Genomic DNA, 1,079,212 nt, shown 5'->3' with positions numbered 1-1,079,212 from the left:
ACTCCGGACGGGTGAGTACCATGTCTGTCTGGGCTATTTGAGGCAGAAGGCAGCGTTAGCCTTTGAGCCCCCACCCCGCATCTTGCTGTTGTTACTGCAGAGGGCATCTGTCATACGCTGGGTGGGCAAATGGGTACTGACAATGCTTACATCAGCCTTAGTGGTTGAGGAGAAGAAGGGCTTTCCCCGCAGCATATGTTGGTTTCTGTGGCATTTGAGTAGTTTGGGGGCAAGCTGCAGGGGAGGCTGGTAGACACATACTCAGAACTCCAACACATGTCATATTGATGGTAATGACATGGTCCAAGGGGTGCCTCAATGTCTTTAGGGCAAGTCCCATCTGCTGGCATTGGTCCGCGCCTATTTGATTCTCCTTTCCATGGGCGCTAGGACCAGTGTGCTATTCAATGTGATGGATGCCGAATGTGTCCAAGGGGACCATTGGAGGAGGGGGTTGGGACCAGCTGTACTATCTTCTGGGGACTCATCGCTAGTAGTATGGACAGGAGCCACTGGTGGCCTCAGATGTCTCACTGTGATTGGGGTGCAGCATGTGCATGCAGAGTACATGAGTGACCTGCCCCAGTAAATCCTCTTATGTGTTTTGCAAGCAAAAAGTAACCACAATGCCCGGGAGCAACCGAGGACTGGAGGTGGGCGCGCCCTCCTCCAGCGCCTCACTCTATTCGAGAACCAGGCCATGGAGCTGGGCAGGAGGCAGGAGGCCAGGGCGGCCGGGGTCAGTGAGACTGGGGTCCGGTGGGCAGGTATCTGAAGTCCACAGTCCCATCCACTCTGTCTGCCCACCATCCAAACCACTGATGGTTGCTGCAATCGTTAATGCTGCAGCAATGCTCATTCACAGACTGAGACATTCTGACGTGTGGGTCATACAGGAGGGACCCTCGTCCCCTTGAGGAATAGTCTCTCCACCGCCTTCCAAAGTCACCTTATCCTATTTGTGACCACTGTCACTGTGGTCTCACATGCCATTTGTTCGCTGCTGCACACCCAAAGACTCGTTCCATTTTTGGCAGTTTGGGACCTCTTGCACCCATTCAGCCACATTACTTTGTCCAGAAGGTCCTTAGCACCTCAGTTGTGAACCTCATGGCACTTAACTTAGATGAATGTCACCACGTTATTCATCCCTGCGCCAAGGGGAAATGTTGCCTTCTGGCCACCCAGTCTATGCCCCTCCTTACAGAATGAAGGACAATAATATGACTTCTCAACCTCCTGCGTTTGGTGGAAAATGATACAATTGTTTGAAATGTTTCCTCGCAACTATCCAGGCCACAATGCATCCAGGTCAGGTGCCTCTGCACTCTCCCCACTCCTATGGTTTTTTACAAGCCATGTGCCATTCTTGAGGCCATCTAACCAGCCTGTTTGCATGTGTGTTTAACGGTTGGGGCCTATCTTGACTCAATTCCACCTCACCAATGTTCTTCTTTTAAGGGTCTTTAAGAGTGAGCTACTTATGAGGCTCGGGGGGAAAGGCATGAAAGATTGAGGTGAATGTACGCTAAAAGATGCACTGTCCTTGTTGTTAATTTCAGCATCAACACCAGAGTGACCCGCACCTCAACCCCTCAGCACCCCCCTCCACACCTGAGGGCCAACAAGTGCAACTTGCAGCACTTTATTTCAGCCAGCCAGGCACCAACGCAGACACACACACCTCGGTGGGGACTTTACCGTTGGCTAGTGTCCCGGGTCACAGTGGAGAAGGCACATCACGATTGCTGGAGGAGATGGCAGGGACAGAGAGTGCCGATGGCTCCAGCAGCCAGAAGGCTGCAGGGGACGAGGCACATGCTGAGTCCAGCACTGATGACGTGCCTCTGGAGTTGTCCCCATTGCAGCAGCTGCAGGACAGGCGGCAGGAAGTGCGTTTGCATCTGGCAGGGTTACATGAGGGAATGGTTCAGTTGCTCTCTGCAACGGAGGAGTCTAGGCAGAGTGCATGTGAAGATTCCACTCTCAGGGCAGAGCATCAGGATTCCTTCAATGAGAGATTGGCGACTCTCATAGAGAGGGGCTTCCACCAAATGAATCAAAATATGATTCGGATGCGCTCTGACCTGCAAGCCCTCACAGCGGTTCTGGCCACAGGTGGTGTTTTCCATTGTGGGAGACGTTGTGGACACCAAGCGCCGGCACTTGGTGCCCATGCATCTGTGGTGAGCAGGGAGGTAGATTTGGACCTCACGTCGGCGCAGCAGCTGCCTGTCATCGCTGTGAGCTCCTCTCAGGGCGCTCCAGATGAAGGCAGTAGCTCCTCTGCCCCTCTGCCAGTGACCGTTGCTTCCGTTGAGGCTGCAACAACTGTGGAGGTGTCAGTTCAGGAACTGGTCACTCCTTCCCAGGTGGAGCCATCACAGGCTCCATTGGCCAGAGGACGCCCACCAAGGTCATCGAGGCCAATAGGACAGCAGAGTCAGCAGGCTGTCTCACAAGCCACTCCAAGCGATGGGATGGCACCTAGACATAGCACCTAGAAACGTAAGTGTAAGGCACGTTAGGCTCTCCACAGGTATGTCACTGGTGATTTTGTGTTGGCCTTAAAATAGGGACCCCTTTTTGTAACATTGTCGAATAATCATGTGGACTTTAATTGTGGACACAATAAAGTGCACCTTTGTTACCATGGCTGAGCATCTTTTCATTGTGGTGCTTTTTTCATTTTCACATAATTATCATGAATTTTAGAATGGAGATTGATGTTTCTGTACTAAGGCCTTATTTGCAGCTGATCAGGTGGAAGATGTAGCACTTAAGTGCCATGTGTGGAAGTTCCAGGCAATGCTGCTCCTGCTGATCCATGTGTGTGGAGTTAGCTGAAGGTTCTTTGGATTAAATTGTCCCGGGTGTCCCTGCCTCCTTGGTGTAAACGTGGGTCGTCGTTCTGCCTCTCATCATCGTTCTGTGTTTCCTCATCCTCTGAGGCACTGCTGGATTCATCATGTGCAGCCTCATCCAGGGCATCAAGGTCTTCATCATCAACTGCATCCCCCCTTTCCAGCGCATGATTGTGCAGAGCGCAGCAGACTACCACGATCAGAGAGATGCAACCTGGGGGGTACTGGAGTGCGCCCCCTGAGTGGTCCAGGCAACGGAAGCGCATCTTGAGAAGACCGATGGCTCTCTCCACCACAGCCCTTGTGGTGCCATGGCTCCTATTGTAGCACTGCTCAGCTTCTGTTCTTGGATGGCATACTGGCGTCATGAGCTACCTTCACAGGGGATACCCCCTTGCACCTTGGACAACTTCTTGGCCCTGCGGCCCTTGTGCCTGCGTCTGGACACCCAAAGATGCCTCCCTTGGAGGTTGATTGTCCAGTCCTGGCCTCCTCTTGATTCTATCCCTCCCTTCCTCCTCAGGGGAGCTGCCTCCCACTGGAGAGGTCAGAACCCATAGCCCCAGGTTAAATGGAGGCTTCCGGAAAGCTGCAAGACCAAAAAGAATGCTGTCTGCAGAATCCTTTCACTTTACACAAAAACCTCTTGGACATCGATGAGAACTGCTAACAATCACACAGGCGAGTTTTAAACACTTTCATCAATTATAACTTCATGTAAAACATGAACAACCCCTCTGAGTCCACATATTCCAACATTGCAAAAGTTTTCTTAAATAATCTCCTACCCGCCTTCCCGTTGGGCCGTGTGCCGACCCGAAGTTCGCACAGGCCCCCCAAAATTATACATAATTGGCAAGTTAAGGGGCTTAACGAGCCCTTCAATTAATGGCGGGTGAACTGATTGTGCCCACCCACCAAAATATTGTGATGGCACGCACTGGCGTCAGCAAGCTCACACGATGTCAGCGTGCGTTAATTTACGCACTGACATGCGGGCTACGCCATCCACACATCAGCCGGAAAATTCTGGCCTGTGTGTGTGTGAGAGAGAGAGAGAGAAATTATGTATGTATGTGTGAGAGGGAGAGAGTGTGTGTGTGAGAGAGATTGTGTGCGTGTGTATGTGAGAGAGATTGTGTGAGCATGTGTGAGAGATAGAGATTGTGTGTGTGAGAGAGAGATTGTGTGTTTGAGAGAGATTGTGGGTGTGTGTGTGTGTGTGAGAGAGAGAGATTGTGTGTGTGAGAGATTGTGTGTGTGAGAGATTGTGTGTGTAAGAGAGAGAGATTGTGTTTGAGTGTGAGAGAGAGTGAGAGGGTCAGAGAGAAATTGTGTGTGTGAGGGAGAGAGGGGCGCAGAGAGAGATTGTGTGTGTGTGTTTGTGTGTGTGTGAGAGAGAGAGGGACAGAGAGAGAGAGGGAGGGACAGAGAGAGATTGTGTGTGTGTGTTTGTGTGTGTGTGAGAGAGAGAGGGACAGAGAGAGAGAGGGAGGGACAGAGAGAGATTGTGCATGTATGAGAGAGAGAGATTGTGGCTTGGATTTTTCCTGTGGCCAATGGGCGGGAGCGGACAGTGGCGAGCGCGGAGCCGATCGCTGCCCGTGATTGGCTGCGCCCTGCCAATTTACGCGGGTAGGCCAATTGAGGCCTGCCCAGTGTAATGCTCTGCCGGTAGCACGGGCTACCTGTGCAGGCTTGGAGGGGGGGTGGGGGGGGGGGAGTGGGGGAGTGGGGTGATGAGAGTCGGGGCCTGTGCTCTTTTGCACATGTGCACGAAAGATCGCAGCAATCTCCCTGAGGCATGGAGCTGCCTCGGGGAGATTGAATAGATAATAAAAGAGTTTAATAAATGATGTAAAAATTTATTTAAACATGTCCCCTCATGTGATAGTGTCACATGAGTTGGGACATGTTTGTAAAGGTGGGAAAATTAATTTTTTGATTTTACAAAAGCTTCAGGAAACCTCATCCTGCCCATGGATGAGGTTTCCTGAAAAGCGCGAAGGACCTTAAGGTTAGATGGACAGCATTCTTAACAAGTTTAACTACTTTCTTAATGGCCTTAAAAGGCCATTGACGCAGTCGACTCTGGTGCATGACCACCGAACAAAATATTGTGATGGCGCGCGATGACATCAGGATGCACGCCCGACATCATCTCGCATCATTTTATGTGTCGGTGTTTCGGGCCTGCCCCATGTGTGTGTGTGAGAGAGAGAGAGGAATAGGGAGAGATTGTGTGTGTGTGTGTGTGTGTGTGTGTGTGTGTGTGTGTCTGTGTGTGAGAGAGAGGGACAGAGAGAGATTGTGTGTGTGTCTGTGAGAGAGGTGGGGAGAGAGACATTGTGGGCAGAATTTTTCCCTGATCAGGCGGGTGAGCATCCCGACATCATCCTGCACCTTCATGATCTTTCGCCCAGCAGGTGCGGACGGGTGTCAGAGCGGCGCCCACTCTTAATTAACAGGCCACTTAAGACCCTTAACAATACAATTCTGAGATTTTTCATTGCCTGTGTGATTTTCTACTTGTCACACAGGCAAAACGGGCGGCCAGCCGACATTTCCTAAACCTCAACTGAGGCTGGATAAAAAGGGTCAGCAGCATTGCCCGTGTGAGTAGTGCGGAGTTGTGGAGATGTTTTTCTGCTGGTGACTTATTGGTACTTGGCAGCTTCATCTCTGTTCAGGGCTTCATTCTTAGCATTTCCAGGCCTCATTTCAGGGCTCATTGGTGTCTGCAAGGGCCCTGGAGGATTCAAACTGTGTGGACCCTTCCAGGTATCTGACAACCTTCCCTTACCCTGGTAATGGGGATTGTGGTCTCTGCTGAAGGCACCTCCTCTGAGGAGGAAGAAAGGGGAGAAGGGAAAGAAGAACAGGTGTCCTCATGCAGCTTCCAGGGGAGAGACCTGTGGGAAGAGAGGCGCAGGCAAAAGGGGCACAGAGCCAGCAGGTAGCCCAAGGTGGAAGGGGCCACAGAAGACACCACTAGCCTGCTGCCAGAGTTTACAGGCGGTGATAAAGCTACCTCAATATGTCCAAGGTGCAATGCCGAAGGAGGCTCCAACTCTCAAGGGAGAGCATGAACTCTATTTGCCAGATGATCAGGCCTGAATTCAGCTCTGATTGTGTGGGTAGACACTCCATTCCAGTGGCTCTGAAGGTCACAGTGGCCCTCAACTTCTGTGCCTCTCGTTCTTTCTAGGGTTCAGTGCGGGATCTGTGTAGAGCCTCCCAATCAGCTGTCCACAGTTGTGTCAAGATGGTGACAGAAGCTCTGTTCAGGCAGGTACTGACTTTTATTATAAACCATACAGACAAGGCCAACCAGGCTGAGTAAGCCAGAGGCTTTGTGCCATTGCTGGCTTCCTCTGCATCCAGGGTGCAATAAGCCGCACACATGTGGCCATCAAGGCGCCAGCAGGTGAGCCCGGTGCCTTCGTCAACAGGAAGGGCTTCCACCCGATGAACGTGCAGATAGTGTGTGATCACAGGCTGCTGATTCTACAAGCCTATGCAAGGTACCCAGGCAGCTCCCATGACGCCTACATCCTGAGACACTCCCAGGTGCCGAGGCTTTTCAGTGCTCCAGCCTGACTGGATGGATGGCTGCTGGGTGACAAGGGCTATCCATTGAAAAGGTGGCTTATGGTCCCTCTCCACCACCCAAGAACAGGGGCAGAGAAGCGTTACAATATGTCATGCCTACACAAGGGCAGTGGGAGAGAAGACCACTTTTCAAGATGCGCTTCTGATGCCTGGACCATTCAGTGAGAGCACTACAAGACCCCCCAGAGTGGGTGTCACTGATTGTGGTTGCCTGCTGCACTCTCTATAATCTGGCACTGGCAAGGGGGGCCCAATGGAGGAAGGGGATCTTGACGCAGCTCCACAGGCTATAGAGGATGAGTCCAGTAGTGAAGCAGAAGAGGAGCATGGTGAGGAGAATGCTGAGTGGGTGGAGGCAGACCTCAGTAACCTCCAGGGAGGCAAAGACACCAGGGATGCCTTGATCCAACGCTTCTGCAGCTAGGTTACCTAAGATCAGCTTCAAACGCATGCAAGGGCTGCCGCCTGCATCCCGAATGTCTGAAAGGGCCCTTTCATTTGAACAAAAAGAACACTCAGTGCCTGTGCAATAAAGTTCAGTACTACCTATGTCCAGTATTACATACTGGAGTTCAAGAGTACTCTGTACCAATAAAATAAAAAGGCAAAGGGTACTCAGGCCATGATGACAAAACGAAAATTTATCTAATTTCGACAAGTACAGACTATTTACGTCAACCTCCCTGGTCTTAAACCAGTATACATTAACTAAACATAAATTAACATAAAATCACCCGTGGCCGGTCCCTCTTGTGCTCATGTTGCCTTTAGCTGCATTTGGTGCTATGTCTAGGTGCTCCCCCCTCATTGGCAGCGGTATTGGAGACAGCTGCTGACTCTGCTGTCTTGTTGGCCCTGATGACTTTGGAGGGTATCCACTGGACAGTGAAGCCTGTGCTGTCCCCGCCTGGGAGGGAGTGGCCAGTGCCACGGCTGGCATCTCTCCAGTCATCGCAGCCTCATCAGATGCCACATTCACTGGCAGAGGGGCGGAGGAGCTGTTGCCATCATCCAGAGTACCCTGAGAGGAGCCGTAGGGATGAAAAGCAGCTTATATGCCAACGTGAGGTCACTGAATCTCCGTGTATGCCATTGATAGACGGGCGCCTAGCTGGGATACTGGGTGCCCCATCCATCTCATACATGTGGGCTTGCAGGTCCAAGCACAACCCCAGGAACCCCTCATTCTGACCCTGGAGCTGCCCCTCCATGAGAGTTGCCACTCTCTCAAAGGAGGAGGCAGTGCATTTGCCCATGGTGGTCAACTCAGTGCTAAGGCTCTGCATGGACTCCTCCATCACGGAAACCATGGGCATGCATACTCTCATGGATCTCCGCCAGATCCTCCCGCACAACTCGCTGGACATCCAGCATCTGCTGCCTAATGAACAACTCCAGAGGCTCATCATTGCCTTTGACTGAGCAATGCCCTGGTCCCCAGCATTCCTCCAACTGCCAGTGCACTCTGCCTCTGCATGCCCCTCAAGCAAGTGTGAAGTGACCTCACCAATGTGAACCAAGATACTAGCCACCAAACTAATGCCCACCTACATGCTGGTATCTGCGCTGGTGCCTGCTTCAGATAGTGGGTGTGACACAGGTAACAGTGATGGCTGGTGGTCCTCTGGCATCAGGGGTGGCCCTTTGGGGTCTGTGGATGGGACGCCTGCTGGTGAACCTAAGAGGGAGAAGAAGGACATATCGTTTGTTAAAGTCATTACACTGTCACTGCGCATGCAAGGTAAGACAATGGAGACCTGCATCAGGGTGCCATTGTGTTCCAACAATCAATGTGGATAAAAACAAAAAAACTGCGGATGCTGGAAATCCAAAACAAAAACAGAATTACCTGGAAAAACTCAGCAGTCTGGCAGCATCGGCAGAGAAGAAAAGATGCCAGGTTCAAGGCTCACATCACTGAGGAGACTACACTGGAATGGTTCCACAATCCGAGAGTTTCACCTCTGCGCAGTGCACTCTTACCTTCGTCTGGAACCCCCCGCTTTTCCACACCCAGTTGCACGGGGAGCATGCTGGCTCTCCAGCTCAAGGGTATCCTGTTTGAACCTGCAGCAGGTTGGGTAGGCCTCCACATGCTCTCTCAACTTGGTTAAGGCTTGTCTTCTCCTGAAAGGACAGAAGAGCAGCGCCATTGCAGCCTGGCCAACCTCACCTGAGGAACACCTAACAAGGCACATCTGCATCATGGCCCTCAGGCACTCAGTTCAAGCAAGCGGAGCTCACCCCCTTGGCCAACTCCAGCGTCATTGACATTGGCACTCAGGCTCTAGTACCCCTGTGGTCCATTGGGTGGTGTGGGGGGAGCGGGGTGGGGGGGGTGGGGGTGGGAGGTTAGAGGGGGCCACACCTTAACACTTCTCCACCCTGCCAACACGGTGCTCACCCTTCCTGAGAGCAGCAGGTCATTGAACATGTTCGGGCACTGCACCCAGGTGCACCGCACCACATCATGGCTGCTCACCTGGGCTGCCACCTCCTTTCATACCCACTTGGTGAGGTATGGTGGCCTCCTCCTCCCATCTCTAGGAACAAGGGTGTCCCTTCTGGCAACCACCTCCTCCAGCAGGATGGCAAGGCACTCATCGAAAAAGCTGAGGGCCGAGTGCCCACCCGACCTGTCGTCCTGCCTGGCGTTTGCTGCCATATTCTAGTGCATTGTTCGAACGGTAGCAAGACATCCTTCCATGGCAGCCTTTCTGGGCATTCTTTATACCGGCTGCCAGGTCGCCATTGGACCAGGAAGCTAACAGACCCCATCCCCCGCTCAGCCCTTCCTGGCCTGTGACAAGCCACGATTCATGCTTGGCAGGCCTTAATTGGCCCACCAGCATGAAATCGCAGTCGGGGCCCGATCGCAGGTGGCAGTCAGTTTTGCACCCTCTCCCAGGCTCACCCACCCAACAAGGGTAAAATTCAGCCATGTTGCGTGTGTCTGTGTGTGTGAGTGAGGGACAAAGGGAGATTGTGTGTGTGTCTGTGTGTGTGTGAGAGAGAGAGAGAGGGACATAGAGAGATTATGTGTGTGTGTGTGTGTGTGTGAGAGAGAGAGAGGGACAGAGAGAAATTGTGTGTGTGTGTGTGTGAGAGAGAGAGAGAGGGACAGAGAGAGATTGTGTGCGTCTGTGAGAGAGAGAGAGAGGGACAGAGAGAGATTGTGTTTGTGTGTGTGAGAGAGAGAGGGGGACAGAGAGAGATGTGTGTGTGTGTGTATGTGTGAGAGAGAGACAGAGAGAGATTCTGTGTTGTGTGTGTGAGAGAGAGAGAGGGACAGAGAGAGAGATTGTGTGTGTGTATGGGAGAGAGAGGACAGAGAGAGATTGTGTGTGTGTGTGTGTATTTGTATGTGTGGGGGTGTGTGAGAGAGAGAGAGGGAAGGATAGAGAGAGATTTTGTGGGTCTGTGTGTGAGAGAGAAAGGGACAGAATGAGATTGTGTGTGTGACAAAGAGGGAGGGACAGAGATTGTGTGTGTGTGCGTGTGTGAGAGAGAGAGTGGGACAGAGAGATTTTGTGTGTGTGAGAGAGAGAGGGACAGAGAGAGATTGTGTTTGTGTGTGTGAGAGAGAGAAGGGGACAGAATGAGATTGTGTGTGTGTGAGAAAGAGACGAAGGGACAGAAATTGTCTGTGTGTGTTTGCGTGTGTGTGAGAGAGAGAGACAGAGAGATTGTGTGTGTGTGCGAGGGAGAGAGGGGCAGGGAGGGAGAGGGGCAGAGAGAGATTGTACATGTGTGCGAGAGAGAGGGAGGGACAGAGAGAGATTTTGTGCGTGTGTGCATGTGTGTGTGTGTGTGTGAGAGGGAGAGAGGGACAGAGAAAGATTGTGTGAGAGAGACAGAGATTGTGTGTGTGTGTGTGAGAGGGAGAGAGGGACAGAGAAAGATTGTGTGAGAGAGACAGAGATTGTGTGTGTGTGTGTGAGAGAGAGAGATTGTGTGTGTGTGTGTGAGAGGGAGAGAGAGATTGTGTGTGTGTGAGAGGGAGAGAGAGATTGTGTGTGTGTGTGTGAGAGGGAGAGAGAGATTGTGTGTGTGTGTGTGAGAGGGAGAGAGAGGTTGTGTGTGTGTGTGTGAGAGGGAGAGAGGGACAGAGAAAGATTGTGTGAGAGAGACAGAGATTGTGTGTGTGTGAGAGAGAGAGAGAGATTGTGTGTGTGTGTGAGAAAGAGAAAAGGACAGAGAGAGATTGTGTGTGTGTGTGCAAGGGAGAGAGGGGCAGGGAGGGAGAGGGGCATAGATAGATTGATCATGTGTGCGAGATAGAGGGAGGGACAGAGAGAGATTTTGTGTGTGTGTCTGCATGTGTGTGTGAGAGGGAGAGAGGGACAGAGAAAGATTGTGTGAGAGAGACAGAGATTGTGTGTTTTTGTGTGAGAGAGAGAGAGATTGTGTGTGTATGTGTGTGAGAGAGAGAAAGGGACAGAATGAGGTTGTGCATGTGAGAGAAAGAGAGAGGGACAGAGATTGTGATGTGTGTATGAGAGAGAGGGACAGAGAGAAATTGTGTGTGTGAGAAAGAGAGAGCAGGACAGAGATTGTGTGTGTGTATGTGTGTGTGTGTGAGAGAGGGAGAAGGACAGAGAGAGCTTGTGTGTGTGTGTGTGAGAGGGAGAGGGACAGAGAGAGATTGTGTGTGTCTGTGTGTGTGTGAGAGAGAGAGAGAGAGAGATTGTGTGTGAGAGAGAGACAGATATTGTGTGTGTGTGTGAGAGAGGACAGAGAGAGATTGTATGTGTATGTGTGTGAGAGAGAGAGAGAGAGGGACAACGAGATTGTGTGCGTGTGCATGAGTCAGAGGTCAGACAGAGAAACAGAGCAATTGTGTGTGTGTGAGGGAGGGGGACAGAAATTCTGTGCAAGTGTTTGTGTGTGAGTGAGGAGAGGACAGAGAGGTTGTGTGTGTGTGTGTGTGTGAGAGAGGCAGAGAAATTGTCGGTGGAATAGTCCTAGATTTGCATTAAGTTCAGTAGGGGTCAGGTAAAACAACGTTTTACCCGTCGGCTGCAATGGCACCTTCTCACGACATACCATCCCAAACCCGCTGCATTAATTATGTATCCCCGGGAAACACACAGGGTAGGGTTTTACGTCCCATGGATGAGCATGCACCCACTCCAATTGGGCGCAAAATAGTGCGCGATGTCTTCGGGCGAGCATCCCGATGTCATCACATACTTGCATGATATTTTGGTTGGTGGGCACATGCGAGAATCGGCAGCGCGGCCGCCGACAATTAAAAGGCCTATTAAGGCCCTTAGTCAATTAATTGAAACATATTTTTTGCTGCCCGTCCATCCTTACGGTTGGCGGATTGGCCAGGCGACCTTTTAATTTTTCAGCAAACCCCATCCACACGCAGGATGAGGTTTCTACAATTAAATAAAGGATAAATATAAATTTTGGGGTGAAATTTTTATCCTGCTCCTCTTATTGTGAATAAGTCGAATGTCAGGGCACTTTTTTCAGATTTTAAAAACCTTTATTTTGGATTTTATAATTGTTAGCTCCCTGCCTTCAGGGAGCTTTCAGTGTGCGCTCCCCCACACATGCGCAGACTTTTACACTCACACTCCTCCCAGCCCCATCCCAGCAGTGCTGAGGTTTTCAGCGCACTTTTCACATTGGCTGTTAATTGGCCAACCAGCATGAAATCACTGTTGGGGGCCAATTGCGGGCAGCAGACCGTTTCACGGATGCTCCTGGGTCTGCCCACCGTGCCAGTCCGAAAACCCTGCCCGCAGTTTCCCTAGTGGGTGGGCTGTCATTCGCCCACCACGCTTCATCACACTGGGCGTCACACTTATACTGCAGCCATGTGAACACCTCTCTGTGCTTCCAACCCAGGACTGCTGCATGGAAGATAGGATGGCCCCGAAAGGCAAAAAGACCGCAGCTCCAACTTCAGTAACATGGCTCATGAGTGCCATGTGAGCCTGCCATGATGTTCTTTACCCCACTCTGGCCACTAGAGGGGCAGCTGCATCATTAATCTAGCATGGGAGGCGGTGGCAGTGGTGGTCAGCGCCAATGCCCTGCAAAAGAGGACAGCCACCCAGTGACGCCACGGGATGAATAGACTCATCCGTTAAGCCAGGGTAACTCACTCTTCTCATCACTCGACTCACACACTCACAAACCCATCATACATCCACAGGGATCTCAAACCTCAACGGACAACACCACTAACTCTCACACTCATCCTCACATCTCCGTGAGGCTCATATCTTCTGGAGCTCACATCCTCATCCTGTCCTTGGCTCCGCTCACCACACAAACATTCCACACCGCACCATGTGTCCTACTCACACACACTGTCCATCTGATTCCATGCAGGAAAAGCCAACTCACATCAGCAGGGAGAAGTCCCAGACCTGGGGTGGCCCACGTTAGGTCCCTCACTCACTTTGAGGAGTGTGCCATCGCACTTACTGTTGAGGACTTGGACCGTGCCTGCGGCGATGGTGAGGTCAGCAGCGAACATCCTCGTAAGGATCCGGAACCACGTCATCCCTCTCTCAATGCAATTGTGAGTGCTCTCTCTCCTGCTTTTGACTCTACTAATTATCTCTACTTTGGTTCACAGGGAGCTCTGACAAGTGACAGACACCCTCAGCCAGTCAGTCGCTCAGCTCTATCCAGGTCCTTAGTTCCAGTCAAGAGGACACCTCTTCCATTGAAGAGCTGGAAACAAACAACCTGGAAGACCCATCACAGCGCTTACCCACACACTCCACCAGTGCAAGATACACATCTCGCTGGGATCTACATCTAGAGCAGGATCGGGTTCACAATCTATTGGTCACTGCATGGACATATGTCCGCAGCAGGAGGAGGCAGGTTAGGCCAAGCTCCCTAGCACTCAGAGGACAGCTGAGGAAGAGGCACCTGTGAGGTCTGAGTCAGGTGATGAGCCTTTGGATTTGGTCTTCCAACTCATCCTGGAGAGTCAACAGAAGGTGGGGGAACATCACGCAGAGCTATTGGAAGCCTTCAACAGAGTGACAAGTGAGTTGGAGGAGTGCGTTCATCTGCTCACTGATGAAGTGGTGCCCTTATGTGTGTATTTGGAGGTCTCCATGGGGAGGATGGCAAACACCATGTAGACCCTGGCCCAGCAGAACACAGAGATGTGTGCAGATCTGCACTCCATCGCGGGAGCCATTGGGTAAGTTCCTGCAGTGTCAATGTGAGAGCAAAATGAGGCACCTTGACGTCCCTCCAGTGCTCCTTCCCCTCAAGGAGTCAGGCTGGGGCCCCCGGGCACCCGAATGGAGGAGAAGCGGCAGCTAGACACCCCTGTGTCATCCACTCAAGAATCTCAGAGAGGATTCCCTCCAAGTCTCCTTTGCCTGTGAGCCCCTCAACCTCATCTTCTGTCACCGCGGAGGGAGCAGCTGGCCAATGAGTGATTCTGGAAGCAGAAGTGTGTGTAGCAGTGTCCTTCGGAACCTCATGCAAACACTCTCCCACGCATGCAGATCCTTCATGTATCACACTCACCTCAATGTCCTGAGCATTTTGAATGCTGCCTGCTGGGGTTTGCTTTCAGTTGTCCTTCTGAGCTGATCTGCATCTCCGCCCACCCAATGATCGCACTCCCATGCAGCACCTGATCTCACCGACCACGACTGTTGTTTCACTTTCGATTTCGATGGTATGGCCTTTATTCGGTTTTCCTTGTGCTGCCCCATCTTTTTCCCTCCTCCAGTCACCCATTTCCTTTCCCCCATCACTGTTGATCCCCCTGGTATCATATTCCACCTCCACTCTGTGACCTACCAGCCGCAACCCTTTTCCTTCAGGGAAGTCTAGTTGAATGTGCACGCTCCCTTCCTTCCCAAAAATCCCACCTCCATCCACATTCACCTCCCCGACCTCCTCCTTCCCACCCCCAATGTCCATGCCTATGTCCAAGCCCCCACCCACCACCCTCGCCGTCCCTTCTACTGCTAGCGTTGAACCCTTACTCTCCCATCCTGAGATTGTGTGTAGGTGTGTGAGAGAGGGTGAGTGAGTGAGAGACATAGGTTGTACGGTCTGTATTTTCACTGAGTCAGGTTGATTTGGGAGCCCTTTAAAGATGGTGGGCGGGCCCTGATTCTGGGATTCCTGACCCTATTCACAGGCTGTGATTTTCGAGTGTGCATTTAGATGGTGTGGCCTGGTTCTTGCAAAGGTCACATCTGGCACACCCAGCCTGGCTGGCTCCATTGCCAAGATCGGCATGTCCTACTCCACAATTTTCATTGCATTGGGCAAGGTTTTTAAATAGTCAAGGGTCATGGTCCCTCAGACCAGTTGTGAACCCTAGTCTGCATGTGAATTCAGAAGGCCCTCCTCATGCCCTCTATGCCAAGGTATGACGTCCACAGATCCTTTGTGCCCCCTCATGCCCCCAATGCTAACCTGTTCCCCCCCACACCCCCACCCCAACCCATGGCCTCTCATACCCCCATACCATGCTATGGCATTTCCATGCCTATTAACCACGATACACTCTATTGAACCAATGAACCCTGGAGCGACAGTAGGAACTTTTTAAAAAAAGCTTTTAAAATAGTGATTCATTCATAACTTTCCACTATGTTAAGATAAGTCATTTCAGTACAAGCCAATAATAGTGCCAATCATTCAAACCTTTGAAAGATTTTATTAACACAAAACACAAACCCATGGAACCACTTAACCTTGTGTCAATAAACATTCGGAAATTTACCACAGAGTTCAGAAAACCTGAGCTGTCAGTCAAGCAATATTTTCCCTGGGGCACAGGCATTTCAACAAGAGTAATGGTTGTCTGGGCTCCCAGCCAAGCATACATAATGAGATTGTGTTTGTGTGTGTGTGTAGCAGAGAAGGACAGAGTGATTGTGTTTGTGTGCAAGAGAGAGGGACAGAGAGGTTATGTGTTCATGTGTGTGCGTTTCTGCATGAGTGAGTGAGAGAAGGGAACAGAGATTTTGACATTTGGATGTCAAATGATCACTGATCATTTTTGAGCACATTTGAACACAAAATGATGTTAACATTTTCCAGTGATTAGCTGACCTGCCAGACTGCCTTCTCTAACAGTCAAGGAGGAATTTATCAGAGGGTATTGTGCAGTTCTTGCACTCCCCACAGTCTTTGCTCTATCTCTGTGTTGTCCTGCAGACACAGCAGCTCTGCCACTGCTGCCCCACAACCTGTTGCAGTCTTTGCATGGACTGGTCACCTATTCCTCTGCTCTCCCTATGAGGATGCAGCTAAATGGCACCAAGTAGCCATAGCAAAATTTAAGGCAACAAAAATGCTCTAGTGGCTGGAGTGCTATCTAATGCATAGGACGATGGTCAAGGCTGTCAGAGGACAATCATCACAGCCCCAGGATATAAATGCAGGGAAAGATTTTCAACCCAAGCACCTTCATGTTTATTTATTAATGACTGTCTCTCCATCAGAAAGACAGGTGTATTAATGCCTGCTGACTATTCCTCAGTTTTCAGTTCCATTCACAACTCCTCCAATAATGAAGGAGCTCACACCTGTCTACAGCAGGACCTGAATAACATCCAAACCTCAAGTGGCAAGTAACATTTGCGCTACATAGGTATTAGGTAATGGCCATTCTGAATAACAGAAAACCTAGCTGTTCCCCTATGACTCCAAAGGTATCACCAATTCCAAGTCCTGCAGGGAAGGGTTGTGAGATCATCACTGATCAGAGGCTGAACTGGATCAGCCATATCAATAGTCTAGATACAATGGAAGGAGAGAGTCTGTATGTAAGCATAGCAATATGGTTTTACATTACTTTCATTTCTAACAAAAGTCAGAACAGTAGTGCAGACAGAATTGTTTAAATCATTTCTCAAAAAGGTTCTCTTTTTCCACTCAATGATGCTGATAACATGGATGGATTTTTAAAGCATATACTTTTCATCACAGCATGCTGTAAGTGTATGGACAGGAGATTACTGCAATATAAAAGGCAATTTGTTACTGGAAAGCATGCAGCAAAGGTTGTTTGCTAACAAAGCTATGATTCTGGAAAAAGTAATGAAAGGAAATGTAGTATGATATGAGGTTTTGTGGCACAATGGGTAGCGTCCCTGCCTCTGTGTGCATGTGTGTGTGTATGTATGTGTGTGTGTGAGACAGGGTTATGTGTTCATGGTCATGAACAGAGGAATAGGTGACCGGTCCATGCAAAGACTACAACAGGTTGCAGGACAAAAGTGACAGAGCTGCTGTGTCTGCAGAACAACAGAGGAATAGAGCAGAGACTGTGGGGAATGCAAGAACTGCACATTACCCTCTGGCAAATTCTTCCTTGACTGCTAGAGGAGGCAGACTGGCAGGTCAGCTAATTACTAGAAAATGTTAACATCATTTTGTGTTCAATTGTGCTCAAAAATGACCAGTGATCATTTGACATCGAAAGGTGTCAAAATCTCTGTTCCCTTCTCTCACTCACTCACACACACACAAATGCACACACATGAACACATAACCTCTCTGTCCCTCTCTCATAAACACACACACAATCTCTCTGTCTATCTCTCTCTCTTGTACACATGCCAGAATCTCTGGGTTCAAGTCCCACCCCAGGACTTGTTGGCCAAGGAAGTTGCATTCATAAGCAGCTAAGAGGTTGAGTGCCAACTTGTGAATCTTTCCAAGAAATGCCAATGGCAGCAGTAAGAATGGGAGTGATTCCTTGTCAGCCATGTGATGGTCAGCCATTTGGCAGGTCAGCTCCAGGCTAGAACATGCATGTAAAAGTATGGCAATGTATCTTGGGGGGGGGCTGCTTGGCTCAGCTGGCTGGATAGCCAACATGGAGCTGGTTGGTGCCAACAGCATGGGGATCAATCCAGTTCCAGCTGGGGTGGATTTGGGACCTGCCTCCTTACTCTACTCATAGTGGAGTTTGTGGCGCTGTGGGTTGGACCTGCCTCAGCCAGAGAAATCAAGAAGAAGAACAGTATGGTGTGAAAAGACTTGGAGCTTCTCATCTCCATTTGACAATCAGTTTGATCAACTGGGTGGCCATAAAACACAAAATAGTATGCATCCAACAAGAAGAGGACCATAAGAGAAAATGGCATAAAAAGAAGCCATGTTTTTATTTAGTAACAAAGAAAGAGACTGTTTAAGATCTGATGTGATGAATAGGCCTGGAGAAACCATCTTCAAGGGTCCTCATTAAGATCAATGCCTGTGGATTTTGGACATTGAACTGATGTTGGCTACTCCATAGGGTTAGTCTGGGTTTTTAAGATTAATGTTTTGTTAATAACAAATTAAGTGGATTTTCAAACATTTTGCTGCCTCTATATTTTTGAATTTATTGGAAGGGCAAATGATTTATCCAACATTTTGGTGAGGTAGCCTGGAAGTAACAGAGGACATGAATACTTTTCTCACTAATGACAATTGGTGGGACAATATTTATCTGGCAAAATGTTAGTCCCAAAAAATTTCAATTCTTCAAATTTCTGGCAGTGACATGAAGGCAAATAAATTATTGCTCAGCAATTACTATAAGTGAATTGCAAACTAATGTGAAAGAAAAAGTACAAGATCTCATTGTAACAAAAATAAATTGGGCCAGGAAGAATTAACACAATGTTTGAGGCAAGGAGAAAGACCATGGATTGATAGTGATTTTAAATTCAGAAATGTTCCCACTCTGTTAAATTTTCCTTTTGTATCTTTACATTCTGACTTATTGTGTGTAAAACTGAATTATACATTGCTAAGAGAAGTCTGTTGTTGTAGAAGTTCAGCCATGATCTTATTGAATGGTGGAACGTGGTAAAAGAGCCAAATGACCCAAGCCTGTTCTCATCTGTTCTCATGTTCTATGATCAGGATTTCACTGTGCAGAACTCAGGAAGAAAATCAGGTGAACTAAATGGGGCCAATGATAAAACAATGCACAAGTAATTAATGGTGCGGTTTACAGGCAATTTTATTTCAGAACAGCAAACACTACTAGGAACAACTAATCTCAAGAGTAATATGTATAGAGGGTATTCCTCCTTAAATAAAACCTCAAAAAGGGTTAAGTTAGGAAACAACTGGATACCAAATGTAATATTTGGACTAACAAGTGACAATCGAGAAAATAAATAGGAATATAGTTGGTGTAACCTGCAGAGATTCCTATTGGTGCACTATACCAGGAAACCTGCAAGCAAAGTGATAATATTTGATGCTGATTCCTGTGATAATAGCTACAGCTTACTTAGAAACATAACAAATAGGAGCAGGAGTAGGTCACCTGGCCCTTTCAGCCTGGTCCGCCATTCAATATGATCACGGCTGATCCTTTATCTTAATGCTGTACTCCTGTTCTCTCCCCATTCTCCTTGACAACTTTGGAGTCCAGAAATCTATCTATTTCCTTCTTAAATATAATCAGTGACTTGGCTTCCACAGCCTTCTATGGTAGGGAATTCCATAGGTTCACCACCCTATCAGTGAAGGAGTTTCTCCTCATCTCAGCCCTAAATGGCCTACCCTGTATTCTGAGATTGTGACCCTTTGTTCTAGACTCCTGAGCCAGAGAAAATAACATCCCTGCATCCAGTCTGTCCATCTCTATCAGAATTTTATATGTTTCCATGTGATCCCCTCTCGTTCTTCTAAACTCCAGTGAATACAGGTCTAGTTGGCCCAATCTCTCCTCATATGACAATCCTGCCATCCCAGGAATTAGCCTTCATTGCACTCCCTCTATAGCAAGTATATCCTTTCTCAGGTAAGGAGACCAAAACTGCACACAATATTCCAGATGTGGTCTCACCAAGGCCCTGTACAGCTGCATTAAGACAACCTTGCCAATATACTCAAGTCATCTTGCAACAAAGGCCATTATTATGACACAGCTTTTCAAATCCCAGAGGTAAACTTGAAATAACCCATTTTGCAATTTGTATGTTTCGAGATACAGGCTTTGAATTCAGTAGTAATAAGACCAAGGAGTCTCAAGAGGTTTTTATAAAACTGAATTAAACATTTATTAATGCAAGAAAGATTGTAAGCACATAGATATGTCTACAAAATTGCTACTATAATAACAACAAAAATCCCCTCATTAATCTGACTCCTAGTTACACCTCCATTAAGGCAACAGTAAAACACACATTTCAACAGAGTCCTGGCAAAGCACACTCTGGACAGTCACATTCAAAATGAGTTTCTTTCAGCTCTGGGTCCTTGCAGACAGTGTCTTGAGGCTTACAGGCTGGAGGCTTTAGATCTTAGAATCCCTTTCCTTTTTACCAAAAGCCTTCTGTTCCTTTATACATATTTTCCTCTTGAACCAAATTTTCAGTGTTTCACTATGTCTTCTGAACTTTACGTCTTCTAATTACAAGACACTTTCATAATACCCATTTTATTAGTAATCCTTGGGAAAAGTACACAAACACACTGTTTGGGTGTAATATTCAACTGGTTGGGTGTAATATTTCATTCCCTCCCTTTGAATCCAAGCTACACTAGTTTGTTTAAAGAAAAAATGCAAATTGCCCCCATGTTCACCTAATTAAAATTTCAAACCCACTTCTATACACCAAAGCCTCTAGACCAATTAATCCAATTAACACACACACATACATACACACACATAGACACAGACACCACTAAACTTTATTTTAAAATAATTTATAATAACATTATAGGCATTATTATATATTGTTGACAGCCAGCATACCATTTGCATCATAACTATTTATTGCACCTGCATGCTTGCTTTCAGTGATTGGTGTGCAAGGGCACCGAAGTCCCTTTGTACATCAACATTTCCCAATCTATTACTATTTAAATAATACTCTGCTGTTCTGTTTTTCCAACCAAAGTGGATAACTTCACACTTATCCACATTATACTGCAACTGCCATGTATTTTCCCACTCACTCAACCTGTCTAAATCGCCTTAAAGCCTCTGAACACCGCTCACATTCCCACCTAGTTTCATGTCATCAGCTAACTTGGAAATATTATATTTAGTCCCCTCATCCAAATTATTGATATATGTTGTAAATAGCTGGGGCCCAAGTACTGATCTCTGCGGTACCCCACTAGTCACCACCTGCCACTATAAAAAAGACCCATTTATTCCTACTCTGTTTCCTGTCTGCTAACCAATTCTCAGTCCATGACAATATATTACCCCCAATCCCACGTGATTTGATTTTACACTATAACTTCTTATGTGGGACTTTATCTTTCAGAAACTCCAAATACACCACATCCACTGGTTCTCCCTTATATATTATGTTAGTTTTGTCCTCAAAAAGCTCCAGTAGGTTTGTCAAACATGATTTTCCTTTCATAAATCTGTGTTGATTTTGTTTAATCTTTTTGTTTTTACATACTTATAGAAGGTTTTACAATCTGCTTTTAAGTTCCTTGCAAGTTTACTCTCATACTCTATTTTTCTAATCTTAATAAATCTCTTGACCCTCCTTTGCTGAATTCTAAACTGCTCCCAATCCTCAGGCTTGCTACTTTTTCTAGCAAGCCTCATACCTTCATAGTTTCCTTTGTTTAAATTTATGACCCTAGTTTCAGATCAGGCTACTTCACTTTCCATCCTAAAGAAGAATTATATCATGTTATGGTCATTTTTCCCTAAAGGACCCCACAAAACAAGATTATTTATTAGCCTCTTCTCATTGCACAATACCAAACCTAGGATTTCCTGTTCCCTAGTCTGTTCTTCAGCTTACAGGTCTAAAAAAAAACTCTGTACACAATCCAGGAATTCATCTGCCACGGTATTATTGCAAATTTGGTTTGCCCATTCTATATATAGGTTAAAGTCACTCATGATTACTGTCGTACCCTTGTTAGATGCATCTCTAATTTCCTGTTTAACGTCGCCCCCTATCTTAGCACTACTGTTTGGAGGCCCCGAGACAACTCCAACTATTTTTTCCGCTCCTTGTTGCTTCTTAACTCCATCCAGACTGATTCTATATCTAGAATTTCTGAGCCAATATCCCCTCTCACTCATTTCATCCTTAACTAACAACACCACACTGCCTCCTTTTCCTTTTTCCCTGTCTGTCCTAAATATCGAGTACTCGTAGATATTCAGTTCCCAGACTTGGTCACCTTACAGCCATGTCTCCATTATCACAATCATATCGCACCCATTTAGAACGATTTACAGAGTTAATTTGTATACCTTATCAAAAATGCTCTGTGCATTCAGATACAGTGCCTTTAGACTTGTCTTTTTAACATTTTGCACTTTGTTTTTGTACTATGGCCCTATTTGCTGCTAGCCCTTGTTTACGCTGCCTTTCACTTTTGCTTTCTACTTCTCTGACTTTCATTCCTATCTTTATTTCCCTCTCTTGCATCTCCCCGCTCAGGTTCCCACCCCTCTGGCAGTCTAATTTAAACTCTCCCCCACAGTACTAGCAAATACCCCTGCAAGGATATTGGTCCTGGCCCTGCTGAGGTGAAACCTGTCCAGCTTGTACAGATCCCATCTTCCCCAGAATGGGTCCCAATGCCTCAGGAATCTAAATCCCTTCCTCCTGCATCATTTCTCCAGCTACACATTCCATTCTCCTATTCCTGATCTCGCTAGCACATGGCACAGACAACAATCTTGAGATTGCTGCCGTTGAGGTCCTGTTTTTTAATTTATTTCCTAGCTCCCTATATTCTGATTTCAGGACCTCATTCCTCTTTTTACCTATGTCATTGGTGCCAATATGGATGACTACCTCTGGCTGTTCACCCTCCCCCTTCAGAATGTCCTGCAGCTGCTCAGTGGCAACATGGACCTGGCAACAGGGAGGCAACATACCATCCTGGTGTCATGTTTGCAACTGGAGCAACATCTATCTGTTCCTCTTGTGATAGAATCCCCTAGCACTATTGCTCTCTCCTCTTTTATCTCTCCCTTATGCAGCTGAGCCACTCATGGTGCCATGCACTTGGCTCTTGCAGCATTTCCTGAAAAACCATCTCTCCCAGCAGTATCTGAAACAGAAAATCTGTTAAAGAGGGAGATGGACTCAGGGGACTCCTGCAGTACCTGCCTACTGCTTTTACTCTCTCTGGTAGTCACCAATTTCCTTTCTGCCTGTACACTCTTTACCTGTGGTGTGATTACATCACCACTGTACATGCTATCCACGAAGATCTCATCTTTGCAAGTGCTCCATGGTGACTCCAGCTGCAGCTCCAGCTCTGAAATGTGGATTTTGAGTGCAGCTGGAGACATTTCCTGCACAGCTGGTCATCCTGGACACTGAGAGTGCCTCTGACTTCCCACATCGCAAAGGAGGAGCACTCCTTGGCCCAGCTTCCCTGCCATGACCTACCCTTAAATTGCTCCTTTTACTTTTACTTCCTCTGGTTTAGAGAATATTAAGCACAGAAGAAATACTCACCTACTTACCAAGGCCACCACTCTCCTTACTGAAGAAAGGTAGGAAATGAAATGATCCCTCCTTCCTTCTTCAGCGAACTCCCTCTCCCACCAAACTCCAACTGAATCACTCTAATGCAGCCCAAAGCAGCACTGTAGATGGCTTGCTTTTAAGCTGTCTGAATCTAGCTTCTGAAAATCTGTTTTAGCCAGTTAACTAATAAACTAGCTGCAGCCTGTATAACCCCTGTTTAAAAACTGAACTAAAACTCATCATCTCCCAACTCACATAGTAACTTGTAGTTAGTTGCTAAATTTAAGAAAGTTTAGATTTAAAATAGAAATTAACCTTTAAAAGTCCCTCTCTCACCCAATTCCAGCTGAAGCACTCTAATGCAGCCCAGGGCAGCACTCTTAATGTAGAACAATGGAAACAATTAAAGTGGACTTTATAGACTTGGAATACGATATATGTCGGGAGTTTGTAAATTATTCACAGGTAATAGGAGACTAGAAAGCCCAAGACATCTAGATATTGAAGCAGCCTATGTTAAAATGCAGCAAGACCTAGACAATATTTAGACTTGGGCTGACAGGTGACAAGTAACACTTGCGCCAAACAAGTGCCAGCTAATGACCATCTGTCACAAAATTATCATATTTTTCATAATAGTATTGTGGGATGTTGTAAGGTAGGCTTATGTGTGGTTCTGTGGGTGGCTGATTTAATTGTATTAGAGTTAGATAGACTGCAAAGTTGAAATTATCAAAAGAGTTAGGTGTAAAAAGGATACTTCAAATGCTAATCAGTGAGTTAGAGTATAAGAGTTAGTAGATGAGGTGTGAATGAAACTTGCATTTTAAGACAAGTGGGGAGTTGTTTGATTTTCAAAGGGATGGTAGGATGTTACAACTAACAAGATAAATAGGACAAGGTTATTACATTTTTTCCCCAAAAAGAAAACTGCTACATTGACAACATGAAAAATGTTTATATTAGGGGAAAAGTAAATTTCCTAAGACCTGTAGAACAATGGTATTATACACATTAAAGAGAGAGAAACATATATAAAGAAGGATGGAAGGCTATGTTGGGGTGGCCATGTAAAATCTTGAAAGGTACACCATGTGAAATAGCCTTAGAGAAAAGTCTCTAGCTACTTTTGCAGAAGCATGCTGTGTCCCGTAACTAAAGTTGTATTAAAAAGCCTTTGGAATTCCTCTGCCAAGTGGATGGGTGTGGTAACGTTGCTGGATTGTCTATTTAAAGTTAAAATCTATTTTTGACTGTTGCCTTAACGGGGGTGTGTAGCTGGGAGTCAGGTTAATTAGCAATTTTGCGATTTGCTATAATATCAAGTAACCAATCATATATATGTGTTTAAATTATGTTCTTTTGTTAATAAATGTTTTAATTTAATTTTTAAAACCTCTAAAGGTGTGGGTGGACTCATACTTCTGAATTCAGTGTACAAATCTTCTTATAATAAATACAAATTGCAAAATCATTGTAACAGCGTGGCCAAGTTTCTCTTGTGGATTTGGTCTGCTTGGCACACAGCACCTGCCATGTTGTAACACATCACCAACAAGGAAGAATCTAACCATCGTCACTTGACATTGAATGGCATTACCATTGCTGATCCCCCACTATCAACATCCTGGGGATTACCATGATCAGAAACTGAACTGGACTAGCCATATAAATACTGTGGCTGCAAGAGGAGATCAGAGGCTAGGAATTTTGCACTGAGTAACTCATCTCCTGACTCCCCAAAGCTTGTCCATCATCTACAAGACACAAGTCAGGAGTGTGCTGGAATACTCTCCACTTGCCTGGATGAGTGCAGTTCCAACAACACTCAAGAAGCTTGACACCATCCAGGACAAAGCAGCCTACTTGATTGGCACCACATTCACAAACATTCACTCCCTCCACCACCAACACATAGTGGCAGCCGTATGTACCATCTACAAGATACACTACAGGAACTCTCCAAGCCTCCTTAGACAGCACCTTCCAAACCCACAACTACTACCATCTATAAGGACAAGGGCAACAGACACATGGGAACAGCACCACCTGGAAGTTCCTCTCCAAGCCACGCACCATCCTGACTTGGAAATATATCGACCGTTCCTTCACTGTTGCTGAACTCCCTCCTTAACAGCACTGTGGGTGTACCTAAACCACAGGGACTGCAGCGGTTCAAGAAGGCAGCTCACCACCACCTCCTCAAGGGCTATTAGGGATGGGCAATAAATGCTGGCTTAGCCAGCGATGCCCACATCCCATGAACAAATAAAATATACCTATTTCTGTTCCAGGATAAATGGCGTCTGCCTATGCTGCTCTGATGTGGTGCAGATTTCATCATTAGTATACGGCACTATTTTGGATGAAGAATCTCCAAACTTTATTATACAGGTTGATTCTTGGAAATAAAGGAAAACTAATGTTGGGAGGGAGGAAGTTATTGTGTTATACATCATATGCATAGCCTGGTGAGCAACATTTTGCCTTACACCAACAAAAAAAAACTACATTTCAAAATAAAATATTGGTGACTGCAAGGACCCAGAATGTTACAGAAATTAGCCTTAGGCCTTATGAGCAGTTGTACATTTTGGCGATCAAATTCTGCCCTCTCTTGAATTTCATTGTTACGCAGAAGCAAAATGAAGATGGCAAACAATTGCCATGCTGGGTGATCATGAATGGCATAAAGCCTTACAAAGCACTTCTGGATAAAGAACAACCTCCTCATTTCTGATGGTACCACAATTTTTTGTGCTGATTGCCTTTGCAGTAATGGTTTGCCTGATTTTTTTTTAATTGACGGATTTTGAAATAATGAATCTCGAAGATGAAACATAATATGATGGAAATATTAGTTTTACAGGAAAATATGTTTGTGTTTGTGAGCAGTGTTTTTTAGCCTTGAAGCGGGGAATGTACGAGTGTTGATGCCTTTACTTTGTGTTTATTACAAAGACTGATCAGTAATGTAGATAGAATTGGTTTAAATCATATCTTCAATAAGACTGTCTTTTTCTCTCAATTAGGTAGAGAGCTAAATTTGATAGTCCAGAAAAGCATGTGCGCAGATCGGTATTTGTGATTAACCTGCACCTATTGACTGTGATGCAGGCAGCATGATTTCATGCTGTCTGCTCATTTCAATATTTTCAGCATCCAGCCAGCAAGATGTGTTGATCATTGGCTGGACACATCGGCAGTGGGCCAAAATCATGAGTGACTACCACCACTTAAAGCTAGCCTGTACAGTTATAAGATATTTTGCACTTCATAAAAAACAAAGTGTATTATGGCTGGAGCAGGTTGCGGGCAGTCACGAGAGAAATGATTGTGGCTTGAAAAAGATTGAAGAATGACACAATATGGGAAAGAATGATCTCCAAAGATTTATGATGCTGCACTGGAGGCCTTGGTGAAGGAGGTATAATGTAGGAGAGACATTTTGTATCTGCAGGGAGCCAAGAGACCCTCCAGACACATGTTCCAAAGGCAGAGGGAGCAGAGTGAGATCAATGTCAAGAGTCAAGCCCCAAGGACCAGAATGCAGTGCCACAAGAAGTTCAATGACCTCGCACAACTGTGTTATCAGTACTTGCAAATTGTTAAAAGAAGCTTTGTTTTAAAATAAATTAATCATTCTAAGTTTTTGAAAGAAGCCTGGTCAAAGTCTCTTTTCTTCTGGGTACTAGAAGTATAGGTACACAAATGGCCATTTTGGTGAGAAAATTAAACATTTAAATTAATGGTATGGCCGTGGAGTAGTGGGGCTTGATAATACGCAAAGTCCTCCCATTCTGGCTGCAAGAGCACATTGAGCTGTAAAGGACTCAGATGAAGAATTCTATTGGCAAGGTTACAGAAGAAGGTGGATGAATATGTGCAACAAAAAGTTTGGAGCCCTAGAAAGCCTGTGGTCAATGTCAAGCATCATGGAGGAGTCTAGCATCAACTTGCGCAGAACTTGGAGCCTTTCCTTTCCAGAGTGGAAGTGGTGACCAGTTCCATTCATAAAGTTGTGGACTCAACCATGATGCAACATGGCACAGCTTCCATTTCAGCATAAGCAGCAGGCACTCAGTATCTGAGTGCTGCCATGCAAGCTCAGTGGGCTCTCATAATGGCTGTGGATTATTGTGTGCAAAAGGATTTGCAGCATGTCACAGCAGTCCAGCAATGTGTCAACCAACATGTTGCTAGGACTGAAAAGGCACTGCCCAGAGGAGTGGCAGTGGCTCCATGGTACTTGAGCTTGCTGTCACCTCCCAGGGTAGCAACATTCATCCTCCCACCACTGTCACTCCACTGCTGCCCTTGTTATTGTCTGTCAGTCAGCCAGCCAGCCCAGACTGCTGCCAGCCAGCCAAGATGGTGCACTCCATAGCCAGGCCTTCTAGGCCCAGAGCAGCTCAAGATCATACTCCATGGCTATCTGCAGACTCCTTCAATGAACCTTCCCCCAGCCATGATGCAACCATTGAGGCAGCAATGAGGAGGAGAACTAGGATAGGCAAATTCACACAGAAGACAGGCACTAATTGAATGAAAGAAGATGATTAGTTTTACATTTGTATGCAACATGATATGATTTGATTTATAAATTTATTTTGGAATGTTTATTTTGTGTTGGCTTTTAGTTTTGCATTGTGGCCAGGTGGCTGTAATGATATTCAGTAACCGAGGGAGTCTAAGGTGTGAGACTATTGGTGAAAGGGGAATTGGGTTTGTGGTTACTGCTATCGCACTCCGATGAGCTCTTCACAGCCAACCTGGCTAGAAAGGGACTGTCTAGTTTGTCTCCCCTCTTCCTCTCCCACATCCTCATGCTGCTTCTCCTGAGCTGCTTGCAGTTTGGCTGGTGGCAAGGACTGTTCTCTCATGGCTGTGAGGTTCTGCAGCATGCAGCAGATGATAAACAACCTTGACCTTTGTTCTGCTAAGTACTGTGGGATTCCTGCAAAGTGGGCCAGGCTGTGGAAACATTGTTCCATGCCAATGGTGTGCTGTACTACATTCTGTGCGGCAGCATGGCTTTCATTGTGCACATGCATGTGTTTTTTGCACTTTATCATGGAGAATGGGCATTGCACACCAGACTCATCAGTCATGTAATCAGCAAGTACTCCTTATTGCCAAGCAGTCACCCTTTGACTTCCATGGTGGTTCAAATATAGCTGGCACAGTAGACTGCCACACAATTAAACCATAATGTCTGTTGCCAGAATATTGTGATTTGACCTGCATGATTCTCTGTGAATAGTCACATGGCCTTTGAAAATTGATAGAGAGGAATTCCGTTTGGTTGTGTCATACAGCAGAGTTAAAATGCCGCACTTTCAAAGTGATGTTTACAATGTATGATACCCTGGGGAAGCCACATGCTCAGTCCACCTACTTGTCTGTGGCAAAAGAGGATGCAATGTAATTAGCCCTCAGTGAGAGAGAGGCTCAGTGACCTCACTTATGCAATTGTGAACAGCAAAATGTGAGATTTTCCAAATATCTTGAGCTCCAGCCTGGAAAGAATAAGATTCACACACGTTTAGTGCTGCAGTCTCTTCCACAGTTACTGGAAATCCTGTCATTGCCCTGTTCTGAGGTTGCAGTTGTGGCTGCAGCAGGCAGCAGATTTTGGTGAGGACATCCTTAACAATACGCTATTGTCCCACATGTTGTTCCTCGCTGATGTTCAGGTAGGAGAATTGCTCCATAAACATCCTGGTGGATGTGATCTCCTGCTGAGGGCTCATCCCCCTCTCCATCTCCTCTGTTTTCCAGCTCTGTCACTCCATCACTCCAGCTCTGTATGATCCTGTTCATTCCCCAATGCATGCTGTATACCAAGGGGACTGTCTACTAGGGCACCCTTGTCTGGGAGTAACAGGTTTGTGCAGAAGCTTTCAAGTCAGGAAAAGTTTCTTCAGCAACTGTCACACCAATCCTTGTAGACTTTTGCAATGTGAACTAATTATCAAAAGCACCAAGTTCTTGTAAAATTGAAGCAACGGCCTGAACAAATCAACCAACAGCTAGCCAGTAAGTAGTTGACGATCCCTTTAAATTATGCTGGTGGGGGGATCCTTCCTGCTTCTGAGCTCCTGTTCAGCTGTGTAAGAATTGGCTAGGGGCTTAGCTAGAGCATTGAGGCACAAAATGGCCACAATGACATCATAATAAATTAAGTGAATATCAAACATATTGCTGACATTTTAGTTATATAGATAGATTGCAGAAGTTGCTGTCAATGTATTGTCAATTACATTGTTAAAGTTTGTTAATGTCAATACATTGTTAAGGGAAACAGGTACTTAAACACATAGAAATAGTTTATAGTTGCGTCAATAGATGTGGGTGAGGAGTTTCGACACTGGACAAAGTCAGTAAACTCTTTCAGCAAGGAGAGGCTCTATGTCTTAGTTTTGACTTCACCAACCACCTTGAATCCTGTTAAACAGTTGGGACTGTTTTCCATGGAGAAGAGAAGATTGAGAGGAGATTTGATAGAGACATTCAAAATCATGGGAGGTTTGGAAGGAGTAGATAGGGAAAGACTGTTTCCATGGAAGGAAGGATCGAGTAGCAGAGGGCACCAAATTAAGGTAATTGATAAAAGAAGCAAAAGCAACATGAGGAAAATCTTTTCAACACAGTGAGTGGTTAGGATCCGGAATGCACCGGCTGAGACAGTGGTGGAAGCAATTTCAATCAAGGCATTTAGGGCATTCAGGAGGGAATTGGATTATTATCTGAAAAGGAAGAATGTGCAGGACTATAGGGAGAAATTGGGGGAATGGACAAGGTGAATCGCTCTGTCAGAAAGCCATACAGGCACAACATACCAAATGGCCTCCTTCTGTGTTGAAACTGTTCTGTGGTTTTGTGTTTATTCCTTTATGAATCTGTTTTAAGGGTAATTAACTTCTCTGATACAGGATACTTTCTGAGTGGTTTATGTCTGACACCTCACAAATTCTCCACGGTCTGTATTGTTCACATCTGTAATGTGATGAAACATTCATTAATTGTTTTGATGGGTGCAACCACAGCAACACTCAAGAAGCTCAAAACTACCCATGACAGATCTTTGTTTCATTGTTGCCCATGCTACTGGACTAAGTATTCATTCCTTCCATCAATAATCTGGAGACATAAATACAAATCCCACATAAGTTTGTGAATTTGAATTGAGTTATTTAAATAAAACTGAAAAAAAACTAGTATCAATAATAGTGACCACGAAGCTATTGGATTATCGTCAAAAACCCATCAAACTCCATTAAGGCCCTAACAGAAGGAATCCTGTTGTCCTTACCCAGTCTGCCCTACATGTGATTCCAGACCCACAGCAACTGCTCAGCGAAATAGCCTAGCATGTTGTTCAGCTGCATCAAACCACTACAGAAAAGTATAATAAGAATGGAGGCATCTGATTTGGATACAACAAAGGCACACCAACCTAGTTGAGCCTGCAAAGGTCCTCCTCACTAACTTTGGGGACTGGTGCCAAACTTGAGTCAGTTGTCCCACAGATCATCTTTCATGCATCAACCAATATCCAAAAGTCCGCCATCATCAGCCCTGTGGATACTTTGTCCTCTGGACAGTGTCTGAGGTTGAAACATCTTCTACAGCATCTTCCAAATGCATGACCTGCACCTAGATTGACAAGGGCAGTGGGAGCATGGAAATATACAAGTACGCATTTGCCAGCATGTCACACACCATTCTGACTGAGAAAAATATGACAGTTCCTTCATCATTGCTGGGCCAAAATCCCTACCTAACAGCACCTTCATTGTGCAGATTGTAGAGGTTCAAGAAAGCAGCTCACCACCATCTTCTCAAGGTCAATTAAAGAAGGGCAATAAGTGCTTGTCCTGCCATCCTGTGAATGAATACATTGAAAAATTGTAAGATATACTGCATTGCCTCACCAGGGTCAATTCAACAGCACCTCATTCCCAACTTCTACTATGAAGAAGAATGATTCCAGTAACATTTTACGAATGCCATCACCCCCAAGTTCTCCTCCATGTCACTCACCAATGACACGTGGACATTCATTACTGTTCCTTCATCATTGTGAGATCGAGTCTATGAATTCTTGAGCTGTGGGAGAACTAGCATCACTAAGGCTGCAGTGGTTAAAGAATAAAACCCACTACCTCCTCGTCAAGGCAATGGACTCTTGCTTACATCCCAAGAAAAAGTTGTGTGGATTAGAATGGTGACCAAATGCTTGATTAAATATTTGGGTTTTGGAAAGGTTTTTAAAGGGAAGAGAGAAGTGGAAAGATAAAGATATTTACAAAGTCTAGAGAATAAAACTGAGGCAGCACCTCCAGTGCAGGAGCAAATGAAGGAGGGATTTACAACAAGCCAGAATTAGCGGACCAGAAAATGCAGAATTGTGTTGGAGGACATTGCAGAGATAGGATAGAGACAAAGCTGAGTGATAATTTGAAGAGGAATACAAGAAGTTTAAATTTCAGGAGACAGGAGTATTTCAGGGAACAGGAAGACATTGTAAACCAGAGGAGATGAGGATAATGAGCCTCTGGGAATTAGAGTGAAACAAGAGATAGGGAGGCTTAAATATAAATTAAATATAACTTTTATAAAAATAGGAATAAACATTTAAATTTCACAAATGAAAATAATTTCTAATTTTATTCTAAAATTCCCATCTGTACATTCTAAACATTCTAAATTTCTCTGTGTTATATGTTTTACTAATTTCAGACCATTTCACAATTGCCTTTCATTAGTTTTTCTTCCAATAGATGGATAAACGTTACAGGGGACAACTTTCTCCTCAATTATCATACTCATGCACCAGTGAAATGGCTTCAGGTGGGAGGTATTAATCAAATTACCGGGTGAACAGCAACAGTTTGTTCTGTTATGTATTAAACAGTGAATTATATGGCTGTTGAGTGTTTTTGTTAATATCTCCCGTCTGGAACATTCTCACTAGTACACAGTATAACAACCAAACAGACCTGCAACATTAACTAGGCTATTTGAGAAAGTTGAAACAAATCAGGGTAAATGCCAAATCGTTTGAAAATAGACAAAAAAATGGATGATAAATGAAGCATGTATGGTGCCCAGGAGATTAGTAAGCAGCTTAATTCTCCTTCGTTAATTTTTGGCTACATACTGAAGGAGTGCATGTACTAAGATAGATGTAATGCCTATGAAATGTTTTCAGAGTTGACAATATGATATGACCAGGACAGTGCCTGTATGACCAGCTTCCTGAACTTCAACAAGTTGTTTCCTCTTTGTCCTTGATTTGTGTTCCATTTGGAAAAGATCACTCTGATTTATTTTGTGTTTTGAACATTAGAGATCTGGATACAGTGTTAGCTTTGTGGGTTTTGAATAAGTTAAGGCCATCCTCATAATTTTGCAAATTTGTAATCCTGTGATCTGGAGCTTTTTTCTGACTAGTGTGCATTTTAGGAATTCTTGCAAGAACCCTCCTTGATTTTCTGATAAATGTTTTGGTGAGGCAATTATGGATGTAACAGCCAGTCTTAAAGCATATGTGAAGTGCTTTAAAGGTTTCACTGCGGCCATAACAACAGAGCCACTGTGAATGTGAATGTCTTCTTCGAGGATCTATTCTTGTCTGCTTTGATGATCTGTTTAGTTCTATTCTAATTGCATCAGTGTCACAAACAAAATGGATGGTATTTAATGGAGGCCTGCAAGAGCCCCGCATTGCCCCTTTTAGGGAAGGCCCACTGAATTAAGTGCCATTCAGACACTAAACTGGATAGGGGCAGCCATTCTCTAGGATCAAGGATCCCAGGGGCAGGAGAGTCACCTGTCGAGAACTGCCAGCCAACCAAAGACAATTAGGAAGGCCCTTGGGAAGGAGTTGGCGCAAGGGTGGTCATTATCACACAGTGATCACCTGGCGATCACCCCCACATCATAGAGGGCCCATCTGCCACTGGTAAAATGCCATCAGCGGGTGATAAAGCCCTTAATTGACAACATATGTGGCTCAATTGACTTCTGGGTGGGAGGTCTGTACTCCACCTTCCACACCATTGTTAAAATGCCACATGGCAGTGTAGTTATTATAGTTTTGATAAACATAGAACTGTAGTTTTTAGAATAATACTGTTGTAAGATCACATGATCTGTGTAAACCAATCAGTTTGTAGCACGGGGAACATCCAGGAGGAGAGTTCTTCTTTAGTTATACAACTTGATGTACACATGTAGCTGCTGCTGCTGCCTTGTAAATAAAGTTCAATGTCTCCATCAAGAAATGTTGCCTAGAAAATCAACTCTATAACAAAATGGCAATGAGGATAAATCAGATCCGGCACTGTCCCTCACCCAGCAATTGTGAATATCTAAGACAATTAAAAGAAAGGAAGATATACTCATCCGAGATGCCACAGTTTGTCAGAATCAACCTCTTGGAGCCATCCAAAAAAGATTGGTGTCAATATGATAAATGCCTTGGGTTCTACCTTCAAGCCAACAAAATCATGGGGGAGGAAAAGAGGAGAGCAATTCTTCTAAGTATTTGTTGGGGCAAGTCCTACAATCTAATTCAAAGCTCAGTGCCCCCAATTCAAAGACCTTTAGTGAATTGGTAGACCTCATTAAGGGACATTTTCAACCCAACCCCTCAGTCACAATGCCCCGGGGAGACCATTGCTACATATGTGGCTAAATTAAAGCAACTAATGGAATATTTTGATTTTGGTGAAACTCTAAATGATATTTTCAGGGATTGTTTTGTCTGTGGTGTACAAGGTGATGCTATTCAGCAAAGATTGTTGGCTGAAGTGGATCTTGATTTTAAGAAAGTGTTGGAAATAGCACTTGTGATGGAAAGTGCTGTAAGGGATTTACAGGCTATTCAAGGTGCTCAAGATGGTGCCATTTTCTAAGTGGGGCGGGAATGGTCAGTCAAGACTGGTACGAAAAGCCAGGAGTCTGCTGCAAAGCAGGAACAATCCCTGCTACCCAAAGATTTAGAGGAAACAGCTCAGCAGCAAATTCAAAACTAATTGTTATCAATGTGGGAACAATCATACTCTTAAAGATTGCCAATTTAAAGATATGGAGTGCTATCTTTGCTATAAATTAGGGCACATATTGAAATATTACAAAGCAAGATTATAATAGGCTTCCAGGTACAAAGTCAAATTAAATATATAATGTGGAAGAACCAGAAACAACCAATTCTGATATTTATTCCTTATTTAATGTAAAAGTAAGGAAGACAGAGCCAATCACTGTCACTTTACAGGTAAGTGGGAAACCCTTATGGGAAGTAGACACTGGTGCTTCTACCAATGTAGCAGGAGGCACACCTTCAAGTATTTAAATAAAGGTGCTCAACAATTAAAATTGGAACAAACTGCCAACAAATTGAAAATGTATACAAGTGAAGCAATCCAAGTGAAGGGTATTACCATTGTACCTGTTTATTATAAACACCAAACAGCAGAACTTCCAGTGATGGTATTAGAAGGTGAAGGGCCAAGCCTTCTAGGTCGTAATTGGTTGAGGGAAATTAACCTTGATGGGCCAGTGAGATTTCAAAGGAAGCAGGAAGAGATCCTGAGTTGGAAAAGGAACAAGGTAAGGTACTTCAGGAAGAGCATGGAGAGTCAAAAGACCTTAACAAGATGGAAAAGGAGTGTGTGGTCATTCAACAACCTGAGAAAATGAAGTCTGTCGTAAACAGTGGCATGGAAGAAACTCAAGGAGACTCTGCTGAATTACAGAATTCAAGATGAAGCAAGTGAGCTTCACAAAGAAAAGGAAAACATGTTGAATGACCTTCACACACTACAAGAGCCCCTCAGGTCAAAATTTGTTCATCTGGAAAATTACGAAGAGAAACAGGAAGAATTTAAAGTCACTCTGAACAAACTGAAGGACCAGTTGGTAGAGAGGACGCATCAATGTTCAAGCTTCCAGGAGGAAGCCAACAGAACAAGAAGGAGACAGAAGAGCTAAAGAATCAGCTGAATGAAGCTAAAGAGGCTTTGAAAGGAAAAGTCATGGAACTTCCCAAGATGTGAGTAGATAATGAAGTCATTGGCAGCTCAATCATCAAACTAATAAAAGTTGAGATTTGACCTGAAAGGGACCTGGCCAACTGTGAAGTCAAAATGAAGGACAAGACTAAACTCTGTGGCAGAAAGAAAAATGGTTCTAAACATAGAAAATGAACAACACCACCCCCCCCACCCTCCCCGCCATTATTACGACAGGTGCAACAGCTGCAGAGTTACAGATGAGGCATCATCTTCGAACAAGACTAAGCTTGATACTTCCCAGTTTGAAGCGAAGGTGGAGAAGGGTCAAGGGAGCCAAAAAGCGAGAATTTACTGTTGGTGAAGTAGTGTATGTAAGGAATTTTGGTCGAGGACCGAAGTAGTTACCTGGTAAAGTAAGCTCTTTGACCAGACCCTTGTTGTACCATGTTAAAGTGGAGGGCCGGATCACCCATAAGTACGTGGATCATTTAAGAAGGGAGATACCCCAGCAAAATGATGTTCCACCTGTAACCATTGTTGAACCTGTGGTTCCTGTTGAAGTTGTTCAACCAAGGATAGACATGCCCAATGTCTCTATCGGAGTGATTGACACTGAAATGCCTGTACCTAATGAGGTACCTGAAGTTAATGCAGTTCCAGAGACTGTGGCTCCTGCAAAAGTTTCGGAAGCCATGGAGCTATGATGTTCCACATGGATCAGGAAACCACCTGAAAGACCAAACTTATAATTTCATGACCTATGTGAATATTGTAAAGACATGAGATAAATATCCTTGTAAATACAGAAAAGTTAAAGGGGGAGGAATGTAGTAATTATAGTTTTGATAAACGTAGGAATGTAGCTTTAAGAATAATTCTATGCTGTAAGATCACATGATCTGTGTAAACTAATCAGTTTGTAGCACGGGGAACTTCTAGGAGGAGAGTTCTACTTTAGTTACAGAGCTTGATGTACACACCTAGCTGCTGCTGCCCTATAAATAAAATTCAATGTTTTCACCAAGAAAGATTGCCTGGAAAATCAACTCTATGAAAAGCAGGAAGACAACAGATACACTGCCTACGCACAGCTTCCCTCAGCATTTCACAGGACCTCTCCACCCTCAACTCCAAGCCTATCTCTAGAGGGCTGGTAAAATCCAGCCCATGTTGTGTGCAGATTGCTTTATTTTAAAATAAAGATGGATAACTAAAATGATGCATAAGATTATTTGTGCAGTGAAGAAGAATAGACTGTTCAGTTGTAATTTTGAGGAAAGAGATGCTCAGTTGTTTTAATATGTACTTGATACATGCTAAACTTTTGTGAGAAACTAAAGAAATAAAATTGTAAGCTACTTGGAAGTATAGCATTACATATTAACCAGAGCGTATGAAAAAATAGAATCAAAGGAGTCCATCAGCTGCAATATTTAAGCTCTTACTTTTTCCGCAATGCAGCAGCATGTGGTTGAGAAGATAAAAAAACATAAATTGTGTTTATGAGGAAATGAATGACTTTTATTTTATTTTAAATTAGGCTGAGTTCCACTGAAAGGAGTCAGCTGTGCTCTGTGTCCCATATGGCTTGAGGACAATATAATAAAAATTAGAATGAGTATTATATGTTTAAATGTGCAATCAAAATCTATCCATTCACCACCTGGATTCATACTCAGCCCAGGATGAGCCAACCAGACTCTCCTCCTACTGGTACTATGCACTAGGAGGGATTTGGCAACCATGGGCTTCCATCAGATTGGTCCATGATTATGCTTGGTAAAGTACTGCAGTGGTTCAACGTTACCTTCTACAGCATGACTGACCAGGAAACTCTCCAGATCTTACCCTCTGCCATCAGGCATATTGGAAGGATTTACAGGCTGATAATCAGCTTGTTTGACCACGTTAAAATCACATCTTCCATGGCCATCAAGTCCTCAAGTGGGACTTGAACCCAGAGGCAAGGTTGCTACCACTGTGTCACAAGATCTACAGCCCAAGAACCCTAAGTGTTGTAACATTGATTTGGGCAGTTACAATGGAGTTCCTAGAAAGTGGGAAACCTCAACGCAAAACTGCTAAAACCCAGATGCAATTGGCATTGATTTCACTGCTGTAGAATGTAGACAATGTGTAGTTTCAGAAAGATACATGTTTTGGAAGTTTATTTTGTAAATGATGTTGAAAACTCAGAGATTTTGTACAAAGTTAAACAACCTGGCAAAAAAACTGAAGCATTTAATTGTAAACAACAAGCCCTGGGTTTAAATCCCAGTAAGAGTTTTTTCTTCAGAATTTAGAGTTAGCTCTATTTGTAGAGAGATACACACACAGACACACACACACACACACACACACACACACACACAAACACACACAGATACACGCATACAATAACATATTTGTAATGATGGTTGGTACAGCCTCTCTACCCAACTCAGTAAGAATGATAGGCACAGTTGAATAAAAGAAAAACAGTATATTAAGACACAAGAAACCAGGTTATCAATCAATACAACCAACCCTCCTTCTATACTGAAAGCTGTCTTAACAATACACACAATTAGGTCTGTTTCAGTAGACTGCACTTTGCAGACAGCTGAACAAGACAACATGAATCAAATAAACATTTTTTGTAAACAGTAGCAATGTAAAAGGGAAAGGGAAGTGCTGGAAGTGAGTACTTTGCACTTAAAAATCCTTTTCCTTTTGTCATGCAGTCGGTGCATGGTAAGTGGAATATCGTAAATAATAGTAAATTGGTGTTGGAAGCAACTGTCAGGTACAACTAATGGCACCAATATGCAATTTGGAAACATCAGTCCCTATGACTATAACGTTTTCCAGACTTTTGTTTTGCCAGTTATGACTATCAAGAGGAGATCTACACTGGCACATGAGTACTGTGACAATGGATTTATGACCTAGTTTAAAAAGCAGTTAATCTGGTGTACTTCAACCATGACTACTGTGTGGAAGGCAGTCATACGCAGGTGGTTGTTTCATAAGACAAACGTAGACGCCCAGTGTTGTAGGGTGGCCAAGTTGTACTATTAATGATAGAGTTGATCAGCAGACACTTCTTGGTGGAAACTTAAAGTTTATTTACAATATACTCAACAGCAACTACACGTGTGTTTTCAACTCCAGCCCTATCTCTACATTGACTCTGAGGTAACCCCTGCTACTCTCCTATTGATTATTGTTAAGGGTATATTACACAATAAAACCATAAATACTAAATTCCTCCCCCTTTAACTCGGCTATACATATTATATTTACAAGTACATATTTTTCAAGACAACATAATATTTATCCTGGGTAAGGAATTTACAAGTTCAGTCTTTCAGGTGGATTCCTGGTACCTTTGAAGCATCACAGTTCTACAACTTCAGATTCTTTCTCGGGAACCTCCTTTTCCGGAGTTGCCTGAACATCAGGTGCTTCGGTGGGCACTTGCAGTTCTGTATCTTCAACTCTTACACTAACAAGAGACATCCTGGGTTGAGTATCCTCAACAGGAAACACAGACCCATTCATGATCAATGGTGGAAACAAATCTTTGATTTGTCTCTCTCATCCTTAAATGGTCCAGATGTTTATGGATGATCCGGCTTTCCACCTCCACGTGGTAAGATAGAGGTCCAGTCACCACACTTATTTCACCCACTAACCACTTGGGTCCTTCCCCAACATTCTTCATGCATACATGCTCTCCCACTGTAAATTTCCATTCACAACTATGCCAGTCGTGCCTAGTTTTCTGGCTTCCCTGACTCCTTTCCACCTTCCCCTCTAAATTCGGCATTATTAAACACGATCTTGTCCTGAGACGGTGCTTCAACAATAACTCTGCAGGGGTGACACCTGTTGTGTGAAGAGTAGTCCTATAATGAAAAAGAAAGCATGCTAGCTTGATTGCCAAGGAATCACCAGTTAGCATTTTCATGCCTGTCTTGAACGCTTGAACCGCCCTTTCAGATGATCTGTTTGAGGAGGTGTGGTATGGTGCAATTTTCACATGAGTGATACCTTTGAGGCTGACAAAACATTGAAGCTCAGCACTTGTAAATGCTGCGCCATCATTGGAAACAGCTACTTTTGGTATTCTGTGAATGGCAAAACTCTGATGTAGTTTCTCAACTGTAGCGGTTGACGTTGGTGACTTCACCTCATGTACGTCCAACCATTTTGAATGGGCATTGACAATGAGCAGAAAAATTGTTCCCAGGAAAAGTCCAACATAGTCAATGTGTAACCGCACCCAGGGTCTACCTGGCCACTCCCATGGGCGTAATGGGGCTGTAACTGGCAACTTTTGCAGTTGCTGACATTGCACACAGTGCTTTACTAAACTCTCTATTTTGCCATCCATCCCAGGCCACTATAGACAGCTGCGTGCTATTGTCTTCATTTGGGAAATTTCTGGATGGGCACTGTGTATTCAATTAAAAGTGACTCCCTTCCCTTTTGAGGAACTATCACTCGTGCTCCCTAAATTAGGATGCCATCCTGGCTGGTTATTTCATGTCAGATACAGGCACCTGTGACCAATAATGTAGCACTTGTTCTTGCACTTGAGATAGGATTGGGTGCCGACTTGTTCAGTCTCTGATCTGTCGAGCACATACCTGTGAGGGATCTGAGAAATTTAACAGTAAAACAAGTTCCTTTGGAACTGGGACATGCTCATCATTTTCATGTAAAGGCAAATGACTAAGGGTATCAGCGTTTGCAATTTGATTGTCAAGCTTATGTACGAAAGTGTATTTGTATGTTTCCCGAATTAAAGCCCTTCATTATATTCTTGCTGAGGTTATGGGTGGTACAGCCTTGTCCTCACTAAACAATCCTAACAATGGTTTGTGGTCTGAAATAATTATAAAATGACGGCCGTGTACATACCGGTGCAATTTCTTGACACCAAAGATGATGGGCAGGGCTTCTTTTTCTATCTGTGAGTATCCCTTTTCCATTGTGGTGAGGGTCCTTGATACGTAGCTTGCTGACCGCTCCGTGCCATCATCCATCCAATGAGAGAGCACTGCTCCCATTCCATAGGAAGATGTGTCACATGTCAGGACTAATTCTCTCGTCTGGTCATAATACACTAATAGATTGGACAAGTGCAACAATTGCCTCACCTTAATTAAAGCATCTTTCTGGGGTGCCTCCCAAGACCAATGTTGATTTTTTTTTTAAGTAGGGAATGCAGGGGGGCCAGCGCTGTAGACAAATTGGGTAAGAACTGCACATAATAGTTGATCATCCCCAGGAATGATCTGAGCTCTGAGATGTTCTTTGGCGCAGGTGCCAGTCTTATGGCTCTCACTTTCTCCTCGACCAGGTGGAGGCCCTGCGAATCTACCCAGTGATATAAATAGATTACCTCCCTCACTTGGAACGTATACTTTCCTTTTTTCTAGCGCAGACTTTAATCTCGGCTTTCTGACTTCACTGTTGGCCAGACTTCTCTCAGATGCAAACTCAACTTGTCTGAGCTCAGTGGCTGAGTCTCCCAAAATTTCATTATCTGTCTGCTTCTTGGGAAATTCTGCAACTCTTATTTTCAAAGTCTCTTTGACTTCATTTAGTTGATTCTTCAGCACTTCTGTCTATTATTTGCTCCTCCTGGAAAAGTAAACATTGTTGTGTCTTCTCTGCCAACTCATTTTTCAGTTTGTTCAGAGAAGAGCTGAATTTATTCTGTTTTTCTTCATGCTTTTCCAGAGGTACAAACTTTGACCTGAGGGAATCTTGTAGTGTGTGAAAGTATTTCAACAGGTTTTCTTTTTCCCTACGAAGGTTGCTCACCTCATCTCAAACTCTGTCATCAAGCAGGGTCCCTTCAAGTTCCTTCTGCTGTTCTTCCAAGTTTTGGCTTAAGACAGCCTGCATTTCTTAAGGTTGTTGAGTCCTTACACACTCCTTTTTCAAAATAGGAAAGCTTCCAGCTTCCTTTTGGAATCTCAGGGTGAGTTCCATTAGCCAATTTCACCCGAGAAGGCTTGGTCCTCTGCCTCTCAATACTAACGCTTGTAGCTTTGCCAATTGGGTTTCACAATGGACACTTTTCTTATGACTTTGACTTGAATGTCTTCACCCGTATATGTGTTTAGTTTGGTGGTTGTTTATTCTAAACTTAATTGACGTTCACCATCATGCAAATACCTGAAGGTATATTCCCCAATTACTGTAGTGGAAGCTCCCATGTCCATTTCCATTCTAACAGGTTTGCCATTTACTTCCACTGAGACAAATATTGGTTCTGTCTTTCCAATTTTCAGATTAAACAAGTAAATGCCTGACTTTGTTGTTTCAGGCTCTTCTACGTTGTAGATTTCATTGGGCTTCTTCTTTTGTTTGCAAGCCTGCTTGAATCTTTCCTTGCATTGCCTCATCATTTGTCCATTTCTGTAACAAGAGTAGCATTCGATTTTTTTAAACTGTCAATTGCTAAAAGATTGATTGTTTCTGCCTCTATTAAAATTATTCTTTGATTTCACTGCTAAGTTGTTTTTTTCTTTATTTTCGGCTTGCAGGTCTGTTTCCCACTTCTCGGCAGAGTCTGGCTTTTTCATGCCTCTTTTGGCTGAGGTTTCTTGCCCTATGTGGAGGACGTCACCATTTTGTACACCTCGTATTGCTTTTGAATCTCTTATTGTGCTTCCCATGGCCAACACTATCTCTAGCACCTTCTTGAAATGCAGATTCACTTCGGACATTAATCTTTTCTGAATAATGTCCTCTTTTACACCACACACTAAACAATCTCTGAGCATGTCGCTCAGAGTCGTACCGAACTCACAATGTTCCATTAGCTGCTTCAAATTTGCCATGTATCATGCAATTGTCTCACCCAGGGCTCTAATTCACAAATTAAACCTGAACCTCTGCATCATGACTGAGGGCTTGGGTTGAAAGTGACCCTTCATGAGAAGCACCAATTCATCAAAATTCCTCAAATCTGGGGCACTGTGCCATCAAACTTCACATCAGTCTTTAGGTTTTGCCCCCACAAGTACCCAAGAGGATCGCTCGCCTCTTCTTTTCCCGCATAATCTTGTTTGCTTGAAAAAAGAATATGAGGCATTCTATGTATTGAGACCAATCGTCTGTGGCTGGTTCAAAAGGATCAATTCTCCCAAATTGTGGCATTTTGAGAGGGGATAACTTCTTCAATTCTAACCAAGCTTACGACTTACAATCACTGAGCGAAGTACAGTGCGATTTCTTTCTAACTTGATTTCTTCTCTTCAATCCTGTTTTATGCTTGTTGCCAGTTTGTTGTAGGGTGGCCAAGTTGTGCTATTATTGATAGGGTTGATCAGCAGACACTTCTTGGGTGGAAACTTAAAGTTTATTTACAATATAGTCAGCTGCAACTACACGTGTGCTTTCAACTCCAACTCTATCTCTACACTGACTTTGAGGTAACCCCTGCTACTCTCTTATTGGTTACTACAGATCTTGTGATCTAGCATAACAAATATTATTCTTAAAGGTACATTACAAGCTAAATAAAACCATAATTACTACACCCAGCATGTCAAGATGCCATGTATACTCCTTGGTATCTCCCCGCAACTGAAACCTTTGCCTTCTAGGTGGTAGAGGCCATGAGTTCATAGGGAGCCCTAAGTGTCTTAGCAGCAATGCATATTACAAATGTCACACAATGGATACACACTTTCGTCATCCACTGGATGAGGAATGATTCGACAGACTGGGCTTGTTTCCACTGGAGATTAGCAGAGTGAGGGGTGACTTGATTGAAGTATATAAGACCCTGAATGGTATTGGCGAGGTGGACATGGAAAGGATGTTTCCTCTTGTGGGTTAGTCCAGAACTAGGGGACACTATTTAAAATTAGGGGTTGTCCTTTTAGGACAGAGATGAGGTGAATTTTTTTTCTCTCATAGGGTTGTGCGACTTTGGAACTCTGCCTCAGAAGGTGGTGGAGGTGAGATCATTGAATATTTTTAAGGCAGAGGTGGATAGATTCTTGTTAGGTAAGTGAATCAAAGATTATCAAGGGTAGATGGGAATGTGGAGTTCAAAACACAAACAGATCAGGCGTAATCTTAATCAATGGCGGAGCAGGCTCGATGGGCCAAATGGCCTGCATCTGCCCCTATTTTGGATGTTCATAAGTTTGTATGCTGTTGGTGGATGGACAATGTGGAAGATTGCTGAAGATGTGGTGACTACACATGTGGCATCACCCTGCACAATGTGTAGTCACTGCAGTTGGCACATACAATCATATCTACAATTCAGTATCTTAAGTCATACATACTTCCTCACTGGCACTCTTTGCAAAGTGGGCATGGTTTGGCGAGACACAAGGTGAAGTTTTCTATAGTTCTTTGACAACTCAAGCATAAATGTATATAGTCCAGATTGGAAAGGATTTCTCAAGGTGTATCTCCATATTGAAGCTAAGGGTGATGATGGTGATGGCTTCAGCCATGCTGTTGACACTGTCTTTCAGTATGTGCTGTTGATTTTCTCTCTTGCTGGGATGGGCATTTCTCTGGAGATGTGAGGATTCCACGTAGAGGGTCAATTATGTGGGAGTTGCTCACCAGGGGCTGGCTGATGCACTTGCTTTGCAATCATAATTCGTGGCTAGGTGAATCTTCACTGTATTAAGAGGTTTCTGGTGATTAGCTCCTCCCTTAATGAATTGGCCTTGGGTACTTGAGCCTGCCCCTCAGGTGGTCTCTAATTGCCACCCTCCTCCTCCTCTGTGCCATCTCCATTGTCTTAGATGGAGGTCTCCTCCTGCACCACCTCCTTCTCATCTTTCTCATCATCCTCCTCAGATGAGCTAACTCAGTGCTGGCTTCTGTCCTCTGTTTATAGGCCTCTCTGCTGTGCCAAATTGTGGAGCATACAGCAAGCCACCAATATTCTTGAGACCCTTTCAGGCAAATACTAGAGTGCTCTTCTAGAGCAGTCAAGGTATCTGAAGCACATCTTCAAAATGCCAATGGCCTGCTCATGCTGTTCACTGGTTTGCATGTGACTGCTATTGCATTGTCTTTTGGTCTCTGTCTGCAGCTGCCTGAATGGAGTCATCAGCCACTTCCTTAAGGGGTACAGCTTAAACCTAAAAAGCCAATCACTGACCTATGTTGGGGACTGGAAAAACATAGGCAGTTGTGAGATCCTTAGTATAAATATGTCATGGCAGCTTCCTGGAAAATGTGCACATACGCAAAGGAACACTTGGTTGTGGTCACACACCAACTGAGTATTCAGCAAGTGAAAGGATTTTCTGTTCATGAAGGTATCTGGCTGATGAACAGGTGCTCTTAAAATGACGTGTGTGCAGTCTACAACTCCCCGTGTTTGCGGGAAGCCTGCTATGTCTGCAAAGCCCATGGCTGACACATGTGTCTGTGCCAACACATCTGTGGGAAAATTTATGTGCTCCCCCACCTGAGCAAAGAGTGCATCTGTGATGGCTGATATGCACCTGTGAGTGGTTGATTGGGAAATGCCGCGGAGGTCTGCAGCAGAACAACACAGCTGAATAAAATTGAGAGCCACTGTCACTTTCAGTGCAACTGGAGGGTATGAGGATCTTTTAACTGTGGTGCCAGACCTTGCTGCACCATGGCACCTATCTCTACAACCATTTCTCGGGAGACTGTTAGCCTTCATCTACACTGAATCTCAGTAATATCAAGATATGTCCTTGTGATTCAGTAGACCCTTACTTTGAGGTAATACCTAATGGTCCTTCTCCTCCTCCTTCCAGCTGCACTCTGCCAACTCCTGGCTTTGTCTCCTGCCTCTGGCCACACATTCCTCCCACTGTCATGCCTCTATGGTCTGTATATGAGATGGTGTAATCCCAATTTTAGCAAATTATTCAGTTCTTTGCTTACTAATCTCCTCAGCGAGCCTGGCACTCTAACCTTCCTCCCACCTGAATGCCCAAGTCAGGGAATTACTTTGACAGGCTGAAGAGATAAGCACTTCCAAGGCCACGGACTTCCTTGGGCATCAGCTACAAATCTCTATTTGTGCTGGTGGACCTTCTGTGATGCTTCTTTGAAGTTTTTGCATTCTTCAAAATGAAAACACACATTTTCTGAAACCTTCCAAGAAGTTTACAACTTTTCCACAAAATTGTAAGTCCCATAAAATGGGGTCTATCACTGTCACTGACAAAATACACTTCTGCTTCATCTCAGCTGTAGATTTAAATGTCTTGCCTGAGTCGAGAACAAAGCTTGTGTGAAACATCTTCCACCCTTATTCCCCTCCCCCGCCCTGGTTGAAAATGATTTCTGCCGGATATGGAGGCGGGAATTCTGCATCTGGGATCCATTCATCATTTTGTAGTCATTGTGCAGGTCTCTGTGAAAATCCAGGCTATAGTGATCAAAAAAACTCCAAGAAATGCACTGCAGATACTTCCTCCTCTCTTCCCCTTACACGATTACTATCCCAGTCTCTATGAGAACATTTAAAGCTCCCCAATTTCAAGGCTCTAGCATTTTTGCAACCCTAAGTTAGCTGCAAATGTTCTCTTGCATCTTTCTATTTGATGGCCTATAGAATAGCCCCAGTAATCTATTGTAGCTTACCTCTAACCAAATAGATCCTGTTCTCAATCCCTCCAGAACATCCTTTCTTTCCAGCACTATCATTATTCAATATTGCCATCCATTCTTCTTTATTTCCTTCCCTATCTTTCCTGAACACCTTTTATCCAGGATATTTCATACCCATTGTGTCCTTTCTTGAGCCAGGTCACCTTTTTGCCACATCATATTCCCACATGGTATAGCAGTGCCTGTTGCTCAGTAATTTCATTTACCATGCTTTGTATGTTTACAACATGCACTGTAAACCTAGTTTAGACCTTATTGCTTTCTCTGTTAATCTAATTCTACCTAATAACTTACTATTGCTTACTCTACTGCTATCTGTTTTCCCAAATCCTTCATATCCTTCATACACATTGCTTTTCTTTTCTAATTTTACATCCTGGTTTCCACCCCATGACAAGTTGGTTTAAGCACTCTCCAACAGCACTTGCAAACCACCCCACAAGGACATTAATCCCAACTCTGCTGAAGTACAAATAGATCCCACCTCTCCCAAAACAGGTTCCAATGTCCCAGGATCTAAAACCTTCCCTTCTGCATCATCTCTCTAATCACACATTCTTCTGTTTTATCCTTTGTTCCACTTGGAGTAATCCATGGATTACTACCTTTGAGGTCCTGCTTGCTGGTTTTCTTTCTATCTCCCTAGAACCTGCTTTGAAGACCTCATTCCTCTTTCTACTTGTCATTGGTAAGAAACGGACCATGGTCTCTCTGGCTGGTCACTCTCACCCCTCAGTGTTCCCTGCAGACAGATTTTTCCTCTGTGCCACAAGTATGGTGAAATCATAATTACATTTATTGAAAAGGTATACTATTTTGTTGTAACTGATGAACAGAGAAAATCTTAATTCTCGGTTATGCGTATTGCACTGCCATTAGTTGTAAAGATGAGCTATAATTTGCAGATGACTGCTGTATTGTTGTCGACACTGCTCCAGATTTTGAAGCCTGTCTCGATCTCTTCAATTCTGCATACAAAAAGCTTGGCTTGCCCTTTGTTTCTGCCAGAATAAAACTAATATATGAACCCAGACCTGGTCAGCCAAATATTCCACTTTCCATATATTTTGAAGGAGAGACTCTGGAGTATTTCAGCACTTCCTATACCTTGACAATCAACTCTCTCAATGGCCCCCCTTGACCAGGAGATCCAATACCAGATCAATACTCAAATCAGTTCTTCAGCCTTCTACAAATTACAGCAACATGTGTTTGACAACAAAGATCTCTGCAAGTCAATAACAATCTTAGTGTACAGACCAGTTGTTGTCACCAGCCCTGTACTCCAGCAATATATAAGAGCACTAAAGAAATTCTATACTTCTGCCTTATCCTCCAGAGTCAATGGGAAGATCATAAAACAAGTGGTAGTGACCTTCTTGAAACCAGGTCCACAAGCATTCAGGCAAACTCCTACAAAATCAACTCTGATGGACTAGCTGCTGTGCCTACATGGTTGAAAATTCTCACCCTCACCAGGTCTTGTTCTGTCAACTCTTGAACGGCTAACATTCCAGGGTAGGATGAATAAAAAGCTTCAAAGGCATTCTGGAGCTCTCCTTGAAGTGTGGCAACATTGACCATAATGACTGGGAGGAGCTTGGTATGAATCGCTCAGCATGGTGACAATTTGTCCATTGAGCCGTATCACACTTCAAGTGTCAACACCTTAATGCTGAGGCAGAGTGGCGACAGAGAAAGTAAGAAAAGGAAGCTAATTCTGTACTCTGTAACCCACTGCATCAAAGGAATTGCTGTCCCATGTGCCCAAAGGTCTGCACATCGATAATCGGCCTGCTTAATCACATGAAAACAGCTGGCAGAAACTCGCAACCCTGAGTAAACGTCATCCTTGAATCAAGGAACAGCTGAGAATGATGACAACAGTGGCTGTAAAGATTACAACCAACCTGAATTTTTATGTTCTGGATTCAATTCTGGCCCCACAATGGTACAACATTAATATGCTTTGTGTTGGATGGTATTGAACTTCTTGAGTATAGAAGCAGGTGCACCCATGCAAACAGATGGTGAATATTCCATCTCATGGCTGACTTGAGCTTTGTAGATGGTGGAAAATCTTCCATGAGTTGAGCCACTCATTGCAGGTTAGCCAGCCTCTGCTTTATCCTTGCAGCTACAGTGTGATACGGATGTTTGAGTTACATCTGGTCTCAAACGACAGTAATTTTCACCTTCCTCATTTGGGTGGGAAACAACTTATCACCCGCTTGTTATAGATATGCTATCATTTTTATTCCATTGATTTCAGTGGAATTGAAAACCCACTGGTTTCTACAAGCAGAAGACCTGCCCTACCAGTTTACCAGCCAGATAATGAGGACAAAAGTTAGCCTCATAGGTTCGCTGGTGCACTGAGCATTCACAGAAGAAGGTCAGGCTAACTGGCATTTGCTGAAACATGTTGCAGACCCTTCATTCTCAACTTTTCTCTGCAAAATGACGGTTAAAGACAGCTTGGCTGGAGCCAAGATTGTCAGCCATTTGACATCAATGATTCAACTGACAGCAAGAGCAAAACAACCCTATGCTTATAAATTAAACTTTAAGATGACACAGGCAGATATCTAATTTAGTTTGGATAGGGCTTCTGCTCTTGATCAATCATTTCCATTTGCAATAGGGCAGGTGACAGGCAAAATCCAGTTATTTCAACAATTTAGATTATCAAGTCCACATAGTCAAGTAGGACTGAACAGAAAATGTTGCAAATGTCAGATCTAGAAATATTTAATATGGAAAAGAATCCCTTATTTCATATAAGAATGGAAATTTAACATTGACATTATAAGTTATTGATTTCCCTTTTTGAGACAGAATAAATAGCTTGGCAGGATGAAATGCAATTTTCAGACAGACAACAAGTGATACATACCATATACATCTTGTTGAACAGCACGACAATCATTGACACAGCTGATTTCCCAGAAGAGCAATGATCCACAAACAGAATAGTTGCAGCATACAAAGACATAAAGCTCTTTTATGCTGCTAAAATTTTGCTGTCGACAAAAGAAAAGCATGCTCAGAACAAGTCCTAATGTCCATATCATAAAAAATGTATTTTAGTGAAAAGATTTCTCATTGTTAATGCAAATTAAGTAATCAAACTTTATTTACAATTTCAGACCAACACAAAATACAATCACATTTTGGTTTATAGTGGCACCTCCATTTTCCATTTAACTGGAGGGAACTCCCTGGTGAGTAATGGAAAATGACCGTTAATCAAGACTCCATGAACTTTGGTCTTACACATATGGTACAGTAATACCCTAGGCAGGTAATGAAATCAAGTACAGTACAAATAACCAAAGCAGTGTTATACCATTTTATTCACAAGGAAAAGATAAAATATATACTATAATGAGACAATGCATTGCGGAAGGTTCCACCCTGTTAAAATTCAGGTGGATAATAGGAATACCGGTGAAGTAGACCTTATCAGAATTTTGAACTATATCCTTTCATAAAATGATAATGATTTAATTATCAGCATTATTTGCCATTTTTAACCAACAAAGTCAACACATAACCTGGATTGGCTTTCAATGCAAGATGCAGGAAATGCTGCACTGTTGGATAAGCCAACAATGATTTTGTTCAGATACTAAACTGGCATCTTGTCTGCCCAATCAGGTAGATGTTAACAATCTCATGACATTATTCAAAGGATGAGGGTATCCCAGTGTCCTGGACAATATTCATTCCTTAATCAGCACCACTGATTAATTGTCATTCAATCATTTGCTGTTCATGGGATCGTGATGTGGGTAATTGATTGGTTATTGCCTTTAGCTATGCAGCAACAGTATTTAAAAAGTAATCTATTGGCCATAAAGCACTTCAAAATTCCTGAGGCCATGAAAAGGCTCTATATAAATATAAGTTCATTCTTGCCCTTTTTAACAATTCATTGAGACAATCTGGAAGTTTAAAGTGAAACTTAATCTTAATTACTGCTTTTTCCACGATTACTGCCTACCAGAGCTAATCCTAACTATTGTTATTGGAAAATGGAAATAAATTGCATGCTACACTGTAAGTACAATTCACTTCTTGCTTGACACACTAATGTATTCTTATTAGTGGAAAACTTCAAGCTTCATTTTCTGGCATAACAACACCAAAATCACTACCGAAAATGATCAAAACAAATTCATTACCCTGAATCATTCTTGCTGCCAAATGATGCATGTTTTGTAGAATATAATTTTACGTTTTGCTGCTAACAATTACAAAGTGCACTTTTTAACATGTTTATGAAGCAGTGCTATTCCTGGAGCCTCCAGCTTGCATGTTTGAGACTATGTTACATTTTGCATTTTAAAAAAGTTGTAGAGACAAGTTGCTAATTTAAAATTAAAATAAAATGTGCATAGCAGCAATTACATATTTGGCCATTTTGCATTTAATTCTCTGCCGATTTTCTCATTATCAAATTTTTCAAACTATAACAATGCCCTGCAGTATTGCTATCTTTACAATGAACTTTAATGAATTTTTTACACAATAGAGGTGCTGTTGACAGCTGCCATATCTTTGGGGAAAAATGAATTTGTGTTAGGGGAAGTATTTGCGCTTATGTACCGTCAGGGATTTGACATAGTTCTGCACAAGAGTTCATTAAAAAAAATGAGAGCCCATGGAACTGGCGGTTACATGACTTGGGTCGATAGTTGCTTGGGTGGTAGGAAACAGAAACTAGTATTAAAGAGTTCAGCCTCAGATTTGCAGGATGTGACAAGTGGTATTCCCCAGCAATGATCACATTTTGACTGTATGTATTAATGGTTTCGATCAACAAAAAGAGAGTTGTCCATCAAAGTTGCAGATGACACTAATTTGAGAAGTACAATAAGTTGTGTGGATGGTAGCAGGCAGTTGCAAAGGATAATAGACAAACTGAGTGCAGGACTATGGTAGGTGGAGTTCAATCTGGGGAAGTGTGGATTCAACCACTTGATGTACAGATCAGCCATGATTTAACTAAATGTCAGAACAGAGATACTGAATGGTCTCCCCTGTTTCTGTGTTATGTTCCTGTCATAAACTCAGAATCTCAGAAAGATCTTCACAGCAAATTAAATCTTTTGAAGTGAATTCACTGTTGTAATGTAGGGAAGTATGTCAGCCAATTTGCATGCAGCATAACAGGAATAACATAAATAGTCTGGTCATTGATGTTGGTTGAGGGATAAATGTTAGCCAGGACATCAGGAGAACTCCCCTCTCTTCTTGAAAAGGTATCATGGGATCTTGTATGTGCGCCTGAGAGAATGGATGGTTTCCAGGTTCCTGGCCCTGATGGTCTCCTTTTCACCATGCATGTCCAATCTCTCTACACCTCAATTCCTTACCTGGATAGACTGAGGGCTTTCCAATTTTTCGTTGAATGAAGGCCCAACCAGTTCCCACCCTCCTCCATCTGGCTGAACTTGTTCTCACATTGAACAACTTCTTCCTGAATCCACACACTTTCTTCAAATAAAAAAGGTGTTGCTAAGAGAACCCATAAGGGTTCTGCCAGGGCCTGCCTTTCTGTGTGATATGGGGAACATTTTGTATTCCAGTCAAAGTGTGGTCTCCTCTACATCAGGAAGACTAAATGCACAATGGTTGATTGCTTTGGGGAGCACCTCTGTTCAGTTTGCAAGCATATTCTCGAGGGTTCAGTTGCCTGGTATTTTAATTATCCAATAATAAGTAAAAACAGAAAATGCTGGACATACTCAGCAGGTCTGGAGGCATCTGTGCAGAGAGAAATGGAGTTGACGTTTCAGTTCATTTTTTCATCAGAACTGGGAAGAGAAGTTAGAAATGTCATAGCTTGTAATAGTTTTATTTTAATTCTGCACTCCACTCCCATTTTGATCATTCTGTCCTTGGCTTCCTGCAGTGTTCTCCGGAAGCTCAGTGCAAGCATAAGGAATAGAACCTTATCTTTTGATTAGATGCTTTACAGTCTTCTGGGCTTAAAAATGAGTTCCACAATTTCAGCTCATAACCTCTAATTCCATTCAGTTTTGGCTGTTTTTTAATGACAGCTGCTGACGATGATTCAGCGTTATCTCATTAATACCATTCCTAGAGAAATCTTTTGTTTCTTTGCTTGTCCAAAAACAACCACTCCACCCCCTGGCTCCCCTTTGCATCCTTGTGCTCTCTCTCCTCCTGCTTCTTTCTGGTCAGTGTGAAGACAATGCAGGGTCTCTGTGACGTTCATGATGCTGTGATGGACAGCAAACTGTGAGATATTGCTGAAGTCACCTTTTACCCCTGGAAGGATCAATTGATGTAGAAATTTTGGGTGGCCATTGGCAGTGCCCTCCTTGCCCTGCTGTGTGGCTGCAAACCACACTGCAGTTTAATGGCTACCACTTTGATGGCTCGCACACTGTTCTTGACTGTGGTGAAGGTGGGAGAAGTGTTCTTGAAAGTTCCTTGATAGGTAAGGTCTTCTATTGAGAGTCCTCTTTCTCCTTCTTCTACAATACTTCCCCTCTCTGCTGCCTGAGCTCCATTTCTATATAATGCTGTAGCGGAGGCATGTTTTCTCTTAACTGGGCAAATAACTCCTCTATTTGCCTTGTTGGGATGCAGCATGATTCCCTTGAAAATTCAAAAGGATAGCAAAAGTCCTCCAAAAACACAATACAGTACTTCTGCTAACTTTACACTAGAAAAAGTCAAAAGCGCCTTATCTGGATGTTATAATACATTTCTATCTTTGTTCAGTTCTGATGAAAGATCATCTCAACCTGAAACATTAACTGTTTCTCTCCACTGATGCTGTCTGACCTGCATTTCCAGCATTTTCTTCTTTCAGGTTTCCAGCGTCCACAGTATTTTGCTTTTGTGTTGTTGTTACCTGGATTTTAGATGGTATCCCTTTATATAACAGTAGTGGGGGTGTCTCTCATGTGTTTGAATGCATGTTCAGCTGGGAACGGCTATGAGAGAGTGTCAGTTGGACCTGTGTGGTCCAGCTCAACAGATTATGCATCAAATCAGCATTAGAGGCTGTTTGGCCTCACAATCTATGCACTATGCATGCTTCCAGCACATGCACAACTCACCTACGATAGTGCATTGTCAGTCAGACCATGCCACATGGGCTGTGCCGAGGTGACCGGAAACATTCTGGCCACCATAATTTCCTTTTATGAATTCAGTAATGCTGGTACCAGCAGCACTATGGAGTCCAATTTTGCAGCCCAAGTCTCTGGAATAGGGTTTGCCCCTACAACTTTCTGATTCTGAGGCAAGAGGGCGAGTGCTGAGCCAAGGCTGACACATGATTGAAATACTTGTGGAATTAGGCTAGAAATGGTTGTGGTGTGGTGAAACGACCAGAGCTGAATAGAATTTGCCCAGTCTTTTAAAAGTACTTTCATCTCTAGAAAGTGAGTTGAGACATAAAATGACCTTTTGAGCTTGTAACTAACAGAATAGATAAGGGGAACCAGTCAATGTGATGCATTTGGATTTTCAGAAGGGTTTTAGTAAGGTCCCACACAGGAGATTTGTAAACAAAATTGGAACACATGGGATTGGGGATGGTATACTGGCATGGAGAATCAGTTCATGTACAGAAAAGAGAGGGTAGGAATAAATAGGTCATTCTTAAATAATAAATAAGTTGGCAGGCTGTGACTAGTGGGATACAGCAAGGATCAGTGCGGGGGCTGCAGCTATTCACAATCTATATCAATGATTTGGATGCAAGGCCCATTTGTAATATTTTCAAGTTTGCTGATGACGCAAAGCTAGGTAGGAATGTGGAGGATGCAGAAGCTTCAAAGGGATTTAGACAGGCTAAGTGAGTGGGCAAGAACATGGCAGATGGGATACAATGTGGAAAAATGTTAAGTTATCCACTTTGATAGGAAAAACAGAAATGCGGAGTATTTCTTAAATGGTGAGAGATTGGGAAAGGTTGGTGTCCAAAGGGACCTGGGTGTTCTTGTTCAACACTGAAAGTTAATATGTAGGTGCAGCAAGCAATTAGGAAGACAAATAGTATGTTGGCCTTTACTGCAAGGGGATTTGAGATTTTTTTTAATTCATTCACAGGATGTGGACTTCGCTGGCTGGGCCAGCATTCATTGCCCATCCCTAGTTGCCCTTGAGAAGGTGGTGTTGAGCTGCCTTCTTGAATTGCTGCAATCCATGTGGTGTACCCACAGTGCTGTTAGGAAGGGAGTTCCAGGATTTTGACCCAGCGACAGTGAAGGAACGGCGATACATTTCCAAGTCAGGCTGGTGTGTGACTTGGAGGGGGTGTTCCCATCTATCTGCTGCCCTTGTCCTTCTAGATGGTAGTGGTTGTGGGTTTCGAAGGTGCTGTTGAAGGAGCCTTGTGAATTCCTTCAGTGCTTCCTGGAGATGGTGCTTCCTGCTACCGTGCGTTGGTGGTGGGGAAAGCAAATGTTTGTGGATGTGGTGCTAGTCAAGCGGGCTGCTTTGCCCTGGATGGTGTCAAGCTTCTTGAGTGTTGTGGGGGCTACACTCATCCAGGCAAGTGGGGAGTATTTCAACACAATCCTGACTTGGGTCTTGTCAATAGGCTTTGGGAGTCAGGAGGTGAGTTACTCATCGCATGATTCCTAGCCTCTGACCTGCTCTTGTAACCATAGTATTTATACGGCTAGTCCAGTTCAGTTTCTGGTCAATGGTAACCTCCAGGATGTTGATAGTGGGGGATTCAGTGATGGTAATGCCATTGAAGTTTAAGGGGCGCTGGTTGGATTTCCTCTTGTTGGAGATGATCATTGCCTGACTTGTGTGGCACAAATGTTACTTGCCACTTGTCAGCCCAAGCCTGGATATTGTCCAGGTATTGCTGCATTTGGACATGGACTACTTCAGTATCTGAGGAGTCTGAATGGTGCTGAACATTGTGCAATGCAGGAGCAAAAAATCTATACAATACACAATACATTGTGCAGTACAGGAACAAAGAAATGTTGCTTCAATTGTATTGGTCCTTGTTGAGACCACACCAGGAGTATTATATGCAGTTTTGGTCTCCTTACCTAAGGAAGGATATACTTGCCATAGAGAGAGTGCAAGGAAAGTTAATGAGATTCATTCCTGGGATGGCGAGATTGTCCTGTGAGGAGATACAGAGACTGGGCCAGTGGTAGATTTAGAGTTAATGGGGTCCTGTGCACAGCTTCATTTTTGGGGCCCCTTGTCATTTGGGCGGCTGAGTGTGCACTTTGTGAACAGGTTAACAAGCACAACTGTTCGTACAAGACTGGGTCAGATCTCAAGTGTGGTTATTTATTTTGCTTTACTGACTGTAATTGTGATTTTTATTCAGATGTGACTCTGCAAAGTTTTCAATAAAACTGAGCATGCTGCGAAACGAAAGATAGGGTTCTTGAACTGTACATTGCATCAAATATATTTAATAAATGAACTCAATACAAACACATTTGTTTTTAAAATAAAAATTTTAGTTACATTAAAATAAATTATTTTAAATTCTATTGAAACATAGGTACCTGGCGGCCACAACAATGTTCTACTTTTTCCAGAGTGGAATAATTTTAGAAAGTGACTCTCTATCTAAGGGTGGAAGTTTTCCCTCATTGGGCGAGCACGCATCCAACCCAAATGGGAGTAAAATAGTGTAAAAGTGTCGGGCAAGCATCCCAACGTCATTACTCACTCACGCGATATTTCGGTCGGTGGGTGCACACGTGAGTCAGCAGCATGCCCGCCGACAATTAAGAGGGCTCTTGAGTGCATTAATTAATTTAATTTAGTTCTTCCCTGCCTGTCCAACCTTACAGTTGCTGGGCGGGCAAATAGGCCAAGGGGCCTTTGAATTTTTTTGCGAAACCTCATCCATGGGCGGGATGAGGTTTCAACCAGTGATTTAAAAAATACTTATAAAACTCATTTTTAACATGCCCCTGCTCATGTGACAGAGTCATATGAGGGGATATGTTTTCCTTATTTTTCAATTCTTTATTTTTCATGTTAGAAATCTTTAGCTTCCTGAGGCAACTCTGTGCCTTCAGGGAGTTTTCAGTGAGTGCACCTGTGCACGTGCGTTGACTTCCATGCTCGCCCTCCTCCCTGCCCCCCACCCCACCCCCACCACCTAGGCAGCACTGAGCATTTCAGCGCTTGATTCAGCTGGCTCGGTGTTAATTGGCCAACCAGCGTGAACTCGTGGTCAGGGCCCGATCATGGGCAGCGGCCAGTTTCATGGCTGCTCCCAGGCCCGCCTGCCACACCCACCCGATGAGGTAAAAATGCCTCCACAAGGTAATGGCCTGAATCTTACGTTCACTGAGCGCACGCATTTGGCGGGCCTGAAAGTGGACATGAAATGTGCATCCAGCCGTGATCGTTGGCTGGCCAATTAACAGGCAGCCAGCATGAAACACGTGCTGAGAAAGGTTCAGCGCTGCCAGTGGGTGGTGGGAAGAGGGCGGGTGCCAAGAAAAGTAAGGGTGTGGGTGGGCGCTTCAAATGAGCTCCCTGAAGGCAGACAGCTGCTGCGGAGCTGCCACAGGGAGCTGCAGACCTGTACAAATCAAATGAGAAGAAAAAACGCAGCAAACTGTGTCTATGCAGCACATTCAAGCACCTGACAGGAGAACTCACAAAACCTCAGTCACCAGGTATCTTTTTTTTATCATATTTCACTTGTGTCATTCAATCCCGTCCTAGATTGAGGTTGTTGCAAAAACGTGAAGCACTTCAGGCCGATTGGCCCGTCCGCCAACAATAAGAGTGGATGGGTAATGTGAAATCACAGTCAATAGGCATTTTAATGATGTTAATTGGCCCTTTAATCGTCAGTGGACATGGCTCCAACTCCTGCATGCTCCCACTAACCTCAATATTGCACGTCTGTGCGATGACATTGGGACAAATGCCCAACGTCATTTTGCGCAGTTTTACGTGCATTCGGGTGGGGTGTGCACCCAACCTCAGAATGCAAAATTCAGGCCAGTGTTTCCATTTGAAAGTTTTTCATGTCAACTCCTGCCACCATATTTGATTCAAGTGCGCTCACTGTACTCTTCCTCCAACAGAAACTCTTTGAAACATAATAAGTAAGAAAGCTCATATTCAGCTAGTCAGATACTCAGGGAATATCTGTTTTATAAACTGATTTAATTTGGTCATGGTATCATTGACAAAAGGCAGTTGGATACTAACTGCAAGATCAAGTTCTCAGGAAGATCTCTGCTTCCTGTTAAATACACGAACCTGAGACTGCATACAGGATTTAAAACAGGGGCACTCAGGTTATTAGTCGGATTTATACAACTGAGGATGAAACTAAATTCCATCCCATAATGTTTCAGCCTTTTAACTATTTTTGGCAGATGGGATGTGGGTACTGTTCACCATGTGTAGCAACTTTCTAAGCTCCTCCTCTGACCAGATGTAATTTCATTAGAAATAATCAGCACTGGAAATCTCCGTGAACTTAATTATCATCTGGCTACACATAGGGACCAACACAATTCTTCCTGAACAATGAGAAAGTTATTTGTTTCCTGTACTAGTTTGGGAAAGATTGGAAATAGAATATGTGGGTTATTGATCATCATTAAGACACTGAGAGAAGCATTTAAGTGACTGTTCATCTATTGAGGAAATGAGTTGGCAGACATATTGGAATAATGAGCCTAAAGTCTGGTACCTCTCTCTAACAGTATCACTGCTTTTAACATTAAGGCATGAATTGGGTCAATCAATCGCTAATTCTTTTCATCACCTTATTATGGTGTCACCCAGTGCACCCCCAGCCTCCCGCCCCGCCCCCACCACCACCACCACCCCCGCGCCCCCCACCACCCCCCCCCCACCCCCGGCCATTGACTTTAGCTTTTACTGTACCTGCTGTGAAAATCTGCACGGATCTGAAAGTATTAGATAACCAAATAACAAGTCACTTCACCCTTGCCAGTTTAAGCTCATTCTTTTATGCAAAAAAAAGCGGTTTAGTTAGTACTTCAAACAGTGAGAAATCTTAAAATATTCACGCTAAACAAATAAAGATAAACTTCTAAATTTTGAAACTAATTACTAACGACAATGAGAAACCAAAAACAAATAGGACCTAAGGCATTGAGGATGTCCAGATTCAAGAGTGGCGGGCCATCTGTCCAGGCAATCAGGTGCAGCAAGCAGACAGGCATCAGACTAAAACTAATCTTTTAATGGAATGGGCACCGTTTGTATTTAAAATACACTAATATCCTTCGCTGGAAGTCAATATGATATATTTTTTGCAAAAGGAAAATCAAAGTGTAAAGATTGAATTAAGTGACAATGAATTTCACCCAAATCATCCACTTGGTGCAATATTTAGAATATAAAAGAATTGCTTTTGATAGACAAGTCTTTACCTTCAAGAACAATGATCGCGGTTCTGTTTTAAAAGTTGAAGAAAGAGACAAAGCTTTACATCAGTTGAGAATCCAGAAATAAGTCACTCTTGACACTTTATACAACTTTTATGATGTTTTGTATTGTGCAGTTAAAGGTTCTCGTGAGGCAATGGATTTTTTGATTTTTTTTTGTGAGGCAATGGGTCTTTTGTTAGTGTCTGCAGTGCGTCATCTTTCCAAGCTGTTAATCGGGCTAAATCGGACATGATTTGTTTCACGGTAAATCTGCCACTGAACTGGGCCTATATCTCCTGGAGTTTCAAAGCATGAGAAGTGATATCATTAAAGCACGCATGATTCTTACAGGGCTTGGCAGGGTAGATGCAGGACGGATGTTTCCCCTGCTTGGGGGAGTTTAGAGCCAGGGGACACAGCCAATTAGGACTGAGATAAGGAGGAATTTCTTCACTCAGAGGATGGTGACTCTTTGGAATTGACTATATTCAAGACAAAGGTGGATAGATTTCTAGATATTAAAGATATCCAGGGATATGGCACAGTGTGGGAAAATGACGTTGAGGTAGAAGATCAGTGATGATCTAGTTGAATGGTGGAGCAGGCTCGAGGGGCCAAATGGCCTACTCGTGCTTCTATTTCCTATGTTCCGATGTTACTGTTCACAAACATAACTGAATTAAGGAGACATTAGTAAATATTGAATTAAGGTGAGACTTATGCTGAAGACATCTGTAATTACAATATATGTTTCTCACTCACCAAATTTGCATCCTTAATTTGGTTATTAAGTAGACTTCGAATGGCATGTTTGAAAAAGACAATAAATTCTAATTAAAATAGGAAACAAAAAGACATATAGGTGAAACACAGCTAAGTTTGGTTATCTGTACTAGATGAATCAATTCTATAATCTTATAAGGACTGGTTTAATCCAGCCCATCCTGTGGTTACATAGTGAGCAAGGAGGGTTAGAATCATCACTGGGGGCTCCATTCTCCATTCCCCTCTGCCACCATTTTAACTTGACAGTTTTTGACTTTCTATTAGGTACTTGATTCAAAGATAAAAGTCGCCTTCTGTTGAGGCCATACCTGCTCTTGCTATATTTTATTCTCAAATCACGGATACTCCTCCCTGTGCCATACTTACCAACAAAACAGAATGGTATCCATCAGTTCCAAAAACAGTTCAAAGTGAAGCTCTCACCTGCAATTCAGTGGATCATAGGATCTTTTGCTCTCTGATTTGCCAAGAGAATGTCTGACTTCCGAAAGCTACTTCTACTCTTTTGTTGCCTTCTAACCCTTCAGTCAACTTTCTCGGCTTACAGTGGGACCTTTTCTTATTTCTTTGATGGAGATGGAGCAAAGATTGGAGAAGGAGGAGCAGCCTCCTTTGCCATTGGAGGAGCCAATGGCAGGTGCTCACTGATCTCTGCAGACTTCTGTAGTGGTATTTGCTGTTTACTGGACCAGGAGGCATGTCATAACTACGGGCTTGAATTTTTCTGTCCCTGGACCTTTCTGTCTGCTACAGAAAACATTTGCTACATCTTCCAGGCTGCAGATGACAAACACCATCTTTGCCAGGCCTGATCAGTATATCACCTTACCTAGTGAGCTCAGCAACCAGAGAGAGAGAAATCGCAGCTTTGCAGCAGTGGTTGGCTTCCCTATTTTGCAGGGTGTGAATGATTGTATGGCTGTGATCATTAGGGGACACAAAATGAACCAGCAGCATTTATCAAAAGAAAATGATACCCTCTTCAATGAGCATCTGCTGGCCTATCACATGGAAAGTGTCTTGCAGATCTGTGCCAGCTACCCAGAGAGCTACCTCGATGATTCAAGCACTCACCACTATTTGACTATTTGTGGAATATGACTGGGGAAAAGAAAACACCCCTTTGTAGAAGGGGCTGATAACACCCCTGCACAATATTGTACCGACCACTCCCAAGCAGCACAGATACGATCAAAATAAAAGCAAAATACTGCGGGTGCTGGAAATCTGAAATAAAAACAAAAATAGCTGGAAAAGCTTAGGAGGTCTGACAGCATCTGTGGAGAGGAAGACAGAGTTAACGTTTTGAGTCTGTATGACTCTTCATCAGAACTAAAGAAAAACAAAAATGAGGTGAAATATAAGCTGTTTGAGGAGGGTGAGACAGGTAGAGCTGGATAGAGGACCAGTGATAGGTGGAGGCAATGAAGAGGACAAAGGACAAAGGGGTGTTGACGGTGGTGATATTAGCTAAAGGATGTGCTAATGGTGACATTAAGAGTAGAAAGCACGACGAGCAAGTGACAGGTAGCCCTAATAGGGGTGGGGTATGGGGAAGGGATCAAAATGGGCTAAAAGGTTGAGATAAAACAATGGATGGAAATAAATTTAAAAATAATAATAGAAATAGGTGGGAAAAGAAAATTATATTTAAAAAAAATATATATAAATTATTAGACAAAAGGGGGATCAGAAAGGGGGTGGGGATGGAGGAGAGAGTTCATGATCTGAAGTTATTGAACTCAATGTTACGTCCGGAAGGCTGTAAAGTGCCTGGTCGGAAGGTGAGTTGCTGTTCCTCCAGTTTGCGTTGAGCTTCACTGGAACATTACAGCAGGCCAAGGATGCACATGTGGAACATGTGGGCATGAGAGCAGGGTGGTGTGTTGAAATGGCAAGCAACAGGGAGGTCTGGGTCATGCTTGTGGACAGACTGAAGTTGTTCCGCAAAGCGGCCCCCCAGTCTGTGTTTGGACTCTCCAAAGTAGAGGAGACCACATTGGGAGCAGCGAATGCAGTAGAGTAAATTGAGGGAATGAAGTGCTGCTTCACTTGAAAGGAATGTTTGAGCTCTTGGACAGTGAGGAGAAGGGAAGTAAAGGGGCAGGTGTTGCACCTTCTGCGGTTGCAAGGGAAGGTGCAGTGGGAGGGGGTTGAGGTGTAGCGGGTGATGGAGGAGTGGACCAGGGAATGGTCCCTATGGAATGCTGACAGGGGGATTGAAGGGAAGAGGTGTTTGGTGGTGGCATCATGCTGGAGTTGGCAGAAATGGCGGAGGATGATCCTTTGAATGCGGAGGCTGGTGCGGTGATAAGTGAGGACAAGGGGGATCCTATCATAGTTCTGGGAGGGAGAGCAAGGTGTGAGGGCGGATGCACAGGAGATAGGCTGGTCACGGTTGCGGGACCTGTCAACCACCATGGGTGGAAAGCCTCAGTTAAGGAAGAAGGAAGACATGTCAGAAGAACTGTTTTGGAAAGTGGCATCATCAGAACAGATGCAACGGAAGCAAAGGAACTGAGAGAATGGGATGGAGTCCTTACAGGAAGCAGGGTGTGAGGAGCTGTAGTCGAGGTAGCTGTGGGAGTTGGTAGGCTTGTAATGAATATTGGTGGACAGCCTATCACCAGAAATTGAGGCAGAGAGTTCAAGGAAGGGAAGGGAAGTGTCAGAGATGGACCATGTGAAAATGATGGAGGAGTGTAGATTGGAAGCAAAATTAATAAATTTTTCCAAGTCCCGATGAGAGCATGAAGCAGCACCGAAGTAATCATCGATGTACCGGAGAAAGAGTTGTGGGAGGGGACCTGAGTAGGACTGGAACAAGGAATGTTCCACATACCCCATAAAGAGACAGGCATAACTGGGGCCCATGTGGGTACCCATAGTCACACCTTTTATTTGGAGGAAGAGAGATGAGTTTAAGGAATTGTTCAGTGAGAGAACAAGTTCAGCCAGACGGAAGAGGGTGGTGGTGATGGGGATTGTTCAGGCCTCTGTTCAAGGAAGAAGCGGAGAGCCCTCAGACCATCCTGGTGGGGGATGGAGGTATAGAGGGATTGGACGTCCATGGTGAAGAGGAGGCGGTTGGGGCCAGGGAACTGGAAATTGTTGATATGATGTAGGGCATCAGAGGAATCATGGATGTAGGTGGGAAGAGATTGGACAAGGGGAGAGAGAATAGAGTCAAGATAGCAAGAAATGAGTTCCATGGGGCAGGAACAGGCTGACATGATCGGTCTGCCGAGACAGTTCTGTTTGTGGATTTTGGGTAGGAGGTAGAAGTAGTCATCCGAGGTTGGGAGACTATGAGGTTTGAAGCTGTGGAAGGAAGATCTACAGAGGAGATGAGGTCAGTGACAGTCCTGGAAACAATGGCTTTTTATTCAGTGGTGGGGTCATGGTCCAGGGGGAGGTAGGAGGAAGTGTCTGCGAGTTGGCGCTCAGCCTCTATGAGGTAGAGGTCAGTGCCCCAGACAACAACAGCACCGCCCTTGTCAGCAGGTTTGATGACAAAGTCAGGGTTGAACCTGAGAGAACGGATTGCAGCAAGTTCAGAAAGGGACAGGTTAGAGTGGGTGAGAGGAGCAGAGAAATTGAGACGACTGATGTCACACTGACAGTTCTCAATGAAAAGATCAAGAGCAGGTAAGAATGCAGAGGGAGGGGTCCAGATGGAGGTAGAATATTGGAGGCAGGTGAAAGGATCCGTTGAACAGTGGTGGTGGGGGCGGGGTGGGGGGGGGTACTCCTACCCAAAGAAGTGAGTGTGGAGACAAAGGAGGCGGAAGAAGAGTTCAGCATCGTGCCAAGCCCAGAATTCAATGAGGTGAGGGCACAAGGGTATGAAACTGAGTCCCTTGCTGAACTCTGAACATTCAGCATCAGAGAAGGGAAGGTCAGTGGGTATGGTGGGAGTGGAAGACGGGATGGGGTCAGAGGGATGAACAGGGGTGGAGGGTCCTGGATGGGCTTTGGTGTTGATGAATTGTTGGAGTTTGCGTTCGTTTGCACCTGAAAGAAAGAGACAAAGTTTCTTGTTAAATCATAGGATGAGATGAAGAATGATAGAATCAAAATCAGGATGCAGCTAGGATCCTTACAGAGCACATGATAAGACTGTTTGGCCAGGGATTTAGGTATTTGGACCACTTGGAGGGCTCCTTGCAATATACCTCAAGGAGATTGTCACATTGTGATCTCCTGTACATTGCACAACATGGCATTACCGATATTTGGAGGAAGGAAAACAGCAGTAGCTGCAGTAACTGTCATACTTCATGGGAAGGAGCACCTTGCAGCCAGAGGTATGAGGGATTAGATGGGTCCTTATGAGCTAAGACAGACACAGAAAGACCTCTACAACTTGCATTCTTATTGTGCCTTTACAGGAAAAAAAGCATCCTTAAGTTAGGCACTTTACAGCCTTCTGGACTGAATATTGAGCTCAACAATTTTAGATCATGAACTCTCTCCTCCATCCCCACCCCCTTTCCGATCCCCCTTTTTTCCAATAATTTATATAGATTTTTCTTTTCCCACCTATTTCCATTATTTTTAAATGTATTTCCATCCATTGTTTTATCTCTACCTTTTAGCCTATTTCGATCCCCTTTCCCCCCACCCCACCCCCACTAGGGCTATCTTTACCTTGCTCGTCCTGCTTTCTACCCTTAATGTCACTAATTATCACATTCCTTAGATAATATCACCACCTTCAACACCTCTTTGTCCTTTTGTCTATGACATCTTTTGGTTATCTCCACCTATCACTGGCCCTCTATCCAGCCTATCCCACCCCCACCCCCACCCCCCTTAAACCAGCTTATATTTAATCTCTTTTCTATTTTTCCTTAGTTCTGTTGAAGAGTCATACAGACTCAAAATGTTAACTGCTCCTCTCCACAGATGCTGTCAGATCTGCTGAGTTTTTCCAGGTATTTTTGTTTTTGTTTTGCATTTCAAGCATCTGCAGTTTTTTGCTTTTATCTTTTTTGCTTTTATCCTTAAGTTCTTCATAATTGTGCAATTAAAAATAAGTGCTGAGTCAAAGAAGGAAGCATTAGGTGGAGTGACCAAAAGATTACACAGAGGTCAGTTTTAAGGAAGGTCTTAAAAGGAGGAGAGCAAGGTGGCGAGGCACAGATATTTAGAAGAGGAATTTCAGCATGATTCTTGAGTACGACTGAAATCACAGAAAAAGAAGAATTATTTTCTAAACTATAAAGGCCACCAGTTTCCTCTTGAGATTACTAATGCTTAAATAAATGTCCTTCCATCCAAAAACATCACCACTGCCTGCATAACTCAGATATATCTGATGGAAAATAAGTGTCCCTCGATAGGTTATGATTTGTTAGATCTTTAAAAATAGCTCTTTCATTCTGTGGTTTCAGGCATATACATCAATTATGCTTTCAACACCTGCTATTAAAATACAAAAACATACAGTGAGATACAGAGAAAGGAAGTGTCATGGGAAAATGTATTCACCTGAAATGAGGAAAAAACTGGCATTTGTAAATTCAAATATGCCTCGTCTGAATTACTTTTAAAAGGTGCTGTGCTGAGATAGGGTTCCACAGAAACTAATTTCTTTCCAGTGCCTCAACGAAGCTGAGGACTTTTGTGTGCACGCCAAGGTGGTGAATATTATTCAACTATGGTGTGCATCACAGATAGGTCAAATCCTGAACTCAGGCAATATCAATAGATGTGTTTTCCAACAGAACATGAGTAGCAATGTGAACCTTAGAAATGTTGTCCGCACCCTTACCCAGGCAAACTGTAACACTCCCAGAATCTCCCTGGTTGAAATTAACAAGCTCAGTCTGCTCTGGTCAATGCAGTTCTCAATCATGCTATTGACGAAACTCTTTACTGTCTTGACATTGACTTTGCTTGCAGCTTATCGAAATAATATGTGACTTCAACTTGAATAAAATGGGCAGAAATATATTGGGGCCAAATTGAGTGGGAGTTGAAGATCACAATTAGCTACTGATGCAACTTTGGTACAAGATGTTCTACAAATTTCATTTTAATCCAGTGCAAGGGGGCAATTTCCTCCCAGGTAGTTTAGGCTCAGGTGAAGGGAGATTTAGAAATCAAAAGCAAAAGAGCATCTGAAGTGGCCAAGTGGGGTCTTAAGCTGGAACACTGGTTTTAGATGGTTTAAGACAAGAGACGAAGTTGGTAAAGGAATTGAAGCTTGCACTAGGAATGGTTGCCCAGAGAATTTTTAAACAGCTGATTGCCACTTTAAATTCCAGCTAGTACTTACTAAGGATGCTGCATGACATTTTGGTGGCTAGAACCTCAATTAACACCCTCCCCTAATAGAGAACAACTGTTTGGGATTAAACATATTGTAGCTGAGGATTTTGAGTGTGTCTTAAACTTTACACCTATTTACTGTTCATATACTGCTGGAGGGTTGAAGAGGGCTTTTAAAACAAATTGGGAGACTTTCTGGAAATTTTTGTCACGATTTCAATCTATCAACATTTGTTCTGGAAATCCTATGAGGACTTCACCAAGAAGAGTAAGTGCTGTACTACTCCACCTTATTGGACACCTTAAAGGAGAAAGGGACTGCTTGATGATGGTTTTTTGGTAGGGATCCCCCTCGGTCTGGAGGAAGACTGGGAGAAGGATACGAGGCCACGCTGAACAGCACAAACTGACGTAGGAAAGGGACAAGAAGGCAAAGGAGGCAATATGCCTTTAAGGGATACCCTCACGAGAAGAGAAGTATGTTAAGTGATCTAGTCTAAGTTTCACTTTGGCCTGTGAGCAGAAAACAGCAGACACAGCCCGGCTGCTGATGTCTTCAAGCTTTCTATCCAAGTTTATACGTTGTCATGCACCTAGTCTTAATAAATGAACTCACAATGTCTTTACCTTATCTCTTATAAGTGATTGGTGCCTTTACATCATTATAAAGATATGATGTGGTGTTCAGCAGTGGTCAAACACCATGGCAGCTAGATTAAATCTAGGTATAACATGATGAACAGCTTTAGGTCGTGCAACATGGCATGAGATGACACTTGACATTTTGGTCAGACAATGGTGCAACATTGGACAGTTCTGAAATCGCAGCAAGGTGACTGCACAGAAAAGCATTGAAGACTCTGATCGAAATAGTGCTTTAGAGCTGGTAAGCAGACAGATCTCTCATGGTGAGATTGCAGCACATAGCCTGTCAGTTCCATAAGGGGGAGAGTGTGTCAAGAGAGCCAGCACCAGGTTAGCTCAGTCAGGAGAGACGAGTGACCAGGGTGTGGGCCAGATCAATAGTGAGTGAAGGAGGCTCAAGCAAAAAAAAATAAACAAAAAAAGCTGTCATAAATGTCAAGCCAGAGAAGGCTCTGATTATAATGGGTGGCTTCAGGAGTTGCTTGATAATAAAGTGAATAAAATAAGGAGGAAAGTCTAAAGGTTATTGTCAAAATATCCACAAAATTCCCCAGTTTGAATTGAGATGCAGCTGACCTAGTACCCAAATTCAAAATGTTTAAACAGCGTACAGAGCTACGGACAGGGCTTTAAACTGGCAGAGGTAGGAGGAGGGCTCAGGTGAAGGGAGATTTAAAAACCCAAAGCAAAACATTGAGGCATCAGAACAGTATAGTAATGTGGGTAAAGTTAAACAGAGTGGGCCAAGTCGGGACAGAGAGTTTAACAACATTTGTACAGCAGAAAATAAGGGCATTTTAGGGACTAGAAGTAAAAAAATGAAATTCAAAATTCTTTATTTGAATGTGCAAAGCATCCACAATAAGATGGATGAACCAATGGCATAAATAGAGGTAAATGATTTATATTTAATCACCATTACAGAGACATGGTTACAAGGTGATAAAGGATGGAAAATAAATATTCCAGGGCACACAATATTTAGGAAAGAGAGTGGTAAAGGAGGAAGGGTGGCCCTGATAGTAAAGTATGACATGAGGACAATAGTGAGAAAGGACCTGGTCTCAGAAGGTCATGAAGTAGAATCAGTATGGGCGGAAATAAGGAATAGCAAGAGTCAGAAAACACTGAGCAGTTTCTAGCCCACATAACAGTTGTTATACTGTTGGGCAGGGCATTAAACAAGGAATTATTGAAGCTTGTAACAAAGACAATATAATAATTGTGGGAGATTTTACTCTTCATTTAGGCTGAAACAATCAAATTGGAAAGAGAGGTCTAGAAGGTGAGTTTGTAGAATGTTTTCATTACAGTTTCTTGGGTCAATACATTGTGGCACTGACTAGGAATAAAGCTATCCCAGATCGAGTATTGTATAATGAAGCAGGATTAGTTAGGCATGTCATGGTAAAAGATCATCTGGGAAATGGTGATCATAATACCACTGAATTTCATGTTAACTTTGAAAGTGACATATTCCAATCACAACAAGAATCTTAAACTTAAACAAAGCCAATTACATAGGTATGGAACTGGCAAAGGTTAATTGGGTAAATCGAATAAAAGGGATGGGGGTAAATGAACAGTTGGAAACATTTAAAGAAATAATCCAAAATCTTCAACAAAAATACATTCTATTGAAAAACAAAAACTCAATGCGAAAGACCCATCCATGGCTCACTCAGACAAGTCTCTGGGTCCCAATGGACTACACCCTAGGGTCTTAAAATAAGTGGCTAATGAGATAGTCAATGCACTGGTGTTAATTTTCTAAAATTCACTAGATTCTGGAAAGGTTCCATCAGATTGAAAAGCAGCAAATATAACCCCTCTATTCAAGAAGGGAGGGAGGCAGAAAGTAGGAAATTATAGGCCAGTTGGCTTGACGTCTGTGGTGGGGAAGTTATTAGAATCAATCATTAAGGAGGTTATAGCTAGGCACTTAATAGAGCTCAAGGCAGTTGGGAAGAGTCAGTCTGTTTTTGTGAAAGGAAAGTTATGTTTAACCAATTTCTTGGAGTTTTTTGAAGGAGTAACATGCACAGTGGATAAAGGGGAGTCTGTAGATGTACTGTATTTGGATTTCCAGAAGGCATTTGATAAGATGCATATTAAAGATTATTACGGAAAATAAAAGTGGGTGGTGTAGGGGGTAACATATTAGCATGGATAGAGGATTGACTGGTTGGCAGAAAGCAGAGAGTATGCATAAATGGGTCTTTTTCTGATTGCCAGAAAGTGATCAGTGGTGTCGCACATGGGTCTGTACTGGGGCCGCAACTTTTTACGATTTATATCAGTGAGTTAGATGAGGGGAGTGAAGACATGGTAGCTAAATTTGCAGATGTCACAAAATTAGGTAGGAAAGTATGTTGTGAAGTGGACATGAGGGGGTTGCAGATGGGTATAGATAGGTCGAGTGAATGGGCAAGGATCTGGCATATGAAGTTTAATGTGGGAAAATGTGAAGTTGTTCACTTTGGCAGGAAGAACAAAAGAGCAGAGTACTATTTAAATGGAGAACGGCTGCATAATTCTGAGGTGCAGTGGGATCTAGGTGTTCTAGTACATGAGTCACAAAAGGTTAGTATGCAGGTATAGCAAGCAATTAAGAAGGCTAATGGAATGCTGTCCTTTATTATGAAAGGGATTTAACATAAAAATAAGGATGTTATGCTTCAGTTATACAGGGCACTGGTGAGACCACACCTTGAATACTGTGTGCAGTTTTGATCTCCTTATTTAAGGAAGGATGTACATGCATTGGAGGCGGTTCAAAGGAGGTTTACTAGACTGATACCTGGAATGAGTGGGTTGTCTTATGAGGAAAGGTTGGACAGACTGGGCTTGTTTCCACTGGAGTTTAGAAGAGTGAGGGGTGATTTGATTGAGTATGCAAGATCCTGAACAGCCTTGACAAGGATATTTCCTCTTGTGGGTGAGTCCAGAACTAGACGGCACTGTTTTAAAATTAGGAGTCGCCCTTTTAGGTCACAGATAAGGAGATTTTTTTTCTCTCTGAGGGTTGTGCAACTTTGGAACTCTCTGCCTCAGAAGATGGTGGAGGTGGGGTCATTGAATATTTTTAAGGCAGAAGTGGATTGGTTCTTGTTAGGCAAGGTAATTAAAGGTTATTGGGGTTAGATTGACATGTGGAAGTTGAAACACAAGAAGATCAGCAATGGTCTTATTGAATGGAGGAGTAGGCTCGAGGGGCCAAATGATCTACTTCTGTTCCTATTTCTTACATTCTCATGTTCTTATGAAGTTAAGGGTGGTATGAGATTAAAAGAAGAGGTTTACAAAGTTGCAAAAACAGTAGGAAGTCTGAGGACTGGGAGTGTTTTAGAAACCAAAAAGTTGATAAAAAGGGAAATAGTAGAATATGACAGTAAACTAGCCAGGAATATAAAAACATATTGTAAGAGGTTTTATAAGTATACAAAGAGGAAGAGAGTAGCTTAATAAATGTTGGCCCCTCAGAAGTAGAGACAGGAGTCCTGTCTCTGGGGAATGAGGAAATAGCAGAGGCATTGAACAAATATTTTGTGTCCATCTTCACAGTCGAAGACACAAATTTCATACCAGAAATAGACAGTAACCTAGGGACTAAAAAGAGTGATGAAATTAAAGAAATTAATATCAGCAGCGAAAAAGTATTGGCAAAACTTGAGGGACAAAAATCCAACAAATCTCTAGGACCTGATGGCCTACCTCCTAGGGTTCTAAAAGAGATAACTGCAGATATAATGGATGTGCAGGCTATGGTTTTACAAAATTCCTTTGAGTCAGGAACAGTCCCATTAGATTGGAAGTTAGCAAATGTTACACCATTTTTCAAGAAAGGAAGGAGAGAGAAAGCAATATATAACTATAAGCTGGTTAGCCTAACATCAGTTATTGGAAAAATACTGGAATCTATTAATTAGAAAGTTTTAGTACTGCATTTAGAAAAGTATAGAATAATTAGGAAAAGTCAACATGGTTTAACTAAAGGGAAATTCTGTTTGACAAATTTATTAGTGTTTTGAGGACATAGGGATATATAAAGGGAACCAATCGATGTAGTATACCTGGATTTCCAAAAGGCATTTGATAATGTGCCACACAGAAGGTTAATAGGCAAGATAAGGTCTCATGGAGTTGAGGGTAGTTTTTTAGCATGGATAGAGGATTGGTTAACATATAGAAAGCAGAGAGTGGGCATGGCAGTGATTAATGGAGCGCTGCAAGGATCAGTGCTGGGGCCTCAGCTATTTACAATCTATGTCAATGACTTTTATGAATAGGCAGAGAGTAATGTAACAAAGTTTGCTGATGATACCAAGCTAGGTAGGAAGGTAAGCTATGGGCAGGACACAGAGAGGCTGCAATTCCACAAATGAGTGTCCACAGTTGGCTGTCATCATGCAAGTTTAAATCTTGTACTTTTTTAAATGGTGACTGATGTAACAGACTGAATTTGGATGCAGGGGGAATGTCAGGTTATGTAGAGTTTCCAACTCTCCAGAATTCCCCTGGAGTCTCCAGGATTTGAAATTTCCTGGACAATGCTTTAGCCCAGGAGAGAAGTCATAGGGACACATTTTCTTAAATAATGTGCTTTTTTTTATTTGCTTTGAACACTTGTTTATTATTCCTAAAAACATTGAAGATGGGAAAAAAATGGCTGTTTGACTGGATAGAGCAGCTGAAGATAGGAGATCATGCGATGAGACCTCTAGGAATGTCTTCAACCAGAGTTGTGTAAAGAACATATCTTTTTATTTTTGTTGGACTGTGGACTAAAATTACAATGGCTGCAGTTTGAAGGGCATGTCTAGTGCGAATGATATATACAGTGCTGCTGTGCTGGAACAGAGTTTGCCATGAAAGATGGGATGGTGCTGAGGAGGAGTCTAGTTTAATGGGGAACTGCCTGCCAACAACATTTTAATTGGCTCCTGACCAGGTGACCAGGGTTGTGTGAAAGCAGTGCAGCAGAATAGCTCCTAGTCTGAAAGGAAAAAGATCTAAAACCTCTCTCTCCTGTGTGTGTAAGATTCCAGAAACTTTACAATAACAGCTAGCTGGCTTTTTCTCCTCATATCTCCATAACCTGCTCTATCTGAAAACCCCTGTCAAGAGGCATCGGGGAAAATCACTGTTAGAGACATTGAAAGGCAAGTGCTCAAACAGTGAACTAAAGACTGAAAATGCTGGAAGACCACCTCGTGTCATCAACAAAGAACTGAAAGGAAATTGGAAGATGTCAATTAAAATCAACCCATCGAATCCTGTACTCTGGAATTGGTACTATTGAACTGTTTTATCCCACCCTTAAAATTCATGGGCTGAATTTTCCTGTCAGCAATTTGGGGGCGGGGCCCGCTTACCAATGGGAAAATGACATTGGGAGGAACCCCTGACATCATCCTGGTCCCTTTAAATTTTTTGGAAGGTGGGCGAACAGCGAAATCAGCTGTCCACCCATCGACCTGTCAATGGCCAATTAAGGCCATTGATAGGCTAATTAATATAATTAAAGACCTGCCCGTCCAACCTTAAGGCTGGCGGGCAGGCCAGGAGCCCCAGTGGGCTCCTGATAAAGCATAAAACCTCATCCACTGGCAGGATGAGGTTTCATGTTCATTTTTAATAAAGTTTATGACATTTTTATTAACATGTCCCATCTCGGGTGACATTGTCACATGAGGGGGACATGTTAATAATTTTTTAATTTTTCTATTTTTAGATTTTTCTTACCTGTCACTAATCTCTCTGTCACTGCCTCGGGGAGCAGTGCGCTCTTTTGCGCGCATGCATGAAAGAGTGCACTTTGACAGATGGGGAATCTCTTTCCCCCCCCCCACCACCTTCACACAGGAAGTGCATAGTGCTTCCTGTCAGGCAGGCTGCTGGGCGGGTTTTAATTGGCCTGCCTACTCAAAATGGCGGCAGGCCCCGTTTTGGTGGCGGGAGTCAGCTGTCTGCCCGCCGCCGAGCCGGTTGGGCCTGCATGCCATCCAAGGGCAAAATTCTGCTCCATGTTTTTGTATGCCTTATGTGCCTTGTATGTGTGTGTGTATAGGGATTTTAGAAGGGGTGGAGTTTCGGTTATAGAGCTTAAAATTAGCAGTTCATATTTCTTTCTTTTGCCACTGGTTAAAGGCAATTTGTTCAATAAGCAATTATTTACTTACTAAGTTTACAAACCTGATGTTCGTAGTCTGTTAACCTAAAGTAAACAATTAGGTGGGTTGATCAAACATTTTCACATTTGTCGCGGCTCAGGGAGCAGTAGGGCTTGATATTGCAGTGCACTATCCCCAGTGAGTCAGGACAGTTGGCAACGCTAGTTATAAAGGATTGGAACAGGTTTTTTTAGCTGTATGCACTTGACTTTGTAGTATATCTGTGCTGTGAACAGTTGCGGTTCAGCATGGAGGTGGTGGGTGCTTCTATTTGCTTCTATTTCTCTTCTAACACATCACACTAATAAAGTTGAAGAGAATTTTATTTTGAAGAGAATTTCAGTTTGTGAGAAGGCAACAATATAATTTGTTTGGTGGTATTAAACTTGAGTGTTGCTGAATAAAGAGACATACTATCAAAGCTTTTAGCCTTATGCTTGTTGGGACACACGCAGGAATGTGACATTTCAAAGGGAGCAACAATTTTTACACAGAAGTGTGGGGACAGTAGTTCCCTGGTGTATTCTGCATGGTAACACCTTGATCAATCAGAGTCAACTTGCCAACCTTTCAGCACCCTTTCCTCTCATGCCGTGGGGATTGTTGCTCCCTTTGCAATTTGGCATTTTTACAGCTGTCCTGATGAGTACAGGATGAGAAGCTTTGACGGCATGTCTCTTTTTACAGCAATATTCAAGTAATGTCGTTTGCAGCTCAGGGCACTTCATCATGATACAAACCTAAAGACTGATTCTGTCATCCTTTTCCTGCCCACCCTCAGCCCCCAGGGAAGCAAAGTAACTATGGGATCTGTATTGATCCAGCATCAAGATATCATCATTTGGTTATCTGCAGCACTTAAGATGATATCCCTGTCAATGACTGCCATGTTTTTTCATACTCCATGAACGCTTTGGCACAACATCTGTAAATGTATTCATTATTTTAATTGGGTGTTAAAAAATGACTATCCTGGAGGCTCAGTGCATATGTCAATATGCTGCCTGACCTCCTTTAAAGGCAACCCATTTTTCAGAGCAAGCAAAGCAGAAATTTCCATGTGGGCATATGGGCGACACTTTGCATCCATGCAGGACAGTCAGGAGACATTTATGTAGTAAACGTTCTACATAGATCAGGTCACATAAAAGCAACGGCTGAAAATTGATCCTTTTGGCTGAGGTGCCCGTTCGGTGACACAATAAACTGAATCTCCATCTGCTCTCTCAGGTGGATGTTAAACATCCCACGCCATTATTTCAAAAAAGAACAGGGAAGTTCTCCCCAGCAAACTGAACAATGTTATCCCCCAACCAACTTCAAATATAAACAGATGATCTGGTTACTATCACTTGGCCTTTGTGGAGCTTGCTGTGTACAAATTGGGTGCTACAGTTCCTAAATTACAAAAGTACTTAATTGGCTGTTAAGCATTTTGGGACATCTTGAGGTCATGAAAGGCAGGAGATAAATGCAAGTTTCCTTTAAATTTTTTCTTTCTATTTCACTCGCTTGCCTTCTGCAAAAAAAACACAGCTTGGAGAAAAGAAGGCTAAGAGGAGATCCTGAGGGGTATGGGCAGGGTAAATAGTGAGAAACTGTTCTCACTCAAGAGAACAACAGCAACTAGAGGGCAAAGATTCAAAGTAATTGGCAAAAGGAATAAATGTGATGTGAGGACTTTTTTTTCACCCAGAAGTTGGTTGGAGTCTGGAACAAACTTCCTGAAAGGGTGATGGAGGCCAGGTTCACTTGAGGTATTCAAAAGGGAGTTGGATTGCTATCTGAAAAGATGGCATGTGCAAGTTATGGGGATAAGGCAGGCGAGTGGAACCAGGTGGAACGTTCTTTCAGAGAACCAGTGCAGACTCAATGGGCCAAATGACCTCCTTCTGCACTGTAAAGATACTGTGAAGAGATATAGACAGATTATGCAAGCGGGCAACAAGATGGCAGGTGAAGTAGAATGTAGGGAAGTAAGAAGTTGTTCACTTCGGCTGTAATAATAGAAAAGCTGAATATTTTTTTAAGAAGTGAGTAACTTGTAAGTGTTGATGTTCAAAGAGACTTTGGTATGCAGAAAGTTAGCATGCAGGTGCAGCAAGCAATTAGGAAGGCAAATGGCATGTTGGCCTTTATTGCAAGGGGATTTGATACAAGAATAAAGAAGTCTTGCTGCAGTTGTACAGGGTTTTGGTGACACCACATCTGGAATACTGTATGCTGTTTTGGTCTCCACATTTACAAAAGGATATATTTGCATTGGAGGTGGTACAGTGAACGTTCACTAGATTCATCCCTGGGATGAGATGTTATCCTAAGATGAAAGGCTAAATAAATTAGGCTTATGTTCTCTGCAGTTTAGATGAATTAGAGGCAATCTCATTGAAACTTACAAAATTCTGAGGGGCTTTGATAGGGCAGAGGCTGAGAAATTGTTTCTGCTGGTCGGAGGATCTAAAACACAGGTGCACAGTCTCAGGATAAGGGCCAGTCAGTTAGGATTGAGATGAGGAGATATTACTTCACTGAAAAGTTTATGAATTTTTGGAATTCTCTACCCCAGAAGGTTGTGGATGCTCCATCTTTGGACACATTTAAGGCTAGGGCAGATAGATGATTGGTCTCACAGGGAATTAAGGAATATGAGGAATTGGTGGGAAAATGGAGTTGAAGCCCAGGATCAGCCATGATTATATTGAATGGCAGAGCAGTCTCAATAGGCTACATGGTCTATTTCTGCTCCTACTTCTTGTGTTTCTTGATTCAGTTGTGTCTGAACTAGACAAGCAAGCAACAAAATTTGCCTAGCAATTGAGAACAAAGGTCTACACATGCTGAAGACATCAGGATTAACAGAAGAAGAGCTAAAGAATCCCAAAAGATATGGACCTCATTGGAAGACCGGTTCAGTATCAGGGTAAACTTCTCAACTAGAGTTCATGTCATTTCAACAACAGCCTACAGGAATCATAGGCACTTCATCGGCAGATGCAGAGAAAAGGGTAAGTACTGTGATGTTTCAAATGCAGAGCTAGCAGACAGAATTGTTGAGTAGGTGATTGCATCCACTCCCATGGAAGCACTCCAGAAAGATCTGCTAGATAAGCCCAAAATGTATAGTATTGAAGAGTTATTCAAGGATGGACATAAGCATGAAGTGATCCTCGCAGGTTGATGAATCTTACAGGTCCTAAGTACACTTCCAATTGTTGACGCACTCACTAGAGCAACCAAACCCAGTAAGATGTATGGAAGGTATGGCTTTCTGCATGCACCAAGGAAATGCCCAGCTTTCTATCAATTCTGCAAAGGCATGTGGTAGAAAGGGCAATTTGGTAGTTGCAATGCCCTAGAGCAAAGATTGATGCAGCTACAAAGAGCTGTGCACTGAGCCAAACAGACCACAATGGGCACCTTCAAGCAATAAGAATGACCATCTGGTATCCCATCAGAAACATATGCATGAGGTAATCGACAAACCTGAAAATGACAATAATGTGCATGATGAGACAAAGAGCTGTGAACATAGCTTTCACACAGTCAATCTCATGGAAAATATAGATACCGTCACATCACCTGAAGTGTTTGACAAGATACAAATTATCTGGCCTGAGAAAGTTGGTAACTATTCAATATTGGCTAAGATTGACATATGGCAAGTGCCGACATACTACCTCTGCGAACTCTAAAAGACATATATCCACAGACATGGAAGGTCATGGCGAAACCTACTACTGTGCAACTTGCAGTGTACAGCAGTTCACTAATTCCATGCGCAGAATCCATAGTCCTGGAGTGCAAGTACAATCAATTCTCCTGGGTGTCACAGGTGTTCTACATCATGGAGACTAAAGGCCAGTGATTGTTGGTCTACCGGAATGTCATGACTTTGCACTAGCAACAATCCATGGAATTAGGCCTCACAAGGCAGATCAACCTCAGAAACTACTCCTATCACCTCAGTTCACAACCCTAACATTGAAATATCCAGAATGTTTCAACAAAATTTGCAGTTTTAAGGGAGTTGCACTGTTACACTTGCAGGAAACTGCAAGTCCATCAACTGACATGGTACATTTTGCGCAATGCAAATGCCAGCAGCTACAAGGAGAAATGGTGAAAGATTCTACAGCACAGAGGCTGTGGGAAGCCATCATTGAATGGTGCCCTGATTCAATTCAGCATGTCCACAAACACTTGAGACCATTTTGGCCTTGCTGGGACAGGCTAGGCATCTCCCAGGGAGTCATTTTTAAAAGCAGGCAGGTCATCATACCAGAATCTTTGTGACCGGGTATTCTTCAATAACTTCCTCACTCACGCATGGGCATAGATCGGACGAGAGGACTCACAAGAGAGACAGTCTATAGGCCAGGTATGAAAAATGACATTGAAGTCATTGTCGAGAAGTGCGAGGCATATCAAGAGCACCTGCCAAGTTAGCGCAAAGAACCACTCATTCAATGTGAAGTTCCTACCCATCCTTGATCCGAAATCGCATCCAACCTCTTTAATGTCCATGACATTGGTTTCATCGTCATCGTCGACTACTTTACCAAGTACCCCATCATTCAACAATTGCATAACTATTAATCATACTCTTAAGTGCTATTTTCAGTTTATTTGGTGTACCTAGAGAGACCATTACGGATAACAGTCCGCAATTTATTGGTAAGCCATTTCAGGATATGTGTGCATAGTGGATTATCAATCACACTACTTCTTTTCACATGACCTTAGATCTAACAGCCTAGCCAAATTAATGCTTTGCATGGCGAAATCCCAAATTCTTAAATGTAGATAGACCAAAAAAGATCAACATATTCCATGTTACATCTGAGAGTGACATGTTTAAGTGCAACTATTGCATATCAGCAGAGCTCATGTTCGACAAAACGGTGCCTAACAATTTACCTATTCATACCGATTCTACTCTCTCAGAAACTAGAAAGGAACTTTTAGAACTGCAAGATAAGATGCCCAATGTGCACAATACAAATGCGGGTACAGAATTGCCAAGTTTACAGTTGGGACAATAAGTTCACATCTGGGATCCCACAGAAGGTACATGACAACCAACCAAGGTAACAAGGATTTGTTCAGAACCAAGGTCCTATGAAGTCATTACACATAAAGGTGCCAATGGTGATGCATAACTGAGGACAAATCAGGTCTATTCCAGCTCCCCAGCTATCGTGCAGTCCTATTGCATTTAGAACAAGATCCCAAATGCAACCAGGAATAACATCCAAGAATGACAACCCCGAAGATCACTGTGAGCCATTAAAGAAACATCCAAAGAAAATTATCATTACAAGATCTGGGTATACCAGCAGATTATCATGTATTATAAATAGTTAAACTTTGGAAAGGGGGAAAATATCTTTAAAAAGAAAGGGGGATGTTGTAATATGTATTTATGAGATAGCAGCATGCTATCACAAGAAGGGAAGTGTGTCATGTGATCCAGTCTCAGTTTCACTTTGGCCTGTGAGCAGAAAATAGTGCAGAGCTGTTGATGTCTTCAAGCTTTCTATCCATGTATACATATTCTCATGTACCTAGTCTTAAAAAATGAACTCACAATGTGTTTACCCAATCCCTTATGAATAATTGGTGCCTTTATAAAAACATGACAGTGGACTCCTTCTTCCCTGTTGTGGGTACAAGACAGCACTACTCCTCTGGAAATTGTCCACCAGGACCTTCAGTGCAACATTCTAGAAGCTCTCATTCAGTCCCTGAGCCATACTCAAAGATGCTACTGTGTGTCAGCTAACATAGTCCACAATTCAAAGCAAGTGGATGAATGGAACCCACGTGTACTGTTCCATGAAAATTGTATCTCATCAGGATTTGAGTAGTAAATCTGCAGGAGTCCCTATTTTAACACTTCCATGCAAGTTCTATTTTTTGTAATCAGCAGTTAGGCTCAAAATTGAGTATTGAAACCAGACTTTCAAACAGGTGTGTCTTATTCACATAGCACTCATTTAGCACCAAAGTAACACCCGCCCACCACCTCTCTTCTCCCTCTTCATATGCAACAGGAGCATTTGAGGCTTGTATCAAATGTTACTGTAAAGTTGTGGAAGAATTCTCAATGGAATTAGTATCAGTTGGACAGAAAATTAAGAATTAATTTTAACAGTAAAAAAAAGGTGGGTTGGGTTGAATGGAATGTCAAAAAATTTAAAAATCTCAAACCCAAACTCAATGCCCTCACGTTTGGATTTAACAGAGGTAGAATGTGAGCTGGGCCACACCATCACATTCCTAGGAGGTGGGTTATTTATTTGAATATTTTAATGCGGCTGCATGCTTTTGCTTTTATCTCTCTCCTACATTTAACTCTGACCAGTTGGTTTCCTCAGGAAACCCAGTAGCTAAAGGGAAGCAAAGACAATTTCAAGGCAAAGGTAAGTACCTTTACAAGCATTTTGTGGGTCAGGAGAAACAGCAATGTTTGATTCTCACCTCCACCAAAGCCATCTTGTTCCCTGTCATCTCACTCCAGCATCCTCCCCACCAATCGGCACCTCGATCTCCAGATCACCTCCCATCCAAAAGCAGCTCATGTGGTCAAAAATCAGACCATCTAGGGATCAGGATTGGAACTCCCACCACCACCACCAGATTGGGGATTGGATCTCCGCCCCACATTCCCACTAGCAACTGTGGGAAGAGTTTTCTCCCCGTCGGGGGTAAGTGCAGGAGCGGGCGGGGGCAGGCAAGCCTCCGATCGGTGCCCCTGAATGGGGGCACGTCGCAACTTTATGTGGGCTGACCAATTAAGGGCAGGAGCTATGCGCTCCCTGTGCTGGTGGGAAGGGATTCCCTCAGCCGAAAGTGTGGTCTTGTGATCTTTCACGCAAGTGCGCGAAAGAGCACACTCATCTCCCTGAGGCTAAATGCTGCCTCAGGGAGATCAGCACCAAATTTAAGAATGGTAAAGGTGCAAAAACAAAATTTCCCTGACATGTCCCTTCATGTGACACTGTCACATGAGTTGGGACATGTCCATCACTTTAAATTATACATTTATTAAATTTTTTAAAACCCTCATGAAACTTCATCCCGCCCAAGGATGAGGTTCATGTTTTTTCTGAAGCCCGCCAGGGCTCCCAGCCTGCCCGCCAGCCCTAAGGTTGGATGGGCAGGTCCATTACTGAGGCTAATGACTTTGTCAAAGGCCTCAATAGGCCATTGACAGGTCAGCGGGCACACAGCTGACTGGGCTGTGCACCCCCCAACTTCCCTCCCCGACCTGAAAATTGAAATGATGCGGGATGACGTCGGGAGTTCCGCCCGATGTCATCCTGCGTCATTTTACGCATTGGCGAGCGGGCCCTGTACCCCCGCTTGCCAACCTAAGGATCCTGCCCTATATGCTCCTTACCTGCAGTTTACAGCCTGCTGCAGAATGCTCCTCACCTGACTGGAAGTCAAGCCTGTCAATCAAGCTGACTTGCAGGCAGGGTTTCGCTAAAAAAACAGTACACTGACCAAAACCCCACACCTCTTCCTCCATGCCCTCACCAAATATATTGCTTTCAATCTTGGGCAGAACCTTTCAGTTTGAAGGATTGAGACTACCCAAAGCATATTTTAAATCCTGTCATACCAGTTCAATCTCCTGACCTTCTGAATTCATTCTTTATGTGCAACTTCAAAATGTAACAGACTGCATAATCAACAGGAATGCAATTGTCTGAGTCAGATCACTTGGCTACTTTGTAGCCTCCGCTTCTAATTCAAGTATTAGGCTAGGAAACTACATTCATCACACACAAACCCATAACCTAGTACAGAAGCCTATAATACAGACTGATCTCTCTATGTTATAATGGTGTTTCTGTTGAACAATTTGTTATTGGGAATCAAAGGTCACTGAGTGCATTAAAAAGATTGAAATTGAGAAATCAGGATTTTCAGAGAAAAATAATTGAGAAATATATATACATATATAGGGATACAAATATATTATTTCCATACCTTCAACAGAACATTAATTTTAAAACAAATTAAAGTTACACGTGGAAGCTTCAGTTTGCCTTATATACAAAATGTAATATAAAATGAAAAATGGTCATTTTGCTGTCACACTTGTTTTTTCCCAACAGGCCATTCATGATTTGCGCTGTCAAGGACTCTTCCCCACCTGATTAATCTTCTGAAGGAGGTGAATCACCATAGGTGAAATGTTCAAGAAGATTAAACCCTGAAATTTCTCTGAGAGCTGTTATACTGCAGATTTTTCATTACTTCAAAACAGTTTTATCATCATTGACTGTAAAGCATTTTGGGATGTCCTGAGGTTATGAAAGACACTGAATAAATATATAAATATATAATAAATGTAAGTTCTTTCTTTCTAGCACAGCCAACAAACTACGCTCTATATTGCATTTGATTTCAGCTAAATCTGTGAAACCTGGTGCAAATTCAAGTTTATTAAACACTCAGGCAGTCTCCTAGACTGTCAGTGGCCTTGGAAATGATGCCATGGGATGGTAACATACAAGCAATGAACATATTTCTATGCAATTTCTTCCTGTGGTATTTAGATAGAGGAATTTATATATTCACTTGCAATGAGTTAATACCAATGCTAAAATAGCAGAGGAAGAAGTTCTACCTGAACACATTAAGTACTCTCACACTAGTGTATCACAATGTAATTTTGAGGCCAGTGACAGAAAGTGCTGACAAGACAAGCAAAGATTTCAAAGTGGACAGACCTCTGTGCATTTTCCAGATTTGCAAGTATTGTATTTGGCCAGTGTGCTGTCTATTTGTCTAATGTAACTGTAAATTAAACAGTTATGTGGTCTCAAGTTCATATGGGTGAAAAATGGATAGGTACAGTATGCCAAGTGACCCAAAGGAAATCAAATGTAATCTATTATTACTCTATATTTATAATTGAACTCTGGTTGCATTCTACAGATAACATTTTCATAGCTCCTTCAGGACTGTGATCAATAGTATTCCATAGAACACTCAATACTGTGTTCATACTTACTTTTGTTTTAACTTTTGGATCTGGTTTTATAAAAGGGACTCAACCAGTTATTTTATTAAAAAAGGTTAATTGACATATTACTGGCTTTTGTTTGGAGCATATTCCTCTTGTAAAATACTGGAGATGAAACAAAAAGGATCAAGGTTTAACTTGTTCACCTTTGATCAACCTAGCAGTCACAAGATGCAACGATAATGGAGTTTTCGATGAATCCTAACAGTCAATTAGTCTATAAAGGACTCAAAAATAACATGAGGAAAGCCCCAATGGTACAGAACTTTACAACCCTTGATCCAAAATCTCCTCTTCACTCTCAAGCATTTACCATGTCATGACTCAAATGACTCATATACTGTATCCCAAATGCTATTTTCCAAAAGAAATCTATTTTGCATTTCAACAAATCAATAATAATTGGTTCCACCATCAACTTAAGGAATCTGTCCCATAAAGTGATGACTCACTCATTGACTTATTGGCCTTGATCCAACTCGGAGGCGTTGAGGGAGTAAAGCAGTTGTTTTGTAGTTGGGAATACCCAAAGAACACATTACCTACAGGCTCAGCCAAATTTAATGACAGGACCTAATTAACATGTTTTGTCTCAATTTCCTGGCCACAGCCAGCTACAAAGGGAGGATGGTTGGCTGTCAGGTGGGTAAACTTACGTCACCAGGCCACAGCCAGAAAGCAAGAAGAGGGAGGGATGAATTAGATGGTGATTGGATGCCTTGAGTGAGCTTTCAGAAGCTGCAAGGGTAAGATCAGAGGCTTTGGAGTGGACATCAGAAGAGTCGGCAGAGGCAAGGAGATGGGAAGAGTTCGCCAGGATGGGGAGAAGATTGGAAGGGTCAGCTAGGATCAGTCCAAAGGATCAGCATGGGGGAGACCAGAGGCCCCGGTTGGCTATGGGATTGGGGGTGTGGGGGTGCTGCTGGGGAGGGGATGTGGCTGGCGGCTGCAGGCTAGAGATCGGATAGGTCGGTGGTGGAGAAGTTTGCAAGTGTCACATTGAGGTAGATTAGAAGAGATGGTGGGGGAGATTGGGGTGGAAATTGGAGGCCACAGCTGAGAGTCACAGAAAATGGATCAGAACGACCATGGGGGAGGTCAGAAATCTTCACTTCCAATTTAGCTGCTGGGTTTCCCCAAGGCTCCGGAAACCAGCCAGAAAGAGAGATTAAATCTGAGGCATGCATCTTCATTATAATATTTCAATGACCAACCTGCCTCTTGAGAACAGATTAGTTGTTTGCCTCATTCCCTGTCACCATTACAAGCAGAATGGGCAAGTTGGAGGCATTGGGTTCAGGTTTGAGATTTTTAACATCTCACTTGACTCAAAACTACCCATTCCAGGGGATTAATATTTTCCTCATTGCAACCACAAATTCACTTTGAATTACTTCCTCTCAATTTGAGCCTTGTTCTTAGTTTCTATAGTTCTGGAGAAGATGAAATAGCTTGCTACCGTCTACATTATCTAATCCCTCTAGAATCCTACAAAAACAGCAATCATGTCACTGCTCAATCTTCTCTTTTCTAGAGGACATGCCCTATTTTCATAATAAGAAAGAAGAGGAATTTTTGCGAGCACTAGTTTTACTCATACCTGTCAACTTTTCTTCATCTTCAGCGCATCAATACTTTTTTGAAGTTGGCTGCTCAAAATTATTCAGTGTCCCAAATGTAGTTTGCTCAATAGGTTATCGGGGGATATGAAAACGCTTTTCCATTTATATTTGTTCAGATGCATTCCAGCATTTATTTGATTGGACATATTTTGCAATGGGAAATATCAGGAAGAGAACTAAAAAACAAAGTTGCATTTTGCTAAAGCTTGCCTGCACGTGTCTCACCCTATGTGTAAAATGAAAGATCCCAAATGCTTTGAGTGCAAAATCAAAGTTTTCTATGACAAGAAAACAATCCCTTGATCCTTACAGGTTTTGTGTATAATTAGAATGTAATTTCACTAGTGAGGGCATCATTAAACCACACCTGAGGAAAGTCTTTCTACTTCCCTGCTCACACACACAGAATTTCACAGAACTTTTTTGTCAATCACCCTGTACAATCTCAGAAACTCAGTGTTATTTTGAATATGATCCAGAAATGTACCTGTATTCCTGAAGAGAACAAGCAGTGAAGAATCATTTGATTCTTTCTTGTGAGTGGCCACCATATGCCAATGAGGTTGCAATAAATTGATTGCTGAGGGGTTAAACTTGAAGCCTAGGGTTTCTTTTAGTTGGTCGGAGGCATTTTCCTTCTTGAAAATGTGCAGCTGATTTATTTTCAGGAACTGGAAGATAGACGTCTGAGGTTATTGATTATTTGCATGCTGCTTTTCTGGTTCCACTGAAGGGGATAATTTTTCCAAGACCCAAAGCAAAAGGGAGAACAACACAAGCTCATTTTTATATACTAAGTTAAGGGTGAATTTAATGTAAGTTGAGAAGTAAGAAAAAAAATAAATTATGTATTTTTACGAAAAAAATCAGAACTGGGTATAAAGCCATAGAAATATATAAATTTTGGGAGACAAAGGGTATTAACAAAGGGTAGGTATAATATCCAGTTCATTCACCGACTGACTAAGACCTTGTTATTTGCAAACAATAGTCACCAGCTAGTTATTGTATCCTCCACATTTATGGAATATTTTAATTTTCAAGTAATATGTTCTGTTTATGTGGCACTAGAAAATATTTGCTAGTATTTCATAAAAAACAGTTTCCTACTTCTGTAAATCAGTGACACTAACTCCTCTTAAAGGATGCCTTTTGATTTGTCCCTTTGATCAAACAAATAGCCTCTGCAGGAGATTTGTCTCATTCATTCAGATCAATGTGAATGAAACTCGGGGAGTGGCTGTCATTAAAATCACCAATCAGGCTAATTCACCATGAAAGAGTGAGGATCCAGAGTTCCCATGTTACAAAAGATAGCTTTAACTTTTCTAGAATTGTATCTGGCATCTGTTTTAAGAGGTGAAAGCACGGGAAAAAAATATACTGTGAATATAATTGCGAAGCTGCATTTGTCATGGGTAACTGGCTTAAAAGATAAAAATACACCAAATTATTAATAGCTACAGGCAGAGAATTATGATGGTTGGAAATCTGACAGGAAACAATTAGGCTGGTGAGGAAGTGTGGATAGCGTTACAAGAAAGAAAACTGTTAATGTCTGAAAAACAACTTTAAACTAATTATCAACTTAAATGTTCCTCAGCAGATTGATGCATAGTATCAAGCTTAAAAGAACTTTTCCCTGACACAGGAAAGAAGATTTCTATATCATTGAAGCAAATATGAAGTAGACATGCTTCACAGCCTTCAGGCATAATAATTCCTTAACCTGCCTGTGAACCTCAAGATCCACATGGTTATACATACGATGATCAGGCACTATAACCTGATTTTAAGTCACTTCCCATAAATAAATTTTAACATATTCTTGGTAATTCAAAACATATTTCAGTGGACACAGCTCAAACCTGCAAAGATGTCTCCCAAATGGCTTCTAGTGAGCTTGAGCTAGGTGCAGTTGAAATAACATTAGTTAACCAATATGCAAGGATCCCTCTGTCTGGTTCAATTTTATGCAACAAGTGAATGTATATTGGTCACAAATTAGTAAAATGCAAATTTTTTCCCATCTTGTAATACAAACACACAGGCCAGAATTTTCCAGCCCCGTTGGCATCGGGCGTCGTGGCAGGCAGGGTGGCACAACATGGCAAGGCGGCCCAAAAATCGGTTTTACACCGTTGTGAAACCAGTTTGCGATTGTCTGCTCCAGCTGTCAATGTTGGGACACATTTCCCGCCACTGCATGTTGGGAACATCAGTTTAATACATTTACATCCAATGATAAGCCCTGCTCGCTGGAATCATCCCCCCACATCAATTTACCACTTGCGGCAGCATGACTTTAGAATGGTGTGCTTCAAGACTGCCTTTAAAAGGAATGCACCTGGTGAGCTGAACTTCGAGGGGAACTCAGAAGTCAGTGCACACAACCTTGCACAGCGGTCACGAGCGGTGCCCGTAGGACATCAAGGAAGAGGCGCCGCACATTCCTGGGGGGCACAGACAGGCAAGTCGCCTTTTCCTGGCTGGCTTTCAGTGCGGTACCGGGTCAAGGGTTCCAGTGCAGGTCAGGCTGGTGGGCCAGGGTGGGGGGTGGGATGGGAGTGGTGAGGGGCAAGACAGCACAAACTGAAAGAAATACTCAAGCGCATGCAGGGCGGATGGGGGATGGGAGAAGGGAAGTGGTCATGCACTTGGAAAAGCTGGTCAAAAGTGAGCATTTTTCCACAGCTGAGACTGTTCAGCTGCAGCTCCACTGATGGGCCTCTGTAGCTTTCCTGCCCACTCAAACAAATGCTTGAGGACTTTTCACCCTTTGTGTGTAGACTGCAAGTTAATGTGCATTTTAAGGGGCAGCAGAGCAATTAGCCAACTAGGCAAGATGTACAATCCCTTTGCGAAAGGTGACTATGGTACAGTCACAGGTGGAGGTGCTCACAGCCCTTTGCAATGTTTTTATTAAGGTTTGGACCAGTATCTATTACAGTTCAAGCTAACACCACAGCCTTGCAGTGCGGGTTAGGAGAATGCTTGCACCTGAGCTGAGAGCACAGCATGCAGTCCAGTGGGCAAAGCTGTCACCAATCGGTCAAGTGGAATGAGATGAAATGGGTGGGGTTTTGGACAGCTAATGAGCGCAATATACACTGGCCATCCAAGTGGTGGCCAGCACTTTCCCTCATGTGTGAAGCGGCCTTCAGACTTAACCAAGAGAGGTTCTTAGTACATCTATGCTAATCCATGCATCTCTCTCCATCTATGCTAATCCATGCATCTCTCTCTTTGATCCTGCAGGAAGGGAACATCAGGATCATGGAGCCTGGTGATTTAGTGATTTAGTGGTTTGCTTCATGGCTTACAGAGACAGAAGAGAAGAAGAGTATTGCAGAGGCGCCTGGCTCAGCAAAGGGAAGAGCATCTACCTCAGGATGAAAGGGCAGCAGGGCCATATGCGCATGCAGCTGAAAATCTACAGCAAGCCGTCTCTCTAGACCCAGGGTCTATAGATGGCGCCCGTCATTCCTGCAGATGACCTAGAACCAGTTCACCGAAGACTGCGCATGTCTAGGACACATATCCACCTGCTGCAGGATTTGACACCACGGGGACATGGCATCCGCTGCCAGTGGCCATGAAGGTGACCACAGCGTTCAATCTTTACGCCAATGGCTCCTTCCAGGGCTCCACAGGTGACTTGTGTGGGATCTCGCAAGCCTCCACACACAAGCGTATCTAGGAGGTCATGGATGCCATCTTCACGAAGGCGCAGAAATTTGTGCATTTTGCCCTGGATCAGGAAAGCCAAGAAGCAAGTATGCTGAGATTTGCAAAGATCTTTGGTTTTCAACTGCTGCAGGGTGCCATTGACTGCACTCATATAGCGTTTAGATCTCTGTGGCAACAGTCAACTACGTCAACCACAAGGGCTTCCATTCACTGAATGTTCAGCTGTGGAGGCCAAGTCACTGAACATATTTAAGAAGGAAATAGATTTCTGGACTCTAAAGGCATCAAGGGGTATAGGAAGAGCACAGGAGTATGGCATTGAGATAGAGGGTCAGCCATAATCATATTGAATGGCGGAGCAGGCTCAAAGGGCCGAATGACCTACTCCTAATCCTATTTTCTATGTTCCTATGGTGTGCGACAACCACAAACACATCCTACAGTTCTGCACATTATTCCCAGGGAGCATCCATAACTCCTACTTCCTTAGCAGGTCTCAGATCCCTGATGTCTTCCAGGGTCCAGAGAGGATGCAGGGTTGGCTCCTTGGGATCAAGAGCCAGCCACAGAGGACATGGCTGATGATGCCTGTGCGGTGGCCTCAGACTGCAGCAGAGCAACGGTATAATGAGGCTCATACTGCAACCCAGACTTGGTAGAACAAACGATAGGCATTTGGAAAATGAGGCTCCGGTGCCTTGACAGGTCTGGTGGAGCACAGCAATACAGCCCCCAGAGGGTGTTGCTTATCATTGTCGCTTGCTGTGCACTAAACACCTGGTGCTACAACAGGGGGAGGACCTGGCTGAGGAGGAGATGGAGGCAATGCATGTTGCCTCCAATGAGGAGGACGTCAAAGGGGATAATGATAATGAAGTCCTTGAAGGCAAGAATGCTGGTGATGAGGCCATCGCACTGACCAGTTGAGGCAAGCGTGCACAGGAGGCCCTCAGAACTGTAAGATTTGTGGAGGATGATAACAAGATGCAATGAGAATGGTCCTAACATCCTCACCTTGTGCCTGTGAATGTTTGATTCCTGTGTGGCTGATGGCAGCCCACATACCCTCAGTGCTCAGGCTCATGTTATGGAGACGCAGTGGAGGCCCTAATAGTCGCTAGATTCCAGGAGGATTATGATGACACGCAGTGAGGACACTCTATAGATCTTAACATTGCCTATGTGAATGTTTGACTCCTGTCTGGCTGAGGGGAACTCACTTTCACTCGGTGATAAAGGTCATATCATGGAGATGCAGCTATGAAACTTTAAAAGCACATGATCCTTTGTCCGCCTTCAGCACCTGACCCCTTCAGGAGCACAGCGTCACTGGTCACAGATGCTGAAGAGTTGGGGGCCAGCCCCACCTCAAAGGTGCTGAGAGCACACAGAGAGAATGATGGAACTCTGTGATGCCTGCCTACAACATTCTGGCAGCAATGACCAGCACCGCCGGGGTGCGGGCATCAGTAAAGTGTCCAGGGAGTGTGAAGCTGGACAAACACTTTGGTCTGAAGACTACACACTGCACAGGGAGGAGGCCCTAGACTGAGACATCTGCCTTTATCTTGTGCAGGAACTATGTTTCATATCTGAGTGACACAAAAACTGCTCATCAGAACAACCATAGGCAAGGAGATATTCTTGGGAGTTTATTTACAATAGTGAACACATCCATTTCCAGACTGTGCAATGATATTTTCTTAACATTCCTAACATTGCTGCTATGTCTTGGTGCTCCCCCGACATCCACAGCGGAGATGGAGGCAGCCTGACGACTGCTACACCCTGTCTGTGATGACCTTGATGGGCGTGCCCTGGAGAGCTGAGACCTGGAGGGCCCCTGCTGATTTCAGGGTGCTGCAGTGTGACAGTGACACCCTCCTTGGCCTGTGGAGCTGTAGGTGCTGGGATCACAGGAAGAAGGGATTGGAATGGGCCAGACACTCCCAGAGTCACCTGGGTGGACAGCCCGAGAGTGTGCACCTGCTGAGCCTCCTCCCTATGGGTACCCGAGGTTCCCAGTCTGAGGCCTTGAGGAGAAGGGGAAATTGAAGTGAGATCGAGCCGCCCCGCATCCCTCTTGCATTCACACTGTTGGACGCTAACGATGGCGTCAGCGATGGAGTTCAGCCTGTGCAGCAGTGCAGGACTGATGTCCTGGACCAAGGTCTCCATGGCAGTTGCCATCCTACCATCCTACCTCAGTAGATTGGCTTGCCAGCACTTTCACTTCAGTCTGAAGGCAGACAGACTCCTCCATCATGCCTTGCAATCTAAGGAGTGCAGCTGACCATCCCTTCCTTGTGTTCCCGAGCCTTTCTTTGCAGCTCCAGCAACTGAGGTACGGCCGAGTCCAGAGGCTCATCACCTGACTTGGACACAGCAGATTTCTGGCCTCCAGCAATCCTCCGAGTGCCTGGGACGCCCCTGCCGCTGACTGCTGTGGATCAGTCAGCACGGTGTGCTCACCAGGTTGTGACCCCAAAGCTACTCTGGAAGTAAGTCCCATTGAGGTGTGTGTCTCTGCACTGGTGGAGGATGTAGATGAGTGCTTTGATGGGTCTTCAGTCAGGGTGCCATCAGATTTTTCTTCCAAGGTGTCTTCAGGGCTGGAGTCAAGGACCTGGCTCATGGACTCCCTCGGTTGCTTCCTAGATATACCTGCAAAAGCAAAGAGAGATAATTAGTGCCGGGCAATGGACTGAGGACCAGAGGAACTCACTCACAACATGGTTGTCTGATGGATGTTGAACTGCCGGACCCTCACTTGGTTAAGCACAGCCAGCCTCACTGTCAACACAGGGACTGTCCAGAGTGTCGTCAGCCAGCTGGATGACTCTCATTTCAAAGTCTGTGAGGACCTTAATGTCAGGCATTCTTCCACCAGTCTGTGCCCTCTCCCTTTTGTTGTCTGCCAGCTTGTCCTGCATGAAGATAGATGGAGAGAGTGTAAGTAGGGCATCTGCCAGGCCAGATGAGAAGGATGCCTGGCATGTGTGGGTGGTAAGTAATGCCATGGACAGGATGAGGGCATGATCAACAAGGCAGATTAAGGTGAGCGTGAGAGAGTGAATAGTGATGTCCTTTGAATTTGCAGTGAGTGATATATCTGTGGATGTGTGATGGGTTTGTGAGAGTTTGAGTTGAGAGTGATGAGAAGAGTGACTTACCTGGGCAGAACAAAAGAGATAATTCATCCTCCTTTGGCACTGGGTGGCTGTCCTCTTTTGCAGGCATTGGCGCTGACCACTACTGCCACCGATTCCCAAGCCGGATTGGTGACCTTGCTTACTGGTCTTCGCCCAGAGTAGGAATAGCAGACTTCACAGCAGTGCTCCACTGTGTTCAATAGGTGCCCAAGGAAGGCATCACTAAATTTGGGGACAGCATGTTTCCTCCCTTTGCAGGCCATGCCTTTGCAACAGCTTCTAATCCCTTAGAAAGTGCTAGCTCTGTGCAGGGACACCCTTTAAATATAGGGTTACTGACAACCTGAGGTAACAGCAAGGCAGATGAATCAGAGGCCACCCTGTCAGCGATCTGGCGTGTTTCCCGGGAATTCATTATTGATGAGGCTGGGAATGGGACAATACCGCGCAAAAGCCTGCCATTGTAAACAGTGAGTAAAACGTCCTTTTTCCTACCCACTATTGCACTTTGTGCAAATCTGGGGTGATTCTGCCTCCTGTTTTTGTTGTATCATAAGAATATGGCCCATGATTTGTAAACCATAGTATTTACATAACTTCAGTTAAGTATGTTATTGGCTGATTAGATTTAAATAATAACGTTGTCAGAAGCAATATAGCTCCTTGAAAATTGATATTGGTGATATTGTCAAAGGAAATAGGGAAATGGTGGACATGTTTAATAAGCACTTTGCCTCAGCATTTACAGTTGAGGAAGAGATTAGCATGCCGAACTTCCCAAGCAAATTAATAATGACAGGAACACAACTAAGTAAACATGTAAGCAAAGGAACTGTAATGAAGAAAACAATAGCACCAAAGAGTGACAAACAACCAGGACCAGCTTGTTTGCACCCAGGCTTTTAAAGGAAGTAAATGAGAATAATGCAGATGTCCTAACTATAATCTTCAAAAATTCTCTCAGATCAGGAACTATTCTGTAAGATTGGAAAATGACTGCAGCCTTTGTGGTGAATGATTGCTGGATGCTCGGTGGAGGAGACTGCAGAATGGCCATGAAAAATCACCTCAAGCAGCTCTGAACTAGAAGGCTTGGCTTCATCTTGCACCATTGCAGCTCGGAATGCAGCTGGTTGTCTGATAGGCAATAGCAAGGGGACTGGCAAAGTGGCAGATGTAGGATGAATGCTATCACCCTAAGAGAGGACAGCTGGTTAAAAACTTTGTAGACCCTGCCAATTTCCTAGGTTAGCACCTCAGTAAGCCTCATTGAACACTGGTATCCAGTTGTTTGTCCACTGAAATTAAAGCAACTGATTATGTTGCAGCATGACCCTCTCCCTGTGATCCCAAGGCTTAAGTGGTCACCCTTATATTGTTGGATTTTTGAATCTGATGACAGCAGCTCAAACTTGCACTGAATCAGCTAGACCTTTGGTGGAAACTGCTTGTGCTGCAAAGCAAGCTGAGACATTAGCCATTAGACTCTGGATCAGATTAGTTCCTCATTCATGGCTGTAGCTGACCATCTGTTTTTTTTAAAAGATAGAGTTCAAGTTCTGTGCAAAGCCCGTGTCAAGTTTGTACTAGACTCCTTTGTGCACCATGACATTGTGTCTCGGCTTTCTGACATACCTTCCAGTGCACTAAGCATTCTGCTGTGTACACCCATCAGTGTACTGCTGTAGGCTGACCCATTGAAGTGTTTATCTGAGTTAACTGTGACAGAGTTAGAGTGCAGCATCACCCTCTGGCAAGCTGATACCTGTGCTATCCTTTCCCCATACTCTGGCTGTGGCATACTTGTGCTAATATCTCACCAAGTGTAAATCCTTCTACTATCTCAGCCTATAAAATACATACAGCATCAGAATCTGAACTACTGCTGTGATAGTAAGATTGGTGACGGTGTCTCTGCAACTTCAGTTTCTTGTTCCTCTTTCTCCACTTACTGCTCGGGTTCCAGTCCTTGAGTATTTGAAATGAAAGAAAACAAGGTTTGGGTTGTGGTGAGGCAAGAGGAGAAAATACGAAAAACGTGCTTACACCCTCTATAGCCTTTCAGTCAGAAGAGATTGAAGGACAAGGTAGAAGTGGAATGAGGGAAGGAACGCCAGGTATGTGGATACCTTCAACATGAATCACTTCAGTGCTGCCAGTTCGAGAGCTTGCCTGCCACCCTGAATTGGACAGGAAACCTGACTCTATGTCATTTAAGGGCTTATCCACTAGAAAATCTTAACTTTAATTAGTTTCTCCTTGGAGGTGGGTTTCTCACCTGAAAACAAACGTGCCTCTGGCCTCTGAAATTCAGCCCCTTATTCATGTGAGCAGAAACAGTTTTGCTGGGAACCAGAGGAAGAGAACTATTTCCGTAGGATTCAACTGATTTCTTGAGATTTAATATAGGCTATTAGACAACCATTCCTTATAAAGGGCACTTATCCTGCTCCAGTTCTTTGCTGTTGCCTGTTGTTATCTATCATCTTCTCCTGCGAGAAAGAGGGAAGTGTGTTAGTGAGTGTTGTGCAATATGTTTGGGTGATGTGACTGCCATGGCTGATTGTATGCATGCTGTGAATTGTGTGTGTCAGGTTTGCAATATTATTAAATGTGTGAGAGTAAGGTAAAGCATATGGATGTTAGATTGAGTTATGATTAATAGAGATTGTTTGTGAGTGAGTAATGGGATGTAGCGAATTGAGCAGTGGACGAGACTGTTGGTGCATTTAACTACAAAAAAAAATTAGAAAATCTAAGTATTATATAAAAATAGGATAACAAATATGACCTTAAAAAAGTGGCTGAATTACATTGACATGTTTCGGTCCATTTATTTCCTGTCCTCTAACTGAACTTCACTTAAGTACCAAACTTGGTCTTGACAATCTGTGTGCAATGCCACGGAAGATTGACGAATTTTATTTTTAAAATATAAGATATTTCGTACAGATTGAAACTGGAGAATTCCTTTTAAAATAAATTTTTCATGTCCTTTAACAAGTTATAATGGCATCAACTTTGTAAGGCACCTGCTAAGGAGAAATATAAATTGTGGTTTCTTTGCTATGCGACATTCTGAACTTAACTGACAAATAAATAAGTGATAAGTGATACCTAACTGTGCTGGAAATAAATCTTCATGGAGTAAAGATTGACCTATAACATGCTGACACTAACATCAAGTGATTTGTGACCCAGTGAGTACTGACACGTGACCAAATGATACTGAACTCAATTGATACATAATGTGTGATTCTGTGATACTAATGGTAAGTGATGTGTGACCAAGTGAAGACTGACATGTGTCTGAGTGAGATGGGACTCAAGTGATGCATGACTTCACTCTAATAACTTAACCTGCCAATTGAGGTGCAAACAATGTAATGTGACAATTAGAACATAACAAAGGCCGGAAAGTATGATTGACCATTAAAAGGATTCCATCGTTCAGGTACCGTAGCTTTTTTCAAGTACCTTTTCATCTCTCATCCATCGCATGACTTATTGCGAACGATAAGAGGTTACAGACGTTTTACACACATATACTCACTGACAAATTGATGCAAGACAAATATAACTAAAAGGTAGAAAAGTGAGAAATAACAGCTAAATGTAAGTCAAGCATTTTGGAGCTGAATGAGCGGTTACTTGCACTTCAGTAAAACTTACCTCAAGACACATAGAAACAAATATAGGACTAATAACCAAATTAAATGCATTACCATGCCTCTATGTTTTCTCACTTGTTGTGCTTTTGGAAATATCAACTTAGTTCTGGAGCATTTGAAATTGACATTTTTCAAAATATGTGTAGTTCTTCATTCTGTCAGGCAACACTAAATTGTGCCAAGCAAACCATGGAGGCAATTTTCACTAACCAATTCAGATGGTAACAATCCTTAATGTGAACAAAATGGGATCCTGAGCTGAAATGTTGGTTTAGCCCATGTTTATCACAAGTCACCACTTTGATCAAGAGTTGAAGGCTGCACTAGGGACAGCTGCCCAGAGGCTTGATCAGGGACCAATTGTTTCTTAAAAAGCTTGGATTAAGGAGTATTATGGTATTTTGGTGGCTAATGCTTGTCCTAATACCTTTTTCTAACAGCAGCCAGCTGTTTAAGAGTAAACAGGTGCTGATGTGAATTTCAAGTGCTATTTAAAGGGATACTTGCCACCTCATGTACACTGGAACTGTGAATGTGAAGAGGATATCTGAAACACATTGGCAATGTGTCTCAGAAAGTCTCCCAATCTAGCAACTATTATTCTGCAAGTTCTCTGAGAACTTCACCCAAAAGGTGGGGGCTGGGTGCAGTTAAGCATGCAATTTTCACTGAATACTTTAGACACCATAGAGATGAAAAGGTAGCCAAGATGAGGTCTTAAGCTTAAATAAAAACAGAATTACCTGGAAAAACTCAGCAGGTCTGGCAGCATCGGCGGAGAAGAAAAGAGTTGACGTTTCGAGTCCTCATGACCCTTCGACAGAACTAGGTGAATCCAAGGATGGGGTGAAATGTAAGAGGAGTTGAAGGAGAAATTGTTCAGTGTGAGAACAAGTTCAGCCAGACGGAGGAGAGTAGTGGTGGATGGGGATTGTTCGGGCCTCTGTTCGAGGAAGAAGCTAAGGGCCCTCAGACCATCCTGGTGGGGGTTGGAGGTGTAGAGGGATTGGACGTCCATGGTGAAGAGGAAGCGGTTGGGGCCAGGGAACTAGAAATTATTGATGTGACGTAAGGTGTCAGAGGAATCACGGATGTAGGCGGGAAGCAACTGGACAAGGGGAGAGAGAAGGGAGTCAAGATAATGAGAAATGAGTTCTGTGGGGCAGGAGCAAGCTGACACAATCGGTCTACCGGGACAGTTCTGTTTGTAGATTTTGGGTAGGAGGTAGAAGCGGGCCGTCCGAGGTTGGGCGACTATCAGGTTGGAAGCTGTGGGAGGAAGATTCCCAGAGGAGATGAGGTGAGTGACAGTCCTGGAAAGAATGGCTTGATGTTCAGTGGTGGGGTCATGGTCCAGGGAGAGGTAGGAGCAAGTGTCTGCGAGTTGACGTTCAGCCTCCGCGAGGTAGAGGTCAGTGCGCCAGACAACAACAGCACCACCCTTGTTAGCGGGTTTGATGATGATGTCAGGGTTGGACCTGAGAGAATGGACTGCAGTAAGTTCAGAGAGAGAGAGATTAGAATGGGTGAGAGGAGCAGAGAAATTGAGACGACTAATGTCGCACCGACAGTTCTCAATGAAAAGATCAAGAGAAGGTAAGAATCCAGAGGGAGGGGTCCAGGTGGAGGGAGAATTTTGGAGGTGGGTGAAAGGATCCGTTGAACGGGGAGAGGACACCTGCCCAAAGAAGTGAGCCTGGAGATGAAGATGGCGGAAGAAGAGTTCAGCATCGTGCCGAGCCCAAAATTCATTAAGGTGTGGGCGTAGGGGTATGAAACTAAGTCCTTTGCTGAGCACTGAATGTTCAGCATCGGAGAGGGGAAGGTCAGGGGGTATAGTGAATACACGGCTGGGGTTGGGATTGGAAGATGGGGTGGGGACGGAGGGACAGGCAGGGGTGGAGGGTCCTAGATGGGTGTTGGTGTCGATGAGTTGTTGGAGCTTGCGTTCCTTAGCTCTTGAGAGAAAGAGAAAAAGTTTCTTGTTGAGGCGTCGGATGAGACGAGGAATAAAATGAAACTGAGGGCACGCGCAGCTTTGAAAAAGGGTACGGCGGCGCTGCTGAGGGAGAGGTCGAGTGTGTTCACATGGCACCGCATGACACTGAGTGTGGATCTCAGGATGCGACGGGAACAGCAGTCCGAGAAATGTTTTATATCCCGGAAATACCTGTAATCCTGGGTGGGTTCGAAACATGAGGGGTGGAATTTCAGTTGAAATCCACGTGGGATAAGTCGGAGACGGAGACAGTCACTGAGAAAGGAGATATGGCTGTGAAAGCAGGTTTTAGTAAACACCTTGTCAAGTACCAGGAAAGAAATGGAAAGCAATGAAGGTGAACAAGGCAAAAGAGAGATACGGAAATCTTGTCGCAGAGACGAACAGAACTTCTTCAAGGAGGTAGGCATTTCTTGAACAGCAGTGGCAGTCAATTAAACACAGAGATAAAAACAAAAAACTGCGGATGCTGGAAATCCAAAACAAAAACTGAATTACCTGGAAAAACTCAGCAGGTCTGGCAGCATCGTCGGAGAAGAAAAGAGTTGACGTTTCGAGTCCTCATGACCCTTCGACAGAACTAGGTGAATCCAAGGAAGGGTGAAATATAAGTTTTTATCTTAAGCTTAAATGCTAGTTTAGTCTATGGTTAGTGTAAGACACCATCTCAGTAAAGGAATTGAAGACAGTACGTCCTGCAGACTAATTAAGCAATTAAGTGCCTGCTGGTGCTTATTAAGGAGGCTGCACTTAGTGGCATTTTGGTGGCATGTGTTTCATAGAATCATAGAAAATAGGAGCAGGAGCAGGAGTAGGCCATTCGGCCCTTTGAGCCTGCTCCATCATTCATTATGCTCATGGCTGATCATCCAACTCAATAGCCTGCTCCCGCTTTCTCCCCATATCCTTTGACCCCTTTCGCCCCAAGAGCTATATCTAACCCCTTCTTGAAAACATACAATGTTTTGGCCTCAACTACTTTCTGTGGTAGTGAATTCCACAGGCTCACCACTCTCTGTGTGAAGAAATTTCTCCTCATCTCAGTCCTAAATGGTTTACCCCATATCCTCAGACTGTGACCCCTGGTTCTGGACTCCCCCACCATCGGGAACATCCTTCCTGCATCTACCCTGTCTAGTCCTGTTAGAATTTTATAGGTTTTGATGAGATTCCCCCCTCATTCTTCTGAACTCCAGCGAATATAATCCTAACTGACTCAATCTCTCCTCATCCCAGGAATCAGTCTGGTAAACCTTCACTGAACTCCCTCTATAGCAAGAACACCCTTCCTTCGATAAGGAGACCAAAACTGCACACAATATTCTAGGTGTGGTTCCACCAAGGCCCTGTATAATTGTAGCAAGACATCCTTGCACCCGTTTCAAATAATGGTCTTTTCTATTGGCTATCAGCTATTTGGGAATAAATATTGCTGATTTCAAGTGTTATGTAAATGGATAGGCATCATTTAAAGGGATACTCACCATTCCAGGGTCTGTTGGAGCTAAGGGGGATGTTTGAAATACATCAGGAGACTTTCTGGGACACTTATTCAAGACTTCATCAGAGCTCTAGCAACATTTATTCCAGAAATTCTCTGAGGACTTCACCTGATGTGAACAGTAGTGTTGTGCAACCACACTTTTTAGGAGTCACCAGGGAAAATGCAATGCTTGATCATGGGCATCTTACCAGGAGTCACTCGCTTGGGCTGGATGAGGGATGGGAGGAAGACAAGAGGCCAGGTTGAGCAGCACCAACTACTGCAACACAGAGGACCAGGAGGGAAAGATGGACTCCTTCTCCCCTGTGGCCGCGAGACATGTGTCATCCCCCAGAATTCCTCCTCTAGGACTTCCAGGGCCACATCTGATAACGTGTGCGCTCTATCCCTCTGTCCTCGAGCTATCCTGAAACCTGCTGTCGTGTGCCAGGAAGAACACTCACACCTTCAGTGAAGTGAGTGTAAGGAACCCATATATATTGCTACATGGAAGCTGTGTTTATCAGTGCTTAAGTGTTAAACCTGTAAATGACTGTTTAGCACCTGCTAGCAAGTTCAAATTATGGTAATCAGCAAGTGGGACAAAATGTTGTGCCAAATTCATATTTTCAAACAGCCTAATCTTGATAGGACTGCACCCATTTAGTGCCTATTTTCATCATTTGGCCAACATAACCCTCTAGGTGCTGTATTGCTCCACCTATTGGATACCTTATAGGCAAAAGGAAGTGCTTAGTCATCAGCAGAATGCTAGTGGTACCCCTTGTTCTGGATGAGGGGTGAGTGAAGTTCGTGAGCCCAGCAGAGCAGCACCAATTGCTGCCGGCAAGAGGGATAGGGCTGGGACAGGGGAGTGCAACCTGGATGAGCTGCATTCCATCCCAGCTCTAGATACAGGATAGCAGTCCTCTTCTGGATCGTCAGTGTTGAACCTGAGAACCAGCACTTGCTCACCCTTGGTCTCTGAACTATCTGCAATAAGCTGCAATATGCTAGTCAAGCCATTCCACACCTGTGGAGTGAAAAGTGAGAACAACAAATCAGCATTGACTGCTCCATGAAAACAGCATCAAATCAGCACTTGAGTGCTAAACCTGCAGGTTTGCTGTTTACTTCCTACAGGCAAACTCAAATTATGCTAATCATTAATTAGGGCTAAAATTCCATGCTAGATTAAGACTTTCATGGATGTTAAATTAGAATCACCAACCCACCCCCACGCCCCCAACCGTGGACCCTTCTCCCTGGCCCCAAAAATGCCATTACAGAGCTGTCTGCTAATTATCATAATTTCTCTGTGCAACCAGCTCCAATTCTACTTTACATTGGTTGCAGGCATCGGCAGAGGGCCAATGTAGTTCTTTACCAGCACTACTTAAAGGTAACCTGTACCTCTTAAAGGAAATATACATTGTGACTGCTGGTAAATGAATTCAGAATAGTGCTGTGTGTTGGTGGTGGGTTATAGTTCACTCAGAGTCTGAATTGCAGTGGCAACATGCACAGTTGTTGTTTGGAGCTATGGGTAGTGATGGTAGAGGCTCTAACTTTCCTTCCATCACATGGCTGACAAGAATTCTCTTATCACCTGCCATTGGCACACATTGGAAAGATTTGCAGGTTGATACTCAACTGTTTGGCCACATTATGAATGCACCTTTTTGGCCATCAAATCCTGGAGCTTCTAGCTCAGAGCCAAGGCGCTGCCCACTACACCACAAGTTCTCCTCATAGTGCCGAGTAACAAAGAACAATAGCTTACCATGAGAGAGAGCAGATACCAACGATTTCTGACAGCAGGCTCTCTAGATAAATGCTTGGAAGGCAGTGGCAACAGATAGCATGGAGCTCACTGCCAGGAGTTAACTTCTGAAAACCTGGGTGCAGGCCTGCCAGAGATTCAGTGGCCTCACATAAGTGAACCGTGTCTTGAGATGCGTATTCTACCAATAGCACCAGTAGTCTCAGACAGGGCTCAACTCACCACACTTCCATCTCTATAATTAGGGCTCATACATAACACTCCTGAGCTACAGTGGACCCTCACACACTTGGCACTGCTGCAAGCCTCACACACACATCTCACAGGTTGCACACATTGCCAATTATTCACCCATGTCAGTCACATTGGCCAAACAGATTGCATAACACTTATTAACACATTTTCCTCTCATTTGCTGGAGAAGGTAGTTATCAACTGGAGGCAGCAGGAACTTTCAGCTGGGTTTGCATATTTAGCCCCCATGGGGGAAACAGTGTTGGCTGCAACCAGAAGTGCCATTTCTGAGGCTGTGATGAGTGGCGAGGCCCTAAGATGACGGTATTCTTGTTCCTTATCCTTCTTCTCACCTGCCATTTCCTTTTCATCCCACAACCTCTTCTGACGTATGAGCTGCCAATGTTGTAAGTATGCACCTATTACTTTCCCTTCTCCTCTCACCACAACATTGCCTTGGACCTTTTCTTTTCAGATGCCCAAGATGTGCAACCTGGCCAGACAGTAGAGACTGACCTGGAAGACGATGATGACGAAGACACATGTTCACTTAATTTCTCACTCACCGGTACCAACTCAGATACTGAGTTAGAGATAGCATGATGGCTATATCAGTCCATCTTGAGATACTGGACACAGTGGGCTGCAGCCAGGGCAGGTGGCAAGGATAGTTCAGGTGTCAGCTTGCTGGAGGGCAAGATTGTGCATGAGGACTGCACAAGGGCAAATATGACTTCAATGGGCCAGGCTACTGAAGAATGCTGATGGTCAGCATCGGGAAGCCTGCTGGAAAGCTGACAGTCAGTGTCAAGGAGTGTGGATGAGCACCAACTTGGCACAGGGCTTTGTGCAGGGCTTGGAGTCCATCCATTCATCATTGAACTCCTGTTAACTCCATCAGCATGCTTTGTGGGCCCAAGAATGATGGTGCATCTGATGGCTGATGTCCCAGCTTCCAATGCAGTACATAAGGCATCCATCAAAAGTGTAAGTGCTGCAGTGGAAACTCAGATTGCTGATATTATAGCTGTGAATATCATTGCTCAAAGTAACTTCCAGTTTTTTCACAGTGGTCCAACAATCTGTCCTCGAGTAGATTACTAGGATTACTGAGACCTTGACGCAAGGGGGACTGGGGACTGACAGTGGCGCCATGGACTATTAACCTGCTATCTTCTCTCAGGATAACAGCATTCATGATCCCACCCCTGCCATTCCAACAGTGTCCTTGCTGATGCCTTTCAGCAAGCCGACCCAGATTGCTGCCACACATGCCAAGATGACACAATCTGAAGCCACAGGCTTTCAAATTTCAGTTTCATGTGTAACCTGCTGAAGTATGGGTATGCATGAGATCACAAGCTAGCTACAGATGAGGAAGGCTAGTAAATCTATTTTAATTCATTCACCTCTGATCACCCTTTTAATATATTTCCGTCTGTTCCTATGTACATCACTATCTTATATAACCAGGGCTTAAGATATTTATTCTAACACTCAAAAGGTTATCTTGCTCAGTGAATTAAAAGCTCTGAATTCTGATGAGAGAAGGCTGCAAAGTATTTAATGGTGAAGAACAGCATTATGTCAAATTAATAAAGGAGAAAATTCATGTGTTTGCCAATGAATAACCACTGCTGAAAATTTAATTTTTGTGTTTTAAAAACATTAAGCATAATTTGGGCGCAACTCTTTTTACACTTGAATGTTAAATTATCCCTTGAAGGGAAATTGAGTGGAGAGCTTCAGACACATGTAACTGATTGGAAAATCAGTTGTCCTCATTGCAGGCATGCAATCCTCCCCACATGATTTATGTTATGTTATTTAAGGAGAAGCGCAGTCCTATTATCTGTCCAGTGAAGCATAGAACACTCACAAAGAAGCATACTGACCTTTCAAGCTTTACTCAGTTATTAAGAGATCAAAATGTAAGAATGCATTCCAATATTTAAAACTCACCTTGTTATATGCTTGGACATTTAAAAAGTTCCACTTCTTTTAAATATAAATCTCATTTCTACCTAAGATCTACCTTCCACACATCTGAGCATGAGCCATTTGATGGAGCTACAGCTATCCTTTCTGAATAATGGATAGTTTAGACCTAAAGTCAAATATATTAATTATTTGGAGTTTCGTTACTCACTGAAGAAAGACAACACATTAAAACAATATTGCACAGTCGTTGGAGGTAGTCAAGACTCACTAATTTAGTATGAGACCCAAGAAGGATTAACTGTCTTTTGCAATGGTATAGTTATTTTACGAATGGCTGTTGGTATTTGAAAACCAGAATTAACAATGATAAGTAAACTAAACCAATCTCATAATCCATTAATTCAGAAATACTTTACTCAGTTATTATTGTTTTTATACTGTAACTGCTATGACATTATACTAATGTACCCAGGTTCATATGGTACCTGTCCCCAGAGTGAAATTGATGTAAGGTACAGGAAAATGTCTTTAGGGCTGATAAGCTATTCACTAACAAGCAACCAATCAAAAATCATATTGTGCGCTATCTCAAATTTTGCACATAGTTTTTAAAAACCACACACCAAAAAAATCTGTTAAAAAGAATTATTTATGTTTCTTCATATTTTTTCCAGTCACTAAAAAAGCAACAATGAGCAACCACCAAAAAAACAATCAATTAAATACCTGAAAAGGAATCAATATCCTTTCCATTGCCAGGTTGAATCCTCTGCTGTACATGCCTAAGATTAAAAATTACAACATAAATTCTGCAAAAACCCAAGACATTTATACATCTCTCCAACTGCCTTTCTTCACAAAAACTTTTTTTCTGCTAAAATGTTTTTTTCTGAGGTTGAATTTTTTTACATGTACCATCCTGCTCTAGCATTCACTATTCCTTTCATGCAAGAGGTGTGAATGACCCTCTTCCTCCCACATGTGCCCCTCAGCAGCTGTGGACTGTAATACCTTGTCCTGGTGAAGGCAACATTGGCATCCAATCCTTGTGGTTTAGCTGGCTCCTGATTACCAGAAATGGTTAAACCCTCTCCTTTCAGCACCTCCACATTTTTCCCCTGGTGGTTCAGGTGTGCTCAGGTGCCCTCTCTAGTGTTTCAAAAGTTGTCACCCCAGTACTGCCAAACCTCAACCAAGGGCTACCAATATCCCTCCCAAACTCCAATGCCTGTAGACTTGCATTCCACTTAATCTGACTCCATTTTCTCTCATAAAAATGGTTGTTGTAGCATGCCGGACAGCCTGCAATCCATCTGAATGTAGAACGCACATTCAAACAAAACTATGATTTTCTGGTATATCCTGGACTTAAAAAAAACACATTATACAACCATTACCAAAACATAGGCATAGAAGAGTAAATGTCAGGAAGGAGAGGAAAGACAAGGAGAAAAATAAATGATGCAGCATGAAGGATGAAAGAAAGGGGCATTTATATAGCACTTTTCATAACCTCAGAATGTCCCAAAGTGTTTTATTACAGTCAATGAAGTACTTTGAAGTACGTGGGAAACAGCAGCCAATTTGTACTCCCACAAACAGCAATCTCAGATGTTTTAATGAGGGCTAAATATTGGCCAGGGCATTGGGAATACTCCCCTGCTCTTCAAAATAATGCCACGGGAGATTTGACACCACCTGAGATGAGGCTTGAGTTTGACTTCCCAATTGAAAGACAGGAATCTGGAAGAATGAGAAGCAAATGTGGTAGAGAAAGTTATTTGATACAATCTAGGTAAGCAGTCACAATTAAAGGATTAACTAATATCATTTTAATACTTGGAGGGGGCAATCTGTTGCAATGTAGCTTCCGGAAACTTGACTGTGGCACTGAATTCATTCAGTGTACAAGGTGAAGCCTCACGATGGCAGCGCAGCTGTAGGGAAGGAATGAATTTCAGCTTCTTCTGCATTTGACAAATAGGATTCCTGGTTTAAAGAGATAATTCTCTACACAGATTACTTTGAAAGGCACAGATTAGAACGTTGGCATAGTTAGTAATTTACATACATAACTATAATGTATATTTACTTACGTATACAAATGCACGAACTGAATACCGTAGGTAGTAAGGCGGATTTTGGTTTCAATTATCTTGCGCCTGTATCCTAAAATGTAACATGCTGTGATTTCCCATTGTGTCATTCGGTAGAATGGTTCAGCTTTCAATAATTTTCGTACTCATGCGTTTGGCTTTATGGCGATTTATGCATTCGTTATAATCATCAAATTACAGAGCTATAAATATTTTAAGGCTATATATAGTTGGATCTACTCAAGCAGTGTGTATTTGTTACACTTGTACTGTCCAGTGCAAACTGTACTACAAGCCTAGCCACGCTCTCCAATTTCGTCCGGAGAGTTTAATTAGCACATTTCAAACTTCTTCCCATAATATTTTCATACTTAACTAGGCACGTTATTCCAAAAGATAGCAATGTAAAAGTTTTACTGGGATAATAGAATGTAATTGTAAATACTAATAATAATGACAATCAGTGTTGCGTTTAATTGCTACAGCAGCCTTTGCTTTGCTGATTAAAAATGCTGCAAAGAATTGTGTGCCAATAAATGCAGTACTGCATCTGCCACGCGACCAACATACTCAGGTTCGCCACATTCAGATTTGACTCCGCAAAAGCAGAAGGGAGAAAATAGGGAGGTGCCTGATGTTTAAGGGGCAGTGAGAATGTCAGTGTTGGTGCAATGATGGAGAGTGAGCTGAGACATCATTAAGTGTAAAATATATGTTGCACAGCTCATCTTCCTTAATATTTATGCTGTACCTCCTGGTATTGACTTTTAGGTCACAGAATTTGTGTATATACAGAATTTAGGTAGATACTCAGAACTGATTTGGTGATTAATATAATTAAAACAAATTGCCTGAGAGAGAAATCAATTGTCCAAAAAGCTGTTTTGGTCAGCGTTATTGTTATTTTTCTCGATCAGCTGGAATTTTAAAAATAGAGCAAAACACACGCTCTTTGCAGAGCTCTTAGAACCTTTCACCAAATGAGAAATGATTCCTCTGTTGGTCCAATAAAAGATGGCACTCCGCTCAATCCAATGCAATTTATCACCAGCAATGCTCGGCTTGTCCTCATTGGAAACAAGGTTAACGGAGGAGTCCGTTATTTTACATGCTGTAGTAGAGTAATGGGGAAAAGAGGAAAATAATAGTTCTTGCTTTCGCGAGTCTCCTTGGTTGAATGAAAGGAAACTGGTTTTCAAAGTTTGTCCTATCATTACAGTGGCAATGAATCAATACTTAAGGAAAGCTTTTACATATCGCTGCGTCCCTAGAAGGAGAACGGTGCCCATTTAATAAGATGGTGACCAAGATTTCAACTCAAAGCTTCCTTGTTTTCTGGGGTTTTTTGGGGTGGGGGGGGTGGTGGGTAACGGTAAGTTTGTTTTGGGTTCTGAAAGAATCCCGCGCACATTCATTTGTCTGGTTCTTAAAATTAAAATGTCCAAAGATTGTCAGCTAGACTCTGGGATTGTACAACGTGACCTGTCGGGGCGGGGGCACATGGGTGCTGTCCGTCGCAGACATCACACACTTTTGTTGAGGTGATGCAGTCGGTTGCAGAAGGTGAACAGCGGCGATGTCGACATCAGCTGGCTGCTCAAAACACTTCCGGACGGTGTTGGAATTTGTCTTTAAAAAAATAACCCTCGCCCTCTCTTTCCCCGAAAGCCCTCGGCAACTCCAAACTCAAGACTTTAGGGGAGGCTGCTAAAAGGAAGATCGAGGCTCGAACCCTCAGCCCCCGCACTCAAGAGAGTCTCAGTCACCTGCACACACATTCTCGCTCTCTCTCTTCATCCCTCGCTAATGAGGTGGATCGCACCCTCCAACCTCGGTCACCTTGTGGTGGCGAGGCTCAGTCATTCTGCGGGCTGATTTTTGAAGCTCTGATTGTGGAGACAGTGAGAGGGGGATTTCTCTCTCTATGCCTCTCATCTTGAGGGGAGATGATGAGGGGGGCGAGCCACGCATTCCGAGAGCTTGTGACGCACGGCGTAACGAGGCAAAGCTGCTCCGTTTGATAAGGGTTTTATTTATTCTCTCTCTCCCCCCCCCCCCCCCCCCCCCCCGCCCCCAAGGCAGATATACACACACAAAATAAAGTGGAGGTGGGCACTTGGTGCTGAGGCGGGGAGGGACATCATTGCGCAGCCCACGGTGCTGAGGGGACAACTCGGAGCAGCGGGCTGGAGCCGAGCTGGAGTGGAGTGAGGGGTAAGACTCCACACCTCCTGACTCTGCGAACCGAAACGCCAATAACCGCTGTCTTGATTTTTTATTTTGCAATTAGATTCTGGTTAGTTGTTTAAACGGGCGACTGGGCTTCAGCACACGGAAAGTAAGCTATTGTCACCTTGTCTTGGGGGGTATGTTTTTTTTGTTGGTGTTATTTTTATTTGGGAGGAGGGTGGATTGAAGGGATGTGAAGTGAGCCACTTCATGATGGAAAAGTGTTCCTGCCCGGGTCTGCCCGCCACTCACTTGAGGGACGGCCGGGGGTGGGGAGGCGGGAGAGAGGAGCTGATCTGCTCCCGCGTCGCTGTTGCTGCCAAGGAGCTGCCTGAATCCTGACTTGATATATATATATTTTTTGGTGGTGGTGGGGCAGTGGGGCAGGGGTTTCCGTGGCTGGAGTCGGGCGTTTATAAAGTTTCCGAAGCCTGTCCGTGTGAAAAACCGGGCGTTGGGTGCTGGGGTTAGATGGTTCTGTGTGTTGACACTTTGACGAGCGGCCCCCGCTTGTCTGTGAACGTTTGGCTGAAACATGTTTTCTGTGCGTGAGGATTGTTGACATGGTTTTGATTTGTGGGTGTATTTATTGTACAATATGTGCCTGTGTTTTAAAAAAAAATCCGGGCTATTATTCCGATTCGACGTGGTGTGTTGGCTGATGGTTGAAGCCGATCCAGCAGTGTGTTAACCTTGTTTCATTGTATCGGGTCTTAGTGTTTAGTAACTGTTCAGAAGTAAAAGGAGATTCATTTCTGAGATGTTCCCATTTCATGGTCCCATTGCCTTCACGCTTGGTCTTTTTGCGCTCCGGAAGCAAGGCTCGCAAGTGTCGAAGTTCGTTTTTTTTTCTGGTTGCTATTGGGGGCCGCACTGGCATTTTTGGTCCTGTCAAAATGATTCGAAGCATCATTATAAATCAGACGTGTGCACATTTCAATTGTTTTCTGTAATTCTTATTTTAATGCCATAACATATTTTTGAAAAATCTCAAGGCAGGAAAGTGAATGCTTGTGCGTGTGTCCTGAAGACGGGGTGACATAGAAAGTCTCTTCAAACAACCTTTCTAAATCTCCTTTCCGGGACTGGATGGAGGTTAGCGGCTCTAGTTTCTGCAGCAGAGTCCTGACCAATATTTGACTCGGCAATGTCCAGGGATGAATACAAAATCATTCTGGCCTTTATAGCATAGGTCCATGCAAAAATGGTGCACGCGCTCTGGATCTCTCGTCATCCTTTTATATTTTCTGGAACCTCGAATAGTCAGAATGCAGGCCAGATTGTCCTAATGGATAGACTACTTCCCCTTAATATTGTGGCCCCACATGTTGGCTTCTCCACAGCGCTGACAGACCACTCACCATTCCCTCGCTTAGACAAGTGACACGATCGTTACTTCCAATTCTCTCTCACTCGGAAAAATGACCAATCTCCACCCACTGCCTATCGTCATTGGAGGTGCACCTTCTCTCTTAACCTTCAGTGATATAACTGTTAATCGACTAATATCTTCGGAGGAATGGTTGGATAGGTTGGGCCTGTATCCGTGGGAGTTTACAAGAATGAGAGGTGATTTTGAAACGTATAAAGACCCTGAGGGGACTTCACAACCTAGATCTTGAAAGGATTCTCCCCTTGTGGGAGAGTCTAGAACTAGGGGGGTCAGTTTAAAAACAAGACAGAGGTGAGGATAATTTTTTTTCTGAGGGCTATTAGTATAGAATTCTTTTCTCCAGAGAGCAGGGCCATTGAATGTTTTTATGGGTGAATTAGATTGACAGGGGAGTCAAAGGCTATAGGGGGTAGACAGGAAAGTAGAGTTGAAGCCACAGTCAGATCAGCCATGACCTTATCAAATGGTGGAGCAAGATTGAGGGGCCAAATGGCCTCCTCCTAATTTATACGTTCACGATATCCCATTGAAGTGGACTACACATGAAGACCTGGCTCAGAAGTTGTTGACTTTCGCAGAGTTGTCTTTTGCTTAAATTATTTTTGCTTTCAGATTTCAACATGGCCACTGTTCATTCAGGGCAATAATAAATGCAACAGCAATTTATATCCAGCAATTTTAAATATAGAAAAAAAATCTCAAAATGCCTCACTGAAAAGTAATTGGAAAAAATGGACACCAGGCCATCAAGGTAATATGAGGAAAGGCAAACAGAAACTTGGTTGAAGAAATGGTTTTAAGGAGGATGTTAAAAGAGAGGAAAGTGGGGAGACATGGATCCCGAGCCTAGGTGACTAAAGGCTTGGCTGACAATGGTCTGAAGGGGAACAGGATTTTCAAGAGAACAGAGTTCTGGGTGTGGGGAAAGGCTGCTGGAGGAGGTTGCAGTGAAAGAAAGAGGAGAGGACATGAAGGATTTTAAACAACAATTATAAGTTGGAGGCTTTTGAGAACTAGGGGCCAGTATGTGTCAGCAAGAACATGAATGATGATTGAAGAGGACCTAGTGTGGATTGGGATATGAGCAGCAGTGGTTTGCTGGAGGAAATTGAGGTTCATTTGGATGTTGGATAAGTTGTCAGAGGCATTGGAGGGATTTAGAGAAATAGTGAAGAGATAGTTGGATGTTGTCGGTCCAAAACATGTTTAAGCCTACATTTCACAATTATTAGATTGCTATTTTGTTTATTTTAAAAAAAAAACCTCACATTTGGAGATAGAATTTTTCAGCTTATTCCATGAAGACAGCATAATAAATAACTATGTGTAGTACTTTAACAATATCCTTTATAACCATCAAAATAGCATTATGCTAGAAATAAAAGATCTCACCTTCCAACATTTTGATCAGAATGTTGTACCTGACAAATAAGATTGTAGTTTTTATATACAATGAGATTGAATATAAATCCAAGAAATTGATGTTGAACTTGTACAAAACACTGGTTTGGTCATTTTTAGAATAATGCATGCATGTCTGAGCACCCTGTTATCAGAAACAAATTAGAGTATGGACAAGGAACAGTGAAACTTTGATATAAAATGTGTTAAATTAATAAGTGTGAAGATATTTTTTTTAATGTACTTTACAAACTAGAACAGGGCAGATTAGAGGGAATCGAATAGAAGTCTCCAAGTAGTGAGTAATTGTTCCCCTGGTTAACAAATCAATAATAAATCAGGGCATTGGCTCAGGATTATCACTAGAAAGCCCAAGGATGAAGTTCAAAGATGATTTTTATTGAGTGTTATTTGACATTATTGGCTAAAATATGATATAAAATGAAATTGTTTAGGTATTTGATAAAGATATGTGCAAAAGGAGGGAATACTGAATTGGAGTTGATGCCTTCAGTTGAAAAGCAAGTACCAGCAAATGTGTGATGGGATAAGTGGCCTCTTTCCATGCTATAATTTCTATGATGTCAGGCATTGAAATTGTTCTTCAAAAGAATATTAGACCTATGGCAGCTAAAACATTTGAAGATCATTCAGAGGCCAGTCCAGTGCTACTTTAGGTTACATGTGGAGGGTGCTTTCTCACCAATGTCTGATGTGAAGAGACCAAATCGCTAACCTTAATTAGATTTAGAAAATCACCAAAGAATTGCAGTGATTGTGGATTGGGAGGAGGGGCCTGATGATGAAAAGGCATGCCTGAATGCAGTGAGGGAAGTAGGTTAGATTTGTGGACTAGGAGGAAGCTGTTTTTCTGCTACTGGCCCACAAAAAGTGCTGGAAAAACGTTTACCTCTTCCACACAGAAGTTTTCATCAACCTTTAGCTGCAGGGTTTGCTGAGGCCCTGGAAACATGGATTAAAGCTGAAGAGAGATAAAATTTGAGACATGCAGCCTCATTAAAATATTAAAATAAGTAGCCTTCCTTCTGGGAATGGCTTTGTAGCGTGACGTCCACCATGTTCCTCAGCTTCAGACTCTTCTGCAGCATTCTTTATCTTACTGGGAGCCTAGGCTGTCAGCAGGCTGGCCTCTGGACAGATAGCATGCTGGGGATAAAAAAAAACAGGCATTCAAAGTGTTTCCCTAGAGTTCCCCCAACTCTGGTTGGAAATCCCACCCCTGCAAAGAGCAATGCCATTATTTCTGACTACCATAGTTGGTCAAAATTATCTTCATTCTGGTCAGTTTTCCTTGGTTATCATGTTTTCATTACTGTTCACCTAATCAGTCAAAAGTCTTACTGCTAACCCTAATCAAGCAAAAAACTTGTTTCACTTCCAGCCTCACTCTGTCATTTAATGTTTCACCACCCAGCACAACTAATGACCGAAACACCGCCAGCAATATTACCAGTCTCAGTTAGTCAATCAAATACCAAGCAGTCCCACAAACAGTCTCGTAAGCCCATCAGTCAAACTCTTACTGGCTATATTATTGGTACATTTAGTCACTTAAACATGAACATACCACAAATCCTAGTCATGCTGAAATAAACTGCCAGCAATAGTATTAGTCTCTCAGTCAAACATCTTTGCCAGTACTGGTCACGTTATAGTACTATAAATTACATATTGTTATGTTGAAATTGATTATTTGGATTTTTAAAAACTGATTTGAATTACTCATGTCAAAAGTCATTTTTATAAAGGAAGTCATGTATTTTCTGTCTAACAGTTGATTAAATTGTGTTTTTGAGACTTGTCAAATAGCCTCCCTTTAAAGCAAATTATTTTTGCTTCAAGAGGTAGATAGGGGAGAGCAGGGAGGGAGTGGTGTTGAGTTGTTTCTAGTTTTTTCCAAAATCAATCGAACCAATGCAAAAGATAAAAAAGTTCAAGCAAAAATTATGTCCAGCATGCATTGAAATTGTAGGGGTTTTTGTTTGCACTTAAAAATAATTCTGCTGGGAGGCAGCCTCACCACATCACGGCTCTAGATTGAACTAATCACTATGTTGAGTTTCTGCTCATGTGTCCATTTGTAGACCTTTCAGGAGGCTCTTAAAATGAAATTCTTTTTTGGCATCAAGGGCACTTTTAGGCATCTTTTAAAAGCTTTTAAATATAAATATCTAATTTACTGAGAAACTGAAGAGTGTACACCAGTGAAACGAGTGATGAACATGGTTCTGTCTAGTTTTTTTTAAAGTTGTTTTCAGTTCTTTAAGATCGGATCGCATAAAACTTCCATAATTTTATGCCCAGATTGCTGATCATATCCAAAGTAGAAACTCTACCTCTGTAAGATCCTTAACAATGTTCCAGAGAATTCTTTTGATGTCTGGAATTTTACAACATATTTATGGCAATTACACACATACCTGTGAAGTATGAAACTGTGTAATCTATGACTGTCATCTAAAAATACATTTCCCAATCGCAGAAACAGCGTTACACAGGTTGAAACAAAAGAATGACTGGTAACCTGATAGTTTAGTGAGTTTATCGAATGTGTAGTTGAGACATAAACTAGAAAGATCCAAGGTTCAATTTCCAGTGGCTGTTGCAAGTGGTTTCAGTGCCTTGAAGTAGGAAGGGAGAAATCAACCTGTGTTCTGCCATTGAGTTACTGTATTGCAGTGTGGATGTCGACTGTGGACAGGGTTGGCTTTGTCCGTAAAAGGCTCTGCAATCGAACAGCTGACAGGCTTTTATTTGCCGAGACTAAGCAATTAATAATGGGATGCAAGGGGATATCCAACACCTGTGGAATTACAGCATGCAATGAGTCCACACATTCAAGAGAAGAGAAAATCAATACCACCAGAGTAGGGTGGGACTGTGTGGAATCAGAAAAGGATGGACTTCCATTTTCAGCACTTTGGCAATGATCAGGCAGGGTAGATCATCCACTTGAAAAAATCCCGCCTGCCATTCACTCCATAACGGAATGAATAGCAAGCAGGTTCAAATAATGGCAGGAGATATGCTTAGCGAAATTATTGCCCAGGTGTTGGAAGGTGAAAATTTACCTCAAGGTGCTCTTTGCTGATCTGTTGCAATTAAGCATACAACCTGCTCTTAGCTTCCTAGCCCCCAGTGTAAAATAATGCTTTAGTCAGAAGTTGAAATTTTGTAACTAATTCAACGTGGATATATTCAGTGTTTACCTTGGATCCAGGCTTTACTTATTCCTGCCAATCTGCTGTATTAGTACCTGATTCCACAAATGTATTTGTCTTGCCCTTGTATCCTACTTGGTGATCACCAGATGTTTTCAAAATGTATTAAGCTAATACCACAAGGCAATAAACTACCTTCATTTGATTTGCAGATAGCTTTAATCTTCTAACTGGTGTAAATGTTTATTAAATTGAAAGAAAATGTACTGTGAAGGGCATTAACTAGCATTTATTTCCACAGGTACTGTTTTTTGCTCAGTCGATAAAATGTTCCATCTGTACTGCATTTACTTAATAGAATTTAATTACCACAACCTCTTTGCTAATCCATTTAGATGGCTTGAATCATTTTAAGGGCATAGGCTGTGGGAGGGTAAGGGAGGCTACAAACTGACATAAGTTAAATGAATGGGCAAAGATCTGGCAAATGGAATATAATGTGGGCAAATGTGAAATTGTCCATTTTGGCAGGAAGGATAAAAATGAAGCATATTATCTAAATGGTGACAGATTGCAGAGCCCTGAAATTCGGAGGAATCTGAGTGTCTGAGTTCATGAATCACAAAAGGCTAGTCTGCAGTTATAGCAAGTAATTAGGAAAGCTAAGGGAATGTTATAATTTATTGTGTGGGAAATGGATTACAGAAGTAGGGAGGCTATGTTTCAGGCACTGGTGAGACCATATCTGGAGTACTGTGTAGAGTATTGGTCTCCTTATTTAAGGAAAGATGTAAATGCATTAGAAGCAGAGCAGAGAAGGTTTACTAGACTAATACCAGGAATGGGTGGGTTGTCTTATGAGGAAAGGTTGGACAGGTTAGGCTTTTATTTGCTGGAGTTCAGAAGAGTAGAAGGCAACTTGACTGAAAGCTTTAAGATCTTGATGGGCCTTGACAGGGTGGATGTGGAAAGGATGTTTCCTCTTGTGGGGGAATCTAGAACTAAGGGCCACTGTTTAAAAATAAGAGGTCGCTCACTTAAGACAGATGGGGAGAAATATTTTCTCTCGGAGGGTTGTGAGTCTTTGGAACTCTCCCTCAAAAGACAGTGGAAGCAGAGTCTTTGAATATTTTTAAGGCAGAGCTAGATAGATTCTTGATTAACAAGGGGGTGAAAGGTTATCGGGGGGCAGGCAGGAATATTTAGTGGCGGTTACAATCCGATCAGCTGTGATCTCATTGAATGGCAGAGCAGGCTCAAAGGGCTGAGTGGCCTACTGCTCATAATTCATATGTTCATATGACAATTCTTTGGCAATTTTTGCAAACTTGTAAAGAGAGTTATCTAATTTTTAAGGCACAAAGTTAAACAAAACTTTAATGAGCTGTTAACATTAAACAGTCAATGAATAAGCTCTATTGATCAGAAATAACATAATTAACTTAATGCCACATTTTATCAGGACTGTTTTATGTATTTTGAGAATGATCATAGTGAGAGACTTAACAGACATATTTCCTTGGCTTTCCTAACCTCTGCTGCCAATTCTGTGATTTTGCGCTAGACATGACAGCTGAGGTTACATGTTTCGGCAGTTGTATGCAAATGATATTTTACAGGAATATGTCATTGCTCAGTGTATTTGTCATGAATCTCTTCACAATGCTGGACATCAGGAGTACCATCAGATTTCTGGTACCCAGCAATGTGAAAGCAACAGAGGGGGCATTAAAATTTCAGGAACAACTTTTATTGAAGTTGATCATACTAGACAAGGCATGTTTTTAAAGATTTTTATGTATCTGCCCTGAGAGTTGTTGACCATGTTAGGTTGTGGTAGGAACCACATCTATCTCCCTCCTTGCCCATTCCCTTCATCTGAGGAAGCGACCTCATGGTGCTGGATGTGCCAGAGATGACCACATAAATTCAAATTAACCTAATCCATGAGGATCTGCCCAGAACCAAAGTGCAAAGAGATTTGCAGGTGCAAAGTTTGCATTGCCACAAATCTAATGGGGTTCTGTTGCATCATAACATTTAGGCTGGAGAGTTCTCTGCAGACAATTTTCAAAAAAAAATTGGTTTCAATAATTACCAGTAAACTATTTTAAGAAAAAATAAAAGAACTTGACCATAAAAAAGTATTTATTTATGAGCAGCAATGGCATAAATTAGCCTAATTTGTTTTGAGAAGATTTGATTTTTATCATCTTTCTCATCTTCTTTGTTGCCGTAGGGAAGGTAGACTAATCTCATTGGGTAATTCTTTTTGGCTGTGCCTACTCTTTGTAACTGCTATGTTTTGCATTCCATATCTGCCTCTAACTGAATGGTGTTTACTTCAATAATTGCTTACAAGAATTAAAGTGAGGGCATTGGAAATAGATTGACAAAGGGTATAAATTTGTTGGTACCCAGTTTCAAGAGCGGAGGCAGTGAAGCAGTCAAATACAAACCTGAATCAGAGTCCCAATTTGCCCAGAACTGGGCCTCAGATTTCATAGCTATTGATTATACGATCTGCTGGTCCCTGTTACAAGCAACTCGCCCCATTTGGATAAATACGTTTTGTGCTGGCCTGAAGTTAAGTCCCAAGATTGGGCAGGCAGGGCAAGACTGCTTTATCTGACATACAGTACTGGATGAGCAGAAATTTCCTCTAATTAAAACTGAGAGTAAAATTAAAGTGATCAGATTGGGCTTAATTGTGAAAATATTCTGGGAAGGCCAATAGGTTAATCGTGCCTAGTTGAAACCTAAACTTAATGAGACTTCAACCTTTCAGTATTTGTCTGCATTTAGTGCTGCAACAGTAAGTTGTATTTATATAGTGTCTTTAACATAATAAAATGACCCAGCTGTTTCCCAAGAGTGTTTGAAAAAAAAGAAAATTTGTCAATGAGCCTCATAAGGATGTGTTCGGGCAGATAGAATGCCTGCCAGGCCAGATGATCAGTATGCCTTGCATGTGTGGATGGTGAGTGGTCCCATGGATGGGATGAAGATAATAAAGGTGTGTGTGAGAGAGTGAATAATAATGTCCCTTGAGCTGGCAGTAAGTGCGATCCCTATGGATGTGTGATCGGTTTGTGAGTGTGTGAGTTGAGAATGTTGAGAAGAGTGACTTACCCTGCAGAATGGTGGGGATCATTCATCCTGTTGTGGCAATGGGTGGCTTTCCCCTTTTGCAGGGCTATGGCATTGACAACCGCCTCCCAAGCTGGATTAGTGATGTTGCTGCCAATCTTGTGGCCAGAGTGGTGAGCTTCCACTGCATCCAAAAGGCATTCGAGGGATGCTTCATTAGGTCTGGGGACTACAGTCTTCTTGCCTTTTGGGGCCATGTCTTCCAAGCAGAAGTTGTGAGCTGGAAGCACAGAGAGGCTGCACTATAAATATGGCATCCAGCATGATGAAGCGGCGAGGTGGGTGAACGAAAGCCTGCCTGCTATGGAAAAGCCATGTTTCCTGGGAATGCATAATTAGTGTGGCAGATTTGGGACAATCTGGCACGAAAAGCCACCATTACAGCTGACGGGTAAAACATCGTTTTACCCGCCCGCTACCATAATTAGTGCAAACCTGGGATGATTTCGCCTTTGTTGTGAGCAATGGACACAAGAGACAGAATTTTGGATAACCTCAAGTTTATAGAGGGCAGAATATTGCTGTTGGCGTGCGGGGATAGGCCTGACATGCCAGTGCGTAAAATGGATGATGATGTTGGGCATGCGACCCAATGTCATTGCGCATCATTTCAATGTGTCATTCGACGGGTGCACATCAGAGGTGTCTGCGTGCCTGCTGAACTGTCAACAGCCTATTAAGGCCATTAAAAAAAACATTTAAAGTTGTGAGAAGCACTGCTGTCAGGAAGCTTCATCCACGGGCAGGATGAGGTTTCCTGAAGGAAAACAATTAATTTAAATTTTGCAAAATACACAAACGTGTCCCAGCTCGTGACACTGTCACATGATAGGACATGTTTAAATCATTTTTTAATTCCGTTATTAAAATTTTATTATCAACTTAATCTCCTGAGTCAGCTCCGTTCCTCAGGGAGATTGCTGCACTCTTTCGCGCACATGCGTGAAAGAACACAGGCCCCGACTCTCCCTCCTTCCTCCGCCTGCACAGGTAACGCTGAGCGCTACCGGCTGCGTGTTATGCTAGGTGGGCCTTAATTGGCCCACCCATGTAAAATGGTGGTGTGCAGCTGATCACGGGCAGCGATTGGCTCCACGTCCATTCCCGCCCAGCCCGCCTAACATAGGTAAGATTCTACCCACAGGGTAGAATGAGAGAGGCCAGTCAGAAGTGTCTGGAATGGTCGAGCCTAGAGGTATCAAAAGCTTGGATGATGGTTTCAGCAGCAGATGTGCTGAGGCAGGGGAGGAGTCAAAGAAAATAGGAACAGAAGTAGGTCATTTGGCACCTTGCCGTTCAGTATGATCATGGGTGATCCTCTATTTTAACACCATCTCCTGCGCTCTTCCCATACCCCTTGACACCTTTAGAGTCCAGAAATCTATCTACTTGCTCCTTAAATATATTGTGTTTGGCCTCCACAGCTTTCTGTGGTAGAGAATTCAACACCCTCTGAGTAAAGAAGTTTCTCCTGATCTCAGTCCTAAATGGTCTACTCTGTAAACTGAGACTGTGACCCATTGTTCTATACCCCCAGCCAGAGGAAATATCATCCCTGCAACCAGTCTGTCCATCTGTGTCAAAATTTTATATGTTTCAATGAGTTCTCCTCTCATTCTTTTAAACTCCAGTGAATACAGGCCTAATCAGCCCAATCTCTCCTCATATGACAATCCTGCCATCCCGGGAATCAGTCTGGTGTACCTTCGCTGCACTCCCTCTGTGGCATTTCTTGGGTAAGGAGACCAAAACTGCACACAATACTCCAGGTGTGGTCTCACCAAGGTCCTGTTAAAGCTGCAGTAAGACATCCTTGCTCTTGAATTAGCCCTCTCGCAATGAAGGCCAACATACCATTTGCCGCCTTAACTGCTTGCTGCACCTGCATTCTTGCTTTCAGTGATTGGTGTACAAGGACACCCAGCCCCCTTTACCAATTTATCACCTTGTAAATAATACTCTGCCATTCTGCTTTTCCTACCAAAGTGGATAACTTCACACTTACCTACATTATACTGCATCTGCCATGTATCTCCCCACTCACTCACCCTATCCAAATCACCCTGAAGCCTCTTAACACGCTCCTCATCGCTCACATTCCCACCAAGTTTTGAGTTGTCAGCAAATTTGGAAATGGTACATTTGGTTCCCTCATCCAAATCATTGATATATATTGTGAATAGCTGGGGCTGAAGCACTGACCCCTGTGGAAGCCACTAGTCATCGCTTGCCACTCTGAAAAAGACCCAATTGTTCCTACTCTGTTTCCTGTCTGCCAACCAATTCTCAATGCATGCCAATATATTACCCCCAATCCCATGTGCTTTAATTTTACACACTCCCCTCTTATGTGGGACTTTATCAAAAGCTTTCTGAAAATCCAAATACACCACATCCACTGGTTCTCCCTTATCTATTGTGTTAGTTACATTGAAGACAATTGCTTCCCAATGCCTTGAGGAAATTTATGCTCATTCAGTACTGCATTATTAAGGTTATAAATATAAGGGCCACCTTATCATCAGCAGAGTCAGAAGTTCGCCTAAGATATAATTGCTAGTCACAGTGAAGTTGTGCACAACATGTACAAGCAGTGACTGAAAATAAACAAATATTGAAATATGTACCTTGGTGGCAAGAGGCCAAAGTGGAGTTTGAGGAAACTTGGTGTAAAAATATGTTTAAATGCAAGACTCCATTCTAATGTAGGTGCATTGTTGCGCTGGTTTATCTTTGCCAAAGACAACAATTTTTGGTAATTATATGACATCTGTATAGAAAAATGCATACTGAGAACACATTAATAAAGAGCACACAATTAGGCTGCTGTTGTTTTGATGCTATCTCATTACAAGAAAGCAAAATGTCAAATAGAATTATGCTACTTTCTTAATTTTATGGACAACAGTCGGATTTTAGTGTGCCAAATAACAAATCCAAAAGGGATAAAAACAAAAAAACTGCGGATGCTGGAAATGCAAAACAAAAACAGAATTACCTGGAAAAACTCAGCAGGTCTGGCAGCATCGGCGGAGAAGAAAAGAGTTGACGTTTCGAGTCCTCATGACCCTTCGACAGAACTTGCGTTCGAGTCCAAGAAAGAGTTGAAATATAAGCATATAAATCCAAAAGGGAAGTGGGTCTAAGGAGGAAATTAATAAAAATCCATCAATCGTAGTTAGAGGAAACCATTTTTAAGTATTGAATTGATGCCATGAAGCTTTATTGTTGTAGGGATATCTCCGGCGAATATGTTATGGATGTTGTGAAGAAACAATCAGAATGTTGAAGTGACTTGAAGGATTCTGGAATGCAAAAGAATATTCAATAATTGAACATTTGTGCAACAGAAATACGACTGCTGCAGCATAAATTGAAACAAACTGAATAACAGGTGTACAATAATATGTTACCATGCATGGATAGAAAAATAATATTTCATAATTGTCATTTAGGGCAACCAAGAAGCTCAATTCTCTTTGCCTATTCTAAGAATTATCTTAGTGTATAATGGCACAGTGTCTGAATTCTGACTGAAGCAGTATTCAGTTCTATATGCAACTCCTCAGATAAGCAGTCCATGCAGCAAGGCTTAGATAACATTCAAGCTTGGGCTGGTAATTGGCAAGAAACATTTGTGCCAGACAAGTGTCAGGCAATGACTGTTCAAACAAGACAGAGCCAAACCATCTCCCCTTAACATTCAACTGACCAGCCACACACAATGGCTGCAACAGCAGGTGAAAGGTGGATATTGTGCAGCAAGTGACTCACCTTCTGACTCCCCAAAGCCTTTCTAACATCTACAAGGCACAAGTCAGGAGCGTGATGAAATAATGTCCACTTGCAATGGATGAGTGCAGCTTAACACCATCCAGGACTAAAAGCTCACTTGATTGGCACCCCACCCACCATCTCAAACATTCACTCTGTCCATCACTGGTGAACCATGGCTGCAGGTGTACCATCCATAAGGTACACTACAGTAACTTGCCACTTTTCTTTGACAGCTCCTCCCAAACCTGTGACGTCTACCACTGAGCAGAACAAGGGCAGCAGGTGCAAGAGAGGTCTATCATCTCCAAGTTCCCCTCCAAATTCCATAGCATACTAACTTAAAAATTTGCCGCCATTCATTCATTGTTGCTGGGTCAAAATTTGGGAACTGCCTCCCTAACAGCACAGTGGAAGTACCTTCATATGACAGCAGCAGTTCAAGAAGGTGGCTCACCACCACCTTCTCGAGGGCAGTTTGGGATGAACAATAAATGTTTACCTTGCCAGCAATGTCCACATCCCATAAATGGATAAAAAAAGGGTTTCTGACTGAGTTGAATTCAATGGCTTCCAGTATGTGATAGCAAACTGTTGAGTGAATGCGGAACTCCAGTGATTTTTAACAATCAAGAAAAGGTTTGGTTCAGAGAAATTGTCTGAACTTTAGTTGATACATGTATAAGGAAAAATGATGTTTGTTGCAATTTGTCTGATGATCAAGATGAGTTAGCGAGATGCACATGTTCCCCATAAGGAAATTAGTTGGATACAACTTCTGCTGAAAGGCAGACCAGAATAGGTTTCAGCTTGGCTTAGTAATGACATTTTCATCTTTCAGTCAAAGAATCTAAGATTGACAATACAATGAAGTACTCAGGGAATTGTCCATTGTCAACAGTGCTGGCATTCAGTTGAGGTCTTAAATTGAGACAAAATAATGCAGATTTTAAAAAATTCATTCATCGATGTAGGCATTGCTGGCTAGGCCAGCATTCATTGCCCATCCCTAATCGCCCTTGAGAAGGTGGTGGTGAGCTGCCTCCTTGAACTGCTGCAGTCCATGTGGTGTAGGTACACCCACAGTGCTGTTAGGGAAGGAGTTCCAGGATTTTCACCCAGCAACAGTGAGGAACGGTGATATATTTCCAAGTCAGGATGATGAGTGGCTTGGATGGGAACTTCCAAGCGGTAGTGTTCCAATGTGTCTGTTGCCCTCATCTTCTAGATGGTAGTAGTTGTGGGTTTGGAAGGTGCTGTCTGGATGCTGGAAATCTGAAAAGAAACAGAAACTGGAGGCTCGCCTGCTGAGCATTTCCAGCATTTCCTGTTTATATATTTGAGGTCCGGCCTATCTCTTTAAATAATAGATAATTTACTTATGTCCTCAACAAGATGTTTCTTTTAATCAACATAGGCAAAAAAAAGCATTTTTGCTCATTCTTTGTCTAATTTATCCTGGAATCTTGCTTTTACAAAGTAGTTATGGCAGTTTCTGCACTAAAAGATGCTCTTTTTAACTCAATTGAAGTGTTCTTGGAAAATGGTCAGGTACAATATAAACTAAGGTTGTGTGGTGGTATTGTCACTGGACTAGTATTCCAGAGACTATTGCAATGCTCTGGGGACCTGGGTTCAAATCTCACCCGACAGTGAAATTTGAATTCAATAAAAATTTGTGATTGAAACACTGACTATATGAAACAATTGCTGATTGTTGTGAAGACTCATCATCCCTAATATCTTTTAGGGAAGGAAATCTGCCAATCTTGCCTGGTCTGGTCTACATGTGACTCCAGACCCACAGCAATATAGCTGATTCTTAACGGCTTCTTGCCATTAGGAATGGTCAATAAATGCTGGCTTAGCCAGTGACGTCCACACCCCATGAACAAATAAAAAGCCTTTTTTTCTTTGGTGAAAGACTTGTGGCTGAGAGTCTTTCAGCAGTGACTGATGGTGAGAAAAAGTTAATAGTTGAGAAAGGACATGGAAATAGTGCAAGGGAGTAAAGTGTGGTTTTAATTAAAGGGATTGGAAGAGTTGTTTACTGGTGCTCATTTAAGATAGAAGTTTGCTGGATGTTCCTTTGCCTGTTATAGGAGCTGACTTGAGGGCTGACTTCAGTATGGAGTTGAGTTTAGAAGAAGTAACAAACAGAGATAATCACTGAAGCTTCAGAAAATGGTAAACGCTTGTGAGTATTAAAATAAATAAATAGTCAGTTTTGTTTAGCCATTATAATTCTTGATAAGAGAGGGGAAGAAATGTTTCTAAATCCAGTTTCTGTACTTGTTTGACAGTAATATATATGGCTATATTGATCCATCACAACTTTACATATCTTGGACCAATCTATTAATCTTGTCAGAATCGCAATACTAATTGTTGACCACAAACAAATTTACTGCTAAAGTAGCAAAGATCTAAGCAGGGCAGTGACCCCTTTCTAGCTTGATTTGTGTCACTCCTTTTGCTTTGACAATAAACAGTATTACACTGGTATTTTCAAAGCGGTGTACTATACAGAAAGTGCAACATTGGAGAGGGATACAGATTATCCGATATCGTTCAGCTTCAGGATCTCTGTATCCAGGTGAACTGGGTGCACTCAATAGATTAAAAACAAAAACAGAATTACCTGGAAAAACTCAGAAGGTCTGGCAGCATCGATGGAGAAGAAAAGAGTTGACGTTTCGAGTCCTCATGACCCTTCAACATAACTGATCTTTCTTTACAAGGAGAGGGAAATATAAGCTGGTTTAAGGGGTGGGGTGGGGGGGTGGGGAGGTGGGTGGGGAGAGAAGTGGAGGGGGGGATGTTAGGATAGGAGCAGATCATCAAAAGGTGTCACAGACAAAAGAACACAGAGGTGTTGAAGTTGGTGATACTATCCAAACGAATGTGCTAATTAAGAATGGATGGTAGGGCACTCAAGGTATAGCTCTAGTGGGGTTGGGGGGGCATAAAAGATTTAAAAATAATGGAAATAGGTGGGAAAAGAAAAATCTATATAAATTATTGGGAAAAAAAAACAAAAGGAAGGGGGAAGAAACAGAAAGGGGGTGGGGATGAAGGAGGGAGTCCAAGATCTAAAGTTGTTGAATTCAATATTCAGTCCAGAAGGCTTTAAAGTGCCTAGTTAGAAGATGAGGTGCTGTTCCTCCAGTTTGCGTTGGGCTTCAATGGAGCAATGCAGCAGGCCAAGGGCAGACATGTGGACAAGAGAGCAGGGTGGAGTGTTAAAATGGCAAGCGACAGGAAGGTTTGGGTCATTCTTGTGGACAGACCGCAGGTGTTCTGCAAAGCGGTCGCCCAGTTTACGTTTGGCCTCTCCAATGTAGAGGAGACCACATTGGGAGCAACGAATACAGTAGACTAAGTTGGGGGAAATACAAGTGAAATGCTGCTTCATTTGAAAGGAGTGATTGGGGCCTTGGATGGTGAGGAGAGAGGAAGTGAAGGGGCAGGTGTTACATCTTTTGCGTGGGCATGGGGAGGTGCTATAGGTGGGGGTTGAGGAGTAGGGGGTGATGGAGGAGTGGACCAGGGTGTCCTGGAGAGAATGATCCCTACAGAATGCCGATGGGGGGGTGAAGGGAAGATGTGTTTGGTGGTGGCATCATGCTGGAGTTGGCGGAAATGGCGGAGGATGATCCTTTGAATGCAGAGGCTGGTGGGGTGATAAGTGAGGACAAGGGGGACCCTATCATTTTTCTGGGAGGGTGGAGATGGCATGAGGGCGGATGCGCGGGAGATGTGCCGGACACGGTTGAGGGCTCTGTCAATGACTGTGGGTGGAAAACCTCGGTTAAGGAAGAAGGAGGACATGTCAGAGGAACTGTTTTTGAATGTAGCATCATCGGAACAGATGCGACGGAGGCGAAGGAACTGAGAGAACGGGATGGAGTCCTTACAGGAAGCGGGGTGTGAGGAGCTATAGTCAAGGTAGCTGTGGGAGTCGGTAGGCTTGTAATGGATATTGGTGGATAGTCTATCACCAGAGATTGAGACAGAGAGGTCAAGGAAGGGAAGAGAAGTGTCAGAGATGGGGGAAATACAAGTGAAATGCTGCTTCATTTGAAAGGAGTGATTGGGGCCTTGGATGGTGAGGAGAGAGGAAGTGAAGGGGCAGGTGTTACATCTTTTGCGTGGGCATGGGGAGGTGCTATAGGTGGGGGTTGAGGAGTAGGGGGTGATGGAGGAGTGGACCAACGTGAAAATGATGGAGGGGTGGAGATTGGAAGCAAAATTAATAAATTTTTCCAAGTCCCGACGAGAGCATGAAGCAGCACCGAAATAATCATCGATGTACCGGAGAAAGAATTGTGGAAGGGGGCCGGAGTAGGACTGGAACAAGGAATGTTCCACATACCCCATAAAGAGACAGGCATAGCTGGGGGCCATGTGGGTACCCATAGCCACACCTTTTATTTGGAGGAAGTGAGGAGAATTGAAGGAGAAATTGTTCAGTGTGAGAACAAGTTCAGCCAGACGGAGGAGTGTAGTGGTGGATGGGGATTGTTCGGGCCTCTGTTGGAGGAAGAAGCTAAGGGCCCTCAGACCATCCTGGTGGGGAATGGAGGTGTAGAGGGATTGGACGTCCATGGTGAAGAGGAAGCAGTTGGGGCCAGGGAACTGGAAATTGTTGATGTGACATAAGGTGTCAGAGGAATCACGCATGTAGGTGGGAAGGGACTGGACAAGGGGAGAGAGAAGGGAGTCAAGATAACAAGAAATGAGTTCCGTGAGGCAGGAGCAAGCTGACACGACCAGTCTACCAGGACAGTTCTGTTTATGGATTTTGGGTAGGAGGTAGAAGCGGGCCGTCCGAGGTTGGGCGACTGTCAGGTTGGAAGCTGTGGGAGGAAGATCCCCAGAGGAGATGAGGTGAGTGACAGCCCTGGAAACAATGGCTTGATGTTCAGTGGTGGGGTCATGGTCCAGGGAGAGGTAGGAGGAAGTGTCTGTGAATTGACGCTCAGCTTCCGTGAGGTAGAGGTCAGTGCGCCAGACAACAACAGCACCACCTTTGTCAGCGGGTTTGATGACAATGTCAGGGTTGGACCTGAGAGAACGGAGTGCAGTAAGTTCAGAGAGAGAGAGATTAGAATGGGTGAGAGGAGCAGAGAAATTGAGATGACTAATGTCAAGCCGACAGTTCTCAATGAAAAGATCAAGAGAAGGTAAGAATCCAGAGGGAGGGGTCCTGGTGGAGGGAGAATATTGGAGGTGGGTAAAAGGATCCGTTGAATGGGGAGAGGACTCCTGCCCAAAGAAGTGAGCCCGGAGACGAAGATGGCGGAAGAAAAGTTCAGCATTGTGCCGAGCCTGAAATTCATTGAGATGAGGGCGGAAAGGTATGAAACTAAGTCCTTTGCTGAGCACTGAACGTTCAGCGTTGGAGAGGGGAGGGTCAGGGGGTATAGTGAATACACGGCTGGGGCTGGGATTGGAAGACTGGGTGGGGATGGAGGGACAGGCAGGGGTGGAGGGTCCTAGGTGGGTGTTGGTGTCGATGAGTTGCTGGAGCTTGCGCTCCTTAGTGCTTGAGAAAAAGAGAAAAAGTTTCTTGTTTAGGCATCGGATGAGACGAAGAATAAAATGAAACTGGGGGCACGCGCAGCTTTGGAAAAGGGTACGGCGGTGCTGCTGGAGGGAGAGGTCGAGTGTGTTCATATGGCGGTGCATGGCACTGAGTGTGGATCTCAGAATGTGACGGGAACAGCAGTCCGAGAAACGTTTTATCTCCTGGAGATACCTGTAATCCTGGGTGGGTTCGAAACATGAAGGGTGGAATTTCAGTTGAAATCCACGTGGGGTAAGTCGGAGACGGAGACAGTCACTGAGAAAGGAGATATGGCTGTGAAAGCGGGTTTTAGTAAACACCTTGTCAAACACCAGGAGAGAAATGGAAAGCAATGAGGGTGAACAAGGCAAAAGAGAGATACGGAAATTTTGTCGCAGAGACGAACAATAATAGATTCAATAATAGATTCAATTCTCAGTAGATTCATGGTTAAATGCATTGTGTGGCTTGGTGCTTAGCCAAGGCACACCCTGAAGGTCTCTGGGCAAATCTGTGGTCTGTGTTGATTTGGCTGATTTAAACTAGAGCAGCAGTAAGACACCACAAGTACCCTTAGCAACCCATAAGGAGCCATAACATAACTCAGTGTTCCTGTCATCTATCTCTGGGCAAACACTGTAAATTCCATGCATCTGGATATCGGACAAATTTAGGCCCAGTTGTGATGCTAGCTAGTGTGAAGTTGATGCTCACAATGTTGCCTTTGATATGAAGAGAGACCACTTGAATGAGTCACTGCAGGGTTGCAAGTGTTTGTAAAGCTATAGCATTCAGGAGTGGAGGAGAATTGTATTAAGTTTTCACTGATTTGCTTAAGGTTTGTTGCAATGCATTTTCATAGCTGGAATTCTATATCAGTGAAGACCAGATTCTGAGGCATTATTGGGGCCTCCCAGTGACCATGGAGACCTCCAATTAAATCCTTAAGAGAACATGACAGCCTAAAACAAAAATAAAACTCAGCAGGTCTGACAGCATCTGCGGAGAGGAACACAGTTAATGTTTCAAGTCTGTATGACTCTTCGACAGAACTAAGGAAAAATAGAAATGAGGTGAAATTTAAACTGGTTTAAGGGGGGGTGGGACAGGTAGAGCTGGATAGAGGGCCAGTGGTAGGTGGAGATAGCCAAAAGATGTCATAGACAAAAGGACAAAGATGTGTTGAAGGTACCTCTTTGTCCTTTTGTCCATGACGTTAAGATTATGTGAACTTAGATGGCATTACTTGGGGTTGAAATCAGCTTGCATTGTTGCAGAACTATTAAAAATTATATCAATTGGCTTTAATTTCTATAGCAAAGATCATTGAAACAATTTTGCAAAAACCTTTTATTAAACTAAAACATCTTAAAAAGCCTGTATAACCCTATATCAGTTTTGCTTAAACGTTCAGCAAAAACATGCTTGTTCCTTTGGTTCCTTTCTTTTGCCACTGGTTTTTTGACTGAATCTTTTTGAGGATTCAACTGTCCCACAAAAAACATTTTTCCTATTGACTTCAACTGAATTTGAACTAACATTTACTTCCTAAATAACTATACTTTCCCATCATGTGTATTACTCTTGGTTTCCATTCCAATATACAGGAAGTCCCCATTTTAAGCCACCCCACTTTAAGTTGTTTCATTTTAAAGTCATTTTTTGTTCTGGGTCTCTTATCCCCGATTTAAATTATGATTTCTGCTTCAGAGTTGTGTGGCGTCATCGTCTTCCTTGTCTCATTGTCATCAGTTTTCATTGCGTGGATGTGATCGCGGGTCACCACCGCCCATCTTCATTGGCGTGTGTGTTATTGCTGCCTGTTCTCATCACACAGTATGCATCATCATGCATTGGCTCCCTTCGTATAACATCGGATCACGTTGGCATCATTGTTAAGAAGGCTGTTTTTTCTGTAGTATTCAAGGCAACATAGACTAAAAAAAACCCAGAGGCATCCAAAGCCAGAGTTGTTTTTCTCATACAAAAAACTGGATCTAAATTTTGGAGTTTCATGAGTGCCTGCTGTGGGTGAGACTTTTAAATTACTTTTAAACATGAGCCAGAAACACCCAGTAAGTGTTGGTAGTGTGCCTGCTGCTGCAAAGAAAGCAAGAAAGGCCATCAGCCTAGCATTGAAATTGGATATTTTAAAATGCCTTGAGGCTGCTGAGTGTTTTCTGATTTGAAATTATACAGGATTTCTTTTATATTTAGTTATTTATTTTATTTTGCATGTTATTTCAGTGAGGAATGCACAGACCTGCACTTGCATGGTATGATATTTCAACTTGTAGATTTATTTTCCTGGGCAAGAAATGTCCGACGGAACCTAACTTCAGCTCTAACATTGATTCTTATGGGAAACTATGATTCACAGAAAGTTGTTCCACTTAAAGTTGTGATTTCCAGGAAAACAGCCACAACTTAAAACAAGGACTTACTGTACAGTACTAAGTGCTGTTTTGTAGGTTAACACCGTATAAAGAAACTTTATGGAGGATAATACAAGGCACTTATAAATTTTATTCCCATCAAATTAGCTCTTACAACAGGTAGATCTTATCAATAAGTTGAATGATAAATGGAAGTGGAAGATGAAAGCTGAAACTTGAAACAAGCAAGTGCAGTAGTTGCAGTTTGTTCATTTGAGGAATGACAGAAAAAAGTAGAATACATGTTATTATAGTAAAAACCATACTGATGGGTCTTAAGTATTTGCCTGTGATCCCCATCCGAAAAAGGGCTTAAAATTGTGTTTGATGAACTACAGCAAAAATGCAATGTCTTTGTCATATAGCAAGGATTTTCAAAATGCGGCAGTTCTAATTTCTTAATATCACAGATGTTTCAATCTCTACAACAAATAATATTTATGTTGTAACCAGTATCTTTAATATTTTAATCCTTCATTCTGGTAGAAATGAATTAGAAAGAAGTTATGGTATATTTTCTCTCTGCTCCTGAATATCATCATTGTCATATCAATAATTTAACACTTCAACGGATTTAAAACTTCTAAGTGTCATATCCCTTATCAAATGCAAGAGCCGCTTTCAAAAACGGTCATGCTTGAAACTATTTGCATGTCTGCATGAAGCCACATGTCATTTCAATTAGTTCATCTTAAGAAAAATAATGATTCACATGAACTTGACAAATTTGATGTCCTTGATGTCCTTTTCTGGCCAGAGCTGAACTGGTAGAAACTCAGTTCATGGAAATATGTGTGCATTTTTTTTTCAAGATTCACCTGCTAAAGTTTTTGGTGTTAGTGAACCAGATGTGCATTTATAACAATCCGGTAATTTTATGGTCCTCTTTGCTGATACAAACATTTTACTCCACATTTATTTAATACATTGAATTTTAATTCAAATGGGATTTGAACTCTTCTCTGGATCATTAGTTCAGTAACATAATCGCGATACAATGCTAAAACTGTATTATACAGACTTTAGCTACAATGCAGCAGTGATGGAGGTGCTAGATATTAAGTCCATTTTCAGAGTGCTAATCACGTGTCTCCTGCTTTCTCCTCAATGATGTTGAGTTTCTTGAGTGTTCTTGCATCTGCACTAAACCAAGTGATTCGATTCATGATTTAATCTGGTAGATGATGGAAGTTTGTAAGGAGTCCGGAAGTAAGTCACACCCAAGAGTTCCCAGTTTCTCCTCCCTGCCCTTGGCCACAGCATTGATATTACTGTTCCGGTTGAACTGCTGGTCATTAAGGAACCCCCAAAATGTTCATTTTGGGGAATATGGTGATATTGGTGTTGCTCATAGTCTAACAGCGATAGCTGGCATTCCTCTTATTCATGATGTTCATTGTCCTGCACTTGTATGACACAAATGTTCCTAAATTTGGGTGTTGCCTTGCTGTAGGTAAGCATGATCAGAGAAGTCTTGAATAGGTCTGGATACTGTGGAAGTGTCAGCAAGTAATCCTTGCTTTTAACCCTATCGTGAAGGGAAGATCATTGACAAAGCAGCTGGTAGGGCCAAAGGAACTTTCCTGAGGAACTGCTGCAGTGACATCCTGGAGCTGGGATGATTGTCCTGCAACAACCATGATAATGTCCCTTTTGTGTCAGCAGAACGAAAAAACAGTAAAAACTGGAAAACAAGGATACTGATCCAAACTGGTCTTGTATACCTTAAAATGGAACGCCAGTAAAAACTGGGAAATAAGAGTCCTGGTCCGAACTGTTGTTTCCTATTGGGACAGTATGGCTGCAGTTAGTGAAGGGTTTTCCTTTTGACTCCCATTGACTTTGGTCTTGTGAGAGCTCTGTGGTTACTTTCTCATGTCTTATCACTAGACACTTAGGGTTGAGGAATGTCATCAATTTATCCAGACAGATTCTGAAGTACACCCATTATGGTATATAATGTTACTTTAATATTTGTAAAGTTTTCATCCACGCTGCTCTCTCTGGAAAGCTATGCCTTTGACATTATTTCTATGAAGAATAGTTTTATGACCTGAATCCTAACTTTATAGTTTATTAGTTTGAGCCTGTGTCTCTTGTCACAGAATCACAGAATTGTTAGGCTGCAGAAGGAGGCCATTTGGCCCATTGGCTTGCACCAGCTCTCCGAGTGAGCATTATGACTTGGTGCCATTCTCCTGCCTTTCCCCCATAACCCTGCACACTGTTTCTATTTAAATAATTATCTCATGCCCTCTTGAATGCCTCGATTGAACCTGCCTCCACCACACTTCCAGGCAGTGCATTCCAGGCCCAAACCACTCGCAAGTCTCTGCAAAGTGCCTAAGCAGCTGTTGTAATGCTGTTACCCTCTTGCATTCAAACATCTCCCCAATATTTGATCCTTCTAGAAAAATGGAGAGGATGACTGTTTCAAATGTGACTCATGTCACTGCTCCATAGAAAAATCTCCTCCGATGTTTCATTGCAGTGTATTCAGACAGAAATTGATACAGAACCAAACAAGGACATAGGACAGAAAATTAAAGCCTTTTTAGAGGTAGATTTTAAGGAGCATCTCAAAGATGGAGATGTTTAAGGATGGAACTTCAGAGCTTAAGGCCTGGACGCTGAAGCATGGCCACTAATGGTGGGACGAAGGAATTAGGGAATGCACAAGGGACCAGAGTTGGTGGAAAGTCAAGCTCTTGGAATATTATAGAGTTGCAGGAGTTTACAAAGTAGGGAGTGATGATTTGTGAAGGGATTTGAACAGGAGTGAAAAAGTTTAAATCGAAGTACTGGTGGACAATGAGCCAGTGCAGCTATTGAGTACAGAGGAGAAGGATGATCACTTGCTTATGTAATTTAGGATATGGGCAGCAGAGTTTTGAATGTGTTCAAGAAGGTGGAAGTTGGGAAGCTGCCTATAGACCATTGAAATAGTCAGGTCTGGATATCACCAAAGCATGGATGAAGGCTTCAGCAGCGGATAAGCTGAGGTAGTGGTGGATATGGGTGATTATTGATTCTTTATGATGGAGATGATATGGAGTCAGAAGCCCCGCTCGGGGTCACATAGGATACAAAGGTTGCAATGGTCTGCTACTAAATTGTGCTTACCTACCGTCCTCGGCTAAGTGGGTGGAAGGCAGTTGTTCCTTGTGTTGGGATTCTTGAGATGTATTTGGCTGATAACTCTTGGGTCTTGAACCTGTAACAGCCAAGTTGCAGACTGTGGCATCTTGACCACTTCTAGGGAAATCTGCAACCATGTTGGCGACCACAAGCTCCAAAGCAGACTGCAGACTGCTGATGACATGCAAGATGACACTACAAAGGCTGGAAGTGGATTTCTCCATATGTTAAGCCATAGTTTAACAATACCCAGGCCAGAATTAAATGTTCGGTGTGCGGTTGCACATCTGCCACGCAGGAGCGTAATATGACGCGCAATGACTTTGGGCATGTGTCCTGACAGCGCCAGAGTTGGCTGTGCGCCTGCCGATAATTGAATGGCCTTTTTAGGCTATTAACAAGCTAATTAACTTGAAATTTATGCTGCCCATCCGTCCAACCTAAGGGTTAATGGGGAGGTGAAAAGGCCAAGTGGCCTTTACGTTTCTTAGGAAACCTCATCCGCGAGTGGAGGCTGCTCCATGCCTCAGGGAGATTGCGCGAGGCCTGGCTGTCCCTCCTCCCTCTGCCCGCACGGGCAGCACTGAGCGAGCCACTCACAATCCACACAGCGTGGGCCATAATCGGCCTACCCGTGTGAAATTGCGATATGGAGCTGATCGTGGGCGACAGTCGGCTCCCCGACTGCCCGCTCCCGCCGAGTCTGCCCAACGAGGGAAAAATTTTAGCCCTGGTATAGCTGCTTTTGGGAAGCCAGTGGATTTCTTCTTGGGGCTCTGAAGTCATCAGCTCTGTCTTGAGGCAGCTTTTTAATTATAGTTTGTATCTCACTTCTTTATTGGTCCATGACATCCTGAAAATAAGTGGTCTTCTTTTTGTATTTTACTCTGCCACATTGCAATCTTTTAAAAAGTATCCCTTTATCTACAGTTCATGTGCCGATTTCTGTTCTTCTCACCTCAGCTTAGTCTTTATCTTTAAAAATCTAGTCTAACCCCATCAATTCCTTTGCAAATAGGCAATGGATAATATGGAAATATTAGAATTGCCATATACAGGAAATAGAACTTGCTAAATTGGCTAACCCACAAATCATGACTTCAAATCTCAATTTAAGGGGAAATGTGAGGCATCAATAATGGAATATATGCATAGTAAGTAAAAAAAGAAAGATCTTGAACTTGTAAAATCTTGAGCAAGTGTTATAAAACAGCTGAACAAATGCATTGAAAGGCACATTGGCCCAGATTTTGCAGTGAAAATAATAATAGGCTATCGCTATTCACCATTATTAAGGAGTGAATCAGGTAGTAACCTCTGGTGACTGCACATGGTGCATCAAGCGACAGAAGTCAGATCAGTTGCTGTCCAAGTTGCTCTGCCCGCCACAAGCTTCATTCTAACAGTACCTTGCCAAGAGACTTGGCATAATAATGGAGGGCTTGAAATTGGGCACTAAACAGCCAGAAAAAGCTAGGGCTTGTACATAGAAATGCTAAGTAAATTTTTAATGATGTGATAAAGGGGAACCAGTAGTTATAATATATTTGGATTCCCAACATGGTAAGGTACCACACATAAGGCTACTTAATAAGTGCCCATGGTGTTGGCTGTAGTATATTAGTATGGATAGAGGATTGGCTAACTAATAGAAGACAGAGAGTTGGGATATTGGGGGCATTTTCAGGATGGCAACATGTAACTAGTGGAGTGTCACAGGGATCAGTGCTGGGGCCACAATTATTTACAATATATATTAATGACTTGGATGAGGGAAATGAATGTACTATGGCCAAGTTTGCGGACGACACAAAAGTAGGTGGGGAGGCAAGTGTGAGGATGAGACAAAGACTCTACAGAGAGATATAGACAAGTTAAATGAGTAGGCAAAAACTTGGCAGATGGAATATAATGTGGGAAAATATAATGTTATGCACTTTGGCAGGAAGAATAGAGGAGCTAAATATTACTTAAATGGAGAAAGACTGAAGAAAGCTGCAGCATAGAGGGATGTGGGGGCCCTCGAGCATGAATCCCAAAAAGCTAGTATACAAGTTCAGCAGGTAATAAAAAAGGCAAATGGAATGTCGGCTTTTATTTCAAAGGGAATGGAGTATAAAAATAGATAAGTCTTGCTAAAACTATACAAGGCACTAATTAGACCACAGCTAGGATACTATGAATGGTTTTGGTCCCCTTATCTAAGGAAAGATGTACTGGCATTGGAGGCAGTCCAGCGAAGGTTCACTAGGTTGACCCCGGGTTTGGAGGGATTTTCTTATGGAGAGTTTGAGGAGTTTAGAAGAATGAGAGGAGACCTTATTGGTACATATAAGATTCTTAAGGGGGCTTGACAGGGTAGATGCTGAGAAGTTGTTTCCCCTTGTGAGAGAGTATCGGACCAGAGTGCATAATCTCAGAGTAAGGGGTCACTCATTTAACTCAAAGGTGAGGAGGAATTTCTTTTCTCAGAGGGTAGTGAATCTGTGAAATTCTTTACCACAGAGGGCTATAGAGACTGGGTCGTTAAGTATATTCAAGGCTGATATAGACAAATTTTTAGTCAGTAAGAGAATCAAAGGTTATGGGGAAAAGGCAGGAAAATGTTGTTGAGGATTAGCAAATCAGCCATGATCTCATTGAGGTGGAGCAGACTCGATGGGCTGATTGGCCTACTTCTGCTCCTACGTCTTATGGATAAGTCTTACTTACTACCAGCCACTAACACTGGCACTCTGACTCTGAAAGATAACTTTTGCAAGTATGGAGGCTAGAGCTCTACAGATCTTACTTGTTGGTGATTTAAAAAACATAATTTTTTGCTTTTTTTTCATCTCTTATCTTTCTCTTCAATCCCATCTTCTTTTCCCCTTTATTTTGGTTTCTGTACATATTTTACATTGAATAAAATATTCTAACTTCCACTTGGTTTTGACTGAGAAGGGAATTTTTACGCACAAAAATAGATAGCTTTGCATCGGGTGGGATGCAAAAAATTTAAAAACCTCAATTGCAAACCCAAACCACCTAGAATCAGCACTCTTCTGGTTTTAATGGAGTCAGGTTGGCACTAAGGCAACCAATTATAAGCTCCCAGGAGTTGGGTGACTCATTTTAAGTATTTTACTGAAATGCATGCCTCAGGTTTAACCAATTTTCCAAGTTTAACCCTGGTCAGCTGAATTTTCTGGACAACTAAAAGGAGATGAGGACTGCTGCAAAAAGTGTTACATGCTTTTCCAGCAGAGCTTATGAGCCAGCAGCAGAAGTGCTTCTCTTCCATTCTGCCCCCATGCCCTGACCCACCAAGCTAACCTGAGCCAGTCACTGCGGTTGGACATCTCATCCCATGACCATCACCCCATGACCACCACTCCTGTGATCCCCCTCCTCACAATCACTAACCTCATCCCCGTGATCACTGGCTTTGTCCTTATGATCACTCACCTCCCCATCTGTGCTCCCGATCTGTCTTTGACTCTTCAGTTATTACCCAACCCTTCAAACCATGCTGTACACCCACCGCCTCTGATCTCTACCCAGTAGTAGGATAACTACGGGTTTTGTAGTGTTCCCCCATCCAACATGGAGCCAAGCCTGTAGTTAGACCTCTACAATTCACAGCATTTGTCAAAACCAGACTCCTGATTGAACAGAGCTCATTCGTTTGCTGCTGACTGCAAAACCCAGACCATTCAGATTTTTTGAGTCAGATTGTAAAATTGTAAGCAAAGTTGTTAAAACAAGAAATGTGTAGTGGGAAGATGATCAGTGTTGACAAAATAATATGGGTTCACTCATTTTATTTTACATGAGATGATTTTACAAAATCTTGGCTAAATAGGGAAACTGTCACTAATATATCACTTCTCATTGCATGGTTTTCATTACTTTGAAAGGCACTGTCTGTTCAGCCTTTGTCTCAGGCTATAAGCCTCGAGGCCGATATATTGAACAGCGAAAAGATAAATGAACAGTAGCAAAGAACAAAGAGTGGATTTTCAGTAATTGCAGATATCACTATTCATCCTTTGGACATAGAAGACAACAGAAGTTTTCCTCCTGCACTAAATGCTAGTAAAACTCGGTTCTGAAATATGGACCATGACTAATCATGTGTGGCTGTTTGCTGCTAAACTGATAAAGTCTTTGGCCTTTACCTATCTCTGATGGCTTAAGAATAATTGCAGACTTGAAACAAATCAGCCCAAGGTAAACTTCCTGAAACCTTGCTGACAATAGTCTGGGACAATTTTTTTGAAAAAAATCTCTCAAGGGAACTGCAATCAAATTTCTCTTTAATCTACCTGATATTCGAATTGAGTGGATTGGCCCCTCTTTGTGAACACACATCTGTCCCAAAATAATTTAGACATCCTATGAGATGTGTTCATATCCAAGAACAATCACAGCAGTAGAACTTTGCATATCAAGGCACTTGCCTGAATTGCATCTTCATCTGTGCTGTTGCACTGTATTTTTGTAAATTAGTATTGTAATAAGAAAGAGACAAGTAATTTAATCCACAATTGACACAAATATTTGCCACTCAATTCATCAGAATCATTTTGTATTTTATTTCTCAGGATGCACCTATCACTGGTAAGGTCATATTTTTTGCCCATCTATATTTGTACAACAAAATGGCTTGTGAGCTTACTTTAAAAGGCTGTTAAAAGTGCACCACGTTGGTGCAGGACTGGAGTCAGGCCAGGTTAGGCAGGCAGCTAGCTATGCTTTTTGAAAGGACATTGATGAAGCTGTTGCATTTTTAGGACAGTTGACAGCTTCAAGGTGACTTTTACTGATATCTGCTTTTTATTTGAAGATTTTTAAAAACTGAATTCAAATTCTCAGAACTGCCATGTAGGGATTTGAATTCATATTTTCTGGAAATATCTGGTTTTCAAATATTTGGTTTACTCATTCAGTGTCATAACCACTCCCTACCATACCATGGTATTTACCGTTTTAATTTTTAAGATTGATGTGTGTAGTAATTATGGTTTTATTTAGTGTGTAATGTACCTTTAAGAATAATACTTGTTAAGGAAGATCACATGATCTGTAGCTACCAATAGGAGAGTAGTGTGTGCTATCTCGGGGTCAGTGTAGAAATGGAATTGGAGTTGAAAGTGCACATGTAGTTGCTGCTGAATACATTGTAAATAAACTTAATGTTTCCACCCAAGACATGTCTGCAGATCAACTTCATCAATAGTAGCAACTCGGCCACCCTCTCAACAATATGTTAGACGGTGTGACTTTTTTTTTGAGAAAAATATTTTTAAAATTTTAAAACTGTGACAGTAAGTGCTGATTGTCCTGGAACTTGATGTGCTTTTCTGCAGCAAACTTCAGTAACCATACATTTAAATTGTCCCTACTATAAAACAATCTCTGAAACAGGAACATGTTACTAAGTGTATTTTTTTTTCTAGAAGTGAGTAAACTTGAGGTAATTATCCCAAAAGTTCAAATGAGACATGTATGAGAATATGACCCTTTTTTTGCAACCAATGACGAAAAGCATGGGTATAAATGAAATGAAATGAGCAGAAATCTTGAAATGTATGTATATCCCTTACTGCTTTTTTCCTTTTTCTGCCAATTTTCTCCCCTCCACATTTCCTAAGTGTGTTAACTCCTTGTTAGAGTATGACTCCACAGAGAGCTGGCCATTCTTCATGTGGCAATGTAGATGCTGAATGTTGGTAGATTATTTGTTGGAAGCTTGCATCAAATAGAATCTGACCTTGTCCTCACTCAGACCTCACGTTCATTTCCAGGAGTAATAGCAGGATGATGGTCATGGCCAGAAAATTTATCAGGTCATGTGCCTCTCCCTTCTTAGCTCAGGCTAACTGTAGGGTTATTTGCAGTACAGTGTCTACTATCAGCTAACACAACACAAACTGTGGATTGAACATGAGACCTTTGTGGTTTATGGAGCGCATCCATTCACTAATTTAATCAGCTAAGCAATTGGTGGAATCCCAATATTAATTACTACTGGCTCAACTCTGTATTGCATCTTGCCATCTGTGTTTCTTGTTGCCCAATGTTATAGTCCATTAGAGATGAGTAATAGTTTACAATAGCAGTGATTTATTTACATATCTGAAGAACAGACGGTGACCTCCGTAACTCCTTCCTGAATCATTTAGTGATGAGTGCTATTACCTCATTTTACAAGTATCAAATCATATGAGATCTAAGGCTGCCCTGAGGGATATTCAAATTGCTTAACAATCAATAGAGTACAGTCTCAGATGTTTTTGCAACCATCTGTAATCATATTATTCAATGTATCTGTACCGCTGTCAACATATTCCACTAAATCAAGCAATGGTTATGTAAAAAAAAATTGTGCTTGTTTATTTTCACCCCTGAACTCTCAATAATTGTATCCATTTTAATATCCCTGACAACCTTATGAATTAATTTGAAATACATTTTTGTGTGTAGTAGATATATGATGTGTTGTCTTCCAGTTCAAAGAATTTTTGGGCGGTGGGTGTAATGCTGACATGTTGGGGTTTAATCAAGTGGTTGTGGGGCTGGGTGGGTGGGGCTGGATTGGGTGTGGACTTTCATTCAAAATGGATAAAGTCAGAGGAGTAGCTGGATGCCTATCTGAAACTGATATTTGGGAAACCTGTGCTCTTTTTGGGCCTAGGCCTGATTTGAATGTAGTTAGAAAGCCATGGCACCAAATAGTCCTGAGAGGAGGGAGACAATCTTGGAGGGATGGTAGTGTGAGCTGGGAGTAAACTGCAATATTTTTAGTTCAGCCAGAAAGAATCGGAGACTATACTTTAATCAACTGCCTCTGGTCCAACATAAATTCCATCCAAAAAACTTTTTGGCCTTTAGACCTGCCACTAGCAGTTCCTTTTGAGGAGCACTGGTTAGATTGTTCACTGCCAGACACACAAGCCCAGTTGTATCGGAAAATTAATTATCAAGATATTACAACTCCAATAAGATCTCAGTTTGCATTTGGAGCAGCCTCCTATCTGAGACAATGGCATGCAGCTTTCCTGTTTACAGGTAATTGCATCGAGTGGGCCTTGGGTGTTAAATTCCAGAAAGCTACTTGGTGAAGGATAGAACTGGAGCCAATCTTCACATATTTCTATAAGCATTTGTCTTCAGAGTTGTACATTACAAGCATACACCTCCTAACCCAACAAACACAATTTCCATGTGTGGCCACTTATAGGGCATAAGTGACTCTGCAGTTAAAGCCTGCCATCTGCATACAATTAAACACAATTAATATGCAGTTAGCATTGGGAATCCTTGGGCAACCTAGGTGGCCCCTGATTTCCAACTGTTTGCCACCTGTTTTCCAGGTGAGAAGTAGGTAGCCAGCAGTTGAAAATAGCCTTTGTGTTCAGTGTGTTGATATGCATAACTATGATAATTGCAGCATGTCTAAAAGTAATTCATATGAAGTGCTTATTAATCAATTCAGATTGTTAGTTACCCGGTAGGGCGAGCAGCCTCTGTATCCAAATCTATCAATACCATCTAGTTTATGACTTGTGTGGCATCAGATTTTAGCATTATTTCTGATTTTTTTTTTTACAGCAGTGTGTTGGTGATGTGAGTTGAAAACATTCATGCTGATGGAAGTAGATTGATATTCTAGATGTAAACCCTTCATCAGAACACAGTTCTAGTGAGAGGTCTGCACCTGTTCTGTTGGTCTTTTTGGGACTGATTTTGGGACTTGAAATTCTAACATTTTCAGTTTCCATTTCAGACCACCTTACATTTTCAAGCTTTCTACTCCTTTCCTTCTTTATTTTTCCTTGGGTGTCACCCTTGCCTTACTTAGCAGCACTCTTATATCTGAGTCAGAAGGTTGTGGGGCTGTAGAACCCCTCCAGAAACTTGAGCATGTAATCAAAACTCCAAGTTTTGAAAGAGTGCTTCACTGTCAGAGTTTCGTCCTTCACTAGAGATGATAAATGAAACCCATCCTCTCAGGTGGATGTGAACAAATCCATGGCATTATTTTGAAAAAGAGCAGGGGAGTTCTTCTAATAATTGTCCCTCCATCAGATGATCTGCTTATTGGCTCAGTGCTATTCTTGTAACCATGCTGGGTAAAATTGGCTGTTTTGTTTCTTTACATTATAACAGTGACTACACTTCAAATACACTTCATTGGATGTAAAGAGCTTTGGAATACCATGAGGTTGTGAAGGCACTTTATGAATGCAAGTTCCTTCTTCATTCTCTTTCTCTACTCTCCTATGTTTATTACATTTTTTCCTTGTGTGAACCTGCCATTTTCTAAGTTAATTCTTTTGTTCCTTTGATGTCTTTTCATCATTTCAATGGGAAGATATTTATATCATCTCTTATTGTCCTACTTTTCTTTAAGGGAGCTGTAGGTCATTTAATCTGTTAATTGGTTTCTGTGATTGGATTATCTGTTGCTTCATCACTCTCTTTTCCTTTCAATTATACCAAAATGTATGCCATTCTGCACTATTATAAAAACCTTATGAGTGTATTACCTCAGATGTAAACTAACTTGCTAGGAGCAAAACAGGATGGCAGCACTCCAGTTGCACTCCACGCACTTCAAGCAGGGGAGAAAGGAGATGGACGTGTGCAATTTGGAACATACATCTGTGATACACTCTGCTGTTCGGTTCTTTTTTTTTTCCTGATCAACCAGTTGTCTAAAATGCATTGAAGCCTATCCCTCGCTTAAGATTTTCGAATCCAAACTCTTGAGAAATCTTTTTAAATTCCTTCTTCCTGATAAGGTGTGCAGTCACCCATAAGGATATATCCTTCTTATCTCAGCATGGTGAATTTGGATACAGGCTAGTGAGAACCAATGCTTATGGATACTGGCGATGTTCAGTCAAATAAAACTTTTCACACAGCACTTAATCTGCTTGCTCCATATCTAGTTAGGACTAGCCTAATCTTTAAGATACTTGTTTACAAGATTATCTGCAGCTGCGTGGAAAGAATTTGTGTGACGAGTATACTTCTGAGTTCTATTCATGGGCTTCACTTGAAACCATAACCTTTATCCCCTCGAAGGACTAGGGCAGGAGTCGCACACTACTTTGGCTTGGAATTATATTTCTTGTTCATCATCATTGCTGGGACAAAATCTCACACTCTCTCCCCAATAATACTGTGGGAGTACTTATACCACACAGACTGCAGCGATTTAAGAAGGCAGCTCACCACCATCTTCTCAAGGGCATTTAGGAATAGGCAATAAATGCTGGCCTTGCCAGTGAAGCCAAAATCCCGTGAAAGATTTTTTTTAAAAAAAAACCATTGCCCTGGAGAAATCAAGGTCAATCTCAGTAATGGAGCTACCATTCATATATTTTTGATCAGATCATTTTCAAAATCTATTTTCTTTGACAGTTTGCACTTAAATGCTGAGAATGCTTCTTCCTTTGGTTGAGACCAAATTGACTCCGATCTCTAACATCTCATAAATTTTCCTTCCGTGTTGATTGCATAACTTCAATTTTAATCATCTTAGACCCCTGAGCATTTTGGACTTGTGTCTGTCCCAGTCACTGTCAAAACAATGTGAAATTCTACTCCTATGGTACTGAATTCATGGGTCACTGAGGACTCTGCTGCAATCACTGCACTGGATAATGTTCCCTGCGTTGTGGTCTCCACTGCAGCCAATTGTGATCTAAGACACAATGTATTTTTGTTGCTGAGCATTTTCAAGCATCATGTTGATACCAAAAATTGGCAGCTGCATGCCTTGCTGTGGGCTTCTCAACAACCATCAAGTCCATTGTCTACTCAAACAATATTGAATTTCATTGTTTTCAGTTGAAGTGGGCTATTTTCTCATCTGTCTGGACTGCTAGGTGTTTATATATTGAGTGAAAGTGATCTCCTATGTAGTTTGCTTGCTTTCCTAATTCTAAATTTTTGCTCAGTTTTATCTTTTACATTGCCACAAATTTTCCCCTAATTGATAGCCCAAAATTGTACCAGTTGCCTTTTTTAAAAGCCCCTACCATTCAGGCCCTCTGAGGACTCTGTCATCTTGGCTTCAATAATTACAGAATTGGATAATGGAATTTGACTCTTGAATTTGTTTCCAACCATTATCTGCCTAATTGAAGTATCAGTGACAATTTGTTACAAGTTGGACAGCACCAATGATGAAGCCAAATTCCCTTTGGCATAAATTTTATTTGCCTGCTGATGATGGATTTTGAGGGAGGCTGAGTGGGACAAACAACGATTTTTGTCTTTTAAATGTTCCTGAATAAGCCACTAATCTATGCAAATGATTCAAGTGGGATGAATAAAGCTTTGGACTGTAGAAAGTTGCTATCATTGAAAAGCACAACTTGCTCTCGGATCTTGTTTTGACTTAAATATCTGCAAGTTGTGAAAGTACAGTTATTTTTTATGCCTGATTTTAGCCATTTTTAACTTGTATTCTGCGGTATTATTATCCTGACTGCATGAATGGAATGGTCTAAGGTAATATTACAGAGCCCTTTACTGGTATTTTAAAAAAATTCTTGCTTACACTATGCATGGATTAAAAAGTTAATTTCTCGCCTTGAGCATCAGTTACAGATTGATTGGATTTCTGAATGATCTTCAGACTCGGGATGCAGAATTACTGCAGAGTAGGATGAATTGCTTTGATCTGAGATACTTTTTTTCTGGTTTCTGTGGTATGCTAAATTTGATAGGATTAAAGGTCATTTGATTACATAATTTTGTAACAATGGTCATTTACTCTGCACCCTAAATGAATTTGCAATTCAATGTGGATCTGCAAATGGAATCTTTTTTTTACTGTTTAGATTTATAAGATTCATAAGTGTTTAAGCACCTGGGGAGGTATTATAAATGGAGGAAATGTACTGCTGTGACAGCAAATTGCTGATTTTAAACTTGTGAGAAAATGCATTCAAATTATTATTTTCATAGGTGAGGCATTGCAGGAAGTACCAGATGGAAACATTATGGTGGAATCTTATGTTCTAGCTAGCAAATGGGATCACAGTAAAAGCCTACCTATACCTGACATCCCAAGATTGTACCTGTCATTTTTAAAGCATCCCTAAAGCTCAGCCCACCTGAGGACTTTATCTTTTCTCCAGTGCTTACAGAACCCTTGATAAAAATTGGCCCTTTTCTCGATCGTAGAGGCGGCAAGAGTCTCACCTGTCGGCTAGAGAGCTGGCAAGAGACTCTTGCATTGCCTCTTCTTTGGAAGGCCTGCTGGAACTTAATCCAATCCAGAGACACCAGCATTTCCTCCAGAATTAAGACCCCAGAGGCAGATGGCCTGCCCGCCAAGAGTTGCTGGCAGATCAGAGGCTGGTAGCCCTTGTGATTGACAACACCATGGAGGAGGCTGTGGCTGCTGTTGGAACAGCAGCCCCTGGAGTCCCCAGCACCCAGGAGAAAGGTAAGTAATAGGGGGTGGCAGTTGGGAGGCTGGGGGTCCCAAGCAAGAGCAGCAGAGTGGCTGTCAGCAGCCACTCCCCTGTCCCATGCTCATGCCTTTGATCGTGCACAGATTATTGCAGATTAAGGGAGCCAACCCAGCTCCAGCTGACATTCCGCCCACACAGTTTGTCCCAGTCATGCAGGTCGTATGTCGTGCAGGTGCTGCAGAAATTTCAGCAGAGGCAGGAGGAACCCCTAAGTGGTTGTTATTTGGCCTCCAGTGGAGGTGGGTGGGAAAGTAGACCATGGGCCTTCCCATCCAGAACTAATTTATGGTGGAGGCAGGAAGACGTAGGGTATCGGCTGCGATGCTAACCCACCAAATTTTCAGGCACTGCCACCTCCTTCTCACTTCCTGTGGCGGCAGAAAATTCTGCCTCTTATCTGGACTGCTGGCATTCATTACTTTAAGCAGTAGAGATGTAATATTTCTTCAGCTGTGTTTCCTGCCAACGACATACATATTCAGTGCATGAGTAGGTTGAGCGTGAAGTTCTGTGATGTCATTTGGAGTGACAGAGTAGACAGTGATCAGGACCAAAGATGGCGCTGCTCAAATCATCACAGCTGGGTGACTGTATCCTTTTAATGTGCACTTGGAGCAGAATTGTGAAACTTTATGAATTTGTATTCATCCAAAATCAATTTGAAAAACCAAATGCATACTATAATGGGCATTTTGTGCAGCACACTCCTCCAGCTTGGAGGCAATCACAGAGCAGTCTGGGCAGATCTCTGCCTCAGACAACTTCCACCCACTTTAGCACTTCCTCTACAGGAAAGAAGCACTGGGGCTGCAAATGGAATTGTGGCCATCAGGTGGATCAGATGTCTCCACTTCCCATCCCAACCCCCAGAAACTGCGATTAGGCTGCACCCCAACCGTCTAACCACCACGGGGCTCAGAAGCTTGGTGAATGGCTTCAGGATCTGAATAAGATTCAACCAGCACTGTCTCCTCCAAATGATGTCATTGGACTCTGCGTATATGGACAAATGCGCATGTGCTGTCAAACCATAAGACATAGGAGCAGAAATTAAGCCATTCGGCCCATTGAGTCTGCTCCACCATTCAATCGTGGCTGATAAGTTTCTCAACCCCATTCTCCCGCCTTCTCCCCGTAACCTTTGATCCCCAGGTGTCGGCAGCCATCTTGTGTTGGCAGGAAATGGTGCATTTCTCCTCCTCTTAGCCCTAAAAAGAAAATTTTCTAAAAACATTAAAAATGACTTTTTGGGGCCTCTTTTGTTCCAATCTGTTACTAAGCTGGGAACCAAGCAAGAATTCCAATGATGCCATCAAGCCTCAGCTACATATGGTAAACTGCATCCCTTTGGCCTTGGGCAGATGCGTTTGCTGCTTGTCCAGTGGGTAAAATCACAAAAGGTCAGCTCCTGGTGGATTTATGTTGGGTAAATGATCTGGGCGATTTTAATGTCTTACTGGCTCAATTTCTGCTAGTTTGTGTTGGGAAAAGTAGACGAAAACTGTGCCAACGATAGTTAGTGCCTTGCCTAATGCAGGCATGAAGATATTACAAATTTTAAAGCTACACTTAAAATGTGGACACCAAAAGCTATTTAATGTGGCTGTGCCATATCATACGACTTGGCTGTTTCCAACTCCAGACAGCCCTGAAACTCAAATAAATACCTAACTGAAATATGGGCAATCGCAGCCACTTGTGAAATTCAGACATCCCTTTGTTAAGGATGCATGGTCAACAGAAAATACTATAATATACCAGCTGACTCGTTTTTCTGCTTGCCCATGGGCAATAGAGACATCAATGGGTTTTAGTCAAATATGAAATTGATTTCCTCAACCTTTCATTGTATTGTGATGGCTCCTCATCCCAAACACAAAGATCTTGGCTATCTGAACCTCTTAGGGTGAGAAAAGCCACAATACAGGATGTTTAGTGACCTGACACACTGCCTTCTTAGGAAAAGGACTTTGGACTTGTCATAGGCCACATGGGTAAAACAACCATATTTGTTACCAGCTTTTGAAAATATAACAGCAGAAGCTTTTTTGAAACAGATACTATCAGAAAAGCTATCAGACCAGTTGCAAGACACCTACACAAACAAGGTAACATACAGCTATACATTGAGTTCCAACTTCGTGTTCACTTGAGAGCCAATGACTTGGCAATTCAACTACAAGAAGCTTCACAGCTAACTGAGAATTCTCGACTTTTACAAGACCTCCATTCAAACCAAAGTATCAATCCATCTAAGAATTTTTTTTTCCTTCATCTGTACCCAGTGTTGTGTGTTTGTGTGTGTGCGTGTGAAAGAGAGTGCAAGAGAGAGAGACATTGCATTTAAAAGTCCGGGGCAAGTATGTAATAATAAATATCTTTATTTTTAAATTCATGAAAGCTTGCTGCTGGAATCATTTAAATTGGGACAAACCACTCTGAGGTAAGGATTTAGGATTGTAATCCTCATATGGAATGGTCAGACTGCTTGAAGTAATATTTTAGCATCTCAATGAAGGAATAGTGCCTTACCTTTCTCAGGAATGCTCGAGTATTTCAGGTCAAATGAATTGCTTCAGGGTGCATTTACTTTTATGTAGCTGAATGTAGCAGTCACTTTGTGCACAACAGCATCACTTTGTGCACAACAGCAATGAGAGGAATGACACGTTAATCTAATTTTAGTGTTATTGGCTGAGGACTGCAGGAGAAACTGGTGTTCCTGAGGAGTATCATGGAAACTTGCACATGCCCTGAGCAACGAAAGAACAAATGCTTGGGCAGGACTCATACCTGACCTGGAAGAAATATGACTTTATGAAAAATTAATTCCAGCAAATTGAATCACAAGATGATTAAACGAGATGTATCAGTTGCTTTGGAATCCAATCAGAGTTCATATGCCTTTTGTACTGACAATCCAAGTTAGGCTTATTACTAGAAGCATGTGATTGTTTTAATTTATCTTGTTATGCAAATTACAATGGCGATTGAAACTAAATGCTTGCAAATTGATTTTTTTTTCTCTGATGTGAAATGGATCCCATCTTAAATAGCGCTAGTATAATTTATGTTTATTGTGTTTGATAAAGCTGGTAATTGTACTCCTTTCACATTTGAAGAAGCAGTGGAATATTTTAGATTAGGACATTGGACTTTGTTCCTTTAGGTACTTGATATCTCCGAGCGAGACTAAGCACTATAGGATATGACTATCAGGACTTTATTTGAAATGCTGGTCCATTAAATGGCATTCTTTTTTTTGCAGGCTAACGGCAGAGCTAAATTAAGTACCACAGTATCCCATAGAAACAAACTTATATCCTGATCAATTTATCCTTCAAGGTGAACATTTCACATGTTGAATCTAAATATGCTTTTTTTCATTTTCAGTCATTCTGTATAATTAATTGCAGTCTTTAAATGATATGACATAAAACATATCAAGGTGACTAGATGGGGGGGTCAGGCAGTTAACACTTTTGAGAAATTTATAATCCTCATCAGAACCTCAGCACTTGGTCACAGTTTACACCATATTATTTGTGGACTTCAGGCAAATATAAAACTCAGAAAAAGATATGTGATTAGTTTTTTTCCGTGAACTTCATGGGATGAGGGAGGTGGTGGTGTAATGGACTGGTAATGCAGAGACCCAGGGGTAATGCTCTGGTAACCCAAGTTCAAATCCCACTATGGAATTTAATTCAATAAAAATCTGGAATTAAAATTTTAATGGTGACCATGAAACCAGTGTCAATTGTCATACTAATGTCATTTAGGGAAGAAAATCTGCCATCCTCACCTGGTCTGGCCTACATGTGATTCCAGATCATAGAAATGTGGTTGATTATTAAATGCCCTGTGAACAAGGACAATTAGGGATCTCATGAATGAATTAAAGAAAGCTCTTAAATGCCCTCACACGGCATTTATCAAACCGCTAAAAAGTCAACAAAAAGGAATGAAACCAGATGGACCACCTGGCATCAACGTAGGCACTGGAAATGACAATGGCAAACCCAGCCCTGTCGACCCTGCAAGACCCTCCTTGCTAACATCTGGGGGCTTGTGTCAAAATTGGGGGAGCTATCTCACAGATTAGTCAAGTAACAGCCTGACATAGTCATACTCACGGAATCACACCTTACAGATCATGTCCCAGACACGACCACCATCATCCCTGTGTATGCCCTGTCCCACTGGCAGGACAGACCCAGCAGAGGTGGCAGCACAGTGGCATTCAGCCAGGAGGGAGTTGTCCTGAGAGTCCTCAACACCAACTCCTGTCCCCATGAAGCCTCAGGTCAAACATGGGCAAGGAAACTGCTAATTACCCTGTACCGCCCTCCCCCTCAGCTGATGAATCCGCCCTCCTCCATGATGAACACCACTTGGTGGAAACAGTGAGGGTGTTAAGGGCACAGAATGTACTCCAGGTGGGGAATCATTCTGAGATCCATACTCAGTGCCATGCGCTGCCATATGAACACACTCGACCTCTCCCTCCAGCAGCACTGCCGTACCCTTTTTCAAAGCTGCGCGTGCCCACAGTTTCATTTTATTCTTCGTCTCATCCGACACCTCAACAAGAAACTTTTTCTCTTTCTCTCAAGTGTTAAGGAACGCAAGCTCCAACAACTCATCGACACCAACACCCATCTAGGACCCTCCACCCCTGCCTGTCCCTCCGTCCCCACCCCATCTTCCAATCCCAGCACCAGCTGTGTATTCACTATACCCCCTGACCTTCCCCTCTCCAACGCTGAACGTTCAGTGCTCAGCAAAGGACTTAGTTTCATATCTTTACGCCCTCATCTCAATGAATTTCGGGCTCGGCACAATGCTGAACTCTTCTTCCTCCGTCTTCGTCTCCGGGCTCACTTCTTTGTGAGGAGTCCTCTCCCCGTTCAACGGATCCTTTTACCCACCTCCAATATTCTCCCTCCACCAGGACCCCTCCCTCTGGATTCTTACCTTCTCTTGATCTTTTCATTGAGAACTGTCGGCGCAACATCAGTCATCTCAATTTTTCTGCTCCTCTCACCCATTCTAATCTCTCTCTCTCTGAACTTACTGCACTCCGTTCTCTCAGGTCCAACCCCAACAGTGTCATCAAATCCGCTCACAAGGGTGGTGCTGTTGTTGTCTGGCGCACTGACCTCTACCTCGCGGAGGCTGAGCGTCAACTCGCAGACAGTTCCTCCTACCTCTCCCTGGACCATGACCCCACCACTGAACATCAAGCCATTGTTTCCAGGACTGTCACTGATCTCATCTCCTCTGGAGGTCTTCCTCCCACAGCTTCCAACCTGATAGTCGCCCAACCTCGGACGGCCCGCTTCTACCTCCTACCCAAAATCCACAAACAGAACTGTCTAGGTAGACCAATCGTGTCAGCTTGCTCCTGCCCCACTGAACTCATTTCTTGTTATCTTGACTCCCTTCTCTCTCCCCTCGTCCAGTCCCTTCCCACCTGTGATTCCTCTGACACCTTACGTCACATCAACAATTTCCAGTTCCTTGGCCCCAACCGCTTCCTCCTCACCATGGATGTCCAAGCCCTCTACACCTCCATCCCCCACCAGGATGGTCTGAGGGCCCTTAGCTTCTTCCTCCAACAGAGGCCCGAACAATCCCCATGCACCACTACTCTCCTCCGTCTGGCTGAACTTGTTCTCACACTGAACAATTTCTCCTTCAACTCTTCTCTCTTCCATAGGTGTGGCTATGGGTACCCGCATGGCCCCCAGCTATGCCTGTCTCTTTATGGAGTATGTGGAACATTCCTTGTTCCAGTCCTACTCCGGCCCCCTTCCACAACTCTTTCTCCGGTACATCGATGATTACTTCAGTGCTGCTTCATGCTCTCGTTGGGACTTAGAAAAATTTATTAATTTTGCTTCCAATCTCCACCCCTCCATCATTTTCACGTGGTCCATCTCTGACACTTCTCTTCCCTTCCTTGACCTCTCTGTCTCAATCTCTGGTGATAGACTGTCCACCAATATCCAGTACAAGCCTACCGACTCCCACAGCTACCTCGAATACAGCTCCTCACACCCCGCTTCCTGTAAGGATTCCATCCCGTTCTCTCAGATCCTTTGCCTCCGTTGCATCTGTTCTGAACAGCACTTCATCTTCCGACTAGGCACTTTACAGCCTTCCGGACTGAATATTGAATTCAACAACTTTAGATCTTGAACTCCCTCCTCCATCCCCACCCCCTTTCTGTTTCTTCCCCCTTCCTTTTGTTTTTTCCAATAATTTGTATAGATTTTTCTTTTCCTACCTATTTCCATTATTTTTAAATCTTTTATGCCCCCCCACCCCCTACCATCCATTCTTAATTAGCACATTCGTTTAGATAATATCACCAACTTCAACACCTCTGTGTTCTTTTGTCTGTGACATCTTTTGATTATCTGCTCCTATCACTGCTTGCTTGTCCCTACAACCGCACCACCCCCTTCCACTTCTCTCCCCCCACCTTAAACCAGCTTATATTTCACCCCTCTCCTTGGATTCACCCAGTTCTGCTGAAGGGTCATGAGGACTTGAAACGTCAACTCTTCTTCTCCGCCGATGCTGCCAGATCTGTTGAGTTTTTCCAGGTAATTCTGTTTTTGTTGTGGGGAATTTCAATGTCCATCAACAAGAGTGGCTCGGTAGAACCACCACAGACTGAGCTGGCCAAGTCCTAAAGGACATAGCTGCTATACTGGGCATGCGGCAAGTGGTGAGGGAACCAACAAGAGGGAAAAATATACTTGACCTCACACTTCTCAACCTGCCTGCCACAGATGCATCTGCCCATGACAGTATCAGTATGAGTGACCACAGTATGAGTGACCACCGCACAGTCCTTGTGGGGACCAAATCCCATCTTCATGTTAAGGGTACCCATTGTGTTGTGTTGCACTAATACCGTGCTAACTGAGATAGATTTCAACTGGAGACTGGGCATCCATTAGGTGCTGAGGGCCATCAGCCTCATCAGAATTGTACTCAACCTCATGGCTTGGCATATTTCCCACTCTACCATTGCCACCAAGCCCGGTGATCAACCCTGGTTCAATGAAGAGTGCAGGAGGGCATGCCAGGAGCAGCACCAGGCATACCTAAAAATTAGGTGTCAACCTGGTGAAGCCAAAACAGGACTACTTGCGTGCCAAACAGCAGAAGCAGCAAGAGTGGAACAAAGTGGAGTGATTCTGCAACCAATGGATCAGATCTAAGCTCTGTAGTCCTGTCACATCCAGTTGTGAATGGTGGTGGTCATTTAAACAACTTGTTGGAGGAGGCAGCTCCACAAACATCTCCATCCTCAATGATGGAGGACCTCAGTACATCAGTGCAAAAGATAAGGCTGAAGTATATGCAACAATCTTTAGCCAGCAATGCTGAGTGGAAAATTCACCTTGGCTTCCTTTGAAGCTCCTCAGCATCAGAGATGCCAGCCTTCAGCCAATTCAAATCACTCCACATGATATCAAGAAATGGCTGAAGGCACTGGATACTGCAAAGTCTATGGGCCTGACAATATTTTGGCAATAATACTGAAGACTTGTGCTTCAGAACTTGCTGCACCCCTAGCCAAGCTGTTCCAGTATAGCTACAACATTGGCACCTACCTGGCATGTGGAAAAATGCCCAGGTATGTCCTGTACACCAAAAGCAGGACAAATTCAACCTGGCCGCTTCCTGCCCCATCGGTTTACTCTCAATCAGCAGCAAAGTGATTGAAAGGGTCACCAGCAGTGCTATCAAGCGGCACTTGCTTAATTTGGGTTCTGGCAGGGCCACTCAGCTTCTGACCTTATTGCAGCCTTGGTTCAAACACGGACAAAAGAGCTGAACTCCTGAGCTAAGGTGAAAGTGACTGCCTTTGACATCAAGGCAGTGTTTGACTGAATGTGACCTCAAGGGGCCCTAGCAAAACTGGAGTTAATGGGAATCAGGGGGAAGATTCACTGCAGGTTGGAGTCATATCTAGCACAAAGGAAGATGGTTCTGATTGTTGGAGGTCAGTCATCTCAGCTGCAGGACATCACTGTGGGAGTTCCTCAGTGTAGTTCTCTAGACCCATTCATCTTCAGCTGCTTCATCAATGACATTCCCTCATTAGGTTAGGAGTGGGGGTGTTCGTTGATGATTGCACAATGTTCAGCACCATTCACAACTCCTCAGATAAAGAAGCAGCCCATGTCCAAATGCAGCAAGACCTGGACAATATCCAGGCTTGGTATGACAAGTGGCATGTAATATTCACGCCACACATTCACGACACCATGTCCGTCAAGAGAGAATCTAGCCATTGCCCCTTGACATTCAATAGCATTACCATCACTGAATCCCCCACTATCAACATCTTGGGGGTTACCATTAACCAGAAACTGAACTGGACTATCCATATAAATACTGTGGCTACAAGAGCATGTCAGAGGCTTGGAATCATGTGCTAAGTAACTCACCTCCTGACTACCCACTTGCCTGGATGAGTGCAGCTCCAGCAACGCTCAAGAAGCTTGACACCATCCAGGACAAAGCAGCCCACTTGACTGACACCCCATCCCCAAAAATTCACTCTCTCCATCACTGTAGTACAGTGGCAGCAGTGTGTATCATCCACAAGATGCACTGCAGGAACTCACCAAGACTCCTTAGGCAGCACCTTCTAAACACACCACCGCTACCATCTAGAAGGGAAAGTGCAGCAGTTAATGGGAACACCATCACTGGAAATTCCCCCCTAAGCTCCTCACATCCTCCCTTGGAAATATTTCTCCGTTCCTTCACTGTCACTGGGTCAAAATCCTGGAGCTCTTTCCTTAACAGCATTATAGATGTACCTACACCAGAGGGACTACAGTGGTTCAAGAAGATAGCTTGCCACCACCTTCTCAAGGACAATTAGGGATGGGTAATAAATGCTGGCCTAGGCAGCAATGCCCACATCCTGTAAATGAATTTTTTAAAAAATGTAGTTGCACTTTACAGTATATTTTGACTGACAGTGTGCTTTGGGTAAACCAGCTTTTCTTCATGGAGTCTTTGCCATTGAAGGCTGGCACAGATCCTATTATCTTATTCTGTTAAAATAACTTGTAGAAATGAAGTATTGCTGAATGCAAAATGCCACTTCAATGTTCCCTCACTGTCCACTGACACCCTCTCCCCTCCCACGATTAGGAATTGCTAAATCAGCACTTAAACCTTTATGAGGTTTGTAATATGGGCCCTGATTGCCATCTGCACTGTTTCTATCCTAGAAGTACCCTTGTGTGAATTTTGTTCCATTTTAGGCTTAGTCCACGTTCTTAGTATATTGAATTCTTAGGATGGGTGACATCATTCCAACCTACATTCCTGAACTTCCTCCTTGTGATTGTGTGCCATTAATTTAATGGTGCTGATTGCTAGGACCTGTTCATTAACATGGAAACAACTGACGGCTGCACAGTTTTGTTAGTGCTCAGCTTATGGCTAGTGGCCCCAAACAGATGAACAAGAGTGTCATGGCATTTTTCGGAATGACCAGATTACCCACGGTTGTGGAAACTATTGATTGTGCCCATGTGGCAATATAGTACCTCAAATATTATATCCCAATATTTATATGAACTGCAGAGGCTCCATTTTCTAAATGTTCAAGTTATTGAATGCCTTGTGCTTGTACTCATGAAATGACAGCGCCACAACAACAGCTCCCAGCATATTTTGTTAATGTGGTATTGATTCTTCATTTATACTGAGCTGCAACCCCCCACATGTACATACAACATGGCATGATGATATTGGGTTGGCAATCCAACATCACAGAAGGCGAGCGGGTGTCGAAATTGGAAGCCTGCCCACCATTTTGAAATAGCCAATTAACAAATGATTAAGCTTGTCAATAACCCAAATGTACATAATTTTTCATTGCCTGCTGGATTTTTTGGGCATCAGATGGGAAAAGGTTTGGGAGTGCTTTACGTCAGGTATGAGGAGGCGGTACAAGGGCAGAAGAAAAGTCCTCCCAATGGCTCCATGGCTGCATGTAGCAGCAGAGTATGTTGGTGAAGGTGGCCATGTCTTTTTTTTACTTTGTTTATTCACTGTTTTGAGCCTACCGTAAGAAATAAGGAGTGGCTGAGAGGGCAGGGGACCTTTAAATTGGTGGTCATAGCTAACTTCCTGTTTACGGCATAACCCCATCTCCAGCTTGACGTCTTAGTCTAGAATTTCTTTTGAGCACGGAAGTACCCCCACCCTCGCAACTTGATACTGCTACTTGGCTACATTCACTGGGCGGCCGGCGATTGGCCATTGGATGCTTGATTCATCAAGCTGAGAGGGCGGGAGTGAATGGACTACTCACTTTCCATTACTCTTTTCCTCATCCTGCTGTAAACAGTAAAATCCAACCCACTACCTGCACTGCCTTCATGCAGAATATTATATCCTGTCAAGTGTATCTGGCCTACAACAGGTAGGACTCCAACTCTTGGGAGTTAGATGAACCGGTGATTCTTGACTAGATCAGCCTTTTATTTGTTTTTGTTTTTAGGAGTCCTTAGGCTGAGAATAAAACAAAACTAGAATTATTAATTTAATATTTAACTTAAAGGTGTTATGTTCATTCTTTTTTGGCTAATTGAACCATCACGTTCAGAAATTCCTCTGGACCAGTTTCTCAGTTATGGTTGCATGTAGATTAAACAAAAATATCTTTTAATACACCTGTCATTTGACCCCAGACACTTGGGTAGTGTGTAGAAAATATTTTGACCATTAGCTGTTGCTCATCTGTATATGTGAGTAAACGCCACTTGTATGAATACGTTTGATACCATACTCCTATCTTCTGTGATTGACCACCTTCAAAGATTACCACTTTGAGCAAGAAATGGCAGCAGGGTGATTCCATCTCTATTGTTTTGCAAAGCTGTTCTTACCTGTACACTGGCAATAAACTGCCTTGACAAGGTAGAGGATATTTGACATATCCAACCCAAGTATGGCATTCTGTGAGAACAGAACACTTCTCTTCCATGCCTGTTCTGGAGGAATAGAGTAACTATTTGACATTGGGAGGATCAGAACCACAGAGAGAGAGAGAGCAGGTAAGATCCTTTCAAACGTTGAGTCCTTGGGTTGTGCATCCAGGTGCTGGTAGTATGTGAACTTTGCCAAAGCCTTTTCTTTAGCCAGATACATAAAAGTTGCTAGTTTTCTGATCTTTTCTAGGATACCTCCATCCTGTACTGTGCTGTGCAATGCAGCTGAGGTTCAGAACTTGAACTTGAGCTTCACTGATCTTTTGATTCCTTAACACATTGTTCTTCTCTTCATGAACATCTGTTTGTCAATGGGGATTATGCAATGAAACTATATTCAAGTGCAGTCTTGGCAGCATTTTCAGAACTTGTTTAGCAAAGTAGTGTGCAGGATTTGTTGAGATGTGCTCAGTGAACATTTGTCTTCTACTTGGTTTGGCTTCAGGGATTACATAGATATCATTACTTAGCTACTTATTTGTGAAATTGAGTATTCATTAATTTCCAGATGTGTAAATATGAGGCTGATAATAGATTGGACAGTTTGATCGAAATGATTTGCTGCGCTGTCAGTAGAAAAGTGCCACTGAAGAAATTTTCAGATGAGATGGACAGATTGAAACTGCGTCATTATATATATATCCATTCAAACATTTATTCAAAGATTGTTCATTCAATGGCTAAATATTATTTTGTTCTAAAATTGTCTTTTAATTGTTTTAGTGAATGCACATGTATCATTAAGGAATAACAAATGTCTTAAAGTCTTTCCAAAGGTGGATCAACACTATTATTAAACACTCCTTTTAGTTCACTGGCAGGAAGAATTAAGGACGGGAAGCTCAACTGTGTGTACTCTCTGGATAGAATGCTTTTAATAAATGTCTATTTCAAATGTTTTAAGTAATACGTGTTCCAATTGGCTGGTGCAAAATGAAGGGGAAATATTAAATTGTAATTGTTCGTGAAGTAAGTAAAACATTATAACAGTAATACAGAAGACTGAATTACTCAGCTGGTCAGACAACATGCATTTCAAAAGCATGAACCAGCTGAAATTCCTGATACAAACATGTTAATAAATGTTTCTACTTATAAGTAACTCTTAATTTCTTGGTCAAATAAGAATCAGAAAATGATGGAAATACTTTGCAGATCAGGCAGCCTCTGAAGAGAGAAAAACTGAGTTAACATTTCAGGTTGATGCCCTTCTGAGTATCTGCAGCATTTTGCTTTATGTTTAATTTCCAACAGTAGCAGTATTTTGCTTTTTATTATTGAAAATCTAAGGTTTTTTTTAACGGGTACATTTATGATAAATTAAGTACAATGATGTGCAAGGTTCATTTAGGTAGGATGAATAAGGCTGGCACTTAATGCTTTAAAGGTAAGAAACTAAATGGGGTGGAGGAGCAAAGGGATCTGGGAACACAGATATGTGCATCACTAAAAGCAGCGTTGCAAGCTGATAGGGCCATGCAGAGTGCTTGAGTTCATATTGAGATGAATAGAATATAAAAGGGAGATCATGTTAAATATATATACAAAACCTTGGTTAGACCTTGCATACAGTTTTCTATGCAGCCCTGGCCTATCCTACAAAAAAAGCATATTGAAGCACTTAAAAAATGTATAGAAAAAAATTCTAAGGCTGTTGACCAGAATTGAATGGATGCAACTATCTGGAAAGACTGAGCAGGTTGGGTTTATTACCCTCTGGAAAAGAGTGGACATGATGAAGATCTTCAAAATTATAAAGGGATTCAACACAGTGGCAGATAAATCGTTTTCTCTTGTGGGTGAATCCAAATAAAGTCATCATAAATATAAGATATCCACTGATGTATATGGAATAGATGTATATGGAATAGAGGAGGTATTTCATTATATAGCAGTTGGTGAGATTGTGAAACTTACTGCCACATGGAGTGGTTGAAGCTCATATCATTGATGCATTTAAGGGAAGGCTTGATTCATGACATGAGGATAAGGGAATACAGGGATACAAGGGTAGGAAGAGGCAATTAAAGTGAGAAGAGGTTGTCATGACCACTGACATAGATTTGTTGGGGCTGAAGAGCCTGTTTCTGTGCTATAGATTCCATCCTTATTCTTAAATTAATGCTTTCAGAAATTGACTGAGATTTTAAATTTTGACTTGATACTTGGAATTTTTCGTCTCCTTGTTTGGAATCATTCTTGTCAATCCTAATATCGGAAAAAAATTGAGTTCTCATGGTTGGGTCTGACGCATCTTATATGCTTATTATTCTTGTAATATTTAGAACTGTTGCCAATAAATATTTTATGTACAGTTGGAAAAATTGGACTGACCAATCTTGTTGAGATATTATAAAACAAGCAGGTAGGATGATTTATTAGTAATTGAGACGGAGCACCCTTCATATTAAAGATCTAATCGTGATGATGACCGCACAGGTGTGATACTTGGGCGAAGACCCAAAAGCTGATATTGTGCCCCAGAACCTGAATCTGAGTTGCCACTATTATGAAGAGAATAATTTGGAAGGGTGGAAGGTACCCACTTAAAACCTTGTCTAGAAAATATAAAACATTAGTTTCTGTTAGCATATTCATGGAAACTAGTTTCAGGCACAAGGTTCTGTGCCTAGAAAAATGCACAAATTTGGAGCAGAGTGATTGTTAATTACCTTCCTATAATTCCTTGTTGCTTTTCAAGTTTTCACCTTCCATTATAGAGAGCTGAATTTAAAAAGAAGGCATCATTTGTAATAGTTTTTAAAGAGAATTATGTGAGGTATTATGCTCTGGCTTCATGTTTCAAAGTCTCAGTGTGAGCCATTTCATCATTTATGTCTGGAGACCTTTTCGCATTTGACAGTAATTATATTGGGGCTCTCAATTCAACAAAATTAAATGACTGCTTATGAAATGAATATTTAAAACCTGCAGGTTCTGGTGACATGCTGACGTGTACATCATTTATAATTTGACAATGCATAGAATAGCATGTCAAAGTCTGTTTATAAAAAGCATTTTGGAGATATTCATCAATGCTACCTCATTTCGACTGGCAAGACCAAGTAACGGCAGTAATTGCAATTGTGCCCTAAAATTCCCATTTCTCATTACCCAGAATAAGTACGTTTTACATATGTGACAGGGTGAAAACTTGCTGTAATCTTGAAAACAGAGCAACCACTTCATAGATATTATTAGATACAGCAGTTTGGGAGTATCAGTGCCAATATTAATATGTAAAAAATATTGCATCCCTGAGGTCATAATTTTGTGTTAGTACAATTTCAGAAAAAAATTGTACAGAGTCAAAGGGTAGAATGCTTAATGTGTCACAATACATTTTTTCACTTTCCCTTCCCCTGAGAAAGTCCGATTGGAACAATTAAGCCTTGTGTAAGTATTTGCATTAGACATATGAAGAAATATGTGCTCAACATCTTAAGAAGCAATAAAAATGCAATAGTTAATTGTTTCCTACGATCTAGATAATCTGTATGTTTTCCATCAAATTTGCTCTGTTTGTTCCATATGAGAATAAGTGTTGGTACGTAGAGATGGGAAATTTAATTGAATGATACTATATACTATTTACTAGATATAGAGATTAAATTACTTGAGTTCTGCACATAATTTTATGAAGTGACAAGAACATTGTGGAATGGAACAGTAGTAATTGGGATGTCCTCTGCAATGAATTGCAACAACCTTCTAAATGTATGCAATGATTTTCTAAATATAACATCATCATGTCTCAGCAAAACATCAAATACTCTAACTACTTTAGATGTTCTTATTACTTGGTTTTGGTGTGTTCAGTGATTTGTGCACATGGAAACTTAATTGGACTTATCTTCTGTGGGCAAGAAAGAATATGAATATTGGAAATATAATATACATAGTTGTGATTCATCAAATGGATTTTTACAAGAAGCAATGATGAATAGTATCAAAGATAAATTATTAGCCATCCTTGTTAATGTTATTGTTCCAAAGATAGATGTTCTGACCATCCTGAATTTAAAGATATATATGAAGTATGTAAATGTGAGAGCACATGATAATGATAATTCCTTTGGGATCCGTCAGTTTTCTTCCATTACTATAACAGGAAACCGGAAGAAGTGGTGGAGACCCAATTACTCTGGGCCTCTCTGATAAACGGAAAATACTACAGATGCTTGAAACCTGAAACATAAACAGAAAATGTTGGAAAAACTCAGCAGGTCTAACAGCATCTGTGGAGACTGAAGAATAGTCATAAAGGCTTGAAACGTTAACTCTGTTTTTCTCCCCACAGATGCTGTTATGCCTGCTGAGTTTTTCCAGCATTTTCTGTTCTTGTCACTCTAGGCCTCAGTTGTTTCCTGGAATTGTCTGTATGCTTTGTAATGGAAGCACTATTTGTTATGGAAATGATGTGATGGAGGGATTGGGGTAGGGACTCTTTATGCCTGGAATTCCCACTCCCCTTGCTCACTTGGTAATGGATTGTTGCAGAGATTCGTAGGCTGAGTGCTTGAGAGGTGTTGATGTTCAAAAGAGAGAATATGGGCCCTAAAGAAAAGTTTTTTGTTGTTGAAAACTTTTGCCGCCTCAGATTGTAAGGATTGTGGAAACACCTCCCGACCCTGCTGTCTTTCCAGGTGGATGCTTATTCAAAAACGTACCAGGATTGAGATCTGTGGATTTTCGGCTCTGATGGCTCCACTTTGGAATGTGTGCTTTGTGGGATGACCTAAATGTAAATTTTAATACCACTTCAACCTACATTTAAAAAAGGGACTGAAAAGCATGCCCAGAAGATGATTTTATAGGCATTGGCAGCTGTCAGATACTTCAGCTAAACCATTCTTAAAATTAGCTCATACAACACTGATGGACTGTGGGGCATCACATTTGAGGCCAAACCTGACTTTGCCTGATGCTGATGTGTGCATTTTCCTCTCCAAAAGAATATGCAGGTGACTCTGACCATTGTTTGTTGCTCTTTCATCTCGATTGAGTTCTGCCATGTTGGTATTCTCGCTAGGGAATTTGTACACAATAAGCAGAATATTAATTAATCTATAAATGTTATTTATGGGGTTACTGCACCCCGCCTCTTCTTTTGGGGAGATGTGGGGGGAGGGGGGAGGCGTAGCAAAAATAGAGAAGACCTGCAAATATTTATGGAAAAAGTCTGCAAAACTCCTCCCTGACTCCGTCGCTACAACAATCTGGCAAACTCAAGGAGACCATAATTACTGAGGATGAATCATTTGATATTTGATTATGAATTGGTGTAACAAAAGAAAATTTACTTCTTAAATCATTGATCCAAACTGATGGTTCATAAACAATTTGCAGAGTTACTATGCTGAAACTATCTCCATTTTAGAATGCAAGAACGACAGTTGGGAGTAAAAACAAAATACTATGGATGCTGGAAATCCGAAGTGATAAGAATAGAAGTTGTTGGAAAACCTCAGCAGCCCTGGCAGTATCTGTGGGGAGAGAAACCGAGTTAATGTTTCAAGTCTATATGACTCTTCTTCAGAGACTGTTAGGCGTTTCTGATCATGTGCTACAATATCAATGACAAACTTTGTAAAATCAGCACCTACTTCGCTGGCATTAAAATAATAGTGACTAGTCCTAGAAAATGGATAGCCAGGCAGTGAAGGATAGAACACCAGAGCCTAGGGCAGAATCATCCCAGATTTGGACTAAGTGCAGTAGCGGGTGGGAAAAAGAATGTTTTACCCACTGGCTACAGTGGTGGTTTTCCACACCGTATTGTCCCAATCCCGCCTCATTAATTATGGATTCCTGGGAAACACAATGTTTTGCTGGCGGGTGACCACTGATTCACACACCACGCCATCACCTCACTGCTTCCTCATGCTGGGCACCATATTTAATGTGCAGCCGCATGACACATCTGTGCTTCCAGCCCAGGGTTGCTGCACAGAACACATGGCCCCGGAAGGCGAGAAGACTGCAGCTCATTGATTCAGTGATATGCCCCTAGCATTCCTGCTGTTTGCCGTGGAGGCCCACCGTGATGTCCTCAGCCCCAGCCTTGGCCGCTGGAGGTTCAGTAACATCACCAAACTGGCTTGGGAAGCGGCGGCAGTGGTGAACAGTGCCAACGCCCTGCTAAAGAAAACAGCCACCCAGTGCTGAAAGGGAATAGATGTTCTCCTCTGTTCCACCAGGATAAGTCACTCTTCTCATCACTCTCAACTCACACGGTCTGAAACTCATCACGCATCCACATCACTGCCAGTTCAAGGGACATCACCGTTCACTGCCTCACACACACTTTCATTGTCCTCATCCCATCCATGGGACCATTCGCCACCCACACATGCCAGGCATACTTATCACCTGGCAGGTGTCCTGCTAATACTTTCTCCATCTCTATTCATGCAGAACAAGCTGGCACACAACAAAAGGGAGGGCTTGCAGACTGGTGGAGGAAGGCCTGAAATCAGGGTTCTCATGGACTTTGAGAACAGAGTCATCAAGATGGCCAGCGAAGATCTGGACCATTCCTGTGCTGACGGTGGTATCGGACGTGCTCAACCAAGTTAGGAACCAGCAATACAACATCTATCAGACGACCATGCTGTCAGTGATGTATCCTGCTTCACAGGCCACTGCCATGCATTAATTATCTCTCCTTGTCTTTGCAGGCACTTCTGGGAAATGGCCAAGGGAGCCCATGACCCAGGTCCTTGACTCAAGCCCTGAAGGCATCTCAGAAGAGGAATCTGCTGAAACCCTCATTGAAGACCCGGCAGAGTGCTGACCCACACCCTCCACCAGTGCAGAGAGACACACCTTGGTGGGACCAAGCGTTAGAGTAGGCTCAGAGTCACAATTTGGTGATCACATCACACTTTCTGATCCACAGCAGGCAGCAGCAGGAACTTGCCAAGTTTTCGGGACTCTGGGGACTGCTGGAGACCGGAAATCTGCTGAGTCCAAGTCAGATGACTGGGCCCTGGACTCAGCCATACCCAAGCTGGAGATGCAAAGGCAAGCTCGAGAATATCAGGAAGGGATGTCTGCTGCACTCCTCAAATTGCAAGGCATGATGGAGGAGCCCATCTGAGGTGATAGCGCAGGCATGCCAATGCACCAAAGTCAACAATGGTAGGATGGCAGCTGCCATGGAGACCTTGGTCTGGGACATTGGTCCTGCATTGCTGCTTGAGCTGAACTCTGTCACTGATGGCACAGTTGGCCTCCAACAGTGTCAACGTGAGAGGGGTACAGGGCAGCTCAATCTCACTCCAGCTTCTCTTTCTCAAGGAGTCAACCTGAGGCCCTCGGGCACCTGTTGGGAGGAGGATCCGTAGGTGCACACTCCGGGCCTATCCATCCAGGTGACTCTGGGAGTGTCTAGCCTATCCAAATCCCCTCTTCCTGTGACCCCAGCAACTACAGCTCTACAGGCCGAGGAGGGTGCCTCTGCCACACAGCAGGAACCTGAAAGCAGGCTGGGCCCTCCAGTTCTCGACCCTCTAGAGGACGCCCATCGAGGTCATCACAGGCAGAGTGTAGCAGTAAAAAAGCGGCCTCCATCTCTGCTGTGGATGTTGGGTGAGCACCAAGACAGGGGTAGAAAGATTAAGAAGATGTAGTTGCGCAGCCTGGGCACAGATGTTCATCACTTGTACATAATGTTCACTATTGTCAATAAACTCCCAAGAATGTCTCCTTCCTATGGCTCCTTGTGCTGATGAGCAGTGTTCATGTCACTCAGATGTGAAACCTTGGTCCCTGCAGGTGTCTCAGTTCAGGGCCTCTTCCCTGTCATTTGTGCAACCTTCCCAGCACACTTGATGGTGTGCCTTCACTGTTACTGGTCACATCAGTCATGCCTGCAGCTTGATGGGGCTTATTGCTGCCAGAGCGTCCTGGGCCGGCGACACAGAGTTCCATTGTTCTGTGTGCTCCCTGCACCTTTGAGGTGTGGCTGGCCCCCCCATCTCATCAGCATCTATGTTCAGTGATAGTGTGGTCCTGAAGGGTTCAGCTCACGAAGGATGTCATAGGATCAGGAGAAGTTGAAGTTTCCCCGCTCATCTCCATGATATGACCCTGTTGTAAAGAGCCTATTTTTAAATTTTTCTTGGACTCTGGCTTTAAAAATTGGAATGTGGCTTTAAAAACTACCATGGCTGCAGTTGAAAGACGTGTTCGCTGGAACAGGATGAGGAATATCTACAGTGTTGCTATCCTGGAACATAGAGTGCCATAAGAGAATAGGATGGTGCTGGAAAGGAGTTCAGGACAAGGGGGAACTGCCTAATGACAGCATTTTAATTGGCTTCTGACCAGGTGACCAGGGTTTTGTGTGGTAACACTACAGGCAGAACAGCTCCTAGCCTGCAAAGAGTAAAGACCTGAAACCTCCCTCTCCTGTGTTTGTAAGATTCCAGCAATTCTGCCATAATAGCTGGCTGGCTATCCTTCTGCTTTCTCTGAAAGCCCCTGTCAAGAGGAAAAGGGTAAAAATCACCAGTAGAGACATTGAAAAGCAAGTTTTTTTCAACTAATGAGCCACAGACTTATAGTGCTGGGAGACCACCTTGTGTCATCAACAACAAACTGCAAGGAATTTGGGAGATATCAATCAAAATCAACCCATCGAATCCTATACTCTGGATTGGTACTATTAAAATGTTTTACCTCATCCTTAAAATCCTGTGTGTGTGTGGAATTAAGAAGGGGTTGAGTTAGAAGTTAGCAGCTCATATTTCTTTCTTTTGCCTCTAGTTAAAGACAATTTGTTCAATAAACAGTTATTTACTTATTAAGTTCACAAACCTGGTGCTTGTATTCTGTTAAATTAAACAGAATTGGGAAAATCTGATGGTTTGGTCAAACTTTTCACATTGGTCATGACTCAGGGAATAGCGGGGCTTGATGTTACAATGCAATAACTCCAGTGAGCAGTGACACTGTTCACAAAGCACAAGTGATCTGCCATCAGCCAGACAGGAGTCAGACGTTCACATAAGCTATGTGAGGATCTAATGGAGTGTCCCCACTGCATGTCATCGTCACCCTCCTAGAATGTAGGGACTATGGGCATCCGTTGTGTCTCCATGACAGGAACATTATCACAGAGGGTTTGTGTGCTGCCATCAGCCAGACAGGTGTCAAATATTCACAGATGTAATGTGAGAATCAATGGTGTCTCCTCACTGCATGACGTCATCATCCTGCACAAATCTAGCAGCTGTGAGGCCTTCCGAGCTGCCTGCTTTGTCTGGTCAATGCAATGGCCTCAGTGCCATCATACTCATCTTCAGGGAACTCCTCGACTTCATCCCTATCGACATCCTCCTCATTGGAGGAGAGGTGCAGCTCCTCCATCTCCTCAGCCAGCTCCTCTTCCCGTTGCTGTGCCAGGTTGTGAAGGGCACAGCAGGTGACAACTGTGCGCGACACCCTCTGTGGACTTTATTGTAGGGCTTCACCAGACTGGTCCAGTCACTAGAATCTCATTTTCAGCATTCTGATAGTTTGCTCCACCAAAGTGTGATTTGCAATTTGAGTCTTGTACCTTCTCTCTGCTGCACTCCAAGGCCACCGCACAGCTGGCATCACCCACATCCTCTGCTGGTAGCCCTTGTACCCGAGGAGCCAACCCTGCAGCCTTTCTGGATCCTGGAAGTCATCAGGGATCTTAGACCTACTGAGAATGTAGGAGCCGTGGGAACTGTGCACAGACCTGCAGGATGTGTTTGTAGTGGTCGCACAACAGCTGAACATTGAGCATGTGGAAGCCCTTGTGGTTGACTGTTTGTTGTCATGGAGATCTGAGTGCGACGTGAATGCAGTCCTCTGGGAAACCTGAGGTGTTGGCAAATCCCAGCGTTCTTGCATCCTGGCTTTCCTGATCCTGGGCATAATGCACAAAGTTGTGTGCCTTGCGAAGATGGTGCCCGTGACCTCATGGATGCATTTGTGCATGAAGGCTTGCGATATCCTGCAGAGGTCAGCTGTGGAGCCCTCAAAGGAGCCACTGGCATAGAAATTGAGTGCCATGGTTACTTTGACAGTCGCTGGCACCAAGTCATACAGCAAGTGGCAGATGTGACTGACCAGTTCCCTGGACATGAATAGTCTTTGGTGACACTGGTTCTTGGTTATCTGTGAGAAAGACATGTGCCTTTTATAGACCTTGGGTCTAGGCGCTGACCAGCCCATTGTGGCACTTCAGTGGCGTGTGTGGGAGCCACATCTGCCCCTCCTTCCTGAGGTTGCTGCTCCTCCCTCTGCCCAGCGAGGCGCCTCCATCACTCTCTTCCCCTTGGTCTCCGCTTTAAGTAAGCCATAGGCATACAGCTAGATCACCAGGCCCCATGTTCCTGGTGTTGTAATCCTGCAGGATTAAAGAGAGAGATGCATGGGTTAGCTTGGGTACTAAGAACCTCTTGTAGTTAAGTCTGAAGGCCCCTTAAGGCATCCCAGAGAGTGCTGGCTACCACTTGGATGTCCAGAGTTTAGTGCACTTCATGGAATCCCACCCACCTCGGCCCCACTTCACTTGACCGATTGATGGCAACTTTGCCCAATGGACAGCATACCGTGCTCTCAGCTCAGGCGCAGGCATTCTCCTAACCCTCACTGCAAGGCTGCACTGTTAGCTTGAACCATGGGGGAGGCTGGTCCAAACCTGAACAATGACATTGCAAGGGGCTGTGAGCACCTCCACCAGTGACTGCTCCATGACCAACTTCAGCAAGGAGATTGTACAAGGTGCCCAGTCATCCAACTGTTCTGCATTCCACTAAAATGCTCATTAGTTTGCAGTCTGTGCCCAAGACATGAAAAACCCTGGAGCTCTTGGTGGCAATTTCATGCTTCTGCATTTATTGAGCGGGCAGATAAGCTAGAAGTCCGACTCCAAGCATGTGAATGTGGCTGTGCCTGAACTATCTCAGCTGTGGAGGAATGGTGACATTTTACAAGATTTCTCCAATGCATGGCCACTTCCCTCTCCCCTCACCCACCTCTGCATGTTCTTGTGCACTAGTTTCAATCGCCGGGCAGCCCTCACTTCCCCCCCACCCCCCCCCTCAATTCGCCTCAACTGTAGGGCAGCCCTGGCACTGCACTCTCAGCTAACTGGGAATAAGCGACTTGCCTGTGCCCTCGCCTGAGTGTGTGACGCCTCAACCCTACAGGTGAGCCTGGTGAGCGCTGTGCAATGTTACTGTGGACTCACCTTTGAGCTCCCCTCGAAGTGCAGCTCGCCAGGTGCATGCCTTAGAAATGCTGTTGTGAAACATGTCAGTGTGCCTTGATGATCCAGCCTGGTGGGCAATTCAGGCAAACAGGGCTTATAGTATGCAGATGTATTAAAATGAAGTTCCTGATTTGCGGCGGCAGGAAATGTGGTCGGCCATTGACGGGTGGTGTGGACGATTGCAAATGGGTTTCACAACGATTTTTGGTGGTCCTACCACATTGTCCGCTCACGCCCAGCATGTCCCCGACACCAATGGGCATGAAAGATTCCTTGCCTATATATGTTTGTGTGTGTGTGTGTGTGTGTATTAGACTTAATGCAAACAAACAACTTTCTGAAAAAAACGTGAAAGGCTTCCAAACTCCTGTAAAAAGCATTCCATTTTGCGACAATCTTCTTCCAAGACCCCTAACAATTTCTTTGCACGTGCACTTGCAATATCAGACAATCAAGAGTCTGCGACTAATGCATTCATCACAGGATTAAAACTGCTTGTGACCGGTATAATTTGTTAGTATTCATCTTTATCTTCATCCTCTTGCTCAGAACTATTTTCTTCATGCATTATTTCAAAGACCCTGCCTCTATGCTCTGGACAATTTGCTGCATAATGATATTTAGAGTCACACCTAAAGCACCGATTAGCTTTTTCTTGGGCATTTCTGGAATTCACTTGCCCGTTATTACTGTTCCAATTTCCTTTATTGACATAACTAATTTGCTATCCCTATTTCATCACCATTCTGTCAATCTTTAGTTCTTCTGTTCCATTGGCTTTTGCGTTCGGTATCTTGAATATTTAAAAATCTGGTAACCATCGAGTCTTTGATTCTTTGTGTCACAGTGGAATATCCTATTTGCTCCATGAAAGCTGAAGGGAGTATTTGTTTCCCCAGGAATTTTATTAAGACAGCAGACATCTAATCCAACATAGTCTCCAAGGGCTGAATGCCATTCGAGACCAGTTGCCTGTCCATGAGACACTGCAGCAAATTCTAGTAGTTTAAAAAATAGTGCTGATCCAGGGATCCCTGAATTAAACTTTGACACATTGTATGAAAAGTTGGCAAACCCCAAATATTCTTCCATGGAATGTTTGTCCATTTTCTACAATGTTCAATTCTGACCAGGCCATCTTTCTTGTACACTTCACAGTGTCCAAACCACTACCCAGCTGAGAGGTGTGCATCTCAGGAAATGCCTTACTTCTGATTTTACTTTGGAAAGTGACAATACCAAGGCCATGCCCCATTTCTTTTTGGTAGAAGTAATAACCCATGTCTACATATCAACCTCATTCTTTAACAGATCATATAGTTCAGACTCCAAAAATGTTGTACCCTGAAACTTACTTTCTGCCATTTTTCACAATGGCCACTAGTAGTTTTGTTTTATGTCTGAGAAAATTAATATAATTGATTCCAACCTTCACTTTTAGGTACCCATGCTCTGCTGCCATGTAAAAATTTGGAAAGCCAGGTAGTGAAAGATAGAATATTGGAGCCTAGTCTTTATATAGATATAAATATATGTTATTTACAGAGGGACATATTGTATATCACACACCTCCAAATAACAATTCCTCCTTCAGCACATAGGTGTGAGCACAGGTGCACCCCTAATTAGTGCCCTAGCCTGACTACACTTAAAACCCAATTGGTACACAATTAACAAGTGTTATTGGGATGTTCGTCAGTTGGTGGGACAGGAAAAGATCAAGGATGTGGTACGAGATCTTACCGGGTCTCTGCATTATGTCTGGTTGCCTGACGGTGCCCGGACTCGCTACCATCTACCTTCACAGGTGGACGAACGGCGGCAAGGAAAAGCGGATTGCTTGTTTACCGTATCATTGGACCGTGCTGATCGAGACAGAAGAGTGTCTGGTTGCAAAACCTATTACAAATCAAGGGGATTAGAAAACATCCACTAATGGGCTTTTCACCTCAAACTATGGGACCCATGAACCTGCAGGAGAATGGTCGCTAAAACCTGAACTTTAATCTTTGTTTCATAAAATAATTTAGAATAAAATTGAAAATAAAAATTTGAAAAAAATAAAGTATATTTTTGTCTTTAAATGCATGTTCTTCTTTATGATGTAGTCATGATTTTTTTTTAGCAAGAGCCTGTTACAGTTTAATGTGCAATTCTAAAGGAATGTTTCCCCAGGAACTTCTTTAAGAGAGCAGATATTTAACCGAGTCCTTCTTCCAAGAACTCAAGGTCAGCATTCCTTTAGTATTAAAGAGGATGTATTAAATTCAACCAAGTATTTATTTCAGTTGCGGTATTAACAGAAGTGATTTAATTTCCTTAATGTTTATGTGAATGGCTATATTTTGCCATAATGCTAAAAGCTGAGAAAACTAATTTCTTGAAGTAATTCCTTCTGAAAAATAGGAATGAAATGAACTACCATACATATGCATGCTAACACAATTTCAATGAAAGATAAATTCCCAAGTATTGATCCCTGAGGGTGCTCAGTCTCAAACAACACACTGGATAAAATATGAGCTCTATCTGTTATGTAAGATGTAAGTCATTGCACTTAAGAACTCCTGAACCTGTGATAACTGGCTTGATGAATGAATGACCTAAATAACTGTGTCAGAGGACATATTATCAAGGCCATTCTTGTGTTACTCTGTACTGAGTGGGTGAATTGGCCAATGTGATGACATTAAACATCAACATCATTCCTTACTACAGGTCCTTGCTTGCAGCTTTGCAGGTGGTGTCAAGAACTATATCATTGGAAATATGATGAATGCACGTGGCCGTTGAGAACATACATACTTGGGTGATCCCTAGAACTGATGTTCAAAAGAAACGCACTGTGAAAATAATTATTTTGTAACATCTTATCAAGCCCATTTTCATTTGAATGATTCAATTGGCATGGCAGTGGCATTGAGGTGTATTTGCTAATGCCTAGAAGCTTGTAAATATCTAATTCTTAAGTAAAAGTGCTGCTTCAACTGAGCAGTCATTTTTCAAATCGCAAATGTTACCATTCTCGATGACTTTTGCAGTTTTGCAAGTTATGAAGGAAATAAAAAGAGTTGAAGTAAAATAATGCTTTTGCAACCTGAGGGCAAAATTTGTTTTAAAATCCATCCTTGTCTATACTGAGTACTGAATAAATACTTTTGCATTTTGAAATATTTAGATAAGGATAAATTTTTAGATATTTTGAAGAAAAGAGAAATCAGGCTTTTGAGTAGTCATGAAGTAGGAAGTTCTCTACTTGAATTAGTTATATTGGATATTCAATAATTTCAGCACCTTTTGGAAGAAATAGGCTATCTAATATTGGGGACTTGTGGTGTTCCAAGTTTTCATTTCAACACAGTTAATCTGAAATTAGAAAGTACTTTGTTGTATCTTAAATAAAAGTGGTTTATGTATTGTCAGTAAATGTATAGTGCAACAGGGCTTTTAAAATATGTTTTAGTCATCATATGATTCAAGTTGTTGTGCAAGACTAATGACTATATGCTTATTGAATAGGAGATATTTAAAAATTAAGACAGAATTTTTTTTGTTGTAATTGCCCTTTTGGCTATAACATGTTGACTTGAATTGCCTTCATTCCTCATAGGACGCTTATAGCATACAGAGTAGTGAGCCAGTTTTATTGATTAGCTGTGCTGTTGGTAATCAAGGGAACTGAGTCCATGTTCAGTAGATATGGTCTGTAAAACTGCGTGGACTTGCTATGTCAGTGCCTGAAGGGTTTGGGGGTGGAGGGGAGGTGGGTGGGTGGAGCTGTGGGTGAAGGGTCCTCTTGCAGTCATTTCTGTCCAATATATAAAAGGTCTGCCGTGATATAGAAATCCAGGAATTGCCCATTTTACTATCCAAGGATCAAACAGTGGAGAAGGAGGATGCAGCATGCCATGAGTTTTCCAACAAATTGCTTATGGTTTTATACTTATCACTTTTTGTCTATAGAGCTTGATCCTTGGATGTCACTTGTGTGTTCCACATAACAACAACTCGAACACCCTGCTCAGCTCCAGGTTGTACCTGTGCAGGTGGCCATGCACGTGGTATGCCTTGAAGTGAATGTTAATTTGTGCTTTTCAATTTATTGCCATTTGAGCCCACGTTCACTGTTTAGTAAATTGAATCCTAATTGTTAATCTGGACACAGGGAAGGAATTTGAGTTAAAATTGCTCAAAAATAATTGTGGGGAATATGTTGTGATTGAATTTTTCCCTGGCACACAGTTCCTTTTCATAAAGCTTCGTCTTCAACAGTCCAACTTTCTTTGTTTGAAACAAAGGGCAGAATAGTCCCAGATTTGCACTAAGTGTGGTGGTGGGTGGGTAAAATGGCGCCTTGGCCACGATGTCGGGTTTCCATGCCATATCGTCCCAAACCCGCCACATTACTTATGCATTCCTGGGAAACAAGCCGTTTCCATGGCAGGCGGGCTCCCATTCATCCACCATGTCATCACCTCATCACTTCATCATGCCAGGTACCACATTTAAAGTACAGCTGCACCCAGTGCTTCCAGCCCAGGACTGCAGCAAAGAAGATATGGCCCTGAAAGGCAAGAAAACTGCAGCCCTTGAGTGCCCTTTGGACACCGTGAAGGCCTGCAGTGATAACCTCTACCCTTGCTGTGGCCGCAGGAGGGACAGCTACGTTACCACTCCGGCTTTGTAGGCGATGACAGCGGTGGTCAGTGCCAATGTTGCATGTTTTCCCACCAACATGGGCAGACGATTCAGGGGGAAGATGAGCCCAGTGGGCTGGCCTTATAATGATATGCTGATGAGGTTCCTGACATCTGATGGTGGGAAATGCGGCCTGCTGTCTGCGGACTGGCAGACGATCACAAACTGGTTTCACTTCATTGTGAAACCGATGGCACCATGTTGTCCACTCATGCACCAAACACTCCAGTGGGCATGGAAAATCCTGGCCAAAACCTTTTGAGAGTTGGGCAAATCAGAGCCATCACATGGGTAAGTTTTTTTTCCAGATGCTCTCTCTGCTGCAGTGATAAACTTCAAGGAGCTACAGCCGGTTTTCTTATTTGGCACAGTTGACTTCAACACCTCCAACTTCTTTAAAGTAGTTCCCAACTCTGGAGGTCTGAAAGGAGATGCTCCTTGACTAGTAGATTTTGACCAGTCAGGAATACCTTTACCAGTTTTTCAAATTTGGCAATTTTGAAGAATTTCACTGTTCTCTCAATCCCTATTCTGCTTTTGTGGCTTGAAGTTACGTTATTTGTGCAGAAGATACAAACTAAGCTTGCCACAGAAAGTTAAGTTCTGCGATTAAAAACAGAAGTGCCCTTTTATTGATGTGATAACTGTAAATTATCAACCTGCTAATCGACCTCTGCTGCCGAAAATTAAACTGGTAAAACCTACTGAACGGATCTCATTTTTTAGGTATTAATTGTAGCTGAAGATTTAAAAAATGTTAAAACTTAATTTTTGTTTTAATCTTTCTTTCTATTCTCTTTCTCTTAATGCAATCTTTCTCTTAATCCAAGCTTTCTTTACTTCTCCATTTCTCTTACTGTACCCTATTTGACACTTAATACACCCACTAACCTTCTCTGTTGTCCCTCTATTATTTCACAAACCTTCAATCCAGTTGGTACAAATCTTACACAGCTGCTTGCTCTGTTCACTCAGAACCCAGATACCCTGTTCGCCTTGTGCCATTATCAGCTGTCATTTTCAGCAATTGAAAATTGAAATCTTTAGAAACTTCAACTACCAAGGGCAAGTCAAACTTACGGCAAGCACTGTTAGATGTTCTGCTGCAGAAAAATCTGGGTACTGCATTAAAAGGTGAATGCGAAGAGAGAGATGAAGAGAGCACGGAGAGGGCCAAAAGAGAGGGGGTGAGAAGATGAGGAAAGAGAAGGGCCAAACAACTAGATTCTGGAAATGGGGAGAGAAAGATGAGAGAAAAAAGAGGATGGATGCACCTTGCACAACCTAACATTTTGTATGTTCGGGGGTTTTGGGGTGGGGGAGAGTGGGATGTCATGTTTTATATATGGAACTTGCATTTTTGAGGATGAGTCTTGCATTATTGCATAATCATATGTTGCCTGCTCACTGTTTTTGGCACACGTATCTGATTCATGGCTCTAAATGTTTGGCAGTCATTTTGATTTTGTACTTCCTCAAACATTTGCCAGTCTTTTGTCAAAGGAAAACCTTCTTCAGTACCATGTAAATTGGCTCATCCTTAGTTCACTCATGTTCTCAAGTGCTTTCCTCTTTTTATGAAATTTTGTGCAGTTTGAGCTTTATTGCTTTATTTGGTTCCACAATGATTTTAGTTGGGTGTTGCACTTTATCCTTTAATTGATGCAGGTTTTCAACTGAGACAATTTAAGCAGATACCACTGTTGCATCACAATTGAACCTGGTTACTGTCAACATCTGGTTTAAAGAACTGGATATTTGTTGCAGCTTTCTATGAATTGATGGTTCCAATATGTGTTGTGATGTTTAAACTTTTCTCATGATCTTCAGAAATTTGCAGCCAACTCCTAAGAGTTCAACAAACTTTGGCCTGATCTGGTTGACATGCTGGAAGTGATTTTGGGACAGGGGACAGTGCTACGATTTCAAAAAAAAAACTTTTTTTTTAAGTAGAAGAGATTCAAAGTTCCAGTTATCTATGAAAAGAATAAAGGCACACAATTCCATGGTTTAAAAACGAAAGATTTTTAGTATACAAGAATCAAGCAGAGCAAATACTATCTTAGCTAAACACCAGTACCCCACAACCCAGAACTGCCATAAGTTTAACATGAATTAACAGGCAAATTGTGGTTGATTATGAACTTTGAATTATACATTCAATAATGATACAATGAAGACAGATCTTACTACAAGGACTGCTGAGCCAATTTGTGTGTAGGTCATCAAACTCATTCAAAAAAGTCCTACAAAACTGCCTTACGAAGAATTACAGCTTCTCCCAGGGAAGTGCCTGATCTCCAGCCAACAGCAGCTTACCCAAGTTCCATAGGCATGGTCTTCACAAAAAATGGCACATGCTTGCAGAAACTCCTTAACTTGGTCTGGATGGTATAGGCCTACCAATGTTATCTTCAAGTACCAGAAACAGCTCTAGCCAGGATCTGGCCACTGTCTTCTTCAGCTTGCCTGTAACTAAGGTTACCAACTGTGATGAAACCTTCAGGAGTACATTTACTCGCAGTTGGCAATCCTAATCAACCCTGTGATTTAAATGTATTCCTGGAGGTTTCACCACATGACTTGTGGAGGTTTCACCACATGACTTGTTCCCACTCTGCAGCCATTAGTTGGCCAAAACAGCCATTTATCCATTCCTGCGACATACTGCCTTCCTACATGAATTGGAAAGCAAAAGGGTGCATTATCCAGTTGGATAATGCTTGATTGTTAACATTGTTAACATCCTCCTCCACTACCCCCCCCCCCCCCCCACCCCCAACACCACCACCACCCCATTTTCATTTTTTTTATATCTGGTAAAGAGAAATGTTCAAATAAAATTATGAAAGAATCTTTTTTAATGTCCAGGTAATTTTTCTCCAGGGTTGCATACGGCAGCGTCCTGGAGATTGATCTTCAGTTCCTGGAGCTCCATGCCAAGCCTGCAGTGTTAGCAACCCAACCTGTAATGTGCCACTGGTCCCATCAATTAGAACTACTGAGCTTGGGGATGGCTTTGAATCCCTTTATACAGTCTCAGCCAGTTTCAGTTTGCCCAGAAGGTTTGGTTTCCTTAGAAACTGGTAGGTTTTGTTTCCCTTCTCTGTTTCTATTATAGAGTCGATCTTCAGACAACTTTTCTTAGTGAAAACATTGAACTTTATTTACAAGACAGCAGCAGCAACGACACATGTGCATCAAACTCCAAAACTAAAGTAGAACTCTGACTGTACAGGTTTCCTGCACTGCTAACACATTGGTTTACACCGATCATGTGATCTTAAAACACAGGATTATTCTTAAAGCTATAGTCCTACGTTTCCCCAAACTATAATTACTACATTCCTCCCCCTTTAACTCTTCTGCACATTTTGTATTTACAAGAATATTTATCTCATGACATTACAATATTTACACAGGTCATGAAATTACAAGTTCAGTCTTTCATGTGGTCTCCTGATCTGTGTGGAATGTCGAAGCTCCACGACTTTAGATTCTTTTGTAGGAAACACACTCTCTGGCACCGCATTAACATCAGGTACCTCATGAGGCACATGCAGTTCACTGTCTTCCACTCAGACAGACATAGGGCATGTCTGTCTTTGGTTGAGTAACTTCAACAGAAACCAAGGGTTCAGCAATGGTTACAGGCGGAACGTCATTTTGTTGGGTGATTACTCTTTTTCTTAAAAGGTCCACATGCTTAACGGGTGATCCAACATTCCATTGTGGTACGACAATGGTCCGGTCACAGAACTCACTTTACCAGGTAACTGCTTTAGTCCTCCACCGAAATTCTTTTCATATGCGGCTTCTCCAACAGTAAATTGTCACTCGTGACTATGCAAATTATGAGTCCTTTTTTGTTCCCTTGACTTTTCTCTACCTTCTCCTCCAAATTGGGAAGTATTAGGCTTAGTCTCGTCCAAAGACAGCGCATCATCAGTAATTCTGCATCCTCATTCTATGAGTCATCTTTTTATCACAGAATTTACTCGTGGCTTTCTTTTTGACTTCACTGTCAGCCAAACTTCTCTCAGGTAAAATCTCAACTTGTCTTGGTTCAGTATTTGACCTACCCGTGACTTCATTACCTGCTCGCATCTTGGAAAATTCTATGACTTTTCCTTTCAATGCTTCTTTAGCTTCATTCAGCTGATTCTTCAGCTCTTTGGTTGGACAGCTAGCTCCACTGAGCTGGCATTGCTTTGGAGTTTCTCCGAACTCCTGTCTCCTCGCCTTATCCAGCTATATACGACTCCCAGGGCTTCCTGTGAGCACTCACCAATTGCCAGTGCTTCCCCTGAGCCCTTTCCGATCACCAGGGCTTCCTCTGAGCCCTCTCCAATCACTAAGGCTTCCCCTGAGCCTTTTAGAAGTTTCTTCTGCTGAACTTCCATTCTACTGTTTAAGACAATCTTAATTTCTTCATGTTGCTAAATGGTGACACGTTCCTTTTGCATTTGATCTTGAAGGGCAATCAACTGTACTTTCAATTGTTTAATTTATTGTTGCCCTCCCTCTGGGGTCTTTTGTTGACTTCCTCAGAGTTGCCCCCTCTCTGGGGTCTCTTGTTTCCTTCAGCAGAGTTGCCCTCTCTCAGGGGTCTCTTGTTTCCTTCAGCAGAGTTGCCCTCTCTCTGGGGTCTCTTGTTTCCTTCAGCAGAGTTGCCCCTTCTCTGGGGTCTCTTGTTGTCTTCCTCAGAGTTGCCCCCTCTCTGGGGTCTCTTGTTTCCTTCAGCAGAGTTGCCCTCTCTCTGGGGTCTCTTCTAATTTTCCATCCATAGCCAGCTTTCTTGTATTTACCACTTTAGATATATTGCTGCTTTAAGAGCAGTCACTGATTTTTAACTTGGGCTGTCTCTGTAGTTGTTGGCTTTTCTGTGCTGTGTTTCCTGTGCTTTTTGAGCTTTGGCCGGATCCCTGCTATCATGGGTCTTCCCTTTTAACTTAGTAAAACTTTGTCCCTGTTTAGGGAAAGAGAAAAGTGATTTCTTCTCCCTTTCTGGGCGATTCTGTGGAATTTTTTTTTTCTTTTTTTTAACTCAGTAGGCTCTTTTGATGTTGGACTTCAGAAGTCCCCGCAGCCTTGTGGTCCAATTTTTTTTTGTTTAAATTTAAAACTGCAGCGCTGCTATCTGCTCTGCTCTTTTTTTAAACTTGCAAGCTGTGTGGCAGCTTCTCTAACCTACTGAGCCTATGCGGCTGCTGCCTATTTTATAATGTAAGCACAGGTTTTCTTTTAATGTTTTGCTCACCCATCTTGTGGATTCTCACTTGGGGGGGTCTTGCAATTTCTGTATTTTTTTTTAAATGTCGGGAGTGGTCTGGGAGATTTCTTAGCCATTTGGATCGGGACTTATTTTCTCTTTAACTTTAAGCGACAGCATACCTGGAGTTTATATTCCTTTCTATTTAATTATCTTAAACACTCACAATCGCTGGGCAAGGGACAGCACCAGACCTGATCCCATCCTCATCGCCAGTTTGTTATAGAGTCAGTCTTCAGACAGGCTTTCTTAGTGGAAACATTTAACTTTATTTACAAGACAGCAGCAGCAACTACACATGTGCATCAAACTCCATAACTAAAGAAGAACTTTGTAGAGGTTTCCCACACTGCCAACATAGTGGTTTACTCAGATCATGTGATCTTATAATACAGGATTATTCTTAAAGCTACAGTCCTATGTTTGCCCAGTTTCCCTTCTCAAAAATTACAAGTTTGCAAGCACAGATTCCATCACAACAGCATTAATCATATATGCCACACATTAAAGAAACCTTGGAGTTGCACTTCTGAAGAAATCCAGAAGCTCATACTTAAGGACAGACAGTTGAGAGTGGATTGAAGAAAAAGTAATGGTCAGAAACAATAAATTACTCAAACTGTATTGATTTATGGTCAGGAATGTTGGAAACCTCCAGGATGCTTTAAAACTTAAATGCTCAGTGACGTAGGCAATTACACCAACATTGGCTAGATTCTGTTTGAACTAACCTTGCATTAAAGATGGGAAGACTGAAGCCATTGTTTTCAGTTCCTACTCTAAACTCTGTTCTGTAGCTACTGACTCCAATTCAGGACTTGTGCACATTATCCAAACACCATTTTAGTGCAGTGGCTAAATGAGGAAATGCTGTAATTGGAAATGCTATCCTGAGTCGAGAAGGTAAACTGGGACCCCCCATTCGGGTGAATGTAAAGCATACAACAGCATAGAAATATACAGGAATTGCAACATGGAAAGTGCCTGTTTGACTCAACCAGTCAGCACTGTTGTTATACTAATTGTTTCTCCCTGCCTTGTTCCCTGTAATATAAGGGGTTAACATGGTGTCCCAATACATGCAAGATTGGATCCAGGCACCAGTTGACCTCGAACACAAGACGTTGCTAAGAGACTTCCTGTTATCTACTGAAGGGAGTCGGAGCCGAAACCGCATGGGAACAATGCCCAGTACTAAACAATGTGTTGGACGAGTGCCCAACGCGGACTCAGTGAACTCGGCAAGTAGCGCATATATAAGCCTGGAAAGTCCCCAGTTCGGGGAGTCTGCTCCGGGTTAAGCTAATCGCTGAGCGTGGGTCACAGGCGGCACCTCCGCAGAACTGACGGCTCCCAGTTCCAGTAATTCGTGGAGTAAGTATATAGCCAATTATGCCAGACCCGTTGTGAGTATCGGACCTGGTTTCTATCCTATGTAGGCTAGGTAGGAAACAAGCAAAATAAAATAATATTATCCTAGCAAGCTAGTCTCCTGTTCTTTGTTTCCGCATCAAACTACCCGCCTGCGAACCTGATCCTCATAATTTCTTAGAACATTTTGGCGTAGTCGGCAGGATCAATCGCAATTGAGGAGGGATTTTGATGCGAAACAATGTTTGGGAAAAGGAATAAGAAACCAGAAGGGCAGGCCGAGGCGGGTTGCGGTCCCAGGATGGCAAGGGCCGTGGCATAGTGTAGCGGCCTGTTTGCGGAAGGGTGGGGGGCGACCGGAAAACTGGGAGGCCGAAGGCGTAGGAACCACCCCAGGGTCGCTGCTGTCCACCCTTGAGAAAATCCCGGTCCCCTCAAGGAACCCCTTGCCAGGGATCCAGAGGCGGATGTGGGCTTGTGCGGCGGCTTGTAAGCAGCAGTCTGACAGGCGTCAGAAGTTGGAGGCTGAAATAGCAACCCTTAAGCATGAGCAGGGGCTCAGTAGCGGGGATGCCTCCGTGTTAAGACAAGAAATTATAAAACTAAAGGCAGAAATAACAGCACTAACGGAATTAGCAGGGCGGGCGATCACACATTTGTCGTCTAGTAAGCGGAAGAGTGAGCGAAAGCGCCCGCGATCCGTGAACCCCACTCAAATAAGGGCGTTTGTGGCGCAGCTAAATAATGGGGACGGCTGGGATATTGACCACTGGGACGGGAATATATGGGGGGATTCGGATGATCAATACGAAGATGAGCTGCCACCCCAGGTGCGAGCGAATCCGGTCGTCCGGAGAAAACAGGTTCAGAGACGGCCTAGGCTTTTGGAAGAAGGAGGACAGCAAGTCCAGGTAGATTTTCAAGATGCGCCCAAATTCGGGGGATTGGCCAAAGATGCGGCAATAGACCTGGCATATAGACGACAGGCCAAAGATATGGTAGGGGAAAGGGGTACGGGGACTCTATTCGGGATGTACGCCCGAGCGGTAGCAGAACAATACCCGTTCCCGTCTGACTGGCCACCCTTGGAAGGAATGTGGACCACGATTAAGGAAGGGATACAGAGATTGACCCGACTATGTGTACGAGATGCCTTGTTGTTAGAAGTCTTGGATGAGATAGAAAATGTCAATGTGAGCAAACAAGCCAGGGATCACCTGGTAAAGACGGCTCCCCCACATTATAAGCCGTTGCTACTTACCATAATGCTGAGTGGCAAGGGAGAAACGTTGGGGGAGGCTCGGAGTATGATGCGGGAGATGGGAGGATTGGGAGACTGGGGGGTGCAAGGCCGGGGTAATAATGGGACTAGGGAGGGACGTCGCTCGGAAACTCGGGGTGACTCTAGATTCAACCCCAATCAAGGAGGCAACCCCGGACCCTCCCGCCGAGCCCTATGGCAAGCGCTGATGCAAGCACAAGTCCCGGTTGCGGACATTGATGGGAGGCCCACGAGAGAGCTGCAAGAAATGTGTAAACGAAAGGGACTTAAAGTGTCCAGGGTAGAAACCGAGGCCCGTGAACCACGGGTAACGGCAGAGGAATTGGTAGAACTATTAATACAGAAATGTCAGTTCAGGGAGACGGGGAACGTTACCTCAGATAGAGGGAGGACTCCCACTCGACCGCAATGGGAGTCCTCCGAGGAGGAGGAAGGAGAGGTGACAACCCCTTACAGAGAATGTTGCAAGGTGGACCAGCGCACTCGCAATGCGAATAAGAAGGGGAAGAATAAGAGAGGAAGAGGTGCTAAACGCCTGTACCCGGCGTTGTCAGAAGAGGATGAGTGGGAGGACCAATAGGGATTGGGCCAAGCCCCGAAGATTTGCCCACAAACGAGCCAATGGTCGGCCGATGACATCAGACCACATGTGGCGGTGACCATTTATTGGCGCAAATCTGTTCAGACGGTTATGGCTCTAGTGGACACGGGGGCGGAGGCCACCCTAATCCATGGAACTCCCCATAAGTTTAAAGGAACCCCAGTCACATTAGTGGGATTGGGAGGAAATTTGATAGAAGGAAAAATGGTGCAATTACCCTTAAGAATAGGGGCAATGCCGATTAGGACCCATTCTGTAATCATAACACCGGTCCGCGAGTGGATCCTAGGAATGGACGTGCTGGCAGGGCTAACCCTATACCTGCGACACGGTAAATTTGAATTTGGAACCTTAATACATTGTCGCACGGTATTGGTGGGAAAGGTGAAAATGGACCCCTTTCCCATCCCAATAGCCGAAAAGGTGATCAGCCTACGACAGTATAGAATTCCCGGTGGACACAAAGAGATCTCCGCCACCATTAAGGATTACTTAGAAGCGGGGGTATTAAAAACGTGTACGACTGCTTGGAATAACCCGTTGTGGCCGGTCCATAAGGCTAATGGATCCTGGCGGATGACGGTGGACTATCGGCAATTGAACCGCCACACCCCTGCCCTGACGGCGGCGGTACCTGACGCCGTTACCATTATAGGACGAATACAACATCACCCTGGTACTTGGTACGGGGTGATCGATTTAGCTAATGCCTTTTTTACTATCCCAATCCCCGAAGATAGACAGGAACAGTTTGCCTTCACGTGGGAAGGTAGACAGTTCACATTCACACGGTTGCCTCAAGGCTATCTGCACAGCCCCACTATATGTCATAGGATAGTGGCGGAACATTTGGCAAGGTTCGAAGTGCCGGACCACGTAATGGTCTCCCACTACATTGACGATATAATGATACAAGGTAGTGGGCAGGCCCAGATACAAACACTGTTGGACGCATTAGTCCAACACATGAAGGGGTACGGATGGGAAATCAACCCGGCAAAGATACAAGGGCCTTCCCAGACTGTGAAGTTCCTGGGGATAATTTGGAATAAAGGGGAACGAGAAGTTACCGAGAAGGCCAGGGATAAAATTCAGGCCTTCGCAGTTCCTCACACGCAAAAGGACGTACAGCAATTTATTGGACTATTTGGCTTTTGGAGGCAACATATACCACATTTGGGACAGATACTGAGACCATTATACCAAATTACCAGGAAGAAGGCAGAGTTTGAATGGACTAACAACCATCAACTCGCCTTCGAGATGGCCAAACAAGCGATACAGCAGGCTGTATCCCTAGGAAAAATACAGTCAGGACCGGTCGAATTGCAGGTTTCGGCACAGGGAGACTATGCAAATTGGAGTCTATGGCAAAAACAAGGACGCGTAAGGAAGCCGTTGGGGTTTTGGTCTCGTAAACTACCCCCGGCGGGGGAGAGGTACACCCCCTTTGAGAAACAACTGTTGTCCTGCTACTGGAGCTTGGTGGAAACCGAGGCCCTGACAGCAGGGCACGAAGTAATTATGAGAACGGCTATACCCATTCTCCCGTGGGTAATGAGTGATCCCACTACACATAGGATAGGGACGGCCCAAGAAAGTAGTATCATCAAATGGAAATGGTATGTGTCAGAAAGGGTGAAGACTGGGCAGAAGGGGGTGTCAGTCTTACATGAGCAAGTGGCGGAGGCCCCTGAGGGAGGGGAAGTGAGATTCGAGGTGATTGAATACACAGAATCACCTGTGAAACTTGGGAAAAGGTACGATGAGCTGACGCCGGAAGAGCAAGCCACTGCTTGGTTCGTGGACGGCTCAGCTCAATGGAAGTCAGGACGGCGTAGGTGGAAGGCCGCTGCGTATAATCCAAAGCAAGGGATTACATTGGAAGAATTGGGAGAGGGTAAGAGCAGCCAGTGGGCCGAGCTCAAGGCGGTGCATATGGTAATCATGCAGGCCGGAATTATTGGGGTACACCTATTTTCCGATTCATGGTCAGTAGTTAACGGGATGACTCAGTGGATGCCCACATGGCAGGCCAATCAGTGGATGATCCAAAGTCGGGAAGTATGGGGTAGGCCGCTGTGGGAGGAAATTTGGGAGAAGGCCCAGCATTTAAGGATATTTATCACACACGTGGACGCCCACACGTCCCGAAATGACGCAGAAGCCCTCCATAACCGATATGTTGACGGCATAGTTCGAGCTATGGTAATACAGAGGGACACCTCGGTGGATCTAGCCAGATGGGCACACCAAAAGGCTGGGCATTGGGGGGTACAAGGGACTCTACAATGGGCCCGGGATCGGGGTATAGACCTGCTGGTAGACGATGTAAAAACCGCAGTGAATCAGTGTGAGCAATGCCAACACCAAAGACACGGAGTGCCCCAGCATATGATGGGGCACATTCACCGAGGAGAAGGCCCCGGCCAAAGCTGGCAGATGGACTTCGTGGGCCCATTGCCCACGTCCCAGGGATGCAGGCACATTTGCACAGCGGTGGACACCATGTCTGGGGTCCTGGTGACCCATCCTTGTCGCCATAATAATCAGCAGGCAACCCTGCGATGTTTAGATATGATAGAACAATTCTACGGGATGCCTATGCAAGTCCAGAGCGACAATGGTTCGCACTTTACGGGAGGGCGGATAAAGCAATGGTGCAACGATAATCATGTCGAATGGATATACCATGTGCCGTATCATCCGCAAGCAGCAGGACTGATTGAACGGATGAATGGGATCTTGAAGTCCTCTCTTCGGAAGGCGGGGGGGGCGAATGATTTGACAAATTGGAAAAAGAACCTCATCCGAGTTGTAAAACAAATTAACAATCGTCCATTGGGGAATGGAGTTACACCCTTAAATAGGATGATAAAGGTATGTGACACGCCCGAGGCGCGTCCCATTAAAATGTGGAAATTCGATGCGGAAGCGGAACTGCCAGTCCGGGCCACCCCGGCATCAGCGGGGCTTGATTTGCGGGCCTTGACTACCCGGACGTTGGTGCCCCAAGTGCCAACGGCAGTTAAAACCGGCTTGGGATTAGTTTGCCCTTCCGGGACTTATGGACACATTCTCCCACGATCTGGGTTATCACTGAAAGGGATCGATGTCATGGGTGGAGTTATTGACGCAGACTATCAGGGAGAGATTGGGGTTATCCTAGTCAACATCACCACCGAGCCCTACGTGGTTAATAAGGGGGATAAGATCGCCCAATTGGTAATTAAACCTTGTGACATGTCCACTGTGGAGGAGACGGGGGCCCCTACGAAAATAACCGAACGGGGAACGGGAGGTTTCGGATCCACTGATGTAAAGGGGGCTAAAGTTTGGGTACGCCAGCCAAATGGCCCTCCAAAACCGGCAGAAATAATCGCCCAAGGGAAGGATAGTTTGGTGACAATAATGTATCCAGGGGACTCAGCCTGGCATAATGTGCCGGCAAACCAATGCTACCTCCGAGAAACATGAGCCCACGTCTTCTCGTCACCATAGATCCGGATCATGGCATGGTGGTGGGCCCTGAATGTGCTATGGACTGTTGGAATCCTGGGTCGGAGTATGTCAAGACCCGGGTCGGAAGAAACGAAACACAATGCTGGTGCTCTGGGACAGATCGTCAGCTGGGAAGCCAGTGACCAAGAGCGAAGGCAGGACAATTTTACGTGCCCCTCCGGACAACGATGTGACATTATGACTATCACCAGCAATTGCACGTTGTATCGATGCAAGGGCAGCTTTGAGGATGCAAACACAACAGTGGCCCCGGGCTGCGCACTGACCATTCACACCCAGGTGAATATGTGTTCCGAAGGACAGTGTCATGAGGGTGGTATTGAATGGACTATTATTACCGCCAACGACGAAATGAGGATTACCAATGGGACGCCAATCACTGGCAGAGGCCCAATGGACTGGTTAATCAGGGGAGAGTCTGGCATCCCAAAACATCAACCACCTTCGATGACGTCGTCATTTGATGTTAAACTATGTGTCGGTGATAGCACTAACTGTAGTGTATGTGATGTTGTAACAACTGTGCCTAAAGTACACCACACGCATTTGGCCCCCATAGCATCGACTTGTCAGACAATGGCCAGCACCGCCGCACAAACCAATGTACATTGGCAAGTCCGACTGCCAGTCATACCCGAATGTAACCCTAAACGGCGACGACGGGCATGGTACGATACCTTGTTAGGAGGGGCAGGGACAGTAATGGGGATATCCAATGCTATAGACTCTGAAGTGACCCGTACTAAATTATCCAGTACGGGGCAAGCAACTGCACAAGGCCTGTACACTATTGGCCGATGGATGCCGTCGGCCATGATGACGCAGGAAGAGACTGCACGAATTTTGCTGCATTCCTTAAAATGGGAATTGGACGTGTGGGATTCGACTCAACGGCTGTTCCAAAATTTTACTGTACAGATGAACTGGACAATTTGCGGTATCCAAATGCTGCATGCACATTTGCAAAAAGAACGATTTTTACGAATAGTCACTTCGCCTAATGTTCAGGCCTGGCGAGGGGTGTGGAACGTATCTGAGAAATTATGGATGAACACCTATCCGGACAAAACATGGTGTAATGCAACGCTGTGTAAAGGACATTTTGTAACCTTGAATGTAACTGATTTTGTGACGGTGTGCCGAGATTACGTATTGCCGGTCATTACATCTGATGGATATTACTTTCTCAAAACAAAAGGGAATTGGTTCAGTCCGGACACCAATCTTACCTATGACTTGTCCGCGTGTGAGCAGGCGGATCAAGGAAAGGCCTGTCTGTTGATGGATCGATATCGAGACCCGTGCCTTACAGAAGACACGGCTTTGTGTGAATGGATGATTGAGGCACCCCGAGATATGATGTGGCAGATTGGTCCCCATACGCTCTGTGTGGCCACTAGTCATGCCCATACCTTACTCCCGACGACCCCTTTTTCAGGTTGCCTTACTGGCATCTATCGATGGCGGTGGCAGAACCATACTTACCTATTGACCAATTACAGCGGAACGCAACACCTCACCACTATGCAGTGGCAGGTATGGCTGCACCCTTGGAGTATCTCGCTAGAGCGTTTTAAACAGGCCCTCGATCGCTCGGAAGAGCTAAAGCAGATATTGCGACAACATCAAATCAATGTTACCCGGGTGACTGTGTCCACCTTTATACATGGCCAAAAGGTAGTACACGCTGCTCATGTAGTAGAGGTGGAATCCGCCCATCACTGGTGGGATCTGTTCAATGGGCTGTCAACTACGGCACGACGTTCCCTATTTCCTCCGTTGTTCATTTTAATCGGAGTTTTAGTGATTCTGACCTATTGTAATATACTGACCTGTACGTATGTTTGCCGTGTGCGGCAGCAACTGGAACAAAACATGTACATGTTATAACAATGTATTGCTTATTATTATGTATTTGTATAATCGTTACATGTATTGGGCCAATCAGTGGAATGTAATATAAGGGGTTAACATGGTGTCCCAATACATGCAAGATTGGATCCAGGCACCAGTTGACCTCGAACACAAGACGTTGCTAAGAGACTTCCTGTTATCTACTGAAGGGAGTCGGAGCCGAAACCGCATGGGAACAATGCCCAGTACTAAACAATGTGTTGGACGAGTGCCCAACGCGGACTCAGTGAACTCGGCAAGTAGCGCATATATAAGCCTGGAAAGTCCCCAGTTCGGGGAGTCTGCTCCGGGTTAAGCTAATCGCTGAGCGTGGGTCACAGGCGGCACCTCCGCAGAACTGACGGCTCCCAGTTCCAGTAATTCGTGGAGTAAGTATATAGCCAATTATGCCAGACCCGTTGTGAGTATCGGACCTGGTTTCTATCCTATGTAGGCTAGGTAGGAAACAAGCAAAATAAAATAATATTATCCTAGCAAGCTAGTCTCCTGTTCTTTGTTTCCGCATCAAACTACCCGCCTGCGAACCTGATCCTCATAATTTCTTAGAACATTCCCATATCCCTTTATCCTTTATTTTTCTTCAACAACCTGTCCTCAGGGCTAGGAGATAGAACAGGGAAATGGAACTGCCTAGATTGCTCAACAGAGAACAGGCGTGGACTTGATGGACCAAACGACCTCATTTTGTGCTATAGTGATGCTATGATTCTGACATGTGATTTTCTTAGTAATTTCAAACAGTCCCAGACTTTGTCAGTGAAGTTTCTGACATGTAGCTGCAACAGGAAATTATCAATAAGGTTAATCTCCCCTCACCTGTCAGGATGTTCTCTACCTATTACGAAAGTTGCCCGGAACAAGTGGTTCTTGTAATACAGTAACCTGAATCTATTTCTAAAAAAAAAATTAATTTCATTCAGGACACATCTGCAAATCACTTCATTATTTTGACAAGTTTGGGGAGATTTATCGAAATATTTGTGAGAGTTTAGAAGAACTATGCAAGGAAGTATCATTTTTATTGGCTTTATTGTACAAAACATTATTGTTTTCTACAGAGGAACCAATTCAAATATTTAACAAAAGTAAAGTTGACTCATGTCAAGCCTAACAAGAATTATAAAAGACAGATTACAATAAAACAATGTATTGAATGGTTTTGAGGATCTAACTAGTTGGATATATTATATCTCGACTTGCATAAGAGATTTGATGAAGTACCTTACAAGAGCTCTGTGACTGGTGGGAACTGATGGGGTAAAAAAAAATACAGTAAACTTGATAATTAGCTAAATAAAAAGAAATAAAAAAAGTGTGAGCAAGTTGTTCTTTTGCCCTTAATTTTCTCAACTTGCTTCTCATCCTGCATATCCTCTCCTAAATTCTGGGACTCATATTTCAAAACTACTTATGATCTTACAGTATCGTGTACTTGTTGATATGGAAATATGGAGGCAGTGCAACAGAAAGATATCTGCTATATATGATATCAACTTGTATAGTTTTAACAGGTTTTAGCCCTGGAACACCATAGCCAATTAAAGCCATTTTGTGTAGCTGTGGCTCAGTTGGTAGCAATCTTGCCTGAGTCACAAAGTTCCAGGTTTGAGTCCCACTCCAGGGCTTGAGTACAAAAACCAGTGCAGTATGTAGGGAATGCAGCATTATCACAGATGCTGTTTTGGATGAAATATTAAATCAAGGACCTTTCTACCCGTTGCACTATCTTGAAAAAGAACAGTGGAGTTATCCCTGTTGTCCTGGCCAATATTTATTCCCCAGTCAACATTTAAAAAAAAAACAAATCGGCATTGCATTGATACGGTGTACATGGGCTTCCAAAAGGTGGTTAAGTGCTGCACAACAGACTTCTGAGAAAAGTTAGACCTCATGGTAAAAAAGGGAGTCACAACACGTATACAAAATTGGTTGAGTGACAAGAAACAGCGGTGTATGGTTGTTTTTCAGACTGGAGGAAGGTTTATAGTGGCATTCCCCTGCTCTTCCTGACAGACACTAATGACCTACACCTTGATATACAGGGCACAATTTCAACGTTTGCAGGCCATATAAAACTTAAGTACTGTGAAGTGAGAAAGATAGTATAGAACTTCAAAAGGACAAAGAGAGGTTGGTGGAATGGGTGGACAACTGACAGATGAAATTTAATGTAGAGAAGTGTGAAGTGATTCATTTTGGTAGGAAGAACACAGACAATATTAAATAAAAGGCCCAATTCGAAAGGGATTGAAGGAACAGAGGGTCCTGGGTGTTTCTGTGCATAAATCATTGAAAGTGGCAAGAGAGGTTGAAAGAGCTGTTAATTAAGCATTTGGCACCCTGGGCTTCCTCAACAGAGGCATAGGGTACAAAAGCAAGGAAGTTATTGGAAACCTGTATAAACACTGGTTTGGCCTTAACTTGAGTATTGTGTCCAGTTTAGAAAGGATATGAAGGTATTGGAGAGGGTGCAGAATAGATTCAGGATAAATGGTTCCAGGGATGAGTAACTTCAGTTATGTAGACTGGAGAAGTTGGAACTGTTCTCTTTGGAGAAAAGAATGTGAGAGGAGGTTTGATAGTTTTTCAAAATCAAGCCTGGACAGAGCAGGTAGGGAAAAACTGTTCCCATTGGTGGGAGAATTGAACTGGAAGGCTCAGATTTAAGATAATTGCAAAAGAAGCAATGGCAACATAAGGAAAAGGTTTTTCAAGCAGAGTGGCTAGGATCTGGAATGCACAGCCTGAGACTGTGGTGAAGGCAGGTTCAATCCAGGCATTCAAGACGGAATTGGATTACAACCTGAAAAGGAATATGCAGGGTTACAGGACGAAGGTGAATTGCTCTTTCAGAGAGCCAGTACAGCCACAACAGGCTGAATGGCTTCCTTCCCTGCTGTGATTCTATGATTATGTAATACACATATTGGCTGTTGTGCTTCCTACATTACACTAGAAAGTAATTCATTATGTCCTATGTCATGAAAAGCACTCTATAGATCCAAATCTGCATGTCGGTCATTCATTATCTCTTTTTTAATATTTATTTAGCATTTATTGCCCATCCCTAATTGCCCTTGTTCAGAAACATGCTAGGTCTAAATACTCATGAGATGCTGTGGAGTGCAGCACAAAGGAAACACCCTCAGCCATGGTCAGAAAAGTCCAACATAAAACAGAAACGTCTCTATGACAAACATAAGTATTTGTTCCCTAATCTAAGGCCAACACAAAATCACCAGGGACATACCCGTGGAGTGCCTATCATGCCTTATGCTTTTGTTTGCGGGTGCTAGGTCTAGGTGCCGCCCCATCGCTTGGAGTGGCTTGTGAGACAGCCTGCTGACTCTGCTGTCCTGTTGGCCTCGATGACCTTTGTGCGCGTCCTCTGGCCCGTGGAGCCTGTGATGGCCCTGCCTGGGACGGAGTGGCCAGTTCCAGAACTGGCACCTCCCCAGTTGTCACAGCCTCAATGGACGCAACATTGACTGGCAGAGGGCTGGAGGAGCTGCTGCCCTCATCCGGAGCGCCCTGAGAGGAGCTCATGACGACAGGCAGCTGCTGCGCCGACGGGAGGTCACATTGGACCTCCCTGCTCACCGCAGATGCATGGGCACCGAGCGCCGACACTTGGTGCCCAGAACATCTACCACATTGGGAATGACCACCCATGGCGATTACCACAGTCGGGGCTTGCAGGTCAGAACGTAACCCAATCAGAAGAGTCTCCACCTGATCGAAGCCACTCTCCATGAGAGTCGCCTCTGTGGAGGAAGCGCGAAGCTCTGTCCTGAGGTTCATGCCTTCACTTGCATTCTGCCTGGACTCCTCCATCACAGAGACCAACTGAAGCACACCCTCATGCAACCCTGCCAGATGCAAATGTGATTCCTGCCGCTTGTCTTGCAGCAGCTGCATTGGTGATAACTCCAGAGGCACGTCACTCAACATGTGCCTGGTCCCCTGCAGGCTGCTGGCACCATCGGCACTCTCTGTCCGTGCCATCTCCTCCAGCGATTGTGAAGTGCCGTCTCCAATGAGACCCAGGACACGAGCCAGCGTTAAATTTCCCACCGAAGTGTTTGTGTCTGTGCTGGTGCCTGGCTGGCTGAAATGATGTGCCGCAAGTTGCAAGTCTTGGCCCTCAGGTGTAGAGGGGGGGATCTGGTGTCGTTGGGTGCGGCCATGCGGTGGTGATGCTGAAATTAACAACAAGGACAGTGCATCAGTCAGCGTACAGTCAGTAGCACCTTTCATCCCTTCCCCCACCAGCCTCATAAGTCATTCACCCTTCCAGACCCTAAGGAGACAAACATTGTTGGAGTGGAAAAGAGTCAAGAGGAGGCCCAAACATTAGACACACATACAGACAGGCTGGTCAGATAGCCTCAGGAATGCCACATGGCATGTTATATGCCATTGGAGTGGGGAGAGTGAAGAGGTACCTGACCTGGATGCATGCTGGCCTGGATAGTTGCGGTGCTGAGGAAACATTGCAAACACTTATGACATTTACTGTGGATCACAGGAGATTGACAGGTCACATTATTGACCTTCATACCGCTATGAGGGGCATAGAATGGGTGGGCAGAAGGCAACATTTCCCCTTGGCGCAGGGATGTGTAATGTGGTGGCATTTATTTAAGTCGAGTGCCCTGAGGTTGACAGGTGAGGTGCTGAGGACCTTTTGGACAGAGTAATGTGGGGCGCACTGGCTGAAAGTGTGGTGGAGGTACCAACCCCCTTAAGGTGCAAAACATCTTTGGCTGTGCAGCACTGGTGCCATGGCATGTTAGGCCATGGGGATAGTGGTCACAACTGGGATAAGGCGACTTTGGAAGGTGATGGAGACGCACATCCACAAGGGGACGAGGGACCTTTGTGTATGACCCAAACGTCAGAGTGTTTCCGTCTGTGAATGAGCAGTGTTGCAGCATTAACGATTGCAGCAGCCATCAGTGGTTTGGATGGTGGGCAGACAGAGTGGATGGGACTGTGGACCTCAAATACCTGGCTGCTGGACCTTTGCCTTGCCGCCACCTGCTGCCCTGGCCGCCTACCTCCTCCCCAGCTCCATGGCCTGCTCTTCAAAGGTGGTGAAGCACTGGAGCAGGGCGTGCCCACCTCCAGTCCTTTGGCACTCCCTCTGATTGTGCTCAGTTTTTGTCTGAAGAACAGAGAAGAGGATTTATTGGGGCTGATTGTTCATGTACTCTGCATGCGCATGCCGCACCCCAACTACAGTGGCCCATCTGAGGCCTCCAGTGGCTCCTGTCCACACTACTGGTGATCAGTCCCCAGAAGTTAGTACGGCTGCTCCCAACCGCCTCCCCCAATGGCCACCTTGGACACATTCGGCGTCCATCACTTTGACACGGGTCTTAGCGCCCATGGCAAGGAGATGCAACTAGGTGTGGCGCTGAGGCCAGCAGATGGCTCTTGGCCACGACTCCTTGAGGCTCTCCTTCCACCATCTCATCACCATCAATAAGACATGTGTTGGAGTTCTGAGTATGTGTCTAGCTGCCTCCCTTGCAGGTTGCCCCCAAACTACTCAAATGCGAAAAACACCAACATATGCTGCGGGGAGAACCCATCTTCTCCTCAACCACTAAGGCTGATGTAAGCATGGTCACTATCTGTTTGCTCACCCAGCGTGTGCCAAATGCCCAATGCAGTAAGACGTAATGTTGGGAGGGGGTGGTGCTCAACAGCTAAGGCTACCTGCTGGATCAAATGGCCAAGGCTGACATGGTACTCACCTTTCCAGAGCGCAGCAAATCATTGAATCTCTTGAGGCACTGGGTTCCTGTGCGCCGCACATCATCATGTGTGCTTACAGCGTCACCCACCTCCTACCACGCCTGCCTGGTGACATGGGGGGCCCTCCTCCTCCCATCCTCCGGATACAAAATATCCTAATGGTTGGACACCTTTTGGAGGAGGACAGCAAGGCATGCGTCAGAAAAATGAGGGGCACACTGGTCCCCTGCTGGCCTCTCCTGCAGCCTGCCCCCCTCCTCCTGCTCCTGTCCTCTGAGAGCAGCCTCTCTCTCTCTTCAAGTGGCCATGGTGCACTGCCTCAATGAGGCTGCCGGGCCATTCTTTTTACAGTCTGCCGGTTCCCCATTGGAACCGGTGGTCTGAGCACACCCACCTCCACGACTATTTTCCTGTTCTACACAGGAGTCGCTAACCCGCTGGGCGGGCCTTAGATGGCCCGCCCCGCAAAATTGCCGCACAGCCTGTTTCAGTGGTGACAATCAGCTGCAGGTGGCAAAATTCTGCCCTTAGACTTTAGCCTTTTTCAATATGGTGGGCATTGCACTTTTGAAGTAGAATGTGTATCCGTGCACACTGCCCTTCATATCAGGTGTTTACATGTCTGTTTTGCAGCTATAAAACAATGTGACATTTTCACACTGCTGTTTGACAGGACATCATTTACCCCTGGGTTTCTGATGAAAGTAGCCACTCCTCTGCTGTGGAAAATTGCATATAATATGTGGCATTCATGAAACTTAGATAATGTGTTTTTGTAAAATGGAGGTCATTTCTATTCTTTGATTACTGTAATTCTGAGCTTTATGGCCATTCTCCCCCGAACATGATGCGCATTCCAACAGGTGCAAGAGCTTTTCATTGAGTGCTGCTCTTTATAATTTTTTTTTCAACAAAGATGAAATTCATTCCCACCAAAAAGCATAATTATCTGTATTTTGACTCAAAACTGAACAACTTCAAAGTTGCTTTTGTTATGCATAACTGGTTTGAGGGTTGTTCTGTTCCCCTGACTTTTCTTTTGGCATTGTGGAGCCTTCTTCTGAAAGTACAAAGTACTCTCAGTGGAAACACTAACATATCCATCAGTGGAAGCACCATTTTGTAGGGCTTGGGAAGTTCAGCTAGATTTTGGATGCAAAGTCCCTTGGGCATGGGCATGCTTTGATTTTCTCATACACTGAGGTGGACAACAGTAAATGAAAAACGTCACAGCTGAAGCTGATTGAATAATAGTGAAAAGGCAAGATTAGTTATGAAAGCCAAGGGAGCTTTATCTCAGACTTCAAGTAAAATAATTTTAATAAGGCTGGTTGGTGGTGTTGAAGTCAGGTGGGTTGGTGATTAGGAACTTTTTAAACAGAAACAAAATGATTCATCCATGTTTTTTGCCAACTGGCTGGAGTAGGGTCTGGCAACTCAGTTAGTGTGCTACCTCTAGAAAAGTATTTATCGTGACAAAAATTGCACATCAAAAAAAGGTTGAAGTTACTTTGAACTTAAGATATATTTTTCAATAGTATACTACACTTTAACAGTTCTCTGAGTGTTCATTTCTCACATCAGTAAATCCATGTTGGTAACTACTGTGGCCTCTCTTTTTTCTTGCTGTCTGCACTCAGGGCCTTGGGTCAGTTGATTAATATACCAAATACTTAAAGTGGAGTGGATAACTAAAGATCAATGGAGGCAATGTATACATCATAGATCAGAAATGAGAGCTGGAAGCACGGTGAAGGTCAAAGTCCAAGTGATGGTGGGTAGTTGTTTGATCATGAAAATGTGGCTATGTGGCCTAAGCACAGTGTCTTCTGCAGTGCATGCATAAGAAAACCCTGCTTTTGACATTTGATTATTACTGCCATTGATTTTTGGAGTTCTTTCCATGTAACTATATATCTTACTGTTGTTGTTGGTGCTGCTTTTCAAGTTTGTCCATTCTTTATTGCAGTTTTAAATACCATCCTGATGATTGTACCATTCGCTTCTGCACACATTTGAAAGATGTGTCATAATGGGCATTTGATAAAATTAGAACAAATTGGCTATATCTGAAATAAATTAAGGATGAAGTTTATTTTGGGCTGTATTTCCCTTTGCAATAGTGAATTAGCCACCTAGTATTGCCACCACACACCTGCTAGTCTTTTTCATTATCTTCAGTGGAAAGGAATATGGACATAGTTTAAAATGGGCTCCTTATTCAGTATAGTTAATGATAACGTGAAAGAGCACCAGGAATTTTTTCAGCAGATTGGAGCGAGCCAGCATGGATTTGTAAAGGGTAGCAGATGGTAGAGGTAATGGAAGGGGTGAAAATGAACAGGAAGGATGTACTGCAAAGGTTGGCTATATTTAGAATGGAATAATTGCCTGGTCTGGATGCCTTGCAATTCAGATTGCTAAAGGAAATGGGAACAGGGATGGTGGAACAGCTTGCCAAAACCTTGCAATCTTTCCTAGATACTGGGAAGTGCCAGTGGATTGGAGTGTAGCAAATCTGACTCCCTTTTTCAAGAAAGGGTGTAAGGATATTCCTAGTAATGACAGGCCAGTCAGTTTAACATCAGTGTTGGATAAAGTTTAAAAAAAATAATCAGGGAAAAAATCAACAGGTGCATAGGGAGATACAAGATGCAATTCAGGACAGCCAGCGCAAATTTGTAAAAAGGCAGATGGTGCTTGACTAGTTGATTTTTTTGATGATGTCAGAAAGAAGGTTGATGCAGGAGAAGCAATGGATATTGTCTATATGGATTCCAAGAATGCATTTGACAAAACAACACACAAAATGTTGGTTAAAAAAATAAGGCTTTTTGAATAGGGTGTGTCAGTTTCAGCTTAGATAAAAAAATTAGTCTAGGTACAGATACCAACAAGAAACCACCAGGTTATGGTAAATTGTTTTACAAACTTGAGGATGAGAGGCAGTGGTTGGACATCGTTAAACTAGCAGGATGGGCAGACAAGCAACAGATGGAATTTAATACTGAGAAATGTGAGCTGATACATTCTCACAGAAGGGATAGGGAGAGACAATATAGACTAATGACACAATTCTAAAGAGTGGACTGAGGGACCTGACTTAGATAATGGAACAGAAAGCAACATATCTACGCATGCTCATGTCACAAAGAGAGATGACATTGTAAGCAATGTAGATGGAAGTATAAAATTGCGCAGCCGTTAATGGATTAAGTGAATGAGCAAAATTGTTCAATTGGATTTCAAATTAGGCAATTTATCATCCACCTATGACTCAATTCTATCCTTTTAGGACCATTCTAAATGGTGAAAAGCTAGAAATGAAAAAGACTTTGGTGTTCCAAGGACATATGACAATAAAATGTCATGAACTGATACAGAAAATAATAAAAAGCTAATGGAATGCTGGCCTTTACATTTGGAGGACAATAATGCAAGAGGGTAGAAGTTAGGCTACAGCAATACAAAACAAAAACGAAAACAGAATTACCTGGAAAAACTCAGCAGGTCCGGCAGCATCGGCGGAGAAGAAAAGAGTTGACGTTTCGAGTCCTCATGACCCTTCGACAGCAATACAAAGCCTGGTCAGATCACACCAAAATAAAAGCAAAATACTGTGGATGCTGGACATCGAAAATAAAAATAGAAAATGCTGGAAAAGCTCAGCTGTTCTGGTAGCATCTGCGGAGAAAGAAACAGAGTTGATGTTTTGAGTTTGTGCAGAAGCCATCAAGACAGCAAAATGTCCTTCAGCAACCTTCTTCTTAAGAGTCATATTGGACTCCAAATGCTAGCGGTGTTCTTCTCTCCACAGATGCTGCCAGACTTGCTGAGATTTTCCAACATTTTCTGTTACACCTGGAGTACTGTGAACTTTGCTATGCATTTTAGATTTATCAGGATGATACCTGGACACCAAGTGTTAGGTTATAAGGAGAGATTACACATACTAGGGTTATATTGGCTGGAATTTGAAAGGTAAGAAGTGATTTGATTTAAGTTTTCAAGATATTAAATGAAACATAAGGTGGATAGAAATTATTTCTGCTGGCTGGGAGTTAGGACTTGGGGCATAGTTGTTGAAAAAAATAAAGTCAAACCATTAAGGGACAAAGTTAGGAAATATTTAAATGCAAATGGTGGGAGACGTTTGGAATTTTCTTCTGCAAATGACAATTGTTCAATTTTAAATCTGGGATTGATAGGTTTTCGTTAATCCAGGGCAATAAAGAATATACAGCAAAGGCAGGTATACAGAGTAAAATCACAGATCAACCACAATCTTATTGCATGGCTGAAGAGGCTCAAGGAGCTAAGTGGCCCACTCCCATTCTTATTGTCCAATTGCTCATTTGCATGACCAACTAATGACTAATCTTTGTGTTGTAGCTCTCTGGCCGCTGATTTAAAAACGAAATGGACAAGAAGTTCAGCTTTTTTTTTGTGTTCTGTGAGAGCCCTTAGATTTCCAAAATGGCATCTACAGCGTTTATGGCTTCTTGTAGGATGAATCACACTGGATTCCATTTTGCTGTAAGCTTTGGCTTGTGCGTACACATGCAGTGAGTGTCCACCAAAAGTATGCAAGCAGAACATGTCAGTTGGTGTACAAAGCTGATTTCTCACTAATGTGGGCATTTTGGAGTTCAACACTCTGGCTAATGCCCTCTCTTATTCTTGCATAGCTGAAACATGTATTCACCAGCAGTATGGACCTACCCACCAGAGCTATTTTAAGTCATCATCAATGACTTGCAGGTTATTTGCTGGTTGATTTCTTCTGGCTGCTTCCATGATTCTTTAAGTGTTTGATGCTTTCCATAGTTTTTTCAAGTTGCAAAAATTGTGCAGGTTCTGAAGGACTTTGTGTTGTCTTCATATTTTCTGCACAAACCTGTGCTGCCAGACATGGTGCACTCACAGGCATTCCCCTTGTAATACAGCATGAGTTTGAGAATGAATAGAGCTTTGCACAGAGTAGGACAAGCCACCAAAAGAGGGAGGAGAAGGAGGGGGAAAATGGTATCTCAGCATGAGGCCATATCCGGTTCAGGTAACAAATCTTCTACTTGAATTTCTGTGAAGAACAATGTGTAAAACACCTGTGCTTCATTAATAAGATCCTCACTGAAATCTGCCACTTGTTTCAGCCATAGCTGTCATCTCACAGCAGGACTGCATTGTGGCTGAGAAGGTGTCTGTTATGTTTTAGGCTGGACCAGGAGATATTTGGAATATTGCTCAGTTCACTAAGCACTGTTATGAAAGGGAGGTCACTGAGACTTTCTGTTCAAATAGAAACATACATTTCATTTTCTCTTGCCAGAGACTAGCAGGCAGGGCAAGCACATGGCTTTGGTGGGGTTGCAAGCTTCCCCAATGTGCAACGTGACACTGGCTACCCACAGTTCACTCTGCTGCTTCGTATGTCAATGCTGCCCTATACCAGAACTGAAAGCGATTCCAGTTCCTCAAATTCAGCTGGTATGTGACACCTGACTGCAGGCATCTTGATAGCAGTGACAATGCATTCATTCTGTGGCAGTCCACTGAGCCAGCTGCTTTTGAACTCACCAGGGCAATCCACAGGAAGTATACTGGGTGATGGAGGCTATCCACTGAAGATATGGCTGACGACTCTGGTGTGCAGCATGTATACATTAAAAACCATGCTACCACATGAAGTGTGAGTAAGTAGACCATTTGGGTGATGCAGCAATAGTTTTGCTGCCTAGACAGCTCTGGAGAAGGGGGTGTCATGACTGGTGATGGTCTGCTGCATGCCACACAGCCTGAGGGGAAAGTCTTTGGCACCAACTAGCTGGCAAGAAGCTGAGGAGGAGGTAGAGGAAGAGAGACTGCGGAGGCAACCTCAACGGCTCTTTCTGCTGATGCTACCCCTGGAGAACTTATCTGAATGTAATAACAGTAACCGCAACCCCAATACACCATTCAGTAACAGTTCTACACCTTACCTTCCTCTTGTCATTGGCCACATTGTAACAATAAATGGCACCTCAAAATAAACACTAAAAATCAAATTTATAAAAAAATAATCTATCCATATCGCATACAAAAGTCAACTTTCACCCTTGTGCATTGCATTAGAGCCTGAGTTCCAAAGAAGAGTCCTATTTGACTCAAAACATTGACCTGTTTCTCTCTCCACAGATGCTGTCAGTCCTGAGTTTTTCCAACATTTTCTGTTCTTATTCCATTAGAACCTGTCTTCTGTGTGTCTTTGTCTTTCCTCATGCTGCTGCACACTGTTACCCCGGTGGCTGAAGTATGGCTGCAGGCTTTCAGTGGAGGAGACCATAGATGACTTTGGAGAATGTCTTTGAGGAGCTCTTGCAGATGTTGGCATTCTAGAGGCAGGTTTCAGGATTATTGATTGATTTAGGGGAGCTTTCCAGTAGAGTCTCACTTTGGAACCATTGCTCCTCGCTGTTCAGAGGAAACCTAAAAAATGCACGAAAGGAGGAATAGGAACATTCACAAAGCCATCAGGACAATTAGGCAGAAAAGGGCCTATCTCATGGAAAAGCTTGCACAGCAGAACATTGTGACCAGCCACGAGACATATGTGGACAGAGTACATAACCATTACCAGTTTATTGTAAAATCAAAATACTGCACATGCTGGAAATCTGAAATAGAAACAGAAAATGCTGGAAAAACTCAGCAGATCTGCCAGCATCTGTGGAGAGAGAAACAGAGTTGATGTTTGGAGTCCATATGACTCTTCTTTACTGCCGTTTTATTGTATCTGCTTCTGGCAACTTGTGACTACAAAAGAAGTTTCTGTTGTTCAGGCTGTGCAGCCCTTGCAATAGTCCAGTTAGGACTCTTTCCCCCCCCCTCCCCCCACCTCATTCAAATACCTATTCCTCCTTGAGAGCATTTTTTAGGTTTCCACTGAACAGCAGCTCCAGGGGCTCCAGTGCATCCAGTGGCAAGTTATTAGTTTTTAGATTCGGCTGGTACATTATCCGCCTTCTGCTTGTGACCAATTGGTTCTATAGAAAGCAGGTTAGAACTCCCTCAGCAATCCCAGAGAACAGCAAAGTATTTTGTCTGACTGGAGCACTGGTCGAATGCTCATTCTTTGATACATCAAATCAATAAAATAAAAAGCAACTGGGAGAACATCTAACATCTGTACACTTCGGATTCATTCACTGATAAAACCTGAACCCTCTGGGCTGAATTTTACACCTCGCGGGTGGGTACACGCCTGGCCCAATTGGGTGTAAAATAGCATGAGAAGACATAGGGCGAGTGCCAGATGCCATCCTGCACAAGCACAATCTTCAGGTTGGTGGGCGTGCGCAGGTGTCAGAACGATGCCTGCCATTAATTAAAAGACCACTTAAGACCATTAAAAACCCAATTTTACATTGTGATTTTATGTTGCCCATGCAATTTTGTGCCCGTCGCTTGGGCAAAACAGGCAGGTGGGTGGCCCACATTTTGAAAAAGCTCATCCAAGGATGCGATAAAAAGGGTCAGCAGCACTGCCAGTGTGAGTAGTGAGGGTTTTTGGAGATAGTTTGTGCTGGTTGCTTATTTGAACTTAAAAGCTTCATCTCTGTTCTGAACTTCATTCTTAGCATTTCTAGGCTTCATTTCAGGACTCATTGGTGTCTTCCAGGCCCCCGGAGGATTTTGACCATGTGGATCCTTTCAGGTATCAGGCAGCCTTTTGTAAACCCTGGTAATGGGAATTGTGCTCTCCGCTGGCGTACCTCCTCTGAGGAGGAAGAGAGGGGCAGAATGGAGAGGAGGCCAGGTGTCCCAATGCAGCTTCCAGGAGAACGACCTGTGGGAGGAGAGGCGTAGGCAGAAGGAGCACTGGGCCAGCAGGTAATCCAAGGCAGAAGGGGGCCGCAGAAGACGCCACTCTCCTGCTGCCAGGGTTTATAGGCAGCAATGCAGCTTCCTAATTATGTCCAAGATGCAATGCTGAAGGAGGCTCCACTTCCCCATGGAGACTGTGACCTCCATTAGTCAGATGTCTCCATTTGGACCTGAGAGCACCTCCAACTGTGTGGGTGGAAAACCTGTACCAGTGGCTCTGAAGGTCACAGTGGCCCTCAACTTCTGTGTCTCCGACTCTTTCCAGGGGTCTTTGTGGATTGTCCCAATCAGCTGTCCACAGTTGTGTCAAACTGGTGACAGTAGCTCTGTTCAAAAGGGTAATAAATTTTATTCAATTCCATATGGACAAAGCCAGCCAGGCTGAGTGAACCAGCAGCTTTGCAGCAATTGCTCGGTTCCCCTGCATTCAGGGTGCAATCAACTGCACATATGTGGCCATCAAAGCACCAGTGGGTCAGCCGGAAGGGCTTCTACTCAAATGTCCAGATAGTGTGTTACTATAGGATGCAAATTCTGCAAGTCTGTGCAAGGTACCCTGGCAGCTCCCATGACACTTACAGCCTCTCATATTCCCAGATGCAGAGGCTATTCAGTACTCCAGCCTGACTGGATGGATGGTTGCTGAGTGACAAGGGCTATCCTTTGAAAAGTTGGCTTATGATGCCTCTCCGCCACCCAAGAACAGAGGCAGAGCAACATTATAATATGAATCATGCCTCCACAAGGGTGGCAATAGAGAGAACTATAGATCTTCTGAAGATGTGCTTCCGATGCCTAGACCATTCAAAGGGAGCACTAAATGTCCCCCATAGTGGGTGTTACTGATCATGGTTGCATGCTGCACTCTCCACAAACTGGCACTGGCAAGGGGGGACCCACTGGAGGAAGAGGACCTTGATGCAGCTCCACAGGCCACAGAGGATGAATCCAGTAGCGAGTCAAAAGAGGAGCACAGTGAGGAGAATGCTGAGGGCGTGGATGCAGATCTCTGTATCCTTCATGGAGGCAAGGACACAAGGGACACCTTAGTCCAACGCTCCTTCACTACACTGCCAAAGATCTGGTTCCAACTCATGCCAGGGCTGCTGCCTCAATCTTGGATGTCTGAAATGACCCTTTCATTTGAACCCAAAGTCCACTCCATGCTTATGCAATAAAGTTTAGAGTTATTCACATCCAGCATTACATACTGGTGTACCCTGCACCAAAAAAAAGGTGAAGCACACTCAGGCCATTATGACAAAAACAAAATTTTATCTCATTTTCACAATTCAAACAACTTATCATAACCTTCTCTGGTCTTCATTCCCAGACCAGTAAACAAAAAGAAAACTTTATATAACACAAGATTACCTGTGACCAGTCTCTCTTGTGCTTTAAACTTAACTTTGTGAATGCTACATCTCGCTGGCACCAGCATTGGAGACAGCCTGCTGACTGTACTGTCTTGTTGGCCTTGATGACTTTGGTGGTTGTCCTAAGGCCAGTGGAGCCTGTTCCGGTCCCACATGGGAGGAAGTGGCCAGTGCCACGCCTCGCATCTCCCCAGTCACCACAACCTCATTAGATGCCACGGTCACTGGCAGAGGAGTGGAGGAGCTGCTGCCATCATCCAGTGTGCCCTGAGAGGAGCCCACAGAGATGTCAAGCAGCTGAGGCGCCAATGTGAGGTCACTCTGAACCCTCTTGCTCGCCATTGATGGGTGGGCACCTAGCTGGGATACTGGGTGCCTCATCCATCTCCCACATTGGCACTGACCACCTGAGGTCATTGCCTGTGTTGAAGGCTTGCAGGTCTGAATGCGACCCCCAGAAGCCCTGATTCTGTGCCTGGAGCTGCCTTTCCATGAGAGTCGCCACTCCCTCAGTGGAGGAGGCAGTGCACTTAGCCACGAGGGTCAATGCAGTGCTTATGCTCCACATGGCCTCCTCCACAACAGAGACTATAGCATGCATACCCTCACGGATCTCCGCCAGATCGTCCTGCACATCCTGCTGGACATCCAGCATCTGCCACCTAATGGTCAACTCCAGAGGCTCATCATCTGCCTTCGGTTCAGCATCATCCTGGTCTCCAGTGGCACCCTGGGCACTCTCTGCCTCCAACTGCTCCTCAAGCAAATGTGAAGTGCCCTCACCACTGTGCTCTTACATTCTAGCCGAAGATCTAATGCCAAGGTGCTGCTATCTGTGCTGGTGCCTGGTTCAGAGAGCGGGTGTGACACAGGTGCAGCTAAAACCCAGTTGTCCTCTGGTGTCAGGAGTGGCTCCTCGGGCTTCTGAGAATGATTGTGTGCTGGCGAGTATAAGGGAGACCAGCAACATGTCATTAGTTTAATTCATCACCTTGTCACTGTGCAAGCCAGGCACCCGGGTGAGACAATGGAGATCTGCATCATGTTGCCATCGTCTTTCAATGATCAATGGGGAATCCAGTTTTGAGGCTCCCATCAATGAGGACACTACACAATTGTTTGCACCATCTGAAACTCTAACCTCTGTGCACTGCACTCGTACCTTCGCCTGACACCCCAGCCTCTCTGCTATCGGCTGACTGAGGTGCATGGCACCTCTCCAGCTCAACGACTCCTGCTCAAACCTTGTAAGTATTAAGGAGGTTTGGGGAGCCTCTGCCTGCCTTTCACCTCTCTATGTTGTTATGGCTCATCTTCTCCTGAAAGGACAAAGGAGCATTGATTAGTCCACTCTCTACCAGCAGCGCCATTGCAGCCTGGCCAACCCAACCTGAGGGACACCTTGCAGGTCACATCTGAGTCATGGCCCTCGAGCTGCAAGGCACTCAGTCCAAGCAGCCAGGGCTCAACCCATTGGCCAGCTCTGGCATCGTTGACATTTGATACTCAGACTCTAACACTCCTGAGCTCCATGGAGGGATGGCTAGGCATTAGCAATTTATCACACTGATCCATGCCAACATGGTACTCGCCCTTGCTGAGCGCAGCAGGTCTTTAAACCTTTTGTGGCACTGCACCCATGTGCACCACACAATGTCATGGCTGTTGACTTGGGCTGCCACCTCCTCCCAAGATCTTTTTGTCAGGTGCGGCCTCCTCCTTCCACCATTGGGGATGAGGGTGTTCCTCCTGGCAGTCACCTCCTCCAGCAGGACCATGAGGCACTCATGCGAAAACCGGGAGGACCGAGAAACCACCAAACCTGCCCTCCTGCCTGGTGTCTCCAGCTGCATTTGAGGCCATAGCTTCGGTCTTCAGCATATGGAAGATATGTTTTTCCTGGCAGCCTTCAAGGAGCTGCCTGTGCTGTTTTTAGACCGCTCATCGGGCCGCCTCTGCCTGGTCCTTCCCGACCACTGGGAAAACTTCTTTCATGCTGGGTGAGCCTTAATTGGCCAGCCAGCATGAAATCATGATTGTCAAGTATAAATAATCACTCTGCATGGCAATCATCTTGTTAAAGGCAATTGCTAGCTAAACAAGTGATGGGCATTGATTATCCCATCTAAATAGAATAAAAAGAAACAGCTAGAACACTTTTTATGTGGAAGCTACTTGGAAGTCAGTAGTATTGAGGGTTTGTCTTGAAAATACACCAGCTTGAACTAAAAGACCAGCCTGGATTAATTCTTCCACCCCAACTTCTTGTTGTGAGTAACAACAGTTGGGGGCTGATCGCGGGCAGTGGCTTGTTCCCCGACCGATACTGGGCCTGCCAATCGCGTGTGCCCACCAAGGATAAAATTCAGACCTCTGTCACAAATGATACTTAATGTAAAATCTTGGCACAAAGACAATAAATTCCTGCAGATTGGTGTGTGTATTGTGTCAACAAATCCTGTTTCTTAAACTTAGTTACGCATATAAAAAAAAGACGCTTTCCTGACCCAGAGCTAGCTCAACATGGAAGGGATAAATAAAGGAACACAACTAAATACAGATGTAATTGTAAAGTCATACAGAAGTATCTGCACATCAATATTAACATACATGCAGACAGGCCTTTTATATAATTGACCTTTACCTTAATTTAACACATTACCTCATTTCAGTTTTGTTCTACTTTATTAATGAATGAATTCAGCATTTGATAAATATTAGCAAATGGGTTGACCCTTCAGCTAAGATGTATTATCAACGTACAACCACACATCATTGGATGCATAGCTGTGGCTGTTTGAATAACATTGAATAACTTCACGTTAAAAGAAGGTGGCAGGTTTCTGCATGGATATCGAACAGCTCGGCTTCTCCATCATGTGTAGTTCTCTATTGTCACTCACAACTCCTGTAAAGCATTAGAATTTTAAGAATTTATGTATGGCAAGTAAACTGACATTTTATTTGGCAATTTAAAAATAAATTTTAAGCTGAGTAGTTGTAACTTTTCTGAGAATCTGTTGAGTTTTTCAAAGTCTGACCCAGGCTAACTACCTCTCCCGCCCAACCCCCCCCAAGCCAGTAGGAGAAGTGGTGGGTTCAGGTCAGATGCCCATTTTACATCCAGTTGATTTTATTCACCAATGGAGTTTGAACCTAACTTGCTCTGTTAGTTAAAATTGGGGCTCGAGGTTCACTGATGGGTACAAATTAATGACTTCATACGTATTGCTGGTCACTGATTTCTCCTTCATAGTTTGTTCAAAATTCACCCATTCGGAGACCAAATTGGAAAAAAAGAAACCAAGTTTTGGGAAAATTCAGGAAGACAATGAAAGCTTGCTTTCTGATTTTTATCTCTTGGGATTGAAACTAAAAATGGTCAAGTACCTTTAATTCATATTGTACAAATCATCTATTTATGAAATGGATGAAATAAATATTTAAACATTTTTGAGAAATTCAAAAGGAAGGGCAAGATCAGTTCCACAAGGCTGATCCAGTGGGGTTATGACAGATGCATGTCATTTTACTCACTTATCGAGGGCTGAATTGCCCACTCCTGTGCCTAGTTCTTATTGGTAACCTGCCCTTTTCCACAGCTCAGCTAAGTCCACAACTCAGCTCAGCTAAGTTCTTAACAACAGCCCTCCATTAAGATGCATCCAGCACATCCATCAGATTTGAAACAAAGTATTTGAAAGATGGACTTTGTTTTCAAAGAACTACCTGCTACTGAGAATTCATAACAAAGATGCTCTGCTACACAGATGTCTATAAACATACACACAATTGACAGATCTATAGCTTATCTGATGAGATCATTAAACTTCTTTTGGCATTGAACTGCTATGTGTGGGTTGTTGAAGGTGGCTTTGGCTGCCAAACCCATCTCCTGCTTCTGTGCCTGCATCATTGCTTCACTTGGCCGCCTTGCCTTGTTGCCATGCAACTATTCATTATATTCCCTTATTTAGGCCTAAAAATCTTGATGGAGATTGAAAGTATGAGTCTTGATCTCAAATATGATGCTATTGGTCCTGACGTCCATTTACGTGAACATTTTGCCTGTCAATTCAGGCCTGATTCTATTACTTCTGTGTCCATTTATTTTTTCTCTTGGCATTTCCTTTCTGCTGTTTGCTCTTTTAAAGTCACTGAAACATGCTATCTTTCATTCCCGCACACTTCCTCCTATACCCCGTACCACAGCCTGTCATTACTCCTCTGCTTTCCTGTTTTGCTGTCATGCCAGGTTTTAATTCTTGAACAAGTCCACAGCTACCCTTGATGCAAGTATCTGCACATCAGTATTAACATGGTCAGACATTTTAATACACACATATATGAATTGCCTTATTTTAACATAGCTCCACAATCTCCAAAGAGCACATTAGGATATATTGTCATTTCCTTCTTGGGAGCAGCAACTCCAGATGTTCCAACCTCCTCTGCTTTTTTTCCCAGTGCACCCACCAGGATCTAACCTTGCCAAACTCATTACCATTCCACTCATATCGTCCACTCCTCCTCCAGAGATCTCTGCCATTTGTCCATAATCATTGTCCCTCTCTGCTTTTCCATCTAGAACACCTGTTCATTAGGAATAAAGTAATCTATGATGTTATTGTGACTGATTACATTTCAATCTACCTTTCAGAAAATTCTGACATAATGTGATATCATTCAACAGCATTGATTTGTGCTCGTATGTCATCAGTTGCTCTCAAAATAAATCATTTAGCCATCATTTGACATCAGTTGCACTCAAAAACAATCATTTAACTAACATATGTACTCAAAACAATCATTTAGCTATCATTTGACATTGCAAGTAGTGATCAGCTAAGATCATTTTCATCAATTGACATCAAACTACAGTGCTCAAAGATTTGCAATCAGCAAAATTACTTAGGTTAAACATTCTGATGCCAAACACAATGAGTTTGTTCTCCATGTGTCTGAATTTCTATAGCTACAAACATCCTAAAACTGTGCTAACTTCAGAAAATGCAGACGCTGTTTTAACACATGTATTTCGACAAGATTATTTTCTGTTTTTCTTCGTAAACTATAATTAGTGTAGCACATCAGACCCCAACCTTGGCCCCACCCCCCCTTCCAGGATTGCAGCAGTTTTCAGCTAATACCTATGCCCTCCAGCTGTCACACAGATCCCCTCTTCCCCCCTTCCTCTTGCCCATCTCCCATTCTCCTCCTCCCCTGACTCTCTCCTCTTGCCCCGCTCCCATTCCCCCATCCGGCCTCGCTGCTACCCACCCCACCCCCGCCTCGCTCCTCCTCTTTCCTTCGCCCCCGCCCTCTCTGCTCCTGCTTTCAGGTGTTTGGTTGTGTGCATGGACATTTTTTGCAGCATTTTTCTGTTTTCTTTTATTATTTGGAGGTCTGCAGCTCCCCGAGGCATCTGCCTGCCTTCAGGGAACTCAGTGGAAATGCTCACCAGCATCCGCGATGTTGACGGGCCCACTCTCTTCCCATCCCCACCATAGGGGTGCTGAACCTTCTCAGGGCGTGTTTCACACTGGCTGGCTGCTAAATGGGTAGCTGGCGTGAAATTATAGTCGGGGACCCGTTTCCTGTCCGCTCCCGTGCCCGCCGATTGCGCGCACCCAAGGAGCGCAAAATTCAGGCCTTGATGTTTGCGAGCAGCTCCAGCAGATGTCTGAGAGAAGTTTATCTTTTCATGCTTTTATTTGGTCATGGTTTCAGATAAATGTGTCAGCAAAATAGAATAAAGAGAAACTGAAAAACTGAAACAAAGTACAGAAAATGTTGGAAATAGTCAACAAGCCAGTTAATATCTGTGGCGAGAACAGACAAGTTGATGTTTCAGGCGTGGAGTGATCATTAGAAATGTGAGTAATTATAGATGAACAGATGTAAAAAGGAACAGATTTTTAAAAAGAACAGAGCACAGGGCAGGGAATGGAAAAAGAAAATTGCCTGGTTGGCAGCAATGCACAACTGAGTTTACATTACTCCTATTATGCATATTTACAGATTTTTCACACTTAAAGCAAGAACATTAGTGTAAAGGTGCAGTTCCAAAAATGCTGTATCATTTCCTAGCCTAACATGTGGCAGATTAGTGGCAATGACTTACTTCCCACACAGGACGTTAAACCCTACAAAGGATGCCCAGGACTTTTGTACAGAACGAATCTTGCCATTCCAGAGGAAAGATTATAAATTAATTCAGGTGATAAGACTATTAATGTGCTTGCAATTTTTTTTGGACTGCACTGTTATGATTGTGCTATTATAACTTCTCTTACCCTCATTCATTGACACACATTCAACCAGCTATCAATTGTCTCTTTTCATACTAGTATTCAATTAGAGATATTCCTGGAAGAGGTTTTAAATTTCCAATAGCCTTGAGATGTGGATTTTATTGGAAACCTGGGAGACTATCAATAATTATTGTTGAAGGAAATAAATATTTCTCCCTGAGCTGGATTTAAAGTCTGATCTCCAGAGATGAGGGACAGAGACTAGGCCTGTTGTTGCAGACAGTTGAGCCCTTGCTATTTTAAACAAGTTCAATTTTCACAAGTCACCTTTTAAATCCATAATTGCTGTGCAGATTCCAATGTCTAAAAGTGCTATTTAATCTCAGCCACTTGTTGGCAATTCTCTTCAATGTCAAATATAATGAGAGCTTATGATTTTAGAATGGAATTTTGTTCTATTTTTATGGCTTGGATAATTTTTGAAGTGAATGGAAATAAAAATTGAGAGCTATTTTTTCACTTGTGCAAGTCAAAATGTATTCCACTGAGTTGTGTTTAATGGTTCTCCGCTTCAACTGCATACGAGTTAAGGCAGAATACAAACTCTTGGGTGTTGCTGGGTATAATTTTTGATTTAAAAGCAACAACGAAAAATTGCAGAGTTTGATCACAAAGAAAATTAGGTCAATAAATGTGTTCTCTATGACTGGGCTGGATGGTGAATCATTCCTCAAACAATTTCTGATTGAGCTACCAGTTTACCAGAATGGAGTAAAATCAGCACAGCCCCAAACAGTGCACAACTTAAGTGAAGTTAAACACTTTGATGCATTTTTTAGTAATACAATGTCAAAGAACATTATAAGGCATCTAATTCCTGCCTAAAGTAATTCTCCACTGGCTTTTTTTTAACTTGACTAGTATGACTAATGTCTGTTTCATAGCTCATATTAATATTTTAGAGGAAATGTTTAGTTTTGGGAAGATTAAAAATTAACCATAGAAAATGGGATAAAAAGCTTGGAGCCTATTACCCTTCAGGTTGGGGCCATGTTGACTTAAGGGGTTAACAGCTAGAAAGGTAAGAGCCATAAAACACGGGTGACCTTACTTAGCTGGAGAGCTGGAGATGTGATGTCCACATTGCTTGCAAATAAGTGCAGTCTAGAGAGTTGTTTTGTTTTGGGAATTAGAGCTAACTTGGTTTAAAAGCATTCAGTGAACCCTGAAAGGCTATGTCGTCATGGGGATGGGTGGAGTTTAAGAAGGTTCTCTGGGTTCAACTTATCAGTTTGTTTGCTGGAAGGGTGAGTTCTGCAGCAGACGAAGAGGCTTGGTAATGAAAAGGTGCTGCTATTAGTGGGCTCCAGGCAGTTAGGACTCAGAAGTCCTCGGGAGCTGAGAGGGTGGTGAAAGGTCACTTCCATGTTGGCTCAGGAGAAGTCCTAGGAGCAATGTGTAGCTTAGTGCAGCTGGGGGGGTTTGGAGAAACCCAGGAGTAGTGCCATCTTAGTGAAGCTAGCGGTCTGCAAAAGAGCTGGAATTGTGCCAGTAATTAGAAGTGAGAGTGCAGCTTTGTGAATCCCGCAGAATGCAGTCTTATAAGAAGAGATTGAACCATCAGGAGGTGAGCAGTCAATAAGGCAGTCTGAGTCAGATTAACTTTTGAGAGAATTGAGAGGCTAGATCTTTCAAAGTGAAGAGTTGAAAGCCCCAGTGAATGAGATAGAGGTTTAATGAGATTTTGACTTAAAGTGGTCACTGACTTCTGGGTGGATTGCTGAAGAATCCATGGGATCTGTCTTGGTTGCATCTGACATCTAATGTGCACGGTGTTGTATTTGACCACAGTCTGTCTGTTAATTCATATTTACCTCGTGTTAATCCTGCTTTTTAAAAATTCATTCATGGGATGAGAGCATCACTGGCAAGGTCGGCATTTATTGCCCATCCCTAATTGCCCTTGAGAAGGTGGTGGTGAGCTGTCTTCTTGAACCGCTGCAGTCCATGTAGTGTAGGTACACCCACAGTGTTGTTAGGAAGGGATTTTGAGGATTTTGACCCAGCGACAGTGAAGGAATGGCAATATATTTCCATGTCAGGATGGGGAGTGGTTTGGAGGGGAACTTGCAGGTGGCAGTGTTCCTTGTTTGCTGGGAGTATAAGTTAGACGTTGTAAATTGTTTTACTTTCCTGACTTTGTATAGTAAAGTTTATTTTGCCTGTTTAAATCTTGTGACTTTATTCTCTTCATGGGTAACTGGGATTTCAAAATTTTCTACTTATAACAAACAGTTACAGGTCTCTAACTGGATCGTAACACTAGGAAAGAGTTAAACAGATTCTGTACTCCTCTGATATGTGTTGAAGTGTAGCAGTCTGTACAACAAATACACAAGTTTTCTCATTAATGAGTCATAGTTATCCTGCCAAAATTAAGAGACTGACACTAATAGGATAAAGGATGTGATGGTTTGTAAAATTAAGATAAATGGCTGTGACATTCCTATATTGTTTAAGTTGATGCAGTGTGCTGTAGTGTGAGGGCTATTTGTTTTTATGCAGCAAATGTGGTATTTTGGAACATTTAAGAGAACTTTCTATTGGTATTTACAGATAAATCCAAATCATTTTCCAGCTCATTTAATAATTACTGATCCTGTGCAAAATACGTATCAGTGGTATCAGTATTTTGTTGTAATTTTTTGGTTTTATCAAACTATGCTTTTACCAAATTTTGTTTTTCTAATATGAGATCACAATTGGATATTCACTAGATGTAGGATAACTCAATTTTCTTGGAGCCTGCTAAATTCCAAATATTTAAACGTTAGGCTCTAGTGCTGTTCCAAGATCTTTGGTTTGAACAACCATATTTCCTCACATTTCTTTCTGGTTCCTTTTGACCGATCTCATTTAAATTACTGCACATTGGATTGTTGGTATTGTAAAAATGTAAATATATTATTACACAGGCATTTAGTTTCATTTTTTATTTATTGAAGAAGTTTCCAATGTTATGAATGGATTTCTGTCCTTTTTTGCACTCATACAGGGTCAGTGCTCTAGAAGTTAGCTTCCAGCTCCATTGCAAATGATGAAAAAAAGTCTCCTTCTATGTGAAGTCCTCCACTGAAATATTTAAGTCAGTAGATGAATCCACTGGATAAGGATGAAAGTGCTAGACACAATCGTAACCAGGGCATGTGTGATTTAGAACAATTGAAATATATTGCTACCAAAAACTTTGGGTGGAATCGTCCCAGATTTGCACTAAGTGCAGCAGTGGGCAGGTAAAAATTCTGAGGAAACATGCCATTTCAATGGCGGGCGGTCTCCAATTTGCTTGCCATGCTGTCACCTCGCCACTTAGTCATGCCGGGCACCACACATAAAGTACAGACGCGCTCAGTGCTTCCAGCCCAGGACTGCAACAAAGAAGACATGGCCTCAAAAGGCAAGAAGACTGTGGCCGTCGAGCTTCTTTTGTCTGTGATGTCCTCTACCCCTGTTCTGACTGCAGGAGGGGCAGCTACATTACCACTACAGCTTGGTAGGTGATGGTAGTGGTGATCAGTGCCAATGCTGCAGAGAAGAGGTTGGCCATCCAATGCAGATGAAGAATGAATGATCTCATCTGTGTAGCCAGGGTGTGGCAACCATCTCAGCACTCTAAACTCAAGCCCATCACACATTCACTGGCATCTTACGCACTCCTGGGAGATCAAGGGACATCACCACCCATTCTCACACACCTGCCCTCACATGTCCATCTGGCCTTACCTCCTCTGGAGACTGCCTCCTCAGCCCTCACCATCTTGAAGCGACTTACACAGATCAACATGTGCCCCCGCACACCCTGGGAAACTCTCCTTCCCCAGAACAGCCCACGGCCCTGCAGCCTCCTCCCATGCTTGAGGAGACTTCTTCCCCTTCCCCAATCAGACCTTGCCCTGCAGCTATTGAAAAGCCACACACATATGGCTGACCAGGAAGTTAGAAAACTACTTGTGAGCCCCGGTAAAAGTGTTATGGTGCTGCCTGTGAAGCCTGGTGCTGATGACTGCGAATGCTGACCTAAGCAAGGTAGGCAAACAAACCTTGAGGTCTCAAGTGAAGTGCAGCCCGCCAGATGCACGCCTTGTATATGCTGTTGTGAAACATGTTGGTGTATTTTCCCGCCAACGTGGGCGAATGATCCAGCATGGGGGGATGACTTCAGTGGGCTGGCCTTATAATGATATGCTGATGTATTACAATGAGGTTTCCGACGTCCGATGGCGGGGAACACAGCGGAGGAGTGGATGATCGCAAACTGGTTTCACAACATCGTGAAACCAATTTTTGGCCTCCTCGCCATTTGTCCACTCACACCACCGAACACTCCCGATGCTGGCGGACATGGAAAATCCCAGCTTTAGCCTTCATCAACATACAGTATTAATTGGGCACCCTCACTTATGACCTCTGTTCAGACTGTGCCTATGACGGATGCAGAGCATCGAATGTTGGAATACACAACATCCACAACCACACCGCACCCCTCAAACCCCCCAACCCTCCCAAAAAAATCAAGAAAATGGGAATTCCAACTGTAAAAGGCAATACACAGCCTTTAAATTGCAACAGTCAGTACAACTGCACTTTAAGCCATGTCAGGATAAATAGAATAGTTTCCTGTACTAGATGGCTTGCAATAAGGCTATAATGTAGCTTAAGTGAGCTACGTCTGTCAAGCACTACCGGACAGCTATCGAGAAAAATCTCCCTTCATTTGTCTGATGGTGGCTGATGAGAAAAGCTACAAAATCTTTGACAATTTTGGATAAGTTTCATCCTTTGGATTGTTTAATAGTGGTTCATATTGGGAACATTGAGCTGCTGAATTTGATTTTCCTGATCAAACAATGGTTTCATAAAAGATTTATCTGCTGTTTGATGAGGTGTTGCTCTGTAGTTGGATAAGAGTTTATAAGGTTTCTTCAACTTTTGTAGTGGTGGTTGTTTTCTGTAATGTATTCATGGTGTATTTTTTTTTATTATTTCTTGGAAGGCCTGCATCGCTGGCAAGGCCAGAACTTGTCACCCATCTCTATTTGCCCTCAGAGTTGGTTGTGAGTCACCTTGCACTGTTGCAGTTCACCTGGTGTAGGCACACCCACAGAGCTGTTAAGGAGGGAGTTCCGGGATTTTGAATCAGCGACAGTGAAGGAACGGTGACATAGTTCCAAATCAGGATGGTGTGTGGCTTGGAGGGGAACTTTGCATGTGGTGGTGTTCCCAAGCACCTGCTGACTGGTCCTTATAGGTGGTAGACATCAAAGGTTTAAAAGTGCTGTCGAAGAAGCCTTGGTGAGTTCCTGCAGTGCATCTTGTAGATGGTACACACTGCTGTCACTGTGCAGCAGTGGTTGAGGGAGTGAATGTTTAATGTGCTAATGAGGTGTGGATGGGGTTGAGCTTGTTGATTGTTGCTGGAGCCACATTCATCCAAGTGGAGAGTATTCCATCACACTCCTGACTTGTGCCTTGTTGATGGTGGACAGGCTTTGGGAAGGCAAGTGGTGAGTTACTCATTACAGAATCCCCAGGCTTTGACTTGCTCTTGTGCGACAGTATTTATATGGCTGGTCCAGTTCAGTTTCTGGTCAATGGTAACCCCCCTGAATGTTGATGGAGGGTGATTCAATGATGGTATTGCCAATGTCAAGGGGAAATAGTGAGATTCTCTCTTGTTAGAGATGGTCATTGCCTGGTACTTTAGTGGTAAGTAACATTTGTGCCACACATCAGACCAAGCCTGAATGTTGCCCAGGTCTTGCTGAATATAGATTGAGCTGATTAGAGATGTCACTAAATGCCTGAACCCAAGTTAACATATCATCTTTTTTGTTGCTATTGAAGACTGAATTATTAGTTTAAACAAAAAGTATTCAGAAATATTCTGAGAATATTTTGTTCAATTATGAACAAACTGTGTTTGCAGCTGTAGCTTTCATAATGTCTACCAGAGACTGCCTGGAGTATTCATCATTTATAACTAGGAGAAAATATCCACCATGAAATATAAAGTAGAAAAGTAGATTTCTTTTGGTCCTCCCAAATTAGCTACTATGTTTCCCACTTTATTCACAAATTTGGAAACCATCCTGTCTAGCACTATATCCAACTTGAGGTTCATTAGGTAATTCTGACATTTCTTGAGGCTCAGTTTTATTGTCAGGCTCAGTATGGAATACAGTTAGTGATCTTCAAAATATTTATCTGTTCCACATTGGATTTAAATAAACTGAAATGATCTTTTCTTGGAGTAACTGTCCGGTTTTTGGAATCCCCTACATTCTCTTTAAAGCTAATATTTGGCCAATAAAGAAAGGAGAGCGAATTTTGCATCTCTCAAAAATCTCATTGGGCTGTAAATTCTCAGTTCCAGGGTGTCATATTGCGGGGATATCCTGACTATTGCACAGACCTGCACTGATCCCCCACCCCCGCAACTACCTCCCACCCATGTGACTGCCACCCCTCTCCCAAAAGCCTAACCCAAACATGCCCCCAAGGCCCAACCCTGCTCCCCACCACCCACTCCCCAACCTTACCTACTTAGCATATGTTTACCTCGTTAAAGACCTCTAAACCTTTAAACTTACCTGGTTCATGGCATCTAGTGCAGTAAAACAGAACGGGGTGGGATTTACTTCCCTTCAACACTACAGCCCTTCAACACTAGGCCTCAGGAGCACACTGCACTAACCAGATCTCACCTAGCTTGAGTCAGAAGGTTTGGTGAGATAGGATCACCGGCATTTAAGTTAAGAACTTTTGAGGGGAGTGGCAATTCGACTCCATTACCACTCCACCAGAAGTTATGGCCCATTGTTCAGTATAATATGAAATGTGTCATCGATGTTGTAAATGATATAGGATCATTAGTATGGTGGGCTATAGTGCTTGAATTTGGCCTGTTAATTAACATATTGTGATAGCTTGAATCAAGTTTTACTAGGACCATTTTTGATTTCTTACTAAATTAACTGTAATGCCATTGCTTTTGGAACTGCCCTGAATGAAATTCATATATTCCTATCTGATTTTGTGAATCCATAAGGTTTCTTTAAGTAAAAAGTGTCATGGAATGTTGTTTGTTTGTCTTTTTTGGCCTTGTGCACTATTGTAATATTGTACAGTTGTAACTCTTTCGAGTACAAACCCGTTTCCATCTGTTTCAGATGAAGTTACATTGTTTCATAGTTTGCCATTGTAAGATTTGAACTCTTGATTTTGGGTTTACAAACCCAGTACCATAACCACTTGGCTATTTAAGCCATTGTAGTCTCTCTTGGACTTGGTGGCTTTCAATTGGGATAAACGGATCATTGTTAACTGAGCTTGCTAGAGGTAAAGATAGAAACACAAGCAAGCCCATAAAATGGCTGATTTTTCATGTTCTGTTTGTGAAGAGCATGATATAACTGATGACAGTGCCCTGTTGACTTAGGTTATCCAGTCATTTTTGAGATAAACCTCTTTACAAAAGTATGCAATCAATGCAAACAGATCCAGCATCCACAATCATTTCGACATTTTCTTTGGTTCAGCAGTTTTCAAAGTTTCAAGTGATTGTGACTATTTTGGTCCAATTAAGTGTCACATTCACTGTTGCTTACCTTGCATAGTAAATCTGAAAATGTTTGAAATGAGCTTGGCAGAGTGGCTTCTGGATCTAGATGGTTTGCAAGGTGTAATCATTTTTGATATCTAACTTCCTTTTAACATCTCATTTTTGCAGAAATTTTAAGTATTGTGTTGTGCACTGTTACATTTTTGAGCTTTCTCGTAGATAATTTACTGGAGTTTAATGCCTAAAGCTACTTTCATAAGCGATCAGTAAACAAGTCTACCATTTCATATGTCCAAAATCTGGAACTATAGCCGAGGGTTTAAAGATCTTTGTCACTATGCTTAGCTTACTGGATACATCACAGATGCTTCCTTTTTCTTAGACTATACATTAAGTTACACACGATGGAGAACGTATATTAGAAGTAACTGCTAAGCAGTAGTGAAGACATTACAGCATTTTTACAGGCCAGACTAGCTTTTTTCTTGTGTTGGTGTTGGAGGAAAGTGTGAAGCAGTGCAAAGGTTTGGTTTGTAACCTCCAGTTATTACCATTGCAGAGATGTCCTTTAACTAGACCCTTTCAGGGCCTATAATTGCCCTGATGTCCTGCGCAATTACATGGATTGCACCTTATGCCCCTCCCTCACTTCCTCCCCTGTACCTCCCTTTTACAAACTTGTAACTTAACACTGCATACTAGCTGGATCTGTATGTAAAATTCACTGCCAATATGGGTGATGTAGCAGAGATAATCAATGATTTCAAAAGGAAATTGGATGGGCGTGCAAATAAAATAAACTTGCAGTGGCAACAGGGATAGAGCAGGGAGAATGGGACCGACTAGATTGCTCTACAGAGAGCCTGCATGGGCATTATGCCCTGAGTGGGCATCCTTCTGTGCTGTAATGGCTCCATATATAAAAACAAAAGTAAGGAATCAAGTTTTCATTTTTAACTTTGAATATTTTTAAGGCAGAGCTAGATAGATCCTTGATTAACAAGGGGCTGAAGTTTATCGGGGGTAGGCAGGAATTTGGGGTTGAGGTTACCATCAGATCAGTCATGATCTTATTGAATGGTGGAACAGGCTCAATGGGCCAAGTGGCCTATTCCTGCTCCTAATTTGTATGTTTGTGGAGGGTGACTGTGAGGCATTTGTGCATGAGGACAATAGGATAAGAGTGTGTGTGATCCTGGCTATTCAGATGTGAATGGCAAGTGCCTGGAGAGAGGGAAACGAGTGGAGCTGCAAGGTGTGTTGTTCTGAGGAATGCTGTTCAGGAGGTTGCTGGTAAAGTCAGTGCATGGGATTTGGCAGTTGAAATGCTATGCCACCCTCTGCAACCGCCTTCAGGAGATTCTGGATCTTGGTGCACTGTTTCCAGGGGATCTGATTCCTGCTGTTGACATTCTCAGCTATTTCCATGCACACCTGCTTGATTGGAGAGGCTATCCTCTTTCTCCCATCCTTGGGAAAGATCACTTCACTGCAGTTCCTCAGATCCCCTGGAGGACCTCCAGATAAGTGAGAGGCCCAGGAGTTAGGCTTTCCAGGTCTCCTCTCCATTCCTGTGGTTGCTGCACCCTTAACAATCCATGTGCAACCCATTCTGAGCCCTGCCAGGATTCCTTAAATTAGAATTCCTTCATTTGAGAGATCTGGCACACATTCATAGTCATCCTCTCTGGTCAGATAACTTGCAAAATGGATGCCAATGTTTGAGTAAAAGAGCCACAGCAAAGCCCATTCTTCATTCTTTGTATTCCCAACCATCTGGTGGATCTGACTCTTTTGTCAGGGACTAAGAAATGAAAACTCTAGGCAAAAAGAAGAAAAGAAAGAGGGATGAAGAAAGAGAAAGAGACAGAATGGAGAAGTTTTTTTGAAAAAAACATGGAATATTTTAAGCCTGACATTTTAGATCTCTAACAAAAATTACTATGAGACTCCATACTTTCGATTGTTCATAATCTGGGCCAGATAAATTGGTCGTAATTAACAATTAACTCATCATTAAAAGAGTGCTGATTCATGTAAACAGGAGACCCAAATACCTGTGAGGTTTATTTTGGATCTACCAAGCAAATACAGCATGACATTCAATTGCTGTATTTTAGTTAAGCAATGGGCCCCCTGCCCCAACCCCAACCCCCACCAATGTTGCTGTACCATTTCTGTGTAAATAACTGAGCCTCATTAGCCTGCTATTTTTGTAGTAAGTTCTAACTATTATCTGAAGAACAAATGGATAACTCGGAAAATGGATACCGATGTTTGAGTAAAAGAGCCACAGCAAAGCTCGTTCTTTATTCTTTGTATTTCCAACCATAGTGGATGCACTAGTAGTAATCTTTCAAGAATCCTTAGATTCTGGAAAAGTCCCAGAGAATTGGAGAATGGCCAATGTAACACCCTTATTCAAAAAGGGAAGGGAGATAAAAAGCAGGTAACTGTAGGCCAGTTAGCTTAACATTAGTCATTGGGAAAAAGCTGGAGTCTATTATAAAGGATGAAATAGCAGAGCATTTAGAAATAGATTATCTAATCAAGTAGATTAAGCGTAGCTTCATGAAGGGGAAATCATGCCTAACAAATTCATTAGAATTTCTTTGAGGAGGCAATAGGCAGGATAGATAAAGGGGAACTAGTAGATGTAATATATTTGGATTTCCAAAAGGCGTTTGATAAGGTACCGCACATAAGGCTACTTAATAAGCTAAGAGTCCATGGTGTTTGGGGGGAGTATATTAGCAGGGATAGATGATAACTAACAAAAGACAGACAGTTGGAATAAGGGGGGCATTTTCAGATTAGCGACCTGTAACTAGTGGAGGGCCACAGGGATCAGTGCTGGGACCTCAATATATTAATGAATTAGATGAGGGAAGTGAATGTACTATCACCAAGTTTGTGGATGACACAAAAATAGATGGGAAGGCAAGTGGTGTGGATGGCAAAAGGGGGAGAATTTTCCCCCCATCAGGGGGGTTGTGTGGGGGCGGGTGTGGGTGCGGACGGGCGTGGAGCCGATCAGCGCCCCCGATCGGCCGGATGCTGCCATTTTATGTTGGTGGGCCAATTAAGGCCCACCCAGTGTGACGCACGCCCAGAAGTGCTGAGCGCTCCCTGTGTGGGTGGGGGGGGATTGCCTGAGTCGGGAGTGCGCTCTTTCACGCATGCGCGCAGAAGAGTGCAGAAATCCCCCTGAGGCACAGAGGTGCCTTAGAGAGATTAGTTTTAAGTTTAAACAGTCTAATAAAGTGTTGCAAAAATTTTTATGACGTGTCCCCTAATGTGAAACTGTCACATGGGGCAAAATTTTACGACAGCGGGAAACGGGGCCGTAAAATTATGTCCAGGAGCTGGGACATATGCATTAATTTTAATAAAAAATATTCTGAAATTTTAAATCATTCATGAAACCTCATCCCGCCGTGGATTAGGTTCCATGAAAAATGCGAAGGCCGCCTGGGCTCTTCACCTGCCCGCCAACTTTCATATTGGCTCACACTTGATGGCTGGGAACACTGAAGTCAGATGCAAATTCAGTGGCTTGGTTAAAATATTAGTGATAAATGTTTCATAAACCTCCAAGTTCATTGTGTGCTACCAGACTTCCCCACTTTGGCTCATCAAGATGTTAAAATTCTAACCATTTTCCTCAGTAATAGGAAAGTAAATAAATTGCATTATCATAACATCAGGATGCCCAACGTGCTTTAAAGCCAGTGAAGCACTTTTGAATTGTAATTACTGTCATACTTTAGAGAAATTGTGCGGACATTTGTTGTTCCGACCTCCGTAGAAACCGTTAAATTCAAAAATAAAAGAAATTTCAACACCCAATGATCTACTGAAAGAATGAAACCCCAAGATTCCATGGTTTAAAACAAAAGAATTTTACTACACAAGAATCAAGTAAAGTAAACACTAATAAATAAAGTCTCTTAGGTAATTACTTTCATCAATTGGTAGTACAGAATTTGATTATTGCTGAAAAAAGACACATTGTTGAAACTTTTCATCTTGCACTCATCAGGACAATTCATAAGAATACTTAATGTAAAGTAAGCAACAATTTATACTTCATAAGAATTTATACTTCTCATGAAGTATAAATTGTTGTTGCTTTTACATTTGATACTTGCAAATTGTCCTGATGAATGCAGGACAAAAAGCTTTGTTAACGTCTTTTTTCAGTAATTACCTTACATTGAAAAGCACAATAAAACACAACCACATCTACTTCAAACTAAAATCTTCACCTGAATCTTCATTTTTGCCCTATCACTTACCCTGGAAAATCTTTGTCTACTTATTATGTTCTAGAAGGCTATCCACTTTCTTGGCATTAGCCCTAAACTTTTCCACAGCTGCCTTGTAAGGTCTGAAACTTCTCAGCTCAAGCTTGAGCTTCACTTGCAATTCCTGCGCAGTGTCATAAGTAGAAAATTAATAACAACCTGATTTTGAATAGTTATTTCTCCTGGTCCACAGCTCTTGGCAAATACTTTTCCTGTGCCTTCAGAACCCAGGACTTACACACACAAACAAAAATAGAAATAACTGGAAAAACTCAGCAGGTCTGACAGCATCTGCGGAGAGGAACACAGTTGACGTTTCGAGTCCATATGACTCCTCATCAGAACCAGCTCAAATCTCAAAACTTTCTAAAGTTCCACAGACAACCTCACAGTATTCCAACCAAGGCCTGACTCTGAATCAGTTATCTCTATGGTAACAGGTGCTAGTTGGGATGTCAGATAAGTATTTAATTAACTTTTAGCTTCAAAACCCAACCTTTTGACTCTGAGGTCAGTATGAATAATTCACCTTTCTAACAAAGAGAGGACAATGCAGTTCAAACACACTGTCTCCAGTTCTCCAGCTAAATGAACCCTCCCGCTGCATTGTTGCTCCTGCCCTCTACTTTAACCTTATTAAATAAACACAGGTCATCCTTTGAACTGCCATTACTTGAGGTGGTCTGGCAATTTCTAAAGTCCAGAATTATAATTACCTTGTAATTTTTCCAAAACTAAAAGTTACCTCTAAAATATTAATATAAAACTTGAAACTAGATGATTATTACATTGTGCTCAGTAAACTCCCGTAAACAACAATGAGATTAATGACCAGATCATTTATTTGTGATGTTGATTGAGGGATAGATATTGGTCAGAATAGTGAGATAACTTCCTTGCTCTATTTTTCCCATGAAGTGCCATGGGCTCTTCAACATCCTGCTGGGAGGGCAGTTAGGAATGAGGTTTAACATGTCATTCAAAAGATGGCACTTCTGACTGTGCAGTTTTCTCTTGGTCTGCACAGTTCTGCCACTGTGTTTTAAGTATCTGGAGTGAAACTTGTATACAGAGCCTTTTTACTCAGAGGCAGAAACACTCCCACTGAGTCAAGACTGACACTTAATCACTCAGCAACAGGCTGTAGAATTGTGATTGTCCAGTTTGGGTACTACAGCTTACTTGAAACAGAACAATTGGAGTACACGCAAATCAACAGGAATATAATCACTTTATCACAAAATTTGCAATATTTGGTCTATGTGGACCTATTATGGAAGTGACTTTTGTAGATTGTTGAATGCACTAGGCTCAGTGAAAAATAAAATTGCATTTCTCTATTTAGGAAGCTATCACTACCATAATTGTTGACTAGCTTCAGTTGACTGTGCATGCAACAACATTCCTGTGGGTGTGCAGTGAAACCAACAAAGAGATAATAGAGACAAAACCTTAATACTTAATGTAATCTTGGAATCTTGTCATCTTGTGGATTGTTGTGTTATTTTTATTTACTTCAACAAAAACTTGCAATTATATCACACCTTAAACGTGGTAAAATGCCCATGCCATTCAATAGAATTTGATAATTATTAGATAGTTGTGATATTGCAAATCATCATGGCGGGAAAAAGTATTATATTCTCGCCACAGGATAATGAATTGTGATGCACAAATTATTTAAAAACACACAAAAAATATTTTCTATATGAAAGCACATTTTCAGAAGTTGAAGAGTATATATCTCTTGAATTGTCAGCAAGGTTGAACCATCCACTCATCAGCACTGAAATTTCTTGCTTCTTAGCAATTCCTGCTAATCTTTAGATGATTGACTCTTCATCTTGTTGTGCGTCATCCTTTCATTAATAACCCTGTTTTATACTCTCTGAAATAGGCACAATGTAAAACACTGTTGACTTATCATCTCTGCCCCAGAGTCAGTAAGTTTCATCCTTTTGCCCTTCTCCTTTGCTCCCATTGCACTTATTGTATGGTCGTATTCTTGGTGATTGAAGCTCCTGTAGTCCTTGCAAAATAAGTTGAGCTTCCTCATTTCAACTTGTTGCAGGTGATGACTATTCTCACATGCTATGAAAAAGCACTTACATTAAATGAGCAACGGTCTTCTGTTCTTAAAGAATTTTACAAGAGATTTACAAGAAGGCTGCCAGGGCTTTAAAATTGCAGCTATGAGGAAAGATTGGATAGGCTAGGGCTGTTTTCTTTAGAACAGAGGAGGCTGAGAGGTGACCTAATAGAGGTGTACAAAGTTATGAGGGGCCTAGATAGGGTAGACAATAAAGGCTTGTTTCCCCTAACTGAGGGGTCAATTACCAGGGGGCACAGATTTAAGGTGATTGGTAGAAGGATCAGAGGGGACATGAGGAAAACTCTTTTACCCAGAGTGTGGTGGGCATCTGAAATTCACTGCCTAACTTGGTGGTTGAAGCAGAAACACTCAACTCCTTTGAAAGGTAATTGGATCTGCATCAGAAGTGCTGTAACCTGCAAGGCTACAGACCAGGTGCTGGAAGATGGGATTAAAATGAGCAGCTAGTTTCTTTTTCATCTTTTTTCTGTCCTGCACAGATATGATGGGTTGAATGGCCTCTTTCTGTGCCTTAACCTTTCTATGGTTCTAAGAAACTCTGTTCATCTGTAGAATTTAAATCATTGTTTTCTTAGCCTTAAGTTAATTAAATATTTTGTGTGGAGAAGTTGGGCCAACCTTTGTCTAATCCTTTTCGAATTGTTTTTGTGGCAGACTTGAATTGATTTATGATGAGGATGTTGGAATTATTCAGCTATGTCAAAAGACTTATGTTGAATACATTTCTGTTTTTTAGCTCCCAGCTAACTACCTCAATTGTTTCCTCCATTGCTGCACTACTCCATCTTGTTCCTATTCCTTTCAACCTGTTCCCATTTTCCATATAAAAGGGCTCACTGCCACATGTACAACATGAGCTCGTATTTTTTGTTAAGAAAGTAGATTTTCTGTGCAATGATCTCCTATGCTATATTTTACAAACAGCATATAAAACCTGATCTAGTTCTTTCTTATGGTTTGTGTCTATATTGCTGGAGGAAATAAGAAAGGAAATTTGCTGGACACTGCCCATTGCCATTAAAGAACCATTGAGGCTTCACAGAAATGAAACAAGCAGACATGGTACTTTTTTTAAAAAGGGCAACAAATCAAACTCGAGCTAATTGTAGGTGCAACATTAGTAACAGGTCTAAAAATAAATGATTAACATTTTGATTTCCTCCCAGCATTTTAGTTTGTGACAAAATAAAATACAATTTTCATAGCAAGCTAGTGTCTCCAATGAACTGAAATACATTTTGCCCTGCATGACATGAAAGGGTTAATTAGCTATGGGAGTAGCAATTGGCCTTTTACCTCAGGACCATGCACTGAAGGCAGTGGATAGAATCCTATGTTCTGAGGAAATGAGTGATTTGCAACCGTTGCTGTGTCTTGGTCCTTCTCAGGCTTTAAGGGCTTCTGCCTGGGACATCTTCCTAGAAGCAGTCAATTAAGAGGCCCCTGGTCCATTATCCAATTAAGAATGGCAGGACGGTTCCTTTGGCTGCAGGCCCAATAGGAACGATGATGGCCCCATGTCCAGAGGTGGGTGCTGCTACTACCAGATGAGGTACGTGAGATTGCCTCCAAGTGTGGCGCCCTCCAAAGCAGTTTGGGATTTGTTTTTGAAAAAAATCCCTTGCTACAGCTGCCGAACTACCTCTATGGCGGGGTTTCCCCTCCACAGAATGGCCAGCAGGCACATCTGTGCCTTGCTGATGGTTGCGGTGGGGCTGTTTAAAGCAGCAGGCCTTATGGCTCGATGAGCCAGCTGGCAGTATGCTACCTCCAGACATTGTCAGGCTTGGCCCTTGGTGGTGATCCACTCTGATACTGGGAGGACCCTGGTAGCATGCCTTGGCAGTGTGCCTAATCAGTCCACAAATGGTTAGCTAATTATGGAGATTGCCTCCCACTGCCGCCAGATGGGATGCCACCTCTGCAGGTTAAGATACCATCCCAGAGGCAAGAATGTGTTAGCCCACTGGTGCCATCTTCTGTGAAATTTCTCCTGGTCCTGCTTTCAAGCCTCCCCCCAATGGACAAAGATTCTGTCTAATGTGAGCTGCCAACAACCTGCCCTGCCCATTCAAAAAGATAATAAATATCACACTGCCAGGCTTTCATTTGACATTATTTATAAGTTATGATATTTGCACTGTAGTGAGAAGATGCTAGGTACCAATAACACTTTGCAAAAAAAACATTGAGTTCAATAATTTAAGCATTTTCAAGTTTTAAAATCTTGTTCAGAATGTATTTTTTACACTGCACTGTAAGACTTTGCGAGATGGATTTTTGTAGATTTCTGGAGCAATATTTACTTGTACCTGGCTGAAGTCATGTTTCTGGCTACCAGATAGAAGTTCCATCATCACACTCAGGCACAGCTGTAATGAAGACAAATTGCTGTAGATTGAGTAAACTGGGCCCTGAAGAAGAGACTTCAACCAGTTGAGTGGAAAGCCATATGATGCATTTAGTGCATAGAATCACTTGATGAATTGCTGTTCGCACCTCATCACAGGCCTTTCATAATTAATTAATGCTTTTAATCTGATTAGATAAAGGATGAATTGTGATGTCATGGCTAACTACAGATCAAAAGGCTTGAAGTGTTAGGTTGAGGAGATGTTTTGAGAGGATTTGCACTGGGATCAGTGTTTTGAGCTTTGCTTTTGAAAATCTGTACAAATGCCCTTGATACAAAATCCAACTGCAACTGGTCAAATCTGTAGACTGCAATCAAATACTGAGAGCAGTACTGAGTATGTACCTCCGAGTTTCATTTATGGCTATCGATAAATTATGCAATTGGGCAGACAAAGAGCAAATTAAATTTGGTAGTGGAAACTGAATTATTGCAAATTGGGTGCAAAACAAATGACATGGGGGTATAGAATGAGCAAATAAAATTAGCACAGTGAGACTCATAAAGGGATGTGGGAGTAATAGTCAACTCATCACTTTCACTATATCATATACGCATTGAATCAATCAAAAAAGCATAATCACAACAGTAGACTGCAAATCTGTAGAGGTAATGGGAATGTTTTACAGTGCACCGACCAGGCACCACCTCGTGTACAATGTTCTGTTTTGGTTATCAGATCACAAAGGGATATGGGGACACGAGCTGATAGCAGAGAAAATAAATGTTCCTAAATGTACAGGAGAAGAAGTGTAAGGAGAAATTCAAGCTATATTGTTCCAGTTCTAGACTTAACCTGATCATAATTTATATAACCTATTAAATGGAATGGGTATATAACCCTTAGATATTTCTTCAATCTGCCCAGGTTATTTGGCCAATCAGACATCTTAGTTAAAATTAAATACTAAAATAAATAAAGAACTTTCACATGTCATGCCGAGAAATGAGAGCTATACCTGTCATGCAAGGTAGTAGAGGCAAAAACTATTAACGGCATTCAAGGCACAGCTCTGTATTGGATTGAAAATGTTTGGATACCAAGGGGATGAGCTTAAATGGAACAAATACCTTTTCTTATCTTTGACTATTATTATGTCCTTAAGAGCAATCACAACATTTGAAATACGATGTTAAAATAATTTAAATCTGGATTTATGGAGCATTGACGTGTTCTGCGGTCTTTGGCAGATTATGGAACAATTACTTTAAAAGCAGTATTTTTTCTTGTGAAAGTTTTATTTTGTGGTGTATGAGTAATTTGTGAACAGTTGTTGGAGTTGAAATTGGCATAATTTTGATGAAAGCTCATTAAATTGAAACCTGTTTTTCTCTTCACAAATGCTGCCAGAACTATTGCGTATTTCCAACATTTTATGTTTCATTTTTTATTTCAAGTATGTACATTTAGAGAAAGTGTTGTAAAACTAAAGTTATTCTTTTACATGTTGAATTCGGACTTAATGTATGAAATAAACATATAAATCCATTACAGATATATAAATTCTAAAATAAAATTGCAACTTCTATTATGACCTGACTGGTTTCCAATTGTCATGTGGTGTCAACCATGGCTCAGTTGGTAATACTCTTGCCTCTGTGAGAGGATTGTGTGTTCAAGTAATGCTGCATTGTCAGAGTTGTCATCTTTCGGATAAACTGAGATCCTGTCTGTCCTGTCGGGAGAATGTGAAAGATCCAAAGGCACTATTTCTATGAAGAGTAGGGGAGTTCTCTGGTGTCCTGGCCAATAGTCATCCCTTAACCAACATCATTAACAGATTATCACATAACTGATTTTGCACAAGTTGGCTGCTGGGTTTCTTCCATTTCAACAGTGACTACTCATACAATTCCTGTAGAGACTAAGTAATTTTTTTAAATATAAGATTAGAATTCCCAGTGACTGACTCAGATGATCACACGATAAGATTTTGTGCTTTAAGAATTTCTGTAACAGACTAAAATCAAGATAGAGTAAACATGATTTAATGGGAAACTAATACACAAAATTACAGAAATATCCTCCCCTTCCTAACACGACTAAAAACCCTTTACTGGACTTATACATTATACTGCGCTCTCTGCAGAAGTGGAATCCTCACAGGAACCAGTCCAAAGTTATTCCCAGTATCCAACATGTTTGCTTCTCCCCTTTTCACTGCCTTGTATTATCCATTGACTGTTGAAAGTAATTTCTCTTGGTGATCTTCCGAACTGTCTTCTAGCAGCAAGTCCTACTCCAACAACTTCTTCTGGCCATGTCAGGGCAAATTCTCCAGTGTCCTTAAATCTATACAGGTTCCGTCTCTTTAACCAGGGAATGAGCACCCACTCACATTCTGTCAGGTGGCTAGCATTACTCACTTTCTCTATCTGTGATCCCGCAATCTGACTGGCTGAGTCTTTAAGTCTGCCCATGGCAAAGCCAGCTTCTTCTTGAGTCCAGGTGTGAGAGCTGGCACTTGGGTTTCAATTGTACATGACCTGGGCCCTGGGCCTTATGGCAATCTGGCAACATAGACATCTCATCAAACAGAAGGAGTAGGTGATCACATGTTCCTCTCCATGAATGCATTTTACCTTGAATTTCAGGAACAGTTTAAAACATAACCATCGTATAAAACCTCACACTCAACACACTACATTTCAAAAGTATTTAATTGGCTGTATTGATGTGGGAAGCCTTGAGGTCATGAAAGGCATGTTGTGAATGTGATATATTTTCTTAAATTACTTCTTGTTTACGGCAGCCAACTGGTTTGGTCATTCAATGTCAAATTTAGTTGGACTATATAGTTCACCTCTGGGTCCTGCTCTCCCATGGCAAAGCAGCTTTCTACTCCAGAATCACTCTGGGTTGAAAAGATAACTCATGGATTCTCTGTCCCACAACAGATTGACTTATTAACACCTTCTTCCCTTCGTCCTCTGCTCTTTATTTCTACAACAGTACGAGGAGCTTATGGTCTTCTTTGTCATCAGTGGCAAGATCATCTTATAAAAGCTGCCTCTGCCTTTCTCTCCCTTTCTCAGGCTCACCAAGCCAAACTTCCCCTATGGTTTTCCCCTGCATTTACCTTGGTTTTTCATCTTTCTCCAGTTTCTCCCCGATCTCCCCTAATGCCGCCACTGAGCTCACCTTGTCCCAAGAGGCTCCTGTTCCCTCAAACCTATTCCCATTAACCTGCTCACCACCTAACTTTCTTTCCTGGCTTCCATGTTAACCTCCATCTTCCCTTTAAATTTTTCCTAATCAGAACCCTCTTCCAGGAACCCATCCTCGATCCCTCTGGCCATGTAAACTGTTACCCCATCTCCAACCTTTCTTTGTTCTCCAATGACCTTGAACATGTTACAGCCTCCCAAATCCAATCTCATCTTTCCCTCGACTATCTGTTTGAACCTCTCCAATCAGGTTTCCACCCTGTCACAGTAATGACATGGTCCTTGTGAAATTCCCATGAGATTCTATATGACCGTGATCATGGTAAGTTATCTATCATTCATTCTCTCAACCTTTCTGCAGCCTTTTCAAATGAGTGACCTCACCCTCTAGTATGTCTCCTCTGTTGTCCAGTTGTTTGGCTCTGCCCATTCCTAATTCAATTATTTTCTATCTCATCATGGCCAGAGAATCATCTTCAATGGATTTTCTTCCCACTTCCATACCATTACTTTTGGTGTTCCCCAAGGATCTAACCTTCTTCTCCTCTTATTTCTCACCTACATATTGCCTGTTGACTACCTCATCCAAAAGCACATCAGGTTCCACATGAATACTGATGGCATCCAGCTCTATCTCACCACCACCTCTTTTAATCCCTCCACTGTCTCTGATTTATCACACTGCTTGTCTGACATCCAGTACAGAATGAGCATTAAGCATGAGGAAGAATAAAGCCAATGTCTTCAATCCCAGCAGCAACATATATTTTCTAGCCATTGATTCTATCCCTCTCTCTCCCTGTCTACTGTCTGTGGCTGAACTAGACCGTTTGCACCATGGTGTAGCATTTGACACTGATGAGTTTCCGACCTGTCACCAGGATCACCTATTTCCACATCTATAACATTGTATGTGTCTGCCCCTGTGTCAGCTTATCTGCTTCTGATATCCTCATTAAGTTCATCTTCCCTCTATTTTGACTATTCCAGTACTCCCCTCACTGGCCTCCTATTTCCATGCTAAACTTGATCATCCAAAACTTTGCCCAGATCCTGACTTGCGTTCAACCCCATTCGCCAATCAGGCCTATGCTCATAGACTTGCGTTGGCCCCAGTGCACCAATGTTGCAACTTTAAAATTCTCATCCATTTTTTCATTTTTTTATTCCTTCATGGGATATTGACCTCATTGGCAAGCACAACACTTATTGCCCATTCCTCACTGTCCTTGAAAAAGCGGTGTTGAGCCCCCACCTTCAACTGGTGCAGTCCGTGTGGTGTAGGTACACCAACAGTGCTGTTAATGAGTGAGTTCCAGGATTTTGACCCAGCAACAGCGAAGGAGTGGGGATATATTTTCAAGTCAGGATGATGTATATCTCTGAGGAGCATTAGAAGATGTTTGTGTTCCCATGCATCTGCTGCCATGAGTGTTAAAAGTCGTGGATTTTGAAAGTGCTTAAGTGGTTTACTGCTGTGCATCTTGTAGATGGTACATGCTGCTGCCACAGTGTACTGGAGGCAGAGGGAATGAATGTTTAAGGTACTGGATGTGGTGCCAATCAAGCAGGCTGCTTTTTCCTGGGTGGTGTTGAGATTCTTGAGTGTTGTTGGAGCTGCAGTCATTTAGGGAAGTGAAGAGTATTCTACCACACTCCTGACTTGTGCCTTGTAGCTAATGGACAAGCTTTGGGGAGTCAGGAGGTGAGCTATTCATTGCAGGAGTTCAAGCCTCTGAACTGATCTAGGAACCACAATATTTATGTGGCTGGTCCAGTTAAGTTTCTGGTCAACGGTAACCCTAGGATGTTAATAATGAGGGATATTTAGAAAATAATAAAACAGTCAGGCAGATAAAAGCAAAATACTGTGGATGCTGGAAATCTGAAACAAAACATAAATTGCTGGAAAAACTGAGCAGGTCTAACTGAGCAGGTCTCCGCATCTGTGGAGAGCGAAACAGAGTTAACATTTTGAATCCATATGACTTTTTCAGAGCTGAAGAGAATTGGAAATGTGATGAAAAGCAATCAGGCAGAATCAGTATGGTTTTGTGGCAGGGGAATCGTGTTTGAAAAATTTAATAGAGTTCTTTGAGGATGTAACAAGCAGGGTCGATAAAGGGGAACCAGTAGATGTAGTATATATGGATTGATGAAGTGCCACATAAAAGCTTACTACACAAGAGCTTATGGTGTTGAGGGTGATTTATTAGCGTGGATAGAGAACTGGTTAACTAACAGGAAACAGTCGGGATAAATGAGTCATTTTCAGGATGGCAAACTGTAACTAGTGGAGCACCACAGGGATCGGTGTTGGTTCCTTAACTGTTTACAATCTATATTAATGACTTGAGACCGGCTGCATAGCAGTCCCTCCCTTTATAGCATTCTGAGAGGAACATGCTGTGGCATCCTGATCCACTCCTCGGTCACATCCAACAATCCTTCATTTTCCCAAGGCATCTTCCCATATATGTGTAGGAAATGCAACACCTTTCCCTTAGCCTCCCCCCTTCTCAACATCCAGGGCTCTGAACACTCCTTCCAGGTGAGAAAACAATTTAGTTGTACCTCTTTCAATTTGGTGAAATACACTTGATGTTCCCAATGCTGCTGCTCTTTGTTTGGAGAACAAATGCAGAGCTTAACACTGCATTTCTAGTTGTCTGTCATTTTAATTCCCTGTTCCACTCTTGCTCTGACTTTTCTGTCCCAGGCCTTCAACATAGTTCCAATGAAGCTCAATGTATATAACTAGGAACAGCACCTCATTTTTTTTTAAAATTAGGTTCTTTATAGTTTTCCAGGCTCAAATTTGAGTTCAGCAATTTCAGGTCATAACCCTGGCTCTCCACCCTGCCATATTTCTGATGGTAGATATTGAGGATGGGTGAAGTTTTCTATTCCAGACTAAGTCCTTTGGCAGGGCCATGAATGGGCAGAGTTTTCTGTTGCGGAAGCCAGGGAGAATTCACACAATGCTTGCCTCATTAATTATGCAGTCAGAGGTTTCCTGACGTTTTGTGTTGCGGGGCTGGCTGGATGGCTCATGCTCGCCATCATATCCGGGGACCATATTTAAAAGGCCCCCGGATATCAGCTTACCCACTGTTGAAGATATAAGATCCACTTCCTGGAAGACCCTGAAGATAGAAGATGGACATCCTGGAAGCTGCTGCAGCTCAAAGATCCACCTGGTAGATGCTCCACTCACCCACTGCTGCGTGTTCCAGGCTGCCCCAGGTCATCTTCAGGTCAGTCCCAACATTTCCACGCCACGTTGGTCCAGACATGTTCTGGACTGACGTGATATCCCACTGGTGGCATGCACACTTGGGCATTGAGTGGGGTGGGGGAGCAATTCTGGCCAGGCCGTCATCCGCGTCCCATTAGCGCGATGCAAAATGGTTTCACGCCAGCTCTGGAGGGAATGGTGAACCGGCATGACAGGCGGGAATGGCGAACTACCATGGCGGACGGGAGTGCAAGTCCCTGCCATCATTTTAACCAATGGGAAACTGATATTTCAGCTCCCGCTGCATTCCCCCCCTCCCACCCGCAATTTGCCAATAAACCCACTGTGGGGGGGGAGGAGGGGAGATTGGAAAATTCCATTGGATGTTCCTGCTTTTCCTGCTTACACTTTTTCTAGACTCCCCCACCATCACCGCACCTTTCCCTGCCTCTGCTTTCTTAAAGCCTGTTGCATCTAACTTTTTTCCATTTCTGACAGAAGGTTATTGACCTGAATCATTAACTCTGTTCTTTTTCTTTCTACAAGAGCTGCCTAACCTGCTGAGTATTTGCAGCATTTGTTGCATTTTGCTTTTGTAGCTACAATCCCTTGTTCATAGATCCATTCCAGTAAATCTCTTCTGTACTCTGGTTAAAGCTTCACCACCCTTCCTAAAGTATGGGGCTAAACTAGTATTTTATATAGGTGTATCTTCCTGGCTTTTGTATTCTATGCTTCTATTTATAGAGTCCAAGATCCCATTTGCTTTATTAAATGCTTTGTTACCCAGGCCTGCCAATTTCAAAGAGTTGCGCAGAAACAGCTGCAGTTTTTGCAAACCCTTTAGAATTATACCATTTAACTTGTATTGTCTCTCCTCATTTTTCTAGCCAAAATTTGTACTTCACAATTTTCTATGTTGAATTTCATCTGCTGCGTACTCCACATTCCACCAACCTATGCATCCTTAAAAGTCAATTACTGCTTACCACTGCACTTCCAAGTTTTGTGTTATCTGCACATTTCAGATAGTCTCCTATATCCCCAAGTTCCAGTTAGTTATTAATGTATATCAAAAATGGCAGTATTCCTAGAATCAAACCTTGGGGAATGCCAGGATATACAGCTCTCCCAGTCTAAGAAATAGACATTTACCCCAACTCTTTGCAAAACTGACTAATGAATGGAAAGTATCAATGCTGGCATCGACTCTTTCATCCCACTGGCTTGAATTTTTCTGATGAGCCTAAGGTGTGGTATTTATCAAACTCCTTTTGAAAGTCTGTATACACAACATCAACTGTACTGCCCTCATCCATCCTCTCTCAAAACATCAAAAAACTCAATCAAGTTAGTGTAAAAGCAAGTTTTAGTTTTTGTTCTCAACATGCAGAATTCTACAATTTGGAATGTAATTGGAGGAGAGAACACTATTATTTTGATTTCATCAAGTCTATGACCACCAAACAGCAATTTTTATTTTTGAAATCTAAAATTGTTGACCATTGTAATTTTGAGTGAGTAACATGATCATATAGTATTCTGTATCTGATACTTCACTGATAAATTTCCCTTCTTCCTAGTTTTCTTCTCTTTCCTCTCCCAATTCCTTTGGAGTCATTCAAAATTGTACTTCATTCAAGCCTCTATTGTTCCTACTTGACAGGGAGCACTGCCAGGTTATTTGACCTAAGATGTTTGAAGGGTGGAATCACAATCGGACCTGATTCTCTAATCAACTGATTTCTGTGGAAGTATAATTCCAACAGGGTTCATGGTATAATGGTCAACACAAGTAGAGCAATTCTTCCAGGTCAGAGACACTGAGGCCAATTGGAGTATCTTCAATGCCACCTTGGTTCCAGTCAGCACAGATTACTGATTGAACATGGAACTTGCATGGTCAAAAAGGGTACCTTTCTGCTAGAAACTTTAGGTAGACAATTAGACTTTTAAAAATTCTGATGGGTTAGAACTATTTTTTACGATTCAAAATGTAAAAGTACTGTTGATATATCAAATTTGATGTGCTTGGTTTTCCAAATTACTTTGCTTGATTAAATTAAAAGTGACTAATTTAGAACCTGGTATGAGATGCTTGGATAAGGGGGCTAATTTGAGCCAATTATAAATATGATTGCCCCTCAAGTAACCAAGAACAAAGTGTGCATTGGATTAAATATGCTGAAAATCATGACCAGTGCTGTTAACAACTTATGAGTAAAACTAGGGTTACAAATTAAATACATTTATTATTACAGATCCATACATATCACGTGTGTAGTCATTATTAAAGGTTGTGAGCAGTAGATAACTGAAATGTGATCTGAATAAATATTTGAGTATGAGGTATGTGTGTGTGTGTGTATATCCATCAGGACTTTGCTGCTATGTGGACACGTTTATCAAAATCCATCTGGTTTAAATATTGCAATGAAGTGTTTTTTATTTATATATATTTCTAACAAAACAATAAATATGCTATAACTTGCAATAACATTGGCATAAATGTTTTAATCACAGAAAATGGTTCATCTTCAAGGACTAAGAACATTCTAGAAGAATATGCTTTTTAAAAGACGGTCCCTTAAAGGGTTAATGCAAGGACTCTGGTTGCTGCTGTTCTTGGAAAAGACAGCATTTTATAATAAAAGGTAATTAAGCAGTTTTAAAAAAGCTGGAAACCTCATGACCCTGGTGGAGGTTTACAAAAGGGTCACATGGTGGTTTATGGCTTTGAAAAAAAAGCCTGGAAAATTGGGTTTAAAAGCTGGTAGGTTGGTTTTGTTTTGGGGAAAACAAGAAGTATCAACTGCTTGGGTAAAGAAAACAACAGCTCCAGACCAAGTCGAAAGCAAAAAGAGAGTGGAAGCTGCTTCAAAGTTGCTCTACATTCAGAAATTGACTGATGGCAAGTTTTTCATGAAGTCCGCCTGAAAAGTAGTGCAAGTGTCATCAATTGTTGCACAGACCGGTGCTGAGAAATCAACTGTATAACCCAACACTGTTTCAAGGACTCCATCTATCCTTTTCCCTGAGACCATTGACTTGTAACTTTTTGGCATAATTCCTCTCTTTTTTTGGTGTGTGTGAGAGTATTTAGATTAATTATTATGCCTTCATATTTCCTACTGTATGCTAATAAGCTTTGCCTTCTACTTGACAAGCCTGGTTTTATCATAAACTAATAATTTTGTTGTTTATTGAAGAAGCTTGGGCATTGGATGGTCATTCTGAGATTCATGGGTAAAGTACATATTTGGCCACACAGCTAACTGGAAAAATCATTTAAATATATGTCATGACCCATGGCGAAGTGGAACTAGAAACATAAAATCCACTCCTCCCATCTCGATCTTAACAACAATTTCAATTGTTAACGGCTAATTCATATCAGTGTCAACAGTTGTGGACATGAGACGTGAGCACGAGTGATATGGAAAGTATTCCTCTCTGACAGTTCAAGATCCAAGTTATCTTGAAATGGTGAAACTATTAACCATTAACAGATTTAGCTGAAGAATACTTGCAAAGGGCATAATTGCAAAGTCTTGGTTATTTTTGTCACTGGTAGAAACGTGAGTTTACCATCAAACTTCAATCGTGCTTGGTATTTGTGTGGTTCAACCCATAAAGTAAATAACTTCTATGAGGACAGAGTCTAGGAAAAGGTACAGATTTTGGATTGTAGGAGTTGAGATGGACCTGCCGTTAAAAAGGGAAATTGTAGCTCTTGAATTTTGTCACAAGTGAAGCAAACAGGTGATTAATGTGTGCTCATGTACTGGAGCGAGGTGTTAGTCCTCTTTGCCTTGAAGTCAATTGAAGAAGTTGACTGAAATGTCAAGGGAATCAGAAAATTGATACAATTGCTTGTATCACAGTCCAAGTATGTTTACTGGAGTGGAAAACAATGAAATCCAGCCTGAGAATATGTATTGCAAAAATAATGACAAACATAGTAAATATTTGGATATCGTATTTGCTATCTGTAGTAACTGAACCATTTGCTTTTTTTGTCTCTTAACACCATTTTTTTCTTTATGTGCATGTCTTTGAACAATTGGAGTTGCAGACTTGTAATAAATCTGGGCAAAATGGTTGGATGATTTTGTGACAAAAATCTGCTGTCAGCAGATATTTGTTTCATGGTTACAAAATGGATTCCCCAAATGCTTCAGTAGGGGAATGCACTGCATGTCGTGGGAATACTATAGTTCATCTCTGAGAGGAGGAAGAAAATTACCTTTGACACCTTACTTCAGATTAGTTATCCAGTGACTCCTGCTAGGAATTGTGTGTTATAGGACGAGGTGAGGGTGACATCAGACTGGGTTATGAGGTCTTTGTGGTTAAATACAATGCTTATCAACACTTGTTTCCAAGGCCCCTGCGTGTGGTGTGTGGTCCTGAAGACTGCCCAAGTTTGTGAAACTGCATCCTGAATGAGTTAATTTTCAGGAGAAGATAATAAAGAAGATAAATGGGGGGGATTTTTAAAAAAAAATGGACAGAAGTGACATTGCAAATGACAGCTATGGAGCATGAATCATATTGAGCTCTCTAGAGCTACTCTAAATGAAGGTGAAACAAAAACAAAAATAGCTGGAAAAACTCAGCAGGTCTAACAGCATCTTTGGAGAGGAATACAGTTAACATTTCGAGTCCGTATGACTCTTCAGCAGAACTAAGGGAAAATAAAAATGAGGTGCAATATAAGCTGTTTGAGGAGGGTGGGACAGGTTGAGCTGGATAGAGGGCCAGTGATAGGTGAAGGCAAAGAAGAGATTGCCAAAGATGTCATAGACAGAAGGACAAAGGGGTGTTGATGGTGGTGATATTAGCTAAGGAATGTGCTAATGATGACATTAAGAGTAGAAAGCAGGACGAGCAAGTGACAGATTACCCTAGTGGAAGTGGGGTGGGGGTAAGGGATTGAAATAGGCTAAAAGGTGGAGATAAAACAATAGATGGAAATAAATTTCAAAATAAAAGAAATAGGTGGGAAAAGAAAAATATATAAAAAATATATTTAAAAAATTATAAATTATTGGGAAAAGGGGGATTGGAAAGTGAATGGGGATGGAGGAGAGAGTTCATGATCTGAAGTTGTTGAACTCAATGTTAAGTCCGGAAGGCTGTAGAGTGCCTAATTGCAGATGAGGTGCTGTTCCTCCAGTTTGCGTTGAGCTTCACTGGAACATTGCAGCAGGCCAAGAATGGACGTGTTGGCATGAGAGCAGGATGGTGTATTGAAATGGCAAGCAACAGGGAGGTCTGGATCATGCTTGCGGACAGACCAAAGGTGTTTGAGCTCTCCAGTGTAGAGGAGACCACATTGGGAGCAACAAATGCAGTAGACTAAATTGCGAGAAGTGCAAGTGAAATGCTGCTTCACCTGAAAGGAGCGTTTGGGCACTTGGACGGTGAGGAGGGGGGAAGTAAAGGGACAGGTGTTGCACCTTCTGTGGTTGCTTGGGAAGGTGTCGTGGGAAGGGATTGAGGTGTAGGGGGTGATGGAAGAGTGGATCAGGGTGTCCTGGAGGGAACAGTCCCAACAGAATGACGACAGGGGGTTGAAGGGAAGATGTGTTTGGTGGTGGCATCATGTTGGAGTTGGTGGAAATGGCAGAAGATGATCCTTTGAATGTGGAGGCTAGTGGGGCGATACATGAGGACAAGGGGGACTCTATCATGGTTCTGGGAAGGAGAGGAAGGTGTGAGGGCAGAGGCGCGGGAGATGGGTCAGACACGGTTGAGGACCCTGTCAACCACCATGGGTGGAAAACCTCAGTTAGTGAAGAAGGAAGACGTGCAAGGAACTGTTTTGGAAAGTGGCATCATCAGAACAGATGCGACGGAGGCGAAGGGACTGAGAGAATGGGATGGAGTCCTTACAAGAGTCAGGGTGTGAGGAGCTGTAGTCGAGGTAGCTATGGGAGTCAGTAAGCTTGTAATGAATATTGGTGGACAGTCTATCACCAGAAATTGAGACAGAGAGGTCAAGGAAGGGAAGAGAAGTGTCAGTGATGGACCATGTGAAAACGATGGAGGGGTGGAAATTGGAAGCAAAATTAATAAATATTTCCATGTCCGGACGAAAGCATGAAGCGGCATTGAAGTAGTCATCAATATACTGGAGAAAGATTTGTGGGAGGGGGCCTGAGTAGGACTGGAACAAGGAATGTTCCACATACCCCATAAAGAGACAGGCATAACTGGGGCCCATGCGAGTACCCATAGCCACACCTTTAATTTGGAGGAAGTGAGACTAGTTTAAGGAGAAATTGTTCAGTGAGAGAACAAGTTCAGCCAGACCAAGGAGAGTGATGGTGGATGGGGATTGTTTGGGCCTCTGTTCGAGGAAGAAGCGGAGAGCCCTCAGACTATCCTGGTGGAGGATAAGGTTAGAGAGGGATTGGATATACATGGTAAAGAGGAGGCGGTTGGGGCCAGGGAACTGGAAATTGTTGATATGGTGTAGGGCATCAGAGGAATCACGGATGTAGGTGGGAAGAGACTGGACAACGGGAGAGTAAATGGAGTCAAGATAGCAAGAAATGAGTTCTGTGAGGCAGGAACAAGCTGATACGATTGGTCTGCCGGGACAGTCCTGTTTGTGGATTTTGGGTAGGAGGTAGAAGCGGGCCATCCGAGGTTGGGAGACTATAAGGTTGGAAGCTGTGGAGGGAAGATCTTCAGAGGGGATGAAGTCAGTGACAGTCATTGATGACTGCTTCGGTGCTGCTTCATGCTCTCGTCTGGACATGGAAACATTTAGTAATTTTGCTTCCAATTTCCACCCCTCCATCATTTTCACATGGTCCATCACTGACACTTGCCTTCCCTTCCTTGACCTCTCCGTCTCAATCTCTGGTGATAGACTGTCCACCAATATTCATTACAAGCCTAACGACTCCCATAGCTACCTCGGCTACAGCTCCTCACACCCTGCTTCCTGTAAGGACTCCATCCCATTCTCTCAGTTTCTTCACCTCTGTCGCATCTGTTCTGATGATGCCACTTTCCAAAATAGTTTCTGACATGCCTTTTGCTTCTTCCTTAACCGAGGTTTTCCACCTACGGTGGTTGACAGGGCCCTCAAATACGTCCAGCCCATCTCCCGCGCATCCACCCTCACACCTTCCTCTCCCTCCCAGAACTATGATAGGATCCCCCTTGTCCTCACTTATCACCCCACCAGCCTCCGCATTCAAAGGATCATCCTCCACCATTTCCGCCAACTGCAGCATGATGCTACCATCAAACACATCTTCCCTTCAACCCCCCTGTCAGCATTCTATTGGGACTGTTCCATCCGGGACACCCTGGTCCACTCCTCCATCATCCCCTGCACCTCAACCCCCTCCCACGGCATCTTCCCATGCAACCGCAGAAGGTGCAACACCTGCCCCTTTACTTCCCCCCTCCTCACCGTCCAAGGGCCTAAACATTACTTTCAAGTGAAGCAGCATTTCACTTGCACTTCCCTCAATTTAGTCTACTGCATTTGCCGCTCCCAATGCGGTCTCCTCTTCATTGGAGAGACCAAACGCAGACTGGGTGACCGCTTTGTGAACCACCGTCAGTCTGTCCACAAGCATGACCCAGACCTTCCTGTCGCTTGCCATTTCAACACACCACCCTGCTCTCATGCCCACATGTCCGTCCTTGGCCTGCTGCAATGTTCCAGTGAAGCTCAATGCAAACTGGAGGAACAGCACCTCATCTTCCGACTAGGCACTTTACAGCCTTCCAGACTTAACATTGAGTTCAACAACTTCAGATCATGAACTCTCTCCTCCATCCCCACCCCCTTTCCTATCCCCCTTTTTCCAATAATGTATAATTTTTAAAATATTTTTTTAAAATATATTTTTCTTCTCCCACCTATTTCTATTATTTTGAAATTTATTTCCATCTATTGTTTTATCTCCACCTTTTAGCCTATTTCGATCCCTTCCCCCCATTCCACCTCCACTAGGGCCATCTGTCACTTGTTCGTCCTGCTTTCTACTCTTAATGTCACCATTTGCACATTCCTTAGCTAATATCACCACAGTCAACACCCCTTTGTCGTTTTGTATATGACATCTTTGGCAATCTCTTCTTTGCCTTCACCTATCACTGGCCCTCTATCCAGCTCTACCTGTCCCACCCTCCTCAAACAGCTTATATTTCACCTCATTTTTATTTTCCCTTAGTACTGCTGAACAGTCATATGGACTCGAAACGTTAACTGTATTCGTCTCCACAGATGCTGTCAGACCTGCTGAGTTTGTCCAGGTATTATTGTTTTTATTTCAGATTTCCAGCATCCGCAGTATTTTGATTTTATCTAAATGAAGGTGGGTGATTTTTCTTTGTAATGTCTTAGAAATAGATTCACTTTGTTGTTTTTCAAGAATAGTAATGTATTGAAAATGACTTGTGCTTTATACCTCCCTGATATGCAGAGACGTCACACCAGTGTGTAACAGAAGTATTATTTACAAAGTACTTCTAAAATGCTTGTGCTTACAGCTTCTTGTTTCAGTTTAGTTTGTTTTCCTGTAACCTCACACAGACTGGACTAACAGCACAGAGAACAGGAAACAGACACACATAATCAAACACCAAACAATTAAGTACTACTATGACAGCTTGACAAATTGCTTGGATTTCCTATCTAGAAGAAGGAGGTAGTCTGGGATTATTTTACAATATTGATGCCTACCGGTTACTGCTAAATATGAACTAATCAGAGAACTTCACCCATTTCACCTGTACATAAATATTTTCAAGAGCAGGTTAATGAATTATTTCAAACTTAAGGTTAATAAAAGAGGAGGAGGTCCTACTATGACCGGCACCTTGGAGGCCATTTACAATGAGTGCCCACCTAGTCCACTTGGAAGGAGGTCTTGTTCCAGGAGGCTGCAGATATCAGCAGTGACCTGCAGTGAGAGCCTGAACCTCCTGAAGTACTGGTGCTCAGATATGTTGGAGAGAGTTAATCCTCTTCCTGTGAACCCTGCGGGCCTTGACTTCTTCCAGCTGGACCTTAGTGCCCAGTCCCTCTGCCCTGTAGAGGTACAATCAGCTGAGGAAAAGACAGCTGATGCTGCTTCTCATGTTGCTCCTATTGCTCTTGGAGCAGGTGGCAGTGCTGTGGCCTCTTAGCAGAGGTGGAAGGTGGAGCTGCAGAAGCTGATGCCATGCCATTTTATAAGTTTGGCAGTTAGAAAGTGCAGCTGAAGGTGAGTGAAGTGCTTGAGAGGTTGGATGTTGGCTATCACATCTCAAGCAGTGATAGCACTAAGAGAGAAGAAATGCTTTGAACAGCTTCTCGCAATGACCATGCCTGGAGCTCTTCAGTGTAACCAATCAAACCTTTCCCAGCGTGTCAATTTCACTGAAGAAGCACTTTCTGCTGTGTACTTGCTTTAGTGACCCTGGCAAGTTGCTGACAGGTTCCAGGGCTGGGAAATCCAGGAGTCAGGGCTAATGACTTCATAATTGGCTTCTTAACAACCTCAACAACGTGTTAGTCACTTACCTGACAGATCCAAGGAGGTTCATCATTCGATTTCAATGAAGACTCGGGGAATGCCCGAAGAGGATGGGACCACATCAGGATCCTGATATATCACTTTCCTCACTTCCCGACCCTGCCCCTCCCAAAACCCACCTCCAATGGCCTGGAAAAGCTCTGCCCATTATGCTTGAAAGCTAAATATCCTATTCCGCAATCTTAGATTGCAAAGAATGTGAAAGTATATTCGAATCAGATCATTACTAGATGATCGGGGAGTGATGCCATCAGACTTGCTTGTTAATGAATCATCAAAAGTACGTTTGGTGTAACTAGCCTTTCCTCCCTTGAGCAAACATTATAGCATGTCTGCTGGGGTCAGATTTGAAGGAACATTTGCTGATGATTTGTATTTGTATTTTTATGTGAGCCATCTTGGTCACAATAGCAATGGTGTAACTTTATTGAAATACCATTTATGTATTTATTAATAAAAGAGGAAAGGTTTAAATGTTTTGAAGGCTGATTTAAGATTAACAATTTATGAATCTTAAGTGAGAATATCCTTCGTAAATTTTACAGTACACTCTTTGTGAAGTTATTTTTCTTAATGGAATTTTCAAAAGTTAGTTTCAAGTGTAAATTTAACAAAGCCGTTTGTTGGGATTTGAAATCTATACTAAACCCCTTGTCAGGGCATAGCCTTATTGGCAGAAAGGACAATCACTAATTTAGAATGCAAATTAACAAGGTTCATTGGAAAACAAACATTAATATTTAACATTCCACTGGTCAAGGCACAGCACAATACATTGCCTTTCCCATAGTTCCTGCTACTTCTGGGGTTCTTGAACCTGGTCTCTTGACTCAGTATACTTGAACCTGGTCTTTTTGCTCGCCACGTACTTTGGGGTTTTAACTGTGTCAACTTAACTCTAATATACACGCAAAATCCTTTTGCAGCTTTAAGACTTCAACTCTAATTTCCCAATCTACCTTAACTGCTGTAGCTGCATATTTCATAACTGCTGCTGAGTCCCCTCTCTCTCACTCAAGCTGGAAGTATCTTCCTGACAAAGACTGTTCGCTTTTTCTTAAGGCAATTACTTTAGTCCTAACATTGACCTGCATTCGTATGACAATCCACAGCCTTACTTCTGGATTCCTATGGCAACCCTCTGCCTATGACAATTACCTGTTGACTGGCACTGTCTTACGCAAATGCTAACTTCCCAGCAAGTGCCCTACTACTAACTCTTAACTTTATCCCCCGGCAAGAGCCCCCTTAGCAAGTACCCTCTGACGAATGCTATCCCCTGGCAAGTGTCCTATTTTTATATCTCTTTTGCAGGCAGCCCTTGCATTCAGCCCATATCTGAACACCTGTGTAAATAAAAGTAATAACTTTCCCCAAACATTTGTAACTCCTGACTAATAGGAAGTGAGCTTATGACTTCCTTACATAATCTTAATTTATACAGTATATTTACAATTCTTGGCCAATGGGAGAAATTCTTCTGGCTTCAGGCTACAGAGTAACCCTAACTTGTACACTTTTCTTACCCTCAGGCCATCCTTTTAGCCAATCAGCATTCCAGTTTTGGCTCGTGTTTGCTGCTAATGTTAAACCCACTGGATTCCAATTGTGAATGTATCCCAACTACAACCTCAGTTCAGTTCTGTGTTTTATTTCCTCCTTAAAGCTACAGCATTTTGACACTTAGGGATGCCAACAACATTCCAGTAATACAAATTAAGACTTTTCATCATTAAGTTTATGTACAGTACAATTTGATAAGCCTTATAAATTATACAAATATGTCAATGAAGTGAAGTCTAATGCATTGCAAATTTTGATTTGCATGGTGCCTGTGAGAGGAGTGAATTTTCATCCAGGTTTTGTGGTGTGACGATATACTTGCATTGGTTGAAAGTTGAAGTCAATGTGTTTCATCTTGTTTTCTGGGGATTACTCAGACTTGGACAGGCCTAGTGGGAATAGGGGAAGCCTCTGCTTGTTAATGATCATGTTGTTTGCGGTTAGTGTCGTTTATGGTCAGTGGGTTGGTTGCTGGATGAGTGATGAGGAAAGAGGACTACTGACTACTGTTATCTCTGCAGTTTTAGTTGAACATTGAGCCCCACTCATCTTGGGATGCATCTAGTATTTGTTTCAGCCGTGTGTTTGTTGTGATCCCACACAGAGGGGATCAGCCATCTTCCAGATAGAGGCAAATTGTGCACACCTACTCAGTTCAGTTAGCCCTGTCTCTAGCGCATTGGCCCAGTGACCACGGAGAGGGGTACTCTGGAGTTATGAGACTGATCATTGTATTTTCTGTTTCTCGGGCTTATGTCCAGAACAGCTGGATATTGGGAGCATGGCTACAATATGTTGTGGGAGGTTAGCCTTCTGACCACATCTTCTCAGCAGATGGATGCAATTTGTAAAGATGTCTTGTTTGCAATATATATAAAACATTTTTGTTCAAAGGTTGCTAAAATTTGTGACTGCAGATATAATTGGCAAATGTTTTATTTTATTGCTGTGAAATCTGACTTTGAATAGTTTAGTGTCTGGGAATTAAAGCAAAATATTCATATTAAAATTGCACTTCAGCAAATCGCTTGGAACTCTATTTATCCCTGCAACGGCTTTCTTGCTGATCTATTTTACAAGGTATTAACACAATAAAACTCACAGAGCAGAGTGCAATCAAAATTGAGCAGCAAACATGACTGACATTGAAACAACTGATAATGTGCTGCATGTACACTGGAACTACTAGTGTTAAAATTAATTGAGTTTGCCTGAAGCAAGTGTTCTTCAGAATGAAAGCCTTAAATTGTATGTAACTTTTGAGGACAAGCTTTATTTTGGATGCTACAGTTCATAGTGCCAATAATATTGTTTTCTGATAGCACATTAAGAAATCCTTAAGGAGATTTTCAAAGCTTTTCAAAATTTACTCTCTTCTCACATCAACAAGAATTTTTTTTTTCATGATGTTTGGCCTGGCAATAAACGTCTCTTCTTTCTCCTTTCTTCTTCCTCCTCCTCTTGTTTTACTTGGGGTTGCCATCATGCTGGTTGATCACTCTTCTCCATCACCTCTTGTCAATCACCCATTCTTCCATTCCTTCTCCATTCAAGTCTCTTGCCACCACATTTCCATTGGTCTTTGACCTTCATCTACTTCTTCTTCCTGACAGTCCCATCTCCATCATTCTTCTCACCACATGTCCTCTCTTTGCACCAGATTTCTAAGTAATCTTGGCTACTTTCTTCGCTTTTTCAATCTTCACTGACGTTCTGACACACTGGTTTCTCATCGTGTCCACACATCTGTTTTAGCATCTGCATCTCATTAGTATCCAGATATTGTTCCGCTCTACTTGATGTTGCCCAAGTTTCTGCACTGTATAATGAGACCGATTTCACAACTGTCATGTAGATTCTTCCTTTCAGTTTCAGCAATATTTTTCTGTCAGACATCATTCCACAGCACTTCTTCCACTGACTTCAACCACAGCTAATTCGTTGCTTAATTTCCATTCCCATACTTCCATCTTCTGCCACTACTGACTCCAGGTACTTGAAGCTATTCACTTTCTCCAGGTCTTCACCCATAATCTTTACACCCTCACTCCAATCCTCTTCCTTAGGTTCAACCTGGCTGCCCATATATGGATCTTTGCTCTAGTGATCTTCACACACCTGTCTTCCAGTGCTTTTTCTTCAGATACTCAAGTCATATTCTCAATATCCCCCAATACATAGCTCAATGTCATCTGCAAACATCATTGACATGGCCCTGTTTCACTTGTTCAGTTACAACATACATAACAACCAGAGGAAGAGGCTCAGTGCTGGTCCTTGGTGCAAATCAACTTTGACTTTGACACACTCACTCTCCTCCACATTGCTTCTTAATATTGCCTGGAACTCCTTGTACATGTCTGTAAGTGTTGTACATATTTCTCAGGCAATCCATGAATTCTAGCACATCTCCAGACTTCCAGCCTTGGCAGCCAGTCATAAGCCTTCTCTAGATCGATGAATATGATCTTCATGTTGCATTAGCCTTTCCGGTACTACTCCTTCATTTGTCTCAGAAATGACATCAGTGATGCTTCTTCTGTGCATGAATTTGAATTGACCTTCATGGATTTCTACTATTTTTCTTAGTCTCTGGTCCATGACTTTCTCCATATCTTGAAGCCATGTGCTAGGAGTTTAATTGCTCGGCATTTTTGATGGCCTGGCAATAAACATTTTAGTAAATTCTGCAATTGTTTTGCACTGTAGATAGATTCAAGAAAGGTTAGGTTGCAGCTGAGGAAAATCTTCAAAGTTTTTTCCAAAATTCAAAATCATCCTTGTCCAATTAAATATCGGATTAATATTCACATGGCATTTTGTCATAAAGACCATATTTTGATACTTTGTTTAACACCTTCATGTAATTCTTCTTATTTTGAACAGATGGCTACTGCTGCTCATCTTAGTACACATACAATTTAAAAGCATCGTGATGTAGGGATAAGAGAATACACCTTACTTCTGTGAGGGAGGCGATATCAATAAATTTGTATTTTTATCAGAGGAAATTTTCTGAAAAGCCCAGTTGTTGCTTTTTATGTAGTTGTCTCCACTTTCTGGTCAATTCAAATTGTATTCCTTCTCTTTCATTTTAATCATTTCTGCTAACAAGTATACAGCAAAGAACATTCAGTAATATAAAATCAAAATACTGCAGAGGCTGGAAATCTGAAACAAAAACAAAAATAGCTGGAAAAATTCTGCAGGACTGACAGCATCTGTGGAGAGGAATACAGTTAACGTTTCGAGTCTGTATGACTGTTCATCAGAACTAAGGAAATATGGAAATGTGATGGAATATAAACTGGTTGAGGGGAGTGGGACAGGTAGAGCTGGATAGAGGGCCAGTGATAGGTGGAGGCAAAGAAGAGATTGCCAAAGATGTTATAGACAGAAGGACAAAGGGGTGTTGACGGTGGTGATATTATCTGAGGAATGTGCTAATGGTGACATTAAGAACATTCAATGTCAGTTACTAACAGTTTTCATAGCATGAGTCACTTTGTCTAGCTAGCTTTGCCCATCCTCCAAATTAAAAACAATATTTAGACTCTAAAAGAAATTCTGACGCTCACAAATATCAGAATTTAAAGGGAGCAATATTTCTTTTGCAGTATTATGTTTCTATTTAATTGCCTCTGCTATCAACAAGTTTGTTTTGAAAGATCAGAAAAAGAGGTTCCAGTGTGTAGGTATTTTGCGATATTCTTGATTGTGGCTGTGAACAGCATTGTCAATGTAAGCAGCGCAGTCATTTCCATTAAGTATTCTAATTGGCCCTTCTGTAACAGAGGACAGTTGACTGTACGACTTTGCTTACCGGGCCTCTACTTCATTTTATTTAATTTCTGAGGAAGACAGTCGATTGCAAATGGAATGTTAAAAGAGATGCAACTTCAAAAGAAAGCACTTTAATGCTGTAACATAGCTGTCTTTTACATATCATAGAATGAGAATATCCCTAAGTCACTAGTGCTTTTCTGTCATCCTCACCCCAACATAGGTAGATTACTTTCTTCCCATTTACCATGTCAATTTGTCATTGCCTATTATAACAAAATTCTGACAAGTACAGTACAAGGTTATTATCTCCCACTGACTAATTGTAATTCGACCAAGAGGGCTTTGCCGTTAAGGTCATTGTTAACATTCAGAACCCAAATGATGAGATCAGTCAGTGTCAAATGATAAACTACTCCCAGTTTTTTAGTGTTAATTTCTAAACTTGTTCTCAACTTGTATTTAAGTTTCACAATCCCTGGGTAGCTTTTGATATTTTAGGAATATAGGAGCAGGAGGAGGCCATTCAGTCCCTCGAGCCTGTTCTGTCATTTAATTAGATCATGACTGAATTTTTTGTTAACTCCATCTACCCACCTTGGTTCTAGTAAACCTTTATACCTTTGTCTAACAAATATCCATCAAGTTCAGCCTTGAAATTTTCAATTCCTCCTCGGCCTCGAAACAGCTTTTTGGACATTATTTCCCCAAATTGCCTCTTGTTGAATCTGAACTGAAAGCAATCTCTGTTGAACAATTCTACCTCCAGTTCTTCTAGGTTAGAATCCATATCTCAGTTGAGTCCTTTTCATAGCACGTCTATATGTTGCAAATGAATGAGACAGTTGTTCCAATTGTATTGTTTGTTTCAATGGCTTTCAATCAGTGTCTCACTATTAAGTTTGTTCATGTACATTTAATTGCTTTTTGTGTAGTTCTTCGTGCATCCTGTCTAGGCAAATTGTATAGTCCCATATCTTTTTATTTACTTTTGCCCTAAGTACAGCACAAAGAATATTTACTAGCATTTTAAATCCTGCAAACTTTTAAGATGGTTGGATGTTGCAATCATCCAAACTACCACTTTGAGGTGGATTAAGTAATCCTTCATGCACGGCTACTGGGAAGTTGTGCTTCCTTATTTTTGATTCAAAAGCATTAGAGGCACAGTGATTTCCTGGAGTCTTTGGTATCAAGTAATAGTACTTAACCTCCATTTAAAGCAACCTGTAAGTCTCTCATTTCCTTTCACTGACAATCCTTGGCTGATTATAAACCATTTGCAAAGACTTGTTGCTCCCGTTAGCAGGAATGTTCAGCTTTTATTGTTGACCTCTATAGAAATTATTGTGAATAAGAACACCAAAAATACTCGTTGTGAAAACCAGTATTTTGACCATCTTGGCGGTGAGTTTCCACGTGGTGATTTGTACAACTGTTGAGGGAATGGGAAAGATGATGGCAGATTGAAGCCTATCCATGGATTTCTGCAGAGACCTCTTGTCACCTGTTTCTCTAACTCAGCAGCTGCAACACTCACCTCAACTCATTCTCATAGCCCTGAACAGTTTATTTCTTCACAACGTTAAATCTAATTCCCTTTTTAAAGTTATTATTGAATCTACCACCCTTTCAGCCAGGATCTCCCAGACCTGAACAACTTGCTGCCGAATAAATTTCTCCTCATCTACCTTCTGGTTCTTCAGTCAATTATCTTAAATCTCTGCCCTGTGGTTATCAACCCTCCTGCAAGTGAAAATAAATTATGTTTACTTATTTTATCAGATCTCTTCGTCTTTTTTTAATTAATTTTACTGGATGTGGGCGTCGCTGGCGAGGTCAGCATTTATTGCCCATCCCTAATTGCCTTTGAGAAGGTGGTGATGAGATGCTGCCTTGAACTGTTTCAGCCCATGTGGAGTAAATACATCCATTGTGCTGTTAGGGGGGAAGTTCCAGGATTTTTGATCCATCAATGCTGAAGAAATGGTGATACAGCGGAGAACTTTCTCCCCATTGAAGGGTTTGTGCGGGCGTGGGTGTGCATGCAGCCGATGGCTGCCCGCAATCGGCTGGGCACTGCCATTTTACGTGGGCAGGCCAATTAAAGCCCACCCAGTGTGATGTGTGCCCGGAAGCGCTGAGTGCTCCCTGTGTGGGCCGGGGGTTGGGGGGGGGGGGGGGGGGGGGGGGGGGGGGCGGGGGGGGGGGGGTGTTGCCTGAATCGGGGCCTCTTCGCGTGAAAGAGTGCAGAAATCTCCCTTGGCACAGAGTTGCCTCAGGGAGATTAGTTTAAGTTTAAAAATTTTAATAAAGGGAAAATTTTTTTTAGGACATCTCCCCTCATGTGAAACTGTCCCGTGAGCTGGGACATGTCTATGAATCTTATTAAAAATGTTTTCAAACCTTTAAAAACCTTTATGACACCTCATCCCGCCCGTGGATGAGGCTCCATGAAAAATGTGGAGGCTGCCTGGGTTCTTTGCCTGCCCGTCAACCTTAAGGCTCAGTTTATTGTTTTATTTGATAGTTAACTAGCCTGAATAGGTCTTTGACAGTTTGGCGGGCGCACAGCTGACGTCGGAATGCATGCCTGACGTCACCGCGTCATTTTACACCTCGGTGAGCAGGCCCCATCCCCACTCGCTGAGCTGAAGATTCTGCCCATAGTTACAAATTGGGATGATGAATGACACCATACAGAGATGACAACAGTTTCTATGTCTTAACAGGAGCTTTATTTACAATGCTTCTATTGTGTCTACAACCAGAAGTTTCCAGCTTTTTGCTTCAGTTTATTTTCCGTTTCTTAGTCACCACGAGCTAACAGCACACAGAATAAAGAATCAACATACACACTTAATCAAACACCGAACAATTGAATACTCCATGCACCAGATGCAGCATGTCACCACAAATCTTCATTTTTGTTCAGCTGTTCTGGGGTTCTTCCAGATGGGTCCTAGCATTGGGAGCCTTGCTTCAGAGCACTGATGATGTGCTCTATAATCCGTATGGTAGCATGGCTCTGGTAGGCCTAATCTGCACAAGTGCATGCGTTCTGGACCAGCCTCGAGCCATGTCATAAGTGGATAACACTTGTCCCCAAGAGGTGAGCTTTTGACTTGCCATAGCAGATTAAATACAGTTGGCACAGAGGATTGCCACAGAGTGAAGAAATTGCAACTACTATCAGGAAACAGGGCATGAAGCGACACTTATGGCCACACACCAGCTGAGGATTGAGGGAATGGAATTGGTGGAATCCCTTTTGGCTCATGAAAATGGCGTTTGCAAAGGCAACTTGTGGATAACAACATCCTGAAATGTCGCGAAGCTTGCAATCTGGAAAACATTGTGCTTGCTTTGACTGCTTGTCTCTAGCATGAGGGAATGAAGTTAAATTGTTTCTCTGTATCCAGAGAGCTTGTTTGTTGTCCCATTTGCAGTAGTGCACTTCTGTGATGCTGATTATGTCTTCAGCAGTAGCCTGGAAGGAGCCAAATGCAGAACAGGAGAGAACAATGATTACTATGATAGCCACAAGCAGTGCTGTCCTTGCCTTACTTTGAGGTTGCAATTTTGGCTGATTTCAGTCACAATCTATTTGGTGAAGTGAAGATGTTTTGAAGATTGGCCCTCACTGAATTTGAGGTAAGAGAATTTAGTAAAAGAAGGTATTGGCTGATTCAGAATCAAAAATAGGATCTACACATGGTAGGCTGAGTGCATGGTTGATGTGCTAAATAAGTACTTTGCCACTGTCTTCGCCATCAGAGAAATTGCTGCCAAATTCATAGTGAAAGAGGAGGTAGTTGAGACACTGATGGGTTAAAATTGATAAAGAGAAGGTATTAGAAAGGTTGGCTATGCCAGATGGGAAGCATCTGAGGATGCTGAGGGAAGTAAGGCACTGGCTATTATCTCCCAACCGCCTTAGATAATTGTGGGGTGGTGGCAGAGGACTGGAGAAAATATTTGTGCAGAAAAGATTTATGAAATTACTTGCAGTGATGAGGGAATTTGGTTATGAGGACAGATTGGAAAACTGGGGTTGTTCTCCTTACAGAAGGAAAAGTTGAGAGGAGATTTGATAGAGGTGTTCACAGAGTAAGCAGAAAGATGTTCCCATTGGTGGAAAAGTGGAGAACCAGAGGCCAATCACTTTAAATCATGAGGGAAACCTTTTCATAGTGAGTGGTCAAGATTTGCATGCCCAGCTTGAGAGTGCAGTGGAGATAGATAGAACCATGATTTTCAAAATGGAATTGAATAAGAATCTGAAGAGACAAAATTTGAAGGGCTTTGGGAAAAGGACAGGGAAGTAGGACTAGCCGAGTTGCTCTTGCAGAGCCGACATGCCTCCTTTTATGATGTAACCATGCTATGATTCTATGAATGATGAGCAGTTTTAGCAGATGGGAGCAGGACCTGATAGTGCTTTGTGGCCCAGCCAGATCTGGAAGCGAATCACTAAACTAATTGCCCACCTAGTCTCTAATTAAACCATTAACCTCCCTAACCCATGCCATTCCCCCGTACAGTACTTATCTCCACTCCCTTAAGTCCAGGGATGCAGAATGGCATGGGTTAGGGAGGTTAATGGTTTAATTAGAGACTAGGGGCGAAGCTTAGGAGCGGGTGCATGGACGTCCCCAGTTGGGGACATACCGCCATTTTACATGGGTGGGCCAATTAAGACCCGCCCAGCATGACATTCACCAGGAAGTGCTGTGCGCTGCCTGTGCAGGTGGGAGGGCATGTGCACGAAATAGCGCACTCATCTCCCTGAGGCTAAGTGCAGCCAGATGGGATGTCCAGTCACGGTCAGTCCAGTTGGTTTGGTAGAGAGATCCCAGTTTAGCATGAGTGAGAGAAAACTCCATCATAAACTTAGGGCTGGTTAGTATCAGAAGAGTAACTAGGAGAAGTTAAGTTAAGTCTATTATTGTTGTCTTTTGTGGCATGGTTCCTGAAGCAGAAAAATTAAAATATAGCATCTGTGATTTATTATTATTTTATTCTTACAAGGAAGAATTTTGACAGTAAATCATTTGAGTACTTCAGTTATAACTCCCAGTTTAACAAATCGTATGTAGCCTGATCTCACTACATGTTTCTTTCTGGATGGTTCTTGAAACATGGACAAAAATTTAAAAGCAGAACAGATAAATTCCCCTGACATGTCCCCTCACTTTCATTCAAACTTTTATTACATTTTTAAGAATATACATGAAACCTCATCCTACCCATGGATGAGGTTTCATGCTTTTTCTTAAGCCCGCTAGGGCTCCCGGCCTGCCTGCCAACCTTAAGGTTGGATGGGCAAGTCCATTAACTAGCTCATTTGCTTTTTAAATGGCCTCAATTGGCTGTTGACAGGCCGGCGGGCGCACAGCTGATTTGGCTGTGCCCCTGCCGACCTGAAAATTGAAATGATGCAGAGAGACATCATCCCACATTGTCTTATGCGTCAGTGAGCGGGACCTGCCCCGCCCCCCCCACCCGCTCTCCGACCTTAATATCCTGGCCAAGGGGATCAAAGATGCCGTATTGATTAAATGTGGAGCTCAAAAATGGCAGTTCCAGTGTCAGTCAACATTGAAAACTGATTAAGGTCATTATTTTCCTGCCCTGTATGCTGCTAAGCTCATTGGATGCAAGGCCCTTGGCCAAGATTGTTTCTTGTGCACTTCCTATTGGAAATGTGCACATGCATCTCAGACCCAGTTTTCCAGGATTAGATGGCTGCATAGCACCTAAACAAATAGGTGCCATTGAGCCCCATTTAGCACCAAATGATATGTTCATGGCACACAACAGTGAAGATTGGCTGATTTTTAAAAAAGATTTAACCAGTGCCTACTTTGTTGCTTTCACATATTTTCTTTAATTGGGCATACTTGGACTGTTTTCCATCAATCATTCTTAATTGAGGTAACGGTGCAGGGTTGCTGCAGTTGGACTTCAGTCTCTTGACTGTGGTAAACTAAAATCAACTAGAAGTTTGCATTAGATTTTATGTATATGCTGCATAATGGTCTCTGCTGAAAAAATAAATATGTGGATGATGGACAGATGTAAAATTGGAATAAGTTGACATGTCAAATGCAAAATGTCACTCACTCTGTTTTTATGTGAAGAGTGGCCACTTTAAGGAAGTATCATTGGAGCACTTTCATGCCCTACAATCATGATGAGTATAAGGTAGAAAAATGCATGATTTTGATGTAGGACAGATGATACAAGGAAACATGGTTGCACAATTTTATTGAAGTTGATTAATTGTGGAATAATTATTTTTTGCTCTAAAAGCAGATACATTGGCTGAGTTTTAAATTTGCGTACAGAGTTCAAGGAACTGAGTACATTTTAAAAATACCCGTGATATTAACAGTATCTTACTGAATACAAAATAAAGGAACTGCACTTCGTTTCCTCAGGACATCTCAGAAGTGGTTCACTACCTGTTAAGTTTCGACATTTCTGCCAATCCACTATGAGAGGATCTTGGCATGATTCATATTAAAGATTCTACTATTATGTTAATTATAGTTCTCAAGGGATTAAATTTATGGATCAGCAGAGCTGAGAAATGTAGATTAAAATTGAGAAGCTGTTTCTGAAGTAGAATACTTTGGATAAGGTAAGTTAGTTTAGTTATTCCAATGAACATTCTCCTCTTTTATCATTGGGTTAACTCATTCATTTGAACCCAGGATTGCCTGTCTACTAATAAACCATTTTTTTTTTTGCAGGATTGGGTGGGTGGGAAAAGCGTTTTACCTATCTTAGTGATAAAGCATTGAACAGGAAAAAAGTTGGGGCGACAACCTGCCACTTCCCAGTGGTTAGAAGTAACAAAACAAAGAGAGAAACAATCTTGAGGACTTCACGGTCAGTCCAGTTGGTTTAGTAAAGAGATCCCAGTTTAGCATGAGTGAGAGAAAACTCCATCATAAGCTCAGGGCTGGTTATTATCAAAAGAGTAACTAGGAGAAGTTAAGTTAAGTCTATTATTGTTGTCTTTTGTGGCATGGTTCCTGAAGCAGAAAAATTAAAATATAGCATCTGTGATTTATTATTATTTTATTCTTACAAGGAAGAATTTTGACAGTAAATCATTTGAGTACTTCAGTTATAACTCCCAGTTTAACAAATTGTCTGTAGCCTGATCTCACTACATGTTTCTTTTTGGATGGTTCTTGAAATATGGACAACACCAGCAAGGCAATATTTGCTCCACATTCCTTGTTATTTTGATAACATTAAAAGTGAATCATTTACTTTGGAGGTGAAGGCACATGGAAAATACCAGACAGTAGTGGCAAATACCTTCAAAAAGTGATTAGACTTTTTTTTTAACAACAATCCATGAACTTTTGTGCTAGTTTTATTTTCTCATGTTATACCACTAATTATTTGGGTTGGTGAATTCAGTTTCAAAACTCACCATGATGGGATTTGAACTCATGACCTCCAGATTACTTAACTAGGAATAAAACCATGAGACATCATATAGCTCTACTTAATGGCTGAAAAATTGCAAATGAAGATATGTGTGAAAAACATGGGATTGATTTTTTTTGGCCCTGCCAGGCACAGGAGCAGGCCTGTTTGGATGTGGAATTTCCCTATCTCCATTCCCCCGCCATTGGCCAATTTCCCAGAGGTGAGATCGGGAGAGCAGCAGGAATACCTGCCCACAAGCAGTGGGTAACCAATTCACTTTGCTAATGGCCATTTAAGGCCAAATGTTGGAAGCTGACTAGGATTTTTTCCAGTTGGCTTCCAGGTCACAGCAGGCGGCTGGGGACAGTGCAGCTGCCAGGGGGCAACCTCCCAGTGACAGATCAGCGTGGGCCAGCAATCTTCCAGACAGGCTTAAAGACCTTCCCTGTCTGCCTAGGTTCAGCTACGGCCACAGGCTTCTATGTGAAGGGGTTCAGCCTCTACAATGGTGGCCTAGTTAATTGCTTAATCTGTTATTTTTATTTTAAATTTCCAAAAAGCTGGAGAGGAGATTGTCTCCATTTTGGGTTGCCCTCTCCCCCAATTACCTGCTATCCTCCTGCTTCCAAGCTAGAGAGCCTCCTAACAGCCGGTTTAACATCCTTAATTGGATGCCGAGCCCACCCTTTGGCTTGGGGAAAATTACAGGCGAGTGACTTGACTGTTTCCCCAATATGGAGCTGATGCTGTCCATTCTTGATAATGCCATTGAATATAACAAGGACATAGTTAAATTCTCTCTTGCTGGGGATGGTCTTTGCCTGGCACTTCTGTAGCATGAATATAACTTGCCATTTATTAGCCCAAAGCTGAATGTTGTCCAGGTTTTGCTGCACGTGAACATGGACCCCCATTTGAGAATGACAGCAGAGTTCAGGAGCCCACAGGGAAAATTCTGCCTGTGTGGTCCACTTTACTTCCAAGAGAATATTGTTATTTTGTGCAAAGGTTACACTGGTCTATGATTATATATTGCAGAACATGGACACACATGCTCTGAATGTATAAGCTTAAGAGAGTAACTAGTGTTGTTGAAATTTATAATGCAGTCAGTGAACTACTTTGAAAGTTTAGACAATTATTATTTAGGTCAATACAGTAGCCATTTGCATACAGCAATATTCTATAAACCGTAAATAAGATATTTGACCAGCTTGTTTGTTTAATGGCAGCTGTTGGCTGAGGTTGGAATATTGACCAAGTGATGAGGAGAACCTCCTCTTCTTTGAATTGTCTTAGACCAGCCATCTTAAGCTATTTGATCAATGATTTTCTTTCTATCATAAGGTCAGAAGTGGGGCTGTTCATTGATGATTGCACAGTGTTCATCAGATACTGAAGCGGTCAGTGCCCATATGTAACATGACCTGGACAACATTCAGCCTTGGGCTAATAAGTGGCAAGTAACATTCATGCCACAGAAGTGTCAGGCAAAGACCATCCCCAGCAAGAGAGAATTTAACCATGTCCTTGTGATATTCAATGGCATTATCAAGAATGGACACCATCAGCTCCACAGTGGGGAAATAGTCAGTCACTCGCAAAGGCAAAGTATCCAGCAAGAGAGAATTTAATCATCTCCTCAATGGCAGTATCATCGCTGAACCCCCACCACCATCAATGTCCTGGTGGTTACCATTAAGCAGAAACTTAACTGGATCAGGTACATAAATATGGTGGCTACATGAGCAAGTCAGAGGTTGGGAATTTTGCAGTGCATTACTCACCGGACTCCCAAAGCCTGCCACAATCTGCAGGGTAGAAGTCAGGAGTGTGATGGAATACTTTCTACCTGCAACTCCAACAACACTCAAGAAGCTTGACACCATCCAGGGCAAAGCAGCCTGCTTGGTTGACACCCTAGCCACCACCCTAAACATTCCTTGCCTCCACCACAGATGCATAGTGGCAGTAGTGTGTACCGTTTGATGAGGTGCATTGTAGCAACTCACCAAGGCTCCTTTGACAGCACCTTCCAAACCTGTGACCTTTACCACCTAGAAGGCCAAGGGCAGCAGATGCATGGCAAAATGGCCATCTGCAAGTTCTCCTCCAATTTATACACCATCCTAACTTGGAACTATAATCGCTGTTTCTTCATTATCGCTGGATCAAAAGCTTGGAACTCATTCCTACCAGCACTGTGGATATACCCATACCAGGTGGACCGCAGTGGTTGATAAAAGACGGACAACATCAGCTTCTCGGGGAAAATTAGGGATGAGCAATACATCATGACCTTGCCAGTGGCATTTACGTCCCACAAAAGAATCCAAATCCATTCTTGTCTTTCCCTGAACTCCATGTTTGAATCCCTTTAATCAGCTATCCACCCCTGCCACGGTAACAAAGCGGCTTTTGTCAAAGTCATAAATGACATCCTGTGTGACTGACAAAGGTAAACTTTCCCTCCTTATCTTTCTTGACCTGTTTTCTGCCTTTGACGTGGTTGACCACATCATCTTCCTCCAACACCTCTCTACTGTCGCCCAGCTGGTTGGGACTATTCCCACCTGTTTCCATTCTTAACTAAGTAATCACAGCTAGAGTATCACTTGCAATGACCTCTCTTCCTAATCACACTGTTACCTTAGTGCCCTCCAAGGATCTATCCTTTCCCCTCTATTATTTCTCATCGACACACAGCACTTTTGCTGACATCATCCCAAGGCACAGAGGTAGTTTTAACGTGTACACTGAAGAGATCCAGCTCTACCTCCCTGCAACTTATGTCGACTACTCCGCTGCTCCTAAATGATTACACTGTTTACCTGGCATCCAGTACTGGATGAGCAGAAATGTCCTCAAGTTCAAATATTAGGAAGACTGAAGCCATTGTTTTCAGTTCCAGCTCCAAACTCCACTCCTGTGCCAGTGATTCCATCCCTCTTCCTGGTAGCAGTCTGAGATTAAGCCAGTCTGTTCAGAACATTGCTGTCGCGTTTGACCCTGAGGTGAGCTTCCAACCTCTTAGTCATGCTATCATTAAGACCGTCTACTCCCATTTATGTAACGTCACGAGACTTTGCTCCTATCTCAGCTCATCTGCTGAGATCATCATCCATGCCCTTGTTACATCTAGACTTGACCATTTCAATATACTCCTGGTTGGTCTCCCACATTCTACCCTCCACTTGAGGTCATAAAAAATTCTGCCTCCCATGTCTTAATTTGCAACAAGTCCGTTCCCTCTCACCCTGTGTTCGCAGACCTACATTGACTCCCAGTCAAGCAACATCTTGATCTTAAAATTCTCACCCTTGTTGTCAATCGCTTCATGGTCTTGCTCTAAATCTGGCCTCTTGTGTATTATCAGTTATAATTTTACCACTATTGCTTCCATGTTTTCAGTTGCCTAGGCCCAAGCTCTGGAAATCCCTACCTACACCTCGCTACCTCACTTTCTTCCTTTAAGACACTCCTTCAAATCTACCTCTTTGCCCAACATTTCAGGCATCTGATCTGATATCTCCTTATATAGCTTGGTGTCATACTTCATTTATAATGCTCCTATGAAGTGCCTGCAGACATTTCATTGTACTAAGGCACTATATAAAAAACTGCTGTTGTTGAAAGGATTTTAAAGAAATACCCACCTGAACGTTTAAAGATTTTGGCAAAAGTTGGTACCTTGCAGCAATGCAGCTCTTCTTTCTTACTACTGACTACCTTCTGAAACATCACTCTATATTCTGGGACAACATTTGCGCTTCAATGCTATTGCTGATTTCCAGAGCAAATTTCATCCATTTTGAAAAGTTATATGTCGCCCAAGTTTCCACTTAAACTCATTTACATATTGTTGATCGCAATCTGCCAAGCACCAGAATAATCGGGCAGTGTTTTAAAATGTAACTTTATTTTTCCAATTTTGGTTTAAAAACTTCCTTCATGTATCTTAAGGTAGTAACTTGGTGCCATTTAATTAATTACTGCTAAAAATAGGTTTATTTCAAAAATGAAGTTTTCGTCAGCATTAATCCACCACCTCTGAGAAACCCGATTTTAAATTGCTGAACTTCACTTTTGAAGAAATACGTAAAACAATTTTCTCAATTCTCTGGTTAGATTGAGGTGCATCGATCAATTTCATAGTAAATTAAAATAAAAATCACAGGTAAGTGTTTAAAATGCACCTTTAGTGTTCTTGTGCCAATTTAGTTGAATTGTGCCACCAATAGTGGAAACTCCAGCCTGTGTGTTCAAACCCTGGAATGGGGCTTGAGCCCAAGAACTATTGACTGAGAAGAGTGCTATCAATAGAGTCAAGATTCCACTATAGCACTGAATACATTTGCTAGGATATCCTCGGGAGTTCTCATAGTCGGATACCATAGCTTCAGATGATTGGCAGAAACCATGCTTACATAGTTTATCTTGAGGTAATTCCTGGTGATGGATGCAGCATTGTAGTGTTTTGAAGTGGCATTATACATATTGTTCACTTGAAGCTGCCATACAGAATTGTAACAGGAGAGGAAGTCTGCAAACAGAAGCAGAGAGTGTGGAGGAGCTGCTTTAATAAAGGCGCCATATTTGCTCATGCACTTTGAATTCTGAGCCATCCTTGGCTGTTTTAAGTCCCAAAAACCTCACGTAGCACCGAGAATGACACAAAATAAGAAGATATGAATCTTTTAAGATTATTTTGCCTACATTTTATAGCAAATCAACATTTTAGGTTGCAGACAGCATTTCATAGTGCAAATTTAGAGACAGTCAGGCTGTGTTCAGGACACACAAGTTGCTCAGAACTAACAAGCAGGAAAGCATTTACAGAGAAGTTTCATCACTATTGCTAATGCAAATGGCATTGTCTATGTCTAATCTGCCACGTTTTGTAGTACATTTAGAATCATCCTCTGTATTTCCACATTGGTAAAAATGGTAATGGAGTTTTGAAGGAGCCAAGGTAGATTCTGCCACCTGTTAAGGACCATAGTCAGTGTTATTCGCTGTGCAAGCCAAATTCCAGAGGGACGCTTGTCTTACTGATCATAACCTTTTTTTGTATTTTGAAAACAAGGGGGAAAACTACTGATTTCAGAAGCATAGAATTCCACGAACACTTTTTTAAGATTTTAAAATTAAAAGATTTATTAACTAGAAGAAAAAAAAACTTAAACATACAAGATTAAAATTATGCAGTTGAAACAATTTTACAAAATATTCCATCCCTCACCAAATAAAAACACTTGGTCAGAATATATAAATAAACCACTTGGCAACAGCTCTCTTATAGATTTTTAATCATTAAAATCCAGTAATATTACCCAAGGCAAAATCTGCTGCCATTTTAATAAAGTATATCACATGACTTATCACTCACTCTGCTGTGGAAATCCGAAGGAAATTCAGATTCAGGCTGCTTTCTGAACAAAAATAATTTTCTGGCTTGAAACTGGATGACTGCTTCAAATTCACAACTTTTCTCAGCACAGGCCTAGTCTCAGGACATCTCCTCTACACACAGCCACCTGAACTCAGCATCACTCAAATATATTTTTTCCCCTTTCATCTGAGATTCCATTGTCTTAAGCACCTCTTTGAAAATTCAAGTCCTTACCTATTAACTAATGAAAATTTTAAAACCCAACTTATTTATTTGTAATTCCAAATTCACCATAGCCTTTCATTACAAATGCATGCATCTAGAAACTTGTTCCCACCGTCAAGCTGTCTTTACTAACTTTTCCCAATTTAATTACCCATGGACACACACACACACACAGAGCCTTCTTTACAGAATACCACCATATTCCCAAAATTCTTAAAAATGGTAATACCCACCTTCACACATCACAGAGGGAAAAAGGAAACAAAGCATAACTTTTCCAGGAATGAAGAGTCAAAAGATATATTCAAAACACTTACACACAAGCAGAATGATTATGATTCAGCTACAAAGGCACTGATGTCCTATTTCATGCCAAAGAAGAATACAACATATGAAACAATCACCTTCAGATGCACAAGGCAACAAGCCAGTTAGACAATCGACCAGTATGGCATGTGCTTGAAGCAATTACCAGCCAAATATAACTTTGCTGAAGATGAACAGCTTGAAAGGGAAATAGAAACACAAATTATCAATGGGCGTCTCTCCAGCCAACTACACCAGAAAGCACAGAAGAAAGACAGGAAGCTTAAAGAGCATTATTGCTCTGAGCCCTGTGTTATGTAAGTTGAAACTGACAAACACCAAATTCCAAATTCAACTCCTGTGAAAATTTTCACTGCTCATGTGCCAGGAAACCAAAGCAACAACAGCCATCTCACAGAGTTGTGACATGTCCAAACAATGCTTCCACTATGGTGGTGCTTACTCATACTGGACAGAGTGTCCTGCTACCAGTAAACAGTGCAAAACCCAACCGCTCGTGTTTGTCACGCATGAGCAAAATCGACTACCAAAACCGATACCAGCAAAAGTGTGCCATTTGTATGTGCCACAACAAAAGGGCAAGTGAATGCAGCCAAAGTAGAGACAGATGACCCTGAACATACTTTTGTGCTTTCTTTCAAATGCGGCAACCCACAATAACCATTGGCTCCTCAGATGTTTTCATAGATACAGGAGTGTCTGTCAATGTCGTGGGAGACAAAACATTCAAGAAATTTCAGGATCGCTTCATTCTCTGCAAACCAAGGAATACAAAAATTTTCTCACAAGTGACAAACCACTTAAAATTCTCAGGACTTTAGAAATGCTATTCTCGCCTAAAGGCACCCGAACAAAGACTGTATTTTATGTCATATTTGAAGAATGTGACATTCTCATCAGTATTCACACAACAACAGATCTGCAGTTTGCCATCACATACATGATTCCTATGCATACCAGCAACATTCTTGAATTGTTTGCTCCCTGCTTCACTGGCATTGGGAAATTGAAAGGTGTTACATGCAGACCCAAATGTGCCTCCAAAGCGCATCAACAGCAGCAAATACAATTTCATGTCAGGAAACAGACTGAGAGGGAACTTCAGTACCCACTTAACCTTGACATGATTGAGAAAATTGGGGGTGGATCTACCCCTTGGGTCTTAACCATACAAGTCATCAAGAAACCCAAGAGCGAGAACCAGATTAGAATCTGCATTGATGTGTGGTCATCAAACCAAGCCATACAACAAAGAAGACACTTGACATCCACAATTGATGACACCATAGAGAAGATGCTTGGTGCTAAATACTTCACTAAACTTGACCTTAATGTAGGATGCCATCAAATTGAGTTTTGGAAGAATGAAGGTATCTTACAGTATTCTGCACTCACATTGATACACAAGGCTCAACTTTGGAGTCAGTTCAGTCGCTGAAGTTTTTCTACACATGACTCAGTCTCTGCTTCAAGGACTTGAAGGCATGATGGATATCAGTGATGATACTGAAAGTGACCTCGAGGCATGCCTATTTGCATGCCTACAGTGCCTTAGAGAATGTAACCTCAGGTTGAACAAAGGCAAGTGCTTGTTCAATGAGAGCAGAATCAAATTTTTCAGCTATGTGTTCAGCAGCGAAGGAGTATCACCTGATCCATGGAAAGTTGAAGCTGTTGTAAATGCTGTGGAACCTACAAACATGCAAGAAATCTGGAGTCTGCTGGAACTCATTACATACTGTAGTCGTTTCATTCCTGCCTTTGCAAGATCATCGATTCTCTACATTATCTGCCCCACTATGCAACCTGACAAAGGAGACCACTAAGTGGGAGTGGGCTACTTCACACAAACAGGCTGTACAACAAATCAAACAATGGTTGTCAGCAAGTTGCACAAATGCCTACTTTAAACCTGAGAAAACCACCCAGCTAGTCATAGATGCAAGCCCAGTTGGTTTAGGTGCAGTTCTCATGCACAAGACAAGGCAGAGAACCTGTCGATTGTTGCATTATCAAGCCAACCATGAACACTGGTAGAGCAACATTATTTGCAAAGAGAGAGAAGTGTTCTTAATCACATGCTGTATTGTATGTTTTCATCTCGCTTTGTATGGAAGCAAATTTGAAGTCATAACTGATCATAGACCACCAGAAAACTTGATCAACAATCCAAAAAGCAAACTATCTACTCAAATAGAATTTTGGGATACTCAAACTACAAGTTATTTTTAAATTTATTCATTACCGGGATGTGGCATTATTGGGTAGGCCATCCTAATTGCCTTTGAGAAGATAGTGGGGAGCCACCTTCTACTGCTGAAGACCAGGTACACCCTGGTAGGTACACCCAAAGTGCTGTTAGGAAAGGAATTCCAGGATTTTGATCCAGCAACTGTGAAGGACTGGTGTTATAGTTCCAGGATGGCTGTGGCTTGGAGGCTAACTTGAAGATGGTGGTGTTCCTGTGCGTCAGCTGCCCTTGTCCTTCTAGATGGTAGAGGTTGCTGGTTTGGAAGATCCTGTCAAAGGCTTGGCGAGTTGTTGCAGTGCATCTTGTAGCTGGTACACACTGTTGCCACTCTACATCGGGGGTGGAGAGAATGAATGTTTAAGGTGGTGGATGACTGCCAGTCAAGCAGGCTGTTCCGTCTTAGATGGTGTCAAGCTTCTTGAGAGTTGTTGGAGCTGCATCCAAGCAAGTATTCCATCACATTCCTGACTTGTGCCTTGTAGATAATAGACAGGCTTTGGGGAGTCAGGAGGCGAGTTACTATCTGTAGCATTTCCAGCCTCTGACCTGCTCTTGGAGCCACAGTATTTACATGGCTGGCCTAGTTCAGTTTCTGGTCAATGGTGATCCCTTGGATGTTGATAGCAGAGGATTCAGTGATGGTAATGCCATTGAATGTCAAGGGGTGAAGATTAGGTTCTGTCTTGTTGGAGATGGTCATTGCCTGGCACCTGTGTGGCATGACTGTTACTTGCCACTTACCAACCTAAGCCTGGATATTTTCCAGATCTTGCTGCATTTGGACATGGATTGCTTCAGTATATGCAGAGTTGCGAATGGTGCTAAACATTGTGTAATCATCAACGAACATCCCCACTTATGACCTTATCATGGAAGGAAGTTCATTGCTGAAGCAGCTGAAGATGGTTGGGCCGGGGACTGTACCCTGAGGAACTCCTGCAGTGATGTCCCGAGACTGAGATGATTGACCTCCAACAATCTTTGTGCTAGGTATGACTTGAACCACTGAGTTCTATGTTGAGCATCAGCCAGGTACGCTCAACCCAACCAACTATCTTTTGCGACATCCATGGCCAACAGTCAGCCCTACCACTCATAAGGAAAATGTTGCCAATTAGCATCTTAACTATGTAAGCCTAAATGTGGTGCCAAGGTTGGTAAAACTAGCTGACATCAAAGCAGCAACAAAAGAAGATGAGAAGTTACAAATATGTATGATGGTTATGGAATCACAAAACTATCAAGGTATGATGGAAAGAGCATCTACAAACAAAATTGCTCACACACTAATAGGTCTTCACAATGTTCAAATTTAGCTCGTCATTACACCCACATGTCATCTCGTGTTACATAACAACTGCACTGTCATCCCATAGTCATTGAGGAATGTGTTATTGACATAGCACATGGAAATCACCAGTGAATTGTCAAAACCATACAACTCCTTCGGGAAAAGGTGTGCTTCTCAGGAATTGACCATATTGTAGAGCACAAAATCAGTGTTTGCCGTGACAAGAAACCACAATGTCAAATCTTTGTGATCTTCTCGATGTTTGAACCAAGTCCAGGACTATGGATTGAGGTTCATGAAGATTTTGCCACTTGCACACTGGTGAACATAGGAGAGTCATGGGAATAGTTACATCTACTTAAACGAAAGCTGCCATCCTGAAGTTTGAATGAACCCTCGCCTTGTTTGAAAGTCATTGAACAGTGAGAAGTGACAATGGGTCCCCATTCAACAGCAATGAGCTCAATAGATTTACAAACTATCTAGTTTTGCTCATCAAAAAAATCACACCCCATTGGCCATGAGCTTTTGGAGATTTTTAAAGATTTATTCATACCTTGAAAAATTTGATCGACAGCTACAGCTGAGATCAACTCATGGAAGCATGAGTTGTATTGCTTTCCTCACAATTACAGAGCAATTCCTCACTCGACCTCCAGTTACACTCAGCTTTGCATAACCTATATGCACACATCTTCTGGAGCTAGCCCTCAGAGCTAATGATCAACCTGTACGTGAACGAGAGCAGAAGGTTCGAATGGAGTAAATGTAGAGCTAAACCTGAAATTCAGGTTACACCACTAAAGCCAGGAAGTAAAATGCTTGTGAATTGTGAAGGTCATATTGGAAAGCAAACAACCTGTTATGACATCCAACCATTTGTTGTGACCAAAATAAAAGATTCAATGAACACTGCTGAGCACCTTTCTTAAATCGATGATGAAACATGCCATTCTTCAAAGCACTGAAACACTATTCGTAAGCATTGAATTGATTCCGACATCAACATTTCAGATGAAAAACATGAATTAGATGACACAACTCTGAATGTTAGACAGTATCCTATCTGTGAGTGAAGACATTCACCATACTTTAGTTCACGTGATCACGTAGTCACTCATGTCAATTGGTGAACAAATCCTTCATCTCATTGTAGATAACTGACTGCATTGTTAAATCAAGTTATGTTTCAGTTTATTGTTTACACTTTGGAGACAAATTATTGAAACATGCTATGTCTCTCATCTGCTGAGAAGGAGAGGGATGTGGTGTTGCAGTGTTTTGAAGTTGCAATGTACATATTGTTCACTTGAAGGTCCGTACAGAATTGTACATAAGAGGGAGCAGGCAGAAGCAGATAGTATGTAGGAGCTGTTTTAATAAAAGAGCCATGTTTGCTCATGCACTTTGAATTCTGAACTGTCTCTAGCTGTTTCAACTCCCGAGAACCTCGCAATGGAATAAAAGTGAACAATGTCCTGAGTTAGATGACATTACATTACTTTGCTACGAACTGACAATGACTGATTTTGAAATTTCTGTCTGCTACTTAAGTTGTCACAAAGTGATGATTAACTACACACATGATGTTAATAGTAGAAAATACCTACATTGGAATTAGGAGCAGGAGTAGGCCAATCGGCCCCTCGAGCCTGCTGCACCATTTAATAAGATTATGGCTGATCTAATTTTAACCTCAACTTCACATTCCTGTCTACCCTTGATAATCTTTCACCCACTTGCTTATCAAGAATCTATCTACTTCCGTCTTAAAGATATTCAAAGACTCTGCCTCAACCGCCTTTTGAAGAAAAGAATTCCGAAGTGTCTCAATCTTCTGTTGAAAACAAAAATTCCTCACCCCTGTCTTAAATGGCCAACCCCTCATTTTTAAATGGTAGCCCCTAGTTCTAGATTCTCCCACAAGAGGAAACATCCTTCCCACATCAACCCAGTGAAGTCTCCTTGGGATCTTATATGTTTCAATCAAGTCATCTCTTACTCTTCTAAACTTCAACGGTTACAAACCTAGCCTATCCATCCTTTCCTCAAATGACAACCTGCGCATTCAAGGTATTAACCTAGCACACCTTCTCTGAACTATTTCCAATGGAGTTACATCTTTCCTTAAATAAATGAATAAATTTAATTCGTTTTTAACATAATTTTGAAGTATTATAAAATTGTATGGCCAGACACACACGAATATGATATTTTATATAATTATTCCAAAGACAGTACTAAGTATTTCTGCTGAAAATTATATACTTTTCTGTCCATAACTGCAGGATCTTAACAGAAAGAGATGAAAACAGAAAATGCTGGAAAAACAGCAGGTTTGGCAGCATCTGTGGAGAGAGAAACAGAGCTAACAGGCTGAATTTTCCCAGAATTTCTCTAAGTACGCTAGCGGGTAGGTAAAATGGAGTTCTACCCGTCGATGAAAATGGCGGGTTTTAACAGTGTATCTTCCCAAGCCCACCTCATTATATATTCACTCCCACGAAACATGCCGGTTCCATGGCAGGTGGGCGGGTGGGCTCTCATTCACCTGCTCACCATCACCCTGCTGTTGCATCATGCCGGCTGCCAACTTTAAAAAGCAAAGCGCTCATCACCACCAGCTCACCACCACTACCTGGGAGACAAAGGCAAAAAGACTGCAGCTCCCCACTTCAACTCAAGCGACTGCGGGATGCTGTGGTGCAATAGAGGCCCACCGGGATGTGCTCCACCCCCGCTCTGGCCGCAGGATGGGCAGCAATGTCATCAACCCAGCTTGGGAGGCGATGGCAGCTGTGGTCAGCGCCAATGCCCTTCAGAACAGGACAGCTACCCAATGCCGCAAAAGGATGAATGACCTCGGTTCTGCCAGGGTAAGTCACTCTTTTCGTCACTCCCAACTCACACACCCATCACACATCCACAGAGCCCTCACTCACTGTCAGTGCAAGGGACATCACCATTCACTCTTTCACACTAATCATCATTGTCCTTATCCCGTCCATGGGACCATTCAGCACCCACACAGGCCAGGCATACTTATCATCTGGCCCAGCAGGTGTACTGATACACTCTCGCCATCTCTATCCACGCAGGACAAACTGGTTCACATCAGGAAGGAATGGTCACAGACAGGTGGAGGGATGCCGGAATTCAAAGTTCTCACAGAATTTGAAAACAGAGCCATCCAGCTGGCCGGCGATGTCTGGGGCTGGTTCTGTGCTGACAGTTAGTTCGATGCTGCTCTACCAAGTGAGGATCCAGCAGTGCAACATCCATCAGACAACCATGCTGTGAGTGATGTGTCCCCTTTCACAGGCCACTGCCATGCAGTAATTATCTCCCCTTGCTTTCGCAGATACATCTGGGAAGCAGCGGATGGCGTCCACGAACCAAAGCCTCCATGCAAGCTCTGACGAAACCTCTGAAGAGGAATCTGAAGGCACCCTCTCTGAAGTCCCATCACAGCGCCCACCCTCGGTGGGGCACAGCTTTAGAGTAGCCTCAGCACCACAATCAGGTGAGCATATTGCACTTTCTGACCCACAGCAGGCGGAGGCAGGGACTTTCCAGGTCCCTGGCACTCGGAGGGCTGATGGAGGCCAGAACGTTGCTGAATCAAGGTCAGATGATGAGTTTCTGGACTCGGCCATGGCACAGTTGCTGGAGCTGCAAATGCAAGCTTGGGAACATCAGGAATGGCTGGCCGCTGTACTCCTCACATTGCAAGGCACGATGGAGGAGTCCGTCTATATTCAGGCTGAGGTGATAGCGCTGGCATTGCAATGCATTGAGGCCAACAATGGCAGGAAGCGGCTGCCACGGTCCAGGACTTCGCTCCTGCACTGCTGCGCGGGCTTAACTCCATCACTGATGCCATATTTGGCCTCCAACATTGTGTATGCAAGAAGGGTGCTGGGCAGCTCGATCTCACTCCAGATACCCCTTCGGACTTTGGATGGAGTCAGCAAGGGGCCCTTGGGCGCCCATAGGGAGTGAAGGATCAGCAAGTACAAACTCTGGGGCCATCCACCCAGGGGACTTTGGAAGTGACTGGCCCACCTGACTCCCCTCTTTCTGTAACTGCTGCAGATCCAGCTTCACAGGCTGAGGAGGGTGCCACTGCCATACAGCAGGACCCCAAAAGCAGGCTGGGGTCCTCCAAGTCTTGGCCCTCCAGAGGTTGCCCACCAAAGTCATCACAGACAGGGCATCACAGTCAGCAGACTGCCTCCACCTCCGCTGTGGATGTCCGGGGAGCACCAAGGTATTGCGGCAGGGTTAGGAGAGTTAAGGAGAATTAACTCTTTTAGAGTCCACCAAATAAACTAAATTAACAAAATGAGGGACAAAATAAACACAGCCCTTAAATTAGGGAACTGTAAGACCAAAGACAAATTTTAAAAGAAACTTACAAACATCAAATCAAAATGTGATTAAGGGAGTTGATAAAACATCCCAGTCCCCATGGCGCCCACCGGGCATGGAAGACCTCAACGTAGCTGTGGAAGAGGGGCAGACAGTCGGGTCAGATGACCCCCTCGATCGCCTGCAGCCTGGGCCTGTTAATGGCTAACTTGGCCATGCCCAGGAGCAGGTTCACGAGGTGGTCCTCCTCTCTTCTGGCCCCACTTTGTTCAACTTTCCCTGATGGTAATTGTTGACTATCAGTCTTGTGCCAGTATTTAGCCTTAGATGGAGTTTACCACCCGCTTTGGGCTGTATTCACAAGCAATTTGACTCTGAGAAGAGCTGATCCCGATGAGCCAGGAGAGAATTAGTTGCACAGCCTGGGCACGAGTGTTAATCACTTGTACCTAATGTTCATTACTGTCAATAAACCCAGAAGAATGCCTCCCTGTCTATGGCTCCTTGTTCTGAGCAGCAGTATTCTTGTCACTCAGATGTGAAACCTTTCTGCACACGATAAAGGCAGGTGTCTCAGTCCAGGGCCTCTTCCCTGTGCTCTGTACGGCCTTCAGGCCACAATGATGGTCCAGCCTCATGTTCCCTGGAAACATTACTGATGCCTGCACCTCAGTGGTACTGGCCATTGCTGCCAGATTGTAATGGGCAGGTGCCACATAGTTCTCTCATACTCACTGTATGCTCTCAGCATCTTTAAGGTGGGGCTGGCTCCATCACACCAGCATCTGCGACCAGTAATGCTGTGCACCAGCTCCTGAAGGGCTGAGGTGCAGAAGGCGGACATGGCATCAGATGCATCTAAAGTTTCATGGTTGTGTCTCTGAGGTGGCCCTGATCATCGAGCACAAGCGAGCTGCCCTCAGCCAGATAGGAGTCAGACACTCTGAGGCCATGTGAAGATCTGTGGAGTGTCCTCACTGCATGTTGTCATCATCCTCCTGCAATCGAGTGACTATTAGGGCCTCCACTGCATCTCCATTACAGGAGCATTCTCACAGGGTATTGGCACTGAGATAAGCCAGACTGGAGTCAAAAGTTTACAACTGTGATGTAAGGATCTACGGGGACACCTCACTGCAGGTTATCAACATCTTCCACAAATCTTGCAGCTATGAGGGCCTCCCGAGTGCACCTGCTTCGTATAGCCAGTGTGACAGCCTCATCCCCGTCATCGTCACCACCAAGGACCTCCTCACCCTCATCCCCATCGGCATCCTCTTCATCGGAGGAGACGTGCAGCTCCTCCATCTCCTCCTCAGCCAGCTCCTCACCCCATCACAGCACCAGGTTGTAAACGATGATGACGATGCATGACACCCTCTGCAGACTGTATTGCAGGGCTCCACCAGACCAGTCCAGGTATTGGAACCGCATCTTCAGCATCCTGATGGTCTGCTCCACCAAGTTGCGAGCTGCTGCATAAGCCTCATTATTGTGTCGCTCTGCTGCTGTCTGACACTGCGCATGGGTGTCATCAGCCACAGCCTCTGCGGGTAACCCTTGTCCCCAAGGAGCCAACCCTTCCGCCTCTGTGGACCCTGGAAGATTGCAAGGATCTGCGAGTGACTTAGGATGCAGGCGTCGTGCACACTCCCTGGAAACTGCGCACACACCTGCAGGATGCGTTTCTGGTGGTCGCATACTAGCTGCACATTCAGTGAGTGGAAGCCCTTGCAGTTGATGAAGTCCACTGAGTGTAGCGATGGAGACCTGAGTGCCACATGAGTGTAGTCAATGGCACCCTGCACCTGTAGGAATCCCGAGATCAGGGCAGATCCAATGGCCCTTGCACCCTGGCTGTCCCGGTCCCGAGCGAAATGCACAAAGTTGTGTGCCATGGAGAAGATGGCATCCACGACCTCATGGATGCATTTATGGTTGTGAAATCCCACCTGTGGAGCCCTGAAAGCAGCCACTGGCATAGAAATTGAGTGCCGCAGTCACTTTCACACCCGCTGGCAGTGGATGCGCCAAATGTCCCCTTGGCGCCAATTCCTGCAGTAAGTGGCAGATGTGAGTCACCAGGTCCTAGACAAACACAGTCATCGGCGACACTGGTTCTCAGTCATCTGTTGGAATGGCAGGCAGTGTCTAAAGACCCAGGGTGTTGCTGGATGTCGACCAGCCACGCCTCACTGGCGCTCCTGGGCAGCATGTGTGGGAGCCCCTGCTGCCCCTTCTTTATGAGGTTGTTGCACCTGCCTTTGCGTGGTCAGGTGCCTCAGTCACTCTTTCCCTTCGTCTTCTACAGTCTCTGTAGGCCATCAGGCTTACAGCTAGGTCACCAGGATCCATGATCTTGATGTGGTCCTCCTGCAGCATTAAAGAAAGAGAGAGAGACATGGTTATCATTGTTGTACTTAGCACCTTTTCCTGGCCCTGTGTGACCAACCCTTAATGCTTCCTGGAGAGTGCTGGTCAACCCTCAGATGGCAAGAGATGAGTGCACTGCATGTCTGCCCTGTCAACCTGTGACATGGGGGACACGGGTCCAAAGCAAGATGCTGAAATTGCAAGGGGCTGTGAGTGCCTCCAACAGTGACTGCTGCATGGCCAGGTTGGCGAGGAGATTGTACAACGTGTGCAGTCCAGCTGCTCCATGGTCCAATAAAGTGGGGTGGGGGGGTGGGTAGGTGGTAAGGTATAGAGCACTTGGTGGCCCTTTGGTGCCTCCGTGATGCTTGCACGGGCGGGCAGGCTAGGAGCCCGACCTTAGTCATATCACAGTGGCTGTGTCTGACCTGTCTTAGTTGTAGAGGCATGGTCAGTTTATTCAGGTGTCCCTAATGCGTGGCCATTGCCCTCGCTTGCCCTGCCCCCCATCTCGATTACATGTACATGGGATGCAGCGCCAGGGCAGCATTTGACCCGACCCCACCCTCAGCAGTTGCCTCCGAGGCTGGCTAGCACTTACCCCCAGACACCCCTGCCCCTCCGCAGTCACCTGTGGGGCCAGGCATCAGTTTCCCCCGCTCCCCCTCCAATGCCCCTGAGGTCTGTAAACAATGGGTGAGCTGTGGTGAATGCTGCTGCTTACTCGCCTCATTTCCCCCAAAGTGAAGGCCGCCAAGTTGCACACCGCCTCTGTGCTGTTGTGAAACACGTCGGCGTGCTTTCCCGCCACAGTGGCCGGATGATAACAGCGGGGTTCCAAAAGCCTGGCAGGATGGCCTTTTAATTATACGCTAATGTATTACAATTAGCTCCCCGCCGACCGATGGCTGGAAATGCGGCCTGCTGCTGGCGGACCGAGTGGAAGATTGCCACCTGCCTTCACGCCGTCGTGAAGTGGGTCCCACCATATTTTCCACGCACACCACCTGTTGTGCCCGCCAGCAGCGGGCTCGGAAAATTCCACCCAACATTTCAAGCCTATATGACTCAATTAAGAACTTGCACCTTAAAAAAAAAATAGCTCTTACAAATCAAAAAAAAAGTTTCAAGTAAGATTAAAACTAACTTCTGTAAAATCAGTGACAAAAGTCCTGTTGATTTTTAATTTTGCTATGGATTTTCCAAATGTTGTGTAAATATTCTTTAAAACCATTTTATAGAAGGCTAAGTTGAGAAGCCGGATAAGAACAGTCACCATCTTGAAATGCAGAAAATCATATTACTTGGAAGATAGTAATCTACAAAATTAATAATTTAACCACATTTTTCATGGTGATAGGTTTGTTGAAATAAAATGAAAATATTCATCATGAATTGATGATCTAACTTTTGAGTTGGGTGGTATTAAGAACCCTTGTTAATGGTTGGAATATTTGAACTGTGGGGCATCAAGCAAACAAGAGCACCAGGCGATTTCTGTCTAGAAATACTGTCAAAGTCTTAAGCTAAATGTCCTTAAGTGATTCTGGATTTTTTGCTTCTACTTCTGGAAGTCTGCTGCATATGCTGATTGCTCATGTGAAGAAGAATTTCCACACTGCAGTCCTATAATGATCTTTCACAAGTTTAAACACATCCCATAACTCTACTTATCCAATTCAATTTTAAATAAGATTCCAGGTTATATTTACTACATTCTTACCAGTCTTACATATTCTGTAAGATCATTTCTTGCACTGTACATGACAAAATGGCACCTACCTGTAGCGTTAGCTGTGGTGTAAAACATTAATGTATTTTGAACTCATCACAATGACTAGTATTGGTGCTGGGGCATAGAATATTTTCTACTTTAAGCACATATCTGCTTCAAGCATTCACAAATCAGGTATTGCATGGCTAAACAGTAAAATTCCTTCTATTCCATCCCAATAATAGCTTACCTTCAGAAAAGCACCTCCTGCGGGTGTCTCACTTTTTCCATTCCCTCCACCTTTTATCCTGTGAAAAAAATTGCCAGTTTATTCTGAAATTGGGAAAATTGCAGTGTGGACCCCCATGCCCACTTGCCTGACTATTTGTTGGGCCATATCTCGAATGATACTTGGCTCTGAGTAACTTAATCACCTACCATTTTGTGAATTTCCCTGTGACAAGCAGAATTTTTCACATTGTATCACCAAAAAGACCTGAAATTGCTATAATTTAACTGGAGGCTAGTACATCAAGAAACTGAATTTAACTGCTAAGTTGCCAAATTTTTGCATTTCAGTTAGGTAACTCATCATGTGCTGAAGTTTCTTCCTTAACCCAGGCAGCCAATGTTCTTTCAGTTGATTGCTACTAATGCTGCAAGTATGATTCAGCTCACCTTCTAATAAAGATAAACATAAAGGCTGATTTTAAAAAAAACATGAAGGAACAACCATAAAGATTTTTTCACTACCACTGAACATAACAAACCTTTGGTGGATCCGATCATAATCATAATGGCTGGCCTCACGCCAATTCCTTGTGGCTTTGTACTACTGCAGAATGTCAATAACAGAATTTAGTCATTGAGAAGTCAACTTATGTAGAGTTGATTTTAAATGGATGCTCCCTTTTGGGCTTAATTCAAACCCGATGCATAGAGTACTTGATGGGTCTTAAAGAAGTGCCAAAAAGTAAGATAGGTTATGGTGGGCATTAAACTCACCAGTCCTTTGAGCTGGCTAATTGGTTAATAGCCTATGCTCCATGTGTTTCATCAGTACATCTCAGACATTTACTGCAAAACATTTTGGACCAGATTTTATGGTTAGCAGCAAAGCTAACTGTGCTGGGAAATGCGAGTTTGTTGGCTGCAGTGAGAATTTCAACTTCTGGCTGCAGCATGGTCTCCCTGACGAAAGCATCAGCAAGGCCTAGCATTAAGCTACATTTTTGATGAAGCCATTGCCCCAAAGTATGTCAGGAACTAAAGACATGCCCTTGAGGCCAGTCTTCAGTTCAAAGGCAGCTGAGTGTTTTATAACAATTTTAAATATCTTTTGAAGACTTTCAAAAACTTTTTTAAACATTTAAATGCTTTGAAATATTTTAACAAAATTTGACTGCCCCTGGCATCTTGGACAAGCTGCCTTAGTTGAGACAGGAACTGTGTGTCTTGTGGTCCATAGAACTTGAAGTACTTAAATACAGAGAAAAGAGCAAATGGTGTTTCTCTAGAATAAATTCAGACCCCATCTCATACGAGCAGCTGCAAAGCTCCCACCATTCTCTCCCTTTCTTTCCTAGTCTGAAACTACATTGGAACTGTTCAGAATGATTCAGAAGAAGTTTGCTCCCTCCCACACTTCAACTATGTGCAGAGAAAGGATGTGCAAAAACTACTATTTATAATCTCTATTAGAGAACTAACACCATGTGCTCTCCGTAAATGAGGGTGCATTTGTAATCCTTAGATTTGGAATTTTCCTGAGACTTCATTGTCCAATTTGGTTGCCTTGTTTTCAAATAAAAGAGAATCAAGTGACCATTCAGACTGACATAATGCAACCTGTTCATATATCATACATTGCTCTTTGTATTCTTCCTAGTTATTTGTTGAACTGAGCAAGGAATTTCCAAAGTTATATCTCCATTGCAATACTTACCAATAAATTATTTTTCCCAACTGAAAATTTAAAATGCTTTCTGAGAAATCACCTCTCCTCCCTTAGGATGAATTTGTAATTGAATCTTTGGGATTTTCATGTAAGTAGGGTTTCTGACTTCTTCCTCCTTTTTAAGGAAATATAAACCACGTGTCTGTGTTCCTCAGTCCTTGAATCTTTGTAATGAAACAAAGCAGTGATTCTGAGGGAAATTGCCCTGTTCTATTTTTATTTTGTATACTTATTTTAACTGCAGACCTAGTACTAACCTAAAAATTCCATCATACAGTCTCAATTTTTCTCCATACTTTAACATTTGCATAGATCATACATATATATGTGTATAAAAATACAGAAAATAAAATATTATTTAGTAAATTTACTTATTTTGTTAATATAGCATTTTAATAGTTACCATGAATGCAAAATCTATCTAATTGATGTGTTTGTTGAAAAGAGAATGTTAATTATCTATACGAGGTAAATGGCTCATTGCCTTGAGTGGGGCTCAGCTTGGCAATGGCAAAGCGAATGGTGCAAGCTGTTTGATTAGTACACAACCCATTAGGAATACTGTTGTTTATGAATCAGGTGAGGTCAAAGCAAGCATTTTAGGTTAAGCTTCAGCTGTTTCATCAACAATCTCCCTTCCATCATAGGGCCAGAAGTGGGGTTGTTCACATATGATTGCACAGTGTTCATTCCCATTCACGACCCCTCAGACACTGAAGAATTCAGTGCCCATATGCAGCAAGACCTGCTTGAGATGATAAGTGGCAGGTAACATTCATACCATAGAGAAACAGTGTGATCATTTACAGTGAGAGGGTGTGAGAGAAACAGCGAGGTCATTTACAGCAAGAGAGTGAGGGAAGAGTATGAGACCATTAAAGAGCGTGGTGATCAGCTGATTGGTGATTATTTCTAGTTTTTAAAGTAAAGTAAGGTCTTTAGTTTTGTTTAGCTCTCTAGTTTTTTTTTCTCTTTATCTTAAAGATATCTAGATAAGTATAAGATCGATTCTGCTGTGTATAAAAATAATTATAATAAAGTCTAAAGAGTGGAGATGCTAGAGTAGTTAATTAATAAATTGAATAAAATATGATAGTGAGGGCAGGATGAGTGATGTGTTGCTGCTGCAGCATGTGGGCGCTGCTGGACACCAAGGTGATCCAGAGCGAGCACATCTGTGCCAAGTGTTTGCAGCTCGAGGAACATTGGATCCAAGTTAAAGAGCTGGAGTCCGAGCTGCAGACATTGCCCTACATCAGGGAGGGGGAAAGATACCTGGACACTTTGCTTCAGGAGGCGGTTACACCCTTCAGACTAGGCAATTCAAATTTGGTCTGTGATCAGTGACAGGAGGGTGTGACTGCAGGTGAAACAGGTTCGGGGACCCGGGGGTAGCGTTTGAGGAGCCACAGCCCCTGCAATTGTCCAACAGTTACAAGGTTCTTTCAAGCTGTGTGGGTGAGAGCAGGGACTGCAGAGAGGATGAGCGAACTGACCATGGTACAGGGAGCCATTCAAGTGGGGGGGAGGAAATAGGAGCATAGTAGTGGTAGGGGACAGTATAATTAGGGGTATAGATACTGCTCTCTGCAGTTGTGAGCATGAGTCCTGAAGGTGTTGTCTACTCGGTGCCAGAGTTAAGGACATCTCAGGGCTGGAGTGGAACTTGGCGTGGGAGAGGAGGGATCCAGTTGTCGTCGTCCATGTTGGTACCAGTGACATTGATAGGACTAGAAGGGAGGTTCTGCTGAAAGAATTTGAACAGTTAGGAGCTAAGTTAAAAAGCAGAACCCCCAAGGTAACAATCTCAGGATTGTTACCTAAGCCACGGGCAAACTGGCCTAGGGTAAATAAAATCAAGGAGTTAAATGTGTGGCTCAGAGATTGGTGTGGGAGGAATGGGTTTCAGTTCATGGGGCACTGGCACCAGTACTGGGGTAGAAGGGAGCTGTTCCTGTGGGATGGCTTCACTTGAACTGTGCTGGGATCAGTGTCCTGGTGAACCGAATAACTAGGGCTGTAGATAGGGCTTTAAACTAAATAGAGGTGGGGAAGAGTTCTGGAAAGAGGATACATAGGCTTAGAAAGCAAAAGGACATGGCAGCCTTGCAGGGCAACCATTTAGGTAATGATATCCAGAGTGTGACAGTAAGAGACAACATGTACAAACATTTAAAAAAATGCAGCATATGAGTAAAAAAGAGGAAAAATGGTAAAAAGGCAAACTGAATGGCTCTTTATCAAATGCACATAGTATTTGGAACAAAATAAATGAATTAACAGCACAAATGGAGGTTAATGGGTATGATCTTGCAGCCATTACGGAGACGTAGTTACAAAGCGATCAAAGCTGGGAGCTAAATATTCAGGGGTATGTGACTTTTTGAAAGGACAGGCAGGAAGGAAAGGGTGCTGGGTAGCTTTGTTAGTACAAGATGGAATAAGTACGATAGCAAGAAAGGATCTTGGATCAGAAGATCTGGAGTCTATATGGGTGTAGATAAGAAATAACAAAGGGAAGAAGACACTGGTGGGAGTAATCCACCCTGACAGTCTACCCTGACAGTAGCTATAGTGTAGGACAGAGAATAAATCAGGAGATAATAAGGGCATGTAAAAAAGGCAGTACATTAATCATGGGTGACTTTAATCTTCATGTAGATGGGGAAAATCAAATTGGCAGGGGTAAACATGAGAAAGAATTCATAGAGTGTACTTGGAGCAGTTTCTTAGAACAATATGTTGTGAATCGAACCATGGATCAGGCTATTTTGGATTTGGTAATGTGTAATTAGACAGGTTTAATAAATTATCTCAGAGTAAAGGATCCCCTCAGAAACAGTGACCATAATATGGTAGAATTTAGAATTCAGTTTAAGAGTGAGAAACTTGGGATGGAAACAACTGTGCTAACCTTAAATGAGGGTAATTACAATGGAATGAGGGCAGAGTTGGCTGGAGTGGTCTGGGAAAGCAGTTCAGCAGAAAAGACAGTTGATGAACAGTAGCAGAAGTTTAAGAAGATAGTTCATGACTCTCAACAAGATATATCCCGGTGAGGAAGTAGGATTCAAGGAAGGGGATAAACTAACCAGGGTTAACCAAGGAAGTTAAGGACAGTATTGAATTGAAAGAAAAAAACATACAATATGGCAAAGATTAGTGGTAAACCAAAGGGTTAGGAAAGTTTTTAAAACCAACAAAAGATGACCAAAAAATAATAAAGGGCGAAAATAAACTTTGAGGATAAACTAGCAAGCAATATAACAATGGACCGTAAGAGCTTATTTAAATATATGAAAAGGAAGAGAGGCCAAAATGAACATAGGCCCCTTAGAGAATGAAGCTGGGGAAATAATAATGGGGAACCAGGAAATAGCAGAGTAGTTGAATAAATACTTTGCTTCAATCTTTACAGTAGAAGATGCTAAGAGGATTCCAAAAATACTAAATAATCAAGGGGCAAAAGATGAGAAGCAAATAAATACAATAACTATCACTAGGGAAAAAGTATGAGGGAAACAAACAGGTCTAAAGGCCGATAAGTCCTCTGGACCTGATGGGTTGCATCCTAGGATCTTAAAGGAAGTAGCTACAGGGATAGTGGATGCACTGGTAGTAATCTTCCAAGAATCCTTAGATTCTGGAAGAGTCCCAGAGGATTGGAGAGTGGCCAATGTAACATCCTTATTCAAAAAAGGAGGGGGACAAAAAACAGGTAACAATAGGCCAGTTAGCTTAACATATGTAATTGGGAAAATGTTGGAGTCTATTATAAAGGATGTAATAGGAGAGCATTTGGAAATACATAATCTAATCAAGCAGAATAAGCATGGCTTCATGAAGGGGAAATCATGCCCAAAATATTTTTTAGGATTTCTTTGAGGAGGCAACAAGCAGGATACATAAAGTACCTACATACTGACCTCTACCTCGCAGAGGCTGTGTCAACTTGCAGACACTTCCTCCTACCTCTCCCTGGACCATGACCCCACCACTGAACATCAAGCCATTGTGTCCAGGATTGTCACTGACCTCATCTCCTCTGGGGATCTTCCTCCCACAGCTTCCAACCTGATAGTTGCCCAACCTCGGACGGCCCGCTTCTACCTCCTACCCAAAATCCACAAACAGAACTGTCCCGGTAGATCGATCATGTCAGCTTGCTCCTGCCCCACAGAACTTATTTCTCATTATCTTGACTCCCTTCTCTGTCCCCTTGTCCAGTCCCTTCCCACCTATATCCGTGATTCCTCTGACACCTTAAGTCACATCAACAATTTCCAGTTCCCTGGCCCCAACCGCTTCCTCTTCACCATGGATGTCCAATCCCTCTACACCTCCATCCCTCACCATGATTGTCTGAGGGCCCTTAGCTTCTTCCTCGAACAGAGGCCCGAACAATCCCCATCCACCACTACTCTAATCCGTCTGGCTGAACTTGTATTACACACTGAACAATTTCTCCTTCAATTCTTCTCACTTCCTCCAAATAAAAGGTGTGGCTATGGGTACCCGCATGGGCCCCAGCTATGCCTGCCTCTTTATGGGGTATGTGGAACATTCCTTGTTCCAGTCCTACTCCGGCCCCCTTCCACAACTCTTTCTCCGGTACATCGATGATTCCTTCGGTGCTGCTTCATGCTCTCGTCGGGACTTGGATAAATTTATTAATTTTGCTTCCAATCTTCACCCCTCCATCATTTTCACGTGGTCCATCCCTTCCTTGAACTCTCTGTCTCAATCTCTGGTGATAGACTGTCCTCCAATATCCATTACAAACCTACCGACTCCCACAGTTACCTCGACTACAGCTCCTCACACCCCGCTTCCTGTAAGGACTCCATCCCATTCTCTCAGTTCCTTCGCCTCCGTCGCATCTGTTCCGATGATGCTACCTTCAAAAACAGTTCCTCTGACATGTCCTCCTCCTTCCTTAACCGAGGTTTTCCACCCACGGTCGTTGACTGGGCCCTCAACCATGTCCGGCCCATCTCCCGCGCATCCGCCCTCACGCCTTCTCCTCCCTCCCAGAAACATGATAGGGTCCCCCTTGTCCTCACTTATCACCCCACCAGCCTCCGCATTCAAAGGATCATCCTCCGCCATTTCCGCCAACTCCAGCATGATGCCACCACCAAACACATCTTCCCTTCACCCCCCCCTATCGGCATTCCATAGGGATCGTTCCCTCCGGGACACCCTGGTCCACTCCTCCATCACCCCCTACTCCTCAACCCCTACCTATGGCACCACGCCATGCCCACGCAAAACATGTAACACCTGCCCCTTCACTTCCTTTGTCCTCATCGTTCAAGGGCCCAAACACTCCTTTCAAGTGAAGCAGCATTTCACTTGCATTTCCACCAACTTAGTCTACTGCATTCGTTGCTCCCAATGTGGTGGTCTCTACATTGGAGAGACCAAACGTAAACTGGGCGACCGCTTTGCAGAACACCTGCGGTCTGTCCACAAGAATGACCCAAACCTCCCTGTCGCTTGCCATTTTAACACTCCACCCTGCTCTCTTGCCCACATGTCTGTCCTTGGCTTGCTGCATTGTTCCAGTGAAGCCCAACGCAAACTGGAGGAACAACACCTCATCTTCCGACTAGGCACTTTACAGCCTTCCGGACTGATTATTGAATTCAACAACTTTAGATCTTGAACTCCCTCCTGCATCCCCACCCCCTTTCTGTTTCTTCCCCCTTCCTTTTGTTTTTTTCCAATAATTTATATAGATTTTTCTTTTCCCACCTATTTCCATTATTTTTAAATATTTTTAAATCTTTTATGCTCCCCCGCACCCCCACTAGAGCTATACCTTGAGTGCCCTATCACCCATTCTTAATTAGCACATTCGTTTAGATAATATCACCAACTTTAACACCTATGTGTTCTTTTGTTCTGTTGTCTGCGACATCTTTTGATGATCTGCTTCTATTACTGCTTGTTTGTCCCTACAACCACACCAACCCCCTCCACTTCTCTCCCCCCACCCAAACCACCCAACCCCCAGCACACACACACACACACACCTTAAACCAGCTTATATTTCACCCCTTTCTTGGATTCACTCAAGTTCTGTCGAAGGGTCATGAGGACTCGAAACGTCAACTCTTTTCTTCTCCGCCGATGCTGCCAGGCCTGCTGAGTTTTTCCAGGTAATTCTGTTTTTGTGTTGTACATAAAGGGGAACCATTAGGCTTAATATCTTTGAATTTCAAAATGCATTCGATAAGATACCGCACATCAGGCTACTTAATAAGATAACAGCCCATGTTGTTGGGGGTAGTATATTAGCATGGATAGAGGATTGGCTAACTAATAGAAGATAGAGAGTTGTGATAAGGGGGGTATTTTCGGGTTGGCAACCTGTAACTAGTGGAGTGCCACAGGGATTAGTGCTGGGGCCTCAACTATTTACAATGTGTATTAGTGACTTAGATGAGGGAAATGAATGTAATATCATCAAGTTTGTGGATGACACAAAAATAGGTGGGAAGGCAAGTGATGAGGATGACACGAGGAGTCTACAGATGGATATAGACAGGTTACGTGAGTAGGCATAAACTTGGCAGGTGGAATATAATGTGGGAAAATGTGAGGTTATGCACTTTGGCAGGAAGAATAGAGCAGCTGAATATTATTTAAATGGAGAAAGACTGCAGAAAGCTGCAGGACTGAGGGATTTGGGAGTCCTTGTGCACGAATCCCAAAAAGCTAACATACAAGTTCAATAGGTAATAGGAAGGAAAATAGAATGTTGGCCTTTATTTCAAAGGGAATGAAGTATAAAAATAGGGAAGTTTTGCTAAAACTCTGCAAGGCACTAGTTAGACTACACCTAGAATACTGTGAACAATTTTGGTCCCTTTACCTAAGGAAAGATATACTGGCATTGGAGGCAGTCCAGAGAAGGTTCACTTGCTTGATCTCGGGTATGGAGGGATTTTCTTATGAGGAGAGGCTGAATAGATTGGGCCTGTACTCATTGGAGTTTAGAAGAATGAGAGGTGACCTTATTGAACTATATAAGATTCTTAGAGGGTTTGATAGGATAGATGTTGAGTGATTGTTTCTTGTGGGAGAATGTAGGACCAGAGGGCATAACAACAGAGTAAGGGGGCGCCCATTTAAAACAGAGATGAGGAGGAATTTCTTCTCTTAGATGGTAGTCAATCTATGGAATTCTTTACCACAGAGGACTGTGGAGGCTGGATCATTAAGTATATTCAAAGCTGAGATAGACAGATTTTTAATCTGTAAGGAAATAAAGGGTTATGGGGAAAAAGCAGGAAAGTGGATTTGAGAATTATCAGATCAGCCATGATCTCATTGAATGGCAGAGCAGACTTGACAGGCTAAATGGCCTATTTCTGCTCTTACGTCTTATGACCATATGGCCTATGGTTGCACAAGTGCCAGACAATAACCATCTCCAACAAGAGAGAATCTAACCATCTCCCTTTGACATTCAATGGCCTTACCATCACTGAATCCCCCACTATCAACATCCTGGGGGTTACCATTGACCAGAAACTGAACTGGATTAGCTATATAAATACCGTGGCTACAAGAGCAGGTCAAAGGCTGGAAATCTTGCTGAGAGTAACTCATATCCTGACTCCCCAAAGCCTGTCCACCATCGACAAGACTCAAGTCAGGAGTGTGATGGAATACTCTCCACTTGCCTGGATGAGTGCAGCTCCTACAATAAGCTTGACACCATCCAGGACACAGCAGCCTGCTTGACTGGCACCCCATCTACCACCTGCAACATTCATTTCCTCCACCAACAATGCACAATGGCATCTACAAGATGTAATGCAGCAACTGACCAAAGGTCCTTCAATTGCACCTTCCAAACCTGCGACCTCTAGCACCTAGAAGGACAAGGGCAGCAGATGCATGGGAAGACTACCAGCTGCAAGTTCCCCTCCAAGCCACACACCATCCTGCCTTGGAACTATATTGCTGTCCCTTCACTGTTGCTGGGTTAAATCCTGGAACTCCGTCCCTTATAGCACTGTGAGTGTACCTACACCACATGGACTGCAGCGGTTGAAGAAGGCAGCTCACCACCACCTTCTCAGGGTCAAATAGGGATGGCCTAGCCAGTGATGCCCACACCCCTTGAATAATTCAAGAAAAAGGTTAACACATACAGTTAAAGGACTGAGAGAGCCCTATTGTTGGAACACATGCTAATAACTTGCGTATAGTTGGGTAATTATGTCACCAGTCCTAATGCTTCCCCTAAACAAAAGGGTTGCTAATAACTCCAAACTTTATGAAGCACAGAGAACAGTGTTTATCTCATTTAGTTAAACATTTCTGTAAATTCATTGAGGAAAAACTACAAACGGGTGATGATCAGAATTTATACCTCACAAATAAGCTTTATATAGATATGTGGGTAGTGTTTATGAGGCAGCATTTTGGGTAAAAAGATTACATAACTATCAATATTTACTTTGTAAAGACAGCTATGCTGTATACACATATACTTGTCCCCTGAATTTGCAGCTAGACCTTCTTGTTTGAAAACCAAATTATCTATATGCTGTTTTTATTGATAACATTACAGAGGTTTTAAACTAAATTATAGTCTCATAGTGCCATTTTGTAAAGCGTTAGTGATGCTTCCAAAAATAGGTGTATTATTTTCATTATGATAAAATGTTAAAGGACAAAATGTCTAAAAGTAGGATGTCACATTCAAATTAGAGATTAATGACTGTACTTTGTCTTACTAAATTTGGTGCATTTTGGATATTGGATGGAAGTAGCTAGCAATTTGACTGTTCATGATTCACCTGAACACTACCTCAACTATCAGTTCATAATCAGCTATGGTTGTACTCCAAAGATGAACAGGATATAGCATTACATTGCTCGTTCCCTTCTGACCAAACATGTAAAAAAGAGAGGATTATTTTTTTGGCTGTAATTGGAAGCAGAGAAGAAGTTGGGAGTTTTTAAAAAATCTTTCAAGCGTGAAGATGTTGGTTTTATCAATGTTCAATGTCGGCACTTAGTTTTTTTTAATGCAAACTTCTGCGCAGTAAAGCCTTTTTTAAGAAGGAGTGAGTGGTTGGAGAATCTTGATCTGAGGAATCAAAGTTTAGACATCAGCATAAATTCCAGATCCTGTAATGGCTAATCTGCTTATGCCTGCTAGTATCAGCTCGAATTTAAATTGTGTTAAATCCAGCGTTACTTCTGGACTATGAGCCCAAATTCTCAAAGTACAGGTCTCTGCCACTCTACAGAGCTGGTTAGGGGGACCATCAGTGGAGTATCTGGAGGAGCACATTGACTTGCAATGCAGCTTCCTGTTTTTGGCGCAAGTGTGCATGTGAGCACACCAGGAGTTGTGTTTCTATTTTGACCCTCCATTGTGGCATCAGCACCATCGAGACCATCAAATCTGGGCCTTTTTCCCCCCAAAATAATTAGCATGCAAAGTCTAAGATTGTTCTGATTCTTGGACTATTCCAGTAACTGAATTACATTGGGTAAAAGGCATGCTATGCCGTGCTGCATATTAATTCTGAGAATTTGTGACAAGAACGTTGCAACAAAATGACATGAAGAGAAACATATTAACAGTTGTGATCAAGGGAAGGCCTTGAGTGGCAACAATGATTGATGTTAAAAGTGCTGAAAGTTAGCATTAGCAGAAAAATGGACTGCTATGACAAGAACATCATGTTTAAGGCACGCATCTCAAAAAATGTGGTTTTCTAGTTGCACGATTGCTGTGCCAGATGTTGGATAGAGCAACTTCTTCCTGATCAAACCCTTCTGTCTATTGCTGACTATCTCCATTGTCAACAGAGCACTGATACTCTGGTACGTTTGTTGTAAAAGTTTATAGCATGGGGATTTAGACTATAGCATGCTGTACATTTATCAAGGTTCAAATGTACAATCTGTACATGACCATTACCAACTTTTGCTTTTTACTTAATGAGCATTTTCAAATGTGTTGCCTGGTGAATGTAAGTGTTGCTTTTTTTGAACAATTAGTCTTTGTAACACTTGTTGCAAAAAGTTTGAATGCTATTTTTATTTACTTTCACTAAGAGATCTTCTATGCCATTGCCCAAGAGTACATCAGGGTTTCTAATGTTCATCCTGGTCTTATTAGAGTCTTAATTATGACAGTGGTTTGCTCATCACTGTAATACAGCAAATGTACTGATCATATGACTGATGCAAAGTAAAAGAATTACATACCTTAATAATAAGGCCACTCACTGCCTAGGTTTATTTGTGAAGAGAGGCCACTTAAAGAAAGAATCATCGGATCACTATCACCCCTTATAGCTGTCTATGTTCAGGATATGTGGAAGGTAGAAAGTAAATACTTCTAATGCAGGACAAATGACACAAAGAAACATGGTTTCATGATTCTTTGTCTTTGTTTATTACTAGTTGGGTCACTAATTTTAAAGCAGATGCATTGGTTAGGCTTTGGAATTGTGTACAGGTTTCAAGTAACCAAAATGATTTTAAAAGTAACTACCACATTAGCACATTAACAGAATAGAAAAATAGGGCAGAATTTTCCTGGGAGTTTTGGGACCCCACTTTCCGCAGCACAGCAAGTGTTGCAGTGCTCCCAGAGGCAGCCTCCTAAATGGCTGCCTCTCTGTCGATGCCCTGTTAAGGATGGTGGTGGTGGGGTGCTGTCGATGCTGCCACAGCAATCAGAGGCTGGGCAGCTCTGGAGCCTCAGCAGCCCCACTGGAAGAGGTGGGTGTTGCTGAGACAGGTACCGAGAGGTACTGTATCTCAAGGGCGCCTCAAATAAGATGTAAAACTTAATTAATAATGCAGAGCAGGAAGGTGGAATGTCCTGTGGAATTGCAGAGAGATGGGTGGGGTGACCTTTCCTTCTTGTGGCTCTCTCAATGGGGCAGGGAGCCTTCTGCTTCAACAACTTCACATCCAGCTACTGGGTTGCTGCCTCTGTTGAGTTGGTGGTGAGGGTCCGCTCCACTGCCAGCAAGGCTGAAAAATTGCCCCTAATAGGGGCATTAAGTATTTCAATTGCCTGCCCACCTCCATGGAGTGTCCATCCATTCCGCCTCCTGGCCCACCCCTGGAAACATTCCCCAGTGGTGGGAATGCATGGAGAAGCTGTTCTGAAGCTGCTTCCCTATGTCCCCCCGACTCCCTCAACCCACCTCCACGGGGCCAGGAAAATTCCACCCAAGGAAGCTCCACTTTATGTCCCTGGTCAAAAGTACTTCACTATCTGTTAAACGTTAGCATTCCTGACAGTCCACTATGGAAAGTCCTTAGTGTGACTCAGATTAAAGATGTTTCTATTATGTTAAATATAATTCTCATGGGATTAAATGTGCATATCAGCAGAACTGAGATATTTAGATTAAAACCGAGGACCAGTATCTGAGCTACAGTAATTTGGATGAGGGAAGTAAGTCATTCAAGTGAACATTTGCACCTTTAATCATTGACATGACTAACTCATTTGAACGCAGTATTTTTCTCTGCTGGTAATCCATTTTTTTCTGTGGGTGGGAAGAGAATTTTGGCCATTTTTATTGAGAGCGTATTGACAAACCAACAAAAAAGAAGCTGGAGGACAGGCTGCCCATATTCTGTGCTTAGTCGCAAGCAAGAAGGGTATTAACAATCTGGAGGATTTGTCAGTCCAATTAGTCTGCTAAAGTAGCTCAGAGGAGCACTCGAACTCTGGGCTGGTCAGTATCAGAAGATTGACCGGCAGTTGTTGTTGTTTTTCACCCTATTTTTCCCTCGAGAGCTGAATTTTTTAGGCTCAAATTAAGGTTTTATACAATGTTGAAAATATTACATTTCATAATACAAATCATTTTCCCATTTAATTTTAATGCTTTCTTCAAGATTTAAGGAAAGCGTTCACCTCTCCCAAAAGTTTTGGCTTAGATTTCATAATTTCTGTCCAAATCGTTAACTTCTTCTTCTGACAGTAGGTTCTGCAGCATGAGCATGAGGTTCTGAGATTACATCAACAGCATTTAGTTTGCCAATATGTTGGTTTGCTTTTCTCTTGATCTTAACAATATTTGGTTGTTTTTCAAAAAATAATTTGAAAGCATAGAAGGCAAATTGTAAAAATGTTTTTCCAGGCAAATTTATATTATACTTCATAAAACTGAGAGGCTGAGGTGTGGTAACTGGGCATGTTAGTTCCCATTTCTTGCCCTTTAGGGGTGGTGCATGTGTGCACATCTGATGGGAAACACATCTGAAGCTAGAATGATCAAGGTGTTGGTGTTGTAGCAGTTAGCATTTGCTGGAAGTCTGCAGATCATGATGTTAATAAGTGTGCAATGCTGATGCCAGGCTACCAAATTACAGCTTCACATACCAGCCTAAGCCCTCGCTTGACATCAAGTTCAGCTGTGTGAGGTTAAGCAGCACAACCGTCGCCATCGCGTCTCCTCTACTGGAAGTCAGCAACTTCCCCTAGCCATGCTGCAGCCATCACAAGTTAGGATCACTGGGTCACACAAAGGCACATGAAATCAGGCCCTAAGAGAATTCACAAGGTTATGGTTGAGGTTTGAATACAACATGATCAGGTATGTTCCATACAATATTTTGGAATGTTTATGGTGGTTTTATTTTTGTATTTTGGATGACTGGAATTGCAGTTACTGATATCATGGTGAGATAAGTCGATCACAGACAACCCAACAAGAAAGGTGCTATGTTGGTTATCTCCTCCTCCCTTTACACCTCCTTGTCAGTTACTCACTGTTGAACTTGTGGCAAGGGTTATGCCCTTGTGATGGCAACATTGTACAACATGAAGAAGAGCACCATGATCTTGACACATGCTTTGGCAGAAGAGTTCTTTCTGCTAGTGAACATGTGTTTGGCTGTGCAGCCTTAAAGCAGGTGTTAGCTTCAAGGTTAATCTCCAAAATGGCAGCACAAGTATCAGGTTAACATTGTGTCCTTATCGACATTGTGATCTGCTGACTCTGCATGCCTTTGACGGATGCTCATTGTGTTTGCTAAAGCCTTCACCAAAATACCTGCATACCTCAGATTTAAAGGGTAGTAAAAGAAAGAGTAGGCCATTAGGGACAAAAAAGGGGACTTGCATGTGGAGGCAGGAGAAATAGCAGAGTTATTGAATGAATACTTTGTATCTGCCTTTACAAAGGAAGAACTTACTACCCAGTCTGAGGTGAGAGAGGAGGTAACTAGTACACTAGAAAAACATACAATCGTGTGGAAGGAGGTGTTGGAAAGGCTATCTTTACTTAAAATAGATAAGGTGCCAGGATGGATGAGATGCATCCAAGGTACTGAGGGAACTGAGAGTGGAAACTGCAGAGGCACTACTGATAATCTTCCAGCCTTCCTTAAACACGGGAATTGCCAGAGGCCTGGAAAACAGCAAATGCTACTCCCTTGTTCAAAAAGGGGTGCAAGCATAAAGCTGGCAACTACAGGCCAGTCAGTTTGACCTCAGTGGTAGGGAAGCTTCTTGAAACTATAGTATGGGATAAAATTGATAATCACTTAGACAAATGCATGATAATTAAGGAAAGCCAGCATGGGTTCATCAAGAGAAAATCATGTTTGACTAACTTGCTGGAGTTTTTGAGGAGGCAACAGAGAAGGTTGATGAAGTAAATGCTGTTGATGTGGTGTATATGGATTTTCAAAAGGCATTTGACACAGTGCCACACGGCAGACTTGTGGGCAAAATTCTAGGTTATGGAATAAAAGGGAAAGTAGGCACACGGATGAGAAATTGGCTGAGTGACAGGAAACCGAGAGTGGTGATAAATGGTTGTTTTACAGATTGGAGGAAGGTTTGTAGTGAAGTTCCTTGGGTCAGTGTTGGGACCCTTGCTCTTCATAATATATATTAATAACCTAGACTGCCGTGTGCAGGGCATGATTTCAAAATTTGCAGATGATACAAAGATTGGAAATATTGTCAACTGTGATGGGGATTGTCTTGAAATTCAAAAGGACATAAATATGTTGGTCGTTTGGGCAGACAAGTGGCAGATGAAGTTCAATGCAGAGAAGTATGAGGTAATTTGTTTAGGCAGGAAAGATATAGTGAGACAGTATAAAATAAAGAAAGAGCCTCTAAAGGGGGTGCAGGAACAGAGTGAACTCGGTGTATACGTACACAGGTCATTGAAGATGGCAGAGCATGTTGAGAGATCAGTTAATAAAGCATATAGTATCTTAGGCTTTATTAATAGGGGCATTGAGTAGAAGAGTAAGGAGGTCATATTGAACTTAAGTAAGGCACTAGTTAGGTCTCATCTGGAGCACCACGTCCAGTTCTGGGCGCCAGGAAGGATGTGAAGGCTTTGGAGAGAGTACAGAGGAGGTTCACAAGAATGATTCCAGGGATGAAGAACTGCAGCTATGAGGATAAATTGGAGAGGTTGGGACTGTTTTCCTTGGAGAAAAGAAGACTGAGAAGAGACTTGATAGAGTTATTTAAGATTCTGAGGGCTATGGACAGGATAAATGGTGAGAAACTGTTCCCACTCAAGAGAACATCAAGAACCACAGGCCACAGATTCAAAATACTTGGCAAAATGAGTAAATGTGATGTGAGGAGAATTTTTTTCACCCAGAAAGTAGTTGGAGTCTGGAATAAGCTTCCTGAGCTGGTGGTGGAGGTAGGTTCGATCAAGGTATTCAAAAGGGAATTGGATTGCTACTTGAAAAGAAAGAATGTGCAAGGTTACGGGGACAAGGCAGGGGAGTGGGACTAGGAGGAATGCTCTTTCAGAGAGCCAGTGCAGACTCGATGGGCTGAATGGCCTCCTTCTGTACTGTAAAGATACTATGCCATTTTGAAGTGAAAATGGCACTAGTAGCACTGAGAAAGTGGATGCTTAGGAACTGAATTTAGAGGCCCATAATCACACTCTAAGTTATGCATATTACATGTATATAGGCTGCATTTGCCTATAGTTCCATAAGTTCCTGCACTCAGCATATTTGGGAACTGGCTATGTAAATTTGTTGCACTGCATTTAGACCATGGACACAGGCCCCACTCGCTGACACGTAAAATGACGCGTGGTGACGTTGGGCATGCGTCCTGACATCACCACGTGTCATTCTGAAGCTCAGTTTGGCAGCGCGCAACAGAGTCGGTTGCACGCCCGCCAAACTGTCAAAGGCCTGTTTAGGCCATTTAAAAACTAACTAAAGTAATTAATTGAGCTGCCTGTCAAACCTTAAGGTTGGTGGGCAGATGAAGAGTCCAGGCGGCTTTCGCATTTATTATGAAACCTCATCCACAGGCGGGATGAGGTTTCATGAAGGGTTTATACGTTAAATAATTTTTTAAATTAAAGTTCATTGACATGTCCCAGCTCATGTGACACTGTCACATGAGGGGACATGATTAAAATTTTAATTTTTTTCTTTACTAAAATTTTTAAAAATCACACTAATCTCCCTGAGGCAAAGAGATGCCTACTACTCCCGCCTGCACAGGGAGCGCTCAGCACTTCCTGGTGCGTGTCATGCTTGGAGGGCCTTAATTGGCCCACCTACACAAAATATCGTGGCGATCGGCTGCGTGCTTGCCTGCTCCTGCCCAACCCCCCAACAGGGAGAAAATTCTCCCCCATGTCTCCAATAGAGGTGTTGCAGGTGTTAGAGCATGTGTAATTGCGGTGTGGGAATATGGAAATGTATTCTGTGATTATACAAAAATAAAGACAAAGTGTATGTCTTAAAAATGGGAATTCTATAGCACCTGTGCACCCTTGCCCCAATATTTTGTGTCCAACTTCGCATGAAGACTACACTTGGTCCTGACACCCAATCAGATTAACGACACTTGGTCCTGACACCCAATCAGATTAACGACACATTTACACACATGTAAATATGTCAATATTCTATATTCACTGGTAACTTATGGTCTCATCTCGTTCTCTACTTTCTTTCTATTCAAGCTAAATACACCTCAATTTTGAGCAAGATTTCATTTTGTATTTTCAACCCTTGGTTTTTCTTCAAGCAAAAAGACCCAAATTTAAATGAAAATCCACTGACATGTTAAAGCAATAAAATCTTGTGATAACATTGTACAACCTTAGATTGAAAATTTGTATAGCCTGGAGATCTAGATTATATTTTAAATACTAACAGCTCTACTAGAATAAAGACAGCTGGAAAATTTACATCTTTCTTCAATTGTTGAGAGCTAGGGATAAAATTAATTGAACCTCAGAGTTAAATGAGTTCAACTCTTCAGAAAAGCTGGATTTCACTGCTATTGCTCTTGTGTTTTAGAAAAAAAGTAAGGTGGAAATACCTCTGAAGACACTTTTTTGCCCAACTTTGTCATTAGGTCTCAGCTGAACTCCCGGCGGAGCCATATTCATCTCCCATCAAAAATGGGCGCATTGTAATTATAATGTTATGTGGTCTTGAAGAACGATGACTGAACTCCCAAATAATTCTCCCCGTTCAAACCTGGGCAGTGTTGATAGTTGGTAAAGATTTATGCTATGTGGTCACATATATCACTTGTGATGATAAGGTTTGTGACTAATATATAATAATTATTAGCACTTCTGAGCTGTTAAACACTTTTTAATTTATCAACTCTTCGGGGACTCTGTGTGTAGTATCTTGCATAAAACTGGCTTGTTTCTCAATTGGTATTCAGAAATTTTGTGAACAAAGTTTTTTTTCATTTATTTATTAACAAAATGAAAATTTAATGAACATTTATTAAATTAAAGCCTTTTGTCATAGCTGGTAGTGAAAGAAACTAGAACATGAAGAGTTTGCTTTTTAGGATAAGTTAAACAGATGAAAAAGGTGTCCTTCTCCTTATGGCTCATACATTGAGGGGAAAAAAACAGTTACTCCATCTTTCTGTTTCTGAAGCAATTCCAGGGTTTTGGCCTCCATTACGCTGTTCAGTGACCCATTCCACGTGTTGATAATTTCTTGTACTAACAACTTCTTACATATTTTCTAAATTCGTCTTTTGACATTTTCAAACTGTCACCTTCTACTGTTGAAAAATGAAAGAAAGACTTGCATTTCTACGACACCATTGATGACCTCAGGACACCTCAAAGCACTTTAGAGCCAATGAAGTATTTCTGAAATGTAATCACTGTTGTAATGAGAGAAACATGCAGTCAATTTGCAAAGAACAATGTCTTTCATGATGTTTGAGGAATATATATTAGCCAGAGCACTGTGGATAACTCTGTTGCTCTTCTTCAAAATATTGCCATGAGGCCTTTTCTGTCCACCTTAGAAGCAGATGGAGCCTAGTTGAGATATCTCATATAAAAGATGGCACCTCGACAGTGCAGCATTCCCCTAGTACTCCACTGGAGTGTCAGCCTAGATTTTTGTGCTCAAGACTTTGGAGTGAGTTTGACAATGTTATTCCAGATTTACTGTTTCTATACTGCCTATAATCTTGTATTCTTTTATGAGGCTCCTTTTAATTTCAAGAAGAACAAGTCCTGCCTTTCCTCTTAATTTAATCATGTGATGCTGGGAAACAGTCTACTGTCTTGCTGCATCCCTTCCAGGGCCTGATGATCTTGGTCACAGCGAATAGAGCTGGACACAATATTCAAGATATGGTTTGTTCAGAGGAATAACAGAAACAAATATGGCTTTTTGCTGACTGGCTAGATGATCAAAATTCTGTCAGCTTTGTTGATTAATGCTTTGCAGTTTGGGACATACTAAATGCTAATCCTACTAATATCACTAGGTTGCTTTGAAATTCGACTCCACATTTTTGCTGCCAGTCATAGAATGCTTGTTTGTGCAATATTTCATATGGTATTGCAAAATATACAAAATATAACAAATTAATATCTAATGTTGCATTAACACTTTGTTTCATAAAAGTGACTAATTCTAGTCTATTTAGGAAAATTATTTTGTCATAAAATAATCTTTTACTGATAGAACTGACCATTCCTTTTCTGATATTTTTCTCTCATCATCTAAAGTTCTAAATAGGTCTTCTTAAATATATATGTTGACAGTTGTGCCTATAATGTTGAAATCTGGACTCATCATACAGTCTGTTATTCCTTGTGCTTTTTACATACGTACTCAGAACTGTAGAACTCCTTACCACTACCGAACACCAATTCTTAGTTTAACTCCATGCTCTATTTGTGCCTGTAAGTGGCAATATCTTTCTCTGATTGACAGCAAGATTGACCATTAAGATTGTGCCCAGACCTCTTTTTAAACAATATCTCTTCCTTTATTTCTGTGCATGGATGTAACATTACTGCAGATCCAGGTGGCAATGAGGGAGGGTGGATTTATATGTTGTAATGTAACAGAAATTATCTCCAAATTCAAAAACTAGTAGAAAACAAGAATATTTACATAAACAGCATTGAGTTGTGGAAGGACTTATGTTAGGAGGGAGGTTCTGAATTAAGTTTCTGTAGGCATTTGTGTTTAAGCCAAAGCTTTCAGTAACACTGGGGACTACTGCAGTAACATTTCGTGAAGATAGAAAGATATGTGAGTTTAATCTTTGCTAAATTTCCATGCATTGATTGCTGTTGGTTACAAAAACCCACATCTGAAACAGGTGGACCACATGACCAAAAGCTCCTTCTCATATTGCCTGTGCCTATTTTTGTGTAAGTATGGTGTGGGAAAACACTTGTTTATTTGTCTACATGCAGTGTGTCACAAAAAATATTTTTAGTCAATAGTTTTGCCATCAATTAATGTGTGGCGGTGACAAAAGTGCAAAAATCAGGCTGACAGAACCAGTAAAGAAAATACTGCACGATATCTGGGAAGATCTCGAACAGCTGCTTTAGAAATCATTTTCAACAGAGCTGCTCGCCACTTTCCCACTTGCACATCCAAGCAACACCACAGCAAATGTGCTTTGAATAACAAAGTCATGCACACTATGATACAATTTAAATGTGCCTTTTACAGGAAAATAATTCCCACTCTTTTCTGATTGTTCAAATATTTCAGGAACCAATTAAAACACATTGCTGCAACCCACGTAATTCATTGTCATTCACTTAATTAACTTTCACCAATTGTTCCAACCCAACGTGACCAACTCTAGAAGCAATCTGTTTGTTTTAATAAATTCCTTAAAAAAATACAAGGTTTTTATTTCCTGAAATATGCCTTGTTCCTTAATGAGATTTCACAGGCACTGTTGTTTCTCTCATCAACAGCTGAAATAAAACCTGGCTCATACAGTCTCCTGCTCTAAATGCTTTCTTTCACAGAACCTGTTTTGACTGCAGGTCAAATTGTTCATTTCCCATTGTTACGCTGCATAATTTGAATGGTTTCATTCGGTGGTTTAATTTGCTGCTGAACTTAAATTAAGGTGTGAAAGGAGTAGCTATTTGCGTGGTTAGCACTGAGCTGGTAAATGCTGTTGTTTCTCTATATATATCATCTAAAAAACCTTAATGTTTTTGTGCTTGATTCTGTTCCCATACTGGTGAATTAATATCACAATCTTTTCTTAACTGAGGAGAGATCAAACAAACTACTCACAGTCCTCTCTCAGTGCTACTCCTAAGCTACATAAGATGCACATGAGTGATTAATGTCATTATCCGTGGATTTCCCATCTAAGTCCAGAAACAACTGCTATGTTTTAGTATTTGTTTCACTAATTTGATGTCTGCTATTTTGATGGTTGTCTGTAGCTCTCAAAACTATGGGCAGAATCATCCGGTCCTGTTGACGGAGGTGGGGGGGGAACTAATTCGACATGAGGTACAGATATCGGTTTCACGTTGGCATGAAATCATAGCCGGATTGTTCGATGGTCTCCACCATGGCAGAATGCAAATTCTGCTGGAGGCCAGCGTGAACACGATTTGCATCCCATTAAAGGGATGCAGTGTAACGCCTGACCAGAATCATCATCTCACATCCAATTGACCGTTACGCTGGCAGGAGAACACACCAGTCCCGAATATGTCCAGGCGAGTGAGGCGCGCAGAAGTCGGGACTCCCTTTGAGTCCTTGCTCAGATTGTGGACATCTGAGGAGAAGATGATGCTTGAGCCCTACAGCTACTGGATCCTGGAGGAGCACGTGCATCGCATGCTGAGTGAATCCTCATGCACATGGCTCCACCATGAAGCAGCTCTCTGTTGAAGTCTTGGGCCTTCTTCGGAACGTCACGACCTTGGCCATGGGCTCGCACTATCTGCCATGGTCTTTGTTGATGCTTCGGGCCTGCTTTGGACCATCACAGTCTTGGCCATGGGATGCTATGGATTATTGGCAATGGTGATGGGAGGGGAGGGGGGGGCAGGGTGGAGAAGGAGGTCTATGTAGAATGGTGTGAGTGGGAGAGGAAAGGGTACTGGGTGTGGGAAGTGTGGGCGGATGAAGGGGTTGTGCGGGGGTGGGAGGTGAGGTTGGGAAGAGTGGGATCGAAAGTGTTTTGTGGGGGGAGGTGGTATGAGGTTGCAAGGGGTGGGGTCGAATTTGTCCGGGGAGGAGGGTGTAATGGGCGAGAATGCTGCAAGTGGGGAAGTAGGTATAAGAAGGGAGGAAGGTGAGGGGAGAAGGTGGCTCGCGGGAGGAGCGTGTTTGAGGGGGGGAAGGTGCAGGAGGGTGTAAGGTGGGGGCAATGTCCAGGTGAATGTGCAAGGGAGGAGTCAATGACTGCCTCCTGAGGAGTGAGCTGAGGGTGGGCATGGTGGGAGGGATTGGTGAGTGTGAGAGGGGGCAAAGGGGACCGGTAGGGTGGGAAGATGAAGGCGGGTCAGTAACAGTAGAAGGGGTGGCAAGGGTGGTTGGTAGGTACACGGAGGCAGATGGACCCTGGGGGTTGGGAGGAGGGGGTCAGTGTGGACAAGGGTGGGATTTTTAGGGCGGTAGGGAAAGTTCAAGTTCACCTGGACATCCTGGAAAGACAAGGGTTTGGGTTGGTAGGTGACGAGGAGGTGGAAAGTGATGCCTGGGGGTCCACAGCGATAAGGGAAAGGACATGGATGACTGGGGAAGGGGAAAGGAACAGAAACTTGTCTATGACCATGTGAAGAGTTTCCCCCCCGTTAGGGGGGATGTTCAGGAGTGGGTGTGTGCGGGTGCACCTCAGATCGGTACCTCCGATCGGGGGCGCGCCGCCATTTTACAAGGGCAGGCTAATTAAGGCCCACCCAGCATGATGTCCACCAGGAAGCGCTATGCGCTCCCTTTGTGGGTTTGTGGGGGAGGGATTCCTTAAGCCAAGAGTGCGCTCTTTCGTGCATGCGCGCGAAAGAGCACACTCAACTCCCTGAGGCTAAGTGCTGCCTCAGGGAGATCAGCGCCAAATTCAAAAATGTGAAATATAGAAAAATAAAATTCCCCTGACATGCCCCCTCATGTGACACTGTCACATAAGTTGGGACATGTCCATCATTTTTAGTTAAACTTTTATTAAGTTTTTTAAAAAACCTACATGAAACCTCATCCCACCCGTGGACGAGGTTTCATGCTTTTTCTGAAGCCTGCCAGGGCTCCCAGCCTGGCCGCCAACCTTAAGATTGGATGGGCAGGTCCTTTAACTACTTCAATTAGTTTTTAAATGGCCTCAATCGACCGTTGACAGGTCGGCGGGCGCACAGCTGATTCAGCTGTGCCCCCGCCGACCTGAAAATTGAAATGACGCGGGGTGACAGAGGGAGTTCCGCCCGATGTCATCCCAGGTCATTTTACGCATCGGCGAGTGGGTCCTGCTCTCCGCTCGCCAAACTTAATATCCTGCCCCATGTTTTTCAAATCAAAAGTGAGTGGAGCCTCGTGTTGGATGGGCACAGATGCTGCATTGGAGTGCAGTCAGTGGGTGGGCGGAGATGCAGGTCAGCTCAGATGGACAGCTGAAAGAGAACAAGCAGCAGTATATTTCTTTGAGTGTTAAAAAATGACAAGTTTCAACTTGGTTCACATCATTCATCAACATAAGGCAAAGCATGTTTAAAAGGCTACAATCAGTGAAGCTTCCAATGTTTAACATGACTTATGTTTAGTCATAAAAATTCATTCAAAGAAAGAGAAAATATAGAACAGGTCTGGTTGATAAATATTTTAAAAGTGCTCAAGATTGCAATAAAAGACCAGAAAATAAGTGGTACAGTTATCCAGGATTAGAAATGGTTTTAATCCTTCTAACTTTTCCTGGGTAACTATTCAGGTAAGCGAGTTGGAGCCATCCAAAGTCTCCGACTTTAACACAAGTTTTAGAGTGTTCTAGATGCAGGGGAATTACCCATCAGAAGTCCAAACTTCCTGGGCAATTCCCGCATGATCAATGTGTCGGGACCTCCAAGAGATCTCCCCTTGGGGCTATCTCTGGGGTGTGGCCATCTGGAGATCGAAAGTTCTGGGCCATTGTAGGTTACTCGTGTAATTCACTATACCCAAAATACCGCAAACCTTTAAACAAAACTGGTTTGCACACAAATCACGAGTATATCAGAGCTCAAATGTGGAGAAAACTCCAGGCCATAATACACAACTATTTATAATGCAGATTTTGAGGACTTGCATTGAGGGAGAAGTTGAAGGTTGGTTTAAAAACAATCTATGTACTGACATAGATTGAAATCTAAATATCAACAAAGTGCAGTTATTCACCACCTCCCCCACCCTGACACTCAATGAATTTTATCAGATACATCAAAATATATCACTTTCTGTACCTTAAATATTATGGTGGGAGGGGAGAGTTGGTTAAGGTAGTTTGGAAAATAAGATAATAGTAGAAAAGCAAATGGTGAACATTTAAAGAAATAATTCATAGTTCTCAATGATCATACTGTCTCTTGAAGAATAAAATCTCTTTCTACAAGCATGTAAAATGAAGAGATGAGCAAAAGTAACCATCGGTCCCTTGAGGCAGAGACAGGAGAAATTACAATGGGGAACAAGGAAATGGCAGAGACATTAAATAAATACTTTGTCTCTGTCTTCAAAGTAGAAGACCTAAAAAAGCACATCACAAATAGTGGGAAACCAAGGATTGATTGAAAAGTACTGGTAAAAGAAATGGGACTAAAAGCTAACAAATTCCTTCAACCTGATGGCTTACACCCTCAGGTTTTACGAGAAGTGGTTTGAGAGGTAATGGAGTGCTGTGCACAGTCTTGGTCTCCTTTCCTAAGGGAGGATATACTTGCCTTACAGAAGGTGTAATGAAGATGAGAGGGTTAGCCTATGAGGAGAGATGAAGTAAAATGTATTCCCTGTATTCTCTGGAGTTTAGAAGAATGAGAGGTGGTAGCCTTGTAATGTATAATATTCTTAAGAGGAGGTTTCACCTGAATAGAGAGCCTGGAAGTAGAAGTCACAGCATAGGATAAGGGTGGGCGATTTAGGACTGTGATTGTCTTTTTTTGATAATGATATAAAGGTACCAATCACTCATAATGGATTTGGTAAACATGTTGTGAGATTATTTACTTAGACTAGGCGCATAAAAACAGCTGTACAAAGGTAGGGAGCTTGAAGACAGCAGCAGAGCTGTGTGTGCTGCTTTCTGCTCACAGGCCAAAGTGAAACTGAGACTGGATCACATGACAGACTTCCCCTCCAGAGAGGGCATTCTGCTATCCCTTAAAGGCATATTTTCAACAGTGATGAGGAAAAAATTCTCACCTAAAAGGGTTGTGAGCTTTGGAATTCTCTAGCCCAGAGGGCTGTGAATGCTCAGTCATTGAGTATATTCAAGACTGAGAACAATAGATATATAGGCATCAAAAGATATGGTTATCAGGCAGGAAAGTGGAATTGAGTAGATTAGCTGTAAGCTTATTGAATGGAGGAGTTAGATGGTCTATGCTCTGCTTCTACCCCTACTTCTTAGGTTATTTATATCCAATTCACCAACTGCAATTCTTCAACACCTCCACCAAACACCAGTCCTCAGCACTCTACAGAACAAGGTTTGTGACCTGTTTTTCCAATATGTTTTGTAAATGTTGAAAAGTACAGATGGAAATAAAGTGAAGTCACACTGCTTAAAGCCATTTAGCTGACGCTTTAAATTTGCAGCACACATTAACTGTATTAATTGTTAGCAAGCTCCACAAATGCCTAAGCTTACGGTGATATCTATTGACTAGGTGGTCACAGCCTTCCATCTCCTGTGACGATGGTTTGCAGCATGGTGGTCAACTTTGTGTTAAGCATCACCTGGTGTGGCTCAGGAGCCCCACTCTGGTAGTCTCTGCGGGAGAGGAAGACAGTTGGCTGACTTTTAGTTTGTTTGCCTGGTGCAATGTATTCCTTCCACTTGTTGAGTATAGAGACTCTCAGCTCCAAGCACCCATTGAAGCAAATGGATCATGGTGGGTCAGCACCTTAGTAGTCAGGGGCTATCCAACTTGAAGTGGGCGGTGGCTGACCACTGGGACACGATGGTCCATCCCACTGTCAAAGGCAGCCTATAGCAACTGTTCTTTATGCTAATTGAGTTGGGCTTATCATTTGTAATTATTGTCCATGTTGTATTAATGTCCTCCAGGGCACAAGGCTGGGCAAAATTTATGGAGACCCTAGGCTGCCCAAATATCAGGGTCTCCCTTGACCTTCTGAGCTTAGCCCAAAGGAATGCAAAATACTACATTTGGCACTTGGTTGCAGGAGTTGCTGGAAAGATGACACATTTAGACATCAGCCCTTCTTTGGACTCCACTCAATTTTTTGTCAAAATTTACTCTCTCAGCCTTCAATTCTCCAGAGGTATTGACAAGGCAGTACAACTGCTCAAAGCTGAGAGTTCGATTCCTGAGTGCCAGGACATGTCCACATGCCAGTGGGACTGCACACTGCATGTCTGGGGCCAAATCTCCCCTGAGGTCCTCTGAAGCTGGGGCCCAGTTTCTGTGTGTTGGCACAAGGAGGCATAGTTGAGGACATGAAATGGAGAGGCTGTGCACTGACAAGGAGAGACTTACACATTTGGCTCTGTTTTTCACATTGTTGCTAGCTAATGGGTGGGCTGAAAATGAGAAGCAAGCTAGCACACAAAAGCAGAAAGCATGCTAATTCACTTCACCCTCACACTAAATGCATCACATCAACCTGTTGGATGCACTAAGTTTTTAAATGAGGTGCCTGTTATTGCTCTGTTGTGTTGAAAATTTTCAATGAGTTAACAAGTACTCCATTGCTAAATTGCTTGGTGATATTTCTTGAAATTAATGCTGGTCCAGAAAAATTAATGGCAGACTTATCAACAGTGGATTAGTCAGTCATGAGTACCTTAGGGAGCAAATTAATTTCTTCTTGCTGCTCGTGGATTGTCAGAAAATACGCACCTCTTTGACCAGTGCAGTTGCAACTCAAATATTGCAATTAAACTTGGCAGACCACCAGGCTCTTAGAATGTACCCAATGCTATAATGAGAAAATGAAACAGCCTCTCTCCTTAGAGGGACCATGTAGTAAGCGTAAGGAGCAACATTAAATATCTGAAATTGTCTCCTACTTAATTGGATAAACCTAGACAACTACAGCAGGCTTGTACTTGCACTTAAGGACATTTCTTATTTTTTTTAAAACGAATATCTCTCCCAAAAAGAAATGACCATTTTGAAGCAGTGATGTCTCTTGCTTAAAATCTCTAGTTTATTCTGGCATTTTCACCCAGTTCACCTATAAGTTACTATGGTTACATAAGTTACAAATGTTAAAGCCATTTATAAAAACATTATGCACTGGACATTTATGAATGTGTTCTGAGCTTTCTTAAAGATACAAATGCTGCAGTGGGGCATAGCTCCTTTTCAGGTCAAAAGTTCACCAAAAAATATTGGGCAATATGAAGCACAAAGCCCACATTGTGTAGGTGCCATTTTGAATTTCAGGTAACAATGTTAAATGAAGCTTAGCTGCTGTCTCTCATAGAATGATGCACTCTCCAACTGGGCTGTGCAGATTTTAAACAGAATCATTTCAATGCTTGTATTCATCCCCCATTCTTTGTTAGATTATTGTTTTTCTCTGCAGTTGTGTCTTCCACCTGTGGCAATCCTTGTTCCATGGTTGAATGGAGCAGATGGAAGTCAAGGAGTTAAATGCGTGGCTCAAAGATTGGCGTGAGTGCAATGGGTTTCAGTTCACGGGGCACTGGCATCAGTACTGGGGTAGAAGGGAGCTATTCCAGTGGTATGGGCTTCACTTGAACCATGGTGGGACCAGTGTTCTGGTAGATCGAATAACTGGAGCTGAAGAGAGGGCTTTAAGCTAAATAGAAGTGGGGAGGGTTCTGGAGGTGGGATAAGTAGGCTTACAAAGCAAAAGGATATGGCAGCATTACAGGACAGCTACTTAGGTAATGATACCCAAAGTGTGACAGGAAGAGACAGAGTGTACAAACACAGAAAAACAGCAGCAAATAGGGTCAAAGGGGGAAAAATGTTTTAAAAAAGGCAAAATTAATGGCTCTTTGTTTAAATGCACATTGGAATCGGAACAGAACAAACTAATTAACGACACAAAGAGGTCAATGGGTCTGATCTTATAGCCATTACAGAAACATGGTTACAAGGAGATCAAAGCTGGGAATTAAATACTCAGGGGTATGTGATTTTTTGAAAGGACAGACAGGAAAGAAAGGGTTGTTTGTTCATAGGAGATAGAATAAGTACGATAGCAAGAAATGATCTTGGATCGGAAGATGTGGAATCCATATGGATGGAGGTAAGAAATAACAAGGGGCAGAAGATACTGATGGGAGTAGTCTATAGGGCCTCTAACAGTAGCTATGCTGTCGGGCAGAGAATAAATCAGAAAATAATGAGGGCATGTAAAAAAGTATATTAATCATGGGTGACCTTAGTCGACATATAGATTGGGAAAATCAAATTGGCAGAGCTAGCTACGAACAAAAAATCATGGTGTATTTGGGACAGTTTCCTAGAACGATATGTTGTGGATCCAACCAGGGATCAGGCTATTTTGGATCTGGTAATGTGTAATTAGGCAGGTTTAATAAATGGTCTCAGAGTAAAGGATCCCTTAGGAAACGGTGACCATAACATGATAGAACTTAGCATTCAGTTTGAGAGTGAGAAACTTGGGCGGGAAACAACTGTGCTAACTTAAATAATGAGGGCAGAGTTGGCTGGAGTGGACTGAGAAAGGAGTTTAGCAGAAAAGACAGTTGATGAACAATGGCAGGCGTTTAAGAAAATAGTTCATGAGCCACAACAAAGATGTATCCCAGTGAGGAGGAAGGCTTGTAGGAAGGGGATAAACAAACCATGGTTAACCAAGGAAGTTAAGGATAGTACCAAAGTGAAAGAAAAAACATACAATATGGCAAGTGGTACAAAGATAAGTGGTAAGCCAGAGGATTGGGAGAGTTTTAAAAACCAACAGAAGATGACCAAAAAAAAGGGAGAAAATAAACTGTGAGGGTAATCTAGCAAGTAATATAAAAACAGACAGTAAAAGCTTCTTTAAATATATAAAAAGGATAGAGGCCAAAGTCATATAGGCCCCTTAAAGAATGAGGCTGGGGAAATAATAATGGGGAACCAGGAAATGGCACAGAAGTTGAATATATACTTTGCATCAGTCTTCACAGTAGAAGACACTAATAGCATACCAAAAATACTAAATAATCATGGGGCAAAAGCGTGGGAGGAAATAAATACAATAACCATTATTGGAGAAAAAGTACTAGGGAAACTAACGGGGCTAAAAGCCGATAAGTCACCTGGACCTGATGGGTTGTATCCGAGCATATTAAAAGAAATAGCTGCAGAGATAGTGGATGCATTGGTAGTAATCTTCCAAGAATCATTGGGTTTTGGAAAAGTCCCAGAGGATTGGAAAACTGCCAATGTAACACCCTTATTCAAAAAGGGAAGGAGACAAAAAAAAGGTAACTAGAGGCTAGTTAATTTAACATCCGTCATTGAGAAAATGTTGGAGTCTATTATAAAGGATGTAGCAGCAGAGTATTTAGAAATGCATAATATAATCAAGCAGAGTCAGCATGGCTTAATGAAGGGGAAATCATCCCTGACAAATTTATTAGAATTCTTTGAGGATGTAACAAGTAGGATAGATAAAGGGAAACTAGGAGATGTAATATATTTGGATTCCAAAAGGCGTTCAATAAGGTATCACACATGAGGCTACTTAATAAGATAAGAGCCCATGGTGTTCAGGTAGTATATTAGCATGGGTAGAGGACCGGCTAACTAGCAGAAGAGTGAGAATTGGAATGCAGGGGGTATTTCAGGATGTAACTAGTGGAGTGCCACAGGGATCAGTGCTGGGGCCTCGATTATTTACAATATATATTAATGACTTGGATGAGGGAAATGAATGTACTATCTCCAAGATTGTGGATATTACAAAAATATGTGGGAAGGCAAGTGATGAGGATGACACGAGGAGTCTACAGGTGGATATAGACAGGTTAAGTGAGTGGGCAAAAATGTGGCAGGTGGAATATAATGTGGGAAAATGTGAGGTCATGCACTTTGACAGGAAGAATAGAGGAGCTGAATATTATTTAAATGGAGAAAGACTGAAGAAAGCTGCAGCACAGAGGGATTTGTGGGTCCTCGTCCATGAATCCCAAAAAGCTAGCATACAAGTACAGCAGGTAATAGGTAAGGCAAATGGAACGTTGGCCTTTATTTCAAAGGGAATGGAGTATAAAAATAGGGAAGTCTTGCTATAACTTTACCATGCACTAGTTAGACCACACCTAGAATACTGTGAATAGTTTTGGTCCCCTTATCTAAGGAAAGATATACTGGCATTGGAGGAAGTCCAGAGAATGTTCACTAGGTTGATCCCAGGAATGGAGGGATTTTTTTAGGAGGAGAGGTTGACTAGGTTGGGCCTATACTCCTTGGAGTTTAGAAGAATGAGAGGTGACCTTTTGAAACATAGAAGATTCTTAGGGGGCTTGACAGGGTAGATGCTGAGAGGTTGTTTCCCCTTGTGGGAGAGTCTAGGACCAGAATGCATAATCTCAGAGTAAGGAGGTGCCCACTTAGACCAGAATTGAGGAAAAATTTATTTTATCAGAGGGGAGTCAATCTGTGGAATTCTTTACCACAGAGGGCTGTAGACGCTGGTTGGTTAGATATATTCAAGGCTGAGATAGTCAGATTTTTAATCCGTAAGGGAATCAAGGGTTATGGGGAAAAGGCAGGATAGTGGATTTGAGGATTATCAGGTCAACCATGATCTTATTGAATGGTGGAGCAGGCACGATGGGCTTAATGGCCTACTTCTGCTCTTATGTCTTATGGAAAAGCACATTGGCTTCTTTTAGCACTGCTCTTGAACCAGTCTAACAATATTCAATGGTATTTCTTGGGTTAATGTGCCCTCTCAGAAACTGTAGAAAATATTCATTTTTAATCCACAAACTGATCAAATACATTTAAAATTTGCAGTGTTAACCCATACAAAATATGCACACAGCAATTTGGGAGAAAACAGTCCACTGACTTGGATATTGCCTGGACTTAGCTTGATCTTAACTCTGAAGATGATGGAATATTTTGCAGCTCTTTACTAGATTATTAATTTCCAGATCACTTGTTTTTTTTTACACTTCTGTATGCATACTGTTATGATTACACAATACATAAAGGTGTGGTAGTTCATGCAAACCTGCCTCCTCACCTTGCCCCACACTTACTGAGTGATGCCCCTCAAGCTATATATATAAAATCATTGTCTTTCTCTAATGGGGAGAGATGCCCTTGGCCCTTTGTGGACTATGCTTAACAAATAGAATGCCTGATGATTACTCAGAGCATGCAACGTGTACATTGAATTGGAGAATTATTTGATGGTGGGGACAGCTTTTACTGCATTAATTGGCTGCCCCGGCCATTTAGTAGCTGAAAAAGTCTCAATCTGTCCCTCCCTCTGATGAGCTGAAGGTTTTTTCAGCAAAAAGATCCCTCACCTTACAGAGATTTTATCAAGATCCTGTTAGCATTTGGACCAAAGTAATGTGTTCAGTCATAATGTTTTAATTGTAACTTTATGTTCTTTTTGTTACCTGAAGAGAAATGAGATCTCAGCGTACTTGCATCCTTCAAAAGCTCAGAGTAAAATGATGAAATGGTATTTAAAGGTTGTCAGCCTGACAACTTCGGGCATCTGATTTAAATGCAACTAATTATCCTTTTGGATGACAGCTGTAATGGAGAATTTTCTGTTAGTGCTGATTTCGGGCAGTGTTTTGCCAAACCTGTAAAGGATAAAGAAAAGAACATTAGGTCTAGTTGTAAAAATAATCATGAGAAGATGTAGTAGATTGCACTGTCGAATTGAGAATGGGCTAATTGCAGAACTCAACCTTTGATTTTATGCAAAAACAGAATTACCTGGAAAAACTCAGCAGGTCTGGCAGCATCGGCGGAGAAGAAAAGAGTTGACGTTTCGAGTCCTCATGACCCTTCGACAGAACTTGAGTTCGAGTCCAGGAAAGAGCTGAAATATAAGCTGGTTTAAGGTGTGTGTGTGGGGGGCGGAGAGATAGAGAGACAGAGAGGTGGAGGGGGTTGGTGTGGTTGTAGCGACAAACAAGCAGTGATAGAAGCAGATCATCAAAAGATGTCAACAACAATAGTACAATAGAACACATAGGTGTTAAAGTTAAAGTTGGTGATATTATCTAAACGAATGTGCTAATTAAGAATGGATGGTAGGGCACTCAAGGTATAGCTCTAGTGGGTTTTTTTTTTATATAATGGAAATAGGTGGGAAAAGGAAAATCTTTATAATTTATTGGGAAAAAAAAAAGAAGGGGGAAACAGAAAGGGGGTGGGGATGGGGGAGGGGACTCACGACCTAAAGTTGTTGAATTCAATATTCAGTCCGGAAGGCTGTAAAGTCCCTAGTCGGAAGATGAGGTGTTGTTCCTCCAGTTTGCGTTGGGCTTCACTGGAACAATGCAGCAAGCCAAGGACAGACATGTGGGCAAGAGAGCAGGGTGGAGTGTTAAAATGGCAAGCGACAGGGAGGTTTGGGTCATTCTTGCGGACAGACCGCAGGTGTTCTGCAAAGCGGTCGCCCAGTTTACGTTTGGTCTCTCCAATGTAGAGGAGACCACATTGGGAGCAACGAATGCAGTAGACTAAGTTGGGGGAAATGCAAGTGAAATGCTGCTTCACTTGAAAGGAGTGTTTGGGTCCTTGGACGGTGAGGAGAGAGGAAGTGAAGGGGCAGGTGTTGCATCTTTTGCGTGGGCAAGGGGTTGTGCCATAGGAGGGGGTTGAGGAGTAGGGGGTGATGGAGGAGTGGACCAGGGTGTCCCGGAGGGAGCGATCCCTACGGAATGCCGATAAGGGGGGTGAAGGGAAGATGTGTTTGGTAGTGGCATCATGCTGGAGTTGGCGGAAATGGCGGAGGATGATCCTTTGAATGCGGAGGCTGGTGGGGTGATAAGTGAGGACAAGGGGGACCCTATCATGTTTCTGGGAGGGAGGAGAAGGAGTGAGGGCGGATGCGCGGGAGATGGGCCGGACACGGTTGAGGGCCCTGTCAACGACCGTGGGTGGAAAACCTCGGTTAAGGAAGAAGGAGGACGTGTCAGAGGAACTGTTTTTGAATGTAGCATCATCGGAACAGATGCGACGGAGGCGAAGGAACTGAGAGAATGGGATGGAGTCCTTACAGGAAGTGGGGTGTGAGGAGCTGTAGTCGAGATAGCTGTGGGTGTCGGTGGGTTTGTAATGGATATTGGTGGACAGTCTATCACCAGAGATTGAGACAGAGAGGTCAAGGAAGGGAAGGGAAGTGTCAGAGATGGACCACGTGAAAATGATGGAGGGGTGGAGATTGGAAGCAAAATTAATAAATTTTTCCAAGTCCTGACGAGAGCATGAAGCAGCACCGAAATAATCATCGATGTACCGGAGAAAGAGTTGTGGAAGGGGGCCGGAGTAGGACTGCAACAAGGAATGTTCCACATACCCCATAAAGAGACAGGCATAGCTGGGGCCCATGCGGGTACCCATAGCCACACCTTTTATTTGGAGGAAGTGAGAGGAGTTGAAGGAGAAATTGTTCAGCGTGAGAACAAGTTCAGCCAGACGGAGGAGAGTAGTGGTGGATGGGGATTGTTCGGGCTTCTGTTCGACGAAGAAGCTAAGGGCCCTCAGACCATCCTGGTGGGGGATGGAGGTGTAGAGGGATTGGACATCCATGGTGAAGAGGAAGCGGTAGGGGCCAGGGAACTGGAAATTGTTGATGTGACGTAAGGTGTCAGAGGAATCACGGATGTAGGTGGGAAGGGACTGGACAAGGGGAGAGAGAAGGGAGTCAAGATAACGAGAAATGAGTTCTGTGGGGCAGGAGCAAGCTGAGACGATCGGTCTACCGGGGCAGTTCTGTTTGTGGATTTTGGGTAGGAGATAGAAGCGGGCCGTCCGAGGTTGGGCAACTATCAGGTTGGAAGCTGTGGGAGGGAGATCCCCAGAGGAGATGAGGTCAGTGACAGTCCTGGAAACAATGGCTTGATGTTCAGTGGTGGGGTCATGGTCCAGGGAGAGGTAGGAGGAAGTGTCTGCGAGTTGACGCTCAGCCTCCGCGTGGTAGAGGTCAGTGCGCCAGACAACAACAGCACCACCCTTGTCAGCGGGTTTGATGACAATGTCAGGGTTGGACCTGAGAGAATGGAGTGCAGTAAGTTCAGAGAGAGACAGGTTAGAATGGGTGAGAGGAGCATCTGTTCCGATGATGCTACATTCAAAAACAGTTCCTCTGACATGTCCTCCTTCTTCCTTAACCGAGGTTTTCCACCCACGGTCGTTGACAGGGCCCTCAACCGTGTCCGGCCCATCTCCCGCGCATCCGCCCTCACTCCTTCTCCTCCCTCCCAGAAACATGATAGGGTCCCCCTTGTCCTCACTTATCACCCCACCAGCCTCCGCATTCAAAGGATCATCCTCCGCCATTTCCGCCAACTCCATCATGATGCCACTACCAAACACATCTTCCCTTCACCCCCCTTATCGGCATTCCGTAGGGATCGCTCCCTCCGGGACACCCTGGTCCACTCCTCCATCACCCCCTACTCCTCAACCCCCTCCTATGGCACAACCCCTTGCCCACGCAAAAGATGCAACACCTGCCCCTTCACTTCCTCTCTCCTCACCGTCCAAGGACCCAAACACTCCTTTCAAGTGAAGCAGCATTTCACTTGCATTTCCCCCAACTTAGTCTACTGTATTCGTTGCTCCCAATGTGGTCTCCTCTACATTGGAGAGACCAAACGTAAACTGGGCGACCGCTTTGCAGAACACCTGCGGTCTGTCCGCAAGAATGACCCAAACCTCCCTGTCGCTTGCCATTTTAACACTCCACCCTGCTCTCTTGCCCACATGTCTGTCCTTGGCTTGCTGCATTGTTCCAGTGAAGCCCAACGCAAACTGGAGGAACAACACCTCATCTTCCGACTAGGGACTTTACAGCCTTCCGGACTGAATATTGAATTCAACAACTTTAGGTCGTGAGTCCCCTCCCCCATCCCCACCCCCTTTCTGTTTCCCCCTTCTTTTTTTTTTCCTAATAAATTATAAAGATTTTCCTTTTCCCACCTATTTCCATTATATAAAAAAAAACCCACTAGAGCTATACCTTGAGTGCCCTACCATCCATTCTTAATTAGCACATTCGTTTAGATAATATCACCAACTTTAACTTTAACACCTATGTGTTCTATTGTACTATTGTTGTTGACATCTTTTGATGATCTGCTTCTATCACTGCTTGTTTGTCGCTACAACCACACCAACCCCCTCCACCTCTCTGTCTCTCTATCTCTCCGCCCCCCACACACACACCTTAAACCAGCTTATATTTCAGCTCTTTCCTGGACTCGAACTCAAGTTCTGTCGAAGGGTCATGAGGACTCGAAACGTCAACTCTTTTCTTCTCTGCCGATGCTGCCAGACCTGCTGAGTTTTTCCAGGTAATTCTGTTTTTGTTTTGGATTTCCAGCATCCGCAGTTTTTTTGTTTTTATCTTTGATTTTATGCTCCTGGTCAATCTGCAGAGCCTCAGTTTTGGTTGAAGTTCAGTAAGTACGCAGGAAGTAGACACCTAAAGAATTTTAACATTTGCCTCCAATATATTTGCCTTTTAATCACAATGTGTGAAGAGAGAGAGGGAACATGGTATTTTTTTGTACATTGTAAATTATGTACTGAGCTGGATATTTAATTTCTCTATAAAAGTAACAATAATTGCAAACTTAAATGATCTTTCTGACTAGTGATGCTAAAATATGTGTTATTTACTGCAAGAGTTTTGACAATTGATGAAACTGCTCAGAAAAGTAAGTGTTTCTCTGTAGAAGCTCCATCTGTTTGAGTTGCATCGTGAATTTTTTTTTACCCTATGAATGCTGAAAAAGGGGCTTTTTTAATATTCTAAATTGGATATTGTACAAGGACATCATAATAGTAGTTGGGAATCTTTAGACTAATATGTCGTCTATATTTATTATTTGAATAAACTGAAAATACATCAGTGCAAAGTAATACAAAGAATATATTGCTTCAACACTCCCAAGTGTAAATTATGATCAGTCCCAATAATTTTCCTTTGTTAATGTCAACTATTTTTTTATATTAACAGTGCGCTACATGATTGCAGAGCTTGGAAAGATAGGTAGCATGCCAACGCCTTTTTAGAATAATAACTGGTGGGCAGGGAGGATAAGTCTTGTGAACAGTGTCTCTTAGTGAAACTACTAATTAATACCCTAATGTGTTGTTCATAGACAGATGTTTATTTTTAAATAAACATTGTGTTCCATTTCCTGTAATTTCCTGTACTCTGTTTTTCCCTCTCTTTGCTTCATACAGTCACTCATTGTTACCCCTTGTATCTCTGTCTGACTCAATCTTTTTCATTCTATTCTTCTTCTGCTGTCTGTAATCTCCCTTTTCTTTCTTTATATAGCTGTCTTTGTTTTGGTTGTTTTTAATGTCTCTCATAGACTTTACCAATTTGTTTAATTTGTACCCTTTATCATTTTCAAAGCCAGAGCTTGAGCAAGGTGCAACATGACCCAGGCTGAATGATCTTCCTGTTGATATTGGAATGGGTCTGCAGCTGTAAACTCCAGAAGTTCTTGCAAAAGAGTTCAGTAAGTCTTGAAACTTGGTACAAGGACTTAGAAGGGAAAAGGTCATAATAATAAAGAGCACAACAGTTTGTTAAAGCTGAAATGTGATATAGGAGAGGATGGAATCTGAAGAGAAAGATATATATGCACACAATCTGTTATTTTCAGTCCTTGGCTTCTTGAAACCTTTTAATGGATCTATGCTAACCATGAAAACTTAGCTGAACACACAAAGAAGCCTACTTGTGCATCACTTTGGATTATTCATGTATTTATTTATTTACATTAAATTTAGAATTGGTTGGCTGGGCAAATTCATTTGTGTTCCTGATGGCTTCGAGTTTTCAAATGTTAAACCCTGAATTGCCTCGCTCAGTATTTATCAGTTGTGCAGATGCATTATTTAATGGAAAATGCATAATAGTATGATGTTATGTTATGCCTTGCCATGGTGTTCTGAAAATAAATCACAATTGTAGTGTCATGTTAATGTGAGTAGATTTGTGCACTTAAGGGACAAAAGGTTTAAACTAGTGTTGGAGAAACTGGGTGGTAGTTTCAACAAATCTAGCTTCTGTGTAATTTATCAACTGGCCAGTGGTGCTTTGTGAGAAGCTGCTCCAGTTTAATCTCCTGGAGCCAACATATTGCCCTTGAGAGTGATTGGATATTGAACTGCAGGAGAAATCTGGAGAACTCTGAAAGTGAAATAATACTGCAAATGGGCTTGTCTGTCTGTAGATGAGGGTAGGAAGGGATACTTTCTGCAGTCACCTGTGACTACTTGGAAAATTGTACATTGCCATGTTTCTGAACCTTGCGCTTCACAAGACACTAATGCAGTTGATGTCCTTTAGAATCATTCATGTTGTGTCCATCTAGCCAATGCATTTAAGACTGTAGCTTTGCACGTGGCAAAAAAAAATCAATATAAATTCTTGAGAATCGTACATTCATGTGACAATGTCACACTTAAATTGGGCATATAACAGAGTTAAATTACACTATTTTAAACATGGCCCTCTTTGTGCTTCATCTGGAACATGAGCGTATATCATTTATTTTCATTTGTGAGCAATGCCATATGGATTTTACTTGCTTTTACATCAAACTTTACTTGACAACATGAGTGAAGTATATTATGTAACACCTCGGTTGCACAGAATGTTCAATGGCCAAACAAAATCTGCACTCCAGTTTTCTATGAAGCATTGAATCATATTTGCTGAGAATTTTGTGTTGTTTATATGTTTGAACATTCCAAGTTTCAGGAGCACTACCAAATATGTATGTTGCCAATGTAAACTGGGCACACATACTTATTTTCCTGCTATCCTGAGGGATCAACCACCAATTTTGAGTTCTCTTGGTTCAAATGTACATCATGTTGGGAACAGTGTTGGACTCAGATGTTAGCCTGTCACCCAAAGGTGACACAAATGTTGCTGTGCTGCTGGATCACTAAGTTAGATGGTTCTTGTGGAATCATTGTACCCAAGGCGGAGAGATTGTTATAGGTGCAATGAAATGTATCCAATTTCTGAGTTTATTTGAATCTATTATAAAGCATGTGGTAACTGGGCACTTAGAAAATAATGATCTGGTTGGGCAGAGTCAACACTAGTGTATGAAAGGGAAATCATGTTTGACAAACCTGTTGGAATTTTTTGAGAGTGTTACTAGCAGCATAGCTAAGGGGGAACCAGTGGATGTGATCTAGTTGGATTTTCAGAAGGCTTTTAATAAGGTCCCTCATACAACACTAGTAAACAGAATTAGAGCACAAGGGATTGGGGGTGATATACTACTATGAATTGGGAATTGCTTAACACATAGAAAGCAGAAAGTAGGAATAAACAAGTCATTTTCAGGCTGGCAGGCTGTGATTAGTGGGGTAATGCAAGGATCAGTACTTGGGCCCCAGCTGCTCACAATATGATTTGGATTTGGGGACTAAATGTAACATTTCAAAGTTTGCAGATGGCACAAAATTAGGTGGTAATGTAAGTTCTGAGGAGGGTGCAGAGGCTTTGAGGGGCGTTGGAAATGTTTAATGAGTGGGCAAGAACATGGCAGATGGAATATAATATGGATACATGTGAGATTATTCACTTTGGTAGGAGGAACGGAAGTGCAGAATATTTCTTAAATGGTGAGAGATTGGGAAGTGTTGGTGTACAAAGGGACCTGGGTGTCCTCGTTTGTAAGTCATGAAAAGCTCATGTGCAGGGCAGCAAGCAATTAGGAAGGAAAATGGCATGTTGGCCTTTATCGCAAGAGGACTTGAGTATAGGAGAAGAGATATCTTGCTGCAATTGTATAGAATCTTGGGTAGACTGTACCGGGAGTATTATGTACAATTTTGATCCCTTTACCTAAGGAAGGATATACTTTTCATAGAGAGAGTGCAGTGGAGGCTCACCAAACTAATCCCTGGGATGGTGGGACTGTCCTCTGAGGAGAGTTTGAGCAGACTGGGCCTGTATTCTCTGGAGTTTAGAAGAATGAGAGGTGATCTCAATTAAATTTGCAAAATTCTGCAAGGGCTAGACAGGGTACATACAGAAAGAATGTTTCCCCAGGCTGGGGCTTATGGAACCAGGGACAGTCTCAAAATAAAGGACAAGCCATTTAGGATTGAGATGAAGAGGAATATCTTCACTCAGAGAGTGGTGAATCTTTCAAATTCTCTACCCCAGAGGGCTGTGGAAGCTCAGTTATTGAGCATGTTCAAGACAGAGATTGATGGATTTCAAGATACTAATAACTTTAAGAGATAAGGGGATAGCATGGAAAAGTGGCATTGAGGTAGATGATCAGCCATCATCTGGTTAAATGGTGGATTAGACTGGTGGGGCTGAATGGCCTTCTCCTGCTCCTATGTTCCTGCCTCTAAATTGTCAGAATGCTTGTCTGACATTTAATACTTGATGAGTATACATTTCCTCCAACTTAATATTGGGAAGATGAAAGCCATTGTCTTGGGTTGCCATCACAAGCTGTGTTCACTTGCCACTGACTCCATCCCTCTCTGTGTTAATTTTCTGACACTAATATAAAATTTTTGTAAACTTGGACACCTATTTGACCCAAAAATGAGCTTCTGAGCGCATATCCGTGCAATCGCTAAGACCACTTATTCTACATCTTTGCCATCATCCTGCCTTAGCTCATCAGATGCTGAAATCCTCACCCATGCCTTTGTTACTTCTAGACTTGACTATACCAATACATTCCTGGCTGGTCTCTTAGATTCTACCCTCTGTAAATATGAGGTCATCCAAAACTCTGCTTCCCACATACTAACTCACACCAAGTCAAGTTCCCATATCATCTCTGTGCTAACTGACTTGCTGCTTGAGCATCACCTTGATTTTAAAGTTCTCACACTTGTTATCAAATCTCTCCATGCCCTTGTATTTCCCTATCTCTGTAACTTGTTAAAGCATTACAATATTCTAGGATTTCAGTGCTCCTCCAATTTTAGCCTCTTAAGCACCCCCAATTTGTATTGCTTCACCAATGGCATCCATACCTTCAGTTGCCAAGGCCCTAAACTCTGGAACTCCCTCCCTAAACCTTTCTGCCTCACTACTTCTATTTCTTCCTTTGAGATGCTCCTTTAAAACCTATCTTTTTGAATAATCTTTTGTTCATCTGTACAAATATCTCCTTATGTGACTCTATCAGATTTTGTTGTGAAGCATTTTAGAGTGGTCTTACTGCGTTAAAGGTGCTATATAAACAAGAGTTGTTGTTGAATTTGCACTGCATTTTATATCAATGGTAAATTAAATTCAGCATGAAAACCATCACAACATAATGAAGAATCAAAAAAAAAAGCCTTTGGGCAAAACTAAAGTCTAAAATCCTGCTACTGACCTGCTAACAAATGAGCAGGGACCCATTTTCCATTTCAATCAGAGACACAATTCAATCCACATCACTGCATGTATTGACAATATCCATCCTTGATTTACTCTTATTGTTGCTTTGACTTTCCTTATCACACTGCACTGCTCTAGATGCACAGCAACATGGCCTAATTCGCTTACTAAATTTCCACTTGATTTGCCGACAAGCAGACTGTGAAATATTACAAAAACTGTTGCATCTTGTTGTGAATGTTACCAAAATGATAGATGGTTCAAGTCGATAATCCGTTATAGCTGAGCTCATCCGCAAAGTTTTTTAAACTGAACTGTATTCAATTTTTGATTCTGTTTAAAAGTTCCAGAAGTGTTTTTTTTTAAAGAGTTGCAAGATTTTGTTTTGAGGTTTTTTCGGTATATTTGCTTCTGTTGCTAAGGAAGATTAAGTCTGTGTGTATGAAGAAGCACTACAATAATCTGTTTTTTTGTTATTACATTCTTTGCTAAAACAATAATCCATTTACAGTTTAGTTTTGAACACAAATGTTGTAGTATTTCTTTGCTATTCATTCAGTACATTTCTGGATGTTTGCTTAACGATTCATTTATTGTAGCTTTGATAACAGGTTAAATGGGAGTATTGAATCATGGAGTGAGCCAACACAGGAGGCCAAATGACTCATTGTGCCTGTGCTGGCCAATTAGTTCCAATTCCCTGCCCTTTTCTCAGAGTCCTGCAATTTTCCCCTTCAATTATTTGCCCAATTCTGCTCTGAAAGTTAGTGTTGAATCGTTTCCATGACCATTTCAGGTAGTGCACTCCAGATTGTAACAATGTCACATCCCCCCTCGCGTTCTTTTCTGTCATAATTCTGTTCCCTCGTGCTACAAGTCTTTCTGCCATTGGCAACAGTTTCTCCTTGTTTACTCCATCAAAGCATGTAATGAGTTTGACCACCTCTATCAAATCTCCCCTTAACCTATTCTGCTCTAAGAACAACAACCCTGGCTCCTCTAGCTTCTCCATGCAACTGAAGCTCCACATCCCTGTTACCATTCTGAAAAAGAGACATTTTTTTCTCAAAGTTTTTTGTCTTGTGCTCATTAGGGCAATTTGCAAAAATATACCATTATCAGGGGAAACAACATAATTATATTTATAGTGTATGAGAAGAGAGTGCAGATGGGTTGGCAAGTGGAGTCTGGACTCCTTTTGCAGCAATATTCAAGCTTCATACTACCAAACAACTACTTGTTACCCTTTAAGTAAATTTCCTCTGCCCCCTCTCTGAAGCAATTACATTGTTTTGTGATACTTGTCAGATAACCTTTGGGAGTTCATATACACAGCATTGACAGCTTGGCCTAAATAGCCAAGTGCTTACGGTACTGGGTTTGTAACCCTAAGATCAAGAGTTCAAATCTCACAATGGCAAACTATGAAACAATGTAACTTCATCTGAAACAGATGGAAACGGGTTTGTACTCGAAAGAGTTACACAGCATTGACTGCACCATTTTCATCAACTCTGTCCATTACTTCATCAAGGAACGTAATCAAGTTAGTCAAACATGATTGGGCTTATTTGTTATCATTTATTAACTAATTTTTTCCAAATTATTTCTGTCATTTCAACAGTGACTATACTTCAGCAGTACTTCATAGGCTGTGAAAAATGTCGAGATGTCCTGTGATCATGAACAGTACTATATAAATGCAAGTTTTTCTTTTGTGGGTGATTAATTTTGCCTTGGATTATTGTCTCAATACGTTTCTCCACTATTGATGTAGGGATGACTAGCCTACAGCTGCTGGGTTTATCCTACTTCACTATTTTTGTACAGGGGTGTAATCCCCCTGGTACTGCTCTCAATTAAAGATTATGGCCAGAGCTACCATTTTCTCTCCCCTTTCTTCCTCAGCAGCCAGGGATGCATCCCTTCCAGACTGGGGGACTCCTCTGCTTTGAGAACTGCCAACATTTTAAGTAACTCCTCTTTATCTATGTTTATTCCATCCTATTGTGCAACTACCCCTTCCTTTATTGTGACACTGGTAGAGTTCTCTTTAGAGGCAATAGATTCAAAGAACCCCTCTAGCATCTCAGCCATGGCTCCCATCTCTCCAACAAACACACTTTTTCACCCTGAATCAGCGTTGTCGTTCCTTTGTGCTACTTATATGTTTACAGAAGGATTTTGGGTTCCCTTGAATGTACCTATTGATCTTTTCTCATACACTCTTTGCCTGCTTCAGTTTATTTCCTGGGGAAGGAAAGGGCTTGAATGCATCATTGAGTTGGTGCATTTATGTACGGTGTTTTTTTTTGGCATTCCATACTGTGGCCGGTTAAAGAAGTGAAATAGAGCAAATCATTCTTCATAGCTTGAAAGTCTATAAAAAGTTTTTCAACTTCCCTCACATGCAACCATGACAACATTTCCAAAATACTTGATTGATTGTGAAGCTGTTGCCTCCTTTCTTCTTCTCTCCTTCCTTCCCTCCTTCCTTCCTTCCCTCTTTCCTTCCTTCGCTCCTTCACACCCACAATTGGTAGGAAAGGATGGGAAGTATCTTGACAGTTGCATTTTATTTTTGTTGAATTTGTTCCTCAAATGAAAAGTTATTTACCCTATGTCAGTAGATCTCAGGCAGGGCAGCAGTGGAAGGTTGGTGTCCCAGGCTACAGAGGGACAAAATCAGCCAAAGTTCCTACTTTTGATTATCACTGAGGAACTATCACTGAGTTTTATGCGTTGACTTACTGCCCGTGATCATTGTGTTTTGTATGTGAGGTGTATGTATTTTCTTACCATCAGAGTGGATGTCCCAATTTAAATAATCCCAGCAGGCAGCCTTTTTGTGAGCTATAAAATAAAGAAGGTTATTTATTAGCTGTGCCCCAAAGGTTTAAAAACAGTGTCACACTCACTTGACTCATACACTATTACACACAAAGACTAGATACAGAAAAAAATTATGATTATAATGTATAATTATCTCAGTTTCTCCTTTGTGGCAGGCCTGGAGTTTCTGAGATGAGCTGGTGTTTTTAGTTGAAGTAAAGATCTTGTAAACAGAGATTTCTCAGTAAGCTGCAAGGCTTTTTACAGTTGAATTTTCAGGAGGTCGGTTCTCAGGTGAACTTGAAGTTGGAACAGGTTGGGGAGAGTCTGTCTCCCAATTTCTAAGTATTGCTGTTTATTACCTTGGCTGCAGTTGGTTCGATGGATTTCTCATGGTCTTTCTATCCCTGCAGAACTGATTCTTACTGTTTTAAAAACAGGGAACAAACATGGCTGACTCACCCATATGACCGATTACAAGTCCAAAGTCCTTTTCCACATAAGGTGATGGTTTGGTGGATAAACATCCCGTGTTTGTCATTTGACTCATTGGGTTCAGATGAAGGACCAATACAATGGGAGGTTGATGGGGACCTCTTCACATTCGTCTAATACATATATTGAGTTTTGATGTGTCTTTTGTCCATGACAAAAGATAAGATGGCTGGAATGCTATAATCCCTCTAATGTTCCATCCTTAAACAAAGAGATGTGTGAATTTCCCAGATGATTGTGAATGCCCATGTTTAATTAGGTATTTGTTTCAGTCTCAGGCCGATAGGAGCTGATACTGTCAAAAGTTGCATGATTAGCAGCAGTCAATTTAATAGTCTGTTTTTGTCCAGAATTTTAAAGAATTGTCTGTGAGTCCATGATACACTGGAATATGACAGGGTCCATGTTTTAAAAAAAGTGTATTGGCATGAAGCAAAAACAAGGTTGTACCTCTTTTCTGTGGTGAGGTACATAACTTGTCAACACTTGTACTTAAATAATACATATTTGGATTAGCTACTGGATAGCCAAGCACCTGTTAATAATACTGAAGCAGGAGTGAGTCTCAGACTTTGGGTAAGGAAGGGAAAAGGAAAGGAAGGGCTTGCTTGTAGGTAGGATGGTTATAGTGATCCAACATTATTTTTATAGTTTCACAGGATGCAGGCATGCTTGCTTGGCCAGAATTTATTGCCCATCCCTAATTGCCCTTGAAAAGGTGGTGGTGTGCTGCCTTCTTGAACTGCTGCAGTCCATGTGGTGTAAGTACACTCATAGTGTTGTTAGGGAGTAAGTTCCAGGATTTTGACACAGCGACAGTGAAGGAAAGGCAATAGCTTCAAGTCAGGATGAAGTGTGGCTTGGAGGGGATCTTCCAGGTGGTGGTGGTCCGATGTATTCTGCTGCCCTTGGCCTTCTAGATGGTAGTGATCATGGGTTTGGAAGGTGGTGTCAAAAAAACCTTGGTGAATTCCTGCAGTGCATCTTATATAAGGCACACAATGCTGCCACTGTGCTTCGGTGGTTGAGGGAGTGAATGTTTGTGGATGGGGGTGCCAATCAAGCGGGCTGCTTTATCCTGGATGATGTGGAGCTTGTGTGTTGTTGGAGCTGCACTCATCCAGGCAAGTGGAGAGTATTCCATCACACTCCTGACTTGTGCCTTGTGGATTGTGGACAAGCTTTGGGGAGTCAGGAGATGAGTTATTTACCACAGAATTCCAAGCCTCTGACCTGCTCTTGTAGCCACAGTATTGATATGGCTGGTCCAGTTCAGTTTCTGGTCAATGGTAACCCACAGGATGTTGGTAGTGGGGGATTCCAGCGATGTTAATGCCATTGAATGTCAAGGGGCGATGGTTGGATTCTCTCTTGTTGGAGATGGTCATTGCCTGGCACTTGTGTGGCGCAAATGTTATTTGCTTTTTGTCAGCCCAAGCCTGGATATTGAACAGCTTGCTGCATTTGGACATGAGCTGCTTCAGTATCTGAGGAGTTGTGAATGGTCCTAAACATTGTGCAATCATCAGCAAACATCCCCACTTCTGACCTTATGATGGAAGGAAGGTCACTGATGAAGCAGCTGAAGATGATTGGGCCTAGGCCACTACCCTGATGACCTCCTGCAGCGATGTCCTGGAGCTGAGATGACTGACCTCCAACAACCACAACTATCTGCCTTTGTGCTGGGTTTGACTCCAACCAGTGGAGAGTTTTCCCCCTGATTCCCATTGACTCCAGTTTTGCTAGGGCTCTTTGATGCCACACTCAGTTAAATGCTGCCTTGATGTCAAGGGCAGTCCCTCTCGGCTCACCTCTGGAGTTCAGCTCATTTGTTTATGTTTGAACCAAGGTTGATGAGGTCAGGAGCTGAGTGATTCTGGCAGAACCCAAACTGAGCATCAGTGAGCAGGTTATTTCTAATGGATTGTAACTTCATTGCACTGTTCCATCACTTTACAGATGGTGTAGACTGATGCAGTGATAATTGGCCAGATTGAATTTGTTCTGCTTTTTGTGGATGGGTCATACCTGGGCAATTTTCCACATTGCCGCCTAGGTGCCAGTGTTTTAGGTGTACTGAAACAACTTGGCTAGGGATGCTGCAGCACAGATCTTCAGTACTATTGCCGGAATATTGTCAGGGCCCACAACATTTGCAGTATCCAGTGCCTTCATTCGTTTCTTGATATCACGTGGTTGATTCGAATTGGCTGAAGACTGGCACCTGTGATACTGGGGGCCTCTGGAGAAGGCCAAGATAGATCATCCACTTGGAACTTCTGGCTGAAGATTCTTGCAATTGCTTCAGTCTTATACTTTGCACTAGTGCTGGGCTCCTCCATCATTGAGAATGGGGATATTTGTGGAGCCTCCTCTTCCAGTGAATTGTTTAGTTCTCCACCACCATTCCTGACTGGATGTGAAAGAACTACAGAGTTTCGGTATGATCCGTAGGCCGTAGGATCACTCAGCTCTATCTATTGCATGTTGCTTATGCCGTTTGACATACATTTAGTCCTGTATTGTAGTTTCACCAGGTTCATACCTCAATTTTAAGTATGCCAGGTGCTGCTCCTGGCATGCCCTCCTGAACTCTTCATTGAACCAGGGTTCATCCCCTGGCTTGAAGGTAGAGTGGGGGATATGCTGGACCATGAGGTTACAGATTGTGGTTGAGTACAATTCTGCTGCTGCTGATGGCCCATGGCACCTCATGGTTGCCCAGTCTTGAGTTGCTAGATCTGTTCAAAATCTATCCCATCTAGCATGATGGTAGTGCCACACACACAATGGAGGATATCCTCAATGTGAAGACAGGACTTTGTGCAGTGGTCACTCCTACCAGTGCTGGCATGGACAGATGCATCAGGAGCAGGCGCTTTGGTGAGAATGAGGTCAAATATGTTTTCCCTTTTGTTGGTTCCATCAACACCTACTGCACCCAGTTTAGCAGCTATGTCCATTCGGACTCGTCCAGCTTGGTCTGTAGTGGTGCTACCAAGCCACTGTTGGTGATGGAAATTGAAGTTCTCCACCCAGAGTACATTCAGCATCTTTGCCACTCTCAGTGCCTCCTCCAAGTGGTGTTCAACATGGAGCAGTACTGACTCATCAGCTGAGGCAGGCAGGGGTGTGGTATGTAGTTATCAGCAGGAGATTTCCTTGCCCTCCTTTGTCCTGATGCCATGAGACTTCCTGGGGTCCAGAGTCGATGTTAAGGACTCACAAAGCAATTCCATTCTGACTGTATACCACTGTGCCACCAACTCTTCTGTGCCTGTCCTGCCAGTGGGACAGGATATACCCAGGGATGCTGATGGTGGTGCCTGGGACATGTCTGTAAGATATGATTCTGTGAGTATGACTATGTCAGGCTTTTGCTTGTGAGACAGCTCTCCCAATTTTAGCACAAGCCTCCAGCTGTTAGTAAGGAGCACTTTGCAGGGTCAACTGCACTGAGTTTACCGATGTCATTTCCGGTGCCTATGTCGGTGTCCAGTGGTCCATTTGGTTTGATTCCTTCATAGACTTTTAAGTGGTTTAATAAACTGAGTCGCTTGCTGGGCCATTTCAGAGGCATGTAAGAGTCAACCACATTGCTGTGGGTCTGGAGTCACATGTAGTCCAGATCAGGTAAGGATGGCAGATTCCCTTCCCTAAAAGGACATTAGTGAACCAGATGGGTTTTTACAACAATCAACAATGGTTTCATGGTCACCATTACTAAGACTAGCTATTAATTCCAAATTTATTAATTGAATTTAAATTCCACCAGCTGCCATGGTGGGATTTGAACCCATATCCCCAGAGTATTCGCCTGTGCCACTGAATTGCTAGTCCAGTGCCACTGCCTCCCCTCAATTTTAAACATTTTTTCAAAATTTTTGTATCACTTCCTTGTGATTTGTAAACGATTATTTTTTTTTTACAGAAATCATTACTTTTGAATGGTGTACATGAATTCTTGGAACAATTTCAGCTGCCCAATGTTAATGATGTGTTAATTATATTGTTAAGCTACACAAGTGAAGGATATTGTTTAATTAAGTACTTTGAGCACTTATAAAGGAAGACTGATGAGGTAGTCTTGTGGTGCAGTGGGTAATGTTTCTGCCCCTGAGAAGCTCCAGGTTCAAGTCTTACCCCAGGACTTCATGGTCACTGAAGGTGCATTCATGATGTGGCCAAACAAGTTGAGTATCAACCTGTAAATCCTTCCAACACACACCAATGGCAGACGATGAGAGTGGGAGCGATTCCTGGTCAGCCATATGATGGAAAGAATGTTGGAGCCTCTACTATCATTATGTAAGGCTCCAGACTACAACTTGCACATAAAAATGTATGTTGCCACAGCAAATCAGACTGGCTGAGTGGATTGTAACACACCACCATCATACTTCTCCATAAAGGCATGCGGAGTTGCAAGAATGCAGAGCTTGTGGGAAAATCCTAAACAGATCTGAAACCAGGTCAGATAAAGGTTTAGATTTGACACCATTCAAATTGAAACCCAAGTTCACATTTAAGCTCCCCTTCGATAGCTCAGGTGGTAGAGCGGAGGAGTGTAGACGATTGCAAAACCGATATAAAGGGAGACTGCTGGGACACTGGGTTAGTAGATAGGAAAGCCCACAATCAAGAAAAGGATTTGCATCTTGTTTCCTATTTCACCATCTTGGGATGCATTTATTATGGTAGCAGTGAATGGTTGTCTAAAGATGAAGAATGGAAGCTACAAGAACTTTTTTTCAGACAGGAGATTGTAATCTGAGTTACCTTTGTGAAAAAAAATGGTTGGAAGAATAGAGTAGATGTGTGGACACGGGTCACAATTTTCATGGATAAGATTTATGCATTGATCTATTAAATGCTTATGAAGCACGTTCAGACGTCAGTAAATTTAAAAAGATGGATTGTTATTCCATGGAGGAATGTATCATGGATTTTAATAGAAAATATAAATGATTGCAGAAATTCAATTTGGAAATTCCTCGTTCAGTGCTCACTTTTAAATTGTTGGATTATGCTGAAGTGTTATGGATATGTTATGGATAGTCTCCTGGTGTTAGGTTCTCAGAAAGAGACATGTTTTTGGATCAGATGTCTCATGCTTTTAAAAAAAGTCCTGGAAAAGCAGTCCAGCAGCCTTCATGGCACAAATGGGACATTGGGCAGTGTCACAGAAGATGGAGGACTTGATGGTTGCGGCCTTTCGAGATTGTTCAGATATGGAGCCCAGGCATTAATACAACAGAAAAACCACAGACAAAAGAAATGAAGATGGAGATATTTTTGGCAGATATGGCAAGCAACAGGGTTGGAGTAATAATAACAGACAAATGAACCCCAGGAATGCCCAGGGAGTTATTAACTGATGTTTCAGATGTGACTTGTCTTATTGTAATGAGGTAAATTGTCCAAAATGGAAGAACAGGGTTTTCAAATGATGCATGACGTAGAAGGTTCAGAAGTGAAGGATGATATTGTTGATCAGCTTAAGGGAATTGTCCAGGTCACAAGCCTCTGTCCAGTAATGGGTGTATTAGTTGTGGATTTATTTAGTTGTACCATGTTGGACAGTGGTTGCACGTCGGCAGTATGTGAAACACATTGGTTACTTAGATGTACTCAGTAGTAAGGTCAGGGAATATGAAAGTTTTACTTGCTTCAGGTTCAGGGATGACGATACTTTGAGGTCACTGAGGAGAATGGTGATCCCATGCAGAGTAGCTGGAGTAAGCCACTTTATCAGCACAGATGTTATATCTAGTGAGATCAGTGTTCAAAATATAGGGGGGCAGTGGGAAAGCTCCCGGTACACCCAGGAAAATCAATCATGGAGCAGCCAATCAGAAAAAAGCCACTCCCATATGTGCAAGTATCAGAATTTGAGGAGCTGCTCCTCCAATTATTAGTGAGCCTATCAGCAGCAAATGTGGGAAAGAAACAACCTGTGATTGGAGGCGCAGGTGAATGGCAGCGCATTGGCCGAGCACCAGGAGCAGTGGCAGCGAGTGAGGCTACAGAGTGAGGGAGGAGAGGGGCTGCCTGCCAGGGGTGGGGGGAGCAGGGTAGTTGTGGGCAGAAGCAAGATTTTCTGCTGGAATGAGGGGTGGAAGGGAAGAGAGGCTGCAAGGAAGTAGCTGTCTGGTAGGGGAGTTGAGAGACGCTGCAAAGGACAGTGATTCTCTAACCTTGAAATCAAATTTTTAGAGCCCATTCATCATGATTAATCGGAATTGATTGTAAACTTTCAGAATCTGTGCAATTAACTGAAGGTAATGAGGCACCCCTGTACCTCTCATGTATGTTTAGCAGTTATGTGGACCTGAATACTCAGCAATAACCTACTCAATGATGTTCAGCATAGGTTCCACCAGGGCCTCTCAGCTCCTGACCTTTTTACAGCCTTGGTCCAAACTTGGACAAAAGAGCTGAACTTGAGAGGTGAGGTGAGAGTGACTGCCGTTGATGTCAAGGCAGCACTTGACTGAATGTGGCATCGAGGAGCCCTAGCAAAACTGGAGTCATTGGGGATCAGGGGGAAAACTCCTCACTGGCGGTTGGAGTCAAACCTAGCAAAAAGGAAGGTGGTTGTGATTGTTGGAGGTCAGAGATCTCAACCCAGTGACATTGCTGCAAGAGTTCTTCAGGGCCTTGCCCTCAGCCTAACCATCTTTAACTTCTTCAGCACTGACCTCCTCACCATCAAAAGGTCAAAATTGGGGATGTTCACTGATTTCACTATCAACAACTCCTCAGATACTGAAGCAGTGTGTTTCCATATGCAGCAAGAACTGGACAACATTCAGGTTTCGGCAAGTAACATTCACACCACACAAGTGTCAGGCAATGACCATCTTGAGCAAGAGAAAATCTAATATTCACTCCCTCCATCACTGACGCTTGGCGGCAGCTGTGTGTACCATCTATAAGACGCATTGCACCAACTCACCAAGGTTCCATCAACAGCACCTTCCAAACTCGCATCTACCACTGAAAAGAACATCGGCTGCTGAGGCATGGGAACACCACCTTCGAGTTACCCTCCCACCACACACCATCCTTTCTTGAAACTATATCACTGTTGCTGGGTCAAAATCCTAGAACTCCTTTCCTAACACCACTGTAGGTGTACCGATACCACATGGACTGCAGCAGTTCAAGAAGGCAGCTCACCATCAGCTTCTCAAGAACAATTAAGGATGGGCAATAAATGCATGCCCAGTCAGCTACATTCCATGAAGGAGTTAAAAAAAATGATAATAAGGGGCTGGATGACATTAGGCTAAGTGATACCAGTGTACCAGATAGAGCGTATTATATGCAAATGTCAACTGCCTATAGTCAGTACTAGGGTAAAATGCATAACAAAAGGAGTGAGTCCATGGAGGCATGTGGCCATTGTCAGGAGAGCAGGGAAAGCAACTGGCAAATTCAATCATTGGCTAATAGAGCAACATGATGGTCAAGAGGTAAGATCTATGGACTGGTAAAAAGAAGTGAAATGGTAGAAAACAAGAAAACACAGTGTGATCCACATATTGGAAATGCCTCTGGCACTGGGAAACAATCACATTTTGGTGGCAGTACCTCTGATCCTGGGAGGGAGAGATCTTGCAGCAGTTGTCCAGAAAGAGATAGGAGAGCAAGTAGAAGCTGTAGTTTGACTAGGCTGTGCAATAGAACAAGGACTACCAAACAAACTAAGAACTTCTATTCATCTTACTAAAATAAACAGCCTCACATTTACCCACAATGTTCTAATCTGCCGTCTTCTAGCCCACTCACTAAACTTGTCTACAATGTCCTCACAACTTACTTTCCCACATAGTTTTGCATCATCAGCAGAATTGAATATATTACATTCAATCCCTTCATCTAAATTATTCACATTGTTTGTAAATAACTGATGCCACAGTACTGATTAGCAAAAGCCTGCCAATGTGAAAATGTCCTGTTTACTGTTCTTTAACTAACCTTCTGTCCATAATGATACATAACTCACACTCTCGTGAGTCCTTATCTTGTGTAATCACATGTCATGTGCCACATTATCAAATGACTTTTGAAAATCTAATGTTATGATCCCAGCTCATGTTACTACTGGACAAGTCAGATCGCAGGGTGAAACCCGGCTTGATAGATCCTATCTTTTATTTTTTGTTTAGAAGCATGGAGGCTGGCTACCAAACAGAGTCATAGGAGTCAGCTGATGAACTGTTGGCAAAAGAAAACATTTATTATTGTAAGGATAACACAAGTTACAAAAGCTATCTTATACTCTAATGTTCACAGTAAGTACATGGTCCTTGTAAACCAATAGGTGGCCTGTGGTCAGACACACCACACTCTGAAACCAAATGACAGATGTCACCCCAAACAGAGGCTATGGATCTCTCATCAGCTCCCCCCCCACCCCCGATACTTGTCACACCTTGAGTCAATTAGTCTCACTGAACTCCATCTTTCACATGGAGCTTTCCAATCACCACTCTTGAAGAACTCACTTTGGAATCTTGTCCCAAACAACACTTTCTCTCATATGCCTTCCACAAGGTTCCACCTCCAGGGTTTTGCTCTCCCCTTACAATGTTCCTCTATCCTGGATCACCTTGTGCATTTGAGCTTTGCCTTCCACGCGCTCTCTCTTAGACACTCGGCCATGCCAACAGAACGCCACTGCTTCACATGCCCAGAGTAAGGAGTCACCAACCTTTGGCCATCTTCTAGGAGCTTTTGGCTTCTCGCAAACTCACTTTGCCTTGATTCTGCTCCCCGCAACTTTTTCTCTTTAATTCAGAGCCTTTTCCTCTGCTCCTTACTTTAGATTCCATTGAACAGAACCTTGTACAGATTCCTATTCTTTTCTCTTGACTTCTCCAAATTTCTGGGACTTTCTCCTATCCCTCTCCCTGGTTTCTGAGACTTTCTGCTTTTCTTCTGGGAAATCTGTTCTTTGCAGCTCCCGCTCTTGTGTCCAGCCTCTTCTATGCCTCTCTGGATAATGGGGTTTTCCTTCTGAGTCATCTGACCCCCACCCCCCTTTCACGCTGTTTCACTTTTGGGGTCTTCTTACGCTTTTGCGCAGGCACAGGGTCAGCATTTAATTAAAAAATCAGAAAAGAACAAACTGCACATGCACAGGGCCAGTTCCCAGCCTGAAGACAATATGCCCCAACTGCACATGCAGCCATTCTCTAGCTGGCACATGCAAGAAGCTGAAGATTACAAAACGGAACAATCTGCACATGTGTGATCTTTCCAGGGCTGGCACATGTGCAGAGACTGCTGAGTTCCACTGGGACTTGTAGTTCCCAGTCTCCAAGACCCGATCTCTGTTTTCAAAGGAAGTGGGGTCAATCACACTACTTACATGCCATCCACTAGTTTCACTTTATCTACCCTACTATTTTCATCCTCAAAAAACTTGAGCAGATTTCTCAAGCTTGTTTCTCCATTCAAAGAACCATGTTGATTCTGTCTAACCATATTACAATTTTCTAAGTGCCCAGTTACCACTTCCTTAATAATTGACTCCACCATTTTCCTAACAATTGATCCAAGGCTAAATGGCCTCTAGTTCCCTGTTTTCTTTCTCCCTCCTTTCTCAAATAGTGGTACACATTTTCTACCTTCCAATCCATTGGGACCGTTCGAGTCTAGGGAATTTTAGATGAATTACAACCAAAGCATTCACCATCTCTGCAGCTACCTGTTTTAGAACCTGAGGATGTAGGACATCAAGCCCTGGGGATTTATTGACTTTTCATCCTATTAATTTCTCCAGTAGTTTTATTTTGCTCATATTAAAAACTTTAAGTTCATCATTTTGTGTTTGTTTTTTGTGTTTTCTACCATGAAGACAGATACTAAATATTTATTTAACGTCTCTGCAATTTCCTTATTTCTTGTTATAAATTCTCTTGTCTCAGCCTCTTAAGGGGCCCATGTTTACTTCCGCTTCACTCTTCCTAATTACATACTTGTAGAAGCTCCAACAGTGCATTTTAATATGTCTAGCTAGTTCGCTCTTGTGTTCCCTTTTTCCCTCGTTATTAATTTTTTAGTCATCCTTTGCTGGGTACTAAGTCTTTCCCAAATCTCAGGCTTACTGCGCTCCTTGGTAACATTATGAGGCTCTTTTTGAACATCATAAAATCCTTACCTTTTTACTTAGCCATGGATAGATCACTTTTCCTGTGGAGTTATTTCTCAATGAAATGTATATCTATTGAGAAATGAAGTATTTATTAAATGTTTGCCATTGCTCATCTATTCTCATAGCTTTCAATCTCACTTTCTAGTCTGTTAGCCAACTTACTTAAGTAATTGGCTTTATTTAATACTTTAGTTGTGAATTGATGCACAACCTTCTTGAACCTAAAGTAACATTCTATCATATTATGATCACTCTTTGCCAGGCAATCCCTTACTATGCAATTTCTAATTAACCCTGTTTCATTACACAAGATGATCTAAAATAGTTTCTTCTCTGGTTGGTTACAGGTATTGTTCTTGGGAATTCTTTTGAATGCATTCACCATACTCAACCTCCAAACCACTTTTGCCAATTTGATTACACAAAGATTAAACCTCTCCATGATTATTGTCGATGTGATGATGTGTGAATGGGACTTGGTACAAGTTAGGATATGAGCAGCAGAGTTGTATATGAGCTCAAGATATATCCTATCTCGCCTTTTGAATAAAGTATTAAAAAATAAAAGGAGTTTAAGCATTCTATCATGTCTATTGTTAGAATGACTGTTTAGTTGAGACTGTTTTGGTGCAAAGAATCTTCAGGTGATAAATGAATCCCAAATCAGATGGCGAAGTACAAAACTAGATGCAAGTCATTTTCTTGATAGTTGATTTATTTGCAGAATGCAGCATTAGGTGTCTACTAATCGAGTGTCCCAGCAGCCTCCCTTCACCTATGTATCTTAGCAGTAGAATTAACATACCATTAACAGACTCCCCTTTCTTTCTTTAACCAAAAACCTTTACAAGTAATTACAAAAAAAATCAGAGAAGCAAAATGATTTTCTATTTTTTGCAAAAATCCATCAGAATACAAGACAATATTCTCCTAGGATCTCCAATTTCTTGCAGCAACCACTCCTTTTTGTAAGGCAGTCTGATAATTGGTGACTTGCTTTGACCCATTTCTAACATTTTTTTATACTCGCAAGGTCAATCCTTAACCTTTCCTCAGTCACGCTCTTGGTCAAATATTACCTCAGAGAATGGTTATCCAAATAGCTTTCAATGGGCAAACTTTTCTCAGAATGCTCCTTGTATAGGATTTCCTCAAAGTATTTGACAAGTAAAGTCCTTTTTCTATTGTTTCTATGAGAGCTAACATTTCTGCAGCTTTTTAACCACCCTTTTTTATTTTCTTAGCTTCTCAGGCCAAGGGACCACATTTTCTATTTTTCCCCACTAAAAATATTATAAACCCAACAGCATTTGCGTACCCATCCAGAAGATTGGCATGGGAAGCATCACTAATAAGGGCAAATTTCATGTCTTTTGGGTTACCCAGGTCTGGAAAATTGAGTATGCATTACTCAAAATGTAATTTATTTAATGGGCAGAATCATCCCAGATTTGCGCTAGGTGGGGTAGCGGGCAGGCTGGCCGCAATGGCGGCTTTTCGCACTGTATCGTCCAAATCTGCCGCATTGGTTATGCCTTCCTGGGAAACATGCCATTTCCATGGCAGGTAGGCTCTCATTCGCGGGCCAAACCATCACCTCGCAGCTTCATCACAGCCTGGTGCCATATTTAAAATCCAGCTGCGTGCACACACTTCAGTGCTTCCAGCACATGACTACTGCAGGGAAGATGTCCACGAAAGGCAAAAAGACTGTAGCCCCCAGGTTTAATGATGCATCACTGGAATGCCATTTGGATGCCATGGAAGCCTGCTGCGGTGTCCTCTACCCCCACTGTGGCTGCAGGATGGGCAGCGCCATTACCAATCCAGCATGGCAGACGGTGACAGCGGCAGTCAGCACCAGTGCCCTGTAAAAGAGGACAACCACTCAGTGCCGAAAAAGGATGAATGGTCTGATCCGTTCCACCAGGGTGACTCACTCTTCTCATCACTCTCAACTCTCACTCTCAAATCCATCGTACATCCATCATGTTACACCTCAAGGGACAACACCACTGACTTGCACACACACTCTCACATCTCCATCAGGCTCATACCCTCTTGAGCTTGTGTCCTCAAACTGCCCATGGCTCTGCTCACCACACAAACATTCCACACAGTGCCATGTGTTCTGCTGTCACACTCCATCTGTTTTCATGCAGGAGGACCCTGCTCACACTCTCCATCTGTTTTCATGCAGGAGGAGCCCGCTCACTTCAGCAGGGAGAGGTCCCAGATCGGGCGGGGGGTGGGGGGGAGTGGCCCCTCACTCACTTTGAGGAGCATGCCATTGCAATAACTGGCAAAGATGTGGACCCTGCCTGCGGCGACGGTGAGGTTAACACCCGCCTGAGGATCCTGCACTACATCATCACTCCCTGAAAGCAACTGAGAGTGCTCTTTCTCCTGCTTTTGACTCTGCTTCCATACACTATTATCTCTATTTTGGTTCACAGGGAGCTCTGCCAAGGGACTGACACACTCAGCCAGCCAGTCCCTCAGCGCCATTCATGTCCTCATCTGCAGCCAAGAGGACACCTCATCCAGTGAAATAAGCAGCCCGGAAGACCTGTCACAGCGCTTACCCACACCCTCCACCAGCGCAGGGACAGGCACCTCAGTAGGACCTAGATCTAGAGCAGGCTCGGGTACACAATCTGGTGGCCATCACACAGACACATATCCACAGCCAGAGGAGGCAGGTTCAGCTGAGCTCCCAGGCACTCGCAAGATTGCATGCATCTGTGACGTCCAAGTCAGATAATGAACCTCTGGATTTGGCCTTCCAACTCATCCTGCACAATCAGCAGATGGTGGGGGAGCATCACGCAGAGCTGTTGAAATCTGTCAACAGAGTGGCACGCGAGTTGGAGGAGTGCATCTGCCTGCATTCTGATACAGTGGCACCCACATGTGCGTGTATGGAGGTCTCCATGGGGAGCATGGTGGACGCCCTGGAGATCCTGGTCTAGCAGAACGCAGAGGTGTGTGCAGACCTGCACTTCATCGTAGGAGCCATGGGTGAATTCCTGCAGTGGCAACATGAGAGGGAAACAGGGCATCTCAACGGCCCTGCAAGTGCACCTTCCTTTCAAGAAGTCAGGCCGTGACCCTCGGGCTCCTGTAGCGAGGAGGGGCGGCAGCTGGACACCCCTGGGCCATCCACTCAGGAATCTCAGAGGCTGTCCTCTCCTTCTTTTATCTGTCAGCCCCTCAACCTCATCCTCTGTCACCGCAGAGGGAGCAGCTGGCCCACGAGTGATTCTGGAGGGAAAAGTGCATGTGTGGCAGGGCCTTTTGGAGCCTCGTGCAAGTACTCTCTCATGCACGTGGATCCTTCTCATATCACACTCGCTTCAATGTCCTGAGCATTTTGAATGCTGGCTTCTCAGGTTCGCTTTCAGTTGTCCATCTAAGCTGACCTGCATCCCCCCAATGATCACACTCCCACACAGTACCTGATTTCGCCCACCACAACTGTCATTTCACTTTCGATTTGGACAGCATGGTCTAGATTCGCTTTTTCATAATCCCCCCTTTTCCCCTCCCCCAATCCCCTGTTTCCTTTTCCTCATCACATTTGACCCTCTGGCATCACCTTCCACACCTCTCCGTGACCAACCAGCCACAACCATTTTCCTTCGGGGATATCCAGGTAAACGTGCAGATTTCCTTCCTTCCTGAAAATCCCAGCCCCTTCCACATTAACCTCCCCAACCTCTTCCATCCCGCCCACCGGGCTCCATGTCTGCCATCCAATCTGTCCCTACCATCGAACCCTCACCCTCCCCCGTACTCTGCCCTCAGTCATTCTCACCATTCCCTCATACTACGCCCACCGTCAGTTCGCTCCCCAGGAGGCAGACATGGATCTATCAGACCCCTCCCTTGCATGATCACCTGCACATCGCCGCCACTTCCCCGCATCCACTCCAGACTCCTCCCCGCTTTACACCCCTTCCCCACCCTTCATCCTTGCACCCACCCCTCATCCTCGCACCCCACCCCGGACTCCCCCACACCCCCCAACATACTCCTTGCTCCTTCCTGATTCCCTCTGCCATCCTTACTTCCTCTAGCTTTACTTGTACCTCCTTCCCAGCTCCATCCTCTGCCCTTACTTCTTCCTCCGCCCTTACTTTCTCCCCTTTCTGCACTCCTTCCTGCCATCAGACTTCCTTCCCTCTCCTCACTCCTTCCTCCTCCTGGACTAGCCCGCAACCCCCCCCCCCCCCACCATACTCCTTCCCTTACACCTACCTCCTCAGTTGCCCCCTCCTCCCCCCCATTATCCCTTCCTCCACCCCAACCTCCCCTCGCAACACTTTCATTCCCACCTCCAACACCTCTTCCTCTCCCAGTCGAATCTAGACCGTCCTCTCCCACCCCAGCAACCATCATCCATTGTGAGCATCAGTGGTAACTATCGCCATGTCCGTAAGATTCCACCCTAGATTCCATGGATGTTCCTCCAGTGGGTTGTTGCTGTCGGTCTCCAGCATCTTCTGCTCCTCAGATGTCTACAATGTGAGCAAGGCCCTGGTGGGTAAGTCCCAACTTCTGCAGGTCACAGTTGTCAAGACGTGTTCTACGCTGGCATGTTTTCCCACTGACATGGATGGACAATCCAGCAGGGGAGGATGAGTCCGGAGGGCTGGCCTTATAATGATATGCTGATGTATTACAATGAGCTTCCTGACATCCGATGGCGGGAAATGGCCCGCCATTGGTGGGCAGAGTGGATGATCACAAACTGGTTTTAAGACATCATGAAATTGATTTTTGACCTTCTCGTCATATTGTCTGCTCATGCCATTGAACACAACTGATGTCAGTGGGCACGGACGATTCTGCCTAATATTTTATTTGCCCTCCAAAACCTCCTTGATTGTACCATGTTTCATCATGGTACTAAGTTGCAATACATTTTAACTGGCATTGGGTCTTGTCTGAGTCCATAGCCAGGTTAACTGTCCCATCAAGCTTCTTAACTGCTCTGTTTCAGCTTTGGACTTAAGGTCATCTTTCTGTGATGACCTTACCCAATTTATCCGGATATGATTAACACTTGCTAGATCTGATTGATTCAAGGTTCCTTCTGAACTAATCTGGTTAATGTCCGAGTCTATATATTTAAAGGTCCCTGAAGGCTGACTTCCAATCTTAAATTTCCTGTTTCATCATATTTATAACAAATTTCTCAAATTCCACAGCGCCACCACATTAAAAATCAACAACATGCATCATAAAGATGCCTGCGAGTTTCTCCTTGTAATACCAGTAAAACATTGCTGGATCTGCTTTCAGGTGAATACAGCCTACTTTCAGCAAGACAGACCCCTGACTTAGAAGTACCACATCCTCGATGCATCATTCAATCCATAAGTACATTTGTTTGATTTCTATAGTTTCCCTTCCACATAATTAGTTTTTCCAGGTGGTTTCCAAAACATTTTTCTTTGAAATTTTTCACCCTGCAAAAATGCAGCTTTTATATTAATGCACTTACATTCGCACAAATATCTGGCTAAAAAAGAGCTAGGCAAATTTTCAAGTGCAGTTTTCCTGCCAAGTCTCTCTATGAAACCCAAGCCACTATGGTTTCACTTTAGCCTTGTATGTTCCATTGAGAGTAGTTTCTTCTGTACATATCCATCTGTGTGATAAGGCTGGCTGTCCACCATCTGGCACTTCAGAGTAGAGACCAAATTCCTTCCAACTATCCAAATTTTTTTTTTGGTGTCTCATATTAATTTATCTTCTAATTTGTTTGCAGCCTCCAAAACCTCCCAATCATGAGGACTTCTACTTCTAGTAGTGTTCCTAGATTGTTTGGTAGTCCTTGTTCAATTGCATATCCTAGTCAAACTACAGCCTCTATTTGCTCTCCTCTCTCTTTCTGGATGACTGCTATAAGATCTCTCCCTCCTAGGATCAGAGATCCTGCCACCAATATGTGATTGTTTCCTCGTGCCAGAGTCACTTCCACTTATGTGGATTACACTGTGTTTTCTTGCTTTCCACCTAATTTTTCACCTCATTTTACCAGCCCATAGATCTTATCTCTTGTCATCATGTTGGACAATTAACCAATGATTGAATTTGCTGGTGGCTTTCCCTGCTCTCTTGACAATGGTCACATGCCCCCATTCACTGGATCCTTCTGGTATGCATTTTACCCCAGTACTGACTTTAGACAGTTGTCCTTTTGTGCAATAGCTCTATCCTGTGCATAATTTTTAACACGCACCCAAAAAATTTTCATGAGTGAAAAGTCAAATGTAACTTATAACCATGTATAATATGTACCTAAGCTTTTGCAATATTGCTGTCAAGGTGACCCCTTATTTACAAAAATAGTGAACAAAACCCGACTAAGCTAAAGGATCCATTCCCACTCAAGATTGTGAATTGACACAAAATTTGTGATATTCAAGGAGACTGAAGTGACGGCATTTATCGATCGATCAAGTGCAGCATGTTTTACGCATTCTTATCAAATTTCACAGCAGCCTTCAAACTTCAGGATAGCCACTGAAAGCCATAGTAACAGAGTGAGAGCACAGAAATTCAACATCAGGCAAATGTTACACATTGGCAAAACTCAAAATACAACTAAATTTCCAGGGCAAATAAATCAAGTCCCCTGGATGTGACAGAAAAGCTCAGCAGCCACAGTTTGAGCAACAACATCTGGAATTTTTTCACTAATATCGAGCAAGTGGATGTGCAATAAGCACAGTAGAAATTTGTATAAAATCCCTTTGTCACAAGAGGTTTGGATCTGAATAGCATCTTCAGAGCATCTGTGAAATGTTGCTACCTTTTCATGCAAGGTCTGCAATAATCATAAGTTTGTGCTCTTCAATCACGCAAAGTATTCCTGAGAATTTTGAAGACAAACTGCGAGTGCTGGCATTACATTATAAGGCTTTATTTTCACTCGTTCATGAGATGTGGGTGTTGCTGACTTGGACAGCATTGATTGCCCATCCCTAATTGCCTTTGGGAAGGTGGTGGCACGCCACCTTCTTGAACCCCTGCAGTCCATGTGTTGTAGGAACACCCAGAGTGCTGTTAGGAAAGGAGTTCCAGGTTTTTGAACCAGCGACCGTGAAAGAACATCAATATAGTTCCTTGTCAGGATGGTGTGTGACTTGGATAGTAGATAGTAGAGGTCACGGGTTTGGAAGGTGTTGTCGAAGGATCCTTGACGAGTTGGCTCCCGTGCATCTTGTAGATGGTACTCGTTGTAGATGGCAATGAAAAGAATGAAAAACGTCACCCCTCGTCATTTTATGCGTTGGCGAGTGGGCCCTGACCCTGCTCGCCAAACAGAAGATTCTGCCCTGAAACTCCTTTAATAATAAGTTCCAGTCACTCTGTAATAAATATTAACTTCCATTTGTTTTTCTAATTACTCTGCCTGCATGTTAACTTTCTGTTATAGTCATGAAAGGTCGACCAGGTCTCTCACTAATCAAAAATATTTTGCTTTTCTATTTTTTCTACCAAAGTGAATAACTTAAAACATTTTGCTATATTTTATTTTCCAGGCTGTTACCCACTCCCCAGCCTGTATATATATATATATATATATATCTCAAGTCTCTCTTTCAATGTTTTCCTTTGCCTTTCTATCATCATATATTTTAATCTAGTTTACCATTTACCTTAGCCAGCTCATCCCTGTGTTGTTTGCTTTGTTCATATTTAAGAACCTAATTTTACACTTGGCTACATCACTCAAACTCAATACAATATTTTATCACATAATAATTAATCTTCCCCAGAGGTTCTTTTACTACAAGTTTATTAATAAACCCTGTCTAATTGCACAATACTAGATCTAAACTGGTTTGTTCTCTAGTTGGTTCTTTCAAATGCTAACCTAGAAAAGGATCTTGAACTCAATTTCCACACTGCAACTGGATATTTGGTTTGCCTAGTTTATATGAAGAGTAAAGTCCCCATGACTACTGTATCACCCTTGTTACATGCAGCTCTAACTTCCTGATTATACTTTTCCTAGCACCGACCTTTTTTATTTATTCTTTCACCAGATGTGGGTGTGCCTGGCAAGGCCAGCATTTTGTTGCCCTTGAGCAGGTGGTGGTGGGCCACCATCTTGAACCGCTGCAGTCCATGTGGTGTAGGTACACCCATATTGCTCTTTGGAAGGGTGTTCCAGGATTTTAATCCTGCGACTGTGAAGGAACTGCCGATAGGGGGGTCTATAAACAACTCCCAGCAATATTTTCTGCGTCTTGTTGTTTCTTAGTTCCATCCAAATGGGTTCTACATCTTGAATTTACAAACTAAGACCCTTTATCTCTACTGTCTTTATCCCGTCCTTCATTATCCTTTTCCATTTTGCCCATCTCTTAAAAAGCCAAGTATCCTGGAATATTTATTTTCCAATCTTTGTCACACCCTTGAAATGGCGATTAGATCAAGCCTGTTAGTTTCCAGCTATGCTATTAATTCACCTGTTCTTTTCTGTGACTGCTTTGTATATTTAAATATATTGCTTTTAACTTCATTTGTTTTTCTATTTTTTCCTGATGTCACTAATGTCCAATTACTTTTGTTAAGTTCTGTTCCCTTCCTGAGTTGCTGTGCTTATTTTTAGCCAAATTGCTGCTCTGCTCTGTAGCTTATGCATTTTTCTTATTGCTTTTAAATTTACTCTTTTCTGAATCACACTACCCTCCCTTGTTTAGTTTAAAGCTCCATCTCTTCCTTCAGGTATGATGCTTCAGAGAGGGTGTTGGCGACCATGAACTTACATTGAATTGGTCCATGATTATGCTTAGCAAAGTACTGCAGTGGTTTAAAGTCCTATCTACTGCTCCAATTATTTCACTTGCCAGGACACTGATTCTAGCCCAGTTTAACTGAAGCCTATACCAATGCAACATGTTCCCTCTTTCTCTTGTACTGGTGTCAGTGTCCCATGAATCAAAACCTCTGCTTCCCACACAACTCTTTCAGCCATGCACTCTAATCGATTTGTACCTATGCCAATTTGCTTGTTGCTCAGTTAACAACCCAGAGATTATTACCTGTGAGGTTCTGTGGTTTAATTTTGAACCTTAGCTTTTCAAAGTCTCTTAGCAAAACCTCATTCCTAGTTCTGTCTATATCATTGGTCATGGACAACTGTATCCACCCTCTGCACCTCCCATGCCAAGTTCTTTTCCAGCCATGAGGAGATGTCCTTAACCCTAGCAGTGGGCAGGGAACACAGCCCAAGGAATTCCAGGTCACAGCTGCTGAAAACAGTTTCTGACTATACTGTTTCCTACCACTACCACATTTGTTTTCTCTCCCTCTGTTTGAATGGCCTCTTGCATCATGCCTCCATGGACGTTTGCTCATCCACCCTGTAGTCTTTGCCCTTGTTCAACAGGAATGAAGCTTTTGCTGCCTGTATGGATGAGAGCAAAGGTCAAGTCTCCTTAACTGCACTTGGGGGTCCCCTTGTCTACCTGATTCAGCCATACCCTCAGTATGGCAAGGAATGCCATAAATACTATTTGATCTTCTTCAGAAAATACTAAACTCCAGCTCAAATTTATAAAAGGAGATATTTATTTTGAATTGATACTCTTGTGTGGAGCTCATTTTAACAAAATAAATCTGAGTTGAAAATAACTGAATTGTGGAAGAATGTAAACAAACTGCATTAAAAATATTACATTCTGTGCACTTCTAGTCTATCATTTCTATTAAAAATTCCCATGTATATACTTCCTATCTCCATACAACTAACAAGGTACCTTTGAAGTATAATCACTGTTATAATATGGGAAACACAACAGCCAATTTGTAACAAAACGCAACAAAATCCACAACAGCAATGAGGTAATGACCAGTTAATCCATCTTGAGGATAAAGCTTGTCTAGGATACTTGAAGAACCTTCCTATTCTTTTTCAAATATTGTCATAGAATCGTTTCTGCCCACCTGAAAGCTGAATGTTGGAAACAATGCAGCACTTGGAACAACGGAAGTGATACTAACATTTATTAATGAAGTTCAGTTTTGCAAACAATATTTGTAGATATCTCTGTGAATCCGGCATCTTAGTATCATCAAATGATACTTAGTATACATAACACTTGCAGGAAATAACTATATCACATTAGAATGTCCCCATTGGCATGGATTGAGAAATATGTGAGCATTCAGAATTTTGTTCATTGCTCTCAAAAGAAATTTCTTTATGTCAACACCCCTTATTTCAAATTTTCATATGCATTTGATTACTGCATTCAGTAAATACTTTACAGTCTTCTCATGTTTTATTCAAAGAGAACGTCAACACTTTCTGTTTTTGCGGGTCATAACAGATGCAACAGAGTATGCATGATTGATAATAGCTCATTTTTGGGGTTAGAATCTCGTTGTTTGCAGTTAGGCACAGATTTTCTAAATTGTACTGTATGAGATGAGGGTATGAACACTTAACTAATTTATTTTAATAAGGTTAACAGGCTCTAGTGAAATAGCAATTTTTGAAGAACACATGCGTGTTCATATGTTGGTATCTTACAGCATATTTTATTTTTACTGAGTGAATTTCTATTTGCATCTAATGCCAGGTACAGTGAGATGCATGGACCTCTAATGTATTTGGTATTTTAACCAGGCAACTTCCAACTGTAATTAAAACACAAAGCACTGGAAATACTCAGCAGGTCAGGCAGCATGTATGGAGAGAGAAACAGGGTTAATGTTTCAGATCAAAGTTCTGATAAATGTTCATGGACTTGAAACATTAACTCTGTTTCTCTCTCCCAGATGCTGCCAGACCTGCTGAGTATTTTCAGCATTTTCTGTTTTATTTTCAGATTTCCAGCATCCACGATGCTGGAACACTAGGTGTTCACAACATTAGGTTTGTAATGTAAGGATTTTTTCTTTTAAAAACAGTGCAATGCCGTAAATATTTCAGTGAATGAGCTGAGATTAGTGCACATAAGGCTGTTCCCTCTTCGAGTGCATATTTTCCTTAGTCTGCCCAGCATCAATATTGAGTGACAGCTGCTTTCATGCTTTGACACATGTACAGAGCTCCATTATCCCAGCAATCCCTTTTGATGTTGTGGCACATTGGCATGAGTTCTGACTTCTGTGAGTTCTGGTGTTAAAAGCAGTCCCAATGGCCCAGCTGAGTACTTTGGAAATGCAACTTTTTATGACTGGAGTTATATTAAAATGGTGCAAGATATCCACTTAGACCCAAATAAAAAGGATATGGAAAATCTATGTAAGAGGAACATCTGTCTGTTTGTTGGCAACTCTTCTGAGGACCTTGGGCAAATCTCAATCAAACTTGGTGGGATGATACCTTGGACCTAGGGGCATGTGGTAGGGGAGATGGCATCTAACTACCACTACCACCTAGAAGGACAAGAGCAGCAGATAAAAGGAAACACCACCATCTGGAGGTTCCCCTCCAAGTAACTCACCATCCTGACTTGGAAATATATTGTCATTCCTTCACTGTCACTGGGTCAAAATCCTGGCTCTCCCTTCCTAACAGCACTGTGGCTGTACCTACACCATAAGGACTGCAGCGGTTCAAGAAGGCAGCTCATCACCACCTTCTCAAGGGCAACTAGGCAAGGGCAATAAATGCTGGCCCAGCCAGCGAAGCCCACATCCCATGAATGAATAAAAAAAAGGGCACTTTTTATTTCTGGCTTAGGATTCTGTGGCCTTGCCTAAACTGTGTCTTCACTGATACCATAATTCAGACATGTTTTAACGAACCTTAACCAATAATCCAAGAAAGAATGCGACAAATCTGACATGAAAACTCTAGCTTGCTTTCATATTGCATTTGCTTTTCTCATATTTTATTTGTTTCATTTAGGTTATTTTCTGAGAAACCACCTGTTATGACTTGCGAAGGAAAAATAAAAGGCAGTACGCAGAGCCAGGGAAGATGAAGAGGCTGGAGTAAGAAGGTAAGAAGTTGACAGAGCAATAAAATGCAAGAAGAACCAGTGCTGTCAGTAAGAGACCAAGAATATTTAAGGAAGCTTTTATTCTTGATCATTATCATAATTATGATTCAGATCCAGAATATGATATTGGCAGTAGATCATAAATATGTGAATACTGTGATGCAAAAAAGTGGAAAAGAGTCATCTTCAATGTGTTTCAAATCATTGTCACTGTTAAGTGAGCCACTGAATGTTCTTCTTAAGGAAACAACAACAAAATCAAAGCACTTCTTGAAAAAATTCAGAAAATATAACAGCTGAGTCGCATCATCTAGAAATCTCTTCATTTTGGCCCAGGAAGGAAGAACTTCTAATGTGGTCTAATTATGAAATACTTAATGTTTTAACAAACACAGAAAATGCAAACAGTGACGCTGAAACTGTAGCGAATGATACTACAGTTGTTGACTGTGACACTGATGATGAAATGTTCAGAGTATTAACGAACATTGAGGAAATAGGTGCAGATGAGGATTTTGATCCTGAGGATTTTGAGAGTGGCACTGAGGATGTGAAGAATGCTTGGTAGAAATCATATAGTGAAAATTGCAAATCTAATTAAACTAGAGGCAAGCCAAGTAAAGCAAATGAAAGTAAATTAATTGTTTAAAAAAATATATTTTTGTCTAATGTTTTTGAGTACAATAAATTTATGTGAATTTAACTATTTGTTTCATATTTGTGGGATTAAAATTGTTAATTAAAATAATTATATAAAAGAAGGTGCTTAAGTCAATTGTTGAATGAAATCTGTTGGACATAAGAACTGTTTCAGCTAAATTGGTCACTAGAGCAAGAGGGAATTGCCCTGGGGGCCGGAGTCAATGTTGAGGACTCCCATGATGTCTCATGGCATCAGGTCAAACATGGGCAAGGAAACCTCATGCTGATTACCATATATCACTACCTCCACCACCCCCCCCCCAAGCCACCACCAACTGAGGAATCAGTGCTCCTCCATGTTGAACACCACGTGGAGGAAGCACTGAGGGTAGCAAGGATGCAGAATGTATGTACTCTGGATGGGGGACTTCAATGTCTATCACCCAGAGTAGCTAGGTGGCACCGCCACAGACTGAGCTAGCCAAGTCCTAAAGGACACAGCTGCTAGACTGGGTCTGCAGCAGGTGGTGAGGGAGCCAACAAGAGGGAAAAACATATTCAACCTCATCCTCACCACCCTGCCTGCCGCACATGCATCTGTCCATGATCGTAGTGGTAGGAGTGACCACTGCACAATCGTTGTGGAGATGAAGTCCCATCTGCACATTGGGGATACTCTCCATCGTGTTGTGTGACTCTACCACCTTGCTAAATGGGATAGATTTCGAATAGATCTAGCAACTCAAGACTGAGCAACCTTGAGGCGCTGTAGGCCATCAGCAGCAGCAGGGTTGTACTCAACCACAATCTGTAACCTCATGGTCCGGCATAACCCCCATTCTACCATTACCATCAAGCCAGGGGATCAACCCAGGTTCAATGAAGAGTGCAGGAGGGCATGCCAGGAGTAGCACCAGGCAAACCTAAAAATGAGGTGTCAACCTGGTGAAGCTACAACACAGGACTACTTGTGTGTCAAACAGCATAAGCAGCAAGTGATAGACAGAGGTAAGCGATTCCACAACCAATAGATCAGATATAAGCACTGCAGTCCCACCACATCCAGACGTGAATGGTGACGGGCAATTAAACACAGGAGGAGCAGGCTCCACAAATATCCCCATCCTCAATGATGCACATCAGTGCAAAAGATAAGGCTGAAGCAACAATCTTCATCCGGAAATGACATATGAATGACCCATCCTGGCCTTCCTTAGAGTTCCCCAGCTTCACAGATGCCAGTCTTCAGAATATTCGATTCACTCCATATATCAAGAAATGGCTGAAGGCACTGGATGTTGCAAGGGCTGTGGGCCTTGACAATATTCCGGCAATAGTACTGAAGATGTGTGCTCCAGAAGTTGCCGCACCCCTAGCCAAGCTGTTCCAGTACATATACCCAGCAATGTGGAAAATTGCCCAGGTATGTCCTGTACGCACAAAGCAGGACAACTCCAAACCAGCCAATTACCATCCTATCAGTCTACTCCCCATCATCAATGAAGTGATGAAAGAGGTCATCAACAAAGCTATCAAGTAGCACTTGCTTAGCAGTCACCTGCTCACTGATACTCAGTTTGGGTTCTGCCAGGGTCACTCTGCCTCTGACCTTGTTACCCCTTGATTCAAACATGGACAAGAGCTGAACATCAGAGGTGAGGTGAGAGTGACTGCCCTTGACATCAAGGCAACATTTGATCAAGGAGCCCTAGAGTCAATAAGAATCAGGGAGAAAGCTTCCACTAGTTGGAGTCATACCTAGCACAAAGGAAGATGGATGTGGTTCTTGGAGATCAATTATCTCAGTTCCAGGACAACAGGAGTTCCTCAGGGTAATATCTTAGGCCCAACCATTTTCAGCTGCTTCATCAATGAACTTCCAATAATCATACGGTCATAAGTGGGGATGTTCGCTGATGATTACACAATGTTCACCATTCGCTACTCCTGAGGTACTGAAGCAGTCCATGTCCAAATGTAGTAAGACTTGGGCTGACAAGTGACAAATAACATTTATGCCACACATGTGCCAGGCAATGACCATCTCCAACAAGAGAGAATCTAGCCACCATTGTTTGACATTCAATGGCATTACCATCACTGAATTTCCCACTATCAACATCCTGGGGGTTATCATTGGCCAGAAACTGAACTGAACTGAACAGCCATATAAACACTATGGCTACAAGAGCAGGTCAGATGCTAGGAATCCTATGGTGAGTAACTTACCTCCTGACTCCCCAAAGCCTGTCCACCATCTGCAAGGCACAGGTCAGGGGAATGATGGAATACTCTCCACTTTCCTGAATGAGAGCAGCTCCAACAACACTCAAGAATCTTGACACCATCCAGGACATGGCAGTCCACTTGATTGGCATTCCTTCCACAAATATTCACTCCCTCCACCACTGACACGCAATGGGAGAAGTGTGTACCATTTACAAGATGCACTGCAGAAACCCACCAAGGCTTCTTAGGCAGCACCTTCCAAACCCACATCTACTGCCATCTAGGCGGACAAGGGCAGCAGATAGATGGGAACACCACCACCAGGAAGTTCCCATCCAAGCTACACACCATCTTGACTTGTAAATATATCGCCGTTCCTTCACTGTTACTGGGTCAAAATCCTGCATCTCCCTCCCTAACAGCACTGGGTATACCCAATGTGGGTATACCCACAGGGACTGCTGCATGTCAAGAAGGCAAATCATCACCACCTTCTCAAGGGCAATCAAAGATGGGCAATAAATGCTGACCTAGCCTGACATTGATTGTCACCATCAATGTGGGATGACGCCCACATTCTGTAAATGAATAAAAAAAAGCTTCTTAGAAATGGTTTTGTGGTTCAGATTTTCAGCTTTCATGCCAACTCATGTAGTGTATTTGTCCGTTGACCGAATATCTCAGCTTATTACTTCGTAAAAATATTTTCTTTAACTTATTTTTTAAATCTTATTTTTAACTTTCATCTCTTTATTATCCAGACATAGGATGGGTAGCTCAGCTTGTCTGAAGTAAGGACAGAAAATATTAAAGACACTCAGCAGATCAGGCAGCATCTGTAGAGAGGGAATCAGAGTTACCTTTTAAGAGATCAGCTTTTAACAGAGCTCTTTGACCGAAGACTATTTTGTATTGGTTCAAAAGGAGTAGTGTAAATCTCCTGAAATTACTGCACGTACATTGAATTTCTGCAGCATGTTTGTGGATGTTTTAGCATGGCTAATTTTGATGAAAGCCACATCTGAAGGGTGAATCCATTTTTCTATAAAATGCTGATTTCCTTGTGTACATCACCATCCTTTTTCTGTTTTTTTTTGTTTTAGAAAATTGTTGTCCATTGTCAGCAATCAGTATAGTGGAGGTGGGTGTTGTATCATATGTTTTGTTCCCACCTGAGGACATGCATTATAGTTAAGAGTAATCAAGAGAAAACACAATTGTAGGTTGCATAGGGAGTGGGGCTGTGAAAGAGGAAAAGATAGAGAGTGCTGTTTGTAAAAGAAGTTTAGAGATGTTTACTTTTGAGCAGTGAAGGTAAACTTATTAATTTTATTGTTGATTTTCATTACTATAGCTAATAGGTATAAAACAGAATGTACCACAAACAATCATCACATCTAATTTGTGGGTAACAAATCATGGTGATGGATCCTTGTGCCAGGATTAAGGTACATGATACTGAATTTCTTTATCCAAGTGGCATTTATGATGAAGTATACTGTCTGTATAGATCGTGTGCTATTCTTACTTCTGTCAAGAATCACCTTCACCTTTTGTTCAGTGACACTTTTTGGTGAAACATCACTGTTGAAGGGCATAGGCCACCTCTCACAATAACTCAAACCTCCTGTTCACTTCAGTTTTTGCTGACATAAAAAGCTGAGAATATGATTTTATAATTGCTGAATCAAATAGTACATGATTTGAACAGTTGAGCCTTCGATTTTGGATATTTCAAATGAATAGGCAAATCAACATAATTTGAACATTTTTGCAAGATATAACTATACAAACATATATATTTCTGCGACTATAGAAAATAATTGCCATCACTGTATCCATAACATTGAATCAACTTTGAATAAAGACTTCCAGCAGGAAGAAAATATAAGATGGAGCAAACAATAGAATATTTTCATGAATCATTCCATTGAGTTGAATTTCCAATTTAAGAACTCAGTCACCTAGAAATGGGTTTTGATCTAAGTTGCGGCACGTTCTCAATGAGGTCGGTGGCAGGGCCATGGCAAACTGGTCCTGTGACCTTATTTGGTTGTGGCCAGCAGACCAATATGAGCCCCCAGTGGCGACCACAGGGGCAACTTGCTGGTCCTGAGAGGTAACACAATTTTCCTGTTTGTAGATTTGCTGGGATCATAACAAAATCTGATAGGTGGTGCTGCTGGTGGTGGCAGTCAGGAAGAGGACAAGTGTTGGCTGGTGGCAGTCTGTAGTGAAATGTGGGACACTCCTCCTCCTGCTTCCACAGCAAGGTAAATAAAAGCATTCTAAGTTACTTTTCTGATGGCATTGAACACATTTGATCTTTTAAGAACTGATTGTACAATGCATGCTGTAATCTATGGCTCCCTAATTGCATATGCAAAGGGACTTGCACCTGTTTCAGGCATGAATCCATGATGCCTATCGAGGGGGCCTTAAAAAATGGTGGGCAGCACACTGCTGTTATTTGCTTGTGAATGCCTCCTGCTGTATTGGAGGTTTACTCACCTGGTCTCTAAAATCCATGTACTCTGATTCACTTTGTAGACCAATATGTATGCAGATTTGAAGTGCTTATTAGAAGTAAAATAAAAAAGTAAAAATCATGTTTCTGAATTAACAGTTATAAACCATACAAAATATAGCTAAGGGATCATACTATTGTTATGCACAGGCTTTTTTTTAAATGATGTGAAACTTGAAAATGTAGTATACAATGAGGAGGATAGTAACAGACTTCAGGAGGACATAGGCATACAATAAAATTGACAGACATTTTGCAGATTAAATTTAGCGTACAGAATTGTGAAGAGATACTATTTGGCTGGGAGAATGAGGAGAGGCAATGTAAGCTCAAGGAGCACCTTTTGGGTTTTTTTGTACACAAATATATGAAGCTAGCAGAACAAGTTGAGAAGGCTGTTTGAAAGAATGCATGGAATCCTTGTTTTTTTTCATCGAGACATAGAATATAAAAGTAAGGAAGTTATTCCAAACCTTTATAAAACACAGGTTAGGCCTCAGCTGGGGGACTGTGTTCAATTCTGGGCACAACACTTTAGCAAGGTTGTCAAGACTTTAGAAATAGTACAGATGGAATTACTAGGATGGTACCAGGGATGAAGGTCTTAAGGTATATGAAGAGACAGAAGACGTTGGGGTTGCTTTCCTTGTAGCAGAGGAGGTTAAGGTTGTTAACAGGATCCAAGCTGGTTGGTGAAGCAGAAACCAAGACACAGAGTTTTTCTTTACCGAGAGAGTTTATTGACTTGTTCAGTCTTACAATTCTCCTCCCATGCACCCAGTGCTCCACCTATCTCCTATTTATATATGCTCAAATACGTATCCCCTGATCCAATAACGTTAACAATGTAAATGACATGAACAAATCTTAATGTAATTGATGGGACATTGACAAAGGTGAGATCTCATAGTGGTGTCCAATATTATGAATGGTTTTGTTAGAGTAAGTAAGAAGGCTGTCTTCAGTGGCAGAAGTGTTGGTCATCAGAGGACACAGATTTAAAGTGATTGACAAAAGAACCAGAGGCAAGATGAGGAAACAGCTTTGAGTACTGCGATTATTTTTTAATGGTAAATTACATCAAATGGCTATTCAGCGAATTTTGCATCCTACGGGCTGAGCTAATAACTTATGTAAAACTTTCTCGCTGATGTTCAAAGGTACGCCTGAAGACTTCAATTTGTTTCTTTTGCAATGATTCCTTTCACTATGCACAGTGCACAATTGTAACCAAGACAGTTGTAAGTATACACAATATTGTGCCAGTGTTAATGCCAAATACTCAAGATGACAAGAATCGAATTATTGGTTAATAATTGGTTTTATTGTTGTCAGTTCAGTGGCCACCTCATCAAATACTCTTAACAGCATTTTTGGTACCTTTTGATTTAATACAAAACGTCTCTGCTACGTTTTAATGTATTTAATTTCAATTGATTTTTTTTGTGACTGGATCATAAGCACTTCAGAAGTACTGTAGTTACAGAAACATAACTGCTGCAAAAGACAGGAATTTTCACCGCAAATTACCTTCTGTACAACTTCAGTTTCTGTAAACATCTTGCCTGAAGAAGATCTCGCTCATGAAACTGGCTGCGTCCCCAGGATGAATTAATCACCATTGGGAGTTTACGTAGTTGCACTAGTTTGTTGGTCTTTGATGAGGCTGCCATAATTAAACTGGTTCCTTGTGGCACACGTACATTAATGGACGTGTTTTTTCAAACCTTTTGACTGTAATTTATTTTATGAATTTAGGAAGACGTCAATTACTGTACCTGACATATACAGAACCAGCTGGCGATGTTTTAAAGTCATTTTCAATCATTTAAAATCGTTATTCACTGTAACTAAAGATGATTTTTGTGCTAAATCCATTTTTATTTGCATTAATCAAACTGTACCTCGTTATCACTCATAAATGTTCAAGAAATACCATTTGAACAAAAACTTACCAAAAAATGTTTTAAAATGCTGCTCGATTGAGCTGGTCGATGCCAAATACTGTGTTTGGAGATATGCAAATGAGTTTGAGCAGGAACTCGAGGAAAACAAAACACTTCTCAAAACAGGCATAATTTCGGACACGGTTTTCGCCAATTGCGCACAAAGCAGAAACCCTGTACGTGCCTTCAAATGATAATTTAACAGTTTGCGTTAGTTTAGGCTTACAATTTGTGTGGTTTTGGTTCTTAGAAGCGATGTCCTCGTTACCACAGGGACAAATTCTTTCACGATGGTCATTTATGCAATGCTTGTACAATGGGGGTCAAGGTATGTTTTGATGTACTTTGGTTGTAGGTGGAGATCTGCTTACCTGCCTGGTAAGGTTAACAATGCAGAATTCGTCAGCTTTCTTGATCAGGCCACATTTAAGAATAGGAGACGACATTCCAGCACCAATCGTGCTATTTGGAGGCATTTTACTGTTAGAGAGGATGGGAAATTTGATGTGGCAGGGACTACCTGATGCAGCTCTTTAACAGAGAAGATCTGGACAAAGCTCTGGAGGTGTTCACTGGAGTAACAGATTTAACCAATTTAAGCGGCGGGGAAATGTAAAGAATACATCAAGCATCAAGAAGAAAAACTTGAGGGAGGCTTGAAATGCTGCAAGCGGTTTGATACAACTGAGTGGCTGAGTGGCTTTATAGAGCAGTTAAGACTTAACCACATTGCTGTGGGACCGGAGTCACATAAAGGCCAAAACGCCCAAGGATAATAGGTTTCCTGCCCTGAACATTGAGACAAATAGCTTTTGTATGACGGCAGCTGAAGTGAGCTCATGTTTTCGGGAACACGAAAAGCCTGTTACAGTGAGGTCATTTTTATTATGACATCTACACCACTATCAGGAGCTGACAGTCGTCATGGAAGGTGCATAGGACATTCGAAGCATTTAACTATAAAAAGATTCAATTTTAGTCGAGATTCTTTACTGCAAAATATTTCACTGCGATGTTGACTTAACCTTTAGCATCACTGATACTGTATATACTCGAGTAATAGTCGATTTTGTGTAAAAGTCGACTCCTGACTTTTGGTTAAAAAATCCTCAGTTTTTCGGCTATCGCGTGCATAAATCAACTCCCTACTTTTGGCTCCAAAATCTTAATTTTTCATATACCTTCATGCTAGTTTTGCGAGCGGCTTTGGCGAGAACAGTCTAATGAGTCTTTTTCACAGTTGCTCTTTACTCATTTAAACCTTCAGAAATCGCCTGGGACAGCAGTTCCCTGCTGAATTCAGAACCATGGCCAGCAACTGCTGAGACATTGTCATTATCGGCAGTTCCCAAGAACTGGCGTGGATTTCAGCCCCTTGAAAATATTACTCATGTATGAGTCGACCCCCTCCTTTTTGCCTCAAACATTTGGCCTCAAAAATTAACTTTTACACGGGTTAGCATGTTCAAAAAAAAGGTGTACATTGTTATATAAAGTATGAATATTTCTTGTTGAAAGCTGTTGAACTCAATGCTTTATAGTATCCTTCCTTTATATGCGGAATCCTCCTACTAGGAATACGGGGCAAGTCTAGACTCTTCCCCTTGATGTTTCCCATGTTTAAAAAGGAATGCAGTTGTCACACACTGAAGGTAAAAATACATTGAAGGGCTTTTCATCCATCAGGCTCAAGAGATAAAAACAAAAAACTAAAACAGGATTACCTGGAAAAACTCAGCAGGTCTGACAGCATCGGCGGAGAAGAAAAGAGTTGATGTTTCGCGTCCTCATGACCCTTCAACAGAACTGAGTGAATCTTCGGAAAGGGGTGAAATATAAGCTGGTTTAAGGTGGGGTGGGGGGAGGGGGGAGAGAAGGAGGGGGGTGGGTGGTGTGGTTGTAGGGACAAGCAAGCAGTGACAGGAGCAGGTAATCAAAAGATGGCACAGAGAAAAGAACAAAAGAACACAGGTGTTGAAGGTAGTGATATTATCTAAACGAATGTGGCTAATTAAGAATGGATGATAGGGCATTCAAGGTACAGCTCTAGTGGGGGTGGAGTGGAAAGGTTAGCGGGGCATAAAAGATTTAAAAATAATGGAAATAGGTTGGAAAGGAAAAATCTATATAAATTATTGGAAAAAAACAAAAGGAAGGGGGAAGAAAAAGAAAGGGGTGGGGATGGAGGAGGGAGTTCAAGATCTAAAGTTGTTGAATTCAATATTCAGTCCGGAAGGCTGTAAAGTGCCTAGTCGGAAGATGAGGTGCTGTTCCTCCAGTTTGCGTTGGGCTTCACTGGAACAATGCAGCAAGCCAAGGACAGACATGTGGGCAAGAGAGCAGGGTGGAGTGTTATAATGGCAAGCGACATGGAGGTTTGGGTCATTCTTGCTGACAGACTGCAGGTATTCTGCAAAGTGGTCGCCCAGTTTACATTTGGTGTCTCCAATGTAGAGGGAGCAATGAATGCAGTAGACTAAGTTGGGGGAAATGCAAGTGAAATGCTGCTTCACTTGAAAGGAGTGTTTTGGCCCTTGGACGGTGAGGCGAGAGGAAGTGAAGGGGCAGGTGTTGCATCTTTTGCGTGGGCATGGGGTGGTGCCATAGGTGGGGATTGAGGAGTAGGGGGTGATGGACGAGTGGACCAGGGTGTCCCAGAGGGAACGATCCCTACGGAATGCCGCCGGGTTTGGGGGGGGGGGGGCGGTAAAGGGAAGATGTGTTTGGTGGTGGCATCATGCTGGAGTTGGCGGAAATGGTGGAGGATGATCCTTTGAATGCGGAGGCTGATGGGGTGATAAGTGAGGACAAGGGGGATCCTATCATGTTTCTGGGAGGGAGGAGAAGGCGTGAGGGTGGATGCGCGGGAGATGGGCCAGACACGGTTGAGGGCCCTGTCAACGACTGTGGGTGGAAAACCTCGGTTAAGAAAGAAGGAGGACATGTCAGAGGAACTGTTTTTGAAGGTGGCATCATCAGAACAGATGCGACGGAGGCGTAGGAACTGAGAGAATGGAATGGAGTCCTTACAGGAAGCAGGGTTTGAAGAGCTGTAGTTGAGGTAGCTGTGGGAGTCGGTAATGGATATTGGTGGACAGTCTATCACTAGAGATTGAGACAGAGGTCAAGAAAGGGAAGGGAAGTGTCAGAGATGGACCATGTGAAAATGATGGAGGGGTGGAGATTGGAAGCAAAATTAATAAATTTTTCCAAGTCCCAACGAGAACATGAAGCAGCACCGTAGTAATCATCAATGAGATCTTGTGTTTGGCTGTATCTTTAATGCTTTCACTGTGCCACAGAGAGGGAAAGAAAGATAATCTTGTGGATGCTGTCAATATGAAGACCTTCAAATGTTGCAAGATAAATATAGATGAGGAAGGTCACTAAGGTCATCTTGACTCATCCATCTAGAAGAACACACATCGCCACCACAATCCTAAACTGTCTCTTAAATGGCTGCAAAATTCTTGCCTCCACTGTCTGACACACAACTTCACTTCAAGTGTGAGTTAATCATTGTGTAAAGCAAAACATCATAAGATTAGTTTGAATGTGAACCTCATGTCCTACTTTTATAATATAAGTCGATGGTGAGCTTCTTGGGATTTATTTTTCTTCTAAAGTTTCATTTCTTTCACCTCTCTCATTCACTATGTTTGAAAGCTGAGGAATCCCACTTTCTCCATTTTCTTTATGCATAATTCAATCCTTGGAATTTTCATTTTTGGACCCACTCAGGGTGGGAGAGGCCAGTAGCAGTCAGGAACTTGCAAGATTGTGGAACATATTTTTCCATGGCTCTTTAACTGAACCACAGCAGTAGCATTTTGCTTCTGAGTTTTCCAACTCATTGGAGCAGGTGGACATGCTTGCAACCTGTGCCTGAGTGCTGAAGCATTAGTATTTAAAGTATCTGCTCGAGGGACAGAATGGACTCACTCTACACCTAGCATGTGAAAGAAAGTAGCTCAAATCATGAGGTCTCAATGGGGGAAGGCTGTCACCCTGATTCTCTGGAACATTCCTGGAGGTCATACTGTGGCCTTTAAATGCTTACAGGAAATTTTGTTCCCAGCACATGGAAAGAAGGAGGCTGCCTCAGAAACCCAGCTGGCATGCTGGAAATGGCTGAGGAGGTGAGCATTAGGAGAATGGCCCCACAGTCATGGATAGAGTGCCGCAAGAGGTTTAATAACCTCGTCAGGGCAGGAAAGATGAGTGGCATGCCACTTTCAAGTGCTCAGCACACCCCAAGGCCAGAAGTTGTTGTATACTGAGCCAAACATTGCATGTGAGCAGGGACAGGTGCTAGATACAGGGCCAGCAGTGGACAGTTAATGTCAGAAGGTGCAGGTCCCCTACTCAGCTGGAGGTCGATACCAAGCCTTAGGGCACATTGATGAAGAGGAATATTTTGTAGCAGCAGCATGTCTCTCATGACTTTGAACACCTTGAATTAAACCTTCTCCAAGGCAAACAACTATCTTCACTATCAGTATAGCACCCTCATTTGTGCACTGTGCTGATTTAGGAATATGATGTAATAATGTATTTGTTTTCTTAAATGATTCTGTTAAATGCAGGGTCCATTAACTTCCCTAGGTGTTTTTGCCATTGAGTACTTGGATATAATTCAATGTCTTTCTCATTCTGGCATAGTTCACACATGGTTGGAACTTATCCAAGCTTGATATGTTCTGGGAACATCATGTGGTTAAACCTGCTCCTAAAATTTGCATCATGGTGCTTTTATGAAGACATCCTATTTCTGAATTGTGTAAATCTGGAGGAAATGTATATAACTCCAATTCCTTTTGCCAGAGGTATGAGATTGTCTGTTTGCAGTGGTGTAATTTGGTTGCCCGTTGAAGTTTGTCACCATCCTAAGACTCATGCATGACAACATGACCGCCATGGTCCTGACTGGAGAATTTGAAACTGACACCTTTCACATCCGGACTGGGGCCACACAAGATGGTGTGATCGCCCCCACCTTGTTCGCCATTTACCTGACCATCATTGCCCACCTCACCTGAGGTTACCTACCACCTGGTGTCAGGATTTAGTATCTTCTGGATGAGAAGCTCTTCAATCTTGGTTGCTTCCAGATAAAAACAAAACTCGCCACCATGAACACCCATGACCTTCAGTTTGCAGATGACTGCTCCATGATGGCTCACTCTGTACAGGATATGCAAAGGATGCTTGACCTCTTCAACACCTTGTATAAGAGGCTTGGCCTGTCCTTAAACATCACCAAGACGAAGATCCTATACCAACCTTCCCTGGGCAAGTTGAACATTGCCCACACCATCCACATAGATGGGATGGCTCTGGAGTATGTGTAGCACTTCCATTATCTCAGCAGTCATCTCTCCCAAGGGACTACCATCAATGAGAAAGTCCAACACCGAGTAATCTGCGCCAGCACTGCCACCTTAAAGCTGCGCCAATGTGTCTTTGACAACAGGAACCTTTGGAAGTCAACAAATTTTCTGGTTTATAAGGCTGTTGTGTTGACCACTCTCCTCTGCTGCAGTGAAACTTGGACTATCCACCAACACCACACTGAGATCCCTGAGAATTTCTATCAGTGGTGCTTGCATCAAATCCTGGGGATCAAATGGGAGGACCACCAGACAGCGCGAGCATCTTACTTGAAGCTGTATCTACCAGCATTGAAGCCCTGCTGCTGCAGAACCAACTCCAATGGATGGGTCATTGCGTCTGGATGCCCAAAAACTGCTTCCCTCAGCAGGTTCCCTTCTCACAGCTCTCCATTGGCCAATGCTCATCAGCCAAAGAAAAAAGTATAAGGGTGTGCTCAAGGTCATCCTAAAGGGGCATTAACACCACAGACTTGGAGGAAAATGCTGCCAATTGCTCAGCATGACCCATCAAATTGAAATCCACTTCGAGGCTCGGCGATTCGACAGCAAGATGGAATGGCGGCACCAGAGGGAGGAGAAGGAAGCCAGCTTAGGGCTGTGATTTCCACTCCTCTGCGCAACAACATGCCTCCACTGCGGAAGAACATGTGGGCCCAGAATTGGATGCCTCGGTCATCTGAAGTCTCAGCAAGCCTAACGGACCTCAGTTTTGATTCCAAGGGGCCACCGCCGACAATGATGAATTTCTTGATCATTGAAGCCTGCAGGCTCTACTTTATCTTGGAAGAATAAGCATTGTTTTTCTGATGTTTTGTGTTGTTAATTGTGTCCTTCTATCTTGTTTCCTTTCAGCGTTAGGCACCTTTTACTACACTTGACATGGGCTGAATTGAAACTGTTATGCTTAGGTATGCTCAGTAAATTCTAATTTAACTAGTCTCATCTTGTCCTCTTAGTAGTTTGAAGTAAATGCCATTCATTCCTTGGCTGTTTCTTTGTTTGGAGCCTTGTGAGCCTATTTAGGAACTCCATATCGCACATATCAAAGTCAGTAATTCTACTTTTATTATTGATTGATGACAATGTTTAAAAAAAAATACTGAAGTACATTATTCGTGCCTTGATCATTAGCAGACTCATATTTACCAATGAAATAATTAAGTAATCTAATGATGTTATATATTTACATAGTTTAAAATTGTTTATGGTTTTGATAGAAGGACACAATTAACAACACAAAACATCAGGAAAACAATGCTTATTCTTCCAAGATAAAGTAGAGCTTGCAGGCTTCAATGATCAAGAAATTCATCATTGTCGGCGGTGGCCCCTTGGAATCAAAACTGAGGTCCGTTAGGCTTGGTGAGACTTCAGATGACCGAGGCATCCAATTCTGGGCCCACGTGTTCTTCCGCAGTGGAGGCATGTTGTTGCGCAGAGGAGTGGAAATCACAATTGTTTATTGGATGTAATATTGTGGTGGGAGCCATTGATTGTTCTGGCAAGTTCTTCTGTTTTTTTTTGTTGTTTTCCTTCAATAAGCTCAAATGACACCATGAGTGTATTATTTCCCATCCCAATGTTTAAATGTTTGAATTTTACTTCTCTTAGTGAGACTTTTGACCAAATCCCCGAATTCCACTGCTCCCAACATTGCAGGTTAAAAGAAAGAAAACTTGCATTTATATGGTCCTTTTCTTGAACTTCGGATGTCTCAGAGCACTTTACAGCCAATGAAGTAGACTTGAAGTGTAGTTCCTGTTGTAATGTAAGAAACACAGCAGCCAATTTTGTGAGAGTTTATTGTACACAAACAACAACATGAGCAGATTTTTTGTGTGTGATGTTGATGTATTGGCCAGGGTTTCAGGTAGAATCCCCCTGCTCTTCTTCAAAATAGTGCCTTGGGAGCTTTTACATCACCTGAATAGGTCGATGGTGTCTCAATTTAATATCTCATCCGAAAGACTGCAACTCTAACAGTCCAGCACTTCCTTAGTCCTGAACTGGGATGTCAGACTTGACTTTTGTGCTCAAGCCTGCAGATGGACTTGCACCCATGTGATTCTGTGGTGAGAGTGCTACCAACAGAGGCACAGCTAACACTGGTCCTACATAAAAATAAATAAAAGCTTAAAAAATTCTGCAGGCCAGGCAGCATCTGTGGAGAGAAACAGAGTTAATGTTTCAATTCAACGTCTGATGTAAGGTCACTTGACCTGAAACATTAACTCTGCTTCTCTCCACAGATGCTGCCTGACCTGCTGAATTTTTCCAGCATTTTAATTTTTTTTTCAGATTTCCAGCATCCATAATATTTTGCTTCTGTACTTGTCCTACATATCTATTTACATTTTTTTAATTTGCAGAAACCTGCCAGTTTGCAGGAAGGCAGGAACAAGATCTGAACTCTGTGTGTTTAGTCTTTTTGTGGGGGGATGCTTAACTGAGAGAGTCACCTTGGTTAAGTTCAGACCTTCACTGTGTGTTTTTTTTTCAAATACCATTTTTATTGTTTGACAGCGGAGAAACTAGGGAAACCATGTGATGTTGCACCCATTGGAAATGACTCATTGTCCTCAGGAAAAATGGAACAAATAGAATTTTTGCAGCAATCTGAAACCACAGAATCTTCAATCTTGCACGACTGTTGCATTACCACTAGAGCAAAGCTGAATGTTGAAACCTCTCAGGCAGGCTGCTGAGTTCTTTAAACTTTAATGTTAACATTTTTAATGAAAGGAAAGATCTGACTGCTCTGAACAAGGGAAGAAAAATCACCATTAGTTGGGCAGCAATGAGGAGAGCTCAGTACCTGCATTTAAGTATGCATGAGTGGACCTGTGTTTTCCCTGATTAGTGCTGCATTTGAGCACTGGAATTTTATTCTGCTCTACAAACAATACCAGGGTGTTTAGCCACATCACTAAATACAGCTGGTGGTGAAGAATCAAGTCTCAAATGATTCACAAGAAATTTTCAACTTCTTTGCTCAGAGAATGGTCATGATGTGAACTTGCGGTCACAAGGAGTGATTGTGCTGTCTTTTTAGTCATTCACAGGATGTGGGCGTTTCTAGCAAGGCTGGTATTTATTGCCCATTACTGTAACTGAGTGGCTTGCTCGGCCGTTTCAGGTAAGAGAGCAAGCAAGAAAGGTCTAAAGTCACATATAAGCCAGAGCAAGTAAGGATGGCAGATTTTCTTCCTTGAGGGGCTATGGTGAACCAAATGGGTTTTTATGACAACCCAGTAGATTGATGGTCACTAGTACATTACAAGCTTTTTATTCAAGATTTCTTTAATCAATTGAGTGAACTTGTGTTGCTAGATCATTAATCCAGTACTCTGGATTACTAATCCAGTGACATAACCACCGTGCTTCCGATAACTTTTATGCTACCAATACATAGAAGCATAAATAATAATACATAGATGCATTAAAGGAGAAGCTAAATAAACACATGATGGAGAAAGGAATAGAACGATCCGTTGATTTTCAACAGATGTATTCATTCATGGGATGTGGGACTTAGGAGAGGCCAACATTTATTGTCCATCCCTAATTAGCTTAAGGATGAGGTGGCAAGCTGCCTGCTGTACTTCCCGTGATTAAGGTACACCCACAAGCATGGAATTCTTACCGAGCGATGAAAGCTTGGCAATGCATTTCTAAATCGGTACAATGTGTGACTTGGAGGGAAACTTGGTGAGATGACAAAGGATGGTAGGAGGCTCATGTGGAGCATAATGGTATAGACCAGTTGTCCCAAATGGCTTTTGTCTGTGTTGTAAGTACTATGTTATGGTGTGAATTGTTCCATTGGCTGTGGCAATAGCATTGCGTTGGGAGTAAGTATTTGTTGAAAATATCAAGAAATAATCTGAAAAGCAATGGAGAGAGAGTAAGGGAGTGGGACAACTTGGACAGGTCTTTCAAGAGGCAGACATAGCCACAATCAGATAAATTGTACCTCCTGTATGATTCTATGAAATAAATTATTCAGCCCACTGGCAACTTGAAAAAGTCCAATTGGGGTTTGATATGTACATAGTTGCCACAAGACTAGCTGTGAAAACAGGCATTGAAAGCTTTTGCCTTTCGGCATGGTCAGAGTGATGTGAGAGTTCTCATCAACAGCCTGATTCAGTGTGAGACAGTGATTGAGCAGGGAGAGGGAATTAGTAGTCAGGGTACACAGCTTATGGTAGGGGCTGAAGGCAATGTCCACAGTATTTAATTCACTGGCATTGTTCTATGTATGCTCATATTTAACTTGGAAAATTACTCAAGTTGTGCCAATGTCAAGTTTCATATTGCCTCTTTTTATTTTCATTGTTTTTCATCAAACTTCATGGCCTAAAGAATCATTTTTCATCCTGCAATTTTATTTGCTTTTATGAAGAACCGATTTCACTTTAAGAGTTTTCCCAAGCTTAGGTGGTTGGTCTATCCAAAAACTGGAAGGTCCCTTTTTAAAATCTTAACAACCAAATTTTTCACAGAATTACTTTCTTTCCCCTCTACAAAGTTGTATTCTTCATTTCCATTAAAACAGGAAAATAATAGATGCCTATAACATGGAGCTAGTCCTGGCAGACAAAAAAAAAACTACTTCTATATTGAAATTTGTTTCAATTTTGCCCCATCTAATGCTGTAGTTACGAGCATTCATTTTCATTGTTTCTTTTTCACAGTTTTTGCACAACTTGTTAAATTTGTGTAACATTGGATCCTTCAACTCTACAAATGTATTTAATAGCTTTACACTGAAATTCCCAGCCTGAACTATATCATTATATATCCTAAAAATTATAATCTCATGCAAGATTGCTTCTTAAAATACAAAACTCACATACTTTCTCTGCCATTTATGTCTGTCTTACATGAATTGGAAGTTTCTTTCCCCTTAATAAAAGTAACTCACCAATCTTTTTTTTTACTTACACAACACTCAGGCATCCCCAATCAAAACACGTGACATCCTCTGTTACTGTGACCATGTATGTCATCTTTCCTCATCCACATCAATCTCTGTAAACCTTGGGTTTGGTCTGACACATTGCAGCACTCTCCTCCATTATCCAGCTTAATGGAATGGTCCTTGTTTGATTCAATGCTTGACGGTCTGACCATAGCGAAAGACTCTCCAACAATGGCTCTGCTGCTTGCCCCTACACCGTTATCACCATAGTCTACTAAGGACTTATATATTTCCAGTTGATGAGATGTGTCAAGTGTGTTAGTGTATTAGCATAAAGGTGGTGCATCATGGTTAGTCTGCTTGTCACCCCTTGCTTTGAGCTCTCACCTCTTGTTTTCAGATGGCTACAGTACAACAATTGTGAAAAAGATAGCCGAGTGCGTAAGCCTCTCCCTGCCAGTACATCACCTCTCCACCAGCAAGCCCTTTGTAGTGCCTCCCTGTGGTGACTTAAGTAAACTGGATACCTCACAGTACCAGTCTAAAACACAGGGGACTCGGAGGAGGCCTGGCCCCCAGGAGAATGGCATGCAGACCCATAAACCAGGCCCCCAGTTATGGCTAAATAGCCCCACTGTGGTAACCCCGAGAGAACAAGACAAACTCAACAAAGAAGACACCAGTCTTTTGCATTGCAAGCTGGAATGTAGCGACCATGCATCCTGGCCTTAGCGGCAATCTTCTGCAGATTGATGACACACTCAAGACAGCTGTGATCAACAAAGAGCTTACCAGGTGCAATATGACCATTGCTGCATTGCAAGAAACTAGGTTCACTCAAAGTGGATCCCTTAAAGAGAAACAATACACCTTCTGGCAGGGGAAAGTTCAAGGGACAACACACATAGAGTGGGATTCGCAGTAAATAACACAGTACTCATGATGATTAAATCCCCGCCGCAGAAGGCTCAGAGATTTTTTACTCTTCACTTGTCAAAAAACATGAGCCCAGTTAACCTTGTGTGCATTTGTGCCCTGAACCTCACCTCCACCCCAGATGTCAAAGGTCAATTCTGTGAGTTACTTGACACTGCCATCTGCAGAATTACCGAGGGGCTGCACCTTCTAGGGGACTTCAATGCAAGGGTGGGAACCAACTACACAGCTTGGCCAACATGCATTGGGCATCAGGGAATTGGCAAGATGAACTAAGATGGACACAGGTTGCTTGAAATATGCTGTTACCATGGACTCTTTGTGACAAACAGCTACTCCCAAACTAAGCAGTGCTGCAAGGCATCCTGGAGACATCCGAGGTCATACAACTGGAACCAGCTAGATATCATCATGACCAGACCTTCAACAGTATCTTCATCACACGTAGTTGTCACAGCTCTGACTGTGACTGACCATTCCTTAGTGTGTAGCTAGGTCAGGCTTCAGCCAAGAAAACTATACCACTTCAAGAAGAGATTGTCCTTGGATCAACATTTGCCATGCCACTCACACAACAAGGATCTAGGAGTCCTCAACATCCTCAATTAGGCTCTTTAGGACAACAATACCCAAGGTGTCGTGTCAAAGTGGGATCATCGAGGTGTCATCATCAATGCATACATTGCATATGGGAAAAGAGACCAGAGGACTGTTGACTGATTTGAGGCTTATTGGACTAAAATTGAGTCAGTTACTTCAAGAAAGAGGAGAGCCCGCAATCCCAGCCCAGCAAACAAAACCTACATGCTCTCAGAGCTGCTAGAAACAAGAGTTAGCAGACTGCTTGGCACTGCACCAATCAATGCTTTTTGAAACTCTGCAATGGCAATCTGCTGATGAATCCAGGGATGCTTGAGGGATGCATGAAGAAATCAAGAAAGCAACAGTCCAATAGCAACAAAATTAGTTTCCTTGAAGACAAAGACAGGAATGATCATCATTGAGCCAAGCAAGCAGATGGAAAGGTGGGTGGAGTATGACCTTAAACTCTTTGCAGCAGAGAGCATTATCACTGAAGAATCTCTCAACTCCATTCCAGACATTCCTGTCATAGAGCTGGACAGTAAGCCCACCATAGTACAGCTCAACAAGGCCATTGACTGTCTCGCCAATGTTAAAGCCCCAGGAAACTATGGCATTCTATCTGAAATCATCAAAAGTGAAAAACTGGCAGCTGCAGTATCTCCATGAACTTTTGTTGGAAGGAAAGGTTTGTGTCTCAAAACATGCGTGTTGCAAATATACAGCGGAATCATCCCAAATTTGCACTAAGTGCGGTAGCAGGTGGGGAAAATGACGTTTTACCCGCCGGCCGCAATGGTGGCTTTTCATGCCATATTGTCCCAAACCCACCACATTAATTATGCATTCGCAGGAAACACGCTGTTTCCATGGCAGGTGGGCTCTCATTTCCTCGCCACACCATCACCTCACCACTTCATCACGCTGGGCATCACATTTAAAATGCAGCTGCACACACACCTCTCAGTGCTTCCAGCCCAGAACTGCTGCACGGGGGACAGGATGGCCCTGAAAGGCAAAAAGTCTGCAGCCCCCCTGCTTCCGTGATATGTCCGTTGAGCGCCTTTTGAAGCTGTGGAGGCCCGCGTGATGTCCTCTACCCCCACTCTGGCCACAGGATAAGCAGCAGCATCACCAATCCAGCATGGGAGGTGGTGGCAGTAGTGGCCAGTGCCAATGCCCTGTAAAAGAGGACAGCCACCCAGTGCCACTACAGGATAAATGGTCTCATCTGTTCTGCCAAGGTAACTCACTCTTCTCATCACTCTCAACTCATACTCACAAGCCCAACACACATCCACAGGGATCTCGCACCTCAAGGGACAACACCACTAACTCTCACACTCATCCTCACATCTCCAATAGGCTCACATCCTCTGGAGCTCACATCCTCATCCTGTCAATGGCTCCGCTCACCATACAAACATTCCACACAGCGCCATGCATCCTGCTCTCACACTCTCCATCTTTTTTCATGCAGAAGAAGCTGGCTCACATCAGAAGGGAGGGGTACCAGACTGGGGGTGGAGTGGCCCACATTTAGGCCCCTCACTCACTTCGAGGAGTTTGCCATTGCGCTGACTGGCGAGGACATGGACCGTGCCTGTGGTGGCAGTGTGGTCGATGGCGAGCACTCTTGTGAGGATCCTGCATCACATCATCCCTTTCTCAACATTAATATGAGTGCTCTCTCTCCTGCTTTTGACTCTGCTGCCATGTACTAATTATCTCTACTTTGTTTCACAGGGAGCTCTGCCAAGCGACCGTCACCTTCAGCGAGCCAGTCCCTCAGCTCCATCTGGGTCCCCACCTCCATCCAAGAGGACACCTCCTCCATTGAAGAGCTGGAAATAAGCAGCTTGGAAGACCCGTCACAGCGCTTACCCATGCCCTGCACCAGTACAGAGACACAGACCTCTGTGGGACCTAGGTCAAGAGCAGGCCTGGGTTCACAATCTGGTGGTCACCGCACGGATACTTGTGCGCAGCAGCAGGAGGCAGGTTTGTGCGAGCTTCCCGGCACTCGGAGGACTGCTGGGGAAGAGGCATCTGTGAGGTCCGAGTCAGATGACGAGTCTCTGTATTTGGCCTTTCATCTCATCCTGGAGAGTCAGGAAAAGGTGTGGTAACATCACACAGAGCTGTTGGAAACCATCAGCAATGTGGCACACGAGTCTGAAGAGTGTATCTGCCTGCTCTCTGATGAAGTGGTGCCCATGTATGCTGGTATGGAGGTCTCCATGGGGAGGATGGCAGACGCTGTGGAGACCCTGATCTAGCAGAACTTGGACATGTGATGTAGACCTGCACTCAATCACGAGAGCCATGGGTGAGTTCCTGCAGTGGCAACATGAGAGGGAAACAGGGCACCTCGACATCCCTCCAGGTGCTTCTTCCTCTCAAGGAGTCAGGCTGGGGCCTCCGGGCACTGAAGGAGCTGGACACCCCCGAGTCATCCACTCGTGAATCTTAGAGGCTGTCCTCTCCCTCCGAGTCCCCTTTGCCTGTGAACCCCCCCCCCCCCCACCCCCCCCCCCCCCCCCCCCCCCCCCCCCCACCCCTGGCCCACCCGCCCAACCTCATCCTCTGTCACTGCAGAGGGAGCAGCTGGCCAACAAATGATTCTGGAGGGAGATGTATATCTGTGGCAGAGCCTTTTGGAGCCTCATGCAAGCACTCTGCCATGTGCACGGATCCTTCACGCTCACCTCAATTTCCTGAGTATTTTCAATGCTGCCTGCTGGGGTTTGCTTTCAGATGTCCATCTTAGCTCACGTGCATCTCCACCTCCCCCATTGATTATACTCCCGTGCAGCACCTGATCTTGCCCACCACGACTATTGTTTCACTTTCGATTTAGGCAACGTGGTCTGGATTTGCTTTTTTGCCAGTTCTCCCATGTTTTCCCCTTCCCTAATCCCCCATTTCCATTTCACCATCACTGTTGACTCCCTGACATCACTTTCTACCTCCCCTCCGTGACCTACCAGCCACAACACTTGCCCTTCGGGTATACAGGTGAACATGCGCTTTCCCTTTCTTCCTGAAAATCCCACCCTCATCCACATTCACCTCCCTGACCACCTCTTTCCCATCCCCAGGGTCCGTGTTTGCCTCCGAATCCCCAGCAACCACACTCACCATACCATCTATCGCTACTATCAACCTCTCACTCTCCCACCCTACTGCCTCACTCTGCCCACGGTCATACTCACCATTCCTTCATACCGCGTCCACCATCCGTTCACTCCCCAGGAGGCAGTCATAGACTCATCAGAGCTCTCCCTTGCATGTTCACCTGGGCATCCCCCAACCCTCGGTCCCCTTCACCCTTTGGAACTCCTTCCCCCACTTGGAATTCCTTTCCCCCCACCCCCCATTGGCTCTACTCCCCACTATGATGTGAGCAGGGCCCTGGCAAGAAGTCCCGACATCTGCACATCAGGTTTGTCAAGACATGTTCTACACCAGTGTGCAATCACCGACGTGGGTGGACAATCCAGTGCAGGGGGATAATTCCACCAGGCTGACCTTATATGCAGATGTATCACAATGAGGTTCCCCAAGTCCGATGGCGGGGAACACAGCCCACCATCGTCAGGCTGAGCAGGTGATTGCCAACTGATTTCATGATGTTATGAAATTGATTTTTGGCCTTATCATCATTTTGTCTGCTCAAGCCATTGAGCACGCCCGACGCCAGTGGGCACAGACGAACCCACCCATAGTCACCTTGTACAAAAACAAAGAGGATCACAGTGACTGCAACAATTACTGAGGCAGCTTGGGAAGGCAGTGTCATTGTGATTTCGTCACTGGACTAGTAGTCCAGAGACCCAGGGTAATGATCTGGTGACCCAGGTTCGAATTGTCGTAAAAACCCATCTGGTTCACTAATGCCCTTTAGGGAAGGAAATCTGCCACCCTTACCTGGTCTGACCTACATGTGCCTCCAGACCCACAGCAATGTGGTTGACTCTTAACAGCCCTCTGAAAGGGCCTAGCAAGCCACTCGGTTGTATCAAACTGCTACAAGGCCTGTAAATAATGAAACCGGATGGACCACCTGCCATCCACTTTACCACCAGAAACGTTAATAGCAAACCCAGCCCTGTCAACCCTGCAAAGTCCTCCTTACTAATATCTCGGGGTTTGTGCCAAAGTTGGGAGTGCTGTCTCATAGACTAGTCAAGCAAAAACCTGACATAGTCATACTTACAGAATCAAGGCTTGCAGGTCATGTTTCAGATACCACCTATTATGACATGGCAGATGACGTGTGCCAGGCAGATCAAATCCATGAGGGAAACTTGATCATATGGTCACAACTGTTTTGTAATTTGTAATTCATTTTGAGATGCATGCCTTGAGTTCAGAAAGTAATAAGATTACTGTGACTTTAGAGGTTTTTAGAAAACTAAATTAAACATTTTTTAAGAAAGGGAAAGATTTTAAGCACCTACATAAGTCTACAAATTACTATTATTTTATCTCCTAGTTCCCCTAATTAATCTGGCATCCATTAAGTCAACAGTAAAAACAAATAGATTTAAACAAACCCAGCAAAGCAATACAATATCTTGGACAGTCACATTCAAAGTGAGTTTTCTCAGCTTCGGTTCCTGTAGGCAGCAACGTGATGCACAGAGGCTGGAGGCTTTTCACACTTCTGTTAGATCTTAGAATGTCTTCTCCTCTTACACATAGCCTTGTCTCCTTTTATACATGTTTCTCCCTTTTTAATGCAAATTCCATTGTTCCAATGTGTCTTTGCAACTTTACTTTTCTCATAATATAAATCTTTTCATAGTACTAATTTTATAAGTAACCTTTGGGAAAAATAAGCATACTGTTTGACTTATGGCTATGTGTAACATCTTAACATTTCTTTGAAATTCAAGCTTCTCGAATTTATCTAAAAATATTTTCCTTACACCTTACATTATAAAACTTTAGCCATGTTTGCGCATTTAGCATTTCAAACCTAGTTTTTGTTGATAACTCAAAAGTCCAGACCAAATGTCTCCAATTCAGTTAAATCCTCCGCACACACACATTCACACAGAGCAACTAATCCAAACCCCACTATTAACCCACTTTTATAATAAATCACAATAATATTATGAAAATGATTATATTTTCATGACACCACCATCACCATTCCTTAGCATGCCCTGTCTCACCAGCTGGACAGAACCAGCAGAGATGGTAGCACAGTGGTATACAGTGGGGAGGCATTTGCCCTTGGAGTCCTGAACATTGACTCTGAACCCCATGAAGTCTCATGGCATCTGGTCAAAAAGGGGCAAGGAAGCCTCCTGCTGATTACTATGTACCACTCACCCCTCATCTGATGAATCAGTATTCCCCTATGTTGTACACCATTTGGAGGAAGCACTGAGGGTGGTAAGGGCGCAGTTTGTTCTCTGGGTGGGTTACTTCAATGTCCATCACCAAGAGTGGCTCAGTAGTACCACTACTTATCAAGATAGCCGAGTCCTAAAGGTCATAGCTGCTAGGCCGGGGCTGCGGTGGGTGGTGACGGAACCAACAAGATGGATAAACATAGTTGACCTCACCATCATCAATTTGCCTGCCACAGATGAATCTGTCCATGACAGTATCAGTAGAATTGATCATCGCACAGTCCTTGTCGTGATGAAATCCCATCTTCACATTGAGGACGCCCTCCATCATGTTGTGTGGCACAACCACCGTGCTAAATGGGCTAGATTTAGAACAGATCTAGCAGCTGAATTTTGGGCATCCATGGGGTGCTGTGGGCCATCAGCAGCAGCAGAATTGTATTCAACCACACTCTGTAAACTCATGGGCCCAGCATATACCCCACCTCTCTCCCCCCCGCCAAACTCTGCCCCACTCTACCATTCCCACCTAGCCAGGGGATCAACCCCGTTTCAATGAAGAGTACAGGAGGGCATGCCAGGAGCAGCACCAGGCATACCTAAAAATGAGGCTCCAACCTGGTGTAGGTACAACTCAGGACTACTTGCATGCCAAACAGCGAAAGCAGTATGTGATAAACAGAGATAAGCAATCTGTTATGACACGGCAGTTGGTAAAGACTGAGTTGTTTAAATCCCAGAGGGAAATTTGAACAACTATCATAACCTATATATTCAATTGGTATGTTTGAGATGCAGCTCTGAATTCAGGAATAAGACCACCGAGCCTGAAGAGGTTTATTATATAAAACAAAATTAAACATTTATTAATTTAACAAATTAAACACATACATATGTCTACAAATTATTACTATCCTGACTTTTAAACAAATCCCCATATTAATCACTCCCAGGTAAATCATCACCAAGGCAACAATAACCCATAGGGCTGAATTCTCCCCTCCGTTGGGTTTGTGCAGGGGTGGGCGGGAGTGAGCGCAAACCTGACCGGTGCCCCCGATTGGGTGCGTGCTGCCATTTTACGTGGGCAGGCCAATTAAGTCCCGCCCAGCATGACGCTTGCCTGGAAGTGCTGAGCGCTCCCTCTGCAGGTTGAGGGGTTCCTTGAGCCAGGAGTGCGCTCTTTCACGCATGTGCATGAAAAAGCGCAGAAATCAGATTTGTTTAAGGGTCAAACATTTAAATAAAGATTGAAATTATTTTAAGACATGTCCCTCATGTGACAGTGTCACATGAGCTGGGACATGTCAGGGAACATTAAATAAAAATTTATTTAATTTGTAAACACTTCATGAAACCTCATCCCACCTGTGCATGAGGTTCCATGAAAAATGCAAAGGCTGCCTGGGCTCTTCACCTGCCCACCAACCTTAAGGTTGGACAGGCAGCTCATTTAATTGATTTAATTAGTTTTAAGCAAGCCTTAATGCCTTTGACAGTTCGGAGTTGGCTGCGCGCCTGCTGAACTGAAAATCTAAATGATGCGTGGTGACATTGGCCCCACCCCTGCTCGCCGACCAAAAAAGTCTCCCCATTAACTTTAAACAGACACCAGGCAAATCAATTTGACCGTAAGAATTCAAAATGAGGTTCCTTGCAATTTGGTTCCTTTGCAGCCACAGTTACAGGCTGGTTAGATCTTAAATGCCTCAGACTTACACACACAAACTCTTTTCTCCTTTATACCTAGCTTTTCCTTTGAATGTAAAGTTTCCATTTTATTACCAGGTTTTTAATTTTGCCGCTGCTAACAATCCTTTCATTCCACCAATTTTATTGGTAAGCTGAAAAAAATTAAACACATTGCTTGGCGTCTTCTAGCTAGGTGCAAGATTTTACACATTCTTTTGAGTGGCTTATTTAAAAATGCATATTGCCCCCTTGACACCTATGTTTCTAAACTTCCCTATGTTTATCTAATTACCAGTTCAAACCTACTTCTTTCTATTCATCAAAGCACCCAGACTAGCTGGCTTTAATCCAATTAAGACACACACAGACACAGACCCCACTATAATTCTATTTTTAAAAAATAATTTCCAATAACATCATAGACATTAATATCCCTTCATGACAAATCCCACAACCAATATATCAGGTCTAAGCTCCGTGGTCCTGTTGAATACAGTTGTGAGTGGTCATGGACAATTAAACAACATACCGGAGGAGGAGGCTCCACAAATAACACCATTCACAATGACGGGGGAGCCCAGCACATCAGTGCAGAAGGTAAGGTTGAAGCATTTGCAACATTCTTAACCAGAAATGCTGAGTGGATGATCCATACCAGCCTCCTTCGGAAGCCTTCAGCATCACAGATGCCAGTCTTCAGCCAATTCAATTCACTGCACATGATATCCAGAAACAGCTGAAGGCATGAGATGTTGCAAAGGCTATGGGCCCTGACAATATTCCGGCAATTGTATTCATGACTTGTGCTACAGAACTTGCCATGCCCCTAGCCAAGCTGTCCCAGGACAGCTACAACAGTGGCATATATCTGGTAACATGGAAAATTGCATATCTGTCCTGTGCACAAGAAGCAGGACAAATCCAACCTGGCCAATTACCGCTCCATTAGCCTACTCTCGATCTTCAGTAAAGTGATCGAAGGGGTCACCAACAGTGCTATCAAGTGGCACTTGCTCAGCAACAACCTGCTCACTAGTGCACAGTTTGGGTTATGCCAGGATTTCTCAGCTCCTGACCTCATTACAACCTTGGTTCAAACATGGACAAAAGAACTGAACTCCAGAAGTGAGGTGAGAGTGACTGCCCTTGACATCAAGGCAGCATTTGACCGAGTGTGGCATCAAGGAGCCGAAGCAAAACTGGAATCAATGGGAATCGGGGGGAAAGCTGTCTGTTGGCTGGAATCATACCTGGCACAAAGGAAGATGGTTGTGGTTGATGGAGGTCAATCATCTCAGCTCCAGGGCATCACTGTAAGAGTTCTTCAGATTGATGTCCTCAGCTCAACCATCTTCAGCTGCTTCATCAGTGACCTTCCTTGCATCATTAGGTCAGAAATGGGGATGCTTGCTGATGATTGCACAATGTTCAGCACCATTTGCGACTCCTCAGATACTGAACCAGTCCAGGTCCAAATGCAGCAAGACCTGGGCAATATCCAAGGTTGGGCTGACACGTGGCAGGTAACTATCACACCACATAAGTGTCAGGCAATGACCATCTACAACAAGAGAGAATATAACCAATGCCCCTTGATATTCAATGCCATTACCATCGCTGAATCCCCCACCATCAACCTCCTGGGTCCTATAATGGACAAGACACTGAACTGGACCAGGCATATAAATGCTGTGGCTCCAAAAGCAGGTCAAGGGCTAGGAATCCTGTGGTGAGTAACTCACCTCCTGACTCCCCAAAGCATGTTTACTATCTACAAGGCATAAATCAGGAGTGTGATGGAATACTCCCCACCAGTCTGGATGAGTGCAGTTCCAACAACACTCAAAAGCTCATCATCATCCAGGACAAAGCAGCCTGCTTGATTGCACACCGTCCACAAACATTCACACCATCCACACCAATACACAGTGGCAGCAGTGTGTATCATCTACAAGATGCACTGCGGGAACTCACCAAGGGTCCTTGGATGGTACCTTCCAATCCCACAACAGCTACCACCTAGAAGGACTGGGGCAGCAGATGCATGGAAACACCACCGTCTGTAATTTCTCATCCAAGCCACACACTGCCCTGAAAATATATCATCATTCATTCACTGTTGCTGGGTCAAAATCCTGGAACTCCCTCCCTAACAGCACTCTGTGCATCCTGCACCACCTGGACTGCAGTGCTTCAAGAAGGCAGCTCACCACCACCTTCTCAAGGGCAATTAAGGATGGCCAATAAATGTTGGCTGAGCCAATAATGCCTTGTTAAGAAGAATGGGGAAGGTTTTTTGCCTGCCTTGCTCTGACCAGATTTCAGACCCTGGTGTCAAACATCTACCTTCAGTCTCAGCTTGACTTCTAACTGGCAGATCAACAACCGACATGCTTTTCTCACTTCAGGGTCACAGGAGGAGTGCAATGAACGTTGCAGACCACAACACATGGCTTTCGTAGACCCTGTCAAGGCCTTCAATCTCATCAGAGAGACTCTTTAAATTGCTGCGGAAAATAGCTGCCCTCTTGAACTCCTGGGCACCCTTTCTTCTTTCCATGAGAACATGTACAATTCTGCTAGTTAAAATGAAACAGCATCAGGCACTTCCAAGGTCAGCAGCAGGGTAAAGCAGGGCAGCATCCTGGCGCTAACTCTCTTTGGTATATTTTCTCCATGCTGCATGTACATTTTTGGCAACCCAATTGCGCATGTGTACCTGCATGCCAGAGCTGAAGGCAAGCTGTTCAACTTGACAAGACTGCGTGGCAAGACCAAAGTATGTGTAATGCCCTAATCTACGAGTTGCTATTTGCTGGTGTGCTGCACTGGCATCACATACTGAAGTTCACTTGCAACAGCTTCTCCTGGGCCTTTGGACTGTCGGTCAGCATCAGGAAGACCAATGTTATGGGCCAGGATGTATAGACTCCACCTTCCATCAACATCCTTTTCTGCCATTGGGTCAAAATCCTGGAACTCCCTTCCTAACAATGCTATGGGTGTCCCTACACCACGTGGACTGCAGCAGTTCAAGAAGGCAACTCACCACCACCTTCTCAAGGGCAACTAGGGATGGGCAATAAATGCTGGCCCAGCCAGTGAAGCCCACATCCCGTGAATGAATAAAAAAAAATTGACAAACTCACTATGGAGGTCGCTGACAGCTTCATATATCTTGGATCAACAACACCAGCAACAAATCCCTCAATGCCGGAATTAGCACCAGGGTTGCCAATGCTGCAGCTGCCATGTCAAAGTTGAGAAGTTGAATAGAGGCCAAGAGCAAACTAACCGAAAATACAAAGCTCCACATGTACCATGCTCCCTCCTTTACAGTAGTGAAGCATAGACAACTTATGCAGGCCAAGAAAAGTGACTGAACAGCTTCCACCTCTGCTGCAAGAGGTGAATATTGGGCATCTCCTGGCAGGACATTGTTCTAATTACGGAAGTACACCAGTGTGCGGGGATCCACAGCTTGTTTGCCCTCAAGTCAGCAGCAACTCCGTTGCCTGGGTCGTAAAACTGAATGAATGATGGCTGCATCCCCAAAGAAATGCTTTACGGTGAGCTTGCTATTGGCAGGACACCAACTAATCCGTGATACAAGGCCATCTGCAAGCAGGGCCTCAGATTGACCTGGGTCGGAGTTGATGCATGGAACGTCCTAGCTGTTCATCTGCGTGCCTGGAGACAACCAGTCAGGAAAGACGTGGATAAAGCAGAGGGAAAAAGAAATGATCAGATGGCGGAAAAGAGAGTACGGTGGTAGGAAGAAAACATCAGTTGACTTTGGGCCAACATTATTCATTTGTGTCAGCTACAGTAGGGCTTGCCACTCATGAATCGGTCTCTACAGCCATCACAAGCGATGTTCACTCCAGAAGTGACATACGCCTCAGGCGCAGTCCATTGTTATCCAAGACTGACGAATTCCATCAATTGGATCTCTTCCTTTTTGGTATCCACATGCTAATCCTTAGCAATAGCATCTGCAGACATGGGGTCAGCTTCCACCTGTCTGACAACCTGCTCCATCTGTCTATCATTTCCCTTGGCCCCTCCAATGCCCCTTGGTTGTCAGACTGCTGGTTCAACATCCAGTCTTGGATGAGCTATAATTTTCTCCAATTTAAACATCTGGAAAACCAAAGCCATCGTATCTAGCTCCGACCACAAACTGGCCGAACTGGACTGTTTGTCACCTTAGTGTCCTATTCAATCTAAGTTGAACTTGTAACCTCACACCCTCTCCAACACAAAGACTGCATTCTTTAATCAATATAAAATTACTTTCCTCTGTGCCTACCTTAGCTTATATACTGCTGAAAGCCTTAGTCTGGCCTTTGTCGGTTTCCATACTCAACTTGTTCAAGATTTCCTGGCCACCTTCCTACTCTTACCTCCATAAACTTCAGCTCTATTGCATTTGACCTAACTCATGCCAAGAATCACACAATCATGACCTCAGCTCATGATTTATTGTAAATCTTGGGACTTAATTACTGCAGGTCCCAAATATAGTTACAAATGATGTAATACTTTGGTCAAACCTTTTTGGAAAAAATATTACTATTTATTTTTCAAAGATTACAATACCTACAATACAAAATTCCCTTTTAATACATTAGCTCCTCCAATGAGACATCTACCCAGGAGAATGCAGTTACAATCAGATTAATTGAAAAAAAGAACTAGAAAGAACAGAAATAGTAATGTAATCGAGCAAGTAGATCAGTCCAGTGCTGTGGTAAATTTAGAGGACTTGGTGGCAGTAAAGCTGGCTAACTATTTCTCTGCCACTAATGATCTCATAAAGCCATTAAAAGGGAGTATGATTCAGTGACTGTCATACAATAAGTGCTAGCCAGATTAGCAGGGTTTCCAGCTTTAGATACTAAGTCAATATTCTTGCAATTAAAACTGGATTCAGTGCAAAGTTTTGTACTTTCAACATGGCATTTGACAAAAAGGTCAAGTGAATTAAGTCAGCACTCAATATATTCCAGAAATTAATAAGAAATGAAAAAGATGCATAGGCAATGCATCAATATGTTATATCTGAACAAAAACTCAAACTATTTAAGAAAAAAAATGGGCTGAATTTTTCCATCAGCGAGCAGGGGGTGGGGCCTGCTCGCCGACGCACAAAATGAAGTGGGATGATGTCGCGCGGAACCCCCAATGTTATCCCACCCCATTTAAATCTTTAGGAAGGCGGGGACATAGCGAGATCAGCTGTCTGCCCGCCGACCTGTCAATGTACAATTGAGGCCATTGATAGGATAATTAAAACAATCAATGGACCTGCCCGTCCAATCTTAAGATTGGCAGGCAGGCCAGTAACCCCAGCGGGCATCTGAAAAAACATGAAACCTCATCCACTGGCGGGATGATGTTTCAGGTAGAGTTTAAAAAAGCTTATTAACATTTTAGTGAAATTTATTAACATGTCCCATCTCGTGTGACATTGTCACATGAGGGGGACATGTTAAGGATTTTTTAATTATTTTTCTATTTTTAAAGTTTAAAAAGCTGTCAGCGATCTCCCTGAGGCAGCACTTAATCTCAGGAAGATATGCACTCTTTTGTACGCATGTGTGAAAGAGCCCACTCTGGCAGTTGGGGAACCCCCCCCAGGTCCGCACAGGAAGTGCAAAGCGCTTCCCGCCGGTCATCACACTGGGTGGGCCTTAATTGGCTCGCCCATTTAAAATGGCGGCAGGGCCCGCTTCTCTGGCGGGGATCGGCTCCCTGCCCGCGGGAGATTGGGTCGGGCCCGCCTGCCCAACAGGCAGAAAATTCTGCCCAATGAGTTTAACAGCATATATTGTTTTGCAGTGTCTAATGTTAGCAAAGTGTACAGATTTTGTGCATTAATTGCAAGCAGTTGTGTGAGAAGATGGCTAGATGTTGGGTCACAGGTGAATCTTTTTGGCAGTAGTTTGATGAAAACAGAGGAACACATGAATAGCTATTTAAAATGACTAATTGTACTAACGTTGAAGGGAAATAATGTTTTTAGAATCATTAATCAATCACTGGAAATGGAAAAATGCAAGATGAGAATAAGAACATGTGTCAGCCACATATGTCAGAACTGATGGATGGAATGACAGCTAAATGTATATTATGGAGCACACAGTGAACATCAGACTAAAAGAACTTTTTAAAATCTTATAAGATAATAGGCAAAGGATAAAATGTCAAGTAAGTTACTTAAATTAGAGGGTTATTTTTCTCCACAGAAAAACACATCAATTGCTTGCATTGCCAGAATGACAGTTTGTGTAGGATCTAAATAAAGTGTGGAAACTGGCAGTAGTGAAGAGACAAGTAGCATCTTGGTGAAATGATGCAATGGTGAAATCAATTGATGAAATGGAGACTAGTTAGAAGGGGAAAGTGGGAGATCTCATTAAGGTGAAAATAAATTCTGTCAGATATAGAGACTGTGTGAAGTGAATCCTTCACTCAATTCTGAAGAAAAACAATTGAATCAGATTAGAGAGGGATGCCAGATGAAGTAACAAAAACAACTAGTTGTCATCTGATAGCGTAGCCAGTGGTTCTGAAACCATAGGTTGTGACTCCAATTGTGGTTGCAGAAGCATCAAAAGGGGTCAAGAGAAATAAAATCTCCCACTGCCTCATATTTTCCCAGCAGTGGGAAGTAACCAGCCAGAAGCCAAACTTGCAGCATTGGGCACTTGGGCTGTGGCAGCTCTGATCAGGCATGCTGTGACGGAACTATGCAAGTCCATAAATACTTCAGAGGTTTCCTGGACGGCAGCGATGGAATCAGATGCAGAATTTGAGACCGGCCACCAAGGCCCTGGGATTTTCATCACCGATTTTCACATTTATATGATGTGTTAGTATATGTTGATCTATCATGTGCAAACTTTAATAATTACATGCTGAAAGTTACTATGCTGCTTTACTGCTCTTTGGCTTTTGTTGGCACCTGGGGTCATATTAACTTTCAAGTGTTAAAATCAGCTTGTATTGGAAAGTAGTTTGGGAAATGCTGGCATAAGCCAAAAGAGTTGTATGAATAAATAAATTATTGCCACAACTCACAGTATTTGAGCTATGAGAAAGAAGTGGAATATTAATGTTTCCAAAAATGAAAACATGTTTATTCATCTCCCTGGTGTCAGAATATGCGTGTGGGGTGGAACGGTGGATATATTATTTTGAATAATATTCTCTGCAGCAGTGACAGCAATCACAGCAGTGTCAGTGCATTCCACATTGATGAAATACAGTGACATTTGCACCAGAGGCTTAACGATTGAAGCACAGAACATCCAAGTTTATGAAATAATGTACAATTGACTAACAGGAAACTGATCTGTAGCTCCACATTTTACCTACTTGAATTTTCATAAGTTTCTTGTAAATATTAAGAGCTTTTTGGGTCTAATTAGGATTGATTTATTGTGGCATCATACTTTTTTGACATACAATCCAATGCAATTTGTAGATCATGTTGATCTTTCTTTATTCTTTTACGGGGCATGGGCATCACTGGCAAGCCAGCATTTATTGTCCATCCCTTATTGCCCTTGAGAAGAGGTGTGCTATCTTATAGAACCGCTACAGTCCATGTGGTATCAGTATGCCCACAGTGCTGTTAGGAAGGGGGTTCTAGGATTCTGACCCAGCGACAGTGAAGAAGAGTGATATATTTCCAAGTCAAGATGGTGTATGGCTTGGAGGGGGATTTGCAGGCAGTGGTGTCCCCATGCATCTGCTGCCTTTGTCCTTCTAGCTGGTAGAGGTTGCAGGTTTGGAAGGTGCTGTCTAAGAAGCCTTGGTAAGTTGCTGTAGGGTATCTTGCAGATGGTATACAATGCTGCCACTGTTTGCCAGTGGTGGAGGGAGTGAATGCTTAAGGTGGTGAATGATGTGCCAGTCAAGTGGGCTGCTTTGTCCTGGATGGTGTCGAGCTTCTTGAGTATTGTTGAAGCTGCACTCATCCAGGCAAGTGGCGAATATACCATCACACTCCTGACTTGTGCCTTGTAGGCAGGCTTTTCGGAAGCCAGGAGCTGAGCTGATTGCTGCAGAACTCACAGCCTTTGATCTACTCTTGTATCCACAATATTTATATGGCTGGTCCAGTTCAGTTTCTGGTTATTATTCAATTTATTTTAAGAAACTGCATTAATCAATCTTTAACTACAATAATTCTTAGGAGTTTCTCATTTTAGGAATTTTAAGTAGACTGTATTGTGTGACATGGGGAATGTTTGATGGTTATATGCAGTTAAGTGTCTTTTACAATGTTTAGTAATGAGTTCTCTGTATAGTCAGTTTTTATGAACTAGAAACTATTCTGTAGCAGATTACTCATCAAATAGCTGTAAAACAAATGACTGCGAAGTATAAATGAATTATCCAGTATAGCAATCCAATTAGCATACACAAAATACCAGATTTACTCAAATACATGTTTTATGGCAATTTTAACAAAGTAACATGTCATATCAAATAAAAGCTCATGGTGTAGGGGCAACATATTAATGTGGATAGAGATAAAAACAGAAAATGCTGGAAAAACTCAGCAGGCCTGACTGCATCTGTGGAGAGAGAAACAGAGTTGAGTTTCGAGTCTGTAAGACCCTTCTTCAGAGCTAAAAAGTAGTAGCAATGATATAAAATTTATATTGTTTAAGGCAGGTGGAACAAGTGAAGCTGGATAAAAGGCCATTGATAGCTGGGAGCAAAGGAAAGATTGACAAAGATGTAATGAACAAAAGGACAAAGAGAGTGCTAATGGTAGTGGTAAGGGCTAAAAAAGGTGCTGATAGTGGCAAAGGTAAGAAAGCAGAATGTAATAACAGCAGAACAGGGGTAAGCACTCTGAAAAGAACAACCTGAACAAGTAATAGATTGCCCGTGTGGGAGTGGGGTGGGGGAGGGGGCGGTGGTGGGGAAAAAAAGGATCAAAAGTGGCGATAAAAAAAGGTGACAAAACAATGAATAAATGAATAAAAATATATAAATAAGTGGATAAAAAATAAAAATGAATAAAAAGGGGTGAAGATAGAGGAGAGAGCTCATGGTCTGAAGTTGTTGAATTCAATGGTAATCAATGTTTATCAAATCTGCTTTTAGTCTGGATAGAGGATTGGCTGGCTGGGAGAAAACAGAATATGCATAAGTGGGTCCTTATCTGATTGGCAGGATGTGACGAGTGGAGTCCCACAGGAGTCTTGTGCTGGGGCCTCAATTTTTTACAATTTATATCAATGACTTAGATGAGGGAAGCAAAGGCATGGTAGCTAAATTTGCAGACAACACAAAGATTGGTAGGAAAGTATGTTGTGAAGAAATCATAGGGTGTTTGCCGATGGATATAGAAAAGTTGAGTGAGTGGGTAAAAATCTGGCAAATGGAGTATAATGTGAGAAAATATGAAGTTGTTCACTTTGGCAAGGAGAATTGTTATGATCCCAGCTGATGTTACTACTGCACAAGTCTGATTCCAGGTTGAACCTGGCTTGATAGATCCTAACTTTTATTTTTTGTTTAGATACGAGGAGAATGGCTACTGAACAGAGCCACAGGAGTCAGCTGATGAACTTATAACAAAAGAATAAAACATTTGTTAAAAAAGAAAAGATGAACTATATTATACTCCTTCAACCACAACTATACCTTTGCAGTTATATACAGGGCAGAATTTTGCCCTTGGCGGGCGGGCTCAGCGGGGGTAGTCTGGAAGCTGACCACCGCCTGCAATTAGCACCGTACCATGATTTCACACTGGTGGGCCAATTAAGGCCCATGCAGCTGGCCCGCACAACATGAAATGCAAGTGGCAGCACTGAGCACTGCCTATATGGGTAGGGGGAGGAGGGTGAGTGGGCCAATCATGAACTTGACGCATGCGCATGAGTGAGCACTGCATAACCTCCCTGAGGCACAGAGCTGCCTCAAGGAGATGAAGAGATATTAAAAAAACGAAGAGAATGAAAATGTAATAAAACATGTCCCCTCATGTGACTCTGACATGTTATTAATGAAAACCATTGGGTTGGGCGGGCAATGAAAAACTTACGTTAATTGATTACTTAGTGGCCTGAACAGGCCTTATAATTGTCGGCAGGCGCACTGCCAGCTCCAGTGGCGCCTGCCAACCGAACTATCATGCGACTGTGCGCTGACATCGGCACACTAGGCCATCGTCAACGCACATCATTTCAAGATCAAGCGGGTTGGGCACGCGCCCACCCACCGAGTGAAAAGTTCTGCCCAAACAACTGTAAGGATAACATAAGTTACAAAAACTATCTTTTACGCTAACGTTCCCAGTAAGTACACAGTCCATATAAACCAATTGGTGACCTATGGTCAGACACACCACACTCTGAAACCAAATGACAGATGCCACTCCAAACAGATGGTATGGATCTCTCCTCAATTCCGCGCATCCCACCCGCCACTCCCAACCCCCCGGATGCTTGTCACACTGTGAGATAACTGGTCTCACTGAACTCCGACTTTCCCACGAGGGTTTCCAATCTCCAATCTCCAATCTCCAAGAACTTGCCTTGGAGTCTTCTCCCAAACCAATGCTTTCTCTCAGATGCTTTCTACAAGGGTCCACCTCCAGGTTTTCAAACTCTTCTTCCAATGTTCCTCTCCCCTGGATCACCATGTGCTTTCAAACTTCCTTCCACAATCTCTGTCTCAAATGTTCATCCATGCCAACAGTACACCATTGCTTCACATGAGTTACAGACATTCAGCTGTCTCTTTGGACCTTCTGGCCTCTTGCTTTAAATCCGTTTCCTGCAGCTTTTCTTCCTTTAAGCTTGAAGCTTGGAGCTTTCCTCTGCTCCTCACTCTTAACTTCACTTAACAGGGCCTTTTCCAGGTTCCTGTCCTTCCTTGGACCAGAAGGTCTACCTGGGACTTTGTCCTGTTTCTGTCTCACTCCTTGGCCTTGGGACCTTTCAGTTCTTTTGGGAAATCTGCTTTCACTCTGCAGTTCCCTTTCCCAGTATCCAGTCTCTCTCGAGTCCTGGCTTCAACTGAACTTTAGTTTGGGACTGGCAATCTAATCTGTCCCTTCTAGGCTGCTTCTGCTGGCAACTGCCTCCAACTGAACTCAAAACTGCTTCTTCTAGTTTTTTCTGTTTGTCTGTGTGGGTGGGTCTCCCTCTCTGGACCCCTGTTGCTAGGCAACAGCACAGTTTTTTTCTACTCTTGTGTTTGCTTTAACTTCTCTTAGAGTCATAAAACTCATTAGAAATGCAGGCATCTTTTAAAGTTCAACTTGCCCACAAATACAGAAATACAAATCAAGCTTAAACTTTAAAGCTAAAACTCATTCCTAACATCACAAGTACAAATATAACTTACTTCAACTGTCTCTATTTCCTAACAGAATAAAAAGCAGAGTGTCACTTAAACGGAGAACGACAGCAGAATTCAGAGCTGTAGAGGGATCTAGGTGTTCTTATGCATGAGTCACAAAAAGTTAATGTGCAGGTACAGCACATAATTAAGAAGGCTAATGCATGCCATCCTTTATTACGAAAGGAATTGAACATAAAAGTAAGGACGTTTTGCTTCAATTATACAGGGCATCAGGGAGATCGCATCTTGAATGCTGTGTGCACTTTTGGTCTCATTTAAAGAAGGATGTAAATGTGTTGGAGGTGGTTCACAGGAGGTTTACTAGATTGATACCGAGAATGAGTGGGTTGTCTTATAAGGATCAGTTAGACAAACTGGGGCTTGTTTCCACTGGAGTTTAGAACAGTGAAGGGTGACTTGATGGAAGAATATAAGATCCTGAATGGTCTTGACAAGGTGGAATTGGAAAAGATGTTTCCTCTTGTGGGTGAGTCCAGAATCAAGGGGCACAGTTTTAAAATTAGAGGTTGCCTTTTAGGACAGAGAGGAGATTTTTTTTTCCTCAGGGTTGTGCAACTTTGGAACTTTCTGCCTCAGATGGCAGTGGAAGCGGGTCATTGAATATTTTTAAGGCAGACATAGATAGATTTTTGTTAGGCAAGGGAATCAAAGGTTATAGGGGGTAGATGGGAATGTAGAACTCAAAACACAAACAGTTCAGCCATGACCTTATTGAATGGCGAAGCAGGTTCGATGGACTGAATGGGTTACTTCTGTTCCTGTTTCATATGTTCGTATGTCATGGAATCGTAGAAAAATTACAGCCCATTTGGCCCATTGTGTCTGTACCGGCTCTCCAAATGAGCAATTCACTTAGTGCCACTCTCCCACTTTCTCCCCATAACCCTGCACATTCCCTTTTTAATGCTTCAATTGATCCTGTGCCCACTACACACACAGTACATTCCAGACCTTAACCACTTGCTGCATGAAAAGGTTTTTCCTCATATCACTTTTGCTTCTTTTACTCAATAATTTAAATCTGTGCCCTTTCATTGTCAATCCTTTCATGAGTGGGAACAGTTTCTCCCAATCTACTGTGTTTATAGCTTCGTAATTACATTAGGTAAGTACAAATAACTGGAAGCTGCATTGGTTATTTGGGTATTATGTTAACAGCTGACACAAGTATATATCAATGCAATATGAATCACTGAACATACTACTGTTGAATATTTCCCAAGAGCCAGCTTAACACTCTTGGCACTAAAATCAAAACAAGTCTGCTTTTGTTTTAATAGTCTCATGACATTGAAGACAGAATTTCAATGACAATGTTATAATGGAAACAGATTGGAATTTGGGGGCACACTAAAAAGAAAACTTGGAAAATTTATATTGTAAATATGATACAAAGATAGTTTTGAAACTCCTTACTAATGTCTCATGGGGTCATTTTTTATTTCTCTCGGATAAGTAAATGTTGAGGGAAATTTCAGTGATGTTGAATCAAGCTGTATTATTAGAAGCAGAAAAGTTGGAGACAGACACAGCTGGAGCTGTATTTACGTAAATGTTATTTTTAAAGAGGGTGGCAACAAAAAACCAAGCCAGTGGCTTTAGCGGCTTTAACATGAGAATTTGGAAATACATCAGAAGGTTGGTTTCATATAAGTTAATTTTGTGACATCAGATCATGATGAGGAAGGCCATTTAGCTCATCCTCGCTCACCCACAGGAAAAAGACCTAATAATTTCCTCCTACCTTTTCACAACATCCAGCTGATCCTTCAATGATTGTAGGATTTTACCTTCCATTGCCTTACCTGGAAGTTAATTCCAGTCCTTTGGTAGTTTCAAAATTTGTTTCCTCCCCACTCCCCACTATTATTAGTTAATTTGAAATAATAGCCCAAATATTCTAGTGAGCATCGATGCTGCGCGCCTTGACACTGATCGCGAAGGTTTCTGCGACCTGACCCTTTGCAATTTTTCAACTGTGACTTCCAATCCTGGCTGAATAATCAAAGAGTCAGTACAGACATCACAGGAGAAGATCGTCAGATGCAAGAAAAGACGGGCAAAGACAGGACACACCAACTTTTCACGACAATCTTTCAATTCAGTTCCTACCTACATTATTAAATCTCTAATTTACATGGGAAAGAGGCCTAATGCCTAATACAGGCTGCCATTTGGGCCAACCAGTCCTCTGTGTAGGTTCTAATAGGGAGACCTTTGGTGTTAACAGCAGTAATTTTTTGGCCTTTATTGGCCCATTTACTCATTTTCTTATGTCAAAATTGGCCACAGAGCTAGAGGAAGGCAATTTATCTACATGAGGTAAGGGCTCATGGTGTTGGAGGTGATATCTTAGCATGGATGGAGGACTGGCTAACAATAGGAAGAAGAGAGTCAGGATAAATGGATCATTTTCAGGTTGACAGACTGTAACTAGTGGAGTGACACAGGCATCAGTGCGAGGGCCTCAACTATTTTTGATCTGTATTTTAATGACTTGGATAAGGGGACCAATTGTATTGAAGCCAAGTTTGCTGATGATATAAAGATAGGTAGGAAAGTGAATTGTGAGGAGTGTTATGACATAACAGTTGGTAAAAGCTGAGTTATTTAAAATCCCAGAGGGAAACTTCAAACAACTGTCATAACCTATATTTTCTATTGGTATGTTTGAGATGTAGCTCTGAATTCAGGAATAAAACCACCAAACCTCAAGAAGTTATTTTATACAAATTAAACATTCGTTACTTTAACAAGGTATTAAACACATACACATGTCTACAAATTACTACCATAATAATTATTAAACAAATCCCCAAATTAATCACTCCCAGGTAATCTTCCCCAAGCTAACAATAACCCATAGACTTAAACAGATACCAAGCAAAGCACGTTATATCTTACAAATTCAAAATGAGGTTCCTTTCAATTTGTTCCTCTGTAGGCACAGTTGTAGGCTTACAGGCTGCTTAGACCTCACATGCCTTTGACCCACATACAAAACTCATTTTCTGCACATACCTAGCCTTCCCTTTGAATGCAAATTCTCATTGTATTATCAGGCCCTTTGGACTCCACCTTTTCTAACAATAAAACCCCTTTCAGAGTACCAATTTTTTTTTGGTAATATAAACATATTGCTTGGTGTCCTCTAGCTAGGTGCAAGATTTCAGCCCCAGTCTTTGCATGATTTGTTCAACAAAATGCAAATACACCCTCTACCTTAACTTCCTTACTGTATAACATCTCAAAACTACTATATATCAAAGCACCCAGACTAGCTGGCTTTAATCCAAGTAAGACACACACACACACACACACACATACACATCATATACACAGACACCGACTCTGCTACAAGTCCAATTTCCAATAATTTCCAAAAACATTATATGCATTAACATCTTCATGACAACATAATGTATACTGCGTGAATGGGCATGGATGGGCCATGAGTTAGCATGGAATCTGTAATGGGCCATGAGGGTGGGGGGCATGGGTTGGCATAAAGGGCATGAAGATGTCATTGGGAGTCAATGGGTAGATGAGGAGTAAGGGTTAGAGGACCTTATGGCCTTCAATACAACTGGGACAAAGGCCCAGAGAACTGAGGCAGGCCTTCTAACCAGGCTGCCTTGGAACTTGAGCACCCCTTTGGTCACCTACATTCTGTTTCTGGGCCCAAGTCCATCCCACACTCACCCACCTAACCCCTCTAGATTGAAAATTGCAACATTGTGGGCCTTTCTACTGAGGTGAGCCAGGCAAGTCAGGAGATTCACGACTTGAGCCATCCACCTCTGCAGCAAAAATCTGGGCCTTAGTGCAGGAGAGGAAACCTAAGGTAGGGAAGTTGAAGTGCATGTTAAATAGAGGTGGGAGACCATCATCAAGAGCATTAAAGAAGTTGGGAAAGGTTCCACTTGATTTTCACAATCTAGGAGCAATTGCTTGAACCAGCATAAAAGGTAGGGTAATCTAAAACATGTGAGTTGCATCAATACCACTTACATTCATATTTTCTAGAAACTTTTACACTGCTTCAAGATTTAGTTTTATCTGAATCAGGCCCTGTCCACAAAACTGGCCGTGCCGCAGTTTAAAACTGAGATTCTACTGATTGTACCAGTTTGGTTAAATTGCCTTCATTTTCGCACAGAGGTACATGTTCCAAGGTTTTTCATATCAAAAAATACTAATTTAGTAAGAAACTGACCAGTATACACCAATAAAACTATGGGCAGCATTTTTTCAGCAGGGGGGGGTGGGGCCCGCTTGCCGACGCGTAAAATGACACGCGGTGACATTGGGCGTGCATCCTAACGAGACTGTGCATCATTTAGGTTTTCATTTTGGCGGGTGCTCAGCCGAATCAGCCCACTGAACTGTCAATGGTCACTTAAGGCCTTTAAAAAAGTAATTAAACCAAATAATGGACCTGCCCGTCCAATCTTAAGGTTGGTGGGCAAGCAAAGAGCCCAGGCGGCCTTCAAAAAAAACTGAAAATTCATCCACGGGTGGAAAGAGGTTTCATGAGGGATTTAAAATGTGTATAAAATTTTAAATAAAAATTACTGGCATTTCCCTGCTTTTGTGACAGTGTCACATGAGGGGACATGCCAGTAATATTTTTACTTCCTTTAATAAAGTTTTCAAACTTGGGCCAAGCTCCCAAGCTCTATCGCACACAAGGATGAAAGAGTGCACTCCCGGCTTAGGGAATCCCCATCCCCACTACCCGTCCCCCACCGCCCACGTAGGAAACGCCCAGCGCTTCCGGGCAGACATCACTCTGGGTGGGTCTTAATTGGCCTGCCCACATAAAATGGCGGCGTGCCCCCAATTGGGGGCACCGAGCAGAAATCCGCCCACCCACGCCCCCCCACCCCAATGGGGGGAAAATGCTGCCCTATGGGGAGAATTTTCACATTGGCGTGCAGGGGTGGGCCCAGCACACTGACACGTAAAATGAGCATCCCGATGTCATCGCGCATCATTCAGATCTATCATTCAGTGGGCGTGCATGGGAGACGGCTGCCTGCCTGCTGAACTGTCAAAGGCCGTTGAGGCTATTTAGAAACCATTAACATAATTATGAACACTACCCTTCCAACCTTAAGGTTGGCGGGCAGGCGAGGAGCCCAAGCGGCCTTCATGTTTTTCAGGAAACCTCATCCACGGGCGGGATGAGGTTTCCTGAAGACTTTAATAAATAAATAATTTTTTTTTCACATTTCATAAACATGTCCCAGCTCATGAGACACTGTCACATGAGGGGACATTTGTAAATAATTTTTTTGTTTCTTTGCTGAAAAATCTGAATATGTACTTAATGTCCCTGAGGCAGCTTTGTGCCTCAGGGTGGTTTCTGTGCTCTTCCATGCGCATGCGCGAAGGCTCTCCCTCTTCCCCCAACCCCGCACAGGTAGCAGCGAGCACTACTGGCCTTGTGTCATGCTGTGCAGGCCTTAATTGGCCCTCCCAAGTAAAATGGCGGCGCGGAGCCGATCGCAGGTGGCGATCTGCTCCCCACCCACTCCTGACCAGCCCATCCGATAGGGAGCAAATTCTCCCCTATGAAATGATCCATGTAATTTTCTGAACTATATTTAAGGATCATTGCTCACAGGCCTAGAACTATACGCCATTATTAAAAATGTTGACAAACCCAGTTTCAGGTGTAATAATAAAACTGCAACAGTTTTTTAACTCTTAAATACAGCAACAACTTTTTTTAAATCAAAAAAAAAAGCAATTTTGTTCTATTTAGCTGCCTAATTGTGTTGGTTAATAGATAATTTCCCACTATTGAGTATACTGAATTTGAGTGGAAACCTGAACTATAACCTTACTTCACTGTTACTGGGTCAAAATCCTGGAACTCCCTCCCTAACGGCACTGTGAGTGTAACTACACCACATGGATTGCAGCCGTTCAAGAAGGAAGCTCACCACCTTCTCAGGGACAAATAGGGATGGGCAATAAATGCTGGCCTAGCCAGTGATGCCCACATCCCATGAATGAATATTGAAAAAAAACACAATTTTAAATGTATTTTGCACGCATTGTCCCAATGACACCCAAAGTAGAAATGCTATCCTGTTGTGCTGAAGTGCCTAAGGTGTGTATACAAAGGTCTTAATAGCAATTGGCTAGAGCTCAGTCAGTTAAGATTATTTTAGCCATGTTGCTCAACATTTTATTTGTCTCATTTCCATTCCCAAGTGTTTTAAGAGATGGAATCTTATCAATATTTTCAGGTAACAATGTTCCCCTTTAATTTTTCTCCTTTCCGATAACTGTACTCCCCTTACTCCAAATGTTCTTTTCTGGTAGCTGTGTTCATTTGGTTATATATCGTATATGAGATTTATCTCCAGAGGCAGTATCATTATCACTGACCAGTCGATCTGATTTGTAGCTGGAAAAGCAATCCAGCAGCAGAATAGTATCCTTAAATCATCAAATTGCATTTCATGACCTAAGGAAAGATGCAACTACCTTCCTTCAGACTAACTGAAGCATCAGTTTGTTGCATGCATTGTAACTTGGCTTTCACTCCAAAGAACAGCAATGAAATAGAGACTTATTAAGTGATGTTCTTGATTAGAAATGTAGAGTACAGGAAATATAAAATTTTAAAATGCCACGGTTCATAAAGGGCTAATTGAAAAATCTTGGGGAATGAGGTGTTTAGCACATTGCTTTACATTCTGCCATGCTTGTTGGATTCACTGATGGAATTGGTGGTGAATTGGATGTCAAGTGCCTTTCCATTATCTTAAACCATTTCATCTTATATCTCACTTGTATTACAAGTTTGCCATTCTGTCACCAACATATCCAGTAGAGCTGAGATAGTCAGACAACACACAATACCAGAATGCAAGGGTTTTAGTATTATCTCCAGTAACTGTGATGCTTCACTCTTTAATGTTAGTGCACCTGGCAGAAGAAGAAACAAGCAATGTGCCTGTCCATGGACTAAAAAGCTGAAACTCCACCCCTTCTTTGCAAGTGGCAAAACAATTTTAAAATTGCTTTCTGTTGAAACCTTTTCCATGCTGTGGGTATTGAATTAAATAATGGTTGGTAGCCACTTTGGAAGAGTTACACATGTGCAAGTTTATGCTAATGCAGTTGTAAAGTTGATGCAGCCACTACAGAATTCCCACACAATATAAATGGGATAGTCTCAGCAGTAGCAGGACTCAAATATGAGTACAAAATGAACTTTAGAAAAGTTAGTTTTGTATTGAAATTTGGGGGAGGGAGGAGAAATAAGCAAATTATTGGATGACATTTCAGTCCAAAAAATATTTGCAAGGGTCATAACAGAACTGAAAGGGCACAAATATCAAGAAAAGACTGAAAAGGCTAGATCTCTTTTCTCTAGGAAAGCGAAGTTAGAGGTGGCTTAAATTATTGAGTGGTTTGATAGGCTAGAAGTAGAGGAGCTGTTTCCATTTGTGCAAAATCTGAAACTAATCACTATAAATATAAAATAATCATGAAGCAATCAAAAAAGGAACTCAGGAAAGAGTGGCGAAAATGTGAAACTTGCTACCAATGGAGTGATTGTGGCTTATAGCATTGCCACATTTAAGGGGAAGCTAGATAAATACATGAGAGAGAAAGGAATAGAGGGATAAGATGATAGGCTGAGATCAAGTATGGTGAGATGAGCCTCATCTGGAACATAAACATTGGCATAGACCCATTGGGCTGAATGGCCTGTTTCTTTACTGTTCACTCTATGTAGTTCTTTGTAATTGTCCCATGGGGATGTTCTTGAAAGGTTGGGGAAAATTAGCATCATTTTGTTCATTTTAAAATGCTGTTCGCTTTCTCCATCCATCAGTTTGGTCACCGTACTTCGGGAAATCACAGCAACAGTTTTCCCACATTCATAGCAGACTGGACTGGAAGCCTAATCAGCATGCAAAGCTGATCCAGCAGCCACATCAAATCTCTGCAGGAGAGAAAGAAGGAAATGTGCATTTTGCAGAATGAGCAAGAATGTCTGATAGGGTCGGTTCTGAGCAAAGGATCACAGCACAATGCGTTACCATGAAATGGGATTTATAAAGTCTGCTCCATTTAGATTAGGATATTAGAGCTGGCAATGCTGCTGGTTTGACAAGCAATGTAATAGATGTACCAGAAATTACCAGGGCTTAGGACAGATTCAACAGATGCTGTCAGTGATTAAAGGGTTAATTTATGAGAACAGATTGCATAAACTTGGCTTGTATTCCTTGAGCTTTGAAAGTTGCCAGGTGATCTAATCACAGTCATTAAAATAATTAAGGGATTCAGTAGGGTAGACTCAGAGAAGCTATTTTGTCTGGTGGGTAATTCAGAACAAGAGGCCACAAAATTAATGTTGGAGCTGGACCATTCAAGAGTGAAACCAGGGGAAGCAATCTTTCACATACAAAGTAGTGGTAATCTGGAATTCTTTCTCTGAAATGACTGTAGATGCTGAAACAACCGAATTTTTCAAGTCTAAGGTCAATAGAATTTTACTAAATAAGGGAATCATGAGATATTTACCAAAGGCAGATAAGGCAACTGAGGTACAGATCAACCATGATCTTAATTGAATGGCAAAACAGTTGTGAGCATGTGAATAATCTCCAAGATGAAAGTAAAATACTGCGGCTGCTGGAAACCTGAAATAAAAACAGAAATGTTGGAAAAACTCAGGAGGTCTGGCAGCATCTGTGGAGAGAGAAACAGAGTTAACGTTACGGGTCTGCATGACAAAGAAGAAGAGTCATACAGACTTGAAGCACCAACTCTGTTTCTCTCTCCACAGATGCTGTCAGACCTGCTGAGTTTTTCCAGCATTTTCTGTTTTTATTCCTGAACAATCTCCTGTTTCTTATATGTGTAGATCTTCTCACCTTATGGAGAATTCTTTAAGAATCCTGTTGTGAAGGAATATCGGTTTGACCTGTAGCTTTCTCCATCACATGAAAACTAACCTGGAAGAACTAGGAGTTGATCACATGTTTCATACAGAATGACACCCTTTCTCCTCTCGTTTTTGTAAGAAGTGAAAGGGGAATGGTCAGTTGATAATGGGAGAGTTTCTATGGTGAAAGTTCTGAATAATGATCTTCGGGTTCAAACTGGGAATTGTAACTTCTGTTTTGTCTATTGAAACATAGAATTATAGGGAAAAATCCACCCCCTCCCTCCTGTTGGGGGCGAAGTGCAGGAGTGGGCATATGCGGGCGCGTCTCCAATGGGCGCGCTGCCATTTTACGTGTGCGGGCCAAATAAGGCTGGCCCAGCATGACATCCGCCAGGAAGCGCTATGCCGGGGTGGGGGGGGGGGTCCCTCAGCCGGGAGTGCGCTCTTTCACGGAACATCTAAGTGCTGCCTCAGGGAGATCAGCTCTGTTTTAAAACTTTTAATAAACATCTTTAAAAAATTTCCCTGCCATGTCCCCTCGTGTGGCACTGTCACATACATGAGTCGGGACATGTCCATAAGTTTTACTGAAACCTTTCTTAAAAATTCAAGTACCCTCATGAAACCTCATCCCGCTTGTGGATGAGGTTTCATGCTTTTTCCAAAGTCCGCCAGGTCTCCCAACCTGCCCGCCAACCTTAAGGTTGCAGGAGCAGGTCCATTGATGACCTTAATTAGTTTTTCAATGGCCTCAATAGGCCATTGACAGGTCAGCAGGTGCACAGCTGACTTGGTAGTAGCCATGCCGACCTGAAAATAGAAATGATGCAGTGCAACATTGGGAGTTCCACCCTACGTCATCCCGCGTCATTTTATGTGTCGGCGAGCAGGCCCCGCTCCCGCTCACCGACCAGAAGATCCTGCCCATAGAATGGTTACAGTGCGGAGGGAGGCAAGTTGGCCCCTTTGTGTCGTTGCCAGCTCTGCAAGAGTAACTCGGCTCCCACGCTCCTGCCCTTTCCCTGTAACCCTAAAAAGATTTTCTCTTGAGGTGCTTATTCAATTTGATTTGAAACGGGTTTTCTTCATATCACTGTTGGTTCTTTTGTAAGTCAACTTAAATTGCTGTCCTCTGGTTCTTGACCCTTCACCAAAGCAACAGTTCCTCTTTATCTGTTCTATTTTGATCCCTCATGGCTTTGAACATCTCTATCAAATCTTCTCTCAATTTTCTTTTCTCTAAGAAGAACAATCATTGCTCCTCCAATCTAGCCACATAACTGAAGCTCCCTTACCTGGTACAATTCTTGTAAATCTTTTTTGCACTTTCTTCAAACCTTTCACATCTTTCTTTAAGTGTGATGCCCAGAATTGAACACAATACTCCAGTTGAGGCTGGACCCAGTGTTTTTTTAAATGTTCTCTGTAACTTCCTTATTTTTGTATTCTATGCCTTTATTAATGAAGTCCAGAATTCTTAAGCCTTATTAACTACGTTCTTAACTTGTCTGCCACCTTCAACAATTTGTGAACATATACCCTCAGGCCTGTCTGCTCCTCATCCCCTTTAGAATTGTGCCTTTTTTTTAATATTGTCTCTCCTCATTCTACTAAAATATGTCATTTAACACTTCTCTGTGTTAAATTTTGTCTGCCATATGTTCATCAATTCCATTAGCCTGCCGATGTCCTTTGAAGTCTATTAATATCCTTCTCAGAGTTCACAGTACTTCCATTTTTTGTGTCATCTGCAGATTTTGAAATTGCAAGACATATTTGCATCATTTCTAGCTTGCAACTTTCAAGAGCGAGTTCTCTAAGGCAAATCTTTTGGATCCTATTATCTACATAAGATTTTGGATGTGCAGCAAATCCATTGGTGATGAGGTAGTTTTTTTATGGTGCACTTTTGTTCATGGTTGCAAGAGACCAATTTATGAGAGGCAGGTTCTGCCACAAGTGCCGCATATGAGGTGGTTATCAGGTGTCATTGTGGGTTGCTGTTTTTGGCGTTGGTGCCTGTAGTCAAGCCACTGTAGTCACTAATCATTATGGTGGTGCACTCCAGTCCACAGGAAATGTTGCAATTTCCCTCTTGTCATTGGCTGGTGTTTCCCACGTGTGAAAATCATTCTTTTAGACCTTCGTGTCACACTTGCAAGCATACTTGAAGCAGAGCTTTAGGCATTTTACAGGTCTTCTGGCTCTGTCTATCTCTCCATACAAAATATCCTTGGGAATGCTTTTGAATTGTGAATGTGCCTGAGCCAGCAAAGTCACTGCTGATGGGTGTTTGCATTCTTGGGAGATTTGCCTTTGAGAAGACTGATACATTTGTGATTTTGTCCTTCTATGAGAATGCACTGAAAACAGCAAACATGAGAACTTTTGAGCTTCCATTTTTTGGTAATTGGACTTCGTCCATGCTTCACAGCCATGCAAAAAGGTGCTGAGAAAACAGGCCTCATAAGTCCGTATCTTGGTACGAAGAGTCAGTTTGTTGTTTTTCCATGCATGTTTCATGAGTCGAACAAAGGTGGTTGCTGCTTTCTGTATGCCTCTATCAAGAATCAGATCATCACCATGGACCCATGGTGTCCCAGAATTTGCTTTTCCAGCAGAGTGTTGTTTAGTGTGATCGAAGGCAGAGATGTGACACCCTGTCCCATTTTTGTTTAATTTAAACCTTTTTTGTTTAATTCCTGTAATAATGGAGTTATAGGCATGGAAGAGACAATCCACAAATCTTTGCAATTGAGTTTCTGTGTGAGTGACTGGGGTGGCTCCATCAGCATAGAAGGGTTCTCTGATCAAGAGCTGCTGCATTTTGTCTTCAATTTCAGTCTGGATCGATTGAGGAGCCATCTCGCCTGGTATGCAGGTACACTCATTCCACATCTGAGGGGAAGGCAAAGGTCAAGGGCATGGAGAAAAAATACAAAATGGGGGTTAGGACAAAACCCTGTTTTACTCTATTCTTCACCCTGAAATTGTTAGAAGTGGAGCTGTCGAACTGTACAGTACAGTGCATGTTGTCCTGAAAGGAGAAAATGAGGCTAAGGAGCTTTGGTGGACAGCCAATTTCCTCCAAAATCTTACTGACAGTGTTTAATGCCTTTGTGAGATTGATGAAAACAAGGTAGGGAGGTATATCCTGTCCCCTTACACTGCTTTTGTAGCTGATGTATTCCCACTGTAGATTTGCCAGCACGGAACTGTGCTTCTGGATAAACTTGGTCTGCGAGTTGATGGAGTCTTTAAAACATGACCTCTCCAGACCTTCCCTGTGATGCCGAGGGGTGAGATACCCTGGAAGTTGTTGCATTCTCCTCTGTTGCCTTTGCTATTATATAATGTGATGATTTTTGCATTGCACATGTCCTGCAGGATGAATCTTCCCCTCCAGTAGAGAAGGAGCAGCTCATGAGATGTGGCAGTAGGTGGGACTTTGTGTTTTTGAGCAGTTTGGCTGGAATTCTATCCTTGCCAGGTTTTTTTCTGCTTGCTAAGCAATCAGTGACCTTTTTCAGCTCAATTGTTGCGGATTCTGTGTCTAACTCAACCATAACAGAAAGCTGCGAGAGAGCACTAAATGCAAACTGGGAGAAATCTATCTCATGGGAATACAGCTCATGGTGATGTTCAACCTAGCAGATGATCCATTAACTCCGGTCAAAAAGGACTTCATCGCTGATTTCAGAGTGGCAAATTTAAGCACCCTTTTGATCCCAACAAACAACATAAATGAGCACGTTTATGGTGTGTTTATGGCACAGCACATTAAAGTAATTTGATGACATAAATTGACAAGTTGAAATAAATGTTGCAGAAGAATACTAAAATTAAAGCACTTTGCATTATCTTTGCCACTGTTGCAAGGCAAACAGCCACAGGTATATAAAAGCAAAATACTGCAGATGCTGGAAGTCTGAAACAAAACTAAAAATAGCTGGAAAAACTCAGCAGGCCTGACAGCATCTGTGGAGAGCAATACAATTAACATTTTGAGTCTGTATGACTCTTCATCAGAACTGAAGAGAAATAGAAAAGACTACATTTCATACTCAAAACATTAACTCTGTCTTCCTCTCCACAGATGCTGTCAGACCTGCTGAGTTTTTCCAGATATTTTTGTTTTTGTTAGGTATATTCTGTACAGAACTAAGGCCGTATGGAAGAAAATAAATGGAATTTGCCACAAAAGTGTTACACCCTTATGAGGTTTATAAGATTATTGTGTTTTGGATTGTGTCTTTAAACTTAGGTTAAAAGGAATGCTACCTGACAAGAAGCCTGGCTTAGTCAAGGGACTAGCTGAGCAAGGTGTGAAGTTCTCATGCCTGGGAAAAAAGGGCAAGCACAGTTGTGCTAACAGTAAATAGACATGCTGGCTCCAAGCTTTTGAGGCACAAGAGAAAAGAGAAAGAGGAAAAGAAAAGCAAGAGAAGAGGCTAAAGATTCTTTGCGTGCTACCAAAGTTGGATGCAGGAGGGGGATGGTTTCTAATTGAAGGAATGCATTCTGCAGGGATCTAAGAATCCAGCAGATTTGTCCTGGCATGACTGGGGTCAAGGAGAAGAACCATTAGAGTGGGCTTTATTGCTGGTGGTTGATTGGGAAACTCTCTGAAAACTGAGGGAAGCACCTGGGGATGACCACTCACAGTTACGTCTCAGTGAAATGGGAAAGCGTAAACCCATTGAAAGCTGGAAGTGACTGTTGACTGTTTGCTTTAAGGATTGCATTTCTGTAGGGAGTGAAATATGTGATAAGTATAAAAGAGGTATGTTTCTATCTGTAGTTTGAATTAAAAGTTGCCTACAAAAGTAGTGGTTATTAAGTGTTTTAGTCACTTGTTACAGTAAAAGTCTTAAAACATGAACGTTTATTGCATACAAAAGCAAAATACTGCGGATGCTTGGAATCTGAAATAAGAACAAAAATGCTGAAAAAACTCAGCAGTTCAGGCAAAACATGTGGAGAGAAACAGAGTTAATGTTTCCAGTTGCTAACCTTTCATCAGAGCTTGTTCCGTCATCCTTTTCAGCTATTAACTGGAAATTTGGATTTCTTTTTAGAAGTTATTGTCTCTATCGGAATCGTAATACAATGTTCCTGAATATCTTTTTAACCCGTTGTATTAAAGATGCTGATGCTGTGGTGAGTCCTCAAGAGCTTGTAGGAATTTTTAACATGAGATTTACAACTATCACTTGTAGAGAACCTTTAGGACTGAATTTTGCCCTGGGATGGCATGCGGGCCCCACCGGCTTGGCGGCGGGCGGACAGCTGCCCCCCGCCACTGAAACAGGGCCCGCTGCCATTTTGAGTGGGCGGGCCAATTAAGGCCTGCCCAGCTGCCTGCCCGACAGGAAGTGCAATGCGCTTCCTGTGCAGGGTGGGGAGGGATTCCCCATCTGTCAAAATGCGCTCTTTTGCACATGCACTTGAAAGAACGCACTGCTCCCTGAGGCAAAGTCCTGCCTCAGGGAGATTTGTGAGAGTTAGGTAAAGTCTAAAAATAGAAAAATATTAAAATTATTAACATGTGCCCCTCGTGTGACAATGACACATGAGATGGGACATATTAATAATAAACACTTAAAATTTATTACATTTTTAAAAAATGGACATGAAACTTCATCCCACCAGTGAACGAAGTTTCATGAATAATCTGGAGCCTCCTGGCCTCCCCGCCAGCCTTAATCTCTTTAATTATCTTAACTAGCCTGTCAATTGCCTCAATTGGCCATTGACAGGTCGGCGGGTGGACAGCTGATTTTGCTGTCTGTCCGCCTTCCTAAAAATTTAAAGGGACCGGGATGACGTCGGGGATTCCTCCCGACATCAGCCCATGTCATTTTCCCCTTGGCGAGTGGGCCCCGCCCCCAAATCACCGAGGGGAAAATCCTGGCCATAAACTCTACTTTGTATTTCAAAGTTTTAAAACAATGCTGTTAGTTAAAACTGACATGAATTTGGATGACTTCCAGTATGGAATGATAATCAAACGTGTGGTTGAAAGCCATTATGGCATTAAATGTTGGAGTTGGTTTTGAATTATGGTTAGAATGCAATGTTTTTAATGTTATAATCATATTTCACCCTCCAGGTTACAATTAAATCAGGCAATGAGAGTAGAGTGTTTAAATTGTTTAAATAGCTTGTTCAGATTGTCTTATTGAAGCTTTTATTATGAGTAAATGGGCTTTCTGTATCCATTTGTGGTCTTCTTTTGGAGCTGACATGGGCCAATGTTTAAAACTTTCCCCTCAGAGGTGTAATGTTTATGAAATGCTATTTCTATGTGATTAAATCTTCTGTTAGAATGTTGACCTTCATTCTCTTCAAAATAACAAATGATCTGATTTTAAAGTGTTTCCATCGCCTGCATTTTGACCCCTACAGAGCACAAACATGATTAAATATCACAAAGCTCCCTTACCTTGGCCCAATGTTTACTGACCATCAGCAATTACTACTTTTGATTTCTGCTGCTGCCATTTTCCTCTTCAAAAATCCCACCCCGCCTTTACTGAGGACCTCAGTCCAACTCCGTGCTCAGCTATCTAATCACTCCACATTTAAATTCAGTTGCTTTAGTCTCCATTTTGTCCATAGCTCTGAGCCCACCAAACCCATCAACATTTTCTTTTTGATTGCAGCCAACATGCACCATTGTGCTCCTCTTTCTGTCATTTGACAAGGTCAACCACTCCACTTTATTTCACCATTTCTCCTTAAAATAATCTGCATTGTACCCCTTGAATCTACTCCCATTCTCAGATGCTCACTCAGGCTGAATCTCACTGTGCACAACCCCAGAGTCCTGTTTGATTTTGAACATGAAAACCATAAGGTCCTAAGAAATAGGAGCAGGAGTAGGCCATTCGGCTGTTCAATAAGATCATGGCTGATCTGCCCCAGGCCTCAACTCCCCTTTCGTGCCAGCTCCTCATAACCCTCAACTCCCCACTATTTCATTAATTGATCTACCTCCTCTTTAAAAATGTTCAGTGATCAGCCTCTACAACTCTCTGGGGTAGAGAATTCCAGACATTCACTATCCTTTGAGAGAAGAAATTCCTTCACATCTCAGTTTTAAATGAGTGTCCCCTTATTCTGTAACTATGTCCCCTAGTTCGAGATCCCCCCACTAGTGGAAACTTCTTCTCAACATCTACCCTGTCAAGCCCCCTTAGAATTGTGTACCTTTCAATAAGATCATGCCTCATTCTTCTAAACTCTAACGAATAAAGGACTAACCTGTTTAGCCGTTCTTGATAAGCCAACTCCTTCATCCCAGGAATCAGCCTAGTGAATCTCTTTTGAACTGCCCCCGATGCCAACATATCCTTTCTTAAATACGGGGATGAAAACTGTACACAGTACTCCAGGTACGGCCTCACCAACATCCTGTACAGTTATAACAAGACGTTCTTATTTTTGAACTCCAACCCCCAAAATTCCATTTGCCTTCTTAATTACTTGCTGCACCTGCATGCTAACTTTTTATGTTTCATGCACAAGAGCACCCTGATCTCTCTGTACTGCACTTTTTTGGAGTCTCTTTCCATTTGCATAATAGTCTGCCTTTTGATTCTTCCTACCAAAGTTCATGACCTCACACTTTCCTACATTAAATTCCATCTGCCAAGTTTTTGCCCACTCACTCAACCTATCCCCTTGCAGATTCCTTATGCCCTCATCACAACATGCCCTCCCACCTTTTGTTGTATCATCAGCAAATTTGGATACATTATACTCTGCCCCCTCCTCCAAGTCATAAACATTGATAGTAAATAATCGAGGCCCTGGGACTGATCCTTATGACACTCCACTAGTTAAGCCTTTCTAACCTGAAAAAGACCCATTAATCCTGACTCTCTGTCTCTTGTGTGTCAGCCAATCCTCAATCTATGCCAATACAGTACACCCAATGCTGTGAGCTCCTATCTTGTGCAATTATTTTTATGTGGCACCTTATCGAATGCCTTCTGAAAATCCAAATACACTACATCTTCCAGTTCCCCTCTGCTTGTTATATCCTCCAGCAAATTTGTCAAACATGATTTCCCTTTCACAAAACCATGCTGACTCTGTTTGATTGCGTTAAGCTTTTCTAAATGTTCTGTTATTCCTTCCTTAATAATGGACTCTAGCATTTTCCCCATGATGTTAGGCTGACTGTCCTTTAGTTTCCTGCTTTTTGTCTCCCACCTTTCTTGAGCAAGGGTGATTTTCCAATCTGCTGGGACTCACCCCGGAATCCACTGAGTTCGGGAATATTTAGACTAATGCCTCTACTATCTCTGCAGCCATTTCTTTTAAAACTCTTGGATGCAGGCCACCAGGCCCTGGCGACTTGTCTGCCTTTAATCCCATTAGTTTCTCAAATACTTTGTCCCTCATGATAGAGACAGTTACAAGATCATTCCTTTCATTAGCTCCTTGCTAATCTGATATCTTCAGGATGTTTATAGTGTCCTCCACCATGAAGACCGATGCAAAATATTGGTTTAAATTACCTGCCATTTCCCTGTTCTCCTTTAACAATTCCCCAGTCACATCCTCCAGGGTCCCATGCTCACTTTAGCCACTCTGTTTTTATATACTCGTCGAAGCTCTTGTTTATTTTTATAATTCTTACCAATTTATTTTCACAATCAATTTTCTCCCTCTTTGTTAGCTTTTTAGTCATCTGCTGCTGGTTCCTAAAAAAAATTCTCAATTCTATGACCTAGCACTAGTTTTTGTCGCTTTGTATGCCTTAGTTTTTGATTGGATACTCTCCTTGACCACCTTTGTTAACCACGGGTGGTTCATCCTTCTCATTGAGTCCTTCATTTTGACTGGGGTAAATTTTTGCTGAGTGTTATGAAATGTCTGCTTAAATGTCTGCACCTGCACATTCTCTGACTTTCCCCTTAGCCTAATTTCCCAGCCTGCTTTAGACAATTCTTTCTTCATACCTGTGCAATTATTTAAGCTGAGGACACTAGTTTGCGACCTGAGTAGCTCACCTTCATACTGAATTTGAAACTCTACCATGTTATGATCGCTACCCCCAGATAATCCTTAACTATGATATCTCTTATTAATCCCACCTCATTACATATTGCTCAATCTAAAATAGCCTGTTCCCGGGTAGGTTCTGCAACATATTGCTCTAAGAAACAATCCCTGATGCACTCTACAAATTCATCTTCCATGTTACCCCTGCCAATCTGGTTTGCTCAGTCAATATGCAGATAAAAATCATCCACGACAATTGTAATGCTCTTCTTACGTGCCTCCAATATTTCCCGGTTTATACTTTGTCCTATGGTGAGGCAACTCTTCGGGGCTTATGGATGGCTCCCACCCATGACTTCTTCCCCTTGCTTTTCCTTATTTCCAACCAAACTGATTCCACATCATGATCTATTGCACCTATATCACTTCTCATCACAACACTGATACTTTCCGTTATTAATAAAACTACCCACCTCCTTTTCCTTTTTGCCTATTTTTCCCAGAATGTCGAATACCCTTGAATATTGAGTTCCCAGTCTTGCTCACCCTGCAACCACGTCTCTGTAATAGCTATCAAGTCACATTCATTGATTTCTATTTGTGCTGTCAACTCATCTACCTTGTTACAAATGCTGCGTACATTCAGATAAAGAGCCTTAAGCTTTGACTTTTTACCATTATTACTCATTCTGGTTCTAATTTCTTCTGCACTCTTCTGCTCATATTTTCTGCCCCTTCCTGTCACACTTTTATTATTGTTCGCCTCTTCACTACCCTGCACCTCTGCTCTCTCGTTTCTTATTGATTTTTATACTCCCCTTCAATTGAACCCTCCCCCCCCACTAATTAATTTAAAGCCTTATCTACAACCCTAGTTATACGATTCACCAGGTCACTGGTCTCAGCATGGTTCAAATGAAGCCTGTCCCAGCAGAACAGCTTTCTCCTTCCCCAGTACTGGTGCCAGTGCCCCTTGAAACTGAACCCATTTCTCCCACACCAACCTTTGAGCCAGGCATTTACCTCTCTAATCTTTTTTACCCTATACCAATTCGCACGTGGCTCAGGTAGTAGTCCAGAGATTATTAGCTTTGTAATTCTGCTTTTTAATTTAGCCTCAAGCTGCTTGTAGTACCTCGGCAGAACCTCTTTTCTAGTTCTACCTATGTCTTTGGTACCTAATGGACCATGACAACAGGATCCTAAACCACATCTTACTCATCACAGGGACTACCCAAATTTACCTCCAAAAATTTGTACTTCCACTCTCCTGTCCCTTCCACACATGGTTAAGAACTCCAGTGCTTTCCTAACTGATCTCTTGATTTTGATTCCACTTGAACTATAACCCTGCTCTTCTAGCTCCAGCCTCTTTTGCACATCCGTTATCTCTTCATCATCTTCAGTGACATAATTGTTTTGCCATCTTGACCCCAGTTAGACATCCCCCCACCCCAGCATCCCTCATCTCTTCTTTAAAATCCTCCTCAAAGCCTTAATTTTTTGACTACACCTTTGGTTCTTTCCCTTAACTTTTCCTTTAATACTGCTTATTATGTGTTTCTATGTGAAGTTGTTTGGGATACTTAGCCAAATTAGTTCTTTGCCTTTTCCAGTGTCATCAATGATTCACATCCACAGCTCATCTGATGTGAGTTTTGAAGTGGGAGCACAGTCCTATTCGAGCAAGCCATTATTGGTTGAAATGGGGCCATCATAGGTCATGATTCACTGATGCTGGGGCTACTGTTGCATTCTCATTTTTGACAAGTGCACCTGTGATCAATCTGGCATAAAATAATATCTCGCTTGCATGAATCCTTGAATTTTAGTTTTGACCACCCAATGGGTCTACTAGTATCATCAGGCTTTCTGTACACTGCATCTTTTGAGCGGCCATCCATTCTAATGATGTGGCCTAGCCATTTCAGTTGATGTCACTTGAGTATTGCTATGATATTTTCTGAGTTAGAAACCTGCAGTACTTCAACGTTAGGCACTCTACACTGCCAACGGGTCCCAAAGATCTTTCTCAAGTAATGCATATGAAACAGATTCAATCTGTGTTCTTGCTTCTGATATGTAGTTCAAGTTTCAGCACCATACAGCAATCTACTTAGTACACAGGCCTTCTAGATTCTTAATTATGTGGCAATTGAGAGTTTGGGATTTTTCAGGTTCTTGCCGAAAGCTTTCCAAATGTTGCTGCAGCACTACCACTGTGAGCTGACATCTCCTCATCAGATTTCCTTTCACCTGAGGGCATTGACCCAAGGTAGCAGAATTTGTCTACCTTTTTCAATTCGATGTTGTTTAGTTGTAGTGCTACTTCAGGCTGACCAGTTTCCATCATTGTCACTGTCTTTTGTAAGCTTATTGTAACCCCAAATCCCTCTGCAGCAGTTGAGAAGGCACTTAGAATTAACTGCAGGTCTCAAGCTGAATATGCCACAAAGCCTACGTCACAGGAAACAGGAGTACACATATGATGTCTCACTTTGGTTTTTGCTCTTGATCTGAGCAGGTTGAACGTTGTTCCGTCTGACCTCATATGTAGTAATAGTCCTCTGAAATGTTTATTCCAGAAAGCATGCAAGAGGAGGCCAAGAAAAAGATGCCAAACAGCATGATGTAAGAACACAACCTTGCAATACTCTGCTCAGTTTTGAGAATGACTCCAATGTCATTCTGTTGTAGATGATGGTTCTTTTCATTTCACAATGAAAAGGTTTCATGACCTGGAGTAATTTTGGCAGGCAACAGATTTTTTTGAATAAGGGAGAACAGACCATCTCTGCTAACCAGATCAAAGGCTTTGATCTGGCCTACAAAAGCAACAGTTAGTGGCTTTTGCTGTTCTCTTTTCTTAAAGTTGCCTCAGGATAAAGATCATATCTGTAGTTCAATGACCAGCTCTTAACCCACATTGACTTTCTGGATAAATGTCATTGGCAAGTTTTTGCTGACGACTGACGACTAAGCAAAAATCTTTCCAGAGTTCTGCAACAGGGAAATGCTGCAGTTCCAGTTTTTTGCAACAGGGAAATGCCACAGTAGTTGTTGCAACCTGACTTGTCACCTTTGATCTTGTACAGGGTTATGATTTGGGCATCTCACATTCCTGGGGAATATATTTTTCCCACATGCTGATGATAAGCAAGAACAGTTCATGATGCTGACTCAGGTCTCCCAGTTTATGGAGTTCTGCTGGCAATCTATCAGCACCAGGCACTTTACCAAATGACATTTGTTTTTAGCTCTGTGGTCATATCTTCCATGATGGGGGACACATCTAATTCATCTTTAGATCATTGGGCAGAAAAGCATAGTGCTTCCTCACTTACCACATTTTGTCCATTGTACAGATATTGATGGTGCTATACCAACAGCCCAAAGTTCTTTCTTACAGATAATGTCCCAGACACCATCATCACCATCCCTGGGTATGTCCTGTCCCACCGGCAGGACAGACCCAACAGAGGTGGTGGCAAAGTGGCATACAGTTGAGAGGGAGTTGCCGTGAGAGTCCTCAACATCGACTCTGACCCCATGAAGTCTCATGGCATCTGGTCAAATGCGGGCAAGGAAATCTCTTGCTGATTATCACATACCAACCCCACCCCCCCCAACCCCCTCAGTGCTCCTCTATCTTGAATACCACTTGGAGGAAGCACTGAGGGTGGCAAGGACACAGAATGTACTCTGGGTGGGAGACTTGAATGTCAACTACCATGAGTGGCTCAGTAGCACCACTATAGACTAAGCTTGTCGAGTCCTAAAGGACAACTGCTAGACTGGGTCTGCTACCGGTGGCGAGGGAACCAAAAAGAGAGAACAACATATTTGTCCGCATCCTCACCAACCTACCTGTCGCAGATGCATCTGTCCATGACAGTATTGGTAGGAGTGACTACCACACAATCCTTGTCGAGACAAAGTCTTGTCTTCACATTGAGGACACCCCCCATCATGTTGTGTGACACAACCACTGTGCTAAATGGAATAGATTTCATATAGATCTAGCAACTCAAGACTGAACAACCTTGAGGTGCTGTAGATCATCAGTAGCAGCAGAGTTGTACTCAACCACAATCTGTAACCTCATGGCCCAGCAGATACCCCACTCTACCATTACCATCAAGCCAAGGGATCAACCCAGGTTCAATGAAGAATGCAGGACGGCATGGAAGGAGAGCAGCAGGCATACCTAAAAATGAGGTGTCAACCTGGTGAAGCTATAACAGGGACTACTTGCCTGTCAAACAGCTTAAGCAACAAGTGATAGACAGAGCTAAGTGATCCCACAGCCAACGGATCTGATGTAAGCTCTGCGGTCTTGCCTCACCTAATCATGAATGGTGTTGGACAATTAAACAACTCATTGGAGGAGGAGGTTCCACAAATATCCCCACACTCAATGATGGAGGAGCCCAGCACATCAGTGCAAAAGATAAGGCTGAAGCATTCGCAAGAATCTTCAGCCAGAAGTGCCAAATGGATGATCCATTTCAGCCTCCTCCGGAGATGCTCAGCATCACGGATGCCAGTCTTCAGCCAATTCAATTCACTCCATGTGATATCAAGAAATGGCTGAAGGCACTGGATGCTGCAAAGGCTATGGGCCCTGACAACATTCTGGCAATAGCACTGATGACTTGTGCTCCAGAACTTGCCGCATCCCTAGCTAAGCTGCTCCAGCACAGCTGCAACACTGGCATCTACCCGGCTATGTGGAAAATTGCCCAGGTATGTCCTGTACACAAAAAGCAGGACAAATCCAACCTGGCCAATTATTGTCTCATCAGTAAAGTGATGGAAGGGGTCATTAACAGTGCTGTCAAATGGCATTTACGAAGCAATAATCTTCTAACTGATGCTTAGTTTAGGTTCCATCAAGGCCTCGGCACCTGATCTCATTACAGTCTTGGTACAACATGGACAAAAGAGCTGAACTCAAGGTGAGGTGAGAATGACTACCCTTGACATCAAGGCAGCATTTGACTAAGTGTGGCACTAATGCGCCCCAGCAAAACTGGAGTCAGTGGGAATCGGGGGAAAACTCTGTGCTGGTTGAAGTCATACCTAGCACAACGGAAGATGGTTGTGATTGTTGGAGGTTAATCATCTCAGTTCCAGGACATTACTGCGGGAGTTCCTCAGGGTAGTGTCCTCAGCCCAGCCATCTTCAGTTGCTTCAGCTCCTTCCATCTTAAGGTCAGAAGTGGGGATGGTCGCTGCTGGTTGCACAAATCTCAGCACCATTTGCGACTCCTCAGATACTGAAGCAGTCCATGCTCAAATGAAGCAAGACCTGGACAATATCCAGGTTTGGGTTGACAAGTGGCAAGTAACATTCATGCCACACAAGTGCCAGGCAATGACGATCTACAACAAGAGAGAATCTAACCATCATCCCCTGATATTCAATGGCATTACCATCGTTGAAACCCCCACTGTCAACATCCTGGGGCTTAACATTGACCAGAAACTGAACTGGACTAGCCATATAATTACTGTGGCTACAAGAACAGCTTAAAAGCTAGGAATCCTGCCGTGAGTAACTCACCTCCTGACTCCCCAAAGCCTGTCCACTATCTACAAGCACCAGTCAGGAGCGTAATGGAATACCCCCACTTGCCTGGATGATTGCAGCTCCAACAACACTCAAGAAGCTTAACACTATCCAGGACAAAGCAGCCCATGTGATTGACACCCCATCCCCAAACATTTACTCACTCCATCACTGATGTACAGTGGCAGCAGTGTGTACTATCAACAAGATGCACTGCAGGAACTCACCAGCGCTCCTTAGACAGCACCTTCTAAACCCACAACCACTACCATCTAGAAGGACAAGGGCAGCAGATACTTGGGAACACCATCACCTGGAGGTTCCCTTCCAAGCCACTCACCAATGGCTTGGAAATATATCGCCATTCCTTCACTGTTGCTGGAACTCCTTCCCTAACAGCACTGTGGGTATACCTACATCACATGGACTGCAGCGATTCAAGAAGGCAGCTCACCACCACCTTCTCAAGGGCAATTAGGGATGGGCAATAAATGCTGTCCTGGCCAGCAATGTCCACATTTCATGAATGAATAATAAAAAAAAAATGCTTGCAGAAATCCTCCTTTTACCTGTCTTTGAGGAGTTGCAGATTTATCAATTAAAGGGCTAATTAAGGTGCCATATAAATACAAGTCTGGTAGTCTGAGTTGACGGCCCACAAATGATGTTGCAGTGGAGATAGGAAATGCAGACTCTACATTTCAAATGTACCCCATACAAATGATTGTCTTCCAACTTTATTTGTAGACATGAATGTGGCCTGAAATTGCTTCTGTCCTTAGGACAGATTCCTATTTTGAATTGCTCCTTTTCTCCCATGAAGCTGTGTTATTTTCACCTGAAATTTTATCTGATTTACTGAAAACTGTTTCATCGGATCTGTGTCTGAAGATGTTCTCAGTGATTCCAGAACTGTCTCTTAGCCTCTTCACATTCAGACGTTAACATTTCTTGAAGTCATGTTGCATTTTCTATTTGCTTTTTGTTTCCTCTTTTTCTTTAGGTTCTGTTCCCTTTCCATCAACTTCTGTCTTATTATTTTGTTGAAAGCCTAGAGGTGAATTACTTTTAAGTTATCTTTTATCTGACTCTTTCCATTATTGTTATTTGTCTTCATTTCTCCTGGGCACAGTTAGGCAAATTATTCTGCTTGAGTAATTCATGTGACTTTTCTTCCACTTGCCTTTTCTCATTCAATTTCTGCATTGTTCAATTTCAGGTTTGTACTTTTGTCTCTCCAATCTGCCAAATTCCATGTCATGGGAGATTTTATATTTTCGTAATTATATTACTGTGTTCTATTGCAATTTTTAATTCATTCATCAGACTTACTGAGGGTTATTTCTTTCTCCACTGCCCCACCCCCGCTCCCACCAACTATTTTGAAAGGCTTTGGCCTGGAAATGGCTACTCCGAAAGCAAATGAACATTTTAATGTCACCTTGTGACATTCTTCTGTCTCTAATCTTAACAAGGTCACGAACCTAAAAATAAAAACAAAAAAACTGTGGATGCTGGAAATCCAAAACAAAAACAGAATTACCTGGAAAAACCCAGCAGGTCTGGCAGCATCGGCGGAGAAGAAAAGAGTTGACGTTTCGAGTCCTCATGACCCTTCGACAGAACTTGAGTTCGAGTCCAAGAAAGAGTTGAAATATAAGCTGGTTTAAGGTGTGTGTGTGGGGGCCGGAGAGATAGAGAGAGAGAGAGGTGGTGAGGGGGGGGGGTGTGGTTGTAGGGACAAACAAGCAGTGATAGAAGCAGATCATCAAAAGATGTCAACGACAATAGTACAATAGAACACATAGGTGTTAAAGTTAAAGTTGGTGATATTATCTAAACGAATGTGCTAATTAAGAATGGATGGTAGGGCACTGAAGGTATAGCTCTAGTGGGGTTTTTTTTAATATAATGGAAATAGGTGGGAAAAGGAAAATCTTTATAATTTATTGGAAAAAAAAGGAAGGGGGAAACAGAAAGGGGGTGGGGATGGGGGAGGGAGCTCACGACCTAAAGTTGTTGGCTTGCTGCATTGTTCCAGTGAAGCCCAATGCAAACTGGAGGAACAACACCTCATCTTCCGACTAGGGACTTTACAGCCTTCCGGACTGAATATTGAATTCAACAACTTTAGGTCGTGAGCTCCCTCCCCCATTCCCACCCCCTTTCTGCTTCCCCCTTCCTTTTTTTTCCAATAAATTATAAAGATTTTCCTTTTCCCACCTATTTCCATTATAAAAAAAAAACCCACTAGAGCTATACCTTGAGTGCCCTACCATCCATTCTTAATTAGCACATTTGTTTAGATAATATCACCAACTTTAACTTTAACACCTATGTGTTCTATTGTACTATTGTCGTTGACATCTTTTGATGATCTGCTTCTATCACTGCTTGTTTGTCCCTACAACCACACCCCCCCCCACCTCTCTCTCTCTCTATCTCTCCGCCCCCCACACACACACCTTAAACCAGCTTATATTTCAACTCTTTCTTGGACTCAAACTCAAGTTCTGTCGAAGGGTCATGAGGACTCGAAACGTCAACTCTTTTCTTCTCCGCCGATGCTGCCAGACCTGCTGAGTTTTTCCAGGTAATTCTGTTTTTGTTTTAAAGTCACGAACCTGTTTATTTCAATTTGGAATACCACCTCCAATAGCCTATAGACAGCAGAATGGCACACTGATGTATTAAGTGGCTGTACACTATTTTCGCAAGCATTCATTTCAAGATGCTTCGGACTGGATTTTAATGTGCAAAAGTAGATAGGTTTGGCAGGAATTAAAACTGACAAAATTGACAGCATGTTGGAAAGTCAGTTGCAATCTGCTGACTTCAATAGATATGTGCAGTGTCGGTGGTATCATAAAATTACTAAGATATATTGATAGATTAGGTGAATGGACAAAACTAAGGCAGATAAATTTCCATGTAGGCAAATAGGAGATCATCCACTTTGGACCTAAAAAGAATAGAACAGGGCACTTTCTAAATGGTAGAAAGCTAGAAACAATGGAGGTCCAAAAGAGACTTGGCGGTCCAGATATTTAGATCATTAAAGGTACAGGAAATAATCAAAAATGCTAATGGGGCTGTGGCCTTTGTATTAAGAAAATATAATACACAAGGGTTTGAAGTTATGCTACAGCAGCACAAAGATTAGTCCACACCTGGAGCAGTTCTGGGTACCACACCTCAGGAAGGATATATTGGCTAGAGGACAGTGTAGATTTACCACAATGATATATAGACTCCAAGGCTAATGGAGATGGTTGTATTTCCTAGAATTTAGAGGATTAAAGGGTGGTTTGATTGATGATTTCAAGTTATTAAGGGGAAGAGTTAGGGTAGATCAAAAAAAACTATTTCTGCTAATTGGGAAGTCAAGGTCTATGTGGCACCATGTAAAGCTTAGAGCCAGACCTTTCAGGACTGATATTAGGAAATGTTTCTACATAAAAAGTGGTAGAAATTTGGAACCCTCTTTTGTAAATGAAAATTGGTGTTAGACCAATTGCCAACTTTAAATCTAAGGTTGCTGGATTTTTATTAATCAAGGGCATTAAGGAATATGGAGCAAAAGCAAACATGTGGAATTAGCCATGATCTCATCGAAAGGTGGAACAGGCTTGAGGTCAAATAGCCCTTTCCTGTTCCAATGGATTTATTTATGTCCCAAGTATCACTACAGTGATTTAAGTTGATTGCAAGACAGCCCTTCTGGAGAAGTGGGTTGCCACTTATCATATGTTAATCACTGAATAGGGCCATATTGACATGGATTTTTCAGCTTAACTTTGGGCCATTGGGTTTCATGGACTTCCTGGAACTTGCCAGTGAAAACAATATGGAGAAATGATTAAAGAGGCTGAAACAATGTCAGAGAAATATGACAATAAGTACTCACTACTCACAATTGCTTTCAGACCTGCTTGTGGGAAAGATTTGCTCATTACAAACTTTGGAGGTGTCATTTACACTGGGAAGTTTGGAGGTCTCACCTGCACTTTGGAGCTCTAAGTGTCTGAACGGCATGGGTGCCACTTACAATGCCTTGGTTTGGATCTCAGATGAGGACCAAAACGGCCAGCAGCAGTCTGCTGATCATAGACCTGTAGCTCTGCAGAAAGAGGGGAGCAACAGAGAAGTTCAACTCCCTGGAGGCCAATTGCTAGCAGAAAGGCTTTAAAGGCAGATGATAAGCTCCAGCAACATTTCTGAGTCTAGTGTTTCAGGAGGATCTGGTTATGACAGACATTTTCAACTTGCTGGAGCAAGACCTACTGCCAATTTCAGTTGGTGACCTGGAACTTTCACATTTCCCCTTTGGTTACCATCAATCCATGCCTTCCCATTCATCACCAAACAGCTAAAAATGCCACTTTCCAACCATAACCAAGAGTGGAGAACACGGGAAAGTGGTACAAAGACATCCATGTGCCTCTCCTTGTGCAGTTACAAATCTTTACCCTTTTTTCATTGTATTTTTTTTTTCATTGTTCTTCTATGTGGTGCAACTTCTGTGGCTTCAGCAGAAGCATGCTGCTCAAGTCCCTGCTCTTGCTGTTAAGTTATTCTTCGCTGAAAACCTCTCAATATTTCAGTCTGTGAGGGCCCCCAAATACTGCTCCACTTGCACAAGTGCCGGGGCAGACTTGATTGGGAGGCAGCAAAAGGGCTCAGACTGAGAAGTCAGAAGTGGAAGAATTTGCACGGAGCCCAGATTTCCATGGACCTTTTACTATCATCACTATCATGGCTGAGCTGCACTTTGCTGGGGAACAATTCATTGCAGATCAATGGGTTGCTGAAATGCCTAAGCAAAGATATTATTCATCCTTTTTAAAGTGGCATCCAGAGTCTTATTGAAGGTCTGTATGCACTCACTTGATTACTATATTTGATGCTTCATGCAGCTGGCCACTTCATACATGCAGAAAGACATAACTGCAATGGCCTGCAATTGTATCCCACTCGTACTGGAGGTGGTCAACTCCATTCTGCAGTGTGGTCAGTGTACTTGCCAGTGTGTTGCACAATCTCTGCTGCTGCTCAACGATTAACCTCTTTGTCTTGGTCATGTTGAACAAAGCTTGGAGAGCTCCAGCTCCAACTCCAGTTCCAGCTGGATTGGTGAAGGCCCTGAGAGATAAAAGACGTGAATCTGTAAAGTCAAAATAAGAATATATGAAGTTATAATTATGATGATCATATTTCACATGCTGTTGACATCAAATCAACATGATTGAGTGTTGCATGTCAGTGGCTGTCTAATATTTAATTCTGTCACTAGGTAGCTGCTATGCCGTCATCCCCCACCTCCCCCCCACCCCCCCCCCCCCCCCCCCCCCACCCCCCACCACCACCACCACCACCACCACCACCACCACCACCACTACCACCATCTCCAACTGCCAGGCACAGTGAGACTCCACTGATTTCCAGCAACACCATCTTCTCTGCAATTGAGTTGTGAGAATGGTGGAGGGCCACCTCCAGTTCTCTGTCTCTCTTTGATGTTCTCTAGTCTCTTCTGCAAGGAGGGAAAAAAATATTTACGAGTGAGAATATTTTCACATGTCCACCCAATGGATTAAGAGTATTTGTTGAGGGTGTTGATGAGGGAAAGGCATGACAATGTACAAGGATGAGGGTGAGTCTCCGTGGTTGATGGATAGCTGGAGATATAAGGAAGTGCATAGATAGAGAGGGGTGCTGTACAAAGTGATGTGCTGCAGTAAGCTGGAGATAGCAGAGTGAATAGGTTGGGATGATACACACACAACACATTAAGATGTGGGTGAATGTGCCACTGCTCTCACCTTTCCTGCCCTCACCTTTCCTGCCCTGTTTAGCTCATTATACTGCTGCCTGCATCATATCCAGGATTGCTGCTGACATTTTCTCTACATGTCTTGGTTTCACCAGCCAGTTTCTTCTTTCCATTCCTAGGGAATAGTATCTTCCCCTTCCTCATAACCACCAGAAGTACATCCAGGGAGAATTGCTGAAGCAGGGCACAGACCATGACTTTCTACTTTCCACAACAAGACTTGTTTCTCTCTTAGTTCTCACTCCTACTCTTCAACTTGCATGTTTGGATTGCCCCTTTAAATACTGGAGTTGAGATTGTGTCAAGCAGCCATCATTATGCTCGCTGATGTTAATTGGATGGGAAGCCCAGAAAGAAAGTGTTAATGAAGTGGCTGCATTAAAGAAAAACAGCAAGCAGATGTGCTTCACACACTTTGGGTTTCCCATGTTTTTTTGAAATCCCTTACCCTTCCATTCCCTCCTTCCCTTGGCTTCACATGATCCTCCTGCCACTCTTCTTCATCTAAACCCACCAGAATATCTTTCTACCCCTTCCTCCCTCATATGCTTATCTAACTTTCCTGTAAGTAAATTTAAGCGGGTTGCCTCATTTTCTCCATGTGGTTGTGATTTCCATATTGAATCCATTCACTGCATAAAGAAGTTTCTCTAAAATTCCCTGCTGGATTTATTAGTGAACGTCTTAGTTTTATGGCTCCTGATTCTGGTCTTGTTTGTAAGTGGAAACATCTTTATGTCTACCCTACCCTTTCATAATCCTAAAGACCTCTATCAAGTTACCCCTCAGGTCTTCACTTATCTAGATAAAAGTGTTCCAGCCTATTCAATCTTTCCTGATAGCTATAATCTCACAGTTTTGGTTTCTTCTTCTGCTACTTATGGCTACTCCTGTTGTCATGGTATGTGACGCTCGTCTGTCATATGCCATCCTCACACATCCACAGTAGCTCATCTGCGCCCTCTCTGTGACATCCGTTATTGAACTATGCTTGGGTCAAAAACAGAATTACCTGGAAAAACTCAGCAGGTCTGGCAGCATCGGCGGAGAAGAAAAGAGTTGACGTTTCGAGTCCTCATGACCCTTCGACAGAACTTGAGTTCGAGTCCAGGAAAGAGCTGAAATATAAGCTGGTTTAAGGTGTGTGTGTGGGGGGCGGAGAGATAGAGAGACAGAGAGGTGGAGGGGGTTGGTGTGGTTGTAGGGACAAACAAGCAGTGATAGAAGCAGATCATCAAAAGATGTCAACGACAATAGTACAATAGAACACATAGGTGTTAAAGTTAAAGTTGGTGATATTATCTAAACGAATGTGCTAATTAAGAATGGATGGTAGGGCACTCAAGGTATAGCTTTAGTGGGTTTTTTTTTAAATTTTTTTATTTTTTTTTATATAATGGAAATAGGTGGGAAAAGGAAAATCTTTATAATTTATTGGGAAAAGAAAAAAAGAGGAAGGGGGAAACAGAAAGGGGGTGGGGATGGGGGAGGGAGCTCACGACCTAAAGTTGTTGAATTCAATATTCAGTCCGGAAGGCTGTAAAGTCCCTAGTCGGAAGATGAGGTGTTGTTCCTCCAGTTTGCGTTGGGCTTCACTGGAACAATGCAGCAAGCCAAGGACAGACATGTGGGCAAGAGAGCAGGGTGGAGTGTTAAAATGGCAAGCGACAGGGAGGTTTGGGTCATTCTTGCGGACAGACCGCAGGTGTTCTGCAAAGCGGTCGCCCAGTTTACGTTTGGTCTCTCCAATGTAGAGGAGACCACATTGGGAGCAACGAATTTCCAGCATCCGCAGTTTTTTTGTTTTTATGCTTGGGTCAACCCCTCTTTCTACTGACTCAACTTTGCCCTCTAGAAATGACCTGTGCAGCTTTTCAGCTCTGTTTAAATGGCCAGAATACTGATATTTTCTCTTCTGGATGTCACTTTTTAAAGTTCTTTTTGTTCTTGCAATTTCAAGCACCCCTTCATTCGTCTTATGGCCTGCATATGGAATTTTTAGCATATGTCATAACGTCAACATTTCATAAACCTCTATTTTCTTCCATAGATCTTTATTTATTGTCCAGGTTTCTGAGGCATACAGGAAAGTGGGTGGAATGTAGCATCTTATGAGTTTTTCCTTCTTACAAGCTTTAGCATTCTTGCTGTTAACACATCCTTCATCTTCACAAAATTACTGTTGGCTATCTCTATCGTCCTCCTAATTTCAGCATTGCAACTATCATCTTCTGTTATCATTTGTCCTAAGTTGACAAACTTATCTACATGTTCCAGTGTGACACCATCCACTTGGATCTTCGCTCTAATTTCTTCTTATATATTCCTTCTCACTACCCGTGTTTTTGTTTTTTGGTGTTCATGCTCAATCCATATTCTAAACTTCCAAAGTTTCCTTGATCTATGATATTTTATAGGGCCTCTTCTGATTCTACAAGTATCGCTGTGTCGTCGGTATCCTGCATGTTTATGTTCCCGCCTCCAGTTTTTACTCCTGGATGTATATCTATATCTCTGAATATCATTCTAGTTGTTTTGGCATCGTCAGCAGTACTACAATACTGTTTACAATATGGAGACCAACATAAGAACATAAGAAATAGGAGCAGGAGTAGGCCATTCAGCCCCTCAAGCCTGCCCCGCCATTTAGTAAGATCTGGCTGATCTGTCCCAGGCCTCAACTCTTTCGTGCCAGCTCCTCATGGCCATCAACTTCCTGATAGTTCAGAAATCTATCCACCTCCTGTTTAAATATTTTCAATGATCTAGCCTCCACAACTCTCTGAGATAGAGAATTCCAGACATTCACTACCCTCTGAGAGAAGAAATTCCTTCGCATCTCAGTTTTAAATGGGTGTCCCCTTATTCTATAACTATGTCCCATAGTTCGAGATCCCCCACTAGTGGAAACATCTTCTCCACATCTACCCTGTCAAGCCCCCTCAGAATCGTGTATGTTTCAATAAGATCACCCCTCATTCTTCTAAACTCTAACAAATAAAGGCCTAACCTGTTTAGCCATTCTTAATAAGTTAACGACTTCATCCCAGGAATCAGCTTAGTGAATCTCTTTTGAACTGCCTCCAATGCCAGTATATCCTTTCTTAAATACGGGACCGATACTGCATACAGTACTCCAAGTGCAGCCTCACCAACACCCTGTACATTTGTAACAAGACTTTCTTATTTTTAAACTCCAAGTCCCCAGCAATACAGGCTAACATTTTGTGTTTCATTCACAAGAACACCCAGATTTCTCTGTGCTGCACTTTCTTGGAATCTCTCTCCATTTAAATAGTCTGCCTTTTGATTTTTCCTACCAAAGTTTATGACCTCACACTTTCCTACGTTAAACTCTAGCTGCCAAGTTTTTGCCCACTCACTCAACCTATCTATATCCCCTTGCAGATTCCTTATGTCCTCATCACAACATGCCCTCCCACCTATTTTTGTATCATCAGCAAATTTGGATACATTACACTCTGCTCCCTCCTCCAATTCATTAATATAGATTGTAAATAATTGAGGCCCTGTGGGTCGTTCCTTGTGGCACTCCACTAGTTACGTCTTTCCAACCTGAAAAAGACCCACTAATCCCGACTCTCTGTCTTCTGTGTGTTAACCAATCCTCAATCCATGCTAATACATTACACCCAATGCAGTGAGCTCCTATCTTGTGCAATAACCTTTTATGTGGCACCTTACTGAATGCCTTCTGGAAATCCAAATACACTACAGCCACTGGTTCCCCTTTATCAACTTTGCTTGTTATATCCTCAAAGAACTCTAGCAAATTTGTCAAACATGATTTGCCTTTCATAAAACCATGTTAACTCTGATTGCATTAAGCTTTTCTAAATGTCCTGCTATTTTTTCCTTAATAATGGACTCTAGCATTTTCCTAACGACAGATGTTAGGCTGACTGTCCTATAGTTTCCTGTTTTTTGTCTCCCTCCCAGCTTGAACAGGGGTGTTACATTAGTGGTTTTCCGATCTGCTGGGACCTTCCCGGAATCCAGTGAGTTCTGGAATATTCCAACCAATGCCTTCACTATATCTGCAGCTATTACCTATAAAACCCTTGCATGCAGGCCATCAGGTCTTGGTGACTTTGCCTGCCTTTTGTCCCATCAGTTTCTCAAATAGTTTGTCCCTCATGATAGAGACGGTCACAAGATCTTTCCTTCCATTAGCTCCTTGCTTATCTGATATCTTTGGAATGTTTATACTGCCCTCCACCATGAAGTCCAATGCAAAATATTGGTTTAAATTATCTGCCATTTCCCTGTTCCCCATTATCAATTCTCCAGTCGCATCCTCCAAGAGTCCCATACTCACTTTAGCCACTCTCTATCTTTTCATATATCCGTAGTAGCTCTTGCTGTTTGTTTTTATATTTCATGCCAATTTACTTTCATAATCAATTTTGTCCCTCTTTATTAGCTTTTTAGTCATCTGCTTCTGGTTCCTAAAAAATTCCCAGTCCTCTGGCTGATCATTAATTTTCGCTGTTTTGTATGCCTTAATTTTTGATTGGATACTCTCCTTAACTGCCTTTGTTAACCACGGGTTAATCCTTCTCATCGAGTCCTTCTTTTTGACAGAGATAAATTTTTGCTGAGCATTATGAAATTTCTGTTTAAATGTCTGCCACTGCTCATCCACTGATCTTCCCCTTAGTCTATTTTCTCAGCCCGCTTTAGACAATTCTTTCTTTGTACCTCTGTAATTTCCCTTATTTAAGTTGAGGACACTGGTTTGAGATCCAAGTTGCTCACCCTCATATTGAATTTGAAATTCAAATTACCTTTGTGGTTCTGCTTTTTAACTTAGCCCCAAACTGATCATAGTCCCTTAGGACAACATTGCCCACAGTACTCTAAGGTTCTAACCAAGGTTCTATACATGTTGTGATCACTACTCCCTAGAGGATCCTTAACCATGAGATGACTTATTAATCTTACCTCATTACACATTATTAGATCTAAAATAGCCCGTTCCCAGGTAGGTTTTGCAATGTATTGCTCTAAGAAACAATCCCTGATTGACTCTACAAATTTGTCCTCCATGTTACCCTGCCAATGTCATTTGTCCAGTCAATATGCAGATTAAAATCATCCACGACAGTTGTAGCGCCCTTCTTATAAGCCTCCAATATTTCCCAAGTTATACTTTGTCCTACAATGAGGCAACTCTTTGGGGGCCTATAGACGACTCCTATCTGTGACTTTTTCCCCTTGCTATTCCTTATTTCCACACAAACTGATTTCACATCATGATCTGTTGCACCTATTTCACCAATCACCACCGCACTGATACCTTCCTTTATTAACGAAACTACCTTACCTCCTTTTCCTTTTTGCCTATTTTTCCAGAACGTCGAATACCCTTGAATATTGAGTTCATAATCTTGGTCATCCTGCAACCATGTGTCAGTAATAGCTATCAAGTCATATCCATTTATTTCTATTTCTGCCGTCAACTCATCTATCTTGTTACAAATACTGTGTGCATTCGGATAAAGAACCTTAAGTTTTGACTTTTTGTCATTATTAGTTATTCTGGTTCTAAATTCTGCTGCACTCTTCTGCTTGTATTGTCTGCCCCTTCCTGTCACACTTTGATTATTGTTCGCCTCTTCACTACCCTGCACCTCTGCTCTCTCATTTATTTTTGATTTTCTAAACTTTGCTTCAATTGAACACTCGCCGCCACTAATTAGTTTAAAGCCCTATCTATAACCCTAGGTATAAGATTCACCAGGACACTGGTCCCAGCATGGTTGAAATGAAGCCTGTCCCAACGCAACAGCTCTCTCCTTCCCCAGTACTGGCAACAGTGCCTTATGAATCTCCCACACCAATTTTTGAGCCACGCATTTACCTCTCTAATTTTATTTACCCTACACTAATTTGCACATGGCTCAGGTCGTAATCCGGTGATTATTACCTTTGTGTTCTGCTTTTTAATTTAGCCCTGAGCTGCTTGTAGTCCCTCAGGAGGACATTGCTCACAGTACTCCAAGTGTGTTCTAACCAAGTTTCCATACAAGTTTAACATTGCTTCCCTTTTCAGTACTTCCTTTCAGAAGCAAAGCCTAGAGCATGTTTGCATTTTGGTGGCCTCATTAACCTGCTTTGCTAGTTTTAATGGTTTGTATATCCGTTCCACCACTCTATTTAGACCATAATTTTTCAAGGAGTATGTGGCCTTCTTACCTCCTACCAAGCCAGACTACCTCACACTTAAATATGTTGCAGTTCATTTTGCAATTGCATGCCCAATTTTCAAGTTCATTAACGTTTTTCTCTTTTGTCACCGTTCAGTAGTAGTTCTGTATAAAGCATATGCTACAATTTCACAGAAGTCACAGAAAATTTGGTGTCATGCACAAATTATGAAATTGTACTTCTGATTTCTTCATCACAATTGTTCCTATAAATGATGAAGAGTGGCCTGAGCAGAGATCTTTGTGAACACCACTTCCCACCATTTGCTCATCTGTGAAACAACACGTCGAGTATCTGTAATCCAAAACCCCCTGGGCTGATTGCGCTTTGGATTTCAGATAATTTCAGTTTTCGGATATCGCATATAAACCTGCATTACAATAGCTTAAGTCTAGGCTAGCTATAGTCTAAAGTAAATAAAATGGCTAGAAAAGTAAAATGTATTATTTAATAGCAAATACAGGGTATCTGCAATAAGTTTCTTTTTGACATGTTTACCACAAAAATTGCAAGATAAACAGTGCAGACAAACAACTAGACTTCTTGCGTGAAAGGTCGATGAGGTTCAAAAAATTACGGTTTTTGGATGTGTTCGGTTTCCGGACTTACACATAAAGGATACTCGGCCTGTAATTCTGATCCCTATTCTCCTTTTTCCATTTTGTAGCCTGCTTGCAATACTTGTCCCTGGACTCCCCAGGTTCTGACCTTATTTTTTGCAGCTACTTTCTGGTACTTTTCTTAAAATCCAAATACATTTGCCAATTGTGTTACCCTTGTCTTGCCCATTTTTGTTATTCTTCAAAGTGTTCAATAAAGCTGTCAGGCATGACCTCTTTTGGAATTTATGTTGATAACTCTTGATTATGTTTTCAGCATCTAGATTTTGTTTATTATACCTTAAAGTAAGGATTCCATTATCTTTCCCACCACCAATGATAACACTGTGTGGTCTGTTGCTCCCTGGTCTTGTTCTATCTCCAGTTTTTAAATATAGGAATTACATTATCTTGTTTGTTTGTTCTCTGGTACTGTTCCCTTTCCTTTTGAATTTTTACAACATATATGTAATAGTGTTTCTGCTATCTCTTCTCAAACTTCTTTACTTTCAGCAACCTAAAATTAAATATAAATCTGGCAGCAGCATTTCCGATGTCACATAAATATATTATTTCTCCACAGTGTGATGGGAATCCAACATGTGTTAAATAATTATTTGGAGCAGCAAAACAAGACCCAAAATGCTATGACAGCACATTTGTTGATTAAATGAAATGCAATGCACAGGAAACTCATTTTTGCTGTGGTCTCCACAATGAAAAATAATCTGCTTTAACCCTTAATTTCTGTGTCATTATATCTGCTGATGAAATGCAAGTCATTTGAAATGGGTTTCAGTGTGCAAAGGTGATTACTTAACCTTACCCAACAATATTTCATTAATTAATCAGCTAGCGAGGAAAAGATTCTTTGCTGCTGTGCTTTACATCAAGTAGGCTCTAAATCTCCGGTCATCTGTCTGATAACCTATGGATGCTTTTAAGTTATCCGCTCATTTAGCATTAAGAAGGGAGCATTAAATACTCTCTCCTGGATGAACTCTCTTCTACTTCATATATTCATGCTATTTCTTTGTTGGGCTGAGCACGTAATTACAGTATACCCAATGATGGTTTTAAAATTTCTGTGGTGTTAATTTGAGCCAATAACTGGCCCTGGAACCATCCAGAGTAATTTTTCAATTTTGATGCAATTGTTCATAGAATGTACAAAATAATTTGATTAATATGAACTCACAAATCAAAGAATGGAAGAATTGTGCAGTGCAGTGTTCTGAGTGAAATAGTTTGTATGTTCCAGCAATCCGTAGCATTTAATATATTTTTATAATCTCATGTATCGATGAGAAAGACAAAAAGTATCAGCAATAGGTATCAGCAATTTAATTTTGTGTTAGAGAAAATGATGAGAAAGGGAAAATACCATTGTGGTTCTAGTTGCATGTTTATAGTTTTGCATGCTGAATATAAAGCAGTGCTGCTTATCATATACTTGTCTTTTTTCACAGACAAATATTTGTTTATTATAGTCCATCTATCTTTGTAATATTAAAAAAAACACTGAAAAGTAATCAAAAATATGGAAGTGTTTTTGTTGGCTTGGTGGATTGTGTGGAAATCATTTCTATTTGCTTGAAATTTCAGACTTGAGGCAGTAAAAATGGTGTGAGCAATCTCAGTAAAGGGAACTTCTAGGTCAGTGACTCTGTATCCATGCTGTCAGTAGTAGTAGTCCACATTTGATCCAAATACATTTTTATGTTACAAATTGTCCTTTTCGAGAGCAACCATTGATTGAGCAATAATTTAGCACTGCCTTGAAATACTGAAGGAAATTCTTCACTGTGGTCATTTTTAGGGGGTTTATTTCACCCATTGGCAAAATCCTTGAATTGGTGTGGTGCTTATGAGCTAGGATACAAGTCCAGTAAGCCAGTCCAAAAATATTTTCTAGTGAATATCTTCAATGGACTTTGGCTCACTACATTGAAGAGTGCAACACAACTTGTTCTTATACATAGAAATCTGAAACACTGATAGACCAAATACAGTCACCTCCTGATACCCAAGGGCACTTGTAAGGAGTCATTTTAAGCTAATCAGTTGGTGGGAAATCAGTCCCTTCAGGCCAGCAACCTGTTCCACATCCTGTCTGATTTTACTTTCCATTGAAGTCAATGAAGATTAACATCAGATGTGTTATAAAATCAACAACTGACAATAATGTCCGGTTTCTCCCAGGTGGGTTAGGTTAAATTTACCTTGGCGGAATTATTCCATAAATGAAAGGCAAAGATGTGCAGACTCTGGAAAACCCGCGACCTTGGCCACCTCGAAGGATAAGGGCAGCACATGCATGGGAACACCACCCACCTTCCATGCCATTCACCATCCTGACCTGGAAATACATTGCTGTTCCTTCACTGCCACCGGGACAAAATCCTGGATCTTAATCCCTAACAGCACTGTGGATATGCCTACACCACATGGACTGTAGTGGCTCAAGAAAGTGACTCACCACCACCTTCTCAAGGGCAATTAGAGATGGGCAATAAATACTGGTCAAACCAGCGATGCCCACATCCTGTGGAAGAATTAAAAAAATAAAATGCTAGAAATGCTCGTCAGGCTTCTAAGAACCTGCAGAATGAACAGATGAGTTAGTATTCAGTAGAAGAGTAGGGGTAGAAAAGGTCTGTGTGCAGAATGATGAAGTTCAAGACCATGTAGGAGTAAAGATATGAAGTGAGATCAAGGTCATTAATGGTCTGGGAAATAACTGTTTGCTGCGCAGTGGTTGGGGTTCTGGCTGAGATGAAGATGGGTAGAGTTATCAGAGACTTGGGCTGGGATTTTCTGTGCCCGCTGGCATTGGGCGTGTTTGGTGGTGTGAGCGGACAACATGGCGCAATTTGTTTCATAACGGTGTGAAACCAGTTTGCGATCGTCCACTTAGCCCACCAATGGCAGGCCGCGTTTCCCACCATCGGATATCGGGAACCCCGTTGTAATACATCTGCATATCAATATTAGGCCAGCCTGCTGGAAGAAGGAGTGGCTGGGGCTCCTGCACATGTTGTCAAAGAGCCACAGCGAGCTGTCGCTGGTCAGTGACTAGCGACACTCAAGGTCTATAGACACTGCCTTTCATTCCGTAGATGACTCAGAACCAGCGTCGCCAAAGACTGCACATGACTAGGGAACAAATCGGTCACATCTGCACCTGCTGCAGGATTTGGAGCCACAGGGACTTGGAGGGCCTCCACTGCCGGTGGCCGTGAAAGTGACAGCGGCGCTCAATTTCTATGCCAGTGGCTCCTTTCAGGGGCTCCACAGGTGACCTCTGTGGGATCTCACAAACTTCCACCCAAAAATGTATCCATGAGTCCACAGATGTCATCTTTGCAAAGGCACACAACTTGGTGCATTTCACCCGGTACCGGGAGAGCCAGGATGCAAGGGCAATTGGATTCACCCAGATCGTGGGTTTCCCACAGGTGCAGGATGTCATCGACTGCACTCACATGGCATTTGGAGCAACATGCGATCAATTACATCAATTGCAAGGGATTCATTCACTGAATGTGCAGCTGGTGTGCAATTAACAGAAACACATCCTGCAGGTATGCGCATGGTTTCCAGAGACTGTGCACGACTCCTACATTCTCAGTTGGTCACAGATCCCTGAAGTCTTCCAGGGTCCACAGAAACTGCAGGGATGGCTCCTTGGGGAAAAGGGCTACCTACAAAGGCCGTGGCTGATGACACCCATGCGGCGGCCTCAGACTGTAGCAAAGCGACAGTATGATGAGGCTCATGTGGCAACTCGCAACTTGGTGGAGCAAACCATTGGGATGCTAAAAATGAAGTTCCATCGCCTACACCGGTCTGGTGAATCCCTGCAGTATAGCCAACAGAGGGTGTCACGCATCGTCATTGTCTGCTGCACCCCTTACAACATGGCATTGCAATGGGGAGAGGAGCTAGCTGAGGAGGGGATGGAGGAGCTGGAGGTCTCCTCCAATGAGGAGGATGCAGACGGGGATGAGGGTGAGGAGGTCCTTGAAGGCAATGATGACAGGGATGAGGCCCTCGCACTGGCTAGATGAGGCAGGCATGCTCAGGAGGCCCTCATGGCTGCTAGATTTGTGGAGGATGAGGACGACATGCAGTAAGGTGACACCATATGTCTTCACATTGCAGCTGTGAACGTTTGACTCCAGTCTGGCTTATGGCAGTGTGAATACCCTCTGAGAATGCTCCTGTCATGGAGATGCAGTGGAGGCCCTAATAGTTGCTCTATTCCAGGAGGATGATGACAGCATGCAGTGAGGACACTCCTTAGATCTTCACACAGCCCCTGGGAATGTCTGACTCCTTTCTGGCCAAGGGAAGCTTGCTTGCGCTCTATGATCAGGGTCATATCATAGGGATGCAGCCATAAAACTTTAGAAACATCTGATCCTTTGTCTGCCTTCAGCACCTGAGCCCTTCAAGAGCAGAGCATCACTGGTCATAGATGCTGAAGAGATGGGGGCCAGCCACACCTTGACGGTCCTGAGAGTACACAGGGAGAATGAGAAAACTCTGTGATGCCTACCCACTACATTCTGGCAGCAATGATGAGGTGCAGGCATCAGTAATGTCTCCAGGGTGTTTGAGGCCAGACCATCACTTTTGTCTGAAGGCTGCACAAAGCATAGGGAAGATGCCCAGGACTAAGGCACCTGCCTATATCTTGTGCAGAAAGATTTCACATCTGAGTGACATGAACGCTGCTCAACAGAATAAGGAGCCATAGGCAAGGAGACATTCTTGGGACTTCATTGACAATAGTGAACATTATTTACAAGTGATTAACACCCATGCCCAGGCTGTGCAGCTACTTTTTCTTAACTTTCCTAATCCTGCCGCTTTGCCTTGGTGCTCCCTGGACATCCACAGTGGAGGTAGAAGCAGCCTGCTGACTGTAACGCTCTGTCTGTAATGACCTTGGTGGGCGTTCTGTGGAGGGTCGCGACCTGGAGGGGCCCGGCCAACTTTCGGGGCCCTGCCTTGTGGCAGATGCACCCTCCTCGGCCTGTGGAGCTGGAGCTGCTGAGGTCACAGGAAGAGGGGATTCGGATGGGTAGGACACTACCGCAGTCACCTGGATTGATGGCCCCAAGGGGTACATCTGCTTGATCCTCCTCCCTAAGTGTGCCCGAGTGCCCCAGGCTGACTCCTTGGGGAGAAGGGGTAGCTGGAACGAGATCAAGCTGCTGGGCACCCCTCTCACTCTGTTGGAGGCCAACTGTGGCATCAGAGGTGGAGTTGAGCCCACCCAGCAGTGCAGGAGTGACGTTCTGGACCACGGACTCCTTGGTGGCTGCCATCCTACCTGTGTTGACCTCGGTATGTTGGCATGTTGGCACTATCACCTTAGAGTGAAGGTGGATGGACTCCTCCATCGTGCCTTGCAATCTGAGGAGTGCAGCGGACATCCCTTGCTGATGTTCCCGAGCTTGACTTTGCAGCTCCAACAGCTGTGACATGACCGAGTCCAAAGGCTCATCTTCTGATTCAAACTCAGCAAATTCTGGCCTCCAGCAATCTTCTGAGTGCTGGACACCTGGGAAGTCCCTGCTGCTGCTTGCTGTGGATCAGGCAGTGCAATGTGCTCACACGATTGTTATCCATGTCTATTCTAAAAATAGGTCCCACCGAGGTGTGTGCCTCTGCGCTGGTGGAGGGTGTGGGTGAGCACTGTGATGCGACTTCAAGGAGGGTGTCTCCAGATTCCTCTTCACAGGTTTCTTTGGGGCTTGATCGGGGGCCCTGGGTCATGGACTCTGTCGGCTGTTTCCAGGTGTGCCTGCGGAAGCAAGATGAGATAATTAGTGCATGGCAGTGGCCTGTGAAATAGGACACATCACTCACAACATGGTTGTCTGATGCATGTTGCACTGCTTGACCCTCACTTGGTAGAGCATCGCCGACCTCACCGCCAGCATAGGACCGGCCCAGATCATCGCTGGCCAGCTAGATGACCCAGTTTTCAATGTCTGTGAAGCATTGCTCCGCCGTCTGCGACCTCTCCCTCTTGTTGTGTGCCAGCATGTCCTGCATGAATAGAGATGGAGAGAGTGTAAGTAGCATGCCTGCCAGGCCAGATGATAAGTATGCCTGGCATGTGTGGGTGGTGAGTGGTCCTATGGATGGGATGAGGACAATGACAGTGAATGTGAGAGAGTGAATGGTGATGTCCCTTGAACTGGCAGTGAGTGAGGGTCCTGCGGACGTGTGATGTGTTTGAGAGTGTGTGAGTTGAGAGTGATGAGAAGAGTGACTTACCCTGGCAGAACAGAGAAGAACATTCATCCTTTTGTGGCGCTGGGTGGCTGACCTCTTTTGAAGGGCTCTGACGTTGACCACCGCTGCCACCGCCTCCCAAGCCTGGTTGGTCACGCTGCTGCCCATCCTGCGGCCAGAGCAGGGGTAAGGACATCCTGACAGGCCCCTACTCCATCCAAAAGGTGTTCCAGTGACACATCGCTAAACCTCGGGGCTGCAGCCTTCTTGCCTTCCCTGAACGTCTTCCTGCAGCATTCGTGATCTGGAAGCACTGAGATATGGTGCGCATTGCTGGACTTTAAATATGGCACCTGGCGTGATGAAGTTGTAAGTTTATGACGGGCGGGGGAATGAGAGCCTGCCTGCCACGGAAATGGCATATTTCACGTGTATACATAAATAATATGATGGGTTTGGGATGATACGGTGTGAAAAACCACCATTGTGGCTGGCAAGTAAACCATCATTTTATCCACCACTACTGCGCTTATTGCAAATCTGGGACGATTCCATCCTTGGTGAGAAAGAAGTACTACAACCTTGTGACAGTGCCAACTTTTATTTCTGTGTTTTTAGTGGCAATCGTACTTTTTCAACTGTGCAGTGACATAGGAGAGTCCTTGTAGCACTTGTAAAGGTCCATAGAGATATGTCAGAAATAAACCATGATATGCAGATTTCAATCTGTCTGCCTGACAGGAATGGGCTGTCGTTAAATTAGAGGTGGTATCTTGCTCTGTGGCTTGATGCTGCTCTTGCATTCAATTTTAGGAGGCAGGTGAGAGCCTCATTAAAAAACAAATGCCAATGTCTGATCATCAATCTGACCCTGAGACAATTTGAATTTGGCGCTGAGAGCCAGCCACACCTGTGAAACCCAGTGTGAAGAAGCAGGAAGCCATAAAGAGGGCCAAAAGGGTAAGTCATCTTTCTCACGAAGTTTTCTTGTTTGCAGCTTTAGACATTGTTGACCACATGATTTCCTCCTACAATAAAGACAGAAAATGCTGGAAAAACTCAGCAGTCTAGCAGCATCTGTGGAGAGAGAGTCAGAGTTAATGTTTCGAGTCCCTCTGGCTCTTCTTCAGAGCTCTGAACCAGAGCCGTTACTCAGCCTCTGAACCCATTCACTCCCCATATCAGCTGCTTCCATCCCTGCCTGAGTCTATTTGCTGCTGTAATGCCTTTCATTTCTTTCTCATCCCTAGACATGAAACTTTATCTTCTTACTTTCTTCATCTCCTCTTGTACCGTCTGAGGTCATCCTGCTTCTGAAATCCACTTTCATCCATTTCCCACTAAACTGTAGGCCACTGAACTTCCTTTCCTAGCTCTTATGCTAGCTGATATTGTAAACAGCTCCGCCTCCTAAGGTACTGTTACCTCCACCCCTGCCTTTCAAATCTGCTGTCATCACCACCTCCTCCTCAAAAAAAAAATCCTTGTTCCCTCTGTCCTAAAAAACTAACACATCAGCTCCAACTTCCTTTTCCTCTCAATGATACTTAAGTATGTTGTTACTTCCCTAATCTGTGCTCTCCTCCCTTGTCTAGCTGGTTGGCACTGCCTTCACCTGGTACTATTCCTGTCTGCCTATTTTCTTGCAATGATTTCCCAGCCCAGCCCAGCACCATGAACCCTGGTGTTCTCCCTAGCACCTGTCCTTGACCTCTCCTATTTCTCATCAGTATGCTGGCCCTCAGCAACATGATCTGAAGACGTGATGTCAGGTTCCATATGTATCCTTATGATCCCCAACCCTACCTCACTAACACCACGTTTGACCATTTACAAATTAGTTGAAATAAATAAGAACATAATAAATATGAACAGTATACCATATGGCCCCTCTAGCCTGGTCCACCACTTGATAAGATCATGGCTGATCATCTTGTGTTTTTATTTCCACATTCCCATCTAACCCCGATAACCTATGATTCCCTTGCCTTACAAGAATCTATCTATCTCTGCCTTAAAAATATTCAATGACTCCCCCTCCATCACCTACTGAGGCAGAGAATTCCAAAGTCATACAACCCTCTGGGAGGAAAAATATCTCTTAATCTCTGTCCTAAAAGGGCAACCCCTAATTTTAAAATGGTGCCCCCTAATGCTGGACTCACCCACAAGAGGAAACATCCTTTCGGCATCCACCTCGTCAAGACCATTCAGGATCTTGTATACTTCAATCAAATCATCTCACTCTTCTAAACTCCAGTGGAAACAAGCCCAGTCTGTCCAACCTTTCTCATAAGACAGCCCACTCATTCCAGGTATCAAGCTGGTAAACCTCCTCTGAACCGCTTCCAATGCATTTACATCCTTCCTTAAATAAGGAGACCAAAACTGCACACAGTATTTGGGGTATGGTCTCACCAATGCCCTGAAACATAACATCCTCACTTTTATGTTCAATCCCTCTCATAATAATGAATAGCATTCCATTAGCTTCTTAATTACTTGCTGTACCTGCATACTAACTTTTTGTGACTCATGTACTAGAACACCTAGATCCCTCTGCACCTCAGAATTATGCAGCCGTTCTCCATTTAAGTAGTACTCTGCTTTTTTGTTCTTCCTGCCAAAGTGAACAACTTCATATTTTCCCATATTAAATGCCATTTGCCAGATCTTTGCCTACTCACTCAACCTATCTATATTCATCTGCAAACTCCTCGTGTCCTCTTCACAACATACTTTCCTACCTATATTTGTGTCAAATGCAAGCTTATCTACCATGTCTTCACTTCCCTTATCTAAGTCATTGATGTAAATCCTAAAAAGTCGAGGCCCTGGTACAGACCCCTATGAGATGCCACTCGTCACATCCTGCCAATCAGAAAAAGACCCATTTATGCATACTCTCTGCTTTCTGCCAGCCAGCAAATTTTCTATCCATACAAATATGTTACCCGCTAAAGCATGTGCTTTTATTTTCCGTAATAATCTTTGATGTGGCACCTTATCAAATGCCTTCTGGAAATCCAAGTACAGTATGTCTACAGGCTCCCCTTTATCCACAGCGCATGTTACTCCTTCAAAAAACTCCAATAAATTGGTTAAACATGATTTTCCTTTTATAAAACCATGCTGACTCTTCCCAATTGCCTTGTGCTCCTCTAGGTGCCCAGCTATAATCTCCTTAATGATCAATTCTAATAACTTCCCCGCGACAGAGGTCAAGCTAGCTGGCCTATAGTTTTCTGTTTTCTGCCCCCTCCCTTCTCGAATAGGGGAGTTATCTGAGATTTCAGAGCAAACTGTTGCACAGCATATGAGCAATGCTCCTGTGAAGTGGCATAACATAACATGGTTACGCACTTAAGAAGAGTGAACTTGATTTTGGCTTGTTTGTTCATTGTGTTAAATAAAGGCTTTGAGACTATAATGAGACAACGAGTTCTCTTTCCCACCAGTGGAAGGAAGATATGAAAATAGATATTGACCAGGCCTGGAAGCAGTGTTATCGAGCCTGTTATCTGATTTTCTTATCTGTAACTTAATTGATTTCAGCCACCCCAATTTGGCAACCATTTGTAACTCTTTCAAGTACAAACTCATTTCCATCTGTTCCTATTCAGATGAAGTTACATTGTTTCATAGTTTGCCATTGTGAGATTTGAACTCTTGATAATCTTTTAAATGAAAACCAAATCAACAAAATTGGGATAAATCAGGGACAGCCCCTAATTCAGGTCAGCTGTAAAACCAAGAACAAAGTTTAAAGGAAACTTACAAACTTTAAATCAAAATGTGATTAAAGGGGTCAACAAAACACCCCAGTCACCGCGGTGCCCACCGAGCACGGAAGGCCTCGAGAGTGCCAGCAGACACCGCGTGCTCCTTCTCCAGGGACATCCGGCAGCGAATGTAGCCACGGAAGAGGGACAAACAATCGGGCGGGACTCCCCCGTCGATCGCCCGCTGCCTGGACCTGTTAATGGCCAACTTGGCCAGGCCCAGGAGCAGGTTCACAAGGAGGTCCTCCTCCTTCCCGACCCCCTTCCGCACCGGGTGCCCATAGATCAGGAGCGTGGGGCTGAAGTGCAAACAAAACATCAATAAAAGGTTTTTCAAATAACTAAAAAGGGAGTGCAGTCTACAACACCCTATGTATACATGGTCCACGGACTCCACAAGACCGCAAAAAGGGCATGTGTCCTGAGAGTCCGTGAACCTATGCATCCTCTTATTATAAGGGACTGCTGCATGCAACACCCTCCAACCCAGGTCCCCGATAGAAAGGGGGAGGACACCTCCGTAGAGGGCCTCCCATCGGGGGCCTCCGCCGCCGGACGGCAACAAGGTCGACGGACAAGGGCGAGAAAATGGAAGGTGTGCAGCAGCAGTCCGTACAAAAAGCCCCTCTTTGCCGTGCCAAAAGGCACAGAGGGCATGTACCCGAGGCGGCTCATATTGCGGGGCACCAGCACCCGAGGGAGGGTTCGGGGCTTGGGGCCAATGTGGAATTCTGTCCGAACAGGGGAACGCTCAGACGGAAGACCACCGCGCACCTGGGCCACCTCAAGACCCAAAATAACGTCGGGTCCGAGCACGACCGTTCTCAGGTCTTGGATGTCATCGGCTGCGACCTGGACACTCACAGATGCGTGTCGCACCAACTCCTGCGGGAGCATCCAGCCCAGTCCTCCGCCACCCAGCACGTCCCCGATGCTGGTCACCCCTGCGGCCACAGCCCTCCTCTCCGCCAACCACTGCAAAGGACGGAGGGGCGGATTCCTGAGCAGCGGCTCTCTGACGATAGCCGCTACTCCTGACGGGGGAGAGCTGTGTCGCGAGGCGACCACTTTCCAGACTTTGATCAGGTCCTGGTAAAAGACGGGCAACGCCTGCAAGGAGCCACCCGAGACCCAGCTGTTCTATAAACAGGAGCTGCACGTCATAATTCAGGCCGTGCACCTGACGGAAGAAATACGTCATCAGGGCACACCATCTAGGAGGAGGCTCGACGTAGAGGTATCGCTGCAGGGTCTGAAGGCGGAAAGTCGCCACCTGTGCGCGTAGGCACACTAGCGCCTGACCACCCTCCCTAAACGGGAGACTCAGAACCTCGGCAGCGACCCAGTGCAATCTTTTGTCCCAGAAGAAGTCGACTAACAATCTCTGGATTCTTGTGACAAAGTCCGGGGGAGGGGTCAAAGTGACCAGCCGATACCACAACATGGCGGCGATCAGCTGGTTTATGACCAGAACTCGACCTCGGTAAGATAGCACTCGGAGCAGTCCTGTCCAGCGCCGCAGGTGAGCGGTGACTTTCATCTCCAGTTCCTGCCAGTTTGCCGGCCAGGATTCCTCAGCAGGGCGGAGATGGACCCCCAGGTAGAGGAGGCTGGTCCTGCTCCAGGTGAAAGGCCTGAGCTCCTCGGGTAGGGGATCCATCTGCCACTGACCGACCAGGCGTCCAGAACATTTACCCCAGTTGATCCTGGCAGAAGAAGCGGCAGAGTAGACCTCCTGGCACTCGCGCATCCTCCGCAGGTCAGCCGGGTCACTAAACATAAGGAGCACGTCATCGGCGTAAGCCGAAAGGACCACCCCGATGCCCGGCCCGCGCAGAACCAATCCCGACAACCTCCTCCGCAAGAGGCGCAGGAAAGGCTCCACGCAAATAGAATACAACTGGCCAGACAGGGGGCAGCCCTGACGTACCCCTCTCCCAAAGCGAAGGGGCGCCGTCAGGGACCCGTTAACCTTCACTAGACACTCCGCGGCGGTGTACAGAAGTCGGATCCGGGCGACAAAATGCGTCCCGAACCCGAAAGCTCGCAGAGTTCCGAGTAAGTATTCGTGATCCACCCTGTCGAACGCCTTCTCCTGATCGAGAGACAGGAAGGCGCTCGACAGACCAGCCCTCTGGGAACGGTGGATGATGTCCCGGACCAGATGGATGTTATCATAAATGGTTCGGTCCGGGACGGTGTAGGACTGGTCAGGGTGGATCATGTGGTCCAGCACGGTGCCGAGCCGAGAAGACATGGCTCGGGCGAAGATTTTGTAGTCCGTGCTGAGGAGGGAGACCGGGTGCCAGTTTTTAAGAAGGCGGAGATCCCCATTCTTCGGCAGCAGGGCAATCACGGCCCTGCGCCACGAAAGGGGCATCTCCCCGGTAGCAATGCTCTCCCCCAGGACCCCCGCGAAGTCGCTCCCCAAGACGTCCCAGAACGCCCTGAAGATCTCCACGGTCAGCCCGTCCAATCCCGGGGTTTTGCCCCTAGAAAGACCGTCGAGTGCGCCGGTCAGCCCCCCCAGACTTATAGGGGAGTCGAGCTTTCCGGCGCACTCCGGGCCGACCTGCGGCAGGTCCTCCCACAAAACTCTGCAAGCTTCCTCACTGGACGGATCCGGAGAGAACAGGGCAGTGTAGTAATCTCGGGCAATGGCCCTGATGCCCTCCGGATCCGAGACAAGGGATCCGTCGTCGGCTAGCAGCATAAAGAGCTGCTTACGGACCCCGTGCCTTTTTTCCAGTGAGTAGAAGAAGGGAGAGCCACGGTCCATCTCCTTAAGGAAACAGATCCGCGACCTCACGAACGCGCCCCGAGACCCGACCAGTTGCAGGTCCCGCAGCGCGCCCTTCTTCTCATCGTACACCGACCGCAGGGCCGGGTCCGCGTCGGGCTGACGGAGACGTGCCTCCAGGTCGAGCACCTCCTTCTCCAACTCCTCGACCCTGGATTTGCGTCTCTTTGTCGACCCCTTCGCGTACTCTTGACAGAAAACTCGGACGTGAGTCTTGCCCACGTCCCACCATAGCCTCAAGGGGGGGAAGCCTCCCCGCTTCCTTCTCCAGCCGGCCCAGAAGTGACGGAACGAGTCCAGGAACCGCTGGTCTTCCAACAACAGGTTATTAAAATGCCAGTACGCGGACCCCGTCCGAGCGCAGAACGAAGTGAGCTCCGCCCACGCCAGACGGTGGTCCGTGCACGGAACCTGCTGTATAGAAGCAGCCGGAACGCAGGACACGTACGCCTTCGAAACGTAAAGGCGGTCGAGTCTGGACGCTCCGACTCCAGGTGACACAAAGGTGAACACGCTGGAGTCAGGATGGAGATTTCGCCAGACGTCCACTAAGTCGAAGGACCTGACCAGGTCCCGCAACTTACTCACACCTCGCGTGCAGTGCGGGGTACCGTGATGGTCCCGGACCCCGAGGGTGCAATTGAAATCCCCCCCGAGGACGATGCACTCGCCAGCGTCGATGGAGCCGAGATGAGTGGACACTTCTTCAAAGAAGCTCGCTTGCTGCTGCGTGCCCAGGGGAGCGTACACATTCACAAAGTGAAGCACCGCCCCCCCCAGACGCACAGTCAGGTGCAGCAACCGGCCTGGCACCGGCTCCTTGACCCCCAAGATCTCCGGCTGAAAATGCGGGGCCAACAAGATAGCCACACCGCCCGAATTGGAGGCTAGGTGACTCATGTAGACTCCCCCTCGCCACTCCAGGAGCCACGTGGCTTCGTCTCCCGGAACGGTATGGGTTTCTTGCAGGAAGCACAACGCATACTTCCCGTCCCTGAGGACCAAGAAGTTCTGGAACCTGCGCTGTGCGCGCCTGCTGCCGCAGATGTTGAGGCTGGCTATAGTCGTCTTCATTGTCAGAGGTACATCAAACCTTCACCTTAAGTCATTAAAAAGAAGAGGACTTTTTAGTCCTTCCTCTCCTTCAGGAGCCCAGCGAGAAACGTTTGGACCCTCCGCCGCGCGTTCCTATCCAACTCAGGAGACTTGAGAGCCTCGCGAGTGGACCAGAACACCAGCGGAAACGAATGCCACCGGTCCAAGGCCAACTGAACCCTGTCTCGGCGACTGCAGTGCCCCGACAAAAAGTCCCGGAGTTCCCTTGGGGGGGTGATGAGGGGGGAGTCAGTGGAGGGCACCAGGGGATCCACCGCCTTGCTTGAGAGCGACTCCGCGTAATCCCCAATGCTCACCACGGACACCCCGTCCTCCTCCGGGTCGTCGCCTCCAGCTTCCGACCCCTCCCCCGCATTGAGTACGGGGGCTGATTCGGAGCTGCCAGCTGGCTCCACCTGTACCTCGATCCCACCCCCAGGATCAAGGCCAGAGGAGTCCTCTCTGGTCTCCTCTAAACTTTTTGGGCCAGAGGGTAGCGGCAGTTCTGATGCCCGCTCTCCTCCCGGCACTGGGTCGTCCGGGGAGCTCAGGACAAGCTCCTGACCTAAACATAGGACGCCCGGTGTCAAGGTTTGGGAGGGAGCGGGAAGGCCCTCCTTTTCGCCGCCACCCAATGACCCATTTATATTTTTCAAAATTTCCAAGCTGCAGTCCCCCGACAAGCCAGAAGGTACCTCAGGGGTGTTAAGTGCACTGGAGATGGACACCACCACAAGGGAGGTGCCCTCAGTGACCCCCGAGGGGCCCTGTTCAGGAGACTGCAGCAGACTGGTAGGGGGAAACAATGGTAGGGGTAGGGGTTTCAGGTTCCCCCAGAGGGCAGGGCGAGGTTTTACTGGGTGGAGACGCCAACACCTCTTCATCAGGGGAAGGGACACGCCCAACTGCTTCAGTTTGGGCGTCGCCCACTTCCTCCTCCGAAGCGTGACGTCTCTTCCGGGTCAGGCTGGGGGGCTAGGGAGACCTCCATTTCCGAGGCCCCCTCCTCCTTGCCCAGCCCTCCCGGACACTCCATCCTCTGGGTTTTGGATGTTTGATTCCCTGGCTCGGGGTCCTGCGTCTTTTCCCCGCCGGCCCCGGGAGCACGCGCAGGGACGATGCCGGGCCCAGCACTCGGCGCCTTAGCGCCCACGGACCCGGGAGCACACACGGACACAACGCCAGGGCCGGATGATGTTTTCTCCCCTGAGCCGGTTTTTCCAGGTGTTTGGGGGGTTTGGGGCGTTTCAGGGGCCGCCTCCAAATTTCGGGTCTTCCTCCGCGCCTTCTTACGGCGCGGGGGCTCTCCCCCTGCCTCACCGGCAGCCGAGATGGCAGCTGCTGCCGGGGTCACTTCCCCTTGCGGGGAGGGAGATGGTGTGGTGGCGGGGGGAGGAGGGGCGGTGCCAGCCGCGGCCGCTTGGGTGGGGCTCGTGGCCTTGGAGGCAGGGCAGTTCTTTCTTACATGCCCTGCCTCCTTACAGGCATGGCACTGCACGCCCTCCGTGGTCCAGAAGACCCGATAGGCGGTCCCCTCAAAATTAACCAAGAAGGCCCCCTCCAGGCACTCCTCCCGGGCCAAGCGGATGAAAACTTGGTGTCGGAAGGAGCACACGTGGCGGAAGGCCGAGTCTCTGAGGCCAAGCGGGACTGGCACAACTCCTGACCTGACCTCCCCCAGCTTATTAAGGTGGGGGAGGAGGAGCCCACATGGTATAAAGGGCGGGACATTTGAAATAACAATCTTCTGGGCGGTGGCCTCAAGGGGGTCCACCGCCAGAAAAGTCCCGCCCACAGTGAGCCCCTTCTGCAGGGCGAGTTGCACCGCCCGCTCGGACCTCAAGAAAAAGATGGCCCTCCCATACATCTTTGAGGCCACAACAATGGCTGAGGGGCCGACAACCCCAGCCATAGCCTTAACGCAGGCCTCAATAGTCATCTCAGGGTGAGCGTAGCATTTTACCCCGAGGGCCCTGGTGAGGAGACGGAATGGCGACAGGGCAGCGGGAGCAGCAGGAGCTGCAGAAGCAACCACCCCCGCATAGGTCTTTTTTGTAGGCCCTGCCACCGGTGACAAAGCCGCCTCCACATTAGCCCTCGAGGGCCCGGCCACAGGAGATGTTGAACTGGCCTTAGGGCCAGAGCCACGCCCACTCTGGGAAGGATTGGCCTTTTTTTTTTAAATTATATATATTTTTTAATATATATATATTTTTTAAATATACAATGTTCCTCCCTAGGGAGAATAGTAATAACCTCCCCCTTTTGTACAGGAGAGGAGAGGATGGAGAGGAGTGAACGACAGGGAGGCACAGGAGGGAAAAGGGAAAAGTCCAGGTGGGTGTCTCCAGTGAAAGGTGGATGTTGGGTGGGGGCCTGATGATCTTCTTGCAGGGGGAGGCGATGTCTTCACCAGCCACCGCTGGCCTTACTGGGAAAGGGCTGGGTGGGGCGGAGGGGATAGCAGAAAGGTGGTTTTAACCACACATCCCCCTCTCTTCCTTCCCCAAACCTTCCTGCGGTCTTCTTTCCTCCCCCTACAAAACACAGTCCTTTATTGCCCTCACCTTACACAAACAATAACGTTGGACACCCACCTAGGATGTTGTTTTGAGACACAGTCCTGGCCTCCTGGCCTTCCTGTCCTGAAGCAGCAACAGAAGCTGTTCTTCTTCTCTCCCTCTCTCTCCTTTTGCTTCACAGGGGCGGGTCCAGCAGCAGCAGCAGCAAACACCCTCGAGTGCAGGTCCAGCAGCAGCAGCAAACACCCTCGAGTGCAGGTCCAGCAGCAGCAGCAAACACCCTCGAGTGCAGGTCCAGCAGCAGCACACAGCAGAAGCAACAACCCCAAAGGCAGCAGCAGAAACAGTTGAAACACTGAGGAGCAGCAACACCAACACCACACACCTTCTCTCCTCAGTATCAGGGAACCAACTGAATCCACAATTGCCTCCACGAGATCGTTAAGAAAATGAACTCTTGATAATCTTTTAAATCTTTTAAATAATAGTATTTATTAAGCTAGAGGTGAGGAAGTAACTCTTTCAAGTACAAACACATTTCCATCTGTTTCAGATGAAGTTACATTGTTTCTTAGTTTGCCATTGTGAGATTTGAACTCTTGATAATCTTTTAAATGAAAACCAAATCAACAAAATTGGGATAAATCAGGCACAGCCCCTAATTCAGGTCAGCTGTAAAACCAAGAACAAAGTTTAAAGGAAACTTACAAACTTTAAATCAAAATGTGATTAAAGGGGTCAACAAAACACCCCAGTCCCCGCGGTGCCCACCGAGCACGGAAGGCTTGAACTCTTGATCTTGGGGTTACAAGCCCAGTACCATAACCACTTGGCTATTTAGTAGGTGACTTAATTTTGTTCATACATGACTTAACCAATTAGGGCAAAAACAGGACTTTTTGATGGTAAATTTCAGAAAGTTTATCAAAGGAAAAAGATATATTTAACAACTCAAGACACTGACTTTTATAATTTCATTCGGATGATCAATCCATCAAAGCATAACACTCTCAAGACTCTAGCTTGAACACAACCCCACTTGCTGAGATGGATGCGCAGTTCTTGCTTCTGGAGTCTTCAGTCCATGGCTAGCAATGAATCCTTACAGAGCCTTGACTTTCACCCCTTTGATGAACATCGTGCCATGCCAGGATCAAGTCATTGTTGACTTAATGATCAGTCCCAGCTGTTGTTTGGTAAATTTAATTGGTCCTTAATTGTAAATTCCAATTGATAATACCTGGTCCAAAGGGCAACTGAACAATCAGTTTTAATCTGATTATGAACAATTACTTTTTCATAACCCAGCCTAAGGCTATATTGTTCCATAGCTTATAAAAAGCTTAGAAAATAATTGTTAGGAAATAGAGATAGTTTAAGTAAGTTATATTGGTATTTGTGGGTGTGAGAAATGATTTTTAGCTTTAAAGTTTAAATTTGAGTTGTATTTTTGTAGCTGTGTATTAAGGAAGGTAAAATGGAGTTTTAGTTTCACTTTAGAGAAGCGCTTGCATTTCTAATAGGGAGTTTTATGACCCCTAAAGAGAAAGTAAACATACAAGGATAGAAGGATTGGACTGTTGCCTAGCAACAGGTCCCAGAGGGGAAGATCCCTCCCAAAAACACATACACACACAAGAAGAGAAACAGCAGTTGTTTTTGAAGCTGTTTGAGCACAGTTGGTTTGAAGACAGCTGTAAAGCAGAAGCAGCCTAAAAGAGGACAGATAGCAAGTCCCCACAAATCCAGAGGAACGAGAGAAAATAATGTCCAAAGTTGACTTTATAGTCAAAAGAAGGACAGGAACCTGCAAAAGGTCCTATTAAGTGAAGTTAAGAGTGAGGGGCAGAGAGAAAGGCTCTAAGCTTCAGATTTAAAGAGATAAAAGCCACAGAAAGCAGCTTTAAAGTGAGAACAGCTTGCAAGAGGCAAGAAGGTCCAAAGAGACCACCTAAGGTCTGTAACTCTTTGCTATGGGCATGTGAAGCAGTGGTGTACTGTTGATGGTTGAGTCAGAGAGAGAGTTCGTGGAAGACAGCTTGAACGCATGTGGTGACCCAGGGAAGAGAAACATTAGAAGGAGAGTTTTAAACCCTAGAGGTGAACCCTTGCATAAGGCATCTGAGAGAAAGTGTCAGTTTGGGAGAAAATTCCAAGGCAAGGTCTTGGAGAGTGAAGATGAAAACCCTCGTGTGAAAGATGGAATTTAGTGAGACTGGTTGGTTCATGGTATGACAAGCATCTGGGGGAGTTGAGGAGGGATCCATAGCATCTGTCTGAGGTGGTATCTATCACTTGGTTTCAGAGTGTGGTGTGTATGACTACAGGGTAGCATAAGCTTGCATGGACTGTGTACTTACTGCGTAAGTTAGAGTATAAGAAAGCTTTTGTAACTTGTGCCATCCTTATAAATCTGTATACATCTGTAAAGGTATAGTTGTGGGTGAAGGAGCATTGTGATATAGTTCATTTTTTCTTGTTTAATAAACGTTTTATTCTTTTGTTAAAAGTTCATCACCTGACCCCTGTGCCTCTGTTCAGTAGCTACTTTCCACATTTCTAAACAAACAAATAAAAGTTAGGATCTATCAAGCTGGCTTCCGCTCTGGGATCAGGCTTGGCCAGGGGTAACTTCAGCTGGGATCATAAAAATATTCATTGTTCAAACCATTTTTGCTGTAACTGCAGTTTCTAGAAACAATCAATTTATACAATTATGCTATATATTAATACTTAAAATAAAAACATGGTCTATCCAATATACTTATTAATTAATCAATTTACTAATTATAACTTAACTAAGGTTCATTGCTTTTATAACCATCAGTTCCAGGACTGGATTCTGTATGAGTCAATCCATGTATTTAATACAGAACATAAGATGGCTTCTTTAGCCATGTGTTAGTATCAAAATGGGTTCCTTGACCTTATTAATTATTGCAATGGATACAATATAAAAATGGTTAAGCTAAACTGAAATCTAACTACCTAGGCTTACTTGCAACTGGTGGTTGAAATTGCCATCTCTGGGAGATTCACCCCCAGGGCCTGGGTTCAATTCAAGAAATGTTTTCATGACCTGAATAGAGCAATAAGGAAGATTACAGGTTTTAATTCTCCATCTCTCTCACTATCACCTAGCAATAGTCCTTCCACACTCCCAACCCTTCCCCATAACTGCTTCTCCCTCATTTTCATCATTTCTTCCCCCTTTGGATGATGACTTTCTGTTGCTTTGTCTCTTCCAAATGTAACCCCATCTGTATTCCCATATTATGTAACATGCAGCAGACTAAAATGATGCAATAACTTTGGCAGTTCCTAGACCTGTACAAGCACCTGAATCTTTACAATAGTATGCTCAATGATGTTCCTGTTGCGTCCCATGTCTTTGGTTGTTCCAGCATGCTGATGTTACAGACGGTTGACACCTGTGTAGGGGTAAGTTTTTATTCCCAATAAGCCACTCTCTCACATTCCTGAAAGAGTAGTATAGTGGCCTATAGAAAGGTGTTGTTGGAAAAAGGTGTCATGGCTGTCTACAAGGCTGACACAAACTTCTGTGATTCTTTGGTGATGGATATTTATTGAGCTATAGCGCTTTCTATTGATCACAGTTCATTGCTTTGGATGGAGAAACACTTGAGGAAAAGGAACAGCAACAGCCTCAATAACCAGTATGTGTAGCAAGTAGGGTGGATGTGCGGCAATGTTCCCTTTAATTTTAAAAACAAAAAACTGCGGATGCTGGAAATCCAAAACAAAAACAGAATTACCCGGAAGGTCTGTTGAAGGGTCATGAGGACTCGAAACGTCAACTTTTTTCTTCTTCGCCGATGCTGCCAGACCTGCTGAGTTTTTCCAGGTAATTCTGTTTTTGTTTTGTTTTCCCTTTAATTTTTCTTTGTTGTGCATGCATAGCCTGTTTGTTGCACTGCTCGGCCCCTTTATGATTGCTGCACACACAGATCTTAAACAAAATGTTGTTTCTGTGTGGCTTGTTAGTTGAATTGCACAATATTATCCAGATTGCTGTTTGGAGGGAACATTGGTGGAGTGGGTGGGGCTTCTCATAGATAGACTTATTCCGCCCACAGGGTCTCTAGGCCAAGAATCAATTCCTTGCAGCACAGCAGACTTTTGCTGATTTATGTAACCTCCTACAACATGACCTGCTGCCAGCTGGCTCAACTGCCCATTTTTTGCCTGTGGTTGTTAGCTATTTTTGCTTCAGGCTCCTTCCAAGTTTTTACAGGAGATATCACCTACATCTCCCAGTCTGCAGCCCACAGCCTCATTAAGTGGGTCATCAAATCCATATTACCCAGGGCCGAACAGCAAATAAGCCACCTTTCCCCGGATACCACCATGCAAAATGAGTGATTTCTAGGATATGCAGCAGTTACTGGTTTTCCACTTGTCCATGTCGCAATAGACTGCATTCGAGTAGATATCATGTCACCAGAAACCGTGTCAACAACCTGTGAGTATTTATTCATGGTGAATTAGGTGAAGAAAATGAAAACAGTTTCCAAAGCCGCAAAATCCCTTAGACATGTGCTAAGCAGAATAGCAAAAAGACTCTTTGGATCTGACTGCCTGCAGCTGAGTGTCCCTTTAAATAATGCTTTCAGTCAGCCAGTTAATTACTTAACTAAATCTCCTATTAATTTCAAGTATAAGCATTAGACACCAATTTTGAAACCCTTGGGCCTCCTTTTATCAGAAATAAATGTTTACCTCTAGCTTTAGGGTGGTAGGTGTCATTGTTTTAAATGTCTAGAGTTGTTAATGTGCAGATATTATTGCTTGATTTTTCCAAAAAACAACTGATGAAGCATGTTCTGTAAAGGAGTCTAAAGGTGACGTGGCAGATATATTAGATGTCCTCGAAGGACTGTTTTTATTAAGATCGTTTAAGAACATTTATATTTCTTGATAGAATCAAGTTTATCTATGTTGCACAATCTCTCTTAATCTCTTAAGTTTTGATAAAGATGGATTGAAAAATAGATTTCTTGGGGATTTGGTCCTGCACAGCTATTTTCTTCACTGTTAAGGCACATGAGATATTAATACTTGGTACACAGAATCCTCGTGGCCAATGTTAAGCTTTTAGGCAGGCTCAGTTCCTCAAACAGTTGCCCATGAGTTTTGTTTCAGTTTCCTTTATATGTGTTGTGCTCAGCAATCACAATATCTATTGTAGCGTGGATTTCCTCCATGAGCTTTTCAAACTTACACTGTTAATCAAAGTCAAAAATATAATACATTATAAGATTATGAAATACTAACAATGCGATCTCTTTAATTACTACAGGATTACTGAATGCCCTTTATTGGTTGCAATTGATCACATTTGCTTATTTTTTTTTAAATGAATCAACAAAGGTTTAAAATCATTAGAACATGCTGATAGACTTTTTTTTTAGCGTTACTCTGAGCTTTGGTACCATTCAGGATTAGATTGATAAAACAAAAAGAGAAAATGCTGGAAAAACTCAGCAAGTCTAACAGCATCCGTGGAGAGAAGACAGAGTTAACGTCTCAAGTCAGTATGACTCTTCTTCAGAGCTAAAGAGAAGTAAAAATGTGATTAAATTTATACTGTTTAAGGTGGGGTGGTGCAGTGAAGCTGGAGAGAAGGCCAACGATAGGTGGAAGCAAAGGAGAGATTGACAAAAATATCATGAACAAAAGGACTGATTTATTTGCTTGCATCTTAATATTCTGCAGCGCTTATCAGCTGCAGAACCAAGTCAATTAAATTTATTCCAGGTCCAAAATGGTATTAGTGTGGTTAACAAATGGAAAGATCTTTAAGAATTGTCACAGAAGTCAATGAGTAGGCAGTTGGGGGCAGTAATGAACCTCCTCTACTGGTAAAGGCAAAATACTGCAGATGCTGGAAATCTGAAACAAAAACAGAAAATGCTGGAAAAACTCCAGAGGTCTAACAGCATCTGTGGAGAGCAAAACAAGAGTTAATGTTTCGAGTTTGTATGACTCTTCTTCAGAGCTTTGGTAATAGTTTGAATTTGAAATGGCAGCTGTCACCAGCACTAGTACAGTTTTGAGGCTCAGTTACATTTAACACGTTTCATAGGAGAGAAGTGAATACTGCAGGAATTAGCGCAGTGAGGCGAGATATCTGAGACATCTGTCCAAGAGAAGAGGCTTGTGGAGTTTTGAATAAAAGTTAACAATGCAACTAGACTGAGGAAGAGAATTCCAGAATAAAGAATGTCCTAAGTGAATACACTGGCATTGACTGCCCTGAAACAAAGATGTTCCCCATTGGAAGATGTATACTGGGATCGAAAACTGGAGAAGTTTGGAGAGACCATAAAGGGATTTTAAAGGAGAGGATGAGGATGTTGAAATTAATGCAATGGAGATAAGCCTGTGATGTTCAGTAGGAATAGGGGCAATGATGCATAGGTAGGCATCATTTCTCTCACAGAAGTTAATTGTCTTAATGAGGCTGTAAGTTCCCATTTTAAATTGCCCCGTTTTAAGTCATTCCACTTTAATGTCAGTCAGTTAATGGGGCCCGTATTTGCGTTTAGCATTGCAGGTTTCAATTCAAAGACGTTTTACACCATGTCTGACATTGGGCCACATGACCTGATTGGTGCCATTTTGGAGTAATCTCTGCTGTACCCTGAACCTCCCTCTTGTCGACTCTCCAGCTCTCAGCCTCAGCTGCTTTCTGACCCTTACTCTTGCTGCTGACCCTCCTCCTTGCTGCTGATCTTCCTCCTTGCCACCAGTTCAGCTTGTGGCTTAACTCCTGCAAGTTGAAACTGCTTTTCCTGCCTCTCACTATTCATTACCAGAGCCCTTGCTCACAGCAAGTGTTTGGGAGAGGAAAGAACCAAGGGAGAGAGGTGGGGAGCAGGAGGTTCAGCCAAAGAAAGGGTCCACAGATACTGGGAGGGTCAGGGAGTGGCAGAGATTGGGAACCGGTGGGTTGGCATTAAGGAGGAGGTTTGGGGGCAGCAGAGGCCACAAGGTAGAGGATCAGCAAGAGACAGGGAGTGGGATGTGTGGCAAGCGGGAGTTTCAGCAAGCAGGGTTGGAAATAAGCAGAAGAGAGCAGGAGATAAGTAGAAAGCTAGCTTATTTCTTTTACGTTTTAAAATTTATTTTATTTTCATATTTATTTATTTTTTATAATTGTATTTTATTTTACTTACCAATATAGGAATGTAGCAATGTATAATGTTTTATTGTTTTTCTCGGGTGAGAAATGTTCTGTAGGACCTAACTACAGCTTTTACATTGGTTTTAATGGGAAAATCAGATTCACTTAATGTTGTTTCACTTCAAGTTGTTTCACTTTTCAGGAATGCAACTATAACTTTAAGTGGGGATTCACTGTGTTAGATATTGCTTTTGAAACTCTCCTTTGGCTCTAAAAGGCCAGCAACTTTGTGCACCCACAATTTAACTGTGTCAGAAGTATAATCAGTGTATGGTGTGAAGTTAAATACATTGGCTTTAACATAAGAACATGAAAAATAGGAACAGGAGTAGGCCATATGGCCCTTCAAGCCTGCTCTGTCATTCTAAAAAGAGATCGTGGCTGATCTTCTACCTCAACGTCTTCCTGCACTATCCCGATATACCTTGGTTCCCTTATTATCCTAAGTTCTATCAATTTCCATTTTGAATACACATAATGACTGTAGCTAAAATTTTCCGCTCCTGTTGACATTGGGTCACGGCGGGCGTGAGCTGACAAAATGGCGAGAAGGCCAAAACTCAGTTTTACACTGTCTTGAAACGATTTTGTCCTCATCTGCTCCACCCATCTATGGCAGGCTGCGTTGCCTGCTGCGCGCATCAGGAAGCTAAATTCAATACTTCAGCATCTCATGTTAAGCCTGCTCACTGGAATCATCCTCCCCATGCTGGATTATCCGGGCGAGCTACACTTTGCTCGGGACTTCAAGGTTTGTTTTCAAACCTTGCTTCAGGCAGCGCTCGCGATTATCAGTGCGAGGCTTCGCAGGCTGCACCACATCACTTTTAAGGGGGCTCACGGGCATGCCTCTACCTACCAGACCAGCCATAAGGCGAGGGAGGCTTGTCAATGGCTGCAGGGCTAGGGCTTGCTTGGGGAAGGGGGAGAAATTGCCTCAGGCAAGGAAAGAGGCTTCAGGATGAGAGCTGTACTGGGGAAGGGGGATATCCCAGAGAATGAGTGGGGGCACATGTTGATCTGTGCAAGTGGTCTCAAGGTGATGAGAGCTGAGGAGGCTGTCTCCAGAAGAGATTAGGCCAGATAGAGATGTAAGGATTTTGCTTTTATCTTAGAGGTGTAAGGGTCTGTGTGAGAGAGTGTGTTGTGATGTCCTTAAGCTGGCAATGAGTGAAAGGCCAGTGAATGTGTGATGGGGTTGTGCGTTTGTGAGTTTAGAGTGATGGGATGATTTCCATACCCGGCGACACAGAATAGATCATTTATCCACTTTCTGCTCTGGATGGCCAACCTGTTCTGTGCAGCTGACCACCACTGCCACCACCAACCAAGCTGGAAAGGTGAAATTGCTGGACCTCCTGCAGCCAGAGCAGGGGTGAAGGATGGGTCATTGAACTTTTCTTGGCTTTAAGGGCCAAGCCTTCACTGGAGCAGTCCTGGGCTGTGAGCATTGAGCGCTGTGTGCGGAGCCACTGTTTAAATGTGGTACCCGGAGTGAGGAAACAGTGAGGTAACGACATGGCGTGCGATTCAGAGGTAGCCCGCCAGCAAGACAGTGTGTTTCCTGCGGCTGCATAATTAATGATGCAGGAAGCGGATGATACAATGCAAAAACCCGCCATTTTGGCCAGAGGTTAAAACATTGCTGCACTCAGTGCAAATCTGGGATGATTCCGCTCAATGGGCTGAATTTTATGGGCATACACGCAAAAGACTGCAGAAATCTCCCTGAGGCACAGAGCTGCCTTGGAGATTAGTTTAAGTTCTGAAAAATTCAACAAAGGAGAAAAAAAAATTTAAGGACACGCCCCCTCATGTGAAACTGTCACATGAGCTGGGACATGTCCATTAATTTTTTCAATTTTTGAAATTTAATTAATAAACCTTTCCTGAAACCTCAACCCGCCCGTGGATGAGGTTTCATGAAAAATGCGAAGGCGCCTGGGCTCTTTGCCTGCTCGCCAACCTTAAGGTTGGACGGGCAGCTCATTAAATTGAATTAATTCGGTTTTAATCGGCCTTTGACAGTTCAGCGGGCGAGCCACACCCGACTTGGCTGCGCGCCCGCTGAACTGAAAATCTAAATAATGTGCAGTAACACCGGGACACACACCCAACGTCACCGCACATCATTTTACAAACCGGTGAGCGGGCCCCGCCCCCACTCGCTGACGGGAAAATTCTTCCCTATGTCTCCGCAGCTTTCTGGGATAGTGATTTCCAACAATTGACAACCCTTTGAGTGAAGGAATTTCTCCTCAACTCAGTCCTAAATGGTCTACTCCTTATTCAGAGACTGTGACCTCATGTTTTGGTTTCCTCAAGCAGGGGAAACATTTTCTCAGCATCTACCCTGTCAAGCCCCATAGGACTTTTATATGATTCGATTCAATTACCTCTCATTCTTCTACATGCCAGGGAATATGGGTCAATCTCTCCTCATAGGTCAATCGCCTCATCCCAGGGACCATTTTCATGAACATTCCTTGCGCTCCCTCGATATCCTTCCCTTAGATAAGGAAACCAAAACTGTATGCAATACTCCAGATATGGCCCTGTATAATTGTGGTAAAACTTCTTTATTCTGATACTCCAATCCCTTTTGTAACAAAAGCTAACATACCATTTGCCTTCCTAATTGCTTGCTGTATCTGTCTGTTAACTTTTTTTGATCCATGTGCAAAGACACCCAGGTTCTTCCGAATGCAAATGTTTCCCTGTCTTTCAGCATTCAAAAAAAAATCTGTTGTTCTTTCTTTTTCCTACAAAAGTAGGTAACTTCTCATGTCCCCACATTGTATTCCAACCACGATGTTCTTGCCCAATCACCAAACCTGTTTATATTCTGCTGCAGACTCTTTGCATCCTCCTTACTTTCCCAACTAATTTTGTTTACGAACAAAAAACTTGGATCCATCACACTTAGCCCCCTCATCCAAATTATTGATGTAAATTGTAAGTAGCTGGGGCCCAAGTATTGATCCTTTCTAACCATTAATTAATCCTCACTCCATGCAAACATGTTACCCTCAATCACATGGGTCCGAATTTTGTGTAATAACCTTTTTGTATGGCATCTCATCGAATAGTTTTTGAATATTCTAATGGACTACATCTACTGTTTTCCCTCTTGTCCATCCCACGAGTTACATCCTCAAAAAACCTCCAACAGAATTGTCAAATGGGATTTCCCTTTCATAGATTCATTTTTTCTCTGCTTAATCATATTATGACTTTCTAAGTGCCCTGATAACACATTCCTAATAATGGAATCTAGCATTTTGCAAATACTGATGTTAGGTTTACTAGCCTATAGTTCCCCATTTTCTCTTCCTCTTTTCTTTAATGGTAAAGTTATGTTTGCTACCTTGGGAACTGTCCTGGAATCCAAGAAGCTCTAGAAGATATTATGATATAGCCAATGGTAAAGGCTGAGTTGTTCAAATCCCAAACAGAAGCTTGAAACAACTGTCATAACCTATTTTTGCAATGAATATGTTTTGAGATGCAGGCTTTGAAATCAGTAATAATAAGACCAGCGAGTCTCAGGGGTTTTTTATAAAACTAAACTGAGCATTTATTAATACTAGAAAGACACATATATACATCTACAAAATTATTATTATAATAACTACAAAAATTGCTTAATTAATCTGACTCTCAGTTACACCCCCATTAAGGCAACAATAAATCTTCTAGATTTAAAGAGCCACCTGGCAAAGCACAACCTGGACAGTCATATTCAATATGAGTTTCTTTCAGCTGTGGCTCATTGCAGACAGCAGCTTGAGGCTTCTCATACTTGTTGAATCTTAAAATACCTCTGCCTTACCCACAATCTTCTTTCTCCTTTATACATATCTTTCTCTTTGAATGTAAATTTTCCATTGTATCACTAGGTTTTTAATTTTATCTCTTGTAACAACAACATCCTTTGATTCCACCAATTTTATTAATAAGCTGAAAAAATAAACACATTTCCTGGCGTCTTTTGGCTAGATGCAAGATTTCACCCATTTTTTTGAATGGTTTATTTAAAAATGCAAATTGCCCCCTTGACACCTATGTTTCTGAACTTCCCCATGTTTATCTAATTACCATTTCAAACCTACTTCTTTCAACCATCAAAGCCTCTGGACCAGCTGGCTTTAATCCAATTAAAACATAGACACACACGGGGGAGAATTTTCGGCTTGGTGAGCAGGGGCGGGGTCCGCTTGCCGAGGCATAAAATGACGCGAGGTGATGTCAGGCGTGTGTCGGCTGTGCGCCCTCTGAACTGTCAAAGGCCTGCTAAGGCAATTAATTAGCTAATTAAGGCTATTGAGAAAGCTGCCCATCCAACCTTAAGGCTGGCGGGCAGGTGAAGAGCCCAGGCGGCTTTCGCATTTTTCATGGAACCTCATCCACAGGTGGGACAAGGTTTCATGAAGGGTTTATAAATTAAATCAATTTTTTCATTAAAGTTCATTGGCATATCCCAGCTCATGACTTAATTTTTTTTTCTTTATTTTATCTCTGGGAGATTTTTGCGCTCTTTCATGCACATGTGCATAAGAGCGCACTCCCGACTCAGGGAACCCCCCCGCCACTGCCTGCACAGGGAGCACACAGCGCTTCCAGGTGCACGTCACACTGGATAGCTAGATATTTATTTTTGAAAGTTACTGATACTTACCTGTGTGGGCAGAAATACTTCAAAACTTATGCCAGCTGCTTGGACAAGACTCACAACCTTCAGGTCAGCATTCTGCAGTGAAGAATCGTTTTTGGACCTGCAGATTTCAGGAAGCCTTCCCTTAGTCTGGGAATGGGAGATAAACTCTCCACTGGAGGCACCTCCTTTGAGGAGGAAGGGAGAGCCAGAAGGAGGCAGAGGCCAGGAGTGCACATTCAGCCTCCAGGGATGCCACGTTTGGGAGACCAGGCGCAGAGACAAGAGGCGCAGAGCCAACAGGAAGTTCAAGGTAGAAGGGGCCGCAGAAAACGCCACTATCTTGCTGCCAGGGTATACAGGCAGCAAGGCAGCCACCTCAATATGTTTGAGGTGCAGTGCCAAAGGGGGCTCCATCTCTCAAGGGAGACAGTCAACGATATCTGTCAGATGATAAGCCCTGAGCTTTCCACTAACTGTGTGGGTGGACACTCCATGCCAGTGGCTCTAAAGGTCATAGCTGCCCTCAACCTCTATGCCCCTGGCTCTTTCCAGGGCTCGATAGATGATCTTTGCAGTGTCTCCCAATCAGCTGTCCACACTTGTGTCAAACAGGTGACAGATGGTCTATTCAGGCATGCATTGACCTTCATCCACTATTGCTGGGACCAGGCAAGCCAGACAGAGTGAGCTAGAGGCTTTGCAGCAATTGCTGGCTTCCCCCCACGTCCAGGGTGCTATAGACTGCGCACATGTGACCATCAAGGCGCCAGTAGGTAAGCCCGGTGCCTTCATCAACAGGAAAGGCTTCCACTCCATGAATGTGCAGATAGCGTGTGATCACAGGATGCAGATTCTACAAGTCTGTGCATGGTACCCAGGCAGCTCCCACGATGCATATATCCTCAGACACTCCCAGGTGCTGGGGCTCTTCAGCACTCTAGTGCGGCTGGATGGATGGCTGCTGGGTACCAAGGGCTATCCCCTCAGGAGGTGTCTCATGATGCCTCTCAGCTATCCAAGAACAGAAGCTGAGCATTGGTAAAATAGGAGCCATGCCTCCACAAGGGCTGTGGTGGAGAGAACCATTGGTCTTCTCAAGATGCGCTTCCGATGCCTGGACCGTTCAGGGGGTGGACACCAATATGCCCCAGATCGTGTGTTACTGATAATGGGCGCATGCTGCGCTCTCCAAAATCTTGCGCTGTAAATGGGCGACACTGTGAATGAAGAAGATGTGGACGTAGTTGCTGCTGCTGCAACGATGAGTCAAGCAATTAGTCCGAGGATGAGCACGCACAGGGAAATGCTGAGGGGGTATACACTGACTCGGCCATACTCCAGGGAGGTGGGGACACCCGGGAGTCTTTAATCCAACAAACCTTCAGCTAGGACACCACAGATGGGCCTCCAACAAAAGCCTGTGCTGCCAGCTCCATACCTGATACCTGAGTGCTACATCTGCCTGGATAGGAACATTAAGTAAGAGTCAAGTCAATAAAGCTCAATGTGACACAACTCACACATAACATCATGGGTAACCATCCACCTGGAGAGGAAAAGAGTCACCCTCAGCCATGGTCACATGTCTAAATTTAATGATATAACAAAATGATCTTTAGGAAACAAAATGACAAAGGTGTGAAACAGCACACCAACTAATGATGGCCTCATTGCAGGGCAACACAAAAGCACCAGTGAGAAACCCATGGCGTGCCTAAGGTGCCTTAAATTTATGCTTTCGAGTGCTACATCTAGGTGCAGTCCCCTCACTGGCACTGGCATCTGAGACAGCCGTTCACTGTGCTGTCCTGATGGCCTCGATGACGCTAGTGGACGTCCTTTGGCCCATGGAGCCTGTGCTGGCCCTGCCTGGGAGATAGCTTCCAGTTCCACAGCTGGCATCTCCCCAGTCATCACAGCCTCATTGGATGCAGTGATCACTGGCAGAGGGGTGGATGAGCTGTCGCCCTGAGAAGAGCCCTCAGAGATGACTGCTGCGCCGACCTGAGGTCTCTTTTGACCTCCCTGCTCATCATAGATGGATGGGCACCAAGTTGGGAAACTTGGTGCCCAGACCATCTCCCACACTGGCACTGACCAGCTGAGGTCAATGCCAATGTGAGGGCTTGCTAGTCTAAGCGCATCCCCAGGAAGCCCTGATTGGTCTCCTGGTCGAGCCTCTGCACGAGAGTCACCACTTTCTCCATGGTGGACGCATGGCGCTCGGGCATGAGGCTCTTTGCATTGGCGAGGGTCCGCAAGGACTCCTCCACCACGGACACCAAGCCAAGCATAGCCGTATGTATCTCCGCCAGATCTTCCCACACACCCTGCTGGACTTCCAGTGTTTGCTGCCTCACAGACGACTCCAGAGGCACATCATCAGTCACCAACTGAGCATGTGCTGGTCCCCTGCATTCCGCCAACTGCTGGCACCATAGGCACTTTCTGTCTTTGCCAGCTCCTCCAGTGACTGTGAAGTGCCCTCACCGCCGTGTCCTGGGACACTAGCCGATGATCTAATTCCCGCCGAGGTGCCAGTACCTGCGCTGTTGCCTGCCTGGCAGAGATGGTGTGATGCTGGTGGGTCAGAGTCTTCAGGACCCTCAGGTGTGAGAGCGGGTCCCTGTGATTCCTCCTTCCGGCCCTGATCTGCTGATACTGAAAGGAAGAACAAGGATATTTGATTAGGTAATGTGGAGACAATGTCAATGTGCATCCCTGTCCCCTGGATCATTATGCACTCATCCTTCCATAAGCAATGGTCAAGCCATGTTGCAAACTTCAATCACTGAACATTTAGCAGTGTCATGGCTGTTGGGACACTGATGGTGACCTCACTGCTGGGCTAACATACCTGCCCGTGGCACCCCAGCCTCACCGACACCAGTGGACCTAGTCACATGGCACTTCTCTAGATTGAGGGCCTCCTGCTCAAACCTGGAAATGATGACCAACTGGGCCAGCCCTCCGCCAGTCCTCAACCACTCAGCAGCATTATGAGCATTCTTTTACTGAAAAGGAGAAAAGAGCATTGATTAGTGCAACTTGTACATGGAATCTCTTTGTTGCTGTCCCACCCCACCCAGAGTGGAACATTGCAGGGCTCCAGTGCCTCCTCCCCCTGCAGCTGCCACACACACACACAAAGATGCCAGACCTGCGCCGCCACCTCCCAGGCACATTTGGTCATGTGGGGGGGAGGGGTGCACCTCCTCCCGTCCCTCGGAACAAGGAGCTCCTGCCATGCTGCCACCTCCTCAAGGAAGGTAGCAAGGCAATCATCTGAGAAGCAAGGGGCACAGTGGCCCCCTGCCCTACCCTCCAGCCTGGCCTGTTCACCAGCAGTGCTCTGCGGAGCCCTTCTGCTGGCCATGTTTGTCAGCCTTTGCAAGGCTGCAGGAGCTCTTTTAAACAGGCTGCCGGGTCGCCACTGGACCCCGTGATCATAGCAGCCCTGCCGCCTCTGCCTGCCCACTCACGCTGTCCTCAGGAGCTGCGTTTCACGCTGGGCGGGCCTTAATTGGCCCGCCCACGTAAAATGGCAGCGCAGACCCGAGTGCAGGCGGTGATCGAGTCTGCACTGCCGCGTCCACTCCCGCATGACCCACCCAACAGGCAGAAAATTCTGCCCTAAGTCTCTCATTCTCGTTAGACCCTTGGTTTCCATTATTTTTGGAATTCTGTTTGTGCTTTCAACTGTGAAGACAGATTCAAGGTGTTTGTGTAATGTCAGCCATCTTCTTATTGTCTGTAATAATTTCACCTGTCTCTAACTCTATGAGACCCACATTTATATTCACTAACCTCTTCCTATCTACACACCTATGGAAATATTTATAATGTCTCCTCCCATATTCTCTCTCCTCTTTCCTTATCAATTCCATGGCTCTCCTTTGCTGAATTCTAAAAACCTCCCAACCCCAGGGTTGCTGCTCTTTTGTTGGCAATATTAGAAGGCCCTTCCTTTGATCTGAAACTAACTCCTCATGTTCACCACGGTTGAATTACTTTTTCAGTGGGGTTTTTGTGCCTTCAAGGAATGTATATTTGTTGTAGATTATTTATTAATTCTTTAAATGCTATTTAATGCTTCTCCACCATTACATCTTTTTAATGTCATTTTTCAATCTACCTGAGCCCACTCTTCCCTCAGACCTATGGAGTTTGCAGTTTTATAGTTAAGGCAGTAGTTTCAGACTTGACTAAATCACTTTCAAATTTATTATAAAATTCTATCATGGCATGGTCACTCTTCCCTAGAGGCTTTTTTTACTACAAGGGTATTGATTAACCCTTTCTCACTGCACAATGCTGGATCAAAAATAGTTTGCTCCCTAGTTGGTTCTTAGACATACTGATCTCGAAAATCATCTTGCATGCATTCCATGAACACACTATTAATGCAATATCATGCTGATACTGAGCTAAAAAAAACCCTGTCATCCAGGACTGAATGATGGATTGGCCTTAAGTTATAGCTATATAATCAAGCATGGAGACAGTGGTATTTAGCTGTCATTGTGACAAATGCAAAACAGTCTTGTTTTGATTTTGTTTCTGCTCCTGTAAATCAAGCAAAATAGTATGAAATTTGAATAAAACTACCTGTAGTCTTGAATCTATTTTTGTTACATGTTGCAAAGTTTGTTGTTCATTTCTTTGGTAGTAGGTTTGAGAGAAAGTCCAACATAATTATCAAGTATATCCTAACTTAGTGATTGGTTCAGTTATGATGTGACAACCACTAATTTTTGAACAAGGCTTATAGTTACCAAATTATAATGAGTTTGGCAAAAGGGTATGAGCTATAAAAGAAATGGATGAGTAACAGTTACAATTAGCAAATTGAGATCTTCACTAAAGGGTAGAAATATGATAAGAAGGAAGTGAGATCCAAGTTAGCATTTAGAATTGTACTCCTTTGCTTTTTACCTTTGAGAAAATTACTGATAGCATTTCATGAACATGGACAATTGTAGTTATATTCACTTGTGCATTGTTAATGTCATAAGTGTAGTTATTTTAAAACTGGACCAAGGTCTGATATGATGTTCTATTGCTTAATGGGGACAGATGATGGACCCTGTGGAGCAATGTGAAGATTCATCTTAAAAATAATGGACAAATTAGGATTTTATAATCATTGTCCCAGTAGTGGAAACATTTTGTATTGATGGCAACACTAGTGAAATTGGGTCTCATGCATAAAAATGATTTAATATAAAAGGGATGAAAAAAATTAGTGAATACACAACACATGAACAGATTTACTTATTGATACTAAGTATGAGTTAGAAACAAATGTGTACTTTTGAGAAAAGAAATCTTGTTTTCTAAATGAGACATGAAGCCCTGTTAAGTTGATCATATAGAGTTACTAAACAATTGAGAACTGTACATTGTGAAATTAAGATAAGTACAGGATTATTTGTTTTTCTGTCAACATTTTCTAATTAAATTATATTCATTACACCTGCTTAACCTGGATCTATTCTGTACTTCACAAAAATGAAACATACACAGTTGAGTGATACTTTCTCGTATTCTAGATAAATGTGAATGTGACAAAAATTAGAATATCAACCTTTAGTTTTGTCTAGTTTAGAGAGCTCAGTTTTAAAATGGAGGCTGCTTTCTTTGTAAGTGCATAATGGTGACCCAGAGGCTCTGACATGTCTTGTCAAATGGTTAATCCAATTTGTTGCAATGGCTAATTGCACTGAAATTTTTTGTGCCTACATGTATCCTAAATGAATTACTTGATTTCCAGAAGTTTTCAATGTATAAATTATCCGATGCCCAATATGTTAGGAGATCCAATGAGCATCTGAATCAGCTTGTTGTGAGGGGGTAAATTAACCTGGAGTCTGCTAACTTTTGACAAATTTCAATTCATAAAAAGCTTAGAACTGGAATTTGCTGAAAAAATAATGGTGTGAATGATGCATGCTGACATTAATCTGCAAATCAGGAGCAGGTCCACAGGATTAAGGGATAGCCATGAATTACAAATCTCTTGAACTTGCTGGTCAATTTTTACTGCTGGGCTGCTTACTTTGCTCAAATGGCAACTTGCCCTTAGCCTCCCTCTTATTTTTAAGGACTTGCTGGGTTTGCACATCAGTTCTCCACTAAACTTGTCATAGAAAGTTATTCTGGTAATTAACAGTATTAGGAACATTTTAATGATGAGGTAATTGCTAACAGCCATCAATCAATCCCTCTGGCATGGAGAGTCAATAATTTAAGCTGTGGAGCCTCATTCAATCAGACGGTGAATTATTATTGGAGATCTTATAAATGTCAAATTTAATATTTTTTCCACTTTTCCTTGTCTCTTTTTTTCTCTCTCTTAGTCCAATCTTTCTTTTGATCCCTTCATTTCTCTTTTATATCTGATTTGACCCCACTTCACCTTCTTTCTCAGTTGTTCCTCATTTTATTTCTCAACTCTTAAATCTCATTGGTTAGGCAGCTACATGGTTGATCCCATCATTCATTCCAAGGTCCCGAATGCACCATTGTCCTTGCTATCAGCTCATACTTTCAGCAACTCAGGGTAAAAAAACGTTTTTGAGTTGAAGGATGCAAGAAAAAGTCTAATACATATACCTTGAGATGTCCCTCTCAGCAAGATCTAGCCTTCAGTCTACATATGGAAACCATTGAGAAAGAGTTGATGGTGGTCAAGAATCCTGAATGGTAGTGGGTGCATCAGTTAGACCTGAGAATTTATAATTGTACCTTACACAAACTCCACCAAGATTATAGTTTGCTCAGTATCAAAGAGAGACAGTTGAGCTTTCACTTTGCATTGGCCTGCATTAAAGTAACCATTTATATGATGATACATTGTGTTGATAAATATGTCCTCTCTATTCAATGTGCCCATTTTACATATCTATTGAAATAGCTGATTTTTTTTTTCATTTCATTTGTACCTGATTTATATTAGTCATATCCATTCAATATCTTGCAGCTGAGTTTCAAAGTATTTTATCAAATAATGAACATTTCCTTTGCTATGACATGGAACCAATAAAAATACCTATCACAATCTGAGTGTAACAACATTTCTGATGTTATTAACACGATTTTTTGAATGTCATTGGTTGTTGCTGCAATATCTAACCATATATATTTTTGAATGAAACATATGTGATATTTTCTTTACATTACAGATTTATTAGTCGATTCATTATTGTTTTTCTTACTTAAAATGAGCCATGCTATTAATTTCCACCACTGCTTTTTTTGGTTGAGTGTTGCAATAACACTGCCTATGATTATTTTAGATTGTCTGACAGCTAGCACAGTCAGATGTTTCACTTTAATTTTTATGCTTGGCTATGCAATTTGTAATCAAAAAAGGCACACCAACTTTTTAAAAATTCTGAATAAGATATGGATGATGTGATATTTTAAGGGCATTGTTGTACAATGCTGAACATATCACCCAGAGTATGATCAGACAACAGAAATAAAAAGGAATCATTTCTGTACCTTCCCTGGGAATTGGTCTTTGCTGATGGATGCACTGCATTGAACAGCAAATTCTCAAAGCTCAAATCATCCTCATAAACTTTCATGATCATAGGGTTTAATGATTATATTCTAGATATTAACAATTCACCATTGTGTAACAGAATTCCCTCTGGAGCCTGTTGTACATATATTTAACATAATCCAGACAAAATCTACTTATTGCAAAGCCTAAGACATACAAATTTGTCTATTGATATCATGGCTCGAGTATTTCTGGGAAGCACACATGCAAAATGTCGTATCGCCCGACCCAACACAATGCCTTGCACTGTCAGGGGTGATTTTATTAAAGTTTACAAGCTGCTGGGCAGAATCTTGTGTCCTCCCCTGTAGCGTGTTTGGTAGCAGGGGGACATTTAACTAGGCAGGAGGATGATGAGTGAGGACCTTGCCACCTTCCCACTTTCATCCCAATTTAGTCCATGGTGGGAAGGTATGTGGGTGCCCTTCCTGTCTTGTCACCAACTGAGGCCCAGAAGTGGATATTAATGACCACTTTAGAGCTTCATTCCACTGCAGCTGGTATTAACCAAACAATGGGAGGGGTGCCAGCCATGTGGCGTGCAGAACAAGCAAACATTCCCTAGCATGTTTTTTTGCCAGTTCCCCAGCTTGGTGGGGGGAGGGGTGGTGGAGTGGGGTGGTGGTGAGATCCCTCATTCAAAGAAGGTGTCCTGCTGACAGTCGCTACCCTGCCTTGCTGCTGACTCCTCTATGCCTACCTCCCTTCCAATCCACACCCCATGAACCCCCTCTCTCCATTGCTCACCTGAGGCCTGGGTCCTGGGCCTTGGATATTGTCGTTCTGGTAGCAGCTACCACCTCTATGGTGGCGTTGTCGTTCAAAAAAGCTGCTAGCCTTTGATTGGCTGGCAGCTCTCAGTAGGTGGAATTTCTGCCCTGGTGTCCTGATCCAGGGGAAAGGCCTGTTAACTGCCTGACCGCCACACACTACCATCGGGCCTTTGCAGAAAGGGGCAACACAGGGGTCTCTGACACATGATTCTGCCCCATGAAGGGAGTAAATTGTATTTGAATAAATAGTTTCTCCAACAGGTTAAGGTGGACCAAGGTTCACAAATTTTAGTTCTCTAAGACCAGATCTAGGGCAGAAAAAACAGTGGATGCAGCTTCAATAGTAAAGTTCAAAAGAGATTTGTATAAATACTTGATTATAGAAAAAATGTCCTATCCTATGAAGAAAGAGCAGATGAGTGAGACTGGTTGGATGGTTCTTTCAAAGAGACACAATGAGCTGGGTGGCCTCCTGCTGTCCTGTATCATTCTATACTCTGATTCTATAAGATGTCAGGAAGTGGTTCTTTTCCAAATAAGAGTGGATCTCTGGCACCAGCTGCTAGCTGGTGAGGTGGACACTGATTTGCTGAATTCCTTCAAATAAGAGAACTATATCTGTTTTCACCTGGAATGGACACTATCTTGTACAAAGGATCAGTACTTGATAGCAGTAGCAGGGCCAAGGAGAGGGCCTGGGCTACTTTCAATCACCTAAGAGGGCTGAAGAAGAATTCCCAGATTTTTTGTTTCCCAGTTGATCTGAGCTTTTGATTTTTTATTTTGCCACTCCCAAGATATCATCTGGTTTTTGGTGAGACTGCTACTGCTGCTTGTAGTTACACCTTCCAGGAGATCTGCTGTCATGGTATGCCACAATTGTCTGTCTTGCACCATCCTTGCGCATCCACCGTGGCTCATCAACAACTTCCCTGTGACGTCCGTCATTGAACTACGCCTGGGTCGATCCCTCTTTCTGATGCCCTCCACTTTGCCCTCAAGAAGAGAACTGTGCAGCTTTTCAGCTCTGATCAAATGGCCAGAAAACTGATATTTTTTTTCTCTCTGGATGTTTTTAAAGTTCTTTTTGTCTTGCAGTTTCAAGCACCTCTTTATTGATCTTATGGTCTGTATGGAATTTTGGCTGAGAAGGGAAGTAATGCAAAAGGTATTGCAATTGTGTTGAACAAACTGGGTACATCAGATGATGTTCTCTTGTATGTTTGTACAGGCTTGAACAAATTTCAGACCTTGTCTAAAAATCAGTGTTTTCTCAGTTGTCATTGACCTTTTTTCTATCATAAAGGCGCAATCCGCAGCTAGACTGACAAATCTTTAATATATAAGGTTAGTGGCTTGTTAGCTGCTTGGAAATGTCAAAGGGTCATTGACCCACAGGCAACATGATTGGCTGCATTTTTTACGTTATCACAAATGGAATCACAATTCTCATGAATTGCACGTTTTAAAATAATGTGTTCAGCAATTCTGTAAGTGGGTCATGAATTGTATTGAAGAGGTGGCATTTCATCCACTTTTCAAAAAAGACAAACATGCAGACTGAAATGTCTTTGAAGCCACTCTACTATGATGACATTGTCCCTTTAAATTTATGTCAGGAATATCAATTCATGTTTCCAACAGAAATTTTACTGCTATATGCACAAAACAAAAACAGCTGAATCAGAAAAAACTGTGACTGAAAAAACACTGCTGCAATGTTTAATCTGTTCACCATTATTGATTAGATCCAACAGTAATTAGCAGCAATGCCATTTTTGAATTCCCCTTGGAAGACAGAAAAAAAATGCGGAACCCACAAAGAGCAAAAGATATTCAACTTTGTAATTATCATACAGCCTGCCCTTTTCCCAGAATATTTACTGAACAATTAGCAGGATTTACTGGTGTTTGACTCATCCCATTCTTCAGGGTTTCTACATACCTCATATGCCCCTGTCTTGGCAATTATAATGCATGTGTACCTGCTTTCAAAGTCATAGATTGAAACCAAATCTTTTCAAGCTGTTGGAGTACAAACGCAATGGTTGCATTGTCATTAGGTAGCACTGCCTCTAAAGCTACCTGTAAAAACTCAGCAGGTCTGGCAGCATCGGCGGAGAAGAAAAGAGTTGACGTTTCGAGTCCTCATGACCCTTCGACAGAATTCTGTCGAAGGGTCATGAGGACTCGAAACGTCAACTCTTTTCTTCTCCGCCGATGCTGCCAGACCTGCTGAGTTTTTCCAGGTAATTCTGTTTTTGTTTTGGATTTCCAGCATCCGCAGTTTTTTTGTTTTTATATCTAAAGCTACCTGTGTTGTCACCAGTATCAAGGCTGCTTGCTGGCTGAGAAATATTAAATGATCATTGATTGTTCATCTAACTGTGGTCCATGTTGTTTTTGATGGAAAATAGATTGATAACAACTGAGAAAATACCAGCATGAAAATCTGCAAAAACTCTTACTGTGGGTTGTATAGGGCAAAGGGGTGATACACCAGCACCTCAGAAGCTTGCAATCCATACCAATATAGCTCCCCCTAGATCCTCAATCTTTGTTTCTTTTCCTACTCTCCATTGTCTCTGATAACAAGGGCCACGTTGCAGCTTCCCAATTTAGAAGCATTCAGTTCTGAAGTAGTGTAGTAAGAAGAAAGAAGTATTACATTGTAAAGAAAATTCAGATGAATCAATCCCTTCGTGACTTCACTGATTGCTTCTATGGTTAGATCAGTTACCATTGGCAAGGAACTTCTGTTCACTATTAACGAGCCAATTATGAACCAGTGCAGCAATGCACATTAATTATAAGTCTGAACCACTACAATTGTTTACTATTTTCTCAAGCAGTAATGCAATAGAGATACAACTATAGTTGTGCTTGACCTAAATCGCTAAGTGGTTATGGTACTGGGTTTGTAACCCCAAGATCAAGAGTTCAAATCTCACACTGGCAAACTATGAAACAATGTAACTTCATCTGAATTGGAACAGATGGAAATGTGTTTGTACTCGAAAGAGTTATAACTATAGTTGCTAACATTGGAAAGCAAACTAAGGGAATATAAATTAAGCAAATGTATTAACTGAATCAGAAGAGGTTAGTAATAAAGATATGTTCTTAGCCAAGAACATTAAAATCAAATATATATTCATTTGTATGTATAAAGTAATTTGGAGAATCAACTACAGGGACTGTTGGTAAAAAATATATAACTCTTCTTGTAGAATTGACACTTTGCATCACACCAAATTTTATTTTTTATAACTTCCTGATGTTCTAAGAAATCTATCTGGTTTGTCCCATGCCGGAGTAACTCTCTCTTGTACTGATGTCCTCTGATATGTTTGTAAAACTTTGATAACACTTAAAATTAAGTCTGAAGATAACCAACATTGGAGATGAGAGCATAGGTTGGATTAAGGGAAGATAAAAGATCAGGGAGCAAATATAGCCATAAACCAGGAACATAAAGGAAAACTTATTTTTAAATGAACAACTAATAAAGACAAATTAAATGATCTATACAATGCACACAGCATTCAAAATAAAAAGGAGAACTAGAGGTATTTTTTTGTGAGGAACCACACATAGGGATAACTGAAATGTGGCTAGATGAAAAACAGAACTGGCAGCTAAATATTGAAGGTTGTAACATAATCAACAAGAATAGGAAAGGGTGTGATAGTCAAACTAATTAGAGATAACAATATAATGGCAATAGAAGAAAGGGCTATCAAATAACAGAAGGACAGAAACAGAATTTGCATGGATTGAAAAATAAAAGATAAGAATTGATCATTCTAATAGTGGTATACAATAGACCACTTGATAGTGGAAATAAAATGAAAGAAGAAATGTGTAAACAAATGTGTGAAATGCATAAAAGGCAGAATAATAACTAGGGAGATTTTAACTGCCCCATAAACTGGCAAGAAGAGATAGTGAAGAACATTTTTTAAAATTCATTCATGGGATGTGAGCATCACTGGTCAGGCCAGCTTTCATTGCTCATTCCTAATTGTCCTTGAAAAGGTGGTGGTGAGCCAGCTTCTTGACTGCTGCAATCCAGGTACACCCACAATGCTGGTAGGGAAAAAGTTCCAGGATTTTGACCCAGCGACAGTGAAGATGGTAGTTTCAAGTCAAAATCTTGTGTGACTTAGCAGGTAACTTGCAAGTGGTGACGTCCCCTAAAGCCTGCTTCTAGGTGGAAGAAACCATGAATTTGAAAGGTGCTGTTGAAGAAGGTTTGCCAAGTTGCTTCAGTGCATCTTACGGATAGAACACACTGCTGCAAAGTGCACTGGAGGGGCTGATGCAGTGATGTTCAAGTGGGCACTTTGTCCCAGATGGTATGGAGCTTCTTGAGTGTTGTTGGAGCTGCATTCACCCAAGAAATTGGAGAGCATTCCATTCAACTCCGTCTTTCTCACAAGGGTTTCCAGTCTCCACTCTTGAAGAACTCGCTCTGGAATCTTCTCCCAAACAACACTTTCTCTCAGACGCCTTCCACAAGAGTCCATCTCCAGGGTTTCAAACTCTCCTTCCAATGTTCCTCTTCCCTGGATCGCCACGTGCATTCAAGCTTTCTTCCACGCACACTATCCCTTTGACTCAGCCATGCCAACAGAACACCACTGCTTCACATACCCACTGTAAAGAGTTATAGACCTCCAGCTGTCCCCTTGGACCTCTGGCTTTCTCCCTTTAAGATGAAGTTTGGAGCCTTTCTCTCTGCTCCTTACTTTCACTTCCACAGAACAGGACCTTTTCCAGATTCCTGTCCTTGTCCTTTGACTAGACTGTTGATTTGGATTTTTCCTGTTCCACTCCCTTGGATTTGGGGACTTCCTTCTTTAGCTTTTGGAACTTGCTTCTGCATTTCCTTCTCCTATGTCCAGCTTCTCCTGGCAGCTGTCTTCAATTTTAGTTTGGGACTTGCTATCTGTCCCTCTGCAGTCCAACCTCTCTGGAACCCTGGCTTCAACTGAACTCAAACTGCACTCAAACTGAACTGAAACTACTTTTCTGTCTCTGTCTCTCTGGGGCCTCCTATTGCTACAGCATATGTTTTTTTCCACCTTGTTTGTCTTAATTCTCCTTCAAAAGCCATAAAATCTTTATCAAAATGCAGGGATCTTTTAAAGTGAAACTAAAACTCAACTTCTCCTTTTCTCAACACATAAATACAGAAGTACAAATCAAACTTAAACATTAAAGCTAAAACTCATTCCTAACACCCAAAAATACATAAATAACTTAATTATACTATCTCTATTTCCTAACACAATGAAATGGCAGAAATATTAAAAATTACTTGGCCTCAGTATTTACTAGGGATGGTATGACATTAGAAGAAGAGCTCGAGAAAGGATATACAGACATTTAAGATAAAAAAAAAAGGGAGAATATTGATGATACATTAATGAAACTTAGGATAAAACACCTGGCCTGGATGGAGTACATCCCATGACAAGCTGAGGCTAAGGCTATAAAATATTGGAAGTAGTTAGGGAAAAGATACCAGAGGCACTAATACACATAGATAAAACAAATCATTAGAAAATGTAATCATGCTTATCGTTAGTGATAAGAAAGAAAATGAAATACTGACTCAAAGTAGGGCATTAGAAAAAAAAATCTGGAAACTGAGAATATGATAATGAATAGTCAGCACAGATTGGAAAAGGGTAAATGTTGAGCAAATGTTTGGACAAATCTAATACAATAGTTATAGTATACTTGGATTTTCAAAGGCTCTCTGATAAGGTATTCTTGTGACTAAGATCAAAACATAGGGAAGCAAGAGTGTATGAGCAGAATGGAAAGCAAGTTGGCTACATAACAGTAAACAGAAAGTGGGGGTTGAATGCAGTTACTTAGTCTGGCAAAAGATGGCAAGTGATGTTCCACAGGAATCACTAGTGGCAACACTGTTATTCACCATCTGCAGGAAAGATTTGGACTTGGGAATCAAAATGCAATTTCAAAATTTGCAGAGCACAGAAATTGGAGTGTCAGTAATGCAAAGGTGGAATGCAATAGAATACAGGAAAACATTAATAAATTTGCAGAATGGTGCATAATTAGTAAATGAACTGTAATACAGATGAATGTGAGGTAGTATATTTTGGGAGAATCACTAAGGAGGCCACATATTTCTTGTACAACGGATGTTTAAATAGATTATTTGATGACAGGGATCAGAGGTAAAGATTGTTGTGAATATCTGATTTCATAAGTCATGTGTTCTTGTTTTCAAACTGGGTTTTTTTTTAATATAAGATTAATAGAAACATCTGATTGAAAACTGATAACAACTCCGATGTAAGTTCAAATCTAACAAGACTAGCTTAATTGCAGTTAAGAAGCAACTTGTGTTTACTCAATAAGACCAGGTATGGAAATTTAAGTAATATATTGTGTATCTTTGAGCTTTGGTAGTGCCAAGATGTCTACAAATATTCCAGTGAGGGATTCAAATTATTCATGTATGTCCCAGATCAAAAGAGTTTGAAAGCAGCTTTGTGAAAAGAAGGGTTTCTTGATAGCAAGGGGAATCATTATCATTAGAGATATAAATTATTCATGTGGGCCACAAAATCAAAGAACTGTTTTGAAGCAAAATGGTAATTAATGTACATTTTTATTTGGAGCATCCCAAAGTATGCCATATTGCCATGGAGATGGGCTGTGAGGTAAGGGAAGTTCCTTTGGTTTATTTGGGTGTTTCTCACAGAAAGCAAGCAGTCAGCAATTAGTTTTAGGGGTTGGCAATAATTGTTGGCCTAGCCAATGACACCCAGATCCCATGAACAATTTTTTTTAAAAAACCTTGGAAGCAGTCAGCTTGAAGCCGGCAGAGAGATAGCATTTGTCAGGAACCAGCTGTGGGACTAGGCGCATAGAGACACATTTGGAATTGGGGATGTTCCTAATTTTTTTTTTAAAGTTACTAAGCAAGAAGGTACTGCAGCCTGTGCTTGAACAGAAGAGTTCTCAGTTATGTGATCTGAGGGTTGCTAAGCCAAATGCAAATAGGAGGAACCCTATGACATCTTGTACCTCAAGGAATAGCTGGAATACTGCAGAGAAACCAAAGTGAATTCGGGAAGAGTATGGCCTACGCTTGGATTGGTCCTACAAGAAGTGAATGAACCTTCAAGATTCTTGGAATGTATAAAAGAACTCTTAAGAGGAGAAGTAAAAAGTAGAACTAGGAACCATAAATATAAGATAGTTACAAGTAAATCCTAAAGAGAATTCAGAAAAAAAATCTTTATCCATAAGAGTGGTTAGAATGTGGAAATCACTATCAATTAGAGTACTTAAGATGACTATCCTATATACTGTTAAGAGGAGGTTAGATATGCACATAAAGGGATAAAAGAATAAGATATGTGAATGGATTTTGAAGAAGAAGGGAGGGGGAGGTTGTGTGGAGCATAAATGTAAACATGAACCTTTTGGATCACATAGCCTGTTTCTGTTCTGTAAATACAATGTAACATTGTGAATAGACTTCTTCATTTTTCTTTTAACTGGTATTTGCCATATCATACCTCAAACTTACACTGCATAGAGTAAGTATTCAATTTTGCTTTGCTTAGTGTAGAACAGCATAATAAGTAGAAAGAACTGTCATGTTTTTAGGTTTTTCTCCAAATTTTCTCTTCTGCTCAGCTCCAAAATTGACTTTCATAAGTGATCCCTCACCTCCCAAACCCATAAAGGGCTCATGGGAATGCCACTATCTCCAAGTCACACATCATCCTGACTCGGAGTTATATTGCCATTCCTTCATCATTGCTGGCTGAAAATCCTGGATCTCCCTCTCTAACAGCACTGTTGGTGTCCTTTCACCACAGATTGCAACAGTTCAACAAGGTAGCTTCCTGCTATCTTCTCGAGCAATTGTGGTTGGGTAATAAATGCTGGCCTTGCCAACAATGGCTAAGTCCACTGAATGAATAAATAAAAATAAAAATTGAACCAGCTTGTGACCTTTTTCACATGTAATACCTGGTAATGTAGCAAGCCCATAATCCAATAAATGCTTGGATCCATTTCTAATTGACTGAGTAAGTCACAAGTTCTCTCATCTCCTTTCAGGTTTCAGAAAGTAGTAGCATATCACAAGCTGAGGCTAAGGCTATAAAATATAGAACAAGGTACTGAATATATTTGATAAGCATCAGTAGACAATATAATATGTTATAGAATTTTACTCATACAACCTTGGTAAATAAATAATGGAAGAATCTGACCCTTCACTTCTTTGATCAGCAACAGTTGAATGAGATCAGTATCTGTAACATTGTTTGTATCTGGGGTTTCTTCAGACCCATGGGTTTTCTAGCCCTTCTCTTTTCACTGATAAAGAGGAGCAAGACTTTCTGATGTGTATGTTTTCTCCCCTTTTGACTTTCAACCTGGAACAAAAAAATTCCAATCTGTATCTTACAATTGTATCAGGCTGTTGAACATCTACAAGATATAAAATGCTGTCCAGGACATCACTCTTGCATCCTCCAATTTAAAAATTAAGACTTAAGATTAGAGACCAAAACTGTATGGGACAATGGGCTGCCTTTAAAGAGGTGATAGTTTAGGTACAGTTAAGGTATATTCCCATGAGGGAGAAAGTTAGGACAACCAAAGCCAGAACTTCATGGATTATGAAAGAGATAGAAACTAAGATGAAGCAGAACAATGGTGTGTATGATATATGTTAGATTGATAATACAATGAGAACTAGGTGAATAAAGAAAGTTCAGAGTGGAAGTGAAAAAAATAGAAACATAGAGATAGTAAAAGAAGAGACTACCAGCTAACATTAAAGGGAATCTGAAACTTTTCTATAAAAGTTGCAAAAGGAGGGACAAAGTTGCTTAGGGGCCAAAAATGGAATATATGCATTGAGACAGAGGGCATGGCTGAGTTTACTAAGTCAGCAATTTGCATTTGTCATAATGAAGGAAGAAGCTGCTGCCAAAGCCACAGTGAAAGAGGATGTAGTTGACACATTAGATGGGCTAAAAATTGATAGAGGAGGAATTAGAAAGGCTAGCTGTACTTAAACTTGTTAAGTCACCAGGACCAGATGAGATGCATCTGAGAATATGGGAACAGTGCAGTTATTAGACTAGTAATATGGAGGACTAATGCACAGAGATATGAGCTGGCAGCAAAGTGGTATACAGTTAGGAGGGAGTTCCCTGGAAGTCCTCAACATTGAGTTGGGACCATTGAAATCTCATGGCAACAGGCCAAACATGGGCAATTAAACTTTCCTGCTCATTTATAACCTCATGGCCTGGTATAGCCCTCATCATACCATTACTATCAAGCCAGGGAATCAATGCAGAATCAATGAAGGATTCAGGAGGGCAGGCCAGGATCAGCACCAGGCATACCTAAAAATGAGGTGTCAACCTGGTGAAGCTATAACACAGGCCTATATGTATTCAGTGGAAGAAGATCAAAGTTCTGCCACATCCTGTCATGAATATTGGTGAGCAATTAAACAACTAACTGGGGGAGGTGGCTCCACAAACATCCCCATTCTCAATGATAGGGGAGCCCAGCATGTCAGTGCAAGAGACAAGGCTGAAACGTTTGCACCCATTTTCAGCCAGAAGTGTTGAGTGCATGATCCATCTTGGTCTCTTCCCCAGCATCACAGATGCCAGTCTTCAGCTAATTCAATCCACCCCATGTGATGTCAAGAAATGGCTGAAAGCACTGGACACAGCAAAGGTTATGGGTCCTTACAACATCCTGGAAGTAGTACTGAAGACTAGTGCTCCAGCCTGCCTTTAGCCAAGCTATTTTATTTCAGCAATATATGCTGACATCTACCCAACAGAGTGGAGAAATTGTCCAGGTATGTTCTGTCTGCAAAAAAAAATAAAATTCAATCTGGTCAATTACTGTTCCACCAGTCTACTCTTGATCATCAGCAAAATGATGGGAGGTATCAATGGCAATGGTATGAAGTGGTACATACAAAGCAACAACCTGTTCACTGATGCTCAATTTGGGGTCCATCAACACAACTTGGTTCCTGACTTCATTACAGACTCGGTCCAAATATGGACTAAGAGCTGAATTCCATTGGTGAATTGAGAGTGACTACCTTTGATACCAATATAGCATTTGACTGAGTGTGGCATCAAGGAGCCCTGACATAACTGAAGTTGATGGGAATCAGGGAGGAAACTCTCCACTGGTTGGAGTCATACATAGTGTTATGGACAGGAGTGGAAAGAGAAGCTGAAACCCCAAATTTCCTTCTCTTACTTCCCACAATCAGTGTGTTTGTTTTGAAAAGGTAGATATGTGTGTTTATCTAAGTCCCCTATAACATGTGGTCAATTTAAATTACCAGCAGCAGACTTTTATGAGTTTAAATAAAGAAGATTATTTATTCACCATCTAATTGCTGCATCAATCACTCAGTACTCAGGAACAAATACATTTGAGAAAAATACAGTCAAAGAAAATAGTGTACATTTACAAGTTGTAAACCAAAAGAATAGTTAATGTATCTAGCTCATTGTAGGAAAATAGTCTTTGTGGTCTCATCAGCTCTCTTTTGTTAGATTGCAAACTTGGAAACATAGAGTCTAGAAGTTCATTAATTATGTCTTGAGTAGACTTTGAAGAATGGCAGGCGTGTGTTCCACAAAGGGGTGCTGTCTAAGCATTTCCATTCAAGAGGGTGGTCCCACCCAGGATGATTCCATGAGAACTTTCTGGAAGTTTGAGATAGTCTATGCTGAATAAGCAAAGGTCATGTGACGTTTGGTTGCTATCTTGTGAGTGTCGATTTTAAATCATAAAAGTTCCAGTTCTAGAAGCTTCCACAGGAGCACAGTCCATGTTTAAAATTATGGATATGACATGCCTTCAATGGGCATGAAACTAGCTCAAAGGAAGATGGTTGTGGTTGTTGGAGGCAAACATCTAAGCCCCAGAGAATTGCTATAGGTTTCCTCAGGGTATTGTCCTAGGCTCAACTATCTTCAGTTGCTTCACTAATGACTTTCTGTTCACCATAAGATCATAAGTGGGATGTTCACTGATGATTGCACAATGTTGAGTACCACTTGCCACTCCTCAGATAATGAAGTAGTCTGTATGCATACGCAGCAAGACCTGGACAACGTTCAGGCTAGGTCTGATAAGTGGCCAGGAAGAATCACGCACACAAGTGCCAGGCAAAGACGTTCAATGGCATTGTCATTGCTGAATCCCCACTGTCAACATCCTAAGGAGTTACCATTGACCAGAAACTAAACTGAAGCAGTCATATAAATACTGTGACTACAGGAGCAGAGCAGAGACTGGGAATTCTGTCGAGAGTAACTCACTCGCGACTCCCCAAACCTGTCTACCATCTACAAGACACAAGTTTGGAGTGTGATGGAATATCCTCTACTTTTCTGGATGAGTGCAACTCCAATGACACTGAGGGAACTTGACACCATCCAGGACAAAGTAACCCACTTAATAAGCACCCTATCCACCACCTTAAACTATGATCCCTCCACCACCATTGCATAGTGACAGCAGGATGTACAGATCTACCAGATGAACTCCAACTCACTAAACCTCCTCTGACAACAACTCCCAAACCCACGACCTCTACCGTCTAGAAGGATAAGGGCAGCAGATGCATGGGAACGCCATCACCTGCAAGTTTCCCTCCAAGCCACACACAATGCTGACTTGGAAATATATCACCATTCCTTCACCATTGCTGGGTCAAAACCCTGGAACTCCCTGCCTAACAGCACTGTGGGTGTTCCTACAACACATAGACTGCAGCAGTTCATGAAGGTGGCTCGCTACTGTGTTTTTAAGGGCAATTAGTGATGTACAACAAATGCTGACCTAGCCAGGGTGCTCGCATCCCACGAATGAATAAAAAATAATTGAGGGATGTAAAGGTGGAACTTGCAGTGGTACTGGTCAAAATCCTGCAATCCTACATAGGTAAAGGCTAGGTTCAAGAGGATTGGAGAATTAACATTGGTGGTAGGACAAATAATGGAATCCCTACTAAAGAGAATTTGGCAGAACATCCAGAAACAAAAAGTGTAATGATGAAAAGCCACTATGGGTTTCAAAAGGGAAAATCTTGCTTATTGAGTCTTTTGAGAAGGTAACAGAGAGAGTAGATAATAATAATGCAGTTAATGTAATTGATTTGGATTTTCAAAAGGCCTTCAATAAGTTGTCACATAATGGACTAATGAATAAGGTCAGAGAATGTGGAGCCAGAAAACAAGTTGCAAAATGGAGTTAAAAACAAAAAAACTGCGGATGCTGGAAATCCAAAACAAAAACAGAATTACCTGGAAAAACTCAGCAGGTCTGGCAGCATGTCGGCAGCATGTCGAAGGGTCATGAGGACTCGAAACGTCAACTCTTTTCTTCTCCGCCGATGCTGCCAGACCTGCTGAGTTTTTCCAGGTAATTCTGTTTTTGTTTTGCAAAATGGAGTGCTAGCTGGCTTTAAGACAGAAAGCAGAGTGTGGGAATAACCGATAGTTATTCAGAATGGCAGAATGTGGGAAGTGGCATTCCATAAGGATCTGTGCTGATAGCACTGCTATTAACAATTTATATGAACGATTTATACTTTGGAATCGAAAACACAATTTCATGACACCAAATAGTCAATACGGAGGAGAACTGCAACAAATTACACACAGACACTATTAAACTTGAAGAATGGGGAAATAATTGGCAAACTAAGTTCAACACAGACAAATGTGAGGTAGCACGTTTTGATGGGAAGTAACTTATTACTTGGAAGATACGGGTCTAGTTGGGGTACAGGTACAAAGGGATTTCAGAGTGCAAATAAACCCATCCATAAAAATCGCACCACAAGTTAGCAAGGCTGTAATGATAATGAAGCAAGCACTAGACTTCATTTCTAGAGGAATAGAATTGAAAAGTCGGTTTGTTTTGTTGTATTGATCCTTAGTTCAACCACACTTAAGAGTACTGCATTCATTTCTAGTTGCCATGTTTGCTGTAAACAAGGAGTATGTTTATCAAGAGGAAACAAAACAAAAGAAGAAAATAATTGTGGGGTAAGAAAGTGTTCATCAGAATATATAAAATAGATTATGCCAGTTTAGACAGTTTGCATGAGACTGCATGAGAAAATAATGTATCTCGCTTCAGTCTGCATATGGCATAATAGACCTAAAGTTCCCCTGGGTTAGAAAGAGGAAAATTGTCCAGGTTTTCTGCTCCTGATTACTGTGCAGTGATTCCCTGCTGGGTGAATGTGAGGATAGGATCCAGCTTAGCTCTGATTTTCCCTCTCCATACTGCAGTCAAGCAGACTGCTAACACTCAATAATAAGGCTCATACATGAATAATAGCCACCTCAGCAAGGTACCAGCAGTGCATAGTGCCCAAGGAACTATATTTCAGTCAGTCATTAACACCTGTGTATGAGGGAAGTGGGGGAGGGGAGAGGAGAACATTGGGGAAAAGAACAACTGGGTCAAGGTCTAATAAATTGCTTTGGTCTCTTCTCACTGTTAGCTTTTTTAAAAAAAACAACTTTTCACTGTATTTTACAATATGTACTACTGAGTTAGATATGTTGCTTTCTGACAGTTTCAAATAAATTGATCTTCCCATTAGATGAATGATTGGAGGAGCATCCAAGTATATGAAGAAAATGGTGATTAGCAAGGAAATATCCTTTCAAAAATGAAGCGTTTGAATATTGTCAGCCAACACAAATGCTGTATTTACATGGCTACTGCAGAGTGTTTCTGAAATGGCTTTGCTAAGAAGTTGTAAATACATGTTCTGAGGCCTTGGGCTGCTTGTACATAAGCAGCCCTCGTTAGAAAATCACAGCGAACAATCACAATGTTCCCGTCCATTGAAATACTAGGAAAGTAAAAGCTCATTGTTTGAGCCCTTGTGTCCAGGAATGTGCCCATTATTTTCTTATGGGCTAACAGTGTAAGGCTGCACCAATGCTACAGAACCTAGTAACATTTACCAAGAGCGTAAATCTGGAGCCAGGGCCTGATGTGACCGCACAGTGGATTGGACTGAGACTGCCTCCTGGATGTACATAGCACATATGCAATCGAACAATGCTTGAGGATATATGAGGGAAGCTGTGGCTGTAATATTTTGCACCTTTTTAATTGAAGTGGTAGCACCCATTAGATGAATTTCAATTTTATGAAGGAAGATCAAAAACATGATCTTGGAAATCATGGGACTGTTAGTTTTACATCTTTAACAGGAAATATCCTGATATTCTATTGTAAGGAAGCCTTATTGGAGCACTAGAGATTTTGTTAATTAATCACATAGAATTACAAATAGCTCAAATGCTTCCGCTTGACCTTCAGTTTCCTTCAAAGTGTTTGACTGGGGAAGTTTTGCCCTATAATTCTGCCCCCACTACACAATTATTCAAGATGGAGTGTCATAATGTGGATGTATAGCAAAAGAAAACCATCTTGAGCCATTACAAACAAATGGTAACATCTTACTTGGAACAATCTTTGGCAAACCAGCTCTAGTCAGAAACTATTAGAGTGGGTAATGGAATATGGAAAGCTTTATTATGAAGCAGTTGGGTAGACTCATTGGGGGAAATTCATGCTTAATCAGAGTGAAATTCACCTCATTGGACTAATATTTCACCCATTCATGGAGGAGAAAATGATAAACTTGTTGTTTTCTCCAAGTTGTTCTGTTTTGACTTGCACTTTGGGACTGGTTGTAGAGAGGGGATGAATTTTTACTGTTTGGTTTAAGCATCTGCTTGGCCATCTCCTCAGGTTTGGATGCCTCATATAATGACTAATGATATTAATATATTCTGAAAATAGATTGTGAAGAATCCTGCTTCAGACACCATGAAGTGGTCTTCATAGTCTTGAGTATATTAACAGCAAGTCATTATTAACAACTCATAACTGTATACATATGTAGTGTAGAGGGTACATGTATGAAGTTGACTCCATCCTAGGTCTTTACATGTTTCTGTCCATCTCTAGACTGCCCCAGGCTCTGCGTCATGTGCCTTCTTACACCACTACATGGGTGGTACTGTACTCAGCCCCATATTAACCCTGTATGTACCAGACCCTCCTATTATACTTCCCCACAAGTCTTTATCCCATGGATACAGAGTTACTTTAGTTTACTTCAATTCGTACATTGTTATAAGTCTTCTTCATTTACCTTATTGTTACAGCATTAATGCTTTTCCAACATTATTGCTATCATAGTATTAACATTAACAACATTCTTGCTACGTGATCTCTCCCCTTTAAGCCCTTGAATTTAGATGTTCAGGCGGTCTGGAAGCCTTATGGCCCTTCCACATCTCGTTTGCCATTCTGTTGAGAGAGAGGTATGCTGTAGTGGTTCTGGCTTGTGTTGTTGGCTTGGAGGCTGGACTGGCATTTGGGTATGGTTTCATCCATTGCTTGATGTTAAACCACGCCTGGTTGGTCTGGCTGGTTTGGTCGTGCATGATTGTTGTTACTCTTGATCGTTTCTTACAGTGTGAACAAAAATGGTATTTGTCTGCTGCATGGTGCCTTTTCATTTTCCATTTGGGCCGTTGGGAAGCTCTCCGAAGCTGAGGAAGGGTGGTCCTGTGGCAAGAAGAAGATTGAGTAGCATGCTTACCTCTTTTTTTTGTTGATGGTGCAAAACTGCTATGATTTTCCAGCATTCCTTGTGGTTCTGGCATGTTGGCTAGAAGTTACCATGTGTGCACAGTGGCTGGTATATCCACCAACTTTGCCATCATCGTAGTTGGAGGTAGAGGCTCCTCAGGCTGTTGATCCTTCTTTGGTGCCACTTCCACCGGAGTTACTATGGTAATCTTGTGTGTGGTAGGTTGGTCTGACCTTTGGGGGCTTTCATGATGATGTACAAACCTGCTCCACAAAGGGAGAAGAGAGACTGCAGGTGAAATCAGAGTCTGAATACCCTTTCGTGTTTGAGGCAGGACCAAGCTGTTCTGGCTAGCTAACGACAGTGGTAGTCTTTCCAGCTTCTGCCTTTTGGAGGAGATCTAAGACAACACAGGCGTCCCTTCTCAGAAGAGAAAAAAGCTGATTCCAGACAATGTACATCAGCTCAAATGTCTGTTTGTTGCCATACTTCAGTGGCTTAAGGATCATCCCAATGGCCAGGAGTCAGACCAACCACCAAACCCCACCCACCCACCCCGCCACCACCCCCCCCCCCCCCCCCCCCTCCTCACTCCACTCCATAAAGTAGAGTGTCCGTCATTTGAATCCAAAGGCCTTGGAGCCGTGGTTCCTTGTCTGACAGCACTATCGTGCTGCCCCCTGAATCTAATTTAAAATTTGTTAGATGACCACTTACCAGGATGTCAACATTCCAAAATGAAGAGCGGCATTTTCTGATGTCACCCAAGTAGCATGATTGTATGTCTTCAGAGTTTTTGGCTTCAATCTTGTGGATTCCCTTTGGGATGTCTGCGTGGTGTTGGGGTTTTGATTTTGTACAATTTACCAAAGTGTCCTTGTCAGTTGCAGTGGAAACATTGGGCAATGCTTGCAGGGCACTGATCTTTCCTATGAGGGTGGTTTTCACCGCAGCAATGGCAAGGTCGCTCTGCTCTGCAGTTCAGGAATTGCTTTCCTTGACTTGGATGGCCCCTGCATTGCTGTGACCTGATATGGTGAACTGAGGGTTGGTTTGTGCCCTACATGGTGTTCTCCCCCATTAGGATGGCCCTGTGTTGTTCACAATGCTCTGACAGCCTAACTAGCTGGATTGCCTTGTCTAGGGTAAGATAGCCTCCAGCTTGCAGGTCTGCAGAATTCTTACTGAAGCAATGTTGTCACATTCCAATTCTGCGACTGGTCAGGGCCATGGGTGAATCCCAGTGGAGCTGGAAGTGAATTGTGATCCATTTTGAAAATTTTTTAAAAGTGTGTATGCAGCTTTAAGAGATCACAGGCTTCCAAGATGGCATCATGATTCACTGCCATTCATTCACGGATCTTCCCGTGTTTGGTGGACTTTCCAAAATGATGGCGGCAGGCTTCTGCCTGAAGAAGGGTCCATAAAGGCTGAGAGGGTCAGCCAGCTGCCAACTTAATTTAATCAGTGTAATAGCGTTGTGAGTTAGGGTGCGTAGAAAAGAATCACAAGCTTGCTGTTTAGGAAGTCAGACAGTCACGAGGTACCCGAAGTAGGCAAAATTAATTTAACTTTGTTCTTTGCCGATTTCTGTTGCGACTCAGAGTCGGGGATAGGGATTCATGATAGATTTCTTTCAAATGGCACCTCTGACAGAATGAATGAAAAGGGGTTTCTCAGGACCAGCTGGCCTGGAATTAAAAAAAAAACGTTGCCTTACCCTTGCAGGCTGTGAGTTCCAATTGCTGAAGCTGGACTCCCAAGGGAGATTCAATGGAGTCTTATACTTGAGTAAAACTTCTACCTTTTGCTTCCAGACTCTTCTCTTTCTGGAGCTTTTCCTTTCTGGTGAATTTTCTCTGAGTCAGCTGCTTCAGTTGGGAATTTGTTTCAGTTCAGAATCCATTGAAGGTGTTCTTTTTCTTAGTTTTTATGCATTCTTGTGAAGATAAAAATTTTTGATCTGGTTGCAGCCACTTTGAAGAATCCCGTTTCAGACATCATGGCAAGAATTTTCTCGTTGGCGTGCAAGGACAAGCCCCGCACACCAAAGCATAAAATGACGCACGGTGACATCTGGCGAGTGTCCCGACGTCACTGCGCACCATCGTGATATTTAATTGGCAGGTGTGTGATGTTCTCCGATGCGCACCCGCCAGTAATTAATCATCCACTTAAAGCCCTTGAGGCAGCAATTGGCTGGTATTTTTTTGGTGCCCGTGCAATCTTCAAGATGCACCACTGGCGCAACAGGCAGGCGGGTAGGAGACATTTGTATAAACCTCATCGACGGGCGGGATAAGAGGGGTGAGTGGGGTTGCAAGTGTTATTTCTCAGACATTCAATTGTGAAAGTTACTGATACTAGCCTGTTTGAGCAGGAATGCTTGAAAACTCTTCACAGCTGCTTGTACAGGAGTAACAGCCTTCAGGACTCCTGAATAAACATAATTTCTAGGGCCTTGCAGGTTTCAAGAAGTCTTCCATTAGCCTGGGAATGGGAGCTGTGCTATCCACTGGAGGCATCTCCTTGAGGAGGAAGCGAGGGCCAGAAGAGGGAGGAGGCCTGGAGTCCACATTCAGCCTCCAGGGGAGCCACTTTTGAGAGGAGAGGCACAAGCACAAGGGTAGCAGGCCCAACAGGAAGTCCAAGGTGGAAGGGATCACAGAAGATGCCACTATCCTGCTGCCAATGTATAGAGGCGGCGAAGCAGCTACCTCAATATGCCTGAGGTGCAGTGCTGAAGGAGGCTCCATCTCTCAAGGAAGACAGTCACCTCAATCTGTCAGATGATAGGCCCTGAGATCTGCGCCAACTGTGTGGGTGTGCACCCATGCCAGTGGCACTGACAGTTATGGCTGCCCTCAACTTCTATGCCTCCAGCTCTTTCCAGATATCGGTGGGTGATCTTTGCGGAGTCTTCCAGTCAGCTGTCCACACTTGTGTCAAGCCGGTCACATGCTATATTCAGGGGCGTGTATTGACTTTCATCCACTACTGCTGGGACGAGGCCAGACAGACGGAGCAAGCCAGAGGCTTCACAGCGATTGCTGGGATCCCCCGTGTCCAGGGTGCAATCGACTGCACACATGTGGCCATCAAGGCACCAGCAGGTGAGCCCGGTGCCTTCGTCAACAGGAAGGGCTTTCACTCCTTGCACATGCAGATGGTGTGATCACAAGATGCAAATTCTGCAAGTCTGTGCAAGGTACCCAGGCAGCTCCCACAACCCTTACATCCTAAGACACTCCCAGGTGCTGAGGCTCTTCAGTGCTCCAGCCTGGCTGGATGGATGGCTGCTGGGTGACAAGGGCTATCCACTCAAAAGGTGGCTCATGACGCCTCTCCGCCACCCAAGAACAGAAGCTGAGCAGTGGTACAACAGGAGACATGCTCCCACAAGGGGAAGAGAACCATCGGTCTTCTCAAGATGTGCTTCCGATGCTTGGACCGTTCAGGGGGCACACTCTAATACCCCCCAGATCCTGTGTTGCTGATAGTGGTTGCATGCTGCGCTCTCCACAGTCTGGCGCTGGAAAGGGATGACACAGTGGACGAAGAAGGTGTAGACGCAGTTGCTCTGGCTGCACATGATGAGTCCAGCAGAGTCCAAGGATGAGCACGCACAGGAGAATGCTGAGGGTGTAGACGCTGACTCGGGCATATTCCAGGGAGGCAAGAACACCCGTGAGGCTTTAATCTAATGAACCTTCAGTTAGCAGAACACAGAGGGACTTCCGACAGAAGCCAGGGCTGCAGGCTCTATACTTGATACCTGAGTGCAAAATCTGCCTGGGTAGGAACATTAACTAAGGGTCTTATCAATAAAGCTCAATGTCAAACAGCTCACTCATAACATCATGGGTTCCCGTCCACCCAAAAAAGTAAGGAGTCACCCTGAGCCATGCTCACATATCAAAATTTAATGATTTAACGAAATGGAGTTCAGAAAAAAATAATTACAAAGGTTTTATGCATCACACCAAGTGGTCATGAACTAATAGCGGGGCAACATAAAACCACCAGTGAGAAACCCGAGGTGTTCCTAAGGTGCCTTAAGTTTACGCTTGCGGGTGCTACATCTAGGTGCTCCCCCCTCGCTGGCACTGGCATCTGAGACAGCCTGCTCACTGTGCTATCCTGTTGGCCTCAGTGACCTTAGCAGCCGTCCTCTGGCTTTTGGAGCCTGTGCTGGCTCCGCCTGGGAGGGAGAGACCAGTTCCATAGCTGGCTTTTCCCCAGTTGCTGCAGCCTCCTCAGATCCCACAGTCACTGGCAGAGGGGCAGAGGAGCTGCTGTCTTCATCCGGAGCACCCTGAGAGGAGCCCCCAGAGATGACCGACAGCTGCTGTGCCGATGTGAGGTCATTTCAGACCTCCCTGCTCACCAAAGGTGGATGGGCAATGAGCTGGGACACTTGGTGCCCAAACCCTCTCCCACACTGGCACTGACCAGCTGAGGTCAATGCTACTGTGAGAGCTTGCAGGTCTGAGCGCAACCCCAGGAAGCCCTGATTGGTCTCCTGGAGGAGCCACTCCATGAGTCACCACTCTCTCCATGGAGAAAGCATGGTGCTCAGCCATGAGGCCCTTTGCTTCAGCGATGCGCCGCGTGAACTCCTCCAGCAAGGACATCATGCCACGTAAATTCTCATGTATCTCTGTCAGGTTCTCCCACATTCCCATGCTGCACTTTCACCTGCCTCACAGACGACTGCAGAGGCACATTATCAACCACCAACCGAGCATGTGCCTGGTCCCTTGGAGTCCTCTGACTGCCGGTGCCATGGGTACTCTCTGTCCCCGCCTGCACCTCAAGCGAGTGTGAAGTGCCCCCACCGCTGTGCTCCGGCACACTAACTGATGTTCTAATTCTCACCGAGGTGCTAGCGTCTGCGCTGGTGCCTGCCTGGCGGAGATGGTGTGACACTGGTGAGTCCAAATGTTCAGGGCCCTTAGGTGTGATAGGTGGCCCCTCTGCCTCCTCCTCCCGGCCCTGCTCCGGTGATGATGAAAGGAAAAACAGAGACATTTGATTAGTTAAAGTGGAGACAATGTCAATGTGCATGCCTGTCCCCTGGATTAGTCTGCATTCTTCCTTCCATTATCAATGGTCAACCCATGTTGCAAGCTTCAGTCACTGCCATGGCTGCTGGGACACGCATGGTAACCTCAGTGCCCAGCAAACATGCCTCCCCCTGGCACCCCAGCCTCACCACCATCGGTGGACCTGGGTGCATGGCGCCTCTCCAGATCCATGGACTCCTGCTCGAATCTCGTTACGATGGCCAACTGGGCCTGGCCTCCGCCAGACCGCATCTGCTCGATGGCATTGTGTGCAGTCTTCTCCTGAAAAGGAGAGAAGAGCATTGATTAGCCCACTCTGTGCCTGGATTCCCATCGCATCCCTGCCATCCCAACCAGAGTGAGATATTGCAGGGCTCCAATGCTCATCACCCCGCAGCTGCCGCACATTTACACAAAGAAGCCAGGGCTGCCCCCCACCCCCCCACCCCCCCCCACCCACATGCTGCTTCCATCACATTTGGCATCATATAGTCTAACCTTGCACAGCAAGGAGGCACAAAGCACATGGAATGCCAAGGGCAGCAGATGGATTGCCCTGCAAGGTGCCCCACCACCTGGAAGCTCCCCTCCCAGCATATTAGCACCCTGACTTTGACATGCTTCGCCTGTGCCTAGGTGCTGACCCTTGAGTTTGCCCCCAAAACTGTACTCTGGTTGTCAGTGTCACACATGCTGTGGGTGCAGAACCCATCTCAGCATACTCTCTCAGGGTGAACTAGATATGGGCAACATCTGCTGGCTCACCCAGCGAGGGAAACATGCCGTGAAGGGTTCAGTGCTATAACTGAACTCAGAGTTGTGGGGTGGGGGGCCTTAGAGGGGAAAGGCTGCTGGCTGTGTTTAGTGACTTCTGCCAACATGGTACTCAACCTTCCTGAATGCAGGAGATTGTTGAATCACTTGTGGCACTGGACCCATATGCGTCGCACCAAGTATTGGGAGCTGACTATCTCTGCCACCTATATGCAGTAGAGGGTACAGGTATGGAGCTAATGCCTTCCTAGGTCTTTACACATCTCTGGACTGCCCTGGCTCTGGGTCATGTGACTTGATACATCACTGCGTGGGCGGTACTGTATTCAGCCCCACATTACCTGTGTATAAACCAGACCCTACTACTACAGATTGCCTTCTGAAGCTTCCGGTGCAGATATCGAGCCCAAGGTTACTGTCATGAAAATATAATAATTTTCATAATGTTATTGTGATTTATTTTAAAGGTAGGTTAATAGTGAGGTTTGGATTAGTTTATCTATGTGGATGTGTGCGGGGGGCTGGGGCGGCGGTGGGGGGTAGTGAATTAATTGAATTGGAGACAGCTGATCTGGAGCTTCTGAGTTATCAAAAGGGAAGCTAGGTTTGAAATGCTAAACATGTGAACACAGCTGAAGTTTTAGAATGTGAGATGTGAGGAAAATTTGCTATATTCGATAAATTAAAGTAGTTTAAATTTCAAAGAGATGGTAGGATGTTACACCTAGCTAAAAGAGGCTAAGCCAGACAGTGTGTTTATTTTTCCCAAAGGTTACTGATAATATGAATGCTACAAAAGATTTATATTATGATAAAAGTAAAGTTGCAAAGATATATTGGACAATGGAATTTACATTAAAAAGGGAGAAACATGTATAAAGGAGATGAGGTTCTGTGTAAGCAAGAAGGAATTCTAAGATCTAACACAAGTGTGAAAAGCCTCCAGTCTCTGTGCATCAAGTTGCTGTCTATAGAAACCGAAGCTAAGAAAATTAATTTTGATTATTACTGTCCAGAGTATTGTGTTTGTTTTTGCCTGGGTCTGTTAAAATCTATTTTGTTTTACTGTTGCCTCAACAGAGTGCAACTGGGAGCCTGATTAATTAGGGGATTTAGGAGTTATTATAGTAGTAATTTGTAGACCTATGTACGTGCTTAAAATCTTTTGTTTTATTAGTAAATGTTTAATTTAGTTTTGTAAGTGGACTTATTTCTACTGAATTCAAGGCACACATCTCAAAATAAAATACAAATTGCATAACAGTTGTGGCAGCCATTTCAAGTTTCCCTCTGGGACTTGAGCAGCTTGGCATTTACCATCTGCTGTGCCATAACACTACATAGAGTAGACCTAAAATGAAGAAAGTAAGGCTACTTAATGGATATACAGTAACCCCATTCCCCAAATTCTGGTTCCTCTGCATACTTTACAAGGACAAAGGCAGAAACTTGGATACATGAACCAGAAATTTGCAACAGGCTGACAATGGGGGCTAAGAAAGGAGCCAGTTCTACCATGAGATATATACTGGCAGTAAAGTACTAAGTATTTGTGAAACATTGTGGAATGATAATAAATACAACATATAGTTCTGTATAATGTTCAAAAAAGGGATGTTGTAGCCCTGTACAGTGGGTGCACCAGCAAGGCTAAAGAAATTTACAACAAAACTTATATTTATCTGGTGCGTTTAACATAACAAAATGTCCCGAGGCACTTCACAGGAGCAATATAAAAAAAAGTATGACACTGAGCCACAAAAGGAAATATTAGGTCAGATGATGAAAAGCTTGGGCAAAGAGGTAGGTATCAAGGAGTGTCTTAAAGGAGGAAGGTGAGATGGAGAAATATAGGGAAGATATTCCAGAGCTTGGGGCCTGGGCAACTGAAGGCATGGCTACAATGATGGAGTAATTAAAATTGGAGATGCAAAATAGGTCAGAATTAGTGGAGTGCAGGTATTTTGGAAGGCTGTGAACCTGAAGGAGATTACAGAGGTAAGGAGGGGCAAGTCCATGTAATGATTTGAAAACAAGGTTGGGAATTTTAAAATCAAAACGTTGGTTAGTGAGCACAGTGGTAGTAGGGGAATAGGACTTGGTGTGAGTTAAGACACGAGCAGCAGAGTTTTGAATTAACTGAAGGTAGAATCTGGGAGACCAACCAGGAGTATGTTGAACTAGTCAAGTTTAGAAGGCATGAATGAGGGTTTCAGCAGCAGATGAGCTTAGATAGGGTGAAGCCAGATGATGTTATGGAAGTGGGAATAATCAGTCTCAGTGATGACACAAATATGAATTATGAAGCTCATCTCAGGATCAAATGTGACACCAAGTTGCGAACAGACTGACTTAATCTCAGACTGTTGCCAGGGAAGAGCTGGAGTTGGTCGCTAGGAAACAGAGTCTGAAACAGGGACTGAAAACAATGTCTGCAGTCTTCCCAGTATTTAATTGGAAGAAATTTCTGCTTATCAAGTAATGGATGTGATAAGCTGTCTGATAATTTAGCAACTGTGGATGAGTTGAGAGAGGCAGAGCTGGGTGTCGTCAGAACGTCTATGTAAAATCTAACGTTGTACCTTCCATGATGTCGCCGAGGGCCAGCATGTAGGTATGAAATGGGAGGGGGGGTGGGGTGGGGTGGGGGGGGGTGGCAGGGGGGCAATGAATAGATCCTTATAGGACACCAGAGGTAACAATGCAGGAACGGGAAGCAAAGCCATTGCAAGTGATTATCTGGCTATAATTAGATAGATAAGAATAAAACCCGATGAGAGCCGTCCCACCCAGCTCAACGACAGTGTTGGAGGAAGATGGTGCAGTCAACTGTGTCACCAATGGCTGCAGGCAGTTCAAAAAGGATGAAAAGAAAAAGCTTATCATTGTCATAAGACTGTATTTCATTTTGGATTAGCAGTTATCAAAAACATTTTATTTATTTACAAAAAAAACTAACCTAAAAAGCAATATTTATTAAAACACAGAAGTGCTGCAAAACAAATGTTCAAAGTGGCACGTGATTATGCCTACCTTCCTGCCCCAATATTCTAGTCAGAATTTTTCTATCATTTTTTTCAACATATGATGTATTATGAAAAAAATTATTTTGTAGGGTCAGAATTTTCAAACTTTGATGCCCATAAGATGTCATTTGTGACTTTGCTAAGTGTCGTTTTGTACTGTGGTAAAGGCAGAAACCTAATTGGAGGGATTCAATCATGGAGTTTCGGGAAAGATGGGGATAGATTTGGAAGGCAACAACACATTCGAGGACTTTGGAGAAGAAAGGGAGCTTGGAAATGCAACAGTAGCTCACAAGGATGGTGGTGTCAAGGGTTTGTTTTGAAGCAAGGAGTAATGATGGCACATTTAAAGGAGAGAAGGACAACACCTAAAGAGGGAGAACAGTTAACAATATTGGCTAACCTGAGCGTCTGGAGGGGAAGTTCGGTGGTCAGCAGTTTAGTAGGAATAGTCTAGAGGAACAGGAGGCGGGTCTCATGAACAAGATGAACTCAGAGAGGGCACGAGGGAGATAGGAGAGAAACTAGAGAAGGATGCAAAGTCATGACTAGGGCACGGGACAACTTTATAGGAAGTTTAGCCAGGTGGGCTAGTGGAAGGGAGGAGTGTGGCACAGTTAGCTGATCTGATTGTCTTGATCTTAGTGAGAAATAAGCCTATGAGCTCCTCGCACTTGTTGTTAGAGGTGAAGGTGGTGGGGACAGGGGAGAAGTTTGAAATAGAGAAAAGAAGCTGGGCAATTTCAGGGTGATCCTGGAACAGATGGCAGCAGAACCCAATGGGGATTGCGTGATCCAGCCAGATCTGGCAGAGGATGACTAATCCAGTTGCTTGCTATATGACAGACATTTGTGGACTTAAAGGAGTAAAAATGAGGGTTGTACCGGGGGAATGGCAGGGTGAGAGAAAGCAATTTTTTTTATTGGGAACTAAAACATCAAAGAGGGCTCAGTGAAGCAAATCGGTGGCTGCAGAAATGTTGTGGTGAATGGAGGGCCAGAGGCTAGACAGCTGGGATTTTGAACGTGCAGTTCTAAGTGAATTGGGGGAAGAGTTTTTCCCCCCAGGGACAGATACAGAAGGATATAGGGTCATGGTGGGGAAGGGAGATGTGGTTAGCCTTATCTATTAATGATGTGAAGGGTAGCAAGCCCAGGTGGGATGACAAGGTCAAGGAGTTGCTGTGAATATGGACTGGGGAATTTGTATGGAAGGAGATATTTAGGAAGGATAAGACTGTTCAGAGGAGAGAGACAGCATGATGAGTTGAGATGGAGTTGAAATCTTTGAGGATGAAAAGTCATTCTGTGCAGAAGCTGATGGAAGAACGCAATGAAGATAGCTTGGTGATGAAGGTTTTATCGTACTTGGAAGGTGATACAGAACTGTGGGCAGGATTTTAGCCTTGGCAGCAGGGGCCGTTGGGATGTCGACTGCCGGCCGCAATTGGCTCCGCACTGCGATTTCCGGTCGGTGGGCCAATTGAGGCCTACCTAGCGTGGAAGGTGAGCGGCAGTGCTGAGTGCTACCTGTGCGGGCCGGGGAGGACGGAGAGTGGGCCTAGCACGCAGTTCGCGCATGTGCACGAAAGAACGCTTCAATCATGCTGAGGCACGGAGCTGCCTCAGGGAGATGAAGCGCAGCTTAAAAAAATAAAGAAAATAAAAAAGTCATAAAACATGTCCCCTCATGTGACTGTCACATGAGCTGGGACATGTTTTTAATTCAAAAATAAAATTTTTACTTGATGTTTATTTGCTTTAGGAAACCTCATCCCGCCTGTAGATGAAGTTTCCTAAAAAAAAATGTAAAGGCTGCTTCGCCTTTTCGTCTGCCCACCAACCATTAGGTTGGACGGAGAGCGTACACTTGACTTTAATTAGCTTCTTAATGGCCTTAATAGGCCTTTTAATTGTCAGCAGACACACTGCCGACTCCGGCGCGTTCCCACCAAATGAAATATCGTGAGACTGCACAATGATGTTGGGACACTCACCCAATGTCATTTTAAGCTTGGGCATGTATGGCACTTGCCCACACACCAAGCATAATATATTGCCCTATGATTCTTTTAACTTGTTCATGGGATGTGGGTGTCACTGGCTAGGCCACTATTTATTGCCCATCCCTAATTGCCCTTGAGAAGGTGGTGGTGGTGAGCTGCCTTCATTGAAAAGGAACAAGGTGAAATGCTTAAAGGAGGAGAAAGTGACAGAGAAATAGACCAAGCTGTGATCTGCTGATAAGTGCTACACCGCCACCGTGATGGTAGTGACAGGGCAAGAGCTGGACAATGTGGCCAAGCAGGGAGGTCTGATTAAGGGGGAAGGTGTCACCACCCTCAACCAGGTTTCTGTTAAGGCCAGCCTTTGGGTGGGAGAAAATTATACAATGAGCTACTCCAATTAGTGTCACTTTTTATGTATTAGAATATTTAATACTGGGGTGTGCTACAGACTGTCAGTTGGAGAAAAATGTAGGTGGACAGAAAACTGAGGGATGAAATTTGATGGATGCAATGCAAAGTACTGCAAATAGGAGGAAATGGGTGATGGAAGTGCCCCATGAATGATGTCAGAATATACTAAGGATGAAAAGGAATTTAAGGGTTTTAGTAGATTCAAGGTTCAAATACCCATCTACTCCTCCTTCAGGTACCATGCACTGAGAAGGCATTGCCATCCATGGATATCCTTTGGATTGGTCCATGATTATGCTAGGCAAAGTACTGCAGTGGTTTGCCATTGCCATCTTCAGTGTGGCTGACCAGGAAGCTCTCCCACTGTTACATATTGGGAGGAGTTACAGGCTGGCAAGCAAAGGTTTAGACATGTTATGAACACAACTTCCATTGCCACCAAGTCCTGAAGTGGACTTGAATCCAGAGCTTTGGGCCAGAGGTAGGGGTGCTGCCACTGCCACAAGACCTCCTGTGCCCATCTACTATGAACCACCAATTGACAAGGCAAGTAGAATGTTGAATTATAAAGTAAAATAACAAATCACAAACCATATACTGCTATATCAGTCTAGATTTTGAGGACTGTGTCCATTTCTGGTCACTGAGACACAAGATACCATTCAGGTCAAGGAGACATTGCCAAAAAGTGCCTCAAGGATGGTTCCTCGTCTCAGAGTTATGAATACAGAGAGAAGAAATTGAGCTTTCCAGGCTTAAAACAAAGCATCTGAGAGCTGGCTAAATAGAATTACACAAAGTAGTAAACTGCACGAAAAAGGTACGTTCAGAAAATTGCTCTCAATTAAATTTTGAGAGCAGGTTCAAATTAGCAATTTAGGATTAGCACTAATAAGTTATTTACACAAAAACTGCTTGGCACATGGCCTCCACCACTAACTAAGAACTCTATTCCAAGACCCTTGAATTAATGATGTGGAATATAGATATTAAAATGTGGAGGGTTTTTCTGGAAGGCTGAGCTGTGATGGTTGCATGTCCTTCCTCCTCTTTGTTTCTCTTAACACTAAGATTGTCTATTTCCACCTGTAATGTTGCCTGACTTTGCCCGTCACACCTCATCTGCTGCTGAAACCCTTACACATACCTCATCAGCGTAGATTTAACTATTCCAACACACTCCTGGCTGGTCTCCCATATTTTATCCCTTGAAAATTTGAAGCCATCCAAAACTCTTAACACGCAGCAAGTCCCATTTCCCTGTCAATCCTGTGCTCACTGGCCTATACTGCCTCCTGGTCAAGCAATGCCTTAATTTTAAAACTCTCATCCTTGTTTCCAAATCACTCCATGGCCTTGACTCTCCCTATCCTGCCATGTTTTCTAGCTCCATTAACCTCTGAGATATCTGCCAACTCTAGCCTCTTGTGTATCCGCAATTGTAATTGTTTGTGTATTGGTGGCATGCCTTCAATTGCCTCGGCCCGAAGCTCTGGATTTCTTTCCCACTCTGGCTCTCTACCACACTTTCTTTTCCTTTGAGACGCTCCTTAAAATCTACCTCTTTGACCAAGCTCCCTATGTGGTTCAGTGTCATACCTGGTTTTATGAGGCTTCTGTGAAATGCCTTGGAATGTTTTATCATGTTAAAGAAACCAGAAAATATAAGTTATTGCTGTATCTGCCCTTTTATAAAAATATTACAGAGTTGCATTATTTCTTCCACTACGAACTCACTCCACACCACACCACCACCCCGACACCTGTTCTTTGTGATTTCTTCATATCACATGATCAGTTGACTAAGTATGAATCCCACCAAGGGGCCTAGACCAGGGAAGTTGATTTTTTTTTTAATTGTCATCCCCCTTTCCCCACCCATAGCAATAGGCATTGAATGTTTCAATCTGTAGGCTGGTGGGTGCCTTTTATTACCCTGTATTAATATAGTGCCCTTCCAATGACATGGGTGACGAAAAGCTTGGTCAAAGGGGTCAGTTTTAAGAAAGTAGCAAGGCAGAGAAATTTCAGAGCATTTGCAGCTGAAGGCACAGCAGCTGACAGTGGAACAAAGAAAATGAAGGATGCGTAAGAGGCCAGAATTGGAGGAGCACATAGATCTTGGAGCAATTTAAGGTTGGAAGAGGTTACAAAGATGCTGAGGGGTGAGGTCATTGAGAAATTTAAAACAAGCATGAAAATTTAAAATTCATATTGAAAGCCCACGTAGGTCAATGAGCACGGGGTGGCAGGTGAATGGGACTTGAAGCATGCAAGGACACTGTCAGCAGAGTTTTGGAAGGAATTAAAGTTTACCCAAGGTAAAATGTGAAATCTGGCCAAGACTGCATTGGAAAAGTCAAGTTTGGAGGTAACAAAAGTATGAATGAGGATTTCGGCAGTAGTAGAGCTAAGGTCGCAAAAGAGGTGGGCGATGTTACAGAAGTGGATTTGGATTGTCTTGGTAATGGAGATGATACAGGGTCAGAAGTTTAGTTCAGGGTCATATAGGATGCCAAGGCTGTGAGCAGTCTGATTCATCTTTGGGTGATGGTCAGAGAGGGTGATGAAGTTGGTGGCAAGAGACCAAATATAACTGCTCTGTTCTTCTGAATATTTAATTGGGGGAAATTTCTGTTTTTCAGACAAGTACTGTGACAAATAGGAGGCAGTGGAGGAGCCAAGAGATATGATGAGTTATTGTTAACCTTTGTATGTGGAACCCATTGGATTTTTGCTGAGGCCAGCACGTAGATGAGAAATAGGAAGGGGCCAAGGATAGATCCTGGGGAATCCAGGGGTAGTCATGCCGGAGTGAATATGAATCTCTGGCAATAATTAGATAGAAAGATTGGAATCGGGCAACAGCAATCCCACCCAGATGGAAGACTAAGGAGAGCCCTTTTGGAGAAGGATAGTGTGATAAAGCCTGTCATAGGCTGCAGACATTCCATTAGGGCCAGTGCTGGAAGTCACTGGTAGCACATTTGCCTGGGTCTCCTCTGTTTAAAAGGTCAAGGCTGTAAGTGATAAAATAGAGCTCTTTAAAATTATGAGAAGCTCTGATCTGACAGAAAGAGAGAGAGAATGCTTCCACTTGTGGGGAAGAGAAAAGCTGGAGGCCATCAATATACGATAGTCACCAAGAAATCAAATGGAAATTCGGAAGAAATCTCTTTATCCAAAGAGTGGTGAGAATATGGAGCTGCAAAGTGTATTGAGATAAATAGTATTGACTCATTTAAGGGTAAGTTACCTATGCATGAGGGAGAAGGGGATAGTGGGTTATGCTGATAGAGTTAGCTGAGTAGGGACGGGAGGAGGCTTGAGTGGAGCATAAACACTGGCATGGGCTGGTTGGGCCAAATAGTCTGTTCCTGTGAAAGTGTATTCTATGTAAATCTGTGTAAGGTCATAACTGAAGAGATCACACCAAAGTGCAATTTTGTAAATTTTGGTTTCATGTCCACTATGAAAAATCATGATTATTTTTTCATATTTTAACTAGCACAATTTCTGGAAAATTTTGTCTGACACTTTGCTCCTCTATTATTTATTGGACCTCTCCTTGCAGTAGGTTATTGCCAAGCATTCTGGTTTGGTATACGACATACACTGCTGCCACTGTGCATCAATGGTAGAGGGAGTGAATATTTAAGCTGTTGGATGGAGTGTTTGTGTTGATCAAATGGGCTGCTTTACCTAGATAATGTCAAGCTTCCAGTGTGTTGTTGGAGCCACACTTATCCAGACAAGTGGAGAGTATTTCATCATACTCCCCAACTTGTGCTTTATAGAATCCCTGGTACCCCAACCTTTGTGGATTAAAAAATAGCAATTGTGTTAAAGTTCAGGCATTTGCAAATCAGCAAATCATTTTAGTGAATGCCCAGCCTGGAGGTGGGGTGGGGGTGGGGGGGGGTTGCTGGTGTTGGGGACGGTGGGGGGGCTTTTCACCTGCTCTTTACCCGCATGCTTTAAAACTGGAAGAGGGAGGGTTTGAGTCAGGTCGAGAATTTAAAATTCTTTCCCACTTGCCCACGCTTACTTGTGCGTTAAAATTGCCTCCGTTCTCTCCTCAAACTTTGTGACATTTTCCAATAATTTTATTTCCCGACTTAGAGATATTAATCTGGAAGTTCAGGTACCATTTCTCTCCCTTTCTGAACAGGAAAGTATTACAGGTGACAGCAGATCGTTTGTACTCTTTCCGACTCACTGAAGTGCCCAGCCTACAGACTGCTATTCCACTGAGCTGTGAGATGTGACATTTTGGTTGAATTGCTGAGGCTGAAATGTTGGCTAAGTGAATGCTGATAGATGGGAAAGATTGCTGAATCTGCAAAGCAAGTGCCCAGTCAAACATTGGATTCAGCTCTGCTCTGTTCCCCAAATCAGTAATCTTCTGAAATTTGGAACAGTTATGAACCCAGAACTGAAACAGAACCCTCACTTTCTAATTGTGTTGATTCCCTTTCTCCTCCTCCATCACAGTCAGCACTCAGCAAGCCTCTGCTAGGTGCTGTCATTTCTCTTTTTCAAATTTGCGGTGAAGGTGTTCAGATGGCACCAAGTATGATGAATGAAATATAAGATGATGTGAGTTGAGAAGAGTTAAAGCGTGGGGTGGGTTGGATGCTAGGGCGGGGGTCGGTAATGGTGGACCTGCGCCAACAATTATCGCATCAGCACAGTTCTGTGAAACAAGATGATATAAAGCTGTGGGATATGCTGACTGCTGAAACTGAGCCACGCCTGCAACCTGTGAGGAGCACAGTCATTTAGATAATAGCAACTTGCAATTAATAAGCTTATTGCACTTTATGATGCTGACGTAAATAGGATGAGCTGTTTTTAACATTTAAAACATCATCAATACAGCACCTGACTGCTGCACCATGCGGAGGAATCATGCATGCAAAGCAATTGCACATTCCTTTGTGAATCTGAGCCGGCTGAGTCTGCCGCATCATCCATCAACTGTTCAGTTTGCAATCCCCACTGAGCGGGATTGCAGGGATAGAGAGCGTTACAAATACACCAATATTTATTATCTGGTGATTTGTCAATTTAACCTGTGAATGAGCACCTCCATGACAGTCATTTCACTATTACACACCCTGAGTAAGTCCGTTCAGCAACTCACTTTAATTTCATGCATTTTTGCTATTTTTCCTACTGTCACCATTTATAATCCAAGTAATAAAAATGTTATCTATAAATTATGGGAAAATCAAAAACCAGTAAGATGTTATTTTGATGTACAAGCTTAACAGCTTTTAAGAGAAGGCCTCTACTAAGGAAAGTATTCTAAAATATTTCAGTTTCAAGTTAGGAGGAAGCTTCCATTGGAAAAGCGAGCAGTAGTTGGCAAGCTGCTCCACAGGGGCAGACCAGAAATAGCATGTCTGTTTGATGGTATTAACTAGTGTATTGTTCATCATATATGACAATGACAAGCTGCCATTTTATTTCATTATCAAACTTTTCCTCCTAAGATTTGCTGCTCTCTGATTGTGAGGAGGGATGTTTTGATGTAATAAGCAATATCTGTCCTCTCAATGGCAGTTACACATCTTAAAAATACCTGAGAAGATCATCGATCTATCTAATCCAGTGTTGTTCAATGCGCTCACTGATCTAGCCCAGCCATTCATGCATTTGCTTGGTGCATTTATAATACCCCTGAATCCCATTTGTTGACAGGAACCTTTGATCAGCCTTGTCCAATAGGATTTTGATGCTTGTCAATCTTGCGGTCACCAGGTTCCCTTATCAACCACATGATACAATAGATATACAATATTTGTAAGCAAATGTTCAACCTTTTGAAAATAGAGTTGAAATTTTAAACTCTTTGCTATCAAGATTGATACACTCACTGCTAGAGCCAAGAGAACTGCTTCAAAAGGGTTTTGCAATCCACCTTTTCTGCAAAGCAAGCCTGCTATATAGACTTTCAAAGGGTGGCAACAATCTGTTAACTGAAGTATTCAGTTTCTGACACCATGTTAAACCTTATTTTAAACTATGGATTTATTCAAGAATAAACATCTCTATTTTATCAGATTTGATATATTTGGAGACTCTGGGATGGAAAAGACGTTACAGATCTCTACGCGTTGGCTTCCGCACTCGGATACATTGCTTGTGATCTGTCACCTGCCATTTCCACTCTCCAGACTTTAATAGACCTTTGGCTCATGGCAAACTCCCTGTAATGTCTCCTTTTATGTCCACAGTGCCCTATTCTTTTCAATCGCTCATTTCAAAAGACCTATTAAGTTGAAGGCTGAGCCCATTTGGATGTTGCTGCTCTGCCCCAGCTTGCCAGAATTGCACATTTCAACCTTTATTGGCAGTCATGCAGCATTGTTCATTGCTCACACAAGTCAACTGTTTTCTGAAAACCAGCTAAACGAAACCAAGTTATTTTGTTAGCATCCCTGGGTCACTAGATTCTCCAAGAAAATTTCAACAGCAGTTAGACCACTGCTCTTCCAAAGGCTGGCCTTGCTTTCACAGAGCTGCAGAGAGCAGCCCCATAGATCTAAATGTATCATCATTTACAGGCACATAGAGAGAACAAGATCAGAGAAGGTAACAAACAGCGGACTATTTTTCTTGTTTCATTGAACAAATGGCCTTTCAGTGCCCAGGTCATGAGAAACCTGGAAACAACTATATCCTGATAAACAAAGTCGCAGTCTGACTGATATAACCTGTCTAACAATATCATGGTTGATTGTTCCTTGCTCAATTAGGGACTCATGACAAATAAGGGCCTAGCAAGTGAAACCCATATGTGTACCTAATGCTACCATTTTAATACAGCTCATTATTGTGTGGCTCTAAAAATGAACAGCATTAATTTGCTACATATCTGTGGCCAGTATATTGGTCTAAATCCTTCTGAAAATCCATTAAGGTTTCACCATTCAGGAACGACCTTAATGAGTGAAAGAGATCAAGACAACTTTGATATACCTCTGGAATAATAATAAGAAAATTGTAGTATATTGCGAGAAAATGATCAGGTATACATATAGAAATATAGTTTAGAAGTATAGTTATCCAGCTCATTTCACTGGGTGCACTCATGACAGGACAGGGTTTCCTTTGATGTTGCATAACCCCAGTTTAAATCCAGGCTTGCAGTCACTTACGTACAGTTAGCTTGCTCCCCAGTTTCCAGGGAACAATCAGAGCAGCAGAAACCAAAGGAAGAGGCAGCTTATGAGTTGCCCGTAAACATTTCCTATGAATCATTTAGTTGTCTTGAGCTATACACCATTGTGCTCTCTGAACCTAGACCCACTCCACTTTTTGTTCTGAGATCCCCTTTCTGAACTACCTTTGAATGCTGGATGCTAGGACCCAACAAGAAGCCTCAGTTTTCAGTGTAGGATCAATGAAAACTTCGGGAAACCTAGTGGAGGCCATGCTAATGTACATATTCCCATCTTGGTTGGGCAGGTTGTGCCCCAACAGGAATGGCTCTGGTAAAATGGCAGATATGCAGCAAAGGGCATCACTGAGTTACATTTTGCAACCTCAGAACTGCCAGAAAATAGCAAAATCACAGAATCTCAGAATTTTAACAGTACAGAAGGAGACCATTGAGCCCATCATGTCTGCACCAGCTCTCCAAATGAGCATTATGGCCTAGTGCCATTGCCCTGCCTTTTCCCTGTACCCCTGCACCTTGTTTCTATTCAAATAATTAACTAATGCCCTCTTGGATGCCTTAATTAAACCTGCCTCCACCACACTTCCAGGCAGTGCATTCCAAACCCGAATCACTCATTGTGTGAAAAAGCTTTTTCTCACGTCACATTTGCTTCTTTTGCAAATCATTTTAAATCTGTGCCCTCTCGTTCTTGATTCTTTTATGAGCAGGAACAGCTTCTCCCTATCTACTCTATCCAGCCAGCTCATGATTTTGAACATATCTATCAAATATCCTCTTAGCCTTCTTCTCTCCAAGGAAAACAGTCCCAGTCTCTCCAATCTATCTTGGTAACTGAAGTTTCTTATCCCTGGAACCATTCTTGTAAATCTCTTCTGCACTCTCTCCAATGTTTTCACATCCTCCCTAATAATATGGCACCCAGAACTGTACACAATACTTCAGTTGAGGCCTAATGAGTGTCTTATATAAATCCAGCATAACATCCTTGCTCTTGTACTCTATACCCCTATTAATAAAGCATAGGATACCATGTGCTTTATTAACCACGCTCTCTACCTGTCCTGCCACCTTCAATGATCTATGCACATATACACCGAGGACTTTTTGCTCCTGCAGCCCCTTTAGAATTTCACCCCTTATTTTAAATTGTCTGTCCATGCTCTTCCTACTAAAATGCATTACCTCACACTTCTCCACATTGAACTTCATCTGCCATCTATCTGCCACTCCACGAACTTATCTAGGTCCTTTTGAAGTTCCATACTGTCCTCCTCACAGTTCACAACACTCCCAAGCTTCATATCATCTACAAACTTTGAAAATGTCCCCTGCACACCAAGATTGAGATCATGAATATATATCAGAAAAAGCAAGGGTCCGGAAACCGACCCCTGGGGAACTCCACTACAAACCTTCCTCCAGCCCGAAAAATATCCACTGACCACTGTCTCTACTTCCTATTTTTCAGCCAACTTTTAGCTAATGTAGCTACGGTCCCCTTTTATTCCATGAGCAATAACTTTTCTCTCAAGTCTGTTGTATGGCACTGTATCAAGTGCCTTTTGAAAATCCATGTACACCACATCCAGCATTACCCTCATTGACCTTTACTGTTACCTTTTCAAAAAACTCCAGCAAGTTAGTTAAACACAATTTCCCCTTTAGAAATCTATGCTGGCTCTTCCTTATCAACTCATATTTTTCCATGTGACTACCAATTCTATCCCGAGTAATTGTTTCTAGAATCTTGCCCATCACTGAAGTTAAACTGACTGGTCTGTAATCACTGGGCTTATCCTTACAACGTTTGCAATTCTCCAGTCCTCTGGCACCTCCCCTGAGTCTGGGTAAGACTGAAAAATTATGGCCAGTGCCCCTGCAATTTCTACTCTCACTACCTTCAATATCCTTGGATGCATCTCGTCTGGTCCCAATGCCTTGTCAACTTTAAGTACCAACAGTCTATTCAACACTTCCTTCTTGTCAATTTTGAACCCTTCTAGTGACAGAGTTTCCTCATCTGTCACCATGGCCTAGGTAGCGTCTACCTCCTTGGTAAAGACAGGTGCAAAGTATTCATTTAAAACCTCAGCTATGGTCTCTTCATCCATGTGTAAATTCCCTGCTAGGTCCCTAATCAACCCTACTCCTTTTACTGCCCTTTTACTATTTATATGTCTATAGAAGACTTTGAGATTCCCCTTTTTGTTGGCTGCCAGTCTTTTCTCATAATCCCTCTTTGCTTCTCTAATATGCTTTTTCACCTCCCCTCTGAACCTTCTCTTGGTTCTCAATGTATTTTCTACCTGACACCTGTCATAAGCACACTTTTTCTTCTTTATTTTAATTTCTGTCCCCTTTTTCATCTTGGGAACTCTGGATTTGTTTGCCCTACCTTTCCTTTTATGGAATATACCTTGACTGTGCCCGAACCAATTCTTTTTTGAGCATGGCCCATTGTTCAGCTACAGCTTTTCCCACCAATCTTTCGTTCCAGTCTATCTGGCCTAGTTACATTCTTGCCCCATCAAAGTTGGCTCTCATCCAGTTAATTATTCTTACTCTGGATTGCCTATCATCCTTTTCTATCACCATCCTAAAATGTACAATACAATGATCACTGTCTCCTAAATGTTCCCCCACTGACACTTGGGGCAGAATTTTCCTGTTGGTGTCCCAACGTCAACATGTGCCATTGTGATATTTCATTAGGCGGGCATGCGTTGATCTCCAATGAACGCCCGCGTTTAATTAACTGGCCACTTAAGGCCCTTGAGGCACCAACAAATGGCAATTTGTCGGCGCCTGTGCAATATTTGGGTCGGTGCATGGGCGCAATGGGCAGGCAGGTAGGCCACATTTGTATAAACCTCATCCAAGGGCGGGATAAGAGGACTCAGTGGGGTCACAAGTGTGCTCTGTCAAACATTGATTTTTCAAAGGTACTGATACTTGCCTGTGTGATCTGCAATACTTCAAAATGCATACCAGCTGTTTGGTCTGGACTCACAACCTTCAGGTCAGCACTCTGCAGAGAGGAATCTTTTTGGGGCCTGCATGTTGCAGGAAGCCTTCCCTTAGCCTGGGAATGGGAGATAAACTCTCCACTGGAGGCACCTCCTCTGAGGAGGAAGGGAGGGCTAGAAGAGGGAGAAGGCCAGGAGTGCACATTCAGCCTCCAGGGGAGCCACCTTTGGGAGATCAGACGCAGGCACAAGGGGTACAGGAGGAGGTAGACCAATGTGGAAGGGACCACAGTAGACGCCACTAACTTGCTGCCAGAGTATATAGGTGGCGAAGAAGCTACCTCAAATGTCTGAGGTGCAGTGCTGAAGCAGGCTCCGTCTCTCAAGGGAGACAGTCAACTAAATCTGTCAGATGATTGGGCCTGAGATCTCCATGAACTGTGTGGGTGGACACCCCATGCCAGTGGCTCTAAATGTCACAGCTGCCCTCAACTTCTATGTCTCTGGCTCCTTCCAGGGGTCAGCGGGTGATCTTTGCAGTGTCTCCCAATCAGCTGTACACACTTATATTAAGCAGGTCGCAGATGCTCTGTTCAGCTGTGCATTGACCTTCATCCAATATCGTTGGGACCAGGCAAGTCAGGCACAGTGAGCCAGAGGCTTCGCAGTCATTGCTGGCTTTCCCCACGTCCAGGGTGCTATAGACTGTACACATGTGGCTATCAAGACGCCAGCAGGTGAGCCTGGTGCCTTCATCAGCAGGAAGGGCTTCTACTCCATGAACGTGCAGATAGTGTGTGATCACAGGATGCAGATTCTACAAGTCTGTGCAAGATACCCAGGCAGCTCCCACAATGCCTCAGACATTCCCGGTGCCGGGGCTGTTCAGTGCTTCAGCCCGGCTGGATGGATGGCTGCTGGGTGACAAGGGCTATCCCCTCAGAAGGTGTCTCATGATGCCTCTCCGCCATCCAAGTACAATAGGAGCCATGGGCTGTGGTGGAGAGAGCCATTGGTCTTCTCAAGATGCGCTTCCGATGCCTGGACCATTCAGGGGGCGCACTCCTGTACCCCCCAGATCGTGTGTCTCTGATAGTGGTTGCATGCTGTGCTGTCCACAATCTTGAGCTGGAAAGGGGACACAGCAGACAATGAAGACATCGACGCAGTGGATGCAGCTGCACACGCTGAGTCCAGCAGTGAGTCCGAGGATGAGCACACACATGGAAAAGCAGAGGGGGTAGATGCTGACCCGGGCATCCTCCAGGGCGGCAGGGACCCAAGAGGTTTTAATCCAATGAACCTTCAGCTAGCACACCACGTATGGACCCCCCGGACAAGCCAGGGCTCTGGATGCCTTACTCGATACCTAAGTGCAAAATCTGCCTGGTTAGGAACATTAACTAAGGTACTTGTTAATACAGCTGAATGTCCCACAATACACTGTATATTTTTGGAAATCATCCACCTGCAGAAAAAAAGAGGCACCCTCAGCCATGGTGACATGTCTCAATTTAACATTACAGCCAAAGCATCTTAATGAAACAAAATGACAAAGGTGTTAAAAATCACAGCAACTCATAAAGACTTCATTGCGGGCCAACACAAAAGCAGAAATTATAAACCTGTGGTGTGCCTAAGGTGCCTTATGTTTATGTTTTCGGGTGCTACATCTTGGTGCTGATCCCTCTCTGGGAGTAGCACCGGAGACAGCCTGCTGACTCTGCTGTCTTGATGACCTTGGCAGTCATCCTCTGACCCATGGAGCCTGTGCTGGCCTGCCTGGGAGGGAGCTGCCAGTTCCACAACTGGCACTCCCCCAGTCATCGCAACCTCAACAGATGCAATGGTCATCGGCAGAGGGGCAGGCCAGCTGCTGCCCTCATCTGGACCACCCTGAGAGGAGCTCACAGAGATTACAGGCAGCTGCTGCATCAACTTGATGTTACTTTGGATCTCCCTGCTCACCGTGGATAGATGAGCACCGAGCTGGGAAACTTGGTGGTCAGACCATCTCCCATATTGGCAATGACCAACTGAGGTCAATGCCGAGATGAAGGCTTGCTGCTCTGAGCGTATCCCCAGGAAGCCCTGATGGGTCTCCTGGAGGAGGCTCTCAACGAGATTCGGCACTCTCTACATGCAGGATGCATGGTGTTCAGTTATTGCTTTGGCAATAGACCCCGTAAACTTCTCCACCTTGGACACTAAGCCAAGCATAGCTTGTGTTTCTCCACCAGATGCTCCCACACACCCAGCTGCATTTCCTGCGCTTGCTGCGTTGCAGATGACTCCAGAGGCATATCATCAGGCACCGACTGAGCATGTGCCTGGTCCCCTGCAGGCCTCCAACTGCTGGCACCATGGGCACTCTCTGTCTCTGCCAGCTCCTCCAGTGACTGTGAAGTGCCCTCACGCTGTGCCCCGGGCACTAGCCAATGTTCTAATTCCAACTGAGGTACTAGTATCTGTGCTGGTGCCTGTCTGGCAGATATGATGCGATGCTGGTGAGACCTCAGGGCCCTTAGGTGTGAGATGGGGCCTCTGCTGCTCTTCTTCCCAGTCTTGCTTCACTGATTCTGAAAGGAAGAACAAGGACATTGGATCAGTTAACGTGGAGACAATGTCATTGTGCATCCCTGTCCCCCAGATCATTATGCGCTCATCCTTCCATAAGCAGTGGTCAAACCATGTGCAAACTTCAATCACTGAACATTCAGCACAGTTATGGCTATTGATAACAATGGTGACCTCACTGCTGGGCGTACATACCTGCCCGTGGCACCCCAGCCTCACCAACACCGGTGGACTTGGGCACATGGCACCTGTCTAAATCTAGGGCCTCCTGCTCAAAGCGGCTGAGAATTGCCAACTGTGCCGGGCTGCCACCAGTCCTCATCTGCTAGGCGGCATTATGAAAAGGAGAGAAGAGCATTGATTAGTGCTACTTGTACCTGGACTCTCTTTGAGGATGGCCCACCCCAACCAGAGTGGGACATTGCAGGGCTCCAGTGTCTCCTCACCCCACTGTTGCCAAACACACACACAAAGATGCTCAGCCTGTTACCCCCACACCCCCCCCCACCACCTCCTTGGCCAAACGCTGCCTACATCACATTAGGCACTACACGGTCTAATCTTCCATACCAAGGAGGCGCAAATACGTGAAGCACGGAGGACAGCAGATCAGTCAGTGCCAAATCCACCTTGAAGCTCCCCTCCCAGCATGTCATCACCCTGACTTTAACATGTCCTGGAGTTCCAGCACAGCGCCTAGGTGCAGCTCCTCCAGGTTGTCCCCAAAACAGTAATGTGAGTCTCAGTGTACCACATGCTGCAGGAGCAGAACCCATCTCATCACCACCTTCTCAGGGCGACCTCGGCATGGGCAATATCTGCTGGCTCACCTAGTGAAGGACACATGATGTCAATGATTCAATGCAGTCACTGCACTCAGACTTGGGGGGGGTGGGGAGGTGGGTGCGGACACCAGGGGGGAAAGCCTACCTGCTGGGTTAAGTGACCAGTGCCAACATTGTACTCAACCTTCCTGAGCACAACAGGTCGATGAAACGCTTGCAACACTGGATCCAGGTGCGCTGCAGCACGTCACAGAAGGTCATCACCTCCTCCCAGGCAGGTTTGGTCATGTTGGGGGCCTCCTCCTCCCGTCCTGGGGTACAAAGACCTCCAACCATGCTGCCACCTCCTCAAGGAGCAAGACAATCATCCGAAAAATGAGGGGTACAGTGCCCCCCTGCCCTATCCTCTTGCCTGGCCTGCTCACCAGCAGCGCTTTGAGGAGCCCTTCCACTGGCCATGATTCGCAGCCTTTGAAAGGCTGCAGCAACTTTTTAAAACAGGCCACTGGGTCGCCATTGGACCCAGTGGTCATTGCAGTCCCGCCACCGCTCGCTCACTCCTGCTGTCCCCGGGAGCCGCGATTCATGCTGGACGGACCTTAATTGGCCCACCTGCATAAAATGGTGGCACAGACCCGATCACAGGTGGCGATTGGGCCTGCTCCTGCTCCGTCCCCCCTGCCAGGCAGAAAACTCTGCCCTTCATCTACTTGGTCCACCTCATTTCTAAGAACCAGGTCCAACCGTGTACCTTTTCTTGTTGGATTGGACACATACTGCTGTAAAAGATTTACCTGAGCTCAATCTAGGAACTTTTGCTGTTTACACTGTCCCAGTCTACATTCAGGTAATTAAAGTCCCCCATTATAACTACTCTATAATGCTTGCATCTTTCTGAAATTTTCCTGCAGATTTGTCTTTTACCTCCTTCTCGTTAGTTGGCTGTCTCTAGACTACACCGAGCAATGTGATTGCACCCTTTTTGTTCTTTAGCTCTTGCCAAATTGATTCTGTCCTTGAACCCTCTGGGGCATCGTCTTTCTCCAGCACTGCAATGCTCTCCTTAACCAATCCCACCATCCCCCCTCCTTTCCTTCCTTTCCTATTTTTTCTGAACACCTTGTACCCAGGAATATTTAACAGCCAGTTCTGCCCTTCCTTGAGCCAGGTCTCTGTTATCGCCACAACATCAGCAGTGAGGAATCAGAAAGCCTCAGTAACCAGGCTGGCTTGAGGTAGATTTTGAAGTGACAGGCCACTCAGAAGTAAGTGTTTCTAAATTGATATATATTTGGAAAGTAGACCTCAATTAACTTAACTTCAGTGAATCCAATTTGGAGTTTGTCTTATTGTCTTTGAGAAAACAACTTGAACAGTGGACATGTGATAATTAGCTTCAAACACATTACAAGAAGGTATATAGCTAATGACTCAAACATACGTCAGGTTTCACTGAGACAGTGGGAGATTTTTAATTGCAAACCCAACTCCACCCCCACCCACATGACAGGTGGGAGAGGATTGGTTGGGGTAATTAGTAAATAAGTGAAACCCAACCCTAACCTGGTGCAAGAGCACTTACTTCCAGTTTAACCCATCTGCTATGGAAAGGGAGGGTCAGCAAATATAATATTTAAACTCCAGTCTTCAGTGTTTGGCAATAATGTTACATGTAACTGGTCAGGTTTCCCAAAACTTGGGAACCCCAGCAGCTAAAGTGAAGTGTAGCAAGAAAATGCATTTTATAGCACTGGGCCAGGAATAGTAGAAATGCTTCCCCAGGCTCTCCACATTTTTGCCATGACCTGATGCTTCCCCCCCTTCCATGTAATCTGCCAGCAACCACCCCCACCGCCCCCTCGCCGACCCCCAGCACTCAACTATGTCCCGCTTTATCCCTCCTCCTTGCTGCAATGCTCTGAGCCCCTCCAAAATGCTAGTCTTTCCTGATCATCATCATCTGTCCTCGTCTGCTCCCAGCTGTGGCCTTCTCTGGCTAACTTTCGTACATGGCAGTCAGTCATCCTCATCATCTGATCGCTTGCTGGTCAGTAATAGAGTTTAAAAGATGCTGATACCAGCCTGATGTTCAGTTTGGCAGGACCTCCAAAATCCTGGCATTCCTGGATTTCCCCTCTGCAAACACACATCCCAGCTCCCTCGCCGCATACCCCTAACTATTGAGCCCAATATCTAAGTAATTTTCCTGCTAGCTAACCAGTTACTTGGTCCTTTCCTTTTATCCTGCATCTTTTCCTTATTCATTATCATAGCAGATGAATCATTTTTTCAAGATTCTGCTACCATGGTTTTATTATTTGAAATTTTACAAAATCAAAGATCTAATTTCTATCTTATCAATCCAGCAATACCCTTGATCATGAGTGAACTTCTACCATTTCTCATCATCACACGTTGGATACAAACCTATTTCCCTCCTCTTTCCAGTTTATAAGGCTCGTCAGCATCTTATTCCAACAGATTATCTATTCCTCCAATGAATTAAATACACCCTTATCACCGAATTAGTTGATGGTACGTTTTAATTAATTTTGATAAAGTCACCTATCGGCTTTGATGTTATTCCATCATTTGTCTACTGGTAAACTATTGGCAGTTGTGTGGTGTGCTGCATTTAAAGGCCAGTGCATTGCGCCCATACATGTGTTTACATGCTATCTATGATCAAGTCCAACCCAGAATTGGAATGCTGTGGTTTTCCAAATACACTTAACCCAATTTGATCCTGAGTTTTTTTTTTAAATTGTTCCCTATTTAATGGTTCCACCCAGTGAAATATGATTGTAGGATTGTGTTTCTCACATCTAAAGATGCTGTTGAACTCCATCCAGTATTCATCCCTGGACTCATGACCTGTCATTTTTCAGTCATTCCCAGAGCAATCTGTTATCAGGTTTTTATTATCTCTGCCAGATTATTGGTCACTGGAAGCCAGCTTTGTTGAATAAGGAGGTCAATCTGCTGTCACTAAACTGACATTCAGCCTATGCCACCTTTGCAGAAGACAGCATCTGTGCATTAAAATTAATTTATGTATCATTCATTTGTGATTGTGATTCATATCTTTAATTTATGTAAGGATGCTGTTTGGGCAATGCATTTGTGTTCTAATTTTGGAAAATATGCTCGGGAGAGATTTGTTTAATGAAAAATATATAGAGATCATTGTTTACTTAAAAAATAGTTAGACTATTTTTCTTTCCAACAGCAACAAAAAACAACATTTTTATTCATGCAGATGTTTTATCATATGAAAACAGCTACTGGTTTTCATATTTGCTGATTCTGTTTTCCTATGATTTAATACAGTTTAATATGTTGATATGAATTCAGTTGCCTTAAGTAAAGGTTTTGAGAACTATTTTGAAAAGTCTTTTGAAATAAACAAAGACACTTGCACATCCTTACAGTATAGAATATGTGCCTTTTAAATGGAAATACAAGTCATACTATTTTTAATAATATATAGATCTGCATCAAATGTAATTCCACAAAGACTATGCTGCTGTACATAAAATCAAACTGCCACCAGTAACAAAAGAAAATTCTCAAATCATGGGATTAAAGGATTTTTAAACTCCTGTTTACAAATATATTAAAATAGAGCCTGTAAAGGATTGCTTAATTTTTAATCACAAATTGTAATAATCAACTGTATTTGTCTAAAATATTTTCCGCAGCTTTAAACTTTAAAAAGATCCTTTAGTTAACAACACTGTATGAATAGTAATAAGGAATCATTATACTGTGGCAAATAACATACAACAATAAAGGAATTAATGATGTAAAGATGTGAATAAAAATAGTTTCTGAATCACCATAGCATCCTACTTGAGATGCTTCATGTAATGATGTATTCAGTAAAACACACATTTTCTCACTTTTGAAGCCATCAGTCAGGTTATATAAGTTCCTGTATTGATCATGTCGTATTATATCTACAGCTCAAAAAAAAATATGCTGGAAGTTATGAGTTCTTATTTTGCTGAGTTACTGATCTTAATTGCACTGTGTTTGATGTATATAAATCTTTGAAAATGCAGTGTGTAAAGTACTTAACTTAATTTTCTTTGGTCCTTAAATAATTATTCATGTGTCTCAGAAGCTACTTCATGGATTAGATTTTACCAGCATATTTGAAGGTGGGTTGGGGACCGTAAAGCGGGTGGCCTTTTCCACTGCCTTCACCCCAACCTGTCTTCCACATTACGAGTGGGTAAAGTGTCAGGGAGCCAGGCCATCCTGAGGCCTTTTGAGGCCCATGTGGTTAATTAATGGCCACTCAAGGGCCTCATTCTGCCTAAGCCACAGTTTAATGTGTGGCAAGGGAAAGTGGAGGTAATGCAGGTAGCCAGCAGCTTTCACTGTGTGGGCACCTCCTTTTGTGGGGGTAAAGGCTGGGGGGAGTACCCTGTGTCCATCTGAGGCACCCCCTCAAGATCTAATTGCCTCCCTTTAACTTCCCCTCCCCGACCTCTCAAACCTGGCCACCCCCAAGCCCCACTCCCCACCCTGGCTCCTTGCTGGGCCTGCCAGTCAGACCTGTCCAAAATCCCAGGCTTACCTACCACCGTATATGTTTTCGAACTGTAGATATAATGTGATGTAATCAATATAGGAACTTACATATCCCGAATGATGACTTGAAGAGTGAGAAAATGAGTGTTTTACTGAATACTTCATTACATGGAATGTCACAAGTAGGGTGCTACAGAAATTCAGAGAGTATTTTTATTCAACCTTTACATCAATTACACCACTCTGTTTGGGTTCCATCAGTCATCCTCTGCCTCGGGGACTGCCTGTAGTCCCAGCTGTAGCCATTAGTCAATCTTGGTGCTGCTGGACTATAGGCAGATTGGCCTGCAGCTTTCATCTTCCTCCCAGATGAGGGCAGAAGTCCCACTCTGAAATAATTATTGCTGCTCTGAGTGCTGTGGGGCAACCTGGTTTCAGGCGGGCAGACTGAAACCAACTTTTTGATCAGGGTCATGGGAAATACAGCACCCATAAAATCCAGCCCCAGGTTTGTTTTTGGCACAAGTCAAAAATTATGCATGATACACTACTTGAATAAAGCTATATTTCAAAATTTCTATTTTATGGCTAGCAAACTTAATACTTCACTGCATGAAACGAGTCACTCTATTTGTCACTCCGTGGTATCTTCCGCAGAGGGCGGCAGTGCATAATTTGTGTTCAAAGGCAGTGCTAAGCTCTGCATGGGACCACGTGTGATGCTTTGAACTGCTGTAAACCCTGTCACCTTGGAAGAACTTATTTCCTGTTAAGCTGATTCTGACCAACTTCACAAGACATGAAGAACATATTGCCTCTTGCAAAAAGGTCACTTGCTTCGTGTATTTGTGCATCAATCAAACACATCATCAGAATGGCACATAGGTTTAATGGATTAAGGACCATCATGCCCATGGGAAGAGTTGTCCCTGTGACATATGTGGCCTGTAGTCTGCTTCAAGAAGCGATCTCCCTTCTCCAACTCTCAGGGTTTCATGTTATGATCCTTGGCCAGATCCCGAGATGTGGGGGGAGATCCAGTTAGGGACCAATAATGTTTTGTTTAAAGTAGATAAAGTTTGAGAGTCAAAACATTTACTAAGTGAATAAAGCCCAAGATTCCAGGGGTTTGGAAAAAACAGAACTTAATCTTACTATACAAGTTCAGAAAGATAAAGCATTTACAATATCTATCTTACACTCTAATATTCAAGGTAAGTATGTGAGGTATATGTGAATTAACAGATGAACCGTGTTCAGACACATCACACTACACAATAGATGACAGATGTGACCAAAATGGACTCCATGGATTTCTCAATAACCCACCCAAATACTTGTTACAGTGTGAGCCAACTAACCCCACTGAAACTTCATCTTTCTCATGAGGGTTTCCAATCTCCACTTCTGAAGATTTAACCTTGGAATTCTCTTCAAAAGTCACTCCCACTCAGACGTCTTCAACAATGACTCACCTCGCAGACTTTCAATCTCACCTTCCAAGACTCTTTTCACCTGGATCTCCAAGCACACTCAAGCTTTGCCTTCCATGCACAATCTCAGATCTTTGGCTGTGCCAAGTAGAACAGCACTCGGTCTGGTGATTGCTGGTGACACATAAATAAAGGAATGGGTAAAAGAAAACTGGTTTACAATGAAAGTAAGGTGACTGTCATTTTAGTGAGCTATTTACATTTTAGTGAAATACATGTTTTACAACAGCTGCTTAGTAATATATGAAAAAGCACGCAAAAACAATTTGACAAGTTCAAGGTCAAAGGTATTACCATAAATGTTATCCTCTTTTGCAGGGCATTGGCAATGACCTCCGCTGTCACCACCTCCCATGCTGGATTGGTGATGCTGCTGCCCATCCTGCAGCCAGAGCGGAGGCAGAGGTCATCACAGTGGGCCTCTACTGCGTGCAAAAAGTACTCGAGGGACATGTCATTAAACCGGGGGGCTGCAGTCTTTTTGCGTTTCAGGGCCATGTCTTCTTTGCAGCAGTCGTGGGCTGAAGGCACTGAGAGGTCTGCGCGCGGCTGCACTTTAAGTGTGGCACTCAGCACGATGAGGTGGCAAGGTGGTGACGTGGCAGGAGAATGAAAGCCCATCCACCATTGAAACAGCAGGAATGCATAGTTAACACAGTGGGATTGGAACGATACGGTGTGAGAAGCCACAATTGTGGCCGGTGGGTAAAATGTTATTTTTCTTGCCCGCTACTGCACTTAGTGCAAATCTGGGATGATTCCGCCCAGCGTCCTTGCTTTTGAATGATTCAATCTGATAACCCTTTGGAATGGTACAGGAAAGGGTATTGATTCATATCACTCTGGAATGTTCCTTTTCCCTCTTGAGACAAGGGAGTGGTTTCAATCCACAAAAGAAGTCAGTGACCCTTGCGTGGCCATCTTTCAGCTTTTTGGATCCAATTGTAAAATGTAAAAATTAGTTTGAAGTTTAGAATAGGACATGCTGACACTGGACAGGACAAACCCAACCAGGGAAAATGTTGTTTCCTCATCACAGCTTCTAAATATATCTTGAATGAATGTAGGATTTCACTTCTTCATTTTCCTAACTGGCATCCCTATTCAAATGTTGACCACTCATGGAATATTCAAATTCTAATTCAAATGCAAGTCCTAAATTGGCCTTTCTCCAATAGCTTCTTCTAAGGCCTAGTTTTTCTAACCTTTATCTTAATTCAGTTCTCTGATGCTCGTGAACAGTCCCGTGGCTCTCTTCTTCATTGCCTTTGTGGTCAGGGTGTTTTTGTTGTATAATGGTGGCCAAAGGGAACACAACATTTACAGTGTGCTCTGATCAGTGTACTATGCAGTTTTAGAATGATGTCCTCTGCTGATTGAGTAATACTTTAGTATTCTATTGACTTTGTTTGTTACTACTCCACAGTGATATAATATGTTAAGTGCTGAATTGATGATGACCCCCAGATTCTTTTCAATTTTACCACTATGTTACTGGTATTCCAACAATAATGCAGTACCTTGCACTTTCCTGTCTTGTATTTCATTTGCCCACTTATAATTTTTAAACTAATTTTCTAAGTCCCTGGATACAACCTCTGATTCAACTACTCCAATCCCAAGTTGGGTGTTGTCTGTGAGTCGAGCCAATTGGAATTCAAGTTGTTATTACATATTGAAAACAGAATAGCCCTCACTCTGATGTCTATGACATTTCACTCAGTGCTTTCCTAGCCTCCATTCCAATGACATCCTCTCTATGCATGCTCACCGTATCGATTCCTTTAGCCAATTTCTCGTTCACCATGTACATTCCTCTGCTTTTAGCTTCTATAATATTCCCTTTTGAGGACCTTCATTGGCAATTTCTGGAAATGTAGCTTTTTCAGAACCCAATTGAGATGCCACTGCAGACTGGAAAGTAGCAAATGTAACCCCACTATTTAAGAAGGGAGGGAGAGAGAAAACACAGAATTAGAGATCTGTTAGTTTGATATCAGTAGTAGGGAAAATTTTAACATGTACTATAAAGGGTGTGATAACTGGACACAAAATAACTATATAATTGGGCGGAGTCAACATGGATTTATGAAAGGGAAATCATGTTTGGCAAAACTGTTAGAGTTTTTTGACAGTGTTACTTGTAACACAGATAAAGGAGAACCAGTGTTGTGGTGCATTTGGATTTTCAGAAGGCCTTTGATAAGGTTCCCCACAGGAGATCAGTAAACAAAATTGGAACACATGGGATTGGGGGTCATAAAAAGTTATGGATTGTGAATTGGTTAACAGACAGAAAACAGGCAATAGGAATCATTCTCAGATCACAGGTCATTCTCAGGCTGGCAGGCTGTGACTAATGGTGTACCATAAGGATCAGTGCTGGGACCACAGCTGTTCACAATCTATATAAATAATTTGGATGTGGGGACCAAATGTAGTTTTCCAAATTTGCTGATGACGCAAAACTGGGTGGAAATGTAGGGTTTGAGGAGGATGCAAAGAGACTTCAAGGGGATTTGGACAGGCCAAGTGATGGTAGTTGGAATATAATGTGAATAAGTGTGAAGTTATCAACTTTGGTGGAAAAAAAACAGGCAGAGTATTTCTTAAATGGTGAGCAGTTGTGAAGTATTGATATCCAAGAGGACCTGTGTGTCCTTGTTTATGAGTTACCAAAAGCTAGCATGCAGATGGCAAACAATTGGGAAGGCAAATGGTATGTTGGCCTTCATCATAAGGGGATTTGAGTACAGGAGTTAAGACGGCTTGCTGCAATTTTATAGAGCCTTGGTGAGATCGCACCTGGAGCATCGTGTACAGTTTTGGTCTCCTTATCTAAGGAGGGATATACTTGCCACAGAGGATGTGTAACAGAGGTTCACCAGTTCAATCCCTGGGATGGTAGGATTGTCTTATGAAAGATTGAGGAAACTGGGCCTGCATTCTTTGGAGTTTGAAGAATGAGAAATGATCTCATTGAAATTTACAAAACTCTTACAGGGCGTGACAGGGTAGATGTAGATGTTTCCCGGCTCATGAGTTGAGATCCAGGGGACACAGTCTTAGAATAAGGGGCAGGCTATTTAATACTGAGACAAGGAGAAATTTCTTCATTCGGAGGGTGGTTAATCTTTGGAATTCTCTGCCCCGGAGCACCGTGGAAGCTCAATCATTGAACATGTTCAAGACAGAAATCAATAGATTTCTGAATACAGTTGATATCAAAGGATATGGGGATTGTGGGGGAAAATGATGTAGAGGTAAATGATCAACCATGATCTGTTTGAATGGGGAGCAGTCTTGATGGGCCAAATGGCCTACTCTTGCTCCTATGTTCTCATTCTGAATCAATATTGGTTGCTGTTATCTGGATTATCATACAGGTAATGTTAAAGTTTGGTTGTCATACCTAAATCTAATGATTTAGCAGCTAGTAATGTTAGAGTATTGTGTCTATAATTGACTGAACTAGATTTATCCTCTTTTTGGAATATTAATACCATATTAGCTTGGTTCTATTCTAGCAGGACATACTCAGCACTCAGTGATTCTGTCAACATGATTATCAGCATGTCATAAATCTCACTCCTGTCACATGAGTACACTGGGAATAAATAACATCCATCCCTTAAGATTTGTTTTTCCCGAGACCTGTAAATTTACTTGGATTACCATTGTTGATGGAAGTCACGTCACTATTGTCTTCTCTCGTAATTACTTGGAGGATGTATTCACTGAATATATTAACTATTTGCTCATTGTAATCTGTTTCATCTCATTGGCGCCTTTTAAGGCCCTTGCCATTTGTCTGATAATCTGCTTACTGTCACAAATTGAAAGATCTTTTTGCTGTCATATTTAGCACAAGATGCAATGCTCATTTTCAGTTATCTTTTTGATCCGCTGACCATCTGTTTCTTTTGGATCTGAATTTTCCTCTATTTCTCCCCTTTTCCTAAGAAGTTTTGTAAATGTATTTTCTTTATTTATTTAATTTCACACTACCTTCGTAATCCATTTCGGATCCTATGTTTTAAATTCATACTGGCTCACCCTAGGTATATAATTTTTCTGTATGGTGTCTGGATATCTATTTGCCCTCAGTTGGGGTTCTCTGCTTGCGTCACATCCTGGGCTTATCATGGAAGACCAAAAATCATGAATTTGACAATCCTCTCAAAGACAAAGCACCCAAGTAGGTTGGCAATCATCAAGGAGAGGCAACATTGCTGGCTCAGGCATGTTCACCAGATATTCATCCAGCAAAGGTGACACCACTGGCTCAGGCGTATTCACAGGATGGAAGATGGTCATGCATCTAAGGGTTTCCTGTGTAGTGTGGTCGCTGGTGCCAGATGATCATTAGGACACACAAAGCACCACTTCTAGGTGCTTGCAAGTGTTGATATGAATGCCTTAAACATAGATTATTACATCTGGGGCATACTGACTGATGAGAGAGAGAAATGGCCACATCACCTGTGGGCTGGTGTGCGTCACCATGATGATCAGTGGTTTGGCAACAGGTGGCAACACTGAAAACAACAACCTGCAATAACACCTAATAACCCCTTCTGGCAGAACTTGCTTCTCACAGATTGGTCTCATCAGCCATCAGCAAATATGAAGCTACCCCTTCCCAATGATTTGATTTGCTGCATGTGCTTCATATTTACACAGATGGAAAGATGCTGACGCAGAGTGGAATGGGGCAGTGTTAAAACAATTTTCCTTCATCAGTTTGTTCCAGTTCTTCCTTTATAGCCACAAGGTTGATTTTCTGAGAGTACTTGAGACCCTTAGCAGTGCTGAATCCCAAATCATGTTAAGCTTTCTCATTTTGTGATTGCGATCACCCAGCGATGCTACAACTTGTGTTCGCTCTGTGCTTTCAGGGTCAGTTATCATTACAAGGTCAAGCTGAAAGCTATTTCTCATGGTTTTTCTTATGCACTGGATCATGAAGCAATCAAGCATTACTTTACCTGTTTAGACACTAAAGATATTTGAGCTTTCCCAATTTATTGTGTGGCTGAAATCATCCATTAATATGATCTGCCTGTTTTAAGATATTTTTCTGTTTCTTCATACAATAATCTGATGTTTCTATGGTTTCTCACACCTCCAGAGTCCCTTCTTGATGTGTGTAAGAACAGCCTGTGTTGACTCATTTTAGGCACCTTCCTTCCCTCTGCCCATGCTCTCAATTTGGATAATGGTGTTGAAACCAAACTCACTGTGTGAGGAATTGTAGGATTACCCTCTGTTAATCTGTCTTTCTGTCCAGTCTTTAACAGTCAGTTAAAGGTTATATGTCCAATTTGTCCAGTTTCTGATATAGTAATAACTTTGTCTGTGTACTCTGCCAAATCAATATTTCCAGTAAAATGAGTATTAGTGAATTGAATAAAATGGCTGTGCTAATGTACTGTAACACAAGGAACTCTTTGGGGGTAACTGTGAAACCAAATTCCTAACTCAATGTTGTTAGTGGAAATATACTGTGCACAAATTTGCTGCTGTGTTTATCTACAAACAATAGTGACTGGATTTGCAAAGTAATTCATTAGTTTTTCAGCACTATATGTGAAAGGCATTAAAAATGCAAGCTCCTTTATAATGTTAACATGATGGCAAGAGAGATTCTGATGAGATGTTTTATGATGTTTCTTTTTAAAATAATATGAGTGCATTGATATGAGTACTGTTTGATTAGGTCTTCACAAAACACAATGTAGTAATTCTCACTAGGATGTGCACTTATTATTGCCAAATAAATGAAAAACTAATTCAAAACTGTCAAGTGTGACGGATTTAATTACTGAATTTACAAAGTGGAACACATTAGTTTCATTTATTCATTACAGTGAGGTTTTCCTTTTTCATAAATTGACAGCATAGTTTTGTGTGCCAAAACTCGTATTACATTGACTAAGTCATAGAAATTCAAACTATTAAATTGTTAAAATAGTATTAAACAATGCATATATTTGATCTGCATCATTTTTTTGACAAGGGAAAAAGGTAATGTGAAAACATTTTCATAAACACGTTACTTTATGATTTAATTTGCAGGCTTTCCTTGGCTTAAGAACCACATAAATGAAATGAATATTTTTTCCTCACAGAGAGGACACAACCTATTGCTTCAGCTGACAATATTAAGACTATATTTCTACCCTCAACTAATTCCCAAGGACTGAAACTGCTCTTATCAAAGTCGCAAATTATGTTCTGTGAGATTGTGGTAAAATATCTCTCCTTGTCCTTTTCAACTTGTCTGTAGCCTTCGACATGGTTGGCCACAAAATTCTTCTCTAAAGCCTCTCCTCCTTCATCTAGCTGGGATTGGTGCATTCACATGGTTTCATTCTTATCTTTCTAGTTATGACCAAAGATTCACCAGCAATGGTTTTTCTTGCTGCTCCCACTCACACAGCATGAACTCTGGTATCTCCCAATGATTCTAGGGGCAAGATTCTGGAAACAATTATTCAGGATATAATTAGTAGTCAATAGGAAAAATATGGGTTGATAAGGAAGAGCCGGCATGGATTTCTAAAAGGGAAATCATGTTTAACTAACTCGCTGGAGTTTTTTGAAGAGATAGCAGAAAAGCTTGATGAAGGTAATGCTGTTGTTGTGGTGTACATGGACTTTCAAAAGGCATTTGATACATTGCCACACAAAAGACTTGAGAAAAGTTATTGCTCATGGAATAAAAGGGATAGTAGCAACGTGGATACAAAATTGGCCAAGAAATAGGAAGCAGGGAGTAATGGCCAATGGATATTTTTCAGGCTGGGGGAAGGTTTGTAGGGGAATTCCCCAGGTGTCGGTATTGGGACCCTTGCTTTTCCTGATATATATTAATAATCTCGATCCTTGTGTGCAGGGGACAATTTCAATGTTTGTGGATGATAGGAAGCTTGTGAGGAGGACAGTGTAGAATTTCAAAAGGACATAGACAAGTTGGTGTAGTGGGCAGATAGATTGCAGATGAAGTTCAATGTGGAGAAGTGTGAGGTGATGCATTTTAGTAGGAAGAACATGGACAGACAATTTAAAATAAGGAGTGAAATTTTGAAGGGGATGCAGAAGCAGAAAGACCTGGGTGTATATGTGATAGATCATAAAGGTAGCGGGAGAGGGAGAGAGAGCAGTTAATAAAGCATATAGTATCCTGGGTTTTATTAACAGGGGCATAGAGTACAAGAACAAAGATGTTATGCTGAATTTATATAAAACACTTATTAGACCTCAACTGGAGTATTGTGTACAGTTCTGGGTGCCACATTATAGGAAGAATGTGAACACTTTGGAGAGAGTGAAGAAGAGCTTTACAAGAATGGTTCCAGGGATGAGAAACTTCAGTTACAAAGGTAGATTGGAGAGGTTGGGACTGTTGTCCTCGGAAAGAAGGAGGCTAAGTGGAGATTTCATAGAGATGTTCAAAATCGTGAGGGCTGGGCAGAATAGATAGGGAGTTGTTCCCACGCATAAAAGGATCAAGAATGAGAGGGCACAGATTTAAAGTGATTTGCAAAAGAAGCAAATGTGATGTGAGAAAAAAACTTTTTCACACAACGAGTCATTCAGGTTTGGAATGCACTGCCTGGAAATGTGGTGGAGGCAGGTTCAAGTGAGGCATCCAAGAGAGTGTTAGATTATTATTTGAATAGAAATAAGGTGCAGGGGTACAGGGAAAAGGCAGGGCAATGGCACTAGGTCATGATGCTCATTTGGAGAGTCGGTGCAGACACGATGGGCCGAATAGCCTCCTTCTGTGCCGTTAAAATTCTGTGATCCTGTGAAGGAGTGAGGAGGTTCCTCCCTCTTTCTCATCTGTACAGTGCCTCTCGACAATATCATCTGAAAACACAACATCAGTTTCCACGGAGAAGCTGATGATACCAAGCTCTATACCATCACATTCACGACTCCTCCACACTCTCTAAGATTTTAGATTGCTTATCTGACATAATAAGACCATAAGAAATATGGGCAGGAGTAAGCCAGGTGGGCCTTCAACCCTGCTCTGCCATTCAGTAAGATTATGGCTGATCTGATCTTGGCCTACACTCCCTTGCTTGTTCCACATAACTATTGACTGAAGAACCTGTCTATTTCAGCCTTCAATATATTCATTGGTTCAGCCTCCTCAGCTGTCTGTGGTAGAGAATTCCAAAGATTCATGACCCTCTGAGAAAAGAAATTCCTCCTCATTCTGTCTTAAGTGATACCCCTATTCTGAAACCATGCCCCTAGTTCAAGTTCCCCCCACAAAGGGAAATATCCTTTCAGCATCTATCCTGCCAAGCCCTCTCAGTATTTTATATATTTCAATAAGATCACTCCTCATTCTTCTAAACACCAACATTTCCTCATAAGGTGATGCCTTCATCTCAGAAATCAACACATTTAGCCTTCTCTGAACTGACTCCAATGCCCCCTTGAACCAATGCCCTGTACAGTTGTAAATGACTTCCCTAATTTTATACTCTTTGCTGTACCTGCATGCTAACTGTTTGTCTTTCATGTATGAGAAAACCCACATCCCTCTGTGCCACAGAATTTTGTAATCTCTCACCATTAAAAATATTTTGCCTTTCTATTCTTCCAACCAAAGTGGATAATCTCACATTTTCCCACATTAATTCCATCTCCAAACGTTTGCCCACTCACTAACCTAATCTATATTCCTTTGCTTATTCTTTGTCTCTTCCTCACATTTTTTTCCCAAACGTCTTTGCATTACCAACAAACTTGGCTACGATGCATTTGGTCCCTTCATCCAGATGATTAATGTAGAATGTAAATAGTTGAGGCCTCAGCATTGTTCCCTGTGGCACCCCCACTTTTTACAGCTTGCCACTCTGAAAATGATCCATTTCCCTTGACTTCCTGTTTTCTGTTAGTTAACCAATCCTCTATCCATGATAATATATAATCCCAACACCATGACCTCTTATACTGTGCAGTAAATTTTTATGTGGCACCTTTTGGAATGCCTTTTGGAAATCCAAATACACTACATCTACTGGTTCCCCTTTATTCATCCTGCTCATTTCATCCCAAAGAATTCTTAATAAGTTTGTCAAACGTGGGGTGGAATCATCCCAGATTTGCATTAAGCGCGATAACAGGCAGGTAAAATGAGGCATTCCCGGGAAACATGCCATTTCGATGACATGTCTTATTCGTCTAGCCACCATCACTTCACTGCTTCATTACGCCGAGTGCCATATTTGAAGTCTAGCCGCACGCACACATCTCAGTGCTTCCAGCCCCACAACTACTACAGGGAAGATGTCCACAAGAGGCAAAAAGAATCCAGCCCCCAGGTTTAATGACGCATCACTGGAATGCCATTTGGATGCCATGGAGGCCAGCTGTGATGTTCTCTACCCCCGCTCAGGCCGCAGGACAGGCAGCGGCATCGCCAATTCAGCCTGGCAGGCGGTGGTCAGTGTCAAAGCTGCACAGAAGAGATTGGCCATCCAATGCATATAGAGGATCTATGATCTCATCCATGCAGGCAGAATATGGCAATCATCTCATCACTTTAAACTCACACAATCAAGCCCATCACACATTCACTGGCATCTCATTCACTACCAGTTCAAGGGACACCACCACCCATTCTCTCACACACCCTCACATGTCCATCTGGCCTCATCTCCTCTGGAGACTGCTTCCTCAGCCCTCACCATCTTGAGGCCACTTGTACAGATCAACATGTGCCCCCCCAACACACCCTGGGATACCCGCCTTCCCCAATACAGCCCTTATCCTGCAGCCCCTTCCTTTGCCTGAGGCCACTTCTCCCCTTTCCCCAAACAAGACCATGGCCTGCAGCCATTGAAAAGCCACCCATGAAAGTGATGTGGTGCTGTCTGCAAAGTCTGGTGCTGATGACTGTGAATGTTGACTGAAGCAAAGAAACCTTAAAGTCTCGAGCGATGTCAGGTGCACATCGCTTATGTGCTGTTGTGAAACACATCGGCGTGTTTTCTCGCCAATGTGCCGGACAATCCAGTAGCGGGGGGATGAGCCCGGTAGGCTGGCCTTATAATGATATGCTGATTATTTTACAATGAGGTTTTTGACTTCTGATGGTGGGAAACGTGGCCCACCGTTGGCAGGCGGAATGGATGATTGCAAACTGGTTTCATGAAGCCATATTGTCCGCTCATGCCACCGAACACGCCCGCCAGCGGCAGGCACGAAAATTCCCGGCCAGTTTCCCTTTGATAAAACTATGTTGAATCTGCTTGATTGTATTCTGTTTTTCTAAATGTCCTCCTATTACTTCCTTGATAATGGATTCCAGCATTTTCCCAATGACAAATGTTAGGCTTACGGGCTGATAGTTTCCTGCTTTCTGTCTCTCTCCTTTCTCGAACAGGGATATTACAATTGTGGTTTTGCAATCCACTGGACATTTCCAGGATCTAGGGAATTTTGGAAGATTACAACCAATGCATCCACTATCACTGCAGCCACTTTTTTAAAGCCTTATGATGCAGGCCATCAGGTCTAGACTTATCAACCTTTAATCACAATAGTTTGCCTAATACATTTTCCCCAATGTGGAAGATTATTTTGAGTTTTTCCCTCCCTTTTGCCCCTTGATTTTCTGTTATTATTGGGAAGCTTTTAGTGTCTTCAGCTGTGAAGACAAATGCAAAATACTTGCTCAGAGTTTCTGTCATTTCCTTATTTGGATGAACAGAATAAATGAATAATTTAAAAAAAGAAATTTCTGCCAACTGAATATTGAGCAGACTGAAGGCATTGTCTTTGGTCTCCATCACAAATTCCATTCACCTGCCACCAACTCCAACACTTCCCCTGGCAATCTCTGTGGCTGCACCAGACTGTTCTCCAACTTAGTGTCATGTTTGATCCTGAGATGAGCTTCCTGAGATGAGCTTCCAACCACATATCTGCTCCATTACCAAGATTGCCTCTGTCCATATCCATAACATCATTCAGCTCCTCTGCTGATCTAAACATTTGTTATCTCTAGACTAGAATATTCCAATGCACTCCTGGCCAGCCTCCCATCTTCCACCTCCCAAAAACATTAAGCTCATTACAAAACTCTGCTGCCTGTCATAATTCACACCAAGTCCTGTTCAACAATCACCCCCATGCTGGCTGACTTACAGTGGCTCTGGCTTAAGCAATGCCTTTGTTTTTAAATCCCTCCATGGCCTTGTCCCTCTCTGTCTCTGTAACTTCCTCCAGCCCTTCGAACCACAGAGCTATCTATGTTCATCCAATGTTGGCATCTTGCACATCCCCAATTTCATTTGCTCCTCCTTTGGTAGCTGTTAAGCCTCTAAGATCTAGAAATTTCCTCCATTTACCTTGCTGCCTCTTTATCTTTCCTTCTGCCTTTATGGCGGTGCTTAAAACCTACCTCATTAACCAGGCTTCTGGCCATCTTCACTAATGTCCCATTATGTGGCTCAGTGTCAGGTTTTTTGAAAAACAAGTCATTTGACAGGAGTTATTGGTATTTTTGCTATCTAATTACAATATTCTAAACCTTGTTTCTGGACAGGAAAATAGTTATATATAAGCAATTCTTTAATTGGTGCGAAAGCTTATTAGAGATACCTATAACAGAGCACTCAGGATCTGAAATAAAGGATCTCTGTGGTTGTGGAAGCAGAATAAAAACAGGAATTCTTTCAGAGTTATGGTAGAGTTATTTTTATGGTGTTCCTGGTCCTTAGTTTGGAAAACTCTTATCCTGAAAATATAGTAAAGTTTTTTGTTAAATGTTGTGAGTGTTAATACCAGCCAAGGAAAAATATTGTTTTTCTGTTCGACAGAAATTAAGTTCTATGTAGGTTATTCTTTGGGTGAAATCAAAGCCACGCTTATCCAGTTTTAATCTAAACAGCTAACAATGTGGGGGGATAATTGATCAGAGATTTATTTGTATATGTTATCTGCCTTTCCCCGTCATCTTAATAAGATATTTATCACTGTGAACGTCACCATTACCCACAGTTGCTTTACTGATTTGCTTCTCCATTGAATTGGCACTGGAGATACCTGCTGACTTACTTTAAGTTGCATCCAACCACAAAGGATACAAAAATAATCATTCAAGCTGAAATTCACAAGGATACTATTGACTGAAAATGAGCACACTTCTTGTGCAGTTCAGCCTGATGACACAACAATCTGCACTAGTTCTATTGCGGGGAATGGATGCAAAGCCAAGGAAATTTGTGCTGGAGTGAGACACAGGTGGTATAATGGAAAGTGCTGCTAGTTGCTATTATATTCACTCATCAAAGGGTGAATGTGATGACATCTGGTCTCTGTTCAGCTTCCTTCCTCAACAACTTTCAAAAATTGTCCATGACAACCTCATGGGGATGACAATCAACAAGATTAATGTGAAAATTCTTGTGAAATTGAAAGCCTTCAGCAGTCAACTGCTGTTATGATTCTACTCTATTATAACCCAAGAAGCATTTAGATGTATTATTTACCCTATGAGGCTGTCAATAGCAGGTAATAAAGACTGGTTCTGAGTGCAGCTTTACTTGATATTTTCTCTATAGTTGAAGATATAATGATTTTAATGTCCTCTGAAATGTCCTGAGTTTCACAAAAGGAGTTAATAGATTCAAAGATTTAATACTTAAGAGAACTCAGCAGTTAGATTCAAATTTTAACTATCTTTTTGCACAATGGGGTGACATGTCTGAAGAAAAATTACTGCATGGCCCGTTTACGTGAGGGCTTTAACAAGCAATCTTATTTTAAGACATACTTTCAGAATTAGGGATTTATAATGCAATCATTTCCAGGGATTCCAGTATTGTAGCAGTCAAATGCATAAACCTCAAATTGAGTTCTCTATTTAGAATCATAGAATGACTCAGTACAGAAAGAGGCCATTTGGCTTACCGTTCTATGGCTGGCTCTTTTGTGGAGCTATTCAGTGAGCCCTACTCTCCTGCAACTTCCCTGTAATATTTTCTCTTCAAGCATTTATCCTCCTACTGAAAGTTACTGTTGAAGCAGGGCATTCCAGATCACAAGTCACCAAAATAAAAAAAAAAAATTATTCTTGTACCTCTAGTTCTTTTGCCAATTGTAATAAATCTGTTGTTATGTCTGAAACAAAAACAGAATTACCTGGAAAAACTCAGCAGGTCTGGCAGCATCGGCAGAGAAGAAAAGAGTTGACGTTTTGAGCTTATATTTCACCCCTTTTTTGGATTCACTCAAGTTCTGTCGAAGGGTCATGAGGACTCAAAACGTCAACTCTTTTCTTCTCCGCTGATGCTGCCAGACCTGCTGAGTTTTTCCAGGTAATTCTGTTTTTGTTTTGGATTTCCAGCATCCGCAGTTTTTTTGTTTTTATATCTGTTGTTATGTCTTACCGTTCCCAGAGTTCAAAATAATCAAACTTTGAGTAACAAACACTGGAGCTGGCATAGAGTGTATTTCTCCAGATCTCTCCATGTGCTGCGGAATGATACATTGTTGCTTTAGTACACTGTAGTGGTGAGTGATGTGGCACTTCAAATATACAAGACAATACAGTTCCTAAATCATTTTAGAATAATGTAACATCTGTATCTTCTGGTTATTGACCCTTCTGCTATTAAAAATAGTTTCCCATAACTTTATCAAGACTGTGCATCATTTTGAGCACCTCTATCAAACCTCCTCTAAGAATAAATTGTGTCTCTCTGCATAAGTCCTTTATCCCTGGTGGCATTCTAATAAATCACTTCTGCATCCTTTCCCGGGCCTTCCTAATGTGTGGTGCCCAGGGCTGAGCACAATACTCTATCTGAGGCCTAACCAGTATTTGATAAAGGATTAACATTGTTAATGGTATTTTAATTATATAGTAACGATACAAAGGTGTAGGGCATTATTTAATTATGTACTTGAGGCGGTGGCATTGTGGTATTGTCACTGGACTAGTAATCCAGAGACTCAGGGTAATGCTCTGGGGGCCAGGTTCAAATCCCACCACAGCAGATGTTGGAATTTGAATTAAAATTTGGAATTTTATAAATAGGGAACAGTTGGGACACTGTTTAATCTCATAACTCTCTTCTCACATCCAAAGTCAATAAACTCTCTCAGTAAAGAATAGCTTTGTGTCTTAGTTTTGGCTTCACAAAATGGCCTGCATTCTATTCACAAGCTTAACCTCCTTGATTTTGTAATCTATACCTTGATCAATAAAACCAAAGATCCCATTGGCAATTTTGAAAACAAAATTTGGCAACTTATCCTGTCACCTTCAAAGATTTCTGTACAGAAAAACACAGGTCTCTCTGTTCCTGTATCCACTTTAGTTTTTGTTGACTCTCATCATTTTTCCTGCTAAAGTGTATCGCTTTACACTTCTCTGTTTAAATTTCCTCTGCCACGTTCCCACCTCTTTCACCAGTCTCAGCCCTTCAGATGTCTGCTACTATTCTCGTCATTGCTTCTTACATTTTTTCCAAGTTTTGTATCACCTGCAATTGTTGCAGCTATGCCTTGTATGCTAAAGTCTAGGTTATTAATATATATCTGAAGGAGCTGAGGTCCTTATACTGATCCGTGGATAACACCACTGCCTTCTTTGTTCTAGTCTTCCAAAACAATTGTCTTCTTTCTTCCTGTCTCTTAGCCAACTTGTATCCATAGTGCCACTGATTGTTAATTCCACGGGCTTTAATTTTACTAATAAATATATTGTGTGGTATTGATCAGATATCTTTTGAAACTCCATGGGCTGTATCTTCCGCCTGCTCGCCAACACGTAAAATGACGTGGAGTGAAGTTGGCCGTGCGTCCCAACATCACCCCGCGTGATTCACATTCTCAGGTTGGTGGCCTATTAAGGCCATTAACAAAGCAGTTGAAGTCATTAATGGACCTTAAGGTTAGCAGGCAGGCCAGGAACCCTGGCGGGCTTTTGAAAAAGCATGAAACCTCATCCATGGGCGGGATGAGGTTTCATGAAGATTTAAAAATCTTACAATATTTTAAAATAAAAGTTCTGGACATGTCCCATGAGGGGACATGGCAGGGAAATTTATTTCTCAGCGTTATTTCAAGTTTAAAATGTGATCCGATCTCCCTCAGACAGCACTTTGCCTCAAGGAGATCTTTGTGCTCTTCTGCGCGCATGCGCGAAAGGGTGCACTCCCGGCTGAGGGAACCCTGCCCCGCCTGCACAGGGAGCGCATAGCACTTTCTGGCGGATGTCACGCTGGGTGGAACTTAACTAGCCCTCCGCGTAAAGTGGCGGTGCGCCCCGGACTGGGGGTGCCGATCGGAAGCCTGCCTGCCCATCCCCCCTTGCCCCCCGCCCCCACACTTTCCCCCTGACGGGAAGCCCTGTCCCCATTAACCCCCTCCATTACTTTGTTAATGAACCCTCAATCAAGTCAGTCAAATGTGATTTGCCTTTAACAAATCTTTGTTGATTTTCATTTATTATCTCATACTTTTCCAAGTGACAATTAATTCTGTTCTGGAATATTACCTTAAAGATTCCCTGAAGTTAGACTGACTGGCCTGTAATTGCCAGGCTTATCCCTCTCTTTTTTGAACAGGGATGTGGCATTTGCAATCCTCCAGTCCTCAGGCCCAAACCTATATATAAGGAGGCTTGGAAGATTCTGGCCTGCACCTTTGCACTGTCCCTCCTTACTTTCCTCAGCAACTTGGGATGCATTTCATCCACAGGGTGTGACTTTTTCTATTCTTATCCTGCCCAATACCAGTACTACCTCCCTTTTTGGTCACTATTTGGCCTTAACCTTCCTTTGAGAACCCTTTTACTACCGAGATAAATATTTTAAAAAGATTTTGGGTTCCCTTTAGCTGATAATCTATTTTCATATTCTCTATTTAGTCTTCCTATTCCCCTTTTTTAGATCTCCTTTGTACTTGTTGTATTCAGCCTGATTTACTACTGTATCATTTGTTATGAGCCTCAGTTTTCTGTTTTATTTTAATCTCTATATTTTTGGTCAGCCAGGTAGCTCTAGCTTTGGATGCTTTTCTTTTAGCCCGTATGGAAAATGTGCCTAATCTGTACCCAAGTGGTTCTTCATTGGAGTCCTTCCATTGTTCGATTACTGTTTTGTCAAACAATTTTTAATATGAATCCACCTGGGCAAGATTCTTTCTCAACTCATTAAAATTTAACCTCCCCCAGTTAAATGTGTTTACCCTTGATTGTTCCTTGTCTTTTTCCATAACTATTCTAAACTTGATGTTATGATGACTCTTTCCCAAATGCCCCAGCTGTAAAATGCTGTTCTTCATTGCCCAGAACTAGATCTATTTCCTTCCACTTTTGGCTAGAAACACACTGAACAAGTTCTTTTGCACATATTTTGAGGAATTTCTCCCTCCCTTTGTCCTTTTTACTGCAACAGTCTATTTGACAATAATTCAAGTTTCCCATCAGCACTACTTTGTAGCTTGTTCAGGGGTGGCAGTGGAGTAGTGGTATTGTCACTAGACCAGTAATTCAGAGACCCAGGGTAATGCTGTGGGGACAAGGGTTCAAATCCCACTATGGCAAATGGTGGAATTTGAATTCAATAAAAAAAGTCTAATGATGACCACGAAGCCATTGCCGACTGTCATAAAAAAAACCTATGGGTAGGATCTTCCCCCTGTTTGCGGGGGGTGGGGGTGGTGTGGTTTGGGTGGGATCCCGGTCAGGGGCGTGCCACCATTTTACATGGGCGGGCCAATTAAAGGTCGTCAAGTGTGACATCCGCCAGGAAGCGCTATGTGCTCCCTGTGCGGGCGGAGGAGGGGGGGGATTCCTTGAGCCTGGAGTACGCTCTTTCACGCATGTGCATGAAAGAGTGCGCAGATCTCCCTGAGGCAGCACTTTGCCCGTGGATGAGGTTTCATGTTTTTTCAGAAGCCCGCCTAGGGTCCCAGCCTGCCCGCCAACCTTAAGGTTGGATGGACAGATCCATTGATTACCTCACTTACTTTATTAATGGCCTTAAGTGGCCGTTGACAGGTCAGCAGGTGCACAGCCAATTCGACTCTGTGCATGCTGATCTGCAAATGTAAATGACGCGGGGTGACATCAGGACATCAATTACTTTAAAAATCTAATGTTTACTAATGTCCTTACCTGGTCTGGCCAACATGTGACTCTTAACTGCCCTCTAAAATGGCCTAGCAAACCACTAAGTTCAAGGACAATTAGAGATGGGCAGCAAATGCTGGCCTCACCAGTGATGCCCACATCCCATGAAAAAATAAATAAAAACTCTTTTTCAGTGGAAGAAAATAATTTGAGAATAGACAGCGTAAATTTACTACATTAATTCATTTTCGAAATGATAAAAGCTTACATTTATATAGCTTGTTCAGGATGTCAGTTTTGCAGATAAGAAATACTTTTGAAGTGGAGTCACTGTTATAATGTAGTCATGGCAGTCAATTTTCACACAGCAAGCCCCATAAACAGTAATATGATGACGACTAGATCATTTGTCTTTTTTCAGTATTGTTGATTGAGAAATAAATATTGGCCAGGACACCAAGGATATGTCTTTGCTCCTCTTCTAAATAGTCCCATGGAATCTTTTACATCCATGCAGGAAAGCAAATAGAGCCTTGATTTAACATAGCATCTGAAAGATGGCACTTTGAACAGTGCAGCACTCTCAAACTACCACACTGGAGTGTCAATCTGTTATGGACATGTTTTTCCAGGCAAGTTTCACATTAGAAACATTAAACTTTATTTACAGGCTGCAGCAGCAGTTACATGCTTCCATCCTGTTCTAGGAGGAGGACTCCCACTCTAAGGTTTCCCACGCTTAGAGCTGATTTGTTCACACTGTCACGTGATACTATACAATTCAGTAAGTCTTAATGCTAGTCACTGCATTCCTTGAAGCTACAATTACTACATTCCTCCCCTTTTAAGTTTTTTGTTTAGTTTATATTTACAAGAATACCCTACCTTCATGACAGTAAAAATATATACATGGGTCCTGGAATTTTAAGTTCAGTCTCTAGTTTCCTGATCCGGGTGGAATGTCATAGCTCTACAATTTTCAAATCTCTTACAGGAGCCACATTATCTGGAACTGCAGCACCATCAGAAACTTCTTTAGGCACAGGCAGTTCATTGTTATATACTTGACAAAAACATCTGGTATGTCTATCCTTGGTTGAACAATTTCAACAGGATAGAACCATGGGTTCTACAAGGGTTACAGGTGGAACATCATTCAGTTGGGCTATCTCTTCTTCTCAGATGATCCAAGTGTTTGCAGGTGATTGGGCCCTCCACTTCCACGTGGTACAATGAGAATCTGGTCAAAGAAACTATTAAAGCAAGTAATCAACTTGATCCACCGCCTAAGTTTTATATGTATACTGCTTCACCAACAGTAAATTCTCATTCTCAACTATGCAAATCATGAGTGGCATTTTGATTCCCTTGACTTTTCTCCACCTTGAGACCCAGTCTCGTTCATTTTGATTTCGCAGGCAGCCAGACTTCTCTCAGGTGAAATCTTAGCTTGTCTCAGTTCAGTAATTGAGCTACCCATGGCTTCATTCTCCACCTTTATCTTGGAATGTTCTACAATTTTTCCTTTCAATGCCTCTTTAGCTTCATTCAGCTGATTCTTCAGCTCTTTGCTGGACAGCTAGCTTCGCTGAGCTGGCACTGCCTTGGAGTTTCTCCGAACTCCTGTCTCCTGGCTGCATCCAGCTATACACAAATCCCAGGGCTTCTTGTGAGTCCTGTCCAATTACAAGGGCTTCTGCTGAGCCCTCTCTAAGTTTCTTCTGCTGAACTTCCATTCTACTGTTTAAGACAGTCTTCATTTCTTCATGCTGTTGAATGGTTACACATTCCTTTTGTATTTGATCTTGAATGGCAATCAACTGTTTATTCAACTGTTTATTTTCTTGTTGCCCTCCCTCTGGGGCCTCCTGTTGCCCTTGGCAGAGCTGCCTTCTCTTATAACAAAAATAGCACTCCATCTTTTTAAAATGACAAGTTTCAGGAGTATGATTGCTTCCACATCGGTAACAGTTCATTTTTAGATTTACTGCTGAGCTGTTTACTGTATTTATTTTAAATCTTCGGGTAGCGGGGGCTGTCTCCTGCTTCGCGGCAGGGTCTCAGTTTTTCGCACCACAACTGACTGTCCATTCCCACCCCATGGTGCAATTTTATGCACCTTGTATAGCCTCCGTGTCCCATTCAGCGCTTTCCACAATGAGCACAATTTCCAATGCTCTTTTAAAATCAACGTTTGCTTCAGCTAACAATCATCATTGAATGGCGTCACCTCGCATACTGCAGACCAAACGATCCCTGAGCATATCGCTTAGGGCCTCCCCAAAATCATAGTGTTCATTCAGTTGTTTCAATTTTGTCATGTATGTAGCAATGGTCTCACCCTCGAATTAAACTTGAATTTCTGCATGGTGATTGAGGGTTTGGGTTGAAAGTACTCCTTAACCAGGTCTACCAATTCACTGAAGGTCTTCAAATCGAGGGGCAGCTGGGGCCGTCAAACTTCGGATTAAATTATAGGTTTTACTCCCACAAACACTTAGGAGAATTGGTCTCCTCATTTTCTTCCCCGTTATTTTGTTTGCCTGGAAATAGAACCCGAGGTGTTCTACACATCAAACCATCCACATAGAATTGATGTCAAAGAGGTCAACCTGCCAGAATGTAGCATATCTGGTGAGTATATCTTCCTTTTCTTCTGTCTAGACAAGATATTCACAGTCGCTGGGTAATGGTTGATGCTGGATCTGATTTGGCCTCATCACCACTTTGTTATGGACTTGATTTTCCAGACAGGTTTCTCATTAGAAAACCAAACTTTATTTACAGGCTTCAGCAGCAGTTACATGCTTCCATTAATCTCCACAACTAGGAAAAGAACTCCCACTCTAAGGTGCCTTGTGCTTAGAGCTGATTCATTCACACTGTGACGTGATACTATTCAACACAATAAGTCTTAAAGCTATAGCCACTACATTCCTTAAAGCTACAATTACTACACAATCAAAACTTTGATGCTCAAGTCTCTGGAATGGGTCTTGAACCTAAACCTTCTGACCCAGAGAATTACCAATTGAGCCACATGCTAGTTACATTTTAGCATATATACAAATGTGCATCAGAGTATTTTAATAAAAAACATTTTCAATAGTTATTTTTTTTATTAGTTGTTGTGATGTGAGCATCAATGGCAAGGTCAATGTTTTTTCCCAAACCATAATTGTGCTTGAGAAGGTGCAAGTGAGCTGTTTTAAACTGTGGTGTACACACTGTGCTGTTCAGAAGGAAGTTCCAAAATTTTTATCCAGCGATAGTGAAGAATGACGATAAATTTCCAAGTCAGGATGGTATGGAGCTTGGAGGGGAACTTGCAGGTGGAGGTATTCCCATGCACCTGCTGCCTTTGTTTTTCTAAGTGGTAGAGGTCATGGGTGGGATGGTGCTGATGATGGAGTCTTTGTAAGTTGCTGCAGTTCATCTTGTAGATGGTACACACTGGTAGTGGAAGGAGTGAATGTTTATGGTGGATGATGGGGAGCCAACCATGTGTGCTGCTTTGTCTTGAATGATGTCAAGCTCCTTGAGTGTTGTTGGAGCTGCACTCACCCAGGTGGGTGGAGAGCATTCCATCACACTCCTGACTTTTGCCTTGTGTATGTTTGATAGGCTTTGGGGAGTCAGGAGGTGAGTTACTCACTACAGAATTCCCTGCTTCTGACCTATATTTGTAGTGACAGTATGTACATGTTGGGTTCCGATAAGTTTCTTGTCAATGGTGACCCTTAGGCTGTTGATTATGGGGGATTCAGTGATGGTAACACTTTTGAACTGTAAGAGGAGAAGGTTAGGTTCTCGTTGGAGATGGTAATTGTTTAGCACTCGTGTGGTGCACATGTTACTTGCCACTTAACAGCCCAAGTTTGAATGTTGCTTAGGTCTTGCTTCATATAGGCATAGACAACTTCAGTTGAGGAGTCATGAATGGTACTGGACACAGTGCAATCGGTGATCATTTTTATTTCTGACCTTCTGATGTGGAGATGGTCATTGATGAATCAGGTGAAGATACTTGGGCTGAGGACAGTACCCTGGGGAACTCCTGCAGCAATATCCTGGGGCTGAGATGATTGGCTTCCAACCACAACCATCTTCCTTTGTACTCGGTATGACTCCAACCAGTGTTGAACCTTCCCCCGATTCCTATTGACTTCAATTTTGCTAGGGCTCCTGGATGCCAACCTGGTGAAATGCTCCCTTGATGTAAAGGGCAGTCATTCTCACCTCACTTCTCAATTCAGCTATTTTGTCCATGTTTGGATCAAGGCTATAATTAGGTGTGGAGCCAAGTGGCCCTGGCAGAGCCCAAACTGAGCATTGGTGAGTAGATTAAGGTCCTAAGTGCAGCTTGATAGCACTATTGAAGACAATTTCCATCACTTTGCTGATGATTGAGAGTAGACTGATGAGGCATTAATTGGGCAGATTGGATTTGTCCTGCTTTTTGTGGACAGGACATAATTCGTCAATGTTCCATATTGTCAGCTGGATGCTAGTGTTGTAGCTGAACTAGAACAACTTGGCCAGGGAAGTGGTTAACTCTGGAGTACAAGTCTTCAGTACTCTTGGTGAGTCTCAGGGCCTTTGCTGTATCTAGTACCTTCAGCCATTTCTTGCTATCACGCAGAGCGAATACATTGGCTGAAGACCGGCATCTGACATGCTTGGGACTTCAGGAGGAAGCTGCGATGGATCACCCACTCTGGCTCAAGATGGTTGCAAATGTTTCGATCTTGCCCTTTGTACTGATCTCCTGGGCTCCCTCATTATTAAGGATAGGGATGTTTGTAGACCCTCCTCCTCTGGTTAGTTGCTTAATTGCCCACTATTCACAACTGAATGTGGTAGAACTGCCGAGCTTTGACCTGACCCGTTGATTGTGGGATCACTTAGCTCTGTATATTGCATGCTGCTTCTGCTGTTTAGCAGGCATGTAGTTGGGTATTGTAGCTTCACCAGCTTGGCATCTCATATTCAGGTTTGCATGGTGCTGCTCCTGGCATGCTGTCTTGCAAAACTCATGGTCCAGAGTTGATCTCCTGGTTTGTAATAGTAGTGTGATGGATATGCCTGGCCATGAGGTTACAGTTTGTGGTTGAATACAATTCTGCTGTTTCTGATGACTCACAGTACCTCACAGATGATTGTAAAATTGGTTACACCTGTGGTCCTTTTGAAAATAAACTGATATGCTTATTAATATATTTGACATGGTAACTTTCCCGGCAATTTAGGTGAAAAATTTCCTTTTCATTTTTTCTTTGTGTTTTCCAACCACAAGAAGCTGTGGCATGGCTGGGTGTACACTGTTCATGAAGACTAATTTGTTATCTTTGGTGCTATGGCTATTATGACAGAATTGCTTGCACTACCTCCTCCTTCTTTAGCCCCTTTACAATAAACCTTAACTTCCAAAAATTTTCATAGAGTAATTTATTAAACAAAAAAAAAGATCCTACACTTGTTACCAAGCTACTGGTTGAGCCTTCACAACAATCGTTAGTGACTCCTGAGAAGATTAAGATGGGGCCATTTTGTACCTGCAGTTTAGATTTTCATTGTTGCTAAAATGCTCAAATTAAAACATTTAACTTTTCACCATTGTATGAGATGTGATAAATAACGTATTAGAAAATATTGGGACTGAGTGGAAGCTTAATGAATTTCTGAATTTGATAATGATATTTGATGAATCCTGAAGTGTTATTGCCTTTGGTATTTTGGGCAGATGGAGGTAGGAAATGGAGGAATAATTGGATGTGGCAAAGCAGTTTGGTCTTCAGCCTGTTTAAAGACAAGAAATAAATGTTTGCATTTTGATAATGCACTTTTGTTCCACCTGCAGAGATACCTTTGAATATCAAGACTGCTTAAGTACTATATTAAATAACTGGAGGAAGTACAATGAAGCTTCTTGTGGCGTTATATATACAGCCAGTAGAGCAAATTGAGTTGACTTATAGCCCCTATAAAACTGAAATAAGAGGTGAACATACTTGCTAAGGCAAAAAAAAAATGATAAAAGTAAATTGAGACAATATTGTCACTGATATAAAATGAAACAATTAAAGACTGGACTCCTTTCTACCAAATGGCCAGTAATGTTCATTAAGGCTTTTCAGAATTGGTCAATATTTATTTGGAAAAAAATTAATTATAAATGTTTGAATATTATCTAACTATAAAGTTTTACAGGTACTAACATTACAATACTATAGGCTTAATGTCATCACATAATTTTGGTACAATAAGGCTAACTGTCACCTGAGCTGATTTTTGGCCTGAAGAAGTTGACATAATAGAATTTTTGAAAATAACATATTTTCTCTGTTTATGCTAGAATGGATGGTAATGTAAAATATAAGTGTTCCATCCTCTTGAAACAGATTTCATAATAAGATGAAATGTATTCACTTTGATTAACTGTAGGTATGGAATCAGTGAAATGAACAAACTTTCAACTGATTGTTGCTCACTGCAGGTCAGGCGATTAACACCGGAATCTTGTAACCACAGGTGCCTCTGTACTCAAGCCACGCACCAGCCCTTCCCCCAGAATGGGCACATGCAGCAGAAACTCTCCCGTTGATGTATGTTAATGACCTTGACTTGGGTGTACAGGGCACAATTTCAAATTTTGCAAATGACATAAAACTTTGAAATGTTGTGAAATGTGAGAAGGATGGTGATGGCTGCAGGGCAGACAAGTGGCAGATGAAATTTAATGCAGAGAAGTGTGAAATAATTCACTTTGGCAGGAAAGCAAGAGAGGATGCAATTCTAAAAGTGGTGCAGGAGCAGTGGGACCAGGGGATATATGTGCACAAATGATTGAAGGTGGCAGAGCAGGTTGAGAGAATGGTTAATAAAGCACACAGGATCCTGGGCACTTTATAAAGAGGAGCATAGAGATAAAGCAAGAAAGTTACCATGAACCTACATAAATTGCACTGGTTTTGGAGTACTGTGTTTCAGACTTTAGGAAGGATATGAAGGTTTAGAGAAGGTGAAAAAAGGGAATGTGTCCAGGGATGCAGAACCTTAGTTATGTGGAAAGATTGAAGAAGCTGAGGTTGTCCTCCTTAGAGAAGGGAAGGTTGAGAGGAAACTTGATAAAGGTGTTCAAAATGAGGAGTCTAGACAGAGTAGACAGGAAAAAACTGATCCCTTTATGGAAGGGTCGAGAACCAGAGGATTCAGGGGATTGGTAAAAGAAGCAATGGCAAAAATCTTTTTTATGCAGTAAGTGGTTAAGATCTGGAAAGCACTGCCTGAGAATGTAGTGGAGGCAGATTCGATTGAGGCTTTCAAAAGGGATTTGGAAAATCTTTATGAAGAGAAAAAAAAATTCCTAGTCCTGCTCCCCCACCTTTCCCTCGTAACCTGGAAATATTTTTCTCTTCACAAGATTTTCCGGGCTACGAGGAAAAGGCAGGGGAGCACGACTAGGAAAATTGCTCTTGCAGAGAGTTGGCAGGACATGACAGACTGAATGGCCTTCTTTGCTGTTGTAACCGTTCTATGATTCAACCTGGGGCAGGATGGTGGCCAGTTTTGTGGCTGTGGACTGCTGTGGAAAAAGGAACTTCTGAGTCAATGTGAAAAAGAATCTCGAGCATAATGTAGTTATAGACACAACTCACTTAGGTAACAATCCTAGTAGAAACTGTTAACCTTTGAAGAGAAATTTGAACTTACCAGTTTCTCAACCAGGCATTTCCATTTACCTACAATTAAAATTCCAATTCCTAAAACTAAAAGTTATCCCCCTAAAACAGATGAATTATGAAATTAGATGTCCACAACACCTAGGTTTAAAACTTATCAGTCTTTAGTGATATCAAATTTGACTGCACACAGATTAAGCCGTTTTCTATGTGGAAATCATGCAGAAACACCATATCTCTATATATTTGGATGATCAGCCCAATATTTTCAGATTTATTTGTATGATTTAAATGAAATAATCATTGACTGCTTATTCCAGAAGGATGCGATTAAAGGAGGGAATTATCAGGTAAAGGACCCTAATTTACCCCCCGAGAAACAGGAAGCCCTCAGATCCTGGAATTAATCAGACAACCAACAATTTAAGGCCAATTTTGAGAAAGCTTTCATTCAAATTCTCGTCTTTAAAAGAAGTGTTTTGATTTCCATACAAAGTGTTTTAAACTTTGGGAGAGAAATTGTAAAAGTGGAGGTGTTTGCTGTCAAAACAAAGGTTTAGAAAAAGGTGCACCTGCCAGAAGATTGGTGGAGAGCAATGTTATACTTATGTTTAAGAACAGAGATAGAATGTGTCCAGGGAACTATAGAGTAGTCAGCTTAACAGTGAGAGTAGGAAAAATAATGGAATCCTTGCAGAAGGAGAAAATAAAATATATGTATTAACCAAAAATATAATAAAGGGTCGGCATAGATTTCAAAAGGAAAGGTTTTGCTTGATGAACCTCATTAAATTATTTCAGGAGGTAACAGTGAGAATGAACAAGGTTAATACACTGGATGTAATTTATCTGGATTCCAAAAGGTCTATGATATGGTACTCAATAATAGACTAATAAATAATGTTGGAGCACGTGGAGTTGGGGACAAATAGCAGAATGGATGACTGCTAGACAGAAACCAGAGATTAGGAAGTAAAGGGTAGCTATGCAGAGCAGCAGAATGTGGGAAGGTCCCATAAAGATCGGTGTTGGGATCACTGTTGTTTGGAATTTATATTAATGATTTGTACTTGGGAATCAAAACAAAACCAAGCACTGGGGTCATTTCTGGAGAGATAGAATTCAAAAATAAAGAAGTTATGCTAAGCTTGTTTTGAATTCTGTGTACTGTTCTATTTGCCATATTATATATTTAAGGGAATGATATCGGTACTGAGGGAAGGATGAATATGCTGGGTCTCTTTTATCTTGAAAAGTGAAGGCTGAAGTGTGACTTAAAGAATTGACATAAAAAGTAATTAATGGAATAGAGCAAAACTCAAGCCCATCAACATGAGATTGTTACCAAGAAATCAAATAGAGAATTCAGAAGAAACCTCCTTTCCCTGAGAGTGGTGAAAATATTGAACTTGCTACCATAGGGACTGGTGAGGCAAATATTATAGATAAGCAAATGAGGAAGAAGGGAATAGAGGATTGTGCTTATAGAGTGAGTTGAGGAAGGATGGAAAGAATCTTGAGTGGATTATTTGGGCTGAATAGCCTGCTTCTGGAGAGTATATTCTGTGTATAGTCAAGCACAGGAGTAGAAATGCGAGGATCATTTAGAGAACTGATTTTGAATGTTAAAGGCATATTGATAAAATAATAATTGTGATGCTCTAATCCTGAAATTGAGATGTCGTATAAAATTGCATCTTGCTTTGTTATAATTCTGAAACAAAGTTGTGACACTTTTTGTGTTGATTTAATTGATCATGGTGTTATACTTACTGTGGAGTAGTCATAAACTTAATCAATGAGTCATTTGTGCCAAGTCCAATTCTGTGTCTGAGCTAAGCCAAAACAAAGTTTATTGGACGAATGCTATACCATGTGCTCATTTTGAATTGTGGCAAATCCTTTTGATTTGAATCTGTTCTAATGAGTAGTTTTGAGTCAATTCAGACTTTGCATATAGGCCCCTAGACATGTACATCCTGATCCTGTTGCATTGTTGGGTTAAAATGAGTCAAATTAATACATTAATGTATTTTGTGTAAATACGTGTTCATTAGTATCTCGGCCATTGATTAAGAATTATGCATTTGTTATTCTTTGCTTAACAGAGCCTTTAGAAAGCAGAGCTATATTTATGCTACAAAGGACTAAATAGAGAAAAATATTGAACACTTCAAAGAACCATTGGGAAGTCCAATTGGTAAGTAATTTACTGAACACCTATAATTGCTTGACTGATTCATGCTAATTTGTTATTTTTTTAATCTGAATGGCATATTGTGCTTGCCTCCAGGGTTTCAATTGTTGATATTCTGAAAGCTCATTCTGTTCATTGTAGATTATGACAGAATGGCAACACAATATAATCATTGTTCTCCATCCACACTGGGATGAAGTGCTTTAGTAAAGCTCAATGCAATAAAAATCATTACAATATCTTTTGTCAAAGAAACATAAATTGGAGATACTTTGGCTCTTTGAGATGTAAATATCTTTGTTTTCTGGTAATTACTGGTACAAAGAATGTGCCATTTCCTTTTGTGTTTGTTACTAAGTTTGAAACAAATTAATCGTCATGTCTCTCTCTCTCTAAAGATAGAGATTTTCAGATTTCACAGAGTATTCAAAGTCATAATATACTTGATCCCTCTTAGTTTCAGACCTTCTCAAACAGCAAAATAATTTCAGAAAACAATTGTGTACCATCTGATTATTCAGAAAGATGCCCTGCATTAAGTAATCACTTTATTAAATACACAGGTTAACCTGTGATAAATCTATCTTGCAGTTGAAGGCAGAATTTACTTTTTATTTGAAGTGGATGCGGGAAACTGTTGAGAAAAGTTTAGTTAGCCATTGATATATTTAAAAAATCAAGCCTGTATTCATGGACAATGATGCGTGATGAACCCATTGATTGCAATACAGGCAGCCCACCATCTTTGTGCTGTCTGCTCATTTGAATGATCCTTGCAACCAGCAGCCACCACACAGGTAATTGACTGAGCTTATCAGCAGGGGTGAGGAGGGTAATAGGGGAGGTACATTGTGGCCAGAACAGCTGTTAAGAGTCATGGTTGAAGAGAATCTGACCAGGAAAAGTGTGAGGAATCACACCACCTGGGAATTATGGGCTCCAAGACTTTTGGGTGCTGCAGTGGGAGCCATGGTGGAGGAGATGGGAAAGAAGAGAGATGTTGTGAATCTGTAAGAGGGAATGACACCTCCTAGCTACATAGACAAAAGGCAGTATGAGTAGATATTAATGCCAGACTGAGCCACGAGCCTGGAAATGTAATATTAAAATCCTCCAAAGGCCAGAAGCCCAGGCCATGTGATGCCACCCATCAATGTGTCAGCTGCAGGCCACCAAGCAGTCTTCACATTCCTGGTCAAAATCGTCCACCCCAAGAGACAAACAGTGGCCTCCAGCACCTCTGCAGGTAAAACAAGCTTCTACAGCACTCCCCTTGCTGTCCACCGCAGACAAGCTGCCGCTGGTCCCTGGCCCCACTGACTACAATGTGTGGAGGTACGTCACCCCACAAGGACGAGGACTGAGCCCCTGTCCTGCAACTGCTGCCAACAACTTCCAGAAACTGCAGCCAGTCCGTGAACCACGTAACCTGCAGCAGCCCTCCCCTAGTTCAGCAAGGTCCACTCTTTAAATGAGCAAAAAGGCAAGGTCGGATCCAACAGTCCATGATCTCTTTCATGTCTTACAGGCACAACACTATACTATCTCCTACCACTGCCTCATTCATTTTTACTCCCCCAAGTTGAATTTTCTCCTACATCATAGTGCCATGGTTAGTTTGCCCATCCACCCTGCAGTCCTTGTTCTCATTCACATGGACAGCAAGTACCTCATACCTATTGGACAAAGGCAAGGTCTGAGGCTCCTCCATCACTACATCTTGGATCCTCATGCCTGCCTGCCCGCCAGTCACACTCTCCTGCCCCTGACAATCAACTAGTTCTAAAGTACTAATTAACCTAAGTAGTGTGACTCCACCCAAAACAAAGTGTCCAGGTAACTCTCCCCATCCCTGTTGCCCGACTGTGGTCTGCAGCTCAAACTCCAGCCCAACAACTCTGCCCAAAATTTCCTTGAACTGCAGACACTTAGCACAGCTGTGGTTGTTTGGGAATGCAGCACTGTCCCAGGAATTCCCACAGGCTGCATCTATGGCACACAACCTGCTCTGCCATATCTGTTTAAATTATTTAGTCTATTAATTTAATAAATTAATTGTAAGTTAATGATTCCAAGCTCAGAGTTTGACACCATCTCCCTAGCTTAAAGAGCAAAAATAAAACTGCAATACTAACCAACCAACCACCTACCTTCTCCCCTCTGGTAAGTATTATGACACAGCCGATGGTAAATGTTGAGTTGTTCAAATCCCAGAGGGAAACTTGAAACAACTGTCATAACCAATTTTTGCAATTTTTATGTTTTGAGATGCAGGCTTTGAATTCAGTTATAACAAGACCATCGAGTCTCAAGAGGTTTTTTATAAAACTAAATTAAATATTTATTAATTCAAAGATTGTAAGTGCATACATATGTCTACAACTTGCTACAATAATAACTTCTAAAAATCCCCTAATTAATCTGCCTCTCAGTTACACCTTCATTAAGGCAACAGTAAAAAAACATAGATTTAAACAGACCCTTGACAAAGCACACTCTGGATGGTCAAATTCAAAATGAGTTTCTTCCAGCTCTGGGTCCTTGCAGACAGCAGCTTGAAGCTTGCAGGCTGGAGGCTTTACATCTTAGAATCCTCCTCTTTTACCAACAGCCTTTTCTTCCTTTATACATATTTTCCACTTTGAATGCAAATTCTCATTGTATCACTAGGTTTTTTAACTTTAGCCCTTCCAACAATAAAACCCTTTCATAACACCAATCATATAGCTTTGGAAAAAAGTAAACACATTGTTTGGCTTCTTCTAGCTAGGTGTAATATTTCACCCATTTTTTTGAATGGATTATTTAAAAATGCAAATTGATCCCTTTACAATTCACCTCGTAACTTCCTATGTTTACCTAATTAACATTTCAAATCTACTCCTCTTCTATACATCAAAGCATCTAGACCAGCTGGCTTTAATCCAATTAAGACACACACACATACACACACACAGACACAGACACCACTGGAACTCCATTTTAAAATAATTTCCAATAACATTATAGACATTATGTCTTCTTGACATGAGCCTCCTTAATTTTTGTTCATTGATGGTCCATTTTTTAACCCCCTCAATCCACTGGGCTCTGCCCCTGCCATCTTGCTGTTCAGATATCCTCAGCCCTCTCCCGTAATGCTTCTGTCTATGACCTTGCCATTGCACCGTTTATGTATCCTTATCCTCTCCAGCAATGCTCCAGGGATGATGGGAATACGCAAAGGTGATTAGTTGACTTTTGTATGCAATATGGTGATTTCATTTATAAATCATGTTTATACTGTCATGGTTTTTATTTTTGCATTGTGGCCAAGCAGGCACTGTGACAGTCACTGATAGAGGGAAGGCAAGGTGTGGGACTGTTGGTGAATGGGAAATTGGTTTGTGGTTACTGATGTTGTACTTGGATGAGTTTTTTTCGGACAGCTGCCTGAGCATAAAGTTTGCCTTCTTCAATTCTCTTCCACCTCCTCCACCTCCCCTCATGCTTCTGCCCTTGTTTATCACCAAGCAACTGGTGAATAGGGTAGTCCTCTCGTGATGACAAGGTTGTGCTGCAAGCAGGAGACCACCATGGATCATGGCACCCACTCTACCAAGTACTGCAGGGTTTCTCCAGACTGTTCAGGCAGCAGAGAAGTTGTTTCAACACATCAGTGGTCTGCTTTGTTGTGTTTCAGGTGGCAGCATGGCTTTCATTGTATATATACTACATACTTGTGCATGGTTCTGCATAACTGTCATCAGCCGCATTGTCAGTGAATAGCCCTTGGTAGCTACCCTTTGGTTTGTCATAGTGGCTAAAATGCAGCTGGCATAGCAGACTGCCGCAGAATGAGGGCATCACGACTGCTGGCAGGCTTGATCCTGGACATTGACCTGCATGATGCTTTGTCTATTGCAGTGAAATCATGCTTTATGAAAAAAATGACTTTTTGAATTTACTGGCGAGAAACCACTAACATTGAAAAGGACAAAAGCTAGAATTTAAATGTCTTAATCTAGCTTCCCACTCTGTATGGTATTTGGATTTGTATGAATTTTGAATGTGAGACCGTGAAAGTCAGAGTGTTTTTATTATTTTCCTTATACCAGGTTAAGAACAATAAATATGATCCTCTTTTTTAAAAATTCAAGGAAACCTTGCATTTATAGTCACAGCATATAGTCATCAGCTCAAAGATGACTGAAAATTTGCATCATTGTACCTTCTACATTCCAAGGCCATTAAGTGGAGCCTTACTGTAAGGGCCCATCAAAGACAATTACCTTAGGGGAATGTGAATGGACCACATCTCCTGTCTCATTCACAGGACATCTAGACTCAACTGTGTCCGGCACCAGCATTAGACATAACCACTTCAGACAAAGGTCTCTGGCTGAGGAAGGAATTCCCAGCCATAACCTAATCAAGTTATGGCTGAACTACACAAATTATAACCATATTTGGGTCACTGGTTAATTGGAGAGAGAGGCCCATGCAGCAAGACAGCCAACCCTTTGTGTGTTAAGCACCTGTTTTCTCTGCACACCAGCACAAGCACATTAAATACTGAAGAAGCAAAATCCCTTTGTGGGCCTCTCTCTCTTTCTTCCCAAAAAACTTGCAAGTTTTGAACCCTGTCTGCTGTTGTTTAATTCTCCATGTGCCACAGACAGATTTTTTTTAAAAAAAAGATCTGAACTCTACGGCTGCTATCTTCAAAAGAACAGATAAATTGTTCGCTGATATCTTTAAACTGCCTCGGCACCAACCCAGAAGGATCATCAAGTTTAGCCTGAAGCCAGCCAAGCCACCAATCTTCAAAAACCATATACCTCTTTAACTTTACTAGAATTTAAATGTCTTAATCTATCTTCCTACTCTGTAAGGTATTTGGGTTTGTGTGAATTTTGTATGTAAGAATGTGAAAGTTGGAGTGTTTTTTATTATTTTTCTTAGACCAGGTTAAGAACAATAAATACGATCCTCTTTTTTTAAAAACTCAAGGAAACCTGGCATTTATAGTCACAGCACATTAAGTGTGGATGGCAAACTGTGAGATACTTCAAATATTTCTCACCCTAGCCTGGAAGGAAGCATAAAGAGTTTATCATCCAATCACGCTCCCAACAACTGGCAATGCGGACCTCACTGTGTCCTGAGGTTGCAATTGTGGTTGCCGCAGGTGGCGGATTTCAGTTTAGTCATCCTTTCTGAAGAGCAGGCATCTCATACATTGTTCTTCATTAATCTTCAGCTTTGGGCTGATATGGCTTCCTGCTGAAAGCCCGACTCCTTCTCCTCCTCCCTTTTCTAGCTTGTGCTCTGCACGACCTCTGTTTATTCTCTGAGTTTTATGGTATTCCATGGGGAATGCCTACTCTTAACACATTTCTGTGAGCAACGTGCCTGTGCAGAAGCCTCGAGGTCAGCAAAAAGCAGCTCAGCACCTACCATACCACTTTCTTGTAGACTTTTCAACTTGAAATAGTTAGACAAAGTACCAAACACTTGTACAATTGTAGCAACAGCTAAAATAAATCACCCAGGAACTATGCTGTTATCAGTTAATGATCCTTAAAATAGCATTGAAGGTGGGTCCTTCCTGCTGCTAAAAATGTGCTCAGTTGTGTAGATATCTAGAAAAACAAATAGTGAAGAGGACATAAGGAGAAGACTTGATAGAAGTTTTCAAGATCATGAGGGGTCTGGACAGAGTAGATAGGGAGAAACTGCTCCCACTTGTAAACAGATTGAGAAATTGAGGGGACAGTTTTAAAGTGTTTTGCAAAGGAAGCAAATGCAAGGTGAGAAAGAAACATTTTCACACAGCGAGTAGTTAGGGTTCAGAATGCACTGCCTGGAAGTGTGGTGGAGGCAGGTTCAACTGAGGCATTCAAGAGGGCATTGGATGATTATTTAAATAGAAACAATGTGCAGGGTTACGGGGAAAAGGCAGGAGATTGGCACTAAGTTAAATGCCCAGCGAGCTGGTGCAAACATGATGTGCTGAATGGCCTCCTTCTACACCATAACAGTTCTGTGTTTTGGAATATAAATAGGTTTAGTAAGTAGGCAAAAAATTTGCAAATGGAGTATAATGTGCGAAAATGTGAACTTGTCCACTTTGACAGGAACAATAAAAAAGCAGCATATTATTTAAATGGGGAGAGCTTGCAGAACTCTGAGGTACAGAGGCATCTGGTTGGCCTGGTACATGAATCACAAAAGATAAGTATGCAGGTACAGCAAGTGATTAGGAAGGCAAATGGAATGTTGTCATCTATTGCAATGGAATGGAATTCACCAAGGCTCCTTCAACAACACCTTCCAAACCCATGACCACTTCCACCTGGAAGGACAAGGGCAGCAGAGAGATGGGAACACCACCACCTGGAAGTTCCCCTCCAAGTCACTCACCATCCTGACTTGGAAGTATATTGCCGTTCCTTCGCTGTCGCAGGGACAGAATCCTGGAACTCCCTTCCTAACAGCACTGCAAGTGTACCTACACCACATGGACTGCAGCAGTTCAAGAAGGCAGCTCACCACCACCTTCTCAAAGGCAACTCTGGATGGGCAATAAATGCTGGCCCAGCCAGCAAAGCCCACATCCCGTGAATGAATAATAAAATTTTAAAAGTAGGGATGTTTTGCTGTAGTTGTATAGTGGGATGTGGTGGTGTAATGGTATTGCCACTGGACTAGTTATCCAGACACCCAAGGAAATGCTGTGAGGATCTGGGTTTGAATCCCACCATAGCAAATGGTGAATTTGAATTCCAAAAATATCTGGAATTACAAGTCTAATGGTGACCATTGTTGACTGTCACAAAAACCCATCTGGTTCACTTCCTTTTAGGAAAGGAAACCTGCTGTCCTTGCCTGGCCTTGCCTACATGTGGCTCCAGATCCATAGCAATGTGGTTGATACTTAAAACTGCCCTCTGAAATGGCACCACCATCTTCTGAAAAGCAATTAGGGATGGGCAATAAATGCTGGTCTAGCCAGTGATACCATGAACAAATTGATATCTAGAGTATTGTGTACCATTTTGGTCTCCTTATTTAAGAAAAGAGACAATTGCATTAGAAGCAGTGAAGGTTTACTTGACTAATTCCTGGAATGACAGGGTTATCCAATGAGGAAAGGTTGGACAAGTTGGTGCCTGTATCCATTGGAGTTTAGAAGAATGAGAGGCAATCTTATTGAAACATATAAGATCCTGAGGGGAATCGACTGGGTTGATGATGAGAGGCTGTTTCCCTAAAGGGAAACCCTAAAACTAGGGAACACAGCTTAAAAATAAAGGGTCACCCATTTAAAATGGAGATGAAGAGAACTGCTTTCTCTCAGAGGCTCATGAGCCTGTGGAACTCTCTTCCCCAGAGAGTGGTGGAGGCGGAGTCATTGAATATTATTAAGGGTAAATTAAATCGATTCTTGATTGACAAGGGAGTCAAAGGGTATAGGGAGTAGGAAGGAAAGTGGAGTTGAGGCCACAATCAGCTCAACCATGATCTTGTTGAATGCTGTAGCAGATTCAAGGGGCCAAAGACCTTCTCCTGCTCCTAATTTGTATGTTCGTACGTAAGTAAAGAAAGGACATTGGCTAGCATGTTGAGCTCCAAAATAGAAGCTCAGGTATTGTACTGGCGTTACATGCTGATTGACAACATGACTTGTCTATTCTGCATTTTTCCGGCAGATGTTCACTGCACCCTTGCTACATATGCCTGCAGCAGTATGGCATCTGGCACATATCATCACAACAAGGATGTCTATTTGGACCTCCAAGTTGACACCTTACCTAAAAATGGGCACCACTGAGCCTAGCTTTTCACCCTGTGGCTTTTATGTTGAGTTCTCAGTTACTTCTAATCAAGTATTCACACTCCATTCAAGAGCATCTAGGTTTTGTGAATCTTTAATAGCTATCAGATTTTACTCCACTTGAACTTTAACATGGCTAAAATAAAATGCCCTGTGAAGTTCCATTCATGTGAAAGTGATATGAATTAGTTCAACTGTTCAGAAAATAGATGTAAATTGGGAAAGGAGGAGAGTACCAAACTTGATTTAAAAAAGAATACAGAGAGCATAAGGACATCAGCAAATAGGCAGAATAGGCAGTGCAAACTGTATGGGTAAGAAGTACAGAATGGTAAAGGATGCAAAACTCTTGTGAGTTGTACACAGATTTAATAGCAGTGCTATACTGAGGGGATGTTTAAATACAGACACCGGAGAAGCATGTAGCAGAAATAACACGGTTATAATGGAAGATTTTACTTTTCCCAGACTTGAAGAAGCAGAATAACTCAAGTACTAAATTTGATGCATTTCTAAACTTTACAATTTCCTGGAATAATATTTTAAAACCAAAATGAGATGAGACCATATGAGATTTAATGAAGAGTAATGGAGCAGGATTAAGTCCCAATTTGATTGGAAAATAACATCTTAGAGCAGAATGTTTAGATCGGCGAGCGGGAGCGGGCCCCGCTCTCTGACACTTAAAATGATGCGCGGTGACGTCGGACATGCATCTGACGCCACCGCATGTCATTCCAATCTTCAGTTTGGCGGGTGCACGCCAGAGTCGGCCGCGCGCCCGCCGAACGGTCAAAGGTTTATCAAGGCCATTTAAGGCAATTAAAACACTTAACTGAGCTGCCGATCCAACCTTAAGGTTGGTGAGCAGGCGAAGAGCCCATGTGGCCTTCGTATTTAACATGAAACCTCACCCACAGTCGGGATGAGGTTTCATTAAGGTTTTTCAAGTTTAATTTAATTTTTCGATACAATTCATTGACAGGTAAAGTTTTCTGTCTTTATTAACATTTTTAAAGATCAAACTAATCTCCCTGAGGCAGCTCTTTGCGTCAAGGAGATTTCTGCGCTCTATCTCACGCATGCCCCGACTCAGCCTACTCCCCCCACCTGCTTCTGGGTGCACGTCACGCTGGGCTGGCCTTAATTGGCCTGCCCACGTAAAATGGTGGCATGCAGCCGATCGTGGGCTCTGTGTCCGTGTCCGTGCCAAACCTCACTCCACCACCCCCCGATGGGGAGAAAATTCTCCCCTGAAGAATAGTGACCATGATATGATTGGGCCCATTAAAAATAGATGCTGGTGATACTACAATGGATAATAAACAAATGATAGACTTGATCAATTAATTCATTGTATTCATTTTCACACTAAAGGAAAAGGACAAAATACCAGCAGTACAAGGGTATTAAACATAGAAAGATAGGAAAATTGCAGCTTCAGTTGTTATTTTCCAAAGATTACTGCATTTGGAAATTGTGTCTTCAGATTTGTAAAATACAAGTGTCATGACCACATAGAAGGCATTTCAGCCAAGTGCTTTATGAGTTGAAAAGTTGTGTGTGTGTATGTAGCCCTCTTTTTTAAATTTGCAAATGATTCAATTTAAAAATGATCGGCAGCAAAGCTTTAGCCTTAAGCAGGATAAAGGTCAGTTTATTACAAAAAGCACTGCTGTAAATTACTTAAGTAAAAATGATAAAGCTATTAACTGAAATACAGATACAAAGATTAAAATACAGGTAAAGGAGAAAAAGATGCTTAAAGATGAGATTTCAGATCAGTTTCTGTAAGATATTGTTGTGTGCTCATTGTTTGAATTCCTTCTTTTAGAAGCGAAAGGTTTGAAACTTGAGGTTTGGGTTAGCAGCTGTGATGGCTTCTGTAGTTGAATGCTCAGAGGTTTGCCTTTTCAAGTGGACTCAGCACATAAGCAAAGAGAGAAAATGCTTCCTATTCCTCACTAATTCTGTGGTTTTGGCCCTTGCAAAGTGCCTGGACTCTTTCGGCAGAACAGCAGTTGATTTCTTAATAATTTCTTAATCTTTGTCCTCCCTTGACCAAGAAACTTCCATGATGTTATCCCTCAGAGTTCTTCCTGAAGTTCTGCACACTGCCTCCCAAGATGTATTCTTACAGCCTCCTTCATAAAGTTAAAAAAAAACACAAAAATGGCTGCTATGTAAATTTCCAAGGAGTCATTGTTTCAGGCAATGAGCTTAATTATGTTGTGGCCCTTTGAAGTCCCTTCCTGCCTCCTGTTCTCTCAGAAGTAAAAATGATCTTTCACACCTTTTAGAAGATTCAATTCAACCCCTCTGAAATGGACAGGCAAGCCACTCAGTTGTATCAAACCGTTACAAAGTCTCAAAAAACATATGAAATTGGATGGCACACCCATCATTCACCAAGGCAACGGAAACGACAACGGCAAACTCAAGCCCTGTCGACCCTGCAAAGTCCTCCTCACTAATATCTGGGGCCTAGTGCCAAAATTGGGACAGCTGTCTCGCAGTCTTGTCAAGCAACAGCCTGATATAATCATCCTCACGGAATCATATCTTACAAATAATATGCCAGATACCACCATCACTATGCCTAGCTATGTTCTGTCCCACCAACAGGACAAACCCAGCAGGCGTGGCAGCACAGTGGTATACAGTCGGGAGGGAGTTGCCCTGGGAGTCACCAACATCGACTCTGGACTCCACAAAGTCTCATAACATCAAGTCAAACATGGGCAAGGAAACCTCTTGCTGATTATCACATACTGCTCTCCCTCAGCTGATAAATCAGCGCTCCTCCATGTTGAATACCGCTTGGAGGACGCACTCAGGGTGGCAAGGTTGCAGAACATACTCTGGGTGTAGGATTTCAATGTCCATCATCAACAGTCGCTCAGTAGCACCACTACTAACCCAGCTGGCTGAGTTCTAAATGACATAGATGCTAGACTGGGTCTGCGGCATGCAGTGAGGGAACTAACAAGAGGGAAAAACACACGACTTTATCCTCAAAAACCTGTCTGCCACAGATGCATCTGTCCATGACAGTATCAATTGGAGTGACAACCGCGCCGTCATTGTGGAGGTGAAGCCCTGACTTCACATTGAGGATACTCTCCATCATGTTGTATGGCTCTATTACCATGTTAAACAGGATAGATTTCAAATAGATCTAGCAACTCAAGACTGGGCACCCATGAGGCACTGTGGACCATCAGCAGCAGCAGAATTGTACTCAAATGCAATCTGGTAACCTCATGGCCTGGCATATCCCCCACTGCACCATTACCATTAAGCCAGGGGATTAACCCTGGTTCAATGAAGAGTGCAGGAGGGCATGCCAGGAGCAGCACGAGATATACCTAAAAATGAGGTGTCAACCTGGTGAAGCTAGAACACAGGGCTCCTTGCATGCCAAACAGCATAAGCAGCAAGTGATAGACAAGAGCTAAGCGATCCTACAACCAACGGGTCAGATCTAAGCTCTCCAGTCCTGCCACATCCAGTCATGAATGGTGGTGAACAATTAAACTACTAACTGGAGGAGGAGGCTAAACAAATATCCCCGTTGATGGGGGAGCACAGCACATCAGTGCAAAAGATAAGGCTGACGCAGTTGCTACAATCTTCAGCCAGAGTTGCTGAGTAGATGATCTAACTCAGCCTCCTCTGGAGGTCCCCAGCATCAGACTGGATAGTGCAAAGGCTAAGGGCCCTTATAATATTCCGGCAATTCTACTGAAGACCTGTGCTCCAGAATTTGCCATGTCCTAGCCAAGCTGTTCCAGTACAGCTACAACACTGGCATCTACCCGGCTATGTGGAAAATTGCCCAGCTATGTCCTGTACACAAAAAGCAGGACAAATCCAACCTGGCCAATTACCGTCCCATCAGTCTACTATCGATCATCAGTAAAGTAATGGAAGAGGTCATCAACAGTGCTTTCAAGTGGCACTTGCTTAGCAATAACCTGCTCACTGGCGCTCAGTTTGGGTTCCATCTGGACCACTCAGCTCCTGACCTTATTACAGCCTTGGTTCAAACATGGACAAAAGAGCTAAACTCCCGAGGTGAGGTGAGGCCACATTTGACTGAGTGTGGCATCAAGGAGCCCTAGCAAAACTGGAGTCAATGGCAACAAGAGGGGAAATTCTCTGATAGTTGGAGTCATACCTATTACAAAGGAAGATGGTTGTGTTGTTGGAGGTCAGTCATCTCTGCTCCAGGATATCATTGCACGAGCTCCACAGGGTAGTGTCCTCAGCCCAACCATCTTTAGCTGCTTCATCAATGACCTTCCATCATAAGGCTAGAAGTTGGGATGTTCGCTGATGATTGCACTATGTTCAGCACCATTCGTGACTCCTCTGATCTGAAGCAGTCCAGGTCCAAATGCAGCAAGACCAGGACAATATCCAGGCTTGGACTGACAAGTGGTAGGTAACATTCGCGCCACACAACTGCCGGGCAATGACCGTTTCCAACAAGAGACAATCTAACCATCGCCCCATGACGTTCAATGGAAATAACTTCACTGAATCCCCCACTATCAGCATCCTGGGGTTAGAATTGACCAGAAACCTAGCTGAAATAGCTGTATAAATACTGTGGCTACAAGAGTAGGTCAGAGGCTAGGAATCCCAGCCTCATTGAGTAGCTCACATCCTGACTCCCCAAAGCCTGTCCACCATCTACAAGGCACAAGTCAGGAGTGTGATGGAATACTCCCCACTTGCCTGTATGAGGGCATTTCCAACAACACTCAAGAAGCTTGACACTGTCCAGAACAAAGCAGCCCTCCTGATTGTCCTCACATCCACAAAGATTCTTCCACCACCGACACATGGTAGCAGCAGTGTGTACCATCTACAAGATGCACTGCAGGAATTCACCAAGGCTCCTTCGACAGCACCTTCCAAACCCACAACCATGACCATCTAGAAGGACAATGGTAGCAGATAGATGGGAACACCACCACCTGGAAGTTCCCTCCAAGTCACTCACCATCCTGACTTGGAAATATATCGCGTTCCGTCACTGTCGCTGGGTCAAAATCATGGAACTCCCTTCCTATCAGCACTGTGGATTACCTACATCACATGGACAACAGTAGTCTAGGAAGGCAGCTCACCACCACCTTCTCAAGGACAACTCTGGATGGGCAATAAATGCTGGCTCAGCCAGCGAAGCCCACACCCCATGAATGAATAAAACAAAATTCACCCACTTGCCACCTTACTAACCTGCCACTCCACTCATCTGTCACCCTTGCTGCCTATCACATGACCCACCTGCCACCTCGCCCACCTGCTGCCTCACCCACCTGCCACCCACCCATCTGCCACCTCACCCACTGTACCCAGCTATCCATCTATACACTGACCTCTCTACCCACTCTAGCACCCTTCCCACTTAGCTTACCCACCGACACATTCTGCCACCCTACCCATTCACACGTTATCCACTCACTCATTCATCCATTCACCCATTCACTAACATTCACCCTTAAATTTACCTTACAGCAGTTAGCTCCACAAAAGGAAGGTATGTCCTGTCTTCCCACTGACTCTACAGCGCTTTGACAGCTGCAATGGCGGCTTCTCACGCCATATTGCCCCAATTCCACCGCATTAACTATGCATTCCTGGAAGCAGGCCATTTCAATAGCGGTGGGCTCTCATTCACCCACCATACCATTACATCGTCGTTTCATCATGCCGGGAGCCATAGTTAAAGTCCAGCTGCATGCACACCTCTCAGTGCTTCCAGTCCACGCTGCTGCAAAGAAGACATAGCCCTGAAAGGCAAGAAGACTGTAGACCCCCTGTTTAATGACCTGTCCCTCGAGCACCTTTTGGGTGCAGTGGAGGCCTGTTGTGATGTCCTCTACCCCAGCTCTACTGCAGGATGGGCAGCAGCTTCACCAATCCAGCATGGGAGGTGATGGCAGTGATGGTCAGTGCCAATGCCCGAAAAAGGGGACAGCTTCCCAATGCCGCTACAAGATGAATAGTCTCATCCGTTCTGCCATGGTGTGTCACTCTTCTCATCATTCTCAACTCACACACACACAAACCCATCACACATCCATAGGGATCTCACACCTCAAGGGACAATGCCACTAACTCCCACACACACCCTCGCATCTTCCTCAGGTTCATATCCTCTGGACCTCATGTCCTCACACGGCCCATGTCTCTGCTAACCACACAAACATTCCACACAGTGCCATGTGTCCTGCTCAAACTCTCTATCTATTTTCATGCAGGAGAATGTGTCTCACAACAGCAGCAGGGGGTCCCAGACCAGGGGTGGAGTGGGCCACATTAGGCCCCTCACTCACTTTGAGGAGCATGCCATCACACTGACTGGCGAAGATGTGGACTGTGCCCGGGCGATGGTGAGGTCGGGGACGAACACATTTGTGAGGATCCTGCACCACATCATCCTCCTCTCAATGCAAATGTGAGTGCTCTCTCCTGCTTTTGACTATGCCATGCACTAATCACCTCTACATTGGCTCATATGGAGCTCTGCCAAGGGATTGTCACCCTCAGCCAGCCAGTCCCTCAGCTCCATCTACATCCTCACTTCCAGCCAAGAGGACACCTCCTCCATTGAACAGCTGCAAATAAGCAGCCTGGACGACCCATCACAGTACTTATCCACAGCCTCCACCAGCGCAGGGACACACACCTCGGTGGGCCCTTGATCTGGAGCAGGCTCGCGTTCACAATCTAGTGGTCACCGCACGGATACGTGTCCGCAGCAGGAGGAGGCAGATTCAGCTGAGCTCCCCGGCATTCGGAGGACTGTTGGAGAAGAGATATCCGTCAGGCCCGAGTCAGATGACGAGCCTCTGGATTTGGCCTTCCAACTCATCCTGGAGAGTCAACAGAAGGCAGGGTAACATCACGCAGAGCTGTTGGAAGCCCTCAACTGAGTGGCATGCGAATTGGAGGGGTGTGTCGGTCTGTTCTCTGATGAAGTGGTGCCCACATGTGCACATATGATCTCCATGGGGAGGACGGCGGATGCCTTGGAGACCCTGGTCCAGCAAAATGCAGAGATGTGCACAGACCTGTACTCCATCACAGTAGCCATGGGTGGGTTCCTGCAGTGGCAATGCGAGAGGGAAATGGGGCACCTTGACGTCCTCCCAGGTGCTCCTTCCCCTCGAGGAGTCAGGTTGGGGAGCTCGGGCACCTGAAGGGATGAGGAGCGGCAGCTGAACACCCGTGGGTCATCCATTCAGGAATTTCAGAGGATGTCGGCTCCCTTTGAGTCCACTGTGCCTGTGACCCTTTCTGTCTGTGACCCCCTCAACCTTGTCCTTTGTCACTGCAGGGGGGGCGCACAGCTAGCCCACAGGAGGACAACCAAAGCAAGTCGGCTCCCCCAAGTCTCAGCTCTCCAGGGGACCTGCGCCGAAGGCAACAGGGCCAACCATTGCACAGGCTGTCTCCACTTGTGCTGAAAATGCAGGTGTCATGGCAACAACTAGAAGTCTAAGTCGTATAATAATTAAGAACTTCTGATCACAGTTGGTTGCATGGGTGAACACGTTTTGTCAGTTTACAATCTGGAAATATATTTACTTTCATTGAATAATGTGTAATGATGTCTTTTAGCTTCATTGACAGACTTCAGAAGTCCTCCCACTGCACCACCCCCCTCCCCCCACCACCCCCTGTTCACTAGCAAGTCAGCTCACCCATGTGATTATGGAGGGAGAGGTGTGTGTGTGTGGCAGGGCTTTTCAGAGCCTCGTGTTAGCACTCGCCCACGCACGCGGATCCTTCCCGCATCACACTCATATCAAAGCCCTGAGCATTTTCAATGCTGCCTGCTGAGGTTCGATTTCAGTTGACCATCTGAGCTGACCGGCATCTCCACCTACCCACTGATCAGACTCCCATGCTGCACCTGATCTTGCTCACCATGACTCACATTTCACTTTTGATTTAGCCAGCATGCTAGTGCTACAGTTTCTCGTTCATTCACCCACCCTTTTCCCTCCCCTAGCCACCCATTCCCTTGCCCCCATCACTTTTGACCCCCCCGATATCACCTTCCATGTCCCTTCCATGACCTACAAGCCACAACCTTTTTATTTCGGGGCTGTCCAGGTGAACGTGTACGTTCCCTTCCTTCCCTAAAATCCTACACCTATTCACATTAACCCCCCTGGCCTCCTCCTTCCCACCCCCCAGGGTCTGTGTCTGCCTCCGAGTCACCACCAACTACCCTCACCATCCCTTCCACGGATACCTCAAACCCTCACCCTCCTACCCTACTACCTCACTCTTCCCTCGGTCATTCTTACCGTTCCCATGTACCACACCCACCCTCAGTTCACTCCCTAGGAAGCAGTCATGGACTCAACAGAGCCCTCCCCACTCCATGTTCACTTGGACGTCTCCCCTCTGGACTCCTTCCCACCTTGGAACTCCTTCTGTCCTTGCAACTCCTTTGCCGACGCACCCGCCCCAGACCCCCAACCCCTACTCCTACCCCCTCCCCCTCCTCCAATTACCCCTTCACCCCCAACTCATCCTCCCCACCCTGGATCTCCCCGCCACCTACCTTAGCCCTTCCTGCTTCCTGACTCATTCAGACACCCTCACTTATTTCTCCAGCCTTACTCCTGTCCCCTTCCTGACTCATTCAGACACCCTCACTTCTTTCTCCGGCCTTACTCCTGTCCCCTTCCTGACTCATTCAGACACTCTTAATTCTTCCTCCAAACTTAGTCCTTTCCCCCGCCCGATTCTTTCCTCCAGCCTTACCCCTTCCTCCAGCCTTATTTCTTTCTCTAGCCTTACTTCTTCCTGCACAATTACTTTCTCCCCCTGTCCACACTTCTTCCTTCCCCCAGACTCCTTCCTCCCCCTGGACTCCTTTTCCTCTCCACTCTCCTTTCCTCCTCCAAACTCCTTTCCTTACAACTTCCACATCCCCCCTTACACATACCTCCCCAGTTGCCATCTTCTCCCTGTTCCCCCTTCTTCCCCTAGTGCCTGCCCCTGCAACCTCCCCCACCAACACCTTTGTTTCCCCCCCCGACACTTTCATTCCTCCCACTAACCTCACCCCAACCGCCCCCCCGGACACCTCTTCCCCTCTCAGTTGATACTAGACCTTCCTCTCCCACCCCCTGCACATCTTCCTCTCCCAAACTCAGCTGGACCTTCCTCTCCACCTCCTCGACTATCATCCATTGTGAGCAGACCCTTAATGGCGACTTTCCACCTTCCATGAGCTGCTTACTGGCAAAGCCATGTCCATGAGAATTCACCCAACATGTCATGGACGTTCCTCCAGGGTCCCATTGTTGTCGGGCTCCATCATCTTCTCTTCCTCGGATGTCCATGCTGTGAGCAAGGCCCTGGCAGTAAGTCCCAACTTCTGCACGTCACACTTGTCAAGATGTGTTCTGCACCAGCATGGTTTCCTGACAACGTGGGTGGACAATCCAGCGGGGAGGGTGGGGGGGACTGTGGTTGATTCCGGCTGAATCACATGACGAGGTTCCCGACATCCGACGACAGGAAATGTAGGCGTCGTTAAACCAATTTTTGTCCTTCCCGTACATTGTCCACTCACATCGACGAACATGCCCAATGCCTGTGGGCACAGAAAATTCTGCCCTGAGAGTTTTCAAACTGCCATCTTCAGATTACTGATTTATGTAAATGAGCAGAATTCTTATCTATTGCAGTGCAGGTCAAAAAGTAATCACTTCCACCTTTAATAGACTCGAATCTCTATTAGCAATCGTACATAGCCAATTAATGTGACCTTTTGCCACAGTGATGAAATATAATGAACCTGAACATCGATTTGAACACTTAAAAATTACCTGACGTAAATCCTATTTTGGAAAATGCTTGTTAAGCAACTTCATCTGTAAAAGTATAAAAATAGTTCACCAATTCCTGACCTAGAATTTAGTGAGTTCAGTTTCAATGAAATACGAAGAGATATGCCATGCATGAGCTTTACAGGCAATTTGATATGAGGAGGATGATTAATCTTTATAATAGTTCAAGTCAGTTTGCCGTTTAGAGACTTGTAATTTCAGCACAGCTTGGCCTTTTTGAAGAGGAACAAAAGCAAATTTGATTGTTTGGCTAGTATTCTAACTTTTTTAATCTTGGTGATTTGCTATATCATGAGTATATTGTGTCTCGATAAATTTGGAATTGAGTTGATATAATTTTTGTTAAAAAGAAGATAGAGGCCATGAAATTTGGGTCCATAGTGTCACTGGTGCCAGCACTACAGAAGCCTCAAAAGTCATGCTCCCAGCCATTTTTAGCATGGCCAATGTGGAACATCCATGCTGTGTAGGGGGCTAGTGTGGACTAACTGCGTGGGTAGGGATCCATTTATGATGTTAAACAGCTGACCCCATCGATTTGATGCTTGTTACCTAATTTGGTCTGAACGTGTGCATTGAATGCCTGTGCTAACCATCCAATATAAGAAACCCCTTTGTAATTTAAAGGGTCAGCGACCAACTTGCAGACAACGCCCTTTTGAATTACTTCTGCTTCGGCAAAGGTGACCCAACACCATACAAGTTATGAGGACTGTAGGTGCAGTGGCTCTGCATTTGCAAAATGGCCAGGAAATGGAATGAAGGCCACAGAGAGGGGAAACTCTGCAAAGAGGGAGGAGCTGGAGGACTCTGCGCAGTGGGCGCTACCCACCATGTGTTTTTTTTGAGAGCACTTCTCTTATGTCAACCGCAGCGAGAAGTAATGCCTGAGACGACTCTGGTTCACCAAGAAGGTGGTTACAGAACTGTGTCACTTCCTTCAACTCAACCTGGACCCTCGCAACAGGGTAAGAACACTGCCTATAGTGGCCATAAAGGTCATGGTGGCATTGAATAATTATGCGTCTGAATATTTCCAGACAGGAACATCCTGACATTTCAAACATTTCCCAGTATGCTGTCCATTGATACATCCAGGAGGTGACAGAAGTCATCTGTACCAGGAAAGCCAAATACATTGTTCCCTCCCTCAGCAGGAAGAAGCAGGATAAGCGAGCGTACGGTTTTGTCATGACATCAGGATTCCAGATGGTTTATGGCACTGGAGGCCCACCGTGTCAATGTGAGATGTACAGGAACCTATCAACATGTGGCCGATGTGGGATCTTACCCAGTGCATCATGTCAGTGAATGCCTGTTATCCTGATAGCAGCCATAGTGCCTTCATTGTGAGGCAATCTACTGTTTCCATCCTCTTTGTGCTTCCATGGAGAATCAGAGGCTGGCTTCTCGAGGATATAGGCTATCCCCTGTACACGTGATGCTGACCCTACACTCTGTCACCTGACCATGAGAGGAAAATGCACATATAATGAGAGCCAAGAAGCACCCAAGAATATTGTGGAGCAGACATGCTGCATGCTCAAGCAATGTTTCTGATGTCCAGAGCACTAAGCAGGGGCTCTCCACTACATTGGAGTGGGTGGTGATTGCATGATTTCGTTCACAACTCCTCAGATACTGAAACATTCTGTGCATACATAAAGCAAGACCTGGACAAAACTTCAGGTTTGGCCTGCATTTTGAGTTGGTTGGCTGAGAGGCAACAGCAAGGGGACTGGTAGAGTGACTTTGGTGGGAGCATGAACGCTGTTATCCTGAGAGAGGACAGCTATTTGTCCTCCGCAGAGCCACTGCCATGCTGACATGGTCGCACCTCAGTAATCCTAGTAATTTACTGAATGACAGATTGCTGGACAGCCATGAGAGCTTACAAGCTGCTTGGCGCACTGAGATCCACAGCCATTATAGCAGCAGTGAGAGTCTGTGTGAGGCATTGATCTCATTTGTTCAGTCTGGGCTCCCATTGCTGCACTGAGATATTGGGTGGCTGTCATCTGTTCTGTTGAATGGAAGCTGAGACATTGGCCACCAGATGCTGAATCATGGGTGAGTCTGTTTGTGCTGCCATGAAGTTGGCCATCACTTCCACACTGGAAAGGATGAGCTCAAAGCTCTGTTCAAAGCTCTGTATCACGTTGGAGGTTGCTTTGATAGGTCTGCCAATGCATCAAGCATCTTGTTATCCTCACCAGTGTCCTCCTATATGCTGCATCATCAAAGTCCTCATCTAAGTCCTGTGTAGTAGAACTTGTGAGTAATTTCATCCTTCAGTGAGCTGATATGTAAGCTACCCTTTTCCCTTGGCCTGGCTGCTGCCCACTCATTCCTGGTGACTCATTACATGCCGATCCTGACTCTATACTAGACTCTAAAGTTTACGCAGTGCCAGAATCTGAGTCGGTGGCTGTGAGGTTCAGATCATCCCCCGTGGTCTGGGGCAGATTCTTTCACTTCCTCTGGGGTTGCTGTAATTGTCCAGGTGGGAGATCTTTGTTACCTGAAAGCATGAAATCAGAACGATGGATGGATTGTATTGCAAGAGGTTCATGATCACAACATCTGCAGATTGTGCTTCATGCCATAAAGCAGGGTGAGGGTGAGGGAAGCAGATGAGCGTTGAGAAGAGGCAGTAACATCTGCCATCCTAAATTATCTCGGTGACACTGAATGTTGATCAAAGCACCATCTCCTCCATTAGGCTCAAGGGATGGAGGCATGCTGGCTACCTATCTGTTCTCTGCTGCACCCTTATATTGTCCTGCAAGAGAGAGGGAAAAAAGTCAGTCATTGTATTGCACTACACTTGAGTGATGTGGCTGCCATAGTTGAATAAGTAGGGGTAAGTGAAAGGACCAAGAGGTGGGTGTGAGACTAGCATCATTGGAAGGTTTGTGAGGTGAGCTAGAGTATTTTCCTGTTAGGTATTAGTCCTGAGTGCTTTGCTTAAAGAGGGACAGACTGCCTTTAAGAGCTGGAGGTTAGCTGAAACAGGTGCTAACCACACAAGTTATAGCCTCTCTGTTGTGCATGCAGCCATCTAGCAATGGGAGGTTATGGTGGACTGCATGCAGATATCATGGAAATCAGGAGGCAGCACAAGGTTTCTGTGCTGAATGCCTCAATGGGAGAAGGTGTAGGCACAAAGCAAATTTTGATCTCCCATACCTGAAACTGGATCATAGTGAAGTATTTCCCAAAAACTCCTACTGGAAAGTTTGCCATGGAATAGCAATTTAATCACTTTAGTAAATCTTATTTCAGCTTGCAAATTGTTAATGCTTGGAACATAAAAATTTTATTACAAAAGACAAACATGAATTTCACAGTCTTTTCAGACCGGAAGGGAAATAGTCATACTTGGGGCAGTCTATGCTTGATCTATTCGGTTTTATTAATGGATATCATGTTGAATTAGTTGTTAGCTGATTTTTTTGGTACAAAGAAACTTCTAAAGAAAGTGAACACTTCACTTGCGTTATTTTATTATTATTTTGTGGTACACAGTTCATCTCTCATGTGGTGTAGAAATCTTAGTGATCCTTAGAGAATGGGATTGTTAGGTAAAATGGGAAAAATGATACCAGAAAAAGCATCAGAAATCCATTATTCAAAAAAGGATGCAAGACTAAGCCCAGCAATGACAGGCCAGTCAGTTTAACCTCAGTAGCAGGGAAGCTTTTGGAAATAATAATTCGGGACAAAACTAACAATCAGTTGAGCAAATGCAGATTAATTGAGGAAAGCCACCTCAGATATGTTAATGGAAAATCCTGTTTGACTAACTTGCTCGAGTTTCTGGATGATGTATTAGGGAGGGTGGATGAAGGCAATGTATTCTTGCGTATTGAGTGCAGTTTTGGTTTCCCTACCTAAGGAAAGATATACTTGCCATGGAGGCAGGCAACAGAGATTCACTAAATTAATTCTTGGGATAGAGGTATTGTCCTATAAGGAAAGTTTAAATAGACTGGGCTTTTATTCACTGGAGTTTAGAAGAATAAGAGGTGATCTTATTCAAACATACAAAATTCTTACAGGGATCAATAGGGTGGATACAGGAAGAATGTTTCACCTGGCTGGGAGGAGGACGGGAGTGGTCCAGAACCAGGGGACTCAGTCTCAGAATAAGGGGCAGGTCATTTAGGACTGAGATGAGGAGAAATTTCTTTACTCAGAGGGTGGTGAATCTTTGGCATTCTCTGCCCCAGAGGGCTGTGTAGGCTCAGTAGTTGAGTATGTTCAAGACTGAGATTGACAGATCTCTACATATTAAGGAATATGGGGATAGTGCAGGAAAATGGTGTTGATATAGAAAAGGCTTGTCCAATCTTTTCACGTGGGGGTGGGAGGGGCATGGGTTGGAGTGGGGGCACCTCCAACTTTTTTCTCATTCAAGAGGACATAGGCAGGCTGGTGTAATGAGCAGACAAATGGCCATTGAAATTTAATGCAGCGAACTGTGTAGTGATACACTTCAGTAGGAAGAATGAGGCGAGGCAATATGAAACAAAGGATACAATTCTAAAAGGGTACAGGAGCAGAGGAGGCTGGGTGCATGTGTGTACAAATGGAGGAAGGTGGCAGGACAGGCTGAGAAAATGGTGAATAAAGCATATGGGACACTGGGCTTTATAAGTAGGGGCACGGAGTACAAAAGCAAGGGGGTTATGATAAATCTGTGCAAATCTGAACTGGAGTATTATATCCTGTCCTGGGGAAAACACTTTATGAAGGATGTGAAAGCATTAGAGAAGATGCAAAAAAGGGAATGGATTCAGGAATGAGGAACTTCAGTTACGTAGATAGATTGATCAGAGAAGTTGGGACTGTTCTCCTTGGAGGAGAGAGAATTAAGAGGAGATTTGTTTGAGGTGTTCAAAATACTGAGGGACAGAGTATATCAGGAGAAAATGTTTCTGTTGGCAGAAGGATTGAGAACCAAAGGACACTGATTTTAAGGTAGTCGACAAAAAAAGCAGCGGTGAGATGAGGGATAGCTTTTTTTATGCAGCGAGTGGTTAGGATCTGGAATGCACTGCCTAAGAGTGTTGTGGAGGCAGATTCAATTGAGGCTTTTGAAAGAGAATTAAGTAATTGTCTGAAAAGGAGAAACCTTCCAGGGCTATGGGGAAAAGGCAGGGAGTGGGAGTAAGTGAGTTTGTCCTGCAGAGGTAGCACAGATATGAAGGGATGAATAGCCTCCTTCTGTGCTGTAACCATTCTATAATGCTGTGAAATTTCTGTCAAAGAAAGAAAATCCCAGAATGTTGAATAAAAATAGGAAATCCTGGAAACATACAGCAAGTCCATCAGCATCTTTTTCATTTTTTAAAAATTCAAGTTAACATTTCAAGTACCCTTCGAACCAAAAACTGGTACACACTGCGAACATTGACCTTTATTTTCTTTTCACAGATGGTTTTTCGGGATTTTCTGTTTCTAATTGGAATTTATTTCTGGACAGCATCAATAAGCCAGCACTCCTGCCAAAAGTATTTATTGAGAGGCATAATAGAGATACCATCAGAGTGCAGAGAAGAGGAAATCTGGGCACTGAGGAGGTAGTTTGGCAGGATTCTCAATTTGAAACATTCCTTTTGTCTGAGAGACTGTCTGACAGACCGATTGGTTATAAATGAAATGAGTGGAAACTTGAAATATCTTTTTTATGTTCACTCTCAGGAAGGAGAGTTCACTGGCATGACTGGTATTTATTGCCCTGTGCCTATTTGCCCTGCCACTTTTAACCACAAGATTTCTTTGTCATGGTTTTATACAACTGAGTGACTGGCAGGGTCACCTCAAATGGAAGTTAAGAGTCAACCACGTTGGTTTTGGGACTGAAATCAGACTGGGTAAGGATAAGAAGTTTCTTCCCTGAAGGGTACTACTGAGTCAGTTGTTTTTTGCAGCAATCCGACTGCATCATGGTTACTCTTCTGATACCAGCTTTTTATTTCCAGGTGGGTTGGCTACATTGGTGAGGCATCCAAGCACCTATAGAAGGAAATGGATAAAAACATAAATGCTCAGACCACAGGCAGATGAAATTCAACATGTGTAACTGGAAAGTACTGCCCATCATAAGAAAACTTGGGAGGCAATCTATTCTTTATGAATAATATTGCATCAGCTAATGTGAAGTTCAGAGATACCTAGTGGATGGCTAGGAGACTTAATAAGTTCAATCACTATGGATTAGCAATCAGCAGATCAAATAGAGTGCAGCATTTTATATCGATATTGTGTAATTTGGAGGATGCTTGAATAAAATTGTGCACTACTATGATCAGGTCACGTGGAACATAAATTCCCTCTTGGAGGTGCAAGAGGCATGAAACTGCACCCTAGCATTTGAAGGTTGAAATATCCAGGTGGACAATAAATTGGGTCTTTCAGAATTGAAAGGAGGATTATATAAATATTTATGGAGTTAAGAGAAAGAAAATCAAAAACCTAAGCAGTAATTTAAGATATACAATAAAAAGTACAAGAAAGGATCTCAGGTTGTAACTGGTGAAAAGCGAATGTGGACAGATATGAGGAAGCTCTTCATGCGAGGATTGATGAGCACTTGGAATGGACTTTCTTTTATGAGCATGGAGTCAAAAACCTTGCCGCTTTTTAAGAGAGAGTTGGGTGTTATGATGGGAGGACTATAAGTTTGATATTGTAATTTGTTTAAAATGATGCTTGTTAAGAAAAAATAGAATTCTTGTGGAGAAGATTGTCACACATAAATTGAATAGCACTTTCTTCAGAAAAAAAGCTGCTCATTGTGCCTATTTGGCAAAAGTCCAAGTAAACATTATAGGATGGGATTCAAAGATTTTTGCCTCTAAATATTCCAAATGTGGTGGTACAGAGTTTGAGCTTGCTGGTCTTTGTTTGCAACTAAGCAGTATGGGTTGTGGGTCCAATCTCTAAATTTCTCTTGTCTTTTTTAAATAACAACACAGTTGGGAGAGAAAATATAATATAATTTGTCCCACACTTTTTGAGGCCCAAAACGGGTGCAACAAAGTTGAATACACCAGCATGACATTCTGTGACAAAAGGGTGTACTGCACCATACTGGTATGAAATTCGATAAGCATCCATAGCAGCTGCCAGCAATAAGCACAGAATTCATTTAAAGATTGTAATAAAGGCCCAGCCCCTGAATCAGGGTCCTTTTGGTAAATTGGTGTCAGTGCATGCCTACCACTTCTTTATCCCCCGCCCAGCAAATCAACGTTGGGGAAATCAATAATTGGATTTCACACGTTGTATTTAAAGGGTTCCTTGCATCCCTAAGTATAAGTCTCTGGGTTGTTATTTTAGGCTGCTTGGGTGCTTTGAGCCAGATTTTTGACTACTTGACAAGTCTTTCCAAGCCTAGTACTTTTGTGCAATGTATTTGTGGAGATTAAGGACTGTTTCACAGAGCCTGTTTGTTTTGAATTACTGAATAGGGCAATGCTGCTGGACTGACCATTAGGGCTCCCTAATCAGGAGGCACAGTAGCAGCAAGAGTGACAGCAAAGAACTTCACAGGCAAGGTGAGGGCGCAGGAGGCCTTACATCATACAGACTTGCAGGGACAGAACATTATAACTGAACCTTAGCAGAGGTTTAAAGCAGCTGCATTTCAATAGAATGCCAGTCACATACCTGTGCCACCTGTTACAGTGAGATTTGGAGCTCAACATTGGGACGTTCACTGCCACAGGCAATGCAGTGTAGGTCCCTGTGGCTCTAAATCTTTCCAAACCACTTATGATGACGTCACTGACATCAGTAAATTTGCTCTGCAGACAGCCATCTGGCAAGTCACTGATGCTCTGTTTGTGAGGCGTCAACAGTTCATTACCTTCCCCATGGAGACTGACAAGCAGGAAGAAAGATTTGTTAACATTTTCTGCATGCTCCACAATCTTACCATTCAAAGAGACGTTTCTTTGGAGCTGTCATGGGAAAAATAATGGTCAGGAAGAAGAGAAGTGGACAAGGAGTCAGTTTGATGCAGAAGAAGGCCAGGCCCAGTAGTACACCGAAAGTTGTAAGGCAGCAAATTATTATGAGATTCTCCTGAATAATTCTTCTCCTGCCCAGAGCATCAACACTCTCTCCTTCCATTTGGCCCAGTCTTGACACTCACCATATCAATACCCTCAATCCATACAATTTAATGGATGTTCCAATTACATCTGCAAGATTTTGAAGACCAACATAGCTTCTGTTGTACCTGTCATCATGCAGAATCTTCACTGACTGACAGTTGCCTGCAGCCAAAATGCACCTTGCCTTTAAGAGATGTAGACTGCCTTGAAATGGCATCAATAGCATGCGAAATTGTAAGCCCCAATTAGGTTAAGTTGAGTAGTACTGGCTCATTTATTTTAATTAATGAGGTGCATGAATTTAATGCCTTCCTTGTGTTTATGTGATTGGACATGTGCTCCAAACATAGCACCATTCTGCGCTCAAAATGTGCTTAAAGCAATATACACTTCTCTGTTCACAAGGCACTGTTAAAGTAGAAAAACATCCTTTAAACCTTATAATATTAAAACTCAACTTTAATTTTACAAGATTAAGTAAAAATATTGTATGTTTTTGAAGTTGTTGTTGAGCATACCCATACCATTATATGATTGCTTATGGTATGTAAAAAGTGCTAGGTTGACTAAAAATAGCGAACTGTGTTAATGGGTTTAAAGATTCAAATTATTTAATTTATTATATGTGTTCATTGCTTGCTATATTTAAATATTCCAATTTTTGAATGTCATAAGATGGTACTTTTTTGCCTTTGCAAATGATCTGCCTACTTTTCAACAATAGCTTTCACCTTAAAGCTTATGAAAAGTGGAAAAATGTAGTATCTAAAAGACCAGGAGTCCCAGTTTTCTGGTAAGTGACCTGTGCATAGTGGATGCAGGTGATCGTGCCAAAATGAATAGATAGCCTGGCCTTTCATGATAGCTCAAACCTTAAATCTCAGCAACAGAGAAGAATTTGATTTATGGTACTGCTGCTGTTAATGACTTTTTTTCTGCTAGCATTGGAAATTTCTCTCAGCCCTCCACTGTCAGTTTGCTCTGCTCCACATAAATTTTACAGGCACAATAGATTCTATTGGGAATTCCAGACCTTTTTGTTAATGGGGGAATTTCTGTTACTGGCAAAATTTTATATGTTGTTACGAACACATAATTGCGTGCTTGCTGTTAACTTGTTAGGAAATGGGCTGCATAATTATTTGTGTTGATCTAAATTTGCTGTGGCTGTTTTTCATTCTGTTTTCTTTTATGAGCTGCATTTAAACAATCAGATGAAAGAATAGCAATATTGGCAAGGAAGAAAAGCTGTTGTCCTCCTTAAAAAACATGAAACCATGAAAATATTCCATATTTCGATTTACAAAAAATAATGCAATATTAATAAATTTGGTCTTTGCTTTGATTGTCAAATCAACAGAGCCAGATTTCACATCTATGCAAATACTGAAAGCTGCCCAAGTCAGGTTTGAATTAATAAGTTTATAAGCCTTGAAGATGCATTAAAGTGGAAGCTGGATAAGTACATGAGGGAGGAAGGAGTAGAAAGGATATGCTGATAGGGTTAGCTGAAATAGAATGGAAGGAGTCTTATGTGGAGCATAAACAGCAAATTTAGATTAGTTGGGCCAAATGGTCTGTTTCTGTGCTGCAAATTCTTTGTTAAGATAATTTCATCCTCTGGCATTCAGGGGCAACCCAAACACTGAATTAAATTTTCGATTTAGAATTTAGCTTTAAATGCCACATTCTAGAATAATATTATGTCCAAGAAATTTGATAGAAATAATAGTTGGAAAAAATCAAAGCTGTGCAACATTTTATAGGATGGACTCCAACATAACTGTCTGTAGAAGGAAAATTGGAAAGTATCAGAAGGAAAGTTAAAAATTTGCTCATGAAGGTTGCTTATACTGAATGTAAACTGAAGCTCAGTTTAAACAAAAACACACACACAATAAGGAAAATATTCCAATGCTTTACGCAAGCAATAGCAACATATAACCCTTGTATGCTATCCACAAATGCATGTACTAGGTAAGTTCTGTCACAAAAACTGGTGAAATGCCGTCTGAGCCCATGAACAATCAGCAACAAAATGATAGTGTGGTGAAAGTCATATGGATATCATGATTAAATCCAGTCCAGAGAGTCAAAGATGGTACATGTGGCCCTACTGGTGCTGGCCCACAACATTTATGCCTACTTGGACAGAAATGATGTAACTCTGTCACTGTGCAGCTTTCCAGTGAGCACAGAATCATGCTTATCAATGCCTCCTGTGCAACAAGTTTGATAACTTCAGCTAAATGCAATGCAGATTTCTCCTGTTTACCTGATTAATAAAAGAAGGCCATCTTGACCTGAAGCCTTAACTCTGTTTCTCTCCACAGATGCTACCTGACCTGTTGAGTATTTCCAGCAATTTTTGTTTTTATTTCAGATTTCTAGCATCTCCAGTATTTTAATTTTTGATACAGTGTATGTTGATGCATCACTTAAGGCTGAAATGAGTTCATCTTTACAACCAGATGCTGGAACCTCTTTGAACAAAGAGGGAATTAGTACATTAAGGAATAGCCATTAAAATTGTTGCCCATAACAAGCTGGAACAATCTGTTTTCTGATTTCAGATAATTCCACAGTCATTCCCTCTTGAGGTTGGGGTGGGGAAGGCGGGAACTTTTATACAGCATAAAGTAGCCTGGTCAGGTCTCCACCTTGGGAAATGGGAGAAGAAGAGCAGTCGTCAGTTAATTGGAAGTTCTGCTAACCAACTCCTGGATGGTGGAATGGTTGGAGTTCAAAACCAACCCCACTGCTTTAGATATATTACAAAAGAAGACCAAAACTCATTCTAGGGTGAGCTCCAACCAAAGTTGTCAAATGAGGTAGGAAAAGGCAAATTTCCTTTTTAAGGAAAATGAGCTTATATAGCCAGTAAAATTGCAGAGAAGAATACCCAGAAATGTTACATTTTCTTAACCTGCTGAAAGGATCCGCATGCCATGTTTTAAATTTTATTATTTATGAGGAGCATCTGTAACAAGGTGAGATTTATTGTAACTTAATTGTTCATTTATTGACAGTAAAATATTAATAATTTCTAAAATATTAGCATCTCCAGCCTTTCCCAGGAACGGACAAGTGTCTGCATTATCAGGAGTTTACCTTCAAGGTCCTAGATCTGAACATAAGGTAGCATGCCCTGAGGGTTGTAACAAGGAGAGCCTTTGTTAAATCAGCTGGATATCATGATGCCCTGCTAACTGAACAACTAAGGTTGACTTAAAATTTGTAATGTGTTCTCTAAATGAATCAATGTAACATTGCTTTTGTTAGAGAAAGGAAAGGAGATTGTGCATATTTTAACTAAGTGTGTTCCATCAAAATTTGTCACACGTTCTTCTGTTTAATTGTTCTCCTTAAACATTCTGAGGCACTGGCTTTTTTGACACACAGACAGTATCATTTAATCAGACCTATAATTCAACCATTCAGCTTCCCTGCTTTCCCCAACTCTTTTCACCTTGTTCAATCCCTGACTATACCACTGTTCTTTCAACAAGAATAGTTGGGAATGTGACTTGCATTATTCTGGGTATCTGATGCCTGCTGGTCACATGGCTTACATCCTTGCTACTTGCTCTTAGCATATTGTCTCTTAAAGCAATGTCCTAACATTTTCCTTCAGTTAGAGTGTTTATTTTTAATTTAAAATGTTCAAACTGAGGACTTGGACCACAGAGAGTTTGTGAGGAAATCCTTTGGATCCTTGAGGTCATCAGATTTCTGTGTTTTTTTTATTACTGTTGACTAACTGGCATGTTATTTTTCTTGGTGTATAATCATAAAACACAGTTTCTGCCTGATAGCACTATTTCTTCCTTTGGGCAACTGACCTTGTTTTTTTGGAGATGGGTTCAGATCTGCAAGTGTTTGTCAATACTTGAAGATTTCCTGCAAAACCTAAAGCCTAGTTGAGAAATGTGGGTATTTTGACACAGGAAGATAATCATATTCATAATTATTGGAACTTGTCACTTTTGTGCTGGAAACTCAGCACTGTACTGCTAGTGAAATGGAGATACTGAAAAGTTCATTTTTATTCTCCTTCATGATTTAGAGTCCCAGCTTAAAGTCATCTGATCTGTCTGGTAACTTAACTCGAAGAAGATGGAATTCAGCCAATCACAGCAAATAGAATGTTTGGGACATGCATTTGGCACCACATGATTGAAATCTTTCACTGGGTCCATTAGGTCCATTGTTGGAATATTTTGCCCTTTATTATCATCACTTGGCATTTTACATTGCACAATAGTGCTTTCTATATATTGCACTAGAAGGCAAACAGTTTGCAAAAATCAGTCGGCAGAATTTTTCCGTCGGCGAGCTGGGGGCAGAGCCCGCTTGCCGACGTGAAAATGACGTGGGATGATGTTGGGGGGAACCCCCGATGTCATCCCGCCCCATTTAAATGTTCAGGAAGGCGGGGGACAGTGCAATCAGCTTTCGGGGATGAGGTTTCATGACTGTTTTTAAAAAGTTTAAGAAAGTTTTTGTTCTATTTATTAACATGTCCCATCTCGTGTGCCATTGTCACATGAGGGGGACATGTTAATTTTTTTTTATTTTTCTATTTTTAAAGTTACAAACACTGTCAGCACTCTCCCTGAGGCAGCATTTAGTCTCAGGGAGATGTGCGCTCTTTTGCACACATGCGTGAAAGAGCGCACTCTGACAGTTGGGGAGTCCCTCCCCCCGGCACAGGAAGCGCATAGCACTTCCTGTCAGGAGGCCCACCCACTTAAAATGGCAGTGGGGCCCATTTCGGCAGCAGCGATCGGCTGCCCGCCCGCCGCCAAGCCGGTGGGGCCCACCCGCCCATCAAGGGCAAAATTCTGCCCAATAAGTCTAAACAACAAGTCTAAACCACAAGTACTAAATTAATGACTTTATTACAGCCACAAGGATGGGAGCTATGGGAAATGGGCACTGTTACAATAGGTTATTTAGAGGTTGCATCAGAGTATAGGGAGCTTCAACTTGTACATGAGTCGCATTTTACCTGACATGAACTTGCTTCAATGGGGCCAGCATTTTATGTTCGGCATGCGGGCGCGCTCCCGACATGCTCGAACATAAATGACGCTTGATAACGTCGGGTGTGTGTCCCAACGTCATTACGCACTTGCACGATATTTCGTTCGGAGGGTGTGTGCTGGAGTTGGCTGTGCGCCCGCCGATAATTGAAAGGCCTATTAAGGCCATTAACAAGGTAATTGACTTGAAATTTACGCTGTCCATCCAACCTAACGGTTAGCAGGGAGGCCAAAAGGCCAGGTGACCTTTACATTTTTAAGGAAACCACATCCATGAGTGGAATGAGGTTTCCTAAAGCTAATACACATTAAATAAAAACTTTATTTTGAAATTGAAAAAATGTCCCATCTCATGAGACATAGTCACATGAGGGGACATGTTTTATTAAATTTTTATTGTCTTTATTAATTTTTTTAAAAGGTGCTTCAAAATCCCTGAGGCAGCTCCGTGGCTCAGGCAGATTGAAGCGCTGTTCCGCATGCATGCGTGAACTGTGCACCAGGCCCACCCTCCCTCTTCCCTCTGCCTGCACAGATAGCGCTGAGCGCTGCCACTCGCGCTCCATGCAGAGCAGGCTTTAATTGGCCCACCCAAGTGAAATCGCTGAGCAGAGCTAATTGTGGGCAGAAGTCAGTTTCCCAACTGCCCCTGTCTGCTCCTGCTGAGCCCGCCCGATGAGGGAAAAATTCTGACCGGGGTGTGGAGGATAGAAAAACATACCATTTTCTTTTCCACCAGTGCCAGCTCTCTGGATTACTGAACCAAATTAAATAATGCTGGCACTGCCTAGTAGCACTACCATTCTGCAGCTGTGCACCAGTTCTGTTCACCTACAGCTTGATGTCTTTTTCCCAGGCAGCAGTTGGTTTAGCAACAGGCTCAATCAATTTGCGTGCATTCCCACTCCCAGATGACCCAAATGTCAGATAAAGGATCAGATATGCTGAACTAGGGATGAATTCCCTGATTATTTTAATATTAAATAAATCTTACTTTTTAAATAGAAATTGCTTTCAAGTGATCATTGATTTTTTTTATTGGAAAGTTTTTTTTCAAGAAGTACAAACAGCTCCTTTGTAAGAAAAATACATTTTAAGGTTCTTCTTTACGGTTCCTTGTTTCTCCCATGGACATAAAGTAAAAGTCATTGAAACTGTGTAACAGCTTGCACTTTAAATATTTTAAAGGATTGAGTTCTCTGGGATTTCATACTGCAAAATTAAAAAATTCTGATTGTAAATAATGGATTTCATTTTTTTTTAATTGTTCATGGGATATGATTATTTCTGTCAAGGCCAGCGCATCCCTAATTGCTCTTGAGGTGGTGGTGAGCTGCATTCTTGAACTGGTGCAGTCCATGTGGTAATTATCAAAGATGGTTACAGAAATGCAATTCGCATGCCCTCTTGTAATGTATTTTCAAAGAGTGTTAAAACACAGCCTAGCCTGGACTATTCAAAAAAGTGGGTCATTTACAACTTAAACTACTATTCTAAACAGACCCCACTCTATCAATTTTTCCCAACCTTCCTAATGGTCTACTGCGTGATTTTTAGATTTGTCTAAGTCTCATTAATGACAATACAACACTTTATTACATGCAACACAAAGTTTCAGTTGTTGAGAATTACCTTTTTAAATATGATACTCAAAATCCATTTACATTTCTGTTGGCTTGCATTTAGTTTTTAAACAAAAATTACACTGTAGACTGGACTAGGTCAATGTTGTCCAGAATGTATGGGCAGAATTTTCACTTCGGCTGGTGGGCGCACGCCCAACCTGCTCGAGGTTGAAATAACATGCATTGACATTGGGCGAGTGACCCGACGGCAATGCGGAGTTGCACGATAGATCAGTCGGCAGGCACGCACAAGAATTGGCAGCGCACTCACCAGCAATTAAAAGGCCTTAATAGGCCATTAAAGCATCAATTAACTTAAATTTTTCACTGCCCATTGAACCTTATGGTTGGCGGGCAGGCAAAAAGGCCAAGCGGCCTTTGCATTTGTTTGGAAACCTCAAGCACGGGCGGGATGAAGCTTCCAACATCAAATAAAAATAAAATAAAACTTTCAAAATTTCATTTATAGCATATCCCCACTCGTGTGACAGAGTCAGAGTCACATGAGGGGACATGTTTTATAACATTTTTAAAATCTTTATTTGTGATTTTTAAAACTTTTCATCTCCCTGAGGCAGCTCTGTGCCTCAGGGAGATTTTTAAGCATGCACTCACGCACATGCATGAAGTTCATGCTCACTCTGCTCGCCATCCTCCCCCGCCCCCAACCCCCCCTTCGACACAGGCAGCGCTTTGCACCACCGCTCGCGTCTCCTGCTGGGCGGGCCTTAATTGGGCCACTAGTGTGAAATCGTGGTCCGGCCTCAATCGCGGGTGGCGGTCAGCTTCCAGACCAGCCCTGCCTGCCCCTGCCGAGCCCACCCGACAAGGGCAAAATTCTGCCCGATGTTTCTCAAACATAAATGCAGGCTTTTCATCGGAAATTGTTTAAGCCTGGTGAGATTGATGTACGCAGGAAAACGATATGAATAGCACATTTGCTTGCAAACAATAGTAAGTTGATCCAGATAGTTTATTGGTTTTCACTCCTCACAATTGTAACTCGCAGGACACAGGTTCCAAATGATGTCATAAACTTATTCTTAACATTGACCCTCCTGCCTGTGGTATAATGGGTTAATAGAATAGTTATGGTAATGAGTGATGTAGATCATGATGTAACAGTGACATCAGCAGTCATGTGCTCATCAGCCAGAAGAGAGATAGAACAATCTGCACTAATGAGAAACATACTGACTCCGTACGTAACGTTAACTCTGTTTCTCTCTCCACAGATGCTGTCAGACCTGCTGAGTTTTTCTAGCATTTTCTGTTTTTATTACTGCTCTGTAACCTATCATTTATAATGTTAATAAACCAGTTTGAAGTAGCTACCTGAGTCAGACTACAGTCACTCTGGATAACATAGACCACGCAACCAGTATACAAACCATGACCCTTCAATTTGAAATACATTTCCTGCTTTCTTTTAGGTCACTGTTCACCATTCACCAGCCTGAGCACATTTTGTGACTGTGAATGGATGTGCAGGAGAAAAGTGTAAAGAAAGTTACCATTTCTTTTCTCCTCCAATGTCACCTTACCCCTCTATTTCTCATGTCTGCAGATGGTCCAGCTGCAGCTCAGGAATGACTACATTGGGTTGCAAAGAATATTCTATTATCTGTCACTGTTTATTTTGTATTATGTGAAATATGGAGAATCTGTATTTTTAATCTATGACCCATTTTGCACACAGCACACGATTACTTCACACTTTACTTACTGTGTCATGATTTGTCTGCAACACCACTTCCATCAGATCTGGGTGTCATAATTCTTTTTCACGCTTTAAAATGTGTTTTCAAACTTTTTTTTATAGTTACCAGAGAGTGTCACTTGTTCAAAGGTGCTATTTTTGTTACAATTCATTCACAGGATTTGGGTTTCACTGTCTGGGCCAGCATTTATTGCCCATCCCTAGTTGCCCTTGAGAAGGTGGTGGTGAGCTGCCTTCTTGAACTGCTGCGGTTCATGTGGTGTAGGTACACCCGCAGTGCTGTTCGGAGGGGAGTTCCAGGAATTTCACCCAGCAACAGTGAAAGAACGGCGATATATCTCCAAGTCAGGATGGTGAGTGACTTGGAGAGTATCTTCCAGATGGTGGTGTTCCCATCTATCTGCTGCCCTTGTCCTTCTAGATGGTAGTGGTCGTTGGTTTGGAAGGTGTTGTCTGAGGAGCCTTGGTGAATTCCTGTATCTTGCAGATGGTACACACTGCTGCTACTGTGCTTTGGTGGTGGAGGGAGTGAATGTTTGTGGATGTGATGCCAATCAAGCGGGCTGCTTTGTCCTGGGCAGTGTCAAACTTGTTGAGTGTTCTGGGAGCTGCACTCATCCAGGCAAGTGGGGAATATTCCATCACACTTGTGCCTTGTAGATGGTGGACAGGCTTTGGGGAGTCAGGAGGTGGGTTACTTGTCACGTGATTTCTAGCCTCTGACCTGCTCTTATAGCCACAGTATTTATATGGCTAATCCAGCTCAGTTTCTGGTCAATGGTAACCTCCAGGATGTTGATAGTGGGGGATTCAGTGATGGTAATGCCATTGAACATCAAGGGGCAAGTACCGAGCCACTTTTGGTGATAGACATTGAAATCCCACACCCAGAGTACATTCTGCGCCCTTGCCACCCGCAGTGCTTCCTCCAAGTGGTGCTCAACATGGAGGAGCACTGATTCATCAGCTGAGGGAGGGCAGTACATGGTAACCAGCAGAAGGGTTCCTTGCCCATGTTTGACCTGATGCCATCGGACTTCATGGGGTCCGGAGTCAATGTTGAGGACTCCCAGGGCAACACCCTCCCAAATATATGCCATTCTGCCGCCACCTCTTCTGGGTCTACCCTATCGGTGGTACAGGACATATGCAGGAATGGTGATGGTGGTGTCTGGGATGTTATCTGTAAGGTATGATTCTGTGACAATGACTGTGTCAGGCAAAAACAGAATTACCTGGAAAAACTCAGCAGGTCTGGCAGCATCGGCGGAGAAGAAAAGAGTTGACGTTTTGAGTCCTCATGACCCTTCGACGGAACTTGAGTTCGAGTCCAAGAAAGAGTTGAAATATAAGTTGGTTTAAGGTGTGTGGGGGGGCGGCGGAGAGAGAGAGAGAGAAGTGGAGTGGGGGGGTGTGGTTGTAGGGACAAACAAGCAGTGATAGAAGCAGATCATCAAAAGATGTCAACAACAATAGAACAAAAGAACACATAGGTGTTAAAGTTGGTGATATTATCTAAACTAATGTGCTAATTAAGAATGGATGGTAGGGCACTCAAGGTATAGCTCTAGTGGGGGTGGAGGGAGCATAAAAGATTTTAAAGTATTTAAAAATAATTGAAATAGGTGGGAAAAGAAAAATCTATATAATTTATTGGAAAAAAAAGGAAGGGGGAAACAGAAAGGGGGTGGGGATGGAGGAGGGAGCTCAAGACCTAAAGTTGTTGAATTCAGTATTCAGTCGGAAGGTTGTAAAGTGCCTAGTCGGAAGATGAGGTGTTGTTCCTCCAGTTTGCGTTGGGCTTCACTGGAACAATGCAGCAAGCCAAGGACAGACATGTGGGCAAGAGAGCAGGGTGGAGTGTTAAAATGGCAAGCGACAGGGAAGTTTGGGTCATTCTTGCAGACAGACCGCAGGTGTTCTGCAAAGTGGTCGCCCAGTTTACGTTTGGTCTCTCCAATGTAGAGGAGACCACATTGGGAGCAACAAATGCAGTAGACTAAGTTGGGGGAAATGCAAGTGAAATGCTGCTTCACTTGAAAGGAGTGTTTGGGCCCTTGGACGGTGAGGAGAGAGGAAGTGAAGGGGCAGGTGTTGCATTTTTGTGTGGGCATGGGGTGGTGCCACAGGAGGGGGTTGAGGAGTAGGGGGTGATGGAGGAGTGGACCAGGGTGTCCCAGAGGGAGCGATCCCTATGGAATGCTGATAGGGGGGGTGAAGGGAAGATGTGTTTGGTGGTGGCATCATGCTGGAATTGGCGGAAATGGCGGAGGATGATCCTTTGAATGTGGAGGCTGGTGGGGTGATAAGTGAGGGCAAGGAGGACCCTATCATGTTTCTGGGAGGGAGGAGAAGGCGTGAGGGCGGATGCGCGGGGGATGGGCCGGACAATGTTGAGAGCCCTGTCAACGACCGTGGGTGGAAAACCTCGGTTAAGGAAGAAGGAGGACATGTCAGAGGAACTGTTTTTTAAGGTAGCATCATCAGAACAGATGCGACGGAGGCGAAGGAACTGAGAGAATGGGATGGAGTCCTTACAGGAAGCGGGGTGTGAGGAGCTGTAGTCGAGGTAGCTGTGGGAGTCGGTGGGTTTGTAATGGATATTGGTGGACAGTCTATCACCAGAGATTGAGACAGAGAGGTCAAGGAAGGGAAGGGAAGTGTCAGAGATGGACCACGTGAAAATGATGGAGGGGTGGAGATTGGAAGCAAAATTAATAAATTTTTCCATGTCCCGACGAGAGCATGAAGCAGCACCGAAGTAATCATCGATGTACCGGAGAAAGAGTTGTGGTAGGGGGCCGGTGTAGGACTGGAACAAGGAATGTTCCACATACCCCATAAAGAGACAGGCATAGCTGGGGCCCATGCGGGTACCCATAGCCACACCTTTTATTTGGAGGAAGTGAGAGGAGTTGAAGGAGAAATTGTTCAGCGTGAGAACAAGTTCAGCCAGACGGAGGAGAGTAGTGGTGGATGGGGATTGTTCGGGCCTCTGTTCAAGGAAGAAGCTAAGGGCCCTCAGACCATCCTGGTGGGGGATGGAGGTGTAGAGGGATTGGACGTCCATGGTGAAGAGGAAGCGGTTGGGGCCAGGGAACTGGAAATTGTTGATGTGACGTAAGGTGTCAGAGGAATCACGGATGTAGTTGGGAAGGGACTGGACAAGGGGAGAGAGAAGGGAGTCAAGATAACGAGAAATGAGTTCTGTGGGGCAGGAGCAAGCTGAGACGATCGGTCTACCGGGGCAGTTCTGTTTGTGGATTTTGGGTAGGAGGTAGAAGCGAGCCGTCCGAGGTTGGGCGACTATCAGGTTGGAAGCTGTGGGAGGAAGATCCCCAGAGGAGATGAGGTCTGTGACAGTCCTGGAAACCATGGCTTGATGTTCAGTGGTGGGGTCATGGTCTAGGGAGAGGTAGGAGGAAGTGTCTGCGAATTGATGCTCAGCCTCCGCGAGGTAGAGGTCAATGCGCCAGACAGCAACAGCACAACCCTTGTCAGCGGGTTTGATGACAATGTCAGGATTGGACCTGAGAGAATGGAGTCCAGTAAGTTCAGAGAAAGACAGGTTAGAATGGATGAGAGGAGCAGAGAAATTGAGATAACTAATGTTGCGCCGACAGTTCTCAATGAAAAGATCAAGAGAAGGTAAGAATCCAGAGGGAGGGGTCCAGGTGGAGGGAGAATATTGGAGATGGGTAAAAGGATCCGTTGAACTGGGAGAGGACTCCTGCCCAAAGAAGTGAGCCCGGAGATGAAGACGGCGGAAGAAGAGTTCAGCATCATGCCGAGCCCGAAATTCATTGAGGTGAGAGCGTAAGGGTATGAAACTAAGTCCTTTGCTGAGCACTGAACGTTCAGCATCGGAGAGGGGAAGGTCAGGGGGTATAGTGAATACACGGCTGGGGCTGGGATTGGAAGATGGGGTGGGGACGGAGGGACGGGCAGGGGTGGAGGGTCCTAGATGGGTGTCGATGAGTTGTTGGAGCTTGCGTTCCTTAGCACTTGAGAGAAAGAGAAAAAGTTTCTTGTTGAGGCGTCGGATGAGCCGAAGAATAAAATGAAACTGGGGACACGCGCAGCTTTGAAAAAGGGTACGGCGGTGCTGCTGGAGGGAGAGGTCGAGTGTGTTCATATGGCGGCGCATGGCACTGAGTGTGGATCTCAGAATGCGATGGGAACAGCAGTCCGAGAAACGTTTTATGTCCCGGAGATACCTGTAATTTTGATGATCTGCTTCTATCACTGCTTGTTTGTCCCTACAACCACACCGCCCCCCCCACTCCTCTCTCTCACTCTCTCTCTCCGTCCCCCACCCCCCCCCCCGCCCCCACACACACACACACACACACACACACACACACACCTTAAACCAGCTTATATTTCAACTTATTCTTGGACTCGAACTCAAGTTCTGACGAAGGGTCATGAGGACTCGAAACGTCAACTCTTTTCTTCTCCGCCGATGCTGCCAGACCTGCTGAGTTTTTCCAGGTAATTCTGTTTTTGTTTTGGATTTCCAGCATCCACAGTTTTTTTGTTTTTATCACTGTGTCAGGCTGCTGCTTGACTTAGACTGTGAGACAGCTCTCCCAATTTTGGTACCAAACCCCAGATGTTAGTAAGGAGAACTTTGCAGGTTCAACAGGGCTGAGTTTGCTGTTTCCGGTGCCTAGGTTGATGCTGGTCTGTCCGGTTTCAATCATTTTTTGAGATTTTGCAGCGGTTTGATACAACTGAGTGGCTTGCTAGGCATTTAAAAATCAACCAAATTGCTGTGGGTCTGGAGTCACATGTAGGCCATACCACGTAAGGACAGCAGATTTCCTTCCCTGAAGGACATTAGTGAACCAGATGGCTTTTTACAACAATCGACAATGGTTTCATGGGGCAGCATTTTCCGGTCAGCTAGTGGGGGTGGGGCCCGCTTGCTGACACATAAAATGACATTGGGTGATGTCGGGTGTGCATCCCGACCTCACCCTGCGTCATTTAGATTTTCAGTTCAGCAGGCATGCAGCTGAGTCGGCTATGCGCCCGCCAACCTGCCAACAGTCTATTAAGGCCATTTAAAAAGTAATTAAAATGATTAATGGACCTGCCCATCCACCCTTAAGGTTGGTGGGCAGGCCAAGAGCTCAGGTGGCCTTCCAAAAAGGCATGAAACCTCATCCATGGGTGGGATGAGGTTTCATGAGGGATTTAAAATGTTCGGAAAATTTTCAAATAAAGGTAATGGACATGTCCCAGCTCATGTAACAGTGTCACATGAGGGGACATGTCAGGAACAATTTTTCTTAACTTTAATAAATTTTTAAAAGTTCAACCGATCTCCCTGAGGCAGCACTTTGCCTCAGGGAGATCTGTGCGCTCTTTCATGTGCATGCATGAAAGAGCGCACAGTCCTGCTCAAGGAATCCTCCCCGCCCTCACAGGGAGCGCACACTGCTTCCGGGCGGACTTCACACTGGGCGAGCCTTAATTGGCCCATCCACATAAAATGGTGGCACACCACCAATCAGGAACCTGCCCGGTCGTGCCCACGCCCGCACAACACCCCCAAGAGGGTGAAAATTCTGCCCATGGTCAGCATTAGACTTTTAATTCCAGATTTTTATTGAATTAAAATTCCACCATCTGCTGTAGCGGGATTCAAACGCGGGTCCCCAGAGCATTTTCCTGGGCCTTCACCTTTCCTCACTGCATGCAGTGTCAGGATGGGGGGCCCACTGAATGCCATCACCCTGCCCTTGCCACCGACCTTCCTCCCTACCGCTCCTCAAAACCCCTACCACATGACCCCCCCCGCCTTCACTCTATCACTCACCCATGTTTGGGTCCATGGCGATCCTAGCAATTGGGTCAGTAAAGTATCGATAGCCATTGCCTCCAATGCTGATCTGATTGACTGGAGCTCTCAGCAGGTGGGATGTTTGCCCTGGGGGTCCTTGATCCCAGGGAAGTCCCACCGCTGCCCACTTAAGTGCCTGACTGACGCATAATTTGTTGGCTTTTCTCCAAAGGAGGTGATGCTGGATTCTTGACAGCTCTCCAGACCCTCATTGCCTCCATTAAATACTAGCTTCAGTGTGTATGATGTCTGAGGAAATCTAGTCTTATGAAAGGGGTTTAATCTTTCCTGATTGTGGCATTCAGATAAATGACTGTTCACTTGCCATTTTCGCATTGAGAAGAAATGGCAACTGATAACAATCAAACAAAGACAAAGAAGGATTTTTCATTGAGCCTTCCATTTTGGATTAATACTCTGAAGCAGGCAGTCTTTTGACTGAAGGTATTCTCAAGGAATCATGCTGAGACTTTTATCAATATTTAGTATGTCATCTTGCTCCACTTCTCTCAGTTACAACTTTCAAAGACATGTCTTGAGTAACACCTTAGATATGGAACTGTTGAACATTGCTGATTAGTAAGGCTAACTGAAGTAACATTTTTTTCTGATAGCTCGAGATATTTAGTGTTCAACTCTTTTGACCAAAGCATTTTGCATTTTGGAGAGTATGCCTTTCCTCTCTGTTCCATCTGGATATTAAGTAATAGTAGCATAAGTCTTAAGCACTGAGATAAAAAACATTATATCATTGTCAATAGAGAGGCTTACAGTGGATGCTTATTCACTTATATTAAGAAGGCACTGACTAATTTGAGAGCTGATATCAAAGTGTCAGCAAGGAGAACAGGACTGTGAATGCTTCAATTGGGCTGTTACTCACCTCTGTGCTTTTTATCTTCATGGCACCAAGAGACAGCCCTAACACTGGAAGACTACCACTGTAAGAGATTTGAGACTTAAACTCATTTAAGTTCTTGATTATAATCATAATTATGTTTTAGCATTACGTAACAAAACAGTTATTTCTGGATTGTTGTGAAACTTGATTATATTTATGTTATCCTTATGATGATTTATATTCCATTATTGAGCATTAACTTATGTTGTGATCAGATGAGAGGGGGTGGGGGGTTGTGGGGGGTGTGGGGGGGGGCGGGGGGGCGTGGTTTGTGGGAGGGTGGGTGGTGGGGGGGGACCACAACAGGATTTTTAAAAACAGGATATACTTAATGTATGTTTAACTGTTTACACACTGTGTTCATAAAAAGAACCAGAAAAAGTTTCTCGAGTTCAGCAAAGAAAGTTGTTAACTTTATTATAGTTAAACCGATCTAAGTAAAATAATAAAAATATGCTCTGTCACTTGAAGTTCACACATAGATGAGAATATAGTTTACAGAATGGGAAAGGATAGAATAATCAAATTAGAGTCCAGAAAAATAAAAGGGGTAAACAGAATGTAGTTTGGTGACTCGGCTGACTTCAAGAATTTGGCCGTCTTGCGACATTCCCACAGTAGTCCTGATTTAAAGATGTAGACAGTTGACTTGGCTGTTCCCCTGGGGATAGTAGTGTGGGGTTGATGTACTTCAAGGAGTCTCTGTCTGCAGGAGGGACGTCCCTGGTGGCCATGGTCATCAAATAGGGTTCAAAGCTTGCGTGGTGGTTTGAAAAGAGAGGCAGAAGGAGGGACCCTACTCGGGTCTTCTCTCATCACAGTCTTAGTCCTCTTACTGCAGAGAAAACAAAAGCTTAAAGAACACAATGAACAGGATTTTCTGTGTCTGCCAGTGCTGAGCATATTCAGTGGCGTGAGCAGCCAATATGGCAAGAAGGCCAAAAATCGGTTTCACAACGTTGTGAAACCAGTTTGCAATCATCTGCTCCACCCGCCGATGGCGGACTGCATGTTCCACCATCAGACGTTGGGAACCTCATTGTAGTACATCAGCACATCATAATAAGATCAGCCCACCAGACTCATTCCCCTCCCCTGCCTCCCCCTTGCTGGATCATCCATCCATGTTGGCAGGAAAACACGGCGATGTGTTTTGCAATAGCACATATTAGCGGCGTGCACCTAGTGGGTTGCACTTCGCTCAGGACCTCAAGGTTTGTTTTCCAACCTTGCTTCGGTCAGCACTCACAGTCATCAACACCAGGATTCACAGACAGCACCACATCACTTTTAGGGGAGCTCACAGGTAGGTCTCTACCAACCAAATCAGCCATATGTGAGTAGCTTTTCCATGGCTGCAGGGCAAGGTTTTGCTTGGAGAAGAAGGAGAAGTGGCCTCAGGCAAGGGAAGAGGCTGCAGGATGAGAGCTATACTAGAAACGAGGGTATCCCAGGATGCCTGTGCAAGTGACCTTATGATGGTGAGGACTGAGGAGGCAGCCTCCAGAGGAGATGAGGCTAGATGGACATGTGAGGGTATGTGTGTGATAATTGGTGGTGATGTCCCTTGAACTGACAATGAGTGAGATGCCAGTGAATGTGTGATGGGCTTGAGTATGTGAGTTTAGAATGCTGAGATGGTTGCCATACCCTGGCTGCACGGATGAGATTATTCACCATCTTTTCTTCTGTGCAGCACTGGCACTGAGCACCGCTGCCACCACCTGCCATGCTGGATTAGTGATGCTGCTGCCCATCCTGTGGCCACAGCGGGAGTAGGGGACATCACAACATTCCAGCATTCCAGTGATGTGTCATTAAACCTGGGGGCTGCAGTTGTTTTGCCTTTCATGGACATCTTCCCTGCAGTAATCATGGGCTGAAAGCACTGAAGGTGTGCACAGCTGGATTTTCAATATGGTGTGATGAAGCTGAAAGGCAATGGTGTGGCGGGTGAAAGAGAGCCTGCCCTCCATGGAATCGCTGTGTTTCCTGGGAATGCATAAGTAGTGCAGCGGGTTTGGAATGATACAGCGTGAAAACTTGCCATTGCGGCAGCAACCACACTTACTGCAGATCTGAGACCATTCAGCCCAATGTGTGGGTCTGTCATATCACTGTGACCCAGTCATTCAAACATGATCATAACTAATGTATTCCCCATTGCAACTTTAATCAGTTCAAATCTGGGAATCCTCCTCTCACAGCAGGGGTCCTATTATTCGCATGATTAGGTTGAAGGCATTCCTGTTATTGCTTGATGAGTTCATATCTGGTGACTCACTGCCCCCCCCCCACCTCCTTTAGCAAGGGTCCTATTGTCCAAGCAATTAGGCTGAATCTGCCTTGTTAATGGGGGACAGAATATGTGGTATAGTCATATTCCCCAAGTCATTGTCCATGATGGATCTTTGCAGACATGCTGTCTCCATCCCAGTGGATTGAAACGTGGAATTTACAGTGATGCAAATTTGGGTAGCCATCTCTAGCTGTGAGCTCAAGTCACCTTTAGTCTTGGCATTTAAAAAGTCTCTGCTTTTAAAAGATCAATTCAGATTTCCAGCTGGTGGGTTAAAAAGCAATATTTGGCATAAAGCATGTTATCATGACATTTAGTTTACTGCAACTTGGAGCTGAATTTTAACTGCCAGAAATGGGCGTGCTGTGTGTCATGTCAGAGGTTAAAATGCAAGAAATCTGAAGCAGGAACCCATCCCACCTCGAATCTGCCCACCTCAGGTTTTAACAGAGGTGGGATAAAGGGCAGGTGACCAAGCTGCTCATAGGAAGTGGGTGGGTTATTTAAATATTATAGTGAGGCTGGGTGTTTTCATTTTAATTCTATAATTAATTCATTACATCTATAATTAAGTCATTCTATAATTAACTCCAGACAGCTGGGTTTCTAGGGCATCAGGAACCCTAATAACTGAAAGGAGGCCAGAGAGATTAGTCCATAGATAGGACACCTTTGCAGAGTTTCCTCCAGGCCAAACAAGCTACCCAGTAAATCCACCCTTCATTGTGATCTGTCCGCTTCTTCCATGTCAGCCACCATTGGAAAACACAGCCATCAACTTCTCCCCTAACCAACATCCAACCACTCCAAGCACAATCCAACTGCCCTCCTGCCACTACTGACTACATACTGCTCTCCAACCCCTCCCGACCGCCATTGGATCTACCTTCGATTCCTGATGAGGAAAAAGAGGAGCAGCATTAGGAACACCAATAGCAGTAGGAGAAGCTGCTGCCTTATTTGTTCTCCGCCATCTGTTCCATAGGACAGAGGGGATGGACATAGAGCTCGAAGGAGGCGATTCCCCCAGCACAAAATATAGAGGTAGGGATTAGCCTTCTCAACATGACTGAGCAACAGTATCTCAGAGGCTCAGAGTTTCATGGCAGGTCGTTGCTGACATTTGCAGCTTCCTACAACAAGGCCACCTCCCAAGTGGTTGTGAATTGCCATTGTTAAGTCCACCCTTAACTTTGAATTTCTTCACCTCTGGCTCCTTTCAGGAATTTGCTGGTGACATCTGCAGAATTGCACAATCTGCTGCACACAAGTGCCTTTCCCAGGTAACCTCTGCCTTATTTGCCAGGGCCACCACTTGCATCCACTTGTGTTTCAAAACTAGCATGGTCCATAGCCAAGCTGTTTCAGTACAATCACAACACTCACATCTATCCAACAGTATGGACAATTGTTTAGGTATGTTTTGTCTGCAAAAAGCAGGATAAATCCAATCCGGTTAATTACCATCTGTCAGCCTACTCTCAATCATCAGCAAAGCAATGGAAGATGTCACTGGCAGTGCTATCACGCAGCACTTAGTCAGCAACAGCTTGTTCACCAATGCTCAGTTTGGATTCCATCAGGCCCATTTGGCTTCAGACCTCATTACAGCTTTGGTCCAAATATAGACAAAAGAACAGAATTCCATAGGTGAGGTGAGAGTGATTGTCTTTGACATCAAGGCAACATTTGACCGAGTGTGGCATTGAGGAGCTCTCGCAAAATTGAAGTCAAGGGGAAAATTCTCCTCTGGTTGGAGTCATATCTGGTGCAAAGGAAGATGGCTATGGTTGTTGAAGGATGATCATGCCAGCCCCAGGATGTCATAAGAAATAGGAGCAGGAGAAGAATATTTGCCCATTGAGCCTGCTCCACCACATGATCATGGACTTCAATTTCACTTTCCTGCCTACTCCCTGTATCCCTTGATTCCTTAAGAGACAAAATCTGTCTATCTCAGCTTTAAATATATTCAATTATGGCACATCTACAGTTCTCTGTGGCAGACAATTCTAAAGATTCATTGCCCTTTGAGTGAAGAAATGTTTCCTTATCTCAATCCTAAATGATCCGCCCCTTATTCTGAAACTGTGCCCCCTCATTCTCAATTCCCCAGTGAGGGGAAACAATGTTCCAGACTCCACTCTGTCAAGCCTCTACATAATCTTGAATGTTTCAATGAGATCATCTCTCATTCTTATAAACTCCAGAGAATATATACCCAATTTACTTAGTTTCTCATCAGAGGACAACCCAGGGATCAATCTAGTGAACTTTTGCTGTACCGTCTACAATACAAGGATATCCTTTCTTAAAGATGGAGACAAAAATTGCACACAGTATTCTAGGTGTAGTCTCACCAAAGGCTCGAACAATTATATCAAGACTTCTTTATTATTGTATTCCAAACCCCTTGCAATGAAAGCCATTTGCTATCCTAATTGGCTCCTGCGCCTGCAAGTACACTCAATATCTCTGAACATCAACATGTACAAGTTTCACACTTTTTAAAAAAATGTACTGCTTTTCTATCCTTACGACCAAAGTGAATAACCTCACATCTCCCCACCTTATACTCCACCTGTCAACTTGAAAATGCCCCATTTATCACCACTGTCTGCTTCCTGACGATTAAGCAATCCTCTATCCATGCCTCCAACTCCACTCTTATCTTGTGTATGAAACTTTTGTGTGACACCTTATTGAGTCCCTTTTGGAAATCCAAATATACTACATCTACTGGTTTCCCTTTATCTACACTACTAGTTACATCCTTAAAAATCTCTAATAAATTTGTCAAACAGAATTTCCCTCTTGTAAAACCATGTTGACTTTGTTCTAATCACACTATGCTTTTCTAAATGCATTAAGACTTCCTTAATAATAGATTCCAGCATTTTACTGATGACTGATGTCATGCTAACTGGCCTGTCATTTCCTGTTTTCTCTCTCCTTTCTTTTTTGAATAGTGGTGTTATATTTGCAAACTTCCATTCTGCTGGGAAAATCATAGCCAATGCATTCACTATCTCTATAAATATCTCATTCAGAATCCTAGGAAATAGGCCATCAGGTCCTGGGGATCTGTTGGATTTAGCCCCTTGAGTTTCTCTCAAACTTCTTCTCTGCTGAAAATAATTACCTTAAATTCCTCACTCTTATTCACCCCTAGGTTATCCTCTATTTCTGGTATGTAACTTATCTCTTCTACTATGAAGACAGAAACAAAATATTTGTTCAATGTCTCTACATTGTCTTCATTCCCCATAATAATATCTTCAATCTCTGTTTTTAAGGGACCAATGTTTACTTTTGCTACTCTCTTTTTATATACTTGTAAAAGTTCTTACAATCTTTTTATTTATTTCTGGCTAGTTACCTCTCATTCTATTTTTACCCTCTTTATCAACTTTCTGGTGGCTCTTTGCTGGTTTCTAACACATTCCCAATCCTCAGACTTACTACTATTCTTTGCAACATTGTATGCCTCTTCATTTAATCTACAACTACCCTTAACCCCCTTAGTAAGCCAAGGATGGGTCTTTTACGCTGAGCTTATGTTTTTCAGTGGAGTGTATTTTTGTTGAACATTCTTCATTGTTTCTTGAAATGTTTCTCTTTGTTTATTTATCATTGTACCTTAATTACCCCATCAGCCTCAACCAGCTGTCCCTTCATATGCATGTAATTGGCTTTGTTTACATTTACATACAAATGTATGAGATAGGAGCAGAAGTATGGCATCCAGCCCCTCAAACCTGCCCCGCCGTTCAATAGGATTATGGCTGATCTGTTTGTATTTCGAATTCCACATTCTCATCTACCCCCAAAACCTTTGATTTCCTTGCCTAACAAGAAACTATCTACCTCTGCCTTAAAAAATATTCAATGATCTCTTCTCCACTGCCTTTGGAGGCAGAGTTCCAAAGCCGCACAATCTCTAAGAGAAAAAAATTATTCTCATCTCTGTCCTAAATGGGTGACCTCTAATTTTAAAACAGTGCCCCCTAGTTCTGGGCTCACCCACAAGATGAAACATCCTTTCCACGTCCGCCTTGTCTAGACTATTCAAGATCTTACATACTTCAATCAAGTCACCCCTCACTCTTTTAAACTTTAGTGGAAACAAGCCCAGTCTGTCTAACCTTTCCACATAAGACAACCTACTTATTCCAGGTATCAATCTCATAAGCCTCCTCTGAATCGCCTCAAATGTATTTACACCTTTCCTTAAATAAGGAGACCAAAACTGCATAAAATATTCCAATGCCCTCTCTAAGGAAACATAACCTCCTCACTTTTATGTTCAATTCCTATCGTAATAAATAGAGCATTCCATTAGCTTTCTTCGTAACTTGCTGTACCTGCATATTAACCTTTTGTGACTCTTCACTCGAACACCTAGATCCCTCTGTATCTCGGAATTCTGCAGCTATTCACCATTTACATAATACTCTGCTTTTTTATTTTTCCTGCCAAAGTGAGCAACTTCACATTTTCCCACTTTATACTCAATTTGCCAGATTTTTGCCAACTCTCTGAACCTATCTGTATCTGTCTGCAACCTTCTTATGTCCTCTATACAACATATATTCCTACCTATCTTTGTGTTCAAATTTAGCTACCATGCCTTCACCCCTCTTATCTAAGTCATTGATATGGATTGTAAAAAGTTGAGGCCCCAGCACCGACCCCTGCTTGACTCTACTCATCACATCCTGCCAATTAGAAAAAGACCCATTTATGCATACTCTCTGTGTTCTGCCAACCAGCCAATCTTCTATCCATGCTATTATTACTTCCTACACCATGTGCTTTTATTTTCCACAGTAACCTTTGATGTGGCACCTTATCAAATGCCTTTAAGAAATGCAAGTGCAGCACATTTACAGGCTCCCCTTTATCCACAGTGCACATTACTCCTTCAAAGAACTCCAATAAATTGGTTGAACATGTTTTCCCTTTCACAAAACCATGCTGACTCTTCCCGATTACCGTGGGCAGAATTTTCAGGTTAGCATGCGGGCCCATGCCCAACTTGCTCAAGCGTAAAATAACGCATGCTTCCTGATATCATCCCATGTGATATTTCGGTCAGCGGGCACGGGCATAAGTCAGAAGCGCGTCCACCGACAATTAAGCGGCAATTAAGTCCATTAAAGCTGTAATGGTCCCGGATTTTTCATGGTCCATCCAACCTCATGGTTGGCGGTTGGGAAAATCGGCCAGGTGGCCTTTGTATTTTTCATGAAACCTCATCCAAGGGCTGGTTGAAGTTTCTGTTATTAAATAATAATTAAAAAATCTGGCAAATTGAGTATAATGTGGGAAAATGTGAAGTTGTTCACTTTGGCAGGAAAAATAAAAAAGCAGAGTATTATGTAAATGGTGAATAGCTGCGGAATTCCAAGATACAAAGGGATGTTCGAGTGAAGAGTCACAAAAGGTTAATATGCAGGTACAGCAAGTAACGAAGAAAGCTAATGGAATGCTATATTTATTACGAGAGGAATTTTTATAATGTGTATGTTCAGATGATTGTTTGTGACGCTAGGAAATCTTTGTTCATATTTTAAAATCCTTATTTAATACTTCTAAAGTCTTCAGCTCCCTGAGGCTGCTCTCTGCCTTCAGGGAGCTTTCATTCTGCGCTTGCCCACACACACTTACATCAGCACCTGAATTCATCCTGCCCCCACTCCAGCAGTACTGAGCATCTCAGAGCGCTTCATGCTAGTTGGCTACTAATTGGCCAGTAAGCGTGAAATCGCAGTTGGGGGGCCAATGGCGGTTGGTGGTCTGTTCCCTGGCTGCTCCCAGACCCGTCCAACGACCTAAAAATTCTGCCGCTTGAGTTTCTCTAAGTGCCCAACCATGCCTGCTTAGTGATCGATTATAGCACCTTCCCCACTACAGACGTCAAGCTAACTGGCCTATTGTTTCCTATTTACTGCCTCCCTCCCTTCTTGAAAAGTGGGGTTATATTTGCTATTTTCCAATCTGATGGAACCTTTCCAGAATCTAGCAAAGTTTGAAAAATTAACACCAACACATCTACTCCCTGATTAGTCACCTTTTTTAAGACCCTAGGATGAAGTCCATCAGGACCCGGAGACTTAGCAGCTCGCACCTCCATTAGTTTGCTCAGCACTGCTTCCCCAGCAAATGTAATTTCACCAAGTTCCTCTCTCACTTCCACCTCCTGATTTACAGCTATTACTGGAATGTTTTTTGTATTCACTATAATGAAGACAGAAGCAAAATTTTGTTCAATTCATCCACCATGTCCTTATTATCTACTATTAACTCTCAACTGTCACTCTGTAGAGGACCACACTGACTTTACATACTATTTTCCTTTTTAGGAAGGAGACCATTATAGTAATATTGGAAATGAGGGTCATAGAAACGCTTGTTATCTGTTTTTATATTTCCAGCTAGCTTCCTCTCAAACCCTAATTTCTTTCTCCTGATTAGCCTTTTAGTCATTCTCTGCCGTCCTTTATATTCTGACCTGCCACTCAAATTTGTGCAGTTATATGCTTTTTCCTTAGGATTGATGCTTTCCTTAACTTCTTTTGTTAACCAGGGATGGCGGGTCCTCCCCTTAGAATTTTTCTTTATAGTAGGAATATACTTATTCTGAATACTCTGAAATATCTCCTTAAATGTCTGCCACTGCATCTCTGTTGATCTATCCCCTAGCCTAGTATCCTAGTACTTCAGCTAGCTCAACTTTCATGCCCACATAGTTGCCCTTCTTTAAGTTTAAGATACTAGTCTTGGACCCATTCTTCTCTCTTTCAAACTGGATGTAAAATTCACTTATATTGTGGTCGCTGCTATCTAGGGCCGCCTTCACGCTGAGGCCATTAATTAATCCGGTCACATTACACAATAGCAAGTCTAATAAACCTGCTCTCTGGTTGGTCCCAGAACATGGTGCTCTAAGAAACTATCTTGAAAGCATTCTATGAACTCCTCATCCAGGCTGCTACTGCTAGTCTGATTTTTCCAGTTTATATGTAAATTAACATCATTCATGATTATTGCTGTCCCTTTATCACAAGTATCAAATATTTTTTCTTGTTTACTTTGGCCTACATTGCGGTTACTGTTAGGGGGCCTTAGACCACTCCCACTAATGACTTATTTCCCCTACTGTTCCTTGTCTCCAACCAAAATGATCCCATATCCTGATCTCCTGAACCAAGGTCATCTCTAATTATTGTACCAATGCCATCCTTGATCACCAGTGCTACCCTTCCACCTTTACCCAGCTTCTTATTCTTCCTGAAGATCATATACCCCTCAATATTCAGAACCCAATTCTTGTCATCCTATAGTCACATCTCCGTAATGGCTGTCAAATCATACTTATTTACTTCGATGTGCACCATCAATTCATTTACTTTATTATGAATGCTACGTGCATTCAGGTACAAAGCCTTTAGTTTTGTCTTTTTGTTATATTTGTAATATTGAACCTTGACTGTTGGTGTATTCTTAGGTTTTATCTCTCTTCCCCTTCCTGCTATTCTATGATCCTTATTTCCCATTTTACTATGATGGTCTCCTTCCTTGAATCTACCCCTTAATTTGCCACATTATACCCAAGCTTGATCCCTTGTTTAGTTTAAAGCTCTCTCTACTTTGTTAGCTATGCGATTCACAAGAACACATGTCCCAGCAAGATTCAGATGTAGACCATCCCAATGGTATAGCTCTCACTTCCCCCAGTACTAGTGCCAGTACCCCACAAAGCGGAACCCACTTCTCCCACACTAGTCTTTGAGCCACACATTCATCTCTCTAATCTTATTTGTGCTATGCCAATTTGCATATGGCTCAGGTAATAATCCAGAGATTATTACCTTTGAGTTTCTGCTTCTTAATTTGGTACCTAGCTTCTCATACTGACTATGCAGAGCCTCCTTCCTTGTTTTGCCTATGTTGTTGATACCTACATGGACCATGATGACTGGATCCTCCTCTCCCACTGCAAGTTTCTCTCCAGCTCTGGACAGATGTCCCAAACCCTGGCACTGGGCAGGCAACAAATCCTTCTGGACTCTCGCTCTTTTCTGCAGGGAACAGTGTCAATTCCCCTCACTATACTATCCCCCACCACCATTACATTTCTGTTTGCTCCTCCCGCTTGAATGGCTTCCTGTACCATGGTAGCGTGGCCAGCCTGTTCAACCACCTTGCAGACCTTGCTTTCATCCACACAGTTTCTGAGCACTCAAACCTGTTGAAATTGCAAAGTCTGAGGCTCCTCCACTACTGTCTGTTTGGTCCCATTACCTGCCTCACTTATGGTCACATCCTCCTGTCACTCACTGCTGACAAAAACAGATGACCCTATTCTAAGGAGATGTGATCTTCTTCTGGGACAAAGTGTCCAGGTATTTCTCTCCCCCCCCCCACCCCCGCTCATGTTGCACAGTGTCTGTCGTTCGGCTTCCAGATCAATAATCCTGATTGGGAATTCCTTTAGCCACTCACACTTTCTGCAGACATGTTTGTCATGCATCACCTTGGCGTCCAAAAGCTCTCACATTCCACAGCTGTAACATAACACCTGTCCTGTCATTGTTACTTATGTTATTTAGTTAACTTCATTTAATTGGTCACTTAAGTATCTTAGAATAATTCCTATGTATACTACACCTCTTTCCCCAATGGGCCATATTCTCACATGAAAGTAATTCGCTACTCACACAGCCTCCGCCTCACTCGGGCATATGTTAGTGATTGGTGAATGTTGTTATCAAACTTAATGTGGAATTCAATAATATTATAATCACTATTTCTCAGTGGATCTTTGACTATGAGATTACGAATTAACCTGTCTCATTGCACAATGCTAGATCTAAAATAGCTTTATCTCTTGTATTTATGTGAACTGGATTAGCCACATAAATATTGTGGCGAGAAGAGCAGGTCAGAGGCTAGAAATCCTACAGAGAGTAACTCACCTCCTGACTCCCCAAAGCCCGTCCACCATCCACAGGGCGTAAGCCAGGAGTGTAATCGAATACTTTCCACTTTCCTGGATGAGTGCAGTTCCAACAACACTCAAGAAGCTTGACACCATCCAGGACAAAGCAGCCCACTTGATTGGCACCTATTCCATAAACATTCACCACCACCAACAGTAGCAGCAGTGTGTACCTCTACAAGATGCACTGCAGAAATTCACCAAGGCTTCTTGGGCAGCACCTTTCAAATCCATGACCACTACCATCTAGAAGGACAAGGGCAGCAGATACATGGGAACACCACCACCTGGAAGTTCCCCTCCAAGTTACTCACCAACCTGACTTGGAAATATATCGCAGTTCCTTCACTGTTGCTGGATCAAAATCCTGGAACTCCCTCCCTAACAGCACTGTGGGTATATCGACACCACAGGGACTGTAGCAGTTCAAGAAGGCAGCTCACCACCACCTTCTCAAGGACAATTAGGGATAGGCAATAAATGCTGGCCTAGCTAGCGACGTCTACATCTCATAAGTGAATTAAAAAATATTGCTCTAGAAAACTGTCATAAAAGCATTCAACAAACTAATCTTCCAGACCACCTTTGCCAATTTGATTGGTTCAGTTTATATCAAGGCTAATGTTCGCCACAACTTTTACATTGCCTTTGTTACAAGCTCTTCATAATTTCATCTTTAATGCTCTGTGCATGGGAATAATAAGTGTTAGGGGGGCCTAAATTATTCCCACCAGCATTTTCTGACACTTGTTGTTCCTAATCTCCGTACTGATTCAACGTTCTGATTTTCTGAGCCAAGATCCTTTCTCACTCATATCCTTATATCATCCTTTATTCTTAGGGCTACCCCTTCTCTGCATCCATTCTGCCTTTCTTTACAAAATATTGTGTACCCTGGAATATTTATTTCCCAACCTTGGTCACTTCGTAACCATGCCTCTATACTGGCAATTAGATCTAAATCATTTCTCCATTTGTACCAGTAGTTCATCTTTCTTATTGCAGATGCTCTATGCACTCAGATAAAGTGACTTCAGTTTTATTATGTCACCACTATTCCCTATATTGACCTTATTCATTGGTGCCGTTAAACTCTCCCCCTTCTTGCCAACTCAGCTTGTTTTTACCTGGCAATCTAGAGGCCCAGGCTAATGCTTTGGGGACATGGGTTCGAATCCCATAATGGCGGCTGTTGGAATTTAAATTGAATTAACAAATCTGGAGTTGAAAGCTCATCTCAATAAAAGTGACCATGTAACCATTGTTGATTGTCATAAAAACTCATCTGATTCACCCATGACCTTTAGTGAAGGAAATCTGTTGTCCTTCCCTGGTCTGGCCCGCATGTGACTCCAGACAGCAACGTGGCCTCCTAAATGGCCTAGCTAGCCACACAGTTCAAAGACAATCAGGGACGGGCAACAAATGCTGGCTTTGCCAGCAACACCCATCTTCACATTGAGGACACCCTCCATTGTGTTGTGTGGCACTACCACCATGCTAAATGGGATAGATTTAGAACAGACCTAGCAACTCAAAACTGAGCATCCATGAGGCACTGTGGGCCATCAGCCTCAGAATTGTCTACAACCACAATCTGTAACCCCATGGCCCAACATATTATGCACTCTACCATCACTATTAAGTCGGGGGATCAACCCTGAATCAATGATGGAAGGTCCCATCAACAGTGTTATCAAGTGGCACTTAGTCAGCAATAAGCCGCTCACTGATGCTCAGTTATGTTAGGTTTCCGCCAGTGCCATTCAGCTCTAGACCTCATGACAGCCTTGATCCAAACATGGATAAAAAAGCTGAACTCAAGAGGTGAGGTGAGAGTGACAGCTCTTGACATCAAGGAAACCCTTGACATCAAGGAAGCATTTGACTGAGTGTGGCATCAAGGAGCTCTAGCAATACTGGAGCCAATGGGAATGGGGGGGAAAACTCTCCACTGGTTGGAGTCATACCAGAGACAAAGGAAGATGGTTGTGGTTGTGTGAGGTCAAGCATCACCGGCATTCCTCAGGGCAGTGTCCTAGGCCCAACCATCTTCAGCCATTTCATCAATGACCTTTCTTCCATCCATAAGGTCAGAATGTTCACTGATGACTGCACAATGTTAGCACCATTCGCAACTCCTCAAACACTGAAGCAGTCCATATGCAGCAAGACCTTGATAACATTGAGGCTTTGGTTGATAAGTAGCAAGTAACATTTGCACCACAGAAGTGCCAGGAAATGACCATCTCCAACAAGAGAGAATCCAACCATCTCCCCTTGACATTCAATAGAATTACCATCACTGAAACCCCCATTACATATATCCTGGGGCTTATGATTGCCCAGAAACTGAACTGGACCAGCGATATAAATACTGTGGCTACAAGAGCTCATTAGTTGCTGGGAATTTTGAAGTGAGTAACTCACCTCCTGCGTCCCCAAAGCCTGTCCATCATCTACAAGGCATAAGTCAGGAGTGTGATGGAATACTTCCCACTTGCCTGGATGATGCAGCTTCAACAACACTCAAGAAGCTTGACGTTATCCAGGACAAAGCAACCTGCTTAATTGGCACCCCATCCACTACCTTAAACATTCACTCCCTCCACCAACAATGAACAGTGGCAGTTGTGTCTATGATCTACAAGATGCACTGCTGTAACTCACCAATGCTCCTTTGACAGCACCTTCCACACCTGTGAACTCTACCAACTAGAAAGACAAGGGCAGCAGATGCATTGGAACACCACCACCTGCAAGTTCCCTGTTAAGTCATTTACGATCCTGACTAGGAACTTCTGTCGCCTTCCTTGTTGCTGGATCAAAATCCTGGAACTTCTTTCTTAACAGCACTTTAGATGTACCTACACTATCTGGACAGCTGTGGTTCAAGAAAGTAGCTCACCATCACCTCCTCAAGGGCAATTAGGGATGGGCAATAAATGCTGGCCTGGCTAGCAATGATCACACCCATGAAAGAATAAAAAAAACTATATCAAATACTTTTCTATTGCCTCAACTTTTATCTTTGGATTTCTAAATCTCCCTTCATCTGAATTGTCCTCATGCTCTGTTAATTTAAAGTCATTTTTCCCTACCTTGACCATATTTGCTAGCGCACATTTATATTTGTATGCTCTGTCCCTCCCTGTCATACTCTGGCTACCATTACTCAAATCGCTACCCTGCACTATAACCTTGCCCTTTCTCTTTTACTTTCCAAATCCCCTCTCGCATGAACCTTTCCTCCCAACCCCCACCCCACTCTGGTTAGTTTAAAGTCCTTTCTACAACCCTAGTTACATGACTCACCAGTATACTGGTGCTAGTGTGGTTCAGATGAAGGCTGTCACAGTAGTACGGCTCCCACTTCCCCCATTCCTAATGCGAGTTCCCATTTCTCCCAAATCAGACTTTGGGCCATACATACGACTGTCTGATCTTATACACTCTATGCCAATTTGCTCAAGGTTCAGGGAGTAATCCAGAGATTATTACTTTAGTGGTTCTGCTTTTTAATTTAGCCCCTGGCTTCTTATACTCCCTCAGCAGAACTTCCTTCTTAGTCCTACCTATGTCATGGTACCCAGTGAACTATGACTACTGGATTCATCCCCACCCACTCAAGTTCCTTTATAGCTCTGAGGCAAGGTCCTTAACTCTGGCACCATGCAGGCAACACAGCTTTCAGAACTCACACACTCAGCTACAGAAACAATATATGTCTCTCTAACTACACAGCCATATTTCCTTTTACTCCCCCAACCCTGCCCCCTTGAATGGCTTCCTGCACCATGGTGCCTTAGTCAGTTTGCTCATTCACCCTGGAGTCCATGCTCTTGTCCAGACAAACTGCAAGAATCTCGAATGTTTGGACAATTGCAGGGGCTAAGGTTCCCCCGTTGTTACCTTCTGGATTCCCATTTCTGAGTCATTTATAGTCACACCCTCCTCTGCCTGATCATGAACCAGGTATGAAGAACTGAACCAAAAAGTGTTGAGCAAAGTGTTCAGGTAACTTTCCCATTCTCTGATGCATCACAGTGTCTGAAGCATGGCCACCAACTCATCAACTCTGAGCCAAAGTTCCTCAAGCTGCAGATACTTCGGATGTGGTTGTCGTGGATCACACTGGTGTCCACTAGCTCCCACATGCTCCAACTGCCATACTTATTCTGTTTTGTTTTTGACTAATTAGTTTTCTAGTTTAGAAATATCAACTGTTATCTGTAGTTATGTTAAGCGATGTAACTAGTTGAGCTATAAATTTAATGCAATATGTATCTCTCCCCAGTATCTGATAGGATGGCTTCATATCATCCAGAAGTGTTGGTCAACTACTGCCCCCATTGAAAGCCACTGTTAATCTAAATTATAGCTTGAGAAAAACTTAACAGAGATTTTCCAACTGTACCATATTCCCAAGTTAGCACATGCTCCTCATCACACTCAGCCCTTGTTGTTTCCATTCTGCCAACCAACCTTACCACCAACCTAAACATTCACTTCCCCCACCACTGGTGCAGAGTGAGTTATGTATACCATCTAAAAGATGTGCTGCAGCAACTCGCTAAGGCTCCTTCCAACCCATGATCTCTGCCACCTAGAAGGACTAGGGCAGCTGAATCATGGGAATACCACCACCTGCAAATTCCCTACCAAGCCACACAAATACAGCGTCATTCGTTCACTATTGATGGGTCAAAATCCTGGAACTTCGCAACATCACAGTGGGTATCCCTACAGCACATGAATTGCAATGGTTCAAGAAGACCGCTCACTCCCCACCTTCTCAAGGGCTATTCGGGATGTGTTGGCCTTGCCAGCAACACCCACATCCTGTGAGCAAATAAGAAAACTCCACTGCTAATGAGGCCACTCATAATGAGAGTTTGCTTAGATTTGCTAATCTGACTGGATTGCAACAGATCCAAGGATTCATTGATTGCACCCATCTGGCAATCAAGGTAGCCTCAGATCATCCAGGAGTGTTGGTCAATCAATGGGATTCTACTCCATTAATGCTGAGCATGTGTGTGGCCACATTCATGCATGTCTGTACAAGATTTCTTGGAAGCTCCTACAACGTCTTTGTTTTGTGTCAGCTACATCTCCCACAGATATTTGCACATCTAACCAGAATTAACAGATGACTCCTTGGAGACCCTGCCCTGCCCTGCCCTGTGAAGATGTGGCTGATGGCCTCTGTGAAATTCCCTACTACTGATGCAGAGGAAAGGTATAGCCAGAGCCCCATGAACAGAAGAGCAATTATAGAGCAAGTCATTGGATTGTTGAGGATGCATTCAGGTGCCTGATCCAATTGGTGACACTCTTCAATGTAGTACCAGAATGGGTGTCCAGAATGGCTGCATAAGTGTTACATAAATACAAGCCTTACTCTCTTTTGTCTGCTGTGCTTTCACAACATAATGCTGCAGAGAGGACTGGAATGCAGGAAGACAAAGGTGATTACTGTTTTGCCTTCTCAGAGGAGGCGGAAGGAATGAGGAGGAGGAGTCTGATATGGCCAGGGTCCTTGCAGCTGCTCATCTAGCTGTCAGAGATGTCTGCAATACACCAATTCATGCATGTTTCAGATAACCTGAGCATGTGAATCTGGAGGCGTATTAATTTAAAACCAACTGGCCCCACACCCCATCCCCCCATCCCCTCCTGACACAAAGCAATCCCACTGTCAATAGTTCTTCCCATTGACACCCATTGCTCATATTCCACACTGATCATACTATTTTCCGCAAGGCTCTTAGCCATTTGGCAAGCGAGAGGCAACAGTGAAGGTGACTGAATAATGGAGACTTAAAATAAAGTTTATAGTTCATATTAACATTTATCATAAAATTTACACAGTGACGGACATGTAAACACAAGTGAAACTACAATGTCTTTCTCTTCCTTTTCATGTTATTTCTACATGGCGTTACCCCTGTGGCTTAAGCAGAGCTAGAGGCTGGCTGCTCATTCCCCTGCTCTAACAGCAGATATACCCATGTTTGGACTGCTTTCTTGTTCAATTTTCTTTCATTATTTAAACACAGGCATCAGTTATAACAACCGCAGAATCAGTTCCTTGTCTTTAATGAACTCGTGTTACACAATCCAACATGAGTGCTCAATCAAATGATACAACTGGATTCCATTTGTATGGTTCTTTATTATTGAGTCTGCTATTCACTGCAGAACTCAGTTACCAAGCTTTACTATTTCAGCCTGACAACAGTAAACAATGGCTCGCTCTAAAGACTTACACCTACACCTATTTCACCTCCTGATCTCTGCATCCCACGCATACTAACTTACAATACACTAAATGACATACAATACAGACAATGAAAGAAACATGGAATGAAGAAGACACACTCATCTTCACCAATCTCTCCCAGTGTTCCATTACTATGGTTATAAATCCACCAAACACTTTATTGCTATGAATAGTGACCAACAAATGTCCCAATGCCTTACGACGTAGATGAATGACTTTCCCACCTTTTCAGCATCTCATCTTTACCAAAGCATCCCTGTTCAGCAGAACTGAAAGTTGTCCTAACCCATTGTGCTAATCCCACAAGAAGTGAAATACATGGGTAGTGTAAACCCACATTTATGTACACCTGTGCAGGAACAGGCTCTGCCACTGGAACAGGAGATAACTTGTAGTACTCTGAATGAGGCAGAGAAATGGAAGTTCCTTGAGAAGAGTCCCCATTTCCACATGCCCTTTCTTCATTTTCTCCCTCATGCCCCTATTTTCCTGCCAGCCAAGAGTTGGAGAGCGCTTTACTGCACTGTGAATAGCCAAGGCAAGGCTTCCCTCCATTGTTTAAACTGGCAGAGTGAATGTGCAGGCCTCAGTATGTACTTGGTTGTCAGTCCCATCTGATGCTCCATCATGTGGCCATTATTTTCATGAAGGTGGACATCATGTTTGAGACAGACTCCCCCAATTTCTCTCCACTGGTCTGTAGCACCACTGGAAATGCTGACAAAGCCTCACACATTTTCTGCTGCTGCCCCAATCACCTCAAGGCTCAGCATCTACATACAATAAGCAAAGCATGGAGTGATCTGCAAAATCTCTGTCTCCAGCACCTGTTCCTATTCACTTGTGAGGTGTCTCACTGTGTGATGATGTAGCTATTTTTATTGGATTTCCCGCCGAGGGGTGTGCATCTGCATTGGCGGTGGGTATGCATGAGTGGTGTGAGGGTGCTTCTCAGAATGTGGAACCTTTTCTAAGGACCCTTTGGCCTCCTCCTGCAACAATTCCTCCATGATGCTGAAGTACCTGTGGGAGTTGAAAGGCATGAATTAGAACTGAATTAGATCTGACAAGGGGAAAGGGTTCAAAGTCAACAATGTGCAGATGCTCATTTTTCAGGTAATAGTGACAGAAAGTCAACATAAGTGAGCGTTGTGTGCCACATGGCTGCGTGATATTTAATTTTTTCATCAGCTATTTGAGAGACTCCCATCTCTCCATTGCTAAAGACCATGCACACCACCATTCTGCAGATCTTCATGGTGTCTTCCTCTGCAGTGGTCAGGGTGGTTTTTCCTGGGGGGGGTCACCCCAACTTCTTTCTCTCACCCTTAAGTTCTGCACTTTTTTCTCCTACAAGGAGAGAAAGATTTGAGTTATGAATGTGAGAAATTGAATTTTTGCAAGAATGGAATGACAACATTTGTGGAAAGTGAGGGGTGATGTGCGATGACAGTAAGATGGGGCTGAGTGTCAGCATTGGCTATTCAGGTCGGGACATTAGGAGGTGCCTTGAGAGGGAGGAATGGGTGGACCTGCAAGGTGTGTTGTTCTGAGGAGTCCTATGCTGGAGAATGCTGGGGTGGCCAGAGTGAGGGAGTTGGCACTTGGATGTGGCATGACCCTTAACTTTGTTGTCCAGATGAGGTCATTGAACATCTAGTGCCACTCTTTCCATTTACGAGGTAGAGTACAGCATTTCTGCTGTTGGCCTTCTCAGGCATTTCAAGTCATCCCTGTTTTGTTTCAAGACTGCTTTCTTGGTCCCATTCACTGGGACCAGTGACTCTCTGCAAGCCCTTACAGCCCAAAGCAGAACTCCAGAGATACCTCGGAGAACCGGGGTAGGGGCAACCTTCCCACATTGAGCCTCCATCATTACACTTGCTGTCTGTTCACTCACAGTTCTGCAACAAAGCTAATCTGACCTTTGCCAGGGTCCTTTTAAGAAGATGCGCAGCCCTTCATCCTACCTGCGCACTCTGATTGATCCAGAAACCCAGAAGTGGAATGTTAATGCCATGGCTGAGTTAAAAAACGTACCAGCCACCCACTGTGAATGGATCAAAAGGTAAAAATTCTGTCCCATGTGTCTGCTTTGGTCTTTGTCATCCTGACATGTAAAAATGCAACTGAACTTTGCTCACCAATGTCCTTCCCCTGATATTGACTGATTTGTTGTGGTGAATAATCAACATATTCAGATTGGGTCTAGTCTGATGAAAGCCAGTTTAATGCAGGCTACATTTAACAATGTTTCGATACAATTCTTTGGGATTTGCTCAAAATTTGCATGTTAATAATGGCTCATCTATTGTGTGACATTTACCTGGCACAAAGGTTCCATGAGATTTTATTTTGAGGGTCATATTATGCCACTCCACATCTTGGAATGTTTGCACCACTCTGTTGCTAATCGTCGTAGAGAGTAACAAGAAGATAATTATCAAAGCTCTGCCCCCTTTAAAAATCAATTGCTATGTTCATGCCATTCTTCATGACATATCACTTCGACTGAGAAATAATGGGGATGGAGACCTGGAAGTATTTGTTGGTTCAAGGTGGATGTAGCTGAAGTGCCCTTTCTCCACATGATACCTCATTTTCCACATGCAGTGCATGCAAGATCAATCTGAAAAAAATACCCAGAATCATTGATGTAAGTGAATCACAGTTACATTTCTCTTTACAGGAGCATAGAGTTCAACTTAGCAGCCAATAAGTTACCAATGAAAATACTCTTATAAAGATGCATCATTTCACATCTTAATCATTCCCATTGTAATAAGCGTTAGGTGCAGCTGACTAATTCATGTTGCTTTATTCCTATTGGGTTCTGCACTTCAATATTATTACCCTAACAAAATTAAATGATTTGATGCATAAGTTCTATTTAATTCCATATTGATAAAAATATATGTTGGTAAGCATGGGTTTGAATCGGACAAAATGTATGATCATATTAATGATTCCTGAATGCAGCGTATACAAGCAAATGAGCAGAGAACCGTAAGTGAGTTCCGGTTATGTAGAAAAAAGTGTGTCCCTTGAAAAACTAATTGTGGCCTCAACAAAGTTACACAGAGTAATGAAAAGTGATTGCTTCTAGATCCTCATAAATTCCTTCATTCCATTGATTAAGTAGTGTCATGAAATCTGCCTATAATGCTCTGATAGCTTTTAGATACACATTCAAATCTGAATGATGCATTGACTTATTAATAATAACAGTAGGCTATGTTCTTTTACAGGTGGCCTTTCACACGGATTTGAATAGAAACCTAACTATCTTTGCTGTAATTTAGGAAACTTAACTTGAGTGCAGTTTAAATATAACAATCTGAAAAATTAAATAATGCGGAGGTTGGAAAATTAAATATTCTCACAAAGGATGATTGGGATGTGGAAATCCCTGTTGAAACTATTGATAAAGCAAAGACCATACATTCTTTTTAAGAGGACATTAGATTGTTGCTTGAAAAAGAGAAATATTAGAAGGAATGCGGAGTGAATGGAAGAACATGATTAGGCTAGCCAGTTTATGGAGAAAATCACTAGTACAGACTTAATAGGCTGTAAGATTCTATTGCTCTAAAATATTCAGGTTTAAGATGCTTCCATGTGTACGCTCGGATGTGGAAGAGGGGGTACTTATCTCCATTGAAATAATTTGGGACAATGTCATAATTTCTTTAAGTCAGATTCTCTTGCACACTTCAAATCTATAAGCATGTGACTAACTTTTTTTTAGGATTATCAGTTTAAAAAAAAAGGACAGCAATCATCATATTGTCTCTGATTTTAGAAGCAGTTGATAAAAGTTTTTATGTAAAACTTCAGCTGAAAAATTATTAAATTCAACTTGAGGTTGGTTTTCAAATCATTTGGAATGACTGACAGATTGAAACATTTATTATATGGTGAACAAAGAAACAGATTTACTTTCCAACTGAGAAAACAAAACCTGCACTTGTACAAATTATTGTTTTTGTATCTAAATACAAAAGAAAACACAGGTTATCTTTGTGTTGATCTTGTTTGTGTCTGTAGTTCAATTTTTGTGGTGGCCAGTTGCTTCAAAATAAAAATGAAGCAAATAATAGCTTAAAATGTTGAAACACTGGATTAAAAACACATTTAAAATACAATCTTCAATTTATTTTAGACTGTTTTGAGAAACAAAAAATCGCCAATCTTGCTAAAGCTTGAATGAAGAATCATACTGCACACGTTGATAAATATAATGCTCTGGAATTTTGGGAATTGCAGGCACAAGATGCAATTGGGTAATTAGGAACACTTCCTGCTAACAGAGGGGCTTAAGTCTAGGAAACATATCCACATCATTTTTCAGAAAGGGTGAGACCAAGAGTGAGAAAAATCAAAAACACATACACTGAATTTGAATGTCCCATTATGAAATATGTTGTTATTTATGTTTTTTGTGAAAAACTATATTTCAACCATTGCTTTTTACAATTGTGAGAACAGAAAATTAGCGCAGGGTTTTCAGAAACAGTAGCATTTAACAATTTGATTGTTTCACATTCTTATTTCTTTCACTGGACCGTTTACCCATTCCCTATTTATAATTTTCCAGAACTTCACAAATGGTTTCCAATTCTGTATTCCACTTGCCAATTGGCCTAGTTGTGATATGTCACCTTTTAATTAATACAGCATTCCAGTCAATGTGAGCATGACACAAATTTGAATATGTTAAAAGTATTGATGGGTAAAGTGTGATGCAAGCAATATGGTAGACAGCAGGAAACATAGCAATTATATAATTTTTATCATGCAAATGTTTGTGGATGGCCTATGGCATTGTGAGTGCTTTGGATCTGAGGGACATTTTGCCAAGGTGTTGCTATGGGCCTCTAATTCAGGAGTTTAGTTCCACTGATCAGGTGGCTGCATGGTGAGTTCTTCTAACATCATTGCTCTAAATAATCAATGCAAATACTTGTAATTAATTGCCTGCTGAGTTCTTTGGTTGAGTATGTGTTTAGCAGAGTATTGGAAGGACTTTCTATGTGGAAAATAATTTGGTGTAAACCTTGGTAAGGCCACAGAACGAATATCTCTTTAAAAGTATAAACAGTGGACAGCAGAGATTCATCAGAATGGAATTGAAAACCTATTGTTAGGAGGAGTGACTTAAGATAATGGAAATACTAAGACTATTTCCAATTAAGTAGAGAGGAGTTTTAATGAAGGTTTTAAAGTTATGAAGGGTTTTGGTGAAGTGAATAGGAAAAGACCAGTTTTCTGGTTGGGGAGATTTGATAACACAGGGGCATAAATTGAATATCCTCACAGAGTGAGCAGGTAGGCTATGAAAATATCCTGTGTTAGAAGGCGTGTCATTAGAGCATGAAATGTTTTGCCACAGGGATTTATTGAGGAAGACCATTGTGCATTTTAAGGACAAAGTGGACAATATTTGAAACTGAAGAAGATGCAAGGAAGGGCAGAGGGGCAGTATAATTAATTTTATATTGCGCTCCCCAAGATCCAGTGCAGCCATGATAGACTGAGTGATCTCCTTCCATGCTGTAAATTTCTAAGGTTCTGTGGAACTGTCAACATAATGTCAAATTGGAATAGGTATGACCATAAGGATTTTTACCACAAATATTAGTTCAGGTTACATCTTATGGATTTGTGAAGATATTTTTCATGTACCCATAAGATCATAAAACATAGGAGCAGAAATTAGGCCATTCGGCCCACCAAGTCTGCTCTGCCATTCAATCATGGCTGATAAGTTTCTCAACCCCATTCCCCTGCCTTCTCCCCATAACCTTTGATCCCCTTACCAATCAAGAACCTATCTATCTTGGTCTTAAATACACTCAATGGCCTGGCTTCCACAGCCTTCTATGGCAATGAATTCCATAGATTCACCACTCTCTGGCTAAAGAAGTTGCTCCTCATCTCTGTTCTAAAAGGTCTTCCCTTTACTCTGAGGCTGTGCTCTCGGGCCCTAGTCTCTCCTACTAATGGAAACATCTTCCCCACGTCCACTCTATCCAGGCCTTTCAGCATTCTGTAAGTTTCAATCAGATCCCCCCTCATCCTTCTAAATTCCATCGAGTATAGACCCAGAATCCTCAAACATTCCTCATATGTTAAGCCTTTCATTCCTGGGCTCATTCTTGTGAACCTCCTCTAGACCCTCTCCAGGGTCAGCACATCCTTCCTGAGATATGGGGCACAAAATTGCTCACAATATTTTAAATATGGTCTTACCAGAGTCTTATAAAGCCTCAGCAGCACATCCCTGCTTTTACATTCTAGTCCTCTTGAAATAAATGCCGACATTGCATTTGCCTTCCTAACTACCGACTCAACCTACAAGTTAACCTTAAGAGAATCCTGGACTAGGACTCCCAAGTCCTTTTGCATATCCCGCACTTAGGATATTCACGAAAGCAAGGTTTTTAAACTTTAAACTGCCAGCAGCTTTGTGACCTAATAATTTCTGATAGGGCTGATAAATTTTTAAACATTTCTAATTTGTGTTCTATGATGCTAAAAGAAAGCTCACTGCAATAGCTGTGCAAATTTGAGGACAAACTTTAGTGCTATAATATTAACCCTGTAAAGCAAAAATTATTTTTTGCTTTTTTGCTCGCTTTCTCATGCATTAGTTCTTTTTCGCCTTTCTTTCATGTTTTTAAGTTTCTTTTTTAAAGATTCTGGCTTTTTTTCACTTGTTTTGTCCTGTTTTCTGGGTTTCATTGTATTCTTTGGATCTGAGAGTGAGTTGCCCTGAGATTGTTGGAAAATAGGACCAAAGATTGTGGGGTCTTTTTTGAGCTTGACATTGTTATATCATCATCGAGATGAGGTAAACATTAAACATGATTTTTCAGCATTAAATGCACAAGCGCTGCCACAGGCTGAGTTATTTTTTTCTGTGATGCCATCAACCCAAGCATGCTCAGAATACAATAACTTTGTCACTATAGCCCTAGGAGTTGATATATTATTGCACAAGATACTGAATAGGATGAAAATAAAATGTTAAAGAAGCATAGACACTTGCCAAAAGTTGGATGTGTCAGGGACAATAATGAGACGTAATAAGTCTCTCCACTCATGAGTGATCTGGTCAGCTTCATCTGTGGAGATATGCTGGCCATATCAGATCAACTGTTTCTTCCCAGCTTGTCTTTTTGGATACAGCGCAACTATCAGAACCAGATTTTAGTACTCATGTGCAATATCAACACAGTAAATTACAGAAGTGATTGTCTCACACAATCTCTTTACTGCCCCTGCCTGAAAATATTGGTATCATTTTTGTTCTCAATTGCATTTGATACACGCAAAAATGATCAGTGGTCATTTGATATCAAATGTTCTAATTTGGAATGAGCTTTTCAAGCAGCCAGCAGCATCATGCCACCTTTGAAATCAAATTTGATCAAAGGCATTCAAAAGCATCAAAATTAAATGCTCAATGGCATCAAGCCCACTCAAAGGTATCAAATTGACTCATTGACATTGATGTCTTCTGGTGCATCTGCCCCACCCCCACCCCATGACCCCATTCTCCTCTCAGTGTTCACTGGTGTTCCCTGATGGTTCCTTGTCTACACTCATTCTCCTCCTGGCAGTCTCTGGTGTTCCCTGGTGGTTTCCTTCACCCCTGATCTCCTCCCAGCAGCCTATTCCCCATAAACCCCGACAACTCTCTCGTCTCCCCTTCCCCCTTGATGATGACTCTCTCCTCTTCCTCAGTCCCCAGTCTCAGGCCTACACACCACACTCACTCCCCCAGTCTCGAGCCTACACCCCCCATTTCCCCAGTCTCAGACCTGAAGTCCCCACACCTGCAGCTTTGGGCCATACCACCACCATCCTCCTCCCCCCCCCCCCACCCCACCCCCAATTCCAAGACCCCAGCCCATGCAGCTCCAGTCTTGCGCCTGCACCTCTCCCACCTCCAGCCTTGGGCCTACCCGCCGCTGAACTTGGGAGCACCCCCAGTAACCGGTGGCCCAGCTGCCCTCCACAACAACTATACACTGACTCCACTACCACCAAACACCACCCTCTCCTAACACTGACTTCCACAACATGAATGCTAACCTCTTCCTGCTGCTGTTGTTGGGCTGGAACTGGAAAGTTGTAGCAGAGCAGGCCTTCACCATCACTCCCAATTCCAGCCAGCCTCACGACCTAAGCTGTCCGGGGCGGTAGGGGTGAGAGGATAGATGGGGTGGGAGGGAGGAAAATTAGGAAAGAGAGAGGGAGGGGGGGAAGAGGAGGAAAGAGGGGGAGAAGAGGGGGGCTGGAGGAGGAGGAGAGGGTGCAACAAGCAGGGAGGAGATTGGGAATAGTGGTTGGAAGGGGGGAGGGAGAGAAATGGGGGATGGGGAAGAGGGGAGAGGGGGGAGGGGGGAGAGATGGAAGAGGGATGGGGAGATGGAGGGAGAAAACTGCTGCAATGCGGGGAGAGTGGGGGATGACAGGGGTGTGCGTTATAGATATGCTAGCTATAGGTTATGAAAAAAAACATAAAACCAGCTTGTCAAAAGCAATGTTAAAACAGAGGCTGCTTTTTCTAAAGTTAGCTATGTTTCAAGCTAAATAAATTCAAAAATATGGAGAACAAATTCTTATGATCATTTTGGTGTTAGAATGCTTAAGGTAAGTAATGTTGCTAATCGCTGTGGCAATTGATGACACTGATCTCAATTGATCACTACTTGAAATGTCAAATGATAGCTAAATGATTGCTTTTGATCATAATTTATGTCAAATGAGTGCAAATGAATGCTGTTGAACATAAATTATGTCAAATGATGTCAACATTTTCTGGTAGGCATATCAGTCCTGTTTTCACTCAAGTGAACTTGTTTGTCCATTGTGCACCTAAATACACTATTGAGTGACTCCATTCCTGATTGTCTATGTATGAGAATGTCTGACTCATGCCAATCTGCTACTAATGTTTCTAATTCTTGCACTGGCATTTTTACAAAGCTAATAAAATAACAAATTATTTGCACTGAAACTAATTGTGTTACCTCGGGATCTGTTCATTCTGCTGAGGAGCTCTGAGCTTGACCAAATATTTCCACAAAGAAGTAGGCAAAAATAATCAACAGAAGCCATTATTTTCTAGTAGCACATCTGCACCTGTGAAGGAAAATGAAAATAACAGGATTGCCATACCCTTTCTATCAATCTTTTAATTGTTAACATTCCTGTTCATTGGAAAAGGGATATCTATTAGTTTCTGGCTATTGGCTTAATTTTTTGTTCACCGCTTACCCACAAGAAAGGGGTGTGAACATGATATGAATGTAAAATACCAAAAATAACATGCATAATTTTCCTTTTCTAATAATAGTATCAGTGTGATCCTTAATGTAATTAAAGCAGACCAGGAAATTGGACAAAATTGAATGCTTTTTAAGATATCATCTTCTTTGTAATGGAAGACTTATTTCAATAGCTGGTACGTTCAAGTTGTGCACTTAAGCAAACATCTAAATTTACCTGATTCGGTACAAGTTATTTATATGGGTTCATTTCTCCAAAAATAAAATGAAACAAGGCTTGTTTGTGCAAAAAAAAATTTCAATGCATAATGTGCTGAGCCAGTTATTCAGATAAGCCTTGTTGACCTAGCTCCCTAGACCATCAACTTAAATATTGACTACTTAATTAACATCAGTTAGGTTTTTATTGGGTTATTTACAACAAGGTGAACAGCACATTTGCTGAACATAATCAGGAATCCTTAAATATATCCACGCATGAATTTAGCACTGCCTTTTATAGCTTATTTGAAATTGGGTACTGTGATGTTTTTGATGTGTGTGTTTTGAATCTTAAAATGTGGTATTCCTGACATGTATTAATATTGAAACAGTCTACTACTTCCCCAAATATAATGGCCACCGTGAGGAACCATGGAGGTTTTCTACTAGTGGTGGCCAATTAAGAAGCTGCCACTGGGATGGCCATCTGATTAATGATGGTGGCCTGCCTCTCTGAGTTGCGGTCTAATCAGAATGCCAGCAATTCTGCAGCCATGGCAGCACCATCAATAGAGATGGCTGCTGCGGAGACTGTGTTGAGGAGAGGGCCTCTCCATGTTGAGACACCCAGAAAGGGCAGGTTAAAAATATTTTTAATGTGCTAGTGCCAGTGATGGCATTGGAGACTGAGTCATGGCTATTGCTCCCAGGGGGCCTTTCTGTCGAACATGGAGCCCCTGGCCTGTCTCAATATATCTGACAGTTTTCCTATGTGGTGCATGACCATTGCGATGCCAGTAAAATGACTGTAGGAGTGTAAAATAGACATTAATTGGTAAATTAATTGGATTAATTGGTGTAAGAATTTGGGGGTTTTCACAAAACCCTTTTAATTCAAATATCTAGGTTCCAAATACTTAATTTTTAACGATGTGCTCTCAGCTGTGCCTGACCTAACAAGGTATGCACAACCAGTTTTTATGAATCAAGTATAATTTATTAAGCCAGATGTTATATACATTTAACAAAAGCAGTGAAGACAGCATGGAAGTTTTTTATCCCTCAAGACCCAGGCTTTCTTGAGTGCCACCATCACAGACAATGTCTTTATTCTTAATCTCCGAAGTGACATTACGTTGAACTGTGTCGCAGAAGAATTACACCACAGAAGCAATGGTGAAACTGCACTGAAGAAGACCGAGTTTTCAACTTTTGTACCTAATTCTGACTGTTCCTCTTCCCTTCTTAGGAAATAGCTCAAATTAACTCTTTTCATTGGCGAAAGGTGAGGGTTGCTTGATGTCATCCCACCTCCGTAACTTGAGTCATGTAGGTTGAAGACAAATGTCCACCTTTTATTTCCTGGACCACAGGGGTTACATTTCATTTTGAGCAAATGATACATCGTCTTTTGATAAAGATTGCAGCTAAAAATGCTACACCCTCTTATCAATAATACAAACTGTTGTAAACAATTCACATAAACATATTAACCTATTCCCATAGATATGAAGGAAATTAAGAACAAATGTTAACAGTGATTCTTAGCAAGGTACCTCCATGCTGTAGATATAGTTACTAGAGGTATGAGGCTAATGGAGGAGTCACCTCAGATTCGCTCTAAATATGGTAACGGGTGGGAAAAAGGACATTTTCCCTGTTGGCTGCAATTGCCGGGTTTTGCACCGCATCAACCCAATCCCACCACACTAATCATGCATTCCCAGGAAACACACCGTTTTGCTAGCTGGTGGCCTCCGATTCGCCTGCCATGCTGTCACCTTGCCATTTTCTCGCCATATTTAAAATGTAGCCACAAACACACCTGTCAGTGTTCCCAGCCGAGGACTGCTGCACATTTCCCATGGGTGGGATTTTCCGGCCCTGTCCCGGGTGGGATTCGCCGCGGGCGAGGCGGTGCCCCAGCCAGAGGTCCGTTGACTTGTAGAGGGACCATAAGATGGCGGTGGTGGGCGGGTGCGGAAAATCCCACCCATGGCCCCAAAAGGCAAGAAGACTGCAGCCCCCGATTCAGTGACCCATCCCTAGAATGCCTTTTGGATGCCATGGAGGCCTGCTGTGATGTCCTCTACCCCCACTCTGGCTGCAGGAGGGGCAGCAACATCACCAATCCGGCTTTGGAGGTGGTGACAGCAGTGGTCAGTGCCAATGCTGCCAACAAGAGATTGGCTATCCAGTACAGAAAGATGATGAATGACCTCATCCGTGCTGCCAGGGTAAGTCAACCATCTCATCACTCTAAACTCACACACTCACAAGCCCATCACACATTCACTGGCATCTCACCCACTGCCAGCTCAAGGGACATCCTACTCACTCACTCACACACACACCCTCACATTTCCATCTGGCCTCATCTCCTCTGGAGATCACCTTTTCATCCCATCCATGGCTCCACTCAGCACACACATACGCACACCTGGTATCTTTCTCATTTGGCCGGGCATGTGCCTTGCTCACAATCTGCATCTGTTTTTTTGCAGGCCAAGATCGCACACAATAAAAGAGAGAGAGCCCAGATTAGGGGTGGAGTACTACTCACTCCCTTCAAAGACCATGCATTGGAGCTGGCCGGAGAGGACGCGGACCATTCCTGCGGTCACAGCAAGATTGGCGCCAAGCATCCAAGTGAGGATCATGAAACTGATCATACCTCTGGCAACTCAACTGAGTCCACCATTCTGTATACCGGGCAGCCGTGCACTAATAATCTCCACTTTCTTTCATAGGCACATCTGCCAATGGCCCTCAGGCAACCTTGGCCCCGACTCCAGCACCAACAGCACCTCGGATGAAGACCCTGAGGACAGCCCCGTTGAAGACCCATCACAGCGCTCACCCACATCATCCACCAGTGCAGCGACAAGCACCTCGGTGGGACCTACATTTACAGCAGGCTCAGATTCACCATCTGGTGAGCACAGCACGCAATCCATTCCACAGCAAGCGGAGATGGGGACATCCAAGGTCACCAGCACTTGGAGGACTGTTGGAGGCAAGGGATCGGCTGAGCCTGAGTCAGATGATGAGCTTCTAGACTTGGTCCTCAATCAATTGTTGGAGCTGCAAAGACAATCACGGGAACATCAGGAAGGCATGACAGCTGCACTCCTCAGATTACAAGGATAGAGGAGTCCATCCGCCTTCAGTCCGTGGTGATTGTGCCATCATGCCAATGCACCAAGGTCAACGTTTGCAGGATAGTGGCCACCATGGAGACCTTGGTCCAGGACATCTGTCCTCCATTGCTGCGCGGGCTGAACTCCATTGCTAATGCATAGTTGGCCTCCCACTGTGTCAACACGAGTGGAGTGTGGGGCAGCTTGATCTTGGTCCAACTTCCTATTCTCCTCAAAGAGTCAGCCAGGGGTCCTCAGGCATCCACAGGGAGGACAATCAGCAGACGCACACCCCAGGGCCATCCATCCAGGTGATTAAGAGTATCCGGCCCATCTAAATCCCCTCCTCCTGTGACCACTGCAGCTCCAGCTCCATAGGCTGAGGAGGGTGCCACTGCCACACAGCAGGAGCCCAAAGGTAGGCTGGGGTTCTCCAGGTCTCAGCCCTCCAGATGACACCCACCAAGGTCATTACAGATAGGATGTAGCAGTCAGTAGACTGCCTCCACCTCTGCTGTGATGTCGGGGGAGTACCAAGATGTAGGAAGGTTAAGAAGATGCTGTTGCTCAGCATTGGCACGCGTGTTAATCACTTGTACATTATGTCCACTATGGTAAATAAACTCCCAAGCATGTCTCCTTGACTATGGCTCCTTGTTCTAATGAGCAGTGTTTATGTCACTCAGATGTGAAATCTTGGTCCCTGCACAAGATAAAGGCATGTGTATCAGCCCTGTGCTTTGTGCAACCTTCCCAGCACACTGATGGTGCATCTTCACAGTCACTGGACACATTAGTCATGCTTGCACCTCGATGGGGCTTATCATTGCTGCCAGAATTTCCAGGTCCGATGGCACAGAGTGCTGTCATTCTCTCTGTGTGCTCTCAGCACCTCTGAGGCACTGCTGCCCCCACCACCCCCCCCCCCGTTTCATCAGTAGCAGAAATGACAGTGTGGTCCTAAAGGCTTCAACTCATGGAGGATACCATAGGATCAGGAGAAGTTAAAGTTTTCCCACTGCCTCTCCATGTTATGACTCTGCTTACAGAGTGCAAGTGATCTGCCATCAGCCAGGCGGGAGTCAGACATTCACATAAGCTATCTGAGGATCTGTGGGGTGTCCCTACTTCAGGTCGTCAACATCCTCCTGGAATGAAGGGACCAAGGGCATCTGCTGCATCTCCATGACAGGAGCCTTATCACAGAGGGTATGTGCGCTGCCATCAGCCAGGCAGGAGTCAAACGTTCCTAGATGCAATGTAAGGATCTGTGGTGTCTTTTCACTGCATGTTGTCGTCATCCTCCACAAATCTAGCAGCTATGAGGACCTTCCAAGAGCTTTCCTTGTCCGGCCAGTGTGATGGCCTCATCGCTGTCTTCCTCACCTTTGAGGACCTCCTCACCCTCATCCCCATCTCCGCCCTCATTGGAGGAGATGTGCAGCTCTTCCACCTCCTCCTCAGCTAGCTCCTCTCCCTGTTGCAGCACCAGGTTGTAAAGGATGCAGCAGGTGGTCACGATGCATGACCCCCTTTGTGGGCTGTTTGCAGACTGGTCCAGACATCGGAAACTCATTTTCAAACATTCCAATGGTTTTCTGCACTAAAGTGTAAGTTACTTCAAGAGCTTTGTGCTCCCTTCTCTCTTCTGCACTCTGAGACCGTCACATGGACATCATCAGCCTCTTCCTCTGTGGGTAACCCTTGTCCCCTAGGACCCCACCCTGCAGCCTCTCTGGACCCTGGAAGATGCCAGGGATCTGAGACCTACTAAGAATGTAGGAGACGTGGGCACTCTGTGGGAAACATGTACAGATCTATAGGATGCGTTTGTGTTGGTCACCCAGCAGCTGAATATTCAGTGAGTGAATGATCTTGCCGTTGACATAGTTGACCACTTGTTACCTTGGAGATCTGAGCATCATGGGCGTGCAGTTGATAGCACCCTGCACCTGTGGGAAACCTGAGATCTGGGCAAATCCTTGCACTCTTGCTTCCTGGCTTTCCTGATCCCAGGTGAAAGGCACAAAGTTGTGTGCCCTTGCGAAGATGGCATCCATGACCTCATGGATGCATTTGTGCATGGAGGCTTGTGATATCCCACAGAGGTCACCTGTGGAGCCATCAAATGAGATGATGCATAAAAATTAAGCACTGCAGTCATTTTCACAGTCACTGGCAGTGGATACCCATGGCACTAAATCTTGCAGCAGGTGGCTGTTGTGACCAACCAGTTACCTGGACATGTGCAGTCTTTGGTGACACTGGTTCTTGGTCAACTGCAGGAATGACAACTGCCGTCTATAGATCCTGAGTCTAGCTCTGTCTAGCTCGCTGTGGTTCTTCAGTGGCATGTGCAGGAGCCCCAGCTACTCCTTCTTGAGGGTGCTGTTCCTCCCTCTGCACAGCCAGGCACCTCCGTCACTCTTTTCTCCTTTGCCTCTGCTCTCTGTAAGCCATGTGACATACAGCTAGATCACCAGGCTCCACACTCCTGATGTTGTACTGCGGGATAAAAGAGAGAGACATGTGGGTCATCACGGGTGCACTAAGAACCTCTCTTGGTTAAGCCTGAAGGACCCTTAACACATCCCAGAGAGTGCTGGCCAACACTTGGATGGCCAGAGTTTAGTGCGCTGCATGGCTGCCCGAAACCCCACCTACATCTGCCCCACTCCACATGACCGATTCGCAGGAGCTTCGCTCACTGGACTGCATGCCATTCTCTCAGCTCAGATGCAGGCATTCTCCTAACCCTCACTGCATGGTTGCACTGTTATCTTGAACCATGGGGGAGACTGGTCCAAATCTGCATGATGACATTACAAGTGGCTATGAACGCCTTCACAAGTGACTGCTCCATGGCCAGCTTTCACAAGGAGATTGTACAACGTGCTCAGTCATCCAATTGTTCTGCTGACCAATAAAATGCTCATTAATTGCAGTCTGTGCCTGACGGGTGAAAAGCTCTAGGGCATTTGGTGGCACTTTCATGCCTCTGTGTTGCTTGAGTGGGCAGATAAGCTAGAGGCCCGATTCTAAGCATGTCAATGTGGCTGCACCTGAACTGTATCAGCTGCAGAGGAATGGTCACTTTGTGCAAGTTTTCCCCCACCCATGGCCGCTTCCCTCCCACCCCTTCACACTTCCCCCTCCCCAATGCATGTGCTGCCTTGCCCCCCCAATTCACTTCAGAGGCAGTGCAACCCTTGCCCTGGCATTGCACTGTCAACCAACCTGGAAAAAGCGACTTGCCTGTGTCCTTGCCTGAATGTACAGCGCCTCAACATTGCTGTCGAATGGGCGACCCTCGTGAGTGCTGCGCAGTGTTAGTGAGCACTCACTTCCAAGTTTCCCTTGAAGTTCAGCTCGCCAGGTGCACGTCTTTTAAATGCTGTTGTGAAACACGTTGATATGCAATCACACCGATGTGCCTGGATGATGCAGCATGGGGGGATGATTCTGGTGAACTAGCATTGTAATGATATGCAGATGTAGTGAAATTAAGTTCCTGACATGTGGCGGCGGGAAAGGCGGCTTGACTTTGATTGACTAAGCAGACAATCACAAACTGGTTTCACAATGGTATTATGGCACAGCGGGTGGTAAATGCCAAGCTGCTCAAATCCCAGAGGGAAACTTAAAACCACTGCCGCAACTGTTTTTGCAATTTGTATTTGATTTCTAAATGTGTGCCTTGAATTTAGTAGTAATAAGTCCACTGAGTCTTAGAGGTTTTTTTAACAAAACTAAAATAAACATTTATTAATAGAAGTAAAGATTTTAAGCACATACATGGGTCTACAAATTACTTTTATGATCACTCCTAGCTCCCCTAATTAACCTGATTCCCAGTTACATCTCCATTCAGGCAGCAGGAAAAACAAATAAATTGCAACAGACCCAGGCAAAGTGCACAACACCCTGGACAGTGATACTCACAGTGAGTTTTCTTAGCTTTAGTTCCTGTAGACAGAAACTTGATACCTTGAGGCTGGAGGCTTTTTACACTTTTTAGATCTTAGAATCCTTCTCCTTACACAGAACTTCAGCTCCTTTATGCATCTTTCTCCCTTTTTAATGTAAATCCCATTGTTCTAATATGTCTTTGCGACTTTGCTTTCTCCATAATATAAATCTTTCATAGTCCTCATATTATCAGTAATTTTTAGGAAAATTAAACACGCTATTTGGCTTAGCCTCTTATAGCTAGGTGTAATACCTTACCATCTCTTTGGAATTCACCCCTCGGGTTTATCTAAAAATGCAGATGTTCCTCACACCCACATTCTAAAACTTCAGCCATGTTTACTTATTTAGCATTTCAAACCTAGCTTTTCTTTTGAACACTCAAAAGTTCCAGACTAGCTGTCTCTAATTCAATTAACTCTGCCACACACACATCCACACAGAGAAGCTAATCCAAACCCCACTATTAGCCTACCTTTATAATAATTCACAATAATATTATGAAAATTATTATATTTTCATTACAACAGCGTGAAACTGATTTTTGCCCTTCCCGCCATATTGTCCGCTCATGCCCGCCATGAAGTCCAATGCCAACGGGCATGGAAATTTCTGTCCTAAGTCTAATTTAAAGACAGGATTTTGTCTAACAAATATCAACATAAAAAAGCCCTGTTGAGTTAAAAACTTATCTCTTTAAGGCTTTAGGTTTCCTAGACATTTTGGCACCTTTTAAAGTCATTAGGTTATCAAGAGATACAGTATTTCTCACAGACATAGCTGTTTTCCTGTTCTCAGCCTGCTTTTTACTATTTAATTGTCTTATTCAGCAGACAGAAAATCAAACTGAACTAATTAAAAGTTGGTCAAGATAAAATCCATAAATATTACTTCAAACTAATATAGAACCCTGAAAATTAGTAGTATTATCAAAATCTTACATTGGCCACCCTCGGACCAGAGGTGACTGACAAAGCTGTTGCTGTTTCCGCCTCTTGAAATATCCCGATTCCTTCTGCTGCCAATTTATCAGCCCTCCTATCTCCAGGGGGCTGGTAAATTCCAGGACAGTGGTCAGATTTTGCAGCCAAAATAACACTGAGGTTAATGATGCTCCCTTTGCTTAGGTACAAATGCCACAGCAACTTAAGGCAAGTGCAGATATACGATTAAGTGCAAATATCCAAAAGTTGCTGTCTGATTTGCACTGCTCCATTGTTGACTTCACAAAAACAGGTTCTCACTGGCTGCCTCACCATTGAAATGCATTGATTGGCATGAAACTGCTGTATACAGTTGCCACAGAAAGTTAGGTCATGTCATTTCAAGTCTAACTGCCCTTTTAAGACATTGGAAATGTTAATTACTGCCAGTCAACCTCTGTGGTACAAAGTTAGCAATTGAAACATTTCCATTTCACCAAGGAGGCCCTCACTGAAATCTGGTGCCTCTTGCAGCAGACATGCAACCTCAGCAGGGCAAGGATGGCACTGCTAGTGTCTGTGAAAGTGACCATCACCATGAATTTCTTCATGCTGGGCTCTTTCCAGGCTGGAGCAGGAGATGTCACCAACATCTTGCAGTTGTATACTGTTTTATAAAGGAGGCAACTGTCATGCTGGGAACACATTGCCTTCCCCCTTTCCAGAAAGAAGCAGGCAGAATGTGCCTGTGATTTCACTTCTCATGGCTTCCCAAGGTGAAGGATACTATTGACTGCACACACATTGCCTTTCAAGCACTGCATGTAAATTCAGAGGTGTACTTCAAGTGGCAAGGTTCCAATCCATCAATGTTTGGTTGGTGTGCAACCATACTAAGCACATCAAGTAGATCAATTCCTGGTATACTTGCAGCAGTCATGATGCCTTTATTCAGCTCAGTCCACTGTACCATAAGTATTTGAGCCACCACAAGAAACCAGAGGATGGTTATTGGCTGACCACCTGGCTCATGACCCCAGTGTGCAACCCATGCACACATGGGCAGCATGCACATAATGACAACCATGCAAAATGTCATTAAGCAGATCATGAGGGTGCTTAAGTTTTGCTTCCACTTTCTGGTCCACCCTGGAATAGCCCTTCAGTATGATCCAGATTGTCCCAATTCATCATCGACTGCTGTCTTTTGTACTTTGCCATCATGAGGGCACAGCCCTTGTCACTAGGTATACAGTGAGCAACTAAGGGGTGGGCGAGGAAGAAGAGAGGATGCAACCAACAAATCCCCTTTCCAGTTGTGTTTTTCCTGCTTGACTCATCCAACTGTGGTACAAGTGAATGTGACTCCAATTCCACACTGAACACAGGCCCACAGACTATCACCGTTTAGATCACCACGGTGTCCTCTTGGCCTCAATGATAAAATAAATGCCACCACAAAGCAAGCATTCCAAACCAACTTTGTCAACCACACCATCCAATATTCCATATAAAATTTACTAAACTACCCTCTAACTGCCTGCTTTTTCAGGTGCTTTTGTTTGGCCTGTGGTTCCTATGCAATGTTAACCTGTTGTCTGCAGCATAGTTAGTGGAAGGTGACTTTCAGTAGGCTGTCAGCAGAGGGCCTTGCACATCTCCAACTGTAGAAGGTCTGGCTTTGGACTGTACCACTTTGGCATAGGCGGCAGCTGCAACTGCACGGTCACTGGCAGAGTGGCAGTGGTGCAAGGATGAATGCTGTTATCTGAGAGAGGATACCAAGTTTGTGCTCCTTGAAGCCACTGAGTCTCACCCAGGGTGATGTTGTGTTCAATTGTTGTTTGACTCTTTGTGCCTAGTATCTGTTCTCTGTTCACGGTTTGTGATTAATTAATCCTGAGAAAGAGTAACTAAACAATAAACAAGCAACTGTAGGCATGAGAGCAGACATTTTAAAGAATTGAATAAAACTCTTGTTCGAACACATAACTTAGAATGTATCATCTCTGCAGATATCCGACACATAAAACACAAAAGGCAGCCCTCAGCTTTCCTCATTAACTGCTGGAAGACAGGTTGCTGGACTGATTTGAGACATTGCAAGCCCCTTTGAGCCCTGGTATCTGTAGCCATGATGGCAGCAAGCTTTGCTTCTGTGGCAACAATCTGAGTTTGTATGTCTTCGGTCTGAGATTACACTGTAGCACTCGGATGGTGAGGGCTTCTGCTCAAACTGCAATGGAAGTTGAGACATCAGCCATCAGACTCTGCATCATGGCTTGGTCCGCAATTGTACTCATTGAGCTGGCCCCCAGTTCAATGCTGGAAAGAATGGGCTTCAAATTCTACATATGGAAGATTGGTGCTAGACTCCTCCCTGCTCCTTGATAGTGACCACAATCTTTCTGGAAAACCTGCCAATGCACTAAGCTTTCTGTGTGCATACCTATCAGCCAACTTGTGCACCATATCCTGTCAATGTCCTCTGTAGCAGTGCTTGTGCAACTTGGCACCTGCACTTTTAACCTTGCCAGCAGGCCACTTTTGCCCAGTCAGTCACCATGTGCACATCCCAACTCAAGCTTTCTTCTAAAGCACGTGCATGTGTCAATCACTGAGGTAATGCCAGAGTGAGTAAATGTGATCCTTTGTCATCATTTTCTCCTTCCTTGACCCTTTCTTTCTTCTGCATCACTTCCTGGTCAAGTTGCAGTTCTTGGGGATATGTAAGGATAGAAACACAGAAGATGTTATGCCTTCTAATTCCTATAAGTTAGAATAATCACACTTTAGACTCAAAATGCTCAAGCTTCATAGAATGTACTTTTGCATCTCTCCATGTGGCTTATAGACTGATAAGACTGATACATTGTTACTTGGCACATGACTGCAGTGTGACAGTGAAAGTGGCACTGCGGGATATATGTTTGCATAACAATTAATTCCTAGTGTTATGACATAGCAGTTTGTAAAGGCTGAGTTATTTACAATCCCAGAGGGGAACTTTAAACAACTGTCATAACCTATATTTTCAATTGGTATGTTTTGAGTTGCAGCTGTAAATTCAGGAATAAGAGCACCAGTTCTCAAGAGGTTTTTATATCAAACTAAATGAAACATTTATTAAGTTACAACAAATGAAACACATACTAGTATCATAACTTTTGACAAATTCCCAAATTAATCTCCGCTTAGGCAACGATAACCAATAGACTTAACCAGACACCAGGCAAAGCATTTTCACCTTACAAATTCAAAATGAGGTTCCTTTCAATTTGGTTCCTTTGCAGACAGTTGTAGGCTTAGAGATTTAGATCTTACATGCCTCTGACCTACACACACAAAACTCCCCTCAGGTTATACCTAGCCTGCCCTTTGAATATATATTCTCATTCTATCACCAGGCCCTTTGAACCCCTTTCACAGTACCAATTTTATTAGTAATATAAACATTGCTTGGTGTCCCCTAGCTATGTACAAGATTTCACTCCCATTGTTGAATGCTTTTTTCAATGAAATGCAAATACACTCTACCTTACTGTTTAAATTACTATTTGTCAAAGCACCCAGAGTAGCTGGCTTTACTCCAGTTAACACACACACAGAATAAACCTCTATTTTAAAAATACTTCCAATAACATTATAAACGTTAATATCTCTTCCTGACATGCTCTCCCTATCGAAAAATGAACCGTCATAATTCTAAAAGACGGCTTCATTTTTTTAACCCATCTCACACTATCTCCTATAGTTATTACACTATTACATTACCAGATGCATGCATTAACATAACATATATATACACAAGTCCTTGGTGTCAACAGAAATCACTCCAGTTCAGCATCCAGGTTTTTAAAAATGTCCAATTTTCCTTTAAGCTTCAAACTCTTGATAATGCATCTGCAAACAGATTCTCTCTAACAGCAACATGTATAATCCATAGATTAAATGGTTGTAATATTAGTCTCCCTCTGAAAAGCCTTGCACTTTTGTTTGAAATTTGTCCAGAAACTTTAAAGGATTATGTTCTATATAAACAATAGTTTCTGTTCATTTATTTGCAACAAACTTCAAAATGCTGCATTGATGACACCAAACCCAAGGTCTCTTTTTTGATTGTTGAGTATCTTCTCTGTTCTACATTCAGCTTCCGTGAAAAATACCCTATCATTTTTTCAATTCGAGTGTCATCTTATAACAGTACAGCCCCAATGTCTATATCGCTTGCATCAATGGCCAACTTAAATTGCTTGGCGTAATTGGGTATTGCCAAAACTGGTGTTGTAGTTAATACAGTTTTCAAACTATCAAAGGACTTCTGACACTCCAGTGTCCATTGAAAATTCTTGTTCTTTTTTAATAGTTCAGTCAGTGGAGCAAGCACACGGCTAAAATTTGGTACAAATTTCCAGTAAAACCCACTCATGTCCAGGAGTCCCAAAACTTCTCATTTTGTGGAAGACACGAAAGCCTTGACCTTCACGTTTCTCGGATTTGCCTTACCATGTCCAATGGTATGGCTTAGATACATAGCTTGCACTTTTGCAAATTCACTTTTAGCCAAGTTCGTCACCAAATTAGTTTCTTGTAGTCAGTAAATAATTCTTCCAGATGCTGTAAATGTTCCTCCAATATCTGACTGAAAATTATTAGATCGTCAGTATAAACAGCACAATTGCTTGGACCTGCAGTTACTTTGTTTGTCAGTCTTTGAAATGTCGCAGGTGCATTCTTCATACCAAATGGCATGACTTAAAACTGATATTGTCCACATGGTGTTACAAAATCTGATATCTCCTTTGCTCTCTCCAACAACGGTACCTGCCAATATCCTTTTAGTAAGTCAATCTTTGTGATAACTTTCGATTGTCCCTCTTTCTCAATGCAATCTTCCAACCGTGGTATAAGATATGAATTCGCTTTTACCACTGCATTCACCTTGCAATAGTCCACACATGCTGTTTGTGTTCCATCCTGTTCCAGTACCAGTACAATAGGTGAACTCCATTTACTGCAGCTAGGCTCAAAGATATCATTTTGAAGCATGAAATAAATTTATTTTTGTACTTGTGATAACTTTAGCTGTTTTAATCTATAAGAATGTTGCCCTTTTGAAGATAAAACTGAGACCGAGGCATCATGTATAGCTAAGTCTATCTTCCCCAACTTATTTTCACGGATAGGTTAGTGTGACTGCAATAGCTTTTCCAAATCACTTTAACACTTGTTTGAAAGGTAATTCAATATTTCATTTAAATTTTCAAGCACCCCCTCATTATTTAATTTGAATAGAGAAAAATCAATTTCAAAGTCCTGAACTTCCACCTTTCTCATCATCCACCATCACTAATATCTCTTTTTGTTCCTCTTCTCTGTCAAAGTACTTTGTAAGCATACTTACTTGACACACCCTCTGCTTCTCTCTTCTCTCTGGAGCCTTCATTAAATAATTTAATTCACTCAATTTATTTTCAATCCTGTAAGGCCCACTAAATCTTGCATTTAATGAATCACCTAGTACTGGTAGCAGAACGAGCACTTTCTCTCCAGAAACAGAGCTATGAGTCTTAGCTTTCTTATCTGCCTTCACTTTCATCACTTGTTGTGATGTCTTTAAATGTTCCCTAGCCAACTTACATGTTCTGTTCAACCTTTCCCTGAAATTTGATATGTAATCCAGGAGAATAGTTTCTGACTTTTGACCCATCAATTTCTCATGAATCAATTTCAGTGATCCCCTCATCTCATGGCCATAAATTAGTTCGAAAGGGCTAAAACCAATCAATGCATTAGGACGGTCTCTAATAGAAAATAACAGAAATTGAATTCCTGTATCCCAATCCTGTGGATAATCCTGACAGTCTACTCTCATCATAGTTTTTAAAGTTTGATGCCATCTTTCCAAAGCTCCTTGTGACTCTGGATGATAAGCTGTTCACTTAAACTGTTTTACCCTTAAACTGTACATTACTTTTTTTAACAGCCATGACATGAAATTTGACCCCTGACCTGATTGTATTTCCTTAGGTAAACGATATCTTGTCAAAAAAATTAATTAACTCCTCCACAGTTCTTTTATTTGTCATATTTTTTTAAAGATATCGCTTCAGGAAACCTGGAAGACACATCCACTATTATTGTTAATAGATACTGATTTCCACTTTTAGTCTTAGGAAGGGACTCTACATAATCAATCATGATCCTGGTAAAAGGTTCTTCAAACACTGGTATTGGGATTAAAGGCGCCGGCTTAATCACTGCTTGTGATTTTCCTGTTAATTGACATGTATGACAAGTTCTACAGAATTTGACTACATCCCTATGCAATCCTGGCCAAAAAAAATACCTCTGTATCTCTCTCTGTGTGTTCCTAATTCCTAAATGTCCCCCAATGTAATTTCATTAGCAATCCTCAGAATCTCATGTTTATACCCTAATGGGATAATAATCTGATATACCTCCCTCCAGCTTTCATTTGCTGAGACATGATCCAACTTCCATTTTCTCATTAAGATATCTCCCTGAAGATAATAATATACTGGAATACATTTTGCTTCTGTTTCTAAATAAGCTTTCTGATATAACTGCTTTAATTGCAAATCATTTTTTCTGTAACTCCACTAACCTCCTTGAGTTAAACACTTAAGCTGAATTGTCCTGTATTCTTTCCTCCTGAACAATGCTGTCAAACACAGTGCCAGCTGATTGAATTTCAACACCTTCTTCTTGCCTTTGAACTGCCTGCCCTTCTTGTTTATCTTGTTCTTCCCTATGAGCCTTTGATCTCTTTACAACACAATCAGGAAACAATCCAGGATGTTTCTTCTGCAACACCACTGTCGAAAATACTTCTACAGGCTGCTCAACTACCATAGGCATCACCCATATTTGCAATCCAGCTATATCATTATCTAGAATAAATTTATGGGCATTTTTTTCAAACACTCCAACTATAACTTCACCTATCCTTCATTTGCTCTTTAAATTTACCTTCTACAGTGGAATAGATTTAGCATCTCCATGAACCCCACTTGTTATCACCGGCTCCTGCAATACTCCCTTTGAACAACAAATATCACTATCCCCCAACATTAAGGATTGACTAGCCCTTGTGTCTCTTAAAATTTTAATATGTTTACCTACTCCACTCTGTGCTCATGGCAAGACTTTGCCTTCACACACAAAAATTTAAACATTTCTGCAACCTGCTCCTCAGAATTCTCTTGAGTAAACTGGAAACACATTTCCACTTCTTCATCTTTCATTGATTCTCCCTGTTTCACCTGAATGCAAACCACTGGTTTCTCCTGTGCCTGAACCTCAGAAACCACAGTAATTTTACTTCCAGAGCTTTTTTGTACCCCAATAATTCCAACAGATTTTCCCTGTGATTTCCAACACACTGACGTTATGTGCCCCACTTTATTACAATGATAATACCTCAATTTTCGAATGCCACTTCTACCTTCAGCACCTTCCTTTTTATTGAGAAAAAAACTTCCTTTCACTTTCCCTCATATTTACCCTTTTCCAATTTGATAGGGTGGCGAGTAAAAGGATTAGGTCTCTGAACTAGCTCATATGGCTGAATTTTCCCTTTTGCATGCGGGGTGGACCCCTCGTGTCCGTGCGTAAAATGATGCGCAGTGAAGTCAGGCAAGCGTCTTGATGTCACCATGCGCCATTGCGATATTTCAGGTGCAACGGGCAGGCGGCTATGACATATTTGCATTAACTTCATCCACGGGCAGGATAAAGGGCTCACTGGGGTCACGAGTGTGCACAGTTGAGCATTTATTTCTGAAAGTTTTTGAAACTTGCCTGTGTGATCTGCAGTACTGCAAAACACATACCAGCGGCTTTTTCTGGTCTCTTAACCTTCAGCGCAGCACTCTGCAGTAATCTTTTATGGGCCTGCAGGTTTCAGGAAGCCTTTCCCTCAGCCTGAGAACGGGAGCTGAAGTGTCCACTGGAGGCAGCTCCTTTGAGGAGGAAGGGAGAGCTAAAAGGGGGAGGAGGCCAGGAGTGCACATTCAGCCTCCAGGGGAGCCACCATTGGGAGGACAGGCGCAGGCACAAGGGGTGCAGGGCCAAGAGGTTGTCTAAGGTGGAAGTGGCTGCGGAAGATGCCACTCTCCTGCTGCCTGGGTTTTCAGGTGGCAGAGAGGCTCTGTCTCTCAAGGGAGACTTTATCTGTCAGGTGATAGGGCCTGAGATCTCCGCTAACTGTGTGGCTGGGCACCCCATGTCAGTAGCTCTGAAGGTCACAGTTACCCTCAACTTCTATGCCTCTGGCTCCTTCCAGGGCTCGGTGGGTGATCTTTGCGGTGTCTCCCAATCAGCTGTCCACACTTATGTCAAGCAGGTTACAGACGTTCTGTTCAGGCAGGCATTGACCTTCATCCACTTCTGTTGGGACCAGAGGCTTCGTGCCATTGCTGGCTTCCACCGCATCTAGGGTGCAATAGACTGCACACATGTGGCCATCAAGACACCAGCAGGTGAGCCCAGTGCCTTTGTCAACACGAAGGGCTTCCGATCCAGATAGTGCAGGTAGTGTGTGATGACAGGATGCTGATTCTGCAAGTCTGTGCAAGGTGTCCAGGCAGCTCCCACAACGCCCACACGCTCAGACACTCCTAGGTTCCGAGGCTCTTCAGTGCTCCAGCCCGGCTGGATGGATAGCTGCTGGGTGGCAAAGGCTACCCCCTCAGAAGGTGGCTCATGACACCTCTCCGCCATCCAAGAACAGAAGCTGAGCATCGGTACAATAGGTGCCACACCTTCACAAGGGCTGTGGTGGAGAGAACCATCGTCCTTCTCAAGATGCAGTTACAATGCCTGGACCACTCAGGGGACGCACTCCAGCACCCCCCCAGATCGTGTGTAGCTGATAGTGGTTGCATGCTGCGCTCTCCACAATCTGGTGCTGGAAAGGGGGGACGTAGTAGACGATGAAGATGTCGACGCAGTGGCTGTGGCTGTACACGATGAGTCCAGTCGTGAGTCTGGGGATGAGAATGCACAGGGAAATGCTGAGGGGCTAGACTCTGACCCGGGCCTACTCCAGGGAGGCAGGGACACCTGGGAGGCTTTAATCCAATGGACTTTCAGCTAGCACACCACAGATGGATCACCAGGACAAGCCTGGGCTGTAGGCTCGATACACGACACCTAAGTGCAAAATCTGCCAGGTTAGGAACAGTCACTAAGGGCCTTGTTAATAAAGCTGAATGTCCAACCAAACACTCATTACAGTTTTGGAAACCATACACCTGCAGAAAAAAAGAGGCACCCTCAGCCGTGGTGACATTTCTGAATTTATTCTGTCAAGCAAGCCAATTTATTCCAAAAAAAAATAGAATAGTGTTACCAAACAAAACAAATCATAAGGACTTCATCTCGGGCCAACACAAAAGCACCAGTGAAAAAACCATGGTGTGCCTGAGGTGCCCTATGTTTTTGTTTCCGTCTAGTGCTGCCCCATAGCTGGGAGTGGCATATGAGACAGCCTGCTGACTCTGCTGTCCTGTTGGCCTCGATGATCTTGGCAATGGTCCTCTGGACTGTGCAGCCAGTGCTGGCTCCGCCAGGGAGGGAGCTGCCAGTTCCACAGCTGGCATCCCCCCAGTCGTCGCAGCCTCACTGGATGTTCACTGGGAGAGGAGCGAAGGAGCTGCAGCCCACATCCGGAGCCCCCTGAGAGGTGCCCACAGACTCGCCAGTCCACTTTGGACCTCCCTGCTCACCGTGGATGGATGGGCGCCGAGCTGGGAAAGGTGATGCCCAAACCATCTCCCACAATGCCACTGACCAGCTGAGGTCAATGCGTATGTGAGGGCTTGCTGGTCAGAGCGCATCCCCAGGAAGCCCGAACGGGTCTTTTGGAGGAGCCTCTCCACGAGAATCACTACTCTCCCCATGGAGGGCGCAAGGTGCTCAGATATGTGGCTCATTGCTTTGGCGATCGACCGTGTAAACTCCTCCACCATGGAGACCAAGCTAAGCATAGCCTCATGTATCTCCCCCAGATGGTCCCGCATACCCGGCCGCTTTTCCTGTACCTGCTGTGTCGCAGACGACTCCAGAGGCACATCATCAGCCACCGACTGAGCATGTGCCTGGTCCCCTGCAGTCCTCCAACTGCTGGAGCCATGGGCACTCTCTGTCTCTGCCAGCTCCTCCAGCGACTGTGAAGTGCCCTGGGACACCAGCCGATGTTCAAATTCCCACCGAGGTGCTAGTATCTGCGATGGTGCCTGCCTGGCAGAGATGCTGCGACGCTTTGGAGACTTCAGGGCCCTCAGGTGTGAGAGGGGGCCTCTGCTGCTCCTCCTCCACGCCCTGCTCTGGTGATGCTGAAAGGATGAACAAGGACAGTAGCTCAGTTAACGTGGAGACAATGTCAAAGTGTACCCCTGTCCCCTAGATCATTATGCGCTCATCCTTCCATAACCAATGGTCAAGCCATGTTGCAAAATTAAATTAATTAACATTCAGCATTGCTATGGCTGTTGGGAGAACAATGTTGACCTCACCTTTGGTCATACATACCTGGCCGTGGCACCCCAGCCTCATCGACACCAATGGACCTTGGCGCATGGCGCCTCTCCGGATCCAGGTCCTCCTGCTTGAAGCGGCTAAGAATGGCGATCTGCACCTGGCCACCAGCAGTCCTCACCCGATCTGCAGCATTTTGAGCATTCTTCTCCTGAAAATGAGAGATGAGCATTGATTAGTGAAAATTGCACATGGACTCTCTTCGTGGACTGCCCACCCCAACCAGAGTGGGATATATCAGGGCCCCGGGGGGGATGGAGTGCAGCAGTGGGGTAAGCTGACCTGCTGGGTTACATGACCAATGCCGACATGATACTCACCCTGCTGGAGTGCAACAAGTTGTTGAAGCGTTTGTGACATGGATCCAGATGCACTGCACCACGTTGCAGGAGCTGACCACTTCCGCCACCTCCTCCCAGGCATGTTTCGACATGTTGGGAGGTCTCTTCCTCCCATCCTGGGGAGCCAGCACCTCCCACCGTGCTGCCAACTCCTTGGGGAGAGCAGCAAGGCAATCAGCTGAGAAATGAGGGGTACACTGGCCCCCTGCCCTACCCTCTGGCCTGGCCTGTCTGGCTACCCTACCCTCCAGCCTCTCCTGCCCTGCTGGCCTACCCTCCGGACTAGCCTGCTCACCAGGAGCCCTCTGGTGAGCCCCTCCACTTGACATTGTGAGCAGCCTTGCAAAGGCTGCCAGCGCTTCTGATAAACAGGTCGGCAAGTCGCCATTGGACCCGGTGGACAATGCGCTCCCGCCGCCAACCGCCCACTCCTGCTATCCTCAGGAGTTGGGCATTAAGCAGGGTGGGCCTTAATTGGCCCATTCGTGTAAAATGGCGGTGTGGACCCGATCACAGGTGGCAATCGGGCCCACACCCTCTCCCACTCCATTCCCCCATCAAATAGAAAATTCAGCCCACAATCATAATTTATCTCTGCTGTTTGTCATATAGAATCAACCCTCTGTTCCTCCACAGTTCTCACTACTGAAGGGGTTGATGTCTCTATTTTTAACGCCCATATCCTCCGGTCAAAATTAATTTGTTTTACTCTTTCAAACTCAATATTAGTTTGCCCAGGCTGTTTTCTCATATTCCTAAGTTTCTGCCTATATGCTTCAGAAAACAACTCATATGCACTCAAGATAGCCTTTTTCACCACCTCATAATATTCACTGACATTTCTTCTGATAGTGAAGCATATACCTCAAGCGCACTACCTACCAACTTAGACTGTAATAATAACATCCAGTTTTTTGTAGTCATTTCATCTGTTTAGCTAGCTTCTCAAATGAAAGAAAGTATGCTTCAATATCTTTTCCCTCAAACTTTGGAAGAGTTGTACAAATTTAAATATCTCCCCACTGGGTTCTACGCTGGAGATAAGTTCTTCCTCACCTACTGGTGCCTCTTTTTTAACTGCCAATATTTTCAGTTGCAATTCTGTCTCTTTTTCTCTTTCCTCCTTCTCTATCTTCATAATTTATAATTCCCTTTCCTGTTTTCTTTCTCTCTCCTGCCCTTCTACCTGTTTCCTTTTAAAAGCCATTTCTCTGTCCTTTGCTTCTAATTCAAGTTTATTCAGTTCCTTTGATTGTTCAAATTCAAGTGTCTTCATTTGTAACTGAAGTCTCACTATCTCCAGCTGTGACACACTAGTGTCAGGTTTCAATTCCAACTGTAGATGCTGTGCTATACTTTTAATTATATCTGATTTCCTAGCCCCCGCAGGTAACCCCAACTTTAACTTGTCGGCCAACTCTGTTAACTTACTCCTGGCTATTTTTTCCAATCCAATCAGAGTTATATCTTCTACTCCCAAACAAGTCTTAGCAATTGCTATTGCTATCTTGCAGTCTCACCACTACTAAACAACCTCACCAACTCCTGAATTCAAAGTGCTTCTCATATTCGTAACCTTAAGATTCACCAATTCCAAACCAATCAAGGAATTATAAATATTATCCCGCCAAGAGCCTCTGATTGTTATGATACCACAGTTTGTAAAAGCTGAATTATTTAAAATCCCAGAGGGAAAATTTAAACAACTATCATAACCTATATTTTCAATTGGTATTTTTTGAGTTACAGCTCTAAATTCAGGGAACAAGACTGCCAGTTCTCGAGAGGTTTTTATATCAAACTAAATGAAACATTTCTTAAATTGCAACAAAATAAACACATACATATGGCTAGAAATTACTACCATCATAACTTTTAACAAATTCCCAAATTAATCTCCACTAAGGCAACAATAACCAATGGACTTAACCAGACACCAGGCAAAGCATTTTCACCTTACAAATTTATAATGAAGTTCCTTTCAATTCAGTTCCTTTGCAGACATTTGTAGGCTTACAGGCTTAGATGTTACATGCCTCTGACCTGCACACACAAAACCCCTCTCTTTTCTCCCTAGCCTTCCCCTTTGAATGTAAATCCTCAGGAAATCACCAGACTCTTTGAACCCCTTTCATAGTACCAATTTTATTAGTAATATAAACGTTGCTTGGTGTCTCCTAGCTAGGTGCAAGATTTCATTCCCACTCTTCAACAAAGTGCAAATGCACTCTACCTTACTGTTTACAGCTCAAAACTACTATACATCAAAGTACCCAGACTAGCTGGCTTTAATCCTATTAACACACACAGACTAAACCTCTATATAAAAACAATTCCAATAACATTATATACATTAATATCTCTTCCCGACACTAGCTCTTTACGAATAATGTAACAATATAAGAGAAGCTTTACAACATGATTAGGGGAGGTGGTGGAATGAAAGAGGTGCATCCTTAAACAATCTGTAACTTGTAAATCAGAAAAGATTGTGAGGTGAGTTGGAAGGGTGAACTGGGATATAGTTGTTGGTCCACCAATGGACACGACCTCCATCGTGGCCGTTTCAATGATGGTGAGTGCCATCTCCTCCACTGGGCTAAGGACATGTAGCCATGCCTGTTCCTAGCCGGTTCTGACTGCAGTTGTGCATCCTTGTCCTGCAGGAGAGAGAGACAATTTGTGTCCACAAGTGTGGTGCAATGTGTTCATTCAATGTGGCTCTCATGTTTAAATAGCTGGCAGAGTGTGCAAGCTGTGAGTGTGGGGCTTGCAGCATTGCCAAATGTATGAGGGTGAGGCAAAGCTATGAATATGAGGGTTGAGTCATGGTTGATAGAAATTGTTGGTAGGTGAGCTGGAGTGTGGTGCATTGAGCAGTGTGTGAGGCTAGTGCATCAGTTGTAAGTGTATGGCATTTGTGGATGAACTTACCAACCTTCATTTGTTTAAGCTATTCGAACTTCTTCCTGCACTGTATCCATTTCCTTCGGACTACACTGCTTGCATTGATAATGATGGTTGTCTGCTTCTCAAAGTTTGTCTGGAAAGGCCTTCTGATCACCCTGTGGGTTGAGGTCCTCTCTCCTCCTGACTAACTCATGCACCACAGCCTTTGGTGCTGCAGCACAGAAACTTGGAGTATGTTGCCTGCTCTGTTGCACCACATTCATTCCAAATGCTTTTCTCTAGGCAATTCTAGCACCTGCTTTGGCTAGAATACACCTCTTTAAAAGATACAGCCTTGCTTTAGGTTGTGCAGTGAGCTTTAAGTGGTGCTAGCTTTGAAAAAAATGAGACCCCTGCTGAGGTGTGCAGCCTCTTAGCAGGATGTTTAGCACTGGGTTGCACACTGCTATTGTTTAAATTAGCAGACAGCATAATATTTGTGTGCAGCCTGCATCAGAAGGAATGGCCGCAGGTTAATCTTGCATTGCAATTCCTGCACCTATCCTCGGAGGCTATCAAAGTTTGCCACCAAAACCTTTGTCTCAAAAAAGTAACTCAATGCCAAGAAGTGCGTATTCAGCCTTTATCCTTGGGTCTTGAGAATAGTTTATCAAAAATGACTTAAGAATGAATTATTTGCTTCAATCTACTAAACAGATAAAATTAGTAATAAATCAAATGTCAACTATTGAAAAACAGTTATCCACAGTTTAATGAAGACATTAATTTTTCTTTCTTCATGTACTTTCATTCCATTGTGGAATTCTGAAAGGAAATAACAGTAAGTAATTTTAGCAGAACACCATTTGGATGCTGCAGGTTGGATGTTGATCAAGAGCTAACAATGTATTGTCTATTCTGAGTTAACCATTCAAATATGAAACTTTGCACATTGGAACAATACCAAACAACCCTGCAATAAACTGATAAATGGAAAATTAATCTAAACTGGCCAACAGCTCCTTGAATTATTTTAAATCCTTCCTCCATACTTCTAAATTGTTTAGGTTTGTATTATTGTTATATCTATTTAAAGGAGTGTCTACTGCCTCAGTGGGTTAAGGTTTTTTCATCTTAGTTGCAACCTACCTTGGAGAAGGCACAAAACAGTGAGGAAGACAATGGGAAACAGTGATGACTGTCACTTTAAGATCTGTTCAACTGTGACAGACAACACAGAAACCACTTTGGCTGAGTAAGTGGCTCAAGTGTTTCATGTATGAAACTTGAATTAGTCCTTACATTAGGGCAGAAAATAACATATGATTGACTACCTATTGCAGTTACAAGACAAGGTCATTTCTGATCAAAAAGAAAGAAATTGGTCAGTAAATTAAAACAGCTTTTAACTAAATATACACAAATGCATCTAATAATTATTGCAGGTTAAAATAGCATCAGTTTGCCCCCATCCCAGCTGATGCATATTTTTATGGTTTTCATCTCCATCTCCAGGAGGTTGTCCTCATGCTCATGTATTTATAGATTGTTAAGAATGTTGATATTATCCAGCTAGTTATTTTTATCTGATGACTGGCCTGAAAAACAAATGTCTGTTTTCTAAAAAGGGTTATGAGTACAAAAAAGAACACAAACAGAATTTTGCCATTGGTGAGCAGGGGGCGGGGCCCGCTCACCAACACGTAAAATGATGCAGGGTGACGTCGGGCATAACCCCCGACATCACTCAGCCCCATTTAAATTTTCAGGAAGGCGGGGGCACAGCAAAATCAGCCGCGGGCCCGCCGACCTGTCAATGGCCAATTGAGGCTATTGACAGGATCATTTAACCAATTAAAGGATCTGCCTGTCCAACCTTAAGGTTGGCAGGCAGGCCAGGAGCCCCAGCAGCAAATAGAGAAAACACGAAACCTCATCCAGCGGCGGGATGAGGTTTCATGTTGGGCTTTAAAAATTGTAATAAAGTTGTTCTGTAAATTATGAACATGTTCCAACTCATGTGACATTGTCACATGAGGGGACATGCAAGGGATTTTTCTTTTCTCTATTTTTAATAGTTTTAAAAGTCAAGGTGACCTCCCTGAGGCTGCACTTAGCCTCAGGGAGATGTGAGCTCTTTTGTGCGCATGCACGAAAGAGCACACTCTCGATTTTAGGGATTCCCTCCTGCCTGCACAGGGAACACATAGCACTTCCCAGTGGAAGTCACGCTGGGCGGGCCTTAATCGGCCCGCTCACGTAAAATGGCAGTGCGGCCTGCTTCGGTGGCAGCGATAGGCTCCGCACCCGCTGGAGATTGGGTTAGGCCTGCCCGCCCGACGGGCAGAAAATTCTGCCCCACATTTTGTTTGTCGGCAGTTTGGTTTGTCATTTTGTGTGCAGGGAGTTAAATTAGGCTTCATAAAATCATGCAGCAGTTCAAGAAGGCAGCTCACCACCAACTTCTCAAGTGCTATTAGGGATGGGCAATAAATGCTGGCCTAATCAGTGACGCCCACATCCCATAAATGAATTTTTTAAAAATCCTGAACAAAGTAAATCAAGTTAAGTGCTTATGGCAAACCAATTATTAGTTAAGTGATCATGTTGAAGTAGTCTTGATCAGCCTTTGAAAGAGACAGTTTTTGTGGAGAATTGCTAGGCAATTTTTTTGGCAAGAGCAATATGTAATTTTTATCAAAAGGTCTTTAATTCATGCTCTTACTTGAATTTAACTGCATTGTGTGTTTGTAACAAAGGAGAAAAATGTTAGAAGCATCTGGACTGCACTCATCTAAAGCTTCAACCTTCGTGATCGCTGAAGGAAGGACATTTCAGAACATTATTATTTTAGAAAGAAAAGCAGGCAAACCATTCTCCAAATAGATTGACAGAACAGATTGTATTTTTAGATTTACCTTTTCCTTTTCCCAACAAAGGTCATAAACACGTTCTATAAAGAGCCCTTGTACATTTAATGCATTCTTATTTCTCAGTAACATAATTGAGGTAAGATAATTCCTAGTTTTTGTGTTCAAGCTTCACTGAGCAGTATTCATTTGATTGTCCTTAAATGATAAAACTCTCTGATCTAATTACCATCTCAATGGCATTATCAGAGTTACAAGTGCAATTAGCCTTTTTCTTGCTGAAGGGTTATCTCAAAACAAAAGGGAACAGAGCTAAAATTAAAATTATAGCAAAATTAAGAGGACCTGTGTCGCTTTAATGAAAATGACATCTTATCTCTTGCACCTGTCTTTAAAGGGCTGATGAGGACAACATCTTTTCCCTACTGACTACAAGTATTCTATGTGAAATAGGTTTAGACTGCCACAATTCAGAATCTAGCTGCAAAGCACATAATTGTCCATAATTTAGTACAAAGGTGTGTTTAAATTGAAAATGAACAAAAATAGCCATTGATTGACTAGAATGCAAATTGGAAATATACCACTGGGGTAGTAACAGATGCTTATTCAAGATTGTGTTTAGAACACATTATTGAGAAAGATTAAGAGGACCTGTGGTCCACATCCATGATATGCTTGATATGGAGTGCCTCCTTGACACTAACTAGCTGCCAAAACGGAGCCTATCTCTCACCTAGTCTGCCATCTTGTTGCATACCCCAAATGGTAACACATAATTTAAGTATAACAGTAAAGGAATGTTTATTAGAGGCATTCAGATATACTGTTACAGTTTACAGATACCACAATGTACAAGTCTATAGAAAGAAACATGGAAAGAAGCACAGTAGTGAGATTAATAACTATTTTTCCAGTAGTATTGGTTAAGGGAGAAAGTTGGATCGAATATTTGAGGATCCTTTGCTTTTTGGTTGAATAGTGCATGGAGCCTTTAACACTCATCCAAATGAGCAGATGTCTCCTACAATGTATGTCACTAATGAAAATGCAGTACTAACCAAGAATATCATTTGGATTATGTGCTCTTGGAAAAGAGAGGTACATTCTTGTCAATGAACAACATCATAGGGGACCAACTATTACAACATAACTTACATAACGTTACACTTTTGTTAGTCATCATCTTAAATGGTGAAGCCAGCTTAAGGGATCATATGGTCTACTCCTACTCCTAATTCTTATGTTCTTATGTACAAATCAGAGTATATTCTGAGTCATCATGAACATTATAAAACATATTCTGGTAATTGTTGAAACCTTTGGCACCGGCCAGTATTGTGTGTCTCAACATAACAACGCTGGCGGACATAGAAAATCCTGGCCTTTGTTTTTATAGAGGGTCATAAGGGAAGAGGTTTCATGTGGGGTTTTAAAAATTGTAATTAAGTTGTAATGGAAATTATGAACATGTCCTAACTCATGTGACATTGTCACATGAGGGGACATGTAAGGGATTTTTCTTTTCTCTATTTTTAATATTTTTACAAGTTGAGGCGATCTCCCTGAGATTGGACCAGAACACAACCTAATTACACTTCCAAACATGTTACCTTTGTGCTATATGCCTATTACCTACCTCACAGGAAACGGCTGCTAATAATCAAAGCCTCAGGGAGATGAGTGCGCTCTATCATGAGCATGTGCGAAAGAGCACACTCTTGATTTTAGGGATGCCCCCTCCCACCCGCATAGGGAGCGCATAGCACTTCCTGGCGGACGGCACACTGGGCAGGTCTTAATTGGCCCGTCCACATAGAATGGCAGTGCGGCCCGACAAACAGAAAATTCAGCCCCATTATTTCACCCCAAAATACTAAAAGCAATGTGTACTAAATACATAAAATAGGAATGGTTTAAATATTTTTAAACACCTAAAAACAGTGAATTCTCATACAGTTTCTTTGCCCAGGATTTTCTGGCCCCGCTGCAGCGGGACCCACCATAGGGGATAAGGCAGGCCGGCCAAAAGTACATCGACTTCTGGTGGGATCAGAACTTTAGCCTTCAATTTCCCTTTTATGCTTATTTATTGTCATAAAAGTTTACTTCTTTTCTAGGCTAGCCTTATTTCATACTCCTTTTCCAATTCACTATACTTTCCATATTCATTTTGATTATCTTTTTACAAACAAACATAAACATATATATATACATCTGATATTTTTCTTTTCAAAAATAAATACTGCATTACTTCAATATTATAGATTGTGTATATATATATATATATATTTAAAGAATGCAGGATTTATTTTTGAAATGCAAAATATTAGAATGACTTTAATGTAAACCATCTGACCTTCAGTTGCATGATGGCCCTCACTGATTGTTGTGGTGACACTCTTAATTCTTGATATGCGGGAATGGTCCTTGATTTTATGTTATTAACAGCTACTATTTTTGAATACAATCAATGACCCATTGGACCAGAACACAACCTAATTACACTTCCAAACATGTTACCTTTCTGCTATATGCTATTACCTACCTCACTGGAAATGGCTGCTAATAATCAAAAAGGATTTTGCAGCTATTGAAATGATCCAGAATGATTGGGGGATTTGATTATGAGGAGTGATTATGTAAATTGGATATGCTTTCGCTGGAAAAGGGAAGGTTGAGAGGTTTTATGGTTGCTGTATTTAGGATTCTAGATTATGTAGACATGTCAAACTAAATCACCTTGTCCAGAATAGAAGAGCCAGAGGACACAGGCTGTGCTTGAAGCGAGTAAGTTCAAATTGAATATGTGGAAAAATTGAACAAGTGATCAACATATAGGACAGTCGAAGCAGTTAGCATTAGTTAATTGAAATGCAAATTAGATAGTTTCTGAAAGAAACCAAACATTTTGGGATGTAGCATATGAGTAATTTGAGGTATGACACCCATAGCTTCGGGTGGAGTGGCACGTGAGTTCGACTGCCACTTGGCTCGTAATTACTTACCTTAAATCCAGCCACTCCTACCTTGCCCGACCTTCCGACTCAGGCTAGGCAAAATCTGTCTAGTGCAGCGAGTTCCTCAGGCCTACAGTTGAGGATAGCTCAGTTGAAGCCACACTCCCTTTGTTACACCTCTAGCTGCCGTGAAACAGGTAAGTAAGAGGCCCAGCCACTTTGACAAACCTCTCCTTACTTCTTCCACCCCAGGGTTGTGGGTCTTAAGGTGACTAAAGAGTCCAGTGCTGGATTTGCAAGTTCTGCTACAGGTGGGGCAGACATTGTTTGATGAGATGGGTGGGTGGGATGCTAGGATTTTGGTACACACCTTCCACTGTTTGCGCTCTTTCCGCTCCTTCCTTTTCTTGACAAGCCAGGGAGAAGGTAAGTGTATAAGGTAAGTGGGTAGAATTGGGAGGAGGGGAGAGTCAGTTGGGCCAGGCCTGGGGTTGGGGGCATCAGGTCGGGCCCTGGGGTGTTGGTGGGGGTGTGCTCAAGTTGGGCCTGAGGGGTGGTAGGGACAGGTTGGGTTGGGCCTGGTGGGGTGGGAGGTCAGGCAGTGGGGAGATGTGTGTTAGGTCGGGCTGGTGGGGAGGGAATGTTGAGTCAGGCCAGGGAGTTGGGGTAGTGGTTGAAGCCTGGGGGTAGGCCCGGGGCTGGGGGGTGGGTGACGGGTCAGGCCGGGCAGGGAGGAGGGTAGTGGGGGGCTGGAGAGAGTCTCTTGGGGGTTGGAGGGCGTGGTGAGGGGTAGGGGGGGGAGCACTGTGAGGATCGGGAGCGGGGGTTATTGGGGAGTGGGGAAAGTTCTGTTGGGGGTCGAGGGAGGTCAGTACAATGGTTAACCAGAAGCTAAAAATGCTTTTAATTGTTCTAACTTTTTCTGGGTAACTATTGCTGTAAGACAGTCAAAATGATCTGAAGTTTGCTATTTAAATTGAGTTTTCAGATATTTCCTAGTGAAGGGCAATTGCCGAACGGAAGTTTTAACTTCCTGGACAATTGCCATGCAAACCTTGCCTGGGAACGTCCTGGGGGGAGGGGTTCCCCTAGTGCAACTTTGGGGTACCATTACCTCTCCAATGCTGGGAAGTTATGTCCCATGGTACACCAAGCACGGTTTGGAAAACATGGGGTAGAATCTCACTGATGTCAGGCAGGCTGGGTGGGAGCAGGAGGCAGGGCAGGCGCAGAGATGGTTGCCGTCTGCGATTGGCTGCGTGCCGCCATTTTACACGGGGGGGGCCAAGAAAGGCCTGCCAGCGTAATGCGAGGCAGAGGGAGGGGACAGAGCTTCAGCATGCGTATGACATAGCACAGCAATCTCCCTGAACCACGGAGCTGCCTCAGGGCGATTAAGTAGATAATTAAAGTATTTAAATAATAAAGTAAAAAATTATTTAAACATGTCCCCTCATGTGACAGTATCACATGAGCTGGGACATGTTTGGGAAGTCAAGAAAATGTATTTATTTATTTTATACAAGTTTCAGGAAACTTCATCCTGCCCATGGATGAGGTTTTCTTAAAAAAAAAACTTAAAAAAGAGCCACTTTGGCTTTTTGCCTGCCGGCCAACCTTCAACTTTAATCGCTTTTTTAATGGTCTTAATAGGCCGTTGACAGTTTGGTGGGCGCACAGCCACCTCTGGCGCGTGCTCGCCAAACGAAATATCGAAATGTCTTGCAATGACGTCGGGATGCAGGCCCGACATCATTGCACGTCACTTTATGCGTCGGCATGTCGGGCCTGCCCCCGCACACTGACAGTAATATTCTGCCCATAGATTCAAAGTCACCTGTTCCTCCCACGTTTTCCATCACTAGGGTTTCCCTTCTGTCATTTCTGGGTCTGTTGATTATTAATTGATAGAAATTGATAGTTAAGATTCAGCATTATCTCCATTACCATTCTATCCTGTGCTAGGTTAGAGGAAGATGAACTAGATGGAGCTTTGGCTTTTTTCCATCTGGCAATTTCTATTCTATGAATGGCCAAATAAGCTTTGATTTAATTCCAATCTCAACAAATGAACTAATGGTTGTGGTTATGATATTGGATGAAAAATTGAAAGGAGCATTGTAATTGTGGCGGCTAAAGAATGTTTGTTTAAACATCTACAATAACTTTGTGGTTCATTTACAGCACTTAGAAAAGTCTTGATCTGCAAGTGTACAAATTATGCTCATTGGGCAGAATTTTTCCCTTGGCGTGCGAAATCGGCAGGAGCAGACGGGGGCAGTCGGGAAGCCGACCGCCACCCGCAATCAGCACTGCACCACAATTTCACGCTGGCGAGCCAATTAGGCCCACTCAGCATGATACGCAAGTGGCAGCAGTGGGGGGTAGGAGGGCAAGTGGGCCGAACGCAAACTTCACACATGCGCACGAGTGAGTGCCGCATAATCTCCCTGAGGCACGGAGCTGCTTCAGGGAAATGAAGACATATTAAAAAAAAAATGTAATAAAACATGTCCCCTCATGTGACTCTGTCACATGAGCAAGGACTTGCTTTTAATGAAAAAATAAAGTTTTCATTTTAATTCTTTAATTTGCTTTTGGAAACCTTACCCTGCCAGTGGATGAAGTCTTGTAAAAAATGCAAAGTCTGCTTGGCCTTTTCACCTGCCCACCAACCATTAGGTTGGACGGGCAGTGAAAATTTTACGTTAATTGCTAATTTAATGGCCTTAACTGGCCTTTTAATTGTCGGTGAGCACGCTGCCGCTATCATATGACTGCGCGTTAATGTCAGCATGCTCGGCCGATGTCATCGCACATCATTTCATGCTCGAATGAGTCGTGTGCGCACCCGCCTGCCGAGCAAAAATTTCTGCTCATTATTTCCAGCACAATTACTGTAATATTGTGATAATCCCACGTAAGATTTACTGTGGAAACTAGGGGCAGAATTGTCCCCCAGTCGAGGGGGGAATTGATGGGCTGGCGCATGCGGGCGCGCCTGATCTGAGGCGCAGCGCCATTTTACGTGGGTGGCCAATTGAGGCCCGCCCAGCATGATGCCTGCACAGAAGCACTGTGTGCTCCTTGTGCGGGCAGGGGGGAATCCCAAAAATCGAGAATGCCCTCTTTTGTGCATGCCCACAAAAGAGTGCACTCATCTCCCTGAAGCTAAGTGCTGCCTCAGGGAGATCGCCTCTACTTTCAACAATTTTAAAAATAAAATTAAAAAATTCCCTCCCATGTCACGAGTTGGGAAGTGTTCATAATTTCCAACAAAATTTTATTAAAATTTTTAAAACCCTACATGAAACCTCATCCCGCCTGTGTATGAGGTTTCATGTTTTTTCTAGTAGCCACCGGGGCTCCTGGCCTGCCCGCCAACCTTAACGTTGGACGGGCAGGTCCTTTAATTGCTTAATTGATCTTGTCAATGGCCTCATTTGGTCATTGACAGGTCGGCGGGTGCGCAGCTGATTTTGCTGCGCCCCCGCCTTCCTGAAAATTTAAATGGAGCGGGGTGACATCGGGAGTTTCGCCCGCGCCATCCTGCTATATTTTACATGTCAGCGAGTGGGCCCCGCCCCCACTCATCGATGGTAAAATCCTGCCCTAGGTGTTTGCAGTATGCAGTTACAACTTTGTTCTAATCATTTGCATGAACACATTTATGCCAGCCACAGTAAACTAATAAATAGGTACATTTATATGGCATTTCAGCACATTTCAGTGTCTCAAAATGCTTTGTACACAATAACCTTTCAAAACCAGTGACAATATAGGCAGACAAGCACAGAGACCATTTTGTGCATAACATTGACTGCAATAACTTGAACTTGCAGCTAATTTTTCCTTTGATAATATTGGGTGAGCAAGGAAATTTAATAGAAAATCAGGGGAGTCACATGCTCTTCCTCAATGTCATGAAGTATTTGAGATTAACTTGGACCATATGGCAATGCATACATGGTTTTAAACCTCATCAAAAGGGTGATATTCCTGATGGTGCAACAATCCTTCAGCACTGCACTGACTATCAGCTCATTTCATGACCTGTTGCTAAGTTCATTTTACAAAGCCTGTATGCGTTACGTTAAATGGTTTACTTTTTGATCCATTTGATACATTTCAGAAGAATGATTTTTTAAATAGGGCTTCATTGTCTCAAGCCTTCTGTCTGCTTTTCATGAGAGTAAATTTTTGAAGCTAGAAATGCTTGGTAGGCAAGCTACCCATAAGAGAGAGAATTCATTTAATGCAGACCCTTGATCATTAATTATCCAATAACTTTCCTGAAAATAAATTAAATACTTCTTGCACATTACTTTGCATTCCATTTCAAGAGCCATTTAGCTGGACAATACTGTAACAATGTTGTGCATAATTGGGTTTGAGGCAGTGAATTAAAAATTTCTTGACCATCTCATTAAGATAGTCTGCTTGTAATTAAGTAGACAAGTTGCCCAAAGAGTGCCTAATGTATAACTTTTTCATCTACTTTACATGCAGAGAAACCCAACAGTATTGCTATCTGGATTTGGACAATGGCAAGGTGCTTAATAACCAATTAATTGAGTCAAGTCACCATTTACTTCTAATCCATCAACCAAATATCTAATTGATTAAACATGAATGAATGTGAACAACAAGAAATAACAATGAAGAAAGAGTACCAGCAGAAAAAATGAACAGTGAAATCCTTAATTTTCTTTTGCAAATTTAACATTCATGAATCAACTGGTGTGCCACAAAGTCAATCATACAACTAACTCACATATATAACTTCTGCACACTCTGGCCAACATTTTCCCCACTCATGGCAGTGCATATACAGCTAAAAAAAATGGTGAGAATATAAACACACAAAAAATACTTTTCTGAAAAACTCCACCTAATTTTGTCTATAAAAAAAGTCATTTAACGTTTGAAATTCCTACCTGAAGAGTTCAATCAATGCTGTCAAGCTCCAGTACCTAATCTGCTGAGGGTTCCAGACAGAAAAAGCTATTACAGTCATCAACTATGAGGTGTGACTAATATTATTTTGAAGGATTGAGGGAAATTAATATTGGAGCTAGGGTCAGGGAAATATATTTGTGAGGTACTTTGATCCTGATCTTGGGCACTGTGGCCAGAATTATTTGGAAAGCCAGGCCCAGATGATGGTTATTGACCACCGGTTCATATGCTGGTTATTGAAAGTACAATAATGGAACTATGGTTCTTCCAACATCAAGAAATTCTACACCAATAAGATCTTAAGCAAGAATTATGCTTCAGTTGTAAGTTTGTAGAAAACATGTTATACTTAATCCTTTAATTAATTGAGATAAAAGAGGGTGATATAGGGAAAGGAAGAGAGATGAATAAACATATGAGGAACTTCCCAATTAAGCACACATCGCAAATGCACCATTGGAAATTGAACAAACATATATTTTATAATGTAACTGAGAATGCAAGCTTTTTGAAGATAAAAGTTAATGCCTTAAGCAAGGTTTTTAAGTGTTGGGGAAATAGCATTAAATATTATACCCGTGAGGCCAGTATCATTAAATATCTCTGTTCTTTGGGGTTTACCTTGCAATTCACAGCTTTAGTGAGTTTGTGGGTTCTGTGAAATACAGACTTCAACAGGACAACAAAAACTAACAGAAACTGTCAACTGGGAATTTCATTGGTGGTTCTGTCATTTGACTACCATTTGGTGGAAACCCTGAGAACCCCAGTGGACATTGGGCTACCAAGAGCAATGCCACTGGAGCAATTTGGACATTTATAAACCATATTTCAATGGAACGTAATTAATGTCCACTTTTGCTTCATCCTTAGAAGGCAAAAGTACAATTAATATCATTCATTTCAAGTTGTTATCATGAAACCATCTGATAACTGGTGGCCATTTATATCTTCCAACATGATTTTGTGCCAGAGATGCTTGTAATGTTAGTTTCTGGGTCTATTGGGTATTCTTGGACTCTGAATCAGTGATACATCATTAAAATTCATTGGAGGCATGTTGAAACTATTTTTTAGGTATTGGGAAATGATATGAAAAAATGTAATTCACTATCACAAAGAATCAATGCTGCAATTACATTCAATATTGTTCAATGTCATCCAGACAGAAAAATATGGAGCATAATGATCATCCGGGCAGACTTTATTATAGCTCTGCACACATGATGTATTCTGATTGTATCTGAAAGTGGCAGAGGTGGTTAAGATTCCACTTATATTGTCTCACGTATTATGTACAAATTAACACAGCATGATTTTTAAAAACTCTCAGTTTTCCATATATTTTGTACGTTTAAAAAAGTACAACTGAGATTATTGTTCAAAGCAGTGGGTAGAAGCAGTGATGGTCCAACAAGAATTAAGAGTCATTCTACCATAGATCATTCACATATCATGGGAAAATAGAAAAAAATAATCCAAAAGGCTAATGAAATGCTGACGTTTGTATCTTAAAATATAAAAAATGCAGAGGTTACGCTACAGAAAAATAAAACCCTGGTTAGACCACTGTTACAACTGAGTGAGGAGGAGTGAGCTGGTTCCCCTTTTATTCCACCCCCTCTTTTGCTCACAACAAAGATTTTTAAATTTCTTTTCCCTGTGAATGCATTTTCCAATCCAAATGTATTTATTTATTAATAAGGAGCCAATCAAACCAGGTTTTCTTCAGTCAAAGAAAGAGTAAATTATTAATTACTAAACCCACGGAAAACATAATAAAGAAGCAACAACACTCGCACACACACACACACACATACACTCTCTCTCTCGCACACACCCTCAGATCATTACAAGGAGAACAACAGAGAAATATATAAAGCAACAGATGCATTCACTCCCATTCATTCTCTTAGCCTTGGTCTAGGTTATCTCCTCAGCTCTAACTAGGTCTCTTTCAGTTCTGGACATGGCGTCGACATTCTATTTCCCTGCAATGTGGATAATTTTTAGGTGATATGGTTAGAGAAGCAAGCTCTCGTGGAATAACCTGGCATTGTGAGTTTTGATTTTTTTCACAAAGTTTAAAGGGTTGTGGTCTCTGTGTATCCATCTTGGACATGTATTACAAAGTGTTTGAGAGCCAGTAACAAACCTAGGCTTTCCTTTTCTACTGTGGAATTTTGTTCCTGATGTTTGTTTAGTTTTTTGAGAAGTACCCAATTGGTCTCTCTATTCCTGATTTGTGCGCCGTTATTGGGAAAGGTATAGAGTTTTGAAACTCCTTGAGGAAAATTATTTTCCCTTTCAAATTCTAGGTACGTCTGGTCAGGCCATTTCCTGAAGGTACAGAATTTCTGGCAGTATGCCTCTGGCACTAACTGGTATGTACATTTGTTGCCTCAAAGCTTGTGGCACTTTCCTCAGGCAAGAGGGAGTAAGCCTTGTGAGTTTTTCCTGAAAGCTTACTTTGCAGTAGCAGGGACCAGTGTTGGACTGCCTACTTTGCTGTGTTAACCATTCGAAAGAGATAAAGAAGGCGTCACCTCTGCTTCATCAAACTTAGGGATAAATGGGAAAACTGGATTGCCTTAGCCCTGAGCTAGTGGTTTCTTCGAGGGACACACTGGGATCCCTGTGTCTCAGATTGAGCTGCTTTAATTTAAATTCCCTTTCCCATGCCCTTTCCTTTCTTTCCCTTTCCTGAAATTCCAATTTCCACTGCTGCAATCTTAATTTCTCTATTGCTAATTTATTCGTTTCAGTGTCCTCAATTTCCACTTCTAGAATTTTGGCCACTCATTTTAAAATTTCAGGCAAAATTCTAATTCTAAGTGCCTAGCTCGTCCTTTTCGCTCTTCGGGGGACATAACTTTTGAATCCTCATTAGTAACTTCCCTCTTTTCTAGAAAAGCACTGGTTTTCACTGTGCACATTTTTACACACTGCTATTATAGACTCAAGAAAACCTTTTTGCAGTTTTCCGAATTGTTTTGGAAGGAACAATTTACTTTACCCACTTTATTTTTTTTGTTAGTCTGTAGGAACAAATCTCGGAAATGAGCCTTCAATTTTAGTAAGACGGGCTGAGGAGGATTGAGTTGGTCACCTTCCTGTTCAGCCCCCTCAGTTGGTCACAACAAAGGTTTTTAAATTTCTTTTCCCCGTAAATATCTTTCCAATCCAAATGTATTCATTTGTTAATAAGGAGTCAATCAAACTAGGTTTTCTTGAGTCAAAGAAAGAGTAATTTTATTGGTTATTAAACCCAAGGAAAAAGTAATGAAGGCGTGATGACACACACACACACACACACACACACACACACTCTCACTCACTCACTCACTCATTCACACAGATATCAGAAATAGGAAGGCTAGAGTCCAATAGAAAGTTAAAAGAACATACAATTAAGTCCTTTGCTTGTCTTTGAGGTGTAGATTGTTGAACATTGAAGCATTTTGAAGTGAGGTGGTTTCCTGTGGAATTCTGGAATTGATTTTGTTCAGGTCTGCACTCCTTTTAGCTTCCAGAGAGAGGGAGAAATCTTTCCTGCTTATTTCCAGCAGTGTTTTTAGATGACTGTCATGTTTCTTTCTTCTCCTGCTTCTTCTTTCTCTGACCCTGCTTAGCAGAATCAATTTCTAAAACTCCTCTCTATTTGTTCCAGGAAGGGAATTCGATTCCCATGTCTTGCATTCATTTTTTTCCAGACCGAATAATCCCATTTTTTGTTCATTTCACCTCAAACACCTTTGACACATCTCAACATACAAATCAACAGGAGATGGGGGATATTTCGTCCTCCACAGGGGGTTTTGAATGTCTGGTGAGTATCTGATCAAAGTCCAGCACTTTGCATCTTTAAAGCCTTCCCTACAAGAGTGCACCTGTTTGAAGTGGACCTTGACACCCCCCAGGTGTGAAATTCCATGTAACAGGTCTGCAGTCCAATTCATGTAGGCTTTCCAGTGAAGTGGTCAACTTATAGTATCAACCACCAGATGACTCGAGGCAGTCATTTTTTGATCAGTGTATTTTCTTGTATTTTTTTTAAAGACAGCTCTTCTTTAAACTGTTCAATATGCCTGTGGCTAGCTGGTGAAGTTGTAGGTAGCTCTCAATCAGTCACAGTTCCGTGTTGTCATGACACCATAGCTGGGTTTTGATTATAGGTGACACCTCAATTTAGGAAAGATATATTGGCCTTGGAGAGAGTGCAGCATAGATTTACCAGAATGATATGTGGACACCAAGGGGTAAGTTATGAGCAAAGGTTGCACAAACTAGAGCCGTATTCTCTGGAATTTGGAAGATTAAAGGGTAATTTTATTGATGTTTTCAATATATTAAGGGGAACAATTGAGTAGATAGAAAGAATTTCTACTGATGGGGCTGTCCAGGGGTCAATAGCCTAAAAATTAGAGACCGACCTTTGAAGAGTGAAATTAGGAGACATTTCTACATGCAAAGGGTAGTAGAAGTTTGGAACTCTCCTATAAATGGCAGTTGTCACTTAGCCAATTGTTAATTTTTAATCTGAAAATAATCAGAGTCTTTTGTCAGCCAAAGGTATTAAAATAGTGTCCTTCATTGCAAGGTTCTCGAGCCAGTGGCGGCACCCATCGACACTTAGTGCAGCTCCCCAACTCCATCCATCAATTTTCAGTCACCACTTTATCCTCAGAGGGTCGTGGCTAGCTGGAAGTCAACCCCGCATTATATTCCTATTCATTTTATTTTTAACATCAAGAAGTGTGTACTGAGCCTATGAAAAGTCAGTCTTCTTTACATGTCACATTGCCCACATGGTATAATGTGTGCCAATAAGTATATCTGTGTATATGTGTTGTATAGTAACAGTTATATTACCATAGCAACCACCATAGAACTAGCAGAGTATTCAACCGATAGTGTGTATTTTTTCGGCCCAAGTAAGTTACTGGAGCAGTAAGGAATGATAATTTAGTTGTCGATGCAGCTCTCACAATGCAGGATTTTTTTGCTAAAGTGGCCCTGGCTTGAAAAATAGTGAAGATTACTATTAAGGGATATAGGGAAAAGATATTCAGGTAATTTTGTCTGGAGTCAGGCCGCAGATCAGTCATGATTGGTGGAACAGGTGTGATGATTGAATGCAAAAACAAAAACAGAATTACCTGGAAAAACTCAGCAGGTCTGGCAGCATCGGCGGAGAAGAAAAGAGTTGACGTTTCGAGTCCTCATGACCCTTCAACAGAACTGGTGAAATGATTGAATGACCTACTCCTGTTCCTGTGGCCAGAATTTTACATTCGGTGTGCGGGCGTGTGTCCCAACATCACCGTGCACCATCACGATATTTCGGTAGGTAGGCGCTATGAGGATGGAGGTGCGCCCACCATTAATTAACAGGCCAATTAAGGCCCTTGAGGCACCTATTGTCTTTGATTTTACACAACCCGTGAGATTTTCAGGGGCGTTGCATGGGCGCAACGGGCAGGCGAATAGGCCACATTTTCAAAAACTTAATCCACAGGTGGGATAAGAGGGGTGCGTGGGCTCGCTAATACAAGTTGTTAGCACTTTAGTTTATAACTTACTGCTGCTTGCTTGTGTGAACAGGACAACTTCATTTCGCTTCAGAGCTGCTTTGACAGAAATAACAGGCTTCAGTTCAGGACTCTGGAGGAATCATAACACTTAGAGCCTTCCAGGTATCATACAGCCTTCCCTTACCCTGGGAATGGGGATTGTGCTCTCCACTGGAGGCACCTCCTCTGAGGAGGAAGTAAGGGCCAGAAGGGGGAGGAGGCCAGGTGTCCCTATTCAGCCTCCAGGGGAGTGGCCTGTGGGAGGAGAGGCGCAGACACAGGGAGTTCAGGGCCAACAGGAAGTCCAAGGCGGAAGGGACAGCAGAAGATGCCACTCTCCTGCTGCAAGGGTTTACAGGCAGTGATGCAGCTACCTCAATATGTCCGAGGTGCAATGCCAAAGGAGGCTTCGCCTCTCAAAGGAGACAGTGATCTCCATCTGTCAGATAATCTGTCCTGAGATCAGCTCCAACAGTGTGGGTGGACACCCCATGCTAGTGGCGCTGAAGTTCATAGTGACCCTCAACTTCTATGCCGCCGGTTCTTTTCAGGGGCCGGTGGGTGATCTGTGTGAAGTCTCCCAATCAGCTGTCCACAGTAATGTCAAGCTGGTGAGAGACGCTCTGTTCAGGCATGCATTGACTTTCATTCACTACCGCATGGACGAGGCCAGCCAGGCAGAGCGAGCAGAGGCTTTGCCATGATTGCTGGCTTTCCCCACATCCAGGGTTAATCGACTGCACACATGTGGCCATCAAGGCGCCAGCGGGTGATCTGAGTGCCATTGTTAACAGGAAGGGATTCAACTCCATAAACATGCAGATAGTGTGTGACCATAGGATGCAGATTCTGCAAGCCTGTGCAACGTACCCAGGCAACTCCCATGACACTTACAACCTGAGACACTCCCGAGGATCTTCAGTGCTGCAGCCCGGTTATCCCCTCAAAAGATGGCTTATGATGCCTCTCCGCCATTCAAGAACAGAGGTCGAGCAGCTGTACAATAGGAGCCATGCCTGCACAAGGGCGGTGGTAGAGAGAACCATCGGTCTTCTCAAGATGCGCTTCCAATGCCTGGACCGTTCAGGGGCCGCACTGCAATACCCCCCAGATCATGTGTCACTGATAGTGGTTACATGCTGCGCTCCCCATAATTTGGCGCTGGAAAGGGGAGATGCAGTGGAGGAAGAAGATGTTGATGCAGCTGCTCTGGCAGCAGATGATGAGTCCGGTAGTCAGTCCGAGGACGAGCACACTCAGGAGAACACTAAGGGGATAGACACTGACCCGGGCAACCTCCAGGGAGGCAAGGACGCCCAATAGGCTTTGATCCAATGCTCCTTCAGTTAGCCTACCAAAGATGAACCACTACCACATGCCAGGGCTGCAGGTTCCATACTCGATGCCTGACAGGAACATTTGCTTGGTGAACAACATGCACTATGTGCTGTTTCAATAAAGCTCAATGGCAAACAAGTCACTCATAACATCATGGGTTACCCTGCACCTGCAGAAATAATAAAGCGCCCAGAGGCTTGTTGAACACAAACACATTTAATGGTGCGATGCCTGGCATACATAAAACAATTTAAATGGAAGGGTGTTCTCCATCACATCGACTAATAATTAACATAAAAGTGGGGCAATAAAGTATCACCAGTTATAAGCCGTGTTGTGCCCAAGGTGCTTTAAGTTTGCGTTTGCAGGTGCTAAGTCTAGGTGCTCCCCCCTCGCTGGCACCAGCATTGGAGGCAGCCTACTCACCCTCTTGGCCTTGATGACCTTGGCGGGCATCCTCTGGCGTCTCCACATCGGAGACCATGGCACACATGCCGTCATGTATCTCCGCCAGATTCTCCCGCATGCCCTGCTGGGCTTCCAGCATCTGCTGCCTCAGGGGCGACTCCAGAGGCACATCATCAGCCACCACCTGAGCATGTTCCTGGACCCCAACAGTTCTCTGATTGCCGGTGCCCTGGGTGCTCTCTGCCTCCGTCTGTACCTCAAGCGAGTGAGAAGTACCCTCACTGCTGTGCACTGAGATACTATCAGCTGAGCTAATGCCCACTGAGGTACTGGTATCTGTGCTGGTTCCTGCCTGGCTGAGTGGGTGTGATGCTGGTGTGTTATTTTTGTCTGTGTCCTCTGGGATGAGCGATGGGCCTTCAGACTCCTGACCCTGATGGCTTCTGGTGAGCCTGAAAGAAAGAACAAGGAAATGCGATTAGTTGAAGTTGCTACGCTGTTACTGTGCATGCCTGGCGCCCGGATCAGGGTTACCCTCATCTTTCCATTATCAATGGGGATTCTATGTTCAAGGCTCACATCAATATAAGACAACAATGGAATGGTTGCTATGACAGACATTCTGACCTCAGTGAACTGCATTCTTACCGCTCTGTGGCACCCCAACCTCACTGCAGCCGGTTGACCTAGGTGCATGGTGCCTCTCCAGCTCCAGTGCCTCCAGCTCGCACCTGGACAAGATTAGAACGTGGGGCAGTCCTCCGCCAGTTTCAGCATTATTGTGGGATGTCTTCTCCTGAAAGGACAGAGGTCCACCATGTACCTGCATTGCCATTGCGGCCTGGCCAACCCCACCTGAGGAATACCTCACAAGGCTAAGCCAATTCATGACCCTGGAGCTGCAATACAGTCATTCCAAGCAGCCAAGGCTCACCCCCTTGCCTAGATGCTGCTCATTGACATTTGCCACTCACTGTAAGAACTCTGAGGTCCAGGGAGGCTTCTGGGGGGGGGGTTGGGGGGTGGTGGGGGGGGGGGGGGGGGGTGGTTGTGGGGGGGTGGTTTGCGGGGTGGGGGCTCCTAACTGCTGTGCTAAGTGACCCATTCCAAAATGGTAGTCACCCTTCACGATCGCAGGATGACCTCCTGAAGCGCTTGCGGCACTGCACCCATGTGCGTCTCACCACATCATGGGAGCTGACCCTGGATGTCATCTCTTCCCAGGCATTTGTGGTGAGGTAGTGAAGCGTCCTCCTCCTGTCCCTGGGGGCATAGATATCCCGGCATGCTGCCACCTCCTCCAGGAGGGCAGTGAGACACTCGTCGGAAAGCCGTGGGACCAACTGCCCTGCCTTATTTGGCCCTCCCGTGTAAAATGGTGTTGCAAGCCAATCGCAGGTGGATTCCCAAACGCCCCCACCCAACCAATGTAAAATTCTGGCCTATAATCCTATTCCAAGCTCTTCACACACTGTGTAAAGACTCAGATTCATGTCCATCAAAGTAAGCTCAATGTACTGGACAAAGAGGAATTTTTTTGCTGGATCATGTTGTTTCAATTAAGTTGGAAGTTATTGTGTGCAAGATAGATTTTTATATTAAAATTACAAAAATAATTTGTTCAAAAATGGTTAACAAGGACCACCTTTGACCAAGGTTTTTTTTTCAGAAAGCATCATCAACTCTCTGGACAGGGAGAGCTGGGGAAACTCAAGCAAATTCACACAAATAAACCTTTAAAAACACAACTCATTTCAAGTTGCATTTCCATTCAAATAACAGGAACATCACTATTAATTGTGGGCTCCAGTAATATTCAAAATTGCCCACCTAACTACAGAAAATCATACTGGGACACAATTTCAGCAACAATTTATATTCGGTGAGATTTAAAGTTACTTTGCTTTCTGCTGAGTGCTGTTCAAGAGAGACATCAAAACAGATTATGCAACTGAATTACAGCATTATTTCAAAAAAGGAAATTAAAGAATGCCTGAAGATGGGAAAAGGATAGAACTCAATATTTCATCACTCCTAGCAGGCAAGATGTTCGAAGGTTACTGAAGCTACTGAATCAAACAGCAGCATAAGATGGGACATCAAAATTACAACAAAAACCTTCAATGGTTACCTGGATCACTCCAATTAAGTTCAGTGTGTTGTTCAGTTACTATTTTGCAGCCCTGCTTTCATTTTGCCACCAATTTTATTCTTCCTATTCTTTTACTATTGTCTGACTTTATTTCATAAATAATTTAAATTTTGAGATACCTTGCCTTTCCAGGGCAATTTTTCAGATGCAAAAAGCATTTGTAAATTCACATGATACATAGCGAATAATGATTAGATCAGGATAGTCATTGTCCCACAGGATAGCTTTGATGCACTCAATTTCTGCATCAAACTTGTAAGGTGAGCAAATGGTCAATCTTATAGAGCATGCATATTAAGCAGCGAAGGTATGCTTGCAGTAGACAGTAAAGTAGAGCCCATCTCAACTAGCACATCAGAGGAAGGGAGCGAGTTAAGGCTGCTCCATCTCAGAAGTGAATTTGAGTGCAGGACGGAGCATATTAAGGTGTGTAAGGAAATCCTTACATGTGGCTGCAATTTCAAAGATTGTGAGTATAACTTCTACATATCAAAAATATGTATGGGACCGGAGGTCGGGGCTTATTTCATCAAAAATGTATCTACTGTTGGATGTGATTCCACAATTGGGCAGCACTTGCTGAACAACCCTGAGTGCGCTAATAGCTACACTAACAACGAATTTAGTATAATCACTCAAGCTTGCAATATGGCTCATCTACACTTGCTAGAAGCAACATACATTCATATGCAGGAATGCATTCTCTGCAAACAAAGGGAACATATACAAGCTTTGAGCCCCAAAGTTCCCCATTGCTTTCTCCATGGCAACACCTTGACCAATCAGAGTCGACTTGCCAACCAATCAGCAACCTTTTTTCCTGTAGTATAAATTTTTGTACTCATTTGAAATTTGGCATTCTCGTGTTTGTTCTGATGAGTGCAAGATGAAAAGCTTCAGCAACATGTCTGTCTTTTTAACAATACTCATGTTCTGCACCACCAAGCAACTGTTTGCACTTGACTAGAGTACAGAAGAGAAAATAAAAACATTTTTTTCAAATTTTGGTGGTGGGGGGACTCTGTAGCAGTTGAAAATCAGGGGAAATTTTTTAGGCATTCTCCAACCCAAAAGCATCTCATTGCTGACAAAACCATCTGAGAAGATGGTAGATGAATGCATTCACTGGTCATCTTTTCACATACCAAATACTGCCCATTTTTATTCTGTTACAGTATGTCCAGGATCAAATCAAGCATCTGGGAGAATATTGAAGGGTGCTGAATAGTGCAGAGATTGAGCCGGTGGGCGGAAGTGGGTGGGGGATGGAGGGTCGGGTTGGACTAGCTGGTTTATTTGGGGGTAAGCCATGGTGGAGACTTGTTTGGCCAACTGATCCGATTCCTTTCTAGAACATTCCATGAACAACTAAAATTTAAGCCATTTCATGCTACTACTATGCAGTGGCTATGAGAGTGTTATTTTCCACTCATGGGATGCTGCCATTAGTCTAAAAAGACATTCTACTTACCATACAGTTGAGCAATGTTGCGTATGAATTTCAGTGTCAGTGTGATGCCAGGTACGTAAGTCATTCTTCCCAATGACTGGCTGATCAAAACAAACAACATGTTCCTTCAATTGTTTGTAATAGGCAGAGTACAGACCATACTTAACCAGGCCACACCTGCAAAACCCAAAACAAAATGTCTACTGTTAGATGTGATTCCGTGATTGAGCAGCACTTGCTAAACCATCCTGAGTGTGCTAATAGCTACATTAACAACCATTTTAAGACAATCAGTCGAGTTCATAACATGGCTCATTCATGCTTTCCAGAAGCGACATATGTCCATACACAATGACCTGTTCTTTGAAAACAAGAGGAAAATGTTCAAGACTTGCTTCATTTTTTAATTACCCAGGAGCTTGGGGAGCTTTTCGGTCCCCGTTGCTTTCTCCATGGCAACACATCAACTAATCAAGATTGACTTGCCAGTCAATCAGTTCCATTTTCTCCTGTAATCTTGTGATCATTTGAAATTTGACATTCTTGTGTTTTTCCTGATGAGTGCAAGATGAAAAGCTTTGGCATCATACCTATCTTTTCAGCAACATTCAAGTCCAGTACATCCACCCCCTGCCACCTTTTATATATAATATATATATATATATAAATAAATGATCTATAGGGTATTTATCAGTCAGAGCAGGTGAAAGGACGCATTGAGTATGACATTAGAAATACCTTTGGAAGGCATACAGGTCCACTCAGTACAGCCTAAACTCTCATTGCTACAACAACCTTTCCAATTTCTCTGAACCTTTTATAGGTCAAAGCTGATGCCTTAACCAATACCCAATTAAACTTCTCAGACTCCCACTTAGTGTGCCTAAAGCCTCCTGACAAGAATTCAACCACCCTTTCATCAAGTTGTCACAATGCTGCAGAATTGGTACATGACTCAATGTATGTAAGTGCCATGCAACCTATTAAGCGTCATATGACCTGCGAAAGTGTGCAAAGGTTTTCTCTAAAACAGCAATAATATTATATATATAGGTGTGTGTGTGTATATAAATAATGTTATAGTATATATATAGTTTCTTCATTAATAAACTGTATTAAGTGACCTCAATTGACAGCCCATGTACTTCAATTGTAAAAAAAAACAACAAAAGATATAGTTTGATATTAATTGTTCTGTCATCCTTTCCCACATTCTTACAGTTGGTTTCACACAATTATACGCCTCTTGCATCTGCATTGGATTTTTTTGATAGCTCTAGTCCCTTTGTTTTAATCTTGGCAGGGATTGAATTATTATGCCAAGCGCTGGCACAAGCAGTACACAGAGCAAAAATATTTCCAAAATTTGACTGAAAATTAATCTGTTAGGCATTCATATTTAATATGTCTTGAGAAAATTTGGGAAATTATTCCTTTTAATTATTATGGGGCATAGATTGATCAATGACCAGAGTGAACTGCAAAATATAATCCTAAATTGTTTCCAGGCCAGTGCATGCTACTTCAATATCACTGAGGAATCAGAACACCTCTTCATATTATCCTGTGACCATTGTTTAGTCAATTACATCAGCATTTGCATTGCTCATTGAAGAATGGATGCAATATAATTCAGTCTGTTGTTTATGCATATGCAACTTTCTGTGAAAATAACTGAGGAGAAATAGTGACTGATCTTACTTGAAAGTATTGGAAGCTATAATCAGAACTATCAAAAGGGCAATGAACAAGAGGATAGTTTTTTGGTGTAGCAGTGTTAACCAGATGTTTTTCAGTTGTATTAGGTTAACGACTGTTCTGAGGGATTTTTCATGGTCGGGTCAGGTAATTCACACAATATGGCAAAAGTTTTAAATGGTTACTACTGAAGATTATGCTAGGTTACAAATAATACAACATAGGGTTATTTAATATAAATAAATTTCAGCAGGTGCCATAATTGGATTTGAAACCCCAGTGCCTGGGTCTCTGGTCCAGTGACATTACCACGAAGCCACCTTTGAACCGGAATTGAACCGACAACCTGAGGATGCCAGTTTTATAGTCACCTACAGTCCTCCACTCTACCAACTAATCTATCCAAGGGGAGCACAAAAGTCTCATGTCCTACTGACTGAGCTCTAAAACTGTACAAGTGTTTGTGGTTATTATGGTTCTGGCTAAAACTGTAACCTGAAAAGGGATGTTCACAGATAAGAGGGAAATAGGGTCTGTGGTCCATCAGTCAGTTACTCATTTATTTAACAGCTCAGCACCTGGGCTTGTTGCAATAAGCTGGAAAGAACACCCCCCCCCACCACCCCCAACCAACGCCGGCCACACACACCCACCGACACTTCAGCAAATGAACTTTTGAGCAACTTTCCAAGTTAATAGATATTGAAAGCCTGGCCAACATTGTGTATCTATGTCCTTCAATATAAAGTACTGGATGAAGGGTATTCAGCAAGGTTGAGTGTGGTGGGCAGATTTTCCATTATATAAGAAACCAGTTGCATTCCCAAATATCTTTTGGAGATGTTGTAATATAGGTGATATTCGAACATCTGAGCTTTTGACACCCCTTCAATGGTAAAGAAAGTAGAGTTGGATGTATAACAGATGACCGATCAGATCTCATCTGTTTTACATCATCATTTCAAGTTAAAATTACCTTCCAGAGTGATTATTAATAGTGGAAATGCTGCATGGGGATAGGTTGCTTGTGGCCTGCAGGGGTTGTTTTTTGGGTTGCTGCAGTGCACCACCCTTATCAACAATCGAAACAAAGACATCAAGGGTACCACCCACAGAATACATGAAGCAAAACACTGGTGTAAGGACCTTAGATAAAACAAATAAATATAGTGGATCTAGATACAATGGGGTAATAGGCCCAGATGATGTATTTTAACATTTTAACATAGATAAATACAGCATAATATCCTTGACTCAGGGCACAGCCAGTTTGTGCAAACCATGCAGGGTTGTGTGCTCAAGGCGAATAAGTGATCTGCATTTATCAAATGGGAATTAAGGTTATCTTTGTGGTTTAACACTCAAATGAATAAACATTTCTTCAGTCACATGGTATGTCCAATAAACTTTTCGATCAAGTAATCCAATAAATTTTAGTGTTTCACACTAAAGTCTTCTCATTAGAAATGTGCCACATCCAATTTATTTTCTCTGATAGCTCTTTTGACATTTTGCCTGAATGTTCAAACAGTTTTCAGGTTTCTGATCACTTGGTATTAGCACTGAGACATTGCAAAACTTCTTAACCATTGAGCTCCACCAGATTTCCCTCAAGTGGTGTAATTTATTTATAGTGTCAGCTATTTATGTAAAGCTGAATTTGATTTAGGAGCTTTGGGATCTTTCAAAACGATTGAATATATCATCAAAAACTAGAACTTTCTGAAGGGATTTGATAGATTCAACCACTTATACATTACATTTTTTGGGAAAAAAACTGTCAATTAAATATTAAGAAATTAATTTTCACACTTTATGTGCAGGATTTTAACCTTGGCACACTGTTCTTGATGGAACAGGAAGTGAGTGCCACTTCCATTCTCTTGCTTTTTGCTGCTTCTCAGGCAATGATAATTAAAATTTAAGGTGCTGGCAGGCATGCAAGGGAGACACATGTGGTCACGAGGTGGGGCAAGCTTTTCAGTGGTGAAATCCACATTAGCTGACAATTCAGCAGGTACGAGTGGGATACAAAAGAGCATCCTGGATTACCAGAGAGGCTCATTAAGCATTCTTGGCTAAGAGCCCAGGCTTTTACAAAATGATTCTGTGAGTGAATTTGTTTACACAATTGCAGAGAACTGTTGACTTTGCTTGATTGACACCTCTATGCGGTTATACTGCTATCTCTTTTGATAACGTCTCAATGCTTATTTGCACAAGATTAAGAGGTGACAAGTATTTCAAGCTTTGGCTGTTGATACTTTAATGGTCAGTTTTATTGACACTTATATAAGGTTGCAGGAACATAGTTCTTCTCCAAAAAACAGGTGTTTCTTTAAGCAGTGCCATTGTTATTATAGTTTTATTGGTTCTGTACTGAGTGTATACTTGGTGAAGGGGCATGGAAGGGTGATAAGTTGGCATGGGGGCTATGAGGTTGGTGAGGCTATGAATTGGCATTGAGTTGGCATGGGGGCATGGAGATGGCATAGGGGTGGGGATCTGTTATCATCATTGTGGGCCTTAGCTTAGGGGCAGAATTTTCTGCCTGTTGGGCAGGCTGGGCAGGAGCAGGCGCAGGCGGGCGCAGACCCAATTGGTGCCCCCGATTGGGTCCACGCTGCCATTTTACATGGGTGGACCAGTTAAGGCCCTCCCAGCGTGATGCACACCTGGAAGCGCTGTGTGCTCCCTGTGTGGGTGGGGGGAGGGGGTGCAGTGCGGTTGCCTGAGTCGGGAGTGTGCTCTTTTGCACACATGCTCGACAGAGTGCAGACATCTCCCTGAGGTACAGAGGTGCCTCAGGGAGATTAGTTTTAAGTCCAATATGTTTAATGAAGTGGCGAGAAAATTTTTATGACGTCCCCTCATGTGAAACTGTCACATAAGCTGGGACATGTGCCTTAATTTCAATAAAAAATTTTGGCAAAATTTAAAATCATTCATGAAACCTCATTCTGCCCGTGAATGAGATTCCATGAAAAATGCGACGGCCGCCTGGGCTCTTTGCCTGCCTGCTAACCTTAAGTTAAATGGCCTTAATAGGCCTTTGACAGTTCGGCGGGCGCGCAGCTGACTCAGGTGCGCACCTGCCGAATTGAAAGTCTGAATGACTCACCATGACATCGGAAAGCACACCTGACATCACCACGCGTCATTTTACGCCTCGGCAAGCGGGCCCTGCCCCCACTTGCCGAGCCAATGATTCAGCCCTAGGTTGTCCTGGATTAGGGTAAAGTGAGAATGCTGGAATTAAAGCTGTTGGCCACCTTTAACTTCTATTAAACATTCTTCTAACTATGTACAGGATAAGGTTTCGAATGAGGCCTCACAAAGAACTATCTCTCAGCATACCCTGATGTGATGTGATCTTGCATCACTGATGTAGGCTGTCTATTTACATTAACTCTTTACACTTTAGGGGGGTGATGGGAGTGAGGGGTGAGGGCTAGAGGGCCTAAATTGTAACCAAACAACTGGGACAACGTCCCAGAGAACCAACGCCTTTTAACCAAGCCACCTTGGCATTCAGTTGCCTCCCCTTTGGTGGCGTCTGCTCTGTTTCGGGGGGAAGCAGGCCCAACTGCATGTTACACCTCACACGCCTCCCCAGAGCAAATATCGCATCATTCAGAGCACTTTCTAGCAAGATGGGTGTGATGAGCCAGGAAATTTTCAACTTGAGTTACCCACCTTGGTTGCAAAAATCCACTCCATGTTTTTTTTGCCTGCCATTGACTTCCTACCAGCATTTGATTTTTGTTTTAGCAGATATGATTTTGTTTATAGTTATTAACTTGTCTAATCCAATATCTCTAAGATGGTTTTATATTTATCTTACACCACTGAATGTTACAAAATAATGATATATTAGCTTTAAACTATTTCTTTAATATTGTGAACAATCTTTAAATGTTACCAGCTGTGCATCTCTCAGCTGACAGGCAATGTTATGCTGAATGCCCATCATTTTCTCAGTTGGTTGAAATACCTTATCAGTATCTGGCTGAAAACTGATAAATCCAATCACATTTATGGCAGATATGTTTAAATGTCAGCTTCTATTGATTCACTGATGTGCAGCCATTGAACTGTGAGAGAAGTATCTTACCATGTCATAATTTGAGTGTCTATCATACTTTGTCATTAATTTGTGTGGCAAATTATATTGAATTTCAATTTATATTTCAAGGATTGGAGACAAGTTGATTATAATTACCTTATACAGATTTTGTGGCTTTATATTTGAGTATGGAGTATACATAGACATCTACGTTACACAACCTGACAAGACTTTATTTTTATTGTATTCCATCTGTATCTATCTGAGGAAGTTTGGAGTTAGCTATATTGTCAGGAAAAGAGGAATGATGACAGGAAATGTAATTAGTTATTGGAGCTGAGTGTATTAATAGAAATCAAATCGAAACAGGATACAATACCAATGATTTGTTTATGAGATTTAACTGTTGAACATCTTGTCAGTCTTTTGGACTCTTCACAGTTTATTTTCGATGAATAATTTATAACTTTCCTTTCATTTTATCATTTTTAGAGTTTGTATTTTGTTTGATTATTACAAAGATAGGTGAACCACCCAGATCTTGAAGAGCAGAAGAGTGAATGATCCATCCCTGTAGAAGTGAAAATAGGTTATGGGTTTTAAAACATAATCAATGAAAGGTTTTGAGTCTTACCAGAAAAGTACATCCATTTTACCCTTAGAATACATAAAACAATTGTTGATGAGCATGATATTTTCTGAAGCTTAAGTTTAAAATGCTACCTTTAGCTTCGTTGATTTAATTTGTAAATTAATAAAACGTTTCTGTTATTTCAGTTTGATGCAGGGATCTTGAATTAATTTGTAATGTTCAAAGAGAATGACTTTAGAAAAGTGCATGACAACTAATATTTAACCCATGTGCTGTGTGTGCAAGCGTGTTTCAACAAATTATTGTATGCAGGTTGTATGTTGGAATTGGTGATGGTGATTGGTTTTGCTTGGTTATAATTAATCAAGAGCAGAAATAGGTGAACAGTAAATCAATTTAGAGTTTAAAAATGGCTGTTTACCACTCGTGTAAATGTTATTTTGTTATCATTCTGACTGAATTCTGCTTTGCTCTGTTCTGAGACTTGTGATGCATAGTTCCTTAGGTATGATGAATTTCAGCTATTGAATCTGCTATCAGTTTTGTTATTCTTTTGTCCTGTTAAACTATTGCAGCCTTAGCTGTCAGAGCTATCTCAGTGATGGCATTTCCTGTCATGTCAAAAAGTTGTGTATTTAAATGCCACACCAGGGACTGGAGCACACTGCCATAGGTTAACAGTTCAATCTGTTTTCAAGCGAGAACTGAACCTGTTTCTGGTTGGGACAAGCATCACCTGTAACAAAATTAGGAACTTTAGCGGGTGCAGAGTCATCTAGTTTCTGATCTGATTTTTACCTTGACCAAGAAATTACACAGTTTTGGGTGGGGTGAAGAGTGTATGTATAATGGTACATAACATACCGCAATTATGTGGACAGACTGGATGGACCATAGGGATTTATTTGTCCATTGTTGCCCATAAGTTAAACCGAGGTCTTATTTACCCTGTTCTGTGGTGTTACGATCAGATGAGGAGGAGTCGAATGGCTCCCCTCTTTTCCCTCTCCTCGTTTAACCGCAACAAGTATTTTTTAAAAAGGGTATGCTTACCAATTCAGTGGGCAGGATTTTCAGGTCGTGGGGCAAGCCCAGTGGGCAGGCCCGGGAGCGTCCGCGAAACAGTCCGCCACCCCCAATAGGCCTCCGACCGACTGATTTCATGCTGATTGGCCACTTAACAGCCAGCTAGGGTGAAAGGCGCGCTGAAAGCCTCAGCGCTGCCGGGGTGGGGCTGGGAGGAGTGTGAGTGTAAAAGTCTGCGCATGTGCGGGGGAGCGCACACTGAAAGTTCCCTGAAGGCAGGGAGCTAACCATTATAAAATCCCAAATAAAGATTTTTAAAATCTGAAAAAGAATATCCCGACATGGGACTCACTCACAATAACATGAAACTAATAAAAATTCTGCCCAGTACTTTGTATTTATTTTTTATTTCATTGTGGAAACCTCATCCTGTCCGCAGAAGAGGTTTGCTAAAAAATCAAAAGGCCGCCTGGCCAATGCGCCTACCCTCCCGCCAACCGTAAAGATAGGGTTAGATTAATTGATTAAGGGCCTTGATAGGCTTCTTAATTGTTGGGGGGGGGCGTGCTGTCGACCTTCGCGTGTGTCTGCCAACTGAAATGTTGCCCAAGTGCGCAGTGACGTCAGGATGCTTGCCCAATGTCACCGCGCACTATTTTACACCCAATTGGGGTGGGCGTGCACCCACCCACAGACATAAAATCCTGCTGAGTACGGTGATCATAAAAGAACCAATTAGACACATTTTGTTGAGTTTTTGCAAAGAAGGCAGTTAGCTTTATGATACTTAACCCGATCTAAGTAATAAAATATGCTGCGACTTTTTGCACATGCAGACACTCAAAATACTCTCTCACACACACACACACACACACACACACACAGATGATACACTGGGGAAGGATAGATTGATCAAATTAGATTTGAAGGAAACAAACAAGGTATATGGCATGTGGATGTTAGTGACTCAGCTAGCTTCAGACAGAATTCAATGGTCTTGTGAATTTCCCTTCGTGATCCGTCTCGGCCTCCTCCGGAGGTTCCCAGCATCACAGATGCCAGTCTTCAGCCAATTCGATTCACTCCGCGTGATATCAACAAACGGCTGAAGACACTGGATACTGCAAATGCTATGGGTCCTGGCAATGTTCTGGCAATAGTACTGAAGACTTGTGCTCCAGAACTTGTCACGCCCTAGCCAAACTGTTCAAGTACAGCTACAAAACTGGCATCTACCCAGCTATGCGGAAAATTGCCCAGGTATGTCCTGTACACGAATCCAACCCAGCCAATTACCGCCCCATCAGTCTATTCTCGATCATCAGTAAAGTAATGGAGGGGGTTATCAACAGTGCTGTCAAGCAGCACTTGCTTAGCAATAACCTGCTCACTGATGCTCAGCTTGGGTTCCGCCAGGGCCACTCAGCTCCTGACCTCATTACAGCCTTGGTTCAAACATGGACAAAAGAGCTGTACTCCTGAGGTGAGAGGAGAGTGACTGCCCTTGACATCAAGGCCACGTTTGACTGAGTGTGGCATCAAGGAGCCCTAGCAAAACTGGAGTCAATGGGAACGAAAATAAAAATAGCTGGAAAAACTCAGCAGGTCTGACAGCATCTGCGGAGAGGAATACACTTAACGTTTCGAGTCCATATGACTCTTCAGTGAACTGAGGAAAAATAGAGGAGAGGTGAAATATAAGCCGGTTTAAGGGGGGTGGTACAAGTAGGGCTGGATAGAGGGCCAGTGATAGGTGGAGATTGCCAAAAGATGTCACAGACAAAAGGACCAAGAGGTGTTGATGGTGTTGATATTAGCTAACAAATGTGCTAATAGGTGACATTAAGGGTAGAAAGCAGGATGAGCAAGGTATAGATAGCCCTAGTGGGGGTGGGGTGGGGGGAAGGGATCGAAATAGGCTAAAAGGTAGAGATAAAACAATGGATGGAAATGCGTTAAAAAAATAATGGAAATAGGCGGGAAAAGAAAAATCTATATAAATTATTGGAAAAAAGGGGATCAGAAAGGGTAAAAGCAGAAAGGGGGTGGGGATGGAGGAGAGAGTTTATGATTGAAAGTAGTTGAACTCAATATTCAGTCCGGAAGGCTGTAAAGTGCCTAGTCGGAAGATGAGGTGCTATTCCTCCAGTTTCAGTTGAGCTTCACTGGAACTTTGCAGCAGGCCAAGGACGGACATGTGGGCATGAGAGCAGGGTAGAGTGTTGAAATGGCAAACAACAGGGAGGTCTGGGTCATGCTTGCGGACAGACTGAAGGTGTTCTGCAAAGCGGTCACCCAGTCTGCGTTTGGTCTCTCCAATGTAGAGAAAACCGCATTGGGAGCAGTGAATGCAGTAGACTAAATTGAGGGAAGTGCAAGTGAAATGCTGCTTCACTTGAAAGGAGTGTTTGGGCCCTTGGACGGTGAGGAGAGGGGAAGTAAAGGGACAGGTGTTGCACCTTCTGTGGTTGCATAGGAAGGTGCCGTGGGAGGGGGTTGAGTGTAGGGGGTGATGGAGGAGTGGACCAGGGTGTCCTGGAGGGAACAATCCCTGCCGAATGCTGCCGGAGGGGTGAAGAGAAGATGTGTTTGGTGGTGGCATCGTGCTGGAGTTGATGGAAATGGCGGAGGATGATCCTTTGAATGCGGAGGCTGGTGGGGTGATAAGTGAGGGCAAGGGGGACCTTATCATGGTTCTGGGAGGGAGAGGAAGGTGTGAGGGCAGATGAGCGGGAGATGGGCTGGACATGGTTGAGGGCCCTGTCAACGACCGTGGGTGGAAATCCTCAGTTAAGGAAGAAGGAAGACATGTCAGAGGAACTGTTTTTGAAAGTAGCATCATCAGAACAGATGTGACGGAGGCAAAGGAACTGAGAGAATGGGATGGAGTCCTTATAGGAAGTGGGATGTGAGGAGCTGTAGACGAGGTAGCTGCGGGAGTCGGTAGGCTTGTAATGAATATTGGTGGACAGTTTATCACCAGAAATTGAGACAGAGAGGTCAAGAAAGGGAAGGGAAGTGTCAGAGATTGATCATGTGAAAATGATGGAGAGGTGGAAATTGGAAGCAAAATTAATACATTTTTCCAGGTCCAGATGAGAGCACCGAAGCAGTCATCAATGTACCGGAGAAAGAGTTGTGGGAGGTGGTCAGAGTAGGACTGGAACAAGGAATGTTCCACATACCCCTTAAAGAGACAGGCATAACTGGGGCCCATGTGGGTACCGATAGCCACACCTTTTATTTGAGGAAATGAGAGGAGTTTAAAGAAATTGTTCAGTGAGAGAACAATTTCAGCCTGATGGAAGAGGATAGTGGTGGATGGGTATTGGTCGGGCCTCTGTTCAAGGAAGAAGTGGAGAGCCCTCAGACCATCTGGGTGGGGGATGGAGATGTAGAGGGATTGGAAGTCCATGGTGAAGAGTAGGCGATTGGGGCCAGGGAACTGGAAATTGTTGATATGATATAGGGTGTCAGAGGAATCGTGGATGTAGGCGGGAAGAGACTGGACAAGGGAAGAGAGAATGGAGTCAAGATAGCAAGAAATGAGTTCCGTGGGGCAGGAACAGGCTGACATGATCGGTCTGCCGGGACAGTCCTGTTTGTGGATTTTGGGTAGGAGGTAGAAGCGGGCCCTCTGAGGTTAGGAGACCATGAGGTTGGAAGCTGTGGAAAGAAGATCTCCAGAGGAAATGAGGTCAGTGACAGTCCTGAAACAATGGCTTGATGTTCAGTGGTGGGGTCATGGTCCAGGGGGAAGTAGGAGGAAGTGTCTGCGAGTTGATGCTCAGCCTCTGCAAGGTAGAGGTCAGTGTGCCAGACAACAACAACACCACCCTTGTCAGCAGGTTCGATGACAATGTCAGGGTTGGACCTGAGAGAATGGAGTGCAGCAAGTTCAGAGAGAGACAGTTTAGAGTGGGTGAGAGGAGCAGAGAAATTGAGATGACTGATGTCACGCCGACAGTTCTCAATGAAAAGATCAAGAGAAGGTAAGAATCCAGAGGGAGGGGTGTAGGTGGAGGGAGAGTATTGGAGGCGGGTAAAAGGATCCATTGAACGGGGAGAGGACTCCTGCCCAAAGAAGTGAGCACGGAGTCGAAGGCGGTGGAAGAAGAGTTCAGCGTCTTGCCGAGCCCGAAATTAATTGAGATGAGGGCGTAAGGGTATGAAACTAAGTCCTTTGCTGAGCACTGAACGTTCAGCATCAGAGAGGTGAAGGTCCACGGGTATGGTGAATACATGGCCGGGGCTGGGATTGGAAGATGGGATGGGGACAGAGGGACGGGCAGGGGTGGAGTGTCCTGGATGTGCATTGGTGCCGATGAGTTGTTGGAGCTTGCGTTCCTTTGCACCTGAAAGAAAGAGACAAAGTTTCTAGTTGAGGCGGCATGGGCAGCTTTGAAATAGGGTATGTTGGTGCTGCTGGAGGGAGAGGTCGAGTGTGTTCATATGGCGGCACATGGTACTAAGTGTGGATCTCAGGATGCGACAAGAACAGCAGTCCGAGGAGCGTTGTATGTCCTGGAGATACCTGTAATCCTGAGTGGGTTCAAAACATGAGGGATGGAACTTCAGTTGAAATCCACGTGTGGTAAGTCAGAGATGGAGACAGTCACTGATGAAAGAAATGGGAATCAGGGGGGAAAATCTCCATTGGTTAGAGTTATACCTAGCACAAAGGACATCACTGCAGGAGTTCCTCAGTGTAGTGTCCTCGGTCCAACCATCTTCAGCTGCTTCATCAATGACTTCCATTCATCATAATGTCAGAAGTGGGAATGTTCGCTTATGATTGCACAATGTCCAGCGCCATTCTCAACTCCTCAGGTGCTGAAGTAGCCCATGTCCAAATGCAGCAAGACATGGACAATATTCAGGCTTGGGCTGACAAGTGGCAAATAACATTCGTGCCACACAAGTGCCAGGCAATGACCATCTCCAACCAGAGAGAATCTAACCATCGCCCCTTGACGTTCCTTACCATTGGCATTACCATCACTGAATCCCCCAGTATCAACATCCTGGGGGTTATTGACCAGAAACTCAGCTGGGCTAGCCACATAAATACTGTGGCTACAAGAGCAGGTCAGGGGCGAGGAATCCTGCATCGGGTAGCTCACTTCATGACTCCCCAAAGCCTGTCCACCACCTACAAGGCACAAGTCAGGAGTGTGATGGAATAGCCTCCACTTGCCTGGTTGAATCCAGCCCCATCAACACTCAGGAAACTTGGCACCATCTGGGACAAAGCAGCCCACTTGATTGGCACCACATCCACAAACATTCACTCCCTCCACCACCGACGCACAGTGGCAGCAGTGTGTACCATCTACAAGATGCACTGCAGGAATTCACCAAGGCTTGTTTGACAGTACCTTCCAAACCCACAACCACTATCATCTAGAAAGACAAGGGGAGCAGATAGATGGGAACACCATCACCTGGAAGTTCTCCTCCAAGTCACTCACCATTCTGACTTGGAAATGTATCATCATCCCTTCACTGTCATTGGGTCAAAATCCCAGAACTCCCCTCCTAACATTAGTGTAGGTGTACCTACACCACATGGACCGCAGCGGTTGAAGAAAGCAGCTCACCATCGCCTTCTCAAGGGGAACTATGGATGGGCAATAAATGCTGGCCCAGCCAGTAAAGCCCGCATCCCATGAATGAATAAAAATCCTGATGCTTCCAGTATCATGGTGATTTAATTATGTAGATGGCTGATTTGATAGTATGAGTTTGATTTCCTTCAAGAAGTTTCTACCTGCAGCACGGGCATCCCTGGATGTTCACAGTCAGCAAAATGGGTTTGAAGCTTGTAAGTGGTGTTTGAGAGAGGGAGCAAGGACGACCTCCACTCGAGTATCGCTCATCAGCAGCACAACCACTTGTCATCTTACTGCAGAGAAAGCAGAAGCTTAAACACACGAAGGCTGGGTATGTCACATGACCATTACCCAGTGATTGAAACATGGTCATTATTACTGTATTTCCCCTTGTGACTGAATCAGTTCATATCTGCGAATTACCTCTCTCAGCCAGGGTTCCATTGTTCAAGTGATTGGGTTTAAAGCATATTCCCATTGTTGCTTGATGAATTGATGTCTGGGAATCCCCTGTTGAATGTCCCAGGTAATTGTCTTGGTGCTTTGCTAACTTGAGGTGGGGACAGGATGTGGCTTAATCACATTCTCCTGAGGTCATTGCCCTTGATGGGCCTTTGCAGACACGGTGTCACCATCTCAGTGGATTAGAGTGCAGAGGACACAGTGATGAAAATTTGGTAGCCATCTTTGGCTGCGAGCTCAAGTCACATCTAGTCTCTGTCTTAAAAAACCTCTGTTTTTAAAAGTTAGGCTCAGGGTTTCATTCTAACATTTCACATGAAGCATATTTTTTGTGACATAAATTATCCCTTGACACTTCTCAGAGAAGAGGTGGGACTTCTTCCGCTGATCTGGCCAACAGTTTTCCCTCAGCTAACACCATCAAAAAGAAGTTATCTTATTGCTATTTTTAGGACATTGCTACATGCAAATTGGCTGTTGACTTTCCTCATATTGCAATATTGACTGCATTTTAAAAAGTCCATCATTGGCTGTAAAGTATTTTTGGATATCCTGAGATCATGATAGTATTAACATACAAACAAGGAGCAGTAATAGGCCACTCGGCCCCTTGAGCCTGCTCTGCCATTCAATATGGTCACGACTAATCCGATTGTAACCTCAATTCCACATTCTCACCTAGCTCCAATAGCCTTGCTTATCAAGAATCTATCAACTTCTGCTTTTAAAATATTCAAATACTCTGCTTCCACCATCTTTTGAGGAAGAGAATTCCAAGACTCTCAACCTCTGAGAGAAAAAAATTCTCCTAATCTCTGTCTTAAATGGGTGACCCCTTATTTTTAAACAGTGACCCCTATTTCTAGATTCTCCCACAAGAGGAAACATCCTCACCACATCCGCCCTGTTAAGCCCCCTTAGGATCTTATATTGTAATGAACTCCAAGACTTATCTCAAATTTAAATTGAAGTCGCAATTCAGAAACTACAGTTCCCAGCAGCCCTCAGGGCTTCTGTGCATGCTCCAGCCGGGAAATGGCTGCACATGTGCAGTCCATCCATTTTCACGTCTTTGGGCTGTGAACCGGCTCTCTACACATGCACAAGATAATAAAAAAGAAGTAAAACAGCGTAAAACTGCATGTCAGGTGACCTGAACTAGAGCACCATTTGATAGGTGTCCCTGGGAGAAGGACAGAGGGAGAGGGACCAGGGAGGAGATCCCAAACCAAAAGGAAGGTCCCAAATCTTCAGGGAGTGGGCAGAAAGAGGTCCCAGAAGAAAGTCCCTGGCAGGGACAAAGACAGCAATCAGAAATAGGCCCCGTTGAGTCAAGATAAGCGACAGGAGCAGAGATAAAGGATCAAAGTTAAAGAAAGAGCTGTGGAGAGCAGACTTGAAGTAAAGTGGGCTCAAAAGAAGCCTGGAAGATCTGGCAACGAAAAGCTCCTGACTTATGCTACTGATGACACAAAATTGGATGGGGTTGTGAGGAGGATGCAAGGAGGCTTCAGGGTGATTTCGACAAGTTGTGTGTGGGCAAACACATGGCAGATGCATTATAATGTGGATAAATGTGAAGTTATTCGCTTTGGTGTGAAAAACAGATGGCAGACTATTATTTAAATGGTGATATATTGGGAAACACGATGTACAAAGGGACCTGGGTGTCCTTGTACATCAGTGAATGAAAATAAACAAGCAGGCGCAGCAAACAAGTAAGAAGTCAAATGGTATGCTGGCCTTCATTGCAAGAGGATTTGTGTTCAGAAGTAGGGATGTCTTACTGCAGTTATACAAGGCCTTGGTGGATCACACCTGGAAAATTGCATGCATTTTTGGTCTCCGTACCTGAGAAAGGATATACTTGCCATAGGGGGAGTGCAACGAAGGTTCATTAAGCTGATACTGGGGATTGAGGAGAGATTGGTTTGACTGGGTCTGTATTCACTAGAGTTTAGAAGAATGAGAGGGGAATCTGATTGAAACGTATTAAATTCTGACAGGGCTAGACAGACTAGATGTAGGGAGGATGTTTCCCCTGGTTGGGGAGTCCAGAACCAGGGGCTACAGTCTCAGGATATGGGGCAGGCCACTTAGGACTGAGATGAGGAAAAATTTCTTCACTCAGAGGGTGGTCAACCTGTGGAATTCTCTACCACAGAAGGCTATGGAGGCCAGGTCACTGAGTATATTCAAGAAAGAAATTGATAATTTTTTTGGATATTAGGGGCATTAAGGGGTATGGAGAGAAAGCGGGAATATGGCGTTGAGATAGAGGATCAGCCATGATCATATTGAATGGTGGAGCAGACTTGAGGGGCCAAATGGCCTACTCTTGCTCCTAGTTTCTATGTAAGGGCAAAGGTACCCTTTTGGGGCTGTGGTGTTCTGTTTGGCATGGCCAAAGATCTGAAAGCGTGCTTGGATGATGAAGTGTGAGTGCACTCAGTGATCCAGAGGAAAGGAATCTCAGAAGGCGAGATTGAAACCCTGGAGGTAGATTCTTGTTGAAGCTGTCTGAGTGTGAGTGAATTTTAGAGAGAATTCCAAGGCAAGTTCTTCAAATGTGGAGATTGGAAACCCTCATGAGAAAGGCTCATGATTTGACAAGCATCTAGGTGAGTTGTTGAGAAATTCATTTAATCTGTTTTGATCGCATCTGTCATTTACTTTGGAGTGTGGTGTGTCTGACCACAGTTTGCCTGTTAATCCATAGGTATCACATACTTACCCTGAATATTAGAGTATAAAATAGATATGGTAAATTGTTTTATCTTTTCGAATTTGTATGTTCGTCAAGATGTAGCTGAGGTGAAGGATTAGTGAATATTTGAAAAATTGTCTTGTGCTTGTATTGAAATCTTTCCAATTTTTTTTGTCTGGTGTAATTTTTTTTTGTGTTAAAAGTTCATCAGCAGACTCCTGTGAATTTGTTCAGCAATTTTGCTCCACAGTTTTAAAAAAAATTAGATCTATCAAGCCAGGTTCCCCTTCAGAATATGACTTGTCCAATAGTAACATCAGCTGGGATCATAACAATACGTTTCAATCAAATTGCCTCTTACTCTTCTAAACTCCAGTGGATACAAGCCTACTTTGTCCAACCTTTCCTTCTAAGAGGACCCTCCCATTCCCGGTATTAGTCTAGTAAACCTTTTCTGAACTGCTTCCAATGCATTTACATCCTTCCTTAAATAAGGAGACTAATATTGTATATAGATGTGGTCTCATTAATGCCCTGTATGACTAAGCATAACCTCTCTTTTTTGTATTCAATTTCCCTTGCAATAAATTATAACATTCTATTAGATTTCCTAATTACCTGCTATACCTGCATACTAACCTTTTGTGATTCATTCACTAGAACACCCAGAGCCCTCTGCTTCTCAGAGCTCTGAAATCCCTCTCACCATTTAGATAACATGCCTCTTTTTTATTTGTCCTGCCAAAATGGACAGTTTCACATTTTCCCACATTATGCTTCATTTACCAAATCTTTGCCCACTTGCTTAACCTATCTGTAAGTCTAAAGTATATAAATGTAAAGCATTTTTCTCTTCACCACCTCCACCATCCGTAATGTGTTTAACCATATTCCTATACTCCCCCTTGCTGTGTTTTCATCCTGATCTCCGTATCCCTGCTCTGTTAGTCTATCCTGGTGTTTTTGCTCCTCCTATTCTTTAAGAATTAGTATAGTAATGAATTTGAGCAGATAAGATAGAGTCAACAGAGACTTTTAAAGGTTATATCACATCTAACTATATTGATTTTTTTCAAGACAATGCTAAAGTGGTGGATAGGAGGTTTTACATATAGTTTATATGAACTTTTTTTATTCATTCATGGGATGTGGGCTTCATTGGCTGGGCATTTATTGCCCATCCCTAGTTGCCCTTAAGAAGGCATTTCATAAGGTTCCAAACAAGAGACTAATTATTGAAATTAAAGCTTGTGGAAGTGAAGACAAATTATTGACCATGTTAGGGATAACTTTGTACTTACATTGGAAGGAAATAACTAATGGTGTTCCACAACTATCTCTCTTGGCACTTCAACAATTCACTATGGCCTGGATTTTTATGGTAGCAATAATGTTGAAGCTGATGAGCTTCCATTTACTCTATTAGTCTAGCTGTAAAAACCCATGTATAGGTTGTATCATGTTAAATGAGATGTAAATAGGTTTTCAACAGTGTACTAAATTCATAATTACTGCTGAAAACCTTTCTGACCCTTGTAATTTCATGTAAAATTTTATTTTGTGTACTGTCAAACTCTTTCATAATGTTAAAAATAAATCCATCTTTTTGTTTGTTTGTTTATGCAATATCAATTTTTCCTATAATTCTTAATCCCGTAATAATGACCCAATTATTTATTTTGCTCTCTGTATAATTAAATTAGAGTGGATTAATCAGTGTATTTTGCTTTCTGGTTTCCTGTCTGTGAGAATCTTCAATGTGATTGGTTGTTTACCCTGTTTGATGATATTACTATTGCTGGATGCCTGGAGAACTCCTTGACTTGCCATGACATTCAAACTGATGTTGAAAAAGGGGAAATCCATACCACCGAGATTAAATTTTTGAAGGCAGCTTTCTTCAATGCTAATCAACAGTGCCATCGATTCATTGCTTTGCCACTGACCGTGAGATCTGGGCCTAAATTTATTCATAAACAAGATAAAGCATTAGAGAGTCATGTATCCATATTTGCCGGTGGCACAAAAGTTGGTGGTATAGTAAAAATTGTAGACAGGAGCATAATTACAAAGAAATATTTATAGATTAAGTGAGTGGAGGATACTATGGCAGATAGATTTCAAGTAAATGTGAGGTCATACATTTGAGACCAAAAAGTGTAGATCCAAGTATTATTTAAATGGTAAAAAACTAGGGGCAGAATTTCGCCCTTGGCGTGCGGGCTCGGTGAGGGTGGGAGGAGAGAGTCGGGAAGCTGACTGCTGTCCGCAATCGGGCCCAGAAGGCAATTTCACGTTGGCGGGCCAATTAAGACCCGCCCAGCGTGAAACATGAGCAGCAGCGCTGAGTGCTGAGCACTGCCTTTGTGGGCGGAGTGGGGAGGAAGGTGAGCCCAGCGAGCGCGACCTTCACGCACACGTGTGAGTGAGTGCTATATAATCTCCCTGAGGCAGAGAGCTGCCTCAGGGAGATGAACTGATTTTAAAAAAAATTAAAGATTTTATAAATGTTGTGAAACATGCCCCTCATCAGGAACATGTTATTAATGAAAAATAAAGTTCTTATTTGATTTTTATTTGTTTTTGGAAACCTCATTCCGCCCATGGATGAGGTTCCCAAAAACGTGCAAAGGCCGCTTGGCCTTTTCACCTGCCCACCAACCATAAGGTTGGCTGGGCAACAAAAAATTTCTTTTAATTAACTTTTTAATGGCCTTAATAAGCGCCCGCCAACCGAAATATTGCGCGAGTGCATGATGACGTTGGAACGCACACCCGACATCATCACACGTCATATTATGCTCAGTTGGGTCGGGCACAATAGGAATAGTAGAGATGCAAAGGGGTATCGATCCATGTACATGGATTACTAAAATGGGGAAGTCAGATACAAAAAGCTAATAAAATGCTACACTGTATAACAAGAAGGCTATGATATTAGAGGAGTAATTTTTACAACAGCTGAACAAGGCTCTGGTTGGGCCACATTTAGAGTACTGTGCACAGTTCTCTGCACTGCACCTTAGGAGGGATATATTGACCTTGGAAACAATGTAGCACAGATTCACCAGAATGTTATCAGTACTCCAAGGATTAGATTATGGGGAGAATTTACATAAACTGTGCTTTTATTTTCTAGAATATTGAATGTTCAGAAGTGATTTGAATGAGATTATTAGGTTTTGAGAGGGTAAATTGAAACTTTGCTGATGGGCGAATCCAGAAAAGGAGATGTGGCCTTAAAAATCACTGCTAGTCCATTCAGGAGAGAATTCAAGAAACACTGGCCAGAATCTTCTGCCTGCCCCTGTGACAAGTTTGGTGGTGGGGTGGAGAGGGGTGGCGGCATTTAATCAGGTGGGAAGGAGGACCCCATAACCTTCTGGTCTCCCCCACTGATTAAATCTGTGGAAGGAAGGCCAATGGGCAGCCTTATTGGCACAACACCAATTGCTGCTGGTATGAACTCGACAGTGGGTTGGGGGGGCGGGGCAGTGCTATTGTCCAAAGCGACTCAGTGCCTGATCGAGAGACCCAACATGAGAAGGGGGTTGCTTGCTGAAAGTTACCCCCTGCCCTTGCTGTTGACCACTGATCCCCCAGTAAACCCGCCCATGATCCCCCTTCCTCTCGTTACTCACTTGCGGCCTGTGATCCAGTGACGATCCTAGGCCTCAATCGGATGTTGTACAAGCAACAACCACCCACTCTCCTGTGACACTGCTGTTTAATAGAGCTGTTAGCTCTGATTGGCCAGCAGCACTCGGCAGATGGGACTTCCGCCCTTGGGGCCCTTGATCTCCTTGATGCAAGGGTTGCCACTGGTCTGTCAAGTGCTTGAGTGGCGCATGATGTGGCAGATCCTCCCGAAAGAAGAGACGTGGGACTCTCGTCAACCCTCCAGCCAGCAGCTGAGATCCTCGTCGCTTCCATAATATTCTGGTCAATGCTTCACAAAAGGGTGGTAGAAGTGTGGAACTCTGTCTCACAAAAATGCTAGCTCAAATAATTTTAAACCTGAGGACAGTAGATTTTTGCTAGACCAGGGTTTAAAAAGCATGGAACCAAGGCACTTTGATGGAATGAATAAGCAGTCATGATCTTTTTTAAAATATATTTGTTCATGGGATGTGGGCATCGCTGGCTTGGCCAGTATTTATTGCCCATCCTCAATGGCCCTTATTCAAAGGGCATTTTTAAGGGTCAACCACATTGCTGTGGGTCTGGAGTCACATGTAGGTCAGACCAGGTAAGGACAGCAGATTTCCTTCCCTAATATTATAGCCCTCTTGTTATAAAGGCTAATATTTCATTACCCGAGGATGGGGTTGTGGGGTGGGGGAGTGGTTGGGAAATGGGAGTTTTGTGCTGTGCAGTTACACGTACTAGAGAGAGGAAGGAACTTCATTTCTATCAATCTGTATGTATTGATGTCTCGGTTTGAGATATGAGAGGCTATTCCACCACTGCACTATCTAATGTAATTTCCAGTTTGGTGCACCATAAACCTTTGATGCGACAGCTCAGAAGGTTGGAGACATTTAGCATTAAACAATAGGAATGAGGAACTATAATGAATTTTATTGGACATTTGCTTTTCATCTCTGGGGCGTGGGTTCAGTTTAAGCCCAGATTGATGGAGCAAGAGTATATTTTGTCCACTCTCTGTAAGGTTCCTGTGTGAAATTAATTTGGATAGAATTGTTCTATTTTCTTGCCTAAAAATTACCCAAATTTGCAATAAATCTACATATTCATATGGAGAGAATGAGCGTGATTTTAACTCACTCAAAACCCACCCATTTGTGCAAATTTAAAATTAAGCCCATCATTAGTAGGCTTAATTAGTCATCAAGAATGGATCAAAGCATTATGTTACACCCAACACTAATGGACTTGACGTTCACTGTCTTTTGGTGAGATATAAAATGAATTGCCATCTGCAAGTGCAGATGGACAAAGCAGGAGAGCTTTCCTAATGACCTAGCCAATATTTATAACTCTTCAAACTGACTTATACTACGTCCTCTGGATTTTTTAAGGATAAGATTGTTTCCTTGGGGTTGACAGATTGCACAATCCTCTGTTGGCCATGTTGGCTCCAGAAGAGCATTCCAAATATGGATGGTTAGAACTACGTTAATCTTCTGTGGCAGTCAGGTAGCCTACTCCTGAGTTTGACAGATGCACAGTACCAAAATATGTTATTAGGGGCTTGGGTCCTGGCTGTTTAGATGAACCTTGAGAAGTAGGCATTTTACTAGGTACTGGGAATTTTCCCACACTTGCCCAGCTTACCATGAAAATTAATGCTTTAATGGACAGGGTGTCCTTTGGACAGGCAGTAGAAAGCATTTCGATATTTGATGCAGGTTTTGTAATTTTAGTTGGTTAAAGATAGTAAATGCACGCTTGAAGATCCCTAAGACTTTGTTTTTCCCACTTGTGCTTAAGTGCTTTGAACTTGGCTAACTGGGGTGTGTTGCTGTAGGGAAACTATGTCCACACCATGGGGCAAATTGAAAATCTCTCTGAATGGTCTTATCAGTTTGGTTTGGAGGCTCGAAAGCCATTTTCGTACTGGCTTTGTTTCGGATTTGATTTTGAGATACCATGGACATGGGGAACATGGTACAATAGTGAACATGGTATAGTAGTGTTTGTGAACTTGCTCTCTTAATTTTATATTAATCAATTTTTCCTCAGTTTGCAATTCTGCCACCAAGAAAGAGAACAGGATTTCGTTATGTCAGCTTTGAAACCAGTTTCTGGATCCCTATGTTAATCTGTCTGTGCTATTAGGATGTAATCAGTTGTATTCATGCTATTCAGTGCTATCATTGGTATTCATTGACATATCATCGCACTGAACTGCAATGAATAATACCTATTACCGCCATTCTACTGCATAGTAATGCAGTTCAATTTGAAGGTGTTGGCAGCTTTTCAGTTATAACTTCTAACCTTACTTGATTTTGTCAATACATATCGATGTTCTTTTAACACAGCTCTAAAGCGTATTGTTCAAATTACACTGGTACTTGAAAGGCACAAATAACCAAAAAGAACTGTTGCAACCTTGCAGCCATTACCATGGAAATTCATATTAAGTAAGTTGAGATGAATTATCAATATTTAATGGCAATAAACTCCATAATCTTAAAATTAAAACACATATTTAGAATTTAAGCATAATTTGAAGTTCATTTTGAAGCTGCAGCTGATAGACAAATTAATTGGTAGTCAATGCCAGGAATAGATAAATGCAGACTTCATAGTCCGTTTTACTTTTCAGATATGCATTGCTTTCTATGTGAATGGTGTACATAGTATTTCACTCAATATAAGGTTTTTTCCATTAGCTCCCAAGAATATTGCCATTTTGTGGGAGGGCTGGATTTCTTTAGCAAAGAAATTTATTTTTATTATTCTGACAAGCAATCTGGTCCTTTATATCTTTCTTGAAACATGATTACAGACCCGTTTTGCATTAAATCCTGATTAGCTGATGACTCACTTGAATTCACTTCACATTAGCAGAAGGTAGAAATGATGAGATATCAATTTATTTTTGATTTCTTGCTAATTCCCTTCTCATCCTTTTACTCTCCTGCTGCTATTGAATCCTTCCTGGACCCTACATTTGGTAATTTCCCCATGTCCATTATCCATATGAAGTCCTTGACAATTTACTAATAGGCTATTTGAAATTGGAAGATATTGCCAAGTGCCATCATTTCCTGAAGGCCATGTGTATGCATTTCCAGCTGGAGTCAATGCATACCGAACATTTATATTGCATGGAAATTTTGGGCAACTTATTCCTCTCTAACCTGGGAGTGTTGTTGTCAATTATTCTCCCTACTGCTGCCCTACCTAATTATCCTCATTATCCTGGCTGTGATAACCTAACTCAGAATAGATAGGATCAAACCTGGAAATTTTAGCCCATGTATGGTTTAGTTACTCATGAGACTGCTATCGTAGGGCTTGTGTTATCATTTATAACTCAGTTTGGCTTTCTAAGGAAACAAGATAGTTTTAAAGAATATACTTAGTAGAGCAAGGTAGTGGCACTCAGAACATTTGCACTGGGGTGGGGCATGTGAATACAATGTGCAAAACAATTTTTGTGGAGAAGATCTGGAGATGAAAAGTTTCTTTTTGATTTTTGATACCAGTTTTCTGTTACTTGACTTGTGATTCAACTTTAATTTCTAATGTTGAGCTTCAAGGCATTTTTTGGCACTAAATCTACAGGCTGTGTGAAGTTGGTGTACTATCGATGGCTGGTATATTCAATTGTTTTCAAAGTTCCTTAAGGAGCTAGTGATAGGCCTTTTCCTGAATTCCTGGTGTTAAGTTAGGAATTCCAAGATTCTGACTCAGTGACATAGTTGGACTGATAATGTATACCCAAGGTAGGACAGTACATGTCTTGGAGAGCAAATTGAAGGTCATAGTGTTCCAATGATGTTTCTTCTCTTAGTGGTACGGGTCACAAAATAGGGTGCTGTTGAATTCAGTTGGTAAGATCAACATACTCTTGAGTTTTATTTTGTATTGCACAGGCCTTTTAAGTGTTTTTGCATGGCCTTGCACACACAGGAATTTAAAAGGGCTAGCTGCTGTGCAGCACACAAATATCTGGGTTGCTATGCAGCTGTATGACTTAGAGGGTACATTGTGTAAAATGCTGCACTGCATCCTCCAGACCTGACAGTGCTGGAAAGAATCCACATTGAATCCAATGCCAGAGGTGCCACACTTGTAAATGGCTCTCTCCAGATCATGCCAAGTTCCTGGAATGGCGTAATAGTTATGCTCACATTGCTAATATGGCTGGTTCAAATAAGATTTGATCAATAATGCCCCTCAATATTGCTTCAATATCTGGATCAAGGCTGTGATGTAGTCTGGCGTTGAATGATACTGACCGAAACTTTATTGATGAGTAGGATGGCACTGCTGATAACTCCTTCACCACTCCACTGATGATTGAATGGCGGTTGATATGAAAGTAATTGGACAAGTTGATTGTGCATTTTTATCATTTGAGAACTAGTTAGTGAAAGCTTTGTTTACAAGCTCCCACAAATTCTTATCCAAGTAACTCAGATGCTGCGTTTGTACCATGCATATCTTAGTTCAGGTAATAAAAACAGAAAATTCTGGAAAAACTCAACGGGTCTGGCAGCATCTGTGGTGAGAGAAACAAAATCATTCAGTTATTAGATATCATACTTGGCAATTTATTTAAGTAATGTCTATTGTTTAAAACTCTGTTCAAAGTATTGTTTATAATTTCAAACAATTTGTCATTGAAATTGATGGGGAATCTCAGAAACTGTGTCTGTTCTTAACCCCATTAATAAAATTCAAAGTTCTTTATGTAGATTTACAGTGTTTCATCCCTTGATTTCAGGCAGAACCTTAGTTAAAACTTTGACAATTTAATATAGTTCCAATATTCCATAACTACTGCTTCACAGGAGTCTCAGCTGCAGTGTGAACAGAGCTCATGTCCTTCAGTTGAAGAAGAACAGTTCCCTTGTGCAATTGATAACTGGCTACTTTGTTTGAGGAGCAGTGATTCATCTAGTTCAAGATTAGTTGTTTTGCAAAATCTGTTAATTAGAATCTAACAGAGAAACTAAGCAGCAAGGTTCAGTCAATATCTGTGGTATTAGACCTTATCCAGTGAGACAGTCTCTTTGGTATTTGATGTGTGCATTTTTGTGGCTGGCTTCTGGTTACAGACAGATGGCATATGGGCTGCTCGCGGACTGGAGGTTTGGCTTGCCTCCCTTGCTATTCAATAAATTAATTGAGTCCAGAGTTGAGTGAGCATATTTTGTGCATTTTACTGTTTTTTCTAGCATATCATGAACAATCCAAAATACTGCAAACTGTAACAAATAAAATGCTACAAATCAAATTTTTGAACCTTGCCTGCCCCAGATCTCAGGAAAATATAAAATTCCAGTTGGATTTTAACTTACATGTTTGATTTATCTGAGATATAAGATGTAAATAAAAGCAAAACATATTTTTACCACTAAAGACAGAACCAAAGTTTTGTACCTACCTTCCAAAACAAGTACATTTGCAAACATTGTGTGCAACACTTTGTTGCGAGTTAAAAACTCAATTAATTTACATTTTTTAAACTTAATACTTAATGAAGTACAACATAATAGAATCCAGAAATATATGACCAGTTGTGAATCGTTACTCAGTGTCCACAATTGTTGTGTTTCTACATTGCAGGACCCACTTGGTTATTATCTGATAGCCTGAGGGCCAATGGTCAAATCGAGTTGAATCTCAAATCTTCATTGTTCTAATCCATGCAATGCTACAACATCCAAAAACTATTGTTTCAGTGTTGAATTAATACTCTTTTACAGTGGAGAGACTAAAACTCACTTTTCTGCTGGATCAGCTTGTGCTGGTTTCAATGCAAACATGCAGTCTTTGCATTTGACTGTTGTTTTGCTGCTAGATTTACTGCTACACCCTTTGGCAGATTGAAATAAATAGAAAACAATGATGGAGTAAGTACTTCAGTGTGTCCCAATAATACAACTTGGTTTTTAATCTTTTTAGTAACGAGGCTGAGTTTACTGCAGTATTTGAAGTGCATTGTATCATCTTATTTTGCAGTCCCCATATTTATTTTGAGGAGTAAATTCCACATTTTCTATCAGTCATTCTTAGTTTCCTGTTTCCATCAAAATACATCTGTGGTTGAAATAGTGATTTTTGTTAACTATTTAACATTTGTAAAATATTATGAAACAGACACTCAAACTATTCTTAGAGATAAAAACAAAAAGATAAAAACAAAAAACTGCGGATGCTGGAAATCCAAAACAAAAACAGAATTACCCGGAAAAACTCAGCAAGTCTGGCAGCATCGGTGGAGAAGAACAAAGTTGACATTTCGAGTCCTCATGACCCTTCAACAGAACTAAAAAAAATAGGAGAAGGGTGAAATATAAGCTACTTTAAGGTGATGGGGGGCGGTGTGGGGGGGTGGTGGGGGGGGGGGGGGTTAATGGTTGTAGGGATGATAAATAAGCAGTGATAGGAGCAGATAATCAAAAGATGTCACAGACAAAAGAACAAAGAGGTGTTGAAGGTGGTGATGTTATTTAAAAGTGTGCTAATTAAGAATGGATGGCAGGACACGTAAGGTACAGATAGCTGTAGTGGGGGGGGGGGAGGCGGTGAAATAAGACTAAAAGGGCATAAAAGGTATAGATTTAAAAATAATGGAAATAGGTGGGAAAAGAAAAATCTATATAAATTATTGGAAAAAACAAAAGGGAGGGGGAAGAAACGGAAAGGGGGTGGAGATGGAGGAGGGAGTTCAAGATCTAAAGTTGTTGAATTCAATATTCAGTCCGGAAGGCTGTAAAGTGCCTAGTCAGAAAATGAGGTGCTGTTCCTCCAGTTTGCGTTGAGCTTCATTGGAACAATGCAGCAAGCCAAGGACAGACATGTGGGCAAGACAGCAGGGTGGAGTGTTAAAATGGCAAGTGACAGGGAGGTCTGGGTCATTCTTGCGGACAGACCGAAGGTGTTCTGCAAAGCGGTCGCCCAGTCTGCGTTTGGTCTCTCCAATGTAGAGGAGACTGCATTGGCAGCAACAAATGCAGTAGACTAAGTTGGGGGAAATGCAAGTGAAATGCTGCTTCACTTGAAAGGAGAGTTTGGGCCCTTGGATGGTGAGGAGAGAGGAAGTGAAGGGGCAGGTGTTGCATATTTTGCGTGGGCATGGGGAGGTACCGTAGGTGGGGGTTGAGGAATAGGGAGTGATGGAGGAGTGGACCAGGGTGTCACGGAGGGAACGATCCCGACGGAATGCCGCCGGGGGGGTGTGAAGTGAAGATGTGTTTGGTGGTGGTATCATGCTGGAGTTGGCAGAAATGGCGGAGGATGATCCCTTGAATGCGGAGGCTGGTGGGGTGATATGTGAGGACAAGGAGGACCCTATTATGTTTCTGGGAGGGAGGAGAAGGCGTGAGGGCGGATGCGTGGGAGATGGTCCGGACACGGTTGAGGGCCCTGTCAATGACCATGGCTGGAAAACCTCGGTTAAGGAAGAAGGAGGATATGTCAGAGGTACTGTTTTTGAAGGTAGCATCATCAGAACAGATGTGACGGAGGCGAAGCAACTAAGAGAATGGGATGGAGTCCTCACAGGAGGCTAGGTGTGAGGAGCTGTAGTCATGGTAGCTGTGGGAGTCGGTAGGTGTGTAATTGATATTGGTGGACAGTCTATCACCAGAAATTGAGACAGAGAGGTCAAGGAAGAGAAGTGAAGTGTCAGAGATGGACCATGTGAAAATGATGGAGGGTTGGAGATTGGAAGCAGAATTAACAAACTTTTCCAAGTCCCAACGAGAGCATGAAGCAGCACCGAAGTTATCATCGATGTACCGGATAAAGAATTGTGGGAGGGGGCCGGAGTAGGACTGGAACAAGGAATTTCCACATACCCTATAAAGAGACAGGCATAGCTGGGACCCATGCGAGTACCCATAGCCACACTATTTATTTGAAGGAAGTGAGAGGAGTTAAAGGAGAAATTGTTCAGTGTGAGAACAAGTTCAGCCAGACGGAGGAGAGTAGTGGTGGATGGGGATTGTTCGGGCCTCTGTTTGAGGAAGAAGCTGAGAGCCCTCAGACCATCCTGGTGGGGGTTGGAGGTGTAGAGGGATTGGACGTCCATGGTGAAGAGGAAGCGGTTGGGGCCAGGGAACTGGAAATTGTTGATGTGACATAAGGTGTCAGAGGAATCGCGGATGTAGGTGGGAAGGGACTGGACAAGGGGAGAGAGAAGGGAGTCAAGATAACGAGAAATGAGTTCCATGGGGCAGGAGCAGGCTGACACGATCGGTCTGCCGGGACAGTCCTGTTTGTGGATTTTGGGTAGGAAGTAGAAGCGGGCCGTCCGAGGTTGGGCGACTATCAGGTTGGAAGCTGTGGGAGGAAGATCTCCAGAGGAGATGAGGTCAGTGACTGTCCTGGAAACAATGGCTTGATGTTCAGTGGTGGGGTCATGGTCCAGGGAGAGGTAGGAGGAAGTGTCTGCGAGTTGACGCTCAGCCTCCGCGAGGTAGAGGTCAATGCGCCAGACAACAACAGCACCACCCTTGTCAGCGGGTTTGATGACAATATTAGGGTTGGACATGAGAGAATGGAGTGCAGTAAGTTCAGAGATAGACAGGTTAGAATGGGTGAGAGGAGCAGAGAAATTGAGACGACTGATGTCACGCCGACAATTCTCAATGAAAAGATCAAGAGAAGGTAAGAATCCAGAGGGAGGGATCCAGGTGGAGGGAGAATATTGGAGGTGGGTAAAAGGATCCGTTGAACGGGGAGAGGACTCCTGCCCAAAGAAGTGAGCACGGAGTCGAAGGCGGCGGAAGAAGAGTTCAGCATCGTGCTGAGCCCGAAATTCATTGAAATGAGGGCGTAAGGATATGAAGCTAAGTCCTTTGCTGAGCACTGAATGTTCAGTGTTTGAGAGGGGAAGGTCAGGGTGTATAGTGAATACACGGCCGGGTCTGGGATTGGAAGATGAGGTGGGGATGGAGAGACAGGCGGGGTGGAGGGACCTAGATGGGTGTTGGTGTCAATGAGTTGTTGGAGTTTGTGTTCCTTAGCACTTGAGAGAAAGAGAAAAAGTTTCTTGTTGAGGTGTCGGATGAGACGAAGAATAAAATGAAACTGGGGCCCGCGAAGCTTTGAAAAAGGGTGCAGTGGTGCTGCTGGAGGAAGAGGTTGGGTGTGTTCATATGGCGAATGATTTTCCTCTAACATTTTCACATGGTCCATCTCTGACACTTCCCTTCCCTTCCTTGACCTCTCTGTCTCAATTTCTGGTGATAGACTGTCCACCAGTATCCATTACAAGCCTACCGACTCCCACAGCTACCTCGACTACAGCTCCTCACACCCCGCCTCCTGTGAGGACTCCATCCCATTCTCTTAGTTACTTCGCCTCTGTCGCATCTGTTCTGATGATGCTACCTTCAAAAACAGTACCTCTGACATGTCCTCCTTCTTCCTTAACCGAGGTTTTCCAGCCGTGGTCATTGACAGGGCCCTCAACCGTGTCCAGCCCATCTCCTGCACATCCACCTTCTCCTCCCTCCCAGAAACATAATAGGGTCCCCCTTGTCCTCACTTATCACCCCACCAGCTTCCGCATTCAAAGGATCATCCTCTGCCATTTCCGCCAACTCTAGCATGATACCACCACCAAACACATCTTCCCTTCACCCCTCCTGGCAGCATTCCGTCGGAATCATTTCCTCCGTGACACCCTGGTCCACTCCTCCATCACCCCCTACTCCTCAACCCCCACCTACGGCACCTCCCCAGGCATACACAAAGTATGCAACACCTGTCCCTTCATTTCTTCTCTCCTCACCGTCCAAGGGCCCAAACTCTCCTTTCAAGTGAAGCAGCATTTCACTTGCATTTCGCCCAACTTAGTCTGCTGCATTCATTGCTCCCAATGCGGTCTCCTCTACATTGGAGAGACCAAACGCAGACTGGGCGACCGCTTTGCAGAACACCTTCGGTCTGTCCGCAAGAATGACCCAGACCTCCCTGTTGCTTGCCATTTTAACACTCCACCCTGCCTCTCTTGTCCACATGTCTGTCCTTGGCTTGCTGCATTGTTCCAGTGAAGCTCAACGCAAACTGGAGGAACAGCACCTCATCTTCTGACTAGGCACTTTACAGCTTTCTGGACTGAATGTTGAATTCAACAACTTTAGATCTTGAACTCCCTCCTCCATCCCCACCCCCTTTCTGTTTCTTCCCCCTCCCTTTTGTTTTTTTACAATAATTTATATAGATTTTTCTTTTCCCACCCATTTCCATTATTTTTAAATCTATACCTTTTATGCCCTTTTAGTCTTATTTCACCCCCCTCCTGCCATCCATTCTTAATTAGCACATTCTTTTAGATAATATCACCACCTTCAACACCTCTTTGTTCTTTTGTCTGTGACATCTTTTGATTATGTGCTCCTATCACTGTTTGCTTGTCCCTACAACCACTCCCCCCCACCTTAAACCAGCTTATATTTCACCCCTGTCCTATTTTTACTTAGTTCTTTTGAAGGGTCATGAGGACTCGAAATGTCAATTTTGTTCTTCTCCGCCTATTCTGCCAGACTTGCTGAGTTTTTCCAGCTATTTCTGTTTTTGTTTTGACTTGAACTATTCAGTCTGGCCTGAAATTAGAGAGAACAAGACTCCCCATTATGTACTTCTAAAGAATTCACCATTCACAGAGGAATAAAAACTTATTAAAACGTAAGTGGTTGTTGTCTTTTTTCTGCAAACACACGACCGAAAATCAATGTAATTGTTTTTTTTTCTATTCCATACAAGCAATAAATCATGAAGAGATTGGACTCATGAAGAGTAGAAAAATTAAAAATGCTAATTAGGTGTTACAGACAGAAGGGGTTTTAATTTCTAACAGTCTGATTTCTTCTCTCGCCACCTGTCCATAAACAGAAAGGTGTTTTTGATTTTTGATTTCTCCCTTAAGTGGTGGCGTATTTTTCCCAACCTTTCAGTTTTGGAGTGAAACAATCTTCTATTAATAACCCCACAGCAAACTCGAGCTAGGGTAAGATCAGGGGGTTAGTTTATTTCACACACAATCAAAATGCGGCGAGGTGGGTGTAGCTATGTAACCCCAGTACATTCACACAATAAAATAAGGATAAGGGAAAGAAAGAGGTACAGCGCAAGGATGACAGAAAAAAAAAAAGAATTATTGTTTCACGAGTCCAAAGTCCAATAAGCCACTGTCCAAGGAAGGTTCTTTCAGTTGCTTTGTCTGGCAGAAATCCTGGTCTTTTTTCTCGGAGCTCAGCTGCGACAGGTGAAGATGCAGTAAAGTATTCTTATATTCTGGGAATTCATTCATTTTGGAGGTGAAATGCAGGATTCTTTCTGAAGACCAGGCATTGAGAGAGATAGAGGTCAGAGGCAGGCTGCTATAGCCTAGAGTTCAATTATCTCTTTTGAGGTTAAACAGAAACTGAAGATAGAACCCAATAGCTGCATAATTAAAACAATTCAAACAGCTCAAGCCTTGGTCATGTGACAGGGTGGTTTCTGGTCAAACCATTCAGCTAGCGAGGCCCCCTTGTTAAAACCCATCATATTTTGAGCAGGTAACTGTGGAGCCATTAGCACAATGTTGGAGATGAGGAGTTACGAATAGCTTTACCTTTGTTGGGAGCTGGCTGGTGTATAGACGTCTTGTCTACTAGATCTTTGTGTTGGCTTGGCTGGAATGTTCATACAATACAAGTCACATTCCAGTAGGTTGATGAGTTTGCCTTTGTCCATTGGAACTGCTGAGAATTTTACAGAACTAGCAGCATGTGACTAGCTGCAGGCATTTTACCAGCCCAATAATTGTCCATTTAAAACAAATAATTCAAGCAGGAGAATATGGAAGAGATACAAATTTATTTTACATTTTCTTTCATGCCTTCTTGGCATGACAGCGGTAAGAAATGAAGGTTGGAAAATGTTGCAGATCTAAGTAGTTGAGGAAAATTCTAATTAAGCAAAGAAGAGTAGAAGGGAAACAATGACTTGAATTTTCTCAATGAGTGGGGCAGCCTATCGCTGAGGGTGAGGCAGGTGCAGAAGCAATGCAGAGTGAGTAAAGCAAAGGTTGAATTCTTTAATCTTCAGACCATCTGTAACCTCTGTGGGCCATTAATGGCAAAGGAGACACCAGAAGTTGGTTGAAGAAGCAACTGTTTTACTTAAATCATCTTTCTTCAGCAGGTACACCAGAAGACGAGGAAGAATCAGGCCTCTTGATGCACTGTAAAATTGAGCGCAATACCATTTCAACACATTGCACCACTTCATTCTAGCCCACCCTCCACTCGTACAGAAACACTCAAATTTGTGGAATTTATTGAGCGTGTAGATCAGATGGCACAATCTGGTGAGCACTGCACAGATGTGCAAAGAGGAGGTAATGGAGTAACAGCTGCAGCCACTTCCCCTCAGAGGAGTGAGGAGGTTCCCAACAATGCTCAGCTTCATGCAGATGATGAGCCTCAGGTGTCATCAGCAAAACAGCAGATGCTTCAGCAGCAACAGGGAATGTGTGAACGTCTGTCAGAGTTTCCAGAAATAGTGCAGTCCCAGGTACAAACAATAGAGAAATCCTTCCATGATGTGAGTGGCACAATTTCTCCGGCATGTGAGCACATAACATTCTCCATTGAGAGAGTGTCAGTTCTCTTGGAGAGACGCATGGAGCATAGCACTGAATGGATGCAGGATGTGCACATACTTCCATAGCATGGTCTCATCTTTCAGATGTCTTGAACGAGATGGGCCAGATGTGTCTCTCCATTGCCAGGAGTCAACCACTCCAGCCAATGGGGCCTGAAAGGGCAGAGCAGAGGCAGGCTGAAGGCTATGGGGACTTCTCTAAAGGCATTTTGATTGCTGGAGGTGGACCCTTGGCCCTTTGTTAGTGACACCAACATTGCATGCTGGCCTGATGACTGAGGTGGCCTCTACATAGATACAGGTGGCCTCAAATGTCTCAGGCTCAGTCGTGCTCATGGGCAGAATTCTATGCCTCGCAGGTGGATGCGCACCCAACCCGATCAGGTGAATGACCTGACATCATGCCACACAGGCACAATCTTTAAGTCTGTGTGGAGTGTCCCAATTAGCTGTCCACAGTTGCATTAAGCTGGTGACAGAAACTCTGTTCAGGTGGGTAATTACATTTATTTATTTCTGTACGGACAAGGCCAGCCAGGCTGAACGAGCCTGGGGGTTTGCAGTGATTGTTGGTTTCCTCTGCATCTAAGGTCTTCGGCTAGAATGTTGGAGCACAGCGGTGAGGGCACTTCATACTTGCTTGAGGACCAGGCAGAGGCAAAGAGTGCCCAGGGTGCTGGCAGTTATAGGACTGCTGGAGACCAGGGCAATGATGAGTTGAAGGCAGATGATGAGCCTCTGGAGTCATCCATTAGGTGGCAGATGCTGGATGTGCGGGAGGATCTGGCATAGATCCATGAGGGTACGCATGCCATGATCCCTGTTGTGGAGGAGGCCATGCAGAGCATAAGCACTACATTGACCCTTATGGCTGAACGCACTGCCTCCTCCATTGAAAGAGTGGTGACTGTCATGGAGAGGCAGCTCCAGGGATAGAATTAAGGGTTACTGAGGTTGCGCTCAGACCTGCAAGCCCTCACACAGTCAAAGACCTCAGGTGGTCAGTGCCAGTCTGGGAGATGGATGAGGCACCCAGTACCCCGGCTAGGTGACCATCTATCAATGGCGAGCAGGGAGGTTGTTGAGTGTGCAGTTGTGTGCAATCACCTGTACATCTTCCATCAAGCCCGGTGTCTTCGTCAATGGGAAGGGATTCCACTTGATGAACGTCCAGATAGTTTGTGACTACAGGACGCAAATTCTGCAAGTCTGTGCAAGGTACCCCGGCAGCTCCCATGATGCTTATATCATGAGGCACTCCCAGATGCTGAGGCTTTTCAGTGCTTCAGCCTGACTGAATGGATGGCTGCTGGGTGACAAGTGCTATCCATTGGAAGGGTGGCTTATGACTCCTCTCCACCACCCAAGAACAGCGGCAGAGCAGCATCATAGTAGGAGTCATACCTCCACAAAGGCGGTGATAGAGAGGACCATTCTGAAGATGCACTTCTGATGCCTGGACCATTCAAGGGGAGCACGACAATACCCCGCTGAGCGAGTGTCACTGATAGTGGTTGCATGCTGCGCTCTCCACAATCTGGCACTGGCAAGGGGGGATCAATTGGAGGAAGAGGAGCTTGACACAGCTCCACAAGCCACAGAAGATGAATCCAGTAGTGAATCAGAAGAGGAGCACGGTGAGGAGAATACTGAGAGCATGGAGGCAAACAACTTTATCCTTCGAGGGGAGTGGGCAGGGACACCAGGGACGCCTTGATCCAACGTTCCTTCAGCTAGGCTGACACCTCATGCCAGGGTTGCCGGCTCCATCCTGGATATATCTGAAATGACCCTTTCATTTGAACCCAAAGCCTGCTCAGTGCCACTCACATCCAACATTACAAACTGGCATACCCAGCACCAAAAAAAAAAGGTGGAACATACTCAGGCTATTACAACAAAAACAAAACTTATGTCATTTTCACAATCGAAACAAATTAACAAAACCTTCTCTGGCCTTCATTCCCAGGCCAGTAAACATAAACAGAACATTACAGTACAGAAGATCACTCATGACGAGTCCGTCTTGTGCTCATGGTGCCTTAAACTTACGTTTGCAAGTGCTATGTCTTGGTGCATCCCTCGCCCCCCCACCTCACTGGCGGCGGCATTGGAGGTAGCCTGTTGACTCTGGTGCCTTGTTAGCCTTGATGACCCTGGTGGTTGTCCTCTAGCCAGTGGAACCTGTGCTGGCCCCGCCTGGAAGGGAGTGGCCAGAGCCATGACTGGCATCTCATCAGATGCCATGGTCACTGGCAGAGGGGCGGAGGAGCTGCTGTTATCTAGAGTGCCCTGAGAGGACCCGCAGAGATGACAAGCAGGTCGTGCACCAGTGTGCTTCCTGCTCGCCATTGATAGACGGACACCTAGCCGGGGTACTGGGTGCCTCATCCATCTCCCAGACTGGTACTGACCACTTGAGGTCATTGCCTGTGTGAGGGCTTACAGGTCCGAGTGCAACCCCAGTAACCCCTAATTCTATCCCTGGAGCTGCTTCTCCATGAGAGTGGTCACTTTCTCAATGGAGGAGGCAGTGCGCTCAGCCATGAGGGTCAACACAGTGCTTATGCTCCACATGGACTCCTCCACAACAGAGACCATGGCTTGCATACCCTCATGGATCTCTGCCAAATCCTCCCGCACATCCTGCTGGACATCCAGCATCTGCCACCTAATGTATGACTCCAGAGGCTCATCATCTGCCTTCAACTCATCATCGCCCTGGTCTCCAGCAGTCCTATAACTGCTGGCGCCCTGGGTACTCTCTGCCTCCTCAAGCAAGTGTGAAGTGCCCTCACCGCTGTGCTCCAACATTCTAACCGAAGATCTAATGCCCACTGAGGAGCTGGTAGGTGCGCTGGTGCCTAGTTCAGAGAGCAAGTGTGAAGCAGGTGCAGCTGAAGCCCACTGTGGTCCTCTGGCATCAGGGATGGCCTTTCAGGGTCCTGAGAATGCACCTAAAGGAGTGACTCTAAGGGAGAACAACGACATGTCATTAGTTTAAGACATCACATTGTCACTGGCACTTTGGTGAGACGATCAAGATCTGCATCATGGTATCATCTTCTTTCAATGGTCAACGGGGACTCCGGTTTTGAGGCTTCCATCAATGAAAAGACTACACAAGAATGTTTGCACAATCTGAAACTCTCACCTGTGTGCACTGCAGTCTTACCTTTGTCTGACATCCCAGCCTCTACGAGTGGCTGACTGAGGTACGTGGTGCCTCTCCAGCTCCAAGGCGTCCTGCTCAAACCTCGTAAGGATTAGGAGGTTTTGGGGGCCTCTGTCTGTCCGTGACCTCCGATATTATTATGGCTTGTCTTCTCCTGAAAGGACGGAGGAGCATTGATTAATCCCCTCTCTATCTGCAGTGCTATCGCAGCCTCGCCAACCCCACCTGAGGTACACCTTGCAGGGCACTGATGCTTCTTGAACTTCAAGGCATGACCCTTGAACTGCAAGGCACTCAGGCCAAGCAGCCAGGGCTCACTCCCTTGGCCAGCTCTGGCATCATTGACAGTTGGCACTCAGACTCTCTAACACCCCTGAGCTCCACGACCAGACCTTAACTCTTAACCATACTGATCCCTGCCAATGGTATTCACCTTCCCTGAGCGCAGAAGGTCATTGAACCTTTTGTGACACTGCACCCATGTGCACCACACAACACCGTGACTGCTGACCCGGGTTGCCACCTCCCCTCAAGCTCTTTTTGTCAGATGCGGTGGCCTCTTCCTTCCACCTCTGGGGATGAAGGTTTCCCTCCTGGCAGCCACTTCTTCCAGGAGGACCATGAGGCACTCGTCCAAAAACCAGGGGACTGAACACCCACCCGACCTGTCCTTCCGCCTGGCATCTCCAGCTGCATTTGAGGCCATATCTTCAGTCTTCAGCACACAGAAGTTATGTTCTTCCCTGGCAGCCTTCAAGGAGCTGCCTGACCATGATGCTGTGCTCTTGCCCCCATGGGCCCTCCTCATCCATGGCCATTGGCTTCCTCAACCTGCTGGAGCTCACTGACCACTGAATAGGTGCTCCATATGGCTGCATGTCGATTTCTGTAATTTCTCACTGTAGTGGAGAGTGGCAAAGTCTGAAGTCATTGACCCCATAGCCAGGTGCAACCTCCACTATGTTGAGCCATTCAAGACTTTGTCCTGCCCCCAGTGGTGGCTGTGGACCTGGGGGATGCTTTTTCACCAGCAGTACTTCAATCTGGCCCACCCTCTGCAGTGCTTCCAAACTTGGTAGCATCACTTCTTCAACACCTAGCCCGCAGGCTGTTTTACATCATGGCTGCCAGTTCCCTCCACAACTCAACTCCCACTCAGATCTTATCTTTTGAGCAGAGATTCTGAACATCTGTGCACCATGTGCACTTTTTGTACAATTGGAAAGTACCTGACAATTGTCTGTTTAATGATCTTTATAAGCTGCCCATCGCCGATCTGTCAGTCACTGACCTGTCCAACTATCCGCATCTTGCAAAATTGGGCATTGGCAAGACAGCATTGGGGAGCCAGGATGATACAGATCCAATGACATTTTACAATTTCCCCTGCCTCCTTTCCCACCGCCATGGGTTTGGTAAAATTCTGCCCAGTGTGCACAGGAATTAAAAATTTTTGGTTGGTGTTTGATAATGCAAATATGTACCGCGTTTGCAATATTAAAAAAAAACCATATCAGTGTGATGCATGATTTTCCTGAATACATCATGTATTTTAATTGAACAATGAATACAGTCCAAAGACAACATTCTTTTTTGGCAATTTTGTTACAATTTGGGCTCACTCCCAAAACATTTAGTTGACATTCGTAGAAAAAAGGCAGATTCTGTACTCAGAAAAGTCAATGGAAAAGCAAGTGGGGCAGGGTGTGTGACACCAAACCAATCCTCCACTGACAGTTTTGCACATGGCAAAAAATTGAAATGTGAGACTGGGTAGTGATGCTTCACAGTGAAGGTGTCTGCTAAGGGTCAGAATGTGGCCACAAATGCAACATGATTGCAATACATCATAAACAGAGTAGGAAACTGAGAATTTCATGATAGTTGGGCTCTTTGCTAACTTGGTGAGTAGGTCGAATGAAATTTCGTCTTAACATTTAAAATTTAACTTAGAATTTGAAATTGCAAGGTAGTTAGCATTAAGTAGCTAGCAGTGAATCATCTGAGAGTGATTACCTGAATAGGGGGTAATTACTGTGCGCTGGAAGCTGGCTGAGCAGTTGTAACTTTAGTGTGGCTATGGTGCACAGAATATTAAGTTGTCTGCTAAAGCACAGATCATAATACAAATGGGGTGCATCATAAATAGAGTGGGGAGTTGAGAATTTGGTGCAGAGGGGCAATGAGGTTCTCCTTTTAGTTAAGGTAATTATTTAAAATTAAGCCAAGTGAATTAATTACATAAAATTTTAATATATTAAATATTTTAAAAAAAGGTTAGATAGAGATGGTAGTGGAGGGTGTGTGCTGCATTTGTTGCATATGGGAAAATAGGAACAGCCTTTCATGGGCCTGTTCAGCCATTTGGTCATGTCATGGCTGATCTGTGACCTAACTCCATATACCCACCCATATCCCATATCTCTTAAAACCTTTGGCTAAGAACAATCTATCAATCTCAGTTTTAAAATTAATATTTGCATTTAACAATTAGCAAACTGCAATTGCTTGCAGACCTGTTTCCAAATTTCATGCCAGAAAGACCTTTCTCTAATTTTTAGGCTTCCCATCCAGTGGAAATAGTTCATGTATTGCTTAATAGCCATTAAGATCGCTTCTCTTAATATTTTGAAAATTTCAATCAAATCACCCTTTCAAATTCCAAGAAATACAACCATAGATTGTGTAATCTCTCCTTTTCATTTAACCCTTGGAGTCCAGGTGCCAGTTGGGTAAACCTGCTCTGCATTTTCTTCAAGGTCAATCCATTTACTGAAGGTTTTGTGCCTGTTCATAGTATTCCAAGGTCAGAATTTTACACTCCCCCCTGTCCTATGAGTTCTGAAACAGGCAGTGGGGGTGGGCAAGAAATTGCATGGACGGGATTCCTTCTGGGTTCCCACCTGCCCTAACCTCAGAGCGATTTCATGTTGGGGCAGGCAGGGCCTCAGACAGGAAGCCCGCCCTTGCCGCAGTTAAGGCTGTTAAGTGGCCACTTACTGGCCATTTAAGGGTCGTTTCCACCCCAGCCTCAATTTTTTAGGCCAGTAGGAGATGATATCACAGGGAGGGAATGCCAGAAATGAAGGGAGTTAGATCTTGGGCGGTGGGGGAGGTGCACCTCCATCGGAAGGCCCTACCAACTGGGGGCGTGTTCCCCTTAAGATTCAGTGACCTATGGAACCCCCTCCCCACCCCAGCCTATCCCCTGAGACCCAGATCGCCCCCCCCTCGCTAGCCCGCTAGTCCTTCCCTATCCTCTTGGCCCGGACCCTTGAGATTTACCTTTTTATCTGATTCCCTTGGACTTAGGTTCAGTTAGCCTCTTCAGACCACAGCATTGCTGTCCCTGGGGGGACTGGAGAAGTGAAGGGTGGAAATCCCACCGACTGCCAATCAATGGACATTGGAGTGTAAAATGGCAGCCGGACTCTTGGAGTCAGTGTGGGTGGGTTCCCTGCTGACTCTTTGGATGGCCAAGCCCCCACTGTCCTAAAAATTCTGGCCCAAGTATTTTTTTTATTTATTTGTTTGGGCATGTGGGCATTGCTGGCTAGGCCAACATTTATTGCCTTTCCCTGATTGTCATTGAGAAGGTGGTGGTGAGCTATCTTCTTGAACTGCTGCAGTCCATATGGTGTAGGTACGCACACAGTGCTATTAGGGAGCGAGTTCCAGGATTTTGACTCAGTGACAGTGAAGGAACGGCAATATATTTTCAAGTCAGAATGTAGAGCGGCTTAGAGGGGATCTTCCAGGCATGGTGTTCCCATGCATCTGCTGCCCTGTCCTTCTAGATGCCAACAGATGTGGGTTTGGAAGATGCTGTCTAAGGAGCCTTGGTGAGTTCCCGCAGTGCATCTTGTAGATGGTACACACTGCTGCCACTGTGGGTCGGTGGTGGAGGGAGTGAATGTTTGTGGATGGGATGACAATCAAGTAGGCTGCTTTCTCTTGGGTGGTGTCAAGCTTTTTAAGTGTTGTTGGAGCTGCATTCATCCAGGCAAGTAGGGAGCATTCCATCACACTCCTGAATTGTGCCTTGTAGATGGTGACAGTCTTTGAGGAGTCAGGAGGTGAGTTACTTGTTGCAGAGTTCCTAGCATCTGACCTGCTGTTGTAGCCACAGTATAGCTAGTCCAGTTCAGTTACTAGTCAATGGTGACCCCAGGATGTTGATAGTGGGAATTCAGCGATGGTAATTCTATTGAATGTCAAGACAGAACTCTTGCTGGAAATGGTCATTGACTGGCATTTGTGTGTCGCGAATGTTACTTGCCACTTGTCAGCCCAAGCCTAGATATAGTCCAGGTCTTGCTGCATTTGTACTTAGACTGCTTCAGTATCTGAGGAGTTGCAAATGGTGCCAAACACTGTGTAATCATCAGTGAACATTCCCATCTCTTACGTTACGATGGAAGGAAGGTCATTGATGAAGCAGCTGAAGATGGCTGGGCCGAGGACACTACCCTGACAAGCTCCTGCAGTGGCATCCTGGAACTGATATGATTGACCTCCAACAACCACAACCATCTTCTTTTGTGCTAGTTATGACTTCAACCAGCAGAGAGTTTTCACTCTAATTCCCATTGACTCCAATTTTGCTCGGGATCCTTGATGCCACACTTGATCAAATGATGACTTGATTTCAAGGGCAGGCACTCTCACCTCACCTCTTGAGTTCAGCTCTTTTGTCCATGTTTGAACCAAGGTTCAATGAGGTCAGGAGCTGAGTGAACCTGGCAGAACTCAAACCGAGCATCAGTGAGCAGGTTATTGTGAAATAAGTGGCGCTTGATAGCACTGTTGATGACCCCTTCCATTACTTTACTGATGATCAAGAGTAGACTGATAGGGTGGTAATTGGTTGGTTTGGAATTGTCCTGCTTATTGTGTACAGGACAAACCTGGGCAATTTTCCACATTGTTGGGTAGATGCCAGTGTTGTAGCTGTACTGGATCAGCTTGCCTAGGGATGTGGCAAGTTCTTGAGCATAAGTCTTCAGTACTATTGCTGGAATATTGTCAGGGCCCATAGCCTTTGCAGTATCCAGTGCCTTTAGCTACTGTTCAATGGTGGTGGAGGGAGTGAAAGTTTAAGGTGGTGGATGGAGTGCCAATCAAGCAGGCTGCTTTGTCCTGGATGATGTCAAGCTTCTTGAGTATTGTTGGAGCTGCACTCATCCAAGCAAGTGGCGAGTATTCCATTACACCCCTGACTTGTGCTTTGTAGATGGTGGACAGGCTTGGGAGAGTCAGGAGATGAGTTACTCACTTCAGAATTCCCAGCATTAAGCCTGCTCTTTTAGCCATAATATTTATGTGGCTGGTCTAGTTCAGTTTCTGGTTAATGATGACCCCCAGGATATTGATAGTGGGGTCTTTAGTGATGGTAATGCCATTGAATGTCAAGGGGAGATGGTTAGATTCTTTCTTATTGGAGATGGTCATTGCCAGGGGGTGAGTGATCAAGCTGGGTAAATGTAGCAATGCAGCAAATCAAATACCAACACCTGGAAGTTCCCCTCTAAGCCACTCTACATTCTGACTTGAAAATATATCGCCGTTCCTTCACTGTCACTGGGTCAAAACCCTGGAACTCCCTCCCTAACAGCACTGTGGGTATACCTACACCACATGGACTGCAGCAGTTCAAGAAGACAGCTCACCACCACTTTCTCAATGGCAATTGGGGAAAGGCAATAAATGCTGGCCTAGCCAGCAACACCCAAATGCCATGGATAAATTAAAAAAATACTTGGGCCAGAATTTTTAGGACAGCGGGGGCTTGGCCATCCAAAGAGTCAGCAGGGAACACACCCACGCTGATTCCAAGAGCCCGGCTTCCATTTTACACTCCAATGAGCATTGATTGGCAGTCAAGGCAGGAGAACAAAATGGTACTATGGGAAATGAGGGTCAGGGAATAGCAAGAAGTGACAGAGAGAAAAAAAACGAAGAATACACCAAAATTCAAGAGATGCTACAAAGATAACAAAAAGCCAAAACTGAAGGTTCTGTTTCTGACGGTGCATAGCGTTCATAACAAAGTAAATGAATTGATAGCATACATTGAAGTAAATAAATATGATCTGATAGCAAATATGAAGACGTGGCTGCAGGACGACAAGGGTTGGGTCCTGAATATTGAGGGGTACATGCCATTCAAGAAGAATAGGACGCTTGGCAAAGGTGGAGAGGTAGCACTGTTAATCAAAGATGGCATTGGTTCAATTGTTAGCGATGACTTGGTTCAGGAGATCAGGATATAGAATTGGTTTGGGTGGAAATGAGGAATAGTAGGGAAAAAATGTCCCTAGTAGGGGTGGTCTACAGGCTTGCTAATAGTAACTACAATGCAGGACAAAATCTTCAAGAAGAAATATTGGGTGCTTGTGATAAATAAATGGCAATAATCAGATTAGCAGTAGTAGCCTGGATGAGGGATTCTTAGAATGCTCTCGAGATGGTTTCTCAGAGCTGGACGTGCTGGAACCAGCCATAGAGCAGGTTATATTAGCCTTGCTATTGTGTAATGTGGCAGGATTAGTTCATGACCTCGGAGTGAAGGCAGCCTTAGATAGCAGTGACCACAATATGATTGAATTTTACATTTGGCTTGAAAAACAGAAGGGTTGGTCTAAGGCTAGTATCTTAAACTAAAATAAGGGCAACAATGTGGGCATGAAAGCTGAGGTAGCTGAAGTAAACTGGGACACTACATTACAAGATAGATCAATAGGGAAGCAGTGCAGACATTTAAGGGAATATTTCATAGCATTCAGAATATGTATATTTCTACAATAAATAAAATTTCTAAGTGGAAGACCCATCATCCATGGTAAACTAAAGAAGTTAAGCAAAGCATCAAACTTAAGGAAAAAGCATACAAGTGCATAAAGGTGAGTGGCAGGACAGATGATTGGTCAGAATATAAAGATAGGTAGAGAATGACCAAAAGGTTAAGCAGGAGAAATAAGAGTAAGAGTAAATATGAGAGTAAGCCCACTAGAAATATAAAACTGGATAGCAAGAGATTCCACAGGTATTTAAAAAGGACAAGAGTAAATAAAGTGAGTGTTGGTCCTCTAGAGTCTGACAGTGGGGTGTTAATAGAAGATAATAAGAAAAAAGCAGAAGAAATGAACAGATATTCTGTTTCTGTGTTCACTATAGAGGATGCAAAAAACATTCTAGTATTGCTGTAAATCAGGAGGTGGAGGGGAAAGAGGAACTTGGTGAAATTGCAATTAGGGAAGCAGCACTTACACCCTAGCATCTTAAGGGATGTATCTAACGAGGTAGCAGATGTGTTGCCATTAATTTTCCAAAATTTGCTACATTCTGGAAAGGTACCATCAAACTATAAAGTTGCAAAAATAACCCCTCTATTCAAGAAGGGAGGGCGGCAGAAAGCAGGACACTATAGGCCAGTTAGCTTGACGTCTGTCATGGGGAAGTTGTTAGAATTGATCATTAAGGAGGTTATTGCTGGGCACTTACAAAAACTCAAAGTAATCAGGAAGAGTCAGCATGGTTTTGTGAAAGGGAAATCATATTTAACCAATTTATTGGAGCTTTTTGAAGGAGTAACATACACGGTAGATAAAGGGGAACATGTAGATATACTGTACTTCAATTTCCAGAAGGTATTTGATAAGGGGCCATACCAAAGGTTATTGCAGAAAATAAAAGCTCATGGTGTAGGGGGAAACCTTAGCATAGAGGATTGGTTGGCTGGCAAAAAACAGGGTCTGCAAAAATGGGTCTTTTTCTGATTGGCAGGATGTGATGAACGGAGTCCCACAAGGATCTGTGCTGGGGCCTCAACTTTTACAATTTACATCAATTACTTCGATGAGGGGTGCGATTATATTGTAGCTAAATTTGCAGATGATGCAACGATAGGTGGGAAAGTATGTTGTGAAGAGGACATAAGGAAGTTGCAGATGGTTATAAATAGGTTGAGTGAGTGATCAAAAACCTGGCAAATGGAGTTTAATGTTGAAAAATGTGAAGTTGTTCACTTTGGCAGGAAGAATTGAAAAAGCAGAATATTACTTAAACAGAGAACAACTGCAAAGTTCTGAGGTGTAGAGGGATCTGGTGTTCTTGGACATGAGTCACAAAAGGTTAGTAGGCAGGTACAGCGAGTAATTAAGAAGGCTAATGGAATGCTGTCCTTTATTATGAGAGGAATTGAACATAAAAGTAAGGATGTTATGCTTCAGTTACACAGGGTATTGGTGAGACCACATCTCAAATAGTGTGTGCAGTTTTGGTTTCCATATTTAAGGGAAGATGTAAATGCACTGAAGGTGGTTCAGAGGATGGTTACTAGATCGATATCTGGAATGAGCGGGTTGTCTTCGGAGGAAGGGTTAGACAGACTGAGCTTGTTTCCATTGGAATTTAGAATAGTGAGGAGTGATTTGAATGATGTATGTAAGGCCCTGAATGGTACTGACAAGGTGGACGTGGAAAGGATGTTTCCTCTTGCGGGTGAAAACTAGAAGGCACAATTTTAAAAGTAGTGGTTGCCCATTTAGGACAGAGATGGGGAGAATTTTTTTCTCTGAGGGTTGTGCGACTATGGAATTCTCTGCCTCAGAAGGCAGTGGAAGTGAGGTCATTGAATATTTTTAAAGCTGAGCTGGGTAGATTCTTGTTCGGCAAGGGAATCAAAGGTTATCGGGGGTAGCTCAAATGTGGAATTCGAAACACAAGAAGATCAAGATCTTATTGAATGGCGGAACAGGCTCAAGGGGCCGAATGGCCTACTCCTGTTTCTCTTTCTTATGTTATGTTCTTATGTCCTTGTGTGGTGCCAATGATACTTGCCACTTATCAGTCCAGCCTGAATGTTGTCTAGGTCTTGCCACATGTGGGTATGGACTGCTTCAGTACCTGAGGAGTCGTGAATGACGCCGAACATTGTGCAATCATCAGCAAACGTCCCCGCTTTTGAACTTATGATGGACGGAAGGTTATTGATGAAGCAACTGAAGATGGTTGGCCTAGGACACTACCCTGAAGAACTGCTGAGGCGATGTCCCAGGACTGAAATGCTTGATGTCAAACAACTGCAACCATCTTTCTTTCTGTTAGGCATGACTCCAACCAGCACAGAGTTTTCCCCTTTATTCCCATTGAGTCCAGTTTTGCTAGAGCTCCTTGATGCCACACTTAGTCAAATGCTTTCTTAATGTCAAGGGCAGTCACTCTCATCTTACCTCTTGAGTTCAGCTCTTTTGTCCATAATTCGACCAAGGTTAAAATGAGGTCAGGAGCTGAGTGTCCTTGGCGGAACCCAAACTGGGCATCAGTGAGCAGGTTATTGCTGAGTACATGCCACTTTATACCTCTGTCGATGACACCTTCCATCGCTTTACTGATAATTGAGATTAGACGGATGGGGAAGTAATTGGCTGGTTTGGACTTATGCTGCTTTTTGTAGACATGACATCCAAGGTATTTTTCCACATTGCCGGATAGATGCCGGTGTTGTCGCTGTACTGGAACAGCTTGGCTAGGGCATGGCTAATTCTGTAGCACAAGTCTCCAGAACTATTGCGGGAATGTTGTCAGGGCCCTTAGTCTTTGGAGTATCCATTGCCATCAGCCATTTCTTGATATCACATGGAGTGAATCGAATTAGCTGAAGACTGGCATCTGTGATGCTGGGGACCTCAGGAGGAGGCTGAGATGGATCATCCGCTTGGCACTTCTGGCTGAAGATTGTTGCAACTGCTTCAGCCTTATCTTTTGCACTGATGTGCTGGGCACTCCCATAATTGAGAATGGGGATATTTGTAGTTTTAATTGTCTACCACCATTCACAACTGGATGTGGCAAGACTGCAGAGCTTATATCTCATCCATTGGATGTGGAATCATTTAGCAATGTCTATCACTTGCTACTTATACTGTTTGGCATGCAAGTAGCCCTGTGTTGCAACTTTACCAGATTGACACCACATTTTTAGGTATACCTGATGCTGCTCCTGGCATGTCCTCCTGCACTCTTAAAGCAGGTGTGATCCCCTGGCTTGTTAGTAATGGTAGAGTTGGGATGTGCCAGGCAATGAGGTTATGATTGTGATTGAGTACAATTGTGCTGCTGCTGATTGCCCACAGCACCCCATGGTTGCCCAGTTTTGAATTGCTAGACCTGTCCAAAATCTATCCCATTTAGCACAGTGGTAGTGGCGTCCAATACAATGGAGGATATCCTCAATGTGAAAACTGGACTTCTTCTCCAGAAGGACTGGTGCAGTGGTCACTTCTATTGATACTGTCATGGACAGACATCAGCGGCTGGCAAGCTTGTGAGAATGAGGTCAAGTATGCTTTTCTCTCTTGTTGGTTCCCTCACCACCTACCACTGACAGAGTCGAGGAACTATGCCCTTTAGGGCTCGGCCAGCTTAGTCTGTAGTCATGCTACCTATCTACTCTTGGTGATCAACATTGAAGTCCCCCACCCAGAGTACAAGTGTGTTTTCAGCACAGCTTTATAGAGCAGAAACACTGTATGCTATCCTCTAGATAAATAAAAGCTCTTAAACTTCTGATAGCTAGTTGTTGAAGGAAGTAACTAGAACCAGTCTTTACTTGGAATAAACTTTATTCACAGAGTGAAACATTACAGGTATATGTCTCCTGACTCCACTCAACTCCTATGTCAATCATGTATTTTTATTTGTGGTCAAGTAACAATCCAGTCTGCATCTGCCTGTATGTATTTAACCTCAAGTAATATAATTAACAAAGGCTTGCATTCCATTAGCCTTTTTGATTATTTTCTATGCATTCATGAGATTTAACAGACAGAAAATAGAGAATATGAATAAATGGGTCATTTTCAGGCTGGCAGACTTGATCAGTGGTGTACTGCAAGAATCAGTTCTTGGGCCACAGCTTTTCACAATCTATATAAATGATGTGGATGTGGGGACCATGTGTAATATTTCTAAGCTTGCTGATGACTCAAAAGGGAATGTAAGTTGTGAGGAGGATGCAAAGAGGCTTCAAGGGGATTTAGACAGGCTTATTGAGTGAGCAAGAACATGGCAGGTGGAATACAATGTAATAAAATGTGAAGTTATCTACTTTGGTGGGAAACATAAATGCAGAGTATTTCTTAAATGGTGAGAGACTGGGAAGCGTTGATGTCCAAAGGAACCTGGGTGCCCTTTCTCATGAGTTACTGAAAGCTAGCATGCAGGAAGCAAGCAATTAGGAAGTCCAAATAGTATGTTGGCCTTTATTGCAAGAGGATTTGAGTACAGGAGTAAAGATGTCTTGCTACAATTGTATAGAACCATGGTGAGACCTTTTGGTTCCTTACCCAAGGAAGGATTATACATGCCATCCAGGGAGTGCAATGAAGGTTCAGCAGACTGATTCCTGGGATGGCAGGATTGTCCTATGAGGAGAGATTGAGGAGACTGGGATTATATTCTCTAGAGTTTCAATGGATGAGAGGTGATCTCACTGATATATGAAAAATTCTTAAAGGGCTCGACCAGGTAGATGCAGAAAGGATGTTTCCCTGGCTGGGGTGTCTTGGACCAGTGGACACACTCTCATAATAAGGGGTAAGCCATTTTGGATAAGATGAGGAGGAACTTCTTCATCAGAGGGTGATAAATCTTTGGAATTCTCTCCCCTCAAGGGCTGTTGAAGCTCAGTCATTGAGTATGTTCAAGACAGAGATCAATCGATTTCTAGATAGTAACAAAATCAAGAGATATGGATAGCATGGGAGAGTGGCATTGAGGTAGAATATCATACGTTATCTAATTGAACGGCGGAGCAGGCTCTGGGGGCTAAGCAGCTTACTCCTGCTCCTATTTCCTATGTTCCTATATGTTACGATCAGGTGAGAAGAGTAGAATAGCTCTGCTGTTTTACCACTGCTTGTTTGACCGCAACAAGGTTTTGTAGAAGGGTAGGCTTGCTGATTCAGTGAGTATTTAACTGTTTATGTGCTGTGATTGTATCAGACACACACAGGTTACTTTTCCTGTATGTTTTTAAAGAAAAAAGAATAGCACTTTTTGTACTTAACACCCAATTCAAATAAAAATAATAAAAACGCTTTGACTCACACACATAAGACCATAAGACATAGGAGCAGAAATTAGGCCATTTGGCCCACCAAGTCTGCTCTGCCATTCAATCATGGCTGATAAGTTTCTCAACCTCATTCTCCCGCCTTCTCCCCGTAACCTTTGATCCCCTTACCAATCAAGAACCTATCTATCTCGGTCTTAAATACACTCAATGACCTAGCCTCCACAGCCTTCTGTGGCAATGAATTCCATAGATTCACCACTCTCTGGCTAAAGGAGATTCTCCTCATCTCTGTTCTAAAAGATCTTGCCTTTACTCTGAGACTGTGCCCTCGGGTCCTAGTCTCTCCTACTAATGGAAACGTCTTCCCCACATCCACTCTATCCAGGCCTTTCGGTATTCTGTAAGTTTCAATCAGATCCCCCCTCATCCTTCTAAACTCCATCAAGTATAGACCCAGAGTCCTCAACCGTTCCTCGTATGTTAAGCCTTTCATTCCTGGGATCATTCTCGGCAACCTCCTCTGGACCCTTTCCAGGGCCAGCACATCCTTCCTGAGATACAGGGCCCAAAATTGTTCACAATATTCTAAACGTGGTTTGACCAGAGCCTTATAAAGCCTCAGCAGCACATCCCTGCTTTTATATTCTAGTCCTCTCAAAATAAATGCCAACATTGCATTTGCCTTCTTAACTACCGACTCAACCTGCAAGTTAACCTTAAGAGAATCCTGGACTAGGACTCCCAAGTCCCTTTGCACTCCAGATTTCTGAATTCTCTCCCTATTTAGAAAATAGTCTATGCCTCTATTCTTCCCACCAGAGTGCATGACCTCACACTTCCCCACATTGTATTCCATCTGCCACGTCTTTGCCCATTCTCCTAACCTATCCAAATCCTTCTGCAGCCTCCCCGCCTTCTCAATATACCTGTCCCTCCACCTATCTTAGTATCATCTGCAGACTTAGCCAGGAAGCCCTCAGTTCCTTCATCTAGATCATTAATGTATAAAGTGAAAAGTTGTGGTCCCGACACTGACCCCTGCGGAACTCCACTAGTCATCGGCCGCCATCCTGAAAAGGACCCCCTTATCCCCACTCTCTGCCTCCTGCCAGACAGCCAATCTTCTATCCATGCTAGTATCTTGCCTCTAACACCATGAGCTCTTATCTTACTGAGCAGCCTCCTGTGCGGCACCTTGTCAAATGCCTTCTGGAAGTCCAAGTAGATAACATCCATTAGCTCTCCTTTGTCTAACCTACTTGATACCTCCTCAAAGAATTCTAATAGATTTGTCAGGCATGACCTCCCCTTGATGAAACCATGCTGACTTTGCCCTATTTTACCATACACTTCCAAGTATTCTGAAATCTCATCTTAATAATGGACTCTAAAATCTTACCAATGACCGAGGTCAGGCTAATCAGCCTGTAATTTCCCATCTTTTGCCTCACTCCCTTCTTAAACAGGGGGTTACATTAGCGATTATCCAGTCCTCTGGAATCCTCCCTGACTCCAGTGATTCCTGAGAGATCGCCACTAACGCCTCCATTATCTCTTCATCTGGTCCAGGTGATTTATCCACCTTCAGACCTTTCCGTTTTCCTAGCACCTTCTCCTTGGTAATGGCCACCATACTCACCTCTGCCCCCCCGACTCTCTTAAACTTTGGGGATGTTACTCGTGTCTTCCACCGTAAAGACTGAAGCAAAGTACCTATTCAGTTCCTCCACCATTTCTTTGTTCCTTACTATTACTTCTCCAGCATCATTTTCCAGCAGCCCAATGTCCACTTTTGCCTCTCTCTTACCTTTTATATATCTAAAAAAACTCTTGCAATCTTCTTTTATATTACTGGCTAGTTTACCCTCATATTTAATCTTCTCCCTTCTTATTTCTTTTTTAGTTGTCCTCTGTTGGTCTTTGTAGGCTTCCCAATCCCCAATTCACTGCTCTTCACCGCATTGTATGCTTTCTCTTTAGCTTTTATGCTGTCCCTAACTTCCCTTGTCAGCCATGGTTGCCTCGTGCTCCCTTTAGTATGCTTCTTCTTCCTAGGGATGAATTTTTGCTGTGTCTCCCAAATTACTACCAGAAACTCCTGCTATTGCTGTTCCACTGTCTTTCCTGCTAGTCTCATCTCCCAGTCAATTCTGGCCAGCTCCTCCCTCATGCCTCTGTAATTGCCTTTATTCAACTGTAATACCGTTACATCTGATTCCAGCTTTTTCCTCTCAAATTGCAGGGTAAATTCTATCATATTTTACACACACACACACACACACACACACACACACATGCATTCAAGGGTTCACACTTGCATACACAAGTAAGTTACAAAGTAGGAGGACAGGTTATGCAGTTCAAAAGTCCGATAAACTGAGTGGTGGACGAATCTTGTTAATTGATGACTTGGATGCTTTCAGACTGGGCTCGATAGTCCTTCTGGATTCTGCTTTGAGATGATTTAAAGATGCTGACGGATAATTTATATATTTTCTTCTAGAGCTAGCAGCTGTTGGGCTGATTCTTAAAACACTGCCTGTGGCATGTGAATAGTGAAACAATAGGCAGGCTCAAACTTGCAAGATGGATGGAAAGTGAGAGTACCCACTTGGAGTTTTGCTTCTTCTTTCTTTTTCTGTTCTCTGACCTGGAGAAAAACAGTTTCTTAAGATATAAAAAACGGTTAGATGGTTCACCACATGATCCCTTCTCACAAACTGTCCAATTACTCAAATATGGGCATAGCAAATTGATTCCATGGTTTAGATATGATTAAATTCTGGCTGGAAGAATTCCCTTCTTAGCCAGGGTTCATTCTTCAAAGTGACTGCATCTAATGGTTTTTCCATGCGCGGGTGATTGTCTGGTTGTTTTGTGAATGGTCTAGGAGATGGGGTCATTGACATCCCTCTAAGGCAATTGTTTCTGATTGGTTCTTCTACACGTTGTGGCTGAGTTACAATGGCTTTATAACGGCTTTGAAAAATCCCTGGAAAATATTTCTTAGAAGGAGAGGGTTCGTGAATTTGGCATTTTCATGAAAGGGGTTTGTGGGATGTTGAAGTTTGGGGAACCACTGATCTAACGTGCTGTTATGTAAGTGGGTGTACTATAATTCTTTTAAACATTTTACATTGTACAGTATTGTACATTGTATTTATTTTATATTGAGTGATGTATTTTATTTTGCAAGTTATTTCAGCTGCACAGTGCTGCACATGTACTGTGCAGTATTTCAACTTATACATTGGGCAGAACTTTGCCCTCGGATGGCATACAGGCCCCACCGGCTCGGCAGCAGGTGGACAGCCGACCCCCACCACCAAAACGGGGCCCTCCGCTGTGCACTTCCTGTGCGGGGGTGGGAGGGTTTCCCCATCTGTCAAAGTGCTCTCTTCCGCGCATGCGCATGAAAGAGCGCACTGCTCCCTGAGGCAAATTCCTGTCTCAGGGAGATTCATGAGAGGTAAGTAAAGTCTAAAAATAGATAAATTATTAAAATTATTAACATATCCCCCTCATGTGACAATGTCACACGAGACAGGACATGTCAATAATAAACACATAAAATTTATTAAATTTTTAAAAAAACGGACATGAAACTTCATCCCGCCATTGATGAAGTTTCATGAATAATCTGGAGCCCGCTGGGGCTCCTGGCCTGCCCGCCAGCATTAAGCTTAGATTGGCAGGTCTTTAATTATCTTAATTAGCCTGTCAATGGCCTCAATTGGCCATTGACAGGTTGGCAGGCGGACAGCTGATTTTGCTCTACGCCCGCCTTCCTAAAAATTTAAAGGGACCAGGATGACGTCAGGGATTCCTCCCGACATCATCCCGTGTCATTTTACCCTCGGCGAGAAGGCCCCGCCCCGAAATTGCTGAAGGGAAATTCCTGGCCATTGCTTTTCCTGTGTGAGAAATGTCTGAAGGAACCTAACCCTGGCTTTAATATTGATTCCTGTGGAAACCTATGGTTCATTTAAAGTCAGTTCAATTTAAGTCACGATTTTCAGGAATGCAACCACAACTTTAAGTGAGGACTCTGTATAGTTCTGTTAATGTTTGGCCATCTTAAAATTGCTGTTTTAAGTCACTGAAATGCTGTTGTTTGTTCTTTTAAAGGTCAACTAGTGTTTTGGGTCCAATAAACATATAAAAGCATATTTGTTATGAAGCATGATGTTTTAACACCTTGGTACAAAATAAAAGGATTAGAATTAGCATAAGTGCCAAAACATTGTGTGCAAGTTGCTTCTCCTGGTTTCATTTGGTTCTTGCTTTTCTCCCTGTACAAATTAGAGGAGTAAAGCCCAAAAATAAGTCACCTTATCTATCAATTGTTCTGTAGTCCTGGTTAGTTTAAACCTTCTTTTAAAACCTTTTCCACACTAAATAGAGAATAATGTGATAATTAGTGGGTGAGTTCAGGCAGCTTTGCTGGCGAGTTAATGGTGGGCCTCACATGAGTGAAAATGAGGTGCAATTGATATTGGTCATGGAGCAGTTTTTTCCCCCCATAGTTGCTTTGAGTGGGACTGGTTGCTGTGTTGTCTTTCTCCACTTCTTTCATTTGACCACTGATTCATACCTCAGCCTACGGAAAAATACATTTGACGTGGATATTCCTTTCAATGCTGGACAGGGTCAATATGTAACAAGTAACAGGTCTCTTTGTGGTGATTTCACCTCATCAAAATGCGCCTCAAAGATATATTCCCTTTTCAAATCTGTTTTTTTGTCCTTCTAGTCTATTTTCTTATAAGCTCTGTCCCTTTCTTTCATGCTTCCCTGTTAGAAACATAGAAACTTTATAACATATATGGAGGTCATTCGACCCACGGTGTCTGTTCCAACCAGGAAAGAGATATCTAGCCTAAGCGCACCATCCAGCTCATGGCCCACAGACCCAGTCAGTTACCGCACCTCATGTGCATATCCAAGTATTTTTAAAATGACATGAAGCTTTCATGCTCTTCCACCCTTTCAGCCAGTGAACTCCAGAACCACACCACCCTCTTGGTGAAAAGGTTTCTGCTCAACTCCTCTCTAATCCTTCTACCAATTATTTTAAATCTATGTCTCCTGATCTTTTATGAACTGAAATAGATCCTTCCTATCCACTCTGTCTGGGCCTCTCATAATTTTCTGCACCTCAATTAAATCCCCCCCTCGGCCTCCTCTGTTCCAAAGAAAACAACATCAACCTATCTGATATTCTCCGTTCCTAGCACATTCCCCTTAAATCTCCCCTATATATGTTCTCTCAACTATTCTTCTAATTGGACTCTATTCATTCCAGAGTGATGAACATTGTTATTTCTGCAGTGCAGCTTGGATGAAAAGATGTAACACTTGTGCACATTAGTATTGAACAACGCAAACAGAATGGGACTGGTAGACAGCTGGTCTCCAAGTGATTAATTATTGCAACAGAGCTGCTGATCATTTTCAGGGCACATACATCCAACATCATGGAATCTAAACATTTTTTTTATTTCGATCAATTTTCCAGAGATTTCAGTTCCTGAACTCTGATCTTCCTTTCATGCAAACTGCTATAGATGAAGTGAAGGACCAGCTTGTGGGTAGGATGCTCAAAGTCTATGTTTGTGAAGTTAGATAAAAATATCATCAATTATATATTTTTTCATCAACTTGACAAACTTTATTGCAGACTGACAATCAAGCCCATGACCCCATCCAGAGTAAAAAAAAATATAATTGGAAGAAAATCCATTTCAGGGAACTTTCTTGTGGTATCCCCTTGCTACATGCAAAAACAGGTCCTTTATTGTTCTTGGACCTTTTCATTTCCACAGTAATATCTCAAACTTCAATGTATCAGTGTGACACTCTGCTGAATTATTTATGTTGCAGACAGGAAGACATGCAGGCTTCTTCAAAAGTGTTACTTAGAGAGGAATGGGACAAAACTAAAATTGATGTAAACTGTATTAAAATGACAATGCCAGTGTAGTTTATGCAAGTAAGTTTTCTCAAAGGAAAAAAAAACTCCTGTCAGTTTTCAGTAGCTCTGGCTTTTTCACAAGAAGAGATATGGACTGAATTGCATTTAGGTTTCATCAATCTGACATCCAGTTTGTGTGGTCAAATAGTAAGATAATGCTTGCTTGCTAAAATATTTAATTAACCAAGATGCAAAACTGAGAAACCATTAAGTATGGTGCTATAATCCAGCTGAATAAAATTTATGTGATTGAGTGGATACTCCACAATGAGGTAAGATAATTGTTAAAAAGAAACGTTATTGACATTACAAAATGTGAACAATTTAAATTGTCTTATTTTGAATAAGTTGCAATGATATAAAATGCCGTAAAGATAATAAAAGCAGTATAGTACAAGGTGAAGTGAAAAATGTCACCTGATTCTTAAAAAAAAGCACTGTTTGTCATCAGATTTTTTTAACCCTTTGTCAGTTTTCTCTTGTCCTAAAAGCATTAGTTCCTTCTGGGATGGAATTCTGTTACAGTTATCTTGCATAGGTAGCCAATCTTCACGTGTTAACCCAGAGGGCAAACACCAGTTATATACTCGATTTGTGGAGAATCACAGCTAAAATTGGTCATATTTTAATCCAACTTCTATGTGTGTATAATTTCCACAGCAGTTTCTAGGTAGTGATCAACAGACTGATCAGCTAACTCTACACATAACAGGAATCAAACCAGAAACCATCCATTTGACTCAGTTGCACACCTTGCTCACTTGACAAAAATATTACCCAATATATGAACAGCAGTGGTATGCAGAATCCCACTTCATAGCTTTCACATGTATGTGATTATCCAAATTAACAATTCATTGGCTTATTTAAAACTATACTCAACAGGAGTAAATTTGATTCATGTTGCTTTTTCAAAATTCCCTAATGTTACACTATTATATTTTATACTCTTTGCCAAAAGCAGACGGCTTAAGAGTAATATGTTGCCTTGTTAAACATTTGGCATGAACAACAACACTCAATATGTGAATTGCTGTTGTAAGCAAACATGAACTGGAAGTTTTATGTACCGTGAGGGAGAATTACCGCAGATGGAATAGACCAGTTGCAGATTTTTGTTTCAAGCAAGGGTAATGATGTTATACAGCATGCATGAAATCTGTGTTTGCTTTAGTACCACAATCGAAGACAAACTCAATCGCAATATGAAATGGCACCCCATTGGAAAATCTAGGCATATCACTGTTTCAGCAGTAGGAGAGGAAACCAAGCTGAAACTGCCGAAAAGAAAGTTTAAATGAAAATATAACTGACAGCTCAAAGAAAACAGTAAAGAAAACACAAAAACAAAAATATCTGGAAAAACTCAGCAGTTCTGACAGCATCATTTCGAGTCCGTATGACTCTTCAACAGAACTAAGGAAAAATAGAAAAGAGGTGAAATATAAGCTGGTTTAAGGGAGGTCTGGGTCATACTTGAGGACAGACCGAAGGTGTTCCGCAAAGCGGTCACCCAGTCTGCGTTTGATCTCTTCAATGTAGAGGGAACCGCATTAGGAGCAGTGAATGCAGTAGACTAAATTGAGGAAAGTGCAAGTGAAATGCTGCTTCACTTGAAAGGAGTGTTTGGGCCCTTGGACTGTGAGGAGAGAGGAAGTGAAGGGGCAGGCGTTGCACCTTCTGCGGTTGCATAGGAAGGTGTTGTGGGAGGGGGTTGAGGTGTAGGGGTGTTGGAGTAGTGGACCAGGGTGTCCCGGAGGGAATGATCTCTGCGGAATGCCGCCAGGGGGTGTGAAGGGAAGATGTGAATGTTGGTGACATCATGCTGGAGTTGGCGGAAATGGCAGAGGATGATCCTTTGAATGCGGAGGCTGGTGGGGTGATAAGTGAAGGCAAGGGGGACCTTATCATGGTTCTGGGCGGGAGAGGAAGGTGTGAGGGCGGATGTGCGGGAGATGGGCTGGACACGGTTGAGGGCCTTGTCAATGACCGTGGGTGGAAAACCTCGGTTAAGGAAGAAAGAAGACATGTCAGAGGAACTGTTTTTGAAAGTGACATCATCAGAATAGATGCGACGGAGGTGAAGGAACTGAGAGAATGGGATGGAGTCCTTACAGGAAGTGGGGTGTGAGAAGCTGTAGTCAAGGTAGCTGTGGGAGTCATTAGGCTTGTAATGAATATTGGTGGACAGTCTATCAGCAGAAATTGAGACGGAGAGGTCAAGGAAGGGAAGGGAAGTGTCAGAGATGGACCACGTGAAAATGATGGAGGGGTGGAAATTGGAAGCAAAATTAATAAATTTTTCCCGGTCCAGACGAGAGCACGAAGCATCACCGACGCAATCATCGATGTACCGGAGAAAGAGTTGTGGGGGGGGGGCCGGAGTAGGACTGGAACAAGGAATGTTCCACATACCCCATAAAGAGACAGGCATAACTGGGGCCCATGCGGGTACCCATAGCCACACCATTTATTTGGAGGAAGTGAGAGGAGTTAAAGGAGAAATTGTTCAGTATGAGAACAAGTTCAGCCAGACGGAGGAAAGTAGTGGTGGATGGGGATTGTTCGGGTCTCTGTTCAAGGAAGAAACGGAGAGCGATCAGACCATCCCAGTGCAGGTTGGAGGTGTAGAGGGATTGGATATCCATGGTGAAGAGGAGGCGGTTGGGGCCAGGGAACTGGAAATCGTTAATATGATGTAGGGTGTCAGAGGAATCACGGATGGAGGTGGGAAGGGACTGGGCAAGGGGAGAGAGAATGGAGTCAAGATAGCAAGAAGTGAGTTCCGTGGGGCAGGAACAGGCTGACACGATCGGTCAGCCGGGACAGTCCTGTTTGTGGATTTTGGGTAAGAGGTAGAAGCGGGCCGTCCGAGGTTGGGAGACTGAGGTTGGAAGCTGTGGAAAGAAGATCTCCAGAGGAGATGAAGTCAGTAACAGTCCTGGAAACAATAGCTTGATGTTCAGTGGTGGGGTCATGGTCTGCGAGTTGACGCTCAGCCTCTGCGAGGTAGAGGTCAGTGCGCCAGACAACAACAGCACCACCCTTGTCAGCAGGTTTGATGACAATGTCAGAGTTGTACCTGAGAGAACAGAGTGCAGCAAATTCAGAGAGAGACAGTTTAGAGTGGGTGAAAGGAGCAGAGAAATTGAGATGACAGATGTCACGAAAAGTAAAGAAAACACAATGGTTTAACTTGGCTTTTTGCTTTATGAACACCTGCCTGATACTTAACTTCTGTGTTACAGTAAATTTGATGAAATACCATACTGAATACTTTCAGACTTTCTTTAAGACTTCTGGATTTAATTTTTTGTCCCAAAATGAGGTGGAACTTTTCCAACCAGTACAGGGGTTACACTTCTGTTCAGGTTTGATCAGCTGTTAGCCAGCCAAAGTAGAATGAATAACACTGTCATTTTCGCCAATTATATTTTTCATCTCAGAATTCCTGGGCAGAATTTTCAGAGTGATGTGCAGGGGGTGGGCCCTGCATGTCAGCATGTAAAATGACACGTGGTGATGTCGGGCAAGCGTCCCGATGTCACCATGCACCATTGCGATATTTCATTGGGCGGGCGCGCGATGAAGCGCGATGCGCGCCCGCCATTAATTAAAGGGCTAGTTAAGGCCCCTACCTCGGCAATCAACGCTGATTTTCAGGCGCCCGTGCAATCTTCAGCTCAGCGCATGAGCGCAATGGGCAGGTGGGTTTTTAACAAAACTCATCCGGGGCGGGATATGAGGGCTCAGTGGGATTGTCAATCTGTTCTGTGAAGTATTTATTGCAGAAAGTGTTTTAAATTTGCCTGTGTGATCTGTAGCAGTTCAGAACAAATTCCAGCAGCTTTTTGTGTATTTTGAACCTTCACCTCAGCACTCTGCTGTCAGTAAACTTTATCGGGCCTGCAGCTTTCCGGAGGTCTCCCTTTAGCTTGGAGGCAACTCCTCTCAGGAGGGAGGGAGGGCTAGAATAAGGAGGAGGCCTAGAGTGGACAATCAGCTTCCATGGCAGCCACCTTTGGGAGTACAGGTGCATGCACAAGGGGCGCAGGGCCAAGAGGTTGTCCAAGCTGGAAGGGGCCACAGAAGACGCCACTATCCTGCTGCCAGGGTATACAGGCAGAGAAACAGCTATCTCAATATGCCTGAGGTGCAGTGCCAAAGGAGGCCCTGATTGTTAAGGGAGACAGTCAACTGTATCTGTCAGATGATTGGCCCTGAGATCTCTCCTAACTGTGTGAGCGGACACCCCATGCCAGTGGCTCTGAAGCTCACAGTTGCCCTCAGCTTTTATGCCTCCGGCTCCTTCCAGGGGTTGGTGGGTGATCTTTGCGGTGTTTCCCAATCAGCTGTCCACACTTGTGCCAAACAGGTCACAGATGCTCTGTTCAGGTGTGAATTGAACTTTATCCACTTCCGCTGCGACCAGGCAAGTCAGGCACAGGAGCCAGAGGCTTCGCGGCCATTGCTGGCTTCCCCCATGTCCAGGGTGCTATAGACTGCACACATGTGGCCATTACGGCATCAGCAGGTGAGCCCGGTGCCTTCTTCAACAGGAAGGGCTTCCACTCCATGAACTTGCAGATAGTGTGTGATCACAGGATGCAGTTTCTACAAGTCTATGCAAGGTACCCAGGCAGTTCCCATGACACCGACATCCTCAGACACTCCCAGGTGCCGGGGCTCTTCAGTGTTCCGGCTCGGCTTGATGGATGGCTGCTGGGTGACGAGGGCTATATCACTTAGAAGATGGCTCATGACGCCTCTTCATCATCCAAGAACAGAAGCTGAGCAGTGCTACAGTAGGAGCCACAGCTCCACAAGTGCTGTGGTGGAAAGAGCCATCGGTCTTCTCAAGATGCGCTTCCGATGCCTGGACCACTCAGGGGTCGCACTCCAGTACCCCCCAGATCGTGTCTCTCTGATGGTGTTAGCATGCTGCACTCTGCACAATCTTGCGCTGGAAAGGGGGGACACAGTGGACGATGAAGACCTTGACACACTGGATGCAGCTGCACACGATGACTCCAGCAGTGGTTCAGAGGATGAGGAAGCACAGGGGAATGATGAGGGACTGACCGCTGACCCGGAACTACCCCAAGGAGGCAGGGACACAGGGAAACTTTAATCCAACAAACCTTCAGCTAGCTCCACACAAATGGATCTGCAGGATCAGCATTGCCTGACACATCCATACACGGCACTTAAGCGCTACATCTGCCACTTCATTAGCTGCAACTAAGGGCTTTGTACATAAACCTCAATATCCACTCAAACACTCATGATATGTCTGTGAAATATACAAGTGCAGCACAAAGGAGCCACCCTCAGCCATGGTAACATATGTGGATTTTATTTTGATCCACCATATGGTCCAACAAAATTCATTCCAAATGTTGTTACAACGTCAAAAAATTCCCTAATCTAGGGCCAACAAAAAAGCACCAGTGAGAAACCCATGGTGTGCCTAAGGTGCCTTATGCTTACGTTTACTGGTGCTATGTCTGCGTGCCGCCCCATCGCTTGGAGTGGTTTCTGAGACAGCCTGCTGACTCTGCTATCCTGTTGGCCTTAATTACCTTGGCGGACTTCCCCTGGCTGGTGGAGCCTGTGATGGCCCCGCCTGGGAGGTCATGGCCAGTTCCACAGCTGGCATCTCCTCAGTCATCGCAGCCTCAATGGATGCAACTGTCAATGGCAGAGGGGCGGAGGAGCTGCTGCCCACATGCGGAGCACCCTGAGAGGAGCCCGCAGAGATGACAGGCAGCTGCTGCGCCGTCGTGAGATCACTTCGGACCTCCCTTTTCACCGTAGATGGATGGGCACCAAGCTGGGACACTTGGTGCCCAGACCATCTTCCACATTGTCAGTGACCAGCTGTGGCCACTGGCGCTGTGAGGGCTTGCAGGTCGGAACGTATCCCCAGGAGAAGCTGGTTGTTCTGCTGGAAGCCCCTCTCCGAGAGAGTCGCCAATCTCTCCTTGGAGGAAGCCTGATGCTCTGGCATGAGGCTCAAGGCATCACTGACACGCCACGTGGATTCCTCGACCACAGAGACCAAGTGAAGCACACTCTCATACAACACTCCCAGATGCTCCTGCATTTCAGGCAGCGGCTGCATGGCGGATGGCTCCAGAGGAATGTCATCACGGCCCGACTCAGTATGTGCCTGGTCCCCTGCAGTTCTCCGGCTATTGGCGCCATCAGCACTCTGTCTCTGCCATCTCCTGCAGCGATTGTGAGGTGCCCTTTCCACTGTGCCCCGGGACACTAGCCGATTTAACAATACCCACCGGTGTGCTAGTCTCTGCACTGGTGCCTGCCTCGCTGAAATGGTGTGATGCAGGTGATAGTTCAGGCCCCTCAGGTGTGAGAGGGGGCATTTGCAATTCCTCCTGCTCTGATAATGCTGAAATTAACAACAAGGACAATGGATCAGCTGGCGTGCACACAGAAACACACTTCATCCCTTTCCCCCGGCTCATAATGTGCTCAGCCTTCCAGAACCTAAGGAGATGAACATTGGTGGGGTTGCAGATAGTCAGTAGGAGGCCCAAACATTACAGGTGGATACAGATGGGCTGGTCAGATGGCTAAGGAATGCCAAATGGAATGTTATGTGGATAAGTGTGAGGTGATGCACTTGGGCAGGACAAACAAGGAAAGGGAATACCCGAGGAATGGTAGGACCGTGGAAAGTAAGGAGGATCAGAGGGACCTTGCCGGGCATGTCGACAGGCCCATTATGGTATCGGGACAGGAACATAAGGCGTTTAAGAAGGTAAAAGCCATACTTGCCTTTATTAGCTGAGGAATAGAATGTAGGAAACAGGAGGTCATGTTGCAAATGCAGAAAACGCTGTCGAGGCCACATCTACACTTTTGCGTTCAGTTATGATCAGCGCTTCATAGGAGGGATGTGATTGGAGTGGAGAGAGTGCAGAGGTTGCTGACCAGGATGCATGCTGGTCTGGAGAGTTGGAGTTATGAGGAAACATAGCATAGACTGGTGAAATTTGCCATGGAGCACAGGAGATTGACGGGTGACATTATTGAACTTTATAACATTATGAGGAGCGTAGATTGGGTGGACAGAAAGCAAGATTTCCCCTTGGTGGAGGGATGACTAACCTGGTGGCATTTATTTAAGGTAAGGGGCATGAGGTTGACAGGTGAGGTGATGAGAAACTTTTGGACAGAGTAATGTGGAACGCACTGGCTGAAAGGCTGGTGAAGGCAGAAACCCTCCTAGCATGTAATAAGTATTTGGATGTGCAGTAGCGATGCCATGGCATACAAGGCCATGGGGATAGTTGTCAGAAATGGGGTAAGGCGACTTTGGAAGGTGCTAGACATGTGCATCTCCAAAGGGCCGAGGGACGTTCGTCTATGGCCTACACGTCTGACTCTTATCAGTCTGTGAATGAGCAGTGTTGCTGCATTAATGATTGCAACCATCATCAGTGCTTTGGATGGTAGGAAGACAGAGCGGATGGGACTGTGGTCCTCAAATACCTGGCCGCTGCACCCCAGCCTCACCGACACCTGTGGACCTGGGCACATGGTGGGTTTCTAGCTTCAAGGCCTCCTGTTCAAAACGGGTCAAGGTGATGAGCTGGGCCTGGCCGCCTCCAGTGCATGAACGTTCATGCGCATTACTCACATTTTTCTCCTGCAAAACAGAGAACACCATTCATTGGGGCTAATCGCACACATACTCTGCACACACACACTGCACCCCAACCACAGTGGCCCATCTGAGGCCTCCAGTACCTCCTGTCCACGCTACTGGTGATCGGTCACCAAAAGATAGTATGGCTGCTCCCAACCCCCACCACCCCAACGGCCACCTTGGACACATTCTGCATCCATCACTTTCAGAAACATGCGGTCTTAGATCCCATGGCAAGGGGGCGCAACTATGTGCAGCGCCAGTGGCACCAGATGGCCCTTGGCTGCGAGACCTTGAGGTTTCCCTTCTACCATCTCATCACCGTGAATAGGACATGTGTTGGAGTTCTGAGTATGTGCCTAGCTGCATCTCCTGCAGGTTGCTCCCAGACTACTCATGTGCAACTAACACCAACAGATGATGTGGGGAGAACCCATCTTCTCATGAACCATTAAGGCTGATGTAAGCATGGTCACTATCTGCTTGACTATCCAGCGTGCGACAAATGCCCAACATGAGTCAGTGCACTCATGTCACTGAGACTTGGGGTGGGTGGGTGGGGTGGGGGTGCCTTAAAGGCTAAGGCTACCTGCTGGGTTAAATGCCCATGGTCAACATGGTACTCACCCATCCAGAGTGCAACAAATCGTTGAACCACTTACAGCACTGGATCCAGGTGTGCCGCAGCACATTGCGGGAGCTCACAACCTCCATCACCTCCTCCCAGGCACGCTTCATCATGTGGGGGGACCTCCTCCTCCCATCCTAGGGAAACAGCACCCCCCGCCCCGCCGTGCTGCCACCTCCTCCACAAGGGCAGCAAGGCAGTCATCGAAAAAGCGAGGGGCACATTGGCCCCCCTGCTGGCTTGCCCTGCTCCTCTGGCCTTCCCTCTACATTGGCCTGCTGTGCAGACCCCCTGTGGTACCACCTGTAGTTGGTCATTGTGAACATCCTAAAGGAGGCTGCCTGGCCTTTTTTGATACAGACTGCCGGGTCATCATTGGATCCAGCGGTATGTATTCCAACATTTGAACCCTCTCGAGTGTACTTTGAAAAATGTCGAGCTTCTGGCAGGAAGTTTTTATCTCAGTGAGATAAGTATACTTTTGGAATGCAGGCATGTTGCAATGCAATTTCCAATGAGAGAGAAACTGTTATTTGAGTTTCTGATGAGTAGTTTTGATTTCCTGGCCAAAAGTAATATCTCAGTGAATCAAGCATTCTCTGTGATGAACTCGGAGTTGTTACAAAGTTAAAGTTTCTGGAGAAACATTATGGTTTGCCAAAAGGGATTTTATCAGTGAATCAAGCATTCTCTGTGATTTCCTACACGTTATTTCTGATGTTCAAATTCTCTAATAGGGTAACTTGGAAAATATTGAGTTTCTGGCGAGAAAGTTCTTTCCTCAATGAGATAAATATATTTTTGCAATGCAGGGATGCTGTAATGAAATTTCCTATGATGGAGAAACTGTTATTTGAGTTTCTGATGAGTAGTTTTCATTTCCTGGCAAGAAGTGATTACCTCAGTGAATTCAGCATTTTCTCTGACCGCCGCAAATTTAAGACTCCTGCTCTCCACGGGAGTGGGAAATGTGCTGGGCAGGCACTAATTGGCCCGCCCGCACAAAATGGCGGTGCAGCCAGCGATCGGGTCCACAGCCGCCCACGTCAGCTTCAGCTCCGCCCACCCACCTAATGGAAAATTTAGGCCACTGTTACAGGACATCATGTCAACCAGTCAGATCACTGTCTGCAGTATGGTTTTCTCACTCTTTGATTGAAGCTATCTCATAAAAGAATTGATATTTGTAAGCATTGATGCAATGGAGAAATCCTTTTGGAAATTTTATGAAGGAAGTACAGGATAAATCTGATTTAGGGAGTGAGCTTCACATACCTGGGGATATTCTTCTGTTCACTATATGAGCATTAACATAAGGCAGATTTGAAACAAACATGAAGGCTGCACTTAAATTTTTGTTACTGTTTCTATAAAAAAACTGATTTGGATTTTACTCATAAGAAGAGTGAGCACTTGATGCAACCATGCTCTAAGTCAATCTAAAGATTATCCCAATGCTGTCATGCTAAAATTTGTGTGTGGTCGCTAAATGAGCAGCTGAACAAATTAAATAACCATCTTAAAATTATCTAATCTTAAAACACAGAGGGAGGCCATTCAGACCATTGTGCCTGTGTTTGCTCTTTGAAGCAACTGTCCAATTTACCCTCACATCACTGTTTCCCCATAGCCCTGCAAATTTTTCCTTTTCAAGTATATATCTAACTCCATTTTGAAAGTACTTATTGAATCAGCTTCCACCACCCTTTCAGACAGTGCATTTATGCATCATAACAATCTACCATATAAAATGATTGCTCCGAATATCACCTGGTTCATTTGCCAATTATCATAATGCTATGTCCCAGGTTATCAACCCTCCTGCCAATAGTAACACTTTTTCCCTATCCACTCTATCAAATTTTTTCCTAACTTTGAACAATGCATTTGAATCTCCCCTTAAACGTCTTTGTTCCAAAATAAAAACAATCTCAGCTTGTCTAGTTTCTCCACTTAATGGCAGTGCCTCAGCCCTGGTATCACTGTAATAAACTTTTACCGCATCTGCTCCAAGGCCTTGACATGCTTCCTAAAGTGTGGTACCCAGAATTGAATATGTATATATGTAAGTATGGGGAGCATTTTCCCCCCGTTGTGGGGAGGTTGTGCAGGAGCGGGCGTGAGCAGGCGGATTCCCAATTGGCACCCCCAGTTTGAGGCGTGCTGCCATTTTACGTGGACAGGCCAATTAAGGCCCACCCAGCGTGACATCTGCCCAGAAGCATTGTGCGCTCCCTCTGCGGGCGGGGGGTGGATTCTCTGAGCAGGTCTGTGCGCTTTTTCACGCACATGCACAGAAGAGCACCTGGACCTCCCTGAGGCAAAGTGCTGCCTCAGTGAGATCAGTTCAACTTTTAAAAATTTATTAAAGGTAAGAAAAAATTTTCCTTACATGCCCCCTCATGTGACACTGTCACATGAGCTGGGACATGTCCATTACTTTTATTTAAAAATTTTCTGAATATTTTAAATCCCTCATGAAACCTCATCCCGCTCTTGGATGAGGTTTCATGCTTTCTCGGAAGGCCGTCTGGGCTCTTCGCGTGCCCGCCAACCTTAAGGCTGGTCGGGCAGGTCCATTAATCATTTTAATTACTTTTTAAATGGCTTTAATAGGCCGTTGACCGATTGGCAGGCATGCAGCTGACTCCGCTGCGCACCCACCGAACTGAAAATCTAAATGACGCAGGGTGACGCCAGGACGCCCGCCTGATGTCACCCCACATCATTTTATCCGTCGGCGAGTGGGCCCCACCCCTGCTTGCCGACCGGAAAATGCTGCCCTATGTGGATATATTGTTTTTGTACTCTATAAAGCCAGAGATCCAATATCTTTGTTTTAAAGCCTTATTGCCTTGTCCAGCCACTTCCTCCTGTTTATTTCCATGACTAAGGCCTCTGGGAACACACATGCAAACCTAAGAGTCCACTACCTTACCTGATGCTCCATTGTGCAGAACCTACATGCAACCATGTCAGTAATTGCAGCCAGCAGCAGCTCCCCTTTAATAGGGGCAGATTACCTCAAAGAGGAGCAGGCTGACTGCACCACAAACAATGAGCATATGTTGCTGGCTCTGTTGCTGAGCAGTCAGGCAGCAGCAGTGTGGGTCCTGCTCAGACCAACCTTATAATCGGGTAAAGGAGGAGGCAACACCAAGTTTGTGTGCTGCTTGCCTCATTGGCAACAGGCATGAACAGGTTGTGAACTGCGAACATGGTGCCTGAAAATAGGGCATATGGAATTTAAAGCCCTTTATGCTTTTTGCTCTATCAAAACTCTTCATGATTTTGAACACCTCTATAAAGTTTCCTCTCAGCTTTCTGTGCTCTAGAGAGAACACCCCCAGCTTCTCCAGTGTATCCATACAAGTGAAATAGAGTCATAGAATCATAGAGGTCTACAGCACAGAAAAAGGCCCTTCAGCCCATCGAGTCTGTGCCGGTCAAACAAGTACCTAACTATTCTAATCCCATTTTCCAGCACTAGGCCCATAGCCTTGTATGCCATGGCATCGCAAGTGCACATCCAGATACTTCTTAAATGTGATGAGGGTTTCTGCCTCTACCACCCTTTCAGGCAGTGAGTTCCAGATTCCCACCCTCTCTGGAAGAAAAAAATTCTTCCTCACATCCTCTCTAAACCTCCTGCCCCTTACCTTAAATCTATGCCCCTGGTTATTGATCCCTCCACCAAGGGGAAAAGTTCCTTCCTGTCTACCCTATCTATGCCCCTCATACTTTTATACACCTCAATCATGTCCCCCCTCAATCTCCTCTGCTCCAGTAGGCCTTGATTTCAGGTGCACAGCCGAACTGGAAATCTAAATGACACGTGGTGACGTTGGGACCCCCGCCTGACATCACCACGCATCATTTTACACGTCATTGATGGGAAAATTCTTCCCTTAATGGACTTGTAAAATAACTTTGGATTTTCCTTTATTTTACCTGCCAATGTTTTTTCATGCCCCCTTTTTGCTCTCCTAATTTCCTTTTTAAGTTCCCCCCTTCGCATTCTATACACCACTAGGGCTTCCGTTGTTTTGAGCCCTCGGTATCTGCCATAAGCCTCCCTTTTTGTCTTTATCCAATCCTGTATGTTCCTCCACATTGAGGGTTCTCTGGATTTGTTGGTCCCACCCTTTGTCTTTACTGGAATATGTTAGCCCTGTGCTCTCCTTATTTCCTTCTTGAATGAGTCCCACTGCTGTGATGCAGATTTACCTAAAAGTAGCTGCTCCTAGTCCACTCTGGACAAATCATATCTGAGCTTATTAAAATCGGCCTTCCCCCAAACTGATTTCTGGCCCATCCTTGTCCTTTTCTATAACAACCTTGAATCTAACATCACTGGTACAATTTTTGTAAATCCCCTCTACACCTTCTCTAAGACCTTGAAATCCTTCATAAAATATGATGCTTACAGTTGGACAAAATGCCCCAACTGGGGCCTAACCAGCTTTTTATAAAGGTTTAGCATAACTTCATTGCTTTATTGGTACTCTATGCCTCTATTAATAAAGCCAAGGATCCAGGGTGCTTTTTCAACAGCTTTCGCAACTTCTAACACTTCACAACAGCAACCTTCGAAGATACGTAGAAGTACACACCCAGGCCTGCACCCTATTTAAAATTGTACCTTCTAGTTCATATTGCTTTACCTCAGCCTTCCAACCAAAATGTATCACTTCACGCTTCTCTGCATTAAATTTCATCTGCCATATGTTTGCTTATTCACTAGTCTGTCCACGTCCTCCTGAGGTCTGTTACCATTCACCTCATTATTTACTACATTTCTAAATTTCATTTTCTTTGCAAACCTTGAAATTATACCTTGTATACCCAAGTCCAGATCATTTAGAAGAGCAATGCTTTTCATGCCAAGATCTAGGGAATATCAATTCATATCTCCCTCTGGTCTCAAAAACAACTGGCGCTTAGCCAATTTCACATCCATGCTGCCACTATTTCTTTAATCTCAGGAGACTCATATTTGCTAACAAATCTATTATATGGTACTCTATCAAATGCCTTTTGAAAGTTCAGATACACAAAATCAACCACAGTACCCTTATCAACCTTCTCCATTACTTCATCAAATAATTCAATTAGGTTAGTCAAACATAATTTTCCTTTATCAAATCCATGCTGGCTTGCTTACTAAACTATAATTTTTCAAGTGTCAATTAATTTTTGTTTTGGGCTTTGCCCCAAAGCTTCCCTCCCACATATGTTCATGGAAGCTGTAAGTCATTAACCTCAATAATTATATAGTGCATATTACTTCTTAATTTTTTTTAAAATCCAGGAATCAGGGAAGATGTTACAGTTTGTAAGTAGGAGCCACGTGCAAGTATTGAGGTGGGAAGAGAATTGCTTTCTTTCAGTGATGTTGGGAATGTGTATATGTCAAAAAACATAGAGCAGAGATAACGTCTTGCTGTTCACCTGTTTAAATATTTGCCATTGCAACTTGCAAAAGTATTATTGCATTGTCAATGAAGCATGTAATGAAATAAATAACATAAATATCTAAAATGCCTAAGTGATTTTTAAAGTAATTTTTATAAGGCATTGCAGAATCAAATCATGCTAGAAGGTGTAATTGGTTCTTACTATCTGTAGAAGCGGTTCCTTAAACCAGTAATCTGTAAGTTGCCAGTTAGTGCAAACTACAGGATTCATGTTGGAAGTCATTATATACCAAGTATGTCATGCAAATTTACAAGTTATTGAGTGATCCTTACAGAGAAAGGCATTATTTAAAAGATTGCTCATCATTCTTATTCTAGTGCTTGGTAATATGTTCCAAGTTCTAATAAATCAGCATGATTCAAAGTTGTAAAATGCAAGGATACTACTCCAGAAGTTTCATGATAACTGTTACTCTTAAACTTTGAAAATTCCTCAATAGATTATTTCTTTCCTGTGGCAAAAAAAGGTGAGTTTACCAACAGAGCTGTTTTCCAGTATTACTTTTTCTTCAGCTTAATTATCATGGCTGAGTTTTACTAGTATTTTTCTGACACATAACTGGAAGATAGAATTTAAGTGTTAAAATGCAAGAACGAGGGTACCCAGGTTGATTGACAGGAAAAATATTTCATAGATAAATAATAAATTCTGATCTCAATAAATAATGTTTTAAGAGTTCTTTCAAACTGATGCAGCAATGTAGTTGTATGGTGAATACCAAACAAAATTGACTATATTTGAGCGCAAGAGAAAAAAAAAACTACATACTCAAGAGTTTCAAAAGTGATGTTAAATAATTTTAAATGGCCACAAACTGAGAGTTGTACTCTGCTCTCAGGGTCATTTCAGTAACCTGGGCATTTAGTTACTGCTTTTGGAGTGAAGAAGTCAGTGATATTGTTTGTATGTTTAAACAAATTAATTTGGAAGAACAGGAAATGTTTTTAATTATGTGGGTGAATTCTTAATGTGGGGTCAATAACCAATAGTATTTATTTTTTATTGAGATCACTTGCATAAAGTTGCATGCTATTTACCAAAGAACAATTAAAAGTTAAAAGCAAAATACTGCAGATGCTGGAAATCTGAAACAAAAACAGAAAATGCTGAAAAAACTCAGCAGGTCTAGCAACATCTGTGGAGAGGGAAAAATAGTTAATGTTTTGAGTCCGTATGACCCTTCTTCAGAATAAAAAGTGTCTTAATAGATCAAATTTGTCACTATATTTTTAAGCATGATCATCTAGGAGTATGATTGAAGACTTAGAAATCAAAACAAAGATTTTATTTCACTTATAGCTGTCCTTATGAAGCAAAGTTTAGGTATTATCAATAATAAATGGCATTACGTCTTTTGTAGTCAGTCCATCGCAATTAGCTCAGCACTGAATTTTGTCAAGTAAAAGCAGATGAATAGCTTTCCCTGTTTTCCTGTTCTCAATCTAATTTCTCTGTGTTTCTGGGTACATCTACAGCACCCACAAGTTAGTTACCACAATGTCAAACTCTGCAAAAGATTTATATTTTGACAAAAGTGTTAATGTAGCTTAAATTGTTGTGGTGTGCAATAACTTTTTTGACAGATGTCAACCAAGGCTTTTCCACATTATTAATTGAATGCTGGCTGACAGCCAGCCTCAAGAATAGAAAGATTTTATCAAAAATTGTTAAGGGGAAAGTATTTCAAACATAACACACAAAGATTACCAAAGAAGCCAGCTTCTCACCAAGAAATTATGATATCATTTTAGCAAAATAATCAAACACAGTAGATCACAAGGCCTGCTGGAAAACTTTGCAAAGAAGTACACTTTCCATTTTGGAATATTTTAATCTTCTGAGGTAGAGACTAGCTTTTTTCCCTATTAATACAAAATTATTATTTTAGATATTTTCTTTCTTGATCTTACAGGTCTCATCTATTTCAGGTAAAGATTTTGGTTCGTTTTTATTTGAACTTAATTCCTTGTCTTGTGTCAGGCCAAAAATATGATGAAATCAGGAATTCTTTTGCTTGCTCAAAGCACACCATAAATTTTTATGAAAGATTTATAATATCCACATAAATGAAACCAGTATTAAAAATGAAAGATCATCATGATTTACTACAGAAAAGGTGCTTGTGCTGATTGACGGTGACGGTTTTGCAACAGTTTTAATTAAGTTCGAAAACTGCATCTGAAGATGCTTACCTATATCCTGAAAACAATAACTCCAAGGATATTTTAGTTTTGTAACAGTGACTATAATTGAAAATGCATATGCTGTGTACCTTTGATTTTCATCTGTGGGAATTGACCAATCAGAGCCAGAAAAATTTGTGCCACGAAGCCTTATTCATGGAGAAAAGCATCTAACTATGGTGTAACAGTGGGGAATGACGGTGATAAAATTCATTTTATGTCACCTTAATTGTTGACTTGGTGCTTGTTTGGAAAGTTACTGTGACATGGCAATTGAAGATAACAAATGAAGCCATAACAGTACTGGCAAGAGCATCTATTTTAGCTCTTCATTGCAGCAACAATTAGAGATAGCTGATAAATGTCCTCCTAATCTATTTGCTGATGTTTACAAGTAGCTGCATTTGACACTCTACAGTTAACTGGTATATCGCTGACATGATGGAGAGCTAGCCAACAATGGAGTAGATCTTTCATACTATTTACGAGAAAGTTGTTTTGCAACAATTGTATACTTAAAAGTGGTCTGTCAGGATGGAAGAGCAGTTTCCTCTGTGATAATATTCTTATCCATGTACCCCAGATTTGGCTTGATACCTATTGAAACATGAAAACTCTGATGAAATTTTATGATAATTGTGTCCAAACTTAACCTGGTAATAAAAAAATGAAATTACTGTTTTCAGCTTACGGAGGTGATGTGACAGGCACCCCAATAATTTCTATTTCTCTCCTGGTGCTTGACAAGGTGTTTACTAAAACCCGCTTTCACAGCCATATCTCCTTTCTCAGTGACTGTCTCCGTCTCCGAATTACCCCACGTGGATTTCAACTGAAATTCCACCCCTCATGTTTCGAACCCACCCAGGATTCCAGGTATTTCCGGAACATAAAACGTTTCTCGGACTGCTGTTCCCGTCGCATCCTGAGATCCACACTCAGTGCCATGTGCCGCCATATGAACACACTCGACCTCTCCCTCCAGCAGCGCTGCAGTACCCTTTTTCAAAGCTGCGCGTGCCCCCAGTTTCATTTTATTCTTCGGCTCATCCGACGCCTCAAGAAGAAACTTTTTCTCTTTCTCTCAAGTGCTAAGGAACGCAAGCTCCAACAACTCATCGACACCAACACCCAGCTAGGACCCTCCACCCCTGCCTGTCCCTCCGTCCCCACCCCATCTTCCAATCCCAGCCCCAGCTGTGTATTCTCTATACCCCCTGACCTTCCCCTCTCCGATGCTGAACGTTCAGTGCTCAGCAAAGGACTTAGTTTCATACCCCTATGCTCTCACCTTAATGAATTTTGGGCTCGGCACGATGCTGAACTCTTTTTCCGCCGTCTTCGTCTCCGGGCTCACTTCTTTGGGCAGGAGTCCTCTCCCCGTTCAACGGATCCTTTCACCCACCTCCAATATTCTCCCTCCACCTGGACCCCTCCCTATGGATTCTTACTTTCTCTTGATCTTTTCAGACATTAGTCATCTCAATTTCTCTGCTCCTCTCACCCATTCTAATCTCTCTCTTGCTGAACTTACTGCACTCCATTCTCTCAGGTCCAACCCTGACATTGTCATCAAACCCGCTGACAAGGGTGGTGCTGTTGTTGTCTGGAGCACTGACCTCTACCTCGCGGAGGCTGAACGTCAACTCACAGACACTTCCTCCTACCTCTCCCTGGACCATGACCCCACCACTGAACATCAAGCCATTGTTTCCAGGACTGTCACTGACCTCATCTCCTCTGGGGATCTTCCTCCCACAGCTTCCAACCTGATAGTCGCCCAACCTCAGACGGCTCGCTTCTACCTCCTACCCAAAATCCACAAACAGAACTGTCCGGGGAGACTGATCGTGTCAGCTTGCTCCTGCCCCACAGAACTCATTTCTCGTTATCTTGACTCCCTTCTCTCTCCCCTTGTCCAGTCCCTCCCCACCTACATCCGTGATTCCTCTGACACCTTACGTCACATCAACAATTTCCAGTTCCCTGGCCCCAACCGCTTCCTCTTCACCATGGATGTCCAATCCCTCTACACCTCCATCCCCCACCAGGATGGTCTGAGGGCCCTTAGCTTCTTCCTCGAACAGAGGCCCAAACAATCCCCATCCACCACTACTCTCCTTCGTCTGGCTGAACTTGTTCTCACACTGAACAATTTCTCCTTCAACTCCTCTCACTTCCTCCAAATAAAAGGTGTGGCTATGGGTACCCGCACGGGCCCCAGCTATGCCTGTCTCTTTATGGGGTATGTGGACCATTCCTTGTTCCAGTCCTACTCCGGCCCCCTTCCACAACTCTTTCTCCGGTACATCGATGATTACTTCAGTGCTGCTTCGTGCTCTCCTCAGGACTTGGAAAAATTTATTAATTTTACTTCCAATCTTCACCCCTCCATCATTTTCACGTGGTCCATCTCTGACACTTCCCTTCCCTTCCTTGACCTCGCTGTCTCAATCTCTGGTGATAGACTGTCCACCAATATCCATTACAAACCCACCGACTCCCACAGCTATCTCGACGACAGCTCCTCACACCCCACTTCCTGTAAGGACTCCATTCAATTCTCTCAGTTCCTTCGCCTCCGTCGCATCTGTTCTGATGATGCTACCTTAAAAAACAGTTCCTCTGACATGTCCTCCTCCTTCCGTAACCGAGGTTTTCCACCCACGGTTGTTGACAGGGCCTCAACCGTGTCCGGCTCATCTCCCACGCATCCGCCTTCACGCCTTCTCCTCCCTCCCAGAAACATGATAGGGTCCCCCCTTGTCCTCATTTATCACCCCACCAGCCTCTGCATTCAAAGGATCATCCTCCGCCATTTCGGCCAACTCCAGCATGATGGCACCACTAAACACATCTTCCCTTCATCCCCCCTGTCGGCATTCCATAGGGATCGTTCCCTCCGGGACATCCTGGTCCACTCCTCCATCACCCCCTACTCCTCAGCCCCCACCTATGGCACCACCCCATGCCCACGCAAAAGATGTAACACCTGCCCCTTCACTTCCACTCTCCTCACCATCCAAGGGCCCAAACACTCCTTTCAAGTGAAGCAACATTTCACTTGCATTTCTCCCAACTTAGTCTACTGCATTCGTTGCTCCCAATGCGGTCTCCTCTACATTGGAGAGACCAAACGTAAACTGGGCGACCGCTTTGCAGAACACCTGCGGTCTGTCCGCAAGAATGACCCAAACCTCCCTGTCGCTTGCCATTTCAACACTCCACCCTGCTCTCTTGCCCACATGTCTGTCCTTGGCCTGCTGCATTGTTCCAGTGAAGCCCAACGCAAACTGGAGGAACAACACCTCATCTTCCGACTTGGCACTTTACAGCCTTCCGGACTGAATATTGAATTCAACAACTTTAGGTCATGACCTCCCCCCTCCATCCCCACCCCCTTTCTGTTTCTTCCCCCTTTCTTTTGTTTTTTTCCAATAAATTATATAGATTTTTCTTTTTCCCACCTATTTCCATTATTTTAAAATATTTTTAAATCTTTTATGCTCCCCCCACCCCCACTAGAGCTATACCTTGAGTGCCCTACCATCCATTCTTAATTAGCACATTCGTTTAGATAATATCACCAACTTCGACACCTATGTGTTCTTTTGTTCTGTTATCTGTGACATCTTTTGATGATCTGCTTCTATCACTGCTTTTGCCTACAACCACACCACCCCCCTCCACTTCTCTCCCCCCACCCAACCCCACCCCCCCACCACCTTAAACCAGCTTATATTTCACCCCTTCCTGGGATTCGCCTAGTTCTGTCGAAGGGTCATGAGGACTCGAAACGTCGACTCTTTTCTTCTCCGCTGATGCTGCCAGACTTGCTGAGTTTTTCCAGGTAATTCTGTTTTTTTTTGACCCCAATAATTAACCTATCCCACCTGATGTGAAAGGATGAATAGAGAAAAAGTTTGAAGAGGCACAGCAACTTGGTGACAAAACATGCGACAGATAAGTGAGGCAAAGGAAGCCATTAACTTTGGAAGCTATGAAACTGTAATACAGATCTACAAGTATAATACAATGAAAGCCATGCAAATTTATACCCCCTAAAAATGGACACCTGCAAAAATGAACACTTATTGACAGTCACAAATAATTTGCATTGCCTTGCTAACAGCTGTGAATTGTGGTGGATAATTAAACAACTAACCAGAGTAGCAGGCTTAAAATACGTGCCCATCCTCAATGATGGCAGAGCCCAGCATATTCGTTCAAAGGACAAGAGCTGTAGTGTTTGCAGGCCTCTTTCGCCAGAAATGCTGAGTGAATAATCCATTGCAGTCTCCTCCTGAGCTCCCCACCATCATTGATGCCAGCCTTCAGACAATTTGACTCACTCCGTGTGACATTAGGAAATGACTGAAGGGACCCTGACAACATCCCAGTTGTAAATGTGAAAATGTGCATGGAGTGAGTAATTAAGATGAAACTACTCAGTTACAGGTTGAATAAGAGGAGTTAGGAACAAAGCCTGTGTGTGTGGAAGATTGCTTCCATGTGTTCCAATATCTAATAAGGAGAACAGATCAAGAAATACATTGAGGGTTACTAGTTTATCACTCAGTAAAAGTACATAATCATTGTGATGTAGATTTAATAGGGAAAGCAAATTAGATTTTAGGTTTTAAAGCTGGGCAATCATATTATAAATAGGATAACTATGCTTTGGCTATATTAGGCTTTGGTTTATTGGCCGGGATTTTCCATGTCCATCGGCATTGGGCGTGTTTGGCGGCGTGAGCAGTCAATATGGCGAGAAGGCCAAAAATCGGTTTCACAATGTCATGAAACCAGATCGTCCACTCCACCCGCAGTTGGCGTGCCACGTTTCCAGCCTTTGGACTTCGGGAACCTCATTGTAATACATCAGCATATCATATAAGGCCAGCCCACCAGACTCATCCCTCCCCCACCCTTGGATTGTCTGCCCAGGTCAGCGGGAAAACAGGCTGATGTGTTTCACTACAGCATATGTAAGCCGTGCACTTGCAGGATGCACTTTGCTCTGGGACTTCAAGGTTTGTTTGCCTATTTGTTTTGGTCAGCACTCACAGTCATCAGCGCCAGGCTTTGCAGACAGCACCACATCACTTTTAGGGGGACTCACAGGTAGGTCTCTACCTGTCAGATGAGCCATATGTGGGTGGCTTTTCAATGGCTGCAGGGCAAGGAATTGCTTGGGGAAGGGGGAAAATTGGCCTCAGGCAAGGGAAGAGGCTGCAGGATGAGAGTTGTGCTGGGGAAGGAAGGTATCCCAGGGCGTGTGTGGGGGCCCATGTTGATCTGTACAAGTGGCCTCAAGATGAAGAAGTAGTCTCCAGAGGCGATGAGGCCAGATAGAAATGTGACGGTGAGAATGAGTGGTTTTGTCCTTTGTGCTGGCAGTGAGTGAGATGCCAGTGAATGTGTGATGGGCTTGCACATGTGAGTTTAGAGTGATGAGATGGTTGTCATACCCTGTCTGCATGAATGAGATCATTGATCCTCTTTCTGCATTCGATGGCCAACCTCTTCTGAGCAACATTTGCATTGATCACCACTGCCTTGACCTACCAAGCCGGAGTGGTAATGTAGTTGTCCCTCCTGCAGACAGAGCAGGAGTAGAGGATATCACAACAGGCCTACATGGCTCCCAGAAGGTGCTGAAGGGTTGCAGTCTTCTTGCCTTTCTGGGCCATGTCTTCTTTGCTGCAGTCTTGGGCTGGAAGCACTGAGCATGGCTGTACTTTAAATGTGGTGCCTGGTATGATGAAGCAGTGAGGTGACGGCGTGGTGGGTGAATGAGAGCCTGGCCACCATGGAAATGGCATGTTTCCCAGGAATGTATCACTATTGTGGCGAGTTTTGGATGATATGGCATAAAAAGCTGCCTTTGCGGCCGGCAGGTAAAACATCGTTTTACCCACCCGCTACCGCACTTAGTGCAAATCTGGGACGATTCTGCCAATTGTATTCAGATTAGGTTCCCACATGAGGTAACGGATGTTTGAAGCTCTGGGAAGGTGCAGAGGAAGACAACTAGAATGATGCCCAATCTGAGGGATTTTAGTTATGAAGATAAGCTGCTGAAGTTAGGACGATTTAGTTCAAAGAAATAGAGGCTCAGAGAGGATATGATTCTTCTTTTCTCAAATAATTAAGAGATTGGATTCAGTCTAGTTGAAAATGTTACTTTAGATGGATAGGGATAGTAGGGGGAAAAACATACATAAGCAGAGAATTAAGTTAAATGCTCAGAAGTTTTTTTCTGGAATGAATTATTGATTTACTGCAGTCCTTCTTTAATAGGAAACTTAACATGTTCCTGAGAGTAGAGCACATTTCGAATTACAAAAGGTAAGTTGCTAGTTAATTGTGATATTAAATAGACGATACGCTATTAAGATTTTTGAGGCCTTATTTCATTGCCTTGGAGAGGCAGGAGAAGAATTTCATAAGAGTTTTCTGAAATTGATCACAGATGTTTCTCTGGCTTATGCACATCTTCACAAGATTGCATGGTTAAATGGTATTTGAAATAAATCTGTAGCCAATATGCCTAATAATCTTCTCTCATTCACTTTGTTCATATATATGTTCACTAAATCCTGGTGCTGTCAGTCCTTTGTGAGCCCGCAGCATGAGGAGAGTAGTTAAGGGATACAAAACAGCAAATCCTGGTTTGCTCTGTGAATGGCCAGTTAAAAAATGGGCACCCCATGCACAGTCTAAACATCAGAAGGAGGCAGCCACGAGCTGCATTTTTGGAGCTATAGAGTGTTTGCACAGATTAACATTGGTGTATTTTGGAAGTTATGATTTTCATTTGGGGAACTCCCATGTGTGGTAATAACAATAAAAAGAAATATAATTCAACCGAGGTGGAGGGGAACATTACTGGAAGAATTTCAAACAGAAAAAGCAACTGGATTGATCTGTTTTGTTTTTCTCATTAAATGTATATTTTTTTGTTTGTTACTTTACGTTATTCTGATAATTTTTGTGTTACCGACAAAGGGGTGGTCACCAATAGTATTTTGGTAAAAATATTTTTTTGACTTTATTGGCTTCTATCCTTCCTTGTTTTATTGTCAGTTATTTACAGGGGTGGGTGGAGAGTAGACACGTACTGACTCAGTTTATTTCCATCTCCATATCTGTCTTTTCTCTTTACTTTAATAGTATCTTTATACAGGGAGCTGACTCCAGTGCATCTTGGAGAGTAAACATTGTGAGGGATTCCAAAATGAATGGGAGGAGGTACATTTGCCTAATTTCATCCAAGTGAAGTCAAAATGATCAGTCGTGGGACAGCAGTATGCCATTTTCATTTGCAATTTTTTTTGGTGATTTGTGTGTAATTATTGGAATCAAAGTCAAGTGTGATCCTGTGGTCACCAGGTAACCATAGCCACTTTGAGTAGAAGCCATTGATTGACATTCAGCATTGGGTGTTGTGGTTCATTTTATCTTCCATATTGCAGGGTTGCTAAGGCCACATGCAGCACCAGAACAGTAGTCCAGATATAAATATAGATTGAACCTAGGATGATCTTGGTACATGGTTCTGCTACTCACCAGTTAACCTCAGTGACCTGTCACAAGAACAGATTTGTTAATTTTCATGGGATTTATTGTATTTGCATGAGCTTTATTCTGCAGCAACTACGTTCATTCCCATGGCTTCTGAATTCTGTAACTGATGATCCTCTTTTCCCATTTTTGTACTTCCTCTCTGATCTCTCCTTAGACAGTTCATTTTCTTTGTTGTTATTTATATGCAGTAGAATTGAAGGATCCAGGGAGCCTGCAGGCTGGATTGCTGTAGTTTTTCATTTAATTTTCTGAATCTTTTAATCACTGTTTTTAAAATTATGATCCATAGGCCATCATATGACTCGACAGATAACCTTTAGCCATTTCTTAAATAAAGAGCCTGTCACACAGGGCACATCATGATATCAAAAGATGCAAGAAATGATTTCTGTAGTTAAGCAATAAATCTTTTTCCTCATAAAAAAAAGGTTCATTTAATTTCCATCAGGTGGATTTATGAATTTATGGCTATAAGACCAAATCTGCACAAACAGCAGAGTGATTTGATACAATGGAAATTTCTCTTCTTGAATTACTGGTATCTGAAACAAGGTATTGGGATATAAAGATGATATCTAATCTTTAAGTTATGAGCTAAAGAGAAAAAAAAGAGGATCTATGGCCTTTCTGAGGAAAAAGACGTGATGTGAATCTAAAAGGTACTTCTTACTCCTTGGTCTGTGTGGCATTGTGTACTTCCTTTCATAGTTGCAAATATGAGATCTGTCAAGAGCTGAGTCTAGTACTGTGCTTCATTAATAATATTCTAAAATACTGAATTATCAAATTGCTAAGATAATCTTGTGCCCTCCACCCTACAATGCTTCATGTAGAATGATTTACCTTTTATGATTTTGGAACTCCCCACCTAACAGCACTGTGGATGTACCTACACTGCATTAATTGTAGTGGTTTAAGAGGGTGGCTCACCATCACCTTGTCAATGGCAATAAGGGGTGTGGAATAAATGCTGGTCCTACCAGCAATGCCCACATCCCCTGAACAAATAAAAACAATGTGAGTGACTGTTAGGTAGGTCAAGGAAAGTAACTCTGAGGGAAGATTTTTCCCAGCCAAATGGAGGTGAGTTCCGGCATGCATGACATGGTAAAATCCCTGAAATTGATGTCATTCAGGATCCCCAATGTCATTCTACTTTTTTCCAGCTTTCCCTGGGGCAGATTCAAAACAAGAGGTAAAAGCAATAGAACCAATTAAAAAGACAATTAAGAGTATTTTTAACCATGGAATCCTTTATTCCCAGCAACACATGGGATCCATGCTGTGGTTGCCCCTTGGGTCATTGAAGCAAGTGCATCGTTGGAAGAGCTCCTTTAATGAAACTGATAAGTTGGGAAGGCTTTGATCAGTAACACTGAAAAGTTCTAGTCAAGGCCATTAGGGAAACTGTTGTTCAAAGCATTTCACCCCTCAGATATCACTGCTTGACAGGTGGTCATCAACTTACTGGATGACGCTTCACCCGTCTAATTCTGCTGCACTTCCCTGTGTCAGCTTTCAACATAGCATGGGAGCAGCTTAGCAGCTCCACCTTCCACCTCTGCCATTCGGAAGAGCAGAAACCACACCACCACCCAACTTCTCCAGAAGCAACGACAGTAGCAATACCAGCTCACTTCACCTGAGCCACATGTCAGATTGCATAAACACAGATTCAGATGGAACATAGCAAGATCCTCAACGCAGTGTCCCCAGGAGAGGATCAGCTTTCTCGACATGTCTGACCACCAGTGTCTTAGGAGGCTCAGGCTCAGGGCAGGTCACTGCTGATGCCTGCAGCTTCCTGGAACAAGACCTGTTCCCAGCAGAGCAAGTGGGCACTGATTGACAAGCAGCCTGTCAGTGGATGCCTCCACCCCACCCCCAGTCTCTCCCGTTTGCCTAGAAATAGTTTGTCTGGAGAGGAGGGAAGGGTAACATTTATTAATGGTGACAGTAAGGCATGCATGCAAGAGGGAAATAGGCTAAGGATCAGTGTGAGTGTTCGCTTCTCAGATGGGGATATGCCTGTGGAGAGAGGAGCTGCAAGGTGTGTTGCTCTGACCTGTGCTATGCAGGAGAAGGCTGGGAAAATCAGATTGTGGACCTTGGCAGCTGAAAGTGTTATGCCACTCACCTTTCCTGCCTCCTGAAGCCCTGGATCTCCTTGGTGCACTGTCTCTAGATTGGAGGGACCACACTTGTGTTGCTGACTTCATCGGCCATTACTGCCACCCATGCCTGTTTGATTGGAGAGGTTGTCCTTTTTCTTCAGTCCTTGGGAAAGATCACCTCACTGCAGTCTCTCAGTCTGCAGTAGGACCTCCAAGTAAGCATGAGCAATCCAGGGACCAACCTTCCCAGTTCTCTTCTCCATTCAAATTCTGGTGAGCCCATGCTATGGTGCCTTTCATCAGAAGCCCTTCCTTTAACAGAATAAATGACTCAACCCACCCTTCCTCCTTAATTGGTTGAGGAGCTCAGAGGTGAAATGCTAATGACATTGCTCTGTTAAGAAGCCTCAAAAAATTCCACCCATAAGAAAATCGGGTTCTGACCATAGCAGCAGGGACGACATCCATAGCATTCTATCCTTTGACTTAAAAATACAGCATGTGCTGAAAAACAGTGTAGTTATTACAAGCTGTGAAAAGTATATTCTGGCAATGAAATGTGTGAGGCTCGATCTTCTCCAATGGTTAACTGTTACAAGTATCTAATTGTTTAGGACTGGGTCACATAGACCAAGTAATTCTCAGGTTTGATCATAATTCAAAATAAATTATAAACCTATAAAAACAACTATCAAGAGATACGATAAGAGTACAAAAAGTGATGAGGGATAAAAAAAATTATGTCTAAAATAAGGTCAGTGATATAATTAGCACAGAAAATTATGTATTTCACAAGATCATGATTTTATTTAACTATAGAGGGAAATAGCTTTTCTTTGCATTTATTGTTTTATCCCTCATCACTTTTTGTGCCCTTATTTTATCTCTTCATGGTTGTTTTTATAGTCTTATAATTTATTCTGAATTATGATCAAACCTGAGACCAACTTGGTCTGTGTGATCCAGTCCTAAATAATTAGGTATTGTAACTGTTAACCATTGGAGAAGCTCGAGCTTCACACATTTCATTGTGAGGTTTCTCCACCACATCTGCTCAGCCCAACGCATTGATTATCTGTCACTACCACACATCTCAAGTCTGACTCCATATATACTTTTTATATTCTTTCATGAGATGTGGGTCAGCATTTGTTGTCCATCTCTAACTGCCCTTGAGAAGGTGACGGTGAGCCACTTTCTTGAATTGCTGCAGTCCATCTGGTGCAGGTGCATCCACAGTGTTATTGGGAAGGGAGTTCCAAGATTTTGATTCGGCAACAGTGAAGGACCAACGATATAGTTCCAAGTCAGGATGGTCTGTGGCTTTGAGGGTAACATAGATGGTGTTCCTATGCATCTGCTGTCCTTGTCCTTCTAGGTCATAGAAATTGCAGGCTTAGACAGCGATGTCAAAGGAAGCTTGATCAGTTGCTGCAGCGCATCTTGTATATGGTATACACTGCTACCACTGTGCATTAGTGATGGAGGCAGTGAATGTTTAAGATGGTGGATGGGGTGCTGATCAAGCAGGCTGCCTTGTTCTGGATGGTATCAAGCTTCTTAAATGTTGTTGAGCCTGCACTTATCCAGGCAAGTGGAAAGTGTTTCATCACACTCCCGACTTGTTGCAGATGGTGGACAGTCCTTGGGGAGACAGAAAGTGAGTTACACACTGCAGAATTCCCAGCCTCTGACCTGCTCTTGTAGCCACAAATCAGCAGGTTTTGAATAAGTTGATTTAATCAAGTCAACTCTAATCCCACATGGCATGTGGTGATTGTAATTCTAGGATTTCATCACTTGTTCCCTGATAGGAAAGCAAAACAATAGAGAAAAAAAAAAGCAACAAAAGCTTTGGTTAAAATGCTTTTAGAAAACAGGTGAGGAAGATTCTCCAGAGACCAAGGGTAGATCTTCCACTCAAATAATTGATTTGTTTTCTTGAAAGTGAACAATAACAGGCAAGCACCTGGGTCTTTGATTATCAAAATGTCTACTTTGCTGGAATGAAGAAGTTCTGCTCATGGGTGGAATCATCCCAGATTTGCACAAAAGTGCAGCAGCTGGCGAGAAAAAGGATGCTTTATCCGCCAGCCGCAATGGTTGCTTTTCGTGCCAGATCATCCCATTCCCATCTCATTAAATATGCAGCCACAAGAAACACGGCGCCTTTCTGGCAGGTGGCCTCCAATTTGCCTTCCTTGCCGTTTTCTCACACAGGGTGCCATATTTAAACTGCAGCGGCACACATACTTCTCAATGCTTGCAGCTCAGGATGGCTCCGGTGAAGATGCGGCCCCAAAAGCCAAGAAAAGTGCAGCCCCCCATGATTCAGCGACACATCTCTGGGACGCCTTCAGTATGCCATGGAGGCCCGCTGCAATGTCGTCTACCCCTGCTCTGGCCACAGGAAGCCCAGCACTCTCACCACTCCAATTTGGGATGCGGTGGCAGAGGTGGTCAGTGCCAATGCTGCCAATGTTGCACACAAGAGGTTAGCCATTCAGTGCAGAAAATGGACGATTTATCTCATCCATGCCGCTAGGGTAAGGCAACATTCTAACCTCTCCAAACTTACAAGGCCACCACACATCTCACTCACTGTCAGCTCAAGGGACGTCACAACGCATTCTCTCTCACACACACCCTCACATCTCCATCTGGCCTCATCTGCTGTAGAGACTGCCTCATCAGTCCTCACCATCTTGAGGCCACTTGCACAGATCAACATGTGGCCCCAAACACACTCTGGAATACCCACCTTTCCCAGTACAGCCTCTTCCCTTGCCTGAGGCTACTTCTCCCCTTTCCCCAAACAAGCCCTAGCCTGCAACCATTGAAAACCCATCCCTGCCTTTCGGCTGGTCTGGTAGGTGCAGACCTGCCATTGAGCCCCCCTAAAAGTGATGTTGTGCTGCCTGTGAAGCCTGGTATTGATAACTGTGCATGCTGCCCAAAGCAAGGTAGGCAAACAAACCTCTAAGTCCCAAGCAAAGTGCAGCTCACCAGGTGCATGTTACTTATGTACTATTCTGGAATATGTCAGTGTGCACTCACACCAATGTGCTCAGATGATCCAGCATGCAGGGATAATTCTGGCGAGTGGGTATTATAATGAGATGCCAAAGTATTGTAGTTAAGTTTCTATTGTGCGGTGGTAACAAATGCAGCCCACCATTGACAGATGGAACAGATGATTGCAAACTGGTTTCATGATGGCACAAAACTGAGTTTTGGCCATCTCGTCATATTGTCCCTCCCCACCCACCATGAAGCCCGACGCCAACAAGGCCAGAAAAATCCGGCCAATGTTTCAGCTGTTCCACTGAAGCACTGTGCTCTTATGGTCTTTTATATCTTCAATTTAGGAGTAGGTTTTAAGCCGATCTGGATCTAACTAAGCAGCATTTTTCACCATTCATAAGTAGTATTGTAGTGTGGACTTGCTTCTTTCCAATTTCTAGCAGGTACTGTAAAAATAGTACAATCACCAATCTTTTAAATTTGGATCTGATGACGTCACCGATCTGAAACTTTGGGAATTTTAATCCCAAATAAACAAGCAAGTTTGGGTTGGGTGGTATATTTAAGTAGTATAATTCATAATCCCGATACAAATTCACGTCTATCCTGCCTCCAAGAGGTGGGTTGGCACTTCAAATATTATAATAAGACTGTGAGCCTCATTGCTATCTGACAGTGGGTAGGTCGGTTAAGTGAAACCCAGATGGAGACAATCTGATTCTGAAAATAAGCACCTTTCCATCTTTATGCTGGACCTAGTATCTGTCTGAGCAAACCCCACTCCAACCCTTCTGATCTCCCCATAACATTGCACAGGATGCCTCCAGTTTTTCCCCCTGCAGATCTCCAATTTTCTTTCCACAGCTTTCCAATCTCTTCCCCCACCCACTCACCCTGCAGGCTGCTGATCGCCCAATCTCCCCCTATTGAGTCCTCATACCTCTCCTCCTCTGCCCCTGAGTTCTCTGACTACCTATCAGCCTCACTCCGACTGCGGCTTCCAATCCTGCTGTCTCCAGACCTCATCTTTCATTACACCCATGGGACCCAACAGGGACATGTGTGGGATCTCCCAGGCTGCGGCCCATCACTGCATTAAGGAGATGACCGCTGACCTGTTCAAGAGGTCTCGAAAAAACTATGTGCATTACTGAACTGACCCGGACAGTCAGGCAAAGAGGACCATCGACTTCAGGGCCATTGCTCGATCCTGTTAGGTGCAAGGTGTCATTGACTGCATGGATGTGATCATCAAGGCTCCCATAAGCCAGCCAATGGCCTTGATCATCAGGAAGGACATCCATTCCATATGCGACCACTGAAAGTGGATCCTCCAGGTATGTGCCCAATTCCCGGGAAGCAGCCACAACACCTACAGTCGCAAGTGCCTCACCTTTCCAAGCCACGTGCACTTTCAGGGATAGATTCTTGGGGCCAAGGGTTACCTATTGAAGGCATGGCTACTCACGTTGTGAGGAATCCATACACTGCAACAGAATGTACAATATCTGCCCCGGGTCCACCTGAACAACAACTGATCAGGCCATCGGGCTGCTGAAGATGAAATTCAGGTATCTCGACCTTTCTGTTGGAGCCCTTCTGTTTACCCTAGTGAGAGTCTCTCATATTGCAATGGTCTGTCATGCTCTGCACAAGGCAGAACTGCAGAGGAGGGAGGCCTTAATTCTGAGGACATAATTAATCACCACTTCTTACTGGTCATTTTCCAATGAAAAATCAGTTTAAAATATAGTGCTGTGTATTTTTCCAAAAAAACATACTTTGTTCATAACATTTCTAAAAGTATATTACATTCAAGTTTGAGATTACATAAGGTGCAATAGAGTTCAATTTATTTCAGTACAGTAATTGGCACTCTGAGACCACTGCCTGATAGATTTGTGGTCAAAGAAGTTTCTCTGCACAAACTTTAACACAAGGGACAGGTACAGCACAGTCCATCTTAAAGAGCATTCTGCCAAAGCATGGCCAGATGCATTCTTCACCACACGGGGGCAGATAGAACCTCAGCACATAGTCACACTTGGTACTTGTGTACCGAGGAGCCACATACAATTAAAGGTTATATTTAGAACACACATTTCATGTCAAATATACAGCCTGAGGGGTTTTACGTGGCTTCTAGCCCCTCGGTGCATGAGAGCAGGAGGGCCTTCGACTGTGATCCGTCACTTTTGAGCCTTTGTAGCGGCAGCCACAAAGTTTAGTGCATTCTTTAGCACACAGTCCTGGATCTTGGAGAGTGCTACTCTGCAAAACTCGGTCGTGGACAGCTCTTTGCACTGGAAGGGACCAACAAGATTTGAGCAGACCAAAGAACATCTTTCATCAAGTTGATGGTCCTCCAGCAGCAGTTGATATTTATCTCGGCAGGCATTCCTGGGAACAGGCCATAGAACACAGAGTCCTGTATTAGGCAGTTTTTTGGGATGACCCTTCTCAAAAAACACTGCATCTCTTTCCATACCTTGTTTGCAAAGGCATATTCCAGATGGAGGTGAGTGACAGTCTCTTTCCCAACACAGCCACCCCCAGGGCATCAAGCAGTGGTGCATGAAGGATCTGATGGTCTCTCACCATCAGCCGAGCTACATCTTGGTGTTTATCTGAAAGCTCTGGCAATGAGGAATTTTGGCCAAATGATTTTGACATCCTTCTTAGAAAACCAGGATCCATAATCTCTTTTCTCCACAGTGCCTTGAGAACGTTATGTGCGGACCACTGCCTGATAGATTTGTGGTCAAAGAAGTTTCTCTGCACAAACTTTAACACAAGGGATAGGTACAGCAAGGTCCAACTGAAAGAGCATTCTGCCAAAGTATGGCCAGATGCATTCTTCACAACACGGGGGCAGATAGAACCTCAGCACACAGTCACACTTGGTACTTGTGTACCGAGGGACCACATACAGCTTGATGCAGCCGCAGGGATGTGTAGTTTGTTTGTAATAATGGAACATGGTACAAATATTGGCTGACTGTAATGTAATTAGGGCATTGTCTGGGGCATCTGTAAGTTCTAATTTGCATTTTTGGATTCCAAGCATCCAAGAGATGATTCATTTTAGAGTATATTTTGAATAGATTTGGAGCTCAACATTTTAAGTATGGCTGATCAAATAAACTGATTCAAAGTAGCTCAAATAGACGAGATAATAATTTAAACAAAAAAAGGCCATTCACAATTTTTTTCACTATTTCTGAAGTGGGGACACAATTCTGTGTAAATGATCCTATATTTAATTTTTATCCTGTTACAGACAGGGGTGAGATAGTGGGATGGTTTCCCCTTTTTCCACCTCTCAAATGACCTGAGACAGATGTGTTTTAAAGAGAAAAGGTGTTTCAACCCCTTGAATGCTGTAACTCTTGAGAACAGACAAAATACAGGTTTTCTTGTAAGTTAAAGAAATTAAGATAAATGTTTATTACTCAACACCTGAATGTATTCACAACAGCATCCAGTCAAATGCGCACATAGACACATATACATACACAAGAAAAGGTGATTGCATAAGAGGTAGCACGCACTTAGGTCTTAAAGTCCAAAATTTCACTTTCAGCCTTGATACTCTCGAGATACAATCTTAAAATGTTGTAGGCCTGTGAGTTACTTTTGGTTCAATAAAGGAATGGTGGCTAGAAGTTTCTGAAAATGGCATTGCAGCAGCTTACTGCTTGCGGTAACAGGTTTCTAGCTTCACTTGAGGTGCAATCGGACCCCTGTAGTGATAAATTGGTTTTGTTCTTCAAATCTGTAGGTAAAGGCTAGCCCCAATTCTCTGCCTGCTGATGGGTCCTAGGCAGGGTTCTTCTTTTGGTGATAAAAACAAAAAACTGCGGATGCTGGAAATCCAAAACAAAAACAGAATTACCTGGAAAAACTCAGCAGGTCTGGCAGCATCGGCGGAGAAGAAAAGAGTTGACGTTTCGAGTCCTCATGACCCTTCAACAGAACTAGGTAAATCCAAGGAAGGGGTGAAATATAAGCTGGTTTAAGGTGTGTGTGTGTGTTGTGTGTGTGTTTGTGTGTGTGTGGGGGGGAGGCGGGGGGTGTTGGGGGGGAGAGAGAAGTGGAGGGGGGTAGTGTGGTTGTGGGGACAAGCAAGCAGTGATAGAAGCAGATCATCAAAAGATGTCACAGACAACAGAACAAAAGAACACATAGGCACATAGCTATGCTTTGTAAAAAATGACTTTATGAACTTACTGGCTGGTACCCACTAATTGAGCTTTTAAAAAGACTAAAGCCACATCCCAATGACTTGAAATCACAGTAAAGATGGCTGAACGTTTGCAGCACTGTACCTTCTACAAAGCCGTTGAGATGGACACAACCTGTCTGCAAAGCCTCACCAGGAACAATTATCTTGAAGGAGTATGATTGGGGGCCATCTCCTACCCCATTAGCAAAGCACCCTGACAATCAATTGGATACTCAGTTAGACCTTGGACAATAGGACACTGACTATGAAAGGAATGTACCCAGATGTAACCTAATCATATAAACCAGGCAACTGGAATCTATTATCCATGATCATATTTGAGTCACTGGGTAGTTGGAGAGAGAGGATCATGTGATGAGCCAACTAATGCTTTGTGTGATTAAGCAGCTGTTTTCTTTCTGAAGACCAGCTGAAGCAAAGGAGACAGACAGATTTGGTTCTCTCTCTCCCCATTCAACTTTCAATTTTTCAGCCCTTTCTGCTGTTTAACTATCCATGTGCCCCAGGCAGAGAGTAAAGAATCAATCAAACAGCCACTGTTTCCAGAAGAAGAGATAAATCAATTGTCAACATCTGCACCACTTTGACACTGAACTCAGAAGGAGTACCAAGTTCAGCCAAGTCACCAGTCTCCAGGATTCATATACCCCTTTAACTTTACTGAACTTTAAATTGCTCAACCTATCCGCCCACTCTGTAATCTGCTTGTGTGTGTGTGTGAACTCTGAGTATATGTTTGTGCATGAAAGTCAGAATGTTTGTTTTATTATTTTACTTAGACTGAGTTAAGTACAATAAATACTGTTCACTTATTTTAAGAACTCAAGGAAGCCTGTTTGTGTGTGTCTTTTACAGTCACAGCACATTAACAGTTAAAAGCTCATTGAATTGGCAAACAATTCCTTTAAAATAAAATTGATATATACACACACACATGCAGTGTTGGGAAAACTGTGTGGGAAGACTGTTCTGTATACTTGCCTAGCTCTGAATACAAAGTTTGTGTTAATTTATCACTGGCTTGTGTAATTATTCATCATGTATTTTATGTGAATTTCTTAAATAATTGTGGTAGGTTTCTGGCTAGTTGAAAATAAAAATCCATATTTGGTCCACACTTTCTCGTCATAGCATAAATTCACTTAATTCCCTGCTCATTATTTCTTTGATCTTTGGTTTGAATTTAGAGTTTATTTTACTTAATCTGTATTTTCATTTACAAGTCTAAATCCTGAATTATCACTGAGTAGTTTTCTGACTTCAGTGCAGTCATTTTACATAATATATCTCCAATTTGCATATTTGCAGAATTAGAATGAGTTTCAAGAATGAGAGTTGTGTCTCGTAGTGAAATCTTATTTTTCGAAATTAGACCGCACAAGTTTTTTTTCACGTAGACACATTTTCTTTATTTCTTTTGAGTGATATCGAGAATCTTTTGCCTAAACTTTGAAGATCAGTCTTCGTTGAACAAGCAAAAAATTTCCATTAATACAGACAAAGGGTTGTTAAAATAACAACCACCTCAAGAAATCATAGAATAGTTCCAGCACAGAAGGAGGCTATTCAACTCACCATGTGTATGGTGACTCTATGCAAGAACAGTTCAGCTAGTCCCGCTCTTCCATCTCTCTCCGTAGCCTTGCAATTTCTTTCTCCTCAGGTGCATTTTAATTCTCTTCTGAAAGCTCTGATTCAAACTGTTTCCATCACACTCCCAAGCAGTACTTTCCAGATACTGGATATATATTTTGCCATCGGCGAGCAGGGGGCAGGGCCTGCTTGCTGACGCGTAAAATGACACGGGATGATTTCGGGGGGAACCTTCGACATCATCCCACCCCATTTAAATGTTCAGGAAGGCGGGCCCACAGCAAAATCAGCTGTGGGCCCGCTGACCTGTCAATGTCCAATTAAGGCCGTTGACAGGATCATTAAAACAATTAATGATTGTTGGCGGGTTGGCCAGGAGCCCTAGCGGGGAATAGAAAAAACATGAAACCTCATCCGCCAGTGGGATGAGGTTTCATGTAGAGATTTAAAAAGTTTAATAAAGTTTTAGTGTAAATTACATGTCCCATCTCATATGACATGAGGGGGACATGGTTAGGATTTTTTTTCTATTTTTAATGTTTTTAGAACTGTCAGTGATCTCCCGGAGGCAGCAATTAGCCTCAGGGAGATGTGTGCTCTTTCATGCGCATGCGAGAAAGAGCGCACTCTCGCTTTTGGGAATCCTCCCCACTCGCACAGGAAGCACATAACGCTTCCTGGCGGATGTCACGCTGGGTGGGCCTTAATTGGCACACCCACGTAAAATGGCGGCGGAGCCCGCTTCTCCAGTGGTGATCGGCTCCCCACCCGCCGGAGATTGGGTCGTGCCCGCCACCCAGAAGGCAGAAAATTCTGCCCCTAACACTCTGAGTAAAAGGTTCTTCCTTGTGCTGTTGATTCTTTAGCTATTCTCCTTACAATGGTGTCCTCTGATTCTCAACTCTGCCACCAATGGGAAGTTTCTGTCCATTGTCTCTGTCTAGACCTTCATGATTTTCAACATATCTAGAAAATCTCTTCTCAACCTTCTCTAAGGATGACAACCCCAGCTTCTCCAATCTATATGCATAACAGAGGTCCTCCATCGCTGGACCCATTCATGTAAATCTTTTCTGCATCTTCCTCAAAGTCTTTACATGCTCCCCAAAGTGTGGTGCCCAAAATCTTACACAATACTCCAGTTGAGGCTAAAGGCTGAACCAATGTCTTATAAAAGTTTATCATAACTTCCTTGTTATTGTACTCCATGGGCTGAATCTTCCAGTCGGCTTGCGGGGGAGGGCCCGACACTCTGACGGGTAAAATGACGGCACACAGCCGATCACAGGCGGCAATCAGCTCCGTGCCCATCTCTGCCCACTCCCACCCAGCCGGCCCGCCTGCCATAGGAAAACATCTCCCCTATGCCTCTCTTTATAATACCCAGGATTCCATATGCCTGTTCAACCACTTTCTCAACTGGTCCTTCCACCTTCAAAGATTTATGCACATAATCCCAGCCCTTTCTGTTTCAGCACCCGCTTTAGAACTGCATCCTTCATCTATATTGCCCCTTCTCATTCTTCCTCCTTTTCTCCTTTCTAATGCTACATCCTGGTTCCTATTCACTTGCCAAGTTAAACACTCCCCAAGAGCATGAGCAAATTACCCCACAAGGACATTGATCCCAGTTCTGTTGAGGTGCATACCATCCGGGCTGATCACATCAGGCATCATACCGCTTTATGCACACAATACTGCTGTTACCATGGCATGGGCAGTTTTAATTTTGGGGGACATTGGCATAAACCTCATTTTAGTCGGATTTTCTTTATATTTTTAAAAATGTCATATATTGAGATATCTGATTGCAGGAATAGTGAATTATTTTTGAATGACTGTTTTGTTTCCCCTTTGAACCTGGAAGGAAATAGCAAGGCAACAAATGGAAGGATAGTGGTGTTCAATACTGTGAAGTAACCTTTTATTTTGACTTGTTTTTTAGTGGTCTGCTTTAATTTTATTTGGTTCTAGTTGTGAACATGACACTTAATTATAAAGTGACGACAATACAAGAAATGAAAATTAAACCATAGATATTTTTACTGACTGGTTTGTTTCTCTGTACAAATAGGTGTCTTTATTCGTAAATAGTTGCTTATAAGACTTGACAAGTACAGTTCCCAAAACAGTAGTTTAAAAATAAGGTTTTGTTACATGTCTCTCATTTAATCACATTATGTTAAGACATTATGATCCTTAGATATAAGACAGCTTCAAAGCAAATTAAATAAATGCAAGGCTAATTTTTAACAAGAAAGATCTGAGTAAATTGTTATTGCCCAGTAATTTTTACTGTTGAGGGGGCCAGCCAAATTTGTAAACTTACTATCCATACTGCCACATTTCTCAATGTGGCAAAACATGCATTTACCATGATGAAGAATCATATTAAATGTAATCAAAAATGCTGCTTCCTTTCATAGCTAAACAGGCATGAGTGTCAAACAATATGATTCTATGTCTAGACTTCATTCATCTAGGCTTGTGCTTGCATACTAGCAAACTGCTAAGTATACTGCACTGTAAGCAAGCTTAATTTTCATCTTGACTAGCACTTCTCGATTGTTATTGGTATAAGGAAATTTCTAGCAATGTTGTATGCAGTAATTACTTTTCATCTTCAGGGCTTAATGACGGCCAAATGTTGAGCTGAGCACCAGGGGAACAAGATTTCCCAAATTCAGAAGCTTGATCCAAGGAAATAATTCCTCTCTGTCTACCCCATCAAGTCTTTTTATAAGTTGCTTGGTGTTACAGAACTTGAATATTGCTGAAACGAGAGACATGTTGCTGAAGCTTTTTGTCTTGCATTCATCATGACAAATGCAAGAATCCAAATTTCAAACAATCACGACAATTAATACTTCAGGAGAAAAGGGTGCTGATTGGTTAGCAAATTGACTGTGATTGGTCACGGCATTGCCCTAGCAAAAGCAATGGGGAACAATAGGCTTCTCATGCTTTCATATAATTCAAAAATAGCTACAATCGCTAATAGCTATACTAACAACCAATTCAAAGTAATCAGTTGAGCGCGTAACATAGCTCATTTACGCTTGCTAGATGTGGCATATATTCATAAGCAGGAACCCCGTTCTCTGCAAAAAGGAATACGTTCAAACCTTCTACCTTTTTTTGAATTACCCAGAAGCTGTACTTCTAGGATTGGTGATGAATTTCTGCAGAAAGTGGAGTGACAGCAAATTTAAATCCGCTTTTTTGTTACAAATGACATATCTTTAATCAGTTCCAACATTCTTGTAAATGCATGATATGGCAGGCTGACAATCCAAAGAATGTTTCCAATTTTGCAGTGAAAATACTTTAATATGTACAGTATTAGCAATACACTACAAATGTGCAATGGTATTAGGAAAAAAGAAAGGGCATGAAAAGGCTTGGAGCAAATGGAGTGCAAAAGTTCCATCCAGATACAATTTCTGTTGAGTTTGCAGTAGATAAATGCTATTCCACTTTGGTCCTTGCTGACAACAACAAAATAGCAATCCATAAATTTCTTCATCCTAAAAACTTGACACTATTTCTGAAGATAAGTCTACTGGAACAAATTGTACCTGTGTTTGTAAAAACAAAATAAATAATATGTCAGTGAGATATAATTTAAGAAAGAATAATGTTGGACTCTATACCACCAGTTGTCTTTTCTGTTGCATATTGTTTCTTTTACTTCACTGTCTACATGATAGATGGTGAATAGTGTCTTCCTACATTCAGCCCCTGATGTAACTACTGCTTCTGCTCCACTTCTCAATCCTAGTCATTTTTTATATAAAGTAATGTTGTTTTCATCCTGCCTACCGCTTCCTTTTATTTCCCGTTCTATCTTCACAGATGCAGACCTTGTAATAGGTCACCATGTGTTTTGTGTAATTGTATTTTTAAACTGATTGACCTGCTTTCTCGCTGGTGGATGAGGAAATTAGCAGAATCGATTCCTACTTATTGATGATAAATGTATTGTTGGTCTAGAAGATAAATTCTATTTTCTTGGAATGTTATATTCTTAGTTTAACTGATCTGTATTCTGATTGGTTGGAAGTATTGTCCAAGACCTTGCATTGCATCAAGTTGGGATAAAATAGGAAAATAACACTTGATTATAAGAGGTTGAATTCCTTTGACTTTTTTCACCATATTAACTGTCTTGGAGTCATAGGGTCAAATTTGCATATGGCTGTGGAGGCAGGACCAGAGGCGAACAGGCCCACAATTTCCTGCTACCAGCCAATGTTCCAGTTCCCTGCCATGGTCCCATCTCCGTCCAAAGACAGCATCATCGGGGGGGTTGGGGGTGGGGTGGTGGTGTGTGCTGATGAACAGCCACCACCAAGTGACATTCACCAATTAGGCCAATTAAAGGATTTTTAAAGAGCACTCTGCATATGCTGACTGGAATTTTCCAGTTGGAATGCGGGCCTCCTGATGAGGCCAAAACACAGCCAAGAGATAGAGTTAACTTTCCGGTGGCAGACGGGAAAAAGCCTGCACTTCATCCTTATTCATCACTGATACACTGAGCAGGAGCTTTGACCAATATCCTCCCCTTCAGCATCTAAATGGGTTTAGTCGGTTTGGCTCCAAAATATCCAGGGTACAATCAATGGCACCAATTGTGTGCACCCATATAAAACCCCTCAACTATCTCAGCAAGAAACAGTTCCACTTTCTCAATGTACAGATTGTGTGTGGCAGATTCCAGAGGATCTTCCATGTGAATGTCAGGTATCAGACAAGGAGACCGCAGCAACTGGGACCTGGATTTATTTCTTCAGTGCTCATTGGATGGAATCTAATAGCAGCTATCAGATCCTGAAAACTCTGAGAGACAGCAGCAAGAATTGAGGCAGCCCTGGTCTGGAAGTTACCATTCCTGTTGCTCTCTATTCTGTGTCCTCCAGATCCACTTCAGAGTTGGGGGTCTTCTGCTAATTACAATGAAGCTGCCACGTGCCCTATTAGTGCTTGTAGCAAAAACAAAGCTTACCAGGGAGAGCTGCATGACTGAGAGTCAGACCTGTCAGCACTGCCCAGCCTCACAAAATGATCTCAGAGCATACACATAGGTGTATTTGTCACAGAAAACGGAGTGAACACTCAGACCCAGGAGGTTTGTCTCAGAAGCCTTTATTGAATCGTGATATCACGGAGAGCCCAGCAGCATACAATGGAGCTAGCTGGCACTCTGAGGAAGCATCAGAGTACACACATAGTTAAAGTAAAAGCGTGCGTAATTAATAACATTGAAATTTTATCTTTGGCATGCATACAATTGTTCTGTCTTAGTTTATAATTACGCAAAAACCTTGAGTAGTTACACAAAACCTTGAGTAGCCCATCTGGCGACAGACAACAGATAGCATGACTAGGCCCTGTCTCATGTGCTGATAACAGACATCCTAACTTTGTTTCAAGGACTCTTGGTAGTTTGTTTATAATACTTGTTTTTCTTCCTTCACAATAGCTGACAGCGCAGGTTTGTCTGCTACTGGTGCAAGGAGACTTCGTTGTAGTATTCCACTATGGTTTAACCATTTAACCCTTTGTTATCTTGTAGATGTATTTTATTCTCCCACAATCCCTCCTTGTTAATCTTCTAGATTAATATTAATGAGGAATAGTATCTTCATTATCATATGGGGGTTCATAACCATAAGGAAAAGGCCGATCTCTGGCAGAGTAAACCTTTTCTCCCCACCAGTGGGCTTCACTGGGACCAGTGCGCATCATTTGAGAGACAAATGGAGTTCGTCCTAATCTAGTAGACACACTGTTAGTAACCTGGGAACAGCAAATTCGCAGAGCAACACATGCACAACACCCTATAACACATGCTATGACCAACCCAATTAAAACATACAGCAGCCAACTTCCCCAACCGGAGAACCACCCCATTACTGTAGCCCACCAGGAATCCTTGTTATAAAAATTTCTCAGTCTCTCCCCAACTTTCTTTATTTCTTGCACTTTATCCACAACATGCTGTCCCAGGTTAGTAATGTTCACAGAAATATCAGGCACATAAGTGCAGCACTCTGAACCTATCACGGCACAAGTGCCACCTTTTTCAGCTAGGAGGAAATCAAGGGCCATTCTATGTTGTAAGGCGGTCAGGCGTAGGACTATCATTTCAGTAGTGGTAGCTGAAGTCTGTTCCTGTGTCTCAATCAATGCAATAGCCGTTGAATTAGCAAATTGTTCAAGTGCAGCTGCCAGGTTGATAATCTCTCAGAAATCACGAGCAGCTCCATAAGAGGGGAAAGCAATCATCCAGAATCGTTCAGATTCTGAGATGTCACGGCAATGTTGACGCCGATGCGGCTGAATATCTAATTTACTTATTGGATTCTGTATCATCTGACTGGATATGGAAATTTGTGAGATCCTTCACTTCTTCCTCAGTCATTGGTTTTTGTCTGATAGGTGCTTGACTCACCTCCATGTTGGGGAGACTGGGCACATATCCAACAGGCGCCCTATCCTACTTGTCGAGCATAAGCGCAGCATAAAGACAAAAAGGTGTTGGGGTGAGAATCCTTTGGATACACTTCACAGAATATAGCAAGAAGCAGTATCCAATACATAATGCACAACAGTTATAGGACTGCCAGACAATGTTTTTTTTTTACAATGAGTGGCGTGGACCCAATCTTCCTTCCCTTTAATCTTCAGTGCCGTTCGAGTTGTTAGCAGCATAAGGTAGGGTCCTTTCCACCCTCTCATGCAATTCAGCTGCTGTTTTGCATAGAGGAAAATGAGTACAAATCCAACATTTAGTCCAATTAACTTGCGAGGCTATGGCCTGCGTTCGTTGAACCGCAGAATTGGTATTCCATGCCCCCGCAAAGACCACGTAGGACAGGATCCAAATCAGAGTCAGCATTCTGACGACTCAGTTAAAGTGCTTGCACAAGCACTTACGTCCGAAGTCAGTGTCCGCTTGACGTGCGATGCGTGGATCCACAAGAGTGTCCTTCAACCTTTACGGCCATATGGGTGGCGAGCAGGACTTGGAAAGGCCCTTCCTGTTGAGGTTCCAAACAGTTCTTTTTCCTGAACGTCTTTACTAGGACTAGGTCCCCGGGCTGGTATTGATGGCAGTCTTCAATGGTGGGCTTTTTCTGAGCTTCTACTACCTGTATATGCAAGCTCTTGAGACAGTTAGGTTGAGAGCGTGTAGTCATGAGCGTCAAGGGTAGAGCTTCAGGCCCTTTCAAACTTGTTTCTTCACATAATTTAACTAGTTTGTTTTTCAGAATACCATTTTGTCTTTCCACCGCCCCAGTAGACTGGGGGTGGTATGGGCAGGAAAAGTGATGGTTGCATTGTAAGGCCTTCAACAGTTCCTTTATCACTTTAGCAGTAAAATGAACAACAATTTTACAACAACAACAGAATCATTTCGTCGGGTGGGATATGCCTCCACCCATCGCGAGAACAAACACACTAGAACTAAAACATAATTATATTCCATACATTTAGGCATTTGTATAAAGTCCATTTGTAGGTGTACAAATGGGCCCCATGGCTGGGGTCCCATACCAGCAGTCACTGTGGGTGTCTTGCCTGGGTTATGTCATTGACATAGGTATGACAGGTATTACTAATACAATGCCTATTAGCATATTACTATTCACCATACATTCAACATTCATTCTACATACACGTGTTAAACCCGAGCTGGCAACCGGTCAAGGCATGATTCTTGTGTCGTGAGAGATTCAATAGATGCTCATTAGTTACCCATAAAGGGAGTACCCCTTCTTTAGTCTGTCTTAAATTTTCTCGGGCTTGTTCCAGTGCCCAAGATCCATAGATGTTGCATACATCATTTCTGCTCGCTTCGTCTGAAATATTTTTTCCTATTTCAATTAATTTTGAGCATGACTTTCGAGCACGGTAGCCGGACTTTGGATTAACCAATGATGTCCCTATATTGAATATCATAGTGGCATCATTTATCAGGCTGCACTTAACGCAGTTCTCTCCCAAGCCTGATCGCATCTCGCCATTGAACTGAACCGCATCAGTCATCAATTGGCGCGTCAGAGCCGTATAGAGTGTTTGGGTATGGGTTGAGCACCACTGGGGCAGGACGATTCCAGATATATTCAAGACTACGGGTACCAGCTCATGGTGTACATTATCAGACAAAACTTCTGATTAACCAGTACCAAATCATTCGTCGATCTTGGATGCATAGTCGGACAAGATGGATCAGTCGGTGTGATTTGAGGGTCTTCAATTATCTCTACTCAGACTGTGAAAGTAGAGATGGGAGGTGGCTGGGTAGTGGCGGACCTCCCATGCTTGATCTGAAGCAAACCCTTACTACAATTTGAAAGCACTTGTTCTCCTACTGTTACATTTATCATTCCCCTTTGCGTGTCGCATTCGGCACTGTCCATGCTGTACCAAAGTTCCTCCTGCGATGCAGGATGAGCAGTGATGATCCCCAACCTTGTTGCCAGTACTGATAGGCCCACGACCAGGATCGTAGATCTGTGGAGACATTAACATTGGCTCCCGTTCTCTGGGTTACCGCTTGGTCAATTGTCATGTATCTTTAACTGTGTAATGCCTTCATTTACTTCCCGTTCATTGTCCTGTATTTTTCCTTTCAGTGGCCCTACACCTCCTACTGTAATGCCTTCAGGTAATTGCATGGCCCTTCCTGTTATCATTTCAAATGGGGTGAACCTGTTGGTCCTGCTTGGGGTAGCCCACAGTGCATTAGAATATTGGGCTGTTCCCTGTCTCTTGATTGATGTTTTTTTTAAAGTTCAGTTCATCCTTTCCACCATCCCTGGACTCTGGGGGTGTTAAGGAATATGGAATTTCTATTTAATCTCCATAAAATTACACACTTCTTTAATGACTCTCCCTGTGAAATTAGTTCCCTGATCTGAACCCATTTGGGTAGGCACCCCTACTCCTTCCAGTTTACTCTCTCCTGCTGATGTCTCATGTCAGGCCTCAATTCCTTAAACAACTCTACAATGCACCTTCTTATCCTATCTTTCAATGGCTCAGTATCTTCACTTCCAGTGGCAGTTCTCTCTGGAAACCGCTTAACTCTGCCTGTCATCAAGGTATTAATGCTATGGTTTTACTTATTGTAGCTCACAGGCACATTAATATAATCAGTAATACATCTATTTAGCCTTTTTCCAGCTTTCCCTTTATCTATATCCATCTTGTGGTAAATCGTTATTAAGTATTATTTCTCCTTACATTTCAATTCCTGAACTACAGATTCCTCATAAGTTTACCTCTAAGTTTTCTTTCCCGACCATGATCATCCTAAGGTTCTCTTGAGTCCAGTTTCTCTATTGTCTTGATTGTTTAAAATGTTTCCTTACTCTTTAGGCCATATTAACTATTCCATTTCAACGGGGATCTCTGTCTCTAGATCTTTGCTTATCTCCCCCTGTGCAGTTCCAATGCCTCAGTTGATGGCCGGATTATCAAATTCATTTCCCTAAAAACAGTTTGTACATTATGTCCTCTTTCCCTAACTCATTCTCCTACTTGCCTCAAACCATATTACACTTGCAACTGCTACCATCTTATCTTGTTCAGGTTGCCTGGAGAGACTTTAAAATATTCTCATAACAGTTTTAAAAACAGACATCAGGTATTGACATGCTTTGCTTCCTTTTCTTCTTCTCAAAGATTTTATTGTCTTCAAAGTAACCCACTAAATTGTGTCTGACCCTTTTCTTTTAGAATTATCCCGGATTCATTAACTCGACCGAAAATTGGATTTCTGCCAAACTTTGTCAAGGTCTTGAGCTTAGCTTCATATTTTGGGAACAGACTTACAAACGCAAAAGCTTGCAGCATTTGAATTAGTGCCAATTGTTGTCAGACCTTTTAAAATGAAAATTCCCTTTTGAGAACTTTATCAAGAACCAAACCTCAAATTTTTAAACTTTGTAAGAACTGTAATTTACACTATCAAAATTAAAACAACCTCTTTTTCATGTGTAATGATTTGTATCCAAGTTTTTATTTCCGTATGTTTATCGACACATTCTTTATCTTAGATAGCATCCTAGTGATAAAGTAACCTGTTAAATTACACTGCACTTTGCATCTCAAGGTTGTCCCAAATTCAAATTCCAGTGCTTTTGGAAAGCAGATTTCCTTTAATATTTAATTCATCTCTTCATAAGAAACCTCTTTTTATCCATTGGAACCATCTAGAGCTTGTGTTTATGTCTTTTGGTTTTCCTAGAATCTTTCTGAATTTCAAGTAATTTCTTTTTCTCAGAATTTTAGAATACTAACTCGTATGTATTAGTCCCAATCAGTTTGGAAGCTGATGACGAGAGTTATTCCCAACTAGTCTGCAAGGGGGTGGTACAAGGGTTGGTTCATCTCAAACAAAGGGAAGCCCTGTTTTATCTTTACACTACCTTCAAATTATGATTTTTTCCAGAAATCTCAACTCAAACCTTATACTCAAAACTTTGGAATATTTGAATAAACTTTTCCTTTAATCTAATATGGGGCTTTCGACTCTAAAGTGCTCAACAATACACACACACAAGACAATTCACGGAAGAAAACACATTAAAGCTCACATACAAATGCTTCATTGCACACAAACAAACACATAGATAAAGATATGTATCGATACGCCTATAATATTGAACTTAACTCTAAACAAATCTTCGAGGAGCAGTGGGGGAATAAAGGGACCTTGAAGGCTCCACCTATAGGGACCTTCAAACTGACAAAAGCTCACAGTTTCTCTGTTGCTGCTTGTCAATTGCTCATTAACCCCTTAGGAGTACCCTTTTTCTCTCTCTCTCTTCAGCACAAACAGCTCTTGTAACTTGGATCAATTCATTTTTCTTTTGAGTTACAGAAAATTCAGTAGTGGACTATCTACTTCCCTTAAAACATATTATAAGCGCTCAATTCTGTCCCAATTAAAAGTTCCAGCTGGTGGGAAGCTCTCTCCTTTACTTTGAGTCCATTTAACCCAATCAGAAACATATTGGACAATTTCAGGACCGTAATGGACATACATATTAGCATTTGGGGTTCCCTTCAAAGGGGGAACCTGGGGTTTCTTTGATGTCATATTTCCCATTTTACTTAATAATATACACAAAAGAAAACACAAAAATTAATTACTTTTCACCTCCAGGGGACTCGAACCCCTGGGTATACTACTACTACTTTTTTCGTTTTCTTACCCATCTTCAAAGTTCCTGATTTAAGCTCCGGTTTCACCGGTTTCAGTTTGTTCTTAGTACTTTGTGAAGCGGGGGGAGTGGCACAGCCTGCTCTGCTGTTGCGAGCTCCCATTTTTCTGAAAAGAAAACACAATTAACACCTATGTGTTCTTTTGTGTTCTTTTGTTCTGTTGTCTGTGACATCTTTTGATGATCTGCTTCTATCACTGCTTGCTTGTCCCTACAACCACACCAACCACACCACCCCCTCCACTTCTCTCTCTCTCCCGCCCCCCCCCCCCCCCCCCCCCCGCCACCACACACACACCTTAAACCAGCTTATATTTTACCTCTTCCTTGGATTCACCTAGTTCTGTTGAAGGGTCATGAGACTCGAAACGTCAACTCTTTTCCTCTCCGCCGATGCTGCCAGACCTGCTGAGTTTTTCCAGGTAATTCTGCTTTTGTTTTGGATTTCCAGCATCCGCAGTTTTTTGTTTTTATCACCAAAGGAAGAAACCTGCCTAGGACCCATCAGCAGGCAGAGAATTGGGGCTAGCCTTTACCTACAGATTTGAAGAACAAAACCAATTTATCACTACAGGGGTCCGATTGCACCTCAAGTGAAGCTAGAAACCTGTTACCGCAAGCAGTAAGCTGCTGCAATGCCATTTTCAGAAACTTCTAGCCACCATTCCTTTATTGAACCAAAAGTAACTCACAGGCCTACAACATTTTAAGATTGTATCTCGAGAGTATCAAGGCTGAAAGTGAAATTTTGGACTTTAAGACCTAGGTGCGTGCTACCTCTTATGCAATCACCTTTTCTTGTGTATGTATATGTGTCTATGTGCGCATTTGACTGGATGCTGTTGTGAATACATTCAGGTGTTGAGTAATAAACATTTATCTTAATTTCTTTAACTTACAAGAAAACCTGTATTTTGTCTGTTCTCAAGAGTTACAGCATTCAAGGGGTTGAAACACCTTTTCTCTTTAAAACACATCTGTCTCAGGTCATTTGAGAGGTGGAAAAAGGGGAAACCATCCCACTATCTCACCCCTGTCTGTAACAGGATAAAAATTAAATATAGGATCATTTACACAGAATTGTGTCCCCACTTCAGAAATAGTGAAAAAAATTGTGAATGGCCTTTTTTTGTTTAAATTATTATCTCGTCTATTTGAGCTACTTTGAATCAGTTTATTTGATCAGCCATACTTAAAATGTTGAGCTCCAAATCTATTCAAAATATACTCTAAAATGAATCATCTCTTGGATGCTTGGAATCCAAAAATGCAAATTAGAACTTACAGATGCCCCAGACAATGCCCTAATTACATTACAGTCAGCCAATATTTGTACCATGTTCCATTATTACAAACAAACTACACATCCCTGCGGCTGCATCAAGCTGTATGTGGTCCCTCGGTACACAAGTACCAAGTGTGACTGTGTGCTGAGGTTCTATCTGCCCCCGTGTTGTGAAGAATGCGCTCACCGGTGTTCAGTTCCTTAACAAGTCCTCCAGTTCCTTGGGTCTTTTGAGTCTGGTCGGTAGCTACCCTTTTTCAAGCACTCTCCCTTTCAGCTAGGATGCTTTTTGTCCCCCTTTCACCTCTCCAACTTAAGAGGTAGCTGGGACGCTATTAAACTGCACTCCCCCTTTCAGCTAGGATGCAGTTCATACTCATCCCAACTTGGGAGAGTAGTTCCTCCCTCTTTCCACGAGTGTTCTTTTTTAGAGATCCGACGGCCCAGAATTTCTTTTCGTCCCCCTTTCACCTCTCCAACTTAAGAGGTAGCTGGGACGCTAATTATCACCTCTCCAACTTAAGAGGTAGCTGGATTTCAGTCAGATCCCATCCTCGTCATCAATTTGTTGCAGAAAACAGAGTGAACATTCAGACCCAGGAGGTTTATCTCAGAAGCCTTTATTGAATCGTGATATCACGGAGAGCCCAGCAGCATACAACGGAGCTAGCCGGCACTCTGAGGAAGCTTCAGAATACACACATAGTTAAAGTAAAAGCGTGCGTAATTAATAACATTGAAATTTTATCTTTGGCATGCATACAATTGTTCTGTCTTAGTTTATAATTACGCAAAAACCTTGAGTAGTTACACAAAACCTTGAGTAGCCCATCCGGCGACAGACAACAGATAGCATGACTAGGCCCTGTCTCATGTGCTGATAACAGACATCCTAACTTTGTTTCAAGAACTCTTGGTAGTTTGTTTATGATACTTGTTTTTCTTCCTTTACAATAGCTGACAGCGCAGGTTTGTCTGCTACTGGTGCAAGGAGACTTCGTTGTAGTATTCCACTATGGTTTAACCATTTAACCCTTTGTTATCTTGTAGCTGTATTTTATTCTCCCACAGTATTCTTGCTTGAACATCCTCCTTTTCAGGTTGGTACTAGTGGATTCTGAGTGTATGAATTTGGAACCAGAAGAAACCTTCTCCTCAGTTTTTTCTGGGCACATCTTCACTCACTTCCCTGGTTCCCACATGCTTCATAAAATACCTGCTGCCACAGCCTGCCATCTTCCTTATCATTGTGCTTGACCAGGAGGTAGTTTTGGCTCTGTTCTTCCTTCTTCTCCAGCATTATTATCTTTCTTTTTCTGTGGCCTTCACTGCTACAACAATAACATTTTGGCCAGAATTTTCAGCCCTGCATGCCGACATGTAAAATGACACCCGGTGACATCACCATGCGTCATTCCGATCTTTTGTTCAGCAGGCGTGCACCAGAGTCGGCTGCGCACCCTCCAGAACTGTCAAAGGCCTAATTAATGTAACTAATTAACATAATTGTCAGGGCTGCCTGTCCAACCTTAATGTTGGCAGGCAGGTGAAGAGCCCAGGCAGCCTTTGCATTTTTCATGAAACCTCGTCCATGGGCGGGATGAGGTTTCATGAAGGGTTTATGAATTAAATAAAATTTTTAATGAAAATTCATAAACATGACCCCGCTCATTCTGAATAAATTTTATTTTTTAATTTTTTCCACCTTTAGAACTGAACTTAATCTCCCTGAGGCTCGAAGCTGCCTCAGGGAAATTTATGCGCTCTTTTGAGCATAGGCCCCAACTCTTCCTCCACCCCACACCCGCAAAGATAGCGCCTCTTGCTGGGTGGGCCTTAATTGGCCTGCCCACATAAAATGGCGGCAGGTGGCGATCGGCTCCACACCTGCCCACGCCCACTCCTGACCCGACGGGGAGAAAATTCTCCCCCTTGTATTTATAAAGCAGCTTTAAGGTACTAAAATGCCCAAGGTACTTCACAGGAGGATGATCTCACGGAATCAGAACCAAGTCAAATGGAGCAGGTACAAGCAAAAGCTTGGTCAAAGTAAAGTTTAAGGAGCATTTTAAAGGACCAAAATGAATTAGAAAGACAGAGATTTACCAAGGGGAATTCCAGAGGTTAAGGCCTCAGCAGCTGAAGGCACGGCTGCCAGTGGTGGACCAATTAATATTTGGGATGCAGGAATGGAGGAGTGCAGATATCTTGGAGGGTTGTATGGGTGGAGCATATTTCAGAGATAGGGAGGCAAGAGGCAATGGAGGAAATTGAAAACAATATTAAGAATATTAAAATCGAGGCTTTGCTTAACCAGGAGCCAAATTAGTAAGCACAAATGGGTGAATGGAACTTGGACAGAGATAGGATGTGGGCAGCAGAGTTTTGAATGACCTTAAGTTTATGCAGGGTAAAAGTTAGGAGACCAACCAGGAAGGCATTTGAATGGTCACAGGCGGCAGGATTTTTGACCCCAGATGGGCTCAAGTATATTGGCATGAAATTTCATGCTGTCGATCGCCAGCAAGTCATTTTCCCAGAAGCAGAATCAGGGGCAAAAGGGCTAACTGCCTGCAAGCAATGAGTAAACAACTAAGGGTAATTAGAGTACAATTAAAGCCTATTGTCAGAGGCTGGCAGGAAATTTCCATTCGGCCTCTGGGGCCCTCCAAGGCTTTGGAGACTGGACCGGCTGCCTGGAGCCAGTCTTTCAGCAGCAGACCAGAGCCAGTGTTCCAAGTCAGCTTTGAGACCTTACCTGCCTGTCTGGATACAGCTGTGGTTCCCCCTCCGTAATGGTGGCCCGGCTGTTGAGGGCATTTGTTTTTTTTTAAAGTAGCAGAGAAGCTGTCTCAAGATGGAGGCACCTCCTCTCTTACCTAAATTGCAGGCTGCAGTTCTTTCCGAGCTGAAGGGTCCGGATTGACCGGCAAGTCCAGCCTCTGGCCACTAAGATTAAAGCAACTTAATTTTAAAATGTTTTGAACAAATAAGCTGTTTTTTTCTCTTAGTTTCTTCCTTTTACTCTATTTCACCAAGGTGAAGGTATTTTTTTAAAGTATGAGTGTAAACTCTGATTTAGCAGCGCTTTCACTTCTGAGTCACAAGGTTCCAAGTTTAAGTCTTACTCCAGGATTTGAGCACAAAAATGAAAACTGACATTCCAGTGCTGCACTGTCAAAGCCCTGCTTACTATCTCAGGTGTATGTAAAAGATACCATGGCACTGTTCCCAAGGAGGACAGGGGAGTTTCCCCGGTGTTCTGGCCAATAATTATTCCGCAGCCAATAATGCAAAAAGCAGATTATCAGGGCCATGTCGTGTGCAGCAGTCCTGGGCTTGTTCCTGCAGCTGCACTTGAAATATGGTGCCCAGAATGAGGAAGCAACAAGGTGACAGCAGGGTGGTTGAATTAGAGCACCCCCACCCCCCCACCCCCCAACGCCCCCGGCAATGAAATGGCTTGTGAATGCATGATTCATGAGGTGGGATTGGGACGATACGGCATGAAAAGCCACCATAGCGGCCAGTGGTAAAATGTTCTTTTTCCCACCCACTGCTGCACATAATGCAAATCTGGGACGATTCCACCCAGAGAGGCACATTATGGTGCCTTTCTTTTTCCAGGTTGATACAGACTAGGGAAACTTGCTAGTGTGTATAAATCATTCTTGCCATATAGCAAATTTATTGGCTGAGTCATAGTAAGATCTAGAGAAAGAAATTTAAACAGATGCTAAGTAAGTGGCTGAAAGATACCAGCATTGAATGCTTCATTGGAACTGAAATCTAATCTTGAAATATGACAGTGGACATGTAAGTCATTTAAGCTGAGTCGAGAAACCTTCACCACACCAGCCCTAAATGGCTACATTACCTGCTACTGTTATTTCTGAACTGGAAAATAGTAACCTTATTGACCACAAGCACCTTTGTTAAATACTGTCTTTTAGATAAATTAATTTTGTGAACCATTTGCATGTGTGTGAAAGAGCACACAGATCTCCCTGAGGCTAAGTGCTGCCTTAAGAAGATCGGCTCGGAATTAAAATTTGTAATACAAATGTTAAAAAAATTTCCCTGACGTCCCCTCATGTGACACTGTCACATGAGTTGGGACACATGACCATAACTTTTATTGAAACCTTTTAACAAAAATTTAAATTCCCTCATGAAACCTCATCCCACCCGTGGATGAGATTTCATGCTTTTTCCGAAGCCCACCAGCACTCACAGCCTGCCCACCAACTTTAAGATTGGACAGGCAGGTCCATTAATGACCTCAATTAGTTTTCAATGGCCTCAATAGGCCATTGACAGGTCGGCGGGCGCGCAGCCGACTTGGCTGTGCCCCTGCTGACCTGAAAATGGAAATAAAGCGGGGTGACATCGGGAGTTCCACCCGACATCATCCCTCGTCATTTTACGCGTCAGTGAGCGGACCCCTCCCCATGCTTGGGCTCTTAGCCTGTCCGCCAACATTAAGGTTGGACAGGCAGCATTGTCGACAAGTTTAATTGTTTTTTTAATGGCCTTAATGGGCCATTGACAGTTTGGCAGACACGCAGCCACCTCCGGTGCGCGCCTGCCGTATGACATAACTATATGGCACACGATGACATCAGGTGCACACCCGACATCTTCGCGCATCATTCTGTCGGGCCTCCCCGCACACCGACAGCAATATATTGCTGCAATGCAATTGCAAGATCGAGATGTTGAGTTGCCCTTTGAAGCACTAACCTACTGTACTAAACAGCTGTTAATGAGAAATCCATAGATTCAAGCATCCTGAGTAGTTATTTTTACAGCTAAAAATTGAAAATAGTTTCTCATGTAACATGGCTGAACCATACAATTTGATTAAATAATGGGAGAAGGGTTCTTCACTTAGTAAAAAAAAAAGTTTTGACAAAAGAATAGTTGATTTCAAAACGTTCCATTATTGTTGGCGTGAATTTGCTATTATTTGAGTAATTTGGAAGCAGGTTGATGTTCCCTCATGAAACCACATCCCGCCAATGGCCAAAGCCTGCCAGCACTCCCGGCCTGCCCACCAACTTTAAGGTTGGACAGGCAGGTCCATTAATTACCTCAATTAGTTTTCAATGGCCTCAATAGACCATTCCAGCCAAAGCCATTAAGACTTTGAGCATTGAACATCAACCTGCTTCCAAAATACACAAATAATAGTAAATTCACTCCAACAATAACGGAACGTTTTGAAATCAACTATTCTTTTGTCAAAACTTTTTTTTTACTAAGTGAAGAACCCTTCTCCCATTATTTAATCAAATTGTTTGCCATCCAATTAGGGATGGTAGGCAGCAGATGGATGCAGCAGAGCCAATTGGAGGGGCAAACAGCTATCCCACTGGGGAAGTTGAGCGCTGCTCAGGCAGACTAAAAATGAAAAGGCACGACAAGGTGGAGGTTCTCACCTAATGGTCCAAAAGGCTTGTAAATACAAATGACTAGAATTGTCAGGGGCATCAGTCTTAAATGCCTCCAGATGAATGCATCTGGCAATGATTGTGTCGTATTGAACCTCCCTGCCCTTTTATGCATGGATGTACAGAATAATATGATGGCACTCCGATCTTCCGTTGTGAAGCCACCTCCAATTTCTGGGCTCCTGATATAGAGCAAGGCAAATGTGCCTTCTGTAAAATTGTATTGCTGTGCATAATCAGGGGTTAATTGCTCTTTAAATACCTTGATTGACTACCTATTGGACAGATAGCTGCAGGTGCAGGGGGCTTGCTTCTGGAAAAATCTCCTGCAGGCAGGAATAGACCTGACGCACTTCAGTCTGAATTTTCTCACCTTCATTGGGCTGAATTTTCCCTCCGTCAGGGGGGTTGTGCGGGGGTGGGCGTGAACCCGATTGGTGCTCCAGATCAGGGGCGCACCTCCAATTTATGAGGGCAGGTCATTAAGACCTGCCCAGCGTGAAGCTTGCTTGGAAGCACTCCCTGTGCAGACAGGGGCGGGGTGGGGATTTCCTGAGTCAATCCCCGCACTGTGCAGAAATCTCCGAGGCATGGAGGTGCCTCATCGGTTTGACATGTGTAAATGAAAATAAAGGGAAATAAAAACTTTTAAAACATGTCCCCTCATGTGACACTGTCACATGAACTGGGACATGTGAAAGAATTATTTTAAAATTTTTTATTGACTTTTGAAACACTTCATGAAACCTCATCCCGCCCGTGGATGAGGTCTCATGAAAAATGCGAAAGCCACCTGGGCTCTTTGCCTGCCCATCAACCTTCAGGTTGGAAGGGCAGCTTAGTTTATTAGTTTAATTGATATTTAAATGGTGTTAATTGGCCTTTGACCGTTTGGTGGGCATGCAGCCAAGTCAGCTGCATGCGCACTGAACTGAAAATCTAAATGACGCGTGGTGACGTCAGGACACCTGCCCTACCTCACCGCATGTCATTTTATGCGTTGGCGAGCGGGCCCCACCCCTGCTTGTCAACCAGAGAATTCTGCTCATTCAGCTGTGAAAAAAGCAGCCTTTGTTTGAAAGGACATAAATAAGCTCTTCCACCTTGGCAAAGGCATCTGTTTTATTGGTTGGTACCAGTCTTATGATTGATTACTAGACTGTCAATTGCCATTTTTGATTTACTAAAAGTGCTTCCATCACAGAGTTGAAGATGTGTATGTTTTCATAAAGCAGTGGAGGTGTCCACAGATGTATAAACTGTGACAGAGATGGAAACTAGTCATTTGCTGCTAAGTGTGAAAAATAAAATTTCAGTCATAATAATAATCGTCAGTGAGTGTGATATATTCTTCATATCTATGTACATATGTCCCCGAGTATTACTGACAACTGGTTAGAAGTTATATCATGTAATGAGCACTTGCATTATTAGGATATGTGGAAGCTGAATAAGGGAGATTCTGGTTTTATTACATGGCCGTTTTAGTTTTTTGCAGATCAAATTTTACAACTGCCCATTATTCTGCAAAATCTGTTTAACAGTGATCTTTATTACTGATTTATTTTTCCATAATTTATCTTGTAGTCCTTATATTTTTAAAATTGTGCACGGAGCTAGGTGGTATGCAAAGTAGGTATTTCATGTTCATCAGAGGAAGATGTTCTGGAGTTTGGCAGCACTGTAATTTGTGGTAAAAACAAAAAAACTGCGGATGCTGGAAATCCAAAACAAAAACAGAATTACCTGGAAAAACTCAGCAGGTCTGGCAGCATCGGCGGAGAAGAAAAGAGTTGACGTTTTGAGTCCTCGTGACCCTTCGACAGAACTTGAGCTCGAGTCCAAGAAAGAGTTGAAATATAGCAAGGCAAAAGAGAGGTACGGAAATCTTGTCGCAGAAAAGAACAAAACTTCTTCAAGGAGGTAGGCATTTCTTGAAGAGCAGTGGCAGTCAATTAAACACAGAGATAAAAACAAAAAAACTGCGGATGCTGGAAATCCAAAACAAAAACAGAATTACCTGGAAAAACTCAGCAGGTCTGGCAGCATCGGCGGAGAAGAAAAGAGTTGACATTTCAATGCCTACCTCCTTGAAGAAGTTTTGTTCTTTTCTGCGACAAGGTTTCCGTACCTCTCTTTTGCCTTGCTATATTTCAACTCTTTCTTGGACTCGAACTCAAGTTCTGTCGAAGGGTCATGAGGACTCGAAACGTCAACTCTTTTCTTCTCCGCCGATGCTGCCAGACCTGCTGAGTTTTTCCAGGTAATTCTGTTTTTGTTTTGGATTTCCAGCATCCGCAGTCTTTTTGTTTTTATCTCTGTGTTTAATTGACATCCACTGCTCTTCAAGAAATGCCTACCTCCTTGAAGAAGTTTTGTTCTTTTCTGTGACAAGATTTCCGTACCTCTCTTTTGCCTTGCTATATTTCAACTCTTTCTTGGACTCGAACTCAAATTCTGTTGAAGGGTCATGAGGCCTCGAAACGTCAACTCTTTTCTTCTCCGCCGATGCTGCCAGACCTGCTGAGTTTTTCCAGGTAATTCTGTTTTTGTTCTGTAATTTGTGGTGCCTGAATAAGGCAAATTATATTTTTATCTCTTTCTTTCTCTTTTTCTCATTGCCTTCTTTCTTTGTCCCTGAGCAGGGACATATTAACCCTATCACCCAACATGAACAGAAAGGGTTTGCGTTCAGTTCCTGTTCAGGAAGTATCTGACCACAGGAACATTATACATGGCGGTGGCTGATAATTAGGAACATGCCTTCATTATGTGGCAGTCCATGGGTCCATATTATTTGAAAGAGAAGAAACATTAGGGAAATGGCTCATGGGTAAACATCATTATTCTCTGACTTCATGGCTATCCTCTCCATTCAGAAAGCCCCCATCAGAAGATGAATCCTAAGCTGGAGGGAGGCCTCAACATCTTAAAGAAAATTGCTGTGCACAATTCAAGGATATAAGCAAATAAGAAATGGTTGTGTATAATGCTTCAAATGGTATCTTTCCAAAGGTTCAGCAGTTTCCAGCTTATGTTTGTGCCATGGCTATTTGACCTGACAAGAAATATGATCACAGTTCTTGAGCCCAGTTTCCTGGGCCTTCCTCTTGATATCAGCAAGCATTTGTCATTTTGGAGCAATGTCCATGAGAGACTGCATTAATGAAGCTAGTGACCTCCTGGAAATAAAAACTTACAAAATGTTTTAATGCAAGGATAGCCACCCAGTTCTGGGGTGGAATCGTCCCAGATTTGCACTAAGCACTGCCACATTATTTATGCATTCCCAGGAAACATGCCGTTTCCATGGCAGGCAGGCTCCGAATCACCTGACACGCCGTCCCCTCACTGCTTCATCATGCCTGGCACTACATTTAATGTACAGCTACACTCAGTGCTTCCAGGCCAGGATTGCAGAAAACAAAGCAAGGCCCCGAAAGACAAGACAACTGCAGCCCTCAAATGCCCTTTAGATGCCGTGGAGGCCTGCTGTGATGTCCTTTTACCGCCGCTCTGGCTGCAGGAGGGGCAGCAACATTACCATTATGGCTTGGTAGGTGATGACAGTGGTGGTCAGTGCCAATGTTTCACAGAACAGATTGGCCATCCAATGCAGATAGAGGATGAATGATCTCATCCCTGCAGCCAGGGTATGGCAACCATCTCAGCACTCTAAACTCTTACACTCAAGCCCATCACACATTCTCTGGCGTCACACTCACTGCAGCTCAAGGGGCATCACCACCCATTCTCACCCACATGCCCTCACATGTCCATCTGGCCTCATCTCCTCTAGAGACTACCTCCTCAGGCATCACCATCTTGAGGCCTCTTGCACAGATTAACATTTGCCCCCACACAAAGCATGGGCTACCTTCCTTTCCCAGTACAGCCATCATCCCACAGCCTCTTCCTTTGCCTGAGGCCACTTCTCCCCCTTCGCCAAGTCCTAGTCCTGCAGCCATTGAAAAGCCACCCACATATGGCTGATCTGGTAGGTAGAGACCTATTGCAAGCCCCCTAAAAGTGATCTGTTGCTGTCTGTGAAGCCTGGCACTGAGGACTGTGAAAGTCCCGAGCAGAATACAGCCTACCAAGTGCACGTCGCTTATTTGCTGTTGTGAAACACGCTGGTGTGTATTCCAGCAGACTTGGGCGGACAATACAGCAGGGTGGAACAGAACAATTCCAGTTGGCTGGCCTAATATTGATATGCTGATGTATTACAATGAGGTTCCCAACGTCCAATGGCGGAGAACGCGGCCTGCCTATCAGCAGGCTAAGCAGATAATCGTGAACTGGTTTCACACCATCATGAAACCAATCACACCATATTGTCCGCTCATGCCATCAAACACACCCGACTCCAGTGGGCATGGAAAATCCCTGCCCCGATGTCTCTTCTGCAGCAGTAATTCCAACCCTTTGATATCAAAAGGAGATGTTCCCATGCATTTCTATTATATCATAGTGAATAATTAATCAACATTTCACTCCTCCATGCAACTTGCCATTTAACAGCAAATGGCAGCCCTTTAAAAGCTGCTGTTTAGCTGGACTTTCTACTTGCCAGCTATGCGTGTGACAAGCCAAACTCTCTTGGTAAGTTTTTAGATACCAATAGCTCAATGAAATTTGAAGAGTAACTGGCTATAGAACGTTCAGTCATCCCGCTGTTTGAACTATCATCTTGGGTATGTCTGGATCATAGGCCAACTTGACACCATCTTGCTATTTTTGGAAGTTCAGGGCTTGAAACCATATGGGAAAATGATACACATGATCATATTTGCTTTCCTGCCTAGCTCCACCACGTTAGCACTGAGTGTAGCAGTCGTCCATTTTGTCAAATTTCAGGATAAATTCAGTCTCAAGCAAGAACTATACGATAGCAGCTGTTTACCTTATGTCTATCTAAGCATGTTGCAATTAATTTTAACAGTATTAAACCACATTGATCAGTGCTCCAACATCCAGTGGCGTATGTAGATCAAAAATGGTGTAAACATTTAGATACAAGCATTTATTAGGTATCCTAGTCATATTATCAACCACAAAGAAAAGGAACCATTCTGTCACAAACCATTTTGATTCACACAGTTTTTTTCAAAAAGCCTTGATGGATGCTGTGAATTATTGAATATGAAAGGTGAAATCATAAGGCATTGCATCCATTAATTGTCAATATTATTAACGCCATTATTCATGACTCTTAAATCAGCCTATGAAACTCTCCATCATTATATGTGTTACAAGATGAAAGTTCACCCACCAATTGGATAACCTTTGCAGTTACAAGACAGTTGGCACCTCTTTGCTTGGTGCTCCCAGGGATGACTGCATTCTGCCTTATGATGCTTTCATCTTCAAAGGTTTACTTCTCAGGATGGAATGGAACAAAGCAGATTACAATGAAAGGTATTTATAACTGCCACTATTGCTTGTTTTACTGAAACTCACATTCATTTCTGCCCTTGACATGTAGCTTGTAATTTAGGATTTTCTTTTAAGTTGATGTTGCAACACGTCTTGTTTTGGTACCAAGTATTTTTGTGGTATTTGCGAGATGCATGCTGTGCAACTGCAGTTTAGTTCTGCTGAATTTACATTCAGTCAGTGTTTCTCATACATCAGTAGAGTTTAATCATGGTTGGTACAAAGATAAAATCTGTAACGTTAACATTCATGTCGATAAAGAATGAATGACCAAGTGATGCTTATATAAGTTTCTAATATTAGAAAATAATTGGCATTTTTCTCAGTTTTTGTCAAACTTTAATACTTGCAGTCAAAGTCTGGAAGGAAGCTGTATCCAGATATCTCGATATATATGAATTGGGCTCTGCCTTTTCTGGAGACAGTTAGGGGTTGTTAAAATCTAAAAAATCTGTAATCCAACCCTATTCTTCCTCAAGAATATCCAATTCTGGTTTTATCCGCGGTGGGTAGGGGTGGTGATTAGTCTGCTGTCGAGAAACAGTATTTATGCTATTTAAATGTTAATGAAGCAGCTGTGCCTCAAATATTTTCACCATTTAGATTTAACGGTTGCAGGCTGGGTTGCCCAAGGTTTGCTGAAGGCAGACATGAAAGGCTGATTCCAGCAGGTAAATGACTTTCTAGTACTGCTTGTAGACCAGAAAGGGCAGAAATGCTTATCCACCAGGCTCTCAAACTAAGCTACTTCCACCCCTGCAAACTGAGGAAACCCACTCGTTGTGAACACTTCAAACCGCTTGACCTGTAATCTCCCCCAACTCAGAACCAACCCCTTGTACAACATGACTTTTCTCACCACCCCCCACCCCCTTCTCCCAAAAAAGCCCCGTGATCTGCCCCCAAAACCATCTGCTACCCACCCCCCCAAACCCCAACCCAGACATGTGATCACCTTTCTGACCTGTGTTATTCTCTGACACATGTACTCCCTTAAATCATGATCTTTCCCAAGCTGCAATCCTGCATGACCCGCAACCTCCCCAACCAGTGATCTCCCTCCCCACCCACTACCCCTTGCCCTCCCCAGTAATGCCTCTCCCTCTCTCTTCTCCCCTTTCCTCCTCTGCACTTGCCAGTTTCAGTTTGCCAGCACATGCCTTCCAGCCCAACAGTAGCTAGCTTCTCAATCTGGCCGCTGTTGGCTGGGAAACAGAAAAGTTCAAGTTAAATTTGGCCATATGTCAACATTGCTGGCATTTCCCTATTTCTTAGCAATTATAATCATTACCCATCCACTTCCCCTCCCTGCCCTTAAATATCAGAGCCTTTAAGTCCACGTTGTCCACAACAGTGTATCAAAATAAATATAAGGATCATTACATCAATTTTGACAAAACAAGTGGTAGAAATTTCAGATCTTTACTGGAGTTTGTATTGTTATGCCGCATGTGGAAGCCTTGGCTCAGTGGTAGTACTTTAACTTTTGGAAACAAGAACAGAATTACCTGGAAAAACTCAGCAGGTCTGGCAGCATCGGCGGAGAAGAAAAGAGTTGACGTTTCGAGTCCTCATGACCCTTCGACAGAACTAGGTGAATCCCAGGAAGGGGTGAAATATAAGCTGGTTTAAGATGGTGGTGGTGGTGGGGGGGGCGGGGGGGGGGGATGGTGGCGCGGGTTTGGGTGGGGGGAGAGAAGTGGAGGGGGGTGGTCTGGTTGTAGGGACAAACAAGCAGTGATAGAAGCAGATCATCAAAAGATGTCACAGACAACAGAACAAAAGAACACATAGGTGTCGAAGTTGGTGATATTATCTAAACGAATGTGCTAATTAAGAATGGATGGTGGGGCACTCAAGGTATAGCTCTAGTGGGGGTGGGGGGAGTATAAAAGATTTAAAAATATTTAAAAATAATGGAAATAGGTGGGAAAAAGAAAAATCTATATAATTTATTGGAAAAAAACAAAAGGAAGGGGGAAGAAACAGAAAGGGGGTGGGGATGGAGGAGGGAGGTCAAGACCTAAAGTTGTTGAATTCAATATTCAGTCCGGAAGGCTGTAAAGTGCCTAGTCGGATGATGAGGTGTTGTTCCTCCAGTTTGTGTTGGGCTTCACTGGAAAAATTTATTAATTTTGCTTCCAATCTCCACCCCTCCATCATTTTCACGTGGTCCATCTCTGACACTTCCCTTCCTTGACCTCGCTGTCTCAATCTCTGGTGATAGACTGTCCACCAATATCCATTACAAGCCTACCAACTCCCACAGCTACCTTGACTACAGCTCCTCACACCCCACTTCCTATAAGGACTCCATCCCATTCAGTTCCTTCGCCTCCGTCGCATCTATTCCAATGATGCTACCTTCAAAAACAGTTCCTCTGACATGTCCTCCTTCTTCCTTAACCGAGGTTTTCCACCCACGGTCGTTGACAGGGCCCTCAACCGTGTCCGGCCCATCTCCCACGCATCCGCCTTCACGCCTTCTCCTCCCTCCCAGAAACATGATAGGGGCCCCCTTGTCCCCCTTAAATATGTAGCGCAGCACCCTGAGCTTTTCAGGAATCTGATTTATTTTTGTATGTTTTGTCATTTAAAGGTTTATTACTCATGCTTTCTCTAACTGTATATATTAATTGTATACTGAGGTAGATACCGACTCACTTGAGGAATGTCAGGCTGAATTATGTAAAAATGTAAATAGATTTTATAGACACAAAAAAAAGTATGATATTACCCCACTTATCACCCTACCATCCTCTGCATTCAAAGGATCATCCTCCGCCATTTCCGCCAACTCCAGCATGATGCCACTACCAAACACATCTTCCCTTCACCCCCACTGTCGGCATTCCGTAGGGATCGTTCCCTCCGGGACACCCTGGTCCACTCCTCCATCACCACCTACTCCCCAACCCCCACCTATGGCACCACCCCATGCCCGCGCAAAAGATGTGACACCTGCCCCTTCACTTCCTCTCTCCTCACCATCCAAGGGCCCAAACACTCCTTTCAAGTGAAGCAACATTTCACTTGCATTTCCCCCAAATTAGTCTGCTGCATTCGTTGCTCCCAATGCGGTCTCCTCTACATTGGAGAGACCAAACGTAAACTGGGCGACCACTTTGCAGAACACCTGTGGTCTGTCCGCAAGAATGACCCAAACCTCCCTGTCGCTTGCCATTTCAACACTCCACCCTGCTCTCTTGCCCACATGTCTGTCCTTGGCTTGCTGCATTGTTCCAGTGAAGCCCAACGCAAACTGGAGGAACAACACCTCATCTTCCGACTAGGCACTTTACAGCCTTCCGGACTGAATATTGAATTCAACAACTTTAGGTCTTGACCTCCCTCCTCCATCCCCACCCCCTTTCTATTTCTTCCCCCTTCCTTTTTTTTTCCAATAAATTATATAGATTTTTCTTTTTCCCACCTATTTCCATTATTTTTAAATATTTTTAAATCTTTTATACTCCCCCCACCCCCACTAGAGCTATACCTTGAGTGCCCTACCATCCATTCTTAATTAGCACATTCGTTTAGATAATAACACCAACTTCGACACCTATGTGTTCTTTTGTTCTGTTTCTGTGACATCTTTTGATGATCTGCTTCTATCACTGCTTGTTTGTCCCTACAACCAGACCACCCCCCTCCACTTCTCTCCCCCCACCCAACCGCCTGTCCGCACCCCCCCGCCCCCACCTTAAACCAGCTTATATTTCACCCCTTCCTGGGATTCACCTAGTTCTGTCGAAGGGTCATGAGGACTCGAAACGTCAACTCTTTTCTTCTCCGCCGATGCTGCCAGACCTGCTGAGTTTTTCCAGGTAATTCTGTTTTGGTTTTGGATTTCCAGCATCCGCAGTTTTTTGTTTTTAACTCTAACATTTGAGTTAGTTGGTTGTTGGTTCAAGTCTCATTTGACCCCAGCACATCATCTAGGGTGGCACATCAATGCAGTTGCCAGAAAGTGCTATACTGTCAGAGATGCCATCTTTTGGATGATATGGCAAACTGAGGTCCCATTTGTCCTCTCAGGTAGCTGTAAGAGATTCTGTTACACTATTTTGAAGAAAAGCAGGGAAGTTCTTAGTGTCCTGGCCAACATCTATCCCTCAGCCAATTTGAAAAATGGATGATGTGGTCATATATTTGATTGCAGTTTGTGAGACTTTGCTGTGTGCAAATTAGATTGCTTATGTCCTGTATTATAACAGTGACTGCGCTTCAAAAGTAATTAATTGGCTGTAAAGCACTTTGGGAAATCCAGAGGTCCTGAAAGTCACTATGTAAATGCAATTCCTTGTCATCATCAGTTTGAGCTTTCTGATGAATCTTCGGCCCTGCTTCATGGGACCTGTTGTGGTGGCTGGGTGGTGGTGGCCAGGTGGTGGAGGCAGGGGCACTGTAAAACGCGGCGAGTATTTCAGAAGTCCATTGACTTCGACAGGACCGTAAAATCCCGTCAGCATAGAATTCCACCCATGGAATCTTCGTTGAAGTTGTTTGAGTTCAACTCTCTCCTCTATCTTCACCCCATTTTTAATCCCTTTTTAAATTAATTTTTTTTTTATTTACTTTAATTTTTATTCATTTATTCACTGTTTTATCCCCCTTTTCATCCCTTTTATTACTCCTTTTCTATCCTTTCTGTCCAACCACTGCCCCCTCCCCCCACCTCACCCACAAAAGAGCCATCTGCTACTTGATCAATGTTGTTCTTGAGAGTGCTGACTTTTGTTCTGCAAGAACACATTCTGTTTCTTACCTTTGTGCCACTATCAGCACCTTCTTTAGCCCTTACCACTACCATTAACACTTCCTTTGTATTGTGTCCATGACATCTTTGTCAATCTCTCCTTAGCCCCTACTTATCGTTGACCTTCTATCTAGCTTCACCCGCTTCACCCCCCCCCCCCTTCCCCATTAACCAGTATAAATTTCATCAAATTTCTACTTCTCTTTAGTTCTGAAGAAGAGTCATATGGACTCAAAATGTTAACTCTGTTTCTCTCTCCACAAATGCTGTCAGACCTGCTGAGTTTTTCCAGCATTTTCTGTTTTTATTTCTTTCTCGATGCACTTTGTAACACCTTTCTTGATTATGAGATCATGGGAGATAATGTTGGGTACATAAAACACATGATCCTGCTGGACTGGGTTCTGAATATGGTGACTCTTTGCTTGGATGAGACTGGTTCACCTGAGGGTGGAATTTTCCGCTCCCATTGGCGGTGGGTGTATTTGGTGGTTTGAGCAGACAATATGGCGAGAAGGCCAAAAATCAGTTTTATGCCATCGTGAAACCAGTTTGCAATCATCCACTCTACCCGTCAATGGCAGGCTGCATTTCCTGCTGCCGCACGTCGGGAACCTAATTTCAATACTTCAGCATCTCATTATAAAATCTAATTGCTGGAATCATCTCCCCACACAGAGATGTGAAGATGTGTGTAAGAGTGTGAGTGGTGATGTCACTTGAGCTGGCAGTGAGTGAGATGCCAGTGAACGTATGAAGGCCTTGTGAGTATGTAAGTTTAGAGTGATGCGATGATTTACTTACCAAGGTGGCATGGATTAGATCATTCATCCTCTTTCTGCACTGGATGGCCAGCCTCTTAGTAGCATTGGCACTGACCACCACGGCCACTGCTTCCCAACCCAGCATGGTGAGATTTCTGGACCTCCTGAGGCCAGAGCAGGTGTGAAGAATACCACGTCAGGCCTCCAAAATGCATTCCAGTGATGGGTCATTGAATTCTTCTTAGTTTGGGACCATGTCTTCACTGAAGCAGTCCTGGGCTGCCAGCATTGAGAATTGTGTGGGTGGCTGCAGGTTAGTTTGTCACCCAGAGTGAGAAAGCAGTGAGGTGACCACGTGGCTTACGGACCTGTTGTGGTGGCTGGGTGGTGGAGGCAGGGGCACTGTAAAACGCGGCGAGTATTTCAAAAGTCCATTGACTTCGATAGGACTGTAAAATCCCATCCGCATAGAATTCCACCCATGGGATCTTAGTTGAAGTTGTTTGAGTTCAACTCTTTCCTCTATCTTCACCCCATTTTTAATCCTTTTTTAAATTAAAACATTTTGTTTTTATTTACTTACTTTAATTTTTATTCATTTACTCACTGTTTTATCCCCTTTTTCATCCCTTTTATTACTCCTTTTCTATCCTTTCTCTCCAGCCACCGCCCCCTCCCCCACCTCACCCACCTGTGAGACGGCATGTTTCCTGTGGCTGCATAATTAATGAGTCAGGAAGCAGATGACACGGCATGAAAACCTGCCATTGAGGCTGGTGGGTAAAACATCATTTTTTATGGCCTCTACTGCACTTAGTGCAATTCTGGGTTGATTCCGCCTTTTGTTTCCCTCAAGGTGAAAACAGAAAATATTAGAAATACATACCAATTTATTCAGCATTTTTTGAACAGAAAAGGATAGTTTGGGTGCGTAGCTTTCTATTGGTTTTTTTTGGAACTGAGGTGAACATCTAAAAATTGAATGAGGTTTGAAACTGGCTGCAAAGAATTAATTTTTGACAAAAAACCCAAATCTTTGAATAGTGACATTTTTTATTTGTTGAAAAAAATCTTCAGGATTTTTGTGCTGTTCTCAATATGAAATAGTTATTTTATTTTTTAACAAAGCTGTGTAAAGAGAATAAGCCTGAATTGAATGGTTGCACGCAACTGGTCGTTTAGTGTCAAATATTGCAGAAATAAGCTGATCAAAAAAAAGAAAGAAAGACTTGTATTCACATAGCACTTTTCATAACCACTGGTCATCTGAAAGCACTTTACATCCAGTGAATTACTGTAGTCACTGTTGTAGGAAACATGGAAGTCAATTTGCCCACAGCAACACTGATAATGACTAGAAAATCTGTTTTTTGTAATGTCGTCATGGTTATGAAATTAAAAGTGTTTCTAAAAAAGAGTGAAGGGAATGGCAAGGACAAATTTCTTTATGCAGAGAGTTTCCCCGTCACAGGGAGCAGTTCAGTCGTACAACATTACATATACAGCACAAGTGCCCCAATATAGATCATACAACGGTGCTGAATGTTTACCATTTTCCATTTCTCTTCTATTAATTCTTCTTATAAACTCTTGAAATGGCAATCCCTTGCTTCAATACATAATTCTGTTAATTCATTGCACCCTACTATATGTCAGTGACCAGTGTTGCTGCAAACTTTGAAGGTTGCTGAAAGATTCTTGTACTTTTAAGGATATTTTCTGCTGTGACATAACTGAACACATAAATGTTGCCCTTTTTGTTTGCTATTCATGCACGGGGATTGCTAGTCATTGATCTTATGCATCTGGAACAAGGTGGTGGTGTACTTACTTTTTTTGTCCAGCACTGCTTGTCTTTTCTGTTACAGGTGTGCATTGGGCTGTTGAGGGGAGAGTGAACAATTATTTAATTTTCACAGCAAACTGCTTGGTTGCAATTGATTCAGTATTCATGCCACTGTGGGAGCTGATTGGTAATGTTGGGTTTGTAAACAGTACTAACTCTTGGACGCTATTGGTAACCTGATTTGATAATAATTAAATTTCAAAGCTAAACTTTGTCATATAAACTAAAGAAAATTTAAGGTCCTGAAAAGCAAAGCTTGTGGAATGAAACCCAACATATTTTACCTCAACAGAAAAAATCATGGACCGAGGAATGGGGCATCCATTAGTGTGTTCAGTTAATTAGATTTTTTTTGCACTCTTCAGCTCAAATATCCTTCGTTTGGAAGTTGCTGGAAGTGTGAGCTGATAATACCACAGCTAGGGTAATAGGGTATCTGGGAACTTAGGGACCAATGGGACAAACACTATCTCCTTAACCAATGAGATTTAAAGATTGAACAATAAATGAAGGATGGGCTGAGAAGGAGGGTGAATTAAAGTAAATTCACTGTAAAATCAGGTGTTAGTTTAAAATCAGGAATTTTTCTCTGCATATTTTTTAGTTTCAGCACCTCAAACTACTGCTGTTGCTAAACCCTTGTCCCGATAGCAAGGAGTGTCCAATTACATATCCAATAATTTGTCAAAAGTTCAGGGATTGAACAAGAAAACCTTGTTGCTGCACTTTGGTTTTCTGGTTATATCAATTGCACTCATGGTCGTCCTCAACTTTGGAAGGCAACAGAATAAACACTTGTTTAGATCATGACTTAGCTTCTAAAGTCCCTGGGAGGAACTTACTGAACCTGCTAATGCCAGGCGTGTTTGGCGGTGTGAGCAGACAATATGGCAAGAAGGCCAAAAATCGGTTTCACGACATTGTGAAACAAGTTTGCAATTGTCCGCTCTGCCCGTCACCGCTCTGTTCATCAATGGCAGACGGTGTTTCCCATCGTCAGAAACCTCATTGTAATACATCTGCCCATCATTATAAGCCCAGCCCTCCAGAATCATCCCCCCATGCTGGATCATCCGCCCACATCAGAGGGTAAACACGCCGGTGCAGAATATGTTTTGAGAAGTGTAATATGCAGAAGTCAGACTTACAGTCAGGGTCTTGCTCACATAGCGGACATTCAAGGAGCAGAAGATGCTGAAGCCTGGCAGCAATGGGACTCTGGAGAAATGTCCATTGCATGCTGGGTGGATCCTCATGTACATGGATCCACTGTGAAGAAGCTCACGAAAGGTGGAAAGTCACCGTTGAGGGTCTGATCAATGGATGATCATCAAGGGAATGGAGAGGAAGGTCCAGCTGTGTTTGGGAAAGGAAGATGTGCCGAGGGGTGGGAGAGGAAGATCTAGGATCAACAGGGAGGAGAAGGTGTGTCAGGGGGTTGGGGGGAGGGGTGGTGGTGTGGTGAGGTTGGAGGAGAGATATGAAGATGTTCGGGTAGGAGAGAGTATGGGAGTAGAAGATGGCAACTATGGAGGTAGGTGTAAGGGGGGAGGAAGGTGTAAGGGAAGGAGTTCGGGGGGGGAAGGAATTCAGGGAGTGGAAAGAGTCTGGAGAGAGGAAGGAGTCTGGAAAGGGGAAGAAGCAAAGCTGGAGGAAGTAGTAAGGGTGGAGGAAGGAGTCGGGAAGGGGCAAGGGCAGGGTGGCAGGAGTTCCAAGATTGGGTGGGGGGCTGGGGGCACGGTGGGAAGGAGGAGTTCAAAAGGGCAGGGAGGGTGAGTTCCAAGAGGTGAAGGACTTCCAAAAGACAAAGGGATGTGTCCAGATGAACATGCAAAGGAGGACTATGACAAGTCCATGACTGCCTCCTGGGGACTGAACTGAGGGTGGGCGTGGTCCGAGCAAATGGTGAGAGTGATCGAGAGTGAGGTGGTAGGGTGCAACAATATTGATAGAAGGGACGTTGATGGTGATTGGTGGGTAGACATGGAGCCTGGAGTGGGAAGGAGGAGCAAGTTGGGGAGGTGAATGTGGATAAGGGTGGGATTTTTGGGAAGGAAGGGAATGTGCATGTTCACCTAGACATCCCCAAAAGAAAAGAAAAGGGCTGTGGCTGGTAGGTTGCAGGGGGAGATGAAAGGTGATGCCAGGCAGGTTGACAGTGATGCTGGAAAGCAAATGGGTGACTAGGGGAGGGGAAAGGATAGGGGAGTGCAAGAAAAACTGTAGCACTATCGTGCTTGCTAAATTGAAAGTGAAATGAGAGGCATGGTGGGCGAGAACAGGTGCTGCATGGGAGTGTGGTCAGTGAGTGAGAGGAGATGTAGGTCAGCTCAGATGACCAAATGAAAGCGAACCCCAGCAGGCAGCATTGAAAATGCTCAGGAAATTGAGATGAGTGTGATTCAGAAATGATTCGCGTATGTGGGAAAGTGCTTGCATGAAGCTCCGAAAGGCCTGCCCCACACACGTCTCACTCCAGAATCATTTGTGGGCCGGCAGCCTGCAGCTGAACTGCTGGTGGGGGCGGGGTGAGGCGGTGTGTAGTGGGAGGACACGCGAAGCCTGTCAATGAAGCTGAAAGACACCTTTACGCATTATTCAATGAAAGTGAATATCTTTTCAGATTGTAAAGTGACAAAATGTGTTCACCCATGCAACCAGAATTTCTTAACCTTTGAATGCCTTGGACTTCTAGATGCTTCCCTGACATCCACAACAAGAGACGGCCTGTTCAATGGTTAGCCCTGTTGCCTCTGATGACTTCAGCGTGGGTCCTCTGGAGAACCATGGCTTTGGGGCCCCCGGCTTGTTTTGGCTGTCTTCTTGTGGGCCAACTGCTCCTTCTGGAGTACAGAGGACGAGATTGTGGGAGTCACAGGCAAAGGCGACTTGGAGGGAGAGGACAGCCTCTGAGTAGATGAACCAGGGGTGTCCAACAGCTGCTTCTCTTCCCTTCAGGAGCCCGAGGGCCCCAGCCAGACTCCTTGAGGGAAAGGAGCACTTGGGGGAATGTTGAGATGCCCCATTTCCCCCTTGCATTGCCACTCCAGGAACTCACCCATGGCTAATGCAATGCAGTGCAGGTCCACACACATCTCTGTGTTCTGCTCGACCAGAGTCTCCATGGTGTTCACCATCCTCCCTATGGAGATCTCCATACACGCACATGTGGGGACCACGTCATCAGAGAGCAGGCGGACAAAATCTTCTGACTCACGTGTTGAGGGCTTCCAACAGCTCTGCATGATGCTCCTCTGCCTTCTGTTGACTCTAGGATGCAGCCACATGCACACCTCTCAGTACTTCCAGCCCACGACTGCTGCAAAGAAGACATGGCCCTGAAAGGCAAGATGACTGCAGCCCCCAGGCATCAATGAGGTCCAAGTCAGATGATGAGCTTCTGGTGATGAGAAGAGTGACTTAACCTGGCAGAACAAATTAGACCATTCATCCTTTTGTGGCACCAGGTGGCTGTACTCTTTTGCAGGGCATTGGCACTGACCACCACTGCCACCGCCTCCCATGCTGGATTGCTTGCTGATCTTCACCCAGGGTAGGGGAGAGGGCATCATGGCAGAGCTCTACTGTGTCCAAGGGACGCGTCATTAAACCGAGGAAGCTGCAGTCTTTTTGCCTTTCGGGGCCATGCCTTCTTGCAGCAATCTTGTGCTAGAAGCACTGAGAGGTGTGCGCATGGCTGCACTTTAAATATGGCACCCAGTATGATGAAGCAGCAAGGTAATGGTGTGGCGGGCAAATGACAGCCCGCTCACCATCGAAATGGCGTGTTTCCCAGGAATGCATAATTAATCAGACAGGATTGGGATGATATGGTGTGAAAAGTTGCCATTGAGGCCAGTGAGTAAAACGTCCTTTATTTCATCCACTACCATGCTTTGTGCAAATCTGGGATGATTCTGTCCACTGTTAAAAACTTAGCTTTCCATTGATATCTTCATGGTTCAGGAGTGCTAATTGCTCCCATAAGTTAGCTGAGCATCTTAACTTTATGGCAGGTGATTTCCACTGTCTATATCTTATTGTACAGTAGTATGAGGCTTAACAAGATCTGTGATATGAACTTGACATTCATGTCTTTAAGTAGTATAATTCTTCAGTCTCCAATAACAGATCAAGCAAACACTTGGCAAGATGTAAACTGATACAAATCAATAAACTGCTTTTCTTCATGGCCCAATGAACATTGCTGACAAGCAGTAATGATCAGCCTCCATTAATTCAAATTATTTTCATGTTAAAAATCTAAAATAAAGAAAGTACAGTGGGCCTAATCTTGCTGAAGTGTACGTCTTACTGTGCGCAAATTAGAAAGACTTTTCCTTGCATCTTTCAGCTGGAATATCCTTTGTTAGGAATCCACGCTAATAATTGCACAGTGAGGGCATCTGGGATCTTGGCAGGACCAATGGTGTAACTTTTTAAACAACACGATTGAAGGATTAAAAGAGAAACAAAGGGACAAGGGAGTAAAATTAAGTGGGCAAAAAGAGAAGGAAAAAGGACTGAATGAAGAAAGAGAGATACAAGAGACAAGATGCTGAATAATCCCAGATTTGCACTAAGTGTGGTAGCGGGCAAGAAAAAGGACATTTTACCCATGGGCCTCAATAGTGGCTTTTCACGCCGCATGGTCTGCTTCCTGCCTCATTCATTATGCAGCCACAGGAAACACGCCACCTCGCTGACGGGCAGCCTCTGAATCACCCACCACGCTATTACCACACTGTATCCTCACTCCGGGTGTCATATCTAAACTGCAGCCCTGCACACAGTTCTCAATGCTTCCAGAACAGCTCCAGTGAAGACACGGTCTTCCAGTGACAGTCAACCATCACTGGAGGCCCATCGTGATGTCCTCCACCCCCATTCTGGCCACAGGAGGTTCAGCAAACTCACCATTCTGGCTTAGGAGGCAGTGTCAGTGGTGGCCAGTGCCAATGCTGCATGAAAGAGATTGGCCATCCAGTGCTGAAAGAGGATGAATGATCTCATTCGTGCCGCTAGGGTAAGGCAACCATCACATCACTCTAAACTCTCACGCTCAAGCCCATCACACTGGCATCTCACTCACTGCCAGTTCAAGGAGCATCAGTACTCACTCTCTCACACACCCTCACATCTCCATCTGGCCTCATCTCCTCTGGACACTGCCCTCAACCCTCACCATCTTGAGGCAACTTGCACAGATCATAATGTACCCCCACACACACCCTGGGATACCCCCCTTCTGCAGTACAACCCTTGCCCTGCAGTGTCTTCCCTTGCCTGAGGCCACTTCTCCCTCTACCCCAAATATAGAGTCATTCCTTCGCTGTTGCTGGGTCAAAATCCTGGAACTCCTTCTCTAAAAGCACTGTGGGTGTACCTACACCACAGGGACTGCAGTGGTTCAAGAAGGCAGTTCACCACCATCTTCTTGAAGGCAATAAGGGATGGGCAATAAATGCTGGCCTAGCCAGTGATGCCAACATCCCGTAAATTAATAAAAAAAAGTTCTTTAAAATAATTGGTAGACCGAAGACAAGATGTTGTGTGTGTGAGAGGCAACCAACAGGCTGAGTGGTGTAAAATAACCTGCAGGTTCTGGAGATTCATGATTTACAGCGTATCTCTTCATTCCTTACATTAATCATGGTGTATATCGTGAACTCTTGTTATTTTCCCAGGAAGACTTAGCCAATTGGGTCATGTGGCTTGAAAAAAATTTTTTTTTAAAACAGTTTGCTGATACAAGGTGCTCCTAGACATGGGTGACCTGGTATCTATTCTTCCTGGAATTGAACGCAACTGGGAGAATGAAAAGAGAGCATGCAAAACAGGACATGCTGAAAGAAGAGGAAGGACGAGAAGGTAGAAAATGGAGAGAAGACCACTCAGTAGGAGGCCATATCCAGCCAGGGTATTCAGGGAGAGATTCTCTTATATCAACTTCAGCAAGGATCAATGCTTAAGATGTCTTTGTTTTTAAAAAGAAGATATGACTGAAATCTGCCAACTACTGTACAACCTACAGCTACACTTTCAAGGCAGGGCAAGGATAACATTGTCTTTGATGAACAAGGTAACTATGGCTTATAATTTTTATATGCCTGGTTCATTTAAAGGAAAAGACAGCACAAACTAAATGTGCTACCTACAGCATTATCTAATTTAGCAACCCCCATATATCTGTGGCTTTATTTAATCTGTCACAGGCAGAAAAAGGATCAATGATTTTCCAATACCATAGATGCAAGGAGTTTTCCAATTGCCAAGACAATCTAACAAATGGCTTATCATTTAGTTTATGAGAAAACAACTACTCTAGTTTGTTATCATAACTACTTGTGTTAGAAGCCCTGTAAAATTGTGTGAATACACTGGGCATTTTTTTTTAAAAGCAACGTGAAAATGAACTCTTTCTAAATCCTTTCTATGGAAGAATGATTAAAAAAAGATCCTGAATTGTGACACTCCCAAGCATGGTTATTCAGTAATAAATGGATGTGAACAAATGACACATCATAGATATCTGGTTGTTGGAGGCTTAAGAGTCTCCCCTCAGAAGTTTGAAACTGAAGATAAATTATATTTAGTCACGTGCTATGCAAAATATCAGTGTAAACTGTACTGGAGCAGGCATTCTTGAATGTTAACCCGACAAGGCAGATTTTTGCTGATCATTGATGGCTTTAGATTTGAACAAGGCAATTTAAGTAGTTGTCACCAATGTCTGATTGGAAAAAAATGAATTTATGTATGTGTTTCTTAAGCTCAAAAGTAGGTTCCAATCATTTTTTTAAAAAAAACTATGGTTTAATTGATTGCTTTGCTTTTTCCTCACATATTTGATGCAGGCACAGTTGTATAGATTTTCAGATTATTGTTAAATAACTCAGTTGAAAAACCTAGGCTGATGTCTCTATTTTGCAGCAAGTTTGTTTATCGGACCAAGCCAAATCATTTTCTGTGCATGAACTGACTTTTAATCCCACATGTTCAATGACAGAAAGCAACCAAAACCATAATAAATCATTTACAAAAATGCTTCATTTTTTGTCATGGGAGTCTTCCTCTCGAGAACCCTGTCCACACCCTCCAAACACACTAACATCTGCTCCTTCCTTGGACTCAATCCTTGCCACTAACATGATTCTCAGGAAGTCCAAGGCTTTGTTTGCTTTGCAGCACCTTGACATTTATGTTTACAGACTACAACTTGTGAATAACTCTATTGTAGCCTTGCAGTCACTGTCCATCATGACAGGCAAACCTCTATGTTATGCATCAGTTGTAGCTGTGCAAATGGATTATGATTGATGAGTACAATAATTGGTTTCTACAGCTGAATTACTGAACTTTCCAACAATTACAGTTGATAAATACTTTGGTTAGTTGTTTGAAAAGTTGTTTGCAAAGACTTGCTATAATTACTGCTCTGGTGTGATTTTCAATATTTTATTGTTCCTGACAATTTAATTTAACTTCACTCCATTTTAAAGCAGACATGCACACACTACTACTTTTAACAGAAAGGAATTAACCCCATTGATGGATATCAATGGCTTTATCTGCATTAGTAACTTCAATGTAGGCCTTTGTGCTTTGGATATATGGAAAATTCAAAGCCTCATTGTGCTGTAAGATTTGACAATATTATTAACTTGTCTGTTTTGGAATTGTTCACAGATAGTTGGGAGCGCTTTGACTTTTTGTGTCATTTTACTCTGAGGATAGAAATACGATACAGTGAAAGTAGGCTGACCAGAGAGCAGTTTACACTCCACAATGAAATGCCGCACAGTGGCAGTAGGAGAGGGTTGAGAAGCAGATACAATGGGTAAGGGAATCAAGATGTAATATTTTAGATCTTCTGCCCTTAAGAAAAGTAAAGTATTTTCTCTTGGAATCAAGCCATGGATGCAGGGGTCTATAATGGCAGCCAGTCCCAGAATTTCTCCTCTCCTGATATTATTTCAATTATATGTTTGAGAAAATATTTTTGTTTGTCCAATCAGAAAATCATAACGTGTCTTTGTAGCATCAAAACTCTTTTTATGATTGACAGCAAAATTGACCACTCACAAAGGCTGTGATTTCAATGTCCTTCCTGCCCAAAGGAACATAGCAGATTTCAATCATATTCTTAGAGCCTGTAGCCTATCAGAGTGACCTTATACAGTGTGGCACTGCTGTATCCCAGGAATCCAGTACTTGTCTGAGCCCCTTACTTCAGATTAGGGCCACATGCATAGTGTACACTGGAGGTGATAGCAAAATTCAAGCCCAAGAGATAGGATCAAGCTTGTACAAAAAAGGCTTGAGAGCATTTCAAACATACGTTGCTGAACCTCCTGCGGCCAGAATAGGGGTCGAGGACATCACAGCAGGCCTCCGAAAGGCAGTTCAGTGATGGGTCACTGAACCTTCTTGGCTTTGTGGGCCATGTCTTCACTGGAGCAGTCCTGTGCTTCATACATTGAGAACTGCGTGGGCAGCTGCAGTTTAGATACGGCACCCAGTGTAAGGAAATGGCAAGGTAACACATGGCAGGCAATTCTGAGGACACCCGGCAGTGAGATAGCATGTTGCCTGTGGCTGCATAATCAATGAGGTGGGACTGTGATGATATGGCGTGAAAAGCCGCCATTGCAGCCAGTGGGTAAAACGTCCTTTTTCCTGCCCACTACCGTACTTAGTCCAAATCTGGGTCGATTCCACCCTTAGTCTTCAATCATTTTGAGCAGTTGCCTTCGTTCGCCACAAAGTACATGCTGCACAGCCAAAAGTGTCCTCGGCCCAACCACCTTCATTTGCTTCATCAAAGACCTTCCTTCCATCATAAGGTCAGAAGTGGTGATGTTCGCCGATGATTGCACAGTGTTCAGCACCATTCGCGACTCCTCAGATACTGAAGCAGTCTATGTCAAAATGCAGCAAGACCTGGACAATATCCAGGCTTGGGCTGACAAGTGGTAAGTAACATTTGTGCCACACAAGTGCTAGCAAATGACCATCTCAACAAGAGAGAATAACTATCAGCCCTTGACAGTCAATGTGTGTTATCATTGACCAGAAACTGAACTGAACTAGCCATATAAATACTGTGGCTACAAGAGCAGATGAGAGGCTAAGAATCCTGTGATGAGTATCTCACCTCCAGACTCGCCAAAGCCTGTCCACCATCTACAAGGCACAAGTCAGGAGTGTGATGGAATGCTCCCCACTTTCCTGGACGAGTGCAGCTCCAACAACACTCAAGAAGCTTGACACTGTCCAGTATAAAGCAGTACGATTGATTGGCAACACGTCCACAAACATTAACTTCCTCCACCACCGACATACAGTAGCAGCAGTGTGTACCGTTTACAAGATGCACTGCAGGAATTCACCGAGGCTCCTTAGACGGCACCTTCCAAACCCACAATCACTACCATCTAGAAGGACAAGGGCAGCAGATAAATGGGAACATCACCACCTGGAAGTTCCCCCCAAGTCACTCACCATCCTGAGTTAGAAATATATTGCCATTCCTTTACTGTCACTGGGTCAAAATCCTGGAACGTCCTTCCTAACAGCACTGTGGGTGTAACTACACCACATGGACTGCAGCAGTTCAAGAAGGCAGCTCATCAACACCTTCTCAAGGACAGCTAGGGATAGGCAATAAATGCTGGCCTAGCAAGTGAAGCCCACATCCCATGAATGAATAAAAAAAAGTGACATATATAACGCAATCAATGCACTTTAAAAAATTTGAAAAAAAAATAAACGCTCTATTAATGTTTGTGTTGTGTTTTGCTTCTCCTGTGCTTACTAACAAATAAACATCAAGACACCACCATGTGTCATGAAAATACAATAATTTCCATAATATTGTGATTTATTGTAAAGGTAGGTTAATAGTGAGGTTTGGATAGTGTGTGTGTGTGTGTGTGTGTGTGTGTGTGTGTGTGTGGGTACGTGTGGGGGCATTGGGGATTGGTGGGGATTTAATATAATTGAAAACAGATGGTCTGGAGGCTTTGAGTTACCAAATAGCTAGGTTTCAAATGCTAAATACCTAAACACGGCTGAAGTTTTAGAATGAGGTGTGAGGAAAAATTGCATTTATAGATAAATTGGGTTAGTTTGAATTTCAAAGAGATGGTAGGATGTTACACTTAACCAGAAGAAGCAAAGCCAAACAGTGTGTTTATTTTTCCCCAAAGGTTACTGATAATAATTAGTACTATGCAAAAATATATATAATGAGAAAAGTAAAGTTGCAAAAACATATGGGAAAAATAGAATTTGCATTAAAAGGGAGAATCATGTATGAAGGAGATGAGACTATGTATAAGAAAGGAGGAATTCTAAGATATAACACAAATGTGAAAAGCCTCCAGCCTCTGAGCATCAAGTTGCTCTCTAGAGGAACTGAATCTAAGAAAACTCACTTTGAATATCACTGTCCAAGGTATTGTGTGCTTTGCTTGGACCTGTTTAAATCTATTTGATTTTACTGTTGCCTTAATGGAGGTGTAACTGGGCATCAGATTAATCAGGGCTTTTAGGAGTTATTGTAGTAATTTGTAGACCTATGTATGTGCTTAAAATCTTTTCTTTTGTTAACAAATGTTTAATTTACTTTTCTAAAACCTCTGAAGTCATGGCAGTCTTATCACTTTTGAATTCAGAGCACGCAGCTCAAAAATAAAATACAAATTGCAAAACAGATGTGGCAGCTGTTTCAAGTTTCCCTCTGGGATTTGAGCAGTTCAGCATTTACCATCCGCTGTTCCATAACAGATGCATAAGAGATGTAGGTTTACTTATTAAGGTGCTGAGAAGTTTGTTGCAGTATTACAAAGTTGGAGAACTCATACATATACGGCTGACTGTTGTGGTACACATTTAAGTGGGTGTAGTTATGTTTTCTGCACAAATTACTCAAGGGGAAATGATGCAATATATCATATGATTCAGTCTCAGTCTGCTATGAGGAACCAAACAGATCAGCCATGTGTATAAGTTCTCCAACTTTGTAATACTGCTATGAACTTCTTAGCACCTTAATAAATGAATGTACATCTCCTGCATGTGGTTAGTGTCTTGATGTTTATTTGTTAGTAAGTACATGGAGAAGAAAAACACAACAATGACATTAATAGAAAGTTTATTTTTCAGGATTTTTTTTAAAGTGCATTTTAACCTGTTATACGTGTTATGTTTGGCTGTGCAGCGCGTTCTTTGTGGTGAACCAAGGTAACTGCTCAAAATTATTAAAGACCAAGGGCAGGATCATCCCAGACTTGCACTAAGTGCGGTAGTGCACAGGGAAAAGTACTGTTTGCCCGCCAGCCACAATAGCAACTTTTCACACCATATCATCCCATTCCCGCCTCATCAATTATGCAGCCACAGGAAACACGCTGTCTCACTGGCGGGCGGCCTCTGAATTGCCCGCCAAGTCATTACCTCGCCATTTCCTCACTCTGGGTGCCATATCTAAACTGCAGCCGCCCACACAGTTCTCTATGCTTGCAGCCCAGGATTGCTGCAGTGAAGATACGGCCCTGAAAGCCGAGAAGGGTTCAGTGACTCATCACTGGAATGCCTTTTGGAGGCCCGACATGATGTTCCCTATGCCCACTCTGGCTGCAGGAGGTGCAGCAACCTGACCACTCCAGCTTGGGCACTGGTGAGAGTGGTGATCAGTGCCAATGCTGCCCAGAAGAAGTTGGCCGTCCACTGCAGAAAGAGGATGAATGATCTCATCCATGCCGCCTGGGGAAGGCAACCATCCCATCACTCTAAACTCTCACACTCGCAGCCCATCACACATTCACTAGCATCTCACTCACTGCCAGCTCAAGGGAGATCACCACTCACTCTCTCTCATACCCTCACATCACTATCTGGCCTCATTTCCCCTCAGACTGCCTCCTGAGCCCTCTTCCCCAATACAGCCCTCGCCCTGCAGCCTCTTTCCTTGCCTGAGGCCACTTCTCCTCCTTCCCCAAGCAAACCCTGGCCCTGCAGCCATTGAAAAGCCACCCCTGCCTTACAGCTGTCCTGGGAGGGAGAGACCTGCCCGTAGGCCTCCCTAAAAGTGATGTGGTGCGGCCTGCAATGCCTGGTGCTGATGATCGCGAGTGCTGCCCAAAGTAAGATAGGCAAATAAACCTCGAAGTTCTGGGAGAAGTGCAGCTCGCCAGGTGCATGTTGCTTACATACAGTTGTGAAACACGTCAGTGTGCAATCACACCGACGTGCTTGGATGATCCAGCGTGGGTGGAGGGGGGGGTGATAATTCCAGCTAGGTTTATGGTGATATGCAGATGTATTGAAACAAAGTTCCTGATATGCAGCAGTGAGAAATGCAGCCTGCCATTGATGGGCAGAGCGGATGTTTGCAAACTGGTTTCACAAATCTATGAAACCAATTTTTGGCCTTCTCACGCCCACCATGATGCCTGACACCACTGGGCATAGAAAATTCTGCCCTAGCTTTCAAGTACTTTATTGGTTTTGTGGTTGTACCTTTAAAAATGGGAATGAATTCATTGCTCGCTTTTCTGTAGGTGACATTTAGCTGATTGATAGTGGTACCTTTTTAGCCTGACTTACAAATAAAATCAAACAAATAACAGCAAATATTGCCAATCAAATTACAGTGCATAACTTACTTTTTTCCAAAGAGATTTACTGGTGAAAAAAAATTGACATTTCTGATCTTTTGATTGTTCTTATAAATTTGAACATATCTCAAGCTTATAAATGAGCTCAGATATTTTTGAAGCATTTCATTGGTCCCAGCCCATCAACTGCCTGTTGAAGTACAGATTCATTGTAGAGCATTGCTGCAAAACAATAGCTATATAAACTGAGAAAAGGACATTTAAGTAGTATATTTGACAATTAAGTGCTAGTATCCGTGACAGTAACTTTCAAAGGCAGCAGACTGATGTGTAAGAAACCTATTTCCAGCTACATACTCCCATTTGAGGACAAAGTCAAAGTCTGAGATAAAAGCAAAATACTGCGGATGCTGAGAGCCTGGTTTACAAGACGCCAGATCATAAATGACTGAGGCCTGTTTCCTCTTCACAGCTCAGTAATTCCATTTTTGAACAATTACATCTTTCTAAGTAGTGAGGATGTGAAAGCTGCTTATTTGTGCTCTAAACTTTTAACTGATTGGTTATTTGCTGCACCAAACAAGACAGTTACAGCCAACCAGCTGTGCTAACAGTTTTTGAACAATATTAACTATTTCTAATACCTGGTTAAAGTTTATAACCCTTGTTGGCTGGTCCATCTAGAAAGAGATGCTGCATGTAACCTTCAAGTCACACAGTTGGTTTCCAGCAAGCAGTAACCGAATTCAAGAGGCTAGCAATTCAAATCTCAAAGAAGTATTTAAAATCAAAGACCTGTAAGTTCAGTGAAATCATGTCCCAGTAGGAAAGTTTGCTCAGTGGGAGTGTGACAGGAATATAGCAACAACACTGTAGCAGCAATTCTCTGACCTACATTCCCATCAATTGAAGCTCCCGCTGGTGGTGTATGTCACTACATTTAATCTTCTAAGTTTTGAAGTAAGACATGTATTTAACTTGTCACAATAATTACAGCCAACAGTTCCTTTCTCAATTATACACAGCTTACTGGTTTTTAGTTTTATTATAAAGTAAGTTATTTCACTGATGATTGTTTCAGAGCATGGAGTCCTCCACTGTGAAGCTCAGATCACAGTAAACTGAGTCAGGTTTCAGTACGAGATTCTTCCACTGCTGCAAATTTCTGTTTTTAAAATGTTTTCTGAAGTTTACTTGTTGTATGAGAATGTATTTGACTTGTTTGAAAGCAGTACCATCTAAATGTAGCCATTATGTTCTATCACATGAATAATCCAATTTTAGCCCATTGGATTCAGCTGAATCTTTTTCCCCCTTGCTATCTTGCCCAAAGGTCCATTATTAATTGATCTTCAGTAAGCTGTTTAGTTGTTAGAAGCATTACAGCTGATCCTATTCTGTACAGCTGATCTGTATACCTACACTCACTGATGGTTATGAGAAATCTGAAGTGTGAATGCTGACTGATACCCTTCACGAACCTAGGGGCACTAGTTCAACTGTACAATCTTTATTTCAATCCTAGCTGAGAACAGCTAATTCAGTACAGACTGAGGATCAAATCTGAGATCTCAGCCTGTATGACAGCTCTGCACTTTTAGATTTCTAAGGTATAAATTTTATGAGCCATCAAGAGAACCAGAAGCCGAAGAAATAGTACCAATTGTGGACAGGACAATTTAGTGTTTGATTCAATGTATAGTGTTTGATTATGTGTAGGCGTCAGCTGTAAGACCCCCTGCTGTTTTTCCTTACATGAATGCAGTGGCTAAACTGAAAGAAGAATTTGTTGCTGTGAAGAGCTATGGAAATTCTGAGGTCATGTGGGGCACTATGTGAATGCAAATCTTTTCTTTATGCATAATACCAATTTTTTTGTAACCAGGTAAAAGTTTACAACCTGGTATTGCATGTGGCATTTGAAAAACAGGTCACTGATAGCATTAATATTATTTCATATCTGTCAGACCCATCCAAGGTTTTCAGTTCTTTGAAAGCCATGGGGGGTCAGGGACATTTTATTTCAATTTCAGTTGAAAGAAAATAAATGTCTGATTCACTGAGCTTCTGCTTTGGCCTACTATGTGTTTATCACCATCCAAGCCATCTGTTACTTTGATGGTGCTTTGATTCACGCATGCTTGAGGTTTCCAATTCCCTTTTAGTCTTAGGGATGATCCATCAAATGTTTGTGCTAGTTGGCTGATTTGTACACCCGAGAAATCTAGGGCTGAATTTTTGTCTGGGTGTGGAGGTGCTTTCGGTGCATGTTTGGCCACACCGCCTTTTTTACAGGAATTTTGAACATCCTCCACAAATCGAACACCACATCATTTTCCTCTGGCCTTTGTGCGGGTTGGAATGCTTGGTATGCAAAAGGTACACCTGTCTCCGCTGAGGTTAAGTACCCCATTTTAAATCGGGGACTAAAATCAGATTTCCTCCATTTTTGTCTAGTGGTGTGGTTTTTGTAAACCCATTAAAAGCAGGCCAGGTTTGACAGTTCATGAAGAAAATGGAAAGCCTGTTGAGGAGTCTTGAATATTCTGAAAGGTAAGTATAAAGTACTTTTACACCTTCTAATGTCACTATTAGGAGATGTATAATAATGTAGATGTATTTTTAAAGCATTGATTCCTTATAGGGATCTGTCCTTTTAAGTTAAGTTGACCAGCCTTGTGTATTTGTTCACATGTGTTAGCGCTTTTCCATGGAGAAAGAACCATGATGCTGTGAAAAATGTTACGAAATGTTCTGTTAGCCTGTGCTGTCACCTTTTCTATTGTGATTTAAATAGCTTTTTGACACTTAAAAAAAATCTACATGTGAAAAAAAAACTAACCACCTGTTCCATTACATTGATTGACAGGTACTCTGCTTTGAAATTGAAATGAGCATCTACTGTTCTTTCCATCCCAGAGAGCAACTCATTGTTTGGGCAGCTGTGGTCATTATCAATGCTTGGCTCAATTTCAAGTGCTAACGGGTTTGAACACAGTGGGCAGGATTTCCTGCCTGTCGGGTGGGCAGGCCCGACCCAATCTCCGGTGGGCAGGGAGTCGATCCTCGCCAGAGAAGTGGGCCCCGTCGCCATTTTACATGGGTGGGCCAATTAAGGCCCGCCCGGCATGACGTCCGGCGGGAGGCGCTATGCACTCCCTCTGCGGGTGGGGGGGATTCCCCAAAAGCGAGTGTGCTCTTTTGCACATGCGCACTAAAGAGCACACATCACCCTGAGGCTAAGTGCTGCCTCAAGGATATTGCTTCCATGTTCAAAAATATGAAAAATAGAAAAAAAGAAATTCCCTAACATGTCCCCACTCATGTGACAATGTCACATGAGTTGGGACATGTTCATAATGTACATTATAACCTTATTTAAAAAATTTTAAAACCCTACATGAAACCTCATCCCGCCGCTGGATGAGGTTTCATGTTTTATCTATTTCCCACTGGGGCTCCTGGCCTGCCCACCAACCTTAAGATTGGACGGGCAGGTCCTTTAATTATATAATTGATCCTGTCAATGGCCTCAATTGGCCATTGACAGGTTGGCGGGCGCACAGCTGGTGTGCCTGCCTTCCTGAAAATTTAAATGGGCCGGGATGACATCGGGGGTTCCGCCCAATGTCATCCCGCCTCATTTTATGTGTCGGCGAGTGGGCCCCGCCCCTGCTCGTCGACAGCAAAATTCTGCCCAGTATGTGTTCCATCCATCTGAGAATTAATAACAGTTCTAAGAAATTGTCGGAGCACATTGTCCCTTTGATGTGTTTTCTGGTTTGTTGGCACAAACTAATGGGATTACAGGTATTATAAGGTTTTTTATCCACATGGCAGAATGCATTTTTTCAGAATCAGCGGTATAGAGGCTTTTATTAGATGGTGAGAAGTTTATTTTTCCCAAAGGAATGTATAATATTGCATAGAATCTGAGGACTGTACTGATATATGCTGGGTGGGTGGCTACAGAGGATATATGGGGAGCATAAAAGAGGCATGGGGTGGCACGGGTAAACCAAGGGGGTATGGAGTATATGTGGGGGCATAGAGGTAGCATGAATGATCTGAGGCAGCATGGATGATACATGGGGAGGCATGGGTGATCTGAGGGCCAGATGGGATCTACCCCAGAGTACTGAAGGAGGCAAGGGAGGAGATTGCTGGGGCCTTGACAGAAATCTTTGCATCCTCACTGGCTATGGGTGAGGTCCCAGAGGACTGGAGAATGGCCAATGTTGTTCCATTGTTTAAGAAGGGTTGCAGGGATAATCCAGGAAATTACAGGCTGGTGAGCCTTACATCAGTGGTAGGGAAATTATTGGAGAAGATTCTTCGTGACAGGATTTACTACCATTTGGAAGCAAATGGGCGAATTAGTGAGAGGCAGCATAGTTTTGTGAAGGGAAGGTCGTGTCTCACTAACTTGATCAAGTTTTTCGAGGAAGTGACAAAGATGATCGACAATGGAAGGACAGTGGATGTTATATACATGGATTTCAGTAAGGCCTTTGACAAGGTCCCTCATGGCAGACTGGTACAGAAGGTAAAGTCGCACGGGATCAAAGTTGAGCTGGCAAGATGGATACAGAATTGGCTTGGTTATAGAAGACAGAGGGTAGCAGTGGAAGGGTGCTTTTCTGAATGGAGAGCTGTGACTAGTGGAGTTCCGCAGGGATCAGTGCTGGGATCTTTGGTGTTTGTAGTATACATAAATGATTTGGAGGAAAATGTAACTGGGCTAATTAGTAAGTTTGCAGACGACACTAAGGTTGGAGGAGTTGCAGATAATGAGGAGGATTGTCAAAGGATACAAAGGGATATAGATCGGTTGGAGACTTGGGCAGAGAAATGGCAGATGGAGTTTGATCCAGACAAATGCGAGGTAATGCATTTTGGAAGGTCAAATACAGGCAGGAATTATACATTAAATGGCAAAGCCCTTAAGCGCATCGATGGACAGAGGGATCTGGGTGTACAGGTCCACAGGTCACTGAACGTGGCAACTCAGATGGATAAGGTAGTCAGGAAGGCATATGGCATGCTCGCCTTCATTGGCAGGGGTATTGAATATAAAGGTAAAAACAAAAAACTGCGGATGCTGGAAATCCAAAACAAAAACAGAATTACCTGGAAAAACTCAGCACACTGGGATTAGGTTTGCAGTGCAGATTGCGAGCCATGCTGGAGTGCTTGAGGAGTGGGTGCGGAGGCAGGAGAATCAGAAAGCTTTCCTTGGCACTCCAACACAGTATGCCAGCTTCCAACAGTTTTTAAAGGATCCCTAAATCTCACCCCTCACCTCCCCTACTTCCCACCCATATCCGTACCAGCCCATGCTCCTTCAGAGCAGTCTTGCCACCTCCAATCTGCCTCCAAACATTCATGCCACCTCCAAGTACAAAGAACAAAGAAAAGTACAGCACAGGAACAGGCCCTTTGGCCCTCCAAGCCTGCGCCGATCATATTGCCCATCAACTAAAACATTTTGCACTTCCGGGGTCCGTATCCCTCTATTCCCATCCTATTCATGTATTTGTCAAGCTGCCTCTTAAACACCACTATCGTACCTGCTTCCACCACCTCCTCTGGCAGCGAATTCCAGACACTCACTACCCTCTGCGTAAAAAACTTGCCCCGCACATCTCCTCTATAGTTTTCTCCTCTCACCTTAAATCTATGTCCCCTAGTAATTGACTCTTCCACACTGGGAAAAAGTTTCGGACTATCTACTCTGTCCGTGCCACTCATAATTTTGTAGACTTCTATCAAGTTGCCCCTCAATCTCCATCGCTCTAGTGAGAACAATCCAAGTTTCTCCAACCTCTCCTCATAGCTAATAACCTCCAGACCAGGCAGCATCCTGGTAAACCTCCTCTGCACCCTCTCCAATGCCTTCATATCCTTCTGGAAATGTGGCGACCAGAATTGCACGCAATATTCCAAGTATGGCCTAACCAAGGTTCTATACAGCTTGGTTAGGCCATACTTGGAATATTGCGTGCAATTCTGGTCGCCACATTTCCAGAAGGATATGAAGGCATTGGAGAGGGTGCAGAGGAGGTTTACCAGGATGCTGCCTGGTCAGGAGGTTATTAGCTATGAGGAGAGGTAGGAGAAACTTGGATTGTTCTCACTAGAGCGACGGAGATTGAGGGGCAACTTGATAGAAGTCTACAAAATTATGAGTGACATGGATAGAGTAGATAGTCAGAAACTTTTTCCCAGTGTGGAAGAGTCAATTACTAGGGGACATAGATTTAAGGTGAGAGGAGAAAACTATAGAGGAGATGTGTGGGGCAAGTTTTTTACGCAGAGGGTAGTGAGTGTCTGGAATTTGCTGCCAGAGGAGGTGGTGGAAGCAGGTACGATAGTGGTGTTTAAGAGGCAGCTTGACAAATACATGAATAGGATGGGAATAGAGGGATACGGACCCCGGAAGTGCAAAATGTTTTAGTTGATGGGCAATATGATCGGCGCAGGCTTGGAGGGCCAAAGGGCCTGTTCCTGTGCTGTACTTTTCTTTGTTCTTTGTACTTGGAGGTGGCATGAGTGTTTGGAGGCAGATTGGAGGTGGCAAGACTGCTCTGAAGGAGCATGGGCTGGCAAGAATATGGGTGGGAAGTAGGGGAGGTGAGGGGTGAGATTTAGGGATCCTTTTAAAACTGTGGAAGCTGGCATACTGTGTTGGAGTGCCAAGGAAAGCTTTCTGATTCTCCTGTCTCCGCACCCACTCCTCAAGCACTCCAGCATAGCTCGCAATCTGCACTGCAAACCTGATCCCAGTGTGTAAAGACAAAAATGGTATGTGAAGTTACACGTGGGTCTGGTGCATAGCTTGAGAGTTGTGAAAGTGCACAAGTTGGGTTTTCCCAAGCCCAGGGGAAGATATAGCCCCTATTTACTTGGGTCAAGGTGTATCTTCTCCCTTCCCCCGGTTGACCTTGAGCAACATAATAAATATATTCATAAAAATGGACCATACATGTAAGTTTAGAATACAGAGTATTCTTCTAATGTAGTTGAAATTTTATCTGTGTTACCAGCTGTTTAAGCAGTCCTACAAGATATGCTCTCACCCCTCTCAACCATGCTTTTGAGAATTTGCTTTTATGGCATATATTATACTACAAATGGTTACAATGAACATATACTTCACTTACAAAAAATTTTTCTCTTTTCAGTTTCACAATCATTGTAGAGACTGATAACTTTTAAAAGAAAGGAATCTTCACAAAGCTAATGGAAAGAAAACCAATGGGCATGATTTCACTTTAAAAAAAAAAACGACTTTCACTGTAACAAACCACTTTAAATCAACATAATTCAAAAGTTAATTAACAGATAAGGGATATTTCAAATAAAAAGGTAAATTTCACTTTAAGTAGTTAATACAACAAAGCTGTATTAGTTATGGGCATTCACATTATTTTCCATACAAATGTCAGGCCATGTGCAATCTCACAGCCTTTCCAACTTGGCCTCTGTGATGTGGGACCTCTCAGTTCCCACTCAATTATTTTGGCCCTTGAGTTGCATTCAGCAGCAGCTGTATTCCATCAGATGTCCCTGGACATGGTTACCACTGACCAGGTGCACATTTATAAACCCTCTCTCATTCATGTTATGACAGTCCTGATGACACAGAATCCCCAGAAACTCCCTTCTCTGACTCCTTTGAGGCTGGTGGCCTTTGGCAACTTTGAAGCAGCAGCAATGGATCTTGACTAATCCACACTCTTTCCTGACTGAAATTATAAATTTTGGTGTCAATTGGTGCTAAACTTTAGACTATTTAGCCAATAGAAGTTGGATTGAAACCGTCTGGTTATAATTAATGTTGATCTTTGTGGCATGAACCTATGGTTCACTAACAACTGCTAGATGGATTGCCTGGCACAACAGGACAAAACAAAAGCAGTTTATTCATACATGATAATAAGATAGCAATCAATACAGCTGCCCATGTGCCAAGTGTGTATCACACTTGATAATACAGCCTGGCCAGTTTTAGTTGACTGCACTCTTCAGTTGTACTGAAATGTCAATGAATGTATTGGTTTGTACAGAGTGACATCTTAAGTTATTAGCAGTCAATTTGCTTGTTATAGATCTGCATATTCTTGCACTTGATAAATAATGCATATACTTGTACTATCTGACATAACTGAAGGGCAAAGGAGAGATAGGGAAAAGGAAAAGCTGGACTTAGGCTTGGAATGTAAGAGAATGAGTTTGAAATTGTATTTTCAGTTAAATTTGTATTTCTCTAATCGCTTGTGTTTGCAGGTTTACAAGCTTGACGAGACAGCCCCTAGATGCATTGTAGCTCCAGACAGCCAGGCCCTTCCTCAAATCACCCATTTTTAAAATGCAATTGCTTGCATCCAAACCTTCCCTCCAGCTGAGATCATCATTCTGTAGCCTTCAGAATTGAACATTTCTTTGTTAGTGGATGGCTATTTAACTTGATTCATCACAATTCCATTGATGTCTGATGCCTAATAAATAAACACACTACTGGTGGAGTTGTTGGAGTAGCTGCTGGAGATTTCCAGTATGAGTTCGGCAGGGAGGTATGCTATAATAAAAGCAAAATACTGCGGATGCTGGAAAAACAAAAATACCTGGAAAAACTCAACAGGTCTGACAGCATCTGCAGAGCGGGATACAATTGAAGTTTCGAGTCCATATGACCCTTCATCAGAACTAAGGTATATGCTATGGCTTCTGCTCCTGGTTGCAGATTTCCCTATTGTGTCAAATTGAAAATTTTAGGGCAGATTCAGGGTTGACTGTGCCCAAACTTACGATCACATTGCTGAAGAACGACTACTTGGTTTCGGACCCACAAGCCTGTCAGTAGCTAGGAACTAGCATGTGTCAGCACTGAAGGAAGAGAGAAAGGGGGATAATTGGGGGAGCAAAAGAGCAATGTTTACACTATTACAGTTGATCATTTGAATTCAATTTAAAAATGTCTTGAAAAGCACTAGGGAGGGTACACAGCTGATGGAAATGTCAACCTTGTAGATTATAAACTGACCTTCTGAGATCAGTCAGGAGTTTTGGAGATAAATTTGGTAATTAAAGTAAATAAAGGTACTTAGGGGGAGACAGTGGTGTGATGGTAATGCCACTGGACTCATAATCCAGAGGCCCAGGCTAATGCTCTGGGGCATGGGTTCAAATGCCACCATGGCAGCTGGTGCAATTTAAATTCAATTAATAAAATCTGGAATTGAAAGCTAGTTTCAGATATTGTGACAATGAAACCATTGTCATAAAAACCCATCTGGTTCACTAAGTGGCCCTTTAGGGAAGGAAATCTGCTGTTCTTATCTGGTTTGGCTGACACATGACTCCAGATCCACAGCATGTGGTTGACTCTTAACTGCCCTCTGAAATTGCCTAATAAGCCACTCAAATCAAGGGCAATTAGGGATGGACAACAAATGCTGGCCTTCCAGCAATGTCCACATCCCATGAAAGAATGAGCTTAAAAACAAGTTCTATGGCCAGAATTTTCCGCTGAAGCATAAAATAGCATGCGATGATGTCAAGTGAACGTCCCAATGTCATCGCACACTCGTGATATTTCGGTCAGCAGGAACGCACAAGAGTCAGCAGCATGGCCACTGACAATTAAAGGCACAATTAATTCAGATTTTTCACTGCCTGTCCAACATTACGGTTGGCAGGAGGGCGAATCGGCCAGGCAGCCTTTGTATTTTTTCAGGAAATCTCATCCAAGGGCAGGGTGAAGTTTCCAAGATTAATTTAAAAAAAGATAGAAATGTTTGGACACAAATTTCAGCATCATATGTTTAAGTGACTCTTTCAGATGCTTGGGCATTTTTTCCGGATTTTAAAATCTGCTTTTATTGAATTTAAATTCTTCAGCTCTCTGCCTTCAGGGAGCTTTCATTCTGCAATATGCCGTGCCCACACCGACTTCAGTGCTCGCCCTCCTCCCACCCCCCACTCCGGCAGCACTAAGGCTTTCAGCATGCCTTTCACGCTGGCTGGCCGTTAATTGGCCAGCCAGTATGAAATTGCAGTCAGGGGCCGATTGCGGGCGGCAGTCCGTTCCCCGGCTGCTCTTGGGCCCGCCAATCATGGTTACCCGCCAACCCAAAAATCCTGTCCTAATTGTGTGTGAAATCCACTATTACTAACACCCCCTGTTGCCAGTAAAAGTGACCATGAAATAATTGCATTGTCGTAAAAACCCAACTGATTCACAAATGTCGTTTAGGAAAAAAACCTGCCCTCCTTATCTGTCCTGGCCTATACGTATACGATAGATGTATGATAAATAGATCAATAGTTTGGCATTGATGCGATGAAGTAATTTAAAGAAAGGAAGCACAGCGATGGAAAAAAGGATGTAGTACATTTAGAAATTATGAGATAGAATTACATGCACATATCCATTTGAAGTGAGTTGGGCAGAAATGAGTAATGGTGTAAAGGGTACAGCAACCAACTAATTTGAAGCCTGAGATATCCATAATGGGACTGGACAAAAGCCAGCTTTCCTTGTGCATATTAAGAGGTACAGAATGAGAAGGGCCAAGGCAGCTAAAGGCACAAACAAGAGGGAGAAATGAAACAGAGGCTTCCATTTATATAGCGTCTTTTGTGACATCCTGAGCACTTGACAATGAATGAAGTACTTTTGAAATGTAGTCATTGTTGTGATGTAGGAAATGCAGCAGCCAAATTACACACAGCAAGCTCCCACGAACAACAACGTGGTAATGGCGAGATAATCTTTTTTATTGTGATGTTGATTGTAGGATAAATATTGACCAGGACACCAGGGAGAACTCCTCTTCTCTGCTTCAAAATAGTGCCATGGGATTTTTTACATCCACCTTAGAGGGCAATTGGGGCCTCAGTTTTATGCCTCGTCCAAAAGACAGCACCTCTGACAGTGCAGCACTCCCTCAAGTGTCAGCTTAGATTTTTATGCTCCAGTTCTAGAATGGAACTTTAACCCATAACCATTTGATTCATGGATGAGTATACCACACACTGACCCATGGCTGACAGATGTAAGTATTGAGGACTGATCTGATTCTGATTCCTATTTTTACTTAAGCATATCTTTGATTTTAGATTATTTTACTTCTAGAAAAAATATATCCTTTTTAAGAACATCTTTCTGGAAAAATTCAACATTGATGGTGATATTCTGCTAAGATTAATTTTACAAAGGTAATTTCACAGTTTCCTTTGTATGCCAATCAAAAGCCCTCTGCTATGTTTCCTTTCTATTTGAATAGTTTCCATCCTAAAAGATTGTGGTAATAATTATCAATGCTGGGTATTAAGTTTCCTGTATTAAATCTTCCCTGGCAAAGTGTTTGTTTTATTGTTCACTGCCATATAAAACCTTTATTGAGCAACATTATGGATCAAGGATGATTTGAGAAAGATCACCTGTATTGTCATTCTTATGATACTCCATGCTTTTGGTTTTATTTAGGACTGAAGCATTTTCATGACTTCCTGCAGTCTATTCCATTATCTGTTTCTCTCTCTGCTGGTCCAATTCTAACATTCAGTGTTCTTTTGTGCCAACTCTGTTCCAAAAAAAAGGGATTTTTCCATAGGTTGCAGGTCATGCCTGACAAGGTGGCATTATTCAAGAAATGATGACTCATAACAAATCAAGTAGTTGGAGTTATTTATGAGGTCAGATTAATCTTTTTATATAATGTGTGTAGGCTTGCAATAAAACTTGAATGGAATTAGGTGTCTGACAGAAATACTTTATAACCTTACTCACGCAAGAAACACTTGATTGTGACAGGTAACTGTCAATTAAAAGAGAATAAAATCAACAACGGAAAACAGATTTCCAGCTTGCACATCATTTTGCTTTACTATTAAGAACAATATTGAGGCAGTGATGCATTGTGTTTAAGAATGGCAACTGTCTATCATTCTTTCCTAATATTTGCAGTGGACGTCATGGTAGCAGCCTTATGGATTTAACAAGCTAAATGGAGGACTAGATATTTATCTTCTCAGTTTATGGCCAGATCTGCATCCAGAATGTATTGGTTGAACCAGCCATTTAAAAACCAACATGGCCCAGATATCTGTCCTTGTCCTGGCTGTTCATATTAACAGTTCCTGCCTATGTTGCTACCTTCATATTGCTGTAAGATGGGTCATGCACAGCAGAAAGACAAAAAAACATCAGTATGTAGCTAAAAGCAAAATACTGCGGATGCTGGAAATCTGAAACAAAAACAAAAATAGCTGGAAAAACTCAGCAAGTCTGACAGCATCTGCGGAGAGGAACACAGTTAACGTTTCGAGTTCTTTATGACTCTTCATCAGAAGATTCTGACGAAGAGTCATACGGACTCAAAATGTTAACTGTGTTCCTCTCTGCATATGAGATCAGTATGTAACTGTAAGCTCTCTCACTCAGAATGCCTGGTCGGTTCTATAATTCTTAAAACAACTAGGAACATTCTATGCTCTTGAGAAAAAGTTTCACTCCTAGCATAACAACAGCTTTCAAATATATTTATCATTGGTTTCAGTGTAAATCCAGAACTCTGTAGAGTGGAATTTCAAAGAAGAAAGTTTGTATTATTTGTTGTGTAAATATGTTTATCCCTTTATTATGGCACATGTAATCCATGTGGTTTAGCAAGTTAATATTGGAGATTGGCTCAGTCTATGGCCATCTAAGTTAGCATTTTGTACCCAATATCTTAAAGCGCAGGGACTAATACAGCTTTTCACAGGCCTTTAATGTAAGAAATTGCATTTCACCCCATCCAACATAACCTAGAGCAGGGTTAGAATCTGACCAGAAAAGAAACTACAAACAGCCAAGCTAAACATATTTTTCTACAGGGACTAATTAGGATTCTACTAGCATGCTAATGTTTCCGTATCATGAAGATATAGATTAACATCTCTTCATGCATTGCTTTACATAGGGAAAATACGTTGTAAAGAAAGTTCCTACAAAGCAATTACAATACACACTGAAAAATGTGATAACAATTGCAGATTTTTTAAAAAAATTCCTTTATCCCATGCAATTGTTTTTCCTTCTCCACATGCTCTTTTTTCAAAGGTGATGACTTATATTTGGAATAATGCTTTGGTTATGTGACCATTCTTCAAGTCAGGGCCCTGAAATAATAGTGGTAAATTAAGACCATCATTTTGTCAACTTTTTTCTAATGGGGGTCACAGAATGAGAAACAAGAACTCTGACTGATTTCTCCTCCCTATCCCAGGGCGCTTTAAACAGGTGTTAAACTTTGCTGCGTTGTTACAGCCACAACAATTGTCTAAAGCACCTGTGTGACCATCATCAAACTCAGTCTATAATGGGACTACTGTCTCTGCATGCTATAGCCGCACCATCGAGCTATACTCTTAGAGGAAGGAGGACTGTCAAGTAGATAGTCATTGCCAAATCACTATACCATAATTAATAGCATCAGAAAAATCTCTTGACTAAGTATAGTTTTTTTTTGTCAAATTGAAAGTTAATATTTGGCTTTTCTCCCAACACTTAAGTTCACTGCAAAAGAAAACGCAGCAAGCAGACCAAGGCCTAGATTTTTGCAGAGTCATGGGGACTCTGCTGAGTATCCAAAATGGTAGACTAGCTGCTTTTTGCCATAGACCTAAGTGTTATCATTATAGCATTATTAATCCTTGACTTGTTTTCCACAACCTATCATTATGAAAGTGGGGCTGTAAGTTCACAGTTTGATTGACAGTTCAAATAGGTTATTAAAAAACCAGCTGTCTTTGATGTGGGGTTATGAATATAAATGTTTTTATAAAGGGTTAAGTACTTGGGATTTAAATGTATTGAATGGGCTTTCATCGATGGATTTTTTAAAATATGTATAGTTAAGTATGTAATAGATCTTTAGAACCTTGTTTAATCTTACCATGGCTCCTGACGTCTGCCCATGGTGGATACTGGGTGAGTTGGCATGGAGGGTTTATGGACAAAGGGTGATGAGCATGAGTTGGCACTAGGTTGACATAAGGACTATAAGTGGCTGGGGGGATGGTGGGTGGGTGGCATAGGTTGACATGGAGGGTGTGAGAGGGAAGCCATTGGAGGTGGGAGAGCTTGACATGAGTTAGTATGTTTGGGCGTGGGGATTGGGTGAGGGTTGAGGGCTGGAAGGCCTAATGTTTAAGAAAATTCCTGTAACAAAGTCCTAAAGCACTGAAGTGGGCCTTTTAAACAGCCCACCTCTGCACTCGGCAGCCCCTGTGGCTGCCTCAGATCTGCGTCAGGGGTCAGTGGGCTCGCTTCATCCTGCACCTGGCAGCAACCCCCTCCCCTCAAAAAAAAGAATAAAGATCCCATATTTAGGGAACTTTCTCCTGAGGCAGGTGTGGTGAGCTGGGAAATTGTATACAATGCCATATATAACAAATAATGTAGACCTCGCCCACACCTTTACATTGCAATCATATTTATTGGAAAAAGAAGTACAGGATGTCATCAGAAAAAGGTACAGTGTTTCCTGAGCAGACCAATTCCTGTTTGCAGTTGTAAGCTTGTGAAAGTGCTCAAAGCAGTCTGAATTCTGACAGTGATTTATTTTGTATTACATTTTTTGACCCTCTAAACACTAATGTCGAGATTTTCACTCCCAAGGTGAATGTGTCGAGTCGGGAAAGTCAGGCACCTGCCTTCGGAAGAACATCCCCGGGCAGCCAGATTTTTATTCTGGAGTAGCGGTTTTGGTGGTGCGGGTGTGAGCTGAATTCAGGCCTGCAGCCCTCATAGGCTGTACAAAGGCAGCCACAGGGGCTGCCGAGAGCTAAGGCAGGTTGGCTAAAAGGCCTGTTAAAAGTGCTCTAAAACTTAGTCCCAGTTGTAATAAACGTAGTTCGACCTTCTAACTCTCAACTCTCACACCCCTGAACCCCCACCGACCTCCGATGCCACATCCATGCCAACTCATGCCACCACCCACCTCATGGCTTCTCATACCCTCTATGCCAATCTATGCCCCTCTACCCACCTCTAGAACCCCTCATATTCTCCTTGCCAACCCATGCACACCCCACTCACCCCACGGCCCCTTACAGCCCCTATGCCAAATTAGTGTGAACTTATTTCAACCCATGCACCCGACCCATCACCTTTACAACCACCCATGCCAACTCATTTAATATCCAGCATGGGTAGACCTTGGGCCAAGCTAAGATGAAATAAAATAAATTTCAAAGTATCCAATACAGACTTCACAATGTAAAAAAACACTCTAATTGATAAAAAAAGCCCATTCAAACACCTCAATAAGATTAGATGAGATGTCACATCAAAGATTACTGCACAAAGTAAGAGGTCATGGTATAAGGGAATAACATATTGGACAGAATTTTCCAAGCCCGCTGGCGGTGGGCTTGATAGGTGGCGTGTGTGGAAAATATGGCACAACCTGCTTCACGAAGGTGGGAAAGCAGGTCGCGATCATCCGCTCAGCCTGCCGAAGGCGGGCCATGTTTCCCGCCATCGGTCAGCGGGGAGCTAATTATAATACATCAGCATATAATTAAAAGGCCATCCCATGAGGCTTTTGGAACCCAGCTGGATCGTCTGTCCGTGTCAGCGGGAAAATACGCCAATGTGTTTCACAACAGCACACAGGTGATGTGCACTTGGCAGCTTTCACTTTGGGGAAACTGAGGTGAGTGAGCAGTAGCGTTCTCCACAGCTCGCCTGTTGTTTATAGGCCTCTGGAGCACCGAGGGCTGGGGACAACTGATGCCTGGCACTGGAGGCAACTGCTGTGGGGGCTGGGTGTCCAGAGGCAAGTGCTGACCAGCCTCGGAGGCAACTGCTGTGACGAACGGGTGGGGGCAAGTGCTGGCCAGCCTTGGAGGCATCCGTTGTCAGTTGGGAAGAGAAGTGGGGGAGCAGTCAAGTGCTGCCCTGGCGCTGCATCCCTTGAACAGGCAATCGAGGAGGGGATCAGGGTAAACCAGGGAAGTGGCCATGTGTTAGGGACACCTGTATAAATGGACCATGCCTCTGCAAACAAGACACATCAGGCATAGCCACAGTGATATGATTGGGGTCGGGCTCCTAGCCTATCTGCCCATGCAAGCAATGCAAAGGCACCAAAGGGCCACCAAGCGCTCCAAATCCTACCCCCCGCCCCACCCCACAGCACAGACTTCGAGTCCGCCACCACTTTAGTGGACCGCAGAGCAGTTGGACTGCACACATTGTGCAATCTCCTCGCCAACGCTGGCCATGTAGTAGTCACAGCTAGAGGTGTTCACAGCCCCTAGCAATCTCAGCATCCCGGTTGGGACCTGTCGCAGGTTGACAGGGCAGACATGTAGCGCACTTATCTGTGGCCATCCGAGGGGTGGCTAGCACTTCCTGGGAAGCATTAAGGGGCGGTCACACAGGGCCAAGAAAGGTGCTAAGTACATCAATGATAACCACATCTCTTTCTCTTTCATGCTGCAGGAGGACCATGTCAGGATCATGGATCCTGGTGACCTAGCTGTATGCCTGATGGCCTACAGAGACTGTAGAAGACTGAGGAGAGAGTGATTGAGGCTCCTGGCTGCACAAAGGAAGGAGGGGCTCCTGCCCATGCTACCCAGGAGTGACCACGAGACGTGGCTGGTCAGCGTCTAATGACACCCAGGGTCTATAGACACCACCTGCCATTCCTGCAGATGACTGAGAACCAGTGTTGCCAATGACTACGCATGTCTAGGGACCTGGTGGCTCACATCTGCCACTTACTGCAGGACATGGCTCCAAGGGAACATGGAGGGCATCCACTGCCAGTGGTGTGGCACTCAATTTCTATGCCAGTGGTTCTTTTCAGGGCTCCACAAGTGACCTCTGTAGAATTTCACAAGCTGCCACCCAGAAATGCAACCATGAGATCACAGATGCCATCTTCTCCATGGCACACAACTTTGTGCATTTCGCCCGGGACCGAGACAGCCAGGATTCAAGGGTCATTAGATTCGCCCTGATCACGGGATTCCCACAGGTGAAGGGTACGATTGACTGCACCCATGTGGTGCTCAGGTCTCCATCGCTACACACGGTGGACTTCAACCGCAAGGGTTTCCACTCACTGAACTTGCAGCTGGTATTGACCACCAGAAATGCATCCTGCAGGTGTGCACTCGGTTTCCAGGGAGTGTGCACAACACCTACATCCTGAGTCGCTCACAGATCCCTGCAGTTTTCCAGGATCCACAGAAGCTGCAGGGTTGGCTCCTTGGAGACAAGGGTTACCTGCAGAGGCCATGGCAGATGACACCCATGCGGCAGCCTCAGACTGCAGCAAAGTGACACTATAATGAGGTTCATGCAGCAACTCTCAACTTGGTGGAGCAGACCATCTGGATGCAGTTCCAGTGCCTGGGCTGGTCTGATGGAGCCCTGCAATCCAGTCCACAGAGGGTGTCATGCATTGTTGTTGTCTGCTGCGCCCTTTACCACCTGGAACTCCAGCAAAGAGATGAGCTGGCTGATGGAGAGTTGGAAGAGCTGGAGATCCCCTCGGATAAGGAGGATGCCGATGGGGATGAGGGTGAGGGGGTCTTCTGTGGTGCTGATGATGGGGATGAGGCTCTCGCGCTGGCTAGATGAGGCAGGTGCGCTTGGGAGGCCCTCATAGCTGCCAGATTTGTGGGGGATGATGACGACATGCAGTGAGGTGTCCCGCACATCCTCACATCGCAGTTGTGAATGTTTGACTCCAGTCTGCCTTATGGCAACACCAATACCCACTGTGAGAATGCTCTTGTCATGGAGATGCAGTGGAGGCCCTGATAGTCTCTCAATCACAGGAGGATGCTAACAACATGAAGTAAGGACACTTGATAAATCTGAGGCCTCTGAGTATGTCTGACTCCTGTCTGGCCAAGGGCAGCTTACTTGCGCTCCATGATCAGGGTCATCTCAGAGACGCAGCCATGAAACTTTATACGCAACTGATGCTGTGTCCGCCTTCAGCATCTCAGCCCTTCAGGAGCTGGTTCACAGCATCACTGGCCACAGATGCCAATGTGATGGGGGCCAGCCCCAACTTAAAGGTGCTGAGAGCACACAGAGAGCATGAGAGAACTCTGTGGAGCCTGCCCACTACATTCTGGCAGCAATGACCAGCACCGCCGAGGTGCACGCATCAGTGATGTTTCCATAGAGTATGAGGCTGGACCATCATTGTGGTCTGAAGGCCACACAGAGCACAGGGAAGAGGCCCTGGACTGAGACACCTGTCTTTATCTTGTGCAGAAACGTTGTAGGGTTGTGTGTTTGTCCCTACAACCACACTAACCCCCTCCACTTCTCTCCCCTGACCCAAACCCCCCCCCCCGCCCCACACACCTTAAACCAGCTTATATTTCACCCCTTTCTTGGATTCACTCAAGTTCTATCGAAGGGTCATGAGGACTCGAAACGTCAACTCTTCTTCTCCGCCGATGCTGCCAGACCTGCTGAGTTTTTCCAGACATTCTTAGGAGTTGATTGACAATAGTGAACATTATGTACAAGTGATCAACACCCATGCCCAGGCTATGCAACTACTTTTACCTAACTTTCCTAACCCTGCCACTGGACGTTCACAGCAGAGGTGGAGGCAGCCTGCAGACTGTGACACCCTGCTTGTGATGACTTTGGCAGGCATCCTCTGGAGGGCTGAGACTTGGTGGGCCCCGGCCTGCTTTCGGTGTCCTGAAGTATGGCCTGTGAAGGTGGAACTATGGAGGTCACAGGAAGAGGGGATTCAGAGATGGGCCAGTCACCCCAGAGTCCCCTGGGTGGATGGCCCCGGAGTGTTTCATCTGCTGATCCTCCTCCCTCCTCCCTGAAGGCCCTTGGCTGACTGAGCGGAAGGGGTAGCTGAAGTGAGATCAAGCTGCCCAGCACCCCGCTTATCTACACAATGTTGGAGGCCAACTATGGCATCAGCGATGGGGTTAAGCCCGTGCAGCAGTGCAGGTGTGACGTCCTGGACCAAGGTCTCCATGGCGGCCACCATCATGCCAGTGTTGACCTTGGTGCATTGCAATGCTGGCGCTCTCTCTTCAGCCTGAAGATAGACGGACTCCATCGTGCTTTGCAATCTGAGGAGTGCAGCGGACATCCCTTCCTGTGGTTCCCTAGCTTGCCTTTGCAGCTCCAGCAACCTTGACATGACTGAGTCTAGAGACTCATCACCTGACTCGGACTCAGCAACGTTCTGGTCTCCAGCAGTCCTCCAAGAGCCAGGAACCTGGGAAGTCCCTGTCGCTGCCAGCTGTGGATCAGACAGTGCGATGTGCTCACCAGATTGCCATCCCAGGGCTACTCTAAAGCTAGGTCCCACCGAGGTGTGTGTCTCTGCACTGGTGGAGGGTGTGGGTGAGTGCTGTGATGGGACTTCAGGGAGGGTGCCTCCAGATTCCCTTTCGCAGGTTTCTTCGAGGCTTGATTGGAGGCCCTGGGTCATGGACTTTGTCGGCTGTTTGGCAGATGTGTCTGTGAAAGCAAGCAGAGATAATTTGTGCATGGCAGTGGCCTCTGAAAAGGGACATATCACTCACAGCATGGTTGTCTGATGGATGTTGCACTGCTAGATCCTCACTTGGTAGAGCAGCACCGACCTCACCGTCAGCACAGGACCGGTCCTGGTCATCGCTGGCCAGCTGGATGGCTCTGTTTTTGAATTCTGTCAGAACATTGATCTCCGGCATCCCTCCACCTATCTGTGACCTTTCCCTCCTGTTGTGTACCTGTTTGTCCTGCATGGATAGAGATGGGGAGAGTGTGTCAGGACGCCTGCCAGGCCAGCTGATAAATGTGCCTGGCTTGTGTGGGTGGTGAGTGGTCCCATGGACGGGATGAGGACAATGGTGGTGTGAAAGAGTGAATGGTGATGTCCCTTGCACTGGCAGTGAGTGAGCGCTCTGTGGATGTTTGATGGTTTGAGAGTGTGTGAGTTTGGAGTGATTTAAAAAGTTACTTACCCTGGCAGAATGGAGGAGATCATTCATCCTTTTGTGGCACTGGGTGGCTGTCTTCCTCTGCAGCGTATTGGCACTGACCACCGCTGCCACCGCCTCCCAAGTCAGTTTGGTTACTTTGCTGCCCATCCTGCAGCCAGAGTGGGGGTAGAGCACACCCTGGCGGGCCTCCACAGCATCAAGCAATCACACGAGGGACCCATCGTTGAAATGGGGAGGCTGTAGTTTTTTTCTATTGCTGGCCATGTGTCCCGGGCAGTGGTGGTGATGAGCGCATTGCTGGTGGCTGTCTTTTAAAGACAGTGGCTGACATGATGCAACAGTGGGGCGATGGCGAGTGGGCAAATGACAGCCCGCCCACCATGGAAACGGCGTGTTTTGCGGGAGTGCATAAATAATGAGGCTGGCTTGGGACGAATAGGTGTAAAAATCTGCCATTTTCGTCAGTGGGTAGGATTCCATTTTACACGCCTGCTGCCGCACTTAGTGCAAATCTGGGAAAATTCCACTTATTATCATGATTAGAAAATTAGTCAACTAACAGCAAGCAAACAGCATAGTCAGGATAAATAGATCATTTTTGGGTGGCAACTTGTAACCGTTAGAGTGTCATAGAGATCAGTGCTGGGGCCTCAAATATTTACAATCTATATAAATAACTTTGATAAAGGGACCAGATGTATGGTTGCTAAGTTTGCTGATGACACAAAGATAGGTAGGAAAGTAAATTGTGAGCATGATATAAAGAGCCTGCAAAGGGACATAGAAAGGTTAAATGAGTGGGCCAAAATGTGGCAAATGGTGTATAATGTGGGAAAATGTGAACTCTTCCACTTTGGCAGGCAGAATAGACAAGTAATATATTATTACAATGGGGAAAGCTTTCAAAACTCTGCAGTACAGAGGTGCCTGGGTGCCCTGTTACATGAATCACAAAAAAAAATGCAGATACAGCAAATGATTTGGAAGGCAAATGGAATGTTGCTGTATTATATATTATTATATATAATGGAATATAAAAGTCAGGAAGGTTTGCTACAATTGTATAGGGTGATGGTAAGACCACACCTGGAGTACTGTGTATAGTTTTAGACTCCTTACTTGAGAACAAGATGTAATAGCATGAGAGGTAGTTCAGAGAAGGTTCACTCGGCTGATTCCTGGAATGAAGGGATTACCCTTTGAGCAAAAGTTGGACATTTTAGGCCTGTTATTCATTGGAGTTTAGAATAATGAGAGGTGATCTTATTAAAACATACAAGATCCTGAGGGAAATTGACAGGCTGGATGCTGAGAGGATGTTTCCCCTTGTAGGAGAGTCTAGCATGAGGGGACACAGTTTAAAAATATGGGGTCGCCCATTTAAGACTGAGATGAAGAGAAATTTCTTCTCTCAAAGGGTCATTGGTCTTGAGAATTCTCTTCCCCAGAGAGCAGTGGAGGCTGGATTGGTGTATTGTTCAAGGATGAGTTAGAAAGACAAAGAAGTCAAAGTATAGGAGGTAGACAGTAGGTAGACCACAATCAGATCAGCCATGATCTTATCAAATCATTGAGCAGGCTCACGGGGCTGAATGGTCTACTCCTGCTTCGACTTTATACATTTGTTTGTATGTTTAAGCATTTAATCCATTATAAAAACAAACATATGTATTCACAGTACTCTATCAAAGATAACTAATTCCTTAATAATCTCTTGGAACTGTCAATCAAACTGTGAATTTACAGACCCCCCACGCCCCCCTCCCCCATTGTGATAATAGATTGTGGACACAGTCAAGCAATAATAATAGTTTAATGATAACCTTTAGGCATATGTCAACAAACAGCTATTGAAATTGCAAGCAACAATTCTTTACAACTCAGAAAAAACAACCTGCTGTGTCTTCAAAATTTACAGAGCAGGGGATTTAAATAACTTGACAGTTCCACAGACCTTACCCACCTTCACGTCTACTCTTTAAAATCATAAGTCATGCACCATGGGAAGCAGACCTCCCTGCAGTGAAAATGGGATCCCTTTGAACTTAGCACTGAGTTCAAATGGCACTGCTGAATTCTGGATCCCCCATGTGTGAATCCCTCTCCACCAAAATCTCCCCACCGACAAAAATAGGATCTATCATAAATGGGAATATGACTTCTGTATCCAGAGTTCCGGCACCATCTTGCCTAAGGCAGTGAGATTCAATGACTCCATGAAAATCCAGACCTAAATCCTGACAAACTCATATCTCTTTCCTTAGAAACCACCTCTGGCTCCAACTTATCTTCTCTTCCTGGATTTTCTAACTGGGTGTTCATAAAATGCTGGTGAGAACCAAATAGGTCACTTCAATTAAATTGCCAACTGTAAAATCCTTAGGTGGAATTTAATGCACTCCCTGAGTCAGATTTAGTGTCGCGTGGGCGTTTAATCGGGTAGGCAGGTGATGGATGGGGACCCCATTGCCTTTCCACTCTGCCCTGTTATGTCTGGGGTGGGGCTCGTGGAGAGCCTTCCCATCCTGCCATGAATTGAGTCTCTTAAGTGGGCAATTAATGCCCATTTAAGGGCATTATCCTATTGCTGCTCATATTCACCCAAAAAGCAAACCCTCTCATGGTTGCTTGAAAGCTTTCGGGGGAAGGGAGGAGTGGGGGCTGAGTGCCTGATCGAGGGACTCAGCATCATGATGAGGGGGTCGGCTGAGAGCTACCCCTCTGCCCTTGCCACTGACCTGCACCCCCCTCCCCTGTGCCTCCACCCACACCCCCCATCTTGCCATCATTGACCTGTGGCCTGGATCCCTCTGAGATTCTCGGCCTCTGTGGTAGGTGCATTACTAGCAGCAGCCACCATTCTGGCTGGAAATCACCCACTGGTGATTTCCAACCCCAGGGTCCTTGATCTAGCTGCTTCCCAGTTACTTGACTGTTTGGCACTTAATTTGGTGTGCTTTCCTGAAAGGAGGTGACGCAGGGCTATTGTCACCTCTCCAGTGACACCCTCGTTATCCCCATTGAATACTACACTTTGATAACTTTGGACTAAAACTCTACCCTGGGTGCAAGTTTTGAAATCTATTTAAATTGTTTCAAACATATTATTTTCCTCTGTTAAACTTTTAACCCTGTTCAAAAATGTATTCTATTTAATTGCTAAAGAGTGCGAACCACTCGACATGTATAGTATAGTCACTGCAAACGAATAGATAACATTAGATTCGGTCATTGATATGCCCAGATTAGCATCTAACTTTGAGTGCGAATCTTAATAAATTGAAGATGGAGACCTATCTAATCAGGAACTGGATCATTGTGATGGAGGGAAGTCAAGGTAATGGAGTTACTGGATGACTTTTGATTAGCAAAAGTCGTAAGAAACATAGGAAACTCTGTGAAACGACCCAAGATTATGTTAATGAGCAGATACCAGGAACTATCCAGCAGTGCAGCAGGAAACAATGTCCCAGAAGTAAAGGTGGTTGGAAAACTAGAGAATATAGCCCAGCCAAAGATGCTGTCTACAGGCCACAGAGATTGTAGTTGGAGGCAATTCTTTGCTCAGAGAAATGAATAGATATGTATGTTGAAAGAGCAATATCTTAAGCGTAATAAGCTGTCCATCTGCAGTGGAAGTAGTACATAATGAGAAAAGATTAAACATGACACCAGAGGGGACAGGTACAAACCCTGTGGCTTGACTGTAAGTAGGAAGTAAATAATATAGGAAGATTATATAAGGGCCTTGGAAACAATAACTATGAGAATTGGCTCAAAGCTGAAAGAGGATGCCAAACGCTGTTTTATTTTTAGATATTTGGAAAGGTGGGTAGTGGCAGCTGCCTGTGTAAATAACTTGGGAATACTTCCAGAATAAAACGGACTGGTAGAGGAGAGACAGGCTACATTTAAACAAAATAGGAGCCAAGCAACTTGTGTTGAATATTGAGGTCCTCAGAAAAAAAATCATTTCAGATGGGTGGAAGGCCACAAGGAAGTAGAATCCCAGACAAGATAGCTCATAGGCTCAGAGGCAGTCAATAGGGTGTAGGTATGGACACAGGGACTCTAAGAAAGACACATGAACCAGAATTGAGGAATAGGCAGACATGGGGTATTATGATGTAGTATGCATATTGGAAGTGTAGCTAAATCTAGAGAATCAAAATTAATATTTGGGTAGAGTGTTTACACAAGATGCTAAACATAACAAGGATGTGGTGTGCCCCTGAATGGCAGAGAGGCTTGACTGGTAAACTAGGTGATTGCGTGGGAGGGAGAATTTGTTGAATGAGTTGGAAAAACAAGCACGTAGAATAATGAAAATTAAATAAGTGTTCAATGGGATACATGGGGAGGAAAATCATACTGTATGAATGCTGTTGAAATAGCTAAGGGTGAAGCTACCAGATATCTTGGTGGACGAAATAAAGATATTTGGATACTAAATTGCACAGGCAAAGCAGTTGTGTTGGCTCTCCAGAGGAACAATTTATCTGATGTCACTTCCTTGCCTTCGCCCCATAGCCATCATTTCTTTTCAGATAATCCAACTCCCTTTTGAATGCTCTCCATACCCTTTGCCATATTCTTAGGCAGTGCATTCCAGATCCTACCCGCTCGCTGGTTGAAAAAGCTTTCCCTCATGTTGCCATTGCTTCTTTTGCCAACCACCTTAAATCTGTGCCCTCTTGTTCTTGATTCCTCCACCAATGAGAACTTTTTCTCCCTATCTCCTCTGTCCAAGCTCCTCGTGATTTTGAAAACCGCCATCAAATCTCCTCTCAACATTCTCTTCTCCAAGGCAAACAGTCCCAACTTTTCCAATCAGCCTACATAACTGAAGTTCCTCACCCTAGGACCATCATGAATCTGTGTGGCACCCTAATTCCTTCACATTTTTTCCAAAGTGTGGCACACAAAACTGGATGCAATACTCCAGTTGAGGCTGAACCAGTGTGTCATACAAGTTTAACACAACTCCTTTACTTGTATACTCTCTGCTGTGATAAGATGTAAAGGTACCTTTAAGGAACATATCTTGAACTGCTGTCATTAATACCACTGATACAGGATATGATGCAATAGTTCCATGACTCTGTACTCAGTATACAGCAGCTGCCCTCCAAAGCAGATGTGTTTACATAGTCTCCCAGTGAATGCTGTATGTATATAGTCTTATCTTCTAATAAAGAACCCATGTTATTGTTTTACCAGTGCTTGTTGTATGATTGGCATGTTTACAATGAAAAGAAGAACCTAAGCTGGTGGCAGCTGTTCTTTGAATATTTACTGAGAAGTATACAAGCCTCAGCAGCAGAAGAACTGGTATGGAAGTGAAACAAACTCAAGTAGTAACTCACCATGTATAAGTGATTCTGCAGTACTGTATGGATCCTACATACTGTATCTTCATTCTAGGGCATCACACCTCGCTCTAACTGGCAGGCAACAGGTCCCAGTAAGATTGTTAAAATTTGGGTGAGCTTAATTAGTATAAGTCTACCTGCTGCAAACTTTATGCAAGAACAGAGATTAAAATCGGAGATGGTGGTGTAATGGTAATGTTGCTGGACTAGTAATCCAGAGGCCTGAGATAATGCTCTAGGGGATATGGGTTCAAACCCACCATAGCAGCTGGTGCAATTTAAACTCAATTAATAAAATCTGGAATTGAAAATTAGTTTCAGTAATGGTGACCATGACAACTATTGTTGATTGTCATAAAATCTGGTTCACTAATGCCCTTTAGGGAGGGAAATCTGCCATCCTTATCCAGTCTAGCCTGCATGTGACTCTGACACAATGTGGTTGACTTTTAACTGCCCTATGAAATGGCTGAACAAGCCACTCAATTCAAGTGGAAATTAGGGATGGGCAACAAATGCTGGCCTTGCCAGCAATCCAATGAAAGAATCATTTTTTTAAAAAAGCTGACTCTGAGAGTCCAGCCTTAAGCAGAACTACACAGAAAGGAATGCATTACCATTGCTTACTATCCCTTCAAGTGGTCAAGGTCTTCATTAAACGCTGGTGACCAGGCCAAGATAGAAGAGCCCATCCAGTAACAGCTCCTAACAGCTATATGAAGGCTGCAAAAAGTGCTTTTTTTATACAGTTTAGTTTTACTTTTCAAGTCTACAGTCCATTTTCATGCTAAAATTACTGTTTTGTGGATGGAGCTTAAGGTAAGCCCAGGAAAACAGAAACAGCTCAACAGTGCTGCCATTGCAGTCAAGCAACAACCTATATGACCAACTGAGGCTGTGGCAGCATAAAGTACTGCAATTCAGGGAGCCAAACTAAGTTCTGAAAGGCTATAAAAAAGCCTGAACATGTGTTCCTGTTCCAGATAATCTTAACAATCCTGCAAAAAGCCACAGAATGACCACAAAATTTCCAACACTCAATTGGAAGGCAACCGATCTGCTGTCTGAGTTTACTTTGTTCCAAAAACAACTGACAGAGACCACCGACCAATTCATAAGTAGCTGCAAAGACAAGGGGCATGATTGCAAATTTACAGCATCAGAGCTAGCTAATAGAAAATCAAGCTAGTGACAGCGTCTACCCCAACAGGAGCTTTCAAAAAGACCTCTTGGACTAGCCCAAAGGTTACTGTGTGGAAGCACTGTTGCAATGTGGATTCAAGTACGAAGCCATACTACTGGGTAGATAGAGACTACTGGCTATGCATCGTTTTTCCAGTATTGGCACAATAACCAATGCAGGCAAGCCTAGGAAGCAACGGGATGATGCATGAATGCACCCAGAAATTGCCCAGCTTTTAATGACATATGCGAGGCATGTGGTATCGGAGGACACTGGAAATGCCAATGCAGAAAGCAAAGGCTGGAATGAGTGGTTTGATGTCACAAGAAGCCACATCCAGAGGCCAGAGAGGTACAGCATTCCAATCAACCAAAGACATGTAACAGGCATTGTCAAAATAAGATCCGTGAAAGGTTTAGCTAAGCTATACGGTCAGATGATGAGAATAACCAGACCATCGATGCACAAAATGAGCCGACATTCAGCACAGTGAACATCAAAGAATGTGTTGGTACAGTGATACCAACAGAAGCCTTTGCCACCATCCAGACTATATGCCCACAGATGAAGGGACAGCGCAAATTGTATGCAAAACTGGATAATGGTGCAGATACAAACATCCTTCCACTTCACATACTGAAATGTATGTACCCACAGAAGTGGTAACTGATGGTTCAACGAACCACTGCCAAACTCACCGCATACAATAGCTCTGAGATTCCATCCCTGGGATCCATTATACTCAAGTGTTTCTACAACAACCCATCCTGGTTACCCCTGGACTTACTTTTATGTTGTGGACACAATAGGTCCAGTGATCGCAGGCCTAACGGTGTGCAGGGTCCTGCCCATGGTCACCATCCATGGTATTGTCAAGACAACATATGTTCCCAGACATTATTTGTCAATGTTCCCAGAGTACAAGATACATTAATCAAAATACAGGAGAAGATGAAAGATGCCAATGATTGGCTTGAGGGTAATGAATTACCCGATCTGAACATCAGACAAAAAGTTTTGAGTACAATGGAATCCAGCAGAAATCATTAGCATATGCCCAGAATCAAGATCGTATCAAGTACGAATACCAAAGAGCATGATAGTGTGATGAAACAGATGTCAATCAGAACAATATCACAACCAGAAACACTGAGCAATCCTATCGCAAATAGAACAAGGTCATGACGCAACACAAACAAAGCACCCTAAACGAGCCTTTGGAAAATGTACAGCAGTCTCCGACCTAGATTACTGCTCCTAAGTCTGGATAGATAAACAAACCACTGGTCATTTCAGAGACTTGTAAATGTATTCCTTTGCGTAAGGGTGTATCCAGACATGATGTTATTTACTTTTGTTGTCATGTAAATAGTTTGATTTTGTAAGGGTAAACCTCTAGTTTAGGAAAAAGGTAGATGTTGTGACATAATGGGCATGTACCTTTTAAGAGTCATATCTTAAACTGCTGTCAATCACTACCACTGAGACAGGATGTGATGTAATATTTCCCTGACTCTGTACTCATATACAGCAGCATCCCTCCAAGGTAGATGTGCTTGCTTACTTAGCCTCCCAGTGAACACTGAATTTATATAGTCTTATCTGCTAATAAAGAACCCACATTATTGTTTTACCAATCTTTGTTGTATGCTTGGTATATTTATGATTAATAGAAGAACATAATACTCTACCCCGCTATGAATAAAGCTTAGGACGCTGAATGCTTTATTTTCCACTCTCAACCTCTCCTGCCACCTTCAATGATTTATGCAGATAAACCCAGGTCCCTCTGCTCTTACACTCATTTTAGAATTGTACCCTTTATTTATGTTGTCTCTCAGCTTTTTTCCTACCAAAATGAATCACTCTACGCTTACCTGCATTAAATTTCATCTGCCACTTGTCCGCTCATTCCATCAACTTGTCCATGTTCTTTTGAAGTTCTACACATTATCCTGCTTGCAGTTTGCAGTCCTTCCAAGTTACATTTCATTCACAAATTTTGAAATTGTACCCTGCACAGCAAGGTCTAGGTCATTAATATATATCAGCAAAAGCAAAGTCCCAACACTGATGCCTGGAGAACTCTATAAACCTTCCTCCAGTCCCAAAAGCATTCATTAATCACTACTCTTAATTTCCTGTCACTCAGCAAAGTTTGTATCCATGTTGCTACTGTCCCTTTTATTCCATGAGCTATAACTTTGCCTATAAGCCTTGTGTGCACTTTATCAAATGCCTTCTGGAACTCCAAGTACATCACATCAATAGCATTATCCTCATCAACGTTCTCTTAACTCATCAAAAAAGTCTAGCAAGTTAAATAAACATGATTTTTCCTTAACAAATCTGTGCTGGTTTTGCATAGTTAACCCACATTTGTCCAAGTGGTTATTAATTTTGTCCCAAATTATTGTTTATAGAAGATTCCCCACTATCAAGGTTGAACTATCTGGCCTGTAGTCACTGGGCTTATCTTCACACACTTTTTGAAAAAGTGTGTAACGTTTGCAATTCTCCAGTTCTCTAGCACCACACCTGAGTCTAAGTAAGATTAAAAAATCATGGCCAATGGCACTGCCATTTCCACTTCATTTCCCAAAGTATTTTAGCATGCATTTCAACCAGTCCTGGTGGCTTATCAACTTTTAGGTGCAGACAGTATATCTGATACCTCCTCCTTATCATTCTTAAATCCTTCAAGTGTCTGAATTACCTCCTCTTTCACCTTGACCAAATTTTTACTTTTTTTAATGGGATATGTGCATCACTGACAAGGCCAACAAAAGTCCCCAGGTATTACTGGAGAGGAATTTGGAGGATCTATTTAAGTATCTGTTCACCCTCTGACAGCAAATGATTAGTAAAAGCAATGGAATACCATTTCTTCCATGTATCCTTGTAACTGCTACCAATTGTTATTTTAACCCACTTTCCATTATGCTGTAATTTTAAGATTTTCTTTTTGCCCATGTTGGTGTAGCACAGTTGTTGAAGTGCACATAAAACAAACAGCACATCTTTAATTTTATGTGACAGTATTTTAAATTGCATTACTTTACACTTATAAATGTGATGCATAATTCTATTGAAATTGATTAAATATTTTACATTGTCCAAGTGCTTGAAGGAAAATAGTGACATTTGAACAGTTGTTTGATGAGACATGTTAAGATCTTTCTCTAATGTCTCAAACATTTGCCTCCGTGTTACGTCATTTGGTTGTAGCCTGTCACATCTCCACTGTTCATATCTATTTTAAAGTAAATTCATTTCTTTCAACTATTCATGGTAGAAGGTTAACTTGCTTAACAGACATCAACTATGGTTATTTCACAGTACTCAATATGGTCGGTTCAGAAGAAAAGAAATGTGCTCAACCTCATTTTTTAATTAGGCATTATAGGCTATTCCAAGTATCTTGATAAACTTGTAGCTTTGACATATATAGGATTATATGTTGTAAACTGAAGTCAATAAACAAACCTAGTCATAGCTAGTGGTCCAACAATAAGAGAGCTTGATAACATACAACATAATTTCATTGTCATTGTTTTGAAATTTAAGTTATGACTTACTGAGTTTGCCACCTGTCTCTATGATAAATATTTCCAAGACCAAGGGACATTTTTATTACATGCATCCTGCATAACCCATATGCCAGTGTACAATCTTGAATAATGTAGCAATTCCAGGTTATGTGAATTTGAGTTGCAACAGAATGATCAACACCTCGACTTTACAAATCTTTTTCTATAAAATCATATAATTGACAAATAACATGATTTACTTTCTTCAGTCATGGGGTGAAACATATCCTATTTCTATGACAACTTCTAAAAGCTTTGGAAAGATATCCCCTGAGAGAAAGCAGGTTATTGAAAATTGAAACTTATTTGCAACTTCTAAAACTATAAAATAACTAGAATGAAGTCGATAGACAGTAAAGCTTTTCAGTTGGAACTCCCTCCCTAACAGTACTGTGGGTGTACCTGCACCACATGGACTACAGCAGTTCAAGAAGGCAGCTCACCACCACCTTCTCAAGGGCAATTAGGGATGAGCAATAAATACTGGCCTAGCCAGTGATACCCACATCCCATAAATGAATTTTAAAAGACTACAACACAAAACATAAACAGGGCAACGATTTTGAAAATTTAAACCTAATGAGTCTTTGCACTTATTTCCAATTCACAAATATTTATGCAGGTGATAAATCAGAGAAAGAGAAACATGGTTCATTACCACATCATTTAACAGTTTCAGTGCTTTGAATTACAGTGACTGGTTGTAGGCAAACACTGCAGTTCATTTGCATTAGTGAGTCCTTATAAGCTTCACTAAAGTTGCCTACCATCAGAAGTTCTTTGTTCCAATATGCTCTAGGACAGTAATTCAGTATTTATAATTCAAAATCAGTTAATCATAACTATTATTTATTTTGATGAGTATTCACTGCTCTATTGTAGAATGTCTATACAGTACTGTTACACTGTTTTCTATATCTTTGTTTTGAGGCAGAAGAGTGACGCAAACCATGTCAGGTACAGTTACTAATTCTGTCTTATGGCTGGTGTAGAGACAGCATGTATGGAGGTCCAAAAGGAGGTGTGTTGCATTAATAGTGTAAGTGAGCATTGAATAAACCACACTCAATGGGTGGGATTTTCTGGCCCTGCCCACCACCGGGATTGTCCGGTCCCACCTAAAGTCAATGGACTTTTGGCTGGCCCGCCACAGCAGGGCCAGAAAATCCCAGCCATTATATCTAGTCCCACCAACTCTCCCACCTTGGACCAGTATTTAACTTAGGCATTTGGCCCTAAAAGAAAATTTCTTGCTCTTGTTGGAACTCCCTATTCAAACTAAATAATTCAACCTTTTTATATTATAAAAGACATAAATAAATTGAAATAGTAGCACATCACACAAAATCCAGAAGCTTTGAAGAAATAACAAAGATAAAAAGAAAAAGATGGCCACACAAACACTTAAAAGCACATTTATGTTATAGTAAAAGATGGCGCACTGACTATTTTGTCAGCAATGCAAGCAGAAGCCACATTGCTACTATGTGCTTGTAACAATGTGAACATGATGACAGCATAGCTCTTCACATAAGACTCATTGAGCATCACTCACTGGCCTCCCACTGTCGGTGTGACTTCTTAATGATCAAAAATTGATGCCAATGATGTCCTCATTTTATTTATTTTAATGTGACTGGGAGCTCAGCAGTCACAACGGCTATTATTTTACCTTAAAAAGTACATATTATTGGGGCAGTGCTGGCCTTACTCCAACTGCTGTGATACTAAAACCTTCATAGTGTGTGGTCCATCTCAACCAGCTAATTTTCCTAATGGAAAATTGTCCACAGGCACTGGTACTTAGCAGGAGATAGTCTCTCTAAAGATTAAGAAGTCAAGGAAATGGAGTAACCAATTTATAGGATCATGCACTAAAATTAAACCAAGACTCTGTGACCCATGTACCTAATGAGCAAAAGTAACTAAAAATAACACCTACAATTCAGCCAATTTGATCCCTCTGTGTAAGTGAGATTGCTATAGTTGGGAATCTGAGAGCCACACTCTATCATTTCCGTATTGCATAGCATGAAATCTCTGTTTCACTTGAAGGCTGCTTTCAATATTTACCACATTAATTATCATGTGCATGCAGAAACCTTTTTAAGATCAAAATTTTGTGTTGCTATTTAGATTGAGTTGCAAACTACAAGAACCATCATTCGATGTATAAACATAATGGAGAATACCTTTGTGCCTAATTGTAGTATAAACTTTTCAGCAAATTCCAGATGCACCTTGCGTCCCACTTTCAATGTTTTTACTAAAGAAAGAAAGACTTGCATTGATGTAGGAAGAGAAATGTAAACGTGGAATGCCTGATTACATTCCTGGACAGACCATAGTCCTGTATTCTGTAAAGTTAGTTGAAACATTCGACCCTAAACACACAAAATATGTGGATGGTCAGATCCCCCTTTCAACCTTCTCCTTTCTTGATTTGATGGGACAATCCTGCCATTGACACTTCAGGAATTAATAGCATCCAAATTTGGCAAAAACTATGGATATTTTCTTCTCTCTCATTCACCATGCTTTTAAAGATCATATAATAATTGTTAATTGTGAATACAGTACTTTCACCAAGTTATTTAGTCTTCCTGTGGGGGACAATTTTTGGAATGATACATATATTCTTTATCTGTAGCTTTCCCTCAATGTTTTATTACCAATGCACAGTTTGAAACGTGCTCCCTATGTTATGTCCAGAATGACTCCCTGATGTGATATGTGGTTTTTCTTCTATAGCTGATCATTTTAACTGACATTTTAATGATCTATTTTAAGATTTACAGTTCCATATATTATTTCTCAAATGACAAATAATTTTAATAAGACTATGCAGAAGTTGTAAAGCTACTAATTATTGTCCAGTGGATTCCTGTCATTCTTAATTTATAATTATCCTCCCTCCTGTCCCAGAAAAATAACACTGACTGTTGGTGTCTCTGATTTTTTCAATAGTAGAGCCTCAAACCAATGTGATGCATTTTTTTTTGAGTCATTTACAACAAATTACTTTTCACTTTTAGCTCCAGAATTCTGCCAACCATTCTTAAAGCAATTCTTTGATTTTTGTTTGCAGTGAATAGCTGTAACTACTGACAATAAGATGACAAATATATGCATGAGTCCTACTTTTAATGGAAAAGAAAGAATTTCAATGGTATTGATTCTTTTACCATCTCCCTGAAATATTTAGCAGACTAGAGCACAGTGATTGTTGTGTCAGCAAACGCAATGGTCGGTTTTATATCAAGATTCTAAAAAAAACAGCAGGGAGATGTTGAGCCTGATGTTCAGTTGATTTTTTATTTTTTGCTGTTTCTGAGGCAGAATGTTGAATGGGAAATTGTTGAAATCATTGAACTTCGAATAGTGCCACAGGATTGTAAATGCCTATCTGATTCATAGAGCAACAGAGACATCATTGTTAATGTCTTTACCAAAAGGATGACACTTTTCGATAATGCAGTGCTGCACTGGAGTGTCAGTTTAGATCATGAGCTAAAACTCCTTTTTACTGGGTTTGAATCCACATTTGTTTTGTCTGACTATACTATCAATTGTGCTATTGCTCAGTTTCTTCCAAAGAGCTTTACAAAAAAATAAGTGGCAACAGGAATAAACAACTAGAGTTCAAAATATAGTTTTTTTAAAAATGTAGACACTTCATGAAGCTGTTGATGTCAAAAAATGCCTAGTGCTTGTTGGCTAGAACAATATAGCAGAAACAGAAGTAAATGTTTGCATCAAGGAGGGTGACATTGCCATTGGGGAGGTAAGTATTGTGTTTCAGACATGTTGGGACAGAATTTGCTGTAACATGAAGATAAAAGATTTCACTTCAGCAGCACTTCGCTGTGCTATTCCTGGATCTTGATTCCTTTTGTGGGCAATAATTTACAATCTCAGTCTTGAATATACTCCTCAACTGAGCATCCACACCCTTCTGGGATAAAGAATCCCTCTGAATACAAATATTTAGTTTCTCACCTTTTCCATTATTCCTGTGAAAGTGGATAAATTCACACTTCCACACATTATACTCCATTTGCCACTTTCTTGCCTAACCACATAATTGGCCTATGTCCCTTAGCAGTCACCTTGCACCCCCTCACAGCTTACTTTCCTATCTAATATGTGTCATCATCAAACTGATTTATTACACTCAGCCCCCCTTATCTAAGTCATTGATGTAGATTATAAATAGCTGAGGCCCAAACACTGATCCTTGCAGTACTCTACTAGTTGCACCCTATGTTCTAAAAAATATCTATATATTTGTGCTTTTTGTCCATTAACCAATCCTCAATCCATGCTAAAGTATATCTGGGTCCTAATGTTCTGTAGCAGCCTGTTATATGGAAACTTAGCAAATGCCTTTTGAAAATTCAAGTATACCATTCACTGGTCTCCCCTTATCTACCCTTCAAGTTAGACCCTCAAAAACTGCAATAGATTTTTCAAACACTATTTCCATTTTATAAAACCATGTTGACTCTGCCTAATCATACTGTGAATTTCCAAGCACCCTGTTATAATTTCCTTTAATAATAGGTTCTAACCTTTCCCTTATTAATGATGTCAGACTGACTGATCTATTGTTTCCTGTTTACTCGCTCCCATTTTCTTAAACAGTGGGTTTACATTTGATACCATCCATTGAGATTGTTTTAGAATCTGGAAGATCAAAACGATTGTATCCACAATCTCTGAGCCATCTCCTTTAATATACTATGATATATCTCCTCAGATCCAGGGAATGTGTTAGCTTCTAACCCTATTAATTTCTCCAGGCGAGTTCCTGTACCAATTGTTTTAAGTTCCTCACGCTCATTGGGCCCTTGGTTCCCCTTAATTTCCAGTGTTATGATCCAGTATATTATGGATTTTCAGCCAACACTTTATATTTTTTTAAAAAACCACGAAAAGCTACAAAAAAGATGGCTAGCCAAGGATCACTGACTTCTCGTGGACTGAAACATTTCTCTATCTCAAGAAGAAACATGACAAATTTTTCAGATTGAAGTTGACTCAATGCCTTTTCCTGAAACTAATTCAAAAGGTTAATTTTCAATTGAATGGATCTTTCAAATGCAAATATACCAGCTGTCTCAAACTCTGAAGGTGTGAAAGGCATCCCACCTTATTTGAACTTGTAACAGTTCATATGGTAAGGCAGCCATGTTTGTTGCCTGCTATTAAAACAGCAGGAAGCCAATCTGGACAGAGAATCCATCCATTAGACCAGCATCAGAGTAGCTGCATGTCAACTAGGCAGCCAAGGTAATGAATAACCATACCTTAAAAATGGGAGAAGGACTGTCCCCAAACTGTTCCAACTTCAAGTTCCTTTACGAATTAACCTCTTGGAAAGTCAAATACAAGATGCTTTGCAGTTTACTGAAAATCCTCTGCTTTACAAGACCTTCACTTCAAACAAAGCATCAAATCATCTAAGAAACTACATGCCTGCTACAATCGGGAGACCAAGACATTCATAAATTGTAATTGCATTGTTTTGTCTCTCATCTGGAGTTGAGAAGAACGAGAGGTGATCTCATTGAAACATTCGTGATTATGAAGCAGCTTGACAGAGTTGATACTGAGAGGTTGTTTCCCCTGGCTGGGGAATCTAGAACAAGGAGGCATGGTTTCAGGAGAAGGAACCTATCATTTAGGATTGAGCTGAAGAGATTATTTTTCACTCAAGAGTTGTGAATCTTTAGAATTCTCTACCTGAGACCCCCTAGTTTTGGTTTTAACTGCATCAAACTGTTAAAGTTGATATGAAATTCTAATCAGTTTGCCATTAGTTAGACTTGCCCCTGCACACCTCAGCTAACACATTTTCCCTCACAAAGTTGTTGAAAATATAAGCTGATAACAGTTCAGCAAAGGAAACAGGGCATCTGAGACCTGACTGAACAGAGCGAGCAATAGGATAGAACCAATGAGATGAAGGATTTGGACATAAACACAGGAAGGACAGAGGGGAAAACTGACATAGCAGGATCTCCAACAACAGGTGGTAATGTTGAGGGACAGCATGGTGCAGGGGAACTGGTCAGCCCCTTCCTGCAGGGAGCAGTGTCTTTCACAAGCTGAGGGGTGAAGCCAGATGCCATGAGGTGAGGGAGAAAGCAGACAGGAAAATCCAGGACTTGAGTGGCAGCATGGCAGGAGCCTAGATCAGCTTGAAGCCCTTGAGGGTGACTAAGGAGCCAGAAGGAAAATTTGAAACCTAATCAAATTGACTGGCAGCACCCCTGAATATGACATACCTCATAAGAGAGAGAGTGAGAGAACAGGGCTGCAACCACGCGCTGGACCACAGAACAAGCCTGCTGCGTGACTGCATTGAGCAGCCAAAGCCCTGAATAGAATGGAGATCTGGCATATCATGCAGTGAATATTCTCTGTAAATAGTTTGTTTCTTGGAGCTATACTTTCCCTTGAGGGTTAATATTGCTTTGATGCCAGTGGAATAGACAAAAATTGTTTTATAACCTTTGTGCAGTCCATATGCTTAAATTGAATGTTACACTGAATTTTAAAGGGAATACAGAAAAAGAGGGAAAAAAGATTGGCTTAAGAGAAAGAGAAAGGGAACAAAGAGTCAGAGAAGAAAATTATTTTTAAAATCTCCCCAAAAAAAGAATGAGACTCCACACTTGAAATAGTTAATTTTCAGTGCCAGAGCAGTTGATTAACAGTCATTAGCATTTAGCACATGGTTACCAGGTACTTCCCCCTTGTAATTACAAGATTTAACTTCTTGTTGTGCATCCAGTGTGCAAATTTCTAAAAAGAAATAGGGGGACTAAAGTTGACAAAGGTAATGGCAGAGCAGCACAATTTGGACAGAAATCTTTGGATATTTATAGTTAACCACACATCTGCTCCTTATCTGAAGTTATTGTAACATTTGCCCATAAATAATGAACAGTGTTATTAGCCATGCTTTTTATTTGACCCAAAATTATGGCCCTTCACCTTGGTGGCAAGTATTCCCAGCTTAGTACAGCAGACACTGTATGCAGAGCATTTCCTTTTTCAGTACCTCAGTAATGTCCTTCACTTGCCTAAGATAAATCGTTCTGCATCACCAGTGTAACTCTTTCGAGCACAAACACGTTTCCATCTGTTTTAGATGAAGTTACATTGTTTCCCATTGTGAGATTTAAACTCTTGATAATCTTTTAAATCAACTCTTTCGAGTACAAACTCATTTCCATCTGTTCCTATTCAGATGAAGTTACATTGTTTCATAGTTTGCCATTGTGAGATTTGAACTCTTGATCCGAGGGGTAAGCACAATAGTGCTTTTCACGCTAGTTGTGTGTGCTAACGAGTGAGTGTAACTCTTTCGAGTACAAACACATTTCCATCTGTTCCTATTCAGATGAAGTTACATTGTTTCATAGTTTGCCATTGTGAGATTTGAACTCTTAATCTTGGGGTTACAAACCCAGTACCATACCCCTTGGCTATTTAGGCCAAGCTGCATCACCAGTGTAACAATGCTTGGATGAGATTGCCAATTAGTGTCAAATTGGGGCAGTTATTTTTGGTGCTGTTTGGATGAGCCCATAGTAATTGGAATGAGTTGTCATAGCCTGGCTTAGTTGATAATTTGCTTTCATTGAAAGCAAATACTGTTCATTCAAAAATGCTCTCCAGGACTTGAGCACCCTATCTACCTTTCACCCTGTGCAGGAAGCAGAAATGCTGCATTGTTGGAGGCTTCATTTCAATGAGACATTAAACCAAAGCACTGGTAATTTAGGTCATTGTTAAAAGGCAATCAAAGCAAAGTAGGTCATCTTGTTGGCATCCTGGCTAAATTGGTGTTCTCAACTACCATCCTTTGATTATTAATTTATGTGTCTCCAGGATGTTGCACTGCACTGATTTAGCTTCTATATTGGACTACGTAACTGTACTGTAACTGCACTTCAAAGTAATTTACTGTCTCTAAAACATTTCAAGACATTTCTGAGAGTTGCGATAATGGGCTACATTAATATTAACCTATCTACTTTCTTTCTCATTCCGCATAGAACCCTTGCAGACAGCCAAAATAAAAACTCGGATTGCATCAGTATGAAACTAGGTCCTAGAGCTAAAATGATAATGTAACAACCCAATGCACCACACAGTCTCCTGAAAGACCTAGCACATTAATGCTTTATTGTTTTCTGCAATTGCTCTGAATATTTTTATTAAAATACAGTGAAAGAAACAATGGCAGGATAAAATCCTATCTGCTACAGGAGCAGATACAACAAGATTTCTTTAAACGTCCTTGTCTCAACCAAGGTCAGTGGTTGTCATCTTGATTTTCTCAAACTTCAGTGTAATTGTATTTGTATGACACCATTAACTTTACTCATGGAAACAGAGGTAACAATTAGATTCTATGGTATCTGGGGCTAAAAACCATCCCAGTTTTCAGGCATGGGGCATGGGAATAATGAGGCAGGATTACCCTGCGCCTTATCGAGATGATGCAGGCAGCATGCAAACTTGCTGCTCCTGCTGATCAGCATGATTGCAGTGTGCAGCTCAGGCTAAACATGCTGTGACTGGCTGCACACTCAGCAGGGAGACCAGGTGCGTACATGGTTAGCATGAGGTACAGCTAGACTGCATTCTTAAAGGTAGACTGCACCTCTTAAGGAGGTGCATTTTGGCTACAGCAAGTGGTAAAACTGTGCCCAAAAGTGTGTCTCAAAAGAAATGATACCTATGGAGCAGCAGGCCAGAGATGGGACTCCCATTTTTTCTGATGTGACACTGGACCCTTTACTCAAGAAAGTAGAAAGGAGAAGAGGTCATCTTTCCACGGAACCATGAGGCCCTCGAGGCATAAACTGGAAAGGCAATGGGACAGGTGTCCATGAAAGTCCATTCAAGGAGTGTGGCACCAAGGACCTAGCTGCAGTACCATGAAAAGTTCAATGATCTCACTCATGTGGGTCAAGGTCAGTGAATGCTTCAAATTCCGTCTCCTACCCACCACACCACCAACCTCACGCACAACTCAATGCGTACACCCACCCATCAGTCATCTCTATCAATCAGGAATCATGCCTAACATTCATATTTTCTACCTCACTTACCACTGTGGAAAGCCTCACGCCCACATCTTGCAACTTCCGCATACTTCCAGCTATTCAGCTATGTCAGATACACCATCCTAATTCATTGCAACACACTTATTTACCCTGTTTCCCTTTTCTTGCGGGGCAAGGTGGCACATAACTGAAAAGGCCCCAATAGCAGGGAACCACCTGGGAACAGGTACCCCTACATCTCCTGAAAGCTCTGAGGGAGACAGTGCTGTTCAATGACCAAGGCCATTGTAACTATTTTACCAGAACTTTGAGGATGACAGTATGTTCCTGCTGAATGAACCTTCTCAAATTCTACTTTACCCTTATCCCTCAAACTGGCATGAAGTACAAACTGCAAATGCTGTGAACATGGATCTCTTACTTTCTATCTAATCTCACTTCCCTCACCCCAGCCTTGCCTTTTGCATTTATGATTTCAGATAGCTAAGGCCACTATTTTCCACAAGGTGTGTACTTTAGAGAGTAGTAGAGAGGTAGGATGAGCCACTGGAACAACACTATATAGGAGAACTAGGACAAGAAAAGGCATGCCTCTTCCTCCTCTGCTTCCTCTTCCTGAAGTTCTCATTGAAGTTCTGTTAGGAAGAGCAGTGCTCTCACGAGAGCCCAGTTGGCTAGAATGTGACAGGCCACCGTGAACTTGGAGACATGTCTTCCTCTCATGTTCCAGGCAGTAGAACTATTATTTCAAAATGCTGATCGTTTGCTCCATGCATTCCTGGTTGCACCATAGCTCTCAGTGCACATGCCCTGTCCATGTATGGCCAAATGGCAGAGGGTAGTCATGATCCAAGTGAATTGGATAGCCCTTGTCAGCCAGCAACCACTCCTTGGTTCATCATGGTGGTTCAGATTTGGTGGGAATGGCTGACTGGTGCAAGATAACAGCTTTGTGCCTGCAGTTAATATAATGAGCATTCAGCAACATGATACTCTGTCCATTGTCACATACCAAGAGCACATTGTGGAAGTAGAACCCTTTGAGGTTCCAGTACATCTCCTGTGTCAGCAGTGTGAATTACGTGCGACTGATGGCTTCCTAAACCATTGGGCATCCCTTTACCCTCAAAAAGCCACAATGCCTGCTCTTCCTGCTCCTCTCTAGTTAGAAGGAAGGCTATGAATTCCCCTCGCTTGTATAAAGTGCCTCTGTGACCTCCTGGATACAGTAATGATGCATAGTGAATGGTGAGATGTTACTGATGTCACCAGCTCCAGCCAGGAAGGATACTGTGGGCATAGAAATTGAGGGCCATGGTAATCTTGATGGCCACTGGCAGCACTATCCTCACCCTGCTTTTTAGCTGGTCAGAGGAGGTGGCACATTTCAATGACTACTACCTTTGTGAATCGTAGCCTCCTCAAACACTGCCCCTGGCTGAGCTGGTGGCAGGAGAAATACTCCCTGAATACACTAGGTTGGTATGGACTTCTGCTGAGAGCCCTCCTCCTCCTCCCTCAGTGCACAGCTCCAGTCTCTTTTGCCTGTGCTCCACCTCCTTGTTGTGCTGCCACCCAAGAGGGCCTGCAACTGTAGACCACAAGAGTGATCGCAGACTTTCTGCTGACAGACCTCCAAACTCTACTGAGCTCCTTGGAAAAGCCCAGCACCACTCTCTTCTGACTGCAACAACTTTTGAGAGCTACTGCAACAACACAGCACACAGTACTTCCACTAACTCTACAGCAGCAAAAGGAGCTTTAAACAATGCTAGCGGGGGATCACTCATGCAGTTGAATAAATGTTCAGCTGGGTGTGTTTAACAAACAGTGTTTAACAAACAGGACGTGCAAGGTCCTAAGTGGCAGGTCGGATGCAAAATCTATTTGACACTGAGTGACACTACGAACTGCCCATTCTCCATACTTATAGCACATACAAGGCATACCCATGTTAGCGCTCATGCAAGCATGGTGCACCAGAAGTGGAGTAACCACCATTTTCCATGCCTCCCATAATGATGACACCATCGGAGCTACTGACGCCAATTTTGTGGTCATGATCTTGCCAATTGTGCAATTAAGGTCTAGTTACATTTAATACACCTTATAGAAGTTAATGACTAATGAATATCTAATTATAACTAAAGAATACATTTGTAGTCATTTAGTAGTACAGAGCTTGAGTATTGCTGAAAAAATACATTTTGTCAAAGCTTTTCGTCTTGCACTCATCAGGACAATCACAAGAATATCAATGTCAGGGGAAACAACAACTTGATACTGTATGAGAAGTGAGTGCTGATTGGTTGGCAAGTGGTCTCTGATTGGTAGGGACATTGCCATGGAGAATGCACCAGTTAATGGTGACTGACAGTTAACAGCCAAGCATTGTTTGAAATTTAAACCAGACAGCTTGACTTTAAGGCATTGCCCTGAGGAATGAACCAAAGAATGGCTGTCACTTATTTTGTTTCACATTTCACATGTTTGGATTTCCCTTCAAGCTAACACTGTATGTGTGTCTGCACCCGATGGACTCCAGCAGTTCAAGAGGGCCACTCATCACCACCTTCTCAAGGGCAATTAGAGATGAGGCACAAATGCTGGCCTTACCAGTGATGCTCACATCTCATGGGAGAATAAGAAAAAAAATAGTCCAGCCATAGGGATTCTGAGCAAAAGGGATTGCTTGAGATTAGATTTTTTTGATCATTGAGAACTGATGGGTTTTTTTTTCCCCCCAAATGAAGGTAGATATTTATAAGGCTCTCAGATGTTAAATTCTGGTATTTTAACCAATGTATTTTACACCAATTTCTGATTTCAGTCAAAAATCAGACATTTATATAAAGTAGAAATCACTGCTTTAAGCTCATGTTTCTTTTTTGCTAACCATATTCGCACATGACCACCTGGAAAACAAGCAAAAGCTCAAACAGCTCCAAAATACTGGCAACACAAGAGTGGCCTTGATTGTAAGCCTGTGACATGGGAAAGAAATAGCTCTGTGTGCCTTGGAAGCTGAGCCTCAGGTACACCCAACATTCCTGTTCTTAAATCAAGGTCAATAATAGCTTAAAGGGAAATCCAGATGTTGAAAGCACAGAATTGGTGGCATATCGCCAATGGGTCTGGGAGCATAGATTCCTGGAAATGTTGAATTTTTATGTTAAAAATTATACCTCTCGATTAATTATCCATATTTTATACTTCAGAATTGAAGGACTGATAATCTTAAAGAAATAATGATTCCAGAATTTCTTATTAATTAATCAGCCCTTCATTTCCAAAAGTTATTTCCTCACATCCTACCACAGTTTACAGCGTTGGTGTGTTTCACTACAATTGCAGCCTTTGATGTGATGCACTTTTGCCACATTCCACCATTAACAGTTTAAATTGGCACTCTTCTGTCAATGCAGCTTATTATTCTCCTTCATTGTCACCATTCACTGGCACTGTTTTTCACCCTTCAATCCCTTCAGTTGAAGTTATACTGATATTATTCTCTGCTTTCCACAGTTATCATTCACACTTTCCAACACCACTCCCTCTGTTAAAGCTGGCTCTCCTTCCTTCCACACTCAAAGTGCAGTCCCCGTTTCTATTCCTTTTCTCCCCTACCTTATTGCTATCCAATTTCCTCTCACTTCAGTCCCTCTTCCCTTTTTGCTGTCCACTTCCTTGCCACCTCCTTTTTAACCTCAGTGCCACTCCTACCCAAAAGTGCCATTGTTGATGGAAGGGGTTCTGAGTCTTCCACTCTGTAAATTGGGACTTTTATTCTCACAAGAATTTATGTTTACTTTGTGCAGTGCTCAAAATCTCTTCAGTTGACTGAATGGCTCTTGCAGGAATGGCAGTGAGAGGACAGGAGACTGGTTTGCACTGAAATTTGTGAACAAAAGTTGCTAATTTATTGACCAGACCAATAAATGCTCAGTTAACATGCATACCATTTGAATGCAGGAGAAAAAGAAGTATTTCGATGAACACTTGAAACGCCATAGCATACAGGGCTACAGGCCAAATGCTGGAAAATGGGATTAGAACAGATAGGTGCTTGATGGCTGGCATGGACATGATGGGGTGAAGGGCCTGTTTCTGTGCTGTATGACTCTATGATTAATATATTCCTTATTCTCATTGGTGCTTGCAATTCTACGGTTTAGTAAAAAGTGACAATTAACAGCAACAGACCGATTTTAAGTAACTGGCTACATCCATTTTAATCCAACACTTCAGTCATTACTTGAAACTCTGAATTCATGGCAGCTGATACTGCAAAGGGTTTTGCAAGGCTTGCATTGACTGCTGTTCTTTGTGTCTTGAGCAATGACAGCGTGACTGTACTGATGAGTTCTGCTCAATGTCAGTTTGACCTACACAGCCTTCGAATTGTTTGTGGGTTGGTTGTGTTTCTTTATGTTGCTGTTATTTTGGAGACGCTGTTCACCCTTGTTATTAAAAACATGAGTTCCTTCTGTTGTCCAAAAGTTTTGAAAAAATGGTGATTGGAAGTTAAATGTTGGTCCATTAATTGCACATTTGCAGTTGATCCCCAACACACTAAATAAATAGTGCGATTTTTGTTTGCTGTCAAACATCAGGGCAAAAGTGTCTACCCCCAGAGTACAGATTTATGCCATGAATTCAGATATTCAGTTCAGGCTAGAAAGCAAGATTGATGTGAAACTCCATCTGGATTTAACCAAGAAAAATGTCATTGTGCGCAGCAGGCAGGTAATTTAATACCTTCAGTCACATGAACTGACAAGAGAGGCAGCCCTCAGTGTAAAACTGGGGCAGTCACATTCTGTTCAAGTCATCTTAACCTTGTTTGAGTCTGATCGTGCATGTCTGACTAAAAAAACAGAATACACTAAAACCTTGATTTTTAAGAGGGTAGTCAATTGAATACTGAATTTTTTGTTCCATACTTTCTGAAACCGAATTCTATGAGGTACTTTTCCATGCCTGGCATACAATTAGGGTTACCAACACTGGTTGGGAACATTAATGGAGGTTCGATCATGTGACATTCTGACCACATGTGATGTACATATGATCATTTCATATTGCATTTACCTTATAATGGCTGGGTCTCCTGTAATTGAGAATTTTTGACTCTGGTTTTATGCCTGTAGCTGTTGTGCAACAAGTCCTTTGGAGGTCACAGAAGAAGAGGAGAAACTGAAGGCAGGGAAGAAGGGAAACTGATGATAGGGGATCCGAAGATGAGGGTACGAGTCACAGAGGGGAACCAGGAAATTTGAGTCTAGTAACTCAGTCATATTGTGCTGATTATCAACAGTAAACTGGTAAAACTCAGATTCACATTGTAGCTGGCAGTAATTTTCTATGTTATTGGTAGTAATAAGTGTACTGCCACAATATCCTGCCTAGAACTAATGCTAACTCTATAACCTGGTGATATTCATCCTGAAACTATAGCCAGAATTCCCCTGCACTACGTAATGAGCAGTCAGGCTCCCTAGTCGATGGGCGTATTAAAAAGGACAATCTCTCTCTCTCTCTATCCCTTTGGAATCTGGTTTGGACTCCAGTGTGAAGGTGATAACTCTGGCTTTCAGCCCAAACATGGGACGTCAGCCATGCCAAAAAAATTTCAGCCCACATCTATGGCAGATGTGCCCTCAGTGTTTGGGCACAACTCACAATACACTTTGTTCTAAATTCAGCTCATCACCAATATTACTAAACTGTTCCCTTGGCTCAGACTTGATGGAGGAAATTGCCATGGAATTACATAAGTCATAGCACAGGAGGAGGCCATTCAACCCATTGTGCTGGTGCTCTTTTCTGTAAACTCCAAAGACCTTTTTTATTTCTCCTTTTAAAATATATATCCCATTTTTTCCACTTAAGTTTTAGTCTGTACCTCAATATGGCAAAGTAGCTAATAGTCCTCGGTTTAAGACTTTTCCTCCTCCTATCTCCCTTGCTTCTTCCATTCCACAGTCTTTGGTGTGGGTATTTACCCACAGTATGGTCTTTGAGTTTCACTCGCCCCTTAAGTGACTGCTCCTATCTCTGCTTGACTCACACTCACCATAATTGCAGCTCCTGGCTCTGTAGAAAATGTTGGTCCCCATGCCCACCTCCAATCCACTCTCCTGCACTTGCTTAAGGCCCAATCCCCCAACTACTGTTTCCTTTCTCTCCCGTAACCTCCCATTGCTTAATTCCCCACCTCTCCCCAAGCCTGCATTTCCCTGATTCCCCATTCTCTATTTCTCCCCCAAGCCCACATTCCTTTGGATCCATATTTCTTCTGATCATCATTTCCCATTCTCCCCATTTATCTCCTAATCTCCTTCATTGCCCCTCATTTCAGAAAGTCTCCACCCTCCAAGTACCATCGCTGTTGACTCCAAGCCTCCTGACTCTCTATCCATCTGCCAATAGTGCTCTCTGCGGCCTCAGCTTCCTGCGGTGGTGGTCAAGTGGTGTCACTGAGTCAGAGGTTGTAACAGCAACAGTGACGTTATGGATGGGGTAGAGTAGTAGATGCACAGTGCAGCAGGATATTTAAATTGTTGATCTCCTGAACTTCTGGAAACACAGCTTGAGAGAGCTGTCACAGTTATTCCATTAGGCTTGGGAACCCTACATATATATAAGGAGGGCTGAATCGTTTTCATGCCTGTCTTTTTAACATAGAATCAGTGAGCTGTCAAGAGCAATGGCATTCCATGGAGAGAGTTCACCAATTGGGAAAGTGTACATCAATGCTAATCAACGGAAAGTGATCTTCTAATGCAGAAGATCGCATGATTTTATTCAAAGCTTCCAGATTCTCCGATTAACCCATAGAGTTGTTCAGTTGTTCACAGAGAAAGTGAGTCCCCGGAAGGACGTCTTCTTAACTTTAGGCCCCCTGAACCACCGCATCCACCCTGGTGCCCAGATGTCTATGGGGAAAGTGATGAAAATGTTTGCTCTCCAGCCATGATGGGCCATAACTTCTGATGGAGTGGCAATTGAATTGGATTACCACTCTGCTTGAAACTTCTTACCTTAAAACCCAGGCAATCCTATCTCGCCTGGCCTTCCGACTCAGGCTACCTGGGCAGCACATCCCAAGGCCTAGCATCAAAGGGCTGTAGAGTCGAAGGTAAGTAAACCCTGCCGCCTTTAATACAGCACTAGCTTCCATAAACCATGTAAGTTTAAAGGTCTTTGACGAGGTAAGTGGGTAGAATTGGTAGCGGGATGTCATGTCAAGCTTAAGGGTGAGGGGGTTCGGTTGGGCCTTGGGGGTGGGTTGTAGGGTCGAGCCTCGGGTGCGGGGGGGGGTCATAGTGTCAGGCCTTGGTAGAGGGGTGGGGTTGGATTTGGCCTGGGTGGGGGTGGTGGGAAGGGGGGTCAGGTGTGGCCTAGGGTGGATGGGGACTGTTAGGGCCTGGGGCACTGGGGGTGAGAGTTGGGCCTGGCAAGTCGGGAGAGTGAAGAGTCCCTATGGGGGTTCCCATCGGGGGATGTATTTCCTGGGGGGGAGACTCCTGGGTGGGGGGGGGGGATTCCCATGGGGGGTCGGTGTGGGTCTGTGGAATAGTTACCTAGAAGTCAGAAGTGGTTTTAATTTTTCTAACTTTTTCTGGGTAACTATTGATGTAACCCAGTCGCAACCATCCAAAATTTGCAACTTAAATCTCAAGTTTCAGATGGTTGCCGCTTCTGGACAATTACCGTGCAAACCTTACATGTGAACCTCCGGTGGGGGTTCCCCAGCGCATCTTTGGGGTACTCCCCCAAAATTGACGACGCGCTGGAGTTCCGAAGTTACAGCCTGATATCAGTCACCTGCTTAAGACAAGGATGGCTACTGTTACCAATATTTGCTATGGGAGATTGGAAGGAACCTGAGGCAAGGAAGGTGAAGGCTGCAGTGACATTACTGCAACAGGCCACTCAGTGTTAGCTATGGCTGCTGAGAGCAGGTCTGATTATTGGAGGTTACAGAACACAGTGACAGCCTCCCTGAGACATCACTCCTCATAAACCAGCAGTTACATTGCCCTGAACCAATAAGATGTGCTGGAAGGATAAGAATTTCTGCAAGCACGTCACTTGTATTTGCTGTCCCTGCACGTACCTCTTGCTGTTGTTGCTGCAGCTCTTCCTGTTTCGAGTTCCAACACTGCAGTGCTTTCTCAGTGTTTGTCTTTATTGAACTGAAATGGCAGCTTCCAAAGGGATTCTCTCATGGTAGAGATCACATGACTACAGCACGTCAGATAGAACGTAGTACTGTTGCATTTCAAAACCCAAACATCCCCATTTTCATAATGAACACAAGATCCAAACATCTCCCTTTTCCTAACAAGTGTAAGACACATTTGCATGTGTAACTGTGAGTTATCCAAGTTACCCATTATACACCTACTGTTCTCATGCATTAACAACTGTTTGTTCTACTAGTCAACCTCTGCACCTGCACTGCGTACATTTTCTTTAAATTGTGCAGTTCCCTTTATGATATGCATGCATGTTGTCATTAGCTTTTTGTCTGGGTGATATTCCTTGTCCAGAGAGTGTCATTCCTGTGGCACTTGTTGCCATGTTAACAGTTAATGTTCCATTGCCGTTATTGGAGACCCACGGACCTCTGGGATGATGATAGTTCTGTACTCAGTGCAGCTGGTGAGACCCCTTCTCCCTGACCAGCCGACTGCAGTGAAGGAACAGCTTCACTAGTTGTTCGTATATGCCTGCGGTTGCACCAGTATATTTGGTCGTTCACTTCTACCGCGTATCATCGAGGTGACAATTTCTCTACACATGTACCAAGCTTCTGTGTGGGCTGACTCCTGTTTAGAGCATTGAAGGTTCACACCCTGACTAGCTCTCCAATGCTCAGCTCTGGCAATGGTTTGGCAGTCTTGTCAAAATAAAATTTGACTTTCTGCTGTTTCATCTTGATTTTATCACTCATGCCTGTTACTACTTCTGGTTTCAGTAGCTTTTTTTGGTTTGTGTGTGGCATGACACTAGTCTTTGGACTGGACTACTTTCCATTTCTTCAGTCAGTGTATTTCTCCATTCGAGGATTGCCTTGTATCCATATTTGTTCGATGTGCTCGATTTCTTGATGATTCCTTTGGCGATTTTCACTGCTGCCTCAGCCTTTCCATTCGGCCATGGATACTGCGGAGATGATGTACAGGTTTGAATTTCACAACTCTTTGTGAAGTGGCTAAACTCTTTATTCATGAACTGAAGGCCATTGTCACTCATCATAATGTATGAAATGTCATAATGACGGAAGTGTGCTTTCAGGCATTCTGCTATTTCTTCTGTCATCATTGAAGTCAACTGGCTCCCACAAGTCAGAATAGTAGTCATTATTGGTAAGATAATCAGTTCCTGCTGGAGTGAAGACTCTACTCCCAGCTTCATCCATGGTCCGTCTGGGATGTCACGTGTCATGAACAGCTCTCCAGCTTATTTAGCTTGGTACTCATTACAATCACCACACTGGCCAATGTTGTCTTTAATTTCATTGCTCATGTTTGGCCACTAAAGTACTTGTCTTGCCGTCCTCAGGCTCTATTCAATTCCTTGATGGCTTGCATGGATGCGCTTCAGCATCTCTCCTGTCATCTCCTCAAGGATGATGATTCTATTTCCTTTGTACAAGATGCTATCTTGGGCTGTTAATTCATCTCGGTATGTCCAGTATGCTCTTGTGACCACAGGTGTGTCCTTCATGCTCTCAGGCCAGCCTTTCATTACTACTTCTTATCGCACTTGGAGTTGCATCGTGTTGGGTAGTTAACTTAATCTGAGCATTGCGCTTGTCTGTCAGATTCAATGTCTTTGCTGTGTTGATGACCTCCAGATCATGTTGAGCTGCTACTTCTTGTTGAGTCAGGAATATATCACATTGTAGCATCCTCAACTTCCTTCATGGGGTGTGCTGCTTTCCACAGCATGTCAGTGAAATACATTAGTTTCCCTTGCTTGTAAGTCACATCCAAATGAAATCTTTGCAAACAAAGTAACATCCTTTGCAAACGTTTTGGAGCAAATAGTAGCGGTTTAAGAAAATTGCTTTGAAGTGACTCGTGGCCGGACTTCACTGTTACTTTGTCTCTCCCAAGCAGGTATTGATGAAAATGCTCACAAAAACAATAACCAGGCACTCTTTCTCGCTCTTACATAGGGTCAGTCCATTTGCATTAGTATCCTGAATGCAAATGCGACTAGTTGGCCTTGCTGTATTAAGGTTGCTCCAAAGACCTGTCTCACTGGTGTTACACTGCAAGATGACTTCATCATTGATGTTATAGTACTACTGCACTGGTGATGTTTTAACTAGTTTGATTTTAGTGAATGCTGCTTCTTGTTCTGTGCCCCAGTACCACTGCACAAACTTGGTAGTGAGTTTGTGTAATGGTTCACAATCCATTGATAAGTTAGGCAAAAAATTTTGCTAAATTGTTTAGGAATCCATCAAATCGTTGCACTGCTTTCACATCTGTTGGTCACTGCAACAGCTTTTGACATTTTACTGTCAGTACACGACCACTGTACTTGACTTCAGGCATTTTTAATTGCAGTTTTTTCTTATTCAGCTTCAGGTTCATCTGGTGAGCTCTCTCTAGCAGTTGTATTAAATTCTGATCATGGTCAACTATGGCTTCTTCCATTGTGTCTCCATAAACTAGTAGATCATCTACTATTTCTTCCACTCCAGGAAGATCACTGATAACCTCATGCTGCCTGCGTTGATACTCTTCTGGAACCATGGAAATGCCAAACGGCATGTGCAACCATCTGTTTCTCCCGAACGACATCCAGAATGTGGTTAGAAAACTGTTGCTTTCATCGAGCTTCGCTTACCAGTAACCATCTTTTAGGGTTTAAACTAAAATGGCAGGGGGATGGGAACCTATGCAAGGAGTCAGAGGAAGGGGAATCAAAGACAAGAACAAAAGACAGAAAGCGGACTAAGAGAAGTGATAGAGAAATCAAGGGTAAGAATCAAAAAGGGCCTCAGTGAAAAATAGTGGGAACGGGACAAGTAATGTTAAAAAGACAAGCCTTAAGACCTTGTGCCTTAATGTGAGGAGCATTCACAATAAAGTGGATGAATTAACCACGCAAATAAATGTAAACAGGTTTGATATAGTCGGGATTACGGAGACATGGCTGTAGGGTGAGCAGGAATGGGAACAGAACATCCAGGGGTATTTAGGAAGGACAGACAAAAAGGAAAAGGCAGTGGAGTTGCATTGCTGGTTAAAGAGGAAATTAATGCAATAGTGAGGAAAGATATTAGCTCCGCCAATGTGGAATCTGTATGGGTAGAGCTGAGAAACACTAATGGGCAAAAAACATTAGTGGGGGTTGTATATAGACCCCAAAATTGTAGTGGTGATGTTGGGAATGACATTAAACAGGAAATTAGAGACGCATGCAATAAAGAAACATTTGTAATTATGGGTGACTTTAATATGCATATAGATTGGGCAAATTAAATTAGTAACAATACCGTAGAGGAGGAACCCCTGGAACGTATACGGGATGTTTTTCTGGATCAATACATTGAGGAACCAACGAGAGAACAGGCCATCCTCGACTGGGTATTGTGTGATGAGAAAGAAATAATTGGCAATCTAGTTGTGTGAGGCCCCTTGAGGATGAGCGACCATAATACGATAGAATTCTTCATCAAGATGGAGAGTAACGTAGTTGATTCTGAGACTTGGGTCCTGAATCTTAATAAAGGAAACTACGATGATTGAGGTGCGAGTTGGCTATGATGGATTGGGAAACATTACTTAAAGGGATGACGATGGATAGGCAATGGCAAATATTCAAAGAGCGCATGGGTGAACTGCAACAATTGTTTATTCCTGTCTGGCGCAAAAGTAAAACAGGAAAGATGGCCAAACCATGGCATACATGGGAAATTAGAGACAGTATTAGATGCAAGGAAGAGGCATACAATTTGGTCAGAAAAAAACAACAGGCCTGAGGATTGGGAGCAGTTTAGAATTCAGTGAAGGAGGACCAAGGGATTGATTAAAAAGGGAAAAATAGAGTACGAGAGTAAGCTTGTGGGGAACATAAAAACTGACTGTAAAAGTTTCTATAGGTATGTGAAGAGAAAAAGATTGAAGACAAATGTATGCCCTTACAGTCAGAAACAAGAGAATTTATAATGGGGAACAAAGAAATGGCTGGCCAAATAAATACATACTTTGGTTTTGTCTTCACAAAGGAGGACACTCATAACATACCAGAAATGTTGGGGAACTCAGGGTTTGGTGACAGGGAGGGAACAAAATAAATCAGTATTAGTAGGGAAATGGTGTTGGGGAAATTGTTGGGATTGAAGGCCGATAAATCCCTGGGGCCTGATAATCTACATCCTAGAGTACTTAAGGAAGTGGCCCTAGAAATAGTGGATGCTTTGGTGGTCATCTTCTGAGATTCTATATACTCTGGAACAGTTCATACAGATTGAGGGTTGCTAATGTAACTCCACTATTTAAAAAGGGAGGCAGAGAGAAAACAGGGAATAATAAACGAGTCAGCCTGACATCGGTAGTGGGGAAAATTCTAGAGTCCATTACAAAAGATTTAATAGCTGAGCACGTGGAAAACTGTGGCAGAATCAGCCAGCGTCAGCATAGATTTATGAAAGGGATATCATGCTTGGCAAATCTACTGGAATTTTTCGAGGATGTAACTAGTAGAGTTGATGACAGGGAGCCAGTGGATGTGGTTTATTTGGACTTTCAGAAGGCTTTCGACAAAGTCCCACATAAGAGATTGGCGTGTAAAATTAAAGTGCATAGGACTGGGGGTAGTGTATTGAGATGGATAGAAAACAAAGCGTAGGAATAAATGGGTCTTTTTCAGAATGGCAGGCAGTGACTAGTGGGGTACTGCAGGGATTGGTGCTGGGACCCCAGTTATTCACAATATATATTAATGATTTAGATGAGGGAATTAAATGTAATATCTCCAAATTTGCAGATGACACAAAGCTGGGTGGGAGGGTGAGCTGTGAGGAGGATGCAGAGATGCTTCAGTGTGATTTGGACAAGCTGAGTGAGTGGGTAAATGCATGTATAATGTGGATATGTGAGAGGTTCTCCATTTTGGTAGCAAAAACAGGAAGGCAGATTATTATCTGAATGGCTACAAATTGAGAGAGGGGAATGTGCAACGAGACCTGGGTGTCCTTGTACACCAGTTGCTGAAGGTAAGCATGCAGGTACAGCAGGCGGTAAAGAAGGCAAATGGTATATTGGCCTTCATAGCCAGAGGATTCAAGTACAAGAGCAGGGATGTCTTGCCGCAATTGTACAGGGCCTTGGTGAGACCACACCTGGAATATTGTGTGCAGTTTTTGTCTCCTTATCTGTGGAAGGATGCTCTTGCGACAGAGGGAGTGCAGCAAAGGTTTACTAGACTGATTCCTGGGATGGCGGGACTGACATATGAGGAGAGATTGACTCAGTTAGGATTTTATTCGCTAGATTTCAGAAGAATGAGGGGGGATCTCATGGAAACCTATAAAATTCTAACAGGACTAGACAGGGAAGACGCAGAAAGGATGTTGCCGATGGTGGGGAAGTCCAGAACCAGGGGTCACAGTCTGAGGCATATGGGATAGACCATTTAGGACTGAGATGAGAAGAAATTTCTTCACCCAGAGAGTGGTGAGCCTGTGGAGTTCATTACAACAGAAAGTAGTTGAGACCAAAACATTGAATGCTTTCAAGAAGGAGTTAGATATATCTCGTGGGGCACAAGGGATCAAAAGGTATGAGGAGAAAGCCGGACCAGGCTACTGGGTTGGATGATCAGCCATGATCATAATGAATGGCAGTGCAGGCTCAAAGGGCTGAATGGCCTACTCCTGCTCCTAGTTTCTATGTTTCTAATCTTCTAGGGTAGTAAAGATGTTTGCCTTGGTAGGTTGCAGCAAAATTATTTTGCTAGGTGACATGAGCTAGTGAGATCTCTTCAGTGCTTTATTTAGATCATTTGCATCTAAGCCTACTCGCAGCTTTCCAGGTTGTTTCACTGCTACCATACTGCTCATCCAGCCTGTAGGACTTGTCATTTTCTTGATCACTCCCTTCTTTTCCAGCTCTTCTATCTTTTCTTAAGGCTTGACTTGAGGGCAGCTGGAACTCTTGGCAGATGCTGAATTGGTCTTACACTCTCATCTACTTCTAGATGATATTCTTCTGGAGGACATCTGTAAACACCTGTAAACACATCTTTGTACTCCCCTAGGCTGTGACACATTGTAAGTCTCTGTTGGCACATTCAGTGTTATCAGTCCAAGCTTTTGACTTGTTTCAGCTGAGATGATTGGCTGTTGCATCCTGTTTATCATCTGGAACTCTAGATCTTCCTTCTTGCCATTGCATTGGGCTCTCAGACTAATTTCCCTTCTCAGCACGAGTATTATGTCATTATGTAGCGTCAACCTTATTTTCAAGGGCTTCATTTTTGGATTACCATGTTGAGCCACTTCGCACAGGTTTGTGAAGGTCATGATGTTGTATGATGCACCAGTGTCTATCTGACACTTTTTGTTCACTTATTACTTTCTTACAGTCACAAACCATTTATCACCTGTAGACTTAAGGAGCCAACCTGTTGTATTGTGTATAGTGCTTCATCAGATTCCTCTGCCGATACCTCTCCAGTGGCCACCTATATGGGCTTGTTTTGCTTCTTTCCAGCCAAGCACGTGTGTGCAATATGATTCAGTTCTTTGCAGTTAAAACACTGCTTTCCCCACAATGGAAAATCCTTCTTTTCCTTTGTATGATGTTCTCCGCAGTATTTAAATCCTACCCTTTGTCCGCAATTGCTCAGCTCTTTCGGCCTGTTATGTCCCTCAGCATAATATATCTCCTGGCCTGCTCTGCCATGCACATTACTCCAACTGATGTTTTACAAGCTCTGCATTGCTACACACGTCTATCACTTTCCTGAGCATAGGTTTCTTTTGTTGCAGTCGACTCATTCTCACTGTGCGGTCTCATATGCCTAAGACTATTCATCTTTAATCAGAACATCTTTTAGCTGTCCAAAATCACATGATTCTGCAAGCTGTGTTATAGCAGTCACATAGGCCAGGATTTTTCCAATGGTGGACGGGCTGGGTGGATGCGGGTGGGGGCGGGCGTGGAACCGATCGCCACCCGCAATCGGTTCCATAACGCCATTTTACGCTGACAGGCTAATTAAGGCCTGCCCAGCATAATATGCAGCCAGTAGTGCTCAGTGCTACCTGTGCGAGTGGGGGGAGGGAGGAGAGTCAAGACCGGCGCTCTTCTGCACATGCACGCAAAAGAGCTCTTCAATTTCCAAGATACTGAGCTGCCTCAGGGAGATTGAATAGATGTTAAAATAATGGAAGAAAAGATTTAAAATTTTATTTAAACATGTCCCCTCATGAAAATTTATTTATTTATTTAATTAAAGGTTCAGGAAACCTCATCTCATCCGTGGATGAAGTTTCCTGAAAAATGAGAAGGCCGCTTGGGCTTTTCGCCTGCCCGCCAACCTTAAGTTTGGACAGGCAGCGTTCACAAGTGCTTTAATTAATTTCTTAATGGACTTAATAGGTCGTTTACATTTCGGCGGGCGCGCAACCAATTCCGGCATGTGCCCGCCAAATGAAATATTGTGATGGTGCGCGATGACATCGGGACGCCGCCTGACGTAATTGCGCATCATTTTACGCATCGGCGTGTCAGGCCCGCCCCCGCACGCCGACCAGAAAATTATGCCCATAGTGATCTATGGATTCTTTTTCCCCTTTACTGCTAGTGTTGAATACATAGCAATCATAAGTTAGGAGAGGTGGTATACCAGTGTAGTAACCCAGAGACCCAGGGACTTGGGTTCAAATCCTACCATGGCAAATGGTGAAATTTGAATTCAATAAAAATCTGGAATAAAAAAAATCTCATGTTAGTCGATTGTTGTAAAAACCCACATGGTTCATGAATGCCCTTCAGGGAAGGAACTCTCCAGATTGAACTCAGCCAATTACTACCCCATCAGGCTACTCTTGATCATCTGTAAAGTGATGTAAGGAGTCATCAACATTGCTTCAAGTAGCACTAGCTTAGAAATAACCAGCTCACTGATGCTCAGTTTGGGTTCTGCCAGGCCCACTCAGCATCTGACATTACAGCTTTGATTCAAACATGGACAAGAGAGCTGAACTCCTTAAATGAGGGGAGAGTGACTGCCCTTGACATCAAGGTCGCATTTGACTGCATAAGGACCAAGGAGCCCTAGCAAAACTGGAGTCAATGGGAATCAGGGGGAAATTCTTCATTTGGCTGTAGTCATACCAAACACAAAGGAAGATGGTTGTGCTGATTGGCGGTCAATCATCTCAGTTCCAGGACATCACTAGAGGAGTTCCTCAAGGTAGTGTACTCAGCCCAACCATCTTCTACTGCTTCATCAATGACCATTCATCATAAGGTCAGAAGTAGGGATGTTCACTGATGATTACACAATGCTCAGCACCATTTATGACTCCTCAGATACTGAAGCAGTCCATATCCAAATGCAGCAAGACCTTGACAATATCCAGGCTTGGGCTGACAAGTGGCAGGTAACATTCACACTGCACAACTGCCAGGCAATGGCCATCTCCAAAAAGAGACAAACAACCAACTCCCCTTGACATTCAATGGCATTGCCACTGCTGAATCCTCCTCTATCAACATCCTGGGGGTTACCATTGACCAGAAACTAAACTCGACTAGCCATATAAATACTGTGGCTACAAGAGCAGGTCAGAGGCCAGGAATTCTGCAACAAGTAACACACCTCCTGACTCCCCACAGCCTGTCCACCATCTACAATGCATAAGTCTGGAGTGTGATGGAGTAGTCTCCACTTGCCTGGATGAATGCAGTTCCAACTACACTCAAGGAGCCTGACACCATCCAGGAAAAAGCAGCCCACTTGATTGGCACCCATCCACAAACGTTCACTCCCTCCACCACTGACACACAGTGGCAGCAATGTGTACCATCTACAAGATGTACTTCAAGATCTCGCCAAGCCTCCTTAGACAGCATCTTCAAATCCATGACCACTACCATCTAGATATACGAGGGCAGCAGACATATGGGAACTTCACCACCTGGAAGTGCCCCTCCAAGCCATGCACCATCCTGACTTTGAAATATATCACTGTTCCTTCACGGTTGCTGCGTCAATATCCTGGAACTCCCTCCCTACACCACATGGACGGCAGCGTTCAAGGAGGCAGCTGAATACCACATCCTCAAGGGCAATTAGGGATAGGTAACAAACGCTGGCCCAGTGAGTGACACCCATATCCCAGGAATGAATTAAAAGAAGCGTGCGTTCAAGTCTTTCAAAATCTTTGCTATCTGTTTTCTTTGTATGTCGGATAGATTTAAGGTGGAATTGAATTTATAGCAGTCTCTCCCCAGCAGTGTAAGAAGTATAGCTATTCATATTGGCTCCAGATTGTTAATTAAATCTGTTGTTAGCTTGTACTTTTGCCATTGCAAGTGGAAAAACAGCCAGTTCTGCCACCTATCACCTTACATTTCTACCAGAGCAGGGACGGGGAATTTGCCATCATGTTAAGTCACCTGGTATTTTACTTTCCGCCTTCCGATTTAGTTTGATTTTCCTTGTCCTTTTTTAACAGCTTTAGCAGATTTGAACAGTTATGTGTGCCTTTCTGAGCTGTGGCTTTCCTGCAGAATTTCAAAACTCCATTTTATCCCCATTCTAGCACCACATTTCAAGTTCAAAGGCTGCAGTGCTTTCTCAGTACCTGTCTTTATTGAACTTCTGGAGGGATTCTCTTATGGCAGAGGTCACATAACTATAGCAAGCCAGATAGGACATGCAGTACTATTGCATTTCAAAACCCAAACACATCCTATCCTGCTCTTGCCTGATTGGAATTGCCAGCCAGATAATCAGAAAGAAAGACAATGCATTGCCAGAATCCAATTGAGAGTTTAGGATGTTCTACAACCAGTTCAAACATCAAGAATCACAACATAAATAGCAACAAATGCTGGCTTAGCCAGCAATGCCCACACCCTGTTCAAGAATTTGAAAAAAGCAAGCAAATCTCTTATATATTGTTGCTATACCTCCTATCTGTTTTTTTCCCCTTTTTCTATTCATTATATAAAATTTTGAAAGGTATACAGACTATGTCACACAGATTTAGAGTACAAACATTTTGAGTACAAACAATTAAAGGTCTGCTTCTCTGAGTAGATTAACACCTTTTTTGATGTGAAGAGCAAATTCTGCGTATTGTTATAATTTTCCTTTGATTGGGTCTTGTTACCTTATTGCTGAGCATATAAAATCCTTTTTTTGTGGACTCATTCATGTGAATGTCATATTTAGGGAAAGTTTCTTTCAATGAGCAATCAGTATCTCCTACAATGGTGAGTGGAAGTGGCACTGATGGGAAAATCCATGTCACGTATAGTCTTGAAATGTAATATATTAATGTCTAGTTTCACAACTCGTTGACATTTACACTGATAAAGTCGTAGATCTGTGATTCTTTCACCATTGTAAAGGAATAATGAAGTCCTGTGGGAATTATGAGTGATTTGAATACATTTAAAGCAGATAGGTGCTATAATGCAGGCTACTTCTTCAGCAGATTAATATACTCGTATGCAGAATGCAGAAGGAAAGCTCATTATCTCAGTTACTATTTTAAACGGACATAAACATTGGAGCTGCTCTTGGTGGTGAATGTAATATGTTGCTGTAATGCTTACATTGCATTTATCTATCCAAACATTAAAAGCTAAATCATTCTTTGATGCCTATGTTGTTTTTAAATTATTAAGCATTTTTGTTCCATTCAATGTTTTCAGCAACTTTCAACAGATTGAATTTTCAAACAATCCACCTTGTGTTTATGGTATAAATTCAAGTTGTGCATCCTAATCAGCTTCAGAATAACACAGACAGCTTACTTTTCTCTCTGTTCACCTGAAGGTGGATATGATACTGCAGATGATGACCACGCATCAGATCCTCACCCAAGTGATTATTCTTCACCAGCAAATCTGGAATCTGCCAGTGTGCTATTAAAGCATACAAGTGTCCCAGATAATGCTGATCCTGTTCTCAAATACATAATTTTCAACTGAAACCACTGGATATGATAAGCAGCTGAACTCTGTGCAAATTTTTCTGTCATTTTTCTATTTCCTTTTGGGATACTGAGGCCAATTATATTACTTCTATAACCAAATTGCTGATATTGGAACAGGAGTGGGCATTTAGCCTTCCAGCCTACTCCATCCTGCAATTAGATCACGGCTGATGGTATCTCAACTCCAATTCCCATTTTTGTTCCATATTCCTTGATACCCATATTCAATAGAAAATTGTTGATTTCAGTTTGTAAAATTTTAGTTGTCCCGGCATCCACAGGCATTTTGGGGAGAGTATTTTCATACCCTTTTGAGAGTATTTTCCGTACCTTTTGTATGATAAAATGCTTCCTGATTTAACTTCAAAATGGCCCAGTTCTAATTTTAAGACCCTCTTGTCTTGGATCCCCCCACTAGAGGAGATAGTTCTGCTGCAGATACCCTCATGACTCCTTTTATGTTTTAAGCGCCTTAATTAGATTGCCCCTCAATCTCCAAACTCAAGTGAATGCAAATCAACCTGCCCTCATAATTTAACTCACTGAACCCTTGTGTCGGCGGTTGGGGCGGGGTGGAGGGGTGGTGTGGCGGTGGCAGGGTTGTTGTCTCCAGTAACTTAATGAGTAGCACTCTTGGTCTGGGTGAGAAAGTCATGGATTCAAGTTTCACTGCAGAGACTTGAATGCATATCTCGGATAATACTTCATTGCAGAACTGAGGGAGTGCTGCACTATCATTTACATGAGACTCAGTCTCCTCTCTCAAGTGAATGCAAAAAAATACCATGCAACTGTTTCACAGGGCAGAAATTTTGACTCAGCAGACGGGCACACGCCTAACCCGCTTAAGCGTGAAATGACGCACTTTGACATCAGCTGAGCGTGTAGTTGCACGATAGTTCAGGCGGTGGGCATGCGCCGGAGTTGGCAGTACACCTGCCAACAATTAAAATGCCTGTTAAGGCCATTAAATTTTCAATTAACTTAAAGTTTTCATTTCTTTTCCAACCTAATGGTTGGCCGGCAGGCAAAAGGGCTAAGCGGCCTTAGCATTTTTTTGGAAACCTCATCCACAGGCGGGATGAGGTTTCCAAAAGCAAATAATTTATTTTTAATAAGTTTTAAAATTGAATTAATAACATGTTCCTGCTCATGTGATAGAGTCACAAGAGGGGACATGTTTTATTACATTTTTATTTTCTTTATTTCACAATGCTTCATCCTCCTGAGGCAGCTCTGTGCTTCAGGGAGATTATGAAGTGCTCACTTGCATGCATGAAGTTTGCGCTCGGCCCGCTCATCCTCCTACCCACAGAAGAGTAGGAGAGTTCTACCCCAGCACACACCCAATATTTATTGCTCAACCAAAATAACTAAAACAGAGTACCTGAGATCATGAAAGGGGCTTCTGTAAACATTTGTTAGTTCGTTTTCACTATAGCCTTCGTGGAACCATTGGCGTTGTCTGTCTTCTTCTCTGACTTTCTACCAGCCTCCACCAGCCACATCTCAGTAAACATTTTCTTCCTTCAAATGTCTACACCTAAAGCGTCAATGTGTCTGTACTGTGATGCGAAACATCGTATTATTAATTGTGTCCCTTGAGATAGTTCAAAAATAACACATCGCATTTTTAGAATTACAATATTTAGGCTGGAATTTTCCAGCCCCACTCCCATGGTGGGTTCCCCCACGGCAGGGCCGGTGAACCATCAAAATCTCCATTCGCATCGGCGGGACTGGAAGATCCCGCCAGTGTGAGGGGTTAGAAAATTCCGGCCATAGTCTCATATCATGGAGAAATCATACATTATTTTGAAGTATTTTTTTTTAAAGAAAAGTGTTTTCTTGCCTATTTGTCACCATACTTCTCTCCTATTACCCAGCTGGTGACTCATCCTAGGATACAGCTCCACACATGCTGGCAGTTCTTTGATATCTCTCACAAGTGGTCATTTTTGATGTGTGATTGCCAAATGTGAATGAGCAAAAGATATTATTTGCAGACTAGTCCAATTCTGCTTCTCTTGGTACCCATACATCACAGATCCAGCAGGAGTCACTGCACACTATGCAGAAGCACAGTCATATTCTTGTTTTAACCCACTATTGAATATTCTATGTACAGATTCTATATATAGAACATGTTAAGTTAATTGGCCAGAAGGGGTAGGGAAAGTAGTTAAGGAATCGGAGTTCCTATAATATGTACAGAATTTTTTTTTAACCCAGTATGTAAGTTGCCCAGCAAGGGAGGATTTGCTATTGAATCTAATAATTGGGAATGAAATTCATATGCTCTCTTTAGAGCAGTTAAGTAAAAGTAGGGGAACAACTAGGAAGTGGTGATTATTATATAATATGCTTTACAATATGGAGGAGGTGGTGGTATAGTGGTTTTGTTACTGGACTAGTCTTCCAAAGACCCACCATAATGCTCTAGGGACCCAGGTTCAAATTCCCCCGAGATGGTGAAATTTGATTTCAATAAAAATCTGTCATTAAAAGTAATGATGACCAGTTGTAGTAAAAAAACTTGTTCATTAATGTACTTTAGGGAAGGAAATCTGTCAGCCTTACCCTGTCTGGCTTACATGTGACTCCAGACCCACAGCAATGTGGTTGACTCTTTAAAAAAAAATGCCCTCTGATCGAGAGCAATTAGGATGGGCAATAAATGCTTGCCTAGCTAGTGACTCCCACATCCCATGAAAGAATAATGAAAAAAGGATATTAATTGAGAAAGACCAGGAAAGTATTATGAAGAACAAGAAATTAGATTTGAGAAAATCTAATTTTGAGGATTAAGAATGGAATTTGGCAGGGGGAAACGGGCAATAATATTGTAGAACAGCATTTAAATGGTGTTCAACAGAGCCCAGAAAAATTATATCCCACTTACAAACTGAAACTAAACTCTAAGAAGACACCATAATGAGTAAAGACATGAGGGAAAAAAGATGGGAAGGAAAGTGGCAAATACTAAGTACATCAATAGCAATGGTGAGTCTGATGGAAGAGAATTAGTGGTAGAATCATCCCAGATTTGCACTAAGTGCGGTAGCAGGCAGGAAAAAAATGTTTTACCCACCGGCCGTAATGGCAGCTTTTCGTGTCACGTCATCCCACTCCTGCCTCATTCATTATGCATTCCCAGGAAACATGTTGTTCCAATGGCTGGCGGGCTCTCATTTGCCCACCATGCCGTCAGCTCGCCGCTTCCTCGTGCAGAGTGCCATATTTAAAGTGTAACCGTGCACACACCTCTCAGTGCTTCCAGCCCAGGAGAAGACATGGTCCCAAAAGGCAAGAAGACTGCAGCCCTCTTGATTCAGTGATATTTCCCTGGAACGTCTTTTGGACGTCATTGAGGCCTGCCATGATGTCCTCTACCGCAGCTCTGCCCGTAGGAGGCCCAGAAATCCCACCACTCTGGCTTGGTAGGCGATGGCAGCGGTGATTAGTTCCAATGCTGTACAGAAGAGATTGGCCATCCAATGCAGAAAGAGGATGAATGATCTCATCTGTACTGCCAGGGTAAAGCAACCATCTCATCACCGTAAACTCACACACTCAAGCCCATCACACATTCACCGGTATCTCTCTCACTGCCCTCACATCTGCATCTGGCCTCATCTTCTCTGGAGACCACCTCTTCAGCCCTCACCATCTTGAGGCCACTACATAGATCAACTTGTGACCCCTCCCCCCTCCCCACCACACACCCTGGGATACCAGTACAGCCTTCGCCCTGCAGCCTCTTCCTTTGCCTGAGGCCACTTCACCCCCTTCCCCAAGCAAACCTTACCCCTGCAGCCATTGAAAAGCCACCTCTGCCTTATGGCTGGTCTGGTAGGTAGAGACCTGCCCGTGAGCCCCCCTAAAAGTGATTTAGTGCTGTTGGTGTAGTCTGGCGCTGATGATCGTGAGTGCTGCCTGAAGCAGGGTAGGCAAACAAATCTTGAAATCCCGAGCAAAGTGCAGCTCGCCAGATGCACGTCGCTTAAGTACAGTTGTGATACACATCAGCGTGCAATCACGCCAACATGCTCGGATGGTCCAGCATGCGGAGGGATGTTTCTGGTGGGCTGGGTTTATAATGATATGCAGATGTATTATAATGAGGTTCCTGACTTCCGACGATGGGAAACGCGGCCCGCCATTGAGGGGCAGAGCGGACGATTGCAAACTGATTTCACAGCCATGAAACTGATTTTTGGCCTTCTCGCCACGTTGCCCACTCATGCTGCTAAACACACCTGATGCCAGCAGGCACGGAAAATTCCGCCCTACGAGACAAATAATAAAACTATTAGGAAGGCAAAGAGGAACAATGTTAATTATATCGAACATAAAACAAAAGATGAAATATTCTATAGGCTATGAATGAAAGAAATGGAAAGTTGGGATGGAATAAGGCCATGAAGGAGTGGTTAGAATAAAATCACAGGCAGTGCTAGTGAAACGACAATTATTAAATAATTACTTTGTTTCAGTATTTAACAGGGAGACAGATTAGGTAGACATGATATCAGAATTAAAATTAGAAATGTCATGCCATACTAAAATATTAAACAAGCCAATTAAACACAAAGAGGATAAAACCCCTGGTCCAGGCAAGGGATCTATCTACACATTTTAAAAGGATTTAGGGAAACATAGCAGATGTAATAATTCATTCGAGGAAGGTATAATGTCAGAGGGCTGGTGGATAGCACCTATATTTGTGAAGGGAGATAGAACATGTCCAGGGAACTATAGATCAATCAGCTTAGCATCAGTATTGGGAAAAATAATGAAATTCCAATGAAAAGAGAAAATGGAAAAATTTCTAGAAACCAAAAATATAATAATGAATAGTCAGCATGAATTTCAAAAATGACAGCCTTGCTAGGCAAGCCTCATTGAATTCTTTGAAGAGGTAAGAGGGATAAGATGGGGATAGCATACCTGGTGTAATTTATCAAGATTTCCAAAAGGCTTTCATTAAGGCATCATAATAGACTAATGAATATTGTGGGACCATATGGAGTCAGGGGACAAGCAGCAGAATGGATAGCTGGCTGAGTTCAAGACAGAAAACAGAGAATAGGGGGAAAAGTAGCTATTCAGAGTGGCAGAATCTGGAAAGTGGAGTCCCGTAGGGTTCAGTACTGGGATCGTTGTTGTTCATAATTTATATTAATGATTTAAACAAAAACAGAATTTCCACATTTATGGTTAAGACTTTTTTTTGCAGGGAGATGAGACAGACAGGGAAATAGGATGACTGATTAATTCAATTATTACACTAATAAATAATTATTACATTAAACTTGCAGAATGAGCATATACTTAGCAAAATAATTTTGACATCCGTGAAGTATTACATCTTGGTGAGAAAAATAAAAGAAGATGCATATTACTTAGAAATTAGGGATCTATATTGCGTAGGGGAACAAACGGATGTCAGAGTACAAATGCACAAATCACTAAATGTAATGATGCAGGTTAATAAGACCATAAAGAAATCAAACCAAGCTCTTAGATTTATTTCTAGAGGAATTTAGTTGAATTGCATGAAACTTTGTTTATCTTACATTTGGAATACTGTATATATTTCTGATTGCCACATTATAAAAAGGATATAGAGGCACGGTTGAGGGTACAAAACATATTTGCAAGGGTGATACCAGAAGTAAGAGGTTACATTTACTTGGAAATAATGACCAGGCTCTTGGCTGAGGGGTGACCTAATAGAGGTCTTTAAAATTATAAAAGGTTTCAATAGAGTAGACTGAGGGTGGAAATTTCTGTGCCTGCTGGCGTCGAGCATGTTCGGCAGCGTGAGTGGACAATCTGGTGAGAAGACCAAAAGTCGGTTTCACAACATCGTAAAACCAGTTTGCAATCGTCCACTGGTCAATAGCGAGCTTTGTTTCTGCTGTCAGATGCCGGGAACCTCATTGTCATACATCTGCACATCATTATTAGCCCAGCCCAATGCAATCATTCCCCTATGCTGGATCACAACAGCATATATAAGATGTGCATTTGGCGGGCTGCACTTTGAGGGGAACTCAGGGGTGAGTGCACAAGAAGGTTGTGCAGTGCTCACCAGATTCGCCTCTTGGACTTCAAGGTGGAGGCAACTTGTGGGTACAAGGTCTGCACTGCAGTCGAGGCAACTTGGAGGAGGGAGCAAGGTCTGTACTGCGGTTGATGGTGGTACACAAGCATGTGCAGGGTGGGCGGGTAGTGAAACGGCCACTTATTAGGGAAACCTTGTATAAAGTGACCATTCCTCCAAAGCTGAGGCAATACAGACGCAGCCACATTGACATGCTTGGAGTCAGGCCTCTAGCTTATCTGCCCACTCAAGCAATGCAGAGGCATGAAAGTGCCACCAAATACTCCTGAACTTTTCACCCATCGGGCACAGACTGCAAACTAATGAGTGTTTTAGTGCACTGCAGAACAGTTGGAATACTGGTCCCATTGTACAACCTCCTTGCTAAAGCTGGCCATGGAGCAGTCACTGGTGGAGACGCTCACAGCCACTTGCAATATCATCTTTCAGATTTGGACCAGTCTCCCCCATCGCTCAAGCTAACAGTGCAGCCTTGCAGTGCAGGTTTGGAGAACACCTGCACTTGAGCTAAGAAAACAGCATGCAGTCCAATGGGCGAAGCTGTCGCTAGTCAGTCGGATGGAGTGGAACGGAGGTTGGTGGGGTTTCGGGCAGCCATGCAGGTGGTGGCCAGTATGCATTAAGAAGCCTTCAGACTTAACCAAGAGAGGTTCTTAGAACACCTAAGCTAACCCATGTGTCTCTCTCTTTCATCCTGTAGGAGGAGTACATCAGGAGCGTGGAGCCTGGTGACCTAACTGTATGTCTCATGGTGTACATAGAGCAGAGACGAAGGAGAAGAGAGCAACAGAGGCGCCTAGCTGGGCAAGAGAGAACACCCTCAGGAAGAAGGGGCAGCTGGGGCTCCCACACACACTGCTGAAAAGCCACATCGAGTCATCACTGGTCGGCGCCTAGCTAGGCCCAGGGTCTATAGATGCTGTTTTTCATTCCTGCAGATAACCGAGAACCATCGCCACCAAAGGCTGCGCATGTCTAGGGAACTGGCCGGTCACTTCTGCAACCTGCTGCACAGTTTGGAGCCCATGGCTGTGAAAGTGACCGTGGCACTCAATTTTTATGGCAGTGGCTCCTTTCAAGGCTCCACAGATGACCTCTGTGGGATATTGCAAGCCTCCACCCAAAAATGCATCCATGAGATCATGGATGCCATCGTCGCGAACTTTGTGCATTTTGCCTGGGACCAGGAAAGCCAGGATGCAAGAGCGCTGGAATTTGCCCAGATCTCAGGTTTCCCACAGGTGCAGGGTGCCATTGACTGCACTCATGCGGTGCTCAGATCACCGTGGCCACAAGCGGTCAACTATGTAAACCGCAAGGGCTTCCACTTGCTGAAAACCACAAATGCATGCTGCAGGTGTGCACACAGTTCCCAGGGAGTGTCTACGACTCTTAAATCCTTAGGAGGTCTCACATCCCTGACGTCTTCCAGGCTTCACAGAAGCTGCAGGGTTAGCTCCTCGGGGACAAGGGCTACCCGCAGAGGACATGGCTGATGACACACAAGCAGGGGCCTCAGACTGCAGCAGAGCAAAGGTATAATGAGGCTCAGGCTGCAATTCGCACCATCGTGGAGGAAACCATCGGGATGCTGAAAATGAGGTTCCAGTGCCTGGACCGGTCTGTTGGAGCCTTAAAATATAGTCCACAGAGGGTATCATGCTTCGTCATCGTCTGCAGCTCCCTTTACAACCTAGCACTGCAGCAGGAGAGGAGCTGGCTGAGGAGGAAATGGAGGAGCTGCATGTCTCCTCCAATGAGGAAGACATCAATGGGTATGAGGGTGAGGAGGTCCTTGAAGGTGACCATGAAGACGATGAGGCCATCACACTAGCCAGATAAGACAGGCGTGCTCAGGAGGCCCTCATAGCTGCTGGATTTGTGGAGGATGATGACAACATGCACTGAGGTGTCCCCATGAACCTCACATTGCATCTGTGAACATTTGACTCCAGTTTGGCTTACGGTAGCGCACATACCCTCTATGAGAATGCTCCTGTCATGGAGACATAGTGGATGCCTTAATAGTTGTTTGATTCCAGGAGGATGGTGATGACATGCAGTGAGAACACTCCATGGATCTTCACATAACCTCTGTGAATGTCTGACTCCTGTCTGGCCAAGGGCAGATCGCTTGTGCTCTGTGATCAGGGTCATATCATGGAGATACAACTGTGAAACTTTAAATGCACCTGACCTTTTGTCAGCCTTCAGCACCTGAGCCCTTCAGGAGCACAGCGTCACGGGTCACAGATGTCGATGAGGTGGGTGCCAACCCACTTTAAAGGTGCTGAGAGCAGAGAGAGAGAATGATGAAACTCTGTGGTGCCAGCCCACTACACTCTGGCAGCAATGACAAGCACCATCGACATGCAGGCATCAGTAATGTGTCCAGTGAGTGTGAGGCTGGACCATCACTTTGGCCTGAAGGCTACACAAAGCACAGGGGAGAGGCCCTGGACTGAGACACCTGCTTTTATCTTGTGCAGGAATCAAAATTTCACATCTGAGTGACACGAACACTGCTCATCAAAACAAGGAGCCACAGGCAGGGAGGCATTCTTGAGAGTTTATTTACAATAGTGAACATAATGTACAAGTGATTAACACCCGTGCCCAGGCTGTGCAACTACATCTTCAATACCTTCCTAACCCTACCGCTACATCTTGGTGCTCCCCGGACATCCACAGCGGAGGTGGAGGCAGCCTACTGACTGCTACACCCCATCTGTGATGACCTTAGCGGGCATCCTTTGGAGGGCTGAGAGCTGGAGGGCCCTGCCCTGCTTTTGGGGTTCTGCTGTGTAGTAGTGGCACTATCCTCAGCCTGTGGACCTGGAGCTGCTGGGGTCATAGGAAGAGGGGATTTGGATGGACGGACACTCCCAGAGTCACCTGGGTGGATGGCCCCGAGGTGTGCGCCTGCTGATCCCCCTCGCTATGGGTGCCCGAGGGCCCCAGGGTAACTCCTTGAGGAGAAGGAGTAGCTGGATTGAGATCAAGCTGCCCTGCACCCCTCTCATGTACACATTGTTGGAAGCCAACTATGAGGTCAGCGATGGAGTTCAGCCCACACAGGAGTGCAGGACCGATATCCTGGACTAAGGCCTCCATGGCAGCTGCCATCCTACGAGTGTTGATCTTGGTGCATTGGCATGCTGGTGCTTTCATCTCAGACTGTAGGCGGAGAGACTCCTCCATCATGCCTTGCAATCTAGGGAGTGCAGCGGCTATCACTTCCTGATGTTCCTGAGCTGGCCTTTACAGCTCCAGGAACTGAGGTATGACGGAGTTCAGAGGCTTGGCATTTGACTGAGACTCAGAAATTTCTGGTCTCCAACAGTCCTCTGAGTGCTAGAAACCTGGGTAGTACCTGCTGCCACCTGCTGTGGATCAGTGTGATGCACTCAAGGGATTGTGATCCTGAGGCTACTCTAAAGCTAGGTCGGATTCCTATTCAGAGGGTTCTTCGGAGCTTAATTGGAGGCCCTGGGTCGTGGACTCCGTCAGCTGTCTCCCAGATATGCCTGCGAAAGCAAGGAGCGATAATTAGCACATAGCAGATGACTGAGGAACAGGGGAACTAACTCACAGCATGGTTGTCTGATGGATGTTGCACAGCTGAACCCTCACTTGTCAAGCACTGCTGACCTCACCGTAAGCATAGGAATGGTCCAGATCTTTGCCTGCCAGATGGATGACTCCATTTTCAAAGTCCGTGAGGACCTTGGTTTCAGGCATTCCTCCAGCAAACTGCGACCTCTCCCTCTTGTTGTGTGCAAGCTTGTCATGCATGGGTACAGATGGGGAGAGTATAAGTGGGACGCCTGCCAGGCCTGATGATCAGTACGCCTGGCATGTGTGGGTGGTGAGTGGTCCCGTGGACGTGATGAGGACAATGAAGTTATGTGTGAGCGAGTGAATGGTGATGTCCCTTGAACTCGTAGTGAGTCAGATGCCTGTGGATGTGTGATGGGATTGTGATTGTCTGAGTTGAAAGTGATGAGAAGAGTGACTTACCCTAGCGGAACAGAGGAGATTATTCATCCTCTTGTAGCACTGGGTGGTTGTCCTCTTTTGCAGAGCGTTGGCACTGATCACTGTTGCCAACGTTTTGCAAGCCAGATTGATGATGTTGCTGGCCATCCTGTGGCCAGTGGTGTGTACAGGACATCACAGTGGGCCTGTACAGTGTCCAAAAGGTGCTCAAGGGATGCATCACTAAAATGGGGTGGGGCAGGGGAGGGGTGGCTGAAGTTGTCTTGCCTTTCTACTGTGGAGCAGTCCTGGGCTGGAAACGCTGAGATGTGTATGCACGGCTGCACTTTAAATATGGCGCCCAGCATAATGGAGCAGCATGCTGACGGTGTACCAAGCAAATGAGAGCCCGCCTGCAATCGAAACAGCATGTTTCCCTGGAATGCATGATTAATGAGGTAGGATTGGGGCAATAAAGTGCAAAAACCTGCCATCCTGCCCGCTACCACACTTCGAGCAAATCTGGAATGATTCTTCCCTCAGTGTGTTTCCACTTATGGGGAAGAGCAAAACTGGAAGCCATCAATATAAGATAGTCACCAAGAAGTCAAATAGGGAATTCAAAAGAGAGTTTTTTACCCAGTGTTGGAATTGTGAAACTTGCTACCCACAGTAGTTGAGCCAACAATGCATATGAAGAAGAAGGGAATAGAGGGTTATCCTGATAAAGTTAGATGAGAAAAGACAAAAGGAGACTCAATTGGATCACATACTGGAGCATGGACTGGTTGGGCTGAAGGGTCTGTTTCTCTGGTGTCTGGTGTATATAATCATTCTGATGAATTTGTATCATTTTCAAGGCCAATATATCTTTTCTGAAATAAAAGCAAAATACTACAGATGTTGAAAATTTGAAATAATCTTAAATGTTGGAAGCATGTTGCAAGTGGGACAGCATCTTTGGAGACAGAATAACAGACTTAATTTTTCAGGTTGATGACCTTTCATTAGAACTGTTACAGATGAACAATTTTTAAGTAAGTGCAGAGCCAGGATAAAGGGGACATTACTTGCTTGATAAAATGGAAAAATACAACATGAATAAATCAGTAAAGCAATTTAAGTAAGAGACATACAGAAATAATATGACATGTACAGAAGAGAAAGGAGACTCAGAATGGAGAATAATACAATTCCTTCTTCTTTGATTTTCCCCATTGGTAAACATGGAGGCAGAGACTTGCAAAATTTCTTTTCTGTAATGACAACTATTATTATGTCCTGGTCTGCTGTTCCTCAAACTGGCATGCCATTGTACCCCTGATGTACGTCAAATTGCTTGTTCCAAGAATAACTTGTATCTTAAATTAAGCCTAGTAACAGAATTGAATATCAATAGATATCCAATTAGTTTCCTGTGAAATATCAATTGGGATCCGCATCTCTATAAGCTACAAATAAAAGTAAGAAATTGGTACAGCCTAACATCACATCCTGTTTGGTTACTCTCTTAAAATGATCGGTCTGAGTGACACCAACCTAAATTATTAAACAAAACTTATATTTCACACAGGACGCTTTAGGCTGCTAAAGTGAAACTTGGCAGATTGATTATCTTTAATGTTGTGAGCATTCAGACTAGATAATTGAGAGAATGTTATTCTTGCATCAGGATATGTCAGCGTTGCTGTGCAATTCTGGTTGTTGATGAAGAAGTGTTCAGCTACATTAAAATTCCATGCACAAACTGATCAAAAGTTGATGCTATATAATTTTGTTTGAGAATATACCTAAAATTCAGTGCACTTCACTGCTCTAAAAATTGCTACTGTAAGCAAAAAATGAACACAAAGAACAATTCTATCATAACTGATTTTGAGCAGTGATTTGTTTCCTCAATTCTTTCTGACATAGAATTTCTTAGGAAGGAAAGTACCTTTATTTCTAAACCATCTTTCACGATCGCAGGATATCTCCAAGTGTTTCACAGCCAATTAATTATTTTTGAAATGCAGTCTGTTATTTTGTAGGCAAACATGGCAGCCAATTTGCGTGTATAATACTTCCACAAACAATGACATAAATGGTGAGGAGAACGCCCCCGAATAATTTACATCCAATTGAAATGTAAACAGGGCTTTGGTTTAACATTCCCTTCAAAGGCAACTATGACATTTCTGCAGTTTCAGTATTCCACTAACTTCTGACTCGAAAATGAGGGTGCCTCTGTGTATTGGGGTAGGGGTGTTAAAGCAAGCAGACTGTCCGAAAAATATAGCAAGCAAGAGGTTTGAGTTTTTTGAAGGAAATAATGGTGTGGTTACATTGTTGATAACTCAAATGTCACTTACAACTAAATCCCGTCGTTCACAGGGGTCCTGCTCCCACAAAATCTCACGAAGGGCGAAATCACAAACGGCGAGCAAAGACAGCACATGCATGGTGTGTGCTTTCTACTTGGGAGAGACATGGGAAAATTGAGAATTTTGACATTTTAAATTGCGGATGAGCAATGTTTTGGGGCCGCGAACCGCGATCGGGTGTAAAAACACACTCGCGCGGGTAAATAAATTCAAGATAGAGGGAGTCGCAAACGGCAAGAGTTGACTGCATTTATTCTAAAGTTAGATTATAAATCAGTCAGTTGTAAAGCATACAAATGTTTAACCAGAAGTCACAATTCCTAAAATAAAGATTCCAAATTTTCCAGAGCAGCCACCATATCCCTTTGAAATATACAAAACAATGTGTTGGGACTGTGTCCGCTGCATCAAGGCTTTTGGGCAGTTTTTGCCCATTATGTTTAGGTCAGCACCTGCCCCCACCCTGGCAGCACTGAGCATTTCAGCAGGCACTTAACGCTGGCTGGCTATTAATAGGCCAGCCAGCGTGAAATCACTACAAAAACAGAATTCCCTGGAAAAACTCAGCAGGTCTGGCAGCATCAGCGGAGAAGAAAAGAATTGACGTTTCGAGTCCTCATGACCCTTCGACAGAACTTGCGTTCGAGTCCAAGAAAGAGTTGAAATATAAGCTGGTTTAAGGTGTGTGTGTGGGGGGCGGAGAGATAGAGAGACAGAGAGGTGGAGGGGGGGGGGGGGTGTGGTTGTAGGGACAAACAAGCAGTGATAGAAGCAGATCATCAAAAGATGTCGACGACAATAGTACAATAGAACACATAGGTGTTAAAATTGAAGTTGGTGATATTATCTAAACGAATGTGCTAATTAAGAATGGATGGTAGGGCACTCAAGGTATAGCTCTAGTGGTTTTTTTTATATAATGGAAATAGGCGAAATAGGTGGGAAAAGGAAAATCTTTATAATTTATTGGAATTAAAAAAAGGGGAAGGGGGAAACAGAAAGGGGGTGGGGATGGGGGAGGGAGCTTACGACCTAAAGTTGTTGAATTCAATATTCAGTCCAGAAGGCTGTAAAGTCCCTAGTCGGAAGATGAGGTGTTGTTCCTCCAGTTTGCGTTGGGCTTCACTGGAACAATGCAGCAAGCCAAGGACAGACATGTGGGCAAGAGAGCAGGGTGGAGTGTTGAAATGGCAAGCGACAGGGAGGTTTGGGTCATTCTTGCGGACAGACCGCAGGTGTTCTGCAAAGCGGTCGCCCAGTTTATGTTTGGTCTCTCCAATGTAGAGGAGACCACATTGGGAGCAACGGATGCAGTAGACTAAGTTGGGGGAAATGCAAGTGAAATGCTGCTTCACTTGAAAGGAGTGTTTGGGTCCTTGGACGGTGAGGAGAGAGGAAGTGAAGGGGCAGGTATTGCATTTTTTGCGTGGGCATGGGGTGGTGCCATAGGAGGGGGTTGAGGAGTAGGGGGTGATGGAGGAGTGGACCAGGGTGTCCCGGAGGGAGCGATCCCTACGGAATGCCGATAAGGGGGGTGAAGGGAAGATGTGTTTGGTGGTGGCATCATGCTGGAGTTGGCGGAAATGGCGGAGGATGATCCTTTGAATGCGGAGGCTGGTGGGGTGATAAGTGAGGACAAGGGGGACCCTATCATGTTTCTGGGAGGGAGGAGAAGGCGTGAGGGTGGATGCGCGGGAGATGGGCCGGACACGGTTGAGGGCCCTGTCAACGACCGTGGGTGGAAAACCTCGGTTAAGGAAGAAGGAGGACATGTCAGAGGAACTGTTTTTGAATGTAGCATCATCGGAACAGATGCGACGGAGGCGAAGGAACTGAGAGAATGGGATGGAGTTCCTTCGCCTCCGTCGCATCTGTTCCGATGATGCTACATTCAAAAACAGTTCCTCTGACATGTCCTCCTTCTTCCTTAACCGAGGTTTTCCACCCACGGTCGTTGACAGGGCCCTCAACCGTGTCCGGCCCATCTCCCGCGCATCCGCCCTCACGCCTTCTCCTCCCTCCCAGAAACATGATAGGGTCCCCCTTGTCCTCACTTACCACCCCACCAGCCTCCGCATTCAAAGGATCATCCTCCGCCATTTCCGCCAACTCCAGCATGATGCCACCACCAAACACATCTTCCCTTCACCCCCCTTATCGGCATTCCGTAGGGATCGCTCCCTCCGGGACACCCTGGTCCACTCCTCCATCACCCCCTACTCCTCAACCCCCCCCATGGCACCACCCCATGCCCACGCAAAAAATGCAATACCTGCCCCTTCACTTCCTCTCTCCTCACCGTCCAAGGACCCAAACACTCCTTTCAAGTGAAGCAGCATTTCACTTGCATTTCCCCCAACTTAGTCTACTGCATCCGTTGCTCCCAATGTGGTCTCCTCTACATTGGAGAGACCAAACATAAACTGGGCGACCGCTTTGCAGAACACCTGCGGTCTGTCCGCAAGAATGACCCAAACCTCCCTGTCGCTTGCCATTTCAACACTCCACCCTGCTCTCTTGCCCACATGTCTGTCCTTGGCTTGCTGCATTGTTCCAGTGAAGCCCAACGCAAACTGGAGGAACAACACCTCATCTTCCGACTAGGGACTTTACAGCCTTCTGGACTGAATATTGAATTCAACAACTTTAGGTCGTAAGCTCCCTCCCCCATCCCCACCCCCTTTCTGTTTCCCCCTTCCCCTTTTTTTATTCCAATAAATTATAAAGATTTTCCTTTTCCCACCTATTTCACCTATTTCCATTATATAAAAAAAACCCACTAGAGCTATACCTTGAGTGCCCTACCATCCATTCTTAATTAGCACATTCGTTTAGATAATATCACCAACTTTAATTTTAACACCTATGTGTTCTATTGTACTATTGTCGTTGACATCTTTTGATGATCTGCTTCTATCACTGCTTGTTTGTCCCTACAACCACACCCCCCCAAACCCCCCCCCCTCCACCTCTTTGTCTCTCTATCTCTCCGCCCCCCACACACACACCTTAAACCAGCTTATATTTCAACTCTTTCTTGGGCTCGAACGCAAGTTCTGTCGAAGGGTCATGAGGACTCGAAACGTCAACTCTTTTCTTTTCCGCCGATGCTGCCAGACCTGCTGATTTTTTCCAGGTAATTCTGTTTTTGTTTTGGATTTCCAGCATCCGCAGTTTTTTTGTTTTTATCAGCGTGAAATCACTGTTTGGGATCAATAGTGGGTTGGTGGTCAGTTCCCGAGCTGTTCCCAGACCCGCTGATCGAACGCGCCCACCCGCTGACCTGAAAATTCTGCCACATGTTTCACACTCCAAAGCTACTAAAACTTCACTTCAGTGGAGGCAGCTGATAATTTAAGTGGCCAGCTGCCTCCATGAAATGTGTCCCGCCCCAGCAAAAATAGGAAATGCCATATTTGGGGGCGGGACTTACGATTTTTGGCCATTTCTGCTATTTTCTCCACCACGGAGAAGCTCTCTGTCATGAAAATCTGGGCATGTGTTTGTGAGGCAGCAGGTACAATGCTGGGAAATGGGTTTCACATCAAATCACTTTTATTCTATAGTGGAAGGTGGCTGACCAGGCAATCCCAGCAACAGCATTTCCAGAACCTGGATACAATACAGCAAATTGATTATATCACAGGATTGACAAGATAAGATTCCTATTTACATTTTCTTATTCTTTGTAATAACTGTATAACACCATAATTATCTCCAGCACCACTCATCCAGCCCTTGCCTGTTGTGCAATCCTCTCCTACAATCATATTGGGAAACTAACTGCCTTTTCTTTCCACTGACACAATCAGCATCTAGAACTGTCCTCACCACTTTTCTGTCTTACCTTCATTTATTGCTCTTTCCTCTCAGCATGTGCATTGTGAAAATCTGTCTCACAGATCTTCAGAACCCTTCTACAGAACACTCACTACACACACCAATCCTTGAGGGGAGAAACTAGCACAAGTTTCATAGAGTCATAGTCATTATGGCATGGACGGAGGCCATTTGGTCCATGGAGTCCATTTCAGCTCTCTGTGAGGATCAGTCCAATCGGTCCCATTGCCTTGCTCTATCCCCATAGCCCTGCAAGTTTATTTTCCTTAAGTGCCCATCCAATCACTAATCAAGGGGAGGTGGTGGTATAGTGGTATTGTCACTGAACTAGTATTCTAGAGACCCAGGGTAATCTGGGGGCCTGGGTTTGAATCCCACCATGGCAGATGGTGAAATTTGAATTTAATAAAAATCTGGAATTAAAAGTTTGATGATGACCACAAAACCATTACCAATTGTCAGAAAATCCCATCTGGTTCCCAGGAACAAATAGTTTAAAAAATTGGCTCTATTTCCAGGCGGAGAGTTTTAGGCACTTGCTGAAAAGTTATTTCTCACATCCTCCCTGCATCTCTTATTCCCTAGTCCTCAGATTAATGGGAGCAGTTATTTTTTTGTCTGCCTTTTCTGTCCTCTATCAAATCTCTCCTCAACGTTCTTTGCTGTAAAGAGAACAACCCCAGTTTCTCCAAACAAAACTTGTAGACAAAATCCCTCACCCTGGAACCATGAGAACTAACAACAACAGCAGCAGCTTGTATTGATATAGCACCTTGAATGTAGTAAAAAAAATCACAGGAGAGTAATCAAAGAAAATGTGACACTTCCCCACATAAGGTGATATTAAGGGAAATGACCAAAAAGAGGAAAGAGAGGCAGAGATGTTTGGGGAAGGAATTGGCAGCTGAAGGCATGGTGGACTGATTGAAATGGAGGATACTTAAGAAGCCAGATTAGAGGATTGCAGATATCTCAGAAAGTTGTAGGTCGAAGAAGATTAGAGATAAAGGCTGGGATTTTCTGGCACCGCCCACTGCCAGGATCGCATTTCCCATGGCAGATTCCACAATGGTGGGGGCAGAAAATCCTGGCCAGAGATCCAAAGGCAAAGTGATGGTGGGATTTAAAAATAAGAATAAGGTGATAATAAAAGTGAAAGTGCAACCACCTTGTAAACCGTCACTCGAATGGAGGATGCCAACATTCACATTAGGAGAACATCAACTGGAATTCTTCATACCCCAAGAAAATATTTGGGTAGTGGTGCTTTGTGACTGCTGCCCTTTGGTAGCATTGCAGATGCAGCCTTCTCAAGACACTGCAGCAAGCACTCTGCATCTGCCACTCTTCCCATTATCCCAGTACAAATCTCCATTGAGAGACTAGCATTCTCAGCTAGTGAATAAGGCCAACTCCTGCCTTACAGGTAGTGTTCCTGAGGTACATTCCACCAGTAAGACATGCATCAAAGGAGCCCATCTGAAGATCAACACTGATATGTTAGCAATTCTTTACCGACCTAATCCAAAAACATGTTATTGTTAATCAATCTTAATATTCAAGTAAATAGGGTGTGAACAGGAATGGTTGACTTTCATATCATAGAATTCGGCTACTCTCATGTAGTTGTTTGACTCCAGTAAACAAATCATGCATTAAATTTCAATCGCCTAAGGGAATTCCTGATTTAACTAAACTGTGAATGCTTATAATGATTCATTTATAAAGAAACAACTGGAGCAGATAGTTCATGAAGAATTGTCTGTAAACAGTAATCATGACTTTTCTCACAAAGGCAATAGAACCTTTCTAACAGTGCAGCTCATGAAGGTCCATTTTAAATTCACAGTATTTTGCCTGGCTAAGCTCAGATACAACAGATAATGATTATAATACAAACATGTTACTGTTGGAGACTTAGTGGAATTATGCGTTTACTAAGATGTCTGCATTCCTGAGTCATCCTACCCACCTCTTTACTGAAACAAAAACAAAAATACCTAGAAAAACTCAGCAGGTCTGACAGCATCTGCGGAGAGGAACACAGTTAACAGAACTGTTGAAAGTCATACGGACTCGAAACGTTAACTGTGTTCCTCTCCGCAGATGCTGTCAGACCTGCTGAGTTTTTCCAGATATTTTTGTTTTTGTTTCAGTAAACAGAAGGCGGGTAGGATGACTCAGGAATGCAGATATCTTAGTAAACCCATAATCCACTGAGTCTCCAACAGTAACATGTTTGTATTATAATCATTATTTGTTGTATCTGACCTTAGCTAGGCAAAATACTGTGAATTTAAAATAGACCTTAATGAGCTGCACTGTTAGAAAGGTTCTATTGCCTTTGTTTTTGTTCTGGATTTCCAGCATCCGCAGTTTTTTGCTTTTTTCTCTTTACTGATGTTATCTAATCTATCAATGGCCACTGCACCCATACTATCAAACAAAAATGTTCCTCCACACTATTAATTCCTCTTGCTGTCTGTTAATAGAAAAAAAATATTTTGCTTGAATCAGACCAAAGCATTCAATTAATTTTTAATTTGACTTGGCAACTGCAGCATGGCACCAGAATTATAATGGGACAGGGAATTTGAACCATTTATTAGGTTAGCTAGCTTCAAAGTGACTATATATCAATGTATTCCAATGCATTCTAACAAATTAGGGAAAAAACTTGCTGTAGTATTCCACATACTGTGAGAGAAGACCACTTGACACACCATGCTAAATACACAGAGCATTAAGCTTACAAGTGTGTTATTTGTGTCACCTTACTGAAAATAGAAAATCGTTTTTTTCACTGGGGGAAAATGTAAGGGAAAGAAGTATTTAACATACTGCTAAATGGATTTTGTTTAAATTGCAAGCTAATTAAAGCACTCAGATGAACACTTTCATTAAAACAATTGCTGAATTGCATCCATTTAAATCAGCTATTAACTTCATTATTTGAATTGGTACCTTGCAAAATGTCATCAATTACTGGACATGGACATAATTTGTTTGAAACTATTTTATCAGTTATGTCATTTTTTTCCCTAAAATCATTTAAAATGATTTAAAACTAAAAATGTTGTTTGTTTATAAATATATGCAATCCTTTCTTGGACTGAACCTTGCAGGGAACCTTCCAGAATCTGGGAAAAAAAGTCAGAATTGCACCGTTTTAGATCTGTTAGATTGTAGCAAGATTCTTACCCAAAGAGGACTTTGATGGCCTGTCCCTCTTCTCATGAATGGTCAAGCCGCATTTTAACATTTTTGTACATTCTGTATTTGAAAATGCCACTATGTTTCATCAGCAATAGGAGTAGCCCAACGTAACAGGAACAAAAGATTATACATCAAGGAACACATTTTCTCAATGTGCTAATTCATTTTGAAGTTCTACATATGCTAACACACTGAAAAGCTGATTAAATGTCCCAGATTTTGTGTTTCATCAGCAATAGGAGTAGCCCAACATAACCGGAACAAAAGATTATACATCAAGGAACACATTTTCTCAATGTGCTAATTCATTTTGAAGTTTTACATATGCTAACACACTGAAAAGCCAGAATAAGGCAGCTAATGCCATAAAAAGGCAGCGTCGTTTGTCTCCCCTCGACGATCCAGCGCTACTAAGAAGCAGTTTGATTTCAGCTGCGCTCCACATTTCTGGAGAAGCCAGGATTGTAAGCAGAGGCGTAGTGCAGAAAAGTAGGAGTGGAGTGGCAATCCAACAGTGTTATGCCACTCCTTAAAAATTCTGGTCATTGTGGCGTTTAATAAACAAAATATGATGATGTGCAACATTAGTGCATGTATACACTTAATACATACAAAATGGAAGTGTATTCTCTAACTCTACTGGAGGCATTAATCCATTTAAACTGCCTCTGCTAAAATTCTATAAAATGTAATCCATACAATTGAAATTAAACATTGAAATTACATTGTGCATATCAATGTATTAATGCTAAAGTCATTGCAGGGAAGATGGGAAAGCCACTGTAGAAATTCTACCCAAAAATGTCTTATTTGAATGAATTATTAGTATGAACAAATTACTATGACAAGTGATGCACATTTGCTGTCTGCAATTAAAAATGATGGACTAACAAAGAGCCCTATAAATGCAACCACCTTCTCATGTATATTCCATCATAACAATAGTTTCTATTGTTGTGTATACTGTTATTAAAAATTCAGAGGTATAATTCAGCTAAGATATATAATTGAAAATGCAACAACGGTGGATTAAATACGTTCTGCAGTTTTCAATTGTGTGACATTTTAGAATAATTCTAATAGTCTGAATAGCTTGACATTAAGGCAGACTTCATTTTCATACTTGCAGCAAAATGGTACTTAATTATTTGAGGCAATGAGTAGAATTCCATTACCTCAGCAGATTCTCAGGGCAGAATACTGATTTTCAAATAGACTGTGGCAAGAGAGAGAGTAGGGACATGGGACTAAAAACAAAAAAACTGCGGATGCTGGAAATCCAAAACAAAAACAGAATTACCTGGAAAAACTCAGCAGGTCTGGCAGAACTTCAGTTCTATCGAAGGGTCATGAGGACTCGAAACGTCAACTCTTTTCTTCTCCGCCGATGCTGCCAGACCTGCTGAGTTTTTCCAGGGACATGGGACTGTCTAGCTTTCCAAGGTGCTGGCACAGCACAATGGGCTCAATGGGCTCCTTTTGTGCTGTAAGATTGACAGAATCACAGTATCTTAACGGCGCAGAAGGAGGCCATTCAGCCAATCATGTCTGCACTGGCTCTCTAATGACCATTATGACCCCGTGCCATTGCCCTGCCTTTTCCCCATACACCACCTTGTTTCTATTCAAATAATCATCTAATCCCCACCTGAATAATTCGATTGAACCTGCCTCCACCACACTTCCAGGCACTGCATTCCAGACCCAAACCACTCATTGTGTGAAAAAGTGTTTTTCTTTTGTGACCTGGCTCATGGTTACAATAGGCCTCAGGACCCCAAGCTCACAAAGAGAAAACTCTGCTAGTGTTCTCACTCATGACAATCTTGGAGTTGCCCCTGGAAAGTGTGTGGGTGTGGCATGAGGGTCAAGTCAGGCTCAGCTGAAGGGCCACTTGAACTCCTGATAGGGCCTGCTGCCTTGCAGAAGAGAGGAGGCAGCACCTCACAGGGCCAGCATCCTCAATGTGCGTAAAGAGTGACCAAATGGCTAAATCTGGTGCAAGATCCCCCAGATCAACATTTTTTTGGCATAAGAAATACTTCTAACTTGTGATCATAATAAACACGAGAGCTGTGCACAAATGTGCACCAGACTTTTTGAGTCTGGGAACTTACAAACTAAAATACACTTTGTGCCCCCTTCCCATGCCCCCGGCACATTAACAAACTCCTCAAGGAGCTTAACAGGAGGCGAGTGGGTTCCTGACTGAGCATTCCCCTCTGCCTCATTTTGAAAATTCCAGCACATCCCTGAGGACACTGGCATGCCACCCAATACTGTGATTTTCAAAGCGCACCCGCTCTTGTTCTTGGCCTCATGGGTAATTGAAAATCCTGACCATGTTGAGAATTACCAAAGATTGAGTGGAGAATAGCTGGGAGATACTGCATCTAGGAAGGCATAGAAATGCATGAAAATTTCCCAGTTATAATCATCTTGGAAAGAGAATCCCACATGATAAAATTAAATATATCTACAAATTCTAATTTGATGTTTCACAAATTGCAATGTAAGTATTTCCATTTAATCAGCTTCAGTGTTCACATCTTAAAAAAGTGCAGTGAAAGAAGCAAAATCAATGCTAAATTTTGTAACTCACTGATTTGTAAAACAAAGCAAGAACATTTGTTACAGTACTATGTTTAAGTAATCATTTGTAATGATTTCCTTCCTTCTAGAATAAGTTGTGTTCAATGAATCTAGTTCACAGGCAAGGGCTAAATGCAGACTTATTCAAGTATTTCCTTGGCACTTTCTAAAATTACCCAAAGTTTTTTTAAAAACAGAATATGGACTAGATTTTATGTCCAGCAAGTGAGTGCTGTGGGCAGATGGGGAAGCGGCTGTACCTTCTCCTCCTGTCCAATCGTGGGGCCCTGCAATGATTTACATCCAATGGTATATTAATTACCTTGAAGTGAGACTTCCGCCTTCACTTGGGGAGGAATTTCTGACAGCTCTTTGGTCCCAGCATCATCACCATGGGTAGTGGCCACTTCAGTGACTGTGTCCAGTCTTCAACACTGTTTGTCACTGGAGCTGGGTGCAAGATGCATGTTGGAGGAGGGTGTGGTATTGCCTGGGCCAGGCTGGCAGGCCCCAGTGATGGGGAGGCAAGGAGGTCTGGGGACAGGAATGGACAGGACCGGGGTGAGGGGAAACCTGTGGGGGTGTCCGGAACTTGGAGAGGGTTTGGTGGATTCAATCAAAATAGAGGGGCTATAAAGGAGGCATCCCACACCCTCCTGCCTGAAGCCCAAATAGTGTTACCTGCTGGGTTTCTGACCCATCGTCGGCCTTAGCCCACCCCCCATGAAATAGCAGTGAAGTTGAAAGTGGCCCTGAAGTGGCCATTAATTGGTCACTTGTCACAAGGGCAGGCAGGGTCTCTGAAACCTCCCCTGCCACATGTAAAATTGTAATGGGGGCAGGCATGGGCAGGTAGACAAGCACCCATCACACTTTACGGGCCCTCCTACTTACAACCCTGCCCACAGGGGAGTGTGGAATTCTGCCCATGAGTGTGGAATCTGCTTCCTGAAATCTCTCAGAACATGAACAGTAGAAATTCCCTCAGGACTTCTCCTGATTGATTGCTATAACTTTGGCAGAAACACCCCCAGAAAATTTTAACTGCTGAGAGAGAAGCTTTATGAAGGCAAGTAACCAGATATATACCTGAACAGGAGAAGTAATGGCAGTTAGGCACACTGAGCAGGGTGCTGCCTGTCAACCAAACACTCTGAGCAGGGTGCTGCCTGTCAACCAAACACTCTGAGCAGGGTGCTGCCTGTCAACCAAACACTCTGTGCAGGGTGCTGCCTACAAACCAGGCACACTGAGCAGGGTGCTGCCTGCCAACAGGCACACTGAGCAGGGTGCTGCCTGCCAACCAGGCACACTGAGCAGGGTGCTGCCTGCCAACCAGGCACACTGAGCAGGGTGCTGCCTGCCAACCAGGCACACTGAGCAGGGTGCTGCCTGCCAATCAGGCACACTGAGCAGGGTGCTGCCTGCCAACCAGGCACACTGAGCAGGGTGCTGCCTGCCAACCAGGCACACTGAGCAGGGTGCTGCCTGCCAACCACCCACACTGAGCAGGGTGCTGCCTGCCAATCAGGCACACTGAGCAGGGTGCTGCCTGCCAATCAGGCACACTGAGCAGGGTGCTGCCTGCCAACCAAACACACCGAGCAGGGTGCTGCCTGGCTGCTACGGACTCTACAACTCATTGTTTGCGACAGGCAACTACAGTATAAATGCAGGATCACAGATCCAAGTTGTACAAGAATAAAAGTTTCAAACAATGTGGGAAAGGAAAACATTAATTATGAGAAATATCAAATGAATATATCAATAATAATTTGCAAGAGATGACACAACCAGGTGACTTGTGGTATTAACCAAAGCAATGGTTATTTGTGATACAATAAGCTGATAAAACAGAAGCAAATAGAGACCAACAAAGAAAAGGAGAGGATCATGCAAAAGATGACAGAGATCCATTTCAGCAAATTTTACGTTCCATTATGGTAGAAGGCCTTGTAAACTAACCATGCAGCAGCATGGCACATCGACAAATGGAAAACCATACTGAGGAAAATCACCAGAACATCAGAAAAGGAAGGCGCAGTCCTAGATGCAAACAGTGAAGAAAGTTAAATGGCTATGAAAGTGCAGATATAAAGTTTGGAAAGCTCTTCCAAGGCTGGAACAAAAACAGAATTACCTGGAAAAGCTCAGCAGGTCTGGCAGCATCGGAGGAGAAGAAAAGAGTTGACGTTTTGAGTCCTCATGACCCTTCAACAGTTCTGTTGAAGGGTCATGAGGACTCGAAATGTCAATTCTTTTCTTCTCCGCCAGTTCTGTTGAAGGGTCATGAGGACTCGAAACGTCAACTCTTTTCTTCTCCGCTGATGCTGCCAGACCTGCTGAGTTTTTCCAGGTAATTCTGTTTTTGTTTTGGATTTCCAGCATCCGCAGTTTTTTTGTTTTTATCTTCCAATGCTGGAACTCTTGAATTCCATTGATATTGGGTGACGTTACGCTACACTGCACTTGATTACGTGGGTGAAAATCTGCGATAGTGCATAATTGCACCGAAACAGGAAATGCAGGTAAGCTTCCCTTTTGCAGGAAAATCTTTGGAGGATGCTGAGCTCCCTGCAAAGAAGTCCTTGGAGCTCCTCATACCTCCTTGTATTAGGGACACACTTGTGAGAAAAAAGATAATGGCCCATAACTTCTGCGCTCCCCAGTGTCGTATTTGGGGTGGACCCCAGAGATGTGCTGGGGAATCCCTTTGGCAAGTTCCCAGGCAAGGGTTTGCATGACAATTGCCCAGAAGTGCACATTTCCTCTGGACAATTGCACTGCACTGGGAACTATTTGAAAATGCGATTTAACTCGCAAACTTTGAATTGTTCTGCTGGGACTGTACCAATAGCTACCCAGAGAAAGTTAGAAGAATTAAAACCTCTTCTAACTTCTGGGTAACTGTTGTAAAGATCCAGACTGACCCCACAGGATCCTCCACCTCCACCCCCCCCAACCTCCGACAACCTCACACCAACCTCTTGCCTCCGACATTGGATCCCCCGCCCCAGACCTCAGACCTCAGACCGCACCCCCCCCACCACCACCGACCACGGGACAACCCTATCCCCCAACCCCCGACTTCCGGACCCCTGGACCATCTCCGCCCTGACCTCTGGACACCCCCAGAACCCCCCCCCCTCCAGACACCCCCCAAGTGCCCCCTCCTGACAACCCCTTGACCTGCGGACAACACCCCCCGACCTCTGGACACACCCAACCACCCCCCACCTCCAGACACCACCCCCCCCATCTCCAGACATCCCCTGCCGCCGCCGCCGCCACCACCACCACCCCGCTACCGCCACCACCGCCAACTCCCGCATCTCCCAAATCCTAGACACTTACCTTCTCCCTGGCCTGTCAATTTCCCTGGCCCTTTAAATTTACCTGCTTTACGGCAGCAACTGCTGTAAAAAAAAGGGGTGTGGCCTTCTTGAATTCACTGGAGCTACACTTCACTGTGGCCTGCAAGGATTCTTTCGATGCAGGCCCTAAGCAGCTCCGGCTAATGGAAGAGGCAACGCAATTTTCAAGACCAGGTAAGTGTGCTTTTATTTCTTCTAATTTCTGCCGGCCAGCACTTTCCGAAGCTAGTCAGAAGTTACGGCACATTAAATTTGTCTCATCATCCTCAACAAACCACACCTTATTCCTGTCTGGAGCTCAAGTGAACCCCATAACCACTGCTGTTGGCTAGGTATCTCTAGTAAGACCAAGTTATACCTCTGCTCACCTGAAACCAGGACTTCCCTCATAAGGCCATATAACAAATGTTGGCATTAGGCATGTACGTTTGTGGCTGTTTGGCATACCTATCTTGAAGCTACAATGCGGGTTCACTGAAATAGTTGCAGATTTCTCACCCTATTGGATGGAATCTTAGGCTGACCAAAAAGTTTAAGGATTTGGGACCATTTCTGGATCCTGACCCAGCATGGATTTGCGATGTGACAAAACCTTCCCGGAGGCAGCCTCATGATTGACCACATCCACCTTGCAATTAAGGACAGCGAGTGGGTTCCTGAGCACCCGCAGCTGTTTATGACTGGTTGCCACACCAGGAGAGGTGGTAGGGTGACTAGATTTTCAAAAGTCAAAACCAAGACACATTGAATAGCCTTGTGAAGATTGGGCTCTATGATGATTGACATGTTGGACAACCAATGGCAAGATTTTTCATACTTTTAAAATGAGATAAAGGCACCAATCACTCAAAACATAAACTCATTGTCATGAAACTATCATATTTTTCTTACTATTATTGTGGTTTGTTGTAAAGTAAGTTAATGAGTGTGAGTGTGCATGGTTCTGTCTGTGATTTAATTGAACTGGAGTCAGATAGACTGCGTGGTTGAAATTATCAAAAGAAGTAAGTGTAAAAGGCATTTAAAATGCTAATAAGTAAACATGGATGAGGGCAGCCATGTTTATTCATTTAGAATGTGAAGGAAATTTGCATTTTTAGATACGTGAAGGGTTTGTTTCGGTTTCAAAGGGATGATAGCATGCTTACAACTAACAAGATAAGCAAGGCCAAGCAATATGTTTATTTTTCCCAAAGGTACTGACCATATTAGCAACATGAAGGATTTTTATATTAGAGAAAAGTAAATTTCCAAAGACATATAGAACAATGGAATTTACAGATTAAAGAGAGAGAAACATATATAAAGAAGGATGGAAGGCTATGTTGGCGGGCCATGTAAGATCTAAAATGACTGCATAAAACAGCCTTGGAAAAAAACCTCCAGCCACTTTTGCAGAAGTATGCTGTGTCCAGTAACCAAAGTTGGAGAAATGCCTTTGGAATTCTTCTGTCATGTGGGTGCTGTGGTAAACTTGCTGAATTGTCCATCTAAATTTAAAATCCATTTTGGACTTGTTCTAAAGAGGGTGTGTAGTTGAGAGTCAGGTTAATTAGCAATTCTGGGTTTTGTTATAGTATTAAAAAGCTTTAATCTTATGTATGTGCTTGAAATCTTTTTTGCTAATAAATGTTTTCATTTTTAAAATTTCTAAAGGTGTTACTGGGCTCATAACTTCTGAAATCAGTACGCAAATCTTCTTGGAATAAATACAAATTGCAAAAGTTGTGACAGTGTAGCCAAGTTTCCCATGCGGATTTGGTCTGCCTGGCACACATCACCTGCCACGTCATAACACTTATTCTGGATTCATTTATTTAAACTAGCTGAATAAGATTGAAGACATCCACAGCAGGGCTATGTCTGCTGTGTTCTGCTCACAGGCCAAAGTGAAATTGAGGCTGGATCACATGACACATCTAGTGATAGCACACTGCTATTCCTTAAAGGCATATTGCAATTGGAGTCTGTGGGAGGGGTAGTTGCTGTTATCTGATTGCATCTTATTTGGCATAAATGCTAAACAGTCGTGTTATAACACAGCTACAAAGTACGGCTCCCACCTCTCCTGTTGCAGTGTCCAGTCAGATACTGTGGACCCAGCAGACAGTTAATGGAGGGAAGTAAACTTTTTTTCCTTTGCCTCAATATCTGGTTTCCCAAAAGGTTGGATCATGGAGAGAGGGTCCTTTTGTATTTTGCAATCTTCAGTCAAAGAAGGTGTGCTTACTGTCAGTCGCAATACATTGTCAGTGTTAGAATGGCATTACTGCCACCTATTCATAGAAAGCTGGTATTAAACTTGCAAAACCACAACCCCCTTTGTTAATACTTAGTTGCCTTTTGTGATGTTAAAACCTGAGACGACTCTCAATGGCCGTGTAGTTTCACCCATCCCATTGTGGAATTCAGGGAATGTGTCACTGAACACCACACACACTTGTTTCTTTGCACTTAAAGCTTTTCTTGACTCTAATTGGCACTTTATTTCAATTGCAGCCAATTAGCAATTGCATGCCATGGATATCCAGTATTTCAAAAGCAGGCAAATTCTTGTCAATTTAAAATAAATACTGAACTATGTCAGCAGAACCTGGCACCTTAACAGTGTTAAAAATTGTATTCTGTTCCAGCCCCCCAGCCCACAAGTCAGACACTCACACAACACACACAGAAACTCATGCAGACTTGTCACTCACAAATGATCAAAAAAGTGAAGAAAGCTTGCATTACTTTTTGTAGATTTTAGGTATTATAATTTGAGAGTGCAGTTATATTGTGGGATTGGTTTTAATCTAATTGCATTTAAAGTAAGGGGGCGGGGTTGCAAAGGGAGCTGTGGGGAATCAGTGAAATGTATTTTCCAGATGTGAATCATGCAATCGCCCAGTCACCACTCCTCTGCTTGGCCATGATAAAAGATTCATCACCCTGTATATCATAAAGTAATGAAAAGCATTTCAATGAATTTCTGTCACAAATGGATTTGAAAATGCCTTACGTTGTTAGGCTGAAAAATCACAAACAATTATTTAAAGAAAAACACAAAAGTGCATTTTGATCTTGATTTTGCTTCACTCTGCAACTTTCAATTTCCTTGTGACCCTTAAAACTTAATGCTACATCAGTGTGACATTTTCACTTCCCATGCAGCCATTCTTTTGGCCTTGTGAGTAAGTTTGCCAAGTAGCACCAACTTTAGAGCAATCTGCTTAACTCAACCTCTCTGGACTCCCCCCCCGCCCCAACCCAGCAGGCCTCGGACTCTCCCCTGCAGGCCTCGGACTCTCCCTTGCAGGCCTCCGGTTCTCCCATGCTGGCCTCTGGCTCTACCCAACTCAGGCCTCCTGCTCTCCCCCGCTCAGGCATCTGACTCTCCCCTGCCGGCCTCCGACTCTCCCACACTAGCCTTTATTGTTTACAACTTATATAAATGACTTGAATGAAGGGATGGTTGCCAAATTTGCTGATAACACAAAGATAGGTAGGAAAGTAAGTTGTGAAGAGGACATAAAGAGGTTACAAAAAGATATAAATAGGTTAAGTGAGTGGGCAAATATCTGGCAAATGGAGTGTAATGTGGGAAAATGTGAAATTGTCCATTTTGGCAGGAAGAATAAAAGAGAAGCATATTATCTAAATGGTAAGAGATTGAAGAGCTCTGAGATGCAGAGGGATCTGGGTGTCCTAGTGCACAAATCACAAAAGGCTAATTTGCAGGTACAGTAAGTAATTAGTGAAACTAATAGAATGTTATCAATTATTGCAAGGGGGATTGAGTACAAAAGTAGGGAGGTTATGCTTCAGTTATACAGAGCATTAGTGAGACCACATCTGGAGCACTGCGTACAGTATTGGTCACCTTATTTATGGAAGGATATAACTGCACTGGAAGCAATTCAGAGAAGGTTTACTAGCGTAATACTTGGAATGGGAGGATTGTCTTATGAGGCAAGGCTGGACAGGCTAGGCCTGTATCCGCTGGAGTTTAGAAGAGTAAGAGGCGACTTGATTGAAACATATAAGATTCTGAGGGGTCTTGACAAAGTGGATGTGGAGAGGATGTTTCCTCTTGTGAGAGAATCTAGAACCAGCAGACACTGTTTAAAAATAAGGGTCACCCATTTAAAATGGAGATGAGGCAACATTTTTTTCTCTCAGAGGATCGTAAATCTTTGAAACGCTCTTGCTGAAAAGGCGTTGGAAGCAGAGTCTTTGAATATTTTTAAGGCAGAGTTGGATAGATTCTTGATAAGCAAGGGGTGATAGGTTATTGGGCTTAGGCAAGATGCAGATTTGAGGTTACAATCCGATCAGCCATAATCTTATTGAATGGTGCTGCAGGCTTGAGGGGCCGAATAGCCCACTCTTACTCTTGTTCATATGTTCGTATTGTCAATAGGCCATGGAGTCTCTGGGTCTGATTGCCATGCAGCCTGTCACTGGGAGGCTGCCTCAATGGAGCCACTGGCTCTGTACTCAGCAGGAGTCCGCTCCAATGCCAGTAAGATCCCTGCAGAGTTCTCCCCATTCTCCTAATTAGTGCCTTAATTGATAATTTTTTTGACTATCCACCACCGCCGACCTCCGCAAGATTTGTAGGAGGTTACACGTCATGATACACATCTTGGTTCTGTTGCTACCTACAAACCTGATTTTGTGCGACAGAGAAGATTCCGCCTGTCTTAGAATTATTCATGATATTTTAAAACTCTTACAAAAAAAACTCAAACTGCTTTTATTACTTCAACATGAACATTTCCTCTTCTCAGTTATCAATCTATTTATCCATATATAATACATTAAATTTAGCCTTAATAACAGGTAAATAAAATATTATTTATGTTCAGACTCTATGGGGGCAGGGCCCGCTCGCCGACGCATAAAATGACACCCGGTGATGTCGGGCAGAACTCCCGACATCACCGTGCCCCATTTAAATTTTCGGGTAGGTGGGGATCAGCAAAATCAGCTGTACGTCTGCTGACCTGTCAATGGCCAATTGAGGCCATTTACAGAGTAATTTAAGTAATTAATGGATCTGCCCGTCCAACCTTAAAGTTGGCAGGCAGGCCAGGAGCCCTGGCGGGCATTAGAAAAAGCATGAAACCTCATCCATGAGCGGGATGAGGTTGCTTGTAGGTTTTAAAACATTTAATTAAAGTTTTTAAAAAAGTTACGGACATGTCCCAACTCATGTGACAGTGTCACACGAGGGGACATGTCAGGGATTTTTTTTCTCTAGTTTTAATATTTTTTTGCTGTAGAGCCGATCTCCCTGAGGCAACTCTCAACCGCAGGGAGATGAGTGTGCTCTTTCGTGTGCATGCACGAAAGAGCGCACTCTCGGGTTCAGAGATTTCCGCCCCACCACCCGCACAGGGAGCACACAGCACTTCCATGTGGACGTCACGCTGGGCGGGCCTCAATTGGCGCGCCCATGTAAAATGACGGCGCGCCCCTGATTGGGGGCGCCAATTGGAGGCTCGCCTCCGGGTGCCCACACTTCAACTTCCCCCACGACGGGAGGAATATCCTGCCCTATAAGTAGCAGTTCCAGAAGATGTTTTCCTGTTCAGTGAGCTCTTGCCAAGTATCAGTCACACCAGCAGTTGCCCCTTTACCACTAGATGGAACTTCAGGAGCTCCAGTTCCTCACGCCTGAGGCAGCAAAATTCAGAAAGTTTAAAACTTTCATAATTCCGGGATATTGAAAACATCTGAACCTTACCTTTTGCTAACAAGAAGTTTGAAACAATGATTCACCATTATTTGCTTCTCTTGCTTCATCCCCTGTTCTATTTTTCATTTAAGTGGGTTTTTTTTAATGATTTTTCCAGTTTGGATCTTCAGGGCCCTCCATTCTATCTGTTAAACCTCTCCCTTAATGGCTTCCTCCTCAGCCTGTGTATTGCTTCAGGAAACAGTTTATCAATGTTATTGGTTTAAATCAAAATCTGAGTGAAATTTATACTACGCTAATTATAGCACACTGCTATTTTTTTCAAAGCAATAACTTGAGTATAAACTGCCATTCCCTTCCTGAATGTAAGAGATCTAGGTTCATAAATCTAAGGTACACCGGAAACTCCAGTTTGCTTGAGAAGAAAGTACCTTTCTGTTTAATTTTATTAAAAACCTATTGGTTTCCTGTGGACAGCACCAAGGGAGACCCACCATATATAATAAATGCAAAGGCCTAATTGCATTCTGCCATAAACAAAGGTGATCATTTTCTCTAACTTCAGAATGAAATATATCAATTTCTAATCAAGTTTTTGTCCCATGAAGTAGCATTATCAGGAGCAATGTTTAGAAATTGAATGAGTTCTCTGATTTTCCATTCAGTTTGGAGGTTTGGACATCGTTTTCTATTTGTGAAGAACCAGGAGCCTGCTGTGGTTATGGATATTTGTAACAGAAAAGCAAGGATACTGAAATGCTTTCAGTGAGGATTCTTGTTAAGTATAAGTCCGTTGCAACTCTAAAGTCTTAGGATTGGTTTCCTGGATCTCAAATTGTTAGTGCTGGGAATTTCTGATTATTAAAAATCAGAGCTGTCTGCCACAGCTCAATAGGTCGCACTTTCACCTCTGAGTCATGTTAGGAGCAGGCCCCAGGCGAGGTCCCCCAATTTTTCAACCTCCTGAATGGGACCCCAATTTTGTTATGCTCCCGGGTGAGGAGGAATGAGCTGGCTCCCCTTCTTTATTCAACCCCCTTGGTTTGTCGCAACAAGCTTAAACTAAAAGGGATCCCCCCCCCGTGGATACAACTCCCAGTCCATTTTAAAAGGAGCCAATTTAGCCAGGCTTTCTTGAGTCATTGAATGAGTAAGTTTATTAGTTAGTAAAACCCGAACAAACACACAACACACACACACAAATGTGATGTTAAGAGTCCAAATAAGTCTTTCAAAAAGATATATGAATCCGTCTTTGGCTTTTCCATGAGGTGTAGATGACGAAATGTTGTGGCTGTTATATTGGGTGATTCCAGTGGAGCTGATTGTGGGAGTTTTGCAGTGAGTTTGGAGACACTTGGTTCTACAGGTTATCCAGTGAAGCTGTCCTATGTTCTATTTGATTGTGGCTTCTCCTTTAAGTGCCCACATCTCCAGCAACAGCAAGAGAGAGAGAGTTCGCCTGCAACTGCAGGGGTTAACAGTTGGTCCTGTTGTGCTGTCACTCTCACAGCACACACTGCACTGCTCTGCAGCTAACTTTTTAATCCATTTTCCCTGTGTACTTCTGTAAGGGGAAAAAAATGTCTTGCGCCCAAAGTATGTTTTATTTGATCTCCAACCATTTTACACATTCTGAGATATGAATCAACAGGAAATGGATTTTATATGCCTGCTGAGACATGGTAATCAACCTTTTGTCCCTGCAACTACAGAAGATTAAAGTTCAGTCTTTTGCATCTTTCCTGTCTCCCTTTCACTTGTATTTCTTTAAAAATGCACAAGCCTTCCTTAAAAAGTTCGATATGTACATAAATAATTCGTGACTGTAATCAGCTTTTCATGACAGTCAGAAAGCTGTGCGTTCATGTCTGATACCAGGGACTTAAGCAAGTAAAAATTAGACTGATACTCCAGTGGGGTACTAAGGGAGTGCTGCACTTTTTGGGGGGAGACAGGTCCCATCTGTTCTCTCAGGTGGATGTAAAAGGTCCCATCGCAATACTTATATTTCACTAAAACAGATTTCTTGGTCATTCTAATATTGTTGTTTGTGGAAGCTGCTATGTTTCCCACATTACAATAGTGACTGCACTTCAAAAGTACTTCATTGTCTGTGAAATGCTTTGGGATGTCTTGAGGTTATGAACGGCACTATAGAAAAGTAAATCTTTCTTCTCTTCCTTTTAATTCCCAGCTCGCACTTGCTTTAGTTGTCATACCTCAGGTAATCAGCCCTGGAACTTTCAGCAACTTGCTGAATTCCCTCAGGAGCAAAACTTACCCCTTAAACAACATTAAAAGTCTTCAATCACATTTATTTTATTTCAGGGATAGTAGACCTTTGGAGATAACCAGCTTACTGTTTCTTCATAAGTGGAAAGTTGATGTTCAAACTTCCAAAATAATCTGAAAATAAAAGTGTTTGAAGAGGATTTAATTTTTTAAGTTCCTCTAAAACTTCTGCTGTGGTTATGGGCATTTATAACATAAAAGCAAGGATACTGAATTATTTTTGATGAAGATTTTTTAAAAATATTGAAGACTTTTATAGCTTTCCAATCTTAGTTTATTTTCTGGGTTTCAGATTGTCAGCATTGGTGATGGATAATTCCTGAAGTTTTTATTTAGGTAAAATGAGCACCTAGTGGGCAGAATCGTCTATGCCTGCTGGCATTGGGCATGTTCGATGGTGTGAGTGGACAATATGGCGAGAGGACTAAAAATCGGTTTCACGTCGCTAAACCAGTTTGTGATCATCCGTTCAGCTGATCTATGGTGGGCCGCGTTCCCCGCCATCAGCCATCGGGAACCGCATCGTAATACATCAGCATATCATTATAAGGCCAGCCCGCCGGACTCATCCTCCCTTGCTGGATTGTCTGCCCAGGTCAGCAAGAAAACATGTTGGTGCAGAATGTGTCTTGACAACTGTGACGTGCAGAAGTTGGGATTTACCACAGCGGCTTTTCTCACATTGCGGACATCCGAAGAGCAGAAAATGCTGGAGCCCGACAGCAACAGCACACTGGAGGAACATCCATGGCCTGCTGGGTGGATTCTCACGGACATGGCTCTGCTGCGAAGCAGATCACGGAAGTTGGAAAGTCACCATTGATGCTCACAACGGAAGCTGGTTGATGGGGTCGAAGAGGAAGTGCTAGGATTGACTGGGAGAGGAAGAGGTGGTGTCGGGGGGTGGGGGTAAGGTTGGTAGCAGGGGAATGAAGGTGTTGGGGGGGTAATTAAGGTACTGGGGGTGAGGTTGGGAGGGGGTAATGAAAGTGTCAGGGGTGAGGTTGGGAGGGGAAGGGAGTACGGGAGGAAGAGGAGTTAATGGGGGAGAAGATGGCAACTAGGGAGGTAGGTGAAAGGGAAGGAGTTCGGAGGGGGGATGGAGTGTGGTGGCGGATAGGAGACCAGGAGGAAGGAGTGGGAAGGGAGTCCAGGGGGGATGGAGGAATGTGAAGAACAAGGGAGTAAGGGTGTAGGAAGAAATGAGGGTGGAGGAAGGAGATGGGAAGGGTGAAGCAGTAAAGCTGGAGAAAGGAGTGAGGCTGGAGGAAGAAGTGAGGCTGGAGGAAGGAGTTGGGGGGGAAGGGACTAAGGGTGGCAGAAGAAGTAAGGGTGTCTGAGGGTGTCAGGAAGGGTGAGGGACTAAGCGGTGGGGGGAGAGTGGGGGTGTGGGATGACAGAGGTGGGGGGAGGGGGTTTCCAGGGGGAAGGGGTCCAGTGGGGGCAAGGGGTTCCAGGAAGGGAAGGCATCCAGATGGGGGGAATGGGTTCTGGGGGAGAAGGGATCCAAAGCAGGGAAGCGATTCCAGGGGAAGAAAAATTCAGGAGGGGGGAAGGGGTTCCTGGAGTAAAAGGACCCAGAGGGGACAATGTCCACATGAACGTGCAAGGGAGGAGTCTGATGGGTCCATGACTGCCTCCTGGAGAGCAAACTGATGGTGGGCATGATCTGAGAGAATGGTGAGAATGACCGAGGGCAGACCGAGGTGGTAGGGTGGGAGGGTGCGTGTTTGACGGTGGAGGTAGAAGGGACGGCGAGGGTGGTTGGTAGGGACTCGGGGGCAGACACAGACCCTGGCCACGGACCCTGAAGGAGGAGGTCGGGGAGGTGAATGTGGATGGAGGTGAGACTTTTGGGAAGGAAGGGAATGTGCAAGTTCACCTGGACATCCCCGAAGGAAAAGGATTGTGGCTGGTAGGTCACGGAGGAGAGGTGGAAGATGATGCTGGGGGGTCAACTATGATGGGGAAAAGGAAATGGGTGACTGGGGAAGGGGAAAAGATGGGGGAACTGACAAGAAAGTGAATCCAGACAATGCTGTCTAAATCAAAAGTGAAACGACAGTTGTGGTGGGTGAAATCAGGTGCTGCATGGGAGTGTGATCATTGGGTGGGCGGAGATGCAGATCAGCTCAGATGGACAACTGAAAGTGAACCCCAGCAGGCAGCCTTCAAAATGCTCAGGACATTGAGTAAGTATGATATGTGAAGGGTCCGCCTACATGTGAAAGTGCTTGCACAAGGCTCCAAAAGGCCCTGCCACATACACACTTCTCCCTCCAGAATCACTGATTAGCCAGCTGCAACCACTGTGGTGACAGAGGACGAGGTTGAGGGGTACACAGGCAAAGTGGACTTGGAGGGAGAGGACAGCTTCTGAGATTCCTGAGTGGATGACACAGGGGTTTCCAGCTGCTGCTCTTCCTCCCTTCGGATGCCCATGGGCACTGGACTGGCTCCTTGAGGGGAAGGAGCACCTGGAGAGATGTCGAGCTGCCCCGTTTCCCACTTGTGTTGCCACTGCAGGAACTCACCCATGATTCCCACAATGGAGTGCAGGTCTGTGCACACCTCTGCATTCTGCTGGACCAGAGTCTCCATGGCGTCTGCCATCCTCCCCGTGGAGACCTCCATACACGCACATGTGGGCACCACTTCATCAGGGAGCAGGCAGACGCACTCCTCGACTCACGAGTCACTCTGTTAAGAGCTTCCAATAGCTCTGTGTGATTTTCTCACACCCTCTGCTGACTCTCCAGGATGAGCTGGAAGGTGTTAATTTCCTTCTATCGGGTCAATTTGCTCAGCGAACACGGTTGCACACCTATCTATTGCTGGATGAATTGGTAAACAATATACTGTAGACGCAGAGACCAATGTAAGTTGAAGCACAAGCTGTTTATTAACACAAGTAACAGAGCACTAACACATGTGCTTCTCCAACCAGACCCTATTCTAAACTACTGATTAACAATGTAGCCTGCGCTACACAGCAATTGGTTAATACAGTCACGTGGTCAATCTAATCACGTTCTCTTAAAGATTTTTTGCACCTCAGATTACCACAGAAGGTCAAATTCAGAAGCTTGTCATTTGACTCTCACCTTATAGCTACCTGATCTCCAGCAGGCTCACACCCTCCCAAGCTCACGTCCTCACTCTATCCATGGCTTCGCTCATCACAAAAAGATTCTACAGATTGCCATGTGTCCTGCTCACAATCTCCATCTGTTTTCATGCAGGAGAAGCTGGCTCATATCAGCAGGAAGAGATCCCAGACTGGGTTGGAGTGGCTCACATTTGGCCTCTCATTCACTTTGAGCAGAATGCCATTGCACTGACTAATGAGGACTTAGACCAAGCCTCTCTCAATACAAATGTGAGTGCTCTCTCTCCTGCTTTTGAGTCAGCTGTCATGCACGACTTATCTCTGCTTTGGATCACAGGGAGCCCTGCCAAGCGACTGACATCCTCAGCCAGCCAATTCCTCAGCTCCATTAAGGTCCTCACCTCCAGCCAATAGGACATCTCATCCATTGAATAGCTGGAAATAAGCAGCCTGGAAAACTCATCACAGCACTTACCCAAACCCTGATCCCCAGCAGTCCTCCAAGTGCTGGAGAGCTCACTCGAACCTGCATCCTGCTGGTGCAGACATGTGTCCATACAGCAGTGACCACCAGATTGTGGACCCCAGCAATGCTAGATCTAGGTCCCACCGAGGTCTGTGTCTCTGCACGGGTGCAGGGTTTGGGTAAGTGCTGTGATGAGTTTTCCAGGCTGCTTATTTCCAATTATTCAATAGATGAGATGTCCTGTTGGCTGGAGGTGAGGACCTTAATGGAGCTGAGGAATTGGCTGGCTGAGGGTGTCAGTCGCTTGGCAGGGCTCCCTGTGATCCAAAGCAGAGATAAGTAGTGCATGACAGCAGACTCAAAAGCAGGAGAGAGAGCACTCACATTTGTATTGAGAGAGGCATGGTCTAAGTCCTCATTAGTCAGTGCAATGGCATTCTGCTCAAAGTGAATGAGAGGCCCAATGTGAGCCACTCCAACCCAGTCTGGGATCTCTTCCTGCTGATATGAGCCAGCTTCTCCTGCATGAAAACAGATGGAGATTGTGAGCAGGATACATGGCAATCTGTAGAATCTTTTTGTGGTGAGTGGAGCCATGGACAGGGTGAGGACGTGGGCTTGGGATGAAGTGAGCCTGATGGAGATGTGAGGGTGTGTGTAAGAGTTAGTGGTGTTGCCCCTTGAGGTGTGAGATCCCTTTGGATGTGTGATGGGTTTATGAATGTGTAAGTTGAGAGTGATGAGAAGAGTGAGTTACTCTGGCAGAACGGATGAAACCATTCATTTTGTAGCTGCACTGGTTGGCTGTCCTCTTTTGCAGGGCGTTGGCACTGATCACCACTGCCACCACCTCCCAAGCCAGATTGGTGATGTTGCAAGATGATTGCCTGGCGGACGAATGAGAGCCTGCCCGCCAAGCAAACGGCATGTTTCCTGGGAATGCATAATTAAAGCTATGCTTTTGGAACAATATGGTGTGAAAAGCCGTGATTGCGGCCGGCGGATAAAATGTCGTTTTACCTGCCTGCTATCGCACTTTGTGCAAATCTGGGACGATTCTGCGCAGTGTGGTTTTTTTTAAAGAGACAGTGTCAGGAAGAGATAATGTATATAATGTTATTGGAAGTTTTTTTGTTTTAAATAGAGGTTTAGTCTGTGTGTGTGTGTTAATTGGATTAAAGCCATTGCTATCTGGGTGCTTTGATGTGTATTAGTTTTGAGATGTAAACAGAGATAGAGGGTACATTTGCATTTTGTTGAACAGAGCATTCAAGAGTGGGAGTGAAATCTTGCAACTAGCTAGGAGAAACCAAGCAATGTTTATGTTACTAATAAAATTGAAACTATGAAAGGAGTTCAAAGGGCCTGGTGATACTATGAAAATTAGCTTTCAAAGGAGAAGGCTGGGTATAACAGAAATGAGTTTTGTGTGTGCAGGTCAGAGGCATGTAAGATCTAAGCCTATAAGCCTACAACTGTCTGCAAATGAACCTAATTGAAAGGAACCTCATTTTGAATTCGTAAGGTGAAAATGCTTTGCCTGGTGTCTGGTTAAGTCTATTGGTTATTGTTACCTTAGTGGAGGTTAATTTGGGAATTGTTAAAGTTATGATAGTAGTAATTTGTAGCCATGCGTATGTGTTTACTTTATTGCAAATCAGTGAATGTTTCACTTAGTTTGATATAAAAATCTCACGAGAACTTGTGGTGTTATTCCTGAATTTAGAGCTGCAACTCAAAACATATCAGTTGAAAATATAGGTTATGACAGTTGTTTAACGTTTCCCTCTGGGATTTTAAATAACTCAGCCTTCACAAACTGCTGTGTCATAACCAACAGTGATCAATAGAACAAAGCAACTCATGAGGAAAATGGAGGAATGGGTTGAAATATAGGTCTATTTAGAATTGGCTGTTCTAAGAAGTGTTACAATATACAAAATTTAACAGAATAAATAATGGCCTGGCTTTTGTGGTCATTGACGAAGGAATGGTACTCAGTGTTTACCTCGCTGATTGCTGTCTGCAATTTTTTGCTGGCTTTGAAGTGTAGACTTGCTCTAGTCCAATGTTCCAGTGTCTGTTTCAGCACAACACCCTCTACAAGGCAACTGTGGTGCCTATGAGTAAGATAAGAAACAACAAACTTCTTCAACCAAATAGATTAAAGAATCCTTTAATCCTTGGAAATGTAGATAGGATTAAGGCAGAGAAATAAAAGAGATACACAACAAGGAAAAATATATACTTTGAATCTCCACTGAATACCTTTTGAGGGAATGATACTCCACATTTATAAAATTACATTTTTAGGGTCAGAGAGGCAGCTCAGCAGTGAATATCACCATACCATTAAAAACATACCTGCTCCTAAATACACTATTCTGAACTTTTAAACCGTTTTTAGTAGAGAACTAGTGGGAAACTACCCCAAGTTCACATTTCAGCACTGAATCTATCGATAGAGACTCCAACAGCACACCTTTTGGGGGAGTATCTCTAACAGCAACCTCTCGATTTGTACATTTAACTATGTATGTATGGACACCAGAAATTGCTATCCAATTTAACCTTAATAACGATAAAGACTCTTAGCCTTACCATTATTCTTATTGCAAAATTACTCAGCAGGCTGGTCGGCAGCCGTGAAGAAGACAGATGAGTTATTCTTTAGGTTTTAGCAGAACGGGTACCTGAAATGTTAGCTCACCTGTTCTCTGAAACAATGATACATGAGCGTTTCCGGCACCTTCTGTTTTCAGATTATGATGCGTAATAAAACGATGCAATTAAGGGGAAGCTGTAAGTGCTTGAGGGAGAAAGGAATAGAAGGATATGCTGACAGAATGAGATGAAGTAAGATGGGAAGAGGCTTCTGTGGTGTGTTGAACAGAATGGTCTCTTTCTGGCTGTAAATACAATGCAATTTCAGATTCCTGCAACTAAAATTCCTTGCTTTGTGTTTTACAAGTGCAAATTAACATGTTTTTCTGTTTTTTTTAAAGGAGCTGGGTTTCATTTTTGTTGAAAGAATGCTGAAGTGTGGGCTAGATCTTAACTCCCATAAACAGCTGGGTGGGGTGGCGTCAGAGGTTAACATTCAACGAATATGAAACTGGAACCATCCCAATTCTGGATTTAACAGATATTATAAGGGACAGGCAACCAGTCTGCTTGCAGGGAGATGGCTTGGTAATATAAATATTATAATGAGGCAGTATGCCTTAATTTTAACAGTTATTCTTTTTTTAACTTATGTAGGCCTGGTTTTCCAAGTTTTGGGGACAAATCCATAAGGCAAGTGTCTTTATGGCATTGCTTGTGGGCCATGAGGAACAGGCCCAATAAACTATCAAGTCAACTAACCCTATGCATCGAGATCTGCTTTCTTCCCAACCACCCACCCTCCCACCACTGGGCTCCCTCACCTCTCTCTGACTGTCGTTTGCCTCCTGTCCACCTATCTCATCCCCCTCTCAACTGCCACTTACAACCTGCAGACCATTAATGGAACCTTCCATTGTGATTGGATTCCCTACACTCCCATCATTCCTAAACCCGGCGATTGCTACCCTCTCTCCACACACACACACACACACACACACACACACACACACACACACACACCCCCCCCCCCCCACCGCGATCCTTGATGATTTAAAATCTACACCATGATTGAAACTCTCTGCAACTGACCCTCCACCTCCTGTCCCCCCATAGTCTCTTCCACCCCATGCAATTGGATTTACCACCCCCATTGATCTCTCCCACCCTGCAACTAGTCCTACCTGCTCTCAGGGTAATTTGGCTGTGATCTTGTGCTATCAGATTTTCTGCTGGACAGGCCTCTTGCATGACATTCAGGCTTGTTGTGGGGATGGGGTGGTGGGGGGAAGCTTATGGGGAAAGAATCAAAGACGTTGACGTTTGGGAATACTTTGGGTTTCTCAACTACAAAATAGCTCCACCCTCACCCTGCACGATATTCATCTCCAAGCTAAAACCCAGGCCATCATGTCTGCACAACATTTTCTAGCTGCTACATGTTAAGTGTTTATTTCATGCATAAGGGCACTGTAGTTAAAAGTTAAGCATGATAGATAAATACAGTCGGTAGATTTGCTCAATTTGTATTCGGAAAGCAACCTGGTATTTTTTAGTAACTAGTAGCCTAAGAGGATACATTTGAATTGGATTCTCCCAATTTACCATTGTAACTTTGGCAGAAGATCTGCAATGTTTGGAGAAATAGCATAATGGCCTTTACAGAAATGCAGCCCTTTCTGTTTAAATGTGGTCAGAGGACATTACTATATTTTATTTATAACCATGTTTGGGATTACATCAGTAACAAGTATTCCTAATGTTTCGAAACTACCAATTGAACCAATTTTGAAGGGTGGGTCATCTCAATCCAAATAGTTTTGCATTGCTTTGGAGTTATAATTAACTGTGCAATAAGTTACATAGTGTTACATACATATTTGTTGAATTGTGTGCAAGGATGAACTCCCATGTAAAACTGAGTGTTGAAATCTGATTGATGTATTACAATACATTTGATAGCAAGTTTTCTTGCCAATGCATCATCTTCGATTAAGTTGGCAAGACGAGGCAGCAGTGTGCCCAGAGAGCTGTGGTGTGGACTTCTTTGAATGAAATGATTTAAACATAGCCACAAGAAGAATGATGCTCAAGCTGGCTGATGATACTAAATTAAGGGACAAGGCAAACTGTGAGGAAGAATGCAGGAGACTGCAAAAGAATGTGGAGTATTGGTTTGGGTGGCATATTTAGTTCCATGCAGAGCAACGTGAAGTGGAACATTTTGGCGGGGTAGGGAGGCAACGGAACATATAGTGAATGGAAGATTGCTTGAAATGGCACAAAACAAAATGTCAGAACAGATATATTGATCTTTAAAGCTGGGAGCACAGCTGGAAAAGGCCATTTAAAAGGCACGTGGGAGTCTGGGTTTTATAATGGCAGTACTGATTATAACAGCAAGGAAATTATGTTGAATTTGTGCAAGGCACAATTGGAGAGTATTGTGTGAAGTTCTGGGCATCTTATTGAAGGAAGGATATTAGAGCTGTGTAAAAAGTAGAGAATACGATTTATGAGAATCATGCCAGAAGTAAGGGGTTAAGTAACGTTAAGCTTAAAAATTGGAGCAGTTTCATTTGAAATCTAACAGATTTTTTTCAAAATTTTGAAAGATTTCGATATGGTAATTAATTTGAGAGCTAAATTGTAATTGGTTATAGGCAGAGGATTAAAATAAGAACAAAAGAGGGGACAATTACAATAATTTTTTTCACAGATGTTTATATGACATGGCTTCTGAGGGAGAGCCTAGAAGTAAAATGAAGAGATACAAGCGAAAAGCAGGAATATGAAATGAGAGTAGATAACTTTGGCTGAACAGCTAGCATCAATACTGGCACAGTAGACTGAATGGCTTCATCCTGTTCTTTATTACTTTCTATAATTCAATGGTAGGAGCACAGGAAATAGGACCATTTTGGAAAGCATTGAAGACTTTGAGTTAGCATAATACCTTATCACAGCTCCATGATATAGAGAAAAGCAGTGAACAACAATGGCTTTTAATTGTACATTGTTGTTATGAAGGTAAAACTGGAAGCCATTTTGTACATGATCCTGGGCCGAATTTTCTTCTGGGTGTAGAGACACATTTCAGTGTGTGAATGGCCACACTTAGATGTAGCCATTCACTTAGGTGTCAACAAAACCAATCTGTCATCTCCATGTCATTTTCTTCCGGCTTTTGTGAGTCAAGAATGCCCAGCATGCAAAATACTCATTGGCACCCACTGAGGTCACTTTCCCAATTTTAAATAGGGGACAAAAACTGGATTTCCTCCTGCACACCATTCTCATCTGGTGGTTTGGTGTTTTAGAAACCCATTAAAAACATGCCAGGTTTAAGGGTTCATTAAGTAAATGGAAAACTTGCTAAAGAGTTTGGAACACTGAAAGGTATGTGCAAAGTGTTTTCACACCTTCAAATGTCACTATTAGGTGCTGTACTGTAATGTATATGGGGAGAATTTTCTCCCCATTGGGTGGGCCGCCTGTGGTCAGCTGCGCACCGCCATTTTATGTGGGCGGGTCAATTAAGGCCCGCCAAATGTGACACACACCTGGAAGCGCTTAGTGTTACCTGTGTGGGTGGGGGGAGGAGGGAGGCTTGGGGCCTGTGCTCTTTCGCGCATGTGCACGAAGGAGCGCAGAAAGCTCCCTGAGGCATGGAGCTGCCTGAGAGAGATTAATTTCATTATGAAACAGTGAAAAACAGAAGAAAAAAAAATTCAGATATGTCCCCTCGTGTGACAGTGTCGCATGAGCTGGGGCATGTTTATGAGTTTTCATAAAAATTTATATTTAATTAATGAAGCCTTCATGAAACCTCATCTCGCTCATTTCATGAAAAATGTGAAGGCCGCCTAGGCTCTTTGCCTGCCCACCAACCTTAAGGTTGGACGGGCAGCTTTCTCAATAGGCTTAATTATGTCATTAATGGCCTTAACAGGCCTTTGACAGTTCAGCGGGCACGCAGAACGGAATGTTGGAATGACGTGCGGTGACATTGGGATGCACACCCAATGTCACCGTGCATCATTTAAATGTTTTTAATGTACAATTCATCATAGAGATCTGCCCTTTAAAGGTAAATTAGTCCTTACATTGAAAAGCCTTGTGTATTTGTTCACATGCATTACAGCATTTTTCAAATGGGGAAAGCATCATAATGCATGAAAAATGTTACAAAATGTTCTGTCAGCTTCTGCTACCCTCTTTTCTACTGTGATAAAAAAAACTAACCATTGAAAAAATATCTGCACTTGGAAAAATTTAACTACCTGCTCTATTACATTGATTGACAGGCACTATGTTTTGAAGTTGAAATGAGGGCACCTGCTATTCTTTCTTTCCCAGATGGCAGTCTATTGTTTAGACAGCTATGACTGTTACCAATGCTTGGTTGAATTTCAAGTGCTATTCAGTTTCACCGCAGTGGGTGTTCCATTCATCTTAGAATGAATGACATTTCAAGCATTTACAATAACAGATTGTCCCTTTGATGTGGTTTCTGGTTTGCTGACACAATTAATAGGATTAGAACAATCACAAGGCTTTTTCACTTGGCAGAATTCAATTTTTTTTCTCTCAGAACCGATGATATGGAAGCTTTCTTTACATGGTGACAGGTTCCCCTCAAGGAATGTAAAATATTTTCCATTGATATTGCGTGGAATCTGAGGACTGTGCATAGTGCAAACTGGATAAGTGGCAATGGAGGATACATGGGGCGGGACACCGAGGTGGCATGGGTGATCTGAGGGGGCATGGAGGATGCATGGGGGCATAGAGGTGCATGCAATGACAAGGGTTGTCTGAAGGAACTTGGAGAATGCATGAGGTATAGAGATGGTATGGGTGATCTGAGGGGTCATGGGGTGGCATGGGGGTGTGTGAGGGAGGTGAGGAGTGAGGTTTAGGGGGCCTTTAAAACTGTTGGGTGCTGGGATACTGAATTGAAGAATTGAGGAGAACTTTCAAACCGGTCCATCTCCGCACCCACACTCCTGACACTCTCCAGCGAGGCTCACAAACTACACTGCAAACCCAACCCTGGTGTAAGCAGAGAAAAATGGCACTTGAAGACACAATGGGTCAGGTGTGCAGGTCATGTTTTCCTGAGCCCAGGCATGATTCAGCCCCAGCTCTCTCAAAAAGCATTGAAATGTAAGTAGCCCCAAAGTTACATTTATGCAAATCTCAGCCTTCACTTTTCCTTCGTGCATCTTGTGAAATATTTATGTTTGGTTTCAGATTGGTTATAATATTGCAAAACATTCTATTCCATTCCTATTGTCACAAAAAAATTCCTGTCCCTTATATATTATGATGTTTCCTTTCCATCTTGTTGCAATATGAATGGAATTAAAATTAAGTTCACTTACAGAAATGGTGCCTGTATTCAGTTTGAGGGTGAGCAACTCATGTCTCAAACAAGTGTCCTCAACTTAAATAAGGCCAATTACAGAGGTATGAAGAAAGAGTTCTCTAAAGCAGGCTGGGAAAATAGACCAAGGAGAAGGTCAGTGGATGAACAGTGGCACACATTTAAGCAGATATTTCACAAAGCTCAGCAAAAATTTATCCTAGTCAAAAAAGAGGACTCAATGAGAAGAATGAGCCACCTGTGGTTAACAAAGATGGTCAAGGAGAGTATCCAGTCTAAAACTAAGGCATACGAAGCTGTAAAAACTAGTGGTAGGCCAGAGGATTTGGAATTTTTTAGGAACCAGCAGTGGATGACTAAAAGGCTAATAAAAAGGGAGAAAAGTGATTATGAAAGTAAATTGGCAAGAAATATTAAAACAAACAGCAAGAGCTTCTATGGGTGTATATAAAGAAAGAGAGTGGCTAAAGTGAGTGTGGGCCCCTTGGAGAATGTGACTGGAGAATTGATAACGGGGAACAGGGAAATGGCAGATAATTTAAACCAATATTTTGCATTGGTCTTCACGGCGGAGGACACTATAAACATCCCAAAGATATCAGATAAGCAAGGAGCTAATGGGAGGAAAGATCTTGTAACAGTCTCTATCATGAAAGCCAGAAAAATCACCAGGACCTGATGGCCTGCATTCAAGGGTTTTAAAGGAAGTGTTTGCAGTTATAGTGGAGGCATTGGTTGAAATATTCCAGAGCTCACTGGATTCCGGGAGGATCCCAGCAGATTGGAAAACCATTAATGTGACACCTCTGTTCAAGAAGGGAGGGAGACAAAAAGCAGGAAACAATAGGCCAGTCAGCCTCAATTATTTACTACCCGTATTAAGGGCTTAGAGGAGGGGGCAGAGTATAATGTATCCAAATTTGCTGACAATACCAAAAATAGGTGGGAGGGCATGTTGTGATGAGGACATAAAGAATCTGCAAGGGGATATAGATACGTTGAGTGAATGGGCAAAAACTTGGCAGCTAGAGTTTAATGTAGGAAAGTGTGAGGTCATGCACTTTGGTAGGAAGAATCAAAAGGCAGACTATTATTTAAATGGAGGGAGACTACAAGGATCTGTCGTTGGGAAAATGCTAGAGTCCATTATTAAGGAAGAAATAGCAGGACATTTAGAAAAACTTAATGCAATCAAACAGAGTCAACATGGTTTTGTGAAAGGCAAATCATATCTGACAAATTTGCTAGCATTCTTTGAGGATATAACAGGTAGAGTTGGTAAAGGGGAACCAGAAGATGTCGTGTATTTGAATTTCCAGAAGGCATTCAATAAGGTGCCACATAAAAGGTTATTGCACAAGATAGGAATTCACGGTATTGGGGGTAATGTATTAGCATGGATTGAGGATTGGTTAACACATAGAAGACAGAGAGTTGGGATTAATGGGTATTTTTCAGGTTGGAAAGATGTAATTAGTGGAGTGCTACAAGGATCAGTCCTAGGGCCTCAATTATTTACTACCTGTATTCAGGGCTTAGAGGAGGGGGCAGAGTATAATGTATCCAAATTTGCTGACAATACCAAAAATAGGTGGGAGGGCATGTTGTGATGAGGACATAAAGAATCTGCAAGGGGATATAGATACGTTGAGTGAATGGGCAAAAACTTGGCAGCTAGAGTTTAATGTAGGAAAGTGTGAGGTCATGCACTTTGGTAGGAAGAATCAAAAGGCAGACTATTATTTAAATGGAGGGAGACTACAAGGATCTGTCGTTGGGAAAATGCTAGAGTCCATTATTAAGGAAGAAATAGCAGGACATTTAGAAAAACTTAATGCAATCAAACAGAGTCAACATGGTTTTGTGAAAGGCAAATCATATCTGACAAATTTGCTAGCATTCTTTGAGGATATAACAGGTAGAGTTGGTAAAGGGGAACCAGAAGATGTCGTGTATTTGAATTTCCAGAAGGCATTCAATAAGGTGCCACATAAAAGGTTATTGCACAAGATAGGAATTCACGGTATTGGGGGTAATGTATTAGCATGGATTGAGGATTGGTTAACACATAGAAGACAGAGAGTTGGGATTAATGGGTATTTTTCAGGTTGGAAAGATGTAATTAGTGGAGTGCTACAAGGATCAGTCCTAGGGCCTCAATTATTTACTACCTGTATTAAGGGCTTAGAGGAGGGGGCAGAGTATAATGTATCCAAATTTGCTGACAATACCAAAAATAGGTGGGAGGGCATGTTGTGATGAGGACATAAAGAATCTGCAAGGGGATATAGATACGTTGAGTGAATGGGCAAAAACTTGGCAGCTAGAGTTTAATGTAGGGAAGTGTGAGGTCATGCACTTTGGTAGGAAGAATCAAAAGGCAGACTATTATTTAAATGGAGGGAGACTCCAAAAAAGTGCAGCAAAAAGGTATCTGGGTGTTCTTATGCATGAAACACATGTTAGCAGTTAGCATGCAGGTGCAGCAAGTAATCAAGAAGGCAAATGGAATTATGGCCTGTATTGCTAGGGGCTTGAAGCTTAAAAATAGGGAAATCTTGTTACAAATGTACAGGGCTTTGGTGAGGCCACACCTGGAGTTCTGTGTACAATTTTGGTCCCCATATTTAAGAAAGGATATACTGGCATTGGAGGCAGTTCAAAAGAGATTCACTAGGCTGATGCCTGGGGTGAAGGGGTTGACTTTTCAGAACGGCTCAATGGGTTAGGCCTTTATTCTTTAGAATTTAGAAGAATGAGGGGTGATCTTATTGAAACATACAAGATTCTGAGAGGACTTGACAGGGTAGATGTTGAGAAGATGTTTCCACTAGTGGGGGAATCTTGAACTAGGGAACATAGTTACAGAATAAGGGGGCACTCATTTAAAACTGAGATGTGAAAGAATTTCTTCTCTCAGAGTAGTGAATGTCTAGAATTCTCTCAGCCAGACAGTTGTGGAGGCTTGATCACTGAAAGTATTTAAAGAGGAGGTAGATAAATTTTTGAAGTATCTGGGAGCTGAGGGCTATAAGGAGCTAGCTTGAAAAAGGAGTTGAGGCCTGGGCAGATCAGCCTTGATCTTATTGAATGACGGGGCAGGTTTGAGGGGCCGAATGGCCTACTCCTGCTCTTATTTCTTGAGTTCTTATGTGTGACACACATCAAACAGGGAAGAGTAGAGATGAAGTGTAACTCAGGATGACATGATGTGATATGCCGATGCTGCCAGACCTGCTGAGTTTTTCCAGGTAATTCTGTTTTTGTTTTGGATTTCCGGCATCCGCAGTTTTTTTGTTTTTATTTATTTATGATATGAGTCTTCCTTGCTTCTATTATTTTTGGATGAAGACTTGTCACAAGCTTTCCAAAATGTTTGGTACAAATGAATTTGTCCTCGGAAAAAAGCTAAAGTACTCATTTCAAATAACTGGATCTTTTGAAACAATATTTTGTTTGGAGGTACCATTTGAGTTGGATAGGTACATTTTTAACATCCTGTCTTCTGAGTCTTGAAGGTAAATTTCAGTTGATTTCCTCCACATGGGTAGTCATTCTGAAGCCGTCAGGGTTAGTGGTGAGCCATAGAGGCAATACAAGTCGCCTGTGAATGACAAGCTCAGATAAATCATGGACCATGTTTTAGGTGTGGCTCTGAGTGGTTTTGGGGCAAGAATGATCTTGTTTTTCTCTCCTATATACACTGTAAATCTGTTCTTGCTATTGTTCAGTTTTCTATTTACTGTTCAATAAACCGGCCTTGTAGTTTATAGCTATAGGCATGGTCTGAAGTCAAAGAAACCACCGCATCACATGATATATTGAATATGGAGTCAAGTTCTTTCTGTTTGGCCCTTAGACTTGTTACAATATTGGGCAGGTAATGGCGTACCAGTTCAGAGGAAATAAGGAAATGATCTTTTGGACTGAACCCAGAAAATTACCTTGCATAAAAAGAACTCAAAACTGACAGGGACCTATTTCATAATTTATTAACTCTAAGCTACTTTTCAATTCATTCATTTTTGGAGTTATTCTGTTCTGATAATCCTTAGTTTGTTTTAAAAATTAACACATGTAACTAGATTTTTTTAGTTGGGTGAGATCATCATTTACCTTATATGAGCATTTTATTAAATACAACATAAGAATTAATTTTAACTTAAAAACCCTAAGGGTCGAATATTAAGTGGGTGCTCAAAATGTAGTATCTAATTAAATGTCAGAATCTGTAGGTATAGAAAATAAATGTCTGAACTCCACAAAGGTTAAAAAAAAAATCAAGGCAACGACAAAGCTGATTAATTGTTTTCCCATCCATACCTCCACCTCATAAAACAGAATTTTTGGTGAGGTTGCAGTAACAGTTTATATTGTGACTGCAGACAGTAGATTGCACCCTGTCTAAATAGTGCTCCTTTCCCATTGTTGTTACGTATTTAGGGTTACCCAGATACATACTTTTCTAGAACATTTTTAACAATTAGGTTTAAAAATGGTGCATTCTGGTTAATTTTAAATATATTTTTTGACTTCCCAATTGATGAACTTTGACCTAAAAAATAGGGGAAAAAGTGACTTGCAACATATTCAAATTTAGTAGACCATGACTTTTTAAAATAATCTCTAAAATTACTCTTCCCCTTCTATCTTTGCCATTTTCCCTCTACCCCTGCATTCACGGGCAAGCCTTGCTCTCCAATCCCTCCACATGATATGGACACGTTATTTTTTTCAACCCCTTCTCCAACTTAAAGAGGCACAACCCCTCTCCACTTGCTCTTCACAGTTCATAGAACCCTTATCCCATCTCCCCCGCCTCACATTTAGAATGCATGAAACTTTCTTAATCTCCTACCTGTTAACTCTGGCTGTAGCTTATACTGAACATTGCTGCTTCATTTTGAGAACTCTATCTGTACTTTCGAAAGAGATGCCTGGGTAAGATCTTCCCCCCGTTGGGGGGATTGTGCGGGAGCGGGTGTGAGCGGGCGGGTTCCCAATCGGCACCCCCGGTTGTGGACGTGCTGCCATTTTATGTGGGCGAGCCAATTAAGGTCTGCTCAGCGTGACGTGCACCAGTAAGTGCTATGCCCTCCCTGTGCAGGCCGGTGGGGTGGTGGGGATTCCCTGAAGTGGAGTGTGCGCTTTTGTGCATGCATACGAAAGAGCGCACAGATCTCCCTGAGGTAAAGTGCTGCCTCAGGGAGATCGGCTCAGGGTTCAAACATTGAATAGAGGCAAGATAAAAAATGATTGACATGCCCCCTCATGTGGCACTGTCACATGAGCTGGGACATGTCAGTTTATTTTATTTAGACATTTCATACAAATTTTAATACCCTCATGAAACCTCATCCCACCCGTGGATGAGGTTTCATGTTTTTTTTTGAAGGCCACCTGGTCTCTTCACCTACCTGCCAACCTGAAGGTCCATTAATCAGTTTAATTATTTTCTCAGTGGCCTTAATAGGCCTTTGACAGTTCGGGCGTGCAGCTGATTTGGTTTTGCGCCCACCGAACTGAAAATCTAAATGACGCGGGGTGACATCAGGATGCCCAACGTCACCCCACATCATTTTACACATCGGCGATTGGGTCTCGCCAACCAGAAGATGCAGCCTCCTGTTTCATTTAAGAATGAAGAACTTAAGGCTAGGTGGTGGCGTAGTGGTATTATCACTGGACTAATGCTCTGGAGACCTGGGTTCAAATTCCACCACAGCAGATGGTGAAATTAGAATTCAATGAAAATCTGGTATTACAAAAACCAATGCTGAAAAAAAACCCATCTGGTTCACGAATGTCCTTTAAGGGAAGGAAATCTGCCATCCTTATTTGTCCTAACATGTCGTTACCTACATGTAACCAGGGCAATTAGGGATGGGCAATAAATGCTGGCCTAGCTAGCGATGCCCCCATCACAGTACATTGAAAGTTATAAATTACAAAATAAAAGAACATCTGTGGATGCAGCACAACCAGAAACTTTGGAATAGAAGTTCCTGCTGGGATAGATTAACCTTTTCTTTATGCTCTTTCTGTTATGTCTTCTGTTCCTGTTCACTTATTTTCTCCTTATTTTTATGTAATTCCTGACTGATCAATTTTGTCAGATATTCTTTCTTGTTCCTTATTTGGAGTTTTATATCAGTGGTGTTTCTCCATTCCTGTATTGATTCTTCATCCCCCAACTTCCAATTCTAAGATCTTTCTCTGTTGGGTGGGCCTGAGAGTTCTCAAACGGCAATTGATCAGTTGAGATGAAGCAACTAGAGTCTGTGAGCAGGTAATCTCTTGTACCGGGAGATGGATGAATAGGAAGGTCAGGAAATATTCAGAGGTGGCAGGTAACTTTCTGAATGACTATGAGCATAAGTAGCAAAAACAGCTGTCATCTGCATGGTTTCCTTCAATCCACTCGAATTGTAGAACATTCGTGAATGTCTGACCTACCAATATTGGCTGCAAGGTGACTGTAAAATGAATGGACAGTGACAACCAACTATGTGATCTCTGAAATCAAACCATATGCTCAACAATTGACCTTTGTTGCAGGATGTATTGGTTTTTAAATGAATAACCCACTAAAGAAACTTGATGTCCTGCTTAAAATTAATGAGTTATAAAACCTAGCAGCAACTGAATGGAGCTGAAGAAGGGATGCTGTGGAGCAGCTGCATGGTGGGACTAAGGGTGTTTGCCATAGGTTCACAGCTTACTGGGACTGAGGAAGGGAAAATAAAGCAGTGATTCAATAGGCTATAAGGTGCTTTGGAGCAGAAGCACACTTTGACTGAGGGGATGTGCAAAATAGCAATGTGATTGAGCAAAAAGGAGTTTTGTAGGGCAGCAGCACAGAGGAATTTCAGGAATGAGAACACCTGCAACTAATATGGAAGTGGGCATGAGTGGGGTGGAGTATTGAGCACTGAAAATTGTAGGAATGCTGCATAGTGAAACTGAGGGTGGTGTTTCAAAACATGGCAGCAGAGCAGGATTGAGGGAGTTGGGATGTGTTTAATTGAACAAAATAATTTTTCATAGAGTAGCTCACCTAAGAGTCACATCAAGGGGTTTAAAAAATAGCCACAGCTCTATCAGGAGCACAGATTGAGACTTCAGGAGACAAAACTTGTTTTGAGTATTTTGGAGTCTTTGATGTCCCAGTTGCTTTGTAATTTATGTGTTATCTTGGGTGGTCAGCTGGCTGAAGAAATATAATGGCAACTGAAAAGGAAGTTTAATTTTTAAAAAATATAATTATTGGTAGGTGCTACTGACAGTTAATTGTTTGGTTATTTTCTGTTATTATGTGTTCATCTCAGGATTCTTTGGCTTCGTACTCTAGAAGAGAACTGCTGGAGGCAATGGTCTTTTGCTCAAAATCATTTATTTACATTCCGATCAAGACATAGCTGGACTACTCTCTGAAATGCTTCACATTCATCTCCTCTCATTGAGTGACATCACTGTGACTTAACTCCTTATACACATGCTCAGTAGCTATCATGAGAGTTAACTCTTTACCCTACAATTTTCGTCCATCTTTGATCATTATTCATTGGGAATCTATGTACCTGCTTTTCCCACTTTTTTTTTCTATGCCCCACAGTTGACCATTTGTGATTTCTCGTATATCAATATATATAATATGTAAAGAAATGCTACACTATTATTTTCAAATATGATCTGAAATCTGGAGTCTGGCTGTGATGTTTGGTTACAAATTGGCTTGTTCTTTTAAGTCCATAAATGTGGAACTTTGGGTAATTGTTACTTACACTTGTAATGTGATCCATTAAAAGTTAGTAAATGGCCTTAATGTTTCAGGCACTAATGTAGACTGAGCAGCTGGGAACTATGAGGAGCTACAGTGCTGCCACTGACAAAGAGGTGTGATTACAACGTGATTAGTTTATATAGGATATTTCCATTGTAAATGTGATTGTTGACCGCCTTTTTTCTTAAGATAGATTTATCAGGAATATTATAAATTGATATAAACTGCAGTGCTGTTCAGTAATTTGAATCAAGTGTACATGCTATGTTTAATTCAGCTTATTGGGTATACATTTAATTAAAACGTCATCTTAAGTACCTGGCATAATTGTTAAATCCGCAGTTGATGTGGTGATAGATCCTTCCAATGTTAAAGGTTGCGAACTGTGTTCTACACGATGCTGTCATTTTATAGTTGGTGTATACCAGCCTGAGATTGCACAATCTGCACATAGGTTCTCATAAATCACTCAATCTGCTATTTCAACAATTTTTTAAAACTCTATATATTTTAGTTATTAACTAAATTTCTCCTGTCCAGTATAAAGCTTTAAACAAGAATAAAATTTATAATTTCCATGTTATTTACTTTATTAACTTAATTGCATATTTTATCATTCATTGTATTGTTTTACTTTATGGTGATATGGCTCAGCCTATCCCAAATACCTTAGCTTGAATGTGATGCTGAGCTGATTTTGACTGAGGTAGTCTGAGCATGTGCATTGTACCTAATTCCCCAGAGTGCATCAGTGTCACTGAGCTGCACCAATTGTCCTTTCTGGAAGGTTCCACCTTTTGTTATTTCTTCAAATAACCTTTGAAAAAAGAAGATAAATTCTCAGAACTTTGTTGAGTTAAGTTTTACGTTGAGCTTCTCGAGAGGCTGAATGAAAGATGGAAGTGCTCAGTGTACAGACTCGTTGTAATTTTTTTATTTTGGATTGTATATTGTACTAAACTGGGGGAGGATGAGAGAGAGAAAAGCAGATGGAAAAGAGACTGAGTGTGTGAGTGTTGCTGCAATTGTCAAGGTTGTATTTTGAAGTAATTGATTAATTTCACCTGTGTTATGTTGACAGAGAATATCAATAATAATCACATACCTGTGAGACAGAGCTCTGAACGAGATGATAGTAGAGATAAATAGAAAGGAAAACAGTTGTTCTTCTCACTGTCATTTAAAAGAAGATTAGCTTTGAAAGTGAATAAAGGAGGGGATGAGGGGGATGGAGGAGCAAAACTGGTAAAGGGTCAGGGGAGCTCCTGCTTCTTGGCATCTACCCCTGGGGGAGAGAATGGAAATGGCAGAGGGTTGAGGCTCCAGTGAGTAGCTGTGGAGGAAGAGGATAACACAGAGGTTGATCAGTTTGCCCAAGGTTTAATAGGTAAGTGTGAGCAACTGCTAGAAAGTGGGATTGGGTAGTGGGAAGATGGGAGACTTGGGAACATGATGGGAGTAAGGAAACATAGGAACAGAAATAGGCCGTTTAGCCCTTCGAGCCTGTTCCACCATTCAGTTAGATCATGGTTGATCTGCGACTTAACTCCCTATTGCCTGCCTTTGTCCATATCACTTAGACATTAAGGGAACAAGAGCATAGAGATAATGTTACTGGAGTAATAACACACAGGCCCAGACGAATGCTCCAATGACACAAGCTCAAACCCCACTAAAGCACTTGGGGAATTTAAATTCAATTTAAAAATTAATCTGGAATAAAATGCTAGTCTCGGCAATAATGACCATGAAACTACCTGATTGTCATAAAACCCGATTTAGTTCACTAATGTTCTACAGGACGGAAATCTACTGTCACTATCCAGCCTGGCCTACACGTGACTCTAGACCCTCTGAAATGGCCAAGTAAGCCAGTCAGTTTCATCAAACCATGTCAGAAGAGTTGAATGAAAATAAACCTGGACAGCCAAGCATCATTGACCTAAGCACTAGAACTGACAAAGGCACAACCAGCACAGTTGAGCCTGCAAAGTCCTCCTCACTCACATCTGGAGACTTGTGCCAAAGTCAAGCAACAGCCTGACATAATCATTCTCTCATACCTTACAACCAGTGTCCCTCCATTACCATCCCTGGGTATGTCCTGTTCCACCAGCAGGACGGATCAACTAGAGGTGAGGAAACAGTAATATACAGTCAAGAGAGAACTTTTTTTATTCATTCACGGGATGTGGGCTTTGCTGGCTGGGCCAGCACTTATTGCCCATCCCTAGTTGCCTTCAAGACGGTGATGATGAGGTGCCTTTCTGAACCGCTGCATTCCATGTGGTGTAGGTACACCCACAGTGCTGTTAGGAAGAGAGTTCCAGGATTTTGACCCAGCGACAGTGAAGGTACGGCGATATATTTCTATGTCAGGATGGTGAGTGACTTGGAGGTGTTCCCATCTATCTGCTGCCCTTGTCCTTCTAGATGGTAGTGGTCATGGGTTTGGAAGGTGCTGTCTATGGAGCCTTGGTGAATTCCTGCAGTTCATCTTGTAGATGATACACACTGCTGCTACTGTGCATTGGTGGTGGAGGGAGTGAATGTTTGTGGATGTGGTGCCAATCAAGTTGACTGCCTTGTCCTGGATGGTGTCCAGTTTCTTCAGTGTTGTGGGAGCTGCACTCATCCAGACAAATGGGGAACATTCCACCACACTCCTGACTTGTGCCTTGTAGATGGTAGACATGCTTTGGGGAGTCAGGAGGCAAGTTACTCATTGCAGGATTCTTAGCCTCTAACCTGCCCTTGTCACCACAGTATTTATATGGATAGTCCAGTCCAGTTTCTGGTCAATGGTAGCCCCCCAGGATGTTGATAATAGGGGATTCAGCGCTGGTAATGCGATTAAACATCAAGGAGCGATGGTTGGATTCTCTCTTGTTGGAGATGGTCATTGCCTGACACTTGTGTGGTGCAAATGTTACTTTCTACTTGTCAGCCCAAGCCTGGATATTGTCCAGGTCTTGCTGCATTTGGATATGGACTGCTTCAGTATCTGAGTCATCGTGAATGGTGCTGAATGTTGTGTAGCCATCAGCAAACATCCCTACTTCTGACCTTATGGTGGAAGGAAGGTCATTGATGAAGCAGCTGAAGATGGTTGGGCCTAGGACAGTACCCTGAGGAACTCTTCCAGCGATGTCCTGGGGATTCCCATTGACTCCAGTTTTGCTCAGGCCCCTTCATGCCACACTCTGTCAAATGATACCTTGATGTCAAGGGCAGTCACTCTCACCTCACCTCGGGAGATTAGCTTTTTTGTCCATGTTTGAACCAAGGCTGTAATGAGTTCAGGAGCTGAGTGGCCCTGGCAGAACCCAAATTGGGCATCAGTGAGCAGATTATTGCTGAGCAAGTGCTGCTTGATGACCACTTCCATTACTTGACTGATGATCGAGAGTAGACTGATGGGACAGTAATTGGCTGAGTTGGATTTGTCCTCCTTTTTGTGTACAAAAATGGCCATTGGAGTCCTCAACATTGAGTCCGGACCCCATAAAGTCTCATGGCATCAGTTCAAACGTGGGCAAGGAAACTTCCTGCTGATTAGCATCTACTGCCCTCCCTCAGTTGATGACTCAGTTAGAAGAAGCACTGAAGGTAGCAAGGGCACTGAATGTACTCTGAGTCAGGGATTTGAATGTCCATCACCAAGAGTGGCTCAGTAGCACAAATACTGATCAAGCTTGTCAAATCCTGAAGGAATGATTGCCAGACTAGACTTGGGGCAGATGGTAAGAGAACCAACAAAAGGGAAAATTTTGCTTGACCTCACCCTTGCCAATCTACCTGGCACAGATGCATCTGTTCATGACAGTCTCAGTAGGGCTACTGCACAGTCCTTTCGGAAATAAGGTCCCGTCTTCACGATGAGGACATCCTCCATTATGCTGTGTGTGCTAGCAATGTGCTAAATGGGAAAAATTCAGAACAGATCAAGCAGCTCAAAATTGGGCATCCATGAGGCACTACAGGTATCAACAGGAGCAGAATTGTATTCAATAAAATCTGTAATTGGATGGAATGGCATATTCCTTACTCTATGCCCCTGGGAATTAGACTCTCCAGCCCATGGAAATAGTTACTCGCCCACTACTCTCTTTTCCCCTTCAGATCTTTAAAACTTAGATCAATTCACCCCTTAAGCTTCTGAATTCCAGGGAGTACAGCCCAGTTTGTGTAATCTCTCCTCATATTTTAACCCTTGGAGTCCAGGTATCAGTCTGGTAAACCTCAGCTGCACTCTCTCCAGTTCAAAATATTCTTCCCAAGTTGTGCTGCCGAGAACTGTTCACAGTACTTCAGTTGCGATCTAACCAGGTGACGGGGATGGGGAGGGTGTACAAAAGCGCGTGTGATTGGGGAAGAAAGCCACCAATGGCTATATTTTCCCTGCAACCCCTTCCCAGATACAGTTTGCAGCCACTGGTGGCTCTCTGTGCACACCAGGCCATACCACCCACCACTTATAAAAATGATTAAGCAAATTAAGCAAAATTAAGTAGAAAAAGAATGCAGTAGACACGGCTGAAGCATTCAGAAGCGTCTGCAGTCAGAAATACGAAGTGAATTACCCATTTCAGCTTCCTCCTGAGTTCCTCATCATCACAGTTGCCAGCCTTTAACAAATTTGATTCACTCCACATGATATCATGAAATGGCTGAGTGCACTGGATACACAAAGGCCATGGGCCACAGTTGTAGTAATGAAGAATTGTGGTTCAGAATGAGCCACACCTTTAGCAAAGCCATTCCATTACAGCTACTACTGTGGCATCAACCTGACCAAGTGGAAAATTGCCCAGAAATGTTCTGCCACAAAAAGCATGATAAATCTAATCCAATCAATTATCACACCACCAGCTTCTTCTCAATCACACAAAGTGATGAGAGGTGTCATTGACAGTGCTATCAGATGGCACTTACTCACCATTAAGCTGCTCACCAATGCTCAGTTTGGGTTCTGCTAAGATCACTCAGCTCCAGAACCCAACATAAACATGAACAAAAGAGTTGAATTCTAGAGGTGAGGTAATCACCTCAATCACATCAAGGCAATATTTAATCGAGTGTGGCATTATGGAGCCCTAGCTAAACTGAAGCCAAGGGATTTAGGAGGACAACTCCTCACTGTTTTCAGTAATACCTAACACACAGGAAGCTTCCTTTAGTTGCTGGAAGCTATTCATTCAGCCCCAGGACATCACTGCAGAAGTCTCTCAGGTAAGTATCCTAGGCCCAATCATCTTCAATTGCTTCATCAAGATCTTTGAATCAGAAGCTGGGGGATGTTTGTTGATGATTGCAGTGTCCAGTTACATTTGCAACTCCTCTGATAGCAGTCTATGCCCGCATGCAGCAAGAGCTGAACATCATTCAGGTTTGAAGTGATATATGGTGAGTAACATACATGCCACGCAAGACAATGACCATCTTCAACAAGAAAGAATCTAGTTGTCTCCCCTTGACATGCAATAATTTTACCATCAACAAATTAATCACCTTCATCCTGGCTCATTCACCATTGACCAGAAACTTAATGAGTTAATGACATAAATACTGGGACTACAAGTGCAGGTCAGAACCTTAGTATCCTGCAGAAAGTGACTAGCCTCCTGACTCCCAAGTTCTTTTCAACATCTTCAAAACAGAAGTCAGGAGTGTGGTGGAGTACTCTCTAATTGCCTGGAAGAGTGCAGATCCAAGAACAGTCAAGAAGCTTGACACTATCTCAAACAAAGCAGCCCATCTGCCATCTCAAACATTCACTCCCTCCACCACTGATGCACAGTGGCAGCAGAGAGTACAATCTACAAGATGGACTGCAGCACCTCACTAAGGCCTTTTTGGCAGTACCTTCCAAACTCTTAACCTGTACCATCTAGAAGGACAAGGGCAGCAGATGCATGGGAACACCATTAACTCCAAGTTCTCCTTCAAGTCACTCATCATTCTAATCGAGAAATATGTGGCTGGATAAAAGTCCTGGAACTCCCTAATTGACATTATTGGGAGATTACCTTGACCTGGGCTGCAATGATTCAAAAGGTGGCCCACCACTATCTTCTTGATGGGATTTAGAGATGAGTGATGAATGCTGCCTTGCCAGTGAAACCCAAATCCTGTAAGTAAATGAATGAGTAAAATAAAGACAGGCAGTAGGGGAATAAGACCAAGAGAGAAGCAAAAAAAAAGTTGTGGAGAGAAAACCAGTATATGGAGTGAAAAGAACCATTGAAAATCAGCACAAAGATATCAGAGACAGGTAAGAGAGTGAGCAAATTCTCTGATTTGCTATGTGCAATTCCATGGAAGAGCAACTGGTATTTTTACAAATAAATTAATTTCGGCTTCATGTCAGCGCTTGAGGGAAATTCAGAAAAGACTGCTCAATTGGAGTTGCAGATCAAAATGCTATTATATTGGAGTAGAAATAAGTTTATTTCGGTCTCAAGGATCAAGTAAGATAACATATTCAACTGAGACAATCAGAGAGCCTTCACTTTTTAGAGAGCCCATTCTTTTGAGAATTTTCCCTGTAGAATCAATGATATTCTCTTCATCTATGAGGTGCTTTTTATGTTGAATTATATTTTGTTCACATACTAACAGCATGAGGGTTGCACTGTATATGAGACATGAAAATTTGCAGTAGGAGCCTTGTAAAACTAAACAGAGAATATCCTCAGCACCATCAGACATCTATCTACATTATGACCTACAATACAATGGAACATTTGCAACAGAAAATCTTTAAACTCAACAGCGTCCAAGAGCCTTACAAGAGGGCTGGTCTTTAAATGCAACGTAACAAGGAACGAGCATGTGGTGCTGCAGCCACTCTGCCAAATTAAGCAAGCCTCAAAATAATTCTAAAGACATCAGAGTTCCAAAGAATGAAGGAGGAATTGACAGCAGAATTTGAGGCCTAAACTGAGCAATCTTGGAACAAACCAGGATTGAATTCAACCTGGGTCAATAACTTTAAGTTCCATGTTAGCTTCTGTAGTGTATATCCAGAGATTATCCTCTCAAGTTGTTTTGTGGTGGTTTTTCACAATCAATGTAGCAAAGGCCAGGCACATTTCTCTGACCTAGAGAAGACTGTGAGCCATTTAAGATGAGAAATACTGATGCCCTGCAGTAGGATCTTTCATCCCTTTACCAACTTAACAAGCAACAATCTCCCATAAATATTGAAGCCAGACTGACTGTTGTAAATTCACTTGAACACCAGGCTGACAGAATTCCTGCCTGCTAGGCTTACAGTGCCATATTCACCCAGAAGGAACATCAAGATCAACATGCATATAATGGTATTTCATGAGTTTCAGTCAACTACATCCAGAGATACATTATAATTAAGTATGCTAGTTAATCATGAGTTTGGGGAGGATCAATGTGGTAAAGATGTGGTGTAGATCAATGTGGTAAAACTCTGTCCATTTTTAACATGGTTGTATAGCTGGTGACATAAGTCACTCCTTCCAGACACCTTTTAAGTGTGCGTCTGATCCTTGTTGGCTTCATAGTGATATGGATGTTATGTATTTTTCTGGTGGCTGATTGTTGAAATGGCTTCAACTTAAGGTTAACACTTTGAAGGTAATGAATACTGGGCCTTCAGAAGCTCAAATATGAATCAACTGTCATTTTCATCTTCAGTAAACATAGAGTTAAGTCGAGAAAAGTACATCAAGCTTAAAAGGATAGAAATGCATTTTTGTACACTGAGAAACAGAAAATGAGTAATTTTCCATGTTGTTTCTTCTATATCAGGTTTAAAAGAATCTCAAAATATGAAGATTTTCCTAAGTTTTTCTTCTGTTCAGTAATAAAAATACAGAAAGTTATCACTTGTAGTAACAAGTACAGAACTTAAATATTGTGGAAAAGAAAGATGTTGTTGAAACTTTATGCCTTGTGCTCATCAAGACAAATGCAAGAATGCCTAATTTCAAACAATCTTAACATAAAACACAGAGCATGCTATTTCAGCTTGAACCTCATTGTTGCTCCTTTTCTTTATCTTGCTATGATGCCTTTATGTGGTTGTGAAGCTGCCCCTTGTGGGGTTCCTCTTCTCAATCATCAAGCACAGCCACAAACTGGTCTTTTTTGTTCTGATTTGGATGTGAGATTCCATGTGCACTATCTATTTCAACCTGATGATTGGTTCTGAAGGCACGTTATAGCTCTGTGTTTGGTCCAAATTGTTTTAGCTCTGTCCATTTGATTAACACTTGCATATTGTTACCTTATGAGGTACCTTGGATATAACCGTATATACCTTCCTTTTATGGTCCCTTGATTAATTTAAGTTGTTCTCTTGTGTCTGTAGTCCTGGGTATCCAAAAGTTATGTTTCGTGCAAAGTCCACTGATAATTCTTGATAATACAATTAAGATCAGAAGTTAACAAGGTTTGCAATCATATTTATCAATTGCAGTCCAAACCGGTGCTTTATCCCGGAGTTCATTATACAAACATGAACAGTTTAAAGCACATACAACTAATCACCCTGAGATCCCTTAGCAGTCTCAGTCATTCCAAAATGGAATGTTAACATGATTCTCAGTAGTAACAAAATAGAATGTTAACATTGTTAAACGCTGATCATAATTGAGCATTAACCTTTAAATTTTAACACAATTAGTACAATTGAATATCAAGCATAATTCCCTTACAATTCTCGAGAGTGAAATATACTAATTGATCCCTCATTATTTATTATATTTTAGTCATTAAGGCAGCCCAACCCAAATTTGTGTTCCATCTCTGTTCAAAGGTCTGGTGTTTCAGATAACGGAACATGATTATTACAACAAATACTATCACAGCTTGTATCAGTGTAAACAGTCTGTTGCGCCAATACTTCAGGCCAACAGCTGTTCAGGAGAGGATTTGTCTGTGCACTGAAATGGTTGAAAAAGCTCAGAGTAGAGGTAGGTTGGAAACAAACATTTGCAATCGTAGATCATAGGATGGTTCAGTTTGCACCGTGGCATTGAATTACGCTGAGCAGAAATCCTTGGATTTGATTTTCTGTCTGCCTTTAAACGACCTAATCTCAACCTGGGAGGCAGCCAGATTTTAACAGTGAGCTTCTGTGCCCTAGGGAAGTGAAATGTCAACTTGGATTCGAGCGCACGACCACTATACGGGGATCCTTCCTGGAGAGAGTGCATACCTAGTAGTCAGATGTGGGCAAGCTTGTACTTAAGTACAAGGCCTACCATGATTCGGTAGCCAAACAGTACTTTTATGTCAAATTTGATGATTTGTTTGAGATAATACAGTGCTAATACAGTGGTATGCATCATGATATGGTGTTTTAAAACAACGTTATGTATTCTGGTATCAGGATTTTCCAATTGGCTTTTAAACTAGAATCTTCTCATTGTTACAGTTACTGGAATAACTTTATAAATAAATGAGAAAATTCTGGCTTTGAAATAATGGAAGTGCTTCGTAGGAGGCTACACCTAATTTATGCCAATGAAGTTGATTAAAAGTGCTGGTAGTTGATGAGTGAAAGTTCAATATTTGTTTAAGCAATAAAAAGCAATACACTTTTACATGGTATTATTATCAGATGCGCTCTTCAACTGTGATTTTTTTTCCCCTTTGTCACAAAGGACAGCATTTTATTGATTACAACTGTGTTTCTTATTTATATGTGGCATTCAGAAGCAAAATGTTGCTCACTTGAGAAGAAACTCATGCTATTTCATTTATTTAAATATAATTTCACCTATCATTTCTCAATTATTTGAAAGGGCTTCTGGGAAGAAAACAGTCAAATCTGATTGACCAACTTTAAGAAAACTTGTCAGTACTATCGCAATAAGAAGGACAAGATCTCTTATACTGAGCTTGGATAGGATTTTTCAGAGTATGGTGTGTGCTGGTAATGCATTTAGTAACATGCAAATATGTGACAAATTTGGATCCTCATTTTAATGGTGGAGAAAGTAAATGCAAACCCCTTTTGATGTAACAGAATGGCAGTGCTACAATTAGAAATGTCCACTAATGTTTCACAGGCCAAGAGAATTGATAACACCCCTTTGAAGGCAATGTAGCCTTGTGCAATGACACCACTTTTATTGAAAGCCAGCCAAAAGGATTCCTTACTAAATAGTAGGCTTACTGGGCAGAATGGTTCTTTTTGTAAAAGCCAATATGAATACCATATTTCAAGTTCTGTAATATCATCCCAAAAATACATTAATTGAGATTGATATCACCAAAGCACACATCACCATGGAATATTTGTGTTGTAAGCGTTGTTGGGTGTCTCATAGAAAGGTCAGGAGGTTTTTATGGTTAAACATCAAATGTTTATTAACAACTCATTACTATATACATCTCCAAGGTATAGCCCTACATGGTTGCTGTCTCCATGCTTGCTCCTTCCAGACTCTTCTACATATTGTCTAATATCATGTGACTCTCCACATCACTATGTGGGCAGCACTGTTTCCCCAGTCCCACGTTAAACCTTGCTTTGCTGAACACCCTCTTCTACAGTGTGCACATCACATTGCAACACTGAATGAACTCTTGCCCTGAGTATGAGACTCACACATTGTGAACTGCTGTCTTAGTGCCATAACATTTCCTTGAACATTGATTTGTGACTTGACCTGGGTAATTCTACAGCAGATAGGGTACTGCAGTATTTTGCAGAACTATCTTAATGTTACCTGAGTTGTGCATGGATTGAGAAAATGTGAGACCTCCCATATCCATACTTATCTATTCCCCCAACTATGGGAACTCAAGGAACATCAGTTGATCAAGTGGACTTATTGTCCACATCAAAACCTTCAATCAATATACTTCCGTAGCTGCCTGCAACCAACTTGAAAAGGAGCAGAACAAACAGCAAAAATAATCCTATAAGTCCAAATTAATAATGAGGGATTGGTTTAGCCTTGTCCTTACCATCATTTAAAAAAAAATCATTGTTGCCTACAGGGGGAAGAACTGGGTTACCAGCAGGAACCGACACAAAGTTGACAATCTGTTGGAAATGCATGCCTGAAAATGGAGGCCTGACTCTCATTTCAAATTGGGTCTCATTTCCATAATGCCATTATGTTGATTAGCATTTTAGGGAGTCTAATGCCTGTTGTATTTGGGCACCTTGGACACTCGGATGTTTCCTGCTTTCAGATTGGCCTTCAGCATACTTGTGGGACGATTGTGTTTGGGAGACTGGGTATGCAAATTGATTCCCTCCAATGTCCATTTTTACAGCTAAAAAGCAGTTATAATGGGATCAATTTCTTCCCCATAGTCTACTGCTTCTATTGTGAAATTGATTTTCAAGGAAAAGATTCAGTTACCTGAAAGTTTTGTGCACTCCTGGCTATGTCAAAATTTCACAACTATCATATCAAAAGCTATAAATATTTTCACCCTTTTATTGACAGTTATTTCATAATCAAAGTTTTGTATTCACTATCGCCAGCATATGTCACTACAATGAAATAAAAAGTATTCTTCAACTTGTGCAAAGTAATGACCACAAAATGAATATATATTGACCCATGTGCAGATGAAGTTGTATTATTGACATTCTTTCACTCAGAAGAAAGAGTAGACAGCTCACTTATATCTATAGCACTCTACATTAACTCATCCACTGCATTTGAAAAGGCCAATGATCTCATCGATTGTGCCTTTTTATTTTCATATTGAATAGACTGAATTTTATTTTAAATTCCACCACCCGGCTACAACTTGATTAATAGCTGGAGCTCGAAAAGGTTTATTGTGTTGCACATAACAGTGGGAGTTCCTAAAATTTTGGCATTTTCTTGCAATTAAAGTCCAATTATCAGAGTGAAATAGTGAACTTTCTTGCTTTTTGTAGTGAAGGATGATTTTAGTTGATTGTAATTATCTGTTAAAACAATTTGCAATTAACTGCTTTATAGTGAGATTTGTCAATGTTGCACTGTAAGAGCAAAAAAGATGACGTGTTTTGTATGATGCTGTGTGTGCCTGCATGCCATTAAAATGTAAAGGTGCTTGGAAGACCAAGGGTTAATGTGTTAATGTGGGACTGGAGAATAGCACCACCCACTGTATGATGTATAGAGTCACATAGTAAAAGACTGAGAGAACAGCCCAGGAAGAACACTCTTGTAGCAGCCACCTTCATGGCAGCAGCATCATGCATGACAGTAACCCGGGATCTATAAATAGTTAAAGATGAACAATAATTGGTTCATGTTTAAACATACAAGTCTCAAGATCTCATAAGTGAAACATCTCTGCGTGCCATAATTCAACATGGTGATAGTACAAAATGGTGAGCAGCGGTAATGATATGAAATGTGGCATTTTAAATGATGAACTCAGAACAGGACCTCAAAATATGAGAAACTAAAAGCAGCTGAAGCCTGACCAGGCAGACATGTACCTAAGAGAAAAAACTGAAAGAAACAATTGAAGAAGCTTCGCTTATAGTGGATGACCACTGCAAGACCCCAAGAGATGCAAAGTAAAAAAAAGAAAAAAAGCCTGGTCAGATCACAGATGTGTGAGAACAACAAAAATTGCAAGACCCTGAGTGACGCAGGGTCAAAGGACCTGGATGGTTCACAAATGGTGAGCAAAAATACGAAAAAGAATCTTTACTTACGTTATAAAATGTGGCAGCCCCAAAGGCTCAGCAGATGGCAGCAGGGGTGGCCATGCATTGAAGTTTTTAAAAAATACTGCAAAAAGAAAGGACTGTGGAGTAAATAGAGAAACCCGTAGAGCATAGTGAAAAAGGGAAAGAAGCCTGTAGAGTTTGAGAAAGGGAGTCCTTTTCAGCCGGGTCCCTGGCCTCTTGTACAAAGGGACAAATTGCTGCTTTTTTAGAAGTTCCTGCAGAGCTGACAGTTCGTAGCTCGGGGTGGGGTGGGGTGGGGATACCTATCAAACTCTCCATGTGGGACATTAAAAAAAAGGACCTACAGAGGTAAAAGGCAAAAAAAACAAATAGCCCAGAGAAGAAATTGCTGCAGTTTCAAAAGTTTTTTTTTTTAAAAAGGGCCACAATTGCTGAGGAGCCTGCCAAGATCATAAAAACATGGGAAAATCACAGACAGAGAAACAGCTGCAAATAACCTGGGTGGACAAAAATAGCTACTGCACTGACAGTCTTGAAGGGGAAATGTCATTTAAAGCCATAACTACAAGAAAAAAACAAGCGGCCATGGACAAAAAATTGGAAAAGACCCCAGGAAGCGGGCAATTCCCAATAAAGCACCAAGTGGAGCAAGGGACACAGATGGCAGTGTGGAGTGAACAGATGGCTGTGCATGCATGAAACAAGCTGTTCGACATCTGAACAACCATATTTCAGAGACAACATAAAAGTACGAACAGGAAATAACTACCCTCAATTCCATAGTTGGCAAATCAAAGTGAGAGTTGGGAAAACTGAACCAGATGTACAGCTAAGCAAAACAGCACGAGAAAAGGTACGGAAAGAAGATGCAAACGTGAAAGTCTCCTTGAAAAATCAATATGTAGCCATAGAAAAACATGAGGAGCTAAAAAGGATGTTCAATATTACTTCAGATAAAGCTGTGTTGGAATTATCAGTAGCAACAAAATGATGCACTGAGGCTATAGAATTTAGGGGTTCAGAGGTCACAGATACCTAAGGCAGTTGACTAGTCGCAAATAATTTTACGATGGCTATTAAGCTTATTAAGAAACAGTTTAGACATGATACATTAACTAATTAGACAGAAAAGCTATATGACCCATAACAGTTGAGAGCAGTTTACTGATTCCAGAGAACAGACGGACAATTGGCAGACTGTGAAATCTCAGTAACTTGTGATTTGAGCATTCTGCTCTCTAGTCAATGTATTAGGGGGCTCTTCCCTTTGTCTTCCTCTTCCTCAGCGTCCACCTGAAGAAGGTGGCAACACCTGATGATCACTGCACCCTCACCAGTACCCCACCAGGGCGCCTCACCAAGATCTCACCAGTACACAACCTGATCCCTGTGCCTGATCACTTGTTAATATTACCATTTTTCTGGGGGCTGACAGCTTACCCAGTGTCAGTCATCTATTTAAACTATTCTGGCCTATGGATACTGGAGGAGTATCCAAACTATCAGGATTGTTACAGCCCTTCTGTTTGAATGCTTTTTAGTTTACATCATGTTGAGCGTCACATCCTGGTTGTTTCCAAACGCTTGCTGAGATAAGGGTGTGCACAAGACCCCCATCCTAACAGCTTAGGAATGTCAACATTGCAGCCTGAACTAGACTGTTTAGAGGTCAAATTGTTTAGAAATCCTCTTTCCAGAGAGAGAGAAAATCAATGCTATTTACCAAATCATATAAATGTTCTATATTATGCAGAAAATACCTGTTTATTCAAGACCCCAATTTCTTGCAAAGCCCAGAGTGAGTTGGCAAGAGGTCAACAAGAAAATGAACAGTTGAAAGGTCAATTGATTCTTTCAAGATCGAATGCAAAGGGAATGCATGACCATTCAGCAACATGAAGAAATGAAAACTGTGTCTTAAACAGCAGAATGGAAGCACAGCAAAAGAGAAGATCTATTGAATTACAGGAAAACTCAAGATGAAGCAAATTAACTTCTCAAAGAAAAGCAAAGCCTTTTGAAGGATCTTCACATGCTACAAGAATTCCTCAGGTCAAAGTTTATTCTTCTGGAACATTACAAGGAAAATAAAAATGGTTCTAATGTCACTCTGAACAACCAGAGGAGATTCAGCAATGTTCTATATTCCAGGAGGAAGCCAAAAGCTACAGGAACAGACTAAAGAAGCAGTTGAATGAAAATAAGGAGGTATTGAAAGGAAAAACCATAGAACTTTTCAAGCTGCAGAGAAAGAAAAGACAGAAATACAACCAGAAAATGTAAATCCAACACTAAAGTGCAAGGAACAATGAGAAGAAAAAACACTGGACGATTCAGATGTGCTGAGTACCTCTGAGCTGAATGAAAAGAATCATATGCTTGCAAAAGGATTTTAAAATAAAACAACAAACAAAAGTTTGATTGAGATTGTGAAACAAGTGGAAGTGAAGGCTCCATTTGCAAAACGTTCATGTCCAAGAACATGGCGCACCCCACAGAAAAAGAAAATTTGAGTCCACTCAAGGAGTGAATGGAGTGCACATTCCCTTCAGAAGGATTAGGACAAACCCACAGTGTCCAAGAAAAGCAGACGAGTTGTTAATAAAGAGAATCCCAACTCGAAGGAGCGCAAAAAGCAAATCAAATGGTAATAACCAAGAACCAGAAACACCGAGTACTATTACTATTCCTCCAAATGTGACAGGTCAAGCTGAGGAAGAACTGTCAAACCTCCAGACCATCTGAATTTACAAAGTCAGAGATTTGTGATTAGGGTTAAGGTATAATAAAGCTTGTATTGTTATACTCTGTTGGAAGGGGGGAATGTTTACTTTGGAGAAGAAAGTGGGATGTTGTATGATGCTGTGTGTGTTTGCATGTCATTGTGATGTAAAGGTGCTCGGCAGAACAAGGCTTAATTTTGGGCTGGGGTATGATGTGTAGAGTGACATGGTAATAGACTGAGAGAACAGCCAAGAAAGAACACTTTAGAAGAGGCTACCTGCATGACACAACACCAAGATTGACATTAACTGGGATCTGTATATAATTCAAGGCTAACAATAAATGGTTCATGTTTAAACTTACAGTCTTAAGACATAATTGAGCGACCACAGCTGGAATGAACCCATAACAAAATATGGTGATCAGCGGCAATGATACAACAAATGTGCAGTGCTTTCAAAGTAATATAAACTTTTATATTAGAAAGGAAAATGTCATGTCCACAGATGTAGGATAGAAAATGAGGTATCCTGGTAGAGGCTGAAATTTGTGGCTTGATATTCTATTAGTAGCTAATCATCAATTAGGGATTGTTCAGCAAGTTGATTTAGTTATGTAAAAGCAAGATACTGTGGGTGCTGGAGATCTGAAATAAAAACAAAATGTGTTGGAAAACCTCAGGTCTGGCAGCATCTGTGGAAAGAGAAACAGAGCTAACTGTTCAAGTCCAATGTGACTAATCTTCTAAATTGAATGGAAGTGGGGACCCATACCTGTTGGAATATTAGCTCTGTTTTATCCCTTCATGCATGCTACCAGATGGCTGAGTTTTCCCAACAGACTGTTTTGATTCAGTTATGAATTGAGCTGCATATACCAAAAAGTCATAGGTTCAATTTTAAGTGTGTGCTAAATTCACAGTCCTGGCTGGGAAGAGGATTGCAGTAATTGGCCTAAGAACCTCTATTTTAGGCAGGTAAAAACTAACCAGTGTTCCTGCTATGCATGGCTGTCCATTGGTAACAGTTAGAAGTGTATGTGTGTGTGTGTGTGTGTGTGGCTGTTAGGCGAGGACAATTTTTGTTCTAGATAGTGAACTCCATAATTGAATAACTGAGAAATGTTTTTAAGGCTCATTTGGATTTTGGGCAAGATTACGTAAGACAGCTGGTGCGAACTGAATTGTACCCAGCAAAGATTTAAAACTGCAAGGAGATCTCCAGAGGGAAAAATCTTTCGTGCATTAAGAAGAAGCACAGTAACATTATAATTTGTTTAAAATTGAGACATTAGTGGAATATAATAGGCAGGATAAGAGGATCTTTTGATATGGATGTGATGAGGTACCTTTTGGGTTGGAGAGCTGTCACTCTGTATTGTACAGTTACATAGACTTCTTATTTAACTACACTGGCCTGAATTTTCAACTCAGTGGTTGGGCACGATTGGCAGGCCTGGGATTGGCCAGGAAATGGAACGCCCGACTGTGATTTCATGCTGGCTGCCCAATTAACCAGCCAGCCAGAGTGAAAAGCACACTGAAAAGTTTAACGCTACCGGGTGGGGGCGGGAAGAGGGTGAGTGGTGATGTCAATGTGGGTGCAGACCACCGCTGACGGAAAGCTCCCTGAAGGCAGAGAGCTGCCTCAGGGAGCTGAAGACCTGAAACAGCAAAAATAAAGGTTTCAAAAGCTGAAAAAAAGTGTCTACGCATCATACTCAGTCACCTGAAAATTTAGCGAATGCAAATGCTGTCCACAGAAATTTATTTATATTTTAATTCATCACGGAAATCTCATCCAGCCCGTGGATGAGGTTTGCTGAAAATGCAAAGGTCGCCTGGTCGATTCACCCATCCACCAACCGTAAGGTTGGACGGGCCACATGAAATGACAGACAATTGCGCAATTACTGGGCTTAATTGACCTCTTAATGCCATCCCACGCAAGCGCAGGATGGCATCAGGATGTTCATCCGATGAAATCTCATGTGATTTCACACCCGATTGTGTCAGGCACACGCCTGCCTGATCAGTGTAAAATTCAGCCCTGTGTCTAAAGAAAAAATGATCTTGGGAAGATTCTATTAAGTACAAAAATTGTTTGCTTAACATTATACTTGTTCAAACTTTTATAGTTTTTATACTCTTGTCAATAACTCAAACAAAAATCAGGCTAAACTTCTATAAAGCTCCTTGTGACATCATAAATCACTTTTCAGAATGTGCAATGGGCACTGAATAACAATAGTTTGTATTCATATAGTAGTTTAACATAGTATAATGTCCCAGGAGCATTATAAGGCACTGAGCCACATGATGTGCTATGGGAGCAAATGGCCAAAAACTTGATGAAAGAAATAGATTTTAAGAAGTGTCTTAAAGCTTAAGATGGACTTCCAGAGCCATTCCAAAACGATTCACAGCAGATGTTATAATGTTGGAAATGCAGCAGCCAATTTGTGCATAGTAAGTTCCCACAAACAGCATTATGAAAATGAAGAGATTCCATTGATCATGGCATATAAATTCACCGAGCGTCGAATATGAACCTTTTTTTTTTGCACCAAAATGCATGTTTAGGCCTTTAGTCAGCATGGAAGTCGAACCCCCATATTCAGCCAATAAATGTATGTTTAGGGCTACCGTCACATTATGAGTTGGCCTTAATTTTTCAGCTCAGAAATATATGTTCACTTTGTAATTGGGCATCTGGGATCAAGCAGGCAATATGGGCTGTGTTTCCAAGATGATGCTCAGGAGTTTAAGACACGCTCTCACAGACCAGACCACGTACTGCAATCTGGGAAGATAAATGGATCCTCCTACTAAAAGAATGAAATACAAAGCTGGTTTCAAGCTAAACATTTGCTAACTTGTCAGATAACTGTGCTGCAGCGAGGGAATTTGGTGTGAGTGAAAAACTGATGCAAGAATAGAAGAAAAAGGAATCCACCCTGAAGAAGATGCCCAACACCAAATGTGCCATGAGAACAGGAACCAGCCACTGGCCTGATCTTGGATGCATTCTGATACATGCTTTTTATAAGAATCATCAGAATGGTTACATCATAACCAGAAATGCAATGTATATAAGCACTTGAGTAGGATAATCTGTTTTTTAATGATAAGGGATGAATGTTGGCCAGGATACTGGGGATAACACTGCCTCCTCTTCGAAATAGTACCATGTCATCTTTTAGGTTTACCTTAGAGACCAGAAGGGTCCTTGATTTAACATCCTACCTGAAAGATAAATCTCCCTCAGTACTGCACTGCAGCATCTTGGCCTAAATTTTTGTGCTCAAGTCTCTGAAGTGGGACTTAAACACACATTAGCGATGAGTAACCTACTGACTGTGCCACAGCTGACACAAAATGAAATAAAATGGTTCAAAAAGAGTTGAGGGAAAGGAAAGCACGGTTGAAGGGAAGATTTTTAGTTGGGTTTTTAAAAGGAGGTGGTGAAAAAGGGAGCTGCAGCGACTCGGGCAGTAGTCCTATGAACAGAGACTGCATATGACAAGTATATATGCCTGAAAGATCCTCATTAAGGTAAGGTGTGGTGAGGAGATGCAGTGTTTTAAAGTTGAAATTAATATTTATGAAGTCAGTTCTTTAGAGGATTGGAAGCCAATAGAGTTTGGTGAGGACAGACTGTAAATGACTGACTGGTGAGAAAAGAGGAAATTATGGAGTAAGTGACTGATATCATTGATTATATCAATTCATATTTTCCAAAGACTTTTGTGCCACTGCTGCTTTTTAAGCCAATTCGATTTGCAGATGTGGCGGTGAATGCTGTGTTTGAGGTGAAAGAAGTAGATGTTGGTGGAAAGGCCAAGCTGAGTGCTGACAACCAATTTAAGGTTGTCAGTTGGGCTCATGCTGTGGTACATTTGTGTGTACTGTAAGCTACATATATTAATACATGGCTCTGTTCTTTGCAGATAGAACTTTGTGCCTGTTTCAGATAAACAAAAGAAGTGACAGCTATTCACTGACTCATTCCTCAGAGCAATGCCTTGACCAATCAGGGTCAAGCTGCCTGGTTTAAATTTCAAACAATGTTTGGCAGTTAACTGTCAGTCACCATCCATGGTGCATTCTCCATGGCAATATTGTAATATTGTAATATTGACTGATATGCATTCACGAGCTTTGAGGTCCTACAGAATTTGCCTTCTTTCAAGGTGCAAATAACAATGATCACTAAGCTAAAGATACAGCAAAGAAAGATATCAGCAAAATATCTGAAGGTCATGCAATGTGGTTGTAGTGTTCGGGGTAAAAATAAACGGTCATAAAATGCCAGAGAGTAGGCAGAAAAAGTTCCACCAACTGATGTACATTTATCAACACTTTGAGTTCAAATCAGAGAGAGCTTCTGAGAACTTAATGTTTCTGTATAAGCTTGCGATTTATTGAAAGTGAATTTTTAATAGATTTCAAAGCTCCAAGGATTTGTGCAATCATTTAATAAAAAAATAAAACCAGACAGGTGAAATGCAAATTTTGAGCATTCGAACTTCTAGACTTTTTTTCAATACTCATAAAAATTGTAGTTTAATGAAAGTTACAGTTTAAAGCATCTAATTTTAACAAGTATTTACCCATAGATAATACTGTTTAACTTTATTGTAAAACTCTAGATTTTGGTTTTGTTTCAGAACCATGCACAATAATTTTTCTTCATATGGTTTTATTTTTGAAATAAAGGTAACCTTTATTTGTTCTTTTCCACAAAACAAAATCCCTTTATTGCCTGCTTGTTTCCTGTTGGCCATCATCCTTGCTGCAGCATATTCATTTCTGTTTTGCTGTAATATTTAGTGGCAATTTACCACTGGAGGATTGGACCACATGTGATCCAACTTGTGGTATTCTTGTTAAAATCACCAATATGGGAAGATTTGAATGGATGTATTTTTGGCACAATGATGCCTCTTGTGTTTTCTACATCAAGCAGGTGTACTCAGAAATATGATTATTAAAGCATATGTAAAACTGACAGCTGTCCATAAACAAGCAACCACTAAAGCTTCAGTTCTTCTGGCCCGCCCATCTGAGATTGGTTGGTGTTGATTGTGAAACATTGGTGGCAATACCGGTATTACACCGTCAGCAACAAATTACACACTGTCAGCCTGGAAAGAGCTCCACCAGGCCAATAAGCGCGTAATGTTTTTGAGTGCAGAACTAGGAATACTTTTCTCTCACAACATTAAGATGTCTGTACAGTAAATGGTAAAAGTGCCAAAGAAGGTCAGAGGGCAATTTGGGAACTTTTTAAGCTTGAGTAGAAATCAGCAGGTTTATGGTGCACACAGCTTCATTCTGCAGCTGGAAATGTTTTTACTCATGAAAACCTCAGCATCTCTTCAAGCATATTTCAATTGGTTCAGCTTTAAAGTAACTTTGCAACCCTACTACAAGAAGAATTGGGATCGAGAGGTTCAAGATGTCATTCAGAATAATGTCATTAATTTTTGTTATACTCTTTTAGCAAATGCTTACTTTTGCAGTAACTCTGCATTAGTTTTTGTAACCAAATTACATGTGGTACCTCACAAGGCACAGAGGTTAATGAATCATAGAAGTTAATGTGTTGAAAGAGGCCATTTGGTCCACCAGGCCTGTGTTTGTCCTAGCTCTTCACCTGAAACCCTAACTCTTTTTTTCCATGTTCCAACTTGGGCTGATAGTTGACTTCAAATAAACTATTGACATTTCTCCTCATTTTCCTGGTCAATCACTTAAATTAAAATTGACTTTCACAAATGGAGAAAAGAACTGGTGTTTATATGGTGCATTTCACATCTTCAAGATGTCTCAAAATGGCCTCATTCTGCGCAATAAACTCTTGCAAACAATAATGACATAAATTACCACTTAAACTGATTTGATTGAGGGATAAATAATATACATGATTTTGTGGAACACCGTTCTCTTCAAAAGGTGTCTATGGGCAGGATTTTACCCCTGTCGGGGGGCAAGTTGGAGTGCGGGTGCACAGAGCCACGCCTCCGATCAGCACCTCCAGTTGGGGGCGTGCTGCCATTTTACATGGGCCGGCCAATTAAGGCCCGCCCAACATGACGTCCACACGGAAGTAGTATGCGCTCCTTGTGCGGGCAGGGTCGGGGGGAATCCCTAAACCCGAGAGTGCGCTCTTTCACGCATGCGCGCGAAAAAGCACGCTTATCTCCCTGAGGCTAAGTGCTGCCTCAGGGAGATCAGCTCTAACGTACAAATTATTAAAAATAGAAAAAAAATTCCCTGACATATCTCCTCTTGTGATACTGTCACATGAGTTGGGATATGTCCATAACTTTTTTAAATACTTTAATTAATTTTTTAAAAACCTACATGAAACCTCATCCCGACCCTGGATGAGATTTCATGCTTTTTCTAATGCCCGCCTGGGCTCCTGGCCTGCTCGTCCAACCTTAATTACCATTAACCATTAAGTACTTTAATGACTCTGTCAGTGGCTTCAATTGGCCATTGACAGGTCGGTGGGCGCAGAGCTGATTTTGCTGAGCCCCTGAAAATTTGAATGGGTGGCGGTGACGTCGGGAGTTCCGCCTGATGTCATCCCGCATCATTTTACGTGTTGGCGAGCGGGCCACATTCACGGATGGGAAAATCCTGCCTTATGGGTTCTTTTAATCTACCTGAACAGCCAGAATGCACAATTGTTTCATATTTCATGAGAAAAACAGCATCTCTGGTCATATATCATCATAATGAGGAATTGTTGTATCATCCTAAAGTATGTGCTCAGCTCTGCAGTGAGGATTGAACTCAAAACTTTCTGACTCTATCCAAGCATGCTGCTTCTGATTCATCTGACACTTTTTTTAATAATAAAAAAGACACTAGATAATTCAGTTAAATTCTGCGACTATTGGAAGACAACAGCAATTAATCTTTTTAAGGCCCCTCTCAAGCAAGACAGTCCAGCCTGTAGTAAAGATTACAAGGTGGTATACGACACACTGACAAAGAAGTATCTATTCATCAGTCGTTATTCATTCTAATTCTATTGGTGTACAAGGCAAGGGTAATCCAAAGCTGTGTGGGACAGGGAACATTTGTTTTCTATAAAGTATTTCTTTAAAATGTGTTAATTTACACTTTGGTATGTAAAGTTGTTGCCATTATTATACTTAAAGATGTTCAGAGCAGTTGATGGAACATTTCATAAGACAACTGTAAAATAAAGAAATTATGGAATCAAAAACCTTGCTCCACTATGTGAATCTACTGATCAAAATAATAAGAGATCTCAGAATCCATTTTTGAGTGGATGAAGTTTCACATAAGGAAACTATTCAAGAAATTGTGTTTGTATATTAATGCAAGTTAAAATAATTGGCAATTTTTTTGTAAAACATTTAAGTTTGCTAGATTGTTGTGAGGGCAGAACTTAAAAAGATAACCCTGCACTGATTTTAAAAATATATATCAATTTATCAGTGTGCCACCAGGTGGCCATTGCAAGCTAGTGCAGGACCCACACAAGTGCACTGTGGGACTTGAAGGGGAATTATCTGGAGAGGGCAGGAAGTATATATTTTTGCCAGAAAATGCTGACAACTTAGTCAGTACTTGGGAAATGCTGGCTTTCAGCATCAAAAGCTGAGAAGAAAGGGATGAGCCAACTGAAACTGATAGATTATTGTTAGGCAAAGGTATTCAGGGTTATGTAACCAATTAAGGCAGGTGAATGAAAATGAGATACAGCCATAATCTCGTTGAATGGCATGACAGGCTAGAGGGATTAAACGATCTACTCCTTTTGCTATGTTCCTATATTCAGAGCAACTTTCAGAATTTCCACACCTGCTTTACAAAATTCCCTAACTTTCTGGCAAATTTAATGTTTCACTTCACCAGTTCATATCTAGGAATCAAGCAGTTCATGAACAGTAATGCCTCATATATAGAAAAAAAAGGATTTAAGCATATGGAATGCAACAAGATTATAAAATAGTGATCCTTTATCCCACTGGCATCAAACCTATGTACATTCATGAAAAATCTTAACTCAGAAACAAACTATTTATAGTGAACAACTGTGACCTGATGCTCCAGACACATAAGAAAACCATCAAAACCTCAACTTCTGGCCTTGAATCAGCCAGGTCGCAGAGGAATGGGAGCAGGTTTGCCTTGCATTCTGCAGAAATGATTAGCCTGTTGCTAATTTCCCTTGACGCATGAGCCAGATTACCTTGCCATTGCGTTCTCACTATCTTGCTCTCCCCTTCCTCTCACTCTCCCGCTCACTCTCTCTGGAGAGTGACAGCGGAGAGGTGTTTGAGAAGATAGTTTGCAATAGAGGGGAAAAAAAACAAGGGTTGCCTTTGCATTACAGGATGATCCTGGAATATTGAGCAGTTTTATAGTTGAGAGCAGGATCTGGTACTGCTCTAGGTGTCAGTTATGGCTCCATTAACTCTTGTTTCTGAGTAAGAAGGTTGTGGATTTAAGTCCCATCCTTGGACCTCAGAGCAAAATTTAAGTTCACATCCCAATGCAGCACTGAGGGGTACTGCATTGTTGGAATGTCATTCTTTGGATGAGTATTAAATAATGACCCTGTCTGCCCTCTTGGGTGGAATTAAAGGTTTCACTGCATTATTTTGAAGAAGAGGAGGGAGCTATCCCCAATGTTTATCCCTCAATTAATATTGTATAAACAGATTATCAGGTCATTGTCACAATACTGTTTGCAAGAACTTGCTGTGTGCAAATTGGCTGCCACATTTCCTACATTACAACAGTGACTATGTTTTCATAAATACTTCATTAGCTGCACCTCAGGCTGTGAATGGCTAAATCAGTTGTCCACCATAACCATTCAAGTGTGTGTCCCTTGCACTTAAGTGAGTGGAGATAAGGGCTGTACTGGGGAAATGACTAGGTTGAGAGAGAACGGTGGTATTAGTGGGGACTATGGCATCAAAGGTGGAGGTGTGTATGGTTGAGCAGATCAGCAGCTGCAGAAATATTGTGAAGAATGGAGAGTAAAAGGCTACAAAGTTGGGATTTTGAAAGTGCAGTTCTAAGTTAATTGAAGAATAGTATTTTTTTCTAGGACAGATACAGGACATAGTTTTTGGGGTATGGAAGGGGATGTGGGTGGAGTGATGGAAGGAAATGATCAGAGATGGCCTTATTTGTGATTGGAAGAAATGAGGCCATGTGGGATGATAACATCAAAGCGAGGGCATGAATATGAGTTAGGGATTTTACATGGCAGGCGGGTTGTCATCATTGACTGTCCCTTGATTTAGGAATGATGTCTACTCAGGATTGTGCGTTTCTACCATGGGTCTTCATCTGACTGAACAAGCTGATTCTTGACCCACAGATCTTTGGGCAAACTGAATACGATGTCCCACAAGGTAGTGGGATCTGGAGTGTAGAATTTGATTCCTGTTATTTCCTTCTCTGCCTTCACTCTGCCTCATCATTAAGACATTGTGACTCACAGTGCAATGCAATTTGCTGGACAAGTTGTCACCATTTTGAACAATTGGTAGCAGGCTTCTTCCAGTCGTTAATGTCAAGGCTGCTGTATTTCAAAGAGAACTTTAGGGAGCCTTTGAAGTGTTTTCTTTGTCTTCCCCTGGAATGTTGGCCATTTGGGAGTCCAAGTGTTAGATTTCTTAATCAAATGTGGCCTTTTGAAAGAGGTGGCTGCCACGGTAAGGGAAATGTTCAACATATTCCAGAATGTCTCCTTCAACATATATGGGAATGGAATACTTGGTTGACCAGGCGTGGGTTGATAGATGAGTTTTGTTTCAGCAAGAATTCCAGGATAGGTCAAGTTTCTTGCATGCAGAATTGAAGAGATAGTGGTTAGCAAATCTGGTGCAAAACCCATAAGGGAGGATAAGAGGGCAGTAAACTTAATGGAAAGAGAGCATGATGAATTGAAATGCAATTTAAAATCACTGAGGATAAGAAGTTGCTTCATGCAGAGGAGAGAATTGAAGGTTTTTTGATGAAAATATTTTCATGGTACTTGGGTGGGCAATAGAGATACAAGTTTTAAATGAGATGTTCAAACGAAGAGAAGGTGCCCGAGGAGTAAGAGAACAGGATGAGGTGTGATTTGGTGAAGATAGCCACCTACTACTGTGAAGGTCATGGTAGGGCAAGTGGTGGAAGGTGGGGAGGTTACCTATAGGGGGAAGGTGTCATCATCTCTCAGCTATGTTTCCATCAATACCATGACATTGATGCAATCATCCACAATTATTTCATGGATGACGAGGGTCTTATTCATAAGCAAATAGCCAATCTAGAGAGAACTGTGGAAAGGGGCAGTAAATTTAAACCTAAATTAATCTTGCTGATAACTGATGTAAGAAAAGAAACTGACAATATTCCCCAAATTATGTAACCTCCTTTCTTCCTTCTATCACGGACAGAATTCATGTGCATTCTTACGATTGTGACCAAGGTGTTTTTTATATGCGCTAATGACAGGAGAAAGGCAAACTGAACAACTTTATCCTGTCATCATCTTTCAGTAAGCAGAGGTGTTTTTTATTTATTTTTTAAGTAGGTTGCGGTGTGTTTTCCTAAACCCTTAATGTGTGTGGTCCAATTTGGTCCACACACACAAACACAGAAATGAGTTTTTACAACTATGGATAACAACAGTAAAATGACCATTGAAGTAAATATTAGTTCACGTGATTGCAAGAGTCCAGAAAGTCAGAGCTTCTTTGTGGGGAGTTCAGTTCAGAGGAGTTCCTGATCAGAGACAGCAGCATGGAAATCCTTGAAACAAATGATGATGTAGCACGATGGCATTTCTGTATTTACCCTGCTTGGCTAACAGACTTTTAAAGTCGAGCAGGCTTCGAGGAGTTGAGATATCGTGACCAGCTGCTTTGTCAACTGGGAGTCATGCTGGAGGTCTTTTTGGTAATTCTGCAGACTGCCTGTTTCTCAGTTCTGAGCTAAATATAGAGATTTTAAAATGGTCACAATCATGTGATCCCCTTTCTCCACAAGGGTTTCAAAGGGGATGTTTATCTGGTATCTGGGTCTGGCCTTTGTTTTATGGCTTATGTCTCAAACGTTAGCTTCTGAAAGAGCCACCGTCCATGTTGAGGACCTTATTTCGGGGAGTCATTGACTGAGGAGACCTTGTGACTCTGCGAGACGGGTAAGCTTATCAAGATGCAAATAATGTCCATTGTCTCCTCAATGGTCCCTTCTGAAATGGACCTGGACAGTGCGAGCTGGGTCTGTTAACAACTCTGCAGGAATAATGAGTTTCAATCTCTGCAAGTCCCCTGCCTTTGTGATTATAATGCCCTAATAATGGGGCTGTGAGATTCCACAAGGATTGGAGGGGAATTCTTTGGTTCTTGTAAATCCTGTTGGAAGCTTTCAGGACAAATAGCTAACCCTGTGAGTCATGTGATGACATGCTAGCTGCTATCGTTTGGTTCAGCAAAAGTCCATTTTAAAAATAGCAAACAAAAGTTTGGACACAGTTTTGACCTCTTTATCTTATTGACATGACACATGTTAGTTGTATGTATTTTCTTACCCTCAGTGTTTTTCTCTCAATATAAATGATTCCAGCAGCAAGGTTTTTTATGAATTTAAAAATAAGGAAGGTTATTTATTATCCACACTTGCCTGGGAGGTTAAAAATAGCAATAACTAATACTGTCACAGAGATTAGATAAATGAAGGAAACAAAAATACAGTTAGAATTTGGGATTATTTCAGTCTCTTTCATAGCAAGCCTGTAGCTTCTGAAATGAGTTGATGCTTTGGCTGGAGTGAAGATCTAAAAATCAGAGGATTATTAGCTATGTTGTGGGGCTTCTAGTAGTTGAATTGCTAGGAGGTTTGTTTTCAGATGGACTTGAAGTTGGAATTGATTGGAGAGAGTCCTTCTCCCATTTGCAAGGTATGGTTAGTTGGCTGCTTAGTTGTCTGGCAGCTGGTTAGAGGACTTTCTGCTGGTCTTTCTGTCTCTGCAGAGCTGATTCTTGCTGTTTTTAAAAATGACAACAAACATAGTTGCCTCACTTGTGACCTGTGACAAATCCAAAGTCTTTTTTTAAAGAAGGTAGTGTGTTAGGCTGATGAACATCTTATGTTGTGGCTTTTCACACTTTGAGAGTTTGAGACCGCTAAGATCTTGTGTTTGGATGAGGGGCCATGACAATACAATGAAAGGTTGTTGGGATCCATTTCACATTTGTAGTACACTCAGTGAGTATCAACGTCCCTGGTGAAATATGGAGATGAGTTGTCAGCAAACCCCATTGTCTGTATGTTTTGGACCACATTTAATCAGGTATTGGTTGCAGACTCTACCATCTCTACAGTCCAAATGCCAAAAGTCACATGGTATGCTGCAGCCATCTTAACAGATTTTGTGTTTGCTTTTAAAATATAGCTTTAAAATTTTTAATATCTTCATGCCTGTACTGACACTCCAAAGAAATGGTTCAACTCTTTTCCATTTGAAGTTGAAAATGACTATTTGTGTGGATATGCTATGATGTTGCCATTAAACAACAAGTGTGCTTTCTGCCTGTTACCATGACAGCTGTGATTCATATATCTGTGATTCCAATTGTAGATTAACAGTAAGCATCTTTGTTTTCAAACACAAACTTTTAATTAATCAAGATTCAAAATAGAATTGCAGAGGAAATGTGTGTGCCCTTTTGAACTGGAATGATTGTAACAAAGGGTATTTAGACTATTTAAATTATTAATCTGCACATTTTTTGGCATTCACTTTCATTAATTAGACTTGTTATTGGTTATCAAGAAAAAACAAGCCCTCATAACACTACCTGGTGATCTGTTGTACTTTTGAGGCATTTTCTGATTAATAGAATTGTTCAGTGCCTGCTTACTGCCACAGAGAGCCCTCTAGTGATTGAACAAAGGGAAGAAAAGATAACATTTTTTTAAAGTGTGTAAACTAACTCATGGCTTCATACACACTTTGTATGGAGGTTCATATCAATGAGCTTCAAACTGCATTCTCAAATAACTTAATAAAATATTATACAAGAAACCTGTGATCTACATTTCTAGTATTTTTTGGTAAAATTTATCTTGTCCTCTCTCATTTTAGTGAGGTGCCCAGGGTACCATACTAATACAGAACCACCTTGCCCTTCCGTAAGCAACTTCTCACCTACAACAGAGCAGCAGGGGTAAGTATTGTCTTTACAAATATAATTATTCTGGGAAGATTGTGATTTTGAAACTTACCAGTAATTGTGCTTTTCATGATGTCTGAATAGGGTTTGTTTACAAAGAGAAAGTGTGACAAACACTTCCACAAATTTTCTGCAACAACATATTTGAGTACTATAGTTGGTATTTTAGTGGCTCATCAAAAGGAGCATTTGTTGCAGCACAGATCAAATATCATTTTATCTTTGTAAATAGCAACACCCCAAATGCACCTGCATTTACACAAGATGGTCCATTCAGAAGATAATAGGATAGATTGCCAACTTGCTGCTTAGGCAAAATTAGCCTGTTTTCCTTTCTGTTAAAAACATCAGACTGGCTGTTGCGTACTGTAGGCTTATATTACTTACACCAGACTTCATGTTGCACTGACCCATTACATGAACTTTCACTTTGTTTTTGTTGCATTTCTTTCCTCTTGCCCTTTAAATTTGACACCCAACAGGCAAGAGGCAACAGGACCTGGACATGCTTTGTGCGTAATGCCTTGCCTACACGACAATCCATCTGGCTGAATTTTGTGTGCTGGAATGGTTACACACATTTTTTTTTCCTGATATAGCAGTGTCAGCTGTGGCTGAGTTGGTAGTACATTTGTTTCTGAATTCAAAGGTTTCAAATCCCACTCCAGGGCTAGAACACAAAAATCAAGGGAGCGTTGTGCTGTTGGAGGTGCTGTCTTTTGGATGAGAGGTTAAGCCAAGTTTGCCTGCTCAAGTAGATGTAAAAGATCACAATGCATTATTTCAAAGAAGAGCAGGAGAGTTACCCTTGGCATCCTGGCCAACATTATCCCTCAATCAACACCATACAAAGAAGCAGATGACCTGGTCATTCCGACATGCTGTTTGTGGGAGTTTACTTAGTGCAAATTAGCTGCTCCATTTCCTTCACTACCACGATGACTGCACTTCAAAAAGCACTTCATTGACTGTAAAGTGCTTTGAGACATCCAGTGATCATGCAAAGCACTGTATAAATGCAAATCTTTCTTTCTTTTTAAAGTCTCACTAAGACCCCAGAATATGTGCAACCATATTGTAATGAAACCTTGTATAATTTTATAGAATATATACCAAAATTGCACTTAACTTTGAGACAAGTAAAGGAAGGCATTAGGTAGAAAAACATGCCTATGTCCTGTTGGGTTCTTTCAGAACTTATGGTATTTCTTAATACAACTTAGAACAAGGGAAAAAGTATGTTCCAGAGAACAAGCATGCTGTGCTTTAAACTGTGTTTAGGTAGAAGTATAACTGTTATTTGTTTTTATTGTTGGTTAAGTCAGTAAAAGATTGAAGGGTATGTGGATTTTATTTTTTTGTTTTGGTTAGATACTTTTTTATTATTTCCCTCATTTCTGTGGCTTGAATCCCTGTCCTTCATTTCGTGTTTCTGTTTAATAGTCTGACTGGCACTGAAAAATTCTCATTTGAAATAAACTGTCATCATATCCTTTTGTATCATAGTAAATTCGAGCTGTTTTCTGCGCAGGTTTTCTTACGATAGAGATGAATGAAAAACATTTAACCAAGTAACTATAAATTAATACCATAAAGAGGTACTGCACAATGCTTCATGTTTCTAACTGATTTAATTCAGAATACATGCACCCCCCCCCCAGTTTTCCTTGTCTGTACATTTGAATGATGGGTGCAATCATGCCTGACAATTCCAGACACAGCACAGTTGTTTTTGCGTTTTGCCTGACTGCCAAATTTTAATTGTGCTTAAATCAAGATATAGTGAGGATGTGGTCCACAGAAAGTTTCTTTTGGATTAAAATTATTTGTCAAATTATAGCTGTCTTTTTTCAATAAAAATCTTATGGAGTATTTGTATTTTGCATGAAGATGATTTCCAGAGTTCTTTGGTTGCAATTTCTTAGACCTTAGATACAATTTCTCTGTCACATTTTACAAACTTAATTTTTCTGCTTTTTCTGCTTAAGTTTTCAGTCAGCATTCAATCTTCAACTTGTGTTGTGGGGGTTCATGAACAACAATTCAAAAATAAGACAGATGAAACAGGAAAAGCATTCTGTTACCAGAAAAATATTAAATGAATGCAATGTTATTTCATGAAGCCTCATGCCATAGCTGTCTGGGAAAGCTTAGAACCATAGAAAAGTTACAGCACAGAAGGAGGCCATTCGGCCCATCTTGTCCATGCCAGCCAGAGGACACCCAGGTGCCCTTTCTAATCCCACCTTTTTGCACACAGCCCATAGCCCTGCAGCTTACAGCACTTAAGGTGCAGATCCAGGTACTTTTTAAAAGAGTTTAGAGTTTCTGCCTCTACAACCAACTCAGGCAGCGAATTCCAGACATACACCACCCTCTGCGTAAAAAAGTTCTTCCTCATGTCACCCCTACACCTTCTGCCACTTATCTTGAATCTATGTCCCCTGGTTCTAGAATTCTCCACCAAGCGAAACAATTTTATCCTGTCCACTCTATCTATCCCCCTCATAATTTGGTACACCTCAATCAAGTCACCTCTCAGCCTTCTTTGTTCTAAGGAAAATAACTCCAACCTATCCAAGCTCTCCTCGTAGTTACACTTTTCTAACCCTGGCAACATTCTTGTAAACCTCCTCTGCACTCTCTCCAGAGCTATTACGTCCTTCCTGTAATGTAGTGACCAGAACTGCACACAATACTCCAGTTGTGTCTTCGCCAGTGTTTTATACAATTCCAACATTATGTCCTTACTTTTATATTCTATACCTCTGCCAATGAAGGAGAGCATTCCATATGCCTTCTTTACAACCTTGTCTACTTGAACTGCTGCCTTCAGAGACCTGTGTACTTGTACGCCATGATCTCTCACTTCATCTACCCCTCTTAGTATATTCCCATTTATTGTGTAATCCCTTTAACTGACTGACCTCCCTTAATGTATGACCTCACACTTCTCTATGTTAAAATCCATCTGCCACTTTACAGCCCACTCCACCAACCCTTCTATATTGTTTTGGAGATTGTGGCTATCCTCTACAGTATCCACTACTCGGCCAATCTTCATGTCATCCACAAATTTCCCAATCGTGACCCCCACGTTCACGTCCAAATCGTTAATATATAACACAAACAGCAAGGGCCCCAACACCGAGCCCTGTGGTACACCACTTGAGACAACTTTCCATTTGCAAGGGCATCCATCGACCATTACCCTTTGTTTCCTATTACAAAGCCAATCTTTTATCCAGTTTGCCACATTACCCTGAATCCCATGGGCTTTTACTTTCCTGACCAATCTGCTATGTGGGATCTTGTCAGATGCCTTGCTAAAATCCATGTACACAGCATCCACTGCACTACCTTCATCAACCCTTCTTGTCACTTTCTCAAAGAATTCAATCAAATTTGTGAGGCAAGATCTTCCTTTAATAAATCCATGCGGACCATCCTGACTAGTCCATGCCTTTCCACTTAACAGTTAATCCTATCTCTTAGGATTGATTCTACTAATTTGCTCACCACCATTGTAAGACTAACTGGCCTATAATTGTTTGGCATTTCCTTTGATCCCTTTTTAAACAATGGAGCTACGTTTGCATTTCTCCAGTCCTCCGGTACCTCCCCTTGGGACATACCCTTGCCATCAATGATTCATGTTGTTAATCGCTTTGTGGTTCTTTCATGACTTGACTATTTTATATTTAAGGCCCCTCATTTTAGACTCTTGCGGATATAGACTGTCAAACCCTTTCATAATTTCAAAATCCTCAGGTGAACTCTTTTTTTTAAAGAAAATAACCCCATTCTGTTCAGTCTTTCTCACTCCTGATATTGTAAATCTTTCTCTATATCAGATATGTAATATGGATTGAAACTGTGCTCACTACCCTAAACGTTATGTAACTAAGGCTCAATGCAAGTTTTACATAACTTCTCTACCCTTGAATAATATTTCTCTAGAAATAAACCCCAATGCTCTTTTTGCACTTTTTTGTATTGTTTTGTTAATCTGCCTTACTACTTTTAATGATTTACAAATCTATACGTCTAAATCCCTTTGTCTCTCGCTACCCAAATGTAGACTGTCGCAGAGGCTGAAGTCCTGCCACCAGAGCTGAAAGTGGCAGGTGACCCCGCTTTAGCTGTTAGCAGGTCTTGGGGAGGAATATTCCTGCCGATGGTCAATTGAGTGGTCATCGCCAGTGCTGCAGTTCCTATTAAGGATGTCAGCCAGCCCCCACATGTTGCTGGCCCAATCAGAGGCCAGTGGTCAGGCTACAACTGGAGGATTAGGGTACACCAATGGCTGGGCACCCTTGAAGAGTGATAATTATGGCCTGGGAAGTGTGGGGCCAGCCCGGCCCTGGCAATCAGTTGGGGGGATGGTGAGGGTAGTTGGCACTGTTACCAAGGAGGTGGCCATTGTCACCCGGGGCCCCTCTGTGGACCATGGAGTACCCAAAAAGGAGCCCCCACCCAGACCCTGTTGTGAGGCTTTCAATAGATGGTCTGCACACGAGGCAGCAGGCCTCTTCCCTAGCAAAATGTCCACGGAAGATGGAGAAGGTATTCAATTGGCTCAATTGGACTCCTGGTGGGCAGCACATCGGCCTACTTTCCCACCACAGACAAAATGGCATGCTGGCAGGAATACACCAGGCATAGCCCTCTCCAGCACATATTTCCATGCCATTTTGCTAGCCTTCCCACTACCCAGTCTGTTTCCAGGGTGGCTGGTAAAATCCCTGCCTTATTTTTCAACAAGTATTTGTACTACTTAATCTCCCTAACAAACTGCACCAACCCAAAATTGGCTACTTTGAAATTAATTTTCCATTTACTTTCTCATTCTTCAAGTTTGTTAATGTTTTCTTGTACTTTGTCACAGTCTTCCTCATTATTAAATATACTCCCTTAATTTGCTGTCATCCACAAATTTTGGTATTGTACTTCCAAATCACATGTCCAAATCAGTTATAAAAATGATGAACAACTGTGGTCCCAACACTGATCCCTGTGGCATGCTACTTTCCCACCTCCCGCCAGTCTGAATAACAACTGTTAACCTCTATGATCTCTTTTTTGTTTTATATTAATTTGCCTTCCTTTCTGCTAATTGTGCTCTGGCTCCACATGCTCTGACCTGCTATGTGTTACCTCATGGGAGATCTTTTAAAAGTCCATGTATATTACATGCAAGTTTCTTTTGTAGGTTAATACTGAAACTGTTCCAACATCCCTTTTTGCAGTGCTTTTCAAACAATTTGTTGGCTTTTGGCAATTTTTTTTGGTTGACAGAAACCCTTGAACCATTAGGTGTGTGATTCAAGAAAGATCAACCACGTTTTCTTAGGAATTTAAGATGACAATATTCTGGAGATGCTTCTGTATTTCTTGAATTGGATTGATTTTCATCTGCCCATTTCTTGTCTGAGCTGACCTTTTGAGTTATTTTCCATGGTGGCTAGGTATGGTAATTGGCTGCAAGAATCTTGATGTATGTCAGTTGTTTTAACTCTGCATTAATTTGGTACAAACCCATTGGAGATGCTGATCCTATCACAGAAGAGGAGGCATGGCTAATGGGTATTGTTCCACAGGCACAGAGACAAGATGCCTCTGTGCATTGCCTATTTAGATTATGTAAATATTATCTTTCTCATCAAATTTTGAAAAAAATCAAATACCAAAAGTTTTAATTTAATGTTAAATTCTAAAAAAGTGATGGGCTGTTTTGCTCAATAAAGTTAAGATATTCTTGAAATAGGGAAAGTGCTTAATGGTACAGAAAAAAGTTCCCTAAAACTTTCAGGGCACTTGGACCTAAGAATTGATAACAGTAAATAATTAGAAATTCTAGACTTGGCATTTTGGTACAATTTTTTTGCATGAAAATCCTCTGGTGCTCCACATGGTTTCGTGAAAGGAAATTCGTGTCTGACAAATTTATTAAAGTTCTTTGAGGATGTAACTAACAGAGTAGGTAAAGGGAAATCAGTAGATGTAGGATGTTTAGATTTCTGAAAGGCTTTCAATAAGATGCTACGCAAAAGGTTCATGGAGTTGCGGGTAATATATTAGCATGGATAGAGGATTGGTTAGTGGACAGGAAGCAAAGAGTAGGGATAAACAAGACATTTTCAAATTAGCTGTAATTAGTGAAGTGCCACAAGGGTCAGTGCTGGGGTCTCAGGTATTGACAATCCATATTAATGACTTGGACTAAGAGAGAGAAAGTATCTACGTTTGCTCATGATACAAAACTAAGCGGAAATGCAAGCTGTGAGAAGGAGACAAAGCAGCTGCAAAGAGAAATGGTCAGGTTAAGTGCGTCAGCAACATGGCATCAAATGGAGTATAAGGTGGGGAAATGTGAGATTATTCATTTCGGTCATAAGAATAGAAAAGCAGAATATTTTATAAAAGGCATGACACTTGTAAATGTTAATGTTCAGAAGGACTTTTAATCACAGAAGGAATAAAAAGTTTGCATGCAGATACAGCAAACAATTAGGAAGGTAAATGGCATGTTGGCCTTTATTGCAAGGGGATTGGAGTATAGGAATAAAGAAACCTTACTGCAATTTTATAGGATTCTGGTGAGACTGCACCCTACACCCTTGAGTACTGTGTATAGTTTTGGTCTGCATAATTACAGAAGGATATACATGCCTTGGAAGCAAATATTCACTTGGTTGATTCCTGTGATGAGCGGGTTGTTTTATGCTGAGGGGCTGAGTAAATTGGGTCTATATCCAGTAAAGTTTAGAAGAATGAGAAGTGATCACATTTAAACATACAAGACACTGAGAGGTTGTTTCCACTGGCTGGGGAATAAAGAACATGCAGGCGCAGTCTCAGGATTAGATGCTGATCATTTAGGACTGAGATGAGAAGAAATTTCTTCACTTAGAGTTGTGAATGTTTGCAATTCTGTATGCTCCATTGTGGATGCACCTTTATTGAATACAGTTAAGGCTGAGATGGACACATTTGGTGTCTCAATGAATCAAGGGATATGCACAGTGGGTGGGAAAGTGGCTTGAAGCCAAAGACCAACCATGATCATAATGAATGGCAGAGCAGGTTCAAGGGAGCATATGCTCTACTCTTACTATTTCTTATGATTTTATGTTCTATTTCTCTTCGGTGTTAATAGAAACAAAAGTTATAATTGAAGAGCTCTTTTGTTCGCAACTTAGTTGCCCTTTCTTGCTGCAACTATATAAGGCTTTGGTGTGAGTACACCAGGAGTGCTTTGTACAATTTTGGTCTCCTTACCTGTGAGAGGGTGTACTTTCCTTGATTCAATGAAGTTCACTAAATTGATTCCTGAGACTGTGGTGGTTCTTTAAGAATTTGACCGGGGAGATGCTGAGGGACTGTTTTTCCTGGTTAGCGTGTCTAAAACTAGAGTTTATAATCTCAGGATAAGGAGTTGACCGTTTCAGACTGAGATTATGAGAAATTTCTTCACTCAGAATTGTGGAGTTCTGAATCTTTGAATTTTTTTTACACCAGAGGGCTGTGGACACTTGATCTTGAATATACTCAATGAACGAGAGTAGATTATTGCACACTGAAGGAATCAAGGGATATGGGGATAAAGTGAGTAAGAGGAATTGATGTAGAAGTTTAACCACGATAGTATTGAACGGTAGGGTGGACTTGAGAGGCAGAATGGCCTACTCCTGCTCTTATTTATGTTCCTTCTCCAAGCCACACTGGTTACACAAATGGATGCTTAGGCGTCCTCTGAAAACCGTGACACAATAAAATGACTTCTGCCGGTCCTCAACTTAACAATTGCTTGCATAAAATCAGGCTCCCAAAGGAGGGTGGCCCTGATTTTTGTAGCCACAGTGCAGTGACATCACTCACTGCTGACCTGTTTGTTCTATTGATCTCTGTGGTGTGAATTTCACTTTTCCCATTTTCACTTTTCGATTCTGTTGACAAGTCAAGGGCACTTCCAGGTGTCCAGCAACAGTGATGTGATCAAACAGGTTAAACAGTCAATCACGTTGAAGGATTCTAACAGACTGCAAACTGAGAAGTAAAATGCACTTTGTATAAATTTTACAGAGTGTAATAAAGATTGGGACTTAAACATGAGAATGAAGTAGAAGCTGAAGTATTATAAATGTGGAAAAAAATCATATCTTTACTATAATAAGCTGTTAAATTTTTACTAAAGAAATTTTAATATAGAAATTTGACATCCTAAAAATAGGAAATTAGTTTAACAGAGTCCGAGATATTGTTCAGCAGTTATGGCATAATGAACTTGGTTAACAACCCATTTATATCCCATTCAACAAATGTAACATTTGATTTTTTTTTATTTTACAAGGATATTACAAGATATAAGGGGAAGTTCATGTCAAGTTCAAATGATTTCTAAAGAATGCCATTCACAGGGACTTCAGCAGCACCTCTACAGAGGAGCAGGGAAGCACTGAGAGCAACTTCTGGATTTCTGTATTTAACTGTGCAGTTGTTGACATCAGAAGTTGCTGTCGGTTTTACGGATGTAATGATGAGAAACACTGACAGTTTTTCCATCATTAAAACTGCAAAATGCTTTTCTGTGTTTATTAAGAACAATCAACCACCCGAACTAAATTATAAAAGACCATTTTTGATGATTGCATCCAATGTATTGCAATGTTAATTTTTCACATGGAATAGGTTGGCACTGAACAGGGTATGCCTGCTTCACCTGCTCAATGACTTTGGCAGGAAGCCTGATCAACTTCATAGATCAATTTGATTCCTGGGTTTTCTGATGGTTCCTTGTTCCTTAGTGGTATGTTTTTAAAACTTAAAAGTTTTGTCGTGTTCTCATTTGATTAGTTGAGCATTTGGCTCAAATAACCAACCTTATTGTAGTCAAATAAACATTTTGAGGTATGCTGTTTTAAAGATGTATAGTTCCATAGAAGCACGCTACATTTAGATTCTTTATTAAATAGATTTGCCATCAGCCCTTTTATCTGTTGCCTACTGCAGGTTGCATGATGTCAGTTGTTGTGTCAGCTTGCAGTATCACGGTAGACAAAATTAACTATATATTCTTTGATTTTCCTTTTTTCTTTGTGGACTTATTGGAAGCTTCTATGTTAGTAAACAGTGAATGAATATTCCCACACAATACAGCTAATCCAACTATATTGGTAAATGATGGCACTAATCAAATTATAGTTAGTTTTGGCACCTCTATTTTGTATCTTGAATTTATACTGCAAATCATGAAGCTTGCAGTGGCTATTCTAGATCAGCCTGTTAACTAGGCACAATGTTGCTTGAACAAAACAGTGATGAATTTGAACTCTAGGGTCAGCTGTTACTAGTAATAGAATCAAGAATGGCAGTTTTTTTTTGTAGTTCGCAGATATGCATTGTAAACTTGTAGTTGCACAACACTTAAGAATAGGATGCACAATTAATCAAAGCAACCCATCAATCAAGTCAGGCCCTTACAAATGAAAGGGTGATCTCTCAAATAACAAACAAACAATTCACAGGTCTTCAAAATGCAACTTAACTGTAAGAATCATGTTCTTCATCCTTCAATGGGAAAATTGCAACACTCATAAGTAGATGTGTAAGTGATTTAGATCTTGCTGATCAATATCAATTACTTCCATCATCCATTGCATTTTTTTTCTCTAAGACATGAACATAAATAACTGTCAGATAGTCCGCTTTAAATCGGACACTTACATAACAGGCAATCTACTATACAGAAAGAAAATTATCACAATTCTGACTTGTAACTCATTCTTTTCATCCATATAATAGCTAATCTACCATGCTTGTGAAATCTGTGTCTTTCACTTGTCTATCTGTTATCTTTGTGTAGCCATTTTTCTTTATTTCTCTCTTTCTATATGGCTTCTGCTTCTCTCTTTGATCTGAAGCTTCTACAAGTCTCTCATTGTTATTCTACTTCTTTGTTTTTTTTCCTCCCCTCTTTCTTCTCTCTTCTCTCTGCACTCTTCTGATTTTGTTTTCCCTTTCTTATTTTCATGTGGGCCAGAATATTGTGGGTTTTGTGTAACAGAGTGAGGGATCTGGGCAGGGTATCCAATCTGGCTCAGCAAGGGAATTGGAACATTTCAAGCATACCTGTCCAGAGCTTCAGCCCGACATAACAAAGCAAGGTCGCTGGAGGAAGGACCTTGGTCACATAGTGGGCAATAATATTCTTGCCTTGTCTCTGCAAGCAGATTGAGCACCAGTATGTAATTGACTATTGATCTCCGAGCTGAAGCTGCTTTGCTCTTCATGGTGTCTCTTATGTAGACAAGTTCTAATCTGCTGGGAAGCATATGAAAAATATGGTTTGCCTGTGATATAAACAAGGGTGATGGCCCAGTAGTTACCATGCTCTGCTCCTCTTCCTTTGCTCTTTTAGGTCAGCAAGCTAACCCTTTGAAGCTAATTCTTTGGATGAATATCAAAGACCCATACTTTGGGAAAGAGACAGTGTAGATAATCAATTACAGCATTGTCACCAGCTCTTAAAAAGTTCCCCTGGTATATCACAGCAACCTGGAGCCTTCAAACTTTTAGGCCAGGATATTTTCGATGGCGGGTTTTCTCGTCCCACTATCCCAAGAGTCAGCGGGACACACATTCCCACCAACTTTGCCTGCACCGCGGCCATTTCATGCTTGATTGAGTGTCAGTTGGCTGAAGGTAGGACCTCTGTCCCTCACTCAAGAGGAAACCCTGCCTTGGAGAGCTGCCGGCTAATCTGATTGTGGCCAATAATTGGGGCAAGAGGAGGTGGCCCAATCGAGGCCTTGTCCACCCCAGTGTAAAATCACTGAGAGATCGGGGTGGGTGGGAACCCAGCAGGAAACCCATTCATTCTAATTTGTGCTCTAATCCCCTCCCCCACAGCCACCTAAAACTCCACTGGCAGTGAGCACAAAATTCAGGTCATAATTTCCTTAACAACTTACTTGTGTATGCAATGGACACTGAAATGACTGGGTCAGGTATTGCAATTGAGTCCATTTGCCATCGCACCTCAGATGGAGGGGAGAATGGAAGGTTAATTTGGCCACTGGATATTACTGTTTTTTTCTCTCTGGCTCCATTTATGCATTCTGACCCACCAGCAGGGATTCATCTGAGGCTTGGTAGCAAAGGAAGAACAGGGGTCTTGCAGTCTCAGTCTTTTTTTTATTCTTTCAAGGGATGTGGACGTCATAGGCTTGGCCAGCATTTTTATTGTCCACCCCTAATTACCCTTGAGAAGGTAGTGGTGAGCTGCCTTCTTGAATCGCTGCAGCCCAAATGCTGCAGCTACACCCACCGTGCTGTCTGGGAGGGAGTTCCAGGATCAACATCCTGGAACTCCCTCCTTATAAGTGCAACACTGGGTATGTTATTTTGAAGGGTATGCAGAATCTTGTCTGCAATTTTAATAGCCTTGGCTGTATTAGTGTTCCTCATTGCTTACCTTATCTGCATGTTACATTCTCTATAGCGAACTCTGATCCCTAGAAGGTGGAAAGCACGTCTTTTTTCAGAGCTGTCTAGAGTATGTATAGAAAGGCATTAATAGCTGATTTTCTTGATCTTAGAGCCTCTTGGTTTGCATCACACAATATATTCTTAAGAAGAAACCATTCCTCTGCAGTGCTGCTCTTTACTGAGGGGTTTGAAGATCCTGTTAAATCCAACTTCACACATTGCCGTTATGCAAAATTGATTTTAAATCAATCATGCAGTTCATGGAAGTCAAAGTTTCTTCTGCTTTTTAGTTGGAGCTTTCCTCAGGTGTGGACTCCAAAAAAGATCTGTAATCAGACTCCAAGTCCAGAGTCCTGAAGACTACATTAGCTGAGCAAATTCCACCTGGTCCTCAGTAGAATGTAGTCAATTCCTTTCTTGGTAGCTCATTATTTGAATAGCATGCTCAGTGATAAAATTCTTCCTAGAACCTGCTGCCATTGTGGTAGAAATCAATGAGGTGATCAACTCAGATAAGGCCCAAGCATTCGATCTTCCAGAAGTCTGCCACACCCTGTATTAAAGTCACCTAAGAGAGATTTTAAAATCTCTCTGAATAATTGACACACTGATAAGGAGAATTGTAAAACTCATCTTTAATTGACTCTTCAGTTTCCTCATTTAGTGCATAAGCAACAATCACAATTGAATAACCATGAGTGAGGTGGGCGTGAATTACAGTTTTACTTGCAGGTCTGTATCTAAAAACATGACCAAAGCTTTAGATACATCCTCTCTATTAGATCACAGGTATGACAGGTTCCACCTGTAGATCCCAATCCTGGCCATTTCTTATTGTCCAGCAAGTGAAATGCTAGAAGAAATGTTGCACCAGGATCATTCATACATACACATTGAAAGTGCACTTTGGTAGATTTCCTTTTGGGAGGATGTTAACACTCTTTCTTCTGATCCTATGAGCAGTGGTTTTGGAAGATGTTGCTGTTGTCATCTGGACACTTCTGCTCAGCAGGTCACTGGAAGATGTGCTCTTTATTGTATCAAATGTATTATACTGATCAGAAGGACAACAGAAGGCATGCCCCTTGGTTATCTACAAGACGGGTGATGTAAAAGAATTGATTAGGTAAGAGATTTCTCAGCTAAGTTGTTGAGTTGACATGGTACGTAAAGATGATCAGGCAATTTTACCCTACAATGGTTACCTACTGAGGCCACACATGCACAGTTACAAAGCAGTCACATAAAAGTACGTTGTAAAAGCTGGCCATGTACAATAACAACATTTTACCAGGAGCATTAGCGAAGTCAATTGACTAAGCTCGCAAAACTATGAGTAAACTGAATAATTGGCTCGGATTTTACGGAGCATGCTAGGAGGTGAAGAGGTGGTGAGAGATGTAAAATTAGGTGATACGGGGGGCTGCAGGGGGCGGGTTTGTATTCCCATTGCCTTCCAACTGCCACTGGCATTTTCCCAGTGGCAGGGATAATGGCAGGTGGCCTGCCCGATTTGAGGCCCGTAAGTGGCCAGTTAACGGCCCCTTCTGCCACCCTGATATTTTATCAGTTCGCAGGCACTTTGCCATGTGGTGAAACTGCCAGGCTTACCCTGGTGGCCTGCTTGTTGGCTCGTATTGGTCCTCCTGATTTGGGTGCCCTGTGACCCATGGAGGCCCACCCCTCCCAGTGCCAGAGGCTGGCCCCACTGAAAGAAGCCCCCTTCTTCCCTCATGAGCAACTAGCACCCACTTCCCCTCCACTGCCCGTCTCCTCCCTGTGTCCAGCCAATCACCAGGGCCTACTGACTGGTCCTGCTGAGTCCCACAAACTCACCTATACACCAGGGCCTATTTGGTGGAAGCTGGTTCGGGCCTGCTTCAGTCTCAATTTTGGCCACTGGTCCTCATAGGCCAGCCCTCCAATTGATCAATTAATTGACTGAGGACCATAAAATACAGTTAGGGCTGTCATGTGTGTTCATAATGATCCAAAGGCACAATCACTCATGAGATTGTGCCAACACATTGTGGGTTCACACATTAAGAACAGGCCCAACTGAACAGATATTAATGGATAGAAAGCTTGACAACATCAGAGCTGTGTGTGTATGTTCTGTTTCAGGCCGAAGAGAAACTGAGGTTGGATCATGTGACGCACTTCCCTTAAAGTGATGGCATGCTGCCATCCCTTAAAGGCATATTACAACTGAAACTTCAATGACCAGCCAAGGCAGTGTTTGACCCAACTTTCCAGTTAGTGGACAAGGCTATTACCAACCTGTAAAATCCCAGCCATTGAAACTAAATTATGTCTTCAGGGAAATTGTATGATCTGAGTCCTTTGGTCTCTTGGTTCATCACATGCTTCAAGGTCTTTTCATTAAATGCAAACCACCACCTCTTTTTTAGCCTTCCAAATATATTACTCCACACTTGTCCATGTTAAATTGTATCTTCCCTCTGTCTACTCATTCCATTAACCTGCCTTGTTGTTCTTGAAGTTTTTGTAGTGCTCCTTACTGCCAAACTGCTACAAATGGGAGGCCTTATGAGATTGTTATGTTTTTGGTAAAATAGAGGAATGTAAGGGGTTATGTGACCTGTTCTGAATTCTACTGGGTGGCTTTGTTGTTCAAGGTTAAACGGGAAGCCAGGTTGTTTTCCTGGGAAGAAAGTGCAAAATATTCACATCTGTAAAACAATGAGCACCTGTGCTGACAGTGGATAGACTGCTGGTCTCCAAGTCCAAAGGAGATGTTAGGAATGTCAAGCTTTGTAAACATTTATACTTTTAAACTGTCTATTTAATACCAAGATAGAATAGAGTGGGGGTCCAGACAATGGCTAATTAGCATTACTACCTGGATTCAAGGCCCATGTGATTTATGTTGCCATGGAGATGAGCTTTGAGAGGGGAAGAACGCATAGGAAGCCATTGTAGGATACTGGGTTGCAGGTTTTCCTAAAATATTACTAAATCTTGCAAACTCGGGTCAGTCTGCACAAACCCAAGAGAGAGAGAACCAGGCAATAGAGACAGCAAGTCTCTCTTGTTCATTGCACAGGTTGCGGGTAGGAGCTTGTGCTCAGATTGAAGAGACAAAATTCATGAAGGTTTAGACAAAGCTGGAAGATTCACCTAGTTTTAGCTAGAGGGAGAGGTATCCTATTCAATATTCATTATGAAAGTTAGTTCAGAGACTAGAAGTTATGCAACTGAAAAAGGAGCTGAGAATAGCTTTGGACTTGTTCCTGGAGAATTAAGTGTTCACTTCAGGGACAGAATAAAGCATAATTGGCAGGGGGATTTTCAGTCATTGTAAAAGTTTTAAATGGGGGATTTTTTTTTTGTTTAGAGTATAAGCTGTCTACTGAAATAGCGGTTAGTCAATGTTGTTAATTTATTTGTTGCAGTAGAAGTCTTAAAACTTAATCTTATCATATGATCCTTATAGTCATTCATTGAAAGTTTGAATTTCTTTTTGAAAGTTATCGGCCTCTACAGGCATCGTAACATCGTAAGGCCTCTATGCATCTCAGCAATTTTTGAGTTTGGTTCAGATCTTAACCAAGCTACTGTTATGAAGAAACTCAACTTGACATCCAAAATGACATGTTTTCTTTATATATCTGTCCATAAATATGCTTGGATGATAGCATGAGGAACAGATACATTTCAAGAGTTAAGTAACAAAAACAGAATTACCTGGAAAAACTAAGCAGGTCTGGCAGCATCGGCGGAGAAGAGCAAAATTGACATTTCGAGTCCTCATGACCCTTCAACAGAACTGAGTAAAATTAGGAGAGGGGTGAAATATAAGCTGGTTTAAGGTGGTGGGGGGTGGGGGGATGGGGTTGGAGGTGCGGGGGGGAGAGAAGTCAGTGGGGGGTGGTGGCGGTTGTAGGGACAAGCAAGCAGTGATAGGAGCAGATAATCAAAAGATGTCACAGACAAAAGAACAAAGAGGTGTTAAAGGTGGTGATATTATCTAAGAGAATGTGCTAATTAAGAATGGATGGCAGGACACACAAGGTGCAGCTCTAGTGGGGGTGGGGTGAAATAAGACTAACAGGGCATAAGAGGTATACATTTAAAAATAATGGAAATAGGTGGGAAAAGAAAAACCTATATAAATTATTGGAAAAAACAAAAGAGAGGGGGAAGAAACGGAAAGGGGGTGGGGATGGAGGAGAGATTTCAAGATCTAAAGTTGTTGAATTCAATATTCAGTCCGGAAGGCTGTAAAGTGCCCAGTCAGAAGATGAGGTGCTGTTCCTCCAGTTTGCGTTGAGCTTCACTGGAACAATGCAGCAAGCTAAGGACAGACATGTGGGCAAGAGAGCAGGATGAAGTGTTAAAATGGCAAGTGACAGGGAGGTTTGGGTCTTTCTTGCAGATAAACCGCAGGTGTTCTGCAAAGCGGTCGCCCAGTTTACGTTTCGTCTCTCCAATGTAGAGGAGACCGCATTGGGAGCAACGAATGCAGTAGAAATGCAAGTGAAATGCTGCTTCACTTGAAAGGAGTGTTTGGGCCCTTGGACGGTGAGGAGAGAGGAAGTGAAGAGGCAGGTGTTGCATATTTTGCGTATGCATGGGGAGGTGCCGTAGGTGGGGGTTGAGGAGTAGGGGGTGATGGAGGAGTGGACCAGGGTGTCCCGAAGAGAACGATCTCTATGCAATGCCGCTAGGGGCGGGGTGAAGGGAAGATGTGTTTGGTGGTGGCATCATGCTGGAGTTGACGGAAATGGCGGAGGATGATCCTTTGAATGTGGAGGCTGGTGGGGTGATAAGTGAGGACAAGGGGGACCCTATCATGTTTCTGGGAGGGAGGAGAAGTCGTGAGGGCGGATGCGTGGGAGATGGGCCAGACACGGTTGAGGGCCCTGTCAACGACCATGGGTGGAAAACCTCGGTTAAGGAAGAAGGAGGACATGTCAGAGGAACTGTTTTTGAAGGTAGCATCATCAGAACAGATGCGATGGAGGCAAAGGAACTGCGAGAATGGGATGGAATCCTTACAGGAAGCGGAGTGTGAGGAGCTGTAGTCGAGGTAGCTATGGGAGTCGGTAGGCATGTAATGGATATTGATGGACAGTCTATCACCAGAAATTGGGACAGAGAGGTCAAGGAAGGGAAGGGAAGTGTCCGAGATGGACCATGTGAAAATGATGGAGGGGTGGAGATTGGAAGCAAAATTAATAAATTTTTCCAGGTCCCTACGAGAGCATGAAGCAGCACCGAAGTAATCATCGATGTACCGGAGAAAGAGTTGTGGGAGGGGGCTGGAGTAGGACTGGAACAAGGAATGTTCCACATACCCCATAAAGAGACAGGCATAGCTGGGGCCCATGCGGATACCCATAGCCACACCTTTTATTTGGAGGAAGTGAGAGGAGTTAAAGGAGAAATTGTTCAGTGTGAGAACATGTTCAGCCAGACGGAAGAGAGTAGTGGTGGATGGGGATTGTTCGGGCCTCTGTTTGAGGAAGAAGCTAAGGGCCCTCAGACCATCCTGGTGGGGGATGAAGGTGTAGAGGGATTGGACGTCCATGGTAAAGAGGAAGCGGTTGCGGCCAGGGAACTGGAAATTGTTGATGTGACGTAAGGTGTCAGAGGAATCACGGATGTAGGTGGGAAGGGACTGGACAAGGGGAGAGAGAAGGGAGTCAAGATAACGAGAAATGAGTTCCGTGGGGCAGGAACAGGCTGACACGATCGGTCTGCTGGGACAGTCCTGTTTGTGGATTTTGGGTAGGAGGTAGAAGCGGGCCGTCTGAGGTTGGGTGACTATCAGGTTGGAAGCTGTGGGAGGAAGATCTCCAGAGGAGATGAGGTGAGTGACAGTCCTGGAAACAATGGCTTGATGTTCTCCAGTCTGTCCGCAAGAATGACCCAAACCTCCTTGTCGCTTGCCATTTTAACACTTCACCCTGCTCTCTTGCCCACATGTCTGTCCTTGGCTTGCTGCATTGTTCCAGTGAAGCTCAACGCAAACTGGAGGAACAGCACCTCATCTTCTGACTAGGCACTTTACAGCCTTCCGGACTGAATATTGAATTCAACAACTTTAGATCTTGAAATCTCTCCTCCATCCCCACCCCCTTTCCGTTTTCTTCCCCCTCTCTTTTGTTTTTTCCAATAATTTATATAGATTTTTCTTTTCCCACCTATTTCCATTATTTTTAAATGTATACCTCTTATGCCCTGTTAGTCTTATTTCACCCCACCCCCACTAGAGCTGTACCTTGTGTGTCCTGCCATCCATTCTTAATTAGCACATTCTCTTAGATAAGATCACCACTTTCAACACCTCTTTGTTCTTTTGTCTGTGACATCTTTTGATTATCTGCTCCTATCACTGCTTGCTTGTCTCTATAACCAAACACCCCCCACTTTTCTCCCCCCACCTTAAACCAGCTTATATTTCACCCCTTTCCTAATATTCACTCAGTTCTGTTGAAGTGTCATGAGGACTCGAAACGTCAACTTTGCTCTTCCCCGCCAATGCTGCCAAACCTGCTTAGTTTTTCCAGGTAATTCTGTTTTTGTTTTGGATTTCCAGCATCCGCAGTTTTTTGTTTTTATCAAGAGTTAAGTACTTCAATGCTTGACTGATTAAAATTAATTAACAACAAGGCAGGTTAGTTCACAACATTACACATTTATAGCAAACTGCAAGAACATGCTGAAGAACTGAAAGCAAAGCATAAGCCAGGTCACTTCAATCCAAAATCTTAAAACCTAAGAAGTTTGCCTTTTCCATCAAAAACCTTTGACCTGTGCTGTGAATAATACATATTGCCTGGGGAATTTTGGCATATTTAGAGTGGCGAACACGATTTACTCATTAATTGAATTGAATTACCTTACAGAAAAGATGAATACTGAGGGGTGAAATGTAGCATAGACTTTATCTGGTACAACACCTGTAGCAGATTGTATAAGATTTGCAAAAGGAGCCTGTCATCTTTCAGGCCTTGCCTTTATATCCCATACTGGTGCATTGATGAAAGGTATCAGTAAACACGTTAAGGTTTTGCTTTTCATAGTGAGTTAATCTGCCATGAATATGTAACTTTAAGTTGCAGTGCAAAGCTGCTTGTCACGAGCAATAGTTCTTTCCTCGTTTCAAGTGGATGTTATCACCTCCACATCTTCAATCACTCTGTATTTTATCAGTATTTGTTTCTTTGTAGATTTTCACAAGACAAAAGTAACGATAAAAATTGTTGATCTTTTGGTTGGGGTGTGTGTAATTTAATTGTAATGTTTTACTTTCTATGGGTTTATGCATTTTGAGGTGAGGTGGCATTCCTTGAATTAGTAAAGCAAATGATGAAGCTCCAACACCTCCAGGCTAGGAAATGATAAGCTTTATCTCAACAGAATGAAAGGAAATGTGCATTTATTTCAATATGCTTTTTGTTGCTTACTCTTAACAACTTGATGTCTGGGGAGAGTTTGGAACACAAGTACCTGTACATTATTGCCTTTTGATTGACTGCTAAAGGGACAAATGTGATCGAAACAACATTTTATTTTCATCTATAGCCTTTTGTTGAAGCTCTGGCAGCTTCATCTTTTTATACTCAGGATTCTGAGAGGGCCTCCCATTCTGGTGCATTGATGAAAGGTGTCAGGAAACCCGATAAGGTTTTGCTTTTCATGGTGAGTTAATCTGCCATGAATATGTAACTTTAAATTGCAGTGCAAAGCTGCTTGTCACGAGCAATAGTTCTTTCCTCTTTTCAAGTAGACGTTATTACCTCCACATCTTCAATCACTCTGTATTTTATCAGTGTTTGTTTCTTTGTAGATTTTCACAAGACAAAAACGACGATAACAATTGTTGATCTTTTGGTTGGGGTGTGTGTAATTTTCCTGTGGCAAGATTAATTCAAGGCATGTTTAGAACCATTTAACTGTAACATTAAGATACCAAAATATTCTTCCTTAAATTATTTTTGTTCAGTAGTGAAGGGCAATTAACTCCGGGGTCTTTCTTAGTAGCCTATTGCTCTGGGTAAATTGCAACAATAAGGGAATTGTTTGATTCTCCTGCTCAAAGAGCCTATTCCCCTTCAATAGGCCTGTAGGTCTTCACTCTGGAGTCTACCTCACGGAAAATCACTGACCCTTTTTGTAGAAAATATTTCTCGGCTTACTTTTTGCATTAGACAAGGTATGAACCTATTGGTTGGAATGTTTAATGTCTGCCTACAGTGTCTTGGATGCAACCAAATCAAATTGTAGAAAAGATTAGGGGTATGGAAAGGATTGGTAAAATTCCTGTGTAAATGACAATCAGGAGTTTGTTTTTCTTTTCCTCCACAATATTTTCTTCTAATGAAATATATGCTTAGAAATTTCACGTTTCAAAGCCATGTGCTCCATAATGTTTTTAGTACACTATGGAGAAATTCAACTGTTTAGATGCTACAATTATGGATCAAGGATAACCGTCCAGGTTTTCCTGCCCTGATGTGGATGGAAATGGAGGCAAACGCATCCCACATTCGGAGGTCCTGCTCCCATTCCTGTCACTGGCTATTTTCATCAGCACAGGAAAGAGGACACATGCAGCACTTCCCATGTGGCTGGTTCCATTGCAGGAGTGAGAATTTTAGATAGCCTGCAATTTTCATGGCATGAGATCAGCTTCTGAAGGCAATGTAGTTCAATACAGCTCAATGGAGTTGTGAACCATGGGAGAACCCTGTTCTGGAGTCTAGAACCTTTTGACAGGTAGGTTGAAAAGATGCTGACAACTTCACATGTCATAATGCAATGCTGTACATTAAGTTAAATATATTTTTAATACAGCGATTGATGATAGGGGCGATGTTCTTAATTGGTAAGTGGCCATAAAATTCACCATCATTGTGAAATTGCAAAAGTGTTCAGACGCATTATTGTAGATTATCCATTGGATAAAATGCTCTTCTGCATTGAACGGTATTGATATTCAGATTTGACTATGTCAGTTGCCTCCTGTGATTTAATCTTGAAATTGAATAGCAACTCAGACTTCTGCTCTCTGCTTTTAAGCTTGAGCAGATGGCTGAACTCTTTCAATGACTTCCAAGGTTTTAATATATTCAGCTCTGGAGGCTTTATTTATACAGCTGTGCCATGGGATCACATTATGAATGCTTTGGTAGATGGCGGCCCTGACTCTAAAACTGTTCACCATGTGCTTTTGGGCACTTGATTTCCACAGGGAAAAAAAATTAAAAATATCCTATGGGGATTTCACAAGTAAACTGCCTCAATGTATCTGTAGGAAAAGCACCATCACCTCTAAGGTATTCTAATGAATGTATGGCAGTTCAGAATTACTGCTGTTACCTGTATCATTGTTAAAAATCATTTTTGAGATAATGCAAAGATATTTTTGATTACTACTTGAGCTTCATGGTTATAAATTCAGGTCCATGTTCTGTTTGAGTTTTGTATTCTACAAGTTTAAAAAGGCTTATTTGCTTTTCAAATTAATACCTATATCCTGTGATTGCTTGCTTTTCTTGTGAGCCCATTAATATCTTCCCTATTTATCCATAGAATCCCACATTTTAGATATGTGAAATGAACTGAAGTTAGTATTCAAAATTGAATCTAGTATTTAAATATGCCATTAGTTAGGTAACTCAGAACACCATTTTACCTGCAATAAATTGTTACAGAAACCAAAATTCCCTCATGTAACATTATAACAGCAGAGATCCTTGCAGCACATTGCAAATTTACAGAACAAAAAATGGAAGTTAATTTTCTAAGTCATCTGCAACAACTGATCTTTGCATTTCATTATATTTTATAATGTGGCATAGTCTTACAATACCTTTTAAGGGTTTGAAGCTGTGGAAGGTACTTAATTGAATGCTAAATTCCTTGTTGTATTTAGTATCTGCTTCAAGCACATTTTATAACTAATGCCCAATTCTTTTTGGTGAGCAGATTTTCTATGAACACTGTCAGTGGCAAGACATATAAATCCAAGAACTCTGGGATTTTTTTGTATTTCCATAATGTAATAGCCTCAATTCTGGTCCCCAGGCAGTGAATTCTTTTGCTTATGTACCATCTGGAATTCACATTCCAATGACTTTCCCTTAATCTGATATCTGATTTTGTCTGACTACTTTCAGATAATAAGAAATCAGTCAAGCAAGGACTAGATCTTTCCTGAAACTAGAACTTTGACATCTTGTAAGTTTTTTGTTCTGAAGACTTCAGAAATGTGGTTTACCATTGAGATGAAATAGAATGACCTACAACAAAGATAAAATACTGCAGGTTCTAGAAATCCGAAATAAAAATATTAAATGGTGGAAATACTCAGCATGTCTGGCAGTACCTGTGGAGATGCAAACAAATGTCCTTTCATTAGACAATGAAATGTGTTAAGCCTGTTTCTCTATACGCAGATGCTGTCAGGCCCGTTGAATATTCATTCAAGGGATGTGAGCATCACTGGCAAGGCCAGCATTTGTGACCCACCCCTAATTGTCCTTGAGAAGGGGGTGGACCATCTTGAACCACTGAAGTCTAGATGGTGCAGGTATACCCACAGTGCCATAAGAAACAGAGTGCAGAATATTAAGCTTGGCGGGTGGGCACGCACCCGACCCGGCCGAGCATAAAATGACGTGTGACAACATCGGCCAAGCGTCCCGACGTCATCACATAGACCCATGCAATTTTGTTTGGTGGGCGCACACTGGAGTCAGCAGCGTGCCTGCCGACAATTAAAAGGCCTGTTAAGGCCATTAAGAAGGTAATTAAATCCAAATTTATGCTGCTCGTCCAACCTTGTGGTTGATGGAAGGCGAAAAGGCCAAGTGGCCTTTGCACTTTTTAGGAAATGCATCCACAGGTGGGATGAGGTTTCCTAAAGCTAATAAAAATCGAATAAAAATTTTACACTTGAATTAAAAATGTTGCTCTGCTCATGTGACAGAGTCACATGAGGGGACATGTTTGATGACATTTTTATTTTCTTATTTTTTAAACAGCGCTTCATCTCTCTGAGGCAGCTTCGTGCCTTAAGGAGATTGAAGCGTGCTCTCGTGTGCATGCGCGAGGTTCGCGCTTGGCCGGCTCACCCTCCTACCCCTGCCTGCACAGGCAGCGCTCAGTGCTGCCCTCGCATTCCATGCTGGGCAGGCTGGTCCGCCAGCGTGAAATCGTGGTGAGGTGCCAATCGTGGGTGGCTTCCTGACCGCACCCACCAAGCCTGCACGCCAAAGGCAAAATTCTGCCCCAGGTTTTTGACTTGGCAATAGCAAAGGAAAGGCAAGAAGCACCAAGTCAGTATGGTGTATGATTTGGAGAGGTATTTGCAGGTGGTGGTGTTCTCATGCATCCGCTGCCCTTGTCCTTCTTGATGGTAGAGGTCATGGGTTTGGAGGGTGCTGTCAAAGGAGGGTTGGCAATTTGTTTAAGTGCATCTCGTAGACACTACACACTGCTACCACTGCATGTTGGTGGTGGAGGGAGTGGTTATTTACAGTAGTGGATGGGGTGTTGATACATTGGGCTGCTTTGTCCTGAATGTTGTCAAGCTTCTTGAGTGTTGCTAGAGTTGCACTCATCAAACAAGTGGAGAGTATCTTATCACACTCCTGACTTGTGTCTTGTAGATGCTGGGCAGGCTTTGGGGAGTAAGGTGATGGATTGCTCACCAGAGAATTCCCAGCCTCTGTTCTTGTAGCCATAGTATTTATCTGCCTGGTCCAGTAAGATTCTGATCAATGGTAACCCCCCCCAGAATGTTGGTGGTGGTTGATTTAGCGATGGTGATGCTACTGAATGTCAAGGTGAGATGGTTATATTCGCCCTCACGCCTTCTCCTCCCTCCCAGAAACATGATAGGGTCCCCCTTGTCCTCACTTATCACCCCACCAGCCTCCGCGTTCAAAGGATCATCCTCCACCATTTCCGCCAACTCCAGCATGATGCCACCACCAAACACATCTTCCCTTCACTCCCCCGGCAGCATTCCGTAGGGATCGTTCCCTCCGGGACACCCTGGTCCACTCCTCCATCACCCCCTACTCCTCAACTCCTACCTATGGCACCTCCCCATGCCCACGCAAAATATGCAACACCTGCCCCTTCACTTCCTCTCTCCTCACCGTCCAAGGGCCCAAACACTCCTTTCAAGTGAAGCAGCATTTCACTTGCATTTCCCCCAACTTAGTCTACTGCATTCGTTGCTCCCAATGCGGTTTCCTCTACATTGGAGAGACCAAACGTAAACTGGGCGACCGCTTTGCGGAATGCCTGTGGCCTGTCTGCAAGAATGACCCAAACCTCCCTGTCGCTTGCCATTTTAACACTCCACCCTGCTCTCTTGCCCATATGTCTGTCCTTGGCTTGCTGCATTGTTCCAGTGAAGCCCAATGCAAACTGGAGGAACAGCACCTCATCTTCCGACAAGGCACTTTACAGCCTTCCAGACTGAATATTGAATTCAACAACTTTAGATCTTGAACTCCCTCCTTCATCCCCACCCCCTTTCCGTTTCTTCCCCCTTCCTTTTGTTTTTTCCAATAATTTATATAGATTTTTCTTTTCCCACTTATTTCCATTATTTTTAAATCTTTTAAGCCCTGCTAGTCTTTCCACCCCACCCTCACTAGAGCTGTACCTTGAATGTCCTGCCATCCATGCTTAATTAGCACATTCGTTTAGATAATATCACCACCTTCAACACCTCTTTGTTCCTTTGTCTGTGACATCTTTTGATTATCTGATCCTATCATTGCTTGCTTGTCCCTACAGCCACACCGCCCTCCCCCACTTCTCTCCCCTCACCCCCACCCCTCCCCCACTTTAAACCAGCTTATATTTCATCCCTCTCCTAATATTCACTCAGTTCTGTTGAAGGGTCATGAGGACTCGAAACGTCAACTGTTTTCTTCTCCGCCGATGCTGCCAGACCTGCTGAGTTTTTCCAGGTAATTCTGTTTTTGTTTTGGATTTCTGGCATCCGCAGTTTTTTGTTTTTATTTTTGGTTATATTCTCTGTTGGGGATGGTAATTGCTTGGTACCCATGTGTCATGAATGATCTTCCCTTTTTCATCTTCCTCTGGTTGGGCATTAACATTGCTCACACTCATGAAATTAACATTTTGTGGTTTTACTTTGTGATTCATAGGGATAGAAGGCAGACTGGGATACAGAGATTTTATAAAAGACTAATGCTGTTTTATTCTTGAGATAGGGGCGATGCTAGCTAGATTGCATTAATTGTCCATTTCTAGTTGCCCTGACAAGGTGATCATAGAATAATACAGCACCAATCTGTTTTCTCTCTTTCATTTTATTTTTCTTTCTGTACCTGAATTGAGGCTATTTGGCCAATTGTGTCTATTTTGGGTCTTACAAAGAACAATCAATCCAATTAGTTCCATTCTTCTACTGTTTTCTACCCTTCAAATATTTATTGAATTTCCTTACGAGCTTTATTATTGAATCTGCTTTCAGTTAACGAGACTCTGCACATTTTTTTTTCATTTTTCCTCTAGTTCTTTTGATATTTACCTAAAAATCTGTGTCCTCTACTTACTAATCCATCTGCCATAGGAAACAGTTTTTCCTATTTACTCCATCATTCATGATTTTGAACAGCTGTCCTCAAAATCTTATATACCTGGAATAGATATTTCCCTTTAACCTTCTCTGCACAGAAAGAATCCTGTCTACACACATCTCTTCATGTGACAGAAGTCCATTCTAGTAAACCTTGCCTGCACCCTCTCCAAGACCTTGACATCCTTCCGAAAAACACTGGGCTATAAATTGTTGTAGTGGGTCATCAATTGGCATTTGCCTTTAGTTTGACTTGCCCTGGCATGTTAGATTTTGACATTTTTTGTGTGGCAAGTTGCTGGAAATACAAGTTGATAACCTTGCAGCTAGTGAAATGGAACCTGACTGAACAGGGGAACCGTCAAAGTATCCCCTTAATCAATCAGATTGAAGTACTGTGAAATTTACAGTGCAAGGATCAGAAGAAAGAGGAGATTGAGTGGGTGAATTTAATGCCAATTCAGGTACAAAAAGAAAAATAAAATGAGAGAGGGAAATCAGATCGGATTAAGAGAAGACACTAAAAGAGAAAAACAGTTTTTTATAAAGGTGTAAATTTTTCATTTTTGAGATCTCTAATGACACTTAAAATCTGAAGGAATGAGACTCCGGATTTGTAATTATTAATTCTCAGCAAGTAATTAGCACATGATATATTGCTGAATGGTACCAACACTGAAATGGACAAGACTTCAGTTTGAACCAACGATGCAAACATAACAACTTCCTGTTGTTCACTGCATTTCTTTGGTGATGCAGGTGAGCAATATGTCTTTATTACAAAACTAATGGTGGAATGGCACATCTCAGACAGAAATGTTTGGCTATCCATGTTTACCTCTACATCCACTTCAGTCCTAAGGTTGCTGCAGCATCTATGCATGAATAATGAAAAGCACCTTAAGGCTCTGTATTATTTTGACAGTAGACTTTGGATCACTTTGTTTACATTCCGGAGGATAGACCAGGCTGAATACATATGGCAGGTTCTATTCCCTGCATGAGTAGTTGAGCAGCATGAAGTACCTACATTTGCATGTTTGGTTGAAATTCCTTTTTTTTTAAACAACTTTTCAAGACCGTTATTCTGGTGCGAATCACAAATTACCAAATTTATTGAAAGTTACAGAATTTGTGATGGTGGGAGTTGAACTCTTGCCTGCTTTGTATTGGCCTAGTATCACAATTACTCTTACTACCTAACTATACATGTGGGAACTTTCTATTATACCTACACAAGTCAAACTTTTCTCGGTAGATCAATGTTTTAGACTTCTCATTGAAAATTGAATTCCAGAGAAGGGAGAGCATAACCAAAGATATACATGAGATGTATGGGCTCTGACCTTGCACTAAACAATTGATTGTGTTTAAAAGCTTTAGCTCTCCAAAACTTTAAGGATTGCTTAGTGAATGTTGTTCCAATTAGAGGAAGTCACTCCCCGTTGTTGATGGTCTTCAGGAATCTATGTAGCCGAGTCCTAGTAAAGTCCTGAACAATTACTCATGCTTTGTGTCTTTTTCAAGTGCATTGTCTGAAAAAAAATATACCTGTAGAACCCAGATTTTGCTGCAGTGCTGATGGCAAGATGGTTAGCATTTGCCACCGCTACTCCTTTGAAACTGAATCTCTGGAGTCTGCACCTGTGCAGTTAAATGTAGAAATTTAGAAGTTTCAGTCAGTGATTTTATGCTTTTCCAGAGGCTGCAGTGTTGAGGTCTCTTCCCCACACACCCCCCACCCCACCTGATGCAATCAATTAGAAATCAATGAACTGATGAGAACGCCACTTTTGCAATTGGCCTTGCTATAAAAACCATTGAAAAGGTTACATTGTGTCAGATTAGGTGTTATGAGGGTTTTTAACAGCATACAAAGCTCATAATTGTACCTAAAGAATAAATTCATATTTGCTCAATGTCAAATTTATCCATTGTAAGAAAATCCACATTTTTAATTTTTCAAAAAATTTGATATTTTAGCTTCTAACTTAATCACATATGCATTTCCCAATCATTTATTTCACTGTCCGTAAAGTGTAGCAATTAATAGCGAAGGGATTAACTGATTTTATTTCCTTGTTTGCTGTCTATGAGAATAATTTGATGTGATTGGCTGCTTACCCTGTGTGATGACATCACTCTTGGAGATCCCCTTGACTTGGCATCAGATCCACACTGATAGTGGGAAAGGGAAATCCACACCATGGAAATTAGCAGATCTTTCTGGGTAGCTTTCTTTGAGGTCAGCGATAAGCATTGTTTCTTTGCTTCTAACTGCAAAATCCAATCCATTAAGCCCACAAATTCAATTCTTACCATCTCAGCTTCCTCATTGTGCAATTTACATTTTTTTTTTCAAAGTGCACTGAGGAATGACCTGCACAGCATCACATTGTCATCTAAGTACCTGCATCTATTACTTCAATAGAAGGACATCATGACTGCCTGGCCCAATTCTTCACCCACTAACCGAAAGTACATTTGTTATATGAGAGATATGTGGTTCTAAATAAAATTGTTTGTATTTCACTTAAAATATGGTAATATTATTAAATTTTCCTAGTTAAGCTGCGCTTTAAGGCTATTTCCCTTTTGTGCGCTTGGAAATTTCATGACGCAGGTTTGATCGCCGAGGAATACAAAGAATGTCCATGTTACATTTGCTTAACTGTGATCTTTTGAAATTGAAATTTATGTCGTGAATTTTCCCAAATATTTGTTGAATGTAAGTTCAAGAGGGCGACATGATCTCTTGTGGCCATGCAATTCCATTGTCTTAGAATTCACTGTGATGCTGTGAACTGCAAATGCAAACACAAAAACTCCAGTAACTTTTTCCTTGCATCATAATTGCATAATCAATGCCTTTGATAACCCAATTCCACTGATATTCACTTTTTCATAAACCAGGTAAAATAAAGGATCAACATTAATTTTGGCTTTTATTATAGGAAAGATGCTTAACATTGTTTAATTTTTAAAACAAAAACTGTTACTAAGTGCGAGAAGTGTAATCTTAGTGAATAAATAGATTTTATAAAAATGTTTTAAATGCCTTTTGAATGTCAGTAGATACAATCTTAGCTTGAATATATTGCATTCTACAACATTCTTATTGGAATTCAACATGTACTGCTGAAGAGATTGTGATTTCTGTTGTTTTTATGGCCACAGGCATATAGATAATCTACAGGATTCTGGAAATATTTGCATCAGAAATTCTTAATAACCATGTTAGGGCAACATGGGAAAGACAGAAACCTGGGGCATCAGTTCATCCAGTTAATAAGAATGAGATCTGAAATGCCTTGATTCAGTTATTTCAGTTTTTTGCCTCCATGTGTGCAGTTGAGAGAATTTTATGTCCTGGTGCACTTTTCCTTTAAAATTTGTGAATGTATTTGTCCCTCTACATGTTTTGCTAATCCCGAGCTAAATTGCATTTCTATTTTAATAATCAAGCAATTCCTGCCTGTAGATTTCAACAAACAATTGATATTGTGTCTTTTGTAAAGTTTTTACAATAAATTAAAAAGTGAAATCTTTCTTATCAATTGGTAGTCAATGAGGTTACATGGCCTGTGGTAATTATGTGTTCCCTGTAGTATTATATGAGCTCAGTTGGTAATACTTTCCTGTGAGTCAATGGATTCAAGTCCCCCTCCAGAATTTGAATATGATGGGTGTTAGGACGTGGCTGGTGATGTGTGCCAGATGGACCGAATCCACAAGGGAAACGTGGCCAGGCTGTCACAACGTTTTTGCAATTTGTACTTATTATGAGAAGATTTGTGCACTGAATTAAAGACACACTCTTTTAAAGGCAACAGCCCAAAATAGATATTAAATTTAGATAGGCAAATTTACCCAGCACCCACTCGACATTGGAATGCCAAAGACTTCTCTCCAACTTTGATTACTGGACACAGCAGACTTCTGCAAAAGTAGCTGGAGGCTTTTCTCCAAGTTGTTTTACACGGTACTTCTAAATCTTACATTACCCTTCAAAATAGCCTTCTATTTTTCTTTATATATGTTTCTCTCTCTTTAATCTATAAATTCGATTATTCTGAATGTCTTTGGAAATTTACTTTTGTCATAATATAAAAATCTTTCATGTTGCCAATATGGTCATTATCTTTGGGAAAAATACACATACTGCTTGGCCTTGCTTATCTTGTTAGTTGTAAATACCCTATCATCCCTTTGAAACCTAAACAACCTGGTCACTTATATCAAATTGCAAATTTCCTTCACACCCTACATGCTGCTGTCATCCATTTACTTAGTAGCATTTCGAATACCTTTTACGCCTAACTTATTTTGATAATTTCAACTTTACAGCCTATCTGGCTCCAATTCAATTAAATCACAGACAGAACCATACTGTCACATTCATAAACCTACTTTATAATAAACCACAATAACATAATGAAAACGTTCTGAAAAATATATAATAGTTTCATGGGGAGGGGGGGGTGGGGGTTGGGGGTGGGGGTGGGTGGGGGAGGGGGGGCGGGTGGGGGGAGGGTGGGGGTCATACAGCAGAGGAGGTGGAGCCCAGAAAGATGGCAAGAAGGGGGGTTGAGTGTCTTGATTGAGAGACAAGGTGGACAGAGCCTGTGGGTTTGGGGATGTTGGCATTTTTGGGAGGGGGCTCAATATAGAAAGGGGGCCCATGAATAATTGGCCACTTAGATAACTCAACTGGGGTAAGGGTCAGCTGGCTGCCCTAGACATCACCTGACACCCCCTTCCCCCATAAAATTGTAGACCGGTTGGGGGCGGGCAAGACAGCAGCAGGAAGGCCTCATAGTTAATCTTACAGGCCTGTCCATCTCACTGGCAAAGGACCATAAAATTCTGCCCCTGAAGAAATGAGATTTCATACTTGTGAAAGTTGATTTTCAGTGTCAGAGGGGTTGTTTGACTGTAATTAAGAATTACTGCAATGCTAAAAATGTATTTTCACTGGAATGGCAAATCCCAACTTCTGGTGAGTTTAGTGTTGATCTATCAGGTAAGTACAGCAACGCTTTGCTGCTCCATGTACTTCAATGGCAAGCCTCTCAACAAAATTCCTTTGGGGCGGAAGTGCATCCCAGACAATAACTTCCAGATTTACATAATTAACAGCGACAGTGACTTGCATTTAAATAGTCTCCTTAACATAGTAAAACATCCCAAGATGCACCACAGGAGTGTTAGCAAACAAAATTTAACATCAAACAATGGGACAGATGACCAAAAGCTTGGCTGAAGAAGTCGATTTTAAGGAGTGTCTTTTTAAGGAGTGTCTCAAGAGAAGTAGAGAGTTAGAGAAGTTCAGAGGTAGGGCGATTTTCAGATCTTAGACCTTTGGCAGCTGCTGGCACAGCTGCCAATGATGGAATGATTAAAATTGGGATGCGCAAATGGCCAGGATTGGAGGCATGTAAATATCGTGGAGGATTGTAGGCCTAGAAGAGGCTACAGAAATAGGGAAGGCACAAGGCCATGGAAGGATTTGAAAACAATAATGAAAACGTTATAATCCAGCCCTGCTTAACCAGGAGCTATGGTAGGCCGGTGATCAGGACTTGGAGGTTTGGGTAGTTTTCGATTAGCTTAATTTTGTGGAGGGTGAAAGAAAGGATTATGACCAGGAATGCCTTGGAATAGTTAAGTCTAGAGGTAACAAAGGCATGACTGAGTATTTCCGCAGCAGATAAGCTGAGGTAGGGTAAGCCAAGTCTGCTATCCAATAAATGTGCTATCCAGCTCTCATGAAAAGGGCATTATTAATCAATTAGATGCAATGGTGTATACCCATTTGTGAGATGTCATGAAGGACTGCAGCTGACTCTTGGAATGAACCAGACACGAAGACAGTCAAGGCCACAGTGACTGATGGCTGCTGACAGGGTATTGCACGCAGAGCTGTGAGGTCTTCAGTGACAAAGGCAGTGATGTCAGTAACTATCTGCCTAGAGATTCACAGTCTCCTGCAACACTGGATTTCGGTCACCTGCAAGTAGTTCCTTCTTCAGAGGTAGGTCCTGTGTTGAGGATATGGTCTCCATTGCCTTGCTTGCACTTTTTCTTTCCTTTCCTGTGCCCTCCTGCTGTTCAGAGTTCCATTTTTCCTGCAGAGGGTGTTGGACTTCATTGTCCCTGGGCCCAAAATTTGACAGTTGTACCCCCAATGCCAAATGCAGCCTTTCTCTTAGACAAAAGCAAACTACTGCAGATGCTGGAAATCTGAAACAAAAGCAAAAATTGCTGGAAAAACTCAGCAGGTCTGACAGCATCTGTGGAGAGGAAGATTGATGAAGAGTCAAACGGACTCGACACATTAACTCTGTCTTCCTCTCTACAGATGCTGTCAGACCTGCTGAGTTTTTCCAGCAATTTTTGTTCTTCCTTTTAGACAGATTGCCATCGTATTGCATTTGGCAATCTTGCCCCCTACTCTTCCGACACATGATGCCAGGGAGATGTTGAGTTGCTGACAGTAACATTTGTGCTACACAAGTGCCAGGCAATGGCCATCTCCAACAAAAGAGAATCTAACCCTCGCCCCTTGACATTGAATGGCATTACCATTGCTGAATCCCTAATTGTCAATATCCTGAGGGTCACCATTGACCAGAAACTAAACTGGTGTGACTACAAGAGCAGGCCAGAGACTAGGAATCCTGCGATGAGTAACTCACCACCTAACTCTGCAAAGCCTGTTCACCATCTACAAGGTACAAGTCAGGAGTGTGGTGGAATGCTTTCCACTTGCCTGAATGAGTGCAGCTCCAACAACATTCAAGAAACTTGACCATGTAGGAAATGCTTGATTGGCACCCCATCTACAAACATTCAAGCTGTCTACCACTGACAAACAGTGGCAGCAGTGTGTACCATTTACATGATGCACTGCAGCAACTTACCAAGGCTCCTTAGACAGCACCTTTGAAAACCATGGCTGTTACCATCTAGAAAGGCAAGCAGATAGATAGGAACACCACCACTTGGAAGTTCACCTCCAAGCCATTCACCATCCTGACTTGGAAATATATCGCTGTTCCTTTACTGTCACTGGGTCAGAATCCTGGAACTCCCTCCCTAACAACACTGAGAGTATACCTACACCATGTTGACTGCAGTGGTTCAAGAAGGCAGCTCACCACCACCTTCTCAAGGCATTTAGGGTTGGGCAATAAATGCTGGCCTAGCCAGTGACACCCACATCCCGTAAATGAATAAAATTTGATGTTGAGTGTTGAGTGCTCACTCTCCCTGTCACCTGCGCAGTGCCAAGGGCACCTCCTTCCCGAGCACTATGTCCCTATTTGTCCCATTGACCCTCTAATGGGACCAGGGTGATGTCCTGGGCATCCCTGACTGGCTCCCCACTATGTTCCCATTTCTTCTCAGTTGTTGAAAAACCGACAGCTTTTGAAACTCGTGTGCCCCTTTAAATATTCCACCTTCCCGCTTCAATAAGCTCTTAATTGGCCTCAATTGGGAGGAGAGCATGCTTCATGTGATTGTTGCCAGTGCTGGAATTGGTGCCTTGAAATTGACACTAATTACTCACTGCTATTTTCAGGCCCCCTAGCCTTGTTTCCACCTTCAGGGGCCCCAGAAAATTTAGCTCAGTGTACATAATACATTTCGTTGCACTTGCATTTTGAATGTTTAAAAATATGATAAATATAAATAAGACAAAGGATTGGAATGGCCAAAGGTGCATTTCAAAAAGTGAAAAGCTTATGATAAACTCAAAACTAACCATGAAAGCAAAGCTGAGAAGCCTTGACTGTTACATCACAATAATTTTGACACACTGAAGCGAATGTCGGACAATCAGTGAAGCAGTGCAGAGAAGAATCGAAGCTGCAGAGTTGGTTTTCGAAGTGAATAATGAAGATATCTTGGACAAGTCGCATTTCCAATGAAGAGGTGCTAATAAAATCAGAGATCAAAAGAACTCTGCTGACCAAGAACAGGTCAGTTAGAATTTTTTGAGCACGTAACAAGAAATCATGATTTAGAAAGTCTGATGCTGATGGCAAAGACTGATGGTAAAAGAGATTGAGGTAGACAAAGAATGATCTTTTTAAAGAGCCTCGCAAACTGGATGAATATACCACCAACGAATTTATAGGTACATGTGTATAGAATTTATCTAGTATCTGGCGCTATCTGCAAGGGATTGATTTATAGAAATATAGCAGTTGATTTTTACTTAAATGCAAATTTTGAGGTTCTAGGCATTTTTAACTTCGCATTCCTTGTCCATGTGTAAGAAATTAAAACAGATGTTTTTTGAGTACTCATTTATTTTCCAGTACATAGAGAATATTAAAGCAATTTTAGTGAGTACAATGGGTTAAAGATGATGAGAATTTTATTCAACATAATCAAAATAAGAACCAACTCAGTATTCTCTCACTTAATTTATGTTATCCTGTAAATGTTTCTGGAAAGTTCTTATTTAAAGTGCAGTAATGTTAAATGATGTCAGAGGGAGTTAATTAGAAGCATTCTGTTATTTCAAGGTACTGTTATGTCATTCTGCTGTCAGGCTGTGCATGAAACCCTGCTGATGTGTGAATTGATCTGAATTTCAGGAGTTTGAGCAAACTATGTTGATATCTTTGACAGCTTACTTGGATTTGGCTTTTCTCTTTTTGTTTTGAAATCACAACCAGTTGTGTGCAGCAATATTTGTGGGAAAGTATATTTTTCTAATTCCCTCAAATTGCACATGCTTCGAGTTGTTTGATCTGGATATTACAGAAGATTACCTTACTCAGCATGGTCTTGTGAAGAAGAGAGTTAGAATTTATCTACATAAATAAGTATGGCTAATTAATAGTTTAATCCACAATGAATATTGATCTTCAGTTAGCATGAAAGGATGTATTGAACTTTCTTGTGATAACATCTCATTGAACCATGTTGACTGTAACTTTGCCTTAACAAATGTGTTGTGGACTGCAATGTTGAATAATTTAATAAATCAATACAAGCATTTGTTTATTTTACAACAAAATTATATATTGAAGCTGATTTTGGTGTCATCCCAATTTTCGGTAGGAATGGGGTGATGGTGAGGCAAAATTAAAGTGAAGGACTTATCCTTCATCCCTAATGACATTCAACATACTGAAATCTTGGAGATATTCAGGAAACAGGCCAAGGGTGTTGCTGGAGAAAGCCTCATTAATACATGCATCCTACGACACATACAAGATCCTGGTGCAAATTTGAATTGTTAACAAGCAGTACAAGGATGCACCAGGTACTGCCGATTGGGATTGAACATACTGTATTCAAACCAGTAGCCAATGAAGGGATTGCCGGAGGTCACTCCTAAATTGCTGTTGATGAGTGTTTTAAGAATTTTGCGGAGCCAGAAAGTTGGTGGAACCTCCATATCCTCCAAACTAATCATTTGTTGGGCTTTCCCCATGAAATCAAACTCAATTCTGCTCTCAAAGGAGGTTTAAGATTCCTTGCATCCTCTACAGTTGGTGGGCTAGCTGTTCATTTAGCGCTGATAGCTTGCCAATTTTATTTTCGAGTTCTGACCCAGGGAACATCATTGAATGCAGTGGGCTTTCTCTGATGAAAGGGGCCATATGAAAATAGAACTCATTAACTTGCGTTGACTTCTATTTACATAATTTTCAATTTGTTCTTGGGCAGTCAGCGACCCTAGAAAGAGAGCATTTATTACACAGGCATAATTCCCTTAAGGAGGTGTGGCAGTACTCCACCTCAAGCCTTCCTATGGTCTTTATGGTGATAGTGCTATCCGAGGCTTTAAGAAAGGATTTCCAGACTCGTGACTCAAGGATGATGAAAGCATAGGGCTACAACTTCCTAGCTCTGGGCATTGTATAGGGTGGGGGGAGAATCTCCTTCAGAGGTTCCCAGGTAAAGTTTGCACGGCAATTCCCCAGCCCCTGGACAATTGCCCTGCACTGGGAGCCATCAGAAAATACAATTTAACTTGCATCTTTGGATGGTTCTGACTGGGTTACATCAATATAAAAACAAAAAAACTGCGGATGCTGGAAATCCAAAACAAAAACAGAATTACCTGGAAAAACTCAGCAGGTCTGGCAGCATCGGCGGAGAAGAAAAGAGTTGACGTTTCGAGTCCTCATGACCCTTCGACAGAACTTGAGTTCGGGTCCAAGAAAGAGTTGAAATAAGTTGGACCCGAACTCAAGTTCTGTCGAAGGGTCATGAGGACTCGAAACGTCAACTCTTTTCTTCTCCGCTGATGCTGCCAGACCTGCTGAGTTTTTTCAGGTAATTCTGTTTTTGTTTTGGGTTACATCAATAGTTACCCAGAAAAGGTTGCAAGGATTAAAACCACTTCCAACTTCTGAGTAACTGTTGTACGGAGTCTGGGGGCTCTGCTCACACCCCAGACTACCCCCGCCCCCCCACCTGCCCCCATTGTATGATATTGTATGTGCCTGCATGCCATTGTAATGTAAAGGTTTTTGGCAGAGCAAGGGTTAATGTGGGACAAGAGAATAGCACTGCTCTCATTAGGATATATAGAGTCACCTGGTAATCGACTCAGGGACAGCAGTCTAGAGAGAACACTCTGGAACCAGCCTGTATGGAAAAACAGCACCATCATCAGTAACCTAGGATATGTAAATGATTAAACACTCACAATAAATGGTTCATGTTTAAATAAATAAGTCTCAAGATCTCATCACTGAGACATATATAAAGAACCCATATTACAACAACCTCCAACAGGAACTCCCTAACCCATGGGATTTCCCCATTCCCCACAGGAGCCTTCCCTCCCACCCACCCCCGTAAGCCCTGTGCCCAACCAAGCTCGACTTTCTCCCCGATCACCCAAGCCCCACCAAACTTGGGCTGACACTCTCTCCCCCCACCAAGCCCTGATGTCCCCCCCCACCAAGCCCCTGACTTCCCCTTCTCAAGCCTTTGATTCCCCCGTCCCCCAAGCCATTGACTTCACCCCCCGCAAGCCTCTGACCTTCCCCACTACCCCCAACCAAGCCTCTGACCTTCCCCTGCACCCCCCAACCAAGCTTCTGACCTTATCCCCCCACCCTACCACACCTATGACTCCCCCTCCGCCAGCCTCTGACTCCCCCTACCCCAAGCCTCTGACTCCACAAGACCTCTGATGGCCCCCCCGCAAACCTCTGATGTCCTCCCCGCAGACTTCTGATGTCCCCCCCCCAACCAAGACTTCTGATGTTATCCTCCCGCCCAGACCTCAGAGGTTGTTCCCCGCCTCCCACGCCCACCAATCTGCGACTTCTCCCCCTCCCTCCAGTGCTGACCCCCGACTTCTCCCCTGATATCTGACCACCAGATCTCCAACCCCTGACCTCCGCCCCTCCACTCCACTGACCGCTGCTTCCCTGACCTCCGCCCCCTGCCCTCCCTGACCTCCGTGTCCCCGCTCACCAAATCCTATCCATTTGCCTTCAACATTTACCTCCTCACTGGCCTGTCAAGGACCTTTAAACTTCAAAGGACCTTTAACTTACCTGGTTTATGACAGCGAGTGCTGTAAAAAAACGGGGCATAGCCTCCTTTCCTTGACTCAGCTGTACTTCAATGCTTGCCTCTGGGGACGCGCTGCACTGCATGGATCTCGCTTGGCCCAAGTTGGAAGGTCGAGCAGGATTGAATCAAAAAAAATATTAGGGTAAAAAACTGGGAAGGAAGTGCCAATCTGATGCTGATTGCCTCTCCAAGGGTGTTCAAGCCCATAGTGATTTATGACCAAGTCAGAGTGATCTGTTACTTGGGTGGGAACTTGAAGATAATAGTGTTCCCATAATGCTTCAGGCTATTGATTGTGGCCATGTGAGTTTGAAATCTTTGCATTATAGATTAAGCCCCTTTTCTTAGCCTAGCAGATAAAAATTAGCTCGGTGGTTAGAGTTGACGAAGATAGTTAAATTCAGTAAAAAGTAAATAGATTAATTTTCCAGTCAAATCCACATTTCTTGTGAGATTTACTTGAATAATATTTGTCATAATCCTGTGAAGAAAAAAAAATAATTCTCCTCCCATCATGTGATGCAAGAATGGCCACCATTGTATGTATCACTAGAAATGGAAACTCTTACTGTATATTTAGTTCCTGACCACCCCAATGTAAACATTGACCAGAATTTTGACAAAAATTAAATAGACCTGCAGCTGGGTTAGAAGGTAGGACCCAATTGCATGGGCATACGGTGGGACCTTGGGCACATTTTGCTGGGTGACAGTGGCCTGCCTCCAGAGCTGCTGACTAAATCACTGCTAGGGTCAGCAGCCTTGGCAGTGCCACCAATAGAGATAGTCAATGCTGAGGCTACAGATAGACAGAGAGGATACCTCCATGATTAGGCATCCTCAAAGATGGGGGAAGTTTTTTTCCTGTATTGTTCTGGGGCCTGGCTGAGGGGGTCCCCCTCCATCAGCAGTGTCGCCAGGAGGCAGCTTCCTACCATGGCCTGCGAACCCACTAGGAGGCTGCCAAAGTTTACCCCTGAGGTCCCTGCTGTGATACCTCGTGGTTGCAGTAAGACGTTGGACTCCCTTGCCAATGCCTTCCACTGCCATTTTACCAGCTCTTCTGTCTCCCAGCCTCTCTCTTAGGCAGAGGGAGAAATTGAGCAGAGGGGATCACTCACTATTAGCAGGACCCACAGGATTTTCCTTCCATATAAATTAGCTGGGTGGTGTCAATTAGAGATATATGATTTTCCTGCTCAATTTTACTCCCTGTGCTGCACCCGGATGCTTAAGATGAACAGCTACCCCACAACAGTAGAACTTGACTACGAAGGTTCACAAAGAGATGGAAAACAATACAGCTCTTTAAAAGAGAGAATCTTCAGATGTTTCTGGAATTCCAGAGTACAGAAGGTTCAGCATAAACAATTAATTTCTTACTTCCTATTGAATATGGCTCTAGTTTGTTGCTTTGTCTTAAGAAATTTTTACAAATAAAACTTTTAAAGTTGAGAAAAGCGTAAGGGCATTTGCAGCTGCAAATGAGTATATATTTTTAATTGTTGTACAAATTTATTTGTTACTTTTATATGCTATAAAAATTCGAGCTTTTTTAAAATATGGTTTCAAATGGCTTCATTGTTAATCCTATTTTACAAGTGCAGATGCTGATGATTCTTGTCTGAAAATTCCTGGTTATTGGCAAGGGTAATTTTGTAAGAAGTTATTATGGCAGAGTGTGAGCTGTTCTGAGAAAATTGTCAACCACTGGCTCTGAAATTTGTTTGGGCTCTGAAATTGTCCAGGCAATTACATTAGAATTGTGCTTGCCAGAGTAGATAGGGTCAGTGGGAGGCTGTCCAATTAGCAATTGCCCAGTGGGTTCCTGGTCATTAGGAGTGCACCTTGGCCGGCAGCCAGTAAAGACAGGCTGGTGGAGAAAATAAAACCACCTTGAACTTTGATAGTCCAGATCACCCCCCTTCTGAAAGCCATTATCCTTCACTTGAAGGAACAGCCTCCATACTTGTGTCAGATCCCACGAGAGCCGGAGATGCAAGATCTTTAAATAAGGGAAACCTCTTCCAGGCCCAGCTTCTGTTTTTGTTTTGGATTTCCAGCATCCGCAGTTTTTTTGTTTTTATCCCAGCATCTCTGATGTGGACAGTGTTTATGGCAGAATAAAGCTCCAACCAGACAAGTCCCCCCAGAAACTATCAGAGAAGGTTGAGACTTCCACTACACTCCTGCTGAAATTCCAAGCAGAGAATATCAGAAGGCTGAACCATTTTTGGGATCATTCAAGTGTGTGTTTGTCATTCACAATTGAGGAATTTTGTAATCTATTTTAGGATATTTTATTTTCTGCCCAAGTGCCTATTTTTTCAGATAAGTTTACAGCTATGAAATCCCTATCATTAACAAAACATTTGCTGCTAAAATGGTTCATTGAGAAATAATTGTTGATTTAAAATAGTAATCTCACATAACCATTGCAATGCAAACTAGGTGCAGGTGGGGTAAAAAGATGTACTATGTTAAGCAGGCATTTATGTAATTAAAAGCCACGAATAGTCAACTTCTAAGGATGAATCTTATCATTAGAGCATGCTGACAAGCATCATTATAGTTAATGTAATGAGTTGCACACTCTCTTGTGCCTTATTTTAACTCACCTCAGTAACTTTCTTTGCTACTATGGTCCATAGGAAGCTTGTATTGTTTGTAGCAGAGGAACAGACAACAGCTTCTCCAGAAAAGCGCTGACTGCTAAAAGAGAAACATTATATATCAGTGACTACTTAGAAGTAGCTTTCTGGCAATGTGATTATCATTGGGCTGGATTTTTGCCTCCTGATATGGGCTGTATTGGGGTTGGGAAATTTGAAATCTTTAACTTTCTACCTGCAAAAGCAAATTGCCACTTCCGTCCTGAACCCCAGCTGTTTTCATGCAGCCTTTCCACAGGTCAGGAAGGCCTTGGGTCACAGCCCCACACACACATCCACCAACATGAGGTTGCCATTATAACAGGTGCGTCAAATTCATTTTTCCTATCATATGCTATTTTTTCCTGTTGTCATGCCATTTGAGAACCTCAAACAAAGCAGGTCTTCTCAGTCGAGTTGTGACCACTTCTGCCAGGGTGGGAAGAATGTGGGATTGGTGTGGAGCAACTTCCTTGAAGGGTTTTCTTAGACTTTTAAATCTAACGCTTACCTACCAGCCAAGGAATTCTCTGCCAGGGATGGGGGAATGCACAGAGAAGTCTCTACATGGCACACTGACCAATACATAGAGGTCCAGGTGCAGCAACAGCAGCCTGAAGTGCTATGTGCACCGCATGCAGGGGCCCAAGGGTGGGAGAAATTGCGATGCAAATGGCCTGCTGGAAGGAATGTGGCAGCACCCACCCGAAAGGGTCTACAGGAACTGGGTCACTTACTTGAAAACTGCAGCCAGTGGGAACGCCAGAGGCATACATTCCCAGTGGTCTTGAAGGTCACTGTAGCCTTTGTTGTAAAGTGCCTTTAAGGGATAGCAGCATGAAATCATGAGAAGTCATGTGATCCAGTCTCAGTTTCACTTTGGCCTGTGAGCAGAGCACATGGCACACAATTCTGCTGCTGATGTCTTCAAGCTTTGTACATTTGTATAGTTGTTCCTATGTGCCAGTCTAAATAACGAATCAACAACATATTTATCCAATCTCTTATGAGTGATTGGTGAGTTTATATCATTACAAAAGCATGACATGATGTTCAGCGGTGGTCAAATAGTGTGGCAGCAAGATATAGGTACATCGTGGCAATCAGCCTTAGACCGTGCTACATGGCATGAGATGAGCCTCAAAGTTTTGGTCAGATGGCAATGAAGCCACAGTGTCGGAGAGTGTTGAAATCACAGCTTGTTGACTGTGCAGAAAAGCTTTAAAGACACAGTGCTCAAATAAAGAGCTGGTAAGCAGATGGATTGCTCATGTGAGATTGCAGTGCATTGCCTGACAGTTCTGTAAGTGGGACAGTGTGTCAAGAGGGTCAGCACCGGGTCAGCTTAGTCAGGAAAGGTGAGTCACCAGGGTGTGGCCCAGAATGATGGGGAGCAAGGCAGAGTCGACCAAAAAAAACAAAGCCACCATAATAATCAGGCCAGTGAAGGTTGTGATTATAATGGACACAGCTTCAGAAAAGCACGCAAAAGCAGCTATAGTGACGCTTGTCCCAGGTACGAGAGGAGAGGAGAAGGACTGTCAAAGTGATATTGTCAAAATGTCCACAAAATTCCCCAGTTTGAATTGGGATGCAGCTGACCTATCTGAATTCAAAATGTTTAAACAGTGTACAGAGCTATGGCTTCTTGATTCAGGTGTGTCTGAACCAGACTAGCGAGCCATAAAAAGTGGCCTAGCAATTTGGAATTAATGCCTACACAAGCTGAACATGTCAGGATTAAAAGTAAAAGAGCTAAAAATTGCCCAAAAGTTATGGACTGCATTGGAAGACCAGTTCAGAATCAGGTTAAACCTCTGGATTAATCAAATAGAGTTCATGCCATTTTGACAACAGCCTAAAGAAACTATAGACCGCTTTAGCAGATGCAGAGAAAAGAGTATGTATTGTGATTTTTTAGATGCAGAACGAGCAGACAGAATTGTTGAGTTGGTGATCACATCCACTCCCATGGAAACGTTCCAAAAAGATCTGCTAGACCAGCCCAGAATATATGGCTTCGAAGAGCTACTCAAGCGTGAATGTAAGTATGAAGCAATCCTCGCAGGTCAACCATGCTTAGAGATCCTAAGTACAATCCCAATTGTTGGCGCATTCACGAGAACACCCAAACCTAGCAAAACATCTGGAAGGTATGGCCTTCTGCACGTACCAAGGAAATACTCAGCTTTCCATCAATACTGTAAGGCATGTGGAAGAAAAGGCCATTGGCAGTGACAGTGCACCAGAACAAAGACTGATGCAGCTATAAAGAGCCATACACTGATCCAAGGTGACCATAAACAACATAAATGTTAAAGCAGTAAGAATGAGCATCCGGTTTCCCGTCAGAAACATGTATATGAAGTGATTGGCAAACCAGAAAATGACAATAATACGCATGATGAGACAAAGAGCAGTGAACACATGTTTCAAACCATCAAACTCATGGAAAACATAGATACCGTCAGACCATCCATAGTGTTTGCCAAGATTCCAATTACCTACCCTAAGAAATTGGTAACCACTCATTAATGGCTAAGATTGACACAGGGGAAAGTGCCAACATAGTCCCCTTGCAAATTCTAAAGGACATGTATTCACAGACATGGACGGCCATGGTGAAACCTACGAATGTGCAACTTGCAGTGTACATTGGTTCACTAATTCTGTGTGCACATTCCATAGTCCTGGAATGCAACAACTAGCAATCCTCCTGGGTATCACGGATATGCTACATCGTGGAGACTAAAGGCCAGGCAATTGTGGGTCTATCGGCAAGCCATGACCTTGCACTAGTGACAATCCTGGGAATCAGTCAGACCTTGTACTACAGATCAGCTTCAGAAACTACTCATATTGCCTCAGTTCATGACCTAAATTGAAATGCTTCAATGCTTCAATATTGGCAGTTTCAGCTGCACCGTTAAGCTTGCAGGAAACTGCAATTCTGTCAGTTAATCTGGTACATTTTGCACAATGTAAATGCCACCAGCTACAAGAATAAATGACAAAAGATCCCACACTACAGAAACTGTGGAAAACCATCATTGAAGGATGGCCTGATTCAGTTCAGCATGTGCACGATCATGTGTGACCACTTTGGCCTTACCCAGGTGAGCTAGGCATCTCCCCGGGGAGTCATTTTTAAAGACAGGCAGGTTGTCATACCAGAATTTTGTGACCGGATATTCTTCAATAACTTCATCATCCTCACATTTGCTTGGTTCAGGCGCGAAGACTCACAAGAGACAGTCAATTGGCCGGGCATGAACAATGACATTGAAGTTATCGTCAAGAAGTGTGAGGCATGTCAAGAGCATATGCCGAGTCAACAGAAAGCACCTTTGATTCCACATGAAATTCTTACCCATCCTTGATCCAAAACCGTATCTGACCTCTTTCCCATGGCACTGACGTCATCGTCTTCATTGACTACTTTACCAAGTACCCCATTGTCCAACAACTGGACAATCCGTTAAGCATAGCTGTCGCACACAATCAAGTACAATTTTCAGTTTATTTGATGTGCCTAGAGAAATTGTTACAGATAATGTTCCTCAATTTTTTGGTAAGCCATTTCAGGATATGAGAGAGAAGTGGAACGTTGATCATACATAATACTATTCCTCATTATCCTCGATTTAACAGCGTAGAATGAATAATTTGCTTGGTGAAATCCCTAATTATCAAACATAGATGCACCAAAGTCAACACATTTCACTGTTACATCTGAGAGCAACACCTTTAAGTGCAATTATTACATCATTGGCAGAGCTAATGTTTGGAGACCAGTGCATACAAATTTATCTATTCTTACTCATTGTACTCTCAGAAACTATACAGCAACTTTGGAAACTGCAAGTGAAGATGACCAATATGCATGATAAAAATGCAGGTACAGAATTGCCAAGTTTATGGTTGGGATAACCAGTTTGATCCCACAGAAGGACGTGGCAACCAGATGAAGTGACAAGGATTTGTTCAGAACAAAGGCCCTATGAAGTCATTACACACAAAGGTGCAGCTATGAGGCATGAAGGAGGACAAATCAGATTCATTCTAGCTCTTCAACCACCGTACAATCTTAATGCATCAAGGATAAGATCCCAAATGCAACCAGGAACAATATCCAAGAATAACCATCCCCCACAGATCACTGTGAGGAATTAAAGAGCTCTCCAGACAAGGTTACCATTACAAGATCTGGGCATATCAGCAGATAATCTCTATGCTTTAGAGGCTTATGGTTTCCTCAGTTTTATACACTTATGTAATGGTAACTAAACATTAACATATATTGTAAATAGCTATACTTCTTTGGAAGGGTGGAACGTATCTTAAAAGAAAAGGAGATGTTGAAATAGTCTCAGTTTTGCTTTGGCCTGTAAGCAGAGCACACAGAGCTCTGTTGCTGATATCTTCAAGCTTTCTACCTTTCTATAGTTGTTCATGAATGCCTAGTCTAAATAAATGAACCCACGATGTGTTTGCCCACTCCTTTGAGTGATTGGTGCCTTTATATCATCATGACAACACGACAACCCATAAGTTTGTTGCCAGGCCGCGGACAACCTTTTTAGAGCATTGCCGTAAGCAGCGCACAGGTGCATATACCAACTTACTGATTTTTTTTTTTTACCAGAGTGGGCCAGTTTATCTTGTTTGAGACAGATACTGCATCTCAGACAGAGTGGGTAATAGATTTTGCCTCGGTTGCTGGTTTTTCCCAGATGCGGGGCGTGGTCGACTGCACAGATGTAGCAGTGAGGCCTCACATCCAGTATGCGGACCCAGTATGCTAACTTAAAATGTTGCACTCTTTAAATATCCCACTCCTCTGTGACCATGGCAAGTGGTTTCTGCATGTGTGTGCCTGTTACCCTTTTGATTGCCATGACTTATTCGTATTCCAGGAATCTCGACTGCTTAGAATTTTTTTTTCATTCATTCCCAGGATACGGGCTTCGCTGGCTGGGCCAGCATTAATTGCCCATCCCTAGTTGCCCTTGAGAAGATGGTGGTGAGCTGCCTTCTTGAACCACTGCAATCCATATGGTGTAGGTACACCCACATGGCTGCTAGGAAGGGAGTTTGAGGATTTTGACCCAGTGACCGTGAAGGAACGGTGATACATTTCCAAGTCAGGATTGTGAGTGCCTTGGAGGGAAACTTCCAGGTGGTGGTGTTCCTATCTATCTGCTGCCATTGTCCTTCTAGATGGTGGTGGTCATGGGTTTGGCAGGTGTTTTTCTAATGAGCCTTGGTGAATTCTTGCAGTGCATCTTGGAGGTGATACATACTGCTGTTACTGTGCATTAGTGGTGGAGAGAGTGAATGTTTGCAGATGTGGTGCCATTCAAGCTGGCTGCTTTTTCCTGAATGGTGTTAAGCTTCTTCAGTGTTGTGGGAGCTGCACTCATCCAGACAAGTGGGGAGTATGCCATCACACTCCTGACTTGTGCCTTGTCGATGGTAGACAGGCTTTGGGGAGTCAGAAGGTGAGTTACTTGTTGCAGGGTTCCTAGCCTCTGACCTCTTTTTGTCACAGTATTTATATGGCTAGTCCAGTTCAATTTCTGGTCAATGGTAACCCCAAAAAATGTTGATAGTGGGGATTTAGTGATGGTAATGCCATTGAACATCAAGGGGCGATGGTTAGATTTTCTCTTGTTGGAGATGGTCATTGCCTGACACTCGTATGGTGTGTGAATGTTACTTGCCACATGTCAGCCCAAGCACATACATGGGCAATTTTCCACATAGCCAGTGTTGTAGCGGTACTGGAATAGCTTGGCTAGGGGTGCTGCAAGTCCTGGAGCACAAGTCTTAAGTACTATTGCCAGAATATTGTCAGGGCCCATAGCCTTTGCAGTATCCTGTGCCTTCAGCTGTTTCTTGATATCACATGGATTGAATTGATTGGCTGAAGACTGGTATCTGATGCTGGAGACCTCTGGAGGAGGCCGAGATGGATCATCCATTTGGCACTTAAGGCTGAAGATTGTAGCAAATGCTTCAGCCTTATCTTTTGCACTGATGTGCTGGGCTCCCCCATCATTGAGTATTAAACAACTCTTCCAATGAGTTGTTTAATTGTCCACCACCATTCACGACTGGATTGGCAGGGCTGCAGAGCTTAGCCCTGATCTGTTGGTTGTGGGATCACTTAGCTCTGTCAATCACTTGCTGCTTATGCTGTTTGGCACACAAGCAGTCCTGTGTTATAACTTCACCAGGTTGACGCCTCATTTTTAGGTATGCCTGGTGCTGCTCCTGGCATGCCCTCCTGCACTCTTCATTGAACCAGGGTTGATCCCCTGGTTTGATGGTAATGTTAGAGTGGGGGATATGCCAGACCATGAGGTTACAGATTGTGGTTGAGTACAATACTGCTGCTGCTGATGGCCCACAGTGTCTCATGGATGCCCAGTCTTGATGTTGCTAGATCTGTTTGAAATCCATCTCATTTAGCACGGTGGTAGTGCCAAAGAACACGATGGAGGGTATCCCCAATGTGAAGACAGGATTTTGTCTCCACAACGACTGTGCCGTGGTCACTCTTATTGCTACTATCATGGCCAGACATATCTGCAGCAGGGAGGATAGCAAGGATGATGTCAAGTGTGTTTTTATCTCTTGTTGGTTCCCTCACCACCTGCCGCAGACCGAGTCTAGCGCAATATGCTTAAGGACTCGGTCAGTAGTGGTGCTACCAAGTGGTGATGGACATTGAAGTCCCCTATCCAGAGTACCTTCTGCACCATTGCCACTCTCAGTACTTCCTCCAAGTGGTATTCAACATGGAGGATTACTGATTCATCAGCTGAGGGGGGGCAGTATGTGGTAATCAGCAGGAGGTTGCCTTGCCCATGTTTGACCTGATGCCATCGGATTTCATGGGGACTGGAACCAATGTTGAGGACTCCCAAAGCAACTCCTTCCTGACTCTATACCACTGTGCTGCCATTTCTGCTGGGCCTGTCCTGCCGGTGGGACAGGACATACTCAGAGATGGTGATGGTGTCTGGGACATTATCTGTAAGGTATGATTCCGTGAGGCTGTTGCTTGAGTAGTCTGTGAGACAGCCCTCCCAATTTTGGCACTAGCCCCCAGATGTTAGTAAGAAGGACTTTGGCAGGCTGAGTTTGCCATTGTTGTTTCCGGTGCCTCGGTTGATGCCAGTGACTTTCTAGCATTCCATTTCAACTGAGTGGCTTGCTAGGTCATTTCGGAGGGCAGTTAAGAGTCAACCGCATTGCTGTGGGTCTGGAGTCAAATGTAGACTAGACCAGGTAAGGACAGCAGATTTACTTCCCTGAAGGGCATTAGTGAACCAGATGGGTTCACAATCAACAATGGTTTCATGGTCATCATTAGACTTTTAATTCCAGAATTTTATTGAATTCAAATTATACTCATGGCAGGATTCAAACTCAGGTCCCCAGAGCATTACCCTGGGTCTCTGATTATTCCCACGACACTACCACTATGCCATCACTTCCCCCACACAACCCTCCAGGTGCATAGATAGGCACTCAGGAATGAGGGGCATTCTCTGAGAAGGTGGTTGCTCACATCCCTACCCCAACCATAAACAGAAGCAAAGGGAATGTACAATGAGAGCCATTCTCACACAAGGACACAAATTGAGTAGGCCATAGGGTTACTCAAGATGAGGTTTAGATGCATTGTCTACCTAGTGGAGGGCTCCACAATATACCCCTTACAGGGTTTCCAGAATTATTGTAGCATGCTCCATAACTTGGTTTAGGGGAGGGAATTGGTACTGGAATTGCAGAGGGAAGCAAGGGGAGCCTCTCCTCCTCTCCTTAAATGAGAAGCAGCAGGAGGAAGAGGAAGGAAGAATTTCAGGAAGCGGTAGACAGTGAGGAGGTAGACCAACAGATGGGATCCTGGAGATGAAACAGATGGTGTCGACATCGAAGGAGTCCATACAGGACACCATCATAGCCAGAGACCTGCTGAAACATGATAGGAACATTCCAAGAGTGCAAAGGCTGGTCTGGAAGCAGAGAAGGTCTCTGGAGACTCCAAGGGAAGAGCATTGGAAACATTGTGTGAAACCCCATAGACAAATTTATTAAAGTCAACTGGATGCTGTGTTGAGGTGGTGGAGTGAGAAAATAGACATTTTGACTGCATATAAACTGCAACATTTTGTAAATATATTGTAAGTAGTTCTGCTTTTCACACTAAGGTTTATTTCACTAGATACATGTTTCATATCTTACTCTACACAACTACAGTTATGTAAACATCGCAGTGACCCAATTAGTGCCATAACTGACAAAGTTTTCTCTGCTCTCGACACTCCTACATAGAGCTCCCCTCTTTTCCTCAGAGAAGGTGGATGCACAGTGCTCACATCTGTAGCTGCATGGCTATGAGCATTGTAGTGGTCAGTTTCATTGTGCAAGGACTCAATGGGGCCCTCTCTGCAGGGGCAGCCATCTAGCAGATGGTCCATCTGGCTGAGGGACCGAGGAATCAGATGACAATGAGATTCCCTCAAAATGCATGGATCCCTTGCCCTCCTGTTACACATAAACATATGAACATACGAATCAGGAACTCCACCATTCAATAAGATCATTGCTGATCTGATTGTAACCTGAAGTCCATCTTCCCACCGCACCCCAAAATAACCCTTCACCCCCATGCTGATCAAGAATCTGTCTAGCTCTGCCTTAAAAACATTCAAAAACCCTGTTCCCATCATCTTTTGAGGAAGAGAGTTCCTGTTCTGATTGCTCAGCCCTTGGAATGGTGTATGGTGGTGGGATGCAACTGCCACCCCTCTAGCCACTGATCTGCGACCTACAAGATAGTTTTTTTTTCAGGGACCTTAGCTCCTCTCCCACTGCTGCTAGGAAGCTGGTGCCACTGCTTTGAGATCTCTCACCTCTTGTGACAGCATGTGTAGTGGATGCATGGGTCTAACTATGAGGTTAACCACTCTTTCGTGGCTGCTCATCATGCACACAACCCCCCCACCCCCCAACCCCCGTCCAAATAATCCAAGACATAACCAAAGTTATGACCACCACAGATCCTCCATTCTTTGTGCATGAGCTTGCAATGCCTCTGGAAATTCAGCCAGATGGCCACTTATCTGCCCTGCGGCACATGAATCAGCATGTGTGGTTGTCATGAAGTTCATAGGATACAATGCTAGCGAAGGGCATGCGCTGCTGTGTGTGTGTGGCATTGGAAGAAAGGGTTTGCCTGGCACTGGCTTGGTGGCCTAACCATTGCATTACAAGTGACAAGGTAGTAAGCCATATGTTTCTGGCCACAGTTGCAGCAAGGGCCCAAAGGGTTTCTGGGGCATTTGTGACGTGTTTTGCAATGCTTCTTGGAGTAAGTCGGGGAGTCCTCAGTGTGCTGCATTCTCCGTAGGGGAATGCATTGAGATGAATGCTATGGGTGTGAGAGGATCTGAGTTGGTTTGAGGAGTGCAGCAAATGAACTGTGTTGCTGTGATGACATGTAGAGCTATGAGTTGCTGCACGATGATTCTTTAAAAGTCGGTGGCTTTCAAGGGTGAACTGCAAAAAACTGGTGCAACAGACACTCAAAGGATAAGCTAGGGTGTCAACGTTGGCAAAGAAGAACAGTGGACACCGCAATCGCTGTTGGTTTCAGTAAGAGTATGCCGTCAATAGGTCAGTTCACACAAGACAACAATATTTCAACCAATATCTAACTCAACAGTACTTGCAGTGCAAGGGTTACAGTTCATTTCCAGTGGCCTCTTGGGGTTGTCTCTGGCAGATCTTTGCCATTGGTGCCTTTTAAAAGCCCTTTTATTGGGCAGAGGATGGGAAAAACCCATCTCTGTCCTGACCGTGCACCCAATCATGACTCTCAAACTGCACCTGGAACATGCCCTGGCCTCCAAGACATCAAAATATGCCACAAAGTGCATTTGGAGGCAAGTTCATGTTTGGGAAGCTGCAAAAGGGCCTGACATGTGTTTTCCCATCCCAACATAAAAATTCGGCCCATTATCTCTAATTTAAAGTTAATTTACAGATCAACAACCCTGGTGAGGCACTAACATTTCTGAATTGATTTGGGGCATTTTTCATTCATACAGAGAATAATTTTAAAGTTAATAATCATTGGGGAATAACCGCTCCATTCCCTAACTTTACATGCATTTAAATTTAAATAGCAATATTAATTTGCAATCATAAACCTAATTTTTTTCTGCAATTTGGCACTGTAAAATGAGAAAATAAAATTTAGCTGTAATTATTTTAGTTCAATTAATATGACAATTAATTATAGGCTAAATATGGAATTTTTATCAACTGCTTCAGCTCCAGGGTGTTAATTGGTTTTTACAGTCTTCTTCGATGAAGATTTCTTGATGAAGGTGGAATAGAATTTTCCTTAAAAATTGAGAAACAAAGATTTGAAATCCTGAGTGATTGCAAAAGTATTGAAATGCTAGCCGTGAGAAAGAGTTACACATAAGACAGTAAGTATCTGAGTGGGATTGTCAGAGCTATGAAATTAAATACAAAAACAGAATTACCTGGAAAAACTCAGCAGGTCTGGCAGCATCGGCGGAGAAGAAAAGAGTTGACGTTTCGAGTCCTCATGACCCTTCGACAGAACTTGAGTTCGAGTCCAAGAAAGAGTTGAATTATAAGCTGGTTTAAGGTGTGTGTGTGGGGGGCGGAGAGATAGAGAGAGAGAGAGGTGGAGGGGGGGGTGTGGTTGTAGGGACAAACAAGCAGTGATAGAAGCAGATCATCAAAAGATGTCAACGACAATAGTACAATAGAACACATAGGTATTAAAGTTAAAGTTGGTGATATTATCTAAACGAATGTGCTAATTAAGAATGGATGGTAGGGCACTCAAGGTATAGCTCTAGTGGGGTTTTTTTTTAATTTTTTTTTGAATAATGGAAATAGGTGGGAAAAGCAAAATCTTTATAATTTATTGGAAAAAAAAGCAAGGGGGAAACAGAAAGGGGGTGGGAATGGGGGAGGGAGCTCACGACCTAAAGTTGTTGAATTCAATATTCAGTCCGGAAGGCTGTAAAGTGCCTAGTTGGAAGATGAGGTGTTGTTCCTCCAGTTTGCGTTGGGTTTCACTGGAACAATGCAGCAAGCCAAGGACAGACATGTGGGCAAGAGAGCAGGGTGGAGTGTTAAAATGGCAAGCGACAGGGAGGTTTGGGTCATTCTTGCGGACAGACCGCAGTTGTTCTGCAAAGCGGTCGCCCAGTTTACGTTTGGTATCTCCAAAGTAGAGGAGACCACATTGGGAGCAACGAATGCAGTAGACTAAGTTGGGGGAAATGCAAGTGAAATGCTGCTTCACTTGAAAGGAGTGTTTGGGTCCTTGGACGGTGAGGAGAGAGGAAGTGAAGGGGCAGGTGTTGCATCTTTTGCGTGGGCATGGGGTGGTGCCATAGGAGGGGGTTGAGGAGTAGGGGGTGATGGAGGAGCGGACCAGGGTGTCCCGGAGGGAGCGATCCCTATGGAATGCCGATAAGGGGGGTGAAGGGAAGATGTGTTTGGTGGTGGTATCATGCTGGAGTTGGCCGAAATGGCGGAGGATGATCCTTTGAATGTGGAGGCTGGTGGGGTGATAAGTGAGGACAAGGGGGACCCTATCATGTTTCTGGGAGGGAGGAGAAGGCGTGAGGGCGGATGCGCGGGAGATGGGCCGGACATGGTTGAGGGCCCTGTCAACGACCGTGGGTGGAAAACCTCGGTTAAGGAAGAAGGAGGACATGTCAGAGGAACTGTTTTTGAAGGTAGCATCATCGGAACAGATGCGACGGAGGCGAAGGAACTGAGAGAATGGGATGGAGTCCTTACAGGAAGCGGGGTGTGAGGAGCTGTAGTCGAGATAGCTGTGGGAGTCGGTGGGTTTGTAATGGATATTGGTGGACAGTCTATCACCCTATGAAATTAAATTACTTCCTTAAACATGATGCTCGATGTTGCAATTCTTCATGAACCTCTACTCTTTTTTTTTTGGTGAACTTTGAATTTGCTCACTGTTAAGTGCTGATGGAAGCAATAAAGGATAGCAATGATGTCGACAAATGACTGGACATGATGCAAGTTTTTAAAATTCATTTATGGGATGTGGGCTTTTTTGGCTGGGCCAGCATTTTTGCCATTCCCAATTGCCCTTGAGAAGGTGATAGTGAGCTACTTTCTTGAACCATTGCAGTCCATGTGGTGTAGGTACAGTCACAACTGTTATGGAGGGAGTTCCAGGATTTTAACCCAGCGACAGTGAAGGAACGGCGATATATTTCCAAGTCAGGATGGTGAGTATTTTAAGTGTTTTTTGGGCACATGGTGCAAAAGAGTATAACATTATATTTTATAATCTATAATATTTAAAGCAATGTTCTTCATTTCAGTGAATGTATAAGTGTGGTGCCAATTAAGAAACCTTTGCTGGATGTTGGGGTGAGAACCTGACTACCAGCAATTCAAACTGAACTGCTTCATATCCTTGGAGAAACATAAAAACAAACATGATTCAATTTATTTGGCTTTGTGTGTACCCAGAAGTATTATTTGGTATATGCTATTCTGATTGCAAAAGTGCTTGCCAGGGTTGCCTGTTGTACTTCAAGATTGTGGAGTGTTAGGGGTTGGTGGGGTGGGGTTTAAGGGCTGCAGTAGAAGACACTTGTTGGGGGGGACAAGGGTTGCCTTGCAGTTGAGGCAATTTGTGAGGGGAGTTTAAGGGCAGCCCTGCCATTGAGGCAATTTATGGTGGTGGGGGGCAGGAGTCAAGAGCAGCCCTGCCATTGAACATAGCGCACAAGCATTCAGGGGTTGGGGCAGCCAAGGGAAGTGGCCACGCATTAGGAAAACCTGTATGAAGTGATCATTCCTCTGCAGCTGAGACAGTTCAGATGCAGCCACATTGAGATGTTTGGGGTTGGGCCTCTAAAGTATCTGCCCACTCAAGCACTGCAGAGGCATCTGAGTGCCACCAAGTGCTCCAAAGCTTTTCAGCCACCCTGGCACAGACTGCAAAGTTGTGAGCGTTTTGCTGTACTGCAGAATGACTGCACATATTGTACAATCTCCTCACAAAGCTGGTCGTGGGACAGTCACTGCTGGAGGCACTCTCAGGCCATTGCAATGTCAGCATCCTGGTTTGGATCAGTCTTCCCCCATGGTTCAAGTTAACAGTGAAGCCTTGCAGCATGGCTTAGGAGAATGCCTGCGCCTGAGCTGAGAGCACAGCATGCAGTTCAGTGGGCAAAACTGCTGCCAATTGGTTGGGTGGAGTGAGGTGGAGGTGGATGGGGTTTCGGGCAGCTATGCAGTGCACTAACTCTGGCCATCCAAGTGGTGGCCTGCATTCTCCAGGAAGCATTAAAGGGCCTTCATACTTAACCAGGACAGGTTCTTAGTACACCCATGCTAGCCACGTGTCTGTCTCTCTCATCCTGCAGGAGGAAACATCAGGGACATGGAGCCTGGTGAACTAGCTGTATGCCTGATGGCCTCCAGAGAATAAAGAGGATGGAAGAGGGAATGGCTTAGGCACCTGGCTGCACAGAGGGAGAAGCAGTGCCTAGCAACCCCCAGAATCTATAGATGATGCCTTTCATTCCTGCAGATGACTGAGAACCAGTGTTGCTGAAGACTGCTCATGTCTAGGGAATTGGTTGGCAGGACTTGGCACAATCGAGACATGGACGGCACCCACTGTCAGCGGCCGTGAAAGTGACTGCTCAATTTCAGTGCCAGTGGCCCCTTTCAGCGCTCCATAGCTGACCCCTGTGCCGCTGGCAGTGGGTGCCCTCCATGTCTCCATTTTGCCAAATCCTGCAATAGCTAGATGTGACCAACCAGTTCCGTAGACATGAGCAGTCTTCAGCAACACTGGTTCTCAGTCATTTGCAGGAACGAAAGACATCATCTATAGATCCTGGGTGTCGCTAGGCGCTGACCAGCAACAACTTGCTGTGGCTCCAGCCACGCCTTTTTCCTGAGGTCGCTTCTTCGCCCTCTGTGCCTCAGCCATTCCCTCCTCCATTGTCTTTGCTCTCTGGAGGCCATCAGGCATACAGCTAGTTCACCAGGCTCCATGACCCTGATGTTTCCTCCTGCAGGTTAAGAGAGACAGACATGTGGCGAGCATGGATGTACTAAGAACCTGCCTCGCAAGTCTCCATCCGTAAATGCATCCATGAGGCCACGGATGCCATCTTTGCGAGGGCATACAACTTTGCGCATTTTACTCAGGATCAGGACAGCCAGGATGCAAGAATGATTTGATTCATCCAGATCTCGGGTTTCCCACACGTGCAAGGTGCGATCGATTACGCTCACGTGGCACTCTAGTCTCTGTCACAACATGCGGTGAACTTCTTCAACCATAAGGGATTCCACTTGCTGAATGTGCACTGGTGTGCATCCTGCAGGTGTGCGCATGGTTCCCAGGGAGTGTCCACGACTCCTACATCCTAGGTTGATCACAGATCCCTGACGTCTTCCAGGGTCCACTGAAGCTGCAAGGATGGCTCCTCGGGGACAAAGGCTACCCACAGAGGCTGTGGCTGATGACACCTGTGCAGTGGCCTCCGACTGCAGTGGACAGTATAATGAAGCCCATGGTGCTCCCTGGCCATCCACAGGGGAGGTGGAGGTAGCCTGCTGACTGCAACACCCTGTCTGCGATGACCTTGGCAGATGTCCTCTGGAGGGTTGAGACTTGGGAGGGCCCTGGCCTGCTTTTGGGGTCCAGCTGTGTAGCAGTGGCACCCTCATCAGCCTGTGGAGTTGGAGTTACCTGAGGTCACAGGAAGAGGTGATTTTGTTGGGCTGGACACTCCCAGAGTCACCTGGTTGGATGACCCTCGGATGTGAACATGCTGATCCCCTCCCTATGGGTGCACAAGGGCCCCAGGCTGACTACTTGAGGAGAAGGAATAGCTGGAGTGAGATCAAGCTGCCCAGCACCCCTCTCGCATACACACTGTTGGAAGCCAAGTACGACATCAGCAATGGAGTTTGGACCAAGGCTGCCATCCAACCAGTGTTGCCCTTGGTGCATTGGCCTACTGGTGCTATCATCTCAGAGTGAAGGTGGACAGACTCCTCCATTCTGCTTTCCAATCTGAGGAGTGCAGCAGACATCCCTTTCTGATGTTCCCTAGCTTGCCTTTGCAACTCCAGCAACTGTGACATGACCAAGTCCAGAGGCTTGTCACCTGACTCTGACTCAGCAAACCTCTGGCCTCCAGCAGTCCTCCAAGTGCTGGACACCAGGGAAGTCACTGCTGTGGATCAGAGAGTGTGATGTGCTCACCAGATTGTGACCCCTTGGCTATTCTAAAGCTAGGTCCCACTGAGGGATGCCCTTCAAAAGAGGACAGCCACCCATCTGCACTGGTGGACGGTGTGGGTGAGTGCTGTAATGGGACTTTAAGGAGGGTGCCTCCAGATTCCTTTTCAGAGATTTCTTCAGGCTTGATCAGCGGCCCTGGGTCATGGACTCTGTTGGCTGCTCTCCAGATGTGCCTGCAGCAGCAATGGGAGATAATTAGTGAATGACAGTGGCCTGTGAAACAGGACACATCACTCACAGCATTGTTGTCTGATGGATGTTGCACTGCTAGACCCTCAGTTGGTAGAGCAGTGCAGACCTCACCATCAGCACAGGACCAGTCCAGATCATCGCCGGCCAGCTAGATGGCTATGTTTTCGAAGCCTGTGAGGACCTTGGTTTCAGGCATTCTCCACTGGTCTGCGACCTCTCCTTGTTGTTGTGTGCCAGCATGTCCTGCATGAAGAGAGATGGAGAAAGTGTAAGCCTTCCAGGCCAGATGATAACTATGCCTGGCATGTGTGGGTGGTGAGTGGTCCCATGGTTGGGATGAGGACAATGACAGCATTTGTGAGAGAGTGAATGATGTCACTTGAACCGGCAGTGAGTGAGGGCCCTGCAAACGTGTGATTTGTTTGAGTGTGAGAGTTGAGAGCGATGAGAAGTGTGACTTACCGTGGCGGAATGGAGGAGATCATTCATCCTCTTGTGGCACCGGGTGGCTGTCCTCTTTCGAAGGGCATTGGCACTGACCACCGCTACCACCACCTCCCAAGCCTGGTTGGTCATGCGGCTACCCATCCTGAGGCTACAGTGGGAGTAGAGGGCATCCCAGCAGGACTCCAAGGCATCCAAACGGTGTTCCGGTGACACGTCACTGAACCTGGGGGCTGCAGTCTTTTTGCCTTTGGTGGACATTTTCCCTGCAGAAATCGTGGGCCGGAAGCACTGAGATGAGTGCACCCGGCTGTATTTTAAATATGGCCCCAGCATGTTGAAGTGGCAACGTGATGGCGGGCAGGCGAATGAGAACCCACCCTCCATGTTTCTGGGATTGCATTCATAATTTGGCGGGTTTGGGACCATACAGTGTGAAAACCCGCCATTGCGCACTTAGTGCAAACCTGGGGTGATTCTGCCCTTTGTCTTGAGCTACTCCATCAGTATGGTGATCTTGTTATTGTTTGCAGTGACTTGCTAGGCCACTTCAGAGAGCTGTTCAGAGAAAGTCACATTGTTGTGGGACTGGAGTCACATTGACCATACTGGGTTATGGGTGATAGGTTTTCTCCCCAGAGAACATTAGTGAGCTGCTGGGAGTTTTAATGATTGTTTGACAACTTCATGGTCATTTTTTTCCTGTTACCAACTTTTTATGTTCAGATTTGTTTTTAAACTAAATGCAGATTCCAACACTGTCATGGTGGAATATGACCTTATGTTCTCTGGATTGTTAGTCCAGGCCTCTGGATTGCTAATTCGGTAACTTAACTATTCCACTCTTGTACCCCAAACCTTAATTGAAGTCTTGATGAAAAGCGTTACAGGCTTGACATTATATGTCATAACCTTGTTCTTTTCAACTTGCTCTTGATTAATTTTTTTTTGTCAATATTGGTTCAAAATTACTTATGCTGTGGTTTTCTCTCCCTATTTTCATTCCACAATATTACATTGCTTTGTTCTTGTATGTTTGCGATTTCGCAGTGTTGGGTTTCTATAATTCTTATAGATTCTTTCAGAGTATGGGTGATGCTGCTGATTTTTTTCAGCATACAGCGTTTCCTGTTGAGGGTTCATCCATTGGGACATATGAGAATCAAACTATATCTTCATATTTGTGTTTTTTTATGTAATTAGGGGAGATTATATTTTGAAAGTGTATTTGATTTTGATTTCATTTGATCATTGCATGCACCCCCCGTCTGTACTTTGTTATTTTATCTATGGAAATGTGCAGACTCGTCTCTAAGGAAGCTCCGATTGTTGGAAAATTGCAAGTGTCAGTTGCAGATAAATTCTCTCTGTACTTCAGATAAATATACATTTTATGTTTTTGTAATGTAAAACTGTATGTCATGAGATAGAAATGGGAGTTCTTAAAATTATAAGGATAGATGAGTTCTATGCTTGTGTTACCAATAAAGAGAAAGTATCCATTCAAATAAAAAGTAAACATTGATACTTATAAGATCCTTCATGCACATTGCTTCTCAAGCCTTTTTTTAATAGGTCTCAGCAAAACATCCAGAAGGCTTGTGTTTCACCAGCTTTGGAAGGTGACAAGCCTGAGTTGATCATCTGAGAGAATGTAGATGCTTGAAAAGTTAAAAATTTTGCCTTTGAAAATATGGGCAAGACATTGTATATAAACAACTGGCTATACAATCAGAAGGAAAACGGGCTATTTTTTAAACATAAAAATCCGTAATCTTTCTGTGGCCTGCAAAAGCTTAACTCAGGATTAAATAACTGGTTATACAACCCAACCCAAATGTACCAGTTGTTTGTGCCTGATGTCAAAGCAAAAAACCTTTGCTGGAGAAGTAAAGCAATGGGAATAAGAAGGTTAAGTGCTAACTGGACCTGACTGAACCTGGATCCTGTTGGATCTGAGAGTTAATGGCTCATTGCTGTACAGCATTTGTTGTAAGACTTTTCCCATGTGGAAAATAGACTTTGAAGCGTAAGGATTTTTCACTGAAAAGATCTTGCGTTGTGCTCATGGAAATCTTAGATTTCTGCACTTTATAAGATTTACTTTGCTGTATAACTTCAAGTTTTTCCAGTTTTTTTCTAGGTCAATTCCACTTAGAGCTCCCAATTTGATATTTCTTATTTGTTCTTTTTGAAACATTTCACCTGTTTCCAACTCATTAATTTTGCAGTTGAATCATAACTACAATTTATTATTGAAATTTTTAAATCACCAGTAATTAGATTAAATTTTATTTTATTTTTAAATCTGCTAAAATGGAGGGAAGAGCTGAAGGTTGCCATTTCTTGGTTAAAATTGTAACCTTTAAACCATTTCATTTGGAGTCAATTGAAACTCCTTTTCAGGTTTTAAACTTTCTCTGAAGTCAATTAGACCTCAAACGCGAGTGACCTGAGATAAAATTCAACTTCTAAAACTATGTGAACATGATCAGCGAATTGGAACAGAATTCATTTTATGTGCTTTTCATGCTGCAAGCAACAAGTTCTTCATCATGTCCCACCTGGACAGATCTCATTCCTCATAGGTTAGAATAACTGGCCTAGCACAGCTTTCAGTGAAAACAGACATGAAATGCAACCAAGGCAACTGGTTCAGCTAGATGTTTTACTGGCATACAAAGGAAGAATTGTTGTCTGTTGCAGTCTTTGTGGTGATGGCGCTATTGCCCAAGGAAGGCTATATATAGCTAAATAAGGATTGTGCTCCTCTTGGCTTAAAAGCTCGAAGGTGACAGCATTCCCATTACATTGTTGCTGCTCTTTTGCTAATAGATTTTTCAGGGGATGGAGGTACTCTCAAAGTAAACTTGATGGTGTAGATCGTACATGCTGCAGTTATAAATGGACACTTGAATCAAGTTAGAAGGGCATCAGTTGATGAGTTACGTTATCCTGAATGTAGTTGAACTTTAGTATTAGGATACTCACCAATTGTGTGTGCATTTATATCACATTCCTCATTTGACATTTGTAGATGGTGGAGAAACTTTGAAAGTTTCAGTGAGCCACTTGTTTTAGAGTACCCAGTCTCTGCTCTACTGCTGTAGCCATGATATTGAAATAACTGGTCCTGTTAGGCTTCTGGCCAATGATGACCCCCAAGATGTTGATGATCAAATGGAAAAGGCTTGATTTCCTCTTCATCAAGATGATTGTTACCTAGAACTTAAGTAGCATGAATGTTATCTGTCACTTTTCAGCCCATGTTTGGATGTTACCCTGGACTTGCTGTTGGCTGTCAGGGGCTACCTCATTGTGGAAAAAGTTTGAATGGAGTTGCAGACTGCAGAATTGTTGTTGCACAACCTCATTTGTGGCCTTATGATGTTCATTGATAAAATAATTGAAGATGGTTGGACTTAGGGCCTTTAGCCTGGTGAACTCCTGCAGAAATGTTGTGGAGTTATGAAGACTGTTCTCTCTACAAATCATGACCATCAGATATAACTGCAGACACTGAAGCGCTTTTCCTCAGATCGCATTCACCTCAATTTTTCTAGGGTTCATTAGATGCCAAATGCGGTCAAATGAGAGCAGTTATCCTCACTGCTCCTCTGGCATTCAGCTCTTGTATTCCTGTCTGGATCAAAACTTAGATGACCAAATGGTTTTAGGGTGGAGCCAAATAAAGAAGATGATTTAGTTGATTGTACAGAATATCAAGCAGATTGAGAATTGTACTCCCAATAAAAAGCTTGTTGATTCCAGAGGCACTGGTCACTCAAAACATGTCGCTGCAGTGCTAAATTGTACCTGTTCAATAGAGAAAAGATGAAATTCTTCTTAATTGATATTTCCTATTTGTTACTCTGATATAGAGTACTGTGTGCAGTTCTGGAGCAGCATTTTGAGTTTGGGGTCAGGACCCAGACACTGGAGTCATTTTCAGGTCATGACTGTGCACCGGGTTGGGGGCTGGGGGAATGTTGTCAATGGCCACAGTTTTGACCAAGATAGGCGAGAAGGCAGGTCTGATGGCTAATTAACAGTGACAGAGGCAGGACTCTGAAAGTGCTGATTTCAAGGCATGACCGTGGTCATCATATGTAGCTATGGAAGGCTGAACTCAACAGGATCAGAGGCAGAGGTCAGGCACTTGTAGCAGGGCTAGTCCATTGTTTAAAAGCAGCCCTTGAAGTTCTGTTGGAGGTGCTACATGAGGGGTTGCTCCCAGAGGGTGACAGGGAAAAGCCACCCAGCTAAACTAAGCCAGCCTGGTCAGAGGTCACAGAACATGTCAGTAGCCACAGTGTTGTCCTGAGGACCTGGGTGCAGTGCTGAAAAAGGTTTAATAACTTCCTTTGGTCTGGCAAGGCGCATGCAGCGTGACACCCAAATGACAGGCCTCCAGGACTGCAGCCACCAGCAGACACACCAGCTGTGCAGCCTAAAGGTGCATGGTGCTTGTGAACATGGTGCCCAGGGTAATTAATGACCCATCAGCAATGTTTAGTGCTCTAACATTGCTGAGGAGCTGGCAGCACTGATGGGCAGTTGACATTGCTGAGAGAGGCTAATGTTGCCTAAACCCACTTTTTTCCTTACAGGAGAAGAGGATATGGAATGCAAAGGGGAGAGCCTGCACAGTAGGAGGCATGCTCCAGCTCACCATCCTAACTGCAATGGAGGAGGTGGCAGTGAACATCGCAAGGGTGGCACTGCATGACAAAGTTGGTGATGGAGACATGGGAATACCTGGAAGAAAGGATGAAAATCTGCTGTCAGAGGTAAGTTTTCATGGTCTCCTTCTTGTGTCTTCCACAGGGCCAGTTGTGGAGAGGGAGCATGCCAGTGCAGTAGCAGCATCATCACCACTGGCCTCTGATGAAACCATATCAGCCAAGCCAACGCCATCACATATTCTAGTGCACCCTCAACCAGCACAGATATACTGACATTGGTGTGACCTTGTCTGCAGTTAGAGTAGCATCACTGGGTGCAAAGCACAACACGAGTGAACAGAAGGAAGTGGGAGAGGCCGTAGCAGCTGTGGTAGTTCTCAAAGAATGGAGGATAGATATAGCCATCCTTAGCTGGGTGCAGATGCAAGCCCTTGGGTGTTTCAAGAAAGGCAGCTCTACTATGACCAGCAGTGAGAGTTGTGTGCCCGCATCCCAGACTTCCCTGAGGCTATGTGGAGTCATGGGCTCAGGATGGAATTCAGCTCATGTTACATTAATGGCTCAAGGTTTTGAACACATATGTGGCAGCACTCTGGGTGGATGCAGGAATAGTGGACTGATGTGCACAGAATGCATGCAGCACTCTGTTGGACTGACCAATCGATGGCGCTAATGGTGCAAAGATGCATGCAACGGATGCTAGTTGCACTACAGCTGGTGGTCCTCTCTAGCAATCTAAGTATCATCAAAGGGCTAAGGCAGTTGTTGATGAGGATGAAGATGTCACCCCTCACAATGTTGTCATCATCAGCCTCCTTGGCCTTTCCTGACTGAGGGGCCAACTATGCAGCAGGACCCTATAATGGAGCTGCTTCTGCATCATTAACAGTGCAGCAGCCTCTGGGGGTATCCCCACTGATTGTCATATATATCTCAGCCATAAGCAAACACACACAAACAGTCTGCCTCTACCTAATCAGAGGCCACAATAGGAGTACAGCACGGAAGTGTTTGGGAGTAAAGGTTGCTGCCTAGTTCTTTGCACTAAGTGGTTCACAGATTTATTTCACTTGTGAACGTGCACAATGTTATTTCCCAGATTTGTGACCTTCCATTTTTTAATGACACAACAGCAAAAGAGGGAAGAAGTGGTGAAGGAAAGTTCTGACCTTCGAACAGGGACACTATATAATTCAATGTAATTTGTAGACTTTCATTGATAGTGGTTATTGACTTATACAAACCAGACCCCCTCATTCTGTCACTTGAAAAATAATATGTTACAGCCTTAAAATGAACAGAAATGTGTGTTTTTTTAAGCTGCAGTTGGTGTTTTTTCAGGTCAGTCAGATTATCCTCCATATTCTCGTTGAATATTATGAATTGCCACAAGACATTCCCCTTCAACAGAGAATGTGATATTTTAAGTTGCAGAACTCTTTCCTCTGTCCATGTGATTGACCGATGTTTGGCCGATTGATGTCACATTGTTTGAGTAATGTCGTATCTCCATCCAGCATTTCACCCGATGTCCTGATTGAATACTAATAAAATTCAATGACTTGAGAACAGTTTGAAGCAACAGGCATATTTGGGCCTTGAACTTATTGATCCTTGCTTAGCAGTAGAATGTTCCCATTACTGGAGTGGAAAGGTCCCTTTCATGAAATGTTGCTTATTGTGATTAACAGAGACTTGTATACCAAACAATGGGTGGTATTCAATGGAGACGACGGGGAAGAGGGCAGGTTTCACTCACCGGCTGGAGAAGGGAAGGCCCCCGAATTAATTGACAATTAGGCACTTAAGTGGGCAGCATCGCATCTTCCCCAAGATCAAGGAACATAGGGTGGAAATCCCGGCCCCCAAGAGCTCCCGGCCTATCAGAGGCTGGCAGCTGTCATTGCAGGCAGCACCATCTGTGGAGTAGTGGAAGCTGTGGGCAATGCACCCATTCAAGGCCCAGAATCGCTGAGGGTTCCAGGGCACAGCTGAGTGATGGCAGGATGGGGATTGCAGGGAAATGGGTGAGCAGCAGGGTGGCTATCAGTACCATCTCTCCCTCCTCTTTCCTGCGGCTGGGTCCCTCAATCAGGCACTGATTGCAATGAGGCAGGCAAAGAGGGACCTACGTTCCCTACTCCCAAGCAACCCAACAGGGTTTCTTCAGGCTTCCTGCATGGTGAGTCCCCTATCGGTCGCTGGGTGGCAGGATGAGGCCCTTCAGTGGGCACTAATTGCCCACATAGGGTTCTCAATTGACAGCGGGGTGGGAAGGCCCTGGGGAAGACAGCAGGGTCCCCAACTGCCACTCTCCCACCCAAATAATTTCCCCCTCACCATAAAATGTGCCTCAGGGGAGGGTGTCAAATTCTACTTAATACCTTTTGATCAGACCGTTCTGTGCTGTTTATAAGAAAACATTTGTTTCATAGTACTGAGCATTCACAATTATCATTTGGGATGGAATGTGGACAAGAAATGCTTTACACTGTTGAAGTGCACTGCAGAACTTGATCCCAGTCACTACAAGGGTCCACTAATCTACCATTTGCATTCAAAGTTACTTTTGAAGGATGTTCATTTACCCTTCAAACATGAGATAGTTTACTACTATTAAAACTCAAATTTGCCTTGCTGTTTGAATTTTTTCTCACTGTACAAGTCAGACCCAAAGAAGCTCTGTGCTACAAAGCATGATGCTCCTCGTGCCATCTGTTTTCAAGTTATTTAAAATTTTGTATCACAGTCAACTTCAGTTAAGCATATCTTGTGTAGTCATGCTGTTGATAACTGCTCTTTGGCCGTAGGTTACTGTCAATCAAATACTCTCAGAGCCCAAAGGCTAGGAATGAAAGTTAGTGAGCTTGAATAGACATTATTATGATGGGTATTGTTGAGACAAAAAGCATTGCTTTTTATGGAAGTGACTGGCTTAAATTCCTACTTATTCATATTAAAACCAATGGTATGAAATTGTAGTTTCAAATTAAGTATACTTGTTTCCATGAAAATTCTACTCAGTTATGTTTGATTACATTATTAGTTGTAAATGTGCAGCAACTATCCTACTGAAAGTGTGGAAAAGTTGCTTGAAGTTTCTACGGTGAGTACTCAAAGGGTGAAATCATCGTAGATTTGCACTAAGTGTAGTAGCAGGTGGGAAAAAGAGCATTTTACCCAATGGCTGCAATGGTAGCTTTTCATGCCATATCGTCCCAATCCCACCTCATTAAGCATGTATTCCTGGGAAATATGCTGTCTTGCTAATGGGTGACCTCCAATTTGCCCGCCATGCTGTCACCTTGCTGCTTCCTCATGCTGGGTGCCATGCATAAAGTGCAGCTGCGCACATACCTCTCAGTGCTTCCAGCCCACGACTTCCGCACAGGCGGCCTATCAGTGTCACCACTCTAACTTGGGAGGCAGTGACAGAGGTGGTCAGTGCCAACGCTGCACAGAACAGGTCAGCTATTCAGTGCAGAAAATGGATGAATGATCTCATCCATGTTGTCAGGGTAAGACAACCGTCTCATCACTCTAAACTCTCACATTCACACATTCACTGGCAGTTCACTCACTGATAGCTCAAAGGACATCATCACTCACCCACACACACACCCTCACATCTCCATCTGGTTTCATCTCCTCTGGGGATTGCCTCCTCAGTCCGCACCCTCTTGAAGTTGCTTGCACAGTTCAACATGTGTTCCGATGCACATCCTGGGATACCCCCTTTCCAAGTAATGCCCTAGCCCAGGTTCTCCTTCCCTTGCCTGAGGCCAATTCTCCTCCTTCCCCAAGCAAGCCTTGGCTCTGTAGCTATTGAAAAGCCACCCCTGCCTTACAGCTAGTCTCGCATGTAGAGACCTGCCCATGAGCCCCCACTAAAAGTGATGCTGTGCTGCCTGTGAAGGCTGGCGCTGATGACCGCAAGTGATGTTGCTTATGTTCAGTTGTGAAACATGTCAGTGTGCAATTACGCCAATGTGCTCAGACGATTCAGCATTGGGGGAATGATTCCAGTGAGCTGGACTTGTAATAATATGCAGATGTATTACAATTAAGACCCTGATGTGCGGTGGAGGGAAATGCGGCCCACCATTGATGGACAGAACAGACAATTGTAAACTGTTTTTTGGCTTTCTCACCATATTGTCCACTCGCTGCCAAACCCGCCCACCACCAACATGCACAGAAAATTCCATTCAAAGACTCCTGCCCATATAACAGAAAATTACTAACACAATTATTTGGCTGAAAACTACAGCTTGATCAGAATTGATTCTTTCTATGTGTCCCTTTTATTAAAAGCACAAGCTTTACTACCATTACTTACAACTCACACACATCCAAAGTGGTCTTCAGGCAATGGGTGGAATCTTGTGGAGGCGACAGTGGGTTGGATGGGGGGGTTGGGTCTTGGTTGCAGTTAGAGAGATGGTGAAGCTCCCACATCAACTTTTTTTGAGAAGGCCAGCCACAACTTGGGCCACTCATGTACTTGACAGTCAGTGGCAGGCTTTCCCCTGAGATCAAGGCCCACTCGCCGAGAGCTGCCATCCAATCAGAGGCCAGCAGCTCTTCTGTCCTCAGCAGTGACACCAGGGAGGGGGGTCGCAGGCTTCAGGTCATGTTGGAGGGCCATTTGCAGCAAGGGCGGGGGGTGACTCTCAGCAACACCCCCACTTCCTGATGCCGGGTTTATCAATCATGCCCTGAGTCCCTTTGAATGGTCAGGGGGGGCCTGCAAGAAAATACCTTGGTGTTTGCTAGTCGTGATCTCCACATGTTGAGTCCCCCATATTCTCACCACAGACTTTATTTGGGAGGTGGCAGGGTCCTCAATTACCATTCTCCTTCGTGATTAAACAGTGTGTGCCCCCCACCACCAAACTTGCCATGGGGAGGGATCCCACCCAATGAAAATATTCTGTCTGTGGTTCAAAAATATCTCTTGTATTTATATCATAGTTGTCAATGTGTTCATTTAATTTGTTGCAGCCATTCTATTAAGAAGCAAACTGAACTATACAATTAATAGGATGAGTTAACTGCTACACAACACCAGGGACATGATTTTTGTAGCAATCTTAAGGCAACCTTGGGAAATAGAAATGTAATCTTCAGCTCGCAAACAAAAAATCATTTTGCTAAAAATCTGGGTTTCATTAAATTCTTTATTTAATGCAAATTTTATAACATGTAGGGCCTAAGTATTTTTAAAATGCACACGATACAGCTCATTGAGAAGGAAATGGTATACATGAAGAGATAGGTAGGGAAAAGGCCAGATGAAAAAGAAAATTGAATCATATAGCTAGCTAAGTATTCTTGACTGTCAACTGTCTTTTTATGACTAGTTTTGAAATAAATTGCTCAATTTCTGTCATTAGCTGTTGGCATTCACCAATTTGAGTTCTTCATGTGGTCTGAACAAGGAGGGAAAATTTGTAAATGTTAGCCTTGCAGAGTATCTTTCTTTTCAAAACAAATAGGGCAAATACATTGAAAGTGTTGCAGCTTGAAGTGAAAATGCACATTTTGAACAATTGTCTCCTCCAAATATCAATATGTCAACATATGATAAACATTAATAAAAATGGCTATATCTAAAATGCATTTTAAGGAGTGGCAAATGTTACATGGTGAGAATGCAATGCCTTACCTTCTCATTCACAATTATACCATTGTGTAAAAGCTGAGAGTATTTAAAAAACGTAACATTTGTCATTCCTTAAAGCGTGTTAAAATCAACAGTTGCAAAGAAAACTACAAATCTAGCAATAAAATTATTCCTACCATCTTCAGTTACCTCATAGTTTGACTCAGCACGTGTCACACCTTTCTCTGGGGCTTTGTGCTTGCCTTCTGCTCTTCTCCTTAAGGCTGAGTTTTCTGCTGCAGTATTTTTATGCCTCTACATTTGTTCAGTCATTGCCTCATTCTTGTTCCTGCACCGTGCACATTTGCATGACCATAGCGCTATGCTTGTTTTTTGTGCACGTGTGATTTCTTTTTAAACATTTCTGTGCATGCATACCTTCCTACTTTTTGACAAATGTGCAGTTGCATCACCCCAACAAACCCCATCCCCCCCACCACCACCTCACTCTTTTGTCCAGGGATAACTTGTCCATACCTTGCATACAAATCACAGTCAGTGTGTGGATTGGAGCTATAACAGTGCCGCCCAAATTCTCTGACCCACATTAACGCTGGGTGCAGCTCTCCACTGGGAGTAAAGGATTTCAAATTATCTCTTGCACTTTGCCCTTAGGAGGTTGGCTACTGAATCAAGCTGCTCACCACAATACTAATATAATATTTGTTTTTCCAAGTTCATATACTTCTAAGATCCAGTTATGAATGAAATAAGGTGTGATGGGACCAAAAAACTGCTGTAAATGTAAGTTGTGATTAGCCAGAGAAATCAGTATGATATTCTTCAACTTGTGTGAAAAACAGACATGCTTAGCAAAGTGTTAAAATTGTTCCTGGATAAACATGGATTATTAGATTTATGTGTTGTTTTGAATGCTTTACATTAAACGATATAAAAGGGTAGTGTAGATCAGCTGTTGGTGAATCATTGACTGGGTCATATTCATGCAGACATACCAGTGGGATGCTCCTTTCCACTCCACTGTACAGTTCAGCACACCTGTGAACCATTCTTCAGCAAATAATGTAATTTTATATAATTCCAAAGGATAATGTACTCTAATGCATGTGAACACTTGCACAGTGCTGGTCAATTTAATGTTAACTTACATTTTGAGGACAGAGGCCTACAATAAATCACCGCATTGAAACTTACTTAAATCATCATACACCATTACATTTTGACATTTACAGTTGACAAGACCTTTCAAACTTACCTGTCAGAAGGCTCACAACTCCACAGCAGTCTTCCCCCAAACTGACTCATTTGGTTCACACATTGGGAGGGGAAAGTCCAGCCCCATATATTCTTTTTTAAAGTTTAAATATTAAAGTTTCTAGCCATCTAACTTCATTCTTGCAATTGTAGAAACATTTCAATTTTTAATGAAATTTATATTGATACCACAAAAATTCAATCACAGAAACAGCAAATGCAGAGCATCTCTCAGGAATGATAACTTAAAAAAACACTCAAATGATTAAAATAAAACACAAAAATTGACTTTTAGCTAACGTGCCTTAAATTTTACACTCATTTTTGTACCAGCACGATTGCAAGAAATTTAAGTTTTTGCCCCTTTATCCTTGTTGGGAGAGGGGAGACAGTTAATTATAATGAGCCAGAATACATTTTGGGGTAGAGATTTTTAAATGGTATAAATGAGAACAGAAATTTGAGTTTAGCGTAATCGCATGTATAACTGACTGAGGTTCGGGTATTTGTTTGTACCCACTTACACATGTTCCTCAGCTCAGATACACACTGTCTTGGCCACAGAAGGAGAGTGATAATTTGTTGAGATGGGAAAAAAAATTAGAACAAGTTTGCCTTCATATGAAGAATAAATTCCCTCTCACACATGCACCTAGACATTTCCTGGAAACAGTGGTGACTTGGCACAACTGGTTTTGTGGAACCCCTTGAAGAACTTCAGGGGCATGGTATACTAGAGGACAGCTAATGTGGTAACATTGTTCAAGTAGAGTGGTAGGGATAAACCAGGGAATTATAGGCCAGTGAGTCTAACAATAGTGGTAGGGAAACTTTTGGAAAAAGTTCTGAGGGACAGAATTAATCTCCACTTGGAGAGGCAAAGATTAATCAAGGATAGCCAGCATAGCTTTGTAAGGGAGAGATCATGTCTGACAAATTTGATTGAATTTTTTGAGGAGGTGACTAGGTGTGTAGATGAGGGTAGTGCAGTTGATGTAGTATACATGGACTTTAGTTACGCTTTTGACAAGGTCTCGCATGGACAACTGGTCAAAAAGGTAAGACCCCATGGGATCCAGGGCAATTTTGCAAATTGGATCCAAAATTGGCTTGGTGGTAGGGAGCAGAGGGTGATGATTGAAGGTTGTGACTGGGAGCCTATGTCCTGTGGCATACCACAGGGTTCGGTGTTGGGTCCCCTGCTGTTTGTAGTGAACTTTAATGATCTGGACATGAATGTAGGAGGTATGATCTGTAAGTTCGCAGATGACATGCAAATTGGTGGTGTGCTAAATAGTGATGAGGAAACCCTTAAAAATACAGGATGTTATAGATGGGCTGGTCAGATGGGAGAACAGTGGCAAATGAAATTTAACCCTGAAAAGTGTGAGGTGATGCATTTTGGGAGGACTAACAAGGTAAGGGAATTCATGATGAATGGTAGGACCTTAGGAAGTACAGAAGATCAGAGGGATCTTGGTGTGCATGTCCATAGATCCTTGAAAGCAGCAGGACAGGTAGATAAGGTGGTTGAGAAGGCATATGGGATCCTTGCCTTTATTAGTCAAGGCATCAAAGAAAAGAGCAGGGAAGTTATGATGGAGCTGTATAAAACTTTAATTAGGCCGCATCTGGAGTAATGTGTGCAGTTCTGGTCACAACACTATAGGAAGGATGTGTTTGCACTAGAGAGAGTGCAGAGGAGATTCACCTGGATGTTGCCTGGGCTGGAGCATTTTAGCTATGAAGAGAGACTAGATAGGCTGGGGTTGTTTTCCTTAGAGCAGTGAAGGCAGAGGGGGAACCTGATTGAGGTGTAAAAAATTGAGGGAGGTAGAAGGAAGAAACTTCTACCCTTGCTGGAAGGATCAATAACCAGGGGGCATAGATTTTAAGATAAGGGGCAGGAGGTTTAGAGGGGATTCAAGGATTTTTTTTCGCCCAGAGGGTGGAGGGTATCAGGAATTCACCGCCTGAAAAGGTGGGAGAGGCGGGAACCCTCATAACATTTAAGAAATATTTAGATGAACACTAAACACCATAGCATACAAGGCTACAGGCAAAGCACGGGAAAATGGGATTAGAGTAGATAGGGGCTTGATGACCAGTGCATTCACGACGAGCCAAAGGGCCTCTTTCCATGCTTTAAACTTTATGACTCTAATAACAAAAGAACAAGAATATATAAAAACAAAGTTAGCCAGGTGCATTCTTTAAGTTTAAATCCTGACCTCCACATTATAATCTATTCTTAGAGCATAAAGGTTTTGGGCATTCTTTATTTCCTTTAGTTCTGTTAGCTTTTCCTAAAGGTTCTTGAATAAAATCTTGACATTCTAATTGTGACTTTTTCCAGTGTCTTCTTTAAACCTTGGCAGTAGTTCAATTTTGAGCCTTTTTCTTCTAGGCTTTCTTCTTACAAGTAATACAAATGGGTGTGTCCTGCTACATGGATAAAGGCAAAAATAATAGTGAAATTATAACAAAACCACAGTTACATGGATAAAGGCAAAAATAATAGTGAAATTATAACAAATAAAACCACCTCAAGGTAATGTCTGAACCTTTTGAACTGGTAAAGTACAGAATGTTGCTGCATGTGCTGCAATCAGAATATTACATGCAAGTAACTCATTGGTGGAAAACCAGTGCTTTTTAGCTTTCTTGTGGTTGAAGTGTTATGTTTTAATGCTTGGTTTAGATGCATTGCCCACATGCTCGGTTATGATGTGAGAGGTACTGAATGGATGAGGGTACAGTCAGCCAGAAGAAAATGGACAGCTTGCCGACCATTCTGAACCAGTTAGCATATTGAAGTATTATATTAACTGTGCACTTTTCAGTGTTAAGAAAGAGCTAATGCATCCCTCAGTTGTATTGCAGTGCATTGGTGCAAATATGGGTTGTGCATTTCAGGACAAAATCAAGCTTTTTGATGACTTAACATTTTGGAAATAGATTTCAGCGATTAGCCCATTCCTTCACCTCCTACAGATAATTTCTAACGTTAAATAAATATCTATTTCCCTAAAAAAATCCTTTTAATTCAAACATAAATCTTATTTCAGCAAGGTTGCATGAATTGCTTATGGTTACCACTAAGGTGCACACTTTGTTTCCTTACTTGGGATGTTGATTGATAAATATGGTTTTTGATGTAACTTGATGGATGTAACAGAATAAACCTACATTTATATACCACTTTATCCAATACATTTATTTTTTGAGGTGGTGTTATGTAGGCAAAATCAGTAGCCAATTTGAAAACAGCAAGATCTCACAAATAGCAATGAGGTACATGAGCAGCGATTATTTTGGGTGCTGGGGTACACAATTGCACCAAAGGAAGGAAAGAAAATTGAAAAAAGAAGTAATTAAATTCCATCAAATTCATAATGAGAGAAGCTGCACTTTTTGGATGAAACGTTAAATCATCTTTCTTCTCCAGTGGGTTGAGGAATCCCCGGGTACTATCTGAGGAACAGCAGGAAGACCATCCAATTCCTGGTCAAAACTTATGCCTCAACCATCTTCTTGAGATCAAATGATTTGGACATCTTTGTCCTTACTGGTTCTGGGGCCTCACTATGTTCAAATTGTTCATGTTTCCTTACATTACAAAATAACTGGGATTTTCAAAAGTGTTCGATTGGCCGTTAAGTATTAGAGATGTCCTAAAGATGTGATAGAAACCATATCAATACAACTTTGTTCTTTTTGTAAAAGATTTCAAGATATCTGAAGAGCAGTCCTTGATACTGGAAGGGTAAGGTGGAAGATGGGGTGAAAACAGAACTAAAGTAGAATAGGTTAAACCACTGAACTGAATTAGAAATGATCTTTGAAAAAATGGAGAAATGGAACTTCGTCCAAACAGGTTTTTAAACGGGCAATGTTTTCAGAATCCAGCAGAAGAGCACATTGGGTCTGGCATTGCTTTAAACATCAGTCTTCAGTGATGTAGGGTTATACAGCAGGAAAAAAAAACATGTTGTGGACTGAGCAATAGTCAGGTGAGAAAGAAAGAAGGGAGAAGAGAAGGGAATATAGGGACATGAAAGATGGTGGTGCAGGGGAATTAAAGACATACAGAAAATGGGGGAACTGACAGAAAAAGATGAAGAGGATGACAAATTAGGAATGAGGGAATGTAAAGTGAGAAAATGAAAGAAATTAGAGGAGATGAAACAGACAGAAGATCAGTGAAAAGGAAAAGGTGAATTAGAAGAGTTAGGGAATTAAAGGGTATGAGACAAGGCTTGGGGAACAGTAATGAGAGATGGAACAAGAATGTAAGTGTGAATGGTAGAGAAAGTAAATGGTGGTGGCAAAGTGAGAGGGGAATTAGGGAAAAGAGGTATGATAGAGACTGAAAGGATAGAAGGGTGCAGAGGGGGGAAAAGGAATAGATGAGCAAAAAGCACAGTACTACTCAGATTTCAAATAAATAATTAACAATGGAGCATGCTTAAAGATGTGCTATTGCACCAGATTTCAAAGTATCTTTTATACATGGATCTGCAGTAAAATTATTACTGAGTATTCTAGTCTATCCATCGTTGAATATATTTAAGGCTGGAATAGACAGATTTTTGGTCCCTCGGGGACATAGGGAATGGGCAGGAAAATGGAGTTGAAACCCATGATCATATTGAATGGTGGAGCAGGCTTGTTGGGCCATGTGTTCTACTCCTGCTCCTATTTCTGGTCTTCCTGTGTTTATTAGATTTAAAAGGCATAGTCCTTTGTTAAAATACATTTTTTAACTCTTCTACTTTGACTCCTAAGTTATGTGATTTTGGGGGGATTATTTTTTCCTTTTTTATAGAAGAATTACACTAAGTTACATCAAAAATTCTCAACTCGCGCACAATTAACCAAGCGTGGTTTAAGTAACTTCTGTCAGAAGCCAACAAGAAAATTGTAGATACTACCATAGCCATCATCCAAAATGGACCATTGTCATCTCTCTCCATGAAAGCGAGAGACCATTGGTTATGTCGCTTGAGGGGCATCACTCCACTTCAAGCATGGGGCATGATAAGGATACAGGCCTCCACGATCTGCCAGAGCCAGTATGGGGATTGAACATGCGTCATTGCCGTTATTCTATTCCAAACACTAGCCATCTAGCAAACTAACCCCCAAAATTCTCGCTATTATTGAATGTAATTCAATCACACAGGGCAATCACAGTAGAGGCCATGGATCTCCTCAGACATGTGAAGATGAGAGAGAGATTGTAACAGTCTCAACAATTTAGATCAGTAAGCATTAATCATTTGTTTGTCATGTAACTTTATTACATTTCAGATAACGCAAACGTTGGCTCTGAAAACAAATCCTCTGTTTGCCAAGGACATATATATCACAGTAATGGTTTCGTTTCTCTCCATATGGATGACTGATTGATTGGTAGAATGCTCGACATATTGAAAGATTGATAAGCTGTTTCAAGATTAACATAAACCAAGCTAACCCATTTCACTCTTTTCCTAATCTGTTACAATAGTAAAGAATAAGTAATACTGCCATTAATATCTTGGTGATAGCCTTTAAAATAGTGCATCACATTTCAAATCTTTATTTGAATATTTGAATGTCCTTACTGTCAGAGCATCAAATCAAGCCTGCTCTACAATTAACCATGGCATGTTACCTTAAATTCTGAAGTAGATTATAGAACTGCAAACTTGTAGTGTATACAGCAATGCTATCAGAATTTCAGAGACATTTGTTTTCATTCACAATATCAAGTAATGTCATTTTGTTGAAGATAATTATGCAGTAATGGAGCCGAGAAACTTTGAAGATAGAGTTTTCACTCCTCATAATCATTAAAGAGCAGCTATACCAACTCCTTCCCTAACAGCACTATGGGTATACCTATAGCAGATGGACCAAAACAAAACTATCTTAACTCAATAGCACCTGCAAGACAGTTCCATTTGGATACTGGAATTTCATCTATGTCAAGTGAAAATGATTAATTAAACTTTGGATGCAATATCCTCCAACACCTTAAGCTGTGCTGCTCTTTTTGACATTTTCTGTAGTTATATTGTTGGTAGATATGTATGCTAATGTCATGGGTAGGCTGTATTTTGCCCACTTACTGTCCAGAATCATGTTTTGTATAGAAAGAGGTGTATATTTTCTTACCCTTGAAGTGTGTATTCTAATTAAATTATTCAGCAGCAAGTTTTCATGAGTTTAAAATAAAGTAGGCTATTTATTCTCTCACATATATGCTGAATTAAAGCAACATCACATATTTGGGGCCTCTCTCTCCACAGCACCCCCCCCTCCCCCCGCCCCCAACACACACACACACACACACACACACACACACACACACACACACTGCATGTTTAAAAATTTCAGTTAATTTAGCCTCCAATGTACAGCCTCCCATGTGGCAGGCCTATTATTTCTTGAATGTATTCAATGATTTAATGTTTAAGTGAGGATCTTGTTGTAAAGTGAAGGGCTCAGAGCAGTTTGCGAGATTTTTTGTAGCTGAATATTTAGGAGGCTGGTTCTCGGGTGAACTTTGAACCTGGAATAGGTTAAATACTTTGGCTCCTTGATGACTTGCAGTTAGTTCCAGAGTATGGTTCTCAGACTGCTGACAACTGATGGATCTGTTTGGTCCTATGGGAGTAAGAGTGCAGTCTCTGAAACAAGCTTTGATCACATGGCATGAGATTAACACTTCTGAGGCCCATCCAGTCTTACTTGGATGAAGGACACCATCATAATACAATAGGACGTTGATAGTGGCCATTGAATTTGGATCTTCCCTTTATTCTAATGTAAAACAGGGAGACAGGCAGCCTGGAAATCCCACAAGTCTTCAGGTGTTGGGCCATCCTTCAACAATGGGATGTGTGAATTCCACAAATGGCTGAGGTATCCTCCACTGTGGTCACATTTAATTAGATATTCACTGAACACTTGACACTGTCTGTAGTCCAAATGCCACAAGTCACATGATTTGCTGCAGCTATCTTAAAAGCTTATTTGTGTTGACTTTTAAAAGTATTGACTGAAAGTTCAAAATATGACATGCTTGTACTAGGCATGACACTAGTAAGACTGTTATACTGCACACTAATAATGGTGGCATGAGGCTATGCCCCATTTATTTTTGAAAATTTGATCTTTCAACTGACTGGGAATTCTGCAATTTGAACTGAAACAGAGCACGCTGCTTAAAAATGCAAGGCCATATTCCAAAGTAAAGGTGAGAAACAAGTAAATCACCTTTAGGGGAGTGTGAAGAGATAGACATTTCCTATAATTCAGACACCCTTCAAAACTCTTAACTATCTAAGGAAGAGACCTTAAAAGCGAAAAATACTGGACATTGAAACATAGCCAAAGAAGAGTCAGACGGAAATGTTAACTCTGTTTATCTACAGATGCTGCCATTCCAGCTGAGCTTTTCATAGAACCATTTAAAATAGGAGCAGGAGGAGGTCATTCAGCTCTTCAAGCCTCCGCTGCCATTCAACATGATCATGTCTGATCCTCTGCTCTTCCCATACCCCTTGATGCCTTTGGAGTCCAGAAATCTATTTCCTTCTTAAATATGTTCAGTGAATTAGCCTCCTCAGCCTTCTGTGGTAGAGAATTCCATAGGCTCACCACCCTCTGAGTGAAGAAGTTTCTTCTAATCTCCGTCCTAAATGATCTACCCCGTATCCTGACACTGTGACCCCTTGTTCCAAAACCCTCAGCCAGAAGAAATATCATCCCTGCATCCAGTCTGTCTATCCCTGTCAGAATTGTGTGCTACAATGAGGTCTCCTCTCCTTTCCTCTAAACTCCAGTGAATACTGGCCTTGTTGGCCCAATCTCTCCTCGTAAGACAATCCTGCCATCCCAGGAATCCACCTTGTGAACCTTCGCTGCACTCCCTCTATGTTAAGGAGACCCAAAGCTGCACACACTACTCCAGGTGTGGTCCCACCAAGGCCATGTACAGCTGCAGTAAAACATCCTTGCTTCTGTACTCAAGTCCTCTTGCAATGAAGATCAACATACCATTTGCCCTCTTAACTGCTTGCTGCACCTGCATGCTTGCTTTCAGTGAATGGTGTACAAGGACACCCAGGTCACTTTGTACATCAATATTTCCTAATCTATCACCTTTTAAGTAATACTCTGCCATTCCGTTTTTCCTACCAAAGTGGATAACTTCATACTTATCCACATTATACTGTATCTGCCGTGTATTTGCCCACTCACTCAACTTGTCTAAATCACCTTGAAGCCTCTTAACACCCTCCTCATTGCTCACATTCCCATCAAGCTTTGTGCTGTCAACAAATTGAAAATATTACATCTGGGTCCCTCATCCAAATTATTGGTATAAATTGTGAATATCAACATTCCAGCATTTTTTTTGTTTTTATTTCAGATTTCCAGCATCTGCAGTATTTTGCTTTCTTCAAAGATGAGGATGAGTTTTCTTTCACTCAGTGGGTTTTGAATCATTGGAATCCTCTACCCCAAAGGGCTGTGGAGGCTCAGTCATTGAGTATATTCACTACAGTGATTGATAGATTTCTACACATTAAAGACATCAAGGGATATGGGGATAGTGTGGGAAAATGGCATTCGGATAGAAGATCAGCTATGGTCTAATTGAATGGTGGAGCAGGATCGAGGGGCCAAATGGCCTACTCCTTTTTCTGCTCCTATGACACATTCTCAGATAATTAAATATCCAAGTCCAAGTGACAGTAGGAATGGAACAATTTCCATGCTTTTAATTCAATTTGTAGGTAAATTCCACACAATAAAATACTAGTAAATGACCATCTTCAACACTCTTGATCCTCCTGGGCTGACAAAGAAATTCAAAGCAACTTTTTTAAAATCATCTTTGGCTGTACCACTAGTCAATCTGGGCACTGTGTACGTGGTGCTTAGTCCACTCAGTTGTGTCCCAAAATTCCAAATGAGGTCCTATGCATGTCTCTTCACATATAGCACTTACTACCTGAAACAATTGGAGGTTTCCACTATTCAGCAGTAATCATAATGATGATGATGGTATGCTCATCAGAGATGAAGATGGGAAGGCTTATCTATGATTGTTGGTATTTGAAGAGGCCAATTCTTTATCTATAGATTCTTGAGCAACTGGGGCACAGGAACTGCTGGTTTGAAGGGGATATTTGTGCACCACTAAGACCGCTCATTTCCACCTCCAATACATTGCACAATTTTGCTCCTGTCTCAGTTCATCTGATGTTGAAAACCTCATTCATGCCTTTGTTACCTCTAGATTTGACTAGTCCAATGTATTTCTGGATGGTCTCCCACATTCTACCCTCCATAAACTTGAGGTCATCCAAAATTCTGCAGCCCATTTCTTCATTCATACAATTCCCATTCCCCTATCAACCATATGTTCACTGAATGGTTCCCAGTCAACCAGCCAACATCTTGACTTGTAAATTCTCATCCTGGTTTCAAATCCCTCCATGGTCTTGCCCCTCCTTATCCCTGTAATCTCCTCCAACCCCACAACATTCAGATATCTGCGCTCCTTTAATTCTGGTGTCTTGTGTATTCCCAGTCATAATTGCTCCACTGGTGACCAGTGCCTTGGCCCCAAGCTCTGGAATTCCCTCCATGCACCTCTCTGCATCTCGACCTCAATTTCCTCTTTTAAGATACTTATTAACACCTACCAGCGACCAAGTTTTGGTCATCTAACCTAATATCTCCTTATGTGGCTCAGCGTCAAACTTTGTTTTATAATGCTCCTGTGAAGCACTTCAGATTGTTTCATTTTATCACAGGTGTTATTTAAATGTAAGTTGTTATTGTTGTTGTTGTTGGTATAAACAGACTTTTTTACTTTGTCTGTACTTTCTTCTGTGCTTTCTTCAGCCTCAAGTCTGTTTTGAACTTATGGGTTGCTTTCCTGGTTGTTTCCTCTGTCGGCAACATCCTGTACCCACGTCCATTGGTCAATGTCAGTCAAAGATAGCTGTCTTTTCTGAGGTGTAACTTGATCTCACATAGCAGAGCATAATCTGCTATGAACCACAGCTTTTGGCATTCTAGAATCCTCCATGTCTGACATTTCCTGCCCAACACAATTGATATTGTAAGACAGTGCATTCAATGCTGGGCAGATTGGCTCTATTGAGGACTTCATTGTTGGTGATGTCGTCCTGCCATTTGATGTTTATGATGGGCCAAGGAAAGCATTGATAGAAGCACTTCAACGGTTGCATTTGTTTTCTGTACAGACCCCAAGATTCTGACCCATATAAGAGAGTGGCCACGACAACTGCTCTATATACTTGAATTTTAGTAGAGGTGCTTGGTGAATTGTATCACCAGAGATGCTTCGAAGGGCGGCCAAAGGAGCTGTTGGCTTGGGATAGTCGATAAGCTAAATCCTTATTGATAATGGCATAATTGAGGTGATGCTACCCAGACAGGTAAACCCCTTCTAAAATATGGCAGACAGTGCATCAGAGTTAATAGGGCATTAAGCCCACTGATCTCAGTTAGTGCATCATTAATGCCGGCTGGGTATGGTTAATATCAACCCTATATCTGCAATGGCTATCAACAAATCACATGCTCGATTTACCACAGGAACGTTTCACAGTATACCAGTTCATTTGATTTGGGAGTGGATCTGTCATTGTCTTTCTTTTCAGGCTAGGACACTTATGTTTCTATGTGGAGCAGACTGTGCAGTGTAGAAGGTAACACCGATAACTGAATGCATTACAGGCTGATGAAATTAAGGTTTCTCTTCAGTACTCCATTTGTGCTATTTGTAATATATACTCTGCAATGCAGAGATTGAAGGATTTATGATGCAAATGCCTTGGATGCATAGACTTAAAACGCTCAGAATTCATGAAACTCTTCATTCTTAGTTATGTGTTTTCCATAATTTGATAATTGTATCCATTTCTCCTTTTTGAGTTTCATTGATCACTATGACTTTTTGGCCTATAGTTTCTGTTTGTAATGTGCATGAAATCAACAAAACCTGTGTAAAAAAAAAAAATAATTGTGGAATTTTAAGCAGAGGTTATATCAAGCGTAAATCAAGTTTCTATGGTCATTAAAGCTGATTTAAAATACGTTGTGTTGGAAGCCAGTCCCTTGCACAAAGATGACCATGCCCCAGATTGAAATATTCAGCATGACGGGTTTCCACTGATGGCAGCCATTTGCACCCTTCAGGAGATCTTCAAATAAGCTGTTCTTGCAATGACAGCAGTAGACACCTTTTGAAAGTTTGTAAATATGAAAAAAAAATTACGATAAAACTGACTACTGTACACAGATGAAACTAATAAATGGTTCAGCGTGGTATTTTTAAAACAAGGTTACTCATGTGGTGGGCTCAACACTAATTAAATATGCTTGGCCTGAATCTTCCAAGCAACGACAATGATTGTCAGATTGACGCTGCACTCGTAATTTCCCCCAACTTGATGCTGCTGCACATTTCTACCACGGTCTTCTGATATTGGCTTTCACAGAACTGCACAGCACCGCATCCCTTGGGGAGCGGAGTAGAGTTGGGGGTAGACAGGACAATTCTTCCTTTTCATGGCACTAGCTGCTGCATGTAAGTTTAAAAGTTCAGTTTGAATGTTAGTGATTGGATGAGTAAATGAGTGTGGGTAGGGGTATGTGAGTAGGGGTTGGTGTGGATGAGTTGGGTAAAGTCGGAGAGTTGGGTGAGGTGGGTATGCAGGTCAGGGGGACGTTAGTCAGGTCAGGTCAGATGGGTAGCCAGGTGGCCGGGAGAGTAGTTGGGTTGTGTCAGGAGGTGAGTAGTCAAGTCAAAAGAATATTCAGGTTGGATCAGGAGGGTAGATGGGTGGTCGGGTATTCAGGAGGGCAGTTAGGTCAGGTTGGGAAGGTGGTTGGGCAGAGGGGCTCATTAAGTTAGGGCACTGGTCGGGTGGATGGATGGGTCGGGAGGGTAGTTGGGTGATCATGAGGATAATCAGGTCGAGTCAGGGGGCTGTTGGGTGGTCAGGGGTAGTTGGGTCATGTCTAAAGGGGAATCACATCAAGATGGTAGGTGAGTGGTCAGGTATCAGGAGCGTAGACTGGTGAGGGTGTAGTCAGCTCAGCTCAGTGTCATTAGGTTAAAAGAGCAATTGGGTGGTCAGGGCAGGTAATTGGGGGTCAGATGGTAGTAGGATTGGATCAAGAGGTTGGTCAGGTTGGAGGGGGGATTGTCATGGTTTGGAGGGTAGGCAGATCTGGTCGGAGAGGTAATTGATTTGGGAGGGTGCTGATTGTGTAGCTATCCAGATGTTGGACTAGGTTTTAATATGTCTAACATTTCCTGGATAACTACCCAGGTAAGGACTGTGGAACTGTCCAAAGTCTCCAACTCTAACTCAGAGTCTGAGACATTTGTGTTGGGTCCAAGGGAGCAGGGGAATTCCCACATAAGTTTCGTGCTTCAGGATGTCCACAGGGTCCCAAAGCATGTGTTCACTTGCATGTGTGGTCTCTGACAGTCCAGAGACCGCAAGATTTGGCCATTTATTTTTTGTGATAAAACCATTTTCAGCTGTGTTAGTAAAATAGCACCAGGTTACCTCTCTTAAATACACCAATGAATATTATTAACTCAAAAATAAAAAAAATTACACTGCCCGTTCATGTTGGTTCATGGAAAATATTGGCCTAGATCTTCCAATCAGCAGAGGAGCAGGTGCTCCTAGCACAAACTGTGTTGTAAACTGCCCACTTACTATTTTATGATGGAGCCTTTGCACCTTCTGAAGAATGAGCAAGAGGAAGAGTAAGTGAGCTGTTCCTTTGGGATGGGCTGCATTTGAACCAGGCTGGGACCAGTATCCTGGCCAATCATATAACTAGGGCTGTGAACAGGGCTTCAAACTAACAGAGTTGGGGGAGAGTTTGGGTGAAGGAAAATTTGGCAATCCAAACTAAAAGGTAGAGGTGTTGGAACAAAATAGCGATGTGTGTTATGATGCAGCAGATGATGGCCAGGAATTTTCAGTCAGCATGAGGGGACGGGCCCGACAAGCCGGCGCGTAAAATGATGCGCGATGACGTCATCACGCTATCTCACGATGTTCCACTTGGCAGACGCACGCCGGAGTCAGCTGTGCACCTGACGATAATTGATAGGCCTAATAAGGTCATTAATGAATTAATTAATGTCAAGTTAACGCTGCCCGTCCCACCTTAGGGTTGGTGGGCAGGCGAAAAGGTCAAGCGGCCTTTACTTTTTTTGGGAAACGTCATCCAGAAGGGGAATAAGATTTCCTGAAGCTTTCATCAATTAAGTAAAAAGTTTTCTTGAAAAGTAAAAACATGTCCCATCACATGTGACACAGTCACATGAGGGGACAGGTTTCATGAAATTCTTATTATTTTATTATTTTCAAAAGCACCTCAATCTCCCTGAGGCAGCTCCATGCTGGCCCCAACTCTCCCTCCCTCCCCCCACCCGCACAGGTAGCGCTGAGCGCTACGGCTTGCATGTTATGTTGAGCGGGCCTTAATTATAAAATAGCGGCATGGAGCTGATCGCAATTGCCTCTGTGACCGCTCCCGCCGAGCCCACTCGATGCTGGAAAATTTTAGGCCGATGTGTGCCAGGTGTTTAAAATCCACAAGGGAAACTCAATCCCGCTATCACATGGTTTTACAATTTATGTTTATTTCGAGATGCATGCACTGAATTCAGTAGTAATAAGTCCACCAAGACTCTAGAGATTTTTAAAAAATCTAAATTAAAATATTTATTAACAAAAGAAAAGATTTCAAGCACATACATAGGTCTACAAGAACTCCTAAAATCCTGAATTAACCTGACTCCCGTTACGTCCCCTTTAAGTCAACGGTCCAAAAATAGATTTTTTAGATTTTAAACAGATTCAGCTAATTAGCACAATACCCTGGACAATGGAATTCTGTAGACAGCAGGTTTCTGCACAAATTTTGGAGGCTTCACACACTTCTGTTGGGCCTTACAGTGCCTCCCCCTGACACACAGCCTCATTTTCCTTTCTATATGTTTCACCCTTTTCAATATGTAAATTCCATTGTTTCATATGTCTTTAGAACTTTTCCCTTTCTTATAATATAATTCTTTTCATGTTGCTATTATTCTCATTAACCTCTTTGAAATTCAAAACTCCCTTCAACTATCTAAAGATGCAAATTCCCATTACATCTTACATGCGAAGACCCCAACCATTTTTACTCATTAGCATATTAAATACACTTGTACACCTTACTTCATTTGATAACTTCAACTTGTAGTCTACTCGGCTGCAAAATGTAATTAAATCACACACACAGACAGAAAAACATAATCCCCATAAGCCCACTTTACAATAAACCAGAAAATATTATGAAAATTATTATACTCTCATGACAGGGTAAAGACAAGCAGAGTGGGACATGAAAGGCAGGAGAGTTTAATAAAAGCTGTACATCAGCAAATAAGGTAATTGGAGGGAATAGAAACTTAAAAAAACAAGCAATTAAATGTTCTTTGTCTGAATGCATGAAGCAACTGCAATAAGATAGATGAACTAGTGGCACAAATAGAAGTAAATGATTTAGTTCTAATCATCATTACAGAGGCATGGTTAAAAGGTTGAGAAATAAATTTTCTAGAGTACACAATATTTTGGAAAGACAGACAGAGTGCCAAAGGAGGAGGGGTAGCCCTGACAGTAAAGCATGACAAAAAGGCATTATCAAGAAAAGATCTGGCCTCAGAAGATCATGAGGTAAAATCAGTCTGCATGGTAAGTAGGAATTGCAAGAGTCAAAATACATTGGTTGGGATAGCTTATAGACCCCTCCCAAGTAGTTATGGGCAGAGCATTAAACAATAAATTATTGGCACTTACAACAAAGGAAATGTAATAATTGTGGGGGACTTTAATCTTCATGTAGACAGGGACAATCAAGTTGGCAAGGGAGGTCTAGAGGATGAGTTTGTAAAATGTTTTCATGACAGTTTCTTGGAACAAAACATTGTGGAACCAACTAACGATAAAGCTATCTTAGATCTAGCAAGGTGAATTCATAGAATCACAGTGCAGAAGAGGCCCTTTGGCCCATCGAATCTGCACCAACACATGAGAAACACTAGACCTACGTAGCTAATCCCATTTACCAGCACTTGGCCCATAGCCTTGAAAGTTATGATGGGCCAAGTGCTCATCCAGGTACTTTTTAAATGATGTGAGGCAACCCACCTCCACCACCCTCCCAGGCAGCGCATTCTAGACCGTCACTATCCTCTGGATAAAACAGTTTTATCTCACATCCCCCCTAAGCCTCCTGCCCTTCACCTTGAACTTATGACCCCCTTGTGACTGACCCTTCAACTAAGGGGAACAGCTGCTCCCTATCCACCCTGTCCATGCCCCTCTAATCTTGTACACCTTGATCTGGTCGCCCCTCAGTCTTCTCTGCTCCAACAAAAACAACCCAAGTCTATCCAACTCTCTTCATAACTTAAATGCTTCATCCCAAACAACATCCTGGTGAACCTCCTCTGCACCCCCTCCAGTGCAATCACATCCTTCCTTTCATGTGACGACCAGAACTGCACACAGTACTCCAGCTGTGGCCTCACCAAAGTTCCATACAACTCCAACATGACCTCCCTACTTTTATAATTTATACCTCGATTGATAAAGGCAAGTGTCCCATATGCCTTTTTCACCACCCCACTAACGTGCCCCTCTGCCTTCAGAGATCTATGGACACACACACCAAGGTCCCTTTGTTCCTCAGAACGTCCTAGTGTCATGCCATTCATTGAATACTTCCTTGTCAAATTACTCCTTCCAAAGTGTATCACCTCACACTTTTCAGGGTTAAATTCCATCTGCCACTTATCTGCCCATTTGACCATCCCGTCTATATCTTCCTGTAGTCCAAGACACTCGATCTCGCTGTTAACCACCTGGCCAATCTTTGTGTCATCCGCAAACTTACTAACCCTACCCCCCACATAGTCATCTATGTTGTTTATATAAATGACAAATAATAGGGGACTGAGCGCAGATCCTTGCGACTGGACATTGACTTCCAATCACTAAAGCATCCTTCTGTCATCACCCTGTGCCTCCTACAACCAAGCCAATTTTGAATCCACCTTATCAAATTACCCTGTATCCCATGTGCATTTGCCTTCTTTATAAATCTCCCATGTGGGACCTTGTCAAACGCTTTGCTGAAATCCATATAAACTACATCAACTGCACTACCCTCATCTACACACCTGGTCACCTCCTCAAAATATTCAATCAAATTAGTTAGGCATGACATCCTTCTGACAAAGCCATGCTGACTATCTGTGATCAAACCTTTTCTGTCCAAGTGGAGATAGATACTCTCCTTCAGAACTTTCTCCAATAGTTTCCCTACCACTGACGTGAGACTTACTGGCCTGTAGTTCCCTGGCTTATCTCTACAACCCTTCTTAAATAGCAGAACCAGTTTAGCTGTTCTCCAGTCCTCTGGCACCTCCCCCGTGGCCAGAGAGGAATTAAAAACTTGGGTCAGAGCCCCTGCGATCTCCTCCCTTGCCTCCCTCAGCAGTCAGGGACACAAATCATCTGGACCTGGAGATTTGTCCACTTTTAAGTCTGCCAAACCCCAATACCTTGTCACTCCCTATATCAATTTGCATAAGAAACTCGCAGTCTCTCTCCCCGAGTTTGATACCTTCATCCTCATTCTCTTGGGTGAAGACAGATGTGAAGTATTCATTCAACACTCTAGCGATGTCCTCTGGCTCCACCCATAGATTGCCCCCTTGATCCCTTATGGGCCCTACTCTTTCCCTGGTTATCCTTTTCCCATTGATATACTTATAGAATATCTTGGGATTTTCCCTACTTTTACCAGCCAGAGCTTTCTCATATCCCCTCTTTGCTCTCCTAATTGCTTTCTTAAGCTCCATCCTGCACTTTCTGTACTCCACTAATGCCTCTGCTGATTTGCTTCCCTTGTACCCGCTAAAAGCCCCTCTTTTTCTTCTCATCGTAACCTGAATATCTCTGGTCATCCATGGTTCTCTGGGTTTGTTACTCCTTCCTATCACCCTGGAGGGAACATGTTGAGCCTGTACCCTCCCCATTTCCTTTTTGAATATGTTGAACACCCTCCACTGTTCCTCTATAGATTTCCCCACAAGTAACTGTTCCCAGTCTACCTTGGCCAGATCCTGCCTTATTTTACTAAAATCCACTCTCCCCCAATCCAAAACATTTTTTTGCAACTTGTCGATTTCTTTGTCCATAACAAACTTAAACTGTACCATGTTGTGGTCGCTATCGCTAAAATGCTTGCCCACCACCACCTCAGCCACCTGTCTGGCTTCATTCCCCAGAATTAGGTCCAGCAATGCGCCATCCGTTATTGGACCCTCTACATATTGACCTAAAAAGTTCTCCTGTACACATTTCAAGAAATCCACTCCATCCAAGCCCTTAACACTTTCTATCCCAATTAATGTTGGGAAAGTTGAAATCACCTTATATAATTCCCCTATTGTTTTTGTTTTTACACACCTCCACGTATTTGCTCCTCAATTTCCCGCTGACTATCTGGGGGTCTATGTTAAACATAAAGCTTCATTCGATGCCCCTTCCAAGATGTCATCTCTCCTTACTGCAGTAACTGACTCCTTAACTAATAATGCAATGCCTCATCCTCTTTTACTCCCTCCCCTGTCTCGCCTGAAGATTCTATATCCCGGAATGTTGAGCTGCCAATCCTGCCCTTCCCTCAACCATGTCTCAGTGATGGCTACTATATCACAATTCCAAGTGTCAATCCTCATTCTTAACTCATCCATTTTACCTGTAATGCTCCTGGCATTAAAGTAGAGGCCATCCAGCCTTGCCTTACTCCCTTGATGCTTAATGCAGCTGTACTCCCTCTGATGATTGTTTTACTGTATTATGATGTGTCCCTATTCTGCTAACATTCTGTGACCCTCCCCCTGCTGAATTAGTTTATACTCCTCCCAACAGCACTAGCAAACCTGCCCGCAAGGATGTTAGTCCCACTCTGGTTCAGATGTAGACAGTCCCGCTTGTACAGGTCCCACCTTCTCCAGAAACAGTCCCAGTGATCCAGGAATCTAAAACTCTCCCTCCTGCACCAACTCTTAAGCCATGTATTCATCTGCACTATTCTCCTATTTCTGAGCTCGCTAGCACGTGGCACTGGGAGTAATCCAGAGAGGTCTTGCTTTTTAGACTACTGCCTAACTCCCTGAATTCTTGATGCAAGACCTCATTCCTCTTTCTACCTATGTCATTGGTACCAACATGTACCATGATCTCTGCCTTATCACCCTTCCCCTTCAGGATGCCCTGCAGCCATTCAGTGACATCCCGGACCCTGGCACCAGGGAGGCCACCATCCTGGAGTCACGTTGACGGCCATGGTAGCACCTGTCTGTTCCCCTGACTATAGAATTCCCTATTACTATTGCTCTTCCTCCCTTCTTCCCCTCCTGTACAGACAGGCTGCTTGTGGTGCCAGAAGCTTGGCTCTATCCGCACTCCCTGGAGGAACCAGCGCCCTCATCAGCCTCCAAAATGGAATACCAATTTGAGAGTGAGACCCCAGGGGACTCCTGAACTATCTGCCTGTTTCTTTTGGACTGCTTGTTGGTCACCCATTCCCTTCCTTCTTCAAGTTCCTTCATCTTCGGTGTGACCACCTCCCTAAATGTGCTATCCTTGATGCTCCCAGACTCTCGGATGCTCCACAGTGTCCCCAGCTGCCGTTCCAGCTCTGAAACCCAAGCTTCCAGGAGCTGTAGCTGGACACACTTCCTGCACACATGCTGGTCCCGGGCACTGGAAATGTCCCCAGCTTCCCACATGGAGCAAGAGGAGCACACCACAGCTTTGAGCATTCCTGCCATGACTTATCCCTTTAAATTAAACCTTTTAAATCAATTACTCTAGGGCACTTCTCTCCTGATCCTCATTACTGTAGAATATACAAACTATAAACCACAAAAAGACCTTAGACTATAAGCAATTAAAGTAGTAAATACCTTACCCACAACTTACCAGTGATTCCTTTCCCTTGTCGCCTCTACTGCTGCAGCAGGATAAGACCCACGCTCTGAAGATTTAAAAAGTTGGATAGCGAGCAACAAATGCAAAGAGCACATCGTCCCCTATGCACCAAATTCCTGCTTTGCACCAAATTGCCAATATCCACTCTGACTGTGCCCCACTCAGGATGTGCTCTCTTCCCTATTCATGTGCAAGCATTAGTAATATTAAAGTAAAAGATCCTCTGGGAAATAGTAATCATAAATACCAATCAATTTCATGTTAAGTTTAAAAATGACATATTCCAATCACAACAAGAATCTTAAATTTAAACAAAGCCAATTACACATGTATGAGGGAAGAACCGGCTAAGGTTAATTAGGTAAATAGATTAAAATGTGTGGAGATAAATGAACAGTGGGAAACAAACAATTCAAAATGTTCAACAAAACTATTACATTAAAAAACAAAAACTCAGCAAGAAAGACTCATCTGTGGCTCACTCAAGAAGTTAAGGATAGTATTAGATTGAAGGAAGAGGCTTACAATGTTGCAAAAACAGTAGGAAGTCTGAGTATTGAAAATGTTTTCGGGAGCAGCAAAAGGCCACCAGAAAGTTGATAAAATGGGAAAAAAAATAGAATATGAGAGTAAATTAGATAGAACTATAAGAACTGATTGTAAGAGCTTTTATGATGTTATGGACCATGATGGAAGGAGTCCACTGTTAATTTTAACCCCACTTTTTTGCAGGTTGGGACAATAATTTAAATGTTTAACTCACCCACAAAGCTGGCCAATCATTTACCTTTGATACTGTTATTCCCATCATTAAAAAAAACACTAACCAGATTTTTCCAATAAACAAAAAAAATGATTTATTAAAAAAACAAATAACTTTTTAAAAAAACAAGTTAATAAACTGGTTAACATACAAGTTGTAGTTTAGAAGTATAATGACTTTCCTTTTTTATAAAACTGATTTTCGAACCCTCTTACCACTTATGAACAACCATAAAACAGGACAAAACAAATACAGTCTCCTGCAGAAGCAGGAGAATGGGAATGTTTCTTTTGATATGATAAAATCTGAAGAGATCGCAATGTTGTTGATCTGACAGAATTCAGGTCACAATAGATCTGGAAGTTCCTTCAGATGGATTTGTTGGTTGAAACTGTCCTCGATAACTCTTACTTATAACAACTTTTCAAACTTTCAAAATAAAACAGATGAGTTATCCTGATGTGATGTTTGAGGAAAGTTTAACAAAAAAGTAGGGCAGAGGGAAGGAATGGAGGAGTTCTTTTCTTGCAGCTTGCTTCTTAGGCACGCACATACGACTCTCTGACTGAGAGTTTTAAAAGAGTAAAATGTTCAAATAATACTTATCCTAGGCTAGTTGTTTTTAATCAATCAGCAAGAGTCTTTAGCCTGGCAACAGCAATTCTTTATTAACTTAAATATACAAAGTATCTGTCCCCTCAGCAGATGTTTCCCACTGGACATCTTGATCAGTGGTTTCTTTTGAAGAATGGCATATTCACAGCCTCGAATTAATATTGCAAATTTTAAAAATAACTCGGGAGGAAGAATGTCCAAAATTCAATGTCCTTCAAATTTTCCAAAAACAGGCTCCTCACATGCCTCCACCCATAAGGAGTGAAACACCATTTCCAAATATGTTTTGTTTCAAAGCATATCGGAAGACATATACAACATATATATAAAAACTTAAAACATATACTCACCCATTCTCACTCACTCCTTATACAGAATCTCTGTATGGGTTCTGATCTTTTGATTTTTACATTATACTGACAAAAAATACCTTCTAGATAATGCATCGGCAATTACATTATCTTTCCCAGGAATATAGACAACCTTCAAGTTAAGGCTGGAGGAACAAACTCCATCAAAACACTCTGGCGTTCTGATTCTTAAATATTTCCATAAAGGCCAGTAACAATCCGAGGGTTTCCTTTTCTATGGTAGAATATCATTTTTGATGCCGATTTAACTTTTTAGTAAAGTATCCCACTTGCTTTTCTATGCCTGGTTCTTCACCTTGTAATAAGACTGCACCCACCCCCCAGGTCACTGGCATCGATTGCCACCTTGAAGAGTTTAGTGAAGTTAGGGGCAACCAACACTGACTCATGAGTTAAAATTGCCTTCAATCTCTTAAAAGCTGCCTGGCTCTCTTGACTATATTACCTTCAACTTCTTTTGAAATATGCCTGTTAGAGGTGCCGTTATTGTGCTGGAGTTTGTGGTCTAAATGTCCTAATATTTCAGAATTAGCTAATTGAATAGCAGGAGGTTCAGATGGTGAACTGTCTAAATCATCTTCTGCCTCACTGTCATTGTCTCCTTCATTCTCTACTCTCCTTACTACCTGACATTCCTACTCCTTCCTATCCTGGTCCTTACAATGGTATGGTTTCAATATGTTGATGTGACATAGCCGATTCTTTTTCCTGCAATCTGGGGTATATATCAAATAATTTATTTTACCAACCCACTTAACTACTTTGTATGGACCACTGAATCGTGCCTTCAGAGGGTCTTAAAGGCAATAACACTAGTATTTCACCCCCTGGATGAAATGTTTGGGTCTCAGATTTCTTATCTGCCCATTCTTCATCTTTGGTTGAGAACTTCTAAGATGTTCTCGAGTCACTTTTCAGGCTCCCGTGAGCCATTCCTGGAACACGGACACATAATCTGGTATGCAGGATTTGTCCCTCTGTCCTAAAAACATCTCTTTGATTAATTTCAGAGGACCTCTTTTCTCATGTCCATAGATTAATTCAAAAGGACTAAAACCGGTAGATTCATTCGGTGAATCTTGGGTGGCAAATAAAAGAAAGTCCAGTCCTCTGTCCCAATCATGGGGATATTCATGACATTCTGCTCCAATCATTGTTTTGAGAGTTTGATGGTACCTCGCTAAAGCTCCCTATGTTTGTGGATGGTATATTGTGGATTTATACCAAACTACTCATTATGTTTTGAAAAATTTTAGACATAAAATCGGAACATTGATCTGACTGGATCCCCATTGGTAATCCATACCTAGTTTAAAAAAAATTGGGTTAACTTCTCTACCACAACCTTAACTGCGATTGGTCCCAAAAGGATGGCCTCTGGAAAACAAGTTGTCATATCTGTATTAGTAAGAATATACTGGTGTCCTGCTTTCGTTTTCACTAACGGTCCCACACAATTTTCTAACACCCTACTAAATGTTTCTCCTAAACTGCTATCAGAATTAAAGGTGCTGGCTTGCTGCATGGTGTGCTTTTCCCACCATCTGGCACATAGTGCAGTTTTGTGAAACATGCCATATGTCCTTGTGAATACCTCACCAGTAAAAATGTGAACTTATGTTTGGGTCTTTTGGATCCCTACATGTCCTGCCATAGGAATCTCATGAGATATGCTTAATATTTCCTGATGATATTTGGGCAGTACCACTACTTGATGAACCATTCTTTGTCCATAGATTTCTTATCTGCCCAATCTGCCCATTCTTCATCTTTGGTTGAGAACTTCTAAGATGTTCTCGAGTCACTTTGCAGGCTCCCGTGAGCCGTTCCTGGAACACGGACACATAATCTGGTATGCAGGATTCGTCCCTCTGTCCTTAAAACATCTCTTTGATTAATTTCAGAGGACCTCTTTTCTCATGTCCGTAGATTAATTCAAAAGGACTAAAACCGGTAGATTCATTCGGTGAATCTTGGGTGGTAAATAAAAGAAAGTCCAGTCCACTGTCCCAATCATGGGAATATTCATGACATTCTGAGGAGGTCTCCACTTCCTCATCAGAATCCCACTTTAATATAGTAGCGTTTCAGAATCCCTTCTGCTGCAGCTTTGGTTTGAGCTGATTGTGCCACTTTACTTAATTCTGGATCAGCTTGCTGATCAGAGACAACTTACTGAACATTTCCTTCAGATTGTCCAAAAAAGTTTCAGATAGCCAAATATTTGTTTGTGGCACTAATTTTATCTGATGATGAATTTGTTAGCTATTGCTCGGGTTACTATATAAGAAGGAAAAATTCCTGGAACCTTTTCCTGCAACTGCTCTGTCTCCTTGACTTCACTTGGTCTTTTCGTAACCACTGAAGAAGCTACTACTTTGACTCTGGCTAAATCATTTCCAAGGAATGAGTGAACTCTATCTATAGGCAAACTATGAACAAGTCCTACTGTAATCATTCCAGACATTAGGTCACACTCCAGGTCCACCCTCAACAAAGATAAGGGTATATACGGCCTGCCAATACCATTCACTAAACCTTGGCATTTAGTGAACTCCCTCGTGGAAAAGTCAAGCCCTTGCTCAGCAAAAGAGTATGGGTAGCCCCTGTGTCCCTAACTGTAACTATAGGTTTGCCTGCTTCACTTAAGGAATAAGCAGTTACTTTTCCTTTCAACAAGAATTCCCTGCAGCCTTCAGGTACCTTGTTCACCTCACCTGCAATCACAGCAGTGTTCACACTTGGACTCTCAGCTGCAGTTAACATTGCAACTTGTTCAGTTATATTTTCAATTAGAACTCTTTTTCCTGAATCATCCTTATGTACCCCAATCAGTCCTATAGATTTCCCACACAAATTCCAGCAATTTTCTTGAATGTGTCCCACCTTGTTACAATAGAAACCCTTCGGCCCTTGGACGTCACTCTCACCCTCAGAATTTTCCTTTCTGGTCTGAGGGGGAGATTTCAGCACATTCCCAGTTGTCACTTCTCTTCCCTGGCTACTTAACTTACATTCACCCTCCCACTCTCTATCCTTATCAGGTTTGTCGGGGTGATGGAAAAAGAGTTCGGGTTTATAGGCAAGCTCATAATTATCAGCCATTTCTGCTGCCTGTCTAGCTGTTGAAGCCTTCTGGTTCTCTACATGAGTTCTTACTACTGGAGGGAGTGAATTTCTAAATTCCTCCAGGAGAATTATTTCCCTAAGGATCATGTAAATGGCCTCTACCTTTAGTGCCCATATCCAATGATCAAAGCTAGTTTACTTTACTCTCTCAAAATCAGTGGAAGTCTGCCCAGGCTGTAACCTTATGTTTTGAAACTTCTGCCTATATGCCTCAGTGGCCAACTCATATGCACTAAGAATAGCCTTCTTTACTGCTTCATAATCCATCGCCGGCTCTTCCCAAAGTGATGCATAAATCTCATGAGCTCTGCCCACTAACCTACTTTGCAGGAGCAATGTCCAGTTTCCTTTTGGCTACTTCATTTGCTTAGCTACTTTCTCAAATGAAATGAAGAATGCCTCTACACCCCTTTCCTCAAATATTGGAAGGGCATGCACAAATTTAAACATCACCTCCCCGGACTCTGGGTTAGAATAAGCTCTCCTGTCCACTGAATGTTCCCAAATATCTGGTGCCTCTGTTTTAAATTTCAGCCTTTTGAACTGATATTCCCTTTCCCATTCCTTCTCCCTTGTCTGAAATTTCAGTTTTAGCTGCTTGAATGCTCTTTCTCTTTCTGCTCTTTCCTATTCAAGTTTAAGTTCCTCCATTTTTCATGTTCAAGCTGCTTCATTTGCAGCCGAATCCTAGCTAACTCAAAAGACTCACCATCTGGAGAGTGTGGTCTGTCTTGTATCCCGTCCAATTTCAAATGCTTCGCTATTACCTCAACTATGTCTGCTTTCCTCACCTCTTACAGTTAATTATAACTTCAACTTATCTGCGAATCTTACCTTTGGTTACATTTTGTAAACCAGTCAGGAGTAAATCTTCCATCTTTAAAAAGTCATAGCAACTCCCAAAACCATGTCGGTTACTAATGAATCAGAAACCTGGTATCTGTCTTTTTATCCTTTAACAATTATTAATCTACATCCAATCACTCATTGTCGGTGCTTCAAATCCCATGAGAGACCCCAATCTTATGTTACAGACCATGATGGGAGGAGTGTGCAGTTAATTCTAGCCCCACTTCTCCACAGGTCCTAACAATAGTTTAAATGTTTCATTCGCCCACAAAACTGGCCAATTATTTACCTTTGATACTCTTATTCCCAGCATAAAAAAGCTCTAAGCAGGCTTCTTTTAGTAAACACAAAAAAAAGTTGATTTATTATAAAACAAATTGCTTATTTAAAAATAAGTTAATAAGCTGGTTAACATGCAAGTTGTAATTTAGACATATAACGATTTTCATTTAAAAAAAAAAGAGATATTTGAACTTCCATACACTCATGTGCAATCACAAAACAGGACAAAACAAACACAGTCCCCTGCAGAGGCTGGAGGATGGGAACATTTCTTTTGAAAGGATAAAATTCAATGAGATCTCAATACTGTTGATCTGACAGAACCCTGGTCACAACGGGTCTGGAAGTTCCTTCAGATGGATTTGTTGGTGAAACTGTCCTTGATGACTTTCTTATCACAACTTTGCAGACTTTCAAAATAAAACAGACAAGTTATCCTGTTAAGACATTTCTGAGGAAAGTTTAACACAAAGGTAGGGCAGAGAAAAAGGGAAAGGAGTCTTTTTCTTGCAGCTTGCTTCGAACGCATCCATAAACCCACATACACACACACACACACACACACGCGTACAGTTTCTGACTAAGAGTCTTAAAAGACTAAGATGTTCAAAGAATACTTCTCTTCGGCAAGGCATTATTAACCAATCAGCAAGAGTATTTAGCCTGCAACAGCAGTCCTTTGTTAACACAGCTGGTATTTCCCGCTGGACATTTCTCTTGACCTGTGTTTTTTTCCTTGGAGAATGGCATATTCACAGCCTCAAATTAATATTGCAAACTTTTAAAAATAACTCAGGAGGAAGAATGTTCAAAATTCAATGTCCTTCAAATTTTCCTAAAACTGGTTCCCCACAATAAGTATATAAAAAGAGTGTAGCAAAAGTAAACACTGGTCCCCGAAGAGCGGAGCCAGGAAAATTATCCTGGGAATGAAAAAATGGCAGAGGCATTGAACAAATATTTTGTGTCTATCTTCCTAGTAGAAGATGCAAGTTTCACACTAACAATAGACGGTAATCTATAGGCTAAAACAAGAGGAAATTGGAGATAAAGCGTTGGAGAAACTTAAGGGACTAAAATGCAACAAATCCCTGAGACTTGATGGCCTACACCCTAGGGTTTTAAAAGAGTTAGCTGTGGAGATAGTGGATATGCTAACTATGAATTTGCAAAATTTCTTAGATTCAGGAGCAGTCCAATTAGATTGGAATTTGGCAAATGTTACACAGCTTTTTAAGAAAGGAGGGAGGGAGAAAACAGCAAACCACAGGTCAGTTAGTGTAACATCAGTTGCTGGGAAAATGCTGGAATGTATTATTTTAGAAGTCTTAACAAAGCACTTGTTCTTATCATACTATACTTTGTTAAGTCAACGTGGTTTTACTAAAGGGCAATACTTTTTGACAAATTTATAAGGTATCTTGAGGACGTAACTAGTAGGGTAGATAAAGGGGAGCCAGTGGATGTAGCATACTTGGATTTCCAAAAGATATTCAATAAGGTGCCACACAAAAAGCTAATAGGCAAGCTGAGGGCTCATGGAGTTGACGGTAATATATTAGAATGGATAGAGGATTAATTAAGAGATAGAAAGCAAAGCGTAGGCATAAACGGGGCTTTTTCAAGTTTGCAGACAGTGAATAGTGGAGTATAGCAATGATCAGTACTGGGGCCTCCACTATTTAGAATCTATATTAATGACTTAAATGAAGAGACCAAGAGTAATGTATCTAATCTTGTTGATAATACCAAGCTAGGTGGAAAGGTAAGCTGTGGGGAGGACACAGAGATTGCAAAGAGATATAGACAAATTAAGTGAGTGGGCAACAACATTGCAGATGAATGAGAATGGAGGGAAGTGTGAAATTATTCACTTTGCTTGTAAAAAAGGAAAAGCAGAATATTTTTTGAAAGATGTGAAACTTGTAAGTGTTGATGTTCAGAGAGGTTTGAGTATGTTCATACAAGGAACGCAGAAAGTTAGCATGCAGATACAGCAAGCAATTAGGAAGCCAAATCACATGTTGGCCTTTATTGCAAGGGATTTGGAATACAAGAATAAAGAAGTCTTGCTGCAGTTGTAGCGGTTTTTGTTGAGACCATATCTGGAGTATTGTGTGCAGATTTGGTCTCCACATTTAAGAAAGGATATACTTGCATTGTACGCAGTCAGTGAAGGTTCACCAGATTGACCCCTGGAATGAGGGAGTTGTCCTATAATGAGAGGATGAGTAAATTGGGCATATATTCTCTGATGTGATCTCTTTGAAACCTTGAAAACTCTGAAGGGGCCTGGTAGAGATCATTTCTGCTCATTAGGGAATTTAAAACACAGGGGGCACAGTCTCAGGATAATGGGCCTTTCATTTAGGACTGAGATGAGGAGAAATTACTTCACTCAAAGGATTGTGAATCTTTGGAATTCTCTACCCCAGAGGATGGCTGATATTCCATCACTGAATATATGTAAGGCTGAGATAGACATATTTTTGGTGTCTCAGGGAATTAAGGGATGTGAAAATTGCACTTCATGGTGTCCGGGGGTGGAGGCAGGTTCGTGACCTGCCTCTCAATTTCCACCTTCAACTGGAAAATCTGGCCTTGTTGAGATAAACAAAGTGAGTCATTCTCAGTTGGTTGGATTTATTAATTTTCATTGTTTCAACTTGCATAAAATTGCACAAACTGAACACTCCATCAAATTTTGAAGGTGTGATTGCACGAGTGAGGAATTCTATGGAAATTTAGCAGACTTAACAGATTCATATGTAATGGTGAGAACGTGTTGGAGAAGAAAATGGATGTTTCCAATTGCTACAGGTTGAATTAATATTACAAGATCAGCATCAGGGGAATTAGTATCTGGATGCTTAATAGATGCAAGTCGTTTGGGGTGTAACTCTGTAGGAATTCTGTTCTATTCTATAAAAACAAACTTATGAAGCATCTTTAATGGAAGGAAAAAAATCCCAAGGCACTATCCAATAATAGACACTGAGCAGATGAGTTTCTGTGCCATGCAGTGCCTGCAAACTTCAGTTGTTTTTGTACATTTTATTGTCTGTTATTTCAACTGACAACCGATCGACCTTGATTGTACTTGATTTAGAAGAGATAAGAGTTCCAAACCATTTTAACCACATCAACAGTTTATAACAAATATAACTTCTGACAAAATATCAAATGGAAAGGAAATGAACTTCTTTGGGAAGGGAATACCTGATTCACTTGTAGTTTCTGGTTGAAAGTATGATTGCACCTGCTGAATGCAACTAAACTAATTATGAAAGTATTGTGACATGCCAACTATTTTGTGAAATAGCCCTTTGGATTCCACAAATCCTTTTCAGATAAAATGGGCTTAACAAATTTCCACTTCACTGTTAATGAAAGCATTTCAAATCGATCGCATTCTGAAGCTTCTTTTTATATACTACTGGTAGTCGCATGCCTAAACCTATTTCCAGTAGATGATTAATCTTTGTCAGCATTTTAAACAGTCCTTTAAAAGCAATTCACAGTGTTGTAATTTTGATCTTTGTTTGTTGTTGATAGAGGAGCACTTCAGACAGTTTCTTCATAAAATATTCATATAACATTATTAGACACATGCAGTCATACAGTCTGGTTTAGGTAAAAATTTAATTTTGAATAGAAAGATGGAAAGATGCAGAGATTGGAAACAGATCCATCTGGCATCGGAGAAACCATAATGACTTTAAAAGCTTCGGATAGATTAAATGACTTTCACAATCATTGTCTTTTGAAGCATACTTTATTTTGTAGTGGGTTTAAGATAGCAATTTGCATCAAATGATGTGTTTTAAGAGCAGCTCATGGAAATTTGAATGTAATTGGGAGAGGGCAACACATGAAAAACGAATAGAAAACATATAATTGCATTTTGTTTTCATAGAGTATTTAGTTTAAAAATTAATGAAACTGTAGTCAATGGTTAGCAAAACTAGTGTATTTGAATGTCAAAAACTAATAAATGAAAGAATAGATCACGACTTATGCAGAGTCTGGAAGCACTCATCACTAAGCAGTCCAAGCTATTTACCTGTATATGCAATAGCTTCAAATTTTGATTAGAGAAGTTATCGAGATGTAGGTGTTGCACAATTAAGTGTTGGTATTGACTTTGGTGGTTCTCAATCATTTCCCACATGGTTAAAATGTTAGATATGCCAAGTAGTGCTTTATTTGTGATATGTTACAACCATGGCAACTGTAATGATAAACTGTTCCAGGAGAGTTGTTTGAATTGAGCCTGAATATGAAATGGGTAGTGATGGTCAAGCATAAGGACAAGATAGCTGAAAATTCAGAAAAAGGTGAACTAAAAGATAGAATATGTGGAAAAAATAGAGAAAAGAAATGCACAATAATTTTGTGTACATCAGACATATAGAACAGATTTGGTTGTGCAGTGCCCTAGAATGTTTATTTATTTTAGGTTGACCGAATAATAGGTTACAATTGTAAGCATATTTGAGAGATTAAACATAGTGCAGTCGATTGAGTTTCCACAAATTTGTTCTAGTTTTATCAGCCTGGGTGAAATTAACTGAACTAGTTCAGAAGTTCGTGGAAACTCAAGTGTAAGTTACATCAAATGTTAATCAAATCATATAGAACAAAAATGTTCAGTGTTGTAGCAGAAAAGCAAGACACTACCAAAAACCTCTGCCAAAATCACCAGTTTTACACAATTCATCATCAAACAGTGGCAAAACACATGTACCCATTCTGTTACATCAGCAACATGGATGAAACGTCCATGAATTTTGATATGTCCAGCAACCAAACCGTGGAATAGAAAGGTTCAAAAACAGTTCTAATGAAAATCACAAGGCATGAGAAGGTAAGATTCATGGTGGGGCTAGCCTGCATGGCCAACAGAATGAAATTAATACAAAAACAGAATTACCTGGAAAAACTCAGCAGGTCTGGCAGCATCGGCGGAGAAGAAAAGAGTTGACGTTTCGAGTCCTCATGACCCTTCGACAGAACTTGAGTTTGAGTCCAAGAAAGAGTTGAAATATTTCCTGTGAAATATTCACAGGAATTTTTTTTTGTAACTTGGTTTAGTTGGTGCTGTTGCAGAAGTGAAAATCTGATTGGCCAGAAACTTACTTGTGTTGGGCGGGTTAGGCGAGAGCAGGTAGGGGTGGACACGGAGCTGATCGCCAGCCGTGATTGCTGCATGCCACCATTTAATGTGGGCGGGCCAATTAAGGCAATGCGACTACCTGTGCAGGCAGGGTAGGAGGGAGAGCTGCCTCAGGGGGATTAAGTTGTTTAAAAAGTTTAGTTATAAAGTGCAAAGTTATTTAAACATGTCCCCTCATGTGGCAGTATCACATGAGCTGGGGCATGTTTTTATATGAAGAAAAATTGTATCATTTAATTAATCAAAGCTTTATGAAACGTTTCCTAAAAAATGCGGTAGCCGCTTGGGCTCTTCATCTCCCAGCCAACCTTAAGGTCGGATGGGCAGCGTTGCAAACGATTTTAATTGGTTTTTTAATGGCCTTAATAGGCCGTTGACGGTTCAGCAGGTGCGCAGCCGCCTCTGGCGTGCGCCCGCAAAGCGAAAGATTTAAATGATGCACAATGACGTTGGAACACAAGCCTGAAGTCATCTTGCATCATTTTGCACGTTGACACGTCACCGCCACCACCCAACCACCGCCCCCCCCTCCCCCCCACCTCCCCACACACACAAACACACACACACACACACACACACACACACACACACACACACACACAAACGCTGACAGCAATATTCAAGCCATTGGTTCGTTTCAGGGAGTCACGGGAATGATGAGTGCAAGAAGGCAAAAAGGTGATCAAAGACTTGGGAGAGGAAAGGAAGGTTGAAGATTGGTTAGTAGTTAAGAGCAGTGGTGAAAAGGGTGGGATTTTAAGAACCAAGAGAAGATGTGCTTTTGTTAATTGCGCATTTAATGTTCTATAATTGTCTATGCCTGTTAGACCCAGTGGATTGAGGATAACATTATGGACAGGGGAGAAATGTGGGGTGATTTTCCCTTTTCCTCGCCTCTCAACCGATTGCAACAAAATGCATTTTAGTGAAGGAGTTTTAAGAATAAATTGGATAGAGACATGGGTGGGAGAGGTCTGGAGGGTTATGGACTAGGTGCAGGTCAATGGGACTAACGGAATAATATTTTGGCACAGACTAGAAGGGCCGAATGGCCTGTTTTCTGTGCTGTAGTGTTCTTTGGTTCTATGAGTGTTTTAACCTCTTGAGCTTTGTGACTTTTAAGGACAGACTCAAGACAGGTTTTCTTGTTTAAATTAAAAGAAAGAAGAAATGTTTATTTCCTCAACACCCAAAATGTAAATGCAATAGCACCCACTCACTCATTCAGACAAAACCCATGCACATAAGAAATATTGAGTACAAAAGATGTAACATGTACTTAGATTTCTAAAAGAGTCCAAAAAACTCAGTTACTATCTGTTCTCGAGATGTAAGTTGGAAACATTGCAGACTTGAGGATCATCTCTTGGTTCATTGAAGACACCAGAGTTTGGAAGTTTCTGGCAATGAAGTCAGTAGCTTACTCCATGTAACCGCAGGTTTTTGGCTTTTTCAGTTCAAGTTGTGGTCAAGCCCCTGTAGTGAAGGTATAGTCTGCAGGTAAAAAGAATAGCCCCACTTCTCTGCCTGTAGGTTAATTTCTAGGTAGGGTTCTTCTTTGTTCTGGGTGAGATGTCTTCCCTCTGTAAGCTTTGTATCCCAGACTGATTGCCCTGGGCTGTCGCTGTGAATTAATAAGGTGATTCTTCCTACAAATCACTTTCTGTAATGTGACCAGAGTATTGGTGTTCCCATTGTCCACACAAATAGTTTGATGTGCTGAATAATTGTCACACAATGGGAAATGTTTGATATCCCCATCCACATTCCAGTTATGAATAGCCTCTGAGTATTCATCTCCAAGAGGCTGGCAAGTCTGTCAGTATTGTTACTCTGAGTCACTTTAATTGAGATGGGGAGGGGCAGTTATCAGCAGCTGGGAAAGGTCATTTGCATTTTGGGAAGGTCATTTGCATTTTAAGTGGCTTATCTAAGACATGCCCAGATGTGAATCAATTGCTGCATCTGTACAGAAAAGATCAAAGGAGGTTACTTGACCCCCTGGAGTCTATCTTCTCAAAGTAAATTGACCATTCTCCTTGCTTCTTTTCAAATGTAGAAATGTCCACCTTCTTCATAAGTTCATACAGCACTGGATTCTGGAGTAACAATGCACACCAGGCCAGGAAGGGTGACATTGAATGATTTGCTGGGGCAAGAGAGTCAAAGGTGAAGGAGTAACTGAGCAAATTGAGAGCTGCAGAGATATCATAACGAAGGGAAAGCCATAAGTTAAGCAGTTGAGATTCCAAAAGTATAGTTTCAAAATACTTGGAGTGATTATTATGGGCCAGCATGGAACAAAATGGGTTTGAAGAGGTTGAGGGACAGTGGGTACATGGAAGTAATTGACGGTGGACTTGTTATTCATTAAGATGAAGGGAGTTGAGAAGTCATGTGAGATAGCATGATTGATGGGTTGGGTAAGAAAATGAATAGGGTAGTTGACATGAGGGAAAGTCAGATGATGTAGAATCTGTGTGGGTAGAGTTGAGGAACCGCAAAGGTTAAAAAAAAAAACATAATGGGAGTTATGTGCAGGCCTCCAAACAGTAGTCAGGATGTGGGGCACAAGATACACCAGGAGATAGAAAAGATGTGTAAGAAAGGCAAGGTTACAGTGATCATGGGCGATTTCAATATGCAGGTAGACTGGAAAAATCAAGTTGGTAATGGATCCCAAGAAAAGGAATTTGTGGAATGTCTACAAGATGGCTTTTTGGAGCAGCTTGTGGTGGAGCCCTCCAGGGAACAGGCAATTCTAGATTTAGTGATGTGTAATGAGGCAGATTTGATAAGGGAGCTTAAGTTGAAGGGACCCTTAGGAGGAAGTGACCATAATATGATAGAATTTACCCTGCAATTTGAGAGGAAAAAGCTGGAATCAGATGTAACGGTATTACAGTTGAAAAAAGGCAACTACAGAGGAATGAGGGAGGAGCTGGCCAGAATTAACTGGGAGATGAGCCTAGCAGGAAAGACAGTGGAACAGCAATGGCAGGAGTTTCTGGGAGTAATTTGGGAGACACAGCAAAAATTCATCCCTAGGAAGAAGAAGCACACTAAAGGGAGGACGAGGCAACCATGGCTGACCAGGGAAGTCAGGGACAACATAAAAGCTAAAGAGAAAGCATACAATGCGGCGAAGAGCAGTGAGAAACCAGGGGATTGAGAAGCATACAAAGACCAACAGAGGATAACTAAAATGAAATAAGGAGGGAGAAGATTAAAAATGAGGATAAACCAGCCAGTAATATAAAAGAAGATTGCAAGAGTTTTTTTTAGATATATAAAGGGTAAGAGAGAGGAAAAAGTGGACATTGGGCCACTGGAAAATGACGCTGGAGAAGTAGTAGTGGGGAGGAACTGAATAGGTACTTTGCGTCAGTCTTCATAGTGGAAGACACGAGTGACATCCCCAAAGTTCAAGAGAATCGGGGGGGCAGAAGTGAGTATGGTGGCCATTACCAAGGAGAAGGTGCTAGGAAAACTAAAAGGTCTGAAGGTAGATAAATCACCTGGACCAGATGGATTACACCCCAGAGTTCTGAAGGAGATAGCTGAAGAGATAGTGGAGGCGTTAGTGGTGATCTTTCAGGAATCACTGGAGTCAGGGAGAGTGGCAGAGGACTGGAAAGTCGCTAATGTAACCCCCATGTTTAAGAAGGGAGTGAGACAAAAGACGGGAAATTACAGGCCGATTAGCCTGACCTCAGTCGTTGGTAAGATTTTGGAGTCCATTATTAAGGATGAGATTTCAGAATACTTGGAAGTGCATGGTAAAATGTGGCAAAGTGAGCATGGTTTCATCAAGGGGAGGTCATGCCTGACAAATCTATTAGAATTCTTTTAGGAGGTAGCGAGTAAGTTAGACAAAGGAGAGCCAATGGATGTTATCTACTTGGATTTCCAGAAGGCCTTTGACAAGGTGCTGCACAGGAGGCTACTCAGTAAGATAAGGGCCCATGGTACTAGCATGGATAGACGACTAGCTGTCTGGCAGGAGGCAGAGAGTGGGGATAAGGGGGTTCTTCTCAGGATGGCGGCTGGTGACTAGTGAAGTTCTGCAGGGGTCAGTGTTGGGACCACAACTTTTCACTTTATACATTAATGATCTGGATGAAGGAACTGAGGGCATCCTGGCTAAGTTTGCAGATGATACAAAGATAGGTGGAGCGACAGGTAGTATTGAGGAGGCGGGGAGACTGCAGAAGGATTTGGACAGGTTATGAGAATGGGCAAAGAAGTGGCAGATGGAATACAACGTGGGGAAGTGTGAGGTCATGCACTTTGGTAGGAAGAATAGAGGCATGGACTATTTTCTAAATGGGGAGAGAATTCAGAAATCTGGAGTGCAAAGGGACTTGGGAGTCCTAGTCCAGGATTCTCTTAAGGTTAACTTGCAGGTTGAGTCGGTAGTTAGGAAGGCAAATGCAATGTTGGCATTTATTTTGAGAGGACTAGAATATAAAAGCAGGGATGTGCTGCTGAGGCTTTATAAGGCTCTGGTCAGACCACATTTAGAATATTGTGAGCAATTTTGGGTCCGTATCTCAGGAAGGATGTGCTGGCCCTAGAGAGGGTCCAGAGGAGGTTCATGAGAATGATCCCAGGAATGAAAGGCTTCACATATGAGGAACGGTTGAGGACTCTAGGTCTATACTCAATGGAGTTTAGAAGGATGAGGGGGGATCTGATTGAAACTTACAGAATACTGAAAGGCCTGGATAGAGTGGACATGGGGAAGATGTTTCCATTAGTAGGTGAGACTAGGACCCGAGGGCACAGCCTCAGAGTAAAGGGAAGACCTTTTTGAACTGAGATGAGGAGGAACTTCTTTTGCCAGAGAGTAGTGAATCTATAGAATTCATTGCCACAGAAGGCTGTGGAGGCCAGGTCATTGAGTGCATTTAAGACCAAGATAGGTAGGTTCTTGATTGGTAAGGGGATCAAAGGTTACGGGGAGAAGGCGGGAGAATGGGGTTGAGAAACTTATCAGCCATGATTGAATGGCGGAGCAGACTCGATGGGCCGAATGGCCTAGTTTCTGCTCCTATGTCTTATGGTCTTATGGCTTGATAATATAAATATTATAATGAGGCAGTATGTCTTAATTTTAACAGCTATTCTTTTTTTAACTTATGTAGGCCTGGTTTTCCAAGTTTTGGGGGCAAATCCATAAGGCGAGTGTCTTTATGGCATTGCTTGTGGGCCATGAGGAACAGGCCCAATAAACTATCAAGTCAACTAACCCTTTGCATCGAGATCTGCTTTCTTCCCAACCACCCACCCTCCCACCATTAGATCCCTCACCTTTGACTGTCATTTGCCTCCTGTCCAGCCATCTCATCCCCCTCTCAATTACCACTTACAACCTGCAGACCATTAATGGAACCTTCCACTGTGATGGGATTCCCCACCCTCCCATCATTCCTAAACCCGGCGATTGCTACTCTCTTCCCCCCCACACCACGATCCTTCATGATTTAAAATCTACACCATGATTGAAACTCTCTGCAAATGACCCTCCACCTCCTGCCCCCCCACAGTCTCTTCCACCCCATGCGATTGGATTTACCACCCCCATTGATCTCTCACACCATACAACTAGTTCTACCTGCTCTCAGGGTAGTTTAGCTGTGATCTTGTGCTATCGAATTTTCTGCCGGACAGGCCTTTTGCATGACATTCAGGCTTGTTGTGGGGATGGGGTGGTGGGAGGAAGCTTATGGGGAAAGAATCAAAGACATTGATATTTGGGAATACTTTGGGTTTCTCAACTACAAAATAGCTCCACCCTCACCCTGCACGATATTCATCTCCAAAAGCCCAGGCCATCATGTCTGCACAACATTTTTTAGCTGCTACATGTTAAGTGTTTATTTCATGCAAAAGGCCACTGTAGTTAAAAGTTAAATGTGATAGATAAATACAGTAGGCAAGTTTGCTCAATTTGTATTTGGAAAGCAACCTGGTATTTTTTAGTAACTAGTAGCCTAAGAAGATACAGGCAGCCCTGTTGGTCCAAAACCTGCCTCAGCCAAAACGGGCTATGCTGGTGTTGGTAATTGAACACACCAACTGGTTCTAGTACTATCAAACTCTCTCCATCTCTGGAAATCCTACCCTGTTGGGTGGACTTTTTATTTAGCTCAGAATCTTGGGATAAGATTTGAAGAGTGGTTGGGGGAAGTATTTTAAATATTAAGAATATTTAAGGATTTTAAAGAGGAGGGAAGAATGGTGGAATAAGGTAAGGTGCTATAAGGAGGAGAAGTTAATACAGGATTCTGTGGTGTGGGGGGAGCGCTGAAATATATTGCAAGATCTGAGCATTTTGTTATATTGCTGTCTCTGCTGCCCATTCTATTGGGAAGGTGTAAAACAAGTTAGTGGTCCATCTCTGACACTTCCCTTCCCTTCCTTGACCTCTCTGTCTCAATCTCTGGTGATAGACTGTCCACCAATATCCATTACAAGCCTACCGACTCCCACAGCTACCTCGACTACAGCTCCTCATACCCTGCTTCCTGTAAGGACTCCATCCCATTCTCTCAGTTCCTTCGCCTCTGTCGCATCTGTTCTGATGATGCTACCTTCAAAAACAGTTCCTCTGACATGTCCTCCTTCTTCCTTAACCGAGGTTTTCCACCCACGGTCGTTGACAGGGCCCTCAACCGTGTCCGGCCCATCTCCCGCGCATCCGCCCTCACGCCTTCTCCTCCCTCCCAGAAAAATGATAGGGTCCCCCTTGTCCTCACTTATCACCCCACCAGCCTCCGCATTCAAAGGATCATCCTCCGCCATTTCGGCCAACTCCAGCATGATGCCACCACCAAACACATCTTCCCTTCACACCCCCGGCGGCATTCCGTAGGGATCGTTCCCTCCGGGACACCCTGGTCCACTTCTCCATCACCCCCTGCTCCTCAACCCCCACCTATGGCACCTCCCTATGCCCATGCAAAAGATGCAACACCTGCCCCTTGATTTCCTCTCTCCTCACCGTCCAAGGGCCCAAACACTCCTTTCAAGTGAAGCAGCATTTCACTTGCGTTTCCCCCAAATTAGTCTACTGCATTCGTTGATCCCAATACAGTCTCCTCTACATTGGAGAGACCAAACGTAAACTGGGCAACCGCTTTGCTGAACACCTGCAGTCTGTCCGCAAGAATGACCCAAACCTCCCTGTCGCTTGCCATTTTAACACTCCACCCTGCTCTCTTGCCCACATGTCTGTCCTTGGCTTGCTGCATTGTTCCAGTGAAGCCCAACGCAAACTGGAGGAACAGCACCTCATCTTCCGACTAGGCACTTTACAGCCTTCCGGACTGAATATTGAATTCAACAACTTTAGATCTTGAACACCCTCCTCCATCCCCACCCCCTTTCTGTTTCTTCCCCCTTCCTTTTGTTTTTTCCAATAATTTATATAGATTTTTCTTTTCCCACCTATTTCCATTATTTTTAAATTTTTTATGCCCCCCACCCCCACTAGAGCTGTACCTTGAGTGCCCTACCATCCATTCTTAATTAGCACATTCATTTAGATAATATCACCAACTTCAACACCTCTGTGTTCTTTTGTTCTTTTGTCTGTGACATCTTTTGATTATCTGCTCCTATCACTGCTTGCTTGTCCCTACAACCACATCACCCCCCTCCACTTCTCTCTCCCCCCCACCACCTTAAACCGGCTTATATTTCACCCCTCTCCTTGGATTCACCCAGTTCTGTTGAAGGGTCATGAGGACTCGAAATGTCAACTCTTCTCTTCTCTGCTGATGCTGCCAGACCTGCTGAGTTTTTTCAGGTAATTCTGTTTTTGTTTTAGTTCAAGAATGGCTGCTTGCAACTGAGTGTGTGCTAATCTTACAAGAACCAAAATGTTACTCAGGGATGAGGAGCATCCACCATTGCAGCAGTACGAGTGGGGCACCTGGTGTTAAAGTCACTGTTCATACATTGCGTAAAGGACGAATCTGAAGCAAGTCTTTTCCTTAACCAGGTTTATTCATATGAGCATTGAAGCATATAAACTAGGAACAGGAGTAGGCCATCCAGCCCTTCAAACCCACACTGCCCATTCAATAAGATCATGGCTGATCTGACTGTAACCTCCCACCTACCCTGGTATCCCTTCACCACCTTGTTTATCAAGAATCTATCTACCTCTGCCTTGAAAACATTCAAAGTCTCTGTTTCCACTGCCTTTTGAGGAAGGGAGTTCGAAAGTCTGGGAGAAAATATTTCTTCTCATCTCTGTCTTAAATTGGTGACCCATCCTCCCACAAGAGGAAACATCCTTTCCACATTGACCTTGTCAAGACCCTTCAGGGTCTTATATGTTTCAATCAAGTAGCCTCTTACTCTTCTGAACTCCAGTGAATACAAGTCTAGATTGTACATTCTTTCCTCATTGGACAACCTGCCCATTCCAGGTATTAGTCTAGTAAACCTGCTCTGAGCTGCTTCCAACAAACTTACATCCTTCCTTAAATAAGGTGACCAATACTGTGCATAGCACTCCAAATGTGGTCTCACTAGTACTCTGTACAACTGAAGCATAACCTCCCGACTTTGGTATTAATTCCCCTTGCAACACACAATAACATTCTATTAGCTTTCCTAAGTACCTGCTGTACTTGCATACTAGCCTTCTGCGCTCATGCACTAGGACACCCAGATCCCTCTGCATTTCAGAGCTCTGCTATTTCTCACCATTTAGATAATATGCTTGTTTTTTATTCTTCCTGCCAAAATGGTCAATTTCACATTTGCCCACATGACACTCCATTTGCGAGATCTTTGCCCACTCACTTAACCCATCTATATCCTTTGCAGCCTCCTTGTGTCCTCTTTACAACTTACTCTCCGACCTATCTTTGTATCATCAACACATTTAACAACCATATCTTCAATCCCTTCATCCAAGTCATTTATATAAATTGTAAAAAGCTGAAGGCCCAGCACTGATCCCCGTGGCACACACACAAACCAGAAAAAAGGCCCATTTATGGCTACCCTATGTTTCCTGTTAGCTCACCAATCTTCTATCCATGCCAATATGTTACTCCCGACACCAGGAGCTTTTATTTTTCCCAATAACCTTTGATGTGGCACTTTATCAAATGCCTTCTGGAAATCTAACTACAGTACATCCGCCAGTTCCCCTTTATCCACAGCACCTGTGACTCCTTCAAAGAGCTCCAATAAATAAGTTAAACATGATGTGCCATTCAGATAACCATGTTGACTCTGCCTGACTGCCTTGAATTTATGTAAGTGCCTTGCCAGAACATCTTTAATAATAGCATCCAATATTTTCCTTATGACAGATTTTATGCTAACTGGACTGCAGTTTCCCACTTTCTGTCTATCTCCCTTTTTTGAATAAAGGAGTTACATTTGCTATTTTCGAAACTAAGGGCACCTTTCCTGAATCAAGAGAATTTTGGAAAATTAAAACCAACGCATCAATTATCTCACTAGCCACTTTGAAGACCCTAGGATGAAGTCCATCAGGACCCAAGGATTTGTCAGCCTGTAGCTCCAACAGTTTGCTTAGTACCACTCCCCTGGTGATTGTAATTTTCCTGAGTACCTTCCTCCCTCGCTTCCAGTTCCTTAGTTACAGCTATTTCTGGGATGTTAGTTGTATCCTCTGTAGTGAAGACCAATGCAAAATACCTGTTCAATTCATCTGCTTATTTTCCATTATCAATTCCCCAAATTCACTGTTGCTGTTATTTATATTCTGTCCAATCTTCTGACCTACCACCTGTCTTTATGTAATTATAGGTTTTTTCTTTAAGTTTGATGCTATCTTGATTTTTGTAGTGAACCACAGATGCTGGGTCCTCCCCTTAGAATTTTTCTTTCTCGTTGGAATGTATCTATCTACTCTGTATTTTGAAATATCCCTTTAAATGTCTGCCACTGCATCTCTATTGACCTATCCCTTAACCTGATTTCCCAGTTCACTTTAGCTAGCTCTGCTTTCGCTCCCACATAATTGCCCTTATTTAAGTTTGAAATACTAGCCTTGGACCCATTCTTGTCTCCCCCATACTGAAGTTAAATTCAATCATATTCTGATCACTGCTACTCAGGGGTGCCTTCACTTTGCACAATATTAGCTCTAACATAGCCTGCTTTCTGGTTGGCTCCAGAATGTGTTGTAATAAGAAACTATCCTGAAAATATTCTCTGAAAACATTCAAAAAACCACAGAGCATAGGCACAGATTCCCTGATTCCTCCCCTACACCAGTGTACATTGGTTCTTATTTACTTAAGAATAATATCCTAATCTTTCCCCAATTTGCAACAGCTGCTCTACTTAGAAACTAAAGTGTGTACTTCCTTGTAACTGGATTCCAACATAACAACCAGTGGAAGGATAGCCAATTCAGAAGGTCTTGCAAAGGACAAGGTGTCTACACGTGAACCCAGTTTCAGTCAAAAACAGGTTGCTAATGCAGTCATCCACACTCGGAAGTAGAAAACCCCAGCTGATATCTGATGCTCAAATTGATAATGTAGACTTGAAGGAAATCAGTCAGTAGACCAATTTGGAAGCTTATGCTCAGAATTTTCAAAATATGGATTTTGGAATTGGTCAAATGTACACTGCATATCCATTGCATTAAATTGTGCTAAAGCTATCAATAATGTATAGACCAGTGTAAGTTTTCCACAAGGCAGATTGGTCCAAATTTTGTCATTGGGGTCGGAATTAGAATATCACCCACCAGGGGTAAGTACAATTTGAGATTCCTTCCAGGCATTCCAACCAGTGCAGATGCAGAACTAAAGATTATAAGGCATCAGCAATCTACTCAGCAACAATGGATAAACTATTCCCTAAGCCATGGAACAAGAATTTTCTTTTAACTAAGAGCTACACAAACTCGGTTTGCCTATATCTGCAGGTTGGACCTGTTCAACATCAACTTCACTGCAAAAAAAGTAATCATAATAGCAAAAAGCAAATTCAGAAATTCAAGGTCAGACCAACTGCAATAATGACGTGAACAGTTTCCATTTTGTTCATGCCTTCAGCTTCCCTCATCTAGTGTTCAACGTTAGGGAATTGTTACAGTGAGCAATTTCTGGAATTTATTGGTTTGTGACATTTTCATCAGAAAGGCAACTATAGGGCTACCTACATATGCTGTTGTATTTAATAGGTCTAAACTTTCAATATTATGGATTTTTTTTTACCATTTTTAATTTTGAGATACAAAAGATGCATTTTAAAAATAAAGTCAAATCCATAAGTTTAATATAAGCATATTTGATTCTGAATAAAGGATGTAACTGAATATATTTTAATGGTATGTAGAATGCATCCCAGATATTATTGTGCTGTTCACTATTCTGGTCTGTGAAACAAATTCATTCACAAATGTCTATGTTGGTAAAAGGGTCCCATTGTACCATTAGTAGACATGTATATATTTTAAATTCAACTCATTCTGATCAGTTTCTTGGTTTAACATCACATAATTGATAAAAAAGATTAGGCTTATTCTCAGTGTTAATGATAGTGAAAAGTCATATCCCAAATTCTAAACTTGGATTATTGCAATGTAGATTTTATTTTTGAGCCATTAAAAAAAGACAATGTGCCTTGTACTGTAGAAGTCAGATGATGTATCACTGGGTTGTGCAAGATGAAGTTTTCTTGCAGTTGCATAATATTTGAGAGCAAAAAAATGAGTGATAATCTAAACAGACTTGTAAAACTTGCTCTGTAATACTTGTTTGGGGGATATGGTGTCCATTGTCAAAATGTCTATTTGTACAAGTACATCACCACCTTTAAATCTTCATGAGCAATTTTGTGAGTACATTGTGCAGTGAAAGCATGCTGAAATAATGTACAGTATTTATTACTGATTCTGTAATAGAGTTGACATGAGAGTGAAAGCTCATGCTGTAAATTTTCCTTTATTTATTCATTCTACATAATACAAATTTATACTTGAATAGCAAAGGTAGAAATTGATTCATTAGGGTAGCCTGTTATCAATGTATGAACTCTCAAAATATGCCGAGTAGTTGTCGGGTATAGTAACATAGTTCCCCTCCAAGCCACATGCCAATTGGACTTGGAACTGTGTCACTGTTCCATCACTGTTGCTAGATTTAAATCTGGGAAGTCTATTCTTCACAGCACTGTAGGAGTAGCCACACTAGATGGATTACAGCAGTTCAAGAAGGCAGCTCACTGCCACCTCTCAAGGGCAATTAGCGATGGGCGACAAATGCCAGCCTTGCCAGTGAACCACCACATTCCATGAAATAATTTTAATGAAAAGCAGATTCATCTGCCTCAGATAGATTGGTGAGGATGAAGTCAAGTAGATTTTTCCCTCTTGTTGGTCGTATCACCAGTTGCCCCAGGCCTAATCTGGCAGATATGCCCTTCAGAACTTGGCCCGTGTTGCTGGACTAATAATCTAGAGACCCAGACTAATGCTATGGAGACATGAGTTCAAATTCCACCATGGTAGCTGGGAGAATTTAAATTCAATTAATTAATAAACTGGGATTATAATGCTAGTTTCATTAATGATAATGACAATGATTAAAAACCTATCTCATTCACTAATGTCCTTTAGGGGAGGAAATTTGCTGCCCTTACTGACTTTGGCCTTCAATTGATTCCAGACACAGAAATCTGATAGGCTCTTGGCTGCCCTCTGAGATGATCTAGCAAGCCACTCAGTTGTATCAAAAGGCTACAGAAAAGTTGAAGAAAAAACCAGCCTGACCACCAACATCCACTTCAGCACTGGAAATGGCAAAGGCACATCCTTCTCATTTCACCCTGCAAACTCGTCCTCTGCAACATCTGGTGACTTGTACCAGATTTAGGAGAGCTGTCTCAGACTTGCCAAGCAACAGCCTGATACATTTATAGTCCCCAAATCATATATTACAACCAATGTCCCAGACACCACCATCACCATCCTTCAGTATGTCCTCTTCCATTGGCAGATCATTGCAAACATGGGAGAAGAAAATCTCCTGATTAATACATGCCACCCTCCCTCAGCTGGTGACTCCATACATAATGTTGAACACCATTTGGAAGAAACAGTAGCAAGGACGCCAGAATACACCCTGGGTGGAGGACATCAAATCTATCACCAAGAGTGGCTCAGTGAAAGCACCATTATCCTAGCTGGCCAAGTCCCGAAGGGCATATCTGCCAGATTGGGCCTGGGGAAACTGGCGTTAGAACCAACAAAAGGAAAAAATCTACTTCACCTCATTCTCACAAATCTACCTGAGGCAGATGTATCTGCTTTTCATTAAATTTATTTCATGGGATGTGGTGATTTGCTGGCACGGCTAACATTTGTCGTCCATCTCTAATTGCTCTTGAGAGGTGGTGGTGAGCTGAATTCTTGAACTGCTGTAATCCATTTAATGTGGCAACTCCCACAGTGCTGTGAGGAATAGTGTTCCCAGATTTAAATCTAGCGACAGTGATGGAGCAGTGATATAGTTCCAAGTCCAACTGGCATGTGGTTTGGAAGAGAACTTGCAGGCAGTGTTGTTCCCATGCGTTGGCTACCTTTTTCTCTTTAGGTGGTAGAAGTAGTGCATTGAAATGGTGCTGTTGAAGGGTGCTTGATGAGTTGCTACAGTGCATCTTGCATACAGAACACACTGGTACATATGGACATGGATTGTTTCAGTAGGAATTGCAAATAGTGTGAACATTGCACAGTCATCAGTGAACATCCCTGCTTTGTGATGGAGGGAAAATCATTGATGAAGCAGCTGACGATGGTTGGGCCTAGGACACTAACCTGAGGAACTCCTGCAACAATTTCATGGGACTGAAATGATTGGCTCCCAACAATCTGTACCATTTTCCTTTGTAATAAAAACAGAAAACATAAAACTCAGAAGGTTTGGCAACATCTGTGGAGAGAGAAACAGAGTTAATGTTTTGAGTCCATATGACTCTTCTGAAGAAGAGTCTGTATGACTCCAACTAGTGGAGACTGTTGCAAGATGTGTGTAGTTCAGTATATCTCACAAAGAGGTTCTGAGTCTTTACAGCTTAACAGTAAATGTGTATCAACTACTCATGTTGTACATATGTCATAGTTAAAAGGTCTAGTTTACGAGCTGTTTCCATGCTGCCTCTACACACATCTCTGTCCAGTTCAAGACTACCTCGTTGAGTCAGGTCATGTGTGCCTTTACATCACACTGTGAGCAGTATTGTATTCTGTTCTACATTAACCCTTTCTATGATAGACCCTTTATACTATACATTCCCCCAAGTCTTTATCAAATGTATTTACAATGAATTCTTATTGACCCAACATATTTGATTTCTTCTACTATCCCTTCTCTCCCCCCACCTTAAATCTTTGTGTTTATAGGTTCAGACAGTCTGGAACATTTATAATTCTTCCAGATCTTGTCTTTACAACAGTTGGAGAAATAGTGTAGGCCCTGTTGCAATGGGTAAACCTTGATGAGCATGAGGTTACTTTGGATGTGGTCATTCTGGTCTTGGCTGGTTGACCTTAATTCTCTTATCTCATTCTTTGGAGTTGAACCGCTACTTCTCAATTCCCTAAGTAGTGTTATCAATAATCACTGGTGTTTCCCATTCCTCACGGGGAGAATGAACTCTCAGCTCTCCTATAGTGCTCATTCTGGTTTTTATTTCTACATGCAGTTCACCATGATGCATGTTGGGATGGAAGATGTCTCTTCCTATTGTGGGATATGACTTATTAATGGGCTCACCTTGCAGTTGAGCTTTATGTGCAATGATGTTCTCATTGGTTTGGCTTCCTTGCCTCACTGAAGTGTGCAGCGGTCAGTTGATGGCTGTTTCTCTCTAAGTACCATCTGGCTAATGGTTGTACTGGTCATAAGTTGCAGTGCCTGTGTCGTGGTGTCTTGAGGTATCTTTGCAACGGATGTTGATGCTGGAGGTTGAGGCTCTTCTTGCTGCTGGTTCAACCCTTGACTATCTTCCACTCGTGGTGTTATGGTAATCATCATAGTGGCTGGCTGGTCTGACTGATGAGGAGCTTCTGGCACCTGGAAAGAAAATGAACAAACTGGCTTTACCAAGAGTGTAGACAATTCAGAGCTGAAGTGCAGTCGGGTGTATTCTTTCTATTGGGACTCTTGGGAATTTGCAGTCCTGTGTAATTGACAACAGAGATTGTTTTAACATCATTTACCATTTTAAGAAGGCTTAGGGCAACATGAGTATCTCTACTCAGGAGAGAAAAAGGCTAGTTATGGATGATGTACTAAAGATTTGTTTCATGCCATACCTTAATGGTTCCAGAATCATGCCTATAACTGGAAACCAGATTCCTCCGGGCCCAAAGAGTAGTGTGTTTGTTGTTAGTAGCCAGAGGGGTCTCAGCCATGGTTCCTTGTCCGAGTGGGCCGTAACACTGGCTCCTGTGTTCAACTTAAAATTTGTTAGATGACCATCATGCGAGATGTCTGCATGCTGGAATGAAAATCTTTGACCATACCTCAGAAGCATGGATCATAAATTGTCTTTGGATTATCTGTGCATCTCGATTGGTGGCTTTGCATAGCTTTCCGAAGTGTCCTATCCGGTTGTAATTAAAACATTGTCCTGAGACTGCTGGACATTGATTGTATCTCCATGTCTCCATGTTGCGCCACAGAGGTCTCTGTCCAGTCCAAGACTGTGATGTAGAGTTGGATCTTGTGCTTCTTTACATCACAGTGGGCAGTACTGTACCCAGTCCCACATTAACCCTGCCAGACCCTTAAACTACAAAGACCTTTCCCTCAATTCCCATTGACTTCAATTTTGTGGCTCCTTGATGCCCTGCTCTGTCAAATGCTGCCTTGATGTGAAGAGCAGTCACTCTTGCCTACCTGTTCATGACAGTATCGGTAGGAATGACCAGCACACAGTCCTTGTGGAGAGGAAATCACATCATGTTGTGTGGCACTACCACCATGCTAAATGAGATAGACTGAAACAGATCTGACAGCTCAAAACTGAGAACCCATGAGGCGCTGTGGCTCTTCAGTAGCAGCAGAATTGTATTAAACCACAGTCAGTAAGCTTGTGGCCTGGTATATCCCTTAGTCTACTGTTGTCTATTAAGCCAGGCGACCAACCCTGGTTCAATGAGAAGTGTAGAAGAAGATGCCAGGAGCAGCACCAGGCCTACCTAAACATGGGGTGTCAAACTGGTGAAGCTATAATACAAGACTATTTGCATGCAAAACAGTGGAAGCAGCATGCAATAGACAGAGCTAAGCAATCCTAACACACAGATCAGATCAAAACTCTGCAGCCATGGCACATCCAGTTGTGAATGGTAGTGGACAATTAAACAACTAACTGGAGGAGCAGGCTTCAAAAACATCTCCATCCTCAATGATGGGGAGGCTTAGCAAGTCAGTGCAAAATTCAAGGCTGAAGCATTTGCATATTCAGCCAAAAATGCCAAGTGGATGATCAGCCGCCCCCTGAGGTCCCTAGCATCACAATGCCAGCCTTCAGACAATTTGATTCAAAGCACAAATGAAGAAACACTTGAAGGCACTGTATGTAACAAAACATATAAGAACATATGAAATAAGAGCAATTTGTTCCCTCAAGCCTGCACTGCCATTTAAAAAGATCATGGCTGATCTTATTGTGGCCTTATTCCTCCATAATCCTTGGCTTCCTTGTGATCAAAAATCTCACTCAGCCTTGAATATATTCAGTGACCCAGTCTCCACTGCTCTCTGGTGCAGTGAATTCAAAGTCATTAACATAGATTGTAAATAGTTGAGGCCCCAGCTCTGATCCCCGTGGCACTCCACCTTTGGTAGCCTAAATATATTATCCCCAACACCACGAGCTCTTACCTTGTGTAGTAATTTTTTTATGACATACCTCACAGAATTGTTACGGCACAGAAGGAGGCCATTCAGCCCATTGTGTCTGCACCAGCTGTCCAAATGAGCATCATGACTTAGTGCCATTCTCCTGCTTTTCCCCCGTAACATTGGACATTGTTTCTGTTTAAATAATTATCTAATGCCCTCTTGAATGCCTCAATTGAACCTGCCTCCACCACACTTCCAGGCAATGCATTCCAGACTTGAACCACTCGCTTTGTGAAAAAGTTTTTTCTCACACCACATTTGCTTCTTCTGCAAATTATTTTAAATCTGTGCCCTCATTCTCAATCCCTTGATGAATGGGAACAGTTTCTCCTAATCTATCCAGCCCCCCTCATGATTTTGAACACCCACATCAAATCTCCTCTTCGCTGCCTCCTCTCCAAGGAGAACAGCCCCTACCTCTCCAATCTAGCTTCATAACTGAAGTTTCTCATCTTTGGGACCATTCTTGTAAACCACTTCTGCACTCTCTCCAGTGCGAGCACATCCTCACTATAGTGTGACACTGTTATGACCAAGCAGTTGGTAAAGCTGAGTTATTTTTAAAAATCCCAAAGGGAAACTTTAAACAACTGTCATAACCTATAATTTTAATTGTTATGTTTGAGACACAACTCTAAATTCAGGAATCGTACAACCAGTTCTCGAGATGATTTATATTAAGCTAAATGAAATACTTTATTAATTTACACAAGTTAAATATATGCACATGGCTACAAATTACTATGATCATTACTTTTAACAAATTCCCAAATCAATTTCCATTAAGGCAACAGCAACCCATAGACTTAACCAGACACCAGGCAATGCATTTTTACCTTACAAATTCAAAATGAGGCTTTTTTCACTTTGGTTTCTGTGGAGACAGTTAGAGGCTTACAGCTGCCTTTTGATCTCAAATTGCCTCTCCTCTACACACACACAACTACTGAAGTTATACCTCGTACAGCTCATTGAATGTAAATTCTTATTGTATCACCAGCCCCTTCTAATGATAAAACCCCTTCTTGGTACCAATTTTATTAGCAATATAAACATATTGCTTAGTCTCTGGTCACTAGATGCCAGAATTCACCCCACTTCTTGAATGCTCTATTCAAAAAAAAATGCAAATGCACTCTCTCTCTCTTACATATCAAAACTAGTACACATCAAAGCACCCAGACTAGCTGGTTTTAATCCAATTAAGACACACCCACCGCCTAAACCTCTATTTTAAAAGAAAAATATTTTCCAATGACATATACATAAATAGCTTCATGACAGGCATCCAGAAATGTACACAATACTCCAGCTGAGGTCTAATGAGTGTCATAGATAAATTCAGCATAACATCCTTGTTCTTGTACTCTTTGCCCCTATTAATAAAGCATAGGATAATATATGGTTTATTAACTGCTCGCTCCACCTCTCCTGCCATCTTCAATGATCTATACACATATACACCCAGGTCTCTCTGCTCCTGCACACCCTTAAGAATTGTACCGCTTATTTTATATTGTCTCTCCATGTTCTTCATACCAAAATGAATCACCTCACACTTCTCTGCATTGAACTTCATCTGCCACCTATCTGCCCACTCCACCAACTTGTCTATGTCCTTTTGAAATTCTGCACTGTCCTCCTCACAGTTTACAATGCTCCCAAGTTTTGTATCATCTGCAAACTTTAAAATTGTCCCCTGCACACCAAAATCAAGATCATTAATATATATCAGGAAAAGTAAGTGTCCCAACACTGACCACTGGGGAATTCGACGACAAACCTTCTTCTAGGCCGAAAAATATCCATTGACGATTACCCTGTTTCCTATTACTCAGCTAATTTTGTATCCATGTTGCTACTGCCCCTTTTATTGCACGATCTATAACTGTTCTCACAAATTTTTTGTGTGGCACTGTATCGAGTACCTTTTGAAAGTCCATGTACATCACATCAACAGCATTACTTTCATTGAGCTTTTCTGTTAACTCTTCAAAAATCTCCAGCAAGTTAGTTAAACATGATTTCCCCTTTAGAAATCCATGCTGGCTCTTCCTAATCAAACCACATTTTTTTCCATGTGACCGCTAATTCTATCCTGAATAATTTTCTCTAGAAGCTTCCCTACCATGGAAGTTAAACTGACTGGTCTGTAATTGCTGGACTTATCATTGCAACCTTTTCTGAACAAGGGTGCAATGTTTGCAATTCTCCAGGCCTCTGGCATCTTCCCTGAGCCTAGGGAAGACTGAAAGATTATGGCCAATATCCCTGCAATTTCCATTCTTTCTTCCTTCAATATCCTTAGGTGCATCTCATCTGGTCCCAGTGCCTTGTCAACCTTAAGTACTGACAGTTTATCCAACACTTGCTCCTCATTGATTTTGAACCCTTCTAGTGACAGAGTTTCCTCCTCTGTCACCCTGGCCTTGGTAGAATCTGCTTCCTTGTTAAAAACAAATGCAAAGTATTAGTTCAACACCTCGGCCATGCCCCTGCCTCTATGTGTAAATCCCCTTTTTGGTCCCTAATCGGCCCTACTCCTATTACTACCCTCTATTTATGTGCCAATAAAAGACTTTGGGATCCCTCTTTATGTTGGCTGCCAGTATTTTCTCATTATCCCTCTTTGCTTCTCTTATTTGCTTTTTCACCTCCTCTCTGAACCTTCTGTATTCCGCTTGGCTCTCAGTTGTATTTTCTACTTGACATTTGTCATAAGCATACTTTTTCCTTCTTCATCTTAATTTGTATCTCCTTTTTCATCCATGGAGCTCTGGATTTGTTTGCCTTATCTTTCCCTTGTTTTTAATTCATCCATGGGATGTGGGCCTTGCTGGCTGGGCCAGCATTTATTGCCCATCCCTAGTTGCCCTTGAGAAGGTGGGGGTGAGCTGCCTTCTTGAACCGCTGCAGCCCATGTGGTGTAGGTAAACCCACAGTGCTGTTAGGAAGGGAGTTCCAGGATTTTGACCCAGCGACATTGAAGGAACGTCAATATATTTCCAACTCAGAATGGTAAGTGACTTGGAAGGGAACTTCAGGTGATGGTGTTCCCATCTATCTGGTTCTCTTGTCCTTCTAGATGATAGTAGTCATGGGTTTGGAAGACGCTGTCTAAGGAGCCTTGGTGAATTCCTGCAGTGCATCTTGTAGATGGTACACACTGCTGCTACTGTGCATTGGTGGTGGCGAGAGTGAATGCTTGTGGATGTGGTGCCAATTGAGCGGGCTGCTTTGTCGTGAACGGTGTCAAGCTTCTTAAGTGTTGTGGCAGTTGCACTCATCCAGGCAAGTGGGGATTATTCCATCACACACCTGTGTCTTGTAGGTGATGGGCAGGATTTGGGGAGTCAAGAGGTGAGTTATTCATTGCAGGACTCCTAGCCTCTGACCTGCTCTTGTAACCACAGTATTTATGTGGCTAGTCCAGCTCAGTTTCTGGTCAATGGTAACCCCCAGGATGATGTTCATGGGGACTCAGTGATGGTAATGCAATTGAAGGTCAAGGAGCGATGGTTAGATTCTCTCTTGTTGGGGATGGTCATTGCCTGGCACTTGTTTAGGGTGAATATTACTTGCCACTTGTCAGCCCAAGCCTGGATATTTTCCAGGTCTTGCCACATTTGAACATGGACTGCTTCAGTACCTGAAGAGTTGCGACTGGTGCTGAACATTGTACTGTCATCCCCACTTCTGACCTTACCATGGAAGGAAAGTCATTGATGAAGCAGCTGAAGATGGTTGGGTCGAGGACACTATCCTACAGTGATTCCCTGGAACTGAGGTTATTGACCTCCAACAGTCACTACCATATTCCTTTATGCTAGGTATGACTCCAACTAGTGGGGAGTTTTCCCCCTGATTCCCATTGACTCCAGTTTTGCTAGGGCTCTTTGATGCTACATACAGTCAAATATGGCCTTGATGTCAAGGGCAGTCACTCTCACCTCGTCTTGGGAGTTTGACTCTTTTGTCCATGTTTGAACCAAGGCTGTAATGAGCTGAGAGGCCTTGGCGGAACACAAACTGGGCATCAGTGAGCAGGTTATTGATAAGCAAATGCGGCTTGACAGCACTGCTGATGACCCCTTCCATTACTTTACTGATGATGGAGAGTAGACTGATGGGGTGGTAAATGGATGGGTTTGATTTGTCCTGCTTTTTGTGTATAGAACAAGAAAAGGAAATATACCTTGACTCTACCTGAACCATTTCTTCTTTGAAGGTAGCCCATTGTTCAGCCACAGTTTTTCCTACCAGCCTTTGGTTTCAGCCTATCCAGCCCAGCTCCATTCTTGCCATATTGAAGTTGTCTCTCCCCCAGTTAATTATTCTTAATCTGGATTGCACATTGTCCTTTTCTACCATCATCCTAAAACCTACGATATTATGATCACTGCCTCCTAAATGTTACCCCACTGACACTTGATTTACTTAACCCACCTGATTTCCATGAACCAGATCCAACAGTGCATTCTTTCTTGTTGGACTGGAGACATGCAGACGTAGAAAATTCTCTTGAACGCAATCTAGGAACTCTTTCCCCTCTCTGCCCTTTACACTACCACTGTCCCAGCTTGCATTCAGGTAATTAAAGTCCCCCATGGCACACACTGCTACACAGTACACACTGAGTGTACTACTCTATATAATGTTTGCATCTCTTTGTAATTTCCCTGGAGTTTTGTTCTTCTACATCCTTCCCACTAATTGGAGGCCCATAGACTACACCGAGCAATACTGTATCGAATCCCTTTTGGAATTCCAAATGTACTCCATCTACTGATTCCCCTTTATCTACCCTACTTGTTACATCTTCAAAGAATAAATTTGTCAAATGCAATTTCCCTTTCAAAATACCATGTTGGCTCTGCTTGATTGTGTTTTGATTTTCTAAGTGTCCTGCTACTACAAACTTAACAATGGATAATGGACCCTGACCACATCTTGTCAATCGCACTGAAGACTTGTATTCCAGAGTTAGCCATACCTCTAAGCCAAGCTGCTCCAGTGCAGTTACAAAACTGGCATTGACCTGACAATGTGCAAATTTGCCCAGTTTTGTCCTGTCCACAAAGAACAGGACAAATTCAGCAAAGTGATGAAAGTTGCCATCACCAGAGCTATTAAGTGGCATTTAGATATCAATTATCTCCTCATCACTGTTGTGTTTAGCCAGGACCACCTGGCTCCGGACCTCTTTACAGCTTTGGTCTTAACATGGACAAAGGAGCTGAATTCCAGAGTTGAAGTGATTGTCCTTGACATTAAGGCAGCATTGGCTGAGTGTGGCATTGAGGAACCCTAGCAAAATTGAAGTCAGTGGGAACCAGGTGCAAAAGTCTCCAGCAGTTGGAGTCATACCCAGAACAAAGAAAGATGGTTGTGATCATTGGAGGTAATTCATCTCTGTCCTAGGACATCATTGCAGGAGTTCCTCAGGGCACTGCCCTAGGCCCGACTATCTTCAGCCACTTCATCAATGACCTTTCATTCATATTTTTTATTCATTCATGTGATGTGGGAATCACTGGCTAGGCCAGCACTTATTCCCCATCCCTAATTGCCCTTGAGAAGATGGTGGTGAGCTGCCTTCTTGAACCGCTGCAGTTCATGTAGTGTAGGTACACACATCATAGGGTCAGAAGTAGGGATGTTTACTGATGGTTGTCCGGTCTTCAGTACCATTAGCAACTCCTCGCATACTGAAACAGTCCGTGTCTACATGGATCAAGACCTGGCCAACATTCTGGCTTGTGCTGGTAAGTGCCTAGTAACACACACAGCACACAAACACCAAGCAATGACTATCTCCAAGACAAGATAATCTAATGAGCTCCCCTTGACAATCAATGGCATTGCCTTTGCTGAATACCCCACCATCAACATCCTGGGGATCACTATTGACCAGAAACTGAACTGGACCAGCCATATATATACTGTGGTTACAAAAACAGGTCAGAGGCTGGGAATTCTGCAGCATGAAACTCATCTCCTGACTCCCCAAAGCCTGTCCACCATCTACAAGGCACAAGTCAGGAGTGTGATGGAATACTCTCCACTTGCCTGGATGAGAGCATCTTCAACACCATCCAAGACACAGCAGCCCACTTGATCGGCATCCCATCAACCATCTTAAGCATTCACTCCCTCCACCACCCACAGACAGTGACAGCAGTGTGTACCATTACAAGATGCACTGCAGCAATTCACCAAGGCTCCTTCAGTAGCCCTGTCCTTGCTCCCTACTTATACCACCTAGAAGAACAAGAGCAGCAAATGCATGGGAACACCACTAACTTCAAGTTTCCCCCTATACTGACTTGGAAATATATCGCCACTCCTTTACTGTTACTGGATCAAAATTCTGGATCTCGCTCCTAAACAGCATTGTGTCTGTACATACACCCATGGACTGCAGCAGTTCAAGAAAGCAACTCTCAGCCACCTGGTTAAGGGCAATTCTTCTTGAGCTCTCTGCCCGAAGGCAGTTCCTTACCAATTATTTCCCAACCATGGCAAAGTGCTGTGAGTTTTTTACTATGGGTAGGGCAAGGAGACAGGCCCAAGTCTACTTCAGCCAGCAAGGCAATCAAACTCCACGCTATTGGCATTCAACTCTTTCTATCGAAGAAGCTTGTAACTCTTTCGAGTACAAACACGTTTCCATCTGTTTCAGATGAAGTTACATTGTTTCATAGTTTGCCATTGTGAGATTTGAACTCTTGATCTTGGGGTTACAAGCCCAGTACCATAACAACTTGGCTATTTAAGCCAAGCTCGCTATTGGCATTCATCTGAGCCAACTAGCCAACTGAGCTAACGAACCCCCCTGAAGGGCAATTAAGGATGGGAAATAAATGACTGTCTTGTCAGTGATCCTCACATTGCAAGTGCAGATAAAAAGAAAAGAGCAATTTTTACAAGTTTCAATTTTCTGGTGCCAACCATCTCTAAATGTCGTTAATTTCTGTGATATGCTTTATTTTTTTGGTACTCTGATATAAGATTGTATATTAGATGTCACTGGCAGGGAAGATTTAATTTTCCTGATGCATTCATGCACTTCTGCCTGCAAACACTAGTTGTATTAAAAATAAATCCAGTGTTTATCCTCAGTTTCCATTTTATCCATTTTTTGAATGAGTATTGTTTGCAGCAAAAGCTATAAACAGTTTAATCTTGGATGATAAGATTTTTAAATTTGCAAGATAAGATGTCTTCTTCACTTAAGAGTTTATCCAGGTTCTCCTGGAGGATTGTATTTTGTTATTCCTCATCAAATGTACAGAGAATCGGTACTAATAGTCCAATCGCCATTATGAACCCAGGAAATAGGACACATTAATGTGCATCTATGTTATCAATAAAGTTGAAACTCTGCAAGTATCCTTATAGCTCTGCCATGGTCCATTATACTTTATGATGATGAAGTTATGCTTTTTTATGCAGTGTTTAGCAAGGTGGTACTGAGCAGAAGATTGACATCTAGGGAATATATTGAGCTATTTTCCTAGTTGCTGCCTCCTTACTATAATTCAGATTACATTGTTACCTTTTTGGGAAGTTTTCAAAAAAGTTTAGTTATTGGAATTTCTGTGTTGAAAACTCCACTGCTGTGAAATGAAGTATTGTGATGAGGTTTTTTTTTCTGTGCCGTTTAATTTTTAAAGAAATTCACAAACAATGCTTTGATTCAAGAGCAAACACAATTGATAACTTGGATATTATACTAATCACATTATTTCCTAACTCTTGTTTACTAAAAGTCTGTGTAATTGAAGTTATTTTTAGTCGTTTGGTAATACAGAACTTGAGTATTGCTGAAAAAAAGAGATGTCTAAGCTTTTCATCTTGCACTCATCAGAACACTCGAAGGAATACTAATATAAGGGGGAAAACAACAATTTATACTATATATGAAGAGAGTGTTGATTGGTTGGCAAGTCTTGTTGCCATGGAGAATGCACCACTGATGGTGACTGACAGGTAACTGCCAAGCATTGTTTGAATTTAAACCAAGCAGGTTGACTGTGATTGGTCAAGGCCTTGCCCTGAGGAATGAGTCAGCGAATGGCTGTCACTTTTGTTTAGCTGAAACAACACTATGTATGTACATGTACTTTCTGTCTGCAAAGAACATGGCCCCGTGTATTAATATATGTAACTTACAGCACATGCAAATGCACCAAATTGTGAGCCTGACTGACGATCTTACATTAGTTGTTAGTGTAATTCTTAGCACATTGAGGATTATTTAGCAAATGTTGTCCAATTGTGGAATCGCATCTAATGTTGGACACTATGTTTTGAGTTTTGCAAGCACCGGCTGGTTGGGTATTGTCTGTACCCTGCTAGTTGTGAACAGCGGCTGGGTCATGCTGTTTAACATGATCCACCAGTCTTTGGGAAGTACATACCTAACATCACGCTGACACTGAAATTCATACATCACAATACTCATTTGTGTTATTGGCAGAATGTCTTTTTGGCTTGATGGTAGCATCCTGTTGCTCAAATTCCTTTTGAGATACCTTGCCCTTCCAGGCTAATCTGAGGTAGACTGGGCACTTTTCAGGGCCAAAAGTGACAGACATTGGCTGAGTATGGTCTGTACCTTGCCCGTTGCGAACAGCGACTGGGACATGCTGTTTGATATGAGCCGCCAGTCTTTGGGATGTCAATATACGCGTCGGGATTCTTACGGTTCCACACACTATAAGATTGGCCTTATCAGAAGCCTTGTAAATTCAAACAATGCTTGGCAATTGACTATCAGTCACCATCAGTGATGCATTCTCCATGGCAACACGGCTTGCCAACCAATCAACACTGTCTTCACATATAGTATAAATTGTTGTTTTCACCCTTATAATGGTATTCTTGCAAGTGTCCTGATGCGTGCAAGGCATAAAGCTTAGGCATGTCTCTTTTTTTCAGCAATACTAAAGTTATTTTTGTTGTTCTGCTCCCCCTCCTCACTTATGCTGTCTGATTCTTAAAGGCTTTGGCATGCTTGTTCTTTTTGCCTGCTATGTAGTTCTAATTAGACTTACTGTTCCAGTACACTCTCATCGTATATCATGGTGGTAAAGGTTTCGAATCAGTGTTTTCTTTTTTAAAAAAACATTTGTTATAAGCCTCTTTTGGGGTCTTCAGACATTATTTCTGCTTTGAGAAAATTGGTGTCTGTTTATTTTGGATTCCTAATAATCCATATTTGCCAAGACAGTATTTAAAATTTCCATAACTTGCTGGGCCAGCAGTTTTCTGCTTGTTAATTTTTCTTCTGTGAAAGTGTTCCTTAGGAGATCAGTAAATCTTTAGAATATCTCATCCAGCAACCAATAATGAGAATTGTCAGGGCAAAAGTGAACTTTTAACAAAACCCATCAAGACTTCAGTATAAATATAAAAGCAAAATACTGTGAAAACTGGGAATCTGAAATAAACTCAGGATAAATATTTTTGGTTCGAGACACTTTCCTGATACAGCAAGAATTATGTCAGCGAAGAGTTAGCATTTCCTGGAGCTAGGGATGGCAGGCGCCCATGCAATGTTGAACTTACATTTCTTCAATTCCTTTTGAAAACTGTTCCAGGAAGAAGTACTCAATTTTGGCGCATTGCCATAACCCAGTAAAAAGTTTTAAAATTGTGTTGTCCTTGAATTATATTGCATTTGTGCATAGCAATGCGGCTTCAAATCAACCCTCCACAGTTACTTTCCTTATGAAATTGCCTGTGCCTTGTCAACTTTCCGTAAAAATTGAGCCATTTTGCACAAGTAAACATTCCTCAGAAATATCATTATGGGGGCATGTAGAGTATGTGTATTGTTTTCAGTGGTCTGCCCTTCTCAGTTCATTTCAGCATTTGGAGTATAGCTTAAGCTTCAGTTCAACCAATGTTCATTGAAGCTGAGCCTGAGGCACATCTTCGAGGGGTTCCTTATTGATTTGGCAACTCCTACCTATTGTAAGAAGAACACTGAAAAGCTTCAGGTAGTCAGGGCTGCAGCCCCTACATTGTAACTTTACAATAGCAATTGCATGAACAGCTTTTAGTGCATGATGAAGATACTTTTATTTTAAAACAAACTTTATGTCTTCAACTAAGTGTACTGTTACTCTTCACTTAATTTGCACTACATTTATCTAAAATAATCCAACCATAGGAAGCTTGTTTTGCCACTGCACCCATTACACCCATTTGATGGCAGGATCTACAGCTAATGTTAGATTAGTGGTTAGCATATTTATAATTTATGGCTTGCTTGATAATGCACACAGCATTTACAGTTTTCCAGTAGAACACTGAAACAGTTCCTAGCATCACTGAGATTTCCAGTCACAAGATGTAGCAAAGCTTATGACTTTTACGGTGGATTCAATTTGACCCAGGCTACTGTGTCTTCAAACAAAGTAAGGCAGTTGCTTCCAAACTTTGTGACACTTAAAGGCAATTTCCTTGCACTGAATAAATACAAAAAGTGTAAAAATACACAGTGGAAATTAGTTTTCCATTGAGATTGGCATGTTATGTGAATTAAAAGAAAATTATTGCAACTACATCTGGTGTCACAGTATTTTTAAGCACATTTGGATGAGTTGCAGTGCATTATAATCTGTAATATAGCATGGAGATTATAATGACACTCAAACTTAAATTCCATGTTTTATCCAGACATGGTTATTCATCTCATCTGCTTTCTGGCATCTTCCAATTATTGTAATTTGTTTTATGCAAAAGAATTTAGGGGATTTTGAAAAAAAAACTTGATATGGCTTTGTATATGCATTTAAGTCTTCTTCAAAATGCCTTGATTGGTTGGAGTGATTTTCAAGTTTGTAATATAAGCTGTTCTGTATATAACTACTTATCACAAATTCTGGAATAAAATAAATAAGTTCAGTGTTTTGCTCTCAGTGTCTCTCTAAACTTTCCCAGGCAAAGGGTGATGGTTCTGTGTGTGTGCAGTGAGTTAAATTCCCTAAAGGTGATATCGGGTCAGGAACCCAACAATATCCCGTCCACATCAGGATTTCACCTAGGCAGGTTTGAAGATGAACGTGGAACACCAGTCCAGGTGTTGGGTAAGGCACTTATACATTCTCTTAGGCAATTAAGTGTTGTTTTAACTAAGCTTTTTGGCTTCAACAACCAGTGGATGTTTTTCCTTAGTTGTGTGGAACTTACCAGGGCATCTGAGCACAGTGTAGAGAGCTTCTTCCGTGAAACTGAAAAGCTGGAAAACCTTGGATCAGTGAAATGGAAGAGCTGCAGCCATGACCAGGCGAGAGGCTACTGTCTGACCTTCTCAGAGAGTGCTTTCAGTATTTGAAAGGTGATTCACAATTTCTTGGAAAATACTTCACCTGCCTTGCACTTCATTGATCTTCAGCTGCACTGGTGACATGAGGAAAAGGTTTTAACCCAGTTGGTGGTTAGGATTTGGAAAGCACTGCCGGAGAGTGTGGTGGGGGCAGGTTCAATCATTCAGAAGGGAATTAAACTGTTATTTGAGAAGGAAGAATGTGCAGGGTTATGGGGAGAAGATGAGGGAATGGTACTAGATAAATTGCTCATTCAGAAAGCTGGTGCAGACACAATGGGCTGAATAGCCTCTTTCTGTGCTGTAATAATTCTGTGATTCTGTGACTTCTTTGCTGCTAGCCTTTACCACAGAATTGGAGTAGATAACACAGCTCTACCTTGCACCTCTGATGAAGAACAAGGGGAAGCAGCAGCAGCAACACCAGCTGCCCTTTCGGCAGCCACCTACTGCTCCAAAGGGCAGAAGGGATGGATACAGAGATCCAACTCGAAGAAAATGAGACATCCCGAACACAAGGTCTGCAGGCAGAGGATCAGTTCTGTCGATATGTTTGAGCAAAAAATTCCTTAGGAGGTTCAAGCTTTGATAGGTCATTGCTGACATCTGCAACCTCCTGGAGGAAAACCATCTCCCTGTGGGCCAAGTGGGCACGCATTACCACTAACAATCAAGGTGGCCGTCACAGTTTGACTACCTTATTACTGTTTGCCTCACCAGCCAAGTCTCTGCCTCTCCCTCAGGCTGTGCGCTCTCTTCTCCTTCAAGGCGATACACAGAGAGTTATGAGTATTATAAATGACTAGCATGGATATGACAGAAGGTCAATATTTGTAGAGGCAAGGGTGCGAGAGGGCAATAGGATGAGTGTGAGTTTAAGTGTTAAGATGGGGATGTGGAGAAAGTGTCTGAAGAAAGAGGAATGAGTGCATTTGCAAGGTGTATTGTTCTGATGAGAGTTGTGTAGGAGAATTCTGTTAAAGTCCGTGTGAGGGGTGTGGCACTCACCTCTTTCCCATCCTCCTGCATCCTTTATACACTGGCTCTAGTTTGGAGGGACCATACTTCTGCTGACTTCCTCATCCACTTCCTGTTTGGCTAGTGAGGTTGTCTTCAACTTTCTGCCCTTTGGAAAGGACACCTCACTGTTGCCCCTCAAACCCTGCAGCAGGACCACCAGTTAAGATTGAAGCAACCTTCCCAGGTCTTATCTATATTTCTGTGGTTGCTGCAGCCTCAAAAATTCATGTCTAAGTGAATCATCGTAAGCCACACCATAGCCACGTTACTTAGAAATCCTCTTTTTGACAGATCTGCATCTGATCATGCCCACCTTCTCTGCTTGGTTGAGGAATCAGGAAGCAAAATGCTAATATCATGACTCAGTTCAGGAGCTTTAGCGGAGCCCACTGGAAATTCCAAAAGGTCCCTGACCTGATCATGGCCTCACCATTTGGCCAGGGACTATCAATTTATAATTCTGCCCTTTTAACTAAGCTTATAAATTACTCAACTCTTTTCTTCTCCGCCGATGCTGCCAGACCTGCTGAGTTTTTCCAGGTAATTCTGTTTTTGTTATAAATTAACTTGTTGTATATGTGAAATGTTTCTACTTTTACCCAATTGTTAAATTTGTGATCTCTGTAAAATTTTATAGGTGTCTTTCTGGATGATTCGCTGTCATATATTGTCAGTTATTGGTTCTGTGTGCACTGTTTTTATTAGTTCATGCCTAATAGAACTTGTAGTAATTTCTCCTTGTGCTCTGTGTATTTGCTTCCATCTGGTTTTATGCAACAGTGCATTCAATGCTGTGGTCATAGCCTGTGGCCTGATGGAGGCATTGGTGCTGAGCTGCAGAGCACTTGGGACTGAGCTGAGATTCCCATTCAGATCATGACTTCACTATGACTTCAGAGTTAAGCAACCTGAACTTCTCACTCTTGCTGAATTGTCAATTACACATTGATCAGTGATTGAGAGACATGGGTAACAGTGGAACTCATATATAATGCCTGATCTGCATTTGTGGCACTAAGGAGAAACTTGAGACAGCACACTGAACTGAAATGTCATCATTGTCTGAATGTCGATAAATGAGTGAGGAAAATGTCTATTAATGTTTGCTTTATTTGTTAGGTGGCACAACCTTTTGTATATCCTGCTGCAATAATTGTTAATGCTCCTAACTCTTAGTGGAGACAAAAGCTGTGCAGAGAAAGAAATCATTGTTGTCAATTTCAGACAACTCTCAGTAATTCCTTCCCAACACCCAAAAGGTAATAAATAAAACTGCAGCAAATAAATGGTTCACCAGATGCATCACTCTTTGTTCCTAACTAAGCTTTTCCCAAAGCCCTTAGGAATACATCATACACAAATATAGGACTATTCATGCCAGGAAAAGATTCATTTTATCCATCAACTGCTCCCAAAGGTCATGAACTTCATGCTACACTTAATTTCTTAGATCTTGCATAGCTCTGTTTTCAAAACATTGAACTATCATCTATTTCTAATTACATAGATGACAAAGATTGCAAGCAAGTTGGGACTGCGTCAATCTATTTAATTAGAAATGCTTCCATTGATTATCTTTGTGATTTGTAGCAAGTACATTTATTTTTGGCTATCACAGAAACACATAAGCTATTTTCAATCTCTTTTATAACCTAATATTTTCTGTTATGTGCCATGTTCTTTTATAAATTAAGAAATCGTTACAGGTTCCTCAAGTGAAATACGTATCAGCTTAAACTCAGTTATGTATCTTCTTTCTTAATAGACTGTAGTCTGAAACAAAATTGCCAGTAATAAAATATCTCCTTAGGTACGTGGCAACCTAAACCTGAAATCAAATCTAAATGTTTTAATTTATCCTCAAACTGTGCATTGCTTGAGCTGGGAGATGAACTCAAGTGATATCTTCTGTAACCTGCACACGTAGAAAAGTCATTAGAATGTCATTCTTCCTTATCAATCTATACAATTTTGACCTGCTTATCCATAAGTTTGCAGCATTTCCAAAATTTTCTTGCACAAACTGTTTTGAGCCAGAATTTTCTATCAAATTAATGGTGTGGCTAATGGCACTCAACATGTTACTGATATTTATGATTAAATGATACAGCAATTTCAAGCAAAGGCTGATGGAAAGTTAAGTGTAAATTTCCAAAGATTGCTATCCAAGTTGTGTGACTGTAATGACTTCATGTAGCCAAGAGGTTTCTACTTGAAACAGAACTTTACTACGGAGAGCTTTTCAGAAGCTACATGCTTGAACCAGATCCTTGGCTAGAAAGCCACACCTCCTGGATTACCCGCACTTAGGGCTCATTGGTCGGAGTCTCCAAGAACAATCACGTGACCCCTGATAGGCAGTAGGGAAGGCTATAGCTTCAACTACCACATTTCCTCCCCCTTTAGGTTTTTTTACACTTCCTATTTACAGAGAACATTTGAATAACCCACAACATATTCAAAAACACAAGTCAGGGGATTTAAGATTAAGCCTCTGTGGTGGTTCTCTTATTTGGTTAGAGTAATGTAGCTCTACTATGTGAGATTCTTCCACTGAATCAACATGATCAGGAACTGCAGTATCGTATATCTTTAGAAAGTGGCAGTTCAGGGTCAGGCAACTCTACAGTGACATCGGGCATGTCTATTCTAGGTCGACCTGTCACCTCGGAGATTAATGTTTCAACATTAATCACAGGTGGAATAGCTGGTTGTTGGAATGTCTCTCTACTCCTAAGATGATCCACATGTTTTTGAACAATTCAGTCTTCCACCTTCAGCTGAAAGGACAAGGGCCCAGTTTCTGAGACAATTATACCAGGAACCCAACAAGGTCCACTTCCAAAATTCTGCATGAAAACTGTGTCTCCCACAGTGTATCTTTGAGCTTTGCTATGAAGGTCGCGCTTCAATTTTTGATTACTCTGATTCTTCTCTACCTTCCCCTCTAAGTTTGGAAATGCCAGACTTGCATTGTACATAGGCAGAGTTTCATCAATAATTCAGATGGCATCGAACCCATAATTGAATGAGGCATTGTACGATAATTGAGAAGAAAGCGGGGAGTTTCTAGAGTACCTTCGGATAACCTCTTTGTTCCGGATTTGAAAGCTTGCACAGCTCTTTTAGCTAAACCATTTAATGAGGGATGATATGGTGCTGTTTTTATTTTGTCTGATTCCACTTAAACTCATGAATCTCTGAAACTCTGTACTGGTAAAGACTGCAGATTTATCTGAAATGATGATTTCTGGTAGGCCATGTATATTAAAACATTGACACAGCTTTTCAATAGCCACGCTCGATGTCAGTGATCTGACTTCATACACATCCAACCATTTAGAATGTACATCTATGATCAATAAGAACATGGTACCTAAGAATGGTCCTATATAATCAGTATATAGCCCAACCCAGAGTTGACCAGGCCACAATACAGTGGAGCTAAAGCAGACAACTTCTGTTGTTGCTGACAATGGAGACAGTGTTTGACCATGCTTTCAATGTCACTGTCTATGCCTGGCCATCAGACATAGTTTCGTACAAGCATTTTTATCTTCGATATGCCTGAATGCGCGCTGTGAACCTCTGTCTTGCGAAGGGACAGAGACTCTGAATCCCCACAACAAGATTCCATCTTGACACCCTGACTCTGTTTTTCAAGCATGGAATAGTCTAATCTCTTCAGATACTGGTGCATTTGACCACCCTTGCAGTCCAATTTCTTGGACTTGTTGGATCTCTGTTCGTCCAATTCCTAATTTGCTTTACACACACAGGTGAAGAATCCATGAAAAGCAGTACAAGCACAACTTCTTGTGGCATTGGAGCATGTACAATGCCATCTGGTAACGGGAGATGACTGAGTGCATCTTCATTTGCAATATGCAAGCCAGGGTGGTGCATAAAGTTACACTTAAATGCAGATAATATCAAAGCCTAACATTGAATTCTTGCTGATACAATTGGCGGAGTGGCTTTATACTGACTGAATAAACCCATTAATGGTTTATGATCTGACACAATAGTGAAATGTCATCCATGCAGGTACTGATGTAATTTCTTCAGTCCAAGGATAAACCTTCCTTTTCTAGTTGGGAATAATCCCTCTTGGTTGCAGAGAGGGTTCTGGAGACATAGCCAGTTAGCCTTTCTGATCTGTCTTCCATCCTATGTGATAACACAGCTCCCATATCATAGAGAGCTGCATCACATGTTAATACCAGTTCTTTTAATGGGTCGTAACGTACCAGTAAACATGATGAATGTAATACCTTCTTAACTTTCACAACCGCTTCTCCTTGATGCGAATTCCATGGCCGGTGATTCTTTTTTAACAAGTTTAATGGTGCTAACACTATTGACACGTTTGGCAAGAAACGGCTATAATAATTGATCATGTCCAGAAAAGACTTGAGTTCAGTTACACTGGATGGAGAAGGTGCCTCTTTGATTGCCCTAACTTTCCCTTCTATCGAATGCAAACCTGTGGCATTCACCCTGTGTCCCAGGTCAGTAACTTCAGGTGCTTGGAATGTACATTTCTCTTTCTTCAATTGTTCACCGGCTTCCAAGAATCATCTTAATGCCGCTTCCAGGTTGGCCAATTTTTCAGTTTCAGTTGACCCTGTGATCAGAACATTATCCAGGTATATGACTACTCAGGGAAGTCCTTGCAAAAGGCTCTCCATTGCCCTTTGAAAGATTGCACGTGTAGACGATACTCCAAAGGGTAGGTGAGTATACTGATAAAGACCCTTGTGCATGTTGATGGTTATGTACCCTCTGGATGTGCTATCCAACTCTAACTGTTGGTATGGATGGATCATGTCCAGTTTCATATAGGATTTGCCTCCAGCTAGCTTGCATATAAGTTGTCTATCTTTGGGATAGGATATTTATCTAGTTTGGCTGCCTTGTTCAGTGTCAGTTTATAGTCCCCACAGTTTGGTCAGGTTTCACCATTAGGACTATGGGCACTGCCCATTTTGAAAATTGGACTGGTTGGATGATGCCTAGCTTTTCTAACCTGCACAAATTTGCATCCACCTTCCCCTTAAGGGACTAAGGCACAGATCTGGCCTTAAAAAAAAAATGGTGTGTCGCCTGAGAATCTACATATATTTTTGCTTGCAAGCCTTTTAACTTTACGAATTCGTCTCAAAATACACTGTCATATTTCCTTAGCAGTTCAGGAACTGCCCCTGTTCTCAGGTGAAATATTTCAGATCAGTTGAGCTTAATTTTTTGTAACCAGTCTCGGCCCAGAAGTCGAGGTCCTTTTCCTGTCACTGTGATCACTGGAAGCTGGGCTGTCTGCCTATAGGACACAGGGACGGTTGCAGTGCCCTTTATCTGCATGAATTCTCCATTGTGTGCCTGCAATTGAGCAGTTGTTAGCTCCAGATTCAGTGGCTGGGTACCTTCATTTAAGTATTTAAATATGTGTTCATCCACCACTGTGGTTGAGGCTCCCATTATCACCTCCATTATTAGTGGCTTCCCATTCGCTTGGATTGTGACAGTAACAGGTTCAGTTTTTACTGCTGTGAATAGGTGTCGGTATCGGCAGCTTCAGGTTCTGTTATATCATTCACTTCAATTGCTTTGGTCTGCTGCATTATGGGCTGTTTCGATTTTGCCCTGTATTGCTTCATTACGTGACCTTTCTTATGGCAGTAATAGCATTCTGCCTCCTTGAACCTGCAGGTGTCTGGTACGTGGCTACCCCAACATCTGTAACAGATTAACCTTAGAGTTGCTGCTGAAATGCTTCCACTAGATCTTTTTGTTTTTCTAGCAGCAGCGATTGTCTTTCGCTTCACTGCTGTGCCCCCGGTTTTCACGCCACGCCCGATGGTAGGTTCCCACCCCAAATAAAGAACAGTGCCATGTTGTGCATTCTGTAAAGCCTGCATGTTTACTGCCATTTCCATGGCGCGCTTCAAAATGATATTGACTTCTGCGAGTAAACGGCGATGAATGGCATTGTTGTGAGCACCATTAGCTAACCGATCCTGCAGCATATAATTGAGTATGTCTCCAAAGCTGCAGTGCTGAGTCTTCAACTTTGCTATATAGGTGGTGATGGTATCTCCTGGAGCTCTGACCCTGGAATTTAACTTAAACCTCTGCATTATTACGGATGGCTTTGGCTGAAAATGTGTCTTCACAAAGTCCATGAATTGGGCGCATTCAGGGCCATCAGACTGCAGATGAGATTGTATGTCTTGCTACCATATACACCCAAAAGGATTGATTTCGGCTTCTCCTCTGCGGTGATTTCTTTCGCCACGAAATAAAAACTGAGGTGGTCTACATACTGGCTCCAGTCTTCCATAGTCACATCATAAGGATCAATTTTGCCAAGAAATGGCATGACTAGTGAGTATACTTTACTTTTTTTTCTTAAAATCTGATGTACTCACCTTCACAAGGTGAGGTGCAGCGCTGGAGCTATCTCGCCCTCTTTGCCAAATGTAATGACTTGACATACTGGACATGTTTCTACTTGAAACAGATAACTTCATTACAGAGAGCTTTTCAGAAGCTACATACTTGAACCAGGTCCTCAACTAAAAAAGATATGTCTCCTGGATTACCCGCGCTTAAGGTTCATTGGTCAAAGTCTCCAAGAATAATCACTCCTGATAGGCAGTAGGAAAGGCTATACCTTCAATTACTACAACTACTCAGTCATTAGTTTCATGAAAATGAAGCTGTCTCATCATTAACATGCATTGAATGTTGTGAAGTTGCTGTATTTGTGCAGTAGAGATGAATTAAACCAACTGTAGATATTTAAAGATAGTGATTAGAAGTGCATGTACCCTTTTAATTATGCAACAGATGTTAATTATTGCCAATCCAGTTCTGGCCTGAAAATTTACTTGTATAGGTTTGGAATTTCTTGATTCAGGCTTTGAATTTTTCAAGAAGATTTTTAAGATGTAGAAGTATTTATATTTTTAAACCTCATTGGTTAAGGAGTTACACTGCTGTTTGCCCTGCTCACGCACATCCATGATGCCCTGTTATGCTTCTTGCGCCGTTATCATCTTGCAGCAACTTTTATGCCAAAAAATCTTTGAGCTGAAGGTGCAAGTCTCACTAGTGGCAGATATCATTAGGTGCCCTGCGACAGAAGATTCTGGCCTAATACCTTTCTTCCCCTTACTCTCCATTTGCATTTCTTAATGTATTTGTCATTTTTTACTTCTGCATTTATCACAGCACCACTGGATGTCTTGAACGTAAGCTTCACAAATACGAATCAACATAAGCAAGTTACCAAAGGCCAGCTAAATAAGCATAATATTTAATGTGTCAAAATGAGCAGAGGCAAGATTGAAATAAGTAAACCAAGAGCAGTAGATGATTCTCTATGAAATAATCAGTAATCTCATCAAACTGTTGTCCTTAACCATGAAAGAATAGCACAAGTAGTGTATTTATCTATCTTAAATTTATTAAGAAAATGTTTTATTGTTTTAAATAATTGAAACTGATAAACCCTGTTAGTTTTTGTGGTGCTCTGAGTAACTGCCTGATATAAAACCCAAAGGAAAGTTGCTATTGAAACACTGAATTTGAAGATGTATTCACGTTTAGATTTGTGAAATGCGGAATTGCCATCTTTGTGAATTATAGAAAGATGCTACATTTTTCCAAATTTCAGAAGAGAAACATGTTACTATTAATGGAAGTTCATATAAAGTTGTGCTGCAAAGTATTTTCCCTCCTGTTGCTATTTCAAATTATTATTGAAATACATTAAAAAATTGTAATATGAGAAACATTTTTGTGATAAAATAATCCTGACCTCAAAATTTGTCTTTGGGAAGACCATCAAAAAGAGTGACAAGGGCATTTGAAATGATATGAGAGCATTTGAAATGAAAGGACTCAGTTAGATTTTACCTGTGTCGTGAATGGCCAAGTGGAAAAATGAGTGGGTACTCAAGGAAGCTGGTGTTAAGGAGAACTTGTTTGAGGCAGTCATATCAAGGAAGCTCACATAATTTGGACACATGATTCAAATGGGAGGGCAGTGTTTTGAAAAGGAGGTAATGCAAAGCATAACATCTGAAAAATGTGTACAAGAAAGATCTAAGTTAGCATGGATGGATGAAATCAGAATGTGGACTGACCCCTCTATGGGCCAGGCAGTGAAGGCAGCAAAGATTAAATATCAGTGGGGAAAGATTTTTCCTCATGCAATCAGCCCTCAGAATGAGGGTAGGTGAAAGACAAGACAAGGCCTCATAACATATATCCCAAAACTGTCCTTGATTCCTACTTCAGACAACTTTTTATTAGTACAAAAACAGAAAATGCTGGAAAAACTCAGCAGGCCTAACAGCATCCGTGGAGAGAAAAGCAGAGTTAACGTTTTGAGTCCGTATGACTCTTCTGCAGACCTAAAGAGAAATAAAAATGTGATTAAATTTATCCTGTTTAAGCGGGGTGGAGCAGGTGAAGCTGGATAGAAGGCCAGTGATAGGTGGGGACAAAGAAGAGATTGACAAAGATGTCATGACCAAAAGGACAAAGGGGGTGTTATGTTTATTAGTGTTTGACTGAGCTGCATCCAACTTGTCAGCAAAAATAGCAAAGCAGCAAAATAACTTGGCGGTATAAGTTGGTACTCCAATTTTACTCTCTGGTTTCAAAGGTATCATTAATTGCCGTAATTGGTTTCACACCTATACCACTTTGCAATGAGTATGGTAAATTTTGAGTCTGTTGGGAAGCTGTGTTTTATAAGACTCTGGGAGTCTAGTTGGCTGGTTGGGTTCTTTCAAATTTAGCACACTTGTTTTCAATGTTATGTAAGTGGTTGCTACCACTTGTGCATTCTAAACTTCCACCATTGACTTGCCAAGGATTGAATTCATATTTGTGGGGCTGAGGTCAGCACTGCAACCCAGCATTGCATCACCTGCAATATACATCATCATTACAATTTGCACAGAACATTCTCATTGAATGTACTATAATAGCAGTCTGAATTTGTAAGCAGGCTACTCTGGTTTGGCTGGTTTCAAAGCAATTTCTTGTTTTTCCTGTTACTCTCAATGTAGATGGGACTGTCATTGAGCTTGAAAATCTCTCCCTTCAATTACATTAACATGTCAGAACATAAGGCCAAAGAATAAACGTTGAATCATGCAGATTGAGTCGAACCATGCCTTGGGGTTTGTGTATGAAAGTATGATGCTCCAAACAGAACCTGGCTTTTTACCTCTCCAACTGATGTAATTAGCCTAAAGTTCTTTCTGCATTTTTAATGGGAGAGCTCTATGCAGTGATTCAATTTACTGTTGTATCAGCAAATCTGACAGCATCTGCGGAGCGGGACACAGTTGACATTTCGAGTCCGTATGACCCTTCATCAGAACTAAGACATATAGAAATGAGATAAAATATAAGCTGGTAGAGGGGGGTGGAACAGGTAGAGCTCGATAGGAGGCAAGCCAAAGATATCATAAACAAAAGGACAAAGGGGTGTTGATGGTGGTGATATTATCTAAAGGATGTGCTAATGGGGACATTAAGGGTAGCAAGCAGGACAAGCTAGTGGCAGATGGCCCTAGTGGGGGTGGGGTGGGGAGAAGGGATCAAAATGGGCTAAAAGGTGGAGATGGAACAATAGATCGAAACAAATTTAAAAATAGGAGGGAAAAGAAAAATATATTTGCAAAAAATTATAAATTATTGGAAAAATGTGGACCAGAAAGGGGTTGGGGATGGAGGAGAGAGTTCATGATCTGAAATTGATGAACTCATTATTAATTCCGGAAGACTGTAAAGTGCCTAGTCGTCTGTGTTCAAAGGATCATCCTCTGCCATTTCCGCCAACTCCAGCATGATGCCACCACCAAACACATCTTCCCTTCACCCCCGCGGCGGCTTTCTGCAGAGATCATTCCCTCCGGGACACCCTGGTCCACTCCTCCATCACCCCCTACACCTCAACCCTGTCCCACGGCACCTTCATATGCAAATGCAGAAGGTGCAACACCTGCCCCTTTACTTGCCCCCTCCTCACCGTCCAAGAGCCCAAACATTCCTTTCAAATGAAGCAGCGATTCACTTGCACTTCCCTCAATTTAGTCTACTGCTTTTGCTGCTCCCAATGCAGTCTCCTCTACATTGGAGAGACCAAACGCAGACTGGGTGACCGCTTTGTGGAACACCTTTGGTCTGTCTGCAGGCATGACCCAGACCTCCCTGTCACTTGCCATTTCAACACACCACCCTGCTCTCATGCCCACATGTCCGTCCTTAGCCTGCTGCAATGTTCCAGTGAAGCTCAACGCAAACTGGAGGAACAGCACCTCATCTTCCGACTAGGCACTTTACAGTCTTCCAGACTGAATATTGAGTTCAACAATTTTAGATTATGAACTCTCTCCTCGATCCACACCCCCTTTCCGATCCCCCTTTTTCCAATAATTTATCACTTTTTTACAAATATATTTTTCTTCTCCTTCCTGTTTTTAAATTTATTTTGATCTATTGTTTCATCTCCACCTTTTAGCCCATTTCGATCCCTTCCCCCCACCCCACCCCCACTAGGGCCATCTGCCACTAGCTTGTCCTGCTTGCTACTCTTAATGTCCCCATCAGCACATCCTTTAGATAATATCACCACCATCAATACCCCTTTGTCCTTTTGTCTTTGACATCTTTGGCAGTCTCTTCTTGGCCTCCACCTATGCCTGGCCCCCTATCGAGCTCTACCTGTCTTCCCCCCCCCACCACCAGCTTATATTTCATCTCATTTCTAAATGTCTTAGTTCTGATGAAGGGCTAGATGGACTCGAAACATCAACTGCATCCCTCTCCGCAGATGCTGTCAGACCTGCTGAGTTTTTCCAGGTATTTTTGTTTTTGTTCTAGATTTCCAGCATCCGCAGTATTTTGCTTTTATCATACTATTGTAACAGGCATGTCAGTGCAAAGATGGATGGTCTAAAAATAACAGTGACATAAATATGGACATTATTCACTCATCTGACCTTGATCAAACTGAACCAATACTGTTGAGAGCTTAGGGATAGCTCAGCTTTCTAGAAATATAAAAGAATATTAAGAGCACAATTCTTCATGGTTTCTTTCCACTGTTGTAGATCTACAGCTCCAAGGAGGAGGGGGGAAGCAAAACTGGTTGCAGGAAGGTGAGTAGGACAATTATAATCCACACCATCCCACCAGAGCAGTGAGCATGAGTCAGAAAATAGTTCAATCATAATGACAGGGGACAATGACAATTTAAAAAATATGGAGTCCCTGTTAGACACTCCTAAAACCAAATAGTCTGAATATGGTGAACTTTATTGGATAATTACAACTGTCAAAAACCATCAAAAGTGAACTTGTTTTTTCCCCTGAAGTGTCGGAGCTCAGATGGGCTTGTTGTATTGAAGTTTCTGCATCAATGCAATGTGCCTTGCAAACACAGCAACAGTGCTTCAAAGTAATCTCATTCCATTTGGCCTTCACACAAATGCCTATATAACTGCAACTGGTGAATAGTCATCTTCTAAACCAAGTTTTCACTAGATTGAACAAACTGCCTCCTAGAGTTGACAGGCTCAATTTTTCTTGGGGCAGGGAAACGGGTCAGGACTTTGCTGCCCTGAACTTGCCCCAGAGGATGGGGAGAAACAGTCACTGACCTGGGATCTTCACGGAAGTTCCCCATTAATTGGCATGGAGGCAGGTGTAATTGAGGGAAGTAACCGAGCTCTTGAAACTGGAGGACCAATTGGAAGTCTTCCAACTTGAGAGGAGCAGCAGATTACAGTGAAGCTTAAGTAACTTGAGAGGGTTCTTCAACATGAAAGCACCCTCTCAGCAACTTTTAAAAATAGTAAAAAAGCACAGAAAAGGCACCCAAGCTACCACTTGACTGAGTTGGTGGTGGTTGTGAGGGGGTGAATCACTCTATAAGGCTGTGTTTTGTTCCAACTCCACACTCGCAGGCAGAAGGGGGTTTCTGTAAGACTGTATGGAACATTGAGACCCTAGCCTGTCACTAGGTGCCAGCTTCCAGGGAGCTGAACTGCACTACCACCAGCACCAACCACCACTGCCCACCATCCCCCCCCACTCCCCGTATCCCCAAACAAATTGGAGGCCAATTGTAAAATCCCAATCAAACTCCTTTCAATGCCCTTAACAGAGCTGTTATGAGCCTAACTAGCTACCAGTCTACTGGGCCCCAAGCCTCACCTCTGCTAAAATGGTCAGCACCAGAAATTGGGTAGGGAAACTTGCGTGCTGGCTGGCACTATATTTTGAGGCTCTGTCTGGTTCAGTTTCTGACAACGGGGTCCAAACATTCTGCCCAACAAGTCAGTTGACTTCTTTGGTTTAACTACCATTCTGCTACTAATAATTAAAACGCTATTGATGCCTTCTGATATTGGGGCACAAAGCACCATTTTTGTCTGCACAGAGTGATGTAGGATTAGTGGTATAATTCACTGCAGCCAAGACAGGTTTTCCTCTATCAAGCAGTCTGATGAACACAAGACAAGGGTTCCTTTCTATATAATATAAAAGCAAAATACTGTGGATGCTGCAAATCTGAAAGAGAAGCAGAAAATGCTAGAAAAACTCAATAAGTCTGACAGCATCTGCGGGGAGAAAGAGAGAATTAACTTTTTGAGTCCATATGACTCTTCTTCAAAGCTAAAGAGGAGTACAAATGTGATGAAATATATATTTTACCACACTTTTACTTCTATTTAGCTCTGAAGAAGAGTCATGCGGACTCAAAATGTTACCCAGGGTTTCTTTTTGCTTTATTTTGAATTTGTACCAATATAATGTTAGATTTCACGGATTCTCAAGTGTTATAATAGTGATAAGTGATTGTACTTAAATCTAAACAATATTGCATCAGATAATGCTCTGTATGAAATTAGGCTGCAGCTAATTATATAATTGAAAATAGATGGACCTTGTGATTACTGCCCGAGAAGTGTGAGGCAGTTAGATGTTTGTTGCAATAAAGCATTCCAACTTTTAAACCTAAGGTTGTCTATGTGTTTACATCTTAATTAAATATTTTCACTTTTTTAAAATATTCTTTCATGGGGTGTGGATGTCGCTGACTAGGCCAGCATTTATTGTCCGTTCCTAATTGCCCTTGAGAAGGTGGTGGTGAAACATCTTTTTGAACTGCTGCAGTCCAGGTGGTGTAGGACACCCACAGTGCCTGTTATTGCTAATGCTAATGCTAACTGTTCTTATGGAATTGTTATATATAACATAATTTTGGTTCAAAAGGAACATACCATGTGATAAGGGAACCTGTGTTCAACAAAGCTGCGAAATAGTACTGATCAGTTTCTATTTACAGCAGTAAATTTGTATGGTAATAAGTATATTTCTTTATTGTGGCTGGAGGAATATAAATTTTGGATTTGCGCTGCCTGATGTTTCTAATTGTAGAATGTTGGATTCCTTGCCAAAAATCATGAACTTGTTTAATGATCTTCAGCTCTCATCCAAGCTGCTAATTCCAGAAATCCAGGACAAAAAAAACAAGAATAGAAGAAAAATGCCATGACAACAAAAGTTAAGGGAAAGTACCGTGTTATCCCTGATAATAAAAGGTAGACTGTTGTGAGGAAGAGTGGGAAGTAGTCTGCATGGAGTTGAGAAATAACAAGGGACAGGAAATGTTGTGGCGGGTGGAGATTCAAGTCTTAAACATCAGATTCCAAACACAAACCTACCTCCAGTCCACTCACTTCCAGTTTTCAATTGAGTCCAAAAGGTGGACGGGCAGTCAAGCTGCTCCAAGGAAGTGGGTTGGCACTTCAAAAAAGATGACAAGGCTACAAGGCTCAATGTCATTCAGGTTTTCAACTTGAACTCTGGTCCACCAGGTTTTCCAGTTAGTGAGAAACCCAGCAGTTACAGGCAGGGAAGGACTTGATGGATTGAGAAGTGCCTTCACACCTACTTCCTGGACCCAGTGTGCCTGCCAGAGGAAACCCTGCAATTGGCACTACCCTAGTCCCCTGCTGCAAGGTTCCCCAGCAGACCTCCAATCTTTCCCTCCACCTGCCCCCTCCTCCCCACAAATAAATATATTTTAAATGGTGAAAAAGTAATAAGTTTTAGAGATTAAATTAGAGATTTGGATGCCTTTGTACAAGAAATATAATGTCAGCAAGCAGTACAGCAAGCAATTAGGAAAACAAATTGCATGTTGGCTTTTATTTCAAGGGGTTGCAGAACAAAAGTAAGGAAGCCTTGCTGTAATTTGTACACTGCAATGGTGAGACCATAGCTGGAGTACTGTGTATAATTTTGGTCTCAGTAACTAATGAAAGATATACTTAATTGAGAGGAGTACAAGAGATGATCATTAGATTGATTCCTACAATGGGCAGGTTGACATATGGGGCAGAATCTTCCATTCTGGAGACTTAAGTCCAGTGGCGAGCCGGAAAGTTGGCGTGATTCTTGCTGGGTCGTGGGATGGTCGAACATTTGCAATCTCCTGCTTTTCAGCTCATTAACTCTGCCTCAGCAAGGATCTCAGCGAATTTCATGGTGGGGTAGGCAACTAGCTCATGGGGTTAAATATCCTGACGGCACCCAGACAGACCATTCACTCACTGCAGGCCAGAAGCTGCAAAGAGGAAATGCATGACGTCTCAGAGATGCAAGAAACCCTTAGGCCCCATGGTTCAGCAAAGCTTCCCTGTGGATTCTTCTCCGTCACCCGGGAAAGTTGGGAGGTCCTCTTTCCAAGGGATGGGAGCAGGAGGCTTTCCTGCCTGACCACACAAGCCTGGGATAAGTGAAACTGCAAACTATCACCCTCATAAGGGTATCAGGCAGTTTTAGGGTTAGAATCCACACGGATATCACACATGACCAGCAGATGGTTCATCAGCACTGAATGTATCACAGCCACTTTAAACTCACCATTTTATATAAGATCCTGCACAAATTATGTCTTAATCCCTTATTGGGAAGGTCTCAGCAGAGACAATAAGCAAGCATGTTTCTGAACTGCTCTTTTGTCCATTGGGTTCACAGGGCACCCCTGAGATCCAGACCCTATCCAGTTTTGAAGGGCAGGCCGCAGAGCTCACTGGAGAGGAGAGATCCTTCCTGTAGAGAAGGCAAGATCAGCCTTCCGCCAACAAGCCATCGAGGATGCATCCAGTATGCATCGACGAGATGCGGGCAATGATTGTGAGTGATCTTTAATGTATGAGCCTGCTTAGTCAATCGCTACACTCACTATTCCAGGTACCAGCAAGAAAAGGGGAGGCCATCATCCTCCAGAAGAGACAGCCCCAAGCCCCAGACCAGTTCTGAGGAGGAAGCGGAAATACCTTCAGCGGAAGAACCATCACTGCATTAACCTGCGCCCTCCACCAGCACAGATACATGCATGTCGGTGGGACCAAGTTCTAGATAGGCCTGGATTTGGTGACCACCTCACATACACGGGTTCACAGTTGGCAGCAACAATGCCAGCCGAGGTCTCTGACATTCTGAGAACTGTTGGAGTTGCAGCCTCTGCTGAAAACAAGTCCGAAGATGAGCCTCTGGACTGTGCCCTAACAGGCCTTTCAGAGATGCAGAGACAGGCAGGGGAACATCAGGCAGAGTTGCCAAGAGTTCTTACTGCTGTTGTGCCTCTGGCATGCGAATGTAGAAAAGTTTCCATAAGAAGTGTGGCAGCCACCTTAGAGATCCAGGTCCAGCATTTTCTGCCAGTTTTGTGCTTGGACCTGCAGACCGTCACTCTAGCTATGGATGTGTTTCAGCAGTGGCTAGGCAAGAGGGGGACTGGGTATCTTGACCTCCTCCAAATATCCCTTCTCAAGGAGTCAGGGATAGACCATCGAGCACCCAAAGGGAGGAGGAGCATCAGCCAGGCACCCTGGGGGCAATCACCCGGAACATTCCAAGGATGCCCTGCCAATCCCAAGTCCCTTCTGCCAGTGTCCCCCTTGCCTCCAGCAGGTCTGGCCATGGAGAGTCCACCTGCACCTGAGCAAGAGATACTTATTGGGCTGGGGCCCTCAGGCCAGTGGAGGATGCCTGCCAAAGTCTTTTTGGACAACGGAGCATAGCAATCAACCGCTGCCTCCACCTCTGCTGTGAATGTTGGGGCTGCACCTAAATATAACAGGAGGGTTAAAAAGATTAAGAAGTATTGAATGCACACAGGTGGCACGGATGCTCACTCATCATGTAGACTTTTCACTGTTATAAATATTTGTGACACCTATTCTTCTCCAAATCACATGGATTACATTTATATTCAATCTGCTTCAAAATTTAATAGTCATTTAAGTTTCAAAATGTAGCAAACCAATGAAATCCCATCTTCAGTTGCATAAATTCTCACACAAGTTAACCACAGTGAGTAGCCTTTAATTCCATATCTCTGACATCAGGAAATGCACATAATCTGTGACACTGATGGCTGGCCGATACAACTGGCAGCCTAAATTCTCAGGCAAGCATGTTTTGGGCTCTGGAGAAGTGCTCATCAAGTTTAGTGATTTTCCTGTTGCTGTAAAACTGATGCCTGTTGTTTGTGGGTGGCACAATTAGTTGTTGCGACTTGCGTTATATGCGTACATCTAATACGTCATTTGTAATGGTGTTTACTTTGAGAATTCATTTATAAAGAATGTACTGTAAAACTTCAAAGCCCAGAGACTTCCATGCCTTTTTGCAGGAAGATGTAGTGTCCGTGTTTAAGACTGAATGTAATTCCATGCTGAGTTCCCGCTCTCTCCGAGCATGACGCTGAACTAGGCAAGTAAGAATCAGTGAGGAACCTTACACTTGACTGCAAGAGGGGTCAGCCTGTGTGATGTAAGAGGTGTGTGTTAATCTTGATGAATCCATTTCCTTACTTCCAATGATCTTTAATTGGACCTGCACGGCTGCTTAGCGGGGATTTATGTGTACCTGGATAAAGGCACAGCACACAACGTGGGCTGGAGTTCATTGCATGACAGTGCTCTCATTGAATTAAGATATCTGGAAAGGATTGGCCTTTGGGAGCCAGACTGTGTTGAGGACTGTGGTCCTCTCAAAGCGACACATATGCAACTCTCCTATAGCCTAGGCAGGGCCTATGAAGGGAAGATGATGTTATGTCAATAATGACTCGGCAAGGTTTTGCACCTATGCAAAGATCTTCCAGGACAGAGACTTGTCAGGCTTCTGATAGTTGCAGGGTTCCAATTGGTTGCCCCTCAACAAACCATTGTCCTGGTGAGGCATTCTTTGTGAGGACAATGCAAACACTCCTTGCAAATTTACTGCATGATCTAGATGTTAATGGTTACTGCTTCCTGATGTGCAAGTTGTGATTGTGGGCCAGTAGCAAGATGATGCCTCAGATTCTGCACTGATTAGAGCTGGTGATGGGAGAAATGGAGCTCTCCGGATGCTGCTCCCTGTTGCGCTGTCCATGTGTTAAGCATGAAAGAGTGATGTGTGTGTTTGGGCCAGCTTATTGAGCTGGTGTCATACTGACATGAGTGCATCCCTATATAATTTGGATAGCAGCCATTAAAAACTATCATGGGACTATACCATATGAAGTTCCTTTTGGACATGAGCTAAAGGAGTGCTAATCCGATTCCACAGTGGTCACATATTGTCAAGTCACATCTCCCTTCCAAGGATGATTCCTTTATGAGGGCATACAATAAGTACTGCTATGTGGCATTGCTGAAAAATGAGACGTTGAAGTTTTTCTTCTTGCACTCATCAGGACTCTTTACAAGTATACCAATGTGAGGGGAAAGCAACAATTTACACTTTATGAGAAGAGAGTGCTGATTGGTTGGCAGGTGGACTGTGGTAGAGGTGTTGCTGTGGAGAATGCACCAGTGATGGTGACTGACAGTTAACAGCCTGCTACCACACTTTGTGCAAATATTGGGACGATTCCGTCTCTTGTCTGTGAGAACAAATAGAATTGAGGCATCATTGCAATTTCCCCTTGAATGCTCTCCCTCTAGCTCAAGCCAGGAATCTAGTGTCAAGACCTTGGTCTGCCCTCAGTCTAGACAAGGCATCTCCAGGTCACCCCTTGCAGGTGAAGAACATCCTGGAGGTCCATAGGTGGCTGAGCATCTCCTTCAGACATGACTGCACATTCATAACGAGAGGTCTTGATTAGGGTAAATACACTCATGTGCTGTAACCCTTAGTCAGGCTATTGTCAGTTTGCCTCCATGAGTCTAGACACTTTCCGTTGATACCCAAGCCTTGTACTCATGTCATGGCTGTCAGCATGGTGCCTTTACAATGGGAATATGGAGGCCTGTAGTGTGCACATAGCTTCTGACTAGCAGCCGTGGCCCTTGATAGTTTGATCCACCTTCCCTTTTTAGATGCCTCAGTCAGAAAGAGATGACCATTCAGACCAACTTAAATGTAGTCCCAAGACTTAATGGATTCTTACCTGAATATGCACCATTAATAAAGGAACATTGCTTGTTCAGTGGGCATTCGACCCTCAAAACCAGTACTCAGCTGAGCTTTTTTCTCCATGGTTTGAACAGAAAAAAAAATTAATAACGTGTCCCTTCAATGGGCCCAAAATAGTAGTGCGGAATTCCTCCCACATTCCTTGAATCACCTCCCAAATAGTTTTATCAAGCTTGGTTTTCCAACTGCATTATTGATCACTAAAAGCAAAATGGCATTCCTTACCTATGTGAGTGCAACCATCAGCTCCCAACTTCTCCCTGTCCCCACCAAGTTTATCCCATCCTCCCCCACAGTCACCATCTCCTAATTCCCAATACTCTGGTTCCTATCAAGCCTACCTATTACCCTTGACCCCATCACTACCCACGATGATATTCACAGAATCACACAGTGCAGAAGAGGCCTTTTGGCCCATCGAGTCTGCACTGACACATGAGAGACACCTGACCTACCTATCTTGTCCCATTTACCAGCACTTGGCCCATAACCTTGAATGTTATGATGTGCCAAGTGCTCATCCAGGTACTTTTTAAAGAATGTGAGGCAACCGGCCTCCACCACCCTTCCAGGCAGCGCATTCCAGACTCTCACCACCCTCAGTAAAAGTTTTTCCTCACATCTCCTCTAAACCTCCTGCCCCTCACCTTAAACTTATGTTCCCTTGTGACTGACCCTTCAAATAAGGGGAACAGCTGCTTCCTATCCACCCTGTCCATGCCCCTCATAATCTTGTACAACTCGATCAGGTCACCCCTCAATTTTCACTGCTCCAACGAAAACAACCCAAGTCTATCCAACCTCTCTTCATAACTTAAATGTTTCATCCCAGGCAACATCCTGGTGAATCTCCTCTGCACCACCTCCAGTGCAATCACAAGCTTCCTATAATGTGGCGACCAGAACTGCACACAGTACTCCAGCTGCAACCTCACCAAGGTTCTATACAACTCCAACATGATCTCCCTACTTTTTGTAATCTATCCCTCGATTGATAAAGACAAATGTCCCATGTGCCTTTTTCACCACCCCACTTAAATGCTCCTCTGCCTTCAGAGATCAGTGGACACACACACCAAGGTCCCTTTGTTCCTCAAAACTTCCTAGTGTCATGCTGTTCATTGAATTCTTCCTTGTCAAATTACTCCTTTAATACTTCCTTGTCAAATTCCTGCTTCTTCTCCCCCCCCCCCCCCGCCATTCCCTTCAATGTTGATGTCCCAATGCTCTGTGTCAATCTGACCCTTCCCCTTAATGAGGCTACATGCACACTTACTTTCCATGACCACCACCGCCCCCCCCGCCTCCGTAGCCATGAGACCATCCAATGCCCCCCATGACTTTACAATTGCCAGCCTACAGAATCCAGATGTCTCCCCTGAATGTAACTATGCCCTCTGCTTCCCTATGCCCACTAAGCGCCAGGACCAAATGCCTGACCATGGCCTCCACACTATCCTGTTCTTGACTATCACTGCCCAGAGAGACCTCCCCCATCCCAAGACTGGGACCAAGAAATGCATGCCATGCAGAGTCCTCCAACATGGTCTGTACAGTGCCAGGGCAGTCTCTTAAATATGCCTCCAATAGTGTGGCCTCATCCCAAGGCCAGTCTCTTAAACATTCCACTGACCACGTGGCCTTATTCCCAGGACAGTCTTTTAAATTTTACCCCCAAACAGTCTTTTACCCTTCCCTTCTGGTCCTTGCCCCTCCCCTCCCCTCCCCTCATCCCCACCCCCTACTCCTGTCTCTGTCTCACCCCTTCCCTCTGTACCTCCCTCGGCACAGCTTGTGCCACAGGCACCAGAAATCTTTTTTAACATGAAAGGAAGATGAAGGCAGTGTCTACTGACCTCCAGGTCATGGATTAAGTGAAGCTCGTGGTGTGTGCCACTTAAAAAGTCATAAAGCAGAGCATTCTAATTAGCTGCTGGTGGGCACTTAATTCGGACGATTGCATGATTCCAGCCAGTTGGCCTTTTAATGAGCATTGATAAGATGCAAATGAATGCAAATAGGGTTTCCAACATTGCTCAATGGGAAACTCAACCTATCTTTCACCCAACTTGAAAGTTGGGAGGATAAAATTCCAAACTATTTTCCTGCTGGTGGGAAACTAATTTTTTCATTCATGCCAAATTAAGTGCTCCCGTCTACCAAATTCCTACTGCTGGCGGGAATGGAACATTCGACCCATGAGGTAGGATAGAGTAGAATACTGTCTGGAGTTCAGGAAATGAGGGGCTATCTCATTGCAACCCAAGGTTCTGGGTGGGTTTGACAGGGTCGACACTGAGAAGCTGTTTCCCTTGGCAGGTGAATCTAGAGCCAAGAGGCATAGTTTCAATTTAAGGGGAGTGGCCATTTCAAATTAAGATGAGAATTTTTTTCTCACTCACAATTGTGAATTTTTGAAACTCTCTACCCTGAAAGGCAGTGGACGCTCATTTGTTGAGTATATTTAAGCCTGAGTTCAGCACATATTTGGGCTGGAATTTTACAGCCCCATCGTGGCAGGGGCAGGGCCATAAAATGCAGCGAGTCATTCTAAACTCCATTGACTTCGGTGGGATGGTAAAATACCACTGCTATAAAATTCTGCCCATGGGCTCCAAGGGAACAGATGGAAATGGGGAATGAGTGAGAAAGTGAGGTTGAGACCAAGGATCAGCTGTGATCTTATTAAATGGTGGAGCAGACTCGAGGGGCCATATGGCTTACATCAAGCTCCTGTTACTTACGTTCTTAACTGATAAGGTAATTCTGTCCCAAAGAAATATGGATTAGTGTACATTGTACATTTTTAGAATTGATTGCTTTTGATTTTTCTGCCCTCTTGGCTGAACAACATGTACATTACCTAGAGACCAATTTTGGGATCGTAAAAAAGTAAGTCATAGGAATGAGAGACTACATTATTTTTCCAGTTATGTTTATTTTATATCTGGGCTGTTGTGAATGATAGTTGATTAAACCTACATTTCCTTGCTCCTTCAACCCACACACTTCATTGATCCATTCATAAAATGTCTCAAAATAAGAATGTATTTGGCTCTACATAAGCACATTGAAAGCTTCCAACTCTGGTTCCTACATTGCACATTAGTTTTACTCATCTTTCATCTGGTGTGTATGCATGTGCATGCCTTCACAGATAGTATACTGTACAAAAAGAAATCTTGCTGCTTCTGACTAGTCAATTATTTGGGCATTTATCAACACTTCTCATTTATCCTATTTCTATTTCAAGATTACAATACAATCTGAAACTTTCTGAAATCCTGTAAAGGAAGTAATTACTGGTATGTTTTGACAAATAATACGTAGCAGTGTCAAATGATGTGCCTGGACTGGTTTATTATATTTTAAATACTTTTTTTTTGCCTGCTACTTACGGTCATTTGTACCAATTTTCACTTATTCACTGCAGATTGTATAATTTAACAGTTTTAGAAACTGCAACAATAAATGCATAACTGCAATTTGTGCAAAAAAAAAATTGTTGTTGATGCAGGTCAAATCTGATAGAACTATTTGTACTTCAAATACATGCAAATACAAGTAATGCAAGAGTATTTTGTTGAGCAGTACATGAACTACTCCAGTAATTTCCTGAAGTCAGATGTTGAATTTTGAGATAAAAAGAATTGTTGAAATTACAGAACGAAGAAAGAAAATCGAAAGTAATAGCAGAGGAGATCAATATTGCAAGTCTTGAACTTATATATTTCAATTGCTTCTTGACATGAGCTAGTAAACAGTTGTCAACACTGGTACTGTAATCACCCATTTGGGGTGAGTGTATGTAAATAGATGATGGTTTGATTTGATACTGCAGTACTTTTTTTTTAGATATTTTTCTCCCAGTTTTATTCAGTTTTTTTCTAATTTTCTTCCTGTGAAGCATCTCCATTCTACACCATCTTTCGCCATATATATGTCAACAGTCTGCAAACAGAACACCTGATTCAAGATTTCTAACCAATGGATAGATAATGGATAGATAAATGCCTGATTTCTGAATTGTGCTGCAATGAAGGTCTGATTGAAATTTGAGGAAAGCAAATAAAGTGACTGATACTCAAGCACCAGCAGTTTGGTATCTGCTTGTCTCTTAAATCTACATTCCTGAGACACTGAGCGTGTGGTCACATTGTATACATTGATCTGAACTTTCATACCACTGATGTATTGTACTAAGTGGGAAAGTAGCCCTTGGCACGGGGAAGATCATCCATGAGAGCATTTGTTTATGTAATGGTGTTTCGCAAATGTGAATGTGGGAATTGCAACTCTTCTATTTTGTAAAATTAAATATTTCAGGAAAAAAAAAAATCATTGCATGCACTGTGTATAGCAATTCTAAGGCAGTCCAATTTGCCCTGCTGGAAAATATGCAGACATATCTAACATTCTTCTCTCTTCAGTTTCAGAAGTTGGAAATTTGTAATTTAAAAAATAAATCTTTGGGTCCATTGATCATAATCATAAAACAAATGGCTCATTCTGTTAACTCCAATAGATTCAGATATGGTTAGAATTCTTCACTTCCAATTGTAAAATGACCAGACTTCTAGGTACCGTGTACAGTGAAGTATTCTGAAACTACAGGAAGAGAACCTCTAGAAAGCATAACCCCTGTGATTGAGGTTACCAGGAACTTAGAGACCTTGAACGAAGTAAAAAATGCATGCAAAGACTTGTACTTACAAAGTCCAATATTAATTCTGTTTTTTGACTTGTCATTGCCCAGCTATGTGGAAGTACCAATAGAAACAATGATAATGATGGGGCAGAATCTTCTGTTCAGCGTGCGGGGCCGACTCCCACACGCTGACGCATAAAATGACGCGTGGTGACGTTGGGCGTGAGTCCCAAGTCACCGCGCATCATTCCAATCTTTAGTTCAGTGGGCGCGCGCCGGAGTCAGCTGGGCGCCCGCCGAGCTGTCAAAGGCCTGTTAAGGCCATTAATAAACTAATTAGAGTGATTGTCAGGGCTGCCCGTCCAATCTTAAGGTTGGCGGGCAGGCGAAGAGCCCAGGCAGCCTTCGTATTTTTCATGAAACCTCATCCACGGGCGGGATTAGGTTTTATGAAGTGTTTGTTAACTAAATAAAATTTCTCATGAAAATTCACAAACATGTCCCAGCTCATGTGACACTGTCACATGAGGGGACAAGTCTGAATAATTTTTTTTTGCCATTTTTATAACCGAACTTAATCTCCCTGAGGCAGCTCCATGACTCAGAGATTTCTGCACTCTTTCACACACATGCGTGAAAGAGCACAGGCCCCAACTCTCCCTCCTCCCCTGTCCGCACAGGTAGCGCTGAGTACTTTCGGGCACTTGTCATGCTGGGCGGGCCTTAATTGGTCTGCCCACGCAAAATGGCGGCGCACAGCCAGTCACGGGCTATGATCATCTCCGCGTCTGCTCCCGACCTGCTCGCCCGACGGGGAGATAATTCTCCCCATGACGTGAGTTACCAATAAACAGAAGCAAAGTATAAATATTACATTCAAAGTTAATCTTTCATAAAATTTGTTGGTTGGTAGGAAATTAAAAGATGTGGATGGAACCAAATGTTAATTTAGAGGCTGAATAATGATGCTCAAGACCTCAACTTCAGCTTTTGTTATATTAAGGCCTTTTATCCAAAGATGTTTCATAAGCTAAATACATCAGGAGCCCAGATGCTGCAGAATGTTTCTGTCATTGGGTTGCATGACAGCCAAAAGCTGACTCAGCCATCAGTGGGCATTTAGAGGTTTTAGAATCTGGCAGCTGCCAAAGGCTTTTTGTAATGCACAAGAAAAAATTAATAAACAACCTGATTTTTTTTAATGTTGCACCATCTGTACCAGGTTAACATTGCAAAATAGAATAATGTTTTATCTTGCTTTTTCTCAAACTTTTGAAAGGTAGTTAGTTAATCCCAAGCAAAGTAGTTAAACCCAAACATTTATAAAAGTTCCCAATTATATTTCATAAAAGTTAATTCAAGAACCATTGGAAAACCGAGAAGTAGTTACCAGCTGTTCAATACTAATGAAATACCAGCTCATTCTCACTCTGATGTAGGTAGTTTTTGTTTAAGCTAATTCATACAGATAGCTATTGGACAAAAAAAATCATTGAGTTAAACTGTTCTAAACATTGGTTCCATCACGAGGAGTTAAGTATACTTATATCAATGAAATCTAAAATAGAAAAAAGCATGTAACATAAGTCAGATCTTATAAGGATGTAACATTAGCCCTTACACAAAAATGATATGTCCTGCCTTTCATACATATTGCTGGAATGCTGCCAATAACAATTCATTCAAGCCAATCCAGTTGTAAAAGATCTTATAATTCTTAAAATTAATAGATAATTTCAGTGCATAATAATGGAAAGTGGTCCCTTCACAGTTATTCCTCTTAATGCATTCTTAATATTTAAAATTCACTTACAAGTGGATTATTATTTTACCTACAGATAACGTGTCTTGTAGCAAATTTATTTTTCTCATATCTTTATTTGTTTTATTTAGTTGTTATGATCAGGTGAGAAGGGATAGAATGGCTCCTCTCTTTTCCCACTCCTCATTTGACCTGCAATAGATTTTTAAGGGATATGCTTGCAAGTTCAGCAAGTGTTTAACTGTTTATGTGCTGTGACTGTAAAAGACATACATAGGTTCTCATGTAGGGTTTTAAAAAGAAAAGAGAGTAGTATTTATTTTACTTAACTGATTCTAAGAAAAAAATAATAAAAATACCCTTCCTTGCATGCACACGTTCAAAGCTCACACACATCAGCAAGTTACAGAGTGGGAGGATAGATTAAACAGGCTTTCCAGAGTCCGATTATAATTAAACATTCATGGGTCTTGTAGATTGATGACTTGGATGGTTCGAGGCTGAGCACAAAGATCTGATCAGATTTAAATATGTTGATGGATGATCTATCTTTGTACTCATGGAGTCAGTAGCTGCTGACTTGATTTAAATAAATAAAAATGCTAACTGCAGTAGGTGAATGGTCAAACAGCAGACGGTGCAAACTTGCAAGATGTGTGAGGAGAGAGAGGCTTATTCAGGAGCCTTGCTTCTCTGGCATTTCTTCAGTTTCTGTTGTTGTAGACTGGAGAAGAACACTTTTTAAACACAAAAGGGCTACTTGGCTTGTCACATGATCCTCTCCCTTCATTTGACCAGTTATGCAAACATGGTCAAGGCTAGTGGATTACAGGTCCATAGTTTGCATGGCTAGGTGAATTCCTTTCTCAGCCAGTGTTCATTGTCTAATGCTTCGTCCCCATCCAAGTGAATACACCAGGTAATTGTCTGGGTGGTCTGTGAATGGTTAGGAGATAATCCCATTGACACTCTTTCAAAGTAATTTTCTTTGCTAAGGTCTTCTAGATAGGTTACTTGATTTTAATGGCTTTGGAATGCATCAGGAACAGTCATGCAAATGTTCAGCAAACTTAGACTACTGTTTCAGTCTTTAAAACACAAACAATAGTTTTCAGCCAGTAAATACATGGTTGTTTTTTATATAAAGTATGGCTTTATAACAAAGTGCTTGTGACTGATAGCACTGTTAGGACAGTGCGGGAGGACAACCCTGGGACAGGCAGTAGGTAGCACCTAAAGAGAATGCAAGAGGAGGACCCCAGGACAGGCAGTCAGCAGCATGTAGAGGATAGTGTGAGAAGGGGACCCCAGGACAGGCAGTCAGTAGCACACAGGGGAGCATGCGCAAGGAGGATCCTGAGACAGGCAGTCAGCAGCACGTAGCGAATCTAGTCTATCTAGAGGATCTAACATCTAGTCCTATACTCCAGTAGGCATAAGGGTAAAGTAAAACCAGGGTCCATATTCTATTTATTTAAGTTATGTCTGGGGAGCTCAGCCCCATGATTTTCACATCCTGCATTATGTGGGAAATCCTAGACACTCCTGGTGAGCTGGATGACCATGTGTGCAGGAGGTGCCTCCTCCTGGAGCAACTTGAGCTCCGGGTTTTGGAGCTTGAGTGGCGGCTGGGGGCACTATGGAGCACTCACAAGGCTGAGAGGTTCATGGTTAGTAGTTTTCAGGATGTGGTCACCTGCAACTTAAGGAAGTGGAAGCAGAGAGGGAATGGGTGACTGCCAGACAGAGGAAGGGGGCCAGGCAGGTAGTGAGGGAATCCCCCAAGTGCAGCTCAACATTCCCAAATATCAGGTATTCAGATGAGATAGAGAGGGGGATAGAAGAGGAGGGGGGCATCACAATATTGATCAAGGAATCAATTATAGCCATGAGGAGGGATGATATCTTGGAAGGATCATCAAATGAGGCCATATGGATAGAAGTAAAAAACACAAAAGGAGCAAACACGCTGTTGGGTGTGTACTATAGGTCCCCAAACAGTCAGGGAGAGCTAGAAGATCAAATATGTAATCAAATTTCAGAGAAGCGTAAGAATAATGCAGTAATAGTAGGGGACTTTAACTACCCAAATATTAACTGGAATAGATTTAAATGTGTAATGTAGGGAGGGTGCAAAATCCTTAAGTTGCATCCAGGAGAACTTTTTTAGCCAGTACATAGTCTAACAGGGGAGGGGGCAGTTCTGGACCTAATATTTGGAAATGAGCCCAGGCAGGTGGAAGGCTTATCAGTTGGGGAGCAATATGGAGGTTAGATTCAGGATAGTTATGGAGAAGGATAAGGTTGGACCAGGAATAAAAGTTCTAAAGTGGGGAAAGGTTAATTTTACTAAGATGAAATATGATTTGGCCCAAGTTGGCTGGATGCAGCTACTTGCAGATAAAACTGTGCCAGAGTAGTGAGAGATATTTAAGGGGAAAATAGCGAGAATACAGGGCAAATATGTTCTACTAAAGACAAAGGAGAGGCCCAAGTCTGGAGAACCTTGGAGATCAAGGGACATAATGGTTAGGATTAAGAAAAAAAGAGAAGCTTATGGCAGATACTGAGGGCTCAATATGGCAGAGTCCCTAGAGGAGTATAAAAAGTTCATGGGGGAACTTAAAGAGGAAATTAAGAAAGCTAAGAGAGTGTATGAGAAAGCATTGGTGGTTAGAATAAAGGAAAACCCAAAGGTTTTTTTAGAAATATGTAAAGAACAAGAGAATAACTAGGGAAAGAGTAGGGCCAATTAGGGACCATATAGGTAATGTGCGTGTGAACCCAGAAGACATGAGAACCGTCCTCAATAAATACTTTGCATTGGTCTTCATGATGGAAAAGGATGATACAGAAAAAAGATATCGGTTGGAGGGCTGTGAAATATTAGAGAAAATTAACAGAGAGAGAGAGAGGAGGTACTAGAGAGTTTAGTGGACTTAAACGTGGATAAATCTGTAGGCCCGGATGAGATGTATCTCAGACTATTGAGGGAGGCAAGGCAAGCAATATAAGGGGCCCTGGCAGTAATTTTCAGGTGAGGTACCAGAGAACTGGTGGACTGCTAATGTTGTCCCATTATTAAAAAGGGGAGGAAGGCATAGACCAGGAAATTACAGGCCAGTCAGTCTAACCTCGTTGGTGGAGAAGTTATGAGAAAGAATCCTGAGGGACAGAATATACTTGCACTTGAAGAGACATGGGGTTAATCAGGGATAGGCGGCATGGATTTGTTAAGGGAGGGTCGTGTTTGACAAATGTAATCAAATTTTTTGAGGAAGTAACCAGGAGTGTCGATGAGGATAATGCATTTGCTGTGATCTACATGGACTTTAGCAAGGCTTTTGATAAGGTCCCTCATGGCAGACTGGCCAAGAAAGTAAGAGCCCGTGGGATCCAAGGCAAAGTGGTAGGTTGGATCAAAAATTGGCTGAGAGGCAGGAAGCAGAGGATGAAGGTAGAGGAATGTTTCTGTGACTGGAAGTCTGTTTCCAGTTAGGTTCTGCAAGGCTCTGTGCTGGGGCCCTTGCTGTTTGTGGTGCACATAAGTGATTTGGATTTAACTATAGGGGATATGATCAAGGAGTTTGTGGATGACACAAAAATCGATAGGGTGGTAAATAGTGAAATAGCCATAAACTGCAGGAGGATATGAATGGACTGGTCAGGTGGGCAGAGCAGTGGCAAATGGAATTCAACACAGAAAAGTGTGAGGTGATGCACTTGGGAGGGCTAACAAGGCAAGGAATTACACTATGAACGGTAGGACCCTGGAAAGCACTGAAGATCAGAGAGACCTTGGTGTGCATATCCACAGATGCCTGAAGGTAGCAGGGCAGGTAGATAAAGTGGTTAAGAAGGCATATGGGATAGTTGCCTTTATTAGCCGAGGCAGAGAATATAAGAGCAGGGAGATTATGCTGGAACTGTATAAAACGCTGGTTAGGCCACAGCTGGAGTACTCCGTGCAGTTCTGGTCACCGCATTGTAGGAAGGATATAATTGCACTGGTGGATGCAGAGGAGATTTAGCAGAATACTGTCTGGGCTGGAAGGTTGAGATATGAGGAAAGATTGGATAGACTGGGATTGTTTTCCTTGGAGCAGCGAAGGTTGCAAGGGGACCTAATAGCGGTGTATAAGATTGAGGGACATAGATAGGGTGGATAGGAAGGCATTTTTTCCATTAGTGGAGGGGTCAATAACCAGGGGGCATAGATTTAAGGTAAGAGGTAGAAGGCTAAGAGGGGAGTTGAGAAATATTTTCACCCTGAGGGTGGGGGTGGGGGAGTCTGGAATTCACTGCCTAAAAGGGTGGTTGAGTCAGAAACTCTTGTAACATTTAAGAAGTATTTAGATATTCACTTGCATTGTCATAGCCTCCAGGGCTATGGGCCAAGCGCTGGAAAATGGGATTACTGTAGTCAGATCTTTGTTGACTGGTGTGGACACAATGGGCCGAATGGACTCCTCCTGTGCTGTAAATATCTGAGTCTATGCATATGTGCAAAATAAAGCAAATCTTCACAGTAAATGATATGGAAAGAGAAATAAATTCTCTTTTTGTTTTATTTGCGAATACAATTAACATCTAATGACTGCACATATCAGCACAAGTTATAGGGGAAGCACTCCACTGGCTGTCCACTGATATACAGGGAAATGGCTATGGTTTTTGAGTGGCAATCACTAGAGGAGTTCCTCAGGACAAGATCTGTGACCCAACTATCATAAACTGCTTCATGATCTTCAATCTGTTTAAAAAGCCAGGAGTGGTCTTCCTCACTACTGATTCCACAGTGCTCAACTCCACTCTGAACTCTATTGGACTAAAGAAGCCATACTAGCCTACATTGGACCTGGAAAACATCCAGGCTTGAGCTAACAATTGATGAATAACATTTACATCACATAAATGTCAGAGTATGTTGACTATGTCCAATTACATTATCAAACAACCTGGAAATCCCTACTGTGTGGAGGCTTAACTAGTCCAACTATGTCAACACTGTGACAGACTGTTGATGAAATTCACACTTCCAGACCCCTCAATGATTCACTACTATGTAATGAGTTAGAATTCATAGAGTTCACTTGGATGAAGCAGTCCATTTTTTTATTTGTTCATGGGATGTGGGCATCACTGGCTAGGCCTGTATTTATTCCCCATCCCTAAGTTCCCTTGTTCAGAGGGCTTTTTAAGAGTCAACCACATTTCTGTGGGTCTGGAGTCACATGTAGGCCAGACCAGGTAAGGATGGCAGATTTCCTTCCCTAATGGACATTAGTGAACCAGATGGCTTTTATAACAAAAGACAATAGTTTCATGGTCATCATTGACTTTTAATTCTAGATTTTTATTGATTTCAAATTTCACCATCTGCCATGGTAGGATTCAAACCCAGGTCCCCAGAGCATTTCCCTGCATCTCTGGAATACTAGTCCAGTGACAATACCACAATACCACCACCTCCCCACTAGATCCACCCTTTCAGCACCACCAAACTCACGTTCAATTATGCACTATCTATAGGATTAATCACAATGGCTCATAGACTCAGTTTGACAGCATCTCCCAACTTCATGGGCTATATCACTGAGAAGGGTAAAAGCAATAATGTAATAAGAACACAATTATCTCCTAGTTCCCTTCCAAGCCATACACTATCCTGAGTTGGACATAAACTGTCTTGCTTTTCATTGTCACTGGATCAATATCCTGGAAATCCCTACTGAACACTTGTGTAGAAATTCCTAGGCAGAAGGACTCCAGTGGTCCATGGAGTACCCACATCATCTTCTCAGTGCAATTGAAAATGGTCAATAAATGCAACCTTTTCAACCTCTATGCTTGGCCTCCTCATCTTGCTTGACTGTAGTCAATGTATGCTTGTATGTAGCATGTATGCTTGGGATCTAGTATCCTCTTCATGTAATGTTTTCCTACCTGAACTCCCATCCTGCACCCTGCATAAGCTTCAGCTCATCCAAAACTTTGATGCCTACATTCTAACCTGCACCAGGTCCCACTTCACCCATCACCTCTGTGCTTGCTGATTTATATTGGCTTCTTTTCGTCCAGCCCTTCCACCTTTTGAGAATTTTGTATTCCTTCAACTTTGGCCCCTTGTGTCTAGGCACAAAACTCTGGAATTCCTTCACTGAACCTTTCCATCTCTCCTGCTTTAAGATCTTCATTTTAACTTATATTTTTGACCAAGCTTTTAGTCAGCTCTCCTAATTTCTTTTTCTCTGTTTCATTACCTTACTCTGATGTGCCATGAGTGTTTACCCACATTTAAGTTGTTGTTGTTGTTTTTAACGTTGTGCTTTCAGGATGGTTATAAGTGTCTCTGAGTAGTTCCTCAAAGTTTCTGAGCCGGTGACATTTAGTCACAATCTGAAAGGTGCCTGAAATACAAATCATTGGGCAGGGTGATTTAGTGAGGAAGCGAAGTAGATGACCATCCATCAATGTCGAAAGAGCAGACAGGAGGCAGAACAGGGGTCCCCTGAGAATGTTACATTAATAAACAGGCATTCAGTACGCTACTAGCAAGATCACAGCATTATGAACGAAGTGTTTGCCAAGGTGCAAGTGGAAGGAGTGCCGAAACACGTGAGTGTATAATCTGGAGAAGAGTTATGTCCGTTTCAGCTACAATTAAGGATCCTGAATGGCTTCTTATATCCCAAAAGACAGGGAAAATGACATGGAGCATGTGCAAAAGAGAGTAGAGAAGAAAGGAGAACACTCAAATGTCATGGTTCCTTTTGGGATTGTTGACGTTAAGCAAAATAGAATTAAGATCTTTCGAAGAGAATTTTGGTTAATATAATATAGATTGTTAAGCAGCTTCTCAAGGGAAAAGTAGATAAATACTTGAAGCATATGAAGATACAATGTAGGACTAGTGAGGCAGCAGGACTAGTTGAAATGGCCCACATCTGTGCCATAAACTATAACAGCATGTTTGAGTGATGTATATTAAATAAGTGATAATTCCTTGAACATACATGCTGTCAACGTGGTGCAGCAAAGCTGGTCATAAATGAGTAGAGAAATTAAAATGAGACTTCAAGAGACGTGACAAAACTCGGGCCAATAAAACAAAATAAAGTGAAAATATAGAGGAAAGTTTAGGAAGGTTGAGAAACTTGATGAAGAATTGCTGACCAGTAAAATGAAGAAAAATAACAAAGGATTTTTATAAACACATAGTAAGGAAAATAATAGGATGAAAAATGAAACCTTTTCATGAAGGAATGCCAGATACTAAATGGGTGCCTTTCTTCAGATTTCACTTGAGCACAGGTTAATCATGATTTTGAATCAGAGCACTGTAACCAATGGTATCTGCTAAAAATGAATGTTGGAGCCATTGTTCTCCTCAATCAATATATTTGGCTTAGAATTAAGTATGAGGAAATAGTTACCTGGAGTTTTCACTTGATTTTTTTTTTGACACAGTTCGTACAGGATCAGCATTTTAAACATAAATTCTGATTAGTGTAATTTGAGCTTCTGAAATCTTTTACACCAACTTTAAAAGGATCACATTAGAAGCAGGCTCTACTTGCAAACTGGTCACCTCCCCGGAGTGAATTAATCACCACTGGGTTACACATTTGTTAAATACGCTCATTAGCAGGTCTTGAGGAGGCTCTAAATGTTAAGCTGGAACCTTTGGCCGCAAGGACACTAATAAGTATGTTTTAATAGATTTTGAGTATAATTTTCTTTTAACTTGATTTAAAGAATTGAATACTGTACCTCAATATAACTAAGAATGGTTTTGTATATTTTAAGTCATTTTTAATCATTTAAAATCTGGAAACTCAGAAGATGAATTGGCAATGTGACTAAAAATGTATATTTTTGTGATAAATCCATTTTCATCTGTATTATTCAAACTTCACCATGTTACCAGTCAAATATTTCAAGGAATATTTTCAAAACTTTTTTTAAAATTACGTTTAAAATGCTGCCCTATGCATTGGTTCATGGCAGATTTGTGTTTGGCAACATACAAATGAGTTGAACAGAAACCTGGAGTAGAGAAAACACTTCTAAAAATTGATGCAATTTGCAGTTTGCATCAAAGCAGGCACTCTACTGCATTATCTGTATTTGCAGATAACAGAAAAATAGTGAGCATGGTTAACTGGGAAGGGACTATGTGTGACTTCAGGATGTGAGAGGTTTATAGATCGGGCAGATGCAGGGTATATTTTGGATGGAACAATAGAAAGAAGATATATCTATTAAATGGCAAATCTTGAAAGGAGCAGATACCTAAGGGTTCAGATGCGCAAACCATTTGAAGTGGGAGAAGAAGCTGATAAGCTTTCTTTTTAAAATGTATGTAAGATCCGAGGAGGTCTTGTGGCATCTTGGTATCATCCCTACCTCTGGGCCAGAAGCTCTGTGTTCAAGTCTCACTTCAGGAGTTGATCAGCTTGGAAGGTGAGTTCATAATATGGCAAAACAGGTTGATTTATCAGCCTGTAAATCCTTCCAATGTATCTGATGGCAGGCAGTAAGAGCAGTAGAATTTCCTGGTCACCCATATTGCAGAAGACAATAGCAAACCACTGCATTACTTTGCCAAGCATAATCAAGGACCAATCCAGTGGAAGTCCATAGTAGCCAATGTCCCCTTGGTATGATACCTGAAGGAGATGGATATGGGATCCTGGGTTTCATAAACAGTGTGCAAAAGGATATCATAACCACACTAAAATCAAGGCTGACACTCATGTGCAGTACTAAGGTAGTACTGTGCTTTTGGAGGTGCCATCTTTCAGATGAGATATTAAACTCATAGGGCAGAATTTTGCTGATTGAGCCAACCCATGATTTCACACTGGCTGGCCAATTAAGGCCTGCCCAGCATGAAGCGCGTGCTTCAGTGCTCAGCACTATCTGTGTGTGTTTGGAGCGGGGGGGTGGTGTGCAAGCTTGCACATGTGCGTGCAGGAAAAGCTTCTTCAGGAGATGAAGATATATATTTTAAAAAAGCATTATCAGGTGTTAAAAAACATGTCCCCCCTGTCACATGAACAGGGATATGTTAGAAATTAGGATAATTTTTTTTTAAATGATCGATCGAAACCACATCCTGCCTGTGGATGAGGTTTTGCAAAAATTGCAAAGGCTGCTTGGCTTTTATGCCTGTCTGCCAACCATAAGGTTGGACGGGCAGCAAAAAGTTTAATTCAATTACATTTGTTAGTGGCCTTAATAGGCCTTTAAATTGTCGGCGGGAGTGTTGCCAACCGAGATAGCTCATGCATCATTTTACACTCAGTCAGGTCGGTTGCGCGCCCACCCGCTTGACGAGCTAAAAATTCTAGCCATGGAGAGGCCCCTTAAGGCTTCTCAGATCCTATGGCACTCCTTTTGAAGAAGAGCAGTGGAGTCATCCCTAGAGTCTTGGCCAATATTTATCCCTCGGCCAACAACACAAAATAGATTATCTGGTCATTATCACTTTGCTGTTTTGAGGAACTTGCTATGCGCAGATTGGCTGTTGCATTTCCTATATTACAACAATTATAGCACTTCAAAACTACTTCATTGGCTGCAAAGCTCTTTGAGACAGAAATGCAGGCCTTTCTCTCTACACAATTAATTTGTTAGTCTGCAGATCGTATACTTTGTTCTGTTTTGGCTACCTTACTTTAGGAAAGATGTTACCATCCTAGAGGTGGTGCAAAGGCAATTTAAAAAGTCATTCCACATGCAAGAGGCTTTAAGTACAAGAAGAGAATAAATAGTGGCACTTTTTGTTAGAATAAAGAAGGTTAAGAGGAAATCTGATGGATGTGTTCAACATTGTGAATATTTAGGTAAATTTGGGGAAAATTATATACATTCATTGTTGATGTATCTGTAACTAACAGGCATAAATGCAAGATAGTTTTTTTAAAATTCAATTACGAGATGTGGGGGTCACTGGCTAGGCCAGCATTTATTGCCTATCTCTAATTGTCCTCGAGAAGGTATGCCTGGTGCTGATGCTGGCATGCCCTCCTACACTCTTCTTTGAGCCAGGGTTAAACAACCTGATGGTAAAAGGTAGAGTGTTACCATAAGAATGAAGGAAGTGATTGCTCGTGTGCAAGAAAGTTGTTCAGATGTAGATTGTATTACCAAAAATAATTACGACATTCAAACTTTTAAAAGAGAAGTCAATAAAGATTGAAAGAGAAACTGCAAATAAGGAAAAGGCCAGAAAACAAGGCTAAGTGAATAGCTCTATCAGAGAGCTGGCACAGGCACCATGGTCAAATGGCACGTTTCTGTGCTGTAAAGACTTAATTAATTGAAATAAAAGCAAAATGCTGGAAATACTCAGCAGGTCTGGCAGCATTTGTGGAGAAAGTAACAGAGTTAACATTTCAACCAAATATGATTCTCCTTCAGAACTGAAGGAGGATAGAAATGTGATGGGTTATATCTTTCAAAAGTGGGGAGGGGGAGGAAATACAAAAGCTACGGCCAATGATAGGGTAGAGACCAGGAAAGTAAATGACAAAAAAATCATGGAACAAAAATGGTAATGGTTGTTGTAAAGAGACAAAGTATTGTCCAGAATGAGTGCAAATGTCAGATAATGAAGTAATACCCTGGTTCACTCCTCAATCATCCCCAAAACCTTGTCTCCTTCCCCCACACCTTCCCATGCAATCACAGGAGGTGTAATGCCTGCCCTTTTACCTCCTTTCTCCTCAATGCCTAAGGCCACAAACGCCCCTCCTCGGAGTAGCAATTTATGTGTCCCCCTTTCTGCATTCCCTGCATACAATGCATTCTCCTCAACAATGAGGGTACCAAATGCAGATTGGGTGACTACTTTGTGGAACACCTCTGCCCAGTCTGCAAGCATGCCCCAAGCATGCTTCAGTTGTTTGATATTTTAATTGACCACCTTGCTCTCATGCTCGCATTTCTGTCTTTGGCTTACTTCAGTGTTCCAATGAAGCTCAATGTAAGCTCGAGAAACAGCACCTCACCTTCCAGTTAGGTGCTTTACAGCCTTCTGGGCTCAACATTAAGTTCAACAATTTCAGACCGTGAACTCTGTCCCCCGTTTTGATTGTGTCTTTTTTTTTCTCCATGTGTCAGTTGAATCTTGTTTTTGCTTTCATTCTGCCATTTACACTCACTCTGTGCAAAAGTTGTGCAAATTGCGTCACAATATGATGCACACAGTCAAAATTAAGTATCTTTGATTTTTGCCATTTTTCCTTGGGCTTTATGTGCTAGGTCCTTGATTGGCTGATTGAGAGGCATAAGGTGAGATTTGTGAGGGTTGCTGGAGCCCACATTTCATCATAAGTCACAATCTTCAGGATTGGAAGGAGAGAAAATGTTATCGTGAATTCTGTTTTAAGATGAATTGCTGCTGCAAAGAGTACATTACAATACCTGCCAGGATGTTATTCCTGCACTGCCCCATTAGCTGAAATTTTCTTGTCCTATGTGATGATGCCTCAGTTTCGTTGCTGACTCAGCATGCTTAGCTCATAGTGGAAAAGGGAAAGATTTTTACAATGCAAAATAATACATATGTTGAAGAGATTTAAAGGCTGTAATTTAATCTCCATAAATTCACAAAATGCTCAGGTTTCAGTTGTATGTTTTATTAGATCAAATGTCTTGATCAGATTACAATTATAAATCCCACCCATTCATATTCTTTTTTTACAAATTTAACCTACTTATATAAAAGAATTTACTCAGCATGAAATTAGAATCCTTTTATAATGAAATCCTAATCCATTTAGAATAAAACTCCAAACATTGGTATTCCATGGATGCAATACCAGGTGTCATCTGTAGCTCAGAAGTAGCATTCTCACCCAGGTCAGTATATTGTAGGTTCAAGTTCCACTCAGGGGACTCAAGTATAAAATATAGGCTGAAACTCCAGGGCAGTACCTAATGGAGCACTGTTGGAGATGTTGTTATTCAGATGAGACAATTGTATCTGTTGTCTCAGATGAGCATAAAAGATCTCTTGGCCCGATTTTGAAGTGCTTCAGTTATCTCTGGTGTCCTGGCAAATATTTATCCCTCAACCGGCATCACTAAAAACAGATCATCTGGTCATTATCTCATTGCTATTTATGGGACTTGCTGTGTGAAAAAAATGTTTACCATATTTCCTTGCATTATAAGAGTGACTAAAACTTCAAAATATTTAAGAAAATGTCCTGAGGTCGAGCAAGGTGCTATATCAATGCAAGTCCTTTATTTTTGATTTACTTCGGATAGATTTTTCATGGTCTTCCGGATCTCATTTCATGAACAGCACTGCAATTGCAAGTCTTTTCCTTTTTGACTTATATCACACAGATTTTTCACGGTCTTCTGGGTCTCATTTCAAGAAACGGCACTGCAATCACATTCAATCAGTTATATGAATGATTTAAACTTCTTTACTTCAAACATCAACCTGTTTTGTAATCTTTAAGGACTTTAACAGCCTGAAAATGGTTTCCATTCAAGTAAGAAGTGATAATACTAAATGCATTATTTATATTTATGGCAAATGATTCACAATATTGTATATTTGAGCACTCGGGTTTGTTTTGAGGTAAAATGGGAAATAACAAACTGACTTTGATAAATATCAAGATCACAAACTAAGGTATAATTGTATAAAGCTTTTACACTATACAGTTGTTCTTTTAATGTTGTAAGCTAGGAGATAACCAGAAAAGTCATCTGCCCCACTGAAAACAAAGATATTTTTCAAGTCACCTCATATTGCAAAACTGCTCCTTTACTCTCATTTTAGCTTCTCGTTTAAACTTCAGTACATGCAGCCACTAACTGTAATTTTCACATGAATGATTCATACCAGAATTTGTACAGTAACTTGAGAGGAGAAAGTAATGCAGTTGTTGCAATGCTTTATGTTGGGTTCCAGAGCCTGCCAGTTTATATTTATACCCTAATTCCTGCCGCTAAACAGGAACTCGGCTCCCATTCTGTCCACAAGTGTGAGCAAGGTTTCCCCTGTTGTTGATGTCACTATTGTGCATCCACCACCCACCACTCACTTCCAGAAACCTCCACTCTCCGCTGTCCACTCTGCTCCCTGCCACCCGCTCCCCCCACCCTGACTTCTATTCCACCACTTCTTGTTCAGCTGCTACTCACTCCTGATGCCCGTTACACTGCTCCCTGTGCTTTATACTCCCTCCTGCTTTCTTCACCGCCTCCTCCCCTACTTAACTGCTCTGTTTGCCAGTCCTTCCCATTGCTACTCCCTACCACTTGATTGGGGGGAGCAGCCAAGGGAGGTGAACAGCCAAGGCAAGAGGAAACAGCAAAGAGAGTGTCAGGAGTGGCGAAGAGAGCAGGAGGAAGCGGAAAGCGGAAGGAGTGGCATAATAGACGTCAGGAAATTGGTAGTGGGGAGCAGGGTTGTGGTAAGCAGTAGGGAGGGAGAACAGTATTGTTTTCTTTCCTGTCTTTGTTTAACCTGCACCATCTTTGGCTGGGCCATTACTGCCAGTGATGGCATAGGCACTAATGCTGAATGTGCGGAGAGTGCACCCTCTATCATTGCAGTGTTAGCTAACACAGCCTCATATTTAATACGAAGGCGCCTGTAACATTTTTCAATTGCTTTTATTGTTTTTGCTCCAAATATTTTTGGCTTATGTTATTGAAACTGCAACTGTATATGAGCCTAGTATTTTCACACACCTTGATAAACGCAGTGTTCCTGGGGAGGAAACAGACTGTCTTCTTCAGGTTAAAAGCTACAATGGGCCGAAAAGCCTCCTTTTGTGTTGTAAAGTTCTTTGCTTAATTGAGCTTTGGTTCTATCCCAATTTCACATGATCCTTTTTGTGTTAGAGTGTGATGTAATTTCATTACACTTGACTCTGTTTTAGGCTTTAACTATCAAGTAGACTTATTAAACAGTAATAGCACTAGTCTATTGTAGCAAAAAAAAACATATTTTTGCAGTAATTAGATTTAGTAGTCCCTGTAATAGAAAATGAATTGTTTGCAACATTGTAATTAAATTTTATATCTAGTGGTTCAGCTTTTCAAATTCTTGCCAACTACAGAAGATATATGGCTGAGGTAACTCACTTCAGAGGTTCCAAACAGATCACTGATTTGTAAGACAAGCTGATAAATACTTTTGAAACATTTACTGGAGCCTTGTGAATTTAAATAACTGAGAAATTCAAAAGGAGATTCTAATTAAACACCTTTTAAACAAATTACATGGGATTTTTATATTTGAATTGAATGACTTTGCCTCTGCCACAAATACAGTGTTTTAAAGACACATGACAGATAATTTTAACAAAAGTGGAAAGATTCTTCCATGAGTGAAGCTGCTTTAAGCTCTTATGTACCATAATGTAACTAAAACCAATGCCAAACCACATGTTTGGTTAAAAAAAAATGCTTCTTTTAATTTCTCATCAGTGCTCCACCTTTGGAATCTGATACTCATGAGTGCTGCCTAAATGGCATTCTTGAGAACCGAGACTGCATTTATTTGTGTCATGACAAGGCATCAGCTTTCCTCTAGGAATCATAATATTTTTGGATGCTAAGGTAATTCCTTGCAGGGTGATATTTCAGTGAAACAGATGCACATTTTTATTGTGGCTTGAATCTAACCACACTGAAGCAAGTGGTCAGGATACACAGTATATGCAGGAACATGTAAGTATAAAACTAGCTTCTCTCATACCTAGGTTTTTAATGGCAGCAGCTTGCAACTTGGTTAAATAATAAGGAGTTACCTTATCATCCAATAATATTATGATTCCTTGAGGAAAGCTGATGCCTTGTCGTGACACGAATAAATGCAGTCTCGATCCTTCAAGAATGCAATATAGGCAGCACTCAAGAATATTAGATTCAAAAGATGGAGCACTGAAGAGAAATTAAAAGAAGCAATTTTTTTAACCAAACATGCGGTTTGGCATCGGTTTTAGTTATGTTATGGTACATAAGGGCTCATTATGGTGATCATTTACTTTGCTCAGAAAATTATCAAGACTGTCAAATACTTTTGTGTGAACAGCAAACTTGTGGGAATAATTGAGAAAAGCTAATACAAAGTCTGCACACAGAGTATCTGTGCAAAAACAACTTCTAATAATGGACAAATGCACTTGGTTGAATGTTGCCACCAAATTTAAGTCAATTCATGGCAAAGATATACTGCCAGAGTTGGGAGATGATAACTGATAAAGGGTTAGGAATGACCACCTCTATTGCTTGGTGTAACCCTCCCATTGTGGAATGGCCTGCACCTTCTCCTGCTTGGACCCGTTTCCCAATACTCTCACTGAGTATATACCAATATACAACAACTTAACCATACTTACACTGTACTTCTAGACCTTAATTGTCAATCCTGCTTAGTAAGCCCCTGATGTGGATGAAGCATTCATTCCAAATCTGAATGAAAATGAAAATATTGTCAACATATGTCAAATGTAATCTTTGGTTCTTGCAGACTAGAATTGACCTGCTGCTAGAATGGGGCAGATGAATGTTTCAGCATGCTTTGCACCAAGAACACTGACTCAAATCCTGGCTTCAAGTGTTCCTAGCTTGCTATTTCTGTGTGGGAAATAAGTAAACTGATTTGATCTTGTTCACCATGGTGCCTGTTTTCCTTTCAGACAAGAAGGTTTATTATCTTACCTTCTCCCCTCTCTTCTTTAGGGCAGCTATGATATGTATGATCACTTTCTTTTGTGTGAGGTATGGTTTCGTATATGGTCACCTGAATATCTTGACTAAATACTCTTCCTTGCTGTTTCCATTACATTCCCCAGCAGGTCTGTAATTTGCTATATTTAATGAGCAACATAAACCATGCTCTGGCATATCTAATATTTAAAATGCCGAGCAGTATGGTCATATTAGATTTTTTGGTGGCCCACTACACAGTGTAGATTTTCTTCTACATAGTTGACCTGTAAATTCTCCAACACATCATTGACCTATTCTGTGCATATTTAATCAACCTAGGCAGGTCATCCCTCAATTTAACATAAGTTCTACTATTAAGTGGTATAATCTGTCCATGTAGCTATGATTAGTGTTAATGAACTGCAAGTCTATTTTCTGTATAGCAATTAAAATGGGAAGAATTTCTGGACCCTTGGCATATCACTTTGTAAGTGAACAATAGATATGTGAGAATTTTAGTTCTTGGAGTTGCACTGTGTCTATAGTACAGAAACAAACTCTTGAACCCAACTGTCTGCTTGCCATTCATGCTCCACATGAGCCTCTCCCCACCTTTCTTCTTCTAACCCTATATCAGTATACCCTTCTATTTCTTTCTCCTCCATACGTTTATCTATCTTTCCTTTAAATGCATCTATGCTGTTCACCTCAACTACCTCTTGCAGTAACAATTTCCATATTCTTACCACTCTTTAGATAAATAAGTTTTTCTTGAATTCCCTATTGGATTTATTAGTGGCTAACATATATTTATGACATGTAGCTTGGTATTCCAATAAGTGTAATGTATATTGTGATGACCTATGCAATTTGTAAAAAGCCTGTATTTGATTTTGTGAAACTGCCTTTACGTCCAGAGTGAAACTAAGTTCTGGGAAAGGAACTTATAAGCAGAATTATTAGCTTGTGATTACTTGTGAGAAGTGCTCATGTAACTCAGGTTGATATGGAGATGAGAGTTGGGAATGAAAAATTATATACACAAGTAACTGAGAATTAGGTTGCATCTGGTGGGTGGAAAACAAAGATAACCTGTCAGAAATCTCTTAATAACAGAAGAAGTGAACCTCCCCCTGAAAAAGGTCTTTTCTGAACAATAGAAAAGTGGATGGGGAAAAGAAGCAAATTACTCAGTGGAAAAGGCAGCATTACCAGAGCCTACTAAACTGTTTAATGGTGTTTATTCAAGGGGTTGGTAAACAAATCTCGGGGAATCTGTGCTTCAGGACTAAGACAGAGGGATCATCAAAGTGTGCCTCATTGGTGATTACTGTATCCAGAAAACTTGAACGGAGTGGAGCAGTTGTCGAAGGCTCTTAAAGGTTCGAGCTGGTTTGGGGAAGATGGTGAAAATCTGCCAGTGAGCTCGGGGAAAAGTTGGGAATGCCCTTGATGCTACATGTGTGCCAGAAACATGATGTCAAATAGAAGTATTTCGTGAGACCCGTCTTAATTGTGCCGGCTATTTAAAGTGAAATTTACCTATATTTAAGTATCATTTGCTAGCAAATGAGTGTTTGAGTTAAGTTGATTTTGGTTTGTTTGTTACAACAAAAGGTTTAGAAAGTGAAATCATGTCCATCAGTTTTTTTCCGCGCTGGGTTGTTTGTGGATTCCCTTTTTAAAAGTTATCAGTCCTTACAGGGAATGTAATAATACCCTAACAAACCCTTTTGCTATCAAAATATCTCTATTAAATCACCCTTCAGCCTTTTTTCTACAGAAAAGAGCCCATCTCTCAGCTTTTTGTGTTAGGTATTACCTCACAGTTCTTGTATATTATTGTGAACCTTTTTTGCATATTCGCCAATGTCTTTCTATACTGTGTATATTATGGGGACCAGAACTCTTTACAGTACTCCAGGTGTTCTATGCAAGTTTAACATAACTTCCCTGTGCTGGGTTTACGTTTTTTAAATGATTTTTATGAACCTGCATAGTGATTTGTGTAACAGTACTCCAAGATTACCCCATTTTATAATAGTAAGTTGTGTGCTTATTCTTCTAAACAAAATGCACCACTTGATACTTTGCTATATTGTTTGCGTCCGCTATGGCTTTGTTGGTAGTGCATCCACTTTTGGGTGAGAAGGCTATGCGTTCAAGTCCTACTCCAGAGACTCGAGCACAAAAATTCAAGCTGATAGTCCAGTACATTATTGAGGGAGGACCGCACTGTCAAATTAGATATTAAATCAGAGTGTCATCCGGCCTCTCATGTGGACCAAAAAGATCTCATGGCAACATCTCAAAAAAGAGCAGGGGTGTTATCCCAAATGTCCTGGCCAATATTCATCCCTCAACCATCATCAAGAAAATAAATTATTTGGTCATTATCACATTGCTATTTCTGGGAGCTCATTGTGCACAAATTAGCTGCCACCTTTCCTGCATTACAACGGTGACTTTACTTAAAAAGTACTTCATTGCCTTTAAAGTGCTTTGGCAGATCCTGAGTTAATGAAAGGTGCTATATAAGTGCAAGTCTTTTTTTTCTCTTTCTGAGTTTCATTTGCCAATCACACACTATTCTGTAAGTTCACTAATGCCTTCCCTGTGTTTTGTCACATTCTTCTGTTGTATTAGTGATATCACCAGTTTGGTGATGTTTGCAAATTTTGAAATTGTTCTTCTGATTTGTTAGTTCAAAATGTTTATGTAAACAGCGAACAATGGTCCCAACTTCCAGTCCTTCTAAAAAAATACTTCCCACCTTTTGCCAGTTTGAGTAGTACCTTTAACCTTCTCTCTTTCCCCTGTAACCAGCTTGCTATCCATTCTGATAACTGTCCCCTAACTCCTGATCTTAGTTATGCATCTAATATGTGCTGCCTTATTGAAAACCCGAATATATTACTTCTACTGCATAGCCATTGTCTACTCTTCTTGTTATTTCTTCAAAAAAAATCAATGAGTTTGATTAAGCATGAGGCTCCCTTTTGAAATCAGTGTTGGCTACTCTTAATTATATTTATCTAGTTCTTCTCAGTCTATGCATGCAGCATGCAAGTTACAATATCATAAAATATTTCCACAAGCCTCATTTATCTCAGAAGTGGGTAGCAGTTATTTTCTTTGGCAGTGTTTCTTTAATTTAGTGTCTAAATGGAATCTATTACTAAGCCACTTGTCAGACAAAATCTGTTCTGGATATCTAACTGAAGTAATATTTCCAACAATGCATCAACCTTGATGCCTATGTCCAAGGGTGAAGATATCTCGCATCCATATATTTAGCTAAGTAGCTATGGGTTACAATTTACCCAATCACTGATTTCTGGCAGGCATGGAGTCTAGAAGAAAAGAGTTGACGTTTCGAGTCCTCATGACCCTTCAACAGAACTGATGAATCTTAGGAAAGGGGTGAAATATAAGCTGGTTTAAGGTGTGGGGGTGGCGGTGGGGGTTGGGGGTTGGGGTGGGGGGGGGGGCGGTTGGTGGGAGAGAAGTTGGGGGGGTGGTGGGTGTGGTTGTAGGGACAAGCAAGCAATGATAGGAGCAGATAATCAAAAGATGTCACAGACAAAAGAACGAAAGAACACAGAGGTGTTGAAGGTAGTGATATTATCTAAACGAATGTTCTAATTAAGAATGGATGGTAGGGCACTCAAGGTACAGCACTAGTGGGGATGGGGTGGAAAGGCTAGCAGGGCATAAAAGATTTAAAAATAATGGAAATAGGTGGGAAAAGAAAAATCTACATAAATTATTGGAAAAAACAAAAGGAAGGAGGAAGAAACAGAAAGGGGGTGGGGATAGAGGAGGGACTTCAAGATCTAAAGTTGTTGAATTCAATATTCAGTCCGGAAGGCTGTAAAGTGCCTAGTCAGAAGATGAGGTGCTGTTCCTCCAGTTTGCGTTGGGCTTCACTGGAACCATGCAGCAAGCCAAGGACGGACATGTGGGCAAGAGAGCAGGGTGGAGTGTTAAAATGGCAAGTGACAGGGAGGTTTGGGTCGTTCTTGCAGACAGACCGCAGGTGTTCAGCAAAGCGGTTTACGTTTGGTCTCTCCAATGTAGAGGAGACCGCATTGGGAGCAACAAATGCAGTAGACTAAGTTGGGGGAAATGCAAGTGAAATGCTGCTTCACTTGAAAGAAGTGTTTGGGCCCTTGGACAATGAGGAGAGAGGAAGTGAAGGGGCAGGTGTTGCATCTTTTGCGTGGGCATGGGGAGGTGCCATAGGTGTGAGGTTGAGTAGTATGGAGGAGTGGACCAGGGTGTCCCGGAGGGAACGATCCCTTCGGAATGCCGCCGGGGGTTGAAGGGAAGATGTGTTTGGTGGTGGCATTGTGCTGGAGTTGGCAGAAGTGGCGGAGGATGATCCTTTGAATGCGGATGCCGGTGGGGTGATAAATGAGGACAAGGGGGACCCTATCATGTTTCTGGGAGGGAAGAGAAGGCATGAGGGCGGATACACGGGAGATGGGCCGGACACGGTTGAGGGCCCTGTCAACGACTGTTGGTGGAAAACCTCGGTTAAGGAAGAAGGAGGACATGTCAGAGGAACAGTTTTTGAAGGTAGCATCATCAGAACAGATGCGACAGAGGTGAAGGAACTGAGAGAATGGAATGGAGTCCTTACAGGAAGTGGGGTGTGAGGAGCTGTAGTTGAGGTAGCTGTGGGAGTCAGTAGGCTTGTAATGGATATTGGTGGACAGTCTACTACCAGAGATTGAGACAGAGAGGTCAAGGAAGGGAAGGGAAGTGTCAGAGATGGACCACGTGAAAATGATGGATGGGTGGAGTTTGGAAGCAATATTAATACATTTTTCCAAGTCCCGCTGAGAGCATGAAGCAGCACCGAAGTAATCATCCATGTACCAGAGAAAGAGTTGTGGAAGGGGGCCGGAGTAGGACTGGAAGAAGGAATGTTCCACATACCCCATAAAGAGACAGGCTTAGCTGGGGCCCATGCGCGTACCCATAGCCACACCTTTTATTTGGAGGAAGTGAGAGGAGTTGAAGGAAAAATTGTTCAGTGTGAGAACAAGTTCAGCCAGACGGAGGAGAGTAGTGGTGGATAGGGATTGTTCAGGCCTCTGTTTGAGGAAGAAGCTAAGGGCCCTCAGACCATCCTGGTGGGGGATGGAGGTGTAGAGGGATTGGACATCCATGGTGAAGAGGAAGCGGTTGGGGCCAGGGAACTGGAAATTGTTGATGTGACGTAAGGTGTCAGAAGAATCACGGATGTAGGTGGGAAGGGACTGGACAAGGGGAGAGAGAAGGGAGTCAAGATAACGAGAAATGAGTTCCGTGGGGCAGGAGCAAGCTGACACGATCAGTCTACCAGGACAGTTCCATTTGTGGATTTTGGGTAGGAGGTAGAAGCGGGCCGTCTGAGGTTGGGAGACTATCAGGTCGGAAGCTGTGGGAGGAAGATCTCCAGAGGAGATGAGGTGAGTGACAGTCCTGGAAAGAATGGCTTGATGTTCAGTGGTGGGGTCATGGTCCAGGGAGAGGTAGGGGGAAGTGTCTGCGAGTTGACGCTCAGCCTCCGTGAGGTAGAGGTCAGTGCGCCAGACAACAACAGCACCACCCTTGTCAGCAGGTTTGATGATAATGTTGGGGTTGGACCTGAGAGAACGGAGTGCAGTAAATTGAGAGAGAGACGGATTGGAATGGGTGAGAGGAGCAGAGAAATTGAGAAGACTAATGTCGTACCGACAGTTCTCAATGAAAGGATCAAGAGAAGGTAAGAATCCAGAGGGAGGGGTCCAGGTGGAGGGAGAATATTGGAGGTGGGTAAAAGGAACCATTGAACGGGGAGAGGACTCCTGCCCAAAGAAGTGAGCACGGAGACGAAGACGGCGGAAGAAGAGTTCAGCGTCATGCGAAATTCATTGAGATGAGGGCGTAAGGGTATGAAACTAAGTACTTTGCTGAGCACTGAATGTTCAGCGTCGGAAAGGGGAAGGTCAGGGGGTATAGTGAATACACGGCCGGGGCTGGGATTGGAAGATGGGGTGGGGATGGAGGGACAGGCAGGGGTGGAGGGTCCTAGATTGGTGTTGGTGTCGATGAGTTGTTGGAGCTTGCGTTCCTTAGCACTTGAGAGAAAGAGAAAAAGTTTTCTGTTGAGGCGTCGGATGAGATGAAGAATAAAATAAAACTGGGGGCACGCGCAGCTTTGAGAAAAGGGTGCGGCGGTGCTGCTGGAGGGAGAGGTCGAGTGTATTCATATGGCGGCGCATGGCACTGAGTGTGGATCTCAGAATGTGACGGGAACAGCAGTCCGAGAAACGTTTTATGTCCCGGAGATACCTGTAATCCTGGGTGGGTTCGAAACAAGAGGGATGGAATTTCAGTTGAAATCCATATGGGGTAAGTCGGAGACGGAGACAGTCACTGAGAAAAGAGATTCTACATTGGAGAGACCAAACGTAAACTGGGTGACTGCTTTGCAGAACACCTGCGGTCTGTCCGCAAGAATGACTCAAACCTCCCTGTCGCTTGCCATTTTAACACTCCACCCTGCTCTCTTGCCCACATGTCTGTCCATGGCTTGCTGCATTGTTCCAGTGAAGCCCAATGCAAACTGGAGGAACAGCACCTCATCTTCCGACTAAGCACTTTACGGCCTTCTGGACTGAATATTGAATTCAACAACTTTAGATCTTGAACTCCCTCCTCCATCCCCACCCCCTTTCTGTTTCTTCCCCCTTCCTTTTGTTTTTTCCAATAATTTATATTGATTTTTCTTTTCCCACCTATTTTATTATTTTTAAATCTTTTATGTCCTGCTAGCCTTTCCACCCCGCCCCCACTAGAGCTGTACCTTGAGTGCCCTACCATCCATTCTTAATTAGCACATTCATTTAGATAATATCAATACTTTCAACACCTCTGTGTTCTTTTGTTCTTTAGTGACATCTTTTGATTATCTGCTCCTATCATTGCTTGCTTGTCCCTACAACCGCACCATCATCCCCACTTCTCTCCCCCCACCACCCTCCCCCCCTCCCACCTTAAACCAACTTATATTTCACCCCTTTCCTAAGATTCACTCAGTTCTGTTGAAGGGTCATGAGGACTCGAAACGTCAACTCTTTTCTTCTCCGCTGATGCTGCCAGACCTGCTGAGTTTTTCCAGGTAATTCTGTTTTTGTTTTGGATTTCCAGCATCCATAGTTTTTTGCTTTTATGGAGTCTAGAACATCCATATCCACTTTTATGAAGCCAGGTTAAGTAAAAAAAAAGGTTTCACTTTTGTTATAGAGCAATTACAAATGAATTGGCCATTTCATCAATTGTGGTCAATGAAATGAATTTGCCTTATTTAACAGATATGCATGCACAGCTTCACTATTCCCCATTTTCATGCCAAAATTGTTCCAGATGACAGAGGTTTTGACTTCAGTCACAGTAACATTTATGATTTTTACCTATTTGGCTTGGAATTGATTTAAGTTTATATTCTGTTGTTGATATGAAATTATATGCAATTCATAAACAATAAGCTCTCAGAGGAGCACATGCTGACTGGGATTTTCCTTCCGACAAATTAGTTGCAAAATAAGCCATCTCAGAATGGTGTATTTTGGTCCATCAGCTCAGAGTGAGGCAATGGGCACAATTTCCTGGAGCAGGGCTTCTAACAGTGCCTTCTGTTAGTTAGACTTGGCTTTGTAATTTTGGGTTTTTAAAATTTTTGTGTGACAGGTGCATGACAGGTCGGTGAAAGTGTGAGCTGATAATTTTGTAATGGCGGGACCTGCGTGAACAGTTTAACCAAAAATATACCTCCTTTACTAGTTAGATTGTGGAATCAACAGGGAAAGAACTGAGATGCAAGTATAAGTTGATTGGTGAATGTGATGCCAGATTAAGTACAGAAAAAGAAATAAGGAAAGAGAAAGAAAGATTAGATTAAGGAAGAAAGGAAAAAATAGACAAAAGAAAGGGTAAAAAATAATAATTCAAATATCTTTTTTTAAAAGTCCAACAATTAAACCTGAAGAACTGAGACTGACCACTTAGAATAATTTTCAGTGGTAGGTTGATTAACAATTGTTAACATTGATTATGCCATTAATAGGGTACTTAGACTGGAATGGACAAAACTGATATTTCTGTGGTGAGTTAATTCTTATCTATTGTGCAAGTAAAGCAACTTCAAACTACTCAATGCAATGTTGAGGCAGACAGTAAAAGGCCATTTTCTAGTGGCAGCACAAGATCACTTGAGCAAGTACTTTCTTACTTTTTAGTTTAATCATGCAAATATCCCATACTTGAAGTTGCTGTTGCAATCACCATTAGCCTTACTGTTACTTTGACAGGAAGATTTAGGGTAATGGCTAAGATGCTGTTATTGATAATGAACATCATAAGACCGTTAGGCTCACCCATCCTTACAGGTGAATTCATAGCGCAATTTGCAGGAATAATAATTACAATATACACAATGAGCATAGCTGTGAATGAGGAGTGATACTATCAATTTCCTTTAGACATCTGAGAACTAGGTCCAAGAACGGACAACCAATTATGTTATAGGGATGCTGTCGTGGCTCTGATCTGATAACTTTGGGATAGGTCATTGTCTGTAGAGACAAATATCCAAGTCTGGTTTAATTTGATGGGTGTATTTGAAGTGTAACAAAAACAAATAAGTAAATTAGCATTGAGAGGAGGACCATGCACTTCAGATTGTCTCCTGAATTGCATGCAATGCCTAGCCATAATTCATTACTGGCTGTAATCCATACTTACTGCATCAGCTCAATAAATAATATAAAATAATATCAAATGAGGGAAACCAGAGCATATCTGGCTGTCAAAGCAATTAAATTATTACTTAATTGAGATTTAAGGTTTCAATGAAGTTTCTAAAACAAGTTGGTAAAATTGTTACTCTCAGGCAAACTGTTGACCAATTGAATATTTTACTGATTCTGAATCCTTCAGCACCATTCTGTGATGTCTAAATGGCTATCATGAATGCAGGAGCATGAATTCAACAAACTCAAACTTGCAGTCAGGAGAGGGTAAGGGAAAGGAGAGGCTAGGATCATTAATTGTTCAAGTATTTTGTTGGGGGCCTTTGCAATTTGCTGACACTGTTGCATTGTTCCAATGTTGCGTGCATGACAACACAAGTCACTTGTACCATAAATTCCTGATATTTCTGAGCCATATTAATGTTGTAGATGACCCATCATTGTGTCACAAGTTTCCAGCAAATTCAGACTTGATTGATGTTGACTAACACCTTCTGGAGATATCTGTACCTTGGATGTTGAAAAGGTTTCCATTCTAAAGCCCTCAGCACAGGGGCTAACTTAATCAAAAACTGGGTGAGATGACTCTCACACAAAGGGGAGAGATTTCTCATTCAAGATGGCAGGTTTGATTGAGACAGGCTCACTATAAAGCTGAGGGAGTAGTTAGACATCAATCTCTGCTTTGTTGTCCATCTTCTACCTGAGACCTGAACAATGAGTGACGCAGAAAGGTTTTACTGTTTAATTTAGTGTTGGCCAGTTTTGACATTGCTGATTTGTAAAGTAGCTAAGATGCATTTCAAAGTGATAATTTTTGTATGTTGTATTTCATGGTATGTGGAGCATTAGGAATTACAATGAATGTTGCTGTGTAAAAATCTAGTCTGTTTTATTCCGTACATTGTGAGAAACAAGCAACTTGTTGGTTTATGATAAGCCTTGTGTTGTTGGACTTCTTTTCTGTGCACCATCTGAATGACAGGAAACATGTACATAGTAGCAGGTGCAAAAACACGGTATCTTGTACACAAAAGGGATTTTGTTGTTACGGGTCCTGGGTAAGGGCAGCATTTAATCAAATGTTGAGCAGTTAGCTCGATCATAGCGGATGCTAGGTCTGTTTACGGGAGTGACCAGTGATGCTGAAATTCAGAATATCTAAGGTAGAGTCACCAATAAAAACGTGACTCCCATTTTGACCTAAAATTAAAGCAAAATACTGCGGATGCTGGAAACCTGAAATAAAAACAGAAGATGCTGGAAAAACTCAGCAGGCCTGGCAGCTGAGATCTCCCCAGCATTTTCTGTTTATATTTCAGGTTTCCAGCTTCTGCAGTATTTTACTTTAATTTTGGTGTTTAATTCACTGGCACTTCTCTTGCAGGAATGACAACCTTGAAGAAGTTCTGCTCTTCTCCCCAACAAGCTTTGAAGAAGCTACACGGACTTAAAACATTAACTCTGTTTCTCTCTCCACAGATGCTGCCAGGCCTGAGTTTTTCCAGCATTTTCTGTTTTTATCCCTTTTTGACTTCCCTGGTTCTCAGTCTCCTTTCCAATGAAGCTCAATGTAAGCTCGAGGAACAGTGCCTTACCTTTTGATTAGGCACTTCACAGCCTTTTGTCTCAACATGGAAGTTCAACAATTTCAGATCATTATCTCCACTCCCATTTTTCAGACAGTAGCTGTTGGTGATGATTCTGCTATTCCCATTTATACCTCCTCCAGACCCATCTTTTGTTTCTTGTCCCATTACCATCCACTTTTGCCTTGCATTGTCATCCTTTTATTATTTCATCTCATGCCTTCCAAACGATAACAGACGCTCGCTTTTGATTTGCCCTCACCCTGCCTATAGACTTGCTTAAAACCTCTGTTACATCATTAACTTTTTCCGGTTCTGACAAAAGGTCATCAACCTGAAACATTAGGCAGTATCTTCTCAATTCTGTGGAAGCCAGCTTGAAGGCAGGATCAGGAAGAAGGTAGAATGGGAAGGGAACAGGTGATGTTGCTGGAGGTGGGATGGAAACAGCAAGTGCTACCTGCATGGTAGAGACTGGCAGATAATCTACATATTTAAGTTCCCATTTGCGGCCAGATTGGGGATATCACTGGAATCTTTCTGACAGCAGATGAACCCCTGATGAGGCCAAAGTCTGCCAGGTACCTGACGGGTGGCTGGCCAGGGACCCATGAAGTCTACTATACTTACTGTGCCCCCATTTCCCCCTGGCCATTAGAAGCATAGAGATCAGCTGAGCCACAGCTGCTGCCACAGGGCATTCTGCAGAGGGGTTTCCTCTCCACTCTAGTGGTCTGGAAGCATCGGTGACAGTTCATTTTACAAAATTAACACCAGTTCAGAAGGCACCTCAAGATCAAGGTGCCCTCGGGGTCCCCCTCCTACAGTGGCAATGCCCACCTCTGTTGGGGTGACTGCCATCCTTCCAAGCCTCCAACCCCAAGTCTGCTGCTTGAAGAATCCACCTGCCCTCCTTAATTGGACACCAGACGTAGAAGCGGCCAATTAGCAGGCCACCTCCCAGAAGCTGCCGGCAAATGCAGGATCTGGACCCAGAAATGGCCCTGACTCACAATGGGTTTGAAAGATCATAAGATTCTTCCCATTAACTCTGTTTCTCTCCACAGGTGCTGTCTGTCCTGCTGAGTATTTCCAGCTTTTCTTTAAGATTTCCAGCATCCACAGTATCCTGCTTTTAGACTATTCTAATGCTGTCATGTAATCTGTCAATATTTTCTATTTATAGAATCATGGGCTTTCTTGGAGGAAACAGCATTTATTTCCATAGTAGATACTATAATTCACACTGCAAATGCAGTTTAGAATTCAAAGTATTTTGGTATCATGTGATACATTTGAGGGTACTCCAGTACAATGCCATGTGATAACAGAAGGATGCCACCATACTCTAAAGCCATTACTAGTTTTGGGGAAAAAATTGAAGTATATTAGAAAATTCCACAGAGCGTATGTCTGATGTTAGTGGCAAGAGTGTTTAATATAATAAATAGCTTCTTTGCTTCAAATTAAATGCTTCAGCCTGCAGGTTTGATAATGATAAACCCAGATTGTTTCCTGCATTTGCCTTCAATTTTGTATCACCTGATCAAATTACTACTCGTGGTTGAATGAAAATTTAATATTTGGTGCACATCTACATGCACAAAAGGCATTTCAATTTTATTTTAGTAATATTATTTGAAGTTAACAAGATCTACTATTAACTATTATAAACATGTTTTGCAATTACTTTCTGCTGTGTGGAGTCTTCAGTTATCATCATTTTACTGTATGAGAAAGAACAATTAAAGGTTTTGACTTCATTAAAAATTGCTTGGCAAGACTTTGAGAAAGAAGAGTTGTACCTACTTTTTGATAGCACGTAACATGATGTGTTTAACTGCAATTTATCCTATTGCTTTGTGTGCATGCAAACCATTTTCAGGAACATGAAGCCCCTTCATCTATCTGACGTGGAAAATAAAGAAGAATGCAATGGTAACCAGAATATTGTTTGGTTGTACCTTTGTGTCAACATATCAGTGGCATTATTCACAAAATAGCTGTTCTCTAATTACCTGCCACTTGAACCAAAGAGACATTTCTGCAGAAATCTAAATGTTGAGTTGTAAATTCAGGCCTTTCTGAGAAGGAACTTGCACTGAATTACTTAAGTCATCATGGCATACAGTTTTAGTCTCCAGTTCCTTCATTCTTTGAGCAAGCTCTCTGAATTATGATTATCTAATTCACCTTTTATGAGCCACCCTCAGCATTCGACTTCTTGGCTTACAGCAAATCAAAATGTTCACTTTTGAAATGGACAGTCGCTTATATTGGGCAAATCCTGACAACCGTTTGTCATTTGCATTGATGTCAGTTTCAAAGTCGCCAGTTATAGTGTATGAATGAAATACTGATGAAAAACTGATGCATGTTTTAAAGAATTTGGGGATGTCTTTTAGGTAGAATGTTAAACCAAGGTCTCACCTTCCCTCTCATGCACGTTTAAAAAAAAAATCGTAAGGAGCATTTGAAAATAATTAAATAGGGTTACACAGGATATACAGCAAAGAAACAGGTGATT

At 42.8% G+C, this 1,079,212-nt stretch overlaps 1 long non-coding RNA gene and 1 pseudogene across 1 annotated transcript; both read left to right on the top strand.

Annotated features, from left to right (window-relative positions):
- Positions 1-104,728: 104,728 nt before the first annotated feature.
- LOC121279939 lies at positions 104,729-899,228 on the top strand. The gene is made up of 4 exons (XR_005943531.1): positions 104,729-104,782; positions 332,051-332,144; positions 516,051-516,142; positions 899,147-899,228. It is a non-coding gene; the product is annotated as an uncharacterized LOC121279939 (long non-coding RNA).
- LOC121279938 lies at positions 164,340-164,551 on the top strand (annotated as a pseudogene).
- Positions 899,229-1,079,212: the final 179,984 nt, after the last annotated feature.

Source organism: Carcharodon carcharias, chromosome 7 (genome assembly GCF_017639515.1).
Source record: "Carcharodon carcharias isolate sCarCar2 chromosome 7, sCarCar2.pri, whole genome shotgun sequence".
Lineage (NCBI taxonomy): Eukaryota > Metazoa > Chordata > Chondrichthyes > Lamniformes > Lamnidae > Carcharodon > Carcharodon carcharias.
The sequence above is the reverse complement of the archived record's forward strand: the minus strand, read 5'-3'. Positions and strand labels throughout refer to the sequence as shown.